The 1,153,433-nt window shown below is 44.7% G+C and overlaps 2 protein-coding genes and 1 long non-coding RNA gene across 5 annotated transcripts in view; 2 read left to right on the top strand and 1 right to left on the bottom strand.

Moving 5' to 3' along the window:
- Positions 1-31,626, top strand: part of WSCD1 (WSC domain containing 1) — a 220,917-nt gene extending 189,291 nt beyond the window's left edge. For all 3 annotated transcript variants that reach the window (XM_068270212.1, XM_068270210.1, XM_068270211.1), the window contains 4 exons: positions 4,795-4,972; positions 22,734-22,898; positions 23,451-23,651; positions 30,909-31,626. In XM_068270212.1, coding sequence (XP_068126313.1) covers positions 4,795-4,972; positions 22,734-22,898; positions 23,451-23,651; positions 30,909-31,261 — 897 coding nt within the window. In that variant the 3' untranslated portion in view covers positions 31,262-31,626. The remainder of the gene's footprint in view (positions 1-4,794; positions 4,973-22,733; positions 22,899-23,450; positions 23,652-30,908) is intronic.
- A 595,664-nt stretch (positions 31,627-627,290) lies between these two features.
- Positions 627,291-628,892, top strand: LOC137545239 (piggyBac transposable element-derived protein 4-like). Its single transcript, XM_068266360.1, has one exon. The coding sequence runs from the start codon at positions 627,291-627,293 to the stop codon at positions 628,890-628,892; it is 1,602 nt and encodes a 533-aa protein (XP_068122461.1).
- A 183,602-nt stretch (positions 628,893-812,494) lies between these two features.
- LOC137544866 (uncharacterized) lies at positions 812,495-813,184 on the bottom strand. The gene is made up of 2 exons (XR_011025928.1): positions 813,099-813,184; positions 812,495-812,710 (listed from the first exon to the last, which is right to left on the bottom strand). It is a non-coding gene; the product is annotated as an uncharacterized lncRNA (long non-coding RNA).
- Positions 813,185-1,153,433: the final 340,249 nt, after the last annotated feature.

Raw genomic sequence — 1,153,433 nt, 5'->3', positions numbered from 1 at the left:
AATCATACACTTCCCAATAAATTCTTATGAAGAATTTCTGTAGAATAAAGTGATCATCTTTCTAGTCAACAATTATTACCTTCTACATTGCACTTAGGTTTCCTTCAGGTCTCTTTTATTCCTCCCCATAGTCCTTACATTAAGATGGTATGGGTGCAGTAGAAATAATAGATGGTTTTCCAAAATGCTCTGGGAGGAGAATTTAGCATAACTTAACAGCCTAGGCAGAGATATCACTTAAAGAGACAATGAAGCGAAAAAACAAATTTATGATATAATGAATTGGTTGCATAGTACAGATAATTACTAGAGCATTTGTAGCAAAGAAAATATTCTCAGATTTTTGTTTTCAGTCATTTAGTTTTTTTTATAACATTGCATCATTCTCTAATATTTGCAGTTCACACACTACACTCCACATTCTAAATGATTTTACAGAGCAGGCTAGTGAACTTTTGAACCCTTCTCTGCAGGAAAAAAACAAAACAATACAGTGCTAGACACTTGAGATAATAAGCGTCAGAAGACAGAGCTCTCTGCGACTTTGAAAGGCGTGGATCTCAATGGCTTTTTTGCATAGATAACAACTGGAGTTTCTTAACTCTTCCTGTACTGGAAGCAATATTAGACTTATGTCTCTGCTCCTAATGTTTTATTTCTTAGCTGCACTACACATACAAATCATTATATCATAATTTTTATTTTTACTTCAGTGCCTCTTTAAAGTAAAGCAGAGACTATGAAATAGTAATAAACAATACTTACCTGGGGCTTCCTCCAGCTCCAAAACTTATGTGAGTCCTCCCACAGTCAGCCCCGGTAATAGGCTCAGTCGTGTCAGTCCGGGTCTACTGCGCATGTGCAGGAGGTCCGCGCATGTGCAGAAGACCCAGACTGGACCCGACTGAGCCTATTGCCGGTGGTGTTTGCAGCTGAATGGCAGACCGCAGGAGGATGGCATGGGACTCACACATGTTCTTGGGGCTGAAGGAAGCCCCAGGTAAGTATTGTTTCTTACTATTTCTATTCTCTGGTACAACTTAAAGGCAGGATTATATAATAGTTTGCAGCAATATAGAAATATAGGCGTTGTTTCTGATGCTGAAACCAGAAAAATGTACTACATTCACTGTATGTCACGAGAGTTCCTGCAACCTTAGAGAGGTTATCAAATCAAATAAGAAAAATATCAATATGTACCTTTTGCGTTCCCGATCTTTGCTGTTACATGACTGCTGCAATTTTTTTTACCCTTCCTGCACAGTAGTACAGCATTTTCTACCAATGTGCCTAATGTATGGGGCATAGCCAAAACTACCAGGCTAAAAAGAGAGCTTATTCAGAGTGGAAATTCAATTTCAGAGAGAACACACAAATGTCATGTAGATAGTATTGAGCCAAAACATGCCCATGTGAACATTTTGTTTCTCCATACAGTAGTTCAATTTACTTTCTAAAAGTACGTTGTTGCAGGCTGTGCTCGGCACAGGAAGCGGATTCTAATGTGAAAGAAAGGTTCCACTGCCCCAACAAATGCATCTGTTTGATGCGTTGTGGTAAATGGAACACAGAGTCCACCAGACTGCAACTTACTGTATTTTTACGGAAAAGCCTGGTTACAAAAGACCAAGAGTTATCCTCAGCAACAGGGAAGATTTTAATTGGTTCATGGTGGACCCATGGAAATTCTCCCTGTTGCTATGGAGAATTGATCTATTGTAGTCCTATGGAGAGCTCCATGCTCTTGCCAGCCTTTAGTCTGTTTACTGGCTTCAGGTGGAATGAATCCGAAGGGTCAGCAGCTGCATAATCGGGGGATTGTGATTGATTCAGATAAATGGCTGGACAAGCATAGCGGATGCTGCTCCACCTCTCATCCACTCTGAGTGGCAACCAAGCTTAAATACTCTATTGCATCTACTGTTTTCTATTTTAGAATGATAGAATATGTAATTATAATAATACTTTAACTGATAATTCAATAGGGATGCTCATTTGGATTCCACAGAATTTTCACACTTCCTAATGGAAATGGGCTTTCCGCAGTGGTAATTGGATATTGGTCTCGAAAATTGGAATTTGGTGGATATAGAGCATTACCACAACTCAGAAATTTTAGCCCAATCACAGAGCTCGAAAGCAATGGCCCCATCACAGGCTGCAGAATTTTTCTCTAGAAATCGGACCAACCACAAGACTTGGTAAAACTTGATAGTATCGGAGTCTTGTGATTAGTCTTAAATGTCTGTGGTATCCCAATCTCCATGGTAAACTACATCATTCTTTGATTGGTCCAGTAATAGTGAACATTTCTGAATTTCAAATGCCGTGTTGTCCTAAATTCATAAATGTTAGGCCAATCACAGGATTCATAAATACTCGGCAGTATTGGACAATCCGAGAATGGGGAATGTGGAAGAAAATGCTGCAGCCTGTGATTGGTCCAATGCTTCAGACTCTGAAGTATTTGGCCAATCAGAGACTTTGGTAGTGTATCAAGGATGTCTGAATAATAGTGGACATCCACAAAAAATAACGTATTCTACAAAACAACCTTTTTCTCTTAATTACACAACTTTATGACAAAAAATGACAAAAAATCCTTTCAACGGTAATCAGTATTGGAAATTAGGATTTCTACGGAAATTCATGAAATCAGTAATCCACATTTTCGGTAATCGGGATTTCCGACCATCCCTATAATTCAAGGCTGAGACAGGATAAAACATGTCTAGTGCGTCTTATTTTATGAATCATTTCCGCACTCCTTACTTTGAGAGGAAATGAAGGGATAAGCAGGACATTCTATAGAAAGACAGAATGAGACACCTCTACGTATTAATCTTCAGCAAAGAAAAATCTGCTTATTAGCAGCTCAATGTGAGAACATGGAAAATCTACCTGTGGGACAGCTTCATCTTCTCTCTCTGCAAGATGTCTCACCAAGTGTTGGCACTTGTTGGCATCTTCTTTTCACAGAGCTATCCTTTGGGGTTTCAGTCTTAACAGCAATTTTATTTTTAACTCTCAATATTGACTTATGTAAATTCTGCACAATAGAGATGAAATATGCATTTTTTTTTTGCGTTATCACTTTCTGTCTGGGAGTTTCTAGTCCTGGCTCCCATGAATTGGTAATGTACCCATGTGGCTTACAGATTACAATCAATTACAGATGGTCCTGTTCTTAACTTGTTATGTGTATAAAGCATACCTGTCAACTGAATCCGATTCTTCCATAATAACCTCTCCAGCTCCGTGGGCAAGACCAAACAGCTGTCAAAAGACATTTGGGGCAAGCTTAGCTATAGTCTGTTTTGCTTCTACATCTAACCTGTTTTGGAGTGCAGAGAGCGAGGGTTGTGCGACACATACATTTGATAAAGGGCCCATTGAAAAGGGCGCAGGAAATAAGTAAATTTACCAGGGGTGTAACTAGAAATCACCGAGCCGCCCTGCAAAAAAAAAAAAATCACAGGGGCCTGCTTAGGGCAGTTTGGGGGGGCAGGAGGGGTCGCAACACGAGGGGAATGTGTGGCCGCACATCGGTGGGGAGGAGTGACAGTCCCCCCCCCTCTCTCTCCATCTCGGGCTGTCCGCTCAGCGCGCTCCCTTCCTGCAATTATCAGTGGCAGCGGGCGGAGGACACATACTTCCATCCATCGCGGAGGTCCATCTCTAAGTGCCTTACGCTACTTCCTATTTAAACAGGAAGTAGCACCAGACACTTAGAGATCGGAACCTCCGGCATGTGTAGCGCATGGAGGTATGTGTTTCTGCCGCCGAGCGTGCTGAGCAGAGAGCCCTAGGTGAGGGAGGGGGGGCACTGTCCCCCCTCCCTGCCAATGTGCGGCCATGCATTCCCCTCATGTTGCGACCCCTCCTGCCCCCAAAACGGAACTGAGAAGCCCCCCCCGTGGGTGCAGGGGCTGCAGCCCCTATTGTTATGCCCCTGAAATGTACCCATATTCTACTACTTCATTTATATAGTAAAATAACCTACTTCATAATTCCCCTAGGTGTCTGTGTCCAATGGCAGCGTCCGTGACAGCCAGGTGTGCATGTGTGGAGCAGCAGGTGCATGCATGGGGTTGCAGATGCGCCACTGTTCATCGCCCATTATGTAATGGGCTAAAATCACTTGTCTGTAATTATTACTGATATTTTCCTATGACCTAATATCTCCCGTCTCTCATACATAACCCTTCAGATGTGCCTAGCCTTAACCCCTCCATGGTGGTGCCTAACCTACAATTTCCCTACGGTGGTGCTTAATCTTAACTCAACCTTGCTGGGCACCTAAACTTAACCCTCTGGTGGGCAACTAACCTTAGCCCCCCCCCCCCCCCCCATGGTGGGTGCCTAACTGTAACTCTCCTGGTTGTGGCCTAACATTAACTCCCTCATACTTACCCTATCATACCTGCTATTGCTTTTGGGAGAAAAGCAATATCGAACTCAGGGAAACTTCTTGTGAGGACTTTTGATTGTTTTAAGCTTGCTATAATATTGACAAGGTGATACAAAGGTAAGGATGAGAAAGCTAATGTGGGACATTTAATGCATCAGGGCACTGATTATCTTGCATAAACTTATAATTGATTTTATTTATTCTGATTAATAGGCGCACTTACTGCCATCCAAATTGATTGACCTGTATGAAATGTATTCAAACACGGCAAGAGCGATTTTTCTGGTATTTTTTCTTAACACAAACTGCCATTTTCCCCCCCTAAACTCGTGTTTTCGACCTACTTGCATTTAATCTTTGATGTTCATATTATTTCCGCACAGGAATTTCCCCTGGCGATTATCTGTGGGCTGGATTGCTTCTGTGGATACCCTACAGTTCAGTTTAATTTTTATGATGGCCTTGATGACTCTCTGTGTGCCGGCAATCTAAATGACAGCGCTGGATCAGAGGTCCTGAGGGAGGACAGCTATTGCTCTGTCTACCAAACACCAATACAAGGTAACTTTCTACAGTGATAAATCAACATCGCGTGAGATATTGTTAAGCCAGTTTCAGAAAATACCGATGTGCATAAATAGAGAATGGTTACTTGCCCAAAGTTCAGCAATAGGTATAAACCTAAATATAGTATCTGACAGCTTAGCAAGCTCTAAAAAAATAAAAATCTGTTTTAAAATGTTCTTTTAATGTACTGCAGTTGCAGTATTCCAAATGATGTGAAAACATTAACAGCAGGCTCAGGGTGCAGATATTCTGCTGCTTCTATATCCTGCATGATTATGTTTTTGAGACCACAGAGAGACTGTGTGCGAACATGTAATAAGGGCCTGTGGTAAAAAGGGAGCCGGAGATAGCCACATTTACAGATAATCTACTAGTTAATTCCAATAGTAAAATATTGTCAATCTTTATCAAAATTTTACCATAGTCTAAACCAGGCCTGGGCAAACTTTGCCCTCCAGCTGTTAAGGAACTACAAGTCCCACAATCCATTTGCCTTTATGAGTCATGATTGTGGCTGTCAGACTCCTGCAATGCATTGTGAGACTTTTAGTTCCTTAACAACTGGAGGGCCAAGTTTGCCCAGACCTGGTCTAAACTAACCTTACCCTTATACTTGCCCTACCTCTCAATGCCTAAGACTAACCACTCAACACCCCCCCTCCCCCCCCGTGCAGCCTAACTTTAGAATCCTAATTCTAAGCAAAGGACTACCCTGGCACCTCCTAACCCAAAATCCTCCTGCATTGCAATCAGAGAGAAATGGAGCGCGCCATAGACAGCGACAGACAGACAGCGAGACGGAGCCCAGACGATCGGGACTTGCGCTGCCGGCCACAGCGCGGCATCCTCCCCTGTTGAGATAAGCGGTTGGCTGTCCGCTGACAAGCGAATACACAAATTATGTTTGTGAGTATAACTTTTAATTTCAATAAACCTCCTTTTTACGACTAATGCGCTATGGCGCGCTCCATTTCTCTCTGATTGTTTTGCCAAGTTACCCTACCACGGAGCGTCGCAGTGCATGACATCATTAGAGGAGCATATTTCTGATTGGTCACCCAGGAACAGGAGCGCAAGATATCTTTCTTTGTGTTTGTGAATAACTTCCTGCATTGACCTGCAAGATTCCCCCTGATGCCTTAAACCCCCCTGCCACTGGCACCAAACCCTAAAGACCTCCCCCGCCACCTAACCCTATGCTAATAGCCATTATTAGCTGAGGCTGTCTGCTGTGCAAACTGCAGCTACAAACAGCAGGTGCTTTGCTGTATTTCAAACAGTGGTTTGCAAAAGTGCTCCAAACCAGGCACTTTAAAAGTGAGTGTCAAGATATGAACTAATGTAAGTGGGTTTACAGCCACATAAAAATGGTAAGGTCACACTAGAACATCCTTACTGAGTTCCCTTCTTTACTGTTCTGACCAGTCTCCATACCTGTGCAACATGTACGGTGAGCCTAGGCTGATAGGCTGTCAAATGCCTCCCCCCCCCCCCCCAAACTCTGATGGCCATGTCAGAGGTGGAGCCCTTAAATAGTACATTATCCTGCCACCACCATGTTGGTTCTGTGCACCCTCTAGAGTGGCACATTTACCCAGCTTAATGCAATAAACATAACATCTCTTTAATGTGATATAACTTAAAAAAAAAAAAAAAAAAAAATACTAGAGGGAAGTGAACGTGTAAATAATAATAATAATAATAATAATAATAATAAATAAATAAATATGTAGAGGGAAGCTGGTTTTAAAGTTACAGGTTTCCCTTAAGTTATAAGGAATATATATATGTTTATCTTCTCCTTTCCACTATCCAATTTTACTGCTATGCTCTGCAAGTAAAGCACTGAATTCAGCAGATTAAAACTGTTGCAGGATGTGGATTTTATGGAATCATCAGTACATGAGACTTTATAGTGGAGCTTTACTTGGACAGTGTAAGACATACAAGGTTGTTGATTGTGATGGATGTTACCAACATGGTCCAATATGAACCAGACGAGGATTGCAAACTCTTTCCTCCTAATAGCAGACAATGTTGAATAAATCCAGGCCAGGTTTATAGTATTATTTATTAATCCCCAGCTTGTAAGAACCTTAGTAAAACTCACCTCCTCATCTTTTACAGTATGAAATACTCTACAATAAGAAATGTTCTATTTTGCCTGGTCTTCTAAGCTGGCAATGTAGTTTCTAAAGTTGTGAACAACTCTACCATTTTTAGGGCACCTAATAAATAATATTTGTAACAAAAAAGGTTTTGGCTTACAATTTTATTTTATATTGATGCTTCTAAGCATGATATTTGTAAAGTAAAGCATCAATATAATGAAATACATGCGTAAATCAGTCTTCAAAAAGTATTTTAACAGTCTTAATTAAAAGTATTTGACTAATAACAATTTACAAGGGTAATTTTAGGGAGGCCGGTTCTGATGCTCAATAGAGAATACCGGTTCTGGACTCTATGACTGTCCTCCGGCAGCAAGGCCCATCACCCTCTCACTCCTGCAGCCCTGACAACCCTGGGGCTCACTAAACATGACCTAGACAATGCTCTAGATCGCATCTATAACCAGTTTGTTGGCAAACTTCAGACTGAGCTCCATAAAATGACAGACGATAATCTAGGGAGATTGGTGCCAGAACAGACTCCCTCGAGTCTAAATATAACAAGCTTGTTGTGGCTTATAACAACCTGCAGAAAAATCACGATGCCTTAAAAGTATTGGTGGAGCAGTTAAATTCTCAGATGAAGGATCTTGACAACCACAACAAGCAGAATAATGCCAGGCTGAGACTCCTGCTTGAGGTGCATACTGTTTTGCGGGCGCAAGTGTCTCTGTACTTTTTATACTTTGCTACCAGAGGAGCAAGAGCCAGAGTCTTCCTTTATTTTTGATGCATACACACTGGGCCAAAAGTTCAGATAACCTCCTTCCATGGGACATTATAATGTGCTTTTTATTGAATGAGAACGTTTTGAAGGTTGCTCGCAATGCTTTGGCTCTCAAGCTTGAGGATCCCCCTATTCAACTATTTCCAGATGTTTCTCTGGGAACATTGGAATAATGCAGCAATGAGAGAAGTCAACAGTGTTCCGATTAAAGAGAAACCTCAAGTACCGCTGGGAGTTTCCATTTAAGTTGTTAATCTCTCATAATGGTGCAATGTTTTCTGACTGCTACCACTCTGGCCAAGGATGCTGATCACTCCGGCAGAAGGTGCTTCCCCTAGGCCAGTGATGGCTAACCTTGGCACTCCAGCTGTGACAAAACTACAAATCCCATCATGCCTCTGCCTCCCGAGTTATGCTTAGAGCTGTCAGAGTATGGCAATGCCTCATGGGACTTGTAGTTCCACCACAGCTGAAATGCCAAGGTTAGCAATCACTGCCCTAGCCAGATTTCCTTACAACTATGATGGAGACTTGACTTGGCCATGGTACTACTTACACTATTTTGCACCAATATAGTATGAGTCATTTTCTTGGATATGCAGGCTATCTCAGCTTGTTCTTTTTTCAGCTGACTAGGTCAGGCTAGACATACTGGCTGTTGTTTGCGTGCCCCCCCCCCTCCCCATAATTAGGGATACCTTATAGCCTATAGCTTTCATGTTCTCGTTGTAGCTAATTAGGATTCCTGGGTATACAAGAACCCTAATGGGATGCCCAGTGAGGAAATGGTTTAAATTGTGGTTTGTTTGGCTTTATTCTGTGTGATAATTTCATGGTTAATTTCCTTACACAGCATTGTTCTATAGCTCTTAATAATCTGCTTTTTAGCTGGTTTGATAATGGTTAAGCTTATTACTCATAATGTCCAGGGTCTGAATGAACCTTGTAAACAACAAAAGACATTTTCTCGTTATAAGCATCTCTCATTTTATCATTTTATCATTTTACATTCCCCAGGAAGGCTAGGGGTGTTTCCATTTACCTTTATAATCAGATATTGTTTGATTTGCATGAGCTTTACAAGGATTCTGAGGGTAGGGTCCTGGTATTGAAGGGTACGCTTCAGAGGAAGCTTACAACCTTGATAAATTGTGTTACACCTTTTATACAAATTTTATTAAGTTGTCCTCACTTAGAGACATATCATCCTCCTCATATAGTGCTTGCAGGAGCTTTTATGCTGCGTATGACAGGAGCTCGGTACATCCCTTTGCAAGGTGTTTCCCTAGATGTCTTGTTAGGCTACTTTCCAGCTATAGTATCAACTAATTGATGTCTGGAGAGCCTTTAATGTAGACGCTAAGGGGTACACATTTTACTCACATCCCAGAAACTCATATGCCAGACAAGATTACACTTCTCTCTCTCCTAGCTTGGCCACCATTTGTAGAGCCTCATCCATCACTTACTGCCCTTGGTCTGATCACAATTCTGTGCAGTCATGCAACTGCAAGGATTTGGTCCACCTTCATATAGTAATTGGTGGTTAAATGATAGTCTTCTGGTCTCTCACTCAGATAGGATGAAAATTGTCATTGCAGATGTTTTTCTGCGCTGAATGATAATCAAGATACCAATCCTGCCCTTCTTTGGGCTCCTCATAAACCTGTTCTTAGGGCAGTTTTGATCTCCAGGGCTATTGTAGCCCAAAAAAATCTAGAATTCAGAAAATAGTCTCTTTGACCAAGGATCTGGAAAGGCTTCCCAAACAGCATGGCTATTCTCAAGACTCTGCAGTTAGTCTCATGCTTCAGCATAAGAGTAGAGATGTCGCGAACGGTTCGCCGTGCAGCCACTGCTTACAGATATGTAGCCAGACATGGCCTTCTCTTTTGTGTTCAACAGTTGTCCAAAGAGAACCCCAGATAGCCAGGTAGATTCATATCTCTCTCTCTTCCTAACACTGCTACTGCCTATAGAGCATGCCCTAGTGACTGCAGCTCTGGTGCTTTGAGTCCGCCAGGAGAAAAGTGTGATATAAATGTTATTTGTCTTGTCTACTTTTTCTCTTGTATTGAGCATAAATTGTAATTTTTAGGCCAGCTCCAGTTGGTACAGTGGTTAGGGTGCATGCCCACCACACAGTGAGACCCAGGTTCAAATCCCAGCCAATGTGAGTTGGCTTTTATGCTACAAATCCTTAAAGGGAACCTTAACGGAGAAGGATATGGATTTTTCCTTTTAAAATAATACCAGTTGCCTGAATCGCCTGCTGATCCTGTGTCTCTAATACTTTTAGCCACAGCCCCTGAACAAGCATGCAGATCAGGTGCTCTGACGTAAGTCAGACTGGATTAGCTGCATGCTTGTTTCAGGGTGTGATTCAGCCACTATTGCAGTCACAAAGATCAGCTGGACTGCCAGGCAACTGGTATTGTTTACAGGAAACATCCATATCACTCTCAGTTAAGGTTCCCTGTAAGCAACCTGTTTCTATTGCATTGAGCATAAACGGTAATTTTTAGGCCAGCTTCACTTACTACTGTAGTGGTACAGTGGTTAGGGTGACTTACCCACCACACAGTGAGAGCTGGGTTCGATTCCCAGCCATGGTATGATGTATACTGTTTTTTAAAATAGTATAATTCCCTGGCAGAAGAGACCCTCCTCCCTCTGGTAGGAGGAAGGAGGGAATAGGTAGAAGGGTAGAAGGGTAGAAGGGTGGGAGGAGGGAGACCCACAAGAGGCTAATTAAAATCTCCCTAGAAGAGTGTGTAGCAGCTGTCCCATAACTAATTAGTGTAGGCAGACAACTGAGTCAAATGATGTGAGGACCTTGCTTGGAGGAGGGAGGGAGGGTGGGTCCTGCAGCTGTAATGTGTATTTCACTCAATCAGGTGTGCCTCCAGGTATTAGAGCTCTTGAAACATGTTTTCTATCATTTTTCTAGCCAAGGTTCGCCTCCCCATTGAAGTCTATTGCGGTTCGCGAACTTTTTCGGGAACCGAACCTTTTGCGGAGGTTCGCGAACAGGGTTCGCGAACCGAAAATCGGAGGTTCGCGACATCTCTACATAAGAGCATTCTCAACAAGAAAATAGAGAAAGACATAAGGTTTACTGTAGCTGTGTTTTTACTATATGTGCACAACCCTTCTCCAATGTTTGCTATACGGTGTGTAACAGTTTAGGCCCTCTTGAAACTCTTCTACATAAGGTCATTAAGTGGATCCGAGATGAACTTTTACTCATTGCATAATTGTGTTCCTTACCTATTGTTTATAGGGCATTCCTCAAGCCAAATACATTTTTGTTTTTGTTTTAATACTCTAATTTCCTAAAAACTAAACAAGCCATGCCCACAGGTTTTCAGAGAGCCAAAGCTCTTTCAGACAGTAGCAAGGGCTCATGGGAGTTCAGTCTGGGCAGGAGGAGGGGGAGGTATTACTAGCCAGAGAGTTCAGAGGCAGAGGGGAGGAGGAGGGGGGATTAGGTTTTTTTTGCTCAAGATGTAGATAAGCCTTCCTCTGTGTAATGTTTACAAACAACATGGCTGCTGTCACAGGAATAAATAATCATATTCTATTAAAGCTATTTGCAGCTAGATTTGCTGTGTTAGCTATCTAAACATTAGATAAGATATATAGACAAGTTACTTGTTATAGTTAGTTTTTCATCTCGGATCCACCTATTTGAGGCTTTTTATTCCAATCTGTTAGGCGAGACTTCTGATGCCAATGAAGCATGTGCTCTGGAATGGCTATCCTCTCTCAATCTCCCTAAATTGTCTTCTGATGATTTAAAATCACTTAATCTGCTGTTCACACTATAGGAGATTTCCAAGCAATAGTTCTCTGAAACCATCCTCAGCCCCTGGCCATGATAGTTTCTCTCCAGTTTATTATAAAGCATTGCCCCTGTTTTAGCCCCCCATTTAGTTTCCTATGGGAGGAGTAGGGGTCTGGGGGGCCAATTTCTGGGGTGAGATACAGAGTGCAGCAGTATGGAACATTATACATTACCTGTTCTCAGCAGAGCGACACGTTCTCCTCATGCCTCTCTTTGACCGTGGGTCAATGGAGGAGTTAGGAAAATGTGTAATTCTTCTGAACGTATGACACCTCACTGCTGTACTGTGCTATATCAGTGGAGGGGTGAGTATAGGTTATGGGGGGGGGGGGGGACTGGCTAGAGTTTTGATCTTGCGTGTGTGTAGGGGGGGGGGGCAGGGTTTTGCAAGGGGCACAGCTTTGCTGGGGGCCCACCAAGTTCTAGGTACACCCCTGTTAAATAATGAGACCCAGTACGCATTAAATAAAGAAAGATTCAGAACAAACTTTCTGGTACATTCGAAAAGTAAGTCTTTGGTTTTATTCTCCATATTATTCTGACTTTGTTTTTCCTTTAAAGACAGTTGGCTGTTGGGAATCAGATTTTTCTCTTTTATTCCACACCAATGTTGACCTTTGCTTAATGCAAATATGTATTTTATGGAACTGGCCTTCGCTTGTTCTAAGGTCTTGGACTGTTTAGAGATGGTGACCATAAAGGTTATTACAAACATTAAAGCAATCATAAAAAAATCAACTTTGCTGTAAAATCTAGCAATAAAGATTGGACATGTGAAGGACTGTAATTAAAACATTGATTTATTTTCACTAGGACCTTATGACTAAATTTAGTATCTGCTGTGACCTTGCTTTGTAGATCAGATGTCCCAAGGACCTCATTATGCACATTGTTGAGCTCAGTGGCAGTACCAATATGTTGTAAGGGAATGTATATTTTTATATATGTTTGTGATTTATTTATTTATTTATTTATTAGGATTAGGATTAAAAACTAAAAATCTTTTTATTATTATTTTTTTAACTCAGTATTGGCAAACAATTAATAATTGTGTTGATATCCACAGCCTTATTTGAATTCTTGGTTTTGTAGATTTTCTTGAATATAAAAAAATGTAAAGGTGGTAATGGTTTAATGGTAAAATTGCACAGCCTGCATGTAAATAAACGCGGAAGAGCCGCCGCCAGGAGCCAGCGGCAGGCGGCTCTTTCCGCACGCAGTGTTGCTGCACACAGAGAGGCAGCCGCCTCCTCTCAGCACGAGGCGGCTGTCTCCGTGCAGGGACCCAATGAGAGCGGAGAAACCGCCGCGTTGGACGCGGCGGTTAGTGCGCATACCCCCGCTGCGGAGACACCGCAGAGCGGGGCTGCTGTGGCTGGGACTCGTAGTCCCTCTGGATTAAGAATGACGCGCGCGCGCGCATTGAGGCAGAACATTTATGCCAGCCAGAAATTAGTCAGCTGACCAGGTTGGTCAGCTGACCCTGGCTCCCCTCCTGATTGGTCCAGCACTTAGGGAGGTGCTGGAGAGGCCTCCGTGTATATATACAGCCAGCTGTTCAGTTGTTGGGTGTCTGGCGTTGCGATCACTTACGTGGGAGCACCCAGATCCGTAGTCAGATCCGCAAGTGTGCCGGGACCAGCTGGAGCTGTAATCCTACACTTAGCTAGATTATTGATAGCTAAAGTACTAGTTTGATTGTGTTTATCTGTTATGACCTATTGCCTGCCTGACCTTTCTCCTGAACTCTGACCTTGTACCTCGATATTTCTGATTCTCTGTTGCCAAACCCCGGCTCGTTCCTAGACTCTGTTTCTGCCTCCTGATTTTGTACCTCGATCTATCTGATACCCCGTTGCTGAACCCTGCCTGTACTTTGACTCCGCCTTTTGCCTCCTGATCTTGTACCTTATCTGTCCGTGTGTGTACGACCTGGCTAGTCCGACCTCGAGAACCGACCTTGCTGTTAGAGGCGGTTCTTCACACTGTTAGTGACCCTTCCTCTTGAGGGTTCCTTTCAGAAAATCCTTCCTACTGTCAGCCTGACTCCTCCCGTCTTGGTAGGGTTGCCAGGTCGGCTTATGGAGAAAACCGGACAGGGGGTGGAGTTAGGGGTGGAGTTAGGGGCGGAGTCAGAAGCACACTTTTATGTAGAGTGGGGCTAAGCAATGGGCTTTTTTTAAAAAAAATTTATAGTATTTATATCGCACTGACATCTTCTGCAGCACATTACAGAGTACATAGCCATGTCACTAACTGTCCTCACCAGTAGTACTGGTCCAGTGCACATAAAAGACAGTTTTTCACCAGTAACTGCACATAAGAGACAGCTTTTCACCAGTAAATGCACATTATAAGAGACACCTTTTCGCCAGTAAATGCACATAATAAGAGACAGCTTTTCCCCAGTAAATGCACAAGAGACAGCTTTTCACCAGTAAATGCACATAATAAGACACAGCTTTTCACCAGTAAATGCACATAATAAGAGACAGCTTTTCACCAGTAAATGCACAAAAGAGACAGCTTTTCACCACTAAATGCACATAATGACAAACAGCCAGTGTTCCCAGTATATGTAGCCAGGGATATATGTGCCCAGTATATGTAGCCAGGGGGTATATATGTCCCAGTATATGTAGGCAGGGGTGTAAATGTCCCAGTATACGTAGGCAGGGGTATATATGTCCCAGTATATGTAGCCAGGGGGTATATGTGCCCAGAATAGGTAGCCAGGGGGTATATGTGCCCAGAATAGGTAGCCAGGAGCTATATGTGCCCAGAATAGGTAGCCAGGGGCTATATGTGCCCAGAATAGGTAGCCAGGGGCTATATGTGCCCAGAATAGGTAGCCAGGGGCTATATGTGCCCGGAATAGGTAGCCAGGGGCTATATGTGCCCGGAATAGGTAGCCAGGGGGTATATGTGCCCAGAATAGGTAGCCAGGGGCTATATGTGCCCAGAATAGGTAGCCAGGGGGTATATGTGCCCGGAATAGGTAGCCAGGGGCTATATGTGCCCAGAATAGGTAGCCAGGTGCCCCCCGCCCCCCCCCCCCCCCCGCAGGAGGAGTACAGTGCAGCAGAGAGAGAGCTGGGAGCAGCGGTGGAGAAGGGGGGCAATCTCCCCCCCCCCTTCCCTCACCTTAGGGTGCTCTTTCTCCCCCGCTGTCTCCTCCAATATGATGTGCAGGCTGGTGGGTGGCTGCGGGCGGAACTTACCTCTGTGTCGCAGGCGCCGGAAGTTCGGGTCCCGCAGCCGCTGAGATTCGACTCAAAAAAGATCCGGATCAAAGATCCGAATCATTCATGAGCCGGACAACACTATTCAGACTGATTAGTGTTGTCCGGCTCATGAATGATTCGGATCTTTGATCCGGATCTTTTTTGAGTCGAATCTCAGCGGCTGCGGGACCCAAACTTCCGGCGCTGGAGCGACACAGAGGTAAGTTCCGCCTGCAGCCACTCGCCAGCCTGCACATCATCCTGGAGGAGACAGCGGGGGAGAGAGAGCACCCTAAGGTGAGGGAAGGGGGGGGGAGATTGCCCCGCTTCTCCACCGCTGCTCCCAGCTCTCTCTCTGCTGCGCTGTTCTCCTCCTGCGCTGCGGGGGGGGCTCTAAACCGGACAACTTAATTGTCCGGTTTAGCATGCCTTTTTGCACCGGACACAGCGCACAAAAACCGGACTGTCCGGTGTAAAACCAGACACCTGGCAACCCTACGTCTTGGAGAGCTCAGGTCTGCGGAAGGAATCTGTGCAGTACTCCTTGCTGTACTGAGGCCTAGTCCTCTAAGTGTTACTGTTACACCAAACACTACACTCTACTCAGGTGAACAGAGGTTAGCTAGTATATCGGATTATCGGTGATACTGCAGATCACTTATAATCTGGTATACATCTGTATTCCCCGTGATACTGCAGATCACCGGTAATCAGATCCTCTCTGTGCTTCACCGATCGTTACACTGCATATATATAATGTTTTGATGTGACAATCGTGATTGCTACTCTGCAATTAGTGTGAAAATTGAATTAACACTAGTGAGATTAGTTTTGATACACTATCTTACTCCATGAGTGGAAATTGATGATATGTGCTTCTAGTGTTTAACTACCTAAAGACCGCGTCACGCCAATGGGCGTGACCACGGCGGCAGCCCCAGGACCACCTAACGCAAATTGGCATCAAGTCCTGGAGCTGCAGTTTGGCAGGGAATGCGTGTGTGCATGCGCAATCGTTCCCTGCCGTTTCACGAAGCGGGTCTCCGTGATCAGCCTGCTAGCCGCGATCGTGTCTAGCAGGCCGTTTTCTGCCAAAAGGGGAAGTAATTCCCCTTTATTTACCTTTGTACAGCGCTGCGATCTCCTGCAGCACTGTACGTCTGTCACTCGGCTGTCCCCCGGATTGGTTGGGAGATGGAGCTCTCTCATAGGCTGATGCTTTCTAATAAAAAAATCAAAAACAAAGATCGCATCAGATACCTTCGACAGAGTGTCCTATTAAGGACACTAAAAGGAGGTAAAGTGTGTTTGTGTGCTGAACTGCAGGGCTGTGCAGCACCCTGACCAAGATGCACAGCCGTGTATTGTAAAAAATAGCCTGGTCTTTAGGGGGGTGTAAGCCTATGGGCGTCAAGTGGTTAAACAGGTTGATGAATAGTATGCTTGCACATAATGTATGTTACAGGACTAGTGGTAAGACACACACGCCCAGAGGAACCTTCACACTGGCATATGTAACTACACAAAGGAATGCATTTTTTTTTTGTAAACTAAGGCATAAGGGGGTCAGAGGAGGATGAAGGGTGACAGAGAAGGACACAGGGGACGGATGTGGGGCCCAGAGGAGGACACAGGGGACAGATGAGAGTGAAGAGGATGACACAGGTGGAACAGGGGAAGACACAGAGGATGACACAGGAGGGATGGAGAAGGACATAGGAGGGACAGGAGGATGACACAGAGGAGGACCCGGGGGAAAGGGGATGACACAGGGGACAAAGGAGGACACAGAGGGGGACACAAAATGTACTGTGGGGATACAAGAGGTACAGAATAATTGGGGGGTGGGGGGGGGGTGGAGGTCTATAAGATGCCCGTGCACCATGAGTGCACCAGATTTAGTATATTATTTTCCCTGTTTTAGTACCTCTAAAGCTAGGTGCGCCTTATGGTCAGGAGTGTCTTATGGTCCAAAAAATATGGGTACTTCTCACTTTAAATTAGTTGTAGGGACAGTAGCTGTATTCTTATCCTGAAAATGGCTCTTTACTTTTTACAATACATTACATTGCTCTGTTGTGCTCTGTGCCGTCACTCCGTGGCAATAAAATCCATGGCTAGCCTGCAGGCTAGCAATGCATCAATACAGAGGTGGCCTTAAACAGTCACCTGAGTAATTAAGTCCAGATCCCTGCAGTGTGACAATGCAAGCACATGTGTATGAGGCTTAAGCTAAAGTTTCTCCCATTCTAACTTTCCATTAGTCCCTGATTCTAGTCTTAGCCACTTTCATAAAAAAAAAATTATGATTTTTGTTCCACCAGCTCACGGGTCACTCAGTATTACATGATGTTTACAAGTATCACATGATACCATTTGCCTAATAACTGGCAGAAAACTAATTTGCTAGCTTGACCATCAGCTGTCTGAAACACGTCTCTAAGTCTATGTAGCATGTAGCAGAGAGGGAATAGGTAAGGCACATTACTGCATTTGTATTAATTAGTAAACTGTTATGCGCAAAGGACACAGAGCAATTTTACGTGTACTCCCAACAGGTAGTTAGTGTACCCTTGTTACATAGGTAACACTGCTTGCACTAATTGTACGAATTGCCCTCTGCACACAACAGTTTTACTGACATTGAGTGAATACACCCCTTTGTTCCTAGCATTATAATACACACCTTTATAGGTTATAAGCCTGGGCAGGATCAATGATTAAAGGTTATTTTCACACGCAGGTGGGCACACACAGTACAACAAAATGATCCCATTTTACAGCAGTTCAATAAAAACAATTGGTTGTCTCCCGAAAAATCTAACTTTTTTTTTTTAATTCAAGCAAGAAATGGATTTGCTATTTTTTCAATATAAGTTGATTGGGAGTGATGGATTTTTCTGATCAATTTTCATGAAAATTGAATGGTGTGTGGTAGATTGTCAATTTATTAATATGTACACCCAAGCTATTTTTTAAGCGTTTTCAATCATTTTTTTTCATAATTGGGAAAAATGAAATGTACTGTATGTGTGTACATTGGTCAGATTGTTTAAATGTTACAAACAATCAGATAAAAATGATTGTAATCTTTGAATTGAAAAGAAATGTGTAATGATCGGTGTAACACAGAGAGGGTCTGATTACCGGTGATCTGCAGTATCACCGAGAATGCAGATATATACCCGATTATTGATGATCTGCAGTATCACCGATAATCAGATATATCTCTAACCTCTGGACACCTGAGTGATGAGAGTGTTTTGGTGCAACAGTAATACTTTGAGGACCGCACCTGAAGATCAGGTGCTAGAGCAATAAGGAGTACTGCTCCGCAGCAAGTTCCTTCTGTTAGTCTGAACTCTCCGCAGGGAGGAGTCAGGCCGAGAGTGGGAAGGACAGAACGTGAGTGACACCAATGAGGGAGTGTCATTGACAGATCTGTGAACTATCTCTTAACGGGAGAGATAGTTCTCGAGGTCGGGCAGGCCAGGTCGTTAACACACGGACAGATAAAGTACAGAGACAGGAGACAGATGCAGAATCCTAAGACTAGCCGAGTTTGGCAACAGAGTATCAGAATGACAAAGGTACAAAATCAGAGATCAGAAGAATGGTCAGGAAAGCAGAAGGTCATAACAAATAAACAACAATTCCTAGACTAAGGTGTGAGTTCCTTGGTCATCAACACCTAGGAAACTGGTCTAGATATAAACACAGATAATCACAGAATTCCTAGACTAAGGTGTGAGTTCCTTGATCATCAACACCTTGGAAACTGGACTAATATAACACAGATACTGACAAGGTATGAGTGCTACCACGTAGTGATCGCAACGCCAGACACCAGAGAAATGACCAGCACCCAGTATATATACACAAGCGCTCTCCGGCGCCTCCCCTAAGTGCTGGACCAATGAAACCTGATAGAATTGTCAGCTGATCGGCTGGATCAGCTGACACCCTTCTGACTGTCATAAAGGCTCTGCCTCTCAGCGCGCACACGCGTCCTTCTGAACCTGTGTGGACTATTAGTCCCAGCCACACCAGACATGTGTTGTAATGTATCTGCTGTGTTGGATGCGAAATCCGCCGCACCGCTGTCCGAGCGTGCAGCGTTTTCTCCGTGTTCAGCAGTACAGACAGAGGTAGGCCTATGCGTGCAAACCACCGCGTCGGACGCGGAATCCGCCGCCCTGTTCTCTGGGCATGCGGCGGTTTCTCCGCGCTCCGTCAGGCCAGTGAATGCAGGTCCCTGCGCGCCAACTGCCGCGGAATTAGCCACCTTACTCCGAGTACGTGCGGCGGCTTTTCCGCGTTTTTTCACAAAATGTAAAAAAAAAATGTATTGTGTGTGGCCACCTTTAGGACAAAAGCAAGATTAAAAGTCCTTGTAGCGGCAATGACTGCCAGTTTCCCCGGTATGTCGAGCCTCAAATAAATAAGAAGCTTTCCTGTGTGTGTTCATGTTTCCTAATAAAAAGGAAAAGCCTAATAAACCTAATAAACAAACAAAAAATATATATGAAAAAGTCACTTTATATTCTATTGAAATGTAAGCTTATGACACCAAACACCTGACTATTCCACCAAATTAAGATGATCACTCTCCGACCTCCCTGGAGATGCATGAATCAAAGAAAGTGTTTTTCCACCAACTTACAGGACTTTGCTTTAAATAATATATAATATATCGCCAATGTTAATCATTTTTATTGTAAGGTAAACTGTCTGCTTCTTTCTGCTTTTCCTGTATGTGGAAAACATACATCACCACTTTGATGTGGTGCGTAAAGGTAAAAAACGGAATAATACCCCTCTATCTAAGAGATATGGCTTCAGAGATAATCATCTCCACAGAATAATTGCTTCATTGTGTGAGAGGGGAGTACTGATGCTAAAAGTGTTTGATATTTTGAATATGCTTTGCTTGTTCGTAGCTAAGCAAACTAATATAAGGAGTGGGCCTAAAATGTGTTACTATGTGGCTAGTCAGTATTTCTAGAACGTGGTGGCATTCTGCACCTCATGTCAGGTTTATAGATACCAGTTTGCTTTTATGTGTTTTATAAAAGCAAATTAGGTGATCACCTGATCACCAGATAAATATTGTTATTTCTGCAATAATAGTGCACTTTTTTTAGAGATCTGAGGGCTTCCATCACTGACAAAATCACCTTTGCAAAGATTCACCTGTGTGCAGGATGGCACTTTAGGGTCCTTTTGCATTGGTACAATTTTGAAATCGCATCACACTGCAACTGAAAATCACATTGCGTGTTACAGCACGGAGTGACCACAGAAAAAAAATGAACACACGAGTTAAGGTGCACTTCTGGGATTGCTGTGGAAGTTGTAGAGTAAAAAAATCACCCCACTCCCCAAACATTTTTTATCTCCTTCCCTCCTTGCAAGCTAGTATTGACCAGGAAGGCTTAGCTTGTGAACCCAGGCTTTGTTACCTAAACAATGGCCATCAATATGGCTCTTCCCATGGGATCATACATAGCATTTTGTGGGCATTCCCAGCTTCATCAGGTCAATAGTATCCTCTGGCTAAAGTGAATAACTTAGCTAGGCAGGCTGCCCCAACTCCTCTTCCCACAGCACCATCCCAGGTGAGGCCAAGACAAATCTGGTCACTGTAGAATAGGTTGCATTTTCATGTCTTAATTTTGTAACTATTTATCAGTGACTTCAACAAAGCTTATGAACAAGGTTGAATGTTTGATTATTTTAAACATACGGTATATACAGCTATATGCTGATGTAATGTAAATGGAATAGAATTAACTCAGCATTTTTGGTGTAGCCTGTATTAAGCTCTTTTGTATGCATCTAGAGCACAGACCTGACTTTTGTTCCAACATCAAAGATATTGATTTGTTAAATAATAATTTGGTGACACGTTTCACCTCTGTGTTTTCTACAGATGAAACAGCCAATGCTTTGACACAAGTCAGAGACACCCAGTAAATCTCTTTTAATAATTCATGCATCCTTAGGCAAAGCTGCTTGTTCTTGATATTAGCTTATGCACTGAGCTGTGTTGGAGCTGGATTCCCAGTCCAGCTGAGAGGAACAAAGTGCTCACTAATAAACCATCTGAATGGGTCATAGGTCCCCTGTTATTATCCTATGCTGCAGCATCATAAAATGAGCTTCTTGTTTTCCAATGAGATGTAAATGACACTAATGAAGGAGTCCTTCCTTTGCACATAATTTCCAGTGTAGGCTGTAAATGTACCAAGAAATAATCAGGGAGGACGTCACTCACTGGTAAGCGGAAAAAAACAGCTACTTGCTGTGACTTCTATGCTGCATCAAGACAGTGATTAGCTGGTTTAAAGCAAACCTGTTTTCACTTACAGCTGCCTGTGGGGGATTCTTTAGGGCTCGTTTCCACTATAGCGAATCCGCATGCAGGCACTGCATGCGGATTCGCATAGGCAATACAAGTGGATGGGATTGTTTCCACTTGTGCGTCATGCGGGTGCGTTTTGGTGTGTGGGGAAAATCTGCAAGGCAGAGCCGTCAGATTTCGCGTGCGGCAGGAATGCGGGCGAATCGCCCGCAATGCTTTTAATAGGGAAATCGCATGCGGCTTTGTCATGCGGTTTGCCCCGCGATTTCGCGTACGATTTCGCATGTAAGGCTATGGAACTTTACACAGGCAGTGACATGGTTAAATTCGCCTGCTTCCTAGCCATGCGAAATCGCATGCGAAATCGCGGGGAAACCAGCATGCGGAAACGCATCCGCATGCGATTTCGTCCGCGGTGGAATCCAGGCGATTCCGCACTGCAACAGTGGAAACGAGCCCTGAATGTTTCTTAAATTCCAAAGCAATGACTGAGCAGAAGTTTTTCAGTCCAAATGCCAAAATAGCTCGCAAACAATTAGACAGGCTGTCCGGGATATATTTTTATAGCTCCTCCCCAAGGAGTGCTTTTGTAAAGAATAAAGGTAATGCTGAGAATCTGCCATGATGAGACGGACTAGTCCAAAATCTTTCAGATATGTTAATTTTCTACAACCTACTGTAAGTGGAAAGCAAGATAGGAAAACAATTAATCTATAGTGCATTTGATTTTGCATTTATCTTGCATTTTGCATTTATCTTGAAAAAACCTGAGCTGCCCAGAGACAACCCACTAAAGCAAGAAAGAAAAAAGAAAAAAAAAAAAAAAAAACATGGGTCGAGCATACAAGCTCCTTGCAGATGATGTCCTGGCCTAGATCTGAGCTTTGACAGTTGACATTCAAATCCCTACACAATTTAGGCCCTGGATACATGAAGGACTTGTTGAAACTGCTCCACACCTCTCACAACCTCAGATCAGCAGGACCCATAAACTTGCACCTCAAAAACTTTGGAGTCAGAGCCTTCTGCCATGCTGCTACTACCCTTTGGAATTCCCTACCATGCCCAGTAAAGGCAGCCCTAATCCTGGAGTTTTTCATATCCAGACTGAAAAGCCAACTGTTTAGCCTGGCATTTGCAGACTTATAGAATTCTTTCTCTGAGCTGTAAACGTACCAATCAACCAATTATTAGTTTGAGCCATGCTTATCTGTGTTGAGCCCTATGGGAGAAAAGCACTTTACAAATGTTATTTATGCTGTTGTTGGAACCCAGTACTGCAAGTAAAGACTGATAACCTCTGTCACCACCTAGTCATTGTGATTATACTTACAAAATTACTAATTGTATAAAGTCACATCCCTGCCCTTATTGAAAGATATGTTTCTCTTAAGTGATCGGAACTTAACTTTTCTCTCTCAGATACAAGATGCACAACTCGAAAGTTCCTACCTACCAAGTCCAAAGTGTTTATTGCCTTATCAAGCTTCCCTGGAGCTGGAAACACCTGGGTGCGGCACTTAATTGAGCATGCTACTGGATTCTATACTGGAAGTTACTACTTTGATGGGACATTGTTCAACAAAGGTAAATTCTGCCTGACTTGCAAGATAGACAATAGCCAACAGAATGTAGGTTCTATCAAAGAATGCTGCATTTAGAAGTTAAAGTGGATCCGAGGTGAACTTTTACTCATTGCATAATTGTGTTCCTTTCCTATTGTTTATAGGGCATTCCTCAAGCCAAATACTTTTTTGTTTTCGTTTTAATACTCTAATTCCCTATAAACTAAATAAGCCACGCCCACAGGTTCTCAGAGAGCCAAGGCACTTTCAGACAGTAGCAAGGGCTCATGGGAGCTCAGTCTGGGCAGGAGGAGGGGAGGTATTACTAGCCAGATATTTCAGAGGCAGAGGGGAGGAGGGAGAAGGAGGGGGATTAGGTCTTTTTGCTCAAGATGCAGATAAGCCTGCCTCTGTGTAATGTTTACAAACAACATGGCTGCTGTCATTGTAACACAGGGTTAAATAATCATATTCTGTTAAATCTAACCTCTAGATAAGATATTTATACAAGTTATTTGTTAGTTAGTTTTTCATCTCAGATCCGCTTTAATACAGATGCCTTTTTTTAACTCAGGTTTTAAAGGAGAAAAAGATCACTGGAGGAGTGGCCGAACAATATGTGTCAAGACTCATGAAAGTGGTAAAAGAGAGATTGAAATGTATGATTCCTCCATTTTGCTGATTCGCAACCCATACAAAGCCTTGATGGCAGAATTCAACAGGAAGTGTGCAGGGCACCTGGGATATGCCACAGAGAGACACTGGAAAAGCAAAGGTAGGAATCTATTTATTTTGTATTTATATAATGATGCCATCTTCCACATCCCTTTGGAAAGTATATAGTCACGTCACTATCTGTCCCTGTAGAGGGACTCACAATCTTATCCTTACCATAGTCACATGTCCATTATAGTCTAAAGGCACTTTGGAGGAACGCCAATTTACCTATGTTTTTAGGATGTTGGAGGAAGCTAGATTGCCCAGAAGAAACCCGCTCAAACACAAGGGCACATACAAATAGAATGCACATAATGTCCGTGCCCAGATACAGCTCGGGGCCCATCTAGTGTGCTATCCACTATGTCACTGTGCTTCTACAATGTCTGTACAGCAATGCAAAATACTTTGAATCACATCTTGGCCTTGGTATAAATGTGCAAAACACCCTGATTCATATTTTAAGTGCCTTTGTTGCCTATTAAGACATGGTTTTATGTTTGTTTTTAACCCTTTATCCAAGCCTCCTCATTCCTTTAAAGCGAACCTTAAGTCACCTAAAAAAAATGAGATGAACTCACCTGGGGCTTCCCTCAGCCCCCAGCAGACGATCGGTGCCCTCGCAGCTCCGCTCCGATGTCCCAGGACCCGCCGGCGACGACTTCCGGTTTCGCCGTCACCGGCCGACAGGCATGGGAACGTGAGTGATTGTTCGCGTTCCCAGCCTGTATATCGCCCCCTATGCTGCTATTGCGGCCTCCTGGCCGCAATAGCAGCATAGGGGGCGATATACAGGCTAGAACGCGAACAATCACTCGCGTTCCCATGCCTGTCGGCCGGTGACGGCGAAACCGGAAGTCGTCGCCGGCGGGTCCTGGGACATCGGAGCGGAGCTGCGAGGGCACCGATCGTCTGCTGGGGGCTGAGGGAAGCCCCAGGTGAGTTCATCTCATTTTTTTTAGGTGACTTAAGGTTCGCTTTAAGGTTATTATTACAAACTTGAACTGACATTTAATATAGTTGGAGCTTACCATTTCCAAAACATTTTTCTTTTGTTTTTCATCTTAGCTTTGCCAGTGCTGCAACAGTTAAAGTGAACCTTAGGTCAAAAAATAAACAGATGAGGTGAACAATTGCATTTCTCCTACTACTACTCCATTTTTACATACCCCATGGTTTTATTTTATATATTTAAACATTTTCAAAGTAGACTGAATTTTTAATTGCTCTCTGCTCAATGGCAATCAATTAAGTGTCCCAGTGTTAAACTACATGAACTATTGACTTTTTTCTATCTCTTCCCTGCCCTCAGAAGTTGTATTCTGCCAGGAAAACTTTTAGGGCTATAATTTGCTTATCAGTGAAGTTTACTGTATTGCTGACAAGGTACTGACAATACAGAAGCTGTCACTTGCATGCCTAAAAATTAACTCTTTCAGGCAGCAAAATAAAAAAAAGATAAGCAGCCTTAATTTTGAAATGTTTTGCACTACATAAATATGTTTATCTCATCATGTCACACGTCACCTCGGGTTCACTTTCAGAATTTTGGTGGCAATGAAGGTGGGGGTTATATATATATATATATATATATATATATATATATATATATATATATATATATATATATATATATATATATATATATATATATATATATATGTGTGTAAATATATCACTAGGGTGCCACATCCATATCTATTTTTACCTACATGAGAATATGGGGGATCAGACAGGAATAGCAGAAGAGGAAACGTAACCTATTCAAAAAGTGATAATGACCAAATTAAATGTATCTGTAACGATTGTGGAATTCTCTCTGTGATCAGCGCACAAGACGTGCGCTGACACTGCGGAAATCCTCCACAAGCGTGTAATTTGCGGGAACCCAGCAAAAGGTGCAATGCACCTGTAGAGGGAAATTCCTGTCGACAGGGGGAGCTGTGGAGTGCAGAGGAACAGCTCCTCTGCCCTGCCACACACGCCAGACAGGAATTGTACGAAGGGAAGAAATGCAGGGCAAAGTAGCCCTGAAAGACAGAGATCAAAGTGACAGAGGGTATGTGTGTTCACCAAACTAGTCGCCACCCTGCGACGATGAACACACAACCAGGAAGACAAAGTGAGAAGGCAATCGGCGGAGATGGCGATTGCTAACAGCGACACAAGACCAAATAAGCACAGATGAAGAATGTATGTTTGTCCACCAATCTAGCCGCCACCTGCGACGGTGGACACACAACAGAAGAAACCAAGTGAGAATGCAATCGCAAGAGAAGCGATTGCGGAAGAGAATGAGCACAGGGACAGATTGTATGTGTGTGCACCAAACTAGTCGCCAACCCGCGATGGTGCATACACAACAGCAGATATGAAGTAGGAACGCAATCGCGAGAGAGGCGATTGCCAGAGGTGACACAAGGCTACAGCAAGGCAGAACACGAGAGTAGCAAAGGCACAGCAAATCATACAATGGGAAGATAAGGAAAATAACAAACGCTAGCTAAACACGAACACCGCACTCATTTGCAACAGTGCACGCGTTTATGCGCGGTCTCCGCGTGATAAGCACAACAGAGACAAGCACGCCTAACTAACCACCGACAGACAAACATGAAACAGAGGACGCGAGCGCTTGCTTAACGGTTACCTCACCGAGCCTCCAGCAAGCGTTCGTAGCCGACAAGACAGACACACAAACACAGGAGCAAGCGAGAGATAGGATCCACAGCACCAGCGAAAGAGGCTAGTGCGATCCAGGGAGACAGGACAGAAGGATCCACAGCACTAGCGCAAGAGGCTAGTGCGATCCAAGTAAGACAGATCAGAAGGGGCTACCAGTAACAACCGCTGTTCCGGTTAGCACCCAGACACACAGAACAATTTCCTGTCGACCACCGCTGGGACAGGACAATCGCAAGAGACAAACAACACAGATAGGCAATCCTAACTGCACTAGGGAAACCTGCCTAGTGCAGTCCCAGGAATTACTCTAGGCTAATCTTCAAATAAAGAGCAAGGCTGACACTCCAGGCGAGTGTTTCACAGGAACTAAACCTTATGTCCAGCAAAGGACTCTGGGAAACATAGCTCTTTATATTGCCAGTCATCAAAGGAAGCAGGTAGGGGATTTGCATAACGAGTGTATCCAAATTCCTCAGCAGCAAGCTGCAATACTGACAAAAGGTCTCTCTTCCAGAGACCTGCAGAATGCAGACCTGAACAGTGGTCAAAAGGCTGCCTGCCTGCTCAGGCAGCCCAGCGGATCCTCACAGTATCCAATATTTTATCCTGCTACTCGGGCCCTTCTTAAATATTATAAAATATATAGAAGATTTTGTAGCTGTTAAAGTACTGTATGGATGTTATTTGTTCATAATGAAAATGATATATTATAACAGTCCACAATAATAAAATAGATACGAATACTAATTAAAATGCAACTCATCGAGGATTTTCAATGTTTGTTTGATTTTTCGGTTTAACAGTATATTTTTTTTATACATTTTATATTGTATGAATGAGCACTTTATAGCTTTTTTATCTATATCTGTTGGTTTTTAGCTGCTTGAGGACCACAGGCTTACACCCCCCCTAGTGACGAAGCCATTTTTTACAATTCTGCACTATGCAGCTTTAACAATTTGCTGCAGGACCATACAACTTAGCACACAAATAAATCTGCCCTCCTTTTATTGCCACCAAGAGACCTTTTTGTTGATGGCATCTGATTGAGAGCCAATCAGTGTGATCGACTCTCATAGGCATCAGCCTATAAGAGTGATCACCTTGTGAGCCAATCGAGGGGACAGCTCAGTGACAAAGCTGTCCCCCGTACAGCACTGCAGTAGATCACAGCGCTGTACATCTAAATAACCGTGTTTTTTTTCTACAACCTGCCACCCGCAGGCTGATCACGGAGACTTGGCAAAAAACGATCACACATGCACGCGAGCATTCCCTGCTATTCTCTGAGAAATCGCATACAGTACTTTTAGGGCTAGTACAGTACACCAGTGTCCTGTTGACAAACCTGGTCACATCGCTGTCCCCATGGAGATATCCTTGTGCGACTGCAAGGCCAGATAGCATATCTTCCAGTAGGAATCTTTTTGCCAGTTCAGCTCAGTAGGTCCCAGATGATACAGCCAAGGAGAGGGAATAAGTGGGGCGCTGTCCAAGCACAGAGGGCAGATGCGGCTGTCGGCAGGTGTCCAATACCATCAGTCGCCAGAGCACACTGGCCTTGACATGTTTTGCCGGATTTCTGGCGTTTTCAAAAGGGGCGTGGCAATCAAATCAATATTATTATTGCATGCGTTCACTATTAAAGTGGAACTAAACTCAAAATTTTCTCTTTGCTCTAAAGGATTAGCACAACATGAGAAATGTAACGATCGGTGTCAGCAAGAACAGATTTTCTGATTATTGGTGATCTGCAGTATCACCAATAGTACAGATGTTATACCTGATTATGTGGTGATCTGCAGAATCACCAATAATGCAAGTATAGCAAGACACAGGACACCCAGGTTTAAGATAAGTGTTTGGGGCAACAGTAAATATAGATAGAGATACCCACTATCCCAGAGGAGCTGGTAGAGGGAGGTATCTCTATAGAACACTGGAATCAGTACTCCAGCAGGCTGGAGACACAGATGAATTAGTGATTGGTTCACCCGAGGAGCGGGTGATGCACAGTAAGACAACATATACTGATCACTCGTCGAGCAGGTGATTCAGATTGTACTGCAGCAGGTGATCACCTGAGGAGCAGGAGATCAAGACTGTACTGCAGCTTCTGATCACCTGAGGAGCAGGTGATGAGGACAGTACTGTAGTAACTAGTCACCTGAGGAGCAGGTGATTAAGACTGTACTGCAGCTATCAACCTGAGGAGCAGGTAATTAAGACTGTACTGCAGCTATCAACCTGAGGAGCAGGTGATTCAGACTGTACTGCAGCTATCAACCTGAGGAGCAGGTGATTAAGACTGTACTGCAGATATCAACCTGAGGAGCAGGTGATTACTAAACTGAGAATCCCTCACCAGAACTAAGCTCACTGGTGAGGGTAGAAGAGTCAGACAAGCAGGATCGGCAGGATCGGCAGGATCGGCAACACACGGACAGATACGGTACCAGGACAGAAGACTGAATCAGAGTGAGGTATAAGCTGAGTCGGTAACAAGATCATATAGGCATAGGCACAGAATCAGAAGACAGAAGAGTAGTCAAGGCTAGCAGAGGGTCATAACAAATAATACAATTCAATTAGTACTTTAAGCTATCAACAGAATCTGCCTAAGTGTGGATCCCCAGCTCCTGCTGATTCTAGCACACTTTCGGATCTGACTAAGGTCTGAGTGCTAACACGTAGCATTTGCAACAGCAGACAAAGAGCAACTGACAGGCAGGTCCTATACATACTCACACATACTCCACAGCGCCTCCCCAATCACTCAGCCAATCCGGAGCACTACTGGAGTCAGCTGACCGGCTGATCAGCTGACTCCCCTTCTACTTGCATAAAGGTCCTGTCGACTGGCGCACGCGCGCATAGCCCTCAGTCTATGTGCAATTGAGGGACCAGGCAAAACTCCAACATGTAACTGTGCGGCGGAGCCATGCCACTCACCACCGCGGCGGCCTCTCTGCTATCTATTACAAGAAACTTTATAAAAAATATTTATTACAATTGATGGAAACCCTAAGAAAACAGAAACTTTAATCTGGATTCACTTTGTAGGGGGCAGTAAAAGGGCTAAGCCTCAGTGTTTATGTATGAGGAGACAGTGGCAGAGATCCTGCACTTGCAGTCTCTGTTTACAGCTAAATTAAGAAATAACACAGCAACACTGAATATTATGCAGCTACACAGTATGTGCAATGAAGACTTTTCGTTAGGTGTTGTGCCAGAGTTTGGGTCCACTTTAATGTGTGAATGCGGTATAACCGTATTCTGCTATTCTGATTACCACAGTTTAGTGAATATACTCGTGGTGTGCTGAATGGCTAAACATTCTTGTAGGATTCCGGTACACATGTTAGATTTCTGCCCGCAACCTCAGTAAGCATCTCAGCAGTGTTTATTTGCATCCGCCTTTAGAATTTGTTTAAACTAGTAACTAACTAGTTTTTAGTAAGACAAGTAAGGCAATGTGCTTTTTAGCTCACAAAACTTTGCCAGATAAACCAGTAACATCCCCAAACTGCTATGTTTATTTATAAAATATGTTATGTTCTAAATCATTGCAAAAATTACTGAACACAATAAAACAGAAATAACACAGCAACACTGAATATTATGCAGCTATACAGTATGTGCAATGAAGACTTTTCGTTAGGTGCTGTGCAAGAGTTTGGGTCCACTTTAATGTGTGAATGCGGTATTAACGTATTCTGCTATTCTGATTACCACAGTTTAGTGAATATACTCCAGGTGTGCTGAATAGCTAAACATTCTTGTAGGATTCCTGTACAGGTAGTCCCCGACCTACAAACGAACGGCCCACCGATACGAATGGTGTGGATTCAGTGTTTCCATGGGAACAAGTCAAAAAAAATGTTTCAAATTGGATTTGTATTTTTTGAGAAAATTGATTAAAAAAATTAAAAGAAAAAATGGATTTTAAACTTGTATAAGCAGGCACAGAGGGCAGATGTGACACAGAGGGACACTGGAGGCACAGGGGGCACAGAGGAGGTACAGGGGATAGAGATAGCACATTGTGAACCTACAGTCTCTATCTCGTTTGTTAACTGGGGACTACCTGTACACTTGTTATATTTCTGCCCGGAACCTCAGTAAGCATCTCAGCAGTGTTTATTTGCATGAGCCTTTAGAATTTGTTTAAACTAATAACTAACTTGTTTTTAATAAGACAAGTAAGGCAATGTGCTTTTTAGCTCACAAAACTTTGCCAGTTAAATAGTAACATCCCCAAACTGCTATGTTTATTTATAAAATAATGTATGTTATAAATCATTGCAAAAATGACTAAACACAATAAAAATCAATATTAAAACAAATGCATATTATTTAAACAATACATTCTCTTTTAAGATGGTACAGATAGGAGCGCTTGGAATAAAAGAGAGTAGGAAAAGCTTGCAAAAGTAGATAACAATTTTCTATTTACATATTCAACACCACAAATAAATCATTTTAAGTGCTCTACCGCAAAGGATTATGTCTGACAGCTGAATGCAGATTTCTTAAACTATCTTTTTGGCCTGGAAGTCTTCCATACAGTATGGAAATCTTTAAGTGTCTAAAAATACTTAATGTCTCTCTCTTCTGTCTTCTCTTGCAGAATGGCCAGAATTCGTTAACAGCTATGCTTCCTGGTGGGCGTCACACGCATTGGACTGGCTCCAGTTTGGGAAGAAATTGCTTGTAGTCCACTATGAAGATTTGAAGAAGGACCTTATTGGAAAGTTAAAGGAAATGGTGGCATTTCTCAAGCTACCGATAAATGAGGACCGTCTCCTTTGTGTGGAGAACAACAAGGATGGGAATTTCAAACGTTTGGGCTCCAGCCAGACAGTCTTGGATCCCTTCACACGAGAGATGAAGGATTTGATTGATGGATATATCAGGACGGTAGATAAAGCGCTTAGGTCCAGGAACTTTACAGGCTTACCAGAAGACTATATGCCAAGATGATATCTGGAGAGCAAGCTGTTCCAAGACTTTATACTGTACTGACAGCTGAAACATCTCTCCAGTGTTCTATGTGCTTCAGAGAAGCTCATTGTTTAAAATAGAAACAGAGTAAAGATTTGTAGAGAGACAGCTATACACCAAGGCTGAAGCTATTAGTATATATTTTCTATCTGTGTTCCTCCATTCTTTTAATGGCCGGGAGTTGAACAGTTGCACACTGTGTCTTCTGAAACTGGTTACTTTGTTGATTTGTACTGCCTTCTAGCAATACTTTCCAGAAGTAGTTTTAAATGTGGCAGCGCCTAAATCTCAACCTGTCAGAATTCCTTTTCTGTTAAAAAATGAATAAAGGTGGGAGCTGTAAAGGGCATATTTTCATTAAATGTCTTGAGTTCACACGCGCTCTCATACATAAACACACAAACACAGACACACATATGAACATGTACACACACGGTACTTGAGGTCACATGTGAGAGGCTAAATAAAGCTTTACAAGCTCAACATCAGCTGACATATAATTTAAGGTAGGTATTATAGCACATTCAATGCAGCAGAAAAAAAAAAGAAAAATATAACCCACAAGGAATGAGAAAACTTGAACTATTCAAGAAATTCTGGGCTGCTACACAATAAGTATATATAGAAAAAAATTTATTAATTTCTGATGGCCTCAGCAGCCACCTATCACCTTTCACCTTCTGCTTCAATAATTTTTGTATTGAAAAGAACTAGTGGAGTTTGCAGCATTTGTAAACTGATAATGCTGTTTAAATTTGAAAAAAAAAGTGCTACAATTACTTTTGTAATGATGATCCATAGCCTTTCCCGTGCACCCACAACCCAGATCACTTTATTTATTTATGTCAGGTCTACATTAAACAGAGATCTTTACGTTTGACTTTGAGCCTTGCTTTTCCCTTTTTTTCTGCATGTAGGCAAAAGGAAGGGGGAAGAAAGGAATGGTTGGCACTGCAGCTTGGGGACAGCTACCGCTGGAAGGATGTAGGCAGGATGTACACACACTCTCTTCTCCTGCTATGGTGCACACTGCGTGCTCTGATATGGTGAAGAGCAGATATTCAAGGAATGGAGAGAAGGAAGGTCAATGGGCACTGCAGGTGCTTTATTCCAAAAGCAGGCACAGGTACAGTACAAAAATTGCAAAAATAAAAATTGGTCACATACCATATGATGGAGTGTAGTGCCAGGGTTCCGGAAATTAATTTTGAAAAAAAAAAAAAAAAAAAAGAGCGCTTATTTGTTCCACCGCATTTCTGGCCAATCAGGGAAGCTATGGGCGGCACCAAACGGCGCAGACACGCCGAACGCCGAACTTCATGTATTTAACCACTTAACGACCGCCTAACACCGATAGGCGTCGGCGGGTCGTTAGTAGTATAGCATGGAAACGGCCGCTTTCCATGCTAGTTCACGGAGACTGCCTCCGTGAACAGTGTGCGAGCCGCCGATCGCGGCTCGCACGCATAATGTAAACATGCGGGGAAGAATTCCCCACTGTTTACATCACACGGCGCTGCTGCGCAGCAGCGCCGTGACGTAGATCGGCGATCCCCGGCCTCTGATTGGCCGGGGATCGCCGCATTCTGATTCGGCGACATTGACTCTAGGCGGCGCAGGACGGACCTCCGTCCTGCGCTGCCCATAGGAGGAAGGGGAGGGACGGAAGGGGACGGAGGAGGAAATTCGCTGCGGAGGGGGCTTTAAGGAGCCCCCCCCCCCCCCGCTGAACGAACAGAGCCGGCGGCGATCAGACCCCCCCAGCAGGACATCCCCCTAATGGGGAAAAAAGGGGGTAAGTCTGATCGCTCAGCCTCCTTGCTGATCTGTGCTGTGGGCTGTAGAGCCCACGCTGCACAGATCAGCGAAATCACCCCTGGTCCTTAAGTGGTTAAGCTCGGCAAGAGGGAGCCCCGCAACTTAGCCTCCGTTGAAGCGCATTTGCAGCGCGAAACTGCCATCAGGCATCTTCCCCCAGCACCCACCGCATCACCACACTCCATCATATGATATGTGACCAATTTTTATTTTTGCAATTTTTGTACTGTACCTGTGCCTGCTTTTGGAATAAAGCACCTGCAGTGCCGATTGACCTTCCTTCTCTCCATCCCTTTTTTTATGTCCACAAACAATGAAATCATTGCTAGAAGCCACTGATGTACTCTGGTTTGTGGATAGCAAGAAGGAAGAGGACAGGGCTTCCAGGCAGAAGACATGGCTTCTGTTCATGTGGACCTCCAATTTATTAAAGGACCACTATTGCAAAAAAAATTGTTACATTTTAAATACTTACGCTTAAAGTGGACCCAAATTAAAAATACAAGATTTCAGAAATAAAATCTATTTTCTAAATTATAATAATAAATAGCAGCCTCTTTTCAGCTGCATGATGACACATATAAAATATTTTACATTTATTGGAGGAGCCCCTCCCTTCCTTTCAAATTGCCGGGACAAAATCCGGCAAACTGGTGGAGTAGATGGTGTCTGGAAATGGAGGAATTGCTAATGGCTGCCCCCAGTATAACCCTAGTTATGGAAAGAGAAGGGTGAAAAGCATGCACTGAAATGATCATAGGTTTGAAGGAGTGTTTATTTATCTTTGTATGTGTCAGAGTGGTGCAACTTAATATTTTTAATTAAAAAAAATGTTTTAGTTTGGGTCGCTTTAAAAAGTACATTCCTCCCAGATTAAAATGAGCTTTACTTTTCTCCTATGGTTCTGTCGCTTACAGTAGGCAGTACAAATTTGACAGGTTTTGGATTAGTCCATCTCCTCATAGGGGAATCTCAGTATCTAATGTATTCTTTACAAAAGCACACCATGGAATGAATCTATACAAAGATGTTGGAGAGCATCCTTCCTAATTTGCACACTATTTTGGCAGTTGCACTGAGCAACTGCCCTTTAGAAGGTGCTTGTGAAAATAAGGAAAGCCTTGAGAATACCACATGGAGAGATGGACTAGATATCTCATATTTTGACTACTTTCTGCAATCTACAGGAATATAAGAGAAAATCAATTGATAATGCATCTTAATCTGGGAAAAATGTACTTCGTATATTTATGAGTATACATGCATTTTCAGTTTTAAAATATTTTGCAATATGGTCCTTCAAGACCGTAACTAAGGCCTGCATAGTGTGGTGCATGCATTCAAATGTTAGCACTTCACTCTAAAAAAAGGTTTTCTTGAATGGCTTGTGCAAGACATAATAAACAATTAAAACTTACATCTATATATAAATGAAACAAAACATGTGAATGTCTTGAGTATGTTTGCAGAATGTCATAAATTACAAATGGCAATACATAACATAAATAATGAGCGGAAAGATAGTGTAAGAAGTTTCCTATTCTTTTTGAGAAGAATCAGCAATTCAATATTCAAATGTAAACGACACTATGGAATCACTGAAGCAAATGGCCTAAAAGTAATATTTGAAGACACTCTGCATGGCTTTAAATGAATAGGTGTCATGATCGGGGTCAGCACGCAGAGAGAATCTGATTATTGGCGATCTGCAGTATCACCAAGAATGCAGATGTATACCCGATTATTGATGATCTGCAGTATCACCGATAATCCGATATATTGCTAACCTCTGGACACCAGCAAAAGAACACAATAAAGACAGTAATATATCTGAAAGTGTGGAAATGTCCACCACACGGCAATTCCTCAGAGGTGTGGTTACCTCTGAATGGGAACCCCGTGAGTGAGATCCTCTAACCAGGCAGAGTGAGGAATCTCGACCCCCAGCAGTAATCGTCTGCTTGGGGCAGGCGTCTCGGAGAGGCAAGCCTCAGAGATAACCCTCCAGTGGGAGACGTTCCACTGAAGGGAGAAGGTCAGACAGGCAAGGGTTCGGCAACAGAGATGACGGCGGCAGTACAGGAGCAGAAGGCAGAAGAGTAATCGGTAAACAGGCAGAGGTCGGCAACAAGGATCAGATAGGCAAAGGTACAAGATCAGCAAGAGATAGAGTAGTCAGGGATAGCAAGAGTCAAAACACAGATCAATACACAACAATATTCCTAAGCTAAGGTGTGAAATCCTTAGTATCAACACCAGGGAACTGCACTAAGGTCTGAGCGCTAACACAGAATGTATTCACGACAGCAGACAGTGAGCAAATAACATCTATGGGCTTAAATGCAGAAGCCCTGTTCCACCAGCCCGCCCAGGGGGCTGGAACCAAGGTCAGCCTGTGATTGGTTGGCTGAGGTCAGCTGATCACCGGATCAGCTGACCCATCTACGGAGAGGGTAAATGTCCTGCCGCCTCGCGCGCGTGCGCATGACCCTCTGCCTCTGCACATCAATGAGGCCAGGTCCCCGGTCAGCGCACGCTCGCGCACGGAAGTCCGCCGGCTGGATTGCGGCGCCCGCCGCCATATCGTCAGGTGCGCCGGCGACTGCCCTGCTCTGTGCCGGCGGCTCCGTATGCGAGTCGAAAGCCGCCGGCTGGGAAGCGGAGGCCGCCGCTATGCTGCCCTGCGCGCCGGCGGCCCCGCTATTCCTCACAATAGGTAACAGAATGTGTAATTTATGAAAAAGGTGTATTAACATCCTCAAATGAATAAATCCTGGCTTGCATGACAGGGCTGGTTTAGTAGCCAATTTGGAAAGCTGGATAATGTGATGATTTGCCTGCACAGTGCACTACAGGGTCTCACCTTTTTAGGAAGGTGGTGTGTTACATGTTGCCTGCCACACACTATCCCTCCATTTGTTCTGAGTGGAGATGGCAATGCCTAGGAGAAGCATGGGATCAGTTTGATCAGCTGCTACATTTGTAAGGCTCTGATTTGCTGGTCGTGATTCTGTGTTCAACCAGGAATTCTCAACAGCAAATCAGAACTTTACAAAATCTATCAGCTGATCAAACTGATCACAAGTGAGGTGTGCTGTAGTGATGCTGCTGGAGAAGTCTGCAGAGCCAATTCTGCTCCGTCAGAGTGGGACAGAGTCAGTGTAAGAAGCTGAAGCTGGGAGCACACTTGTCTGTCAGTTTTCTGCACATCATGTATGTCTGTATGTATGAAAACATGCACATTTTATCACAGAAGCTAATGTAATTGACAGAGAAAATGTCTGTGGTGCTTCACTGCTGTCAGTTTCTGACTGCATAGGGAAAACACATTCAAGTGTGCACTAGCCAATTGAATAACATTGGTTTTCAGTTTAGCTGTGCAGAAAGCGAGAGGAGGAGGGGGCCCCATCCAAAGTTTTGCAGGGGGGTCCATCATTTCTAGTTATGCCCCTGGTCACATGCTTCTCCATAAGTTCTTCTAAGCATTGCCATCCCCAGTTCTGACTGAGTAAAATAGCGCACTCTACCACCTATAGTCCTTTATACTTCACAACTGCAATTGGGAAGGGAGTGTGGCTGAGTTGTCATCCATCTTTCTCTTTTATCAGTCAGTGGGGAGAGTTGAACACTTGAATAGGAAGAAACTCACAATGCCAGAGCCTTCCAGCTTTTGTTATCAGGTCAAGTGACCCATGACTTCTACAAATGGAAGAAATTGTGTGTGTGTGTGTGCGTGCGTGCGTGTGTGTGTGTGCTTTGAACAGATCATACCAGTACCGAGAGATTGGGGAAAAAAAACAATCAGAAATCAGTGATAATGGCCTGATTTCTGAAAACGGAAATTCGTAGGAATGCTGCATTACCACAACTCAGAAATGTTGGACCAATCACAGAGCTCGGTAGCATTTGACAAATCAGAGAATGCAAATTTTTTTTTTAATAAATAAACTGGATTTTTTGTCAGAATTGTAAATTGGCATTTCCGACCATCTCTATTCAACAATTGCCAGTTGCTTTGCTGTCATGGTGACCCTTTTCCATGAATATTTTCTGACTCACTAAGCAAGGACAAGTAAAAACATTTAGTACCCTTATTCCCCTTCGTTTCACTTTGCCTAGTTTGAATGCACCCTTCTTGCATTTATGACAGCGACTTTCAAAATCTCTCACTGCAGGTCCATTTTTAAAACACAGATAGAAAGTAAAAAAGTAAAACTTCCCCTGCCAAAACCAACATGCTGATGCAGTAAATAAATAAACATGTTATATTTGGATTAATCATCAGTCACAATGAAAACACAGCTCACATTTCCATGATGACATTTTATCATTTTGGGAGACAATCATAAAATAAAGGGGTTAATTGTTTTTGACTTTCCAATTGGATTTCCAGGACCAGGACCGTTGTTTAGTTTGTTTTGCAGCAATAAATAGACATCAAGCTTTTAAAGACGAACTTTACCCTGGATTAAACTTCAGAGAAAACAACCATTTACAGTGCTGCCCATAATTATTCATACCCCTGGCAAATTTTGACTTAGAGTTTTATTCAACCAGCAAGTAATGTTTTGATGGGAAATGAGATAGTTGACTCCTAAAAGATAATAATAATAAGAGGATGTACAAGAGGCATTATTGTGGAAAAAAAACAAAACATTTCTCAGCTTTTTATTTACATTTGAACAAAATGTGTCCAGTCCAAAATTATTCATACCCTTCACAAACTGTCACAGTCTGTGGGAAAATCCAAAGTTCTATACCATTCCAAATAGTCCAAGCTGTTCTAAAGCATCCTGATTACCCTGATTAATTGGGAACAGCTGTTTTAATCAACTCAACAGGTGAAAAACAGTAGATCTCTGCAGTTGGTTTGTGGACAGTCATGTCTAAGACAAAGGAGCTCAGTGAGGCCCCACAGCTGCATATTGTGGCTGCTCACAAGTCAGGAAAGGTCTCCAAGGCCATTTCTAAATGTTTTCACGTTCCAGTGGCTACAGTGAAAAGTATCATTAAAGAATACATGATGTTCTGCACTGTGGAAAATCTCAGAGGACACCTGTGCTGGCCAGGGCGGCTCTGCTGGTGGAAATGTCTCAAGGCAGACAATCCAACGGACACTGCACACTGCTGGGTTTCACGGATGCAGAACAAGGAGGACCCCACTTCTCCAGATAAGGTACACAAAAGCTGGCCTTTGAAAATGCTCATCTGGACAAATCAGAAGACTTCTGGTCTTCCATGTTATGGTCAGATGAAACAAAAATGTAATTGTTTGGTCACAATGATGTTTCCTTCATTTGGTGTAAAAAAAGTAGAAGCCTTCAACCCAAAAAACACCATCCCCGCTGTCAAACATGCTGGTGGGAACCTAATGCTTTGGGGGTGTTTTTCAGCCAATGGACCAGGGAACCTAATCACAGTAAAGGCACCAAGAAATAAGAGCAATACATGAGGATTCTCAATGACAACATCAGGCAGTTTGCAGAGAAATTTGGCCTTGGGCACCAGTAGACATTTTAGTATGACAATGACCCAAAAACACACAGCAAAAGTGGTGAAGAAATGGTTAGCAGACAACATGTAATGAATTGCGGAGATGCCACCGCGCGGTCTGGCAGCGGGGCGGCTGTCTCCGTGTTCAGACCGGCGGCTTCCGCACAGCAGCATGCGTCTGGGTTGTCTGAGCCTTCTAGTGCACACAGATGGAGAGCTACGCGCGCGCGCTGGGAGGCAGGACCTTTATGCCAGTAGGAGAGGGATCAGCGCAGCTGTTGATTGGCTGAGTGGCGCTGGGCGGCGCTGAGGAGCGCTGCACTATATATAGATCTCGCTGGTCAGTCTCTAGTTGTCTGCCGTTGCGAATACTTACATGTGAGCACTCAGACCTCAGTCAGATCCTACAGTGTGTTAGAACCAGGTGGACCTGGGAATTCACACTTAGCCAGATTACGCTTGTGTTATATATTAGACCAGTTCCGGGGTGTTGTGACCAAGGACCTCACACCCAAGATTAGGATTACTGTGTCATTGCTGTGTTATACTTTAGACCAATTCTGGGGTGTTGTGACCAAGGACCTCACACCCAAGCTTAGGATTACTGTGTCATTGCTGTGTAATACTTTAAACCAGTTCCGGGGTGTTGTGACCAAGGACCTCACACTCAAGCTTAGGATTACTGTGTCATTGCTGTGTTATACTTTAGACTAGTTCCTGGGTGTCGAGACCACGGACCTCACACCTCAGACTAGGACTCTGCTCTATTTCTGTTATGACTATTTGCTCTGTCGACCTCTCTATTGCTTTCTGATTCGGTACCTCTGCATATCTGCCTACCTGTTGCCAGACCCTGCCTGTACCCGGTTACCGAATCAGCCTTCTGTCTCTGTACCTTATCTGCTCGTGTGTTGCCGACCTGGCCTGTCCGACCTCCCAGGCTGTCACTCAGCCCTTGAGTGCTCAGTCTATCTGTACTAGCAGTGACATAATTCCACCAAGTGTCAGTTGCAACTAGGACTCCTGCTCCTCAGAGAGTCTGGCCTGTTAGCAGCCAGTGGCCTCTTTCCCGGGAGTCCCCTGGCTGCAGTACAGTCTATATCTGATCTCCAGATATCCCTTGTTGCCAGGTTCTCACTAGTCCCTGCACTTCCCAGGGCCACCTGCCCCTCAGGTGGTTCTTGGCCAAGCTGCCTGTATTTCCCGCCTCACAGGAGATAGCCTACAGTTACACCAAACACTTACACTTTATTAGGTGTCCAGAGGTTAGTAATACTTGTATTATTGGTGATTCTGCAGATCATCCATAATCGGGTATACATCTGTATTGTTGATGGTTCTGCAGATCATCAATGATCAGATTCTCTCTGTGTGCTGACACAGATTGTTACACAACAACACTAACATTTTGGTCTGGTTTAAATACAACTGAAAATCTGTGGATGGAGCTAGTGTTGGGCGAACACCTAGATGTTCGGGTTCGCGAACGTTCGCCGAACATCGCCGCGATGTTCGGGTGTTCGCGCCGAACTCCGAACATAATGGAAGTCAATGGGGACCCGAACTTTCGTGCTTTGTAAAGCTTCCTTACATGCTACATACCCCAAATTAGCAGGGTATGTGCACCTTGGGAGTGGGTACAAGAGGGAAAAAAAATATTTGAAAAAGAGCTTATAGTTTTTGAGAAAATTGATTGTAAAGTTTCAAAGGAAAAACTGTCTTTTAAATGTGGAAAATGTCATGTTTCTTTGCACAGGTAACATGCTTTTTTTCGCCATGCAGTCATAAATGTAATACAGAGAAGAGGTTCCAGGAAAAGGGACCGGTAACGCTAACCCAGCACCAGCAGCAGCAGACGTGATGGAACAGGAGGAGGCGCAGGAGGAGAAGGCCACGCTTTGTGAGACACAACAACCCAGGCCTTGCATGAGGACAAGAAGCGTGCGGATAGCATGCTTTGTACCGCCATGCAGTCATAAATGTAATAAAGATAAGTGGTTCAATAAACAGGGACCACGCGGCAACGCTAACCCAGCAGCAGCAGACGTGATGGAACAGGAGGAGGCGCAGGAGGAGAAGGCCACGCTTTGTGAGACACAACAACCCAGGCCTTGCATGAGGACAAGAAGCGTGCGGATAGCATGCTTTGTACCGCCATGCAGTCATAAATGTAATAAAGATAAGTGGTTCAATAAACAGGGACCACGCGACAACGCTAACCCAGCAGCAGCAGACGTGATGGAACAGGAGGAGGCGCAGGAGGAGAAGGCCACGCTTTGTGAGACACAACAACCCAGGCCTTGCATGAGGACAAGAAGCGTGCGGATAGCATGCATTGTACCGCCATGCAGTCATAAATGTAATAAAGATAAGTGGTTCAATAAACAGGGACCACGCGGCAACGCTAACCCAGCAGCAGCAGATGTGATGGAACAGGAGGAGGCGCAGGAGGAGAAGGCCACGCTTTGTGAGACACAACAACCCAGGCCTTGCATGAGGACAAGAAGCGTGCGGATAGCATGCTTTGTACCGCCATGCAGTCATAAATGTAATAAAGATAAGTGGTTCAATAAACAGGGACCACGCGGCAACGCTAACCCAGCAGCAGCAGACGTGATGGAACAGGAGGAGGCGCAGGAGGAGAAGGCCACGCTTTGTGAGACACAACAACCCAGGCCTTGCATGAGGACAAGAAGCGTGCGGATAGCATGCTTTGTACCGCCATGCAGTCATAAATGTAATAAAGATAAGTGGTTCAATAAACAGGGACCACGCGACAACGCTAACCCAGCAGCAGCAGACGTGATGGAACAGGAGGAGGCGCAGGAGGAGAAGGCCACGCTTTGTGAGACACAACAACCCAGGCCTTGCATGAGGACAAGAAGCGTGCGGATAGCATGCATTGTACCGCCATGCAGTCATAAATGTAATAAAGATAAGTGGTTCAATAAACGGGGACCACGCGGCAACGCTAACCCAGCAGCAGCAGACGTGATGGAACAGGAGGAGGCGCAGGAGGAGAAGGCCACGCTTTGTGAGACACAACAACCCAGGCCTTGCATGAGGACAAGAAGCGTGCGGATAGCATGCTTTGTACCGCCATGCAGTCATAAATGTAATAAAGATAAGTGGTTCAATAAACAGGGACCACGCGGCAACGCTAACCCAGCAGCAGCAGACGTGATGGAACAGGAGGAGGCGCAGGAGGAGAAGGCCACGCTTTGTGAGACACAACAACCCAGGCCTTGCATGAGGACAAGAAGCGTGCGGATAGCATGCTTTGTACCGCCATGCAGTCATAAATGTAATAAAGATAAGTGGTTCAATAAACAGGGACCACGCGACAACGCTAACCCAGCAGCAGCAGACGTGATGGAACAGGAGGAGGCGCAGGAGGAGAAGGCCACGCTTTGTGAGACACAACAACCCAGGCCTTGCATGAGGACAAGAAGCGTGCGGATAGCATGCATTGTACCGCCATGCAGTCATAAATGTAATAAAGATAAGTGGTTCAATAAACAGGGACCACGCGGCAACGCTAACCCAGCAGCAGCAGACGTGATGGAACAGGAGGAGGCGCAGGAGGAGAAGGCCACGCTTTGTGAGACACAACAACCCAGGCCTTGCATGAGGACAAGAAGCGTGCGGATAGCATGCTTTGTACCGCCATGCAGTCATAAATGTAATAAAGATAAGTGGTTCAATAAACAGGGACCACGCGGCAACGCTAACCCAGCAGCAGCAGACGTGATGGAACAGGAGGAGGCGCAGGAGGAGAAGGCCACGCTTTGTGAGACACAACAACCCAGGCCTTGCATGAGGACAAGAAGCGTGCGGATAGCATGCTTTGTACCGCCATGCAGTCATAAATGTAATAAAGATAAGTGGTTCAATAAACAGGGACCACGCGGCAACGCTAACCCAGCAGCAGCAGACGTGATGGAACAGGAGGAGGCGCAGGAGGAGAAGGCCACGCTTTGTGAGACACAACAACCCAGGCCTTGCATGAGGACAAGAAGCGTGCGGATAGCATGCTTTGTACCGCCATGCAGTCATAAATGTAATAAAGATAAGTGGTTCAATAAACAGGGACCACGCGGCAACGCTAACCCAGCAGCAGCAGACGTGATGGAACAGGAGGAGGCGCAGGAGGAGAAGGCCATGCTTTTTGAGACACAACAACCCAGGCCTTGCATGAGGACAAAAAGCGTGCGGATATAGCAGCAATGCTTTTTGCCGCCATGCAGTCATAAATGTAATACAGATGAGAGGTTCAATAAACAGGGACCGGAAACGCTACACCATCCCAGATGTTCATTGGTCATGTTACTTGGTTGGGGTCCTGGAGTGTTGCGTAGTCATTTCCAATCCAGGATTGATTCATTTTAATTTGAGTCAGACGGTCTGCATTTTCTGTGGAGAGGCGGATACGCCGATCTGTGACGATGCCTCCGGCAGCACTGAAACAGCGTTCCGACATAACGCTGGCTGCCGGGCAAGCCAGCACCTCTATTGCGTACATTGCCAGTTCGTGCCAGGTGTCTAGCTTCGATACCCAATAGTTGAAGGGTGCAGATGGATTGTTCGACACAGCTACGTCATCTGACATGTAGTCCTTGACCATCTTCTCCAGGCGATCGGTGTTGGAGGTGGATCTGCACGCTTGCTGTTCAGTGGGCTGCTGCTGCATGGGTGTCAGAAAATTTTCCCATTTCAAGGACACTGCCGATACCATTCCCTTTTGGGCACTAGCTGCGGCTTGCGTTGTTTGCTGCCCTCCTGGTCGTCCTGGGTTTGCGGAAGTCAGTCTGTCGGCGTACAACTGGCTAGAGGAGGGGGAGGATGTCAATCTCCTCTCTAAAGTCTCCACAAGGGCCTGCTGGTATTCTTCCATTTTGACCTGTCTGACTCTTTCTTCAAGCAGTTTTGGAACATTGTGTTTGTACCGTGGATCCAGAAGGGTATAAACCCAGTAATTGGTGTTGTCCAGAATGCGCACAATGCGTGGGTCACGTTCAATGCAGTCTAGCATGAATTGAGCCATGTGTGCCAGAGTCCTACCAGAATCCTCATCATCCTCTTGTGAGCGTTGTGATAGTTGTTGTGATGCATCATAGCCGTCACCTTCCTCCTGGTCTGCTTCTGCTGACCATTCGCGCTGAATTGTGGAAGTCCAACGTGCACCGCTCTGGCCCTCGTCAGTGGTGGCATGAAATTCCTGCTCCAACTCCAGCTGTTCCTCTTCCTCTTCTTCGTCATAGCTGCTGGGGCCAGCGTTCCCTGAGGCGGATGGCCTGATGTTGGTACCATCACGCTGATCGTTTTCTCGTTCAGATTCCCCCAGTTGCATCATGACAGCTGTTTCCTTGATTTTCAACATTGACCTCTTCAGTAAACACAGCAGTGGTATGGTAATGCTGACTGAAGAGTTGTCACTGCTCACAAGCAACGTGGATTGCTCAAAATTTTGGAGGACTTGGCAGAGGTCCAACATGTTGGCCCAATCGGATCCACAGAAGCTTGGCAGCTGTCCGGATGCGCCTCGGTACTGCGCCGTCATGTACTGGACCACTGCACTCTTCTGCTCACAAAAGCGGGCTAGCATGTGCAGCGTAGAATTCCAGCGCGTAGGGACATCACACAGCAAGCGATGGTGGGGGAGATTGAAGCGCTCCTGCATCTTGGCGAGTGCCCCCGAAGCAGTACTGGAATTTCTACAATGTTTGGCCACTCGACGCACCTTCAACAGAAGATCGGCCACGCCTGGGTATGTCCTCAGGAACCGCTGAACTACTAGGTTCATCACGTGCGCCAGGCAAGGGATGTGTGTCAGCTTAGCCAACCTTAAAGCGCGAATGAGATTACTCCCATTATCACACACAACCATGCCCGGTTTCAGGTCCAGCGGTGCCAGCCACAAATCCGTCTGTTCCTTTATTCCCTTCCAAATTTCCTCCCCTGTGTACTGCTTATCCCCAAGGCAGATCAGCTTCAGCAACGCTTGCTGACGCATGCCAACAGCTGTGCTGCACTGCTTCCACGATCCTACTGCTGCTGGGTTAGCGTTTCCGGATGAGGTACAGCTTTGAGATGCGTTGGAGGAGAAGGAGTCAGAGAGGTAGGTGCTGCTGTTGTTATCCAGTGGGAGGGACGGCGGTGCAGCTGTTTGCGGCGTGGGCAACACCCGCGCCGTAGCAGGTGAGGAATCGCTGCCAGGCTCCACAAGGTTCACCCAGTGCGCGGTAAGGGAGATGTATCGACCCTGGCCGAACGCACTCGTCCAGGTGTCAGTGGTGAGGTGAACCTTGCAGGCAACGGCATTCTTCAAGCTTCGGGTTATTTTGCTGACCACGTGCTCATGCAACTCAGGCACTGCAGAGCGCGCAAAGTGGTAGCGGCTGGGAACCACGTAACGTGGGATGGCCACTGACATCATGCCCTTGAAGCTGTTTGTCTCCACCACTCGATATGGCAGCATTTCGCAGGCCAGAAGCTTGGCTATGCTGGCTGTTACTGCCACGGCCCGGGGGTCATTTGCTGGCAATTTCCTCTTGCGCTCAAACATCTCCGACACAGACAACTGAACCGTAGCGCTGCACACGGAAGGGCTGTTGGTTGTTGTGTTTGATGAACACTGGGAGACCTCAAGAGCACTACTCCGGAAAGTGACAGTGTCAGCGTCGTCTGATGTTTGTGAATGTTGTGAACCACGCAATGGCTGGGCTACTGCTGCTGCTGAGGCGGGTCTGGTGGTGAGTCTGGTGAACCCAAGGGAGGCAGTGTTGCTGGTACCCTGTCCTGCCGCGTTTGCCCACAGAGTGGGATGTTTGGATAGCATGTGGCGGCTCATGCTGGTGGTGGAGAGGTTGTTAATACTTTTCCCCCTGCTCAGGCGGGTCTTGCACACCTTGCAAATCGCCATGGTAACATCCTCAGTGCAGTCTTCAAAGAAAGCCCAGACTTTGGAGCACCTGCCTTGCTGGCGATTTCTGTTTGCTCCTCTTTTGCCTCTCACTTGAACTTCCACGCTTGTGGTGCCTGAAATTGCGCGCCGCCTACCTTGTGGCACAAGGCGAACTCGTGCAGCAGTGGGTTCTTCAACAGACTCATCTGTGCTGCTGCTACGATGGCGATGTTCTCGTTCACAAACAAAATCTGGGTCTCTGTCCACATTGTCCATACCCTCCTCTTCCATCTCCTCAAACTCGTCATATGTCATTGTGGGGGGCCGCCGCCGTGGAGTAGAGCTCCCCAGAACAACCTCTGCGCAGCTCACTCCAACGTCGTCTTCCAGATCTTGTCGGCCGACCTCCTGCAATTGCAACCCCTCCTGCCCAACTTGCTCTGGGATTTGGGTTTCCGAGTCCTCCTCGGACTCGCCTTGTATTTTAGTGCGCGGTGCATTTCCCACAGTTAATGGTTGTGAATCCGGGCACAACATTTCTGGCTGTTCCTCCATTGACCTTTGAAAGGTGGAAGTTTGTTGGGCTGGGAATAGCTCCTGCGAATACTCCATTGTGTCCTGAGGTAATTCATCGGACTGGTTATCTGGCAGTTGTGTGCGTGGTGTCGCTGCCGGTTGTGTCAGCTTTGTGCCCACTGGCTCCTTGTAACTGGCTGAGGACTCGGACCTCGTGCGTGATGTGCTGGTGCTGCTTAACCCACTGCTGGACGCTTGAGAGGTCATCCAAGTAATTATCTGGTCCTGTTCTTTTGGATTTGTGAGGGTTGTTGTCCTGGACAACATGGGCGGTATTGAGTGGGTTTTCTTGGGTGCTCCCCTGTGGCCTGTATGTGAACCGTCAGGGAAAACACCTCTTCCCTTGCCCCTCCCTCTTTCACCGGATTTCTTCCTCATTTCACTTATCCTTACAGTACACGCTGACTGGCAGCAGTACAGTGGCAGTACAGAAATGCTATACAGTACCACTATTCCCAGCAGCGACACAGAGCCCAATGCTATACAGTGGCGGGTAAGCGGTGTACTACTATTCCCAGCAGACACAGAGTGGCAGTAAACAGAATGCTATATAGTGTGGCTGAGCGAGGTACACAGAGTGGCAGTAAACAGAATGCTATATAGTGTGGCTGAGCGAGCGGTGTACTACTATTCCCAGCAGACACAGAACAGTAAACAGAATGCTATATAGTGTGGCTGAGCGAGGTACACAGAGTGGCAGTAAACAGAATGCTATATAGTGTGGCTGAGCGAGCGGTGTACTACTATTCCCAGCAGACACAGAACAGTAAACAGAATGCTATATAGTGTGGCTGAGCGGTGTACCACTATTCCCAGCAGCGACACAGAGCACAATGCTATACAGTGGCGGGTGAGCGGTGGACCACTATTCCCAGCAGCGACACAGAGCACAATGCTATACAGTGGCGGGTGAGCGGTGTACTACTATTCCCAGAAGACACAGAGTGGCAGTAAACAGAATGCTATATAGTGTGGCTGAGCGAGGTACACAGAGTGGCAGTAAACAGAATGCTATATAGTGTGGCTGAGCGAGCGGTGTACTACTATTCCCAGCAGACACAGAACAGTAAACAGAATGCTATATAGTGTGGCTGAGCGGTGTACCACTATTCCCAGCAGCGACACAGAGCACAATGCTATACAGTGGCGGGTGAGCGGTGTACTACTATTCCCAGAAGACACAGAGTGGCAGTAAACAGAATGCTATATAGTGTGGCTGAGCGAGGTACACAGAGTGGCAGTTAACAGAATGCTATATAGTGTGGCTGAGCGAGCGGTGTACTACTATTCCCAGCAGACACAGAACAGTAAACAGAATGCTATATAGTGTGGCTGAGCGAGGTACACAGAGTGGCAGTAAACAGAATGCTATATAGTGTGGCTGAGCGAGCGGTGTACTACTATTCCCAGCAGACACAGAACAGTAAACAGAATGCTATATAGTGTGGCTGAGCGAGGTACACAGAGTGGCAGTAAACAGAATGCTATATAGTGTGGCTGAGCGAGCGGTGTACTACTATTCCCAGCAGACACAGAACATTAAACAGAATGCTATATAGTGTGGCTGAGCGGTGTACCACTATTCCCAGCAGCGACACACAGCACAATGCTATACAGTGGCGGGTGAGCGGTGTACCACTATTCCCAGCAGCGACACAGAGCACAATGCTATACAGTGGCGGGTGAGCGGTGTACTACTATTCCCAGAAGACACAGAGTGGCAGTAAACAGAATGCTATATAGTGTGGCTGAGCGAGGTACACAGAGTGGCAGTAAACAGAATGCTATATAGTGTGGCTGAGCGAGCGGTGTACTACTATTCCCAGCAGACACAGAACAGTAAACAGAATGCTATATAGTGTGGCTGAGCGGTGTACCACTATTCCCAGCAGCGACACAGAGCACAATGCTATACAGTGGCGGGTGAGCGGTGTACCACTATTCCCAGCAGCGACACAGAGCACAATGCTATACAGTGGTGGGTGAGCGGTGTACCACTATTCCCAGCAGCGACACAGAGCACAATGCTATACAGTGGCGGGTGAGCGGTGTACCACTATTCCCAGAAGACACAGAGTGGCAGTAAACAGAATGCTATATAGTGTGGCTGAGCGAGCGGTGCACTACTATTCCCAGCAGACACAGAACAGTAAACAGAATGCTATATAGTGTGGCTGAGCGAGGTACACAGAGTGGCAGTAAACAGAATGCTGAGCGAGCGGTGTACTACTATTCCCAGCAGCGACACAATGACTGGGGGGACCCTGGCTAGCGTGGCTGGAGCGCGAACTACCCTGCCTGCCTACCCAAAGCTAAACCCACAGACAAATGGCGGAAATATGACGTGGTTCGGGTATTTATTTACCCGAACCACGTGACAGTTCGGCCAATCAGAGCGCGTTTGGGTCCGAACTACGTGACCCGTTCGGCCAATCACAGCGCTAGCCGAACGTTCGGGGAACGTTCGGCCATGCGCTCTTAGTTCGGCCATGCGGCCGAACGGTTTGGCCGAACACCATCAGGTGTTCGGCCGAACTCGAACATCACCCGAACAGGATGATGTTCTGCAGAACCCGAACAGTGGCGAACACTGTTCGCCCAACACTAGATGGAGCTAAAGATCAGAGTGATGGCAAGAAGACCCAATGACCTGAAAGATTTGGAGCTCAATGCTAAAGATTAATGGGCAAAAATACCTGTGGAGTGATGCAAAAAGTTGATCTGCAATTATAGGAAGTGGTTGAATGCTCTAATAGCCAATAAAGGCTTATCTATTGATTATTGAGAAGGCTATGAATAATTTTGCTTTTGATACTTTTTGCTCAAATATAAATAAAAGATGAGAATTTTTTTTTCTTTACCACAATAATGCCTCTTGTACATCGTCTTATCTTTGGGAGACACCTATGTCATTTCCCATCAAAAATTACTTGCTGGTTAAATAAAAGTAACTTTAAGTCAAAATTTGCCAGGGGTATGAATAATTATGGGCAGCACTGTACCTTTTAGCCTATCACATTGAGATAATGGCAGTTATTGCTGTCTGCTTTTTTCATGTTTGCCACCAGTAGTAAAGATGATCTGCAGGCTCAAGGTGGCACAAGCAACATAAATGAAATACCCGGCACATACTAATCAGTTTCTGATCAAACTTCTATTAATTTTTTTTTTATGTCCCACTTTGCAATGTATTGATTTTTTTTCACTACTTTTTTGGGTTAAGTTTCTCTTTAACCTCATAAATGTTGTTCTGATGATCAGGCAATCACATTAAATGGCTTGAAACTGATTGTTCATTGTACAAATGAGGTAAGCAGAATACCAACTTCTTAATATCAACTCTCTAAGCTGGTTAAGGAACCAGTTCCACTGAATTGGACTCACTCTCTCTTTAGGTGGGAACTGCAGGATTCAGACTGCCCTGCCAAAGAATATATTAACCAAAGTGCCTAACTTTAGCCAAACTTGCAGGCTGTGGAGTCGGAGTTGGAGCAATTTTGGGTACCTGGAGTCGATGTCGGTGATTTCAATAAAGTGAGGAGTCGGAGTTGGAAGATTTTTGCACCGACTCCACAGCCCTGCTTGCAGGTACGAAATTTAACCTAGCAAAGCCATTTTTGTGGGCTTGTGAGCTCCTATTTGGAATTTTGGAAAGGGCAATATCCAGATTAGATGATGCAAATATGGAGCTGGTATTCTTGGCATTTTTTAATATTAGTGGTCACACATGTTATGGTCTGTCACACAAGATTTAGCTTTTAACCACCCTGGCGTTCTATTAAATGCGCCAGGGTGGCTGCGCAGCACTATTTTAAAAAAAAATGTAAATCATGTAGCTAGCCTAGCGCTAGCTATATGATAGCAGCTGTGCAGCGGCATCTCTTCCCGCTCCTTCCAATTGCCTCCAGCGATCAGAGCAAACAGGAAGCCCTGCATCGCCATGGTGATGATCGGGATGACGTAGTCAATGTCATCCAAGTCATGGCATCGAAGGTAGTCCCGATCCACCCCTTAGCGCTGCCTGGTGCTGATAGGCCAGGCTGCGCACAGGGTCTCGAGGGGAGGGACTGTTACGCTGCAGGTAGTGGCACATTGGCGGCGATCAGTACAAACACGCAGCTAGCAAAGTGCTAGCTGCATGTTTGAAAGATAAAATTGTGAAAATCGGCCCACCAGGGCCTGAGAAATCCAGCACAATGGTCATGGATCCATACCGCTAAGCTGGTTAATACGCTATAGACTACAGTTTGCAATACGCTGCTCTAATCATTAAGTCATTAGAAGCTACAACATTTGTTTTGACCACAGACATTAGAATTGATCATTTAGAAGTTGTGTTCTAGATTTGTTTCTAGCACTTGTGGTCTATAGAAATATAAAAATTGAGAATGAAGTTTAATTGTACAAGACATGAGCAGTGGCATAGCTACAGAGTCATGAGCCACATTGCAAGCTGTATGTATGCAGACCACCAAAACTGGCTTTTCAAGGACAGCCACTATGTGAGATAGGTGTAAACAATGTAATATTGGTTTGTTAATAATCACTACTATTCAAAACCCATATAAAGGTAATCATTACCACAACAGCACCAATAAAGGGCTAATTTCAATTTTAATTTCCCTGTTCTGTGGGACAGCTTAAACAACCACAGATACTTATGGGTTATTTAAAGCACACCTGAAGTGAGAGGAATATGGACAATGAAATAATGATTTACTTTTAATCACTTCCTTACCACAGTTTTTTTCCCCCTTTAAAAACCACAGGAATTTTTCACATCACACTCCTCCTATTCATTCTCCATTAAAGGACACAAGAGGTGAAAATAAACTAATTAAATAAACAATTGTATCTATTCTCCTTCACCTAAAAATGAAATTTTAAGATTCCACAGTTTTATTTTATATTTAAATATACTCTTTAAGCTTTTACTGTTTTATTGTTTTTTGCTCAATGACGCATTCATTGACGTATGCCAGAGCTAAAATCTATGAACTATTGAATTTTTTTATCTATTTCCTGCTCTCAGAAGCAGTTTTCTGCTAGGAAAGTGTTTAATAGTTCTAATTTCTTATCAGTGAGGGTCACACTGTAATCTGACCCAGTCCTGACTCAGACAGGAACTGCCACTTACATACCTGATTTTTAACTCTTTCAGGCATAGAAAAAAAAAATAGGAACCCAGCATAGTTATTTGTGTGCTAGGCACTGTACATATACATGTCTTTTTCATCATGTTTTTGGGAGGGTTAGGAGGTGCCCAGTAGAAAGTAGTAGTATAAATTACACTCTATATTATAGATACAACAATATAAATAAAAAGGCATGGTCCTACCTTATAGGTGTCCATTATGGAAAGACTACAAATGGAGGTATATAATTAAAAGTAAATTTGATTTTGTTGGTGCACAAGACAATGCGTTTCACGGCTGAGAGACGCTTCCTCAGGTCATAGTGCCTGTACTCCAAATGTGCAAAGTATCCAGGATAGTTTTCAATTATGTTCGGAGGACCTGAAGTGGTATAACGGCAGATGGTCGTTGTGTCCCGCTATATTGCCAGCTCCAGGAGGAGAAGAGGAGTGTTTTGGCATACACAGGACCAGCCAAGAGAAAGAGGACTGTGGTTGCATGTAGGTAGGTCCTTCCCTGCACATTCTGAACTTTTTAACCGAATCTTATGAATATAAGAATCCCGTTTCCTCAAAAGTGCGTCATATATTCTTAAAAAGTACTTGTTGTTTCAGGTGTTTGATTCAGATATCACTACAGCCAAAGAGATCCGAAAGGACTGCCAGGCAAGTGATATTGTTTAAAGGAGTCATCAGGAATTTTGGGTAAAAAAAAGCTTTACTCCCCTGGGGTTTTCTCCAGCCACTTGCAGCCGACTTTCCCACGCCGACCACTCCGCTCTGCGCCAAGTCCCGGTTTCTGTGCATGGTGCGGAGGCCGACCCCGAGGTCGTCCACAATGCACCTGCGCAAACCGCCGCTGTCAATCAAGCCCATGTTGTACGCGGCTTACTGAGCAGGGGCAGAACTACTGCACCTGCGCAGTAAGCCATTTTCAACATCAGCTTGATTGACAGCTGCGGTTCGTGCAGGCACAGTGAGGACAACCTCGTTGTCGGCCTCTGCACCGTGCACGGAGACCAGGACGGCGGCACAGAGTGGAGCGGTCAGCGTGGGACAGTCGGCTGCAAGGGGCTGGAGAAAGCCCCAGGTGAGTAAAGCTTCTTTTTCTCAAAATGCCTGATAGTTCCTTTAAAAGGAAATAAATTCGGCAGCCTCCATAGCACTCTCACTTCATGTGTCCTTTAAACATCCAAAATGGAGAAGCACAAATGTCTTATTTATTATTATTTATTTATTTATTGTATTTATAAAGCGCCAACATATTACGCAGCGCTGGACAATAAATAGGGATACATACAATATTTAGGGGGGGACATACAGCAAAATGACAATACCTGAATACAAGAAAGATCAGATCATGCAGCACAGTATGAGTACAAGGTAATGCTTAGTCAGTCACTGGATTGAGCATGGAGATTAGGCAAGATAGGTTCACTCAGATGCCTAGCATGGGTTCACAGTAATGGAGGTGCATGATCAGGTTGGACACAAAAGGAGGAGGACCCTGCCCAAAGGCTTACAATCTAGAGGGAGAGGTAGGGACACGAGAGGTAGGAGACCAGAGTTCAGCTGTGGGTTTAGAGCACTTGTGAGGGGTAGTAAGCCAGAGTGAAAAGGTGAGTTTTGAGGGCTTTCTTGAAGATGTTGAAGGAGGGGGCTGCCCTAATGGGTGGAGGTAGGGAGTTCCATAGTGTTGGAGCAGCTCTTGAGAAGTCCTGGAGGCGTGCATGGGACTGGGTGATGCGGGGGGCGGTTAGGCGAAGTTCATTGGAAGAGCGGAGTGAGCGGCTAGGTGTGTACCTCTGAGTAAGATCGGAAATGTAGGTTGGACAGGTTTTGTGGACAGATTTGTGGGTCAGACACATTATCTTGAATCTGATTCTGGACTGGATAGGAAGCCAGTGGAGGGATTCAAGGAGGGGATCCGCCATGGTGGAGCGATGGGAGCAGTGGATAATTCTGGCTGCCGCATTCATGATGGACTGCAGTGGGGCTGTTCGGGTCATAGGGAGACCAGACAGCAAGGCATTGCAGTAGTCAAGGCGGGAAATTATGAGGGCATAGATGAGGAGTTTGGTGTTGGCAGAGGTCAGGAAAGGGCGAATCTTACAGAAGTTACGAAGGTGGAAGTTGCAAGACTTTGTGAGGTTTTGGATGTGGGGAGTGAAGGAGAGTGCGGAGTCCAGGGTGACACCCAGACAGCGGGCTTGAGAGGTAGGGTGAATGGTAGTGTGGTTAACAGTGACATGCACATCTGGGAGGTTTATGGATGTCCGGGTTGGGAAGATCATAAATTCCGTTTTGTCTAGGTTTAGTTTCAGGAACCTAGCGGACATCCAGGAGGAGATGGCTGATAGACAGGAGGAGACCTTGTCCATGGTAGTGGTGGATATGTCAGGGGTGTGGAGGTAGATCTGGGTGTCATCTGCATACATATGATAGTTAAAACCCATGGAGGAGATAACCTTGCCAATGGAGGACTGTATAGGGTGAACAGTAGGGGGCAAAGGCCAAGGAGTTATCTCTAATAACTATTATCTCACCCTTTCTATTTTTATTTCCAAATATTTTTATATTTTTTTATTCCAGAAAATTCAACTGCTTATTATTATGTGCATGTATTTCAAATCAGATAGTACACATACAGTACACAGGGATTCATGTACTCACCCTGGTGTCTGTCTACAAACACAATGTTTATTAGATAATGGGATGCTGGATTCTAATGCACAGTATAAGCCTTTCCATAAGAGAAGGAAAGATTACACACCTATGGCATTGTAGAATTTCAATTTGCTCTAAATTGCTCTAAGCTACAGCAACCAATTAGATTTAGTTGTCATTTTTAGCTCTCTTTAAGCACATAAGACAATTAATTAATTGGAAGCCTGATTTCTGCTCCAACACATGGCAGCATGCAGAGATGCACACATTGTTTTTCTAGAGGATGCTTTTGTTCTGCAATTTATGAAAGGGCATATTTGTTTTGTTTTTGACCCATTAGACCAGACATTGTTATGTGACTTGGAAGCTTATAACATCATATATATACTATACTACCTATGTGTATGAACATGTTTGAGCACATGCAGCATGCTATCTGTATTATCAGTATTGTCAGTGGATTTAAGAGGAGCTGTAACAACATAGTAGAATGCAGTAAATTATTCAAGATACCCACTTTTATGTTAACCCTTTAGCAGCCAATATATTTAGAGGCTTGGAAGTGTTCCAGGTCATTTTATTTTAGCACTTTTTGTATTTCTTCTTTGTTAGATTTCCTAGATTATAATTAGTATTGCTGTAACGTGTATTTATAGCCAATTATCACTAAGTGGCAGTGTGAGACAATAGAAGAGGAGTTCTGCTTTCAGTTTCTATGTTTTCTGCTTGGAGAAAGAGATCAACGTCTGGAAGCTTTTTAATACAAAACTACTTCCGCCTGCAGCGGAAGTCTATAGGCATTTTGCGTTCCCATAGTCCTCAGCCATGGACATCTTAAAGGCATAAGTTTTAGCTCAGTGACAATTTTCTACTTTACTTGAAATATGCAAATAATTCTAAGTTGATGTGGAAATATGCAAATGTCACTGCAAATCTATGCAGCTTGAATATGGACCAGTGACATACTTTTACTGAAAGATTTGATTAGTCTATTTTATGATGTATTTTCATAATAATTAGTATAATTCTGTATCTTAAAAGTTGGCATAATTCTCAATCATCATATTTGACAATCCTACTGACTAATGGAGTTCAGGACATGTAGATTTGCGCAAGACATTTCATAAACACTACAAGCAAAGCTGGCACTGCAGTGTAGCTTTTGTAAAAAATAGATGGCAGTCTAAGAGTTAATTATGTTATCTTAGTTACAGTTCCTCTTTAAACCACTATACTTTTGCATTTCATATACATACTTTGTAAGAAGTAACTAACTAATAATTTTCCATTTTCAGGCCGTTTCTTTACATAAAGGGGCACTACAGCGAAAAACTGTAAAATTTAAAATACGTGCAAACATAAACAAATAAGAAGTACATTTTTTTCCAGAGTAAAATAAGCCATAGATCACTTTTCTCCTATGTTGCTGTCACTTACAGTAGGTAGTAGAATTCTGACAGAAGTGACAGGTTTTTGACTTGTCCATCTCTTTATAGGGGATTCTCAGGGATTTATTTATTTTCAAAACCACTTAGTGAATGGCAGTTGCTCTGTCCAACTGCCAAAAAAACTGTGTAGCGAGCAGGGAAGCTGGCCAGCATCATTGTTTAAATCCTTTTTAGGGAATATCTGTAAAAAGAATAAAAGCCTTGCTGAGAATCCCCTATGAAGAGATGGACTAGTCCAAAACCTGTCACTTCTGTCAGATTTCTACTACCTACTGTAAGTGTCAGCAACATATGAGAAAAGTAATTTATGGCTCATTTTACTCTGGAAGAAATGTACTTCTTATTTGTATATGTTTGCACATATTTTAAATGTTACAATTTTTCGCTGTAGTGCCCCTTTAAAAAACACAGTAACCAAGGTGTGATCCAAAACTACAAGGAGAGTATAGGGGACTAAAAGAGACAGAAAAGCCCTCCTACTAAAAAGCAACACTTAGTGTAGGGTGCCTTCTTAAAACAGAAGGTATTTACAATAATTCAGCTTTAAGTGAACATTTGTGGTTACCCACAATGCACCGCTGCTGAATATGCAAAAAAAAAAGTGATTTGTGAGCATTTTGCTTTTTTCCTGTACCTTCCATTGTCGCAAAATCACCCCGAAAATAGTACATGCAGCGCTTTGCTGAACGGAAAGCGGACGCAACGCGCTGATTTGAACTATCACATAAGGATTCATTACACTAGCAATTTCAGGGAGTTTTCTTTCAAAATGCTGGCGCTCAAAAAAAATGCAAAACGCCCTAGGTGTGAACACGCCCTAAAAGAGACCAAAAGTTCGAAATAGGATGTCTGCATGTGGGGTTGATGTGACTCTGTAAAATTTAAAGCTATAGGCTTTCTAGACACCAGCAGTTCTGGATGCTAGCCTGGCTTTCAGGGGCAAAAAGACATAATTTGCATATCCTTTAACAACCACTAGGACACAGCACTTAGTTGTGGCCACTTTCCACCCTCTTTATACCATGGCAGGTGAGCTGTCTGGGTATTCTGTAGTACTGTTCCAAGCCTATCCCATAGAGCTATATCAATCCATGCCATGCAATAAGGACCAGAAAGTCTGAAACAGTCTATATGCATGTTGGATTGATGTGGCTCTGTAAAATGTATAAGCTATAGACTCAATATACATCAGTGGTTCTGAGTGTGTAACTGGCTTTCAGGAGCATAAAGAGATTATTTGCATATTCAATAGTGATGCTTCATGGGAAACCACAGTTGCTCAATAAATTCTGGTGTGGAAAGAAAAATTTTTATTTGGTGGAGCTAGATCATACAAAATATGTAACACCCCTGCTTTCCTTCCAAAGTACTATGAATGAGCTTTTTTTAAACAGAGGTATTTAATAACCAGCTCTTCAGCTTATACTATGTATATCAATAATGTCCCCTTTCTTTTTGTCCCTGTTTTTCAAGGAGCCCTCATCAGACCTCAAAAATGGAATACTGAACTAGAGATGTGGCAAACTGTTCGCCCGGCGAACATCTCTGGGGGTTTTACTACTTCAGGGTTGCTCTGCGCATGAGCGTGACGTCGTTCATGACGTCATGCACATGCGCAGAAAGTGCCCGGCAACAGGAGCGCGATCTAGGATGCGCTCCGCCGGGCAGTGCAGGCGTACTACTCCGGGTCAGAGCGACCCGGAAGTAGTAAAACCCCCAGGGATTCAGAGATGTTCGCCGGCGAACGGTTCGGGAACTGTTCGCCACATCTCTATACTGAACTTACCTGGGGCTTCCTCCAGCCACCCTGTAGCCTGTGAGGTCCCTCTGTGTCTTCTGGGTCCCCTCCCTTCTCCCGCTGGATACTCTGATAGCTGCCAGAGCTAGCTGCCAGTTGTGCGAAACAGCACATTCGTGGCTGTCCGCATGCCCATCTCACTCATGCTCCCGTTGCCATGAGCACTCTGTGCATAGTGTTGGGCGAACAGTGTTCGCCACTGTTCGGGTTCTGCAGAACATCACCCTGTTCGGGTGATGTTCGAGTTCGGCCGAACACCTGATGGTGTTCGGCCAAACCGTTCGGCCACATGGCCGAACTAAAAGCGCATGGCCGAACGTTCCCCGAACGTTCGGCTAGCGCTGTGATTGGCCGAACGGGTCACGTATTTCGGACCCGAACGCGCTCTGATTGGCCGAACTGTCACGTGGTTCGGGTAAATAAATACCCGAACCACGTCATATCTCCGCCATTTGTCTGTGGGTTTAGCTTTGGGTAGGCAGGCAGGGTAGTTCGCGCTCCAGCCACGCTAGCCAGGGTCCCCCCAGTCATTGTGTCGCTGCTGGGAATAGTAGTACACCGCTCGCTCAGCCACACTATATAGCATTCTGTTTACTGCCACTCTGTGTACCTCGCTCAGCCACACTATATAGCATTCTGTTTACTGCCACTCTGTGTCTGCTGAGAATAGTAGTACACCGCTCGCTCAGCCACACTATATAGCATTCTGTTTACTGCCACTCTGTGTACCTCGCTCAGCCACACTGTATAGCATTCTGTTTACTGTTCTGTGTCTGCTGGGAATAGTAGTACACTGCTCGCTCAGCCACACTATATAGCATTGTGTTTACTGCCACTCTGTGTACCTCGCTCAGCCACACTATATAGCATTCTGTTTACTGCCACTCTGTGTCTGCTGGGAATAGTAGTACACCGCTCGCTCAGCCACACTATATAGCATTGTGTTTACTGCCACTCTGTGTACCTCGCTCAGCCACACTATATAGCATTCTGTTTACTGCCACTCTGTGTCTGCTGGGAACAGTAGTACACTGCCGCTCACTCAGTCACCCCATTACTATATAGCATTGCTGGGATCTGTAGTACTCTGCTCACCCACCCATACCATTGTACTGCCAGTCACTGTGTATATTGCTGGGATCTGTAGTACTTCACTCACCGTCAACCACTATATACTGTAGCATTGCGTACTCTGCCAGTCAGTGTGTATATTGCTGGGATCAGTAATACTCCACTCAACGTCAACCACTATATGAGCTCACCATGAGTTCCCCAGAGACCTCCGCTGTGAGCAGCACTCCCAACAACAGCAACAGCCAACGCCCCACGCAAGCTATAACATCCACCCCAGCAGCCAGTGGTCAGCAGCAGCCCTCCCCGGAGGAGAACGTTGTGTCCATCGGTCCGGCGCCAGAGCGATTATTGAGGGCTGCCATTGAGGAGATGATGGGGCCTGATGTGGAGGAGGAGGTCGGGCTCAGGCCAGCATCCCAAGTTAACGTTGAGGACGATGAGGGGTCTGTGTCTGGGGATGTTGGGGTGGCAGAGGTGGTGGGTTGGTCAGACTCAGGAGAAGAGTTGTATGATGAGGATGATGATCGGGACCATCTGTATGTGCCTCAGAGTCCGACCCCGGAAAACATGTTGTATCGTGTGTTTAGGTACTAAAATCTGCGTTCCCACTTCCCAGTACTGCCCGGGTCCACGGATCCATATAATTTTTTGGGCAGCACTATCAAACTGTGGTACTATGAGTGAGTTGCCATGGTCCTTCTGTGCTGTCACACTCACCGTCTGTCTGCAGATGGATTGTTCAACACAGCTACGCCATCTGACATGTAGTCCTTGACCATCTTCTCCAGGCGATTGGTGTTGGAGGACTTGGAACTGCCCGATTGCTGTTCTGTGGGCTGCTGCATGGGTGTCAGAAAATGTTCCCACTCCAAGGACACTGCCAATACCATTCCCTTTTGGGCACTAGCAGCAGCTTGTGTTCTTTGCTGCCCTCCTGGTCCTCCTGGGTTTGCTGAAGTCAGTCTGTCGGCGTACAACTGGCTAGAGAAGGAGGAGGATGTCAATCTCCTCTCTAAAGTCTCCATCCTCAAGGGCCTGCTGGAATTGTTCCATTTTTGACCTGTCTGACACTTTCTTCAATCAGTTTTTTAACATTGTGTTTGTATAAACTGGGTATAAACCCAGTAATTGGTGTTGTCCAGAATAATGAATAATAATGAATAGTGAATAATGCGCGGGCCGCGTTCAATGCAGTCTAGCATGAATTGAGCCATGTGTGCCAGAGAATCCTGCCAGACTCCTCTGTCTTCATGTTCTTGTGAGCGTTGTGATTGTTGTGATGCACCATATTCGTCACCAGCATCACTTTCTTCCTCTTCTGCAGTCCATTCCCGCTAAATTGTGGAAGTCCAGGGCGTGGCTATGCGCGCAGTCTGAGCGGACGCTAACCTTCAGAGCTCCCGTCTGAACCTCTCCTAACCGGCTCTAAATCCTGTACTTTTACTGGCCTCGAGCACCTAAAAGCCGGCGGAACTGTCTCTGTTATCGGTGGAGGGATTATGACGAAAGGGGCGACTGGAGAGGACCCGCCGGAGAAGAAAACTAAGCCAGGCAAGTCACGAGGCATACAGACCTGCGCAATCTTGCCTGCAGCCCGGGTGAAGGCCACACAGACCCCAGCACCAATGGCGGCGGAGGAACAGCCGGATCTCACACAACTCATGGCAGCTATAACAGCGTGCAAAGACCTGATCAGCTCCACAGGGGACACCCTGGGTACCAAAATAGACTACCTGCAGTCCCAGATGTCGACGCTCCGTCAAGATGTTTCCACCATCCGCGAAAGAGTTACGCAGACCGAGCGGAGAATAAGCAACCTCGAGGACTCCTCCGCCAAAGCCTCAACAACCTCGGCTGAACTGGTACGTAAAGTCAAACGTTTAGAAGAAAGGGCTGAGGATTCCGAAAACAGGAACAGACGTAGTAACGTCCGCATTATAGGCCTCCCGGAGTAAAGCGAAGGAGACAACCCGGTAACTTTCATTACGGCCTTACTCACACGCCTAATGCCTGACGCCAATTTCTCTACATGCTTCGTTGTGGAGAGGGCACACCGCATTCCATCTAAACCCCTTCCTCCTGGTTCTCCTGCACGTCCCTTTATCTTTAAGCTACTAAACTTCCAGGACCGAGACACGGTCCTCCGAGAGGCCAGAAGACTCCAAGATATAACATATGAAAATACCCGACTGATGTTCTTCCCGGACTTCTCCCCGGAGACCCAGAAAAAGAGGAAGACCTTTGAGAACGTTAAAACTCGCCTGCGTACCAAGGGCCTACCCTACGCCATGCTCTTTCCAGCACGCCTGAGAGTTAAAGATGGAGAAACATTACGCTTCTTCCAGTCGCCGGATGCCGCCTCCGCCTGGCTTGATACCCTTCAAGGCTGAGGAACTCGCTTGCTGGCCTTCTTCCTAGCCGGCGGAATCCTTCCAACTAGTGGGATCGCAGTGAGTATCCGGACATCTTCATTAAAGCAAAGCTAAACCGAGCATGGCACTGTTTATTTTCTCCCGTATTCCCGACTCTGTTGCAGGAGAACACTCTCCCCTTAGGTGCTTTTGTCCTAGGGCAGTGTGAACTTATCCACCGAACCCACATATGGAACATTCTATTCCTTTATTGGAGTTTTGCCCTGATATATGCAATCAGTGCCCTCGGATCTTCTACTGAACTGCAACGGACCTGGGACTTGCCTATCTGTTTTAGCCGGGCTCGGTCTCTCAATAACACAAGCTAGTTCCGGACTCTCTGCGTACCCTGCAGGGAAAATCCTCCTACACCGGGGACGGTTCTGTAGGACAGGGGAGGGCTGTGGTTCATCCCCACTGTTTAGGTTACTAACCGCAGTATATAGTTAGTGGAGTGCTTAGCCACCACAGTTTGCTAGGTTCAGGGACCAAGCTTCAGCTAGTTTTAGGGTTGAGGCAGGGTGGGTTAGGGCGCGAGGATATGAAGACTCAGACTTGGTCTTCATGGGATGTAAATAAGTTGTATAATTTGTGTGTAAATGTACTGTCTTTACTGCAGCAGCTCAAAGTACCCTGGGCTTTCCCGCCCCGCTCTAATACTCCTGTGTCTGAGATATCGTGGTACCATGCTATAATATGTTTATCTTTCCATCACTAATACCAAGGTAATTCTCTGGAATGTCAGAGGCCTCAATGACAAAATTAAGAGAGCTCTGGTATTTACTTACTTACGAGACTATCAACCTGACATAGCTGTCCTTCTGGAAACCCACCTCACGGGCAGCAGAGTCCTGTCACTAAAAAAGCCCTATATATCTGCTTACTATTCCTCTACCTTTTCTAACTATGCAAGAGGCGTGTCAATCCTTATTCACAAGAAATGCCCCTTCCAACTACTCGACCTTAAAATAGATACATTTGGCAGGTATGTTATAATTCATGCTAACGTCCATGGCTCTGAGGTGAACTTAGTGGGTCTATACCTACCTCCTCCTGCGGATATCCAAATCCTACGAGATATCATGGACCACACTAACAAATGGCCCGGTGGCAGGACTCTGCTGTGCGGAGACTTTAATATGGTGATCTCCTGCCAGAGGGATAGACTTATACCCTCCAATAAAGACTCACAAATATTTAAACACTGGGTTGATTCCTCAGGCTTGGTAGATATATGGAGAGAAAGATACCCTTTTATTAACGGCTTTACATGTCATTCAACCTCATACCAAACTCTCTCTAGAATAGTGTTGGGCGAACATCTAGATGTTCGGGTTCGGGCCGAACAGGCCGAACATGGCCGCGATGTTCGGGTGTTCGACCCGAACTCCGAACATAATGGAAGTCAATGGGGACCCGAACTTTTGTGGTTTGTAAAGCCTCCTTACATGCTACATACCCCAAATTTACAGGGTATGTGCACCTTGGGAGTGGGTACAAGAGGAAAAAAAAAATTTGCAAAAAGAGCTTATAGTTTTTGAGAAAATCGATTTTAAAGTTTCAAAGGGAAAACTGTCTTTTAAATGCGGGAAATGTCTGTTTTCTTTGCACAGGTAACATGTTTTTTGTCGGCATGCAGTCATAAATGTAATACATATAAGAGGTTCCAGGAAAAGGGACCGGTAACGCTAACCCAGCAGCAGCACACGTGATGGAACAGGAGGAGGCGCAGGAGGAGAAGGCCACGCTTTGTGAGACACAACAACCCCGGCCTTGCATGAGGGCAAGAAGCGTGCGGATAGCATGCTTTGTACCGCCATGCAGTCATAAATGTAATAAAGATAAGAGGTTCCATAAACAGGGACCGGCAACGCTAACCCAGCAGCAGCAGCAGCAGCAGCAGACGTGATGGAACAGGAGCAGGTGCAGGAGGAGAAGGCCACGCTTTGTGAGACACAACAACCCAGGCCTTGCATGAGGGCAAGAAGCGTGCGGATAGCATGCTTTGTACCGCCATGCAGTCATAAATGTAATAAAGATAAGAGGTTCCATAAACAGGGAGCGGCAACGCTAACCCAGCAGCAGCAGCAGACGTGATGGAACAGGAGCAGGCGCAGGAGGAGAAGGCCACGCTTTTTGAGACGCAACCCAGGCCTTGCATGAGGACAAAAAGCGTGCGGATATAGCAATGCTTTTTGCCGCCATGCAGTCATAAATGTAATACAGATGAGAGGTTCAATAAACAGGGACTGGAAATGCTAACCCAGCAGCAGCAGACGTGATGGAACAGGACTAGGAGCAGGCGCAGGAGGAGAAGGCCAAGCTTTTTGAGACACAACAACACAGGCCTTGCATGAGGACAAAAAGCGTGCGGATATAGCAATGCTTTTTGCCGCCATGCAGTCATAAGTGTAATACAGATGAGAGGTTCAATAAACAGGGACCGGAAACGCTAAACCATCCCAGATGTTCATTGGTCATGTTACTTGGTTGGGGTCCTGGAGTGTTGCGTAGTCGTTTCCAATCCAGGATTGATTCATTTTAATTTGAGTCAGACGGTCTGCATTTTCTGTGGAGAGGCGGATACGCCGATCTGTGACGATGCCTCCGGCAGCACTGAAACAGCGTTCCGACATAACGCTGGCTGCCGGGCAAGCCAGCACCTCTATTGCGTACATTGCCAGTTCGTGCCAGGTGTCTAGCTTCGATACCCAATAGTTGAAGGGTGCATATGGATTGTTAGACACAGCTACGTCATCTGACATGTAGTCCTTGACCATCTTCTCCAGGCGATCGGTGTTGGAGGTGGATCTGCACGCTTGCTGTTCTGTGGGCTGCTGCTGCATGGGTGTCAGAAAATTTTCCCACTCCAAGGACACTGCCGATACCATTCCCTTTTGGGTACTAGCTGCGGCTTGCGTTGTTTGCTGCCCTCCTGGTCGTCCTGGGTTTGCGGAAGTCAGTCTGTCTGCGTACAACTGGCTAGAGGAGGGGGAGGATGTCAATCTCCTCTCTAAAGTCTCCACAAGGGCCTGCTGGTATTCTTCCATTTTGACCTGTCTGACTCTTTCTTCAAGCAGTTTTGGAACATTGTGTTTGTACCGTGGATCCAGAAGGGTATAAACCCAGTAATTGGTGTTGTCCAGAATGCGCACAATGCGTGGGTCACGTTCAATGCAGTCTAGCATGAATTGAGCCATGTGTGCCAGAGTCCTACCAGAATCCTCATCATCCTCTTGTGAGCGTTGTGATAGTTGTTGTGATGCATCATAGTCGTCACCTTCCTCCTGGTCTGCTTCTGCTGACCATTCGCGTTGAATTGTGGAAGTCCAACGTGCACCGCTCTGGCCCTCGTCAGTGGTGGCATGAAATTCCTGCTCCAACTCCAGCTGTTCCTCCTCCTCTTCTTCGTCATAGCTGCTGGGGCCAGCGTTCCCTGAGGCGGATGGCCTGATGTTGGTACCATCACGCTGATCGTTTTCTCCTTCAGATTCCCCCAGTTGCATCATGACAGCTGTTTCCTTGATTTTTAACATCGACCTCTTCAGTAAACACAGCAGTGGTATGGTAATGCTGACTGAAGAGTTGTCACTGCTCACAAGCAACGTGGATTGCTCAAAATTTTGGAGGACTTGGCAGAGGTCCAACATGTTGGCCCAATCGGATCCACAGAAGCTTGGCAGCTGGCCGGATGCGCCTCGGTACTGCGCCGTCATGTACTGGACCACTGCACTCTTCTGCTCGCAAAAGCGGGCTAGCATGTGCAGCGTAGAATTCCAGCGCGTAGGGACATCACACAGCAAGCGATGGTGGGGGAGATTGAAGCGCTCCTGCATCTTGGCGAGTGCCCCCGAAGCAGTACTGGAAGTTCTACAATGTTTGGCCACTCGACGCACCTTCAACAGAAGATCGGCCACGCCTGGGTATGTCCTCAGGAACCGCTGAACTACTAGGTTCATCACGTGCGCCAGGCAAGGGATGTGTGTCAGCTTAGCCAACCTTAAAGCGCGAATGAGATTACTCCCATTATCACACACAACCATGCCCGGTTTCAGGTCCAGCGGTGCCAGCCACAAATCCGTCTGTTCCTTTATTCCCTTCCAAATTTCCTCCCCTGTGTGCTGCTTATCCCCAAGGCAGATTAGCTTCAGCAACGCTTGCTGACGCATGCCAACAGCTGTGCTGCACTGCTTCCACGATCCTACTGCTGCTGGGTTAGCGTTTCCGGATGAGGTACAGCTTTGAGATGCGTTGGAGGAGAAGGAGTCAGAGAGGTAGGTGCTGCTGTTATCCAGTGGGAGGGACGGCGGTGCAGCTGTTTGTGGCGTGGGCAACACCCGTGCCGTAGCAGGTGAGGAATCGCTGCCAGGCTCCACAAGGTTCACCCAGTGCGCGGTAAGGGAGATGTATCGACCCTGGCCGAACGCACTCGTCCAGGTGTCAGTGGTGAGGTGAACCTTGCAGGCAACGGCATTCTTCAAGCTTCGGGTTATTTTGCTGACCACGTGCTCATGCAACTCAGGCACTGCAGAGCGTGCAAAGTGGTAGCGGCTGGGAACCACGTAACGTGGGATGGCCACTGACATCATGCCCTTGAAGCTGTTTGTCTCCACCAATCGATATGGCAGCATTTCGCAGGCCAGAAGCTTGGCTATGCTGGCTGTTACTGCCACGGCCCGGGGGTCATTTGCTGGCAATTTCCTCTTGCGCTCAAACATCTCCGACACAGACAACTGAACCGTAGCGCTGCACACGGAAGGGCTGTTGGTTGTTGTGTTTGAAGAACACTGGGAGACCTCAAGAGCACTACTCCGGAAAGTGACAGTGTCAGCGTCGTCTGATGTTTGTGAATGTTGTGAACCACGCAATGGCTGGGCTACTGCTGCTGCTGAGGCGGGTCTGGTGAACCCAAGGGAGGCAGTGTTGTTTCTGGTACCCTGTCCTGACGCGTTTGCCCAAAGAGTGGGATGTTTGGATAGCATGTGACGGCTCATGCTGGTGGTGGAGAGGTTGTTAATACTTTTCCCCCTGCTCAGGCGGGTCTTGCACACCTTGCAAATCGCCATGGTAACATCCTCAGTGCAGTCTTCAAAGAAAGCCCAGACTTTGGAGCACCTGCCTCCTTGCTGGCGATTTCTGTTTGCTCCTCTTTTGCCTCTCACTTGAACTTCCACGCTTGTGGTGCCTGAAATTGCGCGCCGCCTACCTTGTGGCACAAGGCGAGCTCGTGCAGCAGTGGGTTCTTCAACAGACTCATCTGTGCTGCTGCTACGACGGCGATGTTCTCGTTCACAAACAAAATCTGGGTCTCTGTCCACATTGTCCATACCCTCCTCTTCCATCTCCTCAAACTCGTCATATGTCATTGTGGGCCGCCGCCGTGGAGTAGAGCTCCCCACAACAACCTCTGCGCAGCACACTCCAACGTCGTCTTCCAGATCTTGTCGGCCGACCTCCTGCAATTGCAACCCCTCCTGCCCAAATTGCTCTGGGATTTGGGTTTCCGAGTCCTCTTCGGACTCGCCTTGTATTTCAGTGCGCGGTGCATTTCCCACAGTTAACGGTTGTGAATCCAGGCACAACATTTCTGGCTGTTCCTCCATTGACCTTTGAAAGGTGGAAGTTTGTTGGGCTGGGAATAGCTCCTGCGAATACCCCATTGTGTCCTGAGGTAATTCATCGGACTGGTTATCTGGCAGTTGTGTGCGTGGTGTCGCTGCCGGTTGTGTCAGCTTTGTGCCCACTGGCTCCTTGTAACTGGCTGAGGACTCGGACCTCGTGCGTGATGTGCTGGTGCTGCTTAACCCACTGCTGGACGCTTGAGAGGTCATCCAAGTAATTATCTGGTCCTGTTCTTTTGGATTTGTGAGGGTTGTTGTCCTGGACAACATGGGCGGTATTGAGTGGGTTTTCTTGGGTGCTCCCCTGTGGCCTGTACGTGAACCGTCAGGGGAAACACCTCTTCCCTTGCCCCTCCCTCTTTCACCGGATTTCTTCCTCATTTCACTTATCCTTACAGTACACGCTGACTGGCAGCAGTACAGTGGCAGTACAGAAATGCTATACAGTACCACTATTCCCAGCAGCGACACAGAGCACAATGCTATACAGTGACGGGTGAGCGGTGTACCACTATTCCCAGCAGCGACACAGAGCACAATGCTATACAGTGGCGGGTGAGCGGTGTACCACTATTCCCAGCAGACACAGAACAGTACACAGAATGCTATATAGTGTGGCTGAACGAGCGGTGTACCACTATTCCCAGCAGACACAGAACAGTACACAGAATGCTATATAGTGTGGCTGAACGAGCGGTGTACTACTGTTCCCAGCAGACACAGAACAGTACACAGAATGCTATATAGTGTGGCTGAACGAGCGGTGTACTACTGTTCCCAGCAGACACAGAACAGTACACAGAATGCTATATAGTGTGGCTGAGCGAGCGGTGTACCACTATTCCCAGCAGACACAGAACAGTACACAGAATGCTATATAGTGTGGCTGAACGAGCGTTGTACCACTATTCCCAGCAGACACAGAACAGTACACAGAATGCTATATAGTGTGGCTGAACGAGCGGTGTACCACTATTCCCAGCAGACACAGAACAGTACACAGAATGCTATATAGTGTGGCTGAACGAGCGGTGTACTACTGTTCCCAGCAGACACAGAACAGTACACAGAATGCTATATAGTGTGGCTGAACGAGCGGTGTACTACTGTTCCCAGCAGACACAGAACAGTACACAGAATGCTATATAGTGTGGCTGAACGAGCGGTGTACTACTGTTCCCAGCAGACACAGAACAGTACACAGAATGCTATATAGTGTGGCTGAAAGAGCGGTGTACTACTGTTCCCAGCAGACACAGAACAGTACACAGAATGCTATATAGTGTGGCTGAACGAGCGGTGTACCACTATCCCCAGCAGACACAGAACAGTACACAGAATGCTATATAGTGTGGCTGAACGAGCGGTGTACTACTGTTCCCAGCAGACACAGAACAGTACACAGAATGCTATATAGTGTGGCTGAACGAGCGGTGTACTACTGTTCCCAGCAGACACAGAACAGTACACAGAATGCTATATAGTGTGGCTGAACGAGCGGTGTACTACTGTTCCCAGCAGACACAGAACAGTACACAGAATGCTATATAGTGTGGCTGAACGAGCGGTGTACCACTATTCCCAGCAGACACAGAACAGTACACAGAATGCTATATAGTGTGGCTGAACGAGCGGTGTACTACTGTTCCCAGCAGTGACACACAATGACTGGGGGGGACCCTGGCTAGCGTGGCTGGAGCGCGAACTACCCTGCCTGCCTACCCAAAGCTAAACCCACAGACAAATGGCGGAGATATGACGTGGTTCGGGTATTTATTTACCCGAACCACGTGACCGTTCGGCCAATCAGAGCGCGTTCGGGTCCGAACCACGTGACCCGTTCGGCCAATCACAGCGCTAGCCGAACGTTCGGGGAACGTTCGGCCATGCGCTCTTAGTTCGGCCATGTGGCCGAACGGTTTGGCCGAGCACCGTCAGGTGTTCGGCCGAACTCGAACATCACCCGAACAGGGTGATGTTCTGCAGAACCCGAACAGTGGCGAACACTGTTCGCCCAACACTACTCTAGAATAGACATGTTCCTGACCTCCCCGGACTTGGCCCCTGGGGTGGCTGGTCTCAGGCTCCTCCCTCGAGGGGTCTCTGATCACGCCCCTCTGGAGCTAACTCTCAAGATTGGGGGTCCAGTGGCCCGCCCAATGTGGAAACTATCACCCACTTGGCTGAACAATCCATTTGTAGAGGAAATTATTAAAAAGCCTATCGCCCATTACTGGCAAGAAAATGAAAAGACAGCCGAACCTCAAATGGTGTGGGATGCATACAAGGCCGTGGTACGAGGCTCCTTCACTTCAGGCATAAAATATGCTAGAGATCAGACTAGAATGCTTCTCTCAAATGCAGAAAATGCGGCCAAAGCTGCAGAAGATAACTACATTAGTAAACAAACTCCAGAATCCTACTCTGATTGGCAGACAGCTCTTTCTGCACTTGTATACAAACAATCTAACACGGCCCAGTCTAAACTTAAACTTCAAAGAATTCGTATCTATGAGCAAGGAGATAACACTGGCCGCTTGTTAGCTCGCCTCATAGGTCAGGAAAGATTTATCCCACATATCTCTGTCATTACTGACCAACACAATACCCCTACCTATGATGCTCAAACAATTAATCAGGTTTTCAGGGACTACTATTCGGTCTTGTATGCATCCTCAGTCCAATATACTGACTCCATGATGTCTAATTATTTGAATGGTATCCATTTTCCTACGCTTACTCCCTCTGAGAGGGAATATCTTGAAGGGGACATCTCCAGAGAGGAACTAGACATTGCATTAGATCTAATGCCTACTAACAAGTCACCAGGCACGGATGGCCTCCCACCTGAATTTTTCAAAAAATATCGTAGTACTTTAGTCCCCCGTCTACTAAATCTTTACCATCTCCCTCAAAGTGACCAACCATTACCCACATCAATGGCAGAGGCACTTATAGTAATAATCCCCAAGCCAGGGAAAGACCCTACTAGCTGCTCATCGTACAGGCCAATCTCTCTTCTGAACACAGATTATAAATTACTAGCCAAAATACTATCCATAAGAATTAATAAAGTCCTCCCGTCTTTAATCCACCCTGATCAATCAGGATTTGTCCCGGGGAAGGGAACTGATATCAATATTCGTCGTTTAATGACCAACCTTAGTATCAAACACGACAATTCAGGAACCAGGGTAATCGCTTCCCTAGACGCTGAAAAAGCGTTTGATTCAGTAGAATGGAAATACCTCATTGAGACGCTTCGCCGGTTTGGGTTTGGGCCCAAGTTTCTGAAATGGATTCAGGCACTGTACTATCTACCTGTAGCTAGGGCCAAAACTGGTCTCCTGACCTCAGAGACTTTTCCCCTGGGAAGAGGGACAAGGCAGGGCTGCCCCCTGTCTCCCTCCCTCTTCGCACTGGCAATAGAGCCCCTGGCTATTAAGATCAGAGCTAGTAGCGCAATCAAAGGCCTGCAAATTGGAGAACTACACGAAAAGATCTCGCTGTATGCAGATGATCTGCTGCTGTACCTCAATGATCCGGGGCCCTCTCTGGAGATGTCCCTTAGGGTTATTCAGGAATTTGGCCTTTTCTCTGGCCTTAGAATAAACTGGACTAAATCCCTGGTCCTTCCAATCGACCCCGCACCTCCTCCCCCGGTGAGCAATCTCAATTATTATGGGTATCTGAAATAAAATATCTTGGAATCAAGTTCACTACAAACGTTTTAGACTTCCCAAAACTTAATGTAGAACCGGCTATGGAGCTACTTAAAGACAAATGCAAGGCGTGGCGGAACCTCCCTCTCACCCTATTAGGCAGGGCCAACGCAATAAAAATGAACCTCCTCCCCAAATTCAATTACATATTCCGCAATTCCCCTGTTATAATCAAAAATCAAACTTTTAAAGAAATAGACTCCGCTATTACCTCCTCCCTCTGGGAGGCAAAAACTCCTAAAATAGCACTAAAAACCCTCCAACTACCCAAAGAGGCAGGGGGGATTAGCCTTCCTGTTTTAAAATTCTATTACTGGGCAGCTATTTTAGTGACTGCCCATTGGTGGTTTTCTCGTTCACCAGATAACCCCGCCACAGCCATTGAGGCGGCAGTTATGGGTTCCTATACGGCTCTGGCTAGCCTCCCATATAGGGGAATTAAATGCTCCTCTAAATTAACCCCATCTATGAAGACAGTAATTTCAGTCTGGGAGTCAGTCAAGAAAATTCAATGTCCCACTGGACAGGCATCTCCATACCTTCCTTTATGGAATAATACTTCCCTTCCTCAGTTTCTCTCAATCCCTGACCCCTCCATCTGGGCAGATAGTGGGATCTACCGACTTAAGGATATTATGAAGGACAGCCAATTAATGACCTTCGACCAACTTAAATCTCAATATCAACTAACAAACAAATATTTCTTTAGATACCTGCAGCTCCGCCACGCCTTCCAAGCTCAGTTTTCCTCCAATGACACCCCTTTTATGATCTCTACCTTTCCCATAGAATCCAAAACAGCCCTTAAAGAACTTCCTAAAGCTCTTTCATCGCTGTATAAAGCAATCCTACCGGTTACTACCCCATCCATCACAAAACTCTATGATAAATGGAAAGCTGATATCCCGGACTTAGAGCCTCCAGAATGGGAAGAAGCTTTGCAATACACCTATGCTTCATGCATTTCAGCCAGAAATAAGATGATAGCCCTTAAGCTACTACATAGGGCGTATCTTACCCCAGCCAAATTACACTGCTTTAACCCACAAACCTCTAGCTCCTGTAACAGATGTGGACAGCAAGATGCAGGTTTTCTACACATCATGTGGAGCTGTCCACACCTCTCAATTTACTGGACAGAAATTGAGAAATGGGTCCTTAAGTTATTCCCAAGAGCATCCATCCCCCGTCTCCCCAAGTATTATCTTCTCTGTGTTATAAACACACAAATATTGGCAGCCCCCAAGCAACTCCTATTTCGCAACCTGTTATTTTATGCCAAAAAGTTAATCACTCTACACTGGAACCAGACCAGCCCACCTAAGGAGTCGGAATGGGTCACCTATGTAAACAAAGAAGTCCGCACTCTCAAAGAAGTCTATGAAAGGCGAGGGGCAAACAAAAAATTTGAAAAAATCTGGTTCCGCTGGCTAAATGCAACTGATTTAGACCTTAGCTAAGTAAATAACAGTATCCAGGGTATCGGAGATTCTCAGCTAATACATCCTAGACAATGTCCTGAATGGGCGGGTACCTTTGTTCTGCTGCAGCTGTACAATTGTTTAATTGTGTTAATTGTTTTTGTAATTGTTCAGGCGGACTGTTCCGACCTGTGTTGTACATTAAAATGAAAAGCTCAATAAACTTTGACTTTAAAAAAAAAAAATTGTGGAAGTCCAACGTGCACCGCTCTGTCCCTCGGCAGTGGGGGCATCCAATTCCTGCTCCAACTCCAGCTGTTCCTCGTCCTGTTCTTTGTCATAGCTGGGACCAGCGTTTCCTGAGGCAGGTTGCCTGATGTTGGTATCATCACGCTGATCGTTTTCATCTTCAGATTCCCCCACTTGCATCATGCCAGCGGTTTCCATCTTCAACATTGATTTCTTCAGTAAACACAGCAGTGGTATTGTAATGCTGACTGTAGAGTTGTCACTGCTCTCAGTCACAAGCAACGTGGATTGCTCAAAATTTTGGAGGACTTGGCAGAGATCCAACACGGTGGCCCAATCAGATCCACAGAAGCTTGGTAGCTAGCTGCTGGAATGCGCCTCGGCACTGCGCAAAAGCGTGCTAGCATGTGCAGCGTAGAATTCCAGCGCGTAGGGAGGGACATCACCCAGCGAGCGATGGTGCGCTAGATTGAAGCGCTCCTGCATCTCTTGGTGAGTCCTTCAGAATCGGTACTGGACTTTTAAAAATGTTTTTTTTTTCCTTCAACAGAAGATCTGCCACGTTGGAGTGAGGACTGAGGAGGATGCCGCCGACCCCGACACCAAGCTGAACCCCGGCGAACTCCAAGCAGAGGATCTTCAGGAACCCTCAAGGCTTTGAGCAAGCTGAGGAGGATCAGCAGTCCCGACGAGACCTCTCCTCATATGTGACTGTGTGCAGTGGAGTAGAGCTCCCCAGAACAACCTCTCACTTGTCACTTTGTCACTGGTCACTTTGTCACTTTGTCATTTTGTCACTTTGTCACTTTGTCATTTTGTCACTTTGTCAGTCACTTTGTCACTTTGTCACTTTGTCACTGGTCACTTTGTCACTTTTTACTTTGTCACTTGTCACTTGGTCACTTGTCCAGATGATCTCGGTACACCTCCTGCGATTCAAATTCCTGCACACATTGCTCTGGGATTTGGGTGTGATGAATGATGCATCTAACTGGCCACCGGAGGCAATTAAGGCCTTCAAAACATTGAAAGCAGCTTTCTGTTCCGCCCCCATTTTGCGTCATGTTGAGTTGTTGACGTCATGTTCATCCTCGGCCTCGCCTTGCATTTCAGTGCGAGGTGCATTTTCCACAGAAAAAGGTTGTGAATCCGGGCACAACATTTGTGGCTGTTCCATTGACCTTTCACAGGTAGAAGATTGTGGGGGTGTTAATAGCTCCTCCGAATAGCCCATTGTGTCCTGAAAACTACTCATTGCATTGCTTTGCGCACGCATTTTTTTGTCCTCATGCAAGGCCTGAGTTGCGCCTGAAAGCGTGGCCTTCTCCTCCTGCGCCTCCTCCTGTTCCATCACGTCTGCTGCTGCTGGGTTAGCGTTGCCGCCCGGTCCCTGTTTATTGAACCTCTTATCTTTATTACATTTATGACTGCATGGCGGTACAAAGCATGCTATCCGCACGCTTCTTGTCCTCATGCAAGGCCTGAGTTGCGCCTGAAAGCGTGGCCTTCTCCTCCTGCGCCTCCTCCTGTTCCATCACGTGTGCTGCTGCTGCTGCTGGGTTAGCGTTGCCGGTCCCTGTTTATTGAACCTCTCATCTTTATTACATTTATGACTGCATGGCGGCAAAAAGCATTGCTATATCCGCACGCTATTTGTCCTCATGCAAGGCCTGGGATGTTGTGTCTCAAAAAGCGTGGCCTTCTCCTCCTGCGCCTCCTCCTGCTCCATCACGTGTTCTGCTGCTTGTGCTGGGTTAGCGTTACCGGCCCCTTTTCCTGGAACCTCTTATATGTATTACATTTATGACTGCATGGCGACAAAAAGCATGTTACCTGTGCAAAGAAACATGACATTTTCCACATTTAAAAGACAGTTTTTCCTTTGAAACTTTACAATCAATTTTCTCAAAAACTATAAGCTCTTTTTCAAATATTTTTTTTCCTCTTGTGCCCACTCCCAAGGTGTACATACCCTGCAAATTTGGGGTATGTAGCATGTAAGGAAGCTTTACAAAGCACGAAAGTTCGGGTCCCCATTGACTTCCATTATGTTCGGAGTTCGGTGCGAACACCCGAACATCGCGGCGATGTTCGGCGAACGTTCGCGAACCCGAACATCTAGGTGTTCGCCCAACACTATCTGTGCATGTGTAGTTCTCCAAAGAATGAACCATGCATTAGCAGAACACTCATGGCAATGGGCACATGATCAAGATGGGAACACGGATGGGCCACACATGCACAGTTGCGCATGACTCGCTGCTAGCGGAGCCTCCAGCGGGAGAATGGAGGGGACCCAGATGACACCAAGGGACCTCACGGGCTATGAGGGACTGAAGAAAGCCCCAGGTAAGTTCAGAATTCAATTTTTGAGGTCTGTTCGGGGTAAGTTAACCAGAAGTAGTTGGTAACTAAAACATGGGGCGTGCAGAGTTAACCTAATTTGATATGCTTTCTGCACTACATGGTTACACCACCTCCTAGCACTTATGGTCAGGTATGTAATTACTAAAGGGTGTAAGCATCAGTGTGAGTAGAGGACCTGAGGTTCCCTATTGACCAGTGAAATCACCTATCAAATTCAAGGACCAATGATGATCACAGGACCAGGCAAGCTTGACTTTTACATACATGCAGTTTTCACCAGAGGTAACCTTGGTTTATGTTATTTATTATTTTGCCCTTACATAGCACTAATATCTTAGCTTTTCACAAACTACACAGTCAGGTCACGAACTTTCCCACAGAGGATCTCAAAATCTGTTCCCTATCACAGCCATAACCTAGAATTCCCACCATGATCTAAAGACAATCTTGTGCGGGAGACCAATTCACTTATGACTTGGATGTGCATTGACAAAGTGGGACAAAACCTAGGCAAACACCATGCAGACAGTGCCCTGGCCAAGATTCAAACCCGATACCCCAATGCTGCCAGCCAAGTGTACTAGTTACTATGCCATTATATTATTTTTTTCCTCTCAAGCTTAGTAATTTATTTTATCTGTTAAATAGCAGGATAATATATTTAAATATATGCAAATCTATTCATCAATGCAAGGATAATAACATCACAAAACAAGTTATAAGGTTAATGTAGTTGACTTGAAGTCCTTTAGAATTCTTTGCTTTTGAACGCTTGCTGATCTTTAGTTGACAGTACGTGTTTGAGAGGTAAGCACAACTCTGACTTATTCTATAGTGTGACATCGCTCAACTCTGAACTTGTACACAGTACTTAATAACCCTTGAAGAAGTTTGTATATTATCTAATTGCTTATGACAATCAAGCTGAAGAACACTGTATTACATTATATAGAATAGCCGGGAATTCTTGTTCAATGTCTGTTTGAAAATAAACCATGGTACAGGAGTAGAATACATATTTCATAGAAAAATGTTATGAAAAGGAGAAAGCAGATAAAATCAATGTTGTTGTCTAATTAGTTTCCATTTTGGAAGGCTGTCCATAGAGCCACATTATTTCTTGGTACTTATTACTGAAACTGAAAATGTAATCATGGGTGTTATCTTTAGCATATCTGTGTTGGCTTTTGAGGTTGCCTTATTCAGCTCTGTGTTATGTTTATTGGATTGAATAGGGCTTTATGAAATGCTTTCTTCAGTCTGCTCAGTTCACACAGTGTGAAATGGCATTTGAGGTTAGCATTCCAGCTATTCTTGTCACAGCAGTAGGTGTGGGCTCCCCCGAATCACAGAGAATAAGGAATGCCCCAGTCTTAACTGATGACCGCTGCAAGAAGGAATGAAGCTCTCAAGCCGCATTCATGTGTTTGACCCTTTCGCGACAGCTGATGTTAAAGCAAGTATCTAAAGGAAAGTTTCAAACTATCAGGCTAAGGCACAATGCATTAAAAAAGAACAATAGTGACGGCCAGCTGTAGCCAGTTATAAATATCTACAGTGGGTTGCAAAAGTATTCGGCCCCCTTGAAGTTTTCCACATTTTGTCACATTACTGCCACAAACATGCATCAATTTTATTGGAATTCCACGTGAAAGACCAATACAAAGGGCCTGATTCACAAAGCGGTGCTAACAGTTAGCACGCTGGTGAAAAGCCCTTTATCATGCCTAAACTCAGTTTAGGCATGATAAGTTTAGGTGTGATAAGTTTAGTTGTGATAAGTTTAGGCATGATAAGTTTAGGGGCTCGATTCACCAAGCGGTGCAAAGTGTTAGCACCGTGGTGAAAAGGCCCTCTTCACGCCTAAAGTCACTTTAGGCATGATAAGAAGGGCTTCGCGCGAAGTTTCCGCGCGTAAAGTTTTGCGCGCGCTCCCGCGTGCGTGCGCGCGAAGCGCCCCGCACTTCGCGCGATGCGCCCATTAAACCCTATGGGACTTTGCGCGCGCGCCTGTGCGGGTGCGCGCGCAAAACTTTGCGCGCGATAACTTCGCGCGAAGTGCAGGCAAAAACGGTGCTAACTCAGTGGTGAAGAGGTCATCACGCCTAAAGTCCTTTAGGCGTGATAACTGGGTTAGCACCGCTTGGTGAATCGAGCCCTAGGTGTGATAAGTTTAGGCATGATAAGTTTGAGCGCCAACTACGTTAGCACCGCAGTGCACAGCTGATCAAAAGTTTTACGCTAGCAAAGTCTGGTGCACTTCGTATAAAGTTTAATGGCGCTGCTTTGCGTGCGGGACTTTGCAAGCGATCTAAACTTATCTAAACTTATCATGCCTAAACTTATCACACCTGGGGCTTGATTCACAAAGCGGTGCTAACAGTTAGCACCCTGGTGAAAAGCCCTTTATCATGCCTAAACTCAGTTTAGGCATGATAAGTTTAGGTGTGATAAGTTTAGGTGTGATAAGTTTAGGCATGATAAGTTTAGGTGTGATAAGTTTAGGCATGCTAAGTTTAAGCGCCAACTGCGTTAGCACCGCAGTGCACAGCTGATCAAAAGTTTTACTCTAGCAAAGACTGGTGCACTTTGTATAAAGTTTAATGGCGCTGCTTTGCGTGCGGGACTTTGCAAGCGATCTAAACTTATCTAAACTTAGCATGCCTAAACTTATCACACCTAAACTTATCACACCTAAACTTATCACGCCTAAACTGGCTTTTCACCAGCATGGTGCAATGGTTATCATGCCTAAAGTCTTTTAGGCATGCTAACTGGGTTAGCACCGCTTTGTGAATCGAGCCCCTAAACTTATCACACCTAAACTTATCATGCCTAAACTGGCTTTTCACCAGCATGGTGCAATGGTTATCATGCCTAAAGTCTTTTAGGCATGCTAACTGGGTTAGCACCGCTTTGTGAATCGAGCCCAAAGTGTTGTACATGTGAGAAGTGGATCGAAAATCATACATCATTTCAAACATTTTTTACAAATAAATAACTGCAAAGTGGGGTGTGCGTAATTATTCGGCCCCCTGAGTCAATACTTTGTAGAACCATCTTTTGCTGCAATTACAGCTGCCAGTCTTTTAGGGTATGTCTCTGCCAGCTTTGCACATCTAGAGACTGAAATCCTTGCCCATTCTTCTTTGCAAAACAGCTCTAGCTCAGTCAGATTAGATGGACAGAGTTTGTAAACAGCAGTTTTCAGATTTTGCCACAGATTCTCCATTGGATTTAGATCTTGGGCCTGATTCACAAAGCGGTGCTAACAGTTAGCACGCTGGTGAAAAGCCCTTTATCACGCCTAAACTCAGTTTAGGCATGAGGGGCTCGATTCACTAAGTGGTGCTAACCCAGTTAGAGACTTTAGGCATGATAACCATTGCACCACACTGGTGAAAAGCCAGTTTAGGCATGATAAGTTTAGGTGTGATAAGTTTAGGTGTGATAAGTTTAGGCATGATAAGTTTAGATAAGTTTAGATCGCACGCAAAGTCCCGCACACAAATCAGCGCCATTAAACTCTATGCAAAGTGCACCAGACTTTGCTAGTGCAAAACTTTGGATCAGCTGTGCACTGCGGTGCTAACTCAGTTGGTGCTTAAACTTATCATGCCTAAACTTATCACACCTAAACTTAACATGCCTAAACTTATCACACCTAAACTTATCACACCTAAACGTATCATGCCTAAACTGAGTTTAGGCATGATAAAGGTCTTTTCACCAGCGTGCTAACTGTTAGCACCGCTTTGTGAATCAGGCCCGATAAGTTTAGGGCCTCGATTCACAAAGCGGTGATAACCCAGTTATCACGCCTAAAAGACTTTAGGCGTGATGACCTTTTCACCACTGAGTTATCACCGATTTTTCCTGCTCTTCGCGCGAAGTTACCGCGCGTAAGCGCGTTCGCGCGTACGCGCGTGGGAGCGCGCGCAAAGTCCCATAGGGCTTAATGGGAGCTTCGCGCGAAGCGTCGGGTGTTGCGCGCGCACTTACGCGCGTACGCGCGTACGCGCGTACGCGCGGCAACTTCGCGCGAGTTTCTTCTTATCATGCCTAAAGTGACTTTAGGCGTGATAAGGGCCTTTTCACCATGGTGCTAACACTTTGCACCGCTTTGTGAATCGAGCCCTAGGTGTGATAAGTTTAGGTGTGATAAGTTTAGGCATGATGGGCCTGATTCACAAAGCGGTGCTAACAGTTAGCACGCTAGTGAAAAGCCCTTTATCACGCCTAAACTCTGTTTAGGCATGATGGGCTCGATTCACAAAGCGGTGATAACCCAGTTAAAGACTTTAGGGGCTCGATTCACAAAGCGGTGCTAACCCAGTTAGAGACTTTAGGCATGATAACCATTGCACCACGCTGGTGAAAAGCCAGTTTAGGCGTGATAAGTTTAAGGTGTGATAAGTTTAGGTGTGATAAGTTTAGGCATGATAAGTTTAGATAAGTTTAGATCGCTTGCAAAGTCCCGCACGCAAAGCAGCGCCATTAAACTTTATACAAAGTGCACCAGTCTTTGCTAGCGTAAAACTTTTGATCAGCTGTGCACTGTGGTGCTAACGCAGTTGGCGCTTAAACTTAGCATGCCTAAACTTATCACACCTAAACTTATCATGCCTAAACTTATCACACCTAAACTTATCACACCTAAACTTATCATGCCTAAACTGAGTTTAGGCATGATAAAGGGCTTTTCACCAGGGTGCTAACTGTTAGCACCGCTTTGTGAATCAAGCCCTAGGCGTGATAACCATTTTTATCATGCCTAAACTCAGTTTAGGCATGATAAGTTTAGGCATGATAAGTTTAGGCATGCTAAGTTTAGATAAGTTTAGATCGCACGCAAAGTCCCGCACGCAAAGCAGCGCCATTAAACTCTATGCAAAGTGCACCAGACTTTGCTAGCGCAAAACTTTTGATCAGCTGTGCACTGCGGTGCTAGCCCAGTTGGTACTTAAACTTATCACACCTAAAAACTTATCACACCTAAACTTATCACACCTAAACTTATCGGGCTCGATTCACCAAGCGGTGCAAAGTGTTAGCACCGTGGTGAAAAGGCCCTTATCACGCCTAAACTCAGTTTAGGCATGATAAGAAGGGCTTCGCGCGAAGTTACCGCGCGTACGCGCGTTCGCGCGTAGGCGCGTAAGTGCGCGCGCAGCACCCGACGCTTCGCGCGAAGCTCCCATTAAACCCTATGGGACTTTGCGCGCGCTCTCACGCGCGTACGCGCGAACGCGCGTTCGCGCGGTAACTTCGCGCGAAGAGCAGGAAAAAGCGGTGATAACTCAGTGGTGAAAAGGTCATCACGCCTAAAGTCCTTTAGGCGTGATAACTGAGTTATCACCGCTTGGTGAATCGAGGCCATCATGCCTAAACAGAGTTTAGGCGTGATAAAGGGCTTTTCACCACGGTGCTAACTGTTAGCACCGCTTTGTGAATCAGGCCCGATAAGTTTAGGGGCTCGATTCACAAAGCGGTGCTAACCCAGTTAGCATGCCTAAAAGACTTTAGGCATGATAACCATTGCACCATGCTGGTGAAAAGCCAGTTTAGGCGTGATAAGTTTAGGTGTGATAAGTTTAGGTGTGATAAGTTTAGGCATGCTAAGTTTAGATAAGTTTAGATCGCTTGCAAAGTCCCGCACGCAAAGCAGCGCCATTAAACTTTATACAAAGTGCACCAGTCTTTGCTAGCGTAAAACTTTTGATCAGCTGTGCACTGCGGTGCTAACGCAGTTGGCGCTTAAACTTAGCATGCCTAAACTTATCACACCTAAACTTATCATGCCTAAACTTATCACACCTAAACTTATCACACCTAAACTTATCATGCCTAAACTGAGTTTAGGCATGATAAAGGGCTTTTCACCAGCGTGCTAACTGTTAGCACCGCTTTGTGAATCAAGCCCCAGGTGTGATAAGTTTAGGGGCTCGATTCACAAAGCGGTGCTAACCCAGTTAGAGACTTTAGGCATGATAACCATTGCACCACTCTGGTGAAAAGCCAGTTTAGGTGTGATAAGTTTAGGCATGATAAGTTTAGGTGTGATAAGTTTAGGCATGCTAAGTTTAGATAAGTTTAGATCGCTTGCAAAGTCCCGCACGCAAAGCAGCGCCATTAAACTTTATACGAAGTGCACCAGTCTTTGCTAGCGTAAAACTTTTGATCAGCTGTGCACTGCGGTGCTAACGCAGTTGGCGCTTAAACTTATCACACCTAAACTTATCACACCTAAACTTATCATGCCTAAACTTATCACACCTAAACTTATCACACCTAAACTTATCATGCCTAAACTGAGTTTAGGCATGATAAAGGGCTTTTCACCAGGGTGCTAACTGTTAGCACCGCTTTGTGAATCAAGCCCGATAAGTTTAGGGGCCTGATTCACAAAGCGGTGCTAACAGTTAGCACCATGGTGAAAAGCCCTTTATCATGCCTAAACTCAGTTTAGGCATGATAAGTTTAGGTGTGATAAGTTTAGGTGTGATAAGTTTAGGCATGATAAGTTTAGGTGTGATAAGTTTAGGTGTGATAAGTTTAAGCACCAACTGCGTTAGCACCGCAGTGCACAGCTGATCAAAAGTTTTACGCTAGCAAAGACTGGTGCAATTCGTATAAAGTTTAATGGTGCTGCTTTGTGTGCGGGACTTTGCACGCTATCTACACTTATCTAAACTTAGCATGCCTAAACTTATCACGCCTAAACTGGCTTTTCACCAGCGTGGTGCAATGGTTATCATGCCTAAAGTCTCTAACTGGGTTAGCACCGCTTTGTGAATCGAGCCCCAGGTGTGATAAGTTTAAGGGCTCGATTCACAAAGCAGTGCTAACCCAGTTAGCATGCCTAAAAGACTTTAGGCATGATAACCATTGCACCATGCTGGTGAAAAGCCAGTTTAGGCGTGATAAGTTTAGGTGTGATAAGTTTAGGTGTGATAAGTTTAGGCATGCTAAGTTTAGATAAGTTTAGATCGCTTGCAAAGTCCCGCACGCAAAGCAGCGCCATTAAACTTTATACGAAGTGCACCAGTCTTTGCTAGAGTAAAACTTTTGATCAGCTGTGCACTGCGGTGCTAACGCAGTTGGCGCTTAAACTTAGCATGCCTAAACTTATCACACCTAAACTTATCATGCCTAAACTTATCACACCTAAACTTATCACACCTAAACTTATCATGCCTAAACTGAGTTTAGGCATGATAAAGGGCTTTTCACCAGGGTGCTAACTGTTAGCACCGCTTTGTGAATCGAGCCCTAGGTGTGATAAGTTTAGGCGTGATAAGTTTAGGTGTGATAAGTTTTTAGGCGTGATAAGTTTAAGCACGAACTGGGTTAGCACTGCAGTGCACAGCTGATGAAAAGTTTTGCACTAGTAAAGTCTGGTGCACTTTGCATAGAGTTTAATGGCGCTGCTTTGCGTGCGGGACTTTGCGTGCGATCTAAACTTATCTAAACTTAGCATGCCTAAACTTATCACACCTGGGGCCTGATTCACAAAGCGGTGCTAACAGTTAGCACGCTGGTGAAAAGCCCTTTATCATGCCTAAACTCAGTTTAGGCATGATAAGTTTAGGTGTGATAAGTTTAGGTGTGATAAGTTTAGGCATGATAAGTTTAGGTGTGATAAGTTTAGGCATGCTAAGTTTAAGCGCCAACTGCGTTAGCACCGCAGTGCACAGCTGATCAAAAGTTTTACGCTAGCAAAGACTGGTGCACTTTGTATAAAGTTTAATGGTGCTGCTTTGCGTGCGGGACTTTGCAAGCGATCTAAACTTATCTAAACTTAGCATGCCTAAACTTATCACACCTAAACTTATCACACCTAAACTTATCACACCTAAACTGGCTTTTCACCAGCATGGTGCAATGGTTATCATGCCTAAAGTCTTTTAGGCATGCTAACTGGGTTAGCACCGCTTTGTGAATCGAGCCCTTAAACTTATCATGCCTAAACTTATCATGCCTAAACTTATCATGCCTAAACTGAGTTTAGGCATGATAAAATGGTTATCACGCCTAAAGGGCTTGATTCACAAAGCGGTGCTAACAGTTAGCACCCTGGTGAAAAGCCCTTTATCATGCCTAAACTCAGTTTAGGCATGATAAGTTTAGGTGTGATAAGTTTAGGTGTGATAAGTTTAGGCATGATAAGTTTAGGTGTGATAAGTTTAGGCATGATAAGTTTAAGCGCCAACTGCGTTAGCACCGCAGTGCACAGCTAATCAAAAGTTTTACGCTAGCAAAGTCTGATGCACTTCGTATAAAGTTTAATGGTGCTGCTTTGCGTGCGGGACTTTGCAAGCGATCTAAACTTATCTAAACTTAGCATGCCTAAACTTATCACACCTAAACTTATCATGCCTAAACGTATCACACCTAAACTGGCTTTTCACCAGAGTGGTGCAATGGTTATCATGCCTAAAGTCTCTAACTGGGTTAGCACCGCTTTGTGAATCGAGCCCTAGGGCCTCGATTCACAAAGCGGTGATAACCCAGTTATCACGCCTAAAAGACTTTAGGCGTGATGACCTTTTCACCACTGAGTTATCACCGATTTTTCCTGCTCTTCGCGCGAAGTTACCGCGCGTAAGCGCGTTCGCGCGTACGCGCGTGAGTGCGCGCGCAAAGTCCCATAGGGCTTAATGGGAGCTTCGCGCGAAGCGTCGGGTGTTGCGCGCGCACTTACGCGCGTACGCGCGTACGCGCGGCAACTTCGCGCGAGTTTCTTCTTATCATGCCTAAAGTGACTTTAGGCGTGATAAGGGCCTTTTCACCACGGTGCTAACACTTTGCACCGCTTGGTGAATCGAGCCCTAGGTGTGATAAGTTTTTAGGCGTGATAAGTTTAAGCATCAACTGGGTTAGCACCGCAGTGCACAGCTGATCAAAAGTTTTGCGCTAGCAAAGTCTGGTGCACTTCGCATAGAGTTTAATGGCGCTGCTTTGCGTGCGGGACTTTGCACGCGATATAAACTTATCTAAACTTATCGGGCCTGATTCACAAAGCAGTGCTAACAGTTAGCACATTGGTGAAAAGCCCTTTATCATGCCTAAACTCAGTTTAGGCATGATAAGTTTAGGTGTGATAAGTTTAGGTGTGATAAGTTTAGGCATGATAAGTTTAGGTGTGATAAGTTTAGGCATGATAAGTTTAAGCGCCAACTACGTTAGCACCGCAGTGCACAGCTGATCAAAAGTTTTACGCTAGCAAAGTCTGGTGCACTTCGTATAAAGTTTAATGGCGCTGCTTTGCGTGCGGGACTTTGCAAGCGAGCTAAACTTATCTAAACTTATCATGCCTAAACTTATCACACCTAAACTTATCACACCTAAACTTATCATGCCTAAACTGGCTTTTCACCAGCATGGTGCAATGGTTATCATGCCTAAAGTCTTTTAGGCATGCTAACTGGGTTAGCACCGCTTTGTGAATCGAGCCCATCATGCCTAAACTTATCACGCCTAAACTTATCATGCCTAAACTTATCATGCCTAAACTTATCATGCCTAAACTGAGTTTAGGCATGATAAAAATGGTTATCACGCCTAAAGTCTTTAACTAGGTTATCACCGCTTTGTGAATCGAGCCCGATAAGTTTAAGCACCAACTGCGTTAGCCCCGCAGTGCACAGCTGATCAAAAGTTTTGCGCTAGCAAAGTCTGGTGCACTTCGCATAGAGTTTAATGGCGCTGCTTTGCGTGCAGGACATTGCGCGCGATCTACACTTATCTAAACTTATCACTCCTAAACTTATCACACCCAGGGCTCGATTCACAAAGCGGTGCTAACCCAGTTAGCACGCCTAAAAGACTTTAGGCATGATAACCATTGCACCATGCTGGTGAAAAGCCAGTTTAGGCGTGATAAGTTTAGGCGTGATAAGTTTAGGTGTGATAAGTTTAGGCATGCTAAGTTTAGATAAGTTTAGATCGCTTGCAAAGTCCCGCACGCAAAGCAGCGCCATTAAACTTTATACAAAGTGCACCAGTCTTTGCTAGCGTAAAACTTTTGATCAGCTGTGCACTGCGGTGCTAACCCAGTTGGTGCTTAAACTTATCATGCCTAAACTTATCACACCTAAACTTATCATGCCGAAACTTATCACACCTAAACTTATCACACCTAAACTTATCATGCCTAAACTGAGTTTAGGCATGATAAAGGGCTTTTCACCAGCGTGCTAACTGTTAGCACCGCTTTGTAAATCAGGCCCCTAAACTGGCTTTTCACCAGCGTGGTGCAATGGTTATCATGACTAAAGTCTCTAACTGGGTTAGCACCACTTTGTGAATCGAGCCCCTGGACTTTGACTGGGCCATTCTAACACATAGATATGTTTTGTTTTAAACCATTCCATTGTTGCCCTGGCTTTATGTTTAGGGTCATTGTCCTGCTGGAAGGTGAACCTCCGCCCCAGTCTCAAGTCTTTTGCAGTCTCCAAGAGGTTTTCTTCCAAGTTTGCCCTGTATTTGGCTCCATCCATCTTCCCATCAACTCTGACCAGCTTCCCTGTCCCTGCTGAAGAGATGCACCCCCAGAGCATGATGCTGCCACCACCATATTTGACAGTGGGGATGGTGTGTTCAGAGTGATGTGCAGTGTTAGTTTTCCACCACACATAGCGTTTTGCATTTTGGCCAAAAAGTTCCATTTTGGTCTCATCTGACCAGAGCACCTTCTTCCACATGGTTGCTGTGTCCCCCACATGGCTTGTGGCAAACTGCAAATGGGACTTCTTATGCTTTCTGTTAACAATGCCTTTCTTCTTGCCACTCTTCCATAAAGGCCAACTTTGTACAGTGCATAACTAATAGTTGTCCTATGGACAGAGTCTCCCACCTGAGCTGTAGATCTCTGCAGCTCATCCAGAGTCACCATGGGCCTCTTGACTGCATTTCTGATCAGCGCTCTCCTTGTTCGGCCTGTGAGTTTAGGTGGATGGCCTTGTCTTGGTAGGTTTACAGTTGTGCCATACTCCTTCCATTTCTGAATGATCGCTTGAACAGTGCTCCGTGGGATGTTCAAGGCTTTGGAAATCTTTTTGTAGCCTAAGCCTGCTTTAAATTTCTCAATAACTTGATCCCTGACCAGTCTTGTATGTTCTTTGGACTTCACGGTGTTGTTGCTCCCAATATTCTCTTAGACAACCTCTGAGGCCCTCACAGAGCAGCTGTATTTGTACTGACATTAGATTACACACAGGTGCACTCTATTTAGTCATTAGCACTCATCAGGTAATGTCTATAGGCAACTGACTGCACTCAGATCAAAGGAGGCTGAATAATTATGCACACCCCACTTTGCAGTTATTTATTTGTAAAAAATGTTTGGAATCATGTATGATTTTCGTTCCACTTCTCATGTGTACACCACTTTGTGTTGGTCTTTCAAGTGGAATTCCAATAAAATTGATTCATGTTTGTGGCAGTAATATGACAAAATGTGGAAAACTTCAAGGGGGCCGAATACTTTTGCAACCCACTGTATATACATTCAGATTTGATGAAAATGACCAGCCTTATTAAGTGTTCTTTATATCCCAAGCTACTTTCCAAAATGCCACCAGTGGGAATAAGCTTGAGTTTTCTTTAAAGTAATTTTTTGCATTAGATTTCATTTTTTTTTTTTTAGTAAATTAAATGAGCCACTTTACTCCACTGTTTTTTTACCCTTCGAGCCAATAACAATTTTCATCTTTCAGCACTCCTCACATTCATTTGGCAATTGTAACGATTGGTGTAGCAACACAGACATCTGATTATGTGTGATCTGCAAAATCACCAATAATACAGACGCTATACCTGATTATGTGGTGATCTGCAGTATCACCAATAATAGCTGGCAGAATACAAAGTATATAGTGCTTGGTGCAACAGTAACAGAATAGTTTAGCTAGACCTCACCAGAGGAGCTGGTGGGCACTATTGGTACACAGTAACTGAATAGTTTGACAAAACCTCACCAGAGGAGCTGGTGGGTACTATTAGAACACAGTAACTGATTAGTTTGGCTTAACCTCACCAGAGGAGCTGGTGGGTACTATTAGAACACAGTAACTGAATAGTTTGACAAAACCTCACCAGAGATGCTGGTGTGTACTATTAGAAGAGCACCTCACCAGTGACAAGGGCTCACTGGTGAGTAGAAAGGTCAGACAGGCTAGGATCAGTAACAGGCGGGCAGGTACAGTACAGAATCGGCAGGCAAGAAAGTATTAAGATATCAGGCAGGGTTCAGCAACAGAGTCAGATGGGCAAAAGTACAGAAACGATAAGCAAGAGCAGAGTCAGAGAGTAGCCAGAGTCATACACAGAATATCAAAATACAGTAATACAATAATCCTAGTCTTGTGTGAAATCTCTGGTTTCCTCCCAGATCAAAGCACACCGGATACTATCTAAGGTCAGAGCGCTAACACGTGAGTATTCACAACAGCAGACAAGTTGCGAGTGAACCCTGTAGGTTTTTGAAGCAGAGGAGACCCCACAGCTGCGCACGCAACAATCAGCCAATCCGGAGCGCCGTGAGTCACCTCTGACGTCAGCCGACCGGCCGGTCAGCTGGCGCGCCTCCTCCCCGCATAAAGGTCCGCGCGATATGGCAACCCTATGTGCAATAGACAAACCCGTTCTCAGCGTACAAGATGCCAGAGGCATGGGTGAAGTCCCTGAGAAGAAAGGCAAGGCGGCTGCGGAGACACCCTGCGTGCCCGCAGCTGCCATTTCTGCGGATGTTAAAGCAATGTTATCACTGTTTATCACACTTAAATGATCTATATATTGGGTTTTTTTTCACCAGAAATTAGGAGTTTTGGGTAATTTTTTTTGCAATTTTTTAAGTGCCGTCACTTTTTTCAAAAGTGCTTTTATTATGGTAACTATGGGGTGCGGAGAAGGGGTTAATTTATTTTTATTTAATTTAGTTGTGTACAATGTAGTGTAATTGTATATATGTATGTACTTTTTTTTACCTCTAGATGTCCCCACTCACTGGGCAGCAGCATTTGTTACAGAATGATGATTGCCTTCTCGCAAAAGTCATTAACCTTCCCTTAAAGGCACTTTGATTTGCTTAGGGAACACATGTTCCAGTTCACCAATCACAGATGTGTCAGCCACGGCAGGTGCAAGCGGCGGAAGTGCGCGCGTGTGCAAGGTGGCCCGAGATTCGAGTGAAGCATTAAAACATCCTGTTTGCAGTTCACAGCTGCAAACAAGATGTTTTAATGCATTCACCTTTCAGCAACAGTTTAATATTTGTAAGAAACATGCTTTTGTAAAAGTTTATTTTTATTGCCTGTAGACATCAATGCTTTTGCCAAAAATGTGTTCTCCTTTGCCTATTTATTTAGGTGCATTTGGTTTTTACATGCACTTATACTTTTGTGAATATTCTCATCTTTGCAAAAGTTTCACAACAGGCACTATGGTAGGTGGTAGGAGGTTTACAGTCAACTTGAGCAATTAAGTTACACTGTCTATATATATAACCTGTATCTTGACACTATTTTCCAGGTCTTCTCTTTGCAAATGTGTTCATTGAAAATGTGATGTTACAAAATATGTCTGCAATTCTATTTATTCACTTTCCTGCCAGGATGTCACCTTAACCTCTGTGGAACACATAAGATCTAGCTTTCTACGCTGGTGCAACCTTTCCCTCTTTCAGTGCGTCACTTTTGCTTCTCTTCGGGCCTATGGTGACTAATGGCTTTTTCTGTGTTCCTAAGACCTGATGAACATTATATTTTCTGCTAAAGCCTCAGCCTTGGCTTGTGACATCATCCTATATTAGATTGCCACAGACATGCTTCTCGGGGTCACAAAGGTGCGCATGACAATCCCTCACTATAGCATGGATTATTTCCACATAACAAGCACAAAGTAATTCTAATGGCAAAGCTTTATCCTCAGTTGAATCACCCTTTGGCTCCTGATAAATTACATTCTCGTCCTTGACTGATCTACAATAGATAAGAACATTTCAGAAACACTCAGCCTGCAGGTAATGTTCTATCAGAGGAAACCTGTAAATGAATGTGGTAGCTTGGCACTCTACACATTCATCCACATTTATCATCTTTTGCTAACTAAGGACTATTTTCTAGCATAACTTACTCATCTGTTTCCAGATTTCATAGAATATTACACTTGTTATTATAATGATTATCTTCCATCAATAAAGCACTAACTTATTCTATACCACTGTGCAATAAATACAGAAACATTTCAGATCTCATGTGTTTAAATACAAATTATAGAGAAGTTTGATTTTTAGACAACCACACATACCAAGTCTAAGTTAAAACCATGGTGGGCTCTCCACTGATAATGGGAAAATAATTTTGCCAGGACAACTGTAGTGAGAAGAATACGGAGGCTGCCATTTTATTTCCTTTTAAACAATACCAGTTGCCTGGCAGCCCTGCTGATCTATTTGGTTGCAATAGTGTTTTAATAATACCAGAAACAAGCATGCAGCTAATCTTGTCAGAGCTGACAATAATGTCAGAAACCCCTAATAATCATGCTTGTTCAGGGTTTATGGCTAAAAAGATTAGAGACAGAAAATCAGCAGGGCTGCCAGGCAACTGGTATTGTTTGAAAGGAAATAAATATGACAGCCTCCGTATCCCCCTCATTACAGTTGTCCTTTAAATAATTTAAAGAGGAACATTAGCCCAGGATTGAACTTCATCCAAATTAGTTGCTGATACCCCCTTACCCACAAGAAATCTTTATCGTTTCTCGAAAAGATCATTAGGGGGTCTTTATGTCTGATATTGTGGTGAAACCCCTCCCATAGTGTGATGTCAGGACCATGGTCCTAACAGTTTGCTGTCTGTAAACCTCATTGCATTGTGGGAAATACCGACTATTTCAAACTGCCAAGCAAGAAGCATCTCTATCATAGACAAACATAAACAAACATTCCATACAGTTCACTTGGTAGAAGTAAAGATATCGCCGCCTGTGATAAATGTAAATCAGGGAGAGGATAGTTTTTACAATGGGAAAACATGAAATCATCTATAAATGAACAGTGTAAAACATAAGCAACTGTATTCATTATGTTATTTTCAGTATGGTTCCTCTTTAAGAGTGTTCTCCTCAGACAGCACACTTTCCCTGCATCCAATTGTCATGCACGATCTAATCCGTATGACTGGTACAGATTTGTTGAATCCAAAAGCAGTAGATGTGACCTGCAGCAAACGATTCAAGTTGTAGATTTCTTCACTTTTATCATGTGAACAAAATGTAGCCAGGACGTCCAACTAAACAGTCAGAATGTACAAATAGTACAAATAGCTTGATGCTGCATGAAGTAAGGAGACTCTAGCAGACAGCCAGGATCTGTCTACATCCAGTGGCGTAGCTAAGGAGCTGTGAACCCTGATGCAAGTTTTACAATGGGGCCCCCCAAGCACTCTATAAATAACAATTGATATGGCACCAAAACCTGCCAATGGCAACTACAGTGCCAGAGGTGCAAGAAGGGGATGGGGAGCAGTTTGTTAATGATTACACTTATTCAAAGCATTTATAGAAGTGATTATTGTGAGCACAGGACCAATAGAGAGCTAATACTGCAGTTGAGGGCCCCGATCAGGGATGAGCAGAAACTACGCCAGTGCGAATTTACACATCGTAGTTCGCATCTACGCATTGTACTTTGTAGGTGAAGTTTCAAAACTACGCTTACGAATTTACACGTAGCGAAGTACCGCTATGCGTAGCTTATGCCCACTATGGGTAGTTAACATAACATGTGTATTGCGTAGTGAACTATGAATGTGTTACTTGCGTCTAATTTTCCGCGTGCGATTGTATGCTGATTGTACGCATAGAAGAGTTCCCGGTATAACCATTTAAGTAGGAATTAATGTGTAAAATTTTCTGCATACAGGCATAAGCATCCGCATACCCTACGCTTCACACTACGCGTAATTGCATATTTTACGAAATGCATACGCAGAGAATATTTGATTTCGAAGCCGTAGTGTAACGAATGCGGAATTATTTCCGTGGTCAGCGCACAGGACGCGCGCTGACACTGCGGAAAACCTCCACAAGCGTATAATCTGATAGAACCCAGCTATGGTGCTATGCACCTGTAGAGGGAAATTCCCAATGGCAGATGGAGCTGTGGAGTGCAGACGAACACAGCCTCTGCACGGCCACAGATGCCAGATGGGAATTGTACGAGTAGGAGCAATGCAGGGCAAGATCGCCCTTAAAGGAGAGAACACAGAGGCAGAATGTATGTGTGTCCACCAATCTAGTCGCCACCCAGCGACAGTGAACACACAACAATGAAAACGAAGTGGGAACGCAATCAGACATAGCACAAAACAACGATCAGAACAACAAGGAATATAACAAACGCTAGCTAAACGTGAACACCGCCCTCATTCGCAACAGCGAACGCGTTTAAGACACGATCACCGTGCGTTAGGCGCCCAGTGATAAGCGTGCCACCCTAACTAACCAATGAAACACAAACATGAAATAGAGAACGCGAACGCTTGCTAAACGGTTACCTCACCGAGCCTACAGCAAGCGTTCGTACCAGACAAGACAGACAGATGGGACTACCAGTAGCAACCGATGCTCTGGCTAGCATCCCTAAGGCAAAATACAGAAGAAACCATCGCTGCTACCGCTAGAGCGGATGCGATCCAGACATACAAACAGATGGGGCTACCAGTAGCAACCGCTGCTCTGGTTAGCACCCCTAAGGCAGAATACAGAAGGAAGCACAGCCACTCCCACTAGGGCGAATGCAATCCAGACAGATGGAGCAGCCAGTAGCAACCGCAGCTCTAGCCTACACTCCCAGACAGACAGAACGATTTCCTGTCGACCGCCGCTGGCGACAAGACAATCAAGACAGAGAGACAGAACAAGGCAATACAGATAATACAACCTGACTGCACTAGAAGGGATGCCTAGTGCAGTCCCAAGGAATACTCTAAGACAGAGGTTCTCAAACTGGGTGCCGCGGCACCCTGGTGCGCCGTGAACAGATCCCAGGGGTGCCGCGGCTGCCCTCTTAATAACGTGTATCAAATCCTCTGCAGGACTTCACAATCCTGCTCTGCCCTGTAAAATCATCAGATGCAGGCTGGCTGTGCCTGCACGTGCAGAGAGCCAGCAAGCCCGAGTTCAGTTAATCCCTCCCCCCCTCGCCCCCTGTTCATTGTTTCATAGCACAGTGAAGGGGGAGAGGATCTTTACCACATTGGTTGGCCAGACGACTAGCCCCGCCTCCCCACGGAGTACAGCACAGCTAGAGATGCGAGGTGGGAGTTTATGAATCCAGAAGAGAGCTAATTGTTCCAGCCTTTTCTGCATTAGTGCAGGGACAGCGGGGAGAAAGGCAGAGCAAGGTAAAATGTGAATGCTGCATCTCTTCACTGTCGGCCTACAACGCTGTCTGCCTGCCTGCCCTTCCCCCACATCCTTAGTATGTGCAAAATCTCTGCTGCATCTCTTTCTGACACATAAGTAACTTACATGTGCCCTCACTCTGCTGCCCACCAACCCCTCACTCTGCTGCCCACCAACCCCTCACTCTGCTGCCCACCAACCCCCTCACTCCCATCAACCCCTCACTCTGCTGCCCATCAACCCCTCACTCTGCTGCCCATCAACCCCTCACTCTGCTGCCCACCAACCCCTCACTCTGCTGCCCACTGCCCACCACCCCTTCACTCTGCTGCCCACCCCCCTTCACTCTGCTACCCACCACCCTTCCCTCTGCTGCCCACCAACCCCTCACTCTGCTGCCCACCAACCCCTCACTCTGCTGCCCACTGCACATCAACCCCTCACTCTGCTGCCCACCAACCCCTCACTCTGCTGCCCACCAACCCCACTCTGCTGCCCACCAACCCCTCACTCTGCTGCCCACTGCCCACCACCCCTTCACTCTGCTGCCCACCCCCCTTCACTCTGCTACCCACCACCCTTCCCTCTGCTGCCCACCAACCCCTCACTCTGCTGCCCACCAACCCCTCACTCTGCTGCCCACCACCCACTGCCCACCACCCCCTCACTCTGCTGCCCACCACCCTTCACTCTGCTGCCCACCACCCTTCACTCTGCTGCCCACCACCCTTCCCTCTGCTGCCCACCACCCTTCTCTCTGCTGCCCACCACCCCTCACTCTGCTGCCCCCCACCCTTTTTGGATACACGTGACTGGGAGTGCAGACGCAGTGCTCCTGAGGTGGGTGTGCCTCAATATGGCAACCGGTTTTGTCAAGGGGTGCCTTGAAAATTTTTTAGAGTCGTAAAGGGTGCCTTGACCTGGAAAAGTTTGAGAACCCCTGCTCTAAGATAATCTTTAGCAAACAATAGCAAGGCTGACACTCCAGGAGAGTTTACCAGGAACAAACCATCATGACCAGCAAGGAATTCTAGTAGCAAAAGGTATTTATACTGCAAGCCATCAAAGGAGGCAGCTAAACAATTTGCATGACAAGTATATGCAAATTCCTCACCAGCAGAGCAACTCTGAAAGTTGCAAAGCGAAGACAGGTCTCTTTTCCAGAGACCTGCAACACTCAGACCTAAAGAATGGACAAACAGCTGTCTGCCCGTGCAGACAGCTGAGCAAATCATTACACGTAGTTTGGCGAAGCATAATTGCGCAAAACTACGCGTAGTTCAAGCGTAGCGAAGTTGGTTGACTACGACCATCCCTAGCCCTGATGCGGTTGCAACCTCTGCAACCCCTATTGCCATGCCCTGATACATCTCAGCTAGATCGGCTCACAATGAACTGTCACCATTTCAAATGGACTAACCGTACTTTGTCAAGTGACAGCATGTCATAGCAAACTGAACCAATACCTTATGTACTTCACCCGTCCCTACTTGTAACCAATCACTACAAAAGAGGACCTGATGGGGAACTGAAACTCCAAGGACCTCCCACACTCACCTGAATCCTAAGCAACTTGTAATGAAAACCATTTTTATTTAAATCCACAAATCGTATTGCTCCACTTCCTCCTACATGTCCTTCGCATCCTACATTCCACAGTGCAGGAGGTTCTTGGAGTTGCAGTTTCCCATCAGGTCCCTTTTTTGTAGTGATTGGTTACAAGTAGGGAGGGGTGGAGTACATAAGGTAATGTTCAGTTTGCTATGACATGCTATCACTTGACAAAGAATGGCTAGTCCATTCAAAATGGCGACAGTCCGTTGTGAGCAGATCTTGCTGCGATGTAGACAGACAGACATAGACAGACCCTAGCTGTCTAGTAGAGCCTCTGCTTACTTAATGCAGCGTCTAGCTATTTATACCAACAAGAGCTTTGGTTATATTCTGACTGTTTAGTTGGATGTCCTGGCTACATTTTGTTCACATGATGAAAGTGAATAAATCTGCAACTTGATTCCTCTGCTGCTGGTCACGTCTACTGCTTTTGGGTCTCTTTAACCTCCTTGGCGGTCTGATTCTTTCCAGATTTTAGGGTCTAAAAGCGGTGCAATTTTTTTCACTCTTTCAGACCCTAAAACCTGAAAAAAATCATTCTGGCAGGGAGATCTGCAGCAAAATAAAAAAAAATGTACCTTCCTGGGCTCCTGTGCTGCAGTTTTCTCTTTGCCCACAAGATGGCGCTAATATACATATAAACGAACTTCTCTATATTTCTCTAATATAGAGAAGTTCGTTTTCAATATTAGCCCCGCCCCCGATGATGTCACGCTGCCACCACTGCTCTGCTGCCACCACGGCTCCGCTGCTCCAACTGGCTGCCGGGTCCCCGGAAGAATAGCGGGGACATGGGGGATCCCGGCGGCCAGGGAAAGACCCCACACTGCCGGGGAGAGAGGCTGGAGTCCCGCTGCGCAGCGAGATCGCGCGCGGGACTCCACAACTTCAAGTAAAGCTCTGCAATGCATACCCCGACCTGAGCTCGGGATCACCGCTAATAGCTTGTTTTTTCTACCCCGAGCTCAGGTCGGGAAAACTGGCAAGGAGGTTAAGATTGAGGTCCCTCCCTTCACCTGGCCAGTATGTCCACAAGCAATGATGGTAGCATTTCAACAGCTTTGCATAATGTAATGTTGGCAAACGTATGCACAGTATTTAATTAACATTGAATGGAAATTGACATCAGAAATTATAATTCATATGACAACGTGCTCCATTATGCTCACAACACCTTTTACTAGGCAGCATATTGCTGGCTAGTGTATAAATGTCCCCCAGAACTGATCCCTGAAGTTTGCACTAGTACCAAATGATTGCCCCATAGTTTGTGATTTGATTAAGGAGGCTGCTAGAGTTGTTACCACTTTTCCTAAAGAGGAGATTTTTGATTAGTTAGAATTAGTAAGAAGAGAGGCATTTAGTGGTTGAATGAGTAAAGACATGATGCAATTCTTGTAGCTAGAGCCAGGACAAGGTTCTCCAGCACCCAAGGCTAAGACACCAAAGAGGGCCCCTCCATCCCTCCCACCCCAGCTGTCACACACTGATTGCTATTAGACTAAGAGACCCCCAGGGCACCCAACACCTTAATCTCTAATTATCTGGCTTGTAGTCACTGCCATGTATCCCCTATTTTTATTTCAAACACAATAGAGGAATGACAGCTGAGTGAGATGTGCGCCCCCTCCTACACTGCGCCCTGAGGCTGTAGCCTCTCTCGCCTCTGCCTCGGCCCGGCCATGCTTGTAGCTGTACAGTGGAATCTCTTTACTTTCTGGACAGGCAAAGTAGAGAGTTTTTATGCTATCTTGTAGAAAGCAAGATTTTTTTTTGCCTCAGTCCTATGATTGATACAGTAGTTATTCAAGTAAATGGCTTGTGGCTAACTGAGACCTCATGTTTTTTGTGTATGCTTTCAGACAGACTCACAGCAAGCTTATAGCTGCTTTATACTCTTTTTAGCACTAGTGGATGGAAAAAGGGCTCTAACATTGAAAGTAAAAATGACAGAATTGTTTGAAGACTCTGAACATCTGCAAATGTGAATTTCATGATATAATTACACCCATCCTTTAAAAAGACCCTAATAGCACATACAGATTGGGAGAATGCCCAGAAAGTAATCTATCAGATTGCAGTGCTTGAGCCCAAAATAGGGTTTTCATAGCTTCCTCACTTTTTGCCACGGTAATGGGTAGTAATGAGAATAGTAGTAGATCAGAAATTTCCCTGACAGAGATACAAGCAGCAACACAAATCATTATTATTATTAGTATTTATATAGCGCCAACATCTTCTGCAGCGCTGTACAGAGTATATTGTCTTATCACCCATCAGACTTGCTCCCTCTTTCAACACATTCAAGCAAGCCCTCAAAACCCACCTCTTTATGATGGCCTACCCACCTCCTACCACACAGTAACTCTCTAAGGAATATTTAACAGCCCCCCCTAGTGTTTCCACCCCTCCCTTTAGATTGTAAGCCTCTGGCAGGGTCCTCCACTCCCTAGTGTAATCTACAGGATCATGTGCTCCTGTCCTATGACAGCCTGTACTTGTATTACTGGGCCTACCTAACCAGCCCATATTGCATGATCATGTATTTTGTACAATTTGTATGTATAACTTTGTTCTATGTGTATAACCCTATGTATGTCATCCTTGTATCATTGTATATATTTATTGTCCAGCGCTGCGTAATATGTTGGCGCTTTATAAATACAATAAATAATAATAATAATAATAATAATAATCACTTAACTGTCCCTCAGAGGGGCTCACAATCTAATCCCTACCATAGTCATCTGTCTATGTATGTAGTGTATGTATCATAGACTAGGGCCAATTTAGGGAGAAGCCAATTGACTTATCTGTATGTTTTTGGGATGGGGGGGGGGGGGGCTGCAGTGCCTGGAGTAAACCCTCACAGACACGGGGAAAATACGCAAACTCAGTGCAGATAGTTCCTTGACTGGAATTATAACTGGGAACCCAGTACTGCAAGGCAAGTGTGCTAACCACTATGCCATAATATTGCTCAAAACTGACATATCTAAACTTTCTGCACTTCCCCAATAACTAAAATAGATTTGAATGGATTTCCATAAGCATTGTGGTAATCAGAGTGCAACATTTGTGTAATCCCAAATGACATTCCACTATTGATTTTTTGGGGGTCCAATGACTTATTAGGTGTTTTAGTTGTTCTGTTGGTATACATAGACATTAACTTATCAACAAACATCATAAGGTTTGGAGCATAGGTAATATGCAAATATGAATCTGCTGCTATGCAAATGCATACAAGCAGCCAAGCACAACGCTGTGCTGAACAAAATAATAGCTATAATACATATTGTGTACAGTGATGATAGTGTGTGATCTGCAAGCATATTAAAACGTCACAGGGCCAGATTTATCAAGAGTGTCTGAGACAAAATATTAGTAGGTTTTTAGAAATCCGTGCAGAACTGTCTCAGGCATCCTAAGAAATCACTAGATAGTGCAGATTCCTTCTTAAACTGTAAAGAATAGAAGGAGCTAGGAAGGTCTGTCAGGCAGTGCAGTGTGTGAGGGGAATTGCTGTTGCTGAGGTAACCTACACACCTGCTGTCAGCAAGCTCTGAGTGAGGGGGGAGGAGCCCTTCACAAATCACATCTAGCCTGCACTGATGAACTGCTAATGAGCACTTCTTATCTGCAGCAGTTAAGGAATGGATTTGCATTTTTCTTAACTGCCGCTATTACATAGGCTTTGGAAAGTGTCCTACTATCATGCAAAACTGTTCTTCTGCTGGTTAGAACAGTTTTAGAAGAAAAAAATGTCGGTAATGCTTTGATAAATCTGGCCCACAATGACTAAGGAATGTACTTTTTTTTTGTATGTTCTGCTTACCCTGTGTCTGGGCACAGTAGGTCACCAGACCTTTTTCCTTGGTCTATTCTTCCAATCATTTGTCACTACACAATTAACTGAGTGTGGGCCATAGAGGATGCCAGAGGATCTCCCGGGCTATGGGGGGGCTGGAGGAAGCCCCAGGTAAGTCCAAATTTCAGCTTTTTTTCACTGTTCAGACTACCTTTAAAGAGACTCCGTAACAAAAATTGCATCCTGTTTTTTATCATCCTACAAGTTCAAAAAGCTATTCTAATGTGTTCTGGCTTACTGCAGCACTTTCTGCTATCACTGTCTCTGTAATAAATCAATGTATCTTTCCCCTGTCAGACTTGTCAGCCTGTGTCTGGAAGGCTGCCAAGTTCTTCAGTGTTGTGGTTCTGCTATGAACTCCCCCTTCCAGGCCCCTCTATGCACACTGCCTGTGTGTTATTTAGGATTAGAGCAGCTTCTCTCTTCTCTTTTATCTTTTACAAGCTGGATAAATTGTCCTCTGAGCTGGCTGGGCTTTCACATACTGAGGAATTACAGACAAGGGCAAAGCTGTTTGCAGGAAGAAACAAGCAGCCTGAAACTTCAGTGCATGAGAACAGGGGGAAAGAAACAGACAAATGATCTCTTGAGATTCAAAAGGAAGGCTGTATACAGCCTGCTTGTGTATGGATGTATTTTCTATGTGTGGACATACTGTACATCAACCTACTTCCTGTTTTGGTGGCCATTTTGTTTGTTTATAAACAAACTTTTATAAACTGTTTTTAACCACTTTTAATGCGGCGAGGAGCGGCGAAATTGTGTCAGAGGGGAATAGGAGATGTCCCCTAACGCACTGGTATGTTTACTTTTGTGCGATTTTAACAATACAGATTCTCTTTAAAGGAAACCAGAGTGCTCATAAAGGAAAGAATCAATACTTACCCGTGGCTTCCTCCCGCCCCATAAACACGCCTGAGTCCCTCGCCGTCCTCCGGCGGTCTGTAGTTGAGCCATGATCAGCCCCGGTAACTGGCTCAGTCAGGTCCAGTCTTGGTCTTCTGCACATGCTCAGACCTCCTGCACATGTGCAGTAGGCCTAGACTGACGCAACCGAGCCTATTACCGAGGCTTGTTGCGGCTGAACAGAAGACGGCGTGGGACTCATACATGTTTATAGGGCAGGAGGAAGCCCCGGGTAAGTATTGTTTCTTTCCGTTACGAGCTCTTTCGTTAACTTTAAGTAAATATGTTTATTTTAGAAACATAAATTAATTATTGAGAATACTGAGTGCAAGTTTATAATGTATGCCAGTTGCTACGGAAAGTGTATTCTAGTACTTCAAAATTTCCCTATAATCTGCAATTATAGCAGATTTTCCTGCAAAACACGTGAGAATCAATTTGCTGAATTCATCCTGTGTAATTAGATCAGGACAACAACATTTAGCTGTACATAAATGAGACAGAAAAACAATGGAGTTGAAAAGCTCCATCATTATATCTGGATTCTAATGAAGTCCCAAGTCGACTCGAATTAGTTATGGTAATGTGGTAGTATGTGCACATCTAATGTGTAGAAAAGGCAAAGCCACTCTCAGAAAAATAATACAAATGTTTATCAAAATGATTAAGGGAAAAGCTGGCCCCCAAAAAGCATTCAATAGTCAGTCTTTTATTTTTTTTATTTTTTTTCAGTTCCTCTGAAATGAATTGATGCAGGTAGGTTTAATTGTGTGTTTTATTGTACAGTGAGCAATAATCAACAGCTGTATTTTCCAAATGCAATATGTTAGTCTTCTTGTACTTAAAAGTAAATTACAAATTTGTTACAAAATATACATAAATTTAGTTTTGGCGGTTCGCCTGCATGAACACAGGTTGGTGTAGGGGGCTGTGAGTTCATGGCTGCTGGTGAACGTGAACTTTGTGATAAACACATGGGCCATTATGCACAGCATGACCTGTATACTAAAGTCAGCGAGGCTGAGATGGCCAACCAAAAGCTAGCTCTAGTGCACACATGCAGTCACTCACATGCACATTCACTGTAGTGGTTGTGCCAAATGCAAGGCAGGATTTATACGTTTACTGCCCCTAGGCCAAGTATGTTAAGGTTTCTCTTCCATGTACTGCAGCGCTCCTCCCATTTTGTGTGCAGCCCCCTCTTCCATGCGTAACATCCATGTATGCAGTCCTTGTCTTTTATGTTTTTATGTACAACTCTTTTGAGCACTACCTTCCCTTTTTCATGTGTTGTTCCCCATTTGCAGCTTTTTCTTTCATATATAGCAACCTTATCTTGAGCTTTCTCTCACTGTTTCTTTGCTGTTTAAGTGCTTCAGAAAACAGTACTGTATTTGACATAAGTTGGGTTAAATAGCTCACAGAAGTTTTGCATACATAACAACTGAAGTTTCTTAATGCTTCCTGTACTGGACAACAATATGGGACTCATATCTTTGCTACTAATGTTCTATTTCTTAGCTGTACTACACATACAGTTCATTTTCTCATAAGTTTATTTTCGCTATAGGTTTTCTTTAAGGCTATAGTCATTACATGCTTGAACATTGCAGGAAGAATTTGGAGGAGATCCTTTTCATGCATCTACAATCCGGTAAACCAGAGGTTCCTTAATTGCGTATAATTTACAAGGGCATACTGTAGTAATTAGCATAGCTCCACCTACTGCCCTGAGGTGATTCAACAGAAGGAACTACAAACAAGATCTGCATACATTATTGTTTGGTATAATGAAGCAGGATTCAGAGTGCTGGACCATAACAATTTTGATGAGTCTTATTATTGCCACATACTCTGCTACTCCTGACCGCATGTGGGAGGACTCGCTGTAGAATTAAGGCCTGTGTAATTGTAGACCATTTTCTCCTTCCAGGCTATTCCAATAGCCCTCATTCTCATCTATCTCTCAAAAGATTAATGTCACACATTACAGGCACTCAAGGGAAGCATAAATTTAGAGTTTACTGCAACTCCTCTCCCACTGAAACTTTCCAAATAACCTTATACACTCCGACTGATCCATTATTCATTGTACTAAAACATGTAAATATAGTTTACCGAAGGTTAATGCGAGACACCTTTTTCCCTCTCGATGGAAGGCTTATTTGTAATATTCCACTATACCATTAGCACACTGCATAAATATTAACCTCTAATTGTCCATGGAGGAGCCCGGGCTGGAGAAATCTGATATGAAGTGTTAAGATGAGACTGTCAACAGTGGGATGATTAACTCCCATGCTAATGGAATGCCTTGAAGTGTGTGCTGTATGAAATAAAAGATTCACATCATGGCCGCTACCACTTGTCTCTTGAATTCATGATGAGGCAGTAATCCAGATGACCTGAATATTATTAAGACTATTAGTAACTTCATGACTTATGATCATGGATTAAAATCTTTCAGGCTTCACACAGAGCTGAAGAGGGGGGGGGGGGACAGATTAAAATATATACAGCATATTTGCAAGTTTATAGTGGAGATAAAATTTCTACCAAGCTCTTGTCAGTATCTTGATATTAAATAAAGTCATGGTGGTAATTATGTGTGATGAGATCCCAAGGCAAGATCATGATGGGAATTTTGAGGTAGAAAATATTCTTTTAGGGCTGGTTTACTGTGAGCACGTTTCTAAGTGCCAGGGATTTGAAAAGCTTGCTAATGTAATGCTGTGAGAGGTTTTTTAAAGGACTCCTGAGGCCAAATAGGTGATCCATTTTTACTCACCTGGAGCTTCTTCCAGCCCCTTGCAGCCGTCTTAGTCCCTCACCGCAGCCCTGGTCCCTCTTGGTGTCCCTGCTGGCCGGCTACAATGTTCACGACCCACCTGCGGGGTCAGCTCTTCCCACTCGTGCCTGCACATCCACATCATCTATCGCGCACTTTGCAGTAGCTGTAGAGCCGACCCCACCGGCGGGTGGCGATCATTGCAGCCGGAAGCTCCGGTTCCGATCCATCTACACCAGGACCTCAAGACATAGGAACAGCTTATTTCCCTTGGCTGTCAACCTCCTGAACTCTCTCCATGGGAATGCCCATCCACACCCCACAATACCATGACGCACTGAAGCACTCTGCAAATAGACGGCGCTCCAGCTCAAGCGTACTTTTTCAGTTGTTTTTTTTTTTGTATTGTAATTTATGCCAATTGTCTCCCTCTGCATAAATGTTATATAATGTTCTGTATTCTGTATAATGTTCTGTTCCTACTGCTTGTCCCGTCCTGTATCTGTAAACACTGTATATCGTGTATCAGTACCCTGTACGTGTCAAGCCCAATTCTGGGCACGACCCAGTCGTGCTTGGCAAAATAAAGTTTCTGATTCTGATTCAAGTGAGAACACACACATAGGATAATATTAGCAAGTAGGATGGTCAGAATTGAAGATTTGAAGATTTCCGATTCTGCGGAAATTCTGATTTCTGCCAATGCTGATTTTCGATTCCATGGATTTACTATTTCCAATTTCCATTCTCCGTTTTACCACATAGTTTTTTGGAGGTAATTTTTTGCAGTCTCTGAGTGCATAAAAGAATACTTCTGAGTTGACTCTGCATTCTCTGATTGGTTTATTGTTTCCAAGTTCTGTAATTGGGCTAAAATTACACAGTTGCGGTAATGCAATAGTTCCACAGAAATCTGATTTCTGTTTTCTGAGTAGTTTTTTTGGTCATTTTTCTCATTCTTTGATTGGCCAAATACTTCCTAGTTGACTCTGCTTTCTCCGATTAGTTCAATGCTTCCAAGTTCTGTGGTTGGGCTAAAATTACTGAGTTGCGGTAATGCAGTATTTCCGCAGAAATCCGGTTTCTGATTTCCATTTTCCGATTTCCAAGTAATATTATTTAGGTCATTTTTTTGCATTCTCTGATTGGTGAAATACTTCTGAATCGACTCTGCATTCTCTGATTAGTCAAATGCTTCCGAGTTCTGTGATTGGGCTAAAATGACAGAGTTGCGGTAATGCAGTATTTCCACAGAAATCAAATTTCTGAGTTCTGTTTTCCGAGTTCCAAAATGCGGAAATTTCAACTCCACCAAATTCAACTGAGCATTCCTATTAGCAATTGCTTTTTGAATTGCTAGCACTGGCAATTAACCACTTTCGGATGAGATAGCTCTGGCCCCTTCATGACTAGAGCCGTCCTATTTTGTTGTGTGCTTGCTGTGATGTGGCTGAATTGTGTTCTGGTTAAAGTCTCTGCCGCTGACACAGGTGACCATGGTTCAAATCACAGCTCATCCTTCCAGCACTTACTCTGTAGGAGACCTTGAACAAGACTGCATAACACTGCTACTGCTTATAGAGCGTACTCTAGTGGCTGCAGCTCTGGACTTTACGGTCCGACAGGAGAAAAGTGCAATTAATTTTTTTTTGATTGGCTCAGCATTGCAAACAGTGGTGTGAATGGTGAAAACAATGAGTCCGCACAGCGGGGCTGATTAAATTCTGCGCCCTACAAGGAAGAGGCGGCCACAAACAGGACGTAGATTTCAATTTAAGGTCTGGAAGCAGTTAAAAAAAGGGTCTGTAGCTTGAAGCAGCATTTAGACCTATTGTGGGCACTCAGTTGAGGAGTAAAATCACTTTTAAATAACCAGGAAAGAAATCCAGACAATGACCACAACCTGAAGCACATACTGTTTTGCTATGGACTACATTCTTCTTCTATTCCAGGCTTTACCTGCCCTCCTTGCAAGCTGGACAGCAAGATGACACAATGGAAGCTGCAGCTGCTCCACCTGTTTTAAAAATCAGTTTCATTTTTTAGACCTAAGCCTTCCTAAAACAATACAAACACAGCATTTTGTTTCAGATGTCTGATAAAATTGCTACAGAACACTGTGTTAGGCATGTTTTGCAGTTGCAATTTACTCATATAGTCGAAGTTTGATTATACACTACTCCACGAGAAAAGTGAAGGTCAGCTTCCAGACTGCAATTACAGATATAGCCCTGGTGTGTCGGTGTGACTTTCCATATCTAAGCACCTCAGACAACAAATCCCCAAAGTCAAATGCAATACAAGATGGCACCTCCTTAATAACTTCCAATTTTTTACATATAGAAAACATAGTCAATGTTTCCAGACCCAGTGGTCTCCTTATCAGGGTGTTTACATTTAAATGCCTAAAATCATCCCACATGACATCACAGTACTCACAGATAGCAATGTGCAGAGTTCCGGTGGCTGCAGCTTTCTGTAAGTGCTGTGATGTGCGCTGCTTTAAAGAAGAACTTCGGTGAAAATAATGTAATAAAAAAAGTGCTACATTTTTACAATAATTATGTATAAATGATTTAGTCAGTGATTTCCCATTGTAAAATCTTTCCTCTCCCTGATTTACATCCTGACATTTACCACATGGTGACATTTTTACTGCTGGCAGGTGATGTCAGTGGATGGAGATGCTGCTTGCTTTTTAGCAGTTGGACCCAGCTGTAAACAGCTGTTATTTACCACAATGCAATGAGGTTCACAAACAGGAAACTGTCAGGGCCATGGTCCTGACATCACACTCTGGGAGGGGTTTCACCACAATATCAGCCATAAAGAGCCCCCTGATGATCCATTTGTGAAAAGGAAAAGATTTATCATGGTAAAGGGGTATCAGCTACTGATTAGGATGAAGTTAAATTATTGGTCACCATTCCTCTTTAAGGCATTGTAGATATATATTTCCAATTTAAAAGTCCTGAGGAAGAGACCACTGGGTCTCAAAAAATTGGTTATGTTTTCTGTGTGGATAAATTGGAAGTTATTGAGGAGTTGCACAGCACACTTGGATTGTATTTGACTTAGTGAAAGTGCTGGAGTACATTTTTGTTTTTTGATAGTCGTGTAGTAGTACATCAGCTGCACATTCAAAAGCTGTGTCTGAAATATTATTCAGTGTTTTGTTGCTCCCTGGAGGAAGCATTATGTACAGTACCACAAAAATATTTCTTACCCCTTCTGCTGGACCCCACCAAAGGTCTGGGAACAGTGTGCTATAGTACAGTTTAAGCCACATGTGTCAACTCCAGGCCTGGAGGGCCAGATCCATGCCAGTGTTTAGGATTGACTGAGAAAGAAAGGAATGTGTTCTACCTGATGGACCACACCTTTCCTGATTCAGACCCATCAATTCATTGGAACTGTATCAAAAATGTGTGAGGATCTCGGCCCTCGTAGGACCGGTTTGACATACTTGGTTTAAGCTCACTTAGGTTTACTCAAGATGGCCCTGATTGGATAGAATATTTACGAGAAGGATGAGACAGAAGACAAAAGAAGTTGGAACACCAAGGGAGAGGGGTCTGGAGGGGGAGGGGATGGCATGCCGACTTGCCTGGTGCATTATGTCAGAATGCAAGTTTAGTGTATTTACTATGTTTCAATGTTCACAAGTCGTATCCATTTTGCCTGAAAGGGCAACCACCAATCTAGTTTTAGGGTTATTTTGGCTAGTGACTTTCTATTTAGTATATAATGATCTGAAGTGTGGTCATGGCATTTAAAAATTCCTGCTGCAGTTGGAAGTAAGATAATAAGCCTAAAGGCCATGTGGATACAACAAACTAAAACAACAAAGGCATCAAAAATTCTTGTTAAGTGAAAGGATAGTAAGGTTATATTTATTTTCCTTTTCTTTCATCCAGCTTTATTTCTCCACAGACCTTGGATTTCTCCCCAACTAGAGACTTGCTCTAGGATAGTGAAATTAGAAATAGTGGCACTTTGATTTTCTTTCTTTCCTTTGCAACTCCCTGTCACAGTGCAAAAATAATTGAAATTGGTCACTGAAGAAGTAGATAAAACCATTGCAGTTTGTAGAGGGATGGATGGATGCAAAAAAGAGCACTCACCACTGCGGCTGCAGGACTGCTGCTGTCTGCGGGCTAGACTTCCTTATTTATTTATTTTTTTAGCTTTCTTAGCCCCTGTTGCATGCAACAGGAGCCCCGAGTAAGCAAGGCTTGATGCCCATGCATGGAAAAAGTGAAGGTGCGTAAACACCACACAAAAATGTAGATGGGCATCCCCAGGCCCCCCCCAAAACAGGGACATTTCCGTTGTCCCCCGAAGGGAAACTCCTCCTTTGCCTTTCGGCGCAGGGGGCCTTTGGGTCCTCCGCCACCCGAAGGATTGGAGGACCCCAACTTGCCCTGTGGTTACCCACTGGACTTCCTTATGGTAAACTTGCAGGAGGTAGCATGTGTGCAGAGACCAGGAAAGAGGCCTGGACACTGTCAAGAAAAACTCATGGACAAGCATCCATCCAGACATGAAACAGCCACAATGCCAATCTGATCTTTATCCTGGCTCCCACCCCCTAAACCATTCACCCTCTGCAACACTTTGTGTTTGTACACACTACATGACTTTTTGTTTAAAGTCGCTAGTTTTCTGGCCAGAACCTGTGCTTCCTTCCTAATCTCTCCATAACTGAAATTGGGATGGATGAAAGAGGAGATCGATAACATACTACATTGCAACTTACCATGCAAAGGGCCTTACTAGCCCAGCCAAAAGATCAATGCTTTTAGCAGAACTTAAAAGTTACAAGGTTGATAGTGGACATTTGCAAGAAACACATTTTAGGAGAGATTATTTACTAAAGCTTGGGAGACCGAAACTATACTCAAGTTCTTCATGCTTCTTCGTCATCAAAGAAGTAATGATTATAATGGGTAAGCAAATTACATTTGAACAGCATGTCAAAACTTTGGATCAGAAAAGTCAATTAAATTTGTTAGAAACAATGGATGGCACTTGCGTCAGTGTACTGTACTCCCTATGTTCAAGGAAAAGCAAGTGTATCCACTTCCTGAAAAATGGACATTTATAAACATTCTATTTGTTCACCTTCAATGCAAATAGGATGCTTATAAAAGTACTGCTATCCTGCTAACGTGCACGTGCACACATGCCACAGGAGCGCATTTAAACCCTTCAGCCCATGGCATTTAGTGGTTATTAAAATACACTGAGACTGTTAAAAAAGCTTTGTGAAGTGAGTCTTCTTATAGTAGGAAACTACACTTCATCCTGGAGCCTAGGATGGATGTTCTCTAATTGATGTTTGCTGGTATATGACTACTGAATCTTGGTATGACAGTACCGTACCTCTACAGTTTGTATTCATCTACCTACTCAAATTATTCTACAATTCTTCATAATGCAGAGAAACTAAAAGTGTACCAAAGACTAAGGATTAGAACTAATCAATACTTACCCAGGGCTTCCTCCAGCCCCATAAGCACGAGTGAGTCCCTTGCTGTCCTCCTACAGTCTGCCTTTAAGCCACAATCAGCCCCGGTAACAGGTTCAGTCGGGTTTAGTCTGGGTCTTCTGCGCATGTGTGGACCTCCCGCGCATGCGTAGTAGACCCTGACCGACGCGACCGAGCCAGTTACCAGGGACAGTGAAGGACTCACTCCTGCTTATGGGGCTGAAGGAAGCCCCAAGTAAGTATTTATTAAAGTTCTATTACTTAGTCTCTGGTTTACTTTAAGTAGACTACTGGACTCAGATATTAGAATTATCACTATTGTGGACCATGCTTTGCTAATTGCAGTGATACAATGGCAAAAAATGCTCTCAACCTGGGAAAATATACTTAGAAACAGGAAAATACGACTATGATCTCAAATTGCTTAAACACTAATAATAAAGATCACATTGCCTCAATGCTGTAATGGGAGCCACAGAAGCCATGAGAGCAACAAAGTTAATTTATAAAAATGTGCAACCGTCGTAAAAAGGAGCCCAATCTAGGAAGCATCAGCAACATCCCCAGGACTGAACTCCTGAAATATAAGCAAAACCAGAAAGAGGAACGTGTCCCTTTGGTTGTCACCTACAACCCACACCTGGAAATCTTAAGGAGGATTGCTAAGGAACTACATCCCATTTTACACAAGGGTCACAGACTGAGAATGATATTCCCTAAACCTCCACTCTTGTCATATCGGCAACCACACAATCTAAAACGGTTGATTGTCAGGAGTTCTTTGAATAGGCCTCAACAAAACGGAACATCACCCTGCCGACCAAAAATATGTGGGACCTGCAGACACATTTACTCCACTGACAGGGTAACGATACCAGGTTCACAACAGGAGTACAGAGTACAAGGTACATTTTCCTGTGGTTTCACCAATCTGCTAAATGCCCCAATGTTATGTACGTGGGAGAAACTGGACAAACTCTGTGCAAACGTATGAATGGACACAGGCACACTATTAATGATACCAAATCTGGACTCCCAGTTGCTACACACTTTCGGTCCAACGGACACAGCATGGATGATCTTAGTGTCACTGCCCTGAAGGGTGGCTTCAAAGCGTCAAATGATCGATCAATAGCAGAAACAAAATTTATAAAGTGGTTCAAAGCTATGCAGAACGGTTTGAATAAGGACAACAACTTTTTATATTGGTATGAGATTGATGATATTTGAACTTTCTCAGCCATTATAGCTGAACTTGTGAACTAGGAATTTACGATACCTCTGTGTCAGTCCAACTCCCAGGTCAGTGAGCAGGTGTTAAACAAGGATCATTTTCTTAGCTTACAACCTCTAACCCCAGGTCGATGGTCTGTGTGAATTAAGGCATCTTAATGACATGTATTTATGCTTGAAAAAATATCTGTTTTCCCTTTTGATGTTGCATGTATATAAGCTGTTTGTACCACCAGTTTGCAAACTAACAGGATATAAGCCAGACGAAGGCTGCAAGGCCGAAAGCTTGCTTATTTTTATTCATTTTTAGGCAGCCAATAAATGGTATCATCCTGGTTTAAAACTTCTTGCTTTTACTGATGGCTAACACGGTACAATACTGCACAATCTAGGAAGCAGTTAGCTAAATCAGTGAACCTAAACACTAGCAACAAGCTATGGACTGGAGAGCCTACAGAAAATGCTTAATTGTGTCATCTAAGGGACCATCTAACATAAAAAAAGGTATTTTGTGAAGAAGGTAATAAACCTGCCAAATTGCTTGCAAGAGCCTTGAGGATGAGGAATAGGAATTTAAATTTACAGGTAAGCTGAATCAGTAAACATGATGCTTCAAAAACCTATAAACTCAACGAGATAGAGGAAAAGTTTAGACTCTACTATGAGAACTCATATAACCTAAAGATCACCAGCACTAAAGCAAGAGGGAAGAAAATTGATTCCTTGTTACAAAAACATGGTTTGACAAAATTGAAAGAGAAAGATGTTAAAGAAATCGAGTCTACTATAACAGGATACATTCCTCTAGCCTTGAAGTAAATGTCAGTGAGAAAAAGAACTCGGTAATATGATTTTACAATAATGTAAATACTATGTAAATAGTTTGTACAGCAAAAATAAGGACCGGTGTTGGTGACGGGGTCGGTGAGACTCTCTCTCCATACTTGCTGTGCCTGTCCCAGAGGGAAAAAGAACCAGGTACATATCCCAGTGTGTTTTAAATGTAAACATATATCTATATCTATCTATGTATCTATCTATGATCTATGTATCTATCTATGTATCTCTCTCTCTCTCTCTCTCTCTCTCTCTCTCTCTCTCTCTCTCTACATATATATATATATATATATATATATATATTTACAATATATATACTACATACCTACATATATACAATATATATAAATACACACACATATATATATATTCATAAGAAATATAATTTTTTTTTTAAGCTTATTAGTGGGAACTATTCCAAAAGCCCAAGAGTCAACTAAATGGGAGAAAAGGAAATTAAAAACACCTCACCTTTTTACTAGCTACTGACTAAACTCTCTGGATATATGCAATCTGCTCGTTTATATGCTTGATTGCGCTAGAGGTGGGCGTGGTTATGCACGCTTACAGGGGAAAATAATAAATACCGGGGGATGAGCAGCACAAACCAAATTATGTGCAATTCCATGCAAAGCATGCACGCAGCACTGGAGATCCTCAGTCCCCATAAGAATTATATAAAGGCAGAGGTGCTGCAGCACACAACAGGAAAATAGTGGCAGGGGCTCTTGGTCATGCTTTAACGTGCTTAAAGAAAACCTGCACTGAAAATTAAAAGACAAAATAAACATACACAAGTCAAACTTACCTCCCGTGTAGTCTACTCCTCAATCTATTTTTCCTCTCCTGCGTCCTGTTTGTCCACTGTGATCAATGGAATTCTCCGTCCTCCATTTTGAAAATGGCTATTACCCCCTAACAGCTTCCTGGTCAGCACACAGTTAAACTGTAACATCGCCCACTTGAGCCATAGGGAAACATGAACACATCAGTTCTCCTCTCAGCTGTAACTGACAGCAACTGATATATAACTGACAGCAACTGATATATTTCATTTCTGACAAAATGTTGTCAGAACTGGAAGGGATCACTGTAAAAAGAAAATGGTGAGCTTTTGAGAGGAACTGATGGCAAGGTAACTATGTAATGTTCATTTGAAGTTACCTCATGTGTTTATTTTAAATAATTTTACTCAGTACAGGTTCTCTTTAAGCTCAAGAGCTGTGCCAAAGTGTCCCCAATCTGGCGAGTCCTACTCTAACCATGCAAAAATGCTATTTTTTTTTCCTTATTAGTGGGAACTATTCCAAAAGCCCAAGAGTCAACTAAATGGGAGAAAAGGAAATTAAAAACACCTTTTTACTAGCTACTGAATGAACTCTCTGAACACGTGCAATCTACTCATTTATATGCTTGACTGTGCTAGTGGTGGGTGTGGTTATGCAGGCTCAGAGGGGAAAATAATAAACGCCGGGGGATGGGCCAGATACCTGGTGTAACAGGCCAAAGATTTAAAATTTTACTTAACCACTTAAGGACCAGCTAACGCCCATAGGCGTCAGCAGGTCTCAAGTGGGTTACCATGGAAACGGCCGCTCGATCGAGCGGCCTTTCCATGTCAGTTCACGGAGGGTGTCTCCGTGAACAGCCGGAGAGCCGCCGATCGCGGCTCGCTGGCCAAATGTAAACACGCGGGGAAGAAATCCCCGCTGTTATTATACGGCGCTGCTGCGCAGCGGCGCCGTAGAGCAGATCGGTGATCCCCGGCCTCTGATTGGCCGGGGATCGCCGTCATTTGATAGGCTGAAGCCGATCCTACAATGCGCAGGACGGATATCCGTCGTGCGCTGCTCACAGGGGGAGGGAGAGAGCGCAAAAAACGCTGCGGAGGGGGGCTTTGAAGAGCCCCCCCACAAAGCGCAGCAAGCCGGCGGCGATCAGACCCCCCCCCCCAGGAGGACATTCCCCTAGTGGGGAAAATAGGGGGTAAGTCTGATCGCCCTGGCTATTTCCTGATCGGTGCTGCGGGCTGGAGAGTCCACGCAGCACCGATCAGAAGAAAATCCCCTCCTTAATACATTTTTCTTTTCAATTTCTGGTAGGAGCCAGGTGCACACGACGGGGTACACTCCAATCAAAATAGGAACAGATGACATTCTGAGTGTTGAAGGAGGGTTACAGGATAGCTGTCCCATTGGCCAAGGTGGACATGAAGACTGGTGTAACAGGCCAAGTTTTTTAATTGCATTAAATTAACGACATTTTAACATTTTTTCAATTTCTGGCAAGTGCCAGGTGCACACGATATGGTACATTCCAAGCATAGAAGGAACAGATGACATTCTGAGTGGTGAAAGAGGGTTGCAGGATAGCTGTCCCATTGGCCAAGGTGAGCATGAAGCCTGGTGTAACAGGCCAAGTTTTTACATTTAATTTAATTCATGACATTTAAACATTTTTCTCTATTACTACTTGTATTGCATGCAGAAGTGGAATTCTGACTGAGGCAATCAAGCACCTCTTCTGCATTCTGGGAACTGTTAGCTTTTTTCAGCAGAAAAGCACATATGCCATGGCCACAGGATGATGCACCACCATGACCCCAGGTACCTCTTAGGTACGTAGTACCTCAGAGGAACATAAGAATTAGAAATAGCAACCACACTGGGTGAGGCCAGACATATTGAGCAGTTACCTGCCTAAACATTGGAATAAGCCACCACACTACATGAGGTCAGAAAAATGGGGCAGTTACCTGCCTATATCTTGAAGGAGCGGCGAAGGAGGCAGAAAGGGAGGAGGGAGAAAGTGGAACACCAGGAGACTAGCTTGCACTTTGAGTGCTTCTTTCCTTAAGGTCTTCATGCTACAGAGCCTTGTGATGGGACTCTAGGTACCTTCTCATCATTGTTATTCCTACATGCCTGCTGCTCTTCCCACGACTTGATGAAGTTTTTCTAGACACAGGATGCAGATGGTTGATTCTGTCAGCATACACACTGAAATATTCCCACGCTAAAGACCTTTGTTGAGCTGGTCTAGTACCGCTAGAAGTGACTGGGCATGGTGTCTGCATAATCCGTGGTGACATTGTAGCACCCTGCTTTTTTGCCACCTGTCCCCTGTGAGGAGGCAGAACGGGGAACACCAGAAGGCTGGCTTGCGCATTGAGTGCTTCTCTCTTAAAGTCCGCCTTATGGTTTTGGCCGTAACATACACAAAAAACAAGGAAAGCATGCTGATATTTGCCATGTATCTTTGCAAAGTATAGCAATGAACTGAAAGGACTGCTTTTTTTTCTTAACAAGAGTTCATATATATATTTAACCACTTTATCCACCACTACTGTATATCTACGTCCTCTGTGACTTCATCTAAGCCATGAGTCAGTAAATATACGTCGTGTAGAAGAAGCAGTGCTGTGCAGGATTGGGCTTGCTCCTGTGCACATCTCTGGTACTATCTGATGCAGCTCTAATTGGTGAATGGGAATATATGTTTCCTGAGCCAATGAGATTGATTTTTACCATTAAAAATACTTTTATTTTCTCAGTTCATAGTGAAAAGTACACTCTGTCGCATTATTTCAGATTTAAATATCTTCACCATAAATTGTGACAGGAACATAATCTAAGTTTTGTGATAAACGGTAAGAATAAGAATAACCAAACGAAATTTGTGTTTTTTATCTACAGCAGCACTTTTTATTTTTAAACTGGAATTGGTAAAACTGAGAAATAATATGTTTTTTTTCTATTTTTCTCCTTGTTTTTCCCATTAAAATTCATAGAAAACAAAATTCAATGAAAGCCTAGTTTGTCTTAAAAAACAATATGTATTTCATTTATGTGTCATAAGTAGGGATACAGTTATTGCTGATTGAATAAGGACATAGTTAAACTGTCAAATCTGCTCTGGTCCATAAGTGGGAAACAAGGTCTGGATGCGAAATGGTTAATTGACTATGCATGTCACCTCATGTCATATCCATTTCTATGAAATTAAGTAAGTAACCACAAACCCTGTAAATGTTTTTCTTTCAAGCTGCACATATATGCACAACAAAGTGTTAAGAACAAAACCAGCTGAATGGTAATTTTATTTTCAGCAGGTAACAGTTTTCTACTGCAGAGGCTAATCAAGGCTCATCAGGCAGACATTAATGCGATCAGACAACTTGGAGTGAAACAGGTGTTGGAATACGTATTCTAGCACTTGGGATCTCTGCCTCCTGAGATAGCAAGATCACAGTGCGGCGATCATGGTGTTAGTGCAATCTGCCTTTCAATTTTGCTCCAGGCCTCCAATCCGAGCAGGAACCTGTATATCATCAGCATTACAGGCACATATTCTGAGCATATTCTTAAAGAGGAACTGCAGTAGAAATAACATAATAAAAAATTGCGTCATTTTTACAATTATTATTTATAAACGATTTAGTCAGTGTTTGTCCATTGTAAAATCTCACCTCTCTCTGATTTACATTCTGAAATTTATCACATCTTTACTGCTGGCAGGTGATGTCTGTAGAAGGAGATGCTGCTTTTTTGGTAATAGTTGGAAATAGCTGTGATTTCCCACAACGCAACAAGGCTCCCACAGTGTGATGTCAAAACCTGGGTGCTGACAACCCACTGTGGGAGGAGTTTCACCATAATATCCACCATGCAGAGCCCCCTGATGATCCATTTGAGAAAAGGTAAAGATTTCTCGTGGGAAAGGTGATATCGGCTACTTATTGGGATGAAGTTCAATCCTTGGTTACAGTTGCTCTTTAAAGCCGTTTGGATTATTTCTTGCTCGTGTATCAGGTAGAGATGGCTCGAACCTCCGATTTTTGGTTCACGAACATCGAGCGCGAACTTCCGCAAAAGTTTGGTTTGCGCAAACTTTTGCGAACCGCAATAGACTTCAATGGAGAGACGAACTTTGAAAACCCAAAACATTTATGCTGGCCACAAAAGTGATGGAAAAGATGTTTCAAGGGGTCTAACACCTGGAGGGGGGCATGGATGAGTGGGATAGATGCCAAAAGTCCCAGGGAAAAATTTGAATTTGATGCAAAGCAGCGTTTAAGAGCAGAAATCAGATTGCATGCTAAATTGGAGGCCTAAAGTGCTTAAAAACATCTTGCATGTGTATACATCAATCAGGGAGTGTAATTACAGTACTGCTTCACACTGACACACCAAACTCACTGTGTAACGCACCGCAAACAGCTGTTTGTGTAGTGACGGCCGTGCTGGACTGGTGCGCACCATGGCCAGAGTGCAGGCAATGGCGGTTTTCAAGCCCATATGGTCGGGCTGAGGTAGCTGAATGACAGAACAACAGTGACTGAGTGTCCAGCTGATCGAATTTGGTCTGTCCACAATGAAGCAACGACCTTATTATCTATCTTCTTGGGTCAGGTGTGCCCCCCAACCCCAACACACTAATTTAGCTGGTCATTGCTTGATTGTGATATGCAAGCCCCTTCACCGCGGCAAGGTAACGATCACGAAGGGGAATTGACACATGTACATGCCTTTTTTGTTGTTGTTGCAGCCGCAGTGTAGCCAGAAAAATTAGGCAAGCATGTACACTCACCAGAAAAAAATTGTTCTTGTTTTTCTTAGCGGCCGCTGCTAGCAGCAGCCTTAAAAATTCAGGAATCCACCTGGAGTCCTGGACTCTGTTGGTGGTTTGTGAAGAAGGCAGTCACACGGCGTGCAGGCAGAGATGCTGTGTGTGGGAACTGACTTAGTCTTCAGGCAGGCCTGACCGTGCTTTGCAGACCAGGCATCCGTGATCCGATGGACCCTTGACCCAACGCTGTGTTCCAAAGATGACACCACTTGCCTTTCAACATCAAGGTACAGTTTGGGTATCGCTGAGAAAGATGAGGTTTTCTGTGTTAAATAGTCAACTACGTCCTGGCAATATTGGGGGTTGATGGCACGTACCTTCTTCTGAACACTGTACTTTGGTCCAGTGCCACACTAAATCACATCAGCACGACCTCGAACAGACCTGCCAGGTGGCCTTCCTCTGTGTCTGCCTCTGCCTCTACCTGTTTTGTCCATAAGGGGGGGATGAAGTGAAAGGTATGCACTGACTTGACTAATACAATGTGCAGTCACACAGGTACAGTTAACAGGTATGCACAGAGTGGTATATCACACTGCGTGCGCTCACATAGATAGGTGGGGGCACTGAACAACAGGTAGGTATATGCAGTGATGGGTATTACAAATGTGCACCTGTCACACACACGTAACGTGAACAAGTGACAGGTGGTATTAACAATGCGAGCACTCACGTAGGTAGGTGGGTGCACTGAACAACAGATAGGTATATGCAGTGATGGGTATTACAAACGTGCACCTGTGACACACACGTACCGTGAACAAGTGCAATGACTGGTGGTATTAACAATGCGTGCGCTCACGTAGGTAGGTAGTAGGTGCACTGAACAGTGAACAGGCGCAGTAATTAGAATGGGATTACAAATGTGCAGCTGCCTGTCACACACACAGGTAGTCACTGAATGTGCTGGGCCTGGCAGTGGCACAGTAGGAATTAAGGGGCCAAAGGCCAGCTGCGACTGACTAACAGGGCTTTATATAATGCAAGTGGGCCACACACACACACACAAAAATAGATCACAAGAACAAGATTAGCTCTCAAAAGAGCTGTTGAGGGGTGCTTTTTTAGCAATAAGAATCAGCAAGGAGCAAGCTAACAAGCCTACAAGAGCCTAACTAAGCTTTCCCTATGTGAGTCTGCAGCAGCTCTCCCTTCTCTAATTACTGCAGGCACACGAGTGAGTCCAATGCCTGATGCTGCCTGCCTTTTATAAGGGGGGGGGGCCCTCCAGGGGGGAGTGTAGCCTGATTGGATACAATGTGCCTGCTGACTGTGATGTACAGGGTCAAAGTTAACCCTAATGATGCAGTATAGGAGGCGGGTCGAACCACCATAAAGTTTGCATTCGATCGCGAACGCGAACCACTGAAAGTTCGCCGGGAACCGTTTGCGGTCGAACCGTTCAGGCCATCTCTAGTATCAGGCAGAATACATTTTTTAAAGCAAGCTGCTAATGTTAAATGTGCAGTAAAGGAACAATGGGTCAAATCAAGCATAACTGTTTACTAAGCCTCTCAAAGCAGCATTTAAGAATGTTCTATCTTAAAAAGTGTTTGTATTGGCATTTTTGTCAATTATTGCGGCTTCTCTTTTGTCCTTGGCCATATTAGGAAAATGGATGGCAGGTAGAAATTGGGGTGAAAATAGTGTTATATTGATATTGCTTACAATAGTTCTCTAGTACGCTCGGAATGCATTAGCTCCCGTGGTAGTTTCGAGGCATTTATGTGATGAATAACCAATTGAACATAGGCTAATGGTTATTGTAGCTTGCTAAATGACACTTCATCAACACATACAAAGAGCAACCTAATGCAAATCTGCGGAATACAAAAAAATATGCATTCATTTTAGAAAGCAGATGCAAGGAATCATATATTAACTGCGAGGCATTTGGGAATAGCTTATGAATTCGGAAGCAGCAAAGGGAAGCAGGAGACATGAACACACACTGTGGGGCCTATTTATAAAGTAGCATGAGACACATAGCGCTGCCCTGACTACTACTATGCCACTCCTAGGGTGGTGAAGTCAATGGCCAGCAATTAAGGCAATGGGCTCGATTCACCAAGCGGTGCAAAGTGTTAGCACCATGGTGAAAAGGCCCTTATCACGCCTAAAGTCACTTTAGGCATGATAAGAAGAAACTCGCGCGAAGTTGCCGCGCGTACGCGCGTACGCGCGTAAGTGCGCGCGCAACACCCGACGCTTCGCGCGAAGCTCCCATTAAGCCCTATGGGACTTTGCGCGCGCTCTCACGCGCGTACGCGCGAACGCACTTACGCGCGGTAACTTCGCGCGAAGAGCAGGAAAAAGCGGTGATAACTCAGTGGTGAAAAGGTCATCACGCCTAAAGTCTTTTAGGCGTGATAACTGGGTTATCACCGCTTTGTGAATCGAGGCCAATGTGTTTCAGTAGTTGAAGATGCTGTCTTCAAGTCTTCCATGATAAACTAGTGGAGGCCACAGAACAAAGATAAGTCTTCCTCGTATTTGTCACTGCTTTGTATAAAACACAATTAGCATTCAAAGGAAAACAGTGGAATTTACTCTATGTGGTTTTAAATCAGCTGTAGAAATATACACCATGGTCAGGGGCACTCCTTAAATATTACACAGCGCTGGACAATAAATAGGGATGCATACAGTGTAAACAAGGGGTGACAGACAGAGTGCACACAGTTACACAACATACAGCATAGCACAAGGTTATACATGGAAGATTATAAGATTCATGATCATAGGATGTAACATTGACCCAGCAATTCAAGTCTGAGTTAGTCCATGGGAAGTATGTTATTGGTGTGGTTGCAAGTAGTTCAGGAAGCACACACTATCAGGGATACCCTGTCAAAAGCTCACAATCTAAAGGGGAGGGACACATAAAGTAGGACTGAGAGCGTTAAAGTGTGTTAGATGGGGTAGACCATTTTAACCACTTTAGAACCACAGGTTTATAGTGACCAAGCCATTTTTTACAATTCAGCACTCTCAGCTTTAACAGTTTATTGCTCAGCCATACAACTTAGCAGCCAAATGAATCTTAATTCTTTTTCTTCTCACTAATAGAGCTGTCTTTTGGAGCTCTCTGATTGCTGCTGGTAGTGTCAGTTTTTTTTAATTAAAAAAAGAGTGATTTTTTCTTTCTTTTGTATCCCCCTCCCTTCCCCCTTTCCCCCTAAATTGGCCCTACACTGCGATCCATTCAATATACTACACATACATAGGCCTATGTATGTGATTAGATTGTGAGCCTATCATAGGGACAATTAAGTGACAGGGCTGTCCCTTGTACAGCACAGTGCTTGATTGCAGTGCTATACACATAAATCATTGTTTTTTTTTCTCAAACAGCCTGCCAGCTCCGATCACAGCTGGCAGGCTGATCGTGTCGGCCTTCTCTGCGTCACAGGAGGGAATGCACACGCATGCACGCACGCACGCATTCCCTACTAATCCCCGCCTCCAGAATTTGACGCCAATTGGCGTTGGGCAGTCCTGGCGGCGCCACCCTCCCACCACCCATCAGCGTTAGGTGGTCGGTAGGAGGTTAAAGAGGTGTGTTTTTAGGGCTTTCTTGAAGGTGTTGAAGAAAGGTGTGAGTGTGAGGGAGTTTCATAGGGTGTGGGTGGCTCTTGAGAAGTCCTGTAGGCGTGCATGGGAGTGAGAAATGCGTGGGGAAATCAGGTGGTGATCATTGGAGGACCGAAGGTATGTATCTGTCATATAAATATATCTAGATCCAGACCTTTTTGAAGAAAAGAAAGCACATGAGGGATTAAAGGAGATGAGTAGAGATGTTGCGAACATTAGGTTTTGGGTTCGCTAATGTCGAGTCCGAACATCCGGGAAAAGTTCGACCTGGGCGAACCTCCATAGACTTCAATGGGCAGGTGAATTTCACAAACTACAAAGACTGCTTCTGGCCACAAAAAGCGATGGAAAACTAGTTTCAAAGGCTCTAACACCTGGACAGGGGTATGACGGAGGGGGGTCTATGCCAAATGTTCCACCAAAATTTATGTAGTTGACCCAGAGATTGGTTTTAATCCATAAAGGGCAGAAGTCACAGTATATTCCTACATTTGAGGAATAAAGAGCTGCTTTTAAATGTCCAGAGTAGTAATGTAAGGCTTATGCCCGCTTCACACTAACAGACCAAATGCAGCATTTACCGAGTACCGAGATTGTGCGCTAACAGGTCTGTAAGGCCCTTAGGTGTGTGGACGCTGCAGGTGCGCTCAGCTGAGGCAGACTGGCTCAGTGTACAGCTGAATTTGTATTTTTTTTTCCTAGGCCTATTTGTGAAAGTTATTGATAAAAAATTATTTTGAAAGTTATTTATAGAAAATTAAATAATACAAATTTATTTATACAAAAAAAAATTACAAAATTTCAAGGTAATATTTATATAATTTTAATAACAATTTTCAAAAAATGTTAAGTCAGCAGGTGTCAAGCTGGCAGTAGGCCTGCCTGTCTGCCATTCATGGAGGAGGTGGAGTGGTGGTTTCACCAACTCCACTGCAGAGCCACGCAGTGGAGGCTTGACATGTGTTCAGTAAGGTGGCAGGCTGGTAGCAGGCCTGCCTGCCATTCGTGGTGGTGGTGTCACCACCAACTCCAATGCAGAGCCATGCAGTGGAGGCTTGCAAGCAATGAAATGTAGGCTACCTGAAAGTCCATCATGGTGTCTGCCATTCTTACAAGAATGAGAAGGGAGGGTAGTGGTGGTATGTGTGAACTGGCACCCTCCTGTTTTTTTTTTGTTTTTTTTAGTTTAGCTTATTTGACAAAGTTAATTTAACAAATTAAAAAAAAAACATTTTTTTTTTTTTTTTACAAATTGAAAATGTAAAAGTTATTTATAAAATTTGACAGTTTTTTTTCCTTGAAATGTCGGTAGGTGTCAGGCTGGCAGCAGGCCTGCCTGCTATTGGTGGTGGTGTTGGCGATGGCGGCATCAACTCCACTACAGAGCCATGCAGTAGAGGCTTACCAGTTGTCATTGGTGTGTTCAATGCGTGGCAGGCTGGCAGCAGACAGCAAAAGTACCAAGTCCCTAGTAGAAGGGGAGGCAAAGGAGCAGCTTTTCCTAATCATAATATCAGGAACCAGAGACAACCTGTGTGGTGCCATAAAGAACTTGTGCTGTGTACAAACACCTGTGCCTTCTCAAGTTGTGATGTAAAAACAATCTCTAATCCAACAAAACTGAGAAGCATTGCACAGAAAGTGTTGCTGCAGATAAGTTGCAAGCTTGGAGGAGAGCTGTGGGGAGTGGACATTCCTCTGAAAAATCTGGTGGTGATCGGAATGAATGTCTACCATGATGCCGGCTGGAGTTCCCGCTCAGTCACAGGCGCTGGGGCCAGAATAAATTATTGCCCGACCCGCCCGCTGGTACTTCCGTGTAGTCTTCCAGCTTCCACATCAGGAGATTATGGATGGCTTGAAGCTGTGCGCTGTGACCGCTCTCCAGAAATACTACGAGGTAATAATACTGCGCTGCCAGAGAAGATTGTGGTGTACTGAAGTGGAGTTTCAGATGGACAGCTCAGCACAGTGCAGAATTATGAGATCTCGCAGTTACAGACCTGCTTCCCCTCACATGTGTAACGATTGGTGTCAGCAATAACAGAGTTCTGATTATTAGGTGATCTGCAGTATCACCTATAATGCAGATATATACCTGATTATATGTGATCTGCAGAATCACCTATAATACAGATATACAAGAGCTGAGGAGACAACCAATAGCAAAGAGTGTAGATAGGTGTAGTGCTTGGTGCAACAATAGTACTGATAGGTTTGACTATGCCACACCAGAGGAGCTGGTGGGCACTAACAGTACCAGACCCCTCACCAGAGACTAGGACCCTCTGGTGAGAGTAGAGCAGTCAGACTAGCAGAGTTTGGCAACAGACTGGCTGATATGGTACAAAAGTCAGAAAGCAAAGACAAGAAGGTTATAACAGGAAGAGTCGGCAACAAGATCAGATGGGTAGAAGTACAAAATCACTGAGAGTAAGAATAGTCAGAACGAGCAAGAGTCATAACAGATAATACAAATTTCAATTATAATTATTGCTATCAAACAATCCTATCACTGTGTGAAATCCCTGGTTTCCTCCCGGATCAAAGCACACCGGATCTATCTAAGGTCTGAGCGCTAACACGAAGTATTCGCAACAGCAGACAAGTTGCCACTGAATCCGCCGTGCTTAAGAAGTGGAGGAGACCCCTGAGGCACGCCCACCGCACCTCAACCAATCAGCAGCGGTGAGCGTGCCCTGTGACTAGTGATGGGTGAACAGTGTTCGCCACTGTTCGGGTTCGCCCGGATTTTGGGCTGTTCGAGTTCGGTTCGGGCTCCGCCGGACACCTCGTGGTGTTCGACCATGCGTTCGGCCATGTGGCCGAACTTATGTTCGGCCTGACAGCGCATGGCCGAACGTTCCCCGAACGTTCGGCTCGCGCTGTGATTGGCCGAGCGGGTCACGTGGTTCGGGCTCGAACACGCGGCTCGCACTGCGATTGGCCGAGCGGGTCACGTGGTTCGGGTAAATAAATACCCGAACCGCGTCATTTCTCCGCCACTTGAAGTTGGGTTTAGCTTTGGGTAGGCAGGCAGGTTAGACTCTCTCACCAGCTAGGCTAGCCAGGGCCCCCTAGCCTCCTAGTCATACTACTGCAGCGTGCTTGTACTGCTGGGATCAGTAGTACTTCCGCCACCAGTATATAGCATTGTCTATTTGCCACTGTACTGCCAGTCAGCGTGTACTGCTGGGATCAGTAGTACTTCCGTCCGTCACCAGTATATACTATATAGCATTGTCTTATTGCCACTGTACTGCCACAGTCAGCGTGTACTGCTGGGATCAGTAGTACTTCCGTCCGTCACCAGTATATAGCATACTATATAGCATTGTCTTATTGCCACTGTACTGCCACAGTCAGCGTGTACTGCTGGGATCAGTAGTACTTCCCTCCGTCACCAGTATATAGCATACTATATAGCATTGTCTTATTGCCACTGTATTGCCACAGTCAGCGTGTACTGCTGGGATCAGTAGTACTTCCGTCCGTCACCAGTATATAGCATACCAATATAGCATTGTCTTATTGCCACTGTATTGCCACAGTCAGCGTGTACTGCTGGGATCAGTAGTACTTCCGTCCGTCACCAGTATATAGCATACTATATAGCATTGTCTTATTGCCACTGTACTGCCACAGTCAGCGTGTACTGCTGGGATCAGTAGTACTTCCGTCTGTCACCAGTATATAGCATACTATATAGCATTGTCTTATTGCCACTGTACTGCCACAGTCAGCGTGTACTGCTGGGATCAGTAGTACTTCCGTCCGTCACCAGTATATAGCATACTATATAGCATTGTCTTATTGCCACTGTACTGCCACAGTCAGCGTGTACTGCTGGGATCAGTAGTACTTCCGTCCGTCACCAGTATATAGCATACTATATAGCATTGTCTTATTGCCTCTGTATTGCCATAGTCAGCGTGTACTGCTGGGATCAGTAGTACTTCCGTCCGTCACCAGTATATAGCATACTATATAGCATTGTCTTATTGCCACTGTACTGCCACAGTCAGCGTGTACTGCTGGGATCAGTAGTACTTCCGTCCGTCACCAGTATATAGCATACTATATAGCATTGTCTTATTGCCACTGTACTGCCACAGTCAGCGTGTACTGCTGGGATCAGTAGTACTTCCGTCCGTCACCAGTGTATAACATACTATATAGCATTGTCTTATTGCCACTGTACTGCCAGTCAGTGTGCGTGTACTGCTGGGATCAGTACAACCATAATGAAGAAATCCAGTGAAAGAGGGAGGGGCAAGGGAAGAGGTGTTTCCCCTGACGGTTCACGTAGAGGCCGCAGTGGAGCACCTAAGAAAACCCACTCAATACCACCCATGTGTGCCAGACAAACAACCCTCACTAATCCACAAGAGCAGGACCGGATAGGGAATTGGTTGACCTCTCAAGCGTCCAGCAGCGGGTTAAGCAGCAGCAGCACCAGCACATCCTTGTCACGCACGAGGTCCTCTGCCAGTTACAAGGAGCCAGTGGGCACAAAGGTGACACAACCAGCAGCTACACCATGCACACAATGGCCAAATAAGCAGTCCGAACAATTATTTCCGGACACAATGGGCTCTTCGGAGGAGCTATTCCCACTCCTACCCCCACAAACAATGGAACAGCCAGAAATGTTGTGCCCGGATTCACAACCATTGTGCGAGGAAACTGCACCACTCATTCAAATGTAAGGCGAGGACGAAGACACCCAAATCCCTGAGCAATGTGCGCAGGAATTGGAATTGCAGGAGGTCCACCAAGAACATCTTGAAGACATGGGAGTGAGGTGCGCAGAGGGTGTTCTGGGGAGCTCTAGTCCACTGCACACAGACACAGTCAAAGATGAGGAGATGGAAGAGGAGGTTTTGGACGATGTGGACACAGACCCGGATTATCGAGTAGAACCTCACCGTCAGGATACCAGCAGTACAGATGAGTCTGCTGCAGAACCCACTGCTGCAAGAGTTCGCCGTGTGCCACAAAGTAGGCGGGGTATTTCGGACACAACAGGCGTAGCCGTAGAAGTGAGACGCCAATGAGGCACGAAGCAAACTCGCCAGCAAAGCAGGAGCTCAAAAGTCTGGGCTTTCTTTGAAGACTGCAGGGTGGATGTTACCATGGTGATTTGCAAGGTGTGCAGGACCCGACTGAGCAGGGGGAAAAATGTCAACAACCTCTCCACCACCAGCATGCGCCGCCACATTGTAGCCAAACATATCACTCTGTGGTCAAACACGCAAGCCCAGGGTAGCGGCTCGCTTCCAGCCCCCAGCAACACTGCCTCCGTTGTCACCAGACCCTCCTCAGCAGCAGCCCAGCCATTACGTGGTGCACAAACATCCGTAGTAGACGACGATGTCAGTTTCCGCAACAGTCCTCTTGACGTTTCCCAGTCTTCAACCACCACGACAACAACAACCAACTGTCCTTCAGTGTGCGATCCTACGGTTCAGTTGTCTGTCCCGGAGATGTTTGAGCGCAAGAGAAAATTGCCAGCAAATGACCCCCGGGCCGTGGCACTAACAGCCAGCATAGCCAAGTTTGTGGCCTGCGAAATGCTGCCATATCGCGTGGTGGAGACAAACAGCTTCAAGCGCATGATGGCGCTTGCCATCCCACGTTACGTGGTTCCCAGCCGATACTATTTTGCGCGGTCTGCAGTGCCAGCGTTACATGAGCACATGGTTAGCAAAATAACCAGAAGCTTGAAAAATGCCGTTGCCTGCAAGGTTCACCTCACCACAGACACCTGGACGAGTGCCTTTGGACAGGGTCGATACATCTCCCTGACGGCGCACTGGGTGAACCTTGTGGAGCCTGGCAGTGACTCCTCCTCACCGGCTACGGCGCGAGTGTTGCCCACGCCGCAAACTGCTGGACCGGCGTCCCTCAGAGGCACCAATCTCGACTCTGACTCCTTCTCCTCCAACGCCTCTCAAAGCTGTACCTCATCCGGCATCGGTAACCCAGCAATAGGGTCGTCGTGGAAGCAGTGCAGCACAGCTGTTGCCATGCGTCAGCAAGCCTTACTGAAGCTGATCTGCCTTGGAGATAAGCAGCACACAGGTGAAGAAATTTGGAAGGGAATCAAGGAACAGACCGATTTGTGGCTGGCACCGCTGGACCTGAAACCAGGCATGGTTGTGTGTGACAATGGGAGCAATCTCCTTCGCGCTTTAAAGTTGGCTAAGCTGAGACACATCCCTTGCCTGGCACACGTTATGAACCTAGTTGTTCAACGGTTCCTGAGGACATACCCAGGTGTGGCAGATCTTCTGCTGAAGGTGCGACGAGTGGCCAAATATTTCCGGAAGTCCAGTACCGCTTCGGAGGGACTCACCAAGATGCAGGAGCGGTTCAATCTACCGAACCATCCCTTGGTGTGTGACGTACCCACGCGCTGGAATTCGACGCTGCACATGCTAGCACGCTTTTGCGAGCAGAAGAGTGCAGTGGTCCAGTACATGACGGCACAGTACCGAGGCGCATCCGGGCAGCTACCAAGCTTCTGTGGATCTGATTGGGCCACCATGTTGGACCTCTGCCAAGTCCTCCAAAATTTTGAGCAATCCACGTTGCTTGTGAGCGGTGAAAACTCTTCAGTCAGCATTACCATACCACTGCTGTGTTTACTGAAGAGATCAATGTTGCAGATCAAGGAAGCCGCAGTCAGGATGCAAGTGGGGGAATCTCAAGAGGACAACGATCAGCGTGATGATGATACCAACATCAGACAATTTGCGTCAGGAAACGCTGGTCCCTCCAGCTATGCTGAAGAAGAGGAACAGTTGGAGTTGGAGCAGGACTTGGATGCCCCCACTGCCGAGGGACAGAGCGGTGCACGTTGGACTTCCACGATTCAGCGGGAATGGACAGCAGAAGAAGACAAGGAAGAAGGTGGGCGACGGCGTGATGCTGGTGATGATGATGAGGGTTCGTCAAGCTCAGAAGAACATGATGAGGATTCTGTTAGGACTGTGGCAGACATGGCTCAATTCATGCTAGACTGCATTGAACGCGACCCGCGCGTTGTTCGAATTCTGGACGACATGGATTACTGGGTTTATACCCTTCTGGATCCACGGTACAAAGACAATGTTCAAAAACTCATTGGAGAAAGTGTCAGACAGGTCAAAATTGAAGAATACCAGCAGGCCCTTGTGGAGACATTAGAGAGGAGATTGACATCCTCCTCCTCCTCTAGCCAGTTCCACGCCGACAGACTGACTTCCGCTAACCCAGGACGAGGAGGGGAACAAAGAACGCAAGCTGCAGGTAGTGCCCACAAGGGAATGGTATCGGCAGTGTCCTTGGAGTGGCAAAATTTTATGACACCCATGCAGCAGCCCACAGAACAGCAATCGCCCAGTTCCACCTCCAACACCGATCGCCTGCAGAAGATGGTCAAGGACTACATGTCAGATGGCGTAGCCGTGTTCAACAATCCATCTGCACCCTTCAATTATTGGGTCTCTAAGCTACACATCTGGCACGAACTAGCAATGTACGCAATAGAGGTGCTGGCTTGTCCTGCAGCCAGCGTTATGTCCGAACGCTGTTTCAGTGCTGCCGGAGGCATCATTACAGATCGGCGTATCCGCCTCTCCACAGCACATGCAGACCGACTGACGCAAATTAAAATGAATCAATCGTGGATTGGAAACGACTACGCAACACTCCCCGAGTCCGACCCCGACCAAGGACCATGAACATCTGTGATGGCTTAGCGTTGCCACTTTCCGTAATATACCATTTCTATTTATTAATCACTGCATAGCGACAAAACTCATTGCTTTGCTTTGAAAATAATACAAGATTGTTGTTACCTGTGCCAAAAAAAACTGACATTTTCCGCATTTAAAAGACAATTTCCCTTTGAAACTTAACAATCGTTTTTCTCAAAAACTATAAGGAAAAAAAATAGTTTCCTCTTATACCCACCCCCCCCTGTCCACATACCCTGAAAATTTGATCTATGTTACATGTAAGGAGGCTTTGCAAAGCAGGAAAGTTTGGGTCCCCATTGACTTCCATTATGTTCGGTGTTCGGCACGAACGTACCGAACATCGGGACACCGTTCGGCCGAACGTTCTCGAACCCGAACATCTGGATGTTCGCCCATCACTACCTGTGACGTCAGCCGACCAGCCGGTCAGCTGAAGCGCCTCCTCCTGGCATAAAGATCCTGACGGTGAGCGCGCACACGCGCTAATGCACCCCTGTGAGCAGCAGAGATACCCGTCCTCGGTGTGCTATACGTCCGAGGTGCGGGAAGACTGGCAGGCAGAGAATCAGAAGCATCTGCGGTGGTAACGCCATTCACCGCCGCTGCTATGTCGCTATTCATTACAACATGATTGTCATCATAGTGCAGAAAAGGATCAGCACCAGTCTGTGCTGCTCCGCGTCTGGTGAATTTGTCACTCCTGCTCCCGATACCGTTATGGACCACCAACCGTAACTGGGTGGATTTTTCCTACTCTCCCCACCATGTCAGGCAAGGATGTAGCATTCCCACTCACTATATATGTGTAATGAACACTGCAAGCCTTAGCCCTGACCATCTACAAAGGTTGACTTTCGAATTGTGCCACGTGTACTGGAATTGGCGAGTGGCAGCGCCCTGCAAATATGCCCACAAGCTGGATTTTCTGTCCGGGCAGTTCCTTCATCATGAGCCTTCCATACAGCTTTGTTATAAGCTCTTCTTTCTTTAAGTGTTGGGAAAAACTGGCATTGTTTTTTGCCCTACGCCCACACAATTACCTTGCTTTGAATAGCCTTCCTTTTTGTTTTTTGTTGTTATTGTTCTGCCCAGGGATCATGCTCTAGGTCTCTTCCAAAACTGATTTAGCTTGAAATAATCTTTTATTTTAGAATTTTTTTGAGGGGGGGGGGGGGGGGTATAGCAATTCAACATAAACCAAACAATAGTTAATGTGTCATGTATACCACTCAACCGGGCTTGGGCATCACAGTATGCTTACTAGGAGGGGCATACAGACATCAAAAGGAGCTAAGGGTTTAAATGTGGTGAGACATAACAGTAACAGTTCCGCCACTTTGTGCATATAGCGAGTTTCCAGTAGCATTACCACCCAGTACAGGTCATTCTTCTTTAACCATTTTTATACAGGCAGCCCTCCCTCAACAAGCAGGACAGCATGAAAGACTCCATTTGAACAAGGGTGGATGCCAAGCTAGCCAGCTCCTCTTCCTCACTGAGGTCACAAAAGGTCTCCTCCTTCCCCCAACCCCTCAGGGACAGTGTTCTGTCTACGGAGTATAGGGTGACCATATTTTGATTTCCAAAAAGAGAACGATCACAACAGCATGTGGGCGTGGTCATGGGTGGGGCCAAATATACAAGATCTTAGCAGTGTGCTGTCCAACTTCGCGGGCATGGAGGGCCATTTTTTTTTCCAGACCACATGGTGGAGGGCCGGCCGACCACAAAATGCAATCAGATTCACAGAAGATTTCCCCACAAAATGCAATTAGATTGGCAACAGATTTCCCCACAAATGGAATCAGATTGGCAGCATATTTTTCTACAAATGCAATGAGATTGGCCGCATATTTCCCCACAAATGGAATCAGATTGGCAGCATATTTCTCTACAAATGCAATGAGATTGGCGGCATATTTCCCCACAAATGGAATCAGATTGGCAGCATATTTCCCCACAAATGCAATGAGATTGGCAGCAGTTTTTTTCCAAAATGCAATGAGATTGGTAGCAGATTTCCCCACAAATGCTATGAGATTGGCAGCACATTTCTACACAAATGCTATGAGATTGACAGCACATTTCCCCACAAATGCTATGAGATTGGCAGCACATTTCCCCACAAATACAATCTTATTGGCAGCAGATTTCCCCACAAATGCAATGAGATTGGCAGCAGATTTCCCCACAAATGCAATGAGATTGGCAGCAGATTTCCCCACAAAATGCTCTTCCTGCCACCCTCAGCACACTTGCTCCCACTCATGCCTACTCGATGTGTGTCGCTCACCGCATGGCAGCTCCAGCCAGGGTCGGACTGGGACACTGAGGGCCTACCAGCGAGTTTTCAGCCTGGGGCCCACTCGCCCCCTAATTTGAAGCTCTCATACCTATGTACATAAAAATAATATGGTTGGTAGGACATTAGACAATGGTAGGGATTAGATTGTAAAGTCAGTTTAGGATAGTCTGCAACATAAATATGCAGGAAGGGTTCCAGAAATTTTCCACTAGGTGGGGTAGCTGGTTAGCGAAAAAAGATGTGTGGCCATGCACTGGATAATAAACATGGTCATGATGGGTCTTGGGCATGGCCCGGATTAGGATTAGATTGTGAGCTCCTCTGAGGACAGTGAGTAACATGAGTAGGTGAGTCTGTGCAGCGCGCACAGACTCACCTACTGATGGTTCCTAGGGGCTGAAGTTCCTGTGTAAACTCTGTACTACCATGAATAGGTGAGTATGTGTGCGTGGCCTTAATTCCTCCCCGCTTCGCGCTGTAATGCGGCGGGGTGGAGTGGAAATGCTGAGGGGGTTGCGGGGGACATATGAAAGAGTATTCATTCCAAGGGCACTAATTTAAATTAATTTCTGAAGACCCTGCTGCCCTAAAGTTCAGACTGGGCACCAAGTCCAGAGGGGATTATGCAGGGAGGAGGGAGGATGTGGGGATGCCATAGGGGAGTAAGGGAGGAAATGACATCCCGATTGGCTTCAGATGGAGGGACTCAAGATGGCCCCTGCCAGGTATAAGAATTCTCTGAATTTAATATATAAAATTCTCTGAAATCAAAATGTGGAAAGTGCATTATATCTGTTATGCAAGTAGAGCAAGTACTTATCTACTTACATGTTTTTTTTTCCTGGCATAGCTTGGCTATCAGTTCCTCTTTAAATATTTGTAAAGAGATCTGTGCAGTAGTGCACCCCAGGCCTCTCTCCACATGCATGCAACATGCATAGATGCTATCATGTCGATATGGGCCAAAATCTCAGAGGAATTAAGGTTGTTCTGAAGGCAAAAATGGGGCCAACAAATTACTAGCAAGACGTACTTAATAAAGTGACCAAAAAAATGAAAATAATTTTGTCAATGTGTGTGTTTGGCTCATGCATTAGCCTAACATTCAGTAGGCACGCACCCACAGAAAAGGCAAATGATGGAACAATAACCTCAAAACACTAAATACAGCAATCATGACTGTCAAATAATAAATGCAGCAATCATTGCCCCACAGAAACACAGTAGGCATTACCCACATATGAAATGCAGCAAGAATTATCCCACATAAGGAATACAGCATCCATTATTGGCTGTGGTTGCTGCTTTTCCGAGGTAGAAGGAAACTGGATCTAGGGGGGGGGGGGGGGGGGGGGGGTGAGCGAAGATTACTAGGGCTAGTGGGTGGAGGGAGAAGGTCTTGAGGCTTATGGAAGGAAAGAGAAGTTCACAAGGCTAGTGGGGGGAGGGAGAAGGTCCCTGGGGCTAATAGGGGAGGGGGGAAAGGCCATGGGGCTGGTGGGGGAGGGAGAAGGTCGCTGGTGCTAGTAGGTGGAGGGAAAAGGTCTCTGGGGCTAATGGGTGAAGGAGAAGGCAGCTGGGGCTAGTGAGGGAGGGAGAAGGTCGGTAGTGGGAGGGGGGGAGTCACTGGGTCTAGTAGGGGAGGAAGAAGGTGGTTGGGGCTAGTGGGGGAGGGACAAGGTTGCTTGAGCTAGTAGAGGGAAGGAAAAAGCCACGGGGCTGGTGGGGGAGGGAGAAGGTTGCTGGGGATAGTGGAGGGAGGGAACAGGCCATGGGGCTGGTGGGGGAGGGAGTAGGTAGCTGGGGCTAGCATGGGAGGGAAAAAGGTAGCTGGGGCTAATGAGTGGAGGGAGAAGGTTACTGTGGGGCTAGTGAGGGAGAAGGTCGCTGGTCGTAGTGGGGGGAGGGAGACTGATGTTGCTAGTGCATACTTACTGGCTACCTCCCGACAGCCAAGTTTCTTCTTGTTTCAGGCAGGGGGCGGGACTTCCTCTGGACAGGAGTTAGGCTTCCCCCAGACAGGGCTTCCACCTAGCCACATGCTCCTCAGCATCCCATTCCCCAAGCTGAGGTCTTACAGTAGCCAGAAGCCCTCTCCTCGTGTATCATGTGGGGACGGAGCTACCGCCATCAGGGGAGTGGTTATTGTCATCAGGGGGTGGGGCTTATGACAGACAGTCACCTCTCATCTTGTTGTCCCAGACGGGTGAGGGTTTTTCCTGCAAGGGGTGGGGCCTTCTCTGGATAGCCCCATAGCTGAAGGGAGAAATGCTGCTGCTGCTGTGACCTCTACAAGCTGCTCGCGGGCACAGCACATTCCCATACCAAGTCCCCACCGCATGTCAGAAGTCTGTGGGCGGGGCTTAACAGCAGTACCAGCGGCTCAGACCAACCCTGGCTCTAGCTACACACATCCTTTCTCCTCTCCCATCAGCCCCAGCAGGATGCACGCAGGGCTCCAGGCCAGTCAATAGGGGGATGCAAGTGGTGTTGCCGGGCAACACAGACGTTTTTAAAGAGCCGGCCCGTGTTCGGCTCCCAAACTGCTCTTCCCCGGACATTTCAAAAAACCGGCCGGACGCCCCGGACAGGTCTGAAAAAGAGGACCTGTCCGGGGAAAAGAGGACGCCTGGTCACCCTAGTGGAGTATCACACAGACACAGAGCTATGCAATAGTGCAAACACAGCACAGTGATAACAGAGGTCCTGCTGCAGTGGTAGTAGTCTGCTGCTTGTGTAATGTGGGCTGTGGCACACAATTATATCACACTAGAAGGGGCCACACCTGTGCATCAGTGACAGCGTTCTGTCTGTGGAGTATCACACAGACACAGAGCTATGCAATAGTGCAAATACAATACAGTGATAACAGAGGCCCTGGAGCTTCACCATGCTAACTAGATATGTGGCCATGCAGCCACGCAAGATTGGGTGGTAACAGGTCTGTAAGGCCCTTAGGTGTGTGCGTGCTGCATGCCTGCTCAACTGAATGGACCAGCTTGGGCGTTGCTATTTATAAAACAAAGTATTTGTTTTTTAGATAAAAAAATGTCACTGTCATTTACAAAAATCTTTTTATTAAGTTAGTGCATTATGCTCCAGTAATGCATCATGTCACGTGTACCAGAGGCCTGGATGGGATGGGAAGTTAATTATAGAACTTTATGATGGTAGCAAACAGACTGACTCACTGTACAACCTATTTTTTTTTCCTTAAAGCATGTTTGTCAAATTTATAAAAAAAAAATTCTAAAGTAATTATATTTGTGTGCTGCTTTTATTAATGTGTGCATACCATTGGTGTTCGTGTTTTGGGATCAGGTGCCTTTGCAAAACAATTGTTGCTAGTTTGGCGTTGGGCATCCCGTCAGTGGCGTCCCTACTGTAGGGCGCAGGGGGGCTAGGCGCACCGGGTGTCAGACACCCAGGGGGGTGTCACCACAACCCCGCACAGCAGCACAGCAGGAGGGGGAAGCAGGGCTGGAAGGAGGGGCTGTGAAGGCAGTGGTGGGGAGGGGGGACATATCCCCCCCTCCCTCACCTGGGTCCCCTCCTTCTGCCTCTCTCTCCCCCTCCAGAATAGCGGCGACAAGTGCCGGGCGGCCGGAGGTGTATGGACAATTACTCACCTGATTTCTGCGTTCCAAGCGTGGAGCGCAGCGTCATGACATCACAGGTCTCCGTCTTCAATGCCGCCCACTGTGCTTCCTGATTAGCGGAAGCACAGTGGGCGGCATTGGAGGCGGAGACCTGTAACGTCATGACGCTTGGATCGCGGAGATTAGGTGAGTACGCCTCCGGCCGCCCCGCACTTGTCGCCGTATTCTGGAGGGGGAGAGAGAGGCAGAAGAAGGGGTCCCAGGTGAGGGAGGGATATGTCCTCCCTACCCACCACTGCCTCCACAGCCCCTCCTTCTAGCCCTGCTTCCCCCTCCTGGGGCACCTACACTGGGGGCAACTATACTAGCTTACTGGGGGCAACTATACTAGCTTACTGGGGGCAACTATACTAGCCATACTGGGGGGCAACTATACTAGCCATACTGGGGGCAACTATACTAGCTATTTTGGGGACAACTATACTTACTGGGGGCAACTATATTAGCTATACTGGGGGCAACTAAACTATACTAGCTATACTGGGGGCAACTAAACTATACTAGCTATACTGGGGGCAACTATACTGGCTGGGGCAACTATACTAGCTATACTGGCTGGGGCAACTATACTGGGGGCAGCTATCCTGGCTGGGGGCAACTATACTAGCTATACTGGCTGGGGGCAACTATACTAGCTGTACTGGCTGGGGGCAACTATACTAGCTATACTGTCTGGGGGCAACTATACTAGCTATACTGGCTGGGGGCAACTATACTAGCTATACTGGCTGGGGGCGACCATACTAGCTATACTGGGGCAACTATACTAACTATACTGGGGCAACTATACTAACTTCATTGGGGGCAACTAGCTTCACTGGGGGCAACTAAACTAGCTACACTGGGGGCAACTGTACTAGCTATACTGGGGGCAACTATACTAGCTATACTGGGGCAACTATATTATCTACACTAAGGGCAACTATACTAGCTATATTGGGGGCAACTATACTAGCTATACTGGGGCAATGACAGCGCCATTCTCCAAGCACCCCTAAAGCACCCCCAGCGTGTACTGACTTTCGGTGTCTAATAGACGCCATGTCAGTTCACTGACAGCAGCAGCCCACAGCTGCGGCAGAGCAGGGCTACAGTAAAATGGCGTCTGAAGCCCTGCTCTGGAGACTTTGAGTCTGCAGTGCAGGGCTTCGGGCGCCATTTTCCCATAGCCCTGCTCTAAGCGCGGGAGTTTCAGTTGCTGGCTGGCTGCAGAGGATTGTGGGAGCTGCGCCGGACGGAGGCCGGGACAGGAGGTCTGCTGCTGCTTCAGGTGAGTAAATGGTTTTTTTTTTATTTATATTAGCAGGTGTATCGACTGTTCTGGCCAGGTCTGCAACATGATTGAAGTGTTTTCTGGCCAGGTCGGCCACATGATTGCATTTATTTTCTGGTCAAATCTTCCACATAATTGCATGTATTTTCTGGTCAAATCTTTCACATGCTTGCATGCATTTTCTGGCCACGTCTGCCACATGATTGCATGTATTTTCTGGTCAAATCTTCCACATGATTGCATGTATTTTCTGGTCAAATTTGCCGACATGATTGCATGTATTTTCTGGTCAAATCTGCTGACATGATTGCATGTATTTTCTGTGATTGCATGTACAATACAGTGATAACAAAGGCTCTGGAGCTTCACCATGCTAACTAGATATGTGGCCATGCAGCCACGCAAGATTGGGTGGTAACAGGTCTGTAAGGCCCTTAGGTGTGTGCGTGCTGAATGCCTGCTCAACTGAATGGACCAGCTTGGGCGTTGCTATTTATAAAACAAAGTATTTGTTTTTTAGGAAAAAAAATGTCACTGTCATTTACAAAAATCTTTTTATTAACCACTTGCCGACCGCGCACTCATACCGCGCGTCGGCAAAGTGGCAGCTGCAGGACCAGCGACGCAGTACTGCGTCGCCAGCTGCAGGCTGATTAATTAGGAAGCAGCCGCTCGCGCGAGCGGCTGCTTCCTGTCAAATCACGGCGGGGGGCTCCGTGAATAGCCTGCGGGCCGCCGATGGCGGCTCGCAGGCTAAATGTAAACACAAGCGGAAATAATCCGCTTTGTTTACATTGTACGGCGCTGCTGCGCAGCAGCGCCGTAAGGCAGATCGGCGATCCCCGGCCAATCAGCGGCCGGGGATCGCCTCCATGTGACAGGGGACGTCCTGTCACTGGCTGCACAGGACGGATAGCGTCCTGTGCAGCCCGGATCACCGGGAGGGAGAGGTAGGAGAGGGAGGGGGAGAATGTCGCCGCGGAGGGGGGCTTTGAGGTGCCCCCCCCCGCAACTAGCCTGCACGCAGGAGCGATCAGACCCCCCCTGCACATCATCCCCATAGGGGGGAAAAAAGGGGGGCGATCTGATCGCTCTGCGTGCCCTCTGATCTGTGCTGGGGGCTGCAGAGCCCACCCAGCACAGATCCCTTCAAACAGCGCTGGTCCTTAAGGGGGGGTAAAGGGTGGGTCCTCAAGTGGTTAAGTTAGTGCATTATGCTCCAGTAATGCATCATGTCACGTGTACCAGAGGCCTGGATGGGATGGGAAGTTAATTATAGAACTTTATGATGGTAGCAAACAGACTGGCTCACTGTACAACCTATTTTTTTTTTTTACTTAAAGCATGTTTGTCAAATTTATAAAAAAAAAATTCTAAAGTAATTATATTTGTGTGCTGCTTTTATTAATGTGTGCATACCATTGGTGTTTGTGTTTTGGGATCAGGTGCCTTTGCAAAACAATTGTCGCTAGTTTGGCGTTGGGCATCCCATCAGTGGCGTCCCTACTGTAGGGCACAGGGGGGCATGGCGCACCGGGTGTCAGACACCCAGGGGGGTGTCGCCACAACCCCCCACAGCAGCACAGCAGGAGGGGGAAGCAGGGCTGGAAGGAGGGGCTGTGAAGGCAGTGGTGGGGAGGGGGGACATATCCCCCCCCCTCCCTCACCTGGGTCCCCTCCTTCTGCCTCTCTCTCCCCCTCCAGAATAGCGGCGACAAGTGCGGGGCGGCGGGAGGCGTATGGACAATTACTCACCTGATTTCTGCGTTCCAAGCGTGGAGCGCAGCGTCATGACATCACAGGTCTCCGTCTTCAATGCCGCCCACTGTGCTTCCTGATTAGCGGAAGCACAGTGGGCGGCATTGGAGGCGGAGACCTGTAACGTCATGACGCTTGGATCGCAGAGATTAGGTGAGTACGCCTCCGGCCGCCCCGCACTTGTCGCCGTATTCTGGAGGGGGAGAGAGAGGCAGAAGAAGGGGTCCCAGGTGAGGGAGGGATATGTCCTCCCTCCCCACCACTGCCTCCACAGCCCCTCCTTCTAGCCCTGCTTCCCCCTCCTGGGGCACCTACACTGGGGGCAACTATACTAGCTTACTGGGGGCAACTATACTAGCTTACTGGGGGCAACTATACTAGCCATCCTGGGGGCAACTATACTAGCCATACTGGGGGCAACTATACTAGCTATTTTGGGGACAACTATACTTACTGGGGGCAACTATATTAGCTATACTGGGGACAACTAAACTATACTAGCTATACTGGGGGCAACTAAACTATACTAGCTATACTGGGGGCAACTATACTGGCTGGGGCAACTATACTAGCTATACTGGCTGGGGCAACTATACTGGGGGCAGCTATCCTGGCTGGGGGCAACTATACTAGCTATACTGGCTGGGGGCAACTATACTAGCTGTACTGGCTGGGGGCAACTATACTAGCTGTACTGGCTGGGGGCAACTATACTAGCTATACTGGCTGGGGGCAACTATACTAGCTATACTGGCTGGGGGCGACCAAACTAGCTATACTGGGGCAACTATACTAACTATACTGGGGCAACTATACTAACTTCATTGGGGGCAACTAGCTTCACTGGGGGCAACTAAACTAGCTACACTGGGGGCAACTGTACTAGCTATACTGGGGGCAACTATACTAGCTATACTGGGGCAACTATATTATCTACACTAAGGACAACTATACTAGCTATATTGGGGGCAACTATACTAGCTATACTGGGGCAATGACAGCGCCATTCTCCAAGCACCCCTAAAGCACCCCCAGCGTGTACTGACTTTCGGTGTCTAATAGACGCCATGTCAGTTCACTGACAGCAGCAGCCCACAGCTGCGGCAGAGCAGGGCTACAGTAAAATGGCGTCTGAAGCCCTGCTCTGGAGACTTTGAGTCTGCAGTGCAGGGCTTCGGGCGCCATTTTCCCATAGCCCTGCTCTAAGCGCGGGAGTTTCAGTTGCTGGCTGGCTGCAGAGGATTGTGGGAGCTGCGCCGGACGGAGGCCGGGACAGGAGGTCTGCTGCTGCTTCAGGTGAGTAAATGGTTTTTTTTTATTTATATTAGCAGGTGTATCGACTGTTCTGGCCAGGTCTGCAACAAGATTGAAGTGTTTTCTGGCCAGGTCGGCCACATGATTGCATTTATTTTCTGGTCAAATCTTTCACATGCTTGCATGTATTTTCTGGCCACGTCTGCCACATGATTGCATGTATTTTCTGGTCAAATCTTCCACATGATTGCATGTATTTTTTGGTCAAATTTGCCGACATGATTGCATGTATTTTCTGGTCAAATCTGCCGACATGATTGCATGTATTTTCTGGCCAGGTCTGCTACATGATTGAAGTGTTTTCTGGCCAGGTTTGCTACGTGATTGCATGCTTTTTCTGGTCAGGTCTGCTGTGTTGAAGTGGTTTCTGGCCAGGTCTGCCACGATTGCATGTATTTTCTGGTCAAATCTTCCACATGATTGCATGTATTTTCTGGGCAAATCTACTCACATTACGTGTATTTTCTTGAGAAAACCTGCACAATTATGTGAATTTTCTGGGAAAAGGCTCACCAAAACTTGGGCCCACTGTCTTTGCGTTGCACTTTTAAAGGGAACCCGAGCTGAGAATAATATTGAGGCTGCCATATTTATCTCCTTTTAAGCAATGCCAGTTGCCTGGCTGCCCTGCTGGTCCTCTGCCTCTAATTCTTTCAACCATAGATCCTGAACAAGCATGCAGCAGGTCAGGGGTTTCTGTCAATATTGTCAGAACTGACGAGATTAGTTGCATGCTTGTTTCTGGTGTAATTCAGTTCACTACTGCAGCCACACAAACAAACAAAAAATGCCACACTGGTGAGCTTTGGAATGTCGGCTTTTGGGTGGTGGCAAAAGCAGGTGATGAAGGGCATGTTGGCTGGCTGACCCCAAGTGTATCACCAAATGCATCATGTGTGAATAACTCCACTGACATATCAAGTGGAACAGCTGTGGTGCTAGTGGTGGTAAGTTGTTGTGGGGCACCAGAAGCACAGCAGAAGGAGGACGGTGCATCAAAGAGGTTCCGTGCATAAGCTGTAGAAGATGTGGTGCGCTGTGTAAGCCAGTCAATCACGTCCTCAGAATGTTGGGGGTTGAGGGTACGTGCCCTCTGAACACTGTGCATTCTTAAAGAGCTGCAGGAGATCACAACAGCACAACCTCGATGACACTTGCAGGGTCTCTGCCTGTCATTTTTTTTATTGGGGTACTGTGCCTGCAACAAGTGAAAAGTAATGCAGTGGAGGTGTCCGCAACTGAATATGGCAACAACAATATCAGTAGTGCACACGGCTCACACACCAAGATATGCAACAGTTCAAACACAATACAGTGATAATAACAGAGGCCCTGGAGTACTAGTGGTAAAACTGTGCTTGTGCTTTTATGTGGCACACAATTCACTATCAATGTAAGTGGGCACAGGTGTGGCTCAGTGCCAGTGTGCTCTGTCTGTGCACTATCAGACAGACACTGAGAATATGCTGCAACAGTTCAAACACAATTTAGTGATAATACTAGAGGCCCGGGAGCACAGTAGAGGAAAAAATGTGCTTGTGCTTTTATGTGGTGCACAATTCAATATCACTATAAGTGGGCATAAAAATGGCCAAAATGGGACTATCACTATGGCTAACATTTTCTCTTTCATAAATCAGTTGAGAAACCTCAATAGAAGAGGTGTTTGTTGGAGGGTAGGTGTAAATCAGCTGAGATTTCCAAGGAGATATCTACCCATTGATATATTATCTGTTGAAAGATTGATTCATTCATTCAGAAAAAAAGCACAAAGAGGGACAGAAGGAGGTACAGGAGGACAGAGGGATGCACTGGAGAAGGGGTGGCACAGAGGGACATAGTGGAAACTCTCTTTAACTTACACTATCTAAACCTTGTGATGTCTGTTCTCCAGGGATTGGCAAAGCTGCTGCTCTAAAGGCCACCGAACTTCTTGCTACTGCACACATGCAGCAGTAGCAACTGATCGAACAACTGTGGGGGCTTCATTCGGGGTCAGGGCTTAATTCATGGCCATGGCACCCCCCCCCCCCCCAAGATCAATTCCCCCCCCCCCCCCTGGATGCCTTTGGTCACTATTACAGCCCAGCACTGTACTAAAATAAAGTGATTAAGTGACTGCACTGTACTTTCAAAAAACATTTCACCTAACATTGTCACAAAGAGCATTTCACATCACTCTCTTTGTAGTGCAGTTTTAGGTCCATACTGTGCAAGCAGCATATTTTGCAACTGCACTGTACTTTAATAATTTCACCTCACCAGACATTGTCACACAAAATGTTTCACATCACTGTTGAGTTTGTAGTCCGGCGTTAGGCCCACACTGCGCAAGCAGTGATGTTTGGCTTTCACACATTAAACAAATATGTATTTTTGAGGGAAAATGCTGCCATTGATCCCCCTCCATGCCACTGCCCATGTTTTTGGACATATTTAGACAGTTTTGACACCTTTTTAAAAGGAATTGTGGCTGAAAATGCCTTGAAGGTTTTTGAATGTCGGCTGCCATTAAAGTCAATGGGCTTGATTCACTAACCGGCGCTAAGTGTTAGCGCCGGTGTGAAAAGCCCTTTTTGGCCGCTAGTGTGCGCAAAGCTACTAGTGTGCGCAGGTGCGCCGATATTAGTGACAATAACGTTGCACACGCTGGCCCTTAAAAGTCGCACCCGATGCGATGAAAATGACGCATCGGGTGCCCCCGAAGTGGCGCATCATATCGCTGCTTAACGGGCACCCGATGCGTCATTTTCATTGCATCGGGTGCAAATTTTAAGGGCCAGCAATGCGCACTATTACCCGCGCTGCGTGCACAGTGGGCGGGATTGTTTCAACTATGTGGGTGCAAACCACCTAACACCTTGGTTTGCGCACACTAACACTTAGGGCACACTAACCGGCTTAGCGTTGGTTAGTGAATCAAGCCCACTGTGTCCTCCGTGTACATTCGATTTGCAAACTTTCACGTAAAAGTTTGCTAGCGTTCATTCATGATGTTCATCTATAACTACACTTGACACTTCAAAGTTTTGAGTCAAGCCAGAATGCTACATAACAGTTTTCAGCAGGATGTTCATGCCTAAAAAAGAGTTGGTAGTTAATGTAGGCCATATAAATCTGAAAAGGCTAAATTTGTTGGAACTATTTGCAGTCTACTGGAAACGTGGGATCAATAGGAAGCGGAGATATAGGAAGTACTGGAAAAGCATATTTTTTGTGATCTCATACTTTCAGGGGATTTTGTTCAACAATATATTGATTCTTATGCACTTGCCTTTATGGTCTTTTTCATTGAGGTCCCACTTTGTTGTTTTTAATATTATTAATAAAGACTGACTGTGTTTGCCACAAATGTGGCTAATATGTCCACATCTTGCTCATACAAATATGGTCCATTGAGTTTATTAACTCATGTGTTGCATTGTTCTAAATTAACCAGAAATACTTATCTGTACCTTTAAAAAATGTTCCCATGCCAATATCCTCTGATCTTGCGATCTTCCTCGTTACATTGATTGAAGATCTCCGCGCACCCGTGGCCACACCGCTGCTAGCCCCGCCACTCTAGCTATACTAAGTATAGCTAGAGCTAAAGCATCTTTAAATTTTAGCTTAGCTCCAAGGCTCCCTATTTGTTTGTAACAGACCAATGGGGATCAGGAGGATGCGCAGAGATCTTTAATCAATGTAACAAGGGAGGCAGAAAGACATTCCTGAGCTCCCCTGGAATTCTGTGCTGCAGAAATGGCTTGTGAAATTGTTATTGACCAGGTATTGGGGCAAGTGATATTTTTGATCACATTGGGGGAAGGAGGGGCCCTCAAGATTGCTGCATTTGTTATTTGGGACCACACCACAAGGATGCTACTTAGGGCCTGTCTGGGGCTGCTGCTGTATGCAGACATCTGTATTTTCATTCTGTAGTTAGCCTGTTTATTATTTTTTTCTTTTTCTGTATACAAAGATGTACTTAAAAGCCATAGCTAAGGATTATGTAGAATGGCAGTGAGAAAACAAAACAAATACTTACTAATCATAAAAGATCTTTAAACCTTTTCACTACAATATAGAAAATGAATAAACTTCAGCTTTTAAGTGAAATGTTTTAAATGCAGCTGTAAAGAAAGCACTTGTCATAGTCTTATGGATCTGAAAATTGTATGTTATTTATGTAGATTGCTTGATAGGATATAGCTATTAACGTCATACATCATCATTTACTGCAATGAATGAGATGGCTGAAAAGCAAGTGTAGTGATATGTGACTTCTCATTAGTGAACAGCCATATGTTTAATGGGCTTGTAGTGATGAGAGGTAAATAATTGCACGGAATGAAAATGTGATCAAGAAAGCAATGAAGTTAAAGTGAATTAAACATAAAAGTGAAGTTAAAACATCTCCTTCGATGAGCTACATGCCTTAAGATGTCTTCTGTAAACTTTACTGTAGATCACAGTTTGTTTTATGGACTCCAGAAATTAACCTTTTCACCTCAAAGGGCTTGATTCACAAGAGTGCTAACTGTTAGCACGGCTGTTTTCGCGCGAATTTTCACATTGCGCGCGATCGAAACGATAACGGTTTCGCACGCAAATGCGAATTTTACCGTGAAATCGATATCGTTTTCGTGTGAAAATTCGCGTTTGCGCGCGAAAACGTTATCGTTTTGCGCAAAAAATCGCGATCGCGCGCAATGCCAAAATTCGCGTGAAAACGGCCGTGCTAACAGTTAGCACTCTTTTGTGAATCAAGCCCAAAGGGTTTTTCCTCTTAAAAAACCAGAGCAATTTTCACCCGTCAGTGCTCCTTCCATTCATTCACCTATAACTTTATTACTACTTATCACAACAAAACAATCTATATCTTGTTTTTTTCGGCACTGATTAGGCTTTCTTTGGCGGGTACTTTTTGCTAAGAATTATTTTATTCTAACTCAGTTTTAATGGGAATAATAAGAAAAAAGTTGAAAAAAATAATTATTTCTCAGTTTTCGTCCATTATAGTTTCAAAATAAAACATGCTACCATAATTAAAACCCACACATTGTATTTGCTCATTTGTATCGGTTATTGCAACTATTAAAATTTTTCCCTAGTACAATGTATGGCGCCAATATTTTATTTGGAAATAAAGGTGCATTTTTTAAGTTTTGCATCTATCCCTAATTACAAGCCCATAATTTATAAAGTAATTGTAGTATACAGTTTTTGTATACATATTAAAAAAGTTCAGTCCCTAAGGTAACTATTTATGTATTTTTTTTTATGTGTAATTTTTTTTAGTTAAAAAAAAATATATATGTATATATATATTACCGTATATATGGTATATATATATATATATATATATATATATATATATATATATATATATATATATATATATATATATATATATATATATATATATATATATATATATATATATATATATATATATATGGTAACTTTAGGGGAGTGTGGGAGGTCAGGGGTTAATTAAAAAAAAAGGTAACTAGGGATGATAAATTAAAGGAAGGGGGATGTAATATTACAATTTAGCCACAAGATGGTGGTGACTTCAGCTCCGTACTGTTAGTACCGAAAGGGAAGCACTATGTGCACGGGATTCATGAATGGCAGAGCCATCTGAATAGATGGCTGCAGCCATTTGTTTTCCCACTCATTGATCTAGCGGCGGGTGATCAGTGGTGGTACCAAGCGCGGGGGGGGGGGAGCGGGGGGATGCGGCGGGAGGGACGCACTACCTATGCCCCTGCACAGAGTTGTGGCATTTTGCAGGGGCGTAGTTATTCGTCCCGGGGGAGGGAAAATAGTTAATATTTAGATGGATTTGCTGAAATATTTAAAAATAAGAAATGGTGTGCTACATTTTAAATACAAAAGCAATTTACTTTTGTATTATTATTTAACCACTTGAGGACCACAGTGCTAAACCCCGCTAAAGACCAGGCTATTTTTTTGTGAAAATGGCCACTGCAGCTTTAAGGCCAAGCTGCAGGGCCACACAACACAGCACACGAGTGATACCCCCTCTTTTCTCCCCACCAACAGAGCTCTCTGTTGGTGGGGACAGATCACGCCCCTTTAGCCTATGACAGCCGATCACTGCTGAGACAAAGGAGGGGAAAGCCGTGTCAAACGGCTGTCCCCAGTACAGCGCTGCTGCAGATTGCAGCGCTGTACTATGTGTAAAGACGGCGGTTTCGCCGTCAACCAGTCTCCGGAGCGGCGATCACCACTCGGAGACTGAAGGTGGGGCAGAGCTGCACCCCCCAAGCAGGAGATGCGCGTGCAGCCTGCGCGCGATCTCCTGCAGTAGCCGGCCCCAGGACTTGACACCAATTGGCTTTAGGCGGTCCTGGGGCTGTCGCCGCAGCCATGCCACAGCCACGTCATAGGGTAGTTAAACTGGTGAAATATTCATCAAAATAGGACTTCACTTTTAATAAGATCCTGTAAGGAAAAAAGTGCCCCGAGGGGGGTATTTACTTCAGGGGGGGGAGGCTTCCCCCATCCAACTCAGCCTCCTGGATCCAGCGATGGCAGCCCCCGAACAGCGTGCATCAGTGTTTACCTATCCAAGCTCCTGTGCAGGCACAGTACAAGCTTCCCCTGCTGCGTGAGTCACCTGCGCAGTAAAGCAGACCCGACAGGGCTTGTCTATTTCTGCCGGAACCTGAACGGAAGCTGGTACTGCACAGGAGCTCATATAGGTAAATATTACCATGTGCTAAAGCCCCTTACTGTGCTGGCACAGCCCCCCTTGTCGGCAGGTTTTTCGGGGGCTGACAGAGCTGGATCCCAGAAGATGAAGAGGATGGGGGAAGCCACATTAGAATAAAGATGCTTCCCTCCATAGGGGCACTTTTTTCCCTTATAGTGTCTCTTTAACATTCTGGTGGGGGGGGGGGGGTCCAGTTTGAGTCTTGCCCTGTGGGGTTTTCCTTAGGGTTAGTAGACTTAAAGGTCCTGTATTATGACAAATTTGTTACACAGTTAAGTACACTATAGATTACGTATTTCCTATGATACTGTCACTCACAGTAGGTTGCAAAAATCTGACAGATCTGAAAGGTTTTGGACTAGTCAACCTTCTCATAAGGGCACAATTTTTTGTCTTTATTTTCTAAAAAACAGTTGCTCAGTACAACCTCCAAAATACTGCTAAAAAGAGTAGGACGGCTGGCTGGCATCTTTGCATAGATCCTTTCCATAGAGTGCTTTTGTAAAGAATAAAAAAGATACTGTGAGTCCCCCATGAGGAGATGGACTAGTCTAAAACCTGTCAGATCTTTACTGCCTACTGTAAACAACAGCAACATTTTACTCTGGGAGAAGTGTACTCCTTATAGGTATGAGTGCACAAGCACATGTATTTTGAATTATACATTTTTAATGGTAGTGTTCCTTTAACTTTGCCACCCATATCTGAATGAAAGATGTTGCAGCTACACTTAAGGAAATGAAGATTGACAGGCACGGTGCAAGCTTCATGACAGATAAGCATATCACTAAATTTCAAAAGCTAGACTTTTGATTTTCAGAAATATGTCAGACTTTTTTGTTCTATTGCATTATTGGAATGAATGGGGCTTCAAAAATAAAAATTTGAAGGTTGAGGTTTGTGCTAGAATGCTACGCATTGTTGGAACTGTATAGGGTAATGTTAGTAATGAGTGCATTATCTCAGATAGTTTTAGATATCAGGCAGAACCAAGGTTAAAGTGTTCCAGAGACGTAAGGGCATACAAGATTTATACATACCTGGGGCTTCCTCCAGCCCCCTCTGCACAGATCGCCCCTCGCCTTGGTCTAAAGCCTTCTGGATCATCCGCTATCTGTCCCTTTCTCCCCAGCCAGTTAGGTCAGTTGGCAGAGGCACAGTGCAGGTGCGCTACCCGTCTCTCTCCTGCGGCTGGGAGCATTCTGCACCTGCACAGTAGTACTGAGCAGGCGCAGAACACTCCATACGAGCGTGGTGGGGTGGGTGCGCACAGTCAGGCCACACATGCACTGTTTGGCCAACTGGCCGGGGAGAACGGGACTGATACTGGACAATTCAGAAGGCTTTAGACCAAGGCATGGGGCAATCTGTATGGAGGTGGCTGGAGGAAACCCCAGGTATGTATACATTTTTTTATGGCCCTTTGTCTCTGGTACACTTTAAAGGATACCCGAACTGAAATGTGACATGATAAGATAGACATGTGCCTAGCACATAAATAACTATGCTGTGTTCCTTTTTTTTCTTTCTCTACCTAAAAGAGTTAAATATCAGGTATGTAAGTGGCTGACTCAGTCCTGACTCAGACAGGAAGTGACTACAGTGTGACCCTCACTGATAAGAAATCCCAACTATAATACACTTTACTAGCAGAAAATGGCTTCTGAGAGCAAGAAAGAGATAAAAAAGGGGGATTTCTTATCAGTAAGAGTCACACTGTAGTCACTTCCTGTCTGAGTCAGGACTGAGTCAGCCACTTACATACCTGATATTTAACTCTTTCAGACAAAGAAAGAAAAAAAGGAACACAGCATAGTTATTTGTGTGCTATGCACTGTGCATACCCATCATATCACATGTCACTTCGGGTATCCTTTAAAGATAAGTGCAAAGTTAAGATCAGGACTAACTAGAAAGTAACAGCTAGGAGGAATTTCACATGGGGGAGGATCAGGGCCGGATTTAGGCGTATATCAAAAAAGGGCGCCTGGAAAAAAGGGCGCGGGGTGTAGCCGAAATTAGAAGTTTGAATGCAAAAACCGATTTTTCGTTTAAGAGGTTAAAAACGATAATTTAGTGCTAAATACGTTAAATAAACGGAAATTAAATGGCAAAATACCGTCTATAACAGTAAACGAATTCTGAAATGAAACGTCAAATAGCGTCTATAGCAAAAACGATATTTACACTTGTATTAAGCATAGTACTAGAATGGTAGATTTTACAGGTATTTTACTGCAATTATACCTAACTTTAGGGTCACAGATATCTCGTCTTATCCCTATCCCTCACACCTAGACCCCCCTTTGTGTAAATACACATAATGTAATAAATTGTATATATTACATATATTGTACTATAACTATACCTAACCTTACTCTCATACAGAGCCCTCCCTGTACCTATCCCTAACCCCTAGACCCCCCTGGTGGTGCCTAAACCTAAGACTCCCCTGGTGGTGCCTAAACCTAAGACCCCCCTGTTGGTGCCTAAACCTAAGACCCCCCTGTTGGTGCCTAAACCTAAGACCCCCCTGTTGGTGCCTAAACCTAAGACTCCCCTGGTAATGCCTAAACCTAAGACCCCCCTGGTGGTGCCTAAACCTAAGACCCCCCTGGTGGTGCCTAAACCTAAGACCCCCCCTGTTGGTGCCTAAACCTAAGACTCCCCTGGTGGTGCCTAAACCTAAGACCCCCCTGTTGATGCCTAAACCTAAGACTCCCCTTCTGGTGCCTAAACCTAAGACCCCCCTGTTGGTGCCTAAACCTAAGACTCCCCTGGTGGTGCCTAAACCTAAGACCCCCTGTTGGTGCCTAAGCCTAAGACTCCCCTTCTGGTGCCTAAACCTAAGACCCCCCTGGTGGTGCCTAAAACTAACCACCACCCTGGTCCTAACCCTCCCTGTACCTATCCCTAACCCCTAGACTCCCTAGTAATGCCTAAACCTAACCATCCCCACTGCACAAAACACGCTAAACACATATAAACAATAATATATTTAATCCTTAAAATACTTCACTCCAAATAACATGAATAAAATAATTTATATATTTGTAATAGAATAACTAGCCTTAAAATCACGTAGAAATCTTAAAATAACAGTAATTTGTAATAGAATAACTAGCCTTAAAATCACGTAGAAATCTTAAAATAACAGTAATATTTAAAGCGATATTTTAGTAACTATAATCAACGCATTAGAAGTGTAAAAACAAAGTTAATACCATAAGCAATGTATTTCTAATACAATCAGCTTTAGAAACGTTATTTAAGCATTATACATATAAAAACGAATTTTAAATGATAAAAGAAGTGTAAACGAAATTTTAGTTGTTAAAGTTTTATAAGCGCATTTTTATAACGAAAAAAAACTAGTTAAAACCCATATAAGCGAAATTAACAAACGAAAAATAAGTATAATACAAAGTCTAAACGAACTTGTAAACGATATTTGTTATAAACTTTATCCTGTAAACGAAAACCTTTGTTAACACGATCCCTGTAACCGCTATTTCTCGTGCGCCCTTTTTTCCTGTCGGGCGCCGAATAGCCGATATTTTGCATTGCAGTCTATGGCGGCGCCCTTTTTGTCCACTATCCCTGTGCGCCCTTTTTTACTAGTTCCCCGGATTTAGGCCTAGGCCGCCTAGGCCATGGCCTAGGGCACCACAGGAGCAAGGGCACCAAAGCAGCAGACTAATCTGATGAAGTATTTGCAAGCTTGCAAATGCTGCAATGCAGGGAGATCAGGCGGGCGCCTGACCGCGAGTACTCTGCTCCCAGCTATCTGTGCAGCGGGCGCCATGCTCTCTGTGCACGTTGGCATTGTGGCGGGCGGCTACGGACTTTGGCAGCATTGAAGACGGAGGGGAAGAGGAAGCTTCTGCATTGAAGATAAGCAGAGAAGTGAGTGACACTGATGGCTGCTGCGGTGTGGAGGCAAGCTCTACTGAAAGGGGGGAGTGGGAAAGGATTCAGGGAGTAATCTGGCTATCTATACTGGAGGGGGAGGAGAAGGGGTCATCAGGCTACCTATACTAGAAGGAAAGAGGGGTGGGGTCATCTTGCTACCTATTCTGGAGGGGGGTCATCTGGCTACCTATACTGGAGGGAACGGTAATCTCGCTACCTATACTAAAAGAGGACGGCTGGTGACATTGGCCTAGGGCGGTAAAAAGTACAAATCCGGCCCTGGGGAGGATAGGGACAGGCACACAGTAGGGTGTGAGGATAGAGTAAGCGTGGGTTTCCACTTGAGACGAGAGTTCGTCTCTGAGATGGATGCCTGCACTTGTGCAGCAAAATGACACAACAGAATCCCTCTAGCCATGACACAGCTAGATGGATTCGGGTGCGTTGTCTGAAATTTTAAAGCTTTGCACAAATTAGGGAGCAGCTTATTGATTTAAATAGCCTGTGATACTGCATCCAGATTCATGTATAGGGATGGTTGTAAATGCCGATTTCTGATTCTGGTAAAATTCTGATTTCCGCCAATGCCGATTACCGATTCCGCGGATTTCTGATTTCCAATTCCGTTTTCCAAAGAGTCTTTTCTTTGGGGGGGCTTTCCACAAAAATGCCACAAAAAGGCATCATTTTTTTTTCATTTGTAGTGTTCAACTTTTTCACTGCTTTGTTATTTTTCTGAATAATTTATCTGAGCAGAAAATACAGAACATGTTAAAAAAAACACCATCAAATAAATTCCTATTCACATGTATTTTCAAACTGCAGAAGTAAAAAAAAAAAAGAGTGAATAGATGTGAAGACCTTACAGACCACTGTAGATTTATAAACACGATAAAATCGCATTGCATCAATTCAGAGAGGCTGGAAAACCCCCTTTTTCCATTTTACAATACAATTTATCCTGCACGGGCATTCAGGCTGCATATAGAGAGCTGTTTGACTCTGCACATCATAATGTCTGAAGTACATGTAGTGGAAAATGTTCTTGCAAAAGTTAACCGGGTGGTGTAATACAATTTAATTTGCAGGAAGGAAAGCAGGAACCAGAGGAAATGATTCTATTCATAATTCAGTTTAATAACGAAGCATCAAAAATAAGACACATTTATAATAAGCACTGCCATATTCTGCTTAGTGATCCCACTTTAATAGAGATTCTGCTGGACAAGTGCAAGGTCATTTTTAGCAGAAAACCGGATATCAAATGAAATGCATGCCTGTGCTTTCTTGGAGTTAATGAACAGGGCTCAATGATTCTTTAAATTATGACCTCGTTTTTATGAATTGTACCTGCGTTTTGGCCATCGCAGAATTGCAACAATTTCCTTCAAGCCCCCACCTCAAGGAATTTACATTAATACTAAAATGCTGCCTCGAGTCCCAGCAATGCAAGGTAATGAGAAATACATTGCTTGTAAATAAACCTGAAGATGCAGCAGATCTATAAGACTGGTATGATTGTAGTAAAAACAGCATGAAATACAAGAAGGTTAATATATAAGGCTACGCCATAAAGCTTTTTATATATTGCAATAATGTGATTAATGTCAGTAGTGTTGGGCGAACAGTGTTCGCCACTGTTCGGGTTCTGCAGAACATCACCCTGTTCGGGTGATGTTCGAGTTCAGCCGAACACCTGATGGTGCTCGGCCAAACCGTTCGGCCTCATGGCCGAACTAAGAGCGCATGACCGAACGTTTCCCGAACGTTCGGATAGCGCTGTGATTGGCCGAACGGGTCACGTGGTTCGGACCCGAACGCGCTCTGATTGGCCGAACGGTCACGTGGTTCGGGTAAATAAATACCCGAACCACGTCATATCTCCGCCATTTCTCTGTGGGTTTAGCTTTGGGTAGGCAGGCAGGGTAGTTCGCTCTCCAGCCACGCTAGCCAGGGTCCCCCCCAGTCATTGTGTGTTGCTGCTGGGAACAGTAGTACACCGCTTGCTCAGCCACACTATATATAGCATTGTTTACTGCCACTGTGTACCTCGCTCAGCCACACTATATATAGCATTGTTTACTGCCACTCTGTGTACACCACTCAGCCAGACTATATAGCATTGTGTGTACTGCCACTGTGTACCTCGCTCAGCCACGCTATATATAGCATTGTGTTTACTGCCACTCTGTGTACACCGCTCAGCCAGACTATATAGCATTGTGTGTACTGCCACTCTGTGTACACCGCTCAGCCAGACTATATAGCATTGTTTACTGCCACTCTGTGTACACCGCTCAGCCACACTATATAGCATTGTTTACTGCCACTCTGTGTACACCACTCAGCCACACTATATAGCATTGTTTACTGCCACTCTGTGTACACCGCTCAGCCACACTATATAGCATTGTGTGTACTGCCACTCTGTGTACACGGCTCAGCCAGACTATATAGCATTGTGTGTACTGCCACTCTGTGTACACTGCTCAGCCAGACTATATAGCATTGTTTACTGCCACTCTGTGTACACGGCTCAGCCACACTATATAGCATTGTTTACTGCCACTCTGTGTACACCGCTCAGCCAGACTATATAGCATTGTGTGTACTGCCACTCTGTGTACACCGCTCAGCAGTGGCGTACCTAGGGCATTTGACACCCGGTGCTGGGTATTAAAAGACAACCCCCCCCCCCAAAAAAAAAATGGGCGTGGCTATAAATTGCGGCACACAAAAAGGGCGCTGTGGTGGAAAATGGGCATGGCCATGACCAGATGAGGGCGGAGCTAACTAATTTAAAGTGAACCCGGGATGAGAGTGATATGGAGGCTGTACCCCCAGGAGGGGGAAGCAGGGCTAGATGGAGGGGCTGTAGAGGCAGCGGTGGGGAGGGGGGACATATCCCCCCTCCCTCACCTGGGACCCCTCCTTCTGCCTCTCTCTTCCCCCTCCAGAATAGCGGCCCCAGTATAGCTAGTATAGTTGCCCCCAAAATACCTAGTATAGTTGCCCTTAGTGTAGGTAATATAGTTGCCCCCAGTATAGCTGCCCCCAGTATAGCTAGTACAGTTGCCCCCAGTGAAGCTAGTTGCCCCCAATGAAGTTAGTATAGTTGCCCCAGTATAGCTAGTATGGTCGCCCCAGCCAGTATAGCTAGTGTAGTTGGCCCCAGACAGTATAGCTAGTATAGTTGCCCCCAGCCAGTACAGCTAGTATAGTTGCCCCCAGCCAATACAGCTAGTATAGTTGCCCCCAGCCAGTATAGCTAGTATAGTTGCCCCCCAGCCAGGATAGCTGCCCCCAGTATAGCTAGTATAGTTGCCCCAGCCAGTATAGCTAGTATAGTTTGGTTGCCCCCAGTATAGCTAGTATAGTTTAGTTGCCCCCAGTATAGCTAATATAGTTGCCCCCAGTAAGTATAGTTGTCCCCAGTATGGCTAGTATAGTTGCCCCCAGTATGGCTAGTATAGTTGCCCCCAGTATAGCTGGTATAGTTGCCCCCAGTATGGCTAGTATAGTTGCCCCCAGTAAGCTAGTATAGTTGCCCCCAGTGTAGGTGCCCCAGGAGGGGGAAGCAGGGCTAGATGGAGGGGCTGTGGAGGTAGCGGTGGGGAGATCCAAGTGTCATGACGTTACAGGTCTCCGCCTCCAATGCCGCCCACTGTGCTTCCGCTAATCAGGAAGCACAGTGGGCGGCATTGAAGACGGAGACCTGTAACGTCATCATGACGCTGCGCTCCACGCTTGGAACGCGGAAATCAAGTAATTGTCCATACGCCCAGGGGTGAGAGCCTGGGGTGCCTGGCACCTGGGTGCAAGATTTTCTCTGGCGCCTATGGGAGTGGTTAAATTAACCGCGCCCAACCACATAACCACACCCACACCTTCCACCTCTTTACGCATGCATGCGATACTCCATTCCTACCCCTCTTCCATGGGCTTGCTCCTGGCTGGCTTTGGCTGCCTGCGAGTCTCTGGACTGATTCAGGCTGAGAGGCTCTGCGAGTGCGACACAGTCACACACTGCGTATTTATGGCTGCCTGCGGCCACCCTACTCTCGCTCGCTATCGTCGGCTCCTCCCCCCGCCAAGCCCAAGTGTGAGGTGGGCTGCCTGTATCTTTCCCGTTGCGCCACGCAGCCTGCCAGTGTTGCCAACCTTTCACGTTATTTTTTACTGACAAATACCTAAAAATTTACGGACAAAAGATTATTTTTACTGACAAAATTTCCCCACTAAATGCACATAAGAGACAGCGTTTCACCAGTAAATGCACGTAATGACAGACAGCCTTTCACCAGTAAATGCACATAATAAGAAGCCGCTTTTCACCAGTAAATGCACATAATAAGAGACCGCTTTTCACCAGTAAATGCACATAATAAGAGACCGCTTTTCACCAGTAAATGCATATAATAGGAGACTGCTTTTCACCAGTAAATGCACATAATAAGAGACCGCTTTTCACCAGTAAATGCACATAATAAGAAACCGCTTTTCACCAGTAAATGCACATAATAAGAGACTACTTTTCACCAGTAAATGCACATAATAAGAAACCGCTTTTCACCAGTAAATGCACATAATAAGAAACCGCTTTTCACCAGTAAATGCACATAATAGACAGCTTTTCACCAGCAAATGCACATAATAAGAGACAGCTTTTCACCAGTAAATGCACATAATGACAAACAGCCAGTGTCCCCAGTATATGTAGCCAGCCTGGACCCCCTTTAGGTAGTGAGTGACAGGGACCCCCTTTAGGTAGTGAGTGACAGGGAGCCCTTTAGGTAGTGAGTGACAGGGAGCCCTTTAGGTAGTGAGTGACAGGTGCCCCCAGGCTAGCTAGGTAGTGAGTGACAGGGACCCCCAGTGAGTGACAGGTGCCCCCAGGCTAGGTAGGTAGTGAGTGACAGGGACCTCCCAGTGAGTGACAGGTGCCCCAGGCTAGCTAGGTAGCGAGTGACAGGGACCCCCAGTGAGTGACAGGTGCCCCCAGGCTAGCTAGGTAGTGAGTGACAGGGACCCCCAGTGAGTGACAGGTGCCCCCAGGCTAGGTAGGTAGTGAGTGACAGGTGCCCCCAGTGAGTGACATGTGCCCCCAGGCTAGGTAGGTAGTGAGTGACAGGGACTCCCAGTGAGTGACAGGTGCCCCCAGGCTAGGTAGGTAGTGAGTGACAGGTGCCCCCAGTGAGTGACAGGTGCCCCCAGGCTAGGTAAGTAGTGAGTGACAGGGACCCCCAGTGAGTGACAGGTGCCCCCAGGCTAGGTAGGTAGTGAGTGACAGGTGCCCCCAGTGAGTGACAGGTGCCCCCAGGCTAGGTAGGTAGTGGGTGACAGGGACCCCCAGTAAGTGACAGGTGCCCCCAGGCTAGGTAGGTAGTGAGTGACAGGTGCCCCCAGGCTAGGTAGGTAGTGAGTGACAGGGACCCCCCTCACCTCCCAGCAGCAGCAGACCTCTCTATCAGTGGACGACCCGACCTTAGAGCGGGCGGCGGGCGCATCGCTATGCGGAAGTGATGTCACTTCCGCATGAGCGGTGTCCGCTAGGTCCTAGCGCCGGCGCCCATCTATCTGGTCGCCCGCTGATGAGGTCTGATGCTGCAGGCGGCCAGGGGGAGAGAGCGGCGACCGAGGGGGAGGCAGAGGGCACCGGTGAAGACCAGACTGGGGGCAAGCACAGCCCGGCGCCTGGGTGCAATGCACCCACACCACAGCACTCGCCCAGGCGCGGCCCTGCCTCCGGCCGCCCCGCACTTATCGCCGCTATCCTGGAGGGGGAGAGAGAGGCAGAAGGAGGGGTCCCAGGTGAGGGAGGGGGGGGATATTTCCCCCCTCCCCACCGCTGCCTCCACAGCCTCTCCTTCTAGCCCTGCTTCCCCCTCCGATTGTGCTGCTGTGGGGGGTCGTGGCGACACCCCCCTGGGTGTCTGACACCCGGTGCGCCCCGCCCCCCTGCGCTCTATTGTAGGGACGCCATTGCCGCTCAGCCAGACTATATAGCATTGTTTACTGCCACTCTGTGTACACGGCTCAGCCAGACTATATAGCATTGTTTACTGCCACTCTGTGTACACGGCTCAGCCACACTATATAGCATTGTTTACTGCCACTCTGTGTACACCGCTCAGCCACACTATATAGCATTGTTTACTGCCACTCTGTGTACACGGCTCAGCCACACTATATAGCATTGTTTACTGCCACTCTGTGTACACCGCTCAGCCAGACTATATAGCATTGTGTGTACTGCCACTCTGTGTACACCGCTCAGCCAGACTATATAGCATTGTGTGTACTGCCACTCTGTGTACACCGCTCAGCCAGACTATATAGCATCGTGTTTACTGCCACTCTGTGTACACCGCTCAGCCACACTATATAGCATTGCGTACTCGGCCAGTCAGTGTGTATATTGCTGGGATCAGTAATACTCCACTCACCGCCAACCACTATATGAGCTCACCATGAGTTCCTCAGAGACCTCCGCTGTGAGCAGCACTCCCAACAACAGCAACAGCCAACGCCCCACGCAAGCTATAACATCCACCCCAGCAGCCAGTGGTCAGCAGCAGCCCTCCCCGGAGGAGAACATTGTGTCCATCGGTCCGTCGCCAGAGCGATTAATGAGGGCTGCCATTGAGGAGATGATGGGGCCTGATGTGGAGGAGGAGGTCTGGCTCAGGCCAGCATCCCAAGTTAATGTTGAGGACGATGAGGGGTCTGTGTCTGGGGATGTTGGGGTGGCAGAGGTGGTGGGTGGGTGGGTCAGACTCAGGAGAAGAGTTGTATGATGAGGATGATGATCGGGACCATCTGTATGTGCCTCAGAGTCCGACCCCGGAAAACATGATGTATCGTGTGTTTAGGTACTACAATCTGCGTTCCCAGTAGTGTTGGGCGAACAGTGTTCACCACTATTCGGGTTCTGCAGAACATCACCCCGTTCGGGGTGACTATATAGCAGACTACATAGCATTGTGTTTACTGCCACTCTGTGTCTGCTGGGAACAGTAGTACACCGCTCACCCGCCACTGTATAGCATTGTGCTCTGTGTCGCTGCTGGCAATAGTGGTACACCGCTCACCCACCACTGTATAGCATTTCTGTACTGCCACTGTACTGCTGCCAGTCAGCGTGTACTTTAAGGATAAGGAAGAAATCCGGTGAAAGAGGGAGGGGCAAGGGAAGAGGTGTTTCCCCTGACGGTTCACGTACAGGCCACAGGGGAGCACCCAAGAAAACCCACTCAATACCGCCCATGTTGTCCAGGACAACCACCCTCACAGATCCAAAAGAACAGGACCAGATAATTACTTGGATGACCTCTCAAGCGTCCAGCAGTGGGTTAAGCAGCACCAGCACATCACGCACGAGGTCCGAGTCCTCAGCCAGTTACAAGGAGCTAGTGGACACAACCGGCAGCGACACCACGCACACAACTGCCAGATAACCAGACGACGTTGGAGTGAGCTGCGCAGAGGTTGTTCTGGGGAGCTCTACTCCACGGCGGCGGCCCCCCACAATGACATATGACGAGTTTGAGGAGATGGAAGAGGAGGGTATGGACAATGTGGACATAGACCCAGATTTTGTTTGTGAACGAGAACATCGCTGTCGTAGCAGCAGCACAGATGAGTCTGTTGAAGAACCCACTGCTGCACGAGTTCGCCTTGTGCCACAAGGTAGGCGGCGCGCAATTTCAGTGGAAGTTCAAGTGAGAGGCAAAAGAGGCGCAAACAGAAATCGCCAGCAAGGCAGGTGCTCCAAAGTCTGGGCTTTCTTTGAAGACTGCACTGAGGATGGTACCATGGCGATTTGCAAGGTGTGCAAGACCCGCCTGAGCAGGGGGAAAAGTATTAACAACCTCTCCACCACCAGCATGAGCCGCCACATGCTATCCAAACATCCCACTCTGTGGGCAAACGCAGCAGGACAGGGTACCACCAGCAACACTGCCTCCCTTGGGTTCACCAGACTCACCACCAGACCCGCCTCAGCAGCAGCAGTAGCCCAGCCATTGCGTGGTTCACAACATTCACAAACATCAGACGACGCTGACACTGTCACTTTCCGGAGTAGTGCTCTTGAGGTCTCCCAGTGTTCATCAAACACAACAACCAACAGCCCTTCGGTGTGCAGCCCTACGGTTCAGTTGTCTGTCTCGGAGATGTTTGAGCGCAAGAGGAAATTGCCAGCAAATGACCCCCGGGCCGTGGCAGTAACAGCCAGCATAGCCAAGCTTCTGGCCTGCGAAATGCTGCCATATCGAGTGGTGGAGACAAACAGCTTCAAGGGCATGATGTCAGTGGCCATCCCACGTTACGTGGTTCCCAGCCGCTACCACTTTGCGCGCTCTGCAGTGCCTGAGTTGCAAGAGCACGTGGTCAGCAAAATAACCCGAAGCTTGAAGAATGCCGTTGCCTGCAAGGTTCACCTCACCACTGACACCTGGACGAGTGCGTTCGGCCAGGGTCGATACATCTCCCTTACCGCGCACTGGGTGAACCTTGTGGAGCCTGGCAGCGATTCCTCACCTGCTTGCGGCGTGTTGCCCACGCCGCAAACAGCTGCACCGCCGTCCCTCCCACTGGATAACAACAGCAGCACCTACCTCTCTGACTCCTTCTCCTCCAACGCATCTCAAAGCTGTACCTCATCCGGAAACGATAACCCAGCACCAGCAGCAGTAGGATCGTGGAAGCAGTGCAGCACAGCTGTTGGCATGCGTCAGCAAGCGTTGCTGAAGCTGATCTGCCTTGGGGATAAGCAGCACACAGGGGAGGAAATTTGGAGGGGAATAAAGGAACAGACGGATTTGTGGCTGGCACCGCTGGACCTGAAACCGGGCATGAAGCTAGACACCTGGCACGAACTGGCAATGTACGCAATAGAGGTGCTGGCTTGCCCGGCAGCCAGCGTTATGTCGGAACGCTGTTTCAGTGCTGCCGGAGGCATCGTCACAGATCGGCGTATCCGCCTCTCCACAGAAAATGCAGACCGTCTGGCTCAAATTAAAATGAATCAATCCTGGATTGGAAACGACTACGCAACACTCCAGGACCCCAACCAAGTAACATGACCAATGAACATCTGGGATGGTTTAGCGTTTCCGGTCCCTGTTTATTGAACCTCTCATCTGTATTACATTTATGACTGCATGGCGGCAAAAAGCATTGCTGCTATATCCGCACGCTTTTTGTTCTCATGCAAGGCCTGGGTTGTTGTGTCTCAAAAAGCATGGCCTTCTCCTCCTGCGCCTGCTCCTGTTCCATCACGTCTGCTGCTGCTGGGTTAGCGTTGCCGCGTGGTCCCTGTTTATTGAACCACTTATCTTTATTACATTTATGACTGCATGGCGGTACAAAGCATGCTATCTGCACGCTTCTTGTCCTCATGCAAGGCCTGGGTTGTTGTGTCTCACAAAGCGTGGCCTTCTCCTCCTGCGCCTCCTCCTGTTCCATCACGTCTGCTGCTGCTGGGTAAGCGTTGCCGCGTGGTCCCTGTTTATTGAACCACTTATCTTTATTACATTTATGACTGCATGGCGGTACAAAGCATGCTATCCGCACGCTTCTTGTCCTCATGCAAGGCCTGGGTTGTTGTGTCTCACAAAGCGTGGCCTTCTCCTCCTGCGCCTCCTCCTGTTCCATCACGTCTGCTGCTGCTGGGTTAGCGTTGCCGCCAGGGGCGTAGCAATAGGGGTTGCAGAGGTTGCGACCGCATCGGGGCCCTTGGGTCAGAGGGGCCCCGAAGGGCCCTCCCTCAACTGCAGTATTAGCTCTCTATTGGACCTGTGCTCATAATAATCACTTCTATAGATGCTTTCAATAGTGATAATCATTAACAAACTGTTCCCCATTCCATTCTTGCACCTCTGACACTGTAGTTGCCATTGGCAGATCTTGAGGCGCCGTATCAATTGTTATGTATTGAGTGCTTGGGGGGCCCCATGTAAAACTTGCATCGGGGCCCACAGCTCTTTAGCTACGCCACTGGTTGCCGCGTGGTCCCTGTTTATTGAACCACTTATCTTTATTACATTTATGACTGCATGGCGGTACAAAGCATGCTATCCGCACGCTTCTTGTCCTCATGCAAGGCCTGGGTTGTTGTGTCTCACAAAGCGTGGCCTTCTCCTCCTGCGCCTCCTCCTGTTCCTTCACGTCTGCTGCTGCTGCTGCTGGGTTAGCGTTGCCGGTCCCTGTTTATGGAACCTCTTATCTTTATTACATTTATGACTGCATGGCGGTACAAAGCATGCTATCCGCACGCTTCTTGTCCTCATGCAAGGCCTGGGTTGTTGTGTCTCACAAAGCGTGGCCTTCTCCTCCTGCGCCTCCTCCTGTTCCATCACGTCTGCTGCTGCTGGGTTAGCGTTGCCGTGTGGTCCCTGTTTATTGAACCACTTATCTTTATTACATTTATGACTGCATGGCGGTACAAAGCATGCTATCCGCACGCTTCTTGTCCTCATGCAAGGCCTGGGTTGTTGTGTCTCAAAGCGTGGCCTTCTCCTCCTGCGCCTCCTCCTGTTCCATCACGTGTGCTGCTGCTGGTGCTGGGTTAGTGTTACCGGTCCCTTTTCCTGGAACCTCTTCTCTGTATTACATTTATGACTGCATGGCGAAAAAAAGCATGTTACCTGTGCAAAGAAACATGACATTTTCCACATTTAAAAGACAGTTTTTCCTTTGAAACTTTACAATCAATTTTCTCAAAAACTATAAGCTCTTTTTCAAATATTTTTTTCCTCTTGTACCCACTCCCAAGGTGCACATACCCTGCTAATTTGGGGTATGTAGCATGTAAGGAAGCTTTACAAAGCACGAAAGTTCGGGTCCCCATTGACTTCCATTATGTTCGGAGTTCGGCGCGAACACCCGAACATCGCGACGATGTTCGGCGAACGTTCGCGAACCCGAACATCTAGGTGTTCGCCCAACACTAAATGTCAGCATCCTTTTCTAACATCAATAAAAGATTGATACCCAGACAAAATAAACAAAAACAAAACTAGATCAGTGCTGTAGGTACGGCCCTCTACCAATGAATATTCATATCTATTTGCTTCATGCACTCTCCTAGTGAGTCAAGTGCACCCAGTGGTGGACTAGAGATGGCCTAAACAGTTCGACCACGCACCGATTTGCGCGAACATTGATGGTTTGCAATCGTGGTGAACTGCGAACTTTATGCAAGTTTGATCCGCCCCCTATACTACATCATTAGGCTCATCTTTGACCCTTTACATCACAGTCAGCAGACACAGGGAAGCCAATCAGGCGACACTCCCTCCTGGAGGACCCCCCCCCCCCCCTTATATTAGGCAGCTGCGTTGGCCATTATCTCACTCGGTGGGGCTGCAGTAGTAAGAGAAGGGAGAGGAACCTGCTTTAGACATAGGGAAAGCTTAGTTAGTCTGTTGTTAGGCTTGTTAACTTGTTCTTTGCTGATACTTATTGCTAAGAAGCAACCGAAAACAGCTATTTTGAGAACTAATGTTCTTTTGATGTGTTTTTTTTTGTGTGTGGCCCTTGGTAATTGCTATACTGTGCAAGGCCCAGCACATTCAGTGGCTACCTTTTCACTGCACCTGCGTGGGACAGCTGCATATTTGTAATACCAGTCACTGCATACCTGTTCATGTTTACTGCATCTGAGTGTCAGTACACAGCATGCAGTGTTATATATACCAGTCACTGCATACCTGTTCCTGTTTACTGCACCTGCGTGACAACAGCACGCAGTGTTATACTGTATATATACCAGTCACTGCATACCTGTTCATGGTACCTGTGTGTGTGACAGCTGCACATTTGTAATACCAGTCACTGCATACCTGTTCACTGCACCTGTGTGACCGCACTCAGTGTTATATTATATACTAGTCACTGCATACCTGTTCACTGCACCTGTGTGGCCACACTCACTGTTATATACCAGTCACTGCATAACTGTTCACTACACCTGTGTGTGTGTGACAGCTGCACATTGTATTGAGACCAGTTACTGCATACCTGTTCACTGCACCTGCGTGACAGCATGCTGTTTTATATACCAGCATAACTGTTCACTGCACCTGTGTGTGACAACTGCACATTGTGTTGTAATACCAGTCACTGCATCTGTGTGACTGCACACAGTGGCGTACCTAGGGCATTTGACACCCGGTGCTGGGTATTATAAGAAACCCCCCCCCCCCAAAAAAAAAGGTAAAGGGGCAAAAAATGGGTGGCGCTATAACATGCGTCGCGGCAAAAAATGGGCGTGGCCATGACCGGATGAGGGCGGAGCTAACTGTAATTTGATGTGAACCCGGGTGAAAATACACGTAATGTGTGCAGATTTGCCCAGAGAATACGTTCAATCATGTCTGCAGATTTGCCCAGAGAATACGTTCAATCATGTCTGCAGATTTGCCCAGAGAATACGTTCAATCATGTCGGCAGATTTGCCCAGAAAATACATGCAATCATGTCGGCAGATTTGCCCAGAAAATACATGCAATCATGTCGGCAGATTTGCCCAGAAAATACATGCAATCATGTCGGCAGATTTGCCCAGAGAATACGTTCAATCATGTCGGCAGATTTGCCCAGAGAATACGTTCAATCATGTCGGCAGATTTGCCCAGAGAATACGTTCAATCATGTCGGCAGATTTGCCCAGAGAATACGTTCAATCATGTCGGCAGATTTGCCCAGAAAATACAGGCAATCATGTCGGCAGATTTGCCCAGAAAATACATGCAATCATGTCGGCAGATTTGCCCAGAGAATACGTTTAATCATGTCGGCAGATTTGCCCAGAGAATACGTTCAATCATGTCGGCAGATTTGCCCAGAGAATACGTTCAATCATGTCGGCAGATTTGCCCAGAGAATACGTTCAATCATGTCGGCAGATTTGCCCAGAGAATACGTTCAATCATGTCGGCAGATTTGCCCAGAGAATACGTTCAATCATGTCGGCAGATTTGCCCAGAGAATACGTTCAATCATGTCGGCAGATTTGCCCAGAGAATACGTTCAATCATGTCGGCAGATTTGCCCAGAAAATCCGTGCAATCATGTCGGCAGATTTGCCCAGAAAATACATGCAATCATGTCGGCAGATGTCGGCAGATTTGCCCAGAAAATACATGCAATCGTGTGGCAGACCTGTCCAGAAAACACTTCAATCGTGTAGCAGACCTGGCCAGAACATAAACGCTACCCCTGGCTGCTAATATAAATTAAAAAGAAAAAGAAAAAAAAAAAAAACATTTACTCACCTGCAGCAGAGCTCCTGTTCCGGCCTCTGTCCAGTGCGCAGCTCCCACGATCCTCTGCAGCCAGCAACTCCCAAAGTCTCCAGAGCAGGGCTTCGGACATTTTACTATAGCCCTGCTCTGCCGCTGCGGTGAACTGATACGGCGTCTATTAGATGCCGAAAGTCAGTTCACGCTGGGGGGTGCTTGGAGAATTTTAAGGGGTGCTTCAACACACTTCAGCACCCAAAGCACCCCCCCCCCCGTGCCGCCACTGCCCCCAGTATAGGTAGCTAGCAGTTGCCCCCAGTATAGGTAGCTAGTTGCCCCCAGTGAAGGTAGTATAGTTGCCCCAATATAGCTAGTATAGTTGCCCTCAGGATAGGCAGCATAGCTGCTGCCCCCAATGTAGGTAGTGTTGCTGCCCCCAGTGTAGTTTGTATAGTGGCCCCCGTAGAGCTGCTCTCCAGTATAGCTAGTATAGTGGCCCCCATAGTTGCCCCAGTATAGCTAGTATAGTGGCCCACAGTTTAGATAGTATAGTTGCCTCCATTGTAGCTGGTATGGTGCCCCCCCAGTATAGGTAATATAGTGGCCCCCATAGATGCCCCCAGTGTAGCTAGTATAGTGCCCCCCCCCCCCCCGTTTAGCTGCCTCCAGTATAGTGGCCCCCAGCTAGTATAGTGGCCCCCAGTTTAGGTAGTAAAGTGCTCCTCCCCCCCCATGTAGCTAGAGGGAGGGGTGACAGCAGGGATAGCGGCGGGGAGGGGGAAATATCCCCCCCTCCCTCACCTGGGTCCCCCTCCTTCTGCCTCTCTTCTCCCCCAAAAAATGCGGGCAGCGGGCCGGTGGCAGTGGGCAGCGAGCAGGCGAGCGCGGAGTATACTCACGTTACTTCCGCGTATCAGCCTGGAACGCTGCGTCGCCGTCACGTGCCTTTACTGCGCCTCCAATGATTGGAGGCGCAGAAGAGGCACGTGACGGTGACGCAGCGTTCCAGGCTGATACGCGGAAGTAACGTGAGTATACTCCGCGCTCGCCTGTTTGCTGCCCACTGCCACCCGCCCGCTGCCTGCATTTTTGGGGGGAGAAGAGAGGCAGAAGGAGGGGACCCAGGTGAGGGAGGGGGGGATATTTCCCCCTCCCCGCCGCTATCCCTGCTGTCACCCCTCCTCCTAGCGCTGCTCTTCCCCTCCTTAGTCAGGTGTAGGGGGGTCGTGGCGACACCCCCCTGGCTGACTGGTACCCGGTGCGCCCCGCCCCCCTGCTCCCTTAGGTAGGAACGCTACTGACTGCACATTGTATTAGTCAAGTCAGTGCATACCTTTCACTTCATCCCCCGATATGGACAAAACAGGCAGAGGCAGAGCCAGAGGCAGGCCACCCGGCAGATTTGTTCAACTTTGTGCTGATGTGATTTCGTGCGGCCCTGGATCAAAGTACAGTGCTCAGAAGAAGGCACGTCCCATCAACTTCCAAGATTGTCAGGATGTAGTTGACTATTTAACACAGAACACCTCATCTTTCACAGCCACCAGCGCTACTACAAACACCACATCCACTACATTTGACACTTCGCAGGTGTTATTTGGCGGGGAATTAACTGATTCACAGCCATTATTGTTACAACAAGATGAAGGCGCTAAGCAAGTTACACCACCTCATATGTCTGAGTTAGGCGGCACTATGGACGTAGGGTATGAGGAGGAGGATGAAGTACCTGCTGTTGGTGCAGTTTTGGAGGTGTCTGATACAAGCGAAGCTGAGGAGGAGGATTATGATGATTATGATTATGATGATATGGGTGTCACGTGGGTTCCCAATAGAGGAGATGAACAGGGGGACAGTTCAGAGGGGGAGTCAGAGAGGAGTAGGAGGAGACGAGTTGCTGAAAGCAGCAGGGGGAGCTCATTATCAGAAACAGCTGGCAGCAGTGCCCGGCGCCATGTAGCGCCACCTATGGACAGCCAGCCAACATGCCCTTCAGTTTAGTAGGGGCTTGTAGGTTCATGGAGGGTGAAGTCTAAAGTGCCAGGACATCTGCGCCTGTAGGCTCCTGTGAGGTTAATCCAGGCCTGGACATAGACCTTTTGGCCAAAAGTTTAATCTTTACAACTTTTAATGTTAGCCCAAACATGGTATTGTCCTGATTCAAATCATGGCACAATACTCAGCTACTGTGAAAAAGGTCAGGAACAAGCAAATACATCCAAGGCATGATGGAGACTGTGATCCTAGGGAAAGAGGCTATGTCAAAAAAAATCTATTTAGTGAATATTTTAGGACTAGTTTGTATTTTAGTATTCGGTGTCTTTTGAAAATGAAAAAAAAAGCCTGTAGCATGGGAAATAGATTATCATGCAGCATATTCAATTCCCTAGCTCAAAACCAAAAAGACGAAATTAAAGATAATTGGTTTCTAAGAGCCTGATTTTTAAAGACATTTCTTCATTTCAATCAATTTTTGTTAGCTTCACATGTCAGCTAAATGCACAATACTGAGTTGGAGTAAAATTGTACTTGTTGTCTGTAATGTGATAGAAAGTAGCAGACAATCCCCGGGCTCCAGAGAATAGCAACCCTTATTAAAATGATGCTCCTTGTGTGCTAAACGGCTGGCAAAATCATATGACAAAGCTTTTTATGACTACACAATAGAATACTGAGTTGTACCCCAGCACAGATTCCCTTTTTGTCTTGTATGTATCTGCCTCCCTGAGTGTAGTGGACCAAGGGAGGGCTCCAGAGGGAACTTTGCCAGGGCTCCAAGTTTATTGTGTAGTGAAATGTGGTGGGGAACAGTGACTACATCAGAGGTCCTGATTGGTCAGCACAGTTGCACAGTGAGTGGAGATGTCAAAGAGCCTGGAATAGGTGCACAGACATCAGGAGAGTGTCTATCAGTGAAGCAGCGACAAGTGGCGCATGTTGGGAGAGTGTAATGGAGATGCAGCACATGACCTGGAAATAATGTAGCAAAACTATGGTGCTGAAAGACATCTCCACAGCACAAAAACTTGTCTAAATCAAGTCACTATTGATTTTTTCTTCAAGTGAGGCGAGTCTCACCACTGCCACTTCACTGTTACTGTTACTTCACTGTTAATTGTTTTATATTGTTGGGTACCTTCAATCTCTTTCCATAATTAGGGATGCTCATTCGGATTTCGCGGAATTTAAATTTCCGAATTTCCGATCGGAAATCTATATTTCCGAACGGAAATCGGAAAACGGAACTTGGAAATCGGATTTCTGCAGAAATACTGCATTACTGCAATTTGGTAATTTTAGCCCAATCACAGAACTCGAAATCAATGGACCAATCAGAGAATGCAGAAAAAACTCGAAAGTATTTGGCCAATCAGAGAATGCAAAAAATGACCCAAAAAAGTACTCGGAAATCGAAAACCGATCGGAAATGGGATTTCTGTAGAAATACTGTATTACCACAACTCGGTAATTTTAGCCCAATTACAGAACTCGGAAGCATTGGACCAATTAGAGATGCAGGGTCAACTCGGAAGTATTTGGCTTAGAGAATGCAAAAAATGACCCAAAAAAACACTACTTGGAAATCGGAAATCCGAACTCGGAAATTGGAAACCTATCTGAAATCCGTGAAATCGGTAATCGGCAATGGCAGAAATCGGAATTTCTGCAGAATCGGAAATCATCCCTATCCATAATCATTTACAACTCCATTAAGTGTGTTGTCTTTATCAGCTAGGTCTCCACTCGGGGACTTGGCTTATAACCAAGAGTACCATATGCTCAACTGGTGGTTGTAATCTGCTTGCAACCTGAAAAGTGTGAATAAATCTCCTTACACTGATCATTACCCAATGCTCTGACTTATTGCACTGTTGGCTCCTGTTTTTCTTTTTAGTGTTTCCTTCAGTTCCTGGATTGTCTGGATCCATCCCATCTTCAATTCATGGGGCTCGATTCACAGGGCTTGATTCACAAAGCGGTGCTAACAGTTAGGGCCTGATTCACAAAGCGGTGCTAACAGTTAGCACGCTGGTGAAAATCCCTTTATCATGCCTAAACTCAGTTTAGGCATGATACGTTTAGGTGTGATAAGTTTAGGTGTGATAAGTTTAGGCATGATAAGTTTAGGTGTGATAAGTTTAGGCATGAGGGGCTTGATTCACAAAGCGGTGATAACTCAGTTATCACGCCTAAAAGACTTTAGGCGTGATAACCTTTGCACCACTGAGTTATCACCGATTTGTGCTGCTCTTCGCGCGAAGCTACCGCGCGTACGCGCGTAAGCGCGCGCGCAAAGTCCCATAGGGCTTAATGGGAGCTTCGCGCGAAGCGCCGGGTGCTGCGCGCGCGCCTGCGCGCTTGCGCGCGGAAAACTTTGCGCGCAGAAAATTTGCGCGAGTTTCTTCTTATCACGCCTAAACTGAGTTTAGGCGTGATAAAGGGCTTTTCACAGGCGTGCAAACACTTTGCACCGCTTTGTGAATCAAGCCCCGGGTGTGATAAGTTTAGGCATGATAAGTTTAGGTGTGATAAGTTTAGGCATGATAAGTTTAGATAAGTTTAGATCGCTTGCAAAGTCCCGCACGCAAAGCAGCGCCATTAATCTTTATACGAAGTGCACCAGTCTTTGCTAGCGTAAAACTTTTGATCAGCTTGGCACTGCGGTGCTAACGCAGTTGGCGCTTAAACTTATCGGGCTCGATTCACAAAGCGGTGCTAACCCAGTTAGAGACTTTAGGCGTGATAACCATTGCACCACGCTGGTGAAAAGCCAGTTTAGGCGTGATAAGTTTAAGGGCTTGATTCACAAAGCGGTGATAACTCAGTTATCACGCCTAAAAGACTTTAGGCGTGATAACCTTTGCACCACTGAGTTATCACCGATTTTTGCTCTAACGCGCGCGAAGCGGGGACGCTGCGCGCGCGCAGTTGCGCGCACAAGACTTTGCGCGCGGAAAATTCACGCGAGTTGCTTCTTATCATGCCTAAGGTGAGTTTAGGCGTGATAAGGGGCTTTTCACTGGCGTGCAAACACTTTGCACCGCTTTGTGAATCAAGCCCTAGGTGTGATAAGTTTAGGTGTGATAAGTTTAGGCGTGCTAAGTTTAAATAAGTTTAAATCGCACGCAAAGTCCTGCACGCAAAGCAGCGCCATTAAAATCTATGCGAAGTGCACCAGACTTTGCTAGCGCAAAACTTTTGATCAGCTGTGCACTGCGGTGCTAACGCAGTTGGTGCTTAAACTTATCGGGCTCGATTCACAAAGCGGTGCAAAGTGTTAGCACCATGGTGAAAAGGCCCTTATCACGCCTAAAGTCACTTTAGGCATGATAAGAAGAAACTCGCGCGAAGTTGCCGCGCGTACGCGCGTACGCGCGTAAGTGCGCGCGCAACACCCGACGCTTCGCGCGAAGCTCCCATTAAGCCCTATGGGACTTTGCGCGCGCTCTTACACGCGTACGCGCGAACGCGCTTACGCGCGGTAACTTCGCGCGAAGAGCAGGAAAAATCGGTGATAACTCAGTGGTGAAAAGGTCATCACGCCTAAAGTCTTTTAGGCGTGATAACTGGGTTATCACCGCTTTGTGAATCGAGCCCCTAGGGCTTGATTCACAAAGCGGTGATAACCCAGTTATCACGCCTAAAAGACTTTAGGCGTGATGACCTTTTCACCACTGAGTTATCACCGCTTTTTCCTGCTCTTCGCGCGAAGTTACCGCGCGTACGCGCGTGAGCGCGCGCGCAAAGTCCCATAGGGTTTAATGGGAGCTTCGCGCGAAGCGTCGGGTGCTGCGCGCGCACTTACGCGCGTACGCGCGTACGTGCGGTAACTTCGCGCGAGTTTCTTCTTATCATGCCTAAAGTGAGTTTAGGCGTGATAAGGGCCTTTTCACCAGCGTGCAAACACTTTGCACCGCTTGGTGAATCAAGCCCGATAAGTTAAAGCACCAACTGCGTTAGCACCGCAGTGCACAGCTGATCAAAAGTTTTGCGCTAGCAAAGTCTGGTGCACTTCGTATAGAATTTAATGGCGCTGCTTTGCGTGCGGGACTTTGCACGCTATCTACACTTATCTAAACTTAGCATGCCTAAACTTATCACACCTAAACTTATCACACCTAAACTTATCACGCCTAAACTGGCTTTTCACCAGCATGGTGCAATGGTTATCATGCCTAAAGTCTTTTAGGCATGCTAACTGGGTTAGCACCGCTTTGTGAATCGAGCCCCTAAACTTATCACGCCTAAACTAGCTTTTCACCAGTGTGGTGCAAAGGTTATCATGCCTAAAGTCTTTTAGGGGTGATAACTGAGTTATCACCGTTTTGTGAATCAGGCCCCTTATGTTTAATCCACAATGAGCCTGCACGTCATCATCTTTACTGCTGGCAGACAAGGAAAAAAATAAAACAAACATCACGTCCCGCCATTATCTTTAACCACACCCACTAACAATGTGGTAGGCTAAAGGGTTGTTTTTTTTTATAGATATGCATATTGTACAAACAGAGAGAGAGATACCAGTTGCTTGGCAGTTGGAAACAGCTGTTATTTCCAACAATGCAACAACATTTACAGAAAGGAAACTGTCATGACTGTGGGAAGAGTTTCACCACAATATCAACCACACAGACCCCTCGATGATATATTTGAGAAAAGGCAAAGATTTCTGGAAAAGGGGGTATTAGCTTTTTGCTTGGGATGAGGTTCAATCCTTGGTTAAAGTTCTTCAACTCCCACATCTATTTAGAAGATGCAGTTATAGCTTAGAGGTAAAGGGATTCATTGTCACTGTCCTTTCACTCCTGGCAAGTCAACCTGCCTGCTTGTCTGGACAAAGGTGTGTATAGAACTTGCAAGATGGCCCAACACTGTTTTATTAGCGCACCCCCCACCCCCCAGCTGTCACTTTTTTTTTTTTTTTTTATACCTTTTCATTTATAATGTTAAACAGAAAATAATAAGACATAGGCCTCCATTCACTAAGATCATGCTGGAGATAATAAGGCTAGAGAAAACTTGCCCCCACACAGTGAGAGAGAGTTATCTTATCTCTTCATCCCTTAAAGTGTAACTGTCGGGCATAAAATCAAAAATCAATTCTTTATTTTTATCTGGTAAACAAGTAATACGGATGCTAACCAGGCAATCCAAAAGTTAAAATCTCTATTAGTTTTCTTGTTTATAAATGATCATTCTCCGGTTTACCTGACTCTTATTTGGTACGTTGCCGCACAAAGGAAGTTTCAGGGCATGATGGGTTATCCTTTTTTGCTTCTGTACATTAGTTAAGTCTGAGGGAAAATGAAGCAAAAAAAGACAACCCAGCATGCCGTGCAACTTCCTTTATGTGACAACGTACCAAATAACAGTCAGGTAAACTGGAGAATGATCATTTATAAACAAGAAAAGTAATAGAGATTTTAACTTTTAGATTGCCTGGTTAGCATCTGTATTACTTGTTTACCAGATAAAAATAAAGAATTGATTTTTCATTTTATGCCCGACTGTTACACTTTAAGTTACCTCCTCAGTCTGTAGTTATTTTCACACACAGTTAATTAACAGCCTGTCTTTAACTTTAGAATTCTGGAGTTATTTTAAGGATTGAAGAGTTAACTTTAGGTTTGCCTGAGGTAAAATGTTTCCTGACTACAACATGCCTCGTCACCATGGTGATAACTCTAGAAACCTTATTAAAGACAGGAGATAAGCTTAGTGAATTGAGGCCATAGAATTCATGCATTGAATTTAAAATAATGGGAAAAAAAGAAACACAATATCATACACATAACGCATTTCAACTCTATGTTCTTGGCCTCACTGCTGGTAGCAGGTGAACTTTTACATTAAGCCCATTCCCAAGGTAAATAACAAATGCTCTTTTGTTCACATTCCCTTTGTCTTCCTTTTTAATGATAAACATTCACACAATTTTTTAACAATAAATTCATTCACACAAAGCAAACTTTTTTTTTGTGCTACAATTTATTAGCTGTACTACACATACAGTACAATTCATTATCTCATAAGTGTATCTTTGCTTCAGGTTTGCTTTAAGGGCTAGTTCACAGTGACAATTTACTTTACAGAATAATTCTGCATACTGGCTTACTGTTCATACAATCCTATGGGCCTTTTCACATCTCTCTGTTGTAACGGATCACGTTATTCCAACTCTCTGCATGCAGGCTTTGTATTAAAGTATATATCCAGTTTCCATTGCATTTCACACACACATTTTAACCCATGCGTTATGCAATGCACCACTGGTGAAGCAAGTGAAGTATGGTCTGGTGTTAGTCGGGGAGCAGAAATGCAGAAATCAAACCAACAAATGTTCATTCGGATAATACCTTTAACCACTTCACCTCCAAAGAGTTTTCCCCTTAAAAAAACAGTGCTATTTTTACCTGGCAGTGCTCCTTCCATTCATTCGCCTATAAATGTATTACTACTTAGCACAACAAAACAATCAATATCTTATTTTTTTTTGCCACCAATTAGGCTTTCTTTGGGGGTACTTTTTGCTAAGAATTATTTTATTCTAACTGCGTTTTAACAGGAAACATAAGAATAAAAATGGAAAAAAATAATTATTTCTCAGTTTTTGGCCATTATAGCTTTAAAATAATACATGCTACCATAATTAAAACCCACGCATTTCATTTGCCCATTTGTCCCAGTTATTGCAACATTTACAATATGTCCCTAGTACAATGTATGGCACCAACATTTTATTTGGAAATAAAGTTGCATTCCATCACTAATTACAAGCCCATAATTAAAAACAAAACAAAACAGTAATACATCTTCTTGACATACATAAAAAAAATCAGTCCCTAATGTCAATATTTATGTATTTTTTTTTTTTTTGCAAAAAAATGATTTGGGTACTATGGGAGAGTGTGGGAGGGAATGAGTTAATTTGAAATGTAAGTGTGGGTCTTTTTATTAAAATAAGCGAATTTAGGTGTAATGTTACTATTTGGCCACAAGATGTCCTTGCACATTATTTCCTATTAACATACTATAAATACGCGAATAGGAAGTAATACATGGCTGTGTTACTTCCGTAGTTACAATGAACGAAAGCATCTAATTGATGCCGGCAATCATTAACACCTCGTTCCCATTCATTCATCTCCCCTGTAACAATCCATGGAGAGAACAAGTGCAGGAGCGCACGTAAGCGTGCAGGAGTGATCAGCGGTAAGTGACGTGGATCTACGTCCCTGCGAGGTAAAGTAGTGTTTTGTAGATACTCGTCTCAGGGGAGGGGCAGTGGTTAATGGACTGAACCAACTCCTTATATCTAAAAAGTGTGCACATGATGGGAAACTGCAACCAGGAAAGGAATTAAGCTAAAACTTCCACTGGAGGGAGATGTGTACTACTAGGTGGCATACATGGTCAAATCCTGCAAGAATTCTTTTCATTGTCATAACTAGAGTGGGGCCGAACCTCCGATTTTAGGTTCGCGAACTTCCGCGTAAGGTTCGGTTCGCGTAAAAGTTCGCGAACCGCCATAGACTTCAATGGGGATGCGAACTTTGAAAAAAAAAAATTATGCAGGCCACAAAAGTGATGGAAAAGATGTTTCAAGGGGTCTAACACCTGGACCCCCAGGTGGAGGAGTGGGATACATGCCAAAAGTCCCCGGGAAAAATCTGGATTTGACGCAAAGCAGCGTTTTAAGGGCAGAAATCACATTGAATGCTAAATGACAGGCCTAAAGTGCTTTAAAACATCTTGCATGTGTATACATCAATCAGGTAGTGTAATTAAGGTACTGCTTCACACTGACACACCAAACTCTCCGTGTAACGCACCGCAAACAGCTGTTTGTGTAGTGACGGCCGTGCTGGACTGGTGCGCACCATGGCGAGAACAGGTATGCAGTGGCGGGTTCACTGAACAGAACAGGTATGCAGTGGCGGGTTCACTGAACAGAACAGGTATACAGTGGCGGGTTCACAGAACAGGTATGCAGTGGCAGGTTCACTGAACAGGTATGCAGTGGTGGGTTCACTGAACAGGTATGCAGTGGTGGGTTCACTGAACAGGTATGCAGTGGTGAGTTCACAGTACAGGTATGCAGTGGTGGGTTCACAGAACAGGTATGCAGTGGTGGGTTCACAGAACAGGTATGCAGTGGTGGGTTCACAGAACAGGTATGCAGTGGTGGGTTCACAGAACAGGTATGCAGTGGCAGGTTCACTGAACAGGTATGCAGTGGCAGGTTCACTGAACAGGTATGCAGTGGTGGGTTCACAGAACAGGTATGCAGTGGTGGGTTCACAGAACAGGTATGCAGTGGTGGGTTCACAGAACAGGTATGCAGTGGCAGGTTCACTGAACAGGTATGCAGTGGTGGGTTCACAGAACAGGTATGCAGTGGTGGGTTCACAGAACAGGTATGCAGTGGCAGGTTCACTGAACAGGTATGCAGTGGTGGGTTCACAGAACAGGTATGCAGTGGTGGGTTCACTGAACAGGTATGCAGTGGTGAGTTCACAGTACAGGTATGCAGTGGTGGGTTCACAGAACAGGTATGCAGTGGTGGGTTCACAGAACAGGTATGCAGTGGCAGGTTCACTGAACAGGTTCACTGAGCAGGTATGCAGGTACTGAACAGAACAGGTATGCAGCCAGGAACAAGCTAAGCCTAACTAATCTTTCCCTATGAGAGACAGTCTGCAGCAGCTCGCCCTACTCTCACTAACGCAGGCACACGAGTGAGCGTAATGGCCGCCGCTGCCTGCCTTGTATTAGGGGGGAGTGGCTCCAGGGGCTAGTGTAGCCTAATTGGCTACACTGGGCCTGCTGACTGTGATGTAGAGGGTCAAAGTTGACCCTCATGGTGCATTATGGGGCGAACCGAACTTCCGCAAAAGTTCGCCTGCGGGACGCGAACGCGAACCACTGAAGTTCGCATGGAACCGTTCACAGGCGAACCGTTCGGCCCAACTCTAGTCATAACCACTCAAAATATGGTACAATATAGTAGCCAATCAATGATAGGCCTACACCGTCCGTAACCTGGAGGCTGTCAGTGTGCAGGTGATTGGTTGCCTGCTGGCAAACAGGGATTGTTGCTATGATGCGGAATACTATTTTTTTCTTAAATGCGATTATTCTCCCAAAACTAACTTTTTAATAATACTCATAGTTAAATAAATGCGAGGGGGAGCCTGGATGAGTGAATCTGTGAATGCATTTGTTTGAACATCTGTATGCGAGAGTGCGAAGGGTTAGTAGATTTTTGCTGTTTTCTGGGCACACCCCCTTCAGCACCTCCCTTTCCTTAATAACTTATTTAATGTCCTAACTAACGGCGATGTGCCTGGATATATATGTTTTTTTCTTGTTACTGACCCCTGTGGCTAGGGTTTTAATTCAGTGCACTCCCTCCTTCCCCTCTATGTGTTTCTTGTCAGCATGCACACAGCTTATGCTGGTGTATGTGCATGGTGCGCATGGATTCATTACGTTAGCTTCCTTGTGCGATTGGTAAGATGCGCTATCTGTCCCAAGCCGGGGAGGCCATTACCCGTGGTCACCATGCTACTGAGAAAGTACCATCAAAAGTTTCACACAGTTGAATGAATGGCAGACTTGCCCTCCATAACACATTCTTGGCAAATTCTTTCGATTTGGTTCGTCTTGCGCTGGGTCAATGGTCCATCTGACTACAGATGCCTGGTCTGCAAAGCACGGTCACGGCAGGTACATTACTTATACAGAAAATGGGTCCTTACTTGGATGTGTGGTGGTAGTAGCCAGTTCTCTGGCTCCCACTCCGGAACGGAATCGAACCCTGATTCCCCGGCCATTAACCGTGGTCACAATGACAGACTTGCCCTCCATAACAGATTCTCGTTACAGGTACTGAAGAGCCAGCAGAAAATGTAATTTAAAAAAAATAGATGTAAGCTTTAACAATGGTAGAGAAAGAACCATCGAAAGTAGATAAGGCAGTCAGACATTACCTGATATCACTGAGGAAGAGCAATCTCGCCATGGTGAGCACCAGTCCAGCACGGCCATCACAACAAAAACAGCTGTTTGCAGTGCGTTACACAGTGAGTTTGGTGTGTCAGTGTTAAGCAGTACTCTAATTACACTCCCTGATTGATGTGTACACATGCAAGATGTTTTAAAGCACTTTAGGGGCTCGATTCACAAAGCGGTGCTAACCCAGTTAGAGACTTTAGGCGTGATAACCATTGCACCACGCTGGTGAAAAGCCAGTTAAGGCGTGATAAGTTTAGGCTTGATAAGTTTAGATAAGTTTAGATCGCGTGCAAAGTCCCGCACGCAAAGCAGCGCCATTAAACTCTATGCGAAGTGCACCAGACTTTGCTAGCACACAACTTTTAAACAGCTGTGCACTGCAGTGCTAACCCAGTTGGTGCTTAAACTTATCACGCCTAAACTTATCACACCTAAGCTGAGTTTAGGCGTGATAAAGGGCTTTTCACCAGCGTGCTAACTGTTAGCACCGCTTTGTGAATCAGGCCCTAGGCCTGAAATTTAGCATTCAATGGGCTCGATTCACAAAGCGGTGATAACTCAGTTATCACGCCTAAAAGACTTTAGGCGTGATAACCTTTGCACCAGCAAAGTTATCACCGCTTTGTGCTCTAACTCGCACGAAGTTTCCGCGCGTACGCGCGTACGTGCGCGCGCAAAGTCCCATAGGGCTTAATGGGAGCTTCGCGCGAAGCGGGGGCCGCTGCGCGCGCGCATGCGCGGTTGCGCGCGCAAAGCTTTGCGCGCGGAAAATTTGCGCGAGTTTCTTCTTATCATGCCTAAACTGAGTTTAGGCGTGATAAAGGGGTTTTCACAGGCGTGCAAAGTGTTTGCACCGCTTTGTGAATCAAGCCCAATGTGATTTCTGCCCTTAAAAAGGCTGCTTTGCGTCAAATCCATAATTTTCCCCGGGACTTTTGGCGTCTATCCCACTCATCCATGCGGTTTGCAGAAGTTTGCCCAAACCGAACTTTTGCAGACGTTCGCGTTCGCGGTTCACAAACTGAAAATCGGAGGCCATCTCTAGTGGTCAGAGGAAACCCATGCAGATAAGAGCATAAAAATTCCATGCAGATAGTGCCCTGGTTGGGATTTGAACTGGGGGACCCATCGTTCCGAGGCAAGAGTGCTAACCGCTATGACACCATGCTGCCCTGATTAGGGATACACCTTTAGAGAACCACCACATGCATTGGTGAAAATAATGTTGCATAGTTGAAGAATAAGACAATTTACAGTTACAGACAGCATGTAACTGATATTCACTGTTTGCAATCCACTGAAACAAAATATACCACAAAATGGCAGCTTTCATGGCTCTCTGATTACTGATATGCGGTCAAAAGGTTCTTCATAGTCGTTACAGGGGTTTTTTTGTTTTTGTTTTTCCTACATTCACATAATTTTAGTAAAGAAAACCTGTCTAAAGAAATCAGCTGCTGGAAATGCTGAATTATTAAAAGAGATGTTTTACACTAATTAAAATGTTCCATTATAATACATTAATGCCCTGTTAGCATGTAAGTCAGACTTGTGACAAACGAAGTCGCATAACTTTAAATTCACATGTTAATTTGTTACTTGTCATAAGCATCAAATAGAGCAGAAAATACACAGCAATGGTTTTATAACAGCGCTTTTCTTTCAAAATGAAATATTGATTTGTAGCGTCGGGACTAATTAACTATAGAAGCTTTGGCAGACAGCATTAGACTTCAGTTTTGGCTCCTCTACAGTGTAAAGAAAAGTTAACACGTCAGTAGCACATACTGAATGCTATATGTCTGTGTACGAGTTACACAAAAAAGCCACACACATTTTTTAAGGGCATTGCTATAAGTTGAGACTGAGTAAAGCATCCAGGATTTTCTCAAAGTCTTGATATAGGGCTGGGGAAATGTTATAGAAGTGGCTACATCGGGACCATATTGACTGTTGAGAACTTGTGGGCTTCACTTCCTGAAATGAGAAGGTGAGGGGAACAGGTTGGATGTGTGATCTGTGCAAGGGGAACAAGTCTGAGACTGTAGAAATAAACATGTTTCACAGCATCTCCTACTTTCAATGGAGCATGTTATAGGAATGTCCTTAACTAAGAGGTGTGTGGACATTCTGTATCTTGAAGCTAAATATGAAAATGGGAACTCTCTAGTCCTTACTATCTCTATGTTGATGTCACTCCCAGGTCACACACCATTTGCATGCTATTGCAATTCGTTATCAGGTAGGAATCTTTTACTGAACTGAAAGAACAACTATGGACAGTACTCCCCGGGCGGTGGCCCCGCTCAGTGAGGGGCCGTCTGTAGACTCTCTGCCCCCCCCCCGGTTGCAGTTGCAAAGCTTCCAGGAGGTGAAGGTGTTTTTGGGGCACCAGTGCTGCTCCCCTTTCTTGGGATAATGCCAGAGAGAGGTTAGGGTTGGGACAAAAGGGAGGCCTAGTCCTAAGGCAGGTGACAGCTAGTTTGGTAGCACAGAACTTCTTTGTTTCTCCTGTGCAATTCAGTGTGACTTGTTTTTTCACTTGGGGGGGTTTGATGTCTATCTGCACTCACCCCCCCCCCCCCCCCGTTTCCCAGTGATGCTGCTCCCAGGTCACACCATTTGCTATTGCAATTTGTTATTGGGTAGAACTGTTTGGGGGGCGTAATCGTGGACGGTAACCCCGGAGTGGTGGCCACGCTTGAGGAATCTCTGCTGCTCGTCCCTCTGGGTGCAGTTGCGGTGATTCCAGGCAGTGAAGGTGTGTTTAGGGAACTTGTGCTGCTCTCCTTTCTTGGGGTAATGCTCAAGAGAGGTTAGGGTGGGGGCAAAGGGGAGGCCTACATGAGGCGCTCCTGTTGAGATGCAAATTATTTTGCGGGAGTAGAATAGTCACTTTAGACCCTGCAAATCTTGGCATGCAGATGCAAATTGTTGAGGGACACTTATGCAGCCAGTTATAAGTCAGGTGATACCTGGTTTGGTAGCACACACCTTCTTTGTTTCTCCTGTGCAAATAACTCTTATTAGTCCTGACTTACTTTCTTTAACCTTTATATGCTCTGACATGCACCCACTGTAGCCCTTACCAACTACAACATGTTCTCTTTTACATACCAGCCTTGACACACTGTTTCAAATCTTTTGTAGCCCTGATTAATCAATTTTGCCAATCATTGTAACTGTAACATGTAATAATGGCGCCTACTAAAAATGGCGCCCCATTCACATCGATCCAAATCTTTTCTTTATTGGTGCCTAATGTATAAAAATAATTCCATGTAAATATAAAACAACTATATCGCTTGTTATCTTTATTTTTCATTTTCATACCAATATCATCGATTGCAATAACCCATTATTTAACAAATAATTGTTTCTGAAAAAAATAATTTACATTTAAACATTTTGCATCCCAAAGAGCAGCATCCGCGATTCTCACCTGTGTTACAAATTATCATTTTTTTTTCAATTTACCTAAGCTTATATATAAAAAAATATATTTTTTAGGTTTTGCCTCCTCACTTATCATTTTTTTTTTAATTGCATCTTACATAAAGCCACAAAATATCATATTCTAATTTATAATTCACAAACAATATCGGGGTTGGGTTTAAGGGATGTTGCCCATGAGGGGGAATTAAAGGTTAGGCATCACCTGTAGGGGTTAAAGCTAGGTTAAAGTTAGGCACCAGGGATGCTCGGATGTGCCTCATCCACGAATTCGGCAATCCGCGTGGTTGCAAAAAAAAATCCGCATTCGGCCCCGCCGCATGCGGATTTTCGTCCGCGTCCACGCAACCACGCGCATTTTCTGCCGTGATCACGTAATCACACGTGGATTCCCGCCCGGAGGCGGATTTTCTTTTAACGTTAATAACATAGCCCCCATACATGCTACATTCCCCCAAATTGCATGGATTATCGAGGTGATAAGGGGCAACATAACTTCAACATTTTTTTTTTTAATGGCTTTTAAAGACAAATCACCACTGTAAATGGGGCTATTAATTGGTAATACGTGGTTTTAAAAAGGGATATACGCGTTAAGCAATCAAAGAGGTGAAGGCGAGTTCCAATGGCACTTGGCGGCGAAGGTACCGCTGGAGGAGGATGAGTGGCTGACGCCAAAAAGGCCCCAGAGAGGTTTTTGTAATTTTTTTTTTTTTTTGCAGCAATTAGCAATGACATCGCAGCAGAGTTGTCAGTGGACACGGGCAGTGTGAACGCAGAGTGCAGTGGTGGTAGCGACTGAGTCAGGAGAAGGACTATGCGGGCGGTCAGTTCAGCAGCACAGAAGTACCACGGCAACATACTGGTAGTAGTAGTAGGCAGCACAGCGTCATAGTGCTGGCCAAAAAATTAAATGCACCCGGTGACCCGGGCAGTGTGAACGCAGACAGAGTACATTGGTGGAAGCGAGTGAGTCAGGAGGAGGAGGACAATGTGGGCGGTCAATTCAGCAGCACAGAAGGACCATGGCAACATACTGGTGGTAGTAGTAGCAGCACAGCGTCATAGTGCTGGCCAAAAAATTAAATGCACCCGGTGACCCGGGCAGTGATAACGCAGACAGAGTACATTGGTGGAAGCGACTGAGTCAGGAGGAGGAGGACAATGCGGGCGGTCAGTTCAGCAGCACAGAAGGACCATGGCAACATACTGGTGGTAGTAGTAGTAGCACAGTGTCATAGTGCTGGCCAAAAATTAAATGCACCCGGTGACCCGGGCAGTGATAACGCAGACAGAGTACATTGGTGTAAGCGACTGAGTCAGGAGGAGGAGGACAATGTGGGCGGTCAGTTCAGCAGCACAGAAGGACCATGGCAACATACTGGTGGTAGACAGTAGTAGCAGCACAGCGTCATAGTGCTGGCCAAAAAATTAAATGCACCCCGTGACCCGGGCAGTGATAACGCAGACAGAGTACATTGGTGGTACCGTGGTAGCGACTGAGTCAGGAGGAGGAGGAGGACAAAGCGGGCGTTCAGTTCAGCAGCAGCAGCACAGAAGGAAGGACCATGGCAACATACTGGTGGTAGTAGTAGCAGCACAGCGTCATAGTGCTGACCAAAAAATTAAATGCACCCGGTGACCCGGGCAGTGTGAACGCAGACAGAGTACATTGGTGGAAGCGACTGAGTCAGGAGGAGGAGGACAATGCGGGCGGTCAGTTCAGCAGCACAGAAGGACCATGGCAACATACTGGTGGTAGTAGTAGTAGCACAGCGTCATAGTGCTGTCCAAAAAATTAAATGCACCCAGTGACCCGGGCAGTGTGAACGCAGAGTGTAGTAGCGACTGAGTCAGGAGGACAAAGCGGGCGGTCAGTTCAGCAGCTCAGAAGGAGGACCATGGCAACTTACTGGTAGTAGTACCATAACACCAACAAATTAACCAAGGTAGGCACTAGGCAGGTAGTAACTGTCTTTATAAAGGCAGGCATAGTTAACAACAGCACATGCAGCAGCCACTTCATATCCCCCTGTGTCCGACAATAGGGGCCAGGAACTCACCTTCCACCCAAGCCTGGTTGATTTTCAGGAAGGTGAGTTTGTCCACAGAGGCGTGGGAGAGCCGAGAGCGCTTCTCTGTGACCACGCCACCGGCCGCACTAAAGCATCTCTCTGAGAGGACACTGGAAGGAGGGCAGGATAGGAGTTCCAGGGCGTACTGGGAAAGCTAGCTCCAGATGTCCAGTCTCTTGACCCAGTACTCCAAGGGGTCCACGGGGCTGTCGGTGTCATTGAGCCCGCTGGATGACCCCATATAGTCAGACACCATGGTGGTCAGTCGTTGCTTGTGCTGGTTGGTGGTGGATGCTGTGGCGGGCACCTCTGTTCTGGGCTGCTGCACTGCATACAGGCTCTTGCTTAGGCTCTTCAGGTCTCCGGGGCGCCAGTTGCTGCTGCTGCTGCTGGTGCTGGTGGTTGTTGTTGTGCTGCTAGTGGCAATGGCAGGCACCTCTTGCTGGCTTGGCAGAGCAGTTACAGTGGGGGTGGAAGGCTGGGGGAATGCTTCCAGTAGTCTGCGCACAAGGGCCTCCTTCAACTCCCTTGTGTGTTGCTCGGTGGTGGATGGCGTCATTAAGTCTCCCAGCTTCCCCTTCAGACGGGGATCAAGCATCAAGGTAATCCAGATGTCCTCCCTTGAATGCATCTGGATCACCCGGGGGTCCCTGCGAAGGCAGCGCAACATGTGCACAGCCATGGGAAACAAGCGGGCCCTGCCAGCAAGATCTTCCTCGTCCTCGCCATTGTCCCATAACGCATGCCTGTCCTCTTCCTGTGCCATGTCGTTGTCCTCCTCAAACCGCCATCCACGTACAACGCCTGCTGCACTCTGCTCCTCCTCCTCCTCCTCATTCAGGTTAGGGACCTCCAACTCTTCCACTACCTGCTGTGAGCCCTCCTCTGAGCTGGACTGTGCTGCCATCTGCTCCTGTTCTTCCAACTGCCTCAGGGCTTCATCCCCACGCTCAATTAAATTGTCCATTGCCTGCTCCAGTAGACAAACCAAGGGCACCCACTGGCACACAGAGGCCCGCTCCTCACTGACCATCTTGGTTGCCTCCAGGAAAGGACTCAGCACCAGGCATACTTGCTGCATCAGTGTCCACTGAGTGGCAGTAATCATGGGGACTTGCTGGTTGCTGGGGACACTTGGGTCTAACATGTAGGCCCTAAGAGCCAGCCTGTGCTGACACAGCCGCTCCAACATGGCCAGAGTCGAATTCCAGCGAACTGGCATGTCGATGATCAGCCGGTGTTGTGGCCTTCCATACTGCTGCTGTAAGGTGGACAAGAGTGCAGAGGCAGTGGCTGACAGGCGGAAAAAGCGTACCACCGCCCGGGCATTCTGCAGCAGCTCGCTCATCCCCTGGTAGGTGCGCAAGAAGCGCTGCACCACAAGATTGAGCACGTGGGCCAAGCAGGGGATGTGCTGGAGGTTTCCCTGCTGCACTGCTGCCACCAGGTTGGCCCCGTTATCGGCTGCCACATACCCCAATTCCAGGCCTCTGGGGGTCAGCCACCTCCACTCCTGCTTCCTGAGGGCGGCCAGGACGTTGGTGGCCGTAAGCCTCTCCTTCCCCAGGGTCACCAATTTTAAAAGGGCTTGGCAGTGCCGAGGCTTGGCACTGCTGCTGCCGAGGTGGGCTTGCTTTCTGGGTGCAGAGGGAGTGTCATGACAGGGCCCTTCTGCATCCCCCCTGATCGTGTGTGGTGGCACCACTAGCTGGGCTGATGCGCTCTTGTCCTCCCTCCCTTCCATCAGTGTCACCCAGTGGGCCGTAAAGGACAGGTAGCGAACTGTCCCAAATCTGCTACTCCACGAGTCCATGGTCACGTGGACCCGCTTGCCCACAGAGTAGTCCAGGGAACGGGGCACGTTTTCCACCGCAAACTTGTGGAGTGCTGGGATCGCGCTCCTGCTGAAATAGTGGCGACTGGGGACTTGCCACTCGGGGATGCCAAATTGGAGCAGCGTCCGCATGGCGCTCCCCTCCTGCACCAGGGAGTAGGGAAGCAGCTGTGATGCCATGGCCCGGGCCAGCAAGCAATTTAGTTTGCGGATCCGCCTGTGGCTTGGAGGCAGAGGCTTGGTCAGACCCTGAAAGGTGTCGCTCAGCAGGGTCTGACGACGCTGGGATGCAGGGGAGACAGAGGAGAGAGACGAACACTGGCTGCCAGCCTCAATGTCTGTGTCCTGAGTAGCCGAGGTGGAAGAGCTCTTGCGTGCTACTACTGCTGCTGCTGTGGGGGATTCACGACCCCGAGGGAGGGATGATGCTGCTGCGCTGGTGGGCCTTCTGCTCTCAGGAACCCCTGCCAGCAGTGCCTGCTTCCTCTTAAAGTCCGCATACTCGCGGCAGTGGCGGCTTCTCAGGTGGCCCTGGAGGGATGAGGTACCCATCTTGCTCAGACTTTTCCACGGCTCAATCTTTTGCTGCATAACCTGCACACTGCATACCTTTTGTCATCAGTACATTCGTCAAAGCAATCCCACACTGGTGACTTTAATTTACTGCGGCCCCCACTAGCAGAGGGTGCAGCGGAACAATGTGTGGTAGTAGTTGCCGGGGGTTGCATGGTGGTGGTGCCGGCTGAAGCAGTGTCCTGTCCACAACGTCGTCATCATCAGCACCATCATCATAATCCAGCTCTTCCTCTGACTCCCCCGCCTCCTCTTTTGTCCCTACATCCCCAGACACAGACCCCTCTTCTTCATCACCAGAACTCAACAACGCTTGTGATTGTGGCCCGATCTCAATCTCTGCCACATCAGTCCCCAGTAAGTCCTGAGCTTCTTGCATCAGCAGGTTCCCAGATGCCGGACTGAGGGACAGAATGTTGTCATCCTGGGAGGGCTGCTGACCAGTGGGTGCTGGGGTGGATGTCACAACAAGCGTGGGACGTTACCTGCTGCTGCTGCTGCTTGGAGTGGTGCTCACAGTAGAGGTCTGGGAGGAAGTCATGATGTCCATGAGTACGTCAATTTCCATTTGCTCAACCACCACACGGGTGCCGGGCTGCGCAGTACAGCCCGGCGGACGTCCGATGAAGTCAGTGCGCCGGCATGGGACGCAGAAGTGCCGGGCCTTGGAGCGCAGAAGAGCCCGACCTGGAAGCCGGCCTGGCCAGGTCGGGTCGGCCACCGAAGACAACCGGAAGCCTCTGGAGCGGCGGCGAGGGCACCTCCTGCCTGCCACGGGCTGGAGGAAGCCCCAGGTAAGTGGATATCGATTTTTATTTTTTGCAAGGTGTCCCTGAACCTTCCCTTTAAAAAAATCTACAATTTTTTTTCCTGATATGTTACTTTGATAACTGTGGCAATTCCAGAGCTCGACTAATACCTGCCAACGAGAGCTGACATGTACGGTGCCTCTAGATAACCTTGGGCCGATTGCATGTCCTGTGACAGTGACAACGCATTCAGATGTCTGCCTTATCAACTTCCGATGGTACTTTCACTACCATGGTGACCACGGGTAATGGTCACTGTAGTTGTGATGATGTATTATTTGCTGTATCCATTCATTTAATTGTCCGTTGCAATGGACATGTCATAGATACCATGCTACTCATGTCATGTATGTGTACCATGCGGTATGTGGAAAAGTCATGCAAGAGAGGATTTTGCAGTTAAAGGGGCACTATGGCAAAAAATTGTAAAATTTAAAATATGTGCAAACATATACAAATAAGAAGTACCTTTTTTCCAGAGTAAAATGAGCCATAAATTACTTTTCTCCTATGTTGCTGTCACTTACAGTAGGTAGTAGAAATCTTACAGAAGCGACAGGTTTTGGACTAGTCCATCTCTTCATGGGGGGATTCTCAGGGATTTATTTATTTTCAAAAGCACTTAGTGAATGGCAGTTGCTCTGTCCAACTGCCAAAAAACTGTGTAGCGAGCAGGGGAGCTGGTCAGCATCATTGTTTAAATACTTTTTCGGGAATATCTTTATAAAGTATAAAAGCCTTGCTGAGTATCCCCTATGAAGAGATGGACTAGTCCAAAACCTGTCGCTTCTGTCAGATTTCTACTACCTACTGTAGAGACAGCAACATAGGAGTAAGTGACAGCAATATAGGAGAAAAGTAATTTATGACTCATTTTACTCTGGAAGGAACGTACTTCTTATGTGTCTATGTTTGCACATATTTTATATTTTAAATTTTTTTGCCATGGTGCCCCTTTAACCATATCCTTGTGGTAAGTTGCAGCCACTTGGGGTTGTGAGAATTTGCTAATATGGATACTGGAATAGAGATAACAGCAGTTCTTCACCCCTATGATCTTCAAATATGGATTTTTTTTATTTATTATTCCGTGTGACAAGGGTCATGCTGTCCTATTAGAAGGACACGGAAACAATGCTCTTATCATGTCTCCCGACTGCCATAAAATACTTATGTACTAATAAAACTAGAAATCATATTGCCAAGCATGCAGTTTACTAGGAAAAAATGCTTCCCATGTTCATTTTTTCCTATTGTAACTTTATGAAATGGAAATTTTCTCTGTTCCAGTCATGATATTGATGATTCAATTTTATGTGTCTACATTCTCTTTGCAGAATAGAACACGATGCCCTGTTAATGGAAAATCAGGCTCTGCTCTGCTTTCCACCTCCAGGCATAAATTCTTCAAATTGTTGATTCTGTCTGTTCAAGCTGCATAATAAAAGGAACATTTTATTTTCAAATTGCAGACTGTTTTTCCAGTTTGAAAAGGTTATTGTCATTTGTGATTAGAGATGAGAGAGTCAATTCTCTAAGTTGAAGATTCAGCCCTGATCAGGTCCGTTTGCAGAAGGTGGAGGCCACTGGAATAACCAGATCTAGAAATGTTATCTTTTATTACTGTAATGTGAAAAAAGGGAAATCAAAAGACATGCTTGCTTATTTGTACAAGAGTTTATACTACAGGGGTAATTTGTCAAGGATCTATATAGGAGCTATATGGGGAAGTTAGTCAAAGCACCCAATCAGATTTTAGCTTGTGAGACAGGAATTATGGGTCGTTGCAACTGCAACTTTTTGCTCCAGTTTGCTTTGCATATATCTTAAAAAAATCATCCCTACCGAGCTCCTGAAAATATGCTATAAAAAGAAGAGAAAAAGAAAGAAAAAAAGAAAACAGGTATAGTTCTATCTACTATATGTAAGTTTATAAAGGGTACTTTTACATTTTTCCCCTAAGCATGTCATGTCAGAATTTGAATATGGACTTTTGATTGAATTTGGCAGCAAAGATCTTTTTTCCCATAATGCTCAGCATGACTAAGCTGGGCTTGACTAACCAATAAAAACTGAGATCCCACATGTTTATGTCAAGGTACGAGGGAGAATGTGTGCTTGCATGTAAATATGCATCCGCAAATGTGCACTTACACCAGGATTCCCACATTCATGAACAACCCCATTCATTAATGGGCCTGAGCATGTTCACCATTTGCCCGGCTAACTTCACTGTCGGAAGTTTGCACATCATTATTCCTGATTATGCCAATTTTTATACCTGATTATACCTGCATGTTTGAAACGCTAACCCAATAAAAGGACATAAGGGCATTTTGGGCAATATTAATTAAATGCGCAGAGAAGTACATGGCAATTTTACTGTTACTTAGGCTGAATACTTAGTGCATGCTGCACATTTAGCATGACCAATATTATTTAGGTAAAGTAAGCGTTGCTAGAGTAGCGTGTATTATGTTACTTGCATAGCATGTGTTACCTGGGTAACGCGGGTCACACTAATTGAGCAACGCATGCTACGCAGTTGACGTTGGTAATGGTAAAATTGCCGGTTTCTCTCTGCACATGGCAGCTTTACCATCATTTAGTCAATATGATCTTTGTTACTATTGTTATTATTGTTGTGCTATTCCATAGAACTCACCTTTTCCACAGCACTTTGCTTAGTACATTCTTAAAGTAGTGCCACTAAATAATGAACGATGGCTTCCAAGTCTCCTGCCAGCCAATATATCCAAAATGGCACGCTAAAAAAGTTTAGAAATGCTTGAAAGTTTACTTAACAGGGGCACTTTTTGTACCTGTTCTAAAACGTCAGTGTAGTGTGGTGCACAAAAAATGCGTACGAGAGGAATCAGCGCAGGAAACGTGGGCGCAGGATACAGCCTGTATGGCTTATCCTGCTCCTGAACAAATTCCCATTGATTTTAAATACTATTCCCCCTCCAGGCCACCATGGATGGTAGGGAATGAAATAATTTGGCTTCCAGCAATTGCTGGAGGCCGAATTATAGTGTTTTATAAGTAACTTCAGCTCCGTCTTCTGACGGCGCTGAAGTTACTCACTGCTGCGCTTATGTCTCCTGCACTGGAATGGCAGTGTTCACACAAAACTGTATTCTAAGTGGCCTCACAAGTGATTCATATAGAAGCAGCAGAATTTGCTTTAGCTGTTACTGCTTGGCATTGAACATAGTTGCTTAAAGCAAACCTGAAGTGTTTTTAGAAAACAGATTCTTACTTAAGGAGGGGGATGGCTCTGGGTCCTATTGAGCCATCCCATTCTTCTCTCGGTCCCCTATTTTCAGTGCTGTCTCTCCCAAAGGGGGAGGCTTCATTGCAGTTCTGTACTGCGCATGCGGAAGAGAGCACACTTGTGAATACGCACTATGAAGCCGACCATCTTCCAGAGCATTCAGGCTCCCGAAGACTTCTGAAGCCTCCTGCAGCAGAAGAGAGCAGTCAGAGATTGCTAATGGGAGAGACTGGAACAAAGGGGCCAGGAAAGGAATGGGAAGGCTCTATAGGACCCAGAGCCTTCCCCCTCCTTGGGTCTGTTTTTTGTTGTTGTTGTTGTTTTTTTTTTTACTTTTTTACTTTTAAAATGTTTCAGGTTCACTTTAAACAGGAACTTTAACCCAGTAGCTGACACCCCCTTCCCATGAGAAATCTTTATGTTTTCTCAAATAGATCATTAGGGAGGACTGTATATGACTGATATTGTGGTGAAACCCCTCCCACAGTGTGATGTCATGCCCATGGTCCTGACAGTTTGCTATTTGTGAACCTTGTTGCATTGTGGGAAATAACAGCTTTTACCATCAAGGTTTGCCTCACATGGAAAAGTATGAGAATCACTGGCCTAGACTACCTTTATGCAGACCAACAATTCTTTTTTTAAGATCACTCATGCAAATCCCCTTTACTGGCTTCCAATCCACTTCCAAATACATTTGGCCTACAAATCTATACACAAGTCCTACCCAACCTACATCTTTGTCTTGGTCAGCAGATACATATCGGGTCGCCCACTTTTCTCCTATAACAACCTCCTTCTAATCACCCCACACATTTCACACTCCCATGCACGACTGCAGGACTTCACTAGAGCTACCCCCATCCTGTGGAACTCTCTCTCACTGCTCAACAGGTTTGCCCCCTCCTTCAACACCTTCAAGCAGGCCTTCAAAACTCACATTTTGAAGGAGGCCTACCCCACTTCAGTGCTGTCCTAACTCTCTCTGCCGAGAACCTCTTAATGCAGCCTTCCTCTTTTCATGTCACCACCCCTTCCTCTAGACCATAAGCCTTCGGAAGGGCCTTCTCTCCTTCTGTATAATACTTGAATGTTCACTCTACCCAGAATAATGTGAACTTATATTATTGGGACTACCACTCCAGTGCATAACCTGTCATTGTATTACTAACTTTATTGTGTTGTGTATCTTATTGCTTATTACCTGTATTGAGCTGTTGTTTCTTATTGCTTATTACCTGTATTGTGTTGTTGGTCACCTCTGTTATCATTGTCTGTAATCTTATGTATTGTACATCACTGCATAATATGTTGGCGCTATATAAATCCAATAAATAATAATAATAAACTTCCAGTGACCAGTATGAGAGAGTGTGAGAACAATAACACCAAATTTAACACACCTGTTTCTCATTCCAATCAGAAACCTTGTAACACTGACAAGCAATATGACCCGGGGACAGAAAGTGTCTAATTGGGTAGAATTTTGTCATTCTTCACTTAGGGGTGTGCTCACTTTTATTGACAGCGATTTAGACATTAATGACTATGCATTGGGTTATTTTGATGGGAGAGCATGAAAGTGTCACATATTCAGTAACACTGTGTGGTTCACAATATCATGTGGTGGCGTGCAGCGATTGAACTTGTGACAACTGTGGTGATATATTGAGGTGCTGATGATGTTAGGGAATACACGATCATATTTCTGTCATTTTTCTGTCTACTTTGTCTGCTATATCTCACATGTGTATTCTGCTTTGAAGCAATGGTCATCTGGCTGTACTACATTTGCATCTAAAGGGACTTCAGTGAATAGAGTTTGGGTAATCAGACAATGGCAGAGATGAAGTGTGGAAGTCATTGACACTTGAAACATTTACACTTCTGTTGAGGAAGAGTCTCCTGTGTGTTAAACACTATTTCGTTGTGAGGAAATTAAATTATTGGTGGAGGTGCAAACTATATCCTTATCTTTGATCAGCTAGGAAATACTGTCAACAATGGGGTTGTCACCTGTAACTTGGACTAGGGAAATCTTTTCATGTATGTGGGCTATAGTACATTATTCACACGTGGCTCTCTGGAAATCCCATTATGTCTGAGATTTAATTAAAAACGAGTTCCTCCCCTCCCCAAGGAAGTTGCAGCCTCCAGGCATATTTCATAGTATAAAACCGCAGCTAGGATAGCCACAACTTGTAGTTCTTGGAGGTAGTCCACACGGCTAGAACTAACCCGGTTCCTGACCAGAAGTACGTACTCCCGCAACAACGCCAGATCGATACGCTGGTATGTTTATTTCCCCGTTTATTTTGGTAAGCAAAATCGCTTTGTGTGTATTTTTGTAACTCTTACTTTTGTAACTTTTTATTTTGTTTTTTGTAATCTTTTGCATATATTAAGTTCTGCATTGTTCCACGTTTTTTCCCTGGAATATTAAATTATTATTTAATAAGCCTGACTTCTGCTGTACTAAACTAACACTCATAGCCTAGAAGAGACTGAAGTGTAACCGTGTATACGTTTCATGCCTAATTGTACGCTTGAGCAACACTACCGTATGAGATTGTAATTGCATTGTGTGTATGAGGCACTTCTGCGCTCGACAGCCGAGTGGGAAGTCTAACAGTATCGTTCGGAACGACTGTTAGTGGTTTTGCTGCACGACAGTGTAACTTGCATTACAAATCAGTGCCTGATTGTGCTGTGTTACTGTACAACTGTACTGTGTGTGTGGGTGCGTGGCGTTCCCGTATTCGGCCTAAGCGCAAAGCTGACCTGAATACGAAAACGCAGAGTGCGCGTTGAGCCCTCAACAGCTGAGTGGACGTGTCTAGCAACGGCTAGTGGTGGCAGTGGGAAGTGTTTGAGGGGTCCCAGCATTGTTTTAGCTCGAATAAGGCTGCTCCCCGCTTGATCTGGTCAAACCCGCAGTCGGGAATCATATACGCAGGCGTGCCGCGGGCCGGTTCCTGACATAATTGGCTGGCAGTGGTGGGATCATTTAGTGCATTAGTATGCAGTTTAGCTCACTATTCTGAGTACTAAAGGCTGGAAGCTTGCTAGAAGCAACTAGCCTACAGAAGTCTACTCAGTGCAGAATCTATATACGTTTTTTTTTTGTTCAAAGATACACACTTGGTATTTTGCTTTCCCTCCCCCCCCCCTTTTTTTTCTTTTTATTTTTTGCAACACGATGGCTCAGAAAGCATCCAACTATGCAAGGCAAAACAAAGAGATACTACTCAACCTGTGTGAGCACAAAGGCATCGAGACGGTGAGCGGCCAGACTAAGGAGCAGTTCGTTCGTGCGCTCGAGGAGTATGATGAGGCAGAGCGAGCCCGTGCTTCAACGTCAGCGGATGCAGCTCACGACACGCCAGAGGAGGAATCGCTCCCGCCACAGAATGCGAGTGGAGACGATGTCCTGGATGATCCACCGAACACGGAGATGACATCTCTGGAACCCGACCTACAGCTACTAGGTTCGGCTGAGCCCGAACTGCGCCTAAAGCTGATTCTGGAACATCGGCAAGCAGAGAGGGAAATACGACAAGCCCAGAGGGAACAAGCTGCCCAGCAACTCCAGGCCGAGAGGGAACAAGTTGCACAGCGACACCAGCTGGAGCTGGCTAAACTTCAGCAGCAGAACCGGTCTGCTGGACCCGCAGAACGCGAAGGTGAGCGAGTCCACAGAATCCCCCTGGATAAGTTCCCCGCTATGGACAAGGACTCTGACATAGACACTTTCCTACAGGGGTTTGAAAGGACTTGTCGGCAGTATGGGGGTGCCCCGTGAGCAGTGGGCAAGATACCTTACACCAGGGCTGAGAGGCAAGGCCCTGGAGGCGTTTGTGAGTCTCCCCCAGGAGGAAGAAACAGACTTTGAGGCAATTAAGAAAGCCATCATTGCGCGATACCACCTCATGCCAGAGGTGTATCGAAAACGCTTCAGGACAGTGCAGCGAGGTCCTAATGACAGTTACCTGGATCATGCGTGCACTGCCTTCCAGCAGTGGTTAAAAGGACTGTCAGTCAAAACCTTGGATGCCCTGCAGGAACTGATGATAAAGGACCAGTTCCTCCACACTTGTCCTGCTGATGTCCGGCTGTTTGTGCTGGACCAAGAACCAAAGAATGTGGATGAGGCTGCGGAAATGGCCAATTCCTACACGGCCCATAGAGCACCCGAGTCCCGGAGGACTACTACGCCCAGCTGGAGGGGAGAACAGATTGCTAAACCTGTGTCACGCAGCACCCAGAGGAGGCAAGCACAGCTGTCTCCTGGATTCAGGCAACCAACCACTGACACTCGGAAATGCTTTGTATGTGACAGGGTGGGTCATATCAGCATGACTTGCCCAGAGAGGAAGAGGGAGGCCCCAAAATCCAGTGAGGCCTCAAACCCCAGTGAAGTCCCAACGGCTTTGTGTGCTACCAGGAATGCCACTGGCTATGCAGAGAATCTGCAGCTTGTCACGGTTGGGGGTACAGTTGCCACTGGGCAGAGAGACACTGGAGCAGAAGTGACTCTCATACATCCCCAGCTTGTGAACCCGGAGCAGTACATACCTGGGAAAATGATTGCTGTCAGAGGAATTGGGGGTGTCACCCCAGCAATACCCACCGCCTTGGTCCACCTGGATTGGGGTGCCGGCAGCGGACTGAAAGAAGTTGGGGTAACTGACAAAATCCCCACCAACGTTTTGCTGGGTACTGACCTGGGACGGTTAGTGGCCCGGTATAAGCCTACTCCAAACCCCATGGAGCCTGCATCCCCAGCAGAAGTTCAGGACTCTTGCATGGTAATGTTTGATAATGCTGTGCAAGGGGGGAGTGCTGGTGAGGCCCCAGGGGCTACGGACTGTATACTAGGAGCCAGCCCTAGTGATTCTCCAGTGCCTAGGCCTGGAGTGGGACATGTTGATCCGGAGAATGCAGAAACTGATGATGTCCTTTATGACTCACGGACTATCAAGGCGATCGATGCAAGAACTGTTGATGCTACTTATAAAGTGCTGGGTAGCACTGGGTATAATGCAGCAGATAATGTTGATGTGGAATGTAATGTTCTAAATGTCAATATGTGTAAGACGGATAATGCTGATGTCATATGTGTTGTGCTACACAATGCTGTGTGTCAGGTGGACACTCCGTCGGCTGCAGGAGTAACCAGCCGGGCTCACTGGGCTGCAGCAGATGGATTGCCCACTGAAGGGGCAGATGGCACCAGGCCAGGTCTTCCCCCTTCAGATGTTTTTAAGACCAAAGGTGATGTGGTTTATGATATGTGTAATGTGGGCGCTCCCTCAGCTGCCGTGGTAACCCGCAGCGCTAGCGGGTCTTCCTCCCCTCCCCAAGGAAGTTGCAGCCTCCAGGCATATTTCATAGTATAAAACTGCAGCTAGGATAGCCACAACTTGTAGTTCTTGGAGGTAGTCCACACGGCTAGAACTAACCTGGTTCCTGACCAGAAGTGCGTACTCCCGCAACAACGCCAGATCGATACGCTGGTATGTTTATTTTCCCGTTTATTTTGGTAAGCAAAATCGCTTTGTGTGTATTTTTGTAACTCTTACTTTTGTAACTTTTTATTTTGTTTTTTTTTTGTAATCTTTTGCATATATTAAGTTCTGAATTGTTCCACGTTTTTTCTCTGGAATATTAAATTATTATTTAATAAGCCTGACTTCTGCTGTACTAAACTAACACTCATAGCCTAGAAGAGACTGAAATGTAACCGTGTATAAGTTTCATGCCTAATTGTACGCTTGAGCAACACTACCGTATGAGATTGTAATTGCATTGTGTGTATGAGGCACTTCTGCGCTCGACAGCCAAGTGGGAAGTCTAACAGTATCGTTCGGAACGACTGTTAGTGGTTTTGCTGCACGACAGTGTAACTTGCATTACAAATCAGTGCCTGATTGTGCTGTGTTACTGTACAACTGTACTGTGTGTGTGGGTGCGTGGCGTTCCCGTATTTGGCCTAAGCGCAAAGCTGACCCAAATACGAAAATGCAGAGTGCGCGTTGAGCCCTCGACAGCTGAGTGGACGTGTCTAGCAATGGCTAGTGGTGGCAGTGGGAAGTGTTTGAGGGGTCCCAGCTTTGTTTTAGCTCGAATAAGGCTGCTCCCCGCTTGATCTGGTCAAACCCACAGTCGGGAGCCGTATACGCAGGCGTGCCGCGGGCCGGTTCCTGACAACAACAGTAATGCATGATGTATAATATTATTTTTTACCTATAGTATTGGAACTGGAATAAATAACTGGAGCTTGCTTTCAGTGTCAGCACCTTTGACTTAAACACAGAGACATACCTATCCGGTTTTAGGTGGAATGCATCTGGGAAATGGCTATTTAAGTGGATGAGCTTTATAGCTACTGTAGAAGGCTAATCCTTCAATTCTGAAAAAACAATGCACCTCCGAATCCGGTTTTATGGATCAAACACGAATGAATGATGCTCTGAAATTGGAAAAAGTAAATTATGCACACAAGTGCTCCTCTGCTCCCCCGCTAAATTTTAATAAATTTGGGGAAATTGGCTTGCAGCTCACGATTATGTTGATCCAGATCTGGTTAGGTAACAAATTCTTTTTGGGAATGGGTTGCCTAGGAGGCGCAGTGTAGATCCTGAATGATAGCACAAGTTGGACTTTTTGTTTTGACTGTATGAAAATTTATGTTGTATCGCATGACTGCTGTGCCTTGCTGTAAAACATTTATTAACTAAGTTCTCTTTAATAAACAGTGCTTTGTTGATAGAAAAAAGTGGATAAGCACTCTCAAACTGTATGATCATTCATCATGATTGCTGGAATTATTGATAGCAAACACACGGTGGACCTTGATATTGATTTTTATATTTATCGTATACATTTTATTGCGTTTGATCTGACTTACTTAGTTCGTTGGCACAGTGTTTATATATATCCATAAAACGATATAAAGATAAAGATTGTGATATACATATATATATATATATATATATATATATATATATATACATATACACAGTATGACACAGTATGAATAGTAGAAGTGTAAAATTGGTTCCCTGCATTGTCTCCCTCTGCAGTGCACACTATCGTCTCAGTTTACTGACGCACTTTGCACAATGACAGGTTTTATTGAGCTACATATGAATATATAAATATGAAAATTGCCAATATGCAAATTAGCTGTTTTCCCTGTAGACAATAAAGCATGTGGAAAGAAACTGCATTTACTCCTACAAAATAATAGATAATTAATGTGCTGTTTGTTTCTTTTACTATATCCTTTAAATTGTATTCCCTGAAAGGCAATTGATTGTGAATTACATTTTTATTGTAGGAAAAATAGAAATGGTTCAAGTGGAAATCTTCAAAGCCCTGCTGGAAAAAAAAAAGTAGGCATTGTTGATTACAGTTTTCTTTACTAAAATGAAAGTGTACTTGAGGAGGCCTAATAGATGGAGTCACAGGGTGGCATTTCCATAGCACGGTCAGTGAAGCATACAAGAAAGCAATTGAGTTGTTACCAGAACCTACATATTTGTAATTGTTCATTACTCAAAGATCTTCAATAGGAATGGCAGATCTTAAATAAGGAACAAATGCAGTTAATATTAACACCATGTACTTCGGTCACGCAGCAAAAACAGAGATGAGCAAAATTATGTCTTAATTTTCTGTTTCATTTGAGGTTATGTTGGTGTCTTGAGATGTGTCTTGTGATAATAGAGAGTAAATTCAGCTTTAAGGATCATCCATCATAAAATGTTGGACATGAAAAAAAAAAGTATATTCTGTCTTAAGGAACACTTCCATTAAGGCAAGGGGGTAATTTCTCCCCAGGGCCCCTGCACAGTGATGGTATCTCACCTGTCCAGGTGGCCAGCATGCTGTTTATTTCCTTTGTGCTCCTGGTCTTCTTCTTGCTGCCTGCCTCCTGTGACCACATGTGACCACATTATCTGCCACAGGGACAGGAATTGACATGCTGGTATCATGCAGGGTCCCCAAGGAGCACATCGGAGTTAAGAGGGGAAATCAAAGGGTCCAACAGCCGGTTTGGGGGGTCCTGGTTACCTTTACCCCTGGGGGCCCATCGGACCTTGAACCAGCCCTGCTAAGAAAGGGAATTCCATAGCACATCACAAATGTCAAAAATTCAGCACCATTTCAGCACAGAACAGCAGGATGGGTGCATTTCATGTAACTTTGACATTTCCTCCTTTCAAGCTAGAAGAAGGACATATCGGAGTTAAATAAAATGCACCTCATCCTGCTGCTCTATCAGAATCAGAATCAATTTTATTTCGCCAAGCATGACTGGGTCAAGCCCGGAATTGGGTTTGGCACAATGGAGCAGTACATAGAAGAAAGGCAGGAAAAACGTTACAATGACAGTACTCAAATATAGGCATTTACACGAATATACAATCAACAATTAGATATACACAGCCGAAGTCTGCCGCGCCTATGCAGGTGGTAGGGCGCTGATAGAGGGTGGTAGAATGTTAAGGGAGTTCAGGAGGCTAACGGCCATCGGGAAGAAAGAGTTCTTGTGTCTGGTGGTATTGGTGGGGTTGGCCCGAAGTCTCCGACCCAGTGGAAGTGGGTTAAAAAAACAGTGGCCTGGGTGAGAGAGGTCACTTGCAATCCTCAATGCCCTGGCTCACAGTCTTGTGTTATACAGGTGGTCAAGTGGGGGCAGAGGTCTCCCAATGATCCTCTCCGCCGACCTAATGATCCTCTGTAATTTGTTTATGGTGAGGAGAGAAAGCAAGGACTGAGTGGCACTCCCTGTGGATGAGCTATGCGTATGTGAAACTATGAAAGCATAAAAACCCTCACCGCATCATCTGGGTTACCTCTTGTCCTGTTGCTTGGACGTGTGCTCTGCGGAAGCAGCAGAAGAGCAAACAACTGTACTGAGATATCACTGGAAGAAGAAAGAGGAAATCCGGGCACCTTCCGTCCAACTGTCATTTATTGCAAGCCAAAACAGACATCCATTAGGTTACCACAACCATAAGTACCTCGTGTAAGTGGTCTTGTGGGGTGATGATCGGTGGAGGTGCGGGAGCCAGGGCACTAAGTAGGTCCGGCGACGGCCGTTTTGCGTCTGTGCAGACGCTTGGTCACGCCACGTACCACTGTAAAGGGCGCACTGCAGACATCCGGTTATACCACGGGGGAAAGCCCCGCCTCCTCCGGGTGCCGCAGGCGTCCGTGTGATTGGAGAAGGAGGGCGTAGGAGGCGGGTGGGTGTGTGTCCCAGGCTAAGACTACGGATCCCATGATGCCGTGCGGATGAAATTCGCCGACGGAACGATATATGCAGCCGTCATGCGCACTGGGACTGAAGTCCTCAGTGCTCGCGTTGACAATGTCGATGACACGCCTATCGGGTTAATACATTCCGTATCTAGGCGTCTGGTAACCATGGCAACTCGTGTCATGGTAATTAATACCAAGCAGCGTGTAGGAGAGATGTAAATTGTCATCTCTCCTGTCCGTTCAATGGGTCCGACATACACACATTGTGGGGCATAAATCCAGCCCACACCAAGTGTAGCCCGTGGGCAATCCCACCCCTTCCAACGTTCTCCCTAGTGTTTAAGTGACAAAGTGACAATTAAAACTAGCAAGTTTGGGGGATAGAACTTTCCGGTTACATGGACATATATATTACCACAACCATTAAACATCAAGAGAACAAATAAGTACATTGACTTCAGGTAAGACACATAGAAATCATATGATGGCTACAGACTCTCCAGGCATCCCCACCTAGAACACCACCATAAAGTACAGACAGATAACAGATCAGATGTTGTATAAACCCCAGAAACTACATATACCCATAAACATTCCAACCCTCAGGAATCAGGGGTCCAGCATACAGGCTAACTCAATTCTATCATTCAGGCCCCCTGGGCCCAACGCCCCAGTCTGTAATATGATACGTGTTTCCCTTCTAAGGAGTAATTTGTCCCTGTCTCCCCCTCTAGCAGGGGCTTCCACCTTTTCTAACACTGCAAATGTTAAACCACGACTAGACTTTCCATGTTCGTCGTGCATGTGCGTCACCAACCTGGTACAGCTCTTCCCTGCTTTGATGGTGCTAACATGTTCCCCTATCCGGGTTTTGATAGCTCTTGTAGTCTGCCCGATGTAGAATTTCTCACAAGGACAAAGTAACACATAAACAACATAGTCTGACTGACATGTAAAGAAACCTCGCATTTTAAACTCTACACCTCCTATTTGGAGGCACCTAGAAGTAATCATTTTGGAACAATATTTACAGTGCCCGCATTTGTAATTTCCTATTGGGACACGTCGATCTAGCCATGTTGTAATTCTAGGTGTTACAAACTCACTTCTGGTCAGCATATTAGCGAGGGTAGGTGCTCTCCTGAAAGCTACCCGTGGGGGTCCCCCCACTTTCTGGGTTAACTCAGGATCCTGCTGGATTATCTCCCAATGTTTGTAAATGCATTCCCTAACTTTCATGGCCATGGGGGTGTAGTCAAATGTAAATACCATCCTGTCTTTAGCATTTCTCCTCTTTTCCTCATTCCTCCCTACCAGGAGTGAGCCCCTCTCTTTTTGTTGGGCTTTACATCTAGCCTTCATCAATAACTGCATGTCATATCCTCTTTTTCTGAACCTGTTTGTAAGGTCATTAGCTTGCTCGTCAAAGGTCTTCTGCGAACAATTATTCCTCCTCAGGCGTAAATACTGGCCATACGGAATCGCCTCCACCACATGTCTGGGGTGGAAGCTTTTAGCATGGAGGACAGAATTGGTCGCAGTTGGCTTCCGATATCCCTCACTGATCAATCTATTATTCTCCACCTTGAGTCTAAGGTCCAGAAAAACCACCTCTTCACTGACCATTTCCGAAGTGAATTGCATATTAATGGTATTAATGTTCAGGTAATTTAAGAACTCGACAAACTGGGCATCAGAGCCAGACCACACCACCAGGACGTCGTCCACGTACCTGGACCATCGTCTGATGTGCCCCCGGAACGGGTTCATGTCCGAGTGCACCGCAGACTCCTCCCACGCCCCCAAGAAGAGGTTCGCAAAGGAGCACGCCACTGGGGTCCCCATCGCCGTCCCCGAGACCTGCCGGTACCAACAACCGTCAAACATAAATGCATTATGTTCCAGTATAAATTGGAGGCACTGACAAACATAGTCAATGTAATCATCCTCTTTATTCGTACGTCGTAAATACCGTTTGACGGCCTGCACCCCCTGGTCCTGGGGAATCCTGCTGTACAGACTGACCACGTCAATAGTGGCCAGTCTGTCTCCCGGGACCCGAGTGGCGCGCTCCACCATCTGCAACACCTCGAGGGTATCCCTTAGGTAAGAGGGCACTCCTCTCAAGAGGGGGCGCAGGAGATGGTCCAGGTACCTGGACAGTCTCTCCGTGAGAGACCCACAGCCAGAGACTATGGGACGTCCCGGCGGTGCGTCCATCGATTTATGCAACTTCGGAACATGGTACCAGACCGGTCTTTTGGGAAAGGCCGGGAAGAGATCCCCAGCCAATTTGCTGGGGAGGAACCCCCCTTCTACCCCCCTGCGTAGGAGAGTTTGTAACCTCGATTGGTATCGGAGGGTCGGGTCACAAGGAAGCCTGTAATAAGTTGACTCATCATTCAACTGCCTTTCGGCCTCTGTTTTGTACTGGTGACTTGTCATGATCACCAAATTTCCACCTTTATCAGCATTCCTTATGACCAGACCCTCCTGCTGTTTCAACCAATTTAGGGCCTTTTTCTCCTCATTACTCAAATTGGGTATGGTCTTCTCATAGATCTGTGCTCTCAAGTCCGCCAACACTCTGTTAAAGAAATAATCAATACTTGACCCCGGGCTCACAGAGAAGGGCTGTACCGATCTACATGCTCTATAGGAGTGTGTATCTCCCAGGGACAGACAATCCGTTCCCATTAAGCTTGGCCAATCCAATTGGCCTCCCTCCTCCCAAAGTTCAGCAAGTATGTTGATCATCTCCTCATCCCACCGTGCCAGTGGACTGAAGCCCAGGCTACTAGTGTGGCTTCCCTGTGTCATCTGAGGAGGAAAGGTACAAACACCCTCCATGGGCTGACCGGATGCCTCAGGGGTAAACCCCAGCAAACCAGTCTCGCTGCCCGTTGTCATAGGGTGTGGATGTGGGACAGATTGCTCTGAAGTATTCGACACTTGTTGTTCTGCATCCGTTTGATGAAATCTTTGACATATAACCAACTTCCGTGCAGATTTATATAAGTCAATAGTAAATGACACAATGTCAAACTCTTGAATTGGACTAAAGGTCAGTCCCCGACTCAATAGAGAAATACACGCCTGTGGGATCTCAGTTCCTGATAGGTTCACCACCTGGGGAGTATTTTCCAGAGAGCACAGATCTATGAGAAGACCATACCCAATTTGAGTAATGAGGAGAAAAAGGCCCTAAATTGGTTGAAACAGCAGGAGGGTCTGGTCATAAGGAATGCTGATAAAGGTGGAAATTTGGTGATCATGACAAGTCACCAGTACAAAACAGAGGCCGAAAGGCAGTTGAATGATGAGTTAACTTATTGCAGGCTTCCTTGTGACCCGACCCTCCGATACCAATCGAGGTTACAAACTCTCCTACGCAGGGGGGTAGAAGGGGGGTTCCTCCCCAGCAAATTGGCTGGGGATCTCTTCCCGGCCTTTCCCAAAAGACCGGTCTGGTACCATGTTCCGAAGTTGCATAAATCGATGGACGCACCGCCGGGACGTCCCATAGTCTCTGGCTGTGGGTCTCTCACGGAGAGACTGTCCAGGTACCTGGACCATCTCCTGCGCCCCCTCTTGAGAGGAGTGCCCTCTTACCTAAGGGATACCCTCGAGGTGTTGCAGATGGTGGAGCGCGCCACTCGGGTCCCGGGAGACAGACTGGCCACTATTGACGTGGTCAGTCTGTACAGCAGGATTCCCCAGGACCAGGGGGTGCAGGCCGTCAAATGGTATTTACGACGTACGAATAAAGAGGATGATTACATTGACTATGTTTGTCAGTGCCTCCAATTTATACTGGAACATAATGCATTTATGTTTGACGGTTGTTGGTACCGGCAGGTCTCGGGGACGGCGATGGGGACCCCAGTGGCGTGCTCCTTTGCGAACCTCTTCTTGGGGGCGTGGGAGGAGTCTGCGGTGCACTCGGACATGAACCCGTTCCGGGGGCACATCAGACGATGGTCCAGGTACGTGGACGACGTCCTGGTGGTGTGGTCTGGCTCTGATGCCCAGTTTGTCGAGTTCTTAAATTACCTGAACATTAATACCATTAATATGCAATTCACTTCGGAAATGGTCAGTGAAGAGGTGGTTTTTCTGGACCTTAGACTCAAGGTGGAGAATAATAGATTGATCAGTGAGGGATATCGGAAGCCAACTGCGACCAATTCTGTCCTCCATGCTAAAAGCTTCCACCCCAGACATGTGGTGGAGGCGATTCCGTATGGCCAGTATTTACGCCTGAGGAGGAATAATTGTTCGCAGAAGACCTTTGACGAGCAAGCTAATGACCTTACAAACAGGTTCAGAAAAAGAGGATATGACATGCAGTTATTGATGAAGGCTAGATGTAAAGCCCAACAAAAAGAGAGGGGCTCACTCCTGGTAGGGAGGAATGAGGAAAAGAGGAGAAATGCTAAAGACGGGATGGTATTTACATTTGACTACACCCCCATGGCCATGAAAGTTAGGGAATGCATTTACAAACATTGGGAGATAATCCAGCAGGATCCTGAGTTATCCCAGAAAGTGGGGGGACCCCCACGGGTAGCTTTCAGGAGAGCACCTACCCTCGCTAATATGCTGACCAGAAGTGAGTTTGTAACACCTAGAATTACAACATGGCTAGATCGACGTGTCCCAATAGGGAATTACAAATGCGGGCACTGTAAATATTGTTCCAAAATGATTACTTCTAGGTGCCTCCAAATAGGAGGTGTAGAGTTCAAAATGCGAGGTTTCTTTACATGTCAGTCAGACTATGTTGTTTATGTGTTACTTTGTCCTTGTGAGAAATTCTACATCGGGCAGACTACAAGAGCTATCAAAACCCGGATAGGGGAACATGTTAGCACCATCAAAGCAGGGAAGAGCTGTACCAGGTTGGTGACGCACATGCGCGACGAACATGGAAAGTCTAGTCGTGGTTTAACATTTGCGGTGTTAGAAAAGGTGGAAGCCCCTGCTAGAGGGGGAGACAGGGACAAATTACTCCTTAGAAGGGAAACACGTATCATATTACAGACTGGGGCGTTGGGCCCAGGGGGCCTGAATGATAGAATTGAGTTAGCCTGTATGCTGGACCCCTGATTCCTGAGGGTTGGAATGTTTATGGGTATATGTAGTTTCTGGGGTTTATACAACATCTGATCTGTTATCTGTCTGTACTTTATGGTGGTGTTCTAGGTGGGGATGCCTGGAGAGTCTGTAGCCATCATATGATTTCTATGTGTCTTACCTGAAGTCAATGTACTTATTTGTTCTCTTGATGTTTAATGGTTGTGGTAATATATATGTCCATGTAACCGGAAAGTTCTATCCCCCAAACTTGCTAGTTTTAATTGTCACTTTGTCACTTAAACACTAGGGAGGACGTTGGGAGGGGTGGGATTGCCCACGGGCTACACTTGGTGTGGGCTGGATTTATGCCCCACAATGTGTGTACGTCGGACCCATTGAACGGTCAGGAGAGATGACAATTTACATCTCTCCTACACGCTGCTTGGTATTAATTACCATGACACGAGTTGCCATGGTTACCAGACGCCTAGATACGGAATTTATTAACCCGATAGGCGTGTCATCGCCATTGTCAACGCGAGCACTGAGGACTTCAGTCCCAGTGCGCATGACGGCTGCATATATATCGTTCCGTCGGCGGATTTCATCCGCACGGCATCATGGGATCCGTAGTCTTAGCCTGGGACACACACCCACCCGCCTCCTACGCCCTCCTTCTCCAATCACACGGACGCCTGCGGCACCCGGAAGAGGCGGGGGCGGGGCTTTCCCCCGTGGTATAACCGGATGTCTGCAGTGCGCCCTTTACAGTGGTGCGTGGCGTGACCAAGCGTCTGCACAGACGCGAAACGGCCGTCGCCGGACCTACTTAGTGCCCTGGCTCCCGCACCTCCACCGATCATCACCCCACAAGACCACTTACACGAGGTACTTATGGTTGTCGTAACCTAATGGATGTCTGTTTTGGCTTGCAATAAATGACAGTTGGACGGAAGGTGCCCGGATTTCCTCTTTCTTCTTCCAGTGATACCTCTGTAATTTGTGCCTGTCGCTGACAGTGGCTCCCACATTCCAGACCAAGATGGCGGAGCAGAGGATCGATTCAATGGTGGCAGTGTAAAAGCATGTTAGAATTTCCTGAGCCATGGCAAACTTCCGCAGTTGTCGGAGGAAGAAGAGTCTCTGCTGAGCTTTCCGTTGGGTTGACGTGATATTGACTCTCCAACTGAGATCGCTGGAGATGGTGGTGACCAGCAGGCGAGCGCAGGGCACTCTGGCCACCTCGGTGCCATCGATGTAGATGGGAGGTGGGGAAGGTGCCGACTTCCTAAAGTCAATTATAAGTTCGACAGTTTTGGCCGTGTTGAGCACCAGGCTGTTCTCTTTACACCAGTGGCATAGTCTTTCCATCTGCTGCTGGTACTCCCGGATGTTGTCCTTGGTGACGAGGCCAACAATGGTGGTGTCATCCGCAAATTGTATGACTTTGACAGAGTCTGCCGAGGATCTGCAATCATTTGTGTAAAGGGAGAAGAGCAGTGGGGACAGGATGCAGCCCTGGGGTGCCCCTGTGTGCCCCTGTGTCTTTTCTCGTGAGTAGATGTCCCCCAGCCTGACAACTTGGGATCTGTTAGTGAGAAAGTCATTGATCCATAGCCGTAGGGTGGAGTGGACCCCCAGTATGGTCAGGACATTCTGGAGGGAGTGTGGGCATATGGTGTTAAATGCCGAGCTAAAGTCTAGTAACAGTACTCTGGCATACGCATCCCTCCTGTCTAGATGGTTGTAGATGTATTCCAAACAGATGTTTAGAGCATCATCAGTGGACCAATTTGCCCTGTAGGCGAACTGGAGTGGGTCTAGTAGGGGCAAGGTGAATAGCTTGAGGGTGGATAAGACCACTCTCTCTAGGGACTTCATGATGACGGACGTCAGGGCTACAGGCCTGTAGTTGTTGAGGTCGGAGATTCCTTGTTTCTTGGGAACTGGAATGATGGTGGACCTCTTGAAGCACGCTGGGACTCTGCCCTCTGTCAGTGACCTACTGAAGATGGCAGAGAGGATGGGGGCAAGTTGCTCCGAACAGGTTTTGAGGCAGGCTGGGGACAGGCTGTCAGGTCCCGAGGCTTTACTGGCATTTAGCGTGGACAGGAGGTGCCGAACGGCTGCCTCCCTCACTTCCAGAGAAAGTGAGTCCTCACTTGGGTCGCTGTGCGCAAGGGATGGGGGGGAGGAGGTGGTGGGTGCCCCCCAGCCTCGGGCTGCCTTTCAAACCTGCGGTAGAATTTGCTTAGTTCTTCAGCTAATTCAGGGCTGGGTGTAGCATGTTGTGGGGGAGGCTTGTAGTTGGTGGCAGCCTTAAGCCCTTGCCATACAGCTCGTGAGTTGTTCGAGCGAAGGTTCTGCTCTATGCTAAAATAGTGCTGAATGTCTGAGTTTAGGTTCTGAACCACATGGTGTTGAATTTGGCCACCAACACTGATGAAGAGTAGTATAAGACATTTGCATGACATGTAGCCTAAAACCTAATGAATTATGGGTTTAGAAAAAATAGATTCATTTTATGAAGTATGTAAAATAACAATGCCATAGGGATACTGAAATCTATTATAGCAATCTATCAAAGGAATAAAGTGCCCCTTTAGCAAGCAACATAAGAAACTCACTTGTGTTATATTACTTATTTATTTGGTGATGTGTAAAAAGAGTAGTAGTCTTTTAATTTCCCTATTTCCTCACCAGAGCTGCTTATGAGATGCATAGATTGCACTTATAATCAAATCTAGTTCGGATTGCTGTAGTCTGTGCTGGAGTGAGTAAATTGCTTTTTCAGGAGATCGGGACCAGATCTAAATTAAAGGTCATATAGGCACTGACCTGGGTTAGTATGGCCTGCAGGGGCAACACCTTCTAACCATGTTAACCGGTTCAGCACCGCAGTGTCAAAAACCTCATGCATCCGAGGAACGTTCACCTCCCATTCATTCGCCAATAACTTTATTGCTACTTATCACAATGAATTGATCTATATCTTGTTTTTTCCACCACTAATTAGGCTTTCTTTGGGTAGTACATTTTGCTAAGAATTATTTTTTTCTAAATCCATTTTAACTGGAAGATTAAGAAAGAAATGAAAAAAAATCATTATTTCTCAGTTTTTGGCTATTATAGTTTGAAATTAATATACGCTACCGTAATTAAAGCTCATATATTTTATTTGCCCATCTGTCCCGGTTATTACACCATTTAAATGATGTCCCTATCACAATTTATGGCGCCGATATTTTATTTAGAAATAAAGGTGCATTTTTTCAATTTGCGTCCATCACTACTTATAAGCTTATAATTTAAAATAATATAATAACATACTCTCTTGACATGCATATTTAAAAAGTTCAGACCCTTGGGTAGCTATTTATGTTGTTTTTGTTTGTTTTTTTATTGTATTTTTTTTTCTTAATAAAAAATGTATGTGGGTAATTTTTTGGTGTGGTAGGGAAAAAGCCAATTTTAAATGTAAAATAAAATAATTGTTTATTGAAAAATGTATGTGGGTGCAGTTTACTATTTGGCCACAAGATGGCCACAGTCAAAAAAGTCCTGGATGCGAACTATCTCGCATCCAGGAACTAAAAGAACACGGAGAAGTTTCCTGGGGGCAGAAATACCGCACTCTCTCAATAGAAAGTGTCGGTTTTTCTGCGGGGAAGTTAGATCGGTGAATGGGAATTATATTCCCATTCACTGATCAGGGGGCTAGCGGCGGGCGGCGGGAGCACGCATGGTAACGCGCCTGATTGCACGCACCACGCAGTGGCAGCAGCAGAGCCTATCTGGACGAACTTACTCGTCCAGATAGGCCAAACTGGTTAAGAGAATATTACATCTGTACTTGCACAGTATGCTTATTGTCTCATCTTGTGACGTTTCACTGATTTGCAGAATTCAATAATTGAGCATGCAGACTATTGCTTCTTCAGCAGCCACTACTGAGTTCCATTCTGATGTATTCTCAGTAAATCTAATCATACAATTGCCTGTAATATCACATTCAATATTTGCCCAAGGCATAGGGAATGCAGCCTATATACCAGTGGTCCTCAAACTAAGGCCTGCGGGCCGAATGTGGCCCCCTGAGGATTTTTACCGGCCCCACACACACAAAGGGCTTGATTAACAAAGCGGTGCTAACCTACTTAGCATGTGTAAAGTCTTTAGGCGCGCTAACCAGGGTGCTAAGTAGGTTAGTACCGGTTTTCTCAATCAGATCGCGCGCTAAATACCGCGCACAAAGTTTTGTGCGCGCAAAGTAATATGCGCGCGCTAAGTCCCATAGGCTTTAATGGGCACTTCACGTGAAGCACCCTGCGCTCTGTGCAGTGCGCGCATTAAGTTTTACGCGCATAAAGTTTTGCACGCGTAAAGTTTGACGTGTGAAAAGCTCGTTTAGACGTGCTATGGGGGTTTTCACAGGCGTGCTAACAGTTGCCACCGCTTTGTGAATCAAGCCCAAAATGTATTACTTATAGATGCGGTGAGCTACATCTTTGAATATTGGTGCTCCACATATTAAATAGCAGTGCTGGCACCACCCATTCACATGGAAGTCAGAAAGCAGTAATTTTCTGGTGTCCAATCAAATTCCACATCAGGTGACACTGCTGTCCAATGGGACTGCAGGTTGTCACCTGGGTATGCTTCACTGTCTGGCCCGCAAATATTTCTACATCATTTTATGTAAACTCCGGCCTAGTGCTGCTCGGATACCCCTTTTCAAAATCCGGATTGGATCCGGATCCGGATACCCAGATATCCGATCCGGGTCGGATATCCGAGTTCAAACTTTTCTGATCCGAATCCGAATTGGATATCCAACCCCAGTATCCGGGATATCCGGGCAAATTCGGATATCTGGATAGAAAAAACGGAAGTGGCCTTTAAACTGCTTTAAAGACGTTTTTTAGGGTAAAATGAGGCATGTAGCATCATTATTTTTTAAAGGGAAACACTAATTGATGATGTGGGGACTTAAAATCCCCCCCCCAAAAAAAAAATGGCTGTCAATTAACATCAGGACTAGGTTCCAGACAGCGGTCGTGCAGCACACGTGTCCAAAGTCCAACCGCACAACTGGGACATGGCAGTTTTCAGCCCAGACACCTCCCAAAAATTATGCAGCAATTGTGTTTTGGGTTAAATATAGGTGGTATTAGCACAGCAGCAGTGGCCTGTGGCACGCTGGCGGTGGGAGCAGCAACAGCAGCAGGAGCAGGTCAATGCAGCAGCAGCAGGTATAACATCTGCCACTTGACAGTGGCACATGGCACTTGGCACTTGGCACGTGGCACTTTGCACTTGGCATGTGGCACTTTGCACGTGGCACTTTGCACATGGCACTTTGCACGTGCCACGTGACATGTGCCAAGTGCTACATGCCACATGCAAAGTGCCACATGCAAAGTGCAAAGTGCCAAGTGCCATGTGCCAAGTGCCACATGCAAAGTGCCATGTGCCAAGTGCAAAGTGCCAAGTGCAAAGTGCCACGTGCCAAGTGCCATGTGCCAAGTGCAATGTGCCAAGTGCCAGAGGAGAGGACACTAACTGTCACACTGGCACTGCTCAGCAGCACAGCAGTTCTGTAGTAAGCTAACACAGTAGTACTACTACTCTAACAACTACTAGCACTGACTGCAGTACTACAGTACTAACTACACAATAACACAGTAATCCTATTCCCTAATCCCTAACCTATACTGTAGCTAGCTAAGGCTAATACCTGGCCAGTAGGCCAGCAGCTGGCCTGGTCTGTGCACAGCACACACACAGACACATAGCAGCTGCAGCAGCCCTGCAGCACACACTCTGACTGTCACACAAGGAAATCAAGCTAATCAACAATACACCAATAGTGTAGTGATAGTGAAGGGGTTAATAACTGAACAGCTTTAGGTCTATCACTGTATACAGCACTTGCTAGGCCAGCAGCACTGGAGCATGTCTCTCAGTGAGCATTCTCAAGCAAGGATGATATTTCTCATCATGGCAGTCCTCCTTATTATACAGGGGGGGAGGGGGGGCTGGCCAGGGTTCCTTTCTGTGATTGGGTGCCAGGGCTTAGGCTGGGAGCCCTCTGATAGGCTCAATGAGGTCAGGTGGGACTTGCCAGGGTTCCCTTCTATGATTGCTTGCTAGGGCTTCTGCTGGGAGCCCTCTGATTGGCTCAATGATGTCATCTCCTTAGTTACAGTATTCGGATCCGGATATCCATCGGATATCCACGGAAATCCGGGTATGCAACCAAATATCCACGGATATCTATCCAGATTTCCACAGAGATCCAGAATCTGAATCCGAATCGTATAGCTCAAAAAAGGTCGGATATCCGGGTTACCCGGATATCCGGAATCTGGATGAGCAGCCCTGCTCCGGCCCCCCCAGCAGTCTGAAGTATGTTGACCCGGCCCTCGACCCAAAACGTTTGGGGACCCCTGCTATAGACAGTGCTGCTGCACAAAGTAGGGGGCTGATAAGTATGTAGAAGGTCTTGAAAGTGTCTGTTTTACATACAATAAAAAGTTGCTGCAATTGGAATTGAGATATTAAACAAGGAAAGCAGATGATGTGTACATGGAGAGTTGATGGTATGCATGGAAGGGTGCTATCGTACAGCACAATCTAATCCCTACCATAGTCATACGTCTATATAATGTGTGGTGTATGTATCATAGTATAAGATCAATTTTTAGGGGAAAGCTAATTAACTTATCTGTATGTCTTTAAATGTGGGAGGAAACCAGGGTGCCCAGAGGAAACCCACACAGATACAGGGAGATTTGAACTGGGTATACAGCGTTGGGAGAGTGCTGCGCCACCATGCTGCCCCTGTGGCTTAGCTGTGAATGAGGTGACCACCAGTCAGAGACTTGATTTCCTTTGAAGACCTGAAGCTGTACAAGTGATAAAAGATCTTAAAGGGAACCTTAACTGTGGGCTCCAAAAAATTCACTTACCTGGGGCTTTCCCAAGCCTCCTGCAGCCGTCCTGTGCCCGCGCCGGTCCTTCCGCATTCCCCTCCGTACAGTACGTCCGCATGACGCGTCTTGCGTCATGCGGATGCGCTTTATGGCGCTTTATGGCGGGGAATGCGGAAGAAGAGGACGCTTTGCCGGAGGACGACTGGCAGTCGGACGAAACGAAACTTAGCTGCAGAGGGAGACCGGAGGGCACCGAAGGACCAGCGCGGACACAGGACGGCTGCAGGAGGCTTGGGAAAGCCCCAGGTAAGTGATTTTTTTGGAGGGCCCACAGTTAAGGTTCCCTTTAACGTTCCAGAATGGCAGCCTCCAAGATGGTGGTCAATTTCTGCAGGTTGCTGCAATTCCAGACTGTTGATCTAGATTCCATCAACATTTACTTTAATGGCATTCACACACTTGAGGACCTACCAGTTGTTGAACATTTTCTACAGTTTGGGAAAACAGTCCATGAATTGAGGCATACCTGAACAAAACTACTAGTGGCATTATCAAATACAGTATGTATCAGGTTTTTATTTTTTATTTTTTACAAGCATTATTTAGCTATTTCCCCATAGCAGTTGTCAGCAATAATTTTTGACAACATGGACAACATATTTCTTACAGTATAACATATCTTTCGGCATACCTGCGAACGGGCCTGCTGTTCCAGACTACTATTTCAGGATAACAAACAGTTTTTTTTATTTATTTCAAGAACAAAAGTTGAAAACACAAAAAGCACTTCGGCAACTCCAAAATGGCAAATAAAATCACTGGATTGAGTGAACCTGATGCAGAGTAATTGTGTGTCCATCTTGCTTTTGGATTTTGAACATTTTCAGATTTTTCATAAGTACATCAACATGACATTTCTTAGCCACCCGTGACATTATCCAAATTTAATTGGTCTGCCCTTTGCCCTAGGAAAAAGAAGAACCCAGTTTATATAACAATTAAGGACATGATTGTTCTGCAGACAGTAATAATAGTTAACATGCAAGCTTACAAATATACATTACTAGTTTTCTGTATGCAATCTCACACCTGCATGGCACTGACAGAGTAGACACCAGTGTTTGATCAGCTGTTAAATTAACAATAAGCCGCATGTTACACCTGGCTGATCAACTAATGAGCAGTCAGAACAGCTGGGCTCAAATATCGCTTTTTACAGCAACATTTCTTCCAGCTAAAATTCATTTTTATTTTTCGTCAATCGTTCATTTGCAGCATCCCGAGCGCTCCTGAGGAATAGAAAGTGTGATTGACATTATTCAATGCCCTCTGATAAAGTTCTGCAGAAATTATTATGATTTTTAGTTCATTTAAGTTCCTCACTGCTTCCAAGTCTTAAAGCGGTATAAAACCCTGACATAATATTCAATAAAAACATGTTTTCCTACTTTTTATATCCCATACGGTTATCATATTTGCATTTGTGCATAATTATTATTATTCATTTAGAAATTACAAGTTCCCAAAGTAAATTTTTTGCTCTGAGAGCTGACTTTGCATTTTATACATAACTGGTTTTATTCATCTTGTATTGAAGGCAGAAATGCTTTTGAGTGTCTGTCTGTGTTCTGGAGAGTCTACACAGTCAGAGAATGTGTCACATTCCTCCCTTGATACAATTAATTAAACACAAAATAACATTATCTCCAGTTCGGATGCTTCCAGGTTTCTGTGCACTGAGCTTGTAAGTCCTGTGTTTAACTAGTTAAATGCTGTTCTTGTAAAAAAAAAAATGGTGTTTGTATATAATATGCTGTAAATAATCTTTTTGAGGAAGGAAGAAATGCTGGGTTTCATTCCGTTTTAATAAATTGTAACCTGTACAGGGAAAAATAGGAGCATTACCATAACAGTCCAGTGCCTAAACACTTGTTTGAATTTCTGAAATGTGGTACTAGCTGTTGATGAACTTGTTAAAATGTAATTGGTGGTTACTAAGGGTTACCATCTTCATTCGGCACCAGCAGTACAGAACTGCGTTGAGTAACTTGATATTCTCACAGGTGCAGCGGACAATGGAGGGAGATCACAAACAGCTAAAGAGGTTTTTTTGCAATGCAGGAATACAGCAGAAATGCAGGAATACATCTTTAGACAATCTTCACCTCAGCAAAGTAAGAATATCTCAGTTCCAGACTTGGCATGGTATTCCATGAGGCTTGAGCTAGTCCTTGTGACTAACTCAGGTTTCTCTTAAGAACAGTCTCTAAGTTATCTTGCACTAAGAAAGAGACAACAGTATCGGTGAAGTGCAGCTAACTAGGAAGAGGATTCAGAAAAGGAAGTAGAAGTGAGCCCTAGATTCCATGTGTGGCTGTTATATACCAGTCTTCCAAGAGTTAACTTTGATATCACCCAGTGGGGGCGGGCAAATCACACATCACATCCTAGGCCTACAATTGGCTGATGGAATCATGTGATCTGGAACATACAAATAGCTCACTGCACACACGAGAATGTACTCAACCATATATAGCGCTTCCTTCCTCCTTCCCAGGAAAGGAATTGCTGTCTGTACCGGCTGAAAATGTTTATGTTCTCATTGGGCCTTGTGTATACAAAAGCCACCAGCCTGTCAGTACATTTGAGCTGATATCCTTCTACGGCCTCTCTGACACATAAACAAAATGTTCCTAAACCCTCTGTATTGCTTTTCTAGCAGACGCCGTGGGTATGCATATAAGCATACCCATTGTATTTTGTTAAAGAGGAGACACTTACTTAATTACTGCGCGTGAACTGCAATATGACACGTGGCAGAGGGAGGGGAAGAAGCCAGGAAGCCTGCACATCCGCAGAGAGGACCTGCTGGCTTCCTCTTCCGTGGTCACAGCGCGACTTTATGTTAGAGTCGCCGGCTCCAATGTAATTGATAGCGGCCATCCCAGGAAGGGGGTGGTAATAAGGGGATGGTAAGTGTCTCCTCTTTACCAAGTAGCTATGAGTATGCTTATATGCATACCCATGGCATCTTCCAGGGTCCCTTTAAGGAAGAACTCGGTATTATAGCCTTCTGACTAAACCATGGTTCTCTAAAGCTAATAGGGAATTCTATATTGTAAGAATCCAATCCATAAGATTGCATCTTACAGATGTGCAGAATGTGCCTTTACGAAAATGGCTGCGTAAATGTATAGCAAATGATCCATGATTACCATGTGGGAATTTACTAATTGAATCCTGGGCATCAGAAATAATAACTTTTGTACCAATGTGTGCAGGTATGTATTTAACCTTCCTGGCGGTAACCCCGAACGTAGTTCGGGGTAAGCCACGCAGGAGGTTTTCTCCGGCCCTGCTGGGCCGATTTTCTTAACTTTTTTTTGCTGGACGCAGCTAGCACTTTGCTAGCTGCGCCAGCATACTGATCGCCGCCGGACTGCGCCCGATCGCCGCTATCCGTTGTGTCGCACGGGCCCCCCCCCAGACCCCGTGCGCTGCCTGGCCAATCAGTGCCAGGCAGCGCGAGGGGTGGATCGGGACTCCCAATGACGTTCTTTGAACGGGATTTCCTGATCGGAGATCGCCGAAGGCGATCGAAGAGGGCGCGGGGATGCCCTGGGCTCGCTTCATGATTAAAAAAAAAAAAAACTGCCGCGCTGCCTCCTGGCGGAATTTTTCAAACCGCCAGGAGGGTTAAAACAGTTTTCCTGGCATTTTTGCCAGGAGAAATCTTTATAAAATATCCCCACAATTATTTATTTATTTTTTAAATCCCTATAAAAATAATATTTCAAAAAAAGTGTCCTTCCCTCAGACTATATTAACCCCTTATAACCCACGTATTTGACCCTTTGTCCTCTAACAAATTGGCTGGAAAATTCAAATAGGCCCGCCCTTTATCCACCAGGAAATTTGACATTTCACTGTGCCATCAAATATTTATTTTGTGGTAGATTTCATTGGATCAACAGTAATAAACAAAATGCTGAGCTATTTAACAATAAGATTGCAAAAGATTGGTGTATGTGTTCAATGAGATTCAGGCTCCGTTGCCACTCTGTTTCCGTTCCACTGATTCCATTCCGTTTCCCCACATCCTCCCGGACCACCATCACCAAAGAGGATTTTGTCCATTAGAACGGTCGGTTTCTTCACTAGTGTAAAGAAATGTTCAGTTTTCTCATTGCCCCCAATGCAGCGGTTCAGCTTCTGTTTCCGTTCCGCTAGGCTTAGCGGTCCAGAAAAATTGGTGCAGCAGGAAACTTGCAATCCGTTCAGTGGATCATGCGGAACGGATCCATTTGAATGGACAGATGTAAATGGATCCATAGGTTAACATTGGATCCATTCACATCCATTAGGATCCGTTCTGATCCGCAAACAGACCCTTTTTTCCCTGCGAGTGTGATATTGTGAGAGTGATTTACCAAAGATTATATGGAGTGAACAGAGGAGGCATGGTGACTGTTCATGTAGTCCTTCTTAATTTTTTTTATGATGCCTAACACATCGTTATTTACAAGTTATTCCTAGGTATAGTTTTTATTTTCTGATTTCATGGGATGGAGAATAGAAATGAATAGCTGAAACATATTAAAAAATATATACATTACAGTATACAATTTACTTAATACCCTTTTATGCTGCTAAAGTAGCATATCTGTGTCATGTGTGTTTTTCATACTGGTTGGTTTGTGAAAATGAATCATATGAACATCCACCACCCAGTTAGGGGATAACTTACTTAGCCAAGAGGATGGTTCAGTGCCTGGAGCTTGCAGGAAGTAAGTACCATATGTCACAGGAGCCCTGGTGCCTGGAACGCGAAATGCCTTCCAAACGGTTCCAGCGCACAGATCGTGCAAACTGTGGTCGCAGTCGATTTGGCCGCAGACAAACCAGAAGGGAGCCTGTGGGTTACGGAAATACACTTTACACACTATTTCAGGGTATATCTGCCACCACCACTGGTATGGGCCAGTGGTCCCTACCGACTGACTAACTGACTGGTCCTGCAAATAAAACGGTTAAAACACGCTGTATCCTGTCTAGATATCAATAATAGAAGCGACTCCTCAGAGACCTGAGTTCAGTTTCTGTGTATGGCTGCATAGCAGGTGTAGTGGAACAGTAAACGACTTTGATAAAGTCTTTATTTACGTGCAATATAAATAATTAATATATACAGAAAATCGTTAAAATCAACAATTATAGAGACAAATGATAACACAGTATAAAAGAAACTAAAAGGGATAAAAAATACTTAGATTTGCGGAAAGATGTCCTTGTGTGGGAAAAACTTGTAGAGTTCCTTTTGTTTCAGTTCAAAGTTCAGAGCTCAGACCAGGTGGATGCCAGCATATCCTCAAGCTGGTACAGATGTGATCAAGATGGTGTTTCAAGGTGGAGAACACTTGCATTTCAGCCTGTCAATAGGTTTATCACCCATCGCTGTGGGGAGTAGCTATGACAGGTAGTGCTGGGCGTAATGGAAAAACTACGCTTACGGATCATTACGCATAATTTTACGCTATTACGCATTATGGAATTACGGTTATGGCGTACACATTTATCTACATTTCATGTCTGTAAATACGCATGGTCTTTACGCAATTACGCGTAAGAATACCGTAATGCTGGTTGTTACGGAATTTTCCTACTAGCAATTAATGAGTAAGGCCATGCTCCCAAGCGGAAAAGTTGACGCATGGATCAATGTTAGGTAGCCGCCGAATTTAAGGGTTAATAGCAAAGCCCCCTTAATTGCTAAGAGCCTCAAATTTGGAGAATATATTAAGGAGATCAGAAGGAATAAGAGGAACATTTTTTTTCAAAAAGACCTTATAGTTTTTCAGAAAATCGATTTTAAAGTTTCAAAGGTAAAATGTATACATTTAAAAACCCGCCGACTTTAACGGTTAATAGCAAAGCCTGCTTAAAATTTAGGAACACCAACTTCCCAGGGTATATTAAGGGGATCAGTGGGAATAAGAGGAAAACATTTTTTTTCAAAAAGACCTTATAGTTTTTAAGAAAATCGATTTTTAAGTTTCAAGGGGAAAAATCTCTTTTAAATGCGGAAAATGTCAGTTTTTTTTTTGCACAGGTAACAATAGTGTATTATTTTCATAGATTCCCCCAAGTGGGAAGAGTGTTACTTACTTCGTTCTGAGTGTGGGAAATATAAAAAAAATGACGTGGGATCCCCCCTCCCAGACCTCTTTAACCCCTTGTCCCCCATGCAGGCTGGGATAGCCAGAATGCGGAGCACCGGCCGCGTGGGGCTCCGCACCCTGACTATACTAGCCCGCATGGTCCATGGATTGGGGGGTCTCAGAAGGGGAGGGGCAGCCAAGCTTTCCCCTCCCCCTCCGGGCCCTTGTCCAATCCAAGGACAAGGGGCTCTTCTCCACCTCCGATGGGCGGTGGAGGTGGAGGCCGCGATTTCCTGGGGGGGGGGGGGGTTCATGGTGGCATCTGGGAGTCCCCTTTAAAAAGGGGTCCCCCAGATGCCCACTCCCCCTCCCAGGAGAAATGAGTATAGGGGTACTTGTACCCCTTACCCATTTCCTTTAAGAGTTAAAAGTAAATAAACACACAAACACTTAGAAAAAGTATTTTAATTGAACAAAAAACATAACCACGAAAAAAGTCCTTTAATATTCTTAATTAACCATTAATACTTACCTGTCCCTTTAAATAAATGATCCCTCGCAATAGCCTCGGAAATGTTCTATCAGTTACAATGTAACAAAGTTATTACAATGCAACAACTTTGTTACATTGTAACTACGCCGCACCCGACGTCACTCGCCGCTCAGCCGCCGCATACACTTACGCATCCTTGCAGGACGCTAAGCCCCCGCCGGCTCCCGCTGTCTACCCCGCCCACATCTGTCACCCACATGTCACCCACATGTGGGTGACATGTGGGTGACATGTGGGAGAGGCGGGGAGGGCAGCGGGAGCCGGCGGGACTTAGCGTCCTGCACGGACCCGACCGAGCTCTGAGCTATATAGCTCAGAGCTCTCTAAGCATCTTTGAATTTGGGCTCCAAGGAGCCCCATTGGTCCTTAGTAGACCGATGGGGTTCTTTCAAATCAGAAGGAACCCCATTGGTCTGCTAAGGACCAATGGGGTTCCTTGGAGCCCAAATTCAAAGATGCTTAGAGAGCTCTGAGCTATATAGCTCAGAGCTCTGTCGGGTCCGTGCAGGACGCTAAGTCCCGCCAGCTCCCGCTGCCCTCTCCGCCTCTTCCACATGTCACCCACATGTGGGTGACATGTGGGTGACAGATGTGGGCGGGGTGGACAGCGGGAGCCGGCGGGGACTTGGCGTCCTGCAAGGACGCGTAAGTGTATGCGGTGGCTGAGCGGCGAGTGACGTCGGGTGCGGCGTAGTTACAATGTAACAAAGTTGTTACATTGTAATAACTTTGTTACATTGTAACTGATAGAACATTTCCGAGGCTATTGCGAGGGATCATTTATTTAAAGGGACAGGTAAGTATTAATGGTTAATTAAGAATATTAAAGGACTTTTTTCGTGGTTATGTTTTTTGTTCAATTAAAATACTTTTTCTAAGTGTTTGTGTGTTTATTTACTTTTAACTCTTAAAGGAAATGGGTAAGGGGTACAAGTACCCCTATACTCATTTCTCCTGGGAGGGGGGGTGGGCATCTGGGGGACCCCTTTTTAAAGGGGACTCCCAGATGCCACCATGAACCCCCCCCCCAGGAAATCGCGGCCTCCACCTCCACCGCCCATCGGAGGTGGAGAAGAGCCCCTTGTCCTTGGATTGGACAAGGGCTCGGAGGGGGAGGGGAAAGCTTGGCTGCCCCTCCCCTTCCGAGACCCCTCAATCCATGGACCATGCGGGCTGGTATAGTCAGGGTGCGGAGCCCCACGCGGCCGGTGCTCCGCATTCTGGCTATTCCATCCTGCATGGGGGACAAGGGGTTAAAGAGGTCTGGGAGGGGGGACCCCACGTCGTTTCTTTTTTATATTTCCCACACTCAGAACGAAGTAAGTAAAACTCTTCCCACTTGGGGGAATCTATGAGAATAATACACTATTGTTACCTGTGCAAAAAAAACTGACATTGTCCGCATTTAAAAGACATTTTTCCCCTTGAAACTTAAAAATCGATTTTCTCAAAAACTATAAGGTCTTTTTGAAAAAAAAATGTTCCTCTTATTCCCACTGTTCCCCTTAATATACCCTGGGAATTTGGTGTTCCTAAATTTTAAGCAGGCTTTGCTATTAACCGTTAAAGTCGGCGGGTTTTTAAATGTATACATTTTTCCTTTGAAACTTTAAAATCGATTTTCTGAAAAACTATAAGGTCTTTTTGAAAAAAAAAAAATTTCCTCTTATTCCTTCTGATCTCCTTAATATATTCTCCAAATTTGAGGCTCTTAGCATTTAAGGGGGCTTTGCTATTAACCCTTAAAGTCGGCGGCTTTTTTATATTATATGGGAGCGTAATATTACGCGATTATGGCAGACTGTGTAATTTCAATAGGAGTTTACGGTCTTACGCGTAATTTGTTACGCGTAATAACGTAACTTACGGTCTATGCGTAATTAATTACGTGTAATACCGTAACTTTACACGTAACGCTTACGGTGCATTTGTAGTGAATTACGATGCGTAATTACGCTAATGCGTAATTTCGGCCCAGCACTGATGACATGCACAAGTCCAGCCTCGGGAGGATGGAGCAGAGGCTGTCCCATCGTTACAGACTCTCAGACTGGCAGAATTCTAGTTCGGCCCATCTTGGGGTGCACGTGGGGGCAGTTAAACCCTATACCGCATATTCACACTCAGCATGATTTTACGAATCCTAGGACATGAAATATGACAGGTCTATCATGAGAATTTACCCCCCGTCTCTTCAAACCCATATTGCTATGAGAGTTTAGGGGACAGAGTTCTGGGAATTTCACAGAACCAGCACCGGGACTCATGCTACACTTTCCCCAGGTTTGGCGAAGCTGCCATCTCAGAAACCCCGAAAATATGACAGATCTGGGAAGTTATGGATTATGCTATGAGCCTCAGGTAATTCAGGGTGTGTGCTGGCAGCTGGCTTCCCTTTGATCCTTACCAGGGAGCAAGGTGTCAAGACCTCCCGGGGATTCGTAGCCTACCTGGCTGAATCTAGGCCTCCTTATCAGAGTGAAACAGCTGGCATATCCTCTAAGAGGGGCCATTAGCTCTCCAGGGGGCCGGGGAACCAGCTTGTTACAGCTATGTGCTAAATGCAATTAACTACCTTTCCCAGAACTGTCTATCTTAAAACCAATGTTTGTCATTCTGAGCCCTGCAATAGATGTGCAATCGATTGTGGAGATCAGAAATAACTGCTGGATCTGCAATTTTTATGCGTTTTGGACGACTTGGCGTCGCCTGGCGTCACACCATATACTGTAGATCCTGACTAGGGATGGTCGCTGGAGGATTCTGGCCGGAATTTGGTGATTCCGGTTCCGATATGACGGAATGGAATTGCTATAGCTCTAAAATGGAATTCCGCGGAAAATTTTTAAATACCGTGGAATTTTACAGAATTCAAATTTATTTCCCCAGCTAACTAATTTCTACCTGATAACCTTTCTAATTTCTACCTGATAACTTCCTTGGGCTTGTAGTATTTCAAAAGCCAGCTTACATACCTTGACTGGGAATTGAACCTAGGTCTGAGTGTGTGGTAGGTAGCTCACTTCACCACTATACCACCACCAACACTACATGCTGAAGCCAGCCTAGCATGTACCATTATGATATATCCAAGATAAAAATGAGCTTGTTTAAGGATTTGTAGCATGTCAAAAGCCAACTCACATTGGCCAGGAATTGAACCCAGGTCTAGTGCTTGGGAGGCTGCTATCCTAACCATTATACCACCAACACAACACATTACAATGCTACATGCTGAAGCCAGCCTAGCATGTACCATTATGATACACCCAAGAGAAAAATGAGCTCTCTCTCTCTAGGACTTGATGCCATTGAACTGACTTTTCAGCTTAAAACCATCAACTGATAATTTCACAGGCAATTTTGGAATTCCGCCAGATTGAAAAAGAAATTCCGTTTCGACCAAACGGAATGGAATGACCAATTTCCGCCTAAAATTGTGGAAAATACAATTCCGCGGAAAGCGGTGACCATAGAGAGAGAGAGAGAGAGAGAGAGAGAGAGAGATTTTAGTGGCTTCTCTTAACAGCATGTTACTGCCAAACAGCACTGGTGATGTCTGCAATACTGGTGAGATGTCTTCCTGCCATTTCTCCTCTCCCACCTGGCTCTCTGTCTATCCCCCCCCCCCCACTCCTATGCATCCTCCTATTTCGTATGTCCCCCTTTTCTAACTGTCCTCAGAGGAGCTCACAATCTAATCATACCATAGTCATTGTTTAATGTCCTACCATATTATTATTGTGTATTTATATAGCACTGATATCTTTTGCAGCACTGTATAGAGTATAGAGTTTCATAACAGTTATCTTTGTCCATATCCTGATTACTCCTTTTCCCCCCAAATCTCCCAAAATTTGCAGTGACATGCTCAACGCTCCAACCCGTTACCCCTCCCATCAAAAAAATTGGTTGTTTTGGGGGTGGGGGGTCTGTAAATAATCAGCACCGGGTGTCAAATTCCCTAGGTACACCACTGAGAAAGCTACAGTATTTAAAGGGAGGAAGGGTCTGAAATTTTCAATTCAAGACTCCTTCAAACTATGTCAGACATATATTTTTTTAATTTGGGTATACAGTATATATTTTCCAGGGGTAGCTCTATTCCAACATCATTCGAATATTATTTTATTTTTATCGTGTAATATCAGCTAAGTAAAAATATATATATTATAGGGGAAAAAAAGGATTTTCAATTGTGTGTAAGCAAAATATATATGCTGTCCTTATGCTGGTCACACAATTTAATAGTTGATTTATTTGTACCAGATGTTGCATTTTCATTTGCAGATATGTGCTTTCTTAAAGCTAAGGGTATAATCTTAACAGGATTTATGTTTTGTGAAACAAAGCATACAAACCACAGAGAATTTTCAACCAGAGTTTCTAAAGCTTAAAGCTGAACTGTAGAGGGAAAATAAATACATTGTTTCACTTACCTTGGGCTTCCCTAAGCCCCCAGAAGCCGTCCTGTCCCGCACCACTTCTCGACGAGCCTCCGTCCTCCCGCCGCCAGCTACTTTCGGTTTCGCCGCCGGGCCACTGCACCTGCGCGGCTCTGGCCACGCGTATCCTTTCTTTGCGTTCCCCACTATTGCAGAGGGGAATGCGAAGAAAGGATACGCTTAGCAGGGCTGTGCTGGCATTGACTTACAAGTCAAGGTATGGGACGGAGCGGCGGTGGGAGAACGGAGGCTCGGGCAGGACCGGCGCGGGACAGGACAGCTGCTGGGGGCTTGGGGAAGCCCCAGGTAAGTGAAACAATGTGTTTATTTCCTTTCTACAGTTCCGCTTTAAAAAGTAAAACATTATTTTGTTTTCTGTTTTTTTTTTTTAGTCTTTTTAGTCTATTGCTTGCTATATAGAAATGGATTTTAATTTAATAATTTCTGCAATAATACAAGAACATCAAACATAAAAAATGGATGTACAATATACAGTAGATTCAATGGTACATATTCTTAAACTTTCTAAAGTTTTGGGTTATTTATTTTATAATGTTATTGAATTTAGGAAAATAAGTGCATGAAATTTTAATTTTAGAAGTTGATTTTCAGTTATTGTTATTGTTTTATCAGAATTACTGCATTATTGAATAATCACATATTAAAGCCAAAGTAAAAACTGTTACAAAACCTAAAAGCAATTAATTACACCAAGCAAAAATATACACTTTCGGTTTTGCTCCTATTTTACATGAGCTGAACTCAAAGATCTGAAACATTTTCTACATACACAAAAGACACAAAAGACCACATTTTCTCCATATACAAACCTCTTGCAGAAATGAACTTTTGCTGAAATTTCAACTTTAGTCTAACACATTGAACACAGCATAACATGTAGAGGTAAAAAAGACACTAGGTCAATACTCATACTTACACTTCATTCAAAAGCTAATTAGTAAGATGGATTGTAAGCTTGCAAGGGCAGGGCTCTCTCTCTCTCTCTCTCTCTCTCTTTTGTGTTTTGAAATGTATTATACATTTTATTCATCATGTTACTTTTGTCACTGTAATTATCAATTCTGTATTTTGTATCCATTCTGTATTTTGTCACTAATTATGTATTTTGTATATTGTTGTATTCCATTTGTCTGTATTATTATGTACCCCATGTTCATTTCTTACTTTGTACAGTGCCACTGAACATGTTGGTGTTTTATAAAGTAATAATAATAATAATGTTGTTGTCATAAAAAAGTACAAAAATGATTTTGTTGAGCTGTACTTGGTAGTGTAAACAATGCACAGAAGCTTCCACCATATCCAGAGAAAAGCAGACAACTTTCTCTGCTTTATTTGATTTGGAAAAACGTAATTATCAAACAATCTAGTAAGTTGTCCAGCTACCAGTGTTATCAGTTAAAGTGTAACTGTGCCTTCCAGTGACTTTATATTAGTATTTTCTTTTTTCTTTTAGTTTTATGTTGTGTACATGTGTTTACTGTTTTAGGGCAGCAATGCAATGTTGAATATCATTCCACTTTAATGAAATCACCTTTAATACAATTACTACCTACAAAGCAGAAACATGTATAGATCTGTAGTGAAATTTGCTGTACACTTAAAAAAATTGCAATTTATTTTTCTTTTGCTTTTCTTTCTATGAATCCCACTTTATACTTTAGGCAATGGCATGTTATACCCGCTGAAAACATCTTGCTGTGGTTCAGATTCATGAGCTTCAGATATAATAGCTTTAGACAACTTTTACTATTTATCAGCTGATGTTGCCTTTGCTGGATTTACTGAAGTGGAAAATTGTTCAATTAATTTTTAGTGCTGTCCATCACATTTTTTTCCTTGCGATTACGGATGGTGCTGTTCTATGGTCATCTGTTACTTCCATTGACAATGTCCAGCTATGGTCCCAGTCTGATGTATTACATTTCCACTTCACTGCCTCCTATACACAAACAAAACTATCCGGCTACCTTAATTGTTGTCGATGTAAGAAATGGATGGATGGCCGTGGAAAAGCGCTCAGTAATATACAGATTCCTAAATTGCATTGGATGCTTTTTATACTTTTTACAGTTTATTCACTAAATAAAAGCAGTAGAGTGTGTGATGTTTTAGTAAACAAGTGGCCTTATCTATTTGTCATAAATTAGCTAGTATCCCTGTGAAACTCTCCTCATGTTGTAATTAAAGGATACCACAGCCCACAGCTGCAGCATGGTGTAGGAAAAAATGACATACTCACCGCTACCCTCGCTCCCTGCCGTCGGGTCCTGCTCGTCTGCTACAGCTTCCGGTACCGGCCGACTCTTCTGACCCCTGACCCGGACATACTGCGCATGCGCAGTATGTCCAATGATCTTCCCTTCTGCCGTCGCATGATAACGGACATACTGCGCATGGGTCAGAAGAGAATACTGCGCACGGGTCAGGGGTCAGAAGAGTCGGCCGGTACCAGGAGCAGTAGCAGACGAGCAGGACCCGACGGCAGGGAGCGAGGGGAGCGGTGAGTATGTCCTTTTTCCCCCTACACCATGCTGCAGTTATTTTACCACAGCCTGTGGGCTGTGGTATCCTTTAAGGCATCTAATGACATCTACTTACATTTGCAAAATAATGTTTCTCCTTTTAATGTCAAGTATATGTAAGCTGTGTGTTCTAACATCTTGTCAGTATACAGTAACAAAAAAGAAGGCTTCTTAGCTGAAAGATTACTCTTTCACTTTTAAGTTAGCCAATAAATGGCATCCTCCTTATACAAAAATGCTTGCTTTCACTAAAATTTGTGTTTTTTAAAAAGTATGTTCATGTATTTTTATACAGTCAACAGATGGGTGAAGGTTAATTGTGAAGCAAGGATTCATCTACTAGTGTTGGCGTTTAGGAGTTTTTAGCTATTGGGGATTCATGTTGGTGTCAATGTTAAAACACAAGTACCAGCATTTTTTTACATAGTTTTTTGGGGGGTGAATGAAGGTTATTTTTGGAATGCAAGGCAGTTGCCCCAGACTCTCACCTCCTTGGGGCTCTCCAGGCACTTCTTCCTTCCATAAACTGATCCTTCTGCCTTGTGTAGGGTTCTCACAGTAAGAAAAAAAAGGAGACAATGGAGAAAGCCAGCATATCAAAAATGGACAGTATACTACTGTACTATGAGCTTTGTGTACCTGTAGGCTAAGGCAGGTGAGCAGTATGGATGACAGTAGACAGTTAATGGGATCAATGCCAGCCGAGGATGGGTCAGGACTAGATTTGTTCTTTCTATTCTTGCAGGAACTTATGTACGGAGGTTCACTGGGTGTTCTGATGCAGGTCTAACGTAAAACCCAGAGTCACAGCAGGTGTGTTGTGTCTTCATTTCTGACATCAGGCCTTTTCAGAGCAGAGAGCCTAGAGAGCTTGTGCTATTGTGCTGTTTATACAATGCCCATATTGGTTTTACAACATTGATTATGCTGTTAGATAAATTGCTTATTGTAAGTTCCAGAGCAGCTTATAGACTATGGGCTTGATTCACAAAGCAGTGCTAACTGTTAGCACGCTCCAAAATAACCCCGCGCAAAGTTCCGCATGTAAAGTTTTTGGCGCACAGCGTGGTGCGCGCGCAAAGTCGCATCGTGGTGTGACTTTAATGGCGCACAAGATGCGCCTATAAGGTCGCATGGGGTGCGACCTTAACGGCACATAGTGCAACCTTATAGGCACATCGGGTGCACCATTAAAGTCGCACCGTGATGTGCGCGTGCAAAACTTTGTGCACGTGGTTATTTTAGGAAATGGTGCTAACCCAGTTAGCACCCAGTTATTACACCTAACGTCTCTTAAGCCTTATGTCACATTTCTTTCCTCCACAATGTTCCAATTGTTCTGAAGTTTAAAAGACCTCAGAAAAAAAATGAATCCACAGTGAGTAATGCAGCTACAATACAACAATCCCTACCGGCCTGAAGCAACTTGTGTCGCAGGCATGAAAAGAGGGCACGAGGAAATTTGGGTGCCCAATTTCAGCTCGTAGAATCTGGGTAAAATTTACAAATATTCTACATTTTAAAAGTGTTACCATAGTAAAATATTGGTAAATAATACCGATATTTTACTACAACTTTAAATAACACTATTATCACACAGAATCCCCCCCCCCTTACTAATGCCTAACCATAAAGGACCACTGTATGTGTTTACATATATTAAAATATATGTAAACACATACAAATAAGAAGTACATTTCTTCCAGAGTAAAATGAGCCATATATTACTTTTCTCCTATGTTGATGTCACTTACAGTAGGCAGTAGAAATCTGACATTACCGACAGGTTTTGGGCTAGTCCATCTCTCCATAGGGGTTTCTCAGCATAGCCTTTATCCTTTATAAAGACACTCCTTGAAAAGGATTTATACAAAGATGCTGGCCAGCCTCCCAGCTCACTGTGCACTTTTTTTGGCAGTTAGACGGAGCAACCAGGAATACCCTGGGATCCTCCCATGAGTAGATGGGCTGGTCCAAAACCTGTCGGTTCTGTCAGATTTCTACTACTTACTGAAAGTGACAGCAACATAGGACAAAAGTAATTCATGGCTCATTTTGCTTTAGAGGAAATGTACCTCTTATATGTGTATGTTTATATATTTTATGATTTTCACAACAATGGTACTTTAATTATCTTCCCACACCTAAAACTTAAAAACACCCAACCATGCTTAACCTTAACCTCCTCCCCCAGAGACCTAAACTTAACCAGCCAATCCACCACAATTAAAGTAATCTTAGGGTAATGCCATTATGAATTGAAGATATACTGTGAAATTTGGGCGTTCTCATATATTGGGCAACACGGGCAAGCAAATTTTACTGTATAGCTGCAATTTATAATGACACCTAGAGTGCCAGAAGTGGGAGCCCAAATTATCTGTTTTGCTTGTGTCACCCCACCCAGTGTCCTTTGCGCAAACAGCTGGTTAGAGAGGGCCTGGACGGTTCGCCGACGAACGGTTCCCGGCAAACTTCCAGGGTTCGCGATCGCAGAGAACTGCAAACTTTTCAGGGAGTTCGTTTCGCCCCCATAGTGCATCCTGAGGGTAAACTTTGACCCTCTACATCACAGTCAGCAGGCACATTGTAGTCAATCAGGCTACACTCCCTCCTGGAGGCCCTCCCCCCTTATAAAAGGCAGGCAGCATCAGGCATTGGACTCACTCGAGTGCCTGCAGTAATTAGACAAGGGATAGCTGCTTTCTGTGCAGAGACTTATAGGGAAAGCTTAGTTGCAGTTAACAGGTATGCATGGATTGATATATCACACTGCGTGCACTTATGTAGGTAGGTGCACTGTGAACAACAGGTAGGTGTATGCAGGAATGGGTATTACAACGTGCACCTGTCACACACAGACAGGAACCAGACAGGCACAGTGACACTGCATGCGCTCACGTAGGTAGGTGGGTGCACTGTGAAAAACAGGTAGGTATATGCAGTGATGGGTATTACAATGTGCACCTGACACTGGCACAGTAGTAATTAATTATACCACCAAGGAGCCAAAGGCCAGCTGCAACTTTCTGACAGGGCGGTATATAATGAAAGTGGACATTACAGACAAAAAAAAAATAGATCACAAAAACAAGATTAGCTATCAAAAGAGCTGTTGAGGGGTGCTTTTTTAGCAATAAGAATCAGCAAGGAGCAAGCTAAGAAGCCTACAAGAGCCTAACTATGCTTTCCCTATACGTCTCTGCACAGACAGCAGCTATCCCTTCTCTAATTACTGCAGGCACACGAGTGAGTCCAATGCCTGACTACAACAGGTAGTAGGTACATGCAGGGATGGGTATTACAATGTACACCTGTCACACACAGACAGGTACCGGACAGGCACAGTGACACTGCATGCGCTCACGTAGGTAGGTGGGTGCACTGAAGTGAACAACAGGTAGTAGGCAGTGCTGCTCATCAGAATTCCGGATATCCGGTTAACCCGGATATCCAAACTTTTTTTATGCTATCCGATTCGGATTTAAAAAAAAATCCGGCTAGCTATTTGCGGATATTTGGGCGCATAACGCGGATATCTGCAGATATTGCGGGTATCTGGATCCGAAATACTGTAACTAAGGAGATGACATCCTGGAGCCAATCAGTTGGCTCCCAGCAGAAGCCCTAGCAACCAATCACAGAGAGGAACCCTGGCCAGCCCCATCTGACCTCATTGAGCCAATCAGAGGGCTCACAGCCTAAACCCTGGCACCCAATCACAGAAAGGAACACTGGCCAGCCCACTGTATATAAGGAGGGCTGCCATGATGAGACATATTGTCTTAGCATGCTGAATGCTCACTGAGAGACATGCTCCAGTGCTGGTGGCCTAAGAAGGACTGTACACAGTTATAAACCTAAAGCTGTTCAGTGATTCACCCCTTCACTACTATCACTACACTGTTGTTAAATCGTTAATTAGCTTGATTGATGTCATTGTATGACAGTCAGAGTGTGTGCTCCAGTGCCGCTGTCCTCGCAGTGATAATCCGAAAGCTGTTCAGTGATTAACCCCTTCGCTATCACTACACTATTGCTAAATCATTAATTAGCTTGATGTCATTTGTGTGACAGTCAGAGTGTGTGCTGCAGGCAGCTGCTATGTGTCTGTGTGTGTGCCGTGCACAGACCAGGCCAGCTGCTGCCTACTGGCCAGCTATTAGCCTTAGGTATAGGTTAGGTTAGGGATTAGGGGATGGGATTACTGTGTTATTGTGTAGTTAGTACTGTAGTACAGCAGTCAGTGCTAGTATTTGTTAGAGTAGTAGTACTACTGTGTTAGCTTTCTACAGAACTGCTGTGAGCAGTGCCAGTGTGACAGTTAGTGTGCACTAGTGTCTTCTACTCTGCTGTCTGACTGTCACTCGGCACTTGGCACGTGTCAAGTGTGGCACTTGCCACGTGTCACATGGCACTTGCCAAGTATCAGGTGTGGCACTTGCCACGTGGCACTTGCCAAGTGTCACGTGGCAAGTGACACGTGACACATGGCAAGTGCCACACAACTCCCAACTCACTGGAATTAGACCCTCCTTATGTTCTCTCGCCTGCTAGAACAACTGGACACTCATGCGAAATGCATGCAGGCTCATGCGGCCGTTTGAGGAGGTGACCAACCTGGGAAGTCGCAGTGAAGGCACCATCAGCGACTTGATCCCGTCTGCTTACTTCCTGGAGCGTGCCGTGCATAGAGTAGTGGATCAAGCTGTGGAGGAGCGTGAACAGGAATGGTTATGGGAGGAAGCATTGTGGGATCAATTTTCATCAGAACCAGATGTTTCCTCAACACCTGCAGCAGCACAGAGGGGGGAGAAGGAAGAGGAGGAAGAGTCATGTGGGGAAAAGGAGTCAGACTCGGATGATGAGGAAGGTGTTTCTTTGGAGGAGGAGGAGGAGGCAGCAGAAGAACAACCGGAGCAGGTGTCGCAGGGGGCCTGTGCTGCTCAACGTTCCCGTGGTATTGTTCGTGGCTGGGGCGAGGAGGAGGACTTACCTGACATCACTGAGGAAGAGCAAAAGGAGATGGATAGTACATCTGCATTCAACTTTGTGCAGATGGCGTCTTTCATGCTGTCCAGTCTGTTGACTTGAAAAACTCAAGGGAATGACAATTACTGGGTGGCCACGTTACTAGACCCTCGGTGTAGGCACAAAGTGGTGGACATGTTACCAACTCACCTGAAGGCAGAAAGGATGCAGCACTTGCAGAACAAGCTGGCAACTATGCTTTACAATGTGTTTAAGGGTGATGTTACAGCACAATGCAATAACTGTACCACTTCCAGTAATCCTTCTCCCATGTCCACGCAGGCAAGGACAGGACGCTCCTGCGATCTCATGGTGATGTCGGACATGCAGACATTGTTTGGTCAAATGCCTCGCCTTAGCCCTTCCGGATCCACCCTCCACCAATGCCTGGACAGGCAGGTAGCCGACTACCTGGCCTTAAGTGTGGATGTAGACACTGTGAGCAGTGATTAACCCTTGGACTACTGGGTGCACAGGCATGACCTGTGGCCTGAGCTGTCCCAATTTGCCATCCAACTTCTGTCTTGCCCTGCCTCAAGCGTCCTGTCAGAAAGTACCTTCAGCGCAGCTGGAGGCATTGTCACTGAGAAGAGAAGTCGTGTAAGTCACAAAAGTGTTCAGTACCTCACCTTTATCAAAATGAACGAGGCATGGATCCCGGAGGCCTACTGCCTGCTCCAAGACTAAGTCAGTCCCCACACACAGCATCTCTGCCGGCACGCCACGTGACTGCCTGCCCCAAGACTAAGTCGCTCCCCACACAGCACCTCTGCCCACAGGTCACTTGACTGCCTTCTTCGTCACCACCAACAGGGTCCAGGACTCCAGGTGGATTCCTGAATTTTTAAGGCCGCTGCTAGCAGCGGCCACTATACTACTTTTTCTGGTGCTATATATTATTGCTACTGATCCATGGATACACTTCAACCTACATGTTTTGTATGTTCTTGTTGTTACATAGAATGTTTGTCTCCTATTGTGATCATATAAGATGAATATTTAACAGTTGTTACACACTTACAAACTGACAATTGCAGTTTGATGGCATATCCTGACATACATACACTATCATGTTTTCTTTGTACGAGATAAATAAATCTGTCTGCATGCTTGATCCTAATCTAGATACGATTGTATCACAAGTATGCTTTGTAAGTTCATTGTAGATATGTTCATTGTTACTTACATGAAAAGCATTTGAAACTAAACACAGGCAAAATTGACGTGCTGTGTGCGCACATAATTTTACCTGATTTTCACAAATTGCAAATCAACACCATAGTATCTGTTAATATAAATCACATATCTGAATTCACTGTAGTGACCTATATTTGAAGGAACTATATTAAAAAAAATGTCAATATTAAATAAAACAGAAGATTTTTCCAGTTAACAAAAAAAGAGTAAATATTTTCCACTTACTGCTCTACTAACATTTTCTATGTATTTTATCCCCAATTTGAGGCCTACCATGAGGTGCTGCACATAAAGATTTGTGTCACTTAATTCACGTTCTGCGCATTGGCTTAATTAAAATATTTATCTTCAGAAAAATGGGAGAAATCAGACAGCACTTTCAAGCCCCTCTTGCCACGGCGATGAACAGCAACAGCCGCCTGGCTAAATATGCAGCAGCAAATCCCCCCGAGGACTCAACCATGAAAAAACAGTATTGAATTAAAATGTTTCTCTGTTATGCACTAGGAGAGAAATTAGTAAGAGTTTGCATTAATTGAAATCCAGTTCGCTATGTATATCAATTCGCCTTTATCCCACAGGGAATGACTGCAGTGAGGAAGCCACAGAGCAACAGATTAATCCAAACACTGCCAATGACAAAGACAAATTAAGACTTTAAAGTTTCCTGTGAGATAAATTGCTATTAAAAACCTATTCTATCATATCCAGTAATGAGATCAGAAAGTGTCTGTTCAAGAATATTCAACCAACTGGATGTTTTTTTTTTCTTCCTAGACATACAGATGGGTTGACATTTTGAGAGTGCTTCCTGTAAGTCTGCTTTACAGTGTTACATTCTGTGACAGGAGACGGTTGTACTGTTCTTATCGTTTAAGTTCTAGTGTGCTTACACAGTGGGGCCGCTTACAGTGGAATTGCCACGGGGGGACTGAAGTTTGTTATTCTACACTGCGGAAAGCTCCAAGGAGACTGAGATCTGCCAGTGTAAGAGATCGCAAGCTACTGTGTACCGGAGATAAGGCAATCTGCCTGTGCTCATATGTTTTGCTTGGTTTTCTGCAATAAAAATTGTTCAATTTTCCATGTTCCTGCAAACTTAGTGGTGTCCATTCCAATAATTATTTCCATCAATTCAAAGCTAGCATCAGGCATCCATTTTACAAAAGCAGTAGTTACTATTGCATCACTGCAATCCAAGAGGATCCATTTTAAACTCTTAACCCTATCCTACAAAGCTCTCCACAATCTCTCTCCCCCTAACTTGTTTCCAGATACCAACCCAATCGCAACCTCAGATCTGCACACAAGCTTCTTTTGTCCTCCTCTAGAATCACCTCCTCGCTTTCACATATACATGACTTCTTACGCTCTTCACCCCTCCTCTGGAATGCCCTTCCACAGCACATCCATTATTCTCCAACCTTTGAAATCTTTAAACGCTCAAAACTTGCTTTTTCTCCAACAAGCATATGCTCTAACTTAGGCCATTTCCTCTTTAAACTATCGTCAGGTTTTACTCCTTACTATATAACACACACACTGTTTGTATGTATACTGCATACTTCCCCACATCTTGTTTCTCCCCATTCCTTTAGAGTGTAAGCTTGCAAGGGCGGGGCTCTCTCAAGCTTTTGTGCGTTAGAATTTGTTAGTCATTTCATACCTTTCACTCTGTTATACATTTTATTCATCATGTTACATTTGTCATTGTAATCACCAGTTGTGTATTTTGTATTAGTGTCCATATTTGATGTGTATCATCGTCTGTTATGTTAAATGGACTCGTCCAAAACCTGTCACTTCTGTCAGAATTCTACTCCCTACTGTAAGTGACAGCATTATAGGAGAAAAGTATTTTATGGCTGATTTTACTCTGGAAAAAATGTACTTCCTATTTGTATATCTTTGCACATATTTTTAATTTTACAGTTTTTCGCTGTAGTGCCCCTTCAAATGAGCACATTGATTAACATGGGCTATCAGTAGTGATGGGCGAATATGAGCATTTTCTTTTCACCATAATGTTCTTGTAAATGTCATTTTTTGCACAAATGAGAATATTTGCAAGAATACCGTCTTTCCCCGAAAATAAGACAGTGTCTTATATTAATTTTTGCTCTAAAAGAAGTGCTAGGGCTTATTTTCAGGGGATGTCTTATATTTCTATTAGGACGTGTCTCTCAGCAGAACATTTACTGTTCCTTTGTACTGTCATGTTCATGGATTTGCAAGTATGCTACTGTACAGATCAGGCACCTGCCCTGTCATCCCTGCACACAACTAATAACCTTGCTCTGTGCTGGGATGACAGGACCGGTGCCCCGATTGGCACTGCACCATTGTGTCCCCACTTACTGGCTGCCTCTTCCTCCTCTTTAACTTCCACTAGGGCTTATTTTCAGGGTAGGGCTTATATTTCCAAGATGCTCAAAATTCCAGCTAGGGCTTATTTTCAGGGTAGGTCTTATTTTCAGGGAAAGAGGGTATATGGGCATGAGTAAATTTGTTTTTACCAAATGCACTAAAGTCTATGGGCAGGCATTGGAAATGGGTTTCTGATTGTCAAGCATACATGGTAGGCTGGATTCACATTTTTTTTTTTTGGGGGGGGGGGGGGGGGAGGACACCTTGAAAATCAACAAGATATATTTCTGCGGTAATTACAGCCTCAATTCTCCGAAGTATTGATTCATACAAACTGTGAATTGTTTCCAAAGGAATTTAAGCCCATTCTTCAGTTAAACACCCTCCAGTTCTTTTCGAGACGATGACGGCAGAAATCGACTTCTTACTTGGATCTCTAAAAATGACCATACATGCTCAATAATGTTGAGGTCTGGGGATTGTGGTGGCCAGATGAGATGTTCAACTTCTTTATAATGTTCCTCGTGCCATTCTTTAACAATTCTAGCTGTATGGATTGCGGCATTATCATCTTGAAAGATGGCATTCCCCTCCGGAAACAGTTCTTGAACCATAGGATGAACTTGGTCAGCCCAAAATTCCTAAATAGCCTCGGCTGTTAATTCTTCCATGAAAGGAAATCATTGGCCCAGCAGATTTCCAAGAAATAGCACTCCAGATCATCACAGAACCCCCACAATGTTTTACGGTTGGGAGAAGGCAGTCTGGATGAAATGCTTCTTTCGGCTGTTTCCAAATGTACACTTGGCCGGAGGTCAGAAATAAGGTAAACGATGATTCATCAGAGAAAATCACATTTTTTCCATTGCTCGAGGGACCAATTCTGGTGGTTTCTACGCCACTCTAAACACTTTGAAACATTTGTGTAATAAATAGCGGAGATACCGCCCCAACAGCAAGCGGCATGGCGGCTATCTCCGCATCACAGCCGGCGGTTTCCGCCGCACAGTTACATGCTGGTGCTTTGCCTGGTCCTTCTATCACTCATAGACTAAGGGCGAGCGAAAGGACCTTTATGCATCTAGAAGGGGAGTCAGCTGATCACTCGGTCAGCTGACTCCAGCTATGCTCTGGATTGGCTGAGTGACTGGGGCGGCGCTATAGAGTGCGTTTAGTATATATAGGACCTGACTGTCACTTGTTTGGCATCTGCTGTTGCATATGCTATGTGTTAGCACTCAGACCTAGTCAGATCCCAAAGTGTGCTAGAACCAGCTGGAGCTGGGGATCCACACTTAGCCAGATTCTGTTGATAGCTTAAAGTACTAATTGAATTGTAATATTTGTTATGACCTTCTGCTAGTTTGACTATTCTTCTGCTCTCTGATTCGGTACCTTTGCCTATCTGATATAAGTTGCCAACTCTGTCTGAACTACTACTCTGATTTAGCTTCCTGTCTCTGTACCGTATCTGTCCGTGTGTTGCCAAACCTGCTTGTCTGACTCTTCTGCCCTCACCAGGGAGCTTAGTCCTGGTGAGGGACTCTCAGTTTAGTTATCACCCGCTCCTCAGGTAGATAGCTGTAGTATAGTCTGAATCACCTGCTCCTCAGGTTGATAGCTGCAGTACAGTCTTAATCATCTGCTCCTCAGGTTGATAGCTGCAGTACAGTCTTAATCACCTGCTCCTCAGGTTGATAGCTGCAGTACATTCTTAATCACCTGCTCCTCAGGTTGATAGCTGCAGTGCAGTCTTAATCACCTGCTCCTCAGGTGACTAGCTATACAGCATTGTCGGAATTCCCTGCCCCTCAGGGAATCACCTGCTGCACTACAGTCTGAATCACTCGCTCCTCGAGTGATCACTCTACATTGTCTCATTGTGCATCACCCGCTCCTCGGGTGAAACTATCACTATTGCTCTGTGTCTCCAGCCTGCTGGAGTACTGATTACTGTGTTCCTCAGAGATACCCCTCCTACTAGCCCCTCTGGGATAGTGGGTATCTTCATTAAAGATTACTGTTGCACCAAAACACTATCTTACACCTGTGTGTCCCGAGTCTTGCTATACTTGTATTATTGGTGATTCTGCAGATCACCACATAATTAGTTATAACATCTGTATTATTGGTGATACTGCAGATCACCAATAATCAGAAAATCTGTTCTTGCTGACACCAATCGTTTCAATTTCTTTGAAAGCAGAGATTTTCTAGTTGCAGTTCTTCCATGGAATCCAGATTTGTGCAGCTCCCGATGAACAGTTTTTATGATAACTGGGTTCTGTAGGTGTTCAATCAGCTCTGCAGTGATTTTAGGAGCCGTGGCCTTGCAAGCTTTTCTAACAATTCAATTTAGAGTCTGATGGTCTCTCTCAGACAACTTCGACTTTCGGCCACAACTGTGCTTGGCTGAGGACGTTTTTCCTTCTCTTTCAAAGGCAGTCATTACTTTTTTTGAGACGGTATCTCTTGAAATGCCAAGCTTTCGGGCAGTTTCTGTTACAGTAGCGCCTTCCATACAAGCACCAACAATTTGGCCTCTTTGAAAGTCTGAGAGATCTGCCATTTTTATAAATTATAAGCAACTTTTGTTTAAATATCTGTAAAAAACAATTATTGTAATTAAACATATCAAATAACAGAAATAATAAACAAAAACAATTAACATGTGTCAAGTTTTGATGGCTTAAAACATGTTATATATATATATATATATATATATATATATATATATGTATGTATATATTGTGACAAAGTCGATACCCAGGAGGTAATCGATTTGTCCCAGGTTGTGTTGGATGGGAGGTACATTCCACCTGGGATCAGACGCTACATCCAGTAGCAGCTCCGGAATAAAAAGGTTTTGGCTGTCTGTCACATGGACAGAGGTTAAAAACCTTACTTGGGTCCGGAGCTGACCAGATGCAGAGTGGGCGGGCGCATCTGGTCGCCAGATCCTGGGTGGATCGATTGCTCTGTGTATGTGGGCTTCTGCTGGAGAAGGCTCACACAGGGTTAACAGAGCAGCTTTGAAAGGCTGGAGTAGGAGGAGAGAGAGTGGGTGTGACCAGCAAGGTCTGGAAGTCTGCTGAGAAAGACTTCATGTTTGATTCCAGGAAGCTGGTTTTTGCTCTGGAGAGAAAGTGCAGGCTGCACATGGAGTTTGGTGTGTTCCTGATATTGAAAGCTGAATGTAAGCTGCTGGCCTGGACTGGCCTTTTTGTTTTCATTTGAACTGTACTTTACAAACTGCCAAAAGACTGCTGTTTAAGAAGCCTGCTGTCCAATAAACTATTGTTTGTTTTGGAAAATACACCTGTCTGTGCTGCTATCTCCCGCTGAGTACTCACCATTTGCAGCTGATCCCTCACAATTGGTGCTCGGATGCGGGCAACTTAGCATGCCTACAGCGACAGTGTGTTTGGCGTAAGATTTAAAAGTTTGAACAGCAGCATGGATGAAATGGTGAAGCAGCTGGTGTTAGCGAATGCGGCCTTGCAACAGGCTAATGCTGAGCAGCGGAAAACAAACACAGCCCTGCAACAACATACAGAGGCAGTACAGCAGCAAGCGGTGGCCCTGTGTGAGAGTCTGGCTGCAGCTGCGGAGGCCGATCGTCAGACTGCTGAGGCTGACAGGAAAGCAGTGAGTGAGTTGGTGCAACAACTTGTGGCTCGGAACCAAGAGGGACAGCTGCTGGTACCTGGCAGTGGAGGCACCATCCGCGCAAGCCACTTCTTGCAGAAGCTGACTCCCCATGATGATGTCGAGGCGTTCCTCCATACCTTTGAGAGGACAGCGGAGAGGGAAGCCTGGCCTAAAACGCAATGGGCAGGATTGGTAGCTCCGTTCCTGACTGGGGATGCTCAAAAGGCCTACTTCGACCTTGCCCTAGAGGATGCTAAAGACTACGACAAGCTGAAGGAGGAGATCCTGCGTAGACTTGGTGTCACCCCGGCGGTGCGAGCCCAGCGAGTTCACCAGTGGTCCTATTCAGCCGGATGCTCTCCAAGGTCCCAGATGCACGATCTAATCCACTTGGTAAAGAAGTGGTTGGAACCTGAGAAGTTAACAGCTCCGGAGGTCGTCGAAAGAGTTACCATTGACCGTTTCTTGCGCTCCCTACCGCCGGCTTTGCGAAGGTGGGTGAGTCATGCAGATCCACAGTCAGCTGATGAACTCATTGCGCTGCTGGAACGTTATCTGGCTGCAGAGGACTCTTTGGCTTGGGCCACAGGACAGCGCTCAGCTACCCGGAGACTGGCAGCACCCCAGGGAACTGGTAAGACAAAAGCTGACTTTGTGGGGGGTATGGTCAGTGAGCCAAGCTCTGCAGGCCGAGGTCGACCAGGCACAATGGTAAGAAGTCGATCCCCGGTACAATGTTGGCAATGTAAAGAGTGGGGACATATTGCTGCTAACTGTCCTCAGGCAGTTGAACCCATGGAGTGCGATTACACTCGTCGCAGGTCCTTGTTTGCACGACCTGTGTATATCGCAAGCTGTGACTCTCATTTGGCGGTGGTAAAAATTGCTGGAAAAACTGTCCAGGCTCTCTTAGACTCTGGTAGCTTGGTGACCCTGGTGCATTCCAGTTTAGTGGACCCGGCCTGGCTGGGGAATCGTCGGGTCACAGTACAATGTGTTCATGGGGACTCTAAACAATACCCCACCGCCCTTCTCACCATTGAAACAAACTATGGACCTGCCACTCAGGAAATAGTGGTGAGCCCGAACTTGGCACATAGTGTCATCCTGGGGAGGGACTTTCCACTGTTCTGGAACTTGTGGGAAGGGGATAACTGTGGAGGCTCAAGAGAGCTGGAATCTAAAAATAATACAGAAATTGATGGTAATGAAATGTTTTCTCCCTTGGAGGTGTTTGCTGGGGACTCTGAGTTATCCCCAGAGACCTCTGAGGGCTCGGTCCTACCAGAGCTGGAGGTTTCTCGGGATAACTTTGGGACGGCCCAGCTAAGGGATCCTACGCTGGCAAAAGCGTGGGAAAATGTCAAGGTGTTGAACGGTGAACCCCAAGTGGTCGGGGCTGAGAAAGCATTTCCTCATTTGGCGGTACAATCAGACTTGCTGTACCAGGTTTGTAAAATTCAGGGTGAGGTTGTGGAACAACTCGTAGTGCCTAAGTCGTATCGCACAATGGTCCTAGACCTAGCGCACAAACATGCCCTGGGGGGACATTTGGGTACCGAAAAACTAGGGACCGAGTCCTACAGCGATTCTTTTGGCCTGGGGTACATGGAGATGTAAAAGCTTACTGTGAATCCTGTCCCGAATGCCAAAGATGTGCTCCAGCTCCCCATTTTCGAAGTCCGCTCGTCCCCTTGCCCATTATCGAAGTTCCCTTCGAAAGGATAGCCATGGACCTAGTTGGGCCATTGGTTCGATCCGCACGCGGTCACCAATACATTCTGGTGGTAGTGGACTATGCCACTCGTTACCCAGAAGCGGTTCCCCTGAGAAATACGTCGTCTAAAGTGATTGCACGTGAGTTGTTCCACATGTTCACCAGAGTAGGTTTGCCAAAGGAAATTTTGACAGACCAGGGTACCCCATTTATGTCAAAATTGATGAAAGAAGTGTGTAAACTGATGAAGATCGATCAGATTCGTACTTCAGTGTACCACCCTCAAACGGACGGGCTTGTGGAAAGATTCAACAAAACCTTAAAAAATATGTTAAAGAAAGTAGTGGACAAGGACGGCAAAGATTGGGATTGCCTTTTGCCCTACTTAATGTTTGCAATTCGGGAGGTCCCTCAGTCTTCCACAGGTTTTTCGCCGTTTGAGTTGTTGTATGGGCGATGCCCACGGGGAATCTTGGATATAGCCAAAGAAACCTGGGAGCAAGAGGCCACCCCCTACAGAAGTATTGTTGAACATGTGTCTGGTATGCAAGATAGGATTGCAGCGGTGATGCCTTTAGTCAGAGAGCATTTGCAACATGCCCAGGAGGCACAGTCTCGTGTTTATAATAAATCAGCAAAGGTTCGAGCTTTCAGTCCTGGGGATCGGGTCCTGGTGTTGGTTCCCACGGTTGAAAGCAAGTTTTTGGCTAAGTGGCAAGGTCCATATGAGATTATTGAAAAGGTCGGGGAGGTGAATTACCGGGTTTACCAGCCTGGCCGGAGGAAGCCAGAACAGATATATCATGTGAATTTACTGAAACCCTGGAAAGAGAGGGTGGCCCTTGCAGCTTCCCAGGTTACTCAAGAATCCACCAAGGGTGGAATAGAGCTGGTACAGGTGGCTGAGACGCTGTCTGTTTCACAGAAACGGGAGGTCCGAGAGTTCCTCTTACGGAATCGAGAGGTGTTCTCGGAACTTCCAGGTTGTACCCAAGTCATCAGGCATGATGTTGTGACTGAGCCCCATGTACAGGTCCGCCTTAAACCTTATAGAATACCTGAAGCTCGCAGACAGGCCATAGCAGGGGAAGTAGAAAGAATGCTGGAACTGGGGGTTATTGAGGAGTCCAACAGCGAATGGAATAGCCCCATAGTGCTAGTTCCGAAGCCTGACGGTTCCATTCGTTTCTGTAATGACTTCAGAAAGTTGAATGAGGTATCAAAATTTGATGCCTACCCTATGCCAAGGGTAGATGAATTAGTCGAAAGGCTGGGCCCCGCAAGATATGTCACCACCTTAGATCTGACCCGGGGATATTGGCAGGTGCCCTTAACTGAATCAGCCAAGGAGAAGACAGCCTTCTCGACTCCCCAAGGGCTGTTTCAGTATGTCAGGATGCCGTTTGGGTTGCAAGGGGCCCCAGCCACCTTTCAAAGGATGATGGACAAGATCCTCAGGCCGCATCAGCGGTATGCTGCGGCTTATTTGGACGACGTGGTCGTCTTCAGTACAGATTGGGAAAGCCACCTTCCGAAAGTCCAGGCGGTCCTGGATGCCATTAGAAAGGCGGGGCTGACAGCGAACCCCAAGAAGTGTGCAGTAGGGTTGGAGGAGGCTCGTTACCTGGGGTACACAATTGGGAGAGGTCTGATTAAGCCCCAAGTGCAGAAAGTGGAGGCCATAAGGGACTGGCCTAGGCCTACCACGAAAAAGCAGGTCAGGACCTTCTTAGGTTTGGTGGGCTATTATAGGAGGTTCATTCCAAATTTTGCCACTTTGGCCACTCCCATTACAAACCTCACAAAAGGGAAAAGTTCCTCCATGGGTCCATGGGGACAGGAGGCTGAAGAAGCCTTTCAAGGTCTTAAGGAGGCATTGTGCAGGGGTCCAGTCTTGGTCACGCCTGATTTTAAAAAAGAGTTTCTGGTACAGACAGATGCTTCAGCTGTGGGGTTAGGAGCAGTCCTATCCCAAATCGTCAATGGAGAGGAGCACCCAGTTGTGTATCTGAGTCGAAGGCTGACCGCAGCCGAAGAAAGATATAGTATCGTGGAGCGGGAGTGTCTGGCCATCAAGTGGGCACTCGAGGCTCTACGGTACTATCTCTTGGGCCGTCGCTTTCGCCTCATTACCGACCATGCTCCTCTCACATGGATGTCTCAAAACAAGGAGAAAAATGCAAGGGTAACGCGCTGGTTTCTGGCATTACAGCCCTTTAATTTTTCTGTGGAGCACAGAGCTGGAAGACTGCATGGCAATGCAGATGCTCTATCAAGGGCATTCTGTCTTGCCGCAGACTGTGTCCGATCCCACGGGATCAAACAGAGGGGGGGAGTATGTGACAAAGTCGATACCCAGGAGGTAATCGATTTGTCCCAGGTTGTGTTGGATGGGAGGTACATTCCACCTGGGATCAGACGCTACATCCAGTAGCAGCTCCGGAATAAAAAGGTTTTGGCTGTCTGTCACATGGACAGAGGTTAAAAACCTTACTTGGGTCCGGAGCTGACCAGATGCAGAGTGGGCGGGCGCATCTGGTCGCCAGATCCTGGGTGGATCGATTGCTCTGTGTATGTGGGCTTCTGCTGGAGAAGGCTCACACAGGGTTAACAGAGCAGCTTTGAAAGGCTGGAGTAGGAGGAGAGAGAGTGGGTGTGACCAGCAAGGTCTGGAAGTCTGCTGAGAAAGACTTCATGTTTGATTCCAGGAAGCTGGTTTTTGCTCTGGAGAGAAAGTGCAGGCTGCACATGGAGTTTGGTGTGTTCCTGATATTGAAAGCTGAATGTAAGCTGCTGGCCTGGACTGGCCTTTTTGTTTTCATTTGAACTGTACTTTACAAACTGCCAAAAGACTGCTGTTTAAGAAGCCTGCTGTCCAATAAACTATTGTTTGTTTTGGAAAATACACCTGTCTGTGCTGCTATCTCCCGCTGAGTACTCACCATTTGCAGCTGATCCCTCACAATATATATACACACACACACAAACATCACTTCCTGGTTAGCGGCCATGTTTTTTGTTTGTAAACACTGCATAAAACTGGCAATTAAAAGCCAGGATCGTGGCGGGGAGTGGCGGATATGGCAAAGAGGGATCCAGGAGATCACAGTGACTCGATTAGTATGTTTTTTATTGTACAAAACGGACAGTACAGATTCTCTTTAAACAGCCTCAGGGTACATGACTGGCCAATTGTTCCACTTCCATATACCGGTAGTATGAGAGCTTACCTATACAATCTGTTGATAGTATTCAATACCTGTTGGCCTTCACTTACATGGAAATGGTAAAATTGGCCAGTGATTGGTTGTATATGTGTATACACCCTAAGGATCAAGTGTTAATATTGTTTAAAATGTTCACCATAGTGGTCTATTGAGGTACCTTTTTGGTGCAAGATCTTATATCAAACTGACTTTATGTGGAAAAAAAGCAAACTCTTTACAATCTTTTACTGTTTTTTTTGGTCCTTTTTTCCCTTTATAAGATGCACAAATGTCTTATCTATAGCACTGTTCTATGCACACTAGAAAGAATAAAATAAAGAAAATGAAAACACAAAGCAGTGAAGGCAAGACTGACACATGAAAAAGGGAATCATCAATTGGAAGGCGAATAAACAATGGAGGAAAGATTGATATGTATGAGTGGGCTGAGCTCATAGAACCTCATGTTTTCAAGCACCTCTTGGATTGATGTCTGTGGATTTGGCATTGTTCCTGCAATGTATAAACATTCTGAAAAGAAAAGTTAAATCAAATCTTTGTATTACTTACTTACAGTAAAAAATACTTAAGTTCAACATTTTTAAAGCACGCTTTTAACTCTTTTTTTTCCTCTTTCTTGAATAATCACAATTCTTTTTATATTACATTTGGATAAGCATTTGAAGTATACTTGTGTTCAGTGTTGCTTACTTGTCGCCACAGTGTCGTTCACAGTTCTCCTACAGCAACAAGAAAAATCCAGACATTTCCACTTGTGGAATTTACCCAAAAAATACACAGGCAGAATACATAGAATACTGAAAATAATATTTAATGGGATTTAATTTATGAAAGGTAAAGTATACGTTTTTCAAGTTGTCAGAGCATATACAGTGATGGGTTGTCATCCATAAAAGGTCCCTAGTAGTTTGTTTCTCAGTGGACACCAATAGGAGTTGAAAGCAACTTTACATTTGTCACAAATCTTGTTTTTTGAAATTTTTGGAATTATAAACAAGTTCTTGTCCATATGAAGAAATGTCAGTGATTTTACAGCAAGCCATTTAAAGGGGTCACTACTCAACAATTTAGAATATATATTGCTCCAACTGAAGGACATTCGGTATTAAGGTGTACACAGAAGTTGCCATTTCAACTCTACAGAGCATGCTTTGAGGCCTCAGTGTGCGTCGGTGGCGGGACCACATTTTGGCCGCATAAGATTAATGGGTCGTCCATTTTTGCATGTGCTATAAGCCGGGCGATTTGGACAGGCTATACATGATCTTGGGTCAGTGGTATGCATATGATGAAATATAATGTCATTTAGACCGAGGAGGATTGAGAGGTCATCCATTTTTGCATAGGCTCACGCCAGGCGATTTGGGTGGACCAAAAGCAATCTTAGGTCTATGATAGTTATAATATTGTGCTCGCTGTGCTAGTCCATGTTTTTAGGTACATGTTTTTAGAGATTGTCATTACAGACCGTCATTTTGATTGTGGTACTTGTCACATAATAAATTTGATACTTTTTTCATGCACATGTAGCAGTACTGGTTATCCTCTTTGTTGTTTTGTACTAGTGATATTGCTATTAACCAGTGCAGCTCCTCTTTTGAGTAGTGCAAATACAAACAGGGTTGGACGCTCATATTGCTCAATTTTTTGTAAAGTATACGTACCTTTGTACTGAAAGGAATAACTTTGTTTATTCCTTTAGATTGTAAGCTCGCAAGGGCAGGGCCCTCTTACACTTTTGTGTCTTGGAATTTGTTACACATTTATTCTTATTCCTTTATTTTGTCACTGTAATTACAAATTCTGTATTTTGAACCGTTTCTGTATTTTGTACCAGCTCTATATTGTAAATTGGTATACAGTGGTGTGAAAAACTATTTGCCCCCTTCCTGATTTCTTATTCTTTTGCATGTTTGTCACACTTAAATGTTTCTGCTCATCAAAAACCGTTAATTATTAGTCAAAGATAACATAATTGAACACAAAATGCAGTTTTAAATTATGGTTTTTATTATTTAGTGAGGAAAAAAACCTCCAAATCTACATGGCCCTGTGTGAAAAAGTGATTGCCCCCCTTGTTAAAAAATAACTTAACTGTGGTTTATCACACCTGAGTTCAATTTCTGTAGTCACCCCCAGGCCTGATTACTGCCACACCTGTTTCAATCAAGAAATCACTTAAATAGGAGCTATCTGACACAGAGAAGTAGACCAAAAGCACCTCAAAAGCTAGACATCATGCCAAGATCCAAAGAAATTCAGGAACAAATGAGAACAAAAGTACTGTAATTGAGATCTATCAGTCTGGTAAAGGTTATAAAGCAATTTCTAAAGCTTTGGCACTCCAGCGAACCACAGTGAGAGCCATTATCCACAAATGGCAAAAACATGGAACAGTGATGAACCTTCCCAGGAGTGGCCGGCCGACCAAAATTACCCCAAGAGCGCAGAGAAAACTCATCCGAGAGGCCACAAAAGACCCCAGGACAACATCTAAAGAACTGCAGGCCTCACTTGCCTCAATTAAGGTCAGTGTTCACGACTCCACCATAAGAAAGAGACTGGGCAAAAACAGACTGCATAGCAGATATCCAAGGCGCAAAGCATTTTTAAGCAAAAAGAACATTAAGGCTCGTCTCAATTTTGCTAAAAAACATCTCAATGATTGCCAAGACTTTTGGGAAAGTACCTTGTGGACCAACGAGACAAAAGTTGAACTTTTTGGAAGCTGCGTGTCCCGTTACATCTGGCGTAGAAGTAACACAGCATTTCATGAAAAGAACATCATACCAACAGTAAAATATGGTGGTGGTAGTGTGATGGTCTGGGGTTGTTTTGCTGCTTCAGGACCTGGAAGGCCTGCTGTGATAGATGGAACCATGAATTCTACCGTCTACCAAAAAATCCTGAAGGAGAATGTCCGGTCATCTGTTCGTCAACTCAAGCTGAAGTGATCTTGGGTGCTGCAGCAGGACAATGACCCAAAACACACCAGCAAATCCACCTCTGAATGGCTGAAGAAAAACAAAAAGAAGACTTTGGAGTGGTCTAGTCAAAGTCCTGACTTGAATCCTATTGAGATGTTGTGGCATGACCTTAAAAAGGCGGTTCATGCTAGAAAACTCTCAAATAAAGCTGAATTACAACAATTCTGCAAAGATGAGTGGGCCAAAATTCCTCCAGAGCGCTGTAAAAGACTCGTTGCAAGTTATCGCAAACGCTTGATTGCAGTTATTGCTGCTAAGGGTGGCCCAACCAGTTATTAGGTTCAGGGGGCAATTTCTTTTTCACACAGGGCCATGTAGGTTTTGAGTATTTTTTTCTCACTAAATAATAAAAACCATCATTTAAAACTGCATTTTGTGTTCAATTATGTTATCTTTGACCAATAGTTAACGGTTTTTGATGAGCAGAAACATTTAAGTGTGACAAACATGCAAAAGAATAAGAAATCAGGAAAGGGGCAAATAGTTTTTCACACCACTGTATACTATTGCCTGTATGGGGCGTGATTCACTATGCGGCGGTGATACAGGCGCGCTAACCAGGGTGCTAAGTAGGTTAGCACTGTTTTTTTCAATCAGATCGCGCGCTAAGTACCGCGCGCAAAGTCTTATGCGCGGCCAAGTCCCATAGGCTTTAATGGGCACTTCGCGCGGAGCGCCCTGCGCTCTGTGCGGTGCGCGCGTAAAGTTTTACGCGCATAAAGTTTTGCGCGCGAAAAGCTCGTTTAGACGTGCTAAGGGGGTTTTCACAGGCGTGCTAACAGTTAGCACCGCTTTGTGAATCAAGCCCATTATGTTGTACCCCAAGTTTGTACAGCGCCATGGAATATGTTTACACTTTATAAATCAATAATAATAATTCCTTTAGATTGTAAGTTTACATAAACAGGATTCTCTTTCTTTTGTGTCTTTTAAGTTGCTGTACATTTTGTTAATTTCTATGCAATAGTCAATATATCTGTAATGTCTATCACTTCGGTATTATGTAAACATTTCCTGTATGTTCATGTATACCAGTGTCTGTAAATTTATTGTATGTACCCATGTGTGTTTGCTTACTGAGTACAGCACCACAGAAGATAATAGAGCTATGTAACATAAAAATAATCATATTGATAATACATTAAAAATATTTTTACTTAAAATAAATTAAACGCTACCAAAAAACAAAACATTTTTTTTTCCTTTTTAACCACTTGCCGACCGCGCACTCATAACGCGCGTCGGCAAAGTGGCAGCTGCAGGACCAGCGACGCAGTACTGCGTCGCCAGCTGCAGGCTGATTAATCAGGAAGCAGCCGCTCGTGCGAGCGGCTGCTTCCTGTCAATTCACGGCGGGGGGCTCCGTGAATAGCCTGCGGGCCGCCGATGGCGGCTCGCAGGCTAAATGTAAACACAAGCGGAAATAATTCGCTTTGTTTACATTTTTACGGCGCTGCTGCGCAGCAGCGCCGTAAGGCAGATCGGCGATCCCCGGCCAATCAGCGGCCGGGGATCGCCGCCATGTGACAGGGGACGTCCCGTCACTGGCTGCACAGGACGGATAGCGTCCTGTGCAGCCCGGATCTCCAGGGGGGGCCAGGTAGGAGAGGGAGGGGGAGGATTTTCGCCGCGGAGGGGGGCTTTGAGGTGCCCCCCCCCCGCAACACCCGCAGGCAGGAGCGATCAGACCCCCCCAGCACATCATCCCCCTAGTGGGGAAAAAAGGGGGGCGATCTGGTCGCTCTGCCTGCACGCTGATCTGTGCTGGGGGCTGCAGAGCCCACCCAGCACAGATCAGCTACAACAGCGCTGGTCGTTAAGGGGGGGGGGTAAAGGGTGGGTCCTCAAGTGGTTAAAGTGTAACTGTGCGGTTTTCTAAAATTTCATTTAGACTTTTGATAAGTTGCTCAAAAATATATTTTTCATGTGAATGTTGTGCTAACATTTACTCCCTATAAAAGTAGAGGCAAGTTTTTCTGCTCCCTGCTTTTTAGTCCATTCGGCATCCTAATCAACCGCTTTGGGGGTCAGTGTACAAATTAAGATCTGACTAAAAAATTAGTCAACAATCAGCTACACTAAAAGTATCGTGGACAATTATTTTGGTTGTTAAAAATCTAGAATTTAATAAGATAACAAAATGTACGCACCTTGTTAAAATGTGTTTTGTTATGTAAAAAAAAAAAATAAGACCACAATAAATCATTTTACAATTTTTCTCATTTTTAATGAGATCTATGATCTGTACAATTAAAATGATCTATTACCAGAAAAAATTAAATATACAAAAAAAATACAATAAGTTAGTTTCATAAGTGTCCACCTTCTTAAACTTATACTTTATTAAAGCACCTTTTCCTTGGATAGGAATGTAACAACATGGTTCATCTTAGTTTGGTAATATTCCACTTTTCAGCAAACTACTACTTTATGGATGTGCACACCTATGTAAGGAACTTTTTTTTTTTTTTTTACTCTTTATCCTTTTCCCTAAACATTTTTTAAACAGGTTATAGTCACATTAAAGGTGAGCACAGTTTTGAAATTATTTATTGAGGTCTATTTTTTATATGACAATAATCTGGCATTTTAACAGGTGTGAATACACATTTCTATCCACCACACCTTAAAGTGGATCAGAGATAAACTTTTACTCATTGCAAAATTGTGCCCCTTGCATATAGTTTATAGGGCATTCCTCAAGCCAAATCTTTTTTTTTTTCGTTTTAATACCCTACTTCCCTATGAACTAAACAAGCATTGTCCACAGCTTCTCCAGCATCTAGGCATTCTGAGTCTCATGTAGCAAGTGCTCATGGGAGCTCAGTCTGGGCAGGAGGAGGCTTTTCCCAAAGGATGAGGAGAAGGCGTTACCAACCAGAGATTTCAGAGGCAAGGGGGCAGAGAGGGGAGGAGAGAGGAGTGCAGTTTTTACAGACTGAGGGGTGGAGATGCAGAGCAGCTTGCCTATGTAATGATGACAATACGCATATGGCTGCTCTCATTGTATCACAGGAAGAAATAATCATATACTGTACTGTTGAAGCTTTTTGCAGCTAGATTTGCTGTGTAAACTATCTAAAAATTAGATAAGATATATAGACAGGTTACTTGTTATAGTTCGTTTTTCATCTCGGTTCTGGTTTAAGTGTATTTTTAGAGCAGTGTGGTAAAGATTGGATCAAACTGCAGGGCCTTGTTATTAGTTTTCAGTCCCAAAGTCTTTGTTTTTGTAATGTTAAAGACTGCAAAGGCTTCAAACAAGATTAGGCCTGCACAATTTTTGTTTCAAGCTAGTATGCATCCTCCATGCATGTTGTAATGGTGATGTGTGCAACTTTTCAGTCACTCAATCACCTAATGACATACTGTAGTTCTTTCTAAAAGTATGTAGTTTATGTTGGCTTTAATGACGTTTCAATCCATAAATTTGCATGCTAAAATAATAAAACTGACTTGGCCATATCATGTTGTAATTGATAGCAGAACAATGGTATTAACAGGATAAACACTGTTTATTTGTGCGTGCATGAAATAGAGGTGCTGTGAAAAAAGGCGCGGCCAAAGCAGAAGTCAATGTTTTTCGGCAATGATAAGGAAAATATCCATTTACAAGAAAATATAGGTTAAAATTAGCAGTTGTTTCTTAAAAAGTAATTTTTAATGATTTTAAGTATTGCAAAGCCAAATATTTAGGTTTTTTTTAATCATTGCTTCATCTTTATCTGAAATCAAAATGAAAAAGAAAATATTACCAATATTTTACTACTGCTAAACCTAACCCTACTCTCACAAAGAACTCTCCCTGTACAGATGCCTAACCCTAAGACCTCCCTGGTGGTACCTAACCCCAATACTCCCCTAGTGGTGCCAAACCCTAAAACCCCCTTTCTCTGCTGTAAATAAGGTAAATACAAAAAGTGCTACATTGGTAAGATAATACATTTCAAAACTATAAGCAATACATTTGTAAGATAATACATTTCAAAACGATAATTTACAAAAAATATAATTCTTAAAACCAATTTCAATATGTTTACATTTCAAGTGTTAAAACAGTTGAAACAATATTTTATATTTTAAAATGATAATTTACAGAATTGTTATTCTCAAAATGAATTTCAAAATGTTAGAACAGTTAAAACAATAATTTACAAAAAATAACTGTCAAAACAAATTTGAACACTATATTTTAAAAACCCCTTTAATTCTCAAAACTAAAAATGTCCCACTGTTTAATGGGCACCCATATCATCCAGTTTTGCATGCAATAACCAATAATTGACATTAGAGTGAATGGTGGCGCCCAAATGGTCCACTTCTCATATGTGCCCAATTTTCCGGCCACTGCGGTGTGTGGCTTTGCTTTTGTGTGCTGCTTTTCCTCAGGTGGTCATCCCATTGCAGTTTGTGCTTTGTAATCTTATGCCTCCGTAAGGCAGTTGTCCCTATGTGGGTCTTGGTCTTTCTACGGCTCAATTTTCAGTGGCAGAGAGTACAGATGGCATTGCTCTCATCTGAGGCAAACACAAAAAAAATGTCCACACCGCTGAGCCCTGGGATGATGGCACCTTGGTAATGGCTGCCGACGGAGAGTTAAGTGGGGTGCCAGAATCAGAGCAGGAGGAGGAAGATATGTCACTCTTCCGTGTGGAAGCTGAGGAAGATGAGGTGTTCTGTTTAAATAGCCAACTACGTCCTGACAATATTGGGGGTTGATGGCACATGCCTTCTTTTGAACACTGTACTTGTGTCGAGGGCCGCACAAAATCACAACAGCGCGACCTCGAACAGACCTGCCAGGTGGCCTGCCTCTGGCTTTGCCTCTTGTTTTGTCCATATTGGGGGGGGGATGAAGTGAAAGGTATGCACTGACTTGGCTAATACAATGTACGGTCACAAATTTGCAGTGAACAGGTATGCAGTGACGGGTAGTATTAAATAGCACACTGCATGCGCTCACGTAGGTAGGTGGGTGCACTGAACAACAGGTAGGTATATGCAGTGATGGGTATTACAAATGTGCACCTGTCACACACACATACCGTGAACAGGTACAGGGACTGGAGGTATTAAATATCACACTGTGTTCGCTCACGTGGGTAGGTGGGTGCACTGAACAAGAGGTAGGCAGTTATATGCAGTGCTGCTGGGTATTACAAATGTGCACCTGTCACACACACACGTACCGTGAACAAGTGCAATGACTTGTGGTATTATCAATGTGTGCGCTCACGTAGGTAGGTAGGTAGGTAGGTAGGTAGGTAGGTGGACTAAACAGTGAACAGGTGCAGTGATTGGGATTACAAATGTGCAGCTGCCTGTCACACACACAGGTAGTCACTGAATGTGCTGGGTCTGGCAGTGGCACAGTAGGGATTAAGGGGTCAAAAGGCAGCTGCGACTGACTGACAGGGCTGTATATAAATATAATGCAAGTGGGCCACACAAAAAAAAAATAGATCACAAGAACAAGATTAGGTCTTAAAAGAGCTGTTGAGGGGTGCTTTTTTTGCAGTAAGAATCAGCAAGGAGCAAGCTAACAAGCCTACAAGAGCCTAACTAAGCTTTCTCTATGAGAGTCTGCAGCAGCTCTCCCTTCTCTAATTACTGCAGGCACACGAGTGAGTCCAATGCCTGACGCTGCCTGCATTTTATAAGGGGGGGAGGGCCTCCAAGAGGGAGTGTAGCCTGATTGGCTACAATGTGCCTGCTGACTGTGATGTAGAGGGTCAAAGTTGACCCTAATGATGTACTATGGGGGCGAATCAAACTTCCGGAAAAGTTTGCGGTTCTCCGCGATCGCGAACCCCGGAAGTTCTCCGCGAACCGTTAGCCGGCGAACCTTTCAGGCCATCTCTGTTCATAGCTTCTGTTGATAGTACAGAGACATCATATAATGAATTCTCCTTAATTCTTACAGATGTTTTGGGATTAAGCATTGTCTGATCTCATGCGTTGAATTAACAAGTGTTTCTGAATTCATTAGTTGTGTTTTTCAAGTAAACTAATAAAATAAAGTAATAAGAAAAATAGAAGTACATTTACACAGACATTCAACAATATGCTGGATGACAAAGCATACATTTCAAACAATAAACAACATATCCAATGCCTTTATTAATGAAACAATAAAAAAATACTCATGTGAAAAACATTATACTTTATATGATGTTTTAATAATCCTATAATAATAATCCTATAATAATAATCCTAATATTTGTATAATGCTTTTCACCTGTTGGACTAAAAACACTCAAGAGCTGCAGCCACTAAGGATACGCTCAAGGGGACACCCTGCAGTGTTAGGAAGTCTTGCCCAAGGACTTCTTACTGAATAGGTACTGACCCTAGTCAGAATTCGAACTCTGGTCTCCCATGTCAAAGGCAGAGCCCTTACTACTTAAGGACTGCACTAATTGAAATCTACACCCTGTTTTGATGGTTATGTGGCTGCCAGGGCATAGATTTCAATACACCAACGCCACACGTTCTCACCGCTTTTGTCACTCCCAATGATCTTGCCGATGTCTATCCACCGCAGCTCACTCTCTCTGCCGTCTATAACATCAGAGCCGAGTCAGGAGCCATTTTCATTGGCTCCTGACCCTGTCTATCAACATAAGCAGCTCCCATTGGCTTACATTGATAGGCAGGGTCAGGAGCCAGTGAAAGTGGCTCCTGATCGGCTCACAGGAACTCTGCCATCATAGAGCTGGCAGAGTGGGTGGCTGAGGTTCCCGACGTGCAGTGATGATGGCGATTGTGGCGGGTATCGGCGGGTATGCGTCGGTATTTGTTGTTGTTCCACCATTTTCCACTGCTTTCTGGGGATGCTCATTGCCGAATAACGGCATTACCACAACTTAGTAATTTTAGCCCAGCCACAGAACTTGAAGTATGCCAAATCGGAGAATGCAAAAAATGACTAAAAAAAGACTCATTGGAAATCCGAATCAGAAATACGAAATTGGAAATCTACAGCATTGATGGAAATCAGATTTTCCCTGGACTCAAAATTCCACATTTCCGACCATCTAGATGGCACAGGAGTTAAGATACTCACATTTTAGTTTATAATTCAGTCTCACCGGCAGTTGGAATGTGATACCCTGATGGTAGAAAGCTAATAGGGTTAGCAAATGTATCCTCGGTCTGTAGTTCCCGGGAAACAACATAAAAAATACACTTGTTGCCTCATGACATCTTCATCCATAAAATTAACAAACAGAACATTTTTGGACTTTCCATTTAACTAATAACAAGCTACTAACAGCAGGAAGCCTAGGCCAGTCAGCAATTCATCTTTGTTGTTTACCTCTGAAAATCCAGCCCATTGTGTTAGAGTTGGCTAACACACAATGCTGCTGCCCAGGAGTAGGTGACAAGGAGGGATAGCCGTGACCCACAAGCAGTGCCCTAATTAAGGAAGCAAAAAGTTTAAGTGATGAAAGCCTTGTGCAAATGCAAGATGGTTCTCAGAGGAGGATGACCATTCACGGCTTGTGTACCACAGACCTATGTCAACCCCCCCCCCCCACACACACACACACACACTCCTAATGCATCATTGGTGCATTCAAATAAATTCGGCCACAGCAGTCCTAAAATCTGGATAAGCCATGATTGTGACCCAAATTTGAAACTGACTTACGAATTTGACTCAGATTTTAGCTGTGAATACCATTAGAATCCGTGATCTCGGGTCGTGATCCGGATTTACCTTTAACGTTAATAGCAAAACCCCCATACATGCTACAATCCCCGAAATTGCATGGGTTATAAAGGTGAGCAGTGTCTACAACTTAATTATTTTTTTTCAAAAAGACCTTATAGTTTTTGAGAAAATCGAATTTAAAGTTTCAAAAAAAGTATTTGTAATTAAAAAACGCCAAAACCCAACAATTTTAGCAGTTAATAGCAAAGCTCTCTTACATGGTAGAAACACCAAATTTGCCAGATATGTTAAGAACAACAGGACATTTTTTTTTTAAAGAACTTATAGTTTTTGAGAAAATCAATTTTAAAATTTCAAAGGAAAAATGTATACATTTAAATGTGTAAATGACAGTTAGTTAATGAAGAAAACCCCCCGAACATGAAATTTGCAGGATATGTTAATAAGAAGAGTGGGGGGAAAATATTTTCCTATTTTTTTTTACTTTTCTTATGTGCAGAAAGTGAGTAATTTAAAAATAAATTACGTGGGGTTCCCTCTACCAAGCATATTTAACCCCTTGTCCCCCATCATGGGCCGAATACTTGGAATAACGGCTGAATTTGTGATTGACTGCTGTGATTGATTCCCGATCACGGATTAGGATCAAGATGTCAGACAGTGAAAAAATGCTCGGCTATGCCATGATCACGGATTGTATCCAAGCAACACTAATGTCTAAATATACATTAGTGTTCACTGTCTCTTATGTTTCCATAAAGCATGGGCTTTAAGTGGGAAAAAAAAGTCAGCTACTCAGTTCTCAATCAGGGCTGCCCTCCTGTCCTTGCACTAGTGCCCAAAGCTGCTCCTGTATGGCAGAAAACATTGTACACAAGCTAGTGCTGGGCGTAATGGAAAAAACTACGCTTACGGATCATTATGCGTAATTTTACGCTATTACGCATTACAGAATTACGGTTACGGCGTAGACATTTATCTGCGTTTCATGTCTGTAATTACGCATGATCCTTACGCAATTACGCGTAAGAATACCGTAATGCAGGTTGTTATGGTACATTCTTACGCGTAATTTCCTACTAGCAATTAATGCCTAAGGCCATGCTCCCAAGCGGAAAAGTTGACGCATGGATCAATGTTAGGTAGCCGCCGACTTTAAGGGTTAATAGCAAAGCCCCCTTAATTGCTAAGAGCTTCAAATTTGGAGAATATATTAAGGAGATCAGAAGGAATAAGAGGAAAACTTTTTTTTTCAAAAAGACCTTATAGTTTTTCAGAAAATCGATTTTAAAGTTTCAAAGGAAAAATGTATACATTTAAAACCCCGCCGACTTTAACGGTTAATAGCAAAGCCTGCTTAAAATTTAGGAACACCAAATTCCCAAGGTATATTAAGGGGATCAGTGGGAATAAGAGGAATTTTTTTTTTCAAAAAGACCTTATAGTTTTTGAGAAAATCGATGTTTAAGTTTTAAGGGGAAAAATGTCTTTCAAATGCGGAAAATGTCAGTTTTGTTTTGCACAGGTAACAATAGTGTATTATTTTCATAGATTTCCCGAAGTGGGAAGAGTTTTACTTACTTCGTTCTGAGTGTGGGAAATATAAAAAAAAAACGACGTGGGGTCCCCCCTCCCAGACCTCTTTAACCCCTTGTCCCCCATACAGGCTGGGATAGCCAGAATGCGGAGCACCGGCCGCGTGGGGCTCCGCACCCTGACTATACCAGCCCGCATGGTCTATGGATTGGGGGGTCTCGGAAGGGGAGGGGCAGCCAAGCTTTCCCCTCCCCCTCCGAGCCCTTGTCCAATCCAAGGACAAGGGGCTCTTCTCCACCTCCGATGAGCGGTGGAGGTGGAGGCCACGATTTCCTGGGGGGGGGGGGGTTCATGGTGGCATCTGGGAGTCCCCTTTAAAAAGGGGTCCCCCAGATGCCCACCCCCCCTGCCAGGAGAAATGAGTATAGGGGTACTTGTACACCTTACCCATTTCCTTTAAGAGTTAAAAGTAAATAAACACACAAACACTAAGGGCTCTTTCACATTAGGGCAGACTTTGTGCGTTAACCCAAACGGAAGCCGTTTGCGTTAACCAAGGTAAGATGAAAGTCCATGGACTTTCATTTTACCTTTCACACTCGACGCTGCGTTTCGATGCGTTGCGGTTCCGACGCACCCGGGCGCAGTTTTTCCTCCAACGCACCCGCGAGCCGGCGTTTTCCGTTGCGTTTATTTACCAGCTACCGCCGCTGATTGCGTCGCACCGCAGATACCCGACGACACGCCGCAGGCAGACAACTCGTGCAGGAGAAAGGCTCCTGTTCGCGTTGTCTGATGTGAAAGAGCCCTTAGAAAAAGTATTTTAATTGAACAAAAAACATAACCACGAAAAAAGTCCTTTAATATTCTTAATTAACCATTAATACTTACCTGTCCCTTTAAATAAATGATCCCTCGCAATAGCCTCGGAAATGTTCTATCAGTTACAATGTAACAAAGTTATTACAATGTAACAACTTTGTTACATTGTAACTATGCCGCACCCGACGTCACTCGCCGCTCAGCCGCCGCATACACTTACGCTGTCCACCCAGCCCACATCTGTCACCCACATGTCACCCACATGTGGGTGACATGTGGGAGAGGCGGGGAGGGGAGCGGGAGCCGGCGGGACTTAGCGTCCTGCAAGGACCCGACAGAGCTCTGAGCTATATAGCTCAGAGCTCTCTAAGCATCTTTATATCTGGGCTCCCTATACTCATTTCTCCTGGGCGTGGGGGGTGGGCATCTGGGGGACCCCTTTTTAAAGGGGACTCCCAGATGCCACCATGAACCCCCCCCCCAGGAAATCGCGGCCTTCACCTCCACCGCCCATCGGAGGTGGAGAAGGGCCCCTTGTCCTTGGAGTGGACAAGGGCTCGGAGGGGGAGAGGAAAGCTTGGCTGCCCCTCCCCTTCCGAGACCCCCCAATCCATGGACCATGCGGGCTGGTATAGTCAGGGTGCAGAGCCCCACGCAGTCGGTGCTCCGCATTCTGGCTATCCCAGCCTGCATGGGGGACAAGGGGTTAAAGAGGTCTGGGAGGGGGGACCCCACGTCGTTTTTTTTTTATATTTCCCACACTCAGAACGAAGTAAGTAAAACTCTTCCCACTTGGGGAAATCTATGAAAATAATACACTATTGTTACCTGTGCAAAAAAAAACTGACATTTTCCGCATTTGAAAGACATTTTTCCCCTTGAAACTTAAAGGGGAACTGAAGAGAGAGGTATATGGAGGCTGTCATGTTTATTTCCTTTTAATCAATACCAGTTGCCTGGCAGCCCTGCTGGTCTATTTCTCTGCAGTAGTATCTGATTAAAACCAGAAACAAGCATGCAGCTAGTCTTGTCAGATCAGACTTATAAGTCTGAACCACTGAAACACCTGATCTGCTGCATGCTTGTTCAGGGGCTATGGCTAATAGTATTAGAGGCAGAGGATCAGCAGGGCTGCCAGGCAACTGGTATTGTCTAAAAGGAAATAAACATGACAGCCTCCATATAACTCTCTCTTCAGGTCCCCTTTAAAAATCGATTTTCTCAAAAACTATAAGGTCTTTTTGAAAAAATATTTTTCTCTTATTCCCACTGATCCCCTTGATATACCCTGGGAATTTGGTGTTCCTAAATTTTAAGCAGGCTTTGCTATTAACCGTTAAAGTCAGCGGGTTTTTAAATTTATACATTTCTCCTTTGAAACTTTAAAATCGATTTTCTGAAAAACTATAAGGTCTTTTTGAAAAAAAAAAATTCCTCTTATTCCTTCTGATCTCCTTAATATATTCTCCAAATTTGAGGCTCTTAGCATTTAAGGGCGCTTTGCTATTAACCCTTAAAGTCGGCGGCTTTTTTATATTATACGGGAGCGTAATATTACGCAAATACGGCAGACTGTGTAATTTCAATAGGAGTTTACGGTTTTATGCGTAATTTGTTACGCGTAGTAACGTATCCTACGGTCTACGCGTAATTAATTACGTGTAATACCGTAACTTTACACGTAACGCTTACGGTGCATTTGTAGTGAATTACGATGCCTAATTACGCTAATGCGTAATTTCGGCCCAGCACTAACACAAGCAGCTCTGTGCTATTGTGTAGGTGGAGGCCATCTTCCACCTGTGCAGTGCAGCTATGCTAGTACATGAATGGGAGTGCAGCCACTCAGACCTCTTTAACAAGGCCTTGTCGAAGAGGTTCAAAGGGTCCCAGCACTGAAACAGTGAGCATGAAGGGGATGAGAATTCCCTCTAGTAAGGTAAGTATATCTGCCTTTGGCAATTTTTCTCTATACGTACACTTTCCGTTTTGTTTTTCTAAAATGTTATTATAACTCATGCATCTTTTTGCCTCATCCGTCAGTGTATTATACTCCATATAACTTAAGCTTCTGTAGCTTAAGCTTCCTTTTACATTAGACAACAATATGATTATGGCTGCCTCATTCTGTATCTCATCCCTCCAAAGGGAATGGTACTCTTATGACTCGTTAAACCTCAGTCCTCTCTGTATTTCATTCTTCTCTTTAGTACTTTACACTCAATTTTCATACATCAACCTCGTCCGCACTCCATGCCTCCTACCTCAGCACCTAATGCCTCTTACCTCAGTTCTCACATACCTCATGACTCCTTACCCCTCCTACCTCTTACCTCCTCATATTTTCATTTTTTCCATACTTCATACACATTTCCCCCTTTCCTACTAGGCATACCTATCTTCTCCAGGCAGCCCTGTGCCCACATGTGTTATTAATACCTTTTTAATAATTCCTTTTTTGTATAGCGCTTTTTCCCTGTCAGACTCAAAGTGCTTGCGAGGCAGACACTAAAGCGCACTCAGTAGGCAGTAGCAGTGTTAGGGAGTCTTGCCCAAAGAACTAATTACTGAGTATGTGCAGCTTACTGAACATACAGAGCCGAGCTTCAAACCAAGGTCTCCTGTGTCAGAGGACCATTACACTATCCAGCCACCTTATTAGCATGGAAAGTAAAGTATAGCTATTTTAACTTAACTTGGAGATTGATTATTGGGCTACAAATGAACAGCAAATGTTTCTGGTCTAAAGTAATAGAAAATGGACGCTGTAAAGGCTGTCGAATCTAGACTATTTCTGGGAAAAATTAAATTTAGGAAATGTAACATCTTCTACACCATAAGACACAGTTCTCTGCAGTTACAGCTGCTGGGAATTACATTTAAACCTCTGCTTTACTGGTGATACTTTCTGCCGTCCTAGGGATTACTACTTAGCTTCATTTTTATATGACTATCTTGGGTAGAGTTTATCAGATCTTAGAAAAGACTGATCCTATCAATACAGGATTAGACTCGAATGTACAGCATATTGGCACACATGATAAGTACGCCACATATGAACAAGGGTTCAAAATGATGACTATTGTGTTTTTGTTGCAAATGATTGTTGCAAATAAAAGAGATTATTTTTAAACGAAAAACAGTACAATATTTTTTAAAACATTATTTTTAAGCAAAAAACAGCACAATATTTTTTTTAAACGTTATTAATGCTTATCACAGGGGGGGTCTTAGGTTTAGGCACCACCAGGGGGGTCTTAGGTTTAGGCACCACCACCGGGATCTTAGGCTTAGGCACCACCAGTGGAGCCTTAGGTTTAAGCACCACCAGGGGGGTCTTAGGTTTAGGCACCACCAGGGGGGTCTTAGGTTTAGGCACCACCAGGGGGGTCTTAGGTTTAGGCACCACCAGGGGGGTCTAGGGGTTAGGGGTAGGTACAGGGAGGGTTCTGTGTGAGAGTAGGGTTAGGTATAGTTTTAGTAAAATTCTTATTAATCTTTTATAAAACGTTATTATGCATTTCACTTTTTAAACAGAGAAGATTAACGTTTTTACAATTGCCAATTTCATACGCATTATTTAATGATTTATAACTTTATAAAACATTATTTTTAAACGAAATATAGCACAATTTTTTTTAAACGTTATTCATGCTTATTGTTTAAAACCCTGCGCCCTTTTTTCCCAACGCCCTTTTTTATCGTATGCAGTTTTTCCTATCCCAAAATATGCCAGAACTGTGAAACAAAGTTTTAGGGGTTTTTTTTGTTGTTTTTTCTTTTTTTCTTTTTTACATGGGGCTTAATTTTTGCATCTCCTACCAAATATGCCATTGCTGTGAAAAAAGTTGAAAAATGAGTCAGCTCAAGAGATTTCCCAGTAGAAAAACTAGCAAGAAAAAAATTCCTTGAGTCAGTGTAACGATCTGTGTCAGCCAGAACAGTTTTTTCTGATTATTGGTGATCTGCAGTATCACCAATAATACAGATGTTATACCTGATTATGTGATGATCTGCAGAATCACCAATAATACAAGTATACCAAGAGACACAGGACACAAGATGTGAGATGGTGTTTGCTGCAACAGTAATATAGATGGAGATACCCACTGTCCAGAGGCGCTGGTACGGGGGGTATCTCTAATCAACACAGTAATCTTTAATCCAGCAAGCTGGAGACTCAGAGACGTAATGACAGGTTCACCCGAGGAGTGGGTGATGCACAGTAAGACAAAGTAACGAGATCACTCGAGGAGCGAGTGATACCGACTGTACTGCGACAGATAGTTCCTTGAGGCGCAGGGGACGCAGACAGTACTAATAGCTGGTCACCTGAGGAGTAGGTGATAAGAGCGTACTACAGCTATCCACCGGAGGAGCAGGTGATTCAGACAGTACTGCAGCTATCTACCTGAGGAGCAGGTGATTCAGACTGCACTGCAGCTATCTAGATGATTCAGACTGTACTGCAGCTATCTAGATGTTTCAGACTGTACTGCAGCTATCTACCCGAGGAGCAGGTGATAACTAAACTAAGAGCCCCTCACCAGGACTAAGCTCCCTGGTGAGAGCAGGAGAGTCAGACTAGCAGGTTCGGCAACACACGGGCAGATACAGTACAAAAGCGGAAGACAGAAACAGAGTGAGGGATAACCAAGTCGGCAACTAGATCAGATAGGCAAAGGCACAGAATCACAAGACAGGAGAATAGTCAAAGCTAGCAGAAGGTCATAACAAATAATACAATTCAATTAGTACTTTAAGCTATCAACAGAATCTGTCTAAGTGTGGATCCCCAGCTCCTGCTGGTTCTAGCAAACTTTCGGATCTGACTATGGTCTGAGTGCTAACACGTAGCGAATGCAACAGCAGACGAAGAACAACTGACAGGCCTGCCCTATATATACTGGGAGCGCTCTAAAGCCCCGCCCCAGTCACTCAACCAATCCTGATCAGTATTGGAGTCAGCTGACCGGCTGATCAGATGACTCCCCTTCTGTCTGCATAAAGATCCTGTCTGTGCGCACGCGCACGCGTAGACCTTAGTCTGTGTGCCAGTGAGGGAGTAGGCAAAGATGCGACAATGCTGGCTGACATGCGGAGACAGCCGCCATGCCACACGGCACTGCGGCGGTTTCTCTCTCATTCACCACTAACACAGGCACCAGTCCATCCTGTATCCGCACGGCGGAACCCGCCGGCTGGGACACGGAGATAGCCGCCATGTTACTGCTTGACGCGGCGGCATCTCCGCAATCCCTTACAGTCAGATGTAGGAGAAAAAAACTGTCTGATACCCTTGTATTTTTCTTCACCTTGGGAGTGGGGAAATTGACTGGAGCAGAATCTGAAGTAGTAGAGGTGAACGCCCTTCTTCCCTGTTGCCTTGCAAGTTTATATTGCTCCCACCTAATACTATAGTGATGTTTCATTTTCAACGATAAGAAAGAACACTTGTTCCAAAATTACTCCACTCTGACCTGCCTCCACATCAAACACTTGGTTTGTGTCTTCAACATGATAACTAAAAATGCCCATACTGGGGAGGTGCATGACACAGGTATCTCCTTTAAGTCTAGATGCATGTTGACAACTGCCTTTCTTTATCAATGGAATTTACAATGGGCCCTTTAATTTATCTGTCTAATGGGCTTTTTTTTCCTCAGTCCAGCCCCAGATGAAACAAGCAGCAGCTGCTACAGGTGGCACATCATGGCAAATGCTTCCCTCACACCTTTGCTGTTATTCTTAGGCATAAGGACAATGCATTGCTTATTTTCCCCTTCATTGCCACTGCTGGGCATCACTCTCATGCAATATCAAGGGACAGTTGTATAGGGTCAAAAGGGCAGTTGATGTTGATTGGCCAAAGGTGGTGATGGTATTGCTTATCAACTCTGCTGTCCTTTGTTGGCTTCTTTCTACTAGTGATGTGATTGAAGACTGAGAACTGGACAAGGTCACCTAACCGATTCCTGCGTCTGACTGCTGTAGCTGTATAGATCTTCTTGAAGTGTGGGAAACAAAAAAATTGAGTCATTGGGTTGAATTTCTGTATGTCCATTTGTCACCATTAGCAGCACTTTCTGCATGACTACACAATGTTTATAGACATTCAATACGGGTTGAAAGATTCCCCTGCTCACCCCTAAAGGATATTTTGTTATCCTATGTTCATTTCAGATGTCCAGGTTTATAAAGGATTTATCACTGAAAAGTAGAGGGATACTTAGTGTGAGTTCTTGGCATGCGTGATTTAACACGTTTAGATTGTTAGGCATAATATCACATATTTAACTTCATACAACTAAAAGTATCTGACTTCCTGTTAATATATCAAGAGCTTAAGAAGAAGTCCTAGGTCACTAATTTGGCTAGTTACAATTAGCTATATCATATCAAAGACACAGGTAGAACATACTAATTCCCTTATATTAGCTAATAGCTTCAGAAAGAACATTATTCTGTATTTAATTTATGGAAGACTGCAAGGAGGCATTGCTGTGCTAATTACTGAATAATGCCTGGTTTTGGTCAAGTGCTAGAAATATTTGTACAGTAATTAATTAGAGGCAATGCTTAGACAAATAGCTTATTATCTAATCACGCAGAGTGTTGCTCCTTAAGCTGTTGAATCTTGCATGTGAATGTGGTCTACACATTATCTGAATAGTTAGTCAAATTATTGTACATATTTTTATTTTTTTTATTTTAGCTTTCTTTTTAGGTTGTATATTAAAGTGGATCCAAGATGAAAAACGAACTATAACAAGTAACTTTTCTAAAGTTTATAAAGTTTACACAGCATATCTAGCTACAAACAGTTTCAAAAGTTTATGATTATTTATTCCTGTGATACAATGAAGGCAGCCATGTTCTGTTTGTCACATTGTCACAGGCTGAGGGCTGGAGATGCTATCAGCTTGCCTGTGTGTAAATTCAGTCCCCTCTCCTCCTCCCTCCTTTCTGCTGCCTCTGAAATCAATGGCTAGTAACCTCCTCCTCCTGACCAGACTGAGCTCCCATAAGCACTTGCTACAGTGCCAAGGCACAAAAGGAGCTGTGGGCGCGGCTTGTTTAGTTTATAGGGAATTAGAGTATTAAAACAAAACATTCCTCAATTTGGCTTGAGGAATGCCCTATAAACTATATGAAAGGAACACAATTATGCAATGAGTACAAGTTTATCTCGGATCCACTTTAATATTGTTTTGATTTTCCAGTTTTCTCCAGTTTTAACATCATTTTGCAGTTTTGTTTTGTTTTCAAACTCTGGATAAACTGTTTTAGGATATGATTATTCTAACTTAGTTTGCATGGTATGCAATTATAATTATGGCAGCATAGCTTACATTACACAGACAGCATAACAGTTTCTCCTCATTTTTTCTCTCATAAAATTAACTGAAACTACACTTGCCCTAGGGGAGTTCTGTAGTAAACACATGGACCTCTTACTTCTTCATAGCCTGCATATCTCTTGTATTGTGTATACTCAACTGTAATGTGATTGTATAAGTACTGTATATTCTGGTGTATAAGACTACTTTTTAACTCAGGAAAATCTTCAGAAAAGTTGGGGGTTGTGTTATATGCTGGGTGTCTTCTTATAAGGTGGGTGCTGAACCTTCTGAGCTGGACTGGAGAATCTACGGTTGCCGAATATGGTGGGGGGAGCTCAAAAACCTTTGCGGCCACACCCCCACCATATGCGGCGACCGTATGAAAGCAGCAAGGGCGGTTCTGCACAAGTATGGTAGAACAAAATCCACTCACCAGGATTCCTGGAAAAAAGTGACTTAAAGCAGTATAAAACCCTGACATATAAATTTAATAAAAACATGTTTTCCTACTTTTTATATGCCATACGGTTAGCATATTTGCTTTTGTGCATAAGTATTATTATTCATTTAGAAATTATACATTCCTAAAGTACACTAATTTTACTCTGAGAGCTGACTTTGCATTTTATTTATAACTGCTTTATTCATCCTCTAACTTAATCAGAAAGCATCAGAAAGCATTAAGGCTTGTCTGACTTTGTTCAGCAGAGCTGGCAGTGTGAGAGAAGGCTTTGTTTACATTTCTCACTTGATACAATTAAACACTAGAAAACATTATGTAAAGTTTTGGAAGCGGCCAGCTCTGCTGGAAGGGAAGCTTCTAAAGCCTGTGTTAACCCTTTGAATGCAGTTCTAGTAAAAAAAAAATGCTGCTTGTATATAATATGCTGTGAATAATCTATTACAGCAAAGTAGAAATGCTGGGTTTCATTCCGCTTTAATATGGTCCCGATGACGAGGTGAGAGGGCACCTCACTGGAAAGGTGTAAGTAAAGAGTGGAGCAAGCTACAGGCGACGCCCGGGATATTGTAAAAAGAGATAGAGCGGTGCTGTGCCCAGAAAAATACGCCTCTTTCACCTATCTGGCCTGCCCTTGTATCCTATTACCGTACCTCCTTCTCTGCCTCTAACATCTCACTCCTAAGGACTGCAGTGAAGTGGTGCAGGCACGAATTTGCGAGATCTGAGAGGCAGAGAAGGAGGTAACAGTATACAAGGGTGGGTCAGACGGGTGAAAGAGGCATGGTTGTGCTACCGCTCTGATAGTCTTGGAGATGGAGATTGCTGACCAATCCAAGCAGGCTGTGTATACAACAACCAGCCAATCGTCGTAAGGTACATTGGTAGAAGTAGGAACAGTAGAGGTTTGTAGCTCAGCCTACACCTTCAGCTTACATACATAGCTACAGACCTGCAAGGCGTTTTGCAGGTATGACTCCATTTCATCAGGCAATAGGTGGAAGTAGATACAGTGTTGGTCTGTAGCTATGTATGTAAGCTGAACTACAGCTGAGCTGTAAGCTGAGCTACACACCTCTATTATACCTACCTCTACATATTGCCTGATGAAGCAGGGTCATATCTGCGAAACGCATTGCATTTTCCCCTGGAGTATGTAAATACATTTGTTTTGCTAAACTTTGTTGGCATATCTGTTGTCTGTTTGGAGGAGGTAAGTGCCTCCACAAATTTTAAATGTTTAGACATTTTTGTTCTTCTGGCACCTCTGTATCCCTGTTACATTGTTCTAAGCCCACCCTTGGTGGAGAGGTGTCATCCCACTTTTTCCTGATCTACGGAGAGAAACTTCTCTTAATCCTGAGTGGGGTCAGGTCTAATCTCCCACCTGCTAGTACAATGGTTGCCTTTGAGGTAACCCTGCTTCATGAGTATACTTGTATTTACTCTACCAATTCCATCCCATATTACTAGTACATACTACACTATATTTGGCTCTTGGTGTCCTTATCTTTGTTTTCTTTGAAAGGGACTGGAGTAAAGTCAAGTGTTTAAGGGATAGTGGGAAGGAAGCACTGATCTGCCATCAATAAGTCTACCAGTTTCCCCAAGTGATTTGTCAGGACACAGACTGCCAGGAATGTACACCTCATCATGGCTCCCAAGAAGCCATCAGAGGTATCTATGCTGGGTAAGCTACGTCATCAGGAGGGCCGGCACGTGCATTTCAAGCCATCTGTCCAGCTGGAAGTCTGCGACAAACGCCTGCAACAACAATGGGACAGTAGTGTCAGCATCATGCAATGACGCCATCCACATCCCACCCCATGCCAGCTTAGGTGTCTACTAAGGCCGGACGTGGGCTCACACAGATGGGCGGAGGAAGGGGGGCAGGTAGGACAAGTCAAGACAGTAATAGTGGAATGGAGGAGTGAAACACACCACAAAAGGATTCAGAAACCTTAAACTGCCTGAGAAATGGCAAAAAGCTGCAAATTCCCGCCCCGTCCCCAGCTGGCACAACAGACATAAAAAAGAGCTGGATCAGAACAAACAAAATTCCATCATTATAGTTATTATACATCTTATGCAATATAGATCATATTTATTATCATAGTATTTAAAGCAATATATAGTTTACTTCTCTAAACTCATTTATCAGTCTCTAACGCCTTCTGATAAAGGTAATAGGCACTATCCATGCAGAGAGCGACAGAGGGGCTGGGTAAAGATACTGTAATCTAAATGTCCTAGTGGCAGATAACAGAAAGACTAAACATCTTACGCATCTGCAAAGTAGTCATTTCAAAAACCAATTGCCTGGTGCTTCCCTTGATGATGACACAAAGCTATTGATGGATCCCTATGATGTAGCTATATTATAGTTGATAGAGCTGCTCCAGTGTTAGAACTCAAAGTGAATGCTTGCTGTGTAATAAGCTGTGATGCTGACAACACTCAATTGCTAGCAATGGAACAACAGATTGTTATTTTTCAGTTACATATCTATTTGCATAGTTTGGTTGAAAAAAGACATATGTCCATCAAATACAACCAGTTTAAATATAAGAAATAAAACACACTTTCAGCAGCCCAGCTGCTCCAACGGAAGTTAATAAATCAAGAAAAAAACCTTAAAAAAGCAGAGACCAGCTTGATGTAAACTGGATATAATTCCATTCAGACAGCTCATACCAATCATAACAATCCATGCATCCAATCCATTTTCTACTATTGCTTATTGGAAAATAATGATGAGCTATATGTTTTTATTCTCTGAGGGTAGGTGCAAACATTACATGAAAGGCTGCGTTTTATGTCATGTACATATTTTTTGCGTGCGTTTTTTGTGCGTCTTTTCTGCGTTTCCACTACATTTTTGGTGCGTTTGCGCCGGCGTTTTTTACCGCAGATGCGTTTTTCAAGCATTATGCCCATGTTTTAATGCGTTTGTGTACAAAATCCAAGTGTTTGGTACGCGTTTTCATGCGTTTTACAATTGTGTTTTATGCAAATAACTAGGAAAACAACAGGAAGCGGAGAAACATCACGAAACATTTTTTTACAAAACGCATATAAAAACACATGGAAAACGCATGCAAAAACGCATACCATTGCATTTCCATTTACTTTCATTATGTGCATTTTTTCTGCGTTTTTTAATATTATGCAATAAAACCAGCGTTTTTGAAATCGCACACATACAAAAAAAGCAAATGCGTTTTTGATATGCGTTTTTTCCTTTGGCCCATAGACTTCCATTAGTGGCAAAAACGCAGCGTTTTTATGATGACACTAGTAAAAAATCCCACCCATTAAAAAATGGGCGCAAGGCTACAGGCGCCCCCCCAGCCCCCCCAGCAACGCAAGCACAGATGCGTCCTGCTCACCCGTCCTCCGCTGCTGTCTGCATTATATGCACACATATGCACATATGCTTTCTTGGCAGTTGGAAAAAGCTGTTATTTCCCATAATGCAATGAGGTTCACAGACAGAAAACTGTCAAGTCTGGAAGCAGCTTGAAGTAGACAAAAGTCTGGAAGCAGGGACACACACACACAGGGACAGGATGCAAAGACACGGGGGTTTTATTATATAGGATTAGCCCTAACCCTTCTACAGTTAGCTTCACACTTTCCTGCATCTGAACTTCAAAGGAAAACTACTAACCTAGTGTGGGGATGGCCATTCTCATTAACCAGTCTTGGGTGCAGGGCACAGCTCCTTTAGAAAACCTCTGCCTCATTTCCCCAATGACAACTACAGTACAGCACTGATCTTGGCAGATGTGAAAACTATTTTTTTTAATTTTTGCATAAAAAATTTAAATCAAATCCTAACCCCTGGACACTAAAAAGTAAAATCATATATTTTTGTTGGGAGTGTCATCCTTACAAAATGCCTTTAACCCATGTACAGTTTTCTGTTTTTATCTTCGCATTGGGGGTTTTGGATGTGCATTTTTGTGTGCATTTGCTTTTTTATATTTTTCATACATTTTATCCTGCATTTTAAAATAATTTCAACAAGTAAAAAAATACAGTATTAAATCTATTTTTTTTTAAATACAGGTGAAACGCGTGCATTTTTGTGGACCTGTAGGAAAGCATTGTATGTGATTCACATACAGTATTTGAAAAGCAGCAGCGTGCTGTAAAACACCCGCGATTCAAACACTTGTGCCCCCAGCCTTTATAAAATAAAATGCTTGCCTTGCCAGCCCCCCTCTATTAGTTTGTGTTGTTTTTCCACGACAAGGTAGAAATTAAGTACATTGGGTAAGTATTGAAAATGACTAACACCATCATTTTCACCCCTTAAAACTAATTCAAAACATCAGTATCCAGAACATCTTGAAATGTGAAAATCTATTGTACAGCATGCTAGCCTTCACAGCTATATTTCTACTGTGGCTGCATACCAAGATACCTCTGGGTACAATATTCTCTCTTGAATATACAATTAAGCTCAAGAAATGTATCTTTGATCCAGGCTGGAAAATATTCATTAGTAGCTGACTCAGCTCATGAATATTTTTCAAGGTTGACACAAAAAAACACATATGAATGAGTTTACCAAAGTTATAGAAAATAAGTTTTTCTCTTTACTTATTGAAATGCAAGTTATTTAGAGTGACCACATAATGCAAATACAACAATGTGTTATCAATAGAAATTTAACCACAAAATAACAACACTAATAATGATAATTAAAAAAAACAAACGGTTTAATCGATGTAGATTAAGTCAATCATATCTGAGATTAACTTTAAAAAACAAAATCCCTTTTACTGTCACATAAAATCACCAAAACGCAGCACAACTCCACTAAACTGAAGTTGGGAATATTCGGAACTATTCTGATCCTGTACAATTACTTGCAGAACAAGTAAATTTAGAAATGCTTTTGTTTCTTCAAAAAAATAAAAAAGGCTACAAGAAAAACGAAGAAAAATAAATTCCAATAAACAAAAAGACACTCATATACAAATGTGTGCAATGTGGCAACATAAAAGTAGGACAAAATTGTTCTGGTCTGCCATGTCACTGTCTTATTCATTAACCACTTCGGAACCAGCAGCCTAAAACGTTGCATACCGATGAATCGCTGCAATAATCCATCGCTCCCACCGGTCACGCCGCTCTGTCCCCACCGCAGGCTGCTCTCTCTGCCGTCTCTATGATGGCAGAGCGCTGTGCGCCTGTCAGGAGCCGCTTTCAATGGCTCCTGACCCTGTCACTCAATGTAAGCCAATGGGATTGGCTTACAGGAATGACAGGGCCAGGAGCCAATGAAAACGGCTCCTGCCCGGCTCACAGTGCTCTGCCGTCATAGAGACAGCATTGCAGCTAATTTCGGCGGGTGGAAAGAGGCGAGACCGGCGGTGTCGGGCGGAGATGCGCGGTGAATGGGACGTGGAGTTTACGTCCGGTCAGAACCGCAGCGACACCCGCCCAACGTAGATTTATACTGTGGCGGTCCGCAAAAAGTTAAAGTGAATGTCAACTGAAATAAAAAAACAAAAAACAAAACACAGGTACTTACCTATGGAGAGGGAAGGCTCTAGGTTCTATAGAGCCTTCCTATTCCTCTCACGGTCTCCTCGTTCCAGCGCTATCACCCCTGTTAGCAGTATTAAACTCATTGGTTGAATATTGCTCTGTGTTCCCGCTGGAGGTTTTGAACGTCTTCTTTGGGTGCCTGAGAGTGCCTGAAGATGGGTGGCTCCATACTGTGCCTGTTCAAGCGTGCTCTCTCGCACATCCTCAGTATGAAGCTGCTGTCTTAAGAAGCACTCAGGCTCCCGAAGCCTCCTGTGGTGGCACATTGGAATGAGGGGACAGCACTGGAACGAGGGGACCATGAGAGGAACGGGAAGGCTCTACAGGACCCAAAGCTTTTCCTCTCCTTAGGTAAGTGGATGATTGGTGTCAGGACACCTTCTGGGGAAAAGGCTTTTATATACCACCATTGCGCCTCTTTAAACCATTTAGTGCATCCTTAGGTAAGTATCTGTTTTATTTTTTATTTCAGCCGACATTGACTTTAAAGCGGAATATAACCCTGCATTTCAACTTTGCTCTAAAACATTATTTACAGCATATTATATGCAAAAAGTATTTTTTTTTTACTAGACCAGCATTGGAAGGGTTAAACACAGAGGTTTAAAGTTCCGTGGAGAGATATGCAGAAGTTCAGATTGATACATTCTATTTAGTCAAATGTATCTATTGAGAAATGTTACACACTCTTTGGCTGTCCTCCAGCTCCTTCTTAGTGAGAGAGAGTGAGTCACATTCAACACTTAGATACATTTATGTAAACAAAATGTATCTATGTCAGCTTCGGATGCGTCTGCAGAAATCTCCAGGAATTTTAAAGCTCTGTGTAACCCTTTCAATGCTGGTCTAGTAAAAAAAAAAATGCTGGTTGCATATAATATACTGTAAATAATGTTTTAGAGCAAAGTTGAAATGCAGGGTTATATTCCGCTTTAAAGATAATTTGTAATCTAAGAATTTTACATTTTTGGCTACACTCATATCAAAGCAACACATTATTGGCAAAATATGGTCGCATCGTGAGAAAAGGAATTGGAGCAGGATGGAGAGACAAGGGGCCTGATTCACAAAGCGGTGCTAACAGTTAGCACGCTGGTGAAAAGCCCTTTATCACGCCTAAACTCAGTTTAGGCATGATAAGTTTAGGTGTGATAAGTTTAGGCATGATAAGTTTAGGTGTGATAAGTTTAGGCGTGATAAGTTTAAGCACCAACTGGGTTAGCACCGCAGTGCACAGCTGATCAAAAGTTTTGCGCTAGCAAGGTCTGGTGCACTTCGCATAGAGTTTAATGGCGCTGCTTTGCGTGCAGGACTTTGAGCGCGATCTTAACTTATCTAAACTTATCATGCCTAAGCTTATCATGCCTAAACTTATCACGCCTGAACTTATCACGCCTAAACTGGCTTTTCACCAACGTGGTGCAATGGTTATCACGCCTAAAGTCTCTAACTGGGTTAGCACCGCTTTGTGAATTGAGCCCAATAACTCCACAATTATATTTCACTGAAAAAACACCTCACTTCTGGCCCATTTACTAATTCTATTTCTTGCTAAGAGGACATTGAAATTTGTTGAAGAGAAATCTGTCCAAACGTCTCCTCCTACTCCATTTTATTCCATATGAGGTAATCAGGATGAACCTGAGCTGGAGCAGCACCCAATCTCTTCCTGGGATAATCATTATTATCCCTTCGAGAGCTCAGGCCTTTGTGACCATTACTGCAGCACTGCAGCTGACCTGAGTCTTATCTTCCCTATCCTTATTAGTATGTAAAATGTATTTAGGCTTTCCCACAACCTCCCCATTGCCTTTATAAAATAAATAAATAAAAACAGCTATGGGCCCACATGTTTTTCTCCCGTGAGTTCTGCAAGGAGATGATTTCCAAAAAGTGAGTAAAAAAGTACTATCAAAATATTTTGGGTGTTTTCTTGTTTGTTGGTGGTTCAAAGAACATGTTATTGACAAGATGGGAGCATATCACCAAGGAGAAAAAAATAATTGCATATGGTCCATGGTTTCTTATTGCAAGTAGGGCAGGGTGATGATTGATATACGTGGCTTTAACGCACACAGTGGATAGGTTAGGTGAAGGGGCAACTAGAAAATGTAAACATATTTATTGAAAAAAGTACAGGCATGCAATGTAAAAAAACATCATGCATACAAAAGTGGTACACTAAGCCTTCTAAATTCTTTTAAACACCTTCTTGGCTGTATGCAATTCACCTTTTCACCTGAGTTTTCTGCTTGGTGAAATTTTCACTTGTAAATAAAATACCTTCTACACCACCAACAAGCAAACAAATACTCAAAATAATTTTTAAAGTACTTTTTCACTTACTTTTTGGTACTTTTTTCCATTGTCGAGTGCTACAAAGTTAATTTAAATTGAAGATGAAAAATAATCTCCTAGGAGAAAACTCAGGAGAAAAAAATGAATTGCATATGGGCCTCTGTCTCAAATGGGATTTTAAATGCACAAGGCGAATGTGTACATACTGCTAACAGGAAGTGAAGGAGAAACATGTAGGACACAGTTCGAGTATACTGTATGCCTGTCTAGGAGGCTAATGGGGGAGAGCCTGTCGAAAACCTCTATGCATGTGAAAACCCATGGATGAAGGTGAGTGAAAAATTTTAACAAAGTTCATTTTTGTTTTACTATATTATGATATGGCAAGTTCATATTCTTTTTGAGGTTCACTGAAACAATTTTACTAGTGAAAGAGCAAGAACATTACCTACCTGCCACAGGGTTGGGGACACCTTATAGGTAAAATGTTCTTGCCAATTGGTGGCTTAAAAGGCATTTTATTGACAAGGTGTGAAAATATCACCTAGGAGAAAACATTACTTGAATAGTGGCCAACGTTTTAATATTCACTAACCTGAGAAAACCTGATTCGCAGTTCAAAAGTCAGAAGTAACAGTTAGTAGACAGTAGAATAGGAGGGGTCTGCCTTGAAGAATTTGCTTAAAGTAACACAGCTTAAAAGAGTTGTTAGGGCCAGTTTTACACCTGGCCATTGTGTTGGGGTGAGGTGCATACATATGAACTGGCCGCCGGGAAACTTGGGCGCAGGATACAGTCAGTATATAGCTTATCCTGCTGCTGCAGAAGTTCCCGGCGGTGTGTTAAATACTATTCCCCCTCTAGGTCCACGTGGATAGTGGGGAATGATGTACAGGGGTTGGACAAAATAATGGAAACACCTTGAAAATCAACAAAATATATTTTAAGATGGTGTAGATCCACCTTTTGCAGCAATTACAGCCTCAATTCTCTGAGGTATTGATTCATACAAATTGTGAATTGTTTCCAAAGGAATTTTAGCCCATTCTTCAGTTAAAACACCCTCCAGTTCTTTTAGAGACGATGGCGGTGGAAATCGACTTCTTACTTGAATCTCTAATAGCGACCATAAATGCTCAATAATGTTGAGGTCTGGGGATTGTGGTTAGTGTTGGGCGAACATCTAGATGTTCGGGTTCGGGCCGAACAGGCCGAACATGGCCGCGATGTTCGGGTGTTCGACCCGAACTCCGAACATAATGGAAGTCAATGGGGACCCGAACTTTTGTGCTTTGTAAAGCCTCCTTACATGCTACATACCCCAAATTTACAGGGTATGTGCACCTTGGGAGTGGGTACAAGAGGGAAAAAAATTTAGCAAAAAGAGCTTATAGTTTTTGAGAAAATTGATTGTAAAGTTTCAAAGGAAAAATTGTCTTTTAAATGCTGAAAATGTCATGTTTCTTTGCACAGGTAACATGGTTTTTACCGCCAGGCAGTCATAAATGTAATAAAGAGAAGAGGTTCCATAAACAGGGACCGGTAACGCTAACCCAGCAGCAGCAGCAGCACACGTGATGGAACAGGAGGAGGCGCAGGAGGAGAAGGCCACGCTTTTTGAGACACAACAACCCAGGCCTTGCATGAGGACAAGAAGCGTGCGGATAGCATGCTTTTTACCGCCATGCAGTCATAAATGTAATAAAGATAAGAGGTTCAATAAACAGGGACCGGTAACGCTAACCCAGCAGCAGCAGCAGCACACGTGATGGAACAGGAGGAGGCGCAGGAGGAGAAGGCCACGCTTTTTGAGACACAACAACCCAGGCCTTGCATGAGGACAAGAAGCGTGCGGATATAGCAGCAATGCTTTTTGCCGCCATGCAGTCATAAATGTAATAAAGAGAAGAGGCTCAATAAACAGGGACCGGTAACGCTAACCCAGCAGCAGCAGCAGCACAGAGCACACGTGACGGAACAGGAGGAGGCGCAGGAGGAGAAGGCCACGCTTTGAGACACAACAACCCAGGCCTTGCATGAGGACAAGAAGCGTGCAGATAGCATGCTTTTTACCGCCATGCAGTCATAAATGTAATAAAGATAAGAGGTTCAATAAACAGGGACCGGTAACGCTAACCCAGCAGCAGCAGCAGCAGCACAGAGCACACATGATGGAACAGGAGGAGGCGCAGGAGGAGAAGGCTACGCTTTGAGACACAACAACCCAGGCCTTGCATGAGGACAAGAAGCGTGCGGATATAGCAATGCTTTTTGCCGCCATGCAGTCATAAATGTAATACAGATGAGAGGTTCAATAAACAGGGACCGGTAACGCTAACCCAGCAGCAGCAGCAGCACAGAGCACACGTGATGGAACAGGAGGAGGCGCAGGAGGAGAAGGCCACGCTTTTTGAGACGCAACCCAGGCCTTGCATGAGGACAAAAAGCGTGCGGATATAGCAATGCTTTTTGCCGCCATGCAGTCATAAATGTAATACAGATGAGAGGTTCAATAAACAGGGACCGGTAACGCTAACCCAGCAGCAGCAGCAGCACAGAGCACACGTGATGGAACAGGAGGAGGCGCAGGAGGAGAAGGCCACGCTTTTTGAGACGCAACCCAGGCCTTGCATGAGGACAAAAAGCGTGCGGATATAGCAATGCTTTTTGCCGCCATGCAGTCATAAATGTAATACAGATGAGAGGTTCCATAAACAGGGACCGGAAACGCTAACCCAGCAGCAGCAGCACACGTGATGGAACAGGAGCAGGCGCAGGAGGAGAAGGCCATGCTTTTTGAGACACAACAACCCAGGCCTTGCATGAGGACAAAAAGCGTGCGGATATAGCAGCAATGCTTTTTGCCGCCATGCAGTCATAAATGTAATACAGATGAGAGGTTCAATAAACAGGGACCGGAAACGCTAAACCATCCCAGATGTTCATTGGTCATGTTACTTGGTTGGGGTCCTGGAGTGTTGCGTAGTCATTTCCAATCCAGGATTGATTCATTTTAATTTGAGTCAGACGGTCTGCATTTTCTGTGGAGAGGCGGATACGTGAACCTTGCAGGCAACGGCATTCTTCAAGCTTCGGGTTATTTTGCTGACCACGTGCTCATGCAACTCAGGCACTGCAGAGCGCGCAAAGTGGTAGCGGCTGGGAACCACGTAACGTGGGATGGCCACTGACATCATGCCCTTGAAGCTGTTTGTCTCCACCACTCGATATGGCAGCATTTCGCAGGCCAGAAGCTTGGCTATGCTGGCTCTTACTGCCACGGCCCGGGGGTCATTTGCTGGCAATTTCCTCTTGCGCTCAAACATCTCCGAGACAGACAACTGAACCGTAGGGCTGCACAACGAAGGGCTGTTGGTTGTTGTGTTTGATGAACACTGGGAGACCTCAAGAGCACTACTCCGGAAAGTGACAGTGTCAGCGTCATCTGATTTTTTGGAATGTTTTGAACCACGCAATGGCTGGGCTACTGCTGCTGCTGAGGCGGGTCTGGTGGTGAGTCTGGTGAACCCAAGGGAGGCAGTGTTGCTGGTGGTACCCTGTCCTGCCGCGTTTGCCCACAGAGTGGGATGTTTGGATAGCATGTGGCGGCTCATGCTGGTGGTGGAGAGGTTGTTAATACTTTTCCCCCTGCTCAGGCGGGTCTTGCACACCTTGCAAATCGCCATGGTAACATCCTCAGTGCAGTCTTCAAAGAAAGCCCAGAATTTGGAGCACCTGCCTTGCTGGCGATTTCTGTTTGCGCCTCTTTTGCCTCTCACTTGAACTTCCACGCTTGTGGTGCCTGAAATTGCGCGCCGCCTACCTTGTGGCACAAGGCGAACTCGTGCAGCAGTGGGTTCTTCAACAGACTCATCTGTGCTGCTGCTACGACGGCGATGTTCTCGTTCACAAACAAAATCTGGGTCTATGTCCACATTGTCCATACCCTCCTCTTCCATCTCCTCAAACTCGTCATATGTCATTGTGGGGGGCCGCCGCCGTGGAGTACAGCTCCCCAGCACAACCGTCAGGGGAAACACCTCTTCCCTTGCCCCTCCCTCTTTCACCGGATTTCTTCCTCATTTCACTTATCCTTACAGTACACGCTGACTGGCAGCAGTACAGTGGCAGTACAGAAATGCTATACAGTGGTGGGTGAGCGGTGTACCACTATTGCCAGCAGCGACACAGAGCACAATGCTATACAGTGGCGGGTGAGCGGTGTACTACTGTTCCCAGCAGACAAAGAGTGGCAGTAAACACAATGCTATATAGTGTGGCTGAGCCGTGTACACAGAGTGGCAGTAAACACAATGCTATATAGTCTGCTATATAGTCACCCCGAACGGGGTGATGTTCTGCAGCACCCGAACAGTGGCGAACACTGTTCGCCCAACACTACTGGGAACGCAGATTTTAGTACCTAAACACACGATACAACATGTTTTCCGGGGTCGGACTCTGAGGCACATACAGATGGTCCCGATCATCATCCTCATCATACAACTCTTCTCCTGAGTCTGACCCACCCACCACCTCTGCCACCCCAACATCCCCAGACACAGTCACAGACCCCTCATCGTCCTCAACATTAACTTGGGATGCTGGCCTGAGCCCGACCTCCTCCTCCACATCAGGCCCCATCATCCCCTCAATGGCAGCCCTCATTAATCGCTCTGGCGCCGGACCGATGGACACAACGTTCTCCTCCGGGGAGGGCTGCTGCTGACCACTGGCTGCTGGGGTGGATGTTATAGCTTGCGTGGGGCGTTGGCTGTTGCTGTTGTTGGGAGTGCTGCTCACAGCGGAGGTCTCTGAGGAACTCATGGTGAGCTCATATAGTGGTTGACGGTGAGTGGAGTATTACTGATCCCAGCAATATACACACTGACTGGCAGAGTACGCAATGCTATATAGTCTGGCTGAGCCGTGTACACAGAGTGGCAGTGAACAATGCTATATAGTCTGGCTGAGCGGTGTACACAGAGTGGCAGTACACACAATGCTATATAGTCTGGCTGAGCCATGTACACAGAGTGGCAGTAAACAATGGTATATAGTCTGGCTGAGCGGTGTACACAGAGTGTCAGTAAACAATGGTATATAGTCTGGCTGAGCGGTGTACACAGAGTGTCAGTAAACAATGGTATATAGTCTGGCTGAGCGGTGTACACAGAGTGTCAGTAAACAATGGTATATAGTCTGGCTGAGCGGTGTACACCGAGTGTCAGTAAACAATGGTATATAGTCTGGCTGAGCGGTGTACACAGAGTGTCAGTAAACAATGGTATATAGTCTGGCTGAGCGGTGTACACAGAGTGTCAGTAAACAATGGTATATAGTCTGGCTGAGCGGTGTACACAGAGTGTCAGTAAACAATGGTATATAGTCTGGCTGAGCGGTGTACACAGAGTGGCAGTAAACAATGGTATATAGTCTGGCTGAGCGGTGTACACAGAGTGTCAGTAAACAATGGTATATAGTCTGGCTGAGCGGTGTACACCGAGTGTCAGTAAACAATGGTATATAGTCTGGCTGAGCGGTGTACACAGAGTGTCAGTAAACAATGGTATATAGTCTGGCTGAGCGGTGTACACAGAGTGTCAGTAAACAATGGTATATAGTCTGGCTGAGCGGTGTACACAGAGTGTCAGTAAACAATGGTATATAGTCTGGCTGAGCGGTGTACACAGAGTGTCAGTAAACAATGGTATATAGTCTGGCTGAGCGGTGTACACAGAGTGTCAGTAAACAATGGTATATAGTCTGGCTGAGCGGTGTACACAGAGTGGCAGTACACACAATGCTATATAGTCTGGCTGAGCGGTGTACACAGAGTGGCAGTACACACAATGCTATAGAGTCTGGCTGAGCGGTGTACACAGAGTGGCAGTACACACAATGCTATGTAGTCTGGCTGAGCGGTGTACACAGAGTGGCAGTAAACACAATGCTATATATAGCGTGGCTGAGCGAGGTGCACAGTGGCAGTACACACAATGCTATATAGTCAGGCTGAGCCGTGTACACAGAGTGGCAGTACACACAATGCTATATAGTGTGGCTGAGCGAGCGGTGTACTACTATTCCCAGCAGACACAGAACAGTAAACACAATGCTATATAGTGTGGGTGAGCGAGCGGTGTACCACTATTCCCAGCAGACACAGAACAGTAAACAGAATGCTATATAGTGTGGCTGAACGAGCGGTGTACCACTATTCCCAGCAGACACAGAACAGTAAACAGAATGCTATATAGTGTGGCTGAGCGAGCGGTGTACCACTATTCCCAGCAGACACAGAACAGTGAACAGAATGCTATATAGTGTGGCTGAGCGAGCGGTGTACTACTATTCCCAGCAGACACAGAACAGTAAACAGAATGCTATATAGTGTGGCTGAGCGAGGTACACAGAGTGGCAGTAAACAGAATGCTATATAGTGTGGCTGAGCGAGCGGTGTACTACTGTTCCCAGCAGCGACACACAATGACTGGGGGGGACCCTGGCTAGCGTGGCTGGAGAGCGAACTACCCTGCCTGCCTACCCAAAGCTAAACCCACAGAGAAATGGCGGAGATATGACGTGGTTCGGGTATTTATTTACCCGAACCACGTGACCGTTCGGCCAATCAGAGCGCGTTCGGGCCCGAACCACGTGACCCGTTCGGCCAATCACAGCGCTAGCCGAACGTTCGGGGAACGTTCGGCCATGCGCTCTTAGTTCGGCCATGTGGCCGAACGGTTTGGCCGAGCACCGTCAGGTGTTCGGCCGAACTCGAACATCACCCGAACAGGGTGATGTTCTGCAGAACCCGAACAGTGGCGAACACTGTTCGCCCATCACTAATTGTGGTGGCCAGATGAGATGCTCAACTTCATTATAATGTTCCTCATGCCATTCTTTAACAATTGTAGCTGTATGGATTGGGGCATTATCATCTTGAAAGATGGCATTCCCCTCCTGAAACAGTTCTTGAACCATAGGATGAACTTGGTCACCAAAAATTACTAAATAGTCTCGGCTGTTAATTGTTCCATGGAAGGAAATCATTGGCCCAGCGGATTTCCAAGAAATAGCACCCTACGTCATCACAGAACTCCCGCCATGTTTTACGGTTGGGAGAAGGCAGTCTGGATGAAATGCTTTTTTCAGCTGTCTCCAAACGTACACTAGGCTGGAGGTCGGAAATAAGGTAAATGATGATTCAGAGAAAATCACATTTTTTTCCACTGCTTGAGGGACCAATTTTGGTGGTTTCTACACCACTCTAAACGCTTTGAAACATTTGTCTTTGAGAGCAGAAGTTTTCTAATTGCAGTTCTTCCGTGGAATCCAGATTTGTGCATCTCTAGATGAACAGTTTTTTTGGAAACTGGGTTCTGCAGTGATTTTAGGAGCCGTGGTCTTGCGAGCTTTTCTAACAATTCGATTTAGAGTCCGACAGTCTCTCTCAGACAACTTTGACTTTCGGCCACAACTGTGCTTTGATGAGGATGTTTTTCCTTCTCTTTCAAAGGCAGTAATTACTTTTGAGACAGTACCTCTTGAAATGCCAAGCATTTGTGCAGTTTCTGTTACATTAGCGCCTGCCATACGAGCACCAACAATTAAGCCTCTTTGAAAGTCTGAGAGATCTGCCATTTTTATAAATTATAACTAACTTTGGTTTAAATATCTGTAAAAAAAACAATTATTTTAATTAAACATATCAAATATCATAAATAATAAACAATTTTTGTTTACATGTCAAGTTTTAAATGCTTAAAACATGTTCAAAGATTATGATGCCAATGATATTAGCTGTTTCCATTATTTTGTCCGACACCTCTAATTCAGCTTCCAGCTATTGCTGGAAGCCGAATTACAGTGTTTTAAATACAACTTCAGCTCCATCTTCTGATGGCGCAGAAGTTACTGACTGTGCGCCGCTATAACCGTATTGCTATTATGGCTTATGGTGGCGCCAACTGCACCCAAATCTCCTGCACTGGTAATACAGGGCTCGGGTGGGATGCCCTGCTCCCATAGCATCACACCGCTATGCAGAAAACATCATTCATATGACCCTGTGGCAGACTGCACTGACAGGGTCATATGCATAGCGCTGCCCCCTGCACGCCCATCACAGCCACCCCTTGTCCAGTGACATACTGCCTGCTGGACAGGAAGTACGTCACTGGAATTCCCTGGTCCCCCCATTGTATTTACATAGTTCCCCGCATGCGCGCCACACCGCCCTCTACAAATTTAAAATTCTTGTGTCACCTATTGACTTACATGACTTCTGCCACTGCGGAATTGCCACAAAGTCCGATGGTAACACACTAATCAGCAGCCAATTGGGCATTTCCGGCACAACGTGACGTGAAGCTGTAAGTGTGCTAGGCCTTGCATTGTTGATGCATTACTCTGCATTAAAACAGGGTGACGCAACACACAATTGTAAGGCAAGTGTAAAAGTGGCTCAAGCTCAGAGCCTGAAAAAAGATGAGCAGTTTTTTTTTTTTATTATTCTTTCACACCCGATTCAGCTAAGAACGAAGGATGCTTAAAAATAAATTGCGTAAATGAAACAACAAGGAACAAATTGTATTTAATGCATTATAGAATTCTTCCTTAAAATAGGTGGCAGAGTTTTATTGTAATTACCTGAAAATGAAAGCACCTTCAAAGATGGGTATATTCATTGAGTCATAATCCCTTTGCATAAGATAAAGTAGAACAAAGCTACGTGTTTATGAGTGAAAGAACATATTGCACTTGTTAATTAACCTTGAATTTTTCACACACTAGTTTAGAGAAAACTTATGAATTCTGGGTTAAGTATGGCAATGAAACTAAAATTCAGATCCTTTCGTTGATATTGTGTTCTTTGTACAGCTGCTTTCTCGTTTTATAAAGAAAAAGAAAAGATTCAATGTATCCACCTGTAATGACTGCATACGCGTGGTAGGATTTTATTGTTAGCAACTATAACTAAACATGTATAGTTTCTGTACTGTGAGGTTGTATTTAAAGTGCACCTGAGATAGAGGGTTTTAAAAAAAAACTATACATACCTGGAGCTTATTCCAGCCCTCTCCAGGCTTATTGTTCCCTTGCTGTCCTCTTGTATGGCCTGCATCTTCCACAATTTGGCCGGGAAAGTCCTCCAGTACTGGGCCAGTAGCACAAGCGCAGTCTGGCCGGGCCCACACCCCCACTGCACTTCTGTGTGTGTGTGCACAGTACAGGAGTGCAATGGTGGTGCGTGGCCAGGTACGCCGCAGATTGAAGGACATTATGAATTGTGAAGGATCCAGGTGGCGCAGGAGGATGGTGACAGGGCAAACAGCCTGGAGGGGGCTTTTTATATCCCCCATCTCAGTTTCCCTTTAATGATGAAAGCATGAAGAAAAAAGGTGAAAATTGCCCTCTAAAGCTTGCCACACACTGTTCAAAAAATACTCGGTTTTGTTTTCAGTCATAATTTGATCAATACTATGATCAAAATAACGATCAATTATTTTACAACTGACATTGCAGATCAGTCATTTGACTAATTTCAGCCTTTAATATTGATCAGAAGATGTAATTCTTAAAATCGTAAATATGATTGCAGATGTTTAAATCTCCTTCAATTTACAATCGATTAGATGTTTTGTCGGATCAAATGTCCAAATGGGCCACAAAATTGCACAGATATATGGACATAGACATATGGCTAGCTTAAGATGGTGGCTTACAGTGGCAGTACAGCGCATGTGGATGATCTGGGCACCTGATAATTGGGTGCTCATTCACTGGGCCTGATGGAAAATTTTTAGGGGTCCTATAAACAAAGTAGGAAGATTTATAAATCATGTTTCAGTCAGTGGCAAAGATGCGTCACTATACCACCTAATGTTTGCTGCACAGTGGAATATTGGGCGTCAATGAAGAATATTGGAGAGGGAGATGAAACGACCCTTATGATGAGAACTGTAAAAATTGAATTGTGTTTTTACACACAGGTTTATGGTGTATGCTTGTTCTAGAGTACATAACATTGTAAATGATGTCTTATGTAGCTGTCATTTACAGTAAGTATTATCAATCGGACAGCTCTAAATCACTTGCTAACAGGTTTTGGACTAGTCCATCTTCTCATGAGAAATTCTTAGGATTGACTTTATGGTTTTTCAAAAGCACTCCCTGACAAGAGCCTATGCAAATACTATATGTCTGTTGCACTAGTGCACTTTATGGATTATTGAATTGTGTGACCTATTGTGCTGGCCAGTATAGTTCTGAGACTTTGGTCTACTTACAACTATTTCATATGATAGAATTATTTATGTCTGAATGGTCCTATGTTTTCTCCTAGGTGATATTTCCACAGCGTATTAATAAAATGTCTTTCAAGCCACCAACAAGCAAGAAAATAGAGTATAGTTTTGACCACACGTCACTTTTTAACCTAATTTTTGGTACTTTTTTAGTTGCAGAGTGCTGAAAAGCATGAGTTGAATAAAAGCCAATGACTACCTGGTTTTACTTGTTTCACTGCTTAATTGTTTTTATGTTTTGTGAATACGTCCTTTAAAAAAACAATGCCTATTTTTTTGAAGTGGTATGTAATTTGTTTTGCGCTAAAAGATTATTTGCAGCATAAAATCTACTACCACAAATAATATAGCAGAGCAGCATTCAAACAGTTAAACACAACACTTGTTTCTTAATTGGAAAGCTCCTTGGTTCAGTGGGCAGCTTCTGGCCACATCCGAAGAGGTGATAGCATTATGTTATGTTTACATTCCTTTGTCTGCTACATTTCTAGTTATGCTGAAAAGGGTCTCTCTCTCTCTGCTGTAGAAGCACAGAGCTGAGAAGTGACTAGCAGTGGCGTAGGGCCCGAGGTCGCAGGGGTCGCACGTGCGACTGGGCCCGCCTCCTGCAGCCTTGAGGGTGGGGCCCGGCCGGCCGCTCCCCCTCCTGTGCGTATGGCGGTGGTTAGGCACTTACTTTATTTTTTTATTAAACCTCGTCTGAGGCTGTCTCCCGAGTCACGACCCGTGCTGTGGCCACTAAAATGTTACTATTTGCATCCCTTCTCCTCTCCCTCCCATGAAAGAGTGCCCCGTTGATAGCTGACAGCAGCGGCTGAGTTCCACATTTCAGTGACGGCATTCTCCTGTATCTTTAAGTGTCCCCACTTAATGAGGTCATCAAGGAACTGGAAGGACCTTTACTCCACAGAAGAATGCTGCTGTCTGGAATGTGGAACTCAGCCGCTGCTGTCAGCTATAAACGGGGCACAAAGTGAGTGACTGAATCTGTCATGGGAGCCTGAGGGAGAGGTGGACAGGAGGGGGAACCTTCATGGAGGGAGAAAGGGAGATGCAGGGCACCGGACATCTGCATCAGAGGGATGAAAGAACACCACACACATCACTCGGGTAAAAAGGAAAGCACATGATCCGTGTGTGTGTGTGTGTGTGTGTGTGTGTGTGTGTGTGTGTATATGTGTGTGTGTGTATATGTGTGTGTGTGTATATGTGTGTATATGTGTGTGTGTATATGTGTGTGTCTGTATATGTGTGTGTCTGTGTGTGTGTGTGTCTGTGTGTGTGTCTGTGTGTGTGTGTGTGTGTGTGTGTGTGTGTGTCTATGTGTGTGTGTGTGTGTGTGTGTGTGTGTGTGTTTAAGGAGGGGGTCCCCTGCTTAAGCTTGCCCCGAGGCCCCTTAAACCGGCCCTGCATGGGGGAGAAGGTGGGGGGCTGCCCGGGCTGCAAATATGAACATTTTAGCAGCCGCATGGGAGGCAGCCTCAGACGGGGGTTTAATTACAAAAAAAAGTACTCTCAGCTCTGGCCCCCTGTGGCGAATCAAGGGAGCTTTGGGGGAGTGGGTAGGGGGGGGCATTACTGGCATGGGGAAGAAGGTGGGTGGGGGACATTAGTGGCATGGGGAGGAGAGGGGCATTAGTTTCATGGGAGAGGAAAAAATCACTACAGTGGCATGGGGTGAAGGAGGGTGTCATTTTAGTGGCATGGGGGGGGGGAGGGGGCTACCTGTATAGAGGAGGGGCATTTACTGGCATGGGGGAGATAGAGGGGGCCATTTTAGTGGCTTGGGGAGAAGTATGTGCCAGGGCTGTGGAGTCTGTACAAAAATTACCTGACTCCACAGTTTATAAAACTACCTACTCTGACTCCAGGTACCCAAAATGACTCTGACTCCTTGGTCTAATACTTACCATGGCTGTGCATTTGGTATAAACATAACCTGACTCCGACTCCTTATTTTATAAAACCTCCGACTCCAGGTACCCAAAATTTCTCTGACTTCACAGCCCTGGTATGTACAGTATAAGCTGTGACTCTGTGCCTTTACTGATAGTAAACCAGCTGCAGTGTGTGCTGATATCTGCTACCTCCAATATGTACAGTATAAGGCCAGGTTCACATTAGGATGCATCCGCCCGTACACTTGCGTTCCGCTCAGTGAGTGGAGCGGGAATGCATGGTCCCGACATGTCGGGAACGTCCGCTCCGATGAGCGGAACGCAGGGAACGGAACTGAGCAGAACGTAGCAATGTGAACTTTCCCATAGGGAAAGCATTGCTGCGGCTGCTGCGTTCCGCTCATCGGAGTGGAACGTAGGCTGAAAACAGCCTAATGTGAACCGAGCCTAAGCGGTGACTCTGTGCCTGTAAACCAGTAAACCAGCTGCAGTGTGTGCTGATATCTGCTACCTCCAATATGTACAGTATAAGCTGTGACTCTGTGCCTGTACGATAGTAAACCAGCTGCAGTGTGTGCTGATATCTGCTACCTCCAATATGTACAGTATAAGCAGGGGTTCTGTGCCTGTACTGATAGTAAACCAGCTGCAGTGTGTGCTGATATCTGCTACCTCCAATATGTAAAGTATAAGCAGGGACTCTGCCTGTACTGATAGTAAACCAGCTGCAGTGTGTGCTGATATCTGCTACCTCCAATATGTACAGTATAAGCTGTGACTCTGTGCCTGTACTGATAGTAAACCAGCTGCAGTGTATGCTGATATCTGCTACCTCCAATATGTATTGTATAAGCTGTGACTCTGTGCCTGTACTGATAGTAAACTAGCTGCAGTGTGCGCCGATGTTTGCTACCTCCAGTATGTACAGTATAAGTGGTTTGCCATGTTATCTGTATTTTGGAGGAATCTCTGCCAAATTACGTGTATTTCTGGTGAAATGCTCTCAGATTACATGTATTTTGGGGGGTAACACTGAGGCAGAGCTCAAACTTCCTGGGCAGACATTTTACACCACTAAGGTCATGTACATTTTGCCCACATTCTGTTACATGGTCATGCCCATTTTTCGTTGTGAGCCCCGCCTGCCAGCCACTGAGCCCCTTTTGAGCCCCCCTAAAAATCTGAAGCTGGAGTCGCCGCTGGTCACCATGACGGGGGAGTTGTTCTGTAAGATGGTGTCCATTATCAAATATCGGGACTGTGAGGAAAGGTAAAAGTAACCAGCACTGCTACATGTCGGCACATGCCTGATGGCTCCTATGTGTCACTGGTGATTTTTTTTCTCCCATTGCTACATAATCTCTAAACTTATGTGACAGGATAACAACGCCTATGGTGATTACACATTGCTGGATGTAATAAACATTGGCTGCGCCGCTCGGTGTATGATTCTCAAGTTGTTAGAAAAGGCAGTAGAGTCCGCGTGGTGTGTACACCTGTACTCCAGACTCAGCTTACCAGCAGGCAGAGAAGTACAGTAACTCCTGGCAGCGTGATTACACTTGTTCCAAGCTAATGAAGGCTAATATGTGGCTGCTGGGGGAGCTGCACAACACTTGTGTTTCTTGTTTCATCTCATTTAATTAGACTAATAATGTGTTTTAATAACCTGCCTTTTTAAGAGGTAATTGTAGGTTAGTAGAGCTTTGTCTCTGTGGAGCACATGTTCTTTTGTGGGTGTTAAGGTACATACACACGTTGGATTTTCGCAAACGACCCGTCGTTTGGACATCCGGTCATTTGGACGTCAAATCGGGCGTGTGTATGGTCTGTCGTTCAGCTGATAAGACTGGACTTGAGTGATCCACTTGGCAGATCTTTCAAATCCAGTCTTATCAGCTGAACGACAGACTACAGACGCCCGATTTGACGTCCAAACGACCGGACGTTTAAACGACAGTTCGTTTGCGAAAATCCAACGTATGTACGAGCCTTTAAGCATCCATGTTTTCCATGCAAGGTGTATTCAAGTTTGCAAAACTGAGTGCTTTGTTTCCTGAGTGTTGATAGGTGTGTAATGTCTGAGATGGGGGGACTCAGAGTTTATAGTAAAGTGGACCTGGACACTTGCACAGGAGGAAAACAGAGAGAAATGCACCCTGTATGTATTCAGGGGCGTAGCAATAGGGAGTGCAGAGGTTGCAACCGCATCGGGCCCTTGGGCCAGAGGGGCCCTCCCTCAACCACAGTATTAGCTCTTTATTGGTCCTGTGCTCATAATAATCACTTCTATGTATACTTTGAATAGTGTACTGGTAATCATTAATAAACTGTTTCTCATCCCCTTCTTGCACCTCTGACACTGTAGTTGCCATTGGCAGTTTTTAGTGCGCCGCATCAATTATGTATAGAATTCTTGGGGGGGGCCCCAATGCAAAACTTGCATCGGGGCCCACAGCTCCTTAGCTACGCCACTGGTGACTAGGTAGACTGTAATACTGTATATTATACAGCAGCTATGCAAGAAAATGCACTGGCAGCTTTCAGAGCAGCAGATAAACTTTACTTTGGGAACTTGTAATTTGTAAACAGACAATATTACTTGTGCACAAAAGCAAATATGGTGATTGTATGGGTAATAAAAAGTAGGAAAACACATTTTTATTGAATGTTATGTCAGAGTTTTATCCCACTGTAAGAATGGGAAAAAAGAAAGAAAGATAGAAAGAAAGAAAGAAAGAAAGAAAGAAAGAAAGAAAGAAAGAAAGAAAGAAAGAAAGAAAGAAAGAAAGAAAGAAAGAAAGAAAGAAAGAAAGAAAGAAAGAAAACGCTGTCTTGCCATTAGACTTACCATCTGTACTAGTGATAAGACACTGATTTAACAAAATTGAACTTGAAGTGGAACTTTAACATTTTACCTAGGGAAAAATAATAAAACGATAGTGTGTCTGGAGAAAATACATTTGCAAAGCATGGGAACATTTTTCTTTTATGTGTATAAATGGATTAGTTAGGCCACTCTTTTACTTCTAAAGCACAGAAAGGGTCCAAAATGAGTTCAGATTGTTGCAAACACTTATTAAGCAATGTTTCTTGCTTTCAACTTTAAAAAGCTTACACGTTTAAAAAAATGACATAAAAAGAAATGCATCTGCTTTGCTTTTAATTAGTCACCATTGCCACTGCTGTTCACCTCTATCCTAAAAAATCATGCATGGCAATTTGTGAGTTTTGATAACTGGTGATGCCCAATTCTAGGTACACACAATGCAATTTTCTGACAGATTTACTGTCAGATCGACTATTTCCAACATGTTCGATCTGATTTCCATGCGATTTCCAATCAATTTTCTGTTCACTCTTATGGAAAATCGATCAGAAATTGATCGGACATGTTGGAAGTAGTTGATCTGACAGTAAATTTGTCCAAAAATTGCATTGTTTGTACCTAGCATAAGGTATAGTCATTCCACACTTGTAACATAATTAGAGCATCTTTTGTAGCATTGCAGATCTCACTTAACCTCCTTAGCGGTAACCCCGTGTGTGACACGGGGTAAGCCGCCGGAGGGTGCCGCTCAGGCCCTGCTGGGCCGATTTAAATAATTTTTTTTTTGCTGGACGCGGCTAGCACTTTGCTAGCTGCGCCAGCACCCCGATCGCCGCCGCCGCGCGCCCGATCGCCGCTATCCGGTGCGGCACGCGGCCCCCCCCCCCGACCCCTGCGCTGCCTGGCCAATCAGTGCCAGGCAGCGCCAAGGGGTGGATCGGGTCTCCCAATGACGTCCCGACGTGTCACATGGCACCTCGGTGACGTCATCCCGCCCCGTCGCCATGGCGACGGGGGAAGCCCTCCAGGAAATCCCGTTCTTTGAACGGGATTTCCTGATCGCCTATCGCCGGAGGCGATTGGCTGGGCTGGGGGGATGCCGCTGAGTAGCGGCTATCATGTAGCGAGCCCTGGGCTCGCTACATGATTTAAAAAAAAAAAAACTTAAAAAAAAACTGCTGCGCTGCCCCCTGGCGGTATTTTTCATACCGCCAAGGGGGTTAAAGAACATCCGAGGTGCCATGTGACATGATGAGATAGACATGTGTATGTATTTTTTCTTTTTCTGCTTAAAAGTGCTAAACATCAGGAATGAAAGGGACAGTCTCTGTCTGGGTCGGGGCCAGGTCGGACTATAGCATAACCTTCACTGATAGGGAATTAAAGCCATAAACCACTTTCTTGGCAGTAAATAGCTTCTAAAAGCAGGAAAGAGATAGAAAGGGTCATTAATTCTGGCATACTTCGATGAATGTGTCATTGAGCAGAGACAATGAAGCAGTCAAGACTTAAAAAGTAGATTTAATTCTAAATTAGAACTGTGGAATATCTAAAAAAAAGGTCATTTTTAGGAGTAGGAGGATAGGTACAATTGTTTATCTCATCAGTTTATTTTCACCTCAGATGTCCTTTAAAGAATCACTGTCACAAAATATTGTAAAATTTAAAATACATGTAAACACAGAGAAATAACAAGTATATTTCTTCCAGGGAAAAATGAGCCATAAATTACTTTTCTCCGATGTTGCTGTAGCTTACAGTAGGTAATAGAAAAACTGACACAACTGACAGGTTTTGGACTTGTCCATCTCTTCATGAGGGATTCTCAGCATGACCTTTATTCTTTATAAAGACACTCCCTGAAAAGAATTTATATAAAGATGCTAGCTGGCTCCCAGCCAGCCTCCCACACGTTTTTGGCGGTTGGACGGAGCAACTGCCATTCACTGAGTACTTTTGAAAATGAAGAAAATCCTGAGAATTCCCAATTATTATTATTATTATTATTTAGTATTTATATAGCGCCAACATATTACGCAGCGCTGTACAGTGTATATATATATATCTTGTCACTAACTGTCCCTCAAAGGAGCTCACAATCTAATCCCTACCATCGCCATATGTCTATATTATGTAGTGAACGTACTGTAGTCTAGGGCCAATTTTTAGGGGGAGCCAATTAACTTATCCGTATGTTTTTGGTATGTGGGAGGAAACCGGAGTGCCCGGAGGAAACCCACGCAGACACGGAGAGAACATACAAACTCTTTGCAGATAGTGCCCTGGCTGGGATTCGAACCAGGGACCCAGCGCTGCAAGGCGAGAGAGCTAACCACTACGCCACCGTGCTGCCCACTGAGGAGATGGGCAGTTCTGCCAGATTTTTTTTACTACCTACTGTAAGTGACAGCAACATGGGAGAAAATCATTTGATGGTAAATTTTATTCTGGAAGAAATGTGCTTTTTATTTCTATGTGTTTACATGTATTTGACATTTTTCAGCTTTCACGATAGTGCTTCTAAGCCCATGTACTCTTTAATGTCTTTCCTTTTTCTCCCTACCCCCATTAAAAACTTTAAAATGAAATAGCTCCAAATGCTATATTCACTGGGATCCCAAATGGTATAGAAGTGGTGTTATGATGGGACTTCCATCCAGGTCCCTATAAGCTCATGGAGGAGATCCACTTTATCAATGTAGCAGGCAGCCTGGCTTTTCTGCAGTGACTGCTGGGAAGGGACATGCCAAGTACCCCTCTCCCGTTACCACTGATCGGATGGGGTGGCTTAGTTGTAATAGGTTCAGCTCCATTGCATTCTGATTAGAGATGGAAATTCTCAGAAGTGAGTTGGGTGAAAGGATGGGGAGGGGGGAGAGAAGAGGTGTGTATACAATGAGAATAGTTGGGTGAAAATGGACTTTAAAGTGAACCAGAGACGAAGCACCCTCATGTATTTTACCATATATATCAGTGGAAACATTAGAGAAAACACCTACCCTGCTCTCAGTTTCATCCTCACTGCTAAAAGTGTCTGTTATCAGATGCGATAAGAATCCTGGACTGAGCATTCAGTCTGGCTTTGCTGGGAATGATTATAGCTAAGTCATTATAGCAGAGCCACAAGGGGGCAGGCTTGGGCTTGAAAAGACACCAGAGAAGACAGACTCAGCTATAATCATTCCATACTAAAGCCAGACTAAATGCTCAGTCGGGGATTCTTATCAGAGGTGATAACAGTCAGATTAACCTCCTTAGCGGTATGGACGAGCTCAGCTCGTCCATTACCGCCGGAGGGTGCCGCTCAGGCTCCGCTGAGCCGATATTGCAAAAAAAAATTTAATCACGCAGCTAGCACTTTGCTAGCTGCGTGGGGGATTCGATCGCCGCCGCTCGCCGCCGATCCGCCACTACCCGACACGAAAGGAGCCCCCCGCATTCCCCGTGCGCAGCCTGGCCAATCAGTGCAGGCAGCGCTGCGGGGTGGATCGGGACTCCGGATGATGTCACGACGTCGATGACGTTGATGACGTCATCACGATCGTCACCATGGCGACGGGGGAAGCCCTAATGGAAATTCCATTCAGAACGGGATTTCCGGACAGGCTAATGCGCAGGCGGCGATCGAAGGGTAGGGAGGGACGCCGCAGGGAGGGGGGAATCATGTAGCTAGCGCTAGGCTAGCTACATGATTTAAAAACAAAAAGCAAAAAATAGTACTGCGCTGCCACCCTGGCGATGTTGATAAAACGCCAGGGTGATTAAACAGAGAACAATGAAACAAAGAGCAGATTAGGTATTTGCTGTCATGTTCCCACTGATTTATAAGGTAAAATACATAAGGGTGCTTCGTCTATGGTTCTCCTTTTTCATCATATAGTATTTTATTATAAGAAGAATTGGTATACAGCAACATCACTAGTATTACTAGCATTGAAATGTAAAATATACATTAACAACAACAGGCAACAAATTTTCTCATAAGTACAAGTCTAGGTATCTTATATAGGATTATGGCAGGACTCTCTGACTTTTACTTGACCTTCTCGGTAGTCAAAGAGAGCCATTGCTAGGAGTCTAGTCTGACGGTTTAGCAGGGTAGGTCATATCTCCGTCAGACACTATAATCATCAAAAGGTTATAGTTTGAGGGTCTTTCACCCATATAGTCTGTTGGTTCCAGAGTCTTACTGGTCCTCATGTAGAGAGTAGGTTTGTAGTTGCATGTAATACATGGACCTGCTTATGCTAGGGTGTATAATAATGTTCATGCACGTAAGAATATACATGGACCTAAAATATAACATCTGCAACAGCATATCATAATGTAATAGCGGCATACAATATATCTTAAGGATCTTGTACTCTGGCATAAATGAAAAAGTAATTATACATGAGTAATTATACATGCAACCAAGTCTTTGGAAAGAAAAATGCACCATGTGGTAGGCCTATCCTAGTTCTAATTTTGTTTTCCATAATGATATTATTATGAGCGGTCGCTATAGCCTGGGGTAGAGATAGACTCTCCTGAGATTGTCTCTGGTTCTCTTTAAGGACCCATTTCCACTTACTCTGAATATGCTTCATTTCCTTGCATGCAAGAAGAACGGGGAAACACTTCCTATTCAGACACCAGCATGCCATCTGAATCGCATGCTTGACCTGGTGTGATTCTGGAGGGCATGATGCCGTTTTCTGCAGCACACATCTGAATCCCTATAGCTGTGATTCAGCTGCAGCTTTGCAGTGCAGCAATTTGGCTGCATCTTCACAGTGCAACCAATGGAATAGCCTGAGGGCCTTTTTACACGTAATGCATTGGTATGCGTTAGTATGCATTAGTACATGCTGGTACGTGTTTTTTTCCTCCATAGCAGTGCAGTGTGAAAAAGCTTTCAGTTAAAATGCGTATAGTGGGAAGCCAACAGGAAAACATTGACATTACTTTGAAAATCAGTTGTCTTTCAGCTTTAACTAAGAGAAACTGATTAAAGAGGAACTTCAGCCTAAACAAACATACTGTCATTAAGTTACATTAGTTATGTTAATTAAAATTGATAGGTAATATAATCTCTTACCCACCCTGTTTTAAAAGAACAGGCAGATGTTTGTGATTTCATGAAGGCAGCCATCTTTTTGGTTGAAAGGAGGTGACAGGGAGCATGAGACATAGTTCCAACTGTCCTGTGTCCTGATCACCCCTCCCAGTTGCTAGGAAACGAGAACAACAACATCAGAAATCCCATCATGCTTTGCACAGCATCAGGGGAAAAATGCCTGGGCAGTTTTCTTTGATGGGGCGGAGCTTAGCTTCTGTGCAGCTAAAAATGAGGCTGTGTTAAGAAAAACAACGTTCTGATGCTGTGAAACTGTTAAAGAAACACCAAGCCTTTTCAGTGCTGCTGAGTAGATTTTTAGTCTGGAGGTCACCTTAAGTATAAAAGGACCCTAAAGGACACGTATATAACGCATCAACGCATTAAGTGTAAAAGAGCCCTTAGGGCCTATTTCCACTGGGTACCACATCCGTTTCTTTATCGGATGCACCACCTAGTGGAAATAGGCCTTAAAGGGGTTCTGTGGAGGGTTTTAAAAACAAAAAGCTGACACTTACATGGGGCTTTTATCGGTCCCCTGCAGCTGTCATGTACCGCGCCGTCCTCCCACGATTCTGTTCCCCGCTCCCCCATTCCCCGTTCCCAGTCTAATTATTTGTCTAACTAGACGAATACTGCTTGCTCCCGTTTGCATCTCTGGGAGGTAACTGGGCAGACGCAGTCTGAGAAAACCTCGAATTGCGCCTGCGCAGAAAGCTCCCGGAGACACGAGCACGCGCTCAGCCGCAGTTTTATTAGACAAATAAATAGATTGGGACCAGCAGCGGGGAACGGAGGATTGTAGGAGGACTGCGCGGGACATGAATGTTGCAGGAGGCCGATAGCCCCAGGTAGGTGTCAGTTTTTTGTTTGTAAAACCCTCCACAGAACCCCTTTAAGGCTCTAATGCACTAAACTTATCACTGGTGTTATCTCAGCTTATCTGTTTATTCACTAAATAAAAAAATTACTAAAAAGGACATATAAAAAGTAGTAGCAATGTTAAAGTGGTATTGATGTTATGGTACTTCTTTTTGGTTTGAAATAAGCTGGATATGTTTCTTTTATAAATATGATTAAGAAAACAACAAGAAGTGATAACTTATGAGAAAGGCTTAGTGCATCAGTGTCTTACTCTCACATAATATTTATGTCTGTTTTAAAGGTTTTTTTTTTCCTCATAGTTTATGTTGCATACTGTACTTATCTCATGATTTACTACCATGAACTGACCTGAAAAAAAACTTTTTTTATCCTTGAAAGATTTCATGTGGGCAAAAAAAGAATACATAAAAATATTTTTCTTCTGCAAAAGTGTAGATTGATTCCCTACCTTAATTGCTAACAGAGTGTTTATTGTGTAAACTGTGAATATTAAACTTTTAATTTGCAAAAAGCAACAAGTGATAAACTTGGCACCCCTGTCATGTTACAGCAAAGTGAAAGTTGGATGTTTTTTTCAATAATTCCACCACATCTTATGCTAATTTCTCATCTGTTTGCTGTCTAAAGAGTAATAGCACAGTGCTCATTTACTTAAAGTGGACCCAAACCAAACATTTTTTTAATTCAAAATATTTAGTTACACCATTCTGACACATACAAAACACTCCTTTAACCAGCCGGGCAGTATGGACGAGCTCAGCTTGTCCATCACCGCCGGAGGCTGCCGCTCAGGCCCTGCTGGGCCGATTTTCATCAAATAAAAAGCAGCACACGCAGCCGGCACTTTGCCAGCCGCGTGTGCTGCCTGATCGCCGCCGCGTGCAGCGTGGCGATCCGCCGCGTGCAGCGGCGAAAGAGGGTCCCCCCAGCCGCCTGAGCCCAGCGTAGCCGGAACAAAAAGTTCCGGCCAGCGCTAAGGGCTGGATCGGAGGCGGCTGACGTCAGGACGTCGGCTGACGTCCATGACGTCACTCCGCTCGTCGCCATGGCGACGAGGTAAGCGAAACACGGAAGGCCGCTCATTGCAGCCTTCCGTGTTACTTCTGGCCGCCGGAGGCGATCAGAAGAACGCCTCCGGAGCGCCCTCTAGTGGGCTTTCATGCAGCCAACTTTCAGTTGGCTGCATGAAATAGTTTTTTTTTTATTAAAAAAAAACCCTCCCGCAGCCGCCCTGACGATCCTAATAGAATGCCAGGGTGGTTAAGCCTATGAGCATTTCAGTGTATGCTTTTCACCCTTCTCTTTTCATAACTAGGGTTATACATGTTGTAGCCATTACTTCTGAGCTTAGTAGGAGGTTTTAGATCATGGGTGTGTTTGTCATCAGCTACCCTCCCTCACAGGGGCGTCGTCTATGTGAAATCTCACACGAGCTGAGATCTCCTCCCCTGTGACATCATCAGTTGTAGCCTGTGTTTTGTTTTTGTTTTTTATCTCCTCCACCAGTTTGCCAGAAAAATCCAGGCAATATGAAAGGAAGGGAGGGGTTCCTCCCATAAATGTAAAATATTTTATATTTGTCATCCTGCAGCTTAAAAAAGGCTGCTATTTATCATTATAATTTAGAAAATAGATTTTATTTCTGAAATCTTGTATTTTTAATTTGGGTCCACTTTAAAGGACCACTGTCGCGAAAATCATAAAATTTAAAATATATATAAACATATACATATAAGAAGTATGTTTCTTCTAGAGTAAAATGAGCCATACATTACTTTTCTACTATGTTGCTGTCACTTACAGTAAGTAGTAGAAATCTGAGAGAACCGATAGAATTTGGACTAGCCCATCTCCTTACGGTACCTTCTCAAGGTTTTCTTAATTTTCAAAAGCACTTAGTGAATGGCAGTTGCTCCCTCCAACTGCTAAAAAGTGTATGATGAGCAGGAAGTCTGACCAGCAGCTTTGTATACATTTTTTTTTCAGGGAGTGTAATGCTGAGAATCGTTTATGGTGATACGGACCATTCCAAAACCTGTCGGTAATGTCAGATTTCTACTACCTACTATAAGTGATAGCAACATAGGAAAGAAGTAATTTATGGCTCATTTTACTCAGGAAGAATCATACTTCTTCTTTGTATGTGTTTACATATATTTTAAATTTTAAGATTTTGGTGATAGTGGTCTTTTAAAGTCCTGGGTATAAGGAAGAACCAGGGATTGCCTGATGCCAGATATGTATCAGTTCCGGTTGTTTGAGAATTCAAGCTTATGTGCTTAAATGTAACACTAACCTCTACCCCCACATAATAAATGCAGCAGCAGAAACAACTTAAAAAAACTAAATTCAGAAATGTAGGCACCTGTCCTCTTTTCTTCAGAAGATGCCTGCTGCTCTGCTGCATTCACTCTTTTGGGATCCTGAAGTGTGCATGTGGCTCAATGCAGGTCAGGTGACACATCTGGAGCTGTATGAGGATGCAGAGCAGCAAGCAGCTATAGAAACGGCAACTTGAGGCTTTGTAAGTTATTTGTGCTGCACACTGCTCTGTAAAATGCAACAGGCATGCTCCCATAGCTCCCCCCAATGACCTCCAGTTGGTTGAGACTTCAGATGATCGAGTTCCAGTTAACTGGGACTTTATTGTATTTGAAGCTGTTTCCATTAAATCCTTCAACTGTATTTACCAAAATTTTGTGTAGACATTGGATGTGTCGCATGACTTTGATTACTATGTTAATTATCCATGAGTAGAGTGAATCAAAAGAATGACTTTAGCTTTACCTTTGAATATCTTTGTCCCTCTGTAACACTCTCTCTCTGTCTCTACCCTACCTTCTCCCCCATTGGCCTTAAATCTTTGCCTTCTAAACAGCACTGAGAGAAAAAGATGACATAAAAGGGATTTTTTAGTAGTGGAAAAGACTGAGGACGTAGTCAAACAGAAACTTTGTCCACCTTGCAAAGTGACATAATATACAAATGTTTGAGCTACAATAAGGTAATTCAACGTATTTTTTTCCTCTCAAATAGAGTTTATGTAAATTATGCAAGCAATCAGGTGGAGTTCAGGACTGACTATTTAATGCCATACTGCTAAAGTAAATCTAAGATTGCAAAATGAAAAGATTTTATACTCACCCGGGGCTTCCTCCAGCCCCATGAGCACCGATGCATCCCTAGCCTTCCTCCTGAGTGCCTCTGTTTGGCTGCAATCAGCCCTGGTAATCTGGCCAGTTGGCTCTTCTGTGCATGCTCAGCATGCGCAGAAGAGCTGACTTGTGCGACTGAGCCAGATTACCGGCTCCAATTGTGGCCAAATGGAGGCACTCGGGAGGACGACGTGGGACAAATCTGTGCTTATGGGGCTGGAGGAAGCCCCGGGTGTGCTTAAAATCATTTTATTATGCGATCTCGGGTACACTTTAAATGTACTTATAGAATGATGTATTTTTTTTTCATTTTATTTATCAGCTGTTATACTAATGAACTGAGGCATTTTATAACCTTGTATCAAGAAAAGCTGTTGTTCCAGTAAAATTCAACTGATTAAATCAAGGTCATCCTCATTAGAATCCGTAGCTGAGCTCTGGCATTTAATGATCTTGACCTCCATTAATTACAAGTATGCCACGAATGAAATGTTATCCTTATCTATATTCTGCACTCTCGGAAATGAATAAAAAGCAACCTGTTTTAAGGCATAATTGACAGCTTGGATAGGCTGTTTGATTTTTATCTCAAAATCAAGCAACAAACTGCATTAAGAAAGCAAATTATATGGTGATCTGCCAGCATGGTGTAAGCAGTGAAAATAAAGAATAGGAAATGGAAGGTAGAGTGGCCGGTTACTGAAAAAAAGAAAATCTCAGACAAACACAAAGGAAAGAAAAGTCTCAAGGAGAGTCAGTGTTAAACAGTAAATTGGTTACTTGTTGAGACAGGAACATGTACGTATTAGTACACCACCGGTGAGCTGGGCGCAGGGTGAGCTTAATGACGGTTCACCCTGCTGCTGCTCAAATACCTGGCGGCGTAAAATACTATTCCCCCTCCAAGTGGTCGCAATTAGGAGATAGATGTAATTCATGGTCCGGCGATTGCCGGAGGCGCGAATAACTCTTACGTGCCCCGCGCAACATAACATTACTGCTATGGAGCGCCTAGTTTTGGTGCTCTGCGCTGAGCGCCATGCACCAAAACCCCCTGCTTCGACTGGAACGTGACCCGATCCAGACCAATCTCCCATGGACTTTCAATCTACCAAGCCAGTTGCTGTCCTGCAGGGGAATGTTATTGAAGTTCTTTACAAGAGTGGTACAGTCAGTATTTCAATAAAATCTAGTGGGCGTCATTCTTTCAGTAGGGGTGTTAATGATATTGCAGAGAATATAAGATGCAATTCCTTTCCATTTGTAATATATCTGACTTTAATTGACCCTGTAGATGGTCATTATTTTCCTATTTGGCAGTAAGACTACACATTATTAAGTTTTATTTGTTTTCAGCTGCAGGATTTTTTTTTACTGCCGCTACCCGCATGGAGATCCTGACTTCCAGATCCAGCCATACCATGCTGCCCGTATCTTGAAGCACTGCTCTATGAACTCACTGCCCCTTTTCTTACATGCTTGAAATTGCACTTCTGAGTACACTTGACTGATATTAAACAGATTTGCAGCCTAGGACAGCTGACTATTTCTTGCTGTTCTTTGATAAAAAGGTGAAGACCATTTATGGGCTAGCAGCCCCAGGTTTTAACTATGCTTAAAGAGGAACTCCAGTGAAAATAATGTAGTAAAAAGAGTGCTTCATTTTTTTACCATAATTATGTATAAATGATTTAGTCAGTGTTTGCTCATTGTAAAATCCTTCCCCTCCCGATTTACATTCTGACATTTATTACATGGTGACATGTTTACTGTGGGCAGGTTATGTAGCTGCTCCTAGCTGTTTTGGCTGTTAGAGACAGCTGTAAACAGCTAATTCCTGTCTGTGAACATTGTTACATGGTGGCAGTTTGCCCAGAGTACCGCGGTACTCAGAGCTTCTTGTGGGAGGGGTTTCAGCACAAAATCAGTCATACAGCGCCCTCTGATGGTCTGTTTGTGAAAATCATTATATTTCTCATGTAAAAGGGGGTATCAGCTACTGATTGGCATAAAGTTCAATTCTAGATTGGAGTTTCTCTTTAATTGTCAGTTAGTGTTAGATCTCTTCCGAGAGGGCAGGTCATCGTCGTGGAAGAGTCTAGTATTGAACAATCTGTGCAGAGGCTGTTTTTTAAGCCAACTTCCTCCTTTGCTGCATCTCTTTTGAATGCAAGTTATGTAAGTTGCACATGTTTGGGCTCTACAAATCTATGCAGCTGGTCAACTCGGGTACAGCCTATATTTGAAAGCACTGCCATTTCCTCCTGTCATGCAAAAATGTTAGTCTACTTGTGGCTAGCTGCATTCATGTGTATCAGTTTGCATTCAATTTATTTAGATTAGGGATTATTGCATAGTTTGCATCTGATTTGCTTTCAAGATGCATATAAGTCCCTGGGAGGTGCTGCACTAAACTGTTGTTTTCATTTGCAGCCTAGGAATGCTGCCTATTTCTTGCTGTTCTTTGGAAAAAAGGTGTAGACCATTTATGGGCTGGCAGCCCCAGGTTTTAACTATGTTTAATTGTCAGTTAGTATTAGATCTCTTCCGAGAGGGCACGTCGTCATCGTGGAAGAGTCTAGTATTGAACAATCTGTGCAGAGGCTGTTTTTTAAGCCAACGTCCTCCTTTGCTGCATCTCTTTTGAATGCAAGTTGTGTAAGTTGCACATGTTTGGGCTCTACACATCTATGCAGCTGGTCAACTCGGGTGCAGCCTATATTTGAAAGCACTGCCATTTCCTCCTGCCATGCAAAATGGTTAGTCTACTTGTGGCTAGTTGCATTCATGTGTATCAGTTTGCATTCAATTTATTTAGAATAGGGATTATTGCATAGTTTGCATCTGATTTGCTTCCAAGGTGCATATAAGTCCCTGGGAGGTGTTGCACTACTCTATTGGTTTCATTTGCAGCCTAGGAATGCTGCCTATTTCTTGCTGTTCTTTGGAAAAAAAGGTGTAGACTATTTGGGCTTGATTCACAAAAGAGTGCTAACTGTTAGCACGGACGTTTTCGCGCGAATTTTTGCATTGCGCGTGATCGCGAATTTTCGCGCTAAACGATAACGTTTCCGCGCGCAAATGCGCAAGTTAGCACTCTTTTGTGAATCAAGCCCTTTATGGGCTAGCAGCCCACGTTTTAACTATGTTTAATTGTTGTCAGTTAGTGTTAGGTCTCTTCCAAGATGACACGTCATTGTCATAGAACAATCTATGCACAGGCTGTTTTTGAAGCCAACGTCCCCCTTTGCTGCTTCTATTTTCTTTTAATTATTATTAAAAGCTTTATTGATCAGAGAAGCAAAATACAAAATGCTGAGCATGACCAAAATAATGAAAAGTGTGCAAAAGGTGACAACCAACACAAAAACTCAGTACAACTATATAACTAACACACACAGAAAAGCAAAAGAACAGAAAAAAAACGAATATTTTTCTGGGGAGCAGGGTCCAATTAACCGGACTGTTCAACCTGGGAAATGGAGCACAAGGTACTTCCAGCTGAGATCCCAGAGATTGTCATACGATATTTAAAACCACGGGAAAACCCAAACACACAAATGTCCAAGGGTGACTAAAATTGTCTATAAGTTTTCCATGCATCCCAAATAAGATCAAATCTTGTCATATTCTCAATGCTGTAGTAATATACTCGATCCATCAGCATCATTAGGTCTAGACGTTGGGTAACTAAAGCTAATTCCAGATCAGTGGATTTCCATTGGAAGGCTATTGACCATTGAGCAGCTGGTAACATATATCTGTATAACGGTCTGAATTTTCCAGGAACTTCATCATTAATCATATATAAGAGAGCCTGGGCGGCAGCCAAAGAAATAGAAAAACCGAACACGTCACATATTAAAAGTTTCCACGCTTCCCAAAAAAGTTGTGCACGGGGGCAGTCCCAAAAAACATGCACCAAAGTACCTTCCATACCGCAGCCTCGGAAACACATTGAGGAGGCCGAGGGGTATATTTTATTTATTTTAACCGGGGTATAATACCATCGGAACAAAAGCTTAATCGCTGTATCCTTCACCATGTTCGATTTAACTATCTTAGAGACTGCCGTCCAAATAAGGGACCAATCATATTGCACAATCTGAATTCCCAATTCCTGTTCCCAGGCCCTCATATATGACATTTTGTCCACAGTATCACGACCCACTAATAGAGCATATAACAATGAGATAAGACCTTTACGACGAGAAAACCCGAAGTAAAGTGACTCAAAAGCCGTGGGTTCATATACTGTATTGGGAATGAAGAAAAAAACAAAGAGGAAAAATAATGTTTAATTTGGCAAAATTGAAATGCCTCTTCAAGGGGGGCATCATGACCAAATCAAAGCATATTAAATGTAACTGGAACATCCCTAATCCAAAATTTATTGGCCATGAAAAGGCCCTTATCCCTCCACCAGGAGAACATCTGTGGGTTCCTGAAATCAGGAACAAATCGAGGGTTACCGAAGATAGAGGTCCTGGAGTCATAAGATTATATGAAGTGGCTACAGAAATCCACAATGTTGCTAGCGATGATACAATCCTGTTCTTGTTAGCGAGAGTTGCTATATCTTTTTTAGATACAACAGTAACACGAGAAGTGTGCTTAAAAACAAGAAGAGAATCGAGATCCCAATATGGTGCAGTATTGTCAGGTAAAATGAAGAGTTCAATACAATTTCTTGTGTATATATTCACAAACACGGGTTACCCATAGGCAACCACTTTAAATGCAGGTGGGGAGCATTAGGACCTGACCCCACTCAGGTTAAGAAGTCGCTCTCTGTAGATAGTAGATGGGGATGCACCCCTCCACCCAGGGTGGACTAGTAGATCAGCAAACACTCAATACACAGAGGCGCCAGAGTACAGTGAAACGTTTTAAAAAACGCTTAAAAGCAGAGGGGGATGTTAAGGTGGACTCACCTCCCTCTTACAAAAAAAGAAAACTCACTTGAGTCTTGATAAAACAGAAATGACAAATAATTTATTCAACTCCACAAATGCAACGCGTTTTGCGGGCGTGACCCTGCTTCTTCAGGCAAAAATGGGAGCAGAACTACTGAGTTGTGCTCCCATTTCTGTCTGAAGAAGCGGGGTCACGCCAGCGAAACGCGTTGCATTTGTGGAGTTGAATAAATTATTTGTCATTTCTGTTTTATCAAGACTCAAGTGAGTTTTCTTTTTTTGTAAGAGGGAGGTGAGTCCACCTTAACATCCCCCTCTGCTTTTAAGCGATTTTTAAAATGTTTTACTCTACTCTGGCGCCTCTGTATACTGAGTTTTTGCAGTAACCAGAGAAGGTAGATAGAAGGGAAAGATTGAGGTTGACTCAAATTGATACCAGGCAGGGGGATTAGAATCTATACCCCAGTCCAAAATTTGACTAAGTTTGGAGGCTAGATAATAATGCCATAAACTCGGTAACCCAATGCCACCCTGTAGAGGTAAAAAGTTTGCTGTGTGTGAAAAGTTAGCTCCGTACAGATCCCCATAACTAGGAGTCAGAAAAACTCCTAGGTATTTAAATTTAAATTTACTCCATTTGAAGCCATAGGTAGAGTCCAACCATTTAACCGTATGGGGATACAAATTAAACGGAAGGGCTGTGGATTTAGAAGGATTAACCTTAAGACCAGAAAAAGTGGCAAATGTATCTAACAATTGAAACAAATGAGGCAAAGTGGTCAGGAGTCTAGTCAAGAACCGGAGAGCATCATCAGCATACAAGGCCAATTTAACATTGTCGATACCGTACCCATGTATATCAGGATGTCGTCTGATCGCAACCGCCAGAGGCTCTAAAGCAAGAGCAAATAGCAGTGGCGAAAGAGGGCAACCTTGACGGGTGCCCTGTTTGAGATGGACCGGTGCTGAAGAAGCTCCAGGAATGCGAATTATAGTGGACGGGGAATTATACAATGCTAAGACTGCGTTAATTATAGAACCAGATAGGCCAAAGCCTTCCAAAGCTGTAACCAAATATTGCCAACCCACTGAATCAAATGCCTTACTGATATCTAGACCCAGCATTAAAAACCTATATTTTGTAATTTCTGCATCTTGTAAAATATTTACTGCCAATCTGATATTATCAGAGCCTTGTCTGCCAGGAATAAACCCAGTCTGAGTAGGAGCTACAAGGTCACCCACCATAGAACCCAGTCTAGTAGCTAGGATCTTAGCAAAAAGCTTAATGTCATTGTTAAGGATGGAAATAGGTCTAAATCCTGCTGGAGTAGAATGATCAGCATCTGGTTTAGGAAGCAGGGTCATAGTGGCCAAAAGCATCTCTGGAGGGAGTTTTTCATCCTGAAGTATGGTATTAAGCATTGAGGTCAAAGGAAATGAAAGTACATTAGCAAATTTTTTATAATATAGAGGAGAAAACCCATCTGGACCCGGGGCAGTAGAGGATCTAAGAGATTTAATAGATGCAAGCACTTCCGTAGTTGTGATCGGGGCATTAAGAGAGCTCAATTGTTCAGAAGTCAAGGCAGGCAGATGTAGTGTATTCAGCCATGCCTTGAGCTCAGTAACATTAGACGATACCTCGGTACCTAGAAGGTTTCTATAATACGCTTCAAAATTTTTTAGAACTTTTCAATTTGTAAACATGAAGAGGTTTGTAATATTAATTGAATTTACGAGCAAATTGAGTAGAGGGATTATTACCCCGTAGCAATAATCTAGCCTTAGAAAACGTCAATGCTTTAGCGTGGGAAACATCTAACAGAGAATTTAATTCAGTTCGTTTCAAATTAATTTCATGCAAAATATCACTAGTCATGGATCCAAAATGACGCTTGTATAGTGAATCCAGCTCAGCTGACAACAAAATAATCTTTTGTGACCTGAGCTGTTTCGCCCGAGCAGCTTTAGCTATAAAGATACCTCTCAAAACTGGTTTATGAGCCGCCTATCTAAGAATAGATGAAGTGTTGTCCTCATTATTAAAAAATAAATACACCTCCAACTCATCCAACGCAGACAATCTGTCCGATTCTTCTGCCAAAAGAGAATCATTAAGTCTCCACTTGCTAGGATTATAAGGTAAACCAAAACCAACCATAGAGGACTGAACCATATGATGGTCAGAGCAGCTACATGTAATAATATCTGAGGTGAAGGAGTTGGAGGCAAGCATTGAGGATAAAAAAATATAATCCAATCGAGCATAAGATTGGCAAGGGTGAGAAAAAAAGGTGTACTGTTTACATCCAATATTATGTGCTCTCCAGATATCGATAACATTGGATCTTGAGAGGAGTCTGGTGGGTCTTCTCGGAAAGGTTTGAGCGAAAGGGGACTGAACTGATCTGTCCAAAAAAGGGTTAGCTACCGCATTGAAGTCTCCTGTAATGATCAAATGAGTAGACGACAGTCTATCTAATTGGGAGGATAATAGTTGTATGAATGCAGTTTTAGAGGCATTGGGAGCATAACAATGAATCAATGTAACCGATTTGCCTTCCAAGATACCCTTGAGAATTAAGATCCTACCCTCCGGGTCCACATAAGAATCAATAAGGGAGAAAGAAACCGAATTATGAAATATTATGGCTACTCCCCTGGCTTTTTTAGTGAATGAGGCAAAGTAAGCTCTGGTATATGACCTATGCAGAAAGGTGGGTGCCTTGGAATAAATAAAATGGGTTTCTTGAAGAAAAAGAACCGAGGCTTTAAGGCTCTGATAATGATGAAATGCCTTTCTACGTTTTACAGGCTCGTTCAACCCCTGGACATTGTGCAGGGCCGGATTTCTGGAAAGGCCAGAAAGGCCACGGCCTAGGGCGATAAAATTAGATAAGATAAGAAGGGCGGCATGACTTGGAGAGAGAAGAGGTCATATGTCAAAGTAAATCATCTCTTCTGGTCCCGCAGCGCAGCCATCCAGCGCCCTGCTCTGCACTAATAGCTGAATTCCAGAGTTCCCCAATCCCTGCATCTCTCTCTCACTTCCTGATGTGTTAAAACAATCAGGATCAATCATAACGGTCTCCTGATAATCCATTCCTTTCTTTGTATGATAGACTTACAGATCGATGTGAGAAATACCAGAGAATTACATTACAAAGCAGATAGAACTTAGTTCCGCTGAGTTTTAATGTAGGCATTCCCAAACATCAGAGAGCTCTGCAGTTTCTTCACCTCTTTTACAGCTTTGACCCCAGCAGCTGTTAATTTATCTAATCGTAATTTATGACGGTCTTTCTTTTTTTTTTTTCCTAGTAGCACTGGTCGCTTCTCTTCCTTAGTTAACTCTTTCCTGACTCATTTTCTGTCCTGCAGCTCCTACCATCTATGAGACTGCAGGATAAAAAATGCTGTTTTCTTCCCTTTCATTGCTAAACTGTTATTTTAAATACACCTGAGCAGTGGTGCTCATCCAATATTTGGGTATCCGAACTACCCAGATAATCTGAACTTTTTCCACTATCCGAACTTTGAATAGCAATTCGGATATTTTTTAAAATCTGAATAGCACTATCCGAGCAAACTCGGATTTCCCATCTGAGAGAGAGAGAGAGGGATTGTAAGTCCCCACATCATTAAAAAAACATGATGCTACATGCCTCATTTACCCTAAAAAAACGTTTTAAAGGCAATTTAAATAAGCCTTCTTCAGACTTTGTTCCCGTATACTGCCAATATGTTAGCGCACACCACCATATGTACATTCAGCATTCAAAAGAGATGCATAGATTTTTCAGCAAATATAAATATATGTCATTCAGATGCTTTAAAGTGGAGCTGAACTCTTGCACAGGACAGAAGGAAAACAGAGAAATGTACCATTTATGTATTTAGAGAGCCTGTCTAATTCCCCCTCCTCTGTGTCACAAGTTGTAATTTGATCTCTACACTGTGTCACCCGACTGCCACAACAGCTAAGCTCATTTGAAAGCACAGGATGCTAAAAAAATATGTCTGCTTCCATAAAAGCAGGAAGTAGACACACTGCAGATTTATTGCAGGATTTGTATCAGCTGTAACAAAAATGTTTTTATTGAAAGGTTATGTTGTTGCGTATCTTTTAGAGCAGAGAGGAAGTTCTGAGTTCAGGTCCACTGTAATTACAACAGAACATCCAAAGTGAGTCTTGACAGGATGTTTGCTACTTATCTGTTCTCTGTTTTGGATGGGCTTCTCTCCATTGCACTGCCCTTCCACCTGTTTGTGGCTCCGACTGCAGCCAGTCGCACAGAGGACAAAGAAGCAGTGCATGCTCTGGCCACTCGCGCTCCCTGTAATTTCTCGCTCCTGCCCAGATGTGCACAGCAACCGAGGCCGGTACAGTGTTATGCATTCTTGACAAGTACCGGTCATACATCAGCGTCATTTCTCAAGTATGCAAGCCCAGAACACTATCGGCTGCTGTGCACATTCGGGCAGGAGCGCAAATTACAGGAATTATTTGTTGAATGGGAGGCAGAGCAGCACAACTGAGATGGGCCCATTCAAACCAATGATCGCTGGTCAGAGTGTTGGACATTTTTTTTGGGGGGGGGGGGGCGCTTGGTGACAGCAGGCCTAGGGCTCTGGAAAGTACAAATCCGGCCCTGACATTGTGTGTAATCAAGTTAAACAACTTAGGCATGAGAAAGCATTAATCAGAACTCTTAACACTTTAGATAGGACATAACAGGTAGAAATCTGTATAGACAGGACTCTTGGATGATAAAAAAAAACATAACCAAAATAAAAAAAAAAGGAAAAACAAAAACCAAAACAAAGAAACATGATAAGAAAATCAACCAAACATAACATTGGCACTGGGCATATACTCCTCACTGTCCCACTACACAAAGGCCCAGGAACTCTCAGTGGCATAACTGGGACCACACTGAGAGGGGGAGGTGGTGCCAACCGGCAGCTGAATATCAAACTGTAGAAGAACAGACAGTTGGACAAAATAGAGTAGGTCCATTCCCCAGCTTATCAAGTTTTGTTACGCCAAGTGCAAGGAAGCTTATTGAGAGGTTGCTTTCGGTAAACCTCCAATTGAGCCAGGAAGACCTGCAGGCCCATAGAGTTTAAAAGTGAAACTCCTTGCTCCAGTGAAGAGATAGCATGGACCTTGCCATCTCTGGAGAGAAGAAGCTTGGTAGGAAATCCCCACTTGTAAAGCAGCTGTTGTTCTCTGAGAAAAGCCGTCAGGGGAGCAAGAGATCTGCGCTTCTGCAAAGTAAACTGCGACAAGTCTGTGAAAACTTTAATGTTGCTGTAGGGCTCTGGAAGTTGCTTGTGCTGCCGCATATAAGAGGAAAAGGCATCTTTGACATGGAAAAACTGAAAGCATGCTATGGAGTCTCTAGGCACCTTCTCAGGTAGTGACATTGTCCATACAGAAGTCAAAATTCTAAGACACATACCATTGGTGACTGTGGATGGTGCGGTGGGTGCGGAGGGTGCAGAGCCTTACGGCCGTTTCGTGCGTCTTGCGTCTTGCGCTTCTACGGAGGCGGCAGCCTCCGTAGAAGCGCAAGATGCACGAAACGGCCGTAAGGCTCTGCACCCTCCGCACCCACCGCACCATCCACAGTCACCAATGGTATGTGTCTTAGAATTTTGACTTCTGTATGGACAATGTCATTTCGTTTTATTACAAGTCTGAATTAAAGTATATGACAGCAGTGCCGGTTTCCTCCCTCTCTTTTTTGGCATATAGATACCACTTCTACCTGAGCACGCTGAAGATATACAATATACAGCGCATACGTTTTAGCATTGGACTGTGTCGCCCTCTCCCCCCCTCCTCCCTCCCCTCCGCGGACAGCACACGGACAGTGCAGTGCCAGCATTTCTTTTTTTCTTCCACCTATATGACACCTTCTCAGGTAGATAGGCAGGTTTAGGTAGTCTGTGGGCATGTTCAATCGTGTATTCAATGCTGGAGAAATGTGGTATCACAGAATTAACCATGTCAAAAAGAAAGTCCTTTAATTGTGTGTTGTTCACGGACTCGTCTATGCCCCTGAATTTAAGGTTGCACCTACGATTACGATCTTCCAGATCAGCAATTTTTAGCTGTGTAGCTTCATTAGTCGCGTTGTGGCGTTCAAATTCTGAGACAGATTTATTGTGCTCCTCAATCAACGTACCAATACAATATTCATTCTCGGAGACACGTGTCCCCAGGTTATCCAGTGACTGCTGCAGGGAATTCATAACCGCCAAAACCCTGTTAGTGATAGATGTTTCTAAAGCAATCATCATATCTTTTAAAAAAGCATGATCAGTTGGCTGGTCAGATACTGGCATATCAGTGAGAGTACTCTTCAGGCCTGGAGCTAGAGTATGCTGAAGAGAGGCCTCTGTGGTAGAGCCTGTAGGGCCCGACAGCCTGGGCTTGGATTTAGCTGGGCTAAGGTAGGTGGGAGAGGGAGCCTCATGATCAGAGGTATCAGAATCAGGAAGGCTTTGAGACAAGGCAGCACCAGAATCCTGTGATGCGGATGGCTGAGCGAGGCTGCTGCAGCTTGATGCGGATTTTCGTACGCCTGCCACCTGTGTAAGTGAATGGGATGCGTCCTTGATGCGTACCGACAATGCGGACTTACGTGTCCCAGAGGAGCCGGCGCCATCTTGCTCACCATGCTGCCTGGGCCTCCGTCTGTTAAACATGTCGGGGATCCGCTGTGGATGCTGGTCCAAAGGCTGAGGGGTGCTGGAGGCTTCCATCTCCTCTCCCACGGAGGTCTGTGGGCTGAAATCCTTGCTGGCCACGCTTTGTCCGTAGCTTTTAGGTAGCTGGGGAGAGGATCTCCTCTAACATGCAGCCATCCGTGCTGCCCGCCAGCCACGCCCCCGCTTCTGTTTTTTTTCTAATGTAAGTTGTGTAAGTTGCCCATGTTTGGGCTGTGCACATCTATGCAGCCGGTCAATTCGGGTGCAGCCTATATTTAAAAGCGCTGCCATTTCCTCCTGTTGTACAAAAATTATATCAAAGGGATGCCAGATCATGCTGGAGGACCTGTGGATTTGGGTATAGTATGCCAGCAAGACTTGTTGGAATGTGTGTTGTGTTCATTCTCAGGAGCTACTGACTGCTGCCTCATGCTTTGCTTTGCATTAAACCTTCTTTGCAGATGAGAGTGCATCTTTGAAGTTTGTAAGAAGGAGTTTAGTGAGTTTAGGCTGCCACAACAATCAGTGCAGTGCATCAATATGCCCTGAACACAAATCTTAAGATTTTGTAAACTGTGAATGTTTAACGTTTTTACAACTTATATTCAAATGTTATTTTGGTGAGTTGAGCAAATTTGCATACAGCAGAACTTAGAAGCTACACACCAGGGTCCTCCACCTACTGAGTCCTCCAGTTAGCATAACCATGAAGACTAATGTTGGGAATCTACTGTACAATCCAGGTTTGGCTAGCACTACATGGCAAGGGTAAACAGCACAAAACTAATGGCTGGCCAGGAGAATTATTGGGTGGAGGAGGCAAACATAAATGAAATTAAATCAATGGGCTTCGAATCATGCTTTGTGATGCAGAGATAATCAAGCACTCTGATTGGAGAAAGTACTTCATCAGTCAAAGAATGGTCTTGGTATAGACCATGCTTTGGCTAGAATGTATAATTACATCTTGCTGATGACCGTAACTTATAATTGTTAGACAGTTGTTAGAAGATCCAAGTTTAGAAATATATGCCAGGGTCCCCTAACTCTAGAAAAATTATGGGAGAAGCTATTGTGGACTGTGCCTAAAAAGTGTAGATGAAAAGAGCAAGGTATTAGTGGGAAGGAGGGAGACGGGGTGAAGGAAACAGAGGAAGAAGAGGGGAAAAATAATAAAGAAGGTTTGTGGGTGAGAACAAATGTGTGAACAAATGTGTGGACAAATGTGTGGACCTTGCCTGTGTGTGGGTTTTGTTTTTCTTCTTTTTTTTTGCTTGTTTTTTTCTTTCTCCTCATTTCCTGTGTAGGTGTGTGTTGTTTCTTTCTTTACTCTTCTCCTTTCTGTTTGTAGTCATGCGTGGGGCCTCACCGCACCAAGTATTGTCCACTCCGATGCCCGCCTGCAGTATTTCTCAAGAGCCACCCCCAGCCTCTGGAACGCCCTTCCACCGCCCATCAGACTTGCTGCCTCCTTCAACACATTCAAGCAAGCCCTCAAAACCCACCTCTTTAAGATAGCCTACCCACCCCTATCACACAGTAGCTCTCTACTGAATATTTATTTCACACCTCCACCTAGTGTTTCCACCCCACCCCTTTAGATTGTAAGCCTCTGGGCAGGGTCTGTCAGGGTCCTCCCTTCCCTAGTGTAATCTACAGGATCATGTGCTCCTGTCCTATGACAGCCTCGTACTTGTATTACTGGGCCTACCTAACCAGCCCATATCGCATGATGATGTATTTTGTACAATTTGCCTTGTATAACTTTGTTCTTTGTTGTATAACCTTGTCATGTCTGTCATCCTTGTATCATTGTATAGATTTATTGTCCAGCACTGCGTAATATGTTGGCGCTTTATAAATACAATAAATAATAATAATGAATCAGTATTTAATAAAGGCATGTGGATTGTGATGCAAACTTGGGCCCTAAGCCACAGGAGCACAGCAATGAAGTGCATTTTGCAGGCTGGGCATTAACTTGAGCTGAGGTCCATAAAATGTAAAACAAAAAAAGAAAGAAATATATGCCAGGTTACTAGCTTTTGAATCCAAATTAGTGGACCTTTTCACCGCAAAACGGAAAAAAAATATATATATAAATATATATATATATACCACCATCACAACAAATTCAGATTTTTGAAAAGTTTCCTGAGTTCATCCCAGTTGTCCACAGGCTATTTACTGTGTAGGATAAGGTCACTTACGATGGGTCGACTATAAAGGCAATGAAGGAAGATAAATCTTGCCTCCTTACTCATTTCATCTACACTGAAAAATAGGGGAAAACATTTGCAGCTATATGGTATTCACTTCTGCAAGCAATAACCTGTGAAGATTAAAAGAGGCTTTCAAGATGTGACTGCCGTCCTACAGCCCCTCACCACTGTGTATCTTCCCTCCACGTCACAAGACAAAGCTGCAGGTTTCTGTGAACTATCTCTCTGTGACCTTCAGCAACACAAATTATCTTCATGCGTATCATGAATCAAAGGTACTGTATCTTGGAAACAACCGCAAGTACAGGAATTAAATAATCCATGCCGCATTGTATATGTCGCTATCACCTTTCACGAGTGGGAGAAAGATAATGACCAATTTAAATGAAAAGTGGAATGTGACACCAGTGAGATAAAACAATCAGCATATAAAACATACTCTTGAAATTCAGTATCTGAAACAATCTCAGTTTAAAGGCATCAGTCAGACACAACCCCCCCATGTTTTTTTTCATTTCTGGCCTTGCTTGCGCGCTGCTACTGTATATGCCATTATATATGGATGACTACCTGCTGCTGATTTATGCTGTGCCTCTTTTTTATGCCAGCAGAAGAAATACAGTGACAATTAAAACTAGACCTGAATAGTGCAATAATTATGCATCTGGTTGACCTGCTATATTTTTCAGGATTATTTATTTACCTTGTAGAACAGTTCAAGAGAATCATGTTTTATTTAAGAGTTGCCGAATGCCGGGATTGTAAACTTTGGATCTACAGAGTACGGGAGCTCCTTCACCGTTTTCATATTCAAGGATAATTGATCTGAAAACACTATACGCTGGGTTATTCTGCAATTAGAGGAAACTGTGGCATGAAATCTGAGTTATAAAACTTAAAGTGTACCCGAGCCAAACCTCGGGTACAAAATGAGATATTTACCTAAAGAGAGGGAAGCTTCAGTATCCTATTTAGGCTTCCCTTGGTGCTCTGATGTCCCCCGTCGCTGAGCGTGGCCCCTGGAAGATTAGCAATAAGACATTGTTGGTAATCATATCAGGGCCACACACATTGCCTTCCTTCAGTGTGGCTGCGCAGTAGTCCACGCATGGGCAGTAAGCCGGAGCCCGCAGGCTCCGTGCTACTGAGCATGTGTGGCCATGCTTGCATGGCTACTGCATGGCCGCGCTCATAACAGAGGAGTCACACTCAGCGACGGGGGACATTGGATCACTGAGGGAAGCCTCAATAGTATCCTGAGCCTTCCCTCTCTTTAGGTTAATATCTTATTTTGAACCTGAGCTTCGGCTCAGGATTACTTTAATAATAAGAAGAAGTGTTGAATGGATTGTTTTTCCCAATGTGCGATCTACAGTACATATGGCCACTCATGTGAGATACAACCTCCATCTTGAGGGCTTGATTCACTAAACCGTGATAACTCATATCACTGCCGTTTTTGCACGCAAACGCGAATCATTTGCGCACCAAAAATTTGCAATTGCGTGCAAACACGAAAATGTGAGCAAAAACAGCCGTGATATAAGTTATCACGGTTTAGTGAATCAAGCTCAGAGTGTTCACCAACCCAACTTAGCAAGCAGTAGGTCTAATGAACCGTTGAAGGGGTCTTTTGTACTACAGTATGCAGTTGTTCACTACTGATCTACAATCGTGCTGTGACACTAATCCAGAATGCTTGCTCTTACTTCTTGACAGTTCTTATTGCACTCCTCTAAAGTAAAGCTCTACCAGAGAGTGTAGACTTTTGCCTGTAAATTAGTCCACTTGCATGTGGTGAACATGTGTGGTCCAAAGGGCCGTCATTATTAAAAGGCCACTTTTTCCACCAGTGAATCAGTCTAAAACTGTAGGGTACCTGGGGAACAAAAAGCAGAAGGAAGCTTATTTTTGCCACCTACCATTAGCAGGAATATTTTTATAATTAAAGAGTACCTGAATTATAAATTGCAGTTGTCTTTAAACCTAATACATTGCAACAAAGACATATTAAATCATACATAATAAAGTATGATTTTCTCACCCCCAGGGTCGGTATTCCACATATGGGCTTGAAATGTCCAGCCACTGTCTGAAATTGGTATTGGAAAATGCTATTTTTCACTTTCAGTCTATAATGTTTTAAGGGAACTTTAGAAAGCCGTGGGTGTAAAAGATATTCAGAACCCTTCACTCTCTGTTTATCTCATTAGTTCACAAGGCTTCTCAAAGCAGGTATTAAAATGTAGTCCATGTCTTCACACCCCTAATGCTTTGTTCAGTTTACTGCAATACATTCATTACACTGAGACATCCATAGAGATGCTGGCTGTGTGTACACAGCAGTTGGAAGTAACCACTTCCATATCAGTAACAGCTAAGAGTAAAGCAATGTAGCTTTAGCAAAGAAGAATATGCAGAGCTGCATAGCAGTGGCCTGAAGTAATCAGTATATGGAGATCATTTCCCAGTTACCAACCATTTTTGGATGCAGAATCTACGCCTGACTTGTGTTCCCCCAAGTAAAAATTGTGCCCCTGTGCCCAGGTGCAGAGTTTTAAAATCTCACCTGTCTGGCGGCATTTCCTCCTCCAAAACTGCCATGTACGTCTGGTGCCATGTGTTACAGGAACTGACGGTAAAGCAGACATGACAATGGTGGAGGCCAGGAATCATGGTGGTGGACAGATGAGATTTTAGGGAGCACAAGCAAAGGATGGGGGTATTTTATACTTAAGGGTGGGCAGGCAGGCAGTGGAGGCTGAAACCAATCAAAATTGGTCTGCAGTGTATGGGCAGGCTTTAGATCCCTCTCTGATCATTTTAGGCATCAGGAAGGAAATAATGTTAGGAAAATAGTTTAGAGATAAACATCCTCAAGAGGATTACTGGGTGAGGGGAAATACGGGTAAGAATTAGGAATCAAGGGGGATAGTTACATTGGGGTAGATCACGTTTAGGCAGAAGAAAAGGCAGTTAAAGTTAAAAGCATTGTTACCAAAACACTGAAAAAAATCATGTCACATTCCCAATTCCCTATGCATTCAAACTACTGTCACCACTTTGAAACATACCCTTCTTACATACATAAAGATGTGTCTGATGTAAATAGAGATTGTTCACAATCATATAAGTTCTGTATGTAAACTGACTTAAGTCATTTTACAAGGATTTCTCCCGGCTATAAGTAACAGCATTTAAGATGCTAATAACCTAGTGCTGAGCCTGGAGTAAGGCGCTGAATGGGAGGAAGAAGTGATGGATAGTTCTTAAGTTGCTCAATTTCATCACATTTCCCACCTAACATATCTTTACCACCGACTAGAAATGGTTGCATTAGAAGTCTGTTGTGGTAGGTTTTGCCCCGCCACTTGGCCATAGATCTGTATTAATGTCCTATAAGTTAGTTCAGCTGTGATCAGTACAGAAATGATGCTTTTCCTCACTGAACAATCATTGTGTTTGCTGGCATGCCTGAATGTAGTTCATCATGTGATTGGAAATGCACAAGCAGTCCTCTGTGGCTAATGCAATATAACAGGCCAACATCTCAGTTTCATTCCATAACACATTTCTCTGTCCTGCCTCAAGCACTGCTTAAATATTTTATTTGTTGTATTACCTCTTCTTCCCAAATGCACACAAACACCTTTCTGTGCTGTTTATTCCTGTCACCCATCTCTGAAACACCTGAGCGATGGATATGACTGCTCTTGTGGAATATTCATTTTACACATCACAGGATGCAGTCTGACGTTTTCTCAAATTTAATAAACATTCTCAGTGTGATCTGAGTGTACCTGTCATGAAATAATCATAAGCATTTATACTTACCCAGGGCCTCCTCCAGTCCCCTGCAGGATGTGGGCTTCCCTTGCAGTTCTCTTGGGCTGGTCCATTCCTTCTTGGTCATGCTCACATGGCCAGGAGCATTATGCGCCTGCACAGATATAAGTCTTAACTAACTGTGCAGTTGCAGAATGCTGCCATCTACACTGGCCACACATGAACAGTAGTCCCCGAATAATGGGGCAGACAGCGCAGGAACGGAGCAGCCCAGGAGCATGGCGTTTCCTTTAAGGTATAACTCCAGGCAAAACATTTTATTTTAGCTTTGCATACTGTAAAGAAGTGTAAGGATCATGTTGCTTTTCTTACACATCCACTGGAATAGACAATTGACTTACTCCTTTGCTGCACTGCTCTTCATTGCTGCTAATGGGTGAGTTTTGGGTGTGTTGGTGGGGGGTAGGTGAGCTGGATCAGTGGGACAGAGATAAGAAGTAGGCCTGGACCAGATCCCCACATGGCTGCTGAATTAGTTTCCTCAGTAGTTAATTCATGGATTCATTTTTATTCCAAGGCAAATGAATGTCACAAATTGATCTATCCAGAGGTAAGTTCTATTGGTTTTTCAGGGCTGCTAGGAGCACAGTGGCTGGGAATGACTGTTGAGTAGTGGTGCTCATCCAGATTTCGGATATCCGAACTACCCAGATAATCCGAACCATCGATGGCAAAATTCACTTTCGGGGGCAGTGAGAGAGAGAGAGAGAGAGAGAGAGAGAGAGAGAGAGAGAGAGAGAGAGAGAGAGAGAGAGAGAGAGAGAAAGAGAGAGAGAGAGGGAGAGCTAGCTACATGAATGTCTGGGGTTCTCTTCGGACAACTGTTGAACACAAAAGGCAAGGCTGTCCCTGGGTGGGCTTAAACCACCAACCTTCCAGTTAACAGCTGAACACGCTAACTGATTGCACCACAGAGACTGTGCACACAGTGGTTGCTAAACGACTTTATGTGGATGCATGTGTGTCTTGTGGAGGGAGGAAAAAAGTCTGCTCCAAGAAGTTTAACGCCACTTTAAACAAAACCTGTATACAGTGGCTTGCAAAAGTATTCGACCCCCTTGAAGTTTTCCACATTTTGTCACATTACTGCCACAAACATGAATCAATTGTATTGGAATTCCACGTGAAAGACCAATACAAAGTGGTGTACATGTGAGAAGTGGAACGAAAATCATACATAATTCCAAACATTTTTTACAAATAGGTAACCTCAAAGTGGGGTGTGCGTAATTATTCAGCCCCCTGAGTCAATACTTTGTAGAACCACCTTTTTCTGCAATTACAGCTGCCAGTCTTTTAGGGTATGTCTCTACCAGCTTTGCACATCCAGAGACTGAAATCCTTGCCCATTCTTCTTTGCATAACAGCTCCAGCTCAGTCAGATTCGATGGACAGCATTTGTGAACAGCAGTTTTCAGATCTTGCCATAGATTCTCGATTGAATTTAGATCTGGACTTTGACTGGGCCATTCTAACACATAGATATGTTTTGTTTTAAACCATTCCATTGTTGCCCTGCTTTATGTTTAGGGTCTTTGTCCTGCTGGAAGGTAAACCACTGCCCCAGTCTCAAGTCTTTTGCAGACTCCAAGAGGTTTTCTTCCAAGATTGCCCTGTATTTGGCTCCATCCCTCTTCCCATCATCTGTGACCAACTTCCCTGTCCCTGCTGAAGAGAAGCACCCCCCGAGCATGATGCTGCCACCACCATATTTGACAGTGGGGATGGTGTGTTCAGAGTGATGTGCAGTGTTACTTTTCTGCCACACATAGCGTTTTGCATTTTGGCCAAAAAGTTCAGTTTTGGTATCATCTGACCAGAGCACCTTCTTCCACATATTTGCTGTGCCCCCCACATGGCTTGTGGCAAATTGCAAACGGGACTTCTTATGCGTTTCTGTTAAAAATGGCTTTCTTCCTGCCACTCTTCCATAAAGGCCAACTTTGTGCAGTGCACGACTAATAGTCCTATAGACAGAATCTCCCACCTGAGCTGTAGATCTCTGCAGCTCATCTAGAGTCACCATTGGCCTCTTGACTGCTTTTCTGATCAGCGCTCTCCTTGGTTGGCCTGTAAGTTTAGGTGGATGGCCTTGTCTTGGTAGGTGTACAGTTGTGCCATACTCCTTCCATTTCTGAATGATCGCTTGAACAGTGCTCCGTGGGATGTTCAAGGCTTTGGAAATCTTTTTTGTAGCCTAAGACTAATTTCAATTTCTCAATAACGTTATCCCTGACCTGTCTGGTGTGTTCTTTGGATTTCATGGTGTTGTTGCTCCCAATATTCTCTTAGACAACCTCTGAGGCCATCACAGAGCAGCTGTATTTGTACTGACATTAGATTACACACAGGTGCACTCTGTTTAGTCATTAGCACTCATCAGGCAATGTCTATGGGCAACTGACTACACTCAGACCAAAGGGGGCTGAATAATTACTCACACGCACACGAATAATTACGCACTTTGCAGTTATTTATTTGTAAAAAATGTTTGGAATCATGTATGATTTTCGTTCCACTTCTCATGTGTACTCCACTTTGTATTAGTCTTTCACGTTGAATTTTAATACAATTGATTCATGTCTGTGGCAGTAATGTGACAAACTGTGGAAAACTTCAAGGGAGCCGTATACTTTTGCAAGCCACTGTATATCAAATTTCTACATATATTTCTATGATCCTTTCATGATGACAAAGGCCAGAAAGAAGTAGGCAAAGGAGTGCCCATTTTTCCGTACGGCTAAGCGGTCTTACTCACTTTTTTCTACAACAAAGCATCTGCTGTGTGGCGCAGTGGAAGTGTGCTGTGCCCATAACCTAGAGGTTGATGGATCGAAACCATTTCAACTAATGTAGTGTAACTATTTCAACTAATGTACCCTTCTTAAACTCGAAGGTTATATACAAATGTAAGCAGAGTGGTGCAGCGGAAGTGTGCTGGGCCCATAACCCAGAGGTTGATGGATCGAAACCATCTTCTACTAGGTGTACTTTGTTTTTTACACCTTGCTTTACCACATGGGCCATTCGGCGGCCATAGCACCTTAAGAGAAAGTGTCATTTGGGCCTTGCTGTAACATAGATTGTAGTGTAACTATTTCAACTAATGTACCCTTCTTAAACTTGAAGATTGTACTTGAAGATTGTATACGAATGTAAGCAGAGTGGTGCAGCAGAAGTGTGCTGGGCCCATAACCCAGAGGTCGATGGCTTGAAACCATCCTCTGCTAGGCATGATTTCATTTTTGCACCTCGCTTTTATCGCATGGGCAAAACGGTTTCCATAGCCCTGTAAGAGAAAGTGTAATAAGGGCCCTGCCGTAACATTGATATTATGGTAGCTAAGACTACTCCTGGGCCTTTCTTGTTGTTGAAGAGATGAGTGAACTGTGACACCACACTTAAAAAAAAAAAAAAAAAAAAAGCAAACAGAGAAGCTTCCCCATATTGGAGCATTGGATTTGGTAAAGTCTTAAGCCAATGTGTTGTAAGCCACAAGTAAGCTTTAGGTTAGCAGGAAGGGTTGCATGGCCACCTAGCTTTTCTTCCTTCCCACCCTTGCGCTGGAATCTTTCAGACTTCAGGAATTGCTGTCCTTTGCTGTGTGTGTCACACCAGCATCATCCAGGGGGGCACATGATCTTTCTGAAGTCTTGAATTGAAGCCTGTAAGCAATATCCCCATGTGTCCCACTGCTTTCATATAGCAAATTAGGCAAATAAGCAAGCTCATTTTTCTCCTGGGTATATCACAATGGTACATGCAAGGCTGGCTTCAGCATGTAGTGTTGGTGGTGTAGAGCTGGCAGTGAAAAATGATGCCAGGCGCGGGCGCTATAAAAATGGCGCCTCATTGAAAACCATTGAAAACCATTATTAACCCATTCGCGTTCCGTCGTTTTCACTTGAGCAATGTTCACCTCCCATTGATTAGCCTATAACTTTATCACTACTTATCACAATGAAGTGATCTATATCTTGTTTTTTCCACCACCAATTAGGCTTTCTTTGGGGGTTACATTTTGCTAAGAGCCACTTCACTGTAAATGCATTTTAACAGGAAGAATAAGAAAAAACGGAAAAAATTCATTATTTCTTAGTTTTCATCCATTATAGTTTTAAAATAATACATGCCTCCATAATTAAAACTCACGTATTGTATTTGCCCATATGTCCCGGTTATTACACCGTTAAAATTATGTCCCTATCACAATGTATGGCGACAATATTTTATTTGGAAATAAAGGTGCATTTTTTCCATTTTGCATCTATCACTATTTACAAGTTTAAAATAAAAAAAATATAGAAATATTTCATCTTTACATTAATATTTAAAAAGTTTAGACCCTTAGGTAAATATTTACATGTTTTTTTTTTATTGTAATGGTTTTTTTTTTATATTAAACATTTTATTTGGGTATTTTTGGGAGGGTGGGATGTGAACCATAGTTTTTTAATGTAAATGTGTGTTGATTTAATTTTTTTTTACTTTTTGTTGTAGTTTTACATGAGTTTGTTTACATGACGTCACTCTAAGCGTAACACACGCTTAGAGTGACGCATCGGGGAGGGAACGGCCAGAAAAAGCGAAGCTTCCGAGAGAAGCTGTCGCTTTTTCAGCGGGGGAGAGGAATCAGTGATCAGGCACCATAGCCCGATACATTGATTCCGTGGCTACCGAATCCGCGACCGGGAGTGTCCAGGAACCAAAATAGGTTAAACGATATTTATCGTTTTATAAAGTTAAAAAATGGCGCCGACTGTCAAAACGATATTTATCATTTTAAAACCTGCTTTTGTTGTCCTGCCTGAACGATATTTATCGTTTTAAGCCCTGCTTTACTGCCATTTACAAAATGTCTGCCCGCCGACTTTAATGTTTAATAGCGCAGCCCCCTTAAAAGATAGAAACACCAAATTTGCAGGGAATGTTGAGAAAAACAGGAGGAGCAAGAGGACATTTTTTTTTTCAAAAAGACCTTATACTTTTTGAGAAAAACGATTTTAAATTTCAAAGAAAAAAAACGATACATTTAAATGCCGCTGGTCAGTGTGTGGGAAATATTTCCCAGCAGTTTATAGCAAAGGCCCCTTACATCCTAGAAACACCAAATTTGCAGGATATGTTAAAAAGATAGTGGGAAACAATATTTAAATTTTTTTTTATTTTTTTTATTTTTGGGGACTGTTCTGAGTGTGGGAAATCTGAAAAAAATGGCGTTGAGTCCCCCCCTCCCGAGCCTCTGTAACCCCTTGTCCCCCATGCAGGCTGGGATAGCCAGAATGTGGAGCCCCGGTCAACTGGGGTACAGCCCCTTACCCATTTTCACAAAGGGTTAAATAAAATAAAAACGCAACCACGAGAAAAGTATTTTAATATTCTTAATTAACCAGAAATACTTACCTGTATCTTTAAAAAAATGTTCCCATGCCAATATCCTCAATAAACGATCCAACGTACACAGTATCCTCCAATCTTGCAACCTTCAATTAAGTTGATTGAAGATCTCCGCCGCCCCCACATAGCAGAGAATGCGTCCTTTGGGACGCATAGCTGCCGGCTCCCGCTGTCCTCCCCACCTCCTCACCTGTCACCTCACCTAGCCTGGCACCTAGCAGCACCCATGGGTTCTGCTAGGTGAGGGGGTGACAGGTGCAGGGAGGTAGGGAGGAGAGCCAGCAGCTACGTGTCCACACAGGACGCATTCTAAGCTATACTAATTCTTTTTGTATTGAATCGAATGAGCCGGTTCTTTTTGTATTGAAAAATAGGAATAGGCTCATTTGATTCAATACATTTTCAGATTTTTTTCAGATTTCCCACACTCAGAACATTCCCCAAAAATAAATAAAAAAAAAATTAAATTTTGTTTCCCACTATCTTTTTAACATATCCTGCAAATTTGGTGTAGAGATGTAGCGAACGGTTCGCCGGCGAACGGTTCGCCGGCGAACGGTTCCAGGCGAACTTAGGGGGTTCGTGTTCGCCTGCACCAGGCGAACTTTTGCGGAAGTTCGATTTGCCCCATAATGCACTATGAGGGTCAACTTTGACCCTCTGCATCACAGTCAGCAGGCACATTGTAGCCATTCAGGCTACACTAAGCCCTGGAGCCCACCCCCCCTTATATAAGGCAGGGTCCGGCGGCCATTAGCCTCACTCGTGTGCCTGCTAGAGAGAGGAAAGGGACAGCTGCTGCAGACTTTTTCTCCTAGGGACAGATTAGTTAGGTTCTAGGCTGCTTTGCTTGCTCCTGACTGATTATTATTGCTTTTAAAGCACCTAGCAACAGCTCTTTTCAGAGCTCATCCTGTACATTTTTTTTTCTGTGTGTCAAACTGACACTTTTGTTGCATGCACAGCCTTGCTAATTGATATTGTGTGTGCCACTGCCAGCAGCCCAGCACATTCAGTGACTACTTGTGTGTGTGACAGGGAGCTGCACATTCTACTACCCAGTACTGCATATACCCCAGTACCTGTTGTGTTTACTTAACCCACCTCATCACTGCATATACCTAGCTTTGTGTTGAGTGAACCCAGCTCACTGCATCTAACTACCCAGTACCTGTTGTGTTTACTTAACACACCTCATCACTGCATATACCTAGCGTTGTGTTGAGTGAACCCAGCTCACTGCATATAACTACCTGTTGTGTTGAGTGAGAACCCACCTCACTGCATCTTAAGTACCTTTACTGTTCAGTGAACCCAGCTCACTGCATCTAACTACCCAGTACCTGTTGTGTTCACCTAACCCACCTCATCACTGCATATACCTAGCGTTGTGTTGAGTGAACCCAGCTCACTGCATCTAACTACCTGTTGTGTTGAGTGAGAACCCACCTGGCCACCTCACTGCATCTAACTACCTGTTGTGTTGAGTTAGAACCCACCTCGCTGCATCTTAAGTACCTTTACTGTTCAGTGAACCCAGCTCACTGCATCTAACTACCCAGTACCTGTTGTGTTTACTTAACCCACCTCATCACTGCATATACCTAGCGTTGTGTTGAGTGAACCCAGCTCACTGCATCTAACTACCTGTTGTGTTGAGTGTGAACCCACCTGGCCACGTCACTGCATCTAACTACCTGTTGTGTTGAGTGAGAACCCACCTCACTGCATCTTAAGTACCTTTACTGTTCAGTGAACCCAGCTCACTGCATCTAACTACCTGTTGTGTTGAGTGAGAACCCACCTGGCCACCTCACTGCATCTAACTACCTGTTGTGTTGAGTGAGAACCCACCTCACTGCATCTTAAGTACCTTTACTGTTCAGTGAACCCAGCTCACTGCATCTAACTACCCAGTACCTGTTGTGTTTACCTCATCACTGCATATACCTAGCGTTGTGTTGAGTGAACCCAGCTCACTGCATCTAATTACCTGTTGTGTTGAGTGTGAACCCACCTGGCCACCTCACTGCATCTAACTACCTGTTGTGTTGAGTGAGAACCCACCTCACTGCATCTTAAGTACCTTTACTGTTCAGTGAACCCAGCTCACTGCATCTAACTACCTGTTGTGTTGAGTGAGAACCCACCTCACTGCATATAGCTAGCATACCCCCGAGATGGACAAAATGGACAAACCAGGTAGAGGAAGAGGTAGAGGCAGACCCAGAGGAAGGCCACCAGGCACCGGCAGGTCTGTGGCTGTGCGAGGTGGTGTTCTGTGATTTCGTGCGGACCTGCCCCAAAATACAGTGCTCAGAAGAAGGCACGTGCCATCACTTCCCAAAATCGTGAGGAGGTGCTTGAGTATTTAACACAGAACACCTCATCTCCTGCAGCCACCAGCGCTACAACAAGCACCACATCCGCTGCATTTGACACTTCGCAGGAGTTATTTGGTGGTGGTGATGAAATCACTGATTCCCAGCCACTACTGCAACAACAACAAGAAGGCGCAGGTACACCACCTCATACGTCTGAGTTAGGTGGCGATAGTATGGACGTAACGTGTGTGGATGGGGATGATGGTGGACCACCTGAAGTTGGTGCACTTGAGGAGGTGTCTGAGGAAAGAGCAGCTGGCCAGGAGGATTATGATGACGATTATACGGATACCACATATGTTCCCGGTAGAGGAGATGACCAGGGGGACAGTTCAGAGGAGGAGTCAGAGAGGAGTAGGAGGAGACGACTCCATGATGGAAGCAGAGGGAGCTCGTCCTCAGAAACAGCTGGGGGCAGTGTCCGGCGCCATGTATCACCAGCTATGGCCAGCCAGCCAACATGCCCTTCAACGTCAGCTGCTGATGCCACCGTAGCGCCATCACCCCAGGGGGGTTCAGCGGTTTGGAAATTTTTTAACGTGTGTGTGTCTCAGATCGGAGCAAAGCCATCTGTTGTCTCTGCCAGCAAAAATTGAGCCGTGGAAAGGCCAACTGTCACGTAGGGACAAGTGCTTTACGAAGGCACCTGGAGAGAAGGCACAAAAAGCTATGGCAAGAACACCTGAGGAAAAGCAGCACCCCTCAAAAGCCAAGCCGCGGAGAACAACCGCGGCAGCCGTCACAGGGGGCTTCTGCTGCTCCACATTCCCATGGTATTGTTCGTGGCTGGGGGAAGGAAGAATGGATACACTTTTAAACAATTTAAAAATACAACCATCTAAACCTTCAAACAATTAAAAAATACAACCATCTATCATTTTCAAAAAATTAAAAAAAAGGGCAAAAAAACTTGCCCTCCGTAAAACATTCTTGGCAAATGCTTTCGACTTGGTTTGTCTTCCGCTAGCTCAAGGGTCCATCTGACCACAGATGCCTGGTCTGCAAAGCACGGTCAGGGCAGCTACAGCATGGGTCTCAGCAGGCTCCCACTTCGGGCCGGAATCCAACCTTCATTCCCCGCGGTGACAATGGCAGACTTGCCCTCCATAACGGATTCCCGTTAAAGGATTTAAAGTTAATTCATTTCAAATACACAGCAGGGCCTCGAAAGTCCGCCTCCTGTATTGTTATTTTTGGTCACTACCTCGGGGCAGGCGTGCATGCCTGCCTGCTGCCCTCCTTGGATGTGTAGTGGTAGCCATTTCTCAGGCTCCACACCGAATTCCATCCCTCATTCCCCGGCCATTACCCGGGGTCACAAATGGCAGACTTGCCCGCCTCCATATGATTCTCGTGAAAGGAATGTGGTGTCATCTTTGCCCGCCATAACTGGTTCTCGTTAAAGGATTTAAAGTACATTCATTTCAAATACAGAGCAGGGCCTCGAAAGTCCTCCTCCTGTATTGTTATTTTTGGTCACTACCTCGGGGCGGGCGAGCGTGCATGCCTGCCCGCTGCCCTCCTTGGATGTGTAGTGGTAGCCGTTGCTCAAGCTCCACACCGGATTCAAACCCCTCATTCCCTGGCCATTACCCGGGGTCACAATGGCAGACTTGCCCGCCTCCACAGGATTCTCATTGTAGCGGTACTGAACAAGTACACAGCAAGTAGAAAATGTAATTTAAAAACAAAACGTAAGCTTTTTAACAATGCCATGGAAAGTTGAGAAGGAAGTCACACATTACCTGACATCACTGAGTGAGGAAGAGCAATCTCGCCATGTTGCGCAGTAGTCCAGCATGGCCGTCACTACACAAACAGCTGTTTGCGGTGCGTTACACAGTGAGTTTGGTGTGTCAGTGTGAAGCAGAACTCTAATTACACTCCCTGATTGATGTATACACATGCAAGATGTTTTAAAGCACGTTAGGCCTGCAATTTAGCAATCAATGTGATTTCTGCCCTTAAAACGTTGCTTTGCGTCACATCCAGATTTTTCCCCGGGACTTTTGGCATGTATCCCACTCCGCCATGCCCCCCTCCAGGTGTTATACCCCTTGAAACATCTTTTCCATCACTTTTGTGGCCAGCATAATTTTTTCTATTTTTCAAAGTTCGCCTCCCCATTGAAGTCTATTGCGGTTCGCGAACTTTTCCTGCGAACCGAACGTTCTGCGGAAGTTCGCGAACCCGGTTCGCAAACCGAAAATCGGAGGTTCGCGACATCTCTAATTTGGTGTTGCTAGGATGTAAGGGGCCTTTGCTATTAACTGCTGGGAAATATTTCCCACACGCTGACCAGCGGCATTTAAATGTATCGGTTTATTTCTTTGAATTTTAAAATCAATTTTCTCAAGAAGTATAAGGTTGTTTTTGAATTTTTTTTCGTCTTGTTCCCACTGTTCTTCTTAACATTCCCTGCAAATTTGGTGTTTCTGGCATTAAAGGGGGCTTTTCTATTAACCGCTAAAGTCGGCTGGCGTTTAATTTTCCCATGGTCAGAAGAAGAATTTTGAAATCGATTTTCTCAAAAAGTATAAGGTCTTTTTGAAAAAATGTTTTCCTCTTGTTCCCACTGTTCTTCTTAACATTCCCTGCACATTTGGTGTTCCTACCTTTTAACCTCCTTAGCGGTAACCCCGTGTGTGACACGGGGTAAGCCGCCGGAGGGTGCCGCTCAGGCCCTGCTGGGCCGATTTAAATAAATTTTTTATGCTGGACGCAGCAAGCACTTTGCTAGCTGCGCCAGCACCCCGATCGCCGCTGCCGCGCGCCCGAGCGCCGCTATCCGGTGCGGCGCGCAGCCCCCCCCCCCAGACCCTGTGCGCTGCCTGGCCAATCAGTGCCAGGCAGCGCCGAGGGTTGGATCCGGAGTCCCAATGACATCCCGACGTCGCTGACGTCGGTGACGTCATCCCGCCCCGTCGCCATGAGGGGGAAGCCCTCCAGGAAATCCCGTTCTTTGAACGGGATTTCCTGATCGGAGATCGCCGAAGGCGATCGAAGCGGGCGGGGGGATGCCGCTGAGCAGCGGCTATCATGTAGCGAGCCCTGGGCTCGCTACATGATTTAAAAAAAAAAAAAACTGCTGCGCTGCCCCCTGGCGGTATTTTTCATACCGCCAAGGGGGTTAAGGGGGCTGTGCTATTAAATGTTAAAGTCGGCAGGCAGACATTTTCTAAATGGCAGCAAAGCAGGGATTAAAATGATAAATATTGTTCAGGCAGGACAAAAAAAACAGGTTTTAAAACGATAAATTACGTTCACAAGGTCTGCGCCATTAAAACGATAAATATCGTTTTAAACAAATATCGGGCAGAAGGGGGTGCCCGTAACTGTGTGTCTGTAGGCTTATAAGTTTAAGCACGGAATAGCACCATTCAGTTCAATTATTCACCGTTCAGTTGTGCAAGGATGTGTGCTCCAAGGTAAAATCCACACTGTGGTGTTAATAATGTATAGGACAACAGGGAAAGGGATCTAAAGAGAAGGGGGTAGACATGAAGGTGGAAAAGAGAGAGATTGTAGTATCTTCCAAAATTTAAAATGGTACAATAGATTTAAAAGCTTTAACTGTTGTAGCTTGGGTGCAACTACCACTAGATTTAGCCAGGGTGATGAAAATCACATGCTTACTGGACCTGTGGACCACATATAAGTAGTCAGGTACACAGTGTGCTGCAGTGAAGGAACATTGTGTGTCACTGTTTGTGCAGGGCAGGGAGAGATATTTGGAAAAATAGTAACTGCTGGGCTTGTGGTATTGGAGAAAACACGTTGGAATGAGTGGGAAGGGGATTTATTCTGACTCCAGTTCTCAATTTGGTAACTTCCTACCTGTGGATCCTTATGACACCTCATGGACATTGGACAGCCAAAATTCACAGATATGATCACTTCAGGCAGATAGCAGAACCATTCCAGATGTCTGTATCTTGATAATCACATGTACTTTTATTAGTGCGCAATATAGATGAGACACTGGGAGATGAGGCATGAGACATGAGGGTCAAAAAAGAGTGTTTTCCTCCCCAAACCTCAACAGTTTCCTGGTATATTTTTCCCAGATTACCTTGCTAAGTGCAACTGTCAACAGAAAGTAGTAGGGACAATGTTACATAACAGAGGGTGTTACAGAAAAAGACCACAGGGTTGCAGTGCTGCACACTAAGTGAACAAAAATACACACTTTAAAGAGACATAACAACAGTCAGAATGGCAATGCAATATTGAACTTTGGTTTAGGCAAAACAGCAGTTGTCCACTTATTTTGTAGAGTAGAAGTTTCAGTACTAGATGATGCCTGCATAAGGGTCAGTTTCCACTACACGCAGTGAAATTCAGCTACATAGCCGCACTGCACCGCGGCCGAACTGAAACCACAGCATGTCAATGGAAAAGTTTCTATTGCATGCTGATTAGCTAGAGTGGTGCGAAGCGATCAGCATGCTCAGATTCTGCACGCCCGCATTTACCCGCATCTGCCCCGTCTCCTCCATTCACTTCCACATCGGGGGATGCGGAAGTGACGTGAATGGGAGCGGAAGTGATGCGCAGCCACATCGCATCCCTTCGGTTCCCATTCGCAAATGGAAATGGGCCCTTTGACTTATACTGATGCAGTTGGAATTGCTTCCTCCACTCCAAAACTATGGGATGGAAGACAGGCTAGTAAATACTTAGACCAGAGATGCTGAGAGTGGAAGTTGGTGATAGAGATCATAATGATCCCAGTTCAATGTCCAGCTAAATCCTTAGACAAACTAGCCTCTCTGAGTAGTTTGCTGCTGTGGGGGATGGGGTAGGGTGGGACTGTTGTTACATTGCTTGGGCCAAGCAGGTCACCAAATAGGATGGTAAGTCTTCATATCACTTGTCATGCACATGGTGACAAAATTGTTAACATCCATTCTTCTTTTCAAGTGCTGAGCCAATATGATGCAGATGGCTAGGGTTTTAACATAATCCAAGGTATAAAAGAACAGGTATATCTAATGCTGTCTATGTTTGCTGACAGCTGTGGCTAGCATTCTTACTAAGTTGGAACATGTTGTTTTTGGGTACTCTTCTCTTTGTTCCATGGTCTTGCTGTTTTGCAATTGCATCCTTACATGTTTCTCTCCTAGTCCTTGACTTCAGTACATGCTGGGTTAGCACCTCATCTCTTGACACCGTTCTCTGCTGAGTCAAGCTAACAATAAGTGCTGGGAGATAACAACTCTCTTTCTGCATGACTGCAGTTCTCTACTTGAGACATGGCCCATGGAGAGCAGACCAAAGGCAGCTCACTTGGTTATTCCTTCTTCTCTTGAGATAATAAAGTTGGGCATCAGTGCATGGTCTGTCTTTGTTCCCTGTGTTTTGACTTCTCTCACAGCATAGAATCCTAAAACAGTTATGGAGCCTGTTTGTCTCTGGATAAGATACGGGCTCTTTTTACTGCTGCCTCTCAATAATGCAGGATATGGCACATGACCAGTCATTCCTAGTCAAAAAGAGCCCTTTACCAACACAAGGAATAAATCCTTTACCTGGGTTGATCTGCATCAAGTCTGCACTTTCTGCACATCTACTAATCATACCAATCCTCACAGTGCTATTTATTATTATATTAAAATATATCCATCTCCAAAATTCCAAACTTTCATTGTTCATCATTAATCATTTTCAGTGCTCATCTGAACTCAGCAAGTGGTCACGAAGAAATATAAACAGTTCTTATTTGAGCCTCGTTGATAAATAAGGCCCTGTGTGTGATAATGGGCTTCATTTATCACACTGTCTCACGGTAGTTCTGTCTATGTTGACTCCATTCATTGTTAAAACTAAACTGGCCGAATGATGCAGAGACTTATACTGGCTGTTATGGGTTGCCATTTATTAGTTTTTATCTCAGAAAGTTTGATATATAAAGCACTAGCTTGTTTATTCTTGGTACAGCCATACATAGGGCCTGATTCACAAAGTGGTGCAAAGTGTTTGCACGCCTGTGAAAAGCCCTTTATCACGCCTAAACTCAGTTTAGGCGTGATAAAATGAAACTCACGCGAAAAGTTTTGCGTGCGCAATCGCGCGGCGCACAGTGCAGTGCGCGCGACGCGCCCATTAAACCCTATGGGCCTGATTCACAAAGCGGTGCTAACAGTTAGCACGCTAGTGAAAAGCCCTTTATCACGCCTAAACTCAGTTTAGGCATGATAAGTTTAGGTGTGATAAGTTTAGGTGTGATAAGTTTTTAGGCGTGAGAAGTTTAAGCACCAACTGGGTTAGCACCGCAGTGCACAGCTGATCAAAAGTTTTGCGCTAGCAAAGTCTGGTGCACTTTGCATAGAGTTTAATGGCGCTGCTTTGCGTGCGGGACTTTGCGCGCGATCTAAACTTATCTAAACTTATCATGCCTAAACTGAGTTTAGGCATGATAAAAATGGTTATCACGCCTAAAGTCTTTAACTGGGTTATCACCGCTTTGTGAATCGAGCCCTATGGGCGCTGCGCGTGGAGTTGCGCGATTGCGCGCGCAAAACTTTGCGCGTGGGACTTTGCACGCGATAAAGAGCACAAAACAGTGCTAACTCAGCAGTGCAAAGGTTATCACGCCTAAAGTCTTTTAGGCGTGATAACTGAGTTATCACCGCTTTGTGAATCAGGCCCATAGAATCTTTACACTGTTTTGAAGCAAATGATCCAAAGGGTTATTCTTTCACACATCTTTCATTAACAAAGGGCTATTGATGATGGTAGTTTTGTCATTAAAGTATACTTGAAGGGTTTAAAATTGCCCCTAGGAGGTACTTACCTCTGAAGGGGGAAGCCTCTGGATCCTGAAGACGCTTCCCTCATCTTCCTCTGCTGCTCCGTTCCAGCGGTGGGACCACTGAAAGTCTGCCAGCCCAACAAGGACTTGTCAGCGTCTCGCACAGGTGCAGTAGTCATTTGGCTCTAGAACAATAGTAATCCAAGGGTATGCCTCGCAGGCATACTAGTGTCTTACCACTTGCGCTCTGGCCAAAATAGCTGAGCCTGATAAAGTCCACTCTACTGCGCCGGCGCAAGCCCTCTGCACCTGTGCAGTAGAGTGGACTCGATCTTCTGCCGGAGCCCGTGCAGTAAGCCACTAGTGCTCCTATGTGGGGCTTATCACTGAATTATTATTGTTGTGGACTGTTCAGGAGTCCCACCACTGGATCACACTGGCTAAGGAGGACGGGGAAGCCTCATTAGGATCCAGAGGCTTCTCCTCCTTCTCCTGAGGTAAGTATTTTTTTTTTCTTTTTTAAACTTACATATCATCTCTAAATTAGCCTACCTGTGAATATTTTTTTTATTTTTTATTTTAAACAACTAATAATTTCAAATAACAAAAAAGAAAAATAGGAACTTATAAAGACACCTGAAGTGAGAGTGATATGGAGGATGCCATATTTTTTCATCTTAAAGTGTACCTGCAATGCGTGGAGGTAAAGGATTTTAACTTACCTAAGGTTTCTTCCAGCTACCTGCAGTCTGTCAGCTCCTTGGTGTCCATCTGGTTCTCCCACAGTCAGCCCCGCCCCCAACTGAGCTAGTTGGGGACTACTGTATAGGAGCGTCCCTGGCCACATGTCGCCTTGGGCGTAGGCGCAGAATGTTTCCAGCCAGGGTAGCCAGCCAGGGACATGCATGCATTGTAGTCAGTGACTACTGGGGCTGACAGTGGGAGAAAAGAAGGGACCGGAGGTACCCCAAAAGAGCTGAGGACTACAGGGGGCTGGAAGAAGCTCCAGGCAAGTATAAATTAATTGACATGTTTACTTTAACCCCTTCCCAACCTCCTAACGCAGATAGGCGTTGGGAAGGTGGCTGCCCCGGGACCGCCTAATGCCGAAAGTTGTAAAGTCCTGGGGTGAGGTTTTACAGGGGATCACGTGCGAACATCCCTGCTTGAGTGACAAAGATACGCTCCGTTATAAACCTACCAGCGGTGAATCACCGCTAGTAGACTGTTAGACGATGAAACCGCTGTATATTTAGTAAAGTGCTGCGATCTACTGCAGTGCTGTACTGAGGACAGCCGCGTCACTTGGCTGTCCCCTAGAGAGGCTCTGATCGCGATCCCTTCTCATAGGCTTATGCCTATGAAAGGAGATTGTCCTGATTGGCTGGTGGAGGGAGAGAGGGAGGGGAGTAATAAAATAAAATAAAAAATAGGGAAATGTATTTAAAAAATACAAATAAATAAATAAAAATAAACAAACATTACACCAGCAATCAGAGCCCACCAACAGAAATCTCTGTTGGTGGGCTGAAAGGGGGGTGGGGGTTCACTTGCCTGCTAAGTGATATGGCTCTGCAGCAAGCTATTAAAGCTGCAGAGCACTAAATTGTAAAAATAGCCTGGTCAGTAGGATGGTGTAAGCCTACGGTTCTGAACTGGTTAAACAATACCAGCTGCGTGGCAGTCTTACTGATCTTTCATGCATTCAGTAGTGTCTGAATCCCCCACCTGAAACAAGCATGTGGCAAATCCAGTCACAGCTCAGTCAGTTATTTGATCTGCATGCATGTTCAGGGCCTATGGCTTCAAATCACAAATCATTAGCACATGCAGTAAAGCAAAAAACAAAAAAAAAAAAAAAACTGATATTGTTGGACACTTTGTGAAATGTCAATTCATCATTAAGGGTGTAACCACATGAAAAACTAAAATAGCAGACTAGTGAGATAAATATCTCATAAATGTCAATTCACAAAGAATACGCCATGCAGTAAAATAAGTGAGATGTTTGGTATGTGTCTAATGCCTGGAGCTGTTGGTAACTATCAAACAGCCACTTGTGAGGTTACAGAAGGGAGGAAACAGAGCTGAAAGGAGGTGAAAACTAAATAAACTATTCAGGAAAAGAAGAAAGTTGATAAAAACTTATTTATCTAATTTTACCATAGCCTTTTTATACTGGGGTCCCTCAACAGGCAGGGCATCATGAAAGACCCCATTTGCACAAGGATGGATGCCGAGCTAGCCATATCCCATTCCTCTTCACAGAAATTCTCCTCTTCCCCCCAGCCACATCCAACACCACGGGTACCTGAAAGGTGACCACAAGCCCCCTGGGATGCCTGCTGCGGTTGTTCTTCCACCTCTTCCTCAAAGCCACCTTCCTCCTCTGACTCCTCTTCCTCCTCTGACTCCTTCCTCTGCATTGGCACAGGTACAGCAGGTGTTGACAAGCAGGGGCGTAACAATAGGCCCTGCAAGAGATGCAGCTGCAGGGGGCCCCTAGGGGGAAAAGCCTGAGATGGGGTCCTTGGCTCTGGGGCCCTTCAGGTCCGTTTTTAAGGGCAGGAGGGGGCACAGTTCAGGAAGGGGGAGAAGCATGCACAAACAGCAGCAGGGAGGGGGGTCCAACTCCCCACCCCTCTCCCCTCAGGCTACCATCAGCACTCCCCCTTCCAGCAACGACACTTGGGGGGTCCATCTAAATTTTCACAGGGGGGCCCAGTGATTTCTAGTTACGCCACTTTCGACAAATCTGGTTCTTGTAGTGGTGATGGTGCCCATAGCACTTCCTCTTCCTGGTCATGTTCCTCTATGGCCTGATCCAGCACTCTTTGCAGGGTACGCTCCAGGAAGAACACGTATGGGATCAGGTCACTGATGGTGCCTTCACTGCAACTCATCCGGGTTTTCACCTCCTCAAAAGGACAAATGAGCCTGCAGGCATTGTACATGAGCGTCTAGTAACCCGGTAAAAAATCCCCAGCTCCCCACGGCCTGTCTTAGCACCGTACCTGTACAGGTACTCATTTATGGCTTTCTCTTGTTGGAGCAGGTGGTCAAACATGAGCAGACTTGAATTCCAGCGAGTCGGGTTGTTGCAAATCAAGTGCTTCACTGGCAGGTTCTTTTGCCACTGAATGTCTGCAAAGAATGCCTTGCCGTGTAAGAACGCCTGAAATAGCTACACACCTTCCTGGACTGCTTGAGTACCTCCTATATGTCTGGATACTTAGACACAAATCATACAGGGCACATGTGTTAACTTTCCAAATTCAATGCCGCTAACAGATTGCTTCCGTCGTCACACACAACTTTGCTGATCTCCAGTTGGTGCAGGGTCAGCCACTGATCCACCTTTTCGTTCAGAGCGGCCAGGAGTGCTTGTCTTGTGTGACTCTCAGCTTGCAGGCAAGTCATGCCCAGGATGTTGTGATATCGTCGTACCTGGGATAAGGAATAGGCCCTGGGGAGCTGGGGGATGCAGTTGTTAGAGTAGAGAAAGCCGCAGCAGCAGAAGAGGAGGACTCTGCAGAGGAGGATAGTGAAGAGGACGGAGGAAGAGGAGGAGGAGAAGAGGAGGTGGCAGCAGGCCTGCCTGCAAGTCATGGCGGTGTCACCAACTCCGCTGCAGTGCCACGCATTCCTTGCTTGGCAGCCGTCAACAGGTTTACCCAATGTGCAGTGTATGTGACATACCTGCCCTGACCTTGCATTGCAGACCAGATATCAGTGGTCAGATGGACCCTTGCCCCAACACTGTGTGCCAGAGATGCCACAACTTGTCTTTCCACATGGAGGAACCTTTTTATTTTTTCCCCAGCCCTCCCTCCCCCCGCCAGCCAATCACCATGATCAGCTGTCGTAGGCTCCAGTCTATGAAAGCTGATCATTGCAGTGTCTCCAAGGAGGACAGCGCTGCCTTAGATCGCAGCACTGTACACTGTTATTAGACAGCGGTTCGCCGTCTAAAGCAGGCCATACACTGGCTCGATTCACGGCCGTTTCGACAGCAGATCCGATCCTGGGATCGGATCTGCTGCCAATCGCTTGCGCTAAACGCACCCGCCGATCCGATTCCCTCCCGAAATCGGATCGGTCCGTCGATCGCGCTGTGCGGGAAATTACCCTCGATCGCCCGGCAGTAGGAGCGCGTCGCTTGCGGCGTACGATTCGGGCCCGATCCGAGCATGTATACATTACCTGAAGCTGGCTCCGGGGTCCTCTTCTCCTCGCTGCACCGCATTTCCGCATGTCCCAGTGTACGCTTATACTTCCTGTGTCACTCCGGTGACCAGGAAGTTGAAATAGAGGGCGCTCTATTTGAACTTCCTGGTCACGGAGTAACACAGGAAGCGCCGGGATGGAGCAAGAACAGCGGTGCGGTGCAGTGCGGAGAAGACGCCCGGGAGCCAGCCTCAGGTAATGTATACGGAGGGGGGGGGGGGGGACAGGCGGCAGGAGCAGCTGAACAGATTGTGATCGGTTTCAGGCTGAAATCGATTCACAATCTGTTTGCAGTAAAGGCAGCCATACGATCCCTATCTGATCAGATTCGATCAGATAGGGATCTGTCAGCTGGTCGATCTAATGGCACATCGACCAGTGTATGGCCACCTTAACAGTCTCCTAGCGGCGATCGCTGCTGGGAGGCTGATGTCATTCAAGCGGGTATGCAAATGCATCGGCGCATGCGATCCCCTGCAAACTCCACCCCTAGGACTGCACACCGATCGGCGTTAGGTGGTCCTGGGGCTGCCGCCGCGTTTACACCGATTGGCGTGGAACAGTCTTTAGGTAGTTAAAGGCCTCAGACTCCACCGGCTTGTATGGTCAAAGCTGGTGGGCTAACAGTTCTGACAAGTCAGCTGTCAGGTGCCTAGTAAGGTAGTGACTTTGAGACATTGGCTTCTTCGGCTCCAAAATTTCCTTGACAGAAGGCTGACTGTGGACAGATGAGCAGGAACTGCTCAAGGTGAGATGGGGCGGAGTGAAGGGTGTTTGAGAGGGGGCAAGGACAGTAGAGGTTGATGTGGCTGAAGATGCTGGACCAGGAGGAAGAGTATGGCTTTGAGTTTGTGTGCTGCTTTTCCTTATGTGTTATTCCCATAGGTGTTTGTGATGTGACATCATGTGCTTTCGCAAAGCAGTTGTCTCTAGGTGGGTGTTGGACTTCCCATGACTTAGTTTCCTTTGGCATAGGTTGCAGATGGCATCGCTGCTATCAGAGGCAGACACACAAAAAAATGCCACACTGGTGAGCTTTGGAATGATGGCATTCTGGTGGTGGCAACAGCAGACATTGAAGCATGTGTTGGCTGGCAGACCCCAGGTGCGGATACATGCTGCCTGACAGTGCCACTAGCTCTTTTTGATGAGCTCCCCCTGCTAGTTACAACAACTCATTTCCTCCACCTCTCTGTTCCCCCATCTTAACTGTCCCCCTGTTCTTCATCTCTTCTTGTGGGCACCCACGTGACAACCATGGAAACATCGTCATCATCCTCAACTGCTTCACTTGTATCAGACGCCTCAAAAAAGGCACCAACAATGGGTACTACATCATCATCATCACCCTCACACTTTATGCCCATGTGTGTACTGATGCCTGATTGAGACATATGAGGTGGTGTAACATCATTAACCCCTTCATCTTCTGCCAATAATGGTTGTGCATCACTAAATTCGTCACACAAATAACTGTGAATAATTCCTCTGACATATCCAGTGGAGCAGCTGTGGTGCTAGTGGTGGTAAGTTGTTGTGGGGTGCACAAATCAGAGCAGGAGGATGATGGTGCGCCAAGGTTCCGTGCGGAAGCTGTGGACAATGGGTTGTGCTGTGTAAGCCAGTCAACTATGTCCTCTGAATTTTGGGTGTTGATGGTACATGCTGATTCAAAAATTACATGGACTGCCTGACTCAACCACCACCTTGTTGAATATTACCCACACCTCAAGTTTTGAGGGAGTGACCACGTAAAAATCAAAAGATAAATCAAAAATTAATTGAAAACATCATTTCTCATAGGTATGAAAAATTACAAAAAAAATCAGTTTTATTGAAGGAATTTTACAACACAAGCAGACCAATCAATTAAAATAATTTAAAATTGGCCATTAATGAGCACTCCCTCATTTTCATCACCACACATCCCGCACTCATACACCCCTTCTGGTACTGGTACCATATACTCAAGATCTTTGCGAGGAGAGAGCTGGTGCAGTTACAGAATCTTCACCTTGCAAGCTCAAAACAACATGTGCCAGCATACAGTGATCTCACCACACATGTGTAACTCCTGTGGCACCCTTCCAGTATTTATCCGGATTCGGCCTCCTCCAGGACTACCCACATCAAGCCTTGTCTCAAGGTATCGCCAGCATCTTTCGGCGGTGAGCGTAGTAGCTCAACACGTTCTGCATGGCAGTGCCCAATCGGAGAGCAACCGCTACTCCACCCGTGCACGCTGTCCTGGCTGACGCTGTTCTGGAGCACTCACTGGCCACGGGATTTGCACCCACCCATGTTGATGGTACGTGCCCTCTGCACACCGGGCATTCCTCCAGGGCCGCAGGAATTCAGAGTAGCATGACCTCAAGGACCCCTGCAGGGTGGCCTGCCGCTGCCTCTGCCTGTCATTTTTTTTTTTATTTGGGGTACTGTGCATGCAACAAGTTAAAATAATGCACTGGAGTGGTACTTTGCCTGCAATAGCAGTAGCATACACAGCTCTGGGTGTCAGTGGACTGTGTAGTGTCACACACAGAGAAATGCAATAGTTCTATCACAATAAGGTAAAAAATAAGGCACTAGAGTACTACTGTGCTTGTTTTTAATGTGACACACAATTGTACTAGTGGACAATGAGCACAGCTCTGAGTGAGTGCCAGTGGGCTCTGTGGAGTGTCAGACGAGATATGCACTAATTCAAACACAATACAGTGAAAAAAAAAGTCACTAGAGTAGTACTGTGCTTGTTTCTAATGTGGCACACAATTATCAATTGCAGTAGTAGTGGGTGGTAGGCACAACTCTGAGTGAGTGTCAGTGGGCTCTGTGGAGTATCAGACACAGAGATATGCAATAATGTAAACACAATACAGCAAAAAATAAGGCACTGGAGTAGTACTGCGCTTGTTTCTAATGTGGCACACAATTATAGCAGTAGTAGTGGGCAGTGGACACAACTCTGAGTGAGTGCCAGTGGGCTCTGTGGAGTGTCAGACACAGAGATATGCAATAGTTCAAACACAATACAGTGAAAAATAAGGCACTGGACTAGTATTGTGCTTGTTTCTAATTATTATGCAATTATAGCAGTAGTAATGGGCGCAGCTCTGAGTGAGTGCCAGTGATAGAGGTGGCCTTAGAGTATGCGGGGCCTGTGGCGAGTGTCATATGCAGGGCCTAGAGACATATGCTGTGGACACACACACACACACACACACACACACACACACACACACACACACTGTGGAAACACACACTCTGTATAGGTTAGATAGGTAGGTGTCCCGCAGTATAGATTAGATAGGTAGGTGCCTGCAGTATAGGTTAGATAGGTAGCTGCCCCGCAGTATAGATTAGATAGGTGCCTGCAGTATATGTTAGATAGGTAGCTGCCCCGCAGTATAGATTAGATAGGTGCCTGCAGTATAGGTTAGATAGGTAGCTGCCCCGCAGTATAGATTAGATAGGTGCCTGCAGTATAGATTAGATAGGTAGGTGCCCCGCAGTATAGATTAGAAGGGTGCCTGCAGTACAGGTTAGATAGGTAGCTGCCCCGCAGTATAGATTAGATAGGTGCCTGCAGTATAGATTAGATAGGTAGGTGCCCCACAGTATAGATTAGAAGGGTGCCTGCAGTACAGGTTAGATAGGTAGCTGCCCCGCAGTATAGATTAGATAGGTGCCTGCAGTATAGATTAGATAGGTGCCTGCAGTATAGATTAGATAGATAGATGCCCCGCAGTATAGATTATATTGGTGCCTGCAGTATAGATTAGATAGGTAGGTGCCCCGTAGTATAGATTAGATCGGTGCTTGCAGTATAGATTAGATAGGTAGGTGCCCCCAGTATAGGTTAGATAAGTAGGTGCCCGCAGTACAGGTTAGGTAGGTGCCTCTAATATAGGTGAGATAGGTGGGTGCCCCGCAGTATAGATTAGATAGGTGCCTGCAGTACAGATTAGATAGGTGCCTGCAGTACAGATTAGATAGGTAGGTGCCCCGCAGTATAGATTATAGGTGCCTGCAGTGTAGATTAGATAGGTAGGTGCCTGCAGTACAGATTAGATAGGTAGGTGCCCCGCATTATAGATTATAGGTACCTGCAGTATAGATTAGATAGGTGCCTGCAGTACAGATTAGATAGGTAGGTAGGTGCCCCGCAGTATAGATTATAGATGCCTGCAGTATAGATTAGTTAGATAGGTACCCCGCAGTATAGATTAGATAGGTGCCTGCAGTATAGATTAGATAGGTAGGTGCTCTGCAGTATAGATTAGATAGGTGCCTGCAGTACAGATTAGATAGGTGCCAGCCTGCAGTATAGATTAGATAGGTAGGTGCGCCAGAGTATAGATTAGATAGGTAGGTGCCCTGCAGTACAGGCTAGATAGGTAGGTGGCTGCAGTGGCGGGGAGAGCGGGCATAGTAGTTAAAACTCACCTTTCTTCCTCCGATCATCGCAGCTTCCATCTCCTTCCTTTCTCAGCATCTGAGGTATTGGTAACAGTGCCCCCTGTGGTGACATGTGGTCACATCATCACAGGGGGCGCTGTTACCAATACGCGAGATGCCGGGACAGGAAGGAGTTGGAAGCTGCGATGATCGGAGGATGAAATGTGAGTTTGAACTACTGTGCTCGCTCTCCCCACCGCCACACAGGGTGCGGGGCCTCTTCAGGCGCAGGGCTTGGGGCGATTGCCCCACTTGCCACCCCCAAAGGTCGGCTCTGGCCAGTGGGCTCTGTGGAGTATCACACACAGAGATATGCAATAGTTTAAACACAATACAGTGAAAAATAAGCCATTAGAATAGTACTGTGCTTGTGTCTAATGGGGCACACAATAGCAGTAACAACAATAACAATAACAATAATATTTATATAGCGCTTTTCTCCCTGGGGACTCAAAGCGCTGTGACCCTGCATTATGCAGTCTCAAAGGCTCGGGAAAAGAGGTGAGTTTTTAGCCTTTTTTTAAAGCTGTCCAGAGAAGGAGCCTCTCGTACTGATTGTGGAAGTGAGTTCCATAGAGTAGGGGCTGCGTAGGAAAAGGCCCGAGCACCAAATGTTAAGTGTATCCTGGGAATAACCAGCTTCATCTTGTTGGCAGAGCGGAGGGTGCGTGAAGGGGCATAAAGTTCCAATAGATCCGCTATGTATTTGGGTCCCATGTGGTGTAGAGCCTTGAATGTCAGCAGGCAGATCTTAAAATTGATTCTCCATTTTACTGGCAACCAGTGAAGAGTTTGCAGTACTGGGGTGATGTGTGAGCTGCGGGGGGCATTGGCTAGGAGTCTGGCTGCAGCATTCTGTACTAGCTGTAAGGGGCGCAGAGCCTTATCTGTAGATCCGATGAACAGGGCGTTGCAGTAGTCTAGGCGGGAGGATACAAATGCGTGAACCAGGGCAGGTAGGTCTTCAGCTGGGATAAGGTGTTTGATTTTCGCTATATTTCTTAGATGGAAGAAGGAAGACTTGACGACAGCTGATACCTGCTGTCTGAGTTTTAGATTTCCATCCAGGATCACCCCAAGGTTTCGCACAGAGTCTTTATACTGTACAGTATCTCCCCCAATTGCTAGTTTGAGGTGGTGAGCGTTTTGAACTTTATCCATCATGTGTGGACCACCTACCACCAACACCTCTGTTTTGTAAGCAGTAGTAGTAAGCAGTAGTAGTAAGCAGTAGTACTGGGCACAGCTCTGAGTGTCAGTGTGCGCTGTGGAGTGTCAGACACACACACACACAAAAAATTTAAAAAAACCTGCAGGACTATGTAGAAGCCCTCAGAAGGGCTATTTGGGGTGCTTTAACAGCAAGTCAGTCAGTGAGGAACAACAAAACAGGACTAGCTAACGCTTTCCCTATGTGTAGCAATGCCTCTCCCTTCCTCTCACTATATCAGCCGAAAACTGAATGCAACATGCTATATGTTCGCTACCCGCCATGGGCACGAACAGCTGATCTTTCGGGCCATCTCTACAGCCTGACCCTTGTAATGTGACCTTGTTAAAGAGCCCCCCTGTATGTAGACTACATGCTTAGCCTGTGAGTAATGAAAAGCTAGTAAAAAAAAATAGCACATCCGAATAGCTACTTATCTGATACTTGCAATAATAACATTATTATTATTATTATTATTATTATTATTAGATACAAGCCCACCCGTTCAAAAATGGGCACTAGGACTTGGCCACGACTTCCCTCACACCCTTCTCGCACCTCTCTCTCTCAGCTTCCCTATAACAGCCGTGCTCCCGCACGCATGGCGCAACCATGCGCACACGGCCACACTCCCCGACGAGCACATGTGCACATGCCTGTCCCCCTGCACCCGTCCTCCTCTGCTGAGCCAAGTCCGCCGCATGCCGTGCATGCGCACTGGGCACAATGCACGGACACAGGGACACAGAAGGACACAGAGATACAGGAATTATTATATAGCATTACTATTGTTGTTGTCGTTTTTTTGTAGGGTACCATACTTGTAACCATACCACAATGAAGAAGGATTTTTTTCACAAAAAAATCTACTTCTTTGCATGAATTACCTGAATTCTGTATTGCTTGCATTATTTACATAAAATAGATGGCAAAATAGATTTATGGTAGGCAAACCTAAACTAAATTTAACATTGCAACTTTATAAATGTTTAAGCAAAATTCCATGTCTTATATTTTATAGTTAAATAGTACCCAAGACATGTTGACAATACATAATAAGCTACACATTTATATGGATTGTAATACAGCAGTGCTTGTGCAGGTTTTATGAAAGCACATTCATTTTCAATGTTGTATCTAGCATTAATTAATCATATTCCAGCCACAATGTTTCACAGACTGGAATTCATCATCTCCAGTTTGGCTGTCCTACATATTGTACAATTTACAGAATAAGATTTACAATATGACTGTGACTACAGATTCAATTTTGCCTTTCAGGGAGGTAGGCTATTGTGGTGCAGCACGATTTACATGCCTCCAAGCATCGCACAGCGCAGCCAAGCTGAATTTAAGAGATCTTCTGGGCTATATATAAACAATTAAAGCAAACAGAGATGCAAAATTGCATCTCATTTTTATGCCAAGGTCATTTTTTGTTGTTGTTGTAAAGTAAGCAATTATTTTATTTCACATTTATAATTGTGCATCTGTTGCAAAATAGTTTGATGTCTTTTTTTGGGCTATTGTGTGGCATTAACCACTTAAGCCCACAGGGTTGAAATTTTTTACATCCGAGCAACTTTTACCTCCCATTCATTTGCCAATAACTTTATCACTACTCATCACAATGAATTGATCTATATCTTGTTTTTTCCGCCACCAATTAGGCTTTCTGTGGGTGGTACATTTTGCTAAGAGCCACTTTACTGTAAATGCATTTTAACGGGAAGAATAAGAAAAAAATGGAAAAAATTCATTATTTCTCAGTTTTCAGCCATTATAGTTTTAAAATATTACATGCCTCCATAATTAAAACTCACATATTGTATTTGCCCATATGCCCCGGGTATTACACCGTTAAAATTATGTCCCTATCACAATGTATGGCGACAATATTTTATTTGGAAAGAAAGGTGATTTTTTTCAATTTGCGTCCGTCACTATTTAGAAGCCCATAATTTATTAAATCATAGCGGGGGCGCGCACGGGGGGGGGGGGGGGGCGCAGGAGCGCGCGCGACCCGCGGGAGTGCGCGCAGCCTAACTGGACGAAAATTTTCGTCCAGTTAGGCTTAAGTGGTTAAAAGGAGGCTATAAATGAGGGGTCCCTTCTGACATTTACAATAAAAAAAAAATTGGAACAATAAGCTACCTTAACTAAATAGTGCTAAAATTGCCATTAGGAATGATCGGAAGAGGCGATTTCCGATATCGCGGTAATTCCGCCTACCGCAATAACGAAATTCCGCTGCCGCTACATTCCGGCAGTATTCCTCGGTATTCCGCTTTTCGGCGGTACAAATTCAGTAATGTTAAAATGATTTCCGTAAATTTCCGAGGTATTACTCACAGGCTCAATTGAAAGTATTATGGTAGAGAACAGAGGCGCCAAAAGGATAAAAACAATATTTAAAAGTTTTAAAATTATTGCTTAGGAGGCAGTGGTGGACTCACCTCCCACAAGCAGACACAACAACTGTGTATTCACAAAAGGGACATTTATTGGTATACTCCAAATAAGGTTGCAACGCGTTTCGCAGGTCAAACCCGCTTCATCAGGCAATTACAGGAAGGAGCACACAACAGCAGTATGTCCAGATAGCACCTGGCGCCTCAGTGCTATCTGGACATACTGCTGTTGTGTGCTCCTTCCTGTAATTGCCTGATGAAGCGGGTTTGACCTGCGAAACGCGTTGCAACCTTATTTGGAGTATACCAATAAATGTCCCTTTTGTGAATACACAGTTGTTGTGTCTGCTTGTGGGAGGTGAGTCCACCACTGCCTCCTAAGCAATAATTTTAAAACTTTTAAATATTGTTTTTATCCTTTTGGCGCCTCTGTTCTCTACCATAATACTGATTGTATCCACCTTTGGTGGAGGGGGATACCCCTTCTTGTTTTTCAAGCCTACAGAGAGCGACTTCTTATTCCTGAGTGAGGACAGGCTAATCTCCTCACCTGCCTACACAGTGGTTGCCTGGAGGTAACCCTGGTTTGTGAGTATACAATTCATACTCTTTCCAATTATCCAATTACCTTGACATACTACACCATATCGGGCTCTCGGTTCTCTCTTCTTCAGGCTCAATTGAAACATCGTTTTTGTTTCCACACTGTAAGAAGATCATCTGATTACAGTCTATTGTCAATAAAGTTCCACGGTGGTCATTACAATTTTTTTTTTGTAGTAGCAGGAGAAGTTGTAGGCCATGGGACCTAGAGGTCAGTGATGTAACAATAGACCCTGCAAGGGATGCAGCTGCAGGGGGACCCAGAAGCTGCAGGGGGCCTGGTGGGGGGAAGAGTTTATTTTCCCTGTCCTTAGAGACTGACAACTAAGGGTATGGAGAAAAAAAATTCTGCTCTCTACACATTTTTTCTAATGACTGCATCTCCTCAGCCACTGATAAGGAATTATATAAAGTTTTGCTGACACAGATTTGCAGACAGTCCCTATTTAGTGTTCAGTAGGGTCAAGGGGGCCCCCATCCAAAGTTTCACAGGGGGGCCCAATGAGTTCTAGTTACGCCACTGCTAGAGGCCATTACAATTTGTATTTGGAGCAGCAGGAGTTGTCGTAGGCCATGGGACCTAGAGGTGGTTTCACAGCAGTCATTACAATTTGTAATTGGAGCAGCAGGAGTTGTCGTAGGCAAGGGGACCTAGAGGTGGTTACACAGCAGTCAATACACATTTTTTTTTGGAGCAGCAGGAGAAGTTGTAGGCCATGGGACCTAGAGGTTGTTCCACTGCGGTCATTACAATTTGAATGTAAAATGTAAAATCTTTACAACTCTTTATATTTTTAGTGTATCTCTAATTTTGATTAATTCATTGCACATATAATGGCTATTGAAATCCTCCCTGCTGTATTATTGATTTTCACCACTAGATGGCAACCTGAACATCAGTTCATAGTCATTATGTAACAACACATGCACACCATTCAGCTCCTTACAGCTGGCAGCAGCTGATTGGAGGATCCCCAGTCACCATGGCCACTAACTCCGCCCAACCTCGCCAGCACAGCATCTGGATTGGCCAGATCTGCTAGCACTAATGCTTTTAAAGCAGCAGGCGACCTCACAACAGTACTGTAATGATCTGCTCAGCTGCCTGTGCAGGCAGGCAGCTTTTTGACCATTGTTTAGGTTTGCATGCTGCAGGACTCTGGAAAGGAGAGCTTCTGTCAGTTTTGCAGCTTGTGTTTGCTGAGGAATTTGCATACGTTGTCATGCAAATTGCCTGGCCACATTCATTGGAGGCGTGTACTATAAGTACTATGTGTTTCCCACAATGCTTGGCTGATCATAAGGATGCCTTCCTGTGAAACACTCCTGGAGGAGTGTCAGCCTTACTCTCTGTTTGAAGATCAGCTTAGAGTAATTCCTGGAAAACTGCACTAGGCAGGTTTCCTTAGTGCAGTTAGGATTGCTTATCTGTTTGTTTGTTCTGTTGCGATTGTCCTGTCCCAGCAGTGGTCGACAGGAAATGGTTCTGATCTCTGTTCTTGGAGTATAGCTGGTGCAGCGGTTGCTACCAGCTATATCTTCTGATCTGTCTCACTTGGATCGCACTAGCCTCTTGCGCTAGCGCTGTGGATCCTTCTGTTCTGTCTCCTTGGATCGCGCTGGACACTTTCCGCTAGTGCTGTGCATCCTTCTGTTCTGCTACTCTGTACCTGGATCGCGCTAGCCACTTTCACTAGTGCTGTGGATCCTTCTGTTCTGCTACTCTGTCTGCCTGGATCGCACTCGCCTAGCGCTAGTGCTGTGGATCTTCTGTTCTGCTACTCTGTACCTGGATTGCTCTAGCATCCTGCGCTAGTACTGTGGATCCTTCTGTTCTGTCTTCCTGGATCGCACTAGCCACTTTCGCTAGTGCTGTGGATCCTATCTCTCGCTTGTCCCTGTTTCCGTGTGTCTGTCTTGTCTGCTCCGAACGCTTGCTGGAGGCTCAGTGAGGTAACCGTTAAGCAAGCGCTCGCGTCCTCTGTTTGGTGTTTGTCTGTCGATGGTTAGTTAGGCGTGCTTGTCTCTATTGTGCTTATCATGTGGAGACCGCGCATGAACGCGTGCACTGTTGCGAATGAGTGCGGTGTTTGCGTTCAGTTAGCGTTTGTTATTTTCCGTATCTCCTCATTGTATGATTTGCTGTGCCTTTGCTATCCTCGCATTCTGTTCTGATCTGCCTTGTGTCACTTTTGGCAATCGCCTTTCTTGCGGTTGCGTTTCTGTTTCGTATCTGCTGTTGTGTGTGCGCTGTCGCAGGGTGGCGACTAGATTGGCGCACACACATACAACCTGTCCCTTTGCTCGTTCTCATTCGCAATCGCTTCTCTTGCGATTGCGTTCTGCGCTTCGTACAATTCCTGTCTGGCATTTGTGGAGGTACAGAGGATTGGTTCCTCTGCACTCCACAACGCCATCTGCCGACAGGAATTTCCCTCTACGGGTGCGTAGCACCTTTTGCTGGGTTCCTGCAATTGTGGATGATTTCCGCCGTATCAGCGCACGCGTTGTGCGCTGATCACGGAGGAAGTTCCACAATCGTTACAAGTACAGAGGCGCTCTGCTTGCTATAAAAGAATTGCTGGTAAGTTTATAATGTATTTTCTACTTAATTTATTCTCTACCTTTGTTAATATTCCCCTTTGCTAACTATAACCTACCCCACTCTCTACCTTCTAATTTGATCCTTTTTGATTATTCACCGTTTACCACTGCAAACTCACCTATTCCCCTCACATAGTCTTGCAGTTTACTCCAGACTCCAATCACACATTGCTTGCAGTTTATCCCAAACCATACTAAAATAGTGAGCTATAATTTTACAATACTATCCTTATTACACTAATTGTAAATACGTATGCAAGTTTGTAGGGCAACTTTTATAGCAATGTCTCTGTCTTCTGTTTTTTTTGTTTACAGTTGTTTATCCCTTGTTTATTGCCTGAAGAAGTGGGCTGTGCCCGCAAAACGCGTTGCATCCTTGGGGTATCTTCAATAAATGTGTATTTATTTATTTAATTACAGTCCTTGGTGTTTGCTTTAACAGAGGCAAGTCCACCACTTCCTCCCAGCAATTTTTAAAAATGTTATGTACTTTTATTCTACTGGCGCCTCTGTTCACCTACCAGTATGTTGGCACCATTGTCAGACACCACTACACCTGTCTCCAGTTTTCAGGGGGGCAGCCACTGCCGAATCTGATCCTGTAAATCTGCAAGGATTACAGATCCGGTTTGCCTGTTCTCGTCCATGGATTCAAGTTTCAGCACTGCTTGGCATCGATGGTGCTGCAGACCAGTGTAGGATCGGGACCACTTGCTGGAAGGTTCAGCAATGGCAGACTGGCCTTGGACAGAACAGGTAGCAGAGGGAAGTAGAAAAGGCCTCCCCTTCAACTCACGTGGCGGCACCACCAGCTGAGATGCCCCAGATCTTGCACCCTCCTCAGCAGCACCATGGAGGGTGACCCAATGGGCGGTAAAAGTTAGATACCTGCCCATGCCTGCTGCTCTAGCCATCCATAGTGAAGTGAACCTTGCCACCAACAACGTGATCCATAGACCGGCCGACACACTCCACAAATGTGCTGGTGAAGGGCAGGGATAGCATTCCTGGCAAAATAATGGCGGCTGGGGATTCGCCATTGTGGAGCAACACTGTTAATCAGTCTGCAGAAGGGGGCACAGTCCACAAACTGGTAGAGCAGCAGGGCCCAACAGCCTTGCCAGAAGCGCATTCTTTTTGATAACAAACGTATCACTTGCAGAGAGCATCCGCTTCCTCTTCAACATTTCTGGCACAGAGGCCTGACGCTGGAACACATGTGATTCAGAATAAACCAACAAAGATGATGATGAGGTGGTTGCCGAGGTCTGGAGCCCTCTTCCAGCCTGGCAAGTAGAGGGATTTGAACAAGAATGGGACTGAGCAGGTTGGATAGGGACAGGACGACTAGAAAAAGAAGAGGAGGGGCCTGTTGCTGCTGCTTTTTTTCCACCCATGTTCTTGTAATTTAATACATACTCAAACTCCTGTATGTGGTGGACGTGCAGATGGCTTATCAGCCCTGAAGTGCCGAACCTGATGCCCGATTTGCCTCTGCTCACCGATTTACGGCACACAGAACAGACTGCCCTGGATTCATCCTCCGCAGGAACAGTAAAATAATTCCATGATGGGGACAGGCATGCAGGTGGAACAGTGCTGCGACCTGTTCTAGCACATGAATGCCCAGCATTGGACTGGTGGGTACTGACATATGGGATAGCACTTGCAGGCTGCTGGCCAACCGTCTGCTCTGTTTCACCATGCTGCTCACGCCTGCTAGTGCCTAACTCACCAGATGGCGACCACGTTGGATCAGCCACCTCATCATCCAAAACATCATCCAGTTCAACCAAAGCTCTGGAAACCATAAGTGACTCTTCTGGACCCTCCACCAGGCCACAAAACACCTCTGTAGTTGACTGGTGATGTTGATTGGTGGTGACACAAGCTCCCAGTTGTGATGGATTACTGGATGAAGACAACACAGTGGTCATTTCTGTCACCACAGAACCCACCACTTCTTGGAAGCTTGGTCCCATGGTCTCCTCCAATGCCTCCTCCCAATCCTTCTGCACATCTCTCTATTCATCAAAGGTGTGCTTTAATTCTGGAGAAGAGTACTGAGAGAAAGCAGCCTCATCAAGAGAAGCAGCTGCGGTCGGGTTCTGGTCATGAGGAACCTGGCCACTACTGGTACTGCTGCAACTAGCTTCAAGTTTCTCAGACTGGGTAGAGGGTTCCTGATCGAAATAATCAACAACTCTGTTCGCCTGCTGCTTTGTCAACATTTTTCTGCATGCGAACATAGGGAAGACATCTCTGATCAGGGGGGAACGCTTCCTGCTGCTGCTGCCACCCTCAACCTGACCACGTACTTGACGTGATCCACCAACAGCACCATCACTCCATTTTCTTTTAGGAGTGGCAGGAAATTGCTGCTGCTCTCGCTCCATTGTTTTAGAGGGAAAAAAAGTTTATTGGGGAAGGGGTATGAGCGACAGAACCAAAGTAAAATAAACCTACCCAACTTGAACTAAAAAACAGATAAGAAAATAAGGGGGTGAAATAAAAAAAAAGAAATCAAAAACAAAATAAAGAAAAAGAAAAAAAAATGAACTTAGAAAAAAGCCTGCGGCCTGGTTGGCTGAGCTCTTTCTAACCCTCTCCACACAGCAACTACTAGCACACTACACTACAATCTATCACTCAAACTAACAATCTACTGTCACTCTCTCACAAATACGCCTACTACTACTTATAGCTCACACTCAGTCTAATTCTCTCTCACAGTCTTTAAAAAGACTTTTGTTTTATATACATTCTTTAAAAAGACTATTGTTTTATGAAGAAACAACTAATATGTGTGTGTCTCTCCTCTCTCCAAAACACCAGACTGAAATCCACAAGGTTTATTATTGTCACACCTCTCTTATATACAAAATGGGTGGGATAGCTGATGAAATGTAGCTAGGAGCTGGTTGCTAATGTATGATTGGTTGGTTTTTGTAAAGACTATAATTGGTGCTGAAATTCCGATTTTAATGCAGAAATCCGCTTTTTTAACCACTTTCCCCTCCACTACAGTATATCTACGTCAGCTGTGGCATCCTCCAAGCCACAGCAACGTAGATATACTGACCTGGCTGCAGCCCTGCTGTACACGGTCGGGTGCTCTTTAGAGTGCACCCTCCGGCACTGTCAGCTGCAATACTAATTGGTGGAAGGGAACATGTTCCCTTTCGGCCAATTAGTCCACCCCCCTCCCATGAACGATCGCTGCAGTTGTGAACTGCAGCGATCCTTCATCTGTCCCCCTCGGCGCACATGTAGTTAATAAAAAGGCACAAGCAAGCAGCCACACTCACCTACCTTGTTCCTGCGACTGTCCTGAAGGCTGATCCTCCGATCCCCGCTCTGCAGTCAGCCGCATATTGCCGGAAACCCGGGTCCCGGCTTGATGACGTCATGAAGCCGGGACCCGGGTTACCGGCAATATGCGGCTGACTGCAGAGCGGGGATCGGAGGATCAGGCTTCAGGACAGTCACAGGAACGAGGTAGGTGAGTGTGGCTGCTTGCTTGTGCCTTTTTATTAACTATATGTGCACGGAGGGGGCTGCCTGGTGGGGGGGGGGGACACCTGACTATAGTTTCTTGGGGGGAGGGGAGGGGGATTACCTAAAGGGGGATTTACATGTTTACTGGGGGGCATCTGAGGAACCAAGGGGAGGGGGTTTACAAATTTTGCACATCTGGGCACCTGGGGGGGCCCATAACTTAATACCGGGGGCACATTTGGCTATAATGGGGGGCAGCGCTAATCCTGGGGGTACATCTGGCCATAATGGGGGTAATCCTGATCTGGGGACACATCTGGCTATAAAGAGGGGCACTTTTCCTGCGGTTGCATCTGTCAATCTTTTCTGGGGGTGGCAAACACGGGACACATTTGGCTATGCTGGGGGGGCTAATATTGGGGACACATCTGGCTATACTGGGGGGGGGTGGGGTGATCCTGGGGACACATCTGGATATCTATACTGGGGCGACTTTAACTGGGGGCACAGTTTTTATGTCAATCGCACTTTTTATTTTTAAACAGAAATTGGTCAAAATTGAGAAATAGTGAAATTTTTTTATTTTCCCCCCTTTTTCCCATTAACATGCATAGAGAGGAACATTTTACTTGGGACCAAATACCCCCCAATGAAAGCTTAGTTTGTCTTGAAAAAAAAGATATATAGATCATTTATGTGGCACAAGTACAGATTAAGTTATTGGTGATTAAACAGGGACACCGCTGAAGCGTCAAAACTGCTCTGGTCAATAAGGGGAAAACAAGGTCTGGATGCGAAGTGGTTAAGCTTCTGTGATGGGTCTATCCCTTCCGATCCTTCTGATTGGCTTAAACATTCCTCCTAAGAGTAAATTCAGCATTTACACGCTTCTGATTGGCTTTTAATTTCCAATGGCTCTGATTGGCCAAAACATTTCTACAACAAATTACACATGGAAATTCTGCTATTACCGATTACCGCTATACATTTTCCGATACCGTCTTAACGGTACAGAATTGCAATTTCCGACCAGAATTGCGGAAATCTCAATTCCGTGGAATACGAATGAGCAACCCTAATTGCCATGCATAGGTAGCACATGGCAATTTTACAGTAACTTATGACAACTATGTAGCATGCACAATTGGCACAACACGTGTTATTAGGTAATGTGTGCCTTGCTAGAGTAACGCCCGTTTTGCAAGGAGTGTACCATGCATGAAGCAGAGCTTGTTGGTGCCTGCCTTGAGCCATGTATCGCCAAAGCTTGGCATGGCTATAGCAGTAATGCTATAGTACGCGCCCCACGCACGGGTAATTCAGGGATCCGGTCATTGCCTGACTATAAATGACTTCTCCCTCCAAGAGGAGAGGTAGTATGGCTGACAGCTCCTCTTTAACCACTTGAGGACCCACCCTTTACCCCCCCTTAAGGACCAGCGCTGTTTGAAGGGATCTGTGCTGGGTGGGCTCTGCAGCCCCCAGCACAGATCAGAGGGCACGCAGAGCGATCAGATCGCCCCCCTTTTTCCCCCCCTATGGGGATGATGTGCAGGGGCGGTCTGATCGCTCCTGCGTGCAGGCTAGTTGCGGGGGGGGGCACCTCAAAGCCCCCCTCCGATGCGACATTCACCCCCCTCCCTCTCCTACCTCTCCCTCCCGGTGATCCGGGCTGCACAGGACGCTATCCGTCCTGTGCAGCCAGTGACAGGACGTCCCCTGTCACATGGAGGCGATCCCCGGCCGCTGATTGGCCGGGGATCGCCGATCTGCCTTACGGCGCTGCTGCGCTGCAGCGCCGTACAATGTAAACAAAGCGGATTATTTCCGCTTGTGTTTACATTTAGCCTGCGAGCTGCCATCGGCGGCCCGCAGGCTATTCACGGAGCCCCCCGCCGTGATTTGACAGGAAGCAGCCGCTCGCGCGAGCGGCTGCTTCCTAATTAATCAGCCTGCAGCTGGCGACGCAGTACTGCGTCGCTGGTCCTGCAGCTGCCACTTTGCCGACGCACGGTATAAGCGTGCGGTCGGCAAGTGGTTAAGGCACTGTAGATGAGCAGGGCAGTTAGGTAACCGGCGTTATGTAAGAGAAAATAACTATGGAATCATACATATGCACGTCTCCTCAGGTTCCTTTTAAGGTAATTTTGCTTCTGGCATTGCTGCCTCTGTATTTCATCACCTACACTTTATCTATTATATGTCTGATTTTTAAATCAATGTTGCTACCTTCCAATTCCAATGCAAGCTTAGAAAATTTCTGGAATAGTGTTCTTCTCTTAGTTCCAAACCAGCACCTTCTTCTCCTCAACCTCACCAAGGATTTTCTTCCTCAGTTCTAAAACTAGGCTACTGTATTTTTGTCAATAGCCCCTTGCTTCTGTTCTAAGGCTAGGTACACACGATGCAATTTTCTGACAGATTTACTGTCAGATTGATTACTTCCAACATGTCCGATCTAAATTCTAATCAATTTTTCGATCGGTTTCCATTCACTTCTATGAAAAATCATTTGAAAAATCGATTGGAAATCAGATCAGACATGTTGGAAATCGATTTGACAGTAAATCTGTCAGAAATTTGCATCGTGTGTACCTAGCATAAGTCTGGGTAAATTTCCAAAGGCCTTCTGTCTGATTCTTGGGTGGTACTTTTTGTGATTTGCAAATGAGGAGCCAATGAACAGACAAATTGCATTGGAACTTTTTAACCACCCTGGCGTTCTGATTAAATCGCCAGGGTGGCTGCGGGAGGGTTTTTTTTAAATAAAAAAAAAACTATTTCATGCAGCCAACTGAAAGTTGGCTGCATGAAAGCCCACTAGAGGGCGCTCCGGAGGCGATCTTCCGATCGCCTCCGGCGCCCAGAATAAACAAGGAAGGCCGCAATGAGCGGCCTTCCTTGTTTTGCTTATATCGTCGCCATAGCGACGAGCGGAGTGACGTCATCGACGTCAGCCGACGTCCTGACGTCAGCCGCCTCCGATCCAGCCCTTAGCGCTGGCCGGAACTTTTTGTTCCGGCTACGCTGGGCTAAGGCGGCTGGGGGGACCCTCTTTCGCCGCTGCTCGCGGCGGATCGCCGCAGAGCGGCGGCGATCAGGCAGCACACGCGGCTGGCAAAGTGCCGGCTGCGTGTGCTGCTTTTTATTTTATGTAAATCGGCCCAGCAGGGCCTGAGCGGCAGCCTCCGGCGGTGTTGGACGAGCTGAGCTCGTCCAGACCGCTCAGGTGGTTAAACCACTAGCTCAGAGTAGTGTTGGGCGAACAGTGTTCGCCACTGTTCGGGTTCTGCAGAACATCACCCTGTTCGGGTGATGTTCAAGTTCGACCGAACACCTGATGGTGTTCGGCCAAACTGTTCGGCCATATGGCCGAACTAAGAGCGCATGGCCGAACGTTCCCCGAACGTTCGGCTAGCGCTGTGATTGGCCGAACGGGTCACGTGGTTCGGACCCGAACGCGCTCTGATTGGCCGAACGGGTCACGTGGTTCGGGTAAATAAATACCCGATCCACGTCATTTCTCCGCCATTTGTCTGTGGGTTTAGCTTTGGGTAGGCAGGCAGGGTAGTTCTCTCTCCAGCCAGGCTAGCCAGGGTCCCCCCAGTCATTGTGTCGCTGCTGGGAACAGTAGTACACCGCTCACCCACACTATATAGCATTGTGTTTACTGCCACTCTGTGTACACCGCTCACCCACCACTGTATAGCATTGTGTTTACTGCCACTCTGTGTCTCTGCTGGGAACAGTAGTACACCGCTCACCCGCCACTGTATAGCATTGTGCTCTGTGTCGCTGCTGGGAATAGTAGTACACCGCTCACCCACCACTGTATAGCATTGTGCTCTGTGTCGATGCTGGGAATAGTAGTAAACCGCTCACCCACCACTGTATAGCATTGTGCTCTGTGTCGCTGCTGGGAATAGTAGTACACCGCTCACCCACCACTGTATAGCATTGTGCTCTGTGTCGCTGCTGGGAACAGTAGTACACCGCTCACCCACCACTGTATAGCATTGTGCTCTGTGTCGCTGCTGGGAATAGTAGTACACCGCTCACCCACCACTGTATAGCATTGTGCTCTGTGTCGCTGCTGGGAACAGTAGTACACCGCTCACCCGCCACTGTATAGCATTGTGCTCTGTGTCGCTGCTGGGAACAGTAGTACACCGCTCACCCACCACTGTATAGCATTGTGCTCTGTGTCGCTGCTGGGAACAGTAGTACACCGCTCACCCACCACTGTAAAGCATTGTGCTCTGTGTCGCTGCTGGGAATAGTAGTACACCGCTCACCCACCACTGTATAGCATTGTGCTCTGTGTCGCTGCTGGGAATAGTAGTACACCGCTCACCCACCACTATATAGCATTTCTGTACTGCCACTGTAGTGCTGCCAGTCAGCGTGTACTTTAAGGATAAGTGAAATGAAGAAGAAATCCTGTGAAAGAGGGAGGGGCAAGGGAAGAGGTGTTTCCCCTGATGGTTCACGTACAGGCCACAGTGGAGCACCGAAGAAAACCCACTCAATACCGCACATGTTGTCCAGGAAATCAACCCTCACAAATCCAAAAGAACAGGACCAGATAATTAATTGGATGACCTCTCAAGCGTCCAGCAGTGGGTTAAGCAGCACCAGCACATCACGCACGAGGTCCGAGTCCTCAGCCAGTTACAAGGAGCCAGTGGGCACAAAGCTGACACAACCGGCAGCGACACCACGCACACAACTGCCAAATAACCAGTCCGAAGAATTTCCTCAGGACACAATGAGGTATTCGCAGGAGCTATTCCCAGCCCAACAAACTTCCACCTTTCAAAGGTCAATGGAACAGCCAGAAATGTTGTGCCCGGATTCACAACCATTTACTGCGGGAAATGCACCGCGCACTGAAATGCAAGGTGAGTCCGAGGACTTTGAAACCCAAATCCCAGAGCAAGTTGGGCAGGAGGGGTTTCAATTGCAGGAGGTCGAGAAGATCTGGAAGACGACGTTGGAGTGAGCTGCGCAGAGGTTGTTCGGGGGAGCTCTACTCCACGGCGGCGGCCCACAATCACATATGACGAGTTTGAGGAGATGGAAGAGGAGGGTTTGGACAATGTGGACAGAGACCCAGATTTTGTATGTGAAGGAGAACATCGCCGTCGTAGCAGCACAGATGAGTCTGTTGAAGAACCCACTGCTGCACGAGTTCGCCTTGTGCCACAAGGTAGGCGGCGCGAAATTTCAGGCACCACAAGCGTGGAAGTTCAAGTGAGACGCAAAAGAGGCGCAAACAGAAATCGCCAGCAAGGCAGGTGCTCCAAAGTCTGGCCTTTCTTTAAAGACTGCAGTGAGGATGGTACCATGGTGATTTGCAAGGTGTGCAAGACCCGCCTGAGCAGGGGGAAAAATATTAACAACCTCTCCACCACCAGCATGACCCGCCACATGGTATCCAAACATCCCACTCTGTGGGCAAACGCGGCAGGACAGGGTACCAGCAACACTGCCTCCCTTGGGGTCACCAGACTCACCACCAGACCCTCCTCAGCAGCAGCAGTAGCCCAGCCATTGCGTGGTTCACAACAACATTCACAAACATCAGACGACGCTGACACTGTCACTTTCCGGAATAGTGCTCTTGAGGTCTCCCAATCTTCATCAAACACAACAACCAACAGCCCTTCAGTGTGCAGCCCTACGGTTTAGTTTTCTGTCTCGGAGATGTTTGAGCGCAAGAGGAAATTGCCAGCAAATGACCCCCGGGCCGTGGCACTAACAGCCAGCATAGCCAAGCTTCTGGCCTGCGAAATGCTGCCATATCGAGTGGTGGAGACAAACAGCTTCAAGGGCATGATGTCAGTGGCCATCCCACGTTACGTGGTTCCCAGCCGCTACCACTTTGCGCGCTCTGCAGTGCCTGAGTTGCATGAGCACGTGGTCAGCAAAATAACCCGAAGCTTGAAGAATGCCGTTGCCTACAAGGTTCACCTCACCACTGACACCTGGACGAGTGCATTCGGCCAGGGTCGATACATCTCCCTTACCGCGCACTGGGTGAACCTTGTGGAGCCTGGCAGCGATTCCTCACCTGCTACGGCGCGGGTGTTGCCCACGCCACAAACAGCTGCACCGCCGTCCCTCCCACTGGATAACAACAGCAGCACCTACCTCTCTGACTCCTTCTACTCCAATGCATCTCAAAGCTGTACCTCATCCGGAAACGCTAACCCAGCAGCAGTAGGATCGTGGAAGCAGTGCAGCACAGCTGTTGGCATGCGTCAGCAAGCGTTGCTGAAGCTGATCTGCCTTAGGGATAAGCAGCACACAGGGGAGGAAATTTGGAGGGGAATAAAGGAACAGACGGATTTGTGGCTGACACCGCTGGACCTGAAACCGGGCATGGTTGTGTGTGATAATGGGAGTAATCTCATTCGCGCTTTAAGGTTGGCTAAGCTGACACACATCCTTTGCCTGGCGCACGTGATGAACCTAGTAGTTCAGCGGTTCCTGAGGACATACCCAGGCGTGGCCGATCTTCTGTTGAAGGTGCGACGAGTGGCCAAACATTGTAGAAATTCCAGTTCTGCTTCGGGGGCACTCGCCAAGATGCAGGAGCGCTTCAATCTCCCCCACCATCGCTTGCTGTGTGATGTCCCTACGCGCTGGAATTCTACGCTGCACATGCTAGCCCGCTTTTGCGAGCAGAAGAGTGCAGTGGTCCAGTACATGCCGGCGCAGTACCGAGGCGAATCCGGACAGCTGCCAAGCTTCTGAGGATCCGATTGGGCCAACATGTTGGACCTCTGCCAAGTCCTCCAAAATTTTGAGCAATCCACGTTGCTTGTGAGTAGTGACAACTCTTCAGTCAGCATTACCATACCACTGCTGTGTTTACTGAAGAAGTCAATGTTGAAAATCAAGGAAACAGCTGTCATGATGCAACTGGGGGAATCTGAAGGAGAAAACGATCAGCGTGATGATACCAACATCAGGCCATCTGCTTTAGGAAACGCTGGCCCCAGCAGCTATGACGAAGAAGAGGAGGAGGAACAGCTGGAGTTGGAGCAGGAATTTCATGCCACCACTGACGAGGGCCAGAGCGGTGCATGTTGGACTTCCACAATTCAGCGCGAATGGTCAGCAGAAGCAGACAAGGAAGAAGGTGACGACTATGATGCATCACAACTATCACAACGCTCACAATAGGATGATGAGGATTCTGGCAGGTCTCTGGCATACATGGCTCAATTCATGCTAGACTGCATTGAACGTGACCCACGCATTGTGCGCATTCTGGACAACACTAGTGTTGGGCGAACATCTAGATGTTCGGGTTCGGGCCGAACAGGCCGAACATGGCCGCGATGTTCGGGTGTTCGACCCGAACTCCGAACATAATGGAAGTCAATGGGGACCCGAACTTTTGTGGTTTGTAAAGCCTCCTTACATGCTACATACCCCAAATTTACAGGGTATGTGCACCTTGGGAGTGGGTACAAGAGGAAAAAAAATTAGCAAAAAGAGCTTATAGTTTTTGAGAAAATCGATTTTAAAGTTTCAAAGGGAAAACTGTCTTTTAAATGCGGGAAATGTCTGTTTTCTTTGCACAGGTAACATGTTTTTTGTCGGCATGCAGTCATAAATGTAATACATATAAGAGGTTCCAGGAAAAGGGACCGGTAACGCTAACCCAGCAGCAGCACACGTGATGGAACAGGAGGAGGCGCAGGAGGAGAAGGCCACGCTTTGTGAGACACAACAACCCAGGCCTTGCATGAGGGCAAGAAGCGTGCGGATAGCATGCTTTGTACCGCCATGCAGTCATAAATGTAATAAAGATAAGTGGTTCAATAAACAGGGACCACGCGGCAACGCTAACCCAGCAGCAGCAGACGTGATGGAACAGGAGCAGGCGCAGGAGGAGAAGGCCACGCTTTGTGAGACACAACAACCCAGGCCTTGCATGAGGGCAAGAAGCGTGCGGATAGCATGCTTTGTACCGCCATGCAGTCATAAATGTAATAAAGATAAGTGGTTCAATAAACAGGGACCACGCGGCAACGCTAACCCAGCAGCAGCAGACGTGATGGAACAGGAGCAGGCGCAGGAGGAGAAGGCCACGGTTTTTGAGACACAACAACCTAGGCCTTGCATGAGGACAAAAAGCGTGCGGATATAGCAGCAATGCTTTTTGCCGCCATGCAGTCATAAATGTAATACAGATGAGAGGTTCAATAAACAGGGACCGGAAATGCTACACCATCCCAGATGTTCATTGGTCATGTTACTTGGTTGGGGTCCTGGAGTGTTGCGTAGTCATTTCCAATCCAGGATTGATTCATTTTAATTTGAGTCAGACGGTCTGCATTTTCTGTGGAGAGGCGGATACGCCGATCTGTGATGATGCCTCCGGCAGCACTGAAACAACGTTCCGACATAACGCTGGCTGCCGGGCAAGCCAGCACCTCTATTGCGTACATTGCCAGTTCGTGCCAGGTGTCTAGCTTCGATACCCAATAGTTGAAGGGTGCAGATGGATTGTTCGACACAGCTACGTCATCTGACATGTAGTCCTTGACCATCTTCTCCAGGCGATCGGTGTTGGAGGTGGATCTGCACGCTTGCTGTTCAGTGGGCTGCTGCTGCATGGGTGTCAGAAAATTTTCCCACTCCAAGGACACTGCCGATACCGTTCCCTTTTGGGCACTAGCTGCGGCTTGCATTGTTTGCTGCCCTCCTGGTCGTCCTGGGTTTGCGGAAGTCAGTCTGTCTGCGTACAACTGGCTAGAGGAGGGGGAGGATGTCAATCTCCTCTCTAAAGTCTCCACAAGGGCCTGCTGGTATTCTTCCATTTTGACCTGTCTGACTCTTTCTTCAAGCAGTTTTGGAACATTGTGTTTGTACCGTGGATCCAGAAGGGTATAAACCCAGTAATTGGTGTTGTCCAGAATGCGCACAATGCGTGGGTCACGTTCAATGCAGTCTAGCATGAATTGAGCCATGTGTGCCAGAGTCCTACCAGAATCCTCATCATCCTCTTGTGAGCGTTGTGATAGTTGTTGTGATGCATCATAGTCGTCACCTTCCTCCTGGTCTGCTTCTGCTGACCATTCGCGTTGAATTGTGGAAGTCCAACGTGCACCGCTCTGGCCCTCGTCAGTGGTGGCATGAAATTCCTGCTCCAACTCCAGCTGTTCCTCCTCCTCTTCTTCGTCATAGCTGCTGGGGCCAGCGTTCCCTGAGGCGGATGGCCTGATGTTGGTACCATCACGCTGATCGTTTTCTCCTTCAGATTCCCCCAGTTGCATCATGACAGCTGTTTCCTTGATTTTCAACATTGACCTCTTCAGTAAACACAGCAGTGGTATGGTAATGCTGACTAAAGAGTTGTCACTGCTCACAAGCAACGTGGATTGCTCAAAATTTTGGAGGACTTGGCAGAGGTCCAACATGTTGGCCCAATCGGATCCACAGAAGCTTGGCAGCTGTCCGGATGCGCCTCGGTACTGCGCCGTCATGTACTGGACCACTGCACTCTTCTGCTCACAAAAGCGTGCTAGCATGTGCAGCGTAGAATTCCAGCGCGTAGGGACATCACACAGCAAGCGATGGTGGGGGAGATTGAAGCGCTCCTGCATCTTGGCGAGTGCCCCCGAAGCAGTACTGGAATTTCTACAATGTTTGGCCACTCGACGCACCTTCAACAGAAGATCGGCCACGCCTGGGTATGTCCTCAGGAACCGCTGAACTACTAGGTTCATCACGTGCGCCAGGCAAGGGATGTGTGTCAGCTTAGCCAACCTTAAAGCGCGAATGAGATTACTCCCATTATCACACACAACCATGCCCGGTTTCAAGTCCAGCGGTGCCAGCCACAAATCCGTCGGTTCCTTTATTCCCTTCCAAATTTCCTCCCCTGTGTGCTGCTTATCCCCAAGGCAGATCAGCTTCAGCAACGCTTGCTGACGCATGCCAACAGCTGTGCTGCACTGCTTCCACGATCCTACTGCTGCTGGGTTAGCGTTTCCGGATGAGGTACAGCTTTGAGATGCGTTGGAGGAGAAGGAGTCAGAGAGGTAGGTGCTGCTGTTGTTATCCAGTGGGAGGGACGGCGGTGCAGCTGTTTGCGGCGTGGGCAACACCCGCGCCGTAGCAGGTGAGGAATCGCTGCCAGGCTCCACAAGGTTCACCCAGTGCGCGGTAAGGGAGATGTATCGACCCTGGCCGAACGCACTCGTCCAAGTGTCAGTGGTGAGGTGAACCTTGCAGGCAACGGCATTCTTCAAGCTTCGGGTTATTTTGCTGACCACGTGCTCATGCAACTCAGGCACTGCAGAGCGCGCAAAGTGGTAGCGGCTGGGAACCACGTAACGTGGGATGGCCACTGACATCATGCCCTTGAAGCTGTTTGTCTCCACCACTCGATATGGCAGCATTTCGCAGGCCAGAAGCTTGGCTATGCTGGCTGTTACTGCCACGGCCCGGGGGTCATTTGCTGGCAATTTCCTCTTGCGCTCAAACATCTCCGACACAGACAACTGAACCGTAGCGCTGCACACGGAAGGGCTGTTGGTTGTTGTGTTTGATGAACACTGGGAGACCTCAAGAGCACTACTCCGGAAAGTGACAGTGTCAGCGTCGTCTGATGTTTGTGAATGTTGTGAACCACGCAATGGCTGGGCTACTGCTGCTGCTGAGGCGGGTCTGGTGGTGAGTCTGGTGAACCCAAGGGAGGCAGTGTTGCTGGTACCCTGTCCTGCCGCGTTTGCCCACAGAGTGGGATGTTTGGATAGCATGTGGCGGCTCATGCTGGTGGTGGAGAGGTTGTTAATACTTTTCCCCCTGCTCAGGCGAGTCTTGCACACCTTGCAAATCGCCATGGTAACATCCTCAGTGCAGTCTTCAAAGAAAGCCCAGACTTTGGAGCACCTGCCTCCTTGCTGGCGATTTCTGTTTCCTCCTCTTTTGCCTCTCACTCTAACTTCCACGCTTGTGGTGCCTGAAATTGCGCGCCGCCTACCTTGTGGCACAAGGCGAACTCGTGCAGCAGTGGGTTCTTCAACAGACTCATCTGTGCTGCTGCTACGACGGCGATGTTCTCGTTCACAAATAAAATCTGGGTCTCTGTCCACATTGTCCATACCCTCCTCTTCCATCTCCTCAAACTCGTCATATGTCATTGTGGGGGGCCGCCGCCGTGGAGTAGAGCTCCCCAGAACAACCTCTGCGCAGCTCACTCCAACGTCGTCTTCCAGATCTTGTCGGCCGACCTCCTGCAATTGCAACCCCTCCTGCCCAACTTGCTCTGGGATTTGGGTTTCCGAGTCCTCCTCGGACTCGCCTTGTATTTCAGTGCGCGGTGCATTTCCCACAGTTAATGGTTGTGAATCCGGGCACAACATTTCTGGCTGTTCCTCCATTGACCTTTCATAGGTGGAAGTTTGTTGGGCTGGGAATAGCTCCTGCGAATACCCCATTGTGTCCTGAGGTAATTCATAGGACTGGTTATCTGGCAGTTGTGTGCGTGGTGTCGCTGCCGGTTGTGTCAGCTTTGTGCCCACTGGCTCCTTGTAACTGGCTGAGGACTCGGACCTCGTGCGTGATGTGCTGGTGCTGCTTAACCCACTGCTGGACGCTTGAGAGGTCATCCAAGTAATTATCTGGTCCTGTTCTTTTGGATTTGTGAGGGTTGTTGTCCTGGACAACATGGGCGGTATTGAGTGGGTTTTCTTGGGTGCTCCCCTGTGGCCTGTACGTGAACCGTCAGGGGAAACACCTCTTCCCTTGCCCCTTCCTCTTTCACCGGATTTCTTCCTCATTTCACTTATCCTTACAGTACACGCTGACTGGCAGCAGTACAGTGGCAGTACAGAAATGCTATACAGTACCACTATTCCCAGCAGCGACACAGAGCACAATGCTATACAGTGGCGGGTGAGCGGTGTACTACTGTTCCCAGGCCCAGCAGACACAGAGTGGAAGTAAACACAATGCTATATAGTCTGGCTGAGCGGTGTACACAGAGTGGCAGTACACACAATGCTATATAGTCTGGCTAAGCCGTGTACACAGAGTGTCAGAAAACACAATGCTATATATAGCGTGGCTGAGCGAGGTGCACAGTGGCAGTACACACAATGCTATATTAGTCAGGCTAAGCCGTGTACACAGAGTGTCAGTAAACAATGGTATATAGTCTGGCTGAGCGGTGTACACAGAGTGTCAGTAAACAACGGTATATAGTCTGGCTGAGCGGTGTACACAGAGTGGCAGTAAACACAATGCTATATATAGCGTGGCTGAGCGAGGTGCACAGTGGCAGTACACACAATGCTATAGAGCCAGGCTAAGCCGTGTACACAGAGTGTCAGAAAACACAATGCTATATATAGCGTGGCTGAGCGAGGTGCACAGTGGCAGTACACACAATGCTATATTAGTCAGGCTAAGCCGTGTACACAGAGTGTCAGAAAACACAATGCTATATATAGCGTGGCTGAGCGAGGTGCACAGTGGCAGTACACACAATGCTATATATAGCGTGGCTGAGCGAGGTGCACAGTGGCAGTACACACAATGCTATATATAGCGTGGCTGAGCGAGGTGCACAGTGGCAGTACACACAATGCTATATTAGTCAGGCTAAGCCGTGTACACAGAGTGTCAGAAAACACAATGCTATATATATAGCGTGGCTGAGCGAGGTGCACAGTGGCAGTACACACAATGCTATATATAGCGTGGCTGAGCGAGGTGCACAGTGGCAGTACACACAATGCTATATTAGTCAGGCTAAGCCGTGTACACAGAGTGTCAGAAAACACAATGCTATATATATAGCGTGGCTGAGCGAGGTACACAGTGGCAGTAAACAATGCTATATATAGTGTGGCTGAGCGAGCGGTGTACTACTGTTCCCAGCAGCGACACACAATGACTGGGGGGGACCCTGGCTAGCGTGGCTGGAGAGCGAACTACCCTGCCTGCCTACCCAAACCTAAACCCACAGACAAATGGCGGAGATATGACGTGGTTCGGGTATTTATTTACCCGAACCACGTGACCGTTCGGCCAATCAGAGCGCGTTCGGGCCCGAACCACGTGACCCGTTCGGCCAATCACAGCGCTAGCCGAACGTTCGGGGAACGTTCGGCCATGCGCTCTTAGTTCGGCCATGTGGCCGAACGGTTTGGCCGAGCACCGTCAGGTGTTCGGCCGAACTCGAACATCACCCGAACAGGGTGATGTTCTGCAGAACCCGAACAGTGGCGAACACTGTTCGCCCAACACTAGACAACACCAATTACTGGGTTTATACCCTTCTGGATCCACGGTACAAACACAATGTTCCAAAACTGCTTGAAGAAAGAGTCAGACAGGTCAAAATGGAAGAATACCAGCAGGCCCTTATGGAGACTTTAGAGAGGAGATTGACATCCTCCCCCTCCTCTAGCCAGTTGTACGCCGACAGACTCACTTTTGCAAACCCAGGATGACCAGGAGGGCAGCAAACAACACAAGCCGCAGCTAGTGCCCAAAAGGGAATGGTATCGGCAGTGTCCTTGGAGTGGTAACATTTTCTGACACCCATGCAGCAGCCCACAGAACAGCAAGCGTGCAGATCCACCTCCAACACTGATCGCCTGGAGAAGATGGTCAAGGACTACATGTCAGATGGCGTAGCTGTGTTGAACAATCCATCTGCACCCTTCAACTATTGGGTATCGAAGCTAGACACCTGGCACGAACTGGCAATGTACGCAATAGAGGTGCTGGCTTGCCCGGCAGCCAGCGTTATGTCGGAACGCTGTTTCAGTGCTGCCGGAGGCATCATCACAGATCGGCGTATCCGCCTCTCCACAGAAAATGCAGACCGTCTGACTCAAATTAAAATGAATCAATCCTGGATTGCAAACGACTACGCAACACTCCCGGACCCCAACCAAGTAACATGAACAATGAACATCTGTGATGGGTTAGCGTTTCCGGTCCCTGTTTATTGAACCTCTCATCTGTATTACATTTATGACTGCATGGCGACAAAATGCATTGCTATCCGCACGCTTCTTGTCCTCATGCAAGGCCTGGGTTGTGCCTGAAAGCGTGGCCTTCTCCTCCTGCACCTCCTCCTGTTCCATCACGTGTGCTGCTGCTGGGTTAGCGTTGCCGGTCCCTTTTTACGGAACCTCTTATCTGTATTACATTTATGACTGCATGGCGACAAAATGCATTGCTATCCGCACGCTTCTTGTCCTCATGCAAGGCCTGGGTTGTTGTGTCTCAAAGGGTGGCCTTCTCCTCCTGCGCCTCCCTCCTCCTTTTTCATCACGTGTGCTGCTGCTGGGTTAGCGTTACCGGTCCCTTTTCCTGGAACCTCTTATCTGTATTATATTTATGACTGCATGGCGATAAAAAGCATGTTACCTGTGCAAAGAAAAATGACATTTTCCGCATTTAAAAGACATTTTTTCCTTTGAAACTTTACAATCAATTTTCTCAAAAACTATAAGCTCTTTTTCAAATATTTTTTTCCTCTTGTACCCACTCCCAAGGTGCACATACCCTGCAAAATTTGGGGTATGTAGCATGTAAGGAAGCTTTACAAAGCACGAAAGTTCGGGTCCCCATTGACTTCCATTATGTTCGGAGTTCGGCGCGAACACCCGAACATCGCGGCCATGTTCGGCGAACGTTCGCGAACCCGAACATCCAGGTGTTCGCCCAACACTAGCTCAGAGGACTGAAGCGCCAATTTTTGACTACTATAACAGATGCAATTTTTGACTACTATAACAGATGCCTACCCAGGGCCGGCGCTACCATTAAGGCAAAGGAGGCAGCTGCCCCAGGGCCCCAGAGCTTGTAGGGGCCCCCAGTGGCTACAAGAGGAAAAAAAATTTTTCAAATCGGCCTTATAGTTTTTGAGAAAATCGATTTTAAAGTTTTAAAGGAAAAAAAAACACATTTAAAAACCTGCCAACTTTAATGGTTAATAGCAAATCCATCTTAAATGCTAGAAACCCTAAATTTGCAGGATATGTTAAGGAAATCATTAGGAATAAGAGGAAAAAACAATTTTTCAAAAAGACCTTATAGTTTTTGAGAAAATCGATTTTAAAGTTTAGAAGGAAAAAAGTATAGTTTTAAATGCGGTAAATGTAACTTTTAGTAGCAAACCTAACGGTAGTGTCATTTTACATGTATCAAACGAAAGCACAATCAATTTCCTGACGGGGTTTCCAGGGGGTCTATACGCAGCCACAGCGCTTTGGCCAGGGATCGCTATACAGCCGCAATATGGCTGTATGAAGATCCCTGGCATTTTTTCCTATTTTCCCAATTTTTTTTTTATGTTTAGAGTGTGGGAATTAAAAAAAAAAAAATTATGTGTGGTCCCCCCTCCTGAAACTTTTTAACCCCTTGTCACCCATGCAGGCTGGGATAGACAGAATGTGGAGCTCTGACCGATTGGGACTTCACACCCTGACTATACCAGCTGCAAAAAAGGTCCCCTAATGCCGATTTTTGTTCCGGGGTATATGTTGGGGGGGGGGGCCCCCAGGTTTATTTTGCCCTAGGGCCCCATTGTTGCTTAAACCGGCCCTGTGCCTACCACAGGCATAACTAGAAATCACTGGGCCCCCCTGCGAAACTTTGGATTCCCCCTCCCCTCGCTTTTTGCACAGGTGAACTGGCTAATGCGAACTTGAATGTGTGTTCCCCATGCAGATAAAAACAGATAGCAGTGAAGCACTGCACACATTTTTTACATTTTTTACATTAGCTTCTATGATAAAATGTGTATGTTTTCACACATACAGACACACATGATGTGAAAAAAACACATACAGAAAACTGGCAGACGAATGTGCTCTCAGCCTCAGCTTATTACACTTACTCTGTCCATCTCTGATGGAGCAGAACTGGTTTTACAGTCTTCTCTAGGGATGGTCGCTGGATTCCGCGGAACTAAGATTTCTGCGATTCCGGCGACGGAACGGAATTGCTATAGCACTATGACGGTATTTCCACCAAATGCAAATTTTTTTTCTGCCAGCAAATGGATTTCTGCCTAAAAATAAGATTTTCTGCTTGCCAGACTTAGAATTTCTACACAAACCTTCCCTCCTCCTCCTCTGGAGTAGGATCTTGTCTTCCAGGGAATTGTAGGATTTCAAAAGCCAGCTCACATACATTGGACAGGAATCGAACCCAGGTCTAGTGCTTGGAAGGCAGCTCTCCTCACCACTATACCACCACCAACACTACATGCGGAAGTCAACATAGCATGTACCATTGTGATATATCCAAGAGAAAAATGAGCTTGCTTATGGATTTGTAGGATGTCAAAAGCCAACTCACATACATTGGCCAGGAATCAAACCCAGGCCTACCGCTTGGAAGGCAGCTAGCCTGACCATTATACCACCAACACTACACACTACAATGCTACCTGCTGAAGCCAGCCTAGCATGTACCATTGTGATATACCCAAGAGAAAAATGAGCTTACTTAGGGAATAGTAGCATGTCAAAAGCCAGCTCACATACATTGGCCAGGAATTTAACCCAGGCCTACCGCTTGGAAGGCAGCTATCCTCACCATTATACCACCAACACTACACACTAAAATGCTACATGCTGAAGCCAGCCTATCACAATGGTACATGCTAGGCTTTCTTCTGCATGTAGCATTGTAGTGTGTAGTGTTGGTGGTATAATGGTGAGGATAGCTGCCTTCCAAGTGGTTGGCCTGGGTTCGATTACTGGCCAATGTATGTGAGCTGGCTTCTGACATCCTACAATTCCCTAAGTAAACACATTTTTTGCTTGGGTATATCACAATGGTACATGCTAGGCTGGCTTCAGCATATAGCATTGTAGTGTGTAGTGTTGTAGTGTGCAGTGTTGGTGGTATAAAGGTGTGGATAGCTGCCATCCAAGAGGTAGGCCTGGGTTCGATCCCTGGCCAATGTATGTGAGTTGGCTTTTGACATCCTACAAATCCCTAAGCAAGGTCATTTTTCTCTTGGATATATCACAATGGTACATGCTAGGCTGGCTTCAGCATGTAGTGTTGGTGGTGGTATAGCGGTGAGGAGAACTGCCTTCCAAGCACTAGACCTGGGTTCAATTCCTGGCCAATGTATGTGAGCTGGCTTTTGACACCCTACAATTCCCTGGAAGACAAGATCCTCCTCCGGAGGAGAAGGAGGACAAAGAAAAAGGACCAGGAGAATAGCCAACAGGTGCTATGGGCTACCAGTTAACATAAACAAGGTTTTATTTGCGATTATTTTAATTTTTCTGCTGGAATGCGGAATTCTGTGGAATTTTGCAAAATTCCGGCGGAAATGTCATAGCGACTGAATTTAGCGATGGCGGAATCCGCGAATTCCGGAGGAACGGTATTTGCTCTTTACGATCATCCCTACTCTTCTCCAACATCACTACAGGACACAGCACTTGGATAGGGGTGAAGAAGCTGGGGGCAGGGAGCTGTACACAAAACCCTGCTGCACACTTAATAAGGACTGTCTACAAAGCTATCTGCAAAAGTATGTATGATTCCTTATCAGTGGCTAAGTAGATACAGTCATTAGAACAATTGTGCAGAGAGAAGAACGTTTTTTTTCTGTTTGTTGCCTTAGTTGGCAGTCTCTCAGGACAGGGAAAAAGAAACTTCTCCCCCCACGGGCCCCTGCAGCTTCTTCACCCCCCCCTTCCCCCCAAGACCCCCACCCGCAGCTGCATCCCTTGCAGGGTCAATTGTTTAACCCCTGATGCCTACAATAAAATTCATTCTTCTTCTTTTGGATTACTGCCCTTGTCACAACGACAAATAATTCAACCTTTTTATTCACTAACAATGTTAGTGAATAACATGGTTAGTGAATAACATGGTTAGTGAATAACATTAGGAGAAGATCAAGTCAAAAACTACAAAAGAAAAATCATTACATTTGACATGTCTTAAAAGTATATTTTCTCTGAGTACTGCAGTTGTGTATGGACAAAGGTTTTGTTTTTTAGTGTGTTGTTTTGTTTTTTGGCGGGTGAATTTACATATACAGTAAGCTTTGCACCGATTGATGTTGTACCATACTGTAAATATCCCTTAGTGATTCTTCAGCACTATGTTAAAAATTAAGAGGCTTTTCAAATTTGTAATGAATTTTTGTTTTGCTTTTTTCCATTTTGCATTCCAAGGTACAAAAAATATGGATGCCCCTCACTATATACATTTACCATGGACTTTAAATGCTTTTCATGCTGCTGTATCTATTTAAAGGGAACCAGACACACCAACTGAATTTTTACCCCTGTTAACATCAATGGCGTTGGATTTGGGGATAGCTGAAATCAAACTTTTATGGCCCTGAATACAGGTGTGTCTAAAAGACCATCTTCACCCCAGATGTCTCAGTCCATCACTGCTTCTTTCAGCTGTTGCATAGGCATGGCGTGCAGAAGTACATATGGTCACAAAGAGGCATAGTCGACTGAATGAATAAGGACAAGGGTTTCTAAAAGAACAGATAGGCCCATATGCAACAAGAACATCATTTTTTTAACTTATTTTTAAAATAACTTTCAGCAAATTGTAATTGAAAAAGTACCTAAAGTAGGTGAAAAAGTACCTTAAAAATCATTTTAAGTATTATGTTGCTTGATGGTGGTTTAAGGGGCGTTTTATTGACAACTTTGAAAAAAACCAAGGAGAAAAAATGAATTGCATATGGGCCAAGGTGTGAAAATATCACCTGGGAGAAAACTCAGGAGAAAAGGTAGGGCCAATATGTAGTGCAGGTTTTCCAGCATCTTCAGAGGTAGCACCTCATTTATTGAGTAAACTGACCACCTAGTTCAATAAGTGCTTAGGATCAAGTCACATATCCATAGATGTCACGTGTCACCCTTACATAAGACCTCTTCTATGTTGACATAATGTCATAGGTCATGTGGATGAAAAGAGTTGAAATTGCCTTTTACTTCAAAAGTGTCATCTCCAAGTCTAAAAGAGCACTGATTTGAACAGCATGATATAATAGACATCAAACAGTGTTATATGTAAATGTTGTGCCATTTGTTTTCTGTAAAGCCGCAATGCATATTTCTGCAATAAATCAGTGAGATTGCTGGATATGAATACCTGTTTGAGTGATCTTTGTTGTATTTGGCATCAACTTAGAAGCTGACAAATATGGTACTCCACAACAATACATATACAAGAAGTCGAGAGAAAAAAACAAAAAACGCTATTTTGCAGTCTCATAAAAAAAACAACTAATGGAAATGGACTCTTCTAAGCACTATGTAAAGCTACAAGCTACAGATTTCAGAGGCTGGCTGGAGCTTGGGTGGATACATATCAGGCAGCGCAGAGTCAGTATGGTTTATCTACCACTAATGTATGTGTTTATTACAGCTGTGGGAGCCAAGTGATTAGTCCAAGAAACCACACTTTGCAAAGGCATGGACCAAGTCCAGAAGGCTATAATTATGTTGGCATAGTGGAGGAACATCTGGACATTCATTTAATTATCAATGTTTGCATTCACTGACTGGTTAGCCTTTCCCAGTGTTGAAGTTTACACTTATCATGTTGGTACCTGTAGGGTAAACATTCATTTTCCAAATTGATACAAATGTTGTTGCACATTGCATACAGCTTGAAACTTGGCCAGCCAAATACAGTTGCTGCCAGTTTGATTGTTCTAAATCCAAGATGCATACAAAGTCCAAGCACACGTTGCATCTACTTGGAAAGTTAGCTTTTCATTAAAGGACCACTCTAGCACAAAAAGTAAACTGTTAAAATCTGACAGAACCAACAGGTTTTGGATTAGTCCATATCCTCATGGGCGGATTCTCATGGGTTACTTTGTTTTCAAAAGCATTTCCTGAATGACATTTTAACTGCCAAAAAGTAAGATACTAACCAGCCTCCCTACTCACTTGCACAATATTTTATCAGTTGGACTTCACAACTACCATTCAGGAAATGCTTTTGAAAACAAAAACAAAAAAACCTGAGAATCCCTCATTAAAAGATGGACTACTCCAAAACCTGTTAGTTATGTCAGATTTTAAATGCTTACTTTTTTCACTCAAGTGGTCCTTTGATCATCTATTATGTGCATATATATTCGAAGCACAAAGTTTTACCTAGCCTAGTGTCATCAGGATTTATTTGTAGCCCTTAGACGTTAGCTCTTTGACTTGCTGATGTCAAGTAAACCACTTCTACAATACATTCCTAGTTTGGGTCACCCTAAGCTGCTTGGTAACTCTGTTGTACTCGACCAAGCCCTATTTCATACAGCCTTATCAATCCCTGCCATGTACTGATGAGGACCAAAAGTCTGAAACAGGCTGTCAACATGTGGGTTTGGTATGGCTGTGTAAAACTTAAAGCTATAGGCTTGCTATAAACCAGCGGTTCTGGATGCTTGCTTGGCTTAACAAGGGCGGAAAGGGATAATTTGCATATTTAGTAGGTGTGCATTGTGGGTAACCACAAATGTTCATTTATAACTGAATTATTGCAAATTTCCTTCTGTTTTAAGAAGGCAATTACACCAAGCTTTGCTTTTTTAGTAGGAGTGCTTTTTGGTTCCTTTCATCCCCCTATACATTCCTAGTAGTTTGGGTCACCCTAAGCTGCTTGGTTACTCTGTTGTACTCGACCAAGCCCTATTTCATACAGCCTTATCAATCCCTGCCATGTACTGATGAGGACCAAAAGTCTGAAACAGGCTGTCTACATGTGGGTTTGGTATGGCTGTGTAAAACTTAAAGCTATAGGCTTGCTATAAACTAGCGGTTCTGGATGCTTGCTTGGCTTAACAAGGGCGGAAAGGGATAATTTGCATATTTAGTAGGTGTGCATTGTGGGTAACCACAAATGTTCATTTATAACTGAATTATTGCAAATTTCCTTCTGTTTTAAGAAGGCAATTACACCAAGCTTTGCTTTTTTAGTAGGAGGGCTTTTTGGTTCCTTTCATCCCCCTATACATTCCTAGTAGTTTGGGTCACCCTAAGCTGCTTGGTTACTCTGTTCTACAATACAGTATCTGGTTAGGAGCACTTTCACCCGGTATTTCCTCTTTCCCCATACTTAACAGGCTGCATGTTTTACAGGGAGCTCGACTTGTGCGCCTTCCCTTTGCAGTTTGAGCATGGATAATGTTACTGAGGCAAGCAGCAGTCCCTCCCACAGAGCTTTCTGTTTATTTGGTCTGGTGCTTTAGGGCACAGGACCATTTTTTTTAAACAGAATTAGCTACAGAATGTCCCATGGGCTGTAAAAAGTTTGGAAACATTGCTTACCAAGTGATCATTTTGACATTTAGATTCGTGCTACACAATTATGCTTCCCAGATATTTACTTTGTTATTTTCATGTCATTCATTTAATGATTAGATTAATAAAACTTCCAAGAGTTCTTCTTTAAAACTGAACTGAAAGCATATTATGTTATTGTTATCTGCTTTAACAAATTAATTTCCATTTTCCCATAATGCTTTAAATTAGACTATCTGTCTCTATATACATAATATAATATCCCTACCACAAATCTGGGACAATTTTTGGAGTGAGGCTTTTGGACTACCTGGTGATGGATTGTGGGAGAACATGCACACATTACCTAGTTTAGTGTCTTAAGTGAGAATAAACGCAAGAGCTCTAAGCTATGTGCACACATTAGATAGAACTCAGCCAAGGCAGCCTAGCATGTGTAGAGGTGTCCCCTGAGGTAGCATAACCACTTTAGCCCGCAGGTGTTTTCACCTTCTGGACAGAAGCAATTTTCAGCGCTCCTCCCATTCATTTGCCAATAACTTTATCACTATTCATCACACATCTTGTTTTTTTCACCACAAATTAAGGTTTTTGTGAGTGATATTTGCTTTCAGTAATTACTTTATTTTCTATGCATTATGAAGGCAAATGCACACAAAAAATGAAAAAATACACTATTTCTGCAATTCCACCCCTACAGTTTTAAAATAAGCAATGATACTATAAATATATACACACAATGGTGGGAATAGCTGAGATTGCTAGGGAGCTGGTTGCTAACATAGGATTGATTAGTTTTTGTTAAGACTGTAATTGGTGCTGAAACAATTCCGATTTTCATGCAGAAATCCATTTGGTTGGTTTTTGTAAGCCTCTAATTGGTGCAGAAATTCCTATTTTCATGCAGAAATCCGGTTGTTTTCACTTTGTGATTGGCGTACAAAAATCTGCATGCCGACGGAATTACGCATAGCATTTCCGGAATTCCGTCGGAATGGTACGGTATAGCAATCCCGTTCCGATGTAACGGAACCACCAAATACCGCCCAGAATTGCGGTGAACATCCCTAGTATCCAGTGTCCATTGTGTTTTGCCCGCTGACCGCTGTCTGTCCCTTGCCCTATGTCCCCAAGTGCAGACTTTCTCTTCACAATATCCCACAGATTCTCTATGGGGTTCAGGTCAGGAGAGTTGGCAGGCCAATTGGCAGGCCAATTGAGCACAGTAATACCATGGTCAGTAAACAATTTACCAGTGGTTACCACTGTGAGCAGGTGCCAGGTCGTGCTGAAAATACTTTGTCCATACTTAGCTACAGCACACCACTCCGATGAAGAGGAAGCAGCCATCTACCAATCAGGAAAGGAGACGCTGCCCCAATAGGACACAATGGTCTCGCTGGCGGGAGCAGGGCTCCATCATTGGGGCCAATCACTACACTCCCTCAGTTGCAGGAATTGCAGTGATTGGCCCCAGTGATTTCGCTCTGGTCCTGCCCTCAAGACCGAGAAGATGGCTGCTTCCTCTTTTTCGGAGCGGTGTGCTGCAGCTAAGTATGGACAAACAGGTCTGCACTCTGGGACTGCAAGGGGCAGACAGTGGTCAGCGGGCAGAAGACCACGACACTGGATACACAGTGTGACAAGGATCAAAGGACATGGACACAAAGAAGGCAGGAGACAGACGGTGGGCAATATACAGCAGACACGGACACAGGATACACAGCGGGAGAAAGGACACGGACACATGATACACAGCGGGATGAAGGACACAGAGGGACAGACACCAGGTAGAATTCTCCGGCTAAGTATGGAAAAAGGGGTCTGCATTTGGGGACATAGAAAGGGGGAGAGAGAGCAGGGGACAGACAGCGGGCAATACACCATGGACACAGGATACACAGCGTGACAAGGATCAAAGGACACGTCGGACACTAAGAAGGCAGGAGACAGACAGTGGGCAATACACAGCAGACATAGACACAGGATACAGAGACAGGATACACAGTGGGATGGAGGACAGGGGTAGAGAGTACACAACATGATGGAGGACCGGGGTAGAGAGTACACAGCGGGATGGAGGACAGGGGTAGAGAGTACACAGCGGGATGGAGGACAGGGGTAGAGAGTACACAGCAGGATGGAGGACAACAGGAGGAGAGAGTACACAGTGGGATGGAGGACAGGAGGAGAGAATACACAGCGGAAAAGACTTGTAGCAATAATGTATGGGATCATATGGGACATAGGACACGGTATGGAGGAGATGGGGACACTGGACACAGGGATAGGGGACAAAGGAGGGCACTTGGAAGTTACAAGGAGGACATAATTGGGGGGAGGAAGGTCTATAAGACACCCCTGCACTATAGATGCACCAGGTTTGGAATATATATTTATTTTCTGGTTTTTGCCCTCTAAACCTAGGTGTGTCTTATAGTCCGGAGCGTTTTATAGTCTGACAAATACGGTAATTAACTGCTTTAAGTTCCAGGACGTAGATTCTACGTCCTAATTAGTCCTCTGTATGTTCTAGGACGTAGAATCTACATCCTGCATTAAATTGCGCTGTTTGCCGCCGCTGCTCATGCACGTGCATGCATGCGCGTGCACGCGCGCTTCCATGAGTGCACGTGACCGTGCGTGCACGTGATCGTGCACACTCATGCACCGTCACGTAAATGATCATGTGAATGATTGTTGCTGTTAGCCAGCAACAATCATTCAATAAAGTTAGGACAAAATAAAAAATTTGTAAAAGTAAAAAAAAAATATTTAAGTGACATGGACACAATAAAAAAAGTTTTTTTTTTAATTCCCCATTAATTTTTAACCCAAACTTAGCCTATTAACCCATTATTAACTCCTGCAATACCTATGCCTTTTTATAAACGTTTAACGACTGCCGCCAGTAGCGTTCAGATGCAATCGCTAGGGCAAACGTTTCAGGCCCCAATGCTCTACAGATGTAATGCTCTGCCATTGCCTAGTGATGCATCTGTACAGCTCTATGCCCCCTGACCTGTCAACATAGCGATTGCATTCGATCGCCACAGACGCCCAGACTGGAGATAACGGTCCGCCACATGCTCAGCTAGAAGTAAAATATGGCATATGGGTTATCATTTTAATTGGGAAGGGACAAATAATTTGTTTGTAATCTTTTTATAACTGTGAGACGTGAGATGTGAAAGTTAGGGAGAGGGAAAAATGAAAAAAATGTTTGTTTTCTACATTTATGCGTAATATATATATATATATATATATATATATATATATATATACTATAAAACAAAATAGTTTGGGGAGAAAAATATTACCCAAAGAAAGCCTAGATTGTACTGAAAAAAACAAGATATGTATCACTAAGATGGCATAGATAATTACAAAGTTACTGCTATATCAAAACTACGCACCTAAAGTGTCAAAACGCCAGGAACTTTAAGTTGTAAAAACCGCTCCCCCAGTTACCAAGCAAACAATTATATATATATATATATATATATATATATATATATATATATATATATATATATATATATATATATATTTAATATGTATGCCATGTGGGTATTTACTGTTTTTTCATTTTAATACAAAATCCTGTCCCATTATCCCCACCATCAAATATTTAATATGGACAGCATTCCCTTTAGATTGTAAGCTCACAAGGGCAGGGCTTTCTCCCCCTTTTGTGTCTTGGAAACCATTATACGTTTTATTTATCATGTTACTTTTATCACTACCAATTCAGTACTTTGTATTCTGTATTTTGTATCATTTTTGTATTTTATCATTAATTATGTATCTTGTATATTGGTGTACACCATTGTCTGTATTATTATGTACCCCATGTTCATTTCTTACTTTGTACAGCACCACGGAATATGTTGGCGTTTTATAAATCAATAATAATAAATAATACATTTCTCCATAGACTTTGTGTTAAAAAAATATCTCCTAACACCAATTCTTTTCTTTTACACAGCTGATCTGTGTCATTACATCAGCTATTCCTTTGCTGATGCAATGGGCTAGATGTACCCTGCTAACTGTTAGCAGCCTTCTTTCTCTCTCTCTGCCACAGCTGATTTATAACAGGGGCTCACACACTCTAGAGCTGTGCTGTTGCTTCTTACATTTAGCTATAATTTAACTAAACAAATAGGCTGCTAATTAGTTACTTAGCTAGTTACATTATAGCTACATGTGAGAAGCAACAACAAGGCTCTGGAGTGTGTGAGCTGTGTTTTAAATCAGCTGTGGCAGAGAGAAGGCTGCTAGCAGTTAGCTGGGATCAGCTAGTCTGTCACATCAGCACAGGAAAAGCTGATGTAATGACGCAGATCATCTGTGTAGAAGAAAATAATTGGTGTTAGGAGCTATGTTTTTAATATAAGCTCTACGGAGAAATGGATGCTGTTCATATTAAATAACTGATGGTGGGGATAATGGAACAGCATAGTTTTCACCATAGTGCCTCTTTAATGGAGATTTTCATGTTAGGAGAAATTTCTACTCATTCCTACTGGCTGAACAGAATAACAACCTCTGTGGAAAGTAAGGCAGGACACATACATGTATTTCCACTGAGCATTTAAATTTTGTTAAATTCCACCGAGAAACGTAATTTCCTTGACACAGAAAATAATCTCAGCATGGCTCTTTCTGCAGTAGAAATGAACCAGTCATGTGAAAAACTAACCTTTTCCATCCATAGGCTTGTAAGCGCACTCTTGGTATGTAAATTACTGTGCATTTCCTTTTTGAGAAGTTCAAATAATTTGGTGGGCAGCAAAATAATGTAGGTCTCATGTAAGGTCATCCGTATTTCACATACCTGCCTGGAAATCAGCAGCATAGATCAGAAGGCAAAACAGACCTTATTAAAATTCAAATGATTCCTATTTGCATATGGAAAACCGTAGGAAGAAAGAAAGAAAGAAAAACTCTGTCTTGCCATTACACTTACCACCTGTACTAGTGATAAGACACTGTTTTAATAAAATTCAACTTGAGACGTGGAACTTTAACATTTTACCTAGGAAAAAATAATAAAATGATAGTGTGTCTGGATTAGTTAGGCCACTCTTTTACTTCACAAGCACAAAAAGGGTCCAAATTGAGGTCAGATTGGACCCTTTTTGTGCTTGTGAAGTAAACATTGCTTTGCGAACCAAAGCAATGTTTCTTGCTTTTAACTTTAAAAACCTTACAAGTTTAAAACATTTTTAATACTTAAAGGAACTGTATCGAAGAATGTATTTTTGTGGCAACATTGGTAAAGGATGTAAAAGCATTATAAATAAAGGACTCTACATATATTTTTGTCATGTAATGCTTTTTTTGTCAAGAAACCTGTTTTATAGTTTCCTATAGACAGCAGTGGACAGAGGAATAGTCCACTTTCATAGGTGCCCACGCTGAGGGTAAAAATGTGTTAAAGCTTCCCCCCACACACACTCACACGTAACTCATGTGGCCGCAGTAGAATTTACTCATATGTGATCTGATGTAACAGGAGCCGAGAGCTTCTCTCCCCTTCTCGCCCTCCTGTCTTGTGTATTGCTGCCCGTCAATAGGCTGTAACAGGAGCGAGAGCGTCTCCCCTCTTATCTCGCTCCTGTCATAAATTACTCTGAACACACTGTGTCCGGCGCGTCATTGTTGGTATGTGGTTGCTATGCAATGGCAAACTAGGCAAGGGGGAACAGAAACATTCCATTCTGCAAAGCAATTTGAACATGTTTTAGTACAGATGATGCGCTGCAGATGGGACACTTCTGCCCTCCTTTGCATTAGTTTGCTTTTGCATATCAACCACAGCACACAATGACGGGGCAGACTCAGTGCGTGCACAGAAGATACAGGGCAGGAGCGAGAGAACTATTGTCGGGCATAATAGCAATTTCTGCAGCTGCCACCTCCATTAAAACTTCCATTGAGGAGGGCGGCATAACAGGAGCGAGAGAAGTTGTCTCTCCTTCCTCAAACCTAACTGCGTGTTGGGAGAGGGGGCGGAGCCAGGATATACACTGTGCCGCTCAGATTTTGCATCAGCGGCATCCCCTATGAATGTGGACTGTTCCTCTGTCCCGACGCCGTCAGTTAATTCACAGTACCCTGACGTGCAGGTACCTGAAATGTTAAAAACATTATATGACAAAAAGATATGCTGAGTCCTTTATTAAAATGCTTTTACATCCATTACTAATGTCAGCACAAAAATGATTTCTTTGATACTATTCCTTTAAAGTCTAATTTAGGCCCACTGCCCAAACTCCTTGTGGTTCTGGTTCCCTGTGATTTGATTTGGTACTCTGCGCAGATAGATAGACCAACAATATCACTTATATACTGATGTCACCCAAATCTATATGAAATCTATATTAAACTAACTATATCAAATATCTCACTGTCTATCTGATGTTTCCATGTTAACGTCATTCCATTTGCTTAGACTGAAAACATATCTGTGAATTTAATAAAGTTAAAAGTTAGATACTTACCGTACTTCAGTAGAGAGAAGCCTCTGGATAGTCCAAAGGCTTTCCTGATCCTCCTGTGGTCTGGCATTCTAACACAAGGTCCTTCTAAGCCTATTTGAAAAGGGCTTTTTGAATATGCTTTTGTGGCATTAACCTATGGAACTATTGTCCTTTTTCTATCTCTCCCATGCCCTCAGAAGTTGTATTGTGCCAAGGAAAACTTTTATGGCTGTAATTTGCTTATCAGTAAGGTTTACTTTATTCATGATGAGGTACTAACAAGACAGAAGCTGTCACTTGCATGTCTGAAAATTAACTCTTTTAGATAGCAAATAAAAAAAAACATAAACAGCCTGATTATTCATGTGTTGTGTACTGTATATATACATGTTTATCTCATAATGTCACATGTCACCTCGAGTACATTTTAACAGACTGTCATTGATCAGAGACAATAAAACATTTGATCTACTTGAGTAGTAAATGCTTAAATATAAAATAAAGCCATAGAATATCTAAAATAAAATATAAAAAAGTAATTTTTAGAAGTGGGATGATAAATACAATAATTATGATCTATAATATAATTAGTAATTAAACTCATCAGTTTATTTTCACCTCGAGTTCCCTTTTATCAATTGCTCAGTTTGACTTTTTTTGGCTAAAATTCACATTAAAACATTATGAGAAGGGATGCACTTTGACTAAAAAACTACAAAATCAGTAAAAAAGTAAAACGAACCAAGTAAATCAATCAAGCCTTACAGGGTTCCGTGGAAAAGTTCCACCATACAGGTTTGCAGGAGAGATAGCTGCTTGGAGTTTGTATGGATGGATGGATGGAGGGATGAATAAATGGACGGATAGATTAAGCTGCCTCATTATGCTACTTGAAATGATAGAAATGATGAAGATTTGTAAACTTTGCCCTAGGTTATGTCATTATCAATGCTGATTTGCATAATATGATATGCTGCATAACCAGTCTCAGAAAACCTACTCATAGCTAAGGACCAAATTCAATAAGTCATGTTAGCCTATTTAATGGGTCATTACCTTTTGTTAATGTCATGCTAATCACAGTGTCTTCATCATCGCAGGATATAATGTGATGATAATTGAGGTTAACATCACAATCAAAACACACTTGACTGAAAAAAAAAAAGCTGCATGTTAGTGAAAGAAGTTATAAACCTGACATAAATGGCCCCTAAGATGTGCAGTGTCCAAAACATTAAGATAAAGGTTAAAACATGATAAGAAGTTCCTTTTGTAATTGACATTTTTATGCACACAGAGTCACATGCTCTGCTAGAGATGATTCTGGAATTTGAGCAGAGCTAAATCTGTTCTCCTTTTTGAACTTGAAAATAGATCCCAAACTCCAGTAGTGATGATCCTAATCTGCTAGTTGCAATTATGCAAAATGATGCTGTAACGATTGGTGCCAGCAAATAAAGAGTTCTGATTATTTGGTGATCTGCAGTATCACCAATAATGCAGATACTATATCTGATTATATGGTGATCTGCAGAATCATCAATAATACAAATATAGCAACACTAAGGTAAAACCGTGACCTTAGTCACCACTTTAAAGGCCCATACACACGTCGGATTTTTCCAAACGATGGGTCGTTTGAACGTCCCGTCGTTCAGTCGTCTGCACGCCAAATCGGACGTGTGTACAGACTGTTGTTCGGGTGATAAGACTGATTTTGAGCGATCCGCCGGGACGTTCAAACGACCCGTCGTTCGGAAAAATCCGATGTGTGTATGGGCCTAATGCACTGAGTGTAGTGATTGGTGCAAACAGTAAGTACTGATAGGTTTAGCAACACCTCACCAGAGGAGCTGGTGGGTGCTAACAGTACGGAGCCCCTCACCAGAGACAAGGGCTCCCTGGTGAGAGTAGAGTGGTCAGACTAATCGATTCGTCAACAGACAGGCAGATCAGGTACAAATTCAGAAGGCAGAGGCAGAACGATATTCAGGTAGGGTTGACAACAAGATCAGATAGGCAAAGGTACAGAATCAGAAGGCAGAGGCAGAACGATATTCAGGAAGGGTTGGCAATGGCAACAAGATCAGATGGGCAAAGGTACAGAATCCGAGAGCAAAGATAGGTCAGAGCAAGTCAGAGTCATACACAGATAATAACACAGTAATGAAGTAACTTAATAGCTATCAAATAATTCCTATCTTGTGTGAAATCCCCGGTTTCCTCCCGGATCAAAGCACACCGGATCTATCTAAGGTCTGAGCGCTAACACTAAGTATTCGCAACAGCAGACAAAGAGCAACTGACAGCTAGCTCTTTTGTGCAGCGAAGGCTCTGCAGAGCCACCCAGATGCGCAGCCAATCCAGTAGCTAGGCTGGAGTCAGCTGACTGGCAAGTTGACTCCCCTTCTAAGTGCATAAAGGTCCTGCCGCTGGGCGCGCGCACGCATAGCCCTTACCCGATGTGCGGCCGAAGGACCCGAGAGAGAGAGCGCGGCGGGTACCGCCGCCAGCTGAGATGCAGAGGCGGCTGACATGCCGCTCTCCGCCGCGTTACAGATGACTAATTTTTGGCAATTATGGCTATATGTAATTACATTTTGGACATTCAATTGAAATTGCATAATCCATTCATAATTTCACATAATTACGCAAAAAATGTAGCGGCAGAGATTAGGGACAGTATTCCATTGGTCACAATATACAATGTAATTTCGGAAAGAATAGGTGCTATGTTAACAAACATTGGCCAATTTTAAAACAGGGACTTCCAACTATAAGTGAATTTCAGGTGCATCCACTTCTGTCCTTCAGGAGAGCACCATCTCTGTGGGACAAGATAGTTAAAGGGGCACTACGGCGAAAAACTGTAAAATTTAAAATATGTGCAAACTTATACAAATAAGAAGTACATTTTTTCCAGAGTAAAATGAGCCATAAATTAATTTTCTCCTATGTTGCTGTTACTTACAGTAGGCAGTAGAAATCTGACAAAAGTGACAGGTTTTGGACTAGTCCGTCTCTCCATAGGGGATTCTCAGCAAGGCTTGTATTCTTTATAAAGATATTCCCTAAAAAGGATTTAAACAATGATGCTGGCCAGCTTCCTTGCTCGCTACACAGTTTTTTGGCAGTTGGACAGAGCAACTGCCATTTACTAAGTGCTTTTGAAAATAAATATATACCTGAGAATCCCCTATAAAGAGATGGACTAGTCCAAAACCTGTCACTTCTGTCAAATTTCTACTACCTACAGAGGGGAATGCTCCATCCTAATCCTGTTGGATCTCTCAGCTGCTTTTGATACAGTTGACCATGAAATCCTGCTTAACAGACTGCAGGAGTACTGTGGCATCAGTGGATCAGTCCTCCAGTGGTTCAGATCATTCCTGACTGACAGAACACAGAGAGTATCCCTAGGACCTATAATGTCCAAACCTGCACCTCTACAATTCGGAGTGCCACAAGGATCAATCCTATCCCCTCTGCTGTTTGCAATCTACATGTTGCCACTCGGTACACTTATCCAACGACATGGCCTGACGTACCACTGCTACGCCGATGACACACAGCTATACCTGTCCTTCAAACCTGGTGGAACAGACCCTACCCCAAAAATAAACTCTTGCTTAGCTGAGCTTCAGGCATGGATGAATGATAACTGGTTGAAACTGAATGCTGACAAAACTGAGGTCCTGTTTGTCCAAAGCCAGTGCTCGCCATCAAAACAGCTCTATCCTAAAGCAACACCAATCAGGATTGGGAATTCAGACATAAACAGCTCCAACCTTGTGCGCAGCCTTGGCGTACTAATCGATGGGGAATTGAGTTTCAGAAACCAAATTTCATCTGTAGTTAAATCCTCCTTCTTTCATCTGAAGAACATTGCAAAGATTAAACATCTGATTCCCCCAGTGGATCTTCCAACCCTAGTCCACGCCTTCATCACATCACGGCTGGACTACTGCAATGCCCTTTATGCTGGCCTCCCCAAAAAGGACCTGCGTCGCCTGCAATTAGTGCAGAATGCTGCTGCCAGATTGCTAACAAACCAGCCTCGCTACTGTCACATTACACCGATCCTTCGCTCACTGCACTGGCTACCAGTAGAATGGAGAATACTCTTCAAGATTGGACTGCTGACATTCAAATCCCTGCACAATCTGGGCCCTGGATACATGAAAGACTTGCTGAAGCTGCACCACACCTCTCACAACCTCAGATCAGCAAGTTCTATAAACTTGGTCACTCCCAGAGTGCACCTCAAAAAATCTGGAGATAGAGCCTTCTGTCATGCTGCCCCTACTCTTTGGAACTCCCTACCACACCCAGTAAAGACAGCACCATCCCTGGAGCTATTCAAATCCAGACTGAAAAGCCACCTGTTTAGCCTGGCATTTCCAGATTTATAAAATGTCTTCCTCTGTACCACGATGGTCGGAGCCATGCTTATGCGCTTTGAGTCCCACGGGAGAAAAGCGCTTTACAAATGTTATTTGTTGTTGTTGTTGTTGTTGTTGTTGTACTGTAAGTGACAGGACCGTAGGAGAAAAGTAATTTATGGCTCATTTTACTCTGGAAAAAAATGCACTTTGTATAAGTTTGCACATGATTTCAATTTTACAGTTTATCGCTGTAGTGCTCTTTTAAGGGGGATATTGGCACTGAGGTTGCACAGGAGGCGTCCAGGAGGGGCAATTTTCCTTGTCTTGGGTGCAATCATATTATAAAAGGGGACACATTTGTAAATCTGAGTAGAGGGCCAAGATTTAATATCAACGGGTATTTTGCATGTGAATCGAGATACGTGGTCTATTTGCTGAAATGTCCCAGCAGCACTAGTATGTCGGTCAGACCACCCTATGCCTCAGGGACAGAATTGCTTCTCATAAGTCTAACATTAGGACAAAGAATATAGAGTTGGCGGTTTCTGATAATTTTTGTAAATTTGGACCCAATGTAGCCCAGTTAAGGGTACAGGTTTTGGAGGGGGTGCCACCACAGAGGAAGGGAGGTAACAGACTAAAGGAATTGGTTAAAAGGGAATACTTTTGGATAAACAGACTTGATACCTTAGAACCCAAGGGTTTAAATCGTGAATACGATATTTGTAAACTGATTGTATAATGTGTATATCTCTAGTCGAGTTGATGGATACTTACTAGAAATGTGAGTAATTTATTCTGGGAGTTATGACTGTTCATGGGGGTATTGCACAATCTTTGCATTATTTATTACGTCTTATGTTATAGAATGCGGAAGTTTTTTTGCATGCATGCTGTTATGCAGACGTGGTAGGCGCACCAGTGATTGGACGCGTCCATGTTTACGCATGTGAGGATGTGACGCGTTTAGTCTTTATGTGGACGTTATAGGCGCAATTATGATTGGACGCAACCAACGCGTACTTATGTACGGATGTGATGTGTAGAAGTCTTTTGGCGGACATTGTCGGCAAAATGGCAAATGGCTTGCTTCATGTGTATTTTGTTACATATCCGTGTAGTCTTCAAGCGGACTTTGTCACTATGCAGGTGATTGGGTGTGCTGCCCATCATAATATGTTAATTTCCTCCCTTCAGTCAGATAAGCAACAAGTGAGACATTAGAGGGTATTTTAAACATTTAGAATGTGTATTTATGTCAGAATTAAAAGTTGTATGGATTTTAATTGTAACTAATATGCTATAGTAAGAATTTACTCTAATTAGCTATTATATTTACATCTAAGTGTGTGATTGGTGGATCTCACTCATGAATATTCAAATTGTAAGTCTTCCATCAGGTCCTCCTGAGACCTATAAAAGATGTGTGTTGTTTGTAATGGAGTGTCAGACTCTGCAATGATTTGAGAAAGAAGGGTCGAAACCCCTGTCTTTTACTAAAGAGCTATAAATAAAGAAATGTAAATGCTGGATGGTGCTCACCTTTGATGATTATTGAAGTTTCCCTGTGACTCCAGGGGTGGTCCCTGCACATCAAGTCCATTGGTGCAGCAACGTTGGTTAACGAATGTTATTAAATAAGAAAAAAATGGAACATTGGAACCCAAAACAGCATTTTCTCTCACGAATGTAAGACTTTCTGAAGTTAATTTTAGATTGGTAAATTTAAGAAAACTGGTTAGCAGAAGGGCAGAGGTTTGCGTTTCCAGCCTAGGTTCCCTTTTAAAGGGAACATAAAGTGAGTGGAATATGGAGGCTGCTATCTTGAATCTCTAAACAATGCCACTTACCAGACTTCTCTGCTGATGCTTTGCCTCTAAGTGTCCATTCACATTTGCGATTGCAAAAGGTGATCATAATCACCTAGCAATTGCAATCAAGATTCTTCGTTCCGATCACACTTGCGATTGCACAGAAATTGTGATTCTCAGTCAGTGGATAGAATCGCAATCACTCACATGCTGCACATAGGCATTGTTTATAAGGGAATGAAGATGGCAGCCTCCAATTTCCTTTCAATTCAGGTTCAATGTAAAGACTTTGAAGGGTGAAATGTTGACTGGTTAAACAAAGAGAGAGAGAGAGAGAGCTTATGTATCTTTCATTCTGCAGTGTAAGTATGCTGTACTATGGGGAACTGGAAATATTCTGCTATATGCTGTGTATGAAACACTTGGTTCTGGCTGGGTAATTGATTTTGCATCCTTGAGTAAAATCAACAACCTGGGTCCTTTCCTTGCTATGTGCTGCAAGAGTATTTAATTTTGTTATTGTCTGTGCATATTCTTCATAAGAGAACATTCCTGTGAGATTCCTCCTTACCTTCATATTCAGACTGTACTGCCACCGGCATGCATGAAAAGAGCCTTACCTATGTGTGCTAGTGCTGTAAATCAGACAAAGAAAATTCCTTTAACTTCGTTGTTTTTCAGATAACCATGACCAAATCTGTAATATAGCTGAAAATATAAATGCAGATGGTAAAATACATTACCTAATATTTTTATTTTAGCCAGCTATCACTGAGCTTTAAGTATAGCCTTGTGTCATAGAGCACTATACCGCATTCTTTAGAGTCAAATCAGAAACATTCTTAAGTTTCAACCTATCTGTATTCAACCATTTCAAGCATTGACCTTGAACAGATCTTAAAAAAAGGCACTGTAATGACTTATAGTAGAATGCAGTAAATCGTCCAAGATACCCATTTTTATGGTCATTTTCTTTGTTTCAGCATCAGAAACACTTCCAATACCTATATATTGCTGTATATTGGAATGTAGCCCTGCCCTCCCAATGATGCTTAGCCTAGGCTGTTTAGCTGAGCAGAGTTTTGCCCCCCTCCCCCGAACATTCTGAGAGATCAGATATTATTTGTACTGGCTTTGGAACACTTAGTAAACTCAATTTTATTTTGTTAGTAGTAAAGGATGTACACATAAGTATTAATATACTGGAATGAAGCTTGCTTTTGTAAGTGAATATTATTTTTATACCATATGAAAGTCCTTCCTACTCTAGACTTTTCGGAGAAGCATGATTTTTCATTTCCTCTCAATAGATGTGATTGGGAGAAACTGTTTACACACATTTGCAATTCACATACACATTTTGATAAGTGTGAAATCAACATAATTTTGATAAGATTTTCTCAGACACCTTAGTAGGAACACAAGGTGGAACTATGCCCAAATGGGGATAAAACAGTGTTAAAAACAGCTAAAAAAAGGAACATGTTGAGGTGGCTTAATTCAAATGATGGCAAATTCATATATAAGATTAACAAATGTTATTAAGCACTACTAGGCAATGTGTTCCATTGGTCCTTGCCCACTTCATCAGGATCAGTCCAAATACAATGCCAAAGAAAATCTCATCCTGTGTAAGGGACGCCTCTAAGTAGGAAACAGTAGGAAGCATTTCAACTAGTTAAGCCCTAACTGGACGAGAATATTTGTCCAAAATGCGGCGCTTTAAGGCAAACTGGATGAATATTCTCATCCAGTTGATTTGCAGCGGTTGCGTGCACGTGTGCGTGCCATGTGAGCGTGAACGAGCGCAAGGCGGGCTACATGGAGGGAAGATTGGTTATGGGAAGGAACATTCTTATAGACAATCAGACCCCTTTAATTAAGAATACACATGTAATGATCTGCTCTGCTGTCTGCACAAGCAGACAGCTTTTTGACCATTTCTTAGGTCTGAGTGCTGCAGGAAAAGAGACCTGTCTTTAACCTCCCTGGCGGTTTATTAAAATCCACCAGAGGGCAGCAAATACGTTTAAAAAAAAAAAAATTTCATGTAGCGAGACAACGTCTCGCTACATGATAGCCGCTGCTCAGCGGCATCCCCCCAGAGAACGGGATCTCTTGGAAGGCTTCCCCCGTCGCCATGGCGACGGGGCGGGATGACGTCACCAACGTCATCGACGTCGTGACGTCAAAGGGGAATCCGATCCACCCCACATCGCTGCCTGGCACTGATTGGCCAGGCAGCGCACGGGGTCTGGGGGGGTGGCTGCGGCGCGACGGATAGCGGCGGATCGGCGGGTAGTGGCGGCGATCGGAGGTTACACGCAGCTAGCAAAGTACTAGCTGCATGTAACAAAAACAAATTATGCAAATCGGCCCAGCGGGGCCTGAGCGGTGCCTCCCGGCGGCATAGCCCGACCTCAGCTCGGGCTTACCGCCAGGGAGGTTAATCTGCAAGTTGCAGAGCTGCTGTTCTGGGGAGGAATTTGCATACACTTGTCATGCAAATTGCTTAGCTGCTTCCATTGATGGCTTGCAGTATAAATACCATTTCTTCCCAGAATTCCCTGCTGGTCATAGAGGTTTGTTCCTGCTAACTTACCTGGAGTTAAGCCCTCTGCCACTGTTGCTAATATTATCTTAGTGGAGTTTATTCTTGGGGAGTGCTCCTAGCACTCCTACTTAGTGCAGTCAGGTTGTGTTTTATTTGTACTGCTTATTCTGTCTTATCTGTTGCGATTGTCTTGTCACCAGCGGCGGTCGACAGGAAATCATTCTGTCTGTTGGGATCGCATTCGCCCTAGCGGTAGGGGCGGTGGTTCCTTCTGTATTCTGCCTTAGGGGTGCAAGCCAGAGCAGCGGTTGCTACTGGTAGCCCCATCTGTCTGTCTGGATCGCATTTGCCCTAGCAGTAGCGGCGGTGGTTCCTTCTGTATTCTGTCTGGGAGTGTAGGCCAGAGCTGCGGTTGCTACTGGTTACTCCTTCTGTCTGTCTTGTCTGGTACGAACGCTTGCTGTAGGCTCGGTGAGGTAACCGTTTAGCAAGCGTTCGCGTTCTCTATTTCGTGTTTGTGTTACTTTGGTTAGTTAAGGTGGTACGCTTATCACTGGGCGCCTAACGCGAGGTGATTGTGTCTTTAACGCGTTTGCTGTTGCGAATGAGTGCAGTGTTCGCGTTTAGCTAGTGTCTGTTATTTTCCTTGATATTCTGATCGTTGTTCTGTCTAATTCGGTCTTGTGTTACTATTGGCAATTGCCACTCTTGCGATTGCGTTCCCACTTCGTTTCCGTTGTTGTGTGTTCACCGTCGCTGAGTGGCGACTAGATTGGTGGACACACATACATTCTGTCTCTGTGCTCTCTCTCTTTAAGGGCTTTCTTGCCCTGCATTGCTTCAACTTGTACAATCCCATCTGGCATCTGTGGCCATGCAGAGGCTGTGTTCATCTGCACTCCACAGCTCCATCTGCCTCTGACTCTGGATCAGGTTCTGACATCTCAGAGTCCAAAGGGCCGCCATCTCGCCACTTGTGTAGGGATCCTGGGTCAGCTGATGAGGGAACATCACAACCATGAGAGGTCATAGCAGGGGGCTCAGTGAGGAACACCCTGCAACTAGCGGTAGTGAGCAGAGGGGAGCCAGGTGCAGACAGGGTGGCTGGCCGTGGATGTCTCGCAGGCACCGGATTATATTATATGTGGCACCTGGTCACCCCTAATCTCATTGTGCCCAATATCTCTGCGTTTACAGGTACTCCTGGTGTGTCAGAGCCTACTGACAATCTGTCACCAGTTGAGTTTTATCAGTTTTTACTCACAGAGGAACTGTTGCAGCATATGGTCAAGCAGACTTACTTGTATGCGCAACAGTTTTTTGATTTAAACCCCACCCACTATATGGTAAAAAAATGTCAGTCCACCACCGTGCCCAAAATAAAAACATTTATTGGTTTCACACTGAGCATGGGCATAACTAAAAAAGCCACAGCTCAGGGTGTATTGGTCAAAAGACCTATTTCACAATGCAGCCATGTATCCACCTACAACGGTTAGGCAGAGGTATGAAGTGCTGTCAAAATACATCCATTTTAATGACAATAGCAAGAGTCTTAAAATACAATACAATAACATTTGTAAAGCGCTTTTCTCCCATAGGACTCAAAGCGAACCGGTCTTTCCCGAACCAACCCTGCCCATGACAGGCTTTTTAAGCTGAGGCCCCTGTTAGCCCACCTCACCACAGCATTTAAGGACATGTACACTCCAGAGCGTTACATCGCTGTAGATGAATTGCTCGTACCCTACCATGGGAGACTTGGAATAAAGCAGTACATCCCAAGCAAATGGGCATGGGCAAGGTATGGGATAAAAATGTATACATTATGTGAGTGCGGCACTGTCTACATGTGCACCTTCAACATTTATGAAGGCAAAGGCAGTTTATAACAGCCAGTTGGGTGTCCACAGTACATCAGCACCAGTGGACAAATTGTTGTGGAGCTTATCAACCTACATCTCCACCAAGGCTATCATCTGTATGTGGACAACTTTTGCTCCAGCACACCCTTGTTTAACTGCTTGCCGACTGCTCCCCACCAATTGGCACGAACGAGGCGGCAGCTCCAGGACCACTCTACGCCGATTGGTGTGAATGGACTGGAATGGGGATTGCAGGGGAGCATGCTTGCCAATGCGTGCGCATCCCCGCTCTGAAGACTCTGAACACTTTCATCCTCCCAGCTGCGATCACCACTCAGAGACTGCCGTTTAATAAGTCTGTACAGTGCTGCGATCTAAGGCAGCGCTCTACTGGGAGCAGCTGTGTTACACAGCTGTCCCCCTGGGAGGCAAACAAGTGATTGGCTGTCATAGGTTGAAGCCTATGACAGCTGATCACGCTGATTGGCTGGCGGGGGAGGGAGGGTTACAAAATTAATTTAAAAAATAGCCATTTTTATTTAAAAAATAAAGAAATATTTGCAAAAAAATAAACATTGGGGGAGAGATCAGACCCCACCAACAGAAAGCTCTGTTGGTGGGGAGAAAAGGAGGGGTTCACTTGTATGCTAGTTGTGCGGCCCTGCAGTGAGGCCTTAAAGCTGCAGTAGCCTATTTTGCTAAAAATGGCCTGATCTTTAGGGGGGTTTAAGACCGCGGTCCTCAAGTGGTTAAATTCCTGTATTCAGCAGAGACTGGCACTTGTGGGACGTGAGGTCCAACCATTTAGGCCTCCCGCAACAGGTTGTAAATAGCTGCAAAGAGTGTTAGCCACATTACTATTCAAACCATCTCCTATCTTCTGACCCTTGGATTTGCCTCAGCTTCTGACCCCTGGCTTCTGACATCTGGCTTTTCACCAATCCTGCTAGACCTCCAATGGTAAGTTCCAATGCATTTGTCATCACTGTTAAGAGAAGTAATATATTCAAAGTAGCCATATTTGGTTTTGTTTTAACCATGAAAAATTCCATAATGGTGACAGTTGTGGCCCTTTTATGATGTCCAATCTCTTCTGCGGCTATGCAAACAAACAATGGTGCTGTAACAATTAGTGCAAAAAAACAAACAAAAATATTGTGCACCTTGGGTATAATGGATTGCTGCACTAACAGTTTGTTTCTAAGTGAGGTATATGTTATATAATTTTAACCAGGACAAGCTGTAAAATACATTGTGGCATGTTTTAAAGCTTGGACTCAAACTCAATTCAAAATGATAAAAAAAAAAATCATTTTCAAAGTTATGGTCAAATTTCAGCAAAACCGCATAAGTCCAAATGTTACAAAATACCAACATCTGAGTAGCCCTGGGTTTCTAGTTTTGAGATTGGTGACATTTATGGTATTTCTTGATTGTTCAGATACTCCAGAAGCTTTGCTAAGAAAACATGACACTATTACTTTTAGTGCAAAAAATGGCCTTGAAAAAGCCATTGTTGCTACTTGTGATTAACAGTCTGCTGTGTGCCCAAAAAGCTAGCTATCTGATTATGTACATGGTGTACCATTTTTACTGTGACGAGTGAGAGAATAGAATTTGGGGTGTTTGAAATCTGAGGCCTATGTCATGTAGATTTTCTTTTGTGACGAAGTAAAAAAAAAACAAAACATAAAAACTACCATTTTCAAAGTTATGCTCAGAATTCAGCAAAACCACAAAAGTCCAAATGTTACAACATTGCAATATCTGAGTAGCCCTGGGTCTTTAGTTTTGTGACATTTATGGTGTTTCTTGATTGTTCAGATGCTCCAGAAGCTTTACTAAGTTAACATGACACTATTACTTTTGGTGCAAAAAATGGCCTTAAAAGGCCACCGTTGCTACTTGTGATTAATATTCTGCTGTGTGCCCAAAAAGATATCTAATTATGTTTATGGTGTATAATTTTAACCATGAGAAGCAATAGAATAGAGTTTGGGATGTATTAGGCTGAGGCCTATGTCATGTGATTTTTTTTTGTGTGGAAAACTGACTCAAGAGCAGTAAAATCTTTATTTTCATATACTTTGTACCAAGATAAAACACTTGAAAAAAAAGTGACAGAATTAAAAAAATATCTAAATTATTTACACGAGAGACACAGCTTTATAAATATGTACTTTGTTCTCTGGCTGAACTCGATGGACGTATGTCTTTTTTTCAACCACAATAACTATGTAACTATGTATGCCACAAGTGTGTATTACTGTTATTTTTGCAAATAAGAGCTTTCAATTATTGCTAGGGTACAAAAAGAAAACAAAAATCCCAATATAGACAAAATGCACCTTTATTTCCAAATAATATATTGTCGCCATACTTTGTACTAGGAACATAATTTAAAATTTGTGATAGCCGGGACAAATGGGCAAATAAAATGTGTGGAATTGATCTATAGTAGCGTAGATTATTTTTAATTTTTCCCCTGTTTTTTCCTATGAAATGCATAGAAATTAAAATAATTACTGAAAATGACTATTGCCTCCAAAAAGCGTAATATGTGGTGAAAACTACAAGATATAGATCATTTAGGTATGATCAGTAGTGATAAAGTTATTAGCAAATGAATGGGAGGAGTGCTGACATGGGAAAATTGCTGAAGGTGAGTACATCTGCAGTTTGAAATGGTTAATATATGTGTGCCCTGCACGATGTCAGCTCGACTAAGCAGAGTACAAAATAGAAATGTGCTGTTAGGAGTGGAGACTAAGTTGGCATCTGCACTTGTTAGAACAATATATATGGTGACGTCTTGGTGAAGTGAAACAGGAAATTTGGGTGCCCACTAGCGCTGGAAATTTGGGTGGCTCTACAGGTGCCTATTGAAATATTGGCATTGAGGGGTTATTTCGGTGCCCACAGTGCCTTAGAAATAGTGCCCGCTATTTATCAGGCACCCAAGAATTATTTTTCTTGCATTGTAAGTGGCGATTGGCGGTGAGGGGTTAAGGTTAGGCAGGAGGGTTAGGATTAGGTGTCAGGTAGAAAATGTATGCAGGGGGTTAAAGTTAGGTGCCAGGTAGGAAGTTTGTGCGAGGGGATTAGGGTTGGGCGTCAGGTAGGAGGTTTGTGCAGGGGGCGTAGGGTTAGGAGTCAGGTAGGAAGTTTGTGTGAGTGGCTTAGGGTTCAGCATCAGGTAGGAACTTTGTGTGGGTGGGAGTTTAGAGGTAGGAGTTATGTAGGAAGTGTGTGTTAGTGGGAGTTTAGAGGTAGTAGTCAGGTAAGAAGTTTGAGCTCGGGAGGGTAAGGGTCCTTTTACACTTAAAGAGAACCAGAGATGGACAAAAGATTTTATACATACCTGGGGCTCCCTCTACCCCATAAGCCTGGACCGCTCCCACGCCGCCATCCTCCGCTGCCTCTATCCGCCGCTACCGGGTCCCGAACTTTCGGCCAGTCGAGCCAGTCGACGCAAGTGCAGTGCATCACTGCAGGCGGACGCGGCCAATTGTACGCAAGAACAGGGACTCCCTCCATATCCTTACGCATGCACCTCCATACTACGCAGGCGCATGCACAAGGATATAGAGGGATTCCCTGCTCTTGCGTACAATTGGCCTCGTCCGCCGGAAGTGACGGGACCTGGTAGCGGCAATAGAGGCAGCGGAGGACGGCGGCGTGGGAGTGATCCAGGTTTATGGGTCTGGAGGAAGCCCCAGGTATGTGTAAAAGCTTTTTTATTTTTTTAATACAATTCGTCTCTTGTTCCCTTTAATCAGTTGTCCTCAGTTATAACTGAAAGAAAACTGATTTTCAAAGTAATTCCCATGTTTTCCTATGGCCACTTTTACACTTAACGTGTTTTAACTGAAATCTTCCCAATGCACTGCTATGGAAAAAACGCATACCAACACGCACTAACGTAAACTAACGCACACTAACGCATACCAACTGATTAAGTGTAAATGGGGCCTTAGGATTAGGAGTGAGGTAGGAAGTTTGTGTGGGGAGGGCAGTTAGGGTTAGGCGTCGGGGTGAGGGTTCTGTGTGAGAGTGTGAGCCTTATATTTAGCTATAGTAAAATAGCCTTTGTTAAAAAAAAATAGTGTTACAAAATAGCTAATTGCGCTTAATTCCATGGAGTGGTACGTATTATGCTAGTAGATGATAATTAACATAGTAATATTAGGCTCAAGATTTTTTTGAGAAAAAAATTCCTGTCGATATGTAGAGGAAGATAAAATATCAGCTTCTGTCACTGTGTCTGTGAATATAAAGAACCCTTTACAATGATTTATAGATACACATAAGGATGAGAGTAAAGCTTCACCTGACCCTGAAGGAAATCCATTAATTCTATGAGTAGGAACATCACTGAACTGTATTAGGTAGAACTAATTAGCAATTAGAGACAGGAGTGCTAATGGAATGGAAAGAAGAATAAGGAGCTTTCTAGGTAAGAGGATAAGAAATAGTGAATATGTCATTCAAAATCAATACAGAAGCTTTGGTGGACACATTACAGGAATGAAATAAAACAACTGATCTTTTTTTTTCTTTTGGTACAAGCCCAAATTATTAATAGGAATATAACCAAGTGGTAAATATGAACTTAGCTTGTCACATCTTAAAATGTTATAGTCTTGGGGTACATGATAAGTCAGAAATGTTAGCTCCTGTCCCATAATGCATTTTGCCAGAGATGCATGTATTGCTTATGCGTTACTTTTTGGATTACCGTATATATGATTAGCCAGGTAGGGTTAGGTGTCAGGAAGTGGATTACCGTATATATGATTAGCCAGGTAGGGTTAGGTGTCAGGAAGTGGATTACCGTATATATGATTAGCCAGGTAGGGTTAGGTGTCAGGAAGTGGATAACGCTAGGGGCAGGTTAGTTTTGTGTATCAGGAAATTATTGGTATTACATTTCAAGGTAGGATAAGATTTAGGCTTTAGAATCGGGATTTAATATTAAAGTGGGATTGAACTCCCTAAACTAAAATTTAAGTAACAACTCATAAGTATATAACATTCAAAAGCATCCTTTTGTGTAAAAGGTATTGCTTTCAATACAGTACAAGTTGGTATTGCTCTGCTAATCATCAAATGTAATCATTTAGGTATGGTGGAGGGTTAAGGGTTATGCATCGGTAGAGAAAGGGTTAAGGCTTAGGCACCTGTAGTGGGAGGGTTATGCTTTGGTAGAGGAAGGGTTAAGAGTTAGGCATTGGTAGAGAGAGGGTTAAGGGATAGGCATCAATAGATGGAAGGTTAAGGGTTGAACTTCGTCCGCCTCACTTGCTGTCTGTCTTTCTGCTGTTTAGAAAGTCCTCCACATTTTGAAGGCTAAGCCACCTTGCTATGTACCTCTTAGTCCCACAGATTAAATCATTAAATATTGTTTGCACTTTAGGCACATGATAATGTAAAATAAAAGTATATCACGATCAACTAAAAGAAGAATAAAATCTGCAGACTGATCTAGAAGGCAAAATATTTTAAAATGTGGGGATCATTTTGCTTTCAAAGGGACCAAAAAATCCATGCTACAACTTTCCTACATAGGCCTCAATTCACGAAGCATTATCAAACGTTTATCAAACATTTTATCAAACGTTTGATAATTTACCTCATGGGTAAAATCTCATTTTAAATTCACTAAGGTGTTATATATTTATCGAATGTTTTACCGATAAAACGTTCAACAAATATATAACACCTTAGTGAGATTTTACCCATGAGGTAAATTATCAAACGTTTGATAAAGTGCTTGATAAACGTTTGATAATGCTCCGTGAATTGAGGCCACAGTTGTTCTTTTAGTAGTTTACTTACTCTTTACTTTACTTGACTTACCCTTTCCAAATGTTTGTCTGATGTGTCTTCTTCAATACGTTTATTTACATCTTAAATGTTATAATAATAAGGATGCTAACCAGGCAATCCAAAAGTTAAAAATCTCTCTTGATTTTCTTCTCAACAGATTATAAATTACTAGGTGCTCCTATTGAGTACATCTGCCACAAAAGAGAAGTTGCAGTGCATTGCTGTTTTTTTTTTTTCCTCCTTTACTATCCTCCCCCTTTACCCTCAGACATAACTAATGCAGCCTGATTGGCTGAAGTTTTTTCACTCTCATTCCCCTCCCCCCCCCCCCCCCCCACACACACACACACACACACACACACCTCTGTTCCTTTCTAATTGGCTAATATTTGTTGTGCTGAGAAGCTCAGATAGTGACTCTGCTGAAATCTGATCCATACAAATGAACCAGGTGCATACAATACCCGACGGCGCCCACCGTCCTCATCCACATCCCCGTCACTGCCATCAGCGATAAGTAAATGAACACTCAATTATGTTGAACTGTTTTGTTTGGAACGCTGCTTATGCTCACGTTTTGGCAATAAACATTTACAGCAGTGCCAAGCTTGTCTGCATCTTTGTGTAAACAAATAAGCCAGGTCTGCAAAGTCACACAATGATTTGTGATTTGTGAGGATGCGCACAGCTGCAGAGCTGTGTGGGAGTGTTTGAAGACAGGGAGGAGGGCGGGCAATGCATACACAATCAGGCAGAGGAGAGGAAATAGAGTAAGGCCTCTTGCGATTTTTATACGTCCAATTTTGGATTTTTGGATTTGGATTCTGATTCTGATTAAAAATCCTAGCAGCATGCAGTACTTTTTTAATTGGAATCCAAAATTGGATCAGATAAAACAATTGGAATCGCATGTAGTGTGCAAGAGGCCTAAGGCGGAAATTACATGAGGATTGGCTTCAGACACAGGGATTGTAAAATGGAAACTGACAGAAACATAATTCTCTTTATTTACTATATACTGTAAAAGCCACTGAAATCAAAATTTGGACAGTGCAATACATATGTAATGCAAGTAGAAAAACAAGTATTTATCTACTAATATATGTGTTTTTTTTCCTGAGATAGTATGGCTAACAGCTCCTCTTTAAAAGATACCCAAAGTGACATGATGAGATAGACATGTGTATGTACAGTGCCTAGCACACAAATAACTATGCTGCATTCCTTGTTTTCTTTCTCTGCCTGAAAGAGTTAAATATCAGGTATGTAAGTGGCTGACTCAGTCCTGACAGTGTGACCCTCACTGATGAGAAATTCCAACTATAAAACACTTTCCTAGCAGAAAATGGCTTCTGAGAGCAAGAAAGAAATAAAAAGGGGAATTTCTTATCAGTGAGGGTCACACTGTAGTCACTTCCTGTCTGAGTCAGGACCGAGTCAGCCACTTACATACATCATATTTAACTCTTTCAGGCAGAGCAAGAAAAAAAGGAACACAACATAGTAATTTGTGTGCTAGGCACTGTACATACCCATCTCATTGTGTCGCATGTCACTTCTGGTATCCTTTAAAGTACAGATTCTTCACAAAAGGTTAATGGTGTGCAATTTGAGGGAGCTATGAAGCAATGAACCTAGTTAAGCTATTGAGAACAATAACCAGATATTTGCAGTGGACAAATAGGAACAAAAACGGACTTCAACCCTGCTATTTTCTACAGTGCAGTAGTGTGTGGGCAACTCTTCCCCTCCCAAGTCTGTACTTTGATTATGGCGTCTTTTTTATTTACAGCTGGTCAGTACCCCATCTACATTAGTTACATTAGCTGTTGGTGTTTGGGAAGAGATAAAGACAATATAGCAGGCATTTGAGCTGGTAAGTGAGGAAAGAGAATAACAAGTGGCACTCCCGAAAAAAGTTGAGAAAAAGCTTTAGGGGTCTTTCACACCGAGGCGGTGCGGTATTTTTACCGCAACCCACCACGGGGCAATGGAGTCTTTTGGAGTCTTTCATACTGATATGGCGCGATATAATGAAAGTTACATTTTCATCGCATCCCCGATGCGAGTGCAAACCTGCATTACAGAGGAAGAAGGCCGGCATCATCTGTATTATGCTCTTTAAATGTTTATTATAACAAACTGTCACATAATCACAGCGATGTTTTGGAGCGTCCGCTCCTTTATCAAGCAAGTGGCAGTAGTACATCTTAAACACATTTCACATTGCCAATAATACCCAGTCACATATTGCCCAGCCAATCATAAGGCTGGATGAATGGTCCAATCACCATCAGGGAGAAAAAACGGACCTGATGGGGAACTAGTATATCGTGACAAGGACCAGTCACAAGAGCACCTACGTACCATGTGATGAGAAGTGGGAAAGACACAGCACACACTAGAGGCGGTCCCCAGAGATATCGGAGAATGCCCACTTCGTCCGTCACCGCCACAATAACTACCACCAGCCAACGGACCTGATTACCGCATGGTTCTGTGGTGACCTATGTCGCGAACAGAGAATTTTCTGTTCGCGAACGCAAACTTCCGAAGAATGTTCACGAACAGATATATCTGCCAAAAACCTACAAAGACATTTTCTGGCCACAAAAGTGATGGAAAACTTGTTTCAAAGGATCTAAGACCTGGACAGGGGCATGCCAGAGGAAGATCCATGGCTAAAGTCCCACCAAAAATTACGGAGTTGATGCATAGTCAGGTTTTAATCCCTAGAGGGCAGAAATCACATTATGCCCCACTCTGGGTGTCAGTGGGCTGTGGAATGTCTCAAACAGAGAAATAAAATAGTACTACCAGAATACAGTGAAATGATAGTGCACTGGAGTGGTACTGTGCCTGCAACTTAATGAGGCAAGTAGTGTGCACACAGCTTTTGGTGTCAGAGGGGTGTGGAATGTCACAAAAAAAAACAAAAAAAAAACACAGGGCTGTTTGCTTTCACAGCTAGTGAGGAACAAGGACACAGCCTAGCTAAAGCTTTCCCTACCTATCTGCAGCAAGTCTGACCCTGCTCTCACTAATAGTCAGCACAGCAGCCAGCAGAGAATTAATCCAATATGGCCACCGTAACTGCTTTTTGATAGGGGGGGAGGGGCGGTCCAGGTAGGGGAGCTAGCTGATTGGCTACCATGTGTCTGCTGACTGTGAGATAAGGGGTCAAAATCTAGCTCAATGATGATGTATAGGGGTGAATCGAACACAAGCAAATGTTAGCTGTTCGGCATGATTGCAAACAGCCGATGTTCACAGAATACTGTTCGCCGGCGAACTGTTTGGGCCATTTCTAATGGCGATGTGCGGCGGACCATATGTCATGTAAATCTATAGCGACACGTGGGTGTGTAAACCCGCTACAAGTTTTATGCATCACGCATGCGCAGAAGTGTATTTTAGCAATACACTTCCACGTATGTGATCACTTCTGCCACAGGAAGTGAGCATCACTTCCTGCTTGGCCAGCTGCCAGACAGGGATTACCGCATACTAACGTGGCAATCCCCAAAGGCCTGTTTTTGCCGGTGCAGCTACCGCCAATCCCCATTGTAAAACCCGCATCAGCTGATCAGTTCCTCGGTAAATGTCCTAGCCCTTGATGCAACTCATTGGCAAAAAAAAAAAAATTGCCATTAGGAGGTGAAAATCCCAGTAAAAGATTTCATTGGTCTCTCCCCTCTTCAAGCCAAAAAATCTACCTATTTCATGATGTACCTTAAGTTCTACAGAAAATTGGTGGTCATCCACCTCTTTATTGCAGCTAAAGCTATGATTTCTGCTCTTTGAAAATAGCAAACTATCCTATCATTCTGTCAATTAGTTCCTGGTTTGATAGAACTGATAGAATTTGAGAGATTGAGGAGATCCTTCTTTTGGCTACAGACAGAGTGGACCTATTTCTCTTCACATGGGCAGGTTGGTATGATACAGACAGAGATCTCTTTAAACACTATCACTCCTGAATCACTTAATGAAATTATTCTCTGTATCTAATAGTTTTGAATATTTTTATCAGTTCTACCTGCTTAACTATCTCTCCTATAATCCTTCTTTTTCATCCTATTTCTGGGGAGTGATCTGCATAATATATCCACAGGGACCCTGCCCTTGTGTGATTCTTTATTCAGACTCAATAACTTGTTCATGTACGGGGCCTTGTCATGATACTCATTACCTATAATTAACCAAGTATAATGTCCATTATACAGTAAAACCCCCGTTATCCAGAACTCAGTTAAAGGGGCACTACAGTGAAAAACTGTAAAATTTAAAATATGTGCAAACATATACAAATAAGAAGAACATTTTTTTCCAGAGTAAAATGAGCCATAAATTACTTTTCTCCTACGTTGCTGTCACTTACAGTAGGTTGTAGAAATCTGACAGAAGTGACAAGTTTTGGACTAGTCAACCTCTTTATAGGGGATTCTCAGGGATATATTTATTTTCAAAAGCACTTAGTGAATGGCAATTGCTCTGTCCAACTGCTAAAAACTGTGTAGCGAGCAGGGAAGCTGGCCAGCATCATTGTATAAAACCCTTTTAGGCAATATCTTTATAAAGGATAAAAACCTTGCTGAGAATCCCCTATGAAGAGATGGACTAGTCCAAAACCTGTCACTTATGTCAGATTTCTACTGCCTACTGTGACTGACAGCAACATAGGAGAAAAGTAATTTATGGCTCTTTTTACTCTGGAAAAAAATGTACTTCTTAATTGTATATGTTTGCACATATTTTAAATTTTACAGTTTTTTGCTGTAGTGCCCATTTAACCAGAAGTTTTAAGCTACCAGAAAAAAAAAACTATGGCCTTGCAAGATAAATCTACTATTACATTTCTTTATACAGTAATAAACCTCTCTTACATTAAGGCAAGTCTGTCCTTTGTCCTAATTTATTTTAATTACTGTATTTCAATATTAATACAGAGAAGTATACAGTGGCGGGTATAGTACAGGTTTTTTTTTTAAGCTAGGCCTATTTTTAACATTGTCAAGCAACCAGAAATTACACTTATGCAATAAAACCAATCCTCATTGGTGCCGGATAATGGAGGTTTTACTGTACATTCTATTTGACTTAGGGCTTGTTCACACCTAGGGGGTTTTCACCTTTTTTGATTTTCAAACTCACCCGAAAAGCACTTGTGCAAAGTTTCCCTATGAGAGTGTTCACATCTGAGTGGTTCAATTCCTATCCGCTCACCAAAGCGCTGCCTGTACCGTTTTTGGGGCGATTTCCCTCAATGAAAATGAATAGGGTAATTGCAAAGCGCTTGAAAAAATGCTTTGTATTTCCCCAGCGCTTTCATGAATAAATACATGGGGCTTGATTCACAAAAGCGTGATAACTCACTTATCACTGAGTGTAAAGGCTTTGCACTTGCAAACTCGCCTGTAAAGGCTTTGCACATGCTAAGTATCATTATCACATGCTAAGTATCATTATCACGTGAAGTCACTGCAGATCACGCAAACAAAATGTAGATCCTGAATTATTAGTGTATACAGTACATAAAGCGACACATGTTAAACTTTGCGCGCGCCATATTACATTACCTCACATGTTAATGTAAGCACATGTATACAGTAATAATTCATGATCTACATTCCGTTCGCATGATCTGCAGTGACTTCACATGATAATGGTACTTAGCACGTGATAATGATACTTAGCACATGATATCACATGCAAAAGCGGCTTATCACTGTTGTGCTAAGTTTTAGCATGTTTTACTGAATCGATCCCATTGTATTTATTAATTTCCAGGTGTAAGAGTTCACTTCCTGACTGACATCAGGAAGTGCAAAAACTGAATCGCTCTGCAAAAGAGCTTAGAAAAGCGATTTTGAAAAAATGCAGCGCGCACAAACAAAAAATCACGCAAAAAATGCTGGCGTCAGCAATTTTGATTTTAGATGTGAACAAGGCCTTAGTTTGAGCCAGAAGATGTGAACAAGCCCTTAGTTTGACCCCGAATTACATCTCCTTCCAAGTTGCGATGACTCAGAGAGGGAATAGTATTTAAACACCATGCCCCCGAATTTGTGCGGCAGCAGGGTAAACTGTAATTTGGTTCACCCTGCCCAAAAAGCCCTGGCGCCAGGACACCATGTATGCCCCCGAAAAACCCTTGTCCAGTTGTGTATAAAATAGGTATACAGAACTTGGAACTCTGTATATGTTAAAGTGTACTACAGGAAAATTTTACTAAAAATATTTAAAAAAAAACAAACAAACATGTTTTCTTTAGATTTTTTGAAATCAATGTTCTCAAAAACTGCAAAGAAAGGTTTTTTTGCAAAAGGGTTTCATAGTTTTGCATGAGTTGCAAATTTTTTATTTTAAAAGTCGTAATAACGTATTCAGAGTAGGTGAGTCATAGTGTGGCTTTTTTAACAGGTTAGGTAATATATGGCAGTACAAGGGGCGTGGTTGGGGGCATTCCGAGGAAGGATAACTGCCATATCCTCTCCGCCCATATTTGACATCCTAGCCGGACAAAGATTTCAGCTGACTAGAACGGGGAACCCTGTGGGCGCTGGAATGAGAGGATGGTGCTGTGATATATGTCACAGCACCATCCACAAAACAGAGCTGACAGTAATCAAACCCCCTCTCAGTTCTGGGGTACTTTAAATTACTAACTGTTTTCTCCTGTGTGGTATGTTTATATTCTTTTCAAGCTACTATACAATCTACCGCTGTTTGGTGGCTATATGTGTCAAATGCAAACTGATTCCTCTTCACCAGTGATGAGCAATACTGTGGACATTCTTTTCACAATCATTTTGACGAAAATAATGTTAAAGTACCCCTGATCTCACTGTAAAATAACATACATTTAATGTTATTTTATTAGCTGTGCTATGATATAATTCACAGCACTTTCCTCTCCCTTTAGCGCACTCCCTGTCCCCGTTCTGCTCAGCAGAAATATTTTACTTGAGCAGAACATCTATAATGGGCGGGGAGGAAGTGTTAGTACTTCCTCCTCTCTGCCCATCATCAGTAACACCCCCTCCACTCACCACTATCAGTTCCTATCTGCACAGTGCACTGGGGAGCTGTGCTGTGTGCGGTCTTGAGGTAATTTAAATCAGAATGATAGTATACTAATACAGCTATTAGAGCACTATCGTTCTGAGTGAAATTATCTCAAGACAGTGAGGCTCCCCAGTGCACTGTGCAGATAGGAAATAATAGCGGCGAGTGGAGGGGAGGTTACTGATGACAGGCAGAGAGGAGGAAGTACTGACACCTCCTCCCTGCCCATCAGCGAGCTCTGCATTTTGGCTAAGCAGAGCAAGAGACAAGGAGGTCGCTAAAGGGGAAGGATGGTGCTGTGACTAATATGTCACAGCACAGCATATAAAAAAGCATTAAAAACATTTTATTTAAAAAACGAGGTCAGGGGTACTTTGAATTCAACTTTCGAATGAAAATCACATCAAAATCATTTTGTAATAAGTTTGTAATTTTTCACAAATGTTCATGCTGAAATAAACAATTTTCCGAAAATACAATGTATTTTTCCAAATAGTTTTTCGAAATCAAAAATGCCATTTTCAAAGAGGAAATTACTTTGGCAAAAATGCGTGAGCAACACTGCTCTTCAGAAGCAGATAAGATAAAGCTAGGGAGGAGACCCTCTGTCCTGTGAATCCATAAGCTACAAAAGAAATAGTAAAGAATAAACACAGGTGTTTAGAAAACAACTATAGGATCTAATTAAATAAAAAAACTAGGTTATTGGATTTCTCACTGGCCCCACAGAAAGTTATACTAGCCTACTGTGGCTGAAGTTACATCCACTGTCAGCATTCTTAATACAAAGCTCAGAGCCAGAACAGTGAATCTGGTCTCACTGATCATTTGTATTCCACTGCTAGGACTTACCGTAATCCATATTCTTTCCTCATAAGCTTAGCCTCGGTGCTCTTTGAAGTATGACACACTTAAACCAACCGACCAAACATCTCAATGGCTTGATTTATTATACATGAACCATTTTACTTTGCAGAATTCCATAATTTGATTATAGTATTTCACTAGGAACACAAAAAAATGGCAACCTGAACAACTGTTTCCGCACCCTTCCCATCTGTTTTTCATCTTTGAGGTGACTTAAAGTAATTACTGGATACAGCTGCTTTCAAACGCAGGTTATTAATGGTGGCCATTTGTTATGATCACAGTGCAGTTAGAGGCTTGGATGTGACAGGGCCTTTGTCACTTCGGGCAATCCCAACCAGCGAGACTTAATGATTCATGAAGCAAAGCTGGAAAATAAATTATATTTACTTTCTTTTACCTGGGGCTTAGCTTCTTATGTTCTTTACTTTAAAAAAAAAATTAGCGCTACAGATTTTCATAACATTTTAATTTGATTTTCAAAAGACTCCTGGCAGGGGCATTGAGAGATTTAAGCAACGCATGCTGGCTGCTATGTGAAAGCTTGGAGCAATCCTCCTCCACTCTAGGTGGATGCTGTAAATAGAGAGAAATGGTGGAGAAGATTCATGGAGCGTTAACAAAAGGGGACAGATTCCCAGTGATGTGAAAGCATAAATCAAAATATTTTAATAATAAGTGTCTTACTATTTTGAAATGAAATTGTTCGTTTGAGGAAACATACTACATGTAGATAAAGGAGAACAGAAGGGACATATGGTTATTCCCATCTGCCCTCTCAGCATAGGGTACCAAAGTTATGGAAAGACAGTTTAAATGGCTCATTGAGTCTGTCTCATCAGTCACAGGCTGCTTCTGATGTATGCTGGATGTATGAAAACCTATTGAGTCCTCGTGTTACCATTGTTAGCATTATTTAAAGCTGATCTCTGTGTTCACGGGTTTAAAAATGATGCTATACATCAACCCATGATTAAGCATAAGGTGCCCGGTTTAGTAAGGCATCTTTGGGCAGGAGATCTTGAAATTTGTGGAGTGATCGTTTAGTGGCTTGAATACTGAAGGTAAATGTCATGAATCCCAAAAAGAACAAATGGACTTCGGCACTCTTCTTATGACACCTCTTTATTGAACCACGATGAACAAGTACACAAAACACCATTGGTCAGGTACATATCATGCAGTCACTGAGAGGTTTGGAGTCATTTTTGTCTTCTTAGTCCCTCCAAATGTTCTGGCCTGTTCCAACAATGCTTCCTGCTGTCTGCCCCCCCCCCCCTCCCCTAATATTTATTAGTGCTGTTAGTATATCAGGACAGTGCTCTTCTTCTGTGGTGGTGTCTGCTGTCACTCATTTCCATCCTGCTATTCTTGCAGGTCAAGTGGAGTCACTTGGCAAGTGGGGAACTTGAAAGGAGGATGGAGGTAAGTGGCAAAGAAGAAGAGGACTGACGATCTGGCATTTTTTGGTACTTTTTCAATTGCCGAGTGGTGGAAAATTATTTCAAAAATGAAATTTAAGAAATGATCTCCTAGGAGAAAACATAGGAGAAAAGGTGAATTGAATAAGGGCCTTGGTGCTTATCCCCATATCTGGTATCAAGGAGGATGTCAAATGGCACCATGACCATGAAAAAAGAGCAATACATGAGGAGTCTCAAGGACAACATCAGGCAGTCTGCAGTGAAACTTGGCCTTGGGCAACTGTGGACATTTCAGCATGACAATGACCCAAAACACACAGCAAAAGTGGTGTAGAAATGGTAAGCAGACAACAACATGAATGTTTTGGAATGGCCCAGCCAGAGTCCTGACTTGATTTCCAGAATCTGTGGAGGGAGCTAAACATTAGGGTGATAACCAGAAGACCCTCCAACCTAAAAAATGTGGAGCTCATTGCTAAGGATTAATGGGCAAAATACCTGTGATAACATGCAAAAAGCTGGTCTGTCATTATAGCAAGTGATTGATTGCTGTAATAGCCAATAAAGGCATTTCTATTGATTATTGAAAAGGGTATGAATAATTTTGGAATGGACACTTTTTGCTCAAATTTAAATAAAAAATAAGAATGATTTTTTTCCCACAATAATGCCTCTTGAACATTGTCTTATTATATTTTGGCAGACAACTATGTCATTTCCTGTCAAAAAAATACTTGCTGGTTGAATAAAAGTAACTTTAACCTATTTTGGTTCCTGGACGTAGAAACTACGTCCAGGAACCATGCGCGCTGCCGCGGGCCCCCGTGGCCGATCGCGCGCGTGCACGTGCACTCCCGGCCGCGGATTCGGTAGCCACGGAATCAATATATCGGGCTATGGTGCCCGATCACTGATTCCTCTCCCCCGCTGAAAAAGCGACAGCTTCTCTCGGAAGCTGTGCTTTTTCTGGCTGTTCCCTCCCCGATGCGTCACTCTAAGCGCGTGTTACGCTTAGAGTGACGTCATGTAAACAAACTCATGGCCGCCATCTTGTGACCAAAAAGTAATACTACAACTGAATGTAAAAAAAATAAAAATTAACACACATTTACATTATAAATGTATTGTTTACCTCCCACCCTCCTAAAACTACCCAAATAAAATGTTTACTATAAAAAAAACCATTACAATAAAAAAAAAAAAACTTGTAAATATTTACCTAAGGGTCTAAACTTTTTAAATATCAATGTAAAGATGAAATATTTCTATATTTTTTTTATTTTAAACTTGTTAATAGTGATAGATGCAAAATGGAAAAAATGCACCTTTATTTCCAAATAAAATATTGTCGCCATACATTGTGATAGGGACTTAATTTTAATGGTGTAATAACCGGGACATATGGGCAAATACAATACGTGAGTTTTAATTATGGAGGCATGTATTATTTTAAAACTATAATGGATGAAAACTGAGAAATAAGGAATTTTTCAATTTTTTTCTTATTCTTCCTGTTAAAATGCATTTACAGTAAAGTGGCTCTTAGCAAAATGTACCCCCCAAAGAAAGCCTAATTGGTGGCGGAAAAAACAAGATATAGATCAGTTAATTGTGATAAGTAGTGATAAAGTTATAGGCTAATGAATGGGAGGTGAACATTTCTCACGTGAAAACGATGGAACCTGAATGGGCTAAGTCAAAATTTGCCAGGGGTATGAATAATCATGGGCAGCACTGTATATATATATATATATATATATATATATATATATATATATATATATATATAAATACAGGGAGAGAGAGAGAGAGAGAGAGAGAGAAAGAGAGAGAGAGAGAAAGAGAGAGAGAGAGAGAGAGAGAGTTTTCTTTTTTGGGTGGGCACATCCTTTTGCTTCAAGCAGCGGAAGGTCTAGAACCGACACTGCATACAAACCTTTGCTTAGCAGGTATGCCTCTGCTGTACTGTGAGAAAAATAACACTTCAAGCATGATTACAATGAGCAAAGGGGAACAGCACAAGGAGTAGAGTGATGATTTCACTGTCAGACTATACAGATTCTGTTATATTAGAAAGATGAAGTTATGCTTCCAACAAAAGTCTCAGAAATTGAACAGCTGTGCAGTCTGAGCCATTATGTGTGCAATTGCTTCATTTTATATGAACAAAGATGTTTTGGTGCATTATTCTTCTCACAGTAAAACCTTTTTAAAGCCATTTCAGACAAAGCTGTAAAAATTTACTGTACTTGGCTTGTGCTCTGCCTCATCAGCGTGGTTGAGTGTAAAGGAAGCTGATAACTATTGCCTCAGTTTAAAAGGGAATTGCATTTGACTGTTATAAATGTTGGATTGTATTTTTTAAGGAGTGCTCTGTAAAGATGTTTGTAAGATGTAATTTACAGTTGCAATGAGAACTGATCATAAATCTCTATGGTATAATCCTTGAGTCTCTTGACTGACCCTGAAAGGAGAAACCAAATGGCATGGCTGCATTTCCTTAACCACCCTGGCGTTCTATTAAGATTGCCAGGGCGGCTGCGGGAGGTTTTTTTTTAAATTTAACTGAACTGAAAGTTGGCTGCATGAAAGCCCACTAGAGGGCGCTCCCGACGCATTCTTCTGATTGCCTCCGGCAATCAGAAGTAACAAGGAAGGCTGCAGTGAGCAGCCTTCCTTGTTTGGCTTTCATCGTCGCCATGGAGTCCTGACGTCAGCCGCCTCCGATCCAGCCCTTAGCGCTGGCCGGAACTATTTGTTCCGGCTGCGCAGGGCTCGGGCGGCTGGGGGGACCCTCTTTCGCCGCTGCACGCGGCGGATCGCCGCAGAGCGGCGGCGATCAGGTAGCACACGCGGCTGGCAAAGTGCCGGTTGCGTGTGCTGCTTTTTATTTCATAAAAATCGGCCCAGCAGGGCCTGAGCGCCAGCCATCGGCGGTGATGGACGAGCTGAGCTCGTCCATACCGCTAAGATGGTTAAACAATCATTATAGTTGACCTCCATATTTCAAGAGTACGACTTTCTGTTCCCCTTTAACATGGGCTTGAACATGAATGGTCAAATTAATCATTCATGAAGACCCTTGGATATCCTTAAAGTGTAACTTACCTCATAACTTTCTCTCTACTCTAAAAGATTAGCCACAGCATGATAAATGAAAACATATTTATTACAATCTATGAAAATCCTGAATAAAAGCGTAAGTTTTAACTTAGCTTCACATAGGGATGGTCAGAAATGCCCATTTATGATTCCGACAAAATTTCCAACAAAATTTCCGACAAAATTGAAAAGTGACTTTTCAATTCCACAGATTTTCACAGAATTCTGACAGAATTTCCAAAATTACATTATAGTAAATATTGCCAACTTGTTCTGTGGTTAATTACAAAGCCCCCATAAATGCAATCTTCACCAAATTTGCCAAGTATCTTCAGAAGAGAAGTGGGAAAAATTCCAAAAAGACCTTCTGGTTATTGAGAAATCAATTTTTAATACTTCAAAGAAAAGTTTTTTGTTTTTTTTTAAGCCGGTAAAAAGGTTATTTTGTGTAAAATTCTGCAAGTTACATTAGAGTAAATTCACCAGTTAATTGTAAACCCCCTTAATTGCAATCTTCACCAAATTTACCAGGTATCTTTGACAGAATAATGGGGAACAAGTAAAAACAATATCCAAAAAGACCTTGTAGTTTTTGAGAAGATTTTTAATACTTCAACTGGGTAAAATGAAATGTTGCTGTATACACTTTACTATATATTAGTTCCACGCACTTTATACACATTTTATACATTTTAAGAAAATGGAAAGCATGGGGTCCCTCCTCCCAAACCTTTTTAACCTCTTGTCACCCACGCAGGCTGGGATAGCCAGATTGCAGAGCCCGGACTGCGTGGTGCTCTGCAGCCTGAGCTATACTAGCACCACATGGTTCATGGTATGGGAAGGCTCTGGAAGAGAGCGGCGGCCAAGCCAACCCCTCCCCCACAGATCTCTTGTGCAATCCATCGACAGGAGCTTCTTCCCCACCGCTGGTGCCCAGGAGGAGGTGGTAACATTTTGGAATCCCCTTTAAGAAGGTGACCCCCAGATGTCAGCCACCGTCACAGTTGAAATAAGTATATTACCTATATAAGTACCAATTTCCACAAAGAGTTAAAGAGAATTCAAAACAAAACCACAAAAAAGTATTTTAATATATCCTAATTAACCATAAATTCTTACCTTCAGTTACTCCCATGACAGTGTCCATATCCTCTTGATACCTCTTGATACCTGACAAATGACAGAAAAGGCTGCATATGTTGATCTCTGCACCAGTGATTAACAAACAGTACTGCACACATTTCTCCAAGCCCTTGACTTTATATACTAAGTAAAGCAAGCCTCAGCAGATAATCTTTTAAAGTCCCCCCATGGATTGGTCCTTTAATAGATCAATGGCAATCCTCCCTGAGAAGGAGGATTCCTATTGGTTTGATAAAGGACCAATGAGGAGTCGTGGAGGGACTTTCAAGGATGCTCTGAGAGGGCTTGCTATATGTGTTATGGCAAGCCCTGACACTGCTGCTGACACCCAACCCGCAAGCCACCCACTGCAAGGCATGCCGCATGCAATCCCCACCCTATCCCAGCTGTTCTGCACCTATAGCCTGCCCACCTCCACTGGTACAAAGGGCAGGGCACCCAAAGCACCCTGCCCTGTGGCACCCCTGGCCACCCCTGCATTGCCATTTACCATTTTCTCAAAAACTACCAAGTCTTTTTGGGAAAAAAGACTTGTTTCCACTGTTCTCCCAAAGATACCTGGCACATTTGGTGAAGTTTCCAATTAAAGGAATCGTCAGGTAAAAAAAAAAATGAGTTTCACTTACCTGGGGCTTCTACCAGCCCCATGCAGCCGTTCTGTGCCCTAATAGTCACTCACTGCAGCTCCAGGCCCCCGCCGCCAGCTAGTTTCGCTCGGTGAGCCGCATTGCATACATTTTTACGCATTCCCGCTGGTGCAGGAACATTAACACATACATTTTTACGTGTTAGTGGTGCAACGGTAAAAATTTATGTGTACATGTTCCTGCACCAGTGGGAATGCGTCAAAATGTACGCAATGCGGCCTACCGACCCCGAGGTTGGCAAAAACAAAACTAGCTGGCAGTGGTGGACTGGAGCAGCAGTGAGTGACTACGGGGGCACAGGATGGCTGTATGGGGCGGGTAGAAGCCCCAGGTAAGTTAAACTCTTTTTTTTTTTGCCTGACGATTCCTTTAAGGGAGCTTTGCAATTAACTACAGAAATTGATAGTAATTACTTTAATGAAGATTGCAGAATTCTGTTGCAGAATCTCATTTTATCAACTTCATGAAGATGCTTGGATATCCTTAAAGTGTACTTAACCTCAGAACTTTCTCTCTATTCTAAAAGATTAGCCAAAGCTTGATAACCTTTAGGGGAAAAAAATATTCATTACAATTTATGAAAATTCTGATCCTCCTCCGCCATGCAACTGTCCAAGTTTTTGGACAGTTTTGGCACCCTTTTAAAAGAAATTGTTGCTGCAAATATGCCCTGAAGGTTTTAAAAGTTTGCCTGCTTTTAAAGTCAATGGTGTCCCCTGCAAACGTTCATTAGCAATGTTTGTCCATCACTTCCTATACAGTAAGTAGTACTAATTGGTGTTTTCACATGAAATATTTCATGTTCCTGACCATGGATAGCGGTAAGTATGTATGTGGTCGCTCAGCAGCCCAAACAGAGATGTGAGTATGACACCCTCTGCAAAGGCAAAATAAAGTAATACAATAGGCATGTGATAGCAATTCTGATATGTAACTGTAGCAGTGTAAAAGTGGCCATCGTTTCCAGACTGCTTTTTTTTTCTAACCATTATAATGGAAATTCCACTTACACTTGAGTGATATTGTGATGATGATTGATGATTAGCATTACTATGTTAATATTATTTGAAAAAAAATGTATTTCAGATGACTTTGAATCACTGCTATAAGTAACTTCTTCAGGTTAAATGAGGTTAAGGTAGATGAACCAGACAGTGATATGCATAATTCACTTACTACAGGCAGCACAGAGACTAACATTAATTAACACTTAGTATTCAAACTTAAATCATTAAATTCAGTAGTACAAAAAGAAAATCTGTAAGAAGTATTCATTACTGTAAATCTACTGTAAATCTGTACGAAGTAGTAATTAGTACTCACAGTGGTCTTATGCTGGGAATACACAATGAGGTTTTATGGCACATTTAGTTTCCAATCGCTTTTACTATCAATTCTCCAATCGTTTTTTTGATCGATTTCCATTCAGTTCTATGAGAAAATTGATCAGAAAAATGATCAAAATCAGATTACACCTTTCAGAAATTATCTATGGGGCCATCTACCTGCCAAGAAAACTCATGGGCAGGACCGGTTTAACCCCAGATGGGGCCCCCGGGGCAAAGGTAATCCTAGGGTCCCCATCCCCAAGAAAAATTACAGCCACTGGCCAGATGCTAAGACCCCTCCCCCCTTCACGTGCAGAACCCCGACCTCCCTGCTAATTGATCTGCGCTAACAAATATGTCCTCTAGCAGGGCCCTAGCACGAGAGCAGCATTTGTACTTTATCTTTCTCAGCTTTTGTGCTGGAGCTGCTTGCCTGTTTTCATTCTACTTCCTGTGTGACCCGGCGCATCATAACATGTGTAATAGGTCAAAATTTCTTGTGGGAAAAGGTCAAGATTTCTTTTGGGAAAGAGGAAATCAGCTACTGATTGGGTTGCAATTAATTATGGGTTACAGTATAATGTTGTGATTGTTTCAAATACTGTTAGATCTGCCCCTAAACTACATCATTAGACTCAACTTTGACCCTCTACATCACAGTCAGCAGACACAGGGTAGCCAATCAGGCTACAATCCCTCCTGGAGCCCCCCCCCCCCCCCCTTATAAAAGGCAGACAGCTTCAGCCTTTTCACTAACTCGTGTGGCTGCAGTAATTAGAGAAAAAAGAGAACCTGCTGTAGACATAGGGAAAGCTTAATTGGGCTCTTGTTAGGCTTGTTAGCTTGTTCCTTGCTGATACTTATTGCTAAAAAGCACCCCTCAACATCTCTTTTGAGAGCTAATGTTGTTCTTGTGATTTTTTTGTGTGTGTGTGTGTGTGTGTGTCCCACATACACTTGTGTTGCATATACAACCCTGTTAGTCAGTCACAGCTGGCCCTTGGCCCCTTGGTAATTCCTACTGTGCCACTGCCAGGCCCAGCACATTCAGTGACTACTTGTTCACAGTACCTGTGTGTGTGACAGCTGCACATTTGTAATACCTGCATACCTACCTGTTCAGTGCACCTACTTACGTGAGTGCATGCAGTGTTATATACCACCAGTCACTGCACCTGTTCACGGTACCTGTGTGTGTGACAGCTGCACATTTTTGGTTGAAAATTTGATGATAATAGCATGTTTGCAGACTCCTCAACTAACATGAAAAGTTGGCACCGTAGACTTCAATGAAAAAGCAAAATGTTAGAACCTTTCCTCTCACATGCAAACAAAGTTAATTGGTTTCCCCTAAATTGGCCCTAGACTCTGATACATACCCTGCATGATATATACAAAGGAATATGACTATGGTAGGGATTAGATTGTGTGCTCCTGAGGTACAGCTAAGTGACAAAACAATATATTCTGTACAGTGCTGCGGAAGATGTCGGACCTTTAAAAATCAATCATAATAATAATAATAATAACAGATTACATAGAGGGCAAGAGGCAAAGAGACCTGAATTCAGAAAAATAAAGCGCTCTCAGTTTACAACTTTGAATTGATGGCAGCCTTTTCATCCCTAAATTATAAAGGCATGCTAAAATACTTGCTGCCTTACATTCATATTACCCTTGAATATTATTAGAAGCAGATCTGGTTCATAACAGTAAAAGTAAATTGGAAATAATAAAGATAAGTTACTGAAACAAATATCTTCGTTTTACAGCGTTACAAATGCAGCCATTACAAGTAATGAAAATTATATTATTTAATTATGAGGCCAACATTCAGAGCCTAATCCCCATAATGCAGAATTTAGGAGAGGATTCATTATTAACATTTGTGAGACAATAATTTGAAATATTTAAACTGCGGAAACAGTAGCGGTATTATTTACAATGAAGAATGAGATATTTTCTGTTGTAATCCTTGCTTTAGTGGTACTGCTGTATTTTTTTTTGGTTAAGCTAAGTTGCCAGTATCTATAATACTGTATTACAAGTGCTAAAATAAATTAATATTATCTATTCTTCTGTCTTCCTCCTCCCACATTGCATATTTGACACCATAACACAGTATTCCTGTGCCAAGGCCCTAAGAGCTCGTTTTTAAAGGAGCAATAAGGTAAAAGTAAACCATTGTTGATGAAACAAGCAATTTTTTCAGTTCAGATCAAGGTATCAAATTTAAACATATTATTGAAATGTGCTCGTCTGGTTGTAGCTACAGAGATAGCCACCAGTTTTGCTTGCAATTTGCAAATTTTCGCCAAAGTCATTTTCGCATCGAAAATGCTATTTTCAATTTTGAAAAGATATTTGCTAAAAAACATTGTATTTTCTCAATGTGGTCAAAGAAAATGAATTTCCTCTCCAATGCAAAAATTCACAAAAAAAGTGAAAAAATTCACGAAAAGTACAAAAATCATGTATTTTTAGCATGAACAAATTTGTGAAAATGCAAAAAAATCACAAACTTGGAGTAGTGTGTATTTATGGTCCCGGGGTGGCCCGAACAGTTCGCCGGTGAATGGTTCCCGGCAAACTTCCGGGGGTTCACGATCGTGGAGAACCGCAACTTTTCCGGAAGTTCGGTTCGCCCCCATAATGCACCATTATGTTCAATTTTGACCCTCTACATCACAGTCAGCAGGCACATTGTAGCCAATCAGGCTACACTCCCTCCTGGAGCCACTTTCCCCTTATAAAAGGCAGGCATCACCGGCCATTTTACTCACTCATGTTCCTGCAGTAAATAGAGAAGGGACAGCTGCTGCTGCTGCAGGCTTAAAGATTAGTTAGGCTCTTGTAGGCTTGTTAGCTTGCTCCTTGCTGATTCTTATTGCTAAAATAGCACCCTACAACAGTTTTTTTGAGAGCTAATCTTGTTCTTGTGATCTATTTTTTTTTCAGTATGTCCCACTGACACTTGTGTTGCATAGACAGCCTTGATAATTCATACTGTGTGTGTGCCACTGCCAGGCCCAGCACATTCAGTGACTACCTGTGTGTGTGTGACAGGTGCACATTGTAATATCCAGTACTGCATATACCTACCTACCTGTTGTTCACAGTGCATCCACCTACCTACGTGAGTTGAGCGCACGCAGTGTCACTGTACCTGTCCACTACCTGTCTGTGTGTGACAGGTGCACATTGTAATACCCATCACTGCATATACCTACCTACCTGTTGTTCACAGTGCACCAAACCTACCTATGTGAGTTGAGCGCACGCAGTGTCACTGTGCCTGTCTGCTACCTGTCTGTGTGTGACAGGTGCACATTGTAATGCCCATCACTGCATATACCTACCTACCTGTTGTTCACTGTGCACTCACCCACCTACGTGAGTTGAGTGCACGCAGTGGCACTGTGCCTGTCCGCTACCTGTCTGTGTGTGACAGGTGCACATTGTAGTACCCATCACTGCATATACCTACCTGTTGTTCACTTCAGTGCACCCACCTACCTACGTGAGCGCACGCAGTGTCACTGTGCCTGTCCGCTACCTGTCTGTGTGTGACAGGTGCACATTGTAATACCCATCACTGCAAATACCTACCTGTTGTGTTCAGTGCACCCATCTACCTACGTGAGTGCACGCAGTGTGATATACCACCATCTACCTGTGTGACTGCACATTGTATTAGTCAAGTCAGTGCATACCTTTCACTTCATCCCCCCGATATGGACACAATGGAGAAAACAGAGGTAGAGGCAGACGCTGAGGAAAGCCACCCGGCAGGTCTGTATGAGGTCGTGTTGATGTGATTTCGTGTGGCCCTGGCCCAAAGTACAGTGCTCAAAAAAAGGCACATCCCATTAACTCCTAAGATTGTCAGGACGTGGTTCACTATTTAACACAGAACACCTCATCTTCCGCAGCCACCAGCGCTACTACAAGCATGACATCCGTTGCATTTGACACTTCGCAGGAGTTAATTGGTGGGGAATTAATTGATTCACAGCCTTTATTGTTACAACAAGATGAGGCCGCTAAGCAAGTAACACCACCTCATATGTCTGAGTTAGGCGGCAACACTATGGATGTAAGGTGTGAGGAGGAGAATGATGAAGTACCTGCTGTTGGTGCAGTTTCGGAGGTGGCTGAGGCAAGCAAAGCTGGGCAGGATGATTATGATGATTATGATGATACGGATATATCTATCTTTCTAATAGACAAGATGACCAAGGGGACAGTTCGGAGGGGGAGTCAGAGAGGAGTAGGAGGAGACGAGTTGCTGAAAGAAGCAGGGGGAGCTCGTCATCAGAAACAGCTGGTGGGGAAACGTATTGTTAACCGGGCCCTTCCATTATACCAGATGACATATAAAAACAGTAATTGTCCTTTAAGATTTCATAAAATCTGGACACCATGGTGTGAGAATATCTCCACAACTGGCTCAAATGTCGAGTCTTGAGGTCCTATACCTTCTCCTTTACTGTATCACGTTTAGGTCCATTGCAAGTGGGGATGCCTCTGTGGGGGGCTGGGGGGTGGAGTCGGAGTCATTGTCTTCTCTCTTCTCTTTTTTTCTGTTCTTCCCTTTTCTTTCCTTCCTTACTTTCCTTCCTTGATCTCTCTTCTCCATCTGGAGACACTGTGCTCATGCACTACATTCTCCTAGTGTTTATCCCATACATGCAAGGGTTCAGTTATCTCTCTGAGTAGAATGTATGTACTATGCAAATCTTATCTGCCAGGATTATTATGAGCAATATTATTTACTTTATCAGCTGGTATGTTAATGCCATATTCTACTATGTTTCATTTCTAATTGTCATTATATCTTGTGATAATGGGGTGCTATCTCCTATGGTTGGGAGTACAGTGTCTCTACTATTTCTGTACTTGTACTCGTTTTTCTCTGTGTTTTTCAAAATAAAAATTGACTTGTTAAAAAAAGAAACAGCTGGTGGCAGTGTCCGGCACCATGTATCGCTACCTATGTGCAGCCAGCCAACATGCCCTTCAAGATCAGCTGCTGATGCCACCATAGTGCATCACCCCAGGGCTCAGCGGTGTGGACATTTTTTTGTGTGTCTGCCTCAGATCAGAGCAATGCCATCTGTTCTCTCTGCCAACAAAAATTGAGTCATGGAAAGGCCAACACCCGCGTAGGGACAACTGCCTTACGAAGGCACATGGAGAAAAGGCACAAACTGCAACGGCAAGACCACCTGAGGAAAAGCAGTACACAAAAGATAACCCACCCTCCTTCGTCTATTCCTCCTTCAGGTGCATTATCTTCAGCTGCTTTCCCCCTTGCACCTTCACAGCCATTCTCCATCACTCCACCTCTGACCTTGAGCAGTTCCTGCTCCTCTGCCCACAGCAGCCAGGTGTCCGTGAAGGAAATCTTTGAGCGGAAGAAGCCAATCTCTGCCAGTCACCCCCTTGCCCGGCGTCTGACAGCTGGCGTGGCGAAACTGTTAGCTCGCCAGCTGTTACCATACCATCTGGTGGACTCTGAGGCCTTCCGTAAATTTGTGGCCATTGGGACACCACAGTGGAAGATACCAGGCCGCAATTATTTCTCTAAAAAGGTGATACCCAAACTGTTCCGTGAAGTTGAGAGGCAAGTGGTGTCATCTCTGGCACACAGCGTTGGGTCATGGGTCCACCTGACCACAGATGCCTGGTCTGCCAAGCACGGTCAGGAAAGGTGCATAACTTGCATAGCCCATTGGGTCAACCTGGTGACCGATGGCAAGCAGGGAGTACGTGGCTGTGCACCTGACCAACTTGTGACACCTCCACGGCTTGCAGGCAGGTCTCCTGCCACCTCCTCTCCTCCTGCTACATCCTCTTCACTGTCATTCTCCTTCTCCTCCTTGGCTGAGTGGCAGTTCAACTCTAGTGGTGCTGCCATCTCTTCCTCTCCAGCTACACAGCTCCATCTCCCCAGAGCCTACGCTGCATGCCAGGTACGACGGTGTCACGCCATTTTAGACATGTCTTGCCTCAAAGCGGAGAGTCACACTGGACCAGCTGTCCTGGCTGCTCTTAACAAAGAAGTGGAGCAATGGCTGACCCCACACCAGCTGGAGATCGGCAATTTGGTGTGTGACAACGGCAGCAATCTCCTTTCCGCTTTGAATTTGGGAATGCTGACACATATACCCTGCATGGCACATGTGCTGAATCTGGTCGTTCAAAGATTTGTGTCAAAGTACCCAGGCGCAAAGGACATCCTGAAGCAGGCCAGGAAGTTGTGTGGGCATTTCTGGCGGTCTTACACGGCCATGGCACACTTTGTGGACATTCAGTGGAGAAACAACTTGCCGGTGAGATGCTTGATATGCGATAGCCCGACTCGCTGGAATTCTGCATGTCCTCCTGTTCTCTCGCCTGCTAGACCAGGAGAAAGCCGTCACCCAGTACCTGTACAATTATAGTAACAGGACACAATCTGGGGAGATGGGGATGTTCTGGCCCAACAACTGGACATTGATGCGAAATGCATGCAGGCTCATGCGGCCGTTTGAGGAGGTGACCAACCCGGTGATTCGCAGCGAAGGCACCATCAGCAACTTGATCCCGTACGCTTACTTCCTGGAGCGTGCCATGCGTAGAGTGGTGGATCAAGCTGTGGAGGAGTGTGAAGAGGAACAGTTACGTCAAGAACAGTTGTGGGAGCAATTTACATCAGAATCAGATGTTTCCTCAACACCTGCGGCAGCATAGAGGGGGAAGGAGGAGGAAGAGTCGTGTGGGGAAAAGGAGTCAGACTCGGATGATAAGGAAGGTGTTTCTTTGGAGGAGGAGGAGGCGGTGGCGGTAGAAGAACAACCGCAGCAAGCGTCGCAGGGGGCTTGTGCTGCTTGACGTTCCCGTGGTATTGTTCGTGGCTGGGGGGAGGAGGAGGACTTACCTGACGTCACTGAGGAAGAGCAAGAGGAGATGTATAGTACGTCTGCATCCAACTTTATGCAGATGGCGTCTTTCATGCTGTCCAACCTTTTGAGGGACCCCATATAAAAAGACTCAAGGGGATTGAGTTGTACTTGGTGGCCACGCTACTAGACCCTCGGTACAGGCACAAAATGCTTTACAATGCGTTTAAGGGTGATGTCACAGCACAATGCAATACAGGTACCACTGCCAGTAATCCTTCTCCTATGTCTACGTAGGCAAGGACAGGATGCTCCAGCGATCTCATGGTGATATCGGACGTGTGGACATTCTTTAGTCCAACGCCTCACCTTAGCGCTTCCGGATCCACCCTCCACCAACGCCTCAACCGGCAGGTAGCTGACTACCTGGCCTTAAGTGTGGATGTAGACACTGTGAGCAGCGATGATGAACCCTTGGACTACTGTGTGCGCAGGCTTGACCTGTGGCCAGAGCTGTCCCAATTTGCCATCCAACTTCTGTCTTGCCCTGCCTCAAGCGTCCCGTCAGAAAGGACCTTTAGCAGAGCCGGGCCGACACAGAGGCTGGCGAGGCTCCAGCCTATGAGCGCTGGTCTGGATGAGCGCTATCTGTACGTCCTGCTGTTTGCCTCCTGACACTGTTTTCACCTGGTGCCGCTGTGCGCTATACTTCTGGGACGCAGGAGGGCCTGTTACACAAAGTATCTATAGGACAAAAGCCGCCCGCCCGCACATGCAACTGTATCTAGACAGGCCGCCCCTCCTCCTGATTCCTCTCCTTAGCTCTTTCTCTCACGTGGTGCGCCACTGGCCAGCGCGAAATTCAATAGAAGGCAAGAGAAGGACAGATGTCAGCGCTGGAGCGTGTCTTCAAAAGCACAGGGAGCAGTGAGCCGTATGTACGCTGACAGGAGGGGGTTGAGAAGAGACACAGACAAGAGCCAGCATGTCAGAGTGTGACACGGAGGACAGAGCCAGCCCACAGCCCAGCAGTAAATTTCAGAGGAGCAGATGCCAGACCAATGAGCAAAAAGGAAGAGGTAACATGCCCTGTGATGTAATGTTTTTACCATAGGCATTCTCTCTCTCTTTCTTTTACCGCAGTCTGTCAGTCTCTCCTCCTCAACATTTCCCTGTCCTTCCACCTTTCTGCCCAATGCCCACCCTGTCACACTCACCTTCTGGACACTCCAGTATTGTTCACAGCTCTGTCAGTCAGCCCTGATATTATATAGAACTGACATCTTCTGCAGCACTTTACTGACTGTCCTCAGAAGAGCTCACAATCTAATCCTACCATAGTCATAGTCTCATGTCCTATCATATTATTATTATGTATTTATATAGCACTGACATCTTCTGCAGCACTTTATAGAGCACATAATCATGTCACTGACTGTCCTCAGAGGAGCTCACAATCTAATCCTACCATAGTCATAGTCTTATGTCCTATCATATTATTATTATTATGTATTTATACAGCACTGACATATTCTGCAGCACTTTACAGAGTATGTAGTCATGTCAGAGGAGCTCACAATCGAATCCATGTCATATACAGGGTAATTAGAACATTATCTTAATTCATTATCTTATTTTATGACCGATTGTAATTTTTTTTTTTTTTGGGGGGGGGGGCGCACTTGAGCAGCTCAGCCTCTGTTGGTGGTGGACCTTGTCCCGGCCCTGACCTTTAGCACAGGTGGAGGCATTGTCACTGAGAAGAGATGCTGCCTAAGTCACAAAAGTGTTCAGTACCTCACCTTTATCAAAATGAATGAGGCATGGATCCCGGAGGGCTACTGCCCGCCCGTAGACTAAGTCGGTCCCCACACACAGCATCTCTGCCTGCACGCCGTGTGGCTGTCTGCCTGCCCCAAGACTAAGTCACTCCCTACACAGCATCTCTGCCTGCAGGCTGCTTGACTGCCTTCTTCGCCACCACCAACAGAGTCCAGGATTCCAGGCGGATTCCTGAATTTTTAAGGCCGCTTCTAGCAGCCACCGCTATAATAATTTCTCGGGTGCATGTACATGCCTGCCTAATTTTTCTGGCTGCACTGCAGCTGCAACAACAAAACAAAAGGCATGTACATGTGCCCATTCCCCTTCATGATGATTACCTTGCCGCGTTAAAGGGGCTTGCGTATCACAATGAAGCAATGACCGCCGGCTTTATGAGTGTCTCGGGGGGTGGCACACCAAAGATAATAAGGTCATTGCTTCATTGTGGACAGACCAAATTCGATCAGCTGGACAGTTACTGTTGTTCTATCATTGAGCTACCACAGCTCGGCGACCATATGGGCTTGAAAACCGCCATGGCCTGCACTCTGGCCATGGTGCGCACCAGTCCAGCACGGCCGGCACTACGCAAACAGCTGTTTGCGGTTTGTTACACAGTGAGTTTGGTGTGTCAGTGTGAAGCAGTACTCTAATTACACTCTCTGATTGATGTATACACATGCAAGATGTTTTAAAGCACTGTAGGCCTGCAATTTAGCAATCAATGTGATTTCTGCTCTTAAAACGCTGCTTTGCGTCCAATCTGGATTTTTCCCGGGTACTTTTGGCATGTATCCCACTTGTCTTATTATGGAAACAGTAAAAATGAAAGCTCTTTCAATCCACCCTTAATCTAATAATTAAAGAAAGATGAATTTTCTCCTTATTGAGTAGTAGAACAGCATCTTGTGAATGTAATTATTGCTTCCTCTGTTCAAAGTCATCAGAAAAAGTTTTGGGTTCTTTCAGGACTTCTTCCCCTCCCTTAACATCAATCCTAAGACAATGGAGTAACTACCGTATATACTTGCATATAAGCCGGCCCGGATATAAGCCGAGGTACCCACTTTTCCCTCAGAAACCAGGAAAAAGTGATTGACTCGAACAAAATCCCCCTCCACTGTAGCCAGATGTGCCCCCAGTACAAGTCAGCCCCTCTCCCCATAGCCAGATGTGCCCCAAGCATGATACAGCTGTGTCTCAAATCACTAGATGATGTCATAGATATGAGACAGCAATTGCCACACAGGAAGAATTCCCGATCATTCCACCCCTGACACATTGCTTGCATGCTCCACTCCACAATCCAGGTGACACAGGTAGTGTTGAGCATCACACTCTGCACACCATATTGCAGGGGATGGGAGGCACGAACACAGCAACGCCAGCTGACAAGAGCAAGATCTCTAGTAGAGATGGCTTGAACCTCCGATTTTCAGTTTGCGAACCTCAAACGCGAACCTCCGCAAAAAGTTTGGTTCGCGTGAACTTCCACAAAGTGGGGAGGCAAAGGCAGTGACTGGTATTACAATACAGTGTGCAGCTGTCACACAGGTGCAGTTAACAGGTATGAACGGAGTGGTAAATTACCAGGGATGCTCTGATAGTACTTTTTAAAATCTGAATTGATCCGGATATCCAGATATCCGGATCCAGTTCGGATATCCGAATCTAACCTTTTAGATATCCGCGTTCACGTGGATATCCGGACGCATTATCCGCGGATATTCTACATATTCGGATATCTGGATAGCAAAACCGGAAGTGCCCTTTAAAATGCTTCCAAAACATTTTAGGAGATGAAAAACACCTCCTCCTCCTACTCCTCGTTCATGGACCTTGTCTACCAGGGATTTGTAGTATGTCAAAAGCAAGCTCACATACATTGGCCAGGAATCAAACCCAGGTCAACAGCTTGGAAGGCAGCTATGCTCACCACTGTACTGCCACACAGTGTAGGAAAAAGTGGTGTTGAACTTGTTGGAGCAGACTTACTTCCTCCCTCCAAAAGACACACATACATCCCCTGTGCCTGCTGACTGTGATGTAAAGGGTCAAAGTTGACCCTAATGATGTAGTATAGGGGGCGGGTTGAACTCGCATATAGTTCGCGGTTCACCGAATATAGTTTGCGGTTCACCGAAGTTTGCACGAATAAGTTCGTGTGCGAACCGTTCAGGCCATCTCTAATCTCTAGTGCATGATCCCTACACTCCTCTTCCAGTAACAAAACCTGCTTCACCATCCGTTCTACTCCTCTGACTTGCATGTAAGCCGAGCGGGTAACTTTTCAGCACATTTTTTGTGCAGAAAATTAGGCTTATATGACAATATATAAGGTACATTAGAAAACAGGACAGACTGTGGTGTGACAGCAGAGGAGAGGAGAAAGGTAGGGGACACTAATAAAGGATGCACAGTAGCTTCAGTGCCAATAGTAGGCTAGAATTGGATCATAAATCCTAGAAAGAAAGAAGCAAGTGTACTTTTTTTCAAGTAACCATCAAAACCCATATTCTAGTCATGTTTAATTCTACTTTTACAGCTCAAAATAAATCCACAATATTAACACATTGCCACTACAGGGGCTCGATTCACAAAGCGGTGATAACTCAGTTATCACGCCTAAAAGACTTTAGGCGTGATAACCTTTGCACCAGCAAAGTTATCACCGCTTTGTGCTCTAACTCGTGTGAAGTTTCCGCAAGGTCCCATAGGGCTTAATGGGAGCTTCGCGCGAAGCGGGGGCCGCTGCGCGCACGCGTGCGCGGTTGCGCGCGCAAAACTTTGCGCGTGGAAAATTCACGCGAGTTTCTTCTTATCATGCCTAAACTGAGTTTAGGCGTGATAAAGGGGTTTTCACAGGCGTGCAAAGTGTTTGCACCGCTTTGTGAATCAAGCCCCATGTCTTAATTTGTTACTGTACACTGGGAAAAAAAAAGCTATTTTAAGTTATAACTTATATGATTCATTAATGATGCAGAGCAGAATAAAGTTCATTTTAGTAACAATAAATTACATTGTGTACTGAAAGCAAACATGACTATAATTTTTAATGCAAATGGCGCTATATTTCAATATATGACATACAACTAGCTAAAGGGAATGCCAATGCATAATAAAAACAATAAGGCCTCTTTTCCACAGGCAGCTGAAGGGGGTGAATCCACTGCCTGTCAGTTGGTCCCGTCCACCAGCCAGACACTTGCTAGCACAGCCGGTAGACAAGTTCCACCCCCTCCATGTGGTAAAGGCTGGATTTATACTTTTTTAGCGCCTAGGCCAAGTGTGGTGTGACTCCCCTTCGTTTGCTCGGCAGCGCCCCTCCCATGTGTGGCATTCCATGTGTAGCCCCTTCTTCTATCTGTAACGCCCATGCACTGCAGTGCCCCTCTTAAATAAACAACTCTCGGGCATGAGCTTCCCATTTTCATAGATTGCTTCCTATTTGCAGCCTCCTCTTTCATATGTATCAACCTCTTTTTCATGACCCTGTGACCCCTCGGGCTGTAGCCGCTCAAGGCCTTTCCAGAATTTCGGCCCTGCATGAAGTTGCATCTGAACAAGGCTGTTGGCACGCTCACATGCAACAAGAGATGTTTTTTCACTGTTGGGTGGCACTGCCGCGTGTCAAATTTCAGTGTTAACAAATGCTGCCATTCGGGTGCCTGAGCTGCTTGACAAATGAGCAGTTCAGTCATTTGTAGAAAAGAGGCATAATAATAATAATAATAATAATAATAATAATAATAATATTTGTATTGTTGTTGCTATTGTTTTTATTATGAAAAGAACAGTGTCCAGGATTAACAAAGAGTCTCACACTGTGCCTGTTCAGACATTCTGCTTATGTACTGAAATGAGTGTATGATGCAAAGGCACACTAACAGCAGCAGTGTAAATATTAATCTAGTAGGAAAGGGTGTACTTATTACTATCTTCAGCAAGAGGATTTCCAGTGCTTCTTCATCCTAACTGTGTAATTTTCTACTTTGTGCATGGCTAGTTACAGTGAAAATAAACAAATGATGAGATTTGGGGTGAAATGGGGCAATGTGTGTTAAAGCAGTTGTCTGTAGCCTCTATTAGCATGCTTTCCTATAGCTGCCATGATATATGACTACCCAGGGGCAAAAGAGCTTATGCTCTTTCTATTTAACAGGGAAGCTAATGGAGCAGAAACAAGGGATGCAAACAGTTTTGTCATTCAAGATGACACAAAATCTAAGGCCCCAGCAGGCGCTTGCTCTCTGGATGTTATGTTCATTTTTATTTTTACTTTTTTATTTTCGGCTACACAAATGTCAACAAAATATATTTTAAAGCACAGTATCAAATAAATGAATACATAAATACATTATAAATAAAAGACTAAGAAACAATGTAGCCTCTTGGACTTTATATATAAAATATGTTATTAAATCTCTCCAAAACTAAACAGTTTGGACACTTAAGTGGAAAATTAAAGCAGGGATGTCATATAACAATAACAAACATCTATTTTTTTTTTCAGTGTGGCTGGACTGGGCTGGCGTCAATGAGCTCCTCTGGCCACTCTTAAGACCCTGACCACCTCAACTGGCCCCTTTTACTAAAAATGTGTCTGATGCAGTGGCATAACAATAGACCCCGCACGCCACTGCAGTGCGGTAGCTTGGGGGCTGAGGGCGGTCTTGTACCTAATATAATAATGCAGAAAGCATGGCAGAAGCCTTATACATTACTTGCTCTGGCAATTGCGCCTCCTCTGCTTTCTGGTTAGTTAGCAAGTGCCGTGCAGTCAGCCAAATGCACCCTGCTGCTTCAGTCCTCACATGGATTGCAATTGCACTGCACTTGCCAACTAACCAGGGAGAGTAGGAGGTGTGTTTGTTGGCACGGCCACCATGGGGGGGAGGGGGGCAACTAACACTAGCGTGAGCCCCCCACGTTGTTTAAAAATCAAATTCCAGCTTTGACTATTGTCAAAGCTGCATTTTTTTAACCACCTCCTCCCCCCTGCAGCGGCCAGTGTCACCCCCTTCTCTCTCTCTCCCTCCTTCCGCAGTGATAGCGGGGGGGCCAGTGCTGTTATTTACCATGCCTCTCACTCATGTAGATTGCATCACCTGCTTTGGTCTCCTCTGTCCATAGTAAGAGGACGCGCGGCTTGATGACATCATCAACCTGCGCCCTGATGCTGTAGACAGCGAGGACTGGAACTGGTGGTACAATCTGTGTGAATGAAAGGCACAATGAGTAACAGTACCACCCGCCCGCTTGATGATGTGTGAGGAGCCCCAAAATTCCTGTTGGCAGCCCTGATTGCTGGAGCAGTTCATTCATAAGGCTTGATCACCAGAGCGGGTAATTTATAAAGCTTATAAAGCTTCCACTGCACTTTCTGCATCATTACACTGGACCGGACCTTAGGACAAGAAAAGGCTTGGCCTGTTCCACCCCCCCCCCCCCCCCCCCCGCAGTCAGGTCTGCCAAAATACTTCAACACATCCTCCCACCCCCATAAATGTAAAAACAGTGTGTTTGTGTGTGTGTGTGTGTGTGTGTGTGTGTTTGGGAATAGTTCCCAACTGTCCCTCTTTTGAAGGGGCACTCCCCCTTTGGGAACCAAGTTCCTCAGTCCTTCTTTTTCCTCATTTGTCCCTCTTTCAGCATGGATGTACAGATCTACAGATATAAGTATATGTATTTTTTCTCCTGAAAAAATGCTTTAAATTGATTCTAAACTTCATTCTTATCCTTTAAATTTATATATTTCAACCTCAGCTACACCGCTGATCCCATTGTTTGTGCCGCACCTGCCCCTGGCACATGACGTCACGCATGCACCATCCCTACATTGCCCCCCCGCATAGTAACACAGCACATCATCAGCTACACAGCCGAGATGCGTGTGTGCAGCCCAGTGGTTTCACCCAAGGGGATCAGACCTAGAGATGAGCGTAATGGCGTAATTACGATTTTGCGAAATTTCGCGTAATTAGTGTAATTACGTTTATGGCCGTAAGTACATAATCGTAATGAAGAAGGATTTCGTGAAATTTCGCGTAAGCGTAATTTTCACGTAATTTTCGCATTGCAACGGGTATTACGAAATTAATGCGTATGGCCATGCTCCCGAAGCGGAAAAGTTGACGCATGGATCAAATGTTAGGTAGCTGCCGACTTTAAGGGTTAATAGCAAAGCCCCCTTAAAAGCTAAGAGCCTCAAATTTGGAGAACATATTAAGGAGATCAGAAGGAATAAGAGGAAAAAATTTTTTTTTCAAAAAGACCTTATAGTTTTTGAGAAAATCGATGTTAAAGTTTCAAAGGAAAAATGTAAACATTTAAAAACCTGCCGACTTTAACGGTTAATAGCAAAGCCTGCTTAAAGTTTAGGAACACCAAATTCCCAGGGTATATTAAGGGGATCAGTGGGAATAAGAGGAAAACATTTTTTTTCAAAAAGACCTTATAGTTTTTGAGAAAATCGATTTTTAAGTTTCAAGGGCGAAAATGTCTTTTAAATGCGGAAAATGTCAGTTTTTTTTGCACAGGTAACAATAGTGTATTATTTTCATAGATTCCCTCAAGTGGGAAGAGTTTTACTTACTTCGTTCTGAGTGTGGGAAATATAAAAAAAAACGACATGGGGTCCCCCCTCCCAGACCTCTTTAACCCCTTGTCCCCCATGCAGGCTGGGATAGCCAGAATGCAGGGCACCGGCCGCGTGGAGCTCCGCACCCTGACTATACCAGCCCGCATGGTCCATGGATTGGGGGGTCTCGGAAGGGGAGGGGCAGCCAAGCTTTCCCCTCCCCCTCCGAGCCCTTGTCCAATCCAAGGACAAGGGGCTCTTCTCCACCTCCGATGGGCAGTGGAGGTGGAGGCCGCGATTTCCTGGGGGGGGGGGGGGGGTTCATGGTGGAATCTGGGAGTCCCCTTTAAAAAGGGGTCCCCCAGATGCCCACCCCCCCTCCCAGGAGAAATGAGTATAGAGGTACTTGTACCCCTTACTCATTTCCTTTAAGAGTTAAAAGTAAATAAACACACAAACACTTAGAAAAAGTATTTTAATTGAACAAAAAACATAACCACGAAAAAAGTCCTTTAATATTCTTAATTAACCATTAATACTTACCTGTCCCTTTAAATAAATGATCCCTCGAAATAGCCTCGGAAATGTTCTATCAGTTACAATGTAACAAAGTTATTACAATGTAACAACTTTGTTACATTGTAACTACGCCGCACCCGACGTCACTCGCCGCTCAGCCGCCGCAGCATACACTTACGGTTCCGTGCAGGACGCTAAGTCCCCGCCGGCTCCCGCCTTCCACCCCGCCCACATCTGTCACCCACATGTGGGTGACATGTGGGTGACATGTGGGAGAGGCGGGGAGGGCAGCGGAGCCGGCGGGGACTTAGCGTCCTGCACGGACCCGACAGAGCTCTGAGCTATATAGCTCAGAGCTCTCTAAAGCATCTTTGTATTTGGGCTCCAAGGAGCCCCATTGGTCCTTAGCAGACCAATGGGGTTCCTTCTAATTTGAAGGAACCCCATTGGTCTGCTAAGGACCAATGGGGCTCCTTGGAGCCCAAATACAAAGATGCTTTAGAGAGCTCTGAGCTATATAGCTCAGAGCTTTGTCGGGTCCATGCAGCGCAGACACGTATGCGGCGGCGGCGAGTGACGTCGGGTGCGGCGTAGTTACAATGTAACAAAGTTGTTACATTGTAATAACTTTGTTACATTGTAACTGATAGAACATTTCCGAGGCTATTTCGAGGGATCATTTATTTAAAGGGACAGGTAAGTATTAATGGTTAATTAAGAATATTAAAGGACTTTTTTTGTGGTTATGTTTTTTGTTCAATTAAAATACTTTTTCTAAGTGTTTGTGTGTTTATTTACTTTTACCTCTTAAAGGAAATGGGTAAGGGGTACAAGTACCTCTATACTCATTTCTCCTGGGAGGGGGGGTGGGCATCTGGGGGACCCCTTTTTAAAGGGGACTCCCAGATTCCACCATGAACCCCCCCCCCAGGAAATCGCGGCCTCCACCTCCACCGCCCATCGGAGGTGGAGAAGAGCCCCTTGTCCTTGGATTGGACAAGGGCTCGGAGGGGGAGGGGAAAGCTTGGCTGCCCCTCCCCTTCCGAGACCCCCCAATCCATGGACCATGCGGGCTGGTATAGTCAGGGTGCGGAGCCCCACGCGGCCGGTGCTCCGCATTCTGGCTATCCCAGCCTGCATGGGGGACAAGGGGTTAAAGAGGTCTGGGAGGGGGGACCCCACATCGTTTTTTTTTTATATTTCCCACACTCAGAACGAAGTAAGTAAAACTCTTCCCACTTGGGGGAATCTATGAAAATAATACACTATTGTTACCTGTGCAAAAAAAACTGACATTTTCTGCATTTAAAAGACATTTTCGCCCTTGAAACTTAAAAATCGATTTTCTCAAAAACTATAAGGTCTTTTTGAAAAAAATGTTTTTCCTCTTATTCCCACTGATCCCCTTAATATACCCTGGGAATTTGGTGTTCCTAAACTTTAAGCAGGCTTTGCTATTAACCGTTAAAGTCGGCGGGTTTTTAAATGTTTACATTTTTCCTTTGAAACTTTAACATCGATTTTCTCAAAAACTATAAGGTCTTTTTGAAAAAAAAAAATTTCCTCTTATTCCTCCTGATCTCCTTAATATATTCTCCAAATTTGAGGCTCTTAGCATTTAAGGGGGCTTTGCTATTAACCCTTAAAGTCGGCGGCTTTTTTATATTATACGGAGCGTTACGGTTTAACGCAAAATTACGGTAGCGTTTAATGCGAAATTACGGCATGAATGAAACGCGAAATTACGCGTTGAAAATTACGCTTACGGTATTTTCAATTACGATTTTAATGGCAATTACGCTACTGTAATTTCGCATCGTAATCGCAAATTTCGCATGCGTAATTTTAGTAATGCGAAATTATGAAAATTTCAGCTCAACTCTAATCAGGCCCGAACCCCCAACGGGTGACATCCATTAAAGGTGAATATGCATCTGTAGGCTAGTTTCACACTACAAACTGATGTAAGGGATGTGGTGTGTTGCACCCAATGCACCGCATTGCAACGAAAAAAAAACAGGCCTTCAGGGGAACACCATGTTAGTACACGGTATTCCCTGTCTAGCATTCGGACAAGCAGGAAGAGATGTGCGCTTGTGGTCACCTCCTACTTCGGGTATGCGGAAGTGCATGGAAGCATAAGTGACATTGAAACCCCAATCTGGTTAAAGAACCCTGCATCACCATAGACTAACATGACTTCCGGGCCCACGCAGATCGCTGCAGGAGCACGTGGTAATGTAGGTGTGAGTTAGCAATAATTCGGGTACTTCTGGTGCAGCATACCGCAACAGGGGAAGTATAGACTTTCATTAGGCTGCGATAGCAGTGCGGCAATGTGAAAAGGCCCTAAGAGGCTGAGGATCAGCAAGACACCCTGCCAACTTGCATTGTTTAAAAGAAAATAAATATGGCAACTTCCATCTCCCTCTCACTTCAGGTGTCCTTTCTTGCATTTTGATATTGAAAGGAAGAATATAACCCATACAAATTCTGCACGGCTTCAAATAAATATAGATATACATAGAAAAAACAGAAGCAATTCCCCACAGCCATGTTTGGCAGCGTACAGACAGATCCCAAAGGTAAATACAAATGGTGACAATGCAAACTTTTAGAAGGTAAATGAAGTTAAACTTATTTTATGGGAGCTGTCCCACTTTGCCAAAGCAATTATCTGAGAAATGACCAGTTAAATAGAAATCTACCTGGAGTGGTGAAGCCTGACAGGCCTGAAGTTTACTTTGACAGTTATAGATTTGTGTGGTAATGGAGTTGATGACTGGACTATTTACTTTTATTTATTCTTGGTTATTTCATTTCAATGGCCCGGGCTATCTTGCTCTCGCATTGTTCAAATGAGGTTTCCCGAGTCACGCTCTCTGGCATCCCGAAGTCGAAGCTACATTTCCTTCATCATTGAAGCAAATGAAGCATAAGCTGTGTGAGGCGGCTGGAATAGTTCTGTTATGGTGCTTGGCAGCGTTTTTATTTTACTACAGTGTCTCTGCGGCTAAAGGACTCCCTGCCAGAAACAGTTTGTACACAACACATACAACAGATGAAGGTGAAATGAGGCACATACCTCTAGTATAAAAATTCCTTCCGCACTCCGCAGATGTGTTCGGTATGTTAAACAGGCTGCTAGGTAAACATTTATTAATAGTCGACATCCAGGTTCCCATCCGCTTTCATTAATGTACTAAAAGCTTGACATAACAATGGGCACTTATCAGCTTGATCATTCTATATTACCCGCATGGCAAATACAGTTTGCAGCCTATTCAAATAAACTTGTAGGTTTTGCGCTTGCACATTTTAGAGTAAAATGCATCTGACTATGCCACAGAGAAGATACTGTGTCTGATGTGTCAAAACTGCATAAATCCACCACTGCAAGAAAATTCCAATCACTGATTTAATTTGGTGACTTCAAGGATATCTTAAGTGAAAGGGATATAGAGGCTGGAATTATGAGTCAAAAGTGGTACATTGTTTTTCAAGAATTGTAGGCCTCCAATTCTTCAGTCATAACTCACCAAAATATGGCAGAATAAAAGCCTGGTAGACATTCTGCATATGAATAAAACACTAGAACACAAATTTGTTGAATGAATTCAAAGTATGAATATACTTAAAAAATTGTGAAACTGTACAAATAAGGCAGGCAGAGAGTAGTCAAAATCCAGGTAGAAGTCAGTGCAGGTGGCAGACAAACAGTAGTCAAAATCCAGGCAAACGTCGGTGCAGGCGGCAGGCAGCGAGTAATCAAAATCCAGGCAGATGTCAGTGCAGGCTGCAAGCAGAGAGTAGTCAAAATCCAGGCAGTCATTGGTGCAGGCGGCAGGCAAAGAGTCATCAAAATCCAAGCAGACGTCAGGGCAAGTGGCAAGCAGAGAGAGTCATCAAAATCCAGGTAAACGTTGGTGCAGGCAGAGAGTAGTCAAAATCCAGGCAGGCGTCGGTGCAGGCAGGAGGCAGAGAGTAATCAAAATCCAGGCAGACGTCAGTGCAGGCAGTAAGTGGAGAGTAAAGGGAGGAGGGACACCAAGAGCCCAATAGTGTGATATTGTATAGATGATAATTAATAATGAGTAATATAACAATTTAATACTCACAAACCAGGGTTACCATTAGGCAACCACTGTGAAGGCAGGTGGGGAGATTAACCTGACCCCACTCAGGATCAAAAGTCGCTCTCTGTAGATGGGAAGAAGATGGGTACAACCCTCCACCAAGGGTGGACTTAGCAATATGTAGAAGCTTTCCAGAGGCGCCAATAGAATAAAAGTCACTTAAATGAGCTTAAAACCGATGGGGCAGTGGTGGGCATATCCCATTCATGCAGCCAAAGCAAACAAAGGAAGGACTGTGGCATCAACAGTCAAACAACAATTTTATTTATACTCCACAGTAAAAATAGGCAACGCGTTTCACGAGCTCAATGACCGCTTCATCAGGCCAATCAAAAAGGAGCATACAGCTTAACAGCATCAAAACCACACTGAGCGCCTCTGTATTTTTACTGTGGAGTATAAATAAAATTGTTGTTTGACTGTTGATGCCACAGTCCTTCCTTTGTTTGCTTTGTCTGCATGAATGGGATAGGCCCACCACTGCCCCATCGGTTTGAAGCTCGTTTAAGTGACTTTTATTCTATTGGCGCCTCTGGACAGTAAGCGGAGAGTAGTCAAATTCCAGGCATAAGTCAGTGCTGGCGGAAACATATAGCGAGGATGTAGGAATACCGGCTGCCAGAGAGATGTCGCAGACAGCGGCAGACAGGCAGGGACAGAGGCTGGACTCCCGCTGCGCAGTGCCGATCACACACGGGACTCCAAAACCACATGCAAATTAGGTATTTCCCTACCCCGACCTGAGCTCGGGCTTACCGCTCATAGCTCTTTTTTCCTACCTCGAGCTAAGGTCGGGGTTAACGCCAGGGAGGTTAAAAAGAAAAAAGTACCCTCCATATCCCTCCAACTTGTATAAGACACTTTTGAAATGTTTATCTTGTTGAATCATCTATGAGGAGATGAGTACCTCTTCCCCTATTTTTTATTCAAACATTGTTTTATCCTTTTGGCCCCTCTGTGTTTCTGATACAAGTATCACTAGTCCACCTTTGGTGGAGGGGTCTACCCCCGCTCTTCCTGCCTGCAGAGTGCGACATCTTAATCTACCCTGAGGGGATGGGTCAAGTTCCCCTGACACCTTTAAAGTGGTTGCCTGTCAGCAACCTAGCTTTGTGAGTATATTGTATATTATTTCCTTAAAGGGACACTTAAGTAAAAAAAAAAAATGAGTTTTACTCACCTGGGGCTTCCAATAGCCCCCTGCAGCTGTCCGGTGCCCTTGCCGTCTCCCTCCGATCCTCCTGGCCCCGGCGGCAGCCACTTCCTGTTTTAATGACAGGAGCTGACAGGCTGGGGACGCGAGTGATTCTTCGCGTTCCTGGCCACAATAGCGCCATCTATGCTGCTATAGCATATATCATATACCATATAGCAGCATAGAGGGTGCTAATGTGTCTGGGAACGCGAAGAATCACTTGAGTCCCCAGCCTGTCAGCTCCTGTCACCGAAACAGAAAGTGGCTGCCGGCGGGGCCAGGCGGATCGGAGGGAGACGGCGAGGGCACCGGACAGCTGCAGGGGGCTATTGGAAGCCCTAGGTGAGTAAAACTCATTTTTTTTTGTTTGACTTAAGTGTCCCTTTAAGCAGTGGCTGGATGGTGCTACATATCCTTAAGCAGTGGCTGGATGGTGTAATGGTTAAGGGCTCTGCCTCTGACACAGGAGACCAGGGTTCGAATCTCGACTCTGTCTGTTGAGTAAGCCAGCACCTATTCAGTAGGAGACCTTAGGCAAGTCTTCCTGCTACTGCCTATAGAGAGTGCCCTAGTGGCTGCAGCTCTGGTGCTTTGAGTCTGCCAGGAGAAAAGTGTGATATAAATGTTATTTGTCTTGTTTTCTCTTGACAACTGTTGAACACAAAAGACAAGGTCATGCCTGGCTACATATCCTTAAGCAGTGGCTGGATGGTGCTACATAGCCTTAAGCAGTGGCTGGATGGTGTAGTGGTTAAGGGCTCTGCCTCTGACACAGGAGACCAGGGTTCAAATCTCGCCTCTGTCTGTTGAGTAAGCCAGCACCTATTCAGCAGGAGACCTAAGGCAAGTCTTCCTAACACTGCTACTGCCTATAGAGATTGCCCTAGTGGCTGCAGCTCTGGTGCTTTGAGTCTGCCAGGAGAAAAGCATGATATAAATGTTGTTTTTCTTTTGGATTGAGCATAAATTGTACATGCTAGGCTAGCTTCAGCTAGCTTCAGCTAGAAGTGTTGGTGGTATAATGTATATGTTAGTTACCTACCGTACACTGAGACCTGGGTTCAATCCCCAGCCATGGTATGTAAGCTGGCTTTTGAAATACTGGAATTCCCTGGCAGATGAGACCCTCCTCCCTCCGGTAGGAGGGAACAGGTAGAAGGGTAGGAGGGTGGAGGGTGGTCCAGGTATTAGAACCCTTGAAACATGTTTTCTATCATTATTACAGCCAGTAGAAATTTTTGTAAATTTTGAAGTTCGCATCCCCATTGAAGTCTATTGCGGTTCGCGAACTTTTTCGCGAACCGAACTTTCCGCGGAGGTTCGCGAACAGGGTTCACGAGCTGAAAATCGGAGGTTCGGGACATCTCTGGCCACAACAAATAACAAGGAAAGAGCAGGGGCGAAGATACTGGCCTGCAGTGCTTACTAAGGAGTTGGAGTGGATAATGACTGCACTTTAATTGGATCCGAGATAAACTTTTACTCATTGCATAATTGTTCCCCTTACAGATAGTTTATAGGGCATTCTTTAAGCCAAATACTTAGTTTTTCTGTTTTAATACCCTAATTCTATATAAACTAAACAAGCCTGTCCCACAGCTCCTCCAGCGCCTTGGCATTCTGAGTCCCATGTAGCAAGTGCTCATGGGAGCTCAAATTAGGGAGGAAGTGGTTTACCCGAAGGAGGAGAAGGAGGCATTATTTCAGAGGCAAAGGGGCAGAGAGGGGAGGAGAGAGGAGTGGAGTTTTCACTGGCTGAGTGGTGGAAATGTAGAGGAGCTTGCCTGTGTGTAATGATGACAAGCAGAATATGGCTGCTTTCATTGTATCACAGGAAAAAATAATCATATACTGTTGAAGATGTTCACAGCTAGATTTGCTGTGTAAACTTTAGATAAGATTTAAAGACAAGTTACTTATTATAGTTAGTTTTTCATCTTGGATCCACTTTAAGGGCCCCGAGGAGTTAATGGCTGCAATACTGTATGCAGTACAGTCATTAAACCCTTCTGGTCCCCAAGTGCAACTGTGAATTGCTCCTGGTACCCAAGCGTAGTCATTAATTTTGCTGGATAGACTCATACTTGAGTCAATAAAAATTTTCAGTCTGAGAGAGTTCAATATTGGGGTCAACTTATACACAAGGTCGACTTATATTTGGTTATACTTGTAGATCAATGCATGTGGTTTTCTCTACAGATAAAACTACAGTAACAATTTAGAAATGGTATTTTAAAATTCTCATTGGGTGGTTATACCGCTCTACCCCTGGTACCGACAGTGCTGGATCCTGTAAGCTCTATTCCAAACGAAACTGTGTAAAGACAAAGATTGCGACTTGTCCACTTAATTTTTTGACTTTATTAAGGATGTATCCATGATCGATCTGACCTGAGATGATTGCCTATTAATCAATGAAAGTAAAATCTTACTTTAAAAAGGTGCAAACATAATAGCATGTAGAAGTATGGCCCAAGGTTGTGTTTCTTTCATAGGAATGATTGGTGGGCCTAGGTTTATCATCAGGTATCAAAGCAAGAAGCTGCCTATAATATTTCAACTTCACCTTACAGGTTAGTATTTAGCACTACTGCTTCTAGTTTTGCAATAATCATATTACTGTATGTTTTGCAATGAGTGTAAACACAGCACAAAGGTTTATTTTTTAAATAGTTCTGATAACCGCAGTTGAAATTTTGACAATCTACAACCTCGTGCCCTGTGGGCGGAGTCCAGAATTAAAATTGGAATGAGTAAGATTCCCCTTTTCTGCATTGTCATTCCAGAACCATCTTCATTATCCATTATTTGCACTTTAAGTACTGGAATCTTTTAATTACAACATCTGTTGTTTTAATTAGCATAGGAATTATAATGAGGCTCTTGGCAGGATCCTGCTGCTTAACCACCAGCTCAGAAACTGCTTTCAACGTCTATGACACATCATGACCACTCTACCAAGCTTTCTTCAAGGCAGGCTACCGTTTGCCATTAGATGGAATTCATCTTGCTATTAATTGAACTGTTTGAGAGACGGGAAGACTTGGAAGGCATGTGCACTATCACATCCATTGGCCAAACCTGCACATCCATGGCCAAAAGGGTCACTTAGCAGTTGAACTGCTTGGCTTTTGGCACGGGAATATAGTGATGTAACACTTGCCTGTAGAAAAATACATTTCATGTGTATTTGCCAATCTTTCTGTTGTATAATCTGAAATTAAATATTATGCCATTTTTAAATGAATTAAAACCTTAATTCAGGCACCGTTTTATAAGCATTTAATATATATGTTTTATTGTATATGAATTATGCATAAACAGTTTTGTAAGAATGAAGACTGCAGTTCTTCCAAAATAAAATAGAACAAATTCTTGCTGCATGAATTTTCAGCTTCTAATTTCCTCAACAGCAATTTCCACCTGACTCGATCGCTCCCCATTCCTGTCAGTCTGAAATCAAGATAGGTAGACAGTCAATAGGGAGGTGTGGCTTCAGTTGACACAGTAATCATTCTCCAGTTTTATGCTCATGAGACTAAAAAGGAGGAGTTCAGGCTGCTGGAGTGTGAGCTTGGTGTGGGCAAGCAGTTGTAGGTCCACCAGAATCTCTAAACTTTCCTTTTTTATTTGGCAAAGCTAAATATTTTTTTGCAAGCCTTTTTTTTTTTTAATTTTTATTAGTATAATAAATGTATGCTAATAGTTCATGCGTGGATAAAAATGGACCTGAACTCTGACACAGGAAAGAAGAAAAACATAGAGAAATGCATCGTGTATGCATTCAGAGAGTTTAGCCAATCTAATCCCCCTCATTTGTGTCTAATCACAAGTTGTAATTTGATCTCTCCCCTGTGTCACATGACTGCCATGGCAGAGATGGCAGATAAGCTCATTTGAAAGCACAGGATGTTAACAATATGTCTGCTTCCATGAATCGGGAAGTAGTACCAGCGCAGATTTATTTTAGGATTTGTATCGGGTATAACAAAGAACTGTTTGTTTGTTTTTTTTAAGTTTATTATGCTGTTATGTATTTTTTTAGAGCAGAGAAGATGTTCATCTGAGTTCAGGTTTGCTTTAAAACCTCAACAACACTGGTACATGCTCACTTGAGGATTACCTCCTCCAGCCATGTCCTGCAGGACAGACTTCCACACCTGCAGCCTCCTCAGAAAGTTCAGTCAGTACCACACCTGTGACTGCTGGAATCTGAAGAGCTTAATAACAACGAGCCAAGCAACAGCATATTTACAGCAGGACATTTAGCTCCAGATCAAGCTCATTTGACAATGTCAGCATAGAAACTGCTACTATTGAGCAGTTACTTCACAAAATACTCTTTATGAACTCTTTATGAACTGTCCTTTTAACTATCTCATTATAGACTTGGGGCCTAAGGCAGAAAGGCTGGTAATTATGCTGTGTGTGCATTACCCCAAAAATGTGCTTGGCCTAGGAGCTTCTGAGATGCTTTTACTCCACTACTGAATCTGTCCCATGTTCATCCCTTCTTGTCTGGCTCACCAGCTGCTCCGCTAATGACAAATAAAAACTCCAGAAGGTCATCAGATCAGGGGGGAGGATCATTTGGCAGCTCCGTTTCTAGGGGCGTACGGCCCATGCGATTGCCCTGAGCACTGAGGGAGGGGGGGTGCCATGATGAAGGGGGAGCCGCAGCTGTTAGGAGGGTGGCCCAACTTCTCCCTCCCTTCTTCTCCCCGGGCCACTTTCCTTGCCCCCCCCCTGCAGAGTGAGCGCAGCAGGAAGCGCTGTATACCTCAACTCACCTTCCTGCCGTTCCAATCGCCCATCACTTGCCGCTGGTCTCCTGCTCTGCATAGCCGCTTATACACACTCTACTTCCTGTTTGTAATTTTTTTTTCATTAAAAATTTTATTTGGGCAATTTTTGGTGCGGAAGGTAAACAGTTAATTTCATTGCAATAATGTGCGTTTATTTTATTAAAAAATTTATGTAGATGCAGTTTTACTATTTGGCCACAAGATAGCCACAGTGAATTTTTTCTTTATTTTTTGCCCTGGAAGCGAAGTTTTCCCTTCCAGGAAGCATATGGAGGACGGGAAACTTTTTTTTTGTCAGAAAGACTGCGGCTTCTGATGAGAAGCCGTCGACTTAGATCAATGAATGGGAACTATTTAATCTCATTGTTCTCTGGGCTAACGGGGGTGGCACGGGAGCGTGCAGGCTTTTGGAGCAAACAGAAGCACAGCAGCAGCCGACTGGTTGTGACAATCACTTAAATGGTTAAGCTTTGTACAGTGGTGTGAAAAACTATTTGCCCCCTTCCTGATTTCTTATTCTTTTGCATGTTTGTCACACTTAAATGTTTCTGCTCATCAAAAGCCGTTAACTATTAGTCAAAGATAACATAATTGAACACAAAATGCAGTTTTAAATGATGGTTTTTATTATTTAGTGAGAAAAAAAACTCCAAATCTGCATACCCTGTCTGATTACTGCCACACCTGTTTCAATCAAGAAATCACTTAAATAGGAGCTATCTGACACAGAGAAGTAGACCAAAAGCACCTCAAAAGCTAGACATCATGCCAAGATCCAAAGAAATTCAGGAACAAATAAGAACAAAGTACTGTAATTGAGATCTATCAGTCTGGTAAAGGTTATAAAGCCATTTCTAAAGCTTTGGGACTCCAGCGAACCACAGTGAGAGCCATTATCCACAAATGGCAAAAACATGGAACAGTGATGAACCTTCCCAGGAGTGGCTAGCCGACCAAAATTACCCCAAGAGCGCAGAGAAAACTCATCCGAGAGGCCACAAAAGACCCCAGGACAACATCTAAAGAACTGCAGGCCTCACTTGCCTCAATTAAGGTCATTGTTCATGACTCCACCATAAGAAAGAGACTGGGCAAAAACGGTCTGCATGGCTTTTAAGCAAAAAGAACATTAAGGCTCGTCTCAATTTTGCTAAAAAAAAAACATCTCAATGATTGGCAAGACTTTTGGGAAAATACCTTGTGGACTGACGAGACAAAAGTTGAACTTTTTGGAAGGTGCGTGTCCCGTTACATCTGGCGTAGAAGTGACACAGCATTTCAGCAAAAGAACATCATACCAACAGTAAAATTTGGTGGTGGTAGTGTGATGGTCTGGGGTTGTTTTGCTGCTTCAGGACCTGGAAGGCTTGCTGTGATAGATGGAACCATGAATTCTACTGTCTACCAAAAAATCCTGAAGGAGAATGTCCGGCCATCTGTTTGTCAACTCAAGCTGAAGCGATCTTGGGTGCTGCAGCAGGACAATGACCCAAAACACACCAGCAAATCCACCTCTGAATGGCTGAAGAAAAACAAAATGAAGACTTTGGAGTGGCCTAGTCAAAGTCCTGACCTGAATCCTATTGAGATGTTGTGGCATGACCTTAAAAAGGCGGTTCATGCTAGAAAACCCTCAAATAAAGCTGAATTACAACAATTCTGCAAAGATTAGTGGGCCAAAATTCCTCCAGAGCGCTGTAAAAGACTCGTTGCAAGTTATCGCAAACGCTTGATTGCAGATATTGCTGCTAAGGGTGGCCCAACCAGTTATTAGGTTCAGGGGGCAATTTCTTTTTCACACAGGGCCATGTAGGTTTTGAGTTATTTTTCTCACTAAATAATAAAAACCATCATTTAAAACTGCATTTTGTGTTCAATTATGTTATCTTTGACTAATAGTTAACGGTTTTTGATAAGCAGAAACCTTTAAGTGTGACACACATGCAAAAGAATAAGAAATCAGGAAGGGGGCAAATAGTTTTTCACACCACTGTATGTTTCATATTTGTGCCAAAGTTGATTCTGGGTATGACACTGTTGTACTTGGCAAATAAAACTGATTCTGTTTCTGAGAGAGTAATGGTCGGTGCTCCTTAGGCATTAGGAGGAGTATAATTGCGGTGCGCTAACTTCACAGGACAAAATTACCGGAGGGGGGGGGGGGGGGTGTCATTCATGCATTAGGCCCATGGAGAGTGAGTAGAATAGGTGAATACATTTTGTCTTAAAGTATTAGATGTGATTAAATGTATTTGAAGCTGGGCCTTGAAGGGTAAAAGCAACTTGGAACATATTCCCTGATGCAAGCTGTTGAAATTGCAAAATATCTGTGCATCATGGTAACAATTATATTGGCACACTTATACAAGGCCTTGTTCACATTGCGTTCGGCTTGCGTGTCTGCCCGCGGTGGGCTGCGTTTTTTCCATGACTTTGCGCATTTGCTTGTTTTTGTGGGCGTTTTTGTAAGCACTTTTGCAGAGCGCTTCTGTCTTTTGATACAGAAAAAATAAATTTAATGTATTTAAAAAAACAAACAAACACGCAATTGCTTGCTAAAGCGATTTTGTGAGCGTTTTGCATTTTTCCTATACCTTCCATTGAGGCAAATCATCTCAAAAATGGCCCAAGCACCGCTTTTCAAAGCAGATCGCAAATGAACTGGTCTGATATGAACTCTCTCACAGAGAATCATTGCAGAAGCGCTTTCAGGGCTATTTTGAAAATCGCCTGCACTTAAAATTTTACAAAAACGCCTATAATATGAACAAGGCCTAACATAGATTTATTTTTCCCAGAATTATAGGATGCTGTTTTGCACTCTCCCAAACATCCCTATGTTGCACTGTTTGCTATTGCTATTGAGCTCTGATATCTCTGGAGGTCTCAAAGGAGACAAACAAAAACAATTAGAAGAACTTTTTTAACAGCAATATTGTCATTGGGCTATGCCAACTTCCAGGACCAGTACTGCATACATTTTTTGCTGCTTTAGAACAGTAAATAATTTATATTGCTGTCCACTGTAAAAACTGTGTTTTCTCCACTTATCAAAACTACAGTTTGTTCCTTTGCCTTTTGCATGACAAGACTACAGCTGAGGTGAGCTCTGACCCAGAAACTAGCTGAAATCATCAGTATGCGTTGTATTCAAACTGTCTCCCTACTAATTAACAAGAAAATTTAGAAAGAAGTATTCATTCTAATTGACTTACTGTTCAGTTGCTATTGCAGCTCTTTCAGAAATTCTGTCTGCTGTGACTTTCAGCTATTATGACAACAAAGCAAGTTGTTTGTGCTCAGATTTTGCTTGGGATTTTCTCTTAAGATTGTTCTCTTTATATGGACTGTGACAGCTGCTGGCAATGAAAGGCGGAAACCTGAAAGGCGAAAAATGCGCCAAAGGGGTGCTTAACAGCAGAGGGAATCCTCTGGGTTCTGCAGGGGCGTCTCTCGTCCTGCTCCACCATCTCAATCCAGCATTGTCCCCTCCCCAAAACCCCTTGTTGAGGCTTGTCAATGGCTCATGCATGCACAGTAGCACGTATCCACTTTGGCTTCAGTGGAAAAGGCCAAGTCCAATCAGGTCTTTGCTACAGCAAGAGCCATCTGTGCCTATGCAGTAGCACAGGCCCGATTGGAAACTTTTTTTGCACTGAAGCCTGAGTGGGTTCATGCACAGGCACATTTGGGAGTCTCAGTGCTGGAATAGCCTGGTGGAGGAGGACGGGGGAAGCCTCTGGAGGATCCCTCTCCTGAGGTAAGTATTCCATCCTTTGCTTTTAAAATCACACGTTTGCTTTAAACACAAGTACATCACTCAATGTATAATTTATGGTTTAAAACACCATGTAGGTACTTTTATCCTTTATAACTGAACATATTTCATTTCTTATTGACAAAAACAAGTTTTTTCATTTAGTAGTCTTTACGCTCAGCTGCTTATAACCTTTAAATGCTTGTGTAAGTATTGCAAAAGTTGTACTGTTTGCTTAGGGAACACTTAGGGCGTTAAAGTGTAACTGTCAGGCATAACATCAGAAATCAATTCTTTATCTGTATCTGGTAAACACGTAATAAGGATGCTAACCAGGCAATACAAAAGTTAAAAATCACTCTTACTTTTCTTCTCCATTAAACATCATTCCCCAGTTTCCCTGGCTCTTACTTGGTACATCTGCCACACAAAGGAAGTTGCAGGGCATGCTGGGTTTTCTTTTTTCTTCTTTGCTTTCTCTTTAGACATAACTAATGCAGCCTGAATGGCTGAAGCCTCTTTCCCTCCCGTTTTCCCCTCCCACACCTCTCTTCCTCTCTGATTGGCCAACATTTCTCATGCTGAGACAATGCACTTTCTACTGCAGAGCTGGGTGGGAGTGTCTGAAGACTGGGAGGGGGGCAGGCAATGATACACAGACATAGTAAGGGAGGAAATTATGTCAGGATTGGCTTCAAGATAGACAGAATCAAAACTGAAAATTCTAAGAAGGATTTTCTCTTTTATTAACTAAAGAAGAATCAGTAAAATCAAAATGTGGACAGTGCAAAACACGTTATGTAAGTAGAGCAAGTATTTATCTACTTCTATATGTTTTTTTCTGAAATAGTATGGCTGATAGCTCGCTCCTCTTTAAAGTACCATCAGGTCCATATGGCTCATGTTCTGAGATTAAAAAGACATTACCAGAAGGAGTTAGTAAAACTACTGAGCTTTTAAAATGGTCAAGGCAGTCTTTGAAAAAATAAAATATATAAATTGGTGTGAAAAGTGGAGAAAATTCCAGAGTAGGAAATGGTGGTATAGTAATACTGATACATAAAAAAGCAATAAGAGGAACTGTAGCTAATGCAGAAGAACTGCTTTACTGAATACTATTTGTAAAGTATTCTAAAATAGCATATAATAGATTTGGAAAGTGAATTGAACAGATAACTAGAAACTATCAATGCAAATTTCATACCATTAAATGAACTATTGATCACATACAAAACCCCCGGCAAGCTTTTGAGAACTGTTATGAGTACAATGTTGTTTTAAATAACTGTTTAATGGACCACAAGCAAACTTTTGATAGAGATAAAATAATAACTATTGAGGATGCTCAGAATACCAGAGAAACTTGTAAATATTGTGGAAGTAAGTTTACAAAGATCAAGACAATTGTTGAGATTAGTGGCAAAAAGTGGCAAAAAAGACAGATCATTTGAAGTACATAAAGGAGTTATCTTGGCGTTGGAAGCTGCACTTAGTCACCTGGCAGCATAGGCTTATGATCTCATAATTATAGAAATTGAAGTAAGAGTTCAATGTAAGAATATGGTAGTAGGTGTGATACAATAGAACTGTACCTTCAAAAAAAATAAATTGATAATAAGAGATAATGGGAGCCCAGATGGTGTATTACATTAAAGTTTAGTAAAAAAAAGAAAGTAAATGGAGGATTGGAACTCACAAAATGAGGTTGCAATAGGGGCAACCAACCAATAAGGCAGATGGAGAGTATACCTGTCTCCACTGGGATATCCAGGTACTTGTGGTTGCACTCTTGAAGAAAGGGGGAGCCATATACATAGTACCCAAGTGTGCCGACAAGGTTACCTTCCTCCAATGGAGGTGAAAAGGTAACGGGGAGCAAAAAGCACCCAAAGGTAATACATGTATTAAAAACAATAAAACAAATAAATGTAAGGTGGCCTACCTTTAAAGATGACACAAAGAACAGCGTGAAATCTGGAAATTGTAATTTGCACTACGGCAACACATTTCGTTAGTACATAGGACTAACTTCCTCCGGCCAAAAATCAATGCCCGCTGAATTTCTAAGCTGAGCATTGATCTTAATACATGTTATCACCTTTGGGCGCTTCTTTTGCGTACATACAGTATGTTCTGGCCGGCTGTCGTTTGGGTACATGGAGAATTAGGTAATATAGGGGAAGATAAAAAATATTTTCCCCTAAAAATTACCTGATTTGTCCTTTTGGCTACGTAATACGGTGTCCAGCTATTGCCAGCATCCAAATTACAGTGATTTTGTAGCAATTCCACCTGTGCTGCTATAGCCATAATTAACTTTATGGTATATGTCAGCACCCAAATCAGGCTCTGAGTGGCACAGAACGGGCACCAAAAGCAGCCGACTTGCCTCTTTCTCCCTATTTTCAATGAGAGAAACATTTTTAGAGGGAAAATAGAATGGGGTTTGTAGTGAGACTCAGAGACACCTGAGAAAAGAGAAAAAAGTATTTGAAATTAAAATAAATCAACAGTTATCAATGCTAGAATGTTAGAGAACTTCAATATTTGAGATGAACAGATTACAGAAACAAAAACATTACTGAAGAAATGTACTCTTTAACCTGTCTTTAACCTGTTGACGGTCGGAGATCAGGACCTGATCCCCAAGGGCGACATCAATGGCCAGCTTGTACAGACAGGAGTTAGCTACGTAGCTGATGACGGGTTCTGTTGCTATGTGAGGGGCAGAGGGACGATGTAGTGGCATATGCGTGATGTCATGGGGCGGGTGGAGGAGTGGCACAGACAATGCAATCGGGGGTCAGTTGATCCACCGGGCAGAGCTCTTTCTCAGGTGTTCACACTTGAGGAAGGGCTCCAACTGAAACATGTTGTGCATTATCCACTATGCCCCAATACAGCTTGTTGCTGAATGCTTAAAGAAACACTATCAATACCCAAGTGTTCTAAAATGACAATGTACAACTACTGTCTAAGTAGCTGTATAAACATTTTCCTGCTTTTCATGTTAATTATCAGAGGCCAAAGCGTTAATATATTGAGTGTAGGATTTAGCTTTATTTGGAACAAATCAACTGCAGAAGGGGTGTCTACTTCAATTCACAGCCAGTGTTGCATAACAGACTGCATACACTACTACTACATTTTTCTCTGAAAGCAAAAACAGTATGAAAAGCTGTGGTGTCACAGACAATTACAAATGTATATAACAAGTTACATTTCCTTTGCTCTCTTCAGACACTTCAGTCAGAGACACAGGACACAGCAGCTGCAGCTGCTGAGAGCTTTCCCTCTCACACACAGTTACACACAGGGTTAACAGACAAAGTGTGAGGGGAATTCCCCCTTCCCTCATGTTTTATTCTGCCGTCAGTTTTGGCATCAGTAAAGTATGAAAGTATTTTGATAACAGTAAACAAAGAGGTTGCCAGTGAAATGTATGCACCAGTGTTAGGCTTGGTGGTGTATTCTCCACAGTCAGCATGCAACGCATGAGCTGGCGTGGAGGAGGTACACACACTAGCACCAGGAAACAGGCTATCCCTAGTATAGTGGAGGGGAGGACTGACTCCAATAGGAGATTGTGGCGCACAGAGCCGGTGCAGATCTGACAGCCACAAACAATGCTTTCGTTATAACGTCTCAGCGCAAAGTAGCGCTGAGCGCATAAACCAGAACTGAGGAGATCAGGACAGGTAGACAGAATGAACGCTTGCTAGCTAGCGGCTACTTAGCGACAGCAAGCGTCCAAAACCAGACAGACTGGAATGAGGAAGCCAATGCGATGCGGCGATGGCGTGCCTCACAAAGACAGGACAGGATAGTCAGAAAATAGCAGGATTAAGATAGATGAACGTAACACAGATAAATATACAATAAGTATGTTTTCCTAGCGTATTACAATTACAGCTATCAATGAAACTATTTGTAACGTCTGACTAACATATGTATATATATCGGCAATGAACCGATATATGACATAAGCAGGAACGCTGACTAGGAATGGAGTAACACAGGGAACAGGACTCAGAAGGATTCGCTATCTCTTCGCAGAGATGAACGCAATCCACAAACGGTAACAGAACAGGATTCAGAAGGATTTGTTATCTCTTCGCAGAGATGAACGCAATCCACAAACAGTAACAGAACAGGATTCAGAAGGATTCGTTATCTCTTCGCAGAGATGAACGCAATCCACAAACAGAACCAGGAGCAGGGTAACTACCTCAGCACGGGTGGTCACGGTACGCGCAACCTACCAAAACGTGCTGGAAAGCTGACTAACTGCACACAGGATATAAACAGTTCGTGTACGTATACATCAGCGACACTGATGTATCAACGTAACACAAATACAAGGAAAATAATAAACGTGCTGGTATGCATATATATTGGCAATGAACCAATATATGATGCAAAGACCAGCAAAGTATCTTTATAACAAGAAACACGATCGGGGGCTAAAGCGACAGCAAGGCAGGCTTAAGCTGAAGCTATGAAAACCCAAGGAAACCCTGCAGGAAGCAGATCTTTATACTGAGGTCATCCAATGGGAGCAGACATGCAGATTCCCACACAGGTGAATGATAATCAGTCACAAGCTGACAGCAGGGAAAGACAGACAAAGCTATGCAGCTTGCATGGAAATAGATCAGAACTGCCTGAGCTGCAGCACTACTACTTCCAGCAATAGCTGCTGCAGCAGCGATCATTACAACCAGTACTTAGCAGCACTTCCCAAACAATTCCTATCTCAATTGAAAAAAATATTTCAATCGATAGTGTTCCTTTAGGATAAATGCTTAAAGGGATTCAGAGCTGAAATAAATAATATGTTTTATACATACCTGGGGCTTCCTCCAGCCCCATTTGCTCGGATCGCACCTACGCCACCATCTTCCACTGCCCGCAGCTTCGGGAACAGGGTCCCGTCACTTCCATCAGTAGGAGCCAGTCTGATGTAAGAGAAGTGTGCTGTTTGCATATCTCTCCAGCAGCTGCTGGAGAGACATGTAGAGGGTGCACTTTTCCTGCGTAGACTGGCTCTGATTGATGTAAGTGACAGGACCAAGTTCCCGAGGAAGGGAGCGATCTGAGCGGATGGGACTGGAGGAAGCCCCAGGTATGTATAAAACCTTTTATTTTTTAAGCTCTGTGTAATGATCAGTGGTGTACCTTATAAACAGAGCGAGCTCTATCAGCACAATAGTCAGTACTTTATTGAAGTGTGATCACACGTGTTTGGTTGCACAATAGTATTCCGGAATACATATAAGTGATAGCCCTTGGTGACGAGGGCTATCACTAACTGAGAACGTGGTCATACAGGTAATGTCGTACACAGATCGGTCAGTAAAGGTACAAAGTCGAGAAGCCAATTCAAAGTCAGTAATCAGGCAATAGTCGGCAACAGAACAGATTGGCAGAAGTACAGAATCGTGAGGCAAGAACAAGGTAAGTATTCAGGCAGAAGTCGGCAACAGATCAGATTGGCAGAGGAACCGAATCGTAGAGCAAGAAAAGTCAGAAGAACAGGCAAAAGGTCATACACAGTAATAATCAATACAATAATAATATGTTTTTTCCTGAACTAAGTGTGAAATCCCTGGGGTCCTGTCGGATCAAGCACACACAGATCTCACTAAGGTCCTAAAGCTTTCACTGCGGAGTTTCAGCAACAACAGACAAAGAGCGAATGATCCACACATCCTTAAATACAAACAGTAATTCACCGAGCCGCCCCGAAGGCTCAGCCAATCAGAAGGTGGCCTGACGTCAGCCGACCTTCGGGTCAGCTGACACGTCTCCGTAGCCCATAAAGATGCTGGCGTTGCGCATGCGCACGCGAGCCAGCTGCCCTCTATAAAGTATTGACAGATCGGACCTCCCAGGGACCGCTGGAGGCCCGGAGATGCCGCAGCGGTGACACCCGCGCCGTCAGATGCGGAAACGGCGGTCGCGCCGCCATCCGCATTGGAGGTAATTTCACTACTTCTGACACTCTGGTACACTTTAAAAATGAGGTCTTTAATTTCCAGATATTCCACTTACTTAGGTTCTCTTGAGTTGGAGAATGTAGGAGAACATAAGTAATAGGGTAAAGCTGACTTTCTAAAAGCATGTCTGCTATTAGGTTGCACATGTTTTCAAGAAAAGGAAATGCAAATGAAGATAGGAAGTAAACTGTGGCTTTCAAGTCATTTGACTGCTTTTCTTGAAATGGACTCTACCAAGTTGCAGATCTAAAACTCACTACAGATCTTCAACTTTGCCTAAATGTTTTATTCTTGATAGATTCAGGTAGTCTTTTATTTTACAAACATGTTGCCCAGTTATCTACCAGTATGTTCTGACCTGTGGAAGGAAGAGAAGCGGAAGTCACTTGCAGTGGGAAAAAACAATTGTTGGGCATTTCATTCTATAGTTGCATGTCCAATCCCAAATGACCAGTTGATGACTTTTGGGGCGTAACTGTACCTATTTTGAAAAGGTAAGCTAAACAATTGCGAACAACCATTTTAAAGTGGACCTAAACTCTTGCACAGCACACAATGAAATGTCTTTAGTCCACAAATAATTGCTTCATAAATTCACTTCACTTTGTTCTGTTTTTGGTTAGCCAGATGAAACTGTTTTATCAGCAGCTGTGAATAGAATGCATGATCTCTACTAAGGCAACTCTCATACAGTAAACAGTGCCCTCTGCAAAAGTGAAAACAAGTTAAGCTTTTTCAAGATTCTCATAAATTCTAATTATTTTTCTCCATAAAGGTTATCATGCTGTGCCTTATCTTTTAGAGCGGAGAGGAAGTTCCGCTTTAAGTGAGCTAAGTTAAAAAGTGTTCACTGGCCCTAAAACTTAAGTGATTGCTCAGGGGTGTGACTACAAATCATGGGCCCCCCCGAAAAACTTTGATCGGGACCCTCCAATGCTTCCTCAGTGTTCCTCACAGCCTGGGGATCCATTTTGAAATGGTCATGAAACAATTGTGGTCATCAAGAGCTTCACACCCATAACAACCCATAACAAGTGTACTCCCCAAAACACTTGATTTGGAGGATGGATAGACACCCATATCAGAGGGAGTATAATAGTAGTTGGGGGGCCCTCACTGCTCTAGGCACCCTGTGATTGCAGGTGCTGCTCCCTTATTTTTACACCCCTGTGATTGTTGACTGATTGAGATGAAAGGAAAATCTACCTTTAGAAAATACAACAATGCAATACAACAGAAGTAAAGGGGTCCTAAGGGAGGATTTTTGGTCTGGGTTTCTGGAAGTCCATTCACAATGGAAGATGAGATCCTTAGGCCTGTAGAAAGGGGGAGACCGGGAGACCAATAGCGCAGTATTGTTAGGTAGATAAATCGGTGGGAATTGTGGGTAAATCATACTCACAAAGATGGGTTGTAGTCCTGCAACTAGCATATAAGCATGCGGAAAGTAACCGTTCCTGCTCGATATCCCGGAACCTTTTGGAACAGGGTGGTCGCTCTCCTCCTGTGGGCCTTTCCACTGGTGAACTCTGTGCACGAGTGGGAAGTGCTAAAACCCCTTTTGTGGGTGTGGGTAACAACTGGTTTGTGGGTTTGGGGAGGCGCCCGGTACAACTCTATTAGTGGGTCTCAATTTAGTTACTATTTAGTAATATAAAAAGAGGTATCTTACCTCCAATGAAGACTCACTCAGATGGAATTAAGGAGTCTTTATTATAAAGCAGTTATATTGTAGACAACGGGTTTCACGGGTCTCAGCCCGCTTCCTCAGGTCAATACACACAAATAATCTTCTCAATAAGTCGTGTGGTGCGTGGGTGCCTTTTAGCTCCTCCAAAGGGAGGCTTTGGCCACAAGTTGGCAATGTTGTTTAAAATGTTCTGGAGCTGTCCACTGTATGACGTGCTCAAACTAAAATAAGAGAACATAATCTACTTGCATTCACCAACATGCAAAAGTACAAAAAGCAGCCATACAATTATAAAATCTCCCTCTAACCAATTATGAAGCAAAACATTTCAGCGTACAATGCAAAAGAACATTGCAGCAACATTTGCACAATCACACGTCTGACTAGTTCACGCTAATTAATAGCCTGGATGCTGACTGGTCATTAATGACTGCTAATAGGTATTGTGATTTAATGAATAAAAACTCATTAGCTTAACTGCATTAGTTATCCTTTTTCCACTGTAAAATATTGATTCTGTCTGCACACTGGATTAGGCAAGGCTATGACATCTCCTGCAAAACGGCTTTCAGGCCCTTAGAATACAAACCTGTATTGTGATCTGAAGAGGTGCCAGAGATGCGAGCTCTGACAATAACAGACTGTGGAATTCTGGTTTGAAAGGCAATAAAATACATTAATCCAATGGTCTAATCACAATGGTGTGACACTTCCCTTTATTTCTGCACATTAGTTCATTGAAAAGTATCTTATAGGCACTTGTGAGACTCCTTTTCAAATAAAAAGAGGTTTGCAAACTGCAGAGCTTTGCTGGAATCTAACCTAATGTACAACATACCGAGACAATTCATAGTGGATATAGAAAAGAGTCACCCCCTTCAAAATAGTCACACATTTTTTTGTTGTTGTTTTTTGTTTTGTTTTAAGTTTTTTGGGGGAGCTGTATTTATTGAATACAATGTATAGCAGCCAAACCTCCACCCTTTAAGTTGTAAACCTCTGGCAGGGCCCTCCACCCCTAGTGTCTCCAGCTTGACTCACTGTCTGACACCCCTCTAGCGGACTAGAACAGACTCTATTTTGAACACAGTCACTAAACTACTGTTATCAAAGACATTTGTATGATCTTGTTTTGTTGTGAGTTCCTTGTATGTCCTGCCTTGTATGATAACCCATTTATCTATTGTGCAGCGCTGCGTAATATTTTAGTGCTTTATAAATTCAATAAATATTAGTAATATAGTAATCAAGTAAAATATTTAAAAGCAACAATTTAGGAAACAAAAATGAATCACTGAGATGGATAAAGGGTCATCCTACTGTTTCAGTACTATGTGGATTCATTTCCTTTAATCAACATCTGCTTCTCTATCAATTGAGCACATCTAGACTGCAGAATATTTGCTAATTCTTCTTTACTAAGTTGTTCTGGTATAGTAAAAGTGGACAGTAACCAATGGAAGACTGCAATCTTCATATCAGTCCACAGATTTCAACAGAGTTTAAGTCTGGGCTCTTACTATGTCACACAAGGACAAAAAATGTTTTCCTTCTATCCTGATTTGTGCCCCAGTTCCTGCTGCAGAGAAAAACCACCACAGCAGACTGTTACCACCGCCATGCTTTACTGTAGCAAGTGTTTTTTGGCTGGTGATCTGTATAGTGTTTCTGCTACATATACCATTTGGTTTTGAGGCCAAATAGTTAAATTATGGTCTAATCTGACCATAAAACCTTTTTCCATTTAGTTTCAGAATCTTCAATGTGTGTTTGTCAAAGCTCAACTGATACTAAGTGGCCTTTTTTGAGGAGTGTTTTTTCCTCCTTGTCCAACAAACAGAAGTTCTGCTGTAAGGGCTTGTTCACATCTTTTTTTGAGCGCTGGCGATTTTTAAAAATACCCTGAAGTCACTAGTGCAATGATTCCTTATGGGACTGTTTATATAAGTGTGTTTCGTCCGCTTTCCGTTCAGCAAAGCGCTGCATGTACCATTTTCGGGGCGATTTTGCTACAATAGAAGGTATAGGAAAAGCAAAAAACACTCACAAATTGCTTTATCTGGCGATTGCGTTTGCGCTTTTATGAATAAATACATTGTATTTATTCATTTCTGGGTTAAAGAGTTCACTTCCTGACTAATGTCAGGAAGTGAAAAAACGGAATCAGTCTGCAAAAGCACTTACAAAAGCACTTTGTACAAAATCATAGCATGCATTCCGTACTTGCTGACTCATCCATAATTCCTGTGTACTCTTTAGAGCTGACCACCTTAGGTCTGAATGAACCTAAAATTCTCCTGCTGAAGAACTAAAAAGTACAAGATTGCCTTCTTAAAACTTAAGTTATAAAGCAGTAAAATCGAATTTATGATATCTAAGGAAAGAAAATAAGGTCGCTTTTATGGGGCACACTTCTTGTTCTAGAAGAGGTGTCATTAAACATGCAGTCACTAACTTAATTCTTGTGAGGGAAGGCATTTTATAAGTACAAGTAATCAAGTATGTTGCGGCACTGCAGTATCAATTGGGCACTGGATGGTGCTGTTAATAGTAAAATACTGGTAATCAGAATTTCCAATATTTTCTATGCACTACCCAGGATCTATCCTAACCTTAACCCTTCGGTCTATGTGCCTAACCCTAACCCACCACTTAATGCCTAACCCACTCTGGGTGTCTAACCTCCCCATTAATTGCCAAAAATGAGGACCCCCTACCTAATGCATAACCTTAACCCCTCTGTAGGTGCCTAACCTTAAACCCCCACCTGATGCCTAACCTTAACCCACAGCCCCCTCGTGGTGTCTATCACTAATCCAGAAATCAGGCATCCAAAGCACCAATAGTTCTAACTTATCATCTATGATTGGCTACAACCACTGAATTCTATGTAGTAGGGAATCGGTTGCTAGCACAAATGATTGCCTGGGCACCCAATTCATGAAAATTTACACAGGCGTCTATTGGATGCCTGCCGATTGTTGCACCCAAATACCATAACCTGATCCGCTAGTAACCCATTTATTTCATCCACGGTCTAGCTAATTTACACAATTATATATATGCTATTTGATAGTTTGAAGTACCTGGCTGAAAGTATGTAGTAATCTAAAAAATGTCCAAAGAAATGTAATAAATCAGCAGTTTATGTTGAAGGAAAGTACCACGGTTGGCAGTGCTGAATGTTAACTGAACAAAACGCATACTGTAAAAAGACAAAACAACAATATGGTAATACAATATCACCTCAACTGAGGCAGAACAGACACCAACAACATAGGAGTGCATATTGGAAGGGGCAGGGAATGTGGCCATATAGGACGCAAATCGTATATCTCAGTCACCAACCCAATAGGTTACCCAATAAGACTATCAATAAAAATGCCTAAGGACAAGCAGTGTTCAAATTGAGGTAAACTTTATTGGCAAATTACTCAGATGCAAAATCTAATATCAAAAGAGCAGTGGAGCTAAAAAGCAACAGCACTGTTGTCACTTAAAACCATATTACCATGCAGACCTCACTGGCACACATCACACACGGGGTACCCCGATACTTGACCAGTCCGCCTGATAGCAGTAGCTCAGATGGAAGCACAAACGGGAACAGCTGAGTTCAATAGGCATAATATGGAATATGTGGCAGAGTGTCTATATCCATCTGACGACAGGAATCATGACTGCATATGCATCCGTATACTCACGGCTCCTTATTGCACAAACTGCTGAAACCGTAATGTCACCTGGCTATTTATATACAGCCGCACAGGCAGGCTGTTGTCACAGAAAGGGGGCCCCCGTGTGATGACAGCACCAAACTACTCGTAGCTGATGTCTCAGACAGACCTCGATGTGGCAAACGGATCCATCTCATACAGCCAACATAGGAGTGCTTTTTTGTAAATCTTATAATTGTAAAAAGAAAGTTTTAATGTCAGGGTTGCTTTTTTGTTGTTATTTGTTGGGGGGGGGGGGGGTTACAAATTGAAACTGGTGCTCTTGGTGGTAATTGTCAAAAAAACACAGTTGGCAGAACAAGTAAATTTCATATAGAATGTTTGGGCATCAATGATGAACAGTAATGAACAGTAGTGGGGAGAGCTAAGGATGCTCATTTAGATTTTGCAGATTTCAAATTTTTGCATTTCCGATCAGAAATCGGAACATGGATTTTCACAAAAAAACTGCATTGCCGCAACTCAGTAACTTTAGTTCGATCACAGAACTCAGAAGTATTGGACCAATCAGAGAGCGCAGAGTCAACTCAGAAGTATTTGGTCAATCAGAGGATGCCAAAAATTACCAAATAAAGACTCTTCCGAAATCGGAAAACGAAAAATGGATATCGGTAATCAGCATCGGTGGAAATTGAAATTTCCGCGGGAGCAGAAATCGACATTCCCAACCATTCCTAGTGAGAGCATTGATCTTTTATCTAATTTTTTTTTCAAAATGATGACAAACTGTACTTGTCTAATGCTTATACTTTATGTGTTTTAACATAGGAGACAGACCATTTTATCCTGAAAAGCACGATTGCTACTTGGGAGTAAGAACCATATATTTCAGTTTAATAATGCAATTTAATTTCAGCATTTTAATTTCAAAGGCCAAAGAGATCTTTATCAGACTAACAGAAGGAACGTCTACATTTATAAAGTAGCCAGTCTGAGAAAGATTGATTGATGTTCACTTAAAGCAGTTTTTCTTTGAAATTAGAGCCTCAGTCTGACAGCTTATTGAATTTCTGTAACACAGTTTACACAGAGTATGAGAATTTAGACTTCACGGCGAGAGCTGTGAAAACTCACCTTCTGATCTACGCAAGATAAAAAGCTGTTAAGGTAAAGATGTTCCAGTTTTCCCAGCTCCTCCTTTAAAGGCTTCCATGAAAAAAAAGAAAGTGTAAATCAATATATTTCAAGGAGGCCCCATTTTTGCAAAGCATATTGTAGATGATGGGGAATGATTTTACATGAATCTGAGATTGGTCCCCATGAGACACAACCAGAAAGCCCATCTAAGCAAGTTTATTTCTAAAGCCATCCATTTACATGTTCAATGGAAAATGTCAGGTAGTCTCTGGTTTACGTATGAGATAGGGACTGTAGGTTAATTTTTAACCTGAATCCTTAACCTGAATTGTAAATCAGAACACTGTGCCAAGAGAGATGGCCCGAACGGTTCGCCGGCGAACTTCCATGGTTCGCGATTGCGGCGAACTGGGAACTTTTCCGGAAGTTCGGTTCACCCCCATAGTGCATCATGAGGGTCAACTTTCCCTCCTGGAGCCTCACCCCCCCCCCCCCCCCTTATAAAAGGCAGGCAGCATCAGGCATTGGACTCACTCGTGTGCCTGCACTAATTAGAAAAGGGATAGCTGCTGCAGACTGTCATAGGGAAGGATTAGTTAGGCTCTTGTAGGCTTGTTAGCTTGCTCCTGGCTGATTATTATTGCTAAAAAGCACCCCACAACAGCTCTTTTGAGAGCTAATCTTGTTCTTGTGATCTATTTTTTTTTTGTGGCCTACTTGCATTATATACAGCCCTGTCAGTCAGTGTCACTGTGCCTGTCTGGTACCTGTCTGTGTGTGACAGGTGCACATGTAATACCCAACACTGCATATACCTACTACCTTTTGTTCACTTCAGTGCACCTACCTACCTACGTGAGCGCAAGCAGTGTCACTGTGCCTGACTGGTGCCTGTCTGTGTGTGATAGGTGAACATTGTAATACCCATCACTGCATATACCTACTACTTGTTGTTTACTTCAGTGCACCCAACTACCTACGTGAGTGCACGCAGTGTGATATACCACTCCATGCATACCTGTTAACTGCACCTGTGTGACTGACTGCACATTGTATTAGTCAAGTCAGTGCATACCTTCACTTCATCCCCCCAATATGGACAAAACAAAAGGCAGAGGCAGGCCACCTGGCAGGTCTGTTTGAGGTCACACTGTGGTGAGTTTGTGCCGCCCTCGACCAAAGTACAGTGTTCAGAAAAAGGCACGTGCCATCAACCCCCAATATTGTCAGGACATAGTTGACTATTTAACACAGAACACCTCATCTTTCTCAGCTTCCGCTATTGTAGATGTTCATTGCTGCATGTTCTTGGGCTTACACTCAACATTTATACAATTTTAGACCATGCACTTAGGTCTTAGTATGGCATATTATATTGATGTTATAAATGGTTTTAACTGCTCTGGGGGTTGCGGGAAGGAGATAAACACCATTTGTGTGCCTAAGTGTAGAATTCCTTATCGCGGTAGTTTGTTTTTCCTGTTATTTGCCACTGCTGGAGCCTGGAAACAGTTAAGTGTATGGTAGTGAGCATGTGGGCATGAGGGCAGGGGGAGAGAGCACTGTGATCAGCAAGGGGTGCCTGTCCTTCCCTGGCCCCAGTGTAGCGCCACCCACCACTGCAAGTGTCTCTTTATAGTAACCCAATCTAACTAAGGCCCCAATATAATCCATACACTATAGCCGTCATAGGTGACCTGATACTTCCGATTCATCACTCTCCATCTCTAAATTGATTCAGGCTTTCTCCTTACAGTAACATACACCTCCAACTTGAATTCTTGCAACAATACAAAAAATAGCTAAACTGAAGTTTTAAATAGCTCCCTCCTTACCAGAAGGGGGGGCCCAGCCCACTGGAGAGAAGACCCAATTACACAAAAAAAAAAAATCACAAGAAATGTGGATAGCAGCCTCTAGGCCGGTTTCATTGACACTAAGGGCCGGATTACAGGCGCCGGATCACATGGATGACTGCCGCTGGCCAGAACAAATCATCCACTAGGCAACCTAGACAGGTGCTTGGGGAGGATGCATGAATGAGCCTTATGAGGTAAACAAAACGTATGATAGGATACAGCTTATCTGGCAACAACGAAGCTAATCAGAGGCCTTATTTTCATATGAAGTTACACCCATACATAATAAATTGCACAGAAAATAACTTATTTGACATTGAAAAGGTGAAAAGGATTTCTGCAATCAAATGCCCAACCATTTTTTGTTCCTATTGATTACAATAGGATGTGGGGTTTTCTGACCCCAGAATATTTAGCCCCAGTACAACCAAATTGCCCTTGATTCAACATAGGCACTATATGAGTAACAGTAATCTATCACTGTGTTTGTCTCTTTACATAATAGTTATTCAATCAGTTTACAAAATATCAGTAGAGATAGAGAAAATTAAACACATGAAACTGTGCAAAGTTCTACGCTTCTCAGAACTTTATTTAAGTATTTTTCTGTGCCTTGTTAATTGAAAACAGTATTGACTCACTGCAAAAACAATTTAAGATCTAATTGCATGACACGATGTTGCAGCTCAATCCGAATAATTGTTTAAATTCAGCATGAAATGTGAACAGTGTCAACAGACAATTAACACGTATTCAATCATGCAATTACATCAGAATTAATTGGCAAATTCCAGCGCAGAATATAATGATGCACTATCAGTCCCTTGTATACAGCTTCCACAAACTTGACAACCATGTGACAGTAGAAATGACTACACATGGAGAAGCAAGATTTCAAATTTACAATGCAAATGCAATTAGATTCTGGTCATTGGTGCAAATGTAGCCTTATGTAACATTGTCTTTCTGGTATATTTAATCACTTTCATTGAATTTGTCAGTGATGATCATTGATCTACTGACTCCTGCAGACTCAGCTGATAAACTTCCCCAAAAAGTATTATATTGAAGAAAATCATGGTCAGCTGTGGAAGTAAATGTTTGTTAAGTACGAGGAAGAGGAGGAAGAATGACAGGTTTTTATCAAGCGATTAATCAGTTATGAGGCCCAAAAGGCAGAGCGGTGGGTCAAGAGTCACTGGACAACCTATTTTGTCATGTAGGAATTTAATGATTTGTTTCCAAAATGCCATGGGAGGGCATTCCCAAATAAGGTGGTAAAATGTAGGAGATGTGGCTAAACATTTAGGGCAATCAGGGGATGATCCGTGTACATTTTAGACTTTTGTTTGGTGCAGAAACCAAACAGATAGGCTTGATCCACACTAGCACAGAAAATGGACATTGTATAATTGTCTGTTGTATGGATTATTTGTCATTTTGCAACAGATTGGTTGGATCCATTGTTGTCTGAAAATGCCAAGTCCCGGCTAGGGATGGTCGGCATTGCCAAATTCTGAATCTGATGGAATTCCTAATTCCATCTAGTAATTCAAGAATTCTATGGAATTCAATACTGCCAACTTTAACAGTAAATAACATGCTATCAGCTCTACATTTGCTTAGTATGTTAAGAAGAACAAAGGATAATTTGGAGAATAGTATTTTTTGAAATGGACAAGATGTTTGCTAAACATCCTTTTGCTAATTTTCATAGTTTTGGGAAGGAATACCTGCCTATTCGCTTGATTAGATAGGTAGGCAAACAGGGGCGCAACTACAGGCAGCAGCCCCTGCGACCACAGGAGGGCCCAAAGCTTTAAGGGGACCCCAATTACTACCTCCAATAAAGGGGTCCATCCTTTAAATCAGGTCTTTTTGTGGCTACACTTGTTATAAGTGAGAAATGTATGATGGCCACACTTGTTTTATGACACTTGCAAGATGGGCCCCCCAGCTGTAAGGATCATTAGGGGTAGGCAAGAGAAAGGGTATAAACATTTGGGGGGGCCCCATCAAAGTTTTGCTGGAGGGGGGCATGGTTTTTAGTTATGCCCCTGCAGCCAGATAACACCTATGAAATGCCTTGTGGCTGCACTTCTTGTGTGAACATGATCAAGATAGTTAGCTACTGTGACTCACTTTCATCTGGCACATAATAGACAGCAGAGTGACAAAGTGGTACCAACTATCATGATTCAAATTTGTCATATGGATTCAGTGTTGCTCGGATAGTGCTTTTTAAAATCCGAATTGATCCGAAACCGGATACCTAGATATCCGGATCCGGTTCGGATATCCGAATCCAGCCTTTTAGATATCCGCGTGAACGCGGATATCCGGTTGCATTATCCGCGGATATCCAGGCTATTCGGATATCTGGATAGAAAAACCGGAAGTGCCCTTTAAATAGCTTTAAAAGGTGTTTTTAGGGTAAATGAGGCATGTATCATCATTATTTTGCAAAGGGGAACACTAATTGATGATGTGGGGACTTAAAAAAATGGCTGTCAATTAACATCAGGCCTAGGTTCCAGTCAGCGGTCGTGCAGCCCACATTGTGTCCAAAGTCCAACAGCACAGCTGGGACATGACAGTTTTCAGCCAAGACACCTCCAAAAAATTATGCAGCAATTGTGTTTTGGATTAAATATAGGTGGTATCAGTGGCCTGTGGCACCCTAGCCTGGTGGTGGGAGCTGCACAGGCAGCAGGAGCAGGGCAATGCAGCAGCAGCAGGTGTAACGTATGCCAGGCGCCTGCCGGACGTGTCACGTGTCACTTGGCACGTGTCACGTGCCACTTGCCAAGTGTCACGTGGCATTTGTCACGTGGCACTTGGCACGTTTCACTTGCCAAGTGTCACATGGCACTTGGCACTTGTCACTTGGCACGTGTCACTTTCCAAGTGTCACGTGCCACGCGCCATGTGACACGTGCCAAGTGCCACGTGCCAAGTGACATGTGCCAAGTGACACGTGCCACGTGCCAAGTGACACGTGCCACGTGCAAAGAGACACGTGACAAGTGACAGTCAGACAGCAGAGGAGAAGACACTAGTGCACACTAACACATTAATGAATTAACTATAGTGTAGTGATAGTGAAGGGATTAATCACTGAGCTTATTACTGTGTAAAGCCCTTGGCCCAGCAACAGCACTGCAGCTGTGCAGCACACACTCTAACTGTCACACTATGAGACATCAATCAAGCTAATGAATGATTTAACTATAGTGTAGTGATAGTGAAGGGGTTAATCACTGAGCTTATCACTGTGTAAAGCCCTTGTCCCAGCAACAGCACTGCAGCTGTGCAGCACACACTCTGTGACACTATGAGATAATCAATCAAGCTAAATAACGATTACTATAGAGTAGTGAGGGGGTTAATCAATGAACAACTTTAGGTTTATAACTGTACACAGGCAGCCCTCGCAAGGCCACCAGCACTGCAGCATGTCTCTCAGGAAGCATTCAGCAAGCCGGAACGATCTGTCTCATCATGGCAGCCCTCCTTATTATACAGTGGGGCTGGCCAGTGTTCCTTTCTGTGATTGGTTGCTAGGGCTTCTGCTGGGGGCCCTCTGATTGGCTCCAGGACATCGTCACCTTAGTTACAGTATTTCGGATTCGGATATCTGCGGATATCCGCGGATATCCGGGTCATGCATCAAACTATCCGCAGATAGCTATGCGGATTTCTATAGCTATCCGGGATCCGGAATCTGATCCGGATAGCGTAAAAATGGTCGGATATCCGGGTTAACCATGAGCATCACTATATGGATTACCAGCTAACAGTAACTGCTAGGGATCATGGGAAATTTAGTCCTGTGTCAAACAGACAATAAGGTCGGGAAGCTCTTGAGAAGGTTGCAGGGGCATAGCAATAGGGGTTGCAGAGGTTGCGACCGCATCGGGGCCAGAGGGCCAGAGGGGCCCCGAAGGACTCTTCCTCAACTGCAGTATTAGCTCCCTATTGCTCCTGTGCTCATAATAATCACTTCTATAGATACTTTGAATAGTGGTAATCATTAACAAACTGCTCCTCATTCCCTTCTTGCACCTCTGGCACTGTAGGTGCCATTGGCAGGTTTTGGTGCGCCGTATCAATTGTTATCTATAGAGTGCTTGGGGAGGCTCAATGTAAAACTTGCATCGGGGCCCACAGCTCCTTAGCTACGCCATTGGAAGGTTGAATGATGATGTTATCAGAATACTTAAAACTATTTTAAGGTAGCTAGCCACATTTTTTTCATACATTTTAAAGTCAATCTATTCCTGGGGGTGACAATGGATATGCATGGAATAAGAGTTCCTCATTAATCATCAGTTTTCACTTATTTATAGTACATTTCACTATACTGTACAGCTCATCATTACACAGGTACTTCTCCACTCCAGTAAGATACCTTAAAGTGGACCTCAACTTTTGCACAGGACAGAAGGAAAACATAGAGAAATGCACCCTGTATGTTTTTATAGGGTTTAGCTTGTCTAATCCTCCCTCATTTGTCACAGTTGCAATTTAATCCTGTCAGCTGTGTCATCTGCTGCCACGACAGAGAGCTAATTGTTAAACACAGGATGTTAACAATACAGTATGTCTGCTTCCATAAAAACAGGAAGTAGAAGCAATGCAGATTTCTTGCAGGATTTGTATCAGCTGCAACAAAAAAAAATTTTCTTTAAAGATTATTATGCTGTTGCTTATCTTTTAGTGCAGAGAGATAGGTCTAAATTCAGGTCTTCTTTAACTGCCTGCTGCATTCCGATTATTTTTCCCCACACCATTTCAATATGATATAAATTGAAGGCACAGACAGGACATGTATCACACAGCAATGCCAGGCAATACGTGCTGCACATTACATATTGGGAAACATCCCCGGGGATTCACATCACATCAATTTTTTGTTTTTCTTACACAGTTGTGTGCTTTACGGCTTTGCACCTGTGGAATATGTATTTTTTGTGACAGGTTTGTTTTAAGCAGCATAAAAGGAAGCAGAGCACCGCATGCGGTTCTCAATACACCTGCTGATCTAAGCTATCTCTTTAGTCCTCTGGCGTTACATACACATGTATTGTAAATATTCCATCATATTATTGCTGGTTTCAAAAGAAATAAATTCATTAAAAATGAAACAGGTTGTTCCATCACTGGCAGTCCTGGTACCTGATCAATCCCGTAAAGATTTTTCATTGAAGACTGAACTATAACCTTCCCTGACTGAAATGACTTCAATGATATATGTCTTGCTTTGGATGGGGAATGCCAAGATAAACATGTGAGAGGAGAACTACAGTCAGGATAAATATTATCTGTAAATTGCACAATGCAAGGCGTATTTCCAACTACCATGCTGTGCAGGAGAGGGCCATAGCCATTATTATTATTTTTATTATCTTTATTATTATTATTGATTTATATATAGAGCCAGCATATTCTGTGGCGCTGTACAACAGCATACAGAGTATAACAATACAAAATGAACAGTACAACAGTAAATACAAGATAATGGTGGACAACTGATGCAGTGAAGAAATCAACTACAGATTTTTACACAGGGGTGGAAGGTATATACACACATTACACAGCTTTATGAGACAAAAGGGCACAAAGCCCTGGCCAAAAGGCCTTACAAACTAAAGGTTTAAAGGGACCCCGAGCAGTGCCTAAAATTAAAAGAGTACACTTACCTGGGGCTTCTTCCAGCTCACTGTAGGCGGCGAGGTCCCCCGGCGTCCTCCTGCCTCCTCTCCTTCAGCCTCTGCCGGCCCCCGGTACTGGCGTCACCCGGCGACACCCAGAGCCGGGTGTCGGGCCGGCTCTTCCGTTACCGGCGTCACCCGGCAGAGGCTAAAGGAGAGGAGCCAGGAGGACGCCGGGGGACCTCACCGCCTATGGTGACCTGGAAGAAGCCCCAGGTAAGTGTTCCCTTTTAATTTCAGGCACTGCTCTGGGTCCCTTTAAGGGATAGGACAGTAGGTAAAGGATATATGTGTATGAGGTTGTAGAAATGGTGGTCAGTGGCCAAAGTGTCCTAGGTAGGAGAGTATGCTTGCCGTAAGAGGTGAGTTTTCAGATTGTGCCTAAAAATGGTAAGTGTGGGTGAGTGGCGGATGTGTTGAGGGAGGGTGTTTCAGAGCAGGGGAGAGGATCGAGAGGAGTCTTGTAAGCGAGGGTGAGAAAAGGTGACCAGAAAGGAAGATAGGAGAATATTGTTAATGTAGGATAGTATCTGTAAATAAGTTGATTCAAATAGGAAGGAGCTAGGTTGTGGAGAGCTTTGTAAGCGAGAGTAACGATTTTAAATTGTATCCTTGGTGTAACTGGCAGCCAGTGAAAGGACTGACAGAGGGGGATAGGGCTGGAGAAGCGGGAGAAGCGGGAGGAGGATGTGGATGAGTCATGCAGCAGAGTACAAAACAAATATATAATATCTATTCCTTTGATGAGGAAAAGCAAATTCTGTTAAACTGATTGTGCTATTGGCTTTGACCAATATCATGAAATGTTATGTTAACATTTGTTTAGCACTCTTCCCCTGTCTGACTCAAAGCACTTGAGAGTTGCAGCCACTAAGGATGCACTCAGTAGGCCACCCTGGATTGTTCTGGAGACTAGCCCAAGGGCTTCTTACAAGATAGGTACTGGATCCAGCCAGGATTCTCACTCTGCTCCCTTCTGTACAGGCTACTAGGCTAGGTAGCCTAGTAGCCTGTAGCTGTAGGTAGGTTTGGGATTAGTTGTTCATTTAAAGGTGGTGTTGTTAACCAATACACTATCCAGCCACCCACAATTGCTTCAGTAACTTTTTCATGACCTGCCATTCTCACCCTCTTCATATAATGCTCTTATGGCACTTAAGTAAAAAAAAAAGAATGGTGTTTAACCTATTATGGTTCCTGGACGTAGAAACTACGAACAGGAACCATGCGCGCTACCGTGCGCTCCCGCGGCCGATCGCGCGCGTGCACGCGCGCTCCCGGTCCGCGGTTCGTTAGCCAGGCAATCAGTGAATCGGGCTACGGTGCCCGATCACTGATTGATCTCCCCCGCTGAAAAAGCGACAGCTTCTCTCGGAAGCTGTGCTTTTTCTGGCTGTCGCCTCCCCCATGCGTCACTCTAAGCGTGTGTTACGCTTAGAGTGATGTCATGTAAACAAACTCTGTGAGGCGCTTAATTTGAATCCTTGTGCAGATTGTTTGATACTCCTCCCTATATTGCCTGATGAAGCGGGGTTGAACCTGCGAAACGCGTTGCATTTCTTTTTGGAGTTCCTTATAAATGTGCTTGACTGTCTGAATCACAGTCGTTGTCGTGTCTGCTTGAGGGAGGTAAGACCACCACTTCCTCCTTCAATTTTGCCATTTAAGTTGTTTTTTAAGCTCATTTAATCTAATCTTATACTTTTGGCGCCTCTGTTCATTGTATACAATTTAAAGTCTCAGGTGCAGGAGCTGTGAGTTGGATAGAGGTACAGGTGCAGAAGCTGCAGACAGATTTTGGATCTGACCTTTTAGCTGGGTTTAACAACTCTGAATGTCGCAGACTGAGACTTGAAGTTTGTCAATAAGAAGAAGGTAATGTTCTTGAATGGGTTCAGGTGCATCAGAAGAAGCAGATGTGGTGCTGGTAGAAGGCAGAGATGGGAGAGGATATATGCCAAAAGAGGGTGGAACCCAAGTGGAGCGAGCAGCACTGGAGCTTGGAGTCATCTGTCAATCTGAATTGACAGTTGGATAAAATCTGTCAATGTCTCTGGAATGCCAACCCAGATTAGCTTATGGTTAAATTGCTCAGACAGGACAAGACAAAATTGGAATTTCAAGGCGGCATCATTCCATTGTCTACACTCCAACAGCGAAAATTGGAAACATACGCCTGCACATGGTGACGATCCAGGTTAAGGTTTTGGGGAGCAGATTCAGCGGAGGCATAACAGTCAGTAGAGGATACCAAAGCCTTGAAAGGAGCATTAACACAGTTAGGAGCAGGAAGATGCTGTTCTTGGAGCTGTAGGGCAGAGATATGTGGTTCCCCTTGGAGTAGGAAGATAATGGTTCCACCTTTGCCATGTTTGTTTGCCTAGGTTCAGGGCTGTTATGAGAAGAGCAAAAAGACAGGCTCTTCTGAAAACCTTGCACTTGCTTTGATTTTGGGAGAAGCAATCAGGGAGTGGAACTTAAGGCTCAGGTGCAGGAGCTGTGACAGTGAAGTTGGCTGGAGGTACAGGCGCAGAAGCTGCAGACAGACTTTGGATTTGACCTAGCTGGATAAAACAACTCTGAATGTCTTGGACTGTGACTCGAAGTTTAGCAATAAGTCCACATTAATTCTCAAGTTAGACTGACCTCCGGCAATGTCCCTAATGACTGAATGTTACTCTTAGGCCCCGTTCACCGGACCTGATCCGTACGGTTCCTATCCGGATCCGGTCCGGATCCGGTCCGTTTGCATCCGGTTTCCGTGCGGTGTGAACACGGTTGCGGTCCGGATCCGGTTTCTTAAGGAGATAACATCCTGTAAATACCTGGGGTCTGGGAGGTCAGCAGAAGGGTCTGGGGTCATTGTTGGAGACAGGTGGACGTGTGGAGACTATCCGTGGATACAGAGACTGCAGTTGGGACCATGGATCCAGGCATTTTTTACTCGTAAACCTGGGAATTCTCTCCTTCCCGTTGTTCGCCTCCTTGTCAGACATATCAGACATGTTGCTGCCAAAAAGAGCTCCAGCATGAAATCGCTGCTGCCCCACTCTTTGAACGCTGGGCCCATGTGGTCCCCATCCAAAATGCATAGGAAGTGGGGTAGAACGTCCGGTTTTTGTAGCCAGTGTGTTGTGCGCTCTCCGGCTCTCATTGCTTTGTATTGGCCGGATGGTGCAGTCCGGCTCCGCTCCGGATACGGCTGCCGGAGGAGCCGGACCAAAAAATAGCGCATGTTGGAACGGACGCCGGAGTCCGGATCCGGTCCGGCTCCGGTCCGGCTCCGGTCCGGCAGAACGGACGCATGTGAACGGACGCATAGGCTTTCATTGCTATGCCGTGCGTCCGTTCCGTCCGTTCTGCAAGCGGTCCGGCTCCGGCACGGCGATTCCGGACGGCCACCGCTAATGTGAACCGGGCCTTACAGTCTTGAACAGATCCTGTTTACTCTGCCACCAGTGGTAGGCATGGACTCTCCCAAGTCGGGGAGTCCAAGTGGGATGGTGAGCTGCCTGCAACCACTACCTGGAAACGTACTGTGGACTAAGTATTGTGTAGCCTCTGGCATCCCTTACTCTATGGGGAATTCCAGGGTTTTTTTTGTTTTGTTTTTTTACCATTTTAACCACTTCCCGACCGCCTAATGCACAGAGGCGGCCGGGAAGTGCACCCCGCAAGGACCAGCTCATGCCCAAAGGCGGCGGTCCTTGTAGGGGCATGGGCGGAGCGATCGCGTCATCCGTGACGCGATCCTCCGCCTGCGCCTGTCACCGCTCACCCGCCGCAACATCCCGCCGGCTATACGGAAGCGCCGGCGGGATGTTAACCCCGTGATTGCCGCATACAAAGTGTATAATACACTTTGTAATGTTTACAAAGTGTATTATACAGGCTGCCTCCTGCCCTGGTGGTCCCAGTGTCCGAGGGACCACCAGGGCAGGCTGCAGCCACCCTAGTCTGCACCAAGCACACTGATTTCCCCCCCCCCTGCCCCAGATCGCCCACAGCACCCCTCAGACCCCCCCCTGCCCACCCCCCAGACCCCTGTTTGCACCCAATCACCCCCCTAATCACCCATCAATCACTCCCTGTCACTATCTGTCAACGCTATTTTTTTTTTATCTCCCCCCCTGCCCACTGCCCCCTCCTGATCACCCCCCACCCCTCAGGTTCTCCCCAGACCCCCCCCCCAGACCCCCCCCCCCCCCTGTGTACTGTATGCATCTATCCCCCCTGATCACCTGTCAATCACCTGTCAATCACCCTAACCTGTCAATCAGCCCCTAACCTGCCCCTTGCGGGCAATCTGATCACCCACCCACACCAATAGATCGCCCGCAGATCCGACATCAGATCACCACCCAAACGCAGTGTTTACATCTATTCTCTCCTCTAAACACCCACTAATTACCCATCAATCACCCATCAATCACCCCCTATCACCACCTGTCACTGTTACCCATCAGATCAGACCCTAATCTGCCCCTTGCGGGCACCCAATCACCCGCCTACACGCTCAGATTGCCCTCAGACCCCCCCTTATCAATTCCCCAGTGCAATATTTACATCTGTTCTTCCGTGTAATAACCCACTGATCACCTGTCAATCACCTGTCAATCACCCATCAATCACCCCCTGTCACTGCCACCCATCAATCACCCCCTGTCACTGCCACCCATCAATCAGCCCCTAACCTGCCCCTTGCGGGCAATCTGATCACCCACCCACACCAATAGATCGCCCGCAGATCCGACATCAGATCACCACCCAAACGCAGTGTTTACATCTATTCTCTCCTCTAAACAGCCACTAATTACCCATCAATCACCCCCTATCACCACCTGTCACTGTTACCTATTAGATCAGACCCTAATCTGCCCCTTGCGGGCACCCAATCACCCGCCTACACGCTCAGATTGCCCTCAGACCCCCCCTTATCAATTCGCCAGTGCAATATTTACATCTGTTATTCCCTGTAATAACCCACTGATCACCTGTCAATCACCTATCAATCACCCCCTGTCACTGCCACCCATCAATCACCCCCTGTCACTGCCACCCATCAATCAGCCCCTGTCACTGCCACTCGTCAATCAGCCCCTAACCTGCCCCTTGTGGGCAATCTGATCACCCACCCACACCAATAGTTCGCCCGCAGATCCGACGTCAGATCACCTCCCAAGGGCAGTGTTTATATCTGTTCTCTACCCTAAACACCCACTAATTACCCATCAATCACCCCCTGTCACTGCTACCTATCAGATTAGACCCCTATCTGCCCCTAGGGCACTCAATCACCCGCCCACACCCTCAGAATGCCCTCAGGCCCCAGCCCTGATCACCTCGCCAGTGCATTGCTTGCATCTATTCCCCCCTCTAATCACACCTTGAGACACCCATCAATCACCTTCTGTCATCCCCTAGCACACCTACCCATCAGATTAGGCCCTAATTTGCCCCGTGTGGGCTCCTGATCACTCGGCCAAACCCTCAGATCCCCCTCAGACCCCCTTCCGATCACCTCCCCAGTGCATTGATTGCATCTATTTTTCCCTCTAACCACCCCCTGAGACACCCATCAATCACCTCCTGTCACCCCCCTAGCACTCCTATCCATCAGATCAGGCCCAATACAACCTGTCATCTAAAAGGCCACCCTGCATATGACCGGTTCCACAAAATTCGCCCCCTCATAGACCACCTGTCATCAAAATTTGCAGATGCTTATACCCCTGAACAGTCATTTTGAGACATTTGGTTTCCAGACTACTCACGGTTTTGGGCCCGTAAAATGCTAGGGCGGTATAGGAACCCCACAAGTGACCCCATTTTAGAAAAAAGACACCCCAAGGTATTCTGTTAGGTGTATGACGAGTTCATAGAAGATTTTATTTTTTTGTCAAAAGTTAGCGGAAATTGATTTTTGTTTTTTTTTCACAAAGTGTCATTTTTCACTAACTTGTGACAAAAAATAAAATCTTCTATGAACTCGCCATACACCTAACGGAATACCTTGGAGTGTCTTCTTTCTAAAATGGGGTCACTTGTGGGGTTCCTATACTGCCCTGGCATTTTAGGGGCCCTAAACCGTGAGGAGTAGTCTAGAAAACAAATGCCTCAAAATGACCTGTGATTAGGACGTTGGGCCCCTTAGCGCACCTAGGCTGCAAAAAAGTGTCACACATGTGGTATCGCCGTACTCAGGAGAAGTAGTATAATGTGTTTTGGGGTGTATTTTTACACATACCCATGCTGGGTGGGAGAAATCTCTCTGTAAATGGACAATTGTGTGTAAAAAAAATCAAACAATTGTCATTTACAGAGGTATTTCTCCCACCCAGCATGGGTATGTGTAAAAATACACCCCAAAACACATTATACTACATCTCCCGAGTACGGCGATACCACATGATTGGCACTTTTTTGCAGCCTAACTGCGCTAAGGGGCCCAAAGTCCAATGAGTACCTTTAGGATTTCACAGGTCATTTTTGTTTCAAGACTACTCCTCACGGTTTAGGGCCCCTAAAATGCCAGGGCAGTATAGGAACCCCACAAATGACCCCATTCTAGAAAGAAGACACCCAAACGTTTTCCGTTAGGAGTATGGTGAGTTCATAGAAGATTTTATTTTTTGTCACAAGTTAGCGGAAAATGACACTTTGTGAAAAAAAACAATTAAAATCAATTTCCGCTAACTTGTGACAAAAAAATAAAAACTTCTATGAACTCACCATACTCCTAACGGAATACCTTGGGGTGTCTTCTTTCTAAAATGGGGTCATTAGTGGGGTTCCTATACTGCCCTGGAATTTTAGGGGCCCTAAACCGTGAGGAGTAGTCTTGAAACAAAAATGACCTGTGAAATCCTAAAGGTACTCATTGGACTTTGGGCCCCTTAGCGCAGTTAGGGTGCAAAAAAGTGCCACACATGTGGTATCGCCATACTCGGGAGAAGTAGTAAAATGTGTTTTGGGGTGTATTTTTACACATACCCATGCTGGGTGGGAGAAATACCGCCAGAAATGGACAATTGTGTGTAAAAAAATCAAAAGATTGTCATTTACAGAGGTGTTTCTCCCACCCAGCATGGGTATGTGTAAAAATACACCCCAAAACACATTGTACTACTTCTCCCGAGTACGGCGATACCACATGTGTGGCACTTTTTTGCACCCTAACTGCGCTAAAGGGCCCAAAGTCCAATGAGTACCTTTAGGATTTCACAGGTCATTTTGAGAAATTTCGTTTCAAGACTACTCCTCACGGTTTAGGGCCCCTAAAATGCCAGGGCAGTATAGGAACCCCACAAATGACCCTATTTTAGAAAGAAGACACCCCAAGGTATTCCGTTAGTAGTATGGCGAGTTCATAGAAGATTTTATTTTTTGTCACAAGTTAGCGGAAATTAATTTTAATTGTGTTTTTTTCACAAAGTGTCATTTTCCGCTAACTTGTGACAAAAAATAAAATCTTCTATGAACTCACCATACTCCTAACGGAATACCTTGGGGTGTCTTCTTTCTAAAATGGGATCATTTGTGGGGTTCCTATACTGCCCTGGCATTTTAGGGGCCCTAAACCGTGAGGAGTAGTCTTGAAACGAAATTTCTCAAAATGACCTGTGAAATCCTAAAGGTACTCATTGGACTTTGGGCCCTTTAGCGCAGTTAGGGTGCAAAAAAGTGCCACACATGTGGTATCGCCGTACTCAGGAGAAGTAGTATAATGTGTTTTGGGGTGTATTTTTACACATACCCATACTGAGTGGGAGAAAGATCTCTGTAAATGGACAATTGTGTGTAAAAAAAATTAACAAATTGTCATTTACAGAGATATTTCTCCCACCCAGCATGGGTATGTGTAAAAATACACCCCAAAACACATTATACTACTTCTCCTGAGTACGGCAATACCACATGTGTGGCACTTTTTTGCAGCCTAACTGCGCTAAGGGGTCCAAAGTCCAATGAGCACCTTTAGGCTTTACAGGGGTGCTTACAATTTAGCACCCCCCAAAATGTCAGGACAGTAAACACACCCCACAAATGACCCCATTTTGGAAAGTAGACCCTTCAAGGTATTCAGAGAGGGGCATGGTGAGTCCGTGGCAGATTTCATTTTTTTTTTGTCGCAAGTTAGAAGAAATGGAAACTTTTTTTTTTTTTTTTTTTTAGTCACAAAGTGTCATTTTCCGCTTACTTGTGACAAAAAATAATATCTTCTATGAACTCACTATGCCTCTCAGTGAATACTTTGAGATGTCTTCTTTCCAAAATGGGGTCATTTGGGGGGTATTTATACTATCCTGGAATTCTAGCCCCTCATGAAACATGATAGGGGGTCAGAAAAGTCAGAGATGCTTGAAAATGGGAAAATTCACTTTTTGCACCATAGTTTGTAAACGCTATAACTTTTACCCAAACCAATAAATATACACTGAATGGGGTTTTTTTTATTAAAAACATGTTTGTCCACATTTTTCGCGCTGCATGTATACAGAAATTTTACTTTATTTGAAAAATGTCAGCACAGAAAGTTAAAAAAATCATTTTTTTGCCAAAATTTATGTCTTTTTTGATGAATATAATAAAAAGTAAAAATCGCAGGAGCAATCAAATAGCACCAAAAGAAAGCTTTATTCGTGACAAGAAAAGGAGCCAAAATTCATTTAGGTGGTAGGTTGTATGAGCGAGCAATAAACCGTGAAAGCTGCAGTGGTCTGAATGGAAAAAAAGTGGCCGGTCCTTAAGGGGTAGAAAGCCCTAGGTCCTCAAGTGGTTAAAGTATATGTGTTTTTCTACAGCTTTTTGGATTATAATCGGCTAATAAAGTTTTGATAGTATAGTAATTACCACCCAAATGGTACAGCCTGCTTTATAAAAGAAGATCTTTTTGCATTAATATGCTTGTTGCGTATCCTCGATTCCTCCCCTTCAGTGAGTCTGCACATTCTATAGATATATATCATATTAGTAGGTAGTACCATCAATCATCTATTTGTTTGAAACAGTTCATGCTGAAATCTTTGACTGTGTAGCAGAGCTTGGCTGCGTTACAAGACAAGGTAAATAGAATTACATATCATTTGGCAAGAAAAACAGTTATATGTGTTGCTGACTGTGTATTAAGCTGTCTGCTTGAAATTCTACTATAAGTAAATATAACTCTCAAAGAAAAAGGTTTCTTTTACAAGGTAATAGATTTTCATAAGCCACATTACAGCCTTGATGTGTTTCTGCACCAGGAGTAACTTTAAGGACGGAATGCTTGGTCCATTATGAGGTTGTATGCTGCGAAGTAACATGCATCACCATCCTCGATACTTTCCTCTTAATTATTAATATCCTTGCGATATGATATATGAATCTGGCCCAATGTTGCATCCTATTTCTACAGCTCTCATGAAAATAAGATTTCCTTATCACTGTTCCATCCATTTGGCGCTTTCAGTTCTCATATAAATTTGATTTGCAGCCGCTATGAAAGAACAGAAAAGATATTCTTTGTGAGCAGTGCCGAGTTTATTGGTGAAGATAAAAGACTGATTGAGGCGCTGAATGTAATGGCTCAGTAACTGTTAACCCCTTCCCTGGTTAGGGCAAGCCTGCTCTGCTGCGGGATGAGCAGCACTGTCAATAAATATTTATGGTGCTATTGGGAAAATAGGAATGTAACACGGCATAGATTATGCAGGTATAACCAATGGATTTGCCGACGGATTAGCACTGTTTATGCCAAGAATGCCTTTGCTGCCACATTTACTTTGTTAAATGAACATATTAACTTACTATGCTGTACGCTGTTGAGCCATCTGTTCCTTTAAATGCCAGTTCTAATGTATTAAAAAATCTACCTGCTACTAAGTAGGTTGAGGCTAGTGACACATGGGCAGCGTATAGTAGTTATGAATATCCAGCTCCATTACTAGTAATGTTATTCTAGCAGCTGTCTTACTAGCGCATACATGGCACTTTGCCCCCCGGTCACTGCTCCCGGTGAAATTATGAGCGGCGTTAAATGCTAATCCCCCTCCGAGTCATAGCAACTTGGAGGGACACGTCATTCGGGGTCCGGCAATCACTGGATCCCTGAATTACAACATGTGTGGGGCTCGGACTATAGGATTGCTGCTATATCTGTGCCAAACTCGGCGCGTGCCGAGAAGCCCTGCCTCACTTACTAGCAGCACAATATAGCTGCAATGACATGTACCGTAGCCATTACAAACTAATTGCTCCACTTCATCAACATATCACAGCTCTCATTCTGAAATTGTGCTAACTTTTAATCCTTAAAATAAAACTCTACTATTAGGCTCCTAATCGATAAACTTTTCTCCTGAGTTTTCTCACAGGAGATTTTTTTTTATAACTTATCAATAAAAAAAAACAAAAAAAAAACAAGAACCTTTAAGCCCTTAAGCAAGAAAATATTCAAAATGTGTTTGACATTACAGCAAAGTCCGCATTACCCGGAAATCTGAGATAATGCCTTTGCCTGAAACACTTTGAAAAGCTAGTTGCCTGAAACACTAAAAAGCTGGATTTTGATGCACCTTCCTTAATCCATCCTTTAACCAAAGAGAATTTGGGTAAGTTTTATTTAGTCTAGGGCCAGATTTACCATAAGGCACTGTAGGCACGTGCCTACAGGCACCTGATGATGAAAAGGAGGGTCACTCCCCTCCTTGAGTGTCTCCCGCCCTCCTTCCCTATGCAGAGTCCTGATGAGAGTGTAAATGAGAGGTTACACAACCTGCTCTCTGCATTCCACTGACGAGACCTCCCTTCAGTCAGAGGAACCTCTAGCTACCTAATACTGAGGGTACCTCTGGCTACCTAATACTTGGGGGCACCTCTAGTTACGTAATATTGAGGATACTTCTGGCTACCTTACACTAAGGGATACCTGTAGCTACCTATGACAAGCAAATGAAGTAAGGGAGAAGTGACAGCTGAGACAGCCAGCACACTCGGGGTGCGGTTTGGCGGGGGTTGTAGGTTCATGGAGGGCGAAGTTTTATGCCTAGTACACACCATACAATTTTCTGTTAGATTTTTCTGTTCGATTTTCTGTAAGATTTTTTGTAATTGGATTATTTTCTGTAAAGTACTGGTAGAGACTGGTCATTATCTCTGGTGCATTGTCTTCTGGTTATCTCCTGCTGTGCTTAATTGCTAAGCGGATAGATGGTTACATAGATAATTTCCAACATGTTGGCATATCTGGCAGGTAAATCTAACAGAAAATCTTACAGAAAATTGTATGGTGTGTACTAGGCATAAAGAGCCAGGACATCTGTGCCTATAGGCTGCTGTGAGGTCAATCCAGTCCTGATTTAGTCACTTGCATTTTCATGGAATATAGAAATGATAGAGCTCCTTGTAGGGAACAGATGAAGCTAGGAAAACAGCATTTTAGATATTAACTTTTGAGGCCTACTGAATTTTTGACCAGAGTAAAAAAATGTTTAGCAATACTTTTGCTCTTCTAAGAATAAGTTTACCAAGTCTTTTTTCCTAAGTCATTTCTGTGGAAAGATTTAAATGAACTCTAAAGTCAACTAATTATAGAAGGGTAAGGGCTTTGACTGTGTTCCTTCTGAAAAGCACATCTGTCATTTAGATTTGACACCTGTGAAAATGCGAGCACCGAGCAGTAATGATGTAATGATTTTCTGCATAACCATTTCAGTTAATGAAATACATAAAAGGGGCAGACTGATTGCATTACTGATATGAGAAAGGTTTGAAATAAACGTGTTCATTTTTATTCATGTTGAGGACAGAGATACAATGCAAAATTCTCTTCTCTGGCCAAAGAAGAAAAGCACATTTTATGAATGTGTTTTTTTAAGTAAAACAAGTCAGATTTTTTTTTCTTTACAAACTAAAGTGTTTTTGTTTTAGTTTACACCTATATAGCAGTGGTTCTCAAAGTTTTTTTGTTTAAGGGCACATTTGGTGATTTACAATTTTTTACAAGGCACCCCTTGACAAAACAAATACCAACATGCTGGTCGGTGTACTGGTAGCTCACACTGACCCACCTTCTTCATAGCAAGAGCTTTCTGGAAGGAGTGACCAATACTTTTTCCTCTGCAGAGGAAAATCAAGTGTATGGGCGCTTTCAGTACTCTGTTACAGGAAACCTGAGGATTCAAGATTAAAGCACTTTATTGTCATTGTGTAACACAACAAAATTACAGCCCCACGGTGCATATAGGGAACATAGTGATAGTAACAAAGGTAAATATATACAAATTATACAAATATGCCAAGTATTTCTAATATTTAAACACTTGAGTACCCTGGGCTCACATCCCCCTAGTGACCAGGCTATTGTTTACTAAATAGGCCACTGCAGCTTTAACGGCTCGCTGCAGGGTCGTACAAACAGCACACAAGTGATTCCCCTCCCCCTTTCTGCCAACCAACAGAGCTTTCTGTTGGTGGGCTCTGATCGCTCCCAGAATGTTTATTGTGTAAATATTTATTTCCTTTTTTAAAAATAAAAACAGCTATCTTTTTTTATAATGTGGCCTGCCCCCTCCCTCCGCCAGCCAATTACCGTGATCGGCTGTCATAGGCAACAGCCTATGACAGCCGACCACTCTTGAGCCTGTCAGGTGGACAGCCGTGTCACAGGCTGTCCCCAGTACAGCGTCGCCATAGATCACAGTGCTGTACACTGTCTCCTATCGCCACTGGAAGACTGATGACGAGGTGGAGCTCCATCATTCAAGTGGTGATGCGCGCGCACCGGCGCGTGCAATCTCCTGCAAATCCCCACCCCAGGACTTGACGCCAATTGCCGTTAGGTGGTCTTGGGGCTGTCACGGCCCTCACGCCCTTTGGCGGTCGTTTACAAGTTAAACAATCTGTACACAATGTTATTGATTTCAGAGAGGATTCTGAGTTTATCAAGTTTATGGCAGATGGGAAAAAGCTGGTTTTCAGACAGTCTGTCTGTGTGTTTATTGGTCTAAAATGTGTACCTGATGGAAAGAGTTCAAACAAGGCATTTCCGGGTGAGTGTTGTCCTTGAGAATATTTTTGGCCCTTCTCATACAGTGAGTCGAATACAAGAGTTCTAGTGATAGAACAAAATGTGAACAAAATGTGCCCAGTTAAACTTGCCTCGGGCTTTTAGCCCCCTGTAGTCATTCGGTTCCCTCTTAGTCGATGAGCTCTAACCCATCCAGCAGTTGTGCTCCTCTACAGCTACATGCATGGTCATGGGCCGCACATCTCCTCAATCAGGCTCCCATGGCCAGAAATGTTGCATGCACTGAATGCTTTTGGCCACAGGAAACACGATCAAGGAGGGGCATGGAAGTGGTAAAATTGGCTATTCCTAAATGATTGAGTGTACACAATCTAAGTGAGCAAGTGTTCATCCCTGTTCTTAGATCATCACCTTATCACACAGTACTTTTAATAAATGGCACTCTGGCCATAAGTCTGTGGATCTTGTATATCACCCTTGTGTATCTCTGGATTTCTGGTAGGGGCTCTGGTTCTCTTCCTCAGCTTACAGCCATGCTGGTAGATAAAGGGCTATTGGAACAAATTTATCCTAGTGTATGTATATATATGTAGACTAGCATTAGTCTGTGAGATCCAACAACAACAGAGACAGATGTGAATTGTTTGCTGGGCTCTTTAACTTGAGGCTTTGGCACTACAGTATATACAGTAAATAGAGAAAGAAGAGCAACGTTAAGCACAGTTTCAAGCAGTTATGTCTGAGTGCCTCATTTAGTGTTTTGTTTATTTAAAGCAGCATTATTGGCATCATCTGTGCACAGTGTTGGCTCTGATAAGACTGCGAGAGAAGTCACATTTCAACACACGCAGTCAATCTGACACATGGATTTTTCTTAACTGTCATTAAACAGGAGAGATTTGATGGGAGGAAAAAATGTTAACTAGAGCGTTGATTTAATAAACAGAAAACAAACTAACTTTGGCAGCGGCTCGCCACTTCCATTAGGGCCCCTAAAATAGCTTCAACAGTTATGACCTTTGCTTTAAAAGCACTTTGGATCTCAGTTGGGAAAGAGGCCGGTATGATGGCTGCCTATAAATCCTGATCTTGGCAGCAACAATTTCTAAACCATAGTGGAGAAAAAAAAAAGATTACGGTATTTACCGTGTTGACGGGAAGATTGATCCTCACTTAGACTATTTGACACTTCTCCCTTGATTTAGGGAGCTGCTGATAGCTGGCGTGTCCAAAGTTGATTTACACCAGTTTTCATTCTTAGCGGGGTACTTCTTGGAATAATGAGGGCTGATGTTGTTCAGAGCATTGGCTTCTTTAATTTATGTTCCAATAATGCGAGATTATTATTGGATTAATGACCGGAGTAGTTCCACACTTCAAATTCTTCCTCCTGCAAAGCACTTTGGCCATTACGGGCTTTAGTGCACAGAAAATCCAGAAAACAATATGCAACTTTCTAGCGCAATTTCAGCTAAAACGTTATGCACAGCTTTAGCTCTTAGACTGGAAGTAAATTGATATTCTTCTTTTCTGATAATGGAGCATGACATCACACATCCTCAAATGTGCATTAGACAAATCGAAAGAGAAAATGTTCTTTATTTATACAGGTAAATCAACCAACAGTCTAGCATAATTGAGCTAATTTGCTACAGGGATTTCTAGCATTTTTAAAACATACAAGCTGTCATTTGAATACCTTTAGGTAATGTAGATTGAGTGTCAGTCACTGTAACAGAAAGATTAGATGTTTGATGTTCGATGCCTGTTAAGTATAGCAGACGGTAGTTTTGTTTGTCGAAAACGTGAGTGATTGTTAGTGTTAAGCAGTGGGAAGGAGGAAAAAGTGCGTACATGCAAGAAGGGTGCCCGGGAATTTGGGCACCAGAAATAGCAGCATGTAGATTTACCGATATTCTACTATTTTACAGTACAAATTCCAATAGTAAAATATTGGTAAATGTTACCGATATTTCCTCCCTCCCCCTTATGATGCCTAACTTTAAAACAAAACCCTCCAATACCTAACCTTAACAACCCCCCCGTCCAATCACCAATCAGAGCAGGACCATCCACTGGGTAACCTAGGCAGATGCCTAGGGTCTAGTGGGTGTCAGGGGGACCAACTGCCACTTTCTCTGACCCCTCTTCCATCTCAGATTGCTTAAAGGAGAATAAGGCCCCATTTTAACTTAATTCTGCATTTCTGCATTCAATGCCTAACCTTTAAAATCTCCTTCCAATGCCTAACCTTTAAAATCTCCTTCCATTGCCTAACCTTTAAAACCTCCTTCCAATGCCACCCGTTAAAACCCCCTCTGGTGCCTAACCTCAACCTCTACCCCCCCCCCCCCCTCTCTCTGCTGCCTAACCTTAAAAAGCCCTCTTCGATACCTAACCTTAAAAAAGCAAACACATATGCCTAACATTAAAAGACCTTCCCCCATCGACACCCAACCTTTAACCCCCCCCCCCCCACACCACACACCCACCATTTTAAATACAAAATATTGGGCATTGCCATAGACACCCATACTTGTGTATGCTATTTATAGCTGCAGTTTGCATAGCAGGTGGCCCCAGTACCCAGATTTCCTGCGTCCCGAAAGAGTGTCAGAGCATTGGTAAGCATTAGAGTCTGGCTACAGTTGAGCTAAGTTTATTGGTTATTTGATTAAAGTATTGGGTCAGGATAGATATGCAACAAATTAATGGATGCTGGGTAAGGATTGAATAAGCAACACATTTGTGGGTACAGTATTGCTTGGCATTGTTCTAAGAATGTAGTTTACAGTTAGGCTTATGTAAAAGGTCAGGGTAAATGCTTAGGTTAGTGCTTCACTGTAAAGCATTAATGTTAGTCTCTGGGTTAAAGTGTGCCTGAAGCCTCAGTTGTTAGCTTGTTGAACAGCTTGTTGAATTCAGTACAGTTTCCTAAAACATAAATAAAAACTAAAATGTGTTTTCCTGTCAGGGAAAAGGCAGTTGATGAGGTTTTAGCGCAGGAAAGTTCAAATAATCATTACTTCTGTTCCTTTTCAGCTTAACAAGGTGGAGGATCAACAGAACAGCGAAGCCCTACCCTTTAAGGGTAGGGCTAGTTGGATTTGTACTTTTTAAAGGGTTATGTATCCCCAGGGAGAGGAGACTAAGGTTGGTCACAAGGCATAGTTAAGTTGTTAGGTTAGGCTACATTTAGTTGGGTTAGGTAGGGAGGTCAGTGATTGGTCAGGGAAAGGATGGATTACAAGTTGAGGATGGTGCATATCACCCTTCTGTGCAAACATCTGGTAAGTTGTATTCCAATGTTTATATTCAGTTCAATAAACACTATCCATTTTAAAAATAGAATGGTTATTGCCTACAATGTAATTATGAAAAATCTGTGAGTGTAGCCGAAACAGGAACAGCTATGTCTTTGATCCTTATAGGGGAGTTTACTTAAAGAGGAAAATAATGTAATAAAAAAGTGCTTAATTTTTACAATAATTATGTATCAATGATTTAGTCAGTGTTTGTTCATTGTAAAATCTTTCCTTTCCCTGATTTACATTCTGACATGTATCACATGGTGACATTTTTACTGCTGGCAGGTGATGTCACTGGAAGGAGATGCTGCTTGCTTTTTTGGCAGTTGGAAACACCTGTTATTTCCCACAATGCAACACGGCTTCCACAGTGTAATGCCAGGACTTCAGAGCTGTGAGGCACTGACATCACACTGTGCAGCCATACAGGAGCCCCCTGATGATCCGTTTGAGAAAAGGAATAGATTTTTCATGAGAAAGCGGGTATCAGCAACTGAGTGGGATGAAGTTTGATTCTTGGTTACGGTTTCTCTTTAAATTATTTTTAATGTTCACATTGCTTTTGTCTGGTGTAAATATTAGAGGGTAAATGAGTAAACTGTTGAATATCATTTACTAAAACATTTTACAATATTCCTGATATTAATGTATGTGATATTAATTAACTTGGAGCAGAGAAACTGGATAGTTCTCATACAGTAATCAATATGTTTTAAAGGGCTGACTGGAGTAACATTAAGGTTGGGTTAGCGTAGAGGTGAAGGTTAGTGATATTCCCATATAATGGCTCACATTGGGCTTAGGTGAGGACTAAGAACAATGTAACACTAGCTAGTGAATGGCACTACTAAGGAATGGCAGACAGAGACGGGGATGCGCAGGTGCAATGGGAAATCCTCTTTGACAATAAAAGCTGCTGAAAATTTCTCAAACATTGCATAATTAATCCATATTGGATAGCTTATCAAGTGGTGGTGTGCAACCACTCATTACATTACACAACAAAACGTTTTATCATACGGATATCAGAGGCAAAAAATAAAAGTTAGCTTTACTTGCCTGGGACTTCTTCCAGCCCCTAGAGGTCAAATGTGTCCCTTGCCGCTGCTCTGGTCTTCTCCCTGTCCTGATGGCAGCCTCTGCAATATAGGTGACCCCCAATGAGTCAGTGTCTTCTGCATATGCACCACATCATCTGCCGAGGTGAAGTATGCTCTTGGTGATGTGGGTGTGTGAATGCACAGAAGACATTGACCCATTGGGGGTTGGTGAAATTGCAGAGGCTGCCAGCAGGACCGGGAGAGGACCAGAGCTGCAACTAGGGACACACGTGACCTCTAGGGTCTGGAAGACACCCTAGGTAAGTAAAGCTAACTTTTATTTCTCACCTCAGATATCCTTCAAATTCAATAAAAGAAAAAAAAAGAAAAAGAAAAAAATTTATTTAAAAATATCCCTTTTTACTGCAATGTCATACTTGGAAAAACACTATCATTTTTGTGGCCATAATATGGGGTCCCGTTTGTGAGGTTTGGAAACCTATTGACTCCAGAACAAAAAGTGGCATTGTATGTGAATATATACTTCATGACAGATTTTCTTTAATAAAATATCCCTTTTACTACTACTATTTACAGTACTGTTAAAAAAAACTGTTTTCCAAACTGATTAGAGAAAAGCAAATGTCCATCTGCAATCTGGAAGTTCAAAGTACATTTGAATATATAAATTACTCAAAGGAAGAAAAAAGTAAGAAGAGTAAAAACAAAGAGAAACCATTTTGCTTCTTTTACTAAAGCAGCCACTTGCTGTGTCCTTGCCCAGGGCCACTACTTCTTTAGAGAATATGCAGGTAGTTTTTCAAAGCTCTGATCACAGTTTAGAAACTTATTAAACACCACAAAAGCTGTCCTCTAAATATATTTTGATCAGTCCGGGTAGACAGGCCAGTGAGACCAGTTATCATCTTTCCTTTCTTAACAGCTCTGGGGATAGATTAATATTTTCACCGCCATCTTGGGTTCCAATTGCTGCAGAACTTTGGTCTGTAAAATAAGTTCATATTCACTAAATATCAGTAAAGTTGCCAGGCACAAGGAGCGCACACCAACTACACAGCGCACATTTAGTGCAACCATTTGTTACCTACAGTGCCTTGCAAAAGTATTCACACCCCATCCGCTTCCTTCACTTCCCTGCCTTGTACCTATTCTGTTAAATTTTAAACAATAATTTTAATGCTTCTTAATCTCATTCTTTATGTGATGATTGCAAAGTGGTCGAAGTTGGTGAAGTAAATTAATATGAGAAAAACATATACAAAAATGAATTTAAAATAATAATAATAATAATAAGGTGAAAATTGGCATGTGCATATGTATTCACCCCATTTGCTATGAAGCCCCTAAAAGTCCCGATGCAACCAATTACCTTTCAGTCACATAATTAGTAAAATGTAGTCCACCCATGTGCAATCTAAGTGTCACATGATCTGCCAGTATAAACATACCTTTTCAGAAATGTCCCAGAAGCGTCAACACCATACCTCCTAACATTTTCATTACAGAAAGCGGGACGCTCAGGCCACACCCCTAACCACACCCCAACCCCCCTAGTCACGCCCACCAAAAAGTTTTTTTTAAGAAATATTTTTATTTTAATTAATATTACTAATATTAATATTACTCCCGAAGGTGGAGGGTGGCCGTGGGTGGGGAGGAGGCGAGAAAAAAAATGATCGAGGCACCAGCCCCGGGGATGCGGTATGCGGGATGGGTGGCCGCCATTAAATTAATTACTATGTTACTTACTATGTTCCAGCTGCTCCTTGCATGTACCAAGAGATATGAAGTATCGCGACCAGAATACTTCACTAGCGCAGCGGCTAATATGTTAATTAACATTTGACTGGTATTGGGTAGGATGGAGGTGATTTTATTTTAGTGTTACTTTTAAAAATTATAAATAAAAAGAGAGAGGTAACTGCTTACCTCTCCAGGTGATATAGACACCAGTTCAACTGGAAACAAGTTTATTCAAAAAACAACTGACATCTGACAACGCATTTCACGGGTCGTGACCCGCTTCCTCAGGTCAATAAGAAATGCTTTCATAGCATAGGGGGTAGAGTGTAGACACCTACTTTTTTTCTTTTTAAATAAATATTTTACTAAGGGCCTATTCTGAAGGAACAATGAATCTGGCACTGCTGTGGTAACCCGCTGTTTGTTGTTTACATAGTACAAAACCACTTCAGGCAGGTAGGTGAGCAAGTACTTAACTTGTAGAGGGGACAGACAAAGATCAGTGGGTCCCACTAAACTGTAACCTTATGGCATAGCCTCAAAAGAAGCTCTTGTTTTACCTGTTATAAGCTTTTGCTCACCTACTTACCTGAAGTGATTTTGCATAAGGGCTCCCCTATCATCCATGTGTACCAGGCTTAATTCTTTACAGATGATTACTGGACAGTTAAGAGATGTAGGGCTAATAAGATCTTATGGAAGTCACAAATGCAACTGCTAAATCACTGTCTGATCATGTGCAAAAAAAGAAAAAAAAAGCTCCAATATCACTTAGCAGGGATCTAAGAAAGCCAGCAGACAAAGGAAGTGGGCGATGGAAGATGTGTAAGGGTGCAATGCAATTTTCAACAAATCTGAGTTTCAATCCATATCAATCCAACTCATATGAATCACTAAAATAGAGCCCAACATAGAAGATCTAGCTCTGCAAGAAAGAACTCTGCGGTTTATGTACACTTCAAGGAGTAAAGACACTCTTTTGGGAGGCATGTTAGAGGAAATCTATGCCAATTGCCAAACTGGAACAACCATACCTTATCATCTGTAAGAAACGTATCTGTTTATGCTGAAAGTTGCGCCGAGAGCTGGGCTTAGACCTTTACTTCCGGGTCTTGACGCCTGTTCCCCGCTGATGACATGCAGGCTGAGGCACAGGCCGCACTTCCTGATAGGCGAAGGGCACATTCTCAGTACACCCTCCACAAAGGTAAACAGTAGTCAGCTGACTGCAGCCAGCTGACAGCGCTGGGTCAGCTGACAGCGCAGTGTCAGCTGATATTTACAGCTGATACTTAGGCAGGGCACTGTTGTCTGATTGGATGTGCGGAGTGTGGCCAGCCACTGATCGGATGAGAGTTGTATTTAAGCATCCTGAGTGCTCCCAGTCATCGCCCGTGATAGCATAGCTTTGGCTAGTTGCTGGGTGCACACTTACTAATATTGTTTATCTGGAATTTGACGCTTGGCTTCTTTTCGACCATTCTTGTCTGCTGCCTGAACTGACCTTTGCTTTTTACCTGGATACTCTTGCCTGCTGCCTGAACCAACCTTTGCTTGTTACCTGGATACTTTTGCCTGCTGCCTGGACTTACCTTTGCTTGTTACCTGGATACTCTTGCCTGCTGCCTGGACTGACCTATGCTTGTTGTTACCTGGATACTCTTGCTTGCTGCTCGGACTGCCCTTGCTTGTTACCTGGACACTCTCGCTTGCTGCCTGGCCAACCATTACCTGTCACTGGATCTGCCAACTAGCTTGTCACCATTGTGGGCCTCATCCTCATCATCAAGGTACTATTACAGTTTGACACTTGAGAACTCTTGAACTCTGTTGATACTTGCCTCAGTGGAGCTCTGGGGGGTTATTGTCCACTCTATTTTAGGGATGGTCGGAAATGCCAATTTCCGATTCTGTGGTAAATCTGCATTCCGCCATTGCCAAATACCGATTCCGCTTTCCGCTACCAATTTCCGCATTCCAATCCGGAATTTCCGTCGGAAATCGCAGAAATTCCGGCCGACTTTAACATCGATTTTCTCAAAAACTATAAGGTCTTTTTGAAAACTTATTTTTGCATCTTGTTCAGGAGATTCTGCTTAATAAACCCTGAAAATTTGGTGTTTCTATGACTTACGGGGGCTTTGCTATTAACCGCTAAAGTCGGCGGATTTTTACTGTAATTTAAATGCAGAAAATAGGCAGATGCGGATTTTCTGCATTTTACATTACAGTAAAAATCCTCCGACTTTAGCGGTTAATAGCAAAGCCCCCTTAAGTCCTAGAAACACCACATTTTCAGGGTTTATTAAGCAGTATCTCCTGAACAAGATGCAAAAATAAGTTTTCAAAAAGACCTTATAGTTTTTGAGAAAATAGATGTTAAAGTTGGGCGGAATTTCCGCGATTCCCGGCGGAAATCCGCCTAACGCACTTGCATTACCGATTTCCGCATTCCGATGCGGAAATGCAATTTCCGATTGGAATTTCGGAATCTGAATGAGCATCCCTACTCTATTTCAGTCTGTATGCATTGCACTTTAAGACCTGGGGGTAAACGTAGGCAGGAGACAAATGAAGTGTCCTGTTCACGCGGGGGCTTGTCTATAGGTGAAGACCATGGGCAGGGCTCAGAGTCACATCACTAGATTGGGGCATAGATACTGATTGTGGACATAACCTGTCAAGCCTTACATCATCAATCTACAATGTTGTTTTACATCTTCAGCTACACACTTTAGATGCAATGCACCCCCTTACAAAGCTTAATTAATAAACTGATGCCTGCATAATGTGAGGAGGAGAATGATAACCTCCATCCTCACTGATTACAGCATCCCAGGGCCGGAGCTACCATAGGAAAAAATGGACAATTGCCCCATATCCCCAGAGCCTGTAGGGGCCACCAAGGTGTTCCTCCCCCATCTTAATGGTAGCTTCCCAGGGACTCTATAGAATATTTGGCAGAGTACCATCTCATCTGTTCTGCTGGGCAGGTGAGACACTACACTGACATAGACAGTGCAGCAGTCCTAGGGAGCACAGTTAAATTGGAAGGTGATTGGGGGAGGGTCAGCAGCCAGCTCAGGGGCCCAGGAGGGAAATTTGGCTGCAACAAAGGGCCCCTAATGACGCTTTTTGGTCAGGGGGTGTCTGTTGGGGGTGGCCTCCAAGCTAATTTTGCCCTAGGGCCCAATTGCTACTTGAGCCGGCCCTGCAGCATCCTCCTCGGCACTTCCTGAATTCAGTGTCTCCACTACATGACCTGCGGTGCATGTGCACCGGGGTTCAAACAGTGGAAAACACCGCTTCACTCACTTTCTCCATTTCAGGGTGCTGGATTATAATAGCAGTAGCAGTGATGAAGAAAAGGATCCGCACTCACCAACGGGTGGTTTCCAAGCGCTTTTATTTAGCAAACTCAAGACAGAGATAAAAAGGCTGACATGTTTCAGACCAAGGTGTCCTTATTCATAGCCCAACATTACAACATTTGCTCAAACCTTACATATCCTAAGGCACACCCTCAAGGCACACATCTTGTAGCATTTTAAAGTGACAGATCAAAATTGTATCAATGCCAATATGTATACAAAAGGTGAATAGGTACAACAGTTAAAACCAAATTTATTAACAAAATATTTAATTAAAATGCTGAAAATAATAGAAAAGAGCAAAAGGTCAATAAACCCATAGATCAAAAGATCAGGTTTAGATCCCACCTCGCATTTAAACCATCTAGAATACGAGATTCTAACTGCATGATCCAAAATGCCTCCCTGAGGAGCAATTTGTGGTAGACATCCCCTCCTCTAACAGGACGTGTGACTCTCTCTATACCTTGATACACAAAACTGTGCATGCCATCGCCGTGTATGCTGCAGAAGTGTTTTGCAACTGCCAAAATCTTATCTGTGTTCCAAGAGGCCCCACTATAGTGTTTTGAAATTCTTTGTTGCAGATGTCGTGTGGTACAACCGACATATTGTACATTGCAAAGCGTACATGTAATGACATAAATAACCATATGGGTACCGCAGTTAATGAACTGACGCAAAGGAAAAGTTTTACCATTATGTGTCGAAACAACCTGGCGCGTAGGGCAGTGCACAGTAATTGCAGTTAGAGATATTACATCTGAAAGATCCCACAGTGGCATGTGAGATGTGCAGAGTGAGTTTGTGAATGAAACAAACTAGGAGACAGGGAGGTAGCTAAAGTGGGTGCTCACCTATAAAAATAGTCACACCCAGTTTTTTAAAATTTCATAAAGTTTCTCATCCGAGTACAGAATAGGAATACACCTCTTAACTATATCCACAACCTTATTGTACTGTTGGCTGTATGTGGTGATAAAATAGACTGGACTCCTACATTGTGTCCCCGAGGAACATTCCACATGAGAAGTAAGTAAAGTCTTTGGCCATAGCTCTACTTTGTGCCCTTGATATGACCTCTCTGGAGCTCCCTCAATGGCTAAAGCGTTCCTAAAGGATGAAAAACTCATGCACAGTGGATTATTCTCTGGAGCAGTTTCTCCTTGCCCTAATACATTCTCCATGAGGAATTCCTCTAATCGTATGCTTAGGGTGGCAGCTGGAGGCCTGCAAAACGTTATTACCAGTGCACGACTTCCTAGGTACTAGTAAGCGCCTTACCATCCCCGACGGAGCCAATTAGAGTGAGATCCAAAAAATCAATCTGTATGAGATTTACATTAGATGTAAAAGACAAGTTGAGGTCATTATCATTCAGGTAAGCCACAAAGTCCTCCAATAGTTCAGAAGGACCATTCCAGACCAACAAAAGGTCGTCAATATAACGGCCATACCAGGCCAGGTAAGCCTTGAAAGGGTTAGAATCTCCAAAGATGCGGAGCTCTTCCCACCAACCCATATATAGGTTGGCGAGGTAAAGGGGAAAACTTAGCCCCCATCAAAGCTCCGTATCTTTGGAGAAAAAAAACTCCAATCAAAGCTAAAATAGTTATGAGAGAGGAGGAACTCCGTAGCGACCTGACTTTAAGCCTGAAGTGGGGAAGGAAAATTAGAGTAACGAGACAGATGATGCTCTAAGGCCGTAATGGCCAATTTGTGAAGTATTGAGGAGTAAAGGGCTTTGACTTCCAAAGTAACCCACACATAGTCATGATGCCACTCAAATGAATTCATACTGGATGATACATGTTTCGTATCTTTTATAAGACCTGGGAGATGAAGAACTAATGGCTGGAGGTGGGAGTCAAGCCACTCCCAGAGATGCTCCCCAAGGGATCCAATGCCAGAAACAATAGGTTTGCCCTGGGGTGGGCGACATGGTTTATGCACCTTGGGGAGATGATGGAAGATAGGGTGATCGGACAACGCACCTTCAAAAATTCAGCCATGTTCTTCTGTAATACTTCCGTGGTTTCTCCTATGAAGATAATTAACTCAAATTCCAGTTTGAAATCATATGTAGGATCCGAGGGCAAAGGGGTATATGTATCCGGGTCTGTGAGTTGACTTAGAGCCTCAGACTTGTAGTCTTGAGAACCACGACCACTCCCCCTTTGTTTGCATTGCATATAACAATATCCGTTGTATGTTTCAACTTATTTAAAGCATGCCAACTTGGGGGGAGTCAGGTTGGGTCATATACGGATTTTGCTGAGCAAACGTTCCACTAGGGATGATTGGAAAGGGCGATTTCTGATTCCGTGGAAATTGAAATTCCGTAACCGTTACATTCCGGTGGTATTTCCGGGTTCCGGTGGTACAATTTCAGTAATCTCATTTGAAACCTCGTTTTTGAAACATCATAGGCCATGGGACCTAGTGGCTGTTCCACTGGTTATTTTTTTTTATTTTTTTTTAATTTTTTTTTTAGCAGCAGGAGTTGCCATGGGACCTAGAGGTGGTTCCACGGCGGTCATCACAATTTTTGTTTGGAGCAGCAGCAGTTGTCGTAGGCCATGGGACCTAGAGGTAGTTTCATGGCGGTCATTACAATTTTTTTTGGAGCAGCAGGAGTTGTCGTAGGCCATGGGACCTAGAGGTGGTTCCACGGCGGTCATCACAATTTTTGTTTGGAGCAGCAGGAGTTGTCGTAGGCCATGGGACCTAGAGGTGGTTTCACGGCGGTCATCACAATTTTTTGGGGAGCAGCAGGAGTTGTCATAGGCCATGGAACCTAGAGGTGGTTTCACGGCAGTCATTATATTTTTTTTTAAAGCAGCAGGAGTAGTCGTTGGCCAAAAGCATAGGGTTAGTGATATTACGTTGGACAGCTGCAAAAACAGATATTTTTTTTATCTTAAAATGCAAAAATATGCGATAGTAGTGATAGGCAGCAGAGTTTGAGAGGGTGAGCCTTTGAGGCTTGAAAAACAGCACATTGTAATTTAGCAGACTGGGAGACAAAGAATGTGTGGCAAGACATTCTTTGTCTCCCAGTTTGCTTGCATCTATCTTGCTTTTTGTCTTGAGCACGTAGTCATACTGGGTGTATTAAGAAAACAGTCATTCACAGCTGCCCCCGAGTGCCTGCCAGCTCTCCTCACAAACATTGTAATTTAGTCTAATCATCATCATGAATCAGTGAGAGGAGCCTTGTAATTATCACTGATCCATGACTCATTCATCTTTATGAACGTTAGTATGTCCACATTGTCTGTGGACAGATGGGTCTGTTGGTCGGTGACCACCCCAAATGCAGCACTAAATACTCGCTCAGAAAGAACACTGGCGGCAGGGCATGCTAGAACCTCCAGTGAGTTCTGGCCAGGTATCCAGTTGTTTTGTCCAATAGTCCATGGGGTCATCATTACTCTGCATATTGTCTGGAGCACTAGCCGACCCTAAGTAATCATTCACCATACGGGCCAGCCGCTGGCGGTGACCACTTTGTCCGCTGGTGGTGCTGCTGCTAGAAGGAGTATCTGGCATTGACTGATAAAATTCCTTCAACATACTCAAATCAAGAAGAGGAGGGCAGGCACTCAGTATTAACACATGGGTGCTAACGTATGCATCAGCAGCTGTAGTGTTCAAACCTCAGCAGATGCTACATGCTCTAGACCATAATGAACCAGTGTTTGTAGATCAACTTCAAAGGAAAAAGCTGGTCTGGCACTGTAGCTTTAATAGAATACAGCAGGTGTACAAGTGTAAAAATGATGAATGGTACAACATCAAAGGAGTACAACATATGCAGTAAAGGTACTCATCATTCTGCTGCTGGGGTGAGGGAGATGGCTGTGGGCGCCAGTGGGTGCACGGCCTTACGGCCATTTCACAATGGGGTGAGCCTTGCTTCTTCGGAGGCCTGTGTGCACAGTTTGGGCCCGGGATACAGGTGCAGGAAACGCATCTTCTACCCAACGAAGAAGGGCATCCCGGATCTGGCTTATCCTGGTGTCTGCTTGGGATGGGGGTATGAACTGCCGCATTTTCCCCTTGCACCGGGGATCTAAGGTGGTGGCCACCCACAAGTCGAGCCTTGATTTTAAATTTTTAACCTGGGGGTCCTTACAGAGGCACTGGAGCATATGAGCAGCCATAGGGACGAGATGTCTGCTAGTAATCACCTCTACCTGGCTGTCAGAACTGTTGTCATGCTCCAGCTCCACATCACAATCTTCTTCCCACCCCCGGACAATGGGCTCTTCCACTTCCACAAGCTCTGCCTCCTCATCCAGGACTTGAGCATGTTCATTCACTCCCCCACTTGACTGACCACTGTTCAGTAGGGCTTCCTCCCCCTGTTCGAGCAGTTTGTCAAAAGCCTTGTCCAGCATGAAGGCAAGAAGGAGCACTTCTGATATGCTGCAGTGCTCCTCACTGACCACTTTTGTTGCTTGCTCAAACGGCTCCAACACTTTGCACACCTGTCCAATCAGCTGCCACTGGTCCCCAGTAATGTAGTCCAGTGGCCCTGTTCTGGAGGAAGATGTCTGAGACGGTATAGCCTGACGCAATTCGCTGCTCCCACATCCTCTCCAGCATGTGGAAGGTGGAGTTCCACCGTGTTGGACAATCAGAAATAAGCCTTTGCTGCGGCAGGCTACGGTGGTGCTGCAGCAGTTTTAAGGCTGCGGTGGCGGTTGCGGAGCGATGGATGTGGGCTGACACCTTTCGTGCTGAGGCCACAGCGTCCTTCAACCCATCAAAAGTGCATAAAAATTTGTTCACTACAAGGTTGAAGACGTGGGCCAAGCAAGGTAAGTGGGTGTAGTCACCTTGCGAAATAGCGGCCAGCATGTTGGCACCATTGTCAGACACCACTACACCTGTCTCCAGTTTTCGGGGGGTCAGCCACTGATCCTGTAAGGCTGCAAGGATTACAGATCTGGTTTGCCTGTTCTCGTCCATGGATTCCAGTTTCAGCACTGCTTGGCATCGATGGTGCTGCAGACCAGTTTATGAGCGGGACCACTCGCTAGGAGGCTCAGCAATGGCAGACTGGCCTTGGACAGAACAGGTAGCAGAGGAAAGTAGAACAGGCCTCCCCTTCAACCCACGTGGTGGCACCACCAGCTGAGATGCCCCAGATCTTCCACCCTCCTCAGCAGCACCATGGAGGGTGACCCAATGGGCGGTAAAAGTTAGATACTTTCACTGCCCATGCCTGCTGCTCCAGCCATCCATAGTGAAGTGCACCTTGCCACCCACAGCGTGATCCATAGACCGGCCGACACACTCCACAATGTGCTGGTGAAGGGCAGGAATAGCATTCCTGGCAAAATAATGGCCAGTGGAGATCCACCATTGTGGAGCAACACTGTTCACCAGTCTGCGGAAGGGGGCACAGTCCACAAACTGGTAGGGCAGCAGCTGTTGGCCCAACAGCCTTTCCAGGAGTGCATTATTTTTCACAAAAAATGGATCACTTGCAGGGAGCATCCACTTCCTCTGCAACATTTCTGGCACAAAGGCCTGACACTGGAACACTGGTGATATTTTGGAGGAAACCAACAAGGGTGATGAAGAGGTGCTTGCCGAGGTCTGGACTCTCTGGAGCCCTCTTCCAGCCTGGCATGAAGAGGGATTTGAAGTATAATGGGACTGAGCAGGTTGGATAGGGACAGGACGACTAGAAAAAGAAGAGGAGGGGCCTGTTGCTGCTGCTTTTCCTCCACCTATCTTATTGTAATATTTTACAATAAGATGGGTGGTGGTCTGTGATGGTTGCGCAGATGGCTTATTAGCCCTGAAGTGCCGAACCTGGTGCCCAATTTGCCTCTGCTCGCTGATTTACGGCACGTAGTACAGACTGCCCTGGATTCATCCTCTTCCACAACAGTAAAATAATTCCATGATGCAGACGTGCGTGCATGTGGAGCAGTGGTGCGACCTGTTCTAGCACGTCCATGCTCAGCATTGGACTGGTGGGTACAGGCAGACGGGAAAGCACTTGCAGGCTGCTGGCCAACCGTCTGCTCTGTTTCTCCATCCTGCTCACGCCTGCTAGTGCCTAACCCACCAGATGGCGACCACGTTGGATCAGCTGCCTCATCATCCAAAATATCATCCAGTTCAACCAAAGCACTGGAACCCATAAGTGACCCTTCTGGACCTTCCACCTGGCCACCAAACACCTCTGTAGTTGACTGGTGGTGATGTTGACTGGTGACACTGGATGAAGAAAATACAGGGGCCATTTCTGTCACCACAGGACCCACCACTTCTTGGGAGCTTGGTCTCATGGTCTCCTCCAATGCCTCCTCCCAATCCTTCTCCACATCTCTCTCATCGATGTAGGTGTGCTTTACTTCTGGAGGAGAGTACTGGGAGGAAGCAACCTCGCCAAGAGAAGCCGCTGCGGTCGGGTTCTGGTCATGAGGAACCTTGCCACTACTGGTGCTGCTGCAACTAGCTTCAAGTCCCTCAGACTGGGTAGAGTGTTCCTGATCTAAATAATCGACAACTCTCTTCGCCTGCTGCTCTGTCAAAATGTTCACAGGGAAGACATGTCTGACCAGGGGAAAACGCTTCCTGCTGCTGCTGCCACCCTCAACCTGATCACGTACTTCACGTGATCCACCAACACCACCATCACTCCATTTTCTTTTAGGAGTGGCAGGAAATTGCTGCTGCTCTTGCTCCATTGTTTTGGGGCCACAAACTTTATTGGGGAAGAGGTATGAGCGACAGAACAGATAAGAAAATAAGGGGGTGAAATAAAGAAAATAAATAAAAAAATGTAAAAAAATATAGAAAACAAAAAACACAAAAAATGAACTTAGAAAACAAAACAAAAATTGCGCTACACTCAACTAATCAATCACTTCTCTCACTCTGTCAAACACTAAACCTGTGGCCTGGCTGGCTCTGTCTAACCCTCTCCACACAGCAACTACTAGCACACTACACTACAATATATCACTCAAACTAACAATCTACTGTCACTTTCTCACAAATACACCTAGCTACTACTACTATTATAGCTCACACCAATCTAATTCTCTCACACAGTCTTTAAAAAGACTTTTGGTTTATATACAGTCTTTAAAAAGACTATTGTTTTATGTTGAAACAACTAATATGGATCTGTCCCTCCTCTCTCTCCAACACCAGACTGAAACCCACAAGCTTCATGCCTGTCACAGCTCTCTTATATACAAAATGGGTGGGATAGCTGATGATAGGTAGCTAGGGAGCTGGTTGCTAAAGTAGGATTGGTTGGTTTCTGTTAAGACTCTAATTGGTGCTGAAATTCAGATTTTCATGCAGAAATCCTGTTGTTTCACTTTTAAGGTTCTGTCTAGGGTCTTCCTTCTGATTGGCTTAAAAAATTCACATTCCGACGGAATTCCGAATAGCAATTCCGTAATTACCGTTTAGTGCTATAGCAATTCCGTTCCGATGCGACGGAACGGAATTGCCAATTTCCGATCGGAATCACGGAAATCTGAATTTCGCGGAATTCAGTGAGCATCCCTACGTTATACCTCATCCTGGAACACATACTCTGGCATTGAGCGACTTCTCTTATTCGAGGGAAGGGGTAGACGAACCTCGTCTAATAGCACCTGGCCAGAGCTCTCTGCTGCCAATTGCTGCAGAGGCGCAACAGCATTAGTATCTGTGAAGGGAAGGATATCCGGAAGTGGGGTGGGAACATGTGAATTTAGAGGATTACCATTTATCCCTTGTTGTGACAAAAAATGTTTCTTCAAAAGAAGAGAACGACCAAACTTGTTTACATCTGGAATAGTGTTAAATAAGTTAACCACTTGAGGACCCACCCTTTACCCCCCCCCTTAAGGACCAGCGCTGTTTTAGCTGATCTGTGCTGGGTGGGCTGTGCAGCCCCCAGCACAGATCAGGGTGCAGGCAGAGCGACCACTTTTTTCCCCACTAGGGGGATGATGTGCTGGGGGGTCTGATCGCTCCTGCCTGCCTGGGTGTTGCGGGGGGGCACCTCAAAGCCCCCCTTCACGGCAAAATTCCCCCCCTCCCTCTCATCCCTGTCCCCCCCTGGCAATCTGGGCTGCACAGGACGCTATCCGTCCTGTGCAGCCAGTGACAGGCTGTCCCCTGTCACATGGCGGCGATCCCCGGCCGCTGATTGGTCGGGGATCGCCGATCTGCCTTACGGCGCTGCTGCGCAGCAGCACCGTACAATGTAAACAAAGCGGATTATTTCCGCTTGTGTTTACATTTAGCCTGCGAGCCGCGATCGGCGGCCAGCAGGCTATTCACGGAGCCCCCCGCCGTGAATTGACAGGAAGCAGCCGCTCACGCGAGCGGCTGCTTCCTGATTAATTAGCCTGCAGCCAGCGACGCAGAACTGCGTCGCTGGTCCTGCAGCTGCCACTTTGCCGATGCGCGGTATGAGTGCGCGGTCAGCAAGTGGTTAAAGTGACATGAAGGGGCAAAATTAAGACCTCTAGAGAGGAAAATGTTCTCCTCAGGTGAAAGTGTAATGTCAGATAAATTAATAACATTGGAAACCTCATGAATTAGATGCTTACGGTGCTTTAGCCACACCCTCTGGGTCTTCCTTCTCCTTCTCTGGTTGGAGCCACCTGTGGTCTCCTCCCCCTGCGTTTGGGTCTCTTGGGAAGTCGTGGCGTTGTGGCTTGTGGGTTGTTGGGGATGCAATAAAGGGTTTCCCATATTGGATGAATGGGTTGCTGCTGATTGGGCAATCTGGTAGAGTCCCCAGCGCAGTCAGATAGCTCAGACTGGGAGTCGAAGCCCTCAGGTGAGCTGAAGCGGACCTGCTTTGGTGGCGTCCTTGGATGACGTTTTAATATAGATTTCAGAGTAGCTGGTGACCTCGGAACTGAACTCCATTTACCCCACCGGGGTCACGCATGACATGAGGTGCCCAGGGCTAGTTCTAGACGTTTTACTGCCTGAGTCAAACTTGTGGGGATGTGCGATTTGGAATGATCACACAGCACCCGAAAATTTACTTGACTTCATTTAATGTTCTCACATGACATGCTGCAGCTCAACTCAATAGCACACTGGCTGGCTGTGAGTCTGTGACAAACTGCTCACCCTCACCCACTCCATTCCTCCTCCCTTCTGCTGTGCAAGTCAAATGAAACACTGCTGCTCTCCTGCCTCCCCCCTCCTCACTCACTGTCAAACTCCTCACACAGCACAGCAAGCTGCTTTTCCCTAATTATGACATCTTCACCTCGCTCTCCTCTTGCTTCGCCTCCTACTCTGACTGCATGCTGTTAGTGTATACACACAGTACAAAAGTGCTACCCCTGTAATCTCTGCGCCTGATATAAATGTTTCACCTTGCTTCATGAGAGAACTGGCCCTGGAGGTGCCCCTTTGGATGACCAGAGTGAGACAGAAAAGGAAGGGATGACGGCAGCAGGGTCATGTGAGATGTTGGTTGGTTGGTGGGTTAGTTAGTGAAGTGTAGTGTAGCGTAGTTGGTGGTGGAAGCAGAGATTAGTGAACTGCAGTGTAGTGTAGTGTAGTGTAGTTGATGGTGGCAGCAGACGTTAGTTAAGTGTAGTGTAGTTGGTGGTGGTGACAGCAGGGGTTAGTGAAGTGTAGTGTAGTTGGTGGTGGTGGCAGCAGGGGTTAGTGTAGCGTAGTTGATGGTGACAGCAGGGGTCAGTGTAATGTAGTGTAGTGTAGTTGGTGGTGGTGGCAGCAGGGGTTAGTGTAGCGTAGTTGATAGTGGCAGCAGGGGTCAGTGTAATGTAGTGTAGTGTAGTTGGTGGGGGCAGCAGGGGTAAGTAAAGTGTAGTGTGGTATAGCATGGGTTAGTGTAACTGGGTAGTGTTGTTTAGTTAGACAGAGAAAGTTTAGAGGGCAAAGGTCCATAAAACGCCCCTTGCACTATATTTGCACCTAGATTTTTTTATTTTTTTTTCAGATTTTTCCCCTCTAAACCAAAGTGCGTCCTATGTGTCGGGGCTTCTTATATGGCAAAAAATATGCTTTGTAAAATGGGAAAATGCAATGAATGCTGAGGTGACTTTGGTCAGCTCCACATAAAAGGGTGTATTCACATAATATCTGTAAAATTGAAAGTTTTAGTTGTAGGTTTAGCTTTTTCTACACTTGGGGCTTGTTTCACTAAGACAAATAGCATGCCTTATCAAAGTTAACACGCCTTCTCAGAGTAGCATAGCGAGCGCTACGAACTTATGCCTGCTAATTGGCAATCCACCAGTCCTGCCCTGAGCACTCGCTATGCTACTCTGAAAAGGCGTGTTAACTTTGAAAAGGTGTGTTAACTTTGATAAGGCATGCTATTTGTCTTAGTGAATCAAGCCTTTGGTTTTAAAAACTGCAGCAATCTTGAGCCCAACAACTGATTGGTGTTACTGCGGTAGTAATGACATTCACATTTAAAAAGTAATGTATTATTTTTGCACAAAGTTCCATTTCACCTTAAGGAAAAACAAGTTTATCTTCATGCTTTACTTGCTAAGTATTTGATAAATCTAAAAGATATACAACAGTGAAGCGCTTAATACTCTCATCCCTGAGAAGAAATACAGTTAGAGATGGCAAGTTAAAGCATTATGGAGAAAAGCAGAAAACGTCTTTTATGCTGAGTGTGTGTATATCATTTATGGGTGCAATTATGTCCCTTTCTTTACTGTTGAATTTCTCATCCCACATACTTTCTTACCTCTCCTTTATTCCAAGCACGTTGCCTGGCAGTAAGTGTCCTTTGTTTTGCAGGGGACGTTTTATGGTTAGCACCAGAAGTGCCACTAAGTGGTATTGTGTCTTTGATTTACTTGACACATAGGATTTGGCAAGTAAGTAAGCTTTAATAAGAGCTTTCAAATTTATGGTTCTGGCTACAAAGGCCTGGAAGAGGCTCTTCCTGTGAAGCAATGCAGATGCCATTTTGGATTTGTGGTGTTAAATTTGTGCACTTAGCAGACCTGGTAGCCTGGCAGTTTGAGAACTTTTTTGCTGCAGCACACAACTTAGCCATTGTATTACAGTATCATTATCATCACTGTTTAACAGCTTGAACTGGCAAATAGTATTATGCTCAACAGCATATCAATTTACTCATAGGAAACAAAGGTTAAAATTATTGACTAAAGCTATATTCACGCTACATGCATTTTTTGTTTTATTTGTTCTACAGCAGTGTGGAAATACATTAGAACTGACAGCGCACATTAATTAATAGCCTTGTTTACATTTAATCAGTGCTTGCGCTCACAGAACAAAAAACTTTAATAGCACATACAATATTCCCTCTAAAGGAAAAAAGAAATACTTTAGTTTTTACGCTCATTGCTTACGGTTTTTTGTTTTGTTTTTTTTGGGTGGGGAAGGGTAGGGAGTTTGTTACTTTTTTGGCATGTTTACAAAGGTATATATATATAGAGTCCAGGGGGGGGTCAACAGCTATAACAAGCTATAGGTCAGATATGCTCGCAACTGGGGGTGCGCAGGCCCCTAAATATATAGAAAGAAGTCACGTGGAGTTACAGAGCTGTGTGCTGCATCTCTACGTGACTTCTTTATGTATTAATCTCCCTAAGGGGATTAGTCAGCTCTCCTTGTCTACCTGTTTATCAGCGTGGTAAGGAAGAATAGATTGTGCTGTACCCATAAAGCACGCCTCTTTCACCCTTCTGGCCCACACCTGTATCCTATTTACCTCCTTCTCTGCCTCTCAGATTGCACACATGTGCACCTGCGCCGCTTCACTGCAGTCCTCAGCACCGAGATCTGAGAGGCGGTAACAGGATAGGGTGTATCACCCGGCATCAATGACACCCGGTGTATAAGACGACCCCTGACTTTTCAGAAGATTTTCAAGGGTTAAAAAGTAGTCTTAAATGCCAGAATATACTGCACATGTATATATAGATTTCCACATTTTGTCATATTACTGCTACAAACATGAATCAATTTTATTGGAATTCCACATGAAAGACCAACACAAAATGGTGTACACGTGAGAAGTGGAACAAAAATCATACATGATTCCAAACATTTTTTTACAAATAAATAACTGCAAAGTGGTGTGTGCATAATTATTCGGCCCCCTTTGATCTGAGTGCAGTCAGTTGCCTATAGACATTGCCTGATGAGTGCTAATGACTAAATAGAGTGCACCTGTGTGTAATCTAGTGTCAGTACAAATACAGCTGCACTGTGAGGGCCTCAGAGGTTGTCTTATATATACAACACCGTGAAGTCCAAAGAACACACAAGACAGGTCCAAGACAGGTCAGGGATCAAGTTATTGAGAAATTTAAAGCAGGCTTAGGGTACAAAAAGATTTCCAAAGCCTTGAACATCCTAAGGAGCACTGTTCAAGCGATCATTCAGAAATGGAAGGAGTATGGCACAACTGTACACCTACCAAGACAAGGCCATCCACCTAAACTCACAGGCCAAACAAGGAGAGCGCTGATCAGAAATGCAGTCAAGAGGCCCACGGTAACTCTGAACGAGCTGCAGAGATCGACAGCTCAGGTGAGCAGGGCCGGGCCGAGGCATAGGCTGGAGAGGCTCCAGCCTCAGGGCGCCATGTGGGGAACACAGCAACCATGTGGCCAAAATGCAAAACGCTATGTGTGGCAGAAAACTAACACTGCACATCACTCTGATCACATCATCCCCACTGTCAAATATGGTAGTGGCAGCATCATTCTTGGGGGGGGGGAGGGGGGGGGGGGCATCTCTTCAGCAGGGACAGGGAAGCTGGTCAGAGTTGATGGGAAGATGGATGGAGCCAAATACAGGGCAAACTTGGAAGAAAACTTCTTGGAGACTGCAAAAGACTTGAGACTGGGGCGGAGGTTCACCTTCCAGCAGGACAATGACCCTAAACATAAAGCCAGGGCAACAATGGAATGGTTTAAAACAAAACATATCTGTCTGTTAGAATGGCCCAGTCAAAGTCCAGATCTGAATCCAATCGAGAATCTGTGGCAAGATCTGAAAACTGCTGTTCAGAAACGCTGTCCATCTAATCTGGCTGAGCTGGAGCTGTTTTGCAAAGAAGAATGGGCAAGGATTTCAGTCTCTAGATGTGCAAAGTTGGTAGAGACATACCCTAAAAGACTGACAGCTGAATTGCAGCAAAAGGTGGTTCTACAAAGTATTGACTCAGGGGGCCGAATAATTACGCACACCCCACTTTGCAGTTATTAACCACTTAAGCCCAACTGGACGAGATTTCTCGTCCAGTTGGGCTGCGCGCACTCCCGCGGGTCGCGCGCTCGCCCGCGGGCCCCCCCCCCCGTGCGCGCCCCCGCTACTGGCCGCTAGCCCACCGATCAGTGAAAGGGATTATAAATCCCTTTCGCTGATCGGACCCCCCCGGAGAAAAGCCGACAGCGTCTCTTCAGACGCTGCGGCTTTTCTGAGCTCTGGTCTCCTTTCTTCTGCCTGGGAGCGAGATCGATCGCTCCCAGGACTTTTTGATTCTGGCCATCTTGTGGCCAAATAGCAAATTACACCCCCCAAAAAAATTTTTTAAGAATAAACCTATAAATATATTAAAAAAAACCCTGTTTACCTCCCACACCAAAAAATACCCACATACAAGTTTAAATTAAAAAAAAAAAAAATTACAATAATAAAAAAAAAAAAAAACATAAATAGTTACCTAAGGGTCTGAACTTTTTAAATATTCATGTCAAAGGAGTATATCAATATGCTTTAATAAATTATGGGCTTCTAAACAGTGATGGACGCAAAACGGAAAAAATGCACCTTTATTTCCAAATAAAATATTGTCGCCATACATTGTGATAGGGACATAATTTTAACGGTGAAATACCCGGGGCATATGGGCAAATACAATACGTGAGTTTTAATTATGGAGGCATGTATTATTTTAAAACTATAATGGCTGAAAACTGAGAAATAATGCATTTTTTCCATTTTTTTCTTATTCTTCCTGTTAAAATGCATTTACAGTAAAGTGGCTCTTAGCAAAATATACCACCCACAGAAAGCCTAATTGGTGGCGGAAAAAACAAGATATAGATCAATTAATTGTGATGAGTAGTGATAAAGTTATTGGCAAATGAATGGGGGGTGAAAGTTGCTCGTATGTAAAAAAATTTCAACCCTTCGGGCTTAAGTGGTTAATTTGTAAAAAATGTTTGGAATGATGTATGATTTTCGATCCACTTCTCACATGTACACCACGTTGTGTTGGTCTTTCACGTGGAATTCCAATAAAATTGATGCATGTTTGTGGCAGTAATGTGACAAAATGTGGAAAACTTCAAGGGGGCCGAATACTGCAACCCACTGTGTATATATATATATATATATATATATATATATATATATATATATATATATATATATATATATATATATATTAAATTGCGCACTTCACATGTTAAAAGCACACTTCACATGTTAAAACACACCCCTTATTTTAATCACATGACACATTTGTATGCAATACATTATCCAGAAGCACACTGTAGGAAGTGTATTTGGATAACATAGTCCATTAACCCCGTGCGTAGCAGACGGCTCTGGCTACTTTATGACAAGAGGCGTCAGAGCTCTTTTAAGAGCAGTGATTGCTGTGTTTGGCTTACAGCAATCACAGGGTCAGTAGCAGTAGCCAATGAAATTGGCTCCTGACAGATACAGGTAAGCTCTGCTGTCAGCGTGACAGCAGAGCAAGTGGGTGCAGCAATGCAGGGAGCAGCAGGAACAGTGAGTGCAAGCTGCATGTGCGATGAGGATGATTGAAATCTACACCCTGGCAGGAATAACAGGACATAAGCAGTGCATAGATTTCAATCATCAAGGTCCGCAAGAGGTGAAAATGCCAACTAAATGTTCCCAGGTGTGTTCTTCAGCTGGCTGAATGTTCCCAAGGGCCATTGCAGTGTCCTTCAGACAAATGAATGCTCCCAGTTGCATTTGCAAAATTTGATGTTCTTATTTTTTCAATACCACTGTAGTGAACCTCACTAAATGTTAGTGCAGTTCACTTCTTCCTTGACAAAACATTAGTGAAGTTACAGTTCATTCAATGCAGCGGGCCTCATCCTACAATTTAGCTAAAAGAGAGACATTTAATGTAAATCAATGTACCATAGGTTGACCCTTATCTGCATTACTATTCCTCCTTTCATTAAATTCTAAGCTGCATCCTTCTATGGAAAAAGTGAACACCACTACACTCCTCAAGCAACAGACCATGCAGGACCAGCTCAGCAAGGCCTGCAGAAAATATAGGTGCAAAGAAGGTCCGCACTGATCCGTTACACGTCTTCTTTATTGATTGTCATATCCAAGATAAAATACCATCACATCTCAAGCTGACATGTTTCGGACTCACTCAGTCTTTAATCATAGCTAGGTTTACACAGAGATGCCATTGACATATAAGTAGAACCTGAACCAGTAGTTCCACCTCTTGCCCGCCCACCAGGAGGCAGCCTTACCTAGGAGCAATTAGTGGTAAAGGAAACTACTCTCTTGAGACTGATAGTATGTCATGTATAATAAAATGATACAAATACATATACATGTACACATTAACCAGACAGACATAATTAACCTCCTTAGCAGTAATCCCAAATCAGGCTCGGGACTGAAATCCGCAGAACAGAGCGGTAATCCCGTACCTGAGTGATTTATATGCAGGAGCTGCTTCAGATCTCTCTGTGGTATGTTTTGTTTCTTGTTTTTAGGGTCTAAAAGCTTGTGAAAACATTTCACAGCTTTTAGAACCTAAATCTGGAAATAATAACGCCAGGGAGGTTAAAAATCAGAGTACAATAAAATGTCAGGGGATCCAACACAAAACAAAACAAAACCGAAGTGTGGGATCCATAAGAGCAACGCACTATCCATGTAATATCAGAGTACAAGTACGCTCAGGAAAGAGCAAATGGGAGGGCACATCACTGCATCCTTCTACTTGCCAGAAGGTGGCCATGGCCCAACAACTGATTTTAAGCCCTACACCTTGAGGGGTGCCTCCAGAGGTAAAAAAAAAAAAAATCTCTCTACACCCCTGAGAGTACGTTTTGTTTTAAACACTGCATGGTTTCCAACATGGCTAAGATGAGGACCAGACAGATGAGGCTTCTGAAAACATTCTGGAACCAATAGAATATATATCTAAAGAGTCCATGAACTTTTTTGATTTAAACAGCAGCTTTGAGCTGTGTTAGCTAACTCGGAAGTGAGCACAGAGGCGTTTCTTCCAGCCTGCAAATAGCAGGAAGTCCTGCGGTGCTCAATAGCAGTTATTAAGACCCTCTTTGGGAATACATATTATTCAGCCACGTGGCAATTTGGGCACAGGAAGAAATCAAAAGACAGCTCTCCCTGTTCTAGGTAATCTTGGGGTATATAACAAATATATCCCTCTACTGATGACCTATTTTTTTCCCTTGGCCAAATAATTTGAGGTCCAGCTATTGCTGGCACCCGCATTACAGTGATTGTATCATAATTCTGACTGCACTGCTATAGCCGTAATTAATATTACGCTCTATGGAACCCAAATCCGGGGCAGAGCAGGGCCGAGCCAGCGCCAAAATGACCTGTCTCAATCGTTGGAGCCTCTGTTGCAGTCTATGAGGGTGGGGAGGGGGCAAATAGACTACAGTTATAAACTAAAGTCCTAATAAATGCTTAGTCTGGCTTCAGATACATAATATCATCACTGCTTTGCTACTGCCCTACAGTTTCTATGCTATTAAGCAGACTTTGGTAGAGACTTTCGACTATGACTATGGGAGAAAATAGAAACCTAAATGTAAAGACTTCAGGCACTGCCGCCAAGCTTTTATTGTAGGAACAAATTTCAGATTGTGGTAACTTTACACACTGCCCCTAACAGTGACTTTTATGTTGCATGTGTGATATTTGGAAGGCATATCTTGTCTTCCATCACACGTCTGCTATCATTAAACTTAGATTGATAACTTCAAACTCATGGATTCCACCAAGCTCCTTTTTATTTATAGTCATCTCACACCAGCCATGCCTTTTTTCACAGCTTCATCTTTTATTTTTCTCTCCGCGCATATGATGTTCAGTGTCTGATCCATTGTCAGCCCTGTCATTTTAATAAATGGGAGATAAGTCTCTTTCATATGCAAAGTTTGGCTTTCTATTGCTCAGGAGGGATTTCAGAAGCTGGGATGGCTTTAAACATTAATGAGGGAAAAATATGGTCACTGACAAAGAATCTATCGTAGACTTCTGTGAAGCTCAACAGATTTATTCCTTGCCGAAAATACTTTTTGAATTACAGCCAGTAATTCTGAAACAAATCTGTTTTGTTTAATGGGTATGTAAGTATTTGTATTTGTCATTACATTCTGAAAAATCCTTATTAAAAGTCACTGCGAACACATGCAAGATCTAACTTTATTGCTTCAAAATTCTAAAAGTTATACAGCTCAAAGAAGCATAAAAAACAGGGTTGAGTTTCATGGATGGGCTAGAAATGAGGAAAAAGCATCAATGTGCTGCATGAAATATAATGGAATTTATTTGATCTCGCAAGTAAGTGGACCTTTTTACTGCTCAAAATGGACTGGAATATATACTATAAAATCACTATCTTATTAGGAACAATGGGCCAAATTCACTAACCTTTACTGTGTGCTAATGGAGCATATAAAGATTATTGGGCATTGCGCATGGTGTTTTTATAACGCTATTTGCATTATACGTGTTATGAAAGCAATGCTTGGTAAACCTTATGTGTGCAATCTTTGCAAGTTTTAAGTTGTAAGTGGTATTGGAGTTTAGTGAATACATCCCTTTGTTGTTTGGAATTTCAAATCAAATCAAATATAGCTTTATTGGCATGACCAAGATTCATACAGGCATTGTCAAAGCAGGGGGAATGGGGGACATGGAACAGGGTGGGGGTACAATGGGTAAGCAGTTCATGGCCATTTTTAGGTTTATAGTTCATTTATGCTCCTCTTAGTCTGCGGCATGCTGTGACATGGTGTGCAGCGATTGTCACTGTGGATTCTTTTTCTCCTAGTAGAATGTAGAGTTTTCTCTCATTCTCTAATGTGTGAAAGTCTGGAAATAGCTCCATCAATTTCTTGAAGAAGGTTTCCCTGGTTGTGGTATATTTGGGGAAGTGATTCTCGTCCTCGAGAGTCTTCTGATCACAGTGTGGGCATAGTCTCTCCTCCCTGGGTTTGTACGTCTGTCTGTGTCTCCCAGACTCGATTTGGAGGTTGTGAGCACTCAGTCTGTGGATGCTCAGGATTTTCCTCTCTTGAGAGTTTTGGAGATTTGGGGCCATTTTATATTCACTCTGTAAGGACTGGTATATGGTTAGCCTTTATGATTGTTTTATTTCACTTCTCCATAGCATATTTGATTTGTATGCATGCACAGAAAGAACTGAGAGAGTATGCAATGTTTGTGTACCAGTTTCTCCTGCAGATGATATGGGCCAGTTGCCTTACTGCATTTCTTGAGAGGCTAAATAGCAGGACATTTAAAGGAAGTCGTACACTAGTAGATTGTCACCCGAAGTGCCAAGAAGATAGATCCCTCTCTCATCAATATCTGATCAATATCTGATCAGTATTCCTGCAACACACTGCAAATAGATTTTTTTTACTATAGTTTTTTTATTGGATTTTGAATCATGACACGTTGCAAAACAATATGAAGATGCAAAGTACAACATGGTATTAACTGAAATAAAAGGTTGGTATACTTCCAACGACAATACAAGGTAATGCGGGGCCCAGCACACTTTTTGCATTGCATTAAATTGCACTGGAAGTGCCCAGTGGCAAACTGCCACAAAGTCAACAGCATGTTACCATTGAACTTCCACGGTGACCCAGCAGTGGCAGGAGTAATGTAAGTTAATGGGCGATGCACACATTTTAACCTCCCTGACGGTAAGCCCGAGCTGAGCTCGGGCTATGCCGCGCAGAAGGATTTCTCCGGCCCTGGTGGGGCGATTTGGCCCATTCAAAGTGCTGTGCGCGCAGCCAGCACTTTGCTAGCCGCGCGCACAGCTTGATCGCCGCCGCTCTGCGGCAATCGCCCGCACGCAGCGGCGAAAGAGGGCCCCCCCCTCGCCAGAGCCCTGCGCTGCCCGGAACAATGAGTTCCGGGCAGCGCTATGGGCTGGATCGGGTGCGCCTGACATCATGACGTCGGCTGACGTCCATGACGTCATTCCGATCGTCGCCATGGCGACAGGAGAAGCCAAACAGGGGAACGCGTTATATACGCGCTCCCCTGTTTGCTATTAGTGCCGGCGACGATCGCACTAGAGGGACACATGCGCCCTCTAGTGGTGTTTCATGTAGCTACCACTCTGGTAGCTTTACATGAAACAAAAAAAAATAAAAAAAAAAGATTTTTCCCGATTTGAGAAAAAAAAATTAACCGCCAGGGAGGTTAAATATGTTGGTGGCAACGGTACGGCACACATGTGCAGAACAACGGAAATATGCGTGACATACTTTTTGTTTTTTTGGTCCTATTTTTGCTCTAGAACTATCATACACTTTTTATATATAGAGGGACTGTCTTTTCTCTTTTTGTTTCAGTGCTTTCTGTCCATCAGGGAGTACGTCACACAGCAAGGGGTGTGCAGGGGATGGCACAATGCATATGATCCTATTGGCACACTCTGCCGCAGGGTCATACGAATGAAGTTTTGTGTGTTGTGGTACGATGCGATGGGGCAGAGCATTGCAGCGCAAACGCAAGGGCCAGGTGTAAAACCAGCCTCAAAGTAATCGTGTGTAGTTTCCCTATGTGTAATCTAGGGGAGGTTAGTAGAGAATTATTATTCCATAATTTTAGCATCAGAAGTCATTAGTTTATCAGTTACCATCCCATTATGTAGCTTCAAATAATGATGCCTGAACTCCTTATGAGTCCAAGGGGTTATATACTAGGGAGCCTTGTTGTGAATAAGGGATTGGGGAAGTCTGGTTTGGGGTTGCTTTTGATTTAACTGTTTGCCAGCAAGGAGTATGGCTTCATATTATGTATTATCATAATACAGTTGGCCTAAAAATGGAAGGGTCCAGTCTTGTGGGCTAAGATACCTTTTAGATGTTCCCTGTGTTTATTAAAGTGAACCTGAGGTTAGAGTGATATTGAAGCTGCCATATTTATTTCCTTTTAAACAATACTAGTTGCCCACCACCAGAAACAAGCCAGAATCCCACCAGAAACAACCATGCAGACAATTTTGTCAGTTCTGACAATATTGTCAGAAACACCTGATCTGCTGCATTCTTGTTCACGGTCTATGGCTGAAAGTATTAGAGGCAGATAATCAGCAGGCAGTTGGTATTGCCTAAAAGAAAATAATTATGGTAGCTTCCATTTCACTCTCACATCGGGTTCACTTTAAATTCTAGGAGGGTTGTCTCTGATTTTATTAGCTGCATGCAGTGATTCCAGATTTTTAATAGTGGAGGTTAGATCAGCTATCTTCTGTTCTCTTTCTTTTTAATGGTGTGCTGCCTTTTGGATCATTTGTCCCTGATAACCACTTTGTGTGGGGCCCAAACCATAGCAACATTTTCGTTCCTGCCCAGAGTTTAACTCCTAGTAGGAAGATATAGCCTCTTGAGTTCCGCTAGGTAGTTGGTGTCAACGAAAATAGCTTCACTGAGTTTCCAGAAGCTGGATCTCCAGATAATTACCCAGTTAGAAAAGGAAACTAGTAACACAGGGCCATATGCAATTCACTTTTACTCCTTTGTTTTCTCCTAGGTGATATTTTCACAACTTCTCACTTAAAGAGACTCAGAAGTGACTTGAAAAATGGCTTTTTAGCTTATATTCAACAGGGGCAAAAAAACGCAGCTAAACCGCCGCTATCCCGCAACAGAACGAGGGGTCTTTATACCCCAAATCCCCCCCTGCAAAATCCACAACCAACTTGGTCGTAGATTTTGCTGCTCCTGGAGGCAGAGCTTTCAGCTGTAGCTCTGCCTCCATGCGCGTCTATCAGTGGCGATCTCCGCCTCTCCCCACCTCTCTCAGTGAAGGAAAAAAGGGGAGAGGGGGTGATCAGCGCCTCAACAGGAAGCGATCCCTGGACACCACTGAGGGGATTTGTGGGTAAGGACCCATCGTTCTGCCGCGGGATAGTGGCGTTTAGCAGGGGCAAACATGGCCCTGTTGAATATAATCTAAAAAGCCATTTTTAAACTCACTTCAGACTCTCTTTAAATGCTTTTTTAAGCCACCAGCAAGCTTAAATCTTTGGAAGTACTCAAGGACACAAGTGTTTCTGAGGGCTTCTGGTAGCAGCAAATTTGAACGGGGTACAGCGCTGGAACAACTCCCCGAGAGAGGAACGGGAGATTTAGTTTGGACAATTCAGTGGAATATGCCACATAGTGTCACATAGTGCAAGCGATACCCATATGATGCAGGGATATATGCATCTGCGGAAGATGGCGGCGCTATATAAATACTAAATAACAATATTTTGTCTCACCAGGATTGCACTTTTATTTAGCTTTCCTGTATGACAAGAAGACACAGCCAGCAGCACTAGGGGAAGAGGGAAACAAAGGTGAATGAAGGAGGCTGGTGCACACCAAGAGTGCTTCTGAGCGTTTTTCAAATCAACAGTGATTTGAAAAGCGCTTGGCTAATGTTACCCTATGAGGGTGTTCCCACAGCAGCGTTGTGACTTTTTCAAAATCGCAGGTATACTGCATGTAGCATGTTTTTGAGCGATTCATTCAAAAATCGCTCTGAAAATCGCTTCACAAAATCACACTCACAAATAGCTAGCGATTGCTATTGTCATTTTGGCGTTGCACTAGGCCAGAGAGAGGAGAAGTGGAGAAATTGAGAATAGCCTGAGATGGAGCAGAGAACTTATCTGTATTGCAGTCCCACATCAGACAGGCTACTTGCCTGTAATCAGACTCCTGTCCCTGTCAGTCTCTCACACAAGTCAGAAAGAAGCCCTCCTGGAGTCTAGGGACTGTCAAAAACTTTTCAAATTGTTTAACACCTTATCCACACATGCAGTCATTATAACAATAGGGCTGAGACCAGACAGATGTTTGCCCACGGACCCTCCAGGCAAGCTCTGCATCATGCTGTGCATATTTACCAGCTTGCCTGCCCTCTAATTGCATCATGTCTGACACTTCTGTGCTGTGGAGAGTGGGGGACTCCAGAATCAACATTCTCTCACTGCAGGCTGCATCTTCTTGTGGGGGCCTGGGGGAAGCTCAGCTGCCTCTCTCATTCTATTAGCTGGAGGGAGGCACCAGAAGTAAGAAGGGAGGGAGAATGAGGCTGTTTATATTATGCGGGCTTCCCTGGCTGAATAAACAGCTCAGTGCAGGGGGGTGTTCCAGACACCCGGAATAGCCCCCTCCGTTCGCCAGTGGGCCTGACAGGAGGGAGTTGCAGTAGTCCAGGCGGGAAATGATGAGGGCATGAACAAGGAGTTTGGCAGTGTCTGGGGTCAGGAAAGGCCGGATCTTGGAGATGTTACGTAAGTGGAAATAGCAGGCCCCATTAGATTCTTATCACACTCAGGCTAGTGACCTAATGGTGTCTGATTATGGACACAGGGGAGAGGGCAAGAGCGATCTGTATTACATGTCTGGAGTTCAGAGTGATCAGATCTGCCTGAAACCGACAGGAAATAACGACAAATATATAGGCGCCTTCACAAATATTAACACTAGGAACTATCACAAATTGTTCATTATTTATGGAAGTATCCTAAAATAGAATAAAATCTTAAAAACAAGAACAGGGCCGGGGGTTATAGATCAGTCTTGACAAGTAGTTAAATACATATATATATTGCAGGTAATCTACTGATCTACTGAGCGTGCCCGGCCAGGCTGCTGTTCTCTTAAGCTGCTCCAGACCTTGTCTCAGATTCCTACACCTTTAAACCCAACATACAGAGGAATCTCATCCACCACGACTATAGCTACATCCGCGACCCATCAGAATTCAGAACATACAGATTACTTTGGATGGCAGAGATTTAAGCCAGATTGAAATCTTCTATGAAGCCTCCCATTGCTGAACACATGCAGCCTTCTAATAGCTGACCTTAGACAAGACCTTCAACCTCTCAATGATTGTCCTATCTCCACTCCACCCTGTGAGTAATTTTTTATCTATTATCCAAGACATATGTACAGTATCAAGTTACTATCTTTCTACATATATTTTATCATTTATCATCAAACTCTAAAACAAGGAACTGTTTTTATAAAGAAAACTGTATGATCCAACTCTGTGTAGGAAGAAAGCAGTTTTCCCAGGCCGACTTTGATCTCAGCATGATTTCAACGTAAAATCTATCTAAACAAAGTCTATTGTCACTAATGTCAACATACAGATACTAATCAAAGTATCTTGTCCCTGCCCCCCCCCCCCCCCCATGCTAATTGATCCTGTTAGAAGCTTTGGTTACTGAACTGCTGTGCATGTGCAAACATTCTGGGATATCCTTTGGTTTTAAAACATAAAGTTTGCATAAGCATTGAAATGTTCACTGTTTCTGACTTTCTGTAACTTTGAGTCACTTTCCCCTATCCCCCACACAAGCTGAGCAGGAATAATGAGGTACAGGCACACTTGTCCTCTGAACACCAATGAAGGCCAGGTATGGTGACTGCACTTTGGTTGGGGGGGGGGGGATGTGGTTTGCAGCATGTTAGGGTATTTTTTGTATTTATAACCAGTGATATGTGGGGTTGATTGTTGCAGTTAATATGTGGGGTGATTGCCGTTTGTCATATGTGGGGTAATTATTGCATTTCAAATGTGTGGGGTCAGTATGGGGGGGGGGGCATCCACACAATATTTGCTTCAGGCAGCAAAAAGTCTAGAACTGGCCTTGGAAACAGTTGTTTTCCACAATGCAATGAGATTCACAGACATCAAACTGTCAGGACCATGGTCATGACATCACACTGTGGGAGGAGTTTCCCCATAGAAAAACGCCATAAAGATTCCCCTGATGATCTATTCAAGAAAAGGTAAAGATTTCTCATGAGAAAGAGGATATCAGCTATGATTGGGATGAAATTCCATCCTGGGTTAAAGTTTTTCTTTAACCCTTTCCACTCGGAGTTCTTTCCTAAAGGAAGTCGTTTCTGCTCTGATTTTTTTTTATAAAGAAATGCGCTCTCCTTCTTACTCTCTCTCCCATCTTAACATGGAACATAGCACCGTAACATGGTTTATCTTATTTTTAAGAACACATTATAACGTTTCATTTGATACCTTATTTGGACAGTTTGGCATCTTCTATTGGCTTGTAGCAGAGGAGAAAGCCAAGGTATGGTAAACAGAAAAACAGTTTCCTGGGTGTAATCCGGACCTGCGTGAGCAAGTTTCTCAATAATAGGTGGTTTACCCGGGGTCTTACTGTCCCTACACACAATGCAATCGTTGGTATTTCGATTGGGCAGATTAGCAATAAAATACTGGCTACTATTTACACCCTCCCCCAGTCCATCCCATAGGATGCCATTCATTATTTGCAGGCAATCTACAAGAAGAAAAAAATAATCTGCAATTATTTTTCTTTTTTTTTTTGTAGAATGGAATCTGCAAAAATGAACCAGCAACTAGTTTTTATTTAAAAAGCGGAAAAAAAAGGAAAGAAAAGGAAGTGACCTTTAAATCTAAATGTCACTTCCTTCTAGCGCTGATGGGGGACAAGAGGTATGGGGCTGGGGGGCACTGTCAGTGTGGGCATGTAGTAATACATACCCACAAACAGTCGCATGGTGATCGGCGGTTTGCGGCGGACCCGATGCGCTGCAAACCGCCGCTGCAGGGATACCCCGCATAGCGGGACATACGAGTGCAACGCGGAATTGGCGATGTCCCGCTATGCGGGGCATACAAGTGGGAAGGGTTAAGCTCCTATGTGAAGCTTTGTTTAAGGACAGAAATGCCCAATAACAATGTTTTTCTCTGACCCTCTCCACCCAAAACTCATGTCTGACATTCTATAACAATCAAGATGTTTTGGCTAGGTAATAAATACTGCCTTTTCTTTTACATATTCACCCTTAAAGAGACTCTGTAACAAATTTTTCAGCCTTAGTTCTTCTATCCTATAAGTTCCTATGCCTGTTCTAATCTGCTCTGGCTTACTGCAGTCTTTCCTAACTGCACTGTTTCTGTAATAAATCAATGTATCTTTCCTCTGTCCTGTTTGTCGGGCTAAAGCTTGATTGTGTGGAATGTGCAGGGCTGCTTGTGATTGGTAGAAGCGATGCACACCCTCTGCAGGCCCCCTGCATACTCTGAATGACTCACACTCTATGCTTAGCTGAGCCTATTAGAAGCTGGTTAGTTTGTTTGTAAACACTGCCTAAAACTGTTAATTACAAGCCAGGATTGCAGCAGAGAGTGGCAGAAACAGCACAGAGGGGCACAGGAGAAAATAATGAATAGAATGGTATGCTTTTTATTGTAAGAATATTAGAGTACAGATTCTCTTTAAGTCTGCCGTGACAGTGACAAGTGCTGTTTACATCTTAAGCACAAACAACAAAATGAGAATTGCCTTTCCCACTACAGCCACTGTCAAGAATAAAATACAACATAATAATATGCGCTGCACGAATAGGGATCTGAAGGGAACCTAGACAAGTTATTTTGCTTGAATTCTCTTGTGTGAAAGGAGAACTTCTGATTAGAGCAACAGAAGGTGGAAATTATAAAAAAGGAACCATGCAGACAATGGTAGTGGAGAAAATTTTATAAATGTAAGGAATGGGGTGCAGGAATGCATGATTTAATAAAAATGTCATGAATTCAAATGTAAAGTGTTACAAACGTACATTGGATCAGAGGAGTTTATATTTTTTCAAACTTCTCTGCACATGGCTGAGTGTTTGAAATAGTTCACTTCAGTCCACTTCATCCTCATGATTGGAAATGGCAGTATTAAAGCAGCAGTGACAGTCATACTATCCCAGGGGGGAAAAACACGTGTATAAGTAGATAAGTACTTGTTCAACTTACATAACATATGTATTGTACTTTCCACATTTTGATTTCAGTGAATCTTATAGTAAATAAAAACAAAACTGTTCCAGGCATTTTCCACTTTTACTGCCTCTGACTGAAGCCAATCCTGATGTCACTTCCTCCCATATTCTTTTTTTCTCTAAGAAACTGCACTGTCATAGCTAGCTTGCTTTTGTAAACACAGCATAGATCATATTTTTTAGCAGCATCTGCAGAGGGGTGAGGTGTATTACCCTTTTCAGCCTCCTTTCACACTGAACTGCCCTCAGCCAATTAGTGAGGAGCAGGAATTAGTAAGAGGAGATCAGAAGCTTCCCTATCCCCAACAATGTACCAGAATACTGTAGAGCCAGGTTGACTGAGATAAGATTCATTGCAGCAGACACATTTATATTTATATTGGAATGCTTGCAATGCAGACTGCATGCAGACTACTTAATAAACGCAGAGCTTTGGGTAAATGGAATTTGATTTTGTAACTGACAATCCAGTTTTAAAAGACTAGCACAATCAAACAGGCTAAGTAACTAAGGGGTGTACTCACTTTATGTCAGTAAAACTGGCATGTGCAGAGAGCACACAGTACTTTCAACCATTCGGTAGTGCACATTGCACAATTAGTGTAACTCAAGTTACCTAGGTAACACCTATATTACCAGGGTACCACGTGCTATGTGCTTGTCACCTAGGTAACATGGGTCATGCTAATTGCACTGTTGGTAGTACAAGTAAAAGTGCAGTGCATTCTTAACGACCGCCTAACGCCGATAGGCGTCGGCAGGTCGTTAGTGGTATAGCATGGAAACGGCTGCTCGTTTGAGCGGCCTTTCCATGCCAGTTCACGGAGGGTGTCTCCGTGAACAGTTTGCGAGCCGATCGATCGCGGCTCGCACGCGTAATGTAAACACGCGGGGAAGAAATCCCCGCTGTTTACATCATACGGTAAAAGAGATCGGCGATCCCCGGCCTCTGATTGGCTGGGGATCGCCGGCATCTGATAGGCCAAAGCCTATCCTATCCGACGCAGGACAGATATCCGTCCTGCGCAGCCCACAGGTACAGGGAGAGGGAGGGAAGGGCAGAGAGGGCAGAAATCGCTGCGGAGGGGGGCTTTGAAGACCCCCCCGCAAAGCGTAGCAAGCCGGCGGCGATCAGACCCCCCCCAGCAGGACATCCCCTAGTGGGGAAAAAAAGGGGGGAAGTCTGATTGCCCTGGCTCAATACTGTTCGGTGCTGTGGGCTGTAGAGCCCACACAGCACCGATCTCAGGTAAATCCCCTGGTCCTTAAGTGGTTAAGTGGATACAACCAAGGCTGCCACATAGTGGACCTTTACATTCCCAGCTTGTGCATGAATGGGATGGGTTGGAGCAGTGTCACATTGGGATGCAGGTGAACAGGAAGTACATAGTGTGTGGGGCTAAAGTCATCACAACACTCAGAGTTTGTCTTGGCAGCTTCAGCACCCAAAGACAGATGATGAGGGAGGAGCCATGGGGGAATTCATTTTTAATAGGTACTGTAAGTATAATATTTTTCCCCACCTAGAATTAATCTAAAGCGCATTCCTCCAAAGTTCTTTTACAATGTTCAAAGCCAGAATACACTCCAGTGAGCTCCATCAGCCTTCTTTGTATGTTTTCCCATTTCTATCTGAAACAATCTCCCAGTTCCCTGCATGCTCAGCAACTTCTGTCCCTTGCATTAGATGCATTGAATTTCAATAGATCCAATTGCTGTTCTTTTGTTTGGGATAAAGTGATGGCATTTAAGTCAGCAGGAATCACAAACCAAGGAAGCACAGAAGCAATTGATTTTATTATATGACAAAAAGGAATCTTGGAAGCTGTTTTATGTTCTTTTATCCATAACTCACTGGCCATTGATATCATTCCCCAGTGCAGGCAGCTGCACTCACCAGCTGAAGGCTAAAGCGTGCCACAATTCAAAGAAATTGGTGGATGCCATATTTATTTTCTTTTAGGCTGCTTTCACAGTAGGACGTTAAAGTCCCACGTTACAACTCACTGCACTGCACTGAAAAATCAATGTGCTGTTCACAGTGCACACGTTGCGTTACAGTATAATGCTGCACGTTTAATGAAAGTGCAGCATGCTGTGCGTTATACTCGTACTTTGCTGCGTTACACTGCTTGCACATGCTCAGTAATGTATGTCAGGAGAGGAGGAGGGGAGAGTCCGCTATTGTGTCTAGCCAGATGGCTAATTAATATTCACTGCACTGTGCTGACGTAATGTGTTTACTTCCTGGAGCAGCCGCTTTGTGCGACGATTGGATGGCGGGACCACGTGATGCGGAGTGTTCTAAACACGTGGTCTCCACAGTCTTTTGACGCGTGCGCCATTTTCGTTCGATAGTATGCGTCAAAAAGTACGCATCACATACGATCACGTACGCATGAAGAGACGCATAACGCAGCTCTACATAACGTCCAACTTCAAAGCTAACATGCGTTGCATTAGGGGCACGTTATGCAACCTTAACGTCGCATCTAACGCAACGTCCAAGTGTGAAAGAGCCCTTAAACAATACCAGTTGCCTGGCGTCATGCTGATCTCTTTGGCTATGGCAGAGACTGAATCCAACACCTGAAAAAAGCATGTGGCTAATCCAGTAAGACTTTCATCAGAAACACCTGATCTGCATGCCTGTTCAGGGTCTATCGCTAAGAGTATCAGCAGGACAGCCAGGCAATCTGCATTGTTAAAATGGAAATAAATATGTCAGCCTCCTTATTCCTCTCAGCCCAGGTGTGCATTAACACAGTACCTGCCATGGAAGTGCAGGAGGTGGAAATACTTGCACAGGTTTCAGTGGTACCCACCCCACATAGGCTTTAGGGCCCCTGTTTGAAGACGTTGCATCTGAATCCAGGGTATTTCAGAATACGTATTTGACTCCATAGGCAATTCACTTTTTCTCCTAGGTGATTTTTTTTCAAAATGGTACTTTTTCCATTGCAAAGTGTTAAAAGGTTATTCTAAATCAAAGATGAAAACTTATCTCCTGGGAGAAAACTCAGGAGAAAAAGTGAATTGCATATGGGCCCTTGTCACTCATACCAGTTGCCTGGCGTCATGCTGATCTCTTTGGCTATGGCAGAGACTGAATCCAACACCTGAAAAAAGCATGTGGCTAATCCAGTAAGACTTTCATCAGAAACACCTGATCTGCATGCCTGTTCAGGGTCTATCGCTAAGAGTATCAGCAGGACAGCCAGGCAATCTGCATTGTTAAAATGGAAATAAATATGTCAGCCTCCTTATTCCTCTCAGCCCAGGTGTGCATTAACACAGTACCTGCCATGGAAGTGCAGGAGGTGGAAATACTTGCACAGGTTTCAGTGGTACCCACCCCACATAGGCTTTAGGGCCCCTGTTTGAAGACGTTGCATCTGAATCCAGGGTATTTCAGAATACGTATTTGACTCCATAGGCAATTCACTTTTTCTCCTAGGTGATTTTTTTTCAAAATGGTACTTTTTCCATTGCAAAGTGTTAAAAGGTTATTCTAAATCAAAGATGAAAACTTATCTCCTGGGAGAAAACTCAGGAGAAAAAGTGAATTGCATATGGGCCCTTGTCACTCATGCAGGCTGATAGGCCTCAGGGAATTGAAGCATGGGAATAGGCCCTGGTGGGAGAGAGGGGGAGTCTAATGTTGACATTTCAAAGGCCCTCCCCCCTCCATTAATAAGTGGGTTCCCTGATATCTCACCTAGATGTAATGACTGATTATAGAGGTGCATTGGTCTGTCTTTACCATTACCACAAAGAGCTTGATTTACAAAAGAGTGCTAACTGATAGCACGGCCATTTTCGCACGAATTTTTGCACGCAAACGATATAAGCGATAGCGCGAAACGTGAATCAAGCCCAAAGAGTTCATTGCAAAAAGATGAAAGAAAATATTTTTATAAAAAATAGCCTTTTTATTAAGGACAACCAAGGTTTGTGCAGAAGAAGAGCTTTAATATAATCCTGTTTGCAAGTAATACTAATATTAGTTGGTGCTCACTAACTCACCCGATCGCCTATATTATCGCCTCTAATTCTGCCTGTGATGTAAGGATTTTAAAACTAACACCACCCTTCCCCTTCAGCAAGAATGCCATGGCCATTTTAGCTTAAAGAGTTTCTAAAGCTGTGCCGCATGCTTCCCTCACCTGCATTGCCGCAACCCACCCCAGCTCGTCAGCCACCTATTAGGCCTCGGCTGCTGAGCTGGGGGCAGGCCCAGGCAGCACAAGAAGGGGTGGCCAAAGCTTCTGAAACACTTCGGGCAGAAACCACCAGGGGAAATTTTGTCGATGGAGGGGAGAAATTTCAAAATAACTGTCAAAAAGATTTAACTTAAACTTATTTTTGATTTTACTGGAAGTCCTCTTTAAGTTTTCTATGTCAATATCGTTACGACAAAGATACTTTCTTAAGATCTATGAAATAAAGGTCAAATAAATAAAAATAAAGTTTTTGAGTCACTTTTTTTTATTAATGGTCCCTTACCTATATCCTCAGAAAAAAAGGTCCCTGGGAAACACTTAACAATAAAATGTAATCATGCTCAGGGACAACCTGCGTACATACAGTATGCTTCCATTGTATACCTAGTGCTACACTACCACCAGCCACAGTTTTGGATAATGCTAGATACTGGAAGTAAGCTGTGTGCAAAATGTAATTGAACTCTACGGAATGGCAGTGGCACACGTGAAATAAAGGTGTCAGGAAATTTTGGCACCAGAACCCTCCCACTCCATTACCTGACCCTAATAAAAGCCCTCCCCCCACACCTAACCTTTAAACTCTCCTTCCTGTTACCTAACCTTAACCTACCCCCCCCCCCCCCCTGCTTAACCTTAACCTACCCCCAGCTACAGATCTGCCACAAAGAATGGAAAATACCAGCGTTACTACATAAAGTATAATAGTAACAATACATTTTACTAAGTGCCCACATTTCTGTTTGTGTGCCCAGTTGCTGCTAATTAACATTAGTGCCAGTGGCAGGCCCAGGCACCAACATTCTCTGTTTCTCTGTGGTGGGTATACTGGGAGCAGTAGTTCACACGAGTTTGGCTACACTGTAGCAAAACTTAGAGGGGAAATAGCGGCAAGTGGGGGGAGGGGAGGTGGTTTAATCAGAACTGGATCCTTTTATCACAGTGGGGTGACATCACACGCACCTGCTTGTTTGACGTTGGGCCCGTGAGGCTTGAGGCTCCCTATTGGAAGTTGACAAAGAGTGTTTGTTGCAAGGAAACTAAGCATTTCTTATTTGCTCTAAAAGACTATTTACAGCATATAATAGACTACCACAAACAATTGTTAGCAGAACATCATTCCAACAGTTAAACACAGGATTTACTTTTTCAATGGAAAGCTCCCTGAAGTATGATCCACATTCGAAGAGGTGGTAACATTATCTTTTGTTTACATGCCACTGTTGCTACAATTAGTATACATCCCTGGCAGTGCTGAAACTCCTTCTAATATGTGTGCAGATCAGAGAACGCTCAGAGAGTGCTCAGAAGTGGTCACTGGGTACATTATAATATATAAATACATCAGCTATGAATGAAATGCAATGGCAGCTTTCAGAGCAAATAAACTGTACTTTGAGAACTTGTGATTTGTAAATGAATAATAATACATGTGCACAAAAGCAAATATGATAACTGTATGGGTTATATAAAGTAGGAAAACACATTTTTATTGAATATTATGTCAGAGTTTAATACTGCTTCAACAAAATACAAAAGAGTATTATATTGGCTATGTACTGTATGGTACATCATACGGTACATCATTTAATTTAGGTATTTAGCTCTTCACTTTAAATTACACTTTAGAGACTTTGCGCACTTGTAAAAGAACAAATTATTAAGTAGAATGCATGTGATCCTCAAAATATTTAAAATGTTGGTTCATAAGAACTAAGAGCAAAACACCTTTTGAAATGACTCCCTCCCTCTATATAATTTGCTACGTTTTTGGGTGCAGTAAATCTGATTCCAGTTATCTACAGTAGTTTAAAAATATCACAAGATATATCAGTCTGAAGTGCCACGATGGTGATAAAAACTGTTGAATTTTTAATAGATAGGGGAAAAGGAACTTTCACTGATATTAATCATGTTTTTTTTTACATTCTACATTTTCAAATTATTCCTGCAAAAGTAATAAGCACTTTTATTTTTCAAACTATTCAAATATTTTATTAGGAAATCTGAACTAAAATGAATCTGGAGCATGCAAACTTTATTTCCTTTTAAAATATGTCAGTGGTCTACTTATTACACTACTCTTTTGGCTTAATATTTAATCACCTGGAGCAAGAATTCAATGGATGGAATCAGAATTTCTCACCTGTGTACTTTCTCTGTGCTTGTGTTTCAAACATACAGGTGCTCTTTCCCATGGTAGTACGTAATAATGGCCTATTAAAGCTGGATTGTCACCAATCAAATTTCAACAGCAACTGGTCTGAGTGTATTGAGTTATAAGGATTCTAATCCTGCATTCAAAACTTTCAAAACTTTTTCTGCTGTTATGATCTGGAGTTATCACATACTTTAGGAGCACTGGCCCTTTAGTAGTCACTGCCAAACAGTTGCATGCTGGGGGTTCTTTTTAGCTATAATATATTCCTCCTCTTACCTTTATTTCCCTGCCAGCTGCTTATCTGAAACCTAATCCCCTACTCACTTGTGTTTACAAGCAAGGCTGAGGTAACTCAGCGATTAGAGGAGAAAAGAAAAAAATAAAGGGCAGAAATGACATCAGGTTTTAGCCTAAACTGTGGGCAAAAGACATGGCCCCCACTAGTGTTGGGCGAACATCTAGATGTTCGGGTTCGGGCCGAACAGGCCGAACATGGCCGCGATGTTCGGGTGTTCGACCCGAACTCCGAACATAATGGAAGTCAATGGGGACCCGAACTTTTGTGGTTTGTAAAGCCTCCTTACATGCTACATACCCCAAATTTACAGGGTATGTGAACCTTGGGAGTGGGTACAAGAGGAAAAAAAAATTAGCAAAAAGAGCTTATAGTTTTTGAGAAAATCGATTTTAAAGTTTCAAAGGGAAAACTGTCTTTTAAATGCGGGAAATGTCTGTTTTCTTTGCACAGGTAACATGTTTTTTGTCGGCATGCAGTCATAAATGTAATACATATAAGAGGTTCCAGGAAAAGGGACCGGTAACGCTAACCCAGCAGCAGCACACGTGATGGAACAGGAGGAGGCGCAGGAGGAGAAGGCCACGCTTTGTGAGACACAACAACCCCGGCCTTGCATGAGGGCAAGAAGCGTGCGGATAGCATGCTTTGTACCGCCATGCAGTCATAAATGTAATAAAGATAAGAGGTTCCATAAACAGGGACCGGCAACGCTAACCCAGCAGCAGCAGCAGCAGCACACGTGATGGAACAGGAGGAGGCGCAGGAGGAGAAGGCCACGCTTTGTGAGACACAACAACCCAGGCCTTGCATGAGGACAAAAAGCGTGCGGATAGCATGCTTTTTACCGCCATGCAGTCATAAATGTAATAAAGATAAGTGGTTCAATAAACAGGGACCACGCGGCAACGCTAACCCAGCAGCAGCAGACGTGATGGAACAGGAGGAGGCGCAGGAGGAGAAGGCCACGCTTTGTGAGACACAACAACCCAGGCCTTGCATGAGGGCAAGAAGCGTGCGGATAGCATGCTTTGTACCGCCATGCAGTCATAAATGTAATAAAGATAAGTGGTTCAATAAACAGGGACCACGCGGCAACGCTAACTTAGCAGCAGCAGACGTGATGGAACAGGAGCAGGCGCAGGAGGAGAAGGCCACGGTTTTTGAGACACAACAACCCAAGCCTTGCATGAGGACAAAAAGCGTGCGGATATAGCAGCAATGCTTTTTGCCGCCATGCAGTCATAAATGTAATACAGATGAGAGGTTCAATAAACAGGGACCGGAAACGCTACACCATCCCAGATGTTCATTGGTCATGTTACTTGGTTGGGGTCCTGGAGTGTTGCGTAGTCATTTCCAATCCAGGATTGATTCATTTTAATTTGAGTCAGACGGTCTGCATTTTCTGTAGAGAGGCGGATACGCCGATCTGTGACGATGCCTCCGGCAGCACTGAAACAGCGTTCCGACATAACGCTGGCTGCCGGGCAAGCCAGCACCTCTATTGCGTACATTGCCAGTTCGTGCCAGGTGTCTAGCTTCGATACCCAATAGTTGAAGGGTGCAGATGGATTGTTCGACACAGCTACGTCATCTGACATGTAGTCCTTGACCATCTTCTCCAGGCGATCGGTGTTGGAGGTGGATCTGCACGCTTGCTGTTCAGTGGGCTGCTGCTGCATGGGTGTCAGAAAATTTTCCCACTCCAAGGACACTGCCGATACCGTTCCCTTTTGGGTACTAGCTGCGGCTTGCGTTGTTTGCTGCCCTCCTGGTCGTCCTGGGTTTGCGGAAGTCAGTCTGTCTGCGTACAACTGGCTAGAGGAGGGGGAGGATGTCAATCTCCTCTCTAAAGTCTCCACAAGGGCCTGCTGGTATTCTTCCATTTTGACCTGTCTGACTCTTTCTTCAAGCAGTTTTGGAACATTGTGTTTGTACCGTGGATCCAGAAGGGTATAAACCCAGTAATTGGTGTTGTCCAGAATGCGCACAATGCGTGGGTCACGTTCAATGCAGTCTAGCATGAATTGAGCCATGTGTGCCAGAGTCCTACCAGAATCCTCATCATCCTCTTGTGAGCGTTGTGATAGTTGTTGTGATGCATCATAGTCATCACCTTCCTCCTGGTCTGCTTCTGCTGACCATTTGCGTTGAATTGTGGAAGTCCAACGTGCACCGCTCTGGCCCTCGTCAGTGGTGGCATGAAATTCCTGCTCCAACTCCAGCTGTTCCTCCTCCTCTTCTTCGTCATAGCTGCTGGGGCCAGCGTTCCCTGAGGCGGATGGCCTGATGTTGGTACCATCACGCTGATCGTTTTCTCCTTCAGATTCCCCCAGTTGCATCATGACAGCTGTTTCCTTGATTTTTAACATCGACCTCTTCAGTAAACACAGCAGTGGTATGGTAATGCTGACTGAAGAGTTGTCACTGCTCACAAGCAACGTGAATTGCTCAAAATTTTGGAGGACTTGGCAGAGGTCCAACATGTTGGCCCAATCGGATCCACAGAAGCTTGGCAGCTGGCCGGATGCGCCTCGGTACTGCGCCGTCATGTACTGGACCACTGCACTCTTCTGCTCGCAAAAGCGGGCTAGCATGTGCAGCGTAGAATTCCAGCGCGTAGGGACATCACACGGCAAGCGATGGTGGGGGAGATTGAAGCGCTCCTGCATCTTGGCGAGTGCCCCCGAAGCAGTACTGGAATTTCTACAATGTTTGGCCACTCGACGCACCTTCAACAGAAGATCGTCCACGCCTGGGTATGTCCTCAGGAACCGCTGAACTACTAGGTTCATCACGTGCGCCAGGCAAGGGATGTGTGTCAGCTTAGCCAACCTTAAAGCGCGAATGAGATTACTCCCATTATCACACACAACCATGCCCGGTTTCAGGTCCAGCGGTGCCAGCCACAAATCCGTCTGTTCCTTTATTCCCCTCCAAATTTCCTCCCCTGTGTGCTGCTTATCCCCAAGGCAGATTAGCTTCAGCAACGCTTGCTGACGCATGCCAACAGCTGTGCTGCACTGCTTCCACGATCCTACTGCTGCTGGGTTAGCGTTTCCGGATGAGGTACAGCTTTGAGATGCGTTGGAGGAGAAGGAGTCAGAGAGGTAGGTGCTGCTGTTGTTATCCAGTGGGAGGGACGGCAGTGCAGCTGTTTGTGGCGTGGGCAACACCCGTGCCGTAGCAGGTGAGGAATCGCTGCCAGGCTCCACAAGGTTCACCCAGTGCGCGGTAAGGGAGATGTATCGACCCTGGCCGAACGCACTCGTCCAGGTGTCAGTGGTGAGGTGAACCTTGCAGGCAACGGCATTCTTCAAGCTTCGGGTTATTTTGCTGACCACGTGCTCATGCAACTCAGGCACTGCAGAGCGCGCAAAGTGGTAGCGGCTGGGAACCACGTAACGTGGGATGGCCACTGACATCATGCCCTTGAAGCTGTTTGTCTCCACCACTCGATATGGCAGCATTTCGCAGGCCAGAAGCTTGGCTATGCTGGCTGTTACTGCCACGGCCCGGGGGTCATTTGCTGGCAATTTCCTCTTGCGCTCAAACATCTCCGACACAGACAACTGAACCGTAGCGCTGCACACGGAAGGGCTGTTGGTTGTTGTGTTTGATGAACACTGGGAGACCTCAAGAGCACTACTCCGGAAAGTGACAGTGTCAGCGTCGTCTGATGTTTGTGAATGTTGTGAACCACGCAATGGCTGGGCTACTGCTGCTGCTGAGGCGGGTCTGGTGGTGAGTCTGGTGAACCCAAGGGAGGCAGTGTTGTTGCTGGTACCCTGTCCTGACGCGTTTGCCCACAGAGTGGGATGTTTGGATAGCATGTGACGGCTCATGCTGGTGGTGGAGAGGTTGTTAATACTTTTCCCCCTGCTCAGGCGGGTCTTGCACACCTTGCAAATCGCCATGGTAACATCCTCAGTGCAGTCTTCAAAGAAAGCCCAGACTTTGGAGCACCTGCCTCCTTGCTGGCGATTTCTGTTTGCTCCTCTTTTGCCTCTCACTTGAACTTCCACGCTTGTGGTGCCTGAAATTGCGCGCCGCCTACCTTGTGGCGCAAGGCGAACTCGTGCAGCAGTGGGTTCTTCAACAGACTCATCTGTGCTGCTGCTACGACGGCGATGTTCTCGTTCACAAACAAAATCTGGGTCTCTGTCCACATTGTCCATACCCTCCTCTTCCATCTCCTCAAACTCGTCATATGTCATTGTGGGCCGCCGCCGTGGAGTAGAGCTCCCCACAACAACCTCTGCGCAGCACACTCCAACGTCGTCTTCCAGATCTTGTCGGCCGACCTCCTGCAATTGCAACCCCTCCTGCCCAAATTGCTCTGGGATTTGGGTTTCCGAGTCCTCCTCGGACTCGCCTTGTATTTCAGTGCGCGGTGCATTTCCCACAGTTAACGGTTGTGAATCCAGGCACAACATTTCTGGCTGTTCCTCCATTGACCTTTGAAAGGTGGAAGTTTGTTGGGCTGGGAATAGCTCCTGCGAATACCCCATTGTGTCCTGAGGTAATTCATCGGACTGGTTATCTGGCAGTCGTGTGCGTGGTGTCGCTGCCGGTTGTGTCAGCTTTGTGCCCACTGGCTCCTTGTAACTGGCTGAGGACTCGGACCTCGTGCGTGATGTGCTGGTGCTGCTTAACCCACTGCTGGACGCTTGAGAGGTCATCCAAGTAATTATCTGGTCCTGTTCTTTTGGATTTGTGAGGGTTGTTGTCCTGGACAACATGGGCGGTATTGAGTGGGTTTTCTTGGGTGCTCCCCTGTGGCCTGTACGTGAACCGTCAGGGGAAACACCTCTTCCCTTGCCCCTCCCTCTTTCACCGGATTTCTTCCTCATTTCACTTATCCTTACAGTACACGCTGACTGGCAGCAGTACAGTGGCAGTACAGAAATGCTATACAGTACCACTATTCCCAGCAGCGACACAGAGCACAATGCTATACAGTGACAGGTGAGCGGTGTACCACTATTCCCAGCAGCGACACAGAGCACAATGCTATACAGTGGCGGGTGAGCGGTGTACTACTATTCCCAGCAGACACAGAACAGTAAACAGAATGCTATATAGTGTGGCTGAGCGAGCGGTGTACCACTATTCCCAGCAGACACAGAACAGTAAACAGAATGCTATATAGTGTGGCTGAGCGAGCGGTGTACCACTATTCCCAGCAGACACAGAACAGTAAACAGAATGCTATATAGTGTGGCTGAGCGAGCGGTGTACCACTATTCCCAGCAGACACAGAACAGTGAACAGAATGCTATATAATGTGGCTGAGCGAGGTACACAGAGTGGCAGTAAACAGAATGCTATATAGTGTGGCTGAGCGAGTGGTGTACCACTATTCCCAGCAGACACAGAACAGTAAACAGAATGCTATATAGTGTGGCTGAGCGAGCGGTGTACCACTATTCCCAGCAGACACAGAACAGTGAACAGAATGCTATATAATGTGGCTGAGCGAGGTACACAGAGTGGCAGTAAACAGAATGCTATATAGTGTGGCTGAGCGAGCGGTGTACTACTATTCCCAGCAGACACAGAACAGTAAACAGAATGCTATATAGTGTGGCTGAGCGAGCGGTGTACCACTATTCCCAGCAGACACAGAACAGTAAACAGAATGCTATATAGTGTGGCTGAGCGAGCGGTGTACCACTATTCCCAGCAGACACAGAACAGTGAACAGAATGCTATATAGTGTGGCTGAGCGAGCGGTGTACCACTATTCCCAGCAGACACAGAACAGTAAACAGAATGCTATATAGTGTGGCTGAGCGAGCGGTGTACCACTATTCCCAGCAGACACAGAACAGTAAACAGAATGCTATATAGTGTGGCTGAGCGAGCGGTGTACCACTATTCCCAGCAGACACAGAACAGTAAACAGAATGCTATATAGTGTGGCTGAGCGAGCGGTGTACCACTATTCCCAGCAGACACAGAACAGTGAACAGAATGCTATATAATGTGGCTGAGCGAGGTACACAGAGTGGCAGTAAACAGAATGCTATATAGTGTGGCTGAGCGAGCGGTGTACTACTGTTCCTAGCAGCGACACACAATGACTGGGGGGACCCTGGCTAGCGTGGCTGGAGCGCGAACTACCCTGCCTGCCTACCCAAAGCTAAACCCACAGACAAATGGCGGAGATATGACGTGGTTCGGGTATTTATTTACCCGAACCACGTGACAGTTCGGCCAATCAGAGCGCGTTCGGGTCCGAACCACGTGACCCGTTCGGCCAATCACAGCGCTAGCCGAACGTTCGGGGAACGTTCGGCCATGCGCTCTTAGTTCGGCCATGTGGCCGAACGGTTTGGCCGAGCACCGTCAGGTGTTCGGCCGAACTCGAACATCACCCGAACAGGGTGATGTTCTGCAGAACCCGAACAGTGGCGAACACTGTTCGCCCAACACTAGCCCCCACCAGGAACAAAATTATCGTCATTTACTATATAACATTCACTGAAATCAAAACGTGGACAGTACAATACATGTGTTATGTAAGTAGCTCAAGTATATGTGTTCCCCCCCCCCCCTGGCATAGTATGGCTAATCCTACTGCTTTAAAAAGGACGACCCATTCACATCAATGCAAATCATTTCTCTATTGACACCAAAGGCCTTATGCAATTACATTTTTTCTCCTGAGTTTTCTCCTTGGTGATATTTTCACAATTACAATTACCCTTTACACCACCAGCAAGCAAACTAATACTCAAAATAATGTTGACAGTACTTTTTCATTTACCTTTTGGTACTTTTTCCATTGCAGAGTGCTAAAAAGTTAATCTAAATAGAATATGAAAAATTCTCTCCTAGGAGAAAACTCAGATGAAAAAGTGAATTGCATTTGGCCCCAAGTGTATAAAAAGGGTATTGTGTCAAACAACTATATTGCTTGTTTAACTTTTATTTCCATACCAAATTTGTCAATATTGAACAATAGCTCATTATTTAACAAATACTCATTTTTAAAAGTGTATAATTGTTTCTAAGACTGTTTATATTTCAACTTTTTGCACCACAACAAACAGCCTTAGCTGTTATTACCTATGTTATAAATTATCATTTTTCAACAATGTTACTTAAACTTATATTTAAAAAAAAACGTTTATTTTGACCAGTCTTGTCTTGTCACCAGTCCTGTCACCCCGGCACCCACCTCATTCCACCTGCCACTCCACTGACTAGCCGATGCACATGCGGATGCACAAATGAAGCCCATTTTTGATGGCTTTAATATTGATGGAAGCAATAAACTAATGGTGAGACCAGGCCCTGATTTACATCACATGCAGCCTGTAGGCACAGATGTTCTGTCACCCTAGACCTCACCCTCTACGAGCCGATAAACTCTTGTCAAAAAGCACTGCAAGTGTGCTGGCTGGCCCAGCTTTCACCTCCCCTCTTCTTCCCTTGCTTAGCGTAGGTAGCTGCAAATACCGCTAAGTATTAGATGACAAGAAGTGCTCTCAATATTAAGTAGCTTGAGGTGCCCTCAAGTATGAGATAGCTAGAAATGCCCCCGACTGATGGGAGATCTCATCAGTGGAATGCAGAGATCCGGGTGAGTAACCTCTCATTTACGCTCTGCACAAGACTCTGCCTGGTGAAGGCTGCAGGGAAGCACTTGGGGCGGGGAATGAGCCGCCTTTCCATCATCAGGTGCCTGTAGTCATGTGCCTTCAGTGCCTTATGGTAAATCTGGCCCTGGATGAGACAGTGCCCAGGCTGCATCTTCTTTGCAATTAAAATGTCTGCATTTTTAAATGCTGCAAATTTTTGTATGTGGAGGAGGATGAGATTTCTTTTTTCTCATTAACATCTCCATCCTTTGAACTACAGTAGTTTTTTCCCTATAAGCTAATCTGAAGAACTTCAGTTTTGGAAATCTGGATTGTTTTGAAGACATGATGTGTGGAGGCCGTAGGCACCATCCTAATGCAGCACATCCATATCTGAAGGATCCGATCTTAAACATTATTTTACAGTTTCAGAAACCCCAAGAGTACAAGTCACATCCTTACTTAAAATGATATTGTCTATGACAGCTTTTTTTTTCTTTCTGGAGCTCATAACAAGTGAAAATAATACCCCCGGGGATGTAAATCAGCTGTGCAGTGATGGAATCTGCATGAACATAGAAATCTTCCCCTAGAGATGAACTTTTTATCATTTATTACTTTTGTTATAGTTCTCAGTTGGAACACGATGAGATATTTTAGATGGATAAACCTCAGGCATCTAAAAAAAAGTAAAGACCCACTAGAGATGATGACCTGCTAATATCAAACTGGAGTCCTTTCTCTCCAACAACGAGAAAGGTGAAAGGGGTTAAACATAAACTGTACCAGCAAAATACAATCTTCCATCCAACCTAACTATTCTAATGTTATGCATTGACAATAATCCTTATGCAGTGTGACAGAGTGTATACCTCTAGGGCCTTGCTGAATATTCAACTCGTGTCTCATTGACTACATTACACATCTAATGTGAAAATAATTCCTCATTTCTCTTAAGAGACAGAGAGAGCAGGGAGAATAGTCTAACCTCAGCCTCATTGAAAGTTAAATGCACTTTGCATGTGCAACTCTATGCTTCTTAGTTTTTATGCATATATTAGAGGCTGGAATAAATGTTCTACTGCAGTTTAAAGGTAGATACAGTATATGCAAGTCGACAACTGAGAACGTTTATGATTGATTATTACCCGACTGAAAAATCAATGATGAAAAAGCAATCAATGGAGCATATTGTAGTATTTAATATTATTAAAATTGTGCAGATGTCTAATCAAAAATAGATTGTGAGTGTCTTACATTGCCCCATTAGCTTTGTTCCGTAGTACAACACCATACAGTTGTCAATCATCCAACATCTGCCAATCGACCAACACCTGCTGCCAATCATTCAAACCTCTGTGCAAGTAAAATTTACATTTGCTTCAGTCGATTTTGCGTCAAAACATGTTCTAATAGATTAAAGAGGCTGCTTAAAAATAGTCTGATTGTGGCTATACCTTATACACATTCCTAGACTTCTTCTGATTAGGATCAATTTAATGTTTGTACATGTTCTAAGATTGTTCAGACTGTCCCAGTAACCTGATTATTTTAGGTCCACTATCCTCTGCGCAATTGTCACAGTAAGGGAAAAAGTCCATAGTCAGGCACAAGTGCTTTACTAGATCTATGTAGACACTCAGTTACCCAGAGCTTGTTTTTATTGGTCTGTGAAGAAGCTATTTTCAAAGAAATCACTTTTAAAATACCTAGACAGGAACTAGGACATTGTCCATTTCCTGCGTGACAGAGTGTCACTGGCTGCTATAGTTTACTTGGACAAATTCATCCTGTGCCTGCAGTCTAAACAGTGGAGATTTTCACTTCAGCTCCTAGTCATGTAATCAAAATGTTAGCTTCAGAAGCCTCATTTTACATAAAAAGGATCTTCATCTAAATGGTGGGAATACACGTTACGTGGGATTCTACGCGCGATCTATTAGCCATTCGATTCTCTGCTCGATTCTCTTATCTTATCTTCCTTTTTCTTACCTTTTTTTCCATTCATATTGTCATATTGCTGTATGTCACCCCTAAATATTGTCTGTAACCTAAATTAATGTTCAGCGCTGCGTAATATGTTGGCGCTTTATAAACACAATAAATACCTAAATAAATAAATAAATGTACTTCTATGAGAAATAGGGCAAAACAAAATCGAGCGGAGAATCAGACATGTCGGAATTTTATCATTGAAGGCATCTATCGGAATGATTCTTCGCGAAAAACATAACGTATATTCCCAGCATTAGGTGTTTAGGATTAGTGACAAGCGAGCACAGTTTTGAAAGAAGTGATGTATTTGGCTGCAGTTGGGTTACCTGTATCCCTGCCTCTTGCCACTGCCTTGCACGCTGCACTCCATCTTCCCAAGACCAGTGGTGCTCAGCAGAGCTCGAATATTCGAGTAGCTCGAATATTCGAGCTCTTTTCCAGCTATTCGAGCTCGGTATTCGAGCTCCGAATAGCTGCAGCTATTCGAATGGGCTATTCGAGTAAACGCGAATAGCCCATTCACTATTCAAGCTATTCGAGCAAAAGGCGCTATTCGAGCTCGAATACAGAGCTCGAATAGCGTCATAGCCCAGATTGATGTCCTTAGAGCCAATCAGAGGGCTCCCAGGCCCTCTGACGGCAGCCAATCACAGAGGGGGACCCTGGCCAGCCCCTACCCTATAAATAGCGGCCGCCATGTTCCGTTTCTCCGTCCTTGCCTGAGACTTGCATAGAGAGAGAGTTGCTCCTTTGTGCGTGGCTTAGCAAGAGCTCTATTGTGGTCATTTACCTAGCGTTTTTGCTCACATACACCTCCTATACACACCTATATTGTTGTTAGTTAGATAGACATTGTATTTTAGTTAGTAGCTTTTGTGTTACATAGAGAGAGACTCAGACAGCTGCTGCAGGCTTACAGCTTTAGGCCTCAGGGCCTTGCCTGTGTGGGCAGCTGTCCTCCTGTCCTCTGTTAGTTTATTTCTCATTAGTATTTAGACAGTATTAGATAGTATTAGACAGTATTTCTGCTGTCCTTTACTACTTAGTGATTGTATTTTGTATTGTAGTTATATACTGTAACTGTACTAGGACACTTACTGACTGTCACTGTTCATAGGCTAGCTCCTGCGTGTGCTTGCACTCACTGTCTGTGTACACACACTCTATTTCCTTCTGAATAGTTATATACTGTAACTGTACTAGGACACTCACTGACTGTCACTGTTCAAAGGCTAGCTCCTGCGTGTGCTTGCACTCACTGTCTGTGTACACACACTCTATTTCCTTCTGAATAGTTATATACTGTAACTGTACTAGGACACTCACTGACTGTCACTGTTCATAGGCTAGCTCCTGCGTGTGCTTGCACTCACTGTCTGTGTACACACACTCTATTTCCTTCTGAATAGTTATATACTGTAACTGTACTAGGACACTCACTGACTGTCACTGTTCATAGGCTAGCTCCTGCGTGTGCTTGCACTCACTGTCTGTGTACACACACTCTATTTCCTTCTGAATAGTTATATACTGTAACTGTGCTAGGACACTCACTGACTGTCACTGTTCATAGGCTAGCTCCTGCGTGTGCTTGCACTCACTGTCTGTGTACACACACTCTATTTCCTTCTGAATAGTTATATACTGTAACTGTACTAGGACACTCACTGACTGTCACTGTTCATAGGCTAGCTCCTGCGTGTGCTTGCACTCACTGTCTGTGTACACACACTCTATTTCCTTCTGAATAGTTATATACTGTAACTGTACTAGGACACTCACTGACTGTCACTGTTCATAGGCTAGCTCCTGCGTGTGCTTGCACTCACTGTCTGTGTACACACACTCTATTTCCTTCTGAATAATTATATACTGTAACTGTACTAGGACACTCACTGACTGTCACTGTTCATAGGCTAGCTCCTGCGTGTGCTTGCACTCACTGTCTGTGTACACACACTCTATTTCCTTCTGAATAGTTATATACTGTAACTGTACTAAGACACTCACTGACTGTCACTGTTCATAGGCTAGCTCCTGCGTGTGCTTGCACTCACTGTCTGTGTACACACACTCTATTTCCTTCTGAATAGTTATATACTGTAACTGTACTAGGACACTCACTGACTGTCACTGTTCATAGGCTAGCTCCTGCGTGTGCTTGCACTCACTGTCTGTGTACACACACTCTATTTCCTTCTGAATAGTTATATACTGTAACTGTACTAGGACACTCACTGACTGTCACTGTTCATAGGCTAGCTCCTGCGTGTGCTTGCACTCACTGTCTGTGTACACACACTCTATTTCCTTCTGAATAGTTATATACTGTAACTGTACTAGGACACTCACTGACTGTCACTGTTCATAGGCTAGCTCCTGCGTGTGCTTGCACTCACTGTCTGTGTACACACACTCTATTTCCTTCTGAATAGTTATATACTGTAACTGTACTAGGACACTCACTGACTGTCACTGTTCATAGGCTAGCTCCTGCGTGTGCTTGCACTCACTGTCTGTGTACACACACTCTATTTCCTTCTGAATAGTTATATACTGTAACTGTACTAGGACACTCACTGACTGTCACTGTTCATAGGCTAGCTCCTGTGTGTGCTTGCACTCACTGTCTGTGTACACACACTCTATTTCCTTCTGAATAGTTATATACTGTAACTGTACTAGGACACTCACTGTCACTGTTCATAGGCTACTAGCTCCTGCGTGTGTGTGTGTGCACTCACTGTCTGTGTACTGTACACACACTCTATTTCCTTCTGATTACTGATTGATTATTGTAAATTCTACTTCCTGACAGTTACTACTTACTTACTGTAGTAGGGACACTCACTCAGTCACTGTTCATAGGCTAGCTCCTGCACGTGTGTGCGCGTGCGTGCACTCACTGTCTGTAGTGTACACACACTCTATTTCCTTGTGATTACTACTGATTATTGTAACTTCTAGTTGTACTTCCTGACTGTTACTACTTACTTACTGTACTAGGGACACTCACTCACTCTCTGTTCATAGGCCAGCTCCTGCGCGTGTTTGCGCGTGCGTGCACTTACTGTCTGTAGTGTACACACACTCTATTTTCTTGTGATTACTACTGATTATTGTAACTGCTAGTTGTACTTCCTGACTGTTACTACTTACTTACTGTACTAGGGAGTCGGGACACTCACTCAGTCACCTCACCCACCAACCCACTCCATTAAAGTACCTCACTTTTCACCCGCCCTTTTCAAAAACTTTTGTGTTTACGCCCAAAACATCGAAGATGTCTGGAAGTGGCAGCCAGCGCAGTTTGGGCAAGGGGAAGGGCAGCAAGGGAATCAGGAGGAGAGGGAGCAGCATTGTGGCAAGCCGCGGGCGCGGCCGCGCCACCATGCACAGTTCCGCAGCAGCAGCAGCAGCAGCGTCAGTGGCTAACATTCCTCCCATAGCCACTGGCCGTGGACGCCTTGGGCGCCGTCCAGCAGGAGCATCTGCAACTCACGCTGCAGAGACACAACAGCAGCAGCAGCGTGTAGCACCTGCTCCGATTTTCCTCCAGCCGGGTCGGAAACGTCCCATTGAGGAAAAGGATGCAGACACTGTGGTGCAACTGATGACGGAGGATGAGCAGCCCACCATCAGCTCTGCATCCGAGGCTTCCACCCTCACCACCACCACCACCACCCCTGTTCGCAGCAGCCGCCCAGCAGGGCCTGGGGAGGAGGCCAGTTCACCGTCAGTCGCCGACCTGTCACTCAGCACTCTTTTGAGCCCAGGCATGATGCGTCAATTGTCTGCTGTTGTTGGCGATTTGGAGGAGGAGATGCTGATGGGCACTTTGGGGGATGAGGGATTGGACAGCAAGACTGTGGCGACAGTCAAGCAGCCCATCCATGCATCAGGAGAGGAGTTTGGGGGGTCATCATCCCAGCAGGACATGTTTCAGGAGGGGGAGGCTGATGATGACACGGTGACAGACAGAGACTGGGTGCCACCACCTCCAGGGGATGTCGTCCTCAGCAGCTCTGAGGAGGAGGATGCGCTTGTGGGCCTTGCAAGGAGGCGCATCATTGCAAGCATTGGCAGCAGTAGGCAGGTCCCACAGCCTGCTGGTGTCTCAGGCTCAGCAGCAGCAGCAGCATCTGCCAGTACCACCACCAGCCGCACCCAAGCCCCTCCCCCAACCACCACAGGGAGACAGGCAGCAGCGGTTCCATGCCGTAGGGGGTCGTTTTTGTCACCAATCTGGCGTTTTTTCACCATGCCCACAGTGTACAGCAAGTACGCCACTTGCAACCACTGTCAGCGGAAGTTGAGCAGAGGTGCAGACCCCTTAAAGTTCAGCACCAGCTCACATTTATCAACCACCTTGCTGCGAAACATTTCCACCAGCATGAGGAGTTCCAGAGGCTGAAGGCATCTGGTGCTGGCAGTGGCACCACACCCATCACTGCACAGCCTTCAGCAGCAGCAGCAGCAGCAACAGCAGCCACCCGCCCTCCTGCTCCTCCAGCAGCACCAGCAGGAGTGCGGAAACGCACTGCTCCTCCCCCCTCTGCAACTCCTGCCGCCGACACTGAGGCCTGTTCTGGCAGCCAGTCCTCAGTGGCCTCCTCTGCTGTGTCTGCTGATTCCCGTGCCAGCAAAAGGCCACGCCAGAGCCTTTTGAGCGAGTCCTTCCAGGGGGTGGTTAGGGCTCTGCCTCCCAGCAGCCGTCGCGTGCGGCAGCTGAACGGCTTGCTGGCACGGGCCATGTGCTCCCAACTCCTGCCGTACACGCTTGTGCAGGAGGGGAGCGACATGCGTGCGCTGCTTGCTTGCGCAGCCCCAGACTGGCAGCTCCCCAGCAGACACTTCTTCGCCCGCAAGGCCATTCCTGCACTGCACCGCTTTGTGATGGCCAATGTGGAGCGAGGGCTGGAGCACGCGGTTGGTGAAAGGGTCCACGTCACCATGGACTCCTGGAGCAGCCGCTTCGGGACAGGCCGCTACCTGTCCTTCACTGTCCACTGGGTCAGCTTGGTGGAAGGGGGTGAGGATGGGAGAGCAGCAGCGGGCACAGCAGCAGCAACACAGTGGGTGGTGCCCCCCCGCAGGGTCAGGGGAACTGCAGCAGGTTCCTCCGATCCTCTGCCATCCTCCGGCACACCTGGCCAAACCCCCCGCCTCAGCAGCAGCGTGAAGGCCCGCCACTGCCAAGCGCTGCTGCAGGCCTCAGAGTCGGAGAGGTGGTGGCCGACAATGGGGCCAATCTGGTTGCCGCAATAGACAGGGGAAACCTGACCCACATCACCTGTCTTGCCCACGTGCTGAACCTGGTGGTGCAAAAGTTCTTGCGCACCTACCAGGGGATGGGCGAACTGCTGGAAACGGCAAGGAACGTTGTGCGTCACTTCCGGCGCTCGGCTGCAGCCTGTGCGAGCCTGGAAGACGTGCAAAAGGAGCTGGAGCTGCCACGCCATCGGCTGATCCTTGACGTTCCGACTCGCTGGATCTCCACCCTGGCGATGTTGGAGCGTCTGGTTGAACAGAAGCACGCTGTCAACCAGTACCTTGCCCTGGCCACTGTTTCCGCCGCTCGGAGAAGGGACAAGACCAGCAACATCCCGTCCATCGTCCCCGATGATGACTGGAGGCACATGCAGCAGGTGTGCTTAGTGCTGGCTCCCTTTCTGCAGGCCACTAACATGGTGAGCAGGGACCATGCTATGGTCTGCGAGTGGGGTCCCCTGGTTTGTATGCTGAACAGGGCCCTCGATGCTTTGCTGGAACAGGGAGCGGCAGCCTTGGACCAGCAGGAGCGGCAAGCAGCTGCACAGTCCACCTCTGAGGGGGAGGAGGAGGAGGACTTGGTGGAGGTCCCTGACCTTGCTGCTGATGAGGGGGATCAGCACAGCGCAGCTGAGTTGGTGCGGGGGTGGAGAGAGGATGAGGCGGCAGAGGAGGAGGATGAGGAGGACAGCAGTGCCGTCGATGTGCCAGCACACGAGGCCCGCCTCTTCCCAATGGCAGCGCACATGCTGGCGTGCCTGCGCAAGGACCCCAGGGTGATCCAGATGAAGCAGAGGGAGGACATCTGGATCAGCATGATGTTGGACCCACGCCTCAAGGGGAAGTTGAGCCAGTTCCTGCCGCCTGCAGGAGGAGACCCAGCGCAACAAATAAGGAGCTTGCAGCAGGCCCTTGTTGAGCGCTTGGAGGAAGCCTTCCCCCAGCCTTCCACCCCCACTGTCCAGCAGCCAGCACAGAGGCAGCAGCAGGTGCCTGCATCCAGCAGCAAGCGCCCCACAGACCTGCTGTCTCTCAGCCACGAGCTCTACAGGACTGTAGAGGCTCCGGCAGCAGTGACTAGAGAGGAGGTGCATGATGCAGCAGCATCCTCCTCCGGTCACAGCCAGCGCCTGGCCCGCATGGTGGCTGACTACATGGGGTCCTACAGCGGGCTTGACAGCGATGCCCCTGTTGATCCCATGGAGTATTGGGTCAAGCGCCTGGAGATCTGGAGAGAGCTGGTGCAGTACGCCCTGGAAGTGCTGTCCTGCCCCCCTTCCAGCGTGCTGTCCGAGCGCTGCTTCAGTGCAGCTGGTGGCGTGGTCACCGAGAAACGCTCACGTCTGTCTCACAAGTCTGTGGACAGACTGACGTTTCTCAAGATGAACCAGGCGTGGGTGGAAGGCGAGTTCCTGGCCCCTGTTGTCGGCGAGAGGGGGACATGAACTGGCTAAGAACCATCGTTAATGTGCCTTACCACCCTTTACCACCTCCTGGCTCCTGCTCACTAAGCCAGCCTGGTTCAGTTTGACTATTACGTCGCCTGCAGCCACACATTTTACACCTACAGTGGGCTGCTGTGTACTGCCCTTCTGCTGTCTGTCTGTGTTTCCCACTGCCAGGGTACACAGAATTACATTCTGCTGCCACTCTGCCACCAGCTATTACGTCAAACAATAGCTATATATCTGTGTAATTGGTTGTACAAACAAAACCAAAAAACCATTAAAAAAAAAAAAAAAGTTTAATTTTTCTGAGGTGCCCGGGTTGAAAACTGTGTTGTCCCAGTTGTGTATTGGACACGATGTGGGCTGCACGACCGCTGTCTGGGACCTCCTGTTGTGTTTATTTACAGCCCTGGTATCACCGCTAGGTACTAGGGCTATTATGTCACGCTGCCTGCCTGCTGCCACACTCACACTACTCCTCCATTCCTCCTGCTGCTGCTGTCTGTCTGTGTTTCCCACTGCCAGGGTACACAGAATTACCTTCTGCTGCCACACTGCCACCAGCTATTACGTCAAACAATAGCTGCTCACATTACTCCTCCATTCCTCCTGCTGCTGCTGCTGTCGGTCTGTGTTTCCCACTGCCAGGGTACACAGAAATTGCAGAATTACATTCTGCTGCCACTCTGCCACCAGCTATTACGTCAAAGAATAGCTATATATCTGTGTAATTGGTTGTACAAACAAAACCAAAAAACCATTAAAAAAAAAAAAAAAAAGGTTTAATTTTTCTGAGGTGCCCGGGTTGAAAACTGTGTTGTCCCAGTTGTGTATTGGACACGATGTGGGCTGCACGACCGCTGTCTGGGACCTCCTGTTGTGTTTATTTACAGCCCTGGTATCACCGCTAGGTACTAGGGCTATTATGTCACGCTGCCTGCCTGCTGCCACACTCACACTACTCCTCCATTCCTCCTGCTGCTGCTGTCTGTCTGTGTTTCCCACTGCCAGGGTACACAGAATTACCTTCTGCTGCCACACTGCCACCAGCTATTACGTCAAACAATAGCTGCTCACATTACTCCTCCATTCCTCCTGCTGCTGCTGCTGTCGGTCTGTGTTTCCCAATGCCAGGGTACACAGAAATTGCAGAATTACATTCTGCTGCCACTCTGCCACCAGCTATTACGTCAAACAATAGCTATATATCTGTGTAATTGGTTGTACAAACAAAACCAAAAAACCATTAAAAAAAAAAAAAAAGGTTTAATTTTTCTGAGGTGCCCGGGTTGAAAACTGTGTTGTCCCAGTTGTGTATTGGACACGATGTGGGCTGCACGACCGCTGTCTGGGACCTCCTGTTGTGTTTATTTACAGCCCTGGTATCACCGCTAGGTACTAGGGCTATTATGTCACGCTGCCTGCCTGCTGCCACACTCACACTACTCCTCCATTCCCCCTGCTGCTGCTGTCTGTCTGTGTTTCCCACTGCCAGGGTACACAGAATTACCTTCTGCTGCCACACTGCCACCAGCTATTACGTCAAACAATAGCTGCTCACATTACTCCTCCATTCCTCCTGCTGCTGCTGCTGTCGGTCTGTGTTTCCCACTGCCAGGGTACACAGAAATTGCAGAATTACATTCTGCTGCCACTCTGCCACCAGCTATTACGTCAAACAATAGCTATATATCTGTGTAATTGGTTGTACAAACAAAACCAAAAAACCATTAAAAAAAAAAAAAAAAGGTTTAATTTTTCTGAGGTGCCCGGGTTGAAAACTGTGTTGTCCCAGTTGTGTATTGGACACGATGTGGGCTGCACGACCACTGTCTGGGACCTCCTGTTGTGTTTATTTACAGCCCTGGTATCACCGCTAGGTACCAGGGCTATTATGTCACGCTGCCTGCCTGCTGCCACACTCACACTACTCCTCCATTCCTCCTGCTGCTGCTGTCTGTCTGTGTTTCCCACTGCCAGGGTACACAGAATTACCTTCTGCTGCCACACTGCCACCAGCTATTACGTCAAACAATAGCTGCTCACATTACTCCTCCATTCCTCCTGCTGCTGCTGCTGTCGGTCTGTGTTTCCCACTGCCAGGGTACACAGAAATTGCAGAATTACATTCTGCTGCCACTCTGCCACCAGCTATTACGTCAAACAATAGCTATATATCTGTGTAATTGGTTGTACAAACAAAACCAAAAAACCATTAAAAAAAAAAAAAAAGGTTTAATTCTTCTGAGGTGCCCGGGTTGAAAACTGTGTTGTCCCAGTTGTGTATTGGACACGATGTGGGCTGCATAACCGCTGTCTGGGACCTCCTGTTGTGTTTATATACAGCCCTGGTATCACCGCTAGGTACCAGGGCTATTATGTCACGCTGCCTGCCTGCTGCCACACTCACACTACTCCTCCATTCCTCCTGCTGCTGCTGTCTGTCTGTGTTTCCCACTGCCAGGGTACACAGAATTACCTTCTGCTGCCACACTGCCACCAGCTATTACGTCAAACAGTAGCTGCTCACATTACTCCTCCATTCCTCCTGCTGCTGCTGCTGTCGGTCTGTGTTTCCCACTGCCAGGGTACACAGAAATTGCAGAATTACATTCTGCTGCCACTCTGCCACCAGCTATTACGTCAAACAATAGCTATATATCTGTGTAATTGGTTGTACAAACAAAACCAAAAAACCATTAAAAAAAAAAAAAAGGTTTAATTTTTCTGAGGTGCCCGGGTTGAAAACTGTGTTGTCCCAGTTGTGTATTGGACACGATGTGGGCTGCACGACCGCTGTCTGGGACCTCCTGTTGTGTTTATTTACAGCCCTGGTATCACCGCTAGGTACCAGGGCTATTATGTCACGCTGCCTGCCTCATTGACTGCCTGCTGCCACACACTCATCCTCCTCCTCCTGCTGCTGAATTTACCTCCTGCTGTCTGTGTGTTTCCACTGCCAGGGAGCACATACAATGGCGCTTCCAACATGCGTGCGCCACCAGCTATTTGTTACGCTCAAAAATAGCTGCATTTCTGTAAAAAAAAAATTGAAAAGAGAAATAAGTGAAGAAGAAGACGATATAGAAGAAGATGAAGAAGATGAAGAAGAAGAAGATGAAGAAGAAGAAGATGAAGAAGAAGAAGAAGAAGGAGAAGAAGAAGAAGATGAAGAAGAAGAAAATGAAGAAGAAGATGAAGAAGATGAAGAAGAAGAAGATGATGAAGAAGAAGAAGAAGAAGGAGAAGAAGAAGAAGATGAAGAAGAAGAAGAAGAAGAAGAAGAAGAAGAAGAAGAAGAAGAAGAAGAAGAAGAAGAAGAAGAAGAAGAAGAAGAAGATGAAGAAGAAGAAGATGAAGAAGATGCAGAAGATGCAGAAGAAGATGAAGAAGAAGAAGATGAAGAAGAAGAAGATGAAGAAGATGAAGAAGATGAAGAAGAAGAAGATGAAGAAGAAGAAGAAGAAGAAGATGATGATGAAGAAGATGAAGAAGATGATGATGAAGAAGATGAAGAAGATGAAGAAGAAGAAGATGAAGAAGAAGAAGAAGAAGACAATATAGAAGAAGAAGAAGATATAGAAGAAGATATAGAAGAAGAAGATATAGAAGAAGAAGAAGATAGAAGATAAAGAAGAAGAAGAAGAAGTATATACAGTACTGAACAAAATTCTGGACACAACTTCTCTTTTCACCTTTTTTTTTTTAAAGGAACATCCCCACATAATCACTTGCTGTTGTTACTTGGAAAAAAAGATGTTTCTTGCATCATTCACCCTCAAAACAAGTGTTGGAAGCTCGAATAATGAGCTCGAATACCGACTCGAATAGTGAGCTCGAAGTCCGAGGTCGAATCGAATAGTAAAAATTATTCGACCTGAATATTCGACTGACCTCGAATAATTTACTATTCGAATTCGACCAAACTTGAATTTTAAAAAGGGGTATTTGAGCACCACTGCCCAAGACTACCTCCTTCACCTCCCTGCACACACACGCGAGGTCAGTGTTACTTCTTGTGAAACAATACTTGCTCATATCTCAAAATACTGTTCATTTTATTAATTTAAATGAGAAAACACCAAAAAAACACTAAAACACCAATATTGACCATCATCATCTGCACTGGGTCTTGTCTGTACACATTTGCTTTCCTGGCTACCAAAAAAAAAATTTGTCCATTGTCTGAAGCACTTTCGTCATAACAGAACCTAGTTTAGTTGCTGGAATTTTGGTAGAATAGTGGGTGTGTAACTGTAGTCAAGTGTATGCACTTCAAATAGCTGATAGCTATAAAAAAACAACACAATTTAAATTTTATTGGATTTACTATAGGTAGATACTTGTTGTGGCTATTTTTTTTGTTCATTTGCCCATAGTTTGCTGGATCACTTATGTTGTCCAATATCCTCCAGTTCTTTAAATAAGCCCCTTACTCTGAATAATACATGACACATTGTTGAACAAATCGTTACAGTTTACTTGTGCCCTGTAAGAAGCTCCATGATTGCTGATGTGTACTATTGATGATGAACTCCAAAGTTTTGCTTTCTTTTTTTACTTAGCTTTCATGTACACAGAATTTTAGTCAGGGTTTTTTTTTGTTTTGTTTTTTCTTCCAGGAAACGTGCATAACATTTAAATCTTGTATATTTTAAACAATAAATCCCAACTGAAGACAATCAAAGCTCCTATAATTGGTACTACTTATATTCTGTAGAAGCCCATGATAAAACATGTTCTCACTAATTATGCTGTGTCTGCCAAAACTGATCATTTCTAATTAACCACTTGAGGACCACAGTGCTAAACGCCCCTAAAGACCAGGCCTTATTTTACTAAAATGACCACTGCAACTTTAAGGCCAAGCTGCAGGGACGCACAACTCAGCACACAAATGAACCCTCCCCCCTTTCCCCCCCACCAACAGAGTCCTGTGTTGGTGGGGTCTGATCGCCCCCCAGTTGTTGTGTTTTTTTTAAATAAATATTTACTGTCATTTTTTTAAATAAATAAATGTTTTCTTTCCCCCACCTTCCCTTCCTCCCCCGACCAGCCTATCACAGCGATCGGCTGTGATAGGCTTCAGCCTATCACTGCCGATTGCTCTTTTGTACCCCAGGGGGACAGCTGTGTCACATGGCTGTCCCCAGTACAGCGCTGCTGCAGATCGCAGCGCTGTACTATGCAAATAGACGGCAGTTACACAGCCTGTGCAATCTCTTTCAGTAGCTGGCCCCAGGACTTGACGCCAATTGGTGTTAGGCGGTCCTGGGGCTACCGCCGCAGCCACGCCCATTGGGGTGGGGCGATCGTTTGGTAGTTAAGTAACAAAACTCAGTGAATCTCTGTGGAATATCCCACCATTTATGTCTTTATTTTACTTATTTTTTGTAACACTTTTTACACAAATGTTTAGAAAAAACACTGAGCATGGTTCACTATGCCACATTGTATTCAGTTTTCTAAGTATGTTGCAGCATATACACATGCAACACAGATGCCAGGTGTAATGTAATGGCATCCTGACCGGCTTGTTATGTGCCCACATTGTATTCAGTTGGCTAAGCATGTTGCAGCATAATATACACATGCAACACAGATGCCAGGTGTAATGTAATGGCATCCTGACCGGCTTGTTATGTGTGCAGAGGACAGCAGACTCCAAATGCTACCTTTATGTAATAAGACATTTTTCATTACCTGGCATTTTTCAGTACCACCTGACAATGCACTGTCTCAACTAAAGAACAACTGAAGCCCGAGGGATATTGAGATTGCCATATTTATTTCTGTATAAGCAATAGCAGTTGCCCGGCAGCCCTGATGACACCCTTCCTCTAATACTTTCAGCTATAGACCCTGAAAAAACATATGCAGTTTCTGACATTATTTTCAGATCTGATATGATAAGATTAGCTGCCAGCTTGTTTCTGGTGTGATTCAGACACCACTGCAGCCAAATAGATCAGCAGGACTTCTAGGCAACTGGTAATGTTTAAGAGGAAATACACATGGCAGCCTCCTTATACTTCTCACTTTAGTTGTGCTTTAACCTCTTTAGCAGTCATCCCGACTCAGGCTCGCATTGAGATGCCTTAGACTTAGTCCAACATGGAAAAACTGGCTGCCGCTAAATGGCATTGTCAGACAAAATGATGCTGATGCTGCCATGCTTAGAAGGGGGGGGGGGCTACAGCATGTTAGCTTGTACTGGCCCCATCCTCCACCACTGATGCTGGGTCACCTCCTCACTTTAATGTAAAGAAGTACAGACCCTTCCAATCACTCTCCCCCCCCATCCAGCCCCTCCCTCCAAGAAATTGTGAAAAAAAAATAGTGCTGGGAGGATTTGGGTGGTTAGGAAAAAGGAATGGAAATGGTTAAAGGGGTAAAGGCAATTCTGTAAGTTCCAACTGCCGTGAGGAAAAAAAAATATTGTACACTGAAGCATGGGCGTACTTAGGAGCTGAAAATCACCACAATTCCACACCCTATCACATTTGAGACTTGTGTATTAGTCACGTCAAGCAGCATGCAGATTTAGTCAAGCAGCATGTTAAGGGGGCTTTACAATTTACTTGAAAGCGAAGGGCCTGATGCAGTAAACTGTGGTAAAGCTGCTGTAGTTTACCCTTACTAGTGATGGGTGAGCACCACCCATTAACATTGGTACCATGCACATTACCATGGTAACGCACACATTGCTATGGTAATGTGCATTACACCATGCGTTACTTTAACAACACATCCATTGCCATGGCAGCATGTATGGCCCTAATGGGTTAGAGTAATGGTAAAATTGACATGAGCTACCTGCACCCAGCAACTTTAATGAACTTTGCTTTGTCAAGCCCATGGAGTCAAGTTCAACAAGAAAAATATATATATATGCTTTAAAAAAATGGTACATCACTGTCTTACACCCACAGAGATCCCAATTGAGCCAGGGGTTTGGGTCAATAGGCCTCATCAGGCTTCTTTTACACTGCAAATCGCAATTCAGATTTGTGATTCCAATTTGCAATTTTCACTGCATGCTAGCAACACAAGAAGAAAAACTTAGAAAAAACACAGCCTGCAGGACTTTTTTTAATCACATCAAAAATCTCATGTAAAATAACACCAAAATCAAAATCACATGTAGTGTAAAAGAGACCACAAAAAGGAGAAAAAATCTTTCCCCACTCCAGATGAATAAATAAACATTCCTGGATCAACACCATTGGGGATTACCTTGAGATTATAGCCGTGGCTTTCAATGCAAGAAAAGCATCCATGCCCACTTTAAAGGGAACCTGAAGTGAGGAAAATCATTTAAAAGACACATGACGTAGCTACAAATAAATATTACATACTAACCTCACCGTTAGTTACTCTCAGAAGCTCACCATTTTCTTCTTACCGTGATCTCTTCCAGTTCTGACAAGATTTTGGTGTGCACGATGGCGAGAGTGCAGGCGATGGAGGTTTTCAAGCCCATATGATCGCCTGGCTGAGGTAGCTCAATGACAGAACAACAGTGACTGTCCAGCTGATCGAATTTGGTCTGTCCACAGCTGTCACACATATGATCGCCTGGCTGAGGTAGCTCAATGACAGAACAACAGTGACTGTCCAGCTGATCGAATTTGGTCTGTCCACAGCTGTCACACACACAGGTACCGTGAACAGGTATGCAGTGACTGGTACATACAACTGCATGCTGTCACACAGGTGCAGTGAACAGGTATGCACGGACTGGTATCAATACAACGTGCAGCAGTCACACAGGTCATGTGCAGTGAACAGGTAGGCACAGACTGTTATTACAAATGTGCTGCTGTCACACACACAGGTACCATGAACAGGTATGCAGTGACTGGTATATAAAACTGCGTGCTGTCATGCAGGTGCAGTGAACAGGTATGCACAGACTGGTAATACAAATGTGCAGCAGTCACACAGGTCAGGTGCAGTGAACAGGTAGGCACTGAATGTGCTGGGCCTAGCACAGTATAGCAATTAGCAAGGGCCAGCTGCGACAAACAGCGCTGTATATGCAAGTGTCAGTGGGCCACACACATAAAAAAAAAAAAAAGATCACAAGAACATTAGCTCTCAAAAGAGCTGTTTTGGGGTCCTTTTTAGCAATAAGTATCAGCAAGGAGCAAGCTAACAAGCCTAACAACAGCCTAACTAAGCTTTCCTTAATCTCTACAGCAACCTCTCTCTCTTCTCTCACTAATTCTGCAGCACACAGAGTGAGAACATGGCCGACGCTGCTGCCTTATATAAGGGGGGAGGGGGCTCCAGGAGGGAGTGCAGCCTGATTGGCTACCATGTGTCTGCTAACTGTAATGTAGAGGGTCAAAGTTTAGCCCAATGATGTAGTATAGGGAGCGGGTCGAACTTGCATAAAGTTCGCGTTCGATCACAAACGCGAACCCGCGATGTTTGCGCAAATAAGTTTGCATGCGAACCGTTCGGGCCATCTCTATATGTGATTACGTGGCCCAGCATGGTGCTGGAAGAGACCGAAGTGTTGGACTTATTCCAACATTTCAATCAGCAGGGCAGTGGCAGCCCAGTTCTCTCTTTTTAGACATGGTCTAACACCAGAAGCTGTAGAGGACACTTCCAATTACGGACCACGTCTGACAGTTGATTGGAAGAGGTTAATACAAATTTTATGTGACTTGGAATAGGACTTGTCAAAACAAGAAAGGAGTGCCTTTGATTGACCCATTTCTAAAATAATTACAATTGGCAATACATTTGCATGCAAATGAAGAATTATTAGCATCCCATTCACCATATCTAGCAATAAGCAATCATCTAATTGAATTTTTTTTTATGTTGGGGAGCACATAGTTTCATTTGTTTTTAAGTGTTCTTTGCTTATAAAAAAGTCCAAAAACAAATAAAACTGTTGCCGGTTTTTTTACGAAAGGATAAATTGAATCTGATACTATACTGAAATATGTAAACATTTATACAGCAGTGGTATAAGGAAACACTTGAGAAAACAATAGATTTATCACTCCCAGGTACATTTGCTAAGATGTGGAGTACAGTTTTTATTGGCGCTCTAGCTGTATATGAATTATTAAGAGTGAAAAAAATGCTCTGCAGACACTTCAGAGAAAATGAGTAGAAAATCAAATCTTCATAAGAGTCTGCATATTCGAGCTCCTTGCAAAACACTCGTCAGTCTTCACTGCTTTTATTTCTGTAAGTAAGACGAGTAGCAGAGTACCTGCGCCTGAAAAAGTCAACGAATATTTGATTTAAACACTGCAGATGCAGATGACTGATGACCCGCAGAGGTTAGAGGGGTTAGTCAGTTTGTTACTGTTTTTATCTCGATGAACAAAACAAATGCCTGCATATGTTCAACTTCCGAGGTCTGTCTTGGCTGCCGAGGCTTGTTTACTGCAATGCAGTTTTAGATGGTGAAACCTTTATTAAATATTGTGCTTAACTTAATAATCTGCAGGAGGCTATACAGTACATGCTGATAGAAGAACTCTGGAGAATTCACCCACCTGAGTTCCTCCATACCAATAACTAGAGCTGTAATTTTGCCTAGGCGGTATTCTGTAATATTACACTGGGGATGTTTTCTCATCTAATACATTTACACAATACGTATACATAATATGTTTTTAGCACCTACCAAGTGAAAAAGTACTAACATAATTAAGAAAAGTCATTTTAAAGTTAAGTAAGTTTGGGAAAACCTATTTTGTGTGTTTATTTGTTTACTAGCAGATGAAAAGGGTATTTTATTGACATGGCAGGAAAACATCTCCTGTGAGAAAATGTAACTGAATCAAGACAAATAACTTTTGTAATGTGCATTTCTCCTGGTGGACTCAAAGCGCTTGAACTGCAACCACAAGTGCGTGCTCAGTAGGGAATAGCAGCGTTAGGGAGTCTTGCCCAAGGACTCCTTACTGAATAGGTGCTGGCTTACTGAACAGGAAGAGCGAACGCAAATGCAAATTTTCGGCAAAAGTTAGTGAACAGGCGAAACTGGTGAACCGCCATAGACTTCAATGGGCAGGCGAATTTTAAAACGTATAGGGACTGTTTCTGGCCACAAGAGTGATGGAAAAGTTGTTTCAAGGGGCCTAACACCTGGATCGTGGTATGCTGGAGGGGGATCCATGGCAAAAGACCCACCAAAAATTGCGTAGTTGATGCAAAGACATGTTTTAATCTCTTAAGGGGCAGAAATCACAGAACATTCCTAAATTTGTGGAACTAAGTGCTTTAAAATGTCCAGCGTGTGTACACAACCATAAGGAAATGTAAGGTTTATGCCCAGTTTACACTGACAGATGAAACACCACGTTAAACGCACCACAAACAACCGCACAGAGCTTTAGTGATTGCGTCAGGTGAGCAAGTCATTGATTTTACTAAGTGACACCTCCAGGACATAAATGTTAGTCCTCTCAGTGGCAGTCTTTGTGTAGTGGTGTGTAGTGGCTGCCGTGCTTGTACGCACATTCGCGGGAGTGAAGGCGATCATGGTTTTCCAGCCCCTACGGTCGGGCTGAGGTAGTTCCATGACAGTTAGTGACCAAAAAAACACTGATTCTGCACTGAGACCTTATACAAGGGGCAGTATTGAATACTAGATGCCAGTAGTGGTGGTGAAGGATTATTGGGTTATGGTCGGTGCACTACTAGGACCAGCAGACCTGTCTCCAACAGCTAATATGTGCACCGGACACATAGTATTGCAATATAACAATAGCAAGAAAAAGAAAAACGGCCCTCAGAATGGTGAACTACTGTAGCACTAAGCACTGACTGCACCTGTCTGCAACAGCTAAAGTAAGTGACCAGCCTATTTTTTACAATTTAGTGCTCTGCAGCTTTTATAGCTTTCTGCAGATTCATACAACTTAGCACACAAGTGAATTCCCCCGTACCTTTACTGAACCGCAAACTTTTCCGGGAAGTTCGGTTTGCCCCCATAGTGCATCATGAGGGTCAAATTTGACCCTCTACATCACACTCAGCAGGCACATTGTAGCCAATTAGGCTACACTCCTTCCTGGAGCCCCACCTCCTTTATAAAAGGCAGGCAGTATCACGCATTGGACTCACTTGTGTGCCTGCAGTAATTAGAGAAGGGATAGCTGCTGCACACTCTCACAGGGAAAGCTTAGTTTGGCTCTTGCAGGCTTGTTAGCTTGCTCCTGGTTGATTGTTATTGCTAAAGAAGCACTCCTCAACAGCTCTTTTGAGAGCTAATCTTGTTCTTGTGATCTATTTATTTTTGTGTGTGTGTCACTCACTGACACTTGTGTAGCATAGACAGCTTTGGTAATTCCTACTGTGTGTGCCACTGCCAGGCCCAGCACATTTAGTGACTACCTGTGTGTGTGACAGGTGCACACTGTAATACCCATCACTGCATATACCTACTACCTGTTGTTCACTTCAGTGCACCCAGCCACCCACCTACCTACGTGAGTGCACGCAGTGTCACTGTGCCTATTCGGTACCTGTCTGTGTGTGACAGGTGCACATTGTAATACCCATCACTGCATATACCTACTACCTGTTGTTCACTTCAGTGCACCAACCTACCTACGTGAGCGCACGCAGTGTCACTGTGCCTGTTTGGTACCTGTCTGTGTGTGACAGGTGCACATTGTAATACCCATCACTGCATATACCTATCTGACAGTCACTGCTGTTCTATCCTTGAGCTACCACAGCCCGGCGACCATAGGGCTTGAAAACCGACACGGCCTGCACTCTGGTGTATTTTATCTGGAATTATTTTACTACTCTATTCTTTTATCTGGAAGCATGTGACTATTTATTCATTTAATTTTGAGGCACATGGCTACTTCATTCTAATATATAGGGGACCACGGCTTCTTAATTTAAGTATCCAGGGGCATATCAAAAGCTGGTATTTGGGTAACCTGGTATCTGGGACCTAGGGACCACACAAGTGTCTCACAACAGTAGTGCAGCCTGCAGATAGAAGTTAAACTGCATCTCCGACAGCATTGAAATATGTTCTCCCACTGCTTGTTGGATATTCCAACTAAACACCCTTTCAACCAATAGACAGGGAGGGTGGGGAAAAAGGAGGGGCACATATTAAATGGTCATCCTGGGGCTCTTTATGGTCTTAAATCATATCCAGTGCTCAAACTAATTAGCTGCAATGATGAGTGGAACGGTTAGTGTTAGGAATTGAGAGTGTTAGTGTTCGGAGTCAAGAGGAGAGGGTTAGGACTGGAGTGGAAGGTTAGTGTTAAGTGTTAAAAGAGGGGAAAGTTTGTATTAGAACAGAGTACAGAAAAAGAAGAAGATAAGAAGAGATATTTCCCAAAAAAGTAACTTTGGCAATATCCCGAGACACTGAACACAGGCAACCATAACAAATGTAAGCGAGAAAGGATGTCGTTTTTAGATGGGAAGAGGGCTCTGACTGAGGGGTGCAATTTCAGTGTTTGCCATAGGTGCTATATTATCTAAATACTATCCTTCAACACATTGTGCATGATGGAGAGGCAACCAGCAAGTTTGGTGCAGTGGCATGCCAGATCTATAGGCGACGTTTAGGCTGAGATGAGCCTTAATCCTTGTGTAAGTGTATCCAGCTTAAGGCAACTCTTATTATTTATGACACCTGCTGAAAAATGTAATGATGAAAAAATATGCTAAATTAATAAAGCTTTATTTTAGGACTGTATAAAAAATATGAAATTTGGATTCCTGTAAATAACCATTAAGACAGAAGGTTTGATTCACAATTATTATCTTGCATTACTATTTTGAACACCTTTTTTAACACTATTTTTATAACACTTTTTAGGCCCTGTCAAGCAAGAAAGTATTAAAAATAAGTTACAAAAAGTAATTTTTCAGAAAAAAATAAAACTTTTTATTTTGTTTAGCAAGGGCTGGAAATGTATTTCATAGATAAGCTGAGAAATAAGCAAGGTGAAATCACTTGTCGTGTAAGTTTTGTGAATTAACCTTTAAGTTCCTTTTATAGTACGAAAAGTAAGAAAAAAGTTGTCTAATAAGGTAGAAAACTGAATACACAGATGCCTAGATTAACATTACTAAAGGTCTTGTGTGAAACTGAATTGCTAGGATTGACAGTCACTTCATATATACAAAATGTTCTGTTCCCTCCCTTCTACAAGCAAAGACACAGCTAGACACTGAAAATTGTTTAAGTTAACAGGATGAGTTAGGGTGTTTTGCAATTCAATCCCGATCCCTTGCGGATCGCAAAATGGGTACTAGGTAAACTAACGGAAATTGCTAGGGAATTGTTCCATGAATTCACTGTGTTTGCAACAGGATTTTTCCCTGATCCTGCTGCACTTTTCGTGTGATTGGCAAAATTGCATAGCATTTGCCGCTTTGAGGTTTTTCTGTGGTTTGGCAATTCAAGATTTTTACCATTCTTTTTTTTTCCTCCTATGGCAAATGCACCGCAGTTGTGCAGTACACTTGACAGATCATGGCGGAACTGGGGTAGTGGAAAATTCAAAGAAACGCACTTGCACAAAAAAAAATCAGTGACTTCTCCTTTTCTTACCGCTCATACCGAGCGGGAACGTTTTTTTCCTGCATGCATATACGATCATTGCAGGACTGCAACTCATCCTTGTGAGTATCCATTTTCCCAAACACCTAGTCGTTAGGTATACTAACGATACTGCACTATTGGGCTCCCGGTCTTCCCTCTCTCAACAGGAAAAAGGGACCTCACTTCCTTTGTGAGAAGAGGACCCCTCGCCTGCAACATTACCTTATCTTTGTGCACAAAGCTTATAAATAAGGTGGCAGCATCCAGGTAAGCAAAAAAAAAAAAAAATCGGCACAAATAGGGGTATATAATGGTAACATTCCAAGATACTTATGTAACTTTCTTTCAGATGAAGATAATGACACATTTATTTGAAGCATGCATTGAGTGAAGGTTTTGTTTGAAAGACATAAATGGAGACACAGGAAGGAATGATAGTAAAGCATGCGTCCAATTAAAACAAACATTTAGTAAATGTGTGTTGATCATTTATTGGTATGATACACTACGTCACATCAGCCATATATTAAAGTGAAAGGCTTCCATTATTAGATGTGCTTCATTATCGTATTAGACAGTTTTTCATTCATTGGTATCTTAGAAGAGGTCAGACTGCAAAGTTACCGTTTCTTTTGTTCAGAAATAGAAACCAAGACATTAATTTGTTCTCTGAAATTCCTATCAAATAAAATAAAGTTGTGAATCTGCTGTACTGTTGTCAAGCCAACACTTAATTATTACAATCTCTTAGAGCAAAACACAAGAAACTTGCAATGAACTTAAATGAACTGAGATTTAACATATACAGAATTTAAGGAAACTTGAGTAAATTGTCTAATTTTTGTTCAGTAAATCTGAATTGTATTTTAATGTCCAGCCACATGACATCTTTATTCTTTAAAACCGTTGAGCTTGAATGAATGCTCTAGGTGAAAACAGGATTACTTACAGTTGAAAGAACAGCTTCATCTACAGTAATGTAATCAGAAAGATATAAATAACTATTTAGACTACTGAATGTGACAAAAAGAAGGATCAAGCTGAACTTTGTATAGAACATTTCCTGCACCCAGAACACCAATCTAAGAGATCAGGTTGGGGAAACATTAATAAACAGAGGGTTAACTAATACTTAAACACTTAAAACACATAAACACTTGTATTCACTGTGTAATTCATGGGAAACATGAACTTTAATTTCCAGCTACCTTGGTTACTCATCTAGCCTGCAAGTAACGTATATGTTTCAGACTTCAAGCAGGCAATAGTACTACTCCTGCTCAAGAAAATCTCTCTCGACCCCTCACCACCCTCCAACTACTACCCTATCTCCCTCCTCTCCATTGCCTCAAAACTCTTTGAGCCTCTGGTTCTGATCGAGTACCTTAATGCCAACTCCCTACTGGACCCACTGCAATCTGGATTTCGGTCTGCCTATTCAACCAAAACAGCTCTCACCAAAGTGGTCAATAACCTCGCTTTAGCTAAAGCTAAAGGCAAATACTCCCTTCTCCTCCTCCTTCACCTTGTAGCAGATTTTGACACAGTGAACCATCCCCTACACCCCTAGTCCCTCCAGACCTCGCCCTGGCCTGGTTCTCATCCTAACTCTCCAACCGCTCCTTCACAATCTCCTTCAGTGAGTTCACCTCCCCTCTGTGAATCCCTCCACTGTCTTCCTATCCAGTCCAGAATCAGATTCAAGATACTGTGTCTGGCCTACAAATCTGTCCATAAAACCTGCCCTACCTACATTTCTAGTCTTACTCAGAGCTGCACACCTAGCCATTCACTCAGCTCCTCCATTGAACTTTGCCTGACCGCTCCCTGCATCACCCAGTCCCATACACACCTCCAGGACTTCCCAAGAGCTGCCCCAACACTATGGAATGCCCTACGTCCCCCGATTAGAGTTGCCCCTTCCTTTAACATCTTCAAGAAGGCCCTCAAAATGCACCTTTTTACTCTGGCCTATCCCCCCCCCCCCCCTTCACTGGTGCTCTAAATTCGTGGCTGAACTCTGGTCCCTTACCATTCATGTCCCTACCTCTCCCTCTAGATTGTAATCCTTTGCCAGGGTTCTCCTGCTTGTGTCTCCTACCTGTTCACGCACCTCCATTTCCATCCATCCATCCATCCTATAGATCTGCGGGAACTCTTGAGTGAACTCGACTGGCCTAATCTCCATGCTCCCAAGTCCCATCCAGTGACTGACTAAGCATTACCTGGTACTTATACCGTGCTGCATGATCTGGTTTGCATGTATTCCCTGTATTGTCTTATTGCTGTGTGTCACCCCTAAATATTGTCTGGAACCCTAACTAATGTCCAGCGCTGCTTAATACTGTATGTTGACACTATATAAATACAATAAATAAATGTCTCATCATGTTCTGACATAAGGTTGATTGTCAAAGTAGTGTTTAGGAGATAATGCATTTTTTTTATTTAGAGCATCTACAGATTCAGCTTAGCAATTTAATATAATAATTTACAGTCAAAAGAAAAAAACGTAGGAAGCAAACATTAAAAAGCATAAAATAAAATATGAAAAATACATTAGTGAGCATTTTTTTTTATCAAAGTGTGTGGCGTTTCATCCAATCTATTGCTCAAAGTTACTGGTCGTTCATGAAGTGACCCTTGGGGCCTTTTTACACTGGGGGGGAGCTGCACGCTTCCTGCATGGGACGCCACACGTCCCGACCTCCATCCAGTACCACTACAGGTCTGTAAAACAGTGCATCCATCTTTGCCGTGCATGCTGTCCGGTCTGCTGTGCATGACCGCCACTGCTTGGACCTGTAGTCCCTCTTCTCTGCTCACTGGACCTTGCCATTCTGTCATCACCACCGCGGCTTTCTACAGTGCTCTTACATCTCTTCATCCTGCTGGCAAGTTGTTGTTACTTTACATCGTCTGGATCTGGTGAAACAAGCTATACACCATTGCTGGCAATATATGTGGGGACACCTCAGGTCATTTAGACCAGGACTGGCTTGTGAGCTACACTTATTTATTTCTGCTTCCTTGCTGCTCTGACCACTGCAGCTTGACTTTGTTCAATGCTTTTGTCTGCTCACTAACCACACTGATTCTTTGGAACTTGTACCTGCATATTACTGTGTCACCATTTTGCCAATTTTACCAACCTTATGTGGATACGATGTGCCACCATTACCAGTGTGTTTACTCATCAGTCTAGAGCCATAGGATAAACAAGTGAACTCTGTATACCAAGCTCCTTTATTTTGGTTTGCTAGCTACCACCTGGATTCTAGCATGATGTCATTAGGCCATTTCCACCAAGCTTACATGCCAACGTATGAGTGTCAGTGTGCATGTTGATGTGGATGGATGAGTCATGGCGGGGTGGCCATCCCATGTACCTTTTATCTTTTTTTATATTTGTTAGTTCATCAAAAAAATGTTATATAATTTTTTGCATCAATTTAGACTCCATTGTATAATTTCATAGTTTATTACTTCAGGGGGTGTATGTCCTGCCACTTAGTTTTCCCACTGCCACTACTATATTTGCCTTTTTACACTGAAAATTGCCAAAAAATTGCAATATCTAGCACTTAGCTATAGAAATTTTCTTTTGTGATTTTTCGACAATTGCACTTGTGATCCTCCTTTGTGAATAACAATCACAGTGGGACCATTCCGGAAATGCTACATGCAGTGCTTTCATGAATGCAACACTGCAGTGTGAATGCAGTGTTGCTCGGATACAATCCGTGATCACGGCATAGCCATGAATCACGAGCATTTTTTCACTATCTGACATCATGATCCGAATCCGTGATTGGGAAAAATATCCATCCGTGATTATCACCAGAAAACTCGCTGATTTTAGTGGTTAATAGCAAAGCCCCCTTACATGGTAGAAACAATAAATTTGCCAGATATGTTAAGAATAACAGTGGAAACAACAGGAATTTTTTTTTCAAAAAGATCTTATAGTTTTTGAGAAAATCGATTTTAAAAATTTCAAAGGAAAACATTACGTTTAAATGCGGTAAATGACATTTAGATAATGAAGCAAAACCCACCGACCTTAGTGGTTAATAGCAAAGCCCCATTACATCCTAGAAACACCAATTTTGCAGGATATGTTAAAAATATAGTGGGAAAAAATAATCTTTTCCTATTTTTTAAAAAATTGTATTCCCCGGAGGTGGGGAAGAGCCCCTTGTCAATGGATTGGATAAGGGCACTGGGGGGAGGGGAAGGCTTGGCCATCCCTCTCTCCTGGAGCCCCCCATACCATGGACCATGCAGGCTGGTATAGCTCAGAGAGCGAAGCCCCAGTCGGCCGGGGTTCCGCATTTGGGTTATCCTAGAGTGCATGGGGACAAAGGATTAAATATGCTTGGTAGGGGGGACCTCCCTTCATTTTTTTTTTCAAATTTCCCACACTCTGAACATAACAAAATAAGAAAATAATATTTTCTCGCACTATCTTTTTAACATATCCTGCAAATTTGGTGTTTCTAGGAAGTAAGGGGGCTTTGCTATTAACTGCTAAAGTTTGCTTCATTAACTAACTGTCATTTACCACATTTAAATGTAACTTTTTTCCTTAGAAATTTTAAAATAGATTTTCTCAAAAACTATAAGGTCTTTTTGAAAAAACAAAAATTCTGGCAAATTTGGTGTTTCTACTATGTAAGGGGGCTTTGTTATTGATCGCTAAAGTCAGCAGGTTTTGGCGGGCTATTAATCATGAATCACGGCCTGTGATTCGGGGTTTTAGAGGCAATCACAGGTAAAATCCGGGCTGAATTTATAAGGCCAAATCCGGATCAAAATCATGACTTTGGCAGATTTTGATTTTGCTGTGGCCAGATTGATTCAAATCTGTGATCAGGGGTATCCGAGCATCACTGTGTGAATGATCCAATGGTCAGACACTGCACTAGGTCTTTGCCAGTCACTAGTGTTGGGCGAACACCTAGATGTTCGGGTTCGGGCCGAACAGGCCGAACATGGCCGCGATGTTCGGGTGTTCGAGCCGAACTCCGAACATAATGGAAGTCAATGGGGACCCGAACTTTTGTGCTTTGTAAAGCCTCCTTACATGCTACATACCCCAAATTTACAGGGTATGTGCACCTTGGGAGTGGGTACAAGAGGAAAAAAAATTTAGCAAAAAGAGCTTATAGTTTTTGAGAAAATCGATTTTAAAGTTTCAAAGGGAAAACTGTCTTTTAAATGCGGGAAATGTCTGTTTTCTTTGCACAGGTAACATGCTTTTTGTCGGCATGCAGTCATAAATGTAATACATATAAGAGGTTCCAGGAAAAGGGACCGGTAACGCTAACCCAGCAGCAGCACACGTGATGGAACAGGAGGAGGGTGGCGCAGGAGGAGAAGGCCACGCTTTGAGACACAACAATCCAGGCCTTGCATGAGGACAAGAAGCATGCGGATAGCAATTTGCGTTTTGTCGCCATGCAGTCATAAATTTAATACAGATGAGAGGTTTAATAAACAGGGACCGGAAACGCTAACCCATCACAGATGTTCATTGTTCATGTTACTTGGTTGGGGTCCGGGAGTGTTGCGTAGTCGTTTCCAATCCAGGATTGATTCATTTTAATTTGAGTCAGACGGTCTGCATTTTCTGTGGAGAGGCGGATACGCCGATCTGTGACGATGCCTCCGGCAGCACTAAAACAGCGTTCCGACATAACGCTGGCTGCTGGGCAAGCCAGCACCTCTATTGCGTACATTGCTAGTTTGTGCCAGGTGTCTAGCTTCGATACCCAATAGTTGAAGGGTGCAGATGGATTGTTCAACACAGCTATGCCATCTGACATGTAGTCCTTGACCATCTTCTCCAGGCGATCGGTGTTGGAGGTGGATCTGCACGCTTGCTGTTCTGTGTGCTGCTGCATGGGTGTCAGAAAATTTTCCCACTCCAAGGACACTGCCGATACCATTCCCTTTTGGGCACTAGCTGCGGCTTGTGTTGTTTGCTGCCCTCCTGGTCGTCCTGGGTTTGCGGAAGTAAGTCTGTCGGCGTACAACTGGCTAGAGGAGGGGGAGGATGTCAATCTCCTCTTTAAAGTCTCCACAAGGGCCTGCTGGTATTCTTCCATTTTGACCTGTTGGACTCTTTCTTCAAGCAGTTTTGGAACATTGTGTTTGTACCGTGGATCCAGAAGGGTATAAACCCAGTAATTGGTGTTGTCCAGAATGCGCACAATGCCTGGGTCAATGCAGTCCTAGGCCGAAGAGGTCATAGCCTAGGGTCACAAAAACCTGTTTATTTGGGCTATTTCAATGGTAGTGATGGTGACGTACATAAATCTCAGCTATGGCCGTTAGCAACGTCTGAATTTCACGAAATGTCTCATGCAGGTAGAAGACATATTGTTAGACTTGGATTCCAAAGATGGGGTCCCTACATCTCTGCAAACCAGAGTTACAGGGGTCCAAAATTGGTAAAATCCCCCATAGACTTTCATTGCCTCCCTATTTCACTTTCCAAAATCTCACATCTTTTCAAAGGGCAATGGCTCAGCAGTACCAAATTTTCTAGCATTGTAGGGACCCTTAGGGGGATCATGACTGGTGAGTTTTGCCACTGCTGAGCCATTGCCCTTTGAAATGGTGTGAGATTTTGGAACGGTAATTAGTAGGCCCAATGAAAGCCTATGGGGGATTTTACCAATTTTGGACCCCTGTAACTCTGGTTTGCAGAGATGTAGGGACCCCATCTTTGGAATCCAAGTCTAACAATATGTCTTCTACCTGCATGAGACATTTCGTGAAATTCAGACGTTGCTAACGGCCATAGCTGAGATTTATGTACGTCACCATCACTACCATTGAAATAGCCCAAATAAACAGGTTTTTGTGACCCTAGGCTATGACCTCTTTGGCCTAGGGGCCCGAAACTCACCAGTCATGTTCCCCCTAAGGGTCCCTACAATGCTAGAAAATTTGGTACTGCTGAGCCATTGCCCTTTGAAAAGATGTGAGATTTTGGAAAGTGAAATAGGGAGGCAATGAAAGTCTATGGGGGATTTTACCAATTTTGGACCCCTGTAACTCTGGTTTGCAGAGATGTAGGGACCCCATCTTTGGAATCCAAGTCTAGCAATATGTCTTCTACCTGCATGAGACATTTCGTGAAATTCAGACGTTGCTAACGGCCATAGCTGAGATCTATGTACGTCACCATCACTACCATTGAAATAGCCCAAATAAACAGGTTTTTGTGACCCTAGGCTATGACCTCTTTGGCCTAGGGGCCCGAAACTCACCAGTCATGTTCCCCCTAAGGGTCCCTACAATGCTAGAAAATTTGGTACTGCTGAGCCATTGCCCTTTGAAAAGATGTGAGATTTTGGAAAGTGAAATAGGGAGGCAATGAAAGTCTATGGGGGATTTTACCAATTTTGGACCCCTGTAACTCTGGTTTGCAGAGATGTAGGGACCCCATCTTTGGAATCCAAGTCTAACAATATGTCTTCTACCTGCATGAGACATTTCGTGAAATTCAGACGTTGCTAACGGCCATGGCTGAGATTTATGTACGTCACCATCACTACCATTGAAATAGCCCAAATAAACAGGTTTTTGTGACCCTAGGCTATGACCTCTTCGGCCTAGGACTGCATTGAACGCGACCCAGGCATTGTGCGCATTCTGGACAACACCAATTACTGGGTTTATACCCTTCTGGATCCACGGTACAAACACAATGTTCCAAAACTGCTTGAAGAAAGAGTCCGACAGGTCAAAATGGAAGAATACCAGCAGGCCCTTGTGGAGACTTTAAAGAGGAGATTGACATCCTCCCCCTCCTCTAGCCAGTTGTACGCCGACAGACTTACTTTCGCAAACCCAGGACGACCAGGAGGGCAGCAAACAACACAAGCCGCAGCTAGTGCCCAAAAGGGAATGGTATCGGCAGTGTCCTTGGAGTGGGAACATTTTTTGACACCCATGCAGCAGCACACAGAACAGCAAACGTGCAGATCCACCTCCAACACCGATCGCCTGGAGAAGATGGTCAAGGACTACATGTCAGATGGCATAGCTGTGTTGAACAATCCATCTGCACCCTTCAACTATTGGGTATCGAAGCTAGACACCTGGCACAAACTAGCAATGTACGCAATAGAGGTGCTGGCTTGCCCGGCAGCCAGCGTTATGTCGGAACGCTGTTTTAGTGCTGCCGGAGGCATCGTCACAGATCGGCGTATCCGCCTCTCCAAAGAAAATGCAGACCGTCTGACTCAAATTAAAATGAATCAATCCTGGATTGGAAACGACTACGCAACACTCCCGGACCCCAACCAAGTAACATGAACAATGAACATCTGTGATGGGTTAGCGTTTCCGGTCCCTGTTTATTGAACCTCTCATCTGTATTAAATTTATGACTGCATGGCGACAAAACGCAAATTGCTATCCGCACGCTTCTTGTCCTCATGCAAGGCCTGGATTGTTGTGTCTCAAAGCGTGGCCTTCTCCTCCTGCGCCACCCTCCTCCTGTTCCATCACGTGTGCTGCTGCTGGGTTAGCGTTACCGGTCCCTTTTCCTGGAACCTCTTATATGTATTACATTTATGACTGCATGCCGACAAAAAGCATGTTACCTGTGCAAAGAAAACAGACATTTCCCGCATTTAAAAGACAGTTTTCCCTTTGAAACTTTAAAATCGATTTTCTCAAAAACTATAAGCTCTTTTTGCTAAATTTTTTTTCCTCTTGTACCCACTCCCAAGGTGCACATACCCTGTAAATTTGGGGTATGTAGCATGTAAGGAGGCTTTACAAAGCACAAAAGTTCGGGTCCCCATTGACTTCCATTATGTTCGGAGTTCGGCTCGAACACCCGAACATCGCGGCCATGTTCGGCCCGAACCCGAACATCTAGATGTTCGCCCAACACTACACGTGACCCGTTCGGCCAATCACAGCGCTAGCTGAACGTTCGGGTAACGTTCGGCCATGCGCTCTTAGTTCGGCCATATGGCCGAACAGTTTGGCCGAACACCATCAGGTGTTCGGCCGAACCCGAACATCACCCGAACAGGGTGATGTTCTGCAGAACCCGAACAGTGGCGAACACTGTTCACCCAACACTACCAGTCACGAGCGATGCGCAATCGCCTTGGAATTTCCTGTGTTGTGAAACAGCCCTAAGTATGCTCCTTAGCATGCAAGATGACGTATGGCAAGCTCTCTTAGGAGATACTTATGATAATTTTTCTACTGCTAAAAAAATGAGTGATTTTAATTTTTTTTTCACAGTCACAGAAAGGTGTAGGCACTGGAGGCATCCTTCCGGGATGTGCTGGCTGTAGGTCCTTAACGACCAAAAGCATTTTTGTCTATTTTAGTCCTGTGATCACTCACAGTCACTCCATGGGATTAGTTCACAGTGATCAGGAGCCATAGCAATTGGCTTCTGACCATCACGCGGATCACCAGTGCAGTGGTGATGATAGCAATAGGGGCATGTAGGCAGGGGCATAACTAGAGGGGAGAAGCCCCTGCAAACGCAAAATGGGCACAGAACTGTGGGGGGCCGCAACTTCTAACCTTCCTTTCCTCAGATACAGGGGATTATACTTCAGACCAGGTGTTTTTGTGGCTACACTTGTTATGGGTGTGAAGATCATGATGGACACCCTTGTTTTAGAACCCTTTGTGAGATGGGCCCCCAGCTGTGAAGGGCACCAAAGAGAGGCAAGGGAACACTGTGGGGCCCCATCAAAGCTTCACTGGGGAGCCCCATGAGTTGTAGTTATGCCACTGCACCCTGCAATGGGAGACTGAAATCTATGCCCTGGCTGTAATAAGAGGCTTCATGCAGAGTGTGGATTTCAAATTTACCTGTGCCCGCAAGAGGTTAACTCTAAAAAGGCCTAAAAAAAGAATAAAAAAATATTTGGCTAAGGTCCTATGTTAAATAGAATAAATTGTGATGTTCTTTTACAATATGGATATATATACACTATATATATATATATATATATATATATATATATATATATATATATATATATATATATATATATATATATATATATATACAGTATATACTATATATATATATATATATATATATATATATATATATATATATATATATATATGTTCAGATGTATTTCCTTGACTACTCTTTTTGTGCTGGCTGGGAAGTAATATGTGTTATGATAGTTGGTGCAATTCCACAGATTCACCTAGCAGCTTTTTCTTGCCATAGAGAGACACCTTGGAATAATACAGTTACGATGACCCTCACAGTGTAAGAGTATAAATCAATTCTTCTCATCCTGTGCCAGCCATCAGAAATAGTCATTGCATGTTGTTAATGGATGTCTGTAGTACACGCAGAAAGAAAATGGGAAAATTCAGTTTTGATTTCAAGTGTCTGCTCTGGATATTCAATCCAAATTCAGCACCTTCAATTTTATGAAAGTCAATAGGAAATGTTATTGCAGTATAAATTAAATGGAAGGCTTTCTGGCTTCGGGGACAAGCGGGTAAAATGCATGAAAATGCCAGTCCATGAGACGGCGACGCGAGCATAATGACAATTGTTTTGTAGTGAATAATGTTGTCTGTTATAAATAGTGCAATTGAAATTTCTTACATAAAACATGTAATTCAACATTTAAGATGGCCAAAGAGGAATGCTAAAGATGAAGTATAGACAGTTTAGTGCAATACTACACAATTTTCAGTAGTGCTGAGTGATACGGAATTATGGATGTCTACTGTTGCATAACACAGATGAGCAAATGAAAGTAGAACCAGAAGGGTTTAGATGAAACCAGAAGGGTTTAGATGAAAATATATAAGATGATCAGGCGATGAACAAGACTGACACAAGTGAAAGTGAGAAATAAAAGGCTCATCCTGGAATCAGCATTAACTAGGAAAACACACGCAAAGTGCTAGCCTGACAAAAAAGGCAATTCAAATTTGAGCTGGTAAAGACTTCTGTTCAATTGGGCTGTGTTGTTTAGGACAAACATTAGGTGTGTACCTTCTAAAGAGGATTTCTCCTCTTTAAACTGTTATTCGTATCCAATCTAGTGGAAAGGGTTTTTGTATGTCTGAAAATATATGCAGGACTTAACACTGGAAGATGGAGAAACAGCAAAATGTGTGCAACAAAGGAAAATACTTTTGTCCGCAGATCAAGTCTTCCATTATAATAAATATTTTTTTTACACTACTACAGGGTCTAGAATTTGTCTGGCTAATGGGCTTTTTCAAATTTAGCAAACCTAATTAACAAATTTCTCAAGTTCGATGAAGCTGCAAATAGCCAATTAAAAAATGGATTAAAAAAGTCATATGGTATGTCAAAACGTTTTCTTTCACTTTTTAGCCTTTTGCTCCTAATGCCAAAAATGCAATCTCATTTAAACTCTTCACTCGTTAGCTATGCCCAGGTGCAACAGGCAGTAATTTTACAATGCAGTATTTGGCTTGGTTCTCACAATCATGTACACTTTCGTGATTATGTCTTATCCATATAAACAGTTAGGTATGATCCAAGGAATGTGAAATTTGTGACAGATGTCATTATACTAAAATCCTGGAGACCAAAGCGTTTGGTGAATTAAAAAACAATAATTTCCATTTTCAATGCAGAATTCAATAATATATAAAATTTACTATAGAACGAATAAATGTGTTTGCCACCCAAACAGCCTATTGAAATTTATCTGGCATATGAAGAACAATCGTGAATGATGCAAACAAGCATTATAGCTCTTTTATTATAAAATGATTTTTCTTCATGAACCGGTATATCTCTTAGTCGAAAAAATGATTCATTGGATGAAAACAAATTTTCTAACCTTAGCTCAATTTAAATGTACACGTACTATATATACCATTTTAAAACCTTGTTCACCCTTTTGGATTTTTCTCTTTTTTTGCTAGTATATTAGATAAATAATAATATTAAGTACCGGTATACTCACTAAACCCCATTAAATGTAACATGTGCAGGTGTATCATGTTAAGTTTACTGGGCTAAGGGCTTTAAGAAAATTATGTAACCTGTTACACAATTTGCATAACTCACTTTATATATGCAATACCTACATTAACTGTTACACAAGCAATGTAAGTGTTATACATATGGAATGTGGATTATGCAAATCACATAGTGGGTTACGGAATTGCTGCAAAACCTGATTAAGTTATCATACACTACCTGCACAAGTTTGGTGGGGTTTAATGAATTTCCTCCTATGCAATAGGCATTTTTTTTAGGTAATTTTCATTTTTCTTAAGAAATTATGTTTGTAAAAGAAAGTGCAAAGTTGGTTCATACAGCAACCTTTAACTCAGACAGTGATAAAAACTATTAATGTTGTTAATATGGAGAACATTTATTTTCAAAAAAATTGTAGTGTTTTGCTTAAAGACAGTAAAAGCGAAATTATGGCCATTTTTGTTTTGCCATAATTTTCATGAAAATATTTACGTTTTTGCACAAATTAAAATATTTGCAAAAATATGAGAGTATGAGAAAACTATACAAAAATGCATTGAAGTCTATGGGGACTAGAAAACACAATTTGGCACAAATCTATTTTTATGCGAACATTTATGGGCATGAATGAGAAAACATTTTATTTCCAAATATATGAATAATAATAATAACAACTCATAAAAATGTATTCTATTATACTTTTTGCGAAAATTTTAAGTCAAGTGAAAATGCAAATGTTGATGCAAAAATATGAGCTCCTCCCTCCCTAGCTACTACATCCATGACATGGTTTCCTCCATTGAACTGATACCATAAATATACTATGTCAGGCATTTAGGAAAGCAAGCAAAGCTTTTATACACCACTGTATGGGTGTACCAAGGTTTCACTGGTTTCTACCAGATCTGAGCTAGTAGTGCCAATAAATATTCTGATTGCAAAGGTAAGCCAAGTATAATGTGTTATTTATCTGTTCTGTTTGTTTGTGCTTCTGCAAAAGAGTTTGCGCCTTGTTGAATAAATTCTCTTTGCTGTGCAGAGTCTTGTCATTGTGTAGTATCTCTTCTGTTAACACTGTATTAAGGGACCTGAACTGTACAATGCAATCCAAGGAAAGTGAAAGGTGTGTGCTTCTGACCAGTTTCACCTGACTTATATACTGGCTGCCTAAAGTCTAATGACTCATTCAAATTTAAACTGACTCTCATCTAATTAAAATGGAAAAGCGTTGCAAGCTGCAATCGCCTACCAGATTGTGCAGGATCTAAGGCTACCTTCCTGACATTCCTGCAGGAGTTGGCCCACACATATTCTTGCATCTCAACAGGGACGCCGCGTGTAGGCCTCCTTGTACCCCCAAGAAATGAGGGGCAGCGCAAGCACCCCCCACAAAGCAACCACTGCCTGGGAGCACCACAAATGCCCCCCAAAGGGGGGGGGGGAGCGAGAACACATGAACGGTGTAATCCCCAGACGCGGCCTACACCTAGGGAGAACCATCCATGCTGCTCCCTCAAAGGATAGATGCCCTACTCTTGCGTATTTTGCTTACCTGTTGTGCATATGCTCATCCTGGGAGCGAACACACTGACAATAGGGCGAGGGGGGGGAGCGCAGACAACCCCCTCCCCCGGTGCAACACTACTGCCGGGGGACCCATCCGCAACTGTACATTAGATTATGGACTTTCCACACTCAGTTCCATTCCCCCTACACACATCTGGTTGTGTGTCATTTAATTATTATGTTTCAACCTACATATTCACTTGTTGATCACCACCACATTAATATAATTATTTAGCCATAGACTGCACCATGTACCTGCAAAAGCTTCAATTGTGTGCAGTGTACTTGAGAAATGTGCTGTTCTGAATAAAAGAGTAGCTACAGCAAAAAATGGTTTAGTTTAACTTTTTTCTGTTTATAGATCGTTAAATTATCATTCAACGTTGTTTTTTGCATTATTTTTGAAAGCATCTCCACTTTGTGCCTAAATATTTTGAGCAGTACTATATATGAAAGATTCACAATTTTCCACACTGACATGCATTTTTTATATTTGTTAAGTCTCTACTAGTTTAGCCCCCATTGCTTAATGCACATTAACCGGTAGCTGGTCTGAGTACAGTATATCTACGCCCCTTGAGACTTCATCTTAGCCACAGGGGCATAGATATACGTTCTCTGCCACAGTCGACCACAGAGCACGCCTGCACTCCTGTGTGCATTTATGTTGCCACCTATTATACAGATTATTAAAAAAAAATGACAATCGCAGCAGCAATTAGAGACCTCCAGAAGATCGCTCCATTAGGGGAAAGAAAAGGAGGTAAAATTAATTTGGGTGCTAAGTTGTATGACTGCGCAATAAACTGTTAAAGCTGAGCAGTGCTGAATTGTAAAATATTGCCTGGTCACTATGGGGGTGAAAACCTGTGGTCCTTAAGAGTTTAACCGCTTTACAACTAAGGGGTTTTACCCCTTTAGCATCCGAGCAATTTTCTCCTTTCAGCGCTCCTTACATTCATTCGCCTATAACTTTATCATTACTTATTGCAATGAAATGAACTATATCTTGTTTTTTTCGCCACCAATTATGCTTTCTTTAGGTGGGACATTATGCCAAGAATTATTTTAAATGTGTTTTAATGGGAAAATAGGTAAGCATTTGGAAAAAAAATCATTATTTTTCAGTTTTCAGCCATTCTAGTTCTTAAATATTGCATGCTACTATAATTAAAATCCATGTAACTTATTTGTCCATTTGTCCCGGTTATTACACAGTTTAAATTATGTCCCTATCACAATGTTTGGCGCCAATATTTTATTTGCAAATAAAGGTGCATTTTTTTCAGTTTTGCATCCATCCCTAATTACAAGCCCATCATTTATAAAGTAACAGTGTTATACCCTCTTGATATAAATATTTAAAGATTTCAGTCCCTAAGGTAACTTTTTATGTTTTTTTTTTTATTGTAATTTTTTATTTTTATTTTTTTACCCCAAAAAAAAAATTGGTAACAATTGGGGAGTGTGGGAGTTAATGAGTTAATTTTATATTGTAAGATACTGTATTTGTATGGGAAAATTGGTTTTTGGTGTAGTTTTACTTTTTGGCCACAAGATAGCCACATTTATTTTTTGTAAATGCGTCCTGCAAGCGTAGGAAGTACGCTTTCAGGAAGTTCAGGGAGGCTGGGAAACTGATTTATTTTTCACAATGATCACGCTGCTTCTCTTAGAAGCAGCCGGTCATTGCAGGGGGGCAGAGATTAAGAACGGGAATGGTTTTTCCCATTCATTGATCTCCCGATGAGCGGGCGGCGGCGGTGTGCACAAGCGCGTGCACGTGCAAGCGGGAGCGCGGACAGTGGTGGCAGCGGCGGGGGGTGTGTATATCTACGCACCGGGCGGGGAACTGAAGTACAAAGGAGCGTAGATATACTGTACCCGGGCGGCGAAGTGGTTAAAATGCATATAGAATAAAATAATTCCTATCAAAAAGTACCATGCAAATAAAATAATTCTTATCAAAAAGTACCACGCCTAATTGGTGGTGAAAAAATAAGATATAGATCATTTGGTGGGATAAATAGTGATAAAGTTACTGGGGAATGAATGGGAGGTGCACTGAAAAGTAAAAATTGCTCTAGTCCATAGGGGGAACACAGCCTGTAGTGGTCAAATGGTTAAAAAACACATGAGATTCTAAAACAACCTAATTGAATCACAGTCATTGTGTACATGCCATAAAAAAACAAACTTGCATTAATAAGCAATGCACAAAGTTGTTTACGTTGCATGTCTACTTTGTACAGTAAACATTTTAGCCACTTAAGGACCACAGGCTTACACCCCCCCCCCCCTTTCCCCAGTAACCAGGCTATTTTCTACAATTCAGCACACTGCAGCTTTAACAGTGTGCTGCACAGCCATACAGCTTAGCACACAAATTCATCTTGTCCCCTTTTCTTGCCACCAACAGAGCTTTCTGTGATCTGCATTTTTTTTCATTAATTTTATTGTTTTTGTTTTTGTTTCATAAAAAAGCATAATTTCTTCTTATTTTATCCCTATTCCCTCCTTCCCACCAACAGCCAATCCCCGAGATCGCCTCTCATAAGCATCAGCCTATGAGAGACGATCGTTTGTGAGCCTCTCTTGGGGACAGCTCAGTGACAGAGCTGTCCACCATACAGCGATGCACTAGATCGTAGCACTGTACAACCATTTTCGGGTTTTTCTTTTCTTTTCTTAGCCTGCCAGTCACGATCAGCGCTCCGTAACTTTAGCGGGGATGTGCGGGATTCCCCGCTAATCTCCTTCCCCAGGACTTGACGCCGATCGCCGTCAGGCGGTCTTGGGGGTGTGGCATTAGGTGGTCGTAAGGTGGTTAAAAACTTGCTGCTGGCTCCTCTAGTTCCATCTTGCCAATGGAGTGGGAGTTCCTTCTACAGCACGGAGCAGATTACCTGACCTTCACCATTTCCTCCCTGTGCTGCAGCCGCAGTCTGCCCCTCCCCCTGCTCAAGGAGTAATAAAGCACTGAATCCTTCACACAACCTCCCCATTGTGCTTCTAAAAACTATGAAAATTGTCAGTACCCTGCACCACCTGTAAGTAGAAACTATTTCCCTTTCCTTTTTTTTTAATAAGCACACTGGAGAGGGTGCCAGAAGAGTAAATGCTTACTTACACACAGAGCAAAAAGGAATTAAACAGGAATTGATGATGAGTGATGAGGGTGATGATGGGATAGGAAGACATGTTTGGATAGTTCACAAACTGCTAGTCCATCTAAGCTGCATCTGACATCACACAGGAAGTGAGCTTTGTAAACACAACTAGCCAGGTTATAAAAAAATGAAAAATTCAAAACTGGTTTATGTGCAATAAACACTTTGATGCATACAAAAACAAGCCTAAACTAGGGCTTCAAAGACCATTAACTAAACTAAAAAACTAAAAAGTCATTTTTAAAACTGATTCAGGGAACACAGCTTAGAACTGAATAGCTTTATTTTTCATCCTTGTATTCATCTTCTACACCTGGCTGCCTCATTAGCTAAAATCATATTTTTGGCAGTGTAATTATCGTCTGCATTCCCCTCATTGCTGGCAGGAGTAAAAAAAAAGGTGAGTGTGTTCCCTGGTTCCAGCACCAAGCTAGCTTTCTCTGATCCTGTTGCAGACTCGCACATTCTGAGGCATGGCAGGGACAAAGCATGATACAGACCTAATGTATGGCACAAGAGGATAAAGTCTCATAAGGAGCCCAATAAATCTGGCTTTGAGAGATTACAAAAACTCGAATGTAGGGTAAAGAGTGAATTGAAAGATCAGGGTAAACTGAATGCATCTGATAACCTTAGCACTTTAGAAACATTTGTCAACTAGCAAGTATGATTCACCATCTTATTAGCTTCAATGACTGTAACTAATTTTAAAGGACAACTGTAATGAGAGGAATATGGAGGCTGCCATATGTATTTCTTTTTAAACAATACCAGTTGCAGGTTATCCTGCTGATCCTTTGCCTCTAATACCGTTAGCCATAGACCCTGAACAAGCATGCAGCAGATCAGGTGTTCCTGTCATCATTCTCAGATCTGAAAAAAATTAGCGGCATGCTTGTTTATGGTGTTATTTAGACACAACTGCAGCCAAATAGACCAGCAGGGCTGCCAGGCAACTAGTATTGTTTAAAAGGAAATAAATAGGACAGCTTCCATATCCCCCTTTTTACAGTTGTCCTTTAACTTTCTTATTGAAAGAAGTTAAAGGGAATCTAAAAGTGAGAAGAATATGGAGGCTGCCATCTTCATTCTGTAATAAGCAAGGGCAGTAGCCTGAGTTCTATACTAATGCCTGCCAATTCAAATACCCACTATTCTGGCGGCAATTGGGTTATGTAACTGCCATCTAGCGACTGTTGGAATCTAAGGAATTACCAGGATTCTCCATGTGAGGATTAGAATTAGTCCTTACCTGTAGAAGGCTCAGAACTCAGATTAACACTACCAATTGTATGTGACAGCTACATCGGAAAAAAGTTGTTTATAATGCATTTGCTTCTGAGACATATGTACCTCTTATATATGTGCATACAAGTGTATATTAACCACTTCGGCCCTGAGAGTATTTTCCCCTTATGGACCAGAGCAATTTTCACATTTCAGCGCTCCTCCCATTAATTTGCCAATAACTTTACCACTACTCATCACAACAAAATGATATGTATCTTGTTCTTTCCACCACCAATTAGGCTTTCTTTGGGTGGTACCTTTTGCTAAGAATTATTTTTTTCTAAATGCATTTTAACAGGATTGTTAAGAAAAAAATAAAAAAAAAATCATTATTTCTAAATTTTTAGCCATTATATTTTTAAAATAATACATGCTACCATAATTCAAACCCACATATTTTATTTTCCCATTTGTCCTGGTTATTACACCATTTAAATGATGTCCCTATCACAATGTATGGCGTCAATATTTTATTTGGAAATAAAGGTGCATGTTATCAGTTTTGCATCCATCGCTATTTACAAGCCCATAATTTAAAAAAATAACAGTAATATACCCTCTTGACATACATATTAAAAATATTCAGTCCCTAAGGTAACTATTTATGTTGTTTTGTTTATTTTATTTTATTTATTTTTTTAATGCAAAAGTTTTATTTGGGTATTTATGGGAGAGTGTGGGAGGTAAGGGGTTAATTTTAAATTATGTGTAGGTCTCTTTATTAAAGTAAATGAATGTAGGTGTAATTTTACTGTTTGGCCACAAGATGTCCTCAGTTATTAGCTTCCTGCGCGTGCTTTTAGTACACAAACAGGAACTAATGTGTGTAAGTGTAACTTACAGTGTTTACAAATGACCGCAGGCATCTAATTGATGCCGTGATCACTGACACGGGGAACTAGAGCAATGGATGGGATCTGCGTTCCCATTAATATATCTCCATGCTAACATGCAGCAGCGAGAACGAGTGCGTGAGCACGTGAGAGCATGCACTGCGGCGATTGTGGCAGAGTTATGAATATCTACTCCCCTGGGGCTTAGATAAAGTTTTTAGGGGAGTAGATATACTGTACTGTAAACATTAAGTGGTTAAATCTTACAATTTTTTGTGATAGTGTACTCAGACAATTGTCCTTATAAAATTACAGAACAGTAACATTGAATTTAGATGACAAGTCAGGGCATCAGGCAGTGGCACCATCCAAGGCTGGCTTTATTGTGCAATAACTGCTAGTGCAACGGAACCTTGGTTACATCCATACATCCACATACAATGAGTGAGTGAGGCGGGGCTGGGTGCAGGATCCAAAGCAGCACTGCAGCCGTTTCACGTCTGGCAACACTTGTTCATGTGCTGGGAAGAACAAGCGTGGCTAGACACAAAACAGCTGTAGTGCCACTCTGGACCCTGCACAATAAAGCCAAACTTGGATGGTATCCAGTTTCCCATCTTGCCATTTGACATCTCTTCGGCTCCTCCCTCACCATGAACACATCCTACAGGAGCAGGGCCAGTTCTAGACTTTTTGCTGCCTGAGGCAAACTTGTGAGGATGTGCCCCTCCCCCCCTGTGAGGATCCGCGCGGCTGCCTGCACAGGCAGGCAGCCTTTTGACCACTGTTCAGGTCTGCATTCTGCAGGTCTCTGGAAGAGAGACCTTTTGTCAGCTGTGCAGCTTGCTGCTGAGGAATTTGCATACGTTTGTCATGCAGATTGCCTAGCCACATCCTTTGTGGGCTTGCTCTATAAAGAGCTATGTTTCCCACAGTAAGTTGCTGGTCATAAGGGTTAGTTCCTGTGAAACACTCCTGGGAGTGTCAGCCTTGCTCATTGTTTGAAGATTAGCTTAGAGTAATTCCTGGGACTGCACTAGGAAGATTCCCTAAGTGCATTGCATATCTGTTTTGTTTGTCTGTTGCGATTGTCCTGTCCCCGCGGTGGCCGACAGGAAATCGTTCAGTGTGTCTGGGTGCTAACCGGAACAGCGGTTGTTACTGGTAGCCCCTTCTGTTCTGTCTTCCTGGATTGCACTAGCCTCCTTCGCTAGTGCTGTGGATCCTATCTCTCGCTTGTTCCTGTTTTCGTGTGTCTGTCTTGTCTGTTACGAACGCCTGCTGGAGGCTCAGTGAGGTAACCGTTAAGCAAGCGCTCGCGTCCTCTGTTTCATGTTTGTCTGTCGGTGGTTAGTTAGGCGTGCTTGTCTCTTTTGTGCTTATCACGTGGAGACCGCGCATAAACGCATGCACTGTTGCAAATGAGTGCGGTGTTCGCGTTTAGCTAGCGTTTGTTATTTTCCTTATCTTCTCATTGTATGATTTGCTGTGCCTTTGCTACTCTCGTGCTCTGCCTTGCTGTAGCCTTGTGTCACCTCTGGCAATCGCCTCTCTCGCGATTGTGTTCCTACTTCATATCTGCTGTTGTGTATGCACCGTCGCGGGTTGGCGACTAGTTTGGTGCACACACATACAATCTGTCCCTGTGCTCATTCTCTTCCACAATCGCTCCTCTTGCGATTGCGTTCTCACTTGGTTTCTTCTGTTGTGTGTCCGCCGTCGCAGGTTGGCGGCTAGATTGGTGGACATACATGCATTCCTCATCTGTGCTTATTCGGACTTGTGTCGCTGTTAGCAATCGCCATCTCTGGCGATTGCCTTCTCGCTTTGTCTTCCTGGTTGTGTGTTCATCGTCGCAGGGTGGCGACTAGTTTGGTGAACACACATACCCTCTGTCGCTTTGCTCTCTCTCCTTCAGGGCTATCTTGCCCTGCGTTTCTTCCCTTCGTGCAATTCCTGTCTGGTGTGTGTGGTAGGGCAGAGGAGCTGTTCCTCTGCACTCCACAGCTCCACCTGCCGACAGGAATTTCCCTCTACAGGTGCATCACACCTTTTGCTGGGTTTCCTCAAATTACACACTTGTGGAGGATTTCCGCAGTGTCAGCGCACGTCTTGTGCGCTGATCACGGAGGGAATTCCACAATCGTTACACCCCCAAATTGGAATGATCGCACAGCCCCTGACAATTTGCACCACACATTATAGTTGTGGTGACACCCCAAAAAAACACCCTCATTATAGGTAGGTAGTCAGGTATAGGTGCCCCCAGTATTGGTAGCTAGTTACAGTTGCCCCCAGTATAGGTTAGCCAGGTACAGTTGCCCCCAGTATAGGTTGGCCAGGCACTCTCTGCACTTCCTGTTTCTGCCTGGTGCTGTCCCCCGACTTCTGCCGCCTGAGGGAGTTGCCTCACTTGGCATCATGGGCGGACCAAGCCTGTACAGGAGGCACGTCGGCTGAGACAAGGAGGGTGAGGGAAAGTCTTTTTTTTTCGCTAGACAGTGCTGTAAATTCTGCAGTAACCTGGGTACTGAGCACGTTTACTTTTCCAGAGTTGAATTTAGGCAGCCGTACTACCCAAAACTTGTGTTCCTCCTACTTTGTTGCACTGTCAGCTCCATTCTTGGTTTGCCTCCACATCAAGCTGATGAACAATAGGCTGTCCTAATACTTCCAATGTGAGCACTGGGAAATAATCACATTGTGAGATGAGGTGGGCCAGGTGCACATCAGTGTGGATGGAAGAGCTACACGGATGGACAATGCTCTGAAGCCTGACCTGAAAAATCCACTATCTGCTATTGAAGTTGTGTTGTTCAGACAGACCAAATCTAAAAATATATATATGACCTTGTATAGACATCCATCCGTGGCTATCTCTTTTTTTTTTTCTATTTTGAGATTTAAAAGTATTGTCTTTTTGTTGCTTTTACTACAGACTAGCAAAAGAAAATATAAAGCCAGACAATAGTTATGAGATGATATTCTCTTCTTGTGCTTTGTGCGGTTGAATCGGAATCTGCCTGGCCGCCCTAAAACATACTGTGTTTTGTATCTGCTGCACTCCCAAGGGTCTAATATCCCTGCGACTGCTGCATTTATGTTGCTCATTTTTTTTCTTGGAAATAGCCCCAAGAGAACAGCATGGCCAAATGTAATGTTTCTGTTCCTCTGGCTCCTGCACAGTTCGCCCTCTGGCCTTTTGTCCTGGCTCTGATGTGTTAGCTTCAGTTGCAGGGAGAAAATTACAATGCTAATGGATATGTCACAATCTGGAGAAAACATTACACCTTGTGTGAATGCAACTGTTCACTGATCACCCCATACTTTGCCAATGGTTTTGGATATGTCAGGCCTGAGTTTTGCTCAAACGGCTTTATTAAAAGTATGCCACCACAGCCTTTTCGGATAATGAAAATATAGGCACAACATAACCAATGCCTCAGCAGTTCATTTTCTGAAATTCTTTGCTTTATTTGATTTTTTGTTGTTGTTGTTTATAGCTATAGCCCACTTATTTGGGCAACCCAGTTTTTATATTTTTGAGGAAACAAAACCGATGTAATAACTGTTTTTTTATTTCCTTGCTGATGGTTGTTAGCTCAATCACACTCTGGAAAGAACTAGGCATATTGAACAATTAACTGATACAATATCATCAATATACCCCACTATATAAATGTAAATAAACGTTTTGGGTTCAGACAACACTCCCTTATCTGGCGTCACTTATGACCATGGACTATAAGATTTGAAGTAAGTCTGTAGAAAGAAAGCCTTGTAGTACTTACTTTGAACAATGAGCCCAAAGTGAGCCCTGTCTGGTTCCCAAAGTTTAAAGGAATTCTGGGTATGGAAGTCTGGCCATTTCTGTTGTTCGTAATGGTGGGTTGTTCATACATCAGACGTTAGTATATTGAGGATCCCCTGTATAGGTAGTAATTGGGGGGGGGGGGGGAGCAGGTAGCAAAAGGACAGAAAAAGGATGGAAAGATAGAAGGTGGGAGTGGTTAGAAAGATAAAAGTGCAAGAGCTGACCCAAGGGTGACCTTCGAACCAACACTGTGTTACAAAGATTGAAGCATGAAAACACACAAGTGAAAGTTATTGTTTTTTGTGATGTGAAAAGTCCTTTGAGAAATCATGGTGACGTCCAGGAGGTGAAGCAAAGTGCAGTTGAGGGCAGTGCAGGTGCAATGGTAATGTTACAATTTGCAATATTTGGTCCATTATATTTTCCACCATCACCAAACAGAAATTAGATAGATAGATATATAGATAGATAGATAGATAGATAGATAGATAGATAGATAGATAGATAGATGGATAGATAAGATAGATAGAAAATAAAAATCTTGATAGTAGTATTTCATTTTAAAACCTCCCTGCCTCCCTGCACACCGTACACTTTTTTGGCAGTTGGACAGAGCAACTGCTATTCAATAAGTGCTTTTATAAATAAAGAAAACCCTGAGAATCCCCCATGAGGAGATGGGCTAGTCCAAAACCTGTCGGTTGTGTCAGATTTCTACTACTTACCGTAAGTGACAGCTACATAGGAGAAAAGTAATGTATGGCTCATTTTACTCCAGAACAAACTTACTTATCAGTATATGTTTACATATAGTTTTCATTTTAAGGTTTTCTTGACAGTGATCCTTTAACCACCCACAGGCGAGACAAGGGACTGCAGATCTTTCTCACAGTCAGCATAAGGCCACCAGCAGGTTGATGGCAAAAGTCCAGGGCTATTTAAAGTCCACAGAGCCATCTGCTGGTAGTACAATGAAAGTCCAGGGAAGTTAAAGTTAATACCCCACCTGCAGGCAGAAGATGGCAGTATATGATTCCTAACGACTGTCATGTAATTGCAATATTGCAATTTCAAATATCTGTTTTCATCTGGTCTATATAATTACTCCGTCACTGAAATTTGACTTTAGGTAATGGTTCACTTGTGTGTTTTCATTGTTCACTTCTGGTTTCATGGCATTTGTGTGTTTGAGGTTACCCTTGGGTCAGTACTTGCACTTTTATCTTCCTAACACCTCCCTTCCTTTTTCTCTTCACTCAGGAACTTCCCTCAGACTGAGTATTCAAAAACAAAATATCTATACTGAAGTACAAAAATGGAACAATAAAATGCATAGAATGCATTTAATAAAAATCCACACCATAAAGAGAGAGTTCCATTCATCAATACTCACCAGACAGAAAGCATTTAATTAAGCCACAGTACAGTAGCTAACAATAAAAAATGTGGAAGTGTGAACTAAGGCTTTAATAGAGTTGACCACACATAGCTCCAATTCCAGAATTAAATACAGAAGTGGAAATGGTGTAGTATAGGCTTAGTGCAAGGCTTTTCAACCTGTGGTACGTGTACCACCGGTGGTACTATGCTGTTGGCCAGGTGGTACACACCAGGTTTGCCTGCCACTTTATTGCCCGCATGCCACTTGTGCTGGTCTTGTCCTGTCTAGTGTTGGGCGAACAGTGTTCGCCACTGTTCGGGTTCTGCAGAACATCACCCTGTTCGGGTGATGTTCGAGTTCGGCCGAACACCTGATGGTGTTCGGCCTTTTAAGTTCGGGTTCGGCCCGAACTATTGAATGGCCGCCGACAGGGCCGAACAGGGCCCTGTTCGCCCGAACATGCCGCAATACGGCCCCCTATGGGGTCGCAGGCATAAGGGGGGAGCATGCCCCGATCGCGGGGGGGGTCGGAAATTCCCCCATCCCCCTCCGCTAGCGCTCCCCCCTCTGCCCGCTTCCCCATACAAAAGTTTAAGGAAAGTACCTGCGGTAGTGGATGGCCTGGCAGTGGCACTGTGGAGTGAGGAGGAGGAGTCCGGAGAGTGACGCGTTGAGGGAGGCCGGGCAGCGGGCGTGAGGTCAGAGAAAGGGCGGAAGTACCACAAGGGTACTACCGCTGAACCGCCCGCTGCCCGGCCTCCCTCAACACGTCACTCTCCGGACTCCTCCTCCTCACTCCACAGTGCCACTGCCAGGCCATCCACTACCACAGGTACTTTCCTGAAACTTTTGTATGGGGAAGCGGGCAGAGGGGGGAGCGCTAGCGGAGGGGGTGGGGGGAATTTCCGACCCCCCCCGCGATCGGGGCATGCTCCCCCCTTATGCCTGCGACCCCATAGGGCCCCCAAAAGCGGGATGTTCGGGAAGTTTGGGGTTCGGCCCGAACATGCCGAACATCTCGGCCATGTTCGGCGAACTTTCCCGAACCCGAACATCCAGGTGTTCGCCCATCACTAGTCCTGTCCCCACAAAGTTTGGCTCCTTCTCCCTCGCTCCTTGCGATGCTGCTCTGCAGCATACTTCAGATCAGTGGGGAAGAGAGCCAGGCGAACGGTGCACAGTGATGGCGCACATACAGAAAGTGACATCACTGCTCACTTCCTGTATTTGAAGTATAAGGGTCGTAACCGCGCACCGTTTGCCTGGCTGTCTCTTCACTGCGGCTGGCTTACCAATGATCTGAGGTGTGAACTATATTGCAGGACAGCACTGCAAGGAGTGAGCAAGGGGGGAGCCAAACATTGTGGTGAGTCACTGCCTAGCTCTCAGCTCTCTGGTGGTGGGGCAAGGCTACGTATAATTAAGCGGGGGTGGGGCGAGTGCTGTAATAACAGCGCAGGGGATTTGGGCGCATCATAGGCTGTAATAGGAATTACGAACATAGCGGCGCACAGTCAGTAACTTCGGGGGCGTCAGAAGACGGAGCTGAAGTTTCTTTTAAAACACTGTAATTTGGCTACCAGCTGTATCCTGCGCCCAAGTCTCCAGGCGGGCAGTTCATATGTATTCGGTGGGGGGGAGGAACTTGCAAGGCTACCTATTAGGTAAGGGGGTACTTACCTCAGGGAAGGGGAGGCCTTTGTATCCTAAAGAGGTTTCCCCCTTCCTCCTCAGCAGATGGGATCCACCACTGGGAGCCCCAAAGTTCTCCTAGTCGGTGTGTGCGCTTGCGCAGTAGCTGCTCTCCATTTAGGCTCTAGCAGAAACAGCCAAGCCCGATTGCATCCAAACTACTGTGCAGGCACACTGGTGGTACTTTTTAGCTGAGTTTAGGTCTTCTTTAAAGAGGTTCTGTGGAATTCTAAAAATCAAACAAGCTGACACTGACCTGGGGCTTCTATCGGTCCTCTGCAGCTGTAATGTCGCGCGCCGTCCTCCGACTATGCTCCATTCCCCGCCACCGGTCCCGGTTTAATACTCATCTAAACAGACGAATAATGCTCACTCCCGCTCGCGTCATCGGGAGCTTACTGTGGAGGTGCAGTATGAAGTTTTCTTGTACTACGCCTGCGCAGTAAGCTCCCAATTATGCACGTGGGAGCGAGCACCATGGCCTCGCAGCAGCAGTATAATCACTTGCGTGATTACACCGGGACTGGCGCCGGGGAACGGAGCATCTGAAGAGGACAGCTTTTTTCACTGTAGTGGTCCTTTAAACAGTTGAAATTTGGCAGTTGGAAAATGACAGTTTAAAAAAGACAGTTAGAAAATGGCAGTTAAAATTTGGCAGTTGAAAAATGTCATTTTTCTACTGTCATTTTCCAACTGCCATTTCCCAACTGTCATTTTCCAACTGCCATTTTCCAACTGTCATTTTCCAGCTGCTGTTTTCCAACTGTAATTTTTAAACTGTCATTTCTCAACTGTCAAATTTCAACTGTTGTTTTTTTAACTGCCATTTTCCAACTGCCATTTTTTAACTGTCAAATTTGAACTGCTGCTTTCCAACTGCTGTTTTCCAACTGTCATTTTCCAACTGCTATTTTGTAACTGTCATTCTCTAACTGCCATTTTCCAACTGCCCTTTTCCAACTGCCATTTTCCAACTGCCATTTTCAACTGTCATTTTCCAACTGTTATTTTCCAACTGTCTTATTCCAACTGTCATATTCCAACTGTCATATTCCAACTGTCATATTCCAACTTCCATTTTCCAACTGCCATTTTCAACGGTCATTTTCCAAGTGTCATTTTCCAACTTCCATTTTCCAACTGCCATTTTCAACTGTCATTTTCCAACAGTCATTTTCCAACTGCCATTTTCCAACTGTCATTTTTAACTGCCATTTTCCAACTGCCATTTTCAACTCTCATTTTCCAACTGTCATTTTCCAATTTCCATCTTTCAACTGTCATTTCCCAACTGTCATTTTTTAACTGCCATTTTCAACTGTCATTTTCCAACTGCCATTTTTCAACTGCCATTTTCAACTGTAATTTTCCAACTGTCATTTTCCAACTGCCATTTCTAACTGTCATTTTCCAACTGCCATTTTCCAACTGTCATTTTCCAACTGTCATTTTCCAACTATCATTTTCCAAACGCCATTTTCCAACTGCCGTTTTCCAACTCCCATTTTCCAACTGTCATTTTCCAACTGCCGTTTTCCAACTGCCATCTTCCAAATGTAATTTTCCAACTGCCATTTTCCAACTGTGATTTTCCAACTGTCCATCCAACTCCATCGTGAGGAGGTGGACTAGTCTAAAACCTGTTGGTTCTGTCAGCTTTTAAAGCGGACCTAAACTCAAAGTTTCCTCTCTGCCCTAAGGAGATAAGCAACAGCATAATAAATTTAAAGATTAACATTTCTTTGTTACAACTTACAGAAATCTTACAAAAACCCTGCAGTGTTTATTTTCTGGTGTCCTAGGAGCACAAAAGGGTTAACCTGTGTTTACATATTAGCCCAAACTATGGCACAGAGTGGCACACCTGACAACCCTAATTTACACTTGCTGTTTACTTTCTAATAAGGCCTAATTATATGGGCTAATCTCTCTAGACCAGAACTTTGCACCTGTGGTACGCATACCACCGGTGGTACTTTGCTGTTGGCCAGGTGGTACACTCCAGGTTTGCCTGCCACTTTATTGCCCGCATACCATTTGTCCTGGTCCTGTCCTGTCTCCACAAAGTTTGCCCCCCCCCCCCCCTCGCTCCTTGCTGTGCAGCTCTGCAGCATACTTCAGACCTCAGATCGGTGGGGGAGAGACTGGCCAATGGTGCCCAGTGATGGCGCACATACAGAAAGTGACATCACTGCTCACTTCCTGTATTTGAAGTAGAAACGCCGTCACCGCGCACTGTTTGCCTAGCTGTCTCTTCACTGCGGCTGGCTTACCGATGATCTGAGGTGTGAGTTATTTCACAGGGCAGCACAGCAGGGAGTGAGCAAGGGGGAGCCGAACTTTGTGGTGAGTCACTGCCTAGCTCTCAGATCTCTGGTGGTGGGGCCAGGCTACCTATAATTAAGTGTGTGTGGGGGATGGGGGGTGGGAGAGGAACTCGTTTACACTTCAAACTCGTTTACACTTAATCAGTTGGTATATGCGTTAGTGTGTGTTGGTACGCGTTAGTATGTGTATTTCCCATAGCATTGCATTGGGAAAAAGCTTTCAGTTAAAACGCGTTAAGTGTGACAGGTACCATAGGAAAACATGGGCATTACTTTGAAAATCAGTTTTCTTTCAGTTATAACTGAGAGCAACTGATTAAGAGTTAAAAGGCCCTAAGGCTGTCTATATTGGCAATCTACCTCTAGATTGCCAATACTGACAATGGCCTCAATTCACTAAGCTTAACTCCTGTCTTTAATAACTCTTCTGAGCTGTTTACAGTTATCACCATGGTGATATAATTGTGATAACTGTAAAACAGCTCAGAAGGGTTATTAAAGACAGGAGTTAAGCTTAGTGAATTGATGCCATTATGTAGGCTAGCAATCTAATTGTTGTCTTTTTCCCCACCAATGCCTCCTACTTTTCCCCTTCCAAATGACTCTTTTTCTTTAAGTGTACCTGTTAGAAAAAAGTGCCCCGGGAGGTACTTACCTCAGGGAAGGGGAGGCCTTTGTATCCTAAAGAGGTTTCCCCCTTCCTCCTCAGTAGTTCTCCTTGTCGGTGTGCGCTTGCGCAGTAGCTGCTCTCTGTTCAGATTCCAGCAGAAACAGCCAAGCCCGATTGCATCCAATCTACTGTGCAGGAACACTGGTGGTACTTGAAAATTTTCAGGCAATAAAAGTGGTGCAATTAGTGAAAAGGTTGAAAAGCCCTGGTCTAGGGGATGTATAACTGTATAGCTGTACAATGGTCTTTAGTCTTTATCTTAACATCCTAAAGATGAATAGATATGCTATAGCCAAATACATTAACTAAAAGCACCACTTAATTATATTCATCCACAGAAAATATTTAGAGCCCTGGTCACAATAACTCCTATTAAAGCGGAATATAACCCTGCATTTCAACTTTGCTCTAAAACATTATTTACAGTATATTATATGCAACCAGCATTTTTTTTTTTACTAGACCAGCATTGGAAGGGTTACACAGGGCTTTAAAGCCCCTGGAGATTTCTGCAGACGCATCCGAACTTGAGTTAGATACTTTTTGTTTACATATATGTATCTAAGTGTTTATTGTGACTCATCTCTCTCACTGAGAAGGAGTTGGAGGACAGCCAAAGAGTGTGTAACATTTCTAAATATATACATATAACTAAATAGAATGTAACTATCTGAACGTCTGCACGGAACTTAAAACCTATGTGTTTAACCCTTCCAATGCTGGTCTAGTAAAAAAAAATGCTTTTTGCATATAATATGCTGTAAATAATGTTTTAGAGCGAAGTTGAAATGCTGGGTTATATTCGGCTTTAACTGAACCAGATAGTTTGGGAGAAACTACATTTTCCATATCAGCACACATAGACTGCATTCGCCACAAAGACAATCAACCTTGACAATATTCATAGAGTATTGATATGTACATGCATCACTCTAGAAAATCTTGATACAATTTGCAGGTTGTGCCTGCTTCCTCAGAAGAATCAATTTAATTTCTAGTAGATTTTCTATTCCAGTCAGTACCAACCACAAGTATACATAAAAAAGAGATTTGGGCGCTCAATTTTGGTTAGTAAAAATTGGTAAATTTACAGATATTCTACATTTTCAAAGTGGAAATTATGGTAATACCAATATTTTACTAAACCTAACCCTTATCTTACATGGAACCCTCCTTCTACTTATGCCTAACTTTAACCCACACCCCTGCCAATGCCTAACCCTAAATCTACCCCTGCCAATGCCTAACCTCAGACAGCGCCACTCCCAAGCCTAACCTTAAACTGAAGAAGACAATATTCCATGTTAGCCCTAAAAACTCCTCCACCCATGCCTAACCTTAACCCCCCCCCGCCATGTCTAACCTTAAACCTCACCCTACAGATGCCAAACCCTTGTCTGCAACCCCCATCCCCATGTGCAATTCCATCACAAAAAACTAAATTTTGGGTGCCCCGTAGGTGCCCATACAAAGTATTGGTGAAATTAAAATGCGGGTGCCCGGCCGCCCGGAAAGAAAAATGCAGCTACGAATGCCGATCACCAGCAGATTTCATAGTTTTACCGATATTTTGTATGGGTGCCTATTGAGTGCCCAAACTTCTGCCTCTAACAGATGCACAAATTTCCTGCTTCACCAATAAGAACACTCAAACAATCAAACAAAATGGCCAGAGTAAAGCTACATACACACGGGGGACAAATGTCCCCCGTTGCATGTTTACAAGCGACCAGGGAGCGACAGCTCCCTGCCAGCGACAGCTGTCCACATGTCTCGCCAGAAAGGCAGAGACGAGCCGGAAGCTGTCTGTGAATGGAGCATCCCCCGGCCGGATGCTCCGTTCACTTGCATTGTGTTTCCTGTCGCTAGTCCGCATACACACGCGGACTAGCGACAGTTGCGGCGAAGTTGCGGCGACAGCTGTAGCCGGCGATTGAACATGTCAATCGCCTGCCGACAGCTCCGACGGGCGATGGTTCAGGGCGCGCGCGTCATACACACGGGCGACCTGTCGCCACAACACGCGCGTGCCACGTGGTTGCGGCGACAGACGTACATCGTGTGTATGAGCCATTACTTTCCTCATGCCTGCTGCAACTCTCCACCTCATTTTGTCTGATCCATTTCTGTTTCACTGTACTTAGACTGTAGTGTTCTGTGAAGAATTTTCCCAATATGTAAATCTCTATTTGCATCAAAGAGGAAGTCACAGTGGGTATAGGGCTAACAGTAAATAATTACCCAGCAGCTGTGCTAGCTCATTATCCTGCTGAGTCCAATTGAAACAACCTCAGTCAAGATTTACCAGTTCGTACAAAGCACACGAACACACACACACACACACACACACACACGTACGCACGGACACACACACACACACAGTACATACACACACACATACACACACACAAACAGACACACACACACACGCACACACACACAACACACACTCACACACATCCTTTCAAACAAAGCGAATGTGCAGGGCAAATGAACAATTCATGGTTCCATAATACAGAAAGGAAATGAGAGAGCAGTGTTGACAAATTTATTGCTTCCATTAGTCTGCCCAATTTTCTTTCCCTAGTCTTAAATAAATGAAGTGCTGTAATTATTAAAGGACTTTTGCAATTCACAGTAATGGAGGCAATCCCGGGTTAAAGCCTGCTATTAATTTTGTCCACTTGTCAATTTAACTAATATGAACACATTACTGTTTTCACTCAAAACATCCACAATATACAGACACCTTTTAAACTCATCTTTTTTTCAATACATTAGTCATATTTATTTAGCATGAAAGGGGAAGTTTAAGGCAATTATACTAACACTTATTAAACATTGCTGTCAATTGACTCTGCTATATACATCAACCTAAGTGTCTCCTGGTTCTTGTCTGGTACCACAATGTCTGGATGGTTGGTAAGCAATTATATGTCCATCTTAATCTTGATGTCCCTCAGGGGCTTATTGTTATTTCCCCTCACTTTCTGTTTAATCTCCAGTCTGGACTGGAGTGTTTAGTTCATGCTTTGTAAAGATAGTTCTTTACACAATGCCAGCTTGTCACAAATCTATCCATATACAGTACCTGACATGCAGGAGACCATAATGTTGCAGCTCACCATTGAGAGGCTTTGAAGTGGGTACAAGGACTTCCAGATAGCAGGGGGGAGGCAGGGTTGTGAACAGGCTGGTCAAGCTGGATTGAATAGTATTTAACACGTCCGGGACTTGTGCTGTACCGGCTGTATCCTGCGCCCAAGTCTCCCTTGCCGATTCCTCTTTTATGTGGCTGTGAGCAGAGACCTTGCCTGTGACTCATACACACAGCACACATGAGAGCAGAGGGGGGCATGGAGGGAGCATGCATAACATCTCCCTTTCACAGCAGAGGCAGCACATTCCTCCCAGGTCGACAAAGCTTGACAAAGAAAAGAAGATTAGATATATTACAGAGACAGTGCAACTAGAAAAGGCTGCAGTAAGATTAGATATATTACAGAGACAGTGCAACTAGAAAAGGCTGCAGTAAGATTAGATATATTACACAGACAGTGCAACTAGAAAAGGCTGCAGTAAGACAGACCACGTTAGAACAGGTATAGAAACGTATAGGATAGAAGAAATAAGGCTGAAACTGTTGTTACAGAGTCTCTTTAAATTGGGATCACAGATGAGCAGAAGTCAGACAAAAGTCAGCAATAAGGTGGGTTCTCAGACATGCAGAAGTTGACAGTGGAAGAACACATGTACACAATATAAACTGCAATACTATAGCACTGCCTGGTAGGTGGTTCTCCTCAGGATACCCACAATGCACCACTACTGAATATGTGGAGTTGACGTGGCTGTGTAATATTTATAGCTATAGGCTTGCTATACACCAGCGGTTCTGGATGCTTGCCTCTCTTACAGGGGTGAAAATAAATAATTTGCATATTCAATAGTGGTGCTTTGTGGGTAACCACAAACATTCACTTATAGCTGAATTATTGCAAGTTTCCTTCTGTTTTAAGAATGAAAATTTCACCAAGCATTGCTTATTAGTAGGAGGGCTTTTTGGTCTCTTTTATCCCCCTATATATTCCTAGTGGTTTGGGTCACTCCGAGCTGCTTGGTTACTCTGTTGTACTGGTCCAAGCCCTATCCCATACAGTCATATCAATCCCTGCCATGTACTGATGAGGGACAAAAGTCTGAAACAGGCTGTCTACATGTGGGGTTGACGTGGCTGTGTAATATTTATAGCTATAGCCTTGCTATACACCAGCAGTTCTGGATGCTTGCCTGGCTTCCAGGGATGAAAACAGATAATTAGCATATTCAGTAGTGGTGCATTGTGGGTAACCACAAATGTTCACTTATAGGTTAATTATTGCAAGTTTCCTTCTGTTTTAAGAAGGCAAATTTCACCAGGTGAGTGTGCAAAAAGTAAATAGTTTTTTTTGGTATACGGACCAGTCCCTCATCTCTTAGCAAGACCCATGAGCGGTACCACACCTCTCAATTGTATAAGCATGGCTCTATCTGTCTCTTGTTGTCTTGTTGTTGTATATTGTTAACCCTTTTATTGAGTTAACATCAGTGGCGTCTCTAGGGGCGGGCGCAGGGGGCGAGCGCTCCGGGTGTCATCATGGGAAGGGGGTGACACACAGGCAGAAGTCCTTAGTCCAGGGATAGCAGGGCAATGTAGTGAGGATGCAGGGAGGGGGCCCGACTTCATTCCTTATTCCCTCACCATTTATTCTTCTCTGCGTCTCCATTTTCAGAGTGCAGCGTGTGGTTTATATAATGTATAGTTTCTATAGTTACATAGTTACATAGTTACATAGTTATTTTGGTTGAAAAAAGACATACGTCCATCGAGTTCAACCAGTACAAAGTACAACTCCAGCCTGTCCCCTCACATATCCCTGTTGATCTAGAGGAAGGCGAAAAAAACCTTACAAGGCATGGTCCAATTAGCCCCTAAAGGGAAAAATTCCTTCCCGACTCCAGATGGCAATCAGATAAAATCCCTGGATCAGCATCATCAGGCGACAGGCATTACCTAGTAATTGTAGCCATGGATGTCTTTCAATGCAAGGAAAGCATCTAAGCCCCCTTTAAATGCAGGTATAGAGTTTGCCATAACGACTTCCTGTGGCAATGCATTCCACATCTTAATCACTCTTACTGTAAAGAACCCTTTCCTAAATAAATGGTTAAAACGTTTTTCCTCCATGCGCAGATCATGTCCTCTAGTCCTTTGAGAAGGCCTAGGGACAAAAAGCTCATCCGCCAAGGTATTATATTGCCCTCTGATGTATTTATACATGTTAATTAGATCCCCTCTAAGGCGTCTTTTCTCTAGACTAAATAAACCCAGTTTATCTAACCTTTCTCGATAAGTGAGACCTTCCATCCCACGCATCAATTTTGTTGCTCGTCTCTGCACCTGCTCTAAAACTGCAATATCTTTTTTGTAATGTGGTGCCCAGAACTGAATTCCATATTCCAGATGTGGCCTTACTAGAGAGTTAAACAGGGGCAATATTATGCTAGCATCTCGAGTTTTTATTTCCCTTTTAATGCATCCCAAAATTTTGTTAGCTTTAGCTGCAGCTGCTTGGCATTGAGTACGATTATTTAACTTGTTGTCAATGAGTACTCCTAAGTCCTTCTCCAAGTTTGATGTCCCCAACTGTATCCCATTTATTTTGTATGGTGCTAGACCATTAGTACGTCCAAAATGCATGACCTTACATTTGTCAACATTGAATTTCATCTGCCATGTATGTGCCCATATAGCCATCCTATCCAGATCCTGTTGCAATATGACACTATCTTCCTGAGAGTTAATGATTCTGCACAATTTTGTATCATCTGCAAAAATAGCAACATTGCTCACTACTGCATCTACTAGGTCATTAATAAATAAATTAAAGAGCACTGGACCCAGAACAGACCCCTGTGGGACCCCACTGCTAACAGTCTCCCATTTTGAGTACGATCCATTGACCACAACTCTTTGTTTTCTGTCCATTAGCCAGTTCCCTATCCATGAACACAGACTCTTCCCCAGTCCTTGCATCCTCAACTTTTGCACCAGACTTTTGTGGGGAACAGTGTCGAAGGCCTTTGCAAAGTCCAAGTATATCACATCTACAGCATTCCCAATATCCATATTAGCATTCACTACCTCATAAAAGCTGAGCATGTTAGTCAAACAGGACCTGTCTTTAGTAAACCCATGTTGATGCTGAGAAATAAGATTATTTTCTACTATGAAGTCATGTATAGTATCTCTTAGTAACCCCTCAAATAGTTTGCATACAACTGATGTTAAACTTACAGGTCTATAATTTCCTGGATCAGATTTTTTGCCCTTCTTAAATAATGGGAAAACGTGGGCTGTACGCCAATCCACTGGGACTCTGCCAGTTGCAAGAGAGTCACAAAAGATAAGATAAAGGGGTTTATCTATAACTGAACTTAATTCCCTTAGGACCCGAGGATGCATGCCATCCGGGCCAGGTGCCTTGTCTATTTTTAATTTATTTAGTCTTGCCTTCACTTCTTCCTGCGTTAAGTATTTAATATTACAGTTAGAAGATTGAGACTCTTCTGCCTCTGTAGTTTGCAACAGTGCTGTTTCTTTTGTGAAGACAGAAGCAAAGAAAGCATTTAATAACTCTGCCTTACCTTGGTCATCCACCATTGAGTTCCCATCCTCATCCTTTAGGAGTCCTATACAGTCAACCTTTCTTTTTTTAGAGTTAATGTACTTGTAAAACTTTTTTGGGTTAGATTTGATATCCTTAGCGATTTGTTTTTCAGCTTCAATCTTTGCCTGCCTAATTTCTTTTTTACAATTTTTATTGCACTCCTTATAATTGCTTAGTGCAGCCTCGGTCCCCTCCTGTTTTAAGACCTTATAGGCATTCTTTTTCCTCTTCATTTTATCTTTAACCTTTCTATTCATCCATAGAGGCCTTTTTTTATTCCTAGACATTTTGTTTCCATATGGGATATACATACTACAGTATTGATTGAGTATAAGTTTAAAAGCTTGCCATTTCCCTTCAGTGTCTTCCCCTTGTAGTACATTATCCCAGTTCACCAAACTTAGTGCCTGCCTAATTTGAGTGAACTTTGCTTTTCTAAAATTTATAGTTTTAGTGGTCCCGCTGCCCCGTGGCCTATCAGTCACCAGATCAAACGTTATCATGTTGTGATCACTATTTCCCAAATGTTCTTGAACCTGCACATTTGATACATTATCTGGTCTATTAGAAATGATCAGATCCAGTAACGCATGCCCCCTAGTTGGTTCAGTTACCATTTGAGTCAAGTAATTGTCCTGTAGTGCTGCCAGAAATCTGCTGCTTTTACCAGAATGGGTAGCCTCAATACTCCAGTCAATGTCTGGAAAGTTGAAGTCGCCCATAATTATGACCTCATTTTTACCTGCAGCTTTTTCAATCTGCTGTAGTAATCGCAGTTCTGCAGCTTCATTAATAAGAGGTGGCCTGTAGCATACCCCAATAAGCAATTGGCAACTTTTATTTCCACCATAAATATTTACCCAAACGGACTCCACATCTTCGCAATCTTCCTCCATCTCATCGTTGAGGACAGCTGTAAGAGAATTCTTAACAAAGAGACAAACCCCTCCACCTTTTTTCCCTGTTCTATCCCTCCTTAACACATTGTATCCTTTTAAATTAGCTATCCAGTCATGGCTTTCATCCATCCATGTCTCGGTTATTCCCACAATGTCATAGCCTTTGTCATTCAGAATGAACTCTAGTTCGTCTATTTTATTTGCAAGGCTCCGAGCATTGGTTACCATGCACTTTATATTTTTACCACCACATTTACCAATTTTGTTTACATGAAATTGGCTACTTGAATTTTTACCAACCTCCTTAATCTTTACACTGTCCCCACCCCCTCTCCACCCTCCATAATGATAGGTTCCCACTGTCTTTTTACCTCATCTTGTCTACGTATTGAGACTTTATCCTCCCGCCTCCCCCCAGATCCTAGTTTAAAATCTCCTCCAACCGTTTAGCCATCTTCTCCCCCAATGCAGCTGCACCCTCCCCATTAAGGTGCAGCCCATCCCTGCTGTAGAACCTGTAGCCGACTGCAAAGTCTGCCCAGTTCTCCAGGAACCCAAACCCTTCCTTCCTATCACCTGCTTCGTTCCTGCTGATGTTCCCTCGGTGTTGAATCAGCGCAGGCAGAATTGATGGTACAAGTCCATCCACCAGTCCGCCGCTCTCCCTACTTCCTGTTCTCTGCAAGTTGCGTCGTGATTACATGGGACATGCAGGGAGAGAAGGCAGAGAGTGGCCGGCTGGTGGACGGACTGCATACCATCATTTCTGCCTGCGCTGTGGCTGAGTCAAAATGGAGGGAACATCAGGAGGAGTGGAGCGGGTGATTGAGACTATATATCATATAAGCTGCTGCGCTCTGCAAATGGAGAAGTTCATAGGGAGGGAGGGAGGGAGGGAGGGAGGGAGGGAGGGAGGGGGGAATGAGGTTGGTCTGCTTGTGAGTGCACGGGAAGAGGGGAGCAGGCACCAGGCAGTCCTGACATCTAAAAACTGATGCAGCTGTTCTGCAGTGATGCACTAGTTAACAGCACAGAGTGAGTGCTGAACTATTTGACTGACTGGGGCTCTCAGTGCAGCGTTACGGATCCCCCCTCCCCCGCAATGGTGCTTTCCCTGTGCAACAAGTTAAGTGCACGGGGAAGAACTTCTATTGGGAGCTGGAGGATCGGATGTCAGGTGCTTTTAGCTGCAGCCCGACTGCAGCTTCAACTTTTTTTTTTCTCCCCCATCCTGACTTCTCAACCTCTCTACCCTGACTGACCCTTTCCTCACCCTCAGCAGGCTGCAGGCTGTCACCTCTTTACCACTCTCTCCACTCACCTTCAGCATGTTGCTGTAATTTTCTTATCCACTCTCCCCTCCTCTACTATCACCTCTCTCTGCCACCCTCTACTCCCCTACTGTCACCCTCCCCTGCTCCCACCTCTCTGTCACCCTTTCCTTGCCTGCTGACCACTTCTCTGGCACCTGTCACCTTTCTGCCATCCTCCCCTCGCGGACCCCTCTCTGCCACCCCTTTACCATCCTCCCCTCCTGTCACCTCTTTGCCATCCTCCCCTGCTGTCACCTCTCTGCCACCCTACCCCTGCTGAGCCCTCTCTGTCACCCTCCCCTCCTGTCACCTCTATACCACCCTCCCCGCTTCTGCTCTCCCCTCTCTACCACCCTCCCTTCCCCTGCAGACCCCTCACTGCCACCCTCCCCTCCTGTCACCCCTTTACCACCCTCCCATCTCCTCTCTGCCACCCCCTCCCCTCCTTTCACCTAGCTGCCATCCTCCCCTTCTGTCACCTCTCTGCCACCTTTCCCTCCTGTCACGTATCTGCTACCCTCTACTCCCCTTCTGTCACATCTCTGCTGATGGGTGCTAATTGGGCATGCTAACTGTACATAGTCATGTTAATGACTGTCCTCAGAGTCAGAGGAGCTCACAATCTAATCCCACCATAGTCATAGTCTAATGTTCTACCATATTTTTATTTTGTATTTATATATAACACTGACATCTTCTGCAGCACATTACAGAGTACATAGTCATGTCACTGACTGTCCTCAGAGGCGCTCGCAATCTAATCCTACCATAGTTTAATGTCCTACCATATTATTATTATTATTATGTATTTCTATAGCACTGCTGTCTTCTGCAGTAATGTACAGAGTACATAGTCATGTCACGGACTGTCCTCAGAGGAGCTCATAATCTAATCCTTCCATAATCATAGTCTAATGTCTCTTCCTTATTATTGTGTATTTATATAGTACTGACATCTTCTGCAGCACTTTACGCAGTACATAGTCATGACACTGACTGCCCTCAGAGAAGCTTACAATCTAATCCTACCATAGTCATAGTCTAATGTCCTACCATATTATTATGTATTTATATAGCACTGACATCTTCTGCAGCACTTTACAGAGTACATAGTCATGTCACTGACTGTCCTCAGAGGAGCTCACAATCTAATCCTACCATAGTAATGGTCTAATGTCCGACCATATTATTATTTATTCTCCACAGCGTTTTACATAGTACATATACATTTCCCTCAGAGTAGGCCACAATCGAATCCCTACCATAGTCATGTTGGACAGTGGCAGCGGTCAAACTCACTACTTTACTTTTTTTTGGGGGGGGGCAGGGGCGGGGTGCTATCTGAATAATCAGCACCAGGTGTCAAACACCCTAGGTACGCCACTGGTTAACATTTTGAGACTTTTCATATGTCTAATCTGGTACAATAATGGATGTAACTATATTTGTCCTTAGACTACTTTGTACTCTTTTGAAAATTTTAATAAGAACTTTATGGAGGAAAAAATGAATATTGCAGCATTAACTTTTTTTTCGATACAATCTCCTTTTAACGTCCTTTCTTTTTGTATACTTAGAACGTGGACCAAGTAAGAAAAATCCATTTGCAGTGGTTTAATATGACATAAGTAGAAATTACTAAATTGACTGTAGAGTTTAGTAGAGCAGAAAGTTGCAAGCTATACACAAAGCACTACGCCTATACAGTATTTTGGGCAGCTAATTAAATCCCCTGTTTATTACTCGCATACAGTAATGCAAATGGACAAATGTAGGTCATTATGCAGTACATGAAGGGTAGAAGAGGAAGATCATAGGAACATTCTTTAAGCAAATTGTAACCTTAGGAAAGAATTATATGCCTCAGTACAAAGACACACATACACAGAAAAATAAACCATGACATGCTCTTTCTTTTTAAGATGACTCATTATATTGTGTTATTTTCTTCTTTTTAGGTAGCCACACTGGTGTATTAAAGCGGTTTTAAACTCTGCCAAAATATTCAATAAAAAAGTGTCTTCCTACTTTTTATAACCCATACAATTGTCATATTAGCTTTTGTGCACAAGTATTGTTATTCATTTAGAAATTACAGGTTCCTAAAGTTCAGTTTATTTACTTTAAAAGCTGCTGGTGCATTTTATTCATAACTGTTGTATTTCTATTGTAAATGCACCCAGTAATGATTTCTGAGCAGTGTTTCAGTTCAGGACTCTTTAGCATAATTTTCTGCACAGTCACAGAATGTTTACTTAGGGCCTGTTGCCACTGGAGCGGAAACCGCTCTGAATCCGCAGAGTTTCCCCGCACACAAATCGCACGGGGAAACTCTGCCATAGGGGATAATGGCACCACCAACCGAATCGCTTGCGCTAGCGATTCGGCTGGTACTGCCCGCAGAATTAGCTCGGGAGGCTGCGAATCCAATAGCTGTGCATGGCACGGCTCATGGGATTCGCCTGCGATGCCGCACACCCGGAAGTGCTGCCGCGTGTCTCCCTGACGCGGGCGGCACAAGTGGAAACTGGCCCTTAATTGTATCAAGTGAAGAATGTAAACACAAGATAAGGTTATCACCAGTTCGGATGCGGCTGCCCCTGCAGGAGAAAAAGTCTGTCCTGAGATTTAACCCTTTGAATGCTGTTTTACTAAAAATAATTCGTTTATTATATGCTGTAAATAATCTTTTAGAGCAAAGAAGAAATGCTGGGTTTCATTCCACTTTAAAGACTGTTATATTTTTTGTATCTAGCTGAAAAGTTTTGTTACCTGCTTTTTTTAAATAACCACGATTATGAAAGTAAATATACAGTAAAATGTAAAACTTACAAAATAGACGTTTACCACCAACTCTGCTTACTCATTTTAATAAAAAAATATACATTTATTACCATACTTATCACACCGATCGGAATATGTCACAACAAGCAAGAACTTGAAGCTGGAATATGACTTCTTTCTTGTGAAAAGAGTCCATTCAGGTTTTAGGCATGATTTTCATATGTGTTTTACTTCAGTTTGAGGTATTCATTTGATTACCTGTCACCATAAGAATGAACCATATTATTGCACAGTCTGAGCTTTGTCTCCATTGCAGTAAAAAAATGCAACTCTTCAGTTTTTTTTTATATAACAGATTGATAAAAACCAGCATGGATTTTTCCTCTAAGGGCTTTCAGCCCAATACTACAGCATGGTGGTATAGTGGATAGCACTCTCACCTTGCAGCACTGGGGCTCCCAGTTCAAATCTCAGCCAGGCACTGCATGGAGTTGTTATGTAATTCCAATGTCTGAATGGGTTTTCTCACATCCCTAAACATACAAATAAGTTCAATAGCTTCCTTGTAAATTAGCCCTAGACTTTTATTATGTAGTATTTATATAGCGCTGACATCTTCTGCAGTGCTGTACAGAGTATATTGTCTTGTCACTTAACTGTCCCCCACAGGGGCTCACAATCTAGTCCCTAGTCTACCATAGTCATATGTATGTATCATAATCTAGGGACAATTTAGAGGAAAGCCAATCAACTTATCTGTATGTTTTTGGGATGTGGAAGGAAACCAGAATACCCATAGGAAACCCACGCAGACACAGGAATATACACCCTCCTTGCAGATGTTGACCTGGCTGGGATTCGACCCGGAGACCCAGCACTGCAAGGCAAAAGCGCTAATCACTACGCCACCGTGCTGCTCAGACAGGAATAAGAGGCTCCAAGCAGAGCATAGATTTGAATTGCCTGCTTCCAGAAGAGGTTAAAATAAGTTGTGCCATTATTCCAAATAGTATGAGAGGCTGAACTCAAAAGAGATGGCATGTTTGTCAACAAAAGGAGATTTTCAACTCAATAATAAGAATAAGAATAATTATTACAAAATAGTATTACAGCCAGTGGTGCTCAAATACCCCTTTTTAAAATTCGAGTTTGGTCGAATTCGAATAGTAAATTATTCGAGGTCAGTCGAATATTCGAGTCGAATAATTTTTACTATTCGATTCGACCTCGGACTTCGAGCTGACTATTCGAGTCGGTATTCGAGCTCATTATTCGAACTGACTATTCGAATTGGCCTTAAATAGCTTCCAACACTTGTTTTGATGGTGAATGATGCAAGAAACATCTTTTTTTCCAAGTAACAACAGCAAGTGATTATGTGGGGATGTTCCTTTAAAAAAAAAAGGTGGAAAGAGAAGTTGTGTCCAGAATTTTGTTCAGTACTGTATATACTTCTTCTTCTTCTTCTTCTTCTTCTTCTTCTTCTTCTTCTTCTTCTTCTTCTTCTTCTTCTTCTTCTTCTTCTTCTTCTTCTTCTTCTTCTTCTTCTTCTTCTTCTTCTTCTTCTTTATCTTCTATATCTTCTTCTTCTATATCTTCTTCTATATCTTCTTCTTCTTCTTCTATATTGTCTTCTTCTTTTTCTTCTTCTTCATCTTCTTCTTCTTCATCTTCTAATCTTCATCTTCTTCTTCTTCTTCATCTTCTTCATCTTCTTCTTCATCTTCTTCATCTTCTTCATCTTCTTCTTCTTCTTCTTCATCTTCTTCTTCTTCTTCATCTTCTTCTTCTTCTTCATCATCTTCTTCTTCATCTTCTTCTTCTTCATCTTCTTCTTCTTCTTCTTCTTCTTCTTCATCTTCTTCATCTTCTTCATCTTCATCTTCTTCTTCATCTTCTTCTTCATCTTCTTCTTCTTCATCATCTTCTTCTTCTTCTTCTTCTTCTTCATCTTCTTCATCTTCTTCTTCATCTTCTTCATCTTCTTCATCTTCTTCATCTTCTTCTTCTTCTTCTTCTTCTTCTTCTTCTTCTTCTCCTTCTCCTTTTTCTATATCGTCTTCTTCTTCTTCACTTATTTCTCTTTCCATTTTTTTTTAAAAGAAATGCAGCTATTTTTGAGCGTAACAAATAGCTGGTGGGCGCACGCATGTTGGAAGCGCCATTGTATGTGCTCCCTGGCAGTGGAAACACACAGACAGCAGGAGGTAAATTCAGCAGCAGGAGAAGGAGGATGAGTGTGTGGCAGCAGGCAGTCAATGAGGCAGGCAGCGTGACATAATAGCCCTGGTACCTAGCGGTGATACCAGGGCTGTAAATAAACACAACAGGAGGTCCCAGACAGCGGTCGTGCAGCCCACATCGTGTCCCATACACAACTGGGACAACACAGTTTTCAACCCGGGCACCTCAGAAAAATTAAACCTTTTTTTTTAATGGTTTTTTGGTTTTGGTTTTACAACCAATTACACAGATATAGCTATTATTTGACGTAATAGCTGGTGGCAGAGTGGCAGCAGAAGGTAATTCTGTGTACCCTGGCAGTGGAAAACACAGACAGACAGCAGCAGCAGCAGGAGGAGGAATGGAGGAGGAGCAGTGTGAGTGTGGCAGCAGGTAGGCAGCGTGACATAATAGCCCTGGTACCTAGCGGTGATACCAGGGCTGTAAATAAACACAACAGGAGGTCCCAGACAGCGGTCGTGCAGCCCACATCGTGTCCCATACACAACTGGGACAACACAGTTTTCAACCCGGGCACCTCAGAAAAATTAAACCTTTTTTTTTTAATGGTTTTTTGGTTTTGGTTTTACAACCAATTACACAGATATAGCTATTATTTGACGTAATAGCTGGTGGCAGAGTGGCAGCAGAAGGTAATTCTGTGTACCCTGGCAGTGGGAAACACAGACAGACAGCAGCAGCAGCAGGAGGAGGAATGGAGGAGGAGCAGTGTGAGTGTGGCAGCAGGTAGGCAGCGTGACATAATAGCCCTGGTACCTAGCGGTGATACCAGGGCTGTAAATAAACACAACAGGAGGTCCCAGACAGCGGTCGTGCAGCCCACATCGTGTCCAATACACAACTGGGACAACACAGTTTTCAACCCGGGCACCTCAGAAAAATTAAACCTTTTTTTTTTAATGGTTTTTTGGTTTTGGTTTTACAACAAATTACACAGATATAGCTATTATTTGACGTAATAGCTGGTGGCAGAGTGGCAGCAGAAGGTAATTCTGTGTACCCTGGCAGTGGGAAACACAGACAGACAGCAGCAGCAGCAGGAGGAGGAATGGAGGAGGAGCAGTGTGAGTGTGGCAGCAGGTAGGCAGCGTGACATAATAGCCCTGGTACCTAGCGGTGATACCAGGGCTGTAAATAAACACAACAGGAGGTCCCAGACAGCGGTCGTGCAGCCCACATCGTGTCCAATACACAACTGGGACAACACAGTTTTCAACCCGGGCACCTCAGAAAAATTAAACCTTTTTTTTTTTTAATGATTTTTTTAGTTTTGGTTTTACAACCAATATAGCTATTGTTTGACGTAATAGCTGGTGGCAGAGTGGCAGCAGAAGGTAATTCTGTGTACCCTGGCAGTGGGAAACACAGACAGACAGCAGAAAGGCAGTACACAGCAGCCCACTGTAGGTGTAAAATGTGTGGCTGCAGGCGACGTAATAGTCAAAGTGAACCAGGCTGGCTTAGTGAGCAGGAGCCAGGAGGTGGTAAAGGGTGGTAAGGCACATTAACGATGGTTCTAAGTTCCGGCAGCCAGTTCATGTCCCCCTCTCGCCGACAACAGGGGCCAGGAACTCGCCTTCCACCCACGCTTGGTTCATCTTGAGAAACGTCAGTCTGTCCACAGACTTGTGAGACAGACGTGAGCGTTTCTCGGTGACCACGCCACCAGCTGCACTGAAGCAGCGCTCGGACAGCACGCTGGAAGGGGGGCAGGACAGCACTTCCAGGGCGTACTGCGCCAGCTCCCTCCAGATCTCCAGGCGCTTGACCCAATACTCCATGGGATCAACAGGGGCATCGCTGTCAAGCCCACTGTAGGACCCCATGTAGTCAGCCACCATGCGGGTCAGGCGCTGGCTGTGACCGGAGGAGGATGCTGCTGCATGCACCTCCTCTCTAGTCACTGCTGCCGGAGCCTCTACAGTCCTGTAGAGCTCGTGGCTGAGAGACAGCAGGTCTGTGGAGCGCTTGCTGCTGGATGCAGGCACCTGCTGCTGCCTCTGTGCTGGCTGCTGGACAGTGGGGGTGGAAGGCTGGGGGAAGGCTTCCTCCAAGCGCTCAACAAGGGCCTGCTGCAAGCTCCTTATTTGTTGCGCTGGGTCTCCTCCTGCAGGCGGCAGGAACTGGCTCAACTTCCCCTTGAGGCGTGGGTCCAACATCATGCTGATCCAGATGTCCTCCCTCTGCTTCATCTGGATCACCCTGGGGTCCCTGCGCAGGCACCTCAGCATGTGCGCTGCCATTGGGAAGAGGCGGGCCACGTCTGCTGGCACATCGACGGCAGTGCTGCTGTCCTCATCCTCCTCCTCTGCCTCGTCAGCCTCATCCTCTCTCCACCCCCGCACCAACTCAGCTGCACTGTGCTGCTCCCCCTCATCAGCAGCAAGGTCAGGGACCTCCACCAAGTCCTCCTCCTCCTCCCCCTCAGAGGTGGACTGTGCAGCTGCTTGCCGCTCCTGCTGGTCCAAGGCTGCCGCTCCCTGTTCCAGCAAAGCATCGAGGGCCCTGTTCAGCAGACAAACCAGGGGCACCCACTCGCAGACCATAGCATGGTCCCTGCTCACCATGTTAGTGGCCTGCAGAAAGGGAGCCAGCACTAAGCACACCTGCTGCATGTGCCTCCAGTCATCATCGGGGATGATGGACGGGATGTTGCTGGTCTTGTCCCTTCTCTGAGCGTCGGAAACAGTGGCCAGGGCAAGGTACTGGTTGACAGCGTGCTTCTGTTCAACCAGACGCTTCAACATCGCCAGGGTGGAGTTCCAGCGAGTCGGAACGTCAAGGATCAGCCGATGGCGTGGCAGCTCCAGCTCCTTTTGCACATCTTCCAGGCTCGCACAGGCTGCAGCCGAGCGCCGGAAGTGACGCACAACGTTCCTTGCCGTTTCCAGCAGTTCGCCCATCCCCTGGTAGGTGCGCAAGAACTTCTGCACCACCAGGTTCAGCACGTGGGCAAGACAGGGGATGTGGGTCAGGTTTCCCCTGTCTATTGCGGCAACCAGATTGGCCCCATTGTCGGCCACCACCTCTCCGACTCTGAGGCCTCTGGGGGTCAGCCAAATCCTCTCCTGCTCCTGGAGTTTGGCCAACACATGGGTTGCCGTCAGCTTGGTCTTCCCAAGGCTGACCAAGTGCAGCAGCGCTTGGCAGTGGCGGGCCTTCACGCTGCTGCTGAGGCGGGGGGTTTCGCCAGGTGTGCCGGAGGATGGCAGAGGATCGGAGGAACCTGCTGCAGTTCCCCTGACCCTGCGGGGTGGCACCACCCACTGTGTTGCTGCTGCTGCTGTGCCCGCTGCTGCTCTCCCATCCTCACCCCCTTCCACCAAGCTGACCCAGTGGACAGTGAAGGACAGGTAGCGGCCTGTCCCGAAGCGGCTGCTCCAGGAGTCCATGGTGACGTGGACCCTTTCACCAACCGCGTGCTCCAGCCCTCGCTCCACATTGGCCATCACAAAGAGGTGCAGTGCAGGAATGGCCTTGCGGGAGAAAAAGTGTCTGCTTGGGAGCTGCCAGTCTGGGGCTGCGCAAGCAAGCAGCGCACGAATGTCGCTCCCCTCCTGCACGAGCGTGTACGGCAGGAGTTGGGAGCACATGGCCCGTGCCAGCAAGCCGTTCAGCTGACGCACGCGACGGCTGCTGGGAGGCAGAGCCCTAACCACCCCCTGGAAGGACTCGCTCAAAAGGCTCTGGCGTGGCCTTTTGCTGGCACGGGAATCAGCAGACACAGCGGAGGAGGCCACTGAGGACTGGCTGCCAGAACAGGCCTGAGTGTCGGCGGGAGGAGTTGCAGAGGGGGGAGGAGCAGTGCGTTTCCGCACTCCTGCTGGTGCTGCTGGAGGAGCAGGAGGGCGGGTGGCTGCTGTTGTTGCTGCTGCTGCTGCTGAAGGCTGTGCAGTGATGGGTGTGGTGCCACTGCCAGCACCAGATGCCTTCAGCCTCTGGAACTCCTCATGCTGGTAGAAATGTTTCGCAGCAAGGTGGTTGATGAGCGAGCTGGTGCTGAACTTTAAGGGGTCTGCACCTCTGCTCAACTTCCGCTGACAGTGGTTGCAAGTGGCGTACTTGCTGTACACAGTGGGCATGGTGAAATATCGCCAGATTGGTGACAGAAACATCCCCCTACGGCATGGAAGCACTGCTGCCTGTCTCCCTGTGGTGGTTGGGGGGGGGGCTTGGGTTCGGCTGGTGGTGGTACTGGCAGATGCTGCTGCTGCTGCTGCTGAGCCTGAGACACCAGCAGGCTGTGGGACCTGCCTACTGCTGCCAATGCTTGCAATGATGCGCCTCCTTGCAAGGCCCACAAGAGCATCCTCCTCCTCCTCCTCCTCAGAGCTGCTGAGGACGACATCCCCTGGAGGTGGTGGCACCCAGTCTCTGTCTGTCACCGGGTCATCATCATCCTCCCCCTCCTGAAACATGTCCTGCTGGGATGATGACCCCCCAAACTCCTCTCCTGATGCATGGATGGGCTGCTTGACTGTCGCCACAGTCTTGCTGTCCAATCCCTCATCCCCCAAAGTGCCCATCAGCATCTCCTCCTCAAAATCGCCAACAACAGCAGACAATACCCTGATGGTGCCTGGGGTAAAAATACTGCTGAGTGACAGGTCGCCAACTTGTGACGGTGAACTGGCCTCCTCCCCAGACCCTGCTGGGCGGCTGCTGCGAACAGGGGTGGTGGTGGTGGTGGTGAGGGTGGAGGCCTCGGATGCAGAGCTGATGGCGGGCTGCTCATCCTCCGTCATGAGTTGCACCACAGTGTCTGCATGCTTTTCCTCAATGGGACGTTTCCGACCCGGCTGGAGGAAAATCGGAGCAGGTGCTACACGCTGCTGCTGCTGTGTCTCTGCAGCGTGAGTTGCAGATGCTCCTGCTGGGCGGCGCCCAAGGCGTCCACGGCCAGTGGCTATGGGAGGAATGTTAGCCACTGACGCTGCTGCTGCTGCTGCGGAACTGTGCATGGTGGCGCGGCCGCGGCCTGCCACAATGCTGCTCCCTCTCCTCCTGATTCCCTTGCTGCCCTTCCCCTTGCCCAGACCGCGCTGGCTGCCACTTCCAGACATCTTCGATGTTTTGGGCGTATAGACAAAAGTTTTTTAAAAGGGCGGGTGAAAAGTGGGGTACTTTAATGGAGTGGGTTGGTGGGTGAGGTGACTGAGTGAGTGTCCCTAGTACAGTAAGTAAGTAGTAACAGTCAGGAAGTACAACTAGCAGTTACAATAATCAGTAGTAATCACAAGTAAATTTAGTGTGTGTACACTACAGACAGTGAGTGCACGCATGCGCAAACACGCGCAGGAGCTAGCCTATGAACAATGACTGAGTGAGTGTCCCTAGTACAGTAAGTAAGTAGTAACAGTCAGTAAGTACAACTAACTAATTACAATAATCAATCAGTAATCAGAAGGAAATAGAGTGTGTGTAGTGTGTGTACACAGACAGTGAGTGCACACACGCAGGAGCTAGTAGCCTATGAACAGTGACTGAGTGTCCTAGACTCCTAGTACAGTAAGAGTAAGTAGTAACAGTAAGTACAACTAACTAATTACAATAATCAATCAGTTATCAGAAGGAAATAGAGTGTGTGTAGTGTGTGTACACAGACAGTGAGTGCACACACGCAGGAGCTAGTAGCCTATGAACAGTGACTGAGTGTCCTAGACTCCTAGTACAGTAAGAGTAAGTAGTAACAGTAAGTACAACTAACTAATTACAATAATCAATCAGTTATCAGAAGGAAATAGAGTGTGTGTAGTGTGTGTACACAGACAGTGAGTGCACACACGCAGGAGCTAGTAGCCTATGAACAGTGACTGAGTGTCCTAGACTCCTAGTACAGTAAGAGTAAGTAGTAACAGTAAGTACAACTAACTAATTACAATAATCAATCAGTTATCAGAAGGAAATAGAGTGTGTGTAGTGTGTGTACACAGACAGTGAGTGCACACACGCAGGAGCTAGTAGCCTATGAACAGTGACTGAGTGTCCTAGACTCCTAGTACAGTAAGAGTAAGTAGTAACAGTAAGTACAACTAACTAATTACAATAATCAATCAGTTATCAGAAGGAAATAGAGTGTGTGTAGTGTGTGTACACAGACAGTGAGTGCACACACGCAGGAGCTAGTAGCCTATGAACAGTGACTGAGTGTCCTAGACTCCTAGTACAGTAAGAGTAAGTAGTAACAGTAAGTACAACTAACTAATTACAATAAGCAATCAGTTATCAGAAGGAAATAGAGTGTCTGTAGTGTGTGTACACAGACAGTGAGTGCACACACGCAGGAGCTAGTAGCCTATGAACAGTGACTGAGTGTCCTAGACTCCTAGTACAGTAAGAGTAAGTAGTAACAGTAAGTACAACTAACTAATTACAATAAGCAATCAGTTATCAGAAGGAAATAGAGTGTGTGTAGTGTGTACACACTACACAGACAGTGAGTGCACACACGCAGGAGCAGCTAGTAGCCTATGAACAGTGACAGTGAGTGTCCTAGTACAGTTACAGTATATAACTACAATACTAATACAATCAGTAGTAAAGGACAGCAGAAATACTGGTATAGATGAGAGAAATAAACAGAGGACAGGAGAGAACAGCTGCCCACACAGGCAGGCCCTGAGGCCTAAAGCTGTAAGCGTGCAGCAGCTGTCTGAGTCTCTCTCTATGTAACACAAAAGCTACTAACTAAAATACAATGTCTAACTAACTAACAACAATATAGGTGTGTATAGGAGGTGTATGTGAGCAAAAACGCTAGGTAAATGACCACAATAGAGCTCTTGCTAAGCCAAAGCACAAAGGAGCAACTCTCTCTCTGTACAAGTCTCAGGCAAGCACGGAGAAACCTAACATGGCGGCCGCTATTTATAGGGTAGGGGCTGGCCAGGGTCCCCCTCTGTGATTGGCTGCCGTCAGAGGGCCTGGGAGCCCTCTGATTGGCTCTAAGGACATCAATCTGGGCTATGACGCTATTCGAGCTCGGTACCGAGCTCGAATAGCGCCGGTTTGCTCGAATAGCTCGAATAGTGAATGGGCTATTCGAGTGTACTCGAATAGCCCATTCGAATAGCTACAGCTATTCGGAGCTCGAATACCGAGCTCGAATAGCTGAAAAAGAGCTCGAATATTCGAGCTACTCGAATATTCAAGCTCTGCTGAGCACCACTGATTACAGCATCATTTGTGGCCAAAGAAAAGTGTTCTAAGCATATGCCTTTTAAAAGCTATGTTTACAAAACACCAGTGCCAGCTATTTGTTTTCAATAGCTAAAGTCTTTAGTTAGCCATACACTGGTCGATTTGCCATTAGATCGACCAGCTGACAGATCCCTATCTGAGCGCCCTCTATTTGAACTTCCTGGTCACTGGAGTGACACAGGAAGTTAATGTACGCTGGGATGGAAGCAAGAGCGGTGCAGCCAGGGGAGGACTGGGGCCTTTTGGCCTGGAGGGAAAACACAAACTAGAGGCCCGTTTTCACGGCAGCCCCAGCCCAAATGATGTCACACATGCGCCCCACGTGCTATATGCCGACGGTCATGTGGGGCGCCAATGCAGAAATACAGCAAGGACACTTGAGGGACAGCGTGACAGGTAAAGTATAATGCACAGGCATCGGGGGGCACATAATATATTTTGAGGGACAATGGCCCGGGTTTCCGTCACATTCATCGTTACTGATTGCTGCACTTAATCGACCACATCAACCTGAGATTTCCCAGCATCTCAGATCAATACATTCAACTAATTTCCACCCAAAATCAGTCAAATCGTTGATTGGGCATGCTTGTGGCAGCAGAGGTTTTCATCTGATTCAATAATAATTATCGAAAAGATTGGTGGATCGGCCAGCCCTAAATCATTAAATGAGAGGCAGCCTGGGGGGAAATCTCCCCCCTTCCCCCCTGGCCAGTCCTCCCCTGGGTGCAGCGCGGAGAAGATGCGGAGAAGACGCGGAGAAGATGCCCGGGAGCCAGCGTAAGGTAATGTATAACTGTATCGGATCGGCCGCCGCTAGCGACGCGCTCCCTACCCGCGGACGATCGACGGAAGTAACCCGCACGGCGCGATCGACGGACCGATCCGATTTCGGGAGGAAATCGGATCGGCAGGTGCGTTTAGCGCGAATGATTGGCAGCAGATTCGATCCCAGTGATCGAATCTGCTGTCGAATCGGCGGCAAATCAGGCCAGTGTATGGCCAGCTTTTGTCTTCAGAGTAAACCTGGCCATACACTTACAGAATAGATTTCCACCCAATGTTCCAAAGCTATCAATTTCTTCTGAAAGGAATTGATACCTACCATACACTGCACATCAGTTTCCAATAGATTAGAATCTATTGAAAATTGATCAAACTGCAGAGTTGCGCTGTTCAATGCAATGCAAAACTATAGGCCACCGATCTGCCAATGCCCTTTCCCCACACCTACTTGTTTTCGATTTTCCATCCTGTCTGATTGATACTTTTGATCGATTTTTAGTGATAATTGATAAAAAATAAATCAATCTGACATCTTGGGGTATTGAATCCCAGCAAATGAATCAAATCTTCAAGGTATCGAATGATAAAATTGATGAGCGTAATTTTAAAAAGTTAAAAATACTAAACACTTTTCTTTGAACAAAACATCCGCATTTCAGTCAAATGAAAAGAAATGTTAACTATAGTATTAGTCTCAAATGATACTATTCATGCACTGGTCCTCCAAAAAAAAATAAAAAATAAAAAAAAACTTTTCAACTTTGAAAAAAGTTGTTTTTTTAGTAGTTGCATCATGCACGACAAGCAGTTGAAGTGACCAAACATTTGAGCTTCAGTTCTTCGGGTCTGTAAGTTAAAAAGTACCACAGAGCACCCTACTTACATTGGATGGCATCAGAAATCACAAATAGCTGTTTTGGTAACAAAAGCACCACAATGTCGTGCCTTTAATCAGTGGTGTAGCAAAGGAGCTATGGGCCCCGCCCAAGTTTTACATGGGAGAACCCCAAGCTCTCTATACATAACAAATCATACAGCGAACTAAAACCTGCCAAGGACAGCTGCAGTGATGGGCAGATCATTTCCGTGATCAGTGAATACCCGTGATTCATGAGCACTTTTTCACTATTCGACTTCCGAATCAGGATCCATGAATAATTCTGGACCACAGAAATCGGCCACGGAAATTTCGTGATTTCAAATATTCGGAAAGTGATCATGGTCATGATCGCACTGGAAATTTGTGATTGGGTCGTGATTGGGTGGAAATTACATCCCTGGGCCAATCAGAGGTTCCCAGCTAGGCCCTAGCAACCGATCATAGGAGGGGAGGACTGACCTCCACTCATGTATATAATGTGGGGGCCATTTCCAGCGCTCCATCCTTGCTAGACTCTGTGGGACTGAGAGGATCATCTCCAGGCCATATCTGCATAAGCAACAGCGTTTTCAGTCCTTACATTGCCCTTTACTGTATCTGATACTTGTATTCAGCTAGCTAGCCAGTGATTGATTACTTAAGTTAGTTGTAGTCAGTGTAGTTGTCAGTGAGAGAGTGTACTGATTGCTGTGCTTACTGCAGTCAGATTCACTGATTCTATTGCTCTATTACTGACTGTATACTTGTATTTAGCTAGCCAGTGAGTGATTAACTTAAGTTAGCTGTAGTCAGAGTAGTAGTCAGTGACAGTGTACTGATTTACTGTGCTTAGTGCAGGCAGGTTCAAATTCACACTGATTCTACTGCTATATTACTGTATACTTGTTAGCTAGCTAAGCCAGCCAGCCAGTGATCAACTTCAGTTACTTGCAGTCACTGCCACTGGTCCATCACGAAGTTTAGTCAGAGATGTTGTACTTTGCTACTAGCGTTCAGCTGGTTAGTTTGCTGTGCGCATAGTGCAGTCAGACTGCGACATTGTCCACTGATTTTTGTGTTCTATTACTGTATTGTGTGGTTTTTTTTCTTTTCTGAAAAATCAATAAAAGCCCCTTGTCATATTCCGTCCATCTGTCCCCAGGCCAACACACATGTATTGACTGTAAAAATCAGCACACTTTCTCCACCTTGAAATCTTGTGCATACAACATGTCTGGCAGGGGTCATGGTAGGAGAGGGAGTGCCATTGCCTCCGCCACTTCTGGGACTGGTCCACGGCCAGGGAGAGGGTGCTCAGCTGTAGGGGGTGCAGCAGAGAGGCGTCTATCAGCAGCACAACCTGGGCTGAGTCAGCTGACCCCGGTGGCACCCATTTTCAGCACCTTAGGACGCCGTGTGGTCATTCAGGAGAGTCACTCACAGGCATTGATGGAAATGCCCAGTCACCTCTCTATGCTACCAGTCATTGCCGAGGGAGCATATAGAGTTTGATGGATAGGCTGGATGGGAATCTCCATTGTACCTAGCCATCCAGTTCTCTTTACTCCATGCACAGAGTCAGGCTGGTCACCGCTGAGGGAGCATAGAGGGTTTGGTGTGCTGCATATCATCTCTCCTCCTTAGGAACTCCAATGCTCGTGATGCGTCTGTATGACATTCGACCCCAAGCTGTCACCCCCAAAATAGCCCCAAAAATAGGGCCCTTTATATTACGCTTTTATACTGGTGGTGGACTCAAAGTGCCAGAGCTGCAGCCTAATAGGGTGCACTCTATAGGCAGTAGCAGTGTTAGGAAATCTTGCTCCAAGGTCTCCTATAGAATAGGTGCTGGCCTCCTGAACAGGAAGAGCTGAGATTCAAACCCTGGTTTCAGAGACGGGACAAGGTCCTCCAGCATCCGAGGCTGAGACAGCAAAGTGCGCCCCTCCATCCCTCCCACCCCAGCCGTCACACACTAATTGCTATTAGACTTAGACGCCCCAGGGCCCCCAACACCTTAATCTTTAGTTATCTGGCTTGCAGTCACGGCTATGTATTCCCTTTTCTTATTTCTTTGTGCTTCAAACACAATTGGGAATGACAGCTGAATGAATTGTGCGCCCCCTCCTACATTGCGCCCTGAGGCTGGAGCCTCTTCAGCCTCTGCCTTGGCCCGGCCCTGCCTGGTTTCCTCAGTCAGGGGCAGAGCCCTTAACCAGTACACTATCCAGCCACAGTCCTCATATGTGTGTATGAAGCTTTAGTAGTTTGACGATTTTTGGCCAATCAATAAAGTATTCTATTAACTCCTTTAGCAGGACTAATTTAGATGAAACAATTTAAAGCAAGGATTTTTTGCTTAATTGGCTCAAATAAAAATAACAAATGTTCACAAAGCTACCAAATGATATATTTAGATCTGTAGCTAGGTGTTGATATGAAAAGTTGCTTAATTATCTTCGTTACAAAATATTCTTATATAACCCAAAAAAAGAAAAAAGATGAGGCTTGTCGAGTTGTTAAATGAAGATGCAAACTGGGTAAGAACTTATGGTCTAAAGGCGTCTTTTATAGATTTAGATTTATAGATATGCCAGGCACATGCTGAGAACTATATTTTCTGCACTGCAAGCCGTAATATGACACAATATCTGCTGAGATATGACCCACCTATTGCATCATGTGTCACACATGACAAAGCATCAGTAACAAAGTCTTCTGTTAGTACAGACACATGCTGGCTGCTATTGGAGTTCTGTGTATGTTCCGTGCATTGCCCCTGAGTGTGATGGATGAAATGTAAATAGTATACAGAGAGTGAAATTGCCATGCTCACCTAGGTGAAGTTTGATTCCAGTCTCCCCATTCTGTCCCTCATTGGGGCATCAATCACTGGAAACATCTTTCTGTACAACGCAACTAGTTTTCCTTTGGCGGCTTCAGTGGGATGAGCACAGGAAAAAACAGGCATTTGGTCAGGAGCTTGTGGGCTGTAGGGACACTTTCCTTGATCTCTTTGAGCTCATGTGAATGACCCCAGCAATTCATCTTCAGTTAAATTCTGCATTCCCTATTAATCTATGTCACAAACAATGTGAGAGCTGATCAGTCATTATGGTCCCCTGACAGTCTATGGATGACCAATGGTGCTTCTGTGTAATAGAAAAAGCACTGCATGTATCCGGTGAAATGCTAAACTCCTTATTTCTGACGTGTGCTATTAAATGGAATTTCAGTCATGACATTATTTGATTTTTTTTTCTTTGACATACTCTGTTGCTATACGGTACCTAAGAAATGCATGTTTTATTCTTCAGTGTACAGTATTGCCTCGCTTCAGCTGGAAGTTATTTCAGGTCAACATTTCCAACACATATTCATAGAGCAAAAATTATAATAAACCACTTCCACCCACTGGGTTAACTGAATTAACTTCTATCAACAATAATGTATGATAAGTCAGTTATTCACTGACTTATTTACATTATTGTGGGCAAATGTTAGTCTACTGCTTTGTCCAAACCATTTTATTTAGCGTTTTTGATGATTTGCAGGGGTGTGTCCTTTTAATAATATCTGATATATTAGCATTAAGTTATTTTGTTTGTGTAGTGCCTGTATTTTTTTACTTTTTGTGCATCCATATTTTTCCCCTATTCTACAGACACACACATCTTTATTGATTTATGGAGATTGTTTTATCTTTCTGTTTTGTAGTTTTTGTATCCGCAGCTACAGCCAAGTGGTGTTCAATGGAGGGAAGTGGAGTATTGACTGTACATTCACATAGCAGGAGTGCATATACCAGTTTATTACATTAAGGCTACTTTCCCACCAAGACGTTGCGTTTTAGGGGACATTATGGTCGCATAACGCTGCCCTAACGCAACGCATGGTGTTGAAGTTGGATGTCAGATTGAGCTGCGTTATGCAGCTCTCAAAGCAGCCACTCCAGGTTAGTGATAGGATGTCCGGATCTTTTTAAGGATTTGGATCATTTGAATCGGATCATTGAAAAGATCCACATCTTTGAACCTAATCATTTGAATCATTTTACTAGGGAAGTAGACTGGGTGAAATGACTAGCAGGACAGGACTTTCCCTGCCCTGTACATTCTGTATGTTCCTGTTTCTTCCAGACAGACATCCACTGTGAACTGAATCTTTCATTGTGATGATCCGGATGATTCGACTCACAAAAAAGATCCGGATCAAATGAACGATTCGTTCATGATCCAGACAACACTACAGTCCCACCACGAGTCACCACAGTGCAGTGATTATTAATTAGCCATCCAACATTACTGGGCATGTGCAAACAGTCTAACGTGGCTTAGCCCAGTATAATGTACAGCATGCAGCACTTTGTTTAAATGTGATGCGTTACTATGTAACGCAATGTGTGCACTGTGAACAGCACATTGATTTTACAGTGCTGTGAGTTAGGCTGCGTTACTGGCTGCTGTAACATGGGACTTTAACGTCCCACTGTGAAACCAGCCTAACTGTACATTACAAAAGCAAGCAGTTCCTGTAAGGCTGTAGACATATTGTGAACGCTTTCTGAATGCTTTTCTGACCAACAGTACTTCTGATCACGAAAAAAAAAAATGATCCCATTGACTTGCATTAAAATCGCTGTAAAATATACAGATTTTTTTTTACCACCTTTATAATGCAAGTCAATAGGAACTTTTTTTTTCTACACGTTTAGAAAGCGCTCATAGTATGTCTACAGCCTAAGTGACACTAAAAACTGCATGGCTGTTGCTTATTTTATCAGTGTCATTTAGAGATCCAGCATGCAGGGTCATTAAAAGACATTGGAGCACCTGTAAACACATTAGATTCTCAACCAAGATGACACCAAATTGCCAAGTTCACTCTAGCATGTATATGAGGCAAAAGTCTGGTACACATCTTCAACTTTGATTGGGCACTAGTCACTGTTTAATTTTACCACCCATGTAGTATGATAATTTACTTCTTTATCTGCTCATGGTATTCAAAATCTGTTGTCCTTACTACATGGAGGTGGTAAAATTGACCAATAGTTGGCTGACCAAAATCGAAGATGTGTACTAGGCATACCTGTGTATATTTGTATGCTGTGTATATGTATTAGACATACAAAACATACATTAGCACATCTACTTTAGCACTGTAAGTATACATGTTATATGTAGAGATGGCTCGAACCTCCGATTTTAGGTTCTCAAACTGCTAACGCGAACTTCCACAAAAGTTTCAGTTCGCGCAAACCATGCAAACCGCAATAGACATCAATGGTCAGGCGAACTTTGAAAACGTCAAACACTAATTCTGGCCACAAAAGTGATGGAAAAGATGTTTCAAGGGGTCTTACACCTGGAGGGGGCATAGCGGAGTAGGATACATGCTAAAAGTCTCGGGGAAAATTACGGATTTGATGCAGAGCAGGATTTTAAGGACAATAATCACATTGCATTGCTAAATTGGAGGCATAAAGTGCTTTAAAACCTCTTGCGTGTGTATACATCAATGAGGTAGTGTAATTAGTGTACTGCTTCACACTAACAGACCAAACTCACTGTGTAACACACCGCAAACAGCTGTTTGTGTAGTGAGGGCCGTGCTGGACTGGTGAGCACCATGAGGAGAGTGCAGGAGGTGGCGGTTTTCAAGCCCATATGGTCGGGCTGAGGTAGCTCAATGACAGAACAACAGTGACTGTCCAGCTGATCGAATTTGGTCTGTCCACAATGAAGCAACGACCTTATTATCTCTTGGGTTAGGTGTGCCTCAAAAACACACTCATATAGCCGGTCATTGCTTCATTGTGATACGCAAGCCCCTTCACCGCGGCAAGGTAATGATCACAAAGGGGAATTGACACATGTACATGCCTTTTGTTTTGTTGTTGCAGCCACAGTGCAGCCAGAAAAATTAGGCAGGCATATATACGCACCAGAAAAAATATTATTAGTATATAAAACAGTATGCTGTCACACAGATGCAGTGAAAGTTATACAGTGACTACTTCTATAACAATGTGCAGTCACACAGGTGAAGTGAAAGGTATGCAGTGACTGCTGGTATAACAATGTGCAGTCACACAGGTGCAGTGAAAAGGTATGCAGTGACTGCTGGCAGAACAATGTGCAGTCACACAGGTGCCGTGAAAGCTTTGCAGTGACTGCTGGTATAACAATGTGCAGTCACACAGGTGCGGTGAAAAGGTATGTAGTGACTGGTATATAAAACAGCGTGCTGTCACACAGATGCAGTGAAAGGTATGCAGTGACTGGTAATATAATACAATGTGCAGCATAGTTACATAGTTACATAGTTATTTGGGTTGAAAGAAGACACACGTCTATCGAGTTCAACCAGAGAACAAAATACAACACAAGCCTGCTCCCTCACATATCCCTGTTGATCAAGAGGAAGAAGAAAAACCCTTACAAGGCATAGTCCAATTGGCCCCAAAAGGGAAAAAAATTCCTTCCCGATTCCAGATGGCAATCAGATAAAATCCCTGGATCAACATCATTAGGCATTACCTAGTAATTGTAGCCATGGATGTCTTTCAACGCAAGGAAAGCATCTAAGCCCCCTTTAAATGCAGGTATAAAATTTCCCATAACTACTTCCTGTGGCAATGCATTCCACATCTTAATCACTCTTACTGTAAAGAACCCTTTCCTAAATAAACGGCTAAAACGTTTTTCCTCCATGCGCAGATCATGTCCTCTAGTCATTTGAGAAGGCCTAGGGACAAAAAGCTCATCCGCCAAGCTTTTATATTGCTCTCTGATGTATTTATACATGTTAATTAGATCCCCTCTAAGACGTCTTTTTTTTTTCTCTAGACTAAATAAACACAGTTTATCTAATTTTCTTGGTAAGTGAGACCTTCCATCCCACGTATCAATTTTGTTGCTCGTCTCTGCACCTGCTCTAAAACTGCAACATCTTTCCTGTAATGTGGTGCCTAGAACTGAATTCCATATTCCAGATGTGGCCTTACTAGAGAGAGGGCACTATTATGCTAGAATCTCGAGTTTTTATTTCCCTTTTAATGCATCCCAAAATTTTGTTAGCTTTAGCTGCAGCGGCTTGGCATTGAGTGTGATTATTTAACTTGTTGTCGATGAGTACTCCTAAGTCCTTCTCCAAGTTTGATGTCCCCAACTGTATCCCATTTATTTTGTATGATGCTACATCATTGGTACGACCAAAATGCATGACTTTACATTTTTCAACATTGAATTTCATCTGCCATTTATGTTGGGAAAACGGAAAATCAGCTCATATAAACAGCACCACACATGATTAGCAATAGAAAATATGACACTTTATTAATCTGGATACTAAGCAAAAAGGGCACATAAAAACATTTAAAACAAAGCACACCACATCAATGCACCAATAATTTACATAAGTATATAATGAGCATATCACATGATAAATCTCGACCTGCAATATATATAACCAATAGATCAGAGGTGGGTGTTCAATAATGAGCACCCCAACCTCTTTAGAACCCGGGTTCGGCACCTCCTCTAATCTAATAAAGTGCTTATGTGCAACAACCTGTAAACAAAGATTATTAGTGATACAAAAGCGCTATATGTGCAACCTGTAAATAACAACCATATGGGTGTAACCTATAAACATAATGTGTGGAGGAACATAGTGTTTGAGAGAGACAGACAGAGCCTGACATGCATTAAGTGTGCATAAGGAAGAGGGATACTTAGCCGGGTGGCAGTAATGGCATAGGCGAGATGTGGTGGCGAAAAGGACCCTCAGTGGACGACTCCACCGGTTCCGCGGACGTCACGCCGCTTCAAGGAGTGTGAGGCGGCGTGACGTCCGCGGAACCGGTGGAGTCGTCCACTGAGGGTCCTTTTCGCCACCACATCTCGCCTATGCCATTACTGCCACCCGGCTAAGTATCCCTCTTCCTTATGCACACTTAATGCATGTCAGGCTCTGTTTGTCTCTCTCAAACACTATGTTCCTCCACACATTATGTTTATAGGTTACACCCATATGGTTGTTATTTACAGGTTGCACATATAGCGCTTTTGTATCACTAATAATCTTTGTTTACAGGTTGTTGCACATAAGCACTTTATTAGATTAGAGGAGGTGCCGAACCCGGGTTCTAAAGAGGTTGGGGTGCTCATTATTGAACACCCACCTCTGATCTATTGGTTATATATATTGCAGGTCGAGATTTATCATGTGATATGCTCATTATATACTTATGTAAATTATTGGTGCATTGATGTGGTGTGCTTTGTTTTAAATGTTTTTATGTGCCCTTTTTGCTTAGTATCCAGATTAATAAAGTGTCATATTTTCTATTGCTAATCATGTGTGGTGCTGTTTATATGAGCTGATTTTCCGTTTTCCCAACCTTGCTATTTGCTCAAGCACACACTATAGGTATGAGTGCAGTGAGTGTCCTATAAAATAATCTGCCATTTATGTGCCCATATAGCCATCCTATCCAGATCCTGTTGCAATATGTCCCTATCTTCCTGAGAGTTGATGATTCTGCACAATTTTGTATCATTTGCAAAAATAACAACATTGCTCACTACTGAATCTTCTAGGTCATAAATAAATAAATTGAAGAGCACTGGACCCAGTACAGACCCCTGTGGGACCCCACTGCTAACAGTCTCCCATTTTGAGTATGATCCATTGACCACAACTCTTTGTTTTCTGTCCATTAGCCAGTTCCCTATCCATGCACACAGACTCTTCCCCAGTCCTTGCATCCTCAACTTTTGCACCAGACATTTGTGGGGAACAGTGTCGAAGGCCTTTGCAAAGTCCAAGTATATCACATCTACAGCATTCCCAATATCCACATTAGCGTTCACTACCTCATAAAAGCTGAGCATGTTAGTCAAACAGGACCTGTCTTTAGTAAACCCATGTTGATGCTGAGAAATATGATTTTTTTCTACTATGAAGTCATGTATAGTATCTCTTAGTAACCCCTCAAATAGTTTGCATACAACTGATGTTAAGCTTACAGGTCTATAATTTCCTGGATCTGATTTTTTGCCCTTCTGAAATAATGGGAAAACGTTGGCTGTACGCCAATCCACTGGGACTCTGCCTGTTGAAAGAGAGTCACAACAGATAAGATAAAGGGGTTTATCTATAACTGAACTTAATTCCCTTAGGACCAGAGCAGTCACACAGGTGCAGTGAAAAGGTAGGCACTGAATGTGCTGGGCCTGGCACAGTATAGCAATTATCAAGGGCCAGCTGTGACAGACAGGGCTGTATATGTAGTGTCAGTGGGCCACACACAAAAAAAAACACATCACAAGAACATTAGCTCTTAAAAGAGCTGTTTTGGGGTGCTTTTCAGCAATAAATATCAGCAAGGAGCAAGCTAACAGACCTCCTAACCATGGGCGTCCGCAGAAAATTTTCCAGGTAAGGGGGGGCAAAAAGGCAGGGAAAAAGTGGTGCGGCGCGTATGCGCGCCTCAAATTTTTAAAAAGATGTGCGTGCCAAAAAACCTAAGGGTTATGTTGTGCGGCGCCGAAAAATGGGTGCGGCCACGGACCAGAATGTGGGTGTGGCCATGGGTGGTTCATTAACTTAGCAATGTGGGACATTAGATTAGGACAGTGGTGGCGAACCTTTTGGAGGCTGAGTGCCCAAACTGCAACCCAAAAGTCACTTTATCTATCGCAAAGTGGCAACAGCAATTTAAACTTCATACAAACGTTTTAACTCATACATGAACATTATGGAAATCCAAGTTGAAAATAAACTGTGAAGATAAACAATTTGATTCATCCTACTCCTGAAAAATGTATTCTTTTTTTAGAACCTCCCAGTTTTATTTTCCGTTTTAAAAAGCTAAAAAGTAGGTTTAATGCTATTGTCTTATAGGATGATGATTCAGCTTTTCCCAGAGGCCCCCAACAAGACAAATTTAGCAATCATGAGGCCTCCAACAAATGATCAGGCTCCCAACAAGACACATTCAGTAATCTTGAGGCCCCCAACAAGACAAATTCAGCAATCATGATGCCCCCAACAAGACAAATTCAGCAATCATGAGGCCCCCAACAAATCATGAGGCCCCCAACAAGACATTCAGCAATCTTGAGGCCCTCCAAAAATCATGAGGCCTTCAACAAGACGAATTCAGCAATCATGAGGCCCCCAACAAGACAAATTCAGCAGTCATGAGGCACATAAATAGACAGCATTTCACATTAATAGGCAGAATGCCCCCCTTAATATGGTAGACACCTCTCACCTGGCTTATTAATTCTCCTCTACTGGCTGCTGTGCAAGGATGGTCGTAGTCAGCCAACTTCGCTACGCTGGAAATACGCGTAGTTTTACGCAATTACGGTTCGCCAAACTATGGCTTCGAAAACAAATATTCGCTTCGTATGCATTTCGTAGAATACGCGTTAAAATACGCAATTACGCGTAGTGCGAAGCGTAGTGTATGTGGATACTTATGCCTGTATGCAGAAAATTGTACGCATTAATTTCTTTTTTTTTTGTAACACTTATTTTTATTAAAAGAAAGTAAGGAAAACATCACAATTAAGCATGTCAATCTGGGAGATACGGTACAGTAGTTTTTGGTCAGTGGAATATACATAACAGGGAGGTGGTAATAGCAGGAAGCGGTGTATCTTCAATCCACATCGATAGTCTCTAGCGGCAAGTCTTATATGGAGTACCGCAGGCAGAAGAAAGAAGCTTAGGTCCCATGGATTGTGAAAAATGGGGAGAGTGGATGACGAAAAAAAGAGAAATTCCATGTTTCTGTAGGACTGTTCAGAGGGAAGGCGGCCAATTCAGGACCGCTTAATGTGATGTCCGTAGAGCGGTATGGTAGGGTAACACATTTGAGAAGAACATGAAAATAATGTTGTAAGATAGCAGACTATCGATTACCTAGAGGCAATAGTCAGGGTTGTGGTAAAGGGTAGGGAGGGATTGGGCGCAGCGCTCAGATATTGGGGTATTTTTCTTATAAGAGGATGTGAAGGAGCCCAATTCGGACTGTTGTGGTTTCATAGGGCCTAGAGAATCTGAAGGAGGTGTCAATTGGGGTAAGAGCAAGGACTTTCATGGAGGCATGAAATCCGGGTTGGAGAGGATCCATGGGTCCCAAATCTTTCGAAACTTGGGTTCTGTGTCTCTTAAGGAAGCTGTCATCCGTTCCATGCTCTTAGTCCAATTTATCTTAGCTTTAATGTCGGTTATAGTAGGGGGAGCCATAGTTTTCCAGGCCGAGGCGATGGAAAGTCTACAGGCCGTTAGGATATGAGTGATTAGCCTTGAGGTATATTTTCCTACTTTAGGGGGTGGTTTGCCTAGTAACATAATTACTGGGTCAAGTGGGACTTCAATTCCTGTTATGATCCGAATGAGGAGTTGGAGTTCCTTCCAAAGGGGAGTTATATGTGGACAGGACCAAAAGATATGTTCTAATGAGCCTTTGAGGGAACAGCCTCTCCAACAGAGGTCAGAGGAGTTGGGGTAGATTTTAGACAGAAGTTCTGGGGTTAGATACCATCTAAATAGGATTTTATAGATGTTCTCTTTGACCTGTACGCACATAGAAGTGTGTTTAGCATTCTCCCAGATATCCGCCCAGTCCTCTATGCTTATGGGGATGTTAAGAGCATCTTCCCATTTCTTCATATAAGAGTGGGAAGGTGAGAGAGATCCCGAGTTAGTCTGAAGAAGGGAGTATATCTGGGAGATGAGACCCTTTTGGTGGCCTTGGTGGGAACACAGTCTCTCGAAAGGGGAGCTGGAGGGTAAGGAAGGGGTCTTGCGAGTGTAAGATGTTAAGAAGTGGGTAATTTGGTTGAATTCCATTAGGGTATGGGATGTTAGTGTTATTTTTTCCTCTATCTTAGATTTGGTTAATAGTTTGCCTGTGGCAAAGTCAGTCCAATCTTTCAGGTTGGAGTAGCCCATGTAGTACCATCTAGCCATGAAGGTAGGTGAGGTTCCGGGCAGAAAAGCGGGGTTCCCTAGTATGGGGAGTAAGGGGGAGGGATGCGATTTGAGGTTTTTGGTAGGACTTATAGATTTCCATAGGCGTGTGGTGAAGGTGATGGTGGGTAGGAGGGTTAGATGGGAGATTCTTGGAGGGGGGTCCGTCCATATCAATGAGGCTAGTGAAAGGGGTTGTAAATCTGTTGCTTCAATCAGGGCCCACTTAGTGAAAACCTTAAGGCTTGACCATTCAGCCAGTTGTCGGAGGTGGGTTGCTTGGTAGTAGTGCTTAAGAGAGGGTAAACTTAGGCCTCCTTGTTCCCTTAGGGTCGAGAGAACCGACTTAGCTACTCTAGGACGTTTGTGGTTCCAGACAAAGTCTGAGAAAGCTGATTGTAGCTTGGATAGTTGAATTGAAGGGACTTGGACTGGGAGGGTCTCGAAGAGATACAATATCCGTGGGAGGATATTCATCTTTAGTGTATATATCCTGCCTATCCAGGAAATCTTGTAAGATGTCCATTTGTGTAAGTCCTGCAAGATCCTCTGGATAAGCGATGGGAAGTTATTCCTGTAGATGTCAGCATAGGTAGTTGCAAGGTGAATCCCCAGATATTTCAAGGTTCGGGTTTTCCAGTTATATGAATAGTGTGATTTAAGGGAGAGTAGCATATCGGGGGGGATTTTAATTGGGAGAGCTTCCGTCTTATCTTTATTTATTTTGAAGCCAGAGATTGATTCGTATGATGAAATAGTGGCATGTAGGGCAGGTAGGGTCGTTAGAGGGGAGGAAAGGGTAAGCAATACGTCATCTGCGAAGAGGGATATCTTGTGTTCAGTCCCTTTCTGTTTTATGCCTTGAATATCTTGGTTGATTCGGATTGCACAGGCTAAGGGTTCTATACTTATTGCGAAGAGAAGGGGGGAGAGAGGGCAGCCCTGTCTAGTGCCATTTTTGATGTGAAAAGGAGTGGGGGAGGAGAACGGGAGTTTTAGAGTGGATGTAGGGCTAGAGTATAGAAATTTTAGAAGTGTTATAAATGGGCCGTCAAAGCCCTGGTGTTTCAGGACCTGGAATAGGTAGGGCCAGGATAGGCGGTCGAAGGCCTTCTCTGCATCCAGACTTAGAAGCAGAGAAGGCCTCCCCGCCCTGTTCATGAGAGAAATTAAGTTTATAGCTTTTCTCGTATTATCTCCCGCCTGTCTGCCCAGAATGAAGCCAACCTGATCATTGTTGATCAAAGAGGTGAGTATAGGGTTCAGACGGGAGGCAAGGACTTTGGTGATGATTTTGAGATCGGAATTTAGTAGTGAGATTGGTCTATAGCTCTGTGGTAATTGGGGGTCTTTTCCTTCTTTGGGGATTACTGTCAGGAGGGAGGCTAGCATCGAGGAGGGTGGAGTGTCACCTTGCATTATTTTAGTAGCTAAGGCAGATAGGTGAGGCAGTAAAATGTTTTGGAATTTTTTATAGTAGGAGTAAGGAAATCCGTCAGGGCCCGGTGATTTGGAGGATGGGAAGGATTTTAAGACTTCAGCTAATTCCAAGGTAGTGATAGGGGAATTAAGTTGTGTGCGTTGGAGGTCGGTGAGTTTGGGAAGGCCAAGTGGAGCTAGAAAGATGTTGATTCTGGAAAGAAAGGAGGTATCCTCACCATGATCTGGTAGGTTGTATAACTGTTCATAATATTTCGTGAAAATTTGAGCTATTTTGTGAGGATCATAGTGAGTGGTACCTTCTGAGTCCTTCATAGAATATATCGAGTGTTGTGATAGTTTAGGGTTGAGTTTGCGTGCTAGGATGGTGTGAGGTTTATTACCCCTTTCGAAGAAGAGTTGTTTAGTCCATCTAAGGCTTTTCTCGAGTTGGTCAGATTGGTGGGATCGGATGTGTTGTTTAAGTTGCTGTACCTGAGAATAATTATCTTGTGTTGGGTTGGTTTTATAGGTAGATTGGGCTTTAGATAGGGAGGATTGAAGGGATAGCAGTTTTTGGGAGGAGGATTTCTTACGCCTGGAGCTCTCGGCTATAAAGAGACCTCTAATAAAGGCCTTGTGAGATTCCCATAGGATACCCAAAGATGAGACCGTATTGGTATTTATTTGAAAGAATGTTTGTAGTTCCTCTGAGAATTTAGAAATAAGGGCCTTGTCCTGTAGCAGTGTCTCGTTAAGTCTCCAATGGAGGGGTTTGTGGTGGTTATGGAGCCAGTCTAGATTGATAGTAACATTGTGGTGATCGGACCAGGCAGCTGGATTAATATCTGCCTCCAGGAGTGAGGGGATGAGGGTTGCGTTAGAGAAGAAGTAGTCCAGGCGGGAATGAGATGCGTGGGGGGGAGAGTAGAAGGTATATTCTATGGAGGTGGGGTTGGCTATCCTCCAGAGATCGATCAGGTTATATTTCCTCATTAAGATTCTAAATTTACAGCAGTTGCGGTCATGGGTAGCTTTCGATAAGGGGGAGTTAGGGAAGCTTCTATCCATGCAGGATGAAAATGCCAGGTTAAAGTCTCCTCCAAGGATTAAAGTACCCGATCGGATTTTATGTAGTTTGATGAGAAATGAGGAGAGGAAGGAAGTCTGTTGGGTGTTAGGGGCATATATGTTTGCTAGTGTGATGGGTTTTCCCGCTAGATTGCCTAGGAGGATCAGGTAATGACCCTTGGGATCTTGTATGGATTTAGTGATTTGTAGAGGGAGAGATGCTTTACATATGATGGCTACTCCTGCTCGTTTAACCAGACCTGAAGCTGTGTGGGCCATTGGATAGTGTTTGTTTGTGAGCCGGGTCAAATCAAGTGATCTAAGGTGTGTTTCTTGGAGCATCGCTATGTCTACCTCCATTCTTTTGAGATCCCTTAAAAGGGACATTCTTTTTTGGGGGTTATTCAGGCCCTTCACATTCAGTGTAAAAAGTTTAACCATGGTCTAAGAAAAGAGAGTAAGCGTTGAAGTGGGTAAAAATTGAGCGCTGCGCCCACGGGTGTAGGAATGGGGAGGGGAGCAATTGTGTGCCTCGCATCATATAGCTTAAGGTCAAAACAAGTAAGAAAAACAATAAAAACATACAGTAACAAGGATTGCCTCTGCAAGTAAGGAGGCTGCATGTAGTAGCATCCTTCTTAGGATGCTCAAAGTAGGCCATCCCAAAAGTGTCTGGGCCGAAACATGGCCAAAGAGACACAGGGATGAGCCTCTGGAGGTACATGCTGGAGCACCAAAATGGTGAGGCAGGAGTCCAGAGCCTCATAGTAGAGAGAGCTAAGAACCGGGAAGAGTGTGATAGGTGCTCATCCGGGTTCATAATACAGGGATAGGTGAGCAAAGCATATACTTAATACTTAACATATATTTAACGATAGTAACTAGGGTAAACAAACATATATATAAAGCTTACTTATATCCTGTATACTCAGCCTATGTGTATGGGCATAGAGAGAGAACTAAATGTTCGTTTCAGGTAGGAAGAGCTTCCATGCTTTCAGGTTCTGATTGGTAGGTCAGGCTTCGGATCGGAGCTCTTGTCCAGTCCGAGATGTGGCGAACTTTCCGTGGGGGCGATCTGATGTTCGGGGATCTGGGTTGGTGGGTGACGCTGAGAGGTGGCGGTTTTAAGCCCATTTGCTTAAGGAACATGGGAGCATTGTCAATATCGGATACTGAGAAGGTCATGCCGTTTCTAACAACTATGAGACGGAAGGGGAAGCCCCACTTGTATGAGATTTGTGCGTCTCTGAGAAGTTGAGTTATTGGTTTAAATGCCCTTCGTTTGGCCAAAGTTATTAGAGATAGATCGTTATAGATGTGCAGTTCTTCTCCTTTAAAAGTGATCGGGGACGATTTCCTGAGGGCTTGCAATACCGCTTCCTTGGCTTCATAGTAGTGAAGTCTTGTGATGATGTCTTTGGGCCTTTGTGGGGATGGCTGTCGCTCCCCCAGGGATCTATGCGCCCTGTCTAGTCGCCACATTTCGTCTGGTAAGTCAGGGACGATGGATTTAAACAGTTCTGTGAGATATGGAACTATTTGGTCTGGTTTTACAGACATCGATACCCCTTTAATCCTTAGATTTTGCCTCCTCTCCCTGTTCTCAGTGTCCTTTTGAGCTGAGCGGAGAAATTTAATGTCTGACAGGACAAGTTGGTGATCCTCTTCCAGGTCTGCCTGTTTTTGGGCAAGTGAGTCCACTTTGTCCTCTAATGCACTTGTGCGACTCCCCAGCCCTGCAATGTCAGTTTTAAGGTCCTGTACGGCTGAGAGCAGTAGGTGCTGGAGGGATTCATGCATGGCACGGTAGTGCTTTTCGAGGGTAGCTTCTAAGGTGGAAGCCGTGATGGGTGCAGAGTCATTGTCTGTACTGGCCTGTGACGCGGAGGGATGATCCGCGTGTGGCTGGAGGTCGGCGCCATCTTGGGATCCCACAGCGCGAACATACCGGTCCATGGCGCCGCTCGTTGGAGCTGATTTGGGTGTCGCTCTGGAGGACCTCTGGAGCGGGGGATGCCTGGGGAACGTTCCCGGTGAGAGCCGCGCGGCAGGATGGGTACAGGAGCGGATAGCGGCTGCGGAAGGCGGAGGGTGTGTCGGAGCTCCTGTCTCAAGCGGCCATCTTGGTCGCGCCGCGCATGCGCCTCCTACGCATTAATTTCTTTAGAAATACATATACTGGGAACCCTTCTATGCGTACATTCCCCTTTCTAATGCGTAAATTTGTATGCATACAATCGCATGCGGAAAATTAGACGCGAGTAACGCATTCGTAGTTCACCACGCAATACACATGTTAACTATGCATAGTGGGCGTAAGCTACGCGTAGCGGTACTTCGCTACGCGTAAATTCGTAAGCGTAGGATTGAAACTTCGCCTATGAACTACGATGCGTAGATGCGAACAACGATGCGTAAATTCGCACAGGCGTAGTTTCTGCTCATCCCTGCTGCTGTGCCTGGCAATACTGTTTTGGGCTGGATTGGGGATGACGTGCGGGCTGAAAGGCCTTGCGTGATGCTGTGGCCAGGCTGGCTGGCGGTGATGCTGTGGCTGGGTTGGCTGGCGGTAATGCTGTGACCTGGCTGGCGGTGATGCTGGGCTGTGCTTGGCTGGTTGAAGTAAATGCTGCCCCCTAGTTTAGGTAGCGCCAGGAACCCCCAGGTTAGGAAGTGACAAGGACCCCCCCCCCCAAGTAAAGTAGTGACAGGGACCTCCAGTAAGGTAGTAACAGGGGACCCCCAGGTTAGGAAGTGACAGGGGACCCCCAGGTTAGGAAGTGACAGGGGACCCCCCAGGTTAGGCAGTGAGTGACAGGGACCCCTTTAGGCAGTGAGTGACAGGGACCCCTTTAGGCAGTGAGTGACAGGGACCCCTTTAGACAGTGAGTGACAGGGACCCCTTTAGACAGCAAGTGACAGGGACCCCCCAGGTTAGGTAGTGAGTGACAGGGACCCCTTTAGGCAGTGAGTGACAGGGACCCCTTTAGGCAGCAAGTGGCAGGGACCCCTTTAAGCAGCGAGTGACAAGGACCCCTTTAAGCAGCGAGTGACAAGGACCCCTTTAGGCAGCGAGTGACAGGGACCCTTTAGGCAGCGAGTGACAGGGACCCCTTTAGGCAGCAAGTGACAGGGACCCCTTTAGGCAGTGAGTGACAGGGAGCCCCTTTAGGCAGTGAGTGACAGGGAGCCCCTTTAGGCAGTGAGTGACAGGGAGCCCCTTTAGGCAGTGAGTGACAGGAACCCCTTTAGGCAGTGAGTGACAGGGACCCCCTCTCTCTAGCCGCCGCTCTTCCCCCCTCACCTTGCAGCAACTTCAGACCTCGATCAGCGGCAACCCGACCAGTAAGTGCGGGCGCCGGACGCACCCGCTCTATATGCGGAAGTGATGTCACTTCCGCATATCAGTGCGGTGTGCTAGGTCCTTGCGCCCGCACTATTGGTCGCCACCTGATCAAGGTCTGAGGCGGCGGCCAGGAGGGGGTGAGCGGCAGCTACAGGGGGGTGAGCGGCGGCCGGGGGGGGACAGCGGGCGGCCAGGGGGAGGCAGCGGCACCCCCTGGCACTATGTGCGGATGCCCATGCTCCTAACTATTGCTTTCCCTATCTCTCCAATGTCTCTCCCTTCTCTCACTATCAGAAACTACGCCAGTGCGAATTTTCGCATCGTAGTTCGCATCTACGCATTGTAGTTCGTAGGCGAAGTCTCAAAACTACGCGTACGATTTTACGCGTAGCGAAGTACCGTTACGCGTAGTTTACACCCCTACGTGTAGTTCTCATGTGTATTGCGAAGTAAACTACGAATGCATTATTTGCGTCTATTTTTCCGCGTACGATTGTATGCATACAATATTACGCATTGGAAAGGGGACTGTACGCATAGAAGAGTTACTAGTACAAGTATTTTTAAGAGGAATTCATGCGTACATTGTTATGCATAATGACATTGTTATGCATAATGGCATAAGCATTCGCATGGACTACGCTACGCACTACGCGTAATTGCGTATTTTAACGCGTAGTCTACGAAATGCATAGGAAGCAAATATTTGATTTTGAAGCCGTAGTTTGACGAAGCGTAATTGCGTAAAACTACGCGTAGTTCCAGCATAGCGAAGTTGGCTGACTACGACCATACCTGCTCACTAATTGCAGCTGCTGCTTTTTATAAGGGGGGGGGGGGGGGGTTCCAGGAGGGAGTGCAGCCTGATTGGCTGCCATGTGTCTGCTGACTGTGATGTAGAGGGTCAAAGTTTAGCCCAATGATGTAGTATAGGGGGCGGGTCGAATTCGCATAAAGTTTGCGTTTTGCCGCAAACACGAACTTGCGTTGTTCGCGCGAACAAGTTTGCATGCGAACCGTTCGGGCCATCTCTAATCATATGGCATAAATAAATAGGACAACTCAAACAGTGTTAAAAAGAAAACAACAATAAATGTTGTTACTTATCTGTGCGCAGTTCCACCACTGCTTCCATTCAACTCCTTCATACCAGTAAACCTTACAGTACTATTTCCTAACCTCTATTTCCCTAACACTGCACTCCTTTCCACGATGCACAGCATCATTTCTGCTTCATTTAAATTAATGCCAATTTGCTACTAACATTAAATTGCAAAAATCCCTGTGAGTCGCTTGCAAGGCGAGCTGAATAATGGCTCACCCTGCTGCTGCAATACTCCCCAGCTGCATTAAAGGGACCCTCAGCAGATCACGTGGGTATGCATTGAAGCACACTCATGAATACATGGTAATACCCGCTCACTTACCGGCTGTTTTATAAATCATTCTGCCCCCCGGTCCGGACAGTGTGAATTACATTGGGGCCGGCGACTCTCAGCAAAGTCACGCTGTCACTCCGAAAGCTCCTGTGTGCACTGAGAACAATGACGTGCTGCTCGTGCCCGGATAGGCTGAGAGGAGGATGACAGCAGCATGTGCAGACCACATGACCCAACTGCTTCTGGGGTCACAAGACTTTCCTGAGAGTCGCCTGCCCCAATGTGATTTACAACGGCCAGACCGGGGGGGCAGAATGCTTTATAAAATGGCCGGTAAGTGAGTGGGTATTACCATGTATTCGTGGGTATGCTTAAATGCATACCCACACAATCTGCTCAGGGTCTCTTTAAATACTATTCCCCCTCCAACTTGTAGTAATTCAGAGGGGCATGTAATTTAATTTCAGGGTCTGGCGATTGCCAAATCCCTGAATTACTCTTACACGCCCTGCACAGCATAGCACAAGTACTACAGTATGCTGCACCCAGCTTCACTGCTCAGCACTAAGCACCAGGCGTCAAAATTATCAGATTTGTTGTTCAGGGGCTATGGTTAAAGGTATTAGAGGCAGAGGATTAGCAGGGTAGCCAAACAATATGCATTTTTTAAAAGGAAATAAATATGTCAGCGTCCATATTCCTCTTTCTTTAGGTGTCCTTTAAAGAAAGGTTTTATATTAGCTAATTGAAGGTTCATAGTACAAAAATAAAAAAAATATATATTACTGAGCGGCTAAACCAAGCTATAGAAACATTTGTCCCTGCAGTTGGGGTTTAACCACTTGAGGACCACAGTGGTAAACCCCCTAAAGACCAGGCTGTTTTTTACTTAATTGGCCACTGTAGCTTTAAGGGCAAGCTGCAGGGCCACATAACACAGCACACGAGTGATTCCCCCCCCCCTCCCTTTTCTCCCCACCAACAGAGCTCTCTGTTGGTGGGGTCTGATCGCCCCCCTTGTGTTTATTTTTTTTTAAATAAATATTTAAGTTGTTGGTTTTGTAATTTTTTTTACTAGTTCTCTTTTTTTGTTTTCTTCTTAATCCCCTCCCTCCCCCCAGTCGGCCAATCACGGCGATCGGCTGTCATAGGCTTCTGCCTATGAGAGCCGATCACTCTCTTGTCCCCCATGGGGACAGCTGTGTCACACAGCTGTCCCCAGTACAGCGCTGCTGCTGATCGCAGCGCTGTACATGTAAATAGACGGCGATCATGCCGTCTAACAGTCTCCAGAGTGGCAATCGCCACTCGGCGACTGAAGTTGGGGCAGAGTTCTGCCCCCCGAGCAGGAGATGCGCGCACAGCCTGCGCGTGATCTCCTGCAAATCTCAGCCCCAGGACTTGACGCCAATTGCCGTTAGGCGGTCCTGGGGCTGCCGCCGCGACCACGTTTAATTTGTTAATAAAGCATTTGTTAAACTCACAGGATACTCTTCAGGTCACCACAACAAAACAAGTGATGTTACCAGTAACATAAAAGTAAACAATACTACTGACTGAAAGGCAAAATTACTCATTGTCTGACTGAATGCTTGTTTTTCCCCCCTTTGTTAAACTGAACTAACTATAGTTTTCCATTACTAGAACTCAGTTAGTGGTAGATTTTCCAGATCTGCATGATAGGTAAATGTTATCAGGCGGTAATTTTGTTCCCATATTAAATAAGGTTCATACATCCTACTGCTTGATTAAATTATATTTGAAGCTAAATATGTTATGACAGGCAGGCAGATGTTAGCAAATTTCCTGTGGTTTTGAAGGTTTCAGCTTTCATCGGCTTCCTTCACTTGTCTTTCCGTGAGTTGTAATTTGCTGAAAGCAAGATAGCAGCTACAATTTCCTTTCTTGAAATACAGTTTATTTATTTACAGTGTTTTCCGCCTTATAAGACGCTCCAGAATATAAGACGCACCCAGGTCTAGAGGGCAAAATCCAGGGGAACAAAAAAAAATACTATACCTGGTACGTCCATATTCCAGGAGCGTCTTGTTGTACATGTTATCCCCCAAATGGTGTCCTCCTGTGTCTCTCCTGTGTGCCCCATTTGTCCTCTTGTGCGCGCCCTGTGTCCCACATGTGTCCTTCTGTGTGCTCCATGTGTCCTCCTGTGTGCCCCATGTGTCTTCCTGTGTACCCCATGTGTCCTTCTATGTGCCTCATGTCTCTCTCATGTGTGTATGTGTGTCTCTCCCCCCCCCCCCCCGCGTTCCTCCACTATCTGCCGCTAATGTCCTGGCCTCCGCTATCCCCCTCTAATGTTCTGGCTCCTGTCCTTGTCTGCAGTGGCTTACCCGATACATGCCACTGTGTGGACTGCAGACACCCGGCTTCTCCATACACGCTTCCTCTTGTGCACAGCTACTGATGATGCAATCAGTACAAGCCGTGCACAATAGGAAGGGTGTATGGGGAAGCCAGGTGTCTGCAGTCCTCGCAGCACACACGGGCGTCTGCCGAGGTATGGAATAAAGAGATAGAGCGGTGCTGTGCCCAGAAAAACACGCCTCTTTCACCCATCTGGTTAGCCCTTGTATCCTATTACCATACCTCCTTCTCCTCCTCTCAGATCTCACTCCTGAGGACTGCAGTGAAGCTGCTCAGGTGCGCATGTACACAACGCTGAGAGGCAGAGAAGGAGGTAATAGTATACAAGGGTGGGCCAGATGGGTGAAAGAGGTGTGTTTGCGCTGCCACTCTGATAGTCTTGGAGACAGAGATAGCTGACCAATCCAAGCAGGCTTTGTATCCAATAACCAGCCAATCACCGGTAAGGTACATCGCTTGCCGTGATTGGCTGATTGTTGTATACTGGGTACCACATACAGTACAGCACCAGTATCTGTACCTGTTTATACAGTATAGCACTAGTACATATAGTACAGTATACAAATGTCCAACAGTCAAGAGGGGTAGTCTTATACGGCGAGTATATCCCAAAATGTATACTTTAACTGGAAAAGTTGGGTGTCGTCTTATATGCTCAGTCGTCTTATACACCGGAAAATATATAACAAATGTATTATACTGTCTATGTTTTGAATTCAGCACATTTTATAAAATAAAGAGAAATAAGTTCCAGGCATTTTCCATCTTTAATGCCTGTGGCTGAAGCCAATCCTAATGTAATTTCCTCCCTTTTTTTATGTACCTAAGAGAAGTTACTGAAATTTTAGATTTGCTACTATAATCCCACTTGTAAATCACACAAAAACCACTCAAATTGACAGAAAAAAAGTTTAAATTATATGAAATTGATCACATCACAGTGCTTTAAGTTTGTTGTAATGGAAGCAAGCCTTATGGTTCACAGCTTTTGTAGGACACTGCTGACTTAAAATTTGTATTCCTCCCAATTTTTGCATACTTAGTTTGTTACAGATAATTCAAATGCATCTAAAATGGGATTTTGAATGGGAGCATCCTCTATATTAAATTATTCAAACGTCCTTAATAAATCAGTGCTGGGCTGCTCCCCTGTTGCATGCAAACTATTAACAGGTCTATTTAAATGATGCCAGAGCCTCTAGCATCATTTTATGACAAACTAGTAAATGTCAATTCTCATTTTGAAGAAATCCTAAGAGAAGGTGGCGCAAAGCTCTCAAATAGCAGCTCCTATGCTGTAAAAGTCAAAATATGATCGAATTTTTCACTATCAGGTTGTCACAGGAAAGAAAGCTACCTTATGCCAATTTCTGCTCCTCTATTAGGTTCTCACTGTCACTGCTCTCTAGTGGCTCTGGGGGGTTGGTAGTCTTGAAGGCCAATTGTCACAATCTGCTGCATCAACTTAATTCAATTCAATTCAATTCACTTTGTCATTGTGTAACACAACAAATTTACTTTTCATGACAACACCACGGTGCATATAGGGAACATAGTGATAGTAACAAGGAAGAGAAGAAATTATACAAGTATGCCAGGTATTACAGATGTTTAAACAATTTGTACACAGTGTTAATTATTTCAGAGAGTATTCAGAGTTCATCAAGTTTATGGCGGATGGGAAAAAGCTGTCTTTCAGTCTGTTTGTGTGTGTGCGGATTGATCTAAAACGTTTACCTGATGGAAAGAGCTCAAACAAGGCATTTCCAGGATGAGTAATTACAACAGAGAGAGAAAATGTGTGCTTCAACCAAGTGAACCTGACAAATCTGGCTTTGCAAATTTGGCCTATTGGCTAATCACGAGACATTGCTCATGCAAATAAGCATTTGCTTTCGCATGCCTAAATATGCAGGGTCAAAAACCAAAACCGCAAAACAATCGCCCTGCGGGAATCAGTTCATGCTATACAGCACTATCCAGGGGCGCCACGAGGAGGCTTCCCATTGCCCCAAGGTAAGCCAAGGTAAGTGCCTGTTTTTAACTCTGGGAGGTGTGTGCGGGCGGCTCTTCCCGGCGCTGATCACGCTGGGGAGATCGCCTGCACCCCACAGCCTCCGCCTCCGGGGTGCCGCTGTGTGGGTTCCAGGCGGTGAGAGTGCCTGGGACCCCCGCGGCCCCCTGGTTGTATGGGGGCAATGGGAAGCCTCCTCGTGGCGCCCCTGGATAGTGCTGTATAGCATGAACTGATTCCCGCAGGGCGATTGTTTTGCGGTTTTGGTTTTTGACCCTGCATATTTAGGCATGCGAAAGCAAATGCTTATTTGCATGAGCAATGTCTCGTGATTAGCCAATAGGCCAAATTTGCAAAGCCAGATTTGTCAGGTTCACTTGGTTGAAGCACACATTTTCTCTCTCTGTTGTAATTAGCATTGCATTTCTTTTCTTTGGAGGCAGGTGGTGAGTGACTTGTTCTAGGAGGTGTGAGCCCTGGAGCAGGCTATTTGCGCCTGTCCTCCCCTTATGTGTCGCGCCCAGGTTATGCGCATATAGCAGAACGCAATAGACGCCAAGGTAAGTGCCTGTTTTTAACTCTGGGAGGTGTGTGCGGGCGGCTCTTCCCGGCGCTGATCACGCTGGGGAGATCGCTTGCACCCCACAGCCTCCGCCTCCGGGGTGCCGCTGTGTGGGTTCCAGGTGGTGAGAGTGCCTGGGACCCCCGCGGCCCCCCGGTTGTATGGGGGCAATGGGAAGCCTCCTCGTGGCGCCCCTGGATAGTGCTGTATAGCATGAACTGATTCCCGCAGGGCGATTGTTTTGCGGTTTTGGTTTTTGACCCTGCATATTTAGGCATGCGAAAGCAAATGCTTATTTGCATGAGCAATGTCTCGTGATTAGCCAATAGGCCAAATTTGCAAAGACAGATTTGTCAGGTTCACTTGGTTGAAGCACACATTTTCTCTCTCTGTTGTAATTAGCATTGCATTTCTTTTCTTTGGAGGCAGGTGGTGAGTGACTTGTTCTAGGAGGTGTGAGCCCTGGAGCAGGCTATTTGCGCCTGTCCTCCCCTTATGTGTCGTGCCCAGGTTATGCGCATATAGCAGAACGCAATAGACGCCAAGGTAAGTGCCTGTTTTTAACTCTGGGAGGTGTGTGCGGGCGGCTCTTCCCGGCGCTGATCACGCTGGGGAGATCGCCTGCACCCCACAGCCTCCGCCTCCGGGGTGCCGCTGTGTGGGTTCCAGGCGGTGAGAGTGCCTGGGACCCCCGCGGCCCCCCGGTTGTATGGGGGCAATGGGAAGCCTCCTCGTGGCGCCCCTGGATAGTGCTGTATAGCATGAACTGATTCCCGCAGGGCGATTGTTTTGCGGTTTTGGTTTTTGACCCTGCATATTTAGGCATGCGAAAGCAAATGCTTATTTGCATGAGCAATGTCTCGTGATTAGCCAATAGGCCAAATTTGCAAAGCCAGATTTGTCAGGTTCACTTGGTTGAAGCACACAATTTCTCTCTCTGTTGTAATTTCCAGGATGAGTGTTGTCCTTGATAATGTTTTTGGCCCTTCTCACGCTGCAAGTATTATACAAAAGTTCCAGTGATGGTAGTTCAGTGCCAATAATGGCTTCTGCTGTTTTAACAACTCGCTGCAGGGCTTCTCTAGTAGCCTTTGCGCAGCTGATGTACCAGGCAGTCATGCAATTGGTCAGAACGCTTTCTATAGTGCATCTGTAGAAATTAACCAGCAGCTTCTGTGGGAGGTTAGCGTTCCTTAGTTTTCTCAGAAAGTAGAGGTGTTGTTATGCTTTGCCAGTTAGAGCTAAAGCATTGTCAGCCCAGGACAGGTTCTCTGCGATGGTGACTACCAAAAATTTGAAGCTGGAAACTCTCTCCACAGCCTCTGCATTGATCATTAGCGGTAGGTGAGTGGTGTTTTTGGTGGTTCTAAAGTCCAGAATAATTTCTTTGGTCTTCGTTGTATTTAATAACAGGTTGTTAATGTCGCACCATGCAGTCAGGTTCCTAACTTCTTCTCTGTATGCAGCTTCCTCATTGTCTGATATAAGCCCAATGACAGTCGTATCATCTGCAAACTAAACAATTATGTTTGAGGTATGGATAGGCTGGCAGTCATGGGTGAAAAGTGCATAGAGGAGAGGGCTTAATACACAGCCCTGTGGCACGCCAGTGCTCAGGGTAAGAGTGGAGGATGTCTGTTTTCCTAGTCTGACAGTTCGAGGGCGATTAGTAAGGAAGTCCGATAACCAAGTACATATGGAGGGTAGCTTGTCTATCCATGTGACTTCTGCAAGCTACAGGGTAGTTTCATAAAAAAAAAGGAATCTGTCCATCAGGTTGAATCAGAAAATATGTTGCAACACTAGCATGCACCCTTACATATCCCAGTTAATCCAGAAAAAGAAAAAAAAAACACCTTACAAGGCTTGGACCAATTAATCATAAAAAGGACATTCAAACTCTGCTTTTTGTCCATTAATCAGTTCCTTATTCATGCACAGAGACACACAGATTATTTCCCAGCCCTCCAGTCATCCTCAACAAGGGGATATATTCAATTTGTCAGAGAGCATGAAGAGTAGAAGGCAGAGAGCAATTGCTCAGGTGGTGGAAGCAGTCAAAAAAATGTGTTTCTCTAAACTAGTGTTAAAAAATAAAGCTTTCTCTACTTGATGTTTGCCCATTCAGATAGATTTCACTTGGATTTCCTATAATACACCAAATTGCAATTTACATACAAAAAAACAAACCTGTTTACAATGGTTTTAGATTTATCACACGGTAGATCAATGGTCTCCACCAAACATTGGCCTGCTGCCAATAGCTCTGATATGCTGTCAGGGGCAGCACCAGGGGGCTTTTCTGTGCTATAGGACCCCCTAGCTGCCCGATAGCACCCACAGAGCATCTCCATTGAGTAATAGGCAGCCAGCACATGGAGGAGAGAGGAGACACCCAGTCCAGCTCACAATCTAATCCCTACCATAGTCATAGTGTGCTGTCCTACCATATTATTATTATGTATTTTTTATAGCACTGACATCTTCTGCAGCACTTTGCAGAGCACAGTCATGTCACAGGCTGTCCTCAGAGGAGCTCACAATCTAATCTCTGCTGTATATATAGTAAGTAGGGCATTATTTTTTATTAGAGAGGTGGCTTCTTTAAAAGTTTTTCTGTTTATGCCTAATGTCCACTGTCTGTGAATTACACCTGCTAAAATCATGTACATTCGGCCCTGCCCATGACCCATCATTATGATTCCAGTGCATGGACACACCCATTTTCTGCTGCAGGTTGACGGCTACCCCATTAGATCCAGCACCTACATAGCAACATCAATAAAAAAAAATCCTGGAGCCGCCCCTGTGTGCTGTGAATCCTAGATTGAAAGAACAGTGCAGGCCATACTACCAGACACCACAGGAAGCTAATAAACAAGGAAGCCAAGCACAGAAGGTGCATAATAAAATAGGATACCAACATATGCGTTATTTAGGTTGCATTAGGATAAGCTACAAAGCCAGTCAATGTGTAGGTTGAGTTACTGCTGTCAGATACATTTCAGAATGTTCCTTCTTAGCTGTGGCTGGATAGTGTAATGGTGAAGGGCTCTGCCTCTGACACAGGAGAGCTGGGTTCAAATCTCGGCTCTGTCTGTTCATTCACACACACTGTATAGCCAGCACCTATTCAGTAAGGAGTTTCTTGGGCAAGTCTCCTTAACACTGCTATTGCCTACTGAGTGCGCTCTAGTGGCTGCCTCGCAAGTGCTTTGAGTCTGACAGGAGAAAGGCGCTATACAAATACTGCAATTAGCTGTAGTTCACTTTAAAATGTGATTCTATTTTAAATTTTCTAAAGAATGAAAAGGAGGCGCATTGATGAACCTATCACAATTCATGTTTAAAAGATCCTATTTCTTGCACCTTTCAACTTCCTATAGTGATAGATGAAAAGACATCCTACGATTCATTGTCAGTAACCAAAGGCATTGAACTTGCATCCCCCATTGTCCTAATATTGGTTTACATGAAGGTTTTGTCCAAATGCATTGAAAATAAAAAACCCCAGCCTATTTAGTTCTGCGGAGGCTTTAGTTGCATGTATTTCCCCTCCCGCTGTTATATTTGAGTCTCATTGTGATATGATATTAGAGGAAACACTTTAACTGTGCAAGCATACTTAAGTACAATAACACCACAGAACACATTCTAAAATGACTGCATGGTGAGGATGTCCATAATGAAACAATTTTCCTATTCACTCAGTCCACATTCACACACACTGACAATAACAGAAATACAGTATACTGTATATATAAGGCATTCAATAGACGTTGTGTAAATCTAATCTAAAAAGTGCACCGTTTCCAATAAATAGACTAGGTTTTAATTGGAACTGGGGGGTTTCCACTGAGGTTTTATTCAGAGGACTAAAAATATTATACAGGAATTGATCAATCTTCCCAGGGTGCTTTAGTTAGACAGCTATTATACGGTTGCTCTTTTTAAAGTATCTCCCAGAGGCTCATAGCTCCTGAATTGACACATAGGAACCTCTAATGTACAATGTTGTATAGTAACTTTTATAGAGCTACTAAGTAAGTGCTACTGCATATAGATTTTCAACGAGGCCCGCCTGATTACCTGAGCGTTAATAAACTGGAGAGCACTTGAAAACATTGGACAACATGAGTGGTCTTGCAGACTTGGTCTGAATGTTTTTTTTTTAATAACACTGTTTTTATTAAAGAGCAACTCTTGCCAAAGAAAGGTTTGACTGGCAATATACATATACTGTATAGTCTATGCACTGTGTACAGTTAGATGAACATATAATGTTTACCTCTGGTACATCATAATGCAGATGCACATTTATATCTGTAGTAGCACTACCTTCTTTCTCCTCTTGCTGAAGCCTTGCTAAATTGCACCCTCAGCATTGTGTCCTCCCCTCCAGCGGGGTTCCCCCCGCTCTCTGCCTGGCTGGATCAAATGGCATATTTTTTCACAGAGAGCAGGGACAGGAGAACTGCTGCAGCCTGACTTTTCCTGTCTGTTTGCTATAATTCTTTTTTCAGATATCTGTATGCCTGCATGGATTAGATCACATGGACATGGGGGTGGAGTTATGATATCAATTCCCCAGCATCCTTTGCACTCGTGGTTTGGAGAAAAAAAAATCACCCTTGCCCAATTTCATACTGGGGGCTGGGAATCGGATTTCAAGACCATATGTCCTCACCTTGTGGGGAGAAAATCACACTTTATTATGTGTGATTTTTTTTTTTTATATCTTGGCAACTTATTTAAAGCTAACTGTAATCTTTAATGTAGGTACTCTTAAGGGCTGGTTCAGACGGACGCTTGCAGAGCGTTTACAGCCAGCGTTCAGGGCTTGGTGTTAAACGCTCCCATTCAAGTGAATGGGAGCGTTTGTACCAAGCTTTCAAGCGCGTTTACACAAACGCGGCGTTTGGGTCCCGATTTTCCCTGGCATTCAAGGAGCCCTGGAAGCTACATGTAGCTTCCAGGGGAGGTTAACGGCGACGGCTAATGTCCCCCTAGGGGAAGAAAAAACGCAACCGCATCCAAACGCACACGAACGCTGCTGAACGCGACGCCAGCAAACGCAACGCCTCCAAACGTCCGTCTGAACCAGCCCTTAGGTTTTCACATTATTCTCATATCAAACAGCATACAGAAAAAAACATCATTAAAAAAATGCACTACCAACTGGTAGAAAGTAACAACAGATATTATGTTCACATAATGTTCAGCCAGATGTCCCGGGCTCATACAATTATGCTAGGTAGACGTGCAGGTATGCAGACAGATAAATCCCCATATGCCCAAATAGCCCGATTTTGAGATTTAGAGTAGATACTAATGAATGTATTCTTCAAATACCTAAGAGTAGTCAGCTAGGAAGCTTCTGGAGTAGAATCAAGAAAACTAAAGAAGACATCTAGAAGAATTATCCAAGGAAAATGTTCAGAGATCTGATGTTTAGAGAAAAAGAGCCCGGGTGTTTGGTAACAACTCAAAACCATAAAGTTTATATCATACAAAAAGAAATTTGACCAAGGAGTAGTGAATAAGTGAAGGTAAGTGTCAAAAAGAAAAGGGAAAAACAGTACAAGTTATATAAATCTGAGACCCAGACCCAGAATGGATTGAGGGAGAAACTTGTACAGAAAATAACAATCCCTCTAAAATAGCATATTCCTTATTAACCAAGACAAAGCATCAAATTGGTCAATACTAAGGAAGCGATTGGGATAAAATATTAGAGAGAAGTAGGGCAGTAGAGGAGGGTGAATGCAGTAGGAACGTCTCAGTTCCCTGGAGGCACTTACCATGGGGTTTTAAGCCTAAGGCCTCAAGGCCTCACCGAAGCAGTGGGGTGTTAAGGGGGCATATAATCAGGGGAGGAAGAGATGCAAGGGTACCATATTTTGTGAATTTTTTTTCAGTGCCCTGTAGAGTTGCAGTAAACTGCTTCATAGACTTAGTCCAGTTTATCTTAAGCACAGTCTTGGGCATTGTTGTTGCGGCCACAACTTTCCATGCAGATGCAATAGCTAACTGTGTAGCCATCAGAATATACAAAAAAGTCCTTATAAGGAAAGCGCTCAAGCTGCGAGAAAAATACTCCTTGCTTCTGGGATAATTTTCCAGGCTATCCCCAGGCTATTCTGGCCCCACTTGGTAGTCTCAGCACCCCCTCAGATTTCCACAGCATTCACCTGAAATAAAACAAATAGTCCCTTCCATAGAGTAAAACCGTATCACAAGTTAAAATTAAAAACAAGTTAAAATTATAAATGCAAACTCACATCCCAATAGGCATGATCTAGCATAGACTTTTTGAGGGCTCTACCCCTTCATGTTGGCCACCTGGCTTGCTCTCCATGGTCGTGTTAAGGTCCGTGCTGCGGTAACCCCATGTGCCACGCCAGCTTGCTTCTGCATTTGTAGCCACGACCAAATAGTTTTGTCACATCCATGACTGATCAGGAGCTATACAGATGCTTTGGCACTGCATTTAAATAGCAGCGTATTGCGCCACCCCCCTGCCCACTTTTCTCTAATTGGCTGGATTAGCACTTACACATTATAGCCACTAGGAAGTGCATATCAGCTACTTCCTCCATCCTCTACCAATCATCCAAAGAGCTGAAGGGAGATGGTAGGGCCATCAAATTCTGCATTGTATGAACATCGCTATCGCCATATACTTGATTTAAATGTATCCACTCACTAAATATTCGCGCAAAGTGCTCAGCCAGCCATTTGACAGGTACTGAAGCGAGAGCCCTCCTTGTTATCAGATAAACCTATTGTCCCACTCAAGCTCATCAATATCCATAGATATCCAATCCTTATAATCGTTAAAAAAATGTAAAAAACATAATTTGTTACATATGGCTTGCGGAGGTAATCACCAGATGTCCCCACCATACTTTAAACTTCAATTAATCCCACATACCACTACAATCTATTCAAATCACGAAAATGTAAAAAAAAAATGAAATAAAATTTAACCAAATACCCCAAGTGCAAAACAAATTTCTAGGTCCATCCCCTTCACCTCCGCTTACCCTTACATCAGTTGTTTTGCCACCAACCCATAGGGTTAATAAAGTTAAAAAAATGAGGTTTAAACTCTAGTACACAAATGAAGCCAGCCTCAAATGAATCATTCCTCAAGCAACATATAAAATTAATGTATGAATTGAATCCCTTAGGTTTTAGGGTTTTCATACCATGTTTCTCTCTTTGACACCGCTCTAAAAATATTTCCTCCTCTGTCATCTCATTTTAAAAAACATGCATCAGTGTAACCTGGCCCTGATTTCCTTCTGTGGATTAGAAAAAGTTAGTACCCATTGGAGAGAAGGAAATATTTGTAGGGAGGTATCAAAGAGAGAAACATGGTGGATACCCTATATGAAATAAAATACAATTTCTCTCAGTTCTATATTAATATTTGCAATATATTTTTTAGATGGCAGCAGACTCAGTTTACCACTTCCCATCTCCCCCCAAATTTATTCTACACACCACACTGGCTCACAGCAATCACAGGGTCAGGGGCCAATGAAATCAGAGCTCTGCTGTCATAGCGATGGCAGAGTCAATGGGCTTCAGGAGTTTATCAATTAGTTTGAAGGTAAAGGTTGAGAAACGTATTGCTGTTATATTTGGCCACATCATTTGCATGCAAATGCTGAACTTAGCTTGAAGTATAGGATCCCCAATGTTTTAGCCTAGTATTCTGGAAGTTAAATAGGTATCTTGCAGCCAAGTAGTTGACTTGTTTACTGTCATGTTCGGTCATTTGATGATTCAGCCTGCAGTCATGCCTCTCTACAGCTCAGTCATGATTTAGAAGCCATCACAACAGCAAGTCAAGACTTGGCAGTCAAGTAACTTGTATTTTTCGGTAGTACATCATTCAGGATTCCTGTGTGTTATGTTTTATGTATGATACAGGCTAGGGCATTTCCTTTTTTTGTCTACACAACAGTAACACTTGCTTTATGTCAGGTTTAAGTCAGAACTTTATGGACTTTAAGGGGGTTGAGAGGAATAAAGAGACCTACAGCTTTTCTTAAAAAACACCAAATTAAACTTATGTATTTATTTTAACAAATCAGTTCATTAAATGTAATATGTAAATCACACAACACAAATACATTGGGGATGATAATTCACTTAAGGTTCATAACATTACTGTGTGCAGGCAATTTTCTTAAAAGTTACGCAAATTATGCAAATAGCGCAACTCATATTATCTAGATAACGAGAATGTTGTTATTGTATCTAGGTATACCATATGCAATTAACTTTTTCTCCTGAGTTTTCTCCTAGGTGAGATTTTCAAACTTGTTAATAAAATGCTTTTTAAACCAGCAAGCGAGAAAATGCTTAAAATTATTTTGATAGTACCTTTTCGCCTACTTTTTGGTACTTTTTCAATTGCAGAGTGTTGAAAAGTTGTTTCAAATCGAAGATGAAAAATTATCTTCTAGGAGAAAAACTAGGTGAAAAAGCTTATTGCAGATAGGCCCTGGTGTGTAAGAACTGGTAAAATTGCCATGCACTGCCTGCACACATACATTTGAATGACCGTTGGTGAATCAACCCCATTGAACCAAAGGCTAAGTAAAATTGCAGCAACACAGTGATTCAAATTTATAGGAAGTGCCTAATGATTTCTGTAATATGTGCCAAACCCACACGGAGGAAGTGCAGCTACAAACTGGTTGAGAACTGATTGCACTGGAGGACCAGTTAACGAGGTAGGTCACCACTTTGCATTGTATAAAAAGCTGAACGGTAGAGGGGTAGATGTCCTGATGAAGTCCGGTAGAGTCAGGGGCTATAGGAGTCTGCATCTCCTTCATTCCCTCTTGCATAGTGCAGCAGAGCTGTGTAAATATATTTACCTGCTTTATGTTGGGTCTCTGTGATGATTTGCTCAGCTGCCTGTGCAGGCAGGCAGCCTTTTGACCATTGTGTAGGTTTGCATGCTGCAGGACTCTGGAAAGAAGAGCTTCTGTCAGTTTTGCAGCTTGTGCTTGCAGAGGAATTTGCATACGTTGTCATGCAAATTGCCTGGCCACATTCATTGGAGGCGTGTACTATAGGTACTATGTCTTTCCCACAATGCTTCGCTGGTCATAAGGATTTCGTCCTATGTAACACTCCTGGTGGGGTGTCAGCCATGCTCTTGGTTTGAAGATCAGCTTAGAGTAATTCCTGGAAACTGTGCTGGGCAGATTTCCCTAGTGGAGTTAGGATTGTTTATCTGTTTTGTTTGTCTGTTGCGATTGTCCTGTCCCAGCGGTGGTCGATAGGAAGTCGTTCTGATTTCTGTTCTTGGAGCATAGCTGGTGCAGCGGTTGCTACCAGCTATCTCTTCTGTTCTGCCTCTCTGGATCGCGCTAGCCACTTTTCGCTAGCGCTGTGGATCCTTCTGTTCTGTCTCCTGGGATCGCGCTAGCCACTTTTCGCTAGCACTGTGGATCCTTCTGTTCTGTCTCCTGGGATCGCGCTAGCCGCTTTTTGCTAGTGCTGTGGATCCTTCTGTTCTGCTACTCTGTACCTGGATCGTGCTAGCCACTTTTCGCTAGTGCTGTGGATCCTATCTCTCGCTTGTCCCTGTTTTCGTGTGTCTGTCTTGTCTGCTACGACCGCTTGCTGGAGGCTCAGTGAGGTAACCGTTAAGCAAGCGTTCGCGTCCTCTGTTTCATGTTTGTTTGTCGATGGTTAGTTAGGCGTGCTTGTCTCTATTGTGCTTATCACGTGGAGACCGCGCATAACCGCGTGCACTGTTGCGAATGAGTGCGGTGTTCGCGGTTAGCTAGCGTTTGTTATTTTCCGCATCTTCTCATTGTATTATTTGCTGTGCCTTTGCTACCCTCATATTCTGTTCTGATCTGCCTTGTGTCACGTCTGGCGATCGCACCTCTCGCGATCGCGTTCCTATTTCATATCTGCTGTTGTGTGTGCGCGGGCGCGGGGTGGCGACTGGATTGGCGCACACACATACAACCTGTCCCTTTGCTCGTTCTCATTCACAATCGCCTCTCTTGCGATTGCGTTCTGCGCTTCGTACAATTCCTGTCTGGCATTTGGGAGGTACAGAGGATTGGTTCCTCTGCGCTCCCCAGCGCCATCTGCCGACAGGAATTTCCCTCTACAGGTGCGTAGCACCTTTTGCTGGGTGCCTGCAATTACACGCTTGTGGAGGATTTCCGCCGTGTCAGCGCACGCGTTGTGCGCTGATCACGGAGAAAGTTCCACAATCGTTACAGTATGACCAGCCAAACCCAAAACCCCAGGGTAGACGGAATTTCTGATTTGTACGATTTTGTCGAGTTTGGGTCCTGTGTCTTTAAGAGCTTTAAAAGGCTAAATTCAGAGACCAAGGCGGAATTTCTTTCTGAATGTGTGAGGTTTTGCCTGAATCCCACCTTTCAGATTTCTGATCCGTCCACGTCGGCTCTTCTCTTTTCCTATGTGCTCTTAAAAGACGATTTGTTTACCTGGGCATATGATGTGCTAAAAAACAATTCTTGGAATAATAATCTGTATCAGTTTCTTGCAGTGATATTCTCTCACTGGTTTAAACTGCCTGGCTTACCACCTGCTCTGATTGATTGTGTAGCTGCTGATAAGTCAGCTGATCTTTCCCTTCCATGCAAAACCTTTCAGTATGACAATCAGTTCAATGTGTCAGTTGCCACTTCAGGTTTAAAAAAGCAGCCATCCAAAGCCTCTAAGTCTAAACGTAAAAGATCTAGGAAGGCTTCCCAGCGGAAAGATCCGTTGCCCAAAGCAACCACAAATAAAGAGGTTATTTCTGTCAAGTCTGAAATGGGCAAAACCATGCAGTATGATAATGATGTTTATAATGCATCTGCTGATCAGTTTCCAGGTTTTTTGCCCCAATCCAAAGCTTATGTGGATCCTGCTATAGGTAGGATCGCACACTACATTAAAGCAGTTAAAAAATCTGTTCTTGTTCCTGAACTCCACCCCTATGGAGATTATCTGGATACTGGCCTGTTTGAACCCCCATTTGCTTCCTGGGATGTTGGGGCCTTGCTGGAGGAATTCGATTTTGATTGGAAAGCCTTTTGCGATTTTTACATCGCAAAAAGCGAAAATGTCTTGAATGCTTGTCTTGATTCTATGTACCTTCTGATTGATTCCGATGAATGTGACAAGGATGATGTGGATCTGGTGATCTATGTATGGCAAACGATTTTGGATGAGTTGCACACACACCAACCAATTGATTCCAATAAAGAGACATCGTTGTCGGATAATTGTTCCTACCTTTCTGGGGTAAAGCATGAGAGTCTTGACTTTGTGCAATCTGAAATGAATGAGTATGCCGCTGTGGTTGATTCCTGTGCGAATCCTGAAGGATTCTCTCCTGACAGTGTGCAGTTTGAATCTGTGCGATCTGATGCCTGTTTCTCGGATGTTCCTGCAGATTGTGATCGGTATGAGTCTGCCGGTTTCCTCAAGGATGTGTGGGATCCTTTGTCATTTAGAAGCAGATCTTTGAGATCTTCCATCTGTGACCCTGCTATGGGGAAAGTTTCTCGACTATGCAGCGTCAAAAGTAAAATTAATATGCCTAATAAAGTTTATCCTGTTGATGTCCCTATTTCTCCTGCAAATGATTCCCTGTCTTACCCTGTTCTCACCTGTAAGGGCCCGTTGCCTGGAGACAGTTGCTCCAGTGTTTCGGTACTAGATGCCTTGCAGTCTGCTCCGCAGATCGCGGAGGTTTGCGCTATGGAAGCATCAGTTTCACAACCTAAAGTGAATTTTGATTCGCAGGTTTTGCATTCTGATTCATCGGATTCGACATTGTTAGCTGAATCTAAGAGTGAGACAGCGCTTCGGTTTTGCGAATCTGATGCTGAACCTTCTTTGCCTTATTCAGAGACGCTTTCTCTGAGCCTGCCCTGTACCATGAATAACAAAACGATGTCCAATCACACTGACATTTGGGAGTCCCTTTCTTGCTTTGAAGAAAGTTCTGACTCTCCACCCTGTACTCTGGATGAGTCAATATGGCCTTGTACAATATCTCCTGCCCTGCCCCTAGAGGCTCGTCTAGGTATTGCTGCTATTTTCACCTGTTTTTCTGCAGTTTTGGAATTGCAAGCTAGTTTGACTGCTACGCAGAATTCTGGGTGCAGTGAGATTAAAGTTAGGGAGTCAGTGTGTGGTCCAGTGAATATGCCTGTACGTTCCACTCATGATGATGAAATTCAGTCTCAGTTTATGGTGGAACCTTCCCTGGGACATCTGCCCTGTTCTCAAAATAAAGTTCCAGTTTTGCCCTGTAACATGGATAGTACAGAATCCTTCTTAGAAAACTTGAAAAATGATGTTCCTGAGGTCTTGTTTGATGTTTTGGAGGTCTCCGAGTTCCTCCCAAAGGGTGCAGAACTTGTAGGAGATGTCTCCTGCCCCCCAAGTCCTTCTGATGTGTTACCCTCTTCCGTAGGCATTGCTGCCTTGCTGGCTACCTTTTCAGCTCTGATGGAGCTTCACTCATATGTAGTCAATGATGATATTATTGTCACAGAAATTTCTGAATTTGTATCCGAGTCTTCTTTTGAAAGTCCAGTGCCTGTGACCTCCACTCATGATGATTCTCTGTCCGGTGCTGGTTTTGGTCTTGTCGTGCCGGACTCTGAGGTTGGCAGTTCCCCGACATGTCCTGAGGTTTCTCCTGTGCTGGTGTACCCCAGTGTGCTCTGTGACCCAGAAAGCCCAAGTGTGCCTCGGTTACCAGCGTACTCAGATGCTTCCTCGGTGGAGACATGCTCTGATATGGCCTGCCTGCTTGCATGCCCAGAAGTGGTCCCTGAAAGTCTTGATCTTGATGGGTGTCCTCGTAATTCTGAATCCGGAATTGTCATTGGTTCCATGGGGGTTCTTGGTAATTCTCCATGTGAGCCTGGTGATTGTTCTGCCCTCTTGGGATCTCTGTGGAGCTTCAAGGGGTTCTGGGAGATTCCGGGAGAGATTTTGCTTGGTACCCTGGATGAGATCAACGGTGGCTTTTGTGTTGTAAGGGACACTTCGAACAGGTATTGTGGCAGGTTTGGTATTTTCGGACGCTCCTTGGAAGGTGGTGGGTATTGTCTGGAGGGTGTCGATGGCTTCTTCTCTGGCGTTCACAGTCCTGATGGGTGTTATACTGAGACTCGTAGTACTGATGGGCATGTTTCGGTGGCTTCTGTTTCCGATGAGGTCGGTTTCGGGTGGACTGACTCTGGAATTGGACCTTGTCGGGCTGCCCCGACCTTCATGAGTCTTCAGTTTGAGTCTGTTGCTAATAGCAGTTTTGAGGGTCGTCTGGAATTCGACCCTGGAGGGGGGGGGTACTGTGATGATTTGCTCAGCTGCCTGTGCAGGCAGGCAGCCTTTTGACCATTGTGTAGGTTTGCATGCTGCAGGACTCTGGAAAGAAGAGCTTCTGTCAGTTTTGCAGCTTGTGCTTGCAGAGGAATTTGCATACGTTGTCATGCAAATTGCCTGGCCACATTCATTGGAGGCTTGTACTATAAGTACTATGTCTTTCCCACAATGCTTCGCTGGTCATAAGGATTTCGTCCTATGTAACACTCCTGGTGGGGTGTCAGCCATGCTCTTGGTTTGAAGATCAGCTTAGAGTAATTCCTGGAAACTGTGCTGGGCAGATTTCCCTAGTGGAGTTAGGATTGTTTATCTGTTTTGTTTGTCTGTTGCGATTGTCCTGTCCCAGCAGTGGTCGATAGGAAGTCGTTCTGATTTCTGTTCTTGGAGCATAGCTGGTGCAGCGGTTGCTACCAGCTATCTCTTCTGTTCTGCCTCTCTGGATCGCGCTAGCCACTTTTCGCTAGCGCTGTGGATCCTTCTGTTCTGTCTCCTGGGATCGCGCTAGCCACTTTTCGCTAGCGCTGTGGATCCTTCTGTTCTGTCTCCTGGGATCGCGCTAGCCACTTTTCGCTAGTGCTGTGGATCCTTCTGTTCTGCTACTCTGTACCTGGATCGCGCTAGCCACTTTTCGCTAGTGCTGTGGATCCTATCTCTCGCTTGTCCCTGTTTTCGTGTGTCTGTCTTGTCTGCTACGACCGCTTGCTGGAGGCTCAGTGAGGTAACCGTTAAGCAAGCGTTCGCGTCCTCTGTTTCATGTTTGTTTGTCGATGGTTAATTAGGCGTGCTTGTCTCTATTGTGCTTATCACGTGGAGACCGCGCATAACCGTGTGCACTGTTGCGAATGAGTGCGGTGTTCGCGGTTAGCTAGCGTTTGTTATTTTCCGCACCTTCTCATTGTATTATTTGCTGTGCCTTTGCTACCCTTGTATTCTGTTCTGATCTGCCTTGTGTCACGTCTTGCGATCGCACCTCTCGCGATCGCGTTCCTATTTCATATCTGCTGTTGTGTGTGCGCAGTCGCGGGGTGGCGACTGGATTGGCGCACACACATACAACCTGTCCCTTTGCTCGTTCTCATTCACAATTGCCTCTCTTGCGATTGCGTTCTGCGCTTCGTACAATTCCTGTCTGGCATTTGTGGAGGTACAGAGGATTGGTTCCTCTGCACTCCCCAGCGCCATCTGCCGACAGGAATTTCCCTCTACAGGTGCGTAGCACCTTTTGCTGGGTGCCTGCAATTACACGCTTGTGGAGGATTTCCGCCGTGTCAGTGCACGCGTTGTGCGCTGATCACGGAGAAAGTTCCACAATCGTTACAGTCTCCTCTTCCTCTCAGCAACCACTCATTCTATGCTGCCTCTTCTTGCTTCCAGTCACATGCATGGGGAACCGGGTATGCAGCAGAGCGAGTGACTGACTGGCGGAAAAGGAGACACGATGGAACGGGAGCAGGGACGGACCTAGGGGGGGCAGACGGGTCTCTTGCCCCAGGCGCAGTTTGTTGAATTCTTAAAAAGATGGCAACATTTGGATGGGGAATGGCAGTTTAACCTGACCTTTAGGCGCCAAAACTGGATGGGGAATGACAGTTTAGGCGCCAAAACCTGACCTTGCGCCAGGCGCAACTTGGTCTAGATCCGTCCCTGAACGGGAGCAGGTAAATATTTATACATAGCTCTACTGTGCTTACTCTGAAAGTGGGGAAGGGAATAGGAGTGGGCCCGCATAGCCCCAGACTTCTAGGGGAAGGGGGGTGCAGTGCTGCAGACAGCCCCTTGATTGTTGTGTTTGCTGGGGGTCCGGAGAAATCTTGCTGCACTGCTGATCCAGACATAAAATTACTAACATTCACAACAACCCTACTGCTATAATAACCTTAACAAAACCTTGTTAATTCTTAAAATGCAATACTTATCATTCAGGGCTAGATGATATGTACAGTAATTACCATGGCTAAAACAAAATAGAATTGTTGGTACCCATATCATTTTATTCAGATGTTAGGCAGTGGCATAGCAATAAGGGAAGCAGAGATTGCAACCTAACCAGGAACCTGGACCTGAGAGGCCTACATGGGACCCTCTCTTCTAGTCACTGCATTAGCTCTTTATTGATGTGGTAATGATAACATCTCTATGTGCTTTAAATAGTGGTAATTAACACTTCATGGCCAATAAACAATTGACTTTTTCTCCTGCGTTTTCTCCTGGGTGATATTTTTACACCTTATCAAGAAAATGTCTTTTAAGCTGCCAGCAAGAAAGAAAATACTCTGAATAGTTTTGATAGTACTTTTTCACCAACTGTTAGGTACTTTTTCAATAGTAAAATGCTTAAAAGTTATTTAAAAGAGAAAATGAAAATTATCTCCTAGGAGATAACTTAGGAGAAAAAGTGTATTGCATATGGTCCCATTTCTTCTTCTTCTTCTTCTTTTTTTTGTTTTTGTTTACACTAATCTTGCATACGGGATGTCCTTAAAGAGGAGCTTCAGCCTAATGAAACATACTGTCATTAAGTTACATCAGATATGTTAATTACAATAGATAGGTAATATAATCTCTTACCCACCCTGTTTTAAAAGAACAGGCAAATGTTTGTGGTTTCATGGGGCAGCCATCTTTTTGGTTGAAAGGAGGTGACAGGGAGCATGAGACACAATTCCAACTGTCCTATGTCCTGACCCCTCCCAGCTGCGCGCTAGGCTTCAAATCTCAAATTCAAAATAAAAAAAAATTACACCAAAACAGCAGAGTGTGAACAACTACATCAGAAATCCCATCATGCTTTGCACAACATCAGGAGAAAAATGTCCGGGCAGATTTCTTCTGTGCAGCTAAAAATGAGGCTTGGGTAAGAAAAACAAAGTTCTGATGCTGTGAAACTATTAACCCTCTGGCAGATAATCCCGACACTGTATCGGGGTGAAAAAAGATGCCCATTTAGATAATCCCGATACAGTGTCGGGGTAAAAAAAAAAAGTTTCCCAGCACTTTACCATGGGTTGCCCTGGTACAGGGTGCACAGTCCCCTTTCTCCGGACGGTCCCCAGTGTCTCTGATGCCTTCTGGTCAGGACGAGCCTTCAGATCCCGCCCTCCGATCCCGTCCTCTGGTCCCCTCCGGTTCGCATCTCTTTCCGCATCTCTTTCCGCGTCCCTCCACCCTGTTGTGCCCTCCGATCCTCTCCTCTGGGCCTTCCGATCACGTCCTCTGGGCCACCGATCCCGTCCTCTGGGCCACCGATCCCGTCCTCTGGTCCCCTCCGGTCCCTCCTCCTTTCACGTCTCCTTCCTCCTCTCCTTTAGCCACACGCAATGACGTCGCACGTGAAGTCGACGCTAGGGGGCGCGGCGGTAAATTTTAATTTGTATTGGATTGAATACACATGTATCCAATCCAATACTCAGTAAAAAATAACAAGTTTGAAACAGTATAAATAAAATGACACATAGGAAAAAAAAAAACACCATTTGCTGTTTGGATTTTGCTGGTGACACTTGCACTGATATTTCTGCTGATTTTTCTGGTTTTGACCCTTGCTTGGACTATCGACTATTCTATCGACTGCCGCCTGGATTTGACCCTTGCTTTTTGATAACGACAACGCTTTGATTGCCGCCTGGATTTGACCCTTGCTTTTGGATAACGACGACGCTTTGATTGCCACCTGGATTGACCCTTGCTCCGAATAACGACTACGTTTTTTCTGCCGCCTGCCCTGTAATGGCTTCCAGCTCCCGTAGACGCCTCTCCCCGCGAAACCTGATGCAGGAGTTTGACGACAGCGAGGATGAGCAGCTGTTATTCTGAGACTCAAGTGACAGCTATGTGGCGAACATGTCATCATCTGACTCAGAGTCTGACAGCGATGACTTCACCGAAGAGGTTGAGAGCATCCGCACATGGATCGCTAAAGACCCTACCCAGAATAATCCTGCCCCCCCGCGATTCCCATTTACAGGCGAACCCGGCCAAAAAGTTCCCTGTGATCCTAACCCCCTGGCCTATTTGAAACTTTTTTTGGACGAGGCCATAATCCAAATTATAGTGCAGGAGACCAACCGCTATGCGGAACAGCAGCCTGGTCCATTCAGGAGGTTTGCTAGGGGAAAAAGGTGGGAACCAGTCACCCAGGATGATATATGGCTATTCCTGGCCATCCTCATCCTCCAAGGGGTTGTGGGGAAACCCCGCCAGACATCATATTGGAGCACCAACCGACTGATTGCTACACCTTTTTTTGCGACTGTCATGTCAGAAAACAGATTTAGCCTCATCATGAAAAACCTGCATTTCATGAATAATGAGACCTTTGATGAGGCCACCCATCCTGTCCCCAAACTGTGGAAGATCTACGACCTATTTCAAATGGTCATACGCAAATTTCAGTCCGTGTATGTTCCAGAAAGAGACGTTAGCGTAGATGAAAGCCTAATGGCGTATAAGGGGAGACTTGCCTGGAAACAGTATATCTCTTCCAAGCGTGCCAGATTTGGGATAAAATCGTTTGTATTGTGCGAATCTAATTCCGGATATATTTGGAATGCCATTATATACACTGGTAAAGGCACACAATTTGACCCCAGCTACAGCCAGTTTGGCCTTGCATCTGCCTCTGTCCTCTCCCTCATTTCACCGCTTCTTGGTCAGGGATATTGCCTGACCACAGATAATTACTACACCTCCCCTGAACTATATGAACACCTCATCAGACACAAGACTGATTCATATGGCACTGTCCGGCCTAACCGTCGCAATCTGCCATCAGCCTTTTCAGCTCAGAAGCTGAAGCCAGGGGAAATCACAGCATGGCAGAAGGGTAAACTGATGGCCCTCCGCTGGAAGGACAAAAAAGATGTTTCCGTTTTGTCAACAGTCCATAACACTGACACTGCTGCAGCCAAGAATCGTGCTGGGAAGACAATCCAGAAACCCCAGGTCATTCTGGATTATAATCAGACAATGGGTGGGGTGGACCGTGCTGACCAGTGCATAACATTCTACCCCGTTGTGCGCAAACAGCAGCGCAAATATTACAAAAAAATCTTTAGACATCTGGTGGAGCAGTGTCTTTGGAATTCTTATGTCCTCTACAAGAAACAAAATGACAGGCCTCTTCCTCACTTTGACTACATTTTGAAGGTTTGTGAGGAAATATGCTTACAACATCAGCAACCACATGCTGAGGCGAATAGACCAGGACGTCGTGCCTCCTATGTCGTAAATCCAGTGCGACTAACAGGACGTCATTTTGTAGAGCATGTGCCACCCACTGAGCGCAAAGCAACACCTACCCGCATGTGCGTGGTGTGCTGCTCTAAGAGGGGGCCGAATGGAAAAAAGGTGCGCAAGGAGACGCGCTTTTACTGCCCTGAATGTGATGTAGGACTTTGTGCTGTCCCTTGCTTTAAAATATTTCATACTCAGGAAGTGTATTGATGTTTCAATACTTTTTGTGCTGCAACTGCTGCTTGATCTGAATTAAGATGTTTTGTTTACGTATTGTTACTATTAAATGTTTTTTTTTGCCATGATTTTCATGTTTTATTATTTTATTATGCTTAGGATAAGCACTAGAACCTTGTTTGCTAATGATTTGGTAAGTTACAGGCCTGAAATATTAAAAAAAAAATTCATTGGAAAATTCCATAGACTTTTTTGGACAGAAATTAAGGGAGAATTGAAACGCCCAGGAGGTTAAAGAAACACCAAGCCTTTTCAGTGCTGCCGAGTAGATTTTTAGTCTGGAGGTTCACTTTAAAAGGATCATTTTGGTGGTCTGTATCATGTGATTGCAGTAGGGCCCCACAATAAAAATCTGCACTGAGGCCCATGGCACATGCTATGCCATTGATCTTATGATAGGAATGTAAAAGGAGAATGTTCCCTTTTGATGTTGATGTATATGTTGCCTAATTTTTTTTTTTTCGTTTTCTCATTTTAGGTGTAGTTATCTTCCACAATTATCATCCTATTACTTATTCAGTTTTATTTAATTGGAATTTATTCTTACACCAATGGGGAAACATTTGCTGAATATTCCTTCCAAGTCACCACGGTGTTGGATTCTAGCTTGCCTGTGCATTCTTCACGCTCCTCCTAACCTACTGTATGTTTCCTAATTTGCCCATCTAGTTATGCTAATTAATGACTAAACAGTATTTACTAAACAATGTTTTAAATACTGTAGGATTAATTTAATCAAACATTTTAAAAGGGCTGTAATTAATCTTGTGCCTGTTAATGAACCAAGAGGTTCCATTCTAGATTAATTTGATTTATCATGTAGGCTTGACTTTAGAAAATGAACAAATGCCGAGCTTGATACTGAATTGACATATCTTTAATTACAGAGTGACCAATTGCTCCCTGCAGTATGCCAGCCACATAGCATTTGGCTCTTAAGAAATAGTAATTATATGCCTACGCTTCCATCAAACCTACATAACAACATTTTTATTTCATTTGTAGTCCGTGAATTCGCAGATTGTTCATGTGCTGCTGTCAGAGTCAAAGTGCAACAATGTTTTTCTGCACTTTGTATCCTAAATGTGCCCACTACCGGTTTAGCAAACGACCATCATTCAGTTTGAAAGAAAATATAGTATTTATGCAATTCATACCACTAAAGAATCCAACTTGCAATTATAGCTCCATTAGTTATGATCACATCTATGAAAAAATCCTCGGAGCCAAGGATCATTTCTTTAAGGAGACAATAGGATAGTTCAAGATCAATTGGGCCCATCAGCTTATCTGTTGTTATGCAATAAAGTCTGAATATTTTGATCAAAAATATGATAGTTTACTAAAAATTGTCTTCCAAAATTGTATCAGGCCTTGACTTACATGCACATTTGTACACTGTTGTATTGATGTGTGTATAGTAGATAGCTAGATAGATATGCTTTTTTCTGAAGCAGGTCTTTTCAGCACACTATACCTGTCACGCAGCGCAGGATTTAAGCTATAGCTGTAATGTAAACTAAGGGTATAGCTCCACTGTCCGAACCTTTTAATTACTGTTATTCAGGCACCGGCAATAGCCAGATCCCAATCTTAATAACATAATCCTGGAGGTTATCTTGCATAGGTAGTGCCATCCCTTGGGTCTCTCTGCACTCAAATGAGTCACGATGGGATAACACATGACGTACTCATTTTTTTTCCCCTTTAACCTCCTTTTGCTTTTCCCAACCTCACACACACGTGTACACACAACTTCTTTTCCTCTTATTGATTCTTTTTATAATATTTTTTTTAACATGAGTATCTCTGATATGTATGTATTGCAATTATTCCCTTTTGTACTTAAAATTGTACTGATGAAGGTGGAGTAGAGTAGCAGAAGGCTTATCTATCTCTCCAATGATTTTGATCTTTTTGCATCTAGGAAGTACATTTTTCTCCACTACATCTAGTAAGTACAGTAGTAAGTTCCTACTCTAAAAAATTGCATTCTTTTAATTGTTTTATATGTCATACAGTCACTTATTTAGTCATTTTTGACAAGTGTTGCCAGAATTCTGTTGAATAGGCTACAGGCACTTGAGGTAAGAGTTTACCTAGAATCTCAGTTTAACAAGTAGATCCACCACTGATATGGTGTTAGGTATGCAGGGGTTTCAGGGAGAGTATAAAGTACAGAGGTTGCCACTCTCTCTAGAATGGGTTAAACTAACTAAGGCTTTCAAACAAGTCAGCAAACCAGGGCTATTTGTGCTCCTGGAGAACATTGCTGTCATCAAAGTATGCTCTCCGTCGCCATCTCTTGTTACAAATAAATAAAGGGCATTGTTGTTCCAATGGTTCTGTTTTGAAACTTTTCTAGCATAAAAGGTGTCAAACAAGTATGTGGTATTGAACCATTTTTAAAAGATTGTTTTACAGATGTCTTTTAGAACCTCTACAGATGGCATTTGGGTACTTATCCGTCAGCCGGGCGCATCCGGCAGGTGGCTAGTTGACGTAACAATATGTCTATTAAAAAAAGTGAGTTAATTAAATGACAAATAAGCCGGCGGCAATGTAACAGATCAAGCCGCTTTGTGTCTCGCTCTCCTCCCCCTTGCCCTCTCTCCTATAGAACACTGGGGGGGGGGGAGGACATGCGTGTCCCCTCAGAGTCATTAGTCGCGGCAGGGAATCCTGCTTGTTTTATTGCGACAAACGACTCTGGGGGGACACGAGTATCCCCAGGGCTGCCAGTGTTCTATAGGAGAGAGGCCAAGGGGGGAGGACAGCAAGACACGAAGCCGGCGGCTTGATCTGTTACATTGCCGCCAGCTTATTTGTCATTTAATTAACTCACTTTTTTTAATAGACATATTGTTACGTCAACTAGTAATACAATTAGCACCACCTGCGGTGGTTACAATCACAGTTTTGTTACGTGAAGCTTGCATGATTGAAATTAGCAACAACAGCGCCACCTGTCGGATGCGCCCGGCTAACGGATAAGTACCGGCATTTGTTTAAATACCAAAAACAAATGATTGCTTTCTTAAAACAGAAAGTATTTGCGATAATTCAGGTTGAAGTGGGCTTCAAGATGTCTCCCAGTGCATAAATGCTAAAATATGCAAACTATTAATTGCTGTCCCTGTGAGCTAGCCACACCTCCAGATCCACTAGAATGCAATGACACGTCAGCTTGTTAATATTACAGAGCCATAATAATCCAACAGGCATACAGACTGTTTCAGATTGCGTTAAATACCAAGATAATGGGAAACCATTGTTTCTGGTTCTCCTGTAAGCAAAACGAAAGCTGCCATGTGTCTTGAAACATATCAGAAACATGGTGTTTGTAGGCGTACGTTAAAAAGGGGCGCTGGGAAAACGGCGCGGGGTTTTGAACGATAAACATGGATAACGTTTAAAAATATAATGTACTATATTTCGTTTAAAAATAATGTTTTGTAAAGTTATAAATCATTAAATAATGTGCATGAAATCGGCAATTGTGAAAACGTTAATCTTCCGTTTAAAAAGTGAAACGTATAATAACGTTTAAAAAAAATTAGTAAGTAACCCTCCCTGTACCTACCCCTAACCCCTAGACCCCCTGGTGGTGCCTAAACCTAAGACCCCCCTGGTGGTGCCTAAACCTAAGACCCCCCTGGTGGTGCCTAAACCTAAGACCCCCCTGGTGGTGCCTAAACCTAAGAACCCCCTGGTGGTGCCTAAACCTAAGACCCCCCTGGTGGTGCCTAAACCTAAAACCCCCCTGGTGGTGCCTAAACCTAAGACCCCCCTGGTGGTGCCTAAACCTAAGACCCCCCTGGTGGTGCCTAAACCTAAGACCCCCCTGGTGGTGCCTAAACCTAAGACCCCCCTGTGATAAGCATTAATAATGTTTCAAAAAAATATTGTGCGTTTTTTCGTTTAAAAATAATCTAAAAAAAAAAATGTTTTACTGTTTTTCATTTAAAAGTAATGTTTTAAAAAAATATTGCAGTTTTTCGTTTAAAAATAATATGAAAAAATGTATACATCATTAAATAATGTGTAATCATGAGAAGCAGTTATAAAACATTAAAAGTCTCCGGGCACCGCTTTTAAAACGTTATTTTTCTCCGGCGCCCTTTTTTCCTGTTGGGCGCCCATTAAACGATATTAATTATGGGAGTGAATGGCAGCGCCCGATTTGTCCACTAGCCTCCTGCCCTTTTTTCCTGTTACCGTTTGTAGACAATACAACACTTTCACCTGCACAAAGGATGCTCTCTGGAATTGAATTTACCATTTTTAATTTGTATGTAGAGATTGTGATTCCAAAATCAGACATATTTATGTACTCAGGATGCCAGATAAATGTGTTCCTTTAGTGCAAGTAACTATACCTTGCATGAGGTTTAAGATTTCACCTGTATTGGTTTAACCCAGGCTTTCTCAACCAGGGTTCCCTGGAACTCCAGGGTTCCTTGAGTACTCTGCAGAGGTTCCTTGGCATTTCCCCCCATCATGGGGGTTGGGGAAAGTATGATAGAGAGCACACTATAATAGGGTATCATCCTGACTCAAAACTTCTCACTATAATAGGAGATACTAAAAGAAGCACTAAATTGGTGGTCAGAATAATGATGAGCACATTAATAAAAAGCATTAGAATTTGTCATAAAGGGCTCTGTAAGGGGGTAGTGGCATAAATGACCACATCAGCTTTTAACCACCCTAGCGTTCTGGACGAGCTGAGCTCGTCCAAGAAAAAGTTGCTGCTAGTGTTTAGGACGAGCTTAGCTCGTCCAGCGCTGTCCCCACTCACCGCTGTGCAGTGCATGATTTCCGCCGCCTTCTCTGTGCTGCTGCGGCTGCTGCGGGGCTCCCTCTCCCTCCTGCTGGGCTCTGATCGCCGGTCCCAGGCTCCCCAGGCTCCCCCGATCCTCCGGTCCCTGCTCCCCTCTTCTCTCCGCAAGCCTACGGAGATCCGGCAGTCAGGGAAGATGGCGTAGCCCAGCCACTACCTCTGACGCCGGCTCCTGCGCCCCCTAGTGTCCGTCGCGGCGACAGCATCATTGGATTACATAGGGAAACAAACTCTATGTAATCCAATCATGCTAGTGTAATTCAAAAAGTTGTTTGCACAAACACAAACACCTGTCAGCTCTCAATAAAAGCCCTGAACAGTTACTTGCTCTCCCTCTTTCAGAGTCCCCAGCGTCCAGTGTTAGTCTGTTGTCAGCTAGCATCTGTGATTTCTGTGCGATTTCTGTGCGATTACTGCTTTTTTCCAGCCTTAGCTTCGTTCATATTACTGTCAGATTGCGTATTGCTTTCCGTCTTTTTCAAGACGCTGTGATCCCTGTGCGTTTGCTTTTGCTGTTTTTTTTTTTTTTTTTTTGTCGCTGCCCGTGACCCCGTACCCTGCTTGGGGTCATGGCCTCATCCTTCCGGAGGCGTGTGCGTGACGAGGAGTTGCTGGATGTCCTCGAGGCAAGCGACAGCGAAGACGAGCTCCTAGAGGAATCGACAGACAGCGAGGTTCCCGGTAACCTGTCTTCGGAGACGGAGACCAGTGATGAGGAAGCCGAGGAGCCAGTGACGGTCGCACGCACCTGGTGTGAGCTGGGGAGCCCCACTCAAGCTCCGCCACCCAGGTTCCCCTTCACAGGGGCACCCGGGCAGAAGATCGCGTGCGACGAGAGTCCGCTGTCCTTTCTGGAGCTCTTCCTGACTGATGACGTCATCCGCAAGATCGTTGAGGAGACGAATCGCTATGCAGCGCAACATCAGCAGGAATCTTCTCTACCCAGGTTCTCGCGGAGCAGGAAGTGGGAACCTGTGACCAGCAACGACATCTGGATGTTCCTGGGGCTCGTCATCCTCCAGGGAGTTGTTGGTAAGCCGCTGCAGAAGTGGTACTGGACCACTAATAAGATCCTCAGTACGCCCTTCTTTGGATCTGTTATGTCCGAGCCACGGTATACCCTCATCATGAAGTATTTGCACTTCGGAAACAACGAGGAGTTTGATGAGGCCACCCATCCCGCACCCAAGCTGAAAAAAATTTGGGACATATACCAGATGATTGTTGCGAACTTCAAGGCTGTGTATGTTCCAGATCGCGACATCACGGTTGACGAAAGCCTCATGGCATATAAGGGGAGACTGAGCTGGGTGCAATTTATTGCATCAAAAAGGGCACGCTTTGGGGTGAAGTCGTTTATGTTATGTGAGGCCAACTCCGGGTACATCTGGAACTCTGTAATTTACACGGGCAAAGGCACCAAATTTGCCCCTCAGTTCAGCCAGTTTGGGTGTGCCACCTCCTCTGTCCTAACCCTAATTGAGCCATTGCTGGATCAGGGGTACTGCCTGACGACAGACAATTTCTACAGCTCCCCTGAACTTTTTGATTACCTGGTCCAGAATAAAACCGATGCCTATGGTACCTTGAGGGCTAACCGTCGCAATCTGCCGTCGGCCTTTTCTGCCAGGAAGCTGAAAAAGGGGGAGGTCGTTGCCTGGCAGAAAGGCAAAATGATGGCTCTAAGGTGGAAGGACAAACGTGATGTATGTGTCCTCAGCACTACGCATAATGCCGAGACTGTCCGCACCACCAACAGGAGTAAACAGGAGGTGGATAAACCCAAAGCCATACTGGATTACAACAACACTATGGGGGGTGTGGACAGGGCTGATGGAGCCATAACTTTCTATCCGGCTGTCCGCAAGCAGCAGCGGAAATATTATAAAAAAAAATTTCCGCCACTTACTTGAGCAGTGTTTGTGGAATGGCTATGTGCTCTACAAGAAAAGCTGTGTAAGGCCTGTACCCCACCATGACTTTGTCTGGCAGCTGACGGAAGCAATCTGCATGAAGTACCCCCCACCAGAGTCAACATCTAGACCGGGGCGCAGGGCATCATATGTCGTGAATCCGGCACGGCTTTCAGGGAGACACTTTGTGGAGTACTTGCCACCGACCCCACAGAAAGCAAACCCTACAAGAAGGTGCGTTGTTTGCTGCAATAAGAAGGACAAGGATGGCAAAAAGATGCGGAAGGAGACCCGCACTTACTGCCCAGATTGTGACGTGCCACTTTGCGCATTACCATGCTTCAAGATCTACCACACTAAAGAAGTGTTCTAAGGTACACTTGTACCCTGTATAATTTTGTTTCTGCCTTCATTTATTTATTTCTGCATTGATTTATTTATTTCTGCATTTTCTTTATATTTCTGCATTGAGGAAAAATGCAAGGTATTTCAGTTAGTTATTAATAAATTTTATTTTATTTTTGACAAGAATTAGTGTTTGACACTTTTATTATACTCAGGATGTATACTAAACTCTTGCTTGGCTCATTTTGGTAAGTTACAGGAAAAAAGGTGCTGAAAATTAAATGTACCGCTTTTTGCACAGAAATCCTTGGGAATCAGAACGCCGAGGTGGTTAAAGACCATGCTAGGGGTTCCTTGACATCAAAAAAGTATTTTCAGGTTTCCTCCAGGGTAAAAAGGTTGAGAAAGGCTGGTTTAACCAATATAGTTATTATGCCAAGTGTGAGATTTTATTTGAGATAACTCTTTCCCTATGTCTATTACCACTTACCAGTACCTATTTAAACATGTGAACACAGGTCTTCCTCAATATACATTTACAGATATGAACAGGAAATAATTGAAAGACCTGAACAAATGTTTGTCAGCATGTCTGGAATACAGTACATAGAAGGAATGGGGAAGTTGACCTTCACAGTCACTCTGGATGTTGCAATGCAAAGTAAATGAAGATGATCTATGATTAATTGCTAATAGCTATTGGGAAGTGCTGTTACACTTAGCAACAGAGCTAAATATCATATCAAAATAGTTTCCTATATGCAGCAATGAAAAAAACTTTATTTGTTCTGTAACTTTATACTAGAAAAATCCTTCAGACAACTTGGTCATATCTCATTGTAATTCAATAAAAACACATTACCACAAATTGGTATCTTGGATAGCCAGAGCAGTGGTTGCTTTAAGTTTTGACCGTGTATGCCTTTGTTGTATATCAATCATAAATAAGACAAGTACACTAGAATAATGCAAGGCCATATTTCACAATGCTCTTGAAAGTGCCTGTCAAAATGAGCAATGATGTGACCATGATCAAGAAGGCAAGTGATAATAATTGATGTGGAGGGAAAAAGTCAGTTCTTATATCTGCATAAATACAGGTCTGATATGCCTCCTCTATAAATTATGTGTAATACTATTCTATCTGTAAAAAGAGAATAATAATATATAAAAACAATAATCAGTAAGTTTGGAATTAGGATGACACCATTAATGGCTAACTTTAACCACTTCCATACCATGAAATTGTGTGCTGATCTGTGCTGCGTGGGCTCTCCAGCCCACAGCACAGATCAGCTAGCAGCCAGGGTGATCAGACTTCCCCCCTTTTTTCCCCACTAGGGGGATGTCCTGCTGGGGGGTCTGATCGCCGCCGGCTGCTTGCGCTTGCGGGGGGGGGGCTCTTCAAAGCCCCCCTCCGCAGCGCTTCCTGGCCTCCTTCCCCTTCCCTCCCTCTCCCTCCCCCTGTGAGTGGCGCAGGACGGATTTCCGTCCTGCGCCTGATGGGATAGGCTTTAGCCTATCAGATGCCGGTGATCCCCGGCCAATCAGAGGCCGGGGATCGCCGATCTCCTCTACGGCGCTGCTGCGCAGCAGCGCCGTATACATGTAAACACCGGGGAAGATCTTCCCCGTGTGTTTACATTTACCCTGCGAGCCGCCGATCGGCTCGCAGGGTGTTCACGGAGACACCCTCCGTGAACTGACATGGAACCCATGGTATACACTTCAGGATTCAGGGGCGTATATATACGCACCGAGAATCCGGAAGTGGTTAAAGTAGACCTGAACTCAAAACTCCCTCTCTGCTCTAAAAGATACACAACAGCATAATAACCTTTAAAGAAAAACATTGTTACAGCTGATGCAAATCCTGCAATAAATCTGCTCTGTATCTACATCCTGCTTTCATGGAAGCAGACATATTGTTAACTAGAGATGGCCCAAACCTCCGAGGTTCGCAAACTTCCGCGAAAGTTCGGTTCGCGTGGAATTTTGCTAACCGCAATAGACTTCAATGGGGAGCCGAACTTTGAAAAATAGAAAAATGTATGCTAGCAACAAAAGTGATGGAAAAGATGTTTCAAGGGGTCTAACACCTGGAGGGGGGCATGGCGAAGTGGGATAGACGGTGAAAGTCCCGGGGGGAAAATCTGGTTTGGACGCAAAGCAGCGTTTTAAGGGCAGAAATCACATTGAACGCTAAATTGCAGGCCTAAAGTGCTTTAAAACATCTTGCATGTGTATACATCAATCAGGGAGTGTAATTAGAGTACTGCTTCACACTGACACACCAAACTCACTGTGTAACGCACCGCAAACAGCTGATTGTGTAGTGACAGCCATGCTGGACTGGTACGCAGTGCTGGACTGGTGCGCACCATGGCGAGAGTGCAGGCTGTGGTGGTTTTCAAGCCCATATGGTCGCCGGGCTGTGGTAGCTCAATGATAGAACAACAGTGACTGTCCAGCTGATCAAATTTGGTCTGTCCACAATGAAGCAATGACCTTATTATCTTCAATGTGCCCCCCCCCCCCCCACCCCGAGATACTCATATAGCCGACGGTCATTGCTTCATTGTGATACACAAGCCCCTTCACCGCGGCAAGGTAATGATCACAAATGGGAATTGGCACACGTACATGCCTTATGTTTTGTTGTTGCAGCTGCAGTGCAGCCAGAAAAATTAGGCAGGCATGTACACACACCAGAAAAATTATTATAGCAACCGCTGCTAGCAGCGGCCTTAAAAATTCAGGAATCCGCCTGGAGTCTTGGACCCTGTTGGTGGTGGCGGAGAAGGCAGTCAAGCGGGCAGAGATGCTGTGTGGTGACTGACTTAGTCATGGAGCAGGCAGTCACACGGCATGCAGGCAGAGATGCTGTGTGTGGGGACTGACTTAGTCTTCAAGCGGGCAGTAGCCCTCCGGGATCCATGCCTCATTCATTTTGATGGTGAGATACTCAACACTTGTGTCTCACAGTGTCTACATCCACACTTAAGGCCAGGTAGTCAGCTACCTGCCGGTCCAGGCGTTGGTGGAGGGTAGATCCGGAAGGGCTAAGGCGAGGCGTTTGATTAAAGAATGTCCGCATGTCCAACATCACCATGAGATCGCTGGAGCATCCTGTCCTTGCCTGTGTGGACATGGGAGAAGGATTACTGGCAGTGGTACCTTGCGTTGCCTTGCGGTACCTATTGCGTTGCTGTACCTATTGCTGTGACATCACCCTTAAACGCGCTGTAAAGCATAGTTGCCAGCTTGTTCTGCAAGTGCTGCATCCTTTCTGCCTTGTGGTGAGTTGGTAACATGTTCGGCACTTTGTGCCTATACCAAAAGTCTAGTAGCGTGGCCACCCAGTACAGCTCATTCCCCTTGAGTTTTTGTATACGGGGGTTCCTCAACAGGCTGGACAGCATGAAAGAAGGATTACTGGCAGTTGTACCTTTATTCCGTTGTGCTGGACATCACCCTTAGACGCACTGTAAAGCAGCTCATTCCCCTTGATTTTTTTATACGGGGGTCCCTCAACAGGCTGGACAGCATGAAAGACGCCATCTGCACAAAGTTGGATCCAGGCGTACTATCCATCTCCTTTTGCTCTTCCTCATTGATGTCAGGTAAGTCTTCCTCCTCCCCCCAGCCATGAACAATACCATTGGAACGTTGAGCAGCACAGTCCCCTGCGACACCTGCTGTGGTTGTTTTTCTGCTGCCGCCTGCTCCTCCTCCTCCAAAGAAACCCCTTCCTCATTATCCGAGTCTGACTCACGGCACGCTTCAGGAAGTAAGAGTACGGGATCAAGTCACTGATGGTGCCTTCACTGCGACTCACCAGGTTGGTCACCTCCTCAAATGGCCGCATGAGCCTGCATGCATTTCGCATGAGTGTCCAGTTGTTGGGCCACAACATCCCCATCTCTCCAGATTGTGTCCTTCTACTGTAATTGTAGAGGTACTGGGTAACGGCTTTCTCTTGTTCTAGCAGGTGAGAGAACATAACTAGGATCGAATTCCAGCGAGTCGGACTATCGCAAATGAGGCGTCTCACTGGTAACTTGCTTCACCGCTGAATCTCGGCAAAGTGTGCCATGGCCGTGTAAGACCGCCTGAAATGCCCACACAACTTCCTGGCCTGCTTCAGGACGTCCTCTAAGCCTGGGTACTTTGACACAAATCTTTCAATGACGAAATTCAGCACATGTGCCGTGCAGGGTACATGTGTCAGCTTTCCCAAATTCAAAGCGGAAATTAGATTGCTGCCGTTGTCACACACCACGTTGCCGATCTCCAGCTGGTGCGGGGTCAGCTACTGATCCACCTGTTTGTTAAGAGCAGCCAGAGAGCTGCTCCAGTGTGACTCTCTACTTTGAGCCAAGACATGTCTAAGATGGTGTGACACCCTTGTACCTGGCATGCAGCATAGACCCTGGGGAGCTAGGGATGTGTAGCTGGAGAGGAGATTGCAGCACCAGTAGAGTTGAACTGCCACTCAGCCAAGGAGGAGGAGGATGACAACAGCGAAGAGGATGTAGCAGGAGGAGAGGAGGTGGCAGGAGGCCTGCCTGCAAGCTGTGGAGGTGTCACAAGTTGGTCCGCTGCACAGCCATGTACTCCCTGCTTGCCATCGGTCACCAGGTTGACCCAATGAGCTGTGTAAGTAATGTACCTGTCCTGGCCGTGCTTGGCAGACCAGGCATCCATTGTCAGGTGGACCCTTTACCCAACGCTGTGTGCCAGAGATGACACCACTTGCCTCTCAACTTCACGGTACAGTTTGGGTATCGCCTTTTTAGAGAAATAATTGCAGCCTGGTATCTTCCACTGCAGTGGCCCTTGCTTCTTTCAGGAACTCGTCTCCTCCTACTTCTCTCTGACTGTCCCCCTGTTCATCTCCTCTATTGGGAACATACTTGGCATCCGTATCATCGTCATTATCATAATCACCCTGCCCAGCTTTGCTTGCCTCAGACACATCCAAAACTGCACCAACAGCAGTTATTTCATCCTCCTCCTCCTCACACATTAAATTTATAGTGTCACCTAAATCAGACATATGAGGTGGTGTAACTTGCTTAGCGGTTTCATCTGGCTGTAACAATAATGGCTGTGCATCAGTGATTTCCCCACCAAATAACTCCTGCGAACTGTCAAATATAGTGGATGTGGTACTTGTAGTAGCGCTGGTGGCTGCGGAAGATGAGGTGTTCTGTGTTAAATAGTCAACCACGTCCTGACAATCTTGGGAGTTGATGGGACGCGCCTTCTTCTGAGCACTGTACTTTGGTCCAGGGCACACGAAATCACATCAGCACGACCTCGCACAGACCTGCCGGGTAGCCTTCCTCTGGGTCTGCCTCTACCTCTGCCTCTACATGTTTATTGCACTGACTGGACTAATACAATGTGCAGTCACACAGGTGCAGTTAACAGGTATGCAGGGAGTGATATATCACACTGAGTGCACTCATGTAGGTAGGTGGCACTAAACACAACAGGTAGGTATATGCAGTGATGGGTATTACAATGTGCACCTGTCACACACAGACAGGTAACGGACAGGCACAGTGACACTGCGTGCGCTCACGTAGGTAGGTGGGTGCACTGAAGTGAACAACAGGTAGTAGGTATATGCAGTGATGGGTATTACAATGTGCACCTGTCACACACAGACAGCTACCGCACAGGCACAGTGACACTGCGTGCACTCACATAGGTAGGTGGGTGCACTGTGATGGGTATTACACAGTGCACCTGTCAGTAGGTGGGTGCACAGTGATGGGTATTACAATGTGCACCTATCACACACAGACAGGTACCAGACAGGCACAGTGACACTGCGTGCGCTCACGTAGGTAGGTGGGTGCTCTGTGAACAACAGGTAGGTATATGTAGTGATTGGTATTATAATGTGCACCTGTCACACACAGACAGGTACCGCACAGGCACAGTGACATTGCGTACGCTCACGTAGGTAGGTGGGTGCACTGAAGTAAACAACAGGTAGTAGGTAATTATATGCAGTGATGGGTATTACAATGTGCACCTGTCACACACAGACAGGTACCATACAGGCACAGTGACACTGCGTGTGCTCATGTTGGTAGGTGGGTGCACTGACTGAAGTGAACAACAGGTAGGTATATGCAGTGATGGGTATTACAATGTGCACCTGTCACACACACAGGTAGTCACTGAATGTGCTGGGCCTGGCAGTGGCACACACAGTAGGAATTACCAAGGCTGTCTATGCAACACAAGTGTCAGTGGGACACAAAAAAAAATAGATCACAAGAACAAGATTAGCTCTCAAAAGAGCTGTTGAGGGGTGCTTTTTTAGCAATTAGAATCAGCAAGTAACAAGGGAACAAGCCTGCAAGAGCCTAACTAAGCTTTCCCTATAGCTCTCTATGCAACAGCTCTCCCTTCTCTAATTAATGCAGGCACACGACTGAGTCCAAAGCCTGACGCTCCCTGCCTTTTATAAGGGGGGGGAGTGGCTCCAGGAGGGAGTGTAGCCTTATTGGCTACAATGAGCCTGGTGACTGTGATGTAGAGGGTCAAAGTTGACCCTCATGATGCACTATGGAGGTGAACCGAACTTCCGGAAAAGTTTGCGGTTCTCCGCAATCGCGAACCCCAGAAGTTCACATCCTGTGCTTTCAAATTAGCCCCTCTGCCGTGGCAGTCAGCTGACACAGCTAAGGGATCAAATTATAACTTGTGATTAGACACAGATGAGGGGGAATTAGACAGGTTAAACTCTCTAATACATACGGGTTGCATTTCTCTGTTTTCCTTTTGTCCTGTGCAAGAGTTAGGGTCCACTTTAAGAGAGTAAGCCTTTAATAAATAGTAGTACAGTGTCTTCTTTTGATTTTCATTGCCAGCATGTGCTTAATCTTAAAAACACAACTTATACACAACTGGGCATGAGAAAGAGGCACAATTGTTTTTGTTAATATAAATCAAAGTCATTAGGATGTTTTCCCAACTGGATATCAAAAAGGAGCAGGGAGATTTGTTTTTTTCTATTACAAATCAATGTAATTAAAATGTGGCAAGGTAATTTACAACAAACAACCACATGAAGATTCTTAAGAATGATGGAAAACTTCTTAAGAACTATTCTTATAATAGGGGGATTTATTAATCGTTGGTGGAGTTTTGGATTTTTGCTATTGCGTGAGATGGAGTTATTTCTACTGCTTTAAATGGAATAAAGGAGATATCTTCTAACTATTGGTCTATGGCTTGTGGTGTATGCATTCTCATCTCGTCACATGTAGTAGTAGTAGCTTCTTAAGGCGCGTACACACGCCATACCGCCAGCAACGACAGGTCCGTCAGACCCTCCCGCTGGGCAGAAGTTCAGCCGACAGTAGAACGTGTGTACGTGCTGTCGGCAGACTGATAAGGCTGTTTCTGAATGATCCTAACAGTGGATCATTCAGAAACAGCCTTATCAGTCTACCAACAGCGCGTACACACGTGCTACTGTCGGCTGAACATCCGCCCAGCGGTCGTTGCTGGCGGTATGGCGTGTGTACACGCCTTTAATAGTAGTAAATAATTAAAGGGTACTATGACAAAAAAAATGGAAACATTTTTTTTACATGATTACATGTCTGTAATAAATCTGAATTTGACCCTGAGTACAATGCACTGTAAACTACTTTATTGCACATATATATATATATATATATATATATATATATATATATATATATATATATATATATATATATATATATATTACATACATTTTACCTGTATGTAGTGAATACACACCAAGGAGCACAGTCATGAGATTGATAAAAATAGATGAATTAGAAGATATGTTACGTGAATCAATCTGTTTGTGTCAACCAGAAGTTGAGGTGCTCTCTAGTGAACAGTACTAAATATATGAGCTGAGGCTGCTATCCATGGTGCTGAATTAGAACAGATCCCATAATAGCCATTAGCCAGTATTCTTCTGCAAGATTTAATAAGAAACCATACTTTTATATTTTCAACTGTGTTTCCTCCCCTGGTACTTTCTGTACGCCTTCTTGTGGACTAAAGTAAATAGGATGCTAGACCACCTCACCACTATAGTTGGGGAAAAGGGAAATAGTGTGAGTACTTTCTTTATAACATGACTCACCAAGTAGTTTGCTTTCACAAGCCTGGGAACTGGTAAGTACTGTATTCATTCCAGATCGCATGTGATTGCACCTGGCTCTGCTTCCTAAATGCATGTTGACATTGTGATTATTAACTGATTAACATGAATATGAACTGTTATACGGTAATTTTTTATATGTATGCAATGACGTGGTAAATACATTTAGTTTAAGGAATTTGGTGAGAATATTAGTGCAATTTAGACTGAATATGTAGCAATTGCTTGTTTTATTGTAATGGGGGGTGTTTTGTCATTAATGATTATGCATTCATGCAATAGTTAGTGCAATAGTGCTATCATTCATGCAATAGTTAGTGAGTCTTGTGTTCTTTTCCAAAACACTGAATGTTTTTTTACCTACTTAGGCAGGGCAGTGGTTGCACTCTCACCTCCAGGGTTCTTCCTTAATAACCTCTGATAGCACAGTGGTCAAAGAAATAGTTTTGCAAATAATACCTACAAAATACATTAAAGGCCAGATCAACGCACAGACATGATGTGGCCACATTGAGGAACTGCAGCTGGTTACAAACTTTATAGGTAATCACAACTTTCTGGCATCTGAATTCTATAGAACGAAAAGTTAATTGAGAAAAGCTAACTTGGCCAATTGAGGGTTTTGTTTTTTGTCTTTTTTTTTTGTCAAAGGCAGGACCTTGGAGACTCCTACTTGGCATCTCAGGGTTAAAATGTTTGCATCTTTGTGGGTAGAGATGGGCTGAACTGTTCTGCTGGTGAATAGTTTGCGGCGAACAAGGGGTGTTCATGTTCACCCCCTCAGGCAAATACATGCAGTGTTTTTGAGGAAATTCGTGTTTGCGAATCTTAAATTTGATGTTTGGCCCATCACTATTGTGGGTATATTCCATAGACATTACTATGAAATCACTATGAAATCCAGGCTAAGGGCATGAGGTAGGCATGAGAAGGCTTCCACTGTGGGCGATGCAGGGATGACTTACAGTTAGTGGCCATGTCTGACACTAATATCATATGAGAGCATCTGAGTTTCTTGTGTTTTAAAAGAAAGCAGGGGTAATTTTCTTTGGTTGGAGATTGTGATGAAACGCGGAAAATGTTCAGCGTGAGGCGGCTGCTTCTTTGAAGGGCAGAACGGCTCGCATGGCCCCGTTTCTGACACCCCGTCCCTGCGCGGGGAGGCCGCCGCGTGTGCTGTGAGCGGTGCGGCCGACCCCGCGCATGGGACCACTGAGACATTGCAGAGCAGTGTTGGTGTGGCTGGGACTCATAGTCCCTCTAGGTTCAGAATGAGGCGCGTGCGCGCGGAGAGGCGGAACCTATATGGCAGCCAGAAGAAGGTCAGCTGACCTGGTCGGTCAGCTGACGACTTTGCTCCTTCCCATTGGTTCAGCACTTAGGGAGGTGCTGGAGAGTGTGCTGTGTATATATACTGCGGGCTGTTCAGTTGCTGGTTGTCTGGCGTTGCGAACACTTCGTGGTAGCACTCAGACCTGTCTGTATCTGTGTTCTAGCATAGTTTCCAAAGGTGTTGACGGCCACGGATCTCACACCTTAGCGTTATGAAATTATATTGTATTATCTGTTATGACCTTCTGCTTGCCTGACTACTCTTGTGAACTCTGATCCTGTACCTTGATATTTCTGATACTCTGTTGCCGAACCCCGGCTCGCTCTAAGACTCTGCATCCGCCTCCTGTTTCTGTACCTCGATATTTCTGATACCCTGTTGCCGAACTCTGCTTGTTTATTAGACCCTGCCTCTGCCTTCTGAATCTGTACTGTATCTGTCCGTGTGGTTACGATCTGGCCTGTCCGACCTCGAGAACTATCTCTCCTGTTAAGAGATAGTTCACAGATCTGTGACACTGCCCATTGGTGTCACTCACGTTCTGTTCTTCCCACTGTCTCAGTCTGGCTCCGCCCCTTGGGGAGCATCAGACCTGTGGAAGGAATCTGATCCTTAGCAGTAGCTCTTACTGACTAGCACCTATCTTTCGGGTGCTTTCCTCAAAGTATTACTGTTGCACCAAACACTCTCATATCTCAGGTGTCCAGAGGTTAGAAGATATATCTGATTATCGGTGATACTGCAGATCATCAATAATCGGGTATATTCTGCATTCTCGGTGATACTGCAGATCACCGGTAATCAGACCCTCTCTGTGTTACACCGACCGTTACAGAACACCAGACCTAATACAAAATGGACGCAAACACTGATAGTCTGGGTGTACTTGCCGCTTCGGTGGACAACATCAATCAAGTACTGGGTACCCACAGAACCCTTATTGATGCCCTATCAGGGTCTGTACAAACCCTCCAGACATCAGTGGATCATGTGCGATCCCCTTCTAGCTCTGACATACGTATGCCTGTACCTGAAAGATTTTCTGGCCACAGATCCGACTTCTGGAATTTTAGGAGTAGAGTGTTGTCCTATTTTGAGTTGAGACCCCAATCTTCAGGTACTGAGACCCAGAGGGTCACGTTTATTAAAACTTTGTTATCTGGTGACTCCCAGACTTGGGCGTATAGCCTGCCCACCAGAGACAAAGCTCTTACCTCTGTAGAGGAGTTCTTTAAGGCTATGGCAGTAATTTACGACGATCCGGACCTGTCTTCGACTTCTGAGCGGAAGCTCAAGCTTTTGCGTCAAGGCAAAGGTCCGGTCGAAGATTACGCGGCCGAATTTAGGAGGTGGTCAGTTACGGCCAGGTGGGACACTTATGCCCTGTTAGATTGTTTTTTTTGTCAGGGCTGTCCGATGAGGTCTCTGATCTGATGTTAAGTCAGCCCGAGCCCAGAACAGTCGATGAGGCCATCTCAGCGGCCATCCGAATCGACCGCCGGCTGCGCTACCAAAAACAGACCAGGGGTAGTTCCCGTGTCAGAATGGTGTCTTACGCCACAGCTCCAGTGACCCCACCTCCTACTGTCTCATCTTCTTCTGTCTTGCCTCCACCCGAGCTGATGCAGATTGGTCGGTCAAAACTGACCCAGGTGGAGCGAAGACGGAGAATGACCGAACAGCTGTGTCTGTATTGTGCTGAAGGGGGGCATAGGGTACGAAATTGTCCCAACAAGCCGGGAAACGAGCTTGCCTAGGAGTAGTGGGGGGTGACACCCTAGGCACTCAATTTTCACTCCTTAAGGAAAAAAGGTTGCTTCTCCCTTGTACCATTACATGGGAGAACAAGTTTGTAGCCACTGAGGCTTTTGTTGATTCTGGTTCAGCGGCTAATTTTATGAACTATGAATTTGCTCAGAAATTAGGTATTCCTCTCACCCCAGTGAAACCCTCCATTCAAGTCACAGCAGTGGACGATTCTCCTCTGCAACGGAATCGGTCCCTGTCACAGACTCCCGAGGTGAAGGTCACTATAGGGGTACTGCATGAGGAACACCTACAATTTTTTGTATTACATATGTCCACCTCCACTATCATCCTAGGCATGCCATGGTTACAGGTCCATTCACCACAAATAGATTGGGCCACTGGTCAGTTAACAGCCTGGTCACCCCATTGCTTTCAACAATGTTTAGGGAAGCTGACATTGGGTCAAACCAGGGTTCAGGTGGAAGGTGTACCAGAACAGTACTCTGAATATTCTGACGTGTTCTGTCCCAAAGCTGCTGATAAATTGCCCCCACATCGCCCTTTCGACTGTCCCATCGATCTCCGTTCAGGTTGTATGCTCCCCCGGGGCCATCTGTACAATTTATCTGGGCCCGAAAAATTGGCCATGCAGGAGTACATCCGCGAGAATTTGGCCAAGGGTTTCATTCGCTCATCCCGGTCGCCTGCTGGGGCAGGTTTCTTTTTTGTTAAGAAGAAAGATGGAGGACTGCTGCCCTGCATTGATTACCGGGGCCTGAATAAGATTACGGTGAAGAATCGCTATCCACTGCCCTTGATAGATGACTTATTCACAAAGGTCACCAACGCTAAGGTCTTTTCGAAATAAGACTTGCGGGGTGCGTACAACCTGATACAAATAAGAAAGGGCGATCAGTGGAAAACGGCCTTTAATACACCCGACGGGCATTACAAATACCTGGTGATGCCCTTCGGGTTATGTAATGCACCAGCCGTTTTCCAAGAACTCATCAATGAGGTCTTCAGGGAGGTGTTGGGGAGATTCGTTCTAGTATATCTAGATGATATACTTATTTTCTCCAACAACCTCTCTGAGCATAGGACCCATGTAAAATTCATATTGGATAAATTGAGGCGGAACTCACTTTACGCCAAACTGGAGAAATGTATCTTCGAGGTAACCTCTGTCACTTTTCTGGGATACATTATCTCCACCTCAGGCTTGTCCATTGACCCTGCCAAGGTTTCCGTGGTTCTGGAATGGCCTCAGCCGGTTGGGTTGAAGTCGCTTCAGCGATTTCTAGGCTTCGCAAATTACTACAGAAAGTTCATTAAAGGGTATTCCACGGTCATTGCACCCCTCACTAATCTCACCAAAAAAGGGGCAGACACCACTCATTGGTCTCCTGAAGCCTGTCAGGCATTCTCCACCCCGAAGGATCTCTTTTGCTCTGCACCCATCCTCAGACATGTGGACACTTCGTTCCCTTTCATTGTTGAGGTAGACGCTTCAGAGGTCGGAGTGGGGGCTGTGCTGTCTCAGCGGTCAGGTTTGCAGGGTCGAATGCACCCATGTGCCTACTTCTCTCATAGGTTCTCCCCAGCAGAGAGAAACTACGATATAGGCAACAGGGAGCTCCTGGCCATTAAATTAGCTTTCGAAGAATGGCGACATTGGTTAGAGGGAGCAGAACATATGATCACGGTTTACACTGATCACAAGAACCTGGAATACATCGAGGGGGTTGAGGTTGAGCCCCCATCAGGCTCGATGGTCTTTATTTTTTTCTCGATTCAGGTTTATTATTACGTATACTCCAGGGAGCAAGAATATTAAGGCAGATGCTCTGTCCAGGAACTTCGAGTCAGAGACAGCACAGCCCTCCGTCCCCGAGACTATTGTTCCGCAGAAATTGGTCCTGGCTGCAACTGATACGTGGGAAGACTGGAAGGAGACTTTAAGTCCCTTTTAGCAGGACATCCCGGAAGGGAAGCCTGAAGGGGTTATATTCATTCCCCTGCCCTTCTGCCTCCAGGTCCTAGAGATGTTCCATGCACACAAGAATGCTGGACATCCCGGAGCAGCCAGAACACAAGATCTTGTGGCGAGGTGTGCCTGGTGGCCTTCCCTGTCAGCAGATTGCAGGGAGTTTGTTAGGGAGTGTGCAATATGTGCGAAAAGTAAGCACTCCCGGCTGGCACCTGTCGGTGCCTTGCAGCCTTTACCCGCCCCGTGTGAACCATGGACCCACTTGTCCATGGATTTTGTGGGTGAGCTCCCCAGGTCTGAAGGCATGTCGGTCATTTGGGTGGTAGTCGACCGCTTCAGTAAGATGGCCCATTTCGTGCCCTTGAAAGGACTCCCCTCGGCCCAGGAATTGGCTGACCTATTCACCGTCCACATTTTCCGACTGCATGGCATTCCGGAAAACATTGTATCGGATAGGGGAGTCCAATTTGTCTCTAGATTCTGGAGGGCATTTTGCCACCAAATGGGCATGAAGCTGTCTTTCTCGTCAGGCTACCACCCGCAGACCAATGGGCAGACTGAACGGATCAATCAGTCTTTGGAGCAGTTCTTAAGATGTTATGTTGTGGAGGCACAGAATGACTAGGTAAAATTTCTGCCTTTCGCAGGATTCGCTCAGAATAATTTGAAGAGTTCTTCTTCCGGTTTTTCGCCGTTCCAGATAGTGACAGGGAGATCGCCCAAGTTCTCCCCATTGCCAGTGGTCTCCACTCCGTTTCCAGCTTTGGAGGTCTGGCAAAGGTCATTCAAAGACACTTGGTGGATAGTGAAAAATAATTTGGAGAAAGCGTTTCAGAGTCAAAAGGGTCAAGCTGACAAGAAACGCTCTTTGGAGTGGAGGTTCCAGCCAGGAGACTTGGTTTGGGTATCCACACGTCACTTGACCCTGAGACAACCCTCAGATAAGCTTGGTCCCAGGTTTGTGGGTCCGTTCCCGGTAGTTAAAAAGATCAACAACGTTACTTATACCGTCGATCTTCCCGCCAGCATGCGTAGGGTAAGGTCCTTTCACGTGTCCCTGCTCAAGCCAGCAGTCCATGTGGGTCCCACTCCTCCTCCTCCTGTGATGGTGGATAGTCAACCTGAGTATGAAGTGGAGAAAATTTTGGACTCACGTTTAGTACAGAACTCAGTACAGTATCTAGTGCACTGGAAGGGGTATGGTATTGAGGAAAGAATGTGGGTACCTGAGGGCCGCATGCATGCTGATAAATTGAAGAGGGAGTTCCACACTTTACACCCAGAAAAACCTGGAATGAGCTGTCCGGAGTCCACTTCTCGGGGGGGGGGGGGGGGTACTGTGATGATTGTATTATCTGTTATGACCTTCTGCTTGCCTGACTACTCTTGTGAACTCTGATCCTGTACCTTGATATTTCTGATACTCTGTTGCCGAACCCCGGCTCGCTCTAAGACTCTGCATCCGCCTCCTGTTTCTGTACCTCGATATTTCTGATACCCTGTTGCCGAACTCTGCTTGTTTATTAGACCCCGCCTCTGCCTTCTGAATCTGTACTGTATCTGTCCGTGTGGTTACGACCTGGCCTGTCCGACCTCGAGAACTATCTCTCCTGTTAAGAGATAGTTCACAGATCTGTTAGTGACACTGCCCATTGGTGTCACTCACGTTCTGTCCTTCCCACTGTCTCAGTCTGGCTCCTCCCCTTGGGGAGCATCAGACCTGTGGAAGGAATCTGATCCTTAGCAGTGGCTCTTACTGACTAGCACCTATCTTTCGGGTGCTTTCCTCAAAGTATTACTGTTGCACCAAACACTCTCATATCTCAGGTGACCAGAGGTTAGAAGATATATCTGATTATCGGTGATACTGCAGATCATCAATAATCGGGTATATTCTGCATTCTCGGTGATACTGCAGATCACCGGTAATCAGACCCTCTCTGTGTTACACCGACCGTTACAGAGATCAGTAAGGAATAATAGGATCCCTTGGTGATACAGGAAACCAGGACAGTACTTTTTGTTTTTTAAATTGTGGCTATTTGGTGCAAGAGCTTGCAGCTTTTATCTAGTTCATATTAGAACTTAATGGCCCCAATCCAATTACTTTTTTCTTCTAAGTTTCTCCTCATAGGGACTGTCAATAATGCCAATTTTCGATTCTGCAGAAATTACAATTTACGCAAATGCTGATTACCAATACTGTGGATTTCCACAAAAACCAGAATTTCTGATACGGATATCTAAGGAAAGGTCATTTTATGCCATGTTTGTTTATAAAATTGTGATATTTAAAAAAATTTGAACAGACTCCGCTATGTTTTGCAGATTTGCGCTATTATGCAGTCATCCTCGATTCATCACCAACTAATACTCTGATTGGCCAAAAATTTCAGAGTTGGAAGTATTGGACTAATCATAGAATGCAAACGTTTCTGCAGAAATCGGAAACTACAGTAACTTTAGACCAAAGACTTTAAATATTGTAATTGGCTTAAAATGTCTGTGGTATTCCGATTTCCGAGACAAACCACCACATTTTTTTATTCTTCTGATACTACCAAGTATTTCTGAGTCTTGACTCAGAATTCAAAAATGCTGGTAGTATTGGACCAATCAGAGAATGTGATGGGTTACCACGGAAATTTTAAGTCAATCACTAGACTCAAAAAAAAACCCTCAGTGGTGGTTTTTGGGAGACTGTTAGCAGTGGGGTCCCACAGGGGTCTGTACTGGGTCCAGTGCTCTTCAATTTATTTATTAATGACCTAGTGGATACAGTAGTGAGCAATGTTGCTATTTTTGCAGATGATACAAAATTGTGCAGAATCATCAACTCTAAGGAAGATAGTGTTATATTGCAACAGGATCTGGATAGGATGGCTATATGGGCACATACATGGCAGATGAAATTCAATGTTGACAAATGTAAAGTCATGCATTTTGGTCGTACCAATGGTCTAACACCATACAAAATAAATGGGATACAGTTGGGGACATCAAACTTGGAGAAGGACTTAGGAGTACTCATCGACAACAAGTTAAATAATCGTACTCAATGCCAAGCCGCTGCAGCTAAAGCTAACAAAATTTTGGGATGCATTAAAAGGGAAATAAAAACTCGAGATGCTAGCATAATATTGCCCCTGTTTAACTCTCTAGTAAGGCCACATCTGGAATATGGAATTCAGTTCTGGGCACCACATTACAAAAAAGATATTGCAGTTTTAGAGCAGGTGCAGAGACGAGCAACAAAATTGATACGTGGGATGGAAGGTCTCACTTACCAAGAAAGGTTAGATAAACTGGGTTTATTTAGTCTAGAGAAAAGACGCCTTAGAGGAGATCTAATTAACATGTATAAATACATCAGAGGGCAATATAATAGCTTGGCGGATGAGCTTTTTGTCCCTAGGCCTTCTCAAAGGACTAGAGGACATGATCTGCGCATGGAGGAAAAACGTTTTAGCCATTTATTTAGGAAAGGGTTCTTTACAGTAAGAGTGATTAAGATGTGGAATGCATTGCCACAGGAAGTCGTTATGGCAAACTCTATACCTGCATTTAAAGGGGGCTTAGATGCTTTCCTTGCGTTGAATGACATCCATGGCTACAATTACTAGGTAATGCCAATGATGTTAATCCAGGGATTTTATGATCAACAGGGATATGTGAGGGAGCAGGCTGGAGTTGTACTTTGTACTGGTTGAACTCGATGGACGTATGTCTTTTTTCAACCAAAGTAACTATGTAACTATGTAACTATGTAACTATGTATCTGAGCCTTTGTTTTTCATGATAATCCGCAGATGCAACTCCATGGGGGAAGGGGGGGGTGCCTGACCTCCAACCCTACAGATCGCTAGCAAGCGCTTGACCAGTAAGCAGGAGCAGCTGACAGCTGCTCATGGAAAAGGGGCCTAATGTAGTTTTTGGGTGGAATATTAAGTGAAGCCCATTTTTTTTAAGTACTGCAAACCGCTCCACATCTGCGGTAATTTCCTTTGTCGTTATGATAAAAACACATTGCTAAATTAAAAACCAACCATGCACTGGTTTATTTATTATGGAAATGGATCTACAGTTATAGTAATTACTGCAAGGTTTTTAGTATAAGTGTAAGTTTCTAATACTAAGATACTACAATACCATATGGAGATTGGACACCTTTATGGGCTAGCTAAGTTTCTCTGTGCCCAGGCTAGAAAATGATGACAGCCACCAAGAAATAAATGCTTTTTATAAGAATTGTGTTATGTGACAGACAGATGCTTGTTTGCACTTTATTATTCCGACAGTGTGGATTTAGCTTTTACCTTTTAAGGACTTGTGTGCAATTTGGCACAGACATTCTTCACGGTTTTCCTCCACAGTTTTCATTAATAATGTTTACTCCTATTCAGAAAGCTTTTCTTCCGCTGTAGTATAATATCCCAGTGGGAAGGAAACATAAATCATCAGAACACATTACTTTTTCCATTTGATTATGTAGTGATCAGAATAAAGGCTCGTTTGGTGACTCAGTTTCAGCTTTAGAAACAGAGTCATGAAGACACAAGTAACCTTCCGTTCATATGGAAAACTGTATGTGGTCTAATTTTCTGGTATAATATAAACAGACGTAGCAGGAGAAGAAGCATTGTCCGGGTTATCTTTGCAAAAGCGTTTCAATAAATCATTACTTATCAGCTACAGAGCATTATCAAACACAATGTTGTACACATGTACTTTACAAACCTTTGAACCTCTGAACTGTATTATGTTGCATTAAATAAAAAAATAAAAAAGTTCTATGTAATGCGATCTCTTTTGTGCACAGCTATGCATTCATGTAGCTCTCTACATCTCTACAGAAAATGATTCCTGTTCTTAAAGAATAAAGGTACTCATACATTACTTGGTTTTCCATCAAGCGAAGAAGAGACCAACTACATTGTGGTTGATTGAAAGTTGATTGTCTAATGGCACACACACTACAAGCAAGATCTTATGCCATTTTTTCTTCACTAATCGATCTGAACAAGGTTGTGCCTTTATGCTCTGAAACCATCCTGCCCAATTAGGTAAATTGGTCGATTCTCCCCCGATCCGATAAAATTATCTAATTGAATGGTCAGTCGTACAGGAAAGTATAGGTGAACCTGCAGCGCTGAACATCAATGCCAACATACACATCCGCTTTTCACAGGTTGTTTCATGTATGATACCCATCTATTGACTCCAATTGCAACAAATGTCATACATTTGGAGACAAAAAAAGAAGAGGAGGGACTCCCTCAGTGTTAAATTCCAAATGTCAGACTTAATTATGAAGCTACAAATACATTTAACTCAAACATAATGCTTGCTCTCATTTCGACTAGTTTTGGTGTCCTGCCGACATTAGGGAAGCACTGTATCTGAGTGAAATTCATATGAGTACCACAAAGGTGGGAAGCGCAGGGGCGTGGCTAAAACTTACTCAGCCCATAGCAAAAAAAAAATTCTGTAATGCCGCCCTCTGTACTTCATTGGGCAGCATACAGGAAGTGACGCGGCAAGCGGTGGAGCGCAAGGAAGTGACTAAGTTCCCCGCCATCCACTGCAACTCCCCGTCCTGGCTGCTACCCCCTCCTGCATGGCGGCCCCCTCCCCACCTACAGGCAGGGCTGGGACACAGAAAACGGATCCGTTTCTGTGTCCAAAACTGCCTGGGTAGAGGGGGATCTGTTTTACTATTGATTTTCACTACCCCTTCATATATCCGGGGTTCATGAAAATGTTGCAAACCCGGACCTTCAGTTCAGGTTTTGAAAACGGATCCCCCTGAACGCAGACGGATCCGTTTTTTTTTTTTTGGGCTGAAGACAGCTGCTATTTTTAACATTAGAATCTGTGGCTCTGGTTTTGATCCAGGCTGAAAAACGGAGCCACAGATACGTTTACAGACCAAGGGCTCAATTCACAAAAATGTGACAACTGCTATCACAACAGTTATCACGTGATCTGCCGCGTGACGGTTTACGCACGTAAAAGATTACTCTGCATGATAAATGAACATTTGTGCGCGATCATGCGCCTGAAACACGTGCGTAATCGCGCACAAACATTTGTTTAGCACGCGGGATATTTATAAGTATACCTTTCAGAACATAATTTTATACATAGAAGTCCAGATTAATATTCCGCAAAGTCCTTTTCTGAAGAAAATTATTAACTAGGATACACAACCTTTTACCATTACAGCGGGGATCCCCAACCTGTTGTCCGCGGCCGACTGGTGGTCCGCGGGACGCTCCCAGTTGGGCCGCAGGACTGTCCTCTTCAACCCCCCTCCCGCCCGTCCCCGCGGTCGCCGCAGTTATTACCTTAGCAGCGGCCGCTCTCCCCTCTCCAGCGCATGTATTTATTCAAGCAGCGTATCTCCCGGCTGCTCTGTGTGATGCGCAGGAAGAAGGGCTCGGTTACCATAGTAACGGTGATACATATCGCCGCTACAGGAAGCCACTGCCCTGCTTCCTGTTGCATCACACAGAGCAGCCGGGAGATACACTGCTTGAATAAATACACGCGCCGAAGAGGGGAGAGCGGCCGCTGTTAAGGTAATAACAGCGGCGGGGACCACCACCTGGCTATACCGGGGCGCTATCCTGGGGCACTATACTGGCTATCCTAGGGCACTATACTTGCTATCCGGGGGCACTATACTGGGGCACTATTCTGGCTATACTGGGGCACTATTCTGGCTATACTGGGGCACTATACTGGGGCACTATACTGGCTATACTGGGGCACTATTCTGGCTATACTGGGGCACTATTCTGGCTATACTGGGGCACTATTCTGGCTATACTGGGGCACTACTGGCTATACTGGGGCGCTATACTGGGGCACTATACTGGCTATACTGGGGCACTATACTGGGGTACTGGGGCACTATACTGGGACACTATACTGGCTATACTGGGGCACTGTACTGGCTATACTGGGGCACTATTCTGGGGCACTATACTGGCTATACTGGGGCGCTATACTGGGGTACTGGGGCACTATACTGGGGCACTATACTGGCCATACTGGGGCACTGTACTGGCTATACTGGGGTACTATTCTGGCTATACTGGGGCACTATTCTGGCTATACTGGGGCACTATACTGGCTATACTGGGGCACTATACTGGCTATATTGGGGCACTATAATGGCCATACTGGGGCAACTAAACTCCCTATACTGGGGCAACTATGCTAGCTATGCCACTGCACCCTCGCCAGCACCCCTTCCCCCGCTCCACTGTCCACTAGGATGCGCACCCGACGTCCATACCCCCCGCGGCGGTCCCCGGAAAAAAAATTTGGTCAGAAAGTGGTCCCCGGGCCGGGAAAGGTTGGGGACCCCTGCATTACAGGAAATCTGTAGAGGAAAAAAGTGCCCAATTTGGGTACTCACCTTGGAAGTGTACTGAACAGTACACAGGAAGCAGGAAACAGCTGTGAATGACGATCCACATCTCATTGGTGCCAGGTCATCTTTCAGTACTGGCACTGTGATCGGTGTTTGTGTGGAGATTCATGCGGGGGGGGGGGGGGGGGTCATGGGAGTGTTGCGGGATCTACGAGGGGGGGTGCATCAGTGTAAACAGCACAATATGTGTATCTACCATAGTGCTGAAGTGAAGTCCATGGGGGCGTAGATACATGATGCAGCGGTGAGGAACTAGTTCAAAGCCAAATTTGCATAGCATGGATGTCTTAACTTGCAGTTAGTTTACATGATGTTTAACTGTTGCCCGCTTTGACAAAAATAATTATGACTATAATTCTTCTTCCTCATTCCATGCTTGGTTTGTACTGGTGCCCTTTTAGGGCATGAGAATAGGTCTAGTGTAATTGCGAAGCGCTTCCAAAACTGTCAGAGGCAATGTTAAACCAATTGCACTTAAAATCAGGTTAATTCTACATTTACAAAGACTACGAGGTATTATGCATTATTTTCTGCATATCGATTGGAGCTCTGGGTTTTGTTTTTTTGAGAGTTTTTTGCAGAAATCCAAACAGAGCTGAATTTGTAAATTCTGCTGATCCTTATTGGGCATAGCATGATGTATTTCATGGATGCATATTAATTCGGCGCCACTCAGTTCTGTGCTGTGTCTTGAAGGCCCAGCACATTGATAATATGCTTTAATCTTTGGCCTTAATTAACTTGTACAGCGCGTGCACTTATTAAAAATGGTGTAAAACAAAACAATTTAAAGGAATCAAATATGCCCTTTCTACAGTTCTATTTAAATATTATTGAGCATTTTCATTAAATGAAAAGACATGAGGAATGCCAGCTATCATCCCCCAAGCCAAGAGCACATATGTAATTAAAACTGGAGATAAGACGGAAAGCAACTTGTTTAATCACAGAACAGAGGGAAAGGTAATTTCTAAGCTGTTGGGCATAATTAGCGCAAAATCCGGCTCTAATTCCAAATTACTTATTGGAGGATTTTAAATAAACAATAAATTAACGAGTGTTTATGGAATATCTGAGTAATAATTTGCGTCTTGCAACCAGTGCAAAGACAAGCGTATTATGTATTAAATACTGTATTGTGATAAGTACAAAAAAGAATTTCATTTTGTCCATTTTTTTCCCTCAGACAACGATAGACCTATGTTCACCTTTTCAAACTCACTGCAAAACGCGGACTGCTTAAAGTGTACCTGTAGCAAAAAAAAAGTACACCTAGGGGGTACTTACCTTGGGAGGCCTGTGGATGCTAAAGAAGTTTTCCTCATTTTCCTCTGCAGCCCCATTTCAGCACTATAAAAATTCAGTTTAGCAGCACACCAGTAAGATGCAACCCACTATTATTGTGCAGTACTAAAAAGCCTTAGATTTTGTGATGTGGAGTACTGCACAGTGAAAGTGTGTTGCATCTTACTGGTGTGCTGATGAACTGTGTTCATATATTGCTTTGGAAGTGACACTGCCTATGTCATTTAATCAAATACCTAGAACCTGATGGTGTGCCTGCTTAACTTTATAAACCCATTCCAGCACTTTGACCCACGCTTGTCAAGGGTTGTTGACAGCTCACACAGATGCACCAGCACAACCACCCTCAACTCTTTTCATAAATAGCTGGATTAGATCTGCACTACTGAGCAGGTGCAAGAAATTTCCACCAGAGCCTGAGCGAGACGGTGCTAGAAGACATGCACAGGGAGGCCGCACCTTGCGGGTCCCAGTGTTAGAATGGGGTGGCTGAGGGGGATGAGGGAAGCCTCTTTGGGATCCTGAAGCTCCCCCCTCCTGAGGTAAGCATCTAAACAAAGCTTATGCAAATCCCACCGGTTTGCTTTTAAGCAGAACTTCTGTTACTAGACATAGGGTCTGATGCACTAATCTTTACTGTCCACTGACAGCCAGTCACAAGAGTAAACTTAATAACTTTAAAAAAGGACACACCACATCAATTTAACCTTTGAGACATGAATAGGTCATTGGTACTTCATTATTGGCTAACACAAACATAACATTAAATCAACTATTAAAGTGGACCCAAATTAAAAATACAAGATTTCAGAAATAAAATCTATTTTCTAAATTATAATAATAAATAGCAGCCTTTTTTTAGCTGCATGATGACAAATAAAAAATATTTTACATTTATTGGAGGAACAACTCCCTTCCTTTTATATTGCCGGGACAGAATCCGGCAAACTGGTGGAGTAGGAGGTGTCCAGCAGAGGAGGAATTGCTAATGGCTGCCACCTGTATAACCCTAGTAATGAAAAGAGAAGGGTGAAAAGAAAGCATGTTCATAGGCTTGAAGGAGTGTTTATTTATCTTTGTATGTGTCAGAGTGGTGCAACTAAATATTTTAAATTTAAAAAAATGCTTGGTTTGGGTCCACTTTAACAGGAAACTCATAAACTTTAAATTAACACTTTAAAAATAGCTTGTTAACATTAAACCATTTCCTTCTTGACCCTATCAACCCAAGCAGAACTTTGCTAATGTAATTTAAAGTACACCTGCAACTTAAAAAAAAAAGTTAGACACTTACTTCAGTAGGAGGAAGCCTCTGGATGGTTCAGAGTCTTCCCCAGTCTTCCTTCGCCCCTCCGTTCCTCTGCTGGGACCCTCTAAACAATCTTTGACTTTAATGTTGAATATTGGTCATGGCTCCGCTCCCCTCCGTGTACAAGTGTAGCCGCACTGCGCAGACACAAAGTATGGCCCGCACCTGCGCAGTAGCATAGAGTTACTTGTGCACAGCCTTTTTCTCCATCTACATAGGCTTCATGCTACTGCCCAGGTACAAACCCATTGGCACCTGAGTAGTGCATCTGAGCTCTTACATGGAGGGTATGGCCCCATGAAGATAAAGAGGATCCCGGCTGGCAGCGGAGGAATTGTGGTGGACCATGGTAGCATCTGGCGCATACAGAAGCCACCCCCTACTGACATAAGTATATCATTTTAAATAGAGCCCTTTGACACAGGGTAGCAGTACCACATAATAAGTACCAGGACAATTAGGGATGTGGTGGATTCTGCTCATTTGAGGTGTGAGCCTGGCAAATGAACCTAGTTTATAAAAACACATTGACATTCTCTATCAAACTGATCACTACTAAAGGGCCCCACCACCTATGGATCAGATAGGTCAAATCTACCCAGCAACCTTCCCCTAGCCCGACCCTAATCAGCAACTGACCGTGCCATTATTCTAAAATCCCCACCCAGTTGGTTAAACCCTAACCTCTAGGTTTCAGGCTACCATGGTGGGGCGCTCTTGAGTGATATGCACTTCCTGTGCATTCTATGTAATATTCCTATATCACATCATAGTCAAAGTTGGAGAGAGTCTTGTGAATCAGTGGCTGTACAACTGCAGTTGCATCCAACATCCACAGCATTTTTTTGTGCCTCTTTTATTTTTTTGTGTCTCTAAAAAAATCCCTGACAAAAAATACATCCCACTGCAGGTGTTTGCATGAGATTTCAATGAAACAATTGATAGTTTAATAAACTTTGTCGTAAGCTCGTACTATGTTTCAGTATGACCCAAATAAGGCCTTTTATCCCATAAGAGCGGGCTTTTTTTCTAAATCTTGCTCAGGTTCGCTGGATTACTTACGATGCCCCCTCTGGAGATTATTCAATAAAACAGGGCCTGATACCTGTATACTGCTTACAGGTCAGCATCAAGTTATCTACAAGGGAGGAAAATACCGCCCCGCATTATCACATTAAAACTATTTCTTAGCCCCGATATTCTGCTCAAAAATAAGCTTCAGTTTTATGGCTTATCAAGCAGCTGTCATCTAAAATCTATGCAAATGAAAGAAAACTGCTGCCTCTGCAGGTAGCAGATAAGAGGCCCTTGTGTAGCAAAGGTCTATGTTATATTCTGTTTGATGTTTTCACTTTTAGTAGCATTCTCGAGAGGACAAATGCTTAGCAGAAAGGCCACATGGAAATTACAGACTAATGCTGCCTTATTATTAACTGCAAGAAGGGAGTAGAGCACATTTCGGTTTCTTCGTCTTCGTCTTCTTTTTAAAAATGACTTGATTTGAATGTGAAAGAGCCAGCTATGAATATAACAATGCTGGGCAACAAGCGAAGCCTGGCAGTGATATGCTAAATGTGGCCTCTCATGATTTAAATGAGCTGACCAGTTTCAGGCAGATTTGATTATGTTGAATGAATGTGCCCGAAATCTACGCTCTCTTCGAAAACCGATTGAGGGCTGGAACCCACTGGAGCTGCTTCAGTCGTGCTTTGGAGACGCCGGTGCTAGACTAATTCAAGTCATTGGAGGTGCGGGGCAAGCGCTTCCAGAGAGGCAAAGGGGACAATCAGGGCTGGTTCTAGACTTTTTGCTGCCTCAGGCAAACTTGTGAGGATGCGTCTTACCCACCACCGATTTGGAATGATCGCACAACACCTGACAATTTACTCTGCTTCCTTTAATGTTCTCACATGACATGCTGCAGTTCAACACAATAGTACACTGGTTGGCTGTGAGTCTGTGACAAATAAACTGCTCACCCTCAGCCACTCCATTCCACCTCAGTCAGGACAGCAGAGCCACCTCCTCCCTTCTGCTGTGCAAGTCAAACGAAAAAATGAAACTGCTGCTCTCCTGCCTCCTCCTCCTCACTCGCTGTCAGACTCCTCACACAGCACAATTAGCTGCTTTTCCTAAATGATGACCTTTTCACCTCACTCTCTTCTTGCTTCTACTCCTGACTGCATGCTTTAAGTGTAAGCACAGTACAAACATGCTGCCCCTGTAATCTCTGCACCTGAGGCAAATGGTTCAACTTGCTTTATGAGAGAACTGGCACCGGGGGCAATTGCCTCAGGGCCCCAGAGCCTGCAGGGGCCCTCAAGGTGTTTTCCCCCAACTTAACTCTGCTCCCGGGGACCCTGCAATGGAGCCTAAGGACTGACAGAGGGGTGCATCCCCATGGGACAGGTGAGATGCTATACTGCCAAAGGCATTGCAGGGACCCCGGGGACCAGAGTTTAGTTGGGGGGTGATCTGGGGGAGGGGCAATAGCCAGCTTAGAAGCCCTGGAGTGAAATTTGGCTGTTTTTTGGTCAGGGGTGGGGAGATCTGTCAGGGGCCCCTAGTTTACCTTTGGCCCACTTTGGGGCCCCATTGTGCCTACAACCGGCCCGGCAGAGGTGATTCCACAGTAGCAAATGCAAGTTCCCCAAATCACAATCGCAGATCCTGCAGCATTTTTGGAGCAATTCGGTGCTTCAATAGAAAGTGTAAGATCACTGCAAACTCGCTTTTCAATTACTGTTACAAATCAGTTTTGCAGCATTATTACTACAACCACAAAAACAAAAAAAAAAAAAAAAAAAAAAAAAGAAAGAAAATCCCAAATTGCAGTTGCTGCACAAAATTAAAGTCCCAGAAATCACTCTTAACAATGCTGCTAAAATCACAACAAAAAGCGCTTAACAATTCTGGTTTGCCATTTCTAGTGGGCCCCCAAACTTAAAAATGCTACATTGAAGTGGTAAAATTGGCCAATCAAAATTGGATGTGTGTGCGCACCCCAATAACTTTAGACAGCTTTCGGGTAGCAAATCACTCCACCTTGCTACTGAATATAAAAGTAGCCATACATTTCCTGGCAGATTCCAAGATTATTCGCTTACTCTGATGAAAATCTATACCTGAAATGACCACCCAATTGAAATTATCAATCAGACCAGATGGAACATTTTGATTGCTTGGGGTGAAGCAGAATTGGAAGTATACTGATGGCCCATAGCTTTGCGCTGCTTTGAGCAGTCAAATGCTTCAGCGCAATTGATTTTCACTAGATCTACATTGAACGGATATGCTTGGTGTAATTTGCCTTCTTAAAACAGAAGGTAACTTGCAATAATTCAGCTATACATGAACACGTGTGGTTACCCACAATGCACCTGTAAGCTAGGCGTGCATCCAGAACTGCTGGTGTATAGCAAGCCTATAGCTTAAAATTTTACACAGCCACATCAACCCCACATGTAGACAGCATGTTTCTGACTTTTGGTCCTCATCAGTACATGGCAGGGATTTATATGGCTGTATGAGATAGGGCTTGGACCAGTACAACAGTGTAACCAAGCAGCTCAGGGTGTCCCAAACCACTAGGAGTGTATAGGGGGATAAAAGAAAAGCCCTCCTACTAATAAGCAATGCTTGGTGTAATTTGCCTTTTAAAACAGAAGGGAACTTCCAATAATTCAGCTATAAGTGAACATTTGAATGGATATGTAATGCATTAAGTAGTATAAAGTATAACGCTATGCAGTACAGTATAATACTTTCAGCAGAAATCCAATAGGGATTGAAGAATGCAATTTGATTCTTCATTATTATTTGCCATGCTTATCATTCCTATTGTATCATAGATCATGCTTTATTTTAATAATGCTGATTTACATGTAAACATATTCCTTGATGCTGTGTTTATTCTCTTTCCCTATACCAGATTTTTACTACACATATGTAGATGCTAAATCCTCCCCTGTATTGATGGTCGTGTCTAGGAGAACTCATGGAGAAGCATGTGATTTGTTTGACTAGCTGATAGATTTGCAAAGTTCTTATTTGCTGTGATCACATCCTGTTTTAACTCATGAATCATGACTAGCAAATAAGAGACTTGCATATCTATCACCTGACCAAACTGATAACATGCTTCTCCATGAGTTCCTCTAGACATCACCATCACTACCCCGTTTTGGTCCACTCTTTTAGCATCCTTTATAGGTTTTTACAGTTATGTCTCTTCTACTAGGAAAGGTCAGACATTTAACCACAGGCGTGGGGTAGCTTGGAACTTGAGTTGCTTGTGTATGTAGCAGAACTCACAGATGAGCATGTGATTAGCTTGATCAAGCAATAGATTTGTAAGGCTCTGTTTTGTTGCTCACGATCATGTGTTATTTCTCGAACAGACCTCATTCCCAGTGGAATGGCATGAAAAGGCAGAGAAAAATGCTTGATTTTGCATGCATTTTCTATGCAATTTTCTGTGAAATGCTTTGCATTCTCTGTGCATTTGTGGTTCAGTGGGATTTACTGTACCAGTTTCTTGCAATGAACAGCTACTGATGTAGCTCATGATACAGCAAAGCAATATATACACTTTGCATGAATGTGCTAAATACTTGTCTTACAGCTTAGAGCTTTTATTGATTGTGTGATTGACGGATATTGTTTGAGCTGTATATATGCTCTCTTGCAGTATTTTATTTTGATCAGCTGAAATAAAGAGCACTTGGAGAGCTGATCCATACATACACACAAGCCTTTACTAGAGATGCTCGTCCGGATTCTGCCGAAATGCAATTTCCGCATTTCCAATCAGAATTTGCATTTCTGCATCGGAATTCAGAAATCGGTAATGCAAGTGCAGTAGGCAGATTTTCCCAGAAATTGCACACATTTTTGCTGAAATGTCCGCCGACTTTAACGTTGATTTTCTCAAAAACTACAAGGTCTTTGTGAAAGATTTTTTTCCTCTTGTTCCTATTCTTCTGCTCAACATACCCTGCAAATGGGGGGTTTCTTCTCTAAAGTCGGCGGCCATAGACTGTAATGTAAAATGTGGAAAATCTGCATTACCATATGCGGTATGCCGCCAACTTTAGAGGTTAATAGCAAAGCCCCCATAGGTGCTAGAAACACCAAATGTTCAGGGTATGTTAAGCAGACAAGTGGGTACAAGAGGGAAAAAATAACAAATAGACCTTGTAGTTTTTGAGAAAATTGATGTTAAAGTCGGCAGAAATTACCGCGCAAATCTGCATCGGAATGCAGAAATCATTAGTGGAAAGCAGAATCGTTAGTGATAATCGACAATGGCAGAATGCGGATTTTCCACAAAAGTTGAAATTGGCAATTCCAACCATCCCACTCATCACAATGATGTTGCTTCCATGATGAAGGACTGAGACTGAGGAAAGCCTCCCGGAGCAGCATGGGACATCATGAGAGGTGAGAAAGGGGCACAGGGGGTGGAAAGAGGCATACAGGGGGACAGGTGGAGGCGCAACGCAGCACAGGGGGATGGAAGGCAGTACACAGGGGGCTGAAGGAGGCACAAGGCGAAACAGCAGGAAGCAGAGGGCAGCAAAGGTGGGTGGACGGGGGTCCAGGGAGTCAGAAAGAGACAAATAGGGGATACAGAAGGATGGGAGGATAAACAGAGAGGGCAACTGGGTCTGGAGGGGGCACAGGGGGGAGTAGGAGACACTGGAGGCAGAGAGGAGACACAGGGGGACAGAAGTGGTACAGATGAGTACTCTGGAAAAACAGAGGACACTGAATGCACAGAGGAGGCACAGAGAAAAAGAGGTGGCACAGAGGAGTCACAGGGGGACAGAAATGGTTTGGAAGGGGACACTGGAGGCAAAGGGGGCACAGAGGAGGCACAGGGGACAGAGGTAGCACAGTGATTTGACTTGCGTACAAATTCAGGATCAGAACAAACCTACAGTCCCTTTCATATTCATTAACTGGGGATCAATTGAGAAAGCGTGCAGCTTACTTACTGTCTGTAACAGATATGTTTTTGGGGTGTGTTAAATTTAATAGGAAAGGTTTAAAGCACTTTAAAATTCAAACAGGTTCCTAAGATATAAATATAACTAAAACAAGAATATTATGCCAAACACCAGGCCTAGCGATAGTGGTGTGATGATGTAAGGATGCTTTGCTACACCAAAACCTATCCATAAATGGTACATTAACTTTTTCAAATGGATGACAAATGTGATGGATAACCTTTCTTCTTAAACTAATGAAGCAAAAATGTAAAATTGTGTTTTATGGTTCCACGAGTTCCCTTTGCATGTCCTTCAAATATTAGGAATAATTCAGTGTGAAGCATATGTAAAAAAAAAATACATAAAAATAAACAAAGAAACAAATATTATTTTTAAACTACCACTCTTGTATCCGTTTTTTCAGTGTAGTATTTTATATATATAGAAGGATAGCTGCTTGGACTGTACTTGAACATTTCCTATTAGTGCTGTGAAATGAGCGCCCTAACACCTGCAATAAGTGCGCAGTCACCGGAGGCAACTGCTAGCTTAGCCTCTTCTCTGACAAGGGCTCATTTTGCAGATCAATGATTATTATAAACGCTTTACGATTGCAGTCTGGCTCATTCCTCCCGTAGGCTTTGTCTAATGGAATCTGACAGCGCAATCCATATTTAAGTTGACTATTGGCAGCATGAAGTCAATGTCCTGACTCTCCTTTTGAGCCTTTATGTCAGTTTTGAAAAATGATTGACAAACACACAGAAGTGCAAAGTATCCCACGGGGAACTTTTTTTTTTTCAGCAGGTAAAGAGGTCCACATTACATAAAGTCATTGTTCCAATTCTTTAGTCATCAATCATGAAAACTGACAAAATAGGATATATTAAGTTACTGGTAAGTGCAGAGTACATTTTGATTTATGAATCAGCAGATGATCACATACATGCAAAGCTGAACATACAGGGGACATCTTTTGTCAGGTTGACACACATTAGGTTTATCTAGTAAAGTAATGGATAAAATACAATAAAATACGGTAACTCGTAACAGTAGCTGGTCAGAGCATAGTTTGATGGAATCAGGCTAGGGCTAGAAAAAAAAGATAAAATCGCTCTTTAGGGCCACTGCAGGAGACGTTTAAGATTGTTGGGCGATTATGGCTTCATCAGTGAGATTAATCTCTTGAGCTCAAGGGATTTAACTCCTTTTAGGCATTTGCTTCATTAGCAATATGCTGCTTTTAAATGAGGTAGCCGTAAATAGAAAATAAGATATATTGATCTTGTGCAATCAATTGCATTTACCTATTTAGCTCTAGGGTCGCATTTCTACAATCACAGCCATGCTGGTGCTTGTAACTGTCTTTGTGACCTTTATGTCTATTTTCAGATGTTTATATCTCTGTATCACCACAGATGATGGGGCATCTCTCAAACCCACAACTAAAAACCACCATATATTTACCTAGAGGTGGTCTAGACTCCAGCTTTAACTACATATGGGGCCCACTTAACCTTGGTAAGGGAATTCCCAGGTTACCCTACACTCATCAGGAGACATTTGTTCAAAAACCATCCCTAACCTCAAAGCCTCATAACTATCCCATACAGAGTTCAGCACTGGAGGGTAGATTGTTGATCATCCAGCTGCACCCTCTCCAGTAGTCCCATGTGACAGATCTCAGGAAATGTTTGGATAGTCAGCTGCAACCATATTACCCATAGACAAAAAAAAACCACACACAAAATGGGGTGGGTTGAGAGCTGATTGGCAGTCCTGGCCACATTACTATTCATTAGTGAACAAGGGTAAGGATGTTGAGATGATCGCACACCCAACAAAAAATGCTCTGTAGTAGGGTTGACCACCAAAAGCCTCAAACATAAAAGCACAGTCCATAGGACTGTAATGGAAGGATGCCATAATACTAGAGTTTCTTTATTGGGGTGGTTGGGGGGCGGGGGGAAGTAAAAAAACAAAACAAAAAAACTATAAACCATAAATCAGAAATCACACTTTTAAATATCTCAGTTTCCATCTCTTACCTCTTTGCAGTAGCTGAGAGGTCAGCAGCAGTATCTAAAGTAATAACATTTAGAAGTTTTGTCTGTTATTTACCGAAACATGTTTTTTCTGCTCTTTTTGGCACAAACCATGTTGAGGAATTTAATTAGCTACTATAACTGAAGGAGGTATTTCTTTATTTTCCCTAAAGTGAAGGGTATCTGGTGGATGAAATTGGGGTGATGGGGGATCAGAGAACACAAGTAGCACCAAATGGTGTAGTATTTTCAGGCAATGGGCTAAGAGGTGAGACGTATACTACTTACAAAACTGTGTTGCTCATAAGTAACCACAGTGTCAGGCAAGTGGAGAAAAATGTCTCCATGTGGATAGAAAATCTTCTTCGGGATTGCACTCCAGAAAACCAAACAACCAGCTGGATCAATATTACAGGAGACAACCCAGGGGGGAAGGAGAACTGTATACAAACTGGGAGGAGACACCCCAAAGGCTGTACGTTTTGACTCCGTTTTGAGTGGATAATGAAACTTTTCAGTCTTGCCTCAGACTGAAGGTATGGAAATTAATTTTATTTTGATTGACACCAGAAAGGATGACGCATTTTGCGGGACTTGCCTGCTTCTTTAGGTCTATAGTAGAGTGTCCTAATGCAGCTGCATGCAAGTACTTGGATCGCTCCAAATCTGTGCATCCAGCTGCATCCAGACACTGTACTATAGATCTGAAAAAGAATGCATGTCCTGCAGGTCCTAGGAAACAACAAACCATAAAACAAATAATAATAATAATAATAATAATATTTTAATAATAACACATAACAAATATAAAATAAAAACACATAACAGGAAAATCCTTATTGTCACTTATCATAACTGAACACAGATTCCACTTACTATGCAGCTTTAAGTGACCATATTGGGAGACATTAACCTGCCTAGCGGTAACCCCGAGTCAGGCTCATGGAGAAAAAAGAAGAAGCCCGGAGCGGTAACCCCGAGCTTGACTAGAGTTAGCCACCAGGAGGCTTCTGCAGAGTATAGCGTGCAGCGGGCATTTTAACTCACCACCCTCAGTATCTAGTCACTAGCAGCCATTCTCCTTCCTGTCTTCAGAGGCTCTGGATCCCACTGGTGAGATCGCTGTCTGTCGTCATAACGACAGCCAGTGATCTCACTACAGGGTTACAGTGCCACCAGGAGGAAGGAGGCAGAACTGCACCGATAGATTCCAGGGAGGTGAGCGAGTGCTGGACTGCAGCAGGCTCTCTAGCAGCATGATTTTCTCCGGGTTTTAGGGTCAAAAAGCATGAAAGACAATTACATCACTTTTAGACCCTAAAATCTGAAAAAAATCACACTTCCAGGGAGGTTAATCTCATGTCTGTGGCCATATTACCACACTATTGCTGTTATCTATGTAAAATGACATTTCACACAAAAACTTTATATGAAAATGCTCCATCATTTGATGATCATTTTATCATTTGACAAATTACAACTACAGACTATTAGCTTGTTTTTAATGCATTTTTTTAAATCCCACAGCTGTTTAATTTAGCAGACACTCTGGTACCTATAAAATGCAGCTGCAGACTTCATCCATATACCGTGTTGGAAAATATGAATCAGGCTTTTAGAAAACTAGAAATCGCTTTTGTCAGAGCGCTGCTGGAAATAATATGCTTTGATCTGTAAAGTGCTGGTAGTGTCCTATTCTCTTGCCTGCATACAGTAAGGGTTGAATGAGAGCCCGGCTGCTGCTTACTCCCCAGTCCAAACACTGCTCGGCTTCTGTTGTAGGCGGCATGAAAGAGAAGGGTGTATGTGACAAGCAATATGTGAGAGATCCCAGCAGAAATCACATAAAGAGATTGGAGAAGGGAAAAGGTAGGATAAGAATAATTGCTACTCTGTCCTTCCCTGGGGGAAGAGCAGACAAATAGAAAGGGGAAAAAACTGAAAAGGAAGAACTAAGAATTTCTCTTCTGGAAAATATATAAAAGCCTTCAGTTCTCTGTTTGATATCTGCATTAAACACAAGGGCTGGGATTCTTTTGGTAAAGAAAAAAGACGCATTCAGCAGTAGAATCAAGAATGTGTGTATGTGTATGGCAGCTGGAAATAAAAGATAGAATTGTAGATAACTGAATAATGTCATCAGTATTGCAAAGCGTAGAACTAGTATCTCTATTTTTCTGTGAAAAGAATGATCAATGGGAAAAGCACAAGGTCGCTTTGGGAAGGGCAATACCTCTGACATTCTCTGTGTACCTGTTGGGAATGGGAAGATTCTTAATAAGAGGGGACTAGATAATACCATAAGCATACCAACCCTATCTCCTTCTACGGGGCAGCTGCAGAGTTTCAGAGGACAGCATGGGAATCCTTTGGGGGATCCGGATGCTTAATTCTCCTTAGATAACTATATGATTTTTGACCCAGGATTCATCTCAGGTTCTCTTTAACCTCCATGGTCATGGTGTTCAATTTGTGCCAGATTTTGTAAAAATGGTTATACTTCTTTATGCATTTCTTTATGTTGCAAGTATTTTTGCCAACTACTTGCAAGTTGCGGGCTGTTACAAGCATGAATACTGTATAAAAAAATTACTTAATTAAAAAAAAATGGATTAAAAATAAATATATTTCTTTTTTGTACTTTGATGTTTGCTGCAATGAGCAGTAATGATGTCTGTAAAAATATGAATTTGCCACCAGATGTGATGATGCTGCTTGCACCCATGGACTCCCTGGTAGACATGTCATCGCCAAGGGAGGCCGAGGAACCACCATGGAAGAAGGGAGATCACCACCCGGAAAAGAGGAGAAGGGAAGTGATTGCAAGGAAGCCGGGCAGTAGGCACCAGTGACGCAACAGGTCAGTTAATGTAATTGCTAAACAAACCTGACTCATCCATACTACTTTTAACATTTTTTTTTTGTATGGATGAGTCAGACTTGTCAATACTGTTAGCGAGGTTTAGCATTGCCAGGAGCAGTGTACAAACAAGACAGAGTGGACCTGCTGCCAACCTCATGATCAAATAGTTGTGGCAGACTCTAGAAGGAGTTTAAATTGTACCTGAGATCTTTTACTTTGTGGTATGTTAGCTCCCTCACCGCCCACCTGGTCCCTTTCGTTGCTGCACAGTTAGCCTTGGTAAAGTCCCTGACTGAGCCTGTCAGGGACTACTGCACATGCTCAGTCCTTGCTCTGCAAACCCCCCATTGTGCTCCCATGGCTAAAAGCATTCTTCATGTGTGCCGTTAGTCAAGACTGTAACTGCACTAATGCAGAACACTCCCAGCCACGGAATCACAATGGGAGGTTGCTTCAAGGACTATGCATGCACAATGACCTGCAACCCAGCTATATTGCGGACTCCACTGCAGCACAATGGAGGTGACCGGACTGAGGCCTCTTGCACACTACAAGAGTTTTTATACAATCTTCTGAACCTTCCCCTTTCCCCCGGAGCCCTTGTCCAATCCATGGACAAGGGGCTCTTCCCCACCTCCGGTGTCCCAGGAGGAGGTGGGGACAACGACTCCCTGAGGGGGGGAGTTCATGGGGACATCTTGGAGTCCCCTTTAAGAAGGAGACCCCAGATGCCCGCCCCTCCAGGAGAAATGAGTATAGGTGTACAGAGTACCCCTTACCCATTTCCATAAAGGTTTAAAACAAATAAAAACACAATGAGAATTGTTTTTTTATTAATCTTAATTAACCAGAAATACTTACCTGTACCTTTAAGAAAATGTTCCCACACCAATATCCTTGGTAATGTCCCACGCCAATATCATCTGTTATGTCCCACAACGACAGTATCCTCTATCTTGCGATCTTCAGAAATACTTACCTGTACCTTTAAGAAAATGTTCCCACACCAATATCCTTGGAAAAGGTCCCATACCAATATCCTCTAACTTGCGTCCTTGATTAAAGATCTCTAACGACCCGCGCAACCGCCGCCACACACCGCCAGTCCCCGTGTCCTCTGTGGGACATAACAGAGGATGTTGGCATGGGACATTACGGAGGATATTGGCGTGGGAACATTTTCTTAAAGGTACAGGTAAGTATTTCTGGTTAATTGAGATGAATTAAAAAAAATGTTCTCATTGTTGTGTTTTTATTTGTTTTAACCCTTTATGGAAATGAGTAAGGGGTACTTTGTACCCCTATACTCATTTCTCCTGGGAGGGTGGCGGGCATCTGGGGTCCCCTTCTTTAGCATGTAAAGGGGCCTTTGCTATTAACTGCTAAAGTCAGCGAGAATTGTTTCACTAAGAACTGTCATTTGCCGCATTTAAATGTATACTTTTTTCCTTCTAAATTTTAAAATCGATTTTCTCAAAAACTATAAGGGCTTTTTGAAAAAATGTGGTCTTCCTATCATGTAAGGGGGCTTTGCTATTAACTGCTAAAGTCAAGGGGCGATAATCACAAATTAATTTTTACCGTGATTCCCGTGATCATGACCGTGATTGCATTCTGAATATTTGTAATCACGGAATTTCCATGGCCGATTTCCGAAATGCAGAATCGATCACGGCGTCGAATACCGAAGCCGAATAGTGAAACAATGCTCGTAAATCACGGCTAATCCGTGATCACGGAAAATATCTGCTCATTGCTGGTGTTACTTGCAGTTGTAAAGTGGTTAACTACTTTGGCCTCCTGGACGTACTAGCTACGCCCAGGAGGCCATGTGCGCTGCTGCGCGCCCCGCGGCCGATCGCACGCGTGCACGCGCACTCACGGCCCGCGGTTCGCTAGCCAGGCAATCAGTGAATTGGGCTATGGAGCCCGATCACTGATTGCTCTCCCCCCGAGAAAAACCGTCAGCTTCGCACGGAAGCTGAGGTTTTTCTGTTCCTATTTCCCCGGACGTCACTCTAAGCGTCCGTGTTATGCTTAGAGTGACGTCATTGTAAACAAACTCATGGCTGCCATCTTGTGGCCAAAAAGCTAACTGCAGGAAAATGCAAAAAAAAAAAATTTAAAAAATAGAGCAATATGTCCTAAAAAAATTGATTTGGATCCCACCCTCCCAAAAATACCCACATAAAATGTTTAATGATAAAAAAAAAAAAATTACAATAAAAAAAAACACATAAATATTTACCTAAGGGTCTAAACTTTTTAAATATCTATGTAAACATGAAATATTTATATATTTTTTTAATTATAAGCTTGTAAATAGTGATGGATGCAAAATGGAAAAAAATGCACTTTTATTTCCAAGTAAAATATTGTCGCCATACATTGTGATAGGGACATAATTTAAATGGTGTAATAACCTGGAGAAATGGGCACATACAATACGTGAGTTTTAATTGTGGAGGCATGTATTATTTTAAAACTATAATGGGTGAAAACTGAGAAATAATGCATTTTTTCAGTTTTTTCCTTATTCATCCTGATAAAATGCATTTACAGTAAAGTGGCTCTTAGCAAAATGTACCCCCCAAAGAAAGCCCAATTGGTGGCGGAAAAAACAAGACATAGATCAGTTCATTGTGATAAGTAGTGATAAAGTTATAGGCTAATGAATGGGAGGTGAACATTGCTCAGAAGCATAAAGTGAAAACGACTGAAGGCTGAAGTGGTTAAACTACCATTTACAACATGATTGTAAAAAATAATCTAAACTTTATTTTTAAATGTTTTAAAAAAAATCTATTCAATAAAATTGAATACAAATTTTCCAGGTCTCAAGCGTGGTAAAATGATTGCCTTCAGAAAAAAAAGAATGCAATTAATCAATCGTGATTAACTCATCATTTCAGTCGTACATAGATCGGTTTATCAAATCCAAAGCCTATAATTGACAAGTATGTGGTCAGCATTATAGTCTGATCATTTTCCTGTTCCTTGTATAAAGTTTTTCAGGGTGAGTAAGTAATACCATTAAAGTTCAAGATGCAAATCCACATCACAACTCCAACTGACCCATCAAGTATATTCTTAACCTTTCAATAAAACACAATAAATAACGTACTAGAGTAGCCCAGGCCTATTGTGAATCAGATTTCCTTGCATAATTGGATTTTGTTTGAAAAAAAAAAATGGAGCGCCCTCTGGGAAAGTCAACATTATTTAAAGTGTGGAGGCTAATTCAGCTCCACATCCAATTTAGCTCTAGGGAGAATACAACATAATATATTATTAATAATAACAAAAACCCTCTGATTAGTAGAAGCAGCTGCATTTTTCTCCCCCTGTAAATCCTGGCAGACTCTAAAAGCTGTAATTGTTCCTTTACAATAGTCCTAGTGCTGAGTGGCAGCTGAATATTTGCTTTCATAATGAATATTGTATTCTCTAATTGATGCCCTGAAACCCTTCACTGTTAACAGGAGAGTGATGAATTATGCTGCAGGCCTTCCAGCTGCAGGTGGATTACAATACGTGCTGCACGAGTACTCAGAACACTGTATATAAATATTTAGGAAGCCGTAAGGAATATTATGCTGTCTCATTATGATCAATGATAGAACATTTCTTTAATATCACCATAATAAAACCTAATTTTGTTTTGAAAACAGGCTTTTTCATGGTCAGGACAGGGTGAATTGAAACAGAAAACGTTGTTAAGAGGAATGTTTTTCTAATGGCATAACCGTTCATTCTGAAGACAGATTTGGAAACTAGGACTGAAGCATGCTGGGATTTTGGCTTTGCTAAAGCCATGGATAGTATTGTTGATCTGTGCCGATAACAGATGGTATGAGGTTCAGGCAGGAGCATTCGAAAACATGGAGCCCCACTGTAACATTTTTATGTCTCCTCCCAAAGGAGGGTTGGTGTCAGGCCTGTCTTTTCTCATGGGCCTCCTCCCAATCCAGACCAATCAAAATCAAGAAAGGCTTTTGACAGTCGTGCTACTCATAAATGAAAGTATGTGTCAAATTGGAAAACTAAAAAAAAAAAAAGTTGATGATTCTACCTATGCTGCATTTTTTTTCTTTTAATGAAATAATGCAGGTGCCATATACTATGGGCAAGTCTTTATATGCCTCATATATCACTTGCAACTATCATTTCTTCCACATTTGGAGCACAGCAGTCATTTTGTATTCATATAAAAATACAGATATTCTGTCTTCTTAATTTTAAGTGCATTTGTCTCGCTTAATAGCAATTGCTGACATTTTTTTTTTACCTTATAAAACAAGTGCAACTATCCCACACCCACACATACTTGATGGTCCCCATCCTCCTCACTTCCTACCCACCCTAAAAATAGCTCCACAGAAATGGGTTTTAGACATAAACAGGAATTGTGCTCACACAGCAGAATCTGAAATTTACCATACATTCACCTAAAAAATAGGAGGTCATCATTTGGAATGAGGCAAAATATAAAAAATAGGCACATATTTCATATATTATTATTTAGTATTTATATAGCACCAACATATTACGCAGCGCTGTACAGTGTATATATATATATATTGTCTTGTCACTAACTGTCCCTCAAAGGAGCTCACAATCTAATCCCTACCATTGCCATATGTCTATATTATGCAGTGTAAGTACTGTAGTCTAGGGCCAATTTTACAGGGAGCCAATTACCTTATCTGTATGTTTTGGGAATGTGGGAGGAAACCGGAGTGCCCGGAGGAAACCCACGCAGACACGGAGAGAACATACAAACTCTTTGCAGATAGTGCCCTGGCTGGGATTCGAACCAGGGACCCAGTGCTGCAAGGCGAGATCGCTAACCACTACGCCACCGTGCTGCCCGATATATACAGGTGACTGAGTAAATTTAGAACTACCTAGGGGAGAATATGCAAGACGGAGACCAGAATTTATTGTACCATCAAGACTTGTACCAAGATTCAGCTACCTCTGTCACTGTATCCTTGACCACCAGCTCCTTGTTCCACTCCTGTGCCCCATTCATTTGTTCTAGGCACCGTCTTTTATGGAGATCATCACCAGCAACATCCATGTGTTTTTCACATTAGATCCTAAGTTACTCAGCACATTATACTTGTACCCTAGGGGACACTTTAGTAGGGCCCAGGGAGTATTTGCACCAGTGATAGAAAATCATTTACAGTACATTTTGAGATTTATTTTTTTTGGTTACAGATAGAGATGGGCCGAACCTCCGATTTTAGGTTCACGAACCCTGTTCGCGAACTTCCGCGAAAGGTTCGGTTCGCGAAAAAGTTCGCGAACCGCAATAGACTTCAATGGGGAGGCGAACTTTGAAAGTTTAAAAAAATTCAATCAACTGGAAAAATGATAGAAAACATGTTTCAAAAGCTCTAATACCTGGAGCCACACCTAATTGAGTGAAATACACATCACTGCTGGAGGACCCATCCACCTTCCCTCCTCCAAGCAAGGTCCTTTATACCATTTGCCTACCTACACTAATTAGTTATGGGACAGCTGCTATACACACTCCGCTAGGGAGATTTTAATTTCCCTCCTCCCTCCACCCTCCAACCCTTCTACCTATTCCCTCCTCCCGCAGGGAGGAGGGTCTCTTCTGCCAGGGAATTATACTATTTTAAAAACCAGTATACATCATACCATAGCTGGGAATCAAACCCAGATCTCACTGTGTGGTGGGCACGTCACCCTAAGCACTGTACCACTACAGAAGTAAGTGAAGCTAGCCTAAAATTTAACATTTATGCTCAATGCAATAGAACCATTAGGTTGCTTAAAGGAGAACTGTAGTGAGAGGTATATGGAGGCTGCCATATTGATTTCCTTTTAAGCTATACCAGTTGCCTGGCAGCCCTGCTGATCTATTTGGCTGCAGTAGTGTGAATCACACCAGAAACAAGCATGCAGCTAATCTTGTCAGATCTTACAAAAATGTCAAACACCAGATCTGCTGCATGCTTGTTCAGGGTCTAGGGCTAAAAGTATTGGAGGCAGAGGATCTGCAGGATAGCCAGGTAACTGGTATTGCTTAAAAGGAAATCAATATGGTAGCCTCCATATACCTTTCACTACAGTTCTCCTTTAAAGGGAACCTTAACTGAGAGTGATATGGATGTTTCCTGTAAACAATACCAGTTGCCTGGCAGTCCAGCTGATCTTTGTGACTGCAATAGTGGCTGAATCACACCCTGAAACAAGCATGCAGCTAATCCAGTCTGACTTCAGTCAGAGCACCTGATCTGCATGCTTGTTCAGGGGCTGTGGCTAAAAGTATTAGAGACACAGGATCAGCAGGCGATTCAGGCAACTGGTATTATTTTAAAAGGAAACATCCATATCCTTCTCCGTTTAGGTTCCCTTTAAGGATTTGTAGCATAAAAGCCAACTCACATTGGCTGGGATTTGAACCTGGGTCTCACTGTATGGTGGACAAGCACACTAACCACTATACCAACTGAAGCTGGCCTGAAATTGCTGGCCTGAAATTGCTGGCCTGAAATTGCTGGCCTGAAATTTACTATTTATGCTCAATACAAGAGAAAAAGTAGACAAGACAAATAACATTTATATCACACTTTTCTCCTGGCGGACTCAAAGGACCAGAGCTGCAGCCACTAGGGCATACTCTATAGGCAGTAGCAGTGTTAGGAAGACTTGCCTAAGGTCTCCTACTGAATAGGTGCTGGCTTACTGAACAGACAGAGCTGAGATTTGAACTCTGGTCTCCTTTGTCAGAGGCAGCACCCTTATCCATTACACCATGCAGCCCCTGCTTACAGATATTTAGCCAGACATGGCCTTCTCTTTTGTGTTATTTGTCTTGTCTACTTTTTCTCTTGTATTGAGCATAAATAGTAAATTTTAGGCCAGCAATTTCAGGCCAGCTTCAGTTGGTATAGTGGTTAGTGTGCTTGTCCACCATACAGTGAGACCCAGGTTCAATTCCCAGCCAATGTGAGTTGGCTTTTTTGCTACAAATCCTTAAAGGGAACCTAAACGGAGAAGGATATGGATTTTTCCTTTTAAAATAATACCAGTTGCCTGAATCGCCTGCTGATCCTGTGTCTCTAATACTTTTAGCCACAGCCCCTGAACAAGCATGCAGATCAGGTGCTCTGACTGAAGTCAGACTGGATTAGCTGCATGCTTGTTTCAGGGTGTGATTCAGACACTATTGCAGTCACAAAGATCAGCTGGACTGCCAGGCAACTGGTATTGTTTACAGGAAACATCCATATCATTCACAGTTAAGGTTCCCTTTAAAGGAGAACTGTAGTGAAAGGTATATGGAGGCTACCATATTGATTTCCTTTTAAGCAATACCAGTTACCTGGCTATCCTGCAGATCCTCTGCCTCCAATACTTTTAGCCCTAGACCCTGAACAAGCATGCAGCAGATCTGGTGTTTGACATTTTTGTAAGATCTGACAAGATTAGCTGCATGCTTGTTTCTGGTGTGATTCACACTACAGTGGCTGGATAGTGTACTGGTTAAGGGCGCTGCCTTTGACATGGGAGACCAGGGTTTGAATCCTGGCTAGGTCAAGTACCTATTCAGTAAGGAGTTCAAGGCAAGACTCCCTAACACTGCAGGGTGGCATCTTGAGCGCATCCCTGTGGCTGCAGCTCTTGAGCGCTTTGAGTCCGACAGGAGAAAAGCACTATACAAATGTTTGGATTATTATTATTATTATTATTATTATTATTACTGCAGCCAAATAGATCAGCAGGGCTGCCAGGCAACTGGTATAGCTTAAAAGGAAATCAATATGGCAGCCTCCATATACCTCTCACTACAGTTCTCCTTTAAGCAACCTAATGGTTCTATTGCATTGAGCATAAATGGTACATTTTAGACTAGCTTCACTTACTACTGTAGTGGTACAGTGCTTAGGGTGACGTGCCCACCACACAGTGAGATCTGGGTTCGATTCCCAGCTATGGTATGATGTATACTGGTTTTTAAAATAGTATAATTCCCTGGCAGAAGTAGGAGGGAGGAGGGTAGAGGAGACTAATTAACCAGCTGAGCGGTCTGGACGAGCTCAGCTCGTCCAACACCGCCAGAGGCTGCAGCTCAGGCCCTGCTGGGCCGATTTGCACCAAATAAAAAGCAGCACACGCAGCCGGCACTTTGCCAGCCGCGTGTGCTGCCTGATCGCCGCTGCAGCGCGGCGATCCGCCGCGTGCAGCGGCGAAAGAGGGTCCCCCCAGCCGCCCGAGCCCAGCGTAGCCGGAACAAACAGTTCCGGCCAGCGCTAAGGGCTGGATCGGAGGCGGCTGACGTCAAGACGTCGGCTGACGTCAATGACGTCACTCCGCTCGTCGCCATGGCGACGAGGGAAGCGAAACACGGAGGGCCGCTCATTGCGGCCTTCCGTGTTATCTCTTGCCACCGGAGGCGATCGGAAGATCGCCTCCGGAGCGCCCTCTAGTGGGCTTTCATGCAGCCAACTTTCAGTTGGCTGCATGAAATAGTTTTTTTTTATCTAAAAAAAACCCTCCCGCAGCCACCCTGGCGATTTAATCAGAACGCCAGGGTGGTTAAAATCTCCCTAGCAGAGTGTGTAGCAGCTGTCCCATAACTAATTAGTGTAGGCAGACAACTGAGTCAAATGGTATAAAGGACCTAGCTTGAAGGGAGGGTGAGCGGGTTCTCTAGCACTGAAAGCAGTGTGTTTGACAATAACATGTCTGCTGACAGTGAAATGGAGGGTAAAAATTTTGCTAAATACAGCATTATGGGGCGAATCGAACTTTCGCAAAAGTTCGCCTGATGCAGGCGAACGCGAGCCCCCAAAGTTCGCCTGGAACCGTTCGCCGGCGAACCGTTCGGCCTATCTCTAGTTACAGATAAATAACCTGAGGAGGTCTGTGTTTTGTGTCCAAGGATACCCTCCAAATGCCTTCTGTCTCTGATCAGCTAATTGTATTATTGCATTGACAATTATTGCATTACAAATGCAAGGACCTTTCCAAGTGCCTTCTGCCCCTGCTCTTTTGTTTTACCTATTATGATAATGATAGAGGGGGATAGTGGGGGTGTGTGCTGCTCTTGCTGCAACTAGTGGTCTACGATATCTGTAGAGACAGAAGAGAAGCGGTAAGGTCTGGCAAAATGGCCAAATAATGATCTCACCTGTTTAAGTGACTGATATGCCCGAGTGGGACTGCTGCCTTACTACTGAAAGACCCTATCAGCCACTCGAACAGGTGAGATCATTTCTAGGCCAGATGACCAGATCTCACTTCCACTCTTTTGAGTGCACTCTACCATTTTTCTCCCCTCCCTCCCTGTCTCTACAGATAATGGATTTAATAGCTACAATCATTTCTGAAAAAGAAAATGTATTACCTCTATATATGTTTTCATAAGAAAATTAGCAAAATTAATTTTTCCCATTTCATTCCAGATTACTCACCACTAAATGAGACCTTGACTACCAAGTACAAAGATCTCATGTTTGGCTGCACAGTAGCCAGTCGAAAACCTCTCTCAACCAGAGTTATATAGCTTGTGCTTCCAATACAAATGAATTGCAATTATGTTTCCGAAATGTTTAAAAAAAGCGTCATTGTGCAATCAGAGAACAGGAAACTCAAGTACTAAAACTGCTTTGAAAATGATATGTATGCATTGTCTGTGCACATAAACCACTTGTGGTAATAATAATTGTGCTTTTGAAAAAAAGAGAAGGATAATAGAATGGACAAGAACAGTCAGGCACAATTATAATGTACTGCATGAAGGCCAGGATTAAACTGAGGACAAGTAGAAAACATTTTTATAACATAGAATACAGAGGCCATTGCAGTTATTATTACATCCATTATCAAAATGTTACAGTTCAATGGCTTGATTATTTATACCTCCAGTCAAAACCTTTTTATTTTCATTTTGGTTAGAGCAAGGGTTAGAGTATCTGTTATTTTTTTTTTTGTATCTACTGATGGTTATGTCTAGGAGAACTCATGGAGAAGCATGTGATTTGTTTGATCAGCTGATAGATTTGCAGAGACTTACATATCTATCACCTGACCAAACTGATCATATGCTTCTCCATTAATACCCTCAGTCATGACTATCACTGAGTGTGTCTTTGGTTGGGGAGAGTTCTGGGGAGAGTTCACTTCCTGTTCTTGGTGGCTTGGTGTACTGGGACAGGAAGTGAGGAAAGTATTCTGAATGTGTGCACACACAGACAGTAGTGCAAACCCTTAGCTGTTCTAAAATGTTTCCATATGATCACTGATGGTGTATTTATTTCAATAAATAGCCCCATTTGAAGAGATATCTCCTCACTTCCTGTACTCACTGAGTAGGTGAGAAGAACAAGAAGTAGTGGTGGAGGTGGGGATGGAGTCGGATTTTTGCCTAATTGTAATCTAAAGAGAAACTGAACTCACTAAAATTATTTGAAATAAACACATTATGTACTTGCAAATGAATAGTAGCTACTAACCTCACCGTCAGTTGTTCCTCTCATAAGCAGACAGAAAGCATTGAGTGTAAATTCCCAATTCTGTATTCTTGTACATAGCATCAATACATTTTAAGGGACCCTGAGCAGAGGCATAAATTAAAAATCTGGACTTACCTGGGTCTTTCTCCAACCCCTCCATAGCGTGCGAGGTCCCTCGGCATCCTCTTGGTCCCTTCCGTGGTCCCGCTGGTGGCTCCAGTGATTTTGGCTGAAGGTGCACATGCCAGTGTCATCATGCCAGTGGCCATAAGCACCTGCTAATGCACGGTTCAGTCTTTGGAGAATTTCACATGAGCAGGAAGCTTACCGCAACTGGCGTGATGACGTGACAGGTTCGCACGCACATGACTTCAACCGAAGTCACCGGATTACTGGAGCCACCAGCAGGACCATTGAAGGGACCAACAGGATGCCAGGGAAGCTCGCGGGCTATAGGGGACTGGGGAAAGCCCCAGGTAAGTCCATATTTTCAATTTATGCTTCTGCTCAGGATCCCTTTAAGAAACTCTCTTCTAAGGGCTTGTTCACATCGGGGGGGGGTTTTGTCTTTTTTTTAAGCGCTGGCGATTTTGAAAATCACCCTAAAAGCGCTTGTGCAATGATTCCCTATGAGAGCGTTCACATCTGAGTGGTTCAATTCTAATCCACTCACCAAAGCACTGCTTGTACCATTTTTGCGGCAATTTCCCTATAATAACAGGTATAGGGACATCACAAAACACTTGAAATAGCGCTTGGTATAGCAATTTCCCCAGCGCTTTTAAGAATAAATGCATTGTATTTATTCTTTTCCAGATCAAAGGGTTCACTTCCTGACTTGTTTCAGGAAGTGAACAAACAAATAACTCTGTAAAAGCGCTTAGAAAAATGCCTTGCAAAAAATCAAAGCGTGCAGGTAAGCGCCGGGAGAGGAAAAAAAATCACTCACAAAATCGAAAATCACTGGCATCAGTGATTTTGATTTTAGATGTGAACAAAGCCTAAATCTATAGTGTACTAATACAGTACATTTCACAACCAGTACTCAGTAAGATAGTGGCTGGATAGTGTACTGGTGGTTATAGTAAAAGTCACTACCTTTGACATACAGGACCAGGGTTTAAATCCTGGCTGATATCAGTTACTTATTAAGTAAGCAGACCTTAAACAAAACTCCCTAGTGCTTTAACGTGGCCTACTGAGTGTGCCCTTAATGGATGCAGCTCCTCGTCGGACTGGGACACTAAAGGCCCAACATGAAAGTTTTAGCCTGGCCCCCTGACACATGGCACGGAATCGCCTCCCTCCCCCACTCACACACATGGCACAGGATCGACCCCCCATTATTTTGAGCTCACTCTTGCATGTACAACAGAACATTTGAACTATATAAATACATCAGTTGTATCAGACATTAGATTATGGTAAGGAATAGATTGTGAGCACTTTTGAGGACATTCCATAACAGGGAGAAAGACACATAGACACATGCGGTGCGCGCAGCAGCAAAAAAAGTGGGTGTCACCATGCACTGGAATATGGGTGTGGTCATAATGGGTCATTGACAGACCCAAAAATACACAAAATAAGTAGCGGTACTATTGACAGAGAGTGGGTCTGACCAAATAAACTTTAGATAAAATAATCAAGAAGTTACATGCCTCATGATAATTCATCAAGTAGTCAAATACCGCTAAATAAAAATATTACATAGTCACACACCTCCAGATAAAATAATTAGGTAGCAAGGTGCCTTACAATGAACAAAATAAATAGCCAGGTGTGTCAAAATAAAATCATTTAGTAGCCAAATGGGCCGTGTATACATAAATTAAGTAGCAATGTTCCCCAGAAAACAGAATTAGGTAGCCATGTGCCCATATTAGGTAGCCAGTGCTGGCTGGGTAGGGCTGGGTGCGTTGCTGGGTGATACTGCCAGCAGCAATGCAAAATAGCCTTAGAGTATGCAGGGCCTGAGGGAAGTGTCATATGAAGGGCCTAGAGCCTGAGTATAGTTGCCCCCAGTATAGGTAGCCAGCTATAAGTGTCCCCAGTATAGGTAGTTAGATATTGGTGCTCCCAGTATAGGTAGCAAGTTATAGGTGTCCCCATTATAGGTAGTTAGCTATAGGTGCCCCCAAAATAGGTAGCAAGTTATAGGTGTTCCCAGTATAGGTACTTAGCTATAGGTGTCACCAGTATAGGTAGCAAGTTATAGGTATCCCCAGTATAGGTAGCCAGGTCTATAGGTGTCCCCAGTATAGGTAGCCAGGTTTATAGGTGTCCCAGATTAGGTAGCCAGGTCTATAGGTGTCCCCGGTATATGTAGCCAGGTCTATAGGTGTCCCTGGTATAGGTAGCCAGGTCTATAGGTGTCCCCAGTTTAGATAGACAGGTCTATGGGTGTCCCCAGTTTAGACAGGTCTATGGGTGTCCCCAGTTTAGTTATCCAGGTCTATAGGTATCCCTAGTTTAGTCAGGTCTATAGGTGTCCCTAGTTGAGTTAGCCAGGTCTATAGGTGTCCCCAGACTAGGTAGCCAGGTCTATAGGTGTCCCCAGTTTAGTTAGCCAGGTTTATAGGTGTCCCCAGACTAGGAAGCCAGGTCTATAGTCGTTCCCTGTAGCCTGAAAGGGGGAGCAGCGGGCACAAAGCAGCGGGGGGGGGGGGGGGGCAGTCTCCCCCTCCCCTCACCTGAGGCCAGCCCTTCCACACTCCCCCTCCAGACCAGAATATAGTGCAGGGCAGGCAGTGGCAGCGAGCGGGGAACAACTTACTTGTTCCCGGTTCCAGGCTTCCAGCTCTGCGTGCCGCTCCTCTGGTCTGATCTTCTCTGCTGTCCAATCATGCTTTCACAGGAAGCACAGTGTGAGCGTGATTGGACAGCAGAGAAGACCAGAGCAGAGCAGCGGCACGCAGAGCTGGAACCAGGAAGTAGTACGTTGATCAGTTCCCCGCTCGCTGTGACTCTGGTCTGGAGGAGGAGGCATGGAAGGGGGGGGCCAGGTGAGGGAGGGGGGACACTGCCCCCCCCTCCACGCTGCTCTGTGCCTGCCATTGCTCCTCCTTCCTGCACTGTGCCCCCTCCTGCAGTGCTCGGGGCCCCCGGGGACACTAAGAGGAGGCCTACTGGGCAAAATGCTGAGTTCCCACCGGCCCTGTCCGACCCTGATGCAGCTCTCAAGCACTTTGAGTCCAACAAGAGACAAGCATTATGCAAATGTTAGCATTGTTAAGACTGACAAAGTATTTTTCTGCAACAATGCCTTATTGCAAAATGCACTGCAACTTAGTGTTAAACTTTTGCATGTTCCGAAACTGTATAACCATCCTTTGTGACTGCACTTTTGCTAAACTTGAATGGGACTCATATTAGCCAGTCTGCCTGCAACTAATTTACCCAATATTTTAAAATGTCCTAATTTACCAGAAACTGGTGTATAGCCCACCTCTGTTTTTGGATAAGTTGTTATAGGCAATGTTCCTTCAACTGACATAGGCACCCATTGAATAGATGTTGTTACAGAAATTAAAAATCTGTCTATCAGTCCATCTAGCCCTGGCACTTTAATATTTCTCAATCTAACTATCATGCATGATAATTCTCCTCTAGTCATTGTACTATTTAAATACTGCAAATCCTCCAGACTTACTTTGTGGAGGAAGAGTTTAATTTTGCTCAACCATTCCTTGAATTCTTCATGGTCTTAGGAGGAGATTCCTGTGTATCTATTTTTTCTATTTTGAAGCCTTGATTTCTACCCTTTTCTTCAGTTAGAGGAAGAACTTGTAGTTCCATGCCACTGCCCTCTTGACCATTCTAGCAGATTTCTGCCTGTCTTCGACACACAAGACAAGACACAGAACATGTATATGGCACTTTTTTCCTGGCGGACTCAAAGCTCTATAAGCAGTAGCAGTGTTAAATAATCTTGCCCAAGCTCTCCTCACTGAATAGTTGCAGGCTTATTGAACAGGAAAGGCCGACATTCGAACCCTGGTCTCCTGTGTCAGAGGCAGAGCCCTTAACCAGTATACTACTCAGCCACATGGCCACTATCCAGTCTAACAACCAAATTTATAAACATGTATGTCCATGAATGATTCAAGATAAATCTCTCTTCTTTTTTAAGATATGTCTTTTTTCACTAACTTTTAAGATACATATACATGGAGGTATTGTATCGAATAAATGATCACCTGGAAGTTATTATGGTATATTGATGACATTTTGACATTGTCATCATTGATCCCTAAGTACATGATAAGAAAATCAGCTCATTGTGTCTTTTATGTCTTTTTCAAATTTTGACAGAAAAGATTGAGGCTTGTGGCGTGATCAAGTTCCTGCATTTGAAGTGTAGTAGTGTCCTAACAAAATATCTTCTGCTTCATCCTGTTACAACTGCATCAACATCTTGAAAGGTCACACAGTGTTTGTTTCTAGAAAGGGGTTAGCAAAAATGGAACCCAGGGTGCAGACTTCTTAGACATGTGTAGTTTGTCTATTATTCCACACAACTGAGGCTAGTTTCAATTATGATAATTTGAATGCTTGTTCTTTTGTATTAAGGAATAAACACTCCACTTTCTTCTTCTCCGGTTTTGTCCAACAATCAGGGTCTTCTAGGTCTTGGCTCGCCTGTGAGGGACATGTGACCCATCGTTTTACCACCTCAAAATACTGTCATAAGATGGGCAATCATTTCCATAAATTACCATCATCTCATCACAAATGTTCTGAACTCTGTTACCCTTCAAATGCTGGAACGTGATCACCACTTGCCTCAATATTTTCCATCTCACACTTTATTCCCTTCTGGCACAATCTGTAAAAGAAATAAAGGTTACAATGAGCTGATTTTATCAACATCACGTACATAGGGACCAATGATGACACTGACAAAATGTCATCAATATACCATAATAACTTCCAGGTGATAACTAAAACTTTACGATACATAGATATAAAACGTCCTTATTTCTATAATACGATGTCCTTAATGCTGGATGCATCTTGCTTTACAGAGGCTTTTTTTTGTAATACAAAACAAATCTCATTTGGGTCATCTATGTGCCTCGGGCATCTCTTCATAATGTAAACGACAACACAAACAGCAGTTAAAGTCAATGGATTAGACAGGTAAGCAAAAACATGCAAATTTAATGATGTCCACAAACTACCATAATCAAACTCTAAAGCAACTCAACAAAGAAAACAATTACGAGCAAGCAAATAAAACTGACTTCTTGTTTTGCAGACGCTCATAAAACTCCCTAAGTCGCAAAGGTTGATCAGGCTAGTGCTGGGAAGTTGCAGAAAGTTTCACTTCCAAATCAATGTTAATTTCTTTCTGCATTGTATGAGTAGAAGGGACAGAACATATTCACCATTCTTCCTGAATACATATGTTTTATTTAATGCCGGGGGGAAAATGGATTCAATCTGCCACAAAGTTGTTACAAGTTGTAAAAAGGAAGCATAAACCCCTGTTGTGTTAGTTAAATCAATAAAATAAAGCTGAAATGTTTTGTGCTAAAGGAGAGGCAGGCGGATGTCTTGAAAACTCCATGGAACCGTCATGGTTTTCAGCAGAGTAGTGGACTCTGTTCTTGGCCTTGGTTCTTCTGATTTATTGTTGCCATGATACGCGGCATTAACATGCAATCAGGAGTAACCCAATTGGAAGTCAAGAAAGAAAACAGGGTGTGTCCATTACTTATGATGGCACATCAAGAACTCACTGGGTAAGGTGATGACTGGACTGAAGTAAACCCTAGCCAATAGCTGGTGGTGCTGCTGTTTAAACATGGTTCTGTCACAGAAAATATTTATAATACATCCATGCAAACTTAAAAAAGTGTTATATTGATATATTTTATGTTTATTATTTGTAAAGATGTGTAGCCCATCTTCAAAGTCTTCTTAACCCCTCCATGCATCGTGCAGGTTGACTGGCCAAGAAGGTATAACCAGCAAGTGTAGAGCTTAACCCCATAGCCATACCACACAGCTTTTTACATTTGGGCAGTACCCTGTATCTGTGGAAAACAAATCTAACTCCCTATTACAAAGCAGTCTTGTCACAAAGTGCCCCAAAAAGAAGGTGGAGGTAATTCAATGAAGTTGCTCATAGTGCTTATATGCTCTCTATACTCCTTCCCTTTGGTGAGAAATATGGTTGCAGTTATTTCTGTAGGAGTGTTTCCAGAGATTTTCCTTTTTGTCTGATCACATGGTCTTCTCAGTCAGTCGGAAAGAGGAGTTTTCAGTCCTATTATCATCAATTCTGTGTCTCTGCTCTCCACCTAAATCCATTGGGAAAGTAACCTCAAAGAGTGAGGACCAACATTGCACACTCTTCTGTTTGATGGAACTTCATGGTCATCATGCCTTTCCTGCTACTTCTCTGATACCTCATGTATTACATAAGATTTAGGTTGGGAAGGTTTGTATGAGCATACCAGGTTGGACCAGGTTTTTATGTGTATACAGAATCGTCATTAAAACAATTCAATTTGGAACATTAAGCAAATCTGATTGATTTTATTGTTATTCATTGTGCCAATGTTGTGGTAATTTACACCTCTAAATACCACAGTGTGATGATTTGCTTAGCTGCCTGTGCAGGCAGCCAGCCTTTTGACCATTGTGTAGGTTTGCATGCTGCAGGACTCTGGAAAGAAGAGCTTCTGTCAGTTTTGCAGCTTGTGCTTGCAGAGGAATTTGCATACGTTGTCATGCAAATTGCCTGGCCACATTCATTGGAGGCGTGTACTATAAGTACTATGTCTTTCCCACAATGCTTCGCTGTTCATAAGGATTTTGTCCTGTGTAACACTCCTGCCGGGAGTGTCAGCCATGCTCTTTGTTTGAAGATCAGCTTAGAGTAATTCCTGAATCTGCGCTAGGCAGGTTTTCCCTAGTGCAGTTAGGATTGTTTATCTGTTTGTTTGTTCTTTTGCCATTGTCCTGTCCCAACGGTGGTCGACAGGAAATGGTTCTGATCTCTGTTCTTGGAGTATAGCTGGTGCAACGGTTGCTACCAGCTATCTCTTCTGTTCTGTCTTCTGGGATCGCGCTAGCCACTTTTCGCTAGCGCTGGGGATCCTTCTGTTCTGTCTCCTGGGATCGCGCTAGCCACTTTTCACTAGCGCTGGGGATCCTTCTGTTCTGTCTCCTGGGATCGCGCTAGCCATTTTTCGCTAGCGCTGGGGTTCCTTCTGTTCTGTCTTCTGGGATCGCGCTAGCCACTTTTCGCTAGCGCTGGGGATCCTTCTGTTCTGTCTCCTGGGATTGCGCTAGCCACTTTTCGCTAGCGCTGTGGATCCTTCTGTTCTGCTACTCTGTACCTGGATCGCGCTAGCCACTTTTCGCTAGCGCGGGGGATCCTATCTCTCGCTTGTCCCTGTTTTCGTGTGTCTGTCTTGTCTGCTACACTTGCTGGAGGCTCGGTGAGGTAACTGTTAAGGAAGCGTACGCGTCCTCTGTTTCATGTTTGTCTGTCAATGGTTAGTTAGGCGTGCTTGTCTCTATTGTGCTTATCACGTGGAGACCGCGCATAACCGCGTGCACTGTTGCGAATGAGTGCGGTGTCTGCGGTTAGCTAGCATTTGTTATTTTCCTTGTTATTCTCATTGTATTATTTGCTGTGCCTTTGCTAACCTCGTAACCTGTTCTGATCTGCCTTGTGTCACGTCTGGCGATCGCACCTCTCGCGATCGCGTTCCTATTTCATATCTGCTGTTGTGTGTGCGCGGTCGCGGGGTGGCGACTAGATTGGCGCACACACATACAATCTCTTGCGATTGCGTTCTGCGCTTCGTACAAATTCCTGTCTGGCATTTGTGGAGGTACAGAGGATTGGTTCCTCTGCATTCCCCAGCGCCATCTGCTGACAGGAATTTTCCATCTACGGGTGCGTAGCACCTTTTGCTGGGTACCTGCAAATATACGCTTGTGGAGGATTTCTGCCGTATCAGCGCACGCGTTGTGCGCTGATCACGGAGAAAGTTCCACAATTGTTACACACAGCAAGGATACACATAATTCGGTGTGGTCAATGAGTTGATGTAGATGTTTGCAAAATGTTTGATGCAAATTTGTTCACCTTGAAAATAGACCATTTGATGTCCACCTTATCCTGGAGAGATTTGATTGGTCCATTTTCAAGCTTCACAAATTTGCATACAAAATTAGCATAATCCTGCATTAACTTTGAATTATTTGCATCTCATTGACAGTCCCTACACACAGCCCCTTCTTTTCCCTCTAGTTTTAACTTTGGGTTATACCCAAGCTTGAGACACTGCTTTAACCTCCTTATCATGAGTCCAGCTCGAGGTGAAAAAAACAAGCTAGGAGCAGTTATCTGCAGCTGAACTCGTGGTAGCCACCAGGAATTCTACTCAGAGCAATGCGTGCAACAGGCATTTTTACGTCGGCCGCCATTCTTCTTCCTCTCCTCCAAGGCTCTGCTTCCCCTGATGAGATCGCTGTCTGTCATCATGACGGCAGCCAGCAATCTCACTACAGAGTTACAATGCCACCCGGAGAATGGAGGGAGAACTGCAGCGCTGGATCCCAGGGAGGTGAGTAAGTGCTGGGGCTGCTGAAGATCTCTCTGCGTTGTGATTTTTTTCTAGGCTTTAGAGTCTAAAAGCATGTTAAAAAATTGCACCGCTTTCAGACCCTAAAATCTGGAAAGAGTCAGACCACCAAGGGGGGTTAATACATTGTTGTGGCACAGACTTCTTTAACTTACAGAGGAACCAAGGCAAACCTCAGGTAAGAAAACACATACTTACTGAAGAAGAAGGAAGTCTCTCTATACTGTAGAGGCTTTAGTGCCACCCTTGCTGCCACTCACTAGAACCCTCCGGAATATCCAGGCCACTCTCCTCTTCATGCTCAAGCAGTGCACAGTATCTGCCGTGCAAGGGGCGGAGGCATGAAGGAGATGGAGACTTCCAGGGGGCAGAGCTACAGATGCATTCCACTGCTTGGCAGCAGACGTCACATGGGGCCGGGCAGCCAATGAGGGAAGAGTGAGGCTCACACCTCCCTCAGTGGTTCTACATGCTTCTTTGCACCCTGCATGCTGGGTAATGACTTCTGTGCACTGCACACTCTAATGGTGGTAATATGGAGTTCTAGCAACGGAGAAGCCGCTCCGTCCCCACCAACATTCGGGGCACTGCCAGTGGGCACAGTGGCAGTACAACATTCGGGGCACAAACCGTTAGATTTAGGGTACTGCCCCTGGCCTAACGACTTGCCTGTTTTTATGTATTAACATAGTTGGAGGCAAGGGCCAGAAAGTGGCAGGATGGGAAATTTCAGATCCATTTACTCTAAGATGAGTTAATCTCTCTGAATACAGACAAATATAAACTGAAACTGCAATGAACTTTCAAAAACTTCATCTATCACCACCTACGGCTTTGTTATCGCACAGAGAATGTCACTGTCATCCTAGTTTTAAGTGCAGATAACAAAGAGGTCATTTGCATAGGCCATTTGCCAGCTGATAACAAGGAATATAGAGAATATTCTGCTTCATCTTTCAACTGCTGGCAGTAATAAGATATCTAGAGAATTGTTATCTGGAGAATTGTTGCTGCTGTCAGGGGTTTCTTTCTGTTGTAGCCTCTGTTCTCTATGGAACAGTGATCTGGTTTTCAGAATGTTCTGTATGTATTAAAGGGAATCATTTTACTCATGATTCATTCTGACACCAGTAGCAGAATTAAAATATGTCTAGCATTTGTGACATTTTTCTCTGTGTACTTTTTTTGGGTTTGCTACATCAGCTAAATAGAGCTACAAAGTTTTTCCCATCCTTAGTCGTACCCATATATGGTTTATACTGCTCTCTCATGGTTTTAATTTTTTTGTTATTTGGCATGCAAACAAGCCTAATTAAAGTAGGTGTGTGTGTGTGCGTGTGTGCGTGTGTGCGTGTGTGCGTATGTGCGTGTGTGCGTGTGTGTGTGATTTGACTGGTGCGTGATTAAACCAATAACCTATGGCAGTGCTGCTGTCGCTAATCAAGAATAATATTTCCGCCCACTGTCACCACTTCTGACTATCATATGCAAATTCTGCAATAGGTGTAATTCTGTAATAACACAATGGGGGAGATTTATCAACAAATTACCAACAGTTTTTTCTTCTTAATCTGTTCTAACCAGTAGGGAGAACAGTTCTGTATGATAATAAGAACCTTCTTAAATCCTAGGTAATAGTGGCAGTTTAGCATGAATTTCTAGAGCTGCACTGCAGTTAAGAAAAGTGAAAATCTATCCCTAAACTGGCACAGATTAAGAAGTGCTTATTAGCAGTTCTACAGGTGTAGAACTGCAGGCTAGATATGATTGCAGAGTGCAGGCTAGACATAATTTGTGTGGTGCTCCTCCCCCCTGCTGAATTCCTCCTCAGAGCATGCTACTATCAATACAGCAGGTGTGTTGGTTACCTCAGCAACAGCAATTCCCCTCACACACTGCACTGTCTGAGAGACCTTCCTAGCTCCTCCTATTCTATAACAGTTTTAGAAGGAATCTGCACTATGTAATGCTTTCTTAAAGAGGAACTCCAGTGAAAATAATGTAATAAAAAAGTGCTTCAGTTTTACAATAATTATGTATAAATGATTTAGTCAGTGTTTGCCCATTGTAAAATCTTTTAAATCCCTTATTTACGTTCTGACATTTATTACATGGTGACATTTTTACTGTTGGCAGGTGATGTAGCTGCTGCATGTTTTTTTGGCAGTTGGAAACAGCTGTAAACAGCTATTTCCCACAATGCAGCAAGGTTCACAGACAGGAAACTGCCAAGAGTACTTACATTTCTTGTTTCTTGTGGGAGGGGTTTCACCACAATATCAGCCATACAGCGCCCCCTGATGGTCGGTTTGTGAAAATGAATAGATTTTTCATGTAAAAGGGAGTATCAGCTACTGATTGGGATAAAGTTCAATTCTTGGTCGGAGTTTCTCTTTAAGATGCCTGAGACAGTTCTGCATGGATTTCTAAAAACCTATCAATATTTAGTCTCAGACACTCTTGATAAATCTGGCCCAACATGTCTTGGCATTTCAAATAAATGTATTCTGTTATCTATAATAGTATCTTGAAGTGTTGGCCAGAGTTCCTCCTCCTCATCACAGTTGAGTTGCTGATAATATACTAGCACAAAAGTTGTTTGCAGGTTGTGATGGCAGGTCAGGGGAAAAATCACAAATACATTGATTTTGTTATCTATATTAATATACAGCACTGTAGGCCATTCCTTCTCTTCGTTGCAGTTGAATTGCTGTTAATACTACCATAGTGCAAAACTTGCCTGTAGGGGTGAAGCAAAACAATATCACCAACTATGTCTAGCTAAAGTGGAAGTGGCAGGGAAGATAGTGTTCGGGACGGTGGCTCCTTAATTTACAGCCACAGCCACATGATTCTGGCCTTTTGTTTTTTTTCCCGTTTCCCTACCAATTCACCTTGTTTTCCTCCCTGAGGGTGTGCAGAGTGGTCTGCTGTAGCCTGGCACATTGGTGTGGGACGTGGAAAGTTCAGGACCTGGAGTTTTTCCTGCTTTGCCTCTGCCTGGGTCCGTTGTCTGTGCAGGTACAGGCCATGTGGAGTCCACCACTGCTACCCAGGAGATTGGGGATCCACTGAGGTTGGAAGACACCCCACCGATCAGGACACCTTTGGCCTTGCTGGATGCCTGCTTCATCCATCCATCCATCCATTGGCTGCTGCTGCTCCACCACAGCAGGGACACCTTTGGTTCAGCCCCTCCATGATGTCGGCCAATAATCATGAGGTCCTCCTTACTCCAGCTCCTTGCCACGCTGTGCAGCTGGTCACCTTGTGGCTGCAGTCTCTGGATGTCATGTGACATGGAATGAGCTTCACTGAAGAGGACCTGTCCTGCCGCTGGGACCAGGTAATGTATATGGGATTTAATAAGTGGGTGAGGTGAAATTCTGACAGATCTGTGTGTGTGTGTGTGTGGGGGGGGGGGGTGGTTGCTGACACTCTGTGGTTATGCCTCTAAATGTACAGTTGAAGAGACTGAGTCACCTTAGAGATCTGTGGTAGAATGCTTTAAGATCATCACATCATAGCCTAGGTTAAGCATCACTGGGAGGGAGAGGCTACATGCAAATATACAGCAATGTGTAGATATAGGTGTGTTTCTGATGCTGAAACCAATGTGATTAGAGAGTAGTAAAAATGACTATCCTTAATTCAGGGCCATTTTTAGGCATAGACAAACCAGGCAGGCAGATGCCTAGAGTGCCAAGCTATGCCTAGAAAATAGTGGTCAGTCTCGGTTCATTGTAAAGCTTGGATTATATCCTTCTACCACGTGCATCAAAAAAGGGTGCCGTGAAAAAGGGCCCAAATTGATACCGGAATAGCACCGGTTATTAACGAAATCTGATAACGATAAACATTGTTGTCAAGCTTTGTTAACGATAAATACTGTTGTAAAAAACAGACAAGAAATAATAACGAAAAGATATTAACGTTAAATTTTGTTACGTAATTCAACAATACAGCTTAACCCAACCCTACCCTCACACAGAACCCTCCCCTGGTGTTGCCTAAAACTAACCGCTCCCCTGGTGGTGTGCCTAACCCTAACCACCCCCCGGTGGTGCACAACTCTAACCCTCCCCAGAGGTGCCTAACCCTAACCCCCCCCCCCCCCCGGTGGTGCCTAACCCTAACCACCCCACTGGCGGTGCCTTACCCTAACCAGCCCCCTGGTGTTGCCTAAAACTAACCACCACCTGGGTGGTGCCTAACCCTAACCACTCCCTCTGCAGAAACACCCTTTTACACATAGTAAAGATAATATCTTTAATAACATAAAATTTGTAAATATGAACAAAATAATATGACAAAAACTATAACTTTGCAAGCTTCTAAAACGATAACATACTTCAAAAACTGTAATGTTCTAATGCTGTTAACGATATTTATCACAACGCCCTTTTTTCTGCTTTTTTCGCCATATTAACGATAATTGCCTTAAAGTCTATGGCGGTGCTTTTTTCGTCCACCCTCAGCCAGCGCCCTTTTTTTCCTGCTAATGTTTTATCTCATCACATTTTTGATATCTTATTTTGTAATGTTTTACATTAAGCACTAAAAAATTATTTTCTTCCTTTTATAACAAAATATCAGCTGTTGAAATTCCATTATAATACAAGTATACTCACTACTGTGAACTGAAAAATCACATTGATGAGGTTAAGTTCTTGTATATCCAATAGAGATGGCTCGAACCTCCGATTTCCGGTTTGCGAACCTCGAACTCGAACTTCCGAAAAAGTTTGCTAACCTGCGAACTTTTCAAACGGCAATAGACTTCAATGGGCAGGCGAACTGGAAAAACTGCAAACACTGTTTCTGGCCACAAAAGTGATGGAAAAGATGTTTCAAGGGGTCTAACACCTGGAGGGGGCATGATGGAGTGGGATACATGCCAAAAGTCCCGGGGAAGATTACGGATTTGACGCACTGCAAGGTTATAATCCCTAAAAGGCAGAAATCACATTGCATTGCTAAATTGGAGGCCTAAAGTGCTTGAAAACATCTTGCGTGTGTATACATGGATCAGCAGTTAGTGTAAGTAGTGTACTGCTTCACACTGACAGACTAAACTCACTGTGTAACGCACTGCAAACAGCTAGTTGTGTAGTGATGGCCGTGCTGGACTGGTGCACACGTGTAGGCGATGGCGGTTTTCAAGTCCATATGGTCGGGCTGAGGTAGCTCAATGACAGAACAACTGTCCACAATGAAAAGGTATGCAGTGACTGCTGGTGGTATAATACAATGTGCAGTTACACAGGTGCAGTGAAAAGGTATACACTGACTGCTGCTATAATACAATTGTGCAGTCACACAAGTGCAGGGAAAAGGTATGCACTGACTGCTGCTATAATACAATTGTGCAGTCACACAGGTGCAGGGAAAAGGTATGCACTGACTGCTGCTATAATACAATTGTGCAGTCACACAGGTGCAAGGAAAAGGTATGCAGTGACTGCTGCTATAATACAAGTGTGCAGTCACACAGGTACAGGGAAAGGTATGCAGTGACTGCCGCTATAATACAATTGTGCAGTCACACAGGTGCAGGGAAGAGGTGTGCAGTGACTGCTGAAGTGCTGCTATAATACAATTGCGCAGTCACACAGGTGCTGGGAAAAGGTATGCACTGACTGGTGGTGGTATTGTATAATACAAAGAGCAGTCACACAGAGGCAGTGAAAGGTATGCACTGAATGTTCTAGGCCTCACAAAAACAGCAATTAGCAAGGGCCAGCTGTGACAGACAGGGCTGTATATGCTGTGTCAGTGGCACACACACACACACACACACACACACACACACACACACACACACACACACACACAGAAGCACATTAGCTCTCAAAAGAGCTGTGTTGGGGTGTTTTTCATCAACAAATATCAGCAAAGACCAAGCTAACAGACTTCCTAACTATCAGTTTCCCTATCTGTCCAATGTCTCTCCCTTCTCTCACTAATACAGCAGCACACAGAGTGAGAACATGGCCAATGCTGCTGCCTTTTATACGGGGGAAAAGGGGGGGCTCCAGGAGGGAGTGCAGCCTGATTGGCTGCCATGTGTCTGCTGACTGTGATGTAGAGGGTCAAAGTTTAGCCTTATGATGTAGTATAGGGGGCGAGTCGAACTCGCTAAGTGTTCGCGGTTCACCGCAGACTCCAACCAGCTAAGTTTGCACGAACAAGTTTTCTGGCGAACCGTTCGGGCCATCTCTAATATCCAATAACAAATTTCCTTGCTAAGCTAAACTCTTTGATTAATAAAGCTGAGAGCACTTAGTTATCGTAGCTCAGGAGATACCAAGAGCAGTAAACCAGGGGGTTCTTTACATCTATGCAGGGGGAGGTAAAACATAACATGCTTATTGTAGGTGAGTAAATATCATTCTTTCATCCTGGAAACAAGTATTCTTTTCAGGATGTGGATTTCTGCTGCTGAAAACACTATTCTGTTATTGTAGTAATGATGCAGCTGCAAATGCCCCTTAAATGACAGCGTTACTATTGGGCATATATGTGACAGATGCCCTTGAAAACTAATTGACATGTATTTGTACTTAGGAATTACCCAGTTTTCTTACATTATCATTATCCACTCAGCCATGAAGTAGGATAAAAATCCAGTTGCATAGTTAGAGCATTTTTTGTGATCAGGATGCATATTTTCCTTTTAGCTTTCTACAGAAACCAAAAAGCTTAGCCACAAGAGTTAAACGTTGGGTCTTTGTAAACGCAACTGCAATCATAAGAACCAAATAAACACCTAACATGAAAGAATTCCTGCTACACAGGTTATTAAAACACTCATCTCTGAAATATCCCATTTGCAGGGCCGGATTTGTACTCTTCACCGCCCAAGGCCACTGTCCCCCCTTCAGTATAGGTAGTGATATGACCCCTCCCCCTTTCCCTCCACTATAGCTAGCCAGATGAACACCCCCCCTCATGGGTATACGTAGCCAGATGACCCCTCCCCCTTCACCTCTACTATAGGTATCCAGATGACTCTTTTAATTCCTCCTTTTTCCACCCCCCTTTCATTATAGGTAGCCAGCTCACGTTCACATCGCAGCAGCTCATTTCTGTGCTCGTCTCCAGTGCAGAAGCTTCCTCTTCCTTTCCATCTCCAATGCTGCCCAAGTCCATAGCTGCCTGCCACAGTACAAATGTGCACAGAGAGCAAAGTGGCTGTTGCACAGGGGGCTAGCAGCAAAGTACCCCGGTCAGGCGCTGATCTCCCTGCATTGCAACATTTGCAAGTTTGCAAATGCTGCACCAGATTAGCCTGCTGCTTTGGTGCCCTTGCTCCTGTGGTGCCCTTGGCCATGGCCTAGATGGCCTTGGCCCAAATCCAGCCCTGCCCATTTGGTTTTGTTTCGTTTATTGAATTGTAAAGAGAAAATATTTTTTCCCCCTTAAAGTCAAATCCCCTTCTAAAACACATCTTTACCGAAAAATAATAGATGCGTAAAAAAAATAGACGACAGATCAATAAATGTTTGATACTTGCCATACAATTAGTTTATGCTGTTTTATCCACCGTGAGCCTGCAGGTCAGCATCATTGCTGCTGGAAGACATTAGAAAAAAAAAAACATTCAGCACAAACTACCCTTATATATAAACACACCTACTCACATAAACACACCCACTCACATTGTGCACAGAGGGAGACACTTCTTGCTTGGTAGTTGCCAATGAGGTTTACAGACCGGAAACTGTAAGGGCCATGGCCATGACATCACATTGTGGGTGAAGTTTCACCACAGTATCAGCCACACGGATATCCCTGATGCACTATTGGAGAAAAGGTAAAGACTTCTCGTGGGAAAAGGGGGTATTGGCCACTGATTGGGATGATGTTCAATCCTGGGTTAAAGTTCCACTTAAAATTCCACGGTCACATTTTTTGGGCTATCACTCGACAGAAAATAAAACTAGTAGCCATTTGTGCAAAGGTCATTGTTTCATGCATAGTGTCACACATCTGATTTAAAATGACTCATCTGCGTAAAATCTATGATCTTTTATTACAGCTCGCAGATTTCTAAGGTCAATGAAAATGAGCACACAGAGAAGAATCTAAATCATGCCCCATTGCCTTCCTTTCTCATGCATTATCCAGCAAGCCATGAAAAGATAAATCTAATTAGCGGCTAATACAGAAACAGCCTACAGGATAATATTTATGAGATGGATCAGATGAAGATGAATTTTGTGATACGTGTGATTAAGTGGGACCCTGTCAGGAAAGAGGACCCGTAAAGGCAGCACATGGCAATAGAACTGGGTTACTCTATTATTCATTGATATCCCACCAGTGATCATTTCCTGCTTTTGTTTCTGTTTATGTTAATGAAGTTCAATAATGGCAACAAATACATAATTTCTGACTGTGGTCTCCTGGAATATCTCTCAGGGAAAGTGTAATTAAAATTCTGTAGTTGATGAATAATAAATGGAAAACAACAGAGTATAGATAGAAAAAAAAAGAAGAAGAAGAAATGAACAGTAGGACAGCTTGTAGAAATAAAGCCATTGCTTGATACATGGGAGGGATCCCCACCAGGGCTGGAGTTATAGCAGAGTGTGTTTCATACATTTCTACTGTCTCTCCCCCACTGCTCTCCATTTAAAGAGGAACTGTAGTGAAAATAGTGTAGTGAAAAACATTTTTTTTACAATATTCATTTATAAGTTATTTAGACAGTGTTAGCCGATTGTAAAATCTTTCTTTACTCTGATTTACATTCTGAAATGTATCACAGTGGGTGAGATATTTAATCCTGTCAGCTGAAGCTCTGTGAAATGTTTTTTTTTTCCTGAGAATTAGAAACAAAGGGAAAATAATGCCTGGTCTGTCGGAATGCTCTGGTAGGATAGATCTGCATAACACAAATAGTCTAGTCTAAGCATCACATATTGAAAGGTAGCCTAGAGTGGGGCTAATATACAGTACCAATATACAGCTATATATAGATATATGAAGTGTTCTGCGCCTGCGCAGGCGCAGAACGCTCCCAGCCACGGGAGCAAGATGGAGGAGCACACTGCGCATGTGCTGACTGGCCGCGACTGGCCAAAGTTATGGGACCCTTTACTAAAGATGGAGAAGGCTAAAGATGGCGGCGTGGGAGTGATCCGTGTGGAGGGGGCTAGAGGAAGCCCCAGGTATGTATACATTTTTGATATCGCCGTCTCTAAGTCCCTTTAACCTACTGGGGACTGGCTGTCTAACCCCCCTTAAGGACCAGGCGATTTTACACGGGGGGGAGGGGCACGTTTGGGGGGTCAGGCAACCGGATCCCCAGTATATAGTTAGCTAGGAATGGTGTCCCCAGTGTAGTCAGGTGTCCCCTGTATTGCCAGCAGCCTTTACTCACCTTCCAGGCTTCAGCGGTGAGCAGCTCTAGCCCCCTCCGCTCTGGCTGGCATCCCCGCTCGTACTGCCCTTAAGTTCTGGGTCGCGGCTTGATGACATCATCAAGCCGGTTCCCGACACTTAAGACATAGTGAGCGGGGATGCTGGCCAGAGTGGAGGGGAGTGACAATTGCCGGGGGGAACATTAGGAAGGTGAGATTTCCTCTTCTTCCCCTCAGACCGCCGCTACCAATAATGATCAGTACGATCGGCCAGTGATCGTAGTGATCACGTGATTGGCTCCTGATCACTGAGGGGAGATGTCAGCTGTCATATGACAGCTTAATCTCCCCTCTTAGGTGCGCACAATCGCGTCAGGAGCGGAAATGGCAGGTGGCGTAAATCCTATGCCCCATCAGAGTTAGGCAGCCACAAGTGCGACGTAGGATTTACTGCACACGGTCCCCACAAGGTTAAGCTAGATTTGATCTCCCAGCCTACAATTATGATCTATATTTTTGGGTCTCCAGGTCTTCCCGACAGTGTCAAATGTATTAAGAATAAAGAATACAGTTTTACACACTTTAACATGTGTATGGGAACATCTGCATTCAGTTTTTGCAGCGTGCTTGGAATCTACATTTCTGAAACCACCATTTATCACAGTTTTTCTTTTCCCTGACAATAGCATGGAAAACACGAGGGTTACACCTAAGACATTAAAACAATAAAGATAGCATCTATTTCTCTCCACAATGTTCTCAAAATTTACATTACCTGCTGGTGACATTCCCAAGTCCACCTGTTATCTTGTTATATATACAGTATATATTTTGCTCTCACTTGTTATAATCTATGTTACAAAAATGTTCCAAGTCATAAAATACAATGAAAATGTTGCAGCATTAGAATTGTACCAGCTTTTCCAAAAAAGTTAACAAATCAGTGAAAAAGTATATTTTACCCTTTGCTATAATTTGGGTAAGTGTATTTTTTCTGACCACTAAAATATGCATGAAATCTTACTAGAACTCATTGGGCTCGATTCACAAAGCGGTGCTAACCCAGTTAGAGACTTTAGGCATGATAACCATTGCACCATGCTGGTGAAAAGTCAGTTTAGGCGTGATAAGTTTAGGCGTGATAAGTTTAGGCATGATAAGTTTAGGCATGCTAAGTTTAGATAAGTTTAGATCGCACGCAAAGTCCCGCACGCAAAGCAGCGCCATTAAACTCTATGCAAAGTGCACCAGACTTTGCTAGCGCAAAACTTTTGATCAGCTGTGCACTGCGGTGCTAACCCAGTTGGTGCTTAAACTTATCATGCCTAAACTTATCACACCTAAACGTAACATGCCTAAACTTATCACACCTAAACTTATCACACCTAAACTTATCATGCCTAAACTGAATTTAGGCATGATAAAGGGCTTTTCACCAGCGTGCTAACTGTTAGCACCGCTTTGTGAATCAGGCCCTTTGGGCTTGATTCACAAAGCGGTGCTAACCCAGTTATCACGTCTAAAAGACTTTGGGCGTGATAACTAGTGTTGGGCGAACATCTAGATGTTCGGGTTCGGGCCGAACAGGCCGAACATGGCCGCGATGTTCGGGTGTTCGAGCCGAACTCCGAACATAATGGAAGTCAATGGGGACCGAACTTTCGTGTTTTTTAAAGCCTCCTTACATGCTACATACCCCAAATTTACAGGGTATGTGCACCTTGGGAGTGGGTACAAGAGGGAAAAAAATTAGCAAAAAGAGCTTATAGTTTTTGAGAAAATCGATTTTAAAGTTTCAAAGGGAAAACTGTCTTTTAAATGCGGGAAATGTCTGTTTTCTTTGCACAGGTAACATGCTTTTTGTCGGCATGCAGTCATAAATGTAATACAGATGAGAGGTTCCAGGAAAAGGGACCGGTAACGCTAACCCAGCAGCAGCACACGTGATGGAACAGGAGGAGGGCGGCGCAGGAGGAGAAGGCCACGCTTTGAGACACAACAACCAATGCTATACAGTGGCGGGTGAGCGGTGTACTACTGTTCCCAGCAGAGACACAGAGTAGCAGTAAACACAATGCTATATAGTGTGGGTGAGCGGTGTACTACTGTTCCCAGCAGCGACACAGAGCACAATGCTATACAGTGGTGGGTGAGCGGTGTACTACTGTTCCCAGCAGCGACACAGAGCACAATGCTATACAGTGGTGGGTGAGCGGTGTACTACTGTTCCCAGCAGAGACACAGAGTGGCAGTAAACACAATGCTATATAGTGTGGGTGAGCGGTGTACTACTGTTCCCAGCAGCGACACAGAGCACAATGCTATACAGTGGTGGGTGAGCGGTGTACTACTGTTCCCAGCAGCGACACAGAGCACAATGCTATACAGTGGTGGGTGAGTGGTGTACTACTGTTCCCAGCAGCGACACAGAGCACAATGCTATACAGTGGTGGGTGAGCGGTGTACTACTATTCCCAGCAGCGACACAGAGCACAATGCTATACAGTGGTGGGTGAGCGGTGTACTACTGTTCCCAGCAGAGACACAGAGTGGCAGTAAACACAATGCTATATAGTGTGGGTGAGCGGTGTACTACTGTTCCCAGCAGCGACACAGAGCACAATGCTATACAGTGGTGGGTGAGCGGTGTACTACTATTCCCAGCAGCGACACAGAGCACAATGCTATACAGTGGTGGGTGAGTGGTGTACTACTGTTCCCAGCAGAGACACAGAGCACAATGCTATACAGTGGTGGGTGAGCGGTGTACTACTATTCCCAGCAGCGACACAGAGCACAATGCTATACAGTGGTGGGTGGGTGAGCGGTGTACTACTGTTCCCAGCAGCGACACAGAGCACAATGCTATACAGTGGTGGGTGAGCGGTGTACTACTGTTCCCAGCAGAGACACAGAGTGGCAGTAAACACAATGCTATACAGTGGTGGGTGAGCGGTGTACTACTATTCCCAGCAGCGACACAGAGCACAATGCTATACAGGGTGAGCGGTGTACTACTGTTCCCAGCAGAGACACAGAGTGGCAGTAAACACAATGCTATATAGTGTGGGTGAGCGGTGTACTACTGTTCCCAGCAGCGACACAATGACTGGGGGGACCCTGGCTAGCCTGGCTGGAGAGAGAACTACCCTGCCTGCCTACCCAAAGCTAAACCCACAGACAAATGGCGGAGAAATGACGTGGATCGGGTATTTATTTACCCGAACCACGCGACCCGTTCGGCCAATCAGAGCGCGTTCGGGTCCGAACCACGTGACCCGTTCGGCCAATCACAGCGCTAGCCGAACGTTCGGGGAACGTTCGGCCATGCGCTCTTAGTTTGGCCGAACAGTTTGGCCGAACACCATCAGGTGTTCGGCCGAACTCGAACATTACCCGAACAGGGTGATGTTCTGCAGAACCCGAACAGTGGCGAACACTGTTCGCCCAACACTAGTGATAACTAGAGTGCTAACTGGGTTAGCATCATTTTGCTGATTGCGCGCAAAGTCCCGCGGGCAAAACTTTGCACGCACAAAGGTCGGTGCGCGCGAAACGTTGCATCACAGTGCGACGAAAACGGGGCACCCGATGCGCCTATAATGTCACATTGGGTGTGACTTTAACATCGCACCATGTGATGTTAAAGTCGCACCCAATGTGGCATTATAGGCGCATCGGTTGCCCCGTTTTCGTTGCACCGAGATCCGACGTTTCGCGCGCATAGGCCTTGCGCGTACAAAGTTTGGCACACAGGACTTTGCGCGCGATCTCTACTTATCACGCCCAAACTGACTTTAGGCGTGATAATGGGCTTTTCACAAGAGTGCTAACAGTTAGCACCGCTTTGTGAATCAAGCTCATTGTGAGCTCCAATCAATCAGCAGACTTCTTGTCTTCTGAAGAAGACCCACCCTTACATTACAAAATGTACTGAACATGCCATCGTAGTTCCATCAGACATGGCTGTCAGGTACAGGGACTTCTTCTGATCATTACAATCCAGAGACAAATTAAGGTGGAATGGGGCTTGCCTTTAGGCAAGTAACAACTTTGGGGCCACCCTTAAATGCCACCTGGATTTTTTTGTAAGATTTGGTGGGGTGCTAGCATCAACTTGGCTCCTAGTCTCTCAGTAGGCCCTTGGCAACTGCCTAAGTTGCCTTGTAGTTGATCCAGCTCAGTTCCAATCTGATTGTCATCACCTCTGTCTTTAAAGGAAAACTTAAAGAGACTCCGTAACAAAAATTGCATCCTGTTTTTTATCATCCTACAAGTTCCAAAAGCTATTCTAATGTGTTCTAGCTTACTGCAGCACTTTGTACTATCACAGTCTCTGTAATAAATCAATGTATCTTTCCCCTGTCAGACTTGTCGGTCTGTGTCTGGAAGGCTGCCAAGTTCTTCAGTGTTGTGGTTCTGCTATGAACTCCCCCTTCCAGGCCCCTCTATGCACACTGCCTGTGTATTATTTAGATTAGGGCAGCTTCTCTCTTCTCTCTTATCTTTTACAAGCTGGATAAATCGTCCTCTGAGCTGGCTGGGCTTTCACATACTGAAGAATTACAGACAAGGGCAAAGCTGTTTGCAGGAAGAAACGAGCAGCCTGAAACTTCAGTGCATGAGAACAGGGGGAAAGAAACACACAAATGATCTCTTGAGATTCAAAAGGAATGCTGTATACAGCCTGCTTGTGTATGGATGTATTTTCTATGTGTGGACATACTGTACATCAACCTACTTCCTGTTTTGGTGGCCATTTTGTTTGTTTATAAACAAACTTTTTAAAACTGTTTTTAACCACTTTTAATGCGGCGAGGAGCGGCGAAATTGTGACAGAGGGTAATAGGAGATGTCCCCTAACGCACTGGTATGTTTACTTTTGTGCGATTTTAAGAATACAGATTCTCTTTAAGGCAACTATAAAAAATGAGATTTACTCACCTGGGGTTCCCCTCAGCCCCTAGCAGCCGATCGGTGCCCTCGCAGCCCCGCTCAGATGCTCCTGCACCCGCCGGCGAACACTTCCGGTTTGGCCGTCACCGGCCGACAGGAATGGGAACGCGAGTGATTCTTCACGTTCCCAGCCTGTATATCGCCCCCTATGCTGCTATTGCGGCCAGCTGGTCGCAATAGCAGCATAGGGGGCGATATACAGGCTGGGAACGCGAAGAATCACTCGCGTTCCCATGCCTGTCGGCCGTTGACGGCCAAACCGGAAGTGTTCGCCGGCGGGTGCAGGAGCATCTGAGCGGGGCTGCGAGGGCACCGATCGGCTGCTGGGGGCTGAGGGGAGCCCCAGGTGAGTAAATCTCATTTTTTATAGTTGCCTTAAAGGACTTACGAGCTGAATTTAAAAAAAAAAGTTAATTACCTTAGAGCACTATCAGACCTCAGGGCAGACGATCCATGGCTCCCTTGTGCTTTCCAGAGGCACCGTTATCACAATCCACTTATCATTACATGTTCCGACCCAGCCCAGGGTCGCCTTATCTCTGGGCGATTACAATCGCCGCTTTAAAAATCCTCTGCCTGCGTATTTCAAATAGACGTGGCTGCGCAGGGTTACAGCCCTGCACGCAGCCCATCGTCACTCCGTACACTGAGTAATACGTCATGTGGGCATCACCACATGACCGCCCACATGACAAGCCAGCCGCGCCCCCCTCAGCACAGAATGCGAGCGCAGAGCGAGGGAGGACGTAACCTAGTGTCTACAGACACATGACAAGCCAGCCGCGCCCCCTCAGCATGACAAAATGACAAGCCAGCCGCGCCCACATGACAAGCCAGCCACGCCCCCTCAGCACAGAATGAGAGCGCAGAGCGAGGGAGGACGTAACCTAGTGTCTACAGACACATGACAAGCCAGCCGCGCCCCCTCAGCATGACAAAATGACAAGCCAGCCGCGCCCACATGACAAGCCAGCCACGCCCCCTCAGCACAGAATGAGAGCGCAGAGCGAGGGAGGACGTAACCTGACACTAGGTTACTTCCTCCCTCGCTCTGCGCTCGCATTCTGTGCTGAGGGGGCGCGGCTGGCTTGTCATGTGGGCGCGGCTGGCTTGTCATTTTGTCATGCTGAGGGGGCGCGGCTGGCTTGTCATGTGTCTGTAGACACTAGGTTACGTCCTCCCTCGCTCTGCGCTCGCATTCTGTGCTGAGGGGGGCGCGGCTGGCTTGTCATGTGGGCGGTCATGTGGTGATGCCCACATGACGTATTACTCAGTGTACGGAGTGACGATGGGCTGCGTGCAGGGCTGTAACCCTGCGCAGCCACGTCTATTTGAAATACGCAGGCAGAGGATTTTTAAAGCGGCGATTGTAATCGCCCAGAGTTAAGGCGACCCTGGGCTGGGTCGGAACATGTAATGATATGTGGATTGTGATAACGGTGCCTCTGGAAAGCACAAGGGAGCCATGGATCGTCTGCCCTGAGGTCTGATAGTGCTCTAAGGTAATTAACTTTTTTTTTTTAATTCAGCTCGTAAGTCCTTTAAGTTTTCCTTTAATGGTGTTGGAGTTCATGACCTACAGTTTCCAGATTTTTTTTTCACCTAGTTCAGTCAAACTGCTGTTGAACTAAGCAAAGGCCGATTTGAGTAACATTCCTCATGAGAAAAGTTTAGAGCATCATAGCCCAGATTTGCATACTTATTCTAAATCAGTGATTTAGGAATCATGGAATGTAAACGATCAGCACAGCAGACAGGTAGACACTGTAGCATCTTATTAGGGAAAGTAGCAATTACACCTTTATTGTTCCTTCCACATTAGGTTTCCTTACATTTCTAATGCTGGGTACACACGTTGCGTTACCGCTCTCGATTCCCGTCGATGCGCTTCTCGATTCCCGTCGATTCGTTTATTTCGGACATGTCCGATTCGCGGGTCGATGGATCATTAGGTCAATTTGCCATACTTTACATGGCATTCTACCTAAAAATCATCGAAAGGTGCTCAGAAATAATTGAATCGTTGGGAATCGAGCGGGCGTATTCGATGCGGGGATGCAATGTGTGTACCCAGCATTACACAGGTTGACAAGACACAGTTTGGTAACACCAGGCACCCCTGTAGTATAATGCTTGCAAGGGCACAGTGCAGGATCCCAGGTGCATCAGCTTAACCATAGAGATGGCTTGAACCTCCAATTTTAGGTTCGCGAACGTCGAACGTGAACTTCTGCAAAAGTTCGGGTTCACACGAACTTCGCAACCGCAATAGACTTCAATGGGGAGGCGAACTTTGAAAACTAGAAACATTTATGCTGGCCACAAAAGTGATGGAAAAGATGTTTCAAGGGGTCTAACACCTGGAGGGGGGCATGGCAGAGTGGGATAACCGGCAAAAGTCCCGGGGGAAAAATCCAGATTTGACACACAGCAGCGTTTTAAAGAGACATTGAAGCGAAAAAAAAAATATGATATAGTGAATTGGTTGTGTACTATGAATAATTTCTAGAAGATTAGCAGTAAAGAAAATATTCTCATACTCTTATTTTCAGGTATATAGTGTTTTTCTAACATTGCATAATTCTATAATATGTGCAGATTACACAACATTCAGCATTCAAAATGAGTCTTTCAGAGCAGTCTGTGAAGTAATGACCTCTCCTCTAGCAGAGAAAAAGTAAATAGTCCAGGAACAGTAATCGGAGAGCTTAATGGCTTGTTTGCATAGAGATAACAACTGGAGTTTCTCAACTCGTCCTGTACTGGAAACAATTACACTGATGTATCTGATCTTAATGTTTTATTTCTTAGCTGTGCTACACATACAAATCATAATATCATCATTTTTTTTTCGCTGCAGTGTCTCTTTAAGGGCAGAAATCACATTGCATGCTAAATTGAAGGCCTAAAGTGCTTTAAAACATCTTTCATGTGAATACATCAATCAGGGAGTGTAATTAGAGTACTGCTTCACACTGACACACCAAACTCAGTGTGTAACGCACCGCATACAGCTGTTTGTGTTGTGACGGCCGTGCTGGACTGGTGCGCACCATGGCGAGAGTGCAGGCCATGGCTGTTTTCAAGCCCATATGGTCGCCGGGCTGTGGTAGCTCAATGACAGAACAACAGTGACTGTCAAGCTGATCGAATTTGGTCTGTCCACAATGAAGCAACAACCTTATTATCATGGGTGTGCCCACACCGAGACACTCATATAGTGGGCGGTCATTGCTTCATTGTGATACGCAAGTAGAGATGGCCCGAAACTCTGAAATTGTCGGTTTGCGAACCGGGTTCGCAAACTTCTGCGAAAGCAAAAGTGATGGAAAAGATGTTTCAAGGGGTCTAACACCTGGAGAGGGGCATGGCTGAGTGGGATACACGGCAAAAGTCCCCGGGAAAAATCCAGATTGGACGCAAAGCAGCGTTTTAAGGGAAGAAATCACGTTGAATGCTAAATTGCAGGCCTAAAGTGCTTTAAAACATCTTGTGTGTGTTTACATCAATCAGGGAGTGTAATTAGAGTTCTGCTTCACACTGACACACCAAACTCACTGTGTAAAGCACCGCAAACAGCTGTTTGCGTAGTGACGGCCGTGCTGGACTGGAGCGCACCATGGCCAGAGTGCAGGCTGTAGCAGTTTTCAAGCCCATATGGTCGCCGGGCTGTGGTAGCTCAATGATAGAACCACAGTGACTATCCAGCTGATCAAATTTGGTCTGTCCACAATGAAGCAACGACCTTATTATTTTGGATGTGCCACCCCCGAGACACTTATATAGCCGGCGGTCATTGCTTCATTGTGATACGCAAACCCCTTCACCGCAGCAAGGTAATGAACACGGAGGGAAATGGGCACATGTACATGCCTTTTGTTTTGTAGTTGCAGCTGCAGTGCAGCCAGAAAAATTAGGCAGGCATGTACACGCACCAGAAAAATTATTATAGCGGCCACTGCAAGCAGTGGCCTTAAAAATTCAGGAATCCGCCTGGAGTCCTGGACCCAGTTAGTGGTGGCGGAAAAGGCAGTCAAACGGCCTGCAGGCAGAGATGATGTGTGTGGAGCAGTGGTGCTCAGCAGAGCTCGAATATTCGAGTAGCTCGAATATTCGAGCTCTTTTTCAGCTATCCGAGCTCGGTATTCGAGCTCCGAATAGCTGTAGCTATTCGAATGGGCTATCCGAGTACACTCGAATAGCCCATTCACTATTCGAGCTATTCGAGCAAACGGCGCTATTCGAGCTCGGTACCGAGCTCGAATAGCGTCATAGCCCAGATTGATGTCCTTAGAGCCAATCAGAGGGCTCCCAGGCCCTCTGACGGCAGCCAATCACAGAGGGGGACCCTGGCCAGCCCCTACCCTATAAATAGCGGCCGCCATGTTCCGTTTCTCCATGCTTGCCTGAGACTTGTACAGAGAGAGAGTTGCTCCTTTGTGCTTTGGCTTAGCAAGTGCTCTATTGTGATCATTTACCTAGCGTTTTTGCTCACCTACACCTGCCATATACACCTATATTGTTGTTAGTTAGATAGACATTGTATTTTAGTTAGTAGCTTGTGTGTTACATTAGAGACAGGCAGCTGCTGCAAGCTTACAGGTTTAGGCCTCAGGGGGGCCTTGCCTCTGTGGGCAGCTGTCCTCTGTTTATTTCTCTCATCTATACCAGTATTTCTGCTGTCCTTTACTAATAGTATTGTAGTTATACTGTACTAGGAGTAGGACACTCACTGACTGTCACTGTTTATAGGCTACTAGCTAGCTCCTGCGTGTGTGCACTCACTCACTGTGTGTACATACTACACACACTCTATTTCCTTCTGATTACTGATAGATTATTGTTAGTTAGTTGTACTTACTGTTACTACTTACTCTTACTGTACTAGGAGTCTAGGACACTCAGTCAGACAGTCACTGTGTTCATAGGCTACTAGCTCCTGCGTGCGGTCACTCACTGTCTGAGTGTACACACACCACCCACACTCCATTTCCTTCTGATCGCTGATTGATTATTGTAATTAGTTAGTTCTACTTACTGTTACTACTTACTCTTACTGTACTAGGAGTCTAGGACACTCAGTCACTGTGTGTTCATAGGCTACTAGCTCCTGCGTGCGGTCACTCACTGTCTGAGTGTACACACACCACCCACACTCCATTTCCTTCTGATCGCTGATTGATTATTGTAATTAGTTAGTTCTACTTACTGTTACTACTTACTCTTACTGTACTAGGAGTCTAGGACACTCAGTCACTGTGTGTTCATAGGCTACTAGCTCCTGCGTGCGGGCACTCACTGTCTGAGTGTACACACACCACCCACACTCCATTTCCTTCTGATCGCTGATTGATTATTGTAATTAGTTAGTTCTACTTACTGTTACTACTTACTCTTACTGTACTAGGAGTCTAGGACACTCAGTCACTGTGTGTTCATAGGCTACTAGCTCCTGCGTGCGGTCACTCACTGTCTGAGTGTACACACACCACCCACACTCCATTTCCTTCTGATCGCTGATTGATTATTGTAATTAGTTAGTTCTACTTACTGTTACTACTTACTCTTACTGTACTAGGAGTCTAGGACACTCAGTCACTGTGTTCATAGGCTACTAGCTCCTGCGTGCGGGCACTCACTGTCTGAGTGTACACACACCACCCACACTCCATTTCCTTCTGATCGCTGATTGATTATTGTAATTAGTTAGTTCTACTTACTGTTACTACTTACTCTTACTGTACTAGGAGTCTAGGACACTCAGTCACTGTGTTCATAGGCTACTAGCTCCTGCGTGCGGTCACTCACTGTCTGAGTGTACACACACCACCCACACTCCATTTCCTTCTGATCGCTGATTGATTATTGTAATTAGTTAGTTCTACTTACTGTTAATACTTACTCTTACTGTACTAGGAGTCTAGGACACTCAGTCACTGTGTGTTCATAGGCTACTAGCTCCTGCGTGCGGTCACTCACTGTCTGAGTGTACACACACCACCCACACTCCATTTCCTTCTGATCGCTGATTGATTATTGTAATTAGTTAGTTCTACTTACTGTTACTACTTACTCTTACTGTACTAGGAGTCTAGGACACTCAGTCACTGTGTGTTCATAGGCTACTAGCTCCTGCGTGCGGGCACTCACTGTCTGAGTGTACACACACCACCCACACTCCATTTCCTTCTGATCGCTGATTGATTATTGTAATTAGTTAGTTCTACTTACTGTTACTACTTACTCTTACTGTACTAGGAGTCTAGGACACTCAGTCACTGTGTGTTCATAGGCTACTAGCTCCTGCGTGCGGTCACTCACTGTCTGAGTGTACACACACCACCCACACTCCATTTCCTTCTGATCGCTGATTGATTATTGTAATTAGTTAGTTCTACTTACTGTTACTACTTACTCTTACTGTACTAGGAGTCTAGGACACTCAGTCACTGTGTGTTCATAGGCTACTAGCTCCTGCGTGCGGTCACTCACTGTCTGAGTGTACACACACCACCCACACTCCATTTCCTTCTGATCGCTGATTGATTATTGTAATTAGTTAGTTCTACTTACTGTTACTACTTACTCTTACTGTACTAGGAGTCTAGGACACTCAGTCACTGTGTTCATAGGCTACTAGCTCCTGCGTGCGGTCACTCACTGTCTGAGTGTACACACACCACCCACACTCCATTTCCTTCTGATCGCTGATTGATTATTGTAATTAGTTAGTTCTACTTACTGTTAATACTTACTCTTACTGTACTAGGAGTCTAGGACACTCAGTCACTGTGTGTTCATAGGCTACTAGCTCCTGCGTGCGGTCACTCACTGTCTGAGTGTACACACACCACCCACACTCCATTTCCTTCTGATCGCTGATTGATTATTGTAATTAGTTAGTTCTACTTACTGTTACTACTTACTCTTACTGTACTAGGAGTCTAGGACACTCAGTCACTGTGTGTTCATAGGCTACTAGCTCCTGCGTGCGGTCACTCACTGTCTGAGTGTACACACACCACCCACACTCCATTTCCTTCTGATCGCTGATTGATTATTGTAATTAGTTAGTTCTACTTACTGTTACTACTTACTCTTACTGTACTAGGAGTCTAGGACACTCAGTCACTGTGTGTTCATAGGCTACTAGCTCCTGCGTGCGGTCACTCACTGTCTGAGTGTACACACACCACCCACACTCCATTTCCTTCTGATCGCTGATTGATTATTGTAATTAGTTAGTTCTACTTACTGTTACTACTTACTCTTACTGTACTAGGAGTCTAGGACACTCAGTCACTGTGTGTTCATAGGCTACTAGCTCCTGCGTGCGGGCACTCACTGTCTGAGTGTACACACACTAAATTTACTTGTGATTACTACTGATTATTGTAACTGCTAGTTGTACTTCCTGACTGTTACTACTTACTTACTGTACTAGGGGACACTCACTCAGTCACCTCACCAACCAACCCACTCCATTAAAGTACCCCACTTTTCACCCGCCCTTTTAAAAAACTTTTGTCTATACGCCCAAAACATTGAAGATGTCTGGAAGTGGCAGCCAGCGCGGTTTGGGCAAGGGGAAGGGCAGCAAGGGAATCAGGAGGAGAGGGAGCAGCATTGTGGCAAGCCGCGGCCGCGGGCGCGCCACCATGCACAGTTCCGCAGCAGCAGCAGCAGCGTCAGTGGCTAACATTCCTCCCATAGCCACTGGCCGTGGACGCCTTGGGCGCCGCCCAGCAGGAGCATCTGCAACTCACGCTGCAGAGACACAGCAGCAGCAGCGTGTAGCACCTGCTCCCATTTTCCTCCAGCCGGGTCGGAAACGTCCCATTGAGGAAAAGGATGCAGACACTGTGGTGCAACTCATGACGGAGGATGAGCAGCCCGCCATCAGCTCTGCATCCGAGGCCTCCACCCTCACCACCACCACCACCCCTGTTCGCAGCAGCCGCCCAGCAGGGTCTGGGGAGGAGGCCAGTTCACCGTCACTCGCCGACCTGTCATTCAGCAGTCTTTTGACCCCAGGCATCATGAGTAAATTGTCTGCTGTTGTTGGCGATCTTGAGGAGGAGATGCTGATGGGCACTTTGGGGGATGAGGGATTGGACAGCAAGACTGTGGCGACAGTCAAGCAGCCCATCCATGCATCAGGAGAGGAGTTTGGGGGGTCCTCATCCCAGCAGGACATGTTTCAGGAGGGGGAGGATGATGATGACCCGGTGACAGACAGAGACTGGGTGCCACCACCTCCAGGGGATGTCGTCCTCAGCAGCTCTGAGGAGGAGGAGGAGGATGCGCTTGTGGGCCTTGCAAGGAGGCGCATCATTGCAAGCATTGGCAGTGTCCCACACCCTGCTGGTGTCTCAGGCTCAGCAGCAGCAGCATCAGCCAGTACCACCACCAGCCGCACCCAAGCCCCCCCCCCCAACCACCACAGGGAGACAGGCAGCAGCGCTTCCATGCCGTAGGGGGATGTTTAAGTCACCAATCTGGCGATATTTCACCATGCCCACTGTGTACAGCAAGTACGCCACTTGCAACCACTGTCAGCGGAAGTTGAGCAGAGGTGCAGACCCCTTAAAGTTCTGCACCAGCTCGCTCATCAACCACCTTGCGGCTAAACATTTCCACCAGCATGAGGAGTTCCAGAGGCTGAAGGCATCTGGTGCTGGCAGTGGCACCACACCCATCACTGCACAGCCTTCAGCAGCAGCAGCAGCAACAGCAGCCACCCGCCCTCCTGCTCCTCCAGCAGCACCAGCAGGAGTGCGGAAACGCACTGCTCCTCCCCCCTCTGCAACTCCTGCCGCCGACACTGAGGCCTGTTCTGGCAGCCAGTCCTCAGTGGCCTCCTCTGCTGTGTCTGCTGATTCCCGTGTCAGCAAAAGGCCACGCCAGAGCCTTTTGAGCGAGTCCTTCCAGGGGGTGGTTAGGGCTCTGCCTCCCAGCAGCCGTCGCGTGCGGCAGCTGAACGGCTTGCTGGCACGGGCCATGTGCTCCCAACTCCTGCCGTACACGCTCGTGCAGGAGGGGAGCGACATTCGTGCGCTGCTTGCTTGCGCAGCCCCAGACTGGCAGCTCCCCAGCAGACACTTTTTCTCCCGCAAGGCCATTCCTGCACTGCACCGCTTTGTGATGGCCAATGTGGAGCGAGGGCTGGAGCACGCGGTTGGTGAAAGGGTCCACGTCACCATGGACTCCTGGAGCAGCCGCTTCGGGACAGGCCGCTACCTGTCCTTCACTGTCCACTGGGTCAGCTTGGTGGAAGGGGGTGAGGATGGGAGAGCAGCAGCGGGCACAGCAGCAGCAGCAACACAGTGGGTGGTGCCACCCCGCAGGCTCAGGGGAACTGCAGCAGGTTCCTCCGATCCTCTGCCATCCTCCGGCACACCTGGCCAAACCCCCCGCCTCAGCAGCAGCGTGAAGGCCCGCCACTGCCAAGCGCTGCTGCACTTGGTCAGCCTTGGGAAGACCAAGCTGACGGCAACCCATGTGTTGGCCAAACTCCAGGAGCAGGAGAGGATTTGGCTGACCCCCAGAGGCCTCAGAGTCGGAGAGGTGGTGGCCGACAATGGGGCCAATCTGGTTGCCGCAATACACAGGGGAAACCTGACCCACATCCCCTGTCTTGCCCACGTGCTGAACCTGGTGGTGCAGAAGTTCCTGCGCACCTACCAGGGGATGGGCGAACTGCTGGAAACGGCAAGGAATGTTGTGCGTCACTTCCGGCGCTCGGCTGCAGCCTGTGCGAGCCTGGAAGACGTGCAAAAGGAGCTGGATCTGCCACGCCATCGGCTGATCCTTGACGTTCCGACTCGCTGGAACTCCACCCTGGCGATGTTGGAGCGTCTGGTTGAACAGAGGCACGCTGTCAAACAGTACCTTGCCCTGGCCACTGTTTCCGCAGCTCTGAGAAGGGACAAGACCAGCAACTTCCCGTCCATCGTCCCCGATGATGACTGGAGGCACATGCAGCAGGTGTGCTTAGTGCTGGCTCCCTTCCTGCAGGCCACAAACATGGTGAGCAGGGACCATGCTATGGTCTGCGAGTGGGTGCCCCTGGTTTCTCTGCTGAACAGGGCCCTCGATGCTTTGCTGGAACAGGGAGCGGCAGCCTTGGACCAGCAGGAGCGGCAACCAGCTGCGCAGTCCACCTCTGAGGGGGAGGAGGAGGAGGACTTGGTGGAGGTCCCTGACCTGGCTGCTGATGAGGGGGATCAGCACAGCGCAGCTGAGTTGGTGCAGGGGTGGAGAGAGGATGAGGCGGCAGAGGAGGAGGATGAGGACAGCACTGACGTCGATGTGCCAGCAGACGTGGCCCGCCTCTTCCCAATGGCAGCGCACATGCTGACGTGCCTGCGCAGGGACCCCAGGGTGATCCAGATGAAGCAGAGGGAGGACATCTGGATCAGCATGATGTTGGACCCACGCCTCAAGGGGAAGTTGAGCCAGTTCCTGCCACCTGCAGGAGGAGACCCAGCGCAACAAATAAGGAGCTTGCAGCAGGCCCTTGTTGAGCGCTTGGAGGAAGCCTTCCCCCAGCCTTCCACCCCCACTGTCCAGCAGCCAGCACAGAGGCAGCAGCAGGTGCCTGCATCCAGCAGCAGCAAGCGCCCCACAGACCTGCTGTCTCTCAGCCACGAGCTCTACAGGACTGTAGAGGCTCCGGCAGCAGTGACTAGAGAGGAGATGCATGCAGCAGCATCCTCCTCCGGTCACAGCCAGCGCCTGACCCGCATGGTGGCTGACTACATGGGGTCGTACAGCGGGCTTGACAGCGATGCCCCTGTTGATCCCATGGAGTATTGGGTCAAGCGCATGGAGATCTGGAGCGAGCTGGCGCAGTACGCCCTGGAAGTGCTGTCCTGCCCCCCTTCCAGCGTGCTGTCCGAGCGCTGCTTCTGTGCAGCTGGTGGCGTGGTCACCGAGAAACGCTCACGTCTGTCTCACAAGTCTGTGGACAGACTGACGTTTCTCAAGATGAACCAGGCGTGGGTGGAAGGCGAGTTCCTGGCCCCTGTTGTCGGCGAGAGGGGGACATGAACTGGCTGCCGGAACCATCGTTAATGTGCCTTACCACCCTTTACCACCTCCTGGCTCCTGCTCACTAAGCCAGCCTGGTTCACTTTGACTATTACGTCGCCTGCAGCCACACATTTTACACCTACAGTGGGCTGCTGTGTACTGCCCTTCTGCTGTCTGTCTGTGTTTCCCACTGCCAGGGTACACAGATGATTTACCTTCTGCTGCCACTCTGCCACCAGCTATTACGTCAAACAATAGCTATATTGGTTGTAAAACCAAAAACCAAAAAACCATAAAAAAAAAAAAAAGGTTTAATTTTTCTGAGGTGCCCGGGTTGAAAACTGTGTTGTCCCAGTTGTGTATTGGACACAATGTGGGCTGCACGACCGCTGTCTGGGACCTCCTGTTGTGTTTATTTACAGCCCTGGTATCACCGCTAGGTACCAGGGCTATTATGTCACGCTGCCTACCTGCTGCCACACTCACACTGCTCCTCCATACCTCCTCCTGCTGCTGCTGCTGCTGTCTGTCTGTGTTTCCCACTGCCAGGGTACACAGATGATTTACCTTCTGCTGCCACTCTGCCACCAGCTATTACGTCAAACAATAGCTGCTCGCCTACTCCTCCATTCCTCCTCCTGCTGCTGCTGTCTGTCTGTGTTTCCCACTGCCAGGGTACACAGATGATTTACCTTCTGCTGCCACTCTGCCACCAGCTATTACGTCAAACAATAGCTGCTCGCCTACTCCTCCATTCCTCCTCCTGCTGCTGCTGTCTGTCTGTGTTTCCCACTGCCAGGGTACACAGATGATTTACTTTCTGCTGCCACTCTGCCACCAGCTATTACGTCAAACAATAGCTATATTGGTTGCAAAACCAAAAACCAAAAAACCATAAAAAAAAAAAAAGGTTTAATTTTTCTGAGGTGCCCGGGTTGAAAACTGTGTTGTCCCAGTTGTGTATTGGACACAATGTGGGCTGCACGACCGCTGTCTGGGACCTCCTGTTGTGTTTATTTACAGCCCTGGTATCACCGCTAGGTACCAGGGCTATTATGTCACGCTGCCTACCTGCTGCCACACTCACACTGCTCCTCCATACCTCCTCCTGCTGCTGCTGCTGCTGTCTGTCTGTGTTTCCCACTGCCAGGGTACACAGATGATTTACCTTCTGCTGCCACTCTGCCACCAGCTATTACGTCAAACAATAGCTGCTCGCCTACTCCTCCATTCCTCCTCCTGCTGCTGCTGTCTGTCTGTGTTTCCCACTGCCAGGGTACACAGATGATTTACCTTCTGCTGCCACTCTGCCACCAGCTATTACGTCAAACAATAGCTATATTGGTTGCAAAACCAAAAACCAAAAAACCCTAAAAAAAAAAAAAAGGTTTAATTTTTCTGAGGTGCCCGGGTTGAAAACTGTGTTGTCCCAGTTGTGTATTGGACACAATGTGGGCTGCACGACCGCTGTCTGGGACCTCCTGTTGTGTTTATTTACAGCCCTGGTATCACCGCTAGGTACCAGGGCTATTATGTCACGGCGAGCTGCCTGCCTCATTGACTGCCTGCTGCCACACACTCATCCTCCTCCTCCTGCTGCTGAATTTACCTCCTGCTGTCTTTGTGTTTCCACTGCCAGGGAGCACATACAATGGCGCTTCCAACATGCGTGCGCCCACCAGCTATTTGTTACGCTCAAAAATAGATGCATTTCTTTAAAAAAAAATTGAAAAGAGAAATACGTGAAGAAGAATAAGACTATATTGAAAAGGAAGGAGAAGAAGAAGAAGAAGAAGAAGAAGAAGAAGAAGAAGAAGAAGAAGAAGAAGAAGAAGAAGAAGATATAGAAGAAGAAGAAGAAGATATAGAAGAAGAAGAAGAAGATATAGAAGAAGAAGAAGAAGATATAGAAGAAGACGATATAGAAGAAGAAGAAGAAAGATAAAGAAGAAGAAGAACAAGTATATACAGTAACACTACTGAACAAAATTAAGGACACAACTTCTCTTTCCACATTTTTTTTTAAAGGAACATCCCCACATAATCACTTGCTGTTGTTACTTGGAAAAAAAGAGGTTTCTTGCATCATTCACCCTCAAAACAAGTGTTGGAAGCTATTTAAGGCCAATTCGAATAGTCAGCTCGAATAGTTAGCTCGAATACCGACTCGAATAGTGAGCTCGAAGTCCGAGGTCGAATCGAGTAGTAAAAATTATTCGACTCGAATATTCGAATGACCTCGAATAGTTTACTATTCGAATTCGACCAAACTCGAATTTTAAAAAGGGGTATTTGAGCACCACTAGTGTGGAGCGACTTAGTCTTGGGGCAGGCAGTCACACGGCATGCAGGCAGAGATTATACAAAATCCAAATCATGCACGGGGCTTTTTATGAACAAATAGTCTTTTTTAATTCCTGTCAGTAAAAATTTCTTCAATATAAAAGACAGACATGCGTTTTTTTTCAGCTTTCCAAATCGCATACAGGTTGCCTGACACGTGCTTCCTCAGAGGCACACAGTATATATATATACATCAAAGTTGTACCCTCAACAAACATCAGTCAGAGATCTGTCAAAAGACTAAAAGACAAAAGACTAAAGTGCCCAATCCACAACGATATCATGGACGCCATTGTGCATCCATGACTAGTGAAGACTAGTCATGGATGCACGCTGGCGTCCATGACTTCTTTGGTCATGAAACACGTGTCAGGCAACCTGTATGCGATTTGGAAATCCGAAAAAAAACCTGCATGTCTGTCTTTTATATTAAATAAATTTTTACTGAGAGGAGTTAAAAAAGACTATTTGTTCATAAAAAGCCCCGTGCATGATTTGGATTTTGTATAATATTTGACTTTGGGGTGGAACAATACTATTTGGTTTTTATTAGTATCTATAATGCAGGCAGAGATGCTGTGTGTGGGGACTGACTTAGTCTTTGGGCGGGCAGTAGCCTCATTCATTTTGATAAAGGTGAGGTGCTGAACACTTTTTTGACCTAGGCGACTTCTCTTCTCAGTGACAATGCCTCCAGCTGCGCTGATGGTCCTTTCAGACAGGACGCTTGAGGCAGGGCAAGACAGAAATTGGATGGCAAATTGTGCCAGCTCTGGCCACAGGTCAAGCCTGCGCACCCAGTAGTCCAGGAGTTCATCGTTGCTCATAGTGTCTACATCTAGACTTAAGGCCAGGTAGTCGGATACCTGCCGGTCGAGGCGTTGGTGGAGGGTAGATCAAGAAGGGCTAAGGTGAGGCGTTGGACTAAAGAATGTCCGCATGTCCAACATCACCATGAGATTGCTGGAGCGTCCTGTCCTTGCCTGCGTGGACATGGGAGAAGGATTACTAGCAGTGGTACCTTTATTCCGTTGTGCTGTGACATCACCCTTAAACACCTTCCTCATCATCTGACTCCTCTTCCCCACATGACACTTCCTCCTCCTCCTCCCCCCTCTGTGCTGTTGCAGGTGTTGAGGAAACATCTGGTTCTGCTGAGAATTGATCCGACAACTCTTCCTCCTGTTCCTGTTCATGCTCCTCCACAGCTTGATCCACCACTCTACTCCAAGAAGAAGGCATATGGGATGAAGTCGCTGATGGCCCCTTCACTGGGACTCACTATGTTTCTCACCTCCTCAAACGGCAGCATGAGCCTGCAGGCATTTCACATGAGTGCTCAATCACAAGAAAATGTATGCGTGCTCTACGCCAAGCTTAACCCTTTCAAGTCTAGCTGTGCAAATCTGGCTAAAATGGCTTATCATGAGACATGCTCATGCAGAAATGCATCTGCTTTCGCATGCCAAACTTTGCAGGGTCAAAAACCAATACCGCGAAGCGGTTGCCCTGCGGGAATTAGTTCATGCTATACAGCACTATCCAGGAGCGCCTCGGGGAGGCTTCCCATTGCCCCCATACAACCGGGGGGGCTGTGGGGCCCCAGGCTCTCTCACTGCCTAGGGACCACAGCAACACCCCGGAGGTGGAGGCTGGGCAGCGCAGACGACCCCCCCAAGCGTGGCCGGCGCCGGGGGGGGGGCCATCCGCACCCATCTCCCAAAAATTTAAAAACAGGCACTTACCTGAACGTCCATTGCGTTCTGCTGCTGCGCATCGACTCGGGGCACTGCATGGGAAAGGAGTGACGCATGGGTCACCCCGAGCTGTGGGGCTCAGGGCTGGCTCACACACATCACTCCAGAAGGGGGGGGAGGACAGGCACAGACAGCCCACTTATAGAGCAAACCATCCACCACCTGCCTCCAAAGGACAGAATGCAAATATGCTCAATCACAAGAAAATGTATGCGTGCTCTACGCCAAGCTTAACCCTTTCAAGTCTAGCTGTGCAAATCTGGCTAAAATGGCTTATCATGAGACATGCTCATGCAGAAATGCATCTGCTTTCGCATGCCAAACTTTGCAGGGTCAAAAACCAATACCGCGAAGCGGTTGCCCTGCGGGAATTAGTTCATGCTATACAGCACTATCCAGGAGCGCCTCGGGGAGGCTTCCCATTGCCCCATACAACCGGGGGTGCTGTGGGGCCCCAGGCTCTCTCACTGCCTAGGGACCACAGCAACACCCCGGAGGTGGAGGCTGGGCAGCGCAGACGACCCCCCCAAGCGTGGCCGGCGCCGGGGGGGGCCATCCGCACCCATCTCCCAAAAATTTAAAAACAGGCACTTACCTGAACGTCCATTGCGTTCTGCTGCTGCGCATCGACTCGGGGCACTGCATGGGAAAGGAGTGACGCATGGGTCACCCCGAGCTGTGGGGCTCAGGGCTGGCTCACACACATCACTCCAGAAGGGGGGGGAGGACAGGCACAGACAGCCCATTTATAGAGCAAACCATCCACCACCTGCCTCCAAAGGACAGAATGCAAATATGCTCAATCACAAGAAAATGTATGCGTGCTCTACGCCAAGCTTAACCCTTTCAAGTCTAGCTGTGCAAATCTGGCTAAAATGGCTTATCATGAGACATGCTCATGCAGAAATGCATCTGCTTTCGCATGCCAAACTTTGCAGGGTCAAAAACCAATACCGCGAAGCCAGATTTGTCAGGTTCACTTGGTTGATGCACACATGTTCTTTCTCTGATTGTAGTTAGCAATGCATTTCTTTTTTCTGAGGGCAGGTAGTGAGTGGCTTGTTTTAGGAGGTGAGAGCCCTGGAGCAGGCTATTTGCACCTGTCCGCCCCTTATGTGTCGCGCCCAGGTTATGCGCATATAGCAGAACGCAATGGACGTTGAGGTAAGTGCCTGTTTTTAATCTTGGGAGGTGTGTGCGGGCGGCTCTTCCCGGCGCTGGCCACGCTGGGGAGATCGCCTGCACCCCCCAGCCTCCACCTCCGGGGTGGCGCTGTGTGGGTTCCAGGCGGTGAGAGTGCCTGGGACCCCCGCGGCCCCCCGGTTGTATGGGGGCAATGGGAAGCCTCCTCGTGGCGCCCCTGGATAGTGCTGTACAGCATGAACTAATTCCCGCAGGGCGATTGTTTTGCAGTTTTTGGTTTTGACCCTGCATATTTAGGCATGCGAAAGCAAATGCTTATTTGCATGAGCAATGTCTCGTGATTAACCAATAGGCCAAATTTGCAAAGCCAGATTTGTCAGGTTCACTTGGTTGATGCACACATGTTCTTTCTCTGATTGTAGTTAGCAATGCATTTCTTTTTTCTGAGGGCAGGTAGTGAGTGGCTTGTTTTAGGAGGTGAGAGCCCTGGAGCAGGCTATTTGCACCTGTCCGCCCCTTATGTGTCGCGCCCAGGTTATGCGCATATAGCAGAACGCAATGGACGTTGAGGTAAGTGCCTGTTTTTAATCTTGGGAGGTGTGTGCGGGCGGCTCTTCCTGGCGCTGGCCACGCTGGGGAGATCGCCTGCACCCCCCAGCCTCCACCTCCGGGGTGGCGCTGTGTGGGTTCCAGGCGGTGAGAGTGCCTGGGACCCCCGCGGCCCCCCGGTTGTATGGGGGCAATGGGAAGCCTCCTCGTGGCGCCCCTGGATAGTGCTGTACAGCATGAACTAATTCCCGCAGGGCGATTGTTTTGCAGTTTTTGGTTTTGACCCTGCATATTTAGGCATGCGAAAGCAAATGCTTATTTGCATGAGCAATGTCTCGTGATTAGCCAATAGGCCAAATTTGCAAAGCCAGATTTGTCAGGTTCACTTGGTTGATGCACACATGTTCTTTCTCTGATTGTAGTTAGCAATGCATTTCTTTTTTCTGAGGGCAGGTAGTGAGTGGCTTGTTTTAGGAGGTGAGAGCCCTGGAGCAGGCTATTTGCACCTGTCCGCCCCTTATGTGTCGCGCCCAGGTTATGCGCATATAGCAGAACGCAATGGACGTTGAGGTAAGTGCCTGTTTTTAATCTTGGGAGGTGTGTGCGGGCGGCTCTTCCCGGCGCTGGCCACGCTGGGGAGATCGCCTGCACCCCCCAGCCTCCACCTCCGGGGTGGCGCTGTGTGGGTTCCAGGCGGTGAGAGTGCCTGGGACCCCCGCGGCCCCCCGGTTGTATGGGGGCAATGGGAAGCCTCCTCGTGGCGCCCCTGGATAGTGCTGTACAGCATGAACTAATTCCCGCAGGGCGATTGTTTTGCAGTTTTTGGTTTTGACCCTGCATATTTAGGCATGCGAAAGCAAATGCTTATTTGCATGAGCAATGTCTCGTGATTAGCCAATAGGCCAAATTTGCAAAGCCAGATTTGTCAGGTTCACTTGGTTGATGCACACATGTTCTTTCTCTGATTGTAGTTAGCAATGCATTTCTTTTTTCTGAGGGCAGGTAGTGAGTGGCTTGTTTTAGGAGGTGAGAGCCCTGGAGCAGGCTATTTGCACCTGTCCGCCCCTTATGTGTCGCGCCCAGGTTATGCGCATATAGCAGAACGCAATGGATGTTGAGGTAAGTGCCTGTTTTTAATCTTGGGAGGTGTGTGCGGGCGGCTCTTCCCGGCGCTGGCCACGCTGGGGAGATCGCCTGCACCCCCCAGCCTCCACCTCCGGGGTGGCGCTGTGTGGGTTCCAGGCGGTGAGAGTGCCTGGGACCCCCGCGGCCCCCCGGTTGTATGGGGGCAATGGGAAGCCTCCTCGTGGCGCCCCTGGATAGTGCTGTACAGCATGAACTAATTCCCGCAGGGCGATTGTTTTGCAGTTTTTGGTTTTGACCCTGCATATTTAGGCATGCGAAAGCAAATGCTTATTTGCATGAGCAATGTCTCGTGATTAGCCAATAGGCCAAATTTGCAAAGCCAGATTTGTCAGGTTCACTTGGTTGATGCACACATGTTCTTTCTCTGATTGTATTTCACATGAGTGTCCAGTACTTCAGCCAGAACATCCCCATCTCCCCAGAGCATGTCATTTCACTGTAGTTGTAGAGATACTGGTTGATGGCTTTCTCCTGTTGTAGCAGGCAGTTAAACATCAGGAGCGTTGAATGCCAGTGAGTCAGGCTATCGCAAATCAAGCGCCTCACCGGCAAGTTGTTTTTCTGCTGAATATCGGCCAAGCATGCCATGGCCATGTAAGACCACCTGCAATGCCCACACACCTTCCTGGACTACTTCAGGACGTCCTGTAAGCCTGGGTACTTACACACAAATCTTTGAATTATTAGATTCAGCACATGTGCCATGCAGGGAACGTGTCAACTTTCCCAAATTCAAAGCCGAAAGGAGATTGCTGCCGTTGTCACACACCACGTTGCCGATCTCCAGTTAGTGCGGGGTCAGCCACTGATCCACCTGTTTGTTAAGAGCAGCCAGGAGAGCTGCTCTAGTGTGACTCTCTGCTTTGAGGCAAGACATGTCTAAGATGGCATGACACCGTCATACCTGACATGCAGCATAGGCCCTGGGGAGCTGGGGCTGTGTAGCTGGAGAGGAGATCGCAGCACCAGTAGAGTAGCACTGCCACTCAGCCAAGAAGGAGGAGGAGGACGCCAGCGAAGGGGATGTAGCAGGAGGAGTAGGAGGAGAAGGAGAGGAGGTGGCAGCAGTCCTGCCTGCAAACTGTGGAGGTGTCACAACTAGGTCCGCTGCACAGCCATGTATTCCCTGCTTGCCAGCGGTGACAAGGTTGACCCAATGGACTGTGTAAGTAATGTACTTGCCCTGACCATGCTTGGCAGACCAGGCATCCGTGCTCAGATGGACCCTTGACCCAACGCTGTGTGCCAGAGATGACACCACTTGCCTTTCAACTTCATGGTACAGTTTGGGTATCGCCTTTTTTGAGAAATAATTGCGGCCTGGTACCTTCACTGTGGTGTCCCAATGGCCACAAATTTGTGGAAGGCCTCAGAGCCCACCAGCTGGTATGGGAACAGCTGGCGAGCTAACAGTTCCGCCAAGCCTTTGGTCCAGGGCCACACAACATCGCGTCAGCACGACCTCGAACAGACCTGCCGGGTGGCCTGCCTCTGGGTCTGCCTCTGGCTCTGCCTCTGCTTGTTGTTTTGTCCATATCGGGGGGGAGGAAGTGAAAGGTATGCACTGACTTGACTAACACAATGTGCAGTCACACAGGTGCAGTGAACAGGTATGCAGTGACTGGTATTACAAATGTGCAGCTGTCACACACACAGGTACCCTGAACAGGTATGCAGTGACTAGTATTACAAATGTGCAGCTGTCACACACACAGGTACAGTGAACAGGTATGCAGTGACTGGTATAAAATATAACATTGCGTGCAGTCACATAGGTGCACAACAGGTATGCAGTGACTGGTATCAATACAATGTGCAGCTGTTACACACACAGGTACCGTGAACAGGTATGCTGTGACTAGCATTACAAATGTGCAGCTGTCACACACACAGGTACCCTGAACAGGTGCAGTGACTGGTATATAACACTGTGTGCTTCTGTCACGCAGGTGCAGTAAACATGAACAGGTATGCAGTGATTGGTATTAAAAATGTGAAGCTGTTACACACACAGTTACCGTGAACAGGTGCAGTCACTGGTATATAACACTGTGTGCTGCTGTCACGCAGGTGCAGTAAACATGAACAGGTATGCAGGGACTGGTATTACAAATGTGCAGCTGTCACACACGTGCAGTGAAAAGGTAGGCACTGAATGTGCTGGGCCTGGCAGTGGTACAGTAGGAATTAGCAAGGGGCCCAGGGCCAGTTGCAACTGACTGACAGGGCTGTATATGCAAGTGTCAGTGGGACACACAAAAAATAATAGATCACAAGAACAACATTAGCTCTCAAAAGAGCTGTTGAGGGGTGCTTTTTAGCAATAAGTATCAGCAAGCTAACAAGCCTAACAAGCCAAACTAAGCTTTCCCTATGTCTCTGCAGCAACTCTCCCTTCTCTAATTACTGCAGCCACATGAGCGAGGGAATTGGCCGACGCTGCCTGCCTTTTATAAGGGGGGGGGGGGCTCCAGAAGGGAGTGTAGCCTGATTGGCTTAGTGTCTGCTGACTGTGATGTAGAGGGTCAGAGTTGAGCCTAATCCCTAATCCTGCTCTGGACAGATCGTCCTCTGTTTCCAACCATAAACAAACCCAACAATCAAAAGCCCTCCAAACCTTAATGGCCTCACTCCATCTAGTAGACACCTGGAGAAAGTACAACCCTCAAACCAGAGCCTATACTTTTTTTTTCACATGCTCACAAAACGTACTCACGTATAGATGCAATCTATATGTCGTCATCCCTTATACCTAACCTAATATATTCAAGAACACATATAAGCTCATGGTCAGACCATGACATGGTGGTGACAACATGCACCTCCCTCTCGGTGCCCTTAATACGGCCGCCCTGGAGATTAAATGAGAGCCTGCTAACCTCCCCTGAACATGTGCTGGACATTGAAGAAAACATATTAGACTACTTTAGAATTAACGACTTGCCAACAGTCCAACCCTCAATGGTGTGGTTCGCACACAAGGCCACAATCAGGGGACATCTAATACGCTTAGCAGCACAACACAAAAGACAAAAGCTTGAACAGCAATCTAATCTAGAATATAAGCTCTCTAAACTAAAAATAGCACACGCTCGCACTCCAACACCATACCTACAAAGACAAATTGAATCGACCTTAGCCCAACTAGAAATTAACTTATCCTCGAGAACCGAAAAGGCACTGAGATGGACACGCTCTAAATTGTATGCCCAATACAATAAGCCTAACTCATGGCTAGCCAAAAACCTCAGAGAAACTCAACACCTCAACAAAGTCCTCCAAATCCGAACCAAAAATGGCAGCGTCACTTCTGACCCTCTAAAAATTCACAGACAATTTGCGGACTACTACTCTGACCTTTATGCCCAGAAGCCTGCTGCCCCATCCCACACCTCCCCAGCCTCATACTTACGAAACTTATCAATACCTTCCCTTAGACCTGAAAAGGCCCAAGAACTTAATTTACAGGCAATCCGCATGAATCTTCTTCCCCGATTACTCTACTTATTTCGCACCCTCCCAATCCTAGTTACTCAACAAAAGCTTAAAGGCCTACAAGATGAAATTTTTAAATTCATTAATAACAACAAAAGGAGCCGCATAAGCCGCACACTCATGTACCTTAACCGAACGAGGGGTGGCTTGGGTGTCCCCAATCTCATGACATGTTATAGGGCGGCCCAGATAGCACAACTTGCGCAGGCACACTCCAAATTCAACTTCCCTCTCTGGGCACAAATATAATCCGACCTCCTGCAACCATTTACCTTACCAGCACTACAGTGGTCCCTAGGGGCCCTGCCTGCATCAATAAAGCATAGTTCTCCCTTATCAACCCACTCCCTACACATCTGGCGATACTCTAGATTCAAGAAAGATTTACAGACAAAGATTCCCCTGTTACTCCCGCTATTCGGTAATCCCATGTTCCCCCCTGGACTAGACCCTAAAGCCTTTAAATGGTGGAAAGATAAAGAAATCACCCAATTAAAACATCTGGTAGTGAATGGCAAGATTCCCACATGGGACCAATTTAAGTCTAAAATAGACATGCCTCCGTCTGAGTACTTTGCAGCAATGCAGATATACCACTTCACAATATCCATAGGTGTAAAGGGCACAACTGTCCCCCAACGCTCATCATATGAAGCATGGTGCGACCTTAGACCATTAGAAGGAGGTCTCATATCCTTATTGTACTCTACCCTCTCGCAGACCCCCCAGCCACAAAAACTTAGAACCATGATAGCTTGGGAATCAGACCTTGGGATCACCCTCACTCCAGAAAGATGGTCCAAGTGCTGTACCACCCTGTCAAAGGGAAGTAACTACTACTCCCACATCGAAACAAACTACAAATCCCTTCACCGTACATACATCACCCCCTCAAAAATCCACGCCATTGATGCCTCCAAATCTAATCTATGCTTTAGGAAATGTGGAAGAGTTGGAGACATTGCACACATATGGTGGTACTGCCCGAAAGTTCAGAACTTCTGGGCCAAAATCACATCAGTAATTAACACTGCACTCGAATCCTCCCTAAGCCCAGACCCAGCGCTTCTCCTGTTTGGAGATAAACCTCAAAAATGGAAACATCCACCACATCGGCTAGTGCAACACATTGCCAAAGCTGCCAGATCACATATTGCCCGACAGTGGCTGCAGCCAACGCTCTCATTACAAATGGTAGATCAGATCTTATTAGATATTGTAATCTCAGAGAGACTGCTTGCAATCACAAATGACACCTTTGAATCATTTATCAAAACATGGCAGCCATGGATGAACGCCTCTACTTTGCTAGGCCTACGGTCTTGTGCATTTTCCATTTAAAACTAGAACTTGCCTTCTCTTTGACCTATGTCCTGTTATTTCATCTATCAAGTACCTTGTACAAAATGCTAATATATTTGTAGTACCGTTATTTCTGTATTTATGACATGTCATGTTTTATTCAGAACCCTGCCCCACTTGGGGCACTATCCCAATGCTGTATGTTGTTTTACTACTCTTTTCACAATAAAAATGTTTGAAACTAAAGTTGAGCCTAATGATGTAGTATAGGGGGCGGGTTGAACCTGCATATAGTTTGCGGATCACCGCGAACGCAAACCACCGAAGTTTGCGTATTCGCGTTCGAATGTGAACCGTACGGGTCATCTCTAATTAACCGCAGACATCGAATGAAAGAAAGGTCAGATCCAGATCCCATGTCCAAACTGCAAAAAACTTTCGACGTATCCAAGAGAATAAAACAGTCTTTCCCAGTGGCGTAGCTAAGGATCTATGGGCCCCAGTACTAGTTTTACAGCCCCCCCCCCCAAAGCACTCAATACATAACAGTTGATATGGCGTACCAAAACCTGCCAAGGACAACCACACTGTCAGAGTTGCAAGAAGGGGATGGGGAACAGTGTGTTAAGGATTACTACTATTCAAATCTATAGAAGTGTTTATTACCAGCACAGGACCAATAGACAGCTACTACTGTGATAGAGGGTGGACCCTTTGGGGCCCCTCTGGCCCAACCGATTCGGTTGCTACCTCTGTACCCCCTATTGCTACGCCACTGGTCTTTCCCATAGTTGACATGTTTCCGACCTGGTGGCGCAGGGCCAGATTCAGCCTCACTCTGCCGAGTTGCAAGCAAAGCATAAATGAAGATATTCACCCGCTCTCAGCTTCCAGCTCCAATATCCCTGCAGCTGCACATTTAGCATCCCATCTCCATGGGTACAGCGGGGTCATGTGACCTGCCACCAGTACTTGTCAGCGAGTCATATGAAGAGTGATATGCTGTGGCCATAGAGAGCATGCTGGTCATGCGACTGCAGGGAGATCGGAGCTGGAAGCTGAGAGTGAGTGAGTGACTTTATTTATGCTTTGATCGCAACTCTGCACGGGAAAATAGGGAGAGGCATATCTGCTACCTATACTAGTGAGGGGGGCTGCCTAATACTGGAGCCACACCTGACTACATAACTGAGGAGGGTGCTGCCTGCCATTGGGGTACACTTGGCTACCTATACCGGGGAGGGGGGGCTAACAAATAATGTGGGCACACCTGGCTACATAAACTGAGGAGGGAGCAATAAAGGATTTCTGCAATTTGGATACACTTGGAGATCTTATCTTTCTTTCCTTTAAGATCTTTTACAGTTTGTTAGTTCAATATTTTGCCTAATAAATTAGTAGGGACAATTTTGTATATATATATATATATATATATATATATATATATATATATATATATATATATATATATATATATATATATATATATATTATCTGTATTTGTTTTTATTTATTATTGTTATTGTCTAATATTTATATAGCACAACATCTTCTGTAGCTCTGTACTGAGTATCTTGTCTTGTCACTTAATTAACTGTCCCTCAGAGGTCCTCACAATCTAATCCCTACCATAGTCACATGTCTATGTATGCATTGTGTAGTGTATGTATCATAGTCTAGGGCCAATTTTAGGGGGAAACCAATTAACTTATCTGTATGTTTTTGGGATGCTGGAGGAAATTGGAGTGCCCTGAGAAAACCCACACAGACTGGGATTTGAACCAGGGACCCAGCTCTGCAAGGCAAGGGTGCTAATCACTACGCCACCACCCCCCTTGGCACACTTTACAGGATGAACTCTTTAACAGTGTATTATTTGTGTCTTCCCTCACTATTCATGCAACTATGTGTACTATATATTGTCTATCATACAGCTGCTCGGAAGGTGTTGACGCTATGTCTTTATTACAATATAAGTTGTGAGCTCTGCATTTAGACTTGAACAGTACCTGCAGCTCTTACATCTGTATTTTTTTCCTCTCCTTGATCTCCTGCAAGTGTCACAGCTCAGCAACCTCGAACACGAGAGTCTTTAATGCTGCAATGCAAGGACATGTGTAAATACTCACAAAACGCAACTCATCTGTACTGTTGCAGGAGGAGCAAAATGACCTCAACTGGCTTCACCCACAAACAATGTTACATCCTTTGTTGAGAATGAAGTTTGTTTATAATGTAATAGAACCTCGTGACAGACTGACAAGCTGAAGACATGTCATGTTGTGACAGCATACAGACATTTCAAAAAGACATCACTTCTGCCTGCCGGCAAAGTACCTGCTTCTTTCAGTGTTTGAGTTATTTCTATATTTAGCCGTCCCTTAGGTTCCTGCCCTGTCCTATAAATCATTGCAAGTGTCTTCAGATATTCTTGATAAGAGCATGAGTTGTGTTCACTGGGGTTGCTTACTTTTGTCTTTGTATGCCCTTGAGTATTACCAATGTCCCTAAAATAAAAATAGCTTAACAAATTCTAAGACGTGACAACACAATAGGAAGAGTAGTAATAGTAATTATCACAGTCATAATTGTTCTGAACAATTCAAACTGCTACCTATTGGCCCAACCAAGACTGCATTCACCATTGCAGGAAACGGTGCCGTTTCATTTAACAAAAATCTACTAAAGTGCCAATGTACTTAAAGTGTACCTTACATGAAGGAATTAAAACGTTCTTTACATACCTGGGGCTTCCTCCAGCCTCCTTCAGCCTGATCTGTCCCTTGCCATCCTCCCCTGTTGCCTCGTTCCTCCACTATGGTCCTGGTAACTTTGGGCAGTCGGGGCTAGTCGGTGCAGGTGTGGGAGCGTTCTGTGCCTGTGCAGTAGAAGTGCACAGGTGCAGAGTGCTCCTGCCGATGGGAGCACAGGTGGGCATGTGCACGTGGCCAGGCTGCGCAATAAGCCCCAACTCCCAAAGTTACCGGGAGCCATAACGAAGGATCAAGGAGGAAGAGGATGGTGGTGAGGGATTGATCAGCCCAAAGGGGGCTGAAGGAAGCCCCAGATATGTATAAAACGTTTGCATTCCTTAATCTTAGGTGTATTTTAAAGCATATCTGAAGTTTTATTTAAACTATGAAACTAAATATGCCCCCTGGTAACTACTCGAATGCCCCTGCAAACTGCCTTATCTTTATTGTAATATCTCTTACTGGACCACCAGTATAAAACTTTAAAAGCCACACTGTGACTCAACCAAACAGCAGGTAGTTAGGCTTTAAAGTGGAACAAAAGTCAGAACTTCTCTGCTTTTACCAATAAGCCATCATATGATAGCCTTTGGGGGGATAATCTTTATAACAATTTATGGAAATCCTTAAATACCTGAAGTGTTAACTTCCTGCACATTTCTGGGTGCACAGAAAGGGTTAAGCTTCAGTGTTTACTTATTACAGAGCTGTGGCACAGCTCACTGCCCTTTTTCACACTTGCTGATAACAGCTAATTAGATAGGCTAATCTTCCTAAACGCAAACAAAACACACAGCAGTGAATTTCTTAGAAACTAATGAAAACATTTTATTGTGTGCTGTGCAAGAGTTTGGGCCCACTTTAAATTGTAAGTCAAACCTTACCCAACCCATTCACACCAATTTAGTGGTGCAACTGTCCTAACATATTGTTTGAGAAAGAAGAGGAAGATGGGCAGACAGGGTCTCACTGGTTGGACATAGACAGGAGGGGTATTCATATAGTAATATTTAACATGGCATACTGGCAGAACAGTGGGACATTGCAATACAGCTAAGATGGTTTCAGAGACCATTTAAATAGCTACTTTGGGGCATGTTTGTTTCACGCCATTTTAAGTACATATTGAAGTAAAACTCTGCTATATCCCTTTACAACATTGAAACATTTGTATTGTGCTTGTCTCCCGTCTTTAGCTGAACTCTGTACATTGCCGGGGTTAATAACAAAGTTTTGTTTAAGTTTAAACATAAGCATGTTAAGCGTGCATGCATAACTGATATTCCACAGAGTTTAACAAAAACTCTGATCTAGGAGTGTCTCATTTTACTTTCAGAAAATTGATTAAGGTTGGTTTCACACCAGGACGTTGCGTTTTAGGGGACGTTATGGTCGCACAACGTGCCCCTAACGCAACGCCTGGTGCTCTCTGCTTTGGACGTCAGAGTGAGCCGCTTTGTGCAGCTCACTCTGGCGTCCGTGATGCCGTGATGCGTACTCTTGGACGCATGCAGCATCACGTGGTCCCGCCGGCCAATCGCCGCACAGAGCGGCCGCTCCAGGAAGTAAACACTGCACGTCACTGAGTGCAGTGAATATTAATTAGCCATGTGCCTGGCCGCTCTCCGCTCCTCCCTAACGTTACTGAGCATGTGCAAACAGTCTAACGCGGCTCTGCCGCTTACAAAGTACTGCATGCAGTACGTTATATTATGGCGCAGCGTTACACTGTAACGCAACGTGGGCACTGTGAACAACCCATTGATTTTTCATTGCTGTGCGGTGGGGTGCGTTACAGGCTGCTCTAACGTGCGCCTGTAACGTCCAACTGTGAAACCAGCCTAAACCAAGTGTTTTGAAAATGAGTAATGTTTTTTAACCACTTTCTGCAATATGGATGCATTAAAACATCCTGTTAAAGCCTCTTAGCTGCAAACAAGACATATTAATGATCTGTCACTGCCTTGTGTGACGTGCTCTTGCCACGCACTACTGCTGGGACTTATTTATTTGTGATTGGTGAATGGGAATATGTGTTCCCCAAAGTTCCTGTGAATTAATAATCATGGCTTCAGCCAGAAGCCAGTGATCATTTATTGAAATGAATACACAAACACATGCAGGATAAAGTTTGTTGGGACATCTAGTGATTAAAACTAAAATTACATTAAAAATAAAAAATTACACTTAAAAAATTAACCCCTTCTGCCCTCCCCCCCCCCACCCCCATCCCCCTATAGTTCCCAAAATAAAGCACTTGTTAAAAAAAATAGCCAAAGTGAAAGCCCTAGAAAAAATATACATAATTACCTTAGGGACACAGCTTTTTTAATATGTATGTTATGAAGGTATATTTCCATTATTTTTGCAAATAAGGGCTTTCAATTATTAATAGTGTACAGTGAGCCAACAAAAAAAAACACAAAACATATAATATATTTTCGCTATACATTGTACTAGAACATAATATAAATGTTGTAATAGCCAGGACAAATGGGCAAATAAATGTGTGGGTTTTTTTATCAACAATAGCATTGTTTTTTTCTTAACTATAGAGGATGGAATTTGAGAAATACTGTATTTTTCCTTTTTTCCCTTGTTTTTCCCTTTAAAATATATACAAAATAAAGTAATTACTGAAAACAAACATCACCCACAAAAATCCTAGCTTGTGGCAAAAAAAGATACAGATCATTTAGGTGTGAAAAGCAGTGATAGTTATGGCCAAATGAATAGCATAACATAGGCCTTGTTCACATCTAAAATTGAAATCACTGATGCCAGCCTTTTTGCACGATTTTTTTTTTTTAGTGCCTCCCGTTGCTTAACTGCATGCTGCGATTTTTTTGTAAAGAGGTTTTCTAAGCACTTTTGCAGAACGATTCTGTTTTTTGCTGCGGAAATCCCTATACGAAGTGTTTTTTCAAGCGCTTTGCGATTTTCCTCTACCTTCCATTGAGGCAATTCCCCCCAAAAATGGTACAGGCAGCGCTTTGGTGAGCAGATCGGAATGAAACCGCTCAGATGAGAACACTCTCATAGGGGATCATTGCACAAGCGCTTTTAAGGTGATTTGAAAATCGCTGGTGCTTAAAAAGAGGCGAAAATGTCCTAGGTGTGAATAAGCTCTTACCCAGGAAGGGTAAACAGCCTGTGGTTAAATGCACTCTATGCGCCTTTTTTTTCCTGCGGCAAGATGGGAAGTTCTGGGCAATCTGTATTCAGCAGAGTATAGATTTGTGAAGAAGTGCAATTTAAGATTCAGTTAGTTTTTCAAATCCATAGTTGGCTGGAAAATGAAATAGAAAGATATTTTCCTTAACATTAAATGACATGAAGTCTTGTGAAGCACTGATATGTGTTTCCAGCAAATTTCATGTGCAGTTGAAATGCTTTCAAATGTCTCAGATCAATATTTCAGTATACATGCATTACTGACTTTGGTCCTGTTTTAAATATTGACGCATTGCTGCTTTTGTTAACAGTAAGAAACTAGTATTCTCCATATTCATTGTTTGCTGAGGTGTTATTTAGATCTCCACAAAGATCTTAAGAAGTGGAAAAGGAGAACTTTAAACGAGACCAAGAAGGTAAAGTAGAACATTTTAGAAACTATTTTTTTTCAAATATGCATCAGCATTTACAGTAGCAAATCTATCATCATAACAGGCAAAAAGTAACAACCTATGCTCAACAAACAGTAGGTGACAAGATACTAGTATGAAAGGGGAATAAATCACAGTATACCTAAGTATTGTGCAAGATAATTTAAGCACACCTTGATAAATGCATGTCTAAGGAATTAAAATAAAAAACCTCAGAAAAACTTGTGCAGGTTGCTACTACTCCCCCTTAACCATTTCAGCCCGCTGGGATTTTTCACCTTATGCATCGGAGCAATTTGCAGCTCCCATTAATTCGCTAATAACTTTATCACTACTTATCACAATTTATTGATCTATATCTTGTTTTTTCCACCACTAATTGGGCTTTCTGTGGGTGGTACATTTTGCTAAGAGCCACTTTACTGTAAATGAATTTTAACAGGATTAATAAGAAAAAAATGGAAAAAAATCATTATTTCTCAGTTTTCGGCCATTATAGCGTTAAAATAATCCATGATACCATAATTAAAACCTATGTATTTTATTTGCTCGTATGTCTCGGTTATTATACCATTTAAATGTTGTCCCTATCACAATGTATGGTGCCAATATTTTATTTGGAAATAAAGGTGCATTGTTTCCGTTTTGCGCCCATCACTATTTACGAGCTTATAATTTAAAAAATGTTTGTAGTGCACCCCTTCAAATGCATATTTAAAAAGTTCAGACCCTTAGGTAACTATTTATGTCTTTCTTTTTTTTTTTATTGTAATTTTTTTTCCCTATTAAAAATTTTATTTGGGGAATATTTTGGTGTGGGACACAAACAGTGATTTTTTAATGTTGTTAGATGTGTAAATTTCAATGTAAAAAATGTGTTGATGTAGTTTTACTATTTGGCCACAAGATGGCCACCTTCATTTTTAGTTTCCCTCCTTGTACTTCTCGCTATGCGGAAGTACAAGGGGGATGCGAGAGATTTTGCCGAGCAGAAGAGCCAAAGCCTCACGAGTGAGCGCTTCAGTTTTTCTGCGGGGGACCGGGATTGATGATCGGGAACCATGTTCCCTTTCACTGATCCCAGGGCTACCGGGGGACACCGCAGGGACACGGGGGCGCGCCCATGATCGCACACGGGTGCGGGAGAGCGCAGCTGAGCAGCCACCCAGACGTGAGATTCATGTCTGGGCGGCTGAAATGGTTAAAGACCATGTCCTTGGGATGTTGCATTGTGTTCCCATATAACAGGAATGCAACACAATGGAACTAAAAAGTCATACCATATGTTATGGCTATGTTTTGTTGCATACAATGAAGCATACCATCAATAAAAAGATATGCTTCACTGTACCTGTTAGCGCACCATACCCTAATCAATTTTACCCCAACACTACTGCCGCACTGTAAACGTCACATAGGTGGTGCATCTATGTATGTTACAGGGCCAGAGTTAGGACACATAGGACCCTGGGCTACCTCTACGCGGTGTATGTAACTACGCAAGAGACCTTATTCTACGCAAGAGACCTTATTCTTGTAACGAAGATCCCAGATTTTAACTTAGCTGTAGGGACAGCATTGATTGCTGCAGGATTTTTGTGAATGAATTTGCATGAGGATTTGCATGAGTGTGCGGAAGTTCATTTTGATGTTTTGCTGTTTTATTTGCCACACCCCTTCCAGCACCTCCACATTAAATGGCTGCAGGGCAGCGCTGGTCAGCCATTTAAAGACACAAACATGTGTTGAACTCAAAGTTGGGGGCCTCGCTAAGGCTGTCTCTTTTGTCTCTCAGCTCAGCTAACCTGTCTTAAAGGATACCACAGCCCAAAGGCTGGAGTACAATACATGCTGCAATGCGGAGGGAATGAAAAGCACATACTTACCACTTCCCTCGTTCCCTGCCGTCGGTCGCCGCTCGTTTCCTACAGCTGCCGGCACCGGCTGACTCTCCTGACCTTTAACCCGGACATACTGCGCTGCACATGCGCAGTATGTCCTATAGTTTTCCCTTCTGCTGTCGCATCATGACGGCAGAAGTATGGACACTCCCCCGCCTCCTCCTTCCCAGCGCGTGCGCTCCACTAATAAAGCTAGCGTGAGATGCTAGCTGGAGTAGCGCTGGGAGCGGCGATTTAGAGAGAGTGGGGAGGGGGAGCATCCTTTTGGGCATTTCTACATAGATACAATGACATCTATGTTAATGCAGCACATACATTGCCACATTTATATAAGCATATTTGCACATGCGCTGCGCATACGCAGCTCAGTATTTCCGGGTTAAAGATCAGGAGAGTCAGCCGATACCGGCAGCTGTAGGAGACGAGCGTGAGCCGACAGCAGGGAACACGGGATGCGGTAAGTATGTGCTTTTCATTCCCTCTGCATTGCAGCATGTATTTTACCACAGCCTTTGGGCTGTGGTATCCTTTAAGAATTACCTACTTTGAGAAACAGATCTGCAGCATGATTTGGGAGCTAGCTTGTTGAAAGTGCGTCCAGGCCTTTACTGGGCTGCAGCTGTAGGCAGGCTCCCCATACCTCCTATGCCACTCATATATAAAGTACCGACAAGACACAATCAATTTACTCTGCATACATTCTCCTTTTACATTTTATAAATTTCATCAGGGGACTGACTGGTAATTCTCTGAATGGATGGTTGTGTATACGGGATCGGTTGAAAAGGGCGCCCGAGCTGCCTGTATGAAAAGGGCGCCGCCATAGACATCAATGTTATTTCTGGAAATATGGGCTACAAGGTGTAGAAAAGGGCGCCCGAGTTTTGATATAGGCTACAAGTGGGCTCCCCTTTGTAGCCCATATTTTTTCGGCTACAAGGTTTTCGGCTACAAGCAGGCTCCCCTTTGTAGCCCATATTTTTTTCGGCTACAGTAAGGTGCCCCTCTGTAGCCCATATTATTGACTTTTTTTTTGTAGCCGAAGTTTTTATATGGGCTACAAGTGCTGGAAGCGAATTATTTCATTCCCCCACTATCCATGGCGGCCTGGAGGGGGAATAGTAATTAACACATCCCGGAGTTTTTTTCTAGCCGAAGTTTGTATATGGGCTACAAGTGCTGGAAGCCGAATTATTTCATTCCCCCACTATCCATGGCGGCCTGGAGGGGGAATAGTAATTAACACATCCCGGAGTTTTTTTGTAGCCGAAGTTTTTATATGGGCTACACCAGGCGCCTTGTTTTTTTTGTAGCCGAAGTTTTTATATGGGCTACACCAAGCGTCTTTTTTGTAGCCGAAGTTTATATGGGCTACACCAGGCGCCTTTTTTGTAGCCGAAGTTGGTATATATATGGGCTCCACCAGGCGCCCTTTTTTACCGGCGCCCTTTTCATGTAGACCCGTGTATACACCATTGCAGCATATACTAACAACAGCAAACTATTGAAATAGTGCACAACAAGATTTAATTGGTTTAAAGTGAAACCCTGCTTTCTTTCTAAAAGTCAACTCAAGACATACTTAAAAGTATCACCCTTCCTCCTTAACCTCCCTGGCGGTACAATTCTATCTGGAATTAGGAGTCAAAAGCGGTACAATTTTTTCAAGAATTTTAGGGCCTCCGATTCTTAAGTTATAACTCATCAAAATGTGTCAGAATAAAAGCCTGGTAGACATTTTACATTTAAATAAATGACTGGAACACACATTTGTTGCATTAATTACATTTATGAATAAACTTTATAAATTGTGCATTTGTACAAATAAGGCAGGCAGAGAGTATTCAAAATCCAGGCAGATGTCGGTGCAGGCGCCAGGCAGAGAGTAGTCAAAATCCAGGCAAAAATCAGTGCTTTCAAATAAGCTTATCTGCCATCTCTGCCCTGGCAGTCAAATGACACAGGGGAGAGATCAAATTACAACATGTGATTAGAGACAAATGAGGAGGCTAAACTCTCTCGCTATATACATGCACAGACATACATACATGTACAGACATACATACATACATTTACATGCATACATATGCATATACATACATATCTATAATATATAAAATATACTGTATATATATATGTGTGTGTGTGTGTGTGTGTGTGTGTGTATACAGTAAATATATATATATATACACACACACACACATATATATATATATATATATATATATATATATATATATATATATATATATATATAAATATATATATATATATATATATATATATATATATATATATATATATATATATATATATATATATATATATATATATATATTCATCCACACTGAAAATGGGAAATGCTAGGAAGGATTTTCTCTTTTTTTACTGTAGAAAAATCACTAAAATCAAAATGTGGACAGTACAATACATATGTTATGTAAGCTGAGCAAGTATTTATCTACTTATATATGTGTTCTTTTTCTGAGATAGTATGGCTGACAGCTCCTCTTTAAAGTGGTATGAAACTCAACATTTCATCTTTGTTCTAAAAGATTATTAACAGCATCAAATCTACTACCGAAAAAGTCTGTGGCAGAACAGCATTCAAACAGTTAAACACAGCACTTTGTTCTTCAGTGGAAAGCTCCTTGCTTCAGTGGGCAGCTTCTGGCCACATCTGAAGAGGTGACAACATTATATTTTGTTTACATTCCTTTGTCAGATACATTTAGTAAACATTACCAAAGTGCTGAAACTGAACTTCACTGAACTGAGAAGCAGAAAGAGCTGAGAAGTGATTACTAGATAGATTTTAAAATGGATCTGAACTCTTGCACATAAGGAAAACAAAGAGAAATGCACCCTGTATGCATTTAGAGAATTTAGCCTGTCTAATTCACCCTCATTTGTGTCTAATCACAAGCTGTAATTTAATCTCTCCCCGTGTCACATGACTGCCACAGCAGAGATGGCAGATAAGCTTGTTTAAAAGCAGAGGCTGTTGTTTCCATGAAACAAGAAGGAAAAAAACAGAGCAGATTTATTTTAGGATTTATATCAGGTGTAACAAATAAATGTTTTTGTTTATAGGTTATTATGCTGTTGTGTATATTTTAGAGCAGAGAGGAAGTTCTGCGTTCAGGTCCGCTTCAATATATAAATACAGCAGCTATGTAATCTAATGCAATGGCAGCTTTCAGAGCAGATAAACTGTACTTTGTGAAATTTGTAATTTGTAGACAGACAATATTACTTTTGCACAAAAGCAAATATGATAACTGTATGAGTAATACAAAGTAGGAAAACACATTTTTATTGAATGTTATTGAATGTTATGTCAGAGTTTGATTCCACTTTAATGGCACTGTCAGGACATAAAGTAAAATGCAACAAATTATTCAGGATACCCACTTTTAAGGTATTTTTTCTGGTTTCCGTGTCAGAAAGCCTTCCTATAACTATATATTGCTGTATGTTGGTATTTAGCCCTGGTATTTAGCCCTGCCCCCGATGATGTTTAGCTTAGGCTGTTTTTGCTATGCTGTATTCTCCTCCCAGAGCATTCTGGGAGACCAGGTATATTTTATACTGGCTTGGGAACTATCAAACACATTCTACAGAGATCACCTGACAGGACTAAAAATGTTACCACCTGTTATCGACTTCAGAATGTAAGTCAGGATGAGGAAAGATCTCACAATGGGCAAACTCAGAATAAATCAGAATCACTTATTTCGCCAAGCATGACTAAAACACAACATTTACACATAGTTCAATCAAAGTTATGTACAAAGTGCGGTACTACAATCATGTTATGATTTTTCGAGTTTGTAAAGGAGGATGGTCAATGGAGAGGAGGGGGGAAAATGAAGAGAGTTCAGAGAGTTGGCAGCTAAGGGGAAGAAGCTGTTCCTGTGCCTTGAGGTCCTGGTGAAGACGGCCCAAAACCTCCAGCCTGAGTGGCACTGAAGAAGTGGCAGATAGGGTGTGAGAGAATGGATCGTTGGCGATCCTCAAAGCGCTGGAGCACAGTCTGGAGTTGTAGAGGAGATCCAGAGGGGGAAGTGGGTAATCGATGATTCTCTCTACTGATCTAATGACCCTCTGTAGTATGTGTCGGTTACCGGAGCCAGCATACCAGACCAGGATGGAGGAGTAGAGGACAGATTTGATTGTGGCAGAGTAGAAGCCCAGGAGTTTCTGGGCCATAGCAAACTTCTTTAGTTGGTGGAGGAAAAATAACCTCTGCTGGGCTTTCCTCTGGGCAGAGGCGGTGTTGGCCTTCCAAGTCAGGACCTTAAGCCCCAACTACACGATACGATTCTTTGTGCGATTCGATTACGATTCTATTTACTATCCGATTAAATCCAACATGTCCTATCAGGATTCGATTCAATTCGATTCACCATTGTTTTGCAATGGCAAATCAAATTGAATCGAATCGAATCCCAATCGGACATGTCGGATTTAATCGGATCGTAAATAGAATCGTAATTGAATCGTACAAAGAATCGTATCGTGTAGATTGGGCTTTAGATATAATTATTGTAAAAGCTATTGTATTTGTTATTTTCACCAGTTCTGCTTTAAGCTGAAATCCTCGGTGTAGATTCCTTGTAGCTTTGCCTCTGTGAGTATCCACCGATTTCCACAGCTCCCAAGTGCAGAGTACAGGTGTCTTAGATATTTCCTGTCCTGCTGCAGGAGAAGGAGCTTGACACTCACTTTGCATACCTGGACAAATCCATTGACTGGCAGCAAATATGGACACTCCCTGTCTCTTTTAGACACTGTAGAATAACTGAGATCAGATGTCGGAAACAAGTGAGACAGGAAATTTCCCCACACTGGCCTCAATTCACTAAGCTTTATCAAACACTTTATCAAACGTTTGATAATTTACCTCATGGGTAAAATCTAATTTTGAATTCACTAATAGTGTTGGGCGAACACCTGGATGTTTGGGTTCGCGAACGTTCGCCGAACATGGCCGCGATGTTCGGGTGTTCGCGCCGAACTCCGAACATAATGGAAGTCAATGGGGACCCGAACTTTCGTGCTTTGTAAAGCCTCCTTACATGCTACATACCTTAAATTTACAGGGTATGTGCACCTTGGGAGTGGGTACAAGAGGAAAAAAAAATTTAGCAAAAAGAGCTTAAAGTTTTTGAGAAAATCGATTTTAAAGTTTCAAAGGGAAAACTGTCTTTTAAATGCGGGAAATGTCTGTTTTCTTTGCACAGGTAGCATGCATTTTGCCGCCATGCAGTCATAAATGTAATAAAGAGGTTCCATAAACAGGGACCGGCAACGCTACACCAGCAGCAGCACACGTGATGGAACAGGAGGAGGCGCAGGAGGAGAAGGCCACGCTTTCAGACACAACAACCCAGGCCTTGCATGAGGACAAGAAGAAGCGTGCGGATAGCATGCTTTTTGCCGCCATGCAGTCATAAATGTAATAAGGATAAGAGGTTCCATAAACAGGGACCGGCAACGCTAACCCAGCAGCAGCACACGTGATGGAACAGGAGGAGGCGCAGGAGTAGAAGGCCACGCTTTCAGACACAACAACCCAGGCCTTGCATGAGGACAAGAAGCGTGCGGATAGCATGCTTTTTGCCGCCATGCAGTCATAAATGTAATAAAGATAAGAGGTTCAATAAACAGGGCCCGGAAACGCTAACCCATCACAGATGGTCATTGTTCATGTTACTTGGTTGGGGTCCAGGAGTGTTGCATAGTCGTTTCCAATTCAGGATTGATTCATTTTAATTTGAGTCAGACGGTCTGCATTTTCTGTGGTGAGGCGGATACGCCGATCTGTGACTATGCCTCCGGCAGCACTGAAACAGCGTTCCGACATAACGCTGGCTGCCGGGCAAGCCAGCACCTCTATTGCGTACATTGCCAGTTTGTGCCAGGTGTCTAGCTTCGATACCCAATAGTTGAAGGGTGCAGATGGATATGCTATGGATATGCTATGGCAATGCTATATAGTGTGGGTGAGCGGTGTACTACTATTCCCAGCAGCGACACAGAGCACAATGCTATACAGGGTGAGCGGTGTACTACTGTTCCCAGCAGACACACAGAGTGGCAGTAAACTCAATGCTATATAGTGTGGGTGAGCGGTGTACTACTATTCCCAGCAGTGACACAGAGCACAATGCTATATAGGGTGAGCGGTGTACTACTGTTCCCAGATGACACACAGAGTGGCAGTAAACACAATGCTATATAGTGTGGCTGAGCGGTGTACTACTATTCCCAGCAGACACACAGAGTGGCAGTAAACACAATGCTATATAGTGTGGGTGAGCGGTGTACTACTATTCCCAGCAGCGACACAGAGCACAATGCTATACAGGGTGAGCAGTGTACTACTGTTCCCAGCAGAGAGACACAGAGTGGCAGTAAACACAATGCTATATAGTGTGGGTGAGCGGTGTACTACTATTCCCAGCAGCGACACAATGACCGGGGGACCCTGGCTAGCCTGGCTGGAGAGATAACTACCCTGCCTGCCTACCCAAAGCTAAACCCACAGACAAATGGCGGAGAAATGACGTGGATCGGGTATTTATTTACCCGAATCACGTGACCCGTTCGGCCAATCAGAGCGCGTTCGGGTCCGAACCACGTGACACGTTCGGCCAATCACAGCGCTAGCCGAACGTTCGGGGAACGTTCGGCCATGCGCTCTTAGTTCGGCCATAAGGCCGAACAGTTTGGCCGAACACCATCAGGTGTTCGACCGAACTCGAACATCACCCGAACAGGGTGATGTTCTGCAGAACCCGAACAGTGGCGAACACTGTTCGCTCAACACTATTCACTAAAGTGTTATATATTTATCGAATGTTTTATGTTTCTCCTCACTGTAGTCTTGAAACTCCAGTACAGTTATGCTTTCCCTTTGATTTTCATTTGTCTCGTTGCTACATCTGTATTTGTACTAGGGCAGTAGGATAACCATCTGAGTCTTTTTATCACCAATCTCTTGATGTTCCTTCACTTTAGAGTAAATACATAGTAATAAATAAAGTGTAAAAAAAAAAAACCTTCAAGCTTTCATGAATGTACCGTAATTGCTTTCCGTTTTTGCGTGTTACATTTTGCTTGCTACTGTATATGTTTTTATCCTTGGTTGATTTCTTCACTTGTTTACTTTTGAATGAAAAAATCTAAACAAACAACTAGACAGAAATAGCTGTAACTTTATTTATGTCTGCAAGCTGACTGCTACAAGGAGCCATGTCTATGACAGCCTCATTATTATTATTTAGTATTTATATAGAGACCGACAGTACTTTACAAAGTATAGAGTCTTGTCACAATTCACTAACTGTCCTTCAGAGGGGGCTCACAATCTAATTCCTGCCATAGTCATATGTCCATCATAGTCTACGGCCAATTTAGGGGAAAGCCAATGAACTTATTTGTATGTTTTTTAGATGTAGAAGGAAACCAAGTGTCCAGAGGAAATCCTTGCAAGCATGTTGAGAACATACAAACTCCGTGCAGAATATAGAGAAAGTTGAGTGTTTGACCAATAGAGATGGCACGAACCTCCGATTTTCGGTTTGCGTAATGCAATAGACTTCAATGGAAAGGCAAACTTTGAAAACTAGAAAAACTTATGCTGGCCACAAAAGTGATGGAAAAGATGTTTCAAGGGGTCTAATATCTGAGTTTTTGCATGGATGAGTGGGATAGACGCCAAAAGTCCCGGGGAACAATCTGGATTTGACGCAAAGCAGTGTTTTAAGGGCAGAAATCACATTGAATGGTAAATTGCAAGCCTAAAGTGCTTCAAAACATCTTGCATGTGTATACATCATCAATCAGGGAGTGTAATTAGAGTGCTGCTTCCCACTGAAAGGTAATGATCACGAAGGGGAATTGGCACATGTACATGCCTTTTGTTTTGTTGTTGCAGCTGCAGTGCAGCCAGAAAAATTAGGCAGTCATGTACACGCACCAGAAAAATTAGTATAGTGCTAGCATCGGCCTTAAAAATTCAGAAATCCACCTGGAGTCCTGGACCCTGTTGGTGGTGGCGGAGAAGGCAATCCAGCGGCCTGCAGGCAGAGAAGTTGTGTGGGGAGCGACTTAGTCTTGGGGCAGGCAGCCAGTCACACGGCGTGCAGGCAGAGATGCTGAGTGTGGGGACTGACTTAGTCTTCAGGCGGGCAGTAGCCCTCCGGGATCCATGCCTCATTCATTTTGATAAAGGTCAGGTACTGAACACTTTTTGCGACTTCTCTTCTCAGTGACAATACCTCCAGCTGCGCTGAAGGTCCTTTCTGACAGGACGCTTGAGGCAGGGCAAGACAGAAGTTGGATGGCAAATTGGGACAGCTCTGGCCACAGGTCAAGCCTGCGCACCCAGTAGTCCAAGGGTTCCTCGTTGCTCACAGTGTCTACATCCAGACTTAAGGCCAGGTAGTTGGCTACCTGCTGGTCGAGGCGTTGGTGGAGGGTGGATCTGGAAGCGCTAAAGTGAGGCGTTGGACTAAAGAATGTCCGCATGTCCGACATCACCATGAGATTGCTGGAGCGTCTCTGTCCTTGCGTGGACATGGGAAAAGGATTACTGGCAGTGGTACCTTTAGTAAGTTGTGCTGTGACATCACCCTTAAATGCATTGTAAAGCATAGTTGCCAGCTTGTTCTGCAAGTGCTGAATCCTTTCTGCCTTCAGGTGAGTTGGTAACATGTCCGCCACTTTGTACCTATACCGAGGGTCCAGTAGCGTGGCCCCCCAGTACAGCTCATCCACCTTGAGTTTTTTTATACGGGGGTCACCCAACGGGCTGGACAGCATGAAAGATGCCATCTGCACAAAGTTGGATACAGACATACTATCCATCTCCTCTTGCTCTTCCTCAGTGATGTCAGCTAAGTTCTCTTCCTCCCCCCCAGCCACGAACAATACCATGCGAAAGTTGAGCAGCGCGAGCCCCCTGCGACGCCTGCTGCGGTTGTTCTTCCGCATCATCCTCCTCCTCCAAAACAACACCTTCCTCATCATCTGACTCCTCTTCCCCACACGACTCTTCCTCCTCCTTCCCCCTATGTGCTGTTGCAGGTGTTGAGGAATCATCTGCTTCTGCTGAGAATTGATCCCACAACTCTTCCTCCTGTTCCTGTTCCTGGTCACGCTCCTCCACAGCTTGATCCACCACTCGGCATACGGAATCAAGTCACTGATGGCTCCTTCACTGCGACTCACCAGGTTTGTCACCTCCTCAAACGGCCGCATGAGCCTTCAGGCATTTCGCATCAGTGTCCAGTACTTCGGCCAGAACATCCCCATCTCCCCAGACTGTGTCCTTTGGCTATAGTTGTATAGATACTGTTTGACAGATTTCTCCTGTTGTAGCAGGCGGTCCAGCATCAGGAGGGCCGAATTCCAGCGAGTTGGGCTATCACAAATCCGGCATCTCACCGGCAAGTTGTTTCTCCGCTGTATATTGGCAAAGCGTGCCATGGCCGTGTAAGACCGCCTGAAATGCCCACACACCTTCCTGGACTGCTTTAGGACGTCCTGTAAGTCTGGGTGCTTAGACACAAATCTCTGAATTATGAGATTGAGCACATGTGCCATGCATGGTACATGTGTCTACTTTCCCAAATTCAAAGCAGAAATGAGATTGCTGCCACTGTAACACACCATGTTGCCAATCTCCAGTTGGTGTGGGGTCAGCCACTGATCCACCTGTTTGTTCAGAGCAGCCAGGAGAGCTGCTCCAGTGTGACTCTCCGCTTTGAGGCAAGACATGTCTAAGATGGCATGACACTGTCGTACCTGGCATGCAGCATAGGCCCTGGGGAGCTGGGTCTGTGTAGCTGGAGAGGAGATCGCAGCACCAGTAGAGTTGAAATGCCACTCAGTCAAGGAGGAGGAGGCCGTGGTGGTGTCACTAGGTCCGCTGCACAGCCACGTACTCTCTGCTTGCCAGCAGTCACCAGGTTGACCCAATGGGCTGTGTAAGTATGTACCTGCCCTGACCGTGCTTGGCAGACCAGGCATCCGTAGTCAGATGGACCCTTGACCCAATGCTGTGTGCCAGAGATGACACCACTTGTCTCTCAACTTCATGGTACAGTTTGGGTATCGCCTTTTTGGAGAAATAATTGCGGCCTAGTATCTTCCACAGCGGTGTTCCAATGGCCACAAATTTTCGGAAGGCCTCAGAGTCCACCAGCTGGTATGGTAACAGCTGGTGAACTAACAGTTCTGCCAAGCCAGCTGTCAGACGCCGGGCAAGGGGGTGACTGGCAGACATTGGCTTCTTCCGCTCAAAAATTTCCCTCACGGACACCTGGCTGCTGCTGTGGCAGAGGAGCAGGAACCACTCAAGGTAAGAGGCGGAGTGGAGGAGGGAGGCTGTGATTGTGAAGGTGCAAGGGGGAAAGCAGCTGAAGATGATGCACCTGAAGGAGGAAGAAGAGAAGGAGGGTAGCTTTTCTTTTGTGTGCTGCTTTTCTTCAGGTGCTCTTCCCATAGCAGTTTGTGCTTTTTCTGCAGGTGCCTTCGTAAGGCAGTTGTCCCTACATGGGTGTTGGCCTTTCCACGGCTCAATTTTTGGTGGCAGAGAGTACAGATGGCAATGCTCTGATCTTTGGCTTACACACTAATAAATTTCCACACCGCTGAACCACCCTGGGGTGTGGGCACTATGGTGGCCTCAGCAGCTGACGTTGAAGGGCATGTTGGCTGGCTGTCCATAGGTGGCGATACATGGTGCCTGGACACTGCCACCAGCTGTTTCTGATGACGAGCTCCCCTGCTTCTTTCTGGATCTCGTCTCCTCCTACTCCTCTCTGACTCCCCCTCTGAATTGTCCCCCTGTTCATCATGTCTCTTAGGATCCCACGTGGCATCCGTATCATTTAAAACATCATAATCATCCTCCACAGCTTCGCTTGCCTCAGACACCTCATAAACTGCACCAACAGCAGGTACTTCATCATCCTCCTCCTCACACCTAACGTCCATAGTTTCGCCTAACTCAGACATATGAGGTGGTGTATCTTGCTTAGCACCTTCATCTTGTTGTAACAAGAATAGCTGTGCATCAGTGATTTCCCCACCAAATAACTCCTGCGAAGTGTCAAATGCAGTGGAAGTGGTGCTAGTAGTGGCTGCGGAAGATGAGGTGTTCTGTGTTTGATAGCCAAGCACGTCCTGACAATCTTGGGAGTTGGGGGTGCCTTCTTTTGAGCACTGTACTTTGGGCCAGGGCCACACAAAATCACGTCAGCATGACCTCGAACAGAACTGCCGGGTGGCCTTCCTCTGGGTCTGCCCCTGCCTCTGCCTCTGCCTGTTTTGTCCATATCGGGGGGGATGAAGTGAAAGGTATGCACTGACTTCACTAATACAATGTGCAGTCACACAGGTGCAGTGAAAGGTATGCAGTGACTGGTATTACAATACAATGTGCAGCTGTCACACAGGTGCAGTTAACAGGTATGCTCGGAGTGGTATATTACACAGCATGCGGTCACACAGGTAGTGTGAACAATTATGCAATGACTGGCATTACAAATGTGCACCTGTCACACACACACACACAGGTACCGGACAGGCACAGTGACACTGCATGCGCTCACGTAGGTAGGTGGGTGCACTGAAGTGAACAACAGGTAGGTATATGCAATGATGGGTATTACAATGTGCACCTGTCACACACCGACAGGGACCGGACAGGCACAGTGAGACTGCGTGCGCTCACATAGGTAGGTGGGTGCACTGACTGAAGTGAACAACAGGTATGTATATGCAGTGATGGGTATTACAATGTGCACCTGTCACACACCGACAGGTACCGGACAGGCACAGTGACACTGCGTGTGCTCACATAGGTAGGTGGGTGCACTGACTGAAGTGAACAACAGGTAGGTATATGCAGTGATGGGTATTACAGTTTGCACCTGTCACACACACAGGTAGTCACTGAATGTGCTGGGCCTGGCAGTGGCACAGCACGAATTACCAAGGCTGTCTATGCAACACAAGTGTCTGTGGGACACACACACACACACACAAAAATAGGTCACAAGAACAAGATTAGCTCTCAAAAGAGCTGTTGAGGGGTGCTTTTTTAGCAATAAGAATCAGCAAGGAACAAGCTAACAAGCCTACTACAAGAGCCTAACTAAGCTTTCCCTAATGTCTCTGCACAGCAGCTCTCCCTTCTCTAATTACTGCAGGCACACGAGTGAGTGAAAAGGGTGACGCTGCCTGCCTTTTATAAGGGGGGTGGGGCTCCAGGAGGGAGTGTAGCCTGATTGGCTACAATGTGCCTGCTGTCTGTGATGTAGAGGGTCAACTTTGACCCTCATGATGCACTATGGGGGCAAATCGAACTTCTGGAAAAGTTTGCGGTTCTCCGCGATCACGAACACCGGAAGTTCGCTGGTTCCCATTCGCCGACGAACCGTTCGGGCCATCTCTATTCACCAACCCTTGTCACCACGGTTTATTTTTAAACAAAATCTTTTACAATTTTCTTTTATAATTTTCTCTATGTTCAGTAAACAGTGTAATTTCAACTATCACCCCTAGCACTTCCACCATCATGCCTAGTTTTGTTTCCTTAAAGGGAACTCGAGGTCAGAGACATATAGAGGCTAACATTTATTTATTTATTTTTAAACAATGCACATTGCCCAGCTGTCCTGCTTATACTTTTAGCCACAGACCCCCAACAAGCATGCAGATGACGAAAAAGTGGCCTACAAGAGGATATAGCGGTTTAGAACCTTACCAAGGAGAGTGTCAAGCTATATTCAAAATTAGGGATGGTCAATGAAATGCAAATAATTTTGAGTTGATGCAGTATTATGATAATGATGTATGCAGCTTGTAAATGAACCAATCGAATTATACCTCAACAGGATTTAATTGGTTCATTTTCAAACTGCATCTCATTGACCATTCCTATCCAAAACATAAATAGTTACATGAGTAATGTTCCTCTGTAAAAGACAAAGACAAGACAAATAACATTTATATCGCGCTTTTCTCCTGGCGGACTCAAAGCGCCAGAGCTGCAGCCACAAGGGCGCGCTCTATACACAGTAGCAGTGTTAGGGAGACTTGCCTAAGGTCTCCTACTGAATAGGTGCTGGCTTACTGAACAGGCAGAGCCGAGATTCGAACCTAGGTCTCCTGCGTCAGAGGCAGAGCCCTTAACCATTAAACCATGCAGCCACTTTAAAAAAAATGGCAATCTTAAATGTGTTTAAATCTTAGCTATTCCAATAACAGTGTAAAAAGATATGAAAAAATATATTAATGTATCCATTTAATACAACAAACAAAATATAAGACTTAGCTTTTTTTACAACTCTCGGTGGGTCACTACAATGCCTGAAGAGTATTTTGCAGCACCATCCACTGCTCAGAGGCTCAACATACAATTCATATCCACATGTAATAAAGAGCCATTAATAATATAATTTCAGGATATTAAATACACCACATAATCTCTCTTGGTCTTCTATAAAAAATACCTCCAAGACAATATGATGATACTAATAGTGAATTGCCCAAAAACCTTAAATGTACTCCTCAGCAAAATGGAGTGCCGTTCTTTATAGCAGTCATTACCTACTCTTTTTTTGGTCACAGTATTCTGTGTTTATTTGGACTACTAATTATTAATATCATCATGTTCTGACAATATTTTTCCTAGAATAGCAAAAAGGAATTATATATGCTTTTTTTCTGTTTACACTGCTGATTGAAAGGTAGCTGCTGTTCTTGCAGCCATCGACCAAGTGGCCTTTTGAAGATTCTGCAGTGCTGGTTGAATTTTAATGACATTGAAACTGTGGCCTTAACAGTGGCCAGATTAGCATTAATCCACATTAATGAACCCCATTAATTAATTTATCATTCCTTCAAATCAACTTTCTCCCTATATATCAGTCAGCTGCCTGGCAGCATCAGTGGTAAGTCGAGTCCAGCATATGCTGGACCTCAGTTGGAGCTCAGGATTGAGGGCAAGAAGCTTTACGGCATAGAGGCAGAGTGGGCCACTGTTGGCTCTGCAGCCCAGGAAGCTCTTTTGGAGGCTGCCAAAAAACATGCAGAGATCATGCCTAGCTGCTCTTCTTTCTCCACCGGGAGCTGTTTGAAGCCTTTCTAGACAGCTTCACCAGGTTCACCAAGGAGCGGGACTTCATGGGGAAGGCATAACCTCGAAGCTGGTGAGAAAGAGAAGAGCCTTGGTTGCCCTATTCCTGACACCTAGTGAGTCTCCGCTGCTTGCATAGGGCGTTAAGAATGGTGGTACTTCCAATATCGGACTTTGATCAAGGTCCAGCTTCCCATTGTTCTCGACTCAGTGAAGTCCGATATACAGGAGTAAAGTTAATTTGAATGAATAATGAGTTATTGTACAGAAGGATTCATTAATGTTAATGTTTAATGCTGTTAAGTCCACTGTTTCAGTGTCTTTGAAATTCAACCAGGATGGAATGGAGCAGCTGATTCATGAAAGAAGCAGTGGTCAACAGCCTAATATGTAAGTACTGCTTTTTTTTATACCCTTCCTTTTCTTGGACAACCATGAGAGTTTCTAGCTTCTGACCATAGTAGTTGGAAGAATACAACAGAGCCCCTTCCCCCCTTCCTCCATAACCTCGTTCTGATGAGGGGGTTATGGTATATTTAATATATAATGACTTGCATGCCTTTGAGGAGTGTAGTATAAATATTGGGCTGTATGATGGCAGCGATATATATAAGGAAACATGCATGCATCAGTTAGCATCAGCAAACATAACACCAAAAGAAAATTGGCACAACACTTGTGAAAAGTGGAGCAGCTGATTTGATCATTTGCTCTACGATTGTTCAAGCTTTGCTCTAGTTTTCCTTGTACTGTTCTTTTATGGATGCAGCTTAAAAATTGACCAAATAAATGAAGCAGAGGTGGGTTTTGAATGGTCCATTTTCAAGATGCATACATTTGCATTAATAATTCTGCATCAGCTAAGAATTTTTGCATCTCATTGACCATCCCTCATTTTTGACAAATATTTCTTCATATTTACTAGATTAGATTACATCACATCTGCTAACCTTTCCAAACAACATGAATACAAAGCAGTCACTACACGGACGTCCTTTGTAGATGTTCTTGTTTTTTAGCAGTTGGTGGCAGACATTTTGTCTTCTGCAAAATCTTACAACATTAACATTTTAATGAATTTTCCAGTTTGCTGAATTGAGTTTTGTAATCAATGGTGCCAATGGACTTTGTGATAGGAAATTACTAGAGGACAATTAGAATGATTTTCACAAAAACTAAACCCTCTGTTATTAGTTAGAATAATGATTAACCGCCAGTCATGTTCACCAGAAACAAAGCCCAGATTTAGCTGATAAAGGCTTAAAGAAAAATATGAATGCATTTTAATTATGCATTCCTTGTTGCTGCTATTTTTTTGTTATGTGTGTGTTGGGGGGGGGGGGGGGGGGGGTTGTATTAGTGTGATGATATTATATTTTACATCTGGTTGCTCTGTCTTATTTTTCAAAGTAATTTTTCATTCAGAAATTAGCCAATCAGAATTGATTTATCACAACTTTGGTCAATATATTTAGTTTATTTTTTTTTCTGTTGGTTTGTTTCAATTTGCACTTTTGTCTTTTGCATTTTCTAACTGAAATGCATAGTGGTGTGGGGGGCACTGGAAATGCTAGATGTAATGTATTACATGCAGTGTGTGATATAACATAGATAAAAATACATGTACTTACATATTAGACAACTGTTGTGTAGAAGAGTTAACTCAGGTATAGATTCAGTGGATCATTAAAGCAGGATTGTCAGCCATAAGACCAAATTCCATTTACCCCACTGCCCTGTGTTTGTTATGCAGTCTACAACCTGGCCCTGCATCGCAAGCATTCCAATATCATCATAAAAGTTTCTGCTTTAATAAATCTTATCTCAGTCAGCCTGGCACTATTTGGTACGTTGCCAGGGAGACAGAAGCCTGTTATCTCCCATCCCACACTCCTGCTCCTCACTGAATGGCTGAGGGCAGTTCAGTGTGACACAAGGCTGAGAAAGGAAAAGCTGCTGTCAAGTGATCTATGCTGTGTTTACATGTTTTTACAAAGTATTCTAGATATGTCAGTGCAGTTTCTAGGAGAAAAAAGAGGGAGGAAATGACATCAGGATGACTTCAATCAGCAGCAGTAAAGATGAAAAATGCCTGAAAACAGTTTTCTCTTTATTTACCATATAAAATCCACAGAAATCAGAATGTGGATAGTACAATACATATGCTATGTAAGAAGAACAAGTAATTATCTACTTATATACATGTTTTTTTTCCTGAGATAGTAGGGCTGACACTGCTGCTTTAAACACTGGAGCAGAGGTATGTCAGAGTGTAAAGTCAATACAATTAGATAAATACCCTGAGATGATAGAAGTATTCTAGAGGGATTCTCCATACAGGAAATTCAGCAAGATGAATGTAATCAATTTGATCATTGTGTTTTATATTCACAGGAAGCTAAATTGGGGCATGATTGTAGTCAGCAAGGCAGAGACTTATGAAGCTATCACCTGATCAAATAATTCTCATGCTTATCCTTGAATTCATTTCTGTAAAATAAACTGATAATTTGCAATGACAATATATAGCTTTATCTATGCACCTCTCACATGTTCACAAGAGTTTCACGGGTTTTCACTAGAATACTTTTCCCCTCACTCCTTCATGGCAAGGCTAGTAGTTGGTATAGACGTTGCACTCCTCCACCTTCTGTTTGAGCATCCCCCACTGATGCTTAATAGGGTTTAAGTCCAGAGACATACTTGGCCAGTGGTCATCTTTATCCAGTTGGAATAGTGTCTTACAGCCCAGTTTCTGGAAGGAGGGAGCAAGCTCTGCTTCACTATGTCACAGTACATATTGGCATTCATGGGTCTCTCAATGCACTGTAGCTCCCCAGTGCAGACAGCACTGCAACCCCAGACCATGACCAGGATAGGGGGCAATATCGGTGCCCCTGCTTTGACTTAGTAAATAAAAGACTGTGACAACATTTGGATTTTAAATTGGCCACAGCTTTTATTCCCATAACCCACAATTGTATTTGACAGTAAATCACATACAATTTCCTTTACATAAATCACTTTTCCAAAGTGTTAAAAACACACATTAATAAAGAACACATCGGAGTCCCCTGACAAAGGCCGCCCAATTAAACAAGCCGCAGCGCAACCCATACCAGCCACCAGCCACAGTTATAACAACTCGATGGGTACACAATACTGCCGGCTCAACTTACACATCCACATTGGCCTTGTCAGGACTCGGAGCCCCGCCACAAGTCATGCTGTGACAATAAAACATATGACGTGCGTCCTGCTGATGTCACGTGCTTCAGGGGAGGGTGGGAGGGGTTCCTTGCTTGCTGGATCCCAAGAGGAAGTACAACTTCCTCTCCTTGTCTTTTGTTGTTTGGCCAGCACCCTTGCCCACCCTTATCTCATACCTTGACCTCCACTGCCCTATCTTGTCCTGCAGTGAGGTCACCAGACCCCTGGCCAGGTCATGCCCTCTCTTCGCCCAGCTCCGCCTTGCTCTGGGGGCTTCTTGACACTCCCACCACAATTCTTGACTGTAGGTAAGAAACACTAGTCTTTGTATTCCTTACCTGGTTGCTGCCACACATGCTTGACGCTATCTGATCTAAATAAGATTATCTTGGTCTCATAAGACCACAGGTCATGGCTTCAGTATTCCATGTCCTAGTCTGCTTGCCTTCGACAAACTCTTTTACGAGATTTCCTGTGCATCATCTTTAGAAGTGGCTTCCATCTGGGACAGTAGCCATGTAGACCAGTTTGATGCAGTGTGTGGCATATGTTCTGAACACTGACAGGGGGCGCACACCTTGCTGGCCCATGCATGCGCGATGTAGCGCAACTCGGCCAGGGTTTCGGTCTGTATTGCGGGGGACAGGAGCCACCTGGGGAAACCGCGAGGGAGTGAGCAGCCTCAAGGGGGCTTAAAGAAGCCCCGGGTAAGTATAGAACCTGAGATGGCTTGACAGGAATTCGAATACCAACCCCGGTGGTGAGCACATGTCATGTGAGTACAGTGTCAGCACGCCAAGGAAACTACTTCCCCGTTTTCCCCATCCATATTATGTCCCTTGAATTGAGAGGGTTTAACCACTTGAGGACCGCAGTGTTAAACCCCCCTAAAGACCAGGCCTTTTCATTGTGAATTGGCCACTGCAGCTTTAAGGCCAAGCTGCTGGGCCGCACAACACAGCACACAAGTGATTTCCCCCCCTCTTTTCTCAGCAACATCAGAGCTCTCTGTTGGTGGGGTCTGATCACTCCACAGTTGTTTATTTTGTTTTTATAAATATTTAGTTTATTTACTTTGAGTAAATTTAGCTTTTTTTGTAAATTATATTCCCCTGCTACCTCCCTCCCTCCCCCTGCCAGCCAATCAGGGTGATCAGCTGTCATAGGCTTCAGCCGATCACTCCCCAGTCTCAGGAGGAGACAGCCGTGTCACACGGCTGTCCCCAGTACAGTGCTGCTGCCGATCGCAGCGCTGTACATGTAAATAGACGGCAATCACGCCGTCTAACAGTCTCGGAGACTGAAGAGGGGGCAGAGCTCCGCCCCCGAGCAGGAGATGCGCACCTAGCCTGCACGCAATCTCCTGCAAAATGCAGCCACAGGACTTGACGCCAATTGGAGTTAGGCGGTCCTGGGGCTGCCGCTGCGACCACGCCCATTGGCATGGGGCAGTCTTTAAGTAGTTAAGCATGTTACATGTACAAGCTCATAACGTCCATTCATTCAATATTATTTTTCTTGATTTAAACTAAAGTTGTGCATGACTGTCTCACTTCACTCTACAGGATCAGATCTTTTTAAAATTTATTTTAGTGGTCAGACAAACTTTTAAGTCAAAGTGACAGACAAAAATATAGCATTGTCTACTTGGTTAGATTTACCATCACGGTACAGTAAAGAGAGCCACATACATATTGGGTTCCCCATGTAGGAAAGATCAAGTCTCCTGGAAAGCATATCTTTCTTCCTAAAGCGTCGTACTAATGATCCTTCTGTGCACCGATACAATTAGATAGACAGATACAGAGCAGGATCATCCACTAGGCAACCTAAGGAGGTACCTGGGGCCCAGTAGGTGTCAATGGGGCCACCTGCCTCCTTCTCTGAGCTCTCCCTAGTCCCTACTTCAGTTTACCAAAAGAAAAAAAAAAAGTGGGCCCCAAATCTACCACCTTGCTTAGAGCCCCATTACATCTTATTCCATCTCTGGTTAGATAAAAAGTGTAAGACAAAACAGAAATATAAACAGCGTTTGACAAAGAGATGTGCTCATTCCAAACTCACGATAAACACACAAGATAGTTAGTCCTCATTAAAACTGATATAAATACAGTAGACATGCCCAGCTGTAAAGAGACAGACCGTACATTTCAAAATTAATTAGAAAACGCTCACAACAGTAACTTTAAAAAAAAAAAAATTTCATTCATTTTCCAGACATAAATATTATGCTAATAGACAGTTACGTTGACTTTTTGTGAAACATAATACATTGCCTTTTTTCTAAAAAGTCCATAGGCCACTAATTGCTTATATTATTCCGTGAAATCATCCTTGTTTAATTGTAAAATGCTTACACCATCCCACACAAGAAAATAAGAAATTGTTTTTTGTATTAAAAAAAAACCCACAGAAACTAGGCTTAATAAAGCAATGATCAAACAACAGTGCTGTTTAGCTCAAAGCGGGCCTGAACTCAGAACTTCCTCTCTGCTCTAAAAGATACACAATAGCATATTAACCTTTAAAGAAAAACATTTCTTTGTTATAGCAGGTACAAATTCTGCAATAAATCCGCAGTGTGTCTACTTCCTGCTTTCATGGAAGCAGGCATATCGTTAAAATCCTGTGTTTACGAATTAGCAGCTCTGCCATGGCAGAGGAAATTCCTGAGCTGACACAGCTGAGAGATTAAATTACAGTGGGGATTAGTCACAGATGAGGGGGGATTAGACTGGCTAAACTCTATAAATACATACAGGGTGCATGTCTCCATGTTTTCCTTGTGCCCTGTGCAAGAGTTCAGGTCCACTTTAAAGACAATGTAAATGGTGCATTAAAGAAGAACTTCAGTCTTTAATTAATAAAAGTATTATCCTTGCTATATCAATTCTCTCTGAGAAAGAAGGTATAGCCCTCGAAATGGCATTTAGGCCATATGATTGACATTGTCTGTCTGCAGTGAGGATGAATTAAAGGTGACTTGCTGTTAATGACTGGCTGATACCCGTATTCTATTTTCTACCTGCATTTACATGTACAGTAATGAAAATGTCTTGATTGCTATTTTAATTGTCTAAAATAGAAAACAAAATCAGCTTAAAGGGGAACTGAAGTAAGAGTTATACGGAGGCTGCCATATTTATTTCCTTTTAATCAATACCAGTTGCCTGGCAGCCCTGCTGGTCTATTTCTCTGCAGTAGTATCTGAATAACACCAGAAACAAGCATGCAGCTAGTCTTGTCAGATAGGACTTTAAAATCTGAAACACCTGATCTACTGCATGCTTGTTCAGGGGCTATGACTAATAGTATTATAGGCAGAGGATCAGCAGGGCTGCCAGGCAACTGGTATTGCTTAAAAGAAAATAAACATGGCAGCCTCCATATACCTCTCTCTTCAGTTCCCCTTTAATGCGGTATTAAACTCGGACATAACATTCAATAAAAACATGTTTTCCTACTTTGTATATCCTATGCAGTTATCATATTTGCTTTTGTGCATAAGTATTATTATTCATTTAGAAATTACAAGTTCCCAAAGTACAATTTTTTTGCTCTGAGAGCTGACATTGCATTTTACTCATAACTGGTTTATTCATATTGTACTGTTCCCAGAAATGCTTTCTGAGTATCTGTCTGTGTTCTGGAGTGTCTGAATTGCCAGGGAATGTTTACATTCCTCACTTGATACAATTAAGTAAACACAAGATAATGTAAACTCCAATTCGGATACATCCAGCTTTCCCTGCAAGGAGCTTTGAAGTCCTGTGTTTAACTAGTTGAATGCTGTTCTAGTAAAAAAAACAAAAAAAAAACCATGGTGGTAGTATATAATATGCTGTAAATAATCTTTTAGAGCAAAGAAGAAATGCTGGGTTTCATACCATGTTAAAATCACCCATCCCCCCACCCCCCCCAAAAAAAAGAAACAAATAAATTAACGTCTGTATCCTCTTAACTGAAATCTTCTACTCAAAGGTAGACAAGACTTGTAAACTACCCATTGCATTTTTACTTTAACTGGTCCTATAAAAATGCCCCAGTCCTTTTTCATTATTTATATGGAAATCACTTTATTGTGAACTCTCATACGCTGTCCCACTCTGGAGCATACCATCTTTTACAACTATTGGTAACAAGGGCCACATTCTTAGGCGGTTCTAGTTGAGTAGAGACAGAGGTATACGATAGATGTCTCACCATGCAGGTTGTCTAGTATGTCATACCAGCAAGCTGGTACATTCTGCACTAGAGTTACTCCCTTTGATACAGAGATTGGTTAAACTGAAATGGGGCGCCCCCTTGTAGGGCTTGTGGTAAGCTGAACTGGAGAGAGGTCGGAGAAGGTGGCAGGTGGGCCCCTTAAAGCGGATCTGAGATGAAAAACTAACTATAACAAGTAACTTGTCTATATATCTTATCTAAAGTTTAGATAGTTTACACAGCAAATCTAGCTGCAAACAGCTTTAATAGAAAATGATTATTTCTTCCTGTGATACAATGACAGCAGCCATGTTGTTTGTAAACATTACACAGAGGCAGGCTTAAGCTGGCCACTAACGGTCCAATTTCTAGAGAAAAATCGTTTGAGCGCTCAGAAATTCTGATCGGATTGGTTGTAAATAATCTCCATTGGTGGACACAATCGATTATGAACGAGTGAAAAAAATGTCGCCCGAATGAATTTTCGTCGAATGAAAATTTGGATTTTCTTGGTGGTCGTGATAGATAGGAAGCAAGGATTGGTTAGTTGATGGTGTAGTGAACTATTTTTCATCCGATCAGAATTTCTGATCGCTCGAACGATTTTTCGCTAGAAATTGGACCGTTAGTGGCCAGCTTTAGCTGTATCTTGAGAAAAAAAACCTAATCCCCCCTCCTCCCTCCTCCCCTCTGCCTCTGAAATCTCTGGCTAGTAATACCTCCCCCTCCTCCTGCCCAGACTGAGCTCCCATGAGCCCTTGCTACTGCCAAGGCTCTCTGAAAACCTGTGGGCGTGGTTTATTTAGTTTATAGGGAATTACAGTATTAAAACAAAAACAAAAAAGTATTTGGCTTGAGGAATGCCCTATAAACAATAGGAAAGGAACACAATTATGCAATGAGTAAAAGTTCACCTCGGATCCACTTTAACACCCACTAGGCCCCAAGCAACTGCCTAGCTTGCCTGGTGGATGATCCTGCTCTGCCGTCTACCCTGCTTCTAATTATTTTGGAGTTTATCTATTTAATTTACATCATGATGGCAAACTCTGATGTTTTAAAGTAAAAGCCTAAGCAAAATTCTATCCTACAAACTTTTTGAGTTTTGTACCAGTCAGCACACATCATATTTTACAGCTTTCTTCGCATTCACAGACTTTGCTTTTAGCTCGAAGAGTCTACAAATGGCTTAGAGTGTTTGTTATAACAGGCTGTATATCATGGTTCTCTGTCTGGCCTCATTTACTAAAACAGTTCAGTTTAGAACATTCGCCAGCAGACAGATGTACAAGCTGCTATGTTAGGCATCAAATATGCTTCAGGCATCCTTTGGGGAGTAGTTTAGATTTAAAAATGCATTACAAAAAGTATACAGATAAATAAAATAACAGGTGCAAGAACTATTAATAAACCTGTCCCATCTTGTGGTGAGTATGCTCATTCATCGGCATGCATGCTAATTGGTAAACAAATCATCTAGCATCTGTGTGTTCATTTTCTTGTCTAACGTGGCTTGAATTTCACTGCTGAGATATTGGCTGCAAGCGTAGTACAGTGGTTGGATAATTTTTCAAAGCGCAGGACACTAAACTCCAGAGTGAATTTTATTGTTCAACGCCAGGCAGCAAGTACTTTGCTAGTGCTACTAGGCTGGATTACAGCAGAACATTCTAAGTTCCAAAAGTCCATCGAGTTTACCTGATTCCTACTGATCACCTGATCAAGCAGGATTTTGTGTCCCTGGATGGAATTGCAGCCTTTTTAACCAGCCCTTCGTTTCTATGTACCTGCAAATGAATAGTGCATAATTACCTTGTTGTAAGTTGCTCTCAAAAGCTCACCATTTTCTTCTAAAAATAATTCTTTTCAGTTCTGACTAGATCTGATCAGATGTGTCTCTCTGGACGCTGAAAGATTTAGGGCGCTTTTTCACTATATCAGTTGCTATCAGTTATAACTGAAAGGACAACGGATGTGCAAGGTAATGTCCATATTTCCCTATGGCTCAAGCGATATTACTGGTTACCGGAGTGCTGGCCTGGAAGCTGTTACAGGGTCATTGCCATTTTTAAGCTGTTACATGGTTATTGCCATTTTTAAAATGGAGGACATAAAATTCCATCAATCCCAGTGATGACAGGACGATGGCGAGGAGAAAAAGATTAATGAGCAGACTACGCTGGAGGTAAAGGGGCCCATACACCTAACGATTTTACCACCGAATATCGAATCTGCTGTGAAATCGTTGCGCAAACGCAAACGATTGATTTCCGTCCAAAATCAATCGTTCTCGTCGATTCCCGTCGAGCTGTCCGTGCAGAAGATTTTTTTCGATCGCCGGGGGACGGGAGTGCATCGATAGCGGCATTCGAATGCCCAACGACCGACGCAATACAGCGGCAATACATTAGCTGCTCCAGCCGGCACAAGTCCCCGCTGTCACCCCTGCTCCTTCTCCGCTGGTTTCCGCATAACGTTCCGGACCGGCTGGCTTCAGTTCCTGTCCCGGCAGGAAGTTTAAACAGTAGAGCGCCCTCGACTGTTTAAACTTTTCCGGACAGAAAGCGGAACCCAGCGGAGAAGAAGACATCGGTGACAGCAGGGACTCGCGCCGGCCGGAGCAGGTAATGTATGCAACTGGGGGGTGGGGGGGCAGCGGCAGCACCACCACAGATTGTGATCGGTTTCATGCTGAAATCGATTCACAATCTGTTTGCAGTAAAGGCAGCCATACGATCCCTCTCTGATCAGATTCGATCAGAGAGGGATCTATCTGTTGGTCGAATCTGATGGCAAATCGAGCAGTGTATGGCCACCTTAACCTATTTTGGTTCCTGGACGTAGTTTCTACGTCCAGGAACCATGCGCGCTACCGCGCGCTCCCGCGGCCGATCGTGCGCATGCACGCGCACTCCCGGCCGCGGATTCGGTAGCCAAGGAATCAATGTATCCTGATTCCTCTCCCTCGCTGAAAAAACGACAGCTTCTCTTGGAAGCTGTGCTATTTCTGGCTGTCTCCTTCCCGATGCGTCACTGTAAGCGCGTGCTACGCTTAGAGTGACGTCATGTAAACAAACTCATGGCCGCCATCTTGTGGCCAAAAAGTAATACTACACCTGAAAAAAAAAAAAAAGAATTAACACACATTTACATTATAAATCTATTGTTTACCTCCCACCCTCCCAAAAGTACCCAAATAAAATGTTTACTATAAAAAAAAAACCATTACAATAAAAAAAACATGTAAATATTTACCTAAGGGTCTAAACTTTTTAAATATCAATGTAAAGATTAAATATTTCTATATTTTTTTTATTTTAAACTTGTAAATAGTGATAGATGCAAAATGGAAAAAATGCACCTTTATTTCCAAATAAAATATTGTCGCCATACATTGTGATAGGGACATAATTTTAACGGTTTAATAACCGGGACATATGGGCATATACAATACGTGAGTTTTAATTATGGAGGCATGTATTATTTTAAAACTATAATGGCTGAAAACTGAGAAATAATGAATTTTTCCATTTTTTTCTTATTCTTCCTGTTAAAATGCATTTACAGTAAAGTGGCTCTTAGCAAAATGTACCCCCCAAAGAAAGCCTAATTGGTGGCGGAAAAAATAAGATATAGATCAGTGCATTGTGATAAGTAGTGATAAAGTTATAGGCTAATGAATGGGAGGTGAACATTTCTCACGTGAAAACGACGGAACCTGAATGGGTTAAGCATGATACCTGTATTGTGACTTTTATTTTTCAGTTCAGGTCACTGTTCATCAAACAGTTAAACAACGACCCATAAAGGATTATAAAGTAAGTTATCCAATAAGATTCAGCAACATGATCTAGTGTTCTGGCACATCAGCCTCTCAGTCAAAACACAGATGGTATCAGCCTCTCGAAACACATAGTTTAACCACTTCACCACTGAGGGGTTTTACCCCCTGACCACCAGAGCAATTTTCACCTTTCAGCGCTCCTTCCATTCATTCGTCTATAACTTTATCATTACTTATCGCAATGAAATGAACTATATCTTGTTTTTTCCGCCACCAATTAGGCTTTCTTTAGGTGGGACATTATGCCAAGAATTATTTTTTTCTAAATGTGTTTTAATGGGAAAATAGGAAAAATGTGGGGAAAAAAAAAATTATTTTTCAGTTTTCGGCCATTATAGTTTTTAAATAATGCATGCTACTGTAATTAAAACCCATGAAATTTATGTGCCCTTTTGTCCCGGTTATAAAACCGTTTAAATTATGTCCCTATCACAATGAAATAAAGGTGCATTTTTTTCAGTTTTGCGTCCATCCCTAATTACAAGCCCATAGTTTATAAAGTAACAGTGTTATACACTCTTGACTTAAATATTTAAAAAGTTCAGTCCCTAAGGTAACTAATTATGTATTTTTTTTAATTGTAAATTTTTGAATTTTTTTTTAATTACAAAAAAAAAAAAAAATGGGGAGTGTGGGAGGTAATGAGTTAATTTTTTGTGTAAAAGTCATTTATTTGTATGTGAAAAATGTGTAGGGTGTAGTTTACTATTTGGCCACAAGATGGCCACAGTAACTTTTTGCTTTATTGCGACCTCCAAGCCTCCTTCCGGAAGCTTGGAGGAAGAATAAGGAGGCTGGACACGTGAGTTTCTTCTCACAATGATCGCGCTGCCCATAGGAGAGCAGCGGGTCATTGTGGGGCTTAGATCAACGAACGGGAATGGATTTTCCCGTTCATTGATCTCCGGGCGAGCGGGCGGCGGCGGTTTTACTAGCGGCGGGCGGCGTGTTTACGAGCGGGAGCGCGGACAGCGTCGGGAACGCGGAAAGTACGTGTTTCTCCGTCCCTGGTTTTTAAAGGATGGAAAAAGGGGCGGAGAAATACGTACGCGCGGGGGTAAAGTGGTTAAGTACCTGATTAATTCCTGATGTCACGTTCATGTAAGTTTGTGCACACTCTCACACTAGGAAAAGCAGTGATGTAGTGTAAGGCTCAACACACACCATACAATCTTGATTGTTCAATCTTACCACTTTCATGTAGTATAAGAGCTTATCCAATCAATCATTCCAAGTATTTTCAATCTGTTGGCCCTTATACTACATAGATTTGGTAAATCTGTACAACCAAGATTGTATGGTGTGTGTTGAGCTTAAGCCTGCAGGTTCTACTGCACTGTACAATGCTTTGGTCTAACAGTAGGTGCATGATTACAGGAGAGGAGAGCAGTATGATGATTCATCCGTATGCTGTTGTCACACACTGTTAAACCAGCAATATAAAAGAGGGACTTTTCCCGAGTCTTCATTGCTAAACTGAAAAACAAAAGTTTGCTTTCTTTAAAACAGAAGAGCCAAATTAATCCATGTCATGCACTGATGAGGATCAAACAATCCGAAACAGTCTATATGCATGTTGGATTATTATGGCTCTGTACAAATTGACAAGCTGATACATCATTGCATTCCAGCGGTTCTGGAGGTGTGTTTAGCTTCTAAGGGTACAATGGTTAATTTGCATATATTCAGCAGTGATGCCCTGGGAGACATCTCAAGCTCACTCCAACCTGAATTATCGCAAATTCTTTCTGTTTTAAGAAAGCAAACTTTTGTTTTTCTTAACATCTCAGTAAGGGGGCTTTTAGGACCATTGTAGTCCCTTACACACTCCAATGAGTTCTGGGTTGCTAAACTGCAGAGAGGTAATGGCACAGAGGAACTTATGCTGGTCATGCTATATTGCTGGGATGTCTGAAACCCAAGACTGTTTTGACAGCATAGCAAATATTTTAACAGATGAGACATTTCATATATATATATATATATATATATATATATATATATATATATATATATATATATATATATATATATATATATATATATATATATGTATATACATATATATATATACAATGCTGACACTTTACAACTGTTAGTTGGCCTGGAGTTTCATTTAAATTAATAGCTATTTAGTAAGTGCTTTGCTAGAGTTGCTGTTAGTGCTTAATAAATGCAACTCATCGTTGTTTGGCATTTATCCTCATGGGTAGAATATCCCTAAAGCACATGCCATGTTATGATAAGTGCTACAAGAGTGTAAATAGACCTTGTAACCCATAGCAACAGACTACTTCATTTTTACTGACTAGACTACAGCATTGATCTTGCAGCTTGCAGCAGGCCAGACATGCCAAGTCAGCTCCATTACAGCTTACCCTGCTCTTTATTTTGAAGAGTTTACAATAGCCTTGTTCAAACTAAGGTGTCTACTGTCATCTTTAACTACATGCATACCTAATGATGTTATGATGGCCAAGAAATGTGTTCGGTGCTACTGATAATGCCGTTCTCAGCACTATAAAATGGACTCGCTCCCTAAGTGACCATCCGCTCTTCTTTAATGATCCAGGAAAAGCATTATGTAATCATAATACCTGTCTTGCAGAAACCCCTTTGCATCATAAAAGAGCATAATGTTCAAATTAGCAGCTCTACGCCTATTATTATTCACCAGGATCATGTGAAATTTTAATTTCCGAAGGGTAATGAGTAATACGGAATCTTTGGTATAATCCTCCAAGACAGTGTGGGAAACGTATGGCCATATGCTGCGTGTCTGCTAATTGTATTCTGTGAAAGACATAAAATACCAATTAGAGTTTAACCTTTTCATTTCCCAGGCAGTTAAAAATTAAAACGTTGCGAAGTTAAAGTTAAACGTTTAAAGTGCGTATTTGGATGTGCTGTAAAAATGCAATTGTTTTAACACTAATACCTTTGTCTAAAAATGTTAAAAGCATGACATTATACAGTAGACTACCAAAAAAAAAGTTGGATGCTGGGAAGGTGAGAGAATAAATGACCAAGTTGGAGCTACTCTGCAGCTCTCACCAGAAAATGGTGTCCAGTCAGGCTCAGGCCAGAAATCCACAGCACAGAGTGGTAACCCCAAGCCGGACTTGGAGAAACCACCGGGAGGTACATGCAGAGCATAACGCACAGCGAGCGTTTGTAACTTACCTCCCCCGGAATCCAGATGCTGGCTGCCATTCTTCTTCTGGTCTCGATCCCTCTGGTGAGTGGTGAGATCGCCGTTTGTCACATGATGACAGACAGTGATCTCATTACAAAGTAGAGTGCCACCAAGTGGATGGAGGGAGAATTGCAGCACTGCCACAGATCTAACTAGCGGTTTGATTTTTTTTCCTGGTTTTAAGGTCTAAAAGCTTGCAAAATAATTGCACTGCTTTTAGACCCTAAAATCCGGAAGTAATGATACAGCTAGGGAAATTAAACATGGGTTCCTGAAAGCTTTTCTGGAACTGTTGGGAACTAACAATTTCAACCTCCTCCTTATTTTCTTACCAGACTACAACTTTTTGTGATCATATGTACTTTTGCATGACAGATGTGTCTGCCATTTGCTGCTTCTTCCAACTGTTGCATAGGCATAGGCATAGGCATAGTTTCATATATGCTGTTGATCAATCTTAGCCTTTACTGTCCCCTTCTTCTTTTGCCCTCAATTTTTCCAAGCATTAAGGAGTTACCCAATGAATCTGATCTTCTCATTATGGGACCAAAGTAATTGTATTTTAATAATAATTTCAACCCTTCTAATGAACACTGTGGCATTATTTCTTTAAGTATTGACTGGTTGGATCCTCTAGCAGTCCAAGGAACTTTAAGTAACTTTCTTCACAACTACAATTCAAAATCATCCATATTTAATGTATGACCTTATTTATAGTCCAACTTTCACAGCCATATGTTACTACTAGGAAGATCATAGCTTTCACTATCCTGATCTTTGTTGACAAAGTGACATCGCTATCCTTTAGTATCTTGTCCAAACTTGTCATAGCTTTCCTTCCAAGTAACAAGTGTCTCTCAATGTCATGGCTGCAGTCACATTCAAAACTAACAATCTGCAAGGCACTACATTTTAGATTTTCAGAACCATCATCCCTTCTTATTTTACCCAACTAACTGTATAACTCCTTTAAATCTAGGAAATCACCATGGCCACAAATTTATTAGCTGCTCAAACCTGTATAAAATGTGCTGTAACCTCTTCCCTGGTTTGCAGTAAAATGGGGAATCCATTTTCAGATCTGTCTACGGAAATTCAAGGCACTAAACCACATGGGACCCAAGTACATAGCGGACCTATTGCTCTTATATGCCCCTCCACGCGCCCTCTGCTCTTCTGCCCTTCCTGATTACTAACCCTAACTGCCCCCCACACACTTCCTGATGCCCAACCCTAACTGCCCCCACACACTTCCTGATGCCTAACCCTAACCACCCCTCCCCCCCACAAACACCCTTCCTGATGCCTAACCCTTACCGTCCCTGCACAAACCCCCTCCTGATGCCTAAACCACTCAAAAAATGATATTTATTAGATGCCAAATTGTGCACTGCAGGGTTCCAAAACTATTGGTTGCTGTTGAATTTCCCCTTGGGCTCCGGCTAGCTGATATTTTCAGTGAAAGTCAAAATCTCGGTTTGCAATCTTTTAACTTAATTATTCAGCTACAGTATCTGATGCTTTCCTCTGAGAGCAATATTGAGAGCAATATTCTGATTGGTCATCACAGTTATCACCTGATCAAGAACCAGAATTATTGGTTTCTGACCACCAGGCTCAACTATTAGCAGCCAAATACAAGAATAAACTCATGCTCGCTAATGCAAGCAGCAGATTTACCAGTCTGTCAAGGAAATTAGCTGGTGGTCAAGATATTTAAGTGCATACAGCTACAGGGATAAGATTAACCACTTGGGGACCAGCTATTAAATCCCCCCTTTGAGACCAGAGCAGTTTGCCTGGCTTAGGTGTCACCAGTTTAGATAATCAGGCATAGGTATTTCCAGTATAGATAGTCAGGCATGGGTGGCCCCCAAACAGATAGGTGTTCTTAGCACAGCCAGCCTTCATTACTCACCTTCCTGGGTCCAGCGATGAGCAGCTCTCCCGAGCCCCCGCCATCCAGCCGCGGACTGCCACTAAGTTCCGGGTCCCGGCTTGATGATGGAAATAGCTGCAGAGCAAGGATGGATGCTGGGAAGAGTGGACAGGAAGCGACGATTGCTGGAGGAATGTCCGGAAGGTGAGTCCTAGTCCTCTTCTTCCTCTTCAGCCACCGGCGCTGCTTCAATGATCACTACGATCGTAGTGATCACATGATCAGGAGCCAATCGCCATGGCGCCTGATCAGTCAGGGGAGAAGTCAGCTGATTATCCGTCACCAGGTGCGTTTGATCACGTCCGGAGCGGCGGAACTTCAAGGACATTAGAGTTATGTCCTATCGGCCATAGACAGCCACCACAAAGGTCTTGATGCACAATAAATAGAATCCTAAAAACCAAAGAAATTTCGTCTGTATACATCCCGAGAGGGGACCTCTAGAAGGTAGGACCACACCATTGTTCTAAATGCTGTACCTACCATATAGGGTAAGACACAATACCACGTACACCGGGCGCCTCCAACCCTTTTCCAAAAACCACAAAGGACGTAACTCTAACGTCCTTGGTCCCAAAAAGGTTAAAAATATATGCATATATGCATAGATCTGTCCACTCCATAGGGCGTTTTTTTTCTTTAAAAAATGCATATTTCCTTCAAAAAAATCATATAAAGCTGAATTATTTTCAGTTGACCCCTTCCCTCACTTTATAGCAGGGGTCCAGGGGCATAACAATAGACCCTGTAAGGAATGCCTCCACAGGGGGGCCGAGAAGCCACAGTGGGCCTTCTTGTGGGGGGGGGGGGGGTTTGAGAGACTGACAACTAAGGGCATGGAGAAAAAACATATTCTGCTCTTGTACCATTGTTATATTGACTGCATGTGTCCACCACATAGATAAGATATCATACACACTTTGGAAGTTGTACACTGTTCCTGCTCCATAGGGTTCGTCAAAAATATCTGTCTCACACTGCTGCAAAGTTCTGATGACTTCATGTACAACGTTACAAACAAAGGAGTCACAGGTTGAAAAAAAGTTGTAGACTGGCCCTTATTTAGCAATCCCTTAGAAGAGATTCCTAGATTCTTATCACACACAGACAAGTGACCTTATGGTGTCTGATTACGGACACAGTGGAGTGGGCAAGAGTCATGTCTGACTGTCGCTGCCTCATTGAGAGCTTGTTGTCTCATACTGAGTCCAAGATCCTGTAATAACATTGTGACATTCTGCCAAAGTTACAGTGAATACCATATCTTATGTTCAGCATGCCATTGCTGTCCCTCCATATAGCATGTGCTCTCATGCAGTAAAATAATATGGCCGTGTGTCTATGTATGTACTGGGAGCAGACCTGCGATGAGGGACTTGTCGGCTGCAAGGGGCTGGAGGAAGCCCCAGGTAAGTAGATCTGGGGGTAGAATAGATTGGTTGACATTTCCTTTAAGTCTAAGTGTTTTTATCTGCATGGGGAAAACACATTGGTCCTCAGTTTCCTGTGCAGAAAGAAAGGGAAGTGTGTGTGTGTGTGTGGGGGGAGGCATCCAAAGTTTCACAAGGGGGGGGGGGGGCAGTGATGTCTAGTTATGCCCCTGCAGGGGTCCCCAAACTTTTTCTGTCAAGGGCCGGGTCAACATACTTCAGACTATGGTATTGATCCCCCAATCTAGGGGCCTGATTCACAAAGCGGTGCTAACAGTTAGCACCCTGGTGAAAAGCCCTTTATCATGCCTAAACTCAGTTTAGGCATGATAAGTTTAGGTGTGATAAGTTTAGGCATGATAAGTTTAAGCACCAACTGCGTTAGCACCGCAGTGCACAGCTGATCAAAAGTTTTACGCTAGCAAAGACTGGTGCACTTCGTATAAAGTTTAATGGCGCTGCTTTGCGTGCGGGACTTTGCAAGCGATCTAAACTTATCTAAACTTAGCATGCCTAAACTTATCACACCTAAACTTATCATGCCTAAACTTATCACACCTAAACTGGCTTTTCACCAGAGTGGTGCAATGGTTATCATGCCTAAAGTCTCTAACTGGGTTAGCACCGCTTTGTGAATCGAGCCCTAGGTATTGATACCCCCAATCATGCCCGGAGGAGAACTCGCAGCAGCAGCCATTCAGTCATGCAGCGCCTGAAGAATGTCTTTGTGCACCTGACAGTATAGCATACCCTGGTGACAACCTGCCGTCCAGTTGGACAGCAGTTTCACCTAATGCAGAATTGGATTGGAAGCCAGGGAATTACTGCTCGCTGGCTTCTACAGTATGTGGATGGGTGGTGCTAGCGCTGCTATTCTATATGCGGGCCACCAATATTTAAAAGTGCAGTGGGCCACATCTATAAGTTATAAATTTTGTGTTTGGGGGCCAGTGAAAAAGACGGGGAGGGGTGCATTCAGCCCACGGGACTTAGTTTGAGGACCACTGCATTATAGCATAAGTAGGTAACAAGCAAATCTAATATCAGACGCATTAATGGGAACTTGAAATGCAACACCAACTCCCTATGGGCTGTACTACTACAGAGACCAGGGTCACCATAGCAATCCTGCAAAACACAATTAAAAAATAATCATAGATGTTCTTAAGAGCGTTTAAATAAGTTAAGCAAGATGTGGACAGAATTTCTTTTCTGCGGTTTACATCAGTCACAAACCTAGCTTTTCCTTGAAAAGAAGTCAAGCTGGGGCACAAGAACAAGTGAAGTGGAATTATATAACAGAAAGTGCTTGGCTTGTTCAGATGAGTGCTCACAATGCCTCACAGCACAGATGCTGATAATCTCTACCCAGGCACTCGTACATTCAAAATCCAGCCTTAAAACAAGAAATTCATAATGTATTTAATAAAATGATTCCCCAAGTTACATCAGCTATAGTAATTTGTTTAAAGAGAGCCTGAAGTGGCATGTAACATGGGAGCTGATTCGCAAATCAATGCTATGCTGCCCGTAACTCATGGATTTAGGCATATTCATTTAGGACACTGTACACGCATAACAGTTTTCACACCCTAGAAACATACTGGAAGGTAACTGGTTCCCACTTCCCAATTCTCTAAAATATCGATCTTAAAGTGGATCCGAGATAAACTTTTACTCATTGCATAATTGTGTTCCTTTCATATAGTTTATAGGGCATTCCTCAAGCCAAATACTTTATTTGTTTTGTTTAATACTCTAATTCCCTATAAACTAAACAGGCCTCAGACACAGCTTCTTCAGAGAACCTTGGCACTTTGAGCTTTAGTAGCAAGGGCTTATGGTAGCTCAGTCTAGCCAGAGATTTCAGAGGCAGAGGGGAGGAGGAAGGAGGAGAGGGGAATGAAATTTTCACAGGCTGAGGGCTGGAGATGCTATCAGCTTGCCTGTGTGTAATTTGACAAACAGAACATGGCTGCCTCATTGTATCACAGGAATAAATAATCATAAACTGTTGAAGCTGTTTGCAGCTAGATTTGATGTGTACACTATCTAAACTTTAGATAAAATATATAGACAAATCACTTGTTATAGTTAGTTTTTCATCTCGAATCCACTTTAAAACATTCATGATTCAACCAAATAGATTGTTTTATCAAATTTTTTTGGGGAAAAATCAATAAATTGTATAGGAAAATCGACTATGAAATTTTTCTTTCATCAAGTAGGTAGAAAAAACAAAGTTTAACAGATAAAGTTAAATTATGCAATCTTTCAGGTATGTAGTCCCCTTCTTCAGGCATATTTCCTGGGCGTATATTCATAGTGTTTAAACCACCACCGATCATTGCATCCTCGTTCTTCCGTGATTGTGGTATGGCAAACAGCTGTTCCCAACTCCGACACCATGTCTGTTATGTATGAGAGCTTGTGGCAATGAGACGCAGCTCAGATTGAAAATCGAAAGGAAACTGTTACACACACACATTAGTTCCTGTCTACTGTAACAGCAGACAGAACTAGGTGTAGTGCCATCTTGTGTCGAAAAAGTAAAATACACCGAAATACACCATAATACACTTTTACATTCAAAAATTGTATAAATATTTATTTGTTTAATCCCTTCCACCCCTACCCCATAGTTGCTAAAATAAAAAGCTTGTAAAAATTATATCATTAACTACATAAATAGTTTTTAACCACTTTACCCCCGCTCGTACGGATTTCTCCGTCCCTTTTTCCATCTTATAACCCCCAGGGACGGAGAAATCCGTACTTTGCGCACTCCCGCCGCTGCCCGCGCTCCCGCTCGTAAACACGCCGCCGGCCGCTCGCCCGGAGATCAATGAATGGGAAAATCCATTCCCGTTCGTTGATCTAAGCCCCGCAATGATCCGCTGCTCTCCGATGAGCAGCGCGATCATTGTGAAAAAAAAAAACACTTACCCAGCCTCCTAGTACTTCCTCCAAGAGTCCGGAAGGACTCTTGGAGGTCGCATTAAACAAAAAGTTACTGTGGCCATCTTGTGGCCAAATAGTAAAACTACACCCTAAACATTTTTCACATACAAACAAATTACTTTTACACAAAAAATTAACTCATTACCTTCCACACTCCCAATTTTTTTTTTTGTAATTAAAAAAAAATTGAAAAATGTACAATAAAAAAAATACATAAATAGTTACCTTAGGGACTGAACTTTTTAAATATTTATGTCAGGAGGGTACAACACTGTTACTTTATAAACTATGGGCTTGTAATTAGAGATGGACGCAAAACTGAAAAAAATGCACCTTTATTTCCAAATAAAATATTGACGCCAAACATTGTGATAGGGACATAATTTAAACGGTTTTATAACCGGGACAAAAGGGCAAATACATTTCATGGGTTTTAATTACAGTAGCATGCATTATTTAAAAACTATAATGGCCGAAAACTGAAAAATAATACATTTTTTCCCAAATTTTTTCTTATTTTCCAATTAAAACACATTTAGAATAAAATAATTCTTGGCATAATATCCCACCTAAAGAAAGCCTAATTGGTGGCGGAAAAAACAAGATATAGTTCATGTCATTGCGATAAGTAATGATAAAGTTATAGATGAATGAATGGAAGGAGCGCTGAAAGGTGAAAATTGCTCTGGTGGTCAGGGGGTAAAACCCCTCAGTGGTGAAGTGGTTAATATGTATGTCATGAGGGTATATTAATGTTGATTTTGTAAATAACAGGTTACAATTATTTTATAGTAAAAAAAAAAACAAAAAAAAAATACACCTTTATTTTCAAATAAAATGTTAACGCCATGTATTGTACTAGGGACGCTATTTAAATGTTGTAATAACCGGGACAAATGGGCAATTAAAATGTGTTTGTTTTATTTACAATAGCACATTTTATTTTTAAACTATAATGGTTCAAAGCTGAGAAATGATGAATGTTTGCAAATTTTTTTCTTCTTCTTCCCTGTAAAATAATATAAAATAATTCTTAGCAAAAAGTACTGCCCAAAGAAAGCCTAGTTTGTCCAGGAAAAAATGATGTATAGATTTTTCAGTATGATAAGTAGTGATAAAGTTATTGGTGAATGAATGGGAGGAGCGTGAAAAAGAGAAAATTGCTCTGGTCTTGAAGGGGAAAAAACCTGTGGTAGGGAAGTGGTTAAGGTAATTCTGAAATGTCTATACCAAAAGAATGCCACCTTTTGTGATTTAATGAATGCTTCCTTAGACTACAGGGCCTGTTCACACTATATGCGTTCCTAGCCGTTTTCAGGGAACGCGTACTGGAACAAAAAACGCATAGAAACGGCTCCTAATGCTTTTGAATGGGCTAGTTCACATGTATGCGTATGAGACGCATACGTTTCTCATCCGCATTGCTGCACGCAGTTCTGTGCGATACGCATAGAAACGGACGCAATGAAAGTCTATGGACGCGTATCAAAAACACGTACTATTGCGTTTTTAGCGTCCGTTTTCCTCTGCGGTTCCCATAATTCTTCTTTTCCCCTGGGTCACGTGTTTGTGCAAAACGCAATAGAAAACGCATTCAAACGCAAGAAAAACGCATGCGTTTTTCAACTTGCGTTTCTTTGAATTTATACGCGTTCTACAAACGCAGCAAGTATGAACAGGCCCTTACTTACCAGTTCATGATATAATCCAAACAGTCAATCCAGCAGTGGATCGGCACTCATGAGCCAGGCAAAGGAATGTGCTGGGCCCTCCCTGTGTACCAACAGGGTTCAAATACAAGAAATCTCTGACACCTTGCTGGGCGGATTGTAAAAAGGTTCACTAAAACAGCGGGCTGTAGCTGTCAATAGCAGCTATGTTTTAACTTTTTTTTTCAATAAATTCAGTATTTTATTTTGGAACTGTGCGGGTCAGAGATTTCATAATAAAACCCAAAGCAAACCTACTAAACATTATATACATTAGCAGTTGTGGTATACAGTTTTGGAGGGAGACCTGAGCTGGTGTTTTGGGAGACTGCTTGGCTGACTTTTGTTTACCAGCACACAAAGAGATGATAGGTGATAGAGTTGAGTTGGTAGTTTGTGCAAAATCAGCATTTTAGTGAAAACAGCCTTCTCCCCTCCCAGGCTGACACAGAATTTGTATGTTCTCCCTGTGTTTACGTGGGTTCCCTTTATGCGCACTAGTTGCATCTCACTTTACAAAAAAAATCTAAGACTGTGGTAGGGATTCGATTGTGAGCTCCTCTGAGTGGTAGGGTTTTCAGAGCTGGATTTCTGGAAAGGCCACAGAAGACAGGGCCTTGAGCAGCTGCAGCCCAAGGGGACACCTGAATGTGAAAGAGTAGTTGCTACGTATGAAACAGGCTGAAAATGGAGAGCAACACATGAAAAGGGGAAAGCCCAAGGGAGCTCTACATGAAAGAGAGGGTATATAGTACATGGATGTTATACATGAAAGAGGGGGCTGCACATGTAATGGGAGGGGCACTGCTGCTCAAAAAACGGGAGCTCAACATGCTTGGCCTAGGGACGCAAAAGTAAGAATCCAGCCTTGATGATTTTTATGATGGACACTGTCAAGCATTGTGAAGGATGACTATGGGCCTGATGCAGTAAACTGAAGTTGCCGTGCGCAAGCAGCACATGGCACTTTTACTGTTACTACCTCCAGGAGTGCACCGCCCATTAACTAGTAGTGTCCCGTGCGTTACCGAGTTAATATGTGCATTGCTATGGTAACGTATGGTACGTTGCTATAGCGAGTGACGCTAAGGATTAAGGGGCGGATTTCCCTCAGCTCTAATAATGGTAACTTTACCATAGTTTACTGCATCAGGCCCAATGTTACATACAGTAAATGCATAATAATTCAAAATCATTCTATTTTCTACATGGCATTAAAACTGAACAGTTCAGATTTGGCTACTCTGTATCTTTAATTTTCAAAACAATTTTTAAACATATTTCTATAACGTAAACCTCCTTTAAAAGAGGATTATAAAGCATGACTATCCTTTAAATAATGCATAGCGTTGCTTGCCGCTATTATTTCAGAAATGTCGGCATGGATATGAATGGAATTGCATTCTGCACACCTGATCTAGTAAACACTTTTACAATATATCTCCCTTGTGTGCACTGGAGCATCCATAATTGCTTAGCACCTCTGAGTGAGCTTTGAAATTATTTGTATCTAATATCACCTTTTTATTCATTGCATATCGAAGGCCTTACATGCAAAAAAAAAAAAAAAAAGCAAAAAAAAAAAAACACTGGCTAGAATATTACTACCCAATGCAGGGTAATACAAAAGAAATGTTAAACTAATAATAATGATAATAAGAACAACCACAGACAAGTAAACAAAAAATAACCAATGATTTGAGGCCTTGAAGGCAGTGGTGGGCTTTTGAGTAGTTTACTACTCAAATACGGAATTCAAATGGAGTGAAGTCTAATGACTTTATTATTATTATTATTTAGTATTTATATAGCGCCGACATATTACGCAGCGCTGTACAGTGTATATATATATATATATATATATCTTGTCACTAACTGTCCCTCAAAGGAGCTCACAATCTAATCCCTACCATTGCAATATGTCTATATTATGTAGTGTAAGTACTGTAGTCTAGGCCCAATTTTAGGGGGAGCCAATTAACTTTTCTGTATGTTTTTGGAATGTGGGAGGAAATCGGAGTGCCCGGAGGAAACCCACACAGACACGGAGAGAACATACAAACTCTTTGCAGATAGTGCCCTGGCCGGGATTCAAACCAGGGACCCAGCGCTGCAAGGCGAGAGAGCTAACCACTACGCCACCGTGCTGCCCAACTTCACGTGTGACCACAGGCAGGGGGAGGTAACTTACCCAGAAGTCTTTGGGGATGTCTGTGTTTCATTACATGTCATAGGCATAATAAAAGCCGCTTTTCATGACTAGCTATCGTGCTTTCTCCTTCCGGCTTGAAAGAGGAAGCAGGGTAGGGGGTTCTGGAATACAGCTTTCATTACGCCTATGACACGTAATGGAACGCAGATGTCCCCAAAGACTTCTGGGTAAGTTATCTCACCGCTGCCTGTGGTCACACGTGAAGTCATTACACTTCATTTGAATTCTGAATTTGAGTAAAACTGCTCGTAGGAGGGTACGTATATGTACGCTGCCCGTGAGCTGGGCATCATTCAGCTCACCCTGCTGCCGCTCAAATCCCTGGCTGAGTAAAACACTATTCCCCCTCCAAGTCATCGCAACTCAAAGGGAGATGTAATTCAAAGTCTGGCATCCCGCGCAATATACCATTACTGCTATGTAGAGATGTCGCGAACCTCCGATTTTCGGTTCGCGAACCGGGTTCGCGGACTTCCGCAGAAGGTTCGGTTCGCGGAAAAATTCGCGAACCGCAATAGACTTCAATGGGGAGGCGAACTTTGAAAAATAGAAAAAATTATGCTGGCCACAAAAGTGATGGAAAAGATGTTTCAAGGGGTCTAACACCTGGAGGGGGGCATGGCGGAGTGGGATACATGACAAAAGTCCCGGTGAAAAATCTGGATGTGACGCAAAGCAGCGTTTTAAGGGCAGAAATCACATTGAATGCTAAATTGGAGGCATAAAGTGCTTTACAACATCTTGCATGTGTATACATCAAACAGGGAGTGTAATTAGAGTACTGCTTCACACTGACACACCAAACTCACTGTGTAACGCACCGCAAACAGCTGTTTGTGTAGTGACGGCCATGCTGGACTACTGCGCAACATGGCGTGATTGCTCTTCCTCACTCAGTGATGTCAGGTAATGTGTGACTTCCTTCTCAACTTTCCATGGCATTGTTAAAAAGCTGACGTTTTGTTTTTAATTTACATTTTCTACTTGCTGTGTACTTGTTCAGTACCGCTACAATGAGAATCCTGTGGAGGCGGGCAAGTCTGCCATTGTGACCCCGGGTAATGGCCGGGGAATGAGAGGTTTGAATCCGGTGTGGAGCCTGAGCAACGGCTACCACTACACATCCAAGGAGGGCAGCGGGCAGGCATGCACGCCCGCCCGCCCCGAGGTAGTGACCAAAAATAACAATACAGGAGGAGGACTTTCGAGGCCCTGCTGTGTATTTGAAATGAATGTACTTTAAATCCTTTAACGAGAACCAGTTATGGCGGGCAAAGATGACACCACATTCCTTTCACGAGAATCATATGGAGGCGGGCAAGTCTGTCATTTGTGACCCCGGGTAATGGCCGGGGAATGAGGGATGGAATCCGGTGTGGAGCCTGAGAAACGGCTACCACCACACATCCAAGGAGGGCAGCAGGTAGGCATGCACACCCGCCCCGAGGTAGTGACCAAAAATAACAATACAGGAGGCGGACTTTCGAGGCCCTGCTGTGTATTTGAAATGAATGTACTTTAAATCCTTTAACGAGAACCAGTTATGGCGGGCAAAGATGACACCACATTCCTTTCACGAGAATCATATGGAGGCGGGCAAGTCTGTCATTTGTGACCCCGGGTAATGGCCGGGAAATGAGAGATGGAATCCGGTGTGGAGCCTGAGAAACGGCTACCACTACACATCCAAGGAGGGCAGCAGGTAGGCATGCACGCCCGCCCCGAGGTAGTGATCAAAAATAACAATACAGGAGGCGGACTTTCGAGGCCCTGCTGTGTATTTGAAATGATTTAACTTTAAATCCTTTAACGGGAATCCGTTATGGAGGGCAAGTCTGCCATTGTCACCGCGGGGAATGAAGGTTGGATTGCGGCCCGAAGTGGGAGCCTGCTGAGACCCATGCTGTAGCTGCCCTTACCGTGCTTTGCAGACCAGGCATCTGTGGTCAGATGGACCCTTGAGCCAGCGGAAGACAAACCAAGTTGAAAGCATTTGCCAAGAATGTTTTACGGAGGGCAAGGTTTTTTGCCCTTTTTTTAAATTTTTTGAAAATGATAGATGGTTGTATTTTTAAATTGTTTGAAAGTTTAGATGGTTGTATTTTTAAATTGTTTGAAAGTTTAGATGGTTGTATTTTTAAATAGTTTAAAAGTGTATCCATCCTTCCTCCCCCCCAGCCACGAACAATACCATGGGAACGTGGAGCAGCAGAAGCCCCCTGTGACGGCTGCCACGGTTGTTCTCCGCTGCTTGTCTTTTGAGGGGTGCTTCTTTTCCTCAGGTGTTCTTGCCATAGCTGTTTGTGCCTTCTCTCCAGGTGCCTTCGTAAAGCACTTGTCCCTACGTGACAGTTGGCCTTTCCACGGCTCAATTTTTGCTGGCAGAGACAACAGATGGCTTTGCTCCGATCTGAGACACACACGTGAAAAAATTTCCAAACCGCTGAGGCCCCCTGGGGTGATGGCGCTACGGTGGCATCAGCAGCAGCTGACGTTGAAGGGCATGTGTGCTCCCTGGCCATAGCTGGCGATACATGGCACCGGACACTGCCCCCAGCTGTTTCTGAGGACGAGCTCCCTCTGCTTCTATCATGGAGTCGTCTCCTCCTACTCCTCTCTGACTCCTCCTCTGAACTGTCCCCCTGGTCATCTCCTCTACCGGGAACATATGTGCTATCCGTATAATCGTCATCATAATCCTCCTGGCCAGCTGCGCTTTCCTCAGACACCTCCTCAAGTGCACCAACTTCAGGTGGTCCACCATCATCCCCATCCACACACGTTACGTCCATACTATCGCCACCTAACTCAGACGTATGAGGTGGTGTACCTGCGCCTTCTTGTTGTTGTTGCAGTAGTGGCTGGGAATCAGTGATTTCACCACCACCACCAAATAACTCCTGCGAAGTGTCAAATGCAGCGGATGTGGTGCTTGTTGTAGCACTGGTGGCTGCGGGAGATGAGGTGTTCTGTGTTAAATACTTAATCACCTCCTCACGATTTTGGGAAGTGATGGCACGTGCCTTCTTCTGAGCACTGTATTTTGGGGCAGGTCCGCATGAAATCACAGCAACACCACCTCGCACAGCCACAGACCTGCCGGTGCCTGGTGGCCTTCCTCTGGGTCTGCCTCTACCTCTTCCTCTACCTGGTTTGTCCATTTTGTCCATCTCGGGGGTATGCTAGCTATATGCAGTGAGGTGGGTTCTCACTCAACACAACAGGTAGTTAGATGCAGTGAGCTGGGTTCACTCAACAGTAAAGGTACTTAAGATGCAGTGAGGTGGGTTCTCACTCAACACAACAGGTGGTTAGATGCAGTGAGGTGGCCAGGTGGGTTCACACTCAACACAACAGGTAGTTAGATGCAGTGAGCTGGGTTCACTCAACAGTAAAGGTACTTAAGATGCAGTGAGGTGGGTTCTCACTCAACACAACAGGTAGTTAGATGCAGTGAGGTGGCCAGGTGGGTTCACACTCAACACAACAGGTAGTTAGATGCAGTGAGCTGGGTTCACTCAACACCACGCTAGGTATATGCAGTGATGATGTGGGTTAAGTAAACACAACAGGTACTGGGTAGTTAGATGCAGTGAGCTGGGTTCACTGAACAGTATACAGTAAAGGTACTTAAGATGCAGTGAGGTGGGTTCTCACTCAACACAACAGGTAGTTAGACTTAGATGCAGTGAGCTGGGTTCACTCAACACAACGCTAGGTATATGCAGTGATGAGGTGGGTTAAGTAAACACAACAGGTACTGGGTAGTTAGATGCAGTGAGCTGGGTTCACTCAACACAAAGCTAGGTATATGCAGTGATGAGGTGGGTTAAGTAAACACAACAGGTACTGGGGTATATGCAGTACTGGGTAGTACAATGTGCAGCTCCCTGTCACACACACAGGCAGTCAGTCACTGAATGTGCTGGGCTGCTGGCAGTGGCACACACACTATCAATTAGCAAGGCTGTGCATGCAACAAAAGTGTCAGAAAAAAAAATGTACAGGTTGAGCTCTGAAAAGAGCTGTTGCTGGGTGCTTTAAAAGCAATATTAATCAGTCAGGAATAAGCAAAGCAGCCTAGAACCTAACTAATCTGTCCCTAAGAGAAAAAGTCTGCAGCAGCTGTCCCTTTCCTCTCTCAAGCAGGCACACGAGTGACTGTAATGGCCGCCGGAGGCTGCCTTATATAAGGGGGGGTGGGGCTCCAGGGCTTACTGTAGCCTGAATGGCTACAATGTGCCTGCTGACTGTGATGCAGAGGGTCAAAGTTGACCCTCATAGTGCATTATGGGGCGAATCGAACTTCCGGAAAGTTCGCCTGGCGCAGGCGAACGCGAACCCCCAATGTTCGCCTGGAACCGTTCGCCGGCGAACCGTTCGGTACACCTCTACTGCTATGGGGCGCCTATTTCGGCTCTCACTCTCCACTGAGCGCTGTGTGCTGAAACCACCTGCTTCGTTGTAGGATCTCTTCTGTACAGTAAACAATAAAAGGCAACAATCCAAATTGGTTATTGATGCCAAATCCTCATGGGAATGGGTCATTCCAGTTTATGGGACTTCAGGTTTCAGAAGGCCCATTATCTACAGTATATAACGCACCTGATATAAGTGTAAATGTGAGATGATGGGGGTGGCCTTAGCAGCATCCAATCAAGTGGAACTTGTGGAAGAAACAAACTTAGTAAAGTACATGAAACATGAGAATCTGCAGACTGAGACAAAGTGGCTCTGGCAAAAGAAAAACATCTGTATTCAGTGATTCCTATTGGTGATAAGAACGTTCAACCTGTCCTTGCTTGCAACTATGGCAATAGCACTCTGTTATTGCTATGAGACTGTCCAGACATACCCACCTTCTTGTTGGAGTAATTAGCTGAACATCAGTAAGTTCTGATTCTCCTATCCTCCAGTTTCTGTTAGAAATACTGTGATTGAGCCTTATATCCATATAAAAACAAAAATCCAGCTAAAACACTCATTGCATTTAAACTTTATAATACAGAGAGACTGAAATCATCTAGTTATTTTCAATAAGTAAGTTGAGGCAAATACAAAAACCATCTCTATGAATGTTGAGAGGTCACCTTTTTCTCTGCAGGATTCCATGACTATTAGTACCCATTTAGGGGAAGCAGGAGATTTGGGCGCATGAGACAAGTGGACAAAAAGGGCGCCCCATTCACTCCCATTATAAATATCGTTTAATGGGCGCCGAACAGGGAAAAAAAGGAGCCGGAGATTATTAACGTTTTACAAACGGCGCCCGGAGATTTTGAAGGTTTTATAACTGTGCTTGTGATGATTTAACTTTACAAAATGAGCCCGTGACGAATAACGTTTATAAAGATACTAAATCACTATTTCTAAAACATTTCTAAAACATTACTATCCATCCAAAAAAAAATATTTACATTTTTTTATTTAAATTTTTTATTTATTAATGTTTGTAAAACATTATTATCCATAGGGGGTCTTAGGTTTAGGCACCACCAGGGGGGTCTTAGGTTTAGGCACCAACAGGGGGGTCTTAGGTTTAGGCACCAACAGAAGGGTCTTAGGTTTAGGCACCACCAGGGGGGGTCTTAGGTTTAGGCACAACCAGGGGGTCTAGGGGTTAGGGAGAGGTACAGGGAGGGTTTTTAACAAACGTAAATATAAGTTTCAGTTTAGAAACAGGGAAGATTAACGTTTTAGGAATTGCTGATCTCATACACATTATTTAATGATTTATAAATTCTTAAAACACTATTTGTAAACAAAATTCTACACAATATTTTTATAAACGATAATACTGCTTATCGTTTACACCACGCGCCCTTTTTTCCCGATGCCCTTTTTTGATGTACGCCCCATTTAGGTGTTCAAATTTCCATCCATTTCTTTCTTAATGGGACTAACAGGTGGCTATATTAATTCCATAGAACATTATGCTAAGACTAGCTCTGTAATGCCCTCTCCTACAGTAGTCTGCCTGCTTTGCCTATGCCTAAAACTGTCCTCTTTAAGAATATTACAGTAATAATACAATTCCATCTCTAATTAAAGGGCAATGACATTAGATATATATTCCACAAGTTCCACAGTTGTAAATTTACAAAAAAAAACATTTGAAAGGTAAATCAGTGTTCAGAAGATGATAGCATGCAGTTTGGTCAAAAGCATTGTGTCATAATTAAAATGTAATTACAGTCTGCAGTATTACAGTTAGGAATTACAATCTGTAATACCTTTTCTTAATTGCCATATAGTTATGCAACTTGCTTTTTGCCCATAGTATTATCATCTGTGTAAAATCACAAGTCTGCCCACAGCAGTACTGGGCGCTGCAATTGGATAGATACAGTGGGATGCAAAAGTTTGGGCAACCTTGTTAATCGTCATGATTTTTCTGTATAAATTGTTGGTTGTTATGATAACAAAATGTCAGTTAAATATATTATATAGGAGACAAACACAGTGATATTTGAGAAGTGAAATGAAGTTTATTGGATTTACAGAAAGTGTACAATAATTGTTTAAATAAAATGAGGCAGGTGCATAAATGTGGGCACTTTTCCATTTTATTGATTTCAAAACCTTTAGAACTAATTATTGGAACTCAAATTGGCTTGGTAAGCTCAGTGACCCCTGACCTACGTATTCAGGTGAATCCAATTATGAGAAAGAGTATTTACGGGGATCAATTGTAAGTTACCCTACTCTTTCTCTAAAGAGTAGCAACATGGGGGTCTAAAAATAACTCTCTAATGACCTGAAGACAAAGATTGTTTACCATCATGGTTTAGGGGAAGGATACAGAAAGCTGTCTCAGAGATTTCAGCTGTTTATTTCCACAGTTAGGAACATATTGAGGAAATGGAAGAAGTTCAAGTTAAGGCTTGAAGTGGCAGACCAAGAAAAATTTTAGATAATAATGGCAGTATTTGTATAATGGCAGTATTTGTATAGCGCCTTTCTCCTGTCGGACTCAAAGCGCTTGCGAGGCAGCCACTGGAGCGCACTCAGTAGGCAGTAGCAGTGTTAGGGAGTCTCGCCCAAAGAACTCCTTACTGAATTACTGGCTTACTGAACAGGCAGAGCCGAGATTCAAACCCAGGTCTCCTGTGTCAGAGGCAGAGCCCTTAACCAGTACACCATCCAGCCACAGCTGGATAAACAATCACGATGAATTGTGAGAACAGTCAGAGTCAACTAACAGACCAGCACCAAAGACCTACAACATCATCTTTCTGCAGATGGAGCCACTGTGCATCGTTCAACCATTCGGTATACGTTATACAAGGAGATGCTGTATGCAAGGGTGATGCAGAGGATGCACACCACAAACAGAGCCGCTTGAGGTGTGCGAAAAGCACATTTTGATAAGCCAGCTTCGTTTTGGAATAAGGTGCTGTTGACTGATGCAACTAAAATTGAGTTATTTGGGAATAACAAGGGGTGGTATGCATGGAGGATAAACAACACAGCTTTCCAAGAAAAACACCTGCTACCTACAGTAAAATATGGTGGTGGTTTCATCATGCTGTGGTACTGTGTGGCTAGTGCAGGGACTGGGAATCTTGTCAAAGTTGAGGGATGCATGGATTCCACTCAGTATCAGCAGCAGATTCTGGAGACCAATGTCCAGGAATCAGTGACAATGCTGAAGTTGCGCCGGGGCTGGATCTTTCAACAAGACAACAACCCTAAACATTGCTCAAAAGCCACTAAGGCATTCATGCAGAGAAACAAGTACAATGTTCTGGAATGGCCATCTCAGTCCCCAGACCTGAATATCATGGAAAATCTGTGGTGTGAGTTAAAGAGAGCTGTCCATGCTTGGAAGCCATCAAACCTGAATCAACTAGAGATATTTTGTAAAGAGGAATGGTCCAAAATACCTTCAACCAGAATCCAGACTCTCACTGAAACCTACAGGAAGCGTTCAGAGGCTGTAATTTCTGCAAAAGGTGGATCTACTAAATATTGATTTCATTTCCTTTTTGTGGTGCCCAAATCTATGTACCTGCCTAATTTTGTTTAAACAATTATTGCACACTTTCTGTAAATCCAACACACTTAACTTCACTTCTCAAATATCACTGTGTGTGTCTCCTATATGATATATTTAACTGACATTTTTTATCATAACAATCAACGATTTATAGCATGACGATTAACAAGGTTGCCCAAACTTTCACATCACACTGTTATATCACTAGGTTCATTCAAAAAGCTCTTCAGTGATAGAAGTTAGTCTTGCAGGCTGGTATTGCTTAAATAATAACTATCAAAGAAACTGTTCTTCTGTAAACCCCACATACCTATAGAGCTTTTAGCTAGCAACACTAGAGAGCTTTTCAGAGGCCTCTTGTCACAGCCTGTGTGAAAAAAATGCCTTGTTTACCAGCTATTTATAACAGTTTTGTGTCAGCATCGATGCTAGAGGCTAGAGCTATACCATGTAGCTAGGTTCCACTTCTCTGTCCTTATTCACAGAGGAATGATTTACTGTTTGTTTCTGCCCTGCTTACACACACACAGACACACAAACACTCTGCTTTCTCACAGATCATATGAGAACATCTGGGGGATTTTTAGATACAGTGAAGGATCTCAAAAGAAGGACCTGTTCTTTTGCCTTACTTGGATGCACTTCCCTTCCCCCATTCAGAATGAATGGCTGTTCGATTTGATTCAATCTGACATGTCCGATTCATGATTCGATTCAATTTGAATCAAATTGAATCGAATCATGAATCGAACATGTCAGATTGAATCAAATCGAATCAATGAATCAAATCAAATTGAATCAAATCTGACAAAGAATCATATGGTGTAGATGGGACTAATTCTGGCTGATTCTCCCAGCAGCTTATGACTCTTTGCACAAACGACTCCCTGCACAGGCCTTCTGGTTGCCTAGCAACAATGTAAACACATATTGAGGAGCTCAGCAGAGTTCAGCTGTTACAGTTATAACGGCAGCGGTTCCTGCTAGCTAGGTAGGCAGGAGTTATGGTTGTGAAATGAAAGTGAAAAAAATACCACCCATAACAAATGGATTAGCCTCCCAGTCCGTCATCCGTCCCTGTTTACATTACATGTAGTATTGATGAAACCACTCTTTTTTTTTTTTTTACACTATTTTAGAAGGATGTTTAATAGTTTATGCATAAACCACTTTTTATTTTTTTCCTCATTTGCGAAAGAACCCCTTTAAGCTTGAAGGGTTGTTTATTTTTTTGCATCTGAGCAACTTTCACCTCCCATTCATTTGCCAATAACTTTATCACCTCTCATCACAATGAATTGGTCTATAGCTTGTTTTTTTCCGCCACCAACTACGACTTCTTTGGGTGATACATTTTTCTGAGAATTAATTTATTCTAAATCCATTTTAACAGGAATATTAGGAAAGAAATGGAAAAAAATCATTATTTCTCAGCTTTTGGCCATTATAGCTTGAAATGAATACATGCTACCATAATTAAAACCCATGTATTTTATTTGCCCATTTGTCCAGCTTATTACATCATTTAAATTATGTCCCTATCACAATGTATGGCGCCAATATTTTATTTGGAAATAAAGGTGCATTTGCGTCCATCACTATTCACAAGCCCATCATTCAAAAAGTATATTAATATACTGCTTTGACATGCATATTTAAAAAGTTTAGACCCTTAGGTAACTATATATATATATATATATATATATATATATATATATATATATATATATATATATATATATATTTTATTATTGTAATTTTTTCTTTTTATTAAAAATAGTATGTGGGTAATTTTTGGTGTGGGAGGTAAACAGCTAATTTGAAATGTTAAAAATGTATTAATTTAATAAAAAGTGGATGTGGGTATAGCTTTACTATTTGGCCACAAGATGGCCACAGTCAAAAAGTCCTGAGAGCGATCGATTTCACTACCAGGAAGAAGAATGAAGACGGGAAACTTCTTGAACTCAGAAAAACCGCAGCGTCTGATGAGACACTGTTGGCTTTTCTGCAGGGGGCTTCGATCAATGAAAGGGATCTATAATTCCTTTCATTGATCGCTGGGCTAACAGCCAGCGGCGGGAGCGCGCACGGGAGACCCCGCGGGAGTGCGCACAGCCCAACTGGACGAGAATGTTTGTCCAGTTGGGCCTAAGTGGTTAAATCCTTTTTTAGGGAATATCTTTTTAAAGAATAAAAGCCTCGCTGAGAATCCCCTATACAGAGATGGACTAGTCCATAGGAGAAAAGTAATTTATGGCTTATTCTTATCTGGATAAAATGTACTTCTTATTTGTAAATGTTTGAACATATTTTAAATTTTACAATTTTTCGCCATAGTGCCCCTTTAACTTATCTCTTGCACAAAGAAGTGAAGATTTTCAGTCTGCATTCTGGTTTATAAAGATGCACACACTCTTTATTCCTTCATATGTATAACCAAATACCAGCAACTGTTTTGGGGCCACTAAGGTTCCCCTTTGACAAGGTGCTATTAAACAAGATGGTATTATGTGTGCAAGTGACAACAAATATTTATACTAATTTGAATATTTAGACCAATCTGAAAAAAACATAATTGACATCATCTGATGTTATATTCCCGACATAATCACAAATAAACACAAATCTAAATTGTAAGAGTACTCGTGTATACTCACTGTATCACTCACTAACGTTAAAATTAAACCAGCTCTCTTACTTGCCCTGACACCTGAAATGGCATAAATGGGCTTAATAGTTAGCGCTGCATCTGTATATAAATCCTCCAGCATCTCTTTTTGGCCAACAGAGGGTGCAATTCTCCATTCCCTAACAGGGTTGTGTGTGACCTTCCATTCATTCACTCCTAGTGCACAAAATGGTTCTGTGGCCAGATGTGCCAAATGTACTATCTGTAAACAGAGAAAACTCTGGTTGCTACATGTGGCAAAGCTTTGATGCTGTAGAAAAGCCTCTATTGCCATTTATTACTGTGGGGCATAAGTTGCACAGTATGCAAAAATAGCTACTCCGCATGCGCAGGGAGCACAATCAAGGTGCGGACGGCTCGGGGCTTGCAGGGGTCGCAGCCGCTTGCCAAAGGGAGTCGGACCGACATTGTGGGCACAGGATGACTCCAGGGGGCTGCAAAAAGCCCCAGGTAAGTTAAAATCATTTTTTTCGTGACCTAAGTCAAAAGTGCACACAAGTGTGCTCATCTTTTAATAATTACATCCCAGTAACCGTGTTTAATAGCTGGAGAAAATAAGCTGTGCTATTCAATAAAATAAGAGAGCCACTGTATTTAAAAAAACATTGTTAATCCAATTAGAATCAATTACTGAGTACAACAATAAACATGTATCTCAATTACCTCTGGAATGCAACCCATTACAGATTAATTGTATTGCATTTATTCTTCTAGTTGTATCCATGCAATCAGTGTTACAGAATGTTGACTGAAGGCCTTTTTTTATACACTCTCCAGTCCACGTCATGCAGATTGTGTTTGCATCTAAACTTGATAAATATTTTAATTATGTGACAGAGTATACATAACCTTTCTAGTCTTGCCTGAGCTAAAGCAACTAACTGTGTACTATGAGTCTAATTGACATTGGCTATTGATTCATAGTGGCAAGTCACCTTTGTCCTTGCTGAGCACTCCATGCTGTAATTTCTCTGTAAGAGCAAAGATATTTATTTTCAAAGTCTTTACAGCATTACATTATAATACAGAAATGAGATGAAGGCAAATAAATACATGTATTAATTAAAGTAATGAGAAATATGAGATCTATAATTGCTAAATTTGTTTATAAAACTGCAAATGCCGAGATTGCTATCCTGATGCTTCCTTGATAACCTAGGCGTTATTGATGTGGGACAAGGAGGAGAAACTTGGGTCCTTTTTCAAACACTATTATTAGGGCAAGGCAAATGCAGAACACCCGGCACAGATTGTTGGCCTGATGAAGTGACACGTTTGGGCTCACGAAATGCGCTGTCTTGTGCTATTCAACTTTTTTTTTCTTCTACTGTAAGTGTGCCAGAGCTGGGACAAGGTCCTCCAGCACCCAAGGCTGAGACACCAAAGTGCGTCCCTCCATCCCTCCCACCCCAGCCTTCACACACTGATTGCTATTAGATTAAGAGGCACCCCAGGGCCCACAACCTCCCCAACACCTTAATATCTAGTTATCTGGATTACAGTCACTGCTATGTATGCCCTTTTCTTATTTCTTTCTGCTTCAAACACAATTAGGAATGACAGCTGAATGAATTGTGCGCCCCCTCCTACACTGCGCCCTGAGGCTGGAGCCTCTCCAGCCTATGCCTCGGCCCGGCCCTGAGTGTGTCATCCTTTGAGGTAAGCCACCTCACTATTTTTAATTTTTAATAAATGTTATCTTCTTGGGCACCTCACCACCTTGTGTCATTATTAGTGTAAGTGTTAGTTCTAACCAGCTAGGGGATCTAGTGATAACCTTCATCTGTTTGATAACAAAAACTGAGGTCTTAACTTGGGATGCTTAATCACGTGCTGCGGAATTAAAAAAATCAGCTTTTCTGATCGGACATCGGAAATCAGAAAACGGAAATCCAATTTACCGCAACTCGGTAATTTAAGCCTATACACAAAACTCGGAAGCACATTGGACCCATTAGAGAATGCAGAATTTTTCTGCAGAAATCGGATTGCTGCATTCATTTTAGACCAATCACAAGACTCAGATACTACCGATTACTCTTGAGTCCGGAGAGTGGCCTAAAATTTTGTGGTATTCCAATTACCACGGTAAAATTGTTCATTCTCTAATTGATTCTCAGTATTACTGAGTCAACTCAGAAGTATAGCAGCACAATAGTAAAGAGCTTCCAGGCACCAGTTGCAATGTGAAACAGAAAGCACCTTTATTTCATCCTCAGTAACAAAAGTCAAGCTCTGCTTCTTCAGAGGCAAAAAGTTTTACACTTTAAGCATCAATACAGAACTTAAATACAGTGTTACCACTCCAAATGTCACTTCCCCAGCCGAACGAGGGATGTTGGAAGAAAATGACCCTGGACCCTCAGCTGCAAGTCAGCCTTTATGCGACAGGGAGCCTTTATTCAGTGTTGTTCGGTTAGGGACTTTCCCTCTAGTCCAGGCTCGGATATAGACCAATTTGATGGGAAAATCAAAAATGACCTGCAAGTAGCTAAAAAAGCTGACAAGGAGGGCAATTTGGTTCTGATGTCTAGGGAGGCCTATAAAGCTGAGGCACTTAGACAACTGGAAGGCCCGGAGGGTTTCTATGAAAAATGGATCAAGGACCCCACTCAGCAGTACAAAAAAGTGTTACAGACACTTCTACGCCAGGGTGTAGAACAGGGATGGCTTTCTCGAAAATTGGGAGAGGGTTTGTTCCCCCGAGTATCCTAAAAAGCCAGTTTGGTATATTTTACCAAAAGTGCATAAGAAGGTGGAGCAACCTCCAGGACGGCCTATTGTGTCAGCCAGGGGGTCGTTTACTGAACCTTTATCCCAATATCTGGAGTATTTACTCAAGCCCTTGCTGGAGAGGGTCCCCTCCTACCTAGCCGACACTTTGGCAGCCCTGAGGCTGCTCCTGGATGGGAGGTCGGGGTACCACCTGGCCTCCATTGATGTGGAAAGTTTATACATCAGAATCCCGCAAGATGGGGGAGGGTGGAAGTGATCAAACAATTCTTGGTCAAACAGGAGAAAGATGAACACTGGGTTGAGTACATCGGCAGTTGTTTATCTTATGTTCTTAAACACAATGCATTTCTCTTTAATTGCACCTGGTACAGACAGGCCTCTGGGGTAGCAATGGTGACCTCGGTGCCACCGAACTTTGCGAACCTTTTTTTGGCGCATTGGGAAGAGAATTACATCTACCATCTGAGTAATCCCTATCGCTACGCCATTGTGTCCTGGCATCGTTACATTAACGAGGTATTGCTGGTCTGGGATGGGGATGAGTCCCTCTTTAAGGAATTCATGGAGTGGCTTGATTTGAATGAATTGAATATGAAATTCACAGGTGTTTGGGGGGACACCCAGCTCCAGTTTTTGGATTTTATGTTGTTTGTCGAAGAGGGAAAGCTTTTGTCTCGAGGATTTATGAAAACTACAGCCACTAATTCTATTCTTGCCTAATCCAGTTACCATCCACATCATGTACTAGATGAGATACCGTACAGCCAGTTTTTACGGCTGAAAAGGAATAGTAGTAAGCAGGAACACTTTGAAGTCCAATATGAGAATTGGGTATCAGATTAATGTCCCGGGGTTACCCACTCCCATTGTTGATTGATGCATTTGTCCAAGCCAATGGACAGAAAAGAGAAAATCTCCTCCATTGTAAGAAAAAGAAAAAATCCTTTAAGTCTGATACTGAATCTGTTATTCCCTTTGTTTTTAATTTCTCTCCCATGGCTCAGAGAATCTGTAAATAAAAATTGGGCTGAATTGGTGAACAGTTCAGGTTTGGGTACCAAATTACAAGAAAAACCCTTGGTGACATTTAGAAGGGCCCGAATCATTGGTGACTTCGTGGTGAGGAGCGAGTTAAGGGAGAGAAAGGAGGCAGATTAGCTGACTAAAATGAAACCTAAAGGCAACTATCAGTGCCATAATTGTAGCCACTGCCACCAATTTCTCCCTGGAAATTCGCTTTGTCTAGGGGACCGGGAAATTGTCTTTAAAGAACTCCATTGTAAATCTATGTTTGTGGTCTATGTTGTACTTTGTCTGTGCAAGCGATACTATACTGGGAAAACGACAAGACCTATGGGTACTAGGTTTCAAGAACACTACAAATCAATTGAGACGGGTAAGGGTGCAAGTCACCTAATTGCCCATGTAAGGGAATCCGGATTGCCTTGTTTTTGTGGGCTAAAAACGGTTCCAATACCCCCAAGGGGTGGTTGTAGAGACAAATGGTTACAGAGGCCAAGTGTATTTCTTTAACAGATGCTTGTGGAAGACTGGGATTGAATGAACGGAACGAACTATAGTGATTCGTGGATAAGCACTGATGGAACCTGATTAATGAGGTTACATTGGCATCCAATCCTTACCCCTTTTTCCTTTTCTTCTTTCCTTCCCTTCTCTCCCTTTTCCCCTTTCCCCTATTTTCCCTTCTCTTTTTCCTATTTACCCCCTGTCTTTTCCTCCTTGGTTTCCCTTTGTAGTCTTATCCTAGCCCGGGTTTAATCTCTCATTAAGTAACGTTCATTTATAGAGACAGGTCCTTTGGTCTGTTTGGACATTTGATGCAAATCTCTTTTTTCCAGTCGGTATTCTTGAACTTTATCCCAATCAGTAGCTGATACCCCCTTTTACATGAGAAATCTATTCCTTTTCACAAACAGACCATCAGGGGGGCGCTGTATGACGGAGATTGTGGTGAAACCCCTCCCACAAAAAACTATGAGGACCGTGGTACTCCTGGCAGTTTCCTGTCTGTGAACCTTGTTGCATTGTGGAAAATAGCTATTTACAGCTGACTAAATCAATTATACATAATTATTGTAAAAATGAAGCACTTTTTCATTACATTATTTTCACTGGAGTGTGAACAGTGCCATAGAATAAAACATGGGCATTACTTTGAAAATCAGTTTTCTTTCCGTTATAACTGAGAGCAACTGATTAAGTGTAAATGAGGCCTAAATGTATGTCTTGTATGTCTCTTTCTCCCCATATGCATCTCTCTATCTGCTACCTCTTCCTTCTATTTTCCCCAGTGCATGCTTGTGTGTGCCTAATGTCATTATGTACCACCAGCAAAACAAACAGATGAAGAAGACTGCAGTCCTGGCCAGACATCTCTCTCCTGTTTCTGTGTTCTACCTCTCTATCACCTCCATCTCTTTCTCATACTCATCTGTCGCCCTCTCTCTTTCCCACCCCAACCCCTTCTTTTCCTGTCTCTAATCCCCCCTCTTCCTGCCCCCCCCCACTACCACCAATAAAAATAAACAAATAGGTATAATCTTATTATTATGTATTATTATTATTATGTATTTAGATAGCACTGAAATGTTCTGCTGCACTTTATGGAGTGCTTGTTACTGACTGTCCTCAGAGGTGTTCACAATCTAATCCCTACCATAGTCATAGTCTGCTGTCCTACCATATTATTATTATTATGTATTTATACAACATTGACATCTTCTGCAGTATTTTGCACACGACCTTGTCACTGATGGTCCTCAGAGGAGCTCACAATCAAATCAACCTAATCTTCTGATCAGTACATGGAACTTTAATAGAGTTTAGAGAATATGATTAATCTTCTCTAACCCTATCCCAAAACTGTCCAAGAGCCTAACCCTAACCTTCATCATGTTGGGTACTTGTACCCCTTCCCTCAACCCTAACTTACTCCTTACCTCCCTCCTACCTTACTTTTAACCAAAAGCATTAAAACAATGTCTACCCCTTATCTCCTGATCTATCAGTATGCCTAACCCGACTCTTTCCTCTAATCAATTATCCTGCCCTAACCCTGGCAGTGAAGGTGGTGCATCATGGTGGGGGGTGACAAAGGATTACTTGCTCGGGGTGCTAAACATCTCAGAAACGGCCCTGGTAACACCTTTTCCTGTGTCTAAAGCCTGCCACCATGGCAAATAATTTTCTGCATATTCATTCTGGGAGAGCATGCATGTTGGAGCTCCAAAATCGCAATTGCTTAAAAATGGTAATAAAATTACAATTGCACCCAAACAATTCTGACAGGTAGCACACTTGGGACAGATCGATTTTGATTGTACACTTGGCTGCTTACAGTATCCTAGATGTTTCTAGAAATCAGCATATTCATTGTTTGCTTCCAGTACCAAGTAATACATGATTGCAAGTTTTCAAGTAAACTGAATATTTTAAATACCTAACTTACAGAATATAGTCTTTTTTTGCTGTCTATGTTAGCACTGAATATAACACAGCTACTTGCAAGAAGAGTGTAAAAGTGTATAGCAGTGCCCAGCATGCATTGACTATATAGTCTTCACTTAATTGAGTGTAAATGTTTAATTACATTAGGGATAACCACAAGAAGCCCTCGGGTGTGTGAAGGCAGCCAAAGGTAATTTAGCACCTGTTTCCTAGTGTGCTGTGAAATGCAACCAGACATCTGTGCAAAATAACACTGTCAAAGTCAGAGGGTTTAGCTGCCCACCGAATAATGCCGTTTCCATACATGAATGTCAACATCTATTTCATCTGTTTTGTTACGCTTTATTTAAATAATTCATTTGATATAGTGCCTTACTTGTAATGTGTGACAGTTTTCATGCAAACCAGAAACATTCCACTTTGCTTTATTTACAATTAATGGCCATATACTGTTGTTGAAAATCATTTATTATATATGGATTGACTACGGGATTAGTATAAAATGTGATGTTAAAGCAGTCTAACACCCAGCATTACAACTTTGCTTTAAAAGATTGCTTACAGCTTAGAAACTATTATGCCAGATTTTTTTAAAGCAGAAATTCACTGAATGGGTTAAACATGACATTTTAGTTTTGCATTTGGCTAGGAATCCGCATTCGTGCTGAGATTTAGTTAAGGCCCATACACACGTCGGATATTTTTAAACGACGGGTCGTTTGGACATCCCATCGTTCAGTAATCGGGCGTGTGTACAGTCCGGCGTTCAGGTGATAAGACTGGTCTAGAGCGATCTGCCGGGCAGGTCGCTCAAGACCAATCTTATCACCTTAACGACGGACTGTACACACGCCCGATTTGAAGTCCGGACGACTGAACGACGGGACGTCCAAACGACCCGTCGTTTAAGAATATCCGGCGTGTGTATGGGCCTTTACAAATTTATCATTTTTGAAATGTAAATAGACCTCTGAAAAGCCTGTCTGGGAAGCCCTCTGTGCTCTCTCAGAGAGGTGTTTGTTTATTTACATTGTAAATAGATACATTTGTATCTAAACCTCAGCACGGAGGAGGATTTCTAGCTAAATGCAACACTAAAATGTTATGTTTAATCCATTCAGTGAATTTGTGCTAAAAAAAAAATCTGGCATAATATTTTCTAAGCTGTAAGCAATCTTTTAAAGCAAAGTTAAAATGCTGGGTGTTAGACCACTTTAAGTAGTGATGATCTTAATCTGCTAACTACGATTATGCTTTATTTTGCATCATTTTTTGCAATTATGGCCATACGTAATTACGATTTCAACATGCAATTGATTTTGCGTAATCCGTCCATAACTTCTCATAACCTTTTGAGGTTTTTGGTAAAGCCCCCATACATGCTGCCATCATACTTGTGTTAAGGGGTATATTGGGAACAAGGCAAAAAAAAAAGATTTTTTTCAAAAAGAATTCAATTTGTATTCCCTTTAACATACGTAGCAATTTTGGTGATGATAGCATGTATGGAGGTTTTGCTATTACCCACCACTAAAGTCATCACAAAATGATGCAAAATTTTGCATAATTACGGAAAATTATGGATGGATTATGTTTACATGCAAAATTATGCATTTTCTCAAAATTTCGCATTACAATTTTGCATTGTAATTGCGAATTACGATGCAAAATTACAGTTATGCAAACTTTGTGCTCATGTTTATTGTTAAGTAATGTTGGCTGAATTGGTCATCAGTGTGGTTCAGGTTCACATTGCCTACGGTTCAGAATAGTGGAGGCAAACATTATGTGATGCATAATACAGAGTATGTACAATTACACTTACTAAGGTGACTTGTGGATTCCCTGGAGCCAGGTCACGAATCTTCACTTTTCAAGCTAAGCTTCCATTTTTCTTTTTCCTTTTTAAATTAATTTGATGACTCTTCTTATTTACCATTAATAATTCACTGGCACTGTAAAGCCTACACTTTTTAAGCACTGAGGAATCCTTCTCATTATTCTCCACATACTTGTCCACATACTCATCAAAAGTCTTTTAAAGAGAACCCGAGGTGGGGTTCTGACAATGCAATCCACGTACAGAGGCTGGGTCTGCCTATACTGCCCAGCCTCGGTTACTATTTCAATCCCCCCTAAGTTCCCCCTGTGCTCTGCAATCCCCCATAAATCACAGCCGCGCTGTGCAGGCTGTGTTTACATCTGCACTGTCACTCTGCATGCTCCCCCGCCTCATGCATAGCTCCGGTCCCGCCCACTTCCCTTCCCTTCCCTCCAATCAGTGGGCAGGGAAGGGACGTGGGCAGGGACCGGAGCTATGCAGGAGGCGGGGGGAGCAGCAGACTGACAGTACAGAGATAAACACAGCCTACTGCGACACGCTGTGTTTTTTAGACAGCGCGGCTGTGATTTATGGGGGATAGCAGAGCGCAGGGGGGCTTAGGGGGGATTGATATAGCAACAGAGGCTGGGCAGTATAAGCAGACCCAGCCTCTGTATGTGGATTGCATTGTCAGAACCCCACCTCGGGTTCTCTTTAAGGTTTTGTTCAGCCATACTTCATCCAAATGTCTGTTGGCATCCCCAATGGTTATACTCTTAACCTTGTTCTCTTTTCATTTGTACACCAGATGCATTGGCAAATGTATTGTATTATTATTTCCTATTTCATCTTGTGTAAGCTGAACCCAAAAAACAACATCTACCACTGTACTCCAGATTTTTCTCCACATGCATTGGGAGTCATTGGACTCAATTCACTAAGATCATGCTGGAGATAATAAGGCAAGAGCAAACTTACCTCAACACAGTAAAAGAGTTATTTTATCTCTTCATTCCTTACGTTACATCTTCTGTAGTTAATTTACCTCCACTGTAGTTAATTTACCTCCTCTGTAGTTAAGTTACCTCCTCTGTAGTTAAGTTTCCTCCTCTGTAGTTATTTTCACATGCAGTTAATGAACAGCCTGTCTTTAACTCTGGAGTTATTTTAAGGATTAAAGAGTTAACCTAAAGACAGAAGAGTTAACTTTAGGTTTGCCTGAGGTAAAATGTTTCCTGAATACTACATGCCTTATCACCATGGTAACAACTCTAGAAGAGTTATTAAAGACAGGAGATAAGCTTAGTGAATTGAGGCCATTGCCTGTTGGCCATATCTTCTCTTTAAAGATAAAGAAAGGCACCCAAAATGTAAACTGGATAAAAGTTAAAGTGGTCTGAAACTCTGACATAACATTCAATAAAAATATGTTTTGCTACTTTGTATTACTCATACAGTTATCATATTTGCTTTTGTGCACAAGTAATATTGTCTTTCTACAAATTACAAGTTTCCAAAGTGTAGTTTATCTTGCCCTGAAAGCTGTCAATGCCTTTTATTTCAACTGATTTTTGTTATATATTAAAATCTGTGTGTGTGCCTGAAACAGAGACAGCTTCTAAGAGAGTGTTTTTACTTGTTACACACAAATGTATCAACATTGGAATGTAAATAAAGATACTGTTTTCTCCAGTCTGGATGAGGATTTGAAGCTGACTAGCAGGACAAAGTGCTTTATTATCCATTTCAGTGATGTTCTGCTACAATTTTTTTGTGGGATAGTAGCTTTTAAGCTGTAAGGAATCTTTTAGAGCAAAGTAGAAATGCTGACTTTCAGACCACTTTAATTAAGTTAATTGTTTTTCTTGTTCATGCTCCATTACACTTGCTCTCAACTCACTACCTGTAAATAGTAATGTTACCATTGAGGATGTATTACTTACAAATGAAAATAAAAATAATTGTTTAGAGGAAAGATAACACTCAGAGATAAATAAAGAGGTCGATTTCTATGACTTAATCTTAAAGGACAACTATCAATAAACATGTTTGTTTTTTTAAACTGGAATGCGAATAGCTTGGCTAGGTGTTCCTACGCACTGCTGTATATTTCTCTCTGCTTATCTCTACCTTTAATGTTTTAAATGTGTCTCACCATTGGGTGTTGGGCGCTGGTGTCAGTCCAGTAAATCATGAGGGAGGGGGAGAATCACTCTTCCTTCATCTGTTAACCCTGTGTGTACTTTATAGCTTTTGCATGTGACTAGCTGTCTATCTCTCATGGAATGAACTATCCAGATAATATGTGCGGCTTTCAGTGACAGCTGTGATGTCTGAGGAGAGTGTCAGTAGTGTATATGCTAAGCAGAAAGAAATGTATGTTTTATCTGCTACACAGAGTAAAATAAATATTATGTACTATAGTATGCAAAACCCGACACCAAAGCAGGATTTTCACAAGTTTTTTTTTTTTTTTTTAGGTTTTTTTTGGGGGGGGGAGTGGGGGGGGGGGGGGGGGTTTACTCTGTAGTCTTCTTGATGGTGCCCAAACACGGTACAATAAAAACGTTTGCTTTTCCCGTTTATTCGATCTAAATGATTGAATCGAATAAAAGTTGAAAATATTTTTTTTTTCAATCAAGAAATTCAAATGATTATCCCGTTTTTTCGATAAAAAGCTGATCGGACATGCTGGAAAAATCTTTATATTCGATTTAACAGAATAATTCAACTAAATTATCTAATCGAAAAAAATTGAAAAATTGCACCATGTCACTGTGATGATTTGCTCAGCTGCCTGTGCAGGCAGGCAGCCTTTTGACCATTGTGTAGGTTTGCATGCTGCAGGACTCTGGAAAGAAGAGCTTCTGTCAGTTTTGCAGCTTCTGCTTGCAGAGGAATTTGCATACGTTGTCATGCAAATTGCCTGGCCACATTCATTGGAGGCGGGTACTATAAGTACTATGTCTTTCCCACAATGCTTGGCTGGTCATAAGGATTTCGTCCTATGTAATACTCCTGGTGGGGTGTCAGCCTTACTCTCTGTTTGAAGATCAGCTTAGAGTAATTCTGGAAACTGTGCTAGGCAGATTTCCCTAGTGCAGTTAGGATTGTTTATCTGTGTTGTTTGTCTGTTGCGATTGTCCTGTCCCAGCGGTGGTCGATAGGAAGTCGTTCTGATCTCTGTTCTTGGAGCATAGCTGGTGCAGCGGTTGCTACCAGCTATCTCTTCTGTTCTGCCTTTCTGGATCACGCTAGCCACTTTTCGCTAGCGCTGTGGATCCTTCTGTTCTGTCTCCTGGGATTGCGCTAGCCACTTTTCGCTAGTGCTGTGGATCCTTCTGTTCTGCTACTCTGAACCTGGATTGCGCTAGCCCCTTTTCGCTAGTGCTGTGGATCCTATCTCTCGCTTGTCCCTGTTTTCGTGTGTCTGTCTTGTCTGCTACGACCGCTTGCTGGAGGCTCGGTGAGGTAACCATTAAGCAACCGTTCGCGTCCTCTGTTTCATGTTTGTCTGTCGATGGTTAGTTAGGAGTGCTTGTCTCTATTGTGCTTATCACGTGGAGACCGCGCATAACCGCGTGCACTGTTGCGAATGAGTGTGGTGTTCGCGGTTAGCTAGCGTTTGTTATTTTCCGCATCTTCTCATTGTATTATTTGCTGTGCCTTTGCTACCCTCGTATTCTATTCTGATCTGCCTTGTGTCACGTCTGGCGATCGCACCTCTCGCGATCGCGTTCCTATTTCATATCTGCTGTTGTGTGTGCGCGGTCGCGGAGTGGCGACTGGATTGGCGCACACACATACAACCTGTCCTTTTCCTCGTTCTCATTCGCAATCGCCTCTCTTGCGATTGCGTTCTGCGCTTCGTACAATTCCTGTCTGGCATTTGTGGAGGTACAGAGGAGTGGTTCCTCTGCACTCCCCAGCACCATCTGCCGACAGGAATTTCCCTCTACAGGTGCGTAGCACCTTTTGCTGGGTGCCTGCAATTAAACGCTTGTGGAGGATTTCCGCCGTGTCAGCGCACGTGTTGTGCGCTGATCACGGAGAAAGTTCCACAATCATTACAGTATGACCAGCCCAACCCAAAACCCCAGTGTAGACGGAATTTCCGATTTGTACGATTTTGTCGAATATGGCTCTTGTACCTTTAAGAGATTTAAAAAACTTGAACCTGAATCAGCAGACGAATTTTTGTCTGAGTGTACGAAACTGTTAGCGAACCGTGAATTCCAATGCACCCCAGTGTCTACCTGGGCCCCCAAATGGTCTACATTCTGTTGGGGGGCGAAATGTCAATGTGGGCTTATGATGTGTTAGATCATACCACCCTGAGTCAAAGACCCCTGGAATTCTTGGCCTTTTTAATTCACAATTGGCTGAGATTACCTCAATTACCATACCCCCTTAATGAGTTGTTGTCAGCAGCTCAATCAGCTGTTCCATCTACTCTTTCATCCATAAAGCAGCCATCCAAAGCCTCTAAGTCTAAACGTAAAAGATCTAGGAAGGCTTCCCAGCAGAAAAATCCGTTGCCCATAGCAACCACAAATAAAGAGGTTATTTCTGTCAAGTCTGAAATGGGCAAAACCATGCAGTATGATAATGATGTTTATAATGCATCTGCTGATCAGTTTCCAGGTTGTTTGCCCCAATCCAAAGCTTATGTGGATCTTGCTATAGGTAGGATCGCACACTTCATTAAAGCAGTTAAAACATCTGTTCTTGTTCCTGAACTCCACCCCTATGGAGATTATCTGGATACTGGCCTGTTTGAACCCCCATTTGCTTCCTGGGATGTTGGGGCCTTGCTGGAGGAATTCGATTTTGATTGGAAAGCCTTTTGCGATTTTTACATCGCAAAAAGCGAAGATGTCTTGAATGCTTGTCTTGATTCTATGAACCTTCTGATTGATTCCGATGAATGTGACAAGGATGATGTGGATCTGGTGATCTATGTATGGCAAACGATTTTGGATGAGTTGCACACACACCGACCAATTGATTCCAATAAAGAGACATCGTTGTCGGATGATTGTTCCTGCCATTCTGGGGTAAAGCATGAGAGTCTTGACTTTGTGCAATCTGAAATGAATGAGTATGCCGCTGTGGTTGATTCCTGTGCGAATCCTGAAGGTTTCTCTCCTGACAGTGTGCAGTTTGAATCTGTGCGATCTGATGCCTGTTTCTCGGATGTTCCTGCAGATTGTGATCGGCATGAGTCTGCCGGTTTCCTCAAGGATGTGTGGGATCCTTTGTCATTTAGAAACAGATCTTTGAGATCTTCCATCTGTGACCCTGCTATGGGGAAAGTTTCTCGACTGTGCAGCGTCAAAAGTAAAATTAATATGCCTAATAAAGTTTATCCTGTTGATGTCGCTATTTCTTCTGCAAATGATTCCCTGTCTCACCTTGTTCTCACCTGTAGGGGCCCGTTGCCTGGAGACAGTTGCTCCAGTGTTTCGGTCCTAGATGCCTTGCAGTCTGCTCCGCAGATCGCGGAGGTTTGCGCTATGGAAGCATCAGTTTCACAACCTAAAGTGAATTTTGATTCGCAGGTTTTGCGTTCTGATTCCTCGGATTCGACATTGTTAGCCGAATCTAAGAGTGAGACAGCGCTTCGGTTTTGCGAATCTGATGCTGTAACTTCTTTGCCTTATTCAGAGACGCTTTCTCTGAGCCTGCCCTGTACCATGAATAACAAAACGATGTCCAATCACACTGACATTTGGGAGTCCCTTTCTTGCTTTGAAGAAAGTTCTGACTCTCCACCCTGTACTCTGGATGAGTCAATATTGCCTTGTACAATATCTCCTGCCCTGCCCCTAGAGGCTCGTCTAGGTATTGCTGCTATTTTTACCTGTCTTTCTGCAGTTTTGGAGTTGCAAGCTAGTTTGACTGCTACTCAGAATTCTGGGTGCAGCGAGATTAAAGTTAGGGAGTCAGTGTGTGGTCCAGTGAATATTCCTGTACATTCCACTCATGATGATGAAATTCAGTCTCAGTTTATGGTGGAACCTTCCCTGGGACATCTGCCCTGTTCTCAAAATAAAGTTCCAGTTTTGCCCTGTAACATGGATAGTACAGAATCCTTCTTAGAAAACTTGAAAAATGATGTTCCTGAGGTCTTGTTTGATGTTCTGGAGGTCTCCGAGTTCCTCCCAAAGGGTGCAGAACTTGTAGGAGATGTCTCCTGCCCCCCAAGTCCTTCTGAGGTGTTACCCTCTTCCGTAGGCATTGCTGCCTTGCTGGCTACCTTTTCAGCTCTGATGGAGCTTCACTCATATGTAGTCAATGATGATATTATTGTCACAGAAATTTCTGAATTTGTATCCGAGTCTTCTTTTGAAAGTCCAGTGCCTGTGACCTCCACTCATGATGATTCTCTGTCCGGTACTGGTTTTGGTCTTGTCGTGCCGGACTCTGAGGTTGGCAGTTTCCCGACATGTCCTGAGGTTTCTCCTGTGCTGGTGTACCCCAGTGTGCTCTGTGACCCAGAAAGCCCAAGTGTGCCTCGGTTACCAGCGTACTCAGATGCTTCCTCGGTGGAGACATGCTCTGATATGGCCTGCCTGCTTGCATGCCCAGAAGTGGTCCCTGAAAGTCTTGATCTTGATGGGTGTCCTTGTAATTCTGAATCCGGAATTGTCATTGGTTCCGTGGGGGTTCTTGGTAATTCTCTATGTGAGCCTGGTGATTGTTCTGCCCTCTTGGGATCTCTGTGGAGCTTCAAAAGGTTCTGGGAGATTCCGGGAGAAATTTTGCTTGGTACCCTGGATAAGATCAACGGTGGCTTTTGTGTTGTAAGGGACACTTCGAACAGGTAATGTGGCAGGTTTGGTATTTTCGGACGCTCCTTGGAAGGTGGTGGGTATTGTCTGGAGGGTGTCGATGGCTTCTTCTCTGGCATTCACAGTCCTGATGGGTGTTATACTGAGATTGGTAGTACTGATGGGCATGTTTCGGTGGCTTCTGTTTCCGATGAGGTCGGTTTCGGGTGGACTGACTCTGGAATTGGACCTTGTCGGGCTGCCCCGACCTTCATGAGTCTTCAGTTTGAGTCTGTTGCTAATAGCAGTTTTGAGGGTCATCTGGAATTCGACCCTGGAGGGGGGGGGTACTGTGATGATTTGCTCAGCTGCCTGTGCAGGCAGGCAGCCTTTTGACCATTGTGTAGGTTTGCATGCTGCAGGACTCTGGAAAGAAGAGCTTCTGTCAGTTTTGCAGCTTGTGCTTGCAGAGGAATTTGCATACGTTGTCATGCAAATTGCCTGGCCACATTCATTGGAGGCGGGTACTATAAGTACTGTCTTTCCCACAATGCTTGGCTGTTCATAAGGATTTCGTCCTATGGAACACTCCTGGTGGGGTGTCAGCCTTACTCTCTGTTTGAAGATCAGCTTAGAGTAATTCCTGGAAACTGTGCTAGGCAGATTTCCCTAGTGCAGTTAGGATTGTTTATCTGTGTTGTTTGTCTGTTGCGATTGTCCTGTCCCAGCGGTGGTCGATAGGAAGTCGTTCTGATCTCTGTTCTTGGAGCATAGCTGGTGCAGCGGTTGCTACCAGCCATCTCTTCTGTTCTGCCTCTCTGGATCGCGCTAGCCACTTTTCGCTAGCGCTGTGGATCCTTCTGTTCTGTCTCCTGGGATCGCGCTAGCCACTGTTCACTAGCGCTGTGGATCCTTCTGTTCTGCTACTCTGTACCTGGATAGCGCTAGCCACTTTTCGCTAGTGCTGTGGATCCTATCTCTCGCTTGTCCCTGTTTTCGTGTGTCTGTCTTGTCTGCTACGACCGCTTGCTGGAGGCTCGGTGAGGTAACCGTTAAGCAACCGTTCGCGTCCTCTGTTTCATGTTTGTCTGTCGATGGTTAGTTAGGCGTGCTTGTCTCTATTGTGCTTATCACGTGGAGACCGCGCATAACCGCGTGCACTGTTGCGAATGAGTGTGGTGTTCGCGGTTAGCTAGCGTTTGTTATTTTCCGCATCTTCTCATTGTATTATTTGCTGTGCCTTTGCTACCCTCGTATTCTATTCTGATCTGCCTTGTGTCACGTCTGGCGATCGCACCTCTCGCGATCGCGTTCCTATTTCATATCTGCTGTTGTGTGTGCGCAGTCGCGGAGTGGCGACTGGATTGGCGCACACACATACAACCTGTCCTTTTCCTCGTTCTCATTCGCAATCGCCTCTCTTGCGATTGCGTTCTGCGCTTCATACAATTCCTGTCTGGCATTTGTGGAGGTACAGAGGAGTGGTTCCTCTGCACTCCCCAGCACCATCTGCCGACAGGAATTTCCCTCTACAGGTGCGTAGCACCTTTTGCTGGGTGCCTGCAATTACACGCTTGTGGAGGATTTCCGCCGTGTCAGCGCACGTGTTGTGCGCTGATCACGGAGAAAGTTCCACAATCATTACAGTATGACCATCCCAACCCAAAACCCCAGTGTAGACGGAATTTCCGATTTGTACGATTTTGTCGAATATGGCTCTTGTACCTTTAAGAGATTTAAAAAACTTGAACCTGAATTAGCAGACGAATTTTTGTCTGAGTGTACGAAACTGTTAGCGAACCGTGAATTCCAATGCACCCCAGTGTCTACCTGGGCCCCCAAATGGTCTACATTCTGTTGGGGGGCGAAATGTCAATGTGGGCTTATGATGTGTTAGATCATACCACCCTGAGTCAAAGACCCCTGGAATTCTTGGCCTTTTTAATTCACAATTGGCTGAGATTACCTCAATTACCATACCCCCTTAATGAGTTGTTGTCAGCAGCTCAATCAGCTGTTCCATCTACTCTTTCATCCATAAAGCAGCCATCCAAAGCCTCTAAGTCTAAACGTAAAAGATCTCAGAAGGCTTCCCAGCAGAAAAATCCGTTGCCCATAGCAACCACAAATAAAGAGGTTATTTCTGTCAAGTCTGAAATGGGCAAAACCATGCAGTATGATAATGATGTTTATAATGCATCTGCTGATCAGTTTCCAGGTTGTTTGCCCCAATCCAAAGCTTATGTGGATTCTGCTATAGGTAGGATCGCACACTACATTAAAGCAGTTAAAAAATCTGTTCTTGTTCCTGAACTCCACCCCTATGGAGATTATCTGGATACTGGCCTGTTTGAACCCCCATTTGCTTCCTGGGATGTTGGGGCCTTGCTGGAGGAATTCGATTTTGATTGGAAAGCCTTTTGCGATTTTTACATCGCAAAAAGCGAAAATGTCTTGAATGCTTGTCTTGATTCTATGTACCTTCTGATTGATTCCGATGAATGTGACAAGGATGATGTGGATCTGGTGATCTATGTATGGCAAACGATTTTGGATGAGTTGCACACACACCAACCAATTGATTCCAATAAAGAGACATCGTTGTCGGATGATTGTTCCTACCTTTCTGGGGTAAAGCATGAGAGTCTTGACTTTGTGCAATCTGAAATGAATGAGTATGCCGCTGTGGTTGATTCCTGTGCGAATCCTGAAGGATTCTCTCCTGACAGTGTGCAGTTTGAATCTGTGCGATCTGATGCCTGTTTCTCGGATGTTCCTGCAGATTGTGATCGGTATGAGTCTGCCGGTTTCCTCAAGGATGTGTGGGATCCTTTGTCATTTAGAAGCTGATCTTTGAGATCTTCCATCTGTGACCCTGCTATGGGGAAAGTTTCTCGACTATGCAGCGTCAAAAGTAAAATTAATATGCCTAATAAAGTTTATCCTGTTGATGTCCCTATTTCTCCTGCAAATGATTCCCTGTCTTACCCTGTTCTCACCTGTAAGGGCCCGTTGCCTGGAGACAGTTGCTCCAGTGTTTCGGTACTAGATGCCTTGCAGTCTGCTCCGCAGATCGCGGAGGTTTGCGCTATGGAAGCATCAGTTTCACAACCTAAAGTGAATTTTGATTCGCAGGTTTTGCGTTCTGATTCCTCGGATTCGACATTGTTAGCCGAATCTAAGAGTGAGACAGCGCTTCGGTTTTGCGAATCTGATGCTGTACCTTCTTTGCCTTATTCAGAGATGCTTTCTCTGAGCCTGCCCTGTACCATGAATAACAAAACGATGTCCAATCACACTGACATTTGGGAGTCCCTTTCTTGCTTTGAAGAAAGTTCTGACTCTCCACCCTGTACTCTGGATGAGTCAATATTGCCTTGTACAATATCTCCTGCCCTGCCCCTAGAGGCTCGTCTAGGTATTGCTGCTATTTTTACCTGTCTTTCTGCAGTTTTGGAGTTGCAAGCTAGTTTGACTGCTACTCAGAATTCTGGGTGCAGCGAGATTAAAGTTAGGGAGTCAGTGTGTGGTCCAGTGAATATTCCTGTACATTCCACTCATGATGATGAAATTCAGTCTCAGTTTATGGTGGAACCTTCCCTGGGACATCTGCCCTGTTCTCAAAATAAAGTTCCAGTTTTGCCCTGTAACATGGATAGTACAGAATCCTTCTTAGAAAACTTGAAAAATGATGTTCCTGAGGTCTTGTTTGATGTTCTGGAGGTCTCCGAGTTCCTCCCAAAGGGTACAGAACTTGTAGGAGATGTCTCCTGCCCCCCAAGTCCTTCTGAGGTGTTACCCTCTTCCGTAGGCATTGCTGCCTTGCTGGCTACCTTTTCAGCTCTGATGGAGCTTCACTCATATGTAGTCAATGATGATATTATTGTCACAGAAATTTCTGAATTTGTATCCGAGTCTTCTTTTGAAAGTCCAGTGCCTGTGACCTCCACTCATGATGATTCTCTATCCGGTACTGGTTTTGGTCTTGTCGTGCCGGACTCTGAGGTTGGCAGTTTCCCGACATGTCCTGAGGTTTCTCCTGTGCTGGTGTACCCCAGTGTGCTCTGTGACCCAGAAAGCCCAAGTGTGCCTCGGTTACCAGCGTACTCAGATGCTTCCTCGGTGGAGACATGCTCTGATATGGCCTGCCTGCTTGCATGCCCAGAAGTGGTCCCTGAAAGTCTTGATCTTGATGGGTGTCCTTGTAATTCTGAATCCGGAATTGTCATTGGTTCCGTGGGGGTTCTTGGTAATTCTCTATGTGAGCCTGGTGATTGTTCTGCCCTCTTGGGATCTCTGTGGAGCTTCAAAAGGTTCTGGGAGATTCCGGGAGAAATTTTGCTTGGTACCCTGGATAAGATCAACGGTGGCTTTTGTGTTGTAAGGGACACTTCGAACAGGTAATGTGGCAGGTTTGGTATTTTCGGACGCTCCTTGGAAGGTGGTGGGTATTGTCTGGAGGGTGTCGATGGCTTCTTCTCTGGCATTCACAGTCCTGATGGGTGTTATACTGAGATTGGTAGTACTGATGGGCATGTTTCGGTGGCTTCTGTTTCCGATGAGGTCGGTTTCGGGTGGACTGACTCTGGAATTGGACCTTGTCGGGCTGCCCCGACCTTCATGAGTCTTCAGTTTGAGTCTGTTGCTAATAGCAGTTTTGAGGGTCATCTGGAATTCGACCCTGGAGGGGGGGGGGTACTGTGATGATTTGCTCAGCTGCCTGTGCAGGCAGGCAGCCTTTTGACCATTGTGTAGGTTTGCATGCTGCAGGACTCTGGAAAGAAGAGCTTCTGTCAGTTTTGCAGCTTGTGCTTGCAGAGGAATTTGCATAAGTTGTCATGCAAATTGCCTGGCCACATTCATTGGAGGCGTGTACTATAAGTACTGTCTTTCCCACAATGCTTGGCTGTTCATAAGGATTTCGTCCTATGGAACACTCCTGGTGGGGTGTCAGCCTTACTCTCTGTTTGAAGATCAGCTTAGAGTAATTCCTGGAAACTGTGCTAGGCAGATTTCCCTAGTGCAGTTAGGATTGTTTATCTGTGTTGTTTGTCTGTTGCGATTGTCCTGTCCCAGCGGTGGTCGATAGGAAGTCGTTCTGATCTCTGTTCTTGGAGCATAGCTGGTGCAGCGGTTGCTACCAGCTATCTCTTCTGTTCTGCCTCTCTGGATCGCGCTAGCCACTTTTCGCTAGCGCTGTGGATCCTTCTGCTCTGTCTCCTGGGATCGCGCTAGCCACTTTTCGCTAGCGCTGTGGATCCTTCTGTTCTGCTACTCTGTACCTGGATCGCGCTAGCCACTTTTCGCTAGTGCTGTGGATCCTATCTCTCGCTTGTCCCTGTTTTCGTGTGTCTGTCTTGTCTGCTACGACCGCTTGCTGGAGGCTCGGTGAGGTAACCGTTAAGCAAGCGTTCGCGTCCTCTGTTTCATGTTTGTCTGTTAATGGTTAGTTAGGCGTGCTTGTCTCTATTGTGCTTATCACGCGGAGACCGCGCATAACCGCGTGCACTGTTGGGAATGAGTGCGGTGTTCGCGGTTAGCTAGCATTTGTTATTTTCCACATCTTCTCATTGTATTATTTGCTGTGCCTTTGCTACCCTCATATTCTATTCTGATCTGCCTTGTGTCACGTCTGGCGATCGCACCTCTCGCGATCGCGTTCCTATTTCATATCTGCTGTTGTGTGTGCGCGGTCGCGGGGTGGCGACTGGATTAGCGCACATACATACAACCTGTCCCTTTCCTCGTTCTCATTCGCAATCGCCTCTCTTGCGATTGCGTTCTGCGCTTCATACAATTCCTGTCTGGCATTTGTGGAGGTACAGAGGATTGGTTCCTCTGCACTCCCCAGCGCCATCTGCCGACAGGAATTTCCCTCTACAGGTGCGTAGCACCTTTTGCTGGGTGCCTGCAATTACACGCTTGTGGAGGATTTCCGCCGTGTCAGTGCACGCGTTGTGCGCTGATCACGGAGAAAGTTCCACAATCGTTACAGTCACCTTAAGAGATACAGAGACCAGGGTCCATATGCAATTCACTTTCTCACCTGAGTTTTCTCCTAGGGGATACATTTTCATCTTCTTTTTAAAATAACTTTTCAGCACTTTTCAACTGAAAAAGTACCGAAAAGAAGGCAAAAAAGTACTGACAAATTTATTTTTAGTGTTTTTTTTTGCTTTCTAGTGGCTTAAAGGGAACCTTAACTGAGAGGGATATGGATGTTTCCTTTTAAACAATACCCGTTGCCTGGCAGTCCTGCTGATTTCTTTGGATACAGTAGTGGCTGAATCACACACCTGAAACAAGCATGCAGCTAATCCAGTCTGACTTCAGTCAGAGCACCTGATCTGCATGCTTGTTGAGGGGCTAAGGCTAAAGGTATTAGAGGCACAGCATCAGCAGGAGAGTCAGGCAACTAGTATTATTTTAAAAGGGAAAATCCATATCCTTCTGATTTCAGGTTCCCTTTAAAAGACATTATATTGACAAATTCAAAAATATCACCTAGGAAAAAAAGTGAATTGCATATGGGCCCAACAGTAGCTGTGATGTTACATTTCAAATAAAAAAGAATCACCTCTGCTAATGGATGCAGCTAAAATCTACACAAACCAAAGTACAGCTTTTGGCTCTGATTCTTAACATGAAAAGTAGGAACTTGCTTAGGGCTTGCAATTTTCCAAACGCAAGTACAGTAAAGTTACAACTGGAATTGTGAGAATATATTCCCACTGAATGCATTTCCGATTTTCTAAAAAGGCAATTGCAGTTCTGCTGCATTTTTCCTGCGTTTCGATAAAGGCCAGCATAGTGAAAATCGCAAAATGCACAACACGTTTGCATTCTAATGGGCATACACGGGTTGATCCGGCGGATCAACCCCCGCCGCGTCCCCGCTCATCCGCGCGTGCGCGCGGATCGATCCCCGCTTGTCCATGCGGGCGCTCTTCAACAGCCACTCGATTCCCCGCTATTGTCTGCCGGCGGGGATCGAGCGGAGAATCTATCCGGCAGGTCATCGGACCTGTCGGATATTAGCAATCAAGCCATCAGGCTCGATTGATAAGGCTGCACAACTCCGGTGTATGCCCAGCATAAGATAGCGTTTTGTGAAGTTGGAGTGAAAGAGCCCTTACACAACTATGAAATAATACTTAGACATAATTTGTACTTTGTAGTTTTATAACACTCACTTGTTTATTGACAGTTGTCTTTTAAAAGAAATCTCTGAAACTAAGAATCTATCTGGGCCAGACAGGTGGAGAGAGGATGCTGTTACATTGCTTTGAGCATTACAATTTCAGGATAACATTATTGTAGTTGATTGGACTTCAGCCTAATATGTAATATTGTTCTGTTCCTTGGACCACAGTAACAATAATAAATATAGCATATGCTATTGATTCCTAAAGTGAGCTTACATAAAAATAATGCAGATCCAATTGTGTTGTCACTAAGCCTATTTTCTCACCTATAGAAACATAAGATAATTAACAGTATAATTGCAAAGTCACTGGGAAAAAACAAAAGCAGTCACAACCCCCAGAAACCAGTCTGCTTCCCAAGGCAGGAGTTCAATTTGCATGCACATAGCTGTAATTACCATCTAATTAGGATCAAATAGGGATAATTTGCATATTGTTATAATTACCTTTAATTAAAAAGCACAGATGTATTTCACAGCTCCCATTAATTTGAGAGAGGAAAGACAGTAACATTGAAATGAACACACACAAACACACACATAATAACGTAATAACCGGCATAGATTGTGTACATTTTTATAATGCTCCAGTTAACTTCTTTCCTGTAAGTGTCAGGAGTGAAATTGTGCTGATTGTATCTTTAATGATTTGTGTACATATCACATGCCTGAATATCCCCTGCTACTGGTATGTTGTGCTCGAGATTTTGTTTATTGCACCCTCATCTTCAATGGAAAATGTACTTACCTTAACCATTTCAGTTTGTGGGTATTTTTCACCTTATGGACGAGAGGAATTTTCACATTTCAGCACTCCTCCCATTCATTCCCCAATAACTTTATCACTACTTATCACAACAAAATGATCTTTACCTTGTTTTTTCCGCCACCAATTAGGCTTTCTTTGGGTGGTACATTATGCTAAGAATTATTTTATTCTAAATGCATTATAATAGGAATAATAAAAAAAAAAATGAAAAAAATCATTATTTTTCAGTTTTCAGCCATTATAGTTTTAAAATAATTAATGCTACCATAATAAAATCCACACATTTTATTTGGCCATTTGTCCCAGGTATTGCAATGTTAAAATTATATCCCTAGTATAATGTATGGTGACAATATGGCAGGTCTGTTCGAGGTCGCTCTGTCATGGTTTCGTGCAGCCCTCGACCAAAGTACAGTGTTCAGAAGAAGGAACGTGCCATCAACCCCCAATATTGTCAGGACATCGTTGACTAACACAGAACACCTCATCTTTCTCAGCTTCCGCACGGAAGCGTGACATATCTTCCTCCTCCTGCTTCGATTCTGGCACCCCACTTAACACTCAGTCAGCCGCCACCACCAAAGTGCCATCACCCCAGGGCTCAGCGGTGTGGACATTTTTTGTGTGTCTGCCTCAGATGAAAGCAATGCCATCTGTACTCTCTGCCACTGAAAATTGAGCCGTGGAAAGACCAAGACCCTACCTTATGAAGGCACATGATTACAAAGGGACAACTACCTTACGAAGGCATATGATTACAAAGCACAAACTGCAATGGGTTGACCACCTGAGAAAAAGCAGCACACAAAAGCAAAGCCACACACCGCAGTGGAAGATACTAGGCCACAATTTTTTCTCAAAAAAGGCGATACCTAAACTGTACCGTGATGTTGAAAGGCAAGTGGTGACATCTCTGGCACACAACGTTGGGTCAAGGGTCCATCTGACCACGGTTGCCTGGTCTGCAAAGCACGCTCAGACCTGCCCGAGGACTAAGTCAGTCCCCACACACAGCATCTCTGCCTGCACGCCGTGTGACTGCCTGTCCCAAGACTAAGTCGCACCCCACACAGCATCTCTGCCCGCAGGCCGGTTGACTGCCTTCTCCACCACCACCAACAGGGTCCAGGACTCCATGTGGATTCCTGAATTTTGACCAGCGGCCACTATAATAATTTTTCTGGTGCGTGTACATGCCTGCCTAATTTTTCTGGCTGCACTGCAGCTGCAACAACAAAACAAAAGGCATGTACATGTGCCAATTCCCCTTCGTGATCATTACCTTGCTGAGGTGAAGGGGCTTGTGTATCACAATGAAGCAATGACCGCCGGCTATATGAGTGTCTCGGGGGGGCACCCAAGATAATAAGGTAGTTGCTTCATTGTGGACAGACCAAATTCGATCAGCTGGACAGTCACTGTTGTTCTGTCATTGAGCTACCTCAGCCCGGCGACCATATGGGCTGGAAAGCCACCATCACCTGCACTCTCATCATGGTGTGCACCAGTCCAGCATGGCCGTCATTACACAAACAGCTGTTTGCAGTCACTGCATACCTTTCACTGCATCTTTGACTGCACATTGTATTATACCTAGTAGTCAGTGCATACCTTTCACTTGAATGGATGGCAAACTTGCCCTCCATAACAGATTCTTGTTAAAGGATTTAAAGTTGATTCATCTCATATACAGCAGGGCCTCGAAAGTCCTCCTGCATTGTTATTTTTGGTCACTATCGGGACGTGCATGCCATGCCTGCTGCCATCCTTGGATGTGTGGTAACCGTTCCTACTCCTTTGTCCACAGCGTGCCTCCTGCCTTCCTTGGATGTGTGGTGGTGGTAGCCATTTCTTAGGCTCCCACTCCGGACCGGGATCGAACCAGGAATCCCATTACCCATGGTCACCATGCTACTGAGAAAGTACCATCAAAAGTTTCACACAGTTAAATGAATGGCAGACTTGCCCTTCATAATACATTCTTGGCAAATGCTTTCGATTTGGTTCGTCTTGTGCTGGGTCAAGGGTCCATCTGACCACAGATGCCTGGTCTGCTAAGCACAGTCAGGGCAGGTACATTACTTATACAGCAAATGGGTCCTTACTTGGATGTGTGGTGGTGGTAGCCGGTTCTCAGGCTCCCACTCCAGACCGGAATCGAACCCTGATTCCCCGGCCATTACCCGTGGTCACTCACAATGGCAGACTTGCCCTCCATAACAGATTCTCATTACAAGTACTGAACAGCCAGCAAAAAATGTAATAAAAAAAATAGATGTAAGCTTTAACAATGGTAGAGAAAGAACCATCGAAAGTTGATAAGGTAGTCAGACATTACCTGATATCACTGAGGAAGAGCACGGCCGTCACAACCCAAACAGCTGTTTGCGGTGCGTTACACAGTGAGTTTGGTGTGTCAGTGTGAAGCAGTACTCGAATTACACTCCCTTATTGATGTATACACATGCAAGATGTTTTAAAACACTTTAGGCCTGCAATTTAGCATTCAATGTGATTTTTGCCTTTAAAATGCTGCTTTGCGTCAAATCCAGATTTTTCCCCGGGACTTTTGGCATCTATCCCACTCATCCAAGCAAAAACTCAGATGTTAGACCCCTTGAAACATCTTAACCATCACTTCTGTGGCCAGCATAAGTGTTTCTAGTTTTCAAAGTTCGCCTCCCTATTGAAGTCTATTGCAGTTCGCGAAAGTTCGCGCGAACCGAACTTTTGCGGAAGTTCACGAACCGAAAACCGGAGGTTCAGGCCATCTCTAGTAATAATGTGTGTTTATTTCATTAAAAAATGTATGTAGATATCGTTTTACTATTTGGCCACAAGATAGCCACAGTAAGAAGTAAACACAGTAAAAAACATTTTTTTAGTCCTGGAAGCATAAGGACGGGAAACTTTTTTTATCAGAAATACGGCGGCTTCTGATAAGAAGCCGTCGGTCTTTTTACCGGGGACTTAGATCAATGAATGAAAACTATGTTGCCACTCATTGATCTCTGGGCTAACGGTGGGCAACACGGGCACATGCGGGCACGCGCAGGAGCACACAGCAGCGCAACAGCAGCCGCCTGGATGTGACAATCATGTCCAGGCAGCATAAATGGTTAAAGAACCAATGTTGCAAAAAAATTTGTATGCGCATATAAAATATACATTTGTTGCGGTGTAAAATGCACTACATTTTTTCCAATCTTGCTGTCACTGATAGTAAATAATTCAAATCTGATTGATCTGACTGGTTTTGACTAATCCATCCCCTCATGGGGGTTCTCAAGGTATTTACCTTTTTTTTCGCAAAATCACTTATTCATGCTCAGTTGCTCAATCCAGCTGCTAAAATAGTGTTCAAGCAGGTCGGAAAGCTGGCTGGTATAACTTTGTGGATTCTTTTCAGGCAGTGTTTTTGTAAAGAATAAAGGAAATAATGAAAATTTTAAGTGAAGAGATGGACTAGTCTAAAATCTGTATTATATTTTTTACTATGTGCTGTAAGTGACATAGGAGAAATTAATTTAAAGTGCATTTTACTCTGGGAAAAGTGTACATCTTATTTGTAGGTTTTTATATGTATTTTAGAGTTTACAATTTTTCATAATAGTTTTCCTTTAGGCTGGTTTCACAGTGGGACTTTAATGCCCCACGTTACAGCAGCCAGTAACGCAGCCTAACTCACAGCACTGTAAAATCAGTTTGCTGTTCACAGTGCACACGTTGCATAACATAGTAACGCAGCGCGTTTAAAAAAGTGCTGCATGCTGTACGTTATACTGGGCTAAGCCACGTTAGATTATTTGCACATACTCAGTAATGTTGGAGGAGGAGGTCTCCCCTCCTCCTCCGCGCCAGCCACATGGCTAATTGATATTCACTGCACTGAGGAGACTCGTGGTGGGACTGTAGTGTTGTCCGGATCATGAACGAATCTTTCATTTGATCCGGATCTTTTTTGTGAGTCAAATCATCCGGATCATCACAATGAAAGATTCGGTTCACAATGGATGTCTGTCTGGAGGAAACAGGAACATACAGAATGTACAGTGCAGGGAAAGTCCTGTCCTGCTAATCATTTCACCCCTAGTCTGCTTCCCTAGTAAAATGATTCAAATGATTTGGTTCAAAGATCCGGATCTTTTCAATGTTCCGATTCAAATGATCCGAATCCTTAAAAAGATCCGGACTTCCTATCACTAACCTGGAGCGGCTGCTTTGAGAGCTGCATAACGCGGCTCAATCTGACGTCCAACTTCAACACCACCATGCGTTTCGTTAGGGGCACGTTATGCGACCATAACGTCCCCTAAAACGCAACGTCTTGGTGGGAAAGTAGCCTCAAACAAGCTAGCTTATCTTTTGAGAAGGTGATGTAAAATGTGGTTTGCCTTCTTAAGACAGAAGGAATTTACAATAATTCAGTTTAAAGTGAACATTTATGGTTACCCACAATGCACCACCACTGAATATGTAAATTATCTCTTTATGCCCCAGAAGCCAGGCTTGCATCCACAACCGCTGGTGTATAGCAAGCCTATAGCTTTAAAATTTACAGAGCTATACCAACCCAACATGCAGACAGCCTGTTTTGGACTTTTAGTCCTCCTCTGTACATGGCAGGAATTGATATGGCTCTATGTGATGGGACTCGGGCCAGTACAACACAGTAACCAAGCAGCTTGGGGTGACTCAAAAAAGCACAAGGAAAGTATAGGGGGCTAAAAAAAAGACCGAAAAGCCCTCCTAAAAAGCAATGCTAAAAGTGTTTTGTCTTCTTAAAACAGAAAGAATTTAAAATAATTCAGCTTAAAGTGAACAACTCTGTTGTGTCTGTGCATGTCCTATTTTTTGCACTAAAGCCCTGTACATGCCAAGTCCAGTTCCAGGCACGACCCAGTCATGCTTGACAAAATAAAATGATTCTGATTCTGTCTTGTTATCAGCAATGTTTCTTCAGTAAGTGTTTTGACCTCTATGTAGTTTTCAGGAGAGCTGTATAATCAAATGTGCTGCAGCCTCTAGAAAGGATATTCCACAGAACACAATGAAACTATATGATTGGTCCTCCAGATTTTAACTTCTTAGACTGGGCCAGTAATCACCATTCAATCACTGGTTCACCCACTGCTGGGAATCAGTACGAAATTAGGCAAAGAAGGAGGAGTGCTCTTGGTCTATTTGTAGAACTGATTTTAAATGTTTGGTGAATTCTGATGTTTCCCATTGGTGGGAGTCCACAATAAAGCTGATATTTTTTGGAAAAGTGAGGCCTGAATCAGCTTCTTTTATTTTTTCTCCTTAATAGATATGAGTTAATTAACTCAGTTGCAGGCCCATACTACTGAATACACTATTCTAGAGGCAGAAGTGGGGCTACTTTTTTGAAACCACCCACTCTATGAAACACTATACTGTAATTCCAAATGAGGGGTACATTGACCAAGGTGACTCTATAACAGACATGACCAAAGTGCTGCCCATGGGCTATACATGACTCATTTAGTTTATTTAATCCAGCCCACCGGCCCCACTCTTTTCAGCCATGTGTCCAGTGTACCATCCCATCTCCATGCCACTTATGGGGTGCCCAAACTTCCAGACCGCCTCCAGCATCCACAGGTCCTGCTTCTGTTTCGGACTGCTAACAAATGGGCTATTGAATGAGTCAAGTAGTGCTGTGGAAAACAGCTTTCCAAGCCTAGCCAGGGAAGCATTAGAAAATTAATAATGTAAAAATGGATTGGGTTTTACAAAATTGATGAATTGCAAATCATGATATATTCTGCATAATATGTACAAAAAAAAAGCTTGAACTGGGCTTTAATATTAAGTAAACAGACAGTAAGCACTACATCAGATAGTTCTCATAGGCCGAGTCTTCTGTGTATGCACTGTACTTTGGACGATTTGAATGACAGTGTATAAATAAACACTTTGGAAAACCGAGTCTTATAAAGAAAAATAAATCATGCCTTATAGGGAGTCTGTTTTATTACGTTCCTAGCCAAAGCTGTATTTTACATCAGGGTGTTTTTTCTAACTTCACCATGCGAGACTGATTTAAAATAGAACATTCATTCACTTACCTAATGACCCCCTGTGTGTCTGTCAGCATGAAGCCTGCAGGGAAGATTTGCTGTTTTCAGGTTGTGTTGCTAAGTAACCTCAATACTGGACAAGGGTCTATGTCGCTTATAGCTGACAACCGTTTAACATCTTTTTTTAAGCTGATGCCCATAATTATTGGAGCATGCATCACTCCATGAACTGAGGCACCCGTAAGCACAAGAACTCTAACTTTCCACAGCCACCAAATAGGTAGACAGCTGCAGTGTAATGATAGCGATAGCAGAACCACTTTGCTGCATAACGACGATTACCAGCAGCAGTAGCATTTGGAAAATAGTTCTTGATAAAATGAAATCATATATAATAAGGGCTTATTCACATGGATGGTCACCATTACCTGATTACCGTCTTGAAACTGCCACCAGTAAACACTTGCATTTTCAGCCTAATTGGGCACAATATTTGTATGTTGGATGCATAAACAGTGTTTTCAGCTTCGAGGAGAAATGGGAATCATAATTTTACGTGAATTAACCTCCGTGTTGGTATAATTATTTCCTGACTTAAAAGGGGCACTATGGCGAGAAATTGTAACCGCTTTTAGACCTTAAAGGACTTCCGAGGCCAAAATGAAGAAAATTACACTATACCTTTTTATTAGCAGAATCCACGGAGGACGTCCTGCACGTCCCCCGCTCCGTTCCGCCGTCAATGCAGGCCTTTCTGTTCCCCCAGGGCATGGCCCGATCCCACCGAACGGGTCGCAACGATTCCACCTCTAAGATGGCCGCCGCCTTGATCCGCGGCTGCGCAGTACGCTTTGCCACGAGTGCAACTGCGCAGCCTTTTGCCCACCTCCCGCCGGGTAGTGGGTCCCAGCATGCTCCCCAAGTGTACGTCGGGCATGCTCACATCACTGCGCAGTCGCACTCGCGGCAAAGCGTACTGCGCAGCCGCGGATCAAGGCGGCGGCCATCTTAGAGGTGGAATCAATGCGACCCATTCGATGGGGTCGGGCCATGCCCTGGGGAAATGGAAAGGCCTGCATTGACGGCGGACGTGCAGGACGTCCTCCGTGGATTCTGCTAATAAAAAGGTATAGTGTAATTTTCTTCATTTTGGCCTCGGAAGTCCTTTAAAGGGGCACTATGGCAAAAAACTGTAACATTTAAAATATGTGCAAACATAGACAAATAAGAGGTACATTTTTTCCAGAGTAAAATGAGCCATAAATTACTTTTCTCCTATGTTGCTGTCACTTACAGTAGGCAGTAGAAATCTGACAGAAGCGACAGGTTTTGGACTAGCCCATGGGCTCGATTCACAAAGTGGTGATAACTCAGTTATCACGCCTAAAAGACTTTAGGCGTGATAAGCCGTGCAATGCTGAGTTAGCACCGCTTTTGCTCTTTATCGCGCGCAAAGTCCCGCGCACAAAGTTTTGTGCGCGCAATCGCGCAATTGCGCGCGCTGCGCCCATAGGCTTTAATGGGCACATCGCGCGAACTGCACCGTGCGCCGGGCGATTGCGCGTGCAAAACTTTGCGCGCAGAACTTCGCGCGAGTTTCATTTTATCACGCCTAAACTGAGTTTAGGCGTGATACAGGGGTTTTCACAGGCGTGCAAACACTTTGCACCGCTTTGTGAATCAGGCCCCATCTCTTCATAGGGGATTCTCAGGGATTTATTTATTTTCAAAAGCACTTAGTGAATGGCAGTTGCTGTGTCCAACTGCTAATACACTGTTTAGCAAGCAGGGAAGCTGGCTAGCATCATTGTTTAAATCCTATTTAGTGAATATCTTTATAAAGAATAAAAGCCTTGCTGAGAATCCCCTATGAAGGGATGGACTAGTCCAAAACCTGTTACTTCTGTCAGATTTCTACTACAAGAAAAAATAATACCCCCAGAGAGCCTGCAGCAGCCCCTGCACTTACTCACCTCCCTGGGATCTAGTCCTGCAATTCTCCCTCCATCCTCCAAGTGGCACTGTAACCCTATAGTGAGATCACCGGCTGTTGTCATGACCAGATCCACAGCTCCTGAGGACTGGAAAGAAAATGGCTGCTGGTGTCTGGATCCCAAGGGCGGTGCGTTACAAAGCCTGTTCCGTGCTATGCTCTGCATTAACCTCCCGACCGTTGGGTCATGTTCATAGTAGCCACTCTAAGTTGCAGTTTTCCACCTGAGTCTAACTCAGGAGGTTAAAAAAACAAAAATGAAAGCAACTGAGCATTTTGAGAAGTGTATGTAGTTATTGGCCAGCTGTGATGTGTACTATCTGGCACCTTTTTACTATTTCATTGAAGGTACATATAGCACCCATGGTTTGGAAGCTTGCGTCAATATCAGCTACAACATGATTAGGGGGTGGTGGGTTTCGGGATAATGACTTATATATTGGTCTGTTTCAAGGGAACCTAAGACGGGGGGATAGAAGAAATGTATACATACCTGGGGCTTCCTCCAGCCCCCTTCAGCCTAATCTGTCCCTTGCCACCATCCTCTGCCTAATGGATCCTATGTAAGGACTCCCGTAAGTTTGGCCAGTTGGGGCTTACCGCGCATGCACCGCCTGGCTGCACGCATGCCCCATCATGCTCCCGTGGCTGGGAGCATTCTGCTACATCATAGCACCACTGCGCAGGTGCAGAATGCACCAGACATGGGAGGGCGAGCAGCAGATCACAAAGCTCATTTCCAAAGAAAAAAAAATCAGGAGTGTGAGGTATTCTCCCCATGTATTTTTGTTCTCATTTGTTTAATAAATGTGTGTCGCCAATATAATTTGTTTGACATTATCTAACTCTGTAGATCTCAGGTGATCCATGGGTAACATAAAAAGATGAGAAAAAAAACAGGGTTGGTTACTGCTTAATATTCCAGTTTTAAACAAGACCCCTGCCACAATATGCAAACTAGGTGGACCTGGGAAAAGAAGTTTACACTTTCAAAAAGTTCTTTATTGGAAACAGAAATCAAAACAGCAATAATAGATAATGTCCCATGCAGTAATACAATCCATTAAAATGTTTCAATCACTGTAATTTAATGTATTTGACAGTCCCATGACGTAACAGATAGATGAGGCTCCACTGAAGTGTTCAATCCATGCCTCATTCACTGCTAAGTTCCAGCTTTGGCCTCTCCAAAATCATATATGTACTAGCAGACACAAGCCCATTTAAAAACGTGCTCAAGGTCTGTGTTTTCTCGCCGCCACCTGTTACTGCGCATGCGCGCGCACCCGCCGCACACGCGTGCACCCGCCGCACACCCGCCCGGCTCCCTGGCCCCGTCCTCCTGTCTCCTGTCTTGCAGTTGCAAAAAGCACGGACCCAGCTACACAGGGACAGCGTGACGCAGGGACACAGGGGTTTTATTATAGAGGATAATAATGCCATTTTAAAATTAGGTGGTAGGCCCCCTGTTTTGCAAAACTTAGTTCTAGATCCTACGTCCCAAATTCAAGGTGGTGGCTATGGAACCAAGTTGTCCACATCAAAAAGCAGAATCTACACACATGTGAAAAACAACTACTGTATAGTAAATTCAGCAGTGAACACAGAAACATGTATTCAGTTTTATTTATTTTATTTTATACCCTCTGGCCCATATGCAATTCACATTTTCTCCTTAGTTATCATCAAGTTGATATTTTCACACCTTGGCCCATTTTCAGTTTGCTTTTTCTCCTGAGTTTTCGCCTAGGATATATTTTTTTAATCTTCTATTTAAATTAACTAACTCTGTAATTGAAAAAGTATCAAAAATAGATGAAAAATATTATTAACATAATTTTGAGTATGTTCTTGCTTGCTAGGGGTTTAAAAGACATTTTATTGACAAGTTTGAATATATCACTGTGATGATTTGCTCAGCTGCCTGTGCAGGCAGGTAGCCTTTTGACCATTGTGTAGGTTTGCATTCTGCAGGACTCTGGAAAGAAGAGCTTCTGTCAGTTTTGCAGCTTGTGCTTGCAGAGGAATTTGCATACGTTGTCATGCAAATTGCCTGGCCACATTCATTGGAGGCGTGTACTATGTCTTTCCCACAATGCTTCGCTGGTCATAAGGATTTCGTCCTATGTAACACTCCTGGTGGGGTGTCAGCCTTACTCTCTGTTTGAAGATCAGCTTAGAGTAATTCCTGAATCTGCACTAGGCAGGTTTTCCCTAGTACAGTTAGGATTGTTTATCTGTTTGTTTGTTCTGTTGCCATTGTCCTGTCCCAACAGTGGTCGACAGGAAATGGTTCTGATCTCTGTTCTTGGAGTATAGCTGGTGCAGCGGTTGCTACCAGCTATCTCTTCTGATCTGTCTCCTGGGATCGCGCTAGCCACTTTTCGCTAGCGCTGTGGATCCTTCTGTTCTGTCTCCTGGGATCGCGCTAGCCACTGTGGATCCTTCTGTTCTGTCTTCCTGGATCGCGCTAGCCACTTTTTGCTAGTGCTGAGGGTCCTATCTCTCGCTTGTCCCTGTTTTCGTGTGTCTGTCTTGTCTGCTATGACCGCTTGCTGGAGGCTCGGTGAGGTAACCGTTAAGCAAGCGTTCGCGTCCTCTGTTTCATGTTTGTCTGTTGATGGTTAGTTAGGCGTGCTTGTCTCTATTGTGCTTATCACGTGGAGACCGCGCATAACCGCGTGCACTGTTGCGAATGAGTGCGGTGTTCGCGGTTAGCTAGCGTTTGTTATTTTCCGCATCTCCTCATTGTATGATTTGCTGTGCCTTTGCTAACCTCGTATTCTGTTCTGATCTGCCTTGTGTCACGTCTGGCGATCGCACCTCTCGCGATCGCGTTCCTGTTTCATATCTGCTGTTGTGTGTGCACTGTCGCGGGGTGGCGACTAGGTTGGCGCACACACATACAACCTGTCCCTTTGCTCGTTCTCATTCGCAATCGCCTCTCTTGCGAATGCGTTCTGCGCTTCGTACAACTTCCTGTCTGGCATTTGTGGAGGTATAGAGGATTGGTTCCTCTACACTCCCCAGCGCCATCTGCCGACAGGAATTTCCCTCTACGGGTGCGTAGCACCTTTTACTGGGTGCCTGCAAATATACGCTTGTGGAGGATTTCCGCCGTATCAGCGCACGCGTTGTGCGCTGATCACGGAGAAAGTTCCACAATCGTTACAGTATGACCAGCCCAACCCAAAACCCAGTGTAGACGGAATTTCCGATTTGTACGATTTTGTGGAATATGGCTCTTGTACCTTTAAGAGATTTAAAAAACTTGAACCTGAATCAGCAGACGAATTTTTGTCTGAGTGTACGAAACGGTTAGCGAACCCTGAATTCCAATGCACCCCAGTGTCTACCTGGGCCCCCCAAATGGTCTACATTCTGTTGGGGGGCGAAATGTCAATGTGGGCTTATGATGTGTTAGATCATACCACCCTGAGTCAAAGACCCCTGGAATTCTTGGCCTTTTAAATTCACAATTGGCTGAGATTACCTCAATTACCATACCCCCTTAATGAGTTGTTGTCAGCAGCTCAATCAGCTGTTCCATCTACTCTTTCATCCATAAAGCAGCCATCCAAAGCCTCTAAGTCTAAATGTAAAAGATCTAGGAAGGCTTCCCAGCGGAAAGATCCGCTGCCCATAGCAACCACAAATAAAGAGGTTATTTCTGTCAAGTCTGAAATGGGCAAAACCATGCAGTATGATAATGATGTTTATAATGCATCTGCTGATCAGTTTCCAGGTTTTTTGCCCCAATCCAAAGCTTATGTGGATCCTGCTATAGGTAGGATCGCACACTACATTAAAGCAGTTAAAAAATCAGTTCTTGTTCCTAAACTCCACCCATATGGAGATTATCTGGATACTGGCCTGTTTGAACCCCCATTTGCTTCCTGGGATGTTGGGGTCTTGCTGGAGAAATTCGATTTTGATTGGAAAGCCTTTTGCGATTTTTACATCGCAAAAAGCGAAGATGTCTTGAATGCTTGTCTTGATTCTATGTACCTTCTGATTGATTCCGATGAATGTGACAAGGATGATGTGGATCTGTTGATCTATGTATGGCAAACGATTTTGGATGAGTTGCACACACACCGACCAATTGATTCCAATAAAGAGACATCGTTGTCGGAGGTTTGTTCCTGCCTTTCTGGGGTAAAGCATGAGAGTCTTGACTTTGTGCAATCTGAAATGAATGAGTATGCCGCTGTGGTTGATTCCTGTGTGAATCCTGAAGGATTCTCTCCTGACAGTGTGCAGTTTGAATCTGTGCGATCTGATGCCTGTTTCTCGGATGTTCCTGCAGATTGTGATCGGCATGAGTCTGCCGGTTTCCTCAAGGATGTGTGGGATCCTTTGTCATTTAGAAACAGATCTTTGAGATCTTCCATCTGTGACCCTGCTATGGGGAAAGTTTCTCGACTGTGCAGCGTCAAAATTAAAATTAATATGCCTAATAAAGTTTATCCTGTTGATGTCGCTATTTCTTCTGCAAATGATTCCCTGTCTCACCCTGTTCTCACCTGTAAGGGCCCGTTGCCTGGAGACAGTTGCTCCAGTGTTTCGGTCCTAGATGCCTTGCAGTCTGCTCCGCAGATCGCGGAGGTTTGCGCTATGGAAGCATCAGTTTCACAACCTAAAGTGAATTTTGATTCGCAGGTTTTGCGTTCTGATTCCTCGGATTCGACATTGTTAGCCGAATCTAAGAGTGAGACAGCGCTTCGGTTTTGCGAATCTGATGCTGAACCTTCTTTGCCTTATTCAGAGACGCTTTCTCTGAGCCTGCCCTGTACCATGAATAACAAAACGATGTCCAATCACACTGACATTTGGGAGTCCCTTTCTTGCTTTGAAGAAAGTTCTGACTCTCCACCCTGTACTCTGGAAGAGTCAATATTGCCTTGTACAATATCTCCTGCCCTGCCCCTAGAGGCTCGTCTAGGTATTGCTGCTATTTTTACCTGTCTTTCTGCAGTTTTGGAGTTGCAAGCTAGTTTGACTGCTACGCAGAATTCTAGGTGAAGCGAGATTAAAGTTAGGGAGTCAGTGTGTGGTCCAGTGAATATTCCTGTACGTTCCACTCATGATGATGAAATTCAGTCTCAGTTTATGGTGGAACCTTCCCTGGGACATCTGCCCTGTTCTCAAAATAAAGTTCCAGTTTTGCCCTGTAACATGGATAGTACAGAATCCTTCTTAGAAAACTTGAAAAATGATGTTCCTGAATCCTGAGGTCTTGTTTGATGTTCTGGAGGTCTCCAAGTTGCTCCCAAAGGGTGCAGAACTTGTAGGAGATGTCTCCTGCCCCCCAAGTCCTTCTGAGGTGTTACCCTCTTCCTCTACCTTTTCAGCTCGGATGGAGCTTCACTCATATGTAGTCAATGATGATATTATTGTCACAGAAATTTCTGAATTTGTATCCGAGTCTTCTTTTGAAAGTCCAGTGCCTGTGACCTCCACTCATGATGATTCTCTGTCCGGTACTGGTTTTGGTCTTGTTGTGCCGGACTCTGAGGTTGGCAGTTCCCCGACATGTCCTGAGGTTTCTCCTGTGCTGGTGTACCCCAGTGTGCTCTGTGACCCAGAAAGCCCAAGTGTGCCTCGGTTACCAGCATGCTCAGATGCTTCCTCGGTGGAGACATGCTCTGATATGGCCTGCCTGCTTGCATGCCCAGAAGTGGTCCCTGAAAGTCTTGATCTTGATGGGTGTCCTCGTAATTCTGAATCCGGAATTGTCATTGGTTCCATGGGGGTTCTTGGTAATTCTCCATGTGAGCCTGGTGATTGTTCTGCCCTCTTGGGATCTCTGTGGAGCTTCAAAAGGTTCTGGGAGATTCCGGGAGAAATTTTGCTTGGTACCCTGGATAAGATCAACGGTGGCTTTTGTGTTGTAAGGGACACTTCGAACAGGTATTGTGGCAGGTTTGGTATTTTCAGACGCTCCTTGGAAGGTGGTAGGTATTGTCTGGAGGGTGTCGATGGCTTCTTCTCTGGCGTTCACAGTCCTGATGGGTGTTATATTGAGACTGGTAGTACTGATGGGCATGTGTCGGTGGCTTCTGTTTCCGATGAGGTCGGTTTCGGGTGGACTGACTCTGGAATTGGACCTTGTCGGGCTGCCCCGACCTTCATGAGTCTTCAGTTTGAGTCTGTTGCTAATAGCAGTTTTGAGGGTCGTCTGGAATTCGACCCTGGAGGGGGGGGGGGGGTACTGTGATGATTTGCTCAGCTACCTGTGCAGGCAGGCAGCCTTTTGACCATTGTGTAGGTTTGCATGCTGCAGGACTCTGGAAAGAAGAGCTTCTGTCAGTTTTGCAGCTTGTGCTTACAGAGGAATTTGCATACGTTGTCATGCAAATTGCCTGGCCACATTCATTGGAGGCGTGTACTATAAGTACTATGTCTTTCCCACAATGCTTCGCTGGTCATAAGGATTTTGTCCTATCAAACACTCCTGGTGGGGTGTCAGCCTTACTCTTTGTTTGAAGATCAGCTTAGAGTAATTCCTGAATCTGCGCTAGGCAGGTTTTCCCTAGTGCAGTTAGGATTGTTTATCTGTTTGTTTGTTCTGTTGCCATTGTCCTGTCCCAACTGTGGTCGACAGGAAATGGTTCTGATCTCTGTTCTTGGAGTATAGCTGGTGCAGCGGTTGCTACCAGCTATCTCTTCTGATCTGTCTCCTGGGATCACGCTAGCCACTTTTCGCTAGCGCTGTGGATCCTTCTGTTCTGTCTCCTGGGATCGCGCTAGCCACTTTTCGCTAGTGCTGTGGATCCTTCTGTTCTGTCTTCCTGGATCACGCTAGCCACTTTTCGCTAGTGCTGTGGATCCTATCTCTCGCTTGTCCCTGTTTTCATGTGTCTGTCTTGTCTGCTATGACCGCTTGCTGGAGGCTCGGTGAGGTAACCGTTAAGCAAGCGTTCGCGTCCTCTGTTTCATGTTTGTCTGTTGATGGTTAGTTAGGCGTGCTTGTCTCTATTGTGCTTATCATGTGGAGACCGCGCATAACCACGTGCACTGTTGCGAATGAGTGCGGTGTTCGCGGTTAGCTAGCGTTTGTTTTTTTTTCCGCATCTCCTCATTGTATGATTTGCTGTGCCTTTGCTAACCTCGTATTCTGTTCTAATCTGCCTTGTGTCACGTCTGGCGATCGCACCTCTCGCGATCGCGTTCCTGTTTCATATCTGATGTTGTGTGTGCACTGTCGCGGGGTGGCGACTAGGTTTGGCGCACACACATACAACCTGTCCCTTTGCTCGTTCTCATTCGCAATCGCCTCTCTTGCGATTGTGTTCTGCGCTTCGTACAAATTCCTGTCTGGCATTTGTGGAGGTACAGAGGATTGGTTCCTCTGCACTCCCTAGCGCCATATGCCGACAGGATTTTCCCTCTACGGGTGCGTAGCACCTTTTGCTGGGTGCCTGCAAATATACGCTTGTGGAGGATTTCCGCCGTATCAGCGCACGCGTTGTGCGCTGATCACGGAGAAAGTTCCACAATCGTTACAATCACCTAGGAGAAAACTCAGGAGAAAAGGGGAATTGCATATGGGTTTTTGCCAATAAAATGCCTTTTAAACCCACAGGCTGTGGGCCACAGCAAGCAAGAAAGTACACAAAGTAATTTTTTTAGTTGTGGAATGCTGAAAAGTTATTTTAAGAGAAAATAAAAAAATTATCACGTAGGAGAAAAAGAGAATTGCATATGAGCCACAGGCTCCTAATCAATTGTTTTTTTCTGAATTTTCTCACAGGGAATGTTTTCACACCTTATATGTAAACCATCTTTCGAACCTCCCACGAGCAAGAAAATAATTACAATAAGTTTAATAGTACTTATTTATCTTTTTAGTACATTTTTCAATTGTCAGGTGTTGAAAAATTATTTTTAGATAAGTTGAAAAATATCTCCTGGGAGAAATCTCAGGAGAAAAGTTAATTGAATAGGGACCACTGTATCTTCTGATTATTTCTCCCCATATTAAAACCACTTCACAGCTTCAATACAGTATATCTACTCCCCTTTAGACTTCACTTAAACGCCCAGGGGAGTAAATATACGTACCCCCGCTGCCACCACCGCTGTCCGCGCTCCCGCTCATAATAATAGCAAAAGGCTGTTACTTTCTGGATGACCCTCATATAATTCAGTGCTTCTTCAGGCTACAAATATCAGCTTAGTGTGAATGCCCTCTATTTCTAAGTTCAGTATCATATTTACTACTACATACTACCATTTTATTATTAAAACATGTGCTATATTTTATTTATTTTGTGCTCCAACAAGACATTAAGCATTATGATCACTTGAATGGGTAATTTTTCCCAGCAGTGACATAGGTGTTAGTGCCGAATAATGGTCTGCACCCTCTGGAAAGGTTAATGGCATTCTTAACTCTTTTGAATGTCTAAGGAATGCAGCATACAATAAATAGAACTGATAGGAATAAACATTGCTCAAACCTGTCATGATTTTTCAACACAGTCCTGTCATATCTCCATCCAAGAAAAAAAAGAGATCTGCATGAATGGTAAATAAGCACAGATCCCCTACAGCCATTTTCCCTGTTTCCACTTCAGACTTGATCTTTGGCCAGAAAAATGTTAGACATTAAATTATTCAGTAGAAAATTGCATGTCCCTTTGAACTTGATTGACAAAATGACTTCAAGGTTTAGTGCATTTATTAGCAAAAGTCAAAAAATAAAGTAAGCCATGACATAAATTTAAAGATAAAATCTTCAAGTCCCTGATGGATTTTTTCATTGATATAGGAATGCAAAAAGAGCCTATCAGCTTCTAACTCTCTCAAAAACAATATAAGCTGTGGGTTAGACATTGAAAAGATCTGTAAACCCAAATGATATTATTCTGAATGTAATTCTTTCAGTTCTATAAAGGGGCTCATACACCTAACGATTTTCCCGACGATATACAGCAGATTCGATCACTGTGATCGAATCTGCTGTGAAATCGTTCCACAAACGCTGACAGAACGATCGATTTCCGTCTGAAATCAATCGTTCCCATCGATCCGTCCATGCGGAAGATTTTGGCCGATCGCCAGTGGGTCGGGAGTGCATCGATAGCGGCGTTCGAATGCCCGCCGACCGAAGCTAGCGGTAATACATTACCTGCTCCGGCCGGCGCGAGTCCCCCTCTGTCCCCGCGGCTTTGTCTCCGCGCTGGGTTCCGGACCGGCTGCAGCTTCATTGAAATTCCTGTCCCAACAGGAAGTTTGAACAGTAGAGCGCCCTCTACTGTTTAATCTTCCCCGGACAGGCGGCTTCTTCTCCAGCGCAGAGAAGAAGCTACGGTGAAAGAGGGGGGCTTGCGCCGGCCGGAGCAGGTAATGTATGCGGGGGAATGGATCGGCAGCAGCTTCACAGATTGTGTTCGGTTTCATGCTGAAATCAATTCACAATCTGTTTGCAGTAAAGGCAGCCATACGATCCCTCTCTGATCAGATTCGATCAGAGAGGGATCGATCTGTTGGTCGAATCTGATGGCGAATCGACCAGTGTATGGCTACCTTAAGACTCCAAATTCTAATTCAAGGTCCCCACTTGGGCTTATTTGAATTTACCACTCAAGATTTTAATTGGTTCAAATGAATGGACCTATGGGAGACCTTAGCGGGAAGAAGAAAAATATATTGGAAAAGAGGTGTAAATTATGCTACTAATTTGAAATTGTTTTGTTTTCCATGATATATGTGTTTTCCATAACCCCTTGCGTACCAGCAGTCTCTGGCCCCTTAAGGACCAGCGACTGCTGGTACCACAAAATGGCGCCTCCCGATAAATTACCGTACATACCCGCCGGTCATGACGTTCTCCTACTGCCACAGGCCCCTCTCTCTGCAGTCACTATGACGGCAGAGCTCTGTGAGCCAGTCAGAAGCTGTTTTCATTGGCTCCTACCCTGTCCATCAATGTGAGCCAATGAAAGCGGCTCCTGACCTGCTCACAGAGCACTGCCGTCATATAGATGGCATGGCGAGTGAACTGCGGTGGGTGCAGAGTGTCGAGATCGGTGGTAACAGCGGGAGTGCCCCACGGGGAAGGTGAAATCTACGTCCTGCCAGAGCCACGCAGCCACCTGTAGGATGGAGATTTCAACCAACATGCTCCAGAACCGGTTATTCCCTTTATTGTAAAAAGTTTAGAGGTCAAAAATAGACCTTGCCCTTATTATTGGGACAAGGAGAGCTCCCTTCCTAATGTGTTGTCTCAATCTTAAAGGACATCTGAACTGAGAGGGATATGGAGGCTATCATATGTATTTCCTCTTAAACAGTACTGGTTGCCTGGCTGTCCTGCTGGTCATCTGCCACTAACACTTTTAGCCATAGACCCTGAACAAGCATGCAGATAGGATGTTTCTGACTGAAGTCTGACTGGATTAACCACATGCTTGTTTTAGGTGTGTGATTCAGACACTACTGCAGCCAAAGAGATCAGCAGGACAGGCAGGCATCTAGTATTTTTTACAAAGAAAACAAATATGGCAGCCTCCATATCCTTCTCAGTACATGTGTCCTTTAAAGTGAACCTAAAGTTAAAATAAACGGATGAGATAAACAATTGCATCTATCCTCCTACTCCTAAAAAAATGACCTTTAGATATCCCACAGCTTTATGTTATGTTTAAAAACGTAAAAGAGATAGATTTATTGTTTGTCTCAGCTTAACGTTAAAGTCTGTCCCATGTCTCGGAACACTATATGAACTATTGACCTTTCCTATCTATCTCCTGGTCTCAGAAACCCAGCTTTTGCCAGAAAAGTGCTTCGTGGCTGTAATTCCTTATCAGTGAGGGTTAAAGCGAACCTTAAGTCAACTAAAAAAAATGAGATGAACTCACCTGGGGCTTCCCTTAGCCCCCAGCAGACGATCGGTGCCCTCGCAGCTCCGCTCCGATGTCCCAGGACCCGCCGACGAGCACTTCCGGTTTCGCCGTCACCGGCCGACAGGCATGGGAACGCGAGTGATTGTTCGCGTTCCCAGCCTGTATATCGCCCCCTATGCTGCTATTGTGGCCAGGAGGCCGCAATAGCAGCATAGGGGGCGAAATACAGGCTGGGAACGCGAACAATCACTCGCGTTCTCATGCCTGTCGGCCGGTGACGGCCAAACCGGAAGTGCTCGCCGGCGGGTCCTGGGACATCGGAGCGGAGCTGCGAGGGCACCGATCAGCTGCTGGGGGCTAAGGGAAGCCCCAGGTGAGTAAATCTTATTTTTTTTAGTTGACTTAAGGTTCGCTTTAAGCTATAATCTGTCTGGGTTCCAACTGGAAAGAAAATGGCAGTTGCATAGCTGAATATTAACTCTTTCAGGCAGAGAAAGAGGAAAAGCAACAAGCATTCGTATTTGTTGCTTGCCATTGTACATATCAATGTCTATCTCATCATGTCACATGTCACTTAATCTTCCATTTAAAAATCAATAGTTTGGATTTGGTCAAGGGGCAGAATCCCACACTCTGTAGCTCTCCATTCTTGTCCTTCAAACCGGCATGGTAAAGGTACAGATCAAAAAGGCTTTAGGAGGAGAAGACTACAGTGTTTTCTTTCTTACATAAGCAAAACATTTTCGGTCATATTTTCTTTTTGCCTTAAAAAATGTTTGAGGTCAACACCTTGTAGGATCAACGTACATTTCTTCCATAGACAATGCATAGGAAAAATGCACATGCATTTGTGAATCCTATTTATTTAAGTGGAGGCAGTCAAGGCACTCCACCTGACAGCTGGAGCCAGAACAGGCAAAATAACCCAGAGGATTGCCAATTGCAGTCTATCGTATCAGTTGTGTTTATTTTTTTTATTTCATTTTTAATAAAAGTATATTGCTGTTATGCTATCATCATGTTTTTCACAAAATGTACTTTTTTTCAGAATAACAAAAGTTACTGTAGATAATACCTTCAATGCGGACACAGTTTTCTGCAAAGCTTTGTCAAAAAGGGTGTCATGGTAGCCTAGCTGATGAAAAATCAAACACTGGCAAGAAAACTCCATCTGCAGTTGCAAGAAAACTCCTTTACTTAACACATACTTCAACCAGATATGTGAATTATTTTTTTCCAAGGACTTGAGAAACGAAGGGCAAATCTGTGAGCCACTAAGTGGTAGTTCAGTAAATGGAAGAAGCGAAGCTACTAATGCAAGTTTAGGTCAGCTATTCATACCAGCACTCTGTAGGCTAGTGGAATTTTTACTTGGCTTCATTGATCTTTGTAGTGTCTCCCAGTTGGTAGCTTGCTGCATCTAAAAAAAAATTCACCGGCCAAATAAAAATGTTTAGAAATTGGATCTCTGCCGTTATTAGAGTAAAGGAGGTAAACAAGGAAAAGAAGTGCTATTCTTTATGTTCTTTAAGTTCTTACCAAAGATGGTAACTGGATGGAACCGGGTTCACGAACCTACCACGAAAGTGCAGTTTCCTCGAACTTTCGCGAACCGCAATAGACTTCGATGGGGAGGCGAACTTTGAAAACTAGAAAAATTTATGCTGGCCAGAAAAGTGATGGAAAAGATGTTTCAAGGGGTCTAACACCTGGTGGGGGGCATGGCGGAGTGGGATACAGGCCAAAAGAGCCGGGGAAAAATCCGGATTGGACACAAAGCAGCGTTTTAAGGGCAGAAATCACATTGAATGCTAAATTGCAGGCCTAAAGTGCTTTAAAACATCTTGCATGTGTATACATCAATCAGGGAGTGTAATTAGAGTACTGCTTCACACTGACACACCAAACTCACTGTGTAACGCACCACAAACAGCTCTTTGTCTAGTGACGGCCATGCTGGACTGGTGCGCACCAAGGCCTGAGTGCAGGCCGTGGCGGTTTTCAAGCCCATGTGGTCGCCAGGCTGAGGTAGCTCAATGATAGAACAACAGTGACTGTCCAGCTGATCAAATTTGGTCTGTCCACAATGAAGCAACAACCTTATTATCCTTGGTGTGCCACCCCCCGAGACACTCATATAGCCAGCGCGGCAGTCATTGCTTCATTGTGATATGCAAGCCCCTTCACCGCGGCAAGGTAATGATCACGAAGGGGAATAGGAACATGTACATGCCTTTTGTTTTGTTGTTGCAGCTGCAGTGCAGCCAGAAAAATTAGGCAGGCATGTACACGCACCAGAAAAATTATTATAGCGGCCGCTGCTAGCAGTGGCCTTAAAAATTCAGGAAACCACCTGGAGTCCAGGACCCTGTTGGTGGTGGCGGAGAAGGCAGTCAACCGGCCTGCGGGCAGATATGCTGTGTGGTGAGCGACTTAGTCTTGAGGCAGGCAGTCACATGGGGCTCGATTCACAAAGCGGTGCTAACCCAGTTAGATACTTTAGGGGCCTGATTCACCAAGCGCTGCAAAGTGTTAGCACCATGGTGAAAAGGCCCTTATCACGCCTAAACTCAGTTTAGGCATGATAAGAAGGGCTTCGCGCGAAGTTACCGCGCGTTCGCGCGTAGGCGCGTAAGTGCGCGCGCAGCACCCGACGCTTCGCGCGAAGCTCCCATTAAACCCTATGGGACTTTGCGCACGCTCTCACGCGCGTACGCGCGAACGCGCGTTCGCGCGGTAACTTCGCGCGAAGAGCAGGAAAAAGCGGTGATAACTCAGTGGTGAAAAGGTCATCACGCCTAAAGTCCTTTAGGCGTGATAACTGGGTTATCACCGCTTTGTGAATCGAGCCCTAGGTGTGATAAGTTTAGGCATGATAAGTTTAGGGGCTCGATTCACCAAGCGGTGCAAAGTGTTAGCACCGTGGTGAAAAGGCCCTTATCACGCCTAAAGTCACTTTAGGCATGATAAGAAGAAACTCGCGCGAAGTTGCCGCGCGTACGCGCGTAAGTGCGCGCGCAACACCCGACGCTTCGCGCGAAGCTCCCATTAAGCCCTATGAGACTTTGCGCGCGCTCTCAAGCGCGTACGCGCGAACGCGCTTACGCGCGGTAACTTCGCGCGAAGAGCAGGAAAAATCGGTGATAACTCAGTGGTGAAAAGGTCATCACGCCTAAAGTCTTTTAGGCGTGATAACTGGGTTATCACCGCTTTGTGAATCGAGCCCTAGGTGTGATAAGTTTAGGCATGAGGGGCTTGATTCACAAAGCAGTGCTAACAGTTAGCACGCTGGTGAAAAGCCCTTTATCATGCCTAAACTCAGTTTAGGCATGATAAGTTTAGGGGCTCAATTCACAAAGCGGTGATAACCCAGTTATCACGCCTAAAAGACTTTAGGCGTGATGACCTTTTCACCACTGAGTTATCACCGATTTTTCCTGCTCTTCGCGCGAAGTTACCGCGCGTAAGCGCGTTCGCGCGTACGCGCGTGAGAGCGCGCGCAAAGTCCCATAGGGCTTAATGGGAGCTTTGCGCGAAGCGTCGGGTGTTGCGCGCACACTTACGCGCGTACGCGCGGCAACTTCGCGCGAGTTTCTTCTTATCATGCCTAAAGTGACTTTAGGCGTGATAAGGGCCTTTTCACCACGGTGCTAACACTTTGCACCGCTTGGTGAATCGAGCCCCAGGTGTGATAAGTTTAGGCATGATAAGTTTAGGTGTGATACGTTTAGGCATGCTAAGTTTAGATAAGTTTAGATCGCTTGCAAAGTCCCGCACGCAAAGCAGCGCCATTAAACTTTATACGAAGTGCACCAGACTTTGCTAGCATAAAACTTTTGATCAGCTGTGCACTGCGGTGCTAACGCAGTTGGCGCTTAAACTTATCATGCCTAAACTTATCACACCTAAACTTATCATGCCTAAACTTATCACACCTAAACTTATCACACCTGGGGCCTGATTCACAAAGCGGTGCTAACAGTTAGCACCCTGGTGAAAAGCCCTTTATCATGCCTAAACTCAGTTTAGGCATGATAAGTTTAGGTGTGATAAGTTTAGGTGTGATAAGTTTAGGCATGATAAGTTTAGGTGTGATAAGTTTAGGCATGATAAGTTTAAGCGCCAACTGCGTTAGCACCGCAGTGCACAGCTGATCAAAAGTTTTGCGCTAGCAAAGACTGGTGCACTTCGTATAAAGTTTAATGGCGCTGCTTTGCGTGCGGGACTGTGCAAGCGATCTAAACTTATCTAAACTTAGCATGCCTAAACTTATCACACCTAAACTTATCATGCCTAAACTTATCACACCTAAACTGGCTTTTCACCAGAGTGGTGCAATGGTTATCATGCCTAAAGTCTCTAACTGGGTTAGCACCGCTTTGTGAATCGAGCCCCTAAACTTATCGGGCTTGATTCACAAAGCGGTGCAAAGTGTTTGCACGCCAGTGAAAAGCCCCTTATCACGCCTAAACTCACTTTAGGCGTGATAAGAAGAAACTCGCGCGAAGTTACCGCGCGTACGCGCGTACGCGCGTAAGTGCGCGCGCAGCACCCGACGCTTCGCGCGAAGCTCCCATTAAACCCTATGGGACTTTGCGCGCGCTCTCACGCGCGTACGCGCGAACGCGCGTACGCGCGGTAACTTCGCGCGAAGAGCAGGAAAAAGCAGTGATAACTCAGTGGTGAAAAGGTCATCACGCCTAAAGTCTTTTAGGCGTGATAACTGGGTTATCACCGCTTTGTGAATCAAGCCCTTTAGGCGTGATAACCATTTTTATCATGCCTAAACTCAGTTTAGGCATGATAAGTTTAGGCATGATAAGTTTAGGCATGCTAAGTTTAGATAAGTTTAGATCGCATGCAAAGTCCCGCACGCAAAGCAGCGCCATTAAACTCTATGCAAAGTGCACCAGACTTTGCTAGCGCAAAACTTTTGATCAGCTGTGCACTGCGGTGCTAACCCAGTTGGTGCTTAAACTTATCACGCCTAAAAACTTATCACACCTAAACTTATCACACCTTAACTTATCATGCCTAAACAGAGTTTAGGCGTGATAAAGGGCTTTTCACCAGCGTGCTAACACTTTGCACTGCTTTGTGAATCAAGCCCTTAGTCTTCGGGAAGGCCTGAGCAAGCTTTGCAGACCAGGCATCCGTGGTCAGAAGGTCCCTTGACCCAACGTTGTGTGCCAGAGATGTCACCACTTGCGTTTCAACATCACGGTACAGTTTAGGTATCACCTTTTTTGAGAAAAAATTGCGGCCTGGTATCTTCCACTGCGGTGTGTGGCTTTGCTTTTGTGTGCTGCTTTTCCTCAGATGGTCATCCCATTGCAGTTTGTGCTTTGTAATCATGTGCCTTCGTAAGGTAGTTGTCCCTACGTGGGTCTTGGTCTTTCCATGGCTCAATTTTCGGTGGCAGAGAGTACAGATGGCATTGCTCTCATCTGAGGCAGACACACACAAAAATCTCCACACCGCTGAGCCCTGGGGTGATGGCACTTTGGTGGTGGTGGGTGACTGAGTGTTAAGTGGGGTGCCAGAATCAGAGCAGGAGGAGGAAGATATGTCACGCTTCCGTGCGGAAGCTGAGAAAGATGAGGTGTTCTGTGTTAAATAGTCAACTACGTCCTGAAAATATTGGGGGTTGATAGCACGTGCCTTCTTCTGAACACTGTACTTTGGTTGAGGGCCGCACAAAATCACGACAGCGCGATCTCGAACAGACCTGCCAGGTGGCCTGCCTCTGCCTTTTGTTTTGTCCATATTAGGGGGGAAGAAGTGAAAGGTATGCACTGACTTGACTAATACAATGTGCAGTCACACAGGTGCAGTTAACAGGTATGCACGGAGTGGTATATCACACTGCGTGCACTCGCGTAGGTAAGTGGGTGCACTGAACACAACAGGTAGGTATATGCAGTGATGGGTATTACAATGTGCACCTGTCACACACAGACAGGTAGCGGACAGGCACAGTGACACTGCGTGCGCTCAGCTCACGTAGGTAGCTGGGTGCACTGTGAACAACAGGTAGGTAGGTATATGCAGTACTGGGTATTACAATGTACACCTGTCACACACACAGGTAGTCACTGAATGTGCTGGGCCTGACAGTGGCTGTCTATGCAATACAAGTGTCAGTGGGACACACAGAAAAAAATAGATCACAAGTACAAGATTAACTCTCAAAAGAGCTGTTGTGGGGTGCTATTTTAGCAATAAGAATCAGCAAGGAGCAAGCTAACAAGCTTACAAGAGCCTAATTAATCTTTCCCTATGAGAGTCTGCAGCAGCAGCAGCAGCAGCAGCAGCTGTCCCTTCTCTATTTACTGCAGGCACACAAGTGAGTAAAATGGCCGGCGATGCTTGCCTTTTATAAGGGGAAATGTGGCTCCAGGAGGGAGTCTAGCCTGATTGGCTACAATGTGCCTGCTGACTGTGATGTAGAGGAACAAAGTTGACCCTAATGGTGCATTATGGGGGCGAACCGAACTTCCGGAAATGTTTGCGGTTCACCGCAAACGCGAACCATGGAAGTTCGGGCCATCTCTAGTTCTTACCCCTTAAAGAAGTGCTGACATTCGTTACTGTTAGCTAAGGAAGTGTATTAACCCAAAAATGTGTGTAGTTGGTGCTGCCTTGTTTTCTTTTTTTTTTTTGCCAATCAGGCTGTTCTTTGCTTCAGTAGTAAGTACTTTTGGCCTGAATTCACTAATGCATAGCTAGCAATGTTCTATTGGTAAGAAATTTTCAGTATCCATTAATAACCCTTTCCACTTGGAGTTTTTTCCTAAAGGGAGTCGTTTCTACTCGGAGTTTTTTTTTACAGAAATGCACTCTTACTCTCTCTCCCATTCCTACATGGAACGTAACACAGTAACATGGTATATCTTATTTTAAAGAACACATTATAATGTTTAATTTCATACCTTATTTGGACAGTTTGGTGTCTTCTATTGGCTGGTAGCAGAGAAGTTGGCCAAAGTATGGTACACTTTAAAGCAATTTCCTGGGTGTAATCCTGGCCTGCGTGAGCAAGTTTCGCAATAATAGGTGGTTTTTTGCCTGCCACCTGGTGTCTTCCTGTCACTGCACACTGTGCAATCTTTGGTGTTTCGATTGGGCATATTAGCAATAAAATGCTGTATACCATTTAGACGCTTCTCCACATCCAATGAAGAAGGGCGGCCATATCTCCGCTGAGGCCTAGAGGCTTGTTGTTCACGAAACAACTCAAGAATTAAGTTCTTGCGGTAGCTGATATGATCCTTTGGGTCATGTGGATGCAACTGGTTGAAAATTATGAAGCTATTCACTACTGCCAGCTCCAACAACCAAAAAGGGTCTTCTTCCACCACTTCAGTGACTTCCTGTTGAAAGAGTAACTACTGGTATAATGATCAAATCGGCCAACCACACCCATGTGTTTAGTATATTCTACGACTGCTGTGGGCTTCTCAACATTTTCAGTCACTCTACCTTTCATCCTTCTCTGCTGTGTCGTTGTAGTAGCAGAGTAGAAAGTGCTAAGCATGTGTATAATACGCTTATCGTTCCATGCCAATACCATCTCTTCACTGTCAAGTTTCCAAGCACGAACTTCACAACTCTTCAGTTTCAATTTTTTTATTTCACTTGGTAGACCTTTACGATTGGGCATGACCGTTCCAGTTATGTGAATTTTTTCTTTTAAAAACTCTTGTGACAATATCTGACTGGCATAAAATCGATCTGTAAATAAATAGTATCCATTTCCAGGAGTGACTTGTTTCAGATTTGTACAAAGATGAAGGACAATGCGAGCTGAAAATGGCAAGTCTGGCCTTGGCAAGCTTTCTGTAGTTGCAGATCCATACTACGGTTCAAACGCAAAGAGGTATCCAGTCTCACAATCAGCCATAGAGAACACTTGTAGCCCCCACTTGCTTGGTTTCTGAGGATTGTACATCTTGTACTTTGATCTTTCTTTGAAACTAATTGTGCTTTCATCAATTACTACATTCCTATGGGGTACAAACAGACTTCTGCATCTTTCTTTCATATGCTCAGTCAAGTTCCTGACCTTCCAACTCCTAGTTTGAGGGCCTTCAGGACCACTGATGGGTGGAGAAACATGTAGCAGCCAATGAATCTGACTAAATCGCTCACAAGAAAAAATATCTCCAAAAAAGGGGGTGTAATTGATCCACCGAGTTGAAAAAATCCTGGATAGATCTCCTTTCTTGCAGTGCCATCCTAAGAATTACTCCAAAGTATGTCTTTATTTCCTGCATAGTAACATCAGTCTAGCTCCTCCAGATGGATCTGGGTGAAGGAGGTTTATTTTCTAACTTCCTTTTTGCATAAGCATTTGTTTCATTAATAATTTCTTGTAATAGGGCCAGAGTAAAAAAAAAAAGCTCAATAACCCACTGACAGTTTCTGGAACATTAGCTGCAGGCAGTTGTACCCCTGCATTATACACAGTAAAGGGAAAATTATGCAGCAAGCAGTCACTGGTAGGAGAGAAGCTTGCCCATTTTCTGTGATCACCATCAACCTTCCCACTTTCAGCAGCCTCCCCACTTTCAGCTGCTTTCCCACCTTCATCAGCCTCATCAATATCGGTGTCATCACTGTGTCAATAATCATCATCATCATCAGTGACAGTATAGTCACTGTCATCACCAGAATCCTACACATCTGATTCTGCGCTGCTGTCCTCCATAATCCGCTGTGCCACCTCAGCCGCTGTCATTTTTCTTTTACCTGCTGCAGAGGATGCCATTGATCCGCTCTGTAAGGAATCTGCAAGAAATCTTCAATAAATAATCTGGAACCTGCAAGGGGTCTGCCAGGAATCTGCAAGAAAGAACCTGCAAGGGTTGACAGTAACAGAATGTGTCTCAGGATAGCCTGTTATTGTAATTATTATTCCTCCTTTTATACTTGAATAGAAGCTGCTACCTTCATGCACAAAGGAAAAGAGAATTCACAGGATTCTATAGCCTGCTGTGCTCTGGTACCTAAGGCTGTTATCTGAAACAATGATCATGCACACAGAAGCAATTTCTTATTGATCACTTCTTTGTTGATAAAAGGAAGCCATCAGGCCGTTCTAGAAGGATGTGTCTAAACAGGAAGTGACTAATTGTTATTAGTTGTTTACTTCTGGGTAGGACCTGAACTAATGTTAGTCAGAACTTATGTTAAGTATGGTACATGAGACGCTTCTCTTCTCAGGTACACTTTAGGTACATTAGTCACATTTTTCAAATGTTACATATGTTAGAAAAATTGTTTGTAACTCTTGAATTGAAAATAAATGTAAAAAATTGTATGGTGTGTAACCACGGTTTAATGGGTCCAATCATATTCACTTTTTCTTCTTAGTTTTCTCCTACTAGATATTTTAACATCCTATCAATAAAATGCCTTTTAAGCAACCAGGACACAAGAAAATACCCAGAATAATTTTGACAGCACTTCTTCACTTACTTGTTGGTACTTTTCTAACTACAGAAGGCATATATTAAAAGAAAACATGAATTGGGTCAGGCATATTCATCATCATCTCTCTGCTGCAATCCGCATAACATCTGCAAATACGGAGGCCTTTAGACTAACTCATTTTTGTAATATAAAAAAGTGACACATTTGTATCTTAAACCAAAACTAAACTTTCTCTACTATATTATTGATCAAAGTCTTGTTTTAAAGCAAATATGTAACTTAACAAAAAAGGTAGATATTTACCTAAATAGAGGAAAGCAATCTGATGATGTAGAGGCTTTTTAACGTCTTCCTGGACCCCACAGCTGTTGGCTAGAGCCCTCTTTTGAAGGCGTGCCCTCCACCCCCTCCCACCCCCACTGAGGGGAGCACAGCCAGCCTGCACATGCACAGCAACATCAGGTTCGAGAATGGATTGGAGAGAATGTAAACTATGCAAAGGCTTTATTTTTTCTAGTCAATCAGGTTAAAGCGGTATTGTCACCATAAAAATCAAATTTCAACAGCAACTGGTCTGAGTGTATTAAGTGATAAAGATGTTAATCCTGCATTCAAAACTTTAAAAACTTTTTCTGCTGTTATGATTTTAAGTTACCACATACCTTAGGAGCACTGGCCCTTTAGTAGTCAGTGCCAAACAGGTGCATGCTGGGGGTTCTTTTTATCTATAATATATTCCTCCTCTTCCAATTATTTTCCTGTCTAGCTGCTTATCTGAAACACGATCTCCTGCTCACTTGTGTTTACAAGCAAGGCTGAGGTGACTCAGTGATTGGTGGATAAAAGAAAAAAAGTAAAGCGCAGAAATTACATCAGGATTTAGCCTAAACTGTGGGCAAAATACATGGTTCCCACCAGGGACAGAATTATTATTCATTTACTATATAACATTCACTGAAATCAAAACGTGGACAGTACAATATATGTGTTATGTAAGTAGATCAAGCATTTATCTACTTATATCTGTGTTTTTTTCCCCTGGCCATAGCTAAAAGAGACTCTGTAACAAATTTTCAGCTTTATTTCTTCTATCCTATAAGTCCCTATACCTGTTCTAATGTGGTCTGGATTGCTGCAGCCTTTACTAGTTGCACTGCTTCTGTAATATCTCTAATCTTCTTTTCTTTGTCAAGCTTTGTCGACCCAGGGAGGAATGGGCTGCCTCTGTTGGAATGAATACACGTTATGCACGCCCCCTGCAGGCTCTGTGTGCTTTGTCTATTCTTCACAGACAGCGTCCCTTCTCTCAGTTTCAGCTTGTCTGTGATGCAGTTTGTGAGGCTGAGGGGGAAGGGAGCTGCCTGTCACATGCTGAGAAACTGTGAGAATCCCAGACTGGAGTGCAGATAATTCACTATGTAACTTGTAGTATACTAGTATACTGTAACATGATACAGTATATATATATATGTATATATATATATATATATATATATATATATATATATATATATATATATATATATATATATATATATATCATGATATATAAATATACACTACAGACCAAAAGTTTGGACACACCTTCTCATTCAAGTGGTTTTCTTTATTTTCATGACTATGAACATTGTAGATTCACAATGAAGGCATCCAAACTATGAATTAACACATTGTGGAAGTATAGTACATAACCAAAAAGTGTGAAACAACTGAAAATATGTCATATTCTAGGTTCTTCAAAGTAGCTCCTTTTGCTTTGATTACTGCTTTGCACACTCTTGGCATTCTCTTGATGAGCTTCAAGAGGTAGTCACCTGAAATGGTTTTCACTTAACAGGTGTGCCTTGTCAGGTTTAATAAGTGGGATTTCTTGCCTTATAAATGGGGTTGGGACCATCAGTTGCATTGTGGAGAAGTCAGGTGGATACACAGCTGATAGTTCTACTGAATAGACTGTTAGAATTTGTCAGTGCTGCTCATCCGGATTCCAGATATCCGGGTAACCCGGATATCCGAACTTTTTCAGCTATCCGACCGGATTCGGATTCCGGATACTTTGGCCCAAATCCAGATAGCTATCTGCAGATAGTTGGCAGGAAATCCGGATATCCATGGATATCCGTGGATATCCACAGAAATCCGACTATTGAGATACTGTAACTAAAGAGATGACATCATTGAGCCAATCAGAGGGCTCCCAGCAGAAGCCCTAGCAACCAATCACAGAAGGAAACCCTGGCCAGCCCCACCTGACCTCATTGAGCCAATCAGAGGGCTCCCAGCCTAAGCCCTGGCACCCAATCACAGAAAGGAACCCTGGTCAGCCCCCCTGTATAATAAGGAGGGATGCCATGATGAGAAATATCGTCCTTGCTTGTGAATGCTCATTGAGAGACATGCTCCTGTGCTGCTGGCCTAGCAAGTGCTGTACACAGTGATAAACCTAAAGCTGGTCAGTGAGTGTGTGCTGCAGGGCTGCAGCAGCTGCTATGTGTCTGTGTGTGTGTTGTGCACAGACTAGGCCAGCTGCTGCCTGCTGGACAGCTATTAGCCATAGATAGCTAAAGTATAGGTTAGGTTAGGGATTAGGGAATAGGATTACTGTGTTATTGTGTAGTTAGTACTGTAGTACTGCAGTCAGTGCTAGTAGTTGTTAGAGTAGTAGTACTACTGTGTTAGCTTACTACAGAACTGCTGTGCTGCTGAGCGGTGCCAGTGTGACAGTTAGTGTCTTCTCCTCTGCTGTCTGAATGTCACTCGGCACTTGACCCTTGGCACTTGGCACATGGCCCTTGGCATGTGGCCCTTGGTACTTTACACGTGGCACTTTGCACTTTGCACGTAGCACGTGGCAGGTGGCACTTGGCATGAATCACGTGCCACGTGCAAAATGCCACATTCCAAGTGCCAAGTGCCACGTGCAAAGTGCCAAGGGCCACATGCAAAGTGCCAAGTGCTACGTGCAAAGTGCCACATGCCAAGTGCCAAGTGCCACGTGCAAAGTGCCAAGTGCAAAGTGCCACATGCCAAGTGCCACGTGCCAGGTGCCAATTGCCAATTGCCACGTGCACAGTGCCAAGTGCCACATGCAAAATGCCACATTCCAAGTGCCAAATGCCACATTCCAAGTGCCAAGTGCCACGTGCCAAGTGCCACGTGCAACGTGCCACATGCCAAGTGCTAAGTGCCACGCGCAAAGTGTCAAGTGCAAAGTGCCACATGCCAAGTGCCACGTGCCAAGTGCCACGTGCAAAGTGGCAAGTGCCACGTGCAAATTGGCATGAGCCAAGTGCCACATGCCAAGTGCCACGTGCAAAGTGCCAAGTGCCAAGTGCCACATGCCAAGTGCCACGTGCCAAGTGCCAAGTTCCACATGCCAAGTGCCACGTGCCAAGTGCAAAGTGCCACGTGCCAAGTGCCACATGCCAAGTGCCACGTGCCATGTGCCACTGCCAAGTGCCACATCCGGCATGCTCCTGGCAGACGTTACACCTGCTGCTGCTGCTGCATTGCCCTGCTCCTGCTGCATTTGATGCTCCCGCCCACGTCAGGGTGCCACAGCAGGGATGCTCGGATGTGCCTCATCCACGAATTCGGCAATCCGCGTGGTTGCAAAAAAAATCCGCATTCGGCCCCGCCGCATGCGGATTTTCGTCCGCGTCCACGCAACCATGCAGATTTTTTCCCGTGAATGGCGTAATCACGCGTGGATTCACGCCCGGAGGCGGATTGTGCCAAATGCCCCATTCCAAGTGCCAAGTGCCACGTGCAAAGTGCCAAGTGCCACGTGCAACGTGCCACATGCCAAGTGCTAAGTGCCACGTGCAAAGTGTCAAGTGCAAAGTGCCACATGCCAAGTGCCACGTGCCAAGTGCCACGTGCAAAGTGGCAAGTGCCACGTGCAAAGTGGCATGAGCCAAGTGCCACATGCCAAGTGCCACGTGCAAAGTGCCAAGTGCCAAGTGCCACATGCCAAGTGCCACGTGCCAAGTGCCAAGTGCCACATGCCAAGTGCCACATGCCATGTGCCACTGCCAAGTGCCACATCCGGCATGCTCCTGGCAGACGTTACACCTGCTGCTGCATTGCCCTGCTCCTGCTGCATTTGATGCTCCCGCCCACGTCAGGGTGCCACAGCAGGGATGCTCGGATGTGCCTCATCCACGAATTCGGCAATCCGCGTGGTTGCAAAAAAAATCCGCATTCGGCCCCGCCGCATGCGGATTTTTGTCCGCGTCCACGCAACCACGCAGATTTTTTCCCGTGAATGGCGTAATCACGCGTGGATTCACGCCTGGAGGCGGATTTTCTTTTAACGTTAATAACAAAGCCCCCATACATGCTACAGTCCCCCAAATAGCATGGATTATCGAGGTGATAAGGGGCAACATAACTTCAACATAAAAAATTCCAAAAACTTTTTTTTTCTAGAGAAAATGGATTTTAAAGTGAAATCAACACTTTAAATGGGGCTATTAATTGGTAATAAGTGGTTTTAAAAAGGGATATACGCGTTAAGCAGTCAAAGAGGTGAAGGCGAGTTCCAATGGCACTTGGCGGCGAAGGTACCGCTGGAGGAGGATGAGTGGCTGACGGCAAAAAGGCTCCAGAGAGGTTTTGTAATTTTTTTTTGGTTTTTTTGCAGCAATTAGCAATGACATCGCAGCAGAGTTGTCAGTGGACACGGGCAGTGTGAACGCAGAGTGCAGTGGTGGTAGCGACTGAGTCAGGAGAAGGACTATGCGGGCGGTCAGTTCAGCAGCACAGAAGGACCACGGCAACATACTGGTGGTAGTAGTAGCAGCACAGCGTCATAGTGCTGGCCAAAAAATTAAATGCACCCGGTGACCCGGGCAGTGTGAACGCAGAGTGTAGTAGCGACTGAGTCAGGAGGACAAAGCAGGCGGGCAGTTCAGCAGCAGCAGCACAGTAGTAGTAGCACAGCGTCATAGTGCTGGCCAAAAGATTAAATGCACCCGGCGACCCGGGCAGTGTGAACGCAGAGTATAGTAGCGACTGAGTCAGGAGGACAAAGCGGGCGGTCAGTTCAGCAGCAGCAGCACAGTAGTAGTAGCACAGCGTCATAGTGCTGGCCAAAAAATTAAATGCACCCGGCGACCCGGGCAGTGTAAACGCAGAGTGTAGTAGCGACTGAGTCAGGAGGACAAAGCGGGCGGTCAGTTCAGCAGCAGCAGCACAGTAGTAGTAGCACAGCGTCATAGTGCTGGCCAAAAAATTAAATGCACCCGGCGACCCGGGCAGTGTGAACGCAGAGTGTAGTAGCGACTGAGTCAGGAGGACAAAGCGGGCGGTCAGTTCAGCAGCAGCAGCACAGTAGTAGTAGCACAGCGTCATAGTGCTGGCCAAAAAATTAAATGCACCCGGCGACCCGGGCAGTGTGAACGCAGAGTGTAGTAGCGACTGAGTCAGGAGGACAAAGCGGGCGGTCAGTTCAGCAGCGGCAGCACAGTAGTAGTAGCACAGCGTCATAGTGCTGGCCAAAAAATTAAATGCACCCGGTGACCCGGGCAGTGTGAACGCAGAGTGTAGTAGCGACTGAGTCAGGAGGACAAAGCGGGCGGTCAGTTCAGCAGCTCAGAAGGAGGACCATGGCAACTTACTGGTAGTAGTACCATAACACCAAAAAATTAACCAAGGTAGGCACTAGGCAGGTAGTAAATGTCTTTATAAAGGCAGGCATAGTTAACAACAGCACATGCAGCAGCCACTTCATGTCCCCCTGTGTCCGACAATAGGGGCCAGGAACTCACCTTCCACCCAAGCCTGGTTGATTTTCAGGAAGGTGAGTTTGTCCACAGAGGCGTGGGAGAGCCGAGAGCGCTTCTCTGTGACCACGCCACCGGCCGCACTAAAGCATCTCTCTGAGAGGACACTGGAAGGAGGGCAGGATAGGAGTTCCAGGGCGTACTGGGAAAGCTCGCTCCAGATGTCCAGTCTCTTGACTCAGTACTCCAAGGGGTCCACGGGGCTGTCGGTGTCATTGAGCCCGCTGGATGACCCCATATAGTCAGACACCATGGTGGTCAGTCGTTGCTTGTGCTGGTTGGTGGTGGATGCTGTGGCGGGCACCTCTGTTCTGGGCTGCTGCACTGCATACAGGCTTTTGCTTAGGCTCTTCAGGTCTCCGGGGCGCCAGTTGCTGCTGCTGCTGCTGGTGGTTGTTGTTGTGCTGCTAGTGGCAATGGCAGGCACCTCTTGCTGGCTTGGCAGAGCAGTTACAGTGGGGGTGGAAGGCTGGGGGAATGCTTCCAGTAGTCTGCGCACAAGGGCCTTCTTCAACTCCCTTGTGCGTTGCTCGGTGGTGGATGGCGTCATTAAGTCTCCCAGCTTCCCCTTCAGACGGGGATCAAGCATCAAGGTAATCCAGATGTCCTCCCTTGAACGCATCTGGATCACCCGGGGGTCCCTGCGAAGGCAGCGCAACATGTGCACAGCCATGGGAAACAAGTGGGCCCTGCCAGCAAGATCTTCCTCGTCCTCGCCATTGTCCCATAACGCATGCCTGTCCTCTTCCTGTGCCATGTCGTTGTCCTCCTCAAACCGCCATCCACGTACAACGCCTGCTGCACTCTGCTCCTCCTCCTCCTCCTCATTCTGGTTAGGGACCTCCAACTCTTCCACTAACTGCTGTGAGCCCTCCTCTGAGCTGGACTGTGCTGCCATCTGCTCCTGTTCTTCCAACTGCCTCAGGGCTTCATCCCCACGCTCAATTAAATTGTCCATTGCCTGCTCCAGTAGACAAACCAAGGGCACCCACTGGCACACAGAGGCCCACTCCTCACTGACCATCTTGGTTGCTTCCAGGAAGGGACTCAGCACCAGGCATACTTGCTGCATCAGTGTCCACTGAGTGGCAGTAATCATGGGGACTTGCTGGTTGCTGGGGACACTTGGGTCTAGCATGTAGGCCCTAAGAGCCAGCCTGTGCTGACACAGCCGCTCCAACATGGCCAGAGTCGAATTCCAGCGAACTGGCATGTCGATGATCATCCGGTGTTGTGGCCTTCCATACTGCTGCTGTAAGGTGGACAAGAGTGCAGAGGCAGTGGCTGACAGGCGGAAAAAGCGTACCACCGCCCGGGCATCCTGCAGCAGCTCGCTCATCCCCTGGTAGGTGCGCAAGAAGCGCTGCACCACAAGATTGAGCACGTGGGCCAAGCAGGGGATGTGCTGGAGGTTTCCCTGCTGCACTGCTGCCACCAGGTTGGCCCCGTTATCGGCTGCCACATACCCCACTTCCAGGCCTCTGGGGGTCAGCCACCTCCGCTCCTGCTTCCTGAGGGCGGCCAGGACGTTGGTGGCCGTAAGCCTCTCCTTCCCCAGGGTCACCAATTTTAAAAGGGCTTGGCAGTGCCGAGGCTTGGCGCTGCTGCTGCCGAGGCGGACTTGCTTTCCGGGTGCTGAGGGAGTGTCGTGACAGGACCCTTCTGCATCCCCCCTGATCCCGCGTGGTGGCACCACTAGCTGGGCTGATGCGCTCTTGTCCTCCCTCCCTTCCATCAGTGTCACCCAGTGGGCCGTAAAGGACAGGTAGCGACCTGTCCCAAATCTGCCAAATCTGCGAGTCCATGGTCACGTGGACCCGCTTGCCCACAGAGTAGTCCAGGGAACGGGCCACGTTTTCCACCGCACACTTGTGGAGTGCTGGGATCACGCTCCTGCTGAAATAGTGGCGACTGGGGACTTGCCACTCGGGGATGCCAAATTGGAGCAGCGTCCGCATGGCGCTCCCCTCCTGCACCAGGGAGTAGGGAAGCAGCTGTGATGCCATGGCCCGGGCCAGCAAGCCATTTAGTTTCCGGATCCGCCTGTGGCTTGGAGGCAGAGGCTTGGTCAGACCCTGAAAGGTGTCGCTCAGCAGGGTCTGACGACGCTGGGATGCAGGGGAGACAGAGGAGAGAGACGAACACTGGCTGCCAGCCTCAATGTCTGTGTCCTGAGTAGCCGAGGTGGAAGAGCGCTTGCGTGCTACTACTGCTGCTGCTGTGGGGGATTCACGACCCTGAGGGAGGGATGATGCTGCTGCGCTGGTGGGCCTTCTGCTCTCAGGAACCCCTGCCAGCAGTGCCTGCTTCCTCTTAAACTCCGCATACTCGCGGCAGTGGCGGCTTCTCAGGTGGCCCTGGAGGGATGAGGTACCCATCTTGCTCAGACTTTTCCCACGGCTCAATCTTTTGCTGCATAACCTGCACACAGCATACCTTTTGTCATCAGTACATTCCTCAAAGCAATCCCACACTGGTGACTTTAATTTACTGCGGCCCCCACTAGCAGAGGGTGCAGCGGAACAATGTGTGGTAGTAGTTGCCGGGGGTTGCATGGTGGTGGTGCCGGCTGAAGCAGTGTCCTGTCTACTTCCTCCACGCCCACTGCTGCCGATGCCCCTGCCCCTGCCTGACATATGGCGATATCCTTGCCTAGGCCGAGGTGACTCGTCATCCTGCTCTGCCTCTGACCATTCTTCCACGGACTCAGCAGGCTGCACATAGTTAGGGTCCACAACGTCGTCATCATCAGCAGCATCATCATAATCCAGCTCTTCCTCTGACTCCCCCGCCTCCTCTTCTGTCCCTACATCCCCAGACACAGACCCCTCTTCTTCATCACCAGAACTCAACAACGCTTGTGATTGTGGCCCGATCTCAATCTCTGCCACATCAGTCCCCAGAAAGTCCTGAGCTTCTTGCATCAGCAGGTTCCCAGAAGCCGGACTGAGGGACAGAACGCTGTCATCCTGGGAGGGCTGCTGACCAGTGGGTGCTGGGGTGGATGTCACAACAAGCGTGGGACGTTGGCTGCTGCTGCTGCTTGGAGTGGTGCTCACAGTAGAGGTCTGGGAGGAAGTCATGATGTCCATGAGTACGTCAGGTTCCATTTGCTCAACCACCACACGGGGACCAGAAACTTTAAAATATTTGGACAATGGCGTCCGCTGACTCGGCCCAGGCTTTCCTGCCCCCCTTTCTGCTGCATCACGACCACGTACAGCTGGGCGTCCTCTCCCTGGACGTGGAGCAGTCCCAGAAGTGGCTGAGGCAATTGAACTCCCTTTCCTCTCACCCCGCGAAACCCTGCCAGACATGTTGCTAGTAATGAATCACTGGATGCAGTGGGCACAGTACAAGGTCACTGAAGGATGCAGTGGGCACAGCAGTGGGCACTGGATATACAAATAGGTCACTGAAGGATGCAGTGCCCACAGTACAAGGTCACTGAAGGATGCAGTGGGCACAGCAGTGGGCCCACTGGACATACAACTAGGTCACTGAAGGATGCAGTGGCCACAGTACAAGGTCACTGAAGGATGCAGTGGGCACAGCAGTGGGCACTGGATATACAACTAGGTCACTGAAGGATGCAGTGGGCACAGCAGTGGGCACTGGATATACAAATAGGTCACTGAAGGATGCAGTGGCCACAGTACAAGGTCACTGAAGGATGCAGTGGGCACAGCAGTGGCCACTGGATATACAACTAGGTCACTGAAGGATGCAGTGGCCACAGTACAAGGTCACTGAAGGATGCAGTGGGCACAGCAGTGGGCACTGGATATACAACTAGGTCACTGAAGGATGCAGTGGCCACAGTACAAGGTCACTGAAGGATGCAGTGGGCACAGCAGTGGGCACTGGATATACAACTAGGTCACTGAAGGATGCAGTGGACACAGTACAAGGTCACTGAAGGATGCAGTAGGCACAGTATAAGGTCACTGAAGGATGCAGTGGGCACAGCAGTGGCCACTGGATATACAACTAGGTCACTGAAGGATGCAGTGGCCACAGTACAAGGTCACTGAAGGATGCAGTGGGCACAGCAGTGGGCACTGGATATACAACTAGGTCACTGAAGGATGCAGTGGCCACAGTACAAGGTCACTGAAGGATGCAGTGGGCACAGCAGTGGGCACTGGATATACAACTAGGTCACTGAAGGATGCAGTGGGCACAGTACAAGGTCACTGAAGGATGCAGTAGGCACAGTACAAGGTCACTGAAGGATGCAGCGGGCACAGCAGTGGCCACTGGATATACAACTAGGTCACTGAAGGATGCAGTGGCCACAGTACAAGGTCACTGAAGGATGCAGTGGGCACAGCAGTGGGCACTGGATATACAACTAGGTCACTGAAGGATGCAGTGGCCACAGTACAAGGTCACTGAAGGATGCAGTAGGCACAGTACAAGGTCACTGAAGGATGCAGTGGGCACAGCAGTGGCCACTGGATATACAACTAGGTCACTGAAGGATGTAGTGGGCACACAAGGATGTCACACTGTGTAATGAGATGCTCATATGCCAGCGAGCGAGTGAGCAGTGGGCACTGGGCACGGCACAAGGTCACTGACAGAATGAATGAACAGCGCTGGCAGAGAGTGGCGGCGCCGGCGGTGTGACTGGCTGCCTGCAAATAGTACAAGTGTATAAACTGTCACTGGAATATACATGTGAACACTGCAGCTGCACTAACCTGCCTGCCTGCACTCTACACACAGATAATCCCCACTCCCACTACACTGCAGCACTGAACCTACCTGCACAGCACTACACACAGTTAAATAATCACTAGACTCCCACACTCCCACTACACTACACTGACTACAACTAACTACAGCAATCACTCACTGACTAGCTAACTGTGTACAGTATAAGAGCAGTGTTAGCAAAAAAAAAACGCTTTGTTTTTAACACAATAAATGCACTTGCTCAAACAACAATGGCCTGGAGATAATCCTCTCAGCACCACAGTCTAGCAAGGACAGAGCTTTTCCATCATGGCCGCCGCTTTATATTCAGGAGGGGAGGGCATAGCTCCCCTCCTGTGATTGGTTGCTAGGGCCTGGCTGGGGCACTCTGATTGGCCTGCAATGTGTCACTTCCGCATAGTTTGACGCATTTCCGCAAACCACGACTTCAGCGCCGGGTTTCACGAGCGTGAATGCGGATTTCTGTCCGCATTCACGCGTAGCCGAAGCAGATTTTCGTGGTTGAATCTATTCACGGCTTAGCGTGTCCGAGGCGGAATGCGTCAAAATGGTCGTGAATCCACGCGTAAGCGTGATCATGACCTGGCGGTGAGCACCACTGTGCCACAGGCCACTGCTGCTGTGCTGATACCACCTTTATTTAAAACACAATTGTTGCGTAATTTTTTGGAGGTGTCTGGGCTCAAAATTGCCATGTCCCTGTTGTGCGGTTGGACTTTGGACACAATGTGGGCTGCACGACCGCTGTCTGGAACCTAGTCCTGATGTTAATTGACAGCCATTTTTTTTTGGGGGGGGGGGATCATCAATTAGGGTTTTCCTTTAAAAATAATGATGCTACATGCCTCATTTACCCTAAAAATCATTTTTAAAGCAATGTAAGGGCCACTTCCGGTTCTTCTATTCAGATATCCGAATTTGCCCGGATACCCCGGATACTGAGGTCGGATATCCGATTCGGATTGGAAAATTTTGAACTCTGATATCCGACCCAGATCGGATATCTGGGTATCTGGATCTGGATCCAATCCGGATTTTGAAAAGGGGTATCCGAGCAGCACTGGAATTTGTATTATGGCAAGAAAAAAACAGCTAAGTAAAAAAAAAATGAGTGGCCATCATTACTTTAAGAAATGAAGGTCAGTCAGTCCGAAAAATTGGGAAAACTTTGAAAGTGTCCCCAAGTGCAGTCTCAAACACCATCAAACGCTACAAAGAAACTGGCTCACATGCGGACCACCCCAGGAAAGGAAGACCAAGAGTCACCTCTGCTGCGGAGGATAAGTTCATCCGAGTCACCAGCCTCAGAAATCGCAGGTTAACAGCAGCTCAGATTAGAGACCAGGTCAATGCCACACAGAGTTCTAGCAGCAGACACATCTCTAGAACAACTGTTAAGAGGAGACTGTGTGAATCAGGCCTTCAAGGTAGAATATCTGCTAGGAAACCACTGCTAAGGACAGGCAACAAGCAGAAGAGACTTGTTTGGGCTAAAGAACACAAGGAATGGACATTAGACCAGTGGAAATCTGTGCTTTGGTCTGATGAGTCCAAATTTGAGATTTTTGGTTTTAACCACCGTGTCTTTGTGCAATGCAGAAAAGGTGAACGGATGGTCTCTACATGCCTGGTTCCCACCGTGAAGTATGAAGGAGGTGTGATGGTGTGGGGGTGCTTTGCTGGTGACACTGTTGGGGATTTATTCAAAATTGAAGGCATACTGAACCAGCATGGCTACCACAGCATCTTGCAGCGGCATGGTATTCCATCCGGTTTGTGTTTAACTGGACCATCATTTATTTTTCAACAGGACAATGACCCCAAACACACCTCCAGGCTGTGTAAGGGCTATTTGACCAGGAAGGAAAGTGATGGGGTGCTGCGCCAGATGACCTGGCCTCCCCAATCACCAGACCTGAACCCAATCGAGATGGTTTGGGGTGAGCTCAGGGCCGGGCCGAGGCATAGGCTGGAGAGGCTCCAGCCTCAGGGCGCAGTGTAGGAGGGGGCGCACAATTCATTCAGCTGTCATTCCTAATTGTGCATTACTAGCCGAATGGTTACCAGGGCAAATAAGACAAACACTATGTCTGAAAAGACAAACCCTATGGGTATAAATAGGAGGTAACATAAACTCCAAGGTAAAAACACCAAGTGGTGCTACAATAGGTAACCCAACAATACGGGGCCTATACAGTGTGTAGCCCTAATAGCGTAGAAGGGTCGCACCCGTGCCAATGTAGAGGGTCTTTGCTGATCCCCCCCGTTTGGAAAGGAACGGGGTGTAGCTTTCTCACAAAAGGCGGGTGCTAACACACTGAGATCGCAATGCAGGGTGTGGGGTACCACCACTGGCCAACAGTGCGTCAGAAATGACCAGAGGGGCACCCAGAGTACTAACCGGCACTGCTAATCCCAAAATGGGGAAGTGGACGGAGGGTAGAAAAGTGCACAGTGCTATACAACAGTGAATCACCCTAATATGAACATATTTCACCCTAACAGGCTTCCTCAGAGGTGCTATACAATATATACAATGCTGTACATGCTATATACAAAGACCCCCCAGTCACAATCCCAATAGCTTAAAGGGAACCAGAGAGGAAGCACCCTTGTGTATTTTACCATGTATATCAGTAAGAACATTAGAGAAAACACTTACCATGCTCTCTGTTTCATCTTCACTGCTAAAAGTGTCTGTTAACAGCAGTCACAAGAATCCCAGACTGAGCAATTAAATCTGGCTTTGCTGGGAATGATTATTGCTGAGTCATTATAGCAAAGCCACAAGGGGGCAGGCTTGGGCTTGAAATAACACCACAGAAGACAGACTCAGCTATAATCTTTCTGTAGCAAAGCTAGACGGAGCAGCCTGACTTCTCAGTCGGGGATTCTTATCAGACGTGATAACAGTCAGATTACACAGAGAACAATGAAACAAAGAGCAGATTAGGTGTTTACTGTCATGTTCCCACTGATTTATAAGGTAAAATACAAGAGGGTGCTTCATCTCTGGTTCTCTTTAAGTCAACACCCTGCATTGCGATCTCAGTGTTTTAGCACCCGCCTTTTGTGAGATAGCTACACCCCGTTCCTTTCCAAATGGGGGGGATCAGCAAAGACCCTCTACATTGGCACGGGTGCGACCCTTCTACGCTATTAGGGCTACACACTGTATAGGCCCCGTATTGTTGGGTGACCTATTGTAGCACCACTTGGTGTTTTTACCTTGGAGTTTATGTTACCTCCTATTTATACCCATAGGGTTTGTCTTTTCAGACATAGTGTTTGTCTAATTGTGCATTAAGCAGAAAGAAATAAGAAAAGGGGATACATAGCAGTGACTGCAAGCCAGATAACTAGATATTAAGGTGTAGGGGAGGTTGTGGGCCCTGTGGCCCTCTTAGTCTAATAGCAATCAGTGTGTGACAGCTGGGGTGGGAGGGATGGAGGGGCGCACTTTGGTGTCTCAGCCTTGGGTGCTGGAGGACCGTGTCCCTGCTCTGGGTGAGCTGGACCGCAGAGTGAAGGCAAAAGGGTCAACAAGTGCTAAGCATTCCTGGGAACTCTCAGAGAGTGCAAAGCAGTAATCAAAGCAAAAGGTGGCTACTTTGAAGAACTAGAATATGACATATTTGCAGTTGTTTCACTCTTTTTTGTTATGTACTATACTTCCACATGTGTTAATTCATAGTTTGGATTCCTTCAGTGTGAATCTTCAATGTTCATAGTCATGAAAATAAAGAAAACTCTTTGAATGAGAAGGTGTGTCCAAACTTTTGGTCTGCACTGTGCATATATATATATATATATATATATATATATATATAAATATATATATAATCACCTCCTGGTTAGTGGCCATGTTTTTTGTTTGTAAACACTGCCTAAAACTGGCAATTAAAAGCCAGGATCGTGGTGGGACTGGGGACAGGGCCGGATTTGTGGGAAGGCATCCAAGGCACGTTCCTAGGGCGCCAGAGTTCAAAGGGCGCATTGAAACCTGTCTGCGTCCTGACTCCCGATCCATGAACGCCATCAATTGTGCCATCAATTGGCTTTCAAAAGAGCGGGTAGAAACGGACATCTGCGCCCTCCTCCGCTCCAGTTCCTGCCTGCCGGCCTATGAGTAGCGCGGATTCCGGAAGTCAGCTGAGTGGCAGCGTGCAGCGTGATTGGCTGGAGCTGCCGCTCACGCTTGGGTGTCCCGGCGTGCAGGGCTGCTGTCTGTTGGAGGGAGGCTGTGGCTCGTGGCTCAAAGGACCTCCGGGAAGGAGGAGGACAGGGACCGGAGAGGACAGGATCGGGAGGACGGGAGCCAACTGCACCATGAAGGAGCTCATCAGACCAGGAGAGGCACTCGGGATCCTACCAGCTCCCTGCGGAGAAACAAGCTGCGTGCGTGAGTGACAGCTGGGGGAGTGGGCAATGGGCGGCATGCATGGCTTAACATGCCTCGATAGAGCACCTAAAGCTAGCTATCAGGTACAGGCTATGCTGACACTTCTAGTGAATTGTACACAGGCTATGCCAGTACTTGTAGTGCCTCATACACAGGCCCATACAGACTTGTACTTGTAGTTCACCACATACAGGTTATTCTAGGACTTGTAGTGCATCACATACAGGCTATACTTGTACATGTAGGGCACTCTGCATTTCAAGTGCAAGTATAGTCTGTATGTGATGCAGTACAAGTGCCAGTATACCTTGTGTGTGATGAACTACAAGTGCCAGCATAGCTTGTATGCGATGCACTATGTGTTAGAACGTGGGCAGGAAAAAATGGTGCACAGCTCTGCAGGAACATTCAGTTTAGTATAAAACGCTATTTTCTATCGTCGGGTTGGAAGAGAAAATTATGGTGCAAAGAAATGTACAACTCAGTTGACTATTTGTATAGTACAGTGGTAAAGCACAGGACATTGGTGATATTTTTGAGCAGGTGCTAGTTCGAATCCAGTCAATGCTCCATTATTATTTTTATTAATTGATAGATGTGCTGCTATCTGTAAATTAATAAGAGATTAGTTTAAAAATACTTTTTTTATGAAGTAAAAGTGTTGTGCTTTTAATATTCTAGCTGCACAACGACGTATACAAGGTGGTTCAAAAGGAATCACTACAGCTATTTTCATCAGTTCCCACTTCCTTCTTCTTAACCTTGCTTATGTTATGCAGCTGGGATATTAAAAGCACAAAACTTTTACTTCATAAAAAAAGTATTTTTAAACTAATCTTTTATTAATTTACAGATAGCAGCAGTATCTCTATCTACTAAACTAAAAGGAAAAAAAAAAACCAACATTGAGCAGATTCGAACTGGCAAGATTCATCTGGTAGACCAGTTCTTTACCACTGTGCTACACACCCTTTATTCAAGCCTGCACTAACAGTATTTAGATATCGTTTTACAACCCTATGTGAATTAGCACCATCTATCGTTTTACTGTTTCACTGCAAGCACCACAGTGCAGCTTCAAGTATACCCTGTAAGCAATGCCGGTAGCAGCAGAGACTAGTGGAGTTCTGGACCGCGGATGGATGAAGACTAACAGTGTGGTCATTTGCCTTGAGCTGACGAGGGCAGCCACCCAGCACCTATGGTTTCACATCATGGAGAGCAAAGCAAGTAAGAAGCCAATAAACAAACAGGAGTTTATTCAGGGCACTAATCTAAAAACGGTATTTACCGTTTTTATAACAACGGTAAATAGCGTTTTACTACATTACCATGCGCCATTTTTTCCCTGCGCCTCTTTTGGCTGTATCCTTTTTCATGTGTGGGAGATAATGTATGCTGCATTTCAACAAGTGTGAAGGGTAACGTTTTTGCACCTCAGCTACCTCGCTCTGAATCCCCCCACCTAATCGCTATTTGTCCAAATTTAATACAGATCCTGTGCTGGGGCATAGCAAAAGTTCCCCTTAAAATTAGAAAGAAAGAAAAATTGTTAGGATTCTGTTGGTCAGGGGGCGGCTTGTGATAGTGGGCCTAGGGCGGTAAAAAGTACAAATCCGGCCCTGACTGGGGAGCGGCAAAAATGGCAAAGAGGAATCCAGGAGATCACAGTGACTGGACTGGTATGTTTTTTATTGTACAAATCGGATAGTACAGATTCACTACATACTTGTAACGAATGTGGAATCGTCTCCGTGGTCAGCGCACCAGACGTGTGCTGACGCGGCGGATTTCCTCCACAAGCGTATAATTGAGGACACCCAGGCTAGGTGCTATGCACCCGCAGAAGGCAATTCCCACCGGCAGATGGCGCTGAGGAGTGCAGGTGAACACAGCCGCTGCACAGCCACAGATGCCAAATTGGAATTGTACAGATCCAGGACAAGGTACAATCAGGCAGGGCTGGATAGCCTACAGGGAACAGAGCAAAGGGACAGAACCAATGTGTGCCCACCAAACTAGTCGCCACCCAGCAACGGCAAACACACAACGGCGGAAACGAAGTAGGAAACGTAATCGCAAAAATAGCGATTGCCAATAGCGACACAAGACTGAGCAGGACAGAGCACCAGGGTAGCAAAGGCACAGCAAATAATACAAAGAGAAAGATAAGGAAAATAACAAACGCTAGCTGAACGCGAACACCGCACTCATTCGCAACAGTGCACGCGTTCGTGCGCGGTCTCCGCGTGTTACGCACAACAGAGACAAGCACGCCTAACTAACCAAAGACAGACAAACACGAAACAGAGAACGCGAGCGCTTGCTTAACGGTTACCTCACCGAGCCTACAGCAAGCGTTCGTATCAGACAAGACAGACAAACGTGAAACAGGAACTAGGCAGAAAGGATCCACAGCACTAGCGCAAGGTGAGTGCGATCCAGGTAGACAGAACAGAAGGATCCACAGCACTAGCGCAAGGCGAGTGCGATCCAGGGAGACAGAACAGAGTAGCAGACCAGAAGGATCCACAGCACTAGCGCAAGGCGAGTGCGATCCAGGAAGGCAGAACAGAATAGCAGACCAGAAGGATCCACAGCACTAGCGCAAGGCGAGTGCGATCCAGGAAGGCAGAACAGAAGGATCCACAGCACTAGCGCAAAAGAGGCTAGCACGATCCAGGGAAACAGATCAGAAGGGGCTACCAGCAACAACCGCTGTTGCGGTTAGCACCCAGACACACAGAACGACTTCCTATCGACCACCGCTGAGACAGGACAGTCGCTACAGACAAACAAACAGATAAGCAATCCTGACGGCACTAAAGAAACTGCCTAGTGCAGTCCCCAGAATTACTCTAAGATAACTTCAACAAGAAGTAGCATGGCTGACACTCTCTAGGAGTGTTTACTACAAACCCTGAAGGAATGACCAGCAAAGGACTGTGGGTAATCCCAACCTTTATACTGCCAGTCATCACAGGAGGCAGGTAGTGGATTTGCATAACGAATGTATGCAAATTCCTCAGCAGCAAGCTGCAATACTGACAAAAAGTCTCTCTTAAAGAGACCTGCAGAATGCAGACCTGAACAGTGGTCAAAAAGCTGCCTGTCTGCACAGGCAGCTGAGCAGATTCTCACAATACTACAGAATACTCCCTATCTTTTGATTGTTTGTGTTAGGTGTGCCAGAACCTGATCTACATCTCCTTCACAACAATCTACTTTCTGCAATAGGGCACCAGCGGTACATTTAAATTTAAGCACTAAGCTGAGTCTCTGATTGCTTGCCTTGCCATTTCTTTTACAACATGAATGCATTTGTCTTTTTTATTGATTTAAGCTCATTGTTTTGCCTAAAGCAGTATTGTCTGTTTCAACAGTGATTAATCTGAACGCAAGAATAGGAGGAAATCGAATGCATATTCGATTACCTGTAATTTATTCATTGCCTGTAAAAAATAATGTGCAGATGATAATGACACGAGAAGAATGTGTTATCTCTGCTCTATGAAATATTTTCTATAAAGTATAAATACAAATACAAATCCAAATCCAAATCCAAAGAAGCTTTATTGGCAGGACCAAATACATTTAGCATTGCCAAAGCAAAACAAGACAAAATACATATTTATACATATTCAAGGCACTCCACATTGAATGAACAAGCTTTCTTTCATCATTGTGCAGTTAATATCCAGTAGACCGCCTTATACAAATGGATTCCCAATCACAAGGGTGCCCTTGATTTGCATTGGCATTCTCGAACAATCTGAATACAATCATATTAATTTTCATTCAGTGGCATCTCAGTGGTATTAAAAACAATACACCTATTCAGAATATCTGTCAGTTAATAAAATATTGTTTTCATTTATTGTTTGTTTATAAAAGCTCCGTGTAGTGGAAACCATTCAGTCTAAATATATATATATATATATATATATATATATATATATATATATATATATATACAGTATATATATTAAAAAACTGAATAAGTAAATGAAAAAATAACCTGGGCCTCATTTACCCTGGTTTTGGACAACCTCCACTGTGGCAAATTAAAAGCAATACATTGAATATAGTAGCATAGAAAAGAGTCTCAATTTTTTATTGTCAGTTTTATAGCTTTATTTTTAAAATTGAATCAAACTGTCCAGAGGCGGCCTTAGAGAGTCATATGCGGGGCCTAGAGACATATGCTGTGGACACACACACACACACACACACACACACACACACACACACACACACACACACACACACATGCTTTGGAAACACACGCACACACTGTGGAAACACACACTCTGTGTAAGTTAGATAGGTGTCTGCAGTATAGATTAGATAGGTGCCTGCAGTACAGATTAGATAGGTGCCCTGCAGTATAGATTAGATAGGTGTCTGCATTATAGATTAGATAGGTAGGTGCCCCACAGTATAGATTAGATAGGTGCCTACAGTATAGATTAGATAGGTTCCTGCAGTACAGATTAGATAGGTAGGTGCCTGCAGTATAGAATAGATAGGTAGGTGCTCTGCAGTATAGATTAGATAGGTGTCTGCAGTATAGATTAGATAGGTTCCCCACAGTATAGATTAGATAGGTAGGTGCCTCGCAGTATACATTAGATAGGTAGGTGCCCCGCAGTATAGATTAGATAGGTAGGTACCCCGCAGTATAGATTAGATAGGTAGGTTCCTTGAGTAAAGGTACGATTGTCAAGTGGCTGCAGGGGTGGGGAGAGCGGGCATTGAAGTTCAAACTCACATTTCTTCTGCCGATCATTGCAGCTTCCATCTCCTTCCTGTCCCGACATCTGTGTATTGGTAACAGCCCCCCCCCCCCCTGTGGTGACATGCTGTCACATCATCACAGGGGGCGCTGTTACCAATACTCAGATGCTGGGAGAGGAGGAGAGGGAAGCTGCGATGATCAGCGGAAGAAATCTTAGTTTTAACAACTATGCCTGCTCTCCGAACCGCCGCAGAGGGTGCGGGGCCTCTTCAGGCGCAGGGCATGGGGCGATTTCCCCACTTGCCACCCCCAAAGGCCGGCTCTGAAACTGTCACTGCTACTGCTTACAATCCACATGCCTTTTAAGATGAAAAAGAAGCAGAAGTAATGACCCTTTAAACTTTACAGTACTAGGATCTTATCTCAAGCTGTTCCACAACTGTTTTGTGAGAAAACGCGGAAGAGCCGCCGCAAATACTCAGAGTGAGGCGGCTGATTCCACGTCTAGCATGGCATCTGGAGTGTTTAGGCACGCATCCACTAGCGGGACAGAATGCGGAGTCCGCGTCCGACGCGGCAGTCGGTACGCATAGGCCTACTACTGACACAGTGGCTGAGCGCGGGGAAACCGCCGCATGCTCGGTTGGTGGTGCGGCTGCCCCCGCGCTCGAACAGGCTGACACATTACAACACATATCTGGTGTGGCTGGGACTGATAGTCCACACTGGCTCAGGAGGACGCGCGCGCGCGCAGAGAGGCAGGGCCTTTATGACAGTCAGAAGGGAGTCAGCTGACCAAGCCGGTCAGCTGACAATTTCAGCAACTTCCATTGGTCCAGCACTTAGGGGAGGCGCTAGTGAGCGCTGGTGTATATATACTGGGTGCTGGTCATTTCTCTGGTGTCTGGCGTTGCGATCACTACGTGGTAGCACTTAGACCTTGTCAGTATCTGTGTTATTAGACAGTTTCCAAGGTGTTGATGGCCAAGGATCTCACACCTTAGTCTAGGAAGTCTGTTATTATCTGTATTATATTCTAGATCAGTTTCCAAGGTGTTGACGGCCAAGGAACTCACACCTTAGCTTAGGCATTGTTGATTATTTGTTATGACCTTCTGCTTTCCTGACCATTCTTCTGATCTCTGATTTTGTACCTTTATCATTCTGATACTCTGTTGCCAAACTTCGACTAGTCTCTGGATTCTGCACCTGCCTCCTGTCTCTGTACCTTATCTGTCCGTGTGTTTACGACCTGGCTTGTCCGACCTCGAGAACTATCTCTCCTGTTAGGAGATAGCTTGCAGATCTGTCAGTGACACTTCTCCTTTGGTGTCACTCACGTTCTGTCCTTCCCACTGTCAGTCTGACTCCTCCCCATGGAGAGTCCAGACTATGGAAGGAACCAGTTGCCGAGCAGAATTCCTATCTGCTCTTGCACCTGTCTTCCAGGTGCGATCCTCAAAGTATTACTGTTGTACCAAAACACTCTTATCACCCAGGTGTCCAGAGGTTAGAGATATATCTGATTATCAGTGATACTGCAGATCATCAATAATCTAGTATATATCTGCATTCTCGGTGATACTGCAGATCACCGGTAATCAGATCCTCTCTGTGTTACACCGATCGTTACATGTTTTAGCTTTTATTTAATTTTTGAGAAGCGGACTGAATTTGACAAGTTGTTTGGCATGCTCTTTTACATAGATAACAACTCAAGTTATTATCTGTTTCTACTGGGAGACCTAGCTAATGTCTATGCTGGAAACACTCCCCATGGGCTCTTTTATAACCACTAGGAAACCAATATCGTTTGCCCACTGCCAATATTAAAAAGATTATTGAAGAGTAGATCAATGTACCGTATGTCTAATTCTTCCATTAAACTGACAGCAATTGAGGATCATTAATAGAGAAAGGCATTCAAATTTGATTGTCATTTAGTAAAAAAAAAAAAAACTTTAAGGGTGTGTACAAAGAAAGATATATTAAAAACAAGCTATTTGCTGACAATAGGAATGAGCTTACATTTTTTACTAAACTTTTTTACATTGAAATGTACATTTTCACCTTTTGTGAAACTTTTACTGAACTATTACGGATTTTCACAAGAAATCTTTCTTCCAAATGTGTCTTCTCATGCCCAGTAACTTCATTGCATTTAGCAAAAATGTGTTTTGGCATACCCATATTTTTTCATGAATACACTCATTTGTATGATTATGATTTTTGTCATGCCTTTTGACTTCAGTGCAGTTGGCGAAAATGTGTTTTTGCATGCACATATATTTTTGCTAGTAGCAGTAGGGTATTTTACCATGTTAGCCATCAGTAAAAACAAGAAGTTTTAAATCAGGATGATACCATTTATTGGCTAACTACAAATGAATAAGAATAAGAATAAGCAAGCTTTTGCTATAAGCCCGACGAAGGCTGCAAGGCCGAAAGCTTGCTTATTCTTTTTCATTTTTAGTTAGCCAATAAATGTTACCATGATTTAAAACTTCTTGCATATATTTTTGCTAGTATACTAACCAGTGCAAAAATGTGTTTTCTCATGGTGATACGTTTTTTTGGGCAATATTCTAATCAGCGCAGAAATGTGAAATGTTTGCCAGTGGATAGTGTTGTAGTTGGGATCCACAGAAATAAGCCTTAGTAAATCTGTAATAGTGTGCACAGCATTAATAAACCCCGCACTGGAAGGATTTGCATCTTTCCCAGGTTTGATTAAAGCTGCAAAAAATGACCCCACCAGACAACTGTTGCTAATGCAATAATGTTTCTTAGGCATGGTGTGGGCTAACAATTATAGTATTGCATTTAACCGTTGTAGTTGCTTATTATTGGAGACCAGATGAAGCTACCAGATTTTTTTTCAAACAGATCTCAATGTTGTTCAAATTCGAGACCTACTACAGGTGAAACTCGAAATATTAGAATATCGGGCAAAAGTCCATATATTTCAGTAATTCAACTTAAAAGGTGAATTTAATATATGAAATAGACTCATTACATGCAAAGCAGAACATGTCAAGACTTTGTTTGTTCTTATTTTGATGATTATGGCATACAGCTTATGAGAACTCCAAAATCAAAATCTCAGACCATTAGAATATTGTGTAAATGTTCAATAGTCTAGGCTCAAAATGTCAGACTATAATCAGCTAATGAGTCCAAAACATCTGCAAAGGGCTCCTTTGTCATATATTAGTTTCACCTTTTAAGTTGAATTACTGAAATAAATGGACTTTGCACAATATTCAGATTTTTTGAGTTTCACCTGTAAATCCTGAATTTCAGGAACAGTTCAGCTAAAATACCCCCAAACTGAACTAAAGCCAGTCGGAACAACACTATTCTTAGGCACAGGTTTACTTTAAGGACTATAACAACTTTGGCAAGAAGCAGTAAATATGATGTATAGAGTAGGCGAACGTAAAATGCTAATTCATGATGATGTGCACACTTTCAAGAAAATTACTTAGACTGACTGGTCTATGATCAATAAATAATTCTTAATTGCAGAGTTTAATAATTAAAGGTGACATACCATCTCAGCGTTTGCTGTACGTGAGAAGCTATGGAAGGAATTTTAGTTAATAAGCAGCGCAGATAATTTAAAAGTCCTCTTAATCTCCTTTATCATCTCTTACATCAGCCTACCGTTGCTGATCTTCCGCCTGTTGGGGGGTCATAACAGACCTAATTAATTGGAAATGGAAGCAGCACAGAAAGGCATCATCTCATTAAAAGCCATTAGTCATCTGATGGAAATGCTTTTAATGATAACATCTGTTATTTTACTTATCCACAGAAAGAACAGCAGAAATCGTCCTGTGTTGTTTCTGCTGTGATTGTTTTTGTAATGTTTTTTTAATTTGCTTCCATCCCTTATTGAGGGAATAGGGCAGGAACAGGCTGTGTGCGTGGTCTGGCGTGGAGCCGAAGGAGCCGCTGTGTGGTTGGAGCTGTTTGTATAGAAGGTTGTTTAAGAGAGGAAATTTCTTTGGAGGTGAAATTGTCTGGTACTTATACATTCAGCATGAGCGTGCACCAGGAAAAGGAGTATTCATGGATGAAACTCCGTTGGGGCTGTAAAACAACCATGAAATCCAACTGGAGATATTTTTTTTTACACATTTGAGTCTGGAATATTGGACGCTGGGACAATTCTACTTTAAAGATCAGCTCCATAGAAACATAAATATCACAATATCACAACATAATATAGTAGCGCTTTCATTAAAAAAAATAATAATAATTGCAGTTTTACGATGAACATCAAAGTACTACAATTTTAATCCCATAATTTTAATTTGAGGGGTTACTAAGAGATACTATACATGACTTCATAGTAGAAAATAATCTTATTTCTCAGCATCAGGATGGGTTTACTAAAGACAGGTCCTGTTTGACTAACATGCTCAGCTTTTATGAGGTAGTGAACGCTAATGTGGATATTGGGAATGCTGTAGATGTGATATACTTGGACTTTGCAAAGGCCTTTGACACTGTTCCCCACAAAAGTCTGGTGCAAAAGTTGAGGATGCAAGGACTGGGGAAGAGTCTGTGTGCATGGATTGGGAACTGGCTAATGGACAGAAAACAAAGAGTTGTGGTCAATGGATCGTACTCAAAATGGGAGACTGTTAGCAGTGGGGTCCCACAGGGGTCTGTACTGGGTCCAGTGCTCTTCAATTTATTTATTAATGACCTAGTGGATGCAGTAGTGAGCAATGTTGCTATTTTTGCAGATGATACAGAATTGTGCAGAATCATCAACTCTCAGGAAGATAGGGACATATTGCAACAGGATCTGGATAAGATGGCTATATGGGCACATAAATGGCAGATAAAATTCAATGTTGAAAACTGTAAAGTCATGCATTTTGGTTGTACCAATGGTCTAGCACCATACAAAATAAATCGGATACAGTTGGGGATATCAAACTTGGAGAAGGACTTAGGAGTACTCATCGACAACAAGTTAAATAATTGTATTCAATACCAAGCCGCTGCAGCTGAAGCTAATACAATTGTAGGATGCATTAAAAGGGAAATGAAAACTCAAGAGCATAATATTTCCTCCTTGTTTAACTATCTAGTAAGGCCATCTGATATATGGAATTCAGTTCTGGGCACCACATTACAGGAAAGATATTGCAATTTTAGAGCAGATGCAGAGACGAGCAACAAAATTGATACGTGGGATGGAAGATCTCACTTACCAAAAAAGGTTAGATAAACTGGGTTTATTTAGTCTAGAGAAAAGACGCCTTAGATGGGATCTAATTAACATGTATAAATACATCAGAGGGCAATATAATAGCTTGGCGGATGAGATTTTGGCCCTAGGTCTTCTCAAAGAACTAGAGGACATGATCTGCGCATGGAGGAAAAATATTTTAGCCATTTATTTAGGAAAGGGTTCTTTACAGTAAGAGTGATTAAGATGTGGAATGCATTGCCACAGGAAGTATTTATGGCAAACTCTATACCTGCATTTAAAGGGGGCTTAGATGCTTTCCTTGCGTTGAAAGACATCCATGGCTACAATTACTAGGTAATGCCCTGTGATGTTGATCCAGGGATTTTATCTGATTGCCATCTGGAGTCAGGAAGGAATTTTTTCCCTTTAGGGGCTAATTGGACCATGCCTTGTAAGGGTTTTTCGCCTTCCTCTGGATCAACAGGGATATGTGAGGGAGCAGGCTGGTGTTGTACTTTGTTCTCTGGTTGAACTTTATGGACGTATGTCTTTGTTCAACCCAAATAACTATGTAACTATGTATAGTTGATCAAAATAGTAAGTAGATAATAATTAGACATGTACTTTCTTTGGCCAATCACTACTAGTGAAAGACAGTGGGGTAGGGGATTTGTTATTATTATTATTATTATTATTAACCAGGCACGTGCAGGGAAGGGGATCCCTGGGTGCCCATTAGCACCCTCCCCCCTTTTTAAATATCCATTATAAGACTCTTTTGGATGCAAAAAGAAATCTCCACCCGGCTGTGATAATCTCCGCCCACTGCACACAGTAAGCCATGCTCACCACCCATGGGAAGCTCCTCCCCATCTGGGACACTTAGACGTAAAGAGGGCCTTGTGTAACCATCCCCACAGATGTGTGGGAGCAGGTAAGATGGTGTCTGCCTTACAGCAGGGACCTCTCCCTCCCCCAGCATTCACAGTGACCTCTCTCTCAACCTTGCACCCACAGTGACCTCCATCTAGGACTCATACTGACCTCTCCCTCCCCAACATTAGCACTGCAGTGATCCTGCCTCCCCCAGCGCCCACACTGACCTCTCCCTACCTCAGCACCCACATTGACCTTTCCCTCCCCCAACGGCACCTTTCCTGTCCCAAGCAGGACCCATTGTGACCTCCCTCAGCACCTAAACTGACCTCTCCCTCCCCCAGCACCCCCAGTGACCTCTCCCTCCGCCAACACCTCCAATAACTTCCTCTTCCTGCAGCACCCACCCTGGCCTCTACTGACCTCTACCTCTCCCAACATCCACCCTCATCCTTTCCCCCCATAGCTGGCACCCAGTACTCACACTCACATGACATCAAGTACCTTCACCCAGGCCTAGCATTGCACGCAGTACTCATACCTGCACACAGCCTCCACATGGCACCCACTGTCTGCACCAAGCACCCACTTAAGCAGTACCCGCATCCAACGTACCTGTATTTAAAAACAATGCCCACCTATAGCCAACACACAGTGCAGGCATGGCACCAAGTATTCGCACCCATGTCACACCCAGTACCTGCACCAAGCACCCACATGACATCTAGAACATGCACCCAAATCTCACATGGCACTAAGTACCTGCAATCAACACCCGCATGACACTCGATACCCACCGATAGCCAGAACCCACATGACGCCCTGTACCCGCACCCAGAACCCACATGGCACCCAGCATCTGCATTCAGCACCCACATGACAACTAATACCCCCCTAGCCAGAAAGAAGGAGGGAGGAACGTGCGGCTTTCGGTGATAGGTCCAACTGACAACACACCATTGAATGCAGCCTGTGCTCCTGTGATTGAATGTATGTGTCAAGCGGAGGGGCTCAGGGGGCAGGCTTGGGACAGATGCAGAGACGGGGGGGGGGGGGGGGGGGATGAAGGTCACATGTCACTGCAGGGCAAGGGGGTGGGGGAAGGTCCCCCACGACTTGTAGGTATTACTGTGAATTCTGGGGGGGGGGGTGAGGCTCCCCACTTAAGGACCCTCTGCACCACCCTGTTATTAACATCTTCCATAGCGCAGTACATAGTATAGTACAAAACAAAAGTGGAGAGCATAGATACACAGAGGTCCAAAACCATGTACAATTAGAACTTTCAGCAATACAAATTCATACACAGTTGATGTGGGGTTTGACATATCACCAATACTGAGTGCTGGAGCTGCAGCCGCTCGCTGCACATCACACTTTTGAGTGCGAAGAGGAGTCCTTTACTCCCTACAGGACATTACATATTATTCATGAAGTGGCAGACAGATTGTTGCCTTGAGCAATGTGTGCCTTGATAAAGGGGCCCCATGTGGCTCAGAAACATTAGCTTTTTTATTGCAAGTAACAATAAAGAAAGTTTATGGATGTGGTAGCCTGTTTATACTTTGATGATCACCAATACTGGAACATGTTCATATGATAAATTACAGAAGAATAAGATACACTAGGACGATGTCCCTGCCCTTACGAGCTTACAATCTAGAGGGTAGCGGGAGACATTAGGATAGGGAAGGAGACACAAGGGTTAGCCGATGAGGCAGTGAACCTCCAATGCTACCTATAGCAAATTATATGCTTCTCTGAACAGGAGTGTTATGAGTGTACATTAGAAGGTTTTCAGGATTTGAGCATGCTGGACAGGCTGTGGGAGAGTGTTCCAAAGGAGAGGTGATGCTCGTGTGAAGTTCTGAATGTGGAAGTGTGAGGGTCAGTGACCAAGCTAGAGGGCAAGAGACTAATGCTGGGTACACACTACAAGATTTTATGGTCGATTTACTGTCAGATCGATTATTTCCAACATGTCCGATTTACTTTCCGATCGATTTCCATTAACTTTAATAGGAAATTGATCGGAAGATGCTCGGAGATCGATCGGAAAGCAAATCGGACATGTTGGAAATAATCGATCTGACAGTAAATCGACCATAAAATCTCATACAGTGTACCCAGCATTAGATTTAATCTCTTAACTAATTAAAATGATTACCCTTTTTTTCGGACCATAAGACACTCTTTTTCTCCCACAAAAATCAAAGTAAAAAGTCACTTCATCTTATGGTCCGAATACAACAATTTTGGCCAGGTATCTGTCCCCTGTCCTGAGTCCCCCATCTGCTGTCCGGTGTCCTGTGTGTTCTGGCTGCTGTCCTGTGTACCCTCCTCTGTCCCCATATCTCTAGGGGCCTCCGGGGTAATGTGCGGCTCAGGGGGGAGGGACAGGTTGTATCTGGGTGGAGGGAGAAGTCACCCGGATCCCACAGCTGCAGCGATCGCAGCCCACACCGATTACAGCCTGCACCGATGGAACAGGGGAGTGTGCGGCAGAACATCCCAGCTGATCTGCAGGCTGCGGCTTACAGCATAATGGGGCCATAGTGCGGAAATGAGTAATGGTAATCCTCCACAGGAAAGCCACTGGGTGTTCCATGCACACAGGTGACGCAGCCGAAGTCTCTATCTCTCTCTTCACTTCCGCTTATGTCACTAATGCAGAAGTGAAGAGATTCTGAAATTAACCCATGGTTAATTTCAGAATGTAAATCAGGGTGAAGAAATATTTCACAATGGGCAAACACTGACTAAATGATGTATAAATTATCAGGGACGGTCAGAATTGCCAATTTTTTACTTCTGCGGAAAATCCGCTACCAATTTCCGCATTCCGATGCAGATTTTCACAGAAATTTTCGTTGACTTTAACATTGATTTTCTCAAAAAGTACAAGGTCTTTTTGAAAGATTGTTTTCCTCTAGTTCCCATTTTTCTGCTTAACCCTAAACATTTGGTGTTTCTAACACCTATGGGGGCTTTGCTATTAACCTCTAAAGTCGGCTGCATACCGCATATCAGTAATGCGGATTTCTGCATTTTACATTACAGTTTATGACAACAGCGGATAATAACAAAGCCCCGGTAGATGCTAAAAACACCACATTAAAGTCAGCAGAACTTTCCGCGAAAATGTCCACAATTACCGCACTTCTATTACCGATTTCCAAATTCCGATGTGGAAATGCAATTTCCGATCCAAACTAGCATCCCTATAAATTATTATTGTAAAAGAATATTTAGCCAGCCTTATTCATTATATAATTTTCACTACAGTCCCTCTTTAACCTTCCTGGCGGTAAGCCCGAGCTGAGCTCGGGCTATGCCGCGCAGGAGTATTTCTCAGGCCCTGCTGGGCCGATTTGCGTAATTTTTTTTGTTGCACGCAGCTAGCACTTTGCTAGCAGCGTGAACTCTCCGATTGCCGCCGCTCTCGCCGATTCGCCGCCTCTCGCCACATTAGAGGGTGCCCCCCCCCCCCGAGACCCCTGCGCTGCCTGGCCAATCAGTGCCAGGCAGTGCTGACGGGTGGATCGGGACTCCCTCCGATGTCACAACGTCCATGACGTCGGTGACATCATCGCGCCCATCGCCATGGCGACGGGAGAAGCCCTAATGGAAATCCCGTTCAGAACATGATTTCCTGATGGGCCTGATCGCCTGAGGCGATCGGAGGGGGTGGGGGAATGCCGCTGCTTAGCGGCTGTCATGTAGCTAGTGCTAGGCTAGCTACATGATTAAAAAAGAAAAAAAAACTGCTGCGCTGCCCCCTGGTGGTTTTAATTGACCGCCAGGGAGGTTGAGGCTTGTTCTCACAATAAACTACCGGATGTTAGTGCAGAAATACTGGATCACACAGCAAGCAGGGCCTCTGATTTCTCTGCATTTTGCATATGCCTCATTCAGTTACACTTGAGGGGAGCCACACATAAAATAAAGCAGAAATGCATTTTAACAATCCTCAACATCACAACGCATTAGTGGGAACATCAGGCATAGTTTTGTATGCAATATCTGATGTAATGTTCTTGCATTATTTAAAACACAATGATTTTAAAATCTGCATGAAAACAAAACAAGTGGGAATGAGAGAAATATGCGTACAAACACAAAATATAAAAGTGTAACAGAAATATTGGAAACAGGGTCCACAGCCCCCTCAGTAGCCAACTAAGCAGCATCATTTTATTGAAGATGACATGTGGTGACAGAACATTTCTGCCTTGTGATTTTCAATCACCACTTCTATGAACACGGATTAAATAACTAGATTCACACTGAATTTGAAATAAAGGACAAAAACAGGTGGAAAATAACAATACAATGACGTCATCTTTTCATCTGATAATAACCGGGGCCAGGAGGACAAAAGCAGAGCAGCAAATGATGTGTCTCGATTCTAATCTTTAAAAGAAATAATAAAGGACTTTCTATTCTTCCAAAGGTTCAAACATGAAAAGAAAACAATGCTGAGAAAATAAATGTATTGGCTTTATTTTGTGATACATTCTGTAGAGTAAAGAGATAAAGAAGCTTCATTCGAGATAGAATCATGTGTAATAATAAATGGTGCATACACATGGGCTATCAGGCCCCGTTGCCACTTGCTTTCACATCACGTGTGGCCAGTGGAGGCGGACAGTATAATGTCCGCTCTAATGGTCCGCCGTGGTCTGGCTGTAGCCCGGGGCAGATGCCCTCCCCCATAGGCTATATGAGGGAAGCATCCACCTGGTTGGGATTATCTTGGACTGCACAGAAGTGCGGAATGCTTACTGCAATGGATCCCACGTATCTGTTGCAGGCTGACAAATGTGAACGGCTCCTATGTATAACATAGGAGCGGCTCCTATGTATAACATAGGAGCTGTTTGCTCTACACTTAGCAATGAGCAGAGAATGCACAAAAAATGTCCATTCTCCACTCTAGTGGGAACAGAGCCTTACTGTTGACCATAGTGATTGGGACTTGTTTCCTTGGGTGAAAATTTGGGGCTGAGCTCTGTAAAAACATGATGCTAACCTAGAGGCTAGTAAGAGGTGGGGCAGAAGGATGATGGCACTGCGAACAAGCATGGTGGGGGAGAGGCAAGGAATAAGACAATAGTCTCAGCCTGTGCACAGATGAGATCATGTGAAATGCCTGATCTCTTTCCGACACATTAAGGTCCCCATACACATACTAGATACTGTCCAGAGCTTGCCCCAAACAGCCGCATTAGATGAGAACCATCTAGCGTGCGCACAAGGCTTAAGAACTATGGTGACATGTAACAGATATTTGTATCTGCTGCAAACCTGTAGCTGCAATCGTGATTTCTGTGGTCAAACGCAGCTACTGCTTTGGTGATGATAGCCCAATGGCGGCTTAATTATTGACCACAGAAGTCAGTGGCTCAGCAACATTGATTTCAATGCAAGATTACAAAACTGTTTTACTGAAATTCTGTGGAACCGTCAGAAGATCAACTAAATGTTTGCAAACACAATTTCATGCATCCCTAGTCACAGCTCATTATGCCTCAAACAAGGCTAAAAAAGGAGATCAAACCCATACAAATCCTGGCCTCTGAAAATATCATTTTCATATATATAGAGATCATAATAAACTACATGAATTACTTTTACATGTGCCAAGAACCAGTGGTCCTGCTAGAGCCCATGCCCATAATAACTACCAGCAGTGCCCAATATTTCCTTGGGGTTAAATAGACACACCTTCCTGTGTGCAGGTCAGGCAGGGAGCAGTGAAGCACTGATCCTCCTGTGCACCACCTATTTCATTAATGATCAGCGCAGGTTTTGTGGGATATGCGAAAAATACCATAAAATAGCGCTCACAAAAATAAGGTCACAACCTAAAAGTATGCAAAGATACATACAGCATATGCACAAAGTCTTAGGTACTGAGCATAAACACCCGTAATATGCAAGTGGAGCGCTCCCTGCTTATGTGGTAAGCTATGAGAGAGTCTGTTGGTGTGTGGGTAAAGCACTCAAAAGTTCAGTATCCTCAGCACTAAACACCTTGCACTTGTATATGGGGGAAAGGCACACAAGGCCACCCCCCTTCGTGGAAAGACTCACCGGATAAGCTGGCCAAACGGGCCCGTCAGCGTGTCAGGGGTATTGGCCACCCCTCAGCCACTGTGGCAATGTCAGCTGGGCTCTTGTAAATTCAATCAGTCCAGGCGGTCACCTCCAAAAAAAGACGCTTATCATAGCATAAAAGTACACGGGATAGTTATCCCACATTTATTGATCAAAGTAAAATATATAAAAGAATGTCCAATCCATGCGGGCATAAACATATGGGGAGGCACACGGATCTGTGCGCAAAGGTCAGAGAACGACACTTCACGTGCTAACTGTTTAGCACACCCGTGCTAAACAGTTAGCACTGCTTTGTGAATCAAGCCCTCTGTCTTTTCATGTGTTTGGGGGAAATGCTGCCTAGCTCTGAACATAGAAGCACTCTGCCTAATTATGCATTTTGGAAGAAACACTCTTAATAGTAATATTTGATGGGGCACACTGCCTCCTTGTTATTTATATTGTCTAATTGTGTGGTTTGGGAGAGGGGACACACTGCCTAATTATGTTATTTGGGGGTATACACTGCCTGATTATGTTACTGGTAGTGAGTAAATGCTGCCTGCTGATGTTGTTGGGGGGTAGGATGCATACTTATGTTGTTAGGATTGTTTATTCTGAAGGAATTTCTTGATAGGTTGTTTGCAGAAATGCATATGTTATTGTTCTTGTAATGAAATTTCAAGAGCCTATAAATTATCACTGCTTAGAGGGGAACTTCAGCCTAAACAAACATACTGTCATTAAGTTGCATTGGTCTTGTTAATTAAAATAGATAGGTAATATAGTCTCTTACCCACCCTGTTTTAAAAGAACAGGAAAACAAAAGTTTGCTTTCTTAAAACAGAAAGAATTTGCGATAATTCAGGTTGGAGTGAGTTTGAGATGTCTCCCAGGGCATCACTGCTGAATATATGCAAATTAACCGTTGTACCCTTAGAAGCTAAGCACACCTCCAGAACCGCTGGAATGCAATGATGTGTCAGTTTGTTCATTTGTACAGAGCCATAATAATCCAACATGCATACAGACTGTTTTGGATTGTTTGATCCTCATCAGTGCATGGCATGGATTAATTTGGCTCTATGCTGTAGGGCTTGAAACACTGAGAGGTACAGACTAACCAGCACAGTCAAATGTTTGTGATTTCATGGAGACAACCATCTTTTTGGCTGAAAGGAGGTGACAGGGAGCATGAGACACAGTTCCAACTGTCCTGTGTCATGATCACCCCTCCCAGCTGTGCACGCTAGGCTTCAAATCTCAAATTCAAATAAAAAAAAAAAAAATTGCACCAAAACAGCAGAATGAGAACAACAACATCAGAAATCCCATCATGCTTTGCACAGCATCAGGGGAAAAATGCCCGGGCAGTTTTCTTCTTTGCAGCTAAAAATGAGGCTTGGCCAAGAAAAACAAAGTTCTGATGCTGTGAAACTGTTAAAGAAACCTTTTCAGTGCTGCTGAGTAGATTTTTAGTCTGGAGGTTCACTTTAAATGCACTTCACAGATGCAAACAAACTGAAACCATGTATCAAATAGTTTTGCCATCTTTAATAAAAAAAATGTTTTACCATTCATGTAGGACCTGGTTCTACAAATTGCATATGTCCTAGAAAGCAAGAGCTTTAAGACAACCAATAAAGAACAAATCTAAAATACCTATGAGCCTAATTAGCAAATTAACAGCAATTAACATATCATTGCTTGGTTAACTACATCACATCACCACTGTTATGCTAATCAGGTACCTCTAATTAATGTGTAATACAATAACATTTCTATACAATACAATAACATTTCTATAGCGCTTTTCTCCCATAGGACTCAAAGCGCTTAGGCTCTCTCAGATTCAGTAATTAGTAGGATGAAGTATTCACACAACAAAAGTTATATTTCTGCAAATGCCAAACTGAACAGGTGGGTTTTCAGTCTGGATTTAAACACGTCCAGGGATGGAGCTGTCCTGATCTGTTGAGGTAAGGAGTTCCAAAATGTAGGGGCAGCATGACAGAAGGCTCTGGGACCAAAAGTTTCCAAGTGGACTCTGGGTATGACTAGATTATTAGAACCTGTTGATCTGAGAATGCGGGGATTGCTACGCAGCTGCAACATATCTTTCATGTATCCAGGGCCTAAATTATTCAGGGATTTAAATGTCAGTAGGCCGATCTTGAATAGGACCCTCCATTCTATAGGTAGCCAGTGAAGGGAGTGCAGGACTGGCGTTATGTGGCAGTGGCGGGGTTGGTTGGTTAGCAGTCTGGCAGCAGTATTCTGTATCAGCTGTAGTCGGTACAAGACCTTTTTTGGAAGGCCAGTGTAGAGAGCATTGCAGTAGTCCAGTCGGGATGTGATGAAGGCGTGGACTAAGGTTGGCAGATCTTCTGGGGGTATGAGGTGCTTGATTTTTGCAATGTTCTTCAGGTGAAAATAGGATGATTTCACCACAGCAGAGATTTGAGTTCTGAACTTTAAATCCCAATCAATTAGAACTCCCAGGCTACGCACATGATCAGAGCTGCGCAGATCCGTGCCTCCTATTCCCAGTGGTGAAGACTGCAAGTTAAGTTGTTTTGTTATCATGCTCTGCCCTCCTATCAGAAGGACTTCAGTTTTGTCTGCATTTAGTTTCAGCCAGTTGTCATTCATCCATTGCTGTAGTTCACGTAAGCAGGCGTTTATAGTTAGAGTTGGGTCTGTCACACCAGGCTTGAAGGAAAGATATAGTTGAGTGTCGTCTGCATAGCAGTGGTATGTCAGGCCATGTTTTTGGATTAGTTTTCCCAGTGGTAACATGTAAATCGTGAAAAGCAGGGGAGAGAGGATTGAGCCCTGGGGCACCCCATACCTAAGTGATACAGGGGTGGACAGGAAGGGCCCCATAGACACTTTTTGGGTTCTGCCACTCAAGAAGGATTGGAACCACTGAAGAACTATGCCATCAATGCCGCAGTATTCCTGTAGCCTGTTTATCAAGATGTCATGGTCAACTGTATCAAAGGCTGCAGAAAGGTCTAGCAGTATGAGGATGGAGCACTCTCCTCTGTCTCTTGCCATGAGCAGGTGGTTGCATATTTGGATGAGGGCCGTTTCAGTGCTGTGGTGTTTCCTGAAGCCAGACTGGAATGGGTCATAACTGTTGTTTTGTAGGATTTTGGCTTCTAGCTGGAGGTAAACAGCTTTTTCAATTAGCTTGCCCAGAAAGGGAAGGTTAGAGACAGGTCTGTAGCTGGTCATTGCATCTGGGTCCAGGGAGGGTTTTTTGAGGAGAGGCCTGATGATTGCTTCCTTCAGTAAAGCAGGAAATATCCCTGATTTTAAGGAACAGTTAACAATTTTTAGGAATACCGGTACGAACAGGTCGGGGCAGTTCAACATGAACTGTGTTGGGCCAGGATCTAGGTCACAGGTAGTTAGGCGGACGTGAAGGAGGATGCTTGATGTGACTTCTTCATCAATTTCTTTGAAGTTTGACCAAGGTGTTACATTGTCTCTGCTAATGGTCTTCGGCGCTATATTAGGCTCAGATGCTGTAAGTTGGATGTCGGACCTTATAGCGGAGACTTTGTCTGTGAAGAAATGGGCAAATTGGTCACAGAGGTCCTTTGAAGACTCGATGTTAAGTTTTTGACATGCCGGGTTGCAGAGTTTTTCCACTGTGCGGAACAGTTGGGCTGGTTTGTTAACTGCATTTGCAATCTCTTGTGATAGAAAGGATGATTTTTTTCCCGTGATTACCTTTTGGTAGCTCTTCAAGTGGAGGATTAAGGCATGTTTGTCTTCTGGGGACTGAGATTTGCGCCACAGTCTCTCAAGTTTTCGGCCTTGTCTTTTCAGCTCTTTTATAGCGTTATCAAACCACTGTGCATGATGGTGTGGAGTAAGATATTTGGTGCGCAGAGGAGCAATGGTCTCAAAGGTGGAGGACACACATTTGTTGTATTTAAACACCAGAGTATCAGGGTCCAAGCTGGAGTCAGTCAATTCATCAAAGCTAAGGTTATCTCGGATATGTTGAGGTGTTAGCCCTTTTAAGCGGCGATATTTTATTTGATTCTTGACCTGGTGTTTGACAGCTGGTATTGAGAGGGAGAAGTGGATAGTGTGATGGTCTGACCAGGCAACAGGATTAATTTCCACATTGGCTATTGACAGCCCAGTATGGAATATAAGGTCCAGAGTGTGGCCTTTCCTGTGAGTAGCAGAGCTGATTGATTGGAGGAAGCCCAGTTCATGTAAGGCACGAGGTAGCTCTATTCCAAGTTTTGAAGAGGAGTCATCCACCCATGTATTGAAATCTCCAAGAACAATCCATCTGGGGTGTTCCAGTGTTAGGTTGCATAGGAGGTCTACAAGTTCCTTAAGGAAGTCTGAGTGTTTTTCTGGTGGGCGGTAGATCAGCAATATGTTAATGTTTTTCTCAGCTGAAAGTTGCACCCCCAAGCATTCAAACGAGTTGGTAGGACCTACAGTAAGTGGTCTGATTTTCAAAGCTGATCTAAAGCAAAGTGCAACCCCTCCTCCCCTGCGTTCTTTCCTGTTGCAGTATATCACAGAATAGTTTGTTGGCACGGCAGCCTCCAGGGTGGGGCCAACTGGTTCAGAAAGCCAGGTTTCAGTCAGGCAGGCCAGATCAGAAGACTCTATTAGATCATGTATGATTGCTGTTTTGTTGTTTATCGATCTGACATTACAGAGGACAGCCTTGATGGGGCTACCCTGGGAGCTAGGGTCTGAGATTGATGACTCCAAGACAGAACAGTCTCCAGATGTGTGGCTGTCATCTCTGCTGGATTGTGCTGGAGCTATTAGGGTTGTTGGCTGGGTGTACTCTGCAGATTTTGTCACAGAGTTATTTTGGTTCTGCGGTGAAGAATATCTTTTCCCACGTCCTCTCGAGCCTCTCTTTGTCTTTCTGAAGATTCCAACAGACTTCAGTAGAATTATTGTGGATTTGTCAATTGGATAGATATTTCTTGGTTGGTATACAGCTAGAAGTCTCTCTGCTGAATATTGATGTTTACACATTAGGATGGACAAGAGACAGCTCAGGGCTCCTGCTGAGATAGGTCCTATTTAGAGTCAAGGTGTGAAGTTTGTCAGCTGTGGCTGGTATCCTGCAGAGATCAAAGGGCCTGTATAGACTGAATTGTCCTTACACAGAGATGTATGGATGGACAGCATGAATTTGAAAACACACAGTTCTTTGTTTAGGAATTTGAAGATATAATGTATAATATATGTAGAAAAATATAGTCTGTTGAGCATAGATGCTGTAGATAATCGATGAAAGTTACTCACAGGATGGGAGAGGGCAGGCACAAAGAGGCAGAAAGTCTTTAAGGTCTCAGGTCAATTCCAAGGAAGGTGTGCAGTGTTCAGCCGTGTGTGATACCAAGGAAGATCCAATCCAGCTTAAATCTTTGCCATCCCAAGTAATCCAGGTGTTCTGAAAGGTTATAGGTGTTGCTGGAGAAGTGCTACATTAGAATCCACTGAAATTTCGGTCCAGTCTTTTCATTAAGAGGTTTAAAGTAGCAGAAAAGAGATGTAATGTCTGGAGCAGACTTAGAGAGCAGCAGCACCAGTCTGGGCGCGTAATGAGGTTAACATTCCATCCCTGCCTTCATGTAATTGCTATGCCTGGAACCTGCTTTAGAGGTATACCAGGAATCTGTCTAATTCACCTACGCCTGAAATATTCCTGTTCTAGTCATGCTATATGATTCTCTTCTCATCATGGTGGCTGTGATCATACTCGTGGACTACCTCCCAAAGAGTTCAACCATCAATGCAACATATTACTGTTCTTTATTGAGATGCTGAGGCAAAACATCAAGGAAAAACATTGAGAAAAGCTCTCCTGCGGTGTCCTCTTGTTGCATAACAATGCCTTATCACACAATACTGGTGACATAATGGCAAAAATGGCCCCCTTAGGCATTTAAGTGATGCACCATCCACCCTATTTGCCCAACCTGGCTCCTTCTGGATCCCATTTGTTCCCCCCAAAAACACCTAAAGGTACAAAGATTAGGGGGCATTTTGGAGGCAACCAATGCTGCAAATGTGTAATTACATCAGCAGCCAAAACAATTCTATTTGCGGGGACTTAAAAAGCTGCAGGACAGGTGTCTCAAGTGCATTGACATCCTGGGGGAATATGTAGAATAGTGTGTCAGTTCCAGCTTCCTGGCTCAATTGTTTCTGGATAAGGTTCAGGCCGGTTTTCCACCTGGCCATTGCGTTTGTGGTGCAATGCTCCACCGACATCGCACCACAATGAACAACACTACATTTATATGAACCTGTGGTGACAGAATCATATGCATAGTGCCGCCCACCTCCCCGCATGCACCTTGACGCCCCTCAATGCGTGTTGTACTCCATGCTGGACAGGAAGTTGTCACTGGGACAACTTCCTGTCCAGCATGTGTGTCGCACCACCGCCATATAGTAAGATACATAACATATTTAAAATCCCTCTGTCACTCATTGACTTACGTTACTTCCATTGCCACTGCGTCGCCGTGGAAGTCTGACAGTAACGTGCTGTTGTCTTTGCGGTGGCTGTTCGGACAATTCCAGCACAATGCAACAAGGGTGCTAGGTCCCACTGCCTTGCATCATCGTTGCATTGTCCTGTAGTAAAAGAGGGTAACACAGCGCACACTTGCAAGGCACTTGACACTTAACACTGCCTCATACATTTTGCTAAGTATCAAACATTGGAAAGCATTTTCGTTTATCTATTATCATAAACAAAGCAGTAAAATGCTTATTGGTTTTATCTAGTAACATCCTAAATATTTTCCTTTCATGTAATCCTAAATTTTCACTTCAAGCAGAATAATTTAATAACCTTCTGCAGCTCAGTTCATTTTTCCTCAATTTGTCTTTTGAACGGAGAGTAGATATGGTCTTGTTTTCTATCCCTCCCCCCGCATACGCTTTCTAAGGTGGACAGTAAGGGCTAATTGGGACTGCACAATCTTATCCACATCCTCATTAGGCATGAAAAGACTGTAATGTGTGTTGGAGGCATCACGACATCACATCACCTAAGACCCTATATTGAGCTAGCTCAAGGCAAAACATAATTAGAGTATCTCAGCTCTGTGTATTTGCTCCACTTGATAATCTCGGCTTTACAACACACGATGCTAAAAGTATTCTTATTGGTTGTTGCACTGTTGTGTTGTTTTGCAATTACCTATATAAATTCCATTCACAAATGCTGTCATATGAACCGTATGCCGTGTAAGTCTCTGTGCATGCTGATTAGTGTTGGGCGAACAGTGTTCGCCACTGTTCGGGTTCTGCAGAACATCACCCTGTTCGGGTGATGTTCGAGTTCGGCCGAACACCTGACGGTGCTCGGCCAAACCGTTCGGCCACATGGCCGAACTAAGAGCGCATGGCCGAACGTTCCCCGAACGTTCAGCTAGCGCTTTGATTGGCCATACGGGTCACGTGGTTCGGGCCCGAACGCGCTCTGATTGGCCGAACGGTCACGTGGTTCGGGTAAATAAATACCCGAACCACGTCATATCTCCGCCATTTGTCTGTGGGTTTAGCTTTGGGTAGGCAGGCAGGGTAGTTCGCTCTCCAGCCACGCTAGCCAGGGTCCCCCCCAGTCATTGTGTGTCGCTGCTGGGAACAGTAGTACACCGCTCGCTCAGCCACACTATATATAGCATTGTTTACTGCCACTGTGTACCTCGCTCAGCCACGCTATATATATAGCATTGTGTTTTCTGACACTCTGTGTACACGGCTTAGCCTGACTAATATAGCATTGTGTGTACTGCCACTGTGCACCTCGCTCAGCCACGCTATATATAGCATTGTGTGTACTGCCACTGTGCACCTCGCTCAGCCACGCTATATATAGCATTGTGTGTACTGCCACTGTGCACCTCGCTCAGCCACGCTATATATATAGCATTGTGTTTTCTGACACTCTGTGTACACGGCTTAGCCTGACTAATATAGCATTGTGTGTATTGCCACTGTGCACCTCGCTCAGCCACGCTATATATAGCATTGTGTGTACTGCCACTGTGCACCTCGCTCAGCCACGCTATATATAGCATTGTGTCTACTGCCACTGTGCACCTCGCTCAGCCACGCTATATATATAGCATTGTGTTTTCTGACACTCTGTGTACACGGCTTAGCCTGACTAATATAGCATTGTGTGTACTGCCACTGTGCACCTCGCTCAGCCACGCTATATATAGCATTGTGTGTACTGCCACTGTGCACCTCGCTCAGCCACGCTATATATAGCATTGTGTGTACTGCCACTGTGCACCTCGCTCAGCCACGCTATATATAGCATTGTGTGTACTGCCACTGTGCACCTCGCTCAGCCACGCTATATATAGCATTGTGTTTTCTGACACTCTGTGTACACGGCTTAGCCTGACTAATATAGCATTGTGTGTACTGCCACTGTGCACCTCGCTCAGCCACGCTATATATAGCATTGTGTTTTCTGACACTCTGTGTACACGGCTTAGCCTGGCTCTATAGCATTGTGTGTACTGCCACTGTGCACCTCGCTCAGCCACGCTATATATAGCATTGTGTTTACTGCCACTCTGTGTACACCGCTCAGCCAGACTATATACCGTTGTTTACTGACACTCTGTGTACACCGCTCAGCCAGACTATATACCATTGTTTACTGACACTCTGTGTACACGGCTCAGCCTGACTATAAAGCATTGTGTGTACTGCCACTGTGCACCTCGCTCAGCCACGCTATATATAGCATTGTGTTTTCTGACACTCTGTGTACACGGCTTAGCCTGGCTATTTAGCATTGTGTGTACTGCCACTGTGCACCTCGCTCAGCCACGCTATATATAGCATTGTGTTTACTGCCACTCTGTGTACACCGCTCAGCCAGACTATATACCGTTGTTTACTGACACTCTGTGTACACCGCTCAGCCAGACTATATACCATTGTTTACTGACACTCTGTGTACACGGCTCAGCCTGACTATAAAGCATTGTGTGTACTGCCACTGTGCACCTCGCTCAGCCACGCTATATATAGCATTGTGTTTTCTGACACTCTGTGTACACGGCTTAGCCTGACTATATAGCATTGTGTGTACTGCCACTGTGCACCTCGCTCAGCCACGCTATATATAGCATTGTGCTTTCTGACACTCTGTGTACACGGCTTAGCCTGACTAATATAGCATTGTGTGTACTGCCACTGTGCACCTCGCTCAGCCACGCTATATATAGCATTGTGTTTTCTGACACTCTGTGTACACGGCTTAGCCAGACTATATAGCATTGTGTGTACTGCCACTCTGTGTACACCGCTCAGCCAGACTATATAGCATTGTGTTTACTTCCACTCTGTGTCTGCTGGGCCTGGGAACAGTAGTACACCGCTCACCCGCCACTGTATAGCATTGTGCTCTGTGTCGCTGCTGGGAATAGTGGTACTGTATAGCATTTCTGTACTGCCACTGTACTGCTGCCAGTCAGCGTGTACTGTAAGGATAAGTGAAATGAGGAAGAAATCCGGTGAAAGAGGAAGGGGCAAGGGAAGAGGTGTTTCCCCTGACGGTTCACGTACAGGCCACAGGGGTGCACCCAAGAAAACCCACTCAATACCGCCCATGTTGTCCAGGACAACAACCCTCACAAATCCAAAAGAACAGGACCAGATAATTACTTGGATGACCTCTCAAGCGTCCAGCAGTGGGTTAAGCAGCACCAGCACATCACGCACGAGGTCCGAGTCCTCAGCCAGTTACAAGGAGCCAGTGGGCACAAAGCTGACACAACCGGCAGCGACACCACGCACACAACTGCCAGATAACCAGTCCTATGAATTACCTCAGGACACAATGGGGTATTCGCAGGAGCTATTCCCAGCCCAACAAACTTCCACCTATGAAAGGTCAATGGAGGAACAGCCAGAAATGTTGTGCCCGGATTCACAACCATTAACTGTGGGAAATGCACCGCGCACTGAAATACAAGGCGAGTCCGAGGAGGACTCGGAAACCCAAATCCCAGAGCAAGTTGGGCAGGAGGGGTTGCAATTGCAGGAGGTCGGCCGACAAGATCTGGAAGACGACGTTGGAGTGAGCTGCGCAGAGGTTGTTCTGGGGAGCTCTACTCCACGGCGGCGGCCCCCCACAATGACATATGACGAGTTTGAGATGGAAGAGGAGGGTATGGACAATGTGGACAGAGACCCAGATTTTATTTGTGAACGAGAACATCGCCGTCGTAGCAGCAGCACAGATGAGTCTGTTGAAGAACCCACTGCTGCACGAGTTCGCCTTGTGCCACAAGGTAGGCGGCGCGCAATTTCAGGCACCACAAGCGTGGAAGTTAGAGTGAGAAGCAAAAGAGGAGGAAACAGAAATCGCCAGCAAGGAGGCAGGTGCTCCAAAGTCTGGGCTTTCTTTGAAGACTGCACTGAGGATGTTACCATGGCGATTTGCAAGGTGTGCAAGACTCGCCTGAGCAGGGGGAAAAGTATTAACAACCTCTCCACCACCAGCATGAGCCGCCACATGCTATCCAAACATCCCACTCTGTGGGCAAACGCGGCAGGACAGGGTACCAGCAACACTGCCTCCCTTGGGTTCACCAGACTCACCACCAGACCCGCCTCAGCAGCAGCAGTAGCCCAGCCATTGCGTGGTTCACAACATTCACAAACATCAGACGACGCTGACACTGTCACTTTCCGGAGTAGTGCTCTTGAGGTCTCCCAGTGTTCATCAAACACAACAACCAACAGCCCTTCCGTGTGCAGCGCTACGGTTCAGTTGTCTGTGTCGGAGATGTTTGAGCGCAAGAGGAAATTGCCAGCAAATGACCCCCGGGCCGTGGCAGTAACAGCCAGCATAGCCAAGCTTCTGGCCTGCGAAATGCTGCCATATCGAGTGGTGGAGACAAACAGCTTCAAGGGCATGATGTCAGTGGCCATCCCACGTTACGTGGTTCCCAGCCGCTACCACTTTGCGCGCTCTGCAGTGCCTGAGTTGCATGAGCACGTGGTCAGCAAAATAACCCGAAGCTTGAAGAATGCCGTTGCCTGCAAGGTTCACCTCACCACTGACACTTGGACGAGTGCGTTCGGCCAGGGTCGATACATCTCCCTTACCGCGCACTTTGGTGAACCTTGTGGAGCCTGGCAGCGATTCCTCACCTGCTACGGTGCGGGTGTTGCCCACGCCGCAAACAGCTGCACCGCCGTCCCTCCCACTGGATAACAACAGCAGCACCTACCTCTCTGACTCCTTCTCCTCCAACGCATCTCAAAGCTGTACCTCATCCGGAAACGCTAACCCAGCAGCAGTAGGATCGTGGAAGCAGTGCAGCACAGCTGTTGGCATGCGTCAGCAAGCGTTGCTGAAGCTGATCTGCCTTGGGGATAAGCAGCACACAGGGGAGGAAATTTGGAAGGGAATAAAGGAACAGACGGATTTGTGGCTGGCACCGCTGGACTTGAAACCGGGCATGGTTGTGTGTGATAATGGGAGTAATCTCATTCGCGCTTTAAGGTTGGCTAAGCTGACACACATCCCTTGCCTGGCGCACGTGATGAACCTAGTAGTTCAGCGGTTCCTGAGGACATACCCAGGCGTGGCCGATCTTCTGTTGAAGGTGCGTCGAGTGGCCAAACATTGTAGAAATTCCAGTACTGCTTCGGGGGCACTCGCCAAGATGCAGGAGCGCTTCAATCTCCCCCACCATCGCTTGCTGTGTGATGTCCCTACGCGCTGGAATTCTACGCTGCACATGCTAGCACGCTTTTGTGAGCAGAAGAGTGCAGTGGTCCAGTACATGACGGCGCAGTACCGAGGCGCATCCGGACAGCTGCCAAGCTTCTGTGGATCCGATTGGGCCAACATGTTGGACCTCTGCCAAGTCCTCCAAAATTTTGAGCAATCCACGTTGCTTGTGAGCAGTGACAACTCTTCAGTCAGCATTACCATACCACTGCTGTGTTTACTGAAGAGGTCAATGTTGAAAATCAAGGAAACAGCTGTCATGATGCAACTGGGGGAATCTGAAGGAGAAAACGATCAGCGTGATGGTACCAACATCAGGCCATCCGCCTCAGGGAACGCTGGCCCCAGCAGCTATGACGAAGAAGAGGAGGAGGAACAGCTGGAGTTGGAGCAGGAATTTCATGCCACCACTGACGAGGGCCAGAGCGGTGCACGTTGGACTTCCACAATTCAGCGCGAATGGTCAGCAGAAGCAGACCAGGAGGAAGGTGACGACTATGATGCATCACAACAACTATCACAACGCTCACAAGAGGATGATGAGGATTCTGGTAGGACTCTTGCACACATGGCTCAATTCATGCTAGACTGCATTGAACGCGACCCACGCATTGTGCGCATTCTGGACAACACCAATTACTGGGTTTATACCCTTCTGGATCCATGGTACAAACACAATGTTCCAAAACTGCTTGAAGAAAGAGTCAGACAGGTCAAAATGGAAGAATACCAGCAGGCCCTTGTGGAGACTTTAGAGAGGAGATTGACATCCTCCCCCTCCTCTAGCCAGTTGTACGCCGACAGACTGACTTCCGCAAACCCAGGACGACCAGGAGGGCAGCAAACAACGCAAGCCGCAGCTAGTGCCCAAAAGGGAATGGTATCGGCAGTGTCCTTGGAGTGGGAAAATTTTCTGACACCCATGCAGCAGCAGCCCACTGAACAGGAAGCGTGCAGATCCACCTCCAACACCGATCGCCTGGAGAAGATGGTCAAGGACTACATGTCAGATGACGTAGCTGTGTCGAACAATCCATCTGCACCCTTCAACTATTGGGTATCGAAGCTAGACACCTGGCACGAACTGGCAATGTACGCAATAGAGGTGCTGGCTTGCCCGGCAGCCAGCGTTATGTCGGAACGCTGTTTCAGTGCTGCCGGAGGCATCGTCACAGATCGGCGTATCCGCCTCTCCACAGAAAATGCAGACCGTCTGACTCAAATTAAAATGAATCAATCCTGGATTGGAAATGACTACGCAACACTCCAGGACCCCAACCAAGTAACATGACCAATGAACATCTGGGATGGTGTAGCGTTACCGGTCCCTGTTTATTGAACCTCTCATCTGTATTACATTTATGACTGCATGGCGGCAAAAAGCATTGCTGCTATATCCGCACGCTTTTTGTCCTCATGCAAGGCCTGGGTTGTTGTGTCTCAAAAAGCATGGCCTTCTCCTCCTGCGCCTGCTCCTGTTCCATCACGTGTGCTGCTGCTGCTGCTGGGTTAGCGTTGCCGGTCCCTGTTTATTGAACCACTTATCTTTATTACATTTATGACTGCATGGCGGTACAAAGCATGCTATCCGCACGCTTCTTGTCCTCATGCAAGGCCTGGGTTGTTGTGTCTCACAAAGCGTGGCCTTCTCCTCCTGCGCCTCCTCCTGTTCCATCACGTCTGCTGCTGCTGGGTTAGCGTTGCCGCGTGGTCCCTGTTTATTGAACCACTTATCTTTATTACATTTATGACTGCATGGCGGTACAAAGCATGCTATCCGCACCCTTCTTGTCCTCATGCAAGGCCTGGGTTGTTGTGTCTCACAAAGCGTGGCCTTCTCCTCCTGCGCCTCCTCCTGTTCCATCACGTCTGCTGCTGCTGGGTTAGCGTTGCCGCGTGGTCCCTGTTTATTGAACCACTTATCTTTATTACATTTATGACTGCATGGCGGTACCTCATGCAAGGCCTGGGTTGTTGTGTCTCACAAAGCGTGGCCTTCTCCTCCTGCGCCTCCTCCTGTTCCATCACGTCTGCTGCTGCTGGGTTAGCGTTGCCGCGTGGTCCCTGTTTATTGAACCACTTATCTTTATTACATTTATGACTGCATGGCGGTACTTCATGCAAGGCCTGGGTTGTTGTGTCTCACAAAGCGTGGCCTTCTCCTCCTGCACCTGCTCCTGTTCCATCACGTGTGCTGCTGCTGCTGCTGGGTTAGCGTTGCCTGTCCCTGTTTATGGAACCTCTTATCTTTATTACATTTATGACTGCATGGCGGTACAAAGCATGCTATCCGCACGCTTCTTGTCCTCATGCAAGGCCTGGGTTGTTGTGTCTCACAAAGCGTGGCCTTCTCCTCCTGCGCCTCCTCCTGTTCCATCACGTCTGCTGCTGCTGGGTTAGCGTTGCTGCGTGGTCCCTGTTTATTGAACCACTTATCTTTATTACATTTATGACTGCATGGCGGTACAAAGCATGCTATCCGCACGCTTCTTGTCCTCATGCAAGGCCTGGGTTGTTGTGTCTCACAAAGCGTGGCCTTCTCCTCCTGCGCCTCCTCCTGTTCCATCACGTGTGCTGCTGCTGGGTTAGCGTTACCGGTCCTTTTTCCTGGAACCTCTTATATGTATTACATTTATGACTGCATGCCGACAAAAAGCATGTTACCTGTGCAAAGAAAACAGACATTTCCCGCATTTAAAAGACAGTTTTCCCTTTGAAACTTTAAAATCGATTTTCTCAAAAACTATAACCTCTTTTTGCTAAAAAAAATTTTCCTCTTGTACCCACTCCCAAGGTGCACATACCCTGTAAATTTGGGGTATGTAGCATGTAAGGAGGCTTTACAAAGCACAAAAGTTCGGGTCCCCATTGACTTCCATTATGTTCGGAGTTCGGGTCGAACACCCGAACATCGCGGCCATGTTCGGCCTGTTCGGCCCGAACCCAAACATCTAGATGTTCGCCCAACACTAATGCTGATTATGTAAAGCTTCAGTTCTTGGAAAGCTTATTAACTAACGGTGCTTGGTTTTTCATGTGCAGTGGTAGCAAGAATAAACATGGACTCTGTTACTGACCAACCAGATGCTATTTGAATATTTTTTATTTATTAAAATAAAAGGTATTCTATACAATGGAAAATGTACTCATTTTTAAAATTTGACCATCATTGTTAATTGTTATAATTGTTATTATTATGTGTGACACAATCATCTTTTAGAGCATGCAATGAAATGAAGAAGGCAGATTCCGGAACTCCAAATGCAGAGAATACTTTATTCAAGCTTGGTGACAAGCTTACAACAGGTTTGAATAGTGCCAGTGTGGACAGCTGTTTCGCTTGATCTCACGCCTCCTCAGGACACCAAGGCTTCTTTTAGAGCATTGTACAGAGTGTAACACAGAAAATAGTGGATAGCAATTACACACTGTGCATTGTTGGTGCAAAGCAATAAAACAATCCAACAATACTGTTAGACATAGTCGGTTTAATCCACACGAGGGCCTGGGGTAAAGCTAACCTGGGCCCCCCTACCACCACCAATGTCATCCCCGGGGCCCCCAATGTGCTCCGCATGTCAACCCCCATCACTTTGCATTGTAAAGCACTTCAGTGCTGCAGGCCCCAACAGCTGCTAGGCCCACTTGTGATGCCAGAACTCCTGATGGTCTTCCCCGACTGCTCCTGGGACCCCTGCATGTGTGGCTGGCTGCACAACATTGAAAAGCTGAGTAGGGGTTGCAGAGGCCAAATGTGTCCACACTACAGCCCCCACAATCCCTTGCATTGCCTACTGCTTATATCAGGATATCTCCGTCCCTTTTTCCATCCTTTCACCACCAGGGACGGAGATATCCCGCGCTCGTGCGCGCCATCGCCTGCTCGCCCAGAGATTAATGAACAGGAAAACCGTTCCCGTTCGTTGATCTAAGCCCCCCGCAATGACCAGCTGCTTCTATGAGAAGCAGCGATTATTGTGAAAAAAAAAAGTTTCCCAGCCTCATAAGACTTCCTGCAAGTCTACTTCCTACGCTTGCAGGTCGCATAAAAAAAAAGTTACTGTGGCCATCTTGTGGCCAAATACTAAAACTACACCCTAAAGCATTTTTCATTTACAAATACATTAGTTTTACACTATAAATTAACTCATTACCTCCCACACTCCCCAATTATTATTTTTTTGTAATTAAAAAAAAAATTACAATAAAAAAATTACATAAATAGTTACCTTAGGGACTGAACTTTTTAAATATTTATGTCAAGGTGGCGTAACACTGTTACTTTATAAACTATGGGCTTGTAATTAGGGATGCACGCAAAACTGAAAAAAATGAACCTTTATTTCCAAATAAAATATTGGCGCCAAACATTGTGATAGGGACATCATTTAAACGGTGTAATAACCAGGACAAATGGACAAATAAATTTCATGGGTTTTAATTACAGTAGCATGCATTATTTAAAAACTATAATGGCCGAAAACTGAAAAATAATGAATTTTTTACCACATTTTTCCTATTTTCCCATTAAAACACATTTGGAATAAAATAATTATTGGCATAATGTCCCACCTAAAGAAAGCCTAATTTGTTGCAAAAAAAAACAAGATATAGTTCATTTCATTGCGATAAGTAATAATAAAGTTATAGATGAATGAATGGACGGAGCGCTGAAAGGTGAAAATTGCTCTGGTGCTACAGGGGTAAAACCCCTCAGTTGTGACGTGGTTAAAATTATATATTGTTTAGGAAGAACCAGTAAAGGAAATACAAGGAATAATAGGGGAGTTCCTTTCTATTATGAACATGCAGGTGAGATACATGTTGAGTCCCTACAGATCAGCAGGTCCTTTGATAACTGGTGCTGAAGAAGGCAGGAATGGAAACATTGCAGAGAGACTAGGGCACATTCAGAAAATCTACCTACATCGAGGAAAATCAAATTGTGATCACCAAACCCTAAATGCCTGCTAAGGTCACAATGACCAGGCTACATGTGATCATATCCCACCAACAATATGGTCGTGATGGCCAGAAACTATGGTCCCCACAGGAATTTTGCACGTTGGGAGCCATGACAGGCTTTGTTGAAATGAATAGGAAATAGCTGTACATGTATGCAGATTTCGCTATTTATAGCCAGGCATCACTTAATTGGCATGTCACTCACACTATACATGAGATAAAGGTGCTGTGGTGGAGAGATTTTTCAACCCCAGTGCTTGCTCTGCATTTGTGCTCATGCAATGTGTGTGGCCCCCCAAGCCTAATTAACCTGTGCACAAGCCAATCAATGAATGGGTCAGTACCACTATGAAGAGTAAATATAGCTGCTGCCAATCTTGTATATGCACTAAAGAGCTATATTTACTCTTCATAGTGATGCCAACCCATTCATTGATTGCCTGTTGTGTATCACTGGAGACTGGAGACACTGTGGTAGGGGTCTTGGCACTAATTGCATCGTGGTGCTCCTTCGTCCTTTTGCACCTGTTTTTTGCACTATGCAGGCTGAGTGAAAGAAGGAAGAGTCCAGGAGTATAAGTTCCCACCATCTGAATAAAACCAGCACACTAGATCTTTAATATTGAAGTACCCTGTAAAAAGAAATGGCAACCCCCCTCAAAACACATACATAAAAGCACTCTTGTCCTATAATATATACAGTACAGTATATTATATTATATAAAATATATATAATGAGGCTAATCCCCACCTCTATGTGCCCCCAAAAGAGGTGGGGGTAATACAGCAAGGGAGATTATGGTGCTCTCTTGTCACTCAACCAAATAATCCTCAATCTAGTAAAAACCAAAAATGGGACTTTCAGTAGATCTGTTACCTATCTGCCTAAGAGTAAACTTGTGCATGATAAGACACATAAGGGGTTTCAATCATTTAATTTCTGTATTATCTTGATAAAAGTCTTCAGGTCTGTTTCCCAGGACACCCATATGTTGCAGAGGTGTAGCAAAAGCCATAGCGACTGCTATGGGGACCTGGGGAGCAGGGGGCCCAGGTGGTTCTTGATGTCTTCTTTTTGTTTTTCCACCCTCTGACTTTGTCTCAGTGCCCATGGACTATGCACAGTGTACATTGCATGGAAATATAAATTGCCCAAACAACTCATAGGCTAGGGGCAGGTGGAATTGCTCAAGAGTGCCTAGATCTGATGGCTACATAAAAATTTTGCTATGGGGCCCCATAGACTTTAGCTACACCACTGATATGTTGGCCATTAGAGATGGTCAATGAGATGCAAATGTCATGCAAGATCACTTACAGTCTGAAATTAAACCAATCATTTGCATCAGGGAATTTATCAGGCTGGTCCAGTTTGTTTCAAACTGCATGACACCGATATGCATGCACTTCAAAACCAGGGTGTGGAGTCGGTACAAAAATCATCCGACTCTGACTCCTCAGTTTATGAAACCACCAACTCAGACTCCAACCCCCGACTACAGGTACCCAAAATGGTTCCAACTCCGACTCCTCAACTCTGACTCCGTAGTCTAATACTTACTTAGAATGAAATGTGTAATAGGTGACACTCCTCCGGCACTTGATGACCTGCTAATAGCGCATGTCCCACACTATGTTTCCAAGGAGTGCAAATAATAAAGATAAGTCACCCGATAGAAGGCTCTGGAATTTTCTCGGTTCCCCTGAGTCCAAAAAGGGTTCCCAGCTCATCCTGACCAAAACTTTCAGAGAAATGCATAAGAAAAACTGTCACAGCTGGAATGCTGTAGTGCCCTGGATGGGCTCTTACCAATCCTTGTGGTGTAACCTGTGGGCAGTGTACAGTTCCTCCAGTGCCTTAAGCATATCCACAGCCTTCCCCACGTCCCGCCATAGTACTTGTAGCCCTTGCCGGGTCTAGTGTTTCTCCTGGCATCCTGCTGTTAGCTCGGGCTGCTTCCAGGTTACAGCAGTCAGATGGAGGAAGTTTGATAAAGTCAACACAGCCCTGCTTTTCTATACACTTAAAGCATCCATCCGCTTATAAAGTGCATATCACGGGTTGCCCCATTCAGTAGATAATCACATGCAGTCTCAATAAAACATTTGGTCATGGTACCATAAAATTTCAATTGAAATAAAAAGTTGCAACAATTGATAAAAACCAACATGCAATAAATCGGTATGAAGCTGGCACACCACTTAGTTTTGGACCCATGCAAGTCCTTCCTCAGGGTCCTTCCTCAGTTTGTATTATGTATTTTTCTGAAGGTTTTGGCCAGGGTGAGTTGGGAACACTATTTTGAGAATCAGGCCCCAGTGAGGGATAGTAGAATATTGGTATAATTACCAGTATTCTACTATCAGAATTTCCCTGCACCCTTTTTACCAGGTGCCCCTTTTTAAATGTACGCTATAGACCGGCGTTTTTTCAAACCTGTCTTCCTGACCCACCAACTGTTCATGTTGTGTGGAAATCCACACAGTGATGTAATCCACATAGCTGAGACACTGATTTTCCTCTCTGTGCATAGGTGAGGATACCTGCAAACATGCACTGTTGGTGGGTTGTGAGGACAGCTTTGGGAAACACTGCTATAGACAGATGATGCAGCAGACTGAAGCAGTTGAGTTATATCAGAGGCAGATAGAAATTCAAATGAGACTATACATGGCTTATGTTTCTGCAGCAAAAGTAAATCATGCCCACGCGCATCACAGATCACTTTCTGGTGCAGTTTAGTGTTATGACATTTATTTTCCATGAAATTTATAGAACACTGACAGCTTTTTTGTTTGTGTGGACTAAGTTCTGCAAACCAGTGCAGCGCCTTCTTAAACTTGAGGTTATTTGCACTTCATCATTTTCATTAAAGAGGTGTGTGTGTGTGTGGAGCCATAACAATAATTCCTTCATACTCCTGAAGCTAAGTTTCCCAATAGAAAGGCTGATGTATCGCTCATGTAAAGCCTTAAATACACAGAGCCATGGATTTTATCTTGAGTACATCTATTTCAGGTTATTTGGTCATATCCTTGGTCATCGGTACAACTGTAGCCAAAGAACCCGAAACAGTTTCTAGGGGTCTATAGGTGGAAGGTGGTCCAGTTTGTCCAAAGCCAGTTTGTTGATCTTTTTATTTATGGGTTTCCTCTTCTCTCTTACTTGTATTAAATACAGTGGAATGGTGCAAAGAAGTGGGTGAGGGATGTGTGCAGTTTGGCAGAATGGGGAAATCAAATGTATAAGAAATGAAGAACCTGCAAGAACGCTGTGTTGAGCTCAGAAGTTGACCTTAAATCTGTTTCCACCGAAAGGACCACTATCACGAAAAACTGTACAATGTATAAAACCTATTACATACATATGAGAGATACATTTTGCCTACAGTAAAATGAACTGGAAATAACTTTTTTTTTCCTATGTAGCTATCACTTACAATCGTTAGTAATAATCTGATGGCCTTGGACCTTTGACACACAGGTTTTGAACTAGTTTATCTCCTCATTGGGGGTTCTCTGGTTTTCCTATATTTTCAAAAGCACTAAAGCACTCCCTGGACAGCAGAGCCACAGTCCAACTACCAGAATATTGGTCTGCAAGTAAGCAGGCAGGCTGGCATCTTTGTATAATTAGCTAGCCAGAAAGCACTTTTCAACAGAATAAAGGAAACATTGAAAATCTTCCATGAGGATATGGACTAGTCTCAAACCTTTCAATAGGAGGTTCAGAATCATCAGCATAATAATACTCTATTTTTCAGACCTTAAGACACATTTTTTTCCTCAAAAAAGAGGGGAAAAAAATCTGTGTCTTATGGTCTGAATGTAGCACTACAGACTCTGTATCCCTAAATCCCTGGCAGTCTAGTGCTCTTGGGCTCCCCACTCCACTTGAATACTAATGTTCTTGTGCTTTGGCAATCCTCCCCTCCCTCCGATACATAATGTACTGTCTCCGTGCTAGGGGCATTGGGGCAATCCCTGCTCCCTCCCTCCAATACATATTCTACTACAATATGTCCCCAGGCTCGTAAGCAATGTCCCCAGACTAGTACATGGCTTTCTTCCCTCCATCCCTCCCTCCGATGCAATAGTGTGCTGCAGCCTTCAGCTAGGATCTGTTTCACATACCCTCTGTCTCTGAAGCGGTGGCTGCACTCTTTATACATCCAGAGGCGTTCTGTACTCTAGTTTAGGATCCTCACTTGATGAGGTTATCAAGCAAAGCCTAAGCTAGAGTACAGAAGAATGCCCACCAATATACAAAGAGTGGAGTCGCTGCTCTGGGCCACTGATGTGACACCGATCCCCACTGAAGGTTGCAGCACACTATTGCATCAGAAGAAGGGATGAACGGAGGGAGGAGAGCAATGTATTAGCCTGGGGACATTGCCACAAGCCCGGAGACAGCACACTAGCACAAGATGTATCAGATGTAGGGAAGGAGAATTACCATGAGCACAGAGACATATTTGCAGCAGACTATGCATTTGAGGGAGGAAGGTGGGATTGCAGCAAGCATAGGGAAATAGTACAACACACTACATATCGGAGACAGGGAAGGAGGGAGGAGAGATGAGTATTAGCCTGGGGACATTGCATCTACAGAAGGTAGATTAGGGACTGGTGACAGTCTTTACTCAGGGATGATGGGCACGCCTGTAATCAGAAATCATTTCTGAAATGGGCAAATAAGACTTGTGATAGCCTTGGAAGTGTCTTCAGTGGAAGGACTATATTCCAGAAGTCAGTGGTATCTGTGATGGCAGGATTGGGGTCTCTGAGTTGACGGGGTTTCTTGGCAGGCACCATTGGAGAAACAAAGTACTGCATTTAAGTGGTCAGTGAATGGTTAAATACTGCATCTTTCGGAAGATGGTTTCTCCAATGTGCTCCTTCTAGATGGACACACTGCAATTCTTTTGTGGAAGGATGTCTACCCTTCTTTTTTTTACATGATGGAGGTCTTGGGAATGAAGTGGGGGGTCTTCAGTATGTTCTCTGCCACCATGGACGCACTAGGTTTAGTATTTTTTCCCTGGTTTTTGTCCTCTAAACCTAGGTGCTTCTTATGGTCAGGAGTGTCTTATGGTCCGAAAAACATGGTAAGGGCTAAAAAAGCCCTTATTCACTAGCTTTAAAGAATCTTGGTAAATAAGGCTATATGTGTAAATAAGCAAAAAATATTACTTTAAACAGTTAAAACGATTTTTTTTTATTTGTTTGGAATATATGTATCTAATTTACAAACATGAAAATATAAAACTGTAAAAAAAAATTATATATTTCTTCTGAAGTGAGAAATTGCATTTACTTATAGCTTAATTCACCAGTGTTGACAATTTTAGCTTGAAGGTCATTCATTGTAAACTTGGACCTATTAGCATCCATTTTGCTCATATCTGACATTAATTTAATTGCCATGAAAAGACATTAAGAAGTCAATAGACAATGAGATTAACAATGCAGTATGTTGAATTGGGACATGGAGTTGAAAACAGCCATATTTCCAGAGAATGCAGCACTATGGGAAGACTCTTAGATTGTTATGATGAATTCTAGCTGTCGTTTATAAAAACAAAGCTTTGCAAATATATTATTTATCATTGGAAATTTGTACAAAAGTATATCATATTATTATTATTATTATTATTATTATTATTATTGTTGTTGTCACTGATGATGTTTCATTGACATATTTTGTTGCACTGTGTGCAATATAAGTTCATATAAAGCTAAGACACAAAACTTAAAGGACATGTGATCTGAAAGGAACATGGAGACTGCCATATTTATTTCCTTTTAAAGGAAACCTGAGAAGGCTGAAATAAAAAAAAAAAATAGGTATACCTGGAGCTTCCTCCAGCCACCTTCAGGGTAACTGTGCCCTTCCCGTCCTCCTCCGATGCCTGTAGCCTCCAGTGTGTCAGGCCATTAGGGAATACCGCGTTAGTGCACGGTATTCCCTGTCTGGCATTCGGTCAAGCAGGAAGTGACACGTGCTTGCAGACACTCCCTGCTTCTGGTATGCGAAAGTGTACGGAAGCGTATTGTAAAAATACGCTTCTGCGCATGTGAACCACAATGTCGCAACCCTAAAATCGGTAAAGAACCCTGCATCACCGTGGACTAACATGACTTTCAGGCCAACACAGATCGCCGCAGGTAGCCATAGGAGCCGCACGGTAATGTAGGCATATGCTCGCTAGCATTAAATTGGGCACTTCTGGCGCAGCGTACCGCAACGTAGGAAGTATACACTTCCCCATACACTTTCATTAGGGTGCGGTAGCAGTGCGGCAATTTGCCGCAACACTCCGCGCCAGTGTGAAAGCTCCCTCAGGCTTTCTTTAAGTTAGCCATACACAGGTTGATGTAGCCAACACATAGATCCCTCTCAGATCACTATCAGATCAGAGAAGGATCTATCTGTCTCTTTACTTCCAGGGAGCTGTGTGTATCGAGACTACACACTATAGGTATAGGCCAAACTAGGAGCCCCCTGTCGCATACCTTATGTGCCCACTAGAGGCCTCTAGTGATTGGCCTGTAGGGTTTGTGATGGGACACAGGCACTCCAGCAGTGAAGAGAAAGGGAAAAGCCCTGGCAGTGGAGCGAAGGCACGGGAGGAAGTGCTGGAGGACAGGTGAGAGTATCTCCACTGCTGTGCTGCTCAACGTGGAATCGTACACCGTTAGCAACATGCCTCCGACCCAATGCCAATCCAGCAAAATCTACCATCAGGCATAATTGATGAAATCGATTGACTTTGGGTGAAAATCGATCTGGAATTGTTTATGGCATTTATTTGTAGCAGATTCAATCAAATGAATCGCCCGGATATTGATAAAAAAAAATCAGCCAGGTATGGACAGCCCTAGGGAAGCAATTCACAATGCCAAGTTTTGAATCAATTAGACATTAAATTCAATAAAACAGCCAGATTAAACAAAAATGAATGAAAAACCCAGGCTTCATTTGAATTTTAACTACAGTAATCAAATTAAACTAACCAGGGATGAGCAGAAACTACGTAAGTGCGAATTTACGCTTCGTAGTTCACATCTACGCATCGTAGTTCGTAGGCGAAGTTTCAAAACTATGCTTACGAATTTCCACATAGCAAAGTACAGCAATGCTTAGCTTACGCCCACTATGCGTAGTTAACATGTGTGATGCGTAGTGAACTGTGAAGGCGTTACTAGCGTCTATTTTTCTGCGTACGATTGTATGCTAACAAGTTTACGCATTGGAAAGGGGAATGTACGCCTAGAAGAGTTCCTAGTATAAGCATTTATAGAGGAATTAATGCACAAATTTTTCCGCATACGGGCATAAGCATCCGCATACACTACGCTTCGCACTACGCGTAATTGCGTATTTTAACGCGTAGTCTACGAAATGCATACGATTTGATTTCAAAGCCGTAGTTTGGCAAAGCGTAATTGCGTAAAACTACGCGTAGTTCCAGCGTAGCGAAGTTGACTGACTTCGACCATCCCTGAAACTAACGCAAATAGTGTAACTCATGCTTTTCATACAGTGTTGATATTGACTATCAGGGTCGGACTGGGACACTGGGGGCCCACCAAAGAAATTTCACCCTGGGTCCCACACATCCCATGATTGTGGTGAAAAAAGGGCGTGACCATGCACCAGAAGGTGGGCGTGGTCATGATGTATTATGGACAGGGCCAAATGTACATGATCTTAGCAGCATTGTAATTCAGAGACACTGCTGCCCAGCAAAACTTTGCATAGAGTCCCCTCCTTCAATATAAAGTAATGTCCTTCTTAGCAGAGGTTGCGACCGCAGAGGGACCCTCCCTCAACTACAGTATTACCTCTCTATTGGTCCTGTGCTCATAATAATCACTTCTATAGATACTTTGAACAGTGATAATCATTAACAAGCTATTTCCCATCCCTTCTTGCACCTCTGACACTGTAGTTGCCATTGGCAGGTTTTGGTGCGTCATATCAATTGTTATGTATAGAGTGCTTGGGGGGCCCCATTGTAAAACTTGCATCGGGGCCCACAGCTCCTTAGCTACGCCACTGCTCTCAGCATAAGTGATTACAGCACTGAGAAGAGAATTTTTGTGCTGCAGGCAGCAATTGGAGCTCTGTCAGACAAGGAGGGGGGGCCCACCAGAGACCTGGAGGCAGGGCCCACCAAGGGAAAAAACTGTACTACTGTGGCCCAGTCCGACCCTGTTGACTATTGTACATGCAACATAGGTGTTGCATACATACTGCAAGTCACACTATTTGCATAACTCGCAGTGTGTAATCACACTATTTGCATAACTCGCAGTGTGTAAAGCCAGTTAAACCTTATGTGCAATGCCTGCACTCAAACATTTTACAGATCTTTTGGGAGAGTACCTGATTGTCTCCAATGTAATAGCGACTCCACACACACTGTTACATGTCAAAGTGAAATTATACTTCAAAATAAAGCTGTTTCCCAAATAATCAATCCTCTGTCAGATTAGATTGTTAAAAGAAAAAAGAGATTTAGAATTACATCCTCAGCAGCTGTTGTGAAGCTCATTTTGAACAAGGTTTGTAGGCTTACACAGCAGTGTGTAAAGAAAAATGGCAGTCTAGAGATTTAGTGATATTAAGAAGGGAACGGAACCAAACCAAATACAGGCTCAGCATGAACTCATACAGCAGGACAAGTGTAGTAATCACACAGCAGGGCAAGAGCGGTCAAAGAAATACTTATATTCTTTCTTAAAGCAGACCTGAACTCAGAACTTCCTCTCTTCTCTGAAAGACAAGCAACAGCGTAATAACCTTTAAAGATAAACATTTCTTTGTTACAGCTGAAACAAATCCTGCAAGAAATCTGCAGTGTGTATACGTCCTGCTTTCATTGAAGCAGACATAGGGTTAACATCCTGCGTATACAAATTAGCTGCTCTGCTGAGGACTGACGAGATTCCTGAGCTCACACAGATGAGAGATCACATTACACTTATGATTAGTCACAGATGAGGGTGGGATTAGACAGGCTAAACTCTATAAATACATACAAGATGCATTTCTCCATGTTTTCCTTCTGTTCTGTGCAAGCGTTCAGGTCAACTTTTTAAATACAGCATTTTTAAATAAATATGAACAGAAACAAGTGAATTTTGTTAAACTGATTTTTCAAATATTTCTGCAAAATACATTTGTATTTATCTACTTAGCTGGCTAGTTCTCAAGACTTGTTACATTTTAGATGAGAATTCTGCAAATGTCAAAATTATAGCTTGAAGAGTAACAAGTTTGTTAATTTAAACTGTACCTGAAGCGATTTTAATGTATTAATATCAATACCGTTGTATATTCTTACTCTATCACGCTGCCCAATGTGCTCAGCCTCATAATTGGCATCTGCTACTCCCCTTGTTTGCCATAATTGGCTAGTAAAGTTATCTTGTCAATGGCTTGTCCACAAAGAAAAAGGAAGGGAAGGCATCACCAGCTGCAATAGTTATACCTAGTACAGTGGTTTTGAACCCGTTCAGCACATTTACTCCTTTATGGGTCAACCCCAAGCAAATATACCCCCATCAGGAGGTGCCTCCAGTATGGGTATCCAGACATAGGTCTTGCCAGTATAGGTAGCCAAGCGTAGGTGCCCCAGTATAGGTAGCCAGGTATAGGTCCCCCCAGTATAGGTAGCCAGCTATAGGTGGTGCCCCAGTGCCCTACGTATGTAGGCAAGTACAGGTGGTGATAAATAGCATCAGATAGCGCTTCCTTATTCAGCTTTCCATGGGCGTCCATGGGCGTCCAACACCTCCACCAGCTTAACCCTGTGAGATCAAGATTCACCAAATATGATGGGCCAGGAATACAGTGGCCTTTCAGCACCTACGGGGCATTAACAGGCTCCCCACGCCTCACCGATCTCTTATCTTCCTCTTGTACAGGTTCTCTTCTAGCCAAGGCTGACTAAGGCTGGCTATGTATGGCTGAAATAAGGAGAAGTGACGCACTCTCTTTCTAGAATCACACCTAGAAATTGAGTCATTATTATTATTTTTTCAGATTAATTTATCTGTTTATTTGTGGATGTTGAATTCATTAGCAGTTCTGAACAATCTTTCAAGGATTGTTTGTAACTACTATATTTTATTGTTCAAGCGCTGTATGATTTGTGATTGTCAGACAGGTACAGGTGCCCCCAGTATAGGTAGCAAGCTATAGGTGTGCTGTCACAACAGCCTGTTTATTTTTCTGTATATTGGTATGCCCTTTCTCCACCTGCACTTTTTAGTTACATAGGCCTCGATTCATCATTCTCTTTGAGATAACTTTTTCCAGTTTGTTAAATTACCGAATTCGAAGTTTAGCGATTTCTAGTTGTATTCATCAAGGTTTTTCCTCATTCGGTGTGAATTTGATAACAATTCGGTAACCATTCGGTAACGTGTCGATATTTCCATTTTACAGTGGTACTTTAACACAAGGCCATAAGATTCCCATGGAATTGTGGGTAAAAGGCAGTCCTTTGAGCACTACGTAGCAACATTCTGAATAGGGCTTAACACCTGGACCAGGATTCTGAAAGTGGTTGGGACAATCCCACAATTTGATAGGAGCCTTTTCTAAAAAAATGTAGTGCAGCTAGCAAATTAGTTAACCCTGACACTGCCTGTGTTCTCTTACAAGATGATTCAAGAGAAATGCAGATGTCGTGTTATAGCAAATAAATCTATTCTCTTACAAATTTATATGGTTGCAGACCTTATTCTTGCCCTTCTGCACCTTTGAATCACTCTCAGCTGATACATAACCACTTCAAATGGCTCCATCTTCTCTGTCAGCAATGATCTGACAGGAATAACGACAGAGCAGTGAAGGAGATAACTAATCCTAAATGTAACGCTAAACCACGCCCACTTTCTTTTTCATGAATTGCACTTTATTCCGTTTTAGCGAATCGTTACTGAATCGTTACCGAATGTTCGCTAACAGCTGTAGATAACTTTGATGAATCCTGAAATGAAGTTAACAAATTCGGTATTTTACCAAACTGTTGTTAACAAATTTGCTAAGTGTTGATGAATCGAGGCCATAGTATGCCCCACTAGCCACTCCCTGTTCTCAGACTCCTCCATTTTAGATATGTGAGTGTCCCAGCCTCAGTAAGCAGTAGGGCTGTAGAATTATTGTTTTTTACCTCAAAGATTACTAAGGATTCTATAACTGAAAGATAACTCAAAGATTACTAAGGATTCTATAACTCAAAGATATCTTGTATCCTGTACATTCTCAACTGGATTAAAGAATCATTGGAACCTACAAGCAGTTTTCTTTGTGAGTCAGCTATCTGCCCCTGTGTTACTCAGCAAGGAGATACACTATCCACACAGATTGGATCTAAGGACGGGTACCTCATGCACAACAGACACTGGTGACAGAATAATAGGTGCCCCCAGTATAGGTAGCTAGGTACATGTGATACCCCAGTAAAGGCAAGCCAGCTACAGGTGCCAGCAGGATAGGTAATGAGCTATAGCTAAAGATTGCCCGAACGGTTCGGCCACGAACTTATTCGCGCGAACATCGCTGGTTTGCTTTTACGCGAGTTTGACCCGCCCCCATACTACATCATTGGGCTAAACTTTGACCCTCTACATCACAGTCAGCAGACACATGGCAGCCAATCAGGCTGCTCTCCCACCTGCCCCCCCCCCCCCCCCGCTGTATTACTGAGAGAAGGGGGTGATATTGGAGAGATAGGGAAAGCGATAGTTAGAAGGTCTGTTAGCTTGCTGCTTGCTTGTTGCTGGAAAAGCACCACCAAAACAGCTCTTTTGGAAGATAACGTTCTTGTGGTGTGTTTTTTTTTTTTTGGTGTGTGTGGCCCACTGACACTTGCATATACAGCCCTGTCTGTCACAGCTGGCCCTTGCTAATTGCTATACTGTGCCAGGCCCAGCACATTCAGTGCCTACATTTTCGCTGTACCTGTGTGTGTGACAGCTGCACATTTGTAATAGCAGTCCATGCCGTGCATACCTGTTCACTGCACCTGTGTAGCAGCACGCGGTTTAATATACCAGTCACTGCATACCTGTTCACTGTACCTGTGTGTGTGACAGATGCACATGTGTAATATCAGTCCGTGCATACCTTTCACTGCCCCTGTGTAACAACACGCAGTTTTATATACCAGTCACTGCATACCTGTTCACTGTACCTGTGTGTGTGACAGCTGCACATTTGTAATACCAGTCTGTGCATATCTTTCACTGCACCTGTGTAACAGCACTCAGTTTTATATACCAGTCACTGCATACCTCTTCACTGTACCTGTGTGTGTGACACACAGCTGCACATTTGTAATACTTGTCCGTGCATACCTTTCACTGCACCTATGTAACAGCACGCAGTTTTATATACCAGTCACTGCATACCTGTTCACTGTACCTGTGTGTGTGACAGCTGCACATTTGTAATACCAGTCCATGCCATGCATACCTTTCACTGCATCTGTGTAACAGCACACAGTTTTGTATACCGGTCACTGCATATCTGTTCACATTACATGTGCGTGTGACAGCTGCACATTTGTAATACCAGTCTGTGCATACCTTTCACTGCACCTGTGTAACAGCACACAGTTTTATATACCAGTCACTGCATACCTGTTCACTGTACCTGTGCGTGTGACAGCTGCACATTTGTAATACCAGTCTGTGCATACCTTTCACTGCACCTGTGTAACAGCACGCAGTTTTATATACCAGATAGAAAGAACATTGGTTCTTTCTATCCTGGTTTATTTTCCTTCATATTAACATATGGAAATAATAAATGTATCAATTTAAAGGTGTGAGGATGATGAAGTACCTGTTGATGGTTCAGTTTTGGAGGTGTCTGATACAAGCGAAGCTGTGGAGGATGATATGATGATGATGATGATACTGCCATGGATGTCACATGATGACCAGGGGGACAGTTCAGAGGGGGAGTCAGAGAGGAGTAGGAGGAGACGAGTTGCTGAAAGAAGCAGGGAGATCTCATCATCAGAAAAAGCTTGTGGCAGTGTCCAGTGGCATGTATCGCCACCTATGGACAGCCAGCCAACATGCTCTTCAAGGTCAGCTGCAGACACCACCACCAAAGTGCCATTATTCCAGGGCTCAGTGGTGTGGAGTTTTTTTCACCTTCACAGCCACCCTCCTCCACTCCACCTCACACCTTTAGTGGTTCCTGCTCCTCTGCCCACAGCTGCAGCCAGGGGAATGACCTGTACTGGGTGGCAACACTACTAGACCCTCGGTATAAGCACAAAGTGGCAGAGATGTTACTAAATACCCACAAGGCTGAAAGGATGCAGCACTTGAAACACCATTTGGCAAGCATGCTTTACAGTGCGTTTAAGGGTGATGTCACAGCACAATGGAATAAAGGTGCCACTGCCAGTAATCTTCCTCCTCCTCCCATGTGATGTCGGACATGTGGGACATTCTTTAGTCCAAAATCTCGCCTTAGCCCTTCCGGATCCACCCTCCACAAACTCCTCGACTGGCAGGTAGCCGACTACCTGGCCTTAAAGGGAACCTAAACTGAGAGGGATATGGATTTTTCCTTTTACACAATACCAGTTGCCTGGCAGCCCTGTTGATCTCTTTAGGTGCAGTACCAGCTGAATCACACACCTGAAACAAGCATGCAGCTAATCCAGTCTGACTTCAGTCAGAGCACCTGATCTGCATGCTTGTTGGGGGGCTGTGGCTGAAAGTATTAGAGACACAGGATCAGCAAGAGAGTCAGGTAACTGATATTATTTTAAAAGGAAAAATCCACATCCTTCTCAGTTTAGGTTCCTTTTAAGTGCGGATGTAGACACTCTGAGCAGCGATGAACCCCTTTACTACTGGGTGCGCAGGCTTGACCTGTGGCCAGAGCTGTCACAATTTGCCCTCCAACTTCTGGCTTGCCCTGCCTCAAGCGTCCTGTCAGAAAGGACCTTCAGCGCATCTGGAGGCATTGTCAGTGAGAAGAGAAGTCGCCTAGGTCACAAAAGTGTCCAGTACTTCACCTTTATCAAAATGAATGAGGCATGGATCCCAGAGGCACTTTAGGCCTACAATTTAGCAATGCAATGTGATTTCTGCCCTTAAAACCCTGCTGCGCAACAAATCTGGATTTTTCCTCAGGACTTTTGGCATGTATCCCACTCTGCCATCCCCCCTCCAGGTGTTGGACCCCTTGAAACATCTTTTCCATCACTTTTGCGGCCAGAATTAGTGTTTGTAGTTTTGAAAGTTTGCCTGCTAATTGAAGTCTATGGCAGTTTGCGAAGTTCGCCGATTCGTGAACTTTTTCGCATGTTTGCATTCGAGGTTGCTGACCTAAAATCGGAGGTTCGAGCCAACTCTAGCTATAGTTTCTCCAGTATAGGTACCGAGGTACAGGTGGTACCCCGGTATAGGTAAGCCAGGTACAGGTGCCAGCAGGATAGGTAGAGAGGTATAGGGGTATAGGTATTAGGTGCCACAGCATAGGTAGCCAGGTACAGGTGCAGCCAAGACTTGCATAACCCCATTCCAGCGCCGACTTCTCTCACCCTGCTCGCCTCCTCTCGCCGTACTCACAGGAAGCTTCTAATGCTCTGGTGGTGATAAATCTGTAGCTGCACAGCTACAGCTAAGCACAACTACACAATAGATTTTTAAACATGAAAAGTTTAGTTCTGGAGGTGATATTTAAATTTGCATTAGTCAGCAGGATCACACTGGGAATGGGCCTCATTTGGATTTGGACGTAGTTGAGCTTTAAATAACTATGAAGAGAGAAGGTCATGGAACCTGCCAATGCCGTTCCCTTTCTAAAAATGCTCATTGCTTGGCTGTTATGATGATCTTTTGGCTTCAGTAGTTTCTTTGTCACAAACTGGAGCAAGCATGCAGCCAGTTGAATCAGAGCTGAGTTAAATTTAAAAGGAAAGGGATTATCCCAATGGACAAGCATTTTTTAAACTTTGCAACTGGTATTTCCCTTTTATCATAACAGAGCCGGGGGGATAGAAGAAATGTATACATAACTGGAGCTTCCTCCAGCCCCCTTCAGCCTGATCCGCCTCTCGCTGCCGTCCTCCTTCTTCTCGATCCCTCCTCCATAACGGCTTCCGTTAGTTTGGTCAGTTGGGGCTTACTGCCTCGTTGTGCTCCCCTTGTTGCGCTCCCATGGCTGGGAGCATTCTGCACCTGCAGGCGCAGAACACTCCCAGCCATGGGAGTGCATGCAGCCACACTGTGCATGCGCCGACTGGCCCCGACTGGCCAAACTTATGGGACCCATTACTGAGGATCCGGAAGGCAGAGGACGGTGGCATGTGAGTGAACAGACTGGAGGGGGCCGGAGGAAGCCCCAGGTATATATAATTTTTTTTTATACCCTGTCTATGGTATACTTTAAGCCACACTCCTAATCACGCTCTAGTCGTGCATACCATAAAGATTCCATAAGAAAAATATGGCATTTTATGATTCAAACCACACTGGTTCTTTCTATCCTGGTTTATTTTCCTTCATATTAACATATGGAAATAATAAATGTATCAATTTAAAGGATGGCAATAAAGTCAATTAAACACATTTTTCAGTCAAAAAAAAAAAAAAAGAAACAATAGAGTTGTACATGATCCTGAAAGGGGGACAATAGGAAAAAAGAGGGACATAGGGATTGGGTTTCCAGAGAGAGAATGTCCCTCCAAAAAAGGGACAGCTGGGAGCTATACTTTAATCACAATTGCACAAAGATTTCATAGGAGTTTGCACTGAATAAGAATAACTAATGAAATGTAATAAAAAAAAAAAAAAAAAAAGAATCTAACTTTCTATAGATCTTTGAATGTTATAAGCTAAAAACATTTTTATGTTCCTTAAACTTTGTGTTTGCTCAATACAATGACTAGCACTAACCAACTCATCTGAAATGCTTGAAGAACCCAGAGAATGTCAGATTCAGTGTTTTTTATCATTTACAACACAGCTGGGGGTAGGACAGGGTTGCTAAAAAATCATTCAGACTCATGCAATAATGCATGACCATTATTTATTGAAAAGGAAAAGTGCGCTCCTCAGGTATAATGTGAACGATGTAAGTGTCCTAAATTGATAAGTTTGTTACACCTGGTGCGCTGTGATCAGCAGGGAGTGTAAGCCCTAATTGCAACTTAAGTTAAAAAAGATACTAGCGCTCAACAGGACCTGTAATAAAATATAAGATTATAAAACCTCCTAATAGTTTAAAGTCTAATGTATCTCCAACAACACACAAATTATAGCACTGAGGTATTAAATGGTCTCGCGTAGAGTCTATGAAAGCTACAGAACAGGTACCAAGTGATTCCACCAAAGCGCTTATGCTGGTCTTGTCGGGTCAGCCACGCTATCTGGTAAGAGGCTTAGTGTGGTAGTGCCTGTGTGAAGAGGATATAAGAGGTGTTGGGTCACAGCGCATGTAAATGTGTTTGATGAGCACTTTGTGGTGAGGTGACTTAATTTACTACGCCATAGAGGCTGTCTTTGTCCTTTATTCACACATGGTTGGACAAGGCTGAAGATACGCAGGAGGATCCGGTGAGACACTGGCTGGGCCGACTGCGCTGTATGCCAAATGTTATGCTTGGCACAATTATCTGGTGAGCATGTTTGGTTTTCTGAAAAAGGATATCATCTGTTGGTGTATTAAGTACTAGGAGTCAGTTCTCTGGGACTTTCTGCTGAATTCTGGGCTCTGCAGATTTTGGGACTCTTGAACTTGGACTTTTGCCGTTTTCATAATATGTACCAGTGTGTGTGTTATAACGCTTTTTATATCAGCGTGAGGATGGGGAGAGAGGCCTAAACTATGGGCCCTGCACGCGAGACCATTTAATACCTCAGTGCTATAATTTGTGTGTTGTTGGAGATACATTAGACTTTAAACTATTAGGAGGTTTTATAATCTTATATTTTATTACAGGTCCTGTTGAGCGCTAGTATCTTTTTTAACTTAAATGCATGACCATTGCAGCAGTAGAAGAGGCTGTTTGCAAATTATTTGAAGCAGATAGTAAACCAAGATTTTTTTTAAGGAAATGAATGTTAACAGTGAAGGATATTTCCAGTTTTGAATTAGCCTGTTCTTTCTGAACTTCACATTAGAGAGTCAGAGCAAATGTAAGGCCCGGTTCACATTAGCGTTTTTTCCCTAAACGTAACCGGAACATACACTGCACAAATGGAACAGATGTGAAAGGATGCAAGGGTAACCTATGGATCCATTCACATGCGTCCATTGGTACGAATACGTTCCGTATGTTCCGGTCCCCAGACCTAAAAATTGCTGCAGGCCCTAATTTTCCAGACCGTCCTACTTAGTGGAACGGATACAGACAAAAACGCTGCAGCATTGGGGCAATGGAAAACGGAACGTTTCTTCACACTAGTGAAGAAACGGACCATTCCACGGGGGATGGGGGCATGGGCCGATGCAAATCTAGCGACGGGAGGGGGCAGCAGCTGGGCGGGTGGGTGAGGGAGGGTTTATACATACCAAATCTTCCGTAGCAGCTGGCGGTAGAGGCTTCCGTCTGACGCGTCATGTGACTAGTCACATGACGCGCTGTGTAGTCACAGCGGAAGAAGAGGAAGCCTCTACCGTCGGCAGCTACGGAAGATTAGGTATGTATTGCCGAGTGAAAACGGATCCGATCAATCATTGATCAGATTCGTTTTCACTATGTGAACCGGGCCACAGAAAGATCGGATCCGCTCACCGAATACTTTTGGCTAAGACTGCAGATGTGAACCGGACCTTACATTGTTTAGATTCAGCTACTCATATTTTTGTATGTGCTTTGTGTATAAAAGCAAATGTTGCACTGTTTTATGAGGACAGATGAGGCCTCTTTTTAGTCATGAATTTACCATTTTAATTCATGTTTATTAATAGAACAGTTGGCATTGGCAATTCCTAGAACAACTTGATATGTTCTGTTACTTGCATAAATGTTGTCAACTTTCTCTTGTATCTGTAATCCAGATACCAGCAAAAAAACAAAAACGCAGTTCAGCTTCCCATTTTTGGTGTACATGACTGTAAAGTTGATTCAATTGCTTCTAGGCCACGCTAGCTGAAATCTATGCCCTGTTTGTGATCACATATCCCTGCCAGGGTATAGATTTTACCTATTTCCTGATGTGCACTCACAACACAATTCCTGTCACTCTTGCCGATCTGGCGACACCAGTGCCGGGACAAGGTCCTCCAGCACCCAAGGCTGAGACACCAAAGTGCGCCCCTCCATCCCTGCCACCCCAGCCATCACACACTGATTGCTATTAGACTAAGAGCCGCCACAGGGCCCACAACCTCCCCAACACCTTAATATCTAGTTATCTGGCTTGCAGTCACTGCTATGTATCCCCTTTTCTTATTTCTCTCTGCTTCAAACACAATTAGAAATGACAGCTGAATGAATTCTGCGCCCCCTCCTACACTGCGCCCTGAGGCTGGAGCCTCTGCAGCCTATGCCTCGGCCCGGCCCTGGGCGACACTGCAGCCCACTTGCTCTGCCGTCATAGTGACAGCAGAGCTCCATATCCCAGTCAGACCTCATGATTACTGCAAGCCAATCACAGTAATCGCAAGTGAAAACAGGGAAAGGACCGCTCATGTTCTTAAAGTGTACCCGAGGTGACATATGACATGATGAGATAAACATGTGTATGTACAGTGCAAAATGTATATTAGCCAGGCTGTTTTACTTGTATTTTGCTGTCTGAAATAGTTATTTTGTATGGGATGAAAGTGACAGCTTCAGTCTTATCGGTACCTGGAATATAGTATACCTCACTGATAAGCATATTACAGCCATAAAAGTTTTCATGACAGAATAAAACTTCTGAAAACAAGGAGATCAAAAAAGGTCAATAGTTCATGTATTTTAACTCTGAGACACTTAATAGACTGCCACTGTGCAGAGGCAATAAAACATTCAATCTACTTTGTAAATGTTTACATGTAAAATAAAACCATGGGATAGCTAAAAAGTGTAATTTATAAGAGTAGGAAGATGAATACAAGTCTTTATCTAATCAGTTTATTTTCACCTTGGGTTCACTTTAAGGGGCCAGAACAGGGGCATTTCTAGGATCCTAAGAGATCCGGGGCACTTTTGGGCACTCCAGCCAATAAATGGGTGTGGTCATGCACCAGAATGTGGGTGTGCAATTTTCCTGGTGTGATCAGCATCCGTACAGTCTTTGAGAAAGGGTCAGCACCTCCAAGTAGTGTAGCTCTTTAAACATAGCTCTTTTATTCAAAACTCTTAAAAAAGGTTAAAAGTGCAAAAAAAGGTGCAGGGCTGATATCCAGTGACAGCCTGCTGTTTCAGGCCTTTCGGTTCGAATCCCCGCCAGGTCAACATCTGCAAGGAGTTTGTATGTTCTCCCTGTGCCTGCACGGGTTTCCTCCGGGCACTCCAGTTTCCTCCCACATCCCAAAAACACACAGATAAGTTAATTGGCTTCCCCCTAAAATTGTCCCTAGACTACGATACATAAACTACACAATACATACATAGACATAGGACTACAGTAGGGATTAGGCTGTGAGCTCCTCAGAGGGACAGTTAGTGACAAGACAATATACTCTATACAGCGCTGAGTATGTCGTCGCTATATAAATACAAAACAATAATAATAACAATCTTACACTGTATACAAAGACTGGGCCAATCAGGGACAAGAATCGCAAGGAGGACCTGATGGGGAACTGCAGGAGACCCAGGAGAACCAATGGAAATCAGAGAGCAATGATCTGTTGTGCCAAGAGGCTCCTGTCCTACACAGGATGCACCAACAAGAGGCGTATACGCCTTTGACGCGTAAATGCATAAAATAGAACAAGTACAGTTGCTGAAATACACCAAAAAGAAACATACGGATAAAAAACGCATCAATAGGCGATACGTAAAAGCATAAAAATTCATGGAAAGACCAGAAAAAGAAAAGGGTGGGGGGGGGGGGGGGGGGCATCCATCCGTCCAACTGGAAAAGGGCAAACCTGTTAGAAGGAAAAAAATATAAGTAACTGGCTGAACCCCTCGGGATGTGGCAAAGATTTAATACACCAGAAAAATTAGCAGTGTCCCTCTGGTCCTCCCTGACAATCCCATCACGGTCCTGAAAGAGAGAAAAAAAAAGTGTAAAACTTACAATACATCATATTACAAAAACATTATATGAGAGATCAAGGCAGTGAAAAAAAACACTATATAGCCATATAAAGTGCATTAATAAGAACCCAACACAGTCATTGCGTAGTCTCACCAATGTGCACCAGTCCACACGGACATTTTAACAAATAAACTACAAAGGACGAATCACAGGTATAATAGTCCTTAATTGCAAACTTCTGTCCCGTGGATGGATGAGAGAACGTGGGACTCTTGGCAATGCTGTTACACATATGTCAATTCAGACACGGATGTGTCCCAAAAGTTTTAGGGTTCCCTGAAGTCAAGGTCCTGCCCCGAGTGTGTTCTACTCTATTTCTTATGCTTGGAGCTCTTTTTTATAGGACATCAAATGCAGCTCCAAAAATTCAGGTATATTTGGAAAGGCCTCACGGAGGATATTCCAATGTCTCCAATGTCTCTTGATAATTTTACTGTTTATTTATCTCTAAGTTAGCCAATAAATGGTATCATCCTGATTCAAAACTCCATGCTTTTACTGATGGCTAACACGGTACAACACTCTACTGCTTCTTGATAATTTTAGAAACTCGATCACTTACTGTAGAATAGGTGGTCACACAAGGGATTCTTTTCGACTTATGCATTTTAACCACTTAACGACCGCCTAACGCCGATAGGCGTCGGCAGGTAGTAAGTGGTATTACATGGAATCGGCCGCTCGTACGAGCGGCCTTTCCATGTCAGTTCACGGAGGGTGTCTCCTTGAACAGACTGCGAGCCACTGATCGCGGCTCGCACGCGAAATGTAAACACGCGGGGAAGAAATTCCCGCTGTTTACATCATACGGCGCTGCTGTGCAGCAGCACCGTAAAGCAGATCGGCTATCCCCGGCCTCTGATTGGCCGGGTATCGCCAGCATCTGATAGTCGGATATCCGTCCTGTGCAGCCCATAGCCTGCGGGAGAGGCAGGTAAGGGTAGAGAGGGCGGAAATTGCTGCGGAGGGGGGCTTTGAGGAGCCCCCCCCCGCTAAGCAGAAATAGCCGGCGGCAATCAGACCCCCCCAGCAGGGCATCCCCCTAGTGGGGAAAAAAGTGGAGAAGTCTGGTCACCCTGGCTCAATCCTGATCGGTGCTACAGGCTGGAGAGCCCACACAGCACCGATCATATGAAAATCCCCTGGTCCTTAACTTTGTTTCTCTCTTTTGTTTCTGAAAAGATGAGACAGGGTAACCCCTATCGACAAACTTCTGCTCCATATCTAGTAGTCTGCTGGAACAGTTTTGAGGGTCTGTTACAATTTGTTTCACTCTGGAAAACTGCCCCAGGGTGTGATCATGGATGAGGCCAAATTTACATGAACTCAACAGCGGTCTAAGTAGGCTTGCCCAGAAAAAAATAAAATGCAGTATATCACAAAAATAGGCAGCATCCAAGAATCAGTTGCTAGGAGCTCTAGCGCCTGATTCATGCTCAGATACTAGGGGGAGAAGCCCATAAGAGAATATGTTTGCAGGATCTGGAGACCAAGTGGCCAGAGGTGAGTACTGATGCCCGCTGCCTGGGTGACATCCGGGGCACCCCAGAATAGATCCGGGGCACTGATTTTGGGGCTAGCAACGCCCCTGAGCCAGAACCATCCAGTTCCGAAGAGGTTAAATACTTTTTTTGTAATAAATATATTAAATTTACCTTTTTGGCTCCTGTAATTACATTTCTTTGTGCATGTTTTTTCTGGACAGAAAGTTGACCAGACTCCTCCCCAATCCCCATCCTATCTTTATCCACAGCTCAACTTCCTCTCTTGGTCAGTAATTAATTGTTTTGTGGCTAGCACAGCAGCTACAGCATTCCCTTAATGATAAGAATATGCTGTAGCTCTGGAGCTGGCCAGAAAAACGTAATCTCTATGCAGTATAAAGAAGTGTGGGGTGACTGTGAGATCCTTCCAGCTGCCAGCTTTTGTAAATAGATCCTTGGTCATATGATTCACTTTTCCAAAGAGAATTCCTTTGAAAAGGCTGAATCAAATTGAAATTGTTGTGAGTAACGGTACTGTCCCATGTTCTCCTTGCTAACAATTAAAAACTTGGAACTGGAGTTTAACATGCATTTTCCCTGAATTTTGAGAGACCACACATGGGGTAATTGTGTTTTTCTAAAATTAGCATGAACGGATGTAAGGCCTAGTGGTTGTCAGGGTTGTCTGGCTACTTGCTATAGGTCAGATTGTATGCTCATTTGACTGACCTATAACCCAGCCCTAACACCTGTGCAAACTCCTGCCTAATAACAAACTGCAATACCCTGCAGGTAGATGTAGCATACAACCTGGCAAATAGCAACCACCAAACTCAGCAAGATAATGCAAAACACAGTATACTTGAATAGTCACCTAAGGCCTATTGGCTGAGGCAATCCAGACGGGAGTATAATCACAATACAAATGTGTGGTCAATCAGGCCAGAATCAGGGCAGGCAGCGTTCATGCAAGGTCCTTTAACAATCCGAGGTTGGCAACAGGAAATCCAATAGAGATGCGTGGTCAGGTACAAGCCGGGTCATTAACAGGTGATCAGAAGAAGTGTAGTCAGGTGCAAGCCAGGTCAGTAACAAGTAATCCAATCTGCAAGAAACTTGGCCAAGAGACAGACAGAAATCCGCAGGAAGACAAAACACTTGGTGTGAGCGCAGTCTCAACTACAAGTCCAGCATAGGCTATCACAGGTGAAGACTGAGGGCACTCACCTTTCTTTTATACAAGGATTAACCAATGAAAAGTAACGGAATTCAAAATAACCGATCATTCTGCGGCGTGTCAGCATGTCAGCTGACACGCCAGTACGCATGCTGCTACTGTTTACAGCGGTGGAGCACATACTGAGGACGTGTCTGCCGCCTGGCCAATAGGGAAGGAGCACCATACGCTCCACTGACATCAGACCTTCACCGAGACCAAGAGGCTTGCGCCTCAGCGTGGGTCTCGGTGTTCTGCCTCCTTATGCGGTGAGGTTTTACAGTGGACCTCCATCAGTCCCCATTCCCCAATCTCCTCTTTAGTCTTTACCCTATGTGGTGCATCCCCTCTTAGCTGAGGGATGACTAGTGCATCGTCCCAACACTAAGCGCCACCAGTACCCTACTAGACAGGGTACAAATAATAGAGCAGTCAGGCCTTCGGAGTCATAAACGCTAATCTTACAAACAAGTGCATTACCAAACGTTAAGCAGGAAACAAGCCAAAACAGGCCAGGATCATACATAGGAGGGCATGCAGATAAGGTTTCCATGGAAACAGCCCCCAGATGCACACTCTTAGGGATAAGCTGGTGCCAAACCTCGACTGGATTGCTCTAACAATCCAGGTACAACCAAAGTTAAAAAAAGAGGCAGCACACCACTGGCTGCAAAAAGTTGCTTGTATTGCAGAACAGACACTACATGTTACGGACACACAGGTCCTTCATCAGGTCATACATAGAAGGTTAAAAGTGCATGGTATACAAGGGCTGGACAAGGTCAGGGCTCACAGGCAGGCTTCAGATCAGGTGGCAGTAAATACAAGTCAAAGGTCGGGCTGAGAAACAGCCCACAAAATAAGAATCAGAAAGCTCCATTCACAGAGTTGCTCTGATTTGCTTTGCAGATGCTCTGGACTGGGACATGGGCTGCAGTGATAGCAGTAGGGGCAGCAGCAGAGTGGAGATACGTAAAATTACATCTCTGTACAGCACATGCCCCATGGCATGTATTAAAGTGGTATCGTCACCATAAAAATCAAATTTCAACAGCAACTCGTCTGAGTGTATTAAGTGATCAAGATGCTAATCCTGCATTCAAAACTTTCAAAATGTTTTCTGCTGTTATGATTTGGAGTTATCACATACTTAAGGAGCACTGGATCATTAGTAGTCTGTGCCAAAGAATTGCATGCTGGGGGTTCTTTTTATCTATAATATATTCCTCCTCTTCCCTTTATTTCCCTGTCTGCTGCTTATCTGAAACCTGATCCCCTACTCACTTGTGTTTCCAAGCAAGGCTGAGGTGACTCAGCGATTGGAGGAGACAATAAAAAAAGTAAAGGGCAGAAATTACATCACGAGTTAGCCTTAACTGTGGGCAAAAGACATGGCCCCCACCAGGAACAGAATTCTCGTCATTTACTATATAACATTCACTGAAATCAAAACGTGGACAGTACAATACATGTGTTATGTAAGTAGTTCAAGTATTTATCTACTTATATATGTGTTTTTTTCCCTGGAATAGTATGGCTGATCCTACTGCTTTAAAGGAGGGTCTCTTTAAATTTTGCTTGTTATAACGATAATTCTTCAATTAGGGCTTTGTTGTCCTCCATAGAAAAGAATATTGGGGTGGGGTTAAACTTCCATGGCACTCAATCTGAAATAGTTAACACCTTGATATTAAATAACAGACAGCCCAGATCATAAGATAGTCAAAGTGAAAAGCTTTTAATAAAGTCCACAAGGGCACTCTTCATCTATGTTTGGTCCAAGGGATTGATGAATTGACAGAATCACTTAAGAGGCTGTTTGTGTAAAACATGGATATACAATATATTCACTTCAATAACAGGATCCCCAATGTATTTACTTTTGTTTGGCATTTAGTGCATCTCTACATTTTCTTCTTGAAGCCATATCAATTACTGCAGTATAATTTTGAACTTGATGTATCAGCATGCTCTTACTAAACACTGGAGTAATTCCTCTTCTAGCACTTTAGAATTCAAAGATAATCTATTGTTTATTGTCAGCTTGTTTATTTAATGTTTTCTTGAAAGAAAACCTGTAATGGGGTGGGGATGGAGTAAAAGATGAATATTTACCCTAGCCGTTGTAAGTCTCTGGATGGTCAAGAGCCTTACCAGAACCTTGGTATTGAGCCCACTGTTCCAGAGCACTAGGGTTCTTCATAATCCTCTGGCCATAGTCACAGCCGTGGACAAGCACACCCACACTAGGCATGCACAACTTAGGTCTGCACATCCCCATTAGAACAAAGCCACTCGTGCATGTTTTTTTTTCCCTATAGAAGCACGTTGGTGGGAGCACAGCCACAGGAAACCTTCTCAACAAGTCTTTTGTTGAATAAATTTAGAGGAACCCTGAGTTGGAAAGGTGGGAGGGATTCAGGAAGCCTCTTGACTATCCAATGGCTTCCCGCTACTAATCTAATTATCTATCCTAGGGGTGTCAAACTCAAATGCAAAGTGGGCAGAAATTATACAATGGGACCTAGTTGCGGGCCAAAATTTTACACTGGGGACTAGTCGCCTCAATGTCTACCGACCACCTTCCTCCCATATAAAGTTCTCTTGTATCTAGTGGTCCTCCCTTCCCTATACAGTTCCCAGATGTTTAGTGCTTTCCCCTACCTCCCCCATATGGCTTCCCTGGTGATCTAGGGCTTTACCTCCAATATAGTTTTTCTGGTGGTCTAAAGTGGGCCAAACATAATGCAAAGTGGGGAAACCACTTGAGGGACAAATTAAATGGCTCTGAGGGCAAATTTGGCCTGCGGGCCGGAATTCAACATGTATGATCTATACCTACAGGTACACTTTAAAGTTAACATGAAGTGAAATGAGTGACAGTGGACTTAAAAAAAATGTACCTTCCTTAAGATTGTAAGCTCACAAGGGTAGGGCTCTCACCCTTTTGTGTCTTCGAGTCTGTTTATCAAACATGTTATTTTTGTCACTGTAATTACCAATTCTGTATTTTGAACCAATTCTGTATTTTGTACCAATTCTGTATTTTTGTATATTGGTGTATACCACTGTCTGCATTGTTTTTTACCCCTATATTTGTTCTCACTTTGTACAGTGCTATGGAATTTGTTGGCACATTATAAATCAATCATATTTATTATAATTTCTCCTTTCCTAAACTAAAACAGTGTAAATACAGTGGGATACGCCCCATTGCTCATAGCAGTGAACAATACCACAGGTGTAGGCTACTAGTCCCTGCCTGTAGTAGTTCTACTGCCATGCAAATGCTGGAAAATATTCCCCATAATAGCACAAATTAGTGTCATAGACTGTAAGCCCTTTTGATTGCCTTGACTGTGTTACATGACATAATTACATTATTAGGTGGTGGCAGAATGGTGGCACAGTGGTCAGCAAGGACCAAGAAAACACTGGGTTCTGGGTCCTTGGCTCAATTCCAACAGAGAGCAATACCCTCAGCCAGAACTTGGCCGTGTTGATCCATGAGGCAAATTGACCAGTGATGCATTGGGGCTGTGCAGGGACCGCAGTAACCATACTAGATTCGTGGCAGAGTCAGCCCCAACCAGCCGCCTCAGCCAAGAACTGTAGCACGTGGCTAAACGCAATCACAGTGCGGAACCTGAGGACATATGTACCTCCTTGTCCTCCCCATAGCTACGCCTCTGCCTCCCATGTCACATGACATGCATCAGGAGCTTGGTATGCAGCAGAATGAGTGACTACTATGAAGAGACCCCAATATAACGAAAGCTCTGGGGGAGAGGGGCGCGGTGCTGCAGGGGACCCCATGATTCTTGTGTTTGCTGGGGGGGTCCCGGAGGGGTATTTTTATGCCTCTGCCACACAGAATACCACACAAAACATTGAGAAACTTTTTTTCAGCAAATAGGTGATTTTTTTTTTATGTATATATACAGCAAAGATAACATTTTACACTATTGTATATTTGCAAGTTTTAGCAGCAACATTTTCCAAATCCAGTTAAATTCCATAGACAATTACCGATCTTTACTGAAGTGTGAATTTCTCGTACACAAAAAAAATGCAACTTAGAATTGAATTTTTATTGAATTACTATGAATGATTTTACCTGGAACAATCTTGCTATGGAAGGAAAAAAACCTGTTTCAAAACTTAAACTGCTGGCCTACCAAGATTAATGACTAAAATAAGTCTTTGTGACAAAAAACAACATTATTTGAAATTGTAATCCTGAATTCAAAAAAAAAAAAGAATCCTCAAGACAAGTTTACTTTCCGGACACGTCCTAACTGGCAATGCACGAAAGTCCAGGCCGCTGCCTATCTTTGGATGTAATTTATTCTGTGACACATGGCATGAAATGTGTTCAGCATGATTATGGAAGCCAAGTGACTGCCTTCTGCGACAATTATTACTTGGTGCTTGCTGGCAAATTGCGTCCTGTTATTTTTACTAATTTTGCTCTGGAGACTTCACAGGCCCAAATGTGCTTTACCTGATACAGTTTATGTTTAAAACAACGGAGGCCGACAATTATAAAGGGGGGGGAGGGGCTGCTAGCTTGAGCTGCCCACATTGATCCCCGGTTTCATGTCTGTAGGTCTGGCCACAATAAATCAGCGGATACAACAAATTACATTTCGTCCACTATTAAATGATGCGGTGGGGAGGCAAATAAATCATTATTGTTGTTGTTTTTGTGGCAGCTTCATGCTCATTCCACAGCACTGAAGAAATGTCCATAAGCACTGAAGCATGGCTGCGCCTGGCTCAGATTGCTGAGAAAGCTTTCCGTCTATTGACGTATTTTTGCCAGTCAGGTGTTTCCTCCCACAAAGCTGAGGGCCCAGTAATTACAGATTTACACTGAGGAAAACTCAAAGTTTTAATTAGGCATCAGGAGCCATCTAATTAGCGGCCTTCAGTGAAGGATTATTTCCCCCCCCCCCCCCCCCCCCCCTTTGCTTTCTTTGATGTAAACTTTCATGGTTCTAGCATGAGAGCAAACAATGAATTAAACATGTCATCCCTTCAGTATGATATCTGCTGGATGTGTCATGATCTCTGTAAGATCAGCCATGCATAGAACATGAAGAGCATCCTCACAGAGCAAACCTGTCAACGCATCCCAAGGCTGTGTTTAAAGTTAAACAGTGCATGATGGAGCATATCCATTAACTTTAAAGGAAAACCCCCCTTTCTGAATTATACACCAAGCGGAATATAAACATGTTTACATAAAGCATTTTTTTTTCCTTTCTGCTTCAACAAGCAGTCAGTGGCCATTTATTTTGTTTGTTTTAGAAAATGTAAGCGGCAGCAACAGCAATGGTTTCTATATTGTGTCACCTAGTATACAGTAGTAACAGTCAGTGGCCTAACTACAATTCATGGAACTCTGCAACGAAAACTTTGTGGGGCCTCCTCAATGGTCACACCCCTTCCCTTGTCTCCCTTGTGGCCATCATGATCTTTAAACCCATAACAAGTGTAGCCACAAAACGTGTGCAGGAAAAAAGGGCGTCGTGGAAATAGGTCCCGGCTGGATAAGGAATTTGCACTGGTAGAATTACGAAATTTGATAACGGTAAACATCGTTGTCAAACTTGGTTAACAATAGATACCGTTGTTAAAACAGATGGGAAATAATAACGAAAAGATATTAACGTTAAAAAAATCGTTACATAATTCAACAATACAGCTTAACCCAACCCTACCCTCACACAGAACCCTCCCCTGGTGGCACCTAAAACTAACCACTCCTCTGGTGGCACCTAACCCAAACTATCCCCCCCCCAGTAGTGCCTAACCCTAACCACCCCCCCAGTGGTGCCTAACCCGCCCGGTGGTGCCTAACCCTAACCCGCCCGGTGGTGCCTTACCCTAACCACTCCCCCTGGTGGCGCCTAACCCTAACCACTCCCTCTGCAGAAACACCCTTTTCAACTTAGAAATGATAATATCTTTGATAACGTAAAATCTGTACATACAAACAAAATAATATGATAAAAACTATAATGTTGCAAGCTTATAAAACGATAACATACTTCAAAAACTTTAATGCTCTAATGTTGTTAATGATATTTATTGCGGCTCCATATTTTCAGCTTTTTTCGGCGTATTAACGATAATTGCATTAGAGTCTATGGCAGCACCCTTTACGTCCACCCTCTGGCGGCGCCCTTTTTCCTGCTACCCACAAAACACCTGATCTGAAATATAGTCAATGGTATCCAATGAAGGGAAGGTTAGTAGAGGGAGCCCTCACTGCTCTGGGGCTCTGTGCGATCGCAGGGGCTGCTCCCCTCTAGTTACACCCCAGGTAAAAATATTATGTGAGTAGGAAGAAAACATATACCGTGCAAACTTTCAGAGCTCTGCTCCCCTTCATCAGGCAGATATCTGCATTTATACCCAATGAAAGAGACTAACTTTTCTCCTGAGTTTTCTTACAGGAGATGTTTTTACTAATCAATAGAGTAACCAAGCAGCTCAGGGTGACCCAAACTGCTAGGAATGTATAGGAGGATAAAAGGAACCAAAAAGCCCTCCTACTAAAAAAGCAAAGCTTGGTGTAATTGCCTTCTTAAAACAGAAGGAAATTTGCAATAATTCAGTTATAAATGAACATTTGTGGTTACCTACAATGCACTACTACTAATTATGCAAATTATCCCTTTTCACCCTTGTTAAGCCAAGCAAGCATCCAGAACCGCTGGTGTATAGCAAGCCTATAGCTTTAAGTTTTACAACACAGCCATATCAAACCCACATGTAGACAGCCTGTTTCAGACTTTTGTTCCTCATCAGTACATGGCAGGGATTGATAAGGCTGTATGAAATAGGGCTTGGACGAGTACAACAGAGTAACCAAGCAGCTCAGGGTGACCCAAACTACTAGGAATGTATAGAAATCAATCAAAAACTAATCAATAAAAAATATTTTAAGCTTCTAGCAATCAAGAAAATATTGTCACTTCTTTACCTACCTTTTAATACTTTTTTTATTGCCAGATGCTGAAAAATTATTTTGTAATTGCACTGCGGTAATTTGAGAGAAGCTGCTAGTACAATATCGTTAAAATTACTAATATTCTGCCGTAGGGCAATGGCTGGCTAATAGCGGTAGTGAAATATTGGTAATATTTCACTACCACTTAACCTAACCCTCTTCTCACTCTATCTTTCCCTTTACCTACCTTTTATACTAACCTAGCGAACTGCCAATTTCAGCGCCGTCTTCCACTGTTAAACACTCCCTTTGCCGTATCTGTGTTACCTACAGCCGTTATTTTTTGTGTGCCACCATCGCCCCAATTATACACTGTGACTGTGTGCAGCTATAGCCGCAATTAGCATTACAGTCTATGAGGCGCCCATTTTACTGCCTAACTGCTGGCCAGGCGCGTAAGAATAGGGGATGCAGCCCATGCACCCGCGGGCCCCCCCCCCCCCCCCTAGGACCCGCTCGTGGCTGTTTTGGGGGGCTGGAGGGGTCGTACCATGAGGGGAAAGCTATGGCCAAACTCGGCGAGGAGGGGGGAAGGTCCCCCCTCTCCCTCACCTCGGGCTTTCCCCTCTGTGCGCCCCTCCAGCTTCTAACTATACAAGGCAAGTGCAGCGAGCGGAGCGGCGGGCAGCGGCAGGCAAACATACCTTCCGTGCTTTCTAGCGCAGACACTTCTCACTCTAGTGACTGACGCGACTTCCTGTATAAAACAGGAAGTCACGTCAGTCACTAGAGCGAGAAGCGTCCGGACGCACGGAAGGTATGTTTGCCTGCCGCTGCCCGCCGCTACGCTCGCTGCACTTGCCTTGTATAGTTAGAAGCTGGAGGGGCGCACAGAGGGGAAAGCCCGAGGTGAGGGAGAGGGGGGACCTTCCCCCCTCCTCGCCGAGTGTGGCCATAGCTTTCCCCTCATGGTACAACCCCTCCAGCCCCCCAAAACAGCCACGAGCGGGCCCTAGGGGGGGGGAGGGGGGGCCCGCTCACAATTTCTGCAGGGGGGCCCGGGGGCTCTTAATTACGCCCCTGCTGCTGGCGCCCTAATTCATTTGATTCTACTCTGCTGGAATGTCTCAAGACTCTGCTGAACTTGTATGGAATTCATTGCGCTCATTAGGAATGGTGAAATTAACACACGTTTGCACAGCTAGATGAACTCCGTTGCTTTAAAATTCTCCAGGGTGTATGCAAAGTTACTTTTAACAATTTATTGTGTGTTTTAGGCCAGGGAACTCTCCTGTTTCTCCGTATTTCCATGGTAAGGAGTGTCAGACATTGAAGAGCAATGTAGCAAGATGTCCTACAATTAAGAGTGACAGTTTAGCCACTTGTATTGTTCTGCTAGAAGTGAAACTAAGTTTGTTTGTTTTTGCCCAAAAAGTCAAAAATGTGTGAACTGTTTACTGTAGTCCAGTTCTTCCGCTGGAAAGAGTGTCATATCCTAACTTAGAAGGCAACTTTACAAATTGTGTTTAATTTGAATGGTTTTCTGAAGTGTGACTATGTTTAAAAGTACTTGTTTTTGATCATTTCTATTATTTGACTAGAGGTAAAACTTTTGCACTCTTCGAGGATACACTGAGGCTAAATCATTTGTCCAGAATATTTTCATCAAGATCAAAAGAAATTCTAACAACACATCCTTGTTCACACGTATACTTTTTTTTTACCAGAGCTACTGCAGCTATGAACTAATACTGGCACCAGTGTTCTGTTCCTTCCATTTTCTAATCTAACCCATACAGTTAAGGGCACTTGAGGAACAACATATTCATTCATTGATTCATTCATTTTTGCATGCTTTGTTGGTGGCTTCTAAGGGCTCGTTTCCACTGTTGCGGTGCGGAATCGCCTGGATTCCACCGCTGATGAAATCGCATGCGGATGCGATTCCCCATGCGTTTTTTGCCGCAAATTCGCATGCGAATTCACATAGGTGAGGGTATATGCGATTTTAACCATGTCACTGCCTGTGTGAATTTACATTGGTACCTATGCGAATTCGCGGCAAAAAACGCATGGGGAAAACGCATGCGATTTCCCTATTAAATACATTGCATGCGATTCGCATGCATTCCACTCTCAGGTGAATTCGTTGGCTCTTTTGTGCGTTTTTTCACCGCTCAAAAAACGCACATCACCAACGCAACGGTGGAAACAGGCCCATTCACTTGCATACCACGTGCGAATCCGCATGCGTTGGACGCATGCGGATTCGCGATAGTGGAAACGAGCCCTAATAGTATCTGTCTGGGATGGTTGCTAATGCTTTGGATGTTGACAAATGTTGCAAATTTCTCCAGACATTACAGATATCAGCAATGCAACCTGCTGTTTTTTGTGGGTGAATTGGCGGAGCCTGGGGAGGACCTGCTGTGCCAGTCTGGCATTGAGGAATTGGCATAGGTGATGCATGCTGAAAAAAACTTTAATTTATTTCCTATGATGTGTTGCCAAAAATTGTATCCCATACTCAATATGTGGCCTTTGCTAAACTGCAATATGTGGCCTTTGCAATTGCTAAACTGGGACTCACTGGTCTTACTGTAAAATCTTCTTCAACCTTCTAAACAATGTGTCTCTAGGACAGCTACATCTTCCTCATTTTGTTTGCCACTCCTTCTGTAAAGACCAAGAACCCAGACTCAGATTTGCTTAACAAATTTGTCGGTGGAATTGCCGCTATTTGACCTAAAAATTTTTATTTTCTGTGAAATTTCATTGAAGGCAATGACAGTGACTTTAGCAGTCTATAGCAAAGCTCCCATACATGCTATAATTTCCAAATGTACTAAGTATGTTGGGGACAATAGTAATACACTGTAAGTGTACTGACCAACAGAAAACCCCGGCAGGAAATTCACTGCTTTTGCCAGCAAGTGTAGATACATTATCTGTAATTTAAGCGCATTCCAGAACTTTTTAAAAAAATCAATTTTAAAAAGCTCTAAAAAGCTACAAGGCTTTTTTAAAAAATGTTTTCCCCTTGTTCCCACTACTCTCCCTCGAAAATTTGGTGAGTATAGCATGTATGAGGGCTTTGCTATTAACTGGTAGAGTTGGTACCATTGACTTCAATGCAATTTGTTTCACTGAAAGTTTGAAGACATTTTTGAGAGATTGGCAGAATTGTTCTCACTCATCCCTAGTGCTACAGCACTACCAAAAACACTACTCTCTTTTTTTGACTATGTATCCAGTGTACCTGTGCTCAGTTGTCTGTAGTTCATTTTTTACAATGTGACACAATGTGCTTGTGAGAGACAACAAATAACATATTAAAAACTAGTGACTTTGCCCATTTAAAAACGGGCTAGGTCTGTCACTATACCGCCACGCGCATGCTCGCACACAACACCCGCCGCGTGCATGCTCACACATGACTCCCACTGCGAGCGCCCACATGTGCACCCCCATGACGCCTGCCACGCGCACACACGTTCGCCCCTTCTGCTCCCGTCCTCCGGCTCTCGGCACCGTCGGCAGTATCTCTGTGTCTTGTTCCTGCACATGCGCAGTGCTAAAAAGCACTGACACAGGGACAAAAACGGATGCAGAGACACTTGCCAATTATATATAGACCTGTATACACAGGCTTGGAAGAAACTCCTCTGCACAACTACACATCTAATGAAAATGTACTAAACAATATACCGGAAATTTTAGATTGATATTATCATTAAAATAGTGTAATATGGGGCGTGGTCTGGTAATGGCGCTGAGCGGACGTGCCTGATCGAGCTCCGTAACCTCCCCAGCTTTTCTAAGCCTTTCAGCACGCTCTTCCACAAATGGCAGCCTCATCAAGTAAGAGAGGAACGGGCAACAAAGCTGGCAAGAAACCAGCCGAAACCAACGTGGAAATTGGTAACTACTTTCTCCGGACCGATACTAAAATGGCACGAGAGTCACCAGAGGCCGCGGCTTCAGATGCGGCTAGGCCGGAACTACCCATAATGCACTCCGCGCCCTCCTCTCCGCCACGCAAAGTGCAGTGCACTCAAAGCTCACCAGACTCGTCTGATACAGAGGAGCGGGTAGACCTGAAGACGCTGCTGAAGTCCATTCCGACCAAAAAGGACTTTGAGATCCTAGCTCAGAGAATCGAATCGGCATACACACAAGACATCCAAGCAGTAAGGCAAGACCTACAGCACGTGGGAAATAGGGTAGACAACCTGGAGAAATCTCAAGAAGAAATGTCAGCCAAGATTGCGGAACTGGTGGAGAAAGCCAGAGTACAAGACCAAGCCCTACAAGATCATGTCTTCAAGATGGATGATCTTGAAAACCGCAGCAGGCGCAACAACGTGCGGATTAGAGGCCTGCCTGAGGCATCCAGCCAGGAGGACCTGATACCGTCGTTACAAGGTATTTTCAGACTTTTACTGAACGAGGGAGATAACTTCCCCATTGAAATTGACCGGGCTCACAGAGCATTTAGTGCCCCATGCAATAATGCCCCACGCGACGTGATCTGCCGCATTCACAACTACGCCATCAAAGAAGCTGTCATGGCGGCGGCGCGGGAAAAGGGCACCATAGACTTTGACGGGGCCGCTCTGCAACTTTATCCTGACCTCTCCAGATTTACTCTCTCCCTTAGAAGAGCGCTGAAGCCCTTACTAGAAGCGATCTGCTCCAACGGAGCACAATACTCCTGGGGGTTCCCTTTCAGACTGATCATTAAAAAGGATGGCCAATCCTGTGTCTTCCAAGGCCTCCCAGACCTGCCTAAAGTATGTGAGCTTCTGGACATCGCAGCCATGCCGCTACCGGAGTGGCCACGCCTAAACTCCCCCCCACCTCTGCCGCAGAGAGAGCGCTGGCAGACAGTGGGATCCGGGCGCGGAAGGGGGCGGAGGACCGCATCACAAGTCGGACCAGTGACGGTTCCAACTAACGATCCGGAGAGAGATGAGTGACGGGCTTTGAGCCCCTCTACCTTGTCCATGTGATTTTTGTAGCTATTGACTATGCCCTGGAGCCCAGACCTAGTGAGGAAAGCAGTTCCCATCTGCACCGGGTCTTTTTCCACATGTGATAACTGAGGGACCTGTTCAGCGTCCCATGCAGGAGAACTGTTTATTTTCACTTAGATGACTTAATGTTTCTGGCAGTTCTGCTCCCTGGAATTTTTTCCCTTTCTTCTCCCCTCCCTCCATCATTTTTGCACTTTATGCTATATGTTTGTCTCTACCTTTTTCAGAACACTATCTAGAATAAGTGTTTACCCAGAGGAAAACACGCACACCCCTGACCTCTCCCTATGCCATCAAAGGCCTATACACGTGTTGGGATTGCATATGTGATTTTGAATGTCACAGTGACTGTCCATTTAACATAAAGCGATCAGGTCATTGGGCTCTTAAACAAATGATCTGTTGATGTTTGATTACTAGGGTTCCTTGTTAATGTTTTTGTCCATTAAGACATAAAGGGGAGACAACTCGCTGTTCTATACTTGGAGGGAGGGGGAGCCATTATCGTTAGGGGAGAGTGAGACGTTATCAAGGGTTAAGGGACAGCGGGCTCTGGGGTATGGAAATTATGGTTATATTGCACTTCTACGGTTCCTCTAATTGTTTAATTTCTGTTGTGGGGTAACATATATATATGCATATCCAAGGTTTGGAGGCTGGGGGGGGGGGAGCCGCAGGTGGTTAGCTAGCGCCTGATCCAACTGCTTTCCCCCAACCGTAGGAGCAGCTGTTCGGAGGTGGTTTATGGCTGCTATGGTTCTGTTGTTGACCGCACTTTCTTTTGATTGGAGTGGACTCTCCTGTCCCCACTCCTATATTCTTCCTTTCCTTTGGCTTTTCTTTTTTCTTTCCTCTTTTTTCTTTCTCTCCCCTCCTCCCCTTGTCTCCATGTGGACCCTGTGCCCTTTTCCCCTGGCACTTCTCAACTATGCGCACGTGCCATGGTCTCAACCTCAGCTTGTCTTTATGCGTAATATCTCTTTGCTCTTACTCCAGTTGAAAAATGGTGAAAATCTGCACTCTTAATGTAAATGGGTTCAATGAGCCCAGAAAAACGTCTCATGTGTTGTATAAATGTCACTTGGAGAGAGTTCACATCCTGATCCTGCAGGAAACGCACTTCCAGGAAGGCAAGGCCCCAGACGTGTCACATAATAAATACTATAAAACTTGTTTTTTCTCTAATTATGACAAATCAAAATCACGAGGGGTGGCCATTGCATTGCATCGATCCCTAGTTGCGGAAGTTACAGATGTCTTAACAGACAAACAAGGAAGTTACCTGTTTTTAAAACTTAGCATAGCTGGCACTAACCTTACTATAGCTGGACTTTATATGCCTAACACTGATCAGATCGCAGCTACTACCAGAGCTCTGTTAAAACTAGATGCCTTCCGGGAGGGACACACTGTACTGGGTGGGGATGTGAACTTCACTCTGGAACCGTTGATAGACTGCTCGAAAGGGACCTCTAGCACTTATTATAAAGCATGCAAAACTTTTAAAAAGCTCCTGTTTGATCTCCAGTTGGTGGATATATGGCAAGTTCTACATCCAGGTGTCAAGGATTATACTCATTTTTCTGCCCCCCACCAGAGCTATAGCAGACTAGATCTTTTTCTAGTTTCTCACTCACTTTTATCCTGGCAAGCAGATTCCGATATAGGTACACAGATATGGTCGGATCACTCCCCAGTATACTTGAATTTGTCTGTTCCGCCTCTAGGTAGTCAAGCCCCAACCTGGCGAGTTAATAATAGACTTCTCCAGGACAGAGAAGTCAAGAAACACCTGGACGTTGCTCTCCAAGATTACATATCACTCAACCCCATGGACACAGAGGGGGTCTCTAATCTTTCAACGTGGTACGCACATAAGTGTGTTATGAGAGGTCATTATATTAAATGGGGCGCCAGGCGCAAGAAAGAATATGCTAAACACACTACACTTCTGTTAGAGCAGATACACCAACTGGAGACCAACCACAAGCATTCATTATGCCCTAAAGTGTATGAGACCTTGTTGGCACGTAGAAAATCTTTGAGGGATCATCTGGAAAGCAATAGATTACAGAATGCGCAACGATATAAAGATGTGAGCTATAATTTAATAATAAGTGCAGTAGTATGTTGGCCGCCTCTCTGAGACATAAGAGGGCATCCACCTATATTCCAGCTGTGCTCGACTCTAAAGGACAGAGGCCCTCCAAATCCGAGGATATAGCCGAGGTGTTCCATGCTTATTATAGTAAATTGTACAACATTGGGAAATCCCACTCACCTGTAGATGAAGGCCTAATCGATGCATACATTAGGAAAAATCCCTTGCCTCAATTTACGTCAGACCAGCTAGAACTGCTTAATGATCCAATATCTGAATCAGATTTCATTATGGCTGTTAGAAAGATGAAACCTTCCAAAGCTCCTGGGCCTGACGGCTTCATTGTTGAATATTACAAATCCTTTTCCAGTTCTCTGGCTCCCCTTTTTACAAAAGCCTTTAATAGTATTACCCAAGGTACAACTCTTCCCGCAGAAGCATCATTAGCACACATCTCCCTCATCCCAAAAGCGGGAAAAGACCCCCTCATTCACTCTAACTATAGACCAATATCTTTGATCAACGTCGATCTTAAGATATTAGCAAAAATTATGGCGGATAGATTGGCCCAGTTTATCCCTAATAATATATCCACTTATCAGGTGGGGTTTGTATCTGGCAGAGAAGCAAGGGACAATACCATCAAAACACTCTTGCTGGCCCAACACGTCAGGAAGAAGGAGATCCCGGCGCTTTTGCTGGCGGTCGACGCAGAGAAGGCCTTCGATCGTTTGTCGTGGTCCTTCCTGCGCCGATCGCTCGCACACCTGGGACTGATTCAGGGGACAGGCTTCTATGACAAAGTGATGGCTTTATACACAAATCCAGTGGCGAAAATCAGGGTGAATGGGATATTATCGACTGGGGTGGAAATTAGGAATGGAACTCAAGAGGGGTGCCCCCTTTCCCCTTTGTTGTACATTATTACCATGGAACATCTTGCTGTAGCCATAAGATCCTCTCCGGACATTGCTGGAATACGAGTTGGACCAGACCACTATAAGGCAGCCATGTTTGCTTATACGTGACCAATCCTAAAGTCTCACTCCCTAATCTCTTGACAGCCTTCCGGGATTTTGGCAAGGTGAGCTATTTTAAGGTGAATACCACCAAGAGTCAGATTCTAAACCTATCACTCCCCCCCAAAGACATTGCTCTTATTAAAGCTTCTTTCCCCTTCATCTGTCGTGAAGATCATATCACATATCTGGGGATTAATATTACTAAACACCCTGCTCAGCTCTTTAAGTCTAATTTGTAACCATTGTTGAGTCAATTTGAAAGGGACTCGGAGAGGTGGACGGGCTTGGCGCACTCTTGGACAGGGAGAATTAATGTAATTAAAATGAATCTTATGCCACGACTCCTTTATCCCTTTCAGACCTTGCCTATTCATATACCTGTCACATTTTGGAGAGCTCTGCAAGCGATGTGGACCAAATATGTCTGGAGGAGACGCAGGCCCAGAATTGCTGCTAGTGTCCTGTTTAAAGCTAAGGAAGACGGAGGTCTTGCCCTTCCCTGTCCTAGAGTGTACCATCTAGCCTGCCATTTTACGAGACTGAGGGACTGGGCTCTGTCTGATGGAACTAGACAGTGGGTCACATTGGAAAACCAATTGGTTCATAGCTCTTTGAGGGCCCTCCCATGGGTTCCTCCCAAATCTAGACATACCCCGGCCTTTTCAATACCTTGGCCTACAGCTGTCACATTGAAGTTGTGGGACAGGTTCCTTACTCAGCATAGGATATCCTCATACCTGAGTGCACTAACTCCCCTATGGGATAACCCAGCTTTTCCTCCTGGAATGACCAAACAATATAAGATCAGGAAAGCCCTGGGGGAGAACTGTACGCTAGGCTCTCTACTTTCCGGTGGGAATATTCCAACCAAAGAATTATTGGAGAATAGAGGAACTGAACAGAACATCCCACTGTTGGAGTACCTTCAGCTAGCCCACTTCCTTAAAAAAGCACTGGATTATGGAGATATTTCGAGGGAAAAAACTCCACTAGAAGTAGCTTGTTTTGTATCTCCGCCAGCTAGTAAGGCAATCACAGTATATTATTCCCTTCTCCTGTCTACTATATTTGACAAACCCCCTGCCTTTGTAGATAAGTGGCATAGGGACCTCGATAAAGAATTTTCTCAGGAGCAATGGAAAAAAGCGATTATTTATTCCAATATCTCGTCCCTTGCAGGTAGAGGTAAGGAGAATGCCTATAAGATCATCTCCAGGTGGTATAGAACTCCAAAGCAACTTCACATATTATACCCAGATAACCCTGATACCTGCTGGCGTTGTCATCAGGCAGTTGGTGATATGATACATATCTGGCTATCTTGCCCAGTGTTAAAGCATTTTTGGGGATCAATACAATCAATCATAGAAAAATGCCTAGATATTAGGATAGACCTTACACCGGAATTGATCCTCCTGTTAATGATCCCAGGCCCTATTAGAAAGTTTAAAAAATCCCTACTTAGACACATATTGGTCGCGGCGAGACTATCAATTACCAAACTGTGGAAGTCCACGAGGTCTCCTGTTCTGGCGGATTGGCTGGCGGAGATGGAAAACATTTGAGCTATGGAAGGGATTCTACAAGAATCTCGCACCAGGCTTCTTAACCATCAGAATTCCTGGCTAATGTGGAATATTTTTACTGAATCTGAAGAGGGGAAATCTATCCTGCAGAGTTAATATCTAGGGGAGCGCTTGGGGTGTGTGTGTGGGGGGGGGGGGGGGGAGACGCCACCTCTTTCTTTCTTTCTTTTCTCTCTCTTTCCTCTTTATCTTTTCTTTTTCTTTCTTCTTCTTCTCTTTTTCTCTATATTAGTCCTCTGCAACCCCTTTCTTCAAAATAAGTGGGTCTGTTTCAAGTAGCCTTATTGTTATTATGCGATAACAGAACCTGAAGGCAGGATACTTGTAGGTGAGGGTTATATGGATAGATCCTGTAAAGGGGACCTTTGTGACGCCTTTTTAGGTATTGGTCCCATTATTTCGCCCAAAGCTCAGATTTTTCTAACCATATATGTAGGAATTCGCTATGTTGTATTAGTTTTACTAAAGAGCCTACTTATCCTGTTCTCTGTTTATTGCTATATGACATTGTATAACTACTGGAAGTACGATCTATGTTGCTTTTGTTGTAACATCACCTGCTTATTTCTTTTCTCTTCAATAAAAATTTATTGAACTCTGAAAATAGTGTAATATAGTATTGTATAATATCTGAAAATGTAGAGTGGTGTAAAGTGGTAAAACAGATAAACGATGGATATCTGGATGATGTCTGAAAGATATTGATGTTTTACATGATCTACTACAAACTGAGTAGTGTGTGGCACTTTTACTCTGATGGGTCAATTCTTTCTGGGGGATGTGGCTTGGCAGTCCTCTGTAGCAAAGAGTCCCAGCCTGTCATCCATTATGGCATTCCCTGGTGAAGAAGGCTTTTTCTGTAGATTTAGTGACTTGAGTGAGCCTCCGCTACATGCCAGAGTCAGATTTGTAACAGAAGGCCAAATGTGTGCAAAACTGAATATCTCATATATTTTTCAAAACCTAAATACTAAGTTGTTGTGACAAGTGAGAAAGAAATTGCAAGGCTTAAAGAAACTCCGTAACAAAAATTGCATCCTGTTTTTTATCATCCTACAAGTTCAAAAAGCTATTCTAATGTGTTCTTGCTTACTGCAGCACTTTATACTATCACTGTCTCTGTAATAAATCAATGTATCTTTCCCCTGTCAGACTTGTCAGCCTGTGTCTGGAAGGCTGCCAAGTTCTTCAGTGTTGTGGTTCTGTTATGAACTCCCCCTTCCAGGCCCCTCTATGCACACTGCCTGTGTGTTATTTAGGATTAGAGCAGCTTCTCTCTTCTCTCTTATCTTTTACAAGCTGGATAAATCGTCCTCTGAGCTGGCTGGGCTTTCACATACTGAAGAATTACAGACAAGGGCAAAGCTGTTTGCAGGAAGAAACAAGCAGCCTAAATCTTCAGTGCATGAGAACAGGGGGAAACAAACACACAAATGATCTCTTGAGATTCAAAAGGAAGGCTGTATACAGCCTGCTTGTGTATGGATGTATTTTCTATGTGTGGACATACTGTACATCAACCTATTTCCTGTTTTGGTGGCCATTTTGTTTGTTTATAAACAAACTTTTTAAAACAGTTTTTAACCACTTTTAATGCAGCGAGGAGCGGCGAAATTGTGTCAGAGGGTAATAGGAGATGTCCCCTAACGCACTGGTATGTTTACTTTTGTGCGATTTTAACAATACAGATTCTCTTTAACATCCTTTGTAACTGGACTGACCTTTGTGATAACAACCGTATGCACACAGAGTTTTATGCTGTCTTTTTTATTGTTTTTAAGTAGGATGTAGGGGCAAAACTGTATATTTACTTATAAAAAATACTAGAATAAACCCCAGTGACATCAGATAGCATTGACTGTGAATTATTAAATGTACTTAGGGCTATGTAATGTTCACACAATTCAGTGTTGTTCACATCTTATTTCCCTAATCTGTCAGCAGGGGTGGTCAGGGTGGTCAGTAAATTGTGGCCCAAAGCTAGGGCTGTTGATAAGTTATTTGATGTCTAAGCATTTGTTTCAGCTTCAGCTTCTGACAATTCTATCATCTTCTGCAACATTCAACACTTGAAAGTAGTCAACCCCATTAACAACCTGCACGTGTTGCATGGGTGAGCATAAGGACATCCGCCACCAAGCTCAGCAGATGGCCCACTTGACCAAGAAGATGGTGCACAATGTGGTGCTTGTGTACTATGCCATGTACTTGCTGGTCAACTATGCTGCAAATTGGACATACTGGTATGACATATGCCTGTCCCAAAAAAATATATAAACATCCGGACTTTTATCAACAAGGCTTGTATCTCATATTAGGCACACCAAATAGACTATGTTGCAGTAGGATTAAGTAAAATAACTCATAGTGGATTACGATTTAAAAAACAAATGAAGTAAACATTATATGCATGTAAGAATCCATCACCCCTGTCTACAGCATGCTACTGAGTCTTTGTATATACTGTATGATAGAGCATATTATTACCAAATTAACAGCCCACACTATGCTCACTAGGTGGTGGTGTACCTTCCACTGCTATTGCTGATGTTTCGGTATTACCCTCACGAAAGCTTATCTGCAGTCATTTTGAAAACAAAATTGATGGCACTAAAATAAAAGGCCAGCCCAAATAAATCCTGCCATATCCTATTTCTCTTCCTTTTAATTTTCCATCCTCTCCTCCCAACCCAATAGCCCTAAAAAATGAAAAATAACAAAACAGGGCTAAAGCTGTAAATGTTTTTAGGAAGATTCTGCTAAGTAATTCTGCCTGTACTCTCTAAGGTGTGTGGACTACCTATTGTTTTCTGGAAGACACACCTTCAAGGGCCTTCTGCAAAATATTTCAGGCTTGTCGATGCTGCTTTCCAAATATAGTACCGTACATCAACTGAGAAGGCTTGACCAAATGAACCCATGCTGAATTTGTTGCCAGGAAAGCTACCCATGATTTCCAGTGCCATGTCATGCAACTGGGTTGCCACTTTGTATTTTATAACATAAATTACATCGATACTTCTAACATACTATCCTTGTTACAACTAATAGTAACAGAACAGTTTTATCCAACTTTTATGGACCAGAGAAATGCATGGTTTAAAGCATTTGCTAAAATGACTCTGGTTGAGGCTCATACATACTACAAAAGAAAAACGACTCACTTTACAGTGAACCTGAAGTGAGTTTTAAATGAAATATACTCTGGAGAGCTTATGAAAGCTTTCCTAAATTGCCTAACTTTTAGATCCAAACTCAGCCCTGTCTTGCCAGGTGCTCTAGATGAAAATAAAAAAAACGTTATAACCCATCTGCTGGGGAGTAGTTCAAGTGTACTTTAGAAGATAGATGCTGCCTCTCCCATTCCTGCCCATATTGTGACCTGGGAAGATGACCCGACGTCTCGTTCACTTTCACATTTTCTATCAAGGAAGGTGAGCAGGCATTTTCAAGCAACTCTAGTCCTCATCAAGACAAACCAAATGACCAATAAACAGCAACACTAACCACACATGAACACAATGAATGTTCATCTGAAACACTTTCGATCCTGACCAATCAACACCTACAATATAGTTTTGTGCCCTGGTGGTAAACAGTTTCACCTGCTGAAAGTTTTTGGCCCTATTAAACAATGGATTCCAATACTCATTATTCTTGAGTTGGTACAGATATAGTTTTTGAAACTCAGTAAGCCAGCCATCCATAAGTGATGAAATTCCAGCTGATTTTCCTGGGATGGGCACTTCATTTAGACATGCTGAGAAATTTTGTTCACATTTGCCACACAATTGACCATTTTATATTGAATAAAACTATAAAACTGTGGAAAAGAATGAAGTGTAGTAAAATTTAATCTATTAGCATATATAGTACATCTAATTAAAACTAGATTATTTTTTAAATCTCAAACCAGTGGTTTAGATGTTCATTTGTAATTGAGTGTAATATAAGTGTCTTTCTTTGAAAGTTCTCAGCAATCCCAAGGAAAAAAAACATGCATACATGTAAAATAATTTTGATAGTACTTTTTAAACTACTTTTTGGTCCTTTTTAAATGCAAAGTGCTGAAAGGTTATTTTAAAGCCAATGGGTACCGTTTCTAAAAACAAAAAGTCGGATACTCACCTAAGGAGAGGGAAGGCTCGGTCCTAATGAGCCTTCCCTCTCCTCTCCCGGTGCCCTCGGTGCTGCGCTGGCTGCCCCGTTTGCGTCCGCCGCCGCAGGGACTTCGGAAGGCTTCGGGAGCACTCGGGCTTCCGAAGACGGGCCGCTCCATACTACGTACGCGCGAGTGCGTCATAGTATGGAGCGGCCGCGTCATCGGGAGCCCGAGTGCTCCCGAAGGCTTCCGAAAGCTCCCGAAGGCATGTGGAAGTGGCAGTATTTGACCGAACTGGTCGAATACTGCCACGGGGGATCCTGCGCGGGACCGGGCACCGGAAGAGGAGAGGCAAGGCTCATTAGGACCGAGCCTTCCCTCTCCTTAGGTGAGTATCCGACTTTTTCTTTTTAGAATCGGTAAACATTCACTTTAAAGGACAACTAAAGTGAGAGGTATATGGTGGCTGCCATATTTTTTCCTTTTAACCACTTGAGGACCTAGGGCTTTCTACCCCTTAAGGACCGGCCACTTTTTTTCCATTCAGACCACTGCAGCTTTCACGGTTTATTGCTCGCTCATACAACCTACCACCTAAATGAATTTTGGCTCCTTTTCTTGTCACTAATAAAGCTTTCTTTTGATGCTATTTGATTGCTCCTGCGATTTTTACTTTTTATTATATTCATCAAAAAAGACATGAATTTTGGCAAAAAAATGATTTTTTTAACTTTCTGTGCTGACATTTTTCAAATAAAGTAAAATTTCTGTATACATGCAGCGCGAAAAATGTGGACAAACATGTTTTTGATTAAAAAAAACCCATTCAGTGTATATTTATTGGTTTGGGTAAAAGTTATAGCGTTTACAAACTATGGTGCCAAAAGTGAATTTTCCCATTTTCAAGCATCTCTGACTTTTCTGACCCCCTGTCATGTTTCATGAGGGGCTAGAATTCCAGGATAGTATAAATACCCCCCAAATGACCCCATTTTGGAAAGAAGACATCCCAAAGTATTCACTGAGAGGCATAGTGAGTTCATAGAAGATATTATTTTTTGTCACAAGTAAGCGGAAAATGACACTTTGTGAGAAAAAAAAAAAAAAAAAAAGTTTCCATTTCTTCTAACTTGCGACAAAAAAAAATGAAATCTGCCACGGACTCACCATGCCCCTCTCTGAATACCTTGAAGGGTCTACTTTCCAAAATGGGATCATTTGTGGGGTGTGTTTACTGTCCTGACATTTTGGGGGGTGCTAAATTGTAAGCACCCCTGTAAAGCCTAAAGGTGCTCATTGGACTTTGGACCCCTTAGCGCAGTTAGGCTGCAAAAAAGTGCCACACATGTGGTATTGCCGTACTCAGGAGAAGTAGTATAATGTGTTTTGGGGTGTATTTTTACACATACCCATGCTGGGTGGGAGAAATATCTCTGTAAATGACAATTTGTTAATTTTTTTTACACACAATTGTCCATTTACAGAGATATTTCTCCCACTCAGCATGGGTATGTGTAAAAATACACCACAAAACACATTATACTACTTCTCCTGAGTACGGCGATACCACATGTGTGGCACTTTTTTGCACCCTAACTGCGCTAAAGGGCCCAAAGTCCAATGAGTACCTTTAGGATTTCACAGGTCATTTTGAGAAATTTCGTTTCAAGACTACTCCTCACGGTTTAGGGCCCCTAAAATGCCAGGGCAGTATAGGAACCCCACAAATGACCCCATTTTAGAAAGAAGACACCCCAAGGTATTCCGTTAGTAGTATGGCGAGTTCATAGAAGATTTTATTTTTTGTCACAAGTTAGCGGAAAATGACACTTTGTGAAAAAACACAATTAAAATCAATTTCCGCTAACTTTTGACAAAAAATAAAATCTTCTATGAACTCACCATACTCCTAACGGAATACCTTGGGGTGTCTTCTTTCTAAAATGGGGTCATTTGTGGGGTTCCTATACTGCCCTGGCATTTTAGGGGCCCTAAACCGTGAGGAGTAGTCTTGAAACGAAATTTCTCAAAATGACCTGTGAAATCCTAAAGGTACTCATTGGACTTTGGGCCCTTTAGCGCAGTTAGGGTGCAAAAAAGTGCCACACATGTGGTATCGCCATACTCGGGAGAAGTAGTACAATGTGTTTTGGGGTGTATTTTTACACATACCCATGCTGGGTGGGAGAAATACCTCTGTAAATGGACAATTGTGTGTAAAAAAATCAAAAGATTGTCATTTACAGAGGTATTTCTCCCACCCAGCATGGGTATGTGTAAAAATACACCCCAAAACACATTGTACTACTTCTCCCGAGTACGGCGATACCACATGTGTGGCACTTTTTTGCACCCTAACTGCACTAAGGGGCCCAAAGTCCAATGAGTACCTTTAGGATTTCACAGGTCATTTTTGTTTCAAGACTACTCCTCACGGTTTAGGGCCCCTAAAATGCCAGGGCAGTATAGGAACCCCACTAATGACCCCATTTTAGAAAGAAGACACCCCAAGGTATTCCGTTAGGAGTATGGTGAGTTCATAGAAGTTTTTATTTTTTTGTCACAAGTTAGCGGAAATTGATTTTAATAGTTTTTTTTCACAAAGTGTCATTTTCCGCTAACTTGTGACAAAAAATAAAATCTTCTATGAACTCACCATACTCCGTACGGAATACCTTTGGGTGTCTTCTTTCTAGAATGGGGTCATTTGTGGGGTTCCTATACTGCCCTGGCATTTTAGGGGCCCTAAACCGTGAGGAGTAGTCTTGAAACCAAATGTCGCAAAATGACCTGTGAAATCCTAAAGGTACTCATTGGACTTTGGGCCCCTTAGCGTACTTAGGGTGTAAAAAAGTGCCACACATGTGGTACCGCTGTACTCAGGAGAAGTAGTATAATGCGTTTTGGGGTGTATTTTTACACATACCCATGCTAAGTGGGAGAAATATCTCTGTAAATGACAATTGTTTGATTTTTTTACACACAATTGTCCATTTACATAGAAATTTCTCCCACCCAGCATGGGTATGTGTAAAAATACACCCCAAAACACATTATACTACTTTTCCTGAGTACGGCGGTACCACATGTGTGACACTTTTTTGCAGCCTAGGTGCGCTAAGGGGCCCAACGTCCTATTCACAGGTCATTTTGAAGCATTTGTTTTCTAGACTACTCCTCGCGGTTTAGGGCCCCTAAAATGCCAGGGCAGTATAGGAACCCCACAAGTGACCCCATTTTAGAAAGAAGACACCCCAAGGTATTCCGTTAGGTGTATGGCGAGTTCATAGAAGATTTTATTTTTTGTCACAAGTTAGTGAAAAATGACACTTTGTGAAAAAAAAACAATTAAAATTAATTTCCGCTAACTTTTGACAAAAAATTAAATCTTCTATGAACTCGTCATACACCTAACATAATACCTTGGGGTGTCTTTTTTTTCTAAAATGGGGTCACTTGTGGGGTTCCTATACCGCCCTGGCATTTTACAGGCCCAAAACCGTGAGTAGTCTGGAAACCAAATGTCTCAAAATGACTGTTCAGGGGTATAAGCATCTGCAAATTTTGATGACAGGTGGTCTATGAGGGGGCGAATTTTGTGGAACCGGTCATAAGCAGGGTGGCCTTTTAGATGACAGGTTGTATTGGGCCTGATCTGATGGATAGGAGTGCTAGGGGGGTGACAGGAGGTGATTGATGGGTGTCTCAGGGGGTGGTTAGAGGGGAAAATAGATGCAATCCATGCACTGGGGAGGTGATCGGAAGGGGGTCTGAGGGTTTGGCCGAGTGATCAGGAGCCCACACGGGGCAAATTGGGGCCTGATCTGATGGGTAGGTGTGCTAGGGGGTGACAGGAGGTGATTGATGGGTGTCTCAAGGTGTGATTAGAGGGGGGAATGGATGCAAGCAATGCACTGGCGAGGTGATCAGGGCTGGGGTCTGAGGGCATTCTGAGGGTGTGGGCGGGTGATTGAGTGCCCTAGGGGCAGATAGGGGTCTAATCTGATAGGTAGCAGTGACAGGGGGTGATTGATGGGTAATTAGTGGGTGTTTAGGGTAGAGAATAGATGGAAACACTGCGCTTGGGTGGTGATCTGATGTCGGATCTGCGGGCGATCTATTGGTGTGGGTGGGTGATCAGTTTGCCCGCAAGGGGCAGGTTAGGGGCTGATTGATGGGTGGCAGTGACAGCGGGTGATTGATGGGTGGCAGTGACAGGGGGTGATTGATGGGTGATTGATAGGTGATTGACAGGTAATCAGTGGGTTATTACAGGGGAGAACAGATGTAAATATTGCACTGGCGAATTGATAAGGGGGGGTCTGAGGGCAATCTGAGCGTGTAGGCGGTCGATTGGGTGCCCGCAAGGGGCAGATTAGGGTCTGATCTGATAGGTAACAGTGACAGGTGGTGATAGGGAGTGATTGATGGGTGATTGATGGGTAATTAGTGGGTGTTTAGAGGAGAGAATAGATGGAAACACTGCGCTTGGGTGGTGATCTGATGTCGGATCTGCGGGCGATCTATTGGTGTGGGTGGGTGATCAGATTGCCCGCAAGGGGCAGGTTAGGGGCTGATTGTTGGGTGGCAGTGACAGGGGGTGATTGATGGGTGATAGGTGATTGGCAGGTGATTGACAGGTGATCAGTGGGTTATTACAGGGAAGGACAGATGTAATTAATGCACTGGCGAATTGATAAGGGGGGGGGGGGTCTGAGGGCAATCTGAGCGTGTGGGCGGGTGATTGGGTGCCCGCAAGGGGCAGATTAGGGTCTGATCTGATAGGTAACAGTGACAGGGGGTGATTGATGGGTAATTAGTGGGTGTTTAGAGAAGATAACAGATGTAAACGATACATTTGGGAGGTAATCTGATGGCGGGTTTGCGGGCGATCTAATGGTGTGGGTGGGTGATCAGATTGCCCGCAAGGGGCAGGTTAGGGGCTGATTGATGGGTGGCAGTGACAGGGGGTGACAGGGGGTGATTGATGGGTGATAGGTGATTGGCAGGTGATTGACAGGTGATCAGTGGGTTATTACAGGGAAGAACAGATGTAATTAATGCACTGGTGAATTGATAAGGGGGGGTCAGAGGGCAATCTGAGCGTGTGGGCGGGTGATTGGGTGCCCGCAAGGGGCAGATTAGGGTCTGATCTGATAGGTAAAAGTGACAAGTGGTGATAGGGGGTGATTGATGGGTGATTGATGGGTAATTAGTGGGTGTTTAGAGGAGAGAATAGATGTAAACAATGGATTTGGGAGGTGATCTGATGTCGGATCTGTGGGCGATCTATTGGTGTGGGGGGGTGATCAGATTGCCCGCAAGGGGCAGGTTAGGGGCTGATTGATGGGTGGCAGTGACAGGGGGTGATTGACGGGTGATTGATGGGTGATTGACGGGTGATTGACAGGTGATTGACAGGTGATTGACAGGTGATCAGGGGGATAGATGCATACAGTAAACAGGGGGGGGTGGTCTGGGGGGGGGGTCTGGGGAGAATCTGAGGGGTGGGGGGTGATCAGGAGGGGGCAGGGAGCAGGGGGGGGGATAAAAAAAAAATAGCGTTGACAGATAGTGACAGGGAGTGATTGATGGGTGATTAGGGGGGTGATTGGGTGCAAACAGGGGTCTGGGGGGTGGGCAGGGGGGGGTCTGATGGGTGCTGTGGGCGATCTGGGGCAGGGGGGGGAGAAATCAGTGTGTTTGGGTGCAGACTAGGGTGGCTGCAGCCTGCCCTGGTGGTCCCTCGGACACTGGGACCACCAGGGCAGGAGGCAGCCTGTATAATACACTTTGTAAACATTACAAAGTGTATTATACACTTTGTATGCGGCGATCGCGGGGTTAACATCCCGCCGGCGCTTCCGTATAGCCGGCGGGATGTTGCGGCGAGCGAGCGGTGACAGGCGCCGGCGGAGGATCGCGTCACGGATGACGCGATCGCTCCGCCCATGCCCTTAAATGGACCGCCGCCTCTGTGGGTGAGGCCGTCCTGCAGGGCTCCACTTCCCCGCCGCCCCTGTGTAGTGGGCGGTCGGGAAGTGGTTAAGCAATACCAGTTGCCTGGAAGCCCTGCTGGTCTACTTGGCTGCTGAAATGTCTGATTCACACCAGAATCAAGCATGCAGCTAATCTAGTCAGATCTAACAATAATGTCAGAATTTCAGAAACACCTGATCTGCTGCATGCTTGTTCAGGGTCTATGGCTAAAAGTATTAGAGGCAGAGGATCAGCAGGATAGCCAGACAACTGGTATTTCTTAAAATGAAATAAATATGGCAGCCTTCTTTAGTTGTCCTTTAAAGAGGAGATAAACGTAATCTGCACAATCACGCGCCTGTATCCAGGTTGCAAGATCTCGAAACGATCACTCATGGCTCACAAAATCATCAGTCATCAGAAAAACCACAAGGTGGGTACGGGCTTTAAAGAGACTGAGACGAAGTAATGTAAAGCTCTGATCTGTTCAGCCACGGTGAGCCCTGGGAACAGGCTCAGTTGATGTCAGTCTGGATCTACTGTGCACGCGCAGACCTCCCGCTCATGCGCAGTAGACCCGGACTGATGTCACTGAGTCTGTTACTGGGGCTCACCACAGCTGAACGGCAGACCATGGGTGGATGGCGTGGAAATTAGACGTTTTTATGGGGTGGGAGGAAGCCCCAGGTAAGTATCAAAGCTTTGCATAACTTCGTCTCTGAGTCTCTTTCAGTCTCTAGCCTAAACAGAGCATGCAGATCAGATGTTTTGATTGAATTGGATCTGACTCTACTGAGTGCTTGTTGAAGGTGTGTGACTCAAGAACAACTAAAGCCAAAGACTCAGCGTTACAGCCAGGCAACTCGCATTGTTTATAAGCAAAAGAATAGGTCAGCCTCCGTATTCCTCTTACTCATGTTCCCTTTAACATTTGCTGAAATGTTTGCAATGCATGTAACCTACTGTAAAGAATTGTTATCATTCTTTCTTTAAAGTATACTGTAGTTATACTTCAGACATTAATGGGTTCTTCTACTTTGCAGAAATTATCAAAAACCCTCTAATGAATTTGCATGTAGTTATAAGTCGCACCAGGTATGCCACTAATTCTAGTTAACACCTCTGAATTTAATAATGACTCTACTGGGAATTACGGATCTTTGTTGAATTATGGATTTCTCTAACTAATGAAATGCGACAAAAGATTAGTGAAATTTTATTGAACCCCAAGGCATCTGCTAGCAAAGGTCACAGGCATTACTAACAATGCGGCTCCCGGAATCCATTCAATGCATGCAAACATTTCACGGTTAAACCATTGAGCCGAGCCCCTGGATTACCGCACTCGTGCTTCTATACGTTGCATGAAATTAAAAGATTTAAATGCCACCATAAAGCATTTATTCAACAAGCAGGCATTTTTAAGGCACTTTTATTTTAGTTAAAATATAGGATCCATGTACGCCGCTGTGTAATTATCAGGTTATTTGCCTCAGGTAATGGCAATTACACACAGTATGGAAGGAGCTGAACGCCATATGGAGGAAGCACTCGTTCCTTTTAGACCCATCTAATGCGTTCTGCTCTCTGAACTAAAGCTATTATTTTAGCAGCTGCACAGGGCCAAAGATGTGCCAGCAAAGCCGTTATTTTCAGGACGCTGGAATACTTTGAAATGGGCTCATATCAGTGCTAATTACTTTAGACGAAGAAAGAAAAGAGATTTTCTGTTCAAATCTATCACCTTCTTCTCACCTTGATGTCCATTATCAAACAGGAAGTCTTTAACTTCATAAAAAAAATGAAAAAAACTATTTGATCTGTGGATATTTCCTTTAGGTGCAGATGGATATTTCCTTTCGATGCATATTTTTTAAGTCCAATCAAATTCTGTCACTGCTTATTTGTATTGGCCCAGTTCCAGACTGAATGCAAATTGCAACATAATTTGCACCAAGTCATAAAAACATGAAATTGCTTGCCTCTATTCATCCCCATTCATCTGGCCAGTGGTGTCACTGGGGAAGGTGAGGGGGGTGCTGTAGATGCGGACCGAACCAGGTGTCACCAGCAGAGGGGGTGACACCAACCAAGCTCCAGGCTAAAGGAGAGTGGAATAAGGCTATATTGATATAGGGCTGCCTGATGTACATCTTCTACCTTTGGCTTCTCCATGCTGAGCAGATAACAGAGTTTAGAGGCCACCTTAATATCCCCTTACTCATCCCTTCGTAAAGGTGTCCCATTCATCCACAAAAATAACCACTCTCTAACCCCCAAATGACAGTAACCAGTAATGTTACAACAAAAAAAGGTATTATTGGTTTTGTTTAGCCTGGTAAGGTTGGAGGTTCAAGGGGTAAGAGAGGGGTGACACCACAAGTTTTTGCACCGGGTGACACCTTGGAGTGATGCATCTGGATACAAGCCTTTTAAGCAGTTACCAGCAGGGAGGCTGGATTTCTGTAAAAGGTCACAAAGGCCCAAGGGTGTGGCTGGATATGCAAGAGAGTATGCTGCATATGGAAGTGAGGGTGGCAAATGAAATAGGAGGTTTCAAATGGAGGCTGCACGTGTTATGGGAGGAAGGATGCTGCTCCTGGAGGAGAGGAGACAAAGAAGTTGGGCAAGGAATGGAAAAAATATAAATCCAGCAGGAACTGTTCCCTTCACAATAGGTCAGTGTTGTTGGTATTAGGAGATGGAAAAGTCAGGAATCCTTAAAATTAGGCAGGATTATTGTTGGAGTTTAGGCCTTTTTCAGATTAAGATTAGGGTTAGGAAAAATTATCAAACTAAAATAAAAGTTTTGCTGTGAAAAAAAACTGTTTCTTCAGTTAAACGCTGTAGCCAAAAAAAAAAAAACCATACCGTTATTTTCTTATTTATATAGCATCAACATCTTCTGCAGCGCCATTCTTATTACAAAACAGATAATTGTAGGGAGCAGATATACATGAGCAGGGCTGTTTTTAACAAGGGTCATTCCAGGCTATTGCCTGGAGCGCCATTGGTCCTAGGGGGTGACACAGCAGTGCTCCCCTCCCTTATAGCGATTAATCAGATCACTTCAGCAGCACCAGCAGCACCAGCTCCCCACTGTGTCTCTCTGCTCTCGGTCACTTCTGTATTTTACCAATAGAAAAAAATCCAGACTGCTCCACCCCCTTGATGGAACCATGCCCCCCGGGTGAAGCCACATACTCCGAACCCCGTCCACTTGGTCAGAGGTATGTTAAGCTTGGATACTCAGACATTCTCTTCCACGGATTGGAATATCATTAATTAGAGGGGGAACTGTCCCCTTGTTAACAGTGTGTGACAATGAGCCAACACAGCTTGCACTCAAAGGAGAATCCCTGTTTTATCTCTGTATAAATAATTGCACTATAAGTGTAATGCCGGAAATACCTCTTATAGATCCTACACAAGAGTGCTATTTTGCATGATCACATAGCTTGCATTTTGCAATTTAACTTGTGTACAAACACAAAATGCAGTAATTTCCTCCAAGCATCCTCTGCCCCACCCGAGCTATCCTAGCAGATTTTGTGTTAGCCTATGCTCCCTGTATGTCAATACTACTGCTTGAGTGTGTACAGAGGCCTCAACCAAGAGCGTTCTGGCCATGTATACTTCAGAAGCAGCACTGAATGCTCCTAGCAGTGAATGTTGTGTGCAAATAGGCGGGAGCAATGATGTACGGGGGGGGGGGGCAGAGTGGCGCCAGGAAGTGGAGCCCATAGAAATGAAGACCTTAAAGTATTAAGACTTCACAGCAGGGCAGTTTCTAGGCTAAAATCCACCCAGGGCGAGGGTATAGGTAGCCAGCTATAGGTCCCCCCCAGTATGGGTAGCCAGGCATAGTATAGATAGCCAGGCATAGGTGCCCCAGTATAGTTGCCCCCAGTATAGGTTAGCCAGGTAGGTTCCTCCAGTATAGGTAGCCGGTATAGTTGCCCCCAGTATAGGTTAGATAGGCAGGTGACCCCGGTATAGGTTAGATAGGTAGGTGCCCCCAGTACAGCTTAGCTAGGTGGGTGCCTCTAATATAGGGAGTCAGAATAGTTGCCCCCAGCATAGGTTAGATAGGTAGGTGGCCCCAGTATAGGTTAGTTAGGTAGGTGCCTCCAATATAGGTAGCCAGTATAGTTGCCACCAGTATAGGCTAGGTAGGTAGGTGCCCCCAATACAGGTTAGATAGGTAGGGGCCCTCCAGTATAGGTTAGATTAGGTAGGTGCCCCTAGTGTGGTTAGATTAGGTCGGTGCCCCCCAGTGTGGTTAGATTAGGTAGGTGCCCCCCAGTATAGGCTAGATTAGGTAGGTGCCCCCCCCCCCCAGTGTGGTTAGATTAGGTAGGTGCCCCCCAGTATAGGTTAGATTAGGTAGGTGCCCCCCAGTATGGTTAGATTAGGTAGGTGCCCCCCAGTATGATTAGATTAGGTAGGTGCCCCCCAGTCTGGTTAGATTAGGTAGGTGCCCCCCCCCAGTGTGGTTAGTTTAGGTAGGTGCCCCCCAGTATAGGTTAGATTAGGTAGGTGCCCCCCCCAGTATAGGTTAGATTAGGTAGGTGCCCCCTAGTATGGTTAGATTAGGTAGGTGCCCCCCAGTCCGGTTAGATTAGGTAGGTGCCCCCCCCCCCAGTGTGGTTAGATTAGGTAGGTGCCCCCCAGTATAGGTTAGATTAGGTAGGTGCCCCCCAGTATAGGTTAGATTAGGTAGGTGCCCCCCCAGTATAGGTTAGATTAGGTAGGTGCCCCCCAGTATAGGTTAGATTAGGTAGGTGCCCCCCAGTATGGTTAGATTAGGTAGGTGCCCCCCAGTATGGTCAGATTAGGTAGGTGCCCCCCAGTGTGGTTAGATTAGGTAGGTGCCCCCCCCCCCCCCAGTGTGGTTAGATTAGGTAGGTGCCCCCCAGTATAGGTTAGATTAGGTAGGTGCCCCCCCAGTATAGGTTAGATTAGGTAGGTGCTCCCCAGTGTAGGTTAGATTAGGTAGGTGCCCCCCAGTATAGGTTAGAAAGGTAGCTGCCCACCAGTATGGAGGGGGGAGTCAGCCGCGGGGAAGGCAGCCCGACCTCTCCCTCCCTTCCTCTCCGCGGGCCGCCCTCCGTGCTCCCCCCTCCGAGTGTGACTGCGGAAGCGCTGTGTACAGAGCGCAACTCACCTCCCTGGTTCCAATCGCCGCCGGTCTCCTCTTCCGTCTTCTCCTCACAGCCGCTGATACACACGCTGCTTCCGGCTAAACAGGAAGCAGCGTGTGTATCAGCGGCTTTGAAGAGAAGAGGAGACCGGCGGCGACTGGAACCAGGGAGGTAAGTGGCGCTCTGTACACAGCGCTTTCGCAGTCACACTCTGAGGGGGGAGCACGGAGGGCGGCCCACGGAGAGGAAGGGAGGGAGAGGTCGGGCTGCCCTCCCCACGGCTGACTCCCCCCTCCATTACAGCGCCCACAATCCATCAGCATCCAGGGCGCCCGCACGGGCCGCACGGCCCTAGAAACGGGCCTGATTCACAGTATAAATAGGGTTAACATAAAAACTGGTAGGATAACTGGGGGAAACCATTGGACTTTGTCAATCTGCCCAATAACCCCTTCTGCCAGTGTATGTACTGTGGGGCCCATATACTTAAAGGCCCCCCTGTTTGGATGGTCTCCACTACCTGGCAGCACTCTGCTACGTGTTAGTGACTCTGACTGGAGTCGATCAACGTAAGCCGAGCAATTGGGACTAAGATGGTAAAAAATAATGGAAAGTAGCTGTTAGTTCTTTGCCTTCTCTCGTTCATCCATTTCCTTGAGCACACATTCTTAACTAAACCAGGTGAGCCAGGTACATAACAACCCCCACCTTAGGACCTGAACACACCAGCGCACCTCTTTCCACTTCTGTTTGCTTTTCAGCAATGCATGTCTGTAACATTGATGTGTTGCTGAAAATTTGATAGAAGCCTGTTACTGTGTTTAAGCCTTAGTAACAAGTGCAACCAGTTTAAAAATACAAACAATATGTTCCCCCCTCCACCTCCCTTTAGTGAGAAGTGTGGCCAGTTTCAAATCCACTCCTCCACCTTAGTCAAAAGTGCAACCAAAGTCAAATTTGAACCAGTGGCCATAAATCCTAATTAGCTATCCAACCTCAGACAGAACTTTGACAGATGTTCATTCTGACTTTTGTGTATTCAGTTTTATTTAAAAAATATTTTGTTGTTTTTTTCTTGAATGAGGTGTATTTTAATGGTGGAATAGCCACACAGCAACAGTACCACACATAGGGGTCGATTTGCTAAATGTTATTAAAATTGCTGTGCATATTTTAAAACACTTTTTTGTAAGCTGCAAATCTTTGTTTTTTGCAAAAATGTAAACTGTTAACTAGGTCATCAGATGCTATAACTACAACTTTCTGGCGCTGATAGAGCTTTTTAGGGTCAGTGTTATGAGAAACATACTTGAACGTAGCAGTGAATGAGTGCACTATTACCATGCATGTGCATTTCATGGACTGTGTATGCCCAGTAAAAGGAATCCATAGTACCCAACTGGCTACCAGCAGCACAATGGAGGAGACCAAGAGGACAGCAAGGGAAAAGACAGACTACAGTTGCTGGAGGAAGTCCCGGATAAGTATAATTTGTCTCAGTTACACTTTAACTTAAAGGAGAACTGTAGTGAAAATAGCTAATGAATAAAATTTATTATTTTCTACAATATTCACTTATAGATTATTTAGCCAGTGTTTGCCCATTGCAAAATCTTTACTCTCCCAGATTTACATTCTGAAATGTATCACATGGTGGTGACATCTTTAGTTCTGCCAGGTAATCTGTGTGAAATGCTCGTTACTAAGAGTTCTATACACAGAGGGAGATATTGCATGCTTGCCAGATGGAAAAAGCTGTTATTTCCCACAATGCAATGAGGTTCACAGACAGCAAACTGTTGGGACCTTGCTCATGACATGACACTGTGGGAGGGATTTCGTCACAATGATCAGCCATACAGACCCCCCGATGATCTACTCGAGAAAAGGTAACAATTTCTCATGGGATAGGGGGTATCAGCTACTAATTAGAATGAAGTTCAATCGTTGGTTAAAGTTCCTCTTAAAAATCAAAATTTCAGTTCAAGTATGTTTAAAATAAATATAAGTCTTATGGGGTATTGACCTATGTATGTAGCAATTTTTAAGCAGAGTTTCACTTAAAGCACGTAGAAGTGAACACTTTGCCTGTGCAGGTCCTGTGTGACTCTTTGTACATTTCCCCCCACTGGCCTTTCACTGAAGGCGATTTAGATCAAATACACATTTAGTAATATCAATCGTTTTTGGCCGACATAAAAATATATAAATGCAGCTTTATATGCATGATCATCAGGTGCAGCTCTCTCTCTATGCAGGAATATATTTTCAGCTATAAAGAAAATATCTATGGTAACCAATGCCTAAAGAATTACGTGACACAATAAGATCCTTTAGTCAGTCAATGGATACATGAAAGATTGCTCTGATTTAACAGGTCCGCAGACGCAGATAAGTACTGTCGCCCGCTTCCCTCTTCTCTCTTCATTTAATAAATACTGGCATTTTGTGCTTGGAGTGGAGAATAAATTAAAGTTACTGTCACAGTATCACAACTCAGAAGTTTGGCAATCCCTGAAGCTCCTGATTTTACACTGGCTGAATGTGTAAGCGGTTAATCTCATCAAATCCTGTTGAATTAAAGCATTTTTGAAAAGGGTGATTTCAAGCAAAAGAAGAAAATAAAGGGAAGGGGAAATTAATGTTTTCTATATAAAGCCCCCTAGGAAAGCTAAATAAGAAGTATGTTTAAAAGAAACCCAAAGGGACAGCAGGATAGGTCTTAAAAATAATTAATTACATCCAGTGGTCACAAACATTATAAAGGTACAGTGGGCCCAATTCACTTATTTCACCTACGTTTTCTCTTAGGAAATAATTTTCCATCATCATTTGTTTAAAATAACTTTTCAGCACTCTGCACTTGAAAAAGTACCAAACATTGGGTAACAAAGTACTATTCAAATAATATAGTATTTTCTCGCTTACTGGTGGCATTAAGTAAATGTCAAGTGACTAAAGAAAAAAAGGCAGATACGTACCTATGGAGAGGGAAGGCTGTGGATACTATGGGCTTGATTCACAAAAGAGTGCTAACTGTTAGCACGGCCGTTTTCACGCGAATTTTTGCATTGCGCGCGATTGCGAATTTTCGCGCAAAACGATAACGTTTTTGCGTGCAAGCGCGAATTTTACCGCGAAATCGATATCGTTTTCGCTCGAAAAATCGCGTTTGTGCGCGAAACCGTTATCGTTTCGCGCGAAACCGGCCGTGCTAACAGTTAGCACTCTTTTGTGAATCAAGCCCTATATAGGGTTCCCTGTTCTCTCTTGCTCCCTTCATTCCAACGTCACCCACGTTTAAATTGCCGCCTTGGGGGCTTTAAAAGTTCTTGTGTCCCCGAGTGCTTCCAAAGATTAACAGCTTCCAAAAGCTTCCACCACTCAGTGCTTCCGGAGGAGCCTCCAAAAGGCTCATGGACGTTTAATCGACCGAATGGCCGAATACACACAATGGGGGTACGCTGCAACGAGGGGAGCAAGAGAAGACAGAGAAAGCTCTATAGGATCCAGAGCCTTCACTGTCCATAGGTAAGTATTTAACTTTTTTTTTGTCCCTTGACATTTACTTTAAAGGGCATTTTGTTGATACAATGTGAAAATATCACCTGAGGAAAACGTAAGAATAAAAAGTGAATTGAATCGGGTCCCCTGTATCTCAGTATATGTGTTATGTACTAAGACAGGTATGTGGGAAAAAGTACTACTTGAGAAAGGTATAGGATGGAAAACATGCCGTGACTGAGCTTAGACCACCAGTTTTGGAGGTCTGTATCATGTTATTATCATGTATACAGCACTGGGCACTAGTCTAATTGAGGGGACCTAGGGCTGATTCCCACAGCAATCTGGTCATGACCACCAATTTGTAAGAAATAGGGCATCCAAAAAAGAAAACACTATCCTTGCCACCAACCGAACAGGTTTAGTAAAGTTGTGCAACTAGATGGGGTAGCCAAAGAAAACACTGTGCTTAAAGAGGAACTTCAGCCTAAACAAACATACTGTCATTAAGTTACATTAGTTATGGTAATTAAAATAGATAAGTAAAATAATCTCTTACCTACCCTGTTTTAAAAGAACAGGCAAAGGTTTGTGATTATTGGGGGAAGCCATATTTTTGGTTGAAAGGAGGTGACAGGGAGCATGAGACACAGTTCCAACTGTCCTGTGTCCTGATCACCCCTCCCAGTTGCTAGGCAATGAGAACAACAACATCAGAAATCCCATCATGCTTTGCACAGCATCAGGGGAAAAATACCCAGACAGTTTTATTTGATGGGTGGAGCTTAGCTTAAAATGCAGCTAAAAAGTATGCTTTGGTAAGAAAAACAAATTTCTGATGCTGTGAAACTGTTAAAGAAACACCAAGCCTTTTCAGTTCTGCTGAGTAGATTTTTAGTCTGGAGGTTCACTTTAAATTATTTGAATTCCAGTTGCTGGAGGCCACAGATGAGGGTCCTGGTGTGCAATTTTCGCATTAGTGTTTCTTGCTAGGTTCCCTATTTCTTACAAACCAGTGGTTGCAAGTGCAACTTTCAGCCAGATCGCTATGAGCAGTCTGATGTATTCTTAAAAATGAACTTATTGAACTGAAAATAAAACTATGAGACTCATTTCTATGCTACTATTCTTATATTAATCATCAAAACTACACAAACAATTAATTCATTATCTCATAAAATTATTTTTACTTCTGGTTCACTTCAAAGGATCCCTGAGCTGAACTGGTATATGTGAACGGAAGCTATAGAGATGTGTTTGGTTTCTCTTGATCCCTCCTGTGAAGCTCTATTCCCCTGTAAAAGGTCCCGTTAGTGGGCGTGACATGGCTGAGTTGACGACATACTCAGCCGTGCATGCTCAGTGCGTCCGGTCCAGCCATGCTCCCCTAGTCCTAGGTTCCTGGCATGAGTACTCACGTTGCGTCCAGACTGCAGTACAAGGAAGTAGGAGTGGACATACTGTGCATGCACTGCTGAGTACCTCCAGGTTAAAGGACATCTGAGATGAAAATAAACTAATGAGATAAACAATTGAATCTATCCTCCTCCTAAAAATGACTTTTTAACTATCCCACAGTTTTATTTTATATTTAAATCTACTTTTTACATTTTTACTGTTTCATGGCCTCTTCTCATTCATTGAAGTATGCCAGAGCTAAAATCTATGAACTATTGACCCTTTTTATCTCTTTCCTGCTCTCTGAAGCCATTTTTCTGCCAGGAAAGTGTTCTATGGCTGTAAATTCTTATTAGTGAATGTTTACGCTATATTTTGACCTAGCCCTGACCCGGACAGAAACTTTCACTTGCATACCTGATTTGTAACTCTTTCAGGCAGAGAAAGAAAAAAAGGAACACAGCCTAGTTATTTGTGTGCTTGGCACTGTACATACACATGTCTATCTCATAATGTCACTCGTCCCCTCGGATGTCCTTTAAAGATGCGCAACCCAGCCAGGTCCTGGCCTCTAATGGGACCTTTTACAGGGAAATGGACGCCATGGGAATGATTGGGATGAGTGATAAGCCTCTGCAATATATCTACACACATCTCTACAGCATTCATTCACATACGACATATGGCCTGAGTCCCACTAGCAGTGATTTTTTAAGCCTTTTCTAAGCACCTGTGATTTGAAAAGCTCTTGCTAATGTAAAGCTATGGGGGATTGTATTTTATTTTTTTAATCACATCCCTCAAGTGGGATCACACCCAAAGCATTACATTAGCAAGAGCTTTTCAACTCACAGGCGCTTAGAAAAGGCTAAGAAAAGGGTGGGAAGAAAGTGTGTGTGTGTGTGGGGGGGGGGTTACAATCCATGGGAGTCCTCTACTGAGGCTAGTACAAAGCTAGCAGCTATGGTATGACAAACATATTGCAAAACATTTCTGTTAAAATCTTGTCTAATATCTAATGATACAAAGAAGATATTGCTTGTTTACCAAATCTACCACATATCATATAGAGTATGGTCATAGATAGATAGATAGAGAGAGAGAGAGAGAGAGAGAGAGAGAGAGAGAGAGAGAGAGAGAGAGAGAGAGATAGATAGATAGATAGATAGATAGATAGATAGATAGATAGATAGATAGATAGATAGATAGATTGTTAAGCAGGAAAAATGGGCACCACCAGGGGGGTGGTTGAGGTTAGGCACCACTGGGGGGAAATGGTTAGGCACCAACAGGGGGTGGTTAGGGTTAGGCACCATGAGGGGGGTGGTTAGGGTTAGGCACCACCAGGGGAGGGTTCTGTGTGAGAGTAGGGTTGGGTTAAGCTGTATTGTTGAATTACGTTATGATTTTTAACGTTAATACTGTATATTTTCATTATCAAATCGCTTCTGTTTTAAAACTGTATTTATCATTAACCAATTGTTTATCGTTATTGAGATTTCGTTAACCACTGGCGCCATTTCGTTATCCAGCCTGGCCCTTTTTCCCTGGGGCCCTTTTTTCATGTATGCATAGATAGATAGAGCTGTTGCAAACATAGAATTTTCTGTTCGTAAACAGCGAACGTGAACTTCTGCAAATGTTCATGAACATGCGAACCCTGCAAATCGCCATAGACTTTAAAGGGCGGGCAAATTTTAAAACCTACAAAAACTGTTTCTGGCCACAAAAGTGATAGAAAAGTTGTTTCAAGGGGTCTAACACCTGGACTGTAGCATGCCGGAGGTGGATCCATGCCAAAAGTCCCAACAAAAATTACAGAGTTGACATCGTGTTTTAATCACTAAAGGGCAGAAATTACATTACATTCCTACAAATAATGTACTGGAGTGGTTCTGTGCATGCAAGTAAATGTAGCAACAATAGCAGTATTGTGCACAGCTCTGGGTGTCAGTAGAGATGGCCCGAACAGTTCACCGGCGAACGGTTCCAGGCGAACTTTGGGTGGTCGCGTTTGCATGTGATCCCAAACTTTTCCGGAAGTTCGGTTCGCCCCTATAGTGCTCCATTAGGGTCAACTTTGACCCTCTACATCACAGTCAGCAGTCACATTGTAGCCAATCAGGCTACACTTACTCCTGGAGCCACTCCCCCCCCTTAAATAAGGCAGGCTCCGCCGGCCATTACACTCACTCATGTGCCTGCTATAGTGAGAGAAGGGAAAGCTGCTGCAGACTGTTTCTCCTAGGGAAAGATTAGTTAGGCTCTTGGCTTGTTATCTTGCTCCTGGCTGATTCTTATTGCTATAATAGCACCCCACAACAGCTCTTTTGAGAGCTAATCTTGTTCGTATGATCTATTTTTTTTTATGTGTGTGTCCCACTGATCTAACACTTGTGTTGCATAGACAGCTTTTGTAATTCATACTGTATGTGTGAGACTGCCAGCCAGGTCCAGCACATTCAGTGACTACCTGTGTGTGTGATAGGCAGCTGCACATTGTAATACGCATTACTGCACTTGTGTTGCATAGACAGCTTTTGTAATTCATACGGTGTGTGTGCCACTGCCAGGCCCAGCACATTCAGTGACTACCTGTGTGTGTGATAGGCAGCTACACATTGTAATACCCATTACTGCATATACCAAGCTGTTGTGTTGAGTGAACCCACCTCATCACTGCATATACCAACCTTTTGTGTTGAGTAAACCCACCTCCTCACTGCATATACCTACCTTTTGTGTTGAGTGAACCCACCTCATCACTGCATATCCCTAGCTGTTTTGTTGAGTGAACCCACCTCATCACTGCATATACCTAGCTTTTGTGTTAAGTGAATCCACCTCATCTCTGCATACACCTAGCTGTTGTGTTCAGTGAACCCACCTCATCACTGCGTATACTTACCTACCTTTTGTGTTCAGTGAACCCACCTCATCACTGCACATACCTACCTTTTGTGTTGAGTGAACCCACCGCATCACTGCATATACCTAGCTTTTTTGTTCAGTGAACCCACCTCATCACTGCATATACCTAGCTGTTTTGTTCAGTGAACCCACCTCATCACTGCATGTACTTACCTACCTTTTGTGTTGAGTGAACCCACCTCATCACTGCATATACCTAGCTGTTGTGGCAAGTGGTGTCATCATTGTCCACCATAACATATTCTCATTAAAGGATTTAAAGTTAATTTATTTCAAATACAGCAAGCCCTCGAAAGTCCTCCTGTATTGTTATTTTTGGTCACTACTTTGGGGTGGGCGTGCTATGCCTGTTGCCTTCCTTGGATGTGTGGTGGTAGCCGTTCCTGCTCCTTTGCCCACAGCATGCCTGCTTCCTTCCTTGGATGTCTGGTCGTGGTAGCCGTTTCTTAGGCTCCCACACCAGACCGGAATCGAACCAGGATTGTAAGCTTTAACAATGGTAGAGAAAGAACCTTACACTATCTGATTGATGTATACACATGCAAGATGTTTTAAAGCACTTTAGGCCTGCTATTTAGCATTCAATGTGCTTTCTGCCAATAAAACGCTGCTTTGCGGCAAATCCAGATTTTTCCCCGGGATTTTTGGCATGTATCCCACTCCGCAATGCCCCCCTCCAGGTGTTAGACCCCTTGAAACATCTTTTCCATCACTTTTGTGGCCAGCATAATTTTTCTAGTTTTCCAAGTTCGCCTCCCCATTGAAATCTATTGTGGTTCGCGAAAGTTCGCGCGAACCGAAATTTGCGGTAGTTCGCAAACTGAAAATCGGAGGTTCGGGCCATCTCTAGGTGTCAGTGGGCTGTGGAGTGACACACGCAGAGAAATGCAATAGTACTATCAATAATACAGTGAAATAATAATGCACTGGAGTGGTACTGTGCCTGCAACTTAACCTTTTAAGCTTTTTGGATGTAGCTGCTATGTCCAAAAGGCTGCTGTTGCGCTACTCCGCACTCTTGCAAATGTTTGCGCGTGATCCCATGTTGCCGCCTGTTAGTCTGGAGATCAACGAATGGGAACATAGTTCCCATTCATTGATCTAAGTCCCCATTAGAAATACCGACGGATTCTATGAGAAGGTGCGATCTTCTAAGTTCTATGTCCCCTCTTCCACTTCCTGTAAGCATACACATTACGCTTACAGGTCACATAAAAAAAAAGATTAAGGCCATCTTGTGGCCAAATAGTAAAACGACATCTGTATACATTTTTTTTAATAAACACCCACATAATTACATTTAAAAGTAACTGTTTACCTCCCACGCTCTCCAAAAAGTACCCAAATAAAAATTGTAATTAAAAAAAAAATTACAATTAAAAAAAGAAAAACATGAATAGTTACCTAAGGGTCTCAACTTTTTTTAATATGCATGTCAAGAGAGTATATTACTATTATTATTTTTTTTAATGATAAGCTTGTAAATAGTGATGGACGCAAAACTAAAAAAATGCACCTTTATTTCCAAATAAAATATTGGTGCCATGCATTGTGATAGGGACATAATTTAAATTGTGTAATAACCAGGACAAATGGACAAATGAAATATGTGGGTTTTAACTATGGTAGCATGTATTATTTTAAAGCAATAGTGGCCTAAAACTGAGAAATAATGATTTTTTCTTAATAGTAACGTTAAATGTACCACCCAAATAAAGCCTAATTGGTGGCAGAAAAACAAGATATAGATCATTCCATTGTGATAAGCAGTGATAAAGTTATTGACAAATGAATCGGAAGTGAAAATTGCTTGGATGCATAAGATGAAAAAACACTGAAGGCTGAAGTGGTTAATGTAGTTCCAGCAGTAGTGTGCACACAACTCTGAGTGTCAGTGGACTGTGGAGTGTCACACAAAAAAAATACAGGAGACCAATGTACTAGCCCTCAAAAGGGCTGTTTGGGGTGCTTTCACAGCAAGTGAGGACCAAGAACACAGGCCTAGCTAGTGCTTTCCATACCTATCTGCAGCAAGTCTGACCCTGCTCTCACTAACAGTCAGCAGCCAGCAGAGAATGAATCCAACATGGCCACCGCAACTGCTTTTTAATGGGGGGTGGGGGGTCCAGGAGGGGTGCTAGCTGATTTGCTGCCATGTGTCTGCTGACGGTGAGGTAAGAGGTCAAAGTTTGGCTCCATGATGATGTATAGGAGGTGGGTCGAACACGCCATATGTTCGCAGTTCGCTGAGAACGCGAACAGCGGAAATTCGCTGGGAATTGTCCGACGGTGAACTGTTCGGGCCATCTCAATAGATAGATAGATAGATAGATAGATAGATAGATAGATAGATAGATAGACTTATGGATGGACTGAAAGATGGATGTACAGTCAAATACATACTTTTTCTTTTCCATTTATACTAGACACTTATCTTTCAACTAAACCCATTCCTGACTCTCCTAGCTATCATTTATTTGCAGTATTATCCACATTTATATGGCTTTATACTTAAACTGCATTTTATTGGAAGTAGAAAGCAAATCTAATCCTTGTCTAGCAGTCAGCTGAGCTAAGCCATGCATAAGACATGCAAGCACATGAAGATCTGAGATTCACAAACCTGTGACAAATTCTAATGGCTTTAAAGCAAAGTGGATTTCTGTCAGTCAAGTCCCAACTTGGAAATTTCAGTGACATGCAATTCAAATTGACCCAAGCCGCTACAGATAGCAAATCTTGCAGATTATTCACACATCTCTTTTAATAAGGTAAAGATTTGATGGCGACTTAAGCTATGCCGAAATCAAGGCTCTAAGTGGGAATGCATGATGCTTGACAGTACTGTAGCTCCCGTCTATCCGCGAGCTCTCTTCCACCGCTGGCCTCATCCAATTTCAGCAGATATGAATTAGGTGGAACATTTGGCTTAAAGGTGAGACGATGTTAATTGCACACCATACTGATGCTCAACTCATCAGGAATGCAATCAAAGAGCAAAATTAGTCTGACATTTCATTCATCTTTTCTGAATAATCAGGTTAGTCCCTGGGTAAATTCTATTTCTGATTCTTTCATTGGGGTTGACATCTTTAATTTCTCTCCTATCTCTCCCTAATCATTAAAGGTTATGCAGATTGCATCAGTTTGGACAGGATTTTTAACCCTCTGTATGACTGTTTTAGATGAAAAAATCCCAACGCTTAATTAAAAGACTCGCCTCCACTCTTCTCTTCATTGTAACTATTAATTTTATCTTGTCCATTTGAGACCAGTCACTTTGACACAAAATGTGGAGTATGCTAATCATCGCCTGATGTAAGTGTTTCTGAATTCAGAACATTTTTTTGAAAACAAAAGATACGGGTAATGCCTTGTACACATCCTAGAGCAGGAGTGTCAAGTCACTGGCCAAACTCAATGTCTAGTACTGGTCACCTTGCTCTCTTATAAAGTTATTTTGTGTCAAATGGCCCCCTCCATCTCCTATACAGTTCCCTGGTGTTTAGTGGTCCTCCCTCCCCTATACAGTTCCCTGGTGTCTAGAGGCCCCCACCCACCCCTATACAGTTCTCTAGTGTTTAGTACTTTCTCTCTACCTATGGCTTTCCTGGTGTTCTAGGGCTACACCTCCAGTATAGCTTTCCTGGTAGTCTAAAGTGGGCTAAACATAATGCAAAGTAGGGGAACCCATTTTGAGGGCAAAATGTAATGGCTCTAAGGGACAGATTTGGCCGGCAGGTTGGAGTTTGACATGTATGTCTTAGAGAGTACTTTTGAATATAAAGAAAAACCTGAGAATCCCCCATGATATGCATTATTCCAAAACTTGCCAGATTTGGAGATTTGTACTATCTCCTGTAAGTGACAGTGACATAGAAAAAGGTAATTTACAGAGCATTTTACTCTGGGATAAATGTACATTTAACATGTATTTAAAATGTTACATATTTTCACAATAGTCTCGCCTCCTAATTGGCCCCCTTGTAGACCTCAGGAAATGAGACTCATGTCCTGCAGTACATGCTGCAGCTGCCCTCTCCGGCGCATTCACAAGCTAGCCTATTAATACTGCACGTGCAGTCATGCACACACTCGTGCAACCATTTAAAAGGCAATGATTGCTGCTGCAGAAAATAGCAGCAATCACTTATTAAGGTTTAAAGAGAACCCGAGGTGGGTTTGAAGAATATTATCTGCATACAGAGGCTGGATCTGTCTATACAGCCCAGCCTCTGTTGCTATCCCAAACCCCCCTAAGGTCCCCCTGCACTCTGCAATCCCTCATAAATCACAGCCACGCTGCTGACAAACAGCTTGTCAGAGCTGGCTGTGTTTATCTCTATAGTGTCAGTCTGCTGCTCTCCCCGCCTCCTGCAGAACTCCAGTCCCCGCCTGCATCCCTTCCCTCCCTGCTGATTGGAGGGAAGGGACGGGGGCAGGGACCAGAGCTATGCAGGAGGCGGGGGAGCAGCTGAGACTGACACTACAGATGTAAACACAGCCTCACAGCACGGCTGTGATTTATGAGAGATTGCAGAGTGCAGGGGGACCTTAGTGGGGGTTGGGATAGCAAGACAGGCTGGGCTGTATAGGCAGATCCAGCCTCTGTATGCAGATAACATTCTTTAAACACACCTCGGGTTCTCTTTAAGATAAAAGTTTAAATAATAATAAAAAAAAAGTTAAAAATCAGAATCATAATTGGTTTATTTCGCGAAACACGGCTGGGCCGTGCTCGAAATTGGGTTTGGCACACTGATTCATCACAGTGAAAGTACTTCAACATTGGTAGTAAACAAAAACAACACAGATATACAAAGACAACAATGTGTTGTAAATATAAAGACAATATTAGTGGTACAACCAATAGCAAGACAGTAACAGTGAAACAGAGCAGTACACCAGTAGTCACGTGGCAGTCAGCAGACAGCTATGACCTAAGGAGGGGGGGGGGGGGGTGACTTGACTGCAGGGGGAGAGTGGATCAGACAGAGTTCAAGAGTTTGACAGCCGAGGGTTAAAAAGTCTTATTTCCGCCTACATATATCTTGTAGTCCTGGCAGGGATGGCCTGGAACCTCCAGCCCGATTTGAGCCATCTGAAAAAACTATGGCCTGGGTGGGAGAGGTCACCAGCAATGCCCGAGCAGTGCCCAGCACCCACCATCACCATCACACCTCTGAGCACCGGTATGTCCATGTATGCTGCACTACAGGTTTGTATTTTGCATTCGGACTGTGCCTCACTTTTTGAAGAATAAATGTACATTGCAGTGCCGATCATTCCTGCTCCTTCTCCTCCTTCCATGTATGTACTTCCCTTGGATCAGAGCACGCAAGTTTCAACACTGTGGGTGAGGTGTGTTTTACCTGCCTAATCCCCTTCCATGCTGACTACATACTGCTGCAGTGCCAACTGCCTTTCTACCTGCTTCTACCAGCAATTTTCGCATGAGTAGTAATGAATTAAGGCATTTGTGTCAGTTTTACTGGGAAGGGACAATCTATATATATAAAATCGGATGTATGTGTGTGTGTGTGTGTGTATGTGTGTGTGTGTGTGTGTATGTGCCGCGATCACGCAAAAACGGCTTGACCGATTTGAACGAAACTTGGTATGCAGATCCCTTACTACCTGGGATGATATGTTCTGGGGGTCTCGCGTCCCCCCTGCACACCTGGGCGGAGCTACAAACAGCAAATCAGATTCCACCCATTCATGTCAATGGAAAAAATGTAAAAGGCTGCCATTCTCACAGTAAACAAGCCAGAGTCCCCACACTTGGCACAGTTGGTCACTTGGTGACCGAGGTTACAATTCCAGGAAAAGTGGGCGGAGCATAAAACAGCCAATCAAATTTCAGCCATTCATTTTAAATGGGAAAATCTCAACTGCAGCCATTCTTACACTCGCAGGGTTTTCAAACTTGGCACACTTGGTCACTGGGTGACTGGGATTAATATTCAGGAAAGTGGGTGGAGCCTACAACAGCCAATCAAAATTCACCTATTGATTTTCAAGGGGAATATTTAAACTGCTGCTATTCTTACACTTTTTAATGGCAGAGACTTCAAACTTGCTACAGTCGGTCATTGGGTGACTGGGGTCCAAATTCACTAAAGGGGCGGGGCCACATACAGCCAATCAGATTTCCTTGGTGGATAAATTGCTTCCATTTACACAAATTTGATGTCAGGAACCTGACAGCTCACAAACATGGTCATTGAGTGACTGTGTGTCAAGGTTACAAAAAAGTGGGCGGAGCCAAAACAGCTTTTACAGGGAAAATACAAACTGCAGCCATTCTTACACCGTTAATGGCAGGGTTCTCAAACTTTGCACAGTTGGTCATTGGGTGACAGATTAAGATTTTGGAAGGTGGGTGGAGCCTACAACAGCCAATAAAAATTCACCTTTTGATTTTCAAAGGGAATATTTCATCTGCTACCATTCTCTTATACTGGTAATAGCAGATGCCTCAAACCTGGTACAGTTGGTCACTGGGTGACTAGGGTCCAAATTCAGGAAGGGGGCAGAGGCACAAACAGCCAGTTTTGTTTATTTTTCAATGGGAATATAGAAAGTATTGATACCAAGGACCCCAAAGCTGATAAACTTGATAATTGGGTGACTGGGGTCCAAATTCACTAAAGGGGTGGAGCCACAAACAGCCAATCAGATTTGTTAGATTGATTTCAGCCATTCTGTTATTGGCAGGGTTCTCAAACGTGACACAGTTGGCCACTGGGTGACTGGGACTAATATTCAGAAAAGTGGGTGGAGCCTACAGCAGCCAATCAAAATTCACCTTTTGATTTTCAAGGGGAATATTTACATTGCTGCCATTCATGCACTCTTAATGGCAGAGGCCTAACATCTGCTACAGTCAGTCACTGGGAGACCGGGGTTTAAATTCTGAAGGGAGCGGGCCAAAAACAGCCAATCAGATTTGTTTAATTTCAATGGTAAAATGCAACTTATTGATGCCAAAGACCCCAAAGCTCATAAACGTGGTCATTAAGTGACTGTATGTCAAGGTTAGAAATAGTGGGCGGAGCCAAAAACAACTAACTTTTTACATGGGGAAATGTAAACTGCAGCTTTTCTTACACTGTTAATGGCAGGGTTCTCAAACTTCACACAGTTGGTCACTGGGTGACTAGGATTAATATTCGGAAATGTAGGTGGAGCCTACAACAGCCAATCAAAATTCACCTATCGCTTTTCAAGGGGAATATTGAAACTGCGGCCATTCTCACACTGTTAATAGCAGAGGCCTCAAACCTGCTACAGTCGGTCGTTAAGTGTTTGGGGTTCAAATTCAGTAAAGGGGCGGAGCCAAAAACAGCCAGATTTCTTTGCTGGATAAACTGCTTCCATTAGCACAATTTTGATGCCAGGAACCCAAAAGCTCACAAACTTGGTCATTGAGTAGTGACTGTGTGTCAAGGTTACAAAAAGTGGGTGGAGTTAAAAACAGATTTTTCTGGGAAATTGTAAACTGCAGCCCTTCTTCACTGTTAATGGCAGGGTTCTCAAACTTAGCATAGCTGGTTACTGGGTGAATGGGATTAATATTCAGAAAAGTGGGTGGAGCCTAAACATGCCAATCAAAAATCACATGTCACTTTTCAAGGAGAATATTAAAATTGCTGCCATTCTTGCACTGTTAATGGCACAAGCCTCAAACCTGGTACAGTTGGTCATTGGGTCACTGGGGTTCAAATTCAGAAAAGGGGACAGAGCCACAAACAGTGAATCAGATTTGTTTCATTTCATGGGAAAATACAAATTATTGATGCCAAGGACCCCAAAACTCACAAACTTGGGCATTGAGTAGTGACTTTGTGTCCAGGTTACAAAAAGTGGGCGGAGCCAAAAACAATTTTCACTGGGAAAGTGTAAACTGCAGCCTTTCTTACACTGTTTATTTCAGGGTTCCCAAACTTTGCCCAGATGGTCACTGAGTGACTGAGATTAATATTCAGGGAAGTGGGTGGAGCCTACAATAGCCAATCAAAATTCACCTGTTGATTTTCAAGTGTAATATTTAAATTGCTGCCATTTTTACACTGTTAATAGCAGATGCCTCAAACCTGCTACAGTTGGTCATTGGGTGACTGGGGTTCAAATTCAGAAAAGGGGGTGGAGCCACACACAGCCAATCAGATTTGTTTCATTTCAATGCTGATTATTGATACCAAAGACCGCAAAGCTCACAAACTTGGTCATTGAGTGTTTGTGTGTTAGGGTTAGAAAACGTAGGCGGAGCCAACACCAGCCAAATACATACCCGGGCAACGCCGGGCAATCAGCTAGTTAAATATATTTTAAGGCATTTTATAGCAGTGGAATATGTTTTGTGAAAAATAGGAAGGGTGAAACATAAAAAAATATATGTTTTCTGTATTTATGTTTGTTTTGCACTGTATAATGAATATAACATAGGATAGATTTAGGGAAAAATACTACCCACAGAAAGTCTAGGTTGTCCCTAATATATATATATATATATATTATCACAAAGCATGTAAATGTTATTGCCTAAAGTTAACTTGAAGTTTTTTTAAAGCAGGGGGAAGGCTCTGGGTCCTATAGAGCCTTCCTGTTCCTCTGATGGTCCCCTTGTTCCAGCGCTGTTACCCCTATTAGCAGTCTCTGATCGATGGGTCAGAGACTGCTATCTTCCAACATGAGAGGCTTTGGAAGTCTTTGGGAGCCCGAGTACTCCCGAAGACAGGTGGATCCGTAGTGCGCATGCGAAGTATGGAGTCGCCCGCCTTTGGGAGCACTCAAGCTCCTGAAGACTTCTGAAGCTTCCAGAAGTCCCGAGAGCCGAGCGATAGCATAGGAGACAGGGCACATGACAGGGCGGGCTCAGGGATGGCCTGGCTAGGAATGAGGGAGATCAGATGTCTAGTGGGAAGGGTCGCAGGGCTAGCTAGGTGTCAAAAGAGGGTGGTCCAGGTAAAGGGAACAAAACTGCATGCAGGCAGCAAGCTCAGTCTTTTGTATGAGGAATCCAACTGTGTACAACATTCCAGAGCGCGTGCTTTTATACAATTGTTAACTGAAATTTAATAAAGCTGTGGCCGTTTTTCCCCAACTGGTGTCACAGCGTTTTTTGTCATAGGTTTGGTAAAATGGAAGGGCAGGCAATCCCAATTGGGCCCTGCCCTGGTCATGCGATGGGAGATCTGAACAAGGGAGACAGCACTGGAACAAGGGGGACCGTGAGAGGGAACAGGAAGCTCAATTGGACGCAGAGCCTTCTTAGCTAAGTATCTTTTTTTTTTTTTTTTTTAAACACCAGGTTTGCTTTAAAGTTTAGTTCAAGTTTGTTTTTATTTTAATATTGCAAATGGTAAACTAATTATGTCTTTGTGTGAGCACAATCCACAGAATCCTTGTTTTGATTACATCTTTAAAAATAGGAGGAAGAAAACAAAAAGCCTGCTTTTATGTAAAAGCTAAAATAATAACTGCACATGGGAAAGCCGCATGTTCTGATTGCTTATATACAGTATTCAGGCAGCCTCAGCATCATAACGATATGACTGCTGCTGCTTCGCTTGTCTCACTAATTGGCTTCCTCATTTCACCCCGACAAACTCTGTATCATTGAAAACAAAGGGCTCTTTCTGTTCTTTTTCCTTTTGCCATTGTTTTCCAAAATCAATAAACTTTTACAGAAAATAAATGTTTGCTTTTGCAAAAAGTGAAATCCTATGATGTCAGTGGGAAAGAAAAAGCCATTTTTCATGGCGTATCCTATGAGATCTTAAGGCTCAATATGTTCTGTTAGGCAACTTAAAAACACGGATTCACAAAACTATACTTTCTATGCCACGTTTAGGGTGTGGCTTCACTTTCAAGGAAACTGACAGCTGGAAAAAAATAACTGGTCATTATCTATCATTATGTATCACAGCTTTATGTACTACTAATAAGGTCTGTACCGCCTCATAGTGATACATAATGATGCTGTTAATGGAGCCATTACAGTCAGAATGAGCACACCAGCCTTTACCTTCTGTTAGCATCTGAATAGTAATGATTGATCAGTCCCTTATCATACTGCAAAATGACCATTCACAGGCACACCCAGTCCACATTCTGGTTGGGAGGAATCTTTGTCCAATCAGCTCCCTTGCTTACATCAGCAGTGGTCAGTCAAGGGTTTATGTATTTCTAAGTAATCAAATCTGGATATAAAAAAGGAACAGCAGCTGTGCTGATTGAGATCTTGGTGGTCCCTCTATATTCTTCATACAGAAAACAATAACAGCCTATGGGCCATATGCAATTCACTTTTTCATCTGACTTTTCTCCCAGGAGATAATTTTTCATCTTCGATTAAAATAACTTTTCAGTACTTTTCAACTGAAAAAGTACCAAAAAGTAGGTCAAAAGGTACTATCAAAATTATTTTGAGTATTTTCTTGTTTTTTTGTGGCTTAAAGCGGTATTGTCACCATAAAAATCAAATTTCAACAGCAACTGGTCTGAGTGTATTAAGTGATAAAGAAGCTAATCCTGCACTCAAAACTCTTTCTGCTGTTATGGTTTGGAGTTATCACATACTTTAGGAGCACTGGCCCTAGTGCCAAACAGTGCCAACAAGTTGAATGCTGGGAGTTCTTTTGAATGCTGGGAGTTATTTTTATCTATAATATATTCCTCCTCTTCCATTTATTTCCCTGCCTAGCTGATCAATTCTGTTTACAAGCAAGGCTGAGGTGACTCAGTGATTGGATGTGTAAATACAAAAAAGACTCTGGAAGGAGGGCAGCTAATGAATACACAATGAGCAAGAGAAAGGAGGGAGGGAAACAAGAGTCAGGGAGGATATGATGTCAGCATTAGCTTGGCAAAATGGCCACTGCCTAGAATAGGATTTTCTGCTTTTACTTTGTAAAATTCACAGGAATCATTAAGTGGATAGCACAATGCATCTGTTATGTAAGTAGAAGTAGTATTTATCTACTTATATATGTGTTTTTTTATTTCTAGCTTAGCATGGGTATCGCTTGATATGCACTATATTTCACATTTGCCAAATTTCATATGAAACACCTACATTTGGTACAGTATATATATATCATGATAAGTTGAGCCATGGGGAAGGGGGAGAACCAGGAATGCTGAAAGTAGCTCTAGAGCAGGGGTATCAAACTCAGATAATGCAAAGTAGGCCGAAGTTGAACGCTGGGACCAAGTGGCAAATCAACATCAATGTCTAGTGGCCTCCTCCCTCCATTACAAAGTTCCCTGGTGTGTAATGGCTCCTCTCCCTTATCTATACAGCCCCTGCCTCCCTCCCTTATACAGCTCCCTGGTATCTAATGCCTCTTCCCTCCCCTGCACAGTTTCCTGATGTCTAGTGGTCATCTTTCCCTCACCTATACAGTTTCCTGGTGTTTTGTGGTGCTCCCTACCTCCCCTATACAGTTTGCTGGTGTCTATTGGCCCCTTACTACCCTTTACAGTTCTCTGGTATCTAGTATCCCCACTCTCTCGCCTATACAGATCACTTTTGTCTAGTGGTTCCCCCTTCCCACCCCTAAATTCCCTGGTGTTTAGTGCTTTTCCTCTCCTTCCCTCATATGACTTCCCTGGTGATATAGGGCTTCACCTCCGATATATCTTCCCTGGTGTGCCAAGAATAATACAAAGTGGAAAAACTACCTGTGGGCCAAATTTGCCGGTTCTGCTGGCCAGAGTTTGACATGTATGCTCTAAAAGCCAATGAATGTTATCAACAATGCATGCTTGCCTGGCCCAAGCTGGAACACTTGGAGCCCATCTTTAAGTTATGAAACCCAGATATCAGCTATAGGGCTTGATTCACAAAGCGGTGCTAACTGTTAGCACGCCTGTGAAAACCCCCTTAGCACGTCTAAACAAGCTTTTCGCGCATAAAACTTTACGCGCGCAAAACTTTATGCGTGTAAAACTTTACGCGCGTACTGCACAGAGCGCAGGGCGCACCGCGCAAAGTGCCCATTAAAGCCTATGGGACTTAGCGCACGTAAGACTTTGCGCGCGTAAAACTTTACGCGCGCAAAGTTAGCGCGCGATCTGATTGAGAAATCCGGTGCTAACCTACTTAGCACCCTGGTTAGCGCGTCTAAAGACTTTAGACGTGCTAAGTAGGTTAGCACCGCTTTGTGAATCAAGCCCATAGTGTGTACAATACCTGAACACTGGCATGCACAAACATCGCAGCTGCTAATGAAGATGATATAAGATGGGTATTGACTAGAGCTAGTGGGTATCCAAAGGTATCCATGACTTTTAGAAAAAAGAACATAGGGACACTAGGAACCAAATATAGTGTGGTATGTACAATAAACTAGATGGAATAAGGAAAAAAATGAAAACTATTCTAGCTAGTGGGGACAACTAGCCAGTCCCCATTTAGGTCTTGATCTGGATAAATTGGTGGTTGCTCTCCAGGAAAACTATTTATGTGGTAAAACTACATAAAACACAGCCTACCAACACAGGAAGCTATAGATACTTTGAGGTGGAACTCCCCCCCCCCCCCCAAAAAAAAAATTGAGAAAAAATATAAAAACAGTATGAACATGGGATGTAGGTGAACCGGCCCCAGGGCAAGCAAGCATGCAGTGACAGTTCCCGACTGGGGTGTCGACCAGATCGAGAGGGGAAGCAGCCTTATTCAAGCTAACACAAGGCTGTCGCCCCTCAACAACACTTCACTCTGCCACCACTAGCTGCTGCTACACACTTCAACAATTCCCACTCTGCTGTCAAGGGGCCTGCACTCAATCCAGCGTTTTCGTATTTGGGTCAGCTGCGCGTTTAGGGCAAAATATGGGAAAGCCACACACACAACACAATTACATGGTAGCAAGGCACAATCCCAGCAGTACAATCAGGCACTAAACCTGTAACACAAATTACACTGCAGTCTCTCTCTAGGACTATGAGCTCGGCTAGTACATCAGAAGTCATGCTTATTAAATAAATATTTAATATTCCAGAAAAAGTGGTACATTGCAGAAAAAAATATTTACCAAAAATGTACAAAAACAAAGTAAAAATTACAAAGATGCACAAGAAGACAGTTTTCAAAAAAAAAAAACGGGACTCAAATGTTACCAGCATGAAGGTCTGAACTTGTTTTTTGTGGGAGGATGCAGCTGGTCAGAAACCAGGATAGTCCTAGCTTCTTGCTACCTCCAAGGAACTAGTGCAGTCACAGCAACCTGCCCTCCGTTGCTGTAGCACCCTAGGCTCCAGGCTCCCATCAGCGGCCAAGCTCCAGGCATCCACCGCCAAACCCCTGCCAGAGTCCTGCCAGCGGCTGCAGTACCTCCCACAACAGCCGACGCCCACTCCATGCCAGCCATCACTGCACGGGCAGATGTCTCCAAAGGGGCCTGGATCTACTTGCGGCCGCTGCCTTGGGCCTGCTGGGCCGCCCACCCTGCATGGTGAGCGAGCCGCATGCCCGACTGCTGCGCTCCCCCATCTGCAGGATCATTGCTGACCCCGGAGGCATGAGAGTCCTCCCAGCCTGAGGAGGCCACTGCCTGCTGGACTGTGTTTCCCCAGCTGTAGACTGTATTGCTCCTGTGACGAACTGCATTGCACTGCGCATGTGATGGACTGTTTTTGCACTGCCGTAGTTTGAACTCTTTTTGCACTGCACAGGTGATGGTCTGTATTGAACTGCTCGTATGATGAACTGCCCTTGCACTGCCCAGGAGATGTCTGTTTCTTGCTTTGTCTCCCATGTTGCCTGCAGTGACATCACTGCACTAAGCCCTTGGTGGCGGTGAGGCGGCACTTACATCCATGCCTCCAGCACCACTCCTTCCCCTTCGCACCGCCTTCACCAGATCACAGCTCCTCAAATGGGAAAACGCAGACCTGCCCCCAGTGGGCAGGCTCCTGTATGAGTGTGTCTGGTACCGTGTACAGGAAATCACTCCCTCTGCGCTTGGGCCCAGCAAGGGCCAGCAGAGAACAGGATGTTGGGCTGGCGCCAGGGTGAGATTGCAGAGGAAAGGTCTGCGGTCAGCCATCCCCGCAATCCTTCTAGCAAACATCCGTTCCCTGCCCAACAAGCTGGACAAACTGCAGCTCCTCATTGATAAGAGATAACTTGGCAACAACACATCAGTTTTTTGTAGGGATGGGACGAATCCACAATTTCTTCGAATCCGAATCCGGATCCAAATCTAAAAAGGTTCTCGAATATCTCGAACCTTTCGAATCCCGAATCTAACGAATCCTGCACATAAGAATTGTGCAATCCATGGTATAGTTGCCCGCAGTATAGGTACCCAGGCATAGGTAGTGAGGTAAAGGTGCCTTCAGTATAGCTAGCTAGGTATGGGTGCCTTCAATATAGGTAGCTTTCAGTACAGGTAGCAAGGTATAGGGGCCTTCAGTATAGGTAGCAAGGTATAGGGGCCCTAAGTATAGGTAGCAGGGTATATGGGCCTTCAGTATAGGTAGCAGGGTATATGGGCCTTCAGTATAGGTAGCAGGGTATATGGGCCTTCAGTATAGGTAGAAGGGTATATGGGCCTTCAGTATAGGTAGCAGGGTATATGGGCCTTCAGTATAGGTAGCAGGGTATATGGGCCTTCAGTATAGGTAGCAGGGTATATGGGCCTTCAGTAAAGGTAGCAGGGTATATGGGCCTTCAGTAAAGGTAGCAGGGTATATGGGCCTTCAGTATTGGTAGTTAACTAGGTATAGGGGCCTTCAGTATAGGTAGGTAGGTAAAGGGACCTTCAGTATAGGTATATAGGGTATAGGGCCTTAAGTATAGGTAGGTATGTAGGTAGGTATAGGGGCCTTTAGGTAGGTAGGTATAGGGGCCTTTAGGTAGGTAGGTATAGGGGCCTTTAGGTAGGTAGGTAAAGGGACCTTCAGTATAGGTAGCAGGGTATAGGGCCTTAAGTATAGGTAGGTATGTAGGTAGGTATAGGGGCCTTTAGGTAGGTAGGTAAAGGGACCTTCAGTATAGGTAGGTATGTAGGTCGGTAGGTATAGGGGCCTTTAGGTAGGTGGGTAGGTAGGTGTAGAGGCCTGTAGGTAGGTAGGTATAGGGGCCTTTAGGTAGGTAGGTAGGTATAGGGGCCTTTAGGTAGGTAGGTATAGGGGCCTTTAGGTAGGTGGGTAGGTAGGTGTAGGGGCCTGTAGGTAGGTAGGTGTAGGGGCCTTTAGGTAGGTAGGTAGGTATAGGGGCCTTTAGGTAGGTAGGTATAGGGGCCTTTAGGTAGGTGGGTAGGTAGGTGTAGGGGCCTGTAGGTAGGTAGGTGTAGGGGCCTTTAGGTAGGTAGGTAGGTATAGGGGCCTTTAGGTAGGTAGGTGTAGGGGCCTTTAGGTAGGTGGGTAGGTAGGTGTAGGGGCCTTTAGGTAGGTAGGTAGGTAGGTATAGGGGCCTTTAGGTAGGTAGGTATAGGTGCCTTTACGTAGGTAGGTAGGTAGGGGGGCCTGTAGGTAGGTAGATGGGTGGGTAGGTATAGGGGCCTTTAGGTAGGTAGGTAGGTGGGTAGGTAGGTATAGGGGCCTGTAGGTGGGTAGGTAGGTATAGGGGCCTGTAGGTAGGTATACGGGCCTTTAGGTAGGTAGGTATAGGGGCCTTTAGGTAGGTAGGTATAGGGGCCTGTAGGTGGGTAGGTATAGGGGCCTGTAGGTGGGTAGGTAGGTATAGGGGCCTGTAGGTGGGTAGGTAGGTATAGGGGCCTGTATGTAGGTAGATGGGTAGGTAGGTATACGGGACTTTAGGTAGGTAGGTATAGGGGCCTTTAGGTAGGTAGGTAGGTAGGTAGGTATAGGGGCCTGTAGGTGGGTAGGTAGGTAGGTAGGTATAGGGGCCTGTAGGTGGGTAGGTAGGTATAGGGGCCTTCCCCATGCCTCCTCCGCTCACCGCCAACCCCCCTCCCCGGCCTCCTCCGCCCCCCCCCCCCGTGCCTCCTCCACTCCCCCCCCCCCATGCCTCCTCCGCTCCCCCCCCCCGTGCCTCCTCCGCTCACCCCTGCATGAGTATCTACTCACCTTTCCGTGGAGCGCAGAGCGGCAGACCTCTTCGATACTTCCCTGTTCCCTCTAGTGGCCGGACCGGCTCTTACTGATGACATCATTGTAAGAGCCGGTCACTAGGGGGAACCAGGAAGTCGGCGAGAGGTCTGCCGCTCTGTGCGCTCCGCTCAGGTGAGTTGATGCTGGCGAACGGAGGAGGCGCGGGGGGGTCGGAGAAGGTCGGGGGAGGACGAGTGCGGGCGGGGGGAGCGGCGTATGCGGCGATGCAGCGTCGGGATTCGGCGGATTCGGAAAGTGAAAAATGGCGTCGGGATTCGAATCCACGAGTCTCGAATATTTCCCAATATTCGAGGGATTCGTGGATTTGCCGGATTCATCGTCCCACCCCTAGTTTTTTGCTTCACAGAAATGTGGCTTCACAACGACATCCCAGATAGCGCCCTTCATCTCCCAGGATTTAGCCTCATCCGAGCAGTCCGCGACAGCACCCTCTCTGGGAAAAGGAAAGATGGTGGCATCTGTTTCTACATCAGCCACACCTGGTGCTCCAACACCTCCATAGTTGCCAAAATATGCTCCCTGGAACTTGAGCTTCTCATAAACTGCAGGCCACAATACTTGCCCAGAGAGTTCTCCTCCTATGTCCTTGTTGGCACATACATTCCTCCGGATGCTGATGTCAAAACTGCCCTGCGCATTCGCAGCAACACAGTCACGCAGTGGGAGACGTCCCTCGCAGACTCTCTGTTCATTATAATGGGGGATTTCAATAGGGCCAACCTCCACCAAGAGCTACCATGCTTCCATCAGCATATTACCTGCCCCACTAGGAACGCTAACACCCTTGATCACTGCTACACGGTCCTGAAAGATGCATACAAGGCCATTTCGTGGGCAGCACTAGGCTCATCCAATCACTGCCTCATCCACGATATTACCAACCTACAGGAGGAGCCTGGAAACTGTAAAACCAGTCCTGAAGTCCACCAAAGAATGGTCAAGTGAGACTAAGCTACAATTTCAAGCCTGCTTCAACTGCACGAACTGGGAGACCCTGGAATCACCAAACCTAGATGAGTGGGCAGACAACGTGTCATCATATATTAGCTTCTGTGAAGACCAGTGTATACCAACGAAAACTTTTAAACTTTATCCAAACGACAAACCTTGGTTCACCAAAAAACTATGACATCTGCAGAGATGCAAGGAAGCTGCACACAGGGCTGGTAACCAGGAGGACTACAGAAGGGCAAAAAACAACCTGAACAGGGAACTGAGAGGTGCCAAAAAGAGCTATGCGGAAAGGCTGAAACAGAAACTCTCCGAACTGTATGGAAGGGACTTAGGGTCACCACCAACTATAAGCCCCCCTCAACATGCAACTCCCAGCACTGAGCTTGTTAAGAACCTCAGTGACTTCTACTGCAGATACGAGAACCAAGCAGCATTTGCAGGGCTCTCTCCTCCACCTGCTCCCTGCTCCATGTCCAAACTCACCCTCTCTGAGGGCGACATCCTGTGGCACCTGTCAAGGCTAAATACTAGGAAAGCCTCAGGCCCAGACGGTGTGTCACCAGCGTACCTGAAAACCGGTACACAACAGCTAGCTCCTTTTCTCTCTGCCATCTTTACCAGATCCCCCCAGGAAGGCAAAGACCCTACTTGCTTCAAGAGGTCGACCATCATCCCTGTACCCAAGAAACAGGGAGTCACCGACCTCAACAACTTCAGACCTGTGGCTCTCACATCCGTCATTATGAAAACTTTTGAGAGCATGGTTATGCCCCATCAAAAGGTCTCAACAGAGCCCCTGCTAGACCCACACCAGTTTGCATACAGAGCAAACAGGTCCACTGACAATGCCATTAACATCTGCCTGGAGTCAGTCTACGAGCACCTGGACATAGCAAACTCATACGCCAGGATCCTCCTCCTTGAATTTAGCTCAGCATTTAACACCATCAGCCCTAAAATACTTCAGAAGAACCTTGCTGCGCTCAATGTCCACCCCTCCCTGCACCTGTGGATCACTGATTTCCTCACAAACAGATCCCAGGTCATCAAACTAGATGCCATCTTCTCTCAGCCAAGGACCACCAACACAGGGACCCCACAAGGCTGCGTCCTGTCACCGATCCTGTTCTCCCTGTATACAAACAACTGCAAATTCACTGAAAGCTCCGTCAAAGTTATCAAATTCGCGGATGACACCACCATTGTTGGCCTCATCACCAACAACGATGAGGAGGCTTACCGTCACCAGGTCGAAAGTATCTGCAACTGGTGTAGGGTGAATGGGCTGGTCCTCAACACCGCAAAAACTGTTGAGCTAATCATAGACTTTATAAAACGCGCCCCCACCCCAACCCCAATCCATATAAAAGGCATGGAAGTCACACGAGTCCCCTGCGCTCGCCTCCTGGGCACAACCATCTCCAACGACCTGAAGTGGAAAGCCAACACCACCTCCATCCAGAGGAAAGCCCAGCAGGGACTATTCTTCCTCCACCAACTGAGGAAGTTCGGTATGGACCAGAAACATCTGACAAGCTTCTACTCGGCCACAAGTGAATCTGTCCTGTGCTCTGCTATCCTGGTCTGGTATGCTGGCTCATCTGCCAGTGATAGACACAAGCTACAGAGGGTCATCAAATCGACATAAAGAATCATTGGAAAACCTCTCCCCCCTGTAGACCTCCTCTACAACACCAGACTGAGCTCCAGAGCATTGCAGATCGCGAACAATCCCTCGCACCCAGGCTCTTGCTTCTTCAGTTGGCTCCATTCGGGCCAGAGGTATTGGTCCATCTACACCAGGACCTTAAGACACAGGAACAGTTTCTTCCCGGTCAAATCACTGAACTCTCTAGACTCACTCCCATCCCCCATCACCACCGCCTCCCCACTGCCCTCCACTTAGCCTGTTTTTCCTCGACTAGCCAGAACCGTCCCTTAAGCATGTCTGCATGGCAGATCTCCATATTTACTGTGAACAAGGTTTTTCTCTGTTATGTATCACTGTATTGCATTTGTTTGATGTATGCTACCCTGTTATCTCTGTTGTCTGTCCTTTCATGTACCTGCTTTGTGCCAAGCCCAATTCTGGGCACGACCAAGTCGTGCTTGGCGGTAAAATTAAATGATTCTGATTCTGATTCTAGAATACACCAAAACAAAGTTTGAGAGATATATGCACAATGTAATAAGAAAATGCGTTTCATTAGTTCTTTCTCCTTTCCTCGGTTCATTAATCAATGTGAAATCAGGCACTATAAGCAGCTATATTTATATTTCATACTACATTGTGGTGGTGTCTTTCTGGGGAGGTAAGTCTTTTTACCCTAAAATTATATATGCTCAGCGCAGAGTCCAAAAACAAAAGACGAGTCTTCAACAAAGGATAAAAGCAGGCAAATCTCCACCACAATAAATATTGGGTTCACGGCACAGCTCTGCAATCATGGATACCCAGAGGATGGAAACTGGCTTACCAGCTGGTGACAACCCACATTATAAGGTTGTATCAACGCTTTGGTAGGACATCGGGAAGCAACAGTCTGTCCAGGATCCACCAATTCAGCAATGATTCCTCTCATGAATGGATATCAGTAAACATCATAAAAAACAAACAAACGGCAACTCTAAGTGTAAACCGTTTAATATAGAGTTTTCATAGTAAAAACAGCTTAAAATAGCATAAAAATAGCATAAAAACAAAACTTACATACGGGGTCCATGCAATGGGAACCCCGAGAAAGTTGCACGCGTGTATGGGTCAGCGGTAAAGGACAGTATGGGAAGGGAAGGAGACAGGCGGCACCTTCATACTGTCCTTTACCGCTGACCCATACACGCGTGCAACTTTCTCGGGGTTCCCATTGCATGGGCCCCGTATGTAAGTTTTGTTTTTATGCTATTTTTATGCTATTTTAAGCTGTTTTTACTATGAAAACTCTATATTAAACGGTTTACACTTAGAGTTGCCGTTTGTTTGTTTTTTATGATGTTTACTGATATCCATTCGTGAGAGGAATCATTGCTGAATTGGTGGATCCTGGACAGACTGTTGCTTCCTGATGTCCTACCAAAGCGTTGATACAACCTTATAATGTGGGTTGTCACCAGCTGGTAAGCCTCTTTCCTTTTTTGGGTATCCATGATTGCAGAGCTGTGCCGTGAACCCAATATTTATTGTGGTGGAGATTTGCCTGCTTTTATCCTTTGTTGAAGACTCGTCTTTTGTTTTTGGACTCTGCGCTGAGCATATATAATTTATCTGTTTGTGAACTCTGGACATTGTTCTTCTCACAGCAGCGGCCACTTTGTTTCCTTGGCGCTGATACACATATGCAAACTTGTAAGTCTTTTTACCCTGTTCTTTTTTTTTGGGGGGGGGGAGGGGGGAACGACTCCACTGCACAGTTGGTTTGCTTCATAGTCGCAATAAAGGCAGCTGACCACCAGTAATTTTTTTTTTTATTAACCTCACTGCTTACCTACGTGCTGCTCCTCCAGTCCCCAGCACAAATGGGATGTACCATCTTCTCCATGGACTGGCTGCATCTGCAAATTTTGTACTTCACAGAAGTTTTGGAATCCCCCATCAGCACACTTTTACTGGTTCTCAGTTCCCTTTAAAGAGAAACCGTAACCAAGAATTGAACTTCATCCCAATCAGTAGCTGATACCCCCTTTCCCATGAGAAATATATTCCTTTTCTCAAACAGATCATCAGGGGGCTCTATAGGGCTGATATTGTGGTAAAACCCCTCTCACAGTGTGATGTCAGGACCATGGCTCTGACATCACACTGTGGGGAGCCTTGTTGCTTTGTGGGAAATAGCTGTTTATAGCTGGGTCCAACTGACAAGAAAGCAAGCAACATCTCCTTCCAGTGACATCACCTGCCAGCAGTAAAAATGTCACCATGTGATAAATGTCAGAATGTAAATCAGGGAGAGGAAAGATTTTACAATTGGCAAACACTGACTAAATCATTTATACATAATTATTGTAAAAATTAAGCACTTTTTTGTATTACCTTATTTTCACTGGAGTTCCTCTTTAAGGGATTGGTGATAGGTCACTGACAGGTGCTCTTTAAGGCAGACTTATTAATTCTTATACTATACAACCAGCATGCTAGCTTTCAGGGCTGTATTTTAAGCTCCTCTGTGGATTCCGGTATGTACGCCACGTAATCCTCTTATTATATTTACTCTGCATCTCAAGCTGTAAACTTGTCCATTACTCCTTCAGCACTGACCATTAATCGAACCTTAGAAACCCGTTTTTAAGACCTACAGCGGTGAATAACTGGATCTATATAACAAAAACCTATTATAAGTAAGGGGGGGGGAGGGTTATGTGGGGCATTTCAATATAATACAGCTAAGAGAAATATTAATAACACTAAATCTTGCAATTCCTTTTTTTTTCCCTTTTTGTGTTACGTTCTGTTTAATGCTCCCAGAAATCCTACTCCTCATAAATAAGGATTACAGCCAGCACGATTATAATTTTAATAGGATGGTATCCAGTCGGTACATGTGACAGCAGCGGGGAGACTGGCTGCACCTTCAGCAAAGGAACGCATGTGCCTGGCAGCTGAGGTTTTGACCATTACCTGCTTAGAGCGAAATGTCATCTTATTAGGAGGGAAATCGTGACGCTCATCTGATAAATGAGAAGCCGAACAGTCATTCATTGCCTGGCGTTGTTCTGAAGAGAGAAATGTAATCCAATTTAGAGAGCTCTCAAGTAAATAGCACAATTAATTTCCGAGTGTGCTTCAACAAGAATAGGAGCCTCCCAGGGTCTTCGGATCTCAGCAAGAAAGCACAAAAGCAATATCCAAATAATTTTATTAACGATTACGCGAAAGCAAATGACTTCTCCAGAACGCTTAATCAGAACATTTAAGACGTGCTTTTGTAATCATGTTTTGTTAATTTTCTGCTTTGCTTAGGTATACAAAACGCAGATTGGTAAGACCTTATTTACAAGCAGCATCTGCATGTTAAAGTGAACCCGAGGAGAAAGGTATATGGAGGCTGCCCTATTTATTTCCTTTTAAACAGTACTACTTGCCTGGCAGACCTGCTGGTCTCTTTGGCTGTAGTAGTTACACCACATGAAACAGTAGTTTCTGAATAACACCAGAAAAAGGCATGCAGCCAATATTGTCAGAAACACCTGACCTGCTGCATGCTTGTTCAGGGGGTATGGCTGAAAGTATTAGAGGCAGAGGATTAGCAGGACAGCCAGGCAACTGGTATTGCTTAAAAAGAAATACATATGGCAATATCCATGTCACCTTGGGTTCACTTTAAAGAGAAACTGACCAAGAATTGAACTTTATCCCAATCAGTAGCTGATATACCCCCGTTTACATGAGAAATCTATTCATTTTCACAAACAGACCATCAGGGGGCGCTGTATGGCTGATATTGTGGTGAAACCTATCCCACAAAGAAATTCTGAGTACGTACTCTTGGCAGTTTCCTGTCTGTGAATCTTGCTGCATTGTGGGAAATAGCTGTTTACAGCTGTTTCCAACTGCCAAAAAAGCATGCAGCAGCTACATCACCTGCCAACAGTAAAAATGGCACCATGTAATAAATGTCAGAATGCAAATCAGGGATTTAAAAGATTTTACAATGGGCAAACACTGACTAAATCATTATACATAAAAATGAAGCACTTTTTTATTACATTATTTTCACTGGAGTTCCTCTTCAAATGGTCTGCAGGAAGCCAGTCATCAACTTATAGGTACAGTATGTGCATTCAAAGTGCATTACCAGATTATGCAAGGGCTGAACTGATCATACTATCGTCTCTAAATTAGAAGGAGGCCCTTAGTTTTACATAATAATACAACAAAGTGGTAGCAGGGGCACGTGAGCAGCAAGTCTCCAGGCCCCTGGCCTACCACTAATATGTGATGTGGAAGCTAACTTAGCTGTGGGGTTTAAAAAACACACAGAGAGGTGTGCAAAAAAGTGGGGTTCCAAGTGTTCTCACCTCCTGGGACCACGATCTTGCAAGCCACACCCCAAAGGAGAGCAGGAGTAGCACACCACCACCTGGGACCATGATCTTCAAGCTACACCCCCACGGGGAGCAGGAGCAGCGCATCACCACCTCGGACCATGATCTTCAAGCTACGACCCAAAGGGGAGCTGGAGCTGAAACAGAGTAAAAACCCACCTGTCATAGACTGCTCTCTTCTGGTTTCAGCTGGCTTCGACAGTCTTGGAAGCAGTCTCAGGCTTCCAAAGACAGGCCGCTGCATACTGTGAGAGCCCCTGCGCAGTACAGGGCCGCACATCTTCGCAGGCCCAAGTGCTTCCGAAGACTAACAAAGTCTCCTGCAGTGGGAGATTTAAACCAATAAGCCTGTGGTTGAACAAGTAGACCAGGAGGAGAACGGGAAGGCTCTATAGGTCACAGAGCCTTTCCTCTCCTTAGGTAAGTATCTGTTTTTTTCTTTTACTTTTCCCTTCAGATTCACTTAAAGTGTTAGTCGTTGGGCAGGTTTAAGTGTTTGGCATCACCTGGGGGGCAGTTAAAGGTTAGGCACTGGTAGAGGGAGATTTTAGGGCTAGGCATCTGTACAGGGAGGTCTTAGAGTTAGGTATCGGTAGAGAGAGGTTTTAGGGCAGGGGTCCACAATTTTTTGGGTCAAGGGGTGGGTCAATATACTTCTGACTACTGGGGGGCAAAAGTGTAAATAAAATGATATATAGAAAAACACAACGTTGAACCTATTGTATTGTAGACAGTGCCTATTAAAGCGGAATGACACCCAGTATTTCTTCTTTGCTCTAATAGATTATTTACAGCAAATTATATACAACCAGCATTTGTTTTTACTAGAACAGCATTCAAAGGGTTACACACAGGACTTAAAAGTTCAGTGCAGAAAAATCTAGACACATCCGAAGTTGTAGATAATGTTATCTTGTGTTTAATTGTATTAAGTGAGAAATGTAAATAAACACTTCTCTGACACTGCCAGGTCCCCTGAACAAAGTCAGAAAATTTAGAAAGCTTTTCTGCTTGTTAGAACATGAATAAAGCAGTTATAAATAAAATGCAATGTCAGCTTTCAGTGCAAAAAAGTGTACTTTGGGAACGTATAATTTCTAAATGAATAACAATACTTATGCACAAAAGCAAATATGATAAACGTATGGCATATAAAAAGTAGGAAAACATGTTTTTATTGAATATTATGTCAGGGTTTTATACCGTTTTAACATGGGCAGCCCTCATGTCTCCAATTTAACCAGAGCAGATTTTATCCCCCAACACAGCATGTGCTGATAGAATGCCCTCCAACACAGCATGTGCAGATAGTATGCCCTCCAACACAGTATGTGCAGCTAGTATGCCCTCCAACACAGCATGTGCAGCTAGTATGCCCTCCAACACAGCATGTGCAGCTAGTATGCCCTCCAACACAGCATGTGCAGATAGTATGCCCTCCAAAACAGTATGTACAGCTAGTATGCCCTCCAACACAGCATGTGCTGATAGTATGCCCTCCAACACAGCATGTGCAGATAGTATGCCCTCCAACACAGTATGTGCAGCTAGTATGCCCTCCAACACAGCATGTGCAGCTAGTATGCCCTCCAACACAGCATGTGCAGATAGTATGCCCTCCAACACAGTATGTGCAGCTGATATGCCCTCCAACACAGCATGTGCTGATAGTATGCCCTCCAACACAGCATGTGCAGATAGTATGCCCTCCAACACAGCATGTGCAGATAGTATGCCCTCCAACACAGTATGTGCAGATAGAATGCCCTCCAACACAGCATGTGCAGACATGCCACCAACCCAGTGCACATATTGTGACCCTAACATAACAAGTCTTATGTTAGCCATAATGTCACCCAATGGCCTGTAAAAGTCTGCAGCACAATCTCACCTATACAAACACAAGCTCTGTAGAAACCTATGCAGTGCAACCCTCCATTTCCCCTTCGTAAAGGAACCATAACATTACTGCACAGCACTGACCAAAATATATGTCATTATGCTTGTTACAGCTGTAACCCAGAAGCCAGTGAATGACTGTTTTCTGGCTTCCATGTGGATTGGCGGTGCCAGAACTGCTATTCTATATGTGGGCCACCAATATTTAAAGATGCAGAGGACCACATTTATGAGTAATACATTTTGTGTGTGTGTGTGTGTGGGGGGGGGGGGGGGTAAAAAGTCTCAGGAGGCCGCATTCAGCCCGTGGGTCTTAGTTTGAGGACCACTGTTTTAGGATAAGGCATTGGTAGAGGGACATCTTAGGGTAAGGCCTCAGTAGAGGGAGCTCTTGGAGTTAGGCATCAGTAAATGGAGGTCTTGGGGTTAAACATCGGTAGATGGAGGGTTCTGTGTGAGAGTAGGGTTAGGATAAGTCATAGTAAAGTATCGGTAAATGGTACCGATATTTAACTATTGGAATTAAGTAGTAGAATATCGGCAAACCTCCCCCCCCCCCCCCCCCCCCCCCCCAAGCTTAGGTACTTTTTTTTTTCTTTCATGATGTAATCACTGTTGCATTGCTGGTCCACTTCACCTTTGACAGTGTAGGCTGTTCTTGCAGATTGTTTGTCTGGTCTGTTGTTATAGTAAACATCATCGCTTACCAAATGACTGTATCTAAAGATAGACCGTACAGAGTCTCTCTAGGTGCTCCGCTTAGCTATCGTTTCCTATGCAAAATTAAAGGTTAACGGCTGGACAGTGGGCTGGTTCTGCAATATTAGATAATCTGCTTAACACAGTCCATTTGCTCTAATTAACTCAGTCCCTTGAGGTCTATTTGTATCAGTAAGTAGAATTTTATTTTTAACCCAAGGATGCAGGAAAGATATTCATTAAGAAAATAAGGTGCGGAAAGTGCTCAGAATCTTTGTGTCCACAATACCCAGGAAACCATTTCCAAAGCATGAATTAGTGTTATTTAATTATTTGATATAACACATTAGTGCTAACCAAAGAGGAGCTGTCAGCCATACTATCTCAGGAAAAAGTAATTAAGTCATTTTAACTTTTGTATTGCCTGGTTAGCATGCTTGTTACATGTTTACCAGATAAAAATAAAGAATTTATTTTTGGTTTTATGCCTGACAGTTACACTAAAGAAAGCTAAACGTGGGTTAGGCAGCTAAATGCCACATGTCTGGTACAGCCAAGAATGTGCAATGGTCTCCAGCCATTCCTGCGATTCAGATGAGCCACACAGTACAGCCAGCATTATACAGCTCCTGCTCCCACCTTTGTACCAGCTGGAAGTTGGAAAAATGATTTTGACATGACCCTTCCTGTTTGTCAGCTGATTGAAGCCCACATGATTATTATTATTATTTATTTATATAGCGCCAACATATTCCGCAGCGCTTTACAAAGCACAGTAAGGGCCCGTTCACACTGCACGCGTTTCCAGCCGCGTTTTGGAAACGCGTGCAGGTGGCCAAAACGCACGACATCAGACATTGCATAGAGTGCAATGTCTGATGTTCACACTGCATGCGTTCCGGACCTGTGCGGTCCGGGGACGCATGCTGCACGCAGATTTTGCAAAAACGCGTGGCTGTCCCATTCACTTTCAGTGATGGGGTCAGCCACGCAACGCACACAAACGCGGATGGCCATGCGTTCGTACGCGTTGCGGTCCGCACGCGTTTCCGCACGCATGGCCATCCGCATTTCTGATCTGAACGGGCCCTAAGACAACACAGGGAATATAGGTACAACAAAAAAAGTACAGCAGAGTCTCAAGCAGCACAAATATTGCAACAAAAACAGTAAACATTAGGAGCATGACCCTGTCCTTGCGAGCTTACAATCTAAAGGGTAGTGGGAGACACACTAGGTAAGGAGACGTAGGGGGGGGGGGGGGGGTGAGGTAGTGAGCCTTTGTCTCTGGTTACATTGTGAACAGATAAGTAAACAGGGGCTAAAAAATGTTATAAGCTTGTCTGAAAAGGTGTGTTTTAAGAGTGCGTTTGAAGATGTCCAGGTTTGGAGCATGACGTAAAGGCTGTGGAAGAAGTTCCTGATGAGGGGTGATGATCTTGTAAAGTCCTGGATGCGAGCATGAGAGGAGTTGATCAGCTTAGAGGCCAGGAGAATTTCTTGGGAGGGGCGAAGGTTGCGGGAGGGTCAATATCTAGAGATTAGTGAGGAGAAGTATGGAGGGGACAACTCGTGAAGGGCGTTGTATGTTAGAGTCAGGAGTTTGAACTGGATCCTCTGGGTAATGGGTAGCCAGTGGAGGGAACGGCACAGTGGGGCTGCATCAGAGGAGCGGGTGGAGAGGTGAATGAGGTGGGTGCTGAATTTAGAAGGGAATGGAGAGGTGCTAGCCTTTTTATGGTAGACCACAGAGCAGGGTGTTGCATGGGGAGGAATTAGTGTTAGAGAAGGAGACAGTATAAAAGTGTCCAGAGAGATAATTTTTTAGCACTTTTCAACACAAAAAGTACCAAAAAGTGAGTAAAGGTAACATCAAAATTAATTTGAGTATCTTCTTGCATTCTGGTGGCTTAAAGGGCATTTTATTGACAAGTTTAAAAATATCACCTAGATGAAAACTCTGGAGAAAAAGTTAATTGCATATGGGCCTACATGCTTTATCACCATGGTGATAACTCTAGAAACCTTATTAAAGACGGGAGATAAGCTTAGTGAAATGAGGCCATTCTTAGTGAATTGAAGCCATACTGTCCCTTTACATGCAATAGAGGCGCAAGGAAAAATGGGCGCCAGGTTATAACAATAGTAGACTATCTGCATTATTACCGATATTCTACGATCCCCTCTGTTCCCCACTTCTCACATTAATCCCTCCCTATCTTTGCCTACTTATCTACTTTCTTACTTACTTAAACACTCACCTACCCTTGCCTACTAACACTAACCTCCATCCACCTATTCCTAACACTAACCTCCATTCACCTACTCCTAACACTAACCTCCATCCACCTACTCCTAACACTAACCTCCATCCACCTACTCCTAACACTAACCTCCATCCACCTACTCCTAGCACTAACCTTAATCCACCTACTCCTAACACTAAGCCTGGTAATTAATCTTCCCTCAGCCAACCTGATAATCAAAAACCTTGGTGCACTACTTCACCCAGCGAGTGGCTGTATAACTGCTTGTAACCCTACACCTGCTGCTGTCCATGCACACTTCTGCTACATGGATATTTTTTGGGTGGAGAGCTCAACTATATAGTAGTGGCATTTCTCCACCACAATTTGTTTTGAGCGCCTCTGGCACCCACTATTTTTTCCAAGCACCTCCTGTGCCATATCTCTGACTGTAAAAGGTCATTTTTAATTTTAAAATAGGTGCCTATGGTGCCCACAAATCTGCATGCACGATAACAGCCAAATTTCCTGCTTACCCCATTGCCTTTTCCCCCAGAAAAATGAGTAAACTAAATGTTCAACATTTTTATGGACAAAACTTTTTAAAATGATGCTGCTTAAAAATACAAAAATGACTTAAACAACTTTGCTTTATGCCGGTCCCCTTTCTTTATTTGACTTGACTTCTTCTTTAAAGTGGATCCGAGGTGAACTTTTACTCATTGCATAATTGTGTTCCTTTCCTATTGTTTATAGGGCATTCCTCAAGCCAAATACTTTTTGTTTTAATACTCTAATTCCCTATAAACTAAATAAACCACACCCACAGGTTTTCAGAGAGCCAAGGCAGTAGCAAGGGCTCATGGGAGCTCAGTCTGTGCAGGAGGAGGAGGAGGTGTTACTAGCCATTGATTTCAGAGGCAGAGGGGAGGAGGGAGGAGGGGGGATTAGGTTTTTTTTTCACAGGCTGAGTGCTCAAGATACAGATAAGCCTACCTCTGTGTAATGTTTATAAACAACATGGCTGCTGTCATTGTATCACAGGAAGAAATAATCATTTTCTATTAAAGCTGTTTTCAGCTAAATTTGCTGTGTAACACATCTAAACTTTAGATAAGATATTTAGACAAGTTACTTGTTATAGTTAGTTTTTCATCACGGATCTGCTGTAAATTCACATTGGAATACCTGAATTGTCAGCTAAATTTGCTGTGTAACACATCTAAACTTTAGATAAGATATTTAGACAAGTTACTTGTTATAGTTAGTTTTTCATCACGGATCTGCTGTAAATTCACATTGGAATACCTGAATTGTCTTAGAAGCTTCAGAATAGTCATTTTTCTCTTTAATCCCCATACTATTTCATTTCTTAACCAAACCCTGAACACATTGTAAGGTGTATTAATGGTCCAATTAGCATATTTTGTCTATATTTGCAGCTTTTTGACAGTGTTCCTCTGTGTAGAATCTAGTAATATGCAGTATCAATCAAAATAATAGGAGCAACGATTGAAGTCCCTTGATTTCTTTCCATTGGGGTAAGCCTGGGGCCTGGAGCCAAATGAAAGGTGTATGATAAAGGATGATTCTCGGTCTTCAGAGAGACACAGATAACTGGAGTCTTTCATCTTGTAATGTCAGGTCACCATCAAGCACAACTATAATAACCTAATGTCACAGAACTTTCTGCACTTCTTATAGGAGGGAAAATCACCATAAAAAATCTGCCTTCTTTAGAAAAAAAACCTTCTTTTGCTTTTATTATGTTTCATCTCTGCACAAATTGCAAATTACTTCTCTTAGCACGGTATCAGCATGAAATAATCGTTTGAGATTGCTCTGGGTTTCCAGCCTTAATTGGCTCTTCGGAGTAGATTAAGATTCTATATTATCTTTCTGCATAATTACTGTGGCCAGGAACAAAATAACTGTAGAAATGAGCTTCTATATTTAAAACCCATGGGCTGTATTTATGCCCATTCATGTTGGATTGTTACATGGAGGAAAGCAGAGTAAACATTAGCAGACAGTTCCAATTTATATTCACAAGGTTATAGGAAATGTTGTTTTTTGGGGGGTTGTTGTCTTTGCAAGTTTTTTTTCATTATTTGCATGATTAAATCAGTGTTTTTACATGTATCTTTTAGGCACAGCATATGCATCTGCTAATTCACAATATTAAGCAGTAGGCACATCACACTAAAATTAGAATACTACAAATTCACAGTTCTTTATGTTTCAATAACCGAGTTTTACTTGTTTGCAACTTTAGGGAAGACTACAAAAGGGGGGAAGATAAAACTGTATAAAAAAAAAAAAACAACAGCTAAAATAATAAAGGGAGAGTTGGCTTACCACAATAATGACACATGTATACACCTATGAAGCTTAACCACTTTACCCCCAGCGGTACGAATTTCTCCGCCCCTTTTTTCCCTCCTAAAAAACCAGGGACGGAGAAATCCGTACCTTCTGCGCTACCGCCGCTGTCCGCGCTCCCGCCGCTCGTGCGCGCGCACCCGCAGCTCGTGCACGCCGCCGCCCGCTCGCCCGGAGATCAATAAACGGGAAAATCCATTCCCGTTCGTTGATCTAGCCCCTGCAATGATCTGCTGCCTCTTTCAGAAACAGCGAGATCATTGTGCGTCTCCCAGCCTCCTACTGCTTCCTGTAAGCGTCCTTCCGGACACTTACAGGTCGCATGTAAACAAACACTCTGTGGCCATCTTGTGGCCAAATATTAAACTACACCCTAAAAGCATTTTACATATACAAACATTACATTTACACAATAAATTAACTCATTACCTCCAACACTCCCCAATTTTTTTTATTTTTTTTTGTAATTAAAAAAAAAAAAAATACAATAAAAAAAAAACATAAATAGTTACCTTAGGGACTGAACTTTTTAAATATTTATGTCAAGAGGGTATAACACTGTTACTTTATAAACTGCGGGCTTGTAATTAGGGATGGATGCAAAACTGAAAAAATTCACCTATATTTCAAAATAAAATATTGTCGCCAAACATTGTGATAGGGACATAATTTAAATGGTTTTATAACCGGGACAAATGGGTTAATACATTTCATGGGTTTTAATTACAGTAGCATGCTTTATTTAAAAACTATAATGGCCGAAAACTGAAAAATAATATTTTTTTCCCACATTTTTTCCTATTTCCCCATTAAAACACATTTAGAATAAAATAATTCTTGGCATAATGTCCCACCTAAAGAAAGCCTAATTGGTGGCAAAAAAAACAAGATATAGTTCATTTCATTGGGATAAGTAATAATAAAGTTATAGATGAATGAATGGAAGGAGCGCTGAAAGGTGAAAATTGCTCTGGTGGTCAGGGGGTAAAACCCCTCAGTGGTGAAGTGGTTAATTATGCACAGGCAACGCGTTTCATCTGTATAACTTCCTTAGGCCAAACGCAGTGCCAGAGATGTATCTAGAGCCAAGAATGGAGCGCCTCAGTAGAGCTGAGCTCTCGGATTCCAAATTTCGAGTTTGGCATTGGAATTTGGGAGTTCCGAGTACACACTCGAAACTCGAATAGTCGGCAGTTCCAAATATCGAATTCGCATTTCCATTGAAGTCAATAGTGCCAAATTCCGCAGTTAATTGTGAAGCCCCCGTACATGCTATCATCACCAAATTTGGCATGTATATTAAGCAGATGAGTAGGAACAAGGTAAAAAAAAATTGTGAAAAGACCTTATAGTTTTTGAGCAAATCGATTTCAAAGTTTCATAGGAAAAATGTTTTTTAAAATGTGTAAAATGACACTGCTACAGTACAGGTTACTGCATTCTGAGTTCTGTATACATATTGTATACATTTCATGAAAACAGACAGTGTGGGGTCCCCCTATCAAGCCTCCTTAACCTCTTGTCTCCCATGCAGGCTGGGATAGCCAGAATGCGGAGTCTCGGCCACGTGGGGCTTCGCACCCTGAGCTATACCAGCCCGCATGGTCCATGGTATGGGGGGGGCTCTGGAGGAGATGGGCGGCCAAGCCTCCCCCTCTCCCCCAGAGCCCTTGTCCAATCCATGGAGGAGGTGGGGGCCGCCGACATCCTGGGCCGCTGTTTCTGGTTCAAAAGTGGGTTCATGCTTCCATCTGCTGAAAAGCTTTATGGAGATTAAGATTTCATTTTCAGCACGACCTGGCACCTGCTCACAGTGCCAAAACCACTGGTAAATGGTTTACTGACCATGGTATTACTGTGCTCAATTGGCCTGCCAACTCTCCTGACCTGAACCCCATAGAGAATCTGTGGGATATTGTGAAGATAAAGTTGAGAGACGCAAGACCCAACACTCTGGATGAGATTAAGGCCGCTATCGAAGCATCCTGGGCCTCCGTAACACCTGAGCAGTGGCACAGGCTGATTGCCTCCATGCCACGCCGCATTGAGCAGTCATTTCTGCAAAAGGATTCCCGACCAAGTATTGAGTGCATAACTGAACATAATTATTTGAAGGTTGACTTTTTTTGTTTTAAAAACACTTTTCTTTTATTGGTTGGATGAAATATGCTAATTTTTTGAGATAGGAAATTTGAGCTGTATGCCAAAATCATCAATATTAAAACAATAAAAGGCTTGAACTACTTCAGTTGTGTTTATTTGAATCTAAAATATATGAAAGTCTAATGTTTATCAGTACATTACAGAAAATAATGAACTTTATCACAATATGCTAATTTTTTGAGAAGATCCTGTATGTGAAAAATGGCTGTTTTCGCCACTCTAGTGTGGTCTCCAGCGATCGGGGATTTCCCAGTGGCCATTTTGATTGCATCACTGTTTGCCAAAATTTCTTGTTTCAAAGGCAAAATTTCCGTGTTCCCAACCTCTGCTATACAGATCAGGGGTGCTCATCCTATATCCAAACATTTTTACGCTATCCGGATCAGATTCAGGATTCCGTATTTCTATAGAAGTCCAGATAGCTATATGCGGATATTTGGCTGCATAACCCGGATATCCGCAGATGTCTGGGGATATCCGGATTTGAAATACTGTAACTAAGGAGATGACGTCCTGGAGCCAATCAGAGGGCTCCTAGCAGAAGCCCTAGCAACTAATCACAGAAGGGAACCCTGGCCAGCCCCACCTGACCTCATTGAGCCAATCAGAGGCCTCCCAGCCTAAGCCCTGGCACCCAATCACAGAAAGGAACACTGGCCAGCCCCCCTGTATAATAAGGAGGGCTGCCATGATGAGACAGATCATCTTGCTGAATGCTCACTGAGAGACATGCTCCAGTGCTGGTGGTCTACAAAGGCTGAACACAGTTATAAACCTAAAGCTGTTCAGTGATTAACCCCTTCACTACTATCACTACACTATAAATAAATCGTCAATTAGCTTGATTGATGTCATAGTGTGACAGTTAGAGTATGTGCTCCAGTGCTGCTGGACCAAGGGCTGTACACAGCGATAAGCTGTTCAGTGATTAGCCCCTTCACTATTACTATTGTTAAATCTTTAATTAGCTTGATTGATGTCATGTTGTGACAGTTAGAGTGTGTGCTCCAGTGCTGCTAGCCTAGGAAGGGCTGTACACAGTGATAAACTGAAAGCTGTTCAGTAATTAACCCCTTCACTATCTCTACACTATTGTTAAAGCATTAATTAGCTTGATGTCATTTGTGTGACAGGCAGTGTGTGCTGCATGCAGCTGCTATGTGTCTGTGTGTGTGCTGTGCACAGACCAGGCCAGCTATTAGCCTTAAGTATAGGTTAGGTAGGTTAGGGATTAGGGAATAGGATTACTGTGTTATTGTGTAGTTAGTTAGTACTATAGTACTGCAGTCAGTGTGCTAGTAGTCGTTAGAGTAGTAGTGCTACTGTGTTAGCTTTGTACAGAACTGCTGTGCAGTGAGCAGTGCCAGTGTGACAGTTAGTGTGCACTAGTGTCTTCTCCTCTGCTGTCTGACTGTCACTTGGCACGTGTCACGTGGCACTTGCCAATTGTCACGTGGCACTTGGCAAGTGCCACGTGACATGTGGCAAGTGCCACGTGACATGTGGCCAGTGCCACGTGACACGTGCCAAGTGCCATGTGACACTTGGCAAGTGCAACATGACACATGGAAAGTGCCACGTGACACATGCCATGTGACACGTGGCATGTGACCATGTGACACGTGGCATGTGACACGTGACATGTGGCATGTGACACGTGACACTTGGCATGTGACACGTGACACATGGCAAGTGGCACGTGGCATGTGATGCGTGATACTTGTCATGTGTCACGTGGCACTTGGCACATGTCACGTGGCACTTGTCCTGTGTCACATGCCAAGTATCACGCATCACATGCCACGTGCCACTTGCCATGTGTCACGTGTCACATGCCACATGTCACGTGTCACATGGTCACATGCCACGTGTCACATGGCATGTGTCACGTGGCACTTTCCATGTGTCATGTTGCACTTGCCAAGTGTCACACGGCACTTGGCACGTGTCACGTGGCACTGGCCACATGTCACGTGGCACTGGCCACATGTCACGTGGCACTTGCCAAGTGCCACGTGACAACTGGCCAGTGCCACGTGACAATTACATTATTCAGGATATCCAATTTTACATGAATTAGCATCAGAAAGACTTCCTATTTGCAAATATTGCTGTATATTGGTATATAAACCCATCCATCCAGTAAGTTTTTTTTAGCCTAGGTTTCTTAGTTATGCAGCCTTCTGCCCCAGAGCATTCTGGGAGACCAGGTGTTGTTTCTGTTCACTTCAGAACACACAACAAATACTAATTCTGCACAAATTTATTAATGTAAATGAGGGAGAGAAAAGATTTTACAATGGGCGAAAATTTACTAAATAGTTTATAAATAAGCAATTTTAATAATGAAGTTATATTCATTAAAGTTTTAAAGTGTACCTAAAGTGAAAAAAGTGCCCCTACGGGTTACTTACCTCAGAAGGGGGAAGTCTCTGGATCATAAAGAAGCTTCCCCTGTCCTCCTCACCAGAGGGGATCCAACGCTGGCACCCACGAAGATTCTGACGATAAGGGCGTGTCAGTGGTGTGCGCAGATCAGGTCCACTCTACTGCGCAGGCGCAAGCGTGAACCTACTCAGTAGAGCATACCTGATCGGGCTTGTCTATTTTCACACGAGCCTGAGAGGAGAGCAACTACTAGGCCTGGTAAATAATTCGGTGACCATTTCTCCACGGTAGCCAGTGCTGGATTGGGGCTGCGGAAGAGGACCGGGGAAGCCTCATTAGGATCCAGAGGCTTCCCCCTCCTGAGGTAAGTATCATCCCCAGGACAGCTCAACACCGACTGGCATGAACGGCCTCCTATGGGAGTAGCAGGAGATTGTGCGCGCTAATGCAATAGCCGCTCGCCGTCTAATTAACCCGTACAGCGCTGCAATCTAAGGCAGTGCAGTACTGGGGACAGCCGTGTAGGATGGGGAGTGATCGGCTAAAGTCTATAACAGCTGATCACGCTCATTGGCTGGCGGGGGGAGGGAGGGAGGGGGGAATAAAAAAATAAATTAAAAATGAGCAAATTTTGTTAAAAAATAAATACAATAAATATTTATTAAACAAAATAAACAACTGGGGAGAGATCAGACCCCACCAACAGAGAGCTCTGTTGGTGGGGAGAAAAGGGGGTGGCATCACTTGTGTGCTGAGTTGTGCGGCCCTGCAGGTAGACCTTAAAGCTGCAGTGGCCATTTTAGTAAAAAAATGTCCTGGTCACTAGGGGGGTTTAACATGGCAGTCCTCAAGTGGTTAAAGTCGTAGGTGTATATAAATGTTTGTAAAGGCCAGAAGCTTCATTTATCTATTCAGTCTAAAGGTGGCTGAGCTACGCTGCCTTTGGGAGAGCTACCACCCCTTCCAATCAGGATATCAGAATGGGGGTGTGACCCAGCCACCATTTAACTTCCCAAGTTCCATGGGTATTATGGTTGACAAACAATAGGGGGTGCAGAGGTTGCGACCGCATTGGGGTCTTTGGGTCAGAGGGGCCCCGAGGGGCCCTCCCTCAACCTCAATATTAGCTTTCTATTGGTCCTGTGCTGGTAATAATCACTTCTATAGATGCTTTAAATAGTAATAATCATTAACAATCTGTCCCTATTCCCTTCTTGAACCTCTGACACTGTGGAAATCCTTAGCAGGTTTTGGTACCTTGGGGGCCCCATGTAAATCTTTTACCGGGGCCCATAGCTCCTTAGCTATGCCACTGTTGACAAATACCATTATTACTCTTTGAAAAAGTGTTTTATGTCTCCTGAAAAGTGATTGATGGGAAAGAAAATGTCTCAGTTATAATTGTATGCTGTTAATAAGTCATGGAATAATGTGAATCAAGTGGAAAAATAAATTAAGTATTGCCTATTTAATCAAGATCTGGACACGTCTTAGTACCTGTAGAAAAGATCATAAAAAGTTGGATAACAGTACATGCTCATACAAGCTGTTTTCTTTATTTAGTAGCATACATGTCTCCAACAGGCAAAGTAGTCACTCTGTTGTCTGTTATCATTGTGACCTTATCTAGACATGGATCAGAGAAAGCAAAGGGAAAAGTTGTCTTATGATAGGTATACACCATACATTTTTTTTTTATTATTTCCAACGTGTCCGATCTGAATTTCGATCGATTTTTGGATCAATTTTCGATTTTCCGATCGATTTTTCAATTGATTTTCGTTCACTTCTATGAAAATCAATCAAAAAATTGATCGGAAAATTGATTGGAAAATTGTAATGATCCGCTCAGCTGGCTGCACAGGCAGACAGCTGTTTGACCATTCCTTATGTCTGAGAGATTCAGGTCTCTGGAAATAAGACCTGACTTTATCTTGCAACTTTCAGAGTTGCTTTGCTGAGGGATTTGCATACATGCAAATTGCCCAGCTGTCTCATTTGAGGGCTGGCAGTATAATAGCCTTCTGCTGACCAGAAGGCTTTGCTGGTCATAACGGTTTGTTAAATCACTCCTGGAGTGTCAGCCTTTCCTGTTGGATTGTTGTAGTTAGCTTAGAGTATTCTGGGGACTGCACTAGGCAGCCTCTCTAGTGCAGTTAGCCTGCTTATCTGTTTTGTCTGTATTGCCTCTCTGTTGCGATTGTCCTGTCGCCAACGGTGGTTGTCAGGAAATTGTTCTGTCTCTCTTGGAGTATAGCTGGAACAGCGGTTGCTACCAGCTATCTCCTTTGTTTGTCTTGCTTGGATCGCTCTAGCCTCTAGCGGTAGCGGCTGTGGATCCTTCTGATCTGCTTTCTTGGAGTATAGCTGTAGCAGCGGTTGCTACCAGCTATCTCATCGCCCTGTCTTACTTGGATTGCACTCGCTCTGGCGGTAAGAGCAGTGGATCCTGCTAGCTCTGTTATTTTACCTGGATCGCAGAAGAATCTGAGACATAACCCTCGCAGGTTTCTGGCTCATGTTTTCTCTCGCAAGCTTGGAACTTCCATGCCATGTTATTTCTATGAGTCTTTCCCTGTAGTGCAAGATGCTGATCAGATGGGTTTATGCAACACCTCTCAGTCATTACCATATGTTAATGAGTTGGTGCTTGCAGGCCAGTCTGTTGATTTGGCTTCTCAGCCAAAAAAATTGTTGCCCATAGCAACTACAAATAAAGAGATTATTTCTGTCAAGTCTGAGATGTGCAAAGTTGCTAAAAAGGAAAAAACTAAAAACCACAAGCATCTGAATAAAACACTCCCAATAGATGTTGACAATGATGTTGTTCAGTCTCAGGGCTTATTACCCCAATCAAAAGCTTTTGTGGATCCTTTAATAGGCAGGATTATTTTCTATATTAAAGGGGTAAGAAAGTCTATGCATGTTCCTGATGCCAACCCGTATGAGAGCTACTTAGATACCGGGTTGTTTGAGCCCCCATTTGCTCCTTGGTATATTGGAGCTTTGGTTGAGGAAGTCGAGATGGATTGGAAGGCGTTTTGCGATGTCTATATCGCAGAAAGTGCAGAGACGCTAAACGCTTGTATAAATTCCATGTACACTTTGATAGATTCTGATGAGTGTGACAGGTGTTTTGTGGATCCAGTGATGTGTGTGTGGCAGACGATTTTGGATGAGTTGCACACACACCAATCGATTGACTCCAATAAAGAGACATTGTCATGGATGATTGTTCCTGCCTTTCTGGGGTAAAGCATGTGAGTCTAGACATTGTGCGATCTGAAATGAATGGGTGTACCACTGTGGTTGACTCCTATGCGAATCCTGAAAGATTCTCTCCTGACTGTGTGCAGTTTGAATTTATGCGATCTAAAAACAGATCCTTAAGATCTTACATCTATGATCCTGCTATGGGGAAAATTCCTAAATTATGCAGCGTCAAAAGTAAAATTAATATGTCTAATAAAGTTTCTCCTGTTGTTGTCGCTATTTCTTCTGCAAATGAGTCTTTGTCTCACCCTGTTCACACCTGTAAGGGTCCGTTGCCTAGTGACAGTTGCTCCAGTGATTCTGTCCTGAACGCCTTACAATCTGCTCCGCAGATCGCGGAGATTTGCGCTATGGAAGCGTCAGTTTCAGAACCTAAAGCGATTTTGGATTCGCAAGTTTTGCGTTCTGACTCCTCGGATTCGACATTGTTAGCCGAATCTAAGAGTGAGACAGCGCTTCGGTTTTGCGAATCTGATGCTGAAGCTTCTTTGCCTTGTCCAGAGAAATTTTCTCTGAACCTGCCCTGTACCATGAATGAAAACATGATTTCCACTCGCACTGATATTTGTGAGTCCCTTTCTTGCTCTGAGGAAAATGCTTATTCTGCACCCTGTACTCTGGATGAGTCAATATGGCCTTGCTTAGAATCTCCTGCAGTGTCCCTAGGGGCTCGTCTAGGTATTGCTACTATTCTCACCTGTTTTTCTGCAGTTTTGGAGTTGCAAGCTAGTTTGACTGCTACGCAGAATTCTGGGTGCAGTGAGATTGAAGTTAGGGAGTCAGTGTGTGTTCCAGTAAATATTCCTGTACATCCCGCTCATGATGATGAGATTCAGTCTCAGCTTATGGTGGAACCATTCCTGGGACATCTACCCTGCCTGCAGGAGGTATTTAATGTTCAGCCCTGTAACATGGATAGTTCAGAACCCTTCATAGAAAACTTGGAAAATGACATTTCTGAGGTCTTAGTTGATGTTTTGGAGGTTTCCAAGTCCCTCCTAAAGGGTGCAGAACTTCTAGGAGATACCTCCTGCCCCCCAGATCCGTCTGAGGTTTTGCCCACTTCAGTGGGCATTGCTGTTGTGCTGACTACCTTTGCAGCTCTGGTGGAGCTTCACTCATGTGTAGTCAATGATGATATTACAGTCACAGAGATTTCTGAATTTGAGTCCGAGACTTCTTTTGAAAGACCAGTACCCGAGGCCTCTACTCGTGATGATTTTTTGCCTGGTCCTGGTTTTGGTCTTGTCGTGTCGGACTCTGAGGTTGGCAGTTCCCCGACATGTCCTGAGGTTTCTCCTGTGCTGGTGTACCCCAATGTGCTCTGTGACCCAGAAAGCCCAAGTATGCCACGGTTACCAGCATGCTCAGATGCTTCCTCGGTGGAGACATGCTCTGATATTGCCTACCTGTTTGCATGCCCAGAAGTGGTCCCTGAAAGTCCTGATCTTGATGGGTGTCCGGGTAATTCTGAATCCAGAATAATCATAGGTTCCATAGGGGTTCTTGGCGGTTCTCCATGTGAGCCTGGTGAGCGTTCTGGCCTCTTGGGATCTCTGCAGAGCTCCAAAGGGTTTTGGGAGATTCCGGGAGAGATTTTGCTTGGTACCCTGGATAGGATCAACAGTGGCTTTTGTTTTGAAAGAGACACTTCGAACAGGTATTGTGGCAGGTTTGGTGTTTTCGGACGCTCCCTGGAAGGTGGTGGGTATTGTCTGGAGGGTGTTGATGGCTTCTTCTCTGGCATTCACAGTCCTGATGGGTGTTACACTGAGACTTGTAGTACTGATGGGCATGTTTCGGTGGCTTCTGCTTCAGATGAGGTCGGTTTCGGGTGGACTGACTCTGGAATTGGGCCTTGTCGGGCTGTCCCGACCTTCATGAGTCTTCAGTTAGAGTTTTGTGGAAATACCAGTTGTGAGGAACGTCTGGAATCCGTCCCTAGAGGGGGGGGGGGGTACTGTAATGATCCGCTCAGCTGGCTGCACAGGCAGACAGCTTTTTAACCATTCCTTATGTCTGAGAGATGCAGGTCTCTGGAAAAGAGACCTGGCTTTATCTTGCAACTTTCAGAGTTGCTTTGCTGAGGGATTTGCATACATGCAAATTGCCCAGCTGTCTCATTTGAGGGCTGGCAGTATAAAAGCCTTCTGCTAACCAGAAGGCTTTGCTGGTCATAACGGTTTGTTAAATCACTCCTGGAGTGTCAGCCTTTCCTGTTGGATTGTTGTAGTTAGCTTAGAGTATTCTGGGGACTGCACTAGGCAGCCTCTCTAGTGCAGTTAGCCTGCTTATCTGTTTTGTCTGTATTGCCTCTCTGTTGCGATTGTCCTGTCACCAACGGTGGTTGTCAGGAAATCGTTCTGTCTGTCTTGGAGTATAGCTGGAACAGCGGTTGCTACCAGCTATCTCCTCTGTTTGTCTTGCTTGGATCGCTCTAGCCTCTAGCGGTAGCGGCTGTGGATCCTTCTGATCTGCTTTCTTGGAGTATAGCTGTAGCAGCGGTTGCTACCAGCTATCTCATCGCCCTGTCTTACTTGGATCGCACTCGCTCTGGCAGTAAGAGCAGTGGATCCTGCTAGCTCTGTTACTTTACCTGGATCGCACTCGCTCTGGCGGAAAGAGCAGTGGATCTTTCCTATCCTACTACCCGTCCGTCTGTCTGTCTTTTCTGATACGAACGCTTGCTGTAGGCTCGGTGAGTTAACCGTTAAGCAAGCGCTCGCATTCTCTGTTTCGTGTTTGTGTGGCGGGGGTTAGTTAGGCGTGCTTGTCTCTGTTGTGCTTAACACGTGGAGACCGGGCTGTAAACGCGTTCGCTGTTGCGAATGAGTGCGGTGTTCGCGTTTAGTTAGCGTTTGTTATTTTCCTTATCTTCTCATTGTATCATTTGCTGTGCCTTTGCTACTCTCGTGCCCTATCTTGCTTATGCCTTGTGTCATCTCTGGCAATCGCCCCTCTCGCGATTGCGTTCCTACTTTGGTTCTGCTGTTGTGTGTGCACCGTCGCGGGTTGGCGACTAGATTGGTGCACATACATACATTCTGTCTCTGTGCTCATTCTCATTCGCAATCGCTTCTCTTGCGATTGCGTTCTCACTTGGTTTCCTCTGTTGTGTGTCCACCGTCGCAGGTTGGCGGCTAGATTGGTGGACATACATACATTCCTCATCTGTGCTTATTCGTTCTTGTGTCGCTGTTAGCAATCGCCATCTCTTGCGATTGCCTTCTCACCTGATCTTTATGGTTGTGTGGTCATCGTCGCAGGGTGGCGACTAGATTGGTGGACACACATACCCTCTGTCACTTTGCTCTTTCTCTTTCAGGGCTATCTTGCCCTGTGTTTCTTCCCTTCGTACAATTCCTGTCTGGCGTCTGTGGCAGGGCAGAGGATCTGTTCCTCTGCACTCCACAGCTCCATCTGCCGACAGGAATTTCCCTCTGCAGGTACGTTGCACCTTTTGCTGGGTTCTCTCAAATTATACGCTTGTGGAGGATTTCCGCAGTGTCAGCGCGCGTCCTGTGCGCTGACCACGGAGAGAATTCCACAATTGTTACAAAAATCAATTGAAATTCAGATCAGACATGAGGGAAATAATCGATCTGGCAGGTAAATCTGCCAGAAAAGCATGTTAAAGACAAGGCTATAAGACCATCTCCAGGCAGTTTTATAGTCCTGTGACGAAAGTTTCAAATACTATTAAGACGTTAATGGTCCACTGAACTGTAGCTGAGTCCCCTGTAGGTGGACGCAAGAGGAAAATCATGGCCAGAATAGGCAGAAGGATAGTCACACTAGTAACAAAAAGCCAACAACAACTTTCAAAGAGGTACAAGCAGAACTCCAAAATGGCCTGTTAGCGTCTGATTGCAGAACCTGTCTCTTTTTGAATGACAGTGGGCTCAACAGAAGGAGACCCAGCATGATCCCACTGTTGAAAAGAAAACACCAAGGAATAGTAATAATGGAATTTGGTAAAATTAGAACTACCTTTTCCTTTGGGGAGTAGTTGTGGGAAGTTTCCACAGATGGTGAGCGCTTGATGTGCTGCCTGCACTGCCCATCTTCCTTTTGTAAGCCTTATTTGGGCTTTCAGGTAACATAGCACTCTACTCACTTAGCAAATGTGTTGCCATAGCAAATGTGTTCCCCTACTTTGGGTAATGCTGATAACACCCTGCCAACACGTAATTGCATTATTATGTGAAGTGATATCTCTTTGTAGGATAGAAGAAAAAGAGCAGTCCTTGTTACTTCTGGTACTACAGATGTAATTGCAGATGTATTTGCACATACTGTGCCTTTAAATTTACCAGCAGGTTTTCTCTGCAGCCATTTACATAGTTACATAGTTATTTTGGTTGAAAAAAGACATACGTCCATCGAGTTCAACCAGTACAAAGTACAACACCAGCCTGCTCCCTCACATATCCCTGTTGATCCAGAGGAAGGCGAAAAAACCCTTACAAGGCATAGTCCAATTAGCCCCAAAAGGGAAAAAAATTCCTTCCCGACTCCAGATGGCAATCAGATAAAATCCCTGGATCAACATCATTAGGTATTACCTAGTAATTGTAGCCATGGATGTCTTTCAACGCAAGGAAAGCATCTAAGCCCCCTTTAAATGCAGGTATAGAGTTTGCCATAACGACTTCCTGTGGCAATCCATTCCACATCTTAATCACTCTTACTGTAAAGAATCCTTTCCTAAATAAATGGCTAAAACGTTTTTCCTCCATGCGCTGATCATGTCCTCTAGTCCTTTGATCTGCAGCACGTGCTAAAACCACTGGTAAACCACGTGCTACTTGAGCTCTTTTGTGTTAGTTTAACAGATTGGCCTCAATTCACTAAGCTTTATCAAACACTTTATCAAACGTTTGATAATTTACCTCATGGGTAAAATCTAATTTTGAATTCGCTAAGGTGTTATATATTTTTAACGAATGTGTTATCAATGAAACGTTCAATAAATCTCTAACACCAATTCTAAATTAGATTTTACCCAAGAGGTAAATTATCAAACGTTTGATAAAGTGTTTGATAAAGCTTAGTGAATTGAGGCCAATATGTTCCTTTGGGCAGTAGTTGCTGGTGAGAACTCTTGGGGCACTAAATGCGCTGCCATCCATCGCCAGGGGTGTAGTTGCAGGCAGTTTACCCAGGTGGTGAGAGCGCTTGGGGCACTGCCTGCACTTCCCTCCTCCTTTTATTATCTGAATCAACACATGTTGGTTTGACCTCGGAACATCTGCTACAAGACCAACACTGGACCATACCTCATTCACTAAGTATTAATAATAAACTTTATTTCATTTTGCGTGCTTTGAGTTTATGTATACCGTGGCAGGGTTTGTCAGAGTTTGCTGCCAATCCCTGGATTTGTGTAGATGTGGCATAACTATAAATCATGCCCCTCCCCCAGCAAAACTTGATGGTGCCCCCAATGTTCAAACCTTTCCGCCGCTTACCCATGATAAAACTCACAACCTGGGAGCTCATCTTGTAAGGGTCATAAAACAAGTAGAGGCATCATAATCTTCACACGCATAACAAGTGTAGCCACAAAAACACCTGATCTGAAGGATAGACCCCTTTATTGGAGGGAGGGAAGTAGTAGTCTGGGCCCTCTGAGCCCCCCTGCCATTGTAGGGGCTGCTCCCCTGTAGTTACGCTCCTGTACTCCTGCTTTATGCAACTAATTTCTAATGCAAGTCCATGTGTAGGTTATGGAGGTACATCTGCTCTACAAACAGAATGCAGCAGCTTTGGTTGCAAAGGAGTGCAGTCTGAGCTTTCTGACAGTTCCGGAAGCTAATAACTGACAGCCAGGGGCGTAACTAGGGGGGAGCAGCCCCTGTGGCCGCAGGGGGCCCAGAGGTGTGGGTGGCCCCTGTCACGGAACAGCCGTGAGAAACGAAAACGCAACCGCAGTCAGTTTCCTGCCTCGATTGCCGTTGCGCTGCCAAATTAGAATCTCATGTCTGTGGATACCACTAGTCCTATTGAAGGAAACTGGTGCACAGGCCTTATAAATGTTGCAGAGATCACCCTAATTTAGGGGAAGGCAGGTTGACACATTACAGTACACATATTTTAAAACAACAACCGGCACTCAAACGATCTTTTGATCGGAAGACTAAAAAGAGGAACTCTGACGCATACAAGGACCTAGTCACTCAGAGGGGGCTGGCATTGCCACACGCACAAACCAGCTTCATCAAAACCACATGGCCGGCAGGCGGGCCCTCAGTCCTCCAAATTCCACCTTCACGAAAGCACACTGCCAGCCAGGGGAACATGTGGTTGGCGGCCATCTTGTCTGAGCTGAAACAAAGGACACATGGCTAGCGGCCATCTTGATCGGCCATCTTGTCTGAACTGAACAAAGGACATCTTCCATTTTGCTTGGATTTTAAACTTTGCTGAACTGAACAAAAGGAACTCTACAAGTTTTCCCAGAACGGACATATTTCCACAAACCCTAAGTATTTTCTCCTTTTTTATTTCATACTGGCTATCACTGTTTTAATAATTGTTGATTTTAATAATTGTCTGTATATATTAATTATTTATATCGCCGTGAATAAAAAGACTTTGTCAAAGTCATTCACTGTTCCGCTACCCTGCTTATCAGCCGCACAACTGAACCAGACTTCTGAAGAGACGCTACTATTGTTGAGATCTAGACAGAATAGAGTGTGTTTAACCGTTTTTATTTGCAGGTCGAGAAATAACCAGTTAGTGAGTCCCTCTGTCTCAGAAACAGAGGTGGTGGCAGTTATACCCTGAAATAGTGTGTAAAGTTGTAATTACCGTACCTCTCAGGCTCCCTTCTGGTTTGTCTGCGGCCAATTCCCAACGGTTCCTACGCATTGGCTGCGACCAGAGTTCGCACGATCCGTGCGCTGGCACCGTTTGGAAGGCATTTCACGGTGACCACTAGGGCTCCTGTGACAGCCCCAACTAACCTTCCCTTTCTCTGATACTCCAAGATCAGGGGGGTTTGTGGCTACACATGTTATGAGTGTGAAGATTCTGAACTTGTTTTATGAGCCTTGTAAGATGGACCCCGGGATGTGAGGGTCACCAAGGGGAGGCAAGGGAAGGGTTGTGACCATTAAGGGGCCCCATGAAAGTTTTGCTGGAGGGCCATGATTTGTAGTTACGGCTCTGCTGACAGCAGACTGAAAAAAAGACAATTTTTAATAATTGATTAAAAAAGGAATCGAGTACCACCAATCTGTTTATACCAATTTTATAACAAAAGTGGAACCTCCAGAGGTAGAATTACAACAGGCAATTCTCTCTTTAACATCTGGAGGTCCCTCCAGAGGAAGAATTACATGTGCTGAATGACTGGGCTAAAAAATAATGAGCATCCATAGTGGAAGCAATAGCATAGAGGTAATGATTTGCCTTTGATCTGCCATTGATGCAGGAGATGGGTAGGATGGAGGCGTCCAATGTCAGATCAGTGAATAATGGTGCACAGCGCCTATGCATAAAAATGGCGCCACATTAAAAAGATACGCTTATCGCTATTTAACGTTAGTACTGCATAATAATGGCGCACAGGGAAAAATAAAGAAAAACAGCACACAGTAACATTATTTATCAATAGCGCCCTACATAAGCCAAACAGCAGACGTTATTTAACTGCAAAACAGTGAATGGATTTAATGTAACACTGTCAAGGTTAGGGTTAGGCATCACCAGGGGAGATTTAGGGTTATGCACCACCAGGGGGGTGGTTAGGGTTAGGCACCACCAGGGGGGTGGTTAGGGTTAGGCACCACCAGGGGGGTGGTTAGGGTTAGGCACCACCAGGGGGTGGTTAGGGTTAGGCACCACCAGGGGGTGGTTAGGGTTAGGCACCACCAGGGGGGTGGTTAGGGTTAGGCACCACCAGGGGGGTCTTAGGGTAAGGGATAGGTACAGAGAGGGTTTTGTGTGTTAACGCTAAATAACAATAAGGCTTTAACGTGAAATAGCGATAAGGCTTTAACGTTAAATAGCGATAAGCGTCAAACGGATTAGCGGCAACACCGTGTGCCATTATTCGCAGGCGCCATTTTCAGATGGACCCGTCCAATGTGTGTTCTGTTTAAGTGTTGCTGCATGAACTGCAACCCACTTTGGTGAGTATATATCTATATAATTTTATCCTCCCTGAGTCCCTATACCTGACAATACTGAAACATTGGGCTCCCGGTCTCTCCCTACTTCTCTCCTAAGTATTTTTGGTCCCTACAACAATCACCTAAGAAACCCCCTTATTAATACAGGAGGCTGTGAGTACTGTTCTTGGCTTTCTAATTTAGCTGCCTGATTATTTACGTATCTTTCATGATTACAACAACACACTTTCACAACCCTGGGTGCAGGAATGATTTCAGTGGTAAAAATGGTAAAAATGGACTACCTGTGTGTGAGACAGCTGTTAGAGCAAACCAAGGGGGGAGGGGACTATCACGTCCATTGGCAGGGCTGCTTACTGACGGAGAAAAGCTGTCGCATGATTAGCACTTCCTAATCCTGGGGGCATGGTCTGCAGGGGATCGCGCGCTGATGTGCGCGCATCCCCTCTTGAATGACTCCGCTCTGTCATCAGTCTCCTAGCAGCAGTCGCCACTAGGAAACTTTTAGACTGCAAAACCGCCATCTACCTACATTGTACAGCGATGCGATCTACGGCAACGCTGTACTGGGGACAGCCGTGTCACTTGGATGTCCCCTTTGGAGGCACAGAGAGCGATTGGCTCTGATAGGCTGATGCCTATGAGAGCTGATTGGCTGGCGGAGGGTGGGAGGTTAGTATTAAAAATAAATAGAAAAATAGTGATATTTAAAAAAAAAAAAACAATTCAATAAATAAAAAAATAAAATAAACACAGCAGCAGCTATCAGAGCCCACCAACAGAAAGCTCTGTTGCTGGGCAAAAAAAGGGGGGGAATCACTAGTGTGCTGAATTGTATGGCCCTGCAGCGAGCCCTTAAAGCTGCAGTGGCCTGAATTGTAAAAAAAAATAGCCTGGTCACTAGGGGGAAGTAAGCATATGGTCCTGAAGTGGTTAACTTATTCTTACACTTTCTACTAATACGCCTAATACTAACCTTTCTACCAAACGTAATGCCACAGCAGGAGCACAAGGCAATGGGAGAGTGATGATGCACATTATCCATGCGTCCCTTAGCATACCATGAAGCATACAGTCAACGAAAGCATGCTTCACTGTTACTGCTAACACACTGTTATACTGCAACACACCTGCTGCACTGTGAACATCAGATAGGTGGTGCATTGCAGTGCAGCAAGCCGTGTTACAAAGTGGCCATTTTGCCGCACCGCCCCTTTAGCTGCTTAAACGAGGGGGGCTATCTATACTGGGGGAAGGGGGGCACCTTCGGCTTTCTCCCTATACTGGAGGACTACTTATTTTTTGTTTGGAGTGGGGGGGCAACTTTGGGTACCAACTATAATGGGAGAACAGGCCTTTGACGAGTATGAGCCAAAAAGGATCTGCACAGGCTTAGCCAGTCACTTCTGAGATGACTTTTACTACACAGAAGGTCAAGCATTCAACTCAGACATTAGTTGGCAAAGATCTGAATGTTTCCCTGCCTGCGGTTAATACAACAGTAAAGTCATCATTTAAGCCATAGGCCACATGTGTGAAATATTCTCCTATACAGAACATCAGTAATGGCCTTCCTATCATTTATAGCTTTATGATGTATACCTTATCCTGAGTATATATTCTCACGGGAAGCTATGCATCTGTTACCAGCAAACACGGACACCTGATTCAATCTTTCTCTGCCTGAGGGTCTTCCTGTACAGGAAGTCATTATTCAGGATGCTCTAGATGCCCTTCAATAGAGAAAGAGGAAAAAAATTAAACAACAACTTTAAGGCGATTTCTCCATCTTGTTCCTTCATCTAATTACAGCCAAGGCACCTAAAGGAATCACTTTTTCGAAGAGATTAATCTATGAGAAGGGAAGATGGGTAGGATCATTTAAAGTGTCAGATTCAACAGTCTGGGGAATTGCACTATCCCTCCATTCTCATCTTATCTCTACAGGTACAGGTAAGACTCCAATTTACCGTACATCACTATAAAACTCTGGCACAGAAACAGAGCTTAAAAATAAAATTCTGGTTTATATTTCATTATTTTACACAAGATCTAAGCACCAAAAAGCATAATTCTTTAATTTTCTTAAAATAAATAAAATGAGAGTTTTGCTAAAATAGTGAAAACTTAATACAAAAATGTATCAGTTGTGATTGCCTCTTTTTCAATGGATTTTTTTTAACTAACTGGGGGTGCGTAGAGTGCTTTGTGGGCAGAAGTGTGTGAACCAGCTCTATGGACATCACACATGCCATCTTGCCACTCAAGAGCACACCATCCTTGCCAATTGCATGCAAACCTTCCTACTGAGACACCTACCATTAACTACCTAAAGACCGCCTCACACCAATTGGTGTGAACGCGGTGGATCCCCCAGGACCGCGTAACGGCAATTGGCGTTAAGTCCTGGGGGCATTGTCTGCAGGGATGGCGCGCGCATCCCTGCTTGAATGACTCCGCTCTGTCATCAGTCTCGTAGCATCAGTCACCACTAGGAGACTTTTACACTGCAAAACCGCAATCTACCTACATTGTACAGAGCTGCGATCTACGGCAGCGCTGTACTGGGGACAGCCGTGTCACTCGGATGTCCCCTTAGGAGGCACAGAGAGCGATTGGCTCTGATAGGCTGATGCCTATGAGAGCTGATTGGCTGGCGGAGAGAGGGAGGTTAGTATTAAAAATAAACAGAAAAAATAGTGATATTTAAAAAAACAAAACACAAATAAATAAAAAAATAAATAAACACAGCAGCAGCGATCAGAGCCCACCAACAGAAAGCTCTGTTGCTGGGCAAAAAAGGGGGGGGGAATCACTAGTGTGCTGAGTTGTATGGCCCTGCAGCGAGCCCTTAAAGCTGCAGTGGCATGAATTGTAAGAAAATAGGCTGGTCACTAGGGGGGAGTAAGCATATGGTCCTGAAGTGGTTAACTTATGCTTACACTTTCCACTAATACGCCTAATACTAACCTTTCTACCAAACGTAATGCCACTTACTGATCAATCACTACCACGAACTGTACACCTGCACCACTTGCCAAACACTTACAAATGCCCACCACTGCTTCCCGATTGCTTATGCCAACCCTCACATCTCTTGCACCACTTGCCAATGTCCCCAAAATGAACCTCCCCTAAGTGCCAGCTTTCTTGGTGCCAAAATGAACTGCTTTGGAGTTCTGCATTATTCTGCATTATAGAATTGGGAACCAAATGTAAGGAGCACACTGCATTATTTTAATAGAAGTCAGAAGAGAAGGTAATAACTATTATGTAATTATGGCACTTGGAGTGAGGGAGTTTTAACCCTGTTATTTTGCACAACAGGTGGGTATTTTCACTTAACAGGAAAAATGCATCTTAAGGGGCCCATACACTGCTCGATTTCAGCCATCTTTCGACCAATCGATTCCATAGAATCGATTGATCGATTTGCAGGCAGATTTCGATCAATTAGCTCGATCGGTCCAGGTGGAAAATCTGGGTCGCACAGCTATGGCAGCCAATCGATGGCCCATAGGGTTGCATTGGATCGAATGGTGCAACACTGAATTTCGATCGAATTTCAATAGATTTCATTCTGAAATCTATTGAAATTCAATTCCTACTGTGTGGCACACATCAGATACATTCCTGTCAGATTCGACCTGATAGGCATCTGACAGGAATCTATCTGATGGTCGAATCTGCTGCAAATCTATAAGTGTATGGCCACCTTTAGGTCCTCTATCAAAGGGGCAGATTCACTGAAACCAATGCAAGGAGAATTGGAGCAAATCTGGTGTAAAACAGGTTCTGATGTGGAGCAGATGTTGAGAACAGTCAATTGGAATCCTCAGTCTGAACATCAGCTCCATTTTTGCACTAGTTCTGTCCCAGTTTTCCTTGGCAGTGGTGTACCTACTATAAGGCTGCAGGTGCTCACAGCACCGGGTGTAGCCATGGCCAGGGGCACCGCTGTGGTGATCAGTCACAGTGTTCTTCCATCTCGGACCTTTTTTCATAGTATAGGCAACATTTGGGAAAATAGCAGCAGGCAGTGCAGTGGAATGTACTACTTCCTGCACTAGATGTAGCACCCCTCCCCCTTCCTGTCCTGTGGGCAATGTGTCTCCTCACTCTTTACTCATAGCCTGCAGTGAGTGAATGTGCAGAGCAGCAGGGTGAGAAGAGAGAATGATTGCTGTGCTGCAGCTGGGACATTAGCAGGGAGAGGTGGCAGAATGTGTTTAGTGCTTCAGAAGTTGCCTGTCATTAGTAGCCATGTGCACTGACTGCTGTAATACCAAAGTGCCCTAGACTATTGATTATTTATCCTGATCAGAGTAATTAATCAATAATGCAGGGCAGTCTGCTGTTGCAGAAGCCAGTGATATAGGTGCTGACAGATGACTTCTGAAGTGAGCAGAGAAGCAAGCTCCGGGCAATTTAGAATAGCGCAGGGACGGATCAAGACCAAGTTGCGCCTGGGGCAAGGTCAGGTTTTGGTGCCTAAAGGTCAGGTTTTGGCGCCTAAACTGCCATTCATTTTGCCGCCTTTTTAAGAATTCAACAAACTGCGCCTGGGGCAAGATACCCGCTTGCCCCCCCCCCCCCCCCCCTAGATCCGTCCCTGGAATAGCTTGACTGAAGGTAATCTTATCTCTTTTCCCAGCTCCCCCTCCCACCTTGCTGTCTTCCTCCATGATTCTTTCCTCTTTTCAGATTTTAGTGGCTTCCTTTAACAGCATGTCCCTGCCAAACAGCACTGGTGATGTCTGCAGTCTTGGTGAGAGGTCTTGCTGCCATTTCTCCTCTCCCACCAGGCTCTCTGTCTTGTGCCTCTACCTCTTTACCCCCGCCCCCCCCCCCCCACCCTCTGCATCCCCCTCTTTCATATGTCCCCCTTTTCTGACTGTCCTCAGAGGAGCTCACAATGTAATCATACCATAGTCACAGTCCAATGTCCTACCATATCGACATCTTCTGCAGCACTGTCGTTTCATAATGGTTAGCTATGTTCACATCCCGATGACTCCTTTCCCCAAAAATCCATCAAAATGTACAGTGACACGCTCAGTGCCCCAACCCATCATCCCTTCCCATCAAAACATTTTTTTTCGGGGGGGAGGGGGGGGGGGTCTGTAAATTATCAGCATCGGGTGTCAAATTCTCTAGGTACACCGGGTTTTGATTAATCTGACCAAGTGGACTATCTATGACACTGGCCTACTGGTACGTAATAGTAACACAGCTTTTTATCTATGATCAATACTTATATCCAGGGGTGTAACTACAGAGGAGCAGCGCCTGCGTGTGCAGAAGGACCAGAGCTGTGGGGGGCCCCAACTACCAACCTTCCCTTCCTCCGATACAGGGGACTTTACATCAGATCAGGTTTTTGTGGCTTATTGTGAGTGTAAAGATTATGATGGCCACACTTGTGTTATGACCCTTGTGAGATGGGCCCCAAGGCTGTGAAGGGCACCAAGTGGAGGCAAAGGCAGGGGTGTGACCATTAGTGGGCCCCATCCAAGTTTTGCTGGGGGGGGCATGAATTGTAGTTACGCCTCTGCTTATATCTGTTTTATTTTAAAGAGGTATGAAACATACCATTGCATCTTGGCTTTAAAACACACACAACATAAAATTAACGGAAAACAAGGTAAGACTACTATAAAGTCACTGTAAGGCAAATGTCCACTCAATAATTTTGCTGGTTGCAGGTCAAATCCGAATTTCTTGTAATAAAGTAATGAGCAAATAAGCAGAAAATGTCCTCTGCTTCCACCTTCTGCTTGATTATTAATCCTTCCAATAACTTTAAAACAGTCAAACATTTTCCTATTTGTGTGATGCTGTGTTTATTGATTTAGATTAGAAATTAAAGTGGGATAAAACTCTGATATAAGATTGAATAAAAATATATTTTCCTACTCTTTATTACCCATCAAGTTATCATATAGGCAGGGCCAGGGCTACCATAGGAAAAAATGGGCAATTGCCCCAGGGCCCCAGAGCCTGTAGGGGCCCCCAAGTTGTCCCTCCCCACCTTAACTGTTGCTCCCCAGGGACTCTGCAGAGTCTGTTAAGTTGGGAGGTGATTGGGGGATGGTCAGCAGCCAGCTCAAGGGCCCAGGAGGGAAATTTGGCTGCAACAAAGGGCCTCTGATGGCGCTTTTTGGTCGGGGGGGGTGTCTGTTGGGGGCCCCCAGGCTAATTTTGCCCTAGGGCCCAATTGTTACTTGAACCGGCCCTGCATATAGGGCAGCATGGTGTTGTAGTGGTTAGCGGCGCTCTCGCCTTCCAGCGCTGGGTCCCCGGTTCGAATTTAAGCCAGGCCACTATCTGCATGGAGCTTGTATGTTCTCCCTGTGTCTGTGTGGGTTTCCTCAGGGCACTCCAGTTTCCTCTCACATCCTAAAACCATACAGGTAAGTTAGTTGGCTTCCCCATAAATTGGCTCTAGACTATGATACATACACTACACAATACATAGACAGACATATGACTATGGTAGGGATTAGATTGTGAGCCTCTCTGAAGGACAGTAAGTGACAAGACAATATACTCTGTACAGAGCTGCAGAAGATGTTGACGCTATATAAATACTTATACTTATATTTATATTAATATTTATATTTGCTTTTGTACACAAGTTATATTGTCTCTCTACAAATTACAAATTCCTAAAGTACAGTGCATCTGCTCTGAAAGCTGCCATTGCATTTTATTGCATAGTTGCTGTATTTATATGTTAAAATATATCTAGTGATCACTTCGCAGCTGCACACATACTAAAAGCAGAAATAGCTCAGTTTCAGCACTTTGCTAATGTTTACTAAATTTATCTGACAAAGGGATGTAAACAAAAGCTAATGTTATCACCTCTTCGAGTGTGGCCTGGAGCTGCCCACTGAAGCAAGGAGCTTTCCACTGAAGAACAAAGTGCTGGGTTTAACTGTTTGAATGCTGTCCTGCTACAATTTTTTTGTGGTAGTAGATTTTATGCTGTAAATAACCCTTTAGAGCAAAGAGGAAATGCTGTGTTTCATACTACTTTAAAGGAACCCTGAGCAGGTGATAAAAAGAGAATTTACCCTTAACTAGGTCCTCCTCCAGTTGTAAGGTCCCCCGGCGTCCTCCTGGCTCCTTCCCTGGTCCTCGGCCTGAAGTCGTCAGGTCTGGTTCCCGCTTCTGTGGATTGCGCCATTATGCCAGCTGGCTATGCGTCATCACACCGGCCGGCGTGAGAGTCCTGCCCATGCTCATTTCTCTTAAATTAAACAGCGCATAAGCAGGACTCTCACGCCGGCCGGCGTGATGACGCGTAGCCGAACGGCGTAATGGTGCAATCCACAGAGGCAGGAAGCAGACCTGACGACTTCAGGCCAATGTTGTCCTGTAACCTAGGACCGGGACCAGGGAAGCAGCCAGGAGGACACCAGGGGACCTCACGGCCTATGGTGGGCTGAAGGAAGCCCCAGGTAAGGTTCCATTTTTATTACCTGCTCAGGTTCCCTTTAAATTTGAGTTTTTAAGATAGTCTTGATGAAAGAAACAAGAGAAAGAGTCCTGTTAGATCAACAAACAAAGTAAAACCTCCATCCTCTCCCGCTCAACCTCATTATAAAACTAGGGAATCTAGACTTAGCCCATATATTCTCATTTTACAAGATTCTGCTTTTTGTGTGTCTGCATTTGTAAGCCACCATGAACTCAGGTGTTCCCATAATTCTCTAAGCACCAATTTATCTGCAGCTTCTAAAGCCCGAGACCATTACTATCATCTACTGCAGAATACCGTTATAACCTGTTTGTGAGCGGAATATAATAAAAAGGAAATGTTATTGTAGTGTTTAGCTGCTCTTTGTCATTGTGTCTAAAAGGACAGTTTTTTATGCCGTTTAAATGCTTGTAGCAGTTTCCCAAGTACTTTTGGAAAGCATTAGTGTTGACAATACACCTATTCCGGCAAACATATCCTAATAAAGAGTATACAGGTAACGTTATAAAAAGACCTTTTGTATCTGTGGGTAACCGTGGTGTCGCGGGACTGGAGGATACAGACGCCAGAAATATTACAGTTGCTAAAAGAATACTTTTGTTCTCTTGTGTGGCCATTTGCTGCTGAAAATATGTGCTTAGCATTAAACGTGTTTTTATATTCCATTCATTGATCGCAGCTCCCCGCAGAAAAAACGACAGCCTATCTGAGTCAAAAAAAGTTTCCTGCTTCCTGGAAGCATACGATTACGCTTCCAGGACTTCTTGATTGTGGCCATCTTGTGGCCAAATAGTAAAACTACACCCACATCCATTTTTAATAAATAAAACATTTTTTTACATTTAAAATTAGCTGTTTACCTCCCACACCAAAAATTACCAAAAATTTAATAATAAAAAAAAATTACAATAAAAAAAAACATAAATAGTTACCTAAGGGTCTGAACTTTTGAAATATGCATGTCAAAGGAGTACATTAATACATTTTTTTAAATTATGGGCTTGTAAATAGTGATGTACGCAAATTGAAAAAATGCACCTTTATTTCCAAATAAAATATTGGCGCCATACATTGTGATAGGGACATAATTTAAATGGTGTAATAAACAGGACAAATGGGCAAATAAAATACATGGGTTTTAATTATGTTAGCATGTATTAATTTCAAACTATAATGGCCAAAACCTGAGAAATAATGATTTTTTTCCATTTCTTTCCTAATATTCCTGTTAAAATGGATTTAGAATAAATTCATTCTTAGCAAAATGTATCAGCCAAAGAAAGCCTAATTGGTGGCAGAAAAAAACAAGATATAGATCAATTTATTGTGATGAGTAGTGATAAAGTTATTGGCAAATGAATGGGAGGTGAAAGTTGCTCAGATGCAAAAAATAAACAACCATGTGGACTTAAGTGGTTATGAAAAGTTCTATTTAGAATCAGAGCTAAGGGTACAATCTGTTTATCTCATCAATATATATAACTTCATATCTGCTTTAAAATACACCTGTAAGAAAAAAAACATCCCCTATGGAGTACTTACCTCAGGAGAGGGAAGTCTCAGGATCCTAATGAGGCTTTCCCTGGCCTCTGTAGCTTTCGGAGATCCAGCATTGTCTCCACCTGCAAATTCCATCCGACAAGCATTGCGCAGGCTCGGCAATATTTACCTACCGCGATCCAGCGTAGGTGCAGTAGCAATTTCCTGATGGGCACCAGTGGAAATAGCCCAGCCTGATCGGGCCCGCTCTACTGCGCAGGTGCATATCTATGCCTGTGCAGTAGAGCAGACCCTAAAGGGCTTGTCTATTTCCACCTGAGCCCGAACGGAAAGTAATGCGCTTGGGCTGGATCTTGGCTTCAAGCACTGCGACGGAGGGATGGAGGAGGACGGAAAACGCCCTGTTAGAATACAGAGGCTTCCCCCACTCAAGGTAAGTACCCCCCGGGGCTGTTTATGTGATTTCAGGTTTACCTTAATGAAAAATAAGGCCATAAACAAGATAAAAGTAATGAGTGTGAGTGTGTTCCTTATTAACCAATTAACAAGCAGGACATGACGCAAAGGTGTGGAGTATGCAGAATTGCAGTCCTTTGTAGGTGTTTTATGAGAGTGTGTGTATGTGTGTGTGTATGAGTGTGTGTGTGTATGAGTGTGTTTTGTGTGTGTGTGTGTGTGTGTGTGTGTGTATGTGTGTGTGTATGAGTGTGTGTGTATGAGTGTGTGTGTATGGGTGTGTGTGTGTATGGGTGTGTGTATGGGTGTGTGTGTATGGGTGTGTGTATGAGTGTGTGTGTATGAGTGTGTGTGTGTATGGGTGTGTGTGTGTGTATGGGTGGGTGTGTATGGGTGTGTGTGTATGGGTGTGTGTATATGAGTGTGTGTGGTGTGTGTGTGTTTGTGTGAGTGTGTGTGTGTAGGTAGGAAACCACAAAAATGCAATACTTTACAAATGTATATAACAGTATAAAATGTATATAACAGTAAATAACATCACATTAACTGTTTGACTGCAGGTGTCACCTGAGTAAACCCAGTCATTTATATATATTTTTATTATACTCACACATTTTGCTTCCCGTTTCCCAAATTAATTCGGGAACAGGCACAATTATTTACAAATCTGTATTTGTCCGACACGGTACAAAGTATAGTATCGCTTCTAGGGTTGAGAGGTTCCTTAACCAACCTGAAAAGCTACCAAAAAAACTAAATACAATTATCTCCTATTATGAAAGGCACTAGAGCAAGGATTATTATGGTTGTGTACCTTGCACTTTTTATGGACTCCATAAAGAAATCACAAAGCAAAAAGTAACTGAAAGTCATTACATGGTGTTATAAACACTAGTGCTGAGGGAGTGGGCAATGGCTAATTAGATGTAAAGTCTATCGAAGCATACACTTACAATGTTCATTAGAATGAGAGATCACAGGCTCGCGGTAATAAAAAAACAAAAAACTGTATATTAAACGTAGCGTCACTGTTATTTATGTCAACAAACTCTCGAGAAGTTAGCGCTCAATCCGATGACACGATTCACCCTTCGGTTTACTTCTTATGTTTAATGGCTTAATTAAAATTTGTCAAACACATTACTCGTCACCGGGTGCTACATAGAGGTGACGGCGTGGGCCAAGCCAAAGAAAGGGAGATGGCGTTAGAAAATATCAGACATTATCCGCTATTTTACAGCTTGCCGTTTATAAGGCTAATAAAGTAAATTATAGAAGTATGGCTGCTCTTCCTTTTAAAATGTACAGATCCCATAACCTCTTTCCCGATGCTAATGGCACGGCTATTAAAGAGATATACAGCATGGCAACCGGTGGATTTATTATCGGCAATTGTTCTCCGCAATAAAGAGTGTCCTCCATTAATGACAACAGCTGTTGGTTTAATAACCATGCAAAGGATCATTAAAACTCTGCGCGTTTCCCAGAACCAGATGGAAAAGATGTCGAAAGAAAGTGTTAAAACATATGGAAGAGCATATTGCATCATCACAACTTATCAGTTCTTTTTCCGAAAAACTGTATGAGATTGACTTTAATTAATAAAAGTGCCAGGAGTTTCCCTTTTTGTGTGGGAAGTGGGAGTGAACTTACGGTACTTACAAAGACTTAGCTAATAGTTAGTCTAGAAACAGGTTTGATGTCCCTCCAATGCTTGACCTCTACAAGAGCTGACATGGTGGGGGGGGGGGTTTACTTATAGAAGTAACATGTACTGGCTAGGGATGATCGTAATCTGCTCATTACGATTACCGTATGCAAAGTTTTTTGCATTTTTTTTTTTGCAATTACGACCATACGTAATTACGAATTGGAGTTTCAATTGATTTTGCATAATCCATTCTTAATTTCACCTAATTACAAGCAATTTTGTTTAATTTTGTGTCACCAATATTGCTATGTAGGTGTTAAGATTTGCATGGAGTTTGTGCGCTGCACCTGGAACAAACGCACAAACCCACAACCAGGCAGAGATGTCACTGTGTAGGAAAAGACTGACAAACAAGAAGTAAATGAATAATAAGGATTTATTATTAAATGAAAAATAAAGTAATACTGTGCATTAACCTCATGCATGGAAATAATCAGTATCAACTTGCAGGCAACGTATTCTACACACATACAAAACACTGCATCAAAATAATACAGGCAGATATATACAATAAGCAAACAAGGTATGAAAATCAGGGTTTATACAAGGACCTCTCTGCATAAAGCGAGTTATGCAGAGTAGGTCCAGTGTATAGAACTTGTGTGCACACAGACCCTGGATCCAGAATAGTAACCACAATAGATATATATATAAATGCAGGATAAACAATCGAGGAGGCGACACACGGATAGTCAGCAAGCATAGGTCATACACAGGAGATCAAACAGTACAGTAATCGCTAGGCAAAGAATAGTCGGTATACAAAGCACAGGTCAACACGGGAGATCAAAACAGCAGGGAATCAAGGAACTAAATTACCAGAAACAGGGAACTCAGGGCAGGATGGCTAGGACCAGGAACAAAGAGCTAGCAACTAGTTAGTTTACAGGTGTGGCTTAAATGGCATGCTGAGAGACCATGTGACAGTCCAGGCCTCCTCCCTGTCTGTGGAGAGATCTCCATACAGTCCGCCCTCTGCTGGTGGGCAGAGGAAAGTTCAGGTTGTACATTCATGGAGGAGGCTGGTGACATCTGCTGGTGAAGCAAAGTTAGTTCATGCAGGAATTTACCAGCAGATGCAGATCGTAACATTACCCCCCCCTCAAGGAGCAGCCTCCGGATGCTCCACTTGAACTTATGCCCACCTGGGTCCCAGAAAATACTGGCAAAGAGGCAGGCCATAAATTGGTCAGCAAATGAGGTCACAACCCGGGTATTACCAGGCTGACTGGACAAAAGGACCCAGAGGCAATAGGACATGTTGCAAGTCCCTCTGAAGACCTTTGGGTGAAACAGAAAAATGTAGGACACCAGAAGGAGCCATAGATTGGACATCCACAGGAGCAGGGCATCTGAGGTCATCAAATAAATCAGAAAACTGGATGCCATCAGGAAGGGATGCATAATGGCCATAAACAGGAGGAGCAGGATACCACCAGGAGAGGCACCAGACAGGATCTCATCAGGAGAGGCACCAGCAGGAGATGGGAGGGCATCGGCAGAAGCAGCAGACGGGAGGGCATCGGCAGCAACTGCGGACTTGGAGACAACAGGAGCAGCAACTGCAGACTCGGAGACAACAGGAGCAGCAACTGCAGACTCGGAGGCAACAGGAGCAGCAACTGCAGACTCGGAGGCAACAGGAGCAGGAGCTGCAGACTCGGAGGCAACAGGAGCTGCAGACTCGGAGGCAACAGGAGCTGCAGACTCGGAGGCAACAGGAGCTGCAGACTCGGAGGCAACAGGAGCAGGAGCTGCAGACTCGGAGGCAACAGGAGCAGGAGCTGCAGACTCGGAGGCAACAGGAGCAGGAGCTGCAGACTCGGAGGCAACAGGAGCAGGAGCTGCAGACTCGGAGGCAACAGGAGCAGGAGCTGCAGACTCGGAGGCAACAGGAGCAGGAGCTGCAGACTCGGAGGCAACAGGAGCAGGAGCTGCAGACTCGGAGGCAACAGGAGCAGGAGCTGCAGACTCGGAGGCAACAGGAGCTGCAGACTCGGAGGCAACAGGAGCTGCAGACTCGGAGGCAACAGGAGCAGGAGCTGCAGACTCGGAGGCAACAGGAGCAGGAGCTGCAGACTCGGGGGCAACAGGAGCAGGAGCTGCAGACTCGGGGGCAACAGGAGCAGGAGCTGCAGACTCGGAGGCAACAGGAGCAGGAGCTGCAGACTCGGAGGCAACAGGAGCAGGAGCTGCAGACTCGGAGGCAACAGGAGCAGGAGCTGCAGACTTGGAGGCAACAGGAGCAGGAGCTGCAGACTTGGAGGCAACAGGAGCAGGAACAGCAGACTGTAGGTCATCAGGAGCAGGAACAGCAGACTGTAGGTCATCAGGAGCAGGAACAGCAGACTGTAGGTCATCAGGAGCAGGAACAGCAGACTGTAGGTCATCAGGAGCAGGAACAGCAGACTGTAGGTCATCAGGAGCAGGAACAGCAGACTGTAGGTCATCAGGAGCAGGAACAGCAGACTGTAGGTCATCAGGTGCAGGAACAGCAGACTGGAGGCCATCAGGAACAGCCGACTGGAGGCCATCAGGATGGATAAACCGAAAGTCACTTTCCAATAGAGCAGGCAAAGCAGCAGACTGGATAACAGTTTGTAAATGCAGGGTATCTGGAGGAATCTGTGGGAACTGAATACCAGAAAATGTTTTTGAGGACAAGCCATCAGCAGAGATGAGTGTGCATTTAGCCTCAGCAGAAAACTGTGGGAGCCCTCTTTCAGCAGAGCATTGAGGGAGCTGGATCTCAGCAGGAGTCTGTGGAAACAGGGCATTAACAGGGGTCTGTGGTGCCTGAGTGTCAGACATCTGTGCGGGTTGAACTTCAGCATAAGTCTGTGCTCTAGCAGAAGTTGAAGGGCAAAGGGCATCAGCAGAGACTCGAGAAAGCTGGACCTTTGGCTGAGCGACTGGCTGGACCACTGGCTGCATAGCTGACAAGACCTTTGGCAGAGCAATCAGCTGAACCTCAGATCGAGCAACCTGCAGACCAACTGATCGAGCACCTGGCTGGGCCTTTGGCTGAGCTGTGGAGTATGATTCTGCTGGAACGGCAGACTGAGACTTCGCCGGAGCAGCTGGCAGGAGACCTGCTGAGACGTCTGGAGGACCCACTGCCGAACCAACTGACAGAGGTTCTGCCAAGCTGTCTGACTGGGCCACTGCCAAACTGACCAACAGGGACACTGCCAAGCCGACCGACAAGGACACTGCCAAATCTTCTGAAAGGGGAAACATTGGACCGACAGACATGGGTACTGCTGAGCTGACTGGCACAGGCAGGGCTGAGGAGACTGGCACAGGCAGGGCTGAGGAGACTGGCACAGGCAGGGCTGAGGAGACTGGCACAGGCAGGGCTGAGGAGACTGGCACAGGCAGGGCTGAGGAGACTGGCACAGGCAGGGCTGAGGAGACTGGCACAGGCAGGGCTGAGGAGACTGGCACAGGCAGGGCTGAGGAGACTGGCACAGGCAGGGCTGAGGAGACTGGCACAGGCAGGGCTGAGGAGACTGGCACAGGCAGGGCTGAGGAGACTGGCACAGGCAGGGCTGAGGAGACTGGCACAGGCAGGGCTGAGGAGACTGGCACAGGCAGGGCTGAGGCGACTGGCACAACAAGAACAGCTGGCTGGAGAGAAGCTGGATTATGTTTCTGTAAAGATACAGTCTGTAGATCTGCAGGAACCGGCAACATAACCATGGAAGTCTTTGCGGTGGTAACTGGACGGATGGAGGCTGTAGGAAAATATTTCCGTTTGAACTTAGATTTTTGACTCAGTCTGGAAGCAGGGGTGAGTTTAACAAAGTCCTGATGTGCAGAAGAACAGGGCAGGCATGATGTAGGTAGCTGGAACGACCATGGAGTGGATCTAACCGCAGTCTGTAAAGGAGCAGTTCTTTTATGCTTTTTGGATACAGGTAATTCCAAGTCCGTGGAACAGGTTACTGAGGACAGAGAGCATGTCTTTCCCTTGATGCCTGGGGCAGAATTAACAGGTGGTGTGCTCTGAAAATCATAAGAATGAGACAAAATTCTTTGCCAAGCGATTACTAGACCAGAACCTGATTCATATTTACAAGTCTTGTGATCAACCATAGACTGGACAGCACGCATGCATGCAATTATATATGAATCACCTTTTTCTAGATAGAACTCAAGAAATCGATCCCAGTCACTCTTAAGGTAACCAAACATCTGATCAATCTGTTCAGGATGGAATACTGGATCAAAGCTGACAAACTTATTGCTGGAACTGACAGGGTTAACATTGGCTGCTGAATGCTGCACCAACTGACTACCAGAAAACTCAGAAAGATCTTTTTTATGCAAAATCTTTTTCCATTCATCAATCAAGGGAAGCACACAGTCAGACTTGCAAACATTCAGGTTCATCAGAGAAGTAGCAGATTTCATACATGCATCCAAAAATCTCTCATCTTTTGTGGAATAGAATTCATTAAATGACTCCCAATCATACTTTAATTCATCATTCAGTGCATTAATTTCCCATCTACTGAATGGGGGATCCCAATCACTCTTAATGGGAACTTGCAGATTACCCTGAGCATAATTGCAGGACTGAACTGTCTGTTTGGAAGTGACAGGAATATGATTAGTTTTAATTGGTTTGGTTTGATTTATTACTGAGGATGAGTTATTGCAATAGACAGGCAGGGATCTAACTTGAGTCCAGGAGGTAGAAGGATCTCTTACTGCAATTAGGGTTTGCAGAATCTGCAACAAGGATTGCATTTTGGATTCTGCAGAGTTGCCCTGCTGCATAAAAGATTTAACATGCACAACAATTTGCATTAGCTCTTCACGGGAATATGCTGATAATTTCTTATAACAATCATCTTTGTCTTTCTCTGCTAGCAAGGAGTAGAAGTTATTGTGCTGAATAGTCCAGTCAACTTCCAGAGCTGAAACAAATGAGATTCCAGTATTAATGGAAGTAGCAAGATCATGAGGGGACTTAATTGATTGAATCTGGTTAATTATTGGCCAGGATTTGGCTTGATTCAAAGGGGCAGAAGGACAATTAATGGGGCCTGATAAATTACCCGGAACATGTATTGTGGAATAAGCAACTGAATTTTGTTGGGCTTCAGAACAACATTCATGCAAAACTGACAAAAAGTATTTTAAATCATAAGGAAAGGTTCTTTCGTTACTCACAGACTGAACCCATGAAATCAACTGCTGCAGATCCTCATAGGAATCGTCTGCAAACGTATGATAGCAAAGTTTCCTTTTGTTTTTTGCTAGGATAGCGTATTCAGACAGGTGCATTAAATCCATGTCAATCATGGCTGGAGAAAAAGGATCTCAGACCTTTTCCTAGTGACAAATTGTTCTGGCTAGCTCTTCTGTTAAGATTTGCATGGAGTTTGTGCGCTGCACCTGGAACAAACGCACAAACCCACAACCAGGCAGAGATGTCACTGTGTAGGAAAAGACTGACAAACAAGAAGTAAATGAATAATAAGGATTTATTATTAAATGAAAAATAAAGTAATACTGTGCATTAACCTCATGCATGGAAATAATCAGTATCAACTTGCAGGCAACGTATTCTACACACATACAAAACACTGCATCAAAATAATACAGGCAGATATATACAATAAGCAAACAAGGTATGAAAATCAGGGTTTATACAAGGACCTCTCTGCATAAAGCGAGTTATGCAGAGTAGGTCCAGTGTATAGAACTTGTGTGCACACAGACCCTGGATCCAGAATAGTAACCACAATAGATATATATATAAATGCAGGATAAACAATCGAGGAGGCGACACACGGATAGTCAGCAAGCATAGGTCATACACAGGAGATCAAACAGTACAGTAATCGCTAGGCAAAGAATAGTCGGTATACAAAGCACAGGTCAACACGGGAGATCAAAACAGCAGGGAATCAAGGAACTAAATTACCAGAAACAGGGAACTCAGGGCAGGATGGCTAGGACCAGGAACAAAGAGCTAGCAACTAGTTAGTTTACAGGTGTGGCTTAAATGGCATGCTGAGAGACCATGTGACAGTCCAGGCCTCCTCCCTGTCTGTGGAGAGATCTCCATACAGTCCGCCCTCTGCTGGTGGGCAGAGGAAAGTTCAGGTTGTACATTCATGGAGGAGGCTGGTGACATCTGCTGGTGAAGCAAAGTTAGTTCATGCAGGAATTTACCAGCAGATGCAGATCGTAACAGTAGGTTAAAGGAAGTAGTGGGAACAAGTAAAGAAAAAGACCTTGTAGTTTTTGAGATAAAAGCAAGAGGTTTTGAAAAAGGCATTATACCATTTCTTGGCTAACTTAGAGGTAAATAAAAAGTAAGCTTTTGGCCAATAAGCCTTCTTCGGACTTAGTTCCTGTATATTAACAAGATGTTAAAAGCTTATATACACTGGACATTCAGTGGTGAAACATTATTTTGCAAACATAAATAATTAAATGTCATTAGATGTCTTAATTAGTTACAACTTCAGGAGGGTCTCACAGGGATGTTAGCTAATGTATGACAAGTAGATAAGACCACATGTTTGCTTAAAGTGAACTGAGCACCATTTCTTTCCCTGGAATTTCTCCTGGCTATAGGAGCTGTTTTCTCCAGTTCTAGCCTTCATTATTTACAGAAGTCACAAATGCTATAACCTTTCCTCTAGATAAGATGTTTGAAGAAGTTGATATAATTACTTACCCCCTCTGTTGATGAAAAGGTATTGTTTACTTATTTTAATCAGTACAATAAAACAATTACTTTGGTCCTTAGTTGCCTGAAATCTCTGTGGACGAGATGAGCGAGCAGACCTGCTGAAGTAGGCTAATAAAGACTGTGCTAAACCTTAAATGTAAGAATAAAAAGTAAAAAGTAAAAAATAGCAATATATATTGTTGGCATGCATTTTTAATGTGCTATTGAAATGCCCTGGGTGCTAAAAATGGTGCTCGGTTCCCTTTAAACATCACATACCACAGACTTTGGTTGATGAGTAGACATCATAAATCCAGAGTTCAAATGTGACTAGGCAGAATACATACACTATATGTTATAAGCTAAAGAGAACTGTGTCTTACCAGCACATGAAATACAGTATAAGGTTTTTTTTTGTTTTGTCTTTCTTCATGAGATTTGAAGCCACCCATTAAAACAGTGACAAGAAGATCACTTAAACTGTGTCCACGTAAAGAGAAATGTGTGCGAAACGGAAGATCAGTATACAGTGGGTTGCAAAAGTATTCAGCCCCCTGAAAGTTTTCCACATTTTGTCATATTACTGCCCCAAACATAAATCAATTTTATTGGAATTCCACGTGAAAGACCAACACAAAGTGATGTACACATGAGAAATGGAATGAAAATCATACATGATTCCAAACATTTTTTACAAATAAATAACTGCAAAGTGTTGTGTGCATAATTATTCGGGCCCCTTTGATCTGAGTGCAGTCAGTTGCCTATAGACATTGCCTGATGAGTGCTAATGACTAAATAGAGTGCACCTGTGTGAAATCTAATGTCAGTACAAATACAGCTGCTCTGTGAGGGCCTCAGAGGTTGTCTAAGAGAATATTGGGAGCAACAACACTGTGAAGTCCAAAGGACACACAAGACAGGTCAGGGATCAAGTTATTGAGAAATTTAAAGCAGGCTTAGGCTACAAAAAGATTTCCAAAGCCTTGAACATCCCATGGAGCACTGTTCAAGCGGTCATTCAGAAATGGAAGGAGTATGGCACAACTGTACACCTACCAAGACAAGGCCATCCACCTAAACTCACAGGCCGAACAAGGAGAGCGCTAATCAGAAATACAGTCAAGAGGCCCATGGTGACTCTGGACAAGCTGCAGAGGTCTACAGCTCAGGTGGGAGATTATGGCTTCAATTCATCAAGCATTACCGCATTCGGTAATGCTGAAAACAGCTGAGTTAACGGAGCACTTAAGAAAATGTTAATTCATCAAAGCTGTTACCGAATGAGAAGCTGAAATCACAGAGCAATGAGATAAATTACCGACTTGTGCTCAACACATGTCAGCAAATGTCAGTAAATGTTAATTCATCAAGGTTACCACATTCGCTAGCACATTCGGTGTTTATCTCCAGCTCTCCCCTCTCCTTACAGGCTTCGAAAGCCTTCTGTGTGAATGTTTTCATGATTAACAGGAGCAGGCAGCCAATAGAAACAGCCCCTGTTCTCCTGCAAGTGCTGCTGATAGGTCACACAGGCTTCTCCACACAAGCTTCCAGACCCCCCAAGCAGTGAACAGAGATAACGGGACAAAAGATATCCCCAGATGTCCTTCGGTGGTTTAACCCTTTGAGTCCCTGTTTGAATATGCAAAGATGCATGTGGTGAAATCACCAAGCATGGCATTTGTAAAGTCTCCAGGAAGTTTATCTACGTTGTGGCAAATAAGTAAAATGTTAAGAAACACTGATGGACAGATTCAGAGCAGCAGAGGCAGTATAAGTAACAGTAAATATAACACACGTTTACATGTAAAGGGATGCCTGGATGCCTTCTATTGTTATCAGCTTGTAACAACACAGAGACATTCCAAGCTGCTCTGCACCACTCTGCTGTTATCTAACAGCCTTTGATGAACTGAAGCCGTAGTACTTCGGTAACTTAACGAACCTCTACCACACATGTGAAAATATTGATGAATTAGCACAGTGAAGTGTAAAATACCGAATGCGGTATTTTAAGGACTGGGATTTTGTTATCGAACACCCTTTGATGAATTGAAGCCTATGTCTATAGAACAACTATTAGTCATGCACTGTACAAAGTTGGCCTTTATGGAAGAGTGGCAAGAAGAAAGGCATTGTTAACAGAAAGCATAAGAAGTCCCGTTTGCAGTTTGCCACATGCCATGTGGGGGACACAGCAAACATGTGGAAGAAGGTGCTCTGGTCAGATGAGACCAAAATGGAACATTTTGGCCAAAATGCAAAACGCTATGTGTGGCAGAAAACTAACACTGCACATCACTCTGAACACACCATCCCCACTGTCAAATATGGTGGTGGCAGCATCATGCCCGGGGGGTGCATCTCTTCAGCAGGGACAGGGAAGCTGGTCAGAGTTGATGGGAAGATGGATGGAGCCAAATACAGGGAAAATACAGGGCTAACTTTGAAGAAAACCTCTTGGAGACTGCAAAAGACTTGAGACTGGGGCGGAGGTTCACCTTCCAGCAGGACAATGACCCTAAACATAAAGCCAGGGCAACAATGGAATGGTTTAAAACAAAACATATCTATGTGTTAGAATGGCCCAGTCAAAGTCCAGATCTAAATCCAATCGAGAATCTGTGGCAAGATCTGAAAACTGCTGTTCACAAATGCTGTCCATCTAATCTGACTGAGCTGGAGCTGTTTTGCAAAGAAGAATGGGCAAGGATTTCAGTCTCTAGATGTGCAAAGCTGGTAGAGACATACCCTAAAAGACTGGCAGCTGTAATTGCAGCAAAAGGTGGTTCTACAAAGTATTGACTCAGGGGTCCGAATAATTACGCACACCCCACTTTGCAGTTATTTATTTGTAAAAAATGTTTGGAATGATGTATGATTTTTGATCCACTTCTCACATGTACACCACTTTGTATTGGTCTTTCACATGGAATTCCAATAAAATTGATGCATGTTTGTGGCAGTAATGTGGAAAACTTCAAGGGGGCCAAATATTTTTGCAACCCACTGTATTTATTTTTGGTTGTTTTTTTGTTGTTGTTGTTTTTTGTTGTTTTGCTGTTTTAAATAAGTGACTTTGAAAATGCAAAGTAAAAATTATTTTTAAACTTTAATTTATCCTTTTCAATTTTAAAATCTATTTTCTCATAATTTACAAGATTTTCTTTCCCCTAAACACACGTAGCAATTTTGGTGATGACAGCATGTATGCCTGTTTAAAATAACGTTTCAGCACTCTGCAATTGAAAAAGTACCAACAAGTAGGTGAAAAGGTACTTTCAAAATTATTCTGAGTATTTTCTTGCTTGCTGGTGGCTAAAAAAAAGCCTTTTATTGATAGGTTGTAAAAATATCACTTAGGAGAAAACTTAGGAGGGAAAGCAAATTGAATAAGGGCCATGGGGGCATATTCACTCTGCAGCGCAGTGCATCAATGACAATTACCTCTATTTCCAACAGGTGCTTAGTGCACATGAGGGTTGTCTGGGTATCATGCGCTATGCTACTTGCATTGCATGTGGTATGTGTACAACATATGCAGTACCTAGGTGATGCAAGTAATGCTAATCACGCAATGTGCACTATGTACCTATCTAAAGTACCCATACAATTCCTGTGCACTCCCTGCAAATAGAAATGTTACTACTCCATAGTGAATATGCCTATAGTATAGTCTATTCCGTGTGTAGTTTATGTAAGAAAAGGATAGAGAGACTCTGTGATACCCAGACATAGATAAAAGTCATTGATTTTTTGCTGATTTTTTTTCCACAGATCATTATTTCATTTCATTGCTGCTGGTCTTATTCTCCTCTTTTCTTTTATCCCTTCTCCATAGACAATGAAAAGTATCCATTAATCAGTGAGGCCAGATTTATACTTTTTCCACCCATAGGCCAAGTATGTTGGGGCTCCCCTTCCCTATGCAGCAGCGCCCCTCACATTCCATGTGTAGCTCCTTGTTCCAAGTATAGCATCAATCCTTTTCTTTCATGTACAGCTCCCTTGGGCATCACAGTTTCCCTTTTCCCTGTTTTGCTCTCCATTTCTTAAAGGGAAGGTTCAGGGAGGGGATTAAAAAAATAAAAATAAATTTCCACTTACCTGGGGCTTCCTCCAGCCCGTGGCAGGCAGGAGGTGCCCTCGCCGCTGCTCCGCAGGCTCCCGGTGGTCTCCGGTGCCCGACCCGACCTGGCCAGGCCGGCTGCCAGGTCGGGCTCTTCTGCGCTCCATTTCCTGGGACTTCTGCGTCCCACGCCGGCGCGCTGATGTCATCGGACGTCCGCCGAGCTGTACTGCGCATGCGTACTGCGCATGTCCGATGACATCAGCGCGCCGGCGTGGGACGCAGAAGTCCCAGGAAATGGAGCGCAGAAGAGCCCGACCTGGCAGCCGGCCTGGCCAGGTCGGGTCGGGCACCGGAGACCACCGGGAGCCTGCGGAGCGGCGACGAGGGCACCTCCTGCCTGCCACGGGCTGGAGGAAGCCCCAGGTAAGTGGAAATTTATTTTTATTTTTTTAATCCCCTCCCTGAACCTTCCCTTTAAGGTGCGTACACACATGCGACTATAGTCGTTTGTAACGATCGTTCCCCGATCTTTACCAACGACGATCGTTACAAAAAACGAACCACCGACTATTAAGGCCAACGACGAACGAGCCAAATCGCTACAAAAGAAAGTTCTGTCTTGGCGGATTTTAACCAACGACGATCGTTTACAAAAGTAGTACATCGTTGGAAACGGTCGTTCGTACTAGGCTTGACATGCGCATTTCACAATTTCTCCATGAAACTTCTCATTTTTATGCGCAGGCGCAATAGTTGCTTTACGTGATGTAACGTTCGTTTTAACGATCAGATCGTTACACACCTTTTAAAACTAACTTTACTTAGGTCGTTCTTTCATCAATTAAAAGTTCGTTCGTCGTTCTCAACGAACGATCGTTGTCGCATGTGTGTACGTAGCATTAGCCTTATGTAGCAACTCCTATTTGTGTCCAGTAACCCCCTGGGCTGTAGCTGCCCAAGGCCTGGGCCTTTTTAGCCTTTCCAGCCCTGCTAATCACTCTACAAACATAGGCTCTGTATGGATGTCAGCCCTCTAGAAACAATAACATAAACCATGAAAACTAAAACAAGATTGTAGCTGTAGAAACGCCAACAAAATCTTTGTATGAGATTTGCATGTATGTTTTTTTTTAAAATATACATTCTTTCACATTCATTTTCTCTTGGTAATGCATGAGTTAGAATATAGCTGTGATTTCATGACATGAAAGAGTAAGGAATATTTCATTATAACAAGGGCAATAATCCTCTTAAAGCGAGAAGGATAATGCTCTCCTACTGTCCCTGTGGGTGGCTGTATTACCAGGAGGTGTGTGTTAACACAGCATGAAGAGCTCAGCAAAGGGTGGCACACTGTACACTACTTACGATAAACCATCTTAGTCAACCAGGCTATTATCCTAGCAGGGGGACTTGCTAAGTGACGCACACACCTAAGCAGCACTTCTCACTAAGGCAGCATTTCCATTTTGTCTTGAAAGTAAGGAAAATTGGCTTTTTATGGATAAAATGTAGCAACAAATGCTTAGAACGGTATATAGCACATAAAAACATTGTTTCTGTCATACAGCATTTAGAAAATTGCTAACTCTAGACAGGGCCGGGCCGAGGCATAGGCTGGAGAGGCTCCAGCCTCAGGGCGCAGTGTAGGAGGGGGCGCATAATTCATTCAGCTGTCATTCCTAATTGTGTTTGAAGCAGAAAGAAATAAGAAAAGGGGATACATGGCAGTGACTGCAAGCCAGATAACTAGATATTAAGGTGTTGGGGAGGTTGTGGGCCCTGTGGCCCTCTTAGTCTAATAGCAATCAGTGTGTGACGGCTGAGGTGGGAGGGATGGAGGGGCGCACTTTGGTGTCTCAGCCTTGGGTGCTGGAGGACCTTGTCCCGGCTCTGACTCTAGATAAAGCAGGAGTACTGTCAATGCAACTGAAAAAGACAGATGTCATAGTGCAAACATTGATTGCATCTAAACTGGCCAGATAGTGTTAATTTATTGTTGCCAGTTTAGGGGAGGGAAGTGATCTGTGAAATACTGTAAGTTTACTTGTTTACAAGCAGAAGTGTGCATTTAAAATATATTACTTCTTGCAATGAAATGTGCACATTTTCCGTAAAAAAACCTTAAAGTGTACCTGCGGTGACATGTGACATGATAAGATAAGAGCATACAAACAACTAGGCTGTGTTCCTTGTTTTTGCCTGAAAGAGGTAAACATTCAGGTATGCAAATGACAGTTTCTCTCCAGTCAGGACCTAGTTCAAAGATTTTAGCTCTGGTAATCTGAAAGACTGTGTTAAAGACTGTGTCATACAGTAGACTGAGACAAGTAAACATTAGACCTATTTTTACAGGTTTTTAACATAAATAAAAACTGTGGGCTATCCCAAAAAAGGAATGAAGAGGATGCAATCATGGGTGTAGCAATCACCCCTGCAACTCCTGCCATTGCAGGGGGGCCCAGAGGCTTTGGGGGCCCCTCCTCATCTCTCTCCTCAACCGCAAGTGTAGCCAATTAGCAAAAAAACCTCCCCGTTCGCTCAAGAAAAGTCCCTGCCACCTCTTCTAGCCATGTAGAGAAGTGAGTGGCTGTAATTTTTTTCTGCTTCCAGACGCTGCTTCACAGCAGAACACTCCCTGCTGCCATTCGCCGGCTCCCAAACACATGACCCTCATAGGGCTCGGAACCAAGGGAACCCCACGCTATCATTTTTGCAGGGGGGCTCTTTTAAATCTAGTCACGCCCCTGCATGTAGTTGTTTATTTCATCAGTTTATTTTCACCCCAGGTTCACTTTCAGGCCTGAGCATACTACCCATCACTCCACTTGAGTCTTGTGTGTGTGATTGGGGCAGATTTGGTGTGAGACTGAATTTGCAGAGAAAAATATGTGCTAATTCTTCTCTAGTGTCCTAGAACCCTTGTCCTGCAAGTTGTGAGTGCCATATAGCAAGTGTAGCCAACAAGACATCCACAACCAAAACAACACCTGCTCTGTAATCCTTGCATCAGAAGCAGGGAGCGTAAGAAGTTGGGCCCCTAACAGCTAATGATCCCCCTACATTGCAAGGGTTGCTTCTTCTATAGTTACACCTCTGGTGGCAATCTGTCACTGCTTTATAAACAGACTCAATAGTACTTAAAGGACCACTCCAGTGAAAAAGTACCTTATATACTCATGTAGAAGCCTAATTTTAAGGCCCAAAAAATGTGCTGAAAAGTTACCCCTCTTGGCTTATATGCGAGTCAGTGGAGTAGAACGATATGCAAGTAGGTTGAGCAGGCTTTTTTTTACTGAATGAGGAGAGTAAGGATCATGCACTAGTGATCCTGCTTTTGCCAGACTACCTGCGTCCTCTGGCTTGTGGAGCGGAGCGTGCAAGCAACGTGTCAGCTGTGCAATGATCAGGGATTCTTCCTGTGTGGCAATTGCTGTGTCTCATATCTTTGACGCCATCTAGTGGCATCTTGAAACACAGCTGTATCATCCTTGAAGCACATCTGGCTATGGGAAGGGGGATGACTTGTACTGGGTGCACATCTGGCTAATGTGGAGAGGGCAATACTGGGAGGGGCTTATAAATTAGTTAATCACTTTTTTCCTGATTTCTGAGGGAAAAGTGGCTTCCTTGGCTTATACACGGACCGGCTTATATGTGGGTATATACAGTAAGCAGTTAAAGTCTGACAAAACCAACAGGTTTTGGAGTAGTCCAGCGCATGGCGAACTACGGCCCACATGCGCTGTAAATCGGGCCCACCACTGGATGGCTGAATTCCTCTCTTCCTCCACCCTTCAGAGTTATGAGCGAGTGTGTCACGTGACGCCCTGTTGCCATAGAGGTTCGGCGCTGGAAGCGTAGATCAGGTGAGTGTTAACCAATGCTTATTGCCCGCTCACAACTCTGCAGGAAGGGAGGGAGGAGGGAAAATGTTTTAAGAATGAAAAACTGTGGTCCCCAGTATGTGGCCCAGGCTGCGTACACTTTGCCTAGGCTTGGACTAGTCCATCACCTCATAGGGGATTCTCAGGGTTTTCTTTGTTTTCAACAGCATTTCCTGAACGGCAGTTTAACTGCCAAAATAGTAAGATACCCGCCAGCGTCCCTACTCACTTTAACACTATATTGTTAATCAGATTTAGCAACTACCATTCAGGGAATGCTTTTGAAAACAAAGAAAACCCTAAGAATCCCCTATGAGGTGATGGAGTAGTCTAAAACTTGTTGATTCTGTCAGATTTTTACTGCTTACCTTTTTTGTTGCTGGAGTGGTCCTTTTAAGTCTATATAGCTTCACTAAATATAGAAAATGTCTTTTTTTAGTAAGCTCACAAAAAGCAGCAAACATCATGAAGTATTCCATTTCTGGAACATGAAATATGCCTTTAATATTTGCATATAGCAGGAAGAACCGTGAGTACGCTGATCAACAATTTGGATGCAAACTGCCAAGCAATGCCTTTCAGAGGATAGAATTAAGTATTTATGCATAGCTGCTAATTATCAAAAATTGCAGCAATTGTGACTAGCTCAATATGTTTTATTGTTACATCTGTATCCCCTAGCCTGAATGTGTATGTTAATACACTTATCTCAGGCTGCAAAAATAACCGCTATAAATAAAAAGGACACTCCATGTTACTGGAGCCCAATAACATTTCTGTAATGCCTTTCTTCTTGGCAGTTTCCTACGAAATTTGTCTCTGGATTGATTTCTTTTGGATCACTGTCAGTTGAACAATTAGAGACATTACAAAGTAGCATAATCTCCATGATGAATAGGAAGGACGTATTTATGGTAAGACAATTTCACATTTTCTGTGTCCTCAAGGTGAAATGTGGCAATTACTAAAGCTGTAGGTAATTTGTTCATGCGTATGTCTACTGGGACAGAGAAATTTCGTGAAGGAGACCATCTAGAACTGAAATGGAGTGAAAGCAAGGTGTAGAAACTATGTAGATATAAAACAGGTATAGCAACAACACTTCGAGGTGTGGTACAAGGAATCAATGTATGCAACATAGGCCTACTGCATGCCTGGGAAGCAGGTTTAACCCCCTAAAAATAACTTTTATTATAATATTAAAATCATATTTACGAACTGTAGAAAGTGACATATGTCAATGTCAATGGTCTGTATACAATTAAGCTCTTATCAAGCGCACTGGTAGCCTGCTGTGGGAGTTAGAGAGGGTCTTTGCTTATCCTTTCCCAACCCTATCAGTAGTGTAGCTGGCCTGCTCGTTGCAGGTCCAGGGTGGAGATGTAGCTATCTCCCCAATAACAGCACCAGGATTCAAATTGGTGTTTGCTTGTTCAGGGAGTGGGGATGGCCACACGGCTGGTAACCGTAAGGAGGTTAATAGCTAATGATCACACAGGTTCCCCAGTACCATTCTACCTCAAGTCGATTGTCCGGTGTAAGGTAATGGAGTAATGGAGTTTGTGTGTCATCAAATACTATAATCGGCTATCCTCTTAAAACACTCCTCAGATATCAGATATATGGCTATAATAGATAGACCTATAGCTGAGAGACTACAAAGACATTGGGGTTGATTCACTAAACCGTGCTAAGTCATAGCACGGCCGCGCTAGCATTTTGCGCACGTTACAATGCATGTAACAGTTTAGCGCGCAATCGCAAATTTTTGTGCGCAAACACTAAAATTCTTTGTGTTTTCGTGCATTATAATGCGCACAAAATGCTAGCGCAGTCATGCTATGAGCTAGCACAGTTTAGTGAATCACCCCCATCGAGTGCTCAATATATACAGTGCAAACAGAAACCACTCAACATGTTTCACTCATACGGGCTTCGACAGGAGTATACATAGACTGTGCAGTAAGGTATAACATATATACAAAAGCCCCGCACAACATCTCCCACAGCATAATGCTCAAGTCATGAGTGTTGGTGCATCTTAAAGAGGAACTCCAGTGAAAATAATGTAATAAAAAAGTGCTTCATTTTTTATAATAATTATGTATAAATGATTTAGGCAGTATTTGCCCATTGTAAAATATTTTAAATCCCTAATTTACATTCTGACATTTATTACATGATGACATTTTTACTGTTGGCAGGTGATGTAGCTGCTGCATGCTTTTTTGGCAGTTGGAAACAGCTGTAAACAGCTATTTCCCACAATGCAACAAGGTTCACAGACAGGAAACTGCCAGGAGTACGTACTCAGAGTTTTTTGTGGGAGAGGTTTCACCACAATATCAGCCATATAGAGCCCCCTGATGGTTTGTTTGTCAAGAGGAATATATTTCTCATGTAAAAGGGGGTATCAGCTACTGATTGGGATAAAGTTCAATTCTTGGTCGCAGTTTCTCTTTAAAGAGACTCTGTAACAAAATGTTTAGCCTTATTTCTTCTATCCTATAAGTTCCTATACCTGTTCTAATGTGGTCTGGATTACTGCAGCCTTTTCTAGTTGCACTGTCTCTGTAATATATCAGATATTCTTTTCTTTGTCAAGCTTTGTCAACCCAGGGAGGAATGGGCTGCCTCTGTTGTAATGAATACAAGTTATGCACGCCCCCTACAGGCTCTATGTGCTTTGTTTACTCCTCACAGACAGTGTCTCTGCTCTCAGTTTCATCTTGTCTGTGATGCAGTTTGTGAGGCTGAGGGGGAAGGAAGCTGCCTGTCACATGCTGAGAAACTGTGAGAATCCCAGACTGGAGTGCAGATAATTCACTATGTAATAAAAACTTGTAGTATACTGTAACATGATCGCAGTGATTCAATTGGTATGTTTTTTATTGTACAAATTGGACAGTACAAATTCTCTTGACATAGGAAAAGTTCTAACGCGAGGCCCCATTATCTATAATTTCTCCCCTGCTTGAAATGTGTCTTCCCACAGATGATCAACCTGCGGCTAACCAACCTGAGCCCTAATAATCTCATCCTTGATCATACTTAAAGTGATACTACAGTTCCATTGACATCTTCTGAAAATATGCATCAGTACTCTACCAGGATTTTTGAGATTTGACATTATTTATTTATTTTTACTTCAACCTACAGCAAGCTATGCATTTCCAAAACTGAATGTTGAAATTGTATTTTTTTTGTTGTTGTTGAAAATCTGGCATCTGCATTTTACCTAAACAGTATAATTTTATTTAGAATCTCCTCACCTTTGCGGCATGACCAATAAGCTATACAGTGCTATTTTGTGGATACAGGCTAAGCAGGCATTTGGCATTCAGCACGACCACAAGTGCCGCTCATGCAGGCACAGAAGTTGCCGACCTGGTGAGGTTGGCATCTCCAACGGAGGGGACTCCAGAGACTGGAGCTGCGGCGAGAGACATATTGGCTGCCAGGGGCTGGAGGAAGCCCCGGGTAAGTAGATCTCATTTTCTCTTTTTTGCCTGATGCTTCCTTTAAACCCAAATACTACTTCTATAAAGAAGGGGATGAATGGCAATTTTAAAACCTAATGGGCATAACAATGGAGGCCTGAATATGGCAGGTGTCATTAATATGCTAATTAGGGATGGTCGGAAATACCCATTTCCGATTCTGCGGAAGTTCTATTTTACGGCTTTCAGTTTTTCCAATTTTCCTATTTTTGTTTTTCTGATTTCCATCTTTTCGATATCCGAGGAGTATCAGAGAATGCAAAAAATGGGGGGGGGGGGGGGGGGAGGGCACATGGAAATTGGATAAACGGATAATCCCAAGGACTCCTTGCTGAATAGGTGATAGATACACTATTCAGCCAGAGATTGTAAGCTTCCAATATCAAAATAATTTACCTTTTGTTTTAGTGTAACAGAACAGAAGTTGATATGAATCAACAATCATACAGAGAGGCTCAAAAATGTATAGACACTCCAACACTTGTTATCTATGCCCTTTTTTAAAACCCAAATTGAATTAATGTGTAGTTTTATGTTTCCTCTAAAGATGTCAATAGTCATACTTATGTTAACATGATCATGTGATCATCTGGAGAGAGTAAAATTAGTAAAATACAATGGCAGAGGCATGCTTGTGCAATCCCTGTGGACACTAATTAATGTTGGTCATGCAACAGTTTTAAAGTTAACTTGAGTCAAAGCTCAGGTTCAAAACAAGCCCTTACCCTGAACGGGGGAAGCCTCATGATCCTATTGAGTCTTCCCTCTTCTTATCTGAATCCCCCCATTGCTGAGCGCGGCGCCCCTCCACATCGAGGCTGCGCAGCTCCACTTCCTGATTCAGGGATGCGTATTTGACAAGTGAGACTGCCCATGCATGTGCAATAGCATGAAGCCCTCAGCTCTGGCTTACTCAGCATGTGTGGGCTGTGCCGCACATCTAATGCGCCACCATAAATCAGGAGCTACGCGGCCCCAATAGTATTAAAGGATTCGTTGACAATGCATTGTCGCTAATCTTCAGGGGGCCTGCACTCAGTGACGGGGGACCTTAGAATAGAGAAGGAAGCCTCAATTGGATCCTGAGGCTTCCCTCACCTTTTGGAAAGGGGTTAACAAACATGGAACTTAGCGTGAAGACACCTTAGACATGCGTACTTCATTATGAATAATTTTCCACACATTACTATAACTGATGCAAGACAAGTCTCATTCATAAATCATTTGGATGGTTGTTTGTCTGTTTTCCAGGATTAAACACTCTTTTCACTGTGACCAGATCATCTGTTAAAGATGGCCAGTGATGGTCTTCCAGGTCTTGGCAAATCTGTGAGGAACATGTGACTACTTTGGAAATGCCTTTTCCACCTCAAAATAGTGTCATAAGATGAGCAATTGTTTCCATAAACTGCCCTCATCTCAACATGAATTTGCCGGCACTATTACCCTTCAAATGCAGGAAGTTTATCACATCGTAAGGCTCAATCTTTTTCATCTCACACTTTATTCCCTTCTGGCACAATCTGTAAAAGAAATAAAGGATACAATGTGTTGATTTTCTCAACGTCATGCACTTAGCGACCAGTGATGACACTGACAACATTTAATCAATATACTCCATAAATTCCAGTTGTTAATTAAAACTTTATGATACCCCCTCATGTGTGTGTGTGTGTGTGTGTATAGTATATATTAGAGAAACAAAGTCTCCCATCCATTACCTTGGCGTTATCTCATCTTGGTTTTCTATCTGATCATATAAAATCAATTTTTGTATAAAATGTGCTACACCCATAAAATAACAATCATAACAAAATCACTGCACATTCCCTTTAAATAACCAGATTGTTAAGGGAAGTTAACTCTTATCCAAGCCTAATCACCCTGCCAGTAAACACTATGAGCACATTTTGGAGGAAATCTTGTTTCAACAATAGAGATGCTTTAATTGTCAACCTACAGATTACTTTAAACTCACACAAACCATTATAGCTTGATTTATTATTGTCTGTGCAATAGAAAATAAAGGTTTTGATAAAAAAAAGTAAAAAACAAAAACAAAAACAATTACTGTAATGTCCTACTTCTTCCCGTATATAAAATGACTATGTTCTGTGTATTCTGAGAAATATTTATCTTGACCAATAAAAATAATTAAAATACTCACCAAAGCAACATTCAGCCCCATTTTCGAGCTGTGAAATATTTTAGATGTGTTATACACAATGGATGTATAATCTATTAACGACTATTGTTATGGCTCTGAAAAATGACCAGGAACATCCTCAAATATTAAAACGCCAGAAAGATTTATTCATGGGAGCAGTTTTGTAAACTAAGACTTTTGTTTGGCGCTAGCAATTTGTTAAAAGTAATAGTTTTTAAAGCTTGCTGTATAAAGAACTCTGCAGGATAATAATATGTTTTAAACTTTAATCATAGATCTCTGTTACTTTACAAAGCTCTGTACATACAGTACTGCTAGTCTACACAGCCTACAGAATCAGAAGCTGACACAAAAATACATCTTAAGGGAAATGTAGAACTGTTTCTAGTTAAACGTACAAAAATGTTTCAGAAAGCAGTATTTTATGAAAAAAAAAATAGCCAGCCCCTCATTATTAAAGTGAAACTTCACCTTGGTAAAAAAAAATCCCTACAGGCCTGTACAATATCAGTATTGTACATCAGTACAATAGCAATCCCAAAGGGCTGCTATAGATGAACTGATCATTTACTAAATATAGATTAGAGTATCTTCAAAGTAAAAAAAAAAAAAGTTGGACATGTCTTACAATTATGAAATGATGTATTTATTATTGAAGAAATGAGAAGTACGAGCTTTCCTGGGAGTGTGTCTTTCCGATGTCTTCAATAATGATGATATATAGCCATTTTTAAGATGTGTTTTGTCCTTTACTTCCTAAGACAAGTTTTGTCCTTGTAGTTCTGTAGACTACCAAGGCTGTGTGGTCTACCCCTTATTATGTATAATGTCCATTAAATAACTTCCTGAATGATGCATAATTAATCTGAAATACTGCCTATTGAGTATATTTAACTTACGCCACTGCTATGTTCACATACATTTCGCCCCACCTACCTGCACTTGCAGGTAATAAAATACGCATAATAAAGGCCTGTGCAACCATTCGTTCTACGTTCCATGGTCCATTTTCTAGCTACATAAAGTTGCATACAAAAGTATGCATCAGAATTATTTGAATCTCAATGACCATCCTTACTCGTAACAAGGGATAATCCATGAGTTAAAACATGTAAAAGGAGATAAATTGTAAGTCAAGATAGATAAGGAGAAATAAATCATGAGTTAAGACAGATAAGAATAGAATTGCTAAATTATACTCTTTCAAATCCCAAGGGAGTGATCATAGTGTAGACAGAGCCAGATTTCTGGAAAGGCAATAAAGGCCTGGGCCTTGAGCGGCAGCTTACCAAGGGTGCGGTAAGAGATGGAACAGAGATTGCTGCAAATTTGCTGTTGTAGTTGTAATAGGAGGTTGCAAGTAAAATGTAACACATAAAATAGGGAGTTGGTGTCAAAGTGATCTGTATGTAACTGAAGGAGGCTGCTGTACATGAATGTTACACATCGAATAGGGGGATGCACATGGAATGGGAGGGGACTTGCTGCACATTGAAAGAGTTGGCCTAGGGGCAATAAAAGTAGACAAAATAAGACTGTGCATACTGTGTAATTCAATAATGTGACAAGCCTGTTATAGTATGATATCACCTGCAGAGGTGATTGGGAGACCGTACAGGTATGCCAAGAAGGAAAACTTGGCAGGGGCCTCCTCCAGCCAGATACATGTCTTCCCTTGTTGTATCTCTCACATTTGAGGCCCGGTGTTTAGCTGTAGCTCCACGATAAGCTCCGAGACTCCCCAAGGACAATGGGCAATCTGCATAGTGTAGGACCTATATGATGTAAATAGGCAGCTATAGGCATGGGGTAGAGGACTGATAGTGATGACCAGCATAGCCCTTAAATGTTAAAAGTGTTTAATTTAGGTGAGGTAAATCATGAGATGAGTTCTGAGAATCCGTTCCTATAAGATCTGATTTAACATTAATTATCATTAATTTGTGACAGTAAAAGCTATAAGCTAGGATGTTTAACCTTTTAAACCAAAATAAGATTATGGAATTTTAGAAAAGTCATGTTTAGGATTGCAACTATAGATACAACTGTTTGTCTCATTTGTTTATTATCACTTTTTAATGTATTTATATGCTTTACATATGTAGAGTTTTCTTGCTATCTGTTCCATAGAGGGACTAATTATCAATCATATCCCTTCCCTAACATAATCATATGTCTAACATAACCCAAAGCCCTTTTTCAGGTACATTTAAAGGGATACTGTAGGGGGGTCGGGGGAAAATGAGCTGAACTTACCCGGGGCTTCTAATGGTCCCCAGCAGACATCCTGTGCCCGCGCAGCCGCTCACCGATGCTCCGGCCCCGCCTCCGGTTCACTTCTGGAATTTCTGACTTTAAAGTCAGAAAACCACTGCGCCTGCGTTGCCGTGTCCTCGATCCCGCTGATGTCATCAAGAGCGCACAGCGCAGGCCCAGTATGGTCTGTGTCTGCGCAGTACACTCCTGGTGACATCAGCGGGAGCGAGGACACGGCAACGCAGGCGCAGTGGTTTTCTGACTTTAAAGTCGGAAATTCCATAAGTGAACCGGAGGCGGGGCCGGAGCATCGGTGAGTGGCTGCGCGGGCACAGGATGTCTGCGGAGGACTATTAGAAGCCCCGGGTAAGTTCAGCTCATTTTCCCCCGACCCCCCTACAGTATCCCTTTAAGAAAGGGTGTCGGGAATAGCAGCAAGTAGAATACCGTTAAGTTACCAATGTGCTGCTATGAATCACCAGGTAAATCCAACAGCAGAATATCAGTAATTTTTACCAATATTTTACTGTAGTCTATCCTAACCTTATTCCCGAGTGCCAATACCTTTCCCTAAGCTCCCCCCTGTCGCTGCCTAACCCTAAACAACCTCCAGCTAATGCCTAGCCCTAACCAACCTCCTTGCCGATGCCTAATTCTAACTGACCCCGCCCCCATTGCAATATTCGCTGATGATTACAACTAAACCTAACCCTATTATCACACTAACCCTCCCTCTACCAATGCCTAACGCTAACTTACCTCCCTGCTGTAATCCCACTGATATAACCATCGACTTCACCACTAAAATCTCCCTCCCTTCCACAAATTAATTTCACATAACACCAGCACCCAACTTACCTGCTTTGATTTTTTTATTCTTTTTTTGGGGGGTGGGGGTGGGGGGGCAGTTATTGTTTCTCTATGTTTTTGGGAGGAAACTAGAGTGCCCAGAAGAAACCCACGCAAACACTGGGAGAACATACAAGCTTCATGCATATAGTGTCCTAGCCCAGATTCAAATCCAGTGAGTACACTATGTTTGCGTTGAGTCAACATATTTTTATTATAAGCGTACACAAACTTAATGTATTTAACCACTTCAGCCTACAGCTTCGAAATAAATTCTTATGCATCCAAGCAATGTTCACCTCCCATTCATTCGCTAATAACTTTATCGCTACTTATCAAAATTAATTGATCTATATCTCGTTTTTTCCGCCACTAATTAGGCTTTCTTTAGGTAGTACATTTTGCTAAGAGCCACTTTACTGTAAATACATTTTAACAGGAAGATTAAGATAGAAATGGAAAAAAAACATTATTTCTCAGTTTTTAGTCATTATAGTTTAAAATTAATACATGCTACAGTAATTAAAACCCATGTATTTTATGTGCCCATTTGTCCCGCTTATTACACCATTTAAATTACGTCCCTATCACAATTTATGGCGCCGATATTTTATTTAGAAATAAAGGTGCATTTTTTCAATTTGCGTCGATCACTATTTACAAGCTTAGAATTTTAAAAAATGTAATAAGATACTCTCTTGACATGTATATTTAAAAAGTTCAGACCCTTAGGTAACTATTTATGTAGTTTTTTTTTTTTTAATTGTAATTTTTTTTATTATTTTTTTTAATACAAAAATGTATTTGGGTAATTTTAGTTTGGGAGGTAAATAGCCAATTTTAGATGTAAAATAATGTATTTTTTATTCAATACAGGTATGTGGGTGCAGTTTACTATTTGGCCACAAGATGGCCACATTCAAAAAGTTCCTAGATGCGAACGATGTCGCATCTAGGAACTAAAATGAAGAGAAGTTGTTTCCTGGGGGCAGAAATACCACGCTCTCTGATGAGAAAGCGTCGGTATTTCTGCCGGGGACTTGGATCGGTGAATGGGAATTATATTCCCATTCACTGATCGGGGGGGCAGCGGGAGGCAGCGGGGGCGCGCGCGGGCGCGCGCCTGATCGCGCGCACCACACGGCTGCAGCACCACTGCCTATCTGGACGGATATATGCGTCCAGATATGGCGAAGTGGTTAAATACTGAAATAATAAAAATTAATTTCTACTACAATGTGTCAGTTTACGTCACATAATAAATCATTACTAATAGATGAGAGCAAAAATCTAGGGTAAACAAACTGAATAATTGACAAACCAACTTTTCATTTCTTTTAGTTAATATATTCCCCGCTGGTTGTACTGTGCAATAGCAATGTGAAAGAGAATAAAATATAAAAACTATTAACATTAGTGATCTCCTCATTTTCATTCAAAATCCAAGACACCAGTCTCTTCTCAACACGTTAAGCCGCATGTGTCCTACTTTGCTTATTTACAAGAAAATCAAAGTCTTTCTATTACCTTTGTTTTGTCTAAGCTGAACAGCAGTAGAGCTAACACATTCATCATTATAGAGGGATCAATACATAATTATCAGCACAGTAAGACCCATATGAATGAAAACTTGAAGGAGCGATTTAGTGATAAAAAGCAGACAAAACAAACTAGCTCCCTCCGGCAGGTCTGGTCAGCATTCGCATCGTGCACTCTGCAGATAAAAATTGCAACAGCTACGGAATGAATCATTTGGAAAGCAGAAAACATTCACATATAATTGGGGAACTTATCACTTTACGTGCAGCACAAAACAACAAGCTGACCAAATGTGATTTGTTAATTGATCATGGTAGAAGGAACCTTAAATTCTTACTTAGTTATTTAAAAAGCCTCTGTTACCAGTGGCACTAGGTAAACATCTGAATCGCTACTGCTAAAGCTGAACTCTGGATATTATGTAAAATTAACCATTAGGAATTTTTCTGCAGCACCTGATGGTCCTTGGTCTACCTTTTCATGGTCTTTTGGCTACCTCTTCTGTATGTGACTCCTGATAGTTCTTGATCTACCTCTTTAGTAAGCAACAACTGATGGTTCTTGATCTACCTCTTCAGTAAACAACACTTGATGGTCCTCGGTCTACCCCTTCAGTAAGCAACACCTGATGGTTCTTGGTCTAGCTCTTCAGTAAGGGACACCTGATGGTCTTCCTTGGTCTACCTCTTCACTTGATGGTCATTGGTCTACCTCTTCAGTCTAATAATATGCCTCTTCATCGCTAATGCTTAGCTTAAAAAAAACTTTTTGGGACACTTGCACCCATGCTAGATTCTTGGCTAAGACCTTGCAGAAATATCATCCTGGAAGGCTGAGTTTTTCCTACCCTATATACAAGCATTTACGTTTTTTTATTAACTTCTTATTTTTCTATAATACCATCCAAACATCTCAAATGCTTGTTAATCAGGCACAAATTATTTTTTTACTTGCTACTGTAGGAGCTTAAAAGGTATTATATAGTAGTTAAAGGGGAACTACAGCAAAACAACTGTAAAATTTTAAATATGTGCAAACAGATACAAATAAGAAGTACATTTTTTTTTCCAGAGTAAAATGAGCCATAAATTACTTTTCTCCTTTGTTGTTGTCACTTACAGTAGGTAGTAGAAATCTGACAGAAGTGACAGGTTTTGGACTAGTCCATCTCTTTATAGGGGATTCTCAGGGATATATTTATTTTCAAAAGCACTTAGTCAATGGCAGTTGCTCTGTCCAACTGCCAAAAAACTGTGTAGCAAGCCGGGACACCGGCCGGCATCATTGTTTAAAACCTTTTTCGGGAATATCTTTAAAGAATTAAAGCCTTGCTGAGAATCCCCTATGAAGAGATGGACTAGTCCAAAACCTGTCACTTCTGCCAGATTTCTACTGCCTACTGTAAGTGACCGCAACATAGGAGAAAAGTAATTTATAGCTCATTTTACTGTGGAAAAAATGTACTTCTTATTTGTATATGTTTGCACATATTTTAAATTTTACAGTTTTTCGCTGTAGTGCCCCTTTAAATATGTACTGTAGCCAAGGTTAAACTCCATCCCAATCAGTAGCTAATACCCCGTTTCGATGAGAAATCAATCATTACCTTTTCTCTAATAGATTATCAAGGGGGTCTATATGGCTGATATTGTGGTGAAACCCCTCCCACAGTGTGATGTCAGGACCTAGGTCCTGGTAGTTTCCTATCTATGAGCCTCATTGCATTGTGGGAAATAGCATTATTTTCCAACTTCCAAGCAACCATTATGTCCCTCTGTGCATAAGTATATCTATAAAAAAATAAAAAAAAACTTTTATATAATTGTTAGGGGGTGTAGTTATAGATAATGGCAGTTGGTGCTGTCTGATTTTTTTCATGTCTGCCAGTAGTAAAGATGATTACTTGCAGGATGATTGTGGATCAAACAACATGAACAAATTACATGGTGAATATCAATCATTTTTTGATCCCACTTCTATTTTTTAACTTCTCACTTTGCAATGTATTGATTTATTTTTTTACACTTTTTGCTGAAGTTCCGCTTTAAGATGAGAAAACTGAGAACCGGGTAGCATGTAGGGGCTAATCTGTTTTGCATAGCTTAGTATACTATAGATTATTCATACACTTTACACAAAAAGTGCTAATAACTCTATCATATTTTGTCAGACAAATATGCTGTCACTGCACTCCTGTCCAGTTCAAGCCTCACAATCCAAATTCCAATTCTCCTCATAAAGCTTCCGTAAATCCAAGGCATAAATAGACGATGAATGAAAAAGTGAACAGTTTGTTCTGCATAACTAAACAGTTTGCTGCTAAATTGTCTTGGAAGTGATGAGGAAATTGCTTTTTTAATTAGATTTAGTCAATGTAATGACTGTATTCTAATACAGCCAATGTGTATAAGAGTCTGACCAACATGGTTGGGGGAAACAGAAATAAATAAATATGTCCCAGCCCTCAGCTAACAAAGGATTATCATGTTTCTGAGATAAATAATAAATAATCCTTACCTCTGTTATTGTCATCATTTGTCAGAAATAACAGCATTTACTTGGTTAGCTTATTTATGGAGCTGATTGACAAAAGGTGGCCATACAGCAGGCGGCTTGGCGGCTAATCGACCAGATGAAAGTCGGTGCCACCAAACGCATGCCCGATCAAAAATGTGACTAATTTTGGGCCCAAAATTGGTTGCATGAAACGGTCAGACATGCTGCAAGATGCTTGGCCATCGTGGTCAGTTGGGTGCGCAGCTGTAACAGCGAGGGATAACGGAACTAATGCTGAATGCCACAAAAATCCCAACGTTGTCCACCATAATGTTCAATATGCCCACTCGGTGCCCAGTGCACTATACATTGCACTATACATTACCTGTCTGTTTCCACTGCTGCCTCCAGGCACTGTCCTCCATCCATACACACGCCCTATGTGGTTGGCGGCATACATGTGGGCACGTGTGTGACATCACACACGTGCCACTTTAATCCAGCAACTATGTGGGGCGCATGTATGGACAGAGGACCCTGCCCAGAGTCAGTGGCAGACACGGACAGGAAATTGTTTTTGCACTGGGCACTGGGGGGGGGGGGGGCAAATTGAACAATGAGGGGACAGCGTCAGGCCAGTTAGGTGGCAGATGTGGCGTCACAAGGCCGATTCTGGATCGATTTCAGCATGCAATTGATTGGGAATCGGCCTGTGGTGTATGGGCATCAACAGTCCTCTCTCCGATCAGATTCGATCAGAGAGAGTTCTGTCTCTTGGTCGATCTGCCCATACATCGTCTGATGTATGGGCACCTAAAGCAGCAGCATGCTGTAAAAACTGAACTTACACATATTATTTTAAACATGTTATAGTCTCTGTATGTAAAATCCCACCACTTGGAGTGCACCAGACTGGTAGTGTATGCACCCTCTGTGTCTCTCCTGTCCCCACTGATCTTTGAGCTCTGACCGGGGATTGAGAGGTAGCCTGGGGGAAGCAGTGGTGGGCAGCATGGGGGCAGGCATGCTGCCCATGGTGCAGTGGCACCCATGGCACGAGTGATGCCTGCACCCCTCTAGTTACACCACTGCAGCTATAATACAGCAGAGTGCACTGAGTTACCAGGGGTTTCAGCTAGAGTTGGCGCTAAGCCCTTGACTATAATGTAGGTGGGGCTAGTTTTAGGTATAAGTGGGGGTATAGTGTGAGGTATAGGTAGGGGAGGGGTATTGTGAAAGTTAGGTTAGTGAAGTTGATAATAGAATATTAATAACATTGCCCCGATATTGTACTATTCGGTTGATCGTGCTCCCAAAATACCAAAAGCCTTTTTTCCATGTACACCTCTCCGAGGCTGCGCTTGTTCCTCCCGCAGTAGTCACGCTTCTGTGTGTGTGTGAGAAAACCCAAAGTAAACCCTACCAAACACTCGGAGAACATACAAACAACACTCATGTATTGCCTGCATAGAGTTCCAGTATTTGAACCTGGCAAATGTGCTTACCTCTTAAAGTGAACCTGAACTGAGTAAAATTATTTAAAATAAATGCATGATGTACCTGCAAATGAACATTACATACTTACCTCACCATCAGTTCCTCTCAGAAGCTCACCATTTTCTTCTAACAAAAATTCCTTCCAGTTCTGACAACATTTTGTCAGAACTCAAATATATCAGTTGCTGTCAGTTATATAGCAGTTGCTGTCAGTTAGGGCCTGAGCCCACTAACGCAGTTGTACGCAGTTGTGTCCGTTTTTCAGCATCTGTAACATTGATATGTTGCTGAAAAGCGGACACAACTGCGCAGAACTGCGTTAGTGGACTCAGGCCCTTATAACTGAAAGAACAACTAATGTGCAAGGTAATTTACATGTTTACCTATGGTCCAAATGGACAATATTACAATTTAACAGTATGCTGACACAGAAGCTGTTACAGGGTCATTACCATTTTCAAAATGGAGGACGGAGAATTCCATTGACTACCATGACCAAACAGAACGCAGGAGAGGAGAAAGAGATTGATGTATTGACTTGTATGTTTAGTTTGACTTTTCAGTTTCAGTTCAGGTTTGCTTTAACCAATACACTACCCTAATAGACAGAAAGCTTAGAGAAACTGCTGAGTACTGTATATTAAACAAAATTAGATAGATAAATGCATTTACAGTATTGAAGGGCTGCGTCGTGAAATAAAAGAGATCTGCCCATAAGAACAGTTCATCATGCCTGCTCTAATTCATTAACCAACTCACTGGTCAATAGTCACACTTTGTTCTGAGAACATAAACATTGAGAAAAACATTCAATCAATGCAATACAAAAAGACAATTATTTGTTGTTGTCGGCTTGTGTTGATGAAGTTTAATTGTATTGACATCTCCGTCACATCAGATCAAAGTCCTGCTTGATCAGATTTTAAATGATGTCCCAAAGGACCAATGGTAGGAAATTATACAGGAAATATGGAGACCAAAACAGAATATTCAGTCTTTACCTGTCAGTTAAATTTGCTTTAGTTCTACTTGTGTTATTGACCAATGCGAGGACTGATGGCGATCAGTTATACATTTACAGCCCAGATAGAACTACAATCAAGTGCAAATCATTCCACATTCCAGACAACATCTTGATAAAATGAGCAAATTGATTAGTCCTAAGCTAGAAATAACAATTAATCAGTCAACAACTGGGAGTCATTAATCAGTCACAGATTTAATGAGGAGACCGGCAACCTTGACCCATTTACAGTCAAATTTGCTGACGCTGAATACATTTCTTTAAAGAAAAGGAAACATTTTGACTTTAAAGGAACATTTTAGTTTTTAGCAGATTGTTTTCAAAGCACGGTGAAAGTCATACAAAAAAGTGGACCAGGGTAATACGAAATCACTATAGCGACAGTCTGCAGTCTTATGCTATCTACAAAATATGGTGGGCAAATCAATCCTTTTTTATGTGAATTGTTATTGGTAGGAAATCAAGTGTTAAACTCCTTCCCCTGCAGATAGAAAACGATCTACATCTCCTTAAAAATACTGTGCTTTTCGGCTTATAAGACACTCCGGAATATTATATGCTCCTAGGTTTAGAGGGAAAAAACAAGGGTAAAAAATGTATTCAAAACCTGGTGCATCCCCTGTGCATCCTCCTCTGCCCTCATCTATAACTAGCAGAATCGTCAGCTTGGCTCACCTCATCCATCAGCTACAGCAGCGGCCCTTTACTGTGCCTCTAGTCCTCAGCAGAAGCCGGCACTAGAGGTGCAGTGAAGGAGAGGAGAGGCCTGTGATCGCCACTGGATGAGGTGAGCCAAACTGCCGAATTCGCAAGTTATACACTGGAGCAATGGATGATACACGGGGGGGGGGCGAATGGGGGAACAATGTAGGGAGTCCCCAACATTGCGGCAGGTCGGCAGTTCGTATCGGCGTGCAGAGCCAGGCCGAGGCAGAGGCTGGAGAGGCTCCAGCCTCAGGGCGCAGTGTAGGAGGGGGCGCACAATTCATTCAGCTGTCATTCCCAATTGTGTTTAAAGCAGAAAGAAATAAGAAAAGGGGATACATGACAGTGACAGCAAGCCAGATAACTAGAGATTAAGGTTTTGGGTAGGTTGGGGGCCCTGGGGCACCTATTAGTCTAATAGCAATCAGTGTGTGAAGGCGGGGGTGGGAGGGATGGAGGGGCGCACTTTGCTGTCTCAGCCTTGGGTGCTGAAGGACCTTGTCCCATCTCTGTCGGCGGGTGTTCATAGGTCGTGGACACCCTTTATTCGGCAGGGACTTTTTCTCCTCATTTTTAGGGAGAGAAGATGTGTCTTGTATGCTGAAATATACGGTAGTTTCAAAGATACATCGGGATTGGTTTTTCTATCATTTAGGATCTAATCCATTCACATTATTTTGCAAGCAGCTGATTATTCATCGACTGCAAAGAAAATGAAAAGTACTGTGTTTTGGAAACATGATAGTGCAGTCCTGAATGACCTCCATTGTTGTGCTGTCTTGTTAGCATGTGACATATTACAGCTCCACTCATAGTTAACTTTTTCCAGGGTCAGCTGGATAGCATACTGGTAAGGCTTTTGCCTTTGATGAAAGATTTGTCCTCTTGACCAGGGTTCAAAATCCTGGCTTAAGCAAGTGCTCTTTTTTCAGCAAGGCAGAGTACAGAGGCGCCAGAGAAGAATAAAAACATTTAAATACCGTCTAAAAGAGGGGGATGTTCAGGTGGACTTACCTTCCTCGAAAATATAAAACTCAATTGAGTCACAATATATCAATACAGAACTTCACTTAGTGCCAAAAAAAATACTACAACACCATATTGGGCTCTCGGTTTCTCTTTGTTCTTCCAAGCTTAAGCAAGTGCATACAATAGTAAAGAGTCTTTGGGCAAGGCTCCCTAATGACCCTGGTTGCCCATGGACCACGCCCTTAGTGGCTGTAGCTCTGGTGCTTTATGTCCCCAGGAGAAAAAATATGATAAAAATATTCTGGACTTTATTCATTTCTGTTTTTTTCTTTTTTTTTTTTTCTCCGTTTTTTTCCTTGGAGATAATTTTTTATCTTCTGGTTAAAATAACTTTTTAACACTCTGCAATTGACCAGAAACCCAGTACCAGAAAGTAAGTGAAAAGGTACTATACAAATTATTCTGAGTATTTTCTTGCTTGCTGGTAGCTTAAAGTGGATCCGAGATGAACTTTTACTCATTGCATAATTGTGTTCCTTTCCTATTGTTTATAGGGCATTCCTTAAGCCAAATACTTTTTTGTTTTTGTTTTAATACTCTAATTCCCTATAAACTAAAGAAGCCATGCCCACAGGTTTTCAGAGAGCCAAGGCACTTTCAGACTGTAGCAAGGGCTCATGGGAGCTCAGTCTGGGCAGGAGGAAGGGGAGGTATTACTAACCAGAAATTTCAGAGGCAGAGGGGAGGAGGGAGGAGGAGGAGGGGGGGGATTAGGTTTTTTTGCTCAAGATGCAGATAAGCCTGCCTCTGTGTAATGTTTACAAACAACATGGCTGCTGTCATTGTATCACAGGAATAATCAATCATATTCTATTAAAGCTGTTTGCAGCTAGATTTGCTGTGTAAACTATCTAAACTTTACATAAGATATATAGACAAGTTACTTGTTATAGTTAGTTTTTCATCTCGGATCCGCTTTAAATGGGCATTACTGTGAATTAAGTGTTTTTCAATTACTGATGATTTCAGCAAGATAAGCAAGGTTTAAGATAGTTAAATTAGCTGGTCAAATCTAATCTGTACACTGATAAGACTGATTTAAGAGTGGGAATCTCATCACCAGCTAAGTTTACTGACATGTTGTCCATTCCCTGCAGAGTTCAAGAGTAGCAGCTGATCATCTAGCCAATGTCACTCCCTCCCCCCTCCCTGTGAGCCTCTACATCATAACACTGATCTCAGAGGCCCCCTGCAGTTTTGCAGGCACAGCCCTCCACCCCTAACATCTGTCTCTAGCTATAAGCTGGCTCTGCTACTTCATCTTTGTGCATACAGGGACCTCGGAGATCTCACAGAGCTACAGCTACAGAGGAAGTGACATCTGCTAGAAGATCAGCTGCTACTGTTGTACTGTTGAAATTGTTTGGGATTGATCGGATGTGCTAGAAAATTTTAAACAAGAATTGATTGAACACGTTGAAAAATCTCAAAGAAGGATTGGTCGAACGCTCTGTACTGATTGATCGGACATGGTAGAAAATCTAGCAAGTGCTCGATAAAGTACGCTGCGGTAACCGTGTTCAATATTGTGATGACCAATGTACCCCTGTCCAGTGTACCCCCAAGTGCAAAAGTGTCAACCATGCCCACTAGCAGTTTAACCACTGTGCGACCGCCTAAAGCAGGATGTTGGCCGCTAACTGGCTCTCTCATTCCTCCCCCACGCCATGTGGAGTGATCTCGCGAGGAGCGAGATTAGACGGGAGCTCACGCTCATGCGTAACTATAAATAATTGGCTGTAACGATCAGCCTGCCAGCAGCTGATTAGCGCTGGCAGGCTGTATATTGTGTATATTAACCACTTCCTCACCCCCGGGACGAGTAACTAAGTCCCTGCCTTTCCCCACATCCTCTAGCAGGAACTTAGCTACTGCCTCCCTTGTCGCCGCACACTCCCAATTCCCCTCCCACCCTGCGCTCCGTCACTCATATAAACCTGTGGTCCTCAAGTGGTTAAAAGTCTCACCTGTCTACCATGACTGTGTACGCCATCACTGTAAGTGCCTATACCATGTGGCACCAGAAGCATGTGTAATGTATGTCACCACACATGTCAGGTGCCATGTGGGGACAGTTGAGACTTTATTAAGCATGGGCACCTGATGAAAGACTTTGACATAGAAATGAACAGTAGTCTTTACCAGCACAAAATTCAATATTCTAAAAAATGCGATTTAAAGGGAACCCGAGGCGAGAGGGACATGAAGGCTGCCATATTTATTTCCTTGTAAACAATGCCTGTTGCCTGGCAGCCCTGTTGATCTTCTGGCATATGTAGTGTCTGAGTCAAAACCCTGGAACAAGCATACGGCTGATTCAGTAAAACTTGCATTTGCATGCTTCTTTAGGGTCTATGGCTAAAAGTATTAGAGGCAGATGATTAGGAGGACTGTCAGGCAACTGGCATTTTTTAAAAGGAAATAAATATGGCAGCCTTCATATCCCTCTCACCTCAGGTTCCCTTTAAATCGGAGAAGGAAGGAAAAGAGACCGCTGCACTCACATGTATGACCAAGAGGGAGCACGGAAATCGATAGCCAAAGTCCATGTGTAACAAAAGGAAGAAGTCCCGCTACACCAGTTGGTCGGGTGAAAGTAGAAATCCTTTATTGATATTTCAATCCATCATCAGTGTTGCAATAAAAAGCTCACGCGTATCGGAGCATGGAATGGCTCCTTAATCATAGCATACTAACATGAATGTATTCGCAGGCTATATAGTGCATTAGGCCACACCCCTAAAGGTGTGAACCCTGTGCTTAAAGATATACACAACATAATATTTAAAAGGTGATTAATAGCACCATAATGCATATATAAAATCCTCATTTTAAAAACAATAGGCACAGCATGACATCACATCTCAAAAACCTACCAAAATCTCTACCCCATATTTAAAATAGACTACAATATCGCACACATGGTGGATAGTATTCATTAGTATTAATCATAGAAAGTGTTTAAATCAAGTCTGGAGTTTAATCCTGTAGGGGATCGTGTCCCCAGTTTCCAAATCCAGAAAGCCTCCCGTTTCAGAAGCTTCCCATAGATATCACCTCCCCTCATTGGGTATGAAACCCTTTCTACACCATGGAATCTAAAGCCTGCCATATTGCCCGAATGAACATGAAAAAAATGCCTAGAGACACTTGACGCATGGGTAATATATTCTGCATTTCTAAGACATCTCCCTGCGCCATGATAGTGCTCAGAAATTCTCTGGCGGAGAGGGCGGGTGGTACATCCCACATATTGAACCGCACACTCCACACAAGTAACCAGATACACGACATTGTGAGTGTGACAATTAATATATTGTCTAATATCATGGCTAGTGTGTCTAGAGAGTGAAACGGCCTCCCGGGTCTGATTGTGAACATGGCAGAATCTACATGTACTGTATCCACATCTGTATGAACCCAGATATCTCAACCAAGTGGGTCTGGGTCTGTTGGTGCTCTGAAACAAGCTAGGGGAGAGCTTCGAACCTAAGGTAGGAGCACGTCGTGAAGAGAAGCCACAGCCCTCCGCCAGTACAGCTTGTAATTTAGGATCTGAGTGGAGAACAGGCAAGTATTTTTTTAATGATTTTTACAATCTCAGAATATTCTAGACTGTAAGAGGTTACAAAGTTAATACCTTTATTTAGTCGCCTGTTCTCCCTACCAGATCGGGAGGACAGAAGATCGGCCCTTGTCTTGCGTAGAGCCCGACTCCTGGCCTCCAAGATATGATTGTCCCGATATCCCCGAGCTTTAAGCCTGGATCGGACCAGATCTAATTCTTGTTCTATTCGATCTGGATCTGAGCAGTTCCTAGCTGCTCTAATCATTTCTCCATATGGGATGGATCTTAAAGTATGTTTTGGGTGGCAGCTAGTGGCTAAAAGTAAGGAATTGCCCGCACACTCCTTCCTAAAGGTTCTGGTCAGTATTCTCCCTGTTGCGACACAACCAGTCAGATGCAAATCCAGAAAATTCATTTCAGTGGCATGATAGGATATGGTAAAATCGGACCTGGACTCAGAACGTCCTCTCTGCTCTAAAATATATGGAACAGCATAATAACCTTTAACTACTTGCCGACTGCTCCACGCCAATTGGTGTGAGCAGTGCGGCAGCCCCAGGACCGCTCCACGGCAATTGGCGTGAACGGCTGTCTATGGGGCTAGCAGGGTCTCCTGCTTAGAAGGCGGAGCTCTTCTCTGTCTTCAGTCTCCGAGCAGCAACAGCCGCTCAGGAGACTGTTAGACGGCGAAACCGCCATCTAATTACCTCCTACAGCGCTGCGATCAGCAGCAGCGCTGTACAGGAGACAGCCGTGTGACATGGCTGTCCCCTCCATAGGCCGGGGAGTGATCGACTGTCATAGGCTGAAGCCTATGACAGCTGATCACGTTGATTGACTGGCGGGGGAGGGAGGGAGGGGGGAATAATACAAAAATAAAAAAAATGCACATTTTAATAAAAAAAATAATAAAATAAATATTTATGTCTAAAAAAAAAAAAAAAATGGGGTGGCGAACAGACCCCACCAACAGAGAGCTCTGTTGGTGGGCGAAAAAGGGGGTGGAATCATGTGGGTGCTGAGTTGTTCAGCCCTGCAGCTTGGCCTTAAAGCTGCAGTGGCCATATTAATAAAAAATGTCCTGGTCATTAGGGGGGTTCAACACCACGGTCCTCAAGTGGTTAAACAAAAACATTTCTTTGTTACAGCTGAAACTTACCCTGCAATAAACCTGCACTGTTCCTACTTCCTGCTTTCATGGAAGCAGACATATTGTTAACATCCTGTGCTTTCAAATAAGCTTAACTGCCTTATCTGCTGTGGCAGTTGGGTGACACAGGGGAAAGATCAAATTACAACTTGTGATTAGACACAGATGAGGAAAAATGAAACAGGCTAAACTCTCTAAATATATACAGGGTGCATTTCTCTATGTTTTCCTTCTGTCCTGTGCCAGAGTTCAGATCCACTTTAAGTTCACAGGCTGGACAATTAAGTCAGAAAATCTCTGATGCTTAAACTTTATTCCGCTCGCTGCAAAAGCTGTTAAGACTACTTTATCTTTTAAATCAATACAGCTGTCACCCACACACATCCCTACTTTTTTAGGCCAGGGAAAAACTCACTTATTTGAAACGTCAGTGTATACCACTTGCAGGTTTAATTTGTTTAGATTTCAGAACTCATTTGGAAGTTGTATACAATGCTAATTGCAATCAGCATTTCGTTCCCATAGAGATGGCAACACAATTAAAATGGCAGGAGACGGCGGCTAAACCATTGCACAAATGAACCTGTTTGTTGGTGTTTCCAATTACCTGCTGATGCCAGCCGTCCCGCAATTCAGAGATGAGAAGTTTAGGTTTTGAATTGAAGTTAAATACTAAATTAACTTTAAAGAATGATTTGGATCCATTGAATGAAGCCTTGAAGATTACACATTGAGTCCTGATTTTCTGTAATAACTGCAATCAGCCCAATGTACCAAATGTGGAGACATTGTACTTGTTCAGACGGCTATATTTATCCCTAATCGTTTTATAATTCGGCTGCATACTTTACTTATTAAATGTTCTAATTATTCCCAATGAATATGAACAGCGCTGATAGCGGGCACACCGAATAGTGATTTTCTATTTCATTAATATAAGATTTTCTCTCCTAAGTTGTTCTGCCATTGTGTGTTTTCTATTTACTTTCCAATTATTGCTGTATTTGGTTTTAGCTAATCCTTAATGGAATTGGTAAGGAACCGCTGTCAGATGTATTTAAAGTTGGATTTGGGCTTTAGGCTTAAAGCAAACCTGAAGCGAAAATAAACTTATGAGATACTGAATAGTATGCGCCGTACAGCTAAGAAATAGAACATTAGAAGCAAAGAAAAGAGTCTCCTATTGTTTTCCAGTACAAGAAGTGTTAGGACGAATCTCACCACCTCTAGCAAAGGGACCACCAGCAAATCAAAAATGACTCCTTACTTTTGGCTTGCCTGCCACAATGCCACCACAAATTAAATCTTCTCCACCAGTAACCACGTGGTTGGAACCCGGAATAGGAGTCCGGTGGGCGGCGGAGAGGTAATGTATTAATGTATTATGAAGGGGCATGGGGGTACATGTACACTAGGGGGGACAGCGGTCAGTGGGGACAAAGCAGTGTCATGAGGTCGGATGGCAAAAGATTTCATGCTGAAATCGGTCAGTTTATGGGGGCTAACAGATCTCTCTCAGATTCAATTTGATAAGAGAGAGATCTGTCTATTGGTCGATCATCTGTCAAAATAGCTAGATATATGATTCTCTTTAGGGATGGAGTTAAATATAAACACATACTTTGCAGTAAACATTGTCTTTACTGCCCTTTGTTTATAATTCAACATATAATTCAACACTGGGTTTGTAAGCCTTTCATCTAGATGGGGAGCCTGCTAATGTCTTTCATTCCGAGACGGTGATGAAATGGTAATGTCTGTGGAACTTTTACATTGAAGACTGCCCATTTTGCCTTCAGGACCTGCATCATGATTTGCGCGTTCTTTCTTGTAGTCGCATCACAGCTGGTCATTCCACTCATCAATTCTTGTTGTATGTTGTGGATTTCTGTTGGGAATAAGGCATCTTTTGCTATTCTTCAGGTTGTTCTTCGGGTTGTTTATCGACTTTCTTAATGCTGGTTGGGTCATTTGTTTGAAATAGTTGGTGGAAATTTTCCATGATGGTTTTGAACATATAAAAGCTTATAAGCTTGGAATAAATGCTCCAAATTCCATCAAGCCCAATCAGCGGTTCTTCAATGTTTTGCCGTTGGACAGGCAGGAACATGCGCCTCCACCAGGGAACTCTCTCTAACTGCAGGTGGTAAATGCACGCTAGGGGAGTCGGTTGGGCAGCTTGAGCAGTTGCTGTTTTGCTGCTCTCCAGTTTTAACATCAGGTAGGGCAGACGCTTTTTGATGGTGTCCATCATCGATCTACGCAGTGGGCGCGAGCTTCTGTGTAGGACCTGTCTGAAGAGCTCGATTGTCAGGAGCTCTCCATCAGCCTGTGTGGTCAGATATTGGCTGCTTAGGTTAAATATTTTTTTCAGATTCTTAAGTTGTAGTCCGTATTCCAAATAGTTCCCAGTCAATATGCTGCGCATAACCTTTCACTAAGGCTAAAATATATGCACATATAGGAGTCCTTGTTTCCAGTGGATCACGCTGCTCTTAGATTGCCAGTCCATATACTCTCTCAATATTTGTATAGCAGTTGCGATCACTTCTCATTCATCCTTCAATCCTGCTTCCAAGATTGCACTACGAGGAAACACCTACAAAAAGGCACAAAAAAACGTACATAGTGTAGCCTATCCTATTCTATGTAGCCTGTATTCTATCACCCTTTAGTGACAGGCATGCATATATTCCACAGAACAGGGAGTGCAAACACAGAGTAGTCCAACACCTGCATAATGGCAGTCTTAACATATATATAGGAATACCTGAACACAAGTCCAACCCATGGTCTGTCCCAAAGGGAGGTGGAGATCTCTGGGCAGGAAGAGGGTGGAAAGGTGAAAATCATCTCCCACCTGACTGGGCAATGGTACTCGTGATTTTATAGCAATCACAAATATACAGCTGATAAAAAATCTGAATATATTAAAATAATACATATACCGTATATACCGGCGTATAAGACGACTTTTTAACCCTGAAAAATCTTCAGAAAAGTCGGGGGTCGTCTTATACGCCGAGTGTCAGAATGTCAGGTCTGGTCAGGGTGCCGTGTGTCAGGCAGAACTGTAATTACCTTATGCTGCAGTCATCCGGTAATAAGAAAGATAGATCGCGTTCTCAGTTTAAAAAATAACTTGTTGTAACAGCTTCTTGCGAGCAGCCGCTCGCACGGGTAGTAGTGCAGCTTCCGGCGTCACCTGACTTGTGACGTGTGCACTCCACAATACAGCCCGGCAATCTCTTCCGGCGTGAGCCTCATCAGTGGAGCGCACATGTCACCAGTCAAGGAAAGGGACGCAGGAAGCTGCACTGCTACCCGTGCGAACGGCTACTCGCAAGAAGCTGTTACAACAAGTTATTTTTTAAACTGAGAACGCGATCTATCTTTCTTATTACCGGATGACTGCAGCATAAGGTAATTACAGCTCTGGCCGGCAATTACCCGGCACCCTGACACTCCTACTATGGGGTAGTCTTATACGGCGAGCATACCCCAACCTCTACATTTTAACTGGCAAAGTTGGGGGGTCGTCTTATACGCCCAGTCGCCTTATACGCCAGCATATACAGTACATATAAGTAAATAAACAAAATTTCAAGGAACAGAACAAATATAGAAGGATATCACCAGAAGATGAATGTGAAACACAGGGGAAGAGGAAGAGAGAGAAAAAGATGTTAGATCAGAGGAGAGGCCAGGGAATAACTTAATCACTTTATGAGCACCAGGTCCCACCTGGCATTTAGGCCTTGGGGGCAGGGCCGGGCCGAGGCATAGGCTGGAGAGGCTCCAGCCTCAGGGCGCAGTGTAGGAGGGGGCGCACAATTCATTCAGCTGTCATTCCTAATTGTGTTTGAAGCAGAAAGAAATAAGAAAAGAAGATACATGGAAGTGACTACAAGCCAGATAACTAGAGATTAAGGTGTTGGGGGCCTTGGGGTGCCTCTTAGTCTAAGAGCAATCAGTGTGTGACGGCTGGGGTGGAGGAATGGAGGGGCGCACTTTGGTGTCTCAGCCTTGGGTGCTGGAGGACCTTGTCCCGGCTCTGCTTGGGGGATCCTGGTGCCCAGACAAAAAATCCACATGGCCTCCCTCCTCAACAATCTCTTATACAAATCACCCCCTCACTTAGATGGAATTATCCTCTCAATTCCCTGGACCGAAAAGCCTGTCATGACACCCCCATGTAAATCTCAGAAATGTTTGGCCACATTTGTGATGTTCAGGGATGACCAGCCTGCCCCCAAGTAATGTTCGGCTATCCTCTGTCTAAGCGGCCTTGTGGTACAGCCTACATATTGTAAAGAACATAGACCACAGGTGATAAGATAAATCACATTCCTAGTGCCACAGTTAATAAACTGTGTGATGTTAAATCTACGGCCATTAGAGACAGAGACAGCTCATTTAAATTTGCAGTGTATGTGGCAGTATCTGCAAGTAGGAATGCCACATTTGTAAGAACCCACCACAGACAGCCAGGTACCTGAGTTAGGTCCAGAATCAAACAAGCTAGGAGACAGAATTTGTCCCAGGGTGGGAGCACGTCTGCTTGCAAACCTCACGCCACATTTAATGATTGGAGAAAGCCCAGTATCTGTTTCCAAAATGGGAAGATATTTTGTGAGGATATCAGTGAGGATAGCAGTCACCTGTTTAAACTCAGCTGAGTATGTGGTAACAGAGGTGGGATGTCTAGAAGAATGGACCAACTCAGTTCTAGACTTATTGGTGGCTCTGGATCTCCCCCTCTTAATGGACCAAGCTGGTATCCCTTGGCTTTTAATGGTCATTTTAATGTATGGATATGTCCAGAAAAAAAGGATCAGATCTCTAGATAAGTGCGGACCTCCTTCTTTTCTACCCATATTTGCATGTTGTAATGTAAGTGTATTAAGATTGTAGCAATATGCATACACCCAGCATGATCATGAACATACAAAGACAAGGATATATGATAATTAAATGAAAATAACAGTCTTGCTATGAAGAAGATAAAATATTGCTCCTAATAAAAAATATGTATACTTAACCACCCTGGCGTTCTGATTAAATCGCCAGGGTGGCTGCGGGAGGGTTTTTTTTAAATAAAAAAAAAACTATTTCATGCAGCCAACTGAAAGTTGGCTGCATGAAAGCCCACTAGAGGGCGCTCCGGAGGCGATCTTCCGATCGCCTCCGGCGCCCAGAATAAACAAGGAAGGCCGCAATGAGCGGCCTTCCTTGTTTTGCTTATATCGTCGCCATAGCGACGAGCGGAGTGACGTCATCGACGTCAGCCGACGTCCTGACGTCAGCCGCCTCCGATCCAGCCCTTAGCGCTGGCCGGAACTTTTTGTTCCGGCTACGCTGGGCTCAGGCGGCTAGGGGGGCCCTCTTTTGCCGCTGCTCGCGGCGAATCGCCGCAGAGCGGCGGCGATCAGGCAGCACACGCGGCTGGCAAAGTGCCGGCTGCGTGTGCTGCTTTTTATTTCGTTAAAATCGGCCCAGCAGGGCCTGAGCGGCAGCCGCTGGCGGTGTTGGACGAGCTGAGCTCGTCCAGACCGCTCAGCTGGTTAAACATGCAATGAAGCAAAAACAGCTTGTAAATCCTAAGTTATTTCCAACACACTACTACTTAATCTAAACCGACGAACCTGTCACAGTGCTTGGAATGATGCAAACTTTATTAAGTATCAGCCACAGAAAAAAGTGATAATGTAAAATAGAACAATAAGTAATAACCAGCATTGTAAACATCAACAGTTCAACAACAGTACATAAACATATATATATATATATATATATATATATATATATATATATATATATATATATATATATATATATATATATGCAGTGGGGTGCGTACGTTTGGGCAACCTTGTTAATCATCGTGATTTTCTTGTATAAATCATTGATTGTTACTACAAAAAATGTCAGTTAAATATATCATATTATAGGAGACACACACACAGTGATATTTGAGAAGTGAAATTAAGTTTATTGGATTTTCAGAAAGTGTGCAATAATTGCTTAAACAAAATTGGGCACCACAAAAAATAAATCAATATTTAGTAGATCCTCCTTTTGCAGAAATTACAGCCTCTAAACGCTTCCTGTAGGTTCCAATGAGAGTCTGGATTCTGCTTGAAGGTTGTAATGGATTGCGGAGACACCGCCGCGCGGTCTGACAGCGAGGCGGCTGGTTCCGCGTTCAGACCGGCGGTTTCTCCGCAGCAGCATGCGTCTGGTTTGTCTGAGCCTAGTAGTGCACACAGATGGAGAGCTACGCGCGTGCGACAACAGGCAGGCCCTTTATGCCAATAGGAGAGGGATCAGCTGATCAGGACGATCAAGCTGATCCCAGCGCAGTAGGTGATTGGCTGAATGGGACTCGGCGGCACTGAGGAGCGCTCTGCTATATATACATCTTGCCTGTCAGTTGCTGGTTGTCTGCCGTTGCGAATGCTTATGTGTTAGCACTCAGACCATAGTCAGATCTCATGGGGCCTGATTCACAAAGCGGTGCCAACTTTTTCACGGACTTTTGCGCGCGCAAAGTGCCGCGATTCGCACGATCGCTGACTTTTGCGCGCGCAATTTGCGGCACTTTTCGCGCGCAAAAGTCCGCGAAAAAGTTTGCACCGCTTTGTGAATCAGGCCCATAGTGTGTTAGAACCAGGTGGACCTGGGAATTCACACTTAGCCATATTACTGTGTTATTACTGTGTTATACTGTAGACCAGTTCCAGGGTGTTGAGACCACGGACCTCACACCCAAGCTTAGGGATACTGTGTTATTACTGTGTTATACTGTAGACCAGTTCCAGGGTGTTGAGACCACGGACCTCACACCCAAGATTAGGGATACTGTGTCATTGCTGTGTTATTCTTTAGTATGTTTAGGCAGAAAAAGTTCAAAGTGGCACTCCCTATGCTGGCTTGTGTGGAGACAGTGTGAGTGTAGTAGGGGTTAAACAGTTCTCACCAGATCACCGACGTCTTCCAGAATCCTTACTGCTGGAACGTGTGCACAACGGATACTGTGAAGAAAGATCATGCATACCGTGGATTGGGAGAACAAAGAAGCGAAATTCCGGGCACCTTCCGTCAAATCTGTTTATTAGCAGTGGCATCAAATTAGATGGCTTGTGTATGGCACATCCATGTGGTGGATACTCATATGATGGTGGGATGGAGGTGGGGGCACCGGGCATCGGGCACCAGATGGGGCTTGCGACGGCCGTTTTGCGTCTCACCGGACGCTTGGTCACGCTGCGCTCCAATACAGAGGCGAAATGCGGATTTCCGGAAAAAATGCGGGGATAGTCCCCGCCTCTTCCGGATTCCGCACACGCCATTGGTGAGAGGAGATCTGTGGGGCAGTCCTACCGGCGGAAACGTCTAGCTACCGTCACCTAACTACATTACCCATACAGCAATGCGGATCCAATCCATGGGAGGGGTGTAGGCTTTCGCCACACCCTGCGTGGCTGTCACTCATTCTGGACTGCCACTCCCCTTGATCCGCGCTGTCCCATGGCCACTGAATGCATTTTAACAGTATGCCATGACACGGGCATGTAGGAATGCAATGGTAGATTCATTCCATTGCTATTCAGTGGTGCGGTGCGAGACGTCACCAACTGGTGGTACCTTATTTATGTGCAAAAAAGTGCATGATAAGTGCATAAGTGACACATGATTAAAAGGAAGAGTAGATTAAAATCCGGGTTATTCAGACCCAGCTGCAGCCAAACAAGCCTAACCGTTCAGGTACTTAAATAGTGGCACTGGACATACTGCCCATTCGTGACCTATAGCTGTTCAAAACTACCGGGGGCTTGGGGGTTGAAGGGAAACAGCAGGAGCATGGTGGGGCAATAAAAGGGCGTAAAAAACCCTAATTCCACCTCCATCAGACCAGCACTGGTCATTAACATTGACAGACTTCATAAGGATCAAGGGGACAGTGAACAATCATAATTTTCCATAACATACTGATATTCATCACACCATGCTGGCCCGCTGTACAGATCCTCAGGGATCTAACATGCAGGCCAATTCAATTTTGTCATTGAGGCCTGCTGGCCCCTTTGCTTCAGTCCGCAGTATGATGCATGTTTCCCTCCTTAAAAGGAGTTTGTCCCTATCCCCTCCCCTTCTGGGGACCTCAATCTTGTCCAGAACTGCAAACTTTAGTCCATTGCAGTTGCCCCCATGTTCGTCCCTCATATGGGAGACCAATCTGGTGCAGCTCTTCCCAGCTTTGATTGTACTGGTATGTTCCCCAATGCGTTTCTTAATAGATCTCATTGTTTGACCAAAATAATACCTTTTACAAGGACAGAATAGAACATACACTACGTAATCAGTTTGACATGTGTAGAGGCCTTTCATATGGAACCCAACCCCTCCCACCTCTATATATTTCTGTGTAATCATCCTGGGGCAATACTTACAAAATCCACATCTGAAATTGCCTTTAGTGGCGTATTGATCTAGCCAAGTTGTACGTTTAGGGGACACAAATTCACTCCTGGTCAGGAGGTTAGCAAGGGAGGGGGCTCTCCTGAAGGCTACTCGTGGGGGTTGTGCTATCTTGCCAGATAGCTCAGGATCCTGCTGAATCAATTCCCAATGGTTGAATATACTCTCTCTTATTTTATCAGCCAGGGGGGTATAATCAAACGTAAAGACCACCCTCTTGTCCTTTTCCTTTCGGTTAACATTTCCATACAAAAGGGTTCTTCTATCCTTTATTGCTGCCCGACTCCTAGCCTTCACCAGCGTTTGTGGATCATATCCTCTCTTAATGAATCTGGCCGTTAGATCAGATGCCTGGTCATCAAATGTAGACCGCTTTCTCTCCAGTTATCACAAAAATTTTAAAAGAAATAAAAAATTGGGAACAGTTACCAATATCCCTTGCAGGAAGAGTTCATCTGATAAAGATGATGAGTTTCGCCAGACTATTATATCCTATCCAAACTTTGCCCATTCTCATAAAACATAAAGACATCCAACGCATGGAAAGTGCTTTTGTAAAATTCTTGTGGAGCTCCAGAAAACCACGAATTGCTCTATCAAAGTTGAAGGCCCCTGTCTCCCGCCTAGGCTTAAACATTCCAGATATCCGGTCATATAATCTGGCATCTATCTTTAGGCATGTTCGAGACTGGATGGGAGATACTTCCTATGTCACTAACACGACTCTAGAGAAAGTATTGATAGCTCCTTTCTCTTTCCAAGGAATTTTACACACTAAATTAAGTAAACTCCCACAATATGTTAAACAGAACCTTATCATCAGAGATACAATCATAAGCTGGAGGGAAATAAGGAAGAAACTAGGTTTAGAGGGACATATTTCTCCTGGGTTCCCATTATTAAATAACCCAGGGTTTACACCAGGACTACTACATTCGGCCTTCGCTCACTGGTCTAAAGTGGGTCTAGTTAACTTGGGCGATGCTCTTCGAAAGGATATGTCTCTCATGTCCTTTAATGAGGTGATTGTTAAATTTCCCAGTCTGTCCCCTCATGGATTTTATTTTACCCAAGTAGACAGTTTTTTTTTCCAGCATCCTAGGCAAAAAGGGAAAGTTAAAAGTACACATGACCTTTGAAGATATCATAGCTCACCCAAAAGAACAGAGATCTCTATCTTGGATATACGCACTTATAAGAGATACCACTTCACCCACTAGGAAAAACACCACACACTTGAGAAGATGGGCAGAATTATTAACTATTGACCTAGAACAAAGCACTGAAATATTACAAGACAGTTGGATGGCAGTGAGGAAAGCAATCTTAAGTGAAGACTGGAGAGAAATGTTTTTAAAAATTTTTACATAGAGCATATATACCGATTAAAGGCCCATATAAGCATGAAGGAGACTCCACCCCTGAGGGCTTGAGAGTATGCCCAAAATGCAAGGACCCTAATCCTAATTTGGATCACATGCTGTGGTTCTGCCCACATATACAAATAGTATGGGAGAACTCTGTAAAGACAATGAATAGAGTAACGAGTTATAAAAGAAAAGCTGATTTAATGTTTTGTGTATTACATGCATCTAAATCACAACCTGACAAAAATCCACCTATGATATCTAAATTTGAGCACTTATACCTGTTGGCCACACAGAAAGCTATATTAAAGCATTGGATAGATTCTTCACCACCCCCATGTGCTTTAGTAAAGGAATTAGTGCATCATATTATGTTTATGGAATCTTTGCAGTTGGAAAATGGCAATAAAAAACGAATGGCAAGATTTTTCAAAACATGGAGAAAATATATGGAAATTTGTCTAGACCCAGCGCAGATATACCATGCCATGAAACCATTTGAAAACACATCGTGGTATTTGCTACACAAGGTGGCTGGAACCCTGGGTAAACTAGAGGTTGTTGAAGCAAGAACAGGATGAGACGAGGGGACAACCAAGATTATTAGCGAGGGGTTGGGGAAGGGGGGGGGGGTGAAGGCGGCTACGGTTGGGGTTAGGGTGGGAGTTTGGAAGGGGATACGTTAGTTGCTGTGTCTGAGATAAAGAAGTGTTCTGGAGATATGTTCAGGTTTACTCTGATAATCAGGAAAACATATGTTTGCCAATATGATTCTAGATAACAAGTTTATAGAACAACTACTGAGGTTTTGATGTTAATAATAATAGGATATAATGTTATGATAAATCTCGTCACTTCAAATGCACCTCCTGTTTCACGTGACTACTATACTTGTCTTATGCTCTTATAATTGGATAAAATCAACATTGTGTATTTGCTCTACCACTGTGCAATTTGAACCGTTTAATGTTCTGTATCATGTGAGTGCATCAATAAAAATTTTATTTGAAAAAAAAAAATGTAGACCGCGACCAATTGTTCCTTCTCAGGCGTAGAAATTGGCCATATGGGATCGCCTCCACTACATGTTTTGGGTGGAAGCTCCCAGCATGAAGGACTGAATTGGTCGCAGTTGGTTTACGATAACCCTCACTGATCAGTCTACCACCCACAATTCTCAACTTTAGGTCGAAAAAGACCACCTCATCTCCTATCATTTCAGAAGTAAATTGCATGTTAACTTGATTGTTGTTTAAGTACTTCATGAAGCCGGCAAATTCCCCTTCCGTGCCAGACCACACCACCAGGACGTCGTCCACATACCTGGACCACTGTCTGATGTGACCTCGGAAAGGGTTCACATCCGAGTGCACCGCAGACTCCTCTCACGCCCCCAAAAAGAGGTTTGCAAAGGAGCACGCCACTGGGGTCCCCATAGCTGTCCCCGCCACCTGTTGGTACCACTGGCCGTCAAACAAAAATACATTATGCGTCAAAACATAATGCAAACACTCGCAAATAAATTCAATGTAATCATCATCCTTATTGGTCCGCTGCAAAAATCTCTTGACGGCCTGTACCCCCAGGTCTTGGGGAATCCTGCTGTACAGACTGACCACATCAATTGTGGCCAGTCTGTTACCCGGGACCCAAGTGGTACGCTCCACCAACTGCAACACCTCTAGGGTGTCCCTCAGGTGAGAGGGCACCCCTCCAAGTAGGGGGCGCAGGATGTGGTCCAAGTATCTGGACAGTCTCTCCGTGAGAGACCCACAGCCCGAGACTATGGGACGTCCCGGTGGTGCGGTCAGAGATTTGTGAATTTTTGGAATGTGGTACCATACAGGTCATCTGGGGAAGGTTGGAACCAAGTCTCTCGCCAGTTTACTGGGGAGAAACCCCCTCTCTACGCCTCTTTCCAATAAGGCCCTCAATTCGACCTGGAAATGGGGGTTCGGGTCACGAGGAAGTCGACAATAGGTGTTTCTATCGTTTAACTGCCTTTCGGCCTCACTTTTATATTGTTGGGTAGACATTATAACAAGGTTACCACCTTTGTCCGCATTCCTAATGATCAACCCCTCATTGCTCCTCAACCACCGAAGTGCCCTCTTCTCCTGTGCACTTAAATTGGATGTGGCCTGCTCATAATTCAGAGCTTTCAAATCCTTTAAAACAGCATCAAAAAAATGGTCAATACTTGACCCCGGGTTGGCTGGGAAGGGCTGCACCGACTTACATGCTCGAAAGGTGTGTGTATCTCCCAATTGCAAATCTTCCGTGGTTGTTACATCTGACCAATCCAAGCATCCTCCCTCCTCCCATAATTCATTCAGTATGCCCTCAATCTCCCCATCCGTGGGGTCCCACCGCACTACTGGGCCAAGGTCCAGGTTGCTGGTGTCAATCCCCTGTGTCATTTGAGGAGAATCCTCCCTTGCACCCTCCATTGCCATGTTGGTGACCCCAGAAGTGTCATTCGGGTCCCCAACTCTTGTGGCTCCTATCATCGGGTGTACTGAGGTGGTGAACTGTTCCGATGTTTCCACCTTAGCAATGTCTTTAGTTGATTCGCCAAATCTCTGGCAGATAACTAATTTCCGTGTAGATTTGTACAGGTCCACAGTGAAAGAGACTATATCAAAGTTCTGTGTGGGACAGAAGTTCAACCCCCGGCCCAAGAGGGAAATACATGCTTCTGGGATGGTGACCCCTGAGATGTTGACCACCTGGGGAACCTTAGGTTCCCTGCCTTGATCTACATGGTGGCCTTCCGTTTCTTCTTGAGCTGTTTGACATCCCTGATCCCCTCCCAATGGACTGTCCTTGATGTTCCCTTTATGACCGCGTCCCCTTCCTCGTCGGATTCTTGGTCTAAAGGGCCCGCTGCCCCAACACATGATGAATCTGTCGGATCCTTCTTCGCCTCCTTTTTAGGGGTTTTGGGGTGTTTCTTAGGTCTCCTCTTAGGAGGTTTTTTGGGTTGTTTCCCCTGATCTAGGTCACTATCGGAACCTGAGTCGGTGGTCCAATAACCCCGGCCCCTGGGATTCTTAGGAAAGGGAACTGGATTCCAACTAAAGATCTTGCCTCTATCAAAGTCTTCTCGGTCACGAAAAAACTTCTTCAATTTCCTTGTTTTTATCTCGTCCTGTATTTTAATGATTTTATCTTCTATCTTTGTGGTTACGGCCAGGAATTTCTCCTCTGTGACCGAATTTTCATATTTGTGTTTGGTATCACTTAATTCTGCTGATACTTTATTATATTCTAAAGTGGTCCGTGCAAGGACTATGTTTTGCAGTCTTTTGGCATGGTCTAGGTGTGCCTCCGTCCAGTCATCAACAAACTGTTTATCTTCACGATATTCAGAAGGTTCCCAATACCTTCTAAACCCCCTGGCCACTATGCCGTCTCTCTTGTATCTTTTGAGAGTAGTAACCGTCCAGAAAAGCTTTGTTTCCTGCTCGCTGAGTCTGCCCAGTTTGATCTCCAAAACCCGGGCCTCCACCTCTCTGTTTGCCTCTGTAGATACTGTGGTATTTGAGAAAAAATTCGTCAAATCTTCTCTACCAACAGCTACTTTGTCGCTCACACACAGTAATGAGTCGATATCCAGAGAATCGATCTCGTTATCACTATCATTCTGTACATCATCTCCAAGCAATACGTCATTGGAACAAGCAGTCTTAGGGGTGCTCAACTTACACAAACATGAAGAAAGAGCAGCGTAATATGTTTAGGCAGAAAAAGTTCAAAGTGGCACTCCCTATGCTGGCTTGTGTGGAGACAGTGTGAGTGTAAACAGTTCTCACCAGATCACCGACGTCTTCCAGAATCCTTACTGCTGGAACGTGTGCACAACGGATACTGTGAAGAAAAATCATGCATACCGGTAGTTTTGAACAGCTATAGGTCACGAATGGGCAGTATGTCCAGTGCCACTATTTAAGTACCTGAACGGTTAGGCTTGTTTGGCTGCAGCTGGGTCTGAATAGCCCGGATTTTAATCTACTCTTCCTTTTAATCATGTGTCACTTATGCACTTATCATGCACTTTTATGCACATAAATAAGGTACCACCAGTTGGTGACGTCTCGCACCGCACCACTGAATAGCAATGGAATGAATCTACCATTGCATTCCTACATGCCCGTGTCATGGCATACTGTTAAAATGCATTCAGTGGCCATGGGACAGCGCGGATCAAGGGGAGTGGCAGTCCAGAATGAGTGACAGCCAAGCAGGGCGTGGTGAAAGCCTACACCCCTCCCATTGATTGGATCCGCATTGCTGTATGGGTAATGTAGTTAGGTGACGGTAGCTAGACGTTTCCGCCGGTAGGACTGCCCCACAGATCTCCTCTCACCAATGGCGTGTGCGGAATCCGGAAGAGGCGGGGACTATCCCCGCATTTTTTCCGGAAATCCGCATTTCGCCTCTGTATTGGAGCGCAGCGTGACCAAGCGTCCGGTGAGATGCGAAACGGCCGTCGCAAGCCCCATCTGGTGCCCGGTGCTCCCCCACCTCCATCCCACCATCATCTGACGGTAGCTAGACGTTTCCGCCGGTAGGACTGCCCCACAGATCTCCTCTCACCAATGGCGTGTGCGGAATCCGGAAGAGGCGGGGACTATCCCCGCATTTTTTCCGGAAATCCGCATTTCGCCTCTGTATTGGAGCGCAGCGTGACCAAGCGTCCGGTGAGACGCGAAACGGCCGTCGCAAGCCCCATCTGGTGCCCGGTGCCCCCTCACCTCCATCCCACCATCATCTGAGTATCCACCACATGGATGTGCCATACACAAGCCATCTAATTTGATGCCACTGCTAATAAACAGACTGGACGGAAGGTGCCCGGAATTTCGCTTCTTTGTTCTCCCAATCCACGGTGTGTTATTCTTTAGACCAGTTCCTGGGTGTTGAGACCACGGACCTCACACTCTAGACTAGGCCTCTGCTTGATATCTGTTATGACCTATTGTTCTCTTGACCCTTCTCCTGCTCTCTGACTGGTACCTACGCATATCTGATTACCTGTTGCCAACCCTGCCTGTCCCTGGTTACCGAATCAGCCTTCTGTCTCTGTACCTTATCTGCTCGTGTGTTGCCGACCCGGCCTGGCCGACCCTTCTACCTGTGACACCCCCCCGGTGGGGTGTCCAGTAGCTGCAGGGACTCCCTGTCCCTCAGAGGGACCTCTCTGCAATTCAGTCAGGGACTCTATCTCATAGGAGTCCTTTGACTGCAGTAGAGTCTGACTCCCAGCAGTTCAGGGAATCACTGGCTCTCTGGTTATCTCCAACCCTGACTAGGAGATACTCGTTATACGGTCTAGGGTCACCTACTGCTCAGGTGGTCCAGGTTCATATACTGTTGCACCAAACACTTACACTTTATCAGGTGTCCAGAGGTTAGTTATACTTGTATTATTGGTGTTTCTGCAGATCATCAATAATCAGGTATACTGTATATCTGTATTCTTGGTGATACCTCAGATCACCAATAATCAGATTCTCTCTGTGTGCTGACACCGATCGTTACAGAACGGCAGACCTGAAAAACAAAATGGACGCACTTAACTGCCATCTTGATACACTCACCACCTCAGTGGAAAATTTCATCAGAGTGCTGGACGGTCAGCAGGCCCAAATCTCTGCTTTATCTGGGTCCTTACAGGTCCTTCAGATGGCTGTAAATTCAGTGCGATCTCCTCCAGTTACAGAGTTACGTATGTCTGTACCCGAAAGGTTTTCTAGTCATAGATCTGACTTTCAGAATTTTAAGAATCGTATAATGTTGTATTTTGAATTGAGACCTAACTTGTCAGGAACAGAGGCACAGAGAATTACATTTATTAAGACCCTGCTGTCAGGAGATGCTCAAACTTGGGCATATAGCCTGCAGACAGGGCACGAGGCGCTGACATCAGTAGAGGAATTTTTTAAGTCCATGGCCATAATTTATGACAATCCGGACATTGTCTCTACTGCTGAGCGGAAGCTAAAAACCTTGCGTCAAGGCAAGGATCCAGTAGAAGTCTATGCAGCTGAATTCAGAAAGTGGTCTGTGTCAGCTAGGTGGGGGCCTTTTGCACTGTTAGATTGTTTTTTATCAGGGTTTTCAGACGCAGTTTTAGAGTTGATGTTGGGACACCCTGAACCAAAAACTATTGATGAGGCAATCTCTTTAGCAGTACGGGTTGATCGCCGTTTACGGTATCAGAAGCAAACCCGCGGTAAGAACGTGGTCAGATAGGTCTCTTACGCCTCTCCTCCACCCGTCTCACCTCCGCCAGAACCAATGCAAATTGTTCAGTCCAGGTAGACACGGATGGAGAGGAATCTCAGGAAAACAGAACAGCTCTGTTTATACTGTGCAGAGGAGGGCATAGAGTGCAGAATTGCCCCAAGAAGTCGGGAAATGCTGCCGCCTAGGTGTAGTCAGAGGTAATACCCTAGGTGCGCAGTCTTTACCTCTAGACAACAATCGTTTGCTCCTTCCCTGTTCTGTCACATGGAAGGGTCAGACTGTTACCACTGAAGCGTTCGTTGACTCTGGTTCAGCGGCTAACTTTATAGATTACGAGTTTGCAAAAAAATTGGGAATTCCTATACTCCCATTGGACCAACCGATTTTGGTATCTGCTGTAGATGACTCTCCTCTGCAAAGTAGACATCCTTTGTCCCATACTCCGAATTTAAGGTTCAGTGTTGGGGTACTGCATGAGGAGAATCTGCAATTTCTGGTCTTATGTATGGCAACCTCCACCGTCATTCTTGGCATGCCCTGGTTACAACTTCACTCTCCTCAGATAGACTGGGTTTCAGGTCAGCTAACGAGCTGGTCGACCCATTGTTATCATCATTGTTTAGCGAAAGTAACCGCGGGTAATACCAGCATTCAGGTTGAAGGTGTGCCAAAACAATACGCAGAATTTGCTGACGTCTTCTGTCCCAAGTCGGCAGATAAACTTCCCCCCCACCGTACCTTCGATTGTCCCATTGATTTGAGATCTGGTTGTATGCCTCCCAGGGGTCACCGCTATAATCTGTCTGGGCCTGAGAAACTAGCTATGCAGGAATACATCAGAGAAAACTTGGCTAAAGGGTTCATCCGTCCCTCCCGTTCACCAGCAGGGGCAGGATTCTTTTTTGTAAAGAAAAAAGATGGAGGCCTTCGTCCGCATTGATTATAGAGGCCTAAATAAGATCACGGTGAAAAATCGCTACCATTTCCCTTTAATTGACGATTTGTTCACTCAGGTGACCAACGCCAAGATTTTCTCAAAGCTAGATCTGAGAGGTGCATACAATCTGGTGCGTATTAGAGATGGTGATGAATGGAAGACAGCCTTTAACACGCCCGACGGGCATTACGAGTACCTAGTGATGCCCTTCGGGTTGTGTAACTCTCCGGCTGTCTTCCAGGAGTTAATTAACGAGGTATTCAGGGAGGTGTTGGGGAAGTTCGTCCTAGGCTATCTGGACGATATACTGATCTTTTCGTCCAATCTTTCTGAACACCGCAGGAATGTTAAGTTTGTGCTAGAAAAGTTAAGACAGAATTTGCTTTATGCCAAACTGGAGAAATGCCTCTTCGAAGTAACCTCGGTTGCCTTCTTGGGGTACATTATCTCCACCTCTGGCCTCTCAATGGATCCAGGGAAGGTTTCCGCTGTCCAGGAGTGGCCTCAGCCTGTTGGACTGAAGGCGCTCCAGAGATTTCTGGGCTTTGCCAACTACTACAGAAGGTTCATAAAGGGGTACTCTACCATCATCTCGGCCCTCACCAGTCTCACCAAAAAAGGGGCTGATACTCATCACTGGTCAACAGAGGCTCATGCGGCTTTTTCCACACTAAAGAAACTGTTCTGTTCTGCACCTATATTGAGACATGTCGATGTCACCTTTCCCTTTATTGTGGAGGTTGATGCTTCAGAGGTGGGGGTGGGAGCTGTATAGCTCTGCTATATATACATCTTGCCTGTCAGTTGCTGGTTGTCTGCCGTTGCGAATGCTTATGTGTTAGCACTCAGACCATAGTCAGATCTCATAGTGTGTTAGAACCAGGTGAACCTGGGAATTTACACTTAGCCATATTACTGTGTTATTACTGTGTTATACTGTAGACCAGTTCCAGGGTGTTGAGACCACGGACCTCACACCCAAGCTTAGGGATACTGTGTTATTACTGTGTTATACTTTAGACCAGTTCCAGGGTGTTGAGACCACGGACCTCACACCCAAGATTAGGGATACTGTGTCATTGCTGTGTTATTCTTTAGACCAGTTCCTGGGTGTTGAGACCACGGACCTCACACTCTAGACTAGGCTTCTGCTTCATATCTGTTATGACCTATTGCTCTCTTGACCCTTCTCCTGCTCTCTGATTCGGTACCTACGCATATCTGATTACCTGTTGCCAACCCTGCCTGTCCCTGGTTACCGAATCAGCCTTCTGTCTCTGTACCTTATCTGCTCGTGTGTTGCCTGACCCGGCCTGGCCGACCCTTCTACCTGTGACACCCCCCGGGTGGGGTGTCCAGTAGCTGCAGGGACTCTCTGTCCCTCAGAGGGACCTCTCTGCAATTCAGTCAGGGACTCTATCTCATGCAGTACGCGCGTAAAGTTTTACGCGCATAAAGTTTTGCGTGCGTAAAGTTTTATGCGCGAAAAGGGGTTTTCACAGGTGTGCTATCAGTTAGCACCGCTTTGTGAATCAAGCCCCTTATGTCCCCGAGTGCTTCCGAATACAGGTGGCTCCATACTGTCCATGCACAAAAGTGTGCTGGAGTATTACAGAGCTGCCTATCTTTGGAAGTACTCAAGGACACAAGTGTTTCTGAGGGCTTCTGGTAGCAGCAAATTTGAACAGGGGACAGCGCTGGAACAACTCCCCGAGAGAGGAACGGGAGATAGACTTAGTTTGGACAATTCAGTGGAATATGCCACATAGTGTCACATAGCGCAAGCGGTAGCCATATGATGCAGGGATATATGCATCTGCGGAAGATGGCGGCGCTAAATAAATACTAAATAATAATAATTTGCCTCACCAGGATTGCACTTTTATTTAGCTTTCCTGTATGACAAGAATACACAGACACCCAGCACTAGGGGAAGAGGGAAACAAAGGTGAATAAAGGAGGCTGGTGCACACCAAGAGGGCTTCTGAGCGTTTTTTTCAAATCGACAGTGATTTCAAAAAAGCGCATGGCTAATGTTACCCTATGAGGGTGTTCCCACAGCAGCGTTGTGTACTGCATGTAGCATTTTTTTGAGCAATTCATTCAGAAATCGCTCTGAAAATCACTTCACAAAATTGCACTCACTAATTGCTAGCAATTCCTATGTTGATTTTGGTGCGCACTAGCCCAGAGAAAGGAGGAGTGGAGAGAGACTGAGAATAGCCTGAGATGGAGCAGAGAGCGTATCTGTATTGCAGTCCCACATCACACAGAGGCTACTTGCCTGTAATAGGTCTCATGTCCCTGCTGGTCTCTCACACAAGTCAGAAAGCAGCCCTCCTGGAGTCAAGGGACTGTAAAAAACGTTTCACCTTGTTTAACACTTTATCCACACATGCAGTCATTATGCCAATGAGGAGAGACCAGACAGATTTTTGCCAATGGACCCTCCAGGCAAGCTCTGTATCATGCTGTGGATATTTACCAGCTTGCCTGCCATCTAATTGCACTTTTATCCGCTAGCCTAGTATTTTACATTGCCTTACAACAACAAATCTGAATACACCAGACACCAGACCAGCCCTTAATCACTGAATGAAATGGGGCCTGGGAGGAGATTATCCCCCTTCTAGCCAGCACTAGAGGAAGGGGGGTAACAATGGTGAATGCGGAGAGTGTCTCTGCATTGCAGTCCCACATCACACAGAGGCTACTTGCCTGTAATGTGTCTCCTGTCCCTGCCAGCCAAATTCAAAAAAGCTTTATTGGCAGGACCAAATACATTTAGCATTGCCAAAGCAAAAACAAAACATTAACAACATAGTGGGGGGAGGATTGTGGGAATAGAGGAATGATATAGGTATACCATCCATAGGGGTATGGAGGATGTAAGGGATGGTCAGCCTCTCACACAAGCTGCAGGCAGCCCTCCTGGAGTTTAGAGACTGTCAAAAACTTTTCAACCTGTGAAATACCTTATGTAGCTGTCTACATGCAGTCTTTACAATAGTGAGAGAGCTGAGTTTTTCTCACAGACCCTGCAGGAGGCATGCCTTTGTATATTTACCAGCTTGCTTCAGCGATTTCAGGGATTTTTTTTTAAAGGTACAGGAGTCTCAGGGGGGATTCCATACATCCGGAACCCCTGTCTGAATACGCCAGTGGATGGACATTCCAGAATGCTGTACTTGTTCCTCTGCATGAATGCCCTAGTGGATTTTGAGCAGTGTTTAGGGTCTTTGTCTTGTGGAAAGATCCAGCCCTGGCGCAGCTTCAGCTTTGTCACTGATTCCTGGACATTGGTCTCCAGAATTTGCTGATACTGAGTGGAATCCATGCGTTCCTCAACTTTGACAAGATTCCCAGTAAGGCTGATCGGAACAGCTGAATTCCGATTTCGCCAAAATTCGGTGTACCGCATGCGAAAAGCGAATTTCGTGTTCTGAATTTTCGCGTGCCGAGTGCATTTCTGTTGAATTAAATATTGCCAACTTCCACGGTTAATTGTAAAGCCCCCATAGATGCTATCATGATCACATATGTTAAGTAGATGAGTAGCAACATGGTAAAAAAAATTGTGAAAAGACCTTATAGTGTTTGAGCAAATCGATTTCAAAGTTCCCTAGGAAAGAATGGTTTTTAAACTGTGTAAAATGACACTGTATTCATTTTTTTAGAACCTCCCAGTTTCATTTTCTGTTTTAAAAAGCGGAAAAAGTAGGTTTAATGCTATTGTCTCATATGATGATGATTCAGCTTTTTCCATAGTCTCGCAGTTAGCAATCATGTGACCCCCAACAAGACAAATTCAGCAATCATGAGGCCCCCCCATCAAGACAAATTCAGCAATCATGAGGCCCCCAACATCACCAACTCAGCAATCATGAGGCTCCCAACAAGACAAATTCAGCAATCTTGAGGCCCCCAACAAATCATGAGGCCCCCAACAAGACAAATTCAGCAGTCAGGAGGCACATAAATAGACAGCATTTCACATAAATAGGCAGAATGCCCCCTTAATATGGTAGCATAATACCATAATAACACTCAATCTGACAGCAGTGGTTCCCCAAAAATAGGTAGCCCCAGGTCTATAGGTGCCCCCAGAATAGGTGGCCAGCGGTATAGATGTCCCCAGAACTGGTAGCCAGGAGTAGAGATGTCCCCAGAACAGGTAGGCAGGGGTATATGTGCCCAGTATATGTAGCCAGAGGTATATGTGCCCAGTATATCTAGGCAGGGGTATATGTGCCCAGTATATGTAGGCAGGGGTATATATTTGCCCAGTATATGTAGTCAGGGGTATATGTGCCCAGTATATGTAGTCAGGGGTATATGTGCCCAGTATATGTAGTCAGGGGTATATGTCCCCAGTATATGTAGCCAGAGGTATATGTGCCCAGTATATCTAGGCGGGGGTATATGTGCCCAGTATATGTAGGCAGGGGTATATATTTGCCCAGTATATGTAGTCAGGGGCATATGTGCCCAGTATATGTAGTCAGGGGTATATGTGCCCAGTATATGTAGTCAGGGGTATATGTCCCCAGTATATGTAGCCAGGGGTATATGTCCCCAGTATATGTCCCCAGAGGTATAGATGACCCCAGTATACGTAGTCAGGGGGATTTGTGCCCAGTATATGTAGCCAGGGGTATATGTGCCCAGTATATGTAGTCAAGGGTATATGTGCCCAGTATATGTAGTCAAGGGTTATGTGCCCAGTATATGTAGCCAGAGGTATATGTGCCCAGTATATGTAGGCAGGGGTATATGTGCCCAGTATATATAGTCAGGGGTATATGTGCCCAGTATATGTAGTCAGGGGGATATGTGCCCAGTATATGTAGGCAGGCGTATATGTCCCAGTATATGTAGGCAGGTGTATATGTCCCCAGTATATGTAGGCAGGTGTATATGTCCCCAGTATATGTAGGCAGGTGTATATGTCCCGGTATGCAGGTGTATATGTCCCAGTATATGTAGGCAGGGGTATATGTCCCCAGAATAAGTAGCCAGGTGTATATGTCCCAGTATATGTAGGCAGGGGTATATGTCCCCAGAATAAGTAGCCAGGTGTGCCCCAGCAGGAGGGGAGCAGCGCAGAGAAGAGAGAAAGCTATGTGCGGACAGCGGGGAAGGGCGGACACCCCCCCCCTTCCCTCACCTTAGGGGGCTTTCCCTCCCTCGCTCTCCCCTCCGGAGTCCGGAACGAAGTGTGCAGTGGCTGGGCAGCGGGCGGAACCTACCTCGTCTCGTCGCAGGCGCCGGATGGATTAGCCGCTACACTGGTCTGCTCCAGACCAGAGTGCGGCATCAGAACTTCCGGAGCAGGAGCGAGACGAGGTAAGTCCCGCCCACTGCCCAGCCGCTGCACACTTCGTTCCGGACTCCGGAGGGGAGAGCGAGGGAGGGAAAGCCCCCTAAGGTGAGGGAAGGGGGGGGAGATGTCCGCCCTTCCAGACTGTGCCCATAGCTTTCCCTCTTCTCTGCGCTGCTCCCCTCCTGCTGGCTGCACGGGCATGTGGCCAGGGGGGAGCAGCGGGCGGCCAGGGTCGGGCAGATGCCCGGTTTTGCCATATGTGCGGACGCCCATGGCTGCAGTACAAGTTACTGCATTAAGAGTTCTGTATACATATTGTATACATTTCATGAAAACAGGCAGCGTGGGGTCCCCCCTCCCAAGCCTCCTTAACTCCTTGTCCCACATGCAGTCTGAGCTATACCTGCCCGCATGGTCCATGGTATGGGGGGGCTCTGGAGGAGAGGGACGGCCAAGCCTCCCCCTCTCTCCCATTCTACAGCCATTCAGCCCCGGTAGTTGGGCGGGTGCGTGGGACCTCCTAAGAGGATACTGGCGTGGGACCACTTCTGAGGATACTGGCGTGGGATTATCGCAAGGTAAGTATCCCTGGTTAATCTAGAACAATAAAGGACTTTTTTCGTTTTTGTGTTTTTATTTTTTTAACTCTTTGTGGAAATGGGTAAGGGGTACTGTGTACCCCTATATTCATTTCTCCTAGGGAGGGGGCGGCCTCTGGAGATCCGCTTGTTAAAGGGGACCCCCGGGTGGCACCATGAACCCCCAGGACGTCGGCGGCCCCACCTCCTCCTGGGGCACCGGAGGTGGGGAAGAGCCCCTTGTCCATGGATTGGACAAGGGCTCTGGGAAGAGGGGGAGGCTTGGCCGCCCCTCTCCTCTAGAGCCCCCGCCCCCCCATACCATGGACCATGTTGGCTGGTATAGCTCAGGGTGTGAAGCCCCACGTGGCCGGGACTCTGTATTCTGGCTTTCACAGCCTGCATGGGAGAAAAGGGGTTAAGGAGGCTTGGGAGGGGGGACCCCATGCTGTCTGTTTTCATGAAATGTATACAATATGTATACAGAACTCGGAATGCAGTAACCTGTACTGCAGCACTGTCATTTTACACAGTTTAAAAACCATTTTTCCTATAAAACGTTGAAATCGATTTGCTCAAAAACTATAAGGTCTTTTCACAAATTTTTTTTACCATGATTCTACTCATCTGCGTAATATACATGTCAAATTTGGTGATCATAGCATGTACACAATTAGCCACGGAATTTGGCACTATTGACTTCAATAGAAATCCAAATTCGATACTCGGAACTGCCGAATTTTCGAGTTTTGAGTGTGTACTCGGAACTGCCAAATTCTGATGCAAAACTCGAAATTCAGAATCCGAGAGCTCAGCCCTAATTCAAAGTCCCTGCACTGGCCACACAGCCCCACAGCATGATTGAACCACTACCATATTTAACTGTAGGTAGCAGGTGTTTTTCTTGGAATGCTGTGTTGTTTTTCTTCCATGAATTTTGCCCATTGTTATGCCCAAATAACTCAATTTTAGTTTCATCAGTCCACAGCACCTTATTCCAATATGAAGCTGGCTTGTCCAAATGTACTTTAGCATACCTCAAGTGGCTCTGTTTGTGCTGTGGGCAGAGAAAAGGCTTCCTCTACATCACTCTCACATACAGCATCTCCTTGTGTAAAGTGCGCCGAATGTTTGAACGATGCACAGTAACTCCATCTGCAGCAAGATGATGTTGTAGGTCTTTGGTGCTGGTCTGGGGGTTGACTCTGACTGTTCTCACTATTCGTCACTTCTGTCTATTCAACATTTTTCTTGGTCTGCCACTTCAAGCCTTAACTTGAACTGAGCCTGTGGTCTTCCATTTCCTCAATATGTTCCTAACTGTGGAAACAGAAAGCTGCAATCTCTGAGTCGGCTTTCTATATCCTTTCCCTAAACCATGACAGTGAAAATAATTAGGTCTAATTTTATTTAAACAATCATTGCGCACTTTCTGTAAATCCAATAAACTTCATTTCACTTCTCAAATTTCACTGTGTGTGTCTCCTATATGATATATTTAACTTACATTTTTTGTCGCAACAACCAACAACTTATACAGGAAAATCATGACGATTAAAAAAGGTTGCCCAAACTTTCGCACCCCACCGTGTGTGTATGTGTGTGTATATATATATATATATATATATATATATATATATATATATATATATATATATATATATATATATATATATATACATATATATATACATATATATATATATATATATATATATATATATATATATATATTGTGACAGTTGGGGGGTAGCTCTGGGATCACAGCTAGCACGCAGGAGACAGAAACGTAAATGAAAGTCCAGTTTATTAAGGACTCAGCAACAAACAAATGAACAAATATGCTTTCTCAGCAAACAAAACTTTAAATAAGGTTTAGGCTTACATCCGCCTGTTGGAAAAGTCCACAGTCCATGACAAAGTCCACTGTTTTAAATAATCCAACTTTGGGAAAACAGGTCTTTACGCAAAACACACAAACAGTAGCAGTCCTGGTGTTCACCAAGCTTCTCTCCAGCTAGCAGCTCACCTGCTCCATACATAAGACACCACGCCCCCTTCACAGAGCACTCTTATCCTGGCCTGACTGCTCCCAAAACCAGGAATGGACTGGGGTGGAACAGGAAGGCCCACCCAATTCCTTCCCTCCTGTTCCAGAGCATCGGGACCCTGCAACCCGAACACAACAGGGCAACCGATGGTTGCCAAAACTACCCCGTGCTCCTTCCCCAGTCCACACCTGCTTCCAGAAAGGACCCTTGTACAAAACAAGGGGCCACATATCTTCCATCCAGGACCCATCCCTTGAGTCCTGTACATATCCCCCCCCTCTGCCTCAACTCCAGGGAGGTAGAGGCATTAGAGGAGCCCAAACAATGGACTCGGGAGAGGGCATCAGCATTCTGATGCAGTCTCCCAGGCCTATGCTCCACTATATATTTGAACTCTTGTAATGCAAGAAACCATCGGGTCACCCTGGCATTTGACCCCTTGTTCTGTTTCATCCATGTGAGAGGGGCATGATCAGACACCAACCGGAATCTCCTACCCAGCAGATAGTAGCGAAGAGAGTCCAAAGCCCACTTAATGGCCAAACACTCTCGCTCCACTACTGCATATTTTTTTTCAGCTGGGTTGAGTTTCCGGCTGAGAAAAATCACTGGATGCTCCTCTCCATTGACGACTTGTGACAAAACAGCCCCTAGACCCACATCTGAAGCATCTGTATGAACTACGAATTCCCTGGAAAAATCAGGAGCTACCAGAATAGGATGTTGGCAAAGTGCAGACTTGAGTTCCCTGAAAGCCTTTTCAGCCTCAGAGTTCCACTTTATCATGACTGACTTCCTGCCTTTTGTTAGATCAGTCAAAGGGGCTGCAAGTGAGGAAAAATTTGGTATGAATCTTCTGTAATACCCGACTATGCCCAGGAATGCACGCACTTGTTTTTTTGACAAGGGCCGGGGCCAATTTTGAATGGCTTCTATTTTTTTTAACTGTGGCTTTACCATCCCCTTTCCTACCACATAGCCCAGATATCGTGCCTCTTCCATCCCTATTGCACACTTTTCAGGGTTCACCGTGAACCCACCTTCCCTCAGCGAGTCTAACACCGCCTGCACTTTTGGCAAGTGGGACTCCCAGTCCCTACTGAAGATGACAATATCATCCAGGTACACTGAGGTGTACCTCTGGTGGGGTCTGAGCAACTTGTCCATTGCCCTTTGGAACGTGGCTGGAGCAGTTTGTAACCCAAAAGGCATCCTGCAGTACTGAAAATGGCCATCGGGGGTGGAGAAAGCCGTTTTTTCTTTGGCAGACTCAGCCAACGGAATCTGCCAATACCCTTTTGTAAGATCAAGGGTAGTAATATAGCGAGCAGGGCCTAATCTTTCAATTAATTCATCTACCCGTGGCATTGGGTAGGCATCAAATTTGGAGACTTCATTAAGTTTTCTGAAATCATTGCAGAATCTGAGAGTACCATTGGGCTTAGGTACCAACACGATTGGGCTTGACCACTCACTCTGCGATTCCTCAATGATTCCCAAATGTAGCATTTTCTTAATTTCCTCTGAGACTGCCTTCCTTCGGGCCTCAGGTATGCGATAGGGTCGCACACAGACCCTTACTCCTGGCTCTGTAAAAATGTCATGTTTGATGATATTAGTGAGTCCAGGTAAGTCTGAAAACAGATCCTTATTTCTCTGCAGGAATTCTCTCACTTGTTGGGTCTGAGCTTTAGTCAAAGTGGTAGCTACCTGGATGCTGCTAGTGCTCCCTTGAGAATCAACTCGTGCACCTGCCAAAACAGCCACAGGCTCCCGATCTTTCCAGGGTTTCAATAGATTTATATGATAAACCTGGTAGGGTTTTCTTTTCCCGGGCTGGTGTACCTTATAATTAACTTCTCCAATTTTTTCAACAATTTCAAAAGGGCCTTGCCATCGAGCCAAAAACTTACTTTCCACGGTGGGAATGAGTACAGCGACTTTGTCACCCACCTGAAAGTGTCTTAGCTTCGCAGATCGATTGTACACTCTGCGCTGTGCATCTTGAGCGTTTAACAAATGTTCTTTAACCAATGGCAGAACCCCTGAAATTCTCTCCTGCATTTGGGACACATGTTCCAACACACTTTTGTGTGGACTAACTTCACTCTCCCAGGCCTCTTTTACCACATCCAACAATCCCCGAGGTCTGCGACCGTACACCAGCTCAAACGGGGAAAACCCTGTAGATGCCTGTGGAACCTCCCTAATTGCAAATAATAATGCAGGAAGTAAATAATCCCAGTTCTTTCCATCTTTTTCCACCACCCGTTTCAACATTTGTTTTAGGGTCTTATTAAAACGCTCTACAAGGCCATCTGTCTGTGGATGATAGACGGACGTATGCAGTTGTTTTATTTGGAACAACCTACAAACGTCCGCCATCACCCTCGACATAAACGGTGTGCCCTGATCGGTGAGAATTTTCCTTGGGAAACCCAGTCCTTGAGAACATCTGAAAAAGTTCTCGAGCAATCGCCTTGGACGTAGCCTTTCTCAAGGGAATAGCTTCCGGGTAACGGGTGGCGTAATCAAGGATTACCAGTATGTACTGATGACCTCGAGCAGACTTTACCAAAGGGCCTACTAAATCCATAGCTATACGTTGAAATGGCACCTCAATGATGGGCAGGGGCACCAAAGGGCTACGAAAATGTGGGGCCGGAGCAGTCAACTGGCAAGTAGGACAGGTTACACAATATGTTTTTACCTCGGACTTCAAACCTGGCCAGTAAAAACGATCCATTACTCGGGCCTCAGTTTTCTCAGCCCCCAGGTGGCCTCCCAACACATCATTATGTGCCATGTCCAACACCATGCGCCTGTAAGGCTGAGGAACCAATAACTGCTCAGTCACCTCCTCTCGAACCTTGGCGACTCGATACAGCAGATCATTAATAAGGGCAAAATAGGGCCACCGCTCATCAGCCCCAGGCTCTTGAGGAACCCCATTAACAACAGTAATTTGTTCTCGGGCACGAGTTAGAGTGGGATCCCTCATCTGTGCAGTGCCAAACTGTTCCCGTGACACCTCTAAATCAGGCTGTACCGGCTGAGAGGAGTTATTCTCATCTTCCTCCCCAATCATAACCTGTAAAGGAGAGAAATCCCCCCCCTCAGAGTGCAACTCGACCTCTGTACTGGCATGTTCCCCATTCTTTTGATCATCAAGTACATTATCAGCATTATTACAATTAAGCTGGTCACAATCATCCTCTGGCATTTCAATAATAACATCATCATTATTATGTTGTATGTTTTTCACACTGCCACCATCGACTGGAGACAGGGGGAAAACATCAGACTGTCCCCGAAACTCTGGGCGAGAAACAGACTCCCACAGTTCCCAAAATAGGGGAAAGTCCCGTCCCACAATTACAGGATGCAGCAGATTGCTTACCACTCCAACCTCATGCTTGATGGTGCCACTGACAGTGGTGAAAGTCACAGCCACCACTGGATAGGTCCTGGTGTCCCCATGGATACACACAACCTGGAGGACTTTGGCAGCAAAACCAACCTCACCAAGTACACTGGCTCGTACCAGGGTCACCATACTTCCTGAGTCCAACAGTGCCCTGATTGGTACTTGGTTAACTGACACCATGCACTCAAACTGCCCCTGTCCAGGAATAGGGCGCACAGTGCAAACTTGATGAGCAAAGAAAGAAAGTTTCCGGAGTGCTCCACATTGCATAGGTTCTTCTTGCACAGGGCATTGGGCCCTAGTGTGTCCCCAAGCATTACACCTCCAACACGGTCCGACTTGGCGGGATGTAGATGGACCAGTCAGCTTCTCCCTGGGGAAAGTGAGACTCCGTGATAAAGACAAATTTTCCTTTGGTCGGACAACCCCGGTTTTCCCTCTGGCGGGATTAAGCAGTTCCTCTGTAGCGGTGTACCTCTCAACCATTTCCACCAACTGTTCTGCCGTTTTTGGATCGCCATGACTCACCCATCGTTGTAGGTCAACAGGTAAGGAGCGTAGATACCGATCCACCACCCGCTCGACCATCTGTGGTCCCGTTAAGGCTTCAGGTTGTAGCCACTTTGTCACTAGTTGAATTAGATCAAACATCTGGGACCTGGGAGGCAAGGTGGTCTGGTAGGTCCAACGGTGTACCCGCTGAGCACGGACAGCTGTAGTGACCCCGAGGCGTGCGAGGATTTCGGCCTTTAGCTTGTCATAGTTCACAGAATCAGCTGGAGCCAGATCATAATACGCCTTCTGGGGTTCTCCAGACAGAAAGGGGGCTATCAGGCCTGCCCACTTATCTTTCGGCCACCCCTCCCGCTCGGCGGTCCTCTCAAAGGTAGTAAGAAACGCTTCCACATCATCAGTGGGGGTCATCTTCTGGAGGAAATGGCTGGCTCGAGTGGTTGCCTGGTTGCTATGGGCAACCGCAGCTGACTCCCTTCCTGAAGCAAGCTGCTGCACTGCCTTGGCTAGTACCTTTGCCTGTACGGCAGCAGATTCTTGTAACGCCACCAGCTGGGCACCTGTGGAGCTTTGCTGAGTCGCCATGGCTGTCAGCTGCGCCTGCATGGTTTCCTGCTGAACTTGAGCGGCCTCTCTTAGGGCTGTCAGCTGGGCCTCTGTGGTCTTTGCTGTAATTGGACTGTGGCCTGGGCCAGCTGATTCAACAGTCCCTTCATCTTTGAACAAGCACTGTCTCTTTAAATGTCAGTCTTCAAAAAAAAAAAAAATTTCTGCCGTGCTGCTTGCCCGCATCCGAGCACCAGTTGTGACAGTTGGGGGGTAGCTCTGGGATCACAGCTAGCACGCAGGAGACAGAAACGTAAATGAAAGTCCAGTTTATTAAAGACTCAGCAACAAACAAATGAACAAATATGCTTTCTCAGCAAACAAAACTTTAAATAAGGTTTAGGCTTACATCCGCCTGTTGGAAAAGTCCACAGTCCATGACAAAGTCCACTGTTTTAAATAATCCAACTTTGGGAAAACAGGTCTTTACGCAAAACACACAAACAGTAGCAGTCCTGGTGTTCACCAAGCTTCTCTCCAGCTAGCAGCTCACCTGCTCCATACATAAGACACCACGCCCCCTTCACAGAGCACTCTTATCCTGGCCTGACTGCTCCCAAAACCAGGAATGGACTGGGGTGGAACAGGAAGGCCCACCCAATTCCTTCCCTCCTGTTCCAGAGCATCGGGACCCTGCAACCCGAACACAACAGGGCAACCGATGGTTGCCAAAACTACCCCGTGCTCCTTCCCCAGTCCACACCTGCTTCCAGAAAGGACCCTTGTACAAAACAAGGGGCCACATATCTTCCATCCAGGACCCATCCCTTGAGTCCTGTACAATATGTATATATATATATACATTGAAATGCATACACTGTACATATATATATATATATATATATATATATATATATATATATATATATATATATATATACAGTGGGATGCGAAAGTTTGGGCAACCTTGTTAATCTTTACGATTTTCTTGTATAAATCCTTGGTTGTTACGATGAAAAATGCCCCGGTGCAGCTTCATCTTTGTCACTGATTCCTGGAAATTGGTCTCCAGAATCTACTAATACTGAGTGGAATCCATGTGTCCCTCAACTTTGACAAGATTCCCAGTCCCTGCACTGGCCACACAGCCCCAGAGCATGATGGAAACACCACCATATTTTACTGTAGGTAGCAGGTGTTTTTCTTGGATTGCTGTGTTGTATTTCCTCCAGGCATTGTTATGCCCAAATAACTCAGTTTTAATTCATCTGTCCACAGCACCTTATTCCAATATGAAGCTGGCTACCTCAAGCGGCTCTGTATGTGCTGTGGGCAGAGAAAAGGCTTCCCCTGCATCACTCTTGCATACAGCATCTCCTTGTGTAAAGTGCCCCGAATGGTTGAACGATGCACAGTGACTCCATCTGCAGCAAGATGATGTTGTAGGTCTTTGGTGCTGGTCTGTACGTTCTCACCATTCGTCGCTTCTGTTTATCCGAGATTTTTCTTGGACTGCCACTTCAAGCCTTAACTTGAACTGAGCCTGTGGTCTTCCATTTCCTCAATATGTTCCTAACTGTGGAAAAAGACAGCTGAAATCTCTGAGACAGCTTTCTGTATCCTTCCCATAAACCATGATGGTGAACATTCTTTGGGCTCGATTCACAAAGCGGTGCTAACCCAGTTAGAGACTTTGGGCCTGATTCACAAAGCGGTGATAACTCAGTTATCACGCCTAAAAGATTTTAGGCATGATAACCTTTGCACCGCTGAGTTAGCACCGCTTTGTGCTGATTATCGTGCGCAAAGTCCCGCGAGCAAAGTTTTCGCAAAGTCCCATAGGGCTTAATGGGGACTGATTCACAAAGCGGTGCAAAGTGTTTGCACGCCAGTGAAAAGCCCTTTATCACGCCTAAACTCAGTTTAGGCATGATAAGAAGAAACTCGCGCAGCGCCCATTAAGCCTTATGGGACTTTGCGCGCGCGCGTGCGCAATTGCGCGCGCAAAACTTTGCGCGCGGGACTTTGCGCGCGTTAATCAGCACAAAGCGGAGCTAACTCAGCGGTGCAAAGGTTATCATGCCTAAAGTCTTTTAGGCGTGATAACTGAGTTATCACCGCTTTGTGAATCAGGCCCTAGGGGCTCGATTCACAAAGCGGTGATAACCCAGTTATCACGCCTAAAAGACTTTAGGCGTGATGACCTTTTCACCACTGAGTTATCACCGATTTTTCCTGCTCTTCGCGCGAAGTTACCGCGCGTAAGCGCGTGAGAGCGCGCGCAAAGTCCCATAGGGCTTAATGGGAGCTTCGCGCGAAGCGTCGGGTGTTGCGCGAGTTTCTTCTTATCATGCCTAAAGTGACTTTAGGCGTGATAAGGGCCTTTTCACCACGGTGCTAACACTTTGCACCGCTTGGTGAATCGAGCCCCTAAAGTCTTTTAGGCGTGATAACTGAGTTATCACCGCTTTGTGAATCAGGCCCATCATGCCTAAACTTATCACACCTAAACTTATCACACCTAAACTTATCATGCCTAAACTCAGTTTAGGCATGATAAAGGGCTTTTCACCAGGGTGCTAACTGTTAGCACCGCTTTGTGAATCAGGCCCATCATGCCTAAACTTATCACACCTAAACTTATCATGCCTAAACTTATCACACCTAAACTTATCACACCTAATTTTATCATGCCTAAACTGAGTTTAGGCATGATAAAGGGCTTTTCACCAGCGTGCTAACTGTTAGAACCGCTTTGTGAATCAGGCCCTTTGTCTTCAGGTCATTTGAGAGTTGTTTTGAGACCCCCATAAGTAGACATACAGCATGCCTTCTAATGTGCCAAAAAAGGGGCGTGGCCACATATTAAATGTGGGCGTGGTTATGGGTGGTGCCAAATGTGCAGGAAGTTAGCAGGCTCACGCTCACCCACTCTCCCTCAGTATGTACCTTCCAGCATGTTCCAAGACAAATTGAGCAATCATGAGCCCCCCCATCAAGACAAATTGAGCAATCATGAGCAGGGCCGGGCCGAGGCATAGGCTGGAGAGGCTCCAGCCTCAGGGCGCAGTGTAGGAGGGGGCGCACAATTCATTTATCTGTCATTCCTAATTGTGTATGAAGCAGAAAGAAAGAAGAAAATGGGATACATGGCAGTGACTGCAAGCCAGATAACTAGATATTAAGGTGTTGGGAAAGTTGTGGGCCCTGTGGCCCTCTTAGTCTAATAGCAATCCGTGTGTGACAGCTGAGGTGGGAGGGATGGAGGGGCCCACTTTAGTGTCTCAGCCTTGGGTGCTGGAGGACCTTGTCCCTGCTCTGATCATGAGGCCCCCAACATGACCAACTCAGCAATCATGAGGCCCCCAACAGGACAAATTCAGCAATCATGAGGCCCCCAACAAGACAAATTCAGCGATCTTGTGGCCCCCAATAAATCATGAGCAGGCATGGTCGGAAGAGCCAATTTCCGATTCCGCGGTAATTCCGCATACCGCCACTACCGAAATTCCGCTTCCGCTACATTCCGGTGGAATTCCGCTACATTCCGCGGAATTCCGCGGTATTCCGCCACGTGCACTTTCCGTATTTTTAAACGGACTTCCGTAATTTTTAAACGGATTTCCGTAAATTTAGGAGGAAACACTCAATCGCTCATTTGAAATATCTATTGTTAATAAAGTTGATTTGTATGTTGTAAATTTGGATAAAAAAAATGTTGAAACCGTTATTTTAGCGCAGTAACTCTCCGCTGATTATGATTGGTCAACTCATTCCACATCTCCTGATTGGTCAATTCATTCCGATTCCGATTTTGCCGGAATTCCGAATTCCGGATTGCAAATTCCGAATTCCGGATTGCAAATTCCGAATTCCGCGGAACCATGCGGAAACCCCAATTCCGGCGGAATTTCGGAATTTTAGCTTCCGCGGAATTCGGAAGCCCATGCCTGATGATCATGAGGCCCCCAACAAGACAAATTCAGTAACCATGAGGCCCCCAACAAGACAAATTCAGCAGACATGAGGCACATAAATAGACAGCATTTCACATAAATAGGCAGATGCCCCCTTAATATGGTAGACACCTCTCACCTGGCAGCAGTTCCCCAAAAAAACACTCAATCTGACAGCAGTGGTTCCCCAAAAATAGGTAGCCCCAGGTCTATAGGTGTCCCCAGAATAGGTGGCCAGCGGTATAGATGTCCCCAGAATAGGTGGCCAGCGGTATAGATGTCCCCAGAACAGGTAGCCAGGGGTAGAGATGTCCACAGAACAGGTAGCCAGGGGTATATGTGCCCAGTATATGTAACCAGGGGTATATGTGCCCAATATATGTAGTCAGGGGGTATATGTGCCCAGTATATGTACCCAGTATATGTAGCCAGGGGGTATATGTGCCCAGCATATATGTAGCCAGGGGGTATATGTGCCCAGTATATAGGTAGCCAGGGGGTATATGTGCCCAGTGTATGTAGTCAGGGGGTATATGTGCCCAGTATATGTGTAGCCAGGGGGTATATGTGCCCAGTATATGTGTAGCCAGGGGGTATATGTGCCCAGTATATGTGTAGCCAGGGGGTATATGTGCCCAGTATATGTGTAGCCAGGGGGTATATGTGCCCAGTATATGTGTAGCCAGGGGGTATATGTGCCCAGTATATAGGTAGCCAGGGGGTATATGTGCCCAGTGTATGTAGTCAGGGGGTATATGTGCCCAGTATATGTGTAGCCAGGGGGTATATGTGCCCAGTATATGGGTAGCCAGGGGGTATATGTGCCCAGTATATGGGTAGCCAGGGGGTATATGTGCCCGGTATATAGGTAGCCAGGGGGTATATGTGCCCGGTATATAGGTAGCCAGGGGGTATATGTGCCCGGTATATAGGTAGCCAGGGGGTATGTGTCCCGTGTATGTAGTCAGGGGGTATATGTGCCCAGTATATGGGTAGCCAGGGGGTATATGTGCCCAGTATATGGGTAGCCAGGGGGTATATGTGCCCAGTATATGGGTAGCCAGGGGGTATATGTGCCCAGTATATGGGTAGCCAGGGGGTATATGTGCCCGGTATATAGGTAACCAGGGGGTATATGTGCCCGGTATATAGGTAGCCAGGGGGTATATGTGCCCGGTATATAGGTAGCCAGGGGGTATATGTGCCTGGTACATATGTAGCCAGGGGGTATATGTGCCTGGTATATAGGTAGCCAGGGGGTATATGTGCCCGGTATATAGGTAGCCAGGGGGTATATGTGCCCAGTATATAGGTAGCCAGGGGGTATATGTGCCCAGAATAGGTAGTCAGGTGTGCCCCCCAGCAGGAGGGGAGCAGCGCAGTGGAGGGAGAGCTGTGAGCACCTTAGGGGGCTCTCCCTCGCTCGCTCTCCCCTCCAGAAGTAATGTCCGGGTGGCTCGCTGGCTGGCGGCGCCTCTTCTGTTCTAACTTGCCGCTCTGCGCAGCGTTCCACTTCTATATGGACGCTGCGCGTCGGTGCGGCGGGCGACCATGACGTGTGACGTCAGTGACGTCACCCGCTGACTGCGGATGGGGATATCTGGATTCCGGGCCGGCTGGCGGTGAGCGCTGCCTAGCACAGCGCGTATCGATTAAAAGAATTGTTTATATAAAAAAAAAAAACACTGCAGCTGAGCTGGGGGCGCCCTTGGGGACCTAGCGCCCGGGGGCACCCGTCCTACCCCGACCCCCCTAGCTCCGCGCCTGCTGCCAGGAGAAAAGCGCAATGTTAGTCATTGATTTTGCCAGGAGAAAAGCGCAATGTTAGTCAATGGGAGGCAGAGAAAAACGCAGAGACCTGTGATTTAGAGTATGAGTTCCGAAAACGCTGTTTTTGTTGCCTAATATGCAGGAACTCTGCCAAAATGCACATAATGAAATTCAATAGGAATGCTTGGTTTGGATTGGTTTTTTTTTTTTTTTTTGTTGTTTTTTTTTTTTGGTGTATTTTTTTCATGTGTTAAAAATAAAAAAATAAAGATTTCTGAAGTATTTATGCTTCCTGTGGTCTTCCTAGTGATTTGCATAAATTTAAATATAAAAATGCATAGAAAACGCATCTGCGTTACAAAAACGCAAATGCAGCAAAAACGCATGAAAAATGCACAAAATGAAAGTCAATGGAAATGCTTGGTTTGGTCTTTTTTTTGTGTTTTTTTTTTTTTATGTGTTTTAAAAAAAAATAAAGATTTCTGAAGTATTTATGCTTCCTGTGGTCTTCCTAGTGATTTGCATAAATTTAAATATAAAAAATGAATACAAAAGGCATCTGCGTTACAGAAACGCAAATGCATCAAAAACGCATGAAAAATGCAATAAAAATCCTTAAAGAGGAACTGTAACGACAAAACGGCCCCTGGGGGGTACTCACCTCGGGTGGGGGAAGCCTCAGGATCCTAATGAGGCTTCCCACGCCGTCCTGCGTCCCTCGGGGGTCTCGCTGTAGCCCTCCGTACAGCCGTGACGCAATATTTACCTTCCTGGCTCCTGCGCAGGCGCTCTGATGCCTCTCGGCGCCGAAGTAGGCGGAAATACCCGATCGCCGTCGAGTCTGCTCTACTGCGCAGGCGCAAGTTTCCGGCGCCTGCGCAGTAGAGCGGACCCGACGGAGATCGGGTATTTCCGTCTATTTCCGTGCAGAAAGTCGCCACAGCGCCCCCGCTGGTCCAGCAAAGGTAAATATTGAACTGACAGTCGGCACAGTCGCCGGCTGTTCGGAGGGCTGCGGCGAGACCACCGTGGGACAGAGGACGGCGTGGGAAGCCTCATTAGGATCCGGAGGCTTCCCCCACCCGAGGTGAGTACCCCCCAGGGGAGGTTTTTGTTGTTACAGAGTCTCTTTAATGACATTGACATAAAACATGGTACTTTTTTGCACTATGTCATATGTGAACCCAGCCTGAAGGCCCAACAGACTGAGAATAGTACGAACTGATTGTATTGGTAAGCGGAAGTGATAAAATTGGCCAATCAAAATTGGATGTATGTACCAGGCTGTAGACTAGATTTGAACTTGAAGTGCTAGCACTGCAAGGTAAAAGGGCAATCCACTAGACTACCACTGCATGTAGAACTTCTAGCTTTCCTCACCAAATGAGTTTAATTGCCCATTTTTGTGGCTCTTTAGAGCTATTTGAAAGATTGCAGATGTGTTTTTCAGTGGCTCACTGGACAAAAGTGCAGGTGTTGAAAGCAGAAGTTCTTGAGATCGGAAGATCATGAGTTCTCACCCACAATGCAGAAAGGTTTAATTCACAGTGATTTGTTGAATATTGAATGCATTATAATAAGCATGAATTGCAACGTTTTTTCACCGGATCTATGTTACATTTGTAAGCTTCCAAAGTTCAAAAATATAACATAACTAAGGTAAGAAAAGTAATATGGAAAGGTAATCAGGATCAACTTACTTTGAGTGATGATTCTGTTTGTAAATGAGCTGAAAGGTTATTTGTATCAATTAGTCATCAATTATCAATTTATCAAGTCATTTATGAGAAGTTTTGTGAAGAAAGCCTAATGGGCTTGATTCACTAAACTGTGATAACTCATATCAAGGCCGTTTTTGCGGGCAGAACTTTTTCACGCAAACGATAGTAGTTTTGCGCACAAAAGCAACTTTTCACACGAAAGCAATATTGTTTGTGTGTGAAATTTTGTGCGTAAAAATGTGCAATTGTGCATGCAAATTTGCGATTGCGTGCAAACGTGAAACTGCGAGATACAGCTGTGAAAACAGCTGTGATATGAGTTACCACAGTTTAGTGAATTGAGCCTTATGGGCTCGATTCAGTAAGCAGTGCTAACTGTTAGCACGCTTCTGAAAAGGCCATTATCACGCCTTAACTCAGTTTGGGCGTGTTAAAATCAGATCGGGCGCAAAAGACCCGTGCGCAAAGTTTTGCACGCGCACAGCTCAGTGCTCGCAAAGTGCCCATTCACATCAATGCGACGTTCCGCGCGCACCACGCTGTGCGCACGCAAAGTTTTGTGAGCGATCTGATTTTAGAATCATTTTAGAATTTTAGAAACAAACAGATATTTAGCACCCTGGTTAACACGCCTAAAGTCTTTAGGCGTGCTAAGTAGGTTAGCACCATTTACTGAATCAAGCCCTATGTGTGTGAACTGCACATATATTTTCATAGAAAGGGCTTGATTCACAAAAGTGTGCTAAGTGTTAGCATGCCAGTGAAAAGCTGCTTAGCACGTACAAAGTGGCTCTTGATGTGCTAATATGCGCGTAAGAGTTTATGGGCTTGATTCACAAAGCCGTGCTAACTGTTAGCAGGCTGGTGAAAAGCCCATTTTCACGGCTAAACTCAGTTTAGGCGTGATAAAATAAATTCACGTGCAACGCCATTAAACCCTATGTGAAGTTTTTGCGCGCACCGGACTTTGTGCGTGCAAAAGTTTGTGCGCAAGTTTTTCCCTCAAAGCGGTGCTAACCTACTTAGTGCAATGCTTATCACGCCCAAAAGTCTTTAGACGTGCTAACTAGGTTAGCACCGCTTTGTGAATCAAGCCCTATGCACGCAGCGATTTGTGTGCAAAATCAGCTGCTTCACGTGCTAAGTAGCATGATAAGCAATGACTTCATGTGCTAAGGAGACTTAGCACGCAAAGTCATGGCTTATCATGTGAATGGAGCGTAGTGCGCTAAAATAGCACGTGAACAGCAACAGCTTTGCCTGTGAAAACAGCTTAGCACCCTAGCTTGCACATGCAAAGCCTTAACATGTGTTAACTGAGTTAGCACTGGTTAGTGAATGAAGGCCAAAGCCTGCATGCAATGATTTATTTAATTTTGAATAGTCAATGTGATTCCAATAATTTTGTGTTGATGCATGAATTCTGAAAATTTTGTATGGAATTTTATGCAGCTTCAAAATGGACTAATGACATTTTTTCCTCAGCAGGATTTGATTGGATCATGTTCAAGATGCATACATTTGTATACAAAATTTGGATAATGTTGCATCAACTCAAAATCATTGGCATTTAATTTGCTATCCCTAATTCTGAAAATAGTCTTGATGTGCTATGGATTCAAACTCATAATGTGAAGGTGGCTAGTCTGATACCTTATACACTATACCAATGCGGAGACTAGTTGCCATCACCTCTGAAGCAAAATCTAAAGCAGATGAAAGAACATGAAAACATTTTGAAATGTATTCCTTTGCCCATGGCAGGGTTTGAACCCGTGATGCACAGGGCAATATCCCCATGGCCCCACAGGGCAATATCCCCATGGCCCCGTCTAATACACCACAAGCCTCATACAGCTTCTAGTTGATGTGTTGGTAGTCCATGTATGACATCACAAGTAAATGCATAGGTAAATGGAGCATTGATTCTTCTTGATTTTTTTCAAGCAGTGTTTTACATAGGCAAAGTTGGCCTGAAGGGCAAGAGCTATGGTCTTGTTACCATAAGGTCATGGGTTCAAAACCCATAAGGTGAACCCATAATGTGTGGCTCCTGAGTGCTAATAGATAATTGTATGTTAATTTGTCCACCTTGTTCCTGGTATTTTATTTGCCAGTATCTATATATATAAAATCGGATGTATGTGTGTGTGTGTGTGTGTATGTGTGTGTGTGTGTGTGTATGTGCCGCGATCACGCAAAAACGGCTTGACCGATTTGAACGAAACTTGGTATGCAGATCCCTTACTACCTGGGATGATATGTTCTGGGGGTCTCGCGTCCCCCCTGCACACCTGGGCGGAGCTACAAACAGCAAATCAGATTCCACCCATTCATGTCAATGGAAAAAATGTAAAAGGCTGCCATTCTCACAGTAAACAAGCCAGAGTCCCCACACTTGGCACAGTTGGTCACTTGGTGACCGAGGTTACAATTCCAGGAAAAGTGGGCGGAGCATAAAACAGCCAATCAAATTTCAGCCATTCATTTTAAATGGGAAAATCTCAACTGCAGCCATTCTTACACTCGCAGGGTTTTCAAACTTGGCACACTTGGTCACTGGGTGACTGGGATTAATATTCAGGAAAGTGGGTGGAGCCTACAACAGCCAATCAAAATTCACCTATTGATTTTCAAGGGGAATATTTAAACTGCTGCTATTCTTACACTTTTTAATGGCAGAGACTTCAAACTTGCTACAGTCGGTCATTGGGTGACTGGGGTCCAAATTCACTAAAGGGGCGGGGCCACATACAGCCAATCAGATTTCCTTGGTGGATAAATTGCTTCCATTTACACAAATTTGATGTCAGGAACCTGACAGCTCACAAACATGGTCATTGAGTGACTGTGTGTCAAGGTTACAAAAAAGTGGGCGGAGCCAAAACAGCTTTTACAGGGAAAATACAAACTGCAGCCATTCTTACACCGTTAATGGCAGGGTTCTCAAACTTTGCACAGTTGGTCATTGGGTGACAGATTAAGATTTTGGAAGGTGGGTGGAGCCTACAACAGCCAATAAAAATTCACCTTTTGATTTTCAAAGGGAATATTTCATCTGCTACCATTCTCTTATACTGGTAATAGCAGATGCCTCAAACCTGGTACAGTTGGTCACTGGGTGACTAGGGTCCAAATTCAGGAAGGGGGCAGAGGCACAAACAGCCAGTTTTGTTTATTTTTCAATGGGAATATAGAAAGTATTGATACCAAGGACCCCAAAGCTGATAAACTTGATAATTGGGTGACTGGGGTCCAAATTCACTAAAGGGGTGGAGCCACAAACAGCCAATCAGATTTGTTAGATTGATTTCAGCCATTCTGTTATTGGCAGGGTTCTCAAACGTGACACAGTTGGCCACTGGGTGACTGGGACTAATATTCAGAAAAGTGGGTGGAGCCTACAGCAGCCAATCAAAATTCACCTTTTGATTTTCAAGGGGAATATTTACATTGCTGCCATTCATGCACTCTTAATGGCAGAGGCCTAACATCTGCTACAGTCAGTCACTGGGAGACCGGGGTTTAAATTCTGAAGGGAGCGGGCCAAAAACAGCCAATCAGATTTGTTTAATTTCAATGGTAAAATGCAACTTATTGATGCCAAAGACCCCAAAGCTCATAAACGTGGTCATTAAGTGACTGTATGTCAAGGTTAGAAATAGTGGGCGGAGCCAAAAACAACTAACTTTTTACATGGGGAAATGTAAACTGCAGCTTTTCTTACACTGTTAATGGCAGGGTTCTCAAACTTCACACAGTTGGTCACTGGGTGACTAGGATTAATATTCGGAAATGTAGGTGGAGCCTACAACAGCCAATCAAAATTCACCTATCGCTTTTCAAGGGGAATATTGAAACTGCGGCCATTCTCACACTGTTAATAGCAGAGGCCTCAAACCTGCTACAGTCGGTCGTTAAGTGTTTGGGGTTCAAATTCAGTAAAGGGGCGGAGCCAAAAACAGCCAGATTTCTTTGCTGGATAAACTGCTTCCATTAGCACAATTTTGATGCCAGGAACCCAAAAGCTCACAAACTTGGTCATTGAGTAGTGACTGTGTGTCAAGGTTACAAAAAGTGGGTGGAGTTAAAAACAGATTTTTCTGGGAAATTGTAAACTGCAGCCCTTCTTCACTGTTAATGGCAGGGTTCTCAAACTTAGCATAGCTGGTTACTGGGTGAATGGGATTAATATTCAGAAAAGTGGGTGGAGCCTAAACATGCCAATCAAAAATCACATGTCACTTTTCAAGGAGAATATTAAAATTGCTGCCATTCTTGCACTGTTAATGGCACAAGCCTCAAACCTGGTACAGTTGGTCATTGGGTCACTGGGGTTCAAATTCAGAAAAGGGGACAGAGCCACAAACAGTGAATCAGATTTGTTTCATTTCATGGGAAAATACAAATTATTGATGCCAAGGACCCCAAAACTCACAAACTTGGGCATTGAGTAGTGACTTTGTGTCCAGGTTACAAAAAGTGGGCGGAGCCAAAAACAATTTTCACTGGGAAAGTGTAAACTGCAGCCTTTCTTACACTGTTTATTTCAGGGTTCCCAAACTTTGCCCAGATGGTCACTGAGTGACTGAGATTAATATTCAGGGAAGTGGGTGGAGCCTACAATAGCCAATCAAAATTCACCTGTTGATTTTCAAGTGTAATATTTAAATTGCTGCCATTTTTACACTGTTAATAGCAGATGCCTCAAACCTGCTACAGTTGGTCATTGGGTGACTGGGGTTCAAATTCAGAAAAGGGGGTGGAGCCACACACAGCCAATCAGATTTGTTTCATTTCAATGCTGATTATTGATACCAAAGACCGCAAAGCTCACAAACTTGGTCATTGAGTGTTTGTGTGTTAGGGTTAGAAAACGTAGGCGGAGCCAACACCAGCCAAATACATACCCGGGCAACGCCGGGCAATCAGCTAGTCAACTATAAAATATAAAATACATAAGTAGACATACAGCATGCCTTCTAATGTGCCAAAAAAGGGGCGTGGCCACATATTAAATGTGGGCGTGGTTATAGGTGGAGCCAAATGTGCAGGAAGTTAGCAGGCTCACGCTCACCCACTCTCCCTCAGTATGTACCTTCCAGCATGTTCCAAGACAAATTGAGCAATCATGAGCCCCCCCCCCCCATCAAGACCAATTGAGCAATCATGAGGCCCCCAACATGACCAACTCAGCAATCATGAGGCCCCCAACAAGACAAATTCAGCAATCATGAGGCCCCCAACAAGACAAATTTAACGATCTTGTGGCCCCCAACAAATCATGAGGCCCCCAACAAGACAAATTCAGTAACCATGAGGCCCCCAACAAGACAAATTCAGCAGTCATGAGGCACATAAATAGACAGCATTTCACATAAATAGGCAGATGCCCCCTTAATATGGTAGACACCTCTCACCTGGCAGCAGTTCCCAAAAATACACTCAATCTGACAGCAGTGGTTCCCCAAAAATAGGTAGCCCTAGGTCTATAGGTGTCCCCAGAATAGGTGGCCAGCAGTATAGATGTCCCCAGAACAGGTAGCCAGGGGTAGAGATGTCCACAGAACAGGTAGCCAGAGGTATATGTGACCAGTATATGTAACCAGGGGTATATGTGCCCAGTATATGTAGTCAGGGGGTATATGTGCCCAGTATATGTAGTCAGGGGGTATATGTGCCCAGTATATGTAGTCAGGGGGTATATGTGCCCAGTATATGTACCCAGTATATGTAGCCAGGGGGTATATGTGCCCAGTATATAGGTAGCCAGGGGGTATATGTGCCCAGTGTATGTAGTCAGGGGGTATATGTGCCCAGTATATGTGTAGCCAGGGGGTATATGTGCCCAGTATATGTGTAGCCAGGGGGTATATGTGCCCAGTATATGTGTAGCCAGGGGGTATATGTGCCCAGTATATGGGTAGCCAGGGGGTATATGTGCCCAGTATATGGGTAGCCAGGGGGTATATGTGCCCGGTATATAGGTAGCCAGGGGGTATATGTGCCCGGTATATAGGTAGCCAGGGGGTATATGTGCCCGGTATATAGGTAGCCAGGGGGTATATGTGCCCAGTACATAGGTAGCCAGGGGGTATATGTTTCCGGTATATAGGTAGCCAGGGGGTATATGTGCCCGGTATATAGGTAGCCAGGGGGTATATGTGCCCAGTATATAGGTAGCCAGGGGGTATATGTGCCCAGAATAGGTAGTCAGGTGTGCCCCCCAGCAGGAGGGGAGCAGTGCAGTGGAGGGAGAGCTGTGAGCACCTTAGGGGGCTCTCCCTCGCTCGCTCTCCTCTCCAGAAGTCCGGGTGGCTGGCTGGCTCACCTGGGGGCTCCACGCACGCACCGGGCTGGGCTGGCTCGCTGGCTGGCGGCGCCTCTTCTGTGCTAACTTGCCGCTCTGCGCAGCGTTCCACTTCTATATGGACGCTGCGCGGCGGTGCGGCGGGCGACCATGACGTGTGACGTCAGTGACGTCACCCGCTGACTGCGGATGGGGATATCCGGATTCCGGGCCGGCTCGCGGTGAGCGCTGCCTAGCAGCGCGTATCGATTAAAAGAATTGTTTATTTAAAAAAAAACACTGCAGCTGAGCTGGGGGCGCCCTTGGGGACATAGCGCCCGGGGGCACCCGTCCTACCCCGACCCCCCTAGCTCCACGCCTGCTCTTGGCCAACTGCTGCCTAAGGCCTGGGCCGTAGTGGCCTCTCTAGAAATCTGGCCCTGAAAACAGCAATGACAATACTGAACAATACTGGAATACTTAGCGTATTATTAGGGAAGGAAGTTGAGGGGGGTGAGGGGGTGAGATTTCCCACCAGGTGACCTTTCTCTCCTGAAGCAGTATTGGATTTGATTATGATGGGTAGCCATTTGTAAAATTTGTAGAACTATGAAGACTCCTTTGAGTGTTTGTTTTTGCTTGGTGCTGAAACTAGGCTATACTGCACACATGCTATTTTCTCTTTTTATTTTTTCATGTATAATTTTGTCAGCTGAAACACTGAAATCGTTACTGGAGACAAAAGCGCAGCTCTTTCTGAATAATTTACCTGATTTTCTCAGCAGTTATTCAGGCATTCAAAATCCTAGCAGAGTTAGGATAAAGAAGAACTGAAGTAAAGACGACAGAAGTATTTTATGGGATTACACATCCCAAGAGGTCAAAATTAATGGTATTTTTCTCCAAACGGTTCAACGTTGTGCTTTGAACGGTCAATCACTGGGCTCCGGCTCATCTTATTGAACATGCTGAGGCTGATGCTTTAACAATAGAATGTGCTGAAAAGAGCTTCATTCTCATCTCCGACCATGCCTTGTAATGAGAGGAGCTGCTCATTAGAACACGCACAAACGTACTGGTCATTGCAGTGATATATTTTCCAATGTATCAGCAAGAGGCTTTCACAGCAAAGACCGTGTAGATAAAATGTATATTTTACATTGTGCAAAACTTTCAAATTTATATGCTTCTAGTCGAATAAGGGCCCTTTTCCACTTACAATCGCTAGCGTTCACGCTGAACGCTAGCGATTGCTGAATCGCAATTACCGGCGATTCCCCGACGTTCGCCGCCGCGATTTTGCTATGCTATGCACTGCAAAGCAAAATCGCGGCAATTATCGCTCCGCCGCGCGTTCGCGTTCCACAAAAGCGAATCGCGGTAGTGGAAATGACCTACCGCGATTCCTATGTTAAAAAGCAAACCGTAGCGATTGTAAAATCGCTAGCGGTTTGCGGTTTTGCGATTCAGCCAGCGCAAACGCGCTGGTGGAACAGGGCCCTGAGGGAATATAAAGAGATGCTATTGAAAGAAGTCCATAGACACACTATGGAATTTAGTTGTTTGGACAATGATCGCAAGGGGCTCGATTCACAAAGCGGTGATAACTCAGTTATCACGCCTAAAAGACTTTAGGCGTGATAACCTTTGCACTAGCAAAGTTATCACCGCTTTGTGCTCTAACTCGCGCGAAGCGCGCGCGCAAAGTCCCATAGGGCTTAATGGGAGCTTCGCGCAAAGCGCCGGGTGCTGCGCGCGCGCATGCGCACTTGCGCGCACAAAATTTTGCGCGCGGAAAATTCGCGCGAGTTTCTTCTTATCATGCCTAAACTGAGTTTAGGCGTGAAAAAGGGGTTTTCAGTCGCGTGCAAACACTTTGCACCGCTTTGTGAATCAGGCCCTATGTGTGCAATAAAGTATATACAATATGCTGAGGCTTACATATTTTTCATGAGTAACTAAGTGTCCTTAAAGAGAGTCTGAAGCGAGAATAAATCTCGCTTCAGACCTCATAAATAGCAGGGGCATAAACCGCCGCTATCCCGCGGCTTAACGGGGGTCCCTGATCCCCCAAATCCCCTCGGTGCAGCGGGGGAGCGCTTCCTGGTTGGGGCAGGGCTAACCGCCGCAGCCCTGCCCCACGCGCGTCTGTCAGCGCATATCTCTGCCTCTCCCCCGCCCCTCTCAGTCTTCCTTCACTGAGAGGGGCGGGGGAGAGACGGCGATGCGCCGCTGATAGACGCGACTGGAGGCAGGGCTTCAGCCGTTAGCCCTGCCTCCAGGAGCGACCAAGTCTGCGACCAAGTGTTGCAGTGGGGGGTTTGGGGGTGAAAGGACCCCCGTTTAGCGGCGCGATAGCGGCGGTTTAGCAGGGTCAAACGTGCCCCTGCTAACTTTGAGCTCTGAAGCGAGATTTATTCTCGCTTCAGAGTCTCTTTAAAGGGGGACTGTAACAACATATAGTAGAATGCAGTGAATTATTCAGAATACCCACTTATACATTAAAGAGTATCTGTAAGAAAAAAGTGCCCATTTGGAGTACTTACCTCGGGAGGGGGAAGCCTCTGGGTCCTAATGGGGCTTCCCCTGTCCTCCTCTGTTCCTCCACTCCAAAGCTGCCAGCCTACAAAGACCTACCGACAAGCTTGTCGGCGATGCTGTGCTCCAGGATCATAACAAACCTGTGAGGTCCTAGCGCAGGCACAGTAGCTGTATTCAGTTGGGCCCAGCGGGAAAAGCAAAGCCCAATCGGAACCGCTTTACATGGTGCACGGTGTCTGTGCCTGCGCAGTAGAGCAGACCGGATTGGTCTTGGCTATTTCCTCCTGAGCCCGAATAAAAGCACCTGCCTGAGGCTAACACAGGATTGATATGATCCTGGAGCCCTGACGGATCTTTGCCGGCTGACAGCGATGGAGTGGAGGGGCAGAGGAGGATGGGGGAAGCCTCATTAGGATCCAGAGGCTCCCCCTCCATGGTAAGCACCCTATAATAGGAGCACTTTTTTTTTCTTACAGATCCTCTTTAAATATCCTGGTTTCAGCTTATATTGGTATGCAGCCCCACCCTCCCACTGAGGCTTAAGGTCCGTACATACGCTGGACTGGAGGCAACGACGGGTCCGTCGTCACCTCCCACTGGGTGGGCGTTCCAGCGACAGTCCGCCAGGCGAATCGCTCAGAAACAGCCGTATCAGTCCGCAGACAGACTATACACACGCCGGACTGTTGCTGGAACGCCCACCCAGCGGGAGGTGACGACGGACCCGCCGTTGCCTCCAGTCCGGCGTGTGTACGGACCTTTTAGCCTAGGATGTTTATTATGCAGAATTCTCTCCCCAGAGCATTCTGGGTGGCCAGAGATCTTTTCTGCTGACTCTCAATAAACAAACATTTTGCAGAGATCACCTGCCACCTGCAGTCACCTGTGCTAAATTTCAGAATATGATTTTACAATGAGCAAACACTGACTAAATAATTTATAAATGGATATTGTAAAAAAAATTAAGGAATTTTAATAATTATGTTATTTTGAATACAGTTCCTCTTTAATTGATTTTGTAATGCATAGATAAGTACAATTATATGTTTGTCCTCCAAAATGAGTTAAACATTTTATTGCACTTCCTTCCTAGGATGGTTGGATACAAACATCTGGCCATTACAACCTAGTTTCCTTCCAATTCACGCTGGCAGTTGTAAACAATAGTGACATCATTTCCTGTCTATTCAGAGAATGTAGAAGGTAGACAGAATGCAAACTTTCTGGTGGCAGGTTGCAGACTAATAGGTGCGTACCATTTTCCCCCCAAAATAAGGCTAGGTCTTATATTAATTTTTGCACTAAAAGATGTGCTAGCATTTATTTTCAAGGGATATCTTACATTTCTATGAACACACAAGTTCCTGTGCAGTGTATCCTTCTGCATTCCCTACTGTGCCGCCTCTTTGCTGGATCCACCTCTTGTGTGCCTCTGTGTCTCCCTTGTTATTTTAGTGTCTTCCTGGTGTCCCCCTCTGTACCAGTGTCCTACTCTATCCCCATCCTCCTATGTTCTCCGTGTCCTCCGCTGTCCACATGTGCTCCTGGTGTTCCCTTGTGTCCTCCGATCCCCATGCATCCTCCTTTTACCCCCAGCTCCACGTTGCACTGTCCCCTGTGTCCTTCGATGACCCCATGCATTCTCTACTTCTGCAAGCTCCATTCTGCTGTGTCCCCTATGGGGAAGCAGTACAGTAACTTGTCTTTCTACTAGAGACAATGGTCTTACAGAAGGGACCATAGCTCCATTATTGGGTCACTCACTGCACTCGCTGAGTAGCATGGAGTGCAGTGAATGGCCCATTGACAGAGCCAAAGTTCTGCCCATGAGACCCTGGGCTCCACTAATAACACATGTTGCCGTACTTTTTCTCCTTACTGTTGCTAGAGCTTACTTTCAGGGTAGGGCGTATATTTCAAGCATGCTCAAAATTCCTGCTAGCTGTAACGATAGGTGTCAGCAACCAGAGAGAATCTGATTCTTGGCGATCTGCAGTATCCCCAAGAATACAGATATACCTGATTATTGGGGATCTGCAAAATCGCCAATAATCCAAGTATAACTAACCTCTAGACACCTGAAGCATGTGTTTGGTGTAACAGTAGGAATTGGACCACCGGGGTAGCAGGTGGTCCGATAAGTAGAGAAGGACTCTACTGCAGTGAAGGGCTCCAGGAGAGGGAGTCCCTGACTGGTTTAGCAGCAAGGACCCCTCTGAGGAGCAGAGGACCCCTGCAGGAGGACTGAGCACCCAAGGGGTGGGTGACAGCCAGAAGGTCGGACAGGCCGGGTCGGCAACTCACAGACAGATAAAGTACAGAGTCAGGAGACTGATTCGGTAACCAGGGACAGGCAGGGTCGGCAACAGTAAATCAGATGTGCGAAGGTACCGAATCAGAAAGCAGAAGAGAAGTCAGGAGAGCTACAATTCATAAACAGATATCTAATAATGCCTAGTCTAGAGTGTGAGGTCCGTGGTCCCAAACCCAGGAACTGGTCTAAGAAATAACACAGATGATATACAGTATTCCTAGTCTGGGGTGTGAGGTCCGTGGTCTCTACACCCTGGAACTGGTCTAAGGAATAACACAGATGATATACAGTATTCCTAGTCTGGGGTGTGAGGTCCGTGGTCTCTACACCCTGGAACTGGTCTAAAGAATAACACAGATAATAATACAGTGAACTGGCTAAGTGTGGATTCCCAGGTCCACTGGGTTCCACCACACTGAAGGATCTGACTAAGGTCTGAGTGCTAACACATAGGTATTCTCAACGCCAGACAACCAGCAACTGAACGGCAAGATATATATATAGCAAAGCGCTCCACAGCGCCGCCCAGCTCCTATCAACAAATCACCTGCTGAGCTGGGATCATCTGACCGCCTCGATCAGCTGACCATTCTCCTATTGGCATAAAGAGCCTGTCTTGTGGCACGCGCGCGCGTAGATCTCCATCTGTGTGCACTACTAGGTCCAGACAAACTAGACGCATGTTGCTGTGGGGACACCGCCGCCTCACTGTCAGAACGCGCAGCGGTTTCTCCGCAATCCATCACACTAGGGTTTACTATCGAGGATGTCTTAATTTTGGGGAAACATGGTACATATGCATGATGGCAAATAGCACATGAAAGAGGCTTCCGGAGGCAGGATAGACACTACTAGATTAAAGGACTCATTCACCAATTGTTACTTGCTGGCATGCTGGATCATTAAAGCTATATTAGCAGACCTCGGGCAACACCAGTACAATAGATTCTCGACTGAGATGGACACAGTTTGGCCCCTTTGGCGAATAACACTCTGGCATGTTTAGAAAGGTTTTGGCTGTAATGTCAGTTGGCCTGCCCTGACTAGCAGGAGTCTCTCCACAAGCTGATAAGTCTCACCTGCTGTCTACCTCCTCGCTTCTTTGGATAGGTAAAAGACACCACTATTGTTTACAACTGCTAAATTGGATTAAATGGTCCCTAGCGACCATGGCCAGATCCCTATGTCCATATAATCTACGCCTCTTTTTCATACATCTTGGGGGGATGGGTGTGTTTATAATCATAAATACAGTTATCCTTTAATTCAGTGGTTTTCAAACATTTTTTGACCCAAAGACCACTTTCATGTCAAACAATTGTCACAAGGACCAGGGGAACAGGACTCTCTCTCTCCCTCACTTTTAGCCTCACTCACTCACTCACTCACTCACTCACTCACTCACTCACTCACTCACTTTCAGTCTCTCTCCCTCACTTATGTTTCCCACTCTCCCTCATTTACTTCCAGTCTTTCTCCCTCACTTATCCCCCACACTCTCCCTCACTTGCTTCTAGTCTCTCTCCCCCACTTACCTCCACACTCTCCCTCACTTACTTCCAGTCTCTCTTCCCCACTTACCTCCACATACTCCCTTACTCTCTTTCAGTCTCTCTCCACTTATTCCCCACACTCTCCCTCACATACTTCCAGTCTCTCTCCCCACTTATCTCCTGCACTCTATCTCACTTACTTCCAGTTTCTTTACCCACTTACCTCCTGCACTCACACTTACTTCCAGTCTCTCTCCTCACTTACCTTCACCATCTCCCCCCTTACAGTAATGAATACATACATAAAAATAAAGAGAAAAATGGTGCCAGAAATTAGACTAGCACATTTAGTTGTATACCGGTATATGGTGATTTTTTTTTCAAAAGACACTGAAGTACACTTATCTATCAATGCAAAATGGTATGGCAGTTGTGTTACAATATGTAGTGAGTGGAGGTAAGTAATAGGAAAAGTCTTACCTCATGATAAGAGGCAGGAACGCAGGTTTCGCAGGCACCACTGTAGTGAATTAAAGCTTCTTTATTGGTCACATCAGACAAAGCAGAGGGTACAACGACAGACTGTTGTTTCGAGCAACCTAGCTCTTTATCAAGTTGTTCAACACTGCATAAAAACTGCATACATATCATGTGCTTATATAGGGTCTGAAGACCAATCAGAATGCAGCACTGGTGTCATCCAATCACCAGACATTATGTCGCCAGAGGACCTAATGGAAGACTTAACTATCTAAAGAAAAACCTCCCCTTTTGTCAGAAAAGATCCTGCTAAATGCTGTGTGTATGTGGCGTTCACATCAAAACATACGCACTACATAGCGCTAACCATGCTGTGAGAATCTGCTCAGCTGCCTGTGCAGACAGGCAGCGTTTTGATCACTGTTCACGTCTGCATTCTGCAGGTCTCCTTAAGAGAGACTTTTTGTTTGTATTGCAGCTTGCTGCTGAGGAATTTGCATACATTCGTTATGCAAATCCCCTACCTGCCTCCTGTGATGACTGGCAGTATAAAGGTTGGGATTACCCACATTCCTTGGCTGGTCATTCCTTCAGGGTTTGTAGTACACACTCCTAGAGAGTGTCAGCCATGCTCTTGGTTTAAAGATCAGCTTAGAGTAATTCCTGGAAACTGTGCTAGGCAGATTCCCTAAGTGCAGTTAGGATTGTTTATCTGTTTGTTTGTTCTGTTGCTGTTGTCCTGTCCCAGCGGTGGTCGACAGGAAATGGTTCTGATCTCTGTTCTTGGAGTATAGCTGGTGCAGCGGTTGCTACCAGCTATCTCTTCTGTTCTGTCTCCTGGGATCGCGCTAGCCACTTTTCGCTAGCGCTGTGGATCCTTCTGTTCTGTCTCCTGGGATCGCGCTAGCCACTTTTTGCTAGCGCTGTGGATACTTCTGTTCTGTCTCCTGGGATCGCTCTGGCCACTTTTCGCTAGTGCTGTGGATCCTTCTGTTCTGCTACTCTGTACCTGGATCGCACTCGCTTCTCGCTAGTGCTGTGGATCCTATCTCTCGCTTGTCCCTGTTTTCATGTGTCTGTCTTGTCTGCTACGGACGCTTGCTGGAGGCTCGGTGACGTAACCGTTAAGCAAGCGTTCGCGTCCTCTGTTTCATGTTTGTCTGTCGATGGTTAGTTAGGCGTGCTTGTCTCTATTGTGCTTATCACGTGGAGACCGCGCGTAACCGCGTGCACTGTTGCGAATGAGTGCGGTGTTCGCGGTTAGCTAGCGTTTGTTATTTTCCGTATTTCCTCATTGTATGATTTGCTGTGCCTTTGCTACTCTCGTGCTCCGCTTTGCTGTAACCTTGTGTCACGTCTGGCGATCGCACCTCTCGCGATCGCGTTCCTGCTTCTTATCTGCTGTGGTGTGTGCACAGTCGCGGGTTGCCGACTAATTTTATGCACACACACACAATCTGTCTCTGTGCTCACTCTCAATCGCTTCTCTTGCGATTGGGTTTCTTCCCTTCGTACAATTCCTGTATGGCGTGTGTGGTAGGGCAGAGGAGCTGTTCCTCTGCACTCCACAGCTCCACCTGCCGACAGGGATTTCCCTCTGCAGGTGCATAGCACCTAGCCTGGGTGTCCTCAATTATACGCTTGTGGAGGAAATCCGCCGCGTCAGCGCACGTCTGGTGCGCTGACCACGGAGACGATTCCGCAATCGTTACAGAATGACCAGCCGAACCAAAATTCCCAGGGCAGAGGGAACCTTTGATTTGCTTCAGATGTCATTGCCTGAGACAAAAGCGTATGTGGATCCTATTATAGGTAGGATCGCACACTATATTAAGGCAGTTAAAAAATCTGTTCTCGTTCCTGATCCCCACCCATATGGAGATTATCTAGACACCGGGTTGTTTGAACCACCATTCGCCTCATGGGAAATCGGGGCCTTGGTGGAAGAATTTGATTTTGATTGGAAAACCTTTTGCGATTTTTATATCGCAAAAAGCGCGGATGTCCTGAACGATTGTCTTGACTCTATGTACCTTTTGATTGATTCTGATGAATGTGATGAGTGTGTTGTGGATCTGGTGATGTTTGTATGGCAGACGATTTTGGATGAATTACACACACACCAATCAAATGATCCCAATAAAGAGGTAAAAATTTCCCGTTCTGTTCCTGCTCCAGTTCCATCTGTAGACTGTGCGCACTATGATTGTTGATCCTTTGTTAAGTGTGCATGGGAACCCCCGTTTGAGAAATGGGAGATCGAGCCCCTGGTCTATGAATTGGAAGGTGATTGGAGATCATTTTGCAATCATTATCTTTCTAAAAATGAAGCAGTTTTGTATGCGTGCATTGAGTCTGCGTGCACTTTAATCAAGACTGGTGAATGTATCTCTGACTTTGTGACTCCGCTGTTTGACGTGTGGAGAATGATTTTGGATGAACTACATGCGCTTCAATCTGCTAATTCTTGTAAAAACACATTGTCAATGGACGATTGTTCCAATCCTCTGGATTTAAAGAAAGTGAGTTCTGAATGCATTTCCTTTCCCAAAGCTACTGAGTGAAGCCTGAAGTGCAAGTCGTTCAGAGCAGTTGCTTGTGTGGAAGTTGAACCAGTGCGGTCTGATGTCGCCACCGCACGTATGGCTGCAAAAAGTCTGTGTGGTCCTTTGTCTAAAAAAGACCGATATTTTCCCTCAGGTTCTCTGAGATCGTCCATTTATGAACCTGCTATGGGGAAAATTCCTAAGTTATGCAACTTTAAGAAAATTATGGATGTGTCTAATAAAGTTTCTTCTGTTGTTGTCGCCACTTCTTTTGCAAATGAATCTATGTCTTATTCTGTTCACACCTGTGAAGACCTGTTGCCTAATTACAGTTGCTCCAGTGTTTCTGTCCTAGATGCCTTGCAGTCTGCCACGCAGATCGCGGAGGTTTGCGCTATGGAAGCATCAGTTTCGCAACCTAAAGCGATCTTTGATCCGCAAATTTTGCGTTCTGTCTCCTCGGATTCGACATCGTTAGCCGAGTCTAAGAGTGAGACAGCACTTTGGTTTTACGAATCTGACTCTGAAGCATTTTTGCTGGGTCCAGAGAAGGTTTCTCTGAGCCTGCCCTGTACCATGAATAACAATATGATGTCCAATCACACTGACATTTGGGAACCCCTTTCTTGCTTTGAAGAAAGTTCTGACTCTCCACCCTGTACTCTGGATGAGTCAATATTGCCTTGTACAATATCTCCTGCAGTGCCCCTAGAGGCTCGTCTGGGTATTGCTGCTATTTTCACCTGTTTTTCTGCACTTTTGGAATTTCAAGCTAGTTTGACTGCTACGCAGAATTCTGGGTTCAGTGAGAAGGAAGTTAGGGAGTCGGTGTGTGGTCCAGTGAATATGCCTGTACATTCCCCTCATGATTATGAAATTCAATCTCAGTTTATGGTGGAACCTTCCTTGGGACATCTGCCCTGTTCACAAGATAAAGTTCCAGTTTTGCCCTGTAACATGGATAGTTCAGAATCCTTCCTAGAAAACTTGAAAAATGATGTTCCTGAGGTCTTGTTTGATGTTCTGGAGGTCTCCGAGTTCCTCACAAAGGGTGCAGAACTTGTAGGAGATGTCTCCTGCCCCCCAAGTCCTTCTGAGGTGTTACCCTCTTCCGTAGGCATTGCTGCCTTGCTGGCTACCTTTTCAGCTCTGATGGAGCTTCACTCATATGTAGTCAATTGTCACAGAAATTTCTGAATTTATATCCGAGTCTTCTTTTGAAAGTCCAGTGCCTGTGACCTCCACTCATGATGATTCTCTGCCCGGTACTGGTTTTGGTCTTGTCGTGCCGGACTCTGAGGTTGGCAGTTCCCCAACATGTCCTGAGGTTTCTCCTGTGCTGGTGTACCCCAGTGTGCTCTGTGACCCAGAAAGCCCAAGTGTACCTCGGTTACCAGCCTACTCAGAGGCTTCCTCGGTGGAGACATGTTCTGATTTAGCCTGCCTGCTTGCATGCCCAGAAGTGGTCCCTGAAAGTCCTGATCTTGATGGGTGTCCTGCTAATTCTGAATCTGGAACTGTCATAGGTTACATGGGGGTGCTTGGTAGCTCTCCATGTGAGCCTGGTGAGCGTTCTGGCTTCTTGGAATCTCTGCGGAGCTTCAAGGCGTTCTGGGAGATTCCAAGAGTTTTGCTTGGTACCCTGAATACGATCAACAGCGGCTTTTGTTTTGAAAGAGACACTTCGAACAGGTTTTGTGGCAGATTTGGTATTTTCGGACGCTCCTTGGAAGGTGGTGGGTATTGTCTGGAGGGTGTCGATGGCTTCTTCTCTGGCGTTCACAGTCCTGATGGGTGTTATACTGAGACTGGTAGTACTGATGGGCATGTTTCGTTGGCTTCGGTTTCCGATGAGGTCGGTTTCGGGTGGACTGACTCTGGAATTGGACCTTGTCGGGCTGCCCCGACCTTCATGAGTCTTCTGTTAGAGTGGTTTGGAGATATCAGTTTTGAGGGTCGTCTGGAATTCGACCCTAGAAGGGGGTACTGTGAGAATCTGCTCAGCTGCCTGTGCAGACAGGCAGCGTTTTGATCACTGTTCACGTCTGCATTCTGCAGGTCTCTTTAAGAGAGACTTTTTGTCTGTATTGCAGCTTGCTGCTGAGGAATTTGCATACATTCGTTATGCAAATCCCCTGACTGGCAGTATAAAGGTTGGGATTACCCACAGTCCTTGGCTGGTCATTCCTTCAGGGTTTGAGGTACACACTCCTAGAGAGTGTCAGCCATGCTCTTGGTTTGAAGATCAGCTTAGAGTAATTCCTGGAAACTGTGCTAGGCAGATTCCCTAAGTGCAGTTAGGATTGTTTATCTGTTTGTTTGTTCTGTTGCTGTTGTCCTGTCCCAGCGGTGGTCGACAGGAAATGGTTCTGATCTCTGTTCTTGGAGTATAGCTGGTGCAGCGGTTGCTACCAGCTATCTCTTCTGTTCTGTCTCCTGGGATCGCGCTAGCCACTTTTCGCTAGCACTGTGGATCCTTCTGTTCTGTCTCCTGGGATCGCGCTAGCCACTTTTCGCTAGCGCTGTGGATCCTTCTGTTCTGTCTCCTGGGATCGCGCTAGCCACTTTTCGCTGGCGCTGTGGATCCTTCTGTTCTGTCTCCTGGGATCGCGCTGGCCACTTTTCGCTAGTGCTGTGGATCCTTCTGTTCTGCTACTCTGTACCTGGATCGCACTCGCTTCTCGCTAGTGCTGTGGATCCTATCTCTCGCTTGTCCCTGTTTTCATGTGTCTGTCTTGTCTGCTACGGACGCTTGTTGGAGGCTCGGTGAGGTAACCGTTAAGCAAGCGTTCGCGTCCTCTGTTTCATGTTTGTCTGTCGATGGTTAGTTAGGCGTGCTTGTCTCTATTGTGCTTATCACGTGGAGACCGCGCGTAACCGCGTGCACTGTTGCGAATGAGTGCGGGGTTCGCGGTTAGCTAGCGTTTGTTATTTTCCGTATTTCCTCATTGTATGATTTGCTGTGCCTTTGCTACTCTCGTGCTCCGCCTTGCTGTAACCTTGTGTCACGTCTGGCGATCGCACCTCTCGCGATTGCGTTCCTGCTTCCTATCTGCTGTGGTGTGTGCACAGTCGCGGGTTGGCACACACACACAATCTGTCTCTGTGCTCACTCTCAATCGCTTCTCTTGCTATATCGTCTTCTTCTTCACTTATTTCTCTTTTCAATTTTTTTTTTACAGAAATGCAGCTATTTTTGAGCGTAACAAATAGCTGGTGGCGCACGCATGTTGGAAGCGCCATTGTATGTGCTCCCTGGCAGTGGAAACACACAGACAGCAGGAGGTAAATTCAGCAGCAGGAGGAGGAGGATGAGTGTGTGGCAGCAGGCAGTCAATGAGGCAGGCAGCGTGACATAATAGCCCTGGTACCTAGCGGTGATACCAGGGCTGTAAATAAACACAACAGGAGGTCCCAGACAGCGGTCGTGCAGCCCACATCGTGTCCAATACACAACTGGGACAACACAGTTTTCAACCCGGGCACCTCAGAAAAATTAAACCTTTTTTTTTTTTTTTTAATGGTTTTTTGGTTTTGTTTGTACAACCAATTACACAGATATATAGCTATTGTTTGACGTAATAGCTGGTGGCAGAGTGGCAGCAGAATGTAATTCTGCAATTTCTGTGTACCCTGGCAGTGGGAAACACAGACCGACAGCAGCAGCAGCAGGAGGAATGGAGGAGTAATGTGAGCAGCTATTGTTTGACGTAATAGCTGGTGGCAGTGTGGCAGCAGAAGGTAATTCTGTGTACCCTGGCAGTGGGAAACACAGACAGACAGCAGCAGCAGGAGAAATGGAGGACTAGTGTGAGTGTGGCAGCAGGCAGGCAGCGTGACATAATAGCCCTGGTACCTAGAGGTGATACCAGGCCGTAAATGAACACAACAGGAGGTCCCAGACAGCGGTCGTGCAGCCCACATCGTGTCCAATACACAACTGGGACAACACAGTTTTCAACCCGGGCACCTCAGAAAAATTAAACCTTTTTTTTTTTAATGGTTTTTTGGTTTTGTTTGTACAACCAATTACACAGATATATAGCTATTGTTTGACGTAATAGCTGGTGGCAGAGTGGCAGCAGAATGCAATTCTGTGTACCCTGGCAGTGGGAAACACAGACAGACAGCAGAAGGGCAGTACACAGCAGCCCACTGTAGGTGTAAAATGTGTGGCTGCAGGCGACGTAATAGTCAAACTGAACCAGGCTGGCTTAGTGAGCAGGAGCCAGGAGGTGGTAAAGGGTGGTAAGGCACATTAACGATGCTTCTTAGCCAGTTCATGTCCCCCTCTCGCCGACAACAGGGGCCAGGAACTCGCCTTCCACCCACGCCTGGTTCATCTTGAGAAACGTCAGTCTGTCCACAGACTTGTGAGACAGGCGTGAGCGTTTCTCGGTGACCACGCCACCAGCTGCACTGAAGCAGCGCTCGGACAGCACGCTGGAAGGGGGGCAGGACAGCACTTCCAGGGCGTACTGCGCCAGCTCGCTCCAGATCTCCAGGCGCTTGACCCAATACTCCATGGGATCAACAGGGGCATCGCTGTCAAGCCCGCTGTAGGACCCCATGTAGTCAGCCACCATGCGGGTCAGGCGCTGGCTGTGACCGGAGGAGGATGCTGCTGCATCATGCACCTCCTCTCTAGTCACTGCAGCAGGAGCCTCTACAGTCCTGTAGAGCTCGTGGCTGAGAGACAGCAGGTCTGTGGGGCGCTTGCTGCTGGATGCAGGCACCTGCTGCTGCCTCTGTGCTGGCTGCTGGACAGTGGGGGTGGAAGGCTGGGGGAAGGCTTCCTCCAAGTGCTCAACAAGGGCCTGCTGCAAGCTCCTTATTTGTTGCGCTGGGTCTCCTCCTGCAGGCGGCAGGAACTGGCTCAACTTCCCCTTGAGGCGTGGGTCCAACATCATGCTGATCCAGATGTCCTCCCTCTGCTTCATCTGGATCACCCTGGGGTCCTTGCGCAGGCACGCCAGCATGTGCGCTGCCATTGGGAAGAGGCGGGCCACGTGTGCTGGCACATCGACGGCAGTGCTGTCCTCCTCATCCTCCTCCTCTGCCGCCTCATCCTCTCTCCACCCCCGCACCAACTCAGCTGCGCTGTGCTGATCCCCCTCATCAGCAGCAAGGTCAGGGACCTCCACCAAGTCCTCCTCCTCCTCCCCCTCAGAGGTGGACTGTGCAGCTGCTTGCCGCTCCTGCTGGTCCAAGGCTGCCGCTCCCTGTTCCAGCAAAGCATCGAGGGCCCTGTTCAGCAGACAAACCAGGGGCACCCACTCGCAGACCATAGCATGGTCCCTGCTCACCATGTTAGTGGCCTGCAGAAAGGGAGCCAGCACTAAGCACACCTGCTGCATGTGCCTCCAGTCATCATCGGGGACGATGGACGGGATGTTGCTGGTCTTGTCCCTTCTCCGAGCGGCGGAAACAGTGGCCAGGGCAAGGTACTGGTTGACAGCATGCTTCTGTTCAACCAGACGCTCCAACATCGCCAGGGTGGAGTTCCAGCGAGTCGGAACGTCAAGGATCAGCCGATGGCGTGGCAGCTCCAGCTCCTTTTGCACGTCTTCCAGGCTCGCACAGGCTGCAGCCGAGCGCCGGAAGTGACGCACAACGTTCCTTGCCGTTTCCAGCAGTTCGCCCATCCCCTGGTAGGTGCGCAAGAACTTTTGCACCACCAGGTTCAGCACGTGGGCAAGACAGGGGATGTGGGTCAGGTTTCCCCTGTCTATTGCGGCAACCAGATTGGCCCCATTGTCGGCCACCACCTCTCCGACTCTGAGGCCTCTGGGGGTCAGCCAAATCCTCTCCTGCTCCTGGAGTTTGGCCAACACATGGGTTGCCGTCAGCTTGGTCTTCCCAAGGCTGACCAAGTGCAGCAGCGCTTGGCAGTGGCGGGCCTTCACGCTGCTGCTGAGGCGGGGGGTTTGGCCAGGTGTGCCGGAGGATGGCAGAGGATCGGAGGAACCTGCTGCAGTTCCCCTGACCCTGCGGGGGGGCACCACCCACTGTGTTGCTGCTGCTGTGCCCGCTGCTGCTCTCCCATCCTCACCCCCTTCCACCAAGCTGACCCAGTGGACAGTGAAGGACAGGTAGCGGCCTGTCCCGAAGCGGCTGCTCCAGGAGTCCATGGTGACGTGGACCCTTTCACCAACCGCGTGCTCCAGCCCTCGCTCCACATTGGCCATCACAAAGCGGTGCAGTGCAGGAATGGCCTTGCGGGCGAAGAAGTGTCTGCTGGGGAGCTGCCAGTCTGGGGCTGCGCAAGCAAGCAGCGCACGCATGTCGCTCCCCTCCTGCACAAGCGTGTACGGCAGGAGTTGGGAGCACATGGCCCGTGCCAGCAAGCCGTTCAGCTGCCGCACGCGACGGCTGCTGGGAGGCAGAGCCCTAACCACCCCCTGGAAGGACTCGCTCAAAAGGCTCTGGCGTGGCCTTTTGCTGGCACGGGAATCAGCAGACACAGCAGAGGAGGCCACTGAGGACTGGCTGCCAGAACAGGCCTCAGTGTCGGCGGCAGGAGTTGCAGAGGGGGGAGGAGCAGTGCGTTTCCGCACTAGTGCTGGTGCTGCTGGAGGAGCAGGAGGGCGGGTGGCTGCTGTTGCTGCTGCTGCTGCTGCTGAAGGCTGTGCAGTGATGGGTGTGGTGCCACTGCCAGCACCAGATGCCTTCAGCCTCTGGAACTCCTCATGCTGGTGGAAATGTTTCGCAGCAAGGTGGTTGATGAGTGAACTGGTGCTGAACTTTAAGGGGTCTGCACCTCTGCTCAACTTCCGCTGACAGTGGTTGCAAGTGGCGTACTTGCTGTACACTGTGGGCATGGTGAAAAAATGCCAGATTGGTGACAAAAAAGACCCCCTACGGCATGGAACCGCTGCTGCCTGTCTCCCTGTGGTGGTTGGGGGGGGGGCTTGGGTGCGGCTGGTGGTGGTACTGGCAGATGCTGCTGCTGCTGCTGCTGCTGCTGCTGCTGAGCCTGAGACACCAGCAGGCTGGGGGACCTGCCTACTGCTGCCAATGCTTGCAATGATGCGCCTCCTTGCAAGGCCCACAAGCGCATCCTCCTCCTCCTCCTCAGAGCTGCTGATGACGACATCCCCTGGAGCTGGTGGCACCCAGTCTCTGTCTGTCACCGTGTCATCATCATCCTCCCCCTCCTGAAACATGTCCTGCTGGGATGATGACCCCCCAAACTCCTCTCCTGATGCATGGATGGGCTGCTTGACTGTCGCCACAGTCTTGCTGTCCAATCCCTCATCCCCCAAAGTGCCCATCAGCATCTCCTCCTCAAGATCGCCAACAACAGCAGACAATTTACTCATGATGCCTGGGGTCAAAAGACTGCTGAATGACAGGTCGGCGAGTGACGGTGAACTGGCCTCCTCCCCAGGCCCTGCTGGGCGGCTGCTGCGAACAGGGGTAGTGGTGGTGGTGGTGGTGAGGGTGGAGGCCTCGGATGCAGAGCTGATGGCGGGCTGCTCATCCTCCGTCATCAGTTGCACCACAGTGTCTGCATCCTTTTCCTCAATGGGACGTTTCCGACCCGGCTGGAGGAAAATCGGAGCAGGTGCTACACGCTGCTGCTGCTGCTGTGTCTCTGCAGCGTGAGTTGCAGATGCTCCTGCTGGGCGGCGCCCAAGGCATCCACGGCCAGTGGCTATGGGAGGAATGTTAGCCACTGACGCTGCTGCTGCTGCTGCGGAACTGTGCATGGTGGCGCGGCCGCGCCCGCGGCTTGCCACAATGCTGCTCCCTCTCCTCCTGATTCCCTTGCTGCCCTTCCCCTTGCCCAAACCGTGCTGGCTGCCACTTCCAGACATCTTCGATGTTTTGGGCGTAAACACAAAAGTTTTTAAAAAGGGCAGGTGAAAAGTGGGGTACTTTAATGGAGTGGGTTGGTGGGTGAGGTGACTGAGTGAGTGTCCCGACTCCCTAGTACAGTAAGTAAGTAAGTAGTAACAGTCAGGAAGTACAACTAGCAGTTACAATAATCAGTAGTAATCACAAGGAAATAGAGTGTGTGTACACTACAGACAGTGAGTGCACGCACGCGCAAACACGCGCAGGAGCTGGCCTATGAACAGAGAGTGAGTGAGTGTCCCTAGTACAGTAAGTAAGTAGTAACAGTCAGGAAGTACAACTAGAAGTTACAATAATCAGTAGTAATCACAAGGAAATAGAGTGTGTGTACACTACAGACAGTGAGTGCACGCACGCGCTCACACGTGCAGGAGCTAGCCTATGAACAGTGACTAAGTGAGTGTCCCTACTACAGTAAGTAAGTAGTAACTGTCAGGAAGTAGAATTTACAATAATCAATCAGTAATCAGAAGGAAATAGAGTGTGTGTACAGTACACAGACAGTGAGTGCACACACACACGCAGGAGCTAGTAGCCTATGAACAGTGACAGTGAGTGTCCTAGTACAGTTACAGTATATAACTATTCAGAAGGAAATAGAGTGTGTGTACTACACAGACAGTGAGTGCAAGCACACGCAGGAGCTAGTAGCCTATGAACAGTGACAGTCAGTGAGTGTCCTAGTACAGTTACAGTATATAACTATTCAGAAGGAAATAGAGTGTGTGTACACAGACAGTGAGTGCAAGCACACGCAGGAGCTAGCCTATGAACAGTGACAGTCAGTGAGTGTCCTAGTACAGTTACAGTATATAACTATTCAGAAGGAAATAGAGTGTGTGTACTACACAGACAGTGAGTGCAAGCACACGCAGGAGCTAGCCTATGAACAGTGACAGTCAGTGAGTGTCCTAGTACAGTTACAGTATATAACTATTCAGAAGGAAATAGAGTGTGTGTACTACACAGACAGTGAGTGCAAGCACACGCAGGAGCTAGCCTATGAACAGTGATAGTCAGTGAGTGTACTAGTACAGTTACAGTATATAACTATTCAGAAGGAAATAGAGTGTGTGTACTACACAGACAGTGAGTGCACACACACACGCAGGAGATAGTAGCCTATGAACAGTGACAGTCAGTGAGTGTCCTAGTACAGTTACAGTATATAACTATTCAGAAGGAAATAGAGTGTGTGTACACAGACAGTGAGTGCAAGCACACGCAGGAGCTAGCCTATGAACAGTGACAGTCAGTGAGTGTCCTAGTACAGTTACAGTATATAACTATTCAGAAGGAAATAGAGTGTGTGTACTACACAGACAGTGAGTGCAAGCACACGCAGGAGCTAGCCTATGAAGACAGTCAGTGAGTGTCCTAGTACAGTTACAGTATATAACTATTCAGAAGGAAATAGAGTGTGTGTACTACACAGACAGTGAGTGCAAGCACACGCAGGAGCTAGCCTATGAACAGTGACAGTCAGTGAGTGTCCTAGTACAGTTACAGTATATAACTATTCAGAAGGAAATAGAGTGTGTGTACACAGACAGTGAGTGCAAGCACACGCAGGAGCTAGCCTATGAACAGTGACAGTCAGTGAGTGTCCTAGTACAGTTACAGTATATAACTATTCAGAAAGAAATAGAGTGTGTGTACACAGACAGTGAGTGCAAGCACACGCAGGAGCTAGCCTATGAACAGTGACAGTCAGTGAGTGTCCTAGTACAGTTACAGTATATAACTACAATACAAAATACAATCACTAAGTAGTAAAGGACAGCAGAAATACTGTCTAATACTATCTAATACTGTCTAAATACTAATGAGAAATAAACTAACAGAGGACAGGAGGACAGCTGCCCCCACAGGCAAGGCCCTGAGGCCTAAAGCTGTAAGCCTGCAGCAGCTGTCTGAGTCTCTCTCTATGTAACACAAAAGCTACTAACTAAAATACAATGTCTATCTAACTAACAACAATATAGGTGTGTATAGGTGTATGTGAGCAAAAACGCTAGGTAAATGACCACAATAGAGCTCTTGCTAAGCCAAAGCACAAAGGAGCAACTCTCTCTATGCAAGTCTCAGGCAAGGACGGAGAAACGGAACATGGCGGCCGCTATTTATAGGGTAGGGGCTGGCCAGGGTCCCCCTCTGTGATTGGCTGCCGTCAGAGGGCCTGGGAGCCCTCTGATTGGCTCTAAGGACATCAATCTGGGCTATGACGCTATTCGAGCTCTGTATTCGAGCTCGAATAGCGCCGTTTGCTCGAATAGCTCGAATAGTGAATGGGCTATTCGCGTTTACTTGAATAGCCCATTCGAATAGCTGCAGCTATTCGGAGCTCGAATACCGAGCTCGAATAGCTGGAAAAGAGCTCGAATATTCGAGCTACTCGAATATTCGAGCTCTGCTGAGCACCACTAGATACTTGCACTTACCGATGGAGAAACGGTATTTCTACAGGCTCCTGACGTTAAACCATTGGAAAGGGAACTGGAAATTTAAAAAAAACAAAGGATTGATCTGGATCTTCATTGACAGAATATTGTCGTAACAGAAGGATCCCTCCCTCTATCAGGGCCCAAGTGGCCCCACAATTGTTTACAAGGGATGCAAGCTTCTGCTCTACATGGGAACGCATTTTTAATAAAGCTTCCTTTGATGCGATGTTGCACACGATTAATAAGATCCATCATGAACTTCCAGCCCTGGATGTTAAGATCTTTGAAACGTTAGGCGAATTGAGACCTCTTTTACCTGAGGATGAATATAAAAGTTATACTGAAACCTTGGAGAACAAGTTGGAAATTTATACAAAATCGGTGGAGGAAATTAAGAGATCTAAATACAATCGTGATGTCTCTGACTATCAGACTGGCTACGTATATTCGTGGCAGAGGATGGTTCCAGCTAATTCCAGACGTCCCAGAGGACGACCAAGAGGACCAAGAGGTGGTAAACCAGGCTCAGGAAATTCGCGCCCTAACTCCTCTGAAAGTGATTTTTTACCGGGGTTGAGGGATCCCTCTCCATCAGAAAATGGAGGCGCAGGGGCGGCAAATGCTACCGCCGTCAACAACAGAGGCTTCAACAAAAGAGGTCTTACGTGTTTTTAAATAGGCTTCTTTTAACTCACTATTGTGTTCACTTAGCCACCAAACACGGAATTCCAGGAGGGATGCGGAATCGCACGCGCGGCATTTGACCGTGTGTTAAGAATGTTTTACACTGGTTGGGCACGTTTTCCAGATTTTTGGACACTCTGATAAAATGTATACAGAGTAAATACGTTGCTATGTATAAGGTGGAGCCGGCGACGACTATCGCTAACCATTGGTTGGCAATACGTAGGCGGGGATTCTCAGCACCTTTGCCGCTCCCCTCTCGCAACGTACTATGGGTAATGTAGTCCAGCCGGCCAGATGCTGCGCACCCGTGCTTTCTCCGCAATCCCTCCCTTTGACCTCTCCAAACACAGGCGGACGGGACACCCGGAAGGGGCGGGGTTATCTCCCGCATATACCGGATGTTTTCAGCCCGCCTCAGCAATAGGAGCGCAGCGTGACCAAGCGTCTAGCAGACGCGAAACGGCCGTCGCAAGCCCCGACTGACACCTGGCACCCCCACCTCCAACTCACCACCACCAGCACATTGATGTTTAGCTGACAGCTCCAATGGTATGTGACCTGTTATAACCAATAAACACCGCCACGCATTTAAAGACGGATGGTGCCCGGATGTTTCCTTCTTTCTCTCCTTGATCCATATTTGACAGTCTTTGTTCCTGCCATGATCCGAGGAGCACACGTCTGTGCAGGTGGATGCGAGGTCACTGGAGGAAGGGTGAGAGACATATCATTTGCTTTTTGCCACACACACGTTTTTGCAATTCTGTAAGAAGGGAGTGCCACTCAATACATCTAAGTCTCACAAAGTATCGCTTCAACAAAAGAGGCCATCGCAATTTGAACAATCAGATGACCCTACGTCAAAGGAAGGACACATTACCAAAAAGTTAGTGGTGAATATCTCTGACTATAACCTTTCGAAACTTGAAGAAAAGGTCTTGAATTATGGACTATTCTTTAACCCAACCAACTGTCCGAACTTTTTTCTACTCGAACAGGAACTTTTTAGGTTCTATAGAAACATCAAGCTGAAAGTCTTCTTTAGTTCCTTGCCTATGTCCACACAGGAAGAACCGCTTGATAGTGTAGACAAGTTAACTTTATCCGCTACAGGTTTACGTTTAAAGAGTACCTTTACACCCCCTAATAATGCATTGGTGGACTTGTTCATCTCTAATGTTGATAAGGACATCAAGGCCATCGAAAAAGATTTCACACAGGACAGTGTCAAATTCAATCTTACTAAAAGGGAAATGAGAGCTTTGCAGGATCTTCAATCTAGAACTGACATTGTAGTCCGCCATGCGGATAAAGGCGGGGCAGTAGTTGTTTTAGATGCAGGCTATTATCGGGAAGAGATTCTTGGACAATTGGGTCAAAAGGATGTATACAGGAGGGCTGAGGGTGATCCACTATGTAACATACAGGCTCATATTAAAACACTGGTTCAAGCAGCATTTGAGAGTGGTATCATTGATGAAAAGTTATCAAAATTTCTGATTAAGGATCACCCAGTGACCCCTAGTTTCTATACACTGCCCAAGATACATACAAATTTTGAATTCCCGCCGGGTAGACCAATAGTCTGCGGCGTGGATTCAATTTTCGTCCCCTTAGCACAATTTCTAGACAAAATCTTGCAACCCCTAGTAGTCCAACTAGATTCATATATAAAAGACACATCAAATTTTTTGGAAAAATTATCCACTATTGATGACCTTGGTGAAGAGATCCTACTGGTTACTTTGGATGTTAAAAGCCTCTACACCTCCATCCCACATGATGGAGGTGTAGAGGCGGTGGATTGGTATATGATGACGCATCTTGACGTTACGAGAGAACAGCGTGAGTTTCTGATTAATTTGTTGAAAACTGTATTGTATTGCAACTATTTCAAATTTGAGGAGAGTTTCTATGTGCAGCAGAGGGGAACTGCGATGGGGTCGAACATGGCCCCGTCCTATGCAAACTTTTTTATGGGTTTGTTTGAGGAAACTTTTATTTACTCAGATGATCTTTTCTGCCAGCACCCTAAGTGCTAGTGGCGTTATATTGATGATATTTTTTGTTTGTGGGCGGGGCCGCGTTCGACCCTTGATCAGTTCCTCTCTGGTGTGATGGAGCGATTCCCCATTATTAAGTTAACAGCACATATAGAGTCTGAAAAGGGTCTCCTTTTTGGACACTGTTGTGTTCAGAGAGGGTAAATGTTTGGGGACAGATCTTTTTGTAAAACCCACTGACAGAAACTCTATCCTACATTATTCAAGTTTCCATCCAGTACAGACCAAAAATGCTATACCAAATAGTCAATTTAAAAGAATTACCAGAATTGTTTCAGATGAACAACAACAACATCACCAAATAAACAACATGAAGAGTAAATTTGTTTCTAGAGGTTATCCGGCTCATACTTTATTTGACAGGGGGAGATCGGGGAGAACCAGGAATGGGGGTCTCCGGCTTCCTTTTGTATCTACCTTTAATACCTGTAGCCCACAGATAGGTAGGAGTATTCAGAAGCATTGGCATTTACTGAGGAAAGCATTTCCACGTGTCCCAGAATTCCATTACCCCCCACTGCTATCATTTAAGAAAGCTCCCACCATTAGGGATAGATTGGTCCATACTAAACCCCCTATGGGTAGGCCCAGAGAGGGCAGAAAAGGAACATATCCATGTCTCAGTTGTCACCTGTGCAACTTCATTACTAAGGGGGATACTTTTAGACATCCATCCAAGGGAACAGTCTTTCATATTAAGGAACATTTCGATTGCAACTCTAGCTTTGTCATCTGCATGTTAAAGTGCCCATGTGGTCTGGTGTATGTGGGTAAGACCACTAAACCCCTTAAAGTGCGCCTCTCGGCACATAAATTTACTATTAGGACCCGGGACACTTCACATGTGGTGGCAAGGCACTTTACTGAGACAGGGCATGGTCTGTCGCAACTTAAAGTACAAGTGATAGATGGGGTACCTGTGGGGTGGGGGGCAGGATGCGATAGAGAAAGGGAACTCTCTAGACGTGAGGCATTCTGGATTCGCAAATTGGGGACAATAGGGATTGGAGGAATCAATTTAGACTATGATTTATCGTTCTCCGTAGGCTGATTGTAAGTGTCTTTGTGGTGATGTCCATTGTTTTTATTGTTTTAGATATGGGTGCAGCACGGGTTTTCATCCAATATTGGACTAAGGTAATAAAAATAATTTTTTCTAATAAAGAAATTTTAATAAGGTCAATTTTTGTATTTTTGTAATTTTAAACCCCCCTTTGTGGTGGCCATCCACCTTGGATTGGTTTAGATCACCGTCAGGTTCAATTTTGTGCATATTGGTGTGTTTTTCTATGGGCTTGCTTAGCTGCCAAGCTTGCAGTGCTGCTATGGCGATTGGATGGGCGGAATTTCTTTAGTGTGGGCGTTGTTCCTAGTGCTGTTGTTCAGCACAGGACGTGCCCCCTTAGATCATATGGACACTTGCCGCTGATGTCGCATGTTTGTTTACATGCGCTCAGCATGCTTTCTTTTCCGCCTACGTCATGACGCATTCATGCGTACTTTGTTCCGCATGTGTCATGACAATGCGTCACGGACCTGTGAGCACTTGATTGGCTGGCGGCACTCCGGGAGGGTGTGACGAAACTTGTCCATCCTCTCTATACGGCAAACCATGTGTAGGAGGCTCCGTTGAGGGTGCCTCTCACTGATTGCTGAATTTTATCTTTGCTTATTTTTTTCTTTATAGCCCCATTGAGCCTGGCGGCGATTTGACTATATGGTAAGGCATGGTTAGCGTTATGTAGTGCGTATGTTTTGATGTGAACGCCTCATACACACAGCATTTAGCAGGATCTTTTCTGACAAAAGGGGAGGTTTTTCTTTAGATAGTTAAGTCTTCCATCAGATCCTCTGGCGACATAATGTCTGGTGATTGGATGACACCAGTGCTGCATTCTGATTGGTCTTTAGACCCTATATAAGCACATGATATGTATGCAGTTTTTATGCAGTGTTGAACAACTTGATAAAGAGCTAGGTTGCTCGAAACAACAGGTCTGTCGTTGTACCCTCTGCTTTGTCTGATGTGACCAATAAAGAAGCTTTAATTCACTACAGTGGTGCCTGCAAAACCTGTGTTCCTGCATTCTACGGCTCCAGTGGTGTGGAAAGCCGACTGCCTGGGCACACTATCTCTTATACATGGGTGCTGTCCCAACCACAATTCCTGGATTCCCTCATGACAAGAGGTTATGATTAAAATTAAGACAACGCATTTCTCAAGACCTGCCCGCTTCCTCAGGTCAATAGGAGACAGTATCTTAGCTATGTATCTCCATTTCAGAGCACCAAAATAGAGACTAATTTGACTTTTGGGAACTGCATAATTAGCCCATATCATGAAGAACACCCATATGACAGGTGAAATTTAAGAAAATGACTTTTTTCCTCTCTGTGTTGCCAATTCTTTTCCTAAAAAAAAATACATTGATAACACCTATTTTTTAATGGTGTGTGACCAAAAGAAAGTCTTGTCTGTCCCAAAAATGCAGGGTATCCAAAGCTACGAGCAATTGAATAAAAGTAATGTAAAACGACAACATTCTCATCACCAAAGTATTAACCACTTCTATACCATGAAATGTTGTGCTGATCTGTGCTGCGTGGGCTCTCCAGCCCACAGCACAGATCAGCTAGCAGCCAGGCCGATCAGACTTCCCCCCTTTTTTCCCCACTAGGGGGATGTCCTGCTGGGGGGGTCTGATCGCCGCCGGCTGCTTGCGCTTGCGGGGGGGGGCTCTTCAAAGCCCGCCTCCGCGGCGCTTCCTGGCCTCCTTCCCCTTCCCTCCCTCTCCCTCCCCCTGTGAGCGGTGCAGGACGGATTTCCGTCCTGCGCCTGATGGGATAGGCTTTAGCCTATCAGATGCCGGTGATCCCCGGCCAATCAGAGCAGCGCCGTATACATGTAAACACCAGAGAAGATCTTCTCCGTGTGTTTACATTTACCCTGCGAGCCGCCGATCGGCTCGCAGGGTGTTCACGGAGACACCCTCCGTGAACTGACATGGACCGGCCGCTCGTAGTTTCCATGGAATAAAAATAAACTTCAGGATTCAGGGGCGTATATATATGCACCGAGAATCCGGAAGTGGTTAAACACCCTCAGTCACCGTCCTTTCTAAACGTAAGATCCATTTCTATCCACTCCATTTGCTTGACTGTCTAAGCTAGCACTTGCCCCGTTAATTATGGGCAAAATACTGAAAGCTCAGAACACATCTTGTCTTTAGCTGTCACTATCCAGTGACAATAATGTGTGGCAGGTAAGGATGTGTCACTCAATAGCTGACACGATATCCATTCCCTCTAGAGATATACACATTACAATGTGCATTTTACTATATTTAAATTCAGTAAAATGAGACCAAAGACAGGTTTTATTTCCAGGGGACATGGGATACTCATTTTCTAATGTGTTTATAGTCTGCAGTGCCCCACCCACAAATGATACTTTACACATTTTAAAATCTTAAAAATATGAAATGATAAAGAAAAAAAATGAAAAAAATCAGTTAGAAAGAGGGGTGATTTTGTAAACTTCTAGAACAGGGGTTTGGGAACCTATGGCTCGCGTGCCACATATGGCTCTTTTAATCCCTGCATATGGCTCTCTGGCTCCCTAAAACACGTGCGACGGAGCGGGTATGGAGATTGTGTTAATTTTAAATCAATTCGCCGCCGCCTCCTTGCCTGCCTCTAGCTTTACATCTCCGCCTCCCCCTGCCACGGAACCGCCTCCCCTACTAGCCTTGCAGACTCATTGGGCATCCAGCCGCCGCGGCCAGCGTATTGTAGCTCCGCCCCCATTTCAGTGCAGGGACTGGTGGCTGCGGCCAGTGATGACGTCAGCCGAGCCCGCGCTGTGGAACTCCGCAGTGTTTGAAGAGCTGACTGGAAGCTGCTTGGCCTGGTGAGTGAGCATAGCATTTGTGGGGTCTGCTGTCAATCTCATTGTATGTGCAGGGTCAGCTGCCAATAAGATTGCATTTGTGGGGAAATGTGCTGCCAATCTCATAGCATTTGTGGGGTCTGCTACCAATCTCATAGCATTTGTGGGGTCTGCTGTCAATCTCATTGTATATGCGGGGTCAGCTGCCAATAAGATTGCATTTGTGGGGTCTGCTGCCAATTTCATAGCATTTGTGGGGTATGCTGTCAATCTCATTGCATTTGTGGGGTCTGCTGCCAATAAAACTGCATTCGTGGAGTCTGCTGCCAATCTCATAGCATTTGTGGGGTCTGCTGCAATCTCAATATATTTGTAGGGTCTGCTGCCAATAAGATTGCATTTGTGGGGAAATGTGCTGCCAATATCATAGCATTTGTGGGGTCTGCTGCCAATAGGATTGCATTTGTGGGGTCTGCTGCCAATAAGATTGTATGGTCTGCTGCCAATCTCATAGCATTTGTGGGGTCTGCTTCCAAATTCATAGCATTTGTGGGGTCTGCTGTCAATCTCATTGCATTTGTGGAGCCTGCTGCCAATAAGACTGCATTTGTGGGGTCTGCTGCCAATCTTATAGCATTTGTGGGGTCTGCTGGCAATAAGATTGCATTTGGGGGGTCTGCTGGCAATAAGATTGCATTTGTGGGGTCTGCTGCCAATTTCATAGCATTTGTGGGGTCTGCTGCCAATCTCATAGCATTTGTGGGGGCTCCTGTCAATCTCATTGTATGTGCGGGGTCTGCTGCCAATAAGATTGCATTTGTGGGGAAATGTGCTGCCAATCTCATAGCATTTGTGGGGTCTGCTGCCAATCTCATAGCATTTGTGGGGTCTGCTGCCAATTTCATAGCATTTGTGGGGTCTGCTGTCAATCTCATTACATTTGTGGAGTCTGCTGCCAATAAGACTGCATTTGTGGGGTCTGCTGCCAATCTCATAGCATTTGTGGGGTCTGCTGGCAATAAGATTGCATTTGTGGGGTCTGCTGGCAATAAGATTGCATTTGTGGGGAAATCTGCTGCCAATAAGATTGTATTTAGTGTTAAACATATTGTATGGCTCTCACGGAATTTCATTGTAAAATATGTCGTGTTTATGGCTCTCTCAGCCAAAAAGGTTCCCTACCCCTGTTTTAGAAGTAGGCTACATTCAAATGCCGGGATTGTGAAAAGACCCATATGCAATTAACTTTTCTCCTGAGTTTTCTCCTAGGTGATATTTTTTAAATTGTCAATAAAATGGCATTCCACCAGCAAGCAAAAAAGCTCAAAATCATTTTGATTGTACTTTTTTTCATCAACTTTTTGGTCCTTTGCAAAAACCTGAAAAGTTATTCTAAATCAAAGATGAAAATGTATCTATTAGGAGAAAACTCAGGAGAAAACGTTAATTGCATATGGGCCCTTATTCATTTCACATTTTCTCCTAGGTTTTCTGTTAGGTGATATTTTCACACTTTATCGTTAAAAGGCCTATTAAGCCACCAGCAAGCAATAAAATATTTACAATAAAATAGATAAAATACTAGAATAAGTTTGGACTTTTCTCCCACTTTTGGTACTTTTTAAATTTTCAAGTAACTTTAAGAAGAAGATGAAACATTATTTCCTAGATGTAAACTTAGGAGAAAAAGTGAATAAGGGTCATTATGTTCATGTAAAGAATAGCAGAGCCGCCACCGCGCAAGGCTTCATGGCGGCGGCCTCCTCTTCCCAGCCGGCGGTTTCCGTATCTCATACGGAGCCGCCGGCGCAGAGCAGGGCAGGCACCGCCACGGCTGATAGCATGGCGGCGGGTCCCGCTACTCAGCCTGCGGACTTCGGTGTGCGGGCGTGCGCTGACCGGGGACCTTGCCTCTCTGAGGTTCAGAGGCAGAGGGTCATGCGCACGTGCGCGAGGCGGCAGGAGCTTTATTCCTTGAGAAGACGGGTCAGCTGATCCGGCGATCAGCTGACCTCAGCCAGCCAATCACATGCTGACTTCAGGTCCAGCCCCCTGGGCGGCTGGTGGAACTGGGCTCTTGCATTTAAGCCCACAGATGTCATTTGCTCACTGTCTGCTGTCGTGAATACTTAGGTGTAAACGCTCAGACCTTAGCTCAGTTCCCGGGTGTTGATATCAAGGACGTCACACCTCAGTTTAGGATTGTATTGCATATTTATCTGTGTTTTGACTTTGGCTATCCCTGACTTCTCTCTACTCTTCTCGATTTTGTACCTTTGCCTATCTGATTCTTAGTTGCCGACCCTGCCTGTTAAATGGACTCTGAATCAGCCTTCTGTTCTTGTACTGCTGCCGTCTCTCTGTTGCCAAACCTTTGCCTGTCTGACTTTTCTCTTTTCCCCAGTGGAACGTACCCCACTGGTGGGATATCTCTGGGGCTTGCCTCTCTGAGACGCCTGCCCTAGCAGACGATTACTGCCAGGGGCTGAGATCCCAATCTTCACCTGGGCCGAGGATCTCACACACGGGGTTCCCATTCAGAGGTAACCACACCTCTGAGGAATCACCGTGTGGTGGATATTTCCACAATCTTGTATATTGTACAGTGTTGATTGTCATTTTTTTATGCTACGGTATCCAGAGGTTAGTCGCACTTGCATTATTGGTGATTCTGGAGATCATCAATAATCGGGTGACATCTGCATTATTGGTGATACTGCAGATCACTAATAATCAGATTCTCTCTGCTTACTGACACCGATCATTACATAACAGCAGACCACTAGTATGAATGCACTACGCAGTCAGGTCGAGACTCAAACCACCTCGCTTAATAACCTCATTGAGGTGGTTAATTCGTAACAGACTCAGATCAACCAATTGACTGGGTCTGTACGGGTCTTGCAGACGACTGTGGCCACAGTGCAATCCCCTCCGGTCACAGATCTCCGTATGGCAGTGTCCGAAAAGTTTTCAGGGCAAAGATCCGACTTCCAGAACTTCCGCAACCGGGCTTTGTCTTATTTTGAGTTATGACCAACTTTGTCAGGTTCTGAGCAGCAAAGGGTGACCTTTATTAAGACCTTATTGTCCAGGGACTCACAAACCTGGGCATATGGTCTTTCGCCCGAAGATACGGCTCTGACGTCAGTTGAGGAATTCTTTAAATCAATGGCTATAATTTATGATGATCCAGATGCCTCGATCACTGCTGAGAGGAAGCTCAAAACTCTCAGGCAGGGTCGAGATACGGTCGAGGTTTATGCGGCAGAGTTCAGAAGGTGGGCTGTGTCATCCAGGTGGGGGTCCTACGCCTTATTAGACTGTTTTCTGTCAGGCCTATCAGACGCAGTGTCTGAACTGATGTTAGGGCACCCTGAACCGAAGTCCGTCGATGACGCCATTTCCTTGGCGATACGAGTGGACCGCAGGTTACACTACCAGCGTCAATCGAGAGGCAAGAATGCAGTAAGATCTCTCTCTTTTGCATCCTTGTCACCTACCCCTCTGTCAAGAACCGGCCTGCGGCACGCCTGCGTATGCGGTTCCCGACTGCGGGTTTGACCAGATTAAGCGGGGAACAGCCTTATTCAAGCTAAAACAAGGCTGGGACCCCTCAGAACACCTCTCACTGCCACCACTAGCTGTTCGCTAGACACTTCCACTCTGCTGTTGAGTCCTCAGCGCGCACTCCGCATTTTCGTATTCGGGTCAGCTTTGCGCTTAGGCCAAATACGGGAACGCCACGCACCCACACACACACACGATACTGTTAGCCACTCTGCTGTCGCTACTCGCACTGGCGTTGTTCGTACGTTGGGTCAGCTGTGCGCTTAGGCCAATGTATGACAAATGCCCCCCACACACAATGCAATTACAATTTCATACGGTAGTGTTGCCCAAGCGTACAATTAGGCATGAACTTATACACGGTTACACTTTAGTCTCTTCTAGGTTATGAGTGTTAGTTTAGTAGGCAGAAGTCACGCTTATTAAATAATAATTTAATATTCCAGAAAAACATAGAACAATGCAGAACTTAATATATACAAAGGATTACAAAAAACAAAGTAAAAATAGTTACAAGATAAAAGTTACAAAGATAACACACACGGATATTTGCGTAAAATAAAAATGGGGATTAAAAAAAATGTTACCAACTTGAAGGTCTCAACGTTGTCGGCAGGAGCATGCCGCTTGTTCGACCAGAAGTCGAGATCAACTCTAGCTATGCGCTAACTCCAAGAGCAGATAGTCACTAGGCATCTGCCTCTGCTTTTTATACTCTGAGCTACGCCTGGAGGCTGCAACTTCCTTGGGGAGGGGAGGAACTAGGTTTTAATTACATCCTCAGTCATAATTGGCTTTCTAGAGATCTAACATCCACAAAAAATGTACTATAGCCCACATACATGAAAAGACTTCCTCCAATAATTTAATTTCCTCACAGTGAAATAGGGTTTCTTCACCACAAGTTGACATGTGTTAGACTTTTCCTGCCTAGGCTTGCTTTGTGTATTGAGACAATGGGCCGTCTCCTGAGTTCAAAAAGCCAGGCAGATAATCCCATTAGCAGAAACTCAAAGCATTTCCTATGGTCAAGACAATACCCACTTCCTTGCCTATTGAAGGGGACTGGTCCATTCACTAAAGACAATGGCAGCTGTCTACACTAATACAAAAGATCACAGCGTACAGTTCCTCTGGACAGCCAGAAACAGGTAATGAGGTTCCCTTTGTCTGTCTATTGACACCACAAGCAATCACATTAATAGTCCATGAAGCTAGCTGCCACTATCTTCAAGTCATACTGGCTGACCTCCACCTCTGAAAGATATACAGCAGACATAAAAATGATAGAATAGGTTTCTGTACTCCCTAATATCATCAGCACCTCAATATATCTCCACACCTCCGCCGTTAACTTGGTGCAAGGCAGATGATCTTCCCAGTTCATCCTGCCTGCACCTACACTGTTGGTTCTGCTTGACGGGACAGCCCATCCGCATTCCCATGATTGCTCCCCTTCCTATGTTGAATAGTAAAGCTATATTGTTGGAGAACCAAGCTCTATCTCAGCAATGTTCCATTGTCACCAGAAACCCGATGTAACCAACTAAGAGGGTTGTGGTCGGTGACGACCGTGAATACGCGACCATAGAGGTAGTGCTGCAGCTTTTGTAGGGCCCATACAATTGCCAAGCACTCTTTCTCTATGGTGGCGTAGGCTACCTCCCGGGGTAGCAGCTTCCGACTTAAATACAGAATCGGATGTTCTTCCCCAGTCTGGTTTACCTGGCTTAACACAGCACCTAGGCCAAAGGCTGAGGCGTCCGTCTGGACCACAAACCGTCGGCTGAAGTCTGGCGCTTGCAACACGGGAGGGCTGGCTAGGGCCCTCTTCAGAGCTGTGAATGACTGTTCACATTCTGGCGTCCAGAGAATCTGCTTGGGCAGCTTCTTTTTGATGAGATCTGTCAATGGCTTGGCGAGGGCACTGTAGTTGGGGACAAACTTTCTATAGTACCCAGCCGTTCCTAAGAAGGACTGAATCTGTTTCTTCGTTTGGGGGGTGGGCCAGGACACAATGGCATCTACCTTCCCCGTATCTGGACGAAGCTCTCCCCCCCACCACATGTCCCAGGTACTGTACTTGTTTCATGCCGATCTGACACTTGCTAGGCTTGACTGTTAGTCCTGCTGCAGTGATGCGCCCCAAAACCTGTGACAGCTGCGCTAAGTGGACGTTCCAGTTGGCGCTAAACACGGCGATGTCATCTAGGTAGGCGACAGCGCAGTGTTCCAAACCTTCCAGGAGACCATTTACAACCCTTTGGAAGGTGGCTGGGGTGTTTTTCATCCCAAACGGCATCACATTAAACTCAAACAGACCTGAGGGGGTGATAAAGGCAGACCTCTCCCGTGCCTCAGCTGTTAGAGGGACCTGCCAGTACCCCCGACTCAAATCCACGATTGTTAGATATTGCGCGCCAGCTAGCTTATCTAACAATTCGTCGACCCTCGGCATTGGGTAAGCATCTGACGCAGTTATCAAATTTAGTTTTCGATAATCTACACAGAACCGAGTGGTCTGGTCCCATTTGGGTACTAGCACTACAGGTGATGCCCATGCGCTGTGCGACCGTTGGATCCAGGGCCGTGCCGAGGCATAGGCTGGAGAGGCTCCAGCCTCAGGGCCCAGTGTAGGAGGGGGCGCAGAATTCATTCAGCTGTCATTCCTAATTGTGTTTGAAGCAGAAAGAAATAAGAAAAGGGGATACATGGCAGTGACTGCAAGCCAGATAACTAGATATTAAGGTGTTGGGGAGGTTGTGGGCCCTGTGGCACCTCTTAGTCTAATAGCAATCAGTGTGTGACGGCTGGGGTGGCAGGGATGTAGGGGCGCACTTTGGTGTCTCAGCCTTGGGTGCTGGAGGACCTTGTCCCGCCTCTGGTTGGATCACCCCTAGTGACAGCATTTCCTCAATCTCCTTGCTGATGTGGGCCTGAACCTCAGGGGAGACTCTATAGGCTGACTGTCTAACCGGCTTGTTATTTCCAGTGTCAACATGGTGTACAGCCAGGCTGGTCAGACCAGGGTGGGCTGTAAAGGTACCACGGTAAAGGGTCAGCACATCAGATAGTCCAGCCTGCTGCTCTGCTGTCAACTCCGGATTGATCTGAACCTCGGTAACAGAGTTGGTTTCCTGGGTGGAGGCCAGGATGTCAACCAGGGCCTCTGCTTCACCGTCCGGTAGCAAACTGCAGACAGGGAGAGCGCAAGCGGTTCTATCATGATGTTCCTTTAACATATTGACATGGTACGTTTTCAGCTGCTTACCTCGATCATCCAGCGTGACCACATAGGTCACATCACTAATCTTCCTATGTATGGTATAGGGCCCATCCCAAGCGGCCTGCAGCTTATTCTGTCGCATCGGGTTTAGGACCCATACCTTGCGACCTACCTCATAAACTCTCTCCCTAGCCCCGTGGTCATACCACTGCTTCTGGGTGGCCTGGGCTTGAGTAAGATTCTCTCGCACTAACCCCACCAGGGTGTCCATCTTTTCCAGGAACTTTAGAACGTATTCCACTATGGAGACCCCGGGACCCATATCCTGCCCCTCCCAGACCTCTCGAATGAAATCGAGGGGTCCGCGTACCCTCCTCCCATATAATAGCTCAAAGGGCGAGAACTCGGTGGATGCCTGGGGCACCTCACGATAAGCAAACAGTACGTGGGGCAGGTATCGCTCCCAGTCTCTCCCTTGCGATGCAACAAACACCCTTAGCATCTGTTTTAGAGTACCATTAAACCGCTCACATAACCCATTTGTCTGGGGGTGGTAAGGGCTGGCCATGATGTGTTCTACCTGTATTTGCTTACAGAGGCATTCCATTAGGCGCGACATGAATTGCGGGCCGTGATCTGTGAGCATTTCGCGGGGAAAACCGACCCGTGAGAAAATGCGCACCAAGGCATCCGCAACCTTGTCTGCCCGTATGGAGCTCAGGGCTACAGCTTCAGGGTAGCGAGTGGCATAATCCACCACCGTAAGAATGAAACGTTTCCCTGTGCTGCTGGGTATAGCTAGAGGCCCAACTATGTCAACAGCAACCCTTTGGAAGGGCCCCTCTATTATGGGTAAGGGCCTCAGTGGGGCTTTGTCTGTGTCACCTGCTTTGCCGACCCGCTGACAGGCGACACAAGACCGGCAAAAATCGGCAATATCTGTCCCCATGTGGGGCCAATAAAAATTGTGTGCAAGCCGGGATTTGGTCTTGCGGATCCCCAAGTGACCAGCCAGGGGCACCTCATGTGCTATTCTTAATAGCTGCTCCCTGTACCTGTGGGGCACAATCAACCGCCTGTCTGCCTCCTCCACTTCAGACAGCTCAGAGGGAGTAACCTCTCTGTACAGTCTGTCGTGCTCCCAGTACACCCTCACTTTGTCGCCCTCCACCGGTGCCCTGTCCGCCAGACCCCTGAGCTCTTCCAGGCTGCTATCAAGTCGCACAGCCTCGGAGAACTCAGCGCTGTCGGCCACAGGCACCAGGGAGGTGGCAAACTGAGAGGCCTTTGGGTCCTCAGAGCCAGGCTCTGAAGTGGAAGAGCTTCAATAAAGCTGGCAATGCGGGAATACATTAAGGACAACCTGGCAAAAGGGTTCATCCGCCCTTCCCGGTCACCGGCCGGGGCAGGTTTTTTCTTTGTTAAAAAAAAAAGATGGTGGTCTTAGACCTTGTATTGACTACCGAGGTCTAAACAAGATCACCATCAAAAATCACTATCCGTTGCCTTTGATAGATAATCTCTTTGCCCAGATTACCAATGCCAGTATTTTCTCAAAATTGGACTTACGTGGGGCATACAACTTGGTGCGCATCAGGGATGGTGACGAATGGAAGACGGCCTTCAATACGCCCGACGGGCATTACGAGTATCTTGTTATGCCCTTCGGGTTATGTAACGCCCCAGCCATCTTCCAAGAGTTAACAAACGAGGTATTCAGGGAGGTTTTGGGGAGGTTTGTCTTGGTATACCTTGATGACATACTGATTTTCTCTCCAAACCTTGTAGAGCATCGTAAACATGTCAAGTATTTATTGAAGAAGTTGAGACAGAATTCACTGTATGCAAAACTAGAGAAGTGCCTCTTTGAGGTCACTCAAATTCCTTTTCTGGGGTATATTATTTCAACTTCGGGTCTCTTTATGGATCCAGAAAAGGTTTCGGCTGTCTTGGAGTGGCCGCAACCGGTAGGCTTGAAGGCACTTCAAAGATTCCTTGGTTTTGCTAACTACTACCGGAGATTTATCAAGGGATTCTCTTCGGTAGTAGCCCCTCTGACTAATCTTACCAAAAAAGGGGCTGACCCATACCATTGGTCACCGGAGGCTCAGTCAGCCTTCGATACCCTGAAGAGATTGTTTTGCTCTGCACCTATACTGAGACATGTCGATGTCACCCTTCCCTTCATGGTGGAGGTGGATGCCTCGGAAATTGGGGTGGGGGCTGTCCTGTCTCAGCGTTCTGGTCTGCAGGGCAAGACACATTCCTGTTCTTACTTTTCACGTAGATTTTCCCCTGCTGAAAGAAACTACGATGTGGGCAACAGGGAGCTCCTTGCCATCAAGTTAGCCTTCCAGGAATGGCGTCATTGGCTGGAGGGTGCAGAGCATACTATTGTCGCATATACTGACTATAAGAACCTGGAGTACATTGAGGGCGCAAAGAGACTTACCCCCAGACAGGCCCGTTGGTCCTTGTTCTTCTCACGCTTCAGAATTGTTATCACTTACACTCCAGGTTCTAAAAACGTCAAGGCAGATGCTCTCTCCAGATGTTTCGAGCCTGAGACAACTCAGTCAACATCCCCAGAGAGTATTCTATCCTCCAAAGTGGTGTTAGCGGCCGTTGAGACCTGGGAGGATTGGGCAGCTACCCTAGCTACTTACCAGTTAGGTACCCTGGAAGGGAAACCGGAAGGGGTTCTCTTTGTGACACTTTCTTTCCGATTACAAATCATGCAGTTGTTCCATGCCCATAAGAACGCAGGTCACCCTGGGGTCACTCGCACTCTGGATCTGCTCACTAGGTGTGTGTGGTGGCCTTCATTGGCCTCAGATTGTAGGGAATTTGTCAGAGAGTGTGTTGTCTGCGCCAGGAGCAAGCCTTCCCGCCTGGCTCTGGTGGGCACCCTACAATCCTTGCCAGTGCCAAGTGAACCATGGACCCATTTGTCCATGGACTTCATTGGCGAGCTCCCCAGATTCAGTTAGATGGCACATTTTGTTCCACTTAAAGGATTTCCCTCAGCTCAGGTATTGGCTGACCTCTTCATACAACATATCTTCCGGTTACATGGTATCCCGGATGATGTGGTTTCTGATAGAGGAGTCCAATTCGTATCCAAGTTTTGGAGGGCCTTTTGCCATACGCTGGGTTCATGTTGACCTGTCTTTTTCATCAGGGTATCACCCACAGACCAACGGGCAGACCAAAAGGGTTAATCGGGCTCTGGGGCAGTTCCTGAGATGCTATGTAGCAGATGCACAAACCGAATGGGATAGGTTTTTGCCCTTTGCGGAGTTCGCGCACAACAACCTGAAAAGTTCGTCAACAGGGTTGTCCCCTTTTCAGGTTGTATCGGGAAAATCCCCTAAGTTTTCCCCATTTCCGGTGTGTTCCTCTCCCTTCCCGGCCCTGGAGGATTGGCAGAGGGCTTTGGGGCAGCTTTGGGGACAGGTGAAAAGGAATTTGGGAATGGCCTTTCAGAGACAAAAAAGACAGGCCGACAAGAGACGCTCTGTTGAGTGGCACTTTGCTCCAGGAGACAAGGTATGGGTGTCAACAAGACATTTGGCACTCAGACAACCGTCCACCAAATTAGGTCCCAGGTTCATAGGGCCTTATCCGGTGGTCAAGAGGATCAGTGATGTCTCTTATGTTATTGATCTTCCAACCAGCATGAGATGTGGGAGGTCGTTCAACGTCTCTCTTCTGAAACCGGCAGTGTATGTGGATTCCTCTCCCCCCCCCAGTGGTAATAGAGGGTCAGAAAGAATATGAGGTTAAAAAGATCTTGGATTCTCGCTTAGTGCAGGATTCGGTGCAGTATCTGATCCACTGGAAAGGGTATGGTGTGGAGGACAGGTCCTGGGTTCCAGAGGATCGCATGCATGCTGAGAGATTGAAGAAGAGATTTCATGAGTTACATCCTGAGAAACCGTGTAAGAAGTGTCCAGAGTCCACTCCTCAAGGGGGGGTACTGTGAAGAATAGCGGAGCCTCCGCTTCCCAGCCGGCGGTTTCCGAATCTCATACGGAGCCACCGGCGCAGAGCAGGGTAGGCACCGCCGCGGCTGATAGCATAGCGGCGGGTCCCGCTACTCAGCCGGCGGACTTCGGTGTGCGGGCGTGCGCTGATCGGGGACCTGGCCTCTCTGAGGTTCAGAGGCAGAGGGTCATGCACACGCGCGCGAGGCGGCAGGATATTTATTCCTTGAGAAGACGGGTCAGCTGATCCGGCGATCAGCTGACCTCAGCCAGCCAATCACATGCTGACTTTAGGTCCAGCCCCCTGGGCAGGCTGGTGGAACTGGGCTCTTGCATTTAAGCCCACAGATGTCATTTGCTCACTGTCTGCTGTCGTGAATACTTAGGTGTAAACGCTCAGACCTTAGCTCAGTTCCCGGGTGTTGATATCAAGGACGTCACACCTCAGTTTAGGATTGTATTGCATATTTATCTGTGTTTTGACTTTGGCTATCCCTGACTACTCTCTACTCTTCTCGATTTTGTACCTTTGCCTATCTGATTCTTAGTTGCCGACCCTGCCTGTTAAACGGACTCTGAATCAGCCTTCTGTTCTTGTACTGCTGTCGTCTCTCTGTTGCCAAACCTTTGCCTGTCTGACCTTTCTCTTTTCCCCAGTGGAACGTCTCCCACTGGTGGGATATCTCTGAGGCTTGCCTCTCTGAGACGCCTGCCCTAGCAGACGATTACTGCCAGGGGCTGAGATCCCAATCTTCACCTGGGCCGAGGATCTCACACAGGGGGTTCCCATTCAGAGGTAACCACACCTCTGAGGAATCACTGTGTGGTGGATATTTCCACAATCTTGTATATTGTACAGTGTTGATTGTCATTTTTTCTGCTACGGTATCCAGAGGTTAGTCGCACTTGCATAATTGGTGATTCTGCAGATCATCAATAATCGGGTGACATCTGCATTATTGGTGATACTGCAGATCACTAATAATCAGATTCTCTCTGCTTACTGACACCGATCATTACAGTTCATCTTGCAATGAAGGCTTTGCTATGAGTAACCACAGTTTTTATTTTTGTATTTCTGCAACATTATATCAAAAAGTCAATCCTCTTTGTGCACTAATATAGTCCTGTAATGCTGAACCTGCAAATGTGGAGTACGGCTGCCTGAACAATACCAGACCACATGGTTCTTGACATTGAGGAAGATGGGCATTCAGCCTAAGGGAGGAGAAAACCCTCCCTCCTTTCTTCATTCACACCAAACCTTCCCTATATTAAAGACAAACAGCTTGTCCATATCACCAATGCCCAGGAGGACATGGGGGTAATATTATGTTATATCATGGTAGTATGGAGAAGACTTGTTGTGCAATCTGGAAACCCTCTTTTAGTTACACCCCCATCTCCCCCCCCTCCAAGAGGAATGAGTATTGGAGTACATTAGTACTTTTTACCTATTTTCACAGAAAGTCATAAGATGTCTCCTTCAAGAGGAGGAGCTACTGAAGGCTGAACACATGAAACATATAGGTTGTAAAAATGATCCTCCAGATGACAGTTGCACAATCTGCTCTTTCCTGGTTAAGAACATAGCAATGTTGCCAAAAGTCCGAACACTCTATTGAATAATTTTAATGTAAACAAAAAGTGCTACCAATTTTTCCTTTAAAGTAAACCTATAATAAAATAAATATATACCTGGGGCTTCCTCCACCCCCCTCCACACAGATCGATCCCTCACCGGCATTCAATGCCTCCTGGATCCTTTGGTAACAGCCCCATTCTCCATGGCCAGTTGGGCATAATGTGCAAGCATGTCCTAGATGTGTGCACCCACCTTGCCATGCTCCTATGTCTAGCTCCCAACGACGGGAGCATGGCAGGGTGGGTGCACACGGCTGGGACACGCATGCACAGCTTGCCCGCACTGCGCTGACTAGCCCTGACTGGCCAAAGATAACGGGGCTGCTACGGGAGGAATCAGAAGGCTTTGGACGCCAAGGACGAAGTGATCTGTGTGGAAAAAGCCCCAGGTATGTATAATACTGATATTGTGGTAAAACTCCTCCCACAGTGTGATGTGAGGACCTCTGTGCATATGTACATCTATAAAAAAAAGTTTAGCCTATCGCAATGTTAGGGGTGTGGTTATAAATAATGGCAGTTGGTGCTGTCTGTTTTTTCATGTTTGCCAGTAGTAAAGATGATGACGTGCAGGCTGATTGTGGATCAAACAATGTGAATGAATTACATGGCAAATATCAATCATTTCTTGATCTCTCTTCTATTTTTTTAACTTCTCACTTTGCAATGTATATTGCTTTATTTATTTTTCTCTTTTCGCTTAAGTTCCTCTTTAAATGTGTACAAAGTCTTTGATCTGGAGTACAATCTTAAAGTGGATCCGAGATGAACTTTTACTCATTGCATAATTGTGTTCCTTTCCTATTGTTTATAGGGCATTCCTCAAGCCAAATACTTTTTTGTTTTAATACTCTAATTCCTTATAAAACTTTAGATAAGACATATAGAAAAGTTACTTGTTATAGTTTGTTTTTCATCTCTGATCCGTTTTAATGACCAGTATTCTGTGATCCCTTACAATGCTGTTGCCCTCCCAGTTATAACAGTATCACGTATGACTGTACAATATTGTACAAATAAATATATAAAAAAAAAATAACACAAAACAAAACAAACGAAAAAAACGCAATAACCGCTACTGTTGTTTGATATACTTGTTTACGCAGGCTTACATATTCCAGTTACCTGGGCTAGGACATTGAATTTTTCCTGGAGGAGGCGTATTGACAGATGGATAAAATTCTACTTTATAGCAAAAGAATACAGAAGATGAGTCATTATGTTAGAGGAATGGATTAATGGATACATCATGTTCATTTTACTGAAAATTCATAATTGTCACAGCAAGCTGTGTATTCCAGTAACAACATAATAGCTTCCAATCACTCTCTGCACTTAATTATTCCAGAAATATTTACAGCTTTTTATTTACTTTTTATTGTGTAACAATTCATTTTTATCCTCGTGCAGTCACAGGGTTACTGGAAAACGCAGCACTCTCAGGCAAGGAAATAGAAATCCTATGAGCCAGAGAACAATGTAACCATACTGAGGTCCCTGGATTCAGCGCAGGTCCTCCCAATGGATGATGCTCTGAGATCACAGCTAGACAGGAAATATAAACTGTTCTAATTAGAGAAGAAAGAACCATACAGGCAAAGGCAAATCACATAAAAATAACTCAACACCACAAAACACATCTACAGTATCCACCATGTTATTAGACCAACTTGTTCTTTTCAGTGCGCAGTCTTGTTTTTTTCTTATTATATTTATATATCAATTATGTTATTATGTACAAAGGATAAGTGTATGTTAATAGACTTGGCATTGGTTTTATTGGCCGAGTAAGTTAGAACTTCCTGATCTAACCTGGTAATTATTCCAGGAATGCAAGCAATTCTCCGCAGTGTACGGCCCTGTTTGTCACCAGTTTAGGCATTACTGCACTACTGTAAGCCTGCATTTGCACAGATGGCAGTACGGTGGCGTACTTGTTAGCGCTCTCAACTTGCAGCGCTGGGTCCCGGCTCGAATCCCACACTAGTTGCACAGGGTTTGTATGTTCTCCCTGTGTCTGCATTGCTTTCCTCTGGACACTCTGGTTTCCTCTCACACCCTTAAAAATATGCAGATAAGTTAATTGGCTTCCCCCTAAATTGGTCCTATACTACGATACATACAGTACACCATACATACATAGACATAGGACTATGGTAGAGATTAGATTGTGAGCTCCTCTAAAGGGACAATTACAGGGGAGGACTGGGACCTTTTGGCCTGGGGGGAAACACAAACTAGAAGACTGTTTCCTTGACGATGGAGGAGCGACGGAGGCGGCATCACAATGATAATTCCCGAAAGATTTCATCTCAGTGAGGGTCACAAGGCAGATTTCCAAGAGATTTCATGCTAATCTCTCAGGAATGCTGGTGTATGGACAGGCAACAGATCTCTTCGATCAGATTCTATTGGAGAGATCTGTCTCTTGGTCAATCTGCCCATACAGTACATCATCTGATGTTTGGGCACCGTTACTCCGCTCTTGGCTCAGGGATCTCTCTTCAGCAGTATCCCCTCTCTATGTCTCCTACAGTCACGTAACGCAAGATAATGCTGGAGGATTTATAGAGGGGGGCACTGTGATGCAGATGAAGAAAGATGCCAGAGAGACCATCAGCTGGTCAGTGTGAAGAAGCATTCATAGGCTCCGCAACGATTTATATGTCCCGTGTACCCAGCTTAAAGCTGCATACACACCTGGCTCATGTTGGCTGAGGAGGTCATTATTGTCCGCCTCTGCTGACTTTAGTCATGCATGTGTTTGCAGCTTATAATCCAGCGTGTGTACAGCAGCCCGCACCTATTGGTTTGTGCATGCTGCTCGCCCGGCCCACTGCATAATGTGCGCACTACGACATCCCTCCAAGCTTAGCAACAGTACGTGTAGTAAGCTGTACAGCTGGCTCTGCATCTGTACAGTTTGGCCCAGCTATGCTGCCCAAGAGATTGGACCCTAATCCCCAAAAGGCAACATCAGTCAGCCTGTATACAGGGCTTAAAGGACACCCGAGGTAAAAATAAACTAATGAAATAAACAATTGTATCTATCCTCCTTCTCCTAAAAATGACTTTTTAAGATATTCCACAGTTTTATTTTATATTTAAATCTACTTTTTAAGTTTTTACTGTTTTATTGTTTTTGCTCAATGACAGATTCATTGAAGTATACCAGAGGTAAAATCTTGGAAATATTGACCCTTGTTATCTCTTTTCTGCTCTCAGAAGTCATTTTCTGCTAGAAAAGTGTTTGATAGTTGTAATTTCTTATCAGTAAGGGTCACACTATAGTCTGACTCAGTCCGGACTCAGACAGGAACTGCCACTTACATATCTGATGTTTAACTCTTTTAGGCAGAAAAAGAAAAAAAGGAACACAACCTAGTTATTTGTGTGTTAGGCACTGCACATACACATGTACACATCTCATCATGTCACATGTCACCTCGGGTATCCTTTAAGATGGACTGAATGGATTTCATAAATGTGACATCTATTTCTGCGGACGTGACATACAGTAAATCATTTCACGCTTAAACTGGTTCATTTTCCCCTGTTCTGTGCATCGTGCTGACGTCATCAGCAAGGTGTTCCCACCCACACAGGCAGCCAACAACAAAACATAGCAGAAAGGTAACAGTGAAACCATGCTGTGGTAGGCATGTATGTTACTTAACCACTTGAGGACCTAGGGCTTTCTACCCCTTAAGGACCGGCCACTTTTTTTCCATTCAGACCACTGCAGCTTTCACGGTTTATTGCTCGCTCATACAACCTACCACCTAAATGAATTTTGGCTCCTTTTCTTGTCACTAATAAAGCTTTCTTTTGGTGCCATTTGATTGCTCCTGCGATTTTTACTTTTTATTATATTCAGCAAAAAAGACATGAATTTTGGCAAAAAAATGATTTTTTTAACTTTCTGTGCTGACAGTTTTCAAATAAAGTAAAATTTCTGTATACATGCAGCGCGAAAAATGTGGACAAACATGTTTTGGATAAAAAAAAACCCATTCAGCGTATATTTATTGGTTTGGGTAAAAGTTATAGCGTTTACAAACTATGGTGCAAAAAGTGAATTTTCCCATTTTCAAGCATCTATGACTTTTCTGACCCCCTGTCATGTTTCATGAGGAGCTAGAATTCCAGGATAGTATAAATACCCCCCAAATGACCCCATTTTGGAAAGAAGACATCCCAAAGTATTCAATATCTCTGTAAATGGACAATTGTGTGTAAAAAAATCAAAAGATTGTCATTTACAGAGGTATTTCTCCCACCCAGCATAGGTATGTGTAAAAATACACCCCAAAACACATTGTACTACTTCTCCCGAGTACGGCGATACCACATGTGTGGCACTTTTTTGCACCCTAACTGCGCTAAAGGGCCCAAAGTCCAATGAGCACCTTTAGGCTTTCACAGGTCATTTTGCGGAATTTGATTTCCAGACTACTCCTCACGGTTTAGGGCCCCTAAAATGCCAGGGCAGTATAGGAACCCCACAAATGACCCCATTTTAGAAAGAAGACACCCCAAGGTATTCCGTTAGTAGCATAGCGAGTTCATAGAAGATTTTATTTTTTGTCAAAAGTTAGTGGAAAATGACACTTTGTGAAAAAAAACAATAACAATCAATTTTCCGCTAACTTTTGACAAAAAATAAAATCTTCTATGAACTCGCTATGCTACTAACGGAATACCTTGGGGTGTCTTCTTTCTAAAATGGGGTCATTTGTGGGGTTCCTATACTGCCCTGGCATTTTAGGGGCCCTAAACCGTGAGGAGTAGTCTGGAAATCAAATTCCGCAAAATGACCTGTGAAAGCCTAAAGGTGCTCATTGGACTTTGGGCCCTTTAGCGCAGTTAGGGTGCAAAAAAGTGCCACACATGTGGTATCACCGTACTCGGGAGAAGTAGTACAATGTGTTTTGGGGTGAATTTTTACACATACCCATGCTGGGTGGGAGAAATATCTCTGTAAATGGACAATTGTGTGTAAAAAAATCAAAAGATTGTCATTTACAGAGGTATTTCTCCCACCCAGCATGGGTATGTGTAAAAATACACCCCAAAACACATTATAGTACTTCTCCCGAGTACAGCGATACCACATGTGTGGCACTTTTTTGCACCCTAACTGCTCTAAGGGGCCCAGAGTCCAATGAGTACCTTTAGGCTTTACAGGGGTGCTCACAATTTAGCACCCCGCCCACTTGCCAGGACAGTTAACAAACCCCACAAATGACCCCATTTTGGAAAGAATACACAACAAGGTATTCCATGAGGGTAATGGTGAGGTCATTGAAAATTTTATTTTTTGTCACAAGTAAACGGAAAATGACACTTTGTTAAAAAAAAAAAATTAAAAAAAAATTCTGCTAACTTGTGACAAAAACTAAAATCTTTTATGAACTCACCGTGCACCTCACATAATACTTTAGGGTGTCCTCTTTCCAAAATGGGGTCATTTGTGGAGTCTGTCCTGGCATTTTAGGGTCTCTGCAATCATTACATGTATGGCCAGTATTAGGAGTTTCTGCTATACTCCTTATATTGGGTATACAAGTAATGCACTCTGGGCTGAAAGGAAAAATGAACGGCAAACATACCTTGCTCCACATCAATGGCAGTGATAACCTCAGGAGAGAGACACCCCGTGCCACCCTGCACTCAGGGTGAGCCACCAACTTATGTGACTGGGCCTCAGAACTTTAGTGTACAGCATTATGCCTGTAGGATACAGCAATATGCCTGCCAATAGAGATGACTCTGTGTGGCATTAAAGCATCATCATAGGCCCAAATCACATATAAACCGGGGGTGTCCACACTCAAGGGAAATTCAAACATGCCGTCTTATATCGCCAACCCAGGACAGATCAGCAATATCAAGCATGGAAACCGATCCTTCTTCCGACTTTTATGCTTACCCGTTTGGTTTTCAAGCTTACCTCTCCTCTCCCTGCGACAATGTGCGAAAGACCACTGAGTGTGTGCCTACTCCTGTGTCTGGAGTTCCCTAGGTTCTAATAGTGTACCTGCTCGTGGTACCTCTCAAAACACGGCCCTACGCATAGGCCAGGCTGGTCAGGACAGCGGGGACAATAAAAACTGGTGTCATTCCTTCTTCCAGTCCTGCTGCAGACACGACAACGTTTTCTTCGGATGCGTTGACCTGGGGCACACGGAATCTGATAGGCGTAATGCCTACCATGCAGTCGGCTAGTTGCATCTGGGGGGGGGGGGCTGGCACCTCCTGGATACAGGATGTCCAGAATGATCTGTTCCTGAAATTGGAGGAAAGATCCAGTTCTCCCAGCCTTACTGTAGAGAACAAAGCTGTTGTAAACTGCCAATTGAATCAGATAAAAAGACACTTTCTTATACCAGCGTCTTGTTTTCCGGGTAACTAAATAGGGCGCTAACCTCTGGTCATTGAAGTCCACCCCTCCCATGTTGACATTATATTCGTGGACGACAAGGGGCTTTTCAATGACCTTAGTTGCCCGTTGAATTTGGACAGTCGTGTCTGTGTGAATGGTGGACAGAAAGTAAACGTCCCTCTTGTCCTTCCATTTCACCGCGAGCAGGTCTTCAGTACGCAAGGCGGCCCTCTGCCCCCGTTGAAGTCTGGTGGTAACGAGCCGTTGGGGGAAGCCCTGGCGACTAGGCCGCGCAGTGCCACAGCATCGGATTCCTTCTAACTTTAAGTGCTGAAAGAGGGCCACACTTGTGTAATAATTGTCCACAAAAAGATGGTACCCCTTCCGGAACAAGGGTGACACCAAGTCCCACACAACCTTTCCACTGCTCCCCAGGTAGTCAGGGCATCCGACTGGCTCCAATTTTGAGTCTTTTCCCTCATAGACCCTAAAACGACATGTATAGCCTGTGGCCCTTTCACAGAGCTTATACAGTTTCACCCCATACCGGGCGCGCTTGCTTGGGATGTACTGTTTGATGCCAAGGCACCCGGTAAAGCGTAAGAGGGACTCGTCTACGCAGATGTTCTGTTCAGGGATATAAGCATCTGCAAATGTTGATGACAGGTGGTCTATGAGGGGCCGAATTTTGTGGAGCCGGTCATAAGCAGGGTGGCCCTTTTCATGACAGGTTTCGTCGTCGTTGAAGTGCAGGAAGCGCAGGATGGACTCAAATCGTGTCCTGGACATGGCAGCAGGGTACAAGGGAACATGATGTACTGGGTTCGTAGACCAATACGACCGCAATACATTTTGTTTCATTAGTCCCAAGTGAAGGATAAGGGCCAAAAAGATTTTAATGTCGGAAACTTGGACTGGTTTCCACCCGAAAGGCTGGGCATACATGCTCTCCGGGTGCTCGGTGATGAATTGTGTGGCTTTACGATTGGTCTCAACCACAATTAAGTCCAGGAGAACCTGGGTGATGAACAGCTGCAAAAAGTCTAGGGCCGTTCCTAGATGAGCTGTCGCCACCTGGACTCCAGACTGGGCGGTGAAAGGGGGCACTACGGGTGCGGCGGAATCAGGGGATTGCCAATCTGGTTGTGCCAGCACCTCTGGGAGTCTATGGGTACTACGGGCCCGTCTTCTTCTTGGTGGCTGCGACGGGGGTACTACTGCACTTGCCACCGTACCAGTTTCCACTTCCATGCTGACGCTCACCACTTCGCCAGGGTCTACGGAAGCACTGGCACTAAGTCCAGGAGATGCTGCGCTGCTGGTGCCTGCCTCACCAAGAAAACTATCAACAGCGCTAGCACCACCCTGCTGCCCTTGAGGCGGATCCTGCGCCACCTGCGGTCTAACGACTTGGGGTCTGGTACGCCTGGCTCTAGCCGGGACCATAGCCTCGTCATCACTATCGGTCAGGGAACCACTGCTTTCTACAGGTTCAAATTCGGACCCGGAAGATTCGACGGATGATTCTTCCCAAAAGAACTCATCCGACTGGTCCATGTACCTGTATACCTCGTCATCGGAAAGCCCCCTTCTTGCCATTTTGGATTGCTAAATTTATGGGGTTTTCCTCCGAGACTACCCAGAAAAAAAGAGCACCTACCTAGCAAAAAGGGAGTATTTGAGAGGTATTGGGGTTGGTGGGAAGTGGGGTCTCAGAGGACAATCAAATACAATTACAGCACAATCGACTCCAATCACAGCACAATCAAATCTGATGCACTCGGAAGGTGATGGGGGGAGGGTGGGATTGGGTGTGGCAGGAAGTGGGGTCTCAGGCAATCAAACAATCACGGGGCAATCGAAGCCGATCACGGGACAATCAAATACAATTACAGCACAATCGACTCCAATCTGTAACGCTTGGTGGTGTATTCTCCACAGTCAGCATGCAACGCATGAGCTGGCGTGGAGGAGGTACACACACTAGCACAAGGAAACAGGCTATCCCTAGTATAGTGGAGGGGAGGACTGACTCCAATAGGAGATTGTGGCGCACAGAGCCGGTGCAGATCTGACAGCCACAAACAATGCTTTCGTTATAACGTCTCAGCGCAAAGTAGCGCTGAGCGCATAAACCAGAACTGAGGAGATCTGGACAGGTAGACAGAATGAACGCTTGCTAGCTAGCGGCTACTTAGCGACAGCAAGCGTCCAAAACCAGACAGACTGGAATGAGGCAGCCAATGCGATGCGGCGATGGCGTGCCTCACAAAGACAGGACAGGACAGTCAGAAAATAGCAGGATTAAGATAGATGAACGTAACACAGCTAAATATACAATAAGTATGTTTTCCTAGCGTATTACAATTACAGCTATCAATGAAACTATTTGTAACTTCTGACTAACATATGTATATATCGGCAATGAACCGATATATGACATAAGCAGGAACGCTGACTAAGAATGGAGTAACACAGGGAACAGGACTCAGAAGGATTCGCTATCTCTTCGCAGAGATGAACGCAATCCACAAACGGTAACAGAACAGGATTCAGAAGGATTCGTTATCTCTTCGCAGAGATGAACGCAATCCACAAACAGGACCAGGAACAGGATAACTAGCTCAGCACGGGTGTTCACGGTACGCGCAAACTACCAAAACGTGCTGGAAAACTGACTAACTGAACACAGGAAATAAACAGTTCGTGTACGTATATATCAGCAACACTGATATATTAACGTAACACAAATACAAGGAAAATAATAAACGTGCTGGTATGCATATATATTGGCAATGAACCAATATATGATGCAAAGACCAGCAAAGTATCTTTATAACAAGAAACACGATCGGGGGCTAAAGCGACAGCAAGACAGGCTTAAGCTGAAGCTATGAAAACCCAAGGAAACCCTGCAGGAAGCAGATCTTTATACTGAGGTCATCCAATGGGAGCAGACATGCAGATTCCCACACAGGTGAATGATAATCAGTCACAAGCTGACAGCAGGGAAAGACAGACAAAGCTATGCAACTTGCATGGAAATAGATCAGAACTGCCTGAGCTGCAGCACTAATACTTCCAGTAATAGCTGCTGCAGCAGCGATCATTACACAATCACAGCCCAATCAAATCTGATGCACTCGGAAGGTGATGGGGGGAGGGTGGGATTGGGTGTGGCGGGAAGTGGGGTCTCAGGCAATCAAACAATCACGGGGCAATCGAAGCCGATCACGGGACAATCAAATACAATTACAGCACAATCGACTCCAATCACAGCACAAGCAAATCTGATGCACTCGGAAGGTGGTGGTTGGAGGTGGTGGGGGGAGGGTGGGGTTGGGTGTGGTGGGGGGGGGGGGTGGGGTTGGGTGTGGTGGGAAGTGGGGTCTCAGGCAATCAAACAATCACGGGACAATCGAAGCAGATCACGGGACAATCAAATACAATCGCAGCCCAATCAAATACAAGCGCAGCACAATCGAATACAAGCGCAGCATAGTCAAAAACAATGCACTTGGACAGTGATTAGGGGGGGGGTCTGAGGGCGATTTGAGGGGGTGGGGGGTTGATCAGGAGCCTGCACGGGGCAGACTGAGTCCTGATCTGATGAGAGGCAGACACAGGGGGTTACTGATCGCAGATCAGTTAGTGATCGCTGGGGAGGACAGATGTAAACAAAGAGCAGGGGATGTAATCAGAAGGGGGGTATGAGGGCAATCGAGGGCCTGGGCAGGTGATCGGTTACCCCCGCGGGGCAGTTAGGGTCTGCTCTGATGGGTGGGGGTGCCAAGGGGTGATGGACAGGTGATAGACAGGTGATCAGAGGGGGATCAGAGGGGGATCAGAGGGTAAGGTAGCTGTATACAGATGTATACAGTATACAGGGGGGTAGTCTGGGATGGGGTCTGGGGGTGATCTAAAGGTAGGGGGGGGGGGGATCAGGGGTGACTAGGAGGCAGTTAGGGACCTAACGCAGGGGATAGCGTTTAAAGTTAGTGATAGGTGGGGGGGTTGGGGTTTTTAAAGGGGTGCAAGGGTGCTGGCAGGGGTCTGCTGGGGTGATCAGGGGGGGTATGAGGCCTGGGGTGGGAGATCAGGGGGGCTGTAGGCAAAAAAAACGTGTGTGCTTTGATACTCACAAAGTGCTTCCTCCTCGCTAGTGGTCTCTGCAACAATGAGACCACGAGGCGAGGAGGAAGCACGTATAAGGCACTTTGTTTACTTAACAAAGTGCCTTATACCTTCTGATTGGCGGATCCCCGAGATCCCTCCGCTCGCCGGCGCTGCTAAGTGGCCGGCGAGCAGAGGCAAAATGCCAGGCTTCCGACTCCCGGCGGAGGATCGCGTCACGGATGACGCGATCGCTCCGCCCACGCCCATACAAGGACCGCCGCATTTTGTCTAAACGGCGGTCCTTGCGGCGTCAGCTTCCCGGCCGCCATTTGTCTATACGGCGGTCGGGAAGTAGTTAAATAGGACAGAAGGAAAACATTCAGACAACAGAGAAATGCACCCTGTATGTATTTAGAGAGCTTAATCCCCCCTCATCTGTGACTAAACACCATTGTAATTTGGTCTCTCAGCTGTGTCAGCTCAGGAATCTCAGCTGCCTTGGCAGAGCAGCTAATTTGTATACCCAGGATGTTAACCCTATGTCTGCTTTATTTATGTCTGCTTTACTACTATTTAGGTTATTATGCTGTTGCCTATCTTTTAGGCTGTATTCACAGTGGCACGTTGGCGTTTAATGCAACGTTAAAGTCGCAATGTGTCTGTGTTAAGAGGTAACTCACTGCTTGACGCAACATTTATTTTATGAGACTTTAACGTCACACTGTGAACGACCCAAAGGATTATCATTGCAGTGCGGTAAGCTGCGTTTTAAGACTTTATAACGCGCGACCATAACGTCCCATTGTGAATGCGACCTCAGAGCAGAGAGGAAGTTCTGAGTTCAGGTGCGCTTTAAAGATGCAGATAATATCACTTGTATCTGATGTATGCATTAAGCAGAAAGGTTTACTTTAATATGTAAAATCACTGAATAACTGGCAGACCTGGGAAATAAATGCAAATTAGCAAAAACAAACCAATTTCTTTTTTGTTTTGCACTGGTAGGGATTTGAAAGTAATGTGTTTAATAAATGTAAGGTTTTTTTTTTCCATTTTCATTTGTACCACATCAAATTTTTATAGGAAGATCAGATAACATCTTTAAAAAAAATAGCCCACGAACCTCATATTATTACCGCTGTGTATGATAATGCTAAAGAGAGAGACGGAATGGAAAACATATTAATCATTCATTTTCACAATGTATTTCTTCATGCAGTTTGCTGTATTCCCATCTGGAATAACAAAGCAAACTCACCAATAATCGCAGACGGGTGATTTAAGAAAACAAATGGTGTGAAAACACATTTCAGATGATAGAGATATTTCTAAAGTCATTTCTAAATATAATGTGCATCGGTGGCCTGTCAGAACCATTAGATTCACAGGGAACAACTTGCTTGAGACTTTATACATTACGCTTCCTGGGATATATTGATTAAGTGTATTCATTGATTTCAGTGGCTGTCATACAAATTGGTTTCTCAGGCACGGTACTTTTAATGGTAAATAAACCTAAATAGAAAGTATTGCTTTTGTGTCATATGAGCTTATAGGGTCCTTCCACACCATACACATTGCACAGTTCAAAGTCCCAACATGTGCTAGAAGTTGGATGTGACGCATACAGTGAAACATGCCATACACTGAAAATATGCTTCACTGCCACTGCAAACATGCGCATTGGCCACAAATCACTAAGCTCATCTCCTCTCTTAAATAACGATTCTGTGCTGTTTTTTTCTGTAATCACCACGGTGATAGAACATTTAGCATTCACTAAGCAGTTTAGCTCAGGCAAATCTTAAAATTAGGATTGTCTCCTTAAGTTAAGGAAAGGTATCTAAAGGTAAGTTTCAATCTGTACAATAATGAGAGAATTGTAAAGTTAAAGACAGAGGCCCATATGCAATTAACTTTTTCTCCTGAGTTATCTGCTAGGAGATAATTTTCATTTTCTCTTTAGAGTACCCACATTTTGTTGAAAACGTACCATCAACATTATTTTGAGTATTTTCTTGCTTTCTGGTGGTTTAAAATGCATTTTATGACAAGGTGTGAATGCAAGTGTAAAGTGTGTGAGGAGTTATCACCTGGCCTGAGCTGTCACTAAGTGAAGTATTACTACAGACTGCAATGTAAAGTAAAGCATTCTGAGCGGTCTGCTTTATTTTTTTACTAGTTTATGCAGAAGGGGACACATCATGCTGTGTGTTACTCCGCCAGAACCCGCAGACCACAACTGATGTGACATACCATACAAATATAATTACATTGTATTTTAGATTGTCCATTGCACCAGAATGCCGCCTTCACCTAGTCACAGTGCACACATGACCATACTGTTATTGTCATGTCTGCTCTTTAATTCATTGTTTAGAAAGATCACACTTGGGGCTCGATTCACAAAGCGGTGATAACCCAGTTATCACGCCTAAAAGACTTTAGGCGTGATGACCTTTTCACCACTGAGTTATCACTGCTTTTTCCTGCTCTTCGCGCGAAGTTACCGCGCGTACGCGCGTTCGCGCGTACGCGCATGAGAGCGCGCGCAAAGTCCCATAGGGCTTAATGGGAGCTTCGCGCGAAGCGTCGGGTGCTGCGCGCGCACTTACGCGCGTACGCGCGGTAACTTCGCGTGAGTTTCTTCTTATCATGCCTAAAGTGAGTTTAGGCGTGATAAGGGCCTTTTCACCAGCGTGCAAACACTTTGCACCGCTTTGTGAATCGAGCCCATGAAGTGGAATTATTATCAAAACTTCAAAAGATAAGCCACATCAGTTCTAACAACAAACTCTTGTTTGGAAAAAAGTGTCTGAATGAGTTAAAAGATTTACTTTCATTTTCCCTTTAGTCACTGTGCTGTGCTGCACTAATCTCACTAAGCTCTTCAGGCATCTAGGACAGATTTTAATATTTGAATGCAGGAGATAAGGTTTGAGAGCACTTGTATGTGCAATCTACACTGATAGAAAGCAGCGGAATCTATAAACACCAGTGTCATGCATATAAAATAGAACTGGATATTATGTTATTATACAAGACGGTTGCTTTCAGTGCTAGGTGATAACAGTGATGACATTTTCACAAAGATGACAATTCTTTGGGACAAAGACAGGTAACATAATTATTTAGTCAATAACTCTACTTATGAGTAGAGTTGAATAAAAAAAAATCACCCTGTATGCGAATTTCCTAGGAAACATAAAAGCTGATTTCGTAACAACTGCTTACACTGATAACCTGCATGAATGTGTGACAGATAACAAGAAAAGCATGTAATATGCATCTAATATGGGTAATACATGACCCCATTACTTGTGCTATTAGCTTAGTGCAGGGCTGCCCAATAGGTCGATCGCGATCTACCGGTAGATCGCGACCGCCTTCTCGGTAGATCGCGGCCTTTTGGCCGCGTCTCATTAAATTTTGCGGCCAGCAGCATGTTTAGCTGCCGGCCAATAAGAATGCAGGGGAGAAGACGCGGCGAGCAGAGAGGGAGGAGAGAGGCGGCGCGGCCGCTACGTCATGGCTGGGGGCGGCGCCGGGCAGCCTGCAACGTGCGTGCTTGTAACATGCCCGGTGCCGCCCCCAGCCATGACGTAGCGGCTGCGCCGCCTCTCTACTCCCTCTCTCCTCGCCGCGTCTTGCCGTCTTCTCCCCGACATTCTTATTGGCCACAGCCAGCGGCCTGCCTGCCGGAGGTTCCAGGAGTCCAGAGGACCTGGTCCCTGGCTAACCTACGCTGCAGGTACATATACCTGGCTAAGCTACACTGAGGGCCCCTATACCTGGCTAAGCTACACTGGGGGCCCCTATACCTGGCTAAGCTACACTGGGGGCCCCTATACCTGGCTAACCTACACTGGGGGCCCATATGCCAGGGTAACCTACACTGGGGGCCCATATGCCAGGCTAACCTACACTGGGGGCCCCTATACCTGGCTAACCTACACTGGGGGCCCATATGCCAGGCTAACCTACACTGGGGACCCATATGCCTGGCTAACCTACACTGGGGGCCCATATGCCTGGCTAACCTACACTGGGGGCCCATATGCCTGGCTAACCTACACTGGGGGCCCATTTGCCTACACTGAGGCTAACCTACACTGGGAGCCCATATGCCTGGCTAACCTACACTGGGGGCCCATATGCCTGGCTAACCTACACTGGGGGCCCATATGCCTGGCTAACCTACACTGGGGGCCATATTCCTGGCTAACCTACACTAGGGGCCCATATGCCTGGCTAACCTACACTAGGGGCCCATATGCCTGGCTAACCTACACTGAGGGCTCATATGCCTGGCTAACCTACACTGGGGGCCCATATACCTAGCTAACTTACACTGAGGGCCCATATGCCTGGCTAACCTACACTGGGGGCCCATATGCCTGGCTAACCTACACTGGGGGCCAATATGCCTGGCTAACCTACACTGGGGGCCCATATGCCTGGCTAACCTACACTGGGGGCCCATATGCCTGGCTAACCTACACTAGGGGCCCATATGCCTGGCTAACCTACACTGAGGGCCCATATGCCTGGCTAACCTACACTGAGGGCCCATATACCTGGCTAACCTACACTGAGGGCCCATATACCTGGCTAACCTACACTGAGGGCCCATATACCTGGCTAACCTACACTGGGGGCCCATATACCTGGCTAACCTACACTGGAGGCCCATATACCTGGCTAACCTACACTGGGGGCCCATATACCTGGCTAACCTACACTGAGGGCCCATATACCTGGCTAAACCACACTGAGGGCCCATATACCTGGCTAACCTACACTGAGGGCCCATACACCTGGCTAACCTACGTCGGGGGGGGGGGGGCGTGCTTAGAATTTGGGACGTTGGTAGATCTCCTGGCCTCGGCAAATTTTAAAGTAGCTCGCGAGCCGAAAAAGTGTGGGCACCCCTGGCTTAGTGGCTGCACAGCGTTTGCGTGTTCCTGTAGCAGGTCAGTTAATAACACGTAAAGGGGCAAGCATTATTAAGGTACTTAAAGAGAAACTCCGACCAAGAATTGAACTTTATCCCAATCAGTAGCTGATACCCCCTTGTACATGAGAAATCTATTCCTTTTCACAAACAGACCATCAGGGGGTGCTGTATGGCTGATATTGTGGTGAAACCCCTCCTACAAAGAAATTCTGAGTACGTACTCTTGGCAGTTTCCTGTCCGTGAACCCAGTTGCATTGTGGGAAATATCTGTTTACAGCTGTTTCCAACCAACTGCCAAAACAGCGAGCAGGAGCTACACCACTTGCCAGCAGTAAAATGTCACCATGTGATAAATGTCAGAATATAAATCAGGAATTTAAAATATTTTACAATGGGCAAACACTGACTAAATCATTTATACATAATTATTGTAAAAATGAAGCACTTTTTTTATTACATTATTTTCACTGAAGTTCCTCTTTAAAGAGGACCTAAATTGAGGCTTCCATATTTATTTACTTTTAAGCAATACTAGTTGCCTGGCAATCCTGCTGATGTCTTTTGTTGCAATTGTGTTTGAATCACACACCTGAAACAAGCATGCAGTTTATCCAGTCTAACTTCAGTCAGAGCACCTGATCTGCATGCCTGTTCAGGGCCTATGGCTAGAAGTATTAAAGGCAGAGAATCAGCAGGCCAGCCAAGCAGTGGCGGCTCCAGCTTCAGATTTTTGGGGGGCTCAAAAGGGCCACAATGGCTGGCAGGCGGGGCTCATGGGGGGGGGGGCGGAGCTTCAAAGGCTTGTATCCCCAAAATACCAAATAATAATAATAGGGTGCAAGCAGCTACACGACGCAGACTCCAGTTTCTACAGCAAGTAGAAATGAAATTGAGCTGTGGTTCAAGAAACTGAGCTGTCTGCCTGCTCCAGCTGGGGGAGAAACAGCAGAGATCAGAGCCATGCACTTTTACTTTAGTTCAGCAGCAGGGCATTCTGCTCTGCAAAAAAATGTGCATTGCTCTAATCACATCTACTGCTCTGTCTGCTGTTTCTCGCCCCATGTTACATTATGCTGATTACCTGCTGCCTGTGGGAGAACGAGGAAGCTACAGCTGCACACACATTCCCTAGTTGACCCACGCACCCTGTTCTGACTGACTGACTTTCTGACCTTTCCTTCACACATTCACCAGTAGTTCAAAACACCACATTTTTCTCCAGTTCAGACTGACTGTCCAAGCATCAGTAGCATCACTGTGAATAGCTGAGCCTGAGGGGCGAGCGACGGCTGATAAGGACAGAAGGCTGGATGTGAAGAGTGGCTGCCTGCCTGCTTAACTCAGGAGAGAATTACACAGGGTGACCCGGGCTCCCTGGAGAAGTCTCTGCACCCACACGCAGACTGCTGCACACACAGAGTCCAGGCTCAGCTGCAGCCTGTGTTTTTGCTGGAGACGACGAATGAAGTGCACACTGATGGGCGTGTGAGGGGTGGGTTGGCTCAGCTGCCTCTCCGTTTCCATTGGCAGTAAAGACACCCAAGGCTGTCACTGATTGGAGGGAGCTGAGGAAGTAAGGCAGGAACAGAGGAGGACTCCTGGCTCAGCCGCCCGGGTGATCGGCGGCTTGCTAAAGGAAAGCTGCACATGTGTGCATTGAGGATCACTAGGGAAATTTTACATTTTAAAAGGATGCTTGGCAACCCTGCGGGGGGCTTTTGCAGGGGCTGACAACTTGTCAGCTGGGGCTTGAGCCTGGGTAAGCCCCAGTGTAGCACCGCCACTGCAGCCAAGCAATATGCATTGTTTAAAAGAAAATAAATATGGCAGCTTCTATATCCCTCTTGCTTTAGGCTCCTTTTACCAGACACATTACAGGTGCATTAGGCATTATGAGTCACAAGTTAAAACTTTATGCACATTATTAGCGCAAGCAGTTGTAAGTGAATCAGCCCCCATAAACCTGTAGGGATTAGCAGAGAGCTGAAATAATTTCACAGCTGCCGTTTAATTGAGCAACAATTTAGGATTCTGATTAGCCCTGGTGCATTTGCATTTCCTTGTCAAAGGAACTTTGTATACGGATGGATTATATGCTCAACTCTGTGACTAAACAATCTTTAGAGGCTCACATATCAGTAATCTTTAAAAAAAAAGGGGGGGAATTATCCAGCTTCCTGCATCAGTTCTCTCCCAATATCCCTAATTAATATTTAATAGTTTTCTAAAATGCTTGCAAATCAAATACAACCTCTTTTAAAAACCATTATCTCTGGCGACCAAGAGGGTTTTGTTCCTGGGAGAGAGGTCAAAATGAATACCATCCAAACTCTAAATATTGTTGCCTATGCCCAATCTCACTCTATTCCCACTTGCCTTCTTGGAATTAATGCTGAAAAGGCCTTTCACATGATGGATTGGGGTTTTCTCAGGTCCAACCTGTCACAGGTGGGCTTCTTGGGGTTGATGTTAAAGAGGAGCTGTTAGGTATAAGGTCTCAGAGAAAAAAAACACATATATCAGTAGCTAAATATTGGCTGTACTTACATTACATATGCATTTCACTGTCCACGTTTAGATTTCACAGAATTTTTATATAGTATTTGCAGAGAATGATGCTCCTGACAGCTCATGGCAGGTTCCATGTTTGTCTGTCTCCTATGAAGCCAATTGTGTAGTCATGTCCTCCATGCTTCCTGATGATTCGACTCACAAAAAAGATCCTAATGGACAACACTACTGTGCAGTGAATATTAATTAGCCATGTGGCTAGGAACAATAGCGGACTCATGCAGTATACTCTGCCCTGTGATTTTTCAGTGCTTTGAGCTGGGCCGCATTACAAGCTGCTGTAACATGAGCCTGTAACTTCTCACTAGCAGCCGAGGGGAGGACCCAAGGTGGGGAGAAGCAGCCCCAGAATGCTTTGCTGTATGTTATGCGGCCTCTCGTCCTTTTAAGAGCTTGGGAATAACAGCCTTGCTGTTCAGCACACATCAAAAGTAAGAGAGATTTTTAACTTCAGTATTGCCTTTTTGGCTTCCTTCTAAACTGTTTAACACAGGAGAATAGAGGCTTAAATTAGCTTTTGCAGCCTGACAGTTACTCTTTAAGAAGGCCTTTTACTGGGTGGATTGGGGGTTTCTCAGGTCCAACCTGTCACAGGTGGGCTTCTTGGGGTTGATGCTGAGAAGGCCTTTCACTGGGTGAATTGGGGGTTTCTGAGGTCTGTCAGCCTGTCACAGGTGGGCTTAGGTAAAAATGTAAGATAGCGCTTTATGCAGATAACCTTTGAGTTTATGTCTCTCAGGCCATCATTTCTTTCCCACACATATTAGAAGAATTTGAGTTGTATGGCAGGCTGAGCAAATTTAAGGTTAATCTATCTAAGATCGAGGCTCTCGGCGCCTCTCTTCCCATCATGTCAGGTCCTCTGTAGGTTCCTCTTTTGGTTTTAAATGTCAATCTTTGGCCATAACTTAATCAGGTGTTCAGATCTCTTCCAATCTCAGTACATTACATCAGTAGAGATGGCCCGAACCTCCGATTTTCGGTTTGCGAACCGGGTTTGCGAACTTCCGCAATAGTTCGGTTCGTGCGAACTTTCGCGAACCGCAGTAGACTTCAATGGGGAGGCGAATCTTGAAAACTAGAAAACTATTTGTGCTGGCTAGAAAAGTGATGAAAAACATGTTTCAAGGGGTCTAACATCTGAGTTTTTGCATGGATAGGTGGGATTGACACCAAAAGTCCCGGGTAAAAATCTGGATTTGACGCAAAGCTAAATTGCAGGCCTAAAGTGCTTTAAAACATCTTGCATGCTTATACATCAATCAGGAAGTGTAACAAGTGTACTGCTTCACACTAACACACCAAACTCACTGTGTAACACACCGCAAACCGCTGTTTGTGTTGTGACGGCCATGCTGGACTGGTGCACACCGTGGCGAGAGTGTAGGCCGTGGCAGTTTTCAAGCCTATATGGTCGCCGGGCTGTGGTAGCTCAATGATAGAACAACAGTGACTGTCCAGCTGATCACATTTGGTCTGTCCACAATGAAGCAACGATCTTATTATCTTGGGTGTGCCCCCCCCCCCCCCCGAGACACTCATATCGCCGTCGGTCATTGCTTCATTGTGATACGCAAGCCCCTTCACCACGGCAAGGTAATGATCACAAAGGGGAATTGGCACATGTACATGCCTTTTGTTTTGTTGTTGCAGCTGCAGTGCAGCCAGAAAAATTAGGCAGGCATGTACACGCACCAGGAAAAGTCGTATAGCGGCCGCTGCTAGCAGCGGCCTTAAAAATTCAGGAATTCGCCTGGAGTCCTGGACCCTGTTGGTGGTGGCAGAGAAGGCGGGCAGAGGTGCTGTGTGGGGAGCGACTTAGTCTTGGGGCAGGCAGTCACACGGCGTGCAAGCAGAGATGCTGTGTGTGGGGACTGACTTAGTCTTCGGGCAGGCCTGACCGTGCTTTGCAGACCACATGGTCAGATGGACCCTTGACCCAACACTGTGTGCTAGAGATCACACCACTTGCCTTTCAACATCATGGTACAGTTTGGGTATCACCTTTTTTGAGAAATAATTGCATATGTTCCACTGCGGTGTGTGGCTTTGCTTTTGTGTGCTGCTTTCCCTCAGGTGGTCATCCCATTGCAGTTTGTGCTTTGTAATCATGTGCCTTCGTGGGGTAGTTGTCCCTACGCGGGTCTTGGTCTTTCCACGGCTCAATTTTCGGCAGAGAGTACAGATGGTATTGCTCTCATCTGAGGCAGGGTGATGGCACTTTGGTGGTGGAGGCCGACTGAGTGTTAAGTGAGGTGCCAGAATCAGAGCAGGAGAAGGAAGATATGTCACGCTTCCATGTGGAAGCTGAGAAAGATAAAGGGCTTGATTCACAAAGCGGTGATAACTCAGTTATCACGCCTAAAAGACTTTAGGCGTGATAAGCCGTGCAAAGCTGAGTTATCACCGATTTTTGCTGCTCTTTGCGCGAAGCTCCTGCGCGCAAAGTTTTAGTCCCATAGGGTTCAATGGGCGCAGCGCGCGGAAAATTAGCGCGAGTTTATTCTTATCATGCCTAAAGTGAGTTTAGGCGTGATAAGGGGCTTTTCACAGGCGTGCAAACACTTTGCACCGCTTTGTGAATCAAGCCCAAGGTGTTCTGTATTAACCTCCCTGGCGGTTTAATTATTTTGCCAGGGAGGCTGCGGGAGGGTTTTTTTTAAATAAAAAAAAAAATATTTCATGCAGCCAACTGAAAGTTGGCTGCATGAAAGCCCACTAGAGGGCGCTCCGGAAGCGTACTTTCGATCGCCTCCGGCAATCGAAAGTAACAAGATAGGCCGCAATGAGCGGCCTATCTTGTTTCGCTTTCCTGGTCGCCATGGCGACGAGCGGAGTGACGTCATGGACGTCAGTCGACGTCCTGACGTCAGAGCCGCCCGATCCAGCCCCTAGCGCCGGCCGGAACTGTTTGTTCCGGCTGCGCTGGGCTCGGGCGGCTGGGGGGACCCTCTTTCGCCGCTGCACGCGGCGGATCGCCGCGGAGCGGCGGCGATTGGGCAGCACACGCGGCTGGCAAAGTGTCGGCTGCGTGTGCTGCTTTTTTCAGAACTTAAATCGGCCCAGCAGGGCCTGAGCGGCGACCTCCGGCGGCATACCCCGAGCTCAGCTCGGGATTACCGCCAAGGAGGTTAAATAGTCAACTACGTCCTGACAATATTGGGGGTTGATGGCACGTGCCTTCTTCTGAACACTGTACTTTGGTCGAGGGCCGCACAAAATCACTACAGCATGACCTCGAACAGACCTTCCAGGTGGCCTGCCTCTGCCTTTTGTTTTGTCCATATTGGGGGCGATGAAGTGAAAGGTATGCACTGACTTGACTAATACAATGTGCAGTCACACAGGTGCAGTTAACAGGTATGCATGGAGTGGTATATCACACTGCGTGCACTCACGTAGGTATGTGGGTGCACTGTGAACAACAGGTAGGTATACGCAGTGATGGGTATTATAATGTGCACCTGTCACACACAGACAGGTACCGGACAGGCACAGTGACACTGCGTGCGCTCACGTAGGTAGGTGGGTGCACTGTGAACTACAGGTAGGTATATGCAGTGATGGGTATTACAATGTGCACTTGTCACACTCAGACAGGTACCAAGGGGCCAAAGGCCAGCTGCGAATGACTGACAGGGCTGTATATTATGCAAGTGGGCCACACACAAAAAAAAAAAATAGATCACAAGGACAAGATTAGCTCTCAAAAGAGCTGTTGAGGGGTGCTTCTTTAGCAATAAGAATCAGCAAGGAGCAAGCTAATAAGCCTACAAGAGCCTAACTAAGCTTTCCCTATGAGAGTGTGCAGCAGCTATCCCTTCTGTAATTACTGCAGGCACACGAGTGAGTCCAATGCCTAACACTGCCTGCCTTTTATAAGGAGGGTGGGGCTCCAGGATGGAGTGTAGCCCAATTGGCTACAATGTGCCTGCTGACTGTGATGTAGAGGGTCAAAGTTGACCCTACTGATGCACTATGGGAGGCAAATCGAACCGCCATAATGTTTGGGGGCGAACGCGAACCACCGAAGTTTGCCTGGAACCATTCGGGCCATCTCTATACTCAGCTCAATCTCTATAATCAGCTCAATTTTTTACCATTAATGGATACTATCCAAGGATATTAAAAGATATGGTCCCATCTTCTCCTATCTCTTTCACGCTCTGAAATGAACATTTTACCTAAATTAACATACCGTATATACTCGCAAGCAAGCCAAATTTTTGACCCCCCAAAAGTGGGCCAAAAGTTGGGGGGGTCGGCTTGCTTGCGAGTCATGGGTGGATAGGTGCTGTCCCTCCCCGCTCCCCGCTCCCCCCGCGGCCGCCGCCGCTGCTATTACCTTAGGCGGCGCCGCTTCCTCTATCCCCGTCCTCCTCCGGTAAGTAACTCATTCACAGCAGCGCGCCCCCCGCTGCTGTGATGACGCAGGAAACCATAGAGAGCGGTTCCCATAGTAACGGCATCGCCGCTACAGGAAGCCGCTCTCTATGGTTTCCTCGTCATCACAGCAGCGAGAGGCGCGCTGCTGTGAATGAGTTACCGGAGGAGGACGGGGATAGAGGAAGCGGCGCCGCCTAAGGTAATAGCAGCGGCAGCCGCGGGGGAGCGGGGAGGGACAGCACCTACCCACCCACCTACCCACCCATACTGGGGCACTATGCTAGCTATATGGGGCACTATGCTAGCTATATGGGGCACTATGCTAGCTATATGGGGCACTATGCTAGCTATATGGGGCACTATACAAGCTATACTGGGGCACTATACAAGCTATAATGGGGCACTATACAAGCTATAATGGGGCACTATACTAGCTATAATGGGGCACTATACTAGCTATAATGGGGCACTATACTAGCTATAATGGGGCACTATACTAGCTAAACTGGGGCACTTCACTAGCTATTCTGAGCACTATACTAGCTATACTGAGCACTATACTAGCTATACTGAGCACTATACTGGCTATACTGAGCACTATACTGGCTATACTGAGCACTATACTAGCTATACTGAGCACTATACTAGCTATACTGAGCACTATACTGGCTATACTGAGCACTATACTGGCTATACTGAGCACTATACTAGCTATACTGAGCACTATACTAGCTATAATGAGCACTATATTAGCTATACTGAGCACTATACTAGCTATACTGAGCACTATACTAGCTATACTGAGCACTATACTAGCTATACTGGGGCATTTTACTAGCTATACTGAGCACTACCTACCTATACTGGGCACTATACTAGCTATACTGGGACATACTGGGGGGATCACGCGGCCAGCGTTTCCTACCCCCGGCTTACATGAGGGTCAATCATTTTTTCCTGTTTTTTGGGGTAAAAGTGGGGGGGTCGGCTTACATGCGGGTCGGCTTGCTTGCGAGTATATACGGTATATGTTTCAGGCGATCCCTATAGGCTTACTTGCCTACTTCTTTACTGCTTTATGCTCTTCCCCTTGCCAATTTATATGGTCACCTGGGAGACCTCGAAAAAAGTTTTCTACATTAATACAGCCTAAGCAATTAGGTGAATTGGGTCTGCCAGACTTCTTGTAATATAAGGCAGCTTTGTTATCCAGAGTAGTGGAATGGAATTTTTCACTCAGAGACTTTAGGGAGTCCTTTTTGGAGGAGTCTATATCCCCTCTCAGTTTAAAAACTATTCCCTGGATTCCTTCTATAAACAAACCATTAAAGACTGAACTCCTTTTTTAGCTGTTCAAGCCTTAAAATGTTGGGATCGGATTCAATCAAGGTTAAAATTGGCTCCTACCATTATTTCTTTCAACCCGCTATTTGATAACCCCTTATTCCCTGCCAGGGTATCAGCTAATAGGATATTGGGACAGACTAGACATGGCTGGCCAAGACTAAAAGATGTTGATGCCTCGTTTTCTGCACTTAATTCCTTTACTAAACAAAATTGGATACTTATACTTCCATTTAAAGGGTTCTTAAAGAATTGCTCCATCAAGGGCTATATAGGCAAAGGAACTTACAGAATTACTCTATTCTATGGTCACGGAACCTACTCATTTACGATCTCAGGTCTATGCCTTACTGAGAGAGAGCACCTACAGTGGTTTGCACCTCTATATGAGATACTGGTAGACTGCGTTAAATAGAACATTTTCTCCTGAGGTTTGGATGAAGGTTTTGTCTTTATTCTCTCTACACACACCCTTTCTGAAGGCAATTGCCTGCAGGAGAGGAATTTCAGGATTCTGGCTTTTTGGTATAGATGCCTATCTTCTCTTCACCATATATATGCTGATATTTCAGAGTTATGTTGGAGGTGGTGTCATAAGGAAATCAGCACTCCCTTTCATACTTGGTGGCAATGCCCGTTAGTTCAAAATTTTCTGAGAATTGATCTTCCAGATGTATCGAGCTATGACCTTATCCACGATAACTAACTTCCCCGAGCTGTCTCATTTATCTTTACTTCTGGGCCCAGTTATTAGTGCTAAAAAGAATATCCTTATGCATTGTCTAACTGCGGCCAGAACTGGGATCGTCTCTTCCCCCCTCGTTAAGAGGCTGGGTGGAAGCTATGAATGATTTAATGAAGATGGAACTATTATCTTTAGAAAATTACTCAAATGAATATAACTCCACTTGGTCCAGCCGTCTGGGATATGATAAGATGTAGTCTCTTAAATGGATACTTAAGCCTTGTAAAAAAAAATCAGTTTTACTCACCTGGGGCTTCTACCAGCCCCCTGCAGCCGTCCTGTGCCCTCGCAGTCACTCACGGATCCTCCGGTCCCACACCTCCAGCTAGTTTCGTTTCACTGACAGGCCTGGCCACGCGTAGTATTCTTCGCATTCCCGTCCTCAATAGCATCCTGCGCCTGCACAAGACGCTGTGGCAGACGGGAGCGTGAAGAAAGAGACTCGTGGCTAGGCCTGTGCAGGCGCAGTGAGCCCATCGGCCGAAAACGAAACTAGCTGGTGGTGGGGGACAGGAGGATCTGTGAGTGACTGTGAGGGCACGGGATGGCTGCAGGGGGCTGGTAGAAGCCCCAGGTGAGTAAAACTGATTTTTTTCCAAGGCTTAAGTAACCCTTTAAACAGTCTTAATACCGTAAGTTCCTATTGCAATAGGGCAGTAGCCCTTATCTGTCTGGATCCCCTGTCCCTGTATATATCCCTACCCCATGTCCTTGTACGTATTCCTTCCCAACCCACCATACCCTTCTGCGTTGTTTGATCCTTTCCATTCCTTTACTTTTGGATTTGACAGTGAACTTGGTGTTAATTTTTATTATACGTTCTATTTATCTTTGGGTAAACTCTTGTGATTAATCAAACAGGTGTACATTATCTGAAATGTTTGGAGCCTTGTTATATAAAGTAAATTCATATTTTTGTATTTTACTTTCTTTTGTTAACGACAAAAGATAGAATAACACTGATAGCCCGATATAGTATAGTATGTACTGGTAAGGATGGGAGGATGAGAAAGTAAGTATCTTTATATTCACAAACACGGGTTACCACTCAGGCAACCACCTGTTTTCGAATCCTGAACGGAAGGTCCCGATTTGCTGCATATTCACGGACTACGGATGGGTAGTGAGAAGCAATGGGAAAACGGATCTCCATCTCCACAAGCAAAATAGCACAGAAAACGGATGGGAAAATGGATGGCCTGAACTTCCTTCTCCTCCCCTCAACGTCATCTCTGACAGCTTCCTGTTTACGAGTTGGGAGAGACACGAGCACAGCCATCACGCCCAAGAGCTTTATCAATGTGGAGGATTTCATTATGGTAGTCCAAGAGCGGGCAGAGCTCTATGACAAGAAGAATGACCTATATAGTGACCCTCATCACGTCAGGAGGGTATGGGAGGAGATCACAAAACAATTTGTACACAATTATGACAAGTTTCGACCCAGGAAGCAGGCCAAGGAACATAAGTGTGCCCTCTTATCTGTTTTGCAGATGTTGTGTTTTGAGATAGATGTTTTTAAGTAATCAAACTGCCACTTCCCCACCTCTTCCCTCCAGTGTCAAATGCCACTCTCTGCCCCCCTCCAGTGTCTCCTAAACTGCCACTCAATGCCACCCCTCCATTGTCTCCTAACTGCCCCCACACACTGCCCCTCCTTCAGTGTTTCCAAACTGACACTTACTACCACCCCTCCAGTGTCTAACTGCTATTCACTGCCCTGCCCCCCAATCTTGCCCGCTCAGTGTCTCAAGACTGCCAGCCTCTGCCCCCCTTTAGTGTCTCCTAACTGCCACTCTCCGCCCCCCTTAAGTGTCTCCTAACTGCCACCCCTCCAGTGTCTTCTAACTGCCACCCATGTTGTATTTATAAGAACACTCAAATACGTTTTAAAAAAACTGTATTACACAAAAAGATAGAATTAAAAATGTACATATTAACTTGATAATTAATAACAGTGTAGAAATCCCCCCCCCCCCCAACAAAAACAAAAAACACAACCAAAAAAACTCCACTCAAAGAGGCACAATGATGTCCTGGTATGGGAAGTACCCCTCCCTCAACAAGAAGTACTGCGCCAAGCGACCCCGATTCCTCTGGACCTGAATCCTACCCCTAGTTGCATACCGGCGAATTTGTGGCAAGTAGTCCATGTTGGCATGCTGGAGATTGTACCCTTGCTCCTGTCAAACAAAGTTGTGGAGGATGCAAGCTGCTTTAACTACAGCTGTTGCATTGGCAGGGCTGAGCTGTAGCGGCGTGTGGAACATCCTCCACTTGTTTGACATGATGCCAAAGGTACACTCAACCATCCTAAAAGCCCTTAGCAACCGGTAATTGAACATGCGCTGCGGGCGGTAAAGGCCTCTCAGCCCATATGGCCGCATGACATGGTGTGCCAAGGCAAAGGTCTCATTGCCAACAAACACGTAGGGGTAGCTGGGCGATGTTCTTCCAGGCCATGGATTGCCCCCGGGGATGTCCAGCCGGTCCTCATTCAGTAGTCTATATAACTTGGACCACTGGAATATCCCCGAGTCACTTGAAGCGCCGTAGGAGCCAACGTCGACGTAGACAAAGTTGTAGTCTGTGTCGGCTACAGCCAGGAGGACCAAGCTAAAGTACTTTTTAAAATTAAAATACAGACTCCCGATCCTCGCTGGCTTCTGTAGTACACGTTTGCCGTCAATGGCTACTAGGCAGTTCGGGAAGTTGCACCTGTCCCAGAACAGTTCAGCAACCTCCATCCACTTTTGAGAATCGGGAACAGGCACGTACTTCTCGACGAGCTTGCTCCAGATCACCCGGCTTGTCCTGTTCACGATGTTGGCGATGGTGCTTTTGCCCACTCTGAATGTTAAAGAGACTATGAAGCGAGTCTAAATTCACATTTTTAACTTTTATTAATGTTAAGCACTATAGCCAGTGCTAAACCGCTGCATCCCAGTGGCAAAACGAGGGGTTTATACCCCCCAAATCCCCTGTGCAATATCCACGATTTTCTTGGTTGTGGATTTTGATGCCCATGGAGGAAGAGCTTTGAGCCGCAGCTCTGCCTCCATGCGCGTCAATCTGCCCGCGGATGTCCACCTCTCGTCACCCCTCTCAGTGAAGGAAGATTCAGAGGGGTGGGGAGATGCGGCGATCAGCGATTGACACACGAAGAGGCAGAGCTACAGCCCTAAGCTCTGCCTCAAGCAGGAAGTACTCCCCGGATTAAGCAGAGGAGATTTGGGGGATATAAACCCCTAATTTTGCATGGGGATGCTGTGGTTTAGCACTAGCTATAGTGCTTAACATTAATAAAAGTTAAAAACGTGAATTTAGACTCGCTTCAGAGTCTCTTTAAATGTAGACTTGCATAGCTTTGTCCCATCGCCAGGAACCTGAAAAGAAATAATGACATCTTGTTTATTTTTGTTTTTGTTTCCACAGTTGAAAAAATGAAGACAAAATGGCAAAGTATACGGGACAGTTTTGTCAAGAAACAGAAGGTGGAGAAAGATGAACAGAGGAGTGGAAGTGGTGCATCAAAAAGGACCCCATACTGCCACACTCATCTACTTGGCTCCTTATGACCACTCGTACAAGCAAGAGGGTGAGTGACTTTTTTACTTTAAATCACTGTTATGTGTATGCTATCCAAAAAAGTGTAAACTTTCAACTCAACTTTTTTTTTAAGGAAACACCAGTGCACCTGTATTTTCCCACATCTAACCATTGCTGTTTCTTTTCTACCCACAGTACTGAAGATAACTTTGCCGCACTCATGGATGATTCTAATGAAGCACCTGCCCTGGCGACTAGGGATTCATCTCCTGAAAATTCAATGGAAGACTTGACAACCATCAATGCGGATGACATAGCAGAGGAGGATTCTATGGTTTCTGAGCCACCAACCCCATCTGCATCCACCCCCACGACCTGACGCACAACCTGCCACCGACCAAGCGAGTGCTGAATGCGCTCGTTCAGAAGCCAGACGACCAGCTGCTCGCCCCGCAACTGCTTGTGTACAGGGAAGAACAGCTAATGTTCAGATGGCTGGAGCTGTTTCAAGCTTGGTGGGTATGATGTGCAATCAAGAAGCTATGGTTTTCCGAAGGCTACAGGATCATGCAAGTTCCAGTCTTTCACAACAATATGTGCAACACATTGAAATGCTAAAAAACCAATTGGACGAATCCAACAAAGTACTCCAAATAGAAAGGCAGATGTTTCAGGAGCAGATTCAATCTCTAAACATGCAGCATCGCCACGAGATTGACCGGCTAATGCAACACCAGAACAGCCAAGTGTACCACTCAGTGATGTTGCTTTTGCCTTTAATGGAACAAGTGTCACGACATTGGTTAATACAGTGCCGATGTAGTTTGCTTGAGTGTGTCAAAAGTCATTTGGATTACTCAACACCACTAAGTAGGCCACCTACCGCATGGCACCCTTCTCCCACTCAGCCATACCAGGGTCCATCTCCCACTCAGCCATACCAGGGTCCATCTCCCTCTCAGTCATACCAGAGTTATCACCCAGGCCCTTCCTTCCCTCCCTCTCATGCAGAGGAATGGCCCATTTATACTCAGCTAGGTGGCGGCATGCAACCAAGCCCTCCTCCCAGCAAAATAGTGGAAACTACCCTTTTTTGCCTGAACAAGATCATAAAAACTAGGCTATAGGGCTCAGGAATATACTTGGTGTTATTGTTCTTTTACATTTCTCAGGTACTGCACCTTCATACCTTTGACCTTTTGAGGTTTGCTGCTCAGGTCATTGTCCCAGGCCCCCTGGGTCAATATATTTGCTTGCTCAAGGCCTAGTGATCAACACATGCCCATCACAGCTTACCATCTACACGTGCATGCGATGTTGATGATCCTAGGCTAAATCTATTGAGGCAGGCAGTGTCTGGGATACACTTGTGAGCAACATTGTTTACTGTTTTTGAACGTTTGATATTTGTTTAAGGTAATGCACCTTTACTTCTTTGCACTTTTGAGGTTTGCTGCTCAGGTCATTGTCCCAGGCCCCCTGGGTCAATAGATTTGCTACCTGCCCTTGAAGGCCTAGTGATCAACACATGCCCAACACAGCTTACATGTGCATGGGATGCTGATGATCTTAGTCCTTCAAGGGCAGGTAGCTAAATCTATTGAGGCAGGCAGTGTCTGGGATACACTTTGTGAGCAATACTGTTTATTGTTTTTTAACGTTTGATATTTGTTTAAGATAATGCACCTTCATTTCTTTGCACTTTTGAGGTATACTGCTCAGGTGTCCTGTTCCCCCTGATTCACATGTTTTGCTGACTGCCATTCAAGACCAGATGATCAACACAGCTCCTTCACTACCATCTACAAGTACTTGGGTTGGTGCTAATCTTTCCCCTTGAACAGCAGATAGCAAAGACAAACACTGTCTATGATCAAATCTGGGCTGCCCCCTCCTAAGCAATACTAAGTGAGACAATGGGCAAGACATGTGGTCTGGGGGAGGGGGAAAAGACACACAATGTAAGACTTGCAAGAATGCCTGTACAGCAACTAGATTTTCAAATCCTGTCTCTTCCAAGTTGGAAGGATAACTTTATAACCTACCATGTTGGTAGTTTTGATAATAAAATCTTCAAAAAAAATAAAGTTTTTGTTTTGGTACAATACAAAATGCAAAGTGGTATAGCTATAGCAGACATTACATACTGCAAGGTGATCAGAAGTTGTTCCTCAGGGGTGATGAACTTCCGCAACCGAGTGCCTTTCTTCTGAAGGAGGGGCCTCAACATCTCCAGAAGTTTATCAAAGCTTTAAAAAGGAAGGGATATCACCATTAGCAATGTGACAAATATGGGGACAGGACAAGGTAAGTATAGGTAAAATAGGTAATCAAGGGTACTTACAGACATCCAGCAGTAGTTGAAGAACTTTGGTGGGTGTCGTCTGTGGTCTCTGTAGCACTGAGAGAACTGCCCATTCCTCTCCCTCTCTTGTAACAGGGGATGCATGCACCCACCATCGTCTCCTACTTGACTCCAGGAGGTTTCCGGCATAGTACAGCAGGACACCCAGTCAGGCTAGATTAAGCCAGTACATAAAAACAATGGGGTCCATGGCCGTGGCTGGGCTGCTGTGCTGGAGTGCTGTCCTGCTGCTCTCTCATCTGGAATGTGTTTTTAACAAAACCATGGGTTTCACACAATAGACATCAAAGCCACTCCCCAAACACTCCCCTGTATATTACAAATATCCTTATATGGTGCTAATGCATTTTCTTTACAGAACAACCACTTCCCATCTATTGTCCCAAATCCACTCCCACAGTCCCCTCCACTACATTCCCCATGCTCAAAAATGGTTAACGTAATCTTTTTTTGTAACCATAGCCACACCCACGTCCTTCTTACTGATTCCCATTGACAAAATGATTGATTATTGGCCCAAAAAAACCTCCCACTACCTTCCTAATGGCCAAATTCCATA

This window comes from Hyperolius riggenbachi, chromosome 2, assembly GCF_040937935.1.
Source record: "Hyperolius riggenbachi isolate aHypRig1 chromosome 2, aHypRig1.pri, whole genome shotgun sequence".
Classification (NCBI taxonomy): domain Eukaryota; kingdom Metazoa; phylum Chordata; class Amphibia; order Anura; family Hyperoliidae; genus Hyperolius; species Hyperolius riggenbachi.
This window is presented reverse-complemented; position numbering and strand designations above follow the sequence as displayed.

Excerpts from the sequence above, each read along its gene's own strand:
- LOC137545239 (XM_068266360.1), top strand. The coding sequence starts at position 627,291 with ATGTCATCATCTGACTCAGAGTCTGACAGCGATGACTTCACCGAAGAG.